Source organism: Cinclus cinclus, chromosome 2 (assembly GCF_963662255.1).
Source record: "Cinclus cinclus chromosome 2, bCinCin1.1, whole genome shotgun sequence".
In the NCBI taxonomy this organism is placed as follows: domain Eukaryota; kingdom Metazoa; phylum Chordata; class Aves; order Passeriformes; family Cinclidae; genus Cinclus; species Cinclus cinclus.
Window position 1 is genome coordinate 85,101,114 of NC_085047.1, and position 1,153,433 is coordinate 86,254,546.

The window sequence follows — 1,153,433 nt, forward strand, 5'->3', positions numbered from 1 at the left end:
GTCAGCTGTGCAATATACTGTGATTCACACAACACTGTTTTCAAAAGAAAAGTTGTCACAGGAGAAGAACTTGTTAAAATTTTGACTGTAAGCAGTATTGGTAATTTTAAACGGGAATAATAAAAGATGGGGAGGGGTTAACCTAATTCTGTTTAATGGCGAAACAACACAGTTTCCACACTAGAACTCACGTGACTGCCAAGTAAAGGTAGGAGTGAAATCACCTTGAAGTGTGGAAAGAATGTAAAAGATATAGGTTGGAATGGAGATCCATTAGAGAAATGGATGAGAAGTAGCAGGGCTGTTGCCACTGAAAATGAGAAAGGAGCAGAAAGCCATGCACACAGATGCAAGATCTTGTTTCATTGTTCTGAGGAGGTGTGAAGAAAGACAGGATACTGACTGCACAAGGGTTGGGTTTCTGAACATGGAAGCTGCTTCCTTTGTTTGAGTATTCTTCTCCTTAGGTAAATAATATTTATTCAGTAATGAAAATGGTTTGTAGAAAGTGCTATTGTGACTGCTTAGAAATTTGAGTGAATATGGGAAAGGAGGAGAATACTCTTGTATCCTTACTGTCCTGTTTTCACCCTGCAGAAAGCACTGGCATAATAACATGTATTGACCAATTTGAACTGATGACATTCTTTGCATATAACACAGTAAAGAAATAATGGACCTTACCGTCAGCATTTAATTGTATAAAACTGAAATGTAGGTTGACTGCTCAGTTCAGAGAGTATTAAAACAATAAAGGCTAATTGTAGAAATTTATCACTTTCTTTGGGAAAGCCTCCATCCTTCAGAAGTAAGCCAGAGAATTATTTGAGACTTGTTTTAAGCCTGAAGTGGACTGGATTTTGTGTTTTGTGTATACATATACACAAAGGCTTCCAAACTCAGTGGGACAGCTCAACACAAATGGCTCTTGATGAAAAAAATTACAAACAAAACAGGCATTGTCTTTCAGTGAGCAGCTAGGCACTGCTCTTACAGAGATGGTTTTGTGTCTCATTCACATGCATAACGCTTCTTGATATTCACTAATGAGAGACAAAAAATGCCCCACATTCCACTGCTGTTATAACTAGAATGGATTCCGTAGAGCGGACACATTTAAAATAATTATTAAAGATTTCATGCTGACACCAAGAAGACCTGCAGGTTGGACTAGATACTGTTTTTATGTAAACATATACTTACTTATTTTTGTCCCTTTTTAATAATAAAAAAAAAACATTTTAATCATTTGCTCATTGTCTCTTATGGTTTTGGATTTAGTTACCTGAGAATGCAATTGCCTCAGTTTTTGAGACTGATCTTATCAATACTTATGAACTTATTTTCACAACTAAACTAGAAAGAAATATGGTACTGCCCAGATTGTCCAAATTTATTTCTTTTTCTTCTGCCTGTTCTGCTTCATGTTCTTGTCATAGATTTACTTTATTCAACTAACGTCCCTCCCCACCTCCTTAGGCTGGCCTGACAGTGTTACAAATTGGAGGTGAGTGTACTAACTGCATGGAGGTGAGGGTACCATTCACACTACTGACCCTACCTTCTTCAGCCTTCCACGGTTTTCACAGTGCACCATTGTCCATTTTTCCCCTACATCCTAGATGTGCACCTCTACAGCACCTTGCCTCTTGTAGAAGGCAGTGTGGCTCCTCTTCCACATTTATAATAAAAGAGAGGCCTCCTGCCCACAGCCTAACATTTTTAAAGTACTCTGTATTGTTTGTAGGTGTTCTAAGAAGTGGACCAGAAAATGTGACCCCTTGGTTTTAGTGTGCGTTTCATTTTGATGTATTTAATTTTTGCTTTGATCTAGAATATGCCTAGAAGTGGATACAAGTAAATGAGTGACTGTGTCTGAGCTTGGAAACTAGACTTTTCCATGTCCAACAATTTCTGTGGAGCAAGTAAGAAAGATGGGCACAGATTTTGACAGACTTGTAGTGAATGCAGAGAGCTGAGGTTAGAGAGCTGAGTCCTTCCACCTCATTATCTCTCTGCCCTGCAGCTCCTGAGCATTTTGGTGTCTCTAAGGCAAGGCCATCATAGAATCACAGAATGGTTTGGGCTGGAGCAGATCTTAAAGGCCATCTCATTCTAAACCCCTTTCCATGGGCAGGGACACCTTCCACTAGACCAGGTTGCTCACACCCCCATCCAGCCTGGCCTTGAACACTTCCACGGATGGGACATCCCCAGCTTCTCTAGGCAACCTGCTAGTGCCTCAATACTCTCACAGGGAAGAATTTCTTCCTAATATCTAACTGGGGTGTGCATTTGAAAATCCAACAGATCCACTTAATTATTATCTTGGGTGTAAAGCAGGTTGCTTGAGCAAGCTGCAGCACTAAGGATGATGCCTGGAGAATTGATTTGCAGGATCATATAACCTGCTTTAAGATGGAAATATGCATCAGGAGAGTGAAGCACAAGGCTTGGAGTGGTAACACTTCAACAAGTCTGTCAGACTTTCATTAGCTTGGTCAGTCTGAAGTGATATAGCTCGCCATCGTCATGTAAATAACATCAGAATAACAGCTATTGGTGGACTTAATACTGCAAATGCTCTGTATAAAGACAAACTTCAGGTTCCTGAAACTACAAACTTTCTGGTTATTAAAAAAAAAATAAAAGCAATTTTAATAGTATTATAAAATAAATTATCAGTGTAGTTGTACCAAAGATACTTTCTGGAAAATGTGGCGGGTGCATATTTTTATAATCTAAAATGCCACTTGATATTGCTCCATGCTATTACAGCGCATTTCAAATGGAAAAATAAGATATTCATCAGAAGTGAAATCTAAATCTGGAAATACAAAATAATCCATAAATTCTTCATAAGTATCTCTAGCTCTGAATTTCCATGGTTACTGCACCCAAATATGATTTTTGTTGAAATGAGTTGTGTACCTGTTAATTGGACCAGTGATTCAAATCTAATGAGTTGAATAGTTGGGTACTTGTCAAATTCTTCACATCAGGAGTTCCAGCAAAGGCTATTGCCATTTTTAATTTAATAAAAGTAAGAAAACCTCTGGACATCAATGTAGACTGTCTAGAGATGATCATCTTGAAAAGCCAAACCAGAATTAGCAGTGAATGTTGCATATGCAAACTATCTTATTTAGATATGATTTGCAAATCATTTAAACAAGCAGTAGGCACAACCAGTGGGCACTGTGGTCTCAAGCAAATTTTCATAATGCCTTTTAGATTGGGCTCTATATGTAAAATATAAAATCATAAAATGTCCTGTGTTGGAAGGGACCCACATGCATCATTGAGTCCAACTCCTGGCCCTGCTCAGGACACTCCCAAGAGTCACACCATGTGTCTGACAGTGTTGTCCAAATGCTTCTTGAACTCTGTCAGGCTGGTGCTGTGACCACTTTTCTGGGGATCTCTTCCAGTGCCCAGCCAACCTCTGGGTGAAAATCACTTTCTTAATACCCAACAAAAACCTCCCCTGGCAGCTTCAGGCCATTCCCTTGGATCTTGTCACTAGCCAACACAAAGAACTGTGTCTGCCTCTCCTCTTCCCCTCATGAGGAAGTTTTAGACTGCAATGAGGTCTCCCCTCAGTCTCCTCCTGGCTGAAGAGACCAAGTGACCCATCACTGTGTCCCTCCTTTGGACACTCTCTAAGAGTTTTATGTATTTTCTATTTTGCAGTGCCCAAAACTGCCCCCAGCACTGGAGGTGAGGCTGTCCCAGCTCAGAGCAGAGCAGGACAATCCCCTCCCTTACTGGCTGGTGATGCTGTGCCTGATGTCCCCAGGACAGGGTTGGGGCTGTCCTGGCTGCCAGGGCACTGCTGGCTCATGGTCAACTTGCCACTGACCAGGACCCTCCGGTCTCCTGCTGCTCTCCAGCATCCCATTCCCCAGCTGGGATGCACATACAGGGATGTCCCATCTCAGGTGTAGAGTCTGGCACTTGTCCTTGTTGAATTTTATTGTCCAGCCCTCTGATTTGTCAAGATCTCTCTGCAAGGTCTCTCTATCTTTGAGGAAGTCAACAACTCCTTCCAGTTTAATATCACTAGCAAACTTACTTAGTATCCAAAATCATTTATGAAGATATTGAAGAGCACTGGCCCTAAAATGGAGCAGTGCCAAACTCCACTAGTGACAGGTCACCAGCCTGATATAACTCCACTACAACCCTTTGTGTCTGACCCATGAGCCAGTTGCTCACCCATTGCATGTGTTTATCCAGCTGAATGACGTGCAGGCAGGGCAATGAAACTGATGGGCCTGTAGTCACCAGGGCCACCCCTCTTGCCCTTCCTGAAAATCGGGACAACTCTGATGGATACCACCACCTTCAAAAGCATTTTCACAGGGGATCTTGCTGACTAGCTCCCTAAGGAGCCTGAAGTCTGCTCTTCTCATATCCAGAGATGAAGTTTTGATGGGACATTTCCTCCTGCCAACAGGGAATTTTAACTGGGTTGCTTTGGGACTGCTGTGGCCAAGACAGCCACCAATCACCACCCCACTCATGACACCCTCTCAATTAGCAAATTAAAAATCAAGGAGGGCACTTTTCCTAGTCAGCTGCCTTAGTACCTGTATCAAGAAGTTAACATCTGGGTGTTTTAGGAATCTTCTGGACCTGCTTGTACAAGTTGTGTGGTATTCCTCACAGTTAACATCTGGCAAGTTGAAGTCCCCCATAAGGACAAGGGTGGTTGACTTAGAGGTGTCCCTTAGTTCCTTAAAGAATAATTCATCAGTGTTGCTATCTTGGCTGATGACTCCCATGATGACATCCACTTTATTTGTTTGTCCTTTAATCCTTACATTTCAAAGCAGTTTTTATCCCTATCTAGATTATGCCAATATGACTACTTTCTTACATTTTCAGTCTGCCAGGTAAGATGAGTAAAGTATTTCCTATCCTAGTGCTCTAATATGTAGGCATTTGAGATGGTTTTGCAACGGAAATTACTTTTGGTTTTGAAAGTTCATGTTTTAAAATTTCTATGAGTAACTTGAGGCAATTGAGTATTTCTATATTTTTATACAAATTTTGAGGCATTTCAGAAATGTTGTTGAGTATTTTAGTTCAAGTGCCTACTATATCATGATCCAAGAGAGGTCTGTGGTAAATGGAAGGGTAATCAGTTAGGTCATGGTTGCATTTTTCACTTTGAACATGAAGCCTGGAGAATCAAATTCTTTGTTTCATTACAATGCTTCTTACATAATAACAACTAAATACTGTGTACCTTTGCCTAAATGCCAGCAAATGGTCTCAGTTCTGTTAGCATTTCATTGACATTCAGTCTGAGGCTTCATGTTGGCCAAAGCCAATAATAATCCCATCTGCCAAGCCTTGCTCTACATTCCTAATTCCTTAGCTGCCAGGGAAGAGGAGCCTAAGTATTGTGAGAAACTTGACTTTTGACTAATTTGAATTTCAAACTACTAATATACATCTCCAACAAACTTATGCTGAAGGATGATTATTTGCCTCAGAGCAGTTTCTCCCTAGAACAGCCAACATTTGCCTCCAGACTCCTGTCATTTGCCTGCCATTAGCAAGTTCACACTTTATTCCTTAGTATCCTTATTCCTTCATCTGTAGTGGCATCACTTCACTGTTCCCAGCTTCTGTTCCTTCCCTGGTTACAGAAGTTGCAGAGGAGGCAGTTACTGATGTCTTCTTTGCATTGGTCTTAACTTACAAGACCAGCAATGGGCAGAAACTGATGCCCAAGAAGGTCCACGAGCATGAGTTTCGTTACTGCGCGGATGACCTTGCACTGGAACAGATTGTGCAGAGGGGTTGTGGAGTCCCCCTCACTGGAGATATCCAGGAAGCATCAGGAGACAGAGAGTCACATTATTACTAGGGTTGGCAAAGACTTTGGAGGTCATCCAGTGCAACACCTCTGCCAAGGCAGGGTCACCTAGAGCAGATTACACAGGAAGGCAGTAAGGTGGGTTCTGAATGCCTGCAGAGACATACGATCCTGTGCCGGGCGCTCTAGGATGACCCTGCTTGAGCAGGGAGGCTGGACCAGACGCCTCAGTGTTGTCCCTTCCAACCTTACCGAACTACTCGGTTACTAACCTTCCTCGTCTGAAAGATTTAAAAGCTTTTTTCTTTTCTTTTTTTTTTTTTAAGAAATAAACAGTACAGTTTGCAGATGGCCCCTCAATGACTTAAAGAAGCCCTTATTTATTTATTTATTTTTTAATCTCTGCATCCCGGCCGTAAGGATGCTCCTATCTCCGTTACTACCGGGGCGGCTCCGCCCGCCCGCCCGCGGCCCCGCCGCTCCCCCGCCGCTCCCCGCCCCGCTGCGGGACAGGATGTCCCGCCTCCCGCCGCTCTCCCGATTGGCAGAGAGCTCCGCTGCCGTACGGGGGGCCGAGCTCTCCCCGTCTCCAGTAGCGGAGGAGCGAGGGAGGGACCGGCGAGCGGCTCCGCCGGCGGAGGGGTGGGGGGTGGGCGGGCGAGGGAAGGAGGGGCGAGGATTACCCGGGGCCGAGCATTACCCGGGGCCGAGCGGGCGGCGGTGGAGCGACAGCCGGAGCCGCCGCCGCCGCCGGTGCCGCGGCTGCCCGGTGAGTGTGAGAGCCCTGCCGGGCTCGGGCGGAGCGGGGAGGCAGGGGCGGGATTGCCGTGGAGCGGCGGTGGGCGGGCAGGCGGCGGGGGCAGCGCGGCCTCCGCTCCGCATCCCGGGAGCCCCGCGGCAGGCGAGGCGAGGCGGGGCGGCGGCGGCGGCCCCCGCGCCGTGTGCGGCCGCCCCTGCCCTGCCCGGGAGGGGCCGCGCCTCCGCCCCCCGCCCCGCTGTGCCCGGGCTGGCCGGGGCCGTGAGAGCCGCGGCCGTCAGGGGCGGTGACAGCGGGACGTGGGCGCGGGGGTGGGATGCTCCCGGGGGTGGGATGCTCCCGGGGGTGGGATGCTCCCGGGGGTGGGATGCTCCCGGGGGTGGGGCAGCCCCCGGCCTCGGCCGCCGCCGGGAGGAGGGGGTGCGGGTGACCCTGATAATCGCTTTATGTTGGCCTGCGGCTTGCGTAATCTGCGATCAATTATTTATTTCATGCACCACTTACGGGGCTGAGGGGCAGCGTTACGGCCCTTGGTGTTGGCTCAGTGCAGCGGAAGGGAGGATTCCTTCCCACGGGTGTGATAGGGGAGGGACGTGGAGGCTTTTTTCTAGGTTCAGGTAGTATTCCTGGTGCGTGTTCCTCTCCCCGTGCAAATTCAGGGGATGTGAACGAGAGAGAGGTTCTTCTTCATGCTACATTTTTAAAGATCAAGTGGAAGCCATACTAGTCTGAGCAAAAATAACCTTGTGTGGTTTACTTCATATGCTAGATTTTTTTTTTTTTTTAATTTGTTTACCCTTCCGCTCATTCTGTAGCAGGTTGGGCTGCTCAGCCAGCCTGGAGAGAAGTGTGAAGAAGGAAACATGTCTTCTGATTCTTTTTGTCTGTCTGCTCAAGCAAGGTTTGACTCCAAATGGTTGAAGACAGACTTGCAGGTAAGGAATTTGATGGTCATACAGCATTGTGACCTTTCAGGTGCCAATCAAGAATGGTTTTGCTCCAGAAAGCTGACAAGTAGAGTACTGCATCTCTTGAGCTAGTATATAGATTTTCCCAAATATGCTGATTTATTAGTGTTTTGAAGAAATACTAAGTTATTTTGAGCTGCAGATAGATCTGCATTTTCAGTCCAGTCCCTTCTGCTTTGGAATAAGATAGCATATGTATGTAGCCTATCTGTGTATGTTATCTATGTTCTCTTACGCAGAGTGTCAAAAGCCCCTAGAAGAGTATGTGGCATTTCTGCTAGAACAATAAATTCTTATTTAGGCTTTTGCTAAATGTCCTGCCTGCATATGAGCTAGCAGTTTTAATCACAGAAGAACTGAAACGAAAGGCAATGAAAATGTAATTTATATTTTGAAGAACTCAAATTAGATTTTGCTGTAGTTGTTTGTATTATGGATAGAGGGTTCCTTTAAATGTTGTCCTTTCTGAAGGGAATTAATTTTTTGTCAAAGGTATGAGGTTTAAATGGAAGTGGTCTTCACTGAAATATGCCAGTATTTGGTGTAAGTTTTCTTTTGCCTTAGAAGGAAGATTTCTTTATTTAGCAAAGTTGTGTGATATGGGAGGATGAGGATATTAACATGTTTTCCCAATTCAGGTTTTACAAATAAATGAAAAATTTAGAGAAATAGAGTAGTTTGGGTCAGTTATGTTTGTTACAGATGAAATGGGTAACTAGATTAAGTCCTTGTTTCTTTGCCTTCCTTTACCAAGATGTTGCATATAGACCCCTTACTTTGAATAACCTTTCCAAGTTTCAATTCAAAACTCTGAAATTCTTTTTGGAATAGGCCAACCAGTGTAATTCTTTGATTACTATTATTAATAGTGTTGCTGAACAACTTTTGAAAATTCCATCTTTGTGATTTTATCCCGCATTACCTGCTGATAGTCTACATGCTTGAGTTGAGTTGAGTTGTTCTTATGGTTAGGCAAGGAATTTTCCCCATGCAGTTGTGATTTGAAAGCAGCCTTTCCCCAGTATTTTACATCAAACAAGATAAATAGGAATCAGAAGCGACAGATATAGCCTAAGAGGTTGCATTATTTAGTTGGTCTTGAATGTAAATGCTATGAAATGACAGGGCTTGCTCTTGAATTGGCTAGATTAATTCTATTTTCATTTTTGTTTCTATCAAAGTAAAAGTTTCAGTCTAAAGTCAGGTGTTTTCTCTAATGTAGTAAATAAAGATGCTATACAACATTTTGGAGATAAGCATATTCAGAAATACGGAAATATGTTTTTGTTTCCAGAAAGGTGGCTTTTAGATTACAAGTATATTGATTCAATGATTGTTGAATACCTGAAAATTTATCTGAAAAAGTGGCAACCTTTGTTTGTAACACTTGCTGATTGTGCATTGTCTTTTTTTTTGTCTTCTGTGTAATATGGGGTGAAAAATGTGACTGTCCATGTGATTTACCAGATTTTTTCCTTTTTTGTAGTGCCTTTTTTCTTCATCCATTTTTCATCCTGTTTATTTAAACTTAAGAGGGTTTCAGTTGTCATCCAAAGTTTCAAGGGTTGTTTTCAGTTGTGTGTATAGATGCAATGAAATATTTGTGATTTATGAGACTGTACTTTAGTTGATGTTACAGGAATTCCTTTTAATAATAAAAATCCTCATTTGCAGCATATTTCTGTGGATAACTGCTCTTACTTATACAGGTTCTTTATGAGTAGTAACAAGTTAGACTCTTAATTGCCAGAGTACTCTTTTTATTTTTCTTCCCATCAAGCTGTAGTCAAAATGAGAATAATGAAATAAGAGAACAGTAATCATTTGTGATCTGCTGGATGCAAACATCACTTCTCTGGAATCTGAAGACAAGCCAGGCCTCCTGGGTGTAATATCACTTTCTTATTAGGTTACCTGTTTTTGGTATTGCACAGGTCCTCATCACAGAACTCTTAATTGGATGCGTGTGTTCAGTATTTTGAAAAATTGAGCATGTGAATCTTGAGTAGCATCTTTTAATGTATTAAATGGCAGATGCCTTCTGTAAAGGAAAGGGGTTTTGAGCTCTGGAGAATTCTTCTACTGTATGAATGATTATTATAGCTACTGGTTGACTCACCTGACCTAGCTGCATGTGGTTATTTTTTAAATAGGTATAAATCCTGTGTCTTAATCCTTTAAGTTCTAGGTGTACTGAATATGTAGATTTCTTAATATGCATGTTTTTACTGGCTCAGCTGTATAAGAGCCCTATTGTTGTTCAAGAGACTGTCAGCTGGAATTGAAGAGGTGACCGCAGTACTATGAGTTTGAAGAGGACACACTAAATTTATGTAAAGGCATTAAGATGACTGCTGATTGTTTGGAATTGAACCCTGAAACCATTCACTTTGCAGCTACATTTTTAACTTTTCAGTATACAGCAGTCCAAGAATGAGTAGGTGACAGTCCTTGGAGAAACAGAATTATTCTGGGGAATTGCCTTAGGAGATTGTATACAGAGACTGATTAGCTTGTAAATAAGTTCTGCTGCTGCAAAATTTGGGGTGTATAGCTAGGATTGGAAGTAAAATGGTTTCATTTGGTGGCCTAGTAGTCTCCAAAGTACTTTTTTTTTTTTTTACTCTTTTGTCACTGTTGTCAGAGAGTTTGTTCTTTAGACTTGATAATTGGCAGTTATTGTAGATGAAGCCAGTGAAATCTCTATGAAAATTATTGTATTCTTTTTTGTTTTAGCTCAAGGAAATGTTGCATGAATAACGTAATGCACAATATTCTAGTACTATTTGCATTAATAAGTATTATATTGTGGTATTAATACAATAAGAGAAGGACATGTGGATTGTAGCATGGCTTGTGTTTAATCACCTGTGTGCGTCACTGCTGCAGCTGGTGTCCAGGCCAAATTTAAATGTTCTTACTCAGTTTTGGGATGTTACTGCTGTGAGACAAAGGCAGTGTGATGTAGCATGTTATTACTGTTCTTAAGTGAATATCAAAGGGACAAGTCCTTTTGTAGTAGCAGTGTTCCTCTGGCCTGCAAGATTACCTGAGGTAGTGTGAAGTGTTAATGGAACTGTATCTTCACAATGTTTTTTACTTGCATAAGTTTTTCTGAAACTGAACAATACTATTTCAGGAAGCCAAAGTGCTTTACAAAGATCCAAATTCAACCTGTAACTGCTCATTGTCTTTTTGAAAACTTTGTAATTATTTATATGATTTACGGTGACTAGGGCAATTTTGAAGTGCTCCAAAACACGTACTTTACTTAAAAAAAAAAAACCTAAATTTCCTGGTGGAGCAAAATAAGATACTCTATTATTTGAAAAAACAAACTGTTACAGTAGCTGAAAAATCAGGATAGCTCAGCTGAATATGAGAACATCAGTATACAATATGTAGTATGTTTTCCTGTGACATATGTCAATAGGATGTGTGTAACATCACTATTAATAAAATACTCCTAGGCTGCCTTTTCATGTGTCATTCTAAAAAGAGTTGCTTGAAAACTTAGTGTATTATTTCCATTTCTAAGCTATTTAGATTTGAATTACTACATTTAAAACACCTACCTATTGATGGGTATTACTAGTAGAAACCATCATATTTATAGCAAACCCTGTGTGTAATGGGAGACTGTGTTTCCATGACTGTTCCTAAGGAAGACATCCTTTATTATAAAAAGGGAAGATTAAAATTGTTTACTTAAACCTAGGTATCCAGTTTGCAGACTCAAACTGTGCTTAAAATAATTCTGATTAAATAGATGTACTGTACAGCTAAATTAGAATCTTATGCTGAGACCTTTAATTAGTGATGGATGAATAACTAAAAACTAGAATTGCTGTGAGCTAATGGGATGCATGTGTGTGTTCAAATGGAGTTTAATTAGGCTGCTTATTCTGAATCCTGTGGAGAACTGTTGTGATTAATAGCAGGAGTTAGAGGGAAAAACTTGGATTTTCCTGTTGTGTGGAGAAAAACTTTCGGCAACAGTCAAGGTGCAAAAGCTGTCTGCAAGAGGAATATGAGGCATTTCCATCAGTTTTCATTGAGTTAATGGTTGGCAGACTATTTCTGTCATTATCTTTTGCCACAGAGATGAAAATGAATTTTTAAAAATGAAATAGCCATCTTTAAGGGTTGTACTGATTAGAAATCTTTCTACCCTTGCTTCAAAGTTACATTTGTCATTTTGATTTTCTTGAAAATCCCACTCTGCTGGCATTTAGATCAGTGTCTTTACTTCTGAGAATATTATGTAAAGAAATGATGTCTTGGCTGTTAAAAGCAAGAAGTTGGTAAAAGTTGCTGTCTCTGTTTCTTTCCTGTTAATTTTCTTTGTTTTGATTTTTATGATCAAAAAAATGAAGGGCTTGTTTGCAGTTTGCTTTAAGAACTTCCAAATGAGGACTCCTTTGTATTTAAAGGAAGTGAACTTTGCAATAGCAATTTTTAAAACTTATTTAGAAATGAAGTAATTCTGTTGCTCGTGATTTCCAAATGGATGGACAAACACTATATGTGGTGTGATAGGTTTGAGAAATTAGATTTAATGCACAGGTATGAATACTTGGGCTCAGACAGAGCTATTCTTTAGATGCATAAAACTAGTTTCTAGGTTTGAAGGAATTGCATAATTTTTCTTTGTGTGCGACTATTAATTGTTAACTTTTCCACCATGTGGAACACCAGCACCCTGCTGTTATGGGGACATTTCTAGTTTAACCCCAAATCTGTTGAAGTGATGCGGGGCTGTTGAACCTTTTGACTTTGCTCTCCAAGCTTTTGAGCACTGTGCTTAGGTCTAGTGATGTTGCACTGTGCTGTGCATAGGTGTGATAAGCAGCTGTGGTTTCAGGGCGTGCTTTGTTCAGCAGGGAAGGAAGCTGGGACAAAATACTAAGACAACAATGAAAAAGGAAACACAAATTGAATAGATTCAAAAAAAGCAAATAAAAAGAGATTTAGGGAAGGACTTGCTGTCCTGTGATTTTCTTCTCTACTACTGGGCTGAAAGTGTTTTCTGCTTAAATATTTTTCTAATGAGAAGTTTTTTCCTGTAGTCTTTAAAATACAGCCGGTGGCTAATGCAACAATATCTGAATAGAAGAACAGATTCTCCACTACCTTTGGCAATTCTAAGATGAAGATTATTTAAGTAGCTTATATTTTAAATCCATATTGATGTTCTATGGTTATGAAGTCAGTTTCTTAAATTTCCAGTGCAATCCTACCTGAGTTAATCCTCGTCCTTTTGTGTCATTTTATTTTCCTGGCTTCATTTTTCTTGAGTTCAGGTTAACTTTTATGAAGGCTTCTATGCTTTCTTCAGGGAAGCTTATGAAGCCACACTGAGAACAAAATTTAATATATGACATAAGAGTTTGTCTAATTAAAATAGTTGACTTCAAAGCAAAATCAGAGCTGCGGATTATTCTTAAAATAACTTACTGGAAGCAAAATTGTAGAAGTGCTTTGAGAATTCTCAGGAGCTTACCCAGTTATGGTTACAAGATTAAATTTTCTTCAAATGGAAGGAAATGTTCATGTCAGTGTCTTATTGTCTAGACCTGATGGGGATGGACGGGAATTTCACTGCCAGCCCTGTTGGAGGTTGGCAGCAGCATATGTCAGCAACCAAGCTAGATACCCCTTGGACTTAATCAGATGTTGTACCAGACAGAATAAATTGCAGTTCTGATGCAGAGATAAGATTAACAAAAGATTAGAATGGAGGCAGCCCAGTTTACAGTAGAAGTTCACTTTAAAGTCTCCTTAGGCCCTTGCGTTTTTAGTTTGGGATAAGTGAGCAGGGCTGAGCCTTGGGTCTGCATGGGAAATGTGGATTTGTTGAGATCCGTGGCTTTCAAGTGCAGGGATCAAGGACCAAGTCTGGGGATGTGAAAGTGTGACAAATGATGGAAGAGGCTTGGGGTTTCTGAAGGTGAGGTGTGTAGGAGATGGGGATTGAGAAGAGGTCAGTAGGTGTCGTGGGAAAGGGCAGGGAAGAGTCTTAGCATGGGGAGTGAGTAGGAGGATTAAGAGCATGGGCCAAAGTTGCAAGGCAGTGGATAGTAATGGAGTATAGAGCTGCTGTTGTCCCGGTCTTTGGAAGGAAGTGTGTAAGTGGTGGGAAGCAGGGCCTTGAGGTGGAGATTTACAGAGGGTACTTCTCTGGTACTGTTGTCAGTTGCAAAAGTTCAGTGAAAACTTCATTATTTTAAATTTGTAAACTTACTGAGTTTAAGTTCATCCCTTTAAACATTTACAAATGAAGTTACCAAATGATTAGAGGGGAAGATGTTCATATGGATCAAGCAATCTAGTGAGAGAGACTTTGCAAAACACAAGTAGCAGCTCTTGTGTTTGGAACTCCAGTATGTCAGGAGCAATGAAGACACCAAGTGTGTTTTTCTGTTTTTATTTTATTTTTTTTTTATTTCTTTGAAAACAGAAACCAGAGAAATCTTTCCAGATTTGTTCTGAACAAAGTTTCAGTTCTCTAGTTTGAACACTGAGATGTGTTGGTAAACTCTTCATGAATGAATGTGAGAGTATTGGTGGGAGCAAAGGAAGAAAGTCATAAAGTACTGTAGGAATAAAAAAATGCAGGATTGGGCAGTTAAAGCAGGTGCTTTACTTTTCTACTACACAGAAGAGTGTTATCTTCAGCTGCAAGTTGCACAGGGTCACAAATGTTTGAGATTGGAAGGGACCTCTGGAGGTCATCTGGTCCAACTCCCATGTTCAAGCAGGGCCACCTGGAGTCCAGTGCCCAGCTCTACATTTGAATGCTTTCTGAATATCTCCAAGAATGTGTTTCCTGGTGGTCAGAGGGAAGATCCTGTGTTTTAGTTTACACCCATTCCCTCTGGTCCTGTCACTGGGTACCACTGAGAAAAGCCTGGATCCATCTTCTTCACACCTTTCCTTCAGATTATATATATTTCATATATTTTTAATATATATATAAATAAATATATAAAAATACATATATAAGCTTTCCTCCCAAGTCCTTTCTCTCTGCCTTTCCTCATAAAAAGGTTGTTCCAGTCCTTTAATCATTTTCATGGCTCTTTGCTGGGCTCTCTCCTTTTTGTGGACGTCTCTCACGCTGAGCCAGCAGTGGAGCTGTCACTGGTGCCTGTGGCTGTTCCTCCCCAGCTGTAGGACTTTTCACTTCTCATTTAGCTTCATGAGGTTCCTGTCAACCCATTTCTCCAGCTTGCCAAGGGCCCTCTGGATGTCAGCATGACCCTCTTCTGTATCAACCACTCCTCCCCATTTCTGTTGGCTAAAAGAAATACTTCTCTTAAGGGAACTGCAGATTTTCTATTACGATTATGTAATTTTGAGATCATGAAAATAAAATTGCTTAAGTGATTTCTCACTTTAAAACTCAGACTTTTCTTTCACTTTGGCTAATGTATATAGCACATACTAGATATCTGCTGAATGTTGAGTAGATTAATAGTAACTGTTACAGCTGAAATTAAGTTGTGCTCAGTTATGACAGATGTATTGGTTGTAAATACTGTTTCTTAATTATCTGTTCAGTTGGTTGCTTTGATTATTGCTGTAAAGTCAGTCCAGTGTTTCTTTACTTTCAAACTTGTCTCCTTTTTCCCCATCCCCCAACACAGATACTGCTTACAGAATGTTAACTACAACCTGAGCAGTAGGCAAAATTGTTTATCTGGAAGCTGCTTATGGTATTTGGAGAAGGAGGTGGAACACTGTGACCCATAGCCTTGGTGGTTCCTCTATCTTTTTGCAACATACCAAGAAAATTACTTTGATAAGACTTGGAACCAAACCCAAGGCTAAAGAAATTTTGTTTACTTTTTCAGTTTTTAGTTGCATGAAAGAGTTGAGTGAACTTTGTGCCGTATAAAAGGATTAGAGGTTGAAGTGGAGAAAGCAGTTCCTGGTTCTGCTTTATATGAATGCCTTCAAAACTAATAAGTAAGTTTTCTGAAAAAGAACAGTGCTACATTATGAGGAATCTGGCATTCAGGTCTGGAGACATTTAGATTTTGGGCTGTGAGAATAATTTTCCATACCAAGGTGATGTGAGAATGTAAAGTAAAATGAGTAAGAAAGACAGTTTATTAGAGAAGGACCTTTAATTTGTGAAAACTGTAATTTATTATGCAACCCATCTGGAGGGTTGCCTCACTTGCTATTCTTCAAGCTTGTATTTTGCCATTGGTTAGCATTTAACAGGTGGAAATTTAAAAAAATAATCTAGCACCACTATATGAACCAAAATCAGTGAAACAGTTTTGCTATTTTACATGACTTAAAAACTATGAAAGTAAATTCCCTAGGTGCCCCACAAAAGTATATGACCACAGCTAAAGAAGGAAAAAGTGAACATCATTTATTGTTGCAATATTCATAGGCTGGGAACAATCAAGAAAATCAGTTATTGGTGACTGATCTTTTCCATTGTTGAAATGCAACTTCAGATTATTCCAATTTTTAAAAAAATGGAGCCAAATGTAAAGCTCTTAGCAAAACAAATCTTTGCAAAAGCTCTTTGTGCTGTTTAATACTGAGAAACAGGGTACCTTTTAGTAAAGCATGGTCAGAGTTTGATTCTGATGCTGTACAATTGATAAATCAAAGATAAGATTAATAATGTCTAGCTCATACTGCATGATTCTGTCCCAATCAGGCAATAGTAAGTGACAGACACGTACAATAAGTCAACTCATATTTTATGCTGAAAGAAGAATTACTGAAATCATTAATATATGTTGGAGTGCATTTCTCAAGTATGCAATATAAAGTCAGGAAATTACTAGGGTCATTTAGTGTGCTACGGTGGTGTGAAAGCATATGACTTGTGTTTTAGTTCCTGTTAAAAGAAAAAAAAAGTCTGAGATGAGCTGGAGCAGCAAGTGTCTTCCCTGTGGGTGTGTCTCTTAAAACCTGTAATGCTTAATCATTACAATGCGGTTTTTTTTTGGAGCTATTTTCTCAAGACAAGTGGACTTCTGTCTAGTGGTAAATAATTCCTGGCAGTTGTTGTAAGCCACATTTTTTTTTACTACTTCTCAGCTAAAACACTTTGGATTTGAATGCTAGTTACGTAACACAAAGATGCTTCTGAATAAGCCTTCAGCAGGTGGTGTTTTTAGTTTTTTAAAAATTTTTTATTTATTTGTTTTTGTGTGTGTTTTTTTTTTTTATTGTGGTCCACTGCACCTCTTTGATATGCAGAAAGTATTCTGTTCTTCAATTTCATGTCCTGCCCTCCTCCCTTATGCTATACAGTTGTGAATTTCAGCCTGGTTATTATGGAATTCACCTGGGATGTAGATGCCTGTTTTGCAGCATTTTATAAAGCAAAAAGCAACATTCCTAGAAGAGAAGTTATCCTGGTCATTAGGATTCTCCAAGGGAGATCCAAATTCCTAAATCATTAGGAGACTTGTGTTACAGCCAGTGCCTTTGTGAGTAGTTCCAGCTAGCAGAATCTATGTTCTGTTGCCAGTATTTGTCCTCTTAGACACAAAGTGTATTGAGAACTGCCCTGGGCTGAGGCAGCCCTTTGCTCTTCCTCTGGGTGCTGCTGGTTTTAGGCTTGATCCATTCCATAATCTGGTTCTTCATGGGAGGCAAGGCATTGTAGCAGTTGGAAAGGAGAGGGAGGATTGTGAAAGATGCTTTGCGCAGCAGGACCAGATTGAACTGGCTGAATTAATTTACAAATCTGTGCCTTGATGTCATCATTCTGGTTAAGATGCCCAGCTCTTCAGTTGCTGGTTGGTGAAGGGACTGTATGCTTCTCTGTCTTGAGATTTTATGCAGCTTGACTTTGTTTTAATAGCTTTTCCTGAAGAGGAAAAGGACACCTTGCACCCTTTCCTCAGCCCTAGCCCTCAACTCATGTCATCTTGAATGGGTGGATAGTTCTGAGGTGTTTTTGATGAGAATTTGTCACCAAAAAAAGAGTTCATTTTGCTGGACTTGAACCTATCTAAAATGTACCATTTTGCACTTCTAACCTGAAGATAGTGTAGCTAGACAATCAGAGCTTCTGAAGATTATTTAACTCCTTGTCATATACACGCACGCAATTTCATTTCCAATGAGATAATTTTCTCATGTGTTATCATTTTTCTGGGATGATGAATAAAATCAGATGTGTTTTAAGTGTTAGCTTGAATTGCCTTGAGAGAAAAGTGTATGTAACTATATATAATGTATTATTTTTAACAGCTTGCTTTTACACGAGATGGACTGTGTGGCTTGTGGAATGAAATGGTAAAAGATGGAGAGATTGTATATCCTGGAACAGAATTAATACAGAGTGGTGAACTACCTCCAAGAAAAGGTACGAATTCTAAATTTCTTTTAGTTTGTTCATTTTGTTTTTCCTTTCATTGTGATAATGAAAATGGATTTCAGCTTCCATACTGTCATAAAACTTCCATTTATCATCACCTGTCTCTACAACTTTCAGGTGTTAATGTTTTGAATTAAATACTATTGAAAGTGGTTTCTTAAAAGTGTATGGAAAGGTAATGTCCAAGCCTCAAAATGAAGGCTTAAATCTGTTCCAGCCTTGTGAAATTTAACTTTATAACTAAGCATGTTATTATGAGAGAGGCCTGGCAGTGTCTCTTTGTTTGGTATGCTTGGTGTGTTTACAGCTGAAGCTTTTGTTTAAAGGAAGTGGACTGAGGAATGGAATAAAGCTGATACTGCTATTTCTAATTTTGTTTACAGTCTTCAGAAAGTAACTGAAAGGTCAGCTTAAAAACTGTCCACAGTCTGCCTGAGAATGTAGTGTGTGTGTGGTTTTTTTTTTTTTTTAAGGATTCCAGTGTACTTGAGAGCAGTTCTAGCACTGCAAATACTGCAAATGGCAGAGTAATACATCTATTTAGAGAGATTACTTTGGGAGAGAGCGGGGGGTGGGTTTTGTTTTGTGATAGGCAATGCTGGGATGGGGTGATTGGTGATTCTGCTCTTGCTTTTTTTCATTTTCACCCAAAAGTGGTACTCTTTTGACTCCTTACTGAACAGAAAATTAAACTGGTCAAAAAGGAAAATATTTGTTTCTTGATCTGGCTGAAATGGACTCACCAAATGGTCAGATAAGTTTTGTCAGTAATTTGTAAGATTTCGAGATAAATGAGGAAATGGGTATAAATACTCATACCACCTTTGGTGATAGTGAACTATTATTCTAGCATCTATTACTTCTTGAACTTTTCTCTGGGACAGACATGATATTTCAAACCAAAAATGCTCAATTACTCATAATTTTTTCGTACCTATAGTATACCTCCTTTAAAAATAGGAGGAATGGATGTGTTTTTAACTAGAGGAGGTAATTTTTGCAGGAAGTAAGATACAATAAATAATTTATGAGAGAAGAATGAATTATACATTTACTTATCAAGAGTAAGCTTTGTAGGTTATTAGTAGCTGCATGCTGTAGTAAAAATCAGGTTATACTTCTAACTTTTTAAAAGTTAAAAAACTTTGTCTTTCTTATGCTGCTTGCTCTTTGGAATATTATTGATGACACTGTGTGAAAATGCAGCTGATCTTTTTGGAAAGGCTACTACAAAGCTGCCCATTAAATGAGTGGAAGTAGTGTACTATTTTGTTTTTTGGGTTGGCTAGTTCCATGTATATTAATGGTGTTGTAAACTTGATGCAATAAAGGGAAGATTACCTCCTAAAGGAATTGTTGGAAACGCTTTCCCATTCAGTGACAGCTCGTGGTAGAGGTGTTATTGTGGTTATGGTATAACAATTCAGCATACTGTGCTTTCATGTAGAAGAAGGATAACAGACATCTGTAATACTGAAGGGTATGATAAAGTAAATACCTGCTTTGCAAATGAAATTGGTGAATTGATCTTTTTGCGCCAGATACTTGCACGTTGTTTTTAGAGTTAAACCTGTACTAGTTTTTGACAGCAAACTGATCTTCCAATAGCTAAGTAGCTGCAGAGAATTGAGATTTTTAGTTAGTTAGTAGTGCTGTAGTGCTTCTAGTAATTCTGAGAGAGCTTATAGAAAGATAGCATAGTATAATTGGTTATTGTTTTCAGGGTATAAATATCACATAGCAAATATCACATATTTGTGATACTGGAATATCATATAGCAAAATGCAATCTGTCACTTCTGATGCAAAATGTAGACAGCAGTATAAAGTAAAAATCCAGAAGTGCTAAGTCAATCCTCTGTGACTTCATATTTATCCACACTTAGGACACTTACTCTGAAAAATGATGAGATTTTTTTTTTTTAATGCTGGATGTATGTATGTACACATCTTGGAAAGTTCAAAAAGTTATAAAGTGTTAAAGACTAGAGTGCTGTTATTTAAAAATAGAATTTCTGACACTTTACTGTATAAATAAGGCTTTTATGTTACCCTGCTATGTCCAAGCCATGATGGGGCTTTTGAAAGCTTTCTCATATACATATTGTGGTGGTGGTGAAGGCAGACTGCCTCTTGTTGTTTCCATTACTGTGTTATGGTGGGTTGACCTTAGCCAGGTGCCTGCCTTTCCAGCTCCTTACTTGCTGACCCTCCTCGATAGGACAGAGGGAGAAAATAAAATGGAAAAGCTTGGGAGTTGAGATAAAGCCAGGGAGATCACTTACCAGTGACCTTCATGGGCAAAATACTCTTGGCAAAAATTAATTTAATTTATTTTTGTGCCAGTTAAGATAGAATTGGATGGTAACAAATGTAAAAACTAAAATGTCACCTTCCACTTGTCTTTTGCTTCTGGAGGAGTTAAGTGTAGGTATTACATAGCACAGATCACACTTGTTCCTTTCCACAGCTGGAAGGTATATGTCCTTCTACATATTTCTTGGATTAATGCAGTAGTTTAGAAATTTAAATAACAGCTTTTTCAGGGTCTTAACTCTTAGGATTAATGTATGAGTTGGTTTTCAGTGAAGTTAGCCTTCATAAATGCTGTTGTGTTGGCTGACAGGATTCTAAAATACAGCTATCCTGCTTACCGTATTTGAGTTTTGAGGAAAAAAAAAAGGCTAATCAAGTCTGTTTTTGGTCACTGTCAATCAGGTTGTATGTTTGATTTTGTTAGGCAGTAGAGAATCATGGAATTAGAAAAATTCATGGTCAGTTTGCTCCTCTGAATTTGAAGCTCAAGTTAAGTTTCTTGAAATTAAAATCCAAAGTATTTACATCCATTTAGTTGGTACTTACTTTTTTGCATAAATGATCTACAAATATAATTCAAGAGGAGAAGGAAAAGTACATGCAAATAGTTAGACTTATATAAAACCCAGTTGATTTATATGAAAAGCAATACAGATTAATGCCAATATTCAGAGTTTGTTGCTAAATTGACTGATCTGGAGATGAACAAGAGAGGTTGCTCTATCTAGTCCATTTTATTCGGTCTTTTTTAAGAAGTTTTGATTTAAGACTGTCCTCTATAAATCTATTTCTTCACTAGTGCTATAGCTCTCAGTTGATGCTGACTGGACTGTTCAGAAGAGGCAGTTCATTCTGTCAGTGGATATTGGCAGTGGCAGTCGACTGGAAGAACATGCTATTGATGGCAAAAAACTTTCCTTTTCTCTATAGGAAGAATAGAGAAGTAGTGCTTTTTTTTTTTTTTTTTTTTTCTCTTAGCAAGAAGGTTTGGTTAGGAATAGGATCTTTGTTTTGAATTCATGGCGCTTTAAGAAAAACATGTTTGATAAATGTGTTCAACAGAATGTGCTTGTATGTTTCCAAGTATTGTCTGAGGACACAGCTGTGACAGTAGTGATGTCCAAATACAGGTGCACTTGTAGCATTGCCTGTATTTCAAAGAGAATCAGGCTGTCCTCAGGAAATTTGGATTAGATTAATACCTTGTGTACGAGAAGCTATGTTGTGAAAATAATAAAAAGTATTAAATAATAGTAGTATTACTAAATTTTCAAGTTAGAGAATCATCACTGTGAAATTTTAAGACATACCGGTCACTTTCAGACACGCAGGTCTCTTTAGTGTGTTGCTATTTCTTATTTACTTTTGATTCCTCAAACTTCATAGGTGGAAAATTCTGTTTCAATTAGCTGTTTTAAGTTCCAGGACAAAAATAAAAAATCAGCAGCTTCATAGCTCTGTTCTGCGTTTGGTAAACACTGTGGGCTTCCTCTTCTGTTCCCCCTTTCCTGGAAGTTGGATCTTTCTCAGCCTCTTAATACACAAGCTTCATTCAGTGTAGCACCTGCAAGCTGGTCAGATAAAGTCCAAATGCCACAAGCAATTCCAGAGAGGCTGGTACAAACAAAATATTTATGATGAGAATAACAGTATGTGGGAATTGGTTATGGCTGCTGCTGTTCAGACCACGTTATAAATCAAACTGTAGTAGTGTATAGGGATGTAGGCTGGCTCCTGCTTTGAGTCTCCTTTTTTGTGTAAAGGAGAACTTGTTAAAAGTGAGAAGTGCCACTTTTCTCTTCTGCTTCCCCTGACCCAGCTGTGGGCTGTTCCCAGTGGCTCAAGAATTTGGTGCTCAGCTGTGGATTATCGTATTCTCACTGCAGGATAGGGAGGTCTGTAGTCACTCTGTTGGACAGTTTGACTTCAGAAGTATAGAATGCTCTATTGTAGATTCAAAAAATAATTTAATGCATTTTTGAAAAAAACAGTGTAGCAAGGGAGAAAAGCACCTTTATTTCTGATTTGGGTTAGGAGATAAGAATCTTATCATCTAGCCTAGAAGGCTGTATATGGTTTGCAGATAGGCATGTATCTTTCCTTCACAAATAACTATCAATTTTAAGTATGTAGGTATATATTTGTGTGTGTGTGTGAAAAATGAAGGATTTTTGACAGAAAATATATTGCAGCTGGACTATTTCCTGTGTCTGGGACTGGCAAGTAGTGGTTTAGGGTGGTTATAAGATGCAGCCCTTGTCTCAAGCACAGCATGTGTGACTTTTTGCCCCTGTCAGTGGCAACATCTGTAGGGAAACTGTTGCAGGCTTTCTCCCTCTGTGGAGGGATTCCCAACTCCATGAGTTCATTGGCATTTCAGGGCTGCACAAGACCATACTATAACAGGTGCTGGAGGCAGCTATGCAGTGTCAGGTTATTTCTTCGTTGATTATGAAGTGTAAGTTCCATTTTTAGTGCTTCCTTTTTATCCTCTATTTATATCAGATTAGACTGTGGCTGTGCTACATAGTGCACACATGGTGAGCTGCTGTGCTTTGATTTAGGAGCTAATTTCTAGTTGAGAATGGTTACTTCAGTTGCTTAATTTTGACTGCTGGCTGTGCCTACCTGCCTCAGTGTAGAGGTATAAGGCTGTAAACAAAAGCATAATAAAGAGAAAGGTCTTTCAGGGAGATGTTATGCAGTTGTTTCCCCCAACACAATATTCACAAAACTAAGTTAAATCATGCTGACACACTGCATTGTATTTTTGCATGCATTGTTTTGAAAACTGTCTTGTTACTTGCTAATTTGGTCTGTTCTGGCTTCACTCAAGATATTTCTCCTCTCTGCCCCTCTTTCTGAAAAATTTTTGGGTCCTCCTGTTTAGAAATCATTAATGAATTGTAACAGAACTTCCATAATGATGATGTCTGTGTTGCTGCTTTCAGTCTAGACCGATACCAGCTTGGTCTGTTATGCAGCAAGGTTTTTTTTGTTTTTTTTTTTTTTTTGTTACAAGATTAAGGAACTGTCTTTATGGAACAATTTGACATGGTCTTTTAACATGATTTTTAGCTGATTTCCTTCCCACTTTTTTTCTCATTGTCCTCTTCTTGGTTCATAGAGATGATTTTTTAGAAATCCTCCTGTGGATTTACATGCCGGAGTTGTTTTTATTCCACACAAAGCTTGAGTTCCCACCTGGATTGGGATCTTCTCTTTTTGCAGTGAGGAGTTTGATAAAATGAGTTAGTTCATAGCCCTTGATTGTCATCCTTTGCCAAGGATCTGTTAAAAAGCTTAACAAGTTCTCCTACAGCTGCCTACAAAACAGTGTCTTGGCACAGCACCCTTCTACCCACTAACTAAAATTCCAGACCCTGCAAAGTGCGTCTCTAGACGTGTGGGTGAGTGGAGAAACAGTGAGATTATGGTGTTACTGTGGAAATATTCTGAACCACTGGGGCTGAACAGGGTCCTTGGTCTGTAATGGGTTATGTACTTCTGATGTTATTTGCTTGTGCCTTTGAAATTAAACAGCTCAATTGAATCACATTTTGGACATTGTCATCAAACTGGTGGCTCACAAGCTGTTCCTCAGTGTTTGAGGAACACAGTTAGATTCTCTATTTGCCATTTACAAGAGGTATATACAAATTGCATTTTCCTGTTCTCGAGTGACTTTACTGTCACTTCCTTGGCCTGCAATCTCAGCTCCATCATGGATACTGCAATTATGTTTCCTTTTTTTTTCTGACCTTCAGTTTTCAGCTTCCACCTCCTGAGCACTAGTGCCAGTAACAGGTTAGGAAACAATGCTTTAATATAAAATTAGTGCAATTAAGGCTCCACAAAAAAAAAAAAAAAAAAATCTTTATTTTGGGTGGTGTTATTGTCTCCAGTTAAAAACTTAATAAAGAGGCAATCACAGATCCAGTTTCAATCAGATTAAGCATTAATTTTCTGTTAGGCCAGATGGAAAGAAGTTGAATGTTTTAGTACATTGTGATAGGTGAATTTAGTACATTCTGAGATAATGAGAGCCTTTGATCTCACTCTGAGTGTGAGACAGGCTGCAGTCAGATGTTCCGTGTCTGGCTACTGATGTAAACATCTTCCTTATTATTTTGTTCTGATTTATGCTGGTAAAAATGCGTTTTTTGGTGGGGTGCGTGGGGTGAGAGAGGAAAAAAGATATACTAGTGTTTACCTGTCTTGTGGCTGGGACATTTAGGGAGGGAGTCTCTGGACAAAATTGGCACATAGGATTGAAGGATTGGTCAGTTCTAGAAGCCAGGTAAAAAAGGCTGGAGCTAAATTCTTCATGGACAAATTTTAAATTCTGGACTTGGGAAATTTTAAGTAGTGTGGTTTGAAAAGAAGGTCAGGCTGAGGAAGGCAGTTGGCCATGTGTCTCTCAATTGCAAGGCAATTTTACTCATTGAACTGACAGGAGGTGTGGATATGGATCAGAAATCCATAGTCCCAATATAAATTAAGAGAAGCTTCCAGCTGTCTAATTCTACTGTGCTTAGAAAATTGAGACTTTCAGGCAGCTTTTGATTACAGAGATAAGTGACTAATGTCTGTGTTCTGACTATGTGAAAGTAATCTCAAAAGGATTGCATATGCTGTTTTTTGGTGCTTGGGCAGAAAATGATGATATTATTTTCATTACTTCCTCCTAATTACTAAAGATGCTAGATGTTTTACAGATGTTGACATACTGCTGCATAAAATGAGTGTAAATGAAAATATATAGCTCTCCTTGATTTTGAAATTAAGGTTTAAGGCTATTACCATCTTTTTATTCTGTTGGAAATGGAATATAAAACCAAGTAATACAGCAATAGGGATAGTTGGGAGCACAATCTGACTTCAAGCACCTCCTTTGCAGTACTGTGTGTTGCAACTCCTTTGCAATTCTTTCACGATGGTATCTATATTAAATGCTCATCATCCTGAGGAGGCTACAGAGGTGAGTTCTGGATTGTGAGGTCACTGTCTTATGAAATGTAACATGAGACCCAGCACCTGTGACAGTTAACATGGTAAAAATATTACTTCCCCCTCCCCCCACCGTGTTCTTTTAATGATAGACAATATTTTTGTAAACTTGTGGGCTGGGGATTTCACTTTTACATTTCTAATATTTTTTTTTTCTCCTCCCTTTTGTTTTCTTTAGATGATAGCACTGAATGCCAAACTGCATCAAAGAAAGAAGAGCAAAATGACAAAGAAAAGAAAGATGAAGAAGAGGCTCCACTGCCCACTTACAGGGCCAAATCAATTGTTGAGAGTTGGGTGTGGGGTAAACAACCAGGTATTACAGCTGCTTTGGTCATTGTCACTGACATTACATATTCTATATTGATCACTACTTTTGGAGCATCAGAAAGTATTTATATCAAATGTACTTGCTGACAGATGCATCTGTTAGGTTAGTGAAATAAGTTGGATAAGTGGTTAACTGTGATTAAAATTAAACATTTGCTGTATTTAATTTCAAGTTTAATTAGACTCTTGAAGGGTGATTTTGCCCCTTCAGGCTGCTTGAAGGCATGATAGACTGACTTGGAATAAATGAAGTTACCCAGTGAAAAGTTCCAATGCCTTCAGAATATTTCTTTCTTGTTGCAGACATTATAAAGCAATTGCTTAGTTTCTAAAGCCTGAATTTTCTGTGGCAATAATGGTTTAATAGGTGATTTTTCCCTTTGGTTTCATGGTCTGGTAGATAGGTTTCTGTGAATCATGGGAAGAAGGTGGAAATGGTTCGTTCAGTTAACTGTTTTTCCTGACCTTTGCTGACAGTAATTGCACCTGTGGTGGTAGTGGAAAAGCAGTTTGTGTGTTCACATCTTTGTGTGGGGGTCTATAAAATACTACTTTTGATACTGAAGCCAGTTGAAATTGGATTTTACTGTAGAGCAGCAGTTCATTGTCTAAAATGGTCCATGTTTAAAAATAGCAGATCAGAAGAACCCTCAGTTCAGTAGTTTATTTTACAGTTCCTAGTACATGATGTTGCCTGATTCAGATGTTGGCATGTACAAACTTCAGAGACATCTGTTGTGCCACTTGTCCTTTCCCCTCACCCAGAAGCACTTGAAGATCCCTGGGAAAAGTATTATCTCTTCAGTGCCAGAATCTGCATCTGTGTAGCTGTGTTTGCTGGGGGAGATACTTGTTTCTGTTGAGCCACAGGTCAGCTGCCAGTCTGCTGTCCTCTGCTCTATGCCAGCCTGTTTGCTCCCTTTCCTTAAGGGCAGGAGGACAGATGGGTTTGCTGTCACTCTGGTAGTGGGACAGAATCTTGCAGTATATCAGGAATGATAAGAATTGCCACTATAGTGGAAGAGGGAGTGACAATTAAATGTCTTGGAGAGGTGTGAGCTGAAGGTCACATGATTTATGCCTTATATTCTTATTTAATGTATGTTGCTGAAAAGTAAAATAAAATTATTCTACGGAATGGTAATCTAAATGTCAAAAATCTTACCAAATTTCTTCCAGTTTACCAAAGCATTTGGATAAGACTTGGCCTTTAAGCTGATCCTCCAATTATGTTTATAAAAATTGAAAAAACAGTTTTTCAGAATAAAAAATATACAAATTTCAAATTTGTACAAAATTTGTACACATTTATTTCAAAATAAAAAGAATGTACGTGTGTTGGGAGTTTTCAGAAAAATAGCTTTCTGTCTAGTTAGTTTTAGTGCTTATATATAGTATGGTTTATTGCAACATGTATGGATTCTTATTCTAGAATTAACACGTGAAGACTTCATAATTTGTCAGAAATAAATTTTTATTCCTTGGTCTGTTACCATTTGTGCTTGAAGTTTGTATCACCTAGCTGCGACAAAAATCCTTAAACAGTGATATGAACACACTTGCGGTTTATTTATACAGTAAATATATTTACTGTATAAATAAACCACAAGTGTGGCTTTTGTTGATGGTTGTAGGTTACGTTGTTAATTTTTGTTTTGCATTTGTCAGGAATATAGCTAACAGATGCCTTTTGAGCCATTCTAGTTTTTGTGGCTCGGTAATTAATTTTGAAAAAACTATACACCATCAGTTTCATTTTGATACTTTCTGTTAATGTTTCATAAAAAGAGAACTGGTTTAGGCGTTTCTTTTGTTATCCTTCAAAAGAAACTTCAAAACGTTTTCTTGTCAAAACCATGAAGAAACTTTTAAAAAGGAGAATTGTTTCTTAAATATATCATTGCTGATCAAGTAAGAATTGAAGACTGACTGTGTCTTCATTTATGGTTTATATTCCTTTACAAGTAAGGTATAATTCAGAGATGGAGATTTGAAGATATGTTATAAAAAGAACTGAAGGGGCATTTAAAGTCAGTGTTTCAGGTCAACACACTGAAGCATTTCTACTGAGTTTAAGGATTTACAGCCCTACATTATGAAAATAGTAACTAGATATTAGACACTGTATGGTTTGGAAGTGCTGTAATACAATCTTATTTTGCTGAGTGTGGAGGATCTTGAACTTCAACAGGCTAATCTAGGTCAGTGGGCCTTGTGACACCCCTCCCCCATAAGGGCTGAGAGATTGTAAGAGCACAGAGAAAAACCTGCTCATTACATGTGTTGAGAAACAGTACTTCGTGTACCCCTTAAGTCCATGCTTGTTTTGTCATCCTGGCACAAAATCAGAGAAGCAAAATGCTTTCTCTCGGTCTCATTTATGCTGAGATCGCTGTGCTGTCAGAACACAGCCAAGATGTCAGTTTTTTTCTTTTTTTTTTTTTTTTTTTTCTTTTTTTGAAATTTTATTTTGGTAAGGGTGTTACTATTCCAAGTACTGTGAGAATACATAAAATTATAATAAAAACATGGTTAAGTAATTGTTTGTTTTTTTCTTTCTCTTTTGCATCTTAGTGTTCTTCAATTTCATATTCAGCTCTTTCATGATACCACTGTTGAACTATTCATTTTTTACATGAATGCTGCCTTAAAATGCTTTCTGCTTATTGTATTTATACCAGGTTGAGTACATTCACAGTTTCTCTGATTTTTCCTAAAAGTTCTGGTTTACTACCTGCATCAGTTTTCTTTTCTGAAGGTACTTAGGTTTTAACATCTTACATGATCTGAGGTCCAGGTGTTCAGCCCTAGGTATGGGGGAGAAAAAGGAGGAAACTCTTTGAAGTGGTTGTTCAAATCCTACAGAAAATAGAGCAGTATTTTATCTTCTTGGGCTTTTTTTTCTTAGTCATAATATGCTTAAGGTTGGCTATATTGAATCGAGCTGTTCACAGGCAGTGCTGCATATTATTTTTCTGATACTGTTAGCAGAGCTGATTGCACCAAGAAATGTTTTATAGGCACTACTTAAGAGGCAAGGTTAAAATTAACCATGTAACTTCAGGGAGTTTGTTGAGATACTTGTCATTACCAAGTGCACTTGTATTCCTGCATTTGTGTGATGAGAGAAGGAGATAGGCAGAACTTCCATCCTGTGAGGGCCTTTTAGTTACATGACTAAATCTAAATTTACAGTTGTACAGAAGTAATTAAAAAGTAGTCATGGCATTGAAAAAACCCTTCTTTTAGCTTTCTTTATTGCAATATTTTCAGCTTTTATCAAATTTCTTGATTCATACTTTCAAGTTTAGATTTAGAAATGCTGAGTCAAAGGATTAAATTTGACCTCCCCTTGGATTAACATTTCTCAGAGCTCCGTCATCCCTGTATTTTCTTTTACCTTTTTGTCTTTGCATCATCATCATCTCATCATGTTCCCTCTACCTCAGCTTGAAGCCTCTTGTCCAGCTCCAAATATCTGTTTGGTTGCTGTTTACACCCTTAAGAAGTGTGTGTGTTAGTGTTTTTACACGCAGACAGGAATTTAAATTCTTGCTATTTTGTTTTGTGCATGAGTATTAGAACATCAATTTAAGCAAGTTTTGCTGATGATCTAAAACTTTGAAAATTACAGAATTGTAGAATGTGCTGATTTGGAAGGGACCCACGAGGATCATCGAGTCCAGCTCTTGGCCTTGGCCAGGACACCCCAATAGTCACACTGTGTTCCTGAGAACATTGTCCCAAGACTTCTTGCACTCAAATATGCCAGTGCTGTCACCATTTCCCTGAGGAAGTGCAGTGCCCAACCACCCTCTGAGTGAAAAACTTTCCTGATATCAAACCTAAACCTCTCCTAAGTCAGCTTTATGCCATGTCCTTGAGTGCTGTCACTGGTCACAAGAGTGAAGGACAGGTACTTGCCCCTCTGCTTCCCCTCACAAAAATGTTGAAGACCACAGTGAGGTCTCTCAGTCTCTTTCAGGCTGAGCAAACCAGTTGTTTTCAGCTGCTTTTCATAAGGCTTGTCTTCCAGACACTTCACTGTCCTGCACCCAGCCACAAAATGTGATGAGTTCTGAATGCATGTGCAGCTAGCTGATCACTGTTTTTGCTGCTGATTGCTGCTTAGGTGAAGTCTGATGTTATTCATCCCTTGAACAGGGGAGCAGAAAGCTAAATGCCCTTCAGGCATTATATTCTTTGTTGGTATAAAATAACAATGAAAGCCTATTTTGGTTTTGTTTCTGAAGGAAATTGTGTATGTGATGGCATTTTTGTCCTTCTTCTCTAACTTTTGAATCTGCTTATTCTAGAGTTTTAAAGGGTCGTTAGAGGCCTGTTAAGCTAAACCAACTGCATCCTTTATCTCCTCTTTGTCCAGTGGAAATAGTGTGAAGTGGAAGGGGAAAGAGAAGACAAAATATGAAATTCTCTAGGAAATTAGAGCACATTAGTTCTACTGGTGACAGGAATGTGTACTCATTTGAACAGTAGATTGGTGCCAAATTCTGCTTGAAATATGTTTCCACATTGAAATCTCTCCACGCTGTAACATCTGTATTTGCTGTTACTAAAGTTTGTGTGTCAACCTTGTTCCAGTCTGTTACTGGCATTTTAAAGGTGCCTAATTTATCTGTGAGAAGTGTGTGGTGTTCCCTAAATGAGCTAATGAAATGAGTGTTAAGGAACCACAAAGCATATTAATTTATTTCTTTGTGCTGGTAAAATAGGAGCAAACTGCCTTTGGACATGCTACCTATCTTAGGCTTGTCAGCTTGGTGTTCTGTCTGTGGCTGAGATGGTTTTTGAAGCTGCTTTCTTCACCTGTTTATTTTGTCCCGTTCTGCTCAAATATCTGAATAATGTCACTTCTTAATGCTGTTCTGTCAAATAGGCTGGGTTAAACTATTCCAGTGTTTTTCCTTCTAATGCAGAGAACTTTTGGCAGGAGGAATTAAGAAGTGTAGATGTGTAGTTGTGTTGTTTGCTGAGGGGAGGGAGAGATGTGATAAATTTTTACAGAAGAGGATTAAACCCTTACCTATCTCTACTGCAGCTAGCAACATACCTGACTGTAGCTGCCAGTTAACAGGTATTCTGCTAATGGTGGTTTGAGACTTTAAACTGGTGTGGTATGACTCCAACTCCTACAGTACGGGTGCAGAATAGGTAAATAATGGGTGGCCACCCTTTACAGAATAACTAGCAAAGCATAGCATTGCAAAGGATGGTTAACATCAAGGACTGGTGTAGTGACATATGAATAGTTTTGTTTAAAGAGTTCCCTGTAACCTTCTCAGATGAAATTTGAATCGTTACTATTAATAAGCTATTCTCTCATTAGTCTGTTCAGTTCTTCAGTAACAAGCATTGCTCAGATTTGAAGGATTATAGAAATGAGTTTCACTGCATTGATTCCCAGATGTATTTAAATCTTTTCAAAGATTAACTGGATTTTTTTGTAAAGATAAATTTACTTATGAAATAAGACAAGATTTAAAGTGAGGAAGTGTATAGATATATCTCACTTAAAAATAGCGTTACTTTTAATAAAACAAGACAGTCCTTGGTTCAGTTTTTAGATGTCTGAGTTACAGGGATACTATTCCCTATTCCAGCCTTTACTCCACTTTGTGTATGAACTTTGTTTTGCTTTCTTGAAATACTAAGGAAGTTTATATAAAATATTTATGAGCAGAATTATTTAATTTTTGTAGAAAGCCTTCCTAAAACTGTGACCATTTTTAAATGTGAAGGCACATCCTTCTCTCCAGCTTTTTTAACCTTCCGCTAAGTCTGATATCATTGAAACGTGTCAAACCCTAAATCTTAGCAAGGCAATTCTGCTAACCAGAAATGTATCTTTCTTCATTTATGTAACACCTGGATGTCATTGTGCCTGAGTGAAATGGTTTGAAAGGTATGCAGTTGCAGACTTTCAGGGAAAGTAATTGCTAGAGGATTGGTGAGTGGGTGGTCTCTGTTTGTCCTAAGTGTTTCTTTCTGGTAGTCCATGATGGGTTTTGCATAAGTGTGTTGTTTTGAAACGAAGGGCTTTCTCACCTAAGTCTTCGACTCTCAGAAACAATTTTAGAGAGTTTCCACAATTAGGTAACTTGCCAGGCAGGAATGAAGGATGAATGCCTGTAGCTCTGTATTACTTGACAGACTCTGCTGAATCTATTACTCAGTGCTTGTTTTCTGTACCACCAAAAGTAGAGTCTTTTCCCCAGACATAACTGTTAAAGTGCCTTCTTTTTCTTCATTGACTGTTTCTTTACTTCTCCTGTAGATATGAGACCATAATTTGGGAATTGAATCTGCATGATAAAATTGTTGGAACGAGAAGTGTAAAGCCAAGTGTCTTTGTGAAGAAGAGAGCATGGTCATTTTGTACTTTGCTGTTGTAGCCTGGTGGTATTTAGGGGGTGATAGGACTTTAGTGTTCAGGAAGGGAGTAAAAAAGTCCTGATTTTTGTCTTTGAATGGAGGGAACGTGGAAATGGGATGTCAGTATTGATTATGTTCTCTGCAAATTTGTTTTGTTTTGTTTTGTTTTGTTTTTGCTCTTTTGTTACACAGTTGTTTGGGAAATTTTGTAGAGCTAAAATTGAGCATGGTGTGGCTTTTTGTCAAATTTTATGTTGGTTTTGTCATGTTTCTTGTTGCTTGAGTCAGGATGTGTAATTGCTGCCGTCATTTTCATCTGAGAGGTCTAGACTGCAAAGATTATTTTTAAATCTGTTTTTTCTTGTTGAAAAAAATAAGTCACACATGGTCAGATGGAAAGATGTGAGTAGCCTAGGGAAAGGAATCTAACACATTATGAAATGGTGAAATATGAGTAGCGATGTTGAAAACAGGCTGGGGGTGATGGCTGATGGCAAACCATAAGTGACTGTGCAATGTGATCCAGCAGCAGGGAGGGCTGCTTGAATTCTTCCCTGGGTACACAAAGATGGGGGACAAAACTTTCAAATACTTTTTACAGCTGCAGTTGCAAGAAGTTTTATGCCTCCTTAGATAAAACCTTAACCATAGGGACTGCCATAATGTGTCGAAATTTCTATAGTTTGGAGGCACTTGTTCCAAAACATATATTGATTTTTTTTTTTTGTAAGGTTTTGGGGTTGGTTTTTTGTAATTATTTTGAAGTGTGTCCATCTTCTCATAAGCCATTGATGCGTATATGCAGACATTTTTTTTTTTTTTTCCATACCCCTTAGTCAAGTGTTTTTTAAAACAAAGATACTTCTGTGTAGCTGCCAGGCAACAAATGTGGTTGGCTTAGGGACAAGTATAGTAATGCAGTGCAAAGCAGAGTGGGGTGGCTCAGTGATCAGACTGTTAATGAAGGGACAGAAAAGAACCCCTTTAGGAATGTACATCTTTCGTGTTTGTCTTAGGAATTAAAGCTACAGAGTATATAAAAATGCAGATTCCGAATTTTTGTTTTAGAGTGGTTTTTGCCATTGTTGTTTTTGGCACTGTACTTGTTACCATCCGTTATTAGATTAATAGGACTTTGGGCTGTGGCATACATACTCTGGTGAAGAGAAAGAAGAATAGGTCTTTGATTTGCTAATAGTACTTGAAAGCATCTTAAATTTCTGACATTATTTGTGTCAGAAGCATAGTAGCTCTTGGCAATGATTCTAGAGCTTCTGAGAGCAGTTTTATGACTTCTGAGAAACTTCAAGATAATCTGTGTCAGTGCAAAATGAAAGCATAGTCTTGTGGGGACTTGCAAGGGACTTGCCTGCACTTAAGAGAAGTCTGAGGTTGGATGATAAGAACTTGTTGTCTAACTTGTTTTTTTGAAAAGCATAAATATTTCCTGTGATGGCTTAATTTCAGACATGAAATATGAAGGTTTAGGTATGTTTCAACAAAACCAGTTTTGATGATAGCCTTTGTTTAAACATCTGTTTTAAGTATGGTTGTATTTATGTCATACCATGTGTATTAAATATAGAAATGATGAGTTTCACTGGGTTCAGACTTCTGGTCAATTTATAGTTTTCAATTTATCTTTATTTTTCTTGATACTGTATATAACAAAAGATGAATGTTCATAAAAAGATATCTCTCTCTGATGCTCAGATGTGAATGAATTGAAGGAATGCCTTCACGTACTAGTAAAGGAACAGCAAACTCTGGCCACACAAACTGCAACGACAGCTCTCTCAGCTATGAGGCTAAAGCAGAGGCTGGTTATCCTGGAACGATATTTTATTGCTTTGAATAGAGCAGTTCTTCAGGAGAATGTCAAAGTGAAATGGAAAAGCAGCAGTGTTCCTCTGCCTGCTGTGGATAAGAAAAGGTAATAACACATGCCTGAACAAGTTAAAACATTAGAAAAGCCACCATTAGAAAAGAAAGGTTATCAATCTGTTTGTGAGGGCTTAATGTGATTTATTCCTCCTTGTGAAACATTAATGGTAAAGAAACTTCTTATTTCTTTAGATGGCTTAACCATATTAAGTGGTGTTACCTGCCATCAGTTCTCCTTCTTGCCTGGTGCTTTCTTATAGTGTCTCTGTTTGTACTAGTAGGTTTTTATTGTAATAGATTGCTGTAGATATTAAACTTTGAGCTATGAGTGTGCATTTATTAAAATATTTCTTTCGTTCTGCTCAGCTAGAAAGTATAGAGAAGCCTTTGTCAGAAATGGTGCTAATGGAAATTGCATTGTTTGAATAACATTAATATATTTTTGTCAGTAGTTGCTCAGTTAAAGCACATAAATTAAAATACAAATACAAAAAAGCTGAACATAGTTTCCTTAGTTTGAGTGAGAAATAATGTAATTGTGCATTTTATATGCAACTATTTCAAGAGAAGTAACTGAGTAAGGAATCATCTGATTACTTTTCATGTATGGATAGCTGTCTAGACCTAAAAATAGAAAAATCTATCAGATAAGGCTTTAAAGAAAGTGTTCAGTATCTGTCTGACAGAACAAGCAATTTGGCTAGGGAAGTTTTTGTTAGATTGTCTCTAGATTCAGATATGAAAGGAGAATGTAAGTAGATATCACAACTAGTTATTATGGAATTGGAGTTCTGACAAGGATATCTTTCTCTGAATAGACTGTTCTCTTGAAATTTTTTTCAGCTCTGATTAAAAAGAGCACTGATATGTTTCAGTTATCAGATTGCTAAAAATGAAAGTATAACTTCTTGAAAAAGTCCTAAGTTGTTCACTTTCATTGTAATCTCACAACAGAACAAACTAGACTTGGTGGTTCAGTGTTGGGAGTGGTAGGGAATTGCTTGTTGCTGACTACAAAGGGGAGCTTACTTAAATTAATTTGATTGTCTGCATGAGAAGTTAACAGAATTGGATTTGAGTCTAGTGGGTATTACCAAAAGTTGAAGCTATCTCTCTCTTCCTTACATACAAGTACAATAACTGCAAAGAGAGATTTTTAGCATTGACACTTGAATAGAAAGAGAAATAATGACAAAATGGCTGGAATTAATTATCAGTAATTAAAGATTAATTAAAAAAAGTCTGCAAGCTTAGTTTATGCAGTCGAAACTAACTAAAAATATAGACTTCCTGAGTAAATAACTAGTACATGAAGTACCTTATGTTTGTGTATTTTGCGTAAAGCATCATAATTTCACTTTGAGTGAAATTACGGCATTTTTTTGGTGGCAGTCCATTGTGCTGGTCTGGTTTATACTTTTCTCTGTGAAACTTTTTTGATACTGGACACTGAATTGTTTCTTTGAGGTGGTTGAAGTTAAATTTTCGTTGCTGACATTTTGATGTTGTTCGCCTTGTTTCTCAAGGCACAGCTATGATTCTTTACAAATAAAAATTGTATAATTGTATACACGTGCATATGGCTAAATTCTAAAGTCATTGAATATATGTTATACAAAATAGTCATAAATATATATTATTGTAATACAAGGTTATTGAAACTATTCATACATAATTTTATTTAGCTCAAGGCCTGTAGGCAAAGGTGTGGAAGGACTTGCACGCGTTGGATCCCGAGCAGCACTTTCATTTGCATTTGCTTTCCTTCGTAGAGCCTGGAGATCAGGTATGTCCACTCTTGAGCATATTGCATACATATTTCATTTGAAGCCAGGTGACTTTAATAAAGTGTGTGTGTGTGTGTTAAATACTGGCATAGAACTATAAGTTTATGAGTGATAGATTTGCATAATTGCACTTATGTGATACTATGCCCAAAAATGTTGTTGCTGATCAAAGCCACCCAAGCCACTATCAATGTTGGATTTTTCTGGGATATTTTATGCTGAGGAAGGTAAGTTGGGATTTCATGAAAAGCTTATATGTAATGCTAGATTTCAGAAAAGGTAGATTTATTCTTCAGACAGGGTCAAGCCACTATATTACCACATGGTAGTAGCAGCTTAGAAAAATCTTCTGTGGAGGTGGGCAGAGTTGTCACCTGTGCCACTACACCTGCCTGTCTCAGTCTGGGCTGTTTGGTCAGATGGCAGGTGTGAGCTTATTCCAGTCAGCCCTAGTTCTCCTCTTTTCTCAGTGGCTTCATAGTGAAATGAGCTGGTTTGGGTTTTCACCTTTCTGATTTTTATATTTTTTTTGGTGAAGATTTCTTCAGAATCTTATGGTCAAATGTTCATGTGAAAATTGAGAACTTTGTCTGTAGGAAGTAACTTGTGTATTGTATTGAAAAAAATCTCCACAAAATATTGTGTACAACAATTTCTCTAGCTTCTGTAAAGGTGGGAATGTAACTGCTATTGCTGTGTTCCTTAGGTGAAGATGCAGACTTGTGCAGTGAGTTGTTACAGGAATCACTTGATGCACTGCGAGCTCTACCAGAAGCATCCCTTTTTGATGAAGGGACTGTATCTTCTGTGTGGCTGGAAGTGGTAGAAAGAGCTACTAAATTCCTAAGGTCTGTTGTGACTGGGTAAGTTTCTTTTTTTGAGCTGTTAAATGGCAAGCTTGCATCTCTCAGAAGCTGGTGATATAAACATAGTGATATATAGAAAATTTGAAAGATTTCCTTCCTTTTCTAATGTTATACAAACAAGCAAAAACTAATGAACTATTGAAATGGTGCTCTTTAAATATGACTTAATGATTTTAGCTGCTTAAGAGGAATCTGAATTGGAATATTCTGAATCACTGCATGAAGACTTAGCAAAGAATTGTGTTTTATTAATGTAAACATATCCACAGAAGAAAGCTTTAGTAATGCTATATATATGCACTCTTAATTGTGCCCTTCAAGTACAGTAAAATAATACAGATTTTTGTGCATGAGGGAAATGCACTCATGTTGGACTTGAAATGGGCTTTTCACTGTTCAGTGGGCTTCAAGTTGTTACCTTTATACAGTAGTTACTAGAAGTCACTACAAATGTCTTTTCAATACTGGAACTATGTCCTTAAGGTGAATATCATAAAACATATTTGAATTTCACCTGTGAAAAATGTTTTTCATGTTCTTAGCATGTTTAGTAGAACTGTAGATAGATGGTGAAACTTTGGGCATTTTTCAAGTCTAGCTGTCCCTCTAGAACTTGATCTAGTTTGGAATGTGTGGGCTTTCTTCTCAGCTGCTTTCATCACCCCTTTGGTATTTTTCTGTAAGTCTAGTGGTTCTTGGGGTGCTGTAGATGCTTTTGGTAGGCAGTTGTGTATTGTTTTCTATTTGTTAATGTATGTTGTTTGACTTCTAAATAGAGATGTGCATGGAGCTCCCAGTACCAAAGGGCCAGGAAACATTCCTTTGCAAGACCAGCACTTGGCACTTGCCATATTGCTTGAACTGGCAGTGCAGAGGGGTACATTAAGGTGAGAAGCACAAGCACTCGGATTTTTAACCATCACTCTTGGAATAGGCTGTCAGTTTTCAGTTTTCATGGATTTGGGTTTAGTGTAATAATTCTGGCTCAAAGTATATGCACCTTTTCACTAAGGCAGTGGTTATTGAGACCTAATACGATCTAGATTGCAAAATCCATTTTTTATATTTTGATAATCTGTTTAAAGCAGAAAGCCCTGACATCTGATTTTGCTCAACTTCAAATTGTAGAGATTGAGTTGTATGGATAACCTAACCCAATGGTTTTAGGAATGCTTAATAATAGAAAATGTTGATTCCCTCTTTCAGCCAAATGTTGTCTGCAGTTATGTTGCTGCTTCAGCTTTGGGATAACGGAACAAGGGAAACGGATAATGAACGATCTGCCCAGGGAACAAGTGCACCCCTTCTACCTTTACTACAAAGATTTCAGAGTATAATATGTAATAAAGACATGCCCAATACTGAGGAAGAGATTCAGGTACATATTCTTGGATTATTTAAAAGGAGCATTATGTTGGAATCAAATTTCATTTGCCTAGCTAAAATAATCATAAAACCATCCAAACAAATTGGTGGTGGTGTTTTCCATGGAAGATGTATATATACCATGGTCATTTGATTTTCCTGTGAACATTTGAGTTTCTTGAGGTAGGGGGAGGAATGTTGCAGCATGATTAGAGGTAAGCATTGTGTTTCGTAGTTAATGCTGATGTTCATTCATTCATGATAATGCATTTAGATGTGCCTAAGTAACTTGTCTGCATATTTGGATTGTTTTTATTTTGTGTTTGAAATTAATTGAACTATGACTCTTAGTGAATATTACTGAGGTTGATAAAATGTAATAAATCAATTTTATTATGCTTGTAGCTTCCTATTATATACAATCTATTTTGTCAGCATTCATGTTTCAAATTTTTCTCTAATGTAAAAAAAAGGATGTGCAGAGTTAATTCTCTTGCACTAGTGCAGATAATAATTTTATCTAAACTTTGTGTATCTGTATGTGTAATCTCATAGATACACGTTGAATGTGTTTCCAACTGCTCTTTTCTCTTTTCCAGCTCCTGACTTACCCTCTAAGTCCAAATGAAAGTTTTCTGAGGTATCTGACTTTGCCACAGGACAATGAGCTGGCGATTGATCTGAGACAAACAGCTGTGGTCATCATGGCCCATTTAGACCGCCTTGCCACCCCATGTATGCCTCCACAGTGTAGCTCTCCTACATCTCATAAGGTAATTGTCTGCAATATCAAATACAGTAAGGTGTTTTCCCTAAAAGCATAACTGAATTTCAGAATGCAAGGAAAACAGTTCCTAAGACTCTTCAAATTCTGATATTCGCAACATAATCTTGAATTCTGAAATTTGTTTTACTTGGGTAACTTTTACTACATCAGCCCTTTTTCAGTGAGCCTTGGAGTACAATTTTGTGGTTTATGAACCATTCTTTCTTACCACACTGTGGCTGATTCTGCCATATATTTAGCTGTTCCTTGTGTTCCTCAGACTAAACTCTCCAGGCCGGACTTAATAAATGTTGGGGGTCTGACATACTGAAAAAATAGAAGAAAAAAGTAAATGCCAAACTTTCCAACTTGAAAAATTTATGAAGCTCTTACCATAGATGCTTATTGCTCATTTAGTACCAGACTGAACTGAATATGATGAATGCAAATCTTTATTTTTGGTATCTTCTAATTAGGTTGGTTTTATTGATTACTGAAAAGAATGATGGTCTCAGATTTGAACATACTTGGCATACAAAGGTTTAAAAAATAATTTTCTCTGCGGATTTTATTAAGCTGAGTGTTTCAAAATTTAGTACTTACAGAATTTTTTATTTCCTAGGGATCACTGCAAGAAGTCATTGCTTGGGGATTAATAGGTTGGAAATACTATGCTAATGTGAGTGGTCCAATTCAGTGTGAAGGACTGGCCAACCTTGGTGTTGTACAGGTTGCTTGTGCAGAGAAACGTTTTCTGATATTATCTAGAAATGGAAGAGTTTACACACAAGCATATAACAGCGATACTCTGGTGAGAGTTTTTTACGTGTTTTTAAAAATTTATTCTGTATTGCTTTATAAGTTTCCTCTTCTAAATATTTACAATCTCTTAGGAGAGTAGGTGGAGACATGCTGATTTTGTGAGCATTCTGTATCCTTGTGTTTGAACTTTCAGAAACAGTGGTGTTTGTTTCTTGGGTTGATTTGATGAAAAGCATATGGATTCTGTAATTTCTGTCAGGCTAGAGGTTATGGATGCAGTGATGATTGCTTTTATTGATATGCTGGGCTTGGTAGCTTCAAAAACTGGCAGATATGAAATGGATTTCACTTTAGTGATATAACTGTGTCCAAGCTGTGTAGTTTCTCAAGCAAAAATATACAGTAAATAGAAGCCTTTGTCATTTAGGTAGCATGTAATGTTAAGATAAAAACCATTTTCATATGTACTGAAGACCTATAAGAATGGGAACAAATAACTTCAAAGCTTTGCTTTTGTCATATTTGACCTTTTTTTTTTTTCATGCCTTCACCTCGTTAATTTGAGAGCAGAGTTTTGGTAAAACTGGAAATGGGAAAACTGTCCCTAGTTATGTGTTGGAAAATGTCAGCAGACTTTGTAAGCATATTGCTTCTGCTTTGTTTACAGGGACCACAGCTGGTGCAGAGTCTAGCTTCCAGAAATATTGTGAAGATTGCAGCACATTCAGATGGGCATCACTATCTGGCTTTGTCAGCAAATGGTGAAGTTTTCTCTTGGGGTTGTGGTGATGGTGGAAGACTAGGTCATGGGGATACAGTGTATGTATTATAAATAATCATAACATTTATTTGCAAGTCTTCTGAATTCATAGTAAAGATTATTTTGTTGTGTATGTAAGCAATGTTTATCATTTGATCTTTGGCTCTGTTGCTGAACAGAACTTGTATTCTCCCTGTGTGTTTTCTCTGTCTAGAATATTCCCAGGTCTTTATTAATGCTACTTTCTGAAATACTTTTAGGTGGTGGGTGTAGTAGTGAGCAGTGTTATTAGGCCTTTTATTAATGATTTTATGAATCCAGAGCACATTTTCTCTGAAGTGTTGACTCATATGTTGGAGCAGGGTCATTATTTTTTATTCAGTAGTGTTGTATATATTCTGTTTTTCCTGGACATAACTCTCCTGCTTTTGTGTAGAAGCAGTCTCCTCCAGTGATATTGTATAGGGGGTATACATCAATACAGTTTAGAGATTTTAAGTGCCTCCCCCCAGTGCAGAATTCCCTCTAAAGCAAGAAATAGGCTATACAAGGGTTATCAACGTCATGAAATTAATTTGTTCAGATTAATTGTTCAGATACAGTAATTAAAGGTAGTATTTTTAACAATAGACAAATATTTTTTTAAAAAGTTGCAAGAACTCAGCTGGAAACAGAAGTTGCAGTTGTTGGACATTCCTCCAGAGGTTTTCATGTTGCTGAATAATTCAATTTTGGCTTCTAGCTCTATTTGTATTTTGTTACTTCAGACTAATAATAAGGCTTGCAGGTAGAATCGCAGCAGTTTAATGAGTATGTCACACCTTTTATCAACTACTCATCCAATCACCTTTTGTGAAATATGTCACCTTCTCTTTAAATAGCCCTCTGGAGGAACCTAAGATGATATCTGCTTTATCTGGGAAGCAGGCTGGGAAACATGTTGTTCATATTGCATGTGGAAGCACCTACAGTGCAGCCATAACTGCTGAGGGAGAGCTGTACACTTGGGGACGAGGAAACTATGGCAGGCTTGGTCATGGTGAGTTAGTTGATATCTTCAAAGAAGTTGTTGAAGAATTTGATGCTTGTTGCAAATGATCTTTCATCCCACCTAAAGCTGATTTGAGAACTTTATGTGGCTTCATGTGAATTGAAATAATTATGGGAGGGATTGTCTCAAACCCATTAAATCCTCTGAGGTATCTGGAAATAAACAGTTGGATGGAGAAGAAAAATCTGCTATGTTCTCTGTTCCTATCCTTGTGAAGCTAAGACTGTTTCATGGGTTAAATCCTTGTCGAGTATCTCAAAGCATATGGGAACTTAATAATGATATTCAAATGTGGAAAAAAAAAACCAAAAACCTAAACAATGCTGCTCTACACTCACATAACACAACGTCCAAAAGCAAAGAAGCCAAAAACAAACAAACAAAAGAACCTGTTAGGCCTTCAGGGTTTTGCTTCTCACAGAACCACTTTGTTTTGAAGGTTCCAGTGAAGATCAGACCATCCCAATGCTGGTCACGGGGCTGAAAGGACTCAAAGTTATTGATGTGTCGTGTGGGAGTGGAGATGCTCAGACTCTTGCAGTTACTGAAAATGGTTAGTAGCAAAACAAAACTTAAAGTTTTAAGTAAGGTTACTTGGCCTTCCTTTTACTCTGAAGATATTTATACTGCAGATATGCTTATTTCTAGCAGCTTGAAGTCTGTAAGAATTTGAAGCTGAAATTCCTTCTGCGGAAATAAATGCGTACATTTATGCATTTTGTATATAATCTTGCAGAGGTATTTCCATGCAGCATTCCTTATGAATATCTAAATATATTGACTTATGGTGTATATATTTTTTATGTAAATGTATAATGGACCCACAAAATAATACATATATGTGCATGTGTATAAATTTCATTTGTTACTGTGTAAGTGCAAGTATCTCATATTGTCACAGGAGCCAGAATTCAGAGTAGGAGACCTGTCTCTGTTAACCCCTTGGAAGTGTCAAAGAGAAGCTGCATGGTAGTTCATCTTTACAACATCCCTGACCAAGGTGCCTAGGATGAGACAGATTAGAGGTTAAGCCCCAAAGTCATCTCTTAGAAAGCAGAGAGTTCTTGCAAGCTAGTTTTTCCTTTGAAATATAGCTGGTTAATGTGATGTGCATCATTTAAAAACTGAAATGTTTACTCATACTGGAAATGGAAACCCGGATTTTATCAATTTTTTCTCTCTCTGGTCTGTGCCTTGCATGCTTCTGTTGTTTGTCAGGATACCTGAGGGTACTGGTACTCTGCTTATGCAAGTAGGGAGCACAAATACATCAGAATGTAAAATGGGACTTTCATTTTAGACATGGATGGGTTTTCTATTCTTGAACCATAATTTTATTTACTGAAGATGCAGAATGACATGACTATTTATAAGTTCCTACATCAGGGCTAAGCATTAGTAGTGTATTTCAAAAGAACATGATAAATATGGCGATTTCATTTCATTTTGAGAAATGCTTGAATGATATAAACTGAAAATAAAAATGCATTTAACAGACAATTTGGCCATTTGATGTGGAAAACATTTTGTAAGTTCTTATAAATAATAAAATAAAGCAGTTTTTAACTTGTTTGGTTTACAGTAGATCCTATACTTCATGTATTTTTAAGAAGGACTTTCCATACACTAATAGATTTTCAGTGCATGTTATATGTTGCACTTCTTATGTTGTTTAGTTTTTTCATCATGAAAGCCTTTCAAATATTATTTCTTATTGTCACAAACTATTAGAAATTAATTTGGAACAGCTTTTCTTAAAAAATAAATTTAAAATTTAAGCTTGTTACGGAATCTTGGGTTTTTAAGTACATACTTGTTAAAACAGATTACTTGGTTATATGAAAAAGCAGTACAATTATTTTTTGTTTTCTTTCTCCTGATTTAAAGGCCAAGTGTGGTCTTGGGGTGATGGAGACTATGGAAAACTGGGAAGAGGAGGCAGTGATGGTTGCAAAACTCCCAAGCTGATAGAAAAGCTTCAAGATCTGGACATTGTGAAAGTACGCTGTGGGAGTCAGTTCTCTATTGCTTTGACCAAAGATGGCCAGGTCTACACCTGGGGGAAAGGTGACAATCAGAGACTTGGGCATGGGACAGAAGAGCATGTTCGATATCCCAAACTGCTGGAAGGCTTGAAAGGTGATTATCAAAGTTGGAAATATTCCAGAGCACTTTCTGTTGTTGGAGCTTTTTACCCAACACAAATGAACTCAACTTTGGGTGATGATACTATGTACTCAGTCATATTTTATGCTGGTAGCACTGAAAAAATGCATTTCCCATCACTTCTGCATTTACACCTACAAGATTTTAGCAGACTTCAAGACACTATGTTATGACTACTTCAAATGCTGCATGTTATGTGTTCTCTTTGTTCTTACTGCTTTTCTTCTTTTGGGTTCACAGAAATGTTTGTTTAAAGCAAGTATGTTTGCATGTCATGCAAATATATATATACATAATATATGCTTAGATTAAGGCAAGTGAATGGAATAAATGAAAATAACAGGCAACAAATAGTGTCATTAACGTTATGTTTGGCTTTTGACTTGTTTGCAATAGAGTGAAAATGATTTCTTTAATTTGTAAGAAACATGAGGTTCTGTAGGGGCAGATGAGAAAGTGCATTAAAAAAGGTTTCTGTCTTTCCTTTGAATTACTATTCATATATGTTGAATAATGTAAATGAGAATAACTTTAGAGTCTCTTGTCATAGATGGGGAGATCTTTAAATACCTCTTTCCCAAAAAAGTTTTTAAGTAGACAGGACACAAAGTAGATTTTTTTTAAAACTTGTAAGCTTACGTACTTACGTGTATCTTGGTTTATGCTTTGCTGTACCCTTCCAATCCACTGCTGAGGCAGAAGTGAGACTCTTGCCATCCCTAATATGTTCCCAGTTAAGCATGTTTGTAATTAGCGTAGTTTTCATTACCTCTGCTATTTTTCTGTCAGTGATTGTAATATCTGAGTTATATTTTCAATATCTAACTTTCCTACCAGGAAAGAAAGTGATAGATGTGGCAGCTGGATCTACCCATTGTTTAGCACTGACTGAAGATAGTGAAGTGCACAGCTGGGGAAGCAATGATCAGTGTCAGCATTTCGATACTTTGCGTATCACTAAGCCAGAGCCCACAGCTCTCCCGGGGTTAGACACAAAGCATATTGTTGGAATTGCTTGTGGGCCTGCTCAGGTAGGTTTTATTTTTGAATTCTTTGGTTTTACCTCCCACTGAGGTTGGTTCTGTATTCTGTTCCTGGTCCTTCACTATGTGCTTGCATGACTTTTTGTATTCTTCCTTGTTCTGAGTAAATGAAGGCTTTGGAAAATACAAAGCTTGTGCAGTTGTTCTGCCAAAAAGGGGTGATTAGCTTTCCCTCTGTTGGGTGTTCTGAGAAGTAGCTGTTTACCTGTTTTGTTTTATGTGATACAGCAATTGAGAAGTTGTCAGCAGAACGTTTCCTGTGGCAGGAATAGTGAGAGACCTGGTATGACAACACATTGGAAAAAGTGATAAGAGAGTTCTGGATCTCTATGGATTTATGTAAATGTACAAGGATGCAAGTAGAGCATTCTCTTTGACAGCTGTGCTGATATTATTTGCATTTCATCTATCACTCTTTGAAGGCAGATTTAGCTTTACATTCCTATCTGTAGTCAGTGTCATAGTCAAAAAATAACTAACTGTGCAACTTTGTGTATTGTTTCCGTTGATAGAGTTTTGCTTGGTCATCGTGTTCAGAGTGGTCCATAGGCTTGCGGGTACCTTTTGTGGTGGATGTTTGCCCCATGACATTTGAGCAGCTGGATCTGTTACTGAGACAGGTGACTGAGGGAATGGATGGGTCCTCTGACTGGCCTCCTCCTCAGGAAAAGGAGTGTATGGCTGTGGCAACATTAAATCTTCTAAGACTTCAGGTACCGTCAATTTCTTACACTTTGGGCAGTCATTGAGCTGAATGTTTTCGCTAAATTGCTTGGGTGGAAACTATAACCTTTAATGTGCCTTAAAACACTTCCATTGATTTAAAGAAGTGAAATAACTACACTATCATTTTGTACTCTCTGAAATTTGGCATCTAGTGGTTGTTTTTTGTTCTTCTTGACAGCTTCTGGGTTTCATTAAGAATGAACTATAAAGATATCAAAATTAAGCCTTGTATAATCAGATTTTGAGCATTTTTATGAATTTTAAATAGCATTTTAAAAAGTGAATGACCTCTTTAATTGGTATGTGGCAGTCACTAAAAATATGCTATTTTTTTCTAGCGTTACGTAGTGATGCAGAAACAGTTTAGGTTATTCTTTAGGCTTACTTCAGAACTTTGGGGCTTATAGCTGCCATTCATAATCTTTGAGTATTGGTTTAAATTCAGGATGTAGTCAAGCCAGCATTTCCCTTTAATTTTACAGATTTGCAGGTGAAAGTTCGTATCTTGGTCACTGAACTTACTTGCTGCGGGAGTGACTTTCACCCACCCACACCAAGTTTGTATCACTTGTTAATTAACAAGTTTTTCCTCCCTCCCCCACCCTTTTTTTTTTTTTTTTTTTTCCCCCCCCAGCTTCATGCTGCCATTAGTCATCAGGTGGATCCAGAATGCCTTGGCTTAGGTTTGGGCGGCATCCTGCTCAACAGCCTGAAGCAGACAGTGGTGACGCTGGCCAGCAACGCCGGGGTTCTGAACACGGTGCAGTCGGCGGCTCAGGCGGTGCTGCAGAGCGGCTGGTCTGTGCTGCTGCCCACGGCCGAGGAGCGCGCCAGGGCGCTCTCCGCGCTCCTGCCCAGTGCAGGTCCGTCCTCAGACTGAAGTCTCTTGGTTTGGGCCTTGCGTGTTGACTTCATTTATAGCTTCTTCCGTTCTTAGTTTCAGGAAATGAGATGAATGTTAGCCCAGGACGTAGATTTATGATTGACCTCTTGGTGGGCAGCTTGATGGCTGACGGAGGCTTAGAGTCTGCACTGAACGCTGCTATTACTGCAGAAATTCAGGTATGGTTCATCAGCTTTGCAGTTCAGGTTCCTCCGCAGGGTACTGGATTGGAAATTTATATAAATATATGAATAATTGTGGCTTCAGTTGTGAGCTGTGAAGCAGCTACTGGTATGTATCCACCGTGGTTTTGTGGAGTTCCCTTACTCTTTTTGACCTTCACCACCCTCATCCCTCCCTGTAGAGGAGATGAATCCCTCTGCAGACAGCCCTGTGAGGGCCCCCTGGCACTTACCTTGAAATAAGAAAAACTACTTGCTTAGAATGACTCATGTTAGAAAAAATGTAAGCTCTTCCTCTTATCTTTTTAGAATACTATTAGTTAGGTTTGATTCTTTATAATTGGTTGTCCCAAACAAAGAAAGATAATGTAGTTGGCCAAAATGTGTTAACCCTGTTTTCCATTGGTTTACTTGTGATCCCCCCAAACCCTGTTAAAGTACATATGTGATCCCCCATCTTTGGATTTGACCCCTTCATGGACAATAATAAAGCCTGTGGAAAAAGTCTGAGCTGCTCTCCCACTCTTTTTATGCTGGCTGGAAACTACAGGCTTCTGTGAGAAACCATGAAGCTGAGTGCCTGAAAGGCCAGCACTCACAAACCTTGTAACTCTCCCCTGCCCGACAACAACAGGGCAGGGGGGACAAGGAAAAGTTACACCTCCCTTCTCCTTTCTTCTTACATTAGGATTGTTTTTAAAAAAACGTGCCCATGTGGTTGTTACAGGATATACAATAGGCATTTTGTTTGGCAGGAATCGTTTCATTTTTGCAGTTGGTAAAAGTAACTTGATCTTATTGCCATGAGTACTTGTTAGCAAAATGTTTCACGATCATAGTGGAAGTTGGTGTGTTTTCTTTAACCTGATTTGCTTCTTTAGGATATTGAAGCAAAAAAAGAAGCACAGAAAGAAAAAGAAATTGATGAACAAGAAGCAAATGCATCAACACTTCATAGGAGCAGAACTCCACTGGACAAAGACCTTATTAACACTGGAATCTATGAATCTGCAGGAAAACAAAGTTTACCCTTAGTTCAGTTAATTCAGCAATTGCTAAGGTAATTGTTTGGAATTTCTTTAACTTTTGTACAGAAGATGTATTTAGCTGTTCTGTGAACTAATCAGCTAAGCAGTGATTAATTTTGGCTCGCAAATGAAGTCTCTTGCTAGCATTTTTAGCTCCTCAGAATTAAAAACATTGAACATTCTTGTAGCTTATCTGCAGTTCTGTTATGTTTGCTAAGGAGCAGTGTTCTATATACTACATTACCCAATTTTAGAAAGACTGCCTTGCTTTTATGGATTTTGATGCTTCCTCTCTGAAAGAAGTATCTGAAAGTTTTTTGTACCGGATGTAGGACAAATGTTTAAAAGAGTGTCCTTACAAAGTGTGAGAATCACCACAAATTTGTTTAGAACTGAGTATTTTGTTCTGTTTGTTTAGAACTGCCTCAAGGAGACTGTAAGTGGGGGAAGAAACCTCAATTTTAAATTCTTTATGGAGACTTGTGAATGAATGCATGACCAATTAGGTTACTGAGAGCAAAGCTGCATTATATCAGCCAGAGGAGCTATCAAGGACTTAACACAGAGAATGCATAGCACAAAATAATTATGAATTTACCAAGAAATTTATTTTACTTTTTCACTTAACTGTGATGGCAACCATTTAATTTAATCAGTACTGAGATTCTTTTGAGCTATGTAGTGTCATGGCTTTCAGTGCAGCCTCTCATTGAAGATTGTCAGATTGTGTTTCATAGTGAGTGATGACAGAAAGCATAAACTCGAGGTATTTTACAAATCCTTTTAACTAAAATGTATCCACAGGGCCATTGACTTTTTGATTACTGCAATGCAAAGGAGTGAAAGTTCTGTATATAAGCTTTGCAGAGGTTTCTTATGTATTTATGTAAAATTGTAGCAAAAGCTTTAACCCATGGACTGTGGGCTTTCTTTACTCGGAGCTCCCCTTAAGTGATACTTTTATACCACTTAGGAACATTGCTTCGCAGACCATAGCCAAACTAAAAGATGTTGCTCGTCGCATTTCTTCCTGCATGGACCAAGAAATTTATAGCAAGGAGAGATCTGCTTCTCTGGACCTGTTGCTCCGTTTTCAGCGTCTACTTGTTAGCAAACTTTACCCAGCAGATTGTGTCGGCCAGGTCCCTAATACTTACAGTAAGCTGTGATTTATTTTTTTTTTTTTAAAAAAAAGCAAATTACCTCTGACCTCTCCCCAAGTATTTCTGTAATAGATTTTACAGGATAGCAGTTTCTTATTTTAGTTTATCTTTTTGTCTCATTTATCAGCCTAGGTGCTGCCTGAACTTTATTTATTTCTGTTTATTTCCATTGTTTTCTGTAAGTGAAGTCTTTTTTTTGGTTAGGTAATAGGATTGACATAATAAACTTTTAAAAAATATTTTAAAAGATGTGATTTTTTAAATTAGTGCTAGTAATGAGTGGCATAATTTCAGGAGAGTTTGTCATCTTTTGAAATCTGTTTCTCAGATATGACTATGTGGTGATTTTCTGTGCTCTTCCTTTATTTTTATACAGGTCCTGACCTCTTAGGTGTTGGTTCTTTACTGAAGAAATACACTGCTCTTCTGTGCACACACATTGGTGATATACTTCCTGTGGCAACCAGCATTGCTTGTACTAGTCATAGGCATTTTGCAGAAGTATCTTGTGTTGTGGATGGAGATTTAACAGGTAGGTTTTTGCTCATTGTCCTATTTTCTTCCCCTTCCATGGAATTTTAAGACTTCCTTGAAAGTTCTAAATGGCTAAGAAGGAGTCAGTTTAATTTTTTGGTTAATGGGAGAGGAGGGAAAATCCAGTGAGGAAGGCTAGAGATTTGTACTCAACACTAGTTGAAGGCGGAATATATTAATGGTGATTTACTTCTGCAATGCAATAAATGTAGAACTTGAACTCATTGTCCATATCTTCTGCGTTTGTTTTTTGGTTTAGGCATTCTTCTTCCAGAACTGGTGGTTTCTATAGTGCTACTCCTCAGTAAAAACGCTGGATTAATGCAGGAAGCTGGTGCTATCCCTCTGTTGGCTGGTCTGCTGGAACATCTAGACAGATTTAACCACTTAGCCCCTGGAAAGGAAAGGGATGACAATGAGGATTTAGCATGGCCAGGAATAATGGGTATGAACTTAGCAGTATCTGGACTGCTTTCATAAAGTAGCTGTATGAAAATGGTGGCTGTTCATGGACTAGTCTGAGAAAGGGAAGCTTACTTCGCAGTGCAAAGTTTTCTTAACCAAATTATGTGGCAGTCATGAGGCAGTATTTATTTCTTGTCAGTACGTTCTTAAGGAAGTTACATATAGAGGAAGCATTAAGCAGAGTACAGATGCAGTTTTTTGAGAAGTAGTTCACATAATTCTGCATTTTGAGTTGCAGTGAAAACCTGAGTAGTACATCTAGGCATTTTCTTACTAATTCTCTCTGTAATACAAAGGATGAGTAATGTGAAAGCTTTGAAATAACAAATTTTATTTTCTCAGGGCACTTAGTAATATGAGCTGTATCTGTGGTCAAAAGAGAGCCTTCTTTTATATTACAATATCTGAATTTCAGCTGAAATTAAATATGCAATAGATTCCTTGCAGGCAAGTGAGTAATAAAACCAAAGTAATTCAGTGGAAGAACTGATTTGAGCAGTGACTTAGCAAAAAACTGATCGTTCTGCCCCACCTCCACACAAAACAGCCATATAGCTGGGCAATGCTAGGTGACATTAAAGATTAGTGCATAAAAGTATACAGTATTCAGACAATTTAATTGCACAATGTATAGACAGGAGCATAATAATGGCTACTTTTACTTGGGAACATACAGAAAAATAAGCAGCTTTTGAACAGATGTGAATAATTGAATTAGGCAACCATTAAAATAATGTTCCCGAAAAACCCCTTACTTTATGATTTCCTGTTGATAAATTCTCTTTTCTGTTTTATATGGATAGGTTCATTTTTTACTGGCCAGAGTTGCAGAAATAATGAGGAGGTGACACTTATACGTAAGGCTGATCTAGAGAACCACAACAAAGATGGAGGATTTTGGACAGTGATCGAAGGGAAAGTGTATGATATAAAGGACTTCCAAACCCAGTCTTTAACTGGCAGTAGCATACTTGGTAAGAATTTTCATCTGACTTAAAGACACAAATTACTTTTGTTTCAAAACCAGGTGAAATTAACAGATTTGTAGATATTGTGTATTTACTACTTCATTTCTTCATTAGCTCAATTTGCTGGTGAGGACCCAGTTGTTGCTTTGGAGGCTGCTTTGCAGTTTGAGGACACACGGGAATCAATGCACGCCTTCTGTGTTGGCCAATACATAGAGGTAAAAATGTTACAATGGGTAAATGCTTACTGAAGCCAAGCATTGTGTTGCTGTCAGATTTCTTGTTGGGGCTCAGTTCTAGCTTGCAATTGCTATTTCTTTTGTGCAGCCTGACCAGGAAGTGATTACAACGCCAGATCTCAGCACTTTGTCATCACCTCTGATAGACACAGAACGGAATTTGGGTCTTCTCCTTGGACTGCATGCTTCCTACCTGGCAATGAGCACGCCACTTTCTCCTCTGGAAATTGAATGTGCTAGTAAGCAGGATGTCATTTTGAGCTTTAAGAAGTGATAAATATTTGTCAAAACATGCAACAAAATGACAAAGGACAAATAGGTTAACTGAAAATTTAGCACTTGTTTAGACTTGATATCCTCTGTAGGAGTTCTTTATTCTTAATGTTAACGGCCACGCTCATCAAGATCCCAGTAATTTAGCAAGATTTAAATAAGGATTAGGTAATTTTGAGCAGTTGAATTCAGAATTTCATAGTATGCAACATAAAATAGAAAATGATGCTACACAGTCTCCTATCTCACCAATTTGTTGTCAGTTAAGAGTGCCTGGGTCATGGGGTGTTTGTTATTTTCTTATTGGGTGTCTTGGTTTGGTGAATAGAAGGTATAATTCAAGACTAATGGCAAAAAAAATTGCTAAGGCCCTATATCTCTTAAACGGATGATGGCTGCCCTGTTAGTTCTTTCTTGGTTACAGAACTCTTTTTCTTTCCTGTGAAGAAGTTTCAGCAAATGAGGAAATTGCTAAGTGTTGTTGAAGCCTGTGAATGCATTTTATTAGAGGAAAGTGAGTCTTGATAGCTTCACCTTTGATCAGAATATTCACTCATGTTTTCTTTATTTTAGAATGGTTGAAATCATCGATCTTTTCTGGAGGCTTGCAAACTAGTCAGATTCATTACAGTTACAATGAGGAAAAAGATGAAGACCATTGCAGCTCACCTGGTAACACTACCCCACATAAATCAAAACTATATACACACCGATTAACTTTGAGTGACCATTCACAACCCTTTCTCCAAGCTATTGCAGATAATAATATTCAGGATCACACTGTGAAGGTAAGCCCTCAGTGTTTCTGTGCACACTGTTTCTGAAGGGTGGTTGTTGGTGGTGAAAATTCCCCAGAGGTTATAGCAAAACAATTAAAAAAGTTATTTCAGAATTACTTTCTGTGAAAGGAATGGTTGAGTACTGCTAATGGATAAAATGTGTATATTTCACTTAATAGCATAACAGTATGTTATTTCTTCAGAATTTTTGAGTGAGAGAACTAAAAAATTTGAATATTCTTACAAAAAAATTAGTAATGCATTACTTTTCATGCCAGGTTTCAGCAGCATTGAGAGATCCTGCTTACCTCCAGTTGAACTGAGATGGAGTTTTTTTGTCAGGATGCAAATGTATTTTATGTTTTAGATTCACATATGCCTTTGTCTTAAAATGCCTTTGGGCCTTGAGGCTCAGGTTTCACATGACTGAAATTGTCGATATTATGAAAAATCCCGTGATTTACATTGTCACTGTCTTCTGTAATACATTCAGATTTTCTCACCCTCTGAGTTCAACTCCTTAATGAAAAAAAACCAACCTAGATAAGTCTTTGGAATAGTGATGATGATGAATTATGATTTATCAGAAGACAGTGGAAAATTGTGTTAGGTGACCTGACTAGCTCATGAAGAGATCAAAGCAGTAGTAGCTTTATTCCTTGAGTCATACATTTCTCTCTTCATACAGGAGAAGGGATGTAGGGTATTTATAGTATTGGATTGCAGTTGCTGTGTGTTAAATTGCCCACACTGCATATTGTATCTCAGCAATGTTAGTTCAGATTGTGGAGGTTATTCAGTGTTATTTAAATGCTGCCTGTGCTATTTTGAGTCCTTCCATTATATTTTAGAACTGAAGTTGAACAGAGGCTGTTGTGTTTTCTTAGGACTTCTTGTGTCAAATAGAGAGATACTGCAAACAGTGTCACTTAACAACACCGATCACATTCCCTCCTGAGCATCCTGTGGAAGAAGTAGGACGTCTGCTACTGTGTTGTCTTCTGAAGCATGAAGATTTGGGTGGGTAGGCTTGTGCTGTATTTGTTTTGACTAGTTCAAACTCTGCTTCAGATGTTTTTGGAAATGCATGTTCAAACATTGTCTTTTCCCATTAAGGTCATGTAGCGCTGTCTCTTGTTCATCCTGGTACCCTTGGAGTTGACCAGGTGAAGCACAAAACCTTACCAAAATCTGTAGTGGATGTGTGTCGTGTTGTCTACCAAGCAAAATGCTCACTGATTAAGGTAAGCCTCTTTGCTGCTGAAGTTCAGAATAATTTTCATTAGAAGTGTTTTATTTAAAAGGCATATATTGTTAATTTAATTGTGTATTGTACAGCAATTTAATCTTTCACTGTCTTTTGTAGACACATCAGGAACAAGGGCGTTCTTACAAGGAAGTTTGTGCTCCCGTCATTGAGCGTTTGAGATTCTTATTCAATGAGCTGCGTCCTGCAGTTTGCAATGATCTCTCTATAATGTCCAAATTTAAACTTCTTAGTTCCTTACCTCGATGGCGAAGGGTTGCCCAGAAAATCATTAGAGAAAAAAGGAAAAAAAGAGGTAAGGCAGAATTAATGTTGTATTCTCCTTGAAACAGTGGAAATCCATTTTATTTCAAGGTTTGCTGCTGTGAGACTCTCAGGTAAAGCATCAAAGCTATTTGGTTTCTGCTGCTTTTTCATGAAGTTTTCTAACCCAGTGGTTGCATGTTAGATCCTACAGCAAGAACTGGCAAGCAAAAGTGTCAAGTTTAGTTGAGATGTGTTTCTTCATGCTCCAGTGTATTAAAAATGATCCTTCAATGTCAGACTCTCTGAACTGGTTGCAGTAACATTCTACTGGAAGTGACATTTTTAGAAATCATGTTTTATTAAAGTGTAGTCAAACAGCGATTTAACTGGAAACAAATTAATGTTGTGAACAGACACCAAACGGCTTTTCGAGTTTGTCTTTAAAGATAAAAGCATATTGCAGGTAATACCAGAGTTAATTTGGTAATAGTTGGATACAGAGTTAACCAAGACTACATTTACATTTTATTACGGATAGATCTTAAACATTGTGTGTGCTTAAGTTCTCATGCAAACCTGAAAATGTGATGCTGTAAAATCTAATCAGACTGCATGAAAAAATAATACTCTCGTTTTATAGTGCCAAAAAAATCTGAATCTGCTGATGTAGAAGAATCCAAAGTAGGAAATGAAGAGAGTGATTTAGAAGAATCTTGCGTGGTACCTCACAGTCCTGTACCTATAGATAAAAAGCCTATACCAATCAAATCTCCCAAGGTAGGATATCAGATTTTGAATCAACCTTGTCAATAAAAATAACAAGAGAAAAAAGAATGAGTGAAAGCATGATGGCCATAACTTGACTTTAATAATGGTGTTTGGGATGTATAATTAAGTATGACATGTTGTTTCAGTGAAGCCTGGAATGATTTTTAAAAATAAGGTTGTTCTATGTATTGAGTTTTTGTAAAGATACCGTCTCTAATTGTAAAATTAATGATAATCTTAGATAAAGTTTAATTTCAAAATATGAAGTTGTGATGGATTACTTCCTCTTTTTTTGAACATTAACACATTTGAAATTTTATGTAGCAATAGTAAAAAAGATAATGAGTTAAAATAATAAGCTCTTTCCTGACTTAGAGGAAGTTTTCATTTCCTCCCCTGACCGCCCCAGTATTTTAAATCTGGAAATTGTTTTGCATGAAATAACTTAGGTTTTCAGTAATTTTATAGTTTAAAACGTTTTAACATTCTACCTTCTTGTTTTGCAGGATAAGTGGCAGCCAATTTTGAGTACAGTTACAGGTGTCCACAAATACAAATGGCTGAAGCAAAATGTTCAAGGCTTGTATCCACAGTCTGCCCTCCTTAACACCATTGTTGAATTTGCCCTTAAAGAGGAGCCGGTGGATGTAGAAAAAATGAGAAAATGTCTATTGAAACAGGTAACATGAACAAAAATGTGCCACTTACATAGCTATGACAATTATTAACAGTTTATATAAGTATGACAATTTGTTTTTTTCTCTTGGACAGTTGGAAAGAGCAGAAGTTCGTCTGGAGGGAATAGACACTATTCTGAAATTGTCAGCTAAAAATTTTTTGCTCCCATCTGTGCAGTATGCTATGTTTTGTGGATGGCAGAGGCTTATTCCAGAAGGAGCCAATATAGGGTAAAATTTCTTGTTGCTTTTGCTTCCACAGTTGGTTAAGAAGAAAACAATACTTATTTTTGTTGTTGTTTTACTTTGAAGGGAGCCTCTTACTGACTGTCTGAAGGATGTTGATCTGATCCCACCATTCAACAGAATGCTGCTGGAAGTAACTTTTGGGAAGTTGTACGCGTGGGCTATTCAGAATGTCCGGAACATCTTGCTAGATGCTAATGCAAAGTTTAAAGAACTAGGTGAATCTTACCTTGTTGCTGTTTTCTGCAGGGAAAACTGTTTCACATTAATATTATTGCCTTTTTTTTTTTTTTTAAGTTCCCAATAATTAGGATGTTGAAATCAGTTCCCTTGATTTGTGTTGGGAATTACTTTGACTTTGTTCCTGTGTGTTGTTCCAACCTCCCCACTCTGACCTTGTGTTAACTCACTTTTCAATGTTTGTGTATGTTGCTGATTTCCCAGCAACAGGTGATTGATTACTCGTAACATCTTAGTGTTAAAGTAGTAATTATAATCAGTTTCTTGGAACTTCTGCTTGTAAGTTCTCAAAGCCAAGCAGGGAATAAAAATTATTTTAAACCATCAATCAAACAAATCTATAACCTATTCTACTGTAGCTCTCAAATGTCAGTTGACTTTGTTATTTATACTATGTTTGAACTAGGTCTGCAGCCTGTTCCTCTTCAAACAATTACTAATGAGAATCCAGCAGGACCAAGTCTTGGAACTATTCCACAAGCCCGTTTTCTGCTGGTCATGCTGAACATGTTGACACTGCAGCATGGTGCAAATACCTTGAGCCTCCTCCTCAATTCTGGCATGCTGGCCTTGACACAAACCATGCTGCGGCTGATAGGTACAATTCTTCCTTCCTTCTTACTTGGAAGAAAGCATTTATTTTACAAGTCTCCTGTATTTTTTACCTGTTGGTGTACTCAGATTACAGAATCACTTTGCTTCTTGAAGATAGTGCTTAATGCTATTTTCCTTTACCCTGGTACAAAAAACACATCTGTAAGCATGATTGAGAAAGAGGTTAATTTAATTGCAGCCTTTATTCAGTCTTTCTTTTTTAATAAAGTGTTTGCTTTGACCATCCTTCGTTAAAATTTCAGTTAATGTGTAGTTTTGATGGAGCTGTTGGAAATAAATTAAAAATGGGAGATTTAAATTTGAAGTAGTAAAAACTGCCTGCACTCTACTCTCCATTTCATTTATTCTACATATGAAAAATGTTCCCAGTCTGCATATTTAAGCTTGAATCTTTCTTTGTTCTGTTACAGAAATTCTCTGGTGTGTTTTGCTATGATTCAAAATGCCATGTTTTTTCTCTTTTTTTTTTTTTTGTCTTAGATAATAGCAAACATTTGTTCCTGTAACTTGTGTTTAACTGGAGTGTACACTGAAAGTTTAAAAACAAAAATTCTGTTTATAGAACCATTGAGCCAATTGTGTCATCATTATTAATGTCTTATTTGTCACTTGTTTTTTCCTTCAAAATTAGATATTTCAATTCCTGTGCACTCAAAGCAATTATACCCAGTTTTCTAAAAGGTCATTTGACTTACCTGCAAGTCATACTTCCTGTTTGTTACTGCTTTAATATTGCAAAGTTTATGTGCCTGTAAGTTTACGTGTGACAAAGATACTTACATACACATGTAGCTGGATTTAATCTCTTTCATGTTTTTTCCTTGTTAGGACCCAGTTCTGATAATATTGAAGAAGATATGACTGCCTCTTCTCATGGGGCTTCTGCTACAGTCCTAGAAGAATCAAGAAAGGAAACTACACCTGTTCAGCTCCCTGTTTCTGGACCAGAGCTGGCAGCCATGATGAAAATTGGTACCAGAGTGGTGAGAGGGGTAGACTGGAAATGGGGTGATCAGGTACAACTTTTTTTCATACAGGTTTTGGGTGTATTATTATCTAAAGTCTCTGTTCAGTGGACTGTCTGAAGTTCCTGGTCAATCAGACTTAAGGGCGTTTTACATTCCAAAAATGTTGAACTAAGGATAAGGGAATTTAAGAGAAAATAAACCTTGCATTCCAGCTGGTCCTCAGAGATCAAAGGGGCTGGTTGCAGCTGGGCTGAATTTCTGATTGTAGCCCAGTTTAACATTGCAAGTCTGGCTGAGTTGGGAGGAGAGCTTGCATGAGCGCAGAAGCACAAATAGTGCAGTTCTGTGGATGTGATGGATTCAGTAAGGATTTGCATGATCCCATGTGTTTCACAAATAGTGTGGTTAATTGAAGCACCAGAAAAGCAGGCTCAGGATTGCTGGTGATAAGTGCACTAGTTACAGAGTGGTGGTATGTGTTGTGACAGAAAATATAGTAAGAGATCTAATAGCACTATATACACACACACACACACCCCTGTATGTCTGTGTGTAAGTAAGTTACTATTTCCTGGTGTTCTCCAATGCTGTTAGAGATGCAAAGCTCAACATAAAGGCTTTTCTCTGGGAAAAGAAGAGAGTAGTCTGTCAACAGATCTTGAGCAGGCAGGTTTCCTCCTCTAGCCCTTTTTTTCCCTGAAGCCACACTTTTATACTGTAAATTTTGGCCTGTCCCAGTGGGATGATACAATCATGTTATAGGTGGGGTTTGGTGACTTTGGCCATACATGCATTTTCACACATCCAGTGTTTTCCTTTGTCTGCATCCTGAGGGATGCCTAAGTTAGTAATAGGGCTTGATGAGGTTACCTTTTGTCAGAATTCACAGTTGACCAGAGGTAGAATGAGCACTTTGGTCCTCCTCCATCTGCTGAGGCAGCATTAGGGGGTCTCTGACCTTCATCAGAAGGTGTTTGTGTGCATCCTTATCTCCTGAACAAACTGTATTTATAACAAGGCTTGTTTTTCATGGTAAAGGGAGTGTGGTTGTTGGTTGAACCCAGCTGCCCTTCTGTCCTCACTGAAACAACATTGGTGCACGAGAGCTCTGTGTCACTCGTGACAGGCCTTGCTGGAGCCAGGTGCAAGATTAGCAAGAGGCACAGCCTGTTTTTCACAACCAGCTTTAGCAGTCTTTCACAGTCCTACAGCAATGCTGTGCAATTCTGACCATTTACCACAAAAGCCTTGGAGAATTAAAATATTTTCATTATTTGTTTAACGTCATTTCTGGAGATGTTTAAAATTATGTTTTAGTGAGACTCTGCTAATTTATCATTTAATAGGAAATTGAATAGCTTATTTGCTATAATAGTATACTATGTAGGACATAACTTCTACTTATGTAAGACATAGTAAAAGAGATCCAATCATTACTGCCTAAATGTGCAGCTTACTGGGGTGATCATTTTGAAAATTGTGAAATGCTTTCTAATTCATGCTTGGTTTTTGAAATCCCGTTGAATGTTTACTGCCTAATCATTAGGTTAGCAGCAAAAAGGAACAATTGCATTGTTATTTTATGAGCTTTGGGTAAGAATTAGTGTTGTTGATTGAGTAACTTGAACCTCTTTCTTCTGTCAGGATGGACCCACACCAGGTTTGGGTCGTGTGATTGGAGAACTGGGAGAAGATGGCTGGATTAGAGTGCAGTGGGACACTGGAAGTACAAATTCTTACAGAATGGGAAAGGAGGGAAAATATGATCTCAAACTAGCTGAGCCACCACCTGCAACGCAGCCCACAACAGACGATTCAGACACTGAGGATGATTCTGGTAAAAAAAGATAAAATTATAAAAGTGGAGGCATAGTTTCAGTTGAATTTTGAAATTGGTATCTTGTAATATAAAACAGTTTTTTCACAGGAGCAAGTACTTCATCAAAGAAGATTCATTTAATAGGTGTACACTTCTGAACAGAATCTTAATATAACTTCACTGTGAGAAAGGAAGATAGACAAGATGGTGTCACATTTGTTGCATGTTCATGTGTCAGAGAAAGTAGTATTATTCAGTTGAAGTAGTTTCAGTTATGGATACCTGGAGGTATATGTTTTACCATATATTAATAAAACTCTGAAGTGGGATTTTTATATGGCCTAATAATACATTTAGTCAGAGTGTTTCCCTGTTCTTTTGAGTTCCTTTCAGCTGGGCACTGCTAGAGAAAAATTTGAAAATATATACACAAAATGCCTGGTTTATATTTTGCTCTTGGAGTTGACAGTAAGCAATCTTCTTCATGTCAGATCATCTCAGAAAATATTTATGACAAATCATTCACATAATGTTTGTTTGAGAACATTCGTGAAATAAAGTAACTCAGTATTAATGTATTCCTTTGTCTTTTGTGTCTCCCTTCAGAAGGAGAACAAGTTGAAAGGAATCTCCACCCTACTTCCATGATGCTTACAAGTACTGTGAACCTGTTGCAGACACTGTGTCTCTCTGCTGGTGTCCATGCTGAGGTCATGCAAAGTGATGCTACTCGGACTTTGTGTGGTCTTCTCCGTATGCTCGTGGAGAGTGGAACAATAGATAAATCAGGTACATTACATAGCAGCAGTCTGATTGAGCTCTGTGCTTCTGTTTTGTGCTTTGTTGTCTTATAAGTTTGTAAACCTTTTCTTACTAGTTTTTAATCTTTTTCAGGCCAAAGGCTGGAAAATGCATCTTCAGAGCTTTTAAAATCCTAATTTTTAAAGGCAGTATAAGTGATGCTGTGCATTCCTAGAATATAAACAGTAAAAGCAAAAGAAATGAATGAGATATGAGTTGTTGACTTAGACAATCAATTTATTAGCAACCTTTTTGTGTTTGGCAGCTGTGTGTGTCATACTCCTTTTTGTAGCTTTTTTGTAATTTCAGAGCTAATGCTGTTAACTACTTTGAAATGAGGAAACAGTGTAATGATGAGAATTGTTTTAAAGGTATATTCTGTAAAATTAATTACAGGCTCTAAAATTGAAATTAATATTCATGTAAAGACAGTGAAATAACTTGGTGTTCTGATTTGTCCAAAAAAGCCCCACGTAGCATATAGAGAACTACATAGCTGGTGAAAAAGTCAACTGTTACATGTATATATGTCTTTTTGTTTTTAGCTTCCTTGCCAAATAAATTAGTTTATAAAGAACAGCACAGGAGTTGGTGCACGTTGGGATTCATTCGAAGCATAGCACTCATGCCTCAGATGTGCAGCACTCTTAGTACCTCTCAGTGGATAACTTTGCTAATGAAAATTGTTGAGGGGCACGAATCTTTCACTGCTGCTTCACTACAGAGACAGGTAATGTGTGTGTTTCCCAATTAATTCAATAGGCAATAAAAGGAGTAGACTTTAATTGTCTTAAAAAGAAAGGTGTATCTTACAAAACAGCGGGGAGATGTCCATAAATCAGTTATTAGCTTCTTGGGAAAAAAATAACATTTTCTTTATATTTAGGAATTACTGTTTTTAATTTCCATCTCTTGAATTTTGAGCCTTCAGGATACTGTGGAGTCCCTTGTTCTATTGAAAGAAAGGTCAAAATAGTGTTCCAAAATTGTGCTTCAGAAACTCCCATATAATGTTTCCTCTGAGTTGAATAAATGAAAGAGTAACAGTATGGTTAGGAAGAAGTTATATTTCCTTTAAAGTTACCAAATTATGTGTTGTCTGCTGTCCCTCCTTCCATTGGAAACTGTTCATACTATTTAAATTAGTCTCTCTTAAGAAACTACATCTTTGCATCTTACTTTGGTATTGTATTTCCCATGTCATCTTCCCCTTTTCTCATTTCTTCTTTTCTTTTAATTTTTTTTCTCTTTTGCTGTTCCTTAGCATCTTGTTAGTGACATTTTTGTGAGACTGAAAAGAAAATTTATTATGGAATAACTCTGCCAAATTTTAAGGCTTGGGGATCAAATGATCATTCTTATCCTTCATAAGCCATCAGCATTTGTTAACTAAAGCCTTGTGTCATAAAGGCCTGGTAATTTTTGGGTGATCTTCCAGTAAATTCTTGCCAGCACTTTTACTATATTGAGACTTCTATCATCATCCAGGACTTAGTACGGTAGAGTCATCTGTGCTGTTGAAGGAATACTCAGTAGAAATGACCATTCCTTATGTACCAGCACCTAACTTAAGGACAGTGAAAAGATGAGACCTTGAAGTTCTATGAAGACATGTTATTGGCAGAAGATTGCAAGAGGAGAGTTCTCTTTGCTGGTAGTCACTTGTATTGGTCTTCTGGGTAGAAGATGAGGAAGCTCAAAACCTGAAGTTTGAGCCAAAACCCAAAATATGCAACCCTCTCTGCTCTTTGACACTGCAGTGCTGTACCTTCCCCTGTTCCTTGTCAGTCCTGCATGGAGTGTCTGGGTTCAGAGATGCCAGTGTGTTCCTTCTGGACAGTGTTGGAGGCCCTGTTTTATAGTGGCTACTTTTGAGTGTCACTGTGGCTGCTGTTGCCATTCAGATTTATATCTCATGAATTTCAACTATTATAGCTTCTTTGCAGAACACTTGGAAACTTCCATTCTGAAATACGTCTTAATACTAATTTCTGAGTCTTCAATCTGAACAAATTTCCCCATTCTGTATTGTTATTTTTCCTATTTGCTTTTGTTTCTCATTGTGCCTGTATGTCTCATGTCATAAGTATTGAAGAGATTGCTTCACTGAAGTAATGTGCCAGTAGAGTTGTTACTGTCTCTGAACTGCGTCCACTTACTTTAAAATATCCCTTAGCAAACTCAAGATCAGTAGCTTTGTAATTTTCACAGATGGAAAGAAATCAGCATTGTAGGAAGAACTGCAAAGGAAAGCAGACTTTAAAAATGTCATTCTGTACTTACTATGTTTGAGAGTTTTAGTATTTGGTGATGCGGACTAGAATAACACTAATTTTGTTCTCTTTTTAGATCCTTGCTGTACATTTATTGAAAGCAGTACTTCCATCCTGGGATAAAAATGAAAGGTCAAGCGACATGAAATTTCTTGTGGAAAAACTGTTTGGATTTTTAGGGAGCCTGCTTAGTACTTGCTCTTCAGATATCCCACTACTCAGAGGTATTTTCCCTTGGTGGCTTGTTTTTATGTATGGGGAATGTGTGCATTAAACTGATAACTGTTGTGCCCCTGTTTTTTTTTTTTTTTTTTTGCTATGCTGTCTTTCCAGAATCTACTCTGAGGAGGAGAAAGGCCAGGCCCCAAGCTTCTTTAACTGCTACTCATAGTAGTACTTTAGCAGAAGAGATAGTGGCACTACTGAGGACGCTGCATTCGCTCAGCCAGTGGAATGGACTCATAAACAAGTACATCAACTCTCAGCTAACCTCCATCACCCACATCTTTGCAGGAAAACAGTCAGAAGGGGTAGTTTCCACGTTTTAAAATAAGCTCATTTTTATAGCAATATTTGTTTTGAAACTATAAATACTAAATCTTTGTAAACAATATTAAGCTTAATATTGAAACCATTTTTCTATTTTTATATATATTTGTGTTGTAATTTTTAAGTTGCAGTATCTGTGATTAACTTTGTATTTTAAAGCAGATGGAAGGGTATGTTTTCTCCCTACAGTTAAATTTTACTGTTGTTTGTTAGGCTGTGTTGGATGACTACTTCCCTGACACTGAGAATCCAGAGGTGGGAGCTCTGATGGCAGTCTTGGCTGTAATTGGTGGCATAGACAGTCGCTTGAGACTGGGTGGACAAGTAGTTCATGATGAATTTGGAGAAGGCACGGTGACACGCATCACCCCGAAGGGGAGAATCACTGTGCAGTTCTACGACATGCGAACATGTAGAGTGTGCCCCCTGAATCAGCTGAAACCAGTAAGTTTGTTTTATTAAGGCTTTCATGTTCGGAAGGTTTAAAGCTCTAATATGGACCAAAGAAAATGTTTGTTCTTCATTGGATAAATACACTGACATTTGACACACACAGTGTTCTGAATGTACATGTAACATGGTTCTCCTGCAAACTTCTGTAGGACCTTTAAATCCCATCCTCATTTGCTGGGGAGGTGAAAGGAAGAGGGATTTAAGCTGAAATTGTTTGACTTGAAGTAAAATCCCAAGTTACTGTAATGTGGTTTATAGCTCTTAGATGAAAGGAGCTTTCTGTTTAACTTGATTGGCTAACTAATGTAGAAAGTCTTGGGTATTTGGAATTGAATCTTGATTTGGTTGATACAGCTTTAGTGAAGGAGCAGGCCAAATGCGTGGTCTGCTTCAGAGTCTTGAGTTATTTCTTGTTCTGACTCTGTTCTGCTTTTTCACCAAGAAGACCTGCAATTGTGTGGTACAAATACAGGCTTAGGAGCTGTGTTGGGAATAGAAATCCTCTCTAGTTGTTCCTGGTCAAAAGCAGTAAGACAAATGCTACTTTTTCTCTTCTGCAGTTAATAACTATTGAAACTTTGTAATGACTTTTTGAGATTTTAGGAAAATGCTTGCCTGTATTTTTTGTTAGTATTTTTTGTCTGGTTCCTCCCCCACTGTCTAGCTTCCAGTTGTGGCTTTTAATGTGAACAACTTGCCTTTCACTGAACCTATGCTATCCATTTGGGCTCAACTGGTAAATCTGGCTGGAAGTAAAATAGAAAAGCAAAGAATGAAGTCTCCCAATCAAGGTCTTTCAGGTACAGTTGAGTGCTTTTTGCTGTTTGGCTTCTTTAGAAACAGATGAATACTCTGAGAAAAAATACTAGTATCAGCAAACACAGATAAGGAAAAGGGTTTCCTGTAACCTTACCTGTTTTCTTATTGAACCCTGGATAATAGACAGTTTAGCCAAAACTTGCCTAGACATGTTTAGCTAGATGGTGAATTGCTCACTGTAAGTGAAATGTCTTTGATGGGAAGATGTAATAAGGTTTGGGAGGTTTGGGGCCCTTACCCTACTGACTTGTTTAAAATACTGGATGCAATAACATCTTAGCTGCTCTTTCTGTGTTACAAATCAGCTGTATGTTTGTCCAGGGTGTGACAAGTAGGAAGGCAGTATTTTTAATACCATGAGATAGACAATGTGTGCAGACTTTTTATCCATGTGCTGCTTAAACTGACTCATGTGAGCAAAAATACACAGTGAGTTAAGATGTAAAATGTTGTTTGGGCTGAGGTTATATGAATGGTAATCTTTCTTCTCTAATACAAGAGATTTCTAGCACTAATGGCTGCTTAATATTTCTGATAGGTCAAGTTGATCTGGATCTGCTGCGGTGCCAGCAGTTAAAGCTGTACATCCTAAAAGCAGGACGAGCTCTGCTTTCTCACCAGGATACGCTGAGGCAGATCTTATCTCAGCCAGCTGTTCAGGAGTGTGCATTAAATCCTGCAGGTATTCTGAAATGCTACCTGACTGTGCTGATCGTTGTTCAGATGGTCCTTGGAGCATGTGACCATAGCCCTTGCTAGTGGCTGTTGGATGGTAGAAATTCAGTTTGCTGTCTAAAGATTAAAAATTAAAATTCATGTATGTTTAAGCTCCTATGTTAAAAAAGTAACTTCGGTTTTGAAAACTAAGAATGTCAAGTGTTTGAAGCTTGAAATACTGGAGTTAGCTAAATTTATAGGTTTTCTATAGTTAATAAGTGTTTTTAATAACTTTAAAATACTTAATACTTTTTGCAGTGGTTTTATTTTCCTGCTTCAAAAGTTAAAATTGGCTATTGATTTTACTTGAAATGTCTTGCAGTTTCCAGTGAAACAAGTATAGAAAAACAATTTCTTAAACATGGTATTAAAGGAGTTAAAGGAGTTGTAGTTCTAATAATTCAAATTATTTCTTCTGCATATAAGAATAAATACAATAACTGTGTCAGCTTTCAGGATAGCTATCAATGTCTTTAGAATATGTACTAGTTCTTTGGGTATTTGTGAAGCATGCAATATCTTTAAATAGAATAATATATTTGTCTTATATGGATATTTCTGTGGGGCTTTTTGTTAATTGCCAGATTTTAGGTCAACAGAATCTACAGGTTTTTGTTTTTTTGTTTTTTTTGTTTTTTTTTTTAAGAACGGAGCATGGTTTCACTCTTACCATCATTTTTAAAGGGAAAAAAAAGCACTTTTCTTTTAAACCAGAACAACATATGTTGATGACTGTTAACTGGTTTATTATTGTTTAATGAGGAAGGAACATTTTTGTGTGATAGTAACAGTAAAGATTTAGGAAACATGAATGTTTATGCCAGCAGGAATAGAAAATAAAATATGAAAGGTGCAGAATTGTGAGTAAGTTGGTTCAGTACATGTATCCTGTTCTGAAGGGAGAAGGAATACCTAAAGGGAGCTCTTCCCGAGAGGTACGTTATGGGGAAAATAACCCCAATAATTAGTGTGTTATATTTTGAAGGAAATACAGAAAGCATACCACCGTGGTTTTGGAATCACTAAAATTCTTGGTAGTCTGCATGAAGTGGTTTATCCTGGAAGTGCCTCCTATTACTAGACTTATTGCAAAAAAGGTGGACTCAAAAGACACAAGTTGCAAATTCCTTGTCCACTGAGTAGTTTCTGTTAGACATGTCTTAGCTGTATTTTAATAACTATATTGTTTATCTACAAATTTTGTGCTTTTTTTTGTACGGAGATTATGGTACATATGGCTTAATCTTAACTGCATTCTATCTCTGGAGAAGAAATATGTGAAAAATAGCAATAAGCCCTAGAATAAGTTTCCTGATTGACTTTGTTACATGGCTTTGGTTAAAATAATGTTTTTCTTTTAGAGGATGGAGCAGCTGCCTCTCCTGACATTGGAGATATGTCTCCTGAAGGACCTCAGCCTCCCATGATCCTTTTGCAGCAACTTTTGTCAGCTGCTACGCAACCATCACCTGTGAAAGCCATATTTGACAAACAGGAGCTTGAGGTACAGTCTTTGTTTTCTGCTAAGTAACCCAAGAAATAACTCTTGATAATTCACGTTCCAGTTGAAGCCTATTAAACTATAACTTTAAAAATGAAGTGACACTGAACCCTTTTGGACAAATGGTGTTTAATTGAAGGCATGCACGTTCACACACACAAATGTACTAAATATTCTTGTTTTACTTGGACTGATTGATTTGTTCTCCTGTAGGCTGCTGCTTTGGCAGTGTGCCAGTATCTGGCTGTAGAGTCTACACATCCTTCAACTCCACTGTTTGAAGACTGCAGCTCTAGTGAAGCTACAACACCCATTACAGTGCAACATATCCGACCCACAAAAGTGAAGAAACGCAAGCAGTCTCCAATTCCACCCCTCCCCATTGTAGTTCAACTTATGGAAATGGGATTTCCTAGGAAAAACATAGAATTTGCACTAAAATCTCTGTCGGGAACCTCTGGAAGTGCTTCTGGATTACCAGGTATTTTTTTTAGTAAAATTAGTAATATTAGAATGAGAAGAAGAGAGAAGCTGAAGGAGAATCAGTTGCAAGCTGATTAAAAGTACTTTTGTGGGAGCGGTTGTTATCCTCTTTTTTGGATACAATCTTAGAAATGTCAGAGAATCCCTTGGAGATAAACTGAGTTTTGTTTTCTGTGTTAGGAGTGGAAGCCTTAGTTGGCTGGTTGTTGGATCACCCTGATGTTCAAATTACGGATCTTTCTGATGCTGATACTATCTCTGATGAATATTCAGATGAGGAAATAGCAGAAGAAGTGGAAGAAGCTGAAGCTGCTTGTCCTGTTGTGAGTATTAACTTGGTAAACCTAAGTTATTCTAAGTAGCTGCAAATTTTGTAATTCTTCCCTTTTTGGGAAAATGGCGAGAGTACAAGGACAACCTTCTGTCCCAAGCTTTCAAAACAGTAACAAGGCTCATGTTTGCCTTGTGTTTCTAAGACATGACATAAAACAAGTGAGAATAATCCATAAATACTTTGTGAGTTAGCACAGGTGAAAGTAGAATACGGGTAGATGTTTCACTGGTGGGAGCTTCAAGTATCCCTGGTAGATGCTCTTAGTTTCTTCAAAAGTAGTTGATGTTATAGTGTAAAATTGATAAAGGAGTTCTCCTTTATCTTGGTCTGAAAAACAAACCTATGTTACCTACAAGGAAGGACTTCAGAACTAGTGACTAAATGGCAAGATAGTCTATTAAATAACTTAGCCTTTTCCTTATAAAAACTTTTTCTACTTACTGATGATAAAATTACTGTTACAGTGCCTATTGAGTGTGATAGCTTTAATGTTTTATATTTATATTAATCTTCTGTTGACTTTCAGAACTGTTTCAAAAAAAGGACTTGTCAGTAAAATTAAATGGGTTTCATATTTCTGTTTATCCTTGAAGGACTTAAGTTGACTTTTCTTGCACATGTGGGATTTTGTAATTAAAATTAATGCATTATATTTTGAAGGAAATTAACTTGACAGCTTTTGGTATCTGTTGGGTTGTGATTGTTTTCTTTAAAGAGCCGAGCTGCTATTAGTTGCTATAAAGTTGTTTGTTGCAAAGGCAGCTCAGTCTCAAAAGGCAAAGAGTCAAAAGCATGAAAGTCCATGCTAAAGTCTTTTTGATGTAGAGTCCCAAATAAAAGTGAAGTCCCAATTAGAAGTAGAAGCTGCTCCGCTTAAGGTCCTGGTCCAGGGCTGATGTTGCTGCAGCAGTTCCTGTCTTCTTCGGACGATGATGATGGCAGTGAGGAGAGAAGAAAAGTGAGAGAGCAGGAATAAAAGCAAAGCCAAGCTCTCCCCAATGCATAGATTCTTATATACAAGTTACTTAAAAAGCTAAAGACATGAACTTGAATAATTTCTTCTTAACCTATTAGAATTCCAGTTTCTTAGCACGCCAGGTTACATATAAACTACGCATATGGGCTATCCTGTTCTATCTAAAAAGTGTAAGAAATATTATTACTATAGTTTTATTATGTCTAAAGCTATGTTCCTGGAGCCTCTATTGAAACACTAGTATCTAGGACTATGTTTTTCAACCTTCACTAGAACTCGTGCTTCTGCACTGGCATCTGAGGCCTTTATTCTCTAAAGCACTTAAAAATGACCCTTACTTACTTGCTTTCTTATTCTAGAACTTAAACTTACACCTCTGCTTTGTGTGAGTGGCTTAGTATACTTCAGTCCATCCAAAGGTTTTAATTCAGTTCCTGCACTCTGATTTCTCTCTGAAGAATTCAGAGAGACACTCGATTTGCAGACTCCAACAGGTATCTTTATCAGTATTGCAGTGAAAATCTGCTGTATATGCCTTTAATGAAAAAAACAACATTTAATATGCAGAACAGACCAAAGTTTTCTGAAAATTCCCCTTATAGCTGGGATGCAGTAGTTCTCTTAATAAAATATAAGATAATCAAATCTTGAAAGGAATAATTTTTAATAACTACAAAATTTTAGCTTGTTTTTTTTAAGAAGTACTTTGTCTCATTGTACTGTCTTAAAGAAAAGTTAGTAAGCTTTAGGTTAGAGTTTACCCTTCACCACTTTTTTTATTTTAATGTTATTCCTCTCCCAACAAATGTCCTAAGAAGTGGAATGTGAATGTGTATCTTCAAGGCTAATTAAAGTAGTGACAAATCCTGTGTGTTCTGATTTTCCTTGGCAATCAGGTGTCATAAAAGTAACTTGCAGGTTCTTTCAAACATCTTGAAAATTTGCATCTATGTTTCTTGATAAGTAACTTTGGAAACTAAATTTAATGTAAAATCAAGTAGATCATATATGTTATCCTTCTAGTGAGTTGGTGTACTGGTTTGAAAAGCAAAACCAGTGAGACTTCAAGTCAGTAATACAATTTTTAATAGGGAAGAGAAAAAAAAGGAAAAACAAAATACATGCGATAATAAAAATAAAACCACTGACAGAGTCAGAATACAACCTGATACCCTGTCAGTCAGGGTACTGGTGCAGTTTTCCTCCAAAGGGTCCAGCGATGATATGGAAAAAGCCTGTTTTTTCCTCTGGAATCCAGTAGAAAAGGCTGCCTTTGGCGTTCTAAACCTCAGTTTTTATCTAGGTAGGAAAGGCTTGGCTCGTCCTCCTGGCTGGAGCATCTCCCAATGGGATGATGTAATCTTACCAGTTACACAGTAGGACTCAATGGCCCATTAACAGAAGATACTTCCCACAGAGATAAGGATAATCACCCTTCTCAGTTATGGCCCATCAACAGAAGACATTTCCCACAGAGATAAGGATGATCACCCTTCTCAGATGGTAATAGAATATGTATCTTGTATTGTAAGCCAGGACAGTTGGCTATGTTGAAGTTTTTTCCCATTTTGGCATGCAGCTGGGATATTGCTTGGGTTTATTTTTGTTGGTTTATCTTCAGTCTTTGCCAATAACTTTATCTGAACTGAACATGAATTTTGTAATTTTTTCATATTAATTTTGGACTTTTTTTCCAGTCAAGTGGTGCTGTTGTAACAGAGAGCCAGACCTATAAGAAACGAGCTGATTTCTTAAGCAATGATGACTATGCTGTCTATGTTAGGGAGAATGTTCAGGTCAGTATGATGATCAGAGCAATACAGAAACTGCTTTTCTGTTGGTACTAAAGCCTTGACAGAGCTATTGCATTCTATTCTCCCTTTTTCCCTAGGTGGGGATGATGGTTAGGTGCTGCAGAACCTATGAGGAGGTTTGTGAAGGAGATGTAGGCAAAGTTATTAAATTGGATCGAGATGGATTGCATGACCTGAACGTGCAGTGTGATTGGCAACAAAAGGGTGGTACTTACTGGGTCAGATATATCCATGTTGAGCTTTTAGGTAAGTTCACTTCTGACTGCTTTTTTAACTAAAAAATTGAGTGGTAGACTAAGGGAGATGTGTTTTTGGAGGGGGGAACCCCACTGACTGTACATTTATTCTTGCATCTGCTAGGATTCCCACCACAGAGTTCTGCCTCTCATATCAAGATCGGTGACAAAGTGCGTGTGAAAAGCTCTGTCACCACACCCAAATACAAATGGGGATCAGTTACTCACCGAAGTGTGGGCATCGTCAAAGGTAATGTGTACTCCAGATGGGGCTGGGGAGGTAATCAACTCAAAACCTTGCAGACTTTCTTCTAGACACACTTAAAAGTCACAGATTTTTGTGGAGTGTTGTATGATGATAGAGAATATAGAATACATTTGAAGTCTGTGGTGAACTCATAGACACGTACTCTGTGGCAGCCCATTTTGTTAGCGTGTCCATCTGCTTTTGAGGTGCTTCATTTGCACACAGTAAAAGTCTTTAAGCAGCTTCCTAGTGTAATTCTTTCATACTTTGGATGAGCCACAGATGATTTTGGTTTAAGAAGTAATTGTAACTTGAAAGTTTCATAAAGAAGTGAGGAGGAAGTGGGATGTGCTGGTGTCAGGCTGTAAGGGATACTATTGAAGTAATCTGTGGAACACAGGTTCTTTGAAGGGGTACAGATTTTGGTCATATTCTGTTTGTGCTTAGAAGTACGTGCTTGTTTGGGAACTGTTTCTAAAAAATATAAATCAGAATGGAGGAATTAAAGTGGAATACTAACTACTCTAAGCACTTTTAGCTTTATTTTATAGAAATTTGCAACACCTTGTATTTTCTCCATGTTTTTGTCACAGCATTTAGTGCCAATGGGAAAGATGTTATTGTAGATTTTCCTCAACAGTCGCATTGGACTGGCTTGTTGTCAGAAATGGAATTGGTCCCCAGCATTCATCCTGGAGTCACGTAAGTGATGATTTACTTTTATCTTAGTGTATAGAGATTATCCTTTATCTTACTGTCTTGATTCTGTCACCTTGTCTCATCTGAACAATTAACTTGTACCATATATATATATAATTATTTGTTCTTTTGTCAAATCAGGTGTGATGGCTGTCAGATGTTTCCTATCAATGGGCCTAGGTTCAAATGCAGGAACTGTGATGATTTTGACTTTTGTGAAACTTGTTTTAAAACCAGAAAGCACAGCACCCGACATACTTTTGGCAGAATAAATGAACCAGGTAAGTTTTGTAGTCTAAGTGTTTCTTAGGTTAATTTAAAATGCATTTAAGTTGTTTCGAAAAAAAAAAAAAGCTTTAAGTTTCAGCTCCTTAATGGGATGAAATTAGTGTTCAGAATGACCCCCTAGACAATAAAACATTCGTAGCACTGCTACAATTGCATATGATGGACTACAACAAAACATTAACCCCCTAAGTCTTTTTTGTAGTGTTAAGAAGTTTTAAAAATGTCTGTGACAGTAACTCTACATGTGAGAAAGGCATTTACCTACACCAAGAGTAAAATGTGTAATTTTTGAATCCTCCTGCCTTTTGCAGTCAGCCTAAATGTAGATAAATGGAATCCTCATGGTGCCAGGGGCAGCTGGCAGTATCTAAGATACCTTCTTATTTTGTTACTCTTATTCTGTTGCTCTTCAGCTGTTTTTCCTATCAGTGTGTGTTGACTGTTGCCTCATTTCCTCTGATGTGGAGGCTCCAGAGGAGTGTGGTGGGAGATGGAAGCCTTTTAAAAGACTCATAATCTGACTTTTTTTGTCCTAGGGCAAGAGCAGGTGCAACCATTTTAGCTCCAAAAATTTTGGGCTTTGATATGTTTATGTTGTTATGCAAAACTTACCTGACATTTCCTTGTATTTCTTTTCTGTCCACCTATCTAACAGTTAACCTTACTGTAGTATTTGCAGGATGATGCTGACTTCTGGACTAAATTTCTTTGTATTTACACATTATCAGTGTAATTGGTTTGGAAAATGAATAAACCTGATTTCCCCCCTAGAGATTGTGAGCGTGGATTGCATGTGCATGGTGGTTTGTCTAATGGGCAGGAGAGAAATTCCCTTAATAATTCAGTTGATACAGCTGTGCCACTAGAATGGTGTGAATCTGTAATCCTTCCCCTTGCTCTGTGTAGGGCAGAGGAGTTACAACATTGTTTTAATCAAGATTTCTAGATGCTACAAAATAGTCAAGGGAAGTGGAAGTCAGGTTTTTGCAGGGAGGAAATCTGCATCTCACTAAACCACTTTCTTCTGGAACAGGATTTGAATTTTCCAATGTACCAACTTTTCAATTTCTGTTCTTTGGTAGGGGATTTTTGTTGAGGTTTAGTTGCATGTTTTTCATATGCTGTAGTAAAAAATTCGTGTGCTGTGGGCCTGTATTTTGAATTACATATCATCATAAATTTTGATCTGTATTTTAAAGGGAAGGACATTTTCAAGTAGCTGTCTAGTCAAGAGCTTGTAAAGGTGAAACCCCTTTAAAAAAAGGAGCTATGCCCTTTAAGTATGGGTGTTGTATACTGGGTAGTGTCACCATGCCAGTGTGATATGCACCTGTCTTCTAAATGAAGCCTGCATATTCAAAACATTGGATTTGTTACATTTCCTTTCATCCTGCTTATGGGTTCCAAAGAAGGAATTTTCTTTGAGAGGTGCATGCTTGATGTGTCACTTAACCACGCAGGTCAGTCTCCTGTGTTCAGTGGGCGTTCTGGAAAGCAGCTGAAGAGACGGCACAGCAGCCAGCGGGGAATGTTACTGGATGATTGGTCGAGGATAGTCAAGAATTTGAATGTCTCATCCTCTGTGAATCAGGCTTCCCGTCTTATTGATGGCAGTGAGCAGTGCTGGCAGTCTTCTGGTTCACAAGGAAAGGTAACTTTTAACCCTAAATGCTTTATTCTGGTGTACTTCATGCTTAAAAGGATCTCCCCAAAGCCTTCCCTTCTCCAGGCTGAACAAGGCCAGCTCTCTCAGCCTGTCTTTGTTGGAGAAGTGGTCCATCTCTCTGATTGCTTTTCTGGCCCTCTTCTGCCATGAGGGGTTTTTTTTACTGAGGACCCCAGAGCTGGATGCAGTGCTCCAGGTGGGGTCTCACAGGAGCAGAGTAGAGGAGCAGAATCCCTTCTTTTGATGTGCTGGTCACTGATCTTTTGATGCAGCCCAGGATGCAGTTGCCTTTCTGTACTGTGAGTGCACACTGGTGACCCATGTGCAACTGTTCATGCACTAGAACCTCCAGCTCTCTTTCTGTGGGGCTGCTCTCCAGCCCCTCATCCCCCAGTTTGTAAGTATAAGCAGGATTACCCTTCTCAGATGGCAAATGCCACGCTTGCCCTGGTTAAATTTCATACAAGTGGTGATTATTCAGCCATCTAATCTGTCAAGACTTCTCTGCCTTGGAGGGGCTCAACAGCTTCTCCTGGTTTAGTGTAATTGGCAGAGTTGCTTAATGTACATTTGACTCCTGCATCCAGATAATTTATAAAAGGCACTGTTGTTTTGTTTATGGTTTACCAGTTGCACTGGCCTGTACCAGTGCTTTGTGACCAGCCTAGGCACCAGGATTTGCAGCTGGGCATCTGTGCAGTGTGTTTTGATGCTCTATTGATGGCCATGCTGAGAATATCCCCAAGTACTCTTACTCAGGTTTTCTACAGACTGTAGCCTAATACTTACATTATGTCCCATTACTTAACCTCCAGTGGTACTGTGCTTTTTGTGTTCTCAGTGGTGTTGGTCTTGGCTGAAATAAATTTACTGCAACTGTTTCTCTTGTAATTGGACGTAGGACAAACAATAAGTTGACAAGGTCATTTCCATATGGCCAGTTGCCATATATTGCAGCTGTTTGGTACCATTCAGAGATTTTTCCATTCTTTATTCAAAGCCATTGCATACATATTCTTGTTAATCATATGGCGGTTATAACAGTACTATCTAAAACCAAAATTCTCTGTTTCCACTAGCACTGGATTCGCTTGGAGATTTTTCCAGATGTTCTTGTTCACAGACTAAAGATGATAGTGGACCCTGCAGATAGCAGCTACATGCCCTCCTTAGTTGTAGTTTCAGGTATGTGTATGTTCTCTAAGAAGTAAAAAAAAAAATTTTTCTTTGCACCCAACAGCAGGTACTTATCTGTTTTTTTTTTTTGTTAATGTAGTATTCTGTTTAACCTGCACAGTGCCTGTTGTGAAACAAATGCCATATTCTAAAATGTTTTTCATTCTGTGTTTTGTTTTCTAGGGGGAAATTCCTTAAATAACCTTATAGAGCTAAAGACAATCAATATAAACCCTACAGACACCACAGTGCCTCTACTCAGTGATTGTACTGAAGTAAGTGAAGTTCATGTGTGAGTTACTCTTGTGTGCAACAGAAAAATATTGTGCTGCAAGAGATGGATAAAAAGCATTGTGGTGATCATTAAAGCCTGGTGTTTTATTTTTCCTCTTGACTTACCAGTATTTCTGACAAGTTAGTAAAGGTAATTATTCTAAAAAGTTTTACCATAATCATAAAGTAATGCTATAATAGACTTAGATATTTTAGGGGATTTTGTGTAAATCAGTACACCTGTGAAACAGTAAGATGTTCCAATAAACTTAAATTTTGGGGATAATTTTGGATAGCAGTTCTGATCTTTTCTAGCAACGACAAGGAGAAATGCATAATGAATTCTATGAGATTGGGAGTGAAGTTTCTCATATGAATGAGGCCATATGCTAATGATAAAGCATGAATTATTTAGAGCTGTAACAGGCGTTTAAAGTGACAGATTCATTTTCTTGAAGTGACAAAGTCAAGCAAAAGTTCTAATTCTTTCCCATGTTTTATGAAGTTGCACAGAACCCAGAAGATGTCAATAGAGTATTTTTCTTCTTAGTACCACAGATATATTGAGATTGCAATCAAGCAGTGCAGAAGCTCTGGCATTGATTGCAAAATACATGGCCTCAGCATACTGGGACGCATACGTGCTGAGGATGAAGATTTGGCTGCAGTCCCTTTCCTGGCTTCTGATAATGAGGAAGAGGATGATGATAAAGCTAACACTGGGAGGTAGGTAACTACAGTGGTGAAGGCAGGGGGAAATGGTTAAGAGCCTTAGTATCTGTATATTCCTATGACTCTGGAGATGATTGAGGGAAGAGCACATTAATTAGGTTGAGTGGTAGTGAAGAGAAATCAATATCTTAGTTTATTGGAATTGTAAGTAGATCCTTTGTTAATAAATACATTCTGTGAGATGATCACACTGGTGAGGTGTAACATTCTGTATGACTCATCCCCTTTTGTAGCATATGTGGGGTTGGAAACTGAGCTAAAAGCTTGATGTGCTTATATTTGATATGTGGCACATGGTTTGATTTTTTTTTTTTTCCCCAACTGTGGTAGGGTAGTTTGAGTCCTGAAACGGTTCCAAACTGTAAAAATCAGAAAATACAGTAAAAAGGTGCTTATGCTACAGCATGCTGTTTGCTAAACTGACCATGGTTTCTTTTCTCAATATGTTCAGTCTTGTTAGAAAGAAGGCAGCTGGGCTTGAATCAGCAGCTACAATAAGAACCAAAGTTTTTGTTTGGGGACTGAATGACAAAGACCAATTGGGAGGGCTAAAAGGTTCCAAGGTATGTTGTTTTCACGCTGAAGTACAAAAGAGAAACAGTGAAAAATAAAATGTACAAGTTACACAACCTAAAATTAATTCAGACTTAATCAGAATTTTCCAGTTTATTACTGAAAGCTACAAAGAGTAGGTTTTGGTGGCTTTTTAGTGTTAAGACATGTAGATGTCTGCTGGGTGGAAAATTGGAGAAAATTTGCATTTTGGTTGGTACTCTGAAATCTCTGATTTTTAGCAGCCACTCAGTCATTTGTTTTAGATGATAATGAACTAATTGTTTAAAAAATGTGTAACACTTACATATTCTATTCCTGTTGAGTTTGCATCCAAAAAATGAAACTTTTGCTGAAATTGGTTTCATGTTACTTGTACCTGGCACTGGTACAGTAGGAATTTCAGCCCAGTGTGCAGCTGTTTACATGCAATTTTGTTCTGATACAAGATGAATTTAATTGCAAATGCTTAATCAATTTAAAAGATCATTCATTAATCTGAAAATTATGTTGAGAGCATTTCTTCAATTGATGTGGTAGGAATACAATGTTGTATCCATGGAGTACCTTGAAGAATCAGAAAGTTAGCCTTTTTTGTTTTCTTCAGTTTTCCCAAGAAAGCTTTACTAAAAGGAACTCCTTGTTTATATCACCATTCATTTTTTTCTCCAGTTTTATATTTATCATCGCTTCAGTATTAATTTTTTTAAATTAGTTTTTGTTCTTGGCCTGGTGTAATGTTAATTGGCATGGGTGATGCATCTGAAAGTACCTGTTATCACTTAAGAGCTCTTCTTTTTAGAGTGTAAAACATTGAAGTGAATTGTAATGATTTTTATTTCCTGTCTGCTCTAGATAAAAGTCCCTTCCTTTTCTGAAACCCTGTCTGCCTTGAATGTTGTACAAGTAGCTGGGGGATCCAAAAGCCTGTTTGCCGGTAACATAAGTTTAAAATAAATAAAATCATTTAAGGGCAGAAACAGATTTTGAATAGTGAAACGCTAACAGTGTTTCAAACATTTTTTTTTCTTCATTTTAGTGACTGTAGAGGGTAAAGTGTATGCCTGTGGAGAAGCCACAAATGGAAGGTTGGGTTTAGGAATATCTAGTGGAACTGTGCCTATTCCCCGCCAGATTACAGCTCTCAGCAACTACGTGGTAAAAAAGGTGGCTGTTCACTCAGGTACTGACTGTTGCTATCCTTATAAACATGAATGTAACATATTAAGCCTGAAAATAGTTGTTTGTCAGTTTTCTTGGGTGTACCATATCAGATTATTTTTAAAAAAATAGATACAGGTTACTGCATTCTGTGTGTTGTAATACAATGTCATATTAAATCTAATGACTGTTATTAAAATCTGTGAATTTAGACCATGCAAATTTTCTTATCTGCTGCAGGGTAACTTTGGCGTTTGTGTTTGATTGAAGGAAAGTGTTTCCATTTTTAATATTTCCAAATGGTGGATTTGTTTTTCTCATTTTTTCTTGCAGCTCTGAAAATAGAAAATTGAGTGATTGTTGGCTTGGTGGAGTTTTTTTTAAATGTGCCAGGAGACTTACTGTCACAAAAGTTTTTTATTTTAAATTACATGAAAGCTCCAAAGAAAATAAGTGATGTCTATGCAGGTGAAAGGCATATACAGCTGCACTGTAGAATAACAGCAATGTCAAATTGTTGCTAAGACCTGCTGCTGCCTGCTTGAAAGCTCAAAAATGTTAATCTGTGTTTACAATTTTAGGTGGCCGGCATGCTATGGCATTAACTGTTGATGGAAAGGTGTTTTCATGGGGTGAAGGAGATGATGGAAAACTTGGTCACTTCAGTCGAATGTAAGGATACCAAATTTATCTATGTTTCAGTAAAAGATTTATGTTGACTACAGCACAGCTGACCACCACTATTGACAACAACATTATTTTTAATATAGTAGGAATAAAAAAATATGTTGTAAGAGGACTTATTTTTCCACAGTATATACCAATTTATGGTGCACCGTTTGTACCAGGCTTCAGCAATTTAGAAAAGAGGCATTCAATTAATATAATCCTTAGGAAGATGGTTAAAGTCTTGACTAGTATTTTCAGACTTCACTGATGGAATTCTGTATTTTTGGACATGCAGTTTTTAGTTACCTTTATGGGTTTTTTTTTATCCTTATACCTTTTTCATGCAGTTTTTTATTACCTTTATTACCTTTGGTTACCTTTATGGCTTTCAGAGGAGTAAAACCATAGCAATTTTATATTCCTGAGCTGTAACAGCTCTAACAGTTCATCATTAAAGGTGTGATTTTATGGCCCTTCTCTTTAGACTTCAGTTCAAAGACTTGTTAGCCAGAAATAACTTTTTCCACTTTTTGTAATATGTACTGTAATCTTCCACAGCTTGAAGGACAGCTTTGAGAAAAAATTGAATTTTCTTAGATTTTACTTTGTATGTACCTACAGAACAGTATTTTGAAAGAAAAAACCCTGCTGAACAAAACCCACGGGTTAATATTTTTGTCATTCTGGTACATTTTGAGGACCTGCCCATAATACATACAAAATACATCAGATGGTTAATATGTTACAGCAAGTAAATGTTTATAAGGCTGGGTCAGACTAATGAAACAAGAAGTCCAAATGAGAGCAGTATTACTGTTTATTACTCAACTGCCTCATGTTTTATGTAATTTTACTGAAAGTGAGTTTGGAACTCCTGGACATTTCCCAGTAGCAATATTTCCAGAGGCCAGGCATAATTTTGTGGAATCTTGTTAGTGGTTCTTGTAGAGCCAATGTTAGAAAATCCTGAGTGGAATCTTTTTTTTGGAATTAAGAGAACACTGTAACCACATGAAGAATAAATGTTAGCAGTACTCACATGAAAGTCTAACAGTAACTTCTAGTTTTGATTTCTCTATCGTGAAGAGCAAAGCTGGGATGTTAGTGTCATCTCTTAATCTTACTGTATGTCCACTGCTAATAAATCACTCAACTTTGGGCAGTGACAGGAAATTGGTTTTCACTTTCTATTATGCGCTGTTTAATTGATTCATTGCATTAACATTTTGAATTTCTCACCTAAGTTTGGCAGCATATACATAAAATCTTCTTTAAATAAACCTTGAGGTACATTAAAATAGTATAAACTCTGAATTTATGGTGCTGCTAAAGAGAACATCTTGGAATCAGAATGTTGCATACTACTTTATCTTGAGGTTACTGTTAAGTTATTGCACAGTTCGTATTGCAACAGATGGGGTGTATTGTGTGGCTGTTTCATGATTAACACAATGCGTTTGTTGTTCCTTTTCTCCAGGAACTGTGATAAACCCAGGCTGATAGAAGCATTGAAAACCAAACGCATCCGTGATATTGCCTGTGGCAGCTCCCACAGTGCTGCTATTACCTCTAGTGGTGAACTGTATACCTGGGGTCTTGGAGAATATGGAAGACTAGGACATGGAGATAATACCACGCAGCTCAAGCCTAAGATGGTAAAATCAATGTTTCTTGTTTCTGGTGAAATGCAAACATTTTTAACAAATGACAGCAGCATAAAGCTAAAGTAACAAAATCCACGAAGGCCATATTTAGACATTGTTTTGGAATGATCTAAATTAGGTTTTTGTACCAATACCTCCAGTGAAAGTAAAGCTATTTCAGAAAGGCCAAAAAGATCCAGGGTCTTTCTTGGAAAGTGATGTAAATTGGCAAGTGCTGATTTCAGAATTCATGTGCTGTGTCTTTGATACACAGCTGGAAGCTACCATGTAGCAATGTTGGATTCTGAGCATGGCTGAATACTTTTTTGCTCGGGCTGGGCACAATGACCAAGATGACTCATAACACTTGTGAAGTGTTTGTAAGGTTTGAAAACTTCTTATTTCTTCCCTTTTGTAGGTTAAAGTGCTTCTTGGCCACCGAGTCATTCAGGTTGCCTGTGGAAGCAGAGATGCTCAGACTCTTGCTTTGACAGATGAAGGTAGGAGTATCTTGTTCCAGAAGCTTTCTAGCACATGGGAGTATTGTGATCATTGTTTGACCTGCAATTTGATGTTTGTTAGGTTTGGTCTTTTCTTGGGGTGATGGTGATTTTGGAAAGCTGGGCCGAGGAGGAAGCGAAGGATGCAACATTCCTCAGAACATTGAAAGACTGAACGGCCAAGGCGTTTGTCAGATTGAGTGTGGTGCACAGTTCTCATTGGCACTGACCAAGTCAGGAGTGGTATGGACATGGTATGTTATATTTGCCAGGAAATATTAACAAAGCACTTACTTAACTGTGTGCTGTATTTAATGCATTTTGACCTCATTTGTGCCCGATCTGTATGCTTTTTATAAACTGGAAGCTCTTCCAGGCAATCTGCATCTATTCAATCACTCTAACGCTGTATCTCATAGCATGCTTTCTTGTTTGCTGTACTCTGTTAGAATGCCTGTCTCCTATTGAATTGGTGGCAGAAAGGGAAGATAATTTCTTCTCTTGGTTACCATGAGACCTATAAAGGAATGTTAGGAACGGAGAGGAAAAAAGAAAATTTGAGAGCTATAGCTTGGACTGTGAAGCCTGCAGCTAAAGCAGAGACTTGAGAGTAAGGATGCAGGAGAGTAAGGAAGTAAGCTGAAATTCAGAGGAGATGGGAAGAGCTTCCTTGGGAGCAGAAGAGCATGGCAACAGCTTGTTGTGGCTCAGAAGGCCACTGAGTTGTCAGTAATGATGCCTTGGAGCAAGAATTGGTATGAGATTATCACGGAGACCTACTCAGATATGAGTTTATTTTCCTCCTATGTGCCTGCTTGCTTCTGCTTTGTTTTGAACACAAATCTGGCTTTTTGCATTTATAAACCTTTTGGTAAAATCTGAGAGCTTACTCCATGGCACTAATCTGATCAAGGTCTTACCCCATCCTTGTGTAATAAGACTGTGACCTATTTGATGTATATCAAAGCTAAGTAGACTTAAACCAATCATTTTGGTTGTGTTGTCAGCAGTGGCTGAATAACATGAAGAGGAAATCCTTGAAACTTTCGTTTTTATAAGTTACTACTGTTGTTAAAGGGGAGAGAAGTTTTTAACAGATGTTGTTTTTCAGAGTGGCCTTTGGAAACTGTATTTTTCTTGTTCTCCCTCCAGGTCTTTTTCGGTAGTGACAAAGGGAGCGAAAGTAAAGATAATTTGACAGTCTTTTTTATTAACAACTCATGCCAAAGTTCTTATTTATTTCTTCCTTGCCCTGGTTTTTCTTAACACTTACATCTAGTCAAAAATCTACAGCTATTTAATGACATTACAGGTCTACAAGGAGATTTTTTTTTTGGGTCTGTTTGAGCTGGGGATAGCAGAATTGCTTTTAAACTTTTATTCTTCTTGAATTTGTAATGGTTTGTGGAAAAAATCATCACATCTGAGTTACCACTTTAGGTATATAACAGTACTCTGTGTTATATTTCACTCCAGTATAATATAAGCTTTCTTCAGAAAAATTAAGTGGTGAGCAAAAGAACTGAGTGGTTACTAAAAACATAGTGGAAGAAATATCAGGTCTTTTTTTCTTTCTTTTATACTGACATTCTTGGTAGAGCCATTTTAAGGTGTTTACTTTTGTGCGTGCCATTTTTTTGTTATTTGTTTGTTTTTGCAGTTTGTGTATACAACAATTTTGGAAGAATTTAAATTATGGAGGCTTGAGAATCTATATTAAGGCTTCCAACAATGTGAAAAAACTCAAATTTGAAAACATTTTTAGTTACCCGTGTATTTTTTTTCCATGGGAAGAGACTTTTACGTTAAAGGTTCTGTTGCTGTTAGGTTTATTCTCAGTAGTTAAATAGGCCTAAGTCTGATTTATCAAACCATGTGAATTTTGTGATTATAATTGCAGTATTTCTGCAGCAGAGGAAATTAAATGTAATGCTCTTTCCATATAAAAAATAGTCATAATCATGCTCTTCTGTATTGAGGTAAGAAGCTACAGTGTAATAGAACTGCAGCTATCCTCATGCATTCTTATCCTTATCCTTATTCTTGAAGCATATGCTAGTTGGTGTGTGTGCTTCAGGCAGTGATAAATGAAGTATATTCAGTTGGGAGCCTGCATTAAAGAGGAATGTGTAAACAGTCCAGTTGTCCTGAAGGTTACATTTATTGTCTGTTGCAGGGGTAAAGGGGATTACTTCAGGCTAGGCCATGGCACAGATGTGCATGTACGAAAGCCACAGGTTGTGGAAGGACTGAGGGGTAAAAAGATTGTGCACGTGGCTGTGGGAGCACTCCACTGTCTGGCAGTGACTGACACTGGACAGGTATGTTGTGCATCACATTCCTTTCCCCTCTTTCCTTGGTGCAGAAAGGAATAAACTATTCAGGAAGGAAAGTATAACAGTATTGGTGCTGATTAAATGAAATAAAAACTTCTAATTATATTTATTTGCTTCTAAAAAAGTCCTGCATAAATATAAGCATAATTGTAATTTAAAATGTATTAGTATTTAAAATATTAGTATCGGAGTTGAAATATTTTTGTCATAGCAGCTTTTGTAGTGTTTTCCTTGTATTATCTCATGATCAGTTTTCTGCTTCTTACTCTGGAAATGCAGCAGCAGCCATAGTATTCTGGACAGATTTTTTCAGATTTATCAAAATACTGTTTCAGATCTCCAGTGTAATTACTGAGCAATTAATTTTTCTAACTTACTGTGAACATTGATTGATTCATCAATCAACCGATCAATTATGATTTGGCAAAAATTCATGAATAATCTGGTAAAGTGCTGCTTTGATTTTTTTTTTTTTTTGTTTAATGTATGATAATGCCTGCATTATTTAATGGAGTGGGGGAATGTCATGACAATAGATTGTCTGAAGGGTCCTAGATTACTAGCACAAATCACAAACATGCCTTTTAGGAATTTTTGAGAAAGCATTTGAGTAAGATAAGCAGTGAAGCGAAATAATGTGTGGAAATATTTCCTGGCAGGTTTATGCTTGGGGTGACAATGACCACGGGCAACAAGGCAATGGGACTACTACAGTCAATAGAAAACCCACTCTTGTCCAGGGCTTGGAAGGCCAGAAAATCACTCGGGTTGCCTGTGGGTCTTCCCACAGTGTAGCATGGACAACAGTGGACGTAGCTACACCATCTGTTCATGAGCCAGTCCTTTTCCAGACAGCGAGGGACCCTTTAGGTGCTTCTTATCTTGGTTGGTATTTGTTACCTTACATTGTTTTTTCCTTTACTGCCATTAGAGTGTCTTTTTTTTTGTGTGTGTATGTGTGGTTTAATAGGTGATAGAGTTCAAAATGAAACAGTTTAAAAAAGAATCACAAAACAACAAAATACACACCCAGTAAAAAAAAGCCTAACCAGAACTCTTCATGAAAGTGGAACTTTAATTTAAAAATGCAACATGCTTTCTCAAACACCCTAAGGAGTTTCTCTTTATAGAGTTAATGATAGATGAATGCTACATTAGTCTTCCTGCACATTACCTCTTGTTTCTGAGGTAAGTAACTTAAGAATTAGGGTGTCAAAACAGCAGTGTTTTGTGTTGAATATAAAATCATCCAACATCTTGCTAATTAAGTTTTTTCGTGACCAAGCCAATTTGTACATAATAAATATTCTCATTTTAGAATGTCTGTGTAGGTAAAACTTGTTTTAAGTGCTGATCACTAAAATATTTCACTGTGCATTACCTTAATCCTCATAAGTGAGTGACAAGATCAAATACTATTTTATGAAAGCCCGTGTTGGAAAGCCTCAATATTAACTTTAATATTGTAATTGTAGGCACTGCAGTTTAAGAATCTCCTGTAGAGTTAGTTTCAGTCATCTCTTCTGATTTAACAAGAAATTAGATAAACCATTTCCTTGTATGTGTTATGCCATTAAGAAATGCTTACCTTGTCTTTCCCCCTGCCTCTTTTTAGGTGTTCCTTCAGATGCAGATTCTTCTGCTGCTAGTAACAAAATCAGCGGGGCGAACAGTTCCAAGCCGAATCGCCCTTCCCTTGCTAAGATTCTCCTGTCTCTTGATGGGAATGTTGCCAAACAGCAGGCATTGTCTCACATACTGGTTGCATTACAGATCATGTATGCCAGGTAGGCATGGAAGCATTCTTTTGTCAGAATGTGGCAGAGCAAAAGATGACATATCTTAACATCTATTAGGGACTCTTGAGTCAGGTATCCAATTGTTTTAATAAGTTTGAGCTCCTCAGCATAGGCCTAAGCTTCATTCACATTTTCTTTTGATGTTGATGTTAGCTTTATGTTGTTATGTTCATAAAAGTTTCTCTTGCCTGGGGAAAAAAAAATCTTTCATTCGGAAATGCTCGAGTAAATAATGTAGAAGCTGTGTAAGTAAATCACGATGTATGATCTGGAGGAAGCAGTAGAGGGCAGAGTGGAAATAACAATAAAAATTTGCTGTCAGTGTTAGTAGAGAACAGAGTATTTGTGCTAAAATTTGTAAAGAGAAGCTAAGGCTAAATGTTGAAGCATCAGGCCCAAAGGAGAATAACAAGGAACTGCCCTCTAAATTCTAGGGATTGGAAGCCTTATCTTATTTTATTAAGACATGCTAATGAAATTTTTCAAGTTCAACCAGAGAGTATGATTAGGTTTATGTTAATCCATCCTAAATGATTTCAGGGATGTAGTTGTTGGAGCATTGATGCCTGCAAGTATGATTGCACCAGTAGAATGTCCCTCTTCATCGCCAGCTCCCCCATCAGATGCTACTTCTGCAGGAAGCCCTGCAAATGGAGATGAGTGTGTGCTTGGAGATATTGAGGAGAGGCTGAGCCCAAACCCATGGCAGGACAGGAGAGGGGAGGTAAAGTGTCACATTATTTTTTTCATTAGTTTTTAACCATAAAATTGCCAAATCTCAGTTAGTCTGATAGTATCAGAGATCAAAAAATTCCTTCATGCTCTTAATTTCAGGACTAGGTTCTCAGCATGTGTCAGATTTGAAAAAACTAAGATTTTCGTGTAAGATCAGTTTTGTACTTTCAGAAAGCATTTTGTCATTTAAATGCAATAGTCATGAATTCTAGCAATATTTTGGAGCTATTGGATTCATTTCACAGGAGTGATATTAAAAAAAGGTCAAGAATAGCAGACCATTATTTAATGAAATTCAGTTGTAAACTTAGATGAACTGATGTAGACATGAGGCCCTGAATGAAATTCTACTGTGTTGATTCCCAACTGCTAACAAAAGCAGAAAAAAGAAAATGCTTGCTACTGAAGAGATCTTTTGCATTTATAACCTGTGAACTTGGTATGTATTGTCAGGGACTGCCATTTACTTTGTAGACTTTTCTGCAGGCATGGATGTTTCATTATATGTTTTTTGGCAGCTGGCATTGAGGGGAGTGTTTGCTGTTTTACTCACACTAGAAATGTAAAATAGAAGCTAAAAATACAGGCAGTGATTCTGTTAGTTTTGAACTGTTCGGCTGTTTTTAAACTGCTGCTTTGAGAGCTAGCCCTTCTAATAAATAGTGAAACTCAGAGGTTTTACAGTGCCTTGTTGGAGATTTCATAAGTTATTATTTGTTCTGGCTAGGTTGTTCCTTCAGAAGATGCTGTGACACCGTCTGCTGTAACTCCCTCAGCTGCTGCTGCCTCTTCCCGTCCTTTCATTCCAGTCACAGATGATCCTGGAGCTGCCAGTATTATTGCAGAAACCATGACAAAAACCAAAGAAGTAATGCTGTCAATACTATTCTCAAAATTTAAGTCCTTACCATGCTTTTATCGAGCAGTTTTTCTGGTTCTTTTGTGCTTTAGAAGTTATTCTGTAAATGACTGCATTTTTAAAAAGCTATCCAAAGTCAGAGGCATGTTTGTTGTTCCTTTTGTAGGATGTAGAAAGCCAGAGTAAGGTATCTGGCCCAGAACCTCAGTACTTGGATGAGTTTACAAGTCTCCTGGTACCAGATGACACACGAGTCATGGTTGACCTGCTAAAGCTTGCGGTGTCCAACCGAGCTGGTGAAAAGGGAAGAGATGTTCTCTCAGCTGTGCTGTCTGGCATGGGCACAGCTTACCCACAGGTCAGCTTTTGTTTCTGTTGCATTTTAACTGGGTCCTTTTTATTACTAGCTTGCTGGAATACTTTTTATATTGGAAGTGCGGTTCAGCATCCTGAGAAACTTGTCACACATGAAAATTTGAGTTGAATTTAAATGCATATATGAGCTTTAACTGTTTTAATGGAAATACTGTGTGAATATATATGCATGTGCTGCAGATGTCAGTAGAAGACTAATTCTCCAGTTTTCATGCTGCAATTAGACATTAAGATAGAATGTCTTTGTGTATTGAGCAAGTGTCGGTGGGTATTGGAATGAAGCTGAAATAACCAAGCTCTGTTTAGTTGATGTGTAGAATGTTAGTTAAAATTTTCCATTATGTTTTTTTTTTTTTTTTTTGCATCCAAGTTTATTTTTCTAATTGATGCAGTTATTATTGCTAGCTAAAAATGCTGCTAGTATATTGTATTGTTAAGGATCCTATAATTCTTCTGAACTGTTAAGATTTACATTTTGTGCATTGAAGGTTCTAACTTTTGCAAAGTTTCCATGGGTGTGGGTTTTGGTTTTTTTTTTTTTTTTTTTGGTGTAGTTGGCAGAATGTAACAAATCATAAATTACTTATAGAATGTGTGTTCAGTAATGAACTGAAAGCTGTTTAATATTTCTTGTCGCTTTACCTTTCAGCTATGAATAACAATAAATTTTTTTTAAGATTTCTAAAACTGTTATTCTCCCTGCCCAGTTTGTGGTGATTAGCTATGTATATTTATGTTGGGCTTGAGTTTTCCCAGTCAAATTATATGCATATCCTATGTGCACTTACACATTAATTTTGGGGGGTTTGTATCATTAATAGTGAGTAACTGAACAACTTTGGGTTTGTGTGGGTTTTTTGTGTTTTGGAGCCAGAATTTTTATTAGAAACTCTTTCAAAATTAGTACTTTTGACATTTCCTCTCTAGACAGCGTTTTGCAATATTGCATACTGGTTAATTACTCATACCTTCTATGCTGGTGTATGCTCTATAGCTTGGATTCAACAGTTTGCTTTTTCTATAAGGGAAAACAATTATTTGTGTTTTTATTTACTTACTGAAAACTTAAGTGTTTTGGCTTTTAGTTTGAGGAGTTTTACTTGTTCTAACAATACCAAAAAAGTGTATTTTTGAGTTAATGTGATAGTTTTGGAAATCTGATTCATAAACTAAGTTATTTATTTTAAATTTGGGAAGAGTGGTAATTTACTTAGATTTCTTGTTTTAATTAAATATACAGTTTGTAAAGTGGGTATTTTTCTTTCCTTAGGTTGCTGATATGTTGTTGGAGCTCTGCGTTACAGAACTAGAAGATGTAGCAACTGATTCACAAAGTGGTCGCCTCTCTTCACAACCAGTTGTGGTAGAGAGCAGCCATCCATATACTGATGATACATCTTCTAGTGGCACAGTTAAAATACCAGGTACAGAATTCTTGGAGTTACATTGCTAAAATTCAATTATTTTTAAGCCTGCCTGCATTGAATTGTTGCTTAGCTTACAAAAATAGGTATTGAACTTTTAAAGCCACATTATGTGTCCTGTTGCTATGAAAAAAGTATTTCTTGAAGTTGATTTCTTACATGCTGATGAAAATCTCAGTTCTATACAATATGCATTTCTGGATTCATTGGGTATGATTACAGTTGCATATCATTGCTGTTCTCCATCCAGTTATGAAGCTGAGAGGGACTGAATCTTTTTCAGGTTTAGTAATTGGAAACTCATCTTCTAGCCTTAAGCAAGGAAAATACTTCTTTGTTTTAATGCTGTCATTTCATTTAGTGCTTCCTTCAGTAATTCACCTAGTACTTACCAGAAGTTACAGACAACAAAGAGCTATCCGCCTTAACTGTAAATAGGCATTTTTTTTTCTTTTGCAACTTCACTTTTGAATGTTCTGGTATGGCCTTTTGTCTGCTAGCCCCTACTTACATGAGTTTGCTGTGATTTAAGGCTTTCAATAAGAAGAAATTACAGGCAAATAATGTCATGAAATCAAAAGAAGTTATTTTTATTAAGGGGGCGCTATGGCTTCCAAGTAAGTGTGTGTGATTCCGTGTGGATTTCTAAAATGCTGCATTTGTCTGTGATACTGATTGCTCTGAAGAAGCTTGTGAACTCTGTGTTGCTGTTTAGGTGCTGAGGGGCTGAGGGTGGAGTTTGACCGCCAGTGCTCCACGGAGCGGCGTCACGATCCGCTGACCATAATGGATGGAGTCAACAGGATCGTGTCCGTCCGATCAGGTGCGGAGAGCCAGTGCTCTTCCAAAGTGTCCTGTGTGATCCACTCTTCAGTGCTGAATGAAACATGCCACTGCCTCTGAATTACTTCCTGTTAGGGATAGGCCAGTGAAAGAGAGGGAAACCTGTGCAAATTTGTACTGTCTCTTAAACTAAAGAGTTTGTAGGATCTAGACACAAAGATTGATCTTGTGTCTTTGGATATAGAGAATCTCTGGGAACTGCATGTTAGATTGTCCAGTTTTTCCAAAGAGCAGATAAGAGTGTAAAATTCAGTGTTTAGCACCCCTGCCAACATGTGTGAATTTCTATATTATCAAAGTGTGTGTTAAAAAGTTGGAAAAGCATACTTATTTTGCTTGCTTTTCCCTTTTTCAGATAGTACTTAGAGAAATTTCAGCTTTCATACAGTCAAGACGAATGCCTTTCTGCTGTCCAATGTCCAAAATAATAGCTTGGTGCTCTTTCTTTCTGTTTCTTGCTCTGGCCTTCTTGTGTGATGCTGCATGAGTTCTTCACATTTTTAATCTTGATATCTCTGATCTAATTTTTAGGCACTATTAATTTGTAGTAGATTTTGGAGGAATATTTTTCATCTCATCAAATTTTATGTTCAGCCTACCCATACAGCACATTATGTACAAGGGTCTCAGTAGTTACTGCCAGTGCAGTCGTAATGTGGGCTTTTCATGTTGACCCATTTTTCCCCAAAGGTGTTTCATTACTGAGATATTTCTAGTAGGTTCCTGGCTGGAAGCTGTAAAGCTTAATTTGATGTATAGGTTATTACATATTTTTGTAATGTGAAAGACAATTTGAAAACAGGACAAGGGATTTTAGTAAGCTCTTGTAGTTGCCTCCTGATTGTGGTACTAGGCTATCTGCTAGCAGTGCTAATTGAACTTTTTAAGTTTAACTTTTTGGTTTTGTACTTTTTAAGACTTAATGTAACATCTTTACATTTGTGCTCGTGTACTTCACATAGCTTTTTTTCTTGAATGCTTTTGTGTGTTTATAATATTTAACCAGTTGCTATTGATGAGTGGGTAACACACTGGCTCAGACAGTATAGCTGAGTATGTTTGTCTTGCCCACTCTAACAGGTCGTGAGTGGTCAGATTGGTCCAGTGAATTGAGAATTCCAGGGGATGAGTTAAAGTGGAAGTTCATCAGTGATGGGTCTGTGAATGGATGGGGATGGCGATTCACAGTTTATCCTATCATGCCAGCTGCAGGTAAGGCAGCACATGCAAGATTTACAGGAGGGTAAGAGTAGAAATTGTTTGCTTTTTACACTGCACTTATTGCATGGTATTTACATGCCAGAGTTCAATAGTTCATTTATATTTATACTAAGGAAATAGTTCCATTCATACTTAGGAAGCATTTTCAACTAAGTCCTGAGAAGTGCACTTGTACATAGAGAAGAGACAAACATATTTTGTAACCACTCTGGTTTGCCTCTTCACCAGTGAAGAGAGGATACTTCTGGGACATAAGTCATCTGAAATGCCTTTATATTTTGAAATCCATCTGTTTTAAAATTATGTAAATTTAGTCATGAAAGTACATCTTTTTTCCTGTCTCTTCAAAGGGAAGTAGAATAGATAACTCAAGCAGATGAGCATTCTAGAGTGCTGTGTTTGGTCAACTAAATCCTGCCTGTGTTCTGTTCTTATTTCAGGACAAACCTTCCCTTGCTTTATTTTTTTGTTGTTCCTTTTTTGTTTCTTGCAGGCCCTAAAGACCTTCTGTCAGACCGTTGCATTCTTTCATGCCCCTCAATGGATTTGGTTACGTGTTTGTTGGATTTTCGTTTAAATTTTGCATCCAACAGGAGTATAGTTCCTCGCTTGGCAGCTTCTCTTGCAGCTTGTGCTCAACTGAGTGCCTTAGGTGAGTATAGTCTCAAAACTAGGTCTGTTTTTTTGAGGTGACAATGATTGTTTCAATTAATTACGTTCTTTGTGTGTTTGTTTTTCCTCAGCTGCTGGCCACAGAATGTGGGCCTTGCAGAGGCTACGGAAGCTGCTCACCACGGAGTTTGGCCAGTCCATTAACATCAACCGGATCCTAGGAGATAACGAGGGAGAAACACGAGCTTTGGTAAGAAGGCAGAGGTGCTGTCTTCTTCACATTTTTCGTATTAAGATGAAAAGGTGCTAGCCCTGATGTACAAGGTTTTTTGTGTTCATGGCAAAATAGGAAATGGGTAGATGAACAGTGTTCTTGCACAGCTCTGCAAGTCTGTAAAGGTACTCCTGTTGAGAAAAGAAAAAAAATGGTTAATTCCAAGACTTAACTGGCATTGAATTGCCAAAAAAAAATATAGTAGAAATAATTTTGTTTGAACAAGTAGATGGAAATGGTACTTCACACAGCTAGCTGTAGTTTGGGAAGTTATTTTGTCACAGTCATCTAAATAATATACTTCCAGTAATGCGTGCACTATGACTAAGTTTCTGTTGTGTGGTGTCTCTAGAGTTTCACAGGGAGTGCTTTAGCTGCTTTGGTTAAAGGCCTTCCAGAAGCTTTGCAGCGGCAGTTTGACTATGAAGACCCCATTGTGAGAGGTGGCAAACAGTTACTCCACAGCCCTTTCTTTAAGGTAATGCTGTGCAATCAGTAAAGAACACATTAAAATAGTTCTGTTTTTTTTTGTTTTTTTTTGTTTTTTTTTTTTTTTTTTTTTTTTTTGGAGATGTGCTAAGGTCACTTTGTCCTATGTCAGTAATATTTACTGACAAAATCAGAACACTACTTCTAAAAGGAGGATCAAGTACACAAATGGAAAATGAGGAGTACCTAGCTAGGCAGAGAAACTCAGGAAAACATCTTGTAAGCACACTTTTTGCTACATGATTCTGAGTTTTCCTAATAGGAGTATTGTCTATTTCTATTTAGTTAGTTTAGTACTCTGAAGGTTTTATTTACATCCAGTTGGAAAAAATGACAATGTGTTAAATGGACCTTGTACTTCTAAGTAAAAATAAACAAGCTGAGGATGTCGAGAGAAGAGCAAGAAGAATAAAAGGTGAAAAGCCTCCTTTGTAGTATAACAGTGAAACTAAGAGGATGTACCTGTCTTAACCTGTCTTAGAAAGGAAATCTTAAAAGTGCCTAGAAGGAGGAAGTAATATATTGTTCACAATATTAATCTGAAATACTGGTTTGAAATTGAGTCAAACTAAAAATGAATTGAAAATTCATTGAATTGTAGAAAGGAGACTTAGTTTAGAAATGGAAGGTAAAATGTTAAGCACATGGGATTTGATGTGGGAAAGGTAATTAATTAAAAGGTAATTAAAACATCTGGGAATGTTTTTTGCAAGGAGGTTATGAAAATTTCTGGTTTGAAAGAGGAAATTAGATACCTAACCATGTGAGATAGTGGGGCTACACTTGATGTTACCCCTTCCATGAGGGTAGTGAAGATGGCTCTTAGTGACTTTACATGTCTTTGAGACTGTTCAGGCCCTACTGGCCTATGTGCTGTTCATCACCCTCAAACACATACTGATTTTTATTGCATATTTTTGATACCTCTCTAAGATTTTTTTTTTTTAATTTTGATTGTCTGAAGGTGCTTGTGGCTCTTGCTTGTGATTTGGAGTTGGACACTCTCCCTTGCTGTGCAGAGACACACAAATGGGCCTGGTTCAGGAGATACTGCATGGCATCCAGGGTTGCTGTGGCTCTTGATAAAAGGACACCCTTACCTCGCCTTTTCCTTGATGAGGTACTGCAGGAATACTTCAGATGGTTAATGGAACTTGTGAAAGTGTCTCAGTAAAAAGATACACTGAGTTTGAATTATTTTATGCCAACTGTGATAGATAATAATACTAATAGATAATTTGAATGATGTTGTTTGCAAAATGTTTCACAGGTGGCAAAGAAAATCCGAGAATTAATGGCAGATAATGAAAATATGGATGTTCTTCATGAATGTCATGATGTCTTTAAGAGAGAACAGGATGAGCAGCTTGTCCAGTGGATGAATAGGTAATTTCTTTCAGCTGTTGCTGGTTTAGTCTTGTTGTTGAACAATGATAAACTGCATTTTTTATGACTTTTAAAAAGCTCTTTTAACATTTTGTTTGTTTTGCATTTCCTGCAGACGACCTGATGATTGGACACTTTCAGCTGGAGGCAGTGGAACTATTTATGGTTGGGGTCATAATCACAGAGGACAGCTTGGTGGAATTGAAGGAGCAAAGGTCAAAGTCCCAACTCCATGTGAAGCTCTTGCCACCCTTAGACCAGTGCAGTTGATTGGTGGTGAACAGACTCTGTTTGCAGTGACTGCTGATGGGAAAGTAAGGATACAACAAATAGTTGCTTGTTTGACTCTCTTGAAATATTTCACCCTCAGTCAGAATGGGTTTAGCTAAATGGAAAACGGTGTGCATAACACAGGTTCATTATTATTGGTGGTAGTAACTTATTTTTTTTTTTTTTTTAAGAATCTGAACTGTACCAGCTCCCCTAGTATTTTGTGGGACTGCAGTTACTATTGCATTAAATGGCTGAAACAAGAAACATATTTGAGTTCTCAGTTCAAAAATGTGATCAGATTTTGCCAAACAAAGTTGGGTACAAACAGCATGCTCACTGAGTTCCCTAAAACAGGGGTGATTGTTTCTTTCTAACAGGGGGCAGGTGTAATGTGAGATTGTTCACAGTTGGCTAAATGTAAGTTAGATATTGCAGGGTCTAATTTCCAGGTGCTCAAATCCTGAGTTGAAAAGGAATCTCAGTGCAGAAGTTTAGTGTCAGGTACAGGAGGAAAAAAATCAGTTCGTGAATTTGAAGTTTTTATTTTTATACAGATGGCAGCTGTTAAGGTCGTGATGGAGAATTTTAGCTAGAGCTTTTTGTAACAGTTACATTCATCTAGTGAGGTACTGTGATGATTCCTTGGGGTCAGTATCATCCTTGTTAATAATTCACAGAAGGGTAAAGGGCAGATTAGTGGCATTTCTTGACATCATTCTGTTGAAAGAAATTATTTTCAGGTAGACACAAAGAATGAAAAGCAGTAATTAGAGCTATATTTATGGGATGGAAGGGAAAGAAGTAACTCTGTTTAGGCATGTATATTCTACAGAAGAAAGAAAGAAGACTAGAATACTGCTGCTTGGAAGGAGAGCTAGAGGCAGTAGATGATTTTGTAATGCTATCAAGCAAAGCTATTGTCTCTTGATAGTTTTACAAAATAAGCTTTAGTATTTTGCACAAAATCCATTAAGTCATTGAGAGTTCTTAGTGATGTGAATGTTAGTGACTTGAATGTAGCTACATTTTCCTGAAGTTTTTTTCAAATTATTTCCTTACTTTGCAAAAGAGAGAAAATAAGAAGCCTGTAAGAAACTGGTTTTTTTTTACATTTTCCTTGAACTGCATTCTGACATACATACATTAAGAATAGGGAATGTTCTGTTTGAGGCAAAGAAAACTAAATTTTATTCTTTACTTTAAAGCTGTATGCCACTGGATATGGAGCAGGTGGTCGGCTTGGAATTGGAGGAACAGAATCAGTTTCTACTCCGACTTTACTGGAATCCATTCAACATGTGTTCATAAAGAAAGTTGCAGTGAACTCAGGAGGAAAGCACTGTTTGGCATTGTCTTTTGAGGGAGAAGTTTATTCTTGGGGTGAAGCTGAAGATGGCAAACTTGGTCATGGAAACCGAAGGCAAGTAATACTTGAAGATGTTATTTTAAAAAACCCCAAAACTATGAACGGATACTTAATCATAGTCTCTGTATGTTAATGAATTTTTCTAGTAAAAATAAAATTCCTTAGGATATTGAAGTGGACCAAAGCAAATACTCAGCGATTTTAGGTGTCCTCATTCTCCTTTTAAAAGAGGGCTCTCCCTCCATACATTGGTGAATGTGAATGGTCTGTCCCGGAAGCTTTGTCCAGACAGATGTTTTCTTTTCAGCCCTTGTGATCGCCCACGTGTGATTGAGTCTCTGAGAGGCATAGAAGTGGTTGACATTGCTGCTGGGGGAGCACACAGTGCTTGTATTACAGCTGCAGGAGACCTTTTCACGTGGGGAAAGGGAAGATATGGACGCCTTGGCCATGGAGATAGTGAGGACCAACTAAAACCTAAGCTGGTAAGAAACCTTTGTAGCACTCGACAGTCTTATTCCAGTTAATATCTTCTGATTTATTAACTTCTTGCATTTCTGTGTACAAAGAATGAAAGGGCAAAACCATGGCATGTATTTGTAAGAAATGAACAAGCTGCTGTGACTGAAAGGTTAAAATGAAAGAGGAGCTGCAAAACTTTGCTAGTGGTCACCAAACAGGTTACAAGGAGTTTATTTTAGAGGTTTAAAGAAAATGTAAGGAAATATGTAAAGTTCCATGCTGCTTTGAATGATGGATTGTGCCATCCAGAATCTATTTCAAGTAGTGGCAAAGATAGGAAGGGTGTGATGTATGTGGGTCACCAACCTTTTACTTTGTGATTCCAAATTCCATACTTCATCACTAGGTGGCATAATTTCAAAAGATGTTGACTAAATTCAGATTATGATGCAAGTGCTCAAAAATTGTAAACTAGTGAAAGACTATTTGAATATAACACTTGTTTCCCCCCGATGTATTCAGTACATGCCCAGAGTGCCTGAAGTTGTTTCAGCAGAATAATCTTAGATGTTTTGTATTGTTTTCCCTGACATTGAGGTAAAAAAATTCAACTAGTTCACCAATTTAAAAAAAAAATCCTGTATTTAAAATACATAATTTGTTTTCATTTTGCTGTTTGAAAAGAGCAAAGCTCTTAGAGTTGCATTTATTTCCTTGTTCCTGTGCTGTTTCAGACTTGTAGTTCCAGTAATCACCTCTCCAAGCTGAGTTTGTCATCTTTTGTGAAACTAAACAGCTGAGTCTTTTACAGTGAACAAAACTGGGTGATTTCATTCCAGGTGGAAGCCCTCCAGGGTTACCGTGTGATTGATATAGCCTGTGGCAGCGGAGATGCACAGACACTGTGCCTCACTGATGATGATACAGTCTGGTCCTGGGGTGATGGAGATTATGGAAAACTTGGGAGAGGAGGCAGTGATGGCTGTAAAGTACCAATGAAGGTATTTCCAGTAATTTTTTCATCTCTTTAAAAACTATGATGTTGGCGGAGAATGCTGAAGACAGATTTGTCAATATGTGTGAACTTTCATCAATCCTGGAACATCAGGAATCTTCTGGTGGTTGTTAAGAATTAACTTTTTAGGCTACAATAACAAGAGTTTAAGCTTTGTCTGACTGTTAAAGTTGCACTTGAAAGTTTTTTGGAAAACGTTGCTGGTTTAAATAATACTTTAATTTTGGTTCCTGTCAAAACATTAGGTTTTGCCAAGAAATCTTCATGTTCCCTTGTGTTAATAAATTTACAGTAGTCATAAGGTCAGTCCAGAAGGGGTATCAATTCACTGAAAAGTAATCTGACTTTATATTAAACCCTTTCTGTGAGAGCGTGGTTGGCTTGGAATTTCTTCACATGTTAGGGATTAAATCCACGTAGCCATTAAATTTGAATTCTAGCATTTGTTATGAAGGTGAATGTTGCTTGTGTTTGAGAAATGTTCTGTCACTGTGTACACCTATGCACAGTGGGTTTTAGATCCTAAATCCAGAATCACATTTAATTACTTGGATACAGGTATCCTCATTCTTGGATACAGGTATCCCCATTCTGTTTCCAAATGTTTCCAGCATGATGTAACATAATGTAAAAATAGCTTGTTTATGTTTCATCAGTTGGTCCCATAGGACTGATGGTAAAGCAGCATAAGAACCTATACAGAATAAATAGGAAGGGTCTGCTGGAGATAGAAATATTTTTATTATGTCAGCAGAATCACATCCATGTCACACAAGCTTAGGATGATTATGAGTGTTAGTAGACAAAACCTTATTGTTTCTACTCTGGGCAATTGCAGGGTAACTATGGGCAAAGCATACTAGAGGTGATCTTCAACAGTTTCTGAAATTTGAGCTTCTTTTTAGTATTTAAGGATAACCAGTAGAATGGTGAAAGAAGTGGAATTCTTCTAAATCGTCTACATAAATATTTTAATATATATATATACACACATACATACAGTAGCATGTTAAATTTTGCTTAAGACAGGTCACTCTACAGCCTCCTTAATTAACTCCTTTAATTTCCATTTTATATTATTTTTCTAGATTGATTCCCTTACAGGCCTTGGAGTGGTTAAAGTAGAATGTGGATCACAATTTTCTGTGGCCCTTACCAAATCTGGAGCTGTGTATACATGGTAAGTATTCTGTACTTGTTATTTCAGCAGTGTTAGACGTCACGTTGTCTGTAGCAGATCAGTGTTGCACTTCCTTCATTGTTTTGATCTTCTCTTTCAAAAAGTTTTTGAGTTCCTGAGTCTTGATTAGTAATAAAATCTCCCACTTTGGGGAACATTTTCTAGTGCCATGAATGAAAAATCCAAGTATTTTGTCTTGGAAACCTAAGCACAGGGTTGTCATTCCAGACACTGACCACTGCAAGATGCAGAATTTCCAGGGAGGTCAGTAGAATTATAAGCATGAAGTGTCATGGAGGGCAGAAGATGATAGCATAAACAACGGTCTCATGTATCATCAAAACTGTGTCTAGCTGGTGGCTGTAGTCTGAGAATTTGATTTTAGAAATCATTGTTTTAATCTTCCTTACACCATTCCAAGTTTTGTTGTTTAAACTGCTGGGCTGAAATGTTTAAAAAGACTTAGCAAAATACCTTCCCAACTTCTCTCAGCAGCCTTGTTTGTATGACATTTGGGTATCCTTAAACTGTATGAAGTTCCAGTCTCTGAGATCAGTAAATACACTGTGTTTGCCATGAATGCTTCTGATACTTGACTCCTTTAAGAGTTAAAAATAAAGACCACCCTCTGGAAGAGTGATAAAAGGAGCTACCCAGATTAATAGGGAAGATTGTATTGGAGGTGTAAGAATCTGTACTGAGTCAGCAGAATCACATCCATACAAAGTAGTGATGATTCATGTTGAATGTTTGGAGAATATTTTGGTATTGGGCTTTATAAGTACCTCTACAGGTCAAATGTCAGAAATAACCTGTCATTACATTTTTTCCACAGGTAAAACACAGTTTTTAATTAAAATGTTTACTTCTCTGTGCAGGGGCAAGGGAGATTATCATCGCTTAGGCCATGGATCTGATGACCATGTTAGAAGACCACGACAAGTGCAGGGGCTGCAAGGAAAGAAAGTTATTGCAATTGCTACAGGGTCTTTGCACTGTGTTTGCTGCACTGAAGATGGTATAAAAATCAAATAATTTCCTTAGTTCTTAGCACTGAATTTGAAAAAATTGAAACTATCTTGTAGTCAACTTTTGGTAGGCTGTCCTTGCTAAAAATGCTGGTTCACTGTGTGCATGGACATATTTTGTATTTGCAGATGTTGCATATTTCTTGAGCATCAAGCATGACATTGATTTAAAGCGATCACATAAAACTAAATTAATGAAAATCAAAGAACTCAAATTGCATAAGCACTGATGAAAGAAAAATACAGAGCTCTGAAGGTGATTATAGAATGGTCCAGCAGTAGCATTGAATGGACTTGGCTTTTTTTTTGCAGGGTCTTGTGAGTTTGTTGAAATTTGCTAAATGAAGCCCTACACAAACAATATTGCTTCTTGCATAGCAGGTTGAGATAGTGAATGTTCTTTGTAGCAGATTCACTGCCACAATTAACAAGTCTTCACAGTAACTGAGTGTTTTATAGGTGCTAGTGAAATACAGATGCCGAAAATGAATGTAATGAATATAGCTGCAGAAAATGGTTACTCAGGAATGAGGTTGTTTCTTTAAAACTATTTCCTAATTATCTTGCAACAGCAAGCACCTGTTTTAATATCTTGTCTAGTAATACAGCTTATTGTAGGAGTTTTGTCTTGCACAAAATATTAAGCCTTTTAAATTATTTTTTTTCATATTGGCTTTGCTTCTGCTGTGAAACTGTCAAATACAGGCTGTTCCTGATGTTCTGTTACAGAGTATGGTGCTCTACCCTCTCCTGCTATTCTGGAGCAGAACTTTCAGTTATACCAACTATGAGGAAAGAAATGTATCTTATGCTAGCTGCTCTATAGAGACTGTGGACCTGACTGTGTCAGTCAAGATTTATCAGCACTAGATAGTGGATTTCAGGATGGCCATCAATCACAGAAATCTTGCTTACAGCCCAAGGCCTTATCTGGTTAAATAACTGATAATTTTGTAAAAAGGCAAAAAGGATGTGTATTTGCCTCAGGATAATAAACTACTATTATTGGTTTAGGGGAAGTGTACACATGGGGAGATAATGATGAAGGGCAGCTTGGAGATGGAACAACTAATGCCATCCAAAGACCACGACTGGTTGCAGCACTTCAGGGAAAAAAGATCAACAGAGTAGCCTGTGGCTCAGCACATACTTTGGCTTGGTCAACCAGTAAACCTGCTAATGCTGGCAAGCTGCCTACACAGGTAATGTTTTTGGCCTAGTGAATTTAGATTTTAAACATACTCAGTGTGCTTATTGCTGACCTTTCAGTAGATGTATTTCCTTTCCAAATCCCTGCATAAGCTCAGTGTGCTTTGGTTGACTTCAGGTTAGAGCCAGTTACTTTGTTTTACTTATGTATTTCCAAAGGATTCTCTTTGTCTGAGCTGAAAAAGCCTCTTCATTCGCTTTTTAATCCACATGCAGAACAGTAACTCAGTTTGAATATTGGCAGGAATTTAATTCTGCCTTGCAGCTATGGAAATGTTATGCCTTTCAAGGGAGTTCTTCATTGCTTGCTTAATATTGAGAAGACTTGTTTTTTGAATATTCTGTATTTCAGCTATGCCTGGAAGTAGTGATGACAGGACATAAAATGTATTTGTTTATGGCTAAATTGTAAAATATGGAACAGCACTTGTATTCTAGTCATCATATTCTTTGCTAAGTTTAGAGGGATACTATTAGTATCTTTTATAAACAACTGAACGCTGTGTATGAAGTTTTGACTGTGTGAATAAGCAAGTTTCTGAATTTCTAATACAAGTTTAACTGCAAAAAAAGATTGTTGTTCTCTTGAATACAATAAAGTGTATAATAATTCTAATTTACATTTGGATGTCATTGCCCTTTCATAGGTTCCTATGGAGTACAATCACCTGCAGGAAATTCCCATCATTTCATTAAGAAACAGGCTTCTGCTCCTGCATCACATTTCAGAACTCTTCTGTCCTTGCATTCCAATGTTTGATCTTGAAGGAAGACTTGATGAAACTGGCCAGGGACCCTCAATTGGGTTTGACACATTACGGGGAATCCTGATATCACAGGGAAAGGTATTTTATCAAAATGTTTCTAAGGGAGAGATTTGTAACCATAACAGAGGTGCTGTTTAAGTTGTTTCTGAAGAAAAAAGAGCTGTTTATCTCAATTTGTTCTGTAAGTTGCGTATCAATATTTGTAACCTGATGATGCAAACTTCTTTCTTTTTGTTCTTTCTACAGTGTTTGTCTCAGTTCTCCATCGTAGTGCTTTTGTGTGTTGATCCTGAAAATAACTTTATGCTGTAAATCTTCACCTTGTAGTATAGCTGAATTCATCAGGTGATACACTAGTTAATGCAAAGCTCTGTGCAGGTACAAACTTGTTTTAGAGTGAGCTAAAAGTGAAAATAGAATGCCTAGGAGTTCAGTCTCAAGTGGTAGTGAAAGGGCATTTTTGGAGTTTAGTCAGTAATAAGAAAATATAGATAACTGTAATGCTTCAAAGCTGCAACACTTACTCAAAACTTCAGATATGATAAGCCATAAAAACATTATTTGCCTTCAGTATAATCATCAGTTTTGTGTCTGAATTTTCTCACTGTCACAGTGATTTGTCTAACTGAAGAAGAAGACATGATACAAACAGACAGAATCTGCTGGGAGATATCTTTGAAAAGAAAATTGATTAAGTTTCCCCCTGCAGTGCTGCTCTGTGTCCTTAAATAAGACAACATGGCTGTCACTAGAGTTCTTAGCATCTGTTGTCTCAGGATCTCTTTCTCTAGACTCCAGTAAAATTGTGTGGTAGAACAACCAAGCTGTATACATACTTCACAGACCAAAGGAAGTCATCAAAACCTAAACTAGAAAGGAAATCCTTGCTGTTTCATTCATGAGACTTTTATTTGTTAATGCTATTAATTCTGAGTCCTTACATACATAATGTTACATATAAGAATATGTATGCAGGAGGCATATTCAACCTAATTTCCTTGAGTCTGCAGAATGGTTACAGAAAGGCTTCAGACATAAGATAAAATGGGATAACAGGCATAAATACATCAGAAGCATTCTTGAGGCATCAGAGGTTTTGATGCCATATTCATATCTAGGCATTTAAATCAATCTTACCTTCAGAGATTTTAAAGACTTCAAAATCTGCTTAATCTTGCTTGAAATTGACTGTAAAATTATATCCAAGTATTTAGTAAGGGAGCTTCGGATACTTGAATTTGCTGTTAAAAATATATATATTTGTTGTTTATTTATTGCTGTCCATAGCAAGATATCATCATCTTTGGCTTTTTTGATTGTCATTCTCTGATGTTAATTACCCTCTATATACTTATATTTTTCTGGTATAAACTAATTTATACTTGTACTCAGCACTACATTGGTTGCTTAATAGTTGTATCTGGGTGCAGTGCAAGCTTTCAAGCCATGTTTTTAAGTGATACAGATGGGACTTTCTTCTTTATTTTTTTAGTATCCCCACTGTTTCAGACATGAAACACATCAGTTTCTCAAATAACATGATTGTTGACTTACATCTTGCACCATCTTATTTAGGTGCTTTTTTATTTCCTGTGTTGAACTGTGTGTTTATCTGCAAAATAGGTGCAGGGTTCTTACTTGATTTCAGGTTTTGCCATTATCTGTTTTTTGTTTTGTGGGTTTTTGTTTGTTTTTTTATTTTTTTATTTTTAGGAGGCAGCTTTCAGAAAAGTTGTGCAAGCTACCATGGTGAGAGATCGTCAGCATGGGCCAGTCGTGGAGCTCAACAGGATACAGGTATCTTCAGCTGAAGTTCTGATTCACCCTCTCTATGTTTATCCCACAGTGCTGTGTTGGTCAAAGCCCTTTGGTTCAGCTGTTAGGTATCTGAATGTTAAAGAGTTGAATTTTTATCAGAGAAATAAACAGTAAAGAAGTGAATGCAGTTTCAGTATTCTTTTCAGTGTGTTTTTATCCATACTGCAAGTGTTTGAGGAGCAGGTGACACTTTTTAAATGTTAAGTGAATTATTTAGACTCTTAAGGAGCAAAGTATGTCCTGCTTTATAAAGGACTGCCTTTGCAGAACTCACTACATTAGGTAGTTTAAGAGAGTAATGATTCTGATGCTTTTCTTACCTTTCCAAATGCTCAGCTGAATGAAGGGGAAAAAAAAAGGCAAGCAAAGAAAGCTCTTGAATAATTAAAATTCAGGATTATAAACTCTTGTCCTTTGCTGGTCATCACATGTAGTCATATTAATTGCAGAAGTCTTTGATACAAAAAGGCTTTTTTTCTTTATCACTGATGTTAGAGAATGTAATGTTGTGCCCTAGGCCAGATATGCCTTTTTGCCATAGATTCTTCTGTAACACAGGATAGTAAAACACTGTTTTCATTTAAATGGACTGCAGCCTGATCTTAGAATCCTCATGTATTTCTTTCCTGTTGTGGTGGGTTCTAGTGTTTTTTCCCTTAATATTGCAAAACCATTGTCATTTGTGAGGTCAGAGTGGAGAAATGGTGAAAATTTCAACTTATTTTCTCTTAGTGAATAGAAATACATCCTGTTTTTGCTGGACCCTGTTTCTACTTCTTTGAAATTTTCTGTGGGCATTTAAAATTTCTAGTGCTAATGTTCTGTGACTGTGTTGTTCTAGTTTATTAGAATCATAGAATAGCTAAGTTTTTACTTACTGAGTCCAACTGTATTATTTGGGAAGCTGAAGAGAGTACCAGAGATTTTAAAATTTCTCTTTAAGTGTGTGAATTCAGAAAGTCCAATAAATACTACTGGTGTTTTAAGCAGGAGACTAGTGATGAGTAGGTTTTGGGATAGTTTCCTAGTGTTCTCTTTCATTAATTGATACAGGCTTTCTCTTGTATTTCAGTTTGTTATTTAGATCAGTCTTGAACCTTAGAAAAGAACTGGCAGCTTCTCTTCTTCCTAGCTTCTGGGGGAAATAAAATATTGTTATAACTAACTGTAAAGTTAGCCAAGTGAAGACTAGAAAAGGTCATGTTCATAATGTGGCCTTGATTACACACTACCAAATAATGGCTTACAATTCCTTGAGTTAGCTTTTGCTCAGAATGAAAATGTGGATTCTGAAACTGTTTGATCCTTTATAATATTTAGTTGAAGATTCAAGGCTGCTTTATGTAGTCTCAGAAGAGCTAAATGTCAGTATTAAAAATTATCATCCTTTTTGCAGTTGTAAGTTAAAGTGCAGCTGGGCTTTAAGACCCTTGGTTTTCAGAAGACTATTCTTGTAGTTTATAGATTATACGGTGCAATCAGTTCACTTCATCTTCCTTGGTGTAAAAAAAAAAAAAAGATGAGTTTTTAAGTTTTTAATTTAAGCTTGTTTTCCTGGTATTAACTTGTCTTTTACAATACTTCCTTGGCATCCCTTGCTGTTTAGTGGCTTCTTTGGAAGTACCAGAACTGAACATAACAGCAGTGTAAACCCAAGCAAAGCAACTCTCCCTTATCCTGGGGTCCAGTGTGATGGGAACCAGATTCCTTTAGAGTAGATCACATTGACCTTACATACTTCTTGGCCCTGGGTCTTTTCTGTGTGGAGAACCTTTTAATGGTGGGACATGGTAGTTTTCTGTATTTTTTCTGCTCAGGGTATGTGAAAAACAATGTGATGGCTGTACTGTAACTCAACTAAGTGCCAGCCTGGTGTTTCCATAGCATAAAATGGAGTGTAGATTGTTTTTATGCTTTGAGCTGTAGCATGAAGGCAAGCTTGGGTGCACAGAAACAGTATGGGATGCTGTTGGAGGACTGCATAGGGCAGAAAAAAACAAATTGCATGCAGGTTTATCAATAGTATTTTTCAGGTATAGTCATTAAGTAAAATGTTTCAAAACAGCACCTGGGCTCTGTTCTAGAAAGGTAATATAAATGGTGAAAAACTAAGCCAGAAGTGAACTAAAAGTTAATTGACTAGACGGGGTTCCAGTGCTCAGGTTTTCTTACTGACCCTCTTACTTGCAGATCAGATTTTCCAAGTGTTTAAGTTGTGATGTAGTTCATGCAGTGTCAAACGGACACTGTGTTTTGACCTGTAAATAGATACTTTCATAATGCTGTTCAAACACATCTTTGCACAGCAGTTGAATTTCTTCCTTTTCAGAAGGAAGTGAATTTCAGTTATTAAGGAGAATGTCTACTTTGATGAATGTAATATGGCAAAGATTCTCCTGGTTTAATGTTCTTTGCACTCAAGGAAGGAATGTGATGTGTATGGCTATATATCAAGTACCACTTTGACTAGTTTCTTCCTCTTTACAAGGACTCCTTATGAAATGTGGGTTATAGGAATCTCACTAACATGATGAGTGAAAACAATCTGATCTTAAAGTAGGTGCAGCATATGAATTAATGATTTTTTCTTTGAGTTTCATTTCAAATTAAATAACATGCCTCCTTTCTGGTTATTGTCTTCTCCCTTATCAAATGTACTTTCAAAGAACATTCATTTCATGATGGCCTTCCTTTTCCTACACTGATCAGGCAAAGGTTTTTTTGTCTGCTTGTGTAGAAAAGTCTTTACTCTTCATCTTTTTATACTCTTAATTATTCTGTAGCATTTAAGTTTGAGCATAGAAAACTGAAACTCAGAGTACAAGTGAGAACTGTGTCTGCTTTTTAGAATTGTTACAGCAATACTTCTCTAGCTTTTCTGGTGATTCTGTGACACATCTTTGAATTGTTTGTTTTCTTCATAGGTCTGTCTTAACTATATATTTCTCTTGCTTATCTGTTTCCAACTTAGAAGCTGTCATCTTTTTATAACCCTTTTTTGTTAGTGTCTGAGTGCATGGCTTTATGTACTAGATTTCTCCTAGCTTCTGGGAGAGAGTTCTTCTGGGTTGAGGAGCGTTTCATAGGATGGCCAGTATTTTTCAAGCTGCTTAAGACTAATACAAAGTTTCTCAGTTTAAAACTTCTTGGGAATACAAATTTTGCAGAAATCCACTGAATTAAAACCAGCTTGTGTTGATAGAGAACATTTTGCACATGAGGAGGATTCTGGGTGTCACAGCCTTTCATTAAAACCTGAAAGAAATCTGGTGGTTGTTTTATTCATAGCCATCAGAAATACACAGCATGAGAACAACTGGATTCTGAGATGCACTGTAGCTTGTAGTGTGACTAAGTATAGTGGGGTATTGGCTAAGTTTTGCCTGTTTCTGAATGAACAGCCTCACAGATATTGGTGATCTCTGTGCATGTAGGAGTCCATTTGCAGTCAGGACAGGTTGACAAGATAAATTGTAGAACACCAAGCAGGAAAAAAAAAATGCCTTGTGTTCTTCAGCTCTCTGTTCACTTTCCACTTCTTTCCTCTCCATACTGGTGAAATATTTTTTGTGTTCTTACCCTCTTTGTGTGCATCTCTTGCAGCAAAATCCACGGGAATTTACTTGCATGCCAATCTTAGGGATGTCCATCAAATATTAAAATACACTTTTCCTGTAAGAGCCCAAGAACACAATACTTGTGTATCTATATACACTTTCATGAATATAAGAATATACATCTATATGTATATTATATGTATTATATTGTGTATCTATATACACATTCATGAATATAAGACTAACACATACTCAGTTTTCTGGCCAGCAGCACTGAGCAATCTGTCTCATGTATGAAAAATGTACCCAGATTTGTCAGTTGAATCTGTGAGTAGAAATAGAATGAATTGACTAAATGGACTGAAAACAGAAAAACTGAATTAGGCAAGTCATCAGCTGCTTTTTTAGAAACAAGAGAAGTCTTTATCATCAGATTTCATCTTTGCTGTCCCTCTGTCTTTCCATTTTCCTTTAAAGATGAAGAGATATAGTGTTGATTAGTGATAGATGAACAAAGAGTGCTTGGAAATTAAAGATAAGGTGTTGGTGGTTGGGGGAACTGAAAATTCCTTGTTTATCTGCCCAGTGCTGCCAGTTGAAAAAGTTCTTACAGTGATTTTTATAATGTGCATACTCAATAGGTAAAACGTTCCAGGAGTAAAGGAGGACTGGCTGGACCTGATGGTACAAAGTCAGTGTTTGGACAGATGTGTGCTAAAATGAGTTCCTTTAGCCCTGATAGCCTTCTGCTTCCTCATCGTGTTTGGAAAGTCAAGTTTGTTGGTAAGAAAATTCTGAACATTCCACCCCTTCCTACTTCACACTTACTTTACAGTTCTGTTGGGACTTACTCTTTTGGAGAATCTGAAGGAGGGAAGAAGGTGATCCAGAGAAACAATGTGTGTGTGGGGGGGGTAGAGGAAGGTGCTTAAAATGTTTGGAAGTAAAAAACCTTTTAAAATTATTTTATAAAACCTCTCAAGATTACTGGGAGTGTGTCTGTAATTCTCTTCAGATTCTGGGGCAGCTCTTCTGCTTACTACAGATGTTCTGCAAAACCTAAACCTAATTTTTCAGCTGTCTGAATTGGCAAATAATCCTGGCTAACTGGTGTTACTGGTAGGGTTGTTTTTACAATTCACCTATGACTCTGAGCTTTTTAATGAAAAATATTTTAGATTGAAGAGCCATTCTGTTTATTGTATATGGGCTAAATAAAACATACCTACTTCAAAATGCCACTCATGAAAAAGCAACACTATTCCTTTTCTCTTTTTTGTATGTTATTGTGATTAGCATATGGCACAAAATATTTTTTTGTACTCTGTTAAAGTAGTATTTTTGTCATTGTGATATGTCATATATAATACTTTTTGCCAGGAAGAGGAAACATCCAAATACAGAGCCAGACTTTTAGGATTTTCTTATGAAGGAACACAACACTGTAGCTTTTAGTAAAATTTGCTTACTTAATTATCCCCAGAGAGTAAATACAGTTTGTTTTAATATTTGTTGTTTTTGAAAGAATATTTAAATTTGAGCCTTTTTTCTTCTCCAAGGTGAATCTGTGGATGATTGTGGTGGAGGTTATAGTGAATCAATTGCAGAAATGTGTGAAGAACTTCAGAATGGGCTGACTCCTTTGTTAATTGTGACACCAAATGGAAGAGATGAATCTGGAGCAAACAGAGATTGTTTCCTGTTAAATCCTGCTGCCAAGTCACTCCTGCATATGAACATGTTTCGTTTTCTTGGTAATTCCTTAGCAACTTTGTGACATTCTGTGTGCTTTATGTGTAGTCAGGAAATTGGGAACCTAACAAAGCCAATAAACAAATGTTTAAACTTACAGGTGTACTTTTGGGCATTGCTATCCGGACTGGCAGCCCTCTGAGCCTCAACCTGGCTGAGCCAGTGTGGAAACAGCTTGCAGGAATGAACCTAACAATTGCTGATCTCAGTGAGGTGAGAAAGTTATGTTCCTGGGTAGGATATAGCTTACAAAAGACAAGCAGACTATAGAGTTAACTTCTCAAGTGATTGATCTCCCTGGTTTTGACTTGTATTGATCTCCCTTGTATTTTGACTGGCCTTTTATATTTTGAGCTGCTATACAAGGATAATTTGTACTGACTGTTAAAACTGTAAATTTAAGTTATTCAGAAGTAGTTAAATAATCTATTTGAATTCTAGAGCATTCTCAAATCTTCTCAGGGGTTTGACTAGGCAATCTTTGTGGTTCAATTCCTACTTCCTAGTAGACCTTTCTTGTAGCTCTTACTATCTGTTCTGCCAAGATGCAATAACTGATTTGAGGGCATGTGCCTGCACTGTTTTGAAGTAAAAGGAAATAAGTTTAAACTGTTACTAGCTTGTACTCACATACAATTTCACAAGCTTTCAATTTCTGTTTACCGAGCTCAGTAAATGCGGAGTAAAACTTAGGACTTTCTTATGTAGAAAAGTTCCTTCTCAATATTGTCATGTGGAAATGTACTTCCTATAAAAGCACTGAGTCATTTGCTTGTCCGTGAGGGGATTCCTTTTGTAGCAAACACAGTGCTTTTAAGCTTTAAATAAATTTTTCTTCTGTGATACAGTTTCTTGGCGAATGCCCTCCAAAAGCATTGAAATCTAGAATATGTGCACTCTCCCACATCCAACATAATGAAATTTTATGCCAAGTGCCAAGCCATTTTATGGCTCAAGTTGGATGAATTGTGGTCAGACATTGGTCAAAGCTTTTGGTAGGTGACACATGATGCACTGCTTTTGATACACAAAAGATGCTGTTGTGTAGTGCTAGTAAACTGACTTTAACTTGGATTTCTTACTTCCAAAGGTTGATAAAGATTTTATTCCTGGACTTATGTACATTCGAGACAATGAAGCTACTTCAGAAGAATTTGAAGCTATGAGCCTCCCATTCACTGTGCCTAATGCAAGTGGTCAAGATATTCAGCTGAGTTCCAAGTACACCCATATTACACTGGATAACAGAGCAGAATATGTGAGGCTGGCAATAAACTACAGGTTTGTTGAATAAATCATTAAAATTACTGATACAAATACACATTTTATTTTTAAAAATATATATCACCTTTTAAACAGTATGCTACTTTGGCCTGTTATATATATATGTATATAATTTTAATATTTTCATGTGATTAGTGTTGATTTTCTGATTTCACTTACTGTATCCAAGGAGAAAAATCTTAAACCTAATTTTTAGGAAGCAAAATAAGCAGGCAGGTGTGCCTCTAGAATTGTCCTGACTAAGCAGTTTTAGCAGCCAATTTTACTGGTGGGGAAATGTCCCATGCATCTAATTCTTCCTTTGGGCTAAAGTAATAGGCTTGATCAGTAAATTTCTTGCGAAGAGAGCTTAGATCTGGTACTGCTGCACTGACACCTTTTCATATCATCAACTGCAGTTAAGGGCAGTATCAGCTGAATTTTTACTCCAAGTTGGAATGTACAGACCAAAATGTTCTTTCCTTGGGTGGGACACTGATGCACACCCCTGGGTGCCACAGGCTGAAATCTGCACAGAAATCAGTGGGAAGTAACAGCTCGGTGTTTGAGAAGACTGCCCTTTGGTTGCTTATGTGGGCCTAGTGCCTACTGAAATATATAAATTTAGATAATTTGGATAAGAAACTGGTTTAGGCTTGTTTTATTCAATCAACCATATTCCTCTTCTTTAGAGACTGCTTGAGCATCAGTCTTATATACTTGCTTATTAGTTCATAGTTATAGTGTCTGCCAACAATCATGAATTACAGCCGTAGTTTTTCTTTTTTTTCTGCACCATAAGTAGTTATGAGCCAATACTTTGACCTGTTTCTCACAGTAGAGGGGTTTCATTTGCAGCTGATATTCCTTTGAAGAAATGTCTTTGCTCTCTTGCCAGTCCTGGCTGTCCTCAGAGGACATGAGCATTTCTAAAGCATTTTACAGTTGAAAGGCCTTGTGGAGAAACATTTAAAGGTTAAGTATCAAGTTTTTTAACTAAATGAAGCCTTTGAGAGGGAAAACTAGCACCTGAATAGAATCCATGTGGAAAAGTGGATGCAAAAGACCAAAATTGTCCTGACATCTTTGTTTATTTTGGTGATAACTACCCTGAGGACAGAACTTGAAAGTGATGTGTCTCTGCTCTGGAGGGCTCTGTGAAACATCTCAGAAATTACTTGACAGGGGGGAAAAAAAATAAGCCAAACATAAATCATATGTAGCATCAGAAGCTGCAAAATGTAACTTAACTGTGCTGTCTTAAAAATTAAAAAAAAAAACCCTACTGTCCTCTCAGACATCCTGTTTTAATTTAGACTTTTTTTTTTTTTAACGTACACAACATCTGTCTGGTGCTGAGAATATTTGAAGTTAGAGTTTGAAGATACAGCCACTCTTTCTCCAAGAGTGTATTGCTTCCAAATGGGATATTGGTTTGTTTTTGCCAGGCCTAGCACGCGAATAATACTGGAAATAAAAAACTAAAACACTGGAAGATATCTCCTCTATATTGAGCTTGCTGTGCAATAGGAATTAGTGAAGAAAGTCAAGTATCTTGTATAATGTTTGTTAGTGTTCTTTTGTACATAGCTGAACATTTGATGAGAATGGTTAAAGTTGCTTTGAACATTTGATGAGAATGGTTGAAGTTGCTTTGATAACACAGTAATTGCTGTAAATAATTGCTAGAAATCGCATCCACAGAAACTCCTGAAAATGTTTCTTTACAGGCTTCATGAATTTGATGAACAAGTTGCAGCAGTTCGTGAGGGGATGGCCCGTGTAGTTCCAGTTCCTCTACTTTCACTCTTTACAGGATATGAACTGGAAACAATGGTATCAATTCCTACTTTGTTACTTCTGTCAGATAACTTGGAGTGGGATTATTCACTCATTTATTTTACTAATATGAACCCCACATTAAATGCTGATTACAGTGATTGCTGTGTAGTTGAAAACGTCAGTTCAAGGAAAGACCAGAAAATGTTCAATTGCCCTCTTGGTGTTAGGAAAATTATTTTGACAGAGCTGAGCAGTGATGTAATGAAAAATTTCAGGAAGAAACAAACAAGCAAAATAAAAACAAAAAAAAAAAAAAAAAAACACACATGCCAGTGATCTCATGCCAGTGATCTGTCTAGAAAGTAAATTGGACATACTTGTCCTAAATTCAGGAGTATGAAAAAAGTTCATTGCTGTTGCCTGATGAGAAGATGTATATTTAGTATTATTGTACTAGGAGACTATGCATGGCATTTCAAAGGTCTGAATGCTCAGTTTGTCAGGGTAAAAGCTGATTACGTATTTTAATGGAAGGGAGGGAACAAATCACCTGTAATTGATTTGATCAGACTTGCATAGCCTATCACTGTATTTTATTTTTCAGGTGTGTGGAAGCCCAGATATTCCACTTCATCTCCTGAAATCTGTAGCAACTTACAAAGGCATTGAACCAACTGCTTCCTTGGTACAGTGGTTCTGGGAAGTGATGGAGTCCTTCTCCAATACAGAGCGATCTCTCTTCCTGCGTTTTGTGTGGGGCAGAACAAGGCTGCCCAGGACTATTGCAGACTTTAGGGGGAGGGACTTCGTTATTCAGGTAAGGTGTGTGGGATGGGGAAAGTTGGGGGCATCTTAAATAGCTGGTAGTGGAGAAGTAGCAGTGTGACATAACAAAAGTCTGATTTGAGTAAATGTTCTGCAGCTTTATGTTGTAGATTCTACAGTGCGAAAATTGAATAATATCTGTGACGGTTATATAATGCATAGAATGTTTCTTCTCTTGACTTGGACAAGTGAATATTCCTTTATTTTCCCAGCTATTTGTTTCTGTGAATTTTGATAGTTTTCCACTGTCAGACAGCTGTTTTTTTCTGGCATTTATTTAGCATTTCATGCAGTTTAGTTAATAGATTGCTCCCAATCACATACTCATAATCAAAGCAGCTCATACATGTCTGGTTTTATTTATTTTTATTTATTTATTTTACTTATTTAGTGGAGGGAAAATGGATTTGGCCTCTTCATTGTTCTTTTAAGAAAATGCAGCATCAAAATAAAAAATATAATAAGCTGCTAAAAAAAATTCCCAGTTATTTTGATAATACTTAATTTGTGTTTTGGACAGTGAATCAAAAATCAAAAAAATGTAATGTTTTTTTTTTTTTTTCTATTAACAGGTATTGGATAAATACAACCCTCCAGACCACTTCCTTCCTGAGTCATACACGTGCTTCTTTCTCCTGAAGCTGCCCAGGTATTCCTGTAAGCAGGTCCTGGAGGAGAAACTGAAGTATGCCATTCACTTCTGCAAGTCCATAGACACTGATGACTATGCCCGCATAGCACTGACCGGAGAGCCGGCGGCCGATGACAGTAGTGACGACTCTGATAATGAAGATGCAGATTCTTTTGCTTCAGATTCTACACAGGACTACTTAACAGGCCACTGAAAAGTAATATAAGGAATAGTTGTTAAAAGCACTGAGGCAAAATGACAAAATGACAATGAAGCCGAGGACAGTTCAGGTTTCAGAATAGAGACTATATAGTCGGAGGGATGGTAATCGGAACATGGGGAAAGTGTGTTTGCTACTCACAGTAGGAATTAAGATTACATCTTAATCCATCATCTTAAAATAAATGGCACACTATATGGGCATTTAACATTTATTTTAAGAGCTGAAAAGGGCCCCCCATAATGCTGCACTACATTTAGAACCTTTGTGTTTACTGAAGTGTTGTAAATGTTTATATAAATAAGGTAGTGCAGCATCCAAAAGGGCAGTGAAACCTTTAATTGTGGGTGCAATAGGTTTTTTCATATTAAGTGTTGTGTTCTGTGCATCTTCTTGCTTGTATATTGGAAATACTGTGCAACAATGGAATAGTATTATAAATATTTCAATTAACTTTACTAGAAGTTTGTTAAAAGTTTTTGAACATTGAATAAACATTATTCCTTGAAATTCTTCTATAGATAATTAAAAATGGCCAATAGTTTCACCTCCACCCCTGGTTTGTATATTTTAGCTTATGCATTATTTATCTCCAATTTGATACCTTTCTGTGAACAGCATCATAATTCTTATCATGGAAAGTGTACTGTATATAATTGGTGCCATGTAAATGCAAAAAGTTATAATTTCCCTCTAAATAAAAGTTCTGCCACATTAAGAACCAGGATGTGCTTTTTCATGGTAATGCAGCTCAGACATGGGATGAACATAGAAACAGCTCTGCTAAGAAGTGTTTCTGCTACTTAGAGCTTTTGACCGAACTGCTCCGCCAAGAGTAGGTGCATTGCCAGAGAAATCTTTTGAGCTACACAAGTGAACTTGAGCAAGTCCAAGTAACACATTAATTGTAGTGATTAGGTGGACCTTGTTTATGCAGTTGTTCCTGAGGCTGCTGTTGTCAGTAACGGTGAATTTATTCTTGGACACTTGGGAAAAAATTTTGAGGAAATGTAAGAGAGAGGTGTCATGAAGTACCTGAACAGTAGGAGAAGAGTCTGATGGCACTCATATAACATCGTATCATGGAGAAATTTTAATCACAAGGCCTTGTCATGACACACTGGTACAGGAGACACTGATCATGACCCACTCCTGACCACACAGTTTATGCACTAGTTTTTCAAAATAGGAGGATAAGATTAATTGTGCCAAAGCCAATTGTGCCAAAGCACTAATATTTTACTTTAAAATCTATTAGTAGGTGATGTCATATCATTGCTTCTGTAATTACTAGGATAGGTGTATGTGTGTATTCAGAATTTTACAATTTAACATTTGAAAATTGAGTGGATTAATTTTTTTTTTTAGTATGTGCATTTGACTTCTGTTCCAACTAGATTAAATACTAACTGTGATCATGAACTAAGTTTTCATGAGACAAACTTGGTATTTCAGTATAGTGGTGAGACTGTTGGTAGTTAGATGTTAATGGTTTGAAATACTTTACCTTTAGAGTCCTCTGTTTGGTGCTAAAGATCTCTTGAAATAAATGCCCCTTTCTTGATCTTCTGTCTCACTGGAGGTTCCGGAAGTCAGGCCTGTGATTGGTCCTCTGAATTTTCTCTCTGCTGGTGAAATATGCTGTGGTTTTTTGAGTCTTTAAGATGCAAAACTCAAGAACCTTTAAGAAACCTCTTTTATCTTTGCTGCTGAATTGAATTTCTCCTAAGGGTAAGGAGTGAAGAAGCACAGAAGTGCTCATGTGGTTGTCTACTGCCCTTCATCATGACAACACCGAAGCGCTGTAGGCGTCCAGCTCGATCAAAGAGATTCTGTAGTCAGTTTTTCAGGAGAGGGGGTGCGTGAGTCATGCCCAAATCTCAGCACAAGGTCTTCGATCAAGCTCGATGGCCATTCTTGAATTTCAGGCCCCGTTTCAGAAGCATACGGACTACTGTAACAAGGAGGCTATAACTTGCTTATAGGAAAGAAGAACAATGTCAGGGTTTTCTATCCAAGAAAAGCAAAAAGGGAGTATGCTTAATGTAAGGGATTTGTATGCATTGTTGCACTGAACCTTTTGTTTGTTGCATACAGTTTCATTGAACTGTAAAATAAGTTTCTTAGGCCTCCTTCTTTGCTTTCCCATCCTAACAGAAGCATGGCAGGCATCTTTTTACAGTGTGATGCTTGTCACCTGTGGCCTGACTTGGAGCATTTAATAGATTTTTCAGGTTGGAAGGGGCCTCAAGGGTCATCTGTTCTAACCTTTATTGGCAAAAGCACAATTTAGACAAGACAGTTCAGCATTTGGTCCAGCTGAATCTTGGAAGTGTCCATGTTGCGGAATCTTCCACCTCCCTGGTGAGATTACTCTGTGAATTTTTTTTCTCTTCTGTCTAATAGTTCAATAATTCTCAAGAATAATTTGTACCATTACCCCTTTTCTTTTCCATGTCACTCCTTGTAAAACAGGAGTCTCTGTCTTTGTAAGCACCCTTTATGTACAGAAACATGTTGATAAGGTCTCCCATAAAGCTTCTTTTCACAAAGCTGAACAAACCCAATTCTTGTAGCCTTTCCTCACATGACAGGCCTCCCAATCCTCTGATCTTCTTTGTTGTCCTTCTCTAGATCCTCTGCAGCCTGTCCACATCTTTTTGCACAGTAGGGACCAAAACAGCACAGTATTCCAGGTGTGGCTTCACAAGTGCCAAGTGGGATAAAGACTACTTTTATCAGTGCTGGTGATTCCATCTTGATGTAACCCAGTATTTTACTGGGTTTCTTTGCTGCAGCAGCACACTGTTCATTTGTATTGAGTAGACCATGTCCACCATTTGCCACATATCAACCAAGCCAGTGAATGTGTCCTAAAAGGTGAGCAGGTTTGTCAAGTGTGATTTGCCCTTCATGAAACCCTGCTTGCTTTTCCCAATCGTGGACTTCATCTGGCTTGTGATGGGTCTGCAGGAGGATTTATTCCATAATTTTCTCAGGGACTGAAGTAAGACTGATGAGCCTGTAACTTCCCAAATCATCCTTCATTTAGATGGAGGGTCACACTAACCTTCTTGCTGCCTTCTGGGATATCCTCTGATCTCCACAGTTCTCCAAGGTTGTGGAAAGTGCACCCATAATGATGTTAGCCAGCTCTCTTAAACACTCTCAGATGGATAATGTCAGGTACAGTGAGTCTCTTTGCCTCAATCTGGATTTTTGTTCCAAAGGCCAGAGGCCCAATAGTGCTTTTAAAGACTGAGGTGAAAAAAGTGTTGAGAACTTCTGCCTTTTAAGCATTGTTAGTGACTAATTCACCTTTCCTGTTGCACAGCAATTTCATGTTTTCCTTGTTTTTACTGATGGTTTACATACCTGAAGAAACCTTTTTTGTGTTCTTGCATCTCTGGCCAATTTCAGTTCAAGCTGTGCTTTTGTTTTTCTAACTGCATCTCTGCAAACCCTGGCACTGCCCTTCTAGTTCTCAGTGGGTATTCATCCCCTTTTCCTCTAGCCTGTACCCATCCAGTGTGATCCTACAGCCATGTGAGTTGTACCATGTTTCTGTTATTCCTGTGACACCATAAATTTCTCACTGGCTGCAGAGCTCCAGTTCCTTGTATTTATTTGTTCCCCAGGTTGCATGCATTGATAGGCATATATCAAGTATTGATATACTTGAGGTGGTTAGTCCTGAGGAACATTTGTCCCTGCTCGAGTCTGGAGCAAACCTTTCCAACTCAAACCATTCTGTGATTCTATGAGCCAGCAAATTTAAATGAAAAATTCTCCTTTCCAGAGAATATGGGGAAAAGCAACCCCTCCAAGCAGGGATGCAGCAAGGAAAAGGAGAGCAAAACTCTCTCTGGCAGCCAACCCCATGACTTTTGTTTTCAGGGTGAGGCTAAGAGAGAACTAGTGGTTCATTCAGTCCTTAGTGATATTAAACAAACCTACCCTGCACTCTGCTACTATTGGAGGTCTCTGGGTGTTTCATATGATGCTACAATTGTAATCACACTGCTCAGCCCAGCTCTGAGTGTGCTTTGCCGGCAGTGGGATAGCCCACAGGGAAAGAAAAGCATCCACGAACTTTTGATCCTTGCTCACAGTGTGCCTCTGGCAAGGACGCAGACGCACATCCCACCCCTGTTGGCTGTGCCTGGATGTACTCTGAAAGGCTCCACGCAACAGGTCATGGGATGTGGTCAGGAAAGAATGCAGATAACAAGAGTACCCTTTCAGCTCTGGGCCTTGAAAGGTGACATTCAGTGCCTGCCTGACACTCCTCCTGCTCCTGGCCATAGCCCCTGCCTATGCAGCTGCCCCACAGGCCAAATGCTGCCCATCTTCACAGGCCAGGGAGCTGCTGGACATTTATACCTTGCTTCAGGGGCACAAAGGCAGGACAGCAGTGTCCAGGTGATAGAAGAAGGTCTACCAGGACCACTATGTTATTCTCTAGACAAGAAGTTGCAAATGCAAGAGCAAATGCCCTTTTATGCACGAACACATACGTCAGAAGAAGCATGAGACAGTACTTGTTTCACAAGGGGAGCTTCATACCCTGAAGTCATCTCTAATCCTTAGGACTAATCGTAACTCAGCTGAGACAATTAAAAGATAAACCTTTATCTGTGTGGATCTCTCATTTACATGGAGAACAGATCCTGAACGACTTCAAATTCTGTATCTCACTGCACCTATGCTGATTTCCATGTCTATTCCAGAGCAACCCTTCTACATTTTCCACTCTGCACTGGTCTGGAATGGGACAAGAAAAAGAATTACTCCAGACTATTACAGTGGTCTCCATGCAGAGGCAAATCTTAGTCTTGAATGGGGTTGTGCAGCCATTATTTCTGTGTGTGAGGCAGAGCAGAGAATAATGTTTCTAGCAGAGGTGAAACTAATTAGCTTAAACTGGGAGTTTTCTGAATTATTCATAAAAGGAGTTACTGGACTCCAAGATTTTTCAGTAAAGTTTAATAATGGTTGACAAGGCTTTTCTTTCCCTTCAAAGTTACATATTCCTCTATCATTTTTTTCCAAAGATGTGTACAATTAACAGTGATACATTTTGATAATTAATGATACACACCTATTTTATATATGATTCTGCTAAGAAAGTCATAACATTATTAAATACTACTTACTTAACATGTCCCAGTCTGTTTTACAAAATCCATTGTGTCAGTTTTGTTGAGCAGAAACATTTACCTCAGCACTTTCCAAACTGGTGAGTAGTATTTTCAGATTCTTTAAAGCAGAGGTGGCTCCCATAAGCTCACAGATAAGAACATCTCAGTATAAACCCTTGCGTCCACACTGGACTTGGACAGAGGAGAGGTATATTTCACAAGACACTCACTTTCATCTCACTTCACAGTTTTTGTTTCTGACCTTTACTTTCCACTGATACAACTCCATCAGACCAAAAAGCCATACTGAAAGGAAAGCAGCTCTGCAACATCACCAGGGATGACCTTCAGGGACCTTGGCTAACTTTGTATTTCTGCACATGCATGTTCATCTCTGAAGGGGGGATCTGATCAGACAGCGTGCTGAGGACTGCTCAACACTGGCAATGCAAAATCCATCTCAGTGGCAGGAAAGCATCATGCCACTTCATGACTTGGACAGTTCACCAGATGAAAGATCTCTGTCATGCCAAAATTGCACCCCTACACAGCACAGCTCCTTTTCAGAGCAGATTGTCATTCCCAAGATGGCTTTTCAGGCTAGTGGAGGCTTAACCCAGAGCAGATACTTTGCAACCCTTCCCAACCCAGCAGTACCATGGTTATGATATTATTAGGAACTGCTGTCTTCATCAGACATTTCACGAAAACTCATAAAATGACCACAAGACCAGCCATGTCAGCAAATAAGTGCTGAGTAGTTTCAATTCACCTCTTGCCCAAAAGCAGCAGAAGTGAATCTAGGCTCTGATGGGTAGAGGGGGCACTGACTATTCCTGCAAATGCTACTGTCTCAGGGTTGTTTTGAGACATTTCCAGACTTCTGGAATCTCCCAGAAGTGACACAGAATAGTTGCTTTACCATCTCCTATGAGGTCTTAGCAGGAACTGTTATCACTCCATAAACCATGAGGAGGTGATGCTCCCTGGCAAGAAAGAAGCCTTGGCTGAATCAAAGAATTGTGTGTAGAGATAATTTGCATCAATGCAGCCTATGTGATGAAACAGCTTTTCTGTACAGCACAGGAACTTTGATCTCCTTACTCCTGGTCCTGTGCCTTAACCACACACAGGAAGCTTGAAAATCTCCCACGGGCTTGTCTTCCCCTATACATGGGTATTTTATCCACACTGCAAATTGCCTGAGACAAGCCAGACCATCTTGGAAAGAGCTATCAACCTGGTACTGACATCCTGCAGCACACAAGGCAGTATTTTTGGTGGAATCCAGACTGAGAGGCAAAACCAGATCTGAAGCCAAAAGTGATTTCACTGTACTTTGTCCTGTCTTCTTACATCTTCTTATTAAATATTTTAGTAACTTTCCCTCTGCATGACTGTACGCTCTATCCTGTGTGTGCACTCAGCCACAAGGACTGAGAGCCAGCCACCACTGAGATCTGTGTGGTTGTGTGGAAAGGTGGTGCTTGCTCCTGGCACAAGTGGAGCCTTGGCATCAACTGCTGGAACAGTTGAGGGTCTTTTAACTCCTTTGTTCCAAAATGAAAAATTCCAAAGGCTACCAGCCAGTGCTCTACATGGGTATCTCTGGTCATAAGTACCACAGTCTGAAGCCTGGTCAGTGTCTCTCCCAGGTGGCAGCAGCCCCTGTATCACAGGAGGGAAGGTGTGTGATTTTTACTCCAAAGCTGGTGTCTTTCCCGGTTTTGTCCAGCCGGTTTTACCCCAGGCATCACTGTCCTCTGCAGGAAGAGCAACTCACCCACGGCAGCCCAAATCTCACTGCATATACCCCCACAAGTATTTAATGCATTTAATTTCTTCCTCCTGCTATGCACAGCACTTCATAACCCACTGACTTGTGCATTGCTCAGGTCAGACAGTCCTTCTCTTACCAACCTAATTTTGGACATGAACCCTGTTCTCCAGGATGCTTCTAGGTCCACATGATGAAACTGATGAAAAATGTGAGAAGCAGCAGAGCCAGGAAGAACATACGCAGGAGTCTTGTTCAAAAAGTCTTTCCAGTTTAGGAGAAACCTTCACATTTTGCCTGTAGCTTTACCCGTAAAATTTTGATGTTACGCTTGCTTTTTTTTTCTGTTTCTATGTGTTGCTGCCAAACAGCATAACAAAGCTCAGCTGACCACCAAACCACATTGGCACTTTTTGCCCCCACACACTGATGAAGTTTTCACAGGGAAACAAGAAGATTTATACTTCTAGCTTAGACTTTATTTTCTAGAAGTGGTGTACCCCATGCTTACTACAGCTTAATGGCAGTACTAAGTACATGAAAGTGCCCATTAAAACTTAAGTTTCTTTTCACTTAACACTGACCATTTACAAAAGAGAATCCTAGAGTATTTTATGTTATATCCATGTCCTCCAAACAAATTTCTCAAAATGCTTCTGCTGAAAACTTTTTCAGGTATGATGCCTAGTGCACCACATGCAAACTCAGTGGAGAGAGCTGATCAAAATGAACAGTCAGGAAACAGCTGAGACAATTCCACTCTGTCTTTTTGAGAAATCTTTGCACAACTGTAGCTACTGACCATCAGATGACTAAACGCAAAGAAGAGTAGTGCCTTGCAGATATGCCATTAGCATTCACATTTGAGATAAAGTCTCAAATCAGAAGAATCTTTTCCAAGTATCAGGAGCATCAATTCACAAATAGCTTCTGTGTCACATTCACAGGTGTGTTGCTTTGCTGCAGTTTTCACTTAAGAATATGGCACCATGACAGAATATTTTTTCCACAAATTCCACACCTTTCCACTCCAGTTGAGTAAAAGAACTTTTTTGGCATGTTTTAGTCAACAATACAATTTTTAATAAAAAGGTTTGTTGAGAGATTAGCCTTGAAAGGAAACATATGCAAGAAAATTTACATCTCTACATTTCCCTTAATCTTATAAGGGAAAACATTTTCTCAACGAGATATTTGGAATCCACTGCTTCTGTTTTTGCTAGAAGAGTACTGCATGATTTGGTTTTCCACATATGCTTATTAAGGTGCTTGTAGGGGAGGCAAGTATATACTGGCCTGAAGACTTTCACTGGCATGTTAAGGAACATATACTATGATTATAAATGTGTCACGTCCCCTAAACTCCCTGATGGGACTCAGTGGCCTTCTGTCTTTATTCAAAGGTTGTTTAGCAGCCTTTAAATATAGTTTTGGAAGCTTGGTTCCTTTTCTTTCTCGGACTAGGAACTTACACCTAAAAGCCCATTAAGAGCTAATCCCATTTTTTGACCACTTGAAACATTTTTTTCCCAAGAAAATAACTTGCTACTCAGAAATACTACAGCCTGTTAGGAGTAGTGGTATCCACCTGTCTGGAAAAGGCAAAGGACTCTCTGGCAGCAGGCTGGGTAACTTGGTGAAGCAGACTTTAGGCTGAAGGGCTCAGGTGGTACAGTCCACAGTGGCAACTCCCACCATCACAACCCATGGGGGAATAAGCCAGGTGTCTAAGGTCACCATCTGTGGACTCAGTGTCTATTCTCCACATTTTGGGAGTGGAGGTTTATTTAATGGAGCTGATACAGTATGGAAATTTTTCATATCATTCTGCAGTGGATGACAGCTGGCTGTGGTCAGAGTGTCCCTTCTCAAAATGCTGACCATACTGGTCCTTCATCTCCAGGGACTACAACTGGGACTTCAGAGTTGTGACTTTGTGTAGCCCTGTAAAGTTTGCCAGCAGGCACCCATCCCTCTTGCAGGCTGGGATAATTTGTCTGTTTGAGGTGTCTGTGTGGTAAGGAGAGGGGGCCAGCTGCTGGCCCCCCAGCTTGGTGGGAGGGATGGCAGGGAGGTGGGCGAGGAGTCGCCCCTTCCTGTAGGGAGGCACTGGAGGCTTCTCTGCCAGCCCCTGCAGCACCCTCCTGCCTGGAAAGTCCCTCAGGAATGTGAAAGCCCCTCTGTGCTGGTCTGAGCTCTGTAGTTTCACACAACAGCCATCCTGTTTTCAGGAACTTACTCCCTTCTGAGAAATGAGTCCTTCCTTCACCTCTAGCCGGGACTTGTTTAGAATGCACGGGCAAGAATCTTGTCTGTCTGTCTATCATCTATCTATCTATCTATCTATCTATCTATCTATCTATCTATCTATCTATCTATCTATCTATCTATCTATCCCAACTTCAAACCCAGAATTTTCTCCATAAAAGCCTTGATATGGGTTTGGAACCCCCATTTTTGCTTTGCAAAGACAAACAACCAGAATCAACCCGGGTTTGCCACCCAGCTCTGGCTAGTTCTGTGGAAACCAAGACATGTAAGAAAATGGTATTACAAAAATTATCCATTTGAGGCCAGACTTCAGTTAGCTCCAGTTTCACTTTACAGACTTACAGACTTAAAATCCTAAATCAAAGGAGCAACATCACTGCTTTCTCTTACCAGACTTTTCTAGATATACTTTTATAAACTAGTAGTTTTTGCATCTTTTTGTTCCTATTGCAGATTCTTCTGCAAGTGCAGCTCCTGATGTTCCTTCCACTTGGGACATTGGCAGCAAGCACCACTTTGTCTAGTATATAATGCATCTTTGCTCTTTTCCCCTTAAATTTACTAATATAATTAGGGAAGACAAAAACTTTTTCCTATCAATATCAGGACCTCTAACAACGTTGTGTCCCCAGCTTTCACAACACCAATGTATTCCTGGAATAAATGAGAATATCACAAAGGTTTACTGCGAGCGTAGTAAAGGCCACAGTGTTCCACATGTGATTACCTGTCACTGAATTGTCGTGTTTCTGCCAGCTCCATCGTGTGTGGCATCATCTAACTAATTCTCTGGATTTCTGCCTGGCCTTCCACTGTTATCATGGCTAACTAAGTAACGCAGCACAAGTCTTAATGGAAATATAGGTTAAATGGGGTGATGTCTGTTTGGTGAACTTGCACATTACACCGAACAGTCTATATCCCTTTGATGTGTGCCCTCTGGAAATCCTACAATTATTATACAAATTGGTCATGCCTTACTTGCTCCTTACTGTGCTGTCTTCTTCATTTTACGTGATCTGTAAAGAGGGACACTTCACCTTTTTCTATGTTTTTGCAGCACCTGCAGCTCTGGGGTCCTCATCCATGGCTGAAGCACCCAAGCAACAGGAACACAAATGAAATATATTAATTTTGTTGTAAAATGGAATAATTTATCTTAAAACAGGTACTTCTTTTGTATCAGAATAATCTTTGAAAGGAGAACTGGCTTTACTTGTCTGCATAAAATTGGATGGGAGGACACCTGTACATAATATTTTCATGGAAATTATATTTTCTGTGATTAAAAAGATCTTTCTTGTGCTGGCAGATCTATTGCCTGCTACTGTAGTCAGGGGGTAGTTGAACTGTGCTAAAACATGAAGGTACTTCTTGATTTACAGGGATATAAATAAATTCCTATATCTTAAGCTATTGTCACCTTGGTGGTTGTAGATAATCAGATGAAACTGGAACTTGTGTTGCATCTGTTGCATGTACTCTACAGCCTATAGGAAAAAAATAAAACAGAAGGAAAAGACCTTTGAAAAAGATGCTTTTGGATGATTAACTACCTCCAGCACAAATGGAACTCTAATAGAAATTGCACAATGGTCCACCTTACTGCATTCTCTCACCAGACTCCAGTAGAAAGCAGCTCTCCCCAGAAGGAAGGGAGACAGGCCATGGATGGACACCCATGATGCTCATCAAACGAGAATGTTGGAGATAGCTATTGATGACCTTATGGATAATCTTGAGGGAGCTGGAAGTGTTCATCTCATATTTAAATATTAGAAGGTCAAAAATGGTTACTCATCTTTCAGAAACAGTTGCTTCTTTAGGAAGACTCAACTAGCAGAAACCATCATTGCTATTTAATAACATGCAGTTATTAAAGGCAAAATGTAAATAGCATAATTCTATTTGTAAAGAATAAATGTTGCATTATTTTCCTTTGCATTATTCTGCTTGTAGCCATGAAATTAATGTAGCATCTGTTTCTCCAGTTGGCATATACTTTATGTAGAGTGTAGATTATATTGTCTTTTATCAGTTTTTGTCTAATACAGACAAAAAGATCTTGCCTGATGTAGTGCTTAATTATCATCCCACTGAGTACTACGGAGGCATGTGCAAACCTTTGAAATTACTGTATAAAGAACAAGAATGAGTGTTCATCAGGAAAATCTTGTTAGTAATTTCTGATGGCTGAAAATGTGAATTCTCCCCCTTGCCCCCCCCCTTAAATCTCACCCCACCACTCCACCCCTCCCCAATACGTCCAGATTTTCCTAGTGGGAACTGCTAAATTTGTTCTTTTTTAAACTTCTGTGGCAGTCTAATAGTGGTACTTCTGCTCTGTTCTCCTGCTTCCTGCCTAAAGTGTCTAAATGTCTGCTCAGTGAAGCTAATCATGATTTGTGTGCTCCTTCTCTCTTTGCCACTCATTACAGCCATCTCAGGCTTTGGAAGAGCTGTGTTTGGGCAGAGACTAACGGGTGCTGGGAGAAAGTAGAGTGCTAGTTCCTCACTGAAATCACATGATGGCAAATCTGGGAATTCCTGCTTCATTTATGAGTGTGCAGGGAATGCAATGTCACTCTCTCCCCATCCAGAGATGCTTACTACAAAGAACTGAGCTGGATTCCACAGCAACAAAGTTATTTACCCAAATAAACTCTCTCTTCAGAAAGCAAAGGGCATCTCTCGGCTCCCTCAGCTGAACCAAACATTTTATTTTTGACATTTGTGCATCCTTTTTTTTTTTATTTTTATTTTTTCAGGTTTTTCTTTCCAATCAAAAGAACCTCTTCAGGAATTCTTCAAAAGACCAGGTAAAATGCAATTTTCCTACTATAAATATTTCCTAGAAAAGTTTAATACAGTTCTGATATTTTGTGAGGATAACTTTTAATATGTGCAATGAAATATTTCTTATTAAAAGCTGGTCAAACTTTGCAGTTAGTGGAGTTTCTCTGGTTATGCGTACCTAAGTGTTCAGCATTTTGAAACATCAGTGAGACACATGGAATATATGTTATAATATACCATTTTTTTTAGCTCTGTTCCTATTTACCTTTACATTGTCTCAAAAATTAACTTTTCCTAGGATATTTATATTTATATTTAAAAGATTGGTTTAACTTATTTTAGATTGTAGATTCTTTAAGGACTCAAACTTCTTGCTATCTTTAATGTAGTTTATTGTTGCCCATTATACTCAGTTTATGTGAAAGGGAAGAAGCTCAGGCTTACTTTTTGGACTAGATGTTCTGTAAAACATGAAGCTTTGTGTTTAAAAAAATTATTTAGATCTGTGTTTGGAGAGAATTCATTGATGCGTATTGAATAGACATCTCTCAGGTAAAATGATTTAATAAGAATTGAATTACTTTTTGGAGCCTTCCTTTTAACGGATTTTACTCATGTTGGCTGCATTTGTAACAAACTGTTGTGATTTTTCCAGGCACCTTGCTGGAGTAGTTTGCCAGCAAGAGAGCAGTCTGCAGACCAACAATGGGCTGGTCTGTTCTGCTCAGCCCTGCTTTTGTTGAAAGAGTAAAAGTGAAAAACTTCCCCACTTCCCAAGAGCTTGAGGTTTTACAAATTAGCTGTGAATGTTTGGTTTACAATGAAACTTAAGGTGAGATGTCAGGGCATCAGTCACTTAAATGTAGTTATAACCTTTTTTAAGGGGAATGTTTATAGGCATATTTTTTTGAAAATAAAATCTCTAACTGATTTGAAATAGATGTTGCACAGCTGCAACTTTCAAGAGCTGTTCAGCTAACTTGTAGGAAATTTTCTGTATTTCTTAATGCACTCATAGATGGAACATAGACACTTATTTGCTTTCTGAACTCTCACAAAAATAGTTGGTTTTCTCACATGCTGCCATCCGAATTCCTAATATTTCCATGAGGGCAACTGCCATAAGCTGCCAAAAACTCAACTTTCAATGCAGAATTTGGTGTAATGGTGGGAGGCCGGTGTGGACCTCATCAGTTTTCTCTTGAGGCACCCTTATGTTGTCTTCTGTATTAAGCAGGACACCATGAGTTAGTCTGAAACATCTATGGAACAAAGAAGAGAAACCATGGATGGCAAAATTGCTGACATTTAGAGCTGAACAGATCCTAGTGAGTACAATCCAGAAAAATTGTCTGTGTTTTGGGCTTTTCCTAGGCTAAGTCTAGGAGGAGAAATAGTTCCTCACTGCAAACATTTTGGATGCTGCTTGAGTAGAAACAAGAGAAGTTCAGGCTTGTGGCCTGATGTCAAAGGAGAAAAAGGGAAGAGGAGAGCATTAGTCTAAGGGATTTGTCTAATTTTTCCCTCAGAAGGTATGTGAAATGAGGCTACACATATATAAATACATATATATATACTAGGAGAAGTGAAAAATTTAAACTTTTGCCCACTTTTTCACTGTCAGAAGAATTAAGTACAAAAGGGATAAAATGTATCACAGAAGAAGCAGAGCCATGTTAGACTGAGATGATGCAGCAATTATTTATATAATGTTTCTCAATAACAATAGCTGCAAAAATACTGAGAAAAATATTTCCCACAGTTGGGGGTATTTTTTTTTTTTTTTTCTTTTTTCTCTTCATTCTGTGACTGAGTGCTTTTGCCAGATCACATTTTCCCCTGTGGATTAACTTTGAACTGCCAATTAAAAGTTATTGCTAAATCCTGTTACAGCAGAAAGCCTTCAGACTCATACTGTTAAGATTTGGCCATTGCTCTTTCACACAATAGATTAAACTGCTGGGATTTTGGTAAATTACTTGTGCACATTTTGTAGAATAGCCACACAGCCAGTATATTTTTTACAGAGAAGATATGAACTGTCTAAATTTCTGCTTATTGCATTCAATTAAAAACAATGGGGAAAAATTGGAATTGAGACAAGACCAAATATTGATTTAAACATCTTGTGTTTATAGTGAAGTAAAGTTCACCTATCAATACAGTGATGACCTGGTTTCTTCTGCAAGAGCTTTACAAAACCCTGTCAGCCTGTCCTACTTAGAAAACAAAATTACTGAAATCTATGTGGCAAAGGTTAAGTGACCTTTCCTACAATTTTTGGGCAAAGGAGACAGAATACTGCAATAACCCTGCTGATTCTGACTGGCACATTCTGTGTGTCATTGCTCTGAGCAGGGACAAATTGAACACTGTCTCAAAAGCCTCAGAATACTTTGTGGAAATGGTTGGCAGCTATTTGATTTTTTTAATGTGGTCACTGTAGGATCATCAGTTGCTTTAAAATCTGTGTGTCTAGCTAGGAACAGATCAAACAGGAAAGAGAAGTTAACCCACTGATATTTTAATTTGCCCAAGAGAAGAAAAAGCAGTCTGTGTCCATTTAAAAAGCTACATCATTGTTGCCAAAACCATCCATTCAGTCATCCATATGATGACCATAAAAATGTGTTCAGCCATAAATCAGCATCTGGGTTTTCATGTTTTCCATGCTTGGGCCCTGATACTATGATCTTGCTGAAAAGATTGAATGTCTTGATTTCTGCAGAAGTATGACCGCACCATTCTCCTGTGTCATTTTTTGATGGGTAAAGATAGCCTGGAATAAAATAAGTTGTGTTCCTGTTCAGCAAATGAATGGATGCTTCTATACAGGGTACAGTATCTTCTGGTTGATGAATGACTTTTTCTTGCACGCATCAGCTTGTTTTGAAGCCATTTTCATGGCACCAATCAAAAGAAGGTGTAGGCTGGCAAAAATCCTTCTGCAGCATTCAGTTAGTTTAGGTACAGAGTCAGTGGTATTTCAGGAACCTATAAAAAAGAATAAACAAGTGTTAAAGAGAAGTCCTTGATAACTGGTAGCAGCAGCCACAGTGAGGATTTCTGGGGCTTTGGACGTCACTGTCAGAGAAGATGTTTTTTTTTAATTGGAGCATCTCAAGGTGCAAGAGGTTGAGGGGCTATTGAAGTTTCTCATTAGGTATGGTACTATATAAAGGAGGTCATGGAGACATCTGTCCTCCACAGGTTTTTTTAGTATGCATGCCATTCCCCAGCAACCTCCACCACCCCTCTTCCCCTCCACCCCTTGACAGCAGATGTCCTTATCTTCTTCCATGGTGATATGTCACTTAGAGGCTTGCAATGTAAGTCGGCTTGACACTGTAGAGGGCTCATTTGATGGTCATTGCATTTGCTAATTTGCATAAACGTATGCAAATTTTTACTCTTTTGGGATGGGTAATTATTGTTGAGTTTATTTGATCTGTAGCACTGGCAGCATACCCTGTGGATGCCATGCTTGAAGTCTCCTCTAACCATTTCTCTCCTCTGACATCAAGTGCTTGTAACAGAAAACTTCACCTCTTTTACACATACCATTACAATTACTGGTTTATGGTAACACAGACAATGCATGTGCTACATTATTTTTCTAATTACATAAAGAATCTTGGCATGATGAGTCTTACAACTTGAAACTTCTAAATTGACAACAGCATTGATTATTCTTTTTTATAAACTGGTCTATGGTCTTTCTGGTTGCTTCACACAAAGGGACAGTTGGGTTGTTTTTCCTTGTTTCACATTTTTTTGTTTTTTTTTTTTCCCACTGGTTCCCAGCTATTGAATTCTGCTCAGCCCCAACAAAACTGCTTTCTGCTAATATTGCTGTGGTGTTGCAGCTTGCAGCTCAGCCACCAGAGGTTTGGATCTGGGGAATGAGCCTTATTCAGCTAATGCCACAGCTCGGTTCTCAGCAGCCTAATCGAGGTGGCCTACAGGGCACTCTTTTCCAGCAGGATTAGAAGTGGTGCCATTGCTTTTCCCCAGCTGATATAGTGACTCCTGAGAAATGTTTAGTCAAATATACAGGAGAGGAGCTTGCTTATGCTGGGATGCTCCCAGGTTGACCCAAAACCAGAGGCTTGCTCTGCTCTCAGTCTTTGCATATAACTGTGTAATATTTTCTTTTCTATTATTCATAGGATTATTTGTTAAAAATCTCATTTTTTTTAACCTTCTGTGAGACCAGAAGGACTTGAAACATACATTTTCATCCCAGTCCAGTGTCAGTAAGCCAACACAATTGCATGACTTTCTGATTTGTGGATTTGTGATTATCATGGATTTATTCATTACTGTGCAGGGAAGTAGCTATCCCATAGGGTGTGAGGCACACCTGAGATATATTTTGTGCTCTGCAAGGAAGACCAGCAGGGCTTCAAGCTGCACAACGTAGGAGCTGCTTTAGTGGGGGTGCTGAGAAGGTTACTGGTTTGTTTGAAACAAAATCAAAGAAGAAATATAAGTGCGATGTTTCGTGCCAGACCCTTTTGCCTTGTACGCCATCAAAGGGCATTTATGGGTGATTTTTCCTCTCAAAGTGGTTCTCTTTCAGAGAAGTAAAGAAATGCAGCATTTTGTAGTTGCTTGTCCTAGAAATGCATTTTTGTTATGACTATAGTTGTATAAGTTTGCAATTAGCCTTTTGATAAGAACAGCTGGATTGGTTAAACTGCTTTGTAAAAACCATATTTAATTTTAATTTTTCCATTTTCAGGTACAAGGTGAAAAATGCCAAAACATACATTATGTATAAATTGGAAAGATATGCAACTGTTCAGGATCTAGCTGACAAACTATTACTGCTCTTAAACTACATCCACTTTAAAGTCCTACATTAATCATAGCATATAGGCATAAGCATAATTGAGGCAGTATTTCTTCATTTCTTCATCATCCAATAATTGTGTGATTATGAAGGAGCCATTTTAGTGTTTGCATGCCTGTTTCTAGTGCTTTATATTTACAAACTGTGCATGCTAATTTTGGTCTCTATTTTCAGTTCCTGGTACAATTCATGCTATAGAAGCTGCCATAAATTCCACAAAACTGTGGAGATCTCATGATAAATGAGTAATTTAGAAATTTGTGTTAATCTAATCAGAGTTCTGGAGGCAAAAATATTTTTTAAAGCGGTATCACTTATGATCAGTGATGTTCATCATCAGTAATGTTCACTCAAAGCACTTTTGAAAGCTTGCCATTTGTATTTAGGAATGTATACAGAAAGATTTGTGATTAAGGGGCTGTTCAGAGCCAAACGTTTCTACATTTTTGGTAGCTCTAGCAACATGTTTTCTTTCACCTTTTCAAGGACAATATTTATCTTTGTAAATTGCTGTTAATTATCTTGTAATTTCCTTATCAGGTAATTAATCTTTCTTGCTCTATCTCACCAGTAGCAGGTAGACTTTTACCTGGCAGTTGTGAATAGCCAGGGGCTAATTACAAAATTTTGAATATAAATATCACTGCAATTGGAAAAAAACTTAAGCCTTGGAATATACATAGACAGACAGCTGAGTGCCTCAAAGCTAAAGCTTCTTTAAATTGGTGAGGTAGGGACAGGCAGAGACACCAGTAGTGCTTCTGTGAAAATGAGGCAGCTGAACACACTCTCTAATAGGCACAAGAAAATTTACTGGGAGAGCCTTAAATATCCTCAAACATGGCTCAAGCTTCCGTCAAGGACCTGACTTTTTCAACAATAGGCTCATACTCATTTTTATAACTGCTAATACATTATTTTGTTTGTTTTTTTGTTTGTTTGTTTTTATTTTTTTAATTGTCAGTCTTGTGCTTGTATGCCCTTACTTAATTTATTTTAAAATTTTGTAGTTCACTGACCGGGGCTAGTTTAATATAGAAATCTGTGTCTCACACAGCAGATACCATTTGTCATTGAAATTATTTTTCTGGAGAGTTACACTAAGAGGCTGAGAAGCACAGGAGAAAAAGTGCTCAACTATAACCAGTAGTGGACACTTATCTTTTGTCTGAGCTGGACAAACTCACTGCCCACAAATGGCTCTTCATGAAGCAGTCTGAGGGAGGCTCTGGCAGAGCAAGGAACCCGGGGTGGGGGGAGGAAATAGGGGTGTGTTTATAGATCCCCACCTCCTCCCACAGCAGGTATTGCATCCAGCTGCTCCTCAGAGTGTTGGTGTCTGACCAGGAATGCCTCACTGCTCTCTGAAGAATTTTACATAACAGTCTGGCTGGTCAGCTGAGGGGTGAGTGTCAGTCAGCCAAGTGCTCTGGCTGTTCCCATGTGATATCAGTCTGGCCCTCGCCTGGCATACCTATGGTATAGTTTCAGGTGGTGGCTTGTAGAGATGGGATGAAGAATAAATTTTTCATGAGTCACTTGATAAAGACCTATATTAGCTTTGAAACTGACCTCGTGAATTGATGAGGAGATACCTGTTTCTGCCTAAACCCTTTGAGAGAGGGGATTAGGCTTCTGGTCCTTAGACACTGTGACACTTCAGAAATATTTGCCATTGATGTTGAGATGAAATAAAGAGTTCAGAAAGAGGAGGCATCATGAAGGTTCCCTAAAGGACACTCTCATGGTTGTGCTGAGCTTGGCCTTGAGATATACAAACTTCATATCCATGTCTCCCATAAACCTACTGGTTACTGGGAGCCCATTCCCTTCTCATATTGGGTCCACATGCTTAGGAAATGCCTGGCCCAAACATTGAGCTGCTTTGGGTACACCATGTAATAGTATTGGGTCTATCGTTTGCCTTGGCTAACTTTGAAGCCAGGACTGGTTTCAGCTGGGACTGGACTAGGTAATCTGCAAAGGGCCTTCCAAACTGGACTGTTCTTGGCACTGTGTCCTCCTTCACAGTGGAGTTTTGGGTGGCTTCTGATCTTCCAGGGAAGAAAGAAACTTCAAGCTTCATCTTACCCACAGGAAACCAGTGCCATGACCACAGGCTGACAAGTGCCCTTTTCTCTGAACCAAGACATACACAGGAACTGTTATGGTCAGCTGGTTTGCAGAAACTGGTATAGTTCCAACAGCTTGTAGTGGTACATGTTAGCAATAGACTATCCAACATCAAGTCAAATGCTGGTCTGGTGGGACATTCAAATGAAATCTAGTTTTGGACCAGATATTTTAACCCAGCTTCCCTCTATTTCCAAGAAAACTTTGGTCTTCTGATACTTTAGAGTCCCTCTTTTGGTTTATTTTTAATCAGAATATTTGCAGTTGTCCAGGAAAAACCTTATTCTAATAAGATATCCCTTACAATGAAGTGTCATGGGTCAGGAGCTTCTTGCGGTAGGAAATTGTGGATAGTTGGTGATTTCATGGGTTCAGTAGGTGTCTGGATTTGTTAGTGCCCTGGGAGTTATACAGGCTATGGAGAACAAAGTTATCTGCTCAAGAGCTGCAAGTCTCTGTAGACTGGGGAAGGCAGGATATGGGATTTAGGGCAGAGGGGATGTAGCTCTGAGCTATTCTGGGATGGTCACTCTCTAAGTATGGCCTTGGATGTCTATGAGCAGATTTGCTGGTTAGTGCCTTAACTTTAATCTTGTGGTTTTTCCTCCACAGACTATATCCTGACATGGTCATGTATCTTAATTACTCCTTTACAATCTAATGTACATGTTTTGTAGTAGAAATATTTTTGCAAATATTTCAATGGAGGAAGGGAATAGAAGGAGAATTTCTTGTGTTGTTGTGTATTTGTTGTTTTGTTCAGATGCAGGCTTTTATGTTCATATGCAAGTTTGGGCAGCAGCTAGTGCATCATGCTTGTGCCTGCCTCCAAGCAATTTTCCTAGCCGAGCAAAAATAAAAAAAACAAGGAAATGAATGGAGTTTAAAACAAGCAAATGTGAATTTAGACTCAGAGCAGCATCTTTGAAAAAAGAGATATAACAGTCACACATACACAACCATCTAGAGCTAGAACTCTTATTTGTTTTAGGAATTTAAGGGCTGTTACTCTACGTCTGTAACCTTGGTGACCTGTGATGTGTTAGCATTTCATATCAGGCTGTCAGGGAGCATTTCTTTCCCCCTGAGTGTTGTACAATGCTGTAACGTTTTTCTTCTGAAGAAGGTAACTGAGTAATTTCAGTGAACAATATGGGCTTTGATATCAATGAATAATCTATTGTGGCCTTCTTAAAGTACCATGTGGTAAAGAACTTTCTTTTTGTCATTGATATTTTCTGTGCATTGTCCTTGTTAGCTCCCCAAACCCATTAAGCAGTGAACTTTTCCACAGCATCCATGGCAGTTTTATCTGGATCTACCAGAGGGAACAGAATGACTTGTTTCAATCCATCCCTGAGGATAGCTATTCAGGAGTTCTCAACTAATGGTGTCTATAGTTGCAAGTTTGTCTTTGTAGTTTTTTTTTCCTTTGGGATGTGGGTGCTAGCCTTTCACACATTTTCATTTCCTCCATTTTGTATGAATGCTCGTGGATGCCAGTTCCAGTCTTACTGGGCACGTTGGAAGGTAGATTACAAGTGTGTGTCCAAACTAAATCTCCACAGCACCCTCCAGTGCTGTGCTTTTGTTTGTGTGGGGGAACAGTCTCAGAGTGCACAAACTTTACTTGCAGCTGAGATTTAACTTAGATATGTGCTCTCACCACTGCTGGGTCCATGTCCACACAAGGGACAGTCTACACTAAAGCTTTCTGAGATATAGTGGTATGTATAGTGACTGATATATATAAATGGTGTACAGTTTAGGTCTTCAGCGCCAGTCCTTCACCCTATAGATTCATTCCTATTGTGCCACACCAATAACTAACACAGATGTAGCCACAGGCTCAGGAAGTACTTTTGTCTTCTTTTATTACTATTTGGAACAATAAAGCCAGTGCAGGGTGGTATTGAGATACTGTAATGTGCTTCTGTTCCTGACTCCTCCTGGTGTTTTTCCAGCCTGGAAGAAATGGTGAACTTCTCTCTTTACTGGGTCAGTTGTCTAATATCTCTCTTTGGCCATGTTGAAAGTGGATTTTGCTTTGCTTTTACACTCTCTGTGTGTAATGCACCCAAATGTTTCAACTCCTAATCAAAACCCAAAGTCTCTTAAACCCTGAAACCAGGTGAACTTTGCTTTGCAGTGGCACTGGTTGCTTTAGCTAGAGTACAGAGAGCCTCTCAATAATCTAAATGGCATCTGGTCATCAAAAAACTAGAGTAACTTTACATACAGTCACACCTTGGTCGGGTGTAGAGCAAGAAGCTGGTGTATCAGAAGACACTCTTCATACACTCCTTTTCGTGTTTTCAAGGAAATTCTCAGCAGGTAGGTACTAATTTGTGCATGACTTGGTCATTTCTCTCCAGTCAGCATGGGATGTCTTTGGTATACATGTTAGCACCCATATGTGCTCAATATATGAAGGTTACAACTTCAGAGTGAATATCTTTATAAAGACTGTATGGTCATTAATGACATGAGAATACACTTTTCGGCTAATATTTTCTGTGCAACAGATTTCATGTTTGGTCCCTTTCTTATCTTGGACATAGAGGCTGTTCAAGTGCTAGAAGCTGTGTATTTGGTAAGGTAAGTGTTAAGGAAGTCATCCTGAGTTACATGTCTGATAAGATCCTGACGAAATTCCTGCATGTCAGCAGTCTCTCTTTTTTCTCCATTCCCTCTTACTGTTCTTCATAGCACCTTTTTGCATCTCTTTCTTACCTTACTGTTTTATAGCTTAAGACTCAACTGTCATGACACACATGCTTCAGCTTCAGTAACTTAAATGGTCCAAATTAAATAATATGAAACCAATTCATTTGCATGCATGTGGAAAACATAATGAAGCATAGTGATTTTAGTGTAAAACCATTCTCCCTTGTCCTATCTCTGTCTTGTGTAAAAAGTCCATCTCCATCTATTTTGTAAGCTCCCTTTAAGTAGTAGAAGGTACTATAAAGTCTCTCCAAAGCCTTCTCTTCTCCAGGCTGAACAACCCCAACTATTTCAGATTGTCTTCAGAGGAGACCTGCTCCATCTTTCTGATAATTTTTCTGGCACTCCTTTGGACTTGATCCAGCAGGTCCATGTCTGTCTTGTAGTGGGGACCCCAGAGCTGGATGCAGCACTGCAGGTGGGGTCTCACCAGAGCAGAACACAGCAGAGAGGCAGAATGCCCTCCCTTGACCTGCTGGCCACACTGCTTTGGATACAGCCCAGGACATAATGGGCTTTCTGGGCTGTGAGTGCACATGTTGGGTCATATCCAGCTTTTTGTCCCCCAGAACCTTCAAGTCCTTCTCCGCAGGCTTGCTCTCAAGGACTACTTCTCCCAGTCTGTCCTCTCTCTGGGACTGCTCTGATCTAGGTGCTGCACCTTGCACTTGGATTTGTTGAACTTCATGAGGTTCTTCTATGGCCTCCTTCTCAGGCTTTGCTCAGGTTCCCCTGGATGACAACCATTTGTTGTGTCACCTGCGCTGCTCAGCTTTGTGCCATCCACAGACTTGCTGAGGGAATACTTGATCTCGTTGCCATTGTTAGGGACATTAAAGTGCAAAAGATGTAGAAGTTACCTAAGAAAGTAGATTGCCATGAGTTTTTTACCCATACTCTGAGTGTTAAAATGAAGAAAAGACACTCTACTTTCATTTTCCATAATCCCTTATTATGCCACACAGAGAATTAGAACCACAGCACAAGTCAGTGACATCATCTGCAAGGCTGCTGGGCAGTCCCTGCATGAGCTGCAGTAAAGCATTGGTGCACGTGTGGGTGCTGGGTGGGAACCCACCTGTGCATGCCTGAGGGTCCCATTGAGCCCTGAAAGCTCCCCTTGGGCACAAGGGTCCCTTTTAGCAGCTTCCCAAGAGAAACAGAGCCTGAGGCCTTTCAGTTTTGAAACGAGATTCGAGATTTGATTCGGGCTGACAAGAGTCAGACATAACCAAGTGCCTCTCTGGCACGACCTATTGAAAGGCATTTCTGCTGATTCATCAGCTTGGAGCTGGGAGGGGAGGCTGCAGGCATCACCATCATCATCATCACCACCACCATCATCATCATCATCATCATCATCATCATCTTCCTCTACAGGGAAGGTGGGTGAGCCAATCCACTGGGACTGGAATCATGAGGGCCAAAGACCCAGAGACATCCTGTTGAGCACAGGGGCTCAAAGGGAAACAGCAGAGTCATTCTTCTCCTCCCTTAAGGGTTCATTTTGAGAGTCTTCTACTTTTACTGCTGGAAAATCCAATTAAAATAAATTTCTGGCTAAACTTGGTATCTTCATCACAAAAGAATAATAAGCTCTCTGCATTTTGTGTGTCGCTCAGCTAATGAGTTCTCCCCTTTTATACAGAAATCCTGAAGACAGATTTTTATGATCTTTTTTTTTAATTATTATTACAAAAAGAAAAAAGATAGTCTGAATACAGTACCTCTCAGACATTCAGCCAATGTCAAGGGCTGGCAAAGCATATAGAGTGTGATTACAGCTTCCTATTTCAATGCTGAGTGGCTCTATATATAATAGTATTTGATGAAAATTGCTGGCAGAAGCATTGCTTTTAAAACATGTAAATGTACAAAAAAACCTCCTCAATAACTAGATACTTTTTTTTTCACATAAGCCTCCTAAGGCTTTATAGGTCCAAAAGGAACAGATTAATGTTAAGAATTTTTGAAACAACTTTCCTCTGCTGTGATAACCATTTCTGTTTTCCTTCCTCACTATAAAAGATCTGCAAAGCTAAAGTCTAGGAAACCAAATTCCAGTTGATACTGAGACTGATTTACTTCCTGAGCTGGAAAACTAACCTCAAATGAATTTGAGATCATGGACCAAAAGCAAATCCGTACAACTGTACTTTCATAGCATTTGGGGCTTGAGGGGGAATCTTGACTCCATCTCTCACAATCTTATCACACATTTGCACATTTCAGCCAGTTTTCCAAGTGTTGGACTGAGAGTCATGCCTCATCTAAGCAGATGTCCCGCTGATAGCTGCAGTCCAGAAGACATTGCCAGGCTGCTGTCCTCAGTAGTTTATTTCAGTACCTAATCAGTGTGATGACTTTGAAAAATTAATAAAAATAAGGCTGTATCTCCTGTTTGAATTTATTTGGCTTCAGTTTCCAGTCTTCACTTTGTGTCATGCCTTTTCCATTATGTTCAAGAGCTTTTTAGAAGCAGATATTTTGTTTCTATGAAGGTGGCCCAGTAACTGAGTCATTGCTACACCTTTTTTTTTTTTCCTTAAAAATGGGAGCACATGGAATACCTTCAATCTCTCTCATGATATATAATTTCTTAAGTCCTTGAATTATTTTCATGAAGAGTTTTTTTTTTTTTTCCTATTCCAAAACGGGACCCCAGAACTTTACCCAGAACTTGGTGGGTAACAAATTCTTACATGGAGGGGGGAAAAAACAAATCTCAATTCCCACCCACTTTCACCTTCAGGGATTGTATTCATCCTTTTGCTACATGGTGCAGGAGATTGTAGCCTTGCTTTGTCTGTTAAATGCTGGACCATTTTGCAGAGCCCCAGCTCTTTGCTACATAGCTCCATTTTCAATTCTTTTTTTCTGTAAACAGACTTCAGTCCTTGTTCCTGGACTTATATTTGCATAGGTCTGTTTGCAGAGATGTTTTCTCTGAATGGGCCCAGAAGACTTGCCTTAAAAATAGTTTACAGCCATAAAAATTTAAATTATATTTCTGCCCAATAAGCAAAGGTATCTCAATAACTCTGGGGCATGTAACACTAAACTAGAGGAGTCTGTGCTCTCAAGGAGAAACTTCTAACACCAGTTCCAGCAATACTGGGGCTAGATAGTTTTTACTTTTTCTTCCTTAAATTTTGAAAGGAACAAAGCTATGTTTTCTTTTATAAATGGGTTCCATATGTTTATTAGTCATTCACACATTGCAGACAGCTTTTACCCCCCTCATATGTATTGGTTTTGTTCAGCCACATTATACTCTGTGGTATAAATCAACCCAACTTTTTGGCTTTAATGAAACAGATGAGAAACTCCTTGATTTTATTGATAATCAGATTATTCTGTGTTTACCTGCAGAGGGCTTTAAAGTACCCCTCTCACAGCACCTCCCCCAAAAACACCCAAGGTTTATCATTTTGGATGCAACACATTTCATGAACTCTTTCAAGGAATTTTGGACTGTATTAAAAAATACATTAGTTGAGCTGCAATTCTGAGCATCAGAGAGATTTGATTTACTTTCAAATAACTGATACTTTGCTTTAAAAAATACAGGCTACTTGGCTGTCAGAAGAAATGAATTCTTTAGAATTCTTTGTTGCTCTGTTGACTCAGAACTATTTCTACCATGAGGAAATTTTTGTAAACTGATTAATCCAAAGAAGACTATTTTATCTAACAATTATCCATACTCTAGCAATGGATATGTATGTGTATGGATCAAATGGATATGCTAGCGTATGAAGCAAAAGAGACAAATATCTGCAGTTTGATGTGAAATTAATATTTATATTTGAATAACACATATCTTCAGATCTCCTGAAGAGTGATACATGATTAAATTAAAGACTTTGGGATGCACAAAATTATCTAGTCATTGTCTTCCACTTTCTTATCACTGCTAGGGTAAGATTTCCAGATTGTATCAGATAAAGAAAAATCTGTGTTCTGTGAAATTTAGAGAGATCAATTTATCTTTCTGAAGATAACAGTCCTTATTCCCACTGACTCTAGCATTCATTTACACCACTTTGACTGTGAAAATAGGATTTAAAGAAAGTGCAACTATATCTAGCTCCAGCTTCCTGGCTGGGAGTAAAACCATTAGCATGAGTGTCAGGCCCTACAGTTTTACCTCATTTCCTCTTATTTGTAGCTGTATCCCATAGTGGGAATAGGGTGTTACCTCCAGAATATAAGGATAGGGACCAAGAGCAGAGTGACACCAATGGTCACACGACAATGTGATAGTTTCTTCCAGCCCTCTGTTGAGCTCTATGACCTTCAAATTATATTTTTTGGGGCTGTATTCCAATAGGTATTTTTAAAGAGGTTGTGTGATGATAGAGAGCTAGAGCTAGAGACAAACTCATCCAAAGTTTTCAAAAGTCCAGAGCTGTCTGTGCCTGTAGATCTGCCCTGACATGAGTTGTTCACAGTGCTCATGCATGCTCAGGACAACTTGCTGGCAGCTGGTGTACTGCCCTGCACCACAGCCAGAGCCACTCTGGGATGTTTTCACTTCCACCCAAACTGTTAGAGGCTAAAAACCTTGATAAGCATAAATAAAGAAAGGAAAAGGTGGGTGAATATCTCCTTCCCCATTCTGTATAGCTATCACTTACTCTGTTAGTTGATGGTAAGGTTTTGGTTGTGTAAGGCTGTCATGTCACATTGGACTTAGCATCTGAAAGCCAAAAATACTCGAGGGGCTGGAGGATCATGTGGCTGTTCTTCCAGCCAAGTTTCCCTCGGATCTTTAAGCAGCTGCTTCAAAAATGCATTCTTGCTGCAGACCTTCTGGAGACTTGGAATGACTCGCAGAAGGGATTGCTAATGACAATCCTGTGCAGTGAACTTTCTGCCCAGGAGTGCACTGTCTCCCGTGAGCGCCAACAAACGCAATCACTCGCTTGGGGCAGCTTGCTTTAGATAATCTGAACAGAGGGGCCACCCTCATTCCCCATTTCAGGAAAACACACTCAGGTGTGCTCTCACACATAGCCTTGATGAGCAGAAGCTGTTCCTGTTCCTACAGTAATTAATTCCTCAAAGTATCAAAATAATCTATAGCTTTGCTGAATGAAATCTGATGGGAAAATGTTATTTGGCAGACAAATAGGTGCAATAAGGTACATCTTAGCCCTGAGAAAAGCTTAAATGTATAGTAAAGCAGGGAATAGAAAATGCCATCCTGTCTGCAGAAGCTGCTAGGCTGTGGCTTCACCCCCTCCTCTTAAATGCTTAAACCAATCCCCAGTTGCTGAATATTTAAATTATTTGAACATTTCAGAGATTTAAATGCTCTTCCTATTTACTGTGGCATGAAAATTCTGCTTCTGTGCTACATTTGAAACATCTTCTTCCCAGGGATACCTAAATAAAATAATTCACAATTCACCTAAATAAAATAATCACATTCCCATCAACATGAGAAGAGTGTTGCCCATGGATGAAGGAGAAGGAGAACACTGTGGTAGGCAGGGAGCAGTCATAAGAAGTGGAAATACATCAGTCTGAACATAGCTACTCATACTGAGGGTTGGGGCTGCTCTGGTGTCCTTCCCTTCTCACATTTCCTCTGCTCATGCTGCCAGCTTGGCAACATGAAGGCTGCAGTCTCTCTGTGTAATTTTGACCTTCTGGCCCTGAGATTCCTTTATTTAGGCTTCCTCTTTGAGTTTTGAACCTGGAAAATTTCCTTTTGTGATCAAACTTCATCCACAATCTAAGCATTTCAAGCCTCTGTTTTACATCTTTGAAAGGCTCAATTCAAAGCTGAGTGAAGTCAGTGGAAGGACTCTCCCTAACCTCAGAGTATTTTGGATAAAGCCCTAAGGCAAGGCTCACATTCCATACATTTTAGCTTGGATTTGGATTTTTGTAAGCTTTAACACTCCAGAAAGCTGCCAGTTTCACAAATCTATGTCCCATAATATGCGTTTCCAGCTTCTTGGTTTTGTAAGAATGCTTCATAGCTGAGAAAGGAGTTAATGATTTTTTCAGGACTGTAACACGAACCAGTGACCTCAACAGCGTACACATTGAGGATGCTGTGTTTCCTTCTCTTGCATGAACATTTTCATCTAAGAAATATTAATGTGCATAAAAGCAGGTTCATTTGCAATGAGGGAGGTAAAAAGCTCTGTTCAGCAGAAGGGTTCAAACTGAGTGCCCAAATCCAGAAAAGAAAGATCTAAATGCATCTGTTTTCATTTTCACCCTCACTTGCTCAATGGTAAGCTTGGTCTGTTTTTGATTTATACCAGAACAGGTTATTACCCATTCTACCACTGAAATTTTTAATCCAAACAGACTTATTATCTCAATTGGGTCTGACCCCTTCATGTCTAAAATCAAAGCAAAATTTCATGTGAGCAGAACCAAATCTCTTTAGCTGTCTGGAAAGAAGAGGTACTACTGTTGTCTGAAATCAGTACAGCTACATCCATTTGCAGTCACTGTCTGGCTCCCGGAATGCTTTGTTTTTTGACGTGACTGTCTCAGAAGAATATTATTTTTGTGTTCATTGCAAAAATACATGTAAAATAGGAAATACTTTTGTCCTGTAGTGATAATTATTTTCTGAATATAGCCATGAAACTGTTTAGTACAGGAAGGAAACAATTTTTTGAACAGATAAAGAATTTTTTGTTAAAGTAAACAAAGCCTGCAACATTTTTTGGGTATTGAATATGGAAATGAATCTATGTAAAATACTTATCTTCCTTAATGTACCATCTTTGGTTTAATTGTCTTGGATGTATTATGGTCAGGACAACAAATCCTGTTATTTTTACCAGCAGCGAAGTAAAAACTGCAGCCATATTATCAGGCTATGGAAATTTTACATTAATTTTCAGAAGTATAATTACATATTCAAAAATAGTATGTGGTTTTGTTTACCACTTGAAATAGTTGCTGCACCAATGGGCTTTACACAAACCAAAGTCCTAATAATACTAAGACAAAGAGGACAGCTGAAAATTTCAAATATATACCACTGTTACCTCCATTTGCACCTGGGGCCTCCAGGAAAAGGTCTTATTCTGCTTTATTGCAAGTTTGCAACGAAGGAGAAACCAGCAATATCTTGAACTCTACTCTTCTGCACCTGTTGGCAGCATCTTTTCTCCATTGTACAGCTGCTAAGGCATGTGGAGGCTCTAATTCCTTCGTGCAAAGAGACTCCTTTTCATCACCTTTACTGTGAAGTAAATTTAGGCTAAAAGCAGACAGGAGAAATGTGACATGAACCCTTATTGTGTACCAGTTCTAGCTGCTGCAGGAATTTCAAGCACCTGCAGTCTATCAAGTTAAACATAAGAACAATTGACATTGTGGGAATAACAAACATCTAGGTGCACCATTCAGGAGGCAGTAACACATTTTTTCCTTGCACTTTGTTTTTAGGAGCTTGGTGTTCAGTTTGAATGTCTGAAGAATAATTTGCTATGAACATCTAATATTTATTAGAAACATATTCATTAGAAAAATAAAGCTAAGAAACTCCTCCACATCCTTCCCCTGCCCCGTAAAGATATTCCTTCTCCACTTGTTATCCTGAATTTTTATTTCTGAAACAGAAATTAACCAGGCTTATTTTAACAATCTCAAAATACAGTCATCTGATTAACCTCTTCCTACTGTCTTGCTAATAACTAAAAAAAGAGAAACTATCAATAACTTCATATGCACCAAATAACAGGACTGCTATATGCTTAGTCTGACATGCCTAAAAGAAAATAACATAATCAGTCTGTACAAATCAATAAAGACCTGTTGGAAGATACTGAAAATTTCAAAGTACTGAACAATTTCAGAGACTGAAGACCCCTCACAGAGGCTGCAGGGTTGGGCACTTTTTGCCTGTCTCTACCTCAAGACCTTGGCAGTTACCCACAGAAGCTCTTCAACATGAGCTAAGAATGTGAGATCTCATTGTCTTCCCATGACCATGTAAGGAAAGGTTATGAAGTGCAAAAAGAGAAGTAGTATAAAGCTCTAAAAAAATCCTCTAGCAGAGTTGGAGTGCTGAAGTTTTTACTCATGAGTGTGAATCATTTCACATTCTTGCACAGAGGTGCCATGAAAGGCCCTGGACACCTCAGCAGGCTTCTTTTTTTCAAATTTTTAAGGAAATACAGAAACATTAGCTTTATGGCATAAAAAGCATAGCTTAAGGAGAGAAAAAGAATGTTCTCGGGGTTTACACTTGGGTGTAAACAGGAAGTAGAAGTAGACTTTCTTTTCCCTTTCATAACTGCCTGATTTCTAAGCATCTTCTAATCAGAGTAAGCTGCACATGCTGTAGTCTCCAGTTATATTTTGAAAGTCAACTCTAGTGTCCGTGTCTCTTTCTCTTTTTCCCAAAGCAGGACCTAAATCCAAAAAAGTGTATTTCAAAGTTACACCATTTTCCTCCTGACACAGCATACTTCTAACACGGCTCCCAGAACCTCTGGACCCATAAACTGTATTTTATAGTATTCAGCTGCTTTTCTTTCCTATTTGTCTTAAGTTATGGACAATATTTTAGTTCCAGTGAAGGTGCCTCACGGATCCTGTGCACAGATGATGCACCTAGCACACCTGAATAGCTCTGGCAGAACAAGTTCAGTGGCTTGTTGTGTTAGTAGTGATGTTCGCCCTCTCTCTCCCCCTTTACTTGCTCAGTTTATCAGCAAGAAATTTACTCCAGTGTCTGCACTGGCTCAGTGATGTGACAGCATTCAGTTAAGTCTTCAAAGGACCATGCCCCTGAGCTGGTCCCAGTAACTGGTTTATTTGGTGCTACAGTTTTTAAGTTCCCACCGACTCCAGGTAAGCTAGTGACATTTCTGGTAATTAGGTCTCCAAAGCTGAGATGCCTTTACAAGACACATCTCCCCCAAACCTCCAGATCTTTTGCCGGTCGGGTAGAAAACTCTAAAGCATGGCACACTGATCCTCTCTCAGGCTAGTTGGATGGAGGATGGGTGGTCAGTGCTTGTCTCCCTCACAGGCTGTCCAGGGACTGAGGAGGTAAAAGTGGTGGTAAAAGGGAAGATAACCTTAGAATGTATTGCAATTTGTTTATTGTATCTGATTAGACACTTAAAGTCTTTTTATATGATTGGGTTTTGTAGAGACCTCTTTGGCAGATGTAATAAGAAAGGAAAAAGGAAATTACTGTTTTATCTGGATTTTATCTGGATTTTTTTTCTTGTTCGATTTTTATTATTATTCCCACAGTGTTCCCTACTCCAAAAGTCCAGGCTGTTAGCTCTTCATTTACATTCTTCCTTCAGCAAAGGCTTCTTCTAAAGGACTCCCCAAACCAGCTCTTTAAACTAAATACTGAACAAGACCCAGTCATTGGCACATAGATACTCAGGGATAGAGGGTTTCTTTATTAAAAAAAAGGCAAAAAACTCCCAAAAACCAATCTCAAAAAATCCTAATTTATTGAAATTTCTGCATAGGGCAATGCTTAAATGGGGAAAATATTCTTTGAACAGGATAATCACTTAATACCCAACTGATGGTGGGAATCTCTACCATCTTCCACTGAACCAGAAGAGATTCCTTAGAATGTAAAAATCACCTGGAACACTGTGTCCAGTTCTGGGGCCTCCAGCAAATGAAGGACATGGACCTGCTGGATGAAGTCCAGAGAAGGACCATGGAGCTGGAGGGCTGGAGCGTGTCTCTGATGGACACAGACTGAGACAGTTCGTGTTGCTCCACCTGGAGAAGAGAAGGCTCTGAGGAGACCTAATAGCGATTTCCAGTACCCAAAGGAGCTGCAAGGGAGCTAGAGAAGAACTTTGTACTAAGACATGTAGAGACAGAACAAGGGGGAACTGCTTCAAACTGAATGTAGGTTTATACTAGAAATGAGGAAGAAATTCTTTACTATGAAAGTGGCGAGGCGCTGGAATAGGTTGCCTAAAGAAGCTGTGTGTGCCCCATCACTGGCAATGTTCAAGGCTGGATGGGGCTTTGAGCAACCTGGTCTAGTGGAACGTGACCCTGCCCATGAACTGGGGGAATTGGAACGAGATGTTCCTAAAGTCCCTTCCAACCCAAACTGCCCTGTGATTCTATGAAATTCTTAAGGTGCGGCTGGCCTGACTGCAGTAGCTTGTGCGTGAGCCACTGCTGTCAGTTCCCTGTAGGATACAGGCAACCTGCTTCCCCGCGCACCTGCACACGAAGGGATGTCCAGGAGGACCATCCTGAAGGAATGTCAGACCATTCCCGTGCCTGCAGGAGCAGCTCCTGCTGGCTGATCACACATGTCCTACCCATGTACCATTAGGCGGGTGCTGAAGCCACCCCCGGCCCCGGGGGCGCGGACACTCCTCGGACACTCAGCTTTAAAACTGGACTCGCCTTTATGGAGTTTGGTTTTCCGGGGAAATCCGGTGTCTGGCCTGTGGTGAGGCAGCCGGCAGGCGGCAGCCTGCGCCCGCGGATGGCTTCTGGAGGGTTCGTCGCGATCTTAGGCGGGGGTTTCAGGGCTTTTTTCTGCTTTGTTTTGTTCTTTTGGGGTTTTTTTTGTTTGTTTGTTTTGTGTGCGTTTTGTTTGTTTATTTGTTTTCTTCTTGCAAATTGTGTCCCCTCTTCAGCTGTTTGAATCACGTCTGTACTCGGAGCCCCTGAAGGCCGTCCATGCTCTCTGTGGAAGCCCCCGCTCCCCTCACTGCCCCTCTGCTGCAGTCCCACTGATTCTAAACCCTACCCCGATTTACACATTCCCTTCCCTCCTCGGGGCTCCCCAGCCCAGACACCGCCTCACTGCAGGGAAGGACCTCCATCCTGCATGGCCTCCACTCCTATGCCTCCCCGAGTCCTTGTGGGAGTCTGGGAATGCCCGTCCAGGCATTCCGTGTGTCCGGGAGGATGCCATGTGTCCAGGCTCAGCAGCTGCTGGATTACAGCAGCATCAGGAGACTGAGGACTTCACCCTTGGCAGAGGCTGGGTTTGGCTCTGAGCACAGCAAGGTTTCTCCTGTGTCCTGTTTCACTCAGAGTCCTCAGGTGGAGCGGTGGTGCTGATCCCCGGCAGATCCTGAGAGCAGCTGTCCTGGTTTAGGGCAAATATGGGAGGAAACCTCTGAATGGGGTCCCTCTAGGAAACAGATTCAAGCAGTCCCTCCCCCAGCTGGTTCGGGGAAAAGTATTCTCTCAGAGAGAAGTGGAAAAAAACCTGTTTATTTAGCAGGCAAAGCACTCCCCAGCACAAAAACGAGCAATATCTAAACAGTAAAACCTCTTGACCCTCTGAAGAGATGAGAAATTCAGCAGAGTCCCTTCTGTGGTTTGCAGCCCGGCTCACTCAGGCTGTTCTCAGTCCCTCCAGAGCTGGGAAATGCCCAGGCCAGGCCCGATGGGACACAGGCATGAGCTCCTGGTGCTTCTCTGGGCTTTCAGTCTAAAGCAGGTTCTAACAATTACAAGAAAAAGGAAAGAAAATCCACAGTCCAGGGAACTTTGCCTCAGGTAGCCAGAAAAAAGCATCCAAAAGCAAAGGAGAGCTCCCTCCTGCTGTCCACTGCAGACAACAGCCTGTGTGAAGGATGTGGGGGAGCAAGTGCAGTCTCTGATAACAAACTCTGCACCTCTTCTCTCCCCCTTCACTCCTAGAACCAGCCTTAAAGCTGCAGAACTCTGCAATATTCAACACCAATGGAGCAGACTATTGAGGATAGAAGCATCATAAAGTCACCCCAAGGCAGCAGCCCAGGCACTAATGAGTTAAAGCCTCTTGTGTGCACCAGGGGCTGCTACCTTAACACAGCAGTAAGGTCTGAACTGCTGGGTCTGAACAGCAGGGTCTCATCAATAAGGTCTGCTCTTGCTGAGAGTCCCTAAGAAGTCCCTAAGAGCCTTGTTCCAGCTCAGGCTGCCTTCCAGATGCAGGAAGGCACTAAAGTGCGGCAAAGACCATCTTGCCCTGAGATCTAGGGTCTTCTGCTGAAGTCCTCAGTGTGCTGCAGCTGGGTCCCTTCTTGACTTTGCTGGACATGTGGATGTCCATCCCAGATCAACAGCATGGAATGTGAGGTCATAGGGAATGGCTCCATGCCATGGCCCCACATCAAGTAAGTCTCACTATCCAGTACATGGATTAGGAAAAAAGTGCTCTCAGGCAAACACCCTCCTTTTGACTAAGGAAATGCAGCTACTTGCTTAAAGCTTTTAAATTCTGCCAGTTTGCAAGTGTGGTATTTGAAACACTTTAAAACCCAGTGAGAGAAAGAATATAAAGTATCAGGGCTTTAAGTGTTGGGTGTGCCTGGGAAGCACCACCTGGGATCAGGTCTCTTGGGGGCAGTTTGAAACCATTTCTTATTGGGCAGACTGTTGGAGAGAAAGCTTCTTATAACCCATCACCCTGCTTTCACTTGCTATATAGCCCTCCCTGCAGCCCCAGGCCAAGGATTCATGGGGAACAAAAGTGGGGAATCTTAGACAGGAATCTGGGACAGGAACTTCAAACAACTTCAAAACTTACGTTTGGTGCATAATTAGAGAGGTTTACCCTCTGTACACCATGCTCTGTTGTCTTCCCAGTCATGCAAGAGGTCTGCTCTGCACAGCTTTTTTCTCTGCAATCTCTAACATCACCCTATGAGATAGGGGAGATCACATATGTAGGATAGGCAGGGTTTTGTAGAAAACAGCAGCACTGGAACGAACTGCAAAATCCTAGATGTCAAAGGGATTTCTCACACTCTGTGTATCCAAACCAACCTTCCTGCCTACAGCTAGAAACACTTCCAATTTATAAGAGAAAACACACCAGTTAAATACCAAGAGTTCTTGTTTGCAACATGTCAACATTAGATACTGCAGTACCTTTCCTTTATTCAAAATAAATAAATATCAATAAATGCTTTGGCAATGGCATTGTGGGAGCATGTGTGTATGTGTGTGATTTTCGATTGTAACTCCAGGGGTAGATTTTCAACTGAGTTTTCATCTACCTGTCCCCAGGATGCCAGGGCCAGGGTTATGTGTGTCAATGGCTGTGTAAGGATAAGCCTGTGGTGGGAGGATTTCTGTGCTACAGTACTGAAGAACTGCTCTGTTTCTATGGGCCTCAGGCTGGGAACAGCAAGTCTCCTCCATGCTGTTGTGACCACTTGCAGGTGTCTTTGCCACAGGAGGGACAGTATCAGCTCTCTGACTTCTGAGGAAGATGTTGGGAGATACATGCTGGGAGGGAGATGTACATATAGAATATATGCACCCCTCTTTAGCTAGTAATTTTTTAGAATTTCAGTTTGTGCCTGAAAATGGGAAGAAGACAGTGCAGAGGAAATATATTTTTTTCCCAGTCTTGGTGCTTTGATAAATAATAGGATGAGCAAGACAGCAGGCATTATTTCTGGGCATTACCTTGAGCAGATGTGATATTTCATAGCCTCATGGACCCAGAGATTAAATTCTTGATTTTTAAATGCAAAAAGCCTCTTAAACAAAATAACATAACATGTTGATCTTATTTGCATTCAAAAAATACTGAAGAAAAAAAGTACTTCTCCACTAGTACTTTTAAAGTGGATGTTCAGCTGCTTGGGCTGGGATGAAAGGGATGAAAAGGGATGATGAACACGGCGCAAATACAGTATTAGCCCTTTTATTTTTTTAATTTCTTAATTACTACTGTATTAGCCAAACACAAGATGGGCAGTTGCTAGACAAATTTCTAGTTGTGGCTAAAAAACTCTAGCAGGTGCATAGCTCCAGAATGTGCTGAAAATAGACTTTTCTTGGCTAAAATCTCTCCTTACCTTCACATGGTAGCATCTCACCTATGTCTTATTGCTGATGGAGGCATTGGAGGGTAAGAGAAAAGAAGAAAAAATAAAAGTGAAATTCTGTAACTACAGAGAGATGTGATCATTCCAGAATTTCTTGAATGTGCTGATGTCTTAGAAGCTTAGATACCATGGAGATAGTTGCCTTAGCAATGTTTTAGCATCATAGGCATTCACAGTCAAGCTTACCTCTTGTGGCAAAATGATGCTCTGTTACTTTTTTCTTTTCTTTTGCAAAGCTTTTGTGAATGCACAATAAAGCATTTTTATGGGTTTCTAACTAGACATCAGATTTTTCTCTCAAGCTTCCCGTCCTTGACATTCCTTTACTTTTTTCATAGATGTTAATTCTGAAAATAAATGTCTTTCAAGCTAAGGCTTTGTACATACAAGAGCCTGTCTGATTTGGTCCCTGTTCACCACAAGATAAAAAAAATCCCACTTAAAGGGTGAGAAAGGATCAATTTCAGAGGTTGTGTTCAGATTTTTGTCTTTTAAAAACTAGTACCGCCTGAGTTGCTGTAGGTTTAACATTTCCACAGCATGACATAATTTTAAAATCTGTGTATTTTCACAGTAGGGACTCTGACAAACCAAATGTTATGAAAAATTGAATAAGTAGGCAGATATCTCTATTATGATTTGCAGAGCATCTTAATAAAACCAGTATGTAAATATATAAAGTGAGATTGATGACAAAAGCAATTATCTCCTCTAGTTGGAATTGGAAGTATTTGCATTTCAAAGTTATTTTTTTGAAGGAAGACAGCTTGGAATTTTAGAGCAGGCAAAACTGCTGCCTAGTAGGGCAGCAGACAGTAGGGCACAGGTGACAATGAAGTGTTGGTGGGGCAGCGGTGGCCTCTGTGTGGTGTGTGTTTGCCCTCCCAACACCTTGCAGCTTTAGATTCCATGCAGGGGTGGCAAGCCTGGCTTTCCAGGATATTCACTCTGTATTTTGTCTTTGATCACAAAAGCTCTGTGATTTTCAGGCCGTGGAGAAGTCCTGGACCAGCTCAGTGACAGTGTGTTTGGTTTTACTTCACCCAGGTTTGTGCTTCTTACATCAGGCATGCCTTTATGGAAATATCTAGAGGAGAGGTATAATCCATTGAAAACTGAACTGCCATTAGTGTTTCTTGGTGTATGCTAACTATACCTAAATATGGGAGCCTTGTGAAAACAATATATGCTACCTTCTTTCTTTCAGTTGTTTACCACACCCTCCCTACCTTCCCTTTAATTTTTCTTCCTTCCAAGAAAACCAATAAAGCACAATTAAGCAAAGGCTTATTTATGTTGATCTTTTTCATGCTGTTAATCATAGACTGATGGAGCAACTTATGTTGGAAGGGACCTTGAAAGACCATCTGGTCCAGCCTTTTGTGGGAGCCTCAATGAAATAATCTAGTCTGTTTAGCTGTGCCTTCAAAATCTGCAGTGATGAAACCTCTAACCCTGGGGATGTTGTTGCTGTTATTCTTAGTGCAAAAAACTTCTTTCTTGCATTGAGATGAAACCTATCCTTATGCAACTCAAATCCATTGACTCTTTTCTTCTTTGTGCGGCTGCTTGTGAAGAGACAGTGTGTCTTCTTTGTATTTACCTCTCAACTACTGAAACTACAATGAGGTGCCCCTTGAGCCTTCTCTTTCTGAGGGGGAAAATATTTAAACCTTATAGTCTTTTCTCATAGGCCAGATTCTCCATCTCTTTGATCATCTTTGTGGCCCTCCTTTGGACTTGCCTAGTCTGGGCATCGTTTTTGAATTGTGGGGACCAGAACTGGATGCAGTACTCCAGATACTGTGCAATGATGGGCAGAATCAAGTTTGTCAATCTGCTTATCAGGACAGGTGAAAAATATTAGGAGATGAGAACCAAGGGCATTGCCAGTAGAAAAAAAAATAGAGATACAGGACTGGGAAAAGGTATGCCACCTGGAGAATTTCTGATTTAAATCTGGTTAGCAGGCCTACCTGTAGTCAAGCCACCACAGTTTGTGGTAGCTTGTATGTGCAGTATTTTTTTTTTTTTAAGTAACTTCCATTCCTTTCTAATCTGCTAGGCCATCAGAGCTCAAATCTGCACGAAATCATCATTAGCTGTTTGTCATTTCTGTTTCAAGTGATTTCTCCCACTGGGATTGAAGCAGAACCTATTATTGTGCTATTTTTGCCCCACAGCCCTGCAGGAGTACCTAAGTGTCCTGTGCTGAGATCTCCACAGGGAGGAGCAGGTATGTGTTCTGACAAGGCTGTGCTCCCCCACCAGAAGGATGTTGGAGGCTGACGGGCATGTTTTGTGAGCTCTTGCTGTCCTCTGCAGTGGCTTTGGCACTTTATGCTGAAATATTCCCATGATTAAACTCCACAGCATGTGTTTAAGATAGGTTGATCTTTAATTCAGTCATCATGTCTGAGTTGTGCACTTTGTGGGATTTTGAAGTGGTTTTATAGCTTTTTGGGTTGAATTTTAATGATGAGAATATGAAAGCTTTTTGACTGTTATGTACTGTTTTTTTTTGTTATAATCACCATTAGTAACTATATCATAAAACCTCATTTTCATCAAGGTTTCATTCGCATTTCATAAATGCCTCTGGCAACTGCTGGAATGGCATACTGTCTTCATAAAACTCAAGTACCTGCTCTGCTTAATGAGGGTCCATCATCCATGGTGGATTTGAAGCAGGACCAGGCTTTCTGAGGGAGCACAAGGGCTGGTGGAGAGCGATGTCTTCCATGAGGCTGCTGCCACCACAGCTGCTGGAGAAAAGCTGTGTGGTGGTGGTGGTGAAGCAGTGCTCTTGTAAGCTGGGAAGATGTTCTGTACTGCAGACTCTTGTACCACTTATGGAGAGATGATTTTGGCTTGTTTTATGGGAAAAGTCAGTGCAAGTCACTGTGAGATTTGTGGGAGGAAATCATGGTAGACATTGAAAAAGTAGAAGACCCATCTATTTATCTAATTCAGTGCTTATAGTGGCTAATTTTGAAGTTGCAAAGATATTTAAAACATTGGAATTGTTCCCAGTGTAAATAAATGAACAAGGGAAATACCCAAAGATGCACTCAAAGAAATCTTATTGGCATTTTCAACATGCTTGTACTGCAGTAAACATTGAGTCAGTTCAATTTAATCCTTGCATATTTGTTTCCACTTTTTTTAGGAGGACGCCCCCAGGGACAGATGTACTTGGATAACAAAGATTACAGTACAGTTTCTAGACAACAAGAGATGGAGCTGAATCAGACATCATCACATCAAACCAGTTTATCTGCAAAAGTGGCAGCCAAACCAGTGACCAGAAGTTGCAATGAGCTGCAGTTATTGAAAGAGTATCATGGCATGGTAGCGAGTCTTGGAGAGCCACAGACCCTGTGTGAAAAATCAGCAATAGAGGAGGATGGCTGCATTGCTCTGGGGAAGGATTTCACTCCTGTACCTATGCAGGGAAGGTAAGAATAAGAACAAACAGAATGTTTTTTCTCCAAGTCAAAATTAATTTTTATTTCCTTGCAGGACAGATACGTATGTTCATTAAGTGAATATTTCTCCCACTGACACAAAGAAGCAAAACTTTAATGGAACATCAGAGCAGTTGTAATTGCCATGGAGGGGTCATGGATCACCAGATTTCTAAACTAATCTCAGTGTTAATAGCCACCATGGCCCCATTTTGCTGGGTTTTCAAGATCAGACAATTGGCTTTTCTTCTCTACTTGGTGTCAGAAAACACACAGAGATAAAGAAGTTTGCACATCCCACCTTATACCTCTTTCAGAAAAATGCATCATAAAGATGCAGAGAGAATCACTACAGCTGAGGCTGCAAATACTAAAATGGCACAATATAGCATGACTCTGACAGCTGACACACCACATTTCAAGTGGACAAGGACTGTGTGCTCCTCATGCATCCTCTCCCACATCAGGAAAGGTGCAGGGGTATTAATCTTTCCTGTTGCGACAGATACAACATCAGCAATTCTATTTGTAAGCACTTAGAAATAATTTATAGACCCCAAAATATTTCAGGTGGATTTTGAAAGCTTTGAACTAGCAGCAGCCACAGTGAGTGCAAGGCAGCCAGGGTGGACTGTCAACTTTTTCATGTAGTTTTGAGCATCTTTAGAGGTGGCTTGACAGAACCTAAAGTGAGAGAGAAGTGCTGTACCTAATCCAAACTCCTGCAGAGTACAGGCTTGAAGTGCTGCCTGGCGGTGTCTGAAGTGAGCATGGCTTACACTGCAATTGTGAAGTAGAGTGCCAGCAAAATATCCAGGACCCGATGCTGGAGACCTTTGTTGCATGGCTACAAATCAGGAAAATCATGTCACGTGGGAGGTGCAGTCCTGGGGGCTCCCCACAGTTCTGTCTGTACTGGTGACATCTCTGATTTGCTGAGCAGGTCTGACATCTGTCCCATGCCCTTGCATCTCAGTTAGAAGGAAATGTGCTTATCTTGGAAAGAAAGGAAGTTTGGGACATTTTGGTAAGTTCCCTGACCTGAGCAAAGGAGTGCCAGGCTAGCTGGATGAGTTTTGTTGTGCCCCTTACTTACACACATTATATGTATGGCATAGAAACATGCAGCAAACCCAGTCAATGTTTTAAGGTTCATCTGAAAATGTTTCTGACAGAGTGAGAGTTGGAAGTCATTTAGCTATGCCTTCCAAACATTAAAAACTAATCAAATTATCATCTTGACCAAAAAAGCCCTATAAATTCTTCAGAATTTTTTTGAGAATTTGAGGATTTTTTATTTTGACTAAGAATTTTACTGACAGAAACAAATCTTGTAAAAGTTCTTCAGTTCGGTATGTGAAGGGCAAGTTAATGTATTATTCTGAAAGAACATGGCAAATACAACATATATGTGAGGATGGGGGGAAGGCAAGGGAAGAGAAGGGAAAGACTGAGTGCATCTGAAGAGAAGGTTTATCTTTTGTGAATTCACATCTATATCTTGCTATAGCTGTGTTTGCCAGTGCTATTTACTCTCCAGTTTACTATCCTGGCACTTGAACAAAATCCACATTTGTATTCTTATGTACCAGCTTTCACTGTTCTGGCTAAACTTCTTCCTGTTATTTTTCAGTGGATGATATGAATTTGTGTACCAGACATACACAGTTTCTGTGAATCTCTGAACCAGCCTGGCAGTAATCTCTGGTCTCAGGGGCCAGAGATGAAAAATACTGGGTCATGGGGGAGCCTGCCCTCCTGTGAGTACAGGGAGTAACTCCAAGTCTTTTGCTAACACTGTTAGTGTTGAGTAAACTGGAGTCACTGTGAGAGATTTAGGAATAGAGGTACAATTAAATACCCATATCCATGCTCCCTTTCAGAGAAATGTATATCTAATCTTCTATAGCAGTATATTAGGGCTCAGGAAAGGATTTTTCAAAATTTCTTCTTGTTGATCTTTGCATCTTGCTCTTCCGATATTGATTTTTTTTGGCATGAAGATTAAACTTATCAGTCTCTTTTTGGCATGTATTTTAACAAACGTACATCAGGTGCAGTTAAAATACTGATGTAACCTCTATGACCACTCTATATGAGCAATTACCCTTAAATCATTGGGACTACACAACAGAATGCGGTGAAAACATGGATAAACTTTTGCAGAGTTAAAAGTTGTTTGATTATTTTCACTAGAATGAGAATTAGCTTTCAATGTAAATTGTTCTTTTGCTTGCAAAGAAAACTACTGATGGTTTAAAAAAGAGGAGACCAATTTTTTTTCCATGAAGTGATCCACTGAATTGGCACACCTGTATGGTTTGTTTTAATGCATCTACTTAACTTAGATTGCTGAATTATCTTTCAGGATAAGATTCCCAGTTTCTCTAAATTTTTCAAATGTATACGGAGACAAGACTTTCCAAAGAATCTATTTAACAGAACAGGGGATTTAGCTCAGTCTCTAAAATTACCTTTAAGATAGTGTTCTTGGTTTAAGCAGGGCTGTTTACTCTGAGACAGAGATGTCCACCATATTTTGGACTGAGCATTTCCTTTTGACTGCAGCACAGTCCTGCAGGTATTTTTGTGGTCAGTGTACTTCTTGGGCTGCCTGCCTGTCAGAATGCCTTCTCATTTACTTTCCGTGTTGAGGAGTGGTACCTTCTAACTCCAGGTTTTACTTCATTGCCTTAGGTTCCCTTGGTTCTGTGTGAGGAGATCTGGACCATCCATCATGGTCACTCCAATGATCCTGTATTCCCAGAGTGTCCTTCCCCTAGAAATAAGGGGTCCCCTTATTTCCTTCCCCATCTGTCTTCTTGTGAACAACATAGTTTGCTACGCTATTGCTGCAGGCAATGTATGCATGCCTCTCTGAAGTGGACCATAAATAGCTCCAGTAACATCTTGTTCAGTTGGAATGCACCTGGCTTAGGTGTATGTTTACACTGAACTGTGGTGTATTTTGGACTATCAGAAACGCAGCTTTTAAAATACCAAAACATGGCAATGAAGTCTGCATTTTGATTTTTCATTTCTCTCAAATTCCTCAGATTTTAAACAATGGCTTGACCAGGGTCCTTTTCATTACAGTTACATGAAAGTGACCTTTACAGTCAATGGACCTTGGGCCAAACCACCTTCATGAGCTCCTTACCTTGCTGGAAGATTCCACACAGCTTTGTGTCTAAAGACACAGGCTACTCCCTTCCATCATGTCTCTGTATGTAGAGAATGTGGCCCCCCAAAAGGCCCTTTGGTCTCATCATTATTAATGCTATTTGCATGGGAAGAATGTAACAGCATGGTTTTATATGAACCAAATCTGAAATACTCCTTTGTGATCCATGGGAAGAGGGTGAAGTCAACTGTTTTTGTCTTAGGAGTTCATGAGCATCAAAGGTAATCTATAGAAATGAGGTGAATAGTAATTCTTAACTCCATATATTGCATTACTCCACTGAAGTTATACTTGGATGAACTTGGCCCTGGAGTTTTATGGTCATTTAATATTATAGTCCTTAGAAGACTTTTTCTTTATTCTTTGTGCATCCTTAAGAAAATATATCTATAGAACAACAACAACAAAAAATATCTCAATTTCTTTTTAGTCTGCTTGAAAACATGTTTCAGCAAGCAAAACCATTTCTTTCAGCATTTCTTCTGTCCCTCAGTTTTACTTGTGTAATAAAAAGTAAAAACAATCAACCAAATCCACCTCTTCCTGAATCTCTGGTCTCAGGATAAGTAGGCAGATTGGTTTGCAGTGAGAAGGTCAGTAAGTTAAAAGTGTCTATTGAATCCTTGGTTTGCAGCAAAACAGCAGGAAGATTGCAATTTTATTTCTTGTTAGCTGGAGAAACTGGAAGAGGAGAAGGTATTGTATAGTGAAAAGTCAATATGAGAGTGGAATTATGTTTTTAGCCATAAGGGATTATAAATCTCAATTTTGATTTTTAATTATGTTGATGTATTGCTACTTTTAAAAGACATTTATGAGATTTAGAATTAGATGTCAAGAAGACATGTTTGCTAAATAAGTAAAATTTATGTGACAATTTAAAAGCTTCTTTAATTTATTTGACAATTTAAAAGACGGGAAAAGACTAAGGGGAAAAACCCTCAAAAACAATAAACCCACTTTTTTTTTTTTTTGTACATCCTACGGCCAATTTTGATCTTACCCTTAGGATCATTAGAACAAAATCAGATCATCTGTTTAACAGTCAAACAGAGAAAGCATCATTTTCACATCATAATTGCCTGTTTGTGTAGAAACCACTCTGATTTTTGATGTCAATCACACAAACATTAGAGAGGAGTGCAGCACAAATAGATGACTTCACAGCAAACTGCCACCTTGATCATTCTCAAGTGATGGTTATCTTCCTTGCTATCTGAACGATGGCACTTCTGGCTTTCTTATAATTTCTTATCCACAGTGAATATTTCTGTATTTTGATTTCCCATGAGAATCTTCAAATGTTATGACACTGCAGTAAACAAATCATATGGAAGAAGCTTTAAAGTCCGACTTTGCTAATTGATTTAGCTTGGTTCATTTGGTTTTAAATAGACCCTCTCAAACATTTGTTGCTTACATGAAGACATGTGGCTGCAACAAAGCTTATCATGAGCTGTGTAGAGGCATGGAACTGTTGAGACTCTCTTAGCTTAGATTAAAACTCCCTGCTGTTGCCTCTACAATATCATAAAATACCATTCAAAGCCTGAAAAGCTCAAATGCAGCAATAAGCAGCTCTAGCAAAACTTCAGGTTGAATGGTAGGAAGTGTAACAGAAAGACCATATTATGTTCAGTAGGCAAATAAGTTATGGTGGGGTTCTGCTGCCCTATTCTAATTTTCTGTTCTGCATTTCCTGGGAGAAAGGTATCTTTCCATGGTGACAGAAGGAAGACTGAAACGTAGTTGTATGAAGTAACTTTGAGTGTTTGACTTCATTTAAGCAAAAGAAGTGTGTCCAGCAAAAGACTGATTTTGACATAGTTTCTGCTGTTAATGAAACATACAGAAAGAAGTTTCACTCATTGTAAGTTTCTCTGTGTTCAAAGTTGTTTAATTCTTTTGTTGCTTTGTGTTATTCATCATCTCAGTGCTAATTTCTTATAATTATTCACATTATCTTCGATTGGTCATATACTACAATCTCTATTCTGCCATTGACAGACTAAAATCACAGTGTTCCCATGTAGCCACTCAAATGCTTTTTGCTCTGACAGAACATTCTGTAAAAATGAACCCACCATTATTAATTTTGTTTCTGAGTGCTCTGTTGAAAGAATTAGGGGGTATTAATTAACTGCCTCACACTTTCCCAACTGTCAGGCTAAACACTGAGCTTAGCACTCAGTGAAGAAGTTGCAGTGTTCTAACCTCCAAAAGCAAAATGTTTCATTTGAGTGCCTGTGACATTCCACATAGCTGTTGAATTTTGCAAGCAGCTGCTCTTTTCCTAATAGCTAATAATATGGTATTGTGGGGTTTATTTTTATGAGATCTCTAAGGCCAGTTGTGGAAAGATGCAGTCATATAAAAGATGGGACTGGACAGCACTTTCCTCACACAAAACTCCATTTAAACAAGGAAAAGCTTTTAATGTCAGATATTTTTAATTGTAGGATAAAGCCAACAAGGCAGTCAGACTTTGAAAAGAAATGTGTTGCTAAGGACCAGTCACAGTTGAGCAGGAGGGTATGCCTGGTGCTTAAATAGCTGGGGCTGGCATGAGGAGTAGCTGGCCATCTATGATGAAGCAAATAACTCAGACACTCAACATCTCTCCATGAAGATTTTCATTGGAAAATTGGTCTGTATGCTTTGCTCCTGGCTGATGTGTATGTGTGCGGGCGGCAGCTCCAATGTACTGAATTATTTACAGAAATCATAACTTCTCATTAGCAGATGGACAAGTTATACTAATTAATAAGATTTCTGTTTTGTCACAGTTTTTCTGCTATGCAGGTGTGCATAAGTTTTATGTGAAAAGGAACAACTGAGTTTTCATAGAAAGTGACTAGGAAGAAGGAAAAGAAGGCATAGAATATATGTCATGGTCCTGACATATATTACTGCATCAGGTGGACATGCATATAGGCAGCCACTGCAGCACTGTTTTTGGGTGGTAAATGGTCTGCATAACAGCATGGTAAGTTTTTCATGGGCCAAGGCTCTGCAGCTGAAGAGTAGAACAAGACCTGACCTGAAAGTGAAGCCAAAATATTTGAGAAAGGGAATAATGGAGAGAAATCTAGTGTTTGACAGTAAGTTTAGGCCATTGAAATTTAAGATGTGGACCTAAAAGAGCCTGAGGTGGAGCAGGAGCCCATGAACTTTCCAGAGCAGAGGGAGAGGAAAAAAGCATTTGGATTTCATGATCTATTAAAAAAAGAAGTAATGCTAGTAGGAGTTAGTTTATGTATTTTTTTGGTAGGAAATGGATACGCAATTTCTGCTTTGTTCTGAGTAGTATTAAACACACATCTCCCAGTTCTTGGTAAGTGTATGGGTCCACATACATCTGCCAGACACAGTCCATCTGCCAGATTACAAGACAATATTATTTTTTCTTTCAATGTAATTTTAAAAATATGTAATGAAACATCAATTAAAACAGCAACTATTACTCAGGTAGTCTATTTTATATGAATATTTCTTGTTAATCAGCATTGTTTTGTTTATATACTCTTCATTCTTCTTTTCAATGACTATTATTCTGTTGAAAATATAAGGGTCTGAAGGGAGAGGAGAGGAAGGGTTTGCAGTCTTTAGTCTAAGAGCCAGGGTGATGAGCTAAGAGCTTGGTTAACTTAACTCATGCTGAACATTTGACCAAAAAAAATTGTCTCATCCTCTGCCCAGGCTGCTGGGGAGCTGCTCCCAGAGGAGGAGAGGGGACTTTGAGACAGAAGTGGAAGGAGAAGCATTTATATGGACAGATATCAATAAAATGCAGAGGCAGTAGTAGTGGAAAAGATGAATGGAAACTCTTCCATGGAGCCACAAAGTGACACTGGGTGAAGATGAAAGACAGCATGGAATAGAATGTGGGCAGGGTGTACTGAACTATGGATTGAATTAGGTGAAAGCAAGTTAATGCTGTGATTATAAGCTAGACTCTAATGCAATCAGTCCCCAGATATGAAAAAAATCTCAACTGCATCCAAAGCTGCAGGTAACAAGAATATGAATTTACCAGTCCCAAACCCTGAAGCCAGACAGCCAAGATAGCAGCATTCCTTGCTAACCCTGAATATCTTGCACTCATAATTACTTACAGCTTGGTCTTTCAAACAAAAGCAAGGCATATTAACAAGATAAAGACATGGAAGACTATGATTCCTCATAAAATAAAAAAATCTCAACATGCAAGGGGCTACAGAAAGAAATATTTCCTTCTTTTTTTTTTTTTTTTCCATTCATAGTTTACTGTCAGGAACAAATGTTTTAGAGCATAGTTCTGCTGGTGATGGGGATCTTTAAGTCTTCCCCAAACTGTAAATGTCTCTCTCTTTAGAATTAATTAGCATCAGAGTGTTTCGTCCTTTTGTGTTAAAAGCACTGGAAATCATTCCTCAGCTGCAGCAAAAATTTCCCAGATAGCAATGGCCATACAGTAAAGAACTGAAGTTCATGTTAAATTGAATGTAGCTGATGGAAAAATAGATTAATGTAGATGGGAGAAATTAGCCAGTGAAGTTAAAAATAAAAAAAAGGTCACAGTCTGTAGTCTGGCAAATCATACGGCTTTTTAAAAACCTGCTGCACCTAAGAAGCTCAAGTGATTTACTCTCTGAAATACAGCAAAAGCTGATAAATGAGTCACCAAAATGCTTACAGACAGCGACAAAGCAAGCAATTCTCTGCTTGATAGGGGCTAATGGGGCTGCAGTGGCAACCTGCAATAATTGTGCTAATGGACCAGCAGCGGTCAGAGACCACACAGAGCTCTGCCCACAGCAGGTCGGAGCTATGTCAAGGACAGCACCGTGAGCTGGAGCCAGGGCTGGAGTCAGAACTGGATAGGTTCCGAAGTAATGCACTTACTTGTGTTTGCTTTTTTATTTTAATTTTTTTTTCTTTTCATATTTTTATATTATTTATTTTGGACAGGGTGAAATATAAAACAGATTGGCAGTTGCAGCCACTCAGTTTTAAAAAGTGATGCAGAAGCTACAGAGTCAGTAGTGTGGGAAATAGCATCATTTAGAAGAAGCTGTGAAAGGCTGAAGGCTTTACTCACACTTTTTACTGTCTTTTCTGTACTAGTCAGTAAGGACAGTAAACACAGTCCATCTGCCATTGCTCCCTGGTATCCTTGAGCAGAGTCTCTGTAAGGACTGCCTTGCCTGAAGTGGAGCTCTAGCAGTAGGGGAGTATGAAAGCATCTCCCTCAGTTGACCACACTCTGGCAATTACATTGAACTCGTATGTTTGGCAGGGCTTTGCACTTGATATTTGAGGAGGAAATACTATGCTTTTGAGGAATTTACTGTAAGAAGTCTAATCCTGAGTAGGGTAAGTAAATATTTTTCAGTGACTTTTCCTCCCACCCTTGTGGTCTTATAACAATTTATTTTCTCTGCTGCCAAGAAAAAAAAAAAGCAAAAGCAGTTTCAAATACTCCTTTGTATCTAATCTTCCTAGAAGTGATAGGAGCAACTCTACCTCAGCTGGTTCAGCATGTAAATCTCTTACAGTGAAAAGGATGAACCTGAATTTAGTGAATCCATCTGCAAAAAGGAAGAATAAACCCAGAATGAGGGTAACAAGGAATACCCTTCTGTTTTCTCTGATGTGTCTTTAATCATATAAGCTAAAAGAGAAGGGTTATGTTGTAATATTATATAAACATGTAGGAGTTTTTTTTGCATCCTTTTTTTTTGCATCCATTGGGGGTGTATGTCTTCTTTTCCAGTCTGATCTGTGCTATGTATGTTTGGCCTCCCAGTGCTTTTCAGTGAAAGCTAATGAGAAAAAAAAATGCTCTACAAAATGGTGCAATGAAACAAATGTATTTTAGACATTATTTTCAGGTCACATCTGCTTGGCATATGTGCCCAAACATAAGAACTGTAAGAAGTAGTCATGTTTCAGAGTGAAAATTTTGAACATCAATGTTTAGAAAGCTATTGTTTTTGATCATAAATAAAATGACAACAAGCACTCCTTACAAACCTGTTCCTAGTTGAATGGAAATATTGAAGAGGATTATATAGCCAGAAATATTACAATTTGCATATTTTGACAGAAGACAGACTGTCCTTAGCAGAAGAGAATCATAGATTGTCATAAGGATTTGTATGTATGGACATTGTACTAATCACAGTTTTGGATCTACTTTTCTGTTGACAAAAGTTGACACTGTTGTCATTAGACCTGTCATGCTTTCCTTCAGCTGTAAATTTGATGTTTGTGAGGCAGAACACACAAGAACTCTACATCAAAAGCAGTGAACAAATATACCAATCTATTTGCAATTTGGAGGACAACTGATCATTTAATTTTTTTGATATGCCGCTCCAAAATGTCTTAGGCTCAAGGAGATAGGTTGGAGAACAGAGAATTCTGGCTCTTCATACTTCCTAAACTCTATATGAACCTGAGAAGATTCAGGTTATACATGTAATACTTTGAGATTGTCTACATTAAGTATTGACCCTGGCTTCCTTATATGTAATCTAATTTATTTACTTGGATGCAACATTAATCATCAGGATCCCACCTGTGCAGCATCTGTATCTCTTCAGGAATGAGGTCTTCATGGTGATATGGTCTGTATCACATTTAAGCTTCATTAACCATAAAGTTGCAAGTAGGACCATATTTTTTTCTCATTGTGGTTACAGCATTTGGTTATTGACCAAAATAAATTAACATATAAACAGGCATAATACGTCAGAGGTGAGACTGTAGCCATACTTCTTGTGATGAATAAAACATGTTGATAGAGTCCATCTTTTCTAATCAATGCAGTCATCACGAAATACCTGGAAACTGTTTAGAGATGTGAGTTCCTGCGTCTTTGATCCTTCCCTTGACTCTGAGTGTATCAGCTTGCCATACTTGATTTGTGATGGGTAGTTACAACAATTTCCCCATGGTGTGCTACTGCTGAGTAGAAATCATCACGGAGGGTTGTGTCTCTATTTGAGCACAGGTATATGATAAATTTATCAGATGTATGCATACAGCTGATAGTGCACAGTAAAGGAAAAGGTTTAAGAGCTGAATGCTCTGATGTTGGTCAGCAGTTTGTATCCCCAAAAAGTGGACTTTATCAGAAACACAAATACCAAGTCTGGTGGAAGAATCTGTTTTAAGTGTAGTAAAAAGCTGGTCTGAGGCTTTCCTTATTTTTTTTTATAATTTTTTAGCCTCTGTTGTTCAATTTATTTCTCCATTATGTTTGTTTACAATTATGATAAGAGTAATTAATTCAGTACATATGATTTTTATAAATGTTTTCTACTTAGGGAAGACAACGCTTCTGGAATCAGACTTTATTGTAAAAGAATGTAGTAATGAGAAATTAAATTCATGCTGTTGTTCTTGTAAGCAATCTCCTTCATGATTAATTATCTGTCATACTTTTACACTGGACTTTTTCTCTTCTAGGAAACTTTGCATAGCTCTATTTGTTATAAACTCTTGGCTCAGTAGTATTCTTGAGCTTTTATTTAAGAGACAACCTCATGCTTTTAATTGTTTTAGTTATTAGTTTAGAATTAGATTACTTATTCAGGGAAGCATCCTAACTCTTTCTTCCCCTGAAGAGATTCCACTTTAAATTTTTTATATAGTGAATTTTTAATAAGTTATGGTAAAAACTGTTAATGTTCTTGCATAATAGATATGCTTCCATATTCACCTCTTCAATTCTGACCAAATCTTTCCCGTGGAAGTGAGGAATACTGCTTTCTGTTTTCATAGAAAGAGCTCCCCAACTGATAGTTGTGTGCTCTATATAGCATGGCATAACATATGGAAGACGAAGCATTATACTAGTTCATATTTAAAATGTATCCCTTTTATTAATCTTTTCAATACAAGGCTAAATAATAGTTTCCAGTCAGATGTAGTGCTTATTTTAAGTGTTTGCAGCCTAAACAGGGTGAGTGTGGTCTTTGACTTTCTCAGGCTCTTGCAGGATGTTTCTTTTGGTGTCCTTTGCATTTGGGATTGAAATGTTGCTTATGGCTGAACACTAGGGCCCACCACAAAGTCTTCCTTTTTGTTTTTTTTTTTTTAATTTCAGGTGTAAACACCATTAGGAAATGCCAGAAAATGTGCTCAGAGTGCAGGTCTGGTGCTTGATGGCAGGAAGGTATCACCTGCAGGTAATGGGAAGCAGCCGTGTTCTGTAGGTGAAAACTGCAGTCATTGTCAGCCACCAGCTCTGACTAATGTCTGAGGAGTCATCAGCCCACCAGTGGGAGCAACTGGAGTCTCCCACATCTCTTGCTTTCATATCCTTCTCTTGCTGTACCTCTCCAGAGGGCCAGTTTGACCAACTCAAACTATTCTATGATTCTCATATTTGATGTAGAAAATGCTAATGATTTTTAAGTCTGAGTGGTGAGAGAAGAACGGTGAACACAAGTGGTGTCCAGCTTACCAGATCCTTGCCTGCACACAGTACAAATTTAGAGTGGCCTTTTCGTCCTGTGAACAGGCCTACCCACAACTGGTTAATGAGCTGACCTGGTGATTAGCCTCTTGGTAATGTTGCTGAATTGCTCAGTAGGGGTGGATTGAACTCCATTCTAGCATGTGGGTATAACCAAAGTTTCTAGCTATTTGTTCAGGAAGAAACACTCAAAGTGCAACCTGACACCAGGTTTTGAAATGTGTTACATTTTGATTTGTTTCCTATTTACACATTGTCCCAATTACCTGGTACTTGCAGGGCTGAGGAGCACCAAGAATGATGCTAAGATGGTTTTCCAGCACTGCAGACTTCCTTTATCAGCAGGGGGTCTTTGGGCCTTCCTAGGTTTTGGTTGCAGGTGATCTTTTATCTTTGGATTAAGTGGATGACCAAATTGCACCTCCCGCATCTCTGCAGAAGTATGAGGGGCACAGAGGGGTTTGCACTAGGCTCCCTATGGAAGGATGACTTTAATTTTTATAAACCATGCTCTTTTCTAAATAATGTTTTTACAACTTTTCTTTCTAGAGCTTTCAGCCTTCAAGATTCCTTTATGCCCTAATTAGCTTTATTGTTTATATTACTCTCATTCTCTAATTAGAGTAATCACATCATGGGGGAGTTGAAGCTTTTCTGCTTTTTCTCTAATTATTTTTGTTTTGTCAAGCCTGGCTCTTTCCTGCTGCTTATTCTTGTCCGTGTGTTTTTATTCTCTACAAATTGTTGTTGTAGTGTACTAATTGTTTTTACTTTATATGAAGACCTTTTCCATTTTTACTGTCTTAGTCATTCTTGGCCATCTGTTCAGGTCCACAGTTCCATTTAAAAGTGACAGGACCTATACCACCAAGTGGGTATAACAAAGTGTAAGAAGAAAGTGAAGGTGATATCAGAGGGAGGGTGGTGTTTTTAATTAGCATTCTGGATTCTTCAGCTCAGGTTCTGTCACATAAGCCACCTTGGACCTGACCTTTATACTCCATATCTTGTTGCCATTTCTGTGACTGCTTTGCCCTTCAACACTTTTTGAAGACTGGTTATTCACAGCAGTGGTGAAGAGCTGCTGAGGTGTGGATTGTCAGTGAATATACATATACCTCTGTAACATAAAGTAATGTTGGTGTCAACCTCTAACAATTAGAAGAAAATTGAAGTTTTTATAGAAAATGTCTGGTTACTAGTCTTAGAATTTACACATTCTAGGAGGAAAAGAACAAAAGGAAGCACAGAAAGGTTAATGGTGTGCACAGGGTGAGGCAAAATCAGAACAGCATATATTATATATAATTTGAAGCCTTTTTTTCCTGTGGAAAAACTGACACTGTTGTGTTTAAGAGTAGAAACAGCTAAATGGTCTTTTCATGAGTAAAATTTCTGGACAAACACATTCAAGGTCCACCATCAGAAATGTTATAAAAATGGCCCAATTTGGATGCAGACTTTGAGTATAGTGGGATGCTGGGATTAGCCAGGAGTCTCAGCAATGCTTAGTGAGCACGCATTTAAAGTCCTGATAGTGTTCTTGCTATCCCTATGGGTTCCATTTTGTAAAAGCTCCAGGTAGGCTTTTACATTGAAAGCCACAATGAGATTAGAAGAGCACTTGCTTCAAAATACCAGTTTCTCCACTTAGACTTTCTTTGGTGTGAATGATATTCTCCTGTTTAAAAAATGAAGCACTTTGATAGCTACAGAGTATGCAATCACCTCTTCACAGATGAGGTGACAGTGCAATGTAGCACCTGACTTGTAATCTGCCCAACATTTGACCTGAGGTACTAGGTAATTGAATCTCTCTAAATCATTCACTTTCTTAAGTTGAGACTAAAAATATGTGGCTTAAAGAAGAGTTTGAACGAGCGCTGTGGCCACTCAAGGCTGAAATAACCATATCCAACTGCTCTGCACTCAGCACATCTTCTGACTGAAAACACTACTGAACAAACAAGCAAAAGCAGTACTTGGAGGTTTTAATTTTACAAAGCCAAAGTTCAGACACAGCTCTACAAATTGCAAGAAACTTCACTGTCTTCCATCATGTTATAAAGTCAAATACACAAATCCTTCTTTTTGGGATGTCCTTATATTTAGAAGATTGAATAACCAGTCACTGCTGTCTATTTATTTAGAAGTCTATGATTTTATAATTTCTTTCCTCTCACAGTCCAGCAACAGTGGAAGAAATTTTTGGTTTCCTCTAAGTGGGTTTCCTCTGGGTATATTGAGATCTGCATTTTGACTCTATGTCTAGCACATTTCTTCAAGATTTTCTGGTGGTGGGACGCCACAGTTTTGAATTGAATAAACCTGAATATGCCTGAATAATGTTGATTTTGATTGAAAATGTTCTTAAAGAGCCTGGTCATGGGAAGTTGTTCTAAAATGGCTCAATTATTTAGTCTGCCCCAAAGCCAGGCCTCTGTGATTGTGATTGGTTGTCTTCAGCTGCTTCTTAAGTTTTGGGGATTTATAATTTAGCAAAAAGCTGCTTCACAATGCTAAGATGCAATATGGCAAGAAGTAGCTTACACTCTGTTTAATTACCTGCCACACCAGGACCATGGCTTGACAGAAATCATTTGGAAGGTATTGTGCTGCAGAAATGAAGTGCTTGTATTCAGATTTTCTTCCCTAATACCAAGACTACTGAGGTTACTGTAGAGATTAGTGGATTTTTAGATGGTGATCCATGTCTCAAATAACATTTATGAGAAATAAATTCTTCTATTATCTTGTATTTTATGATGTATGTTAGTGTAAACTTATGATTCCCCTGTGAGAATAAGGAAGTAACTACCATGACAAGTTCAAACTTAATGAATGAAAACACTAATTTAGGTCAACACCATTCTTAAAGAACATCTAACTAATTAGATGGACTTGTAGCAAAAAGTTCTGTAGATCTGTAGTGAATCATTTTACTACTGACTTACTATTCTGTTTTTTTACTCCCTCCAAAGATATCACTTCAATTTTTCAAAATTATTCAGCTCGAGATCAAAAAACACTGTTTTTACAGAGAAGACACCACTACTGAAGGTTTCCTCAGAGGAAAATGGGTGAGTTACTTTCATTTTTCTCAAATTATTTTTTCCTAAGTTCTCTTCTATTTAATTGCATGTGGTTCTTTCTTATATCCTAACACCAAACCTGCTGGGAAATAAAGTGAATAGCAGCAGCTGTAAGTAGAGGATTACTCTGGAGGACCTTGGTAGCAGGGAAGGGCCTGAGAAAAGGGAAGGGAAGGATGAAAGGTATGAGGTCAGGGTGATTAGAGAGCCCTAAGCATAGACAGCTGCAGGTTCTGTGCTCTTATTTCCTCTATGTGCTGTTGCATAAAGTGCACTGAAAAACACAGCAGAACTATAGGGAAGGTCCTGATGACAGAGCTCACACATCAAATCCTGAAGTACATCTGCCTGGCCTATCAGAGAACTGGGGCTCTCAGGTGCACCTAAATGTCATGGACTCTTTGCTCTTGCTCCCCTGTCTGCCCAGCTGTGTCACCAAGGGGAGCTTGGTCTGTACTGAATAAGTCTCTTTGTATGAAATTTTCCAAAAAATATCTCAGAGTCAATGTAAGGTTCTGCAAGGTCAGTTGCATCTGCTACCTATGGAAATAAAACAGTGTTTTGTTTTTTGTTTGCTGAAAATATGACAGGTTGCAGTGTATGGCTCTTCATAATCCAGATTTTACCACAGATGATGATTCATGGGACAACAGCTCTGCAGAATTTGAGCAAAGGTTTCAACTGGAAAGTGAAATGACTAGTTTTCCCAGATCTGCTTCTTCTGAGAAATATGAAATCTTGGACAATCTTCATGTGAAGTTCAATTTATCAAAGATGAGGTCTGAATTCAAATTTTTTTTTTTAATTTCTGCATGTATTTTTTTCATGCATAGATGTACAGAAAATTATTTATTTATGTAAATTAATAAAATAGGACTCCATATTTAGACTGTATCTTGCCATTGATAGTTTGAAATTGGTTGCAGACTCTCTATAAGGATCAATAACCCCTTGTTTTGACAAGAATAAATTATAGAAATTATTCTAAATTTGTAATCAAACATCTTCTATATTACTTTTAACATTTCTTTGAAACCATTTTTAAAGGCCCTGTGGTTGATTCCACAGAATTTGTTTCTTCGGTGTTTTGTTGCTTCACTTTATTTAAAATATGTGTGTAAAAATTCCTCTGTAGTCATTACAGTAGCTTTTCACATATACACAAAGCAAAATATAACTGAGCATTTTTCCATCTTGGACAAGATTAATAAATTCTCTTTACCCCAAAGTAGTCTTTTACATCGTTTAGGCATGGGAGAAATTGAATCTGTTAATATATTAACAGATAGCAGTATTATAATAAGACCTTATCTTTGAATTTTCTCAGGCTATGCGGGGGCTATAACAAGCAAAACCTTTAATTTTAGATATTAATTCCCTCTTTCCCTTCCAGAGGTGCAATGCTTTTTCTAGTTTGTTTTGGTGTCTGTAGATAGCTCTGCAGGGTTTTCATGGAGCCCGGCACTGCAAGTCCACATCTCCTTGTTGATCTGCCGCGCCTTTCCAGCAGAATGTCAGCGCATCTTTTCTCAATTTGCATGTTGTCTTAGCTCATCACTTCACAGTTGTTTTCTTCTCATTGTGCATATGGTATTGTGCTCTGCTGCTGAACAAATGGAGCAGGAGAATTCTAATGACTGCAATTAGTGCAATGTGAGCACATGTGAGGAAGTTTGTCAGGTGCTTTTCTTCACATTTTTGGTAGATTTCCCTGGTATTTGATGGAACAAAGGTATTTATTAGGAGTGTGAAATCCATTTCTTCCAGTACAGCATAGGTTTATAATCTGGGAGGAACATGTTTTTCTGGCAGAATTTTCCTTGGAATATTTTCACTGCTATAGTGCAAGCTGTACATATGGGATCGGCTCCTTGGCTGTTGTAAATCAGCATAACACTGCTGAGATAGCAAATGAAGCTAAACTGCCCAACAGCATATGCAGATCAGTTCAAAAACCATTTGGGTTAGAAGAGGGGGTGAAATTCTTCATAGATTTATACTCCATGCTTTTCCAGCTGAAGTGAGATAAGATTGTACTGGAGGCATATATCAGCATAGGATTTGGCACAGGGCTTGAACTTGCATTGCTGGGCCAGATTAGCACTGTAGGAAGAGACAGATTGCAGACCATGGGTGAGTCAAAAGCTGATCATGTCTCAAATGTAAGCTGTTAGAAATGCTGCTTCCCTAATGCAAAATGCCATGAAAACAAACAGATGGGAGGAAAAGACCCTTCTAAAATCTGTACTTATTAAAACCATTTCCAAACCCTTTTTAAATGATATTTTGCCAGCTCCTTTGGATGAGTTTCTGTTATTTACAAACAGGTGGTTATTAATCTGTAGATGCTTAATTAACATTTTATTTCACTTGTGTCTTAAAATCAAGGGTTTTTTAATAATAACTTTAAGTATTACTATAAATTATAAATTGTAAGGCCAAAGTGCAAACAAAAATATAAAGTACATTAAAATTAAACCACTATGGGTTATGCTTTATTAATTCATAACATAGTAAATTCTCAAAATTCCAGAATAAAACTGTAATGTAGAGATGGGCAGAATTGTCAAAGATAGAGGATCTATGACTAAGCTAAGTATTTTCCATAAATCACATAATACCAGAAGTTGTCAGTGATGAAGTGCTGATAATGGCTTGTGTCATCATTCCTTTCTTTTAATGCCTGTATTACCTTCTTCCTCTCTCTGCCATCTTGCTTTTCAGTTGAGCAGGGCTGCTTGAAATTTCTAGAGGAAGCCACCTAACTGTCTTTCTTCTCTTCTTCCCCTGCCTTCTCTAGATTTTCATGCTGTGCAAAGTTTGGGTAAAGTTGTTACCACTTGTATTTAATAGAGGACCGTAGTCCCTTTGTACTAGTTTGTGACAACACATTTTTATTAGCTGCTATTTTTTATCAGAAGCTGCTTTGAAAATTTCAAAGCAGGGGGGAAACTTTGGAAAACAATGTTTTTTAAAAAATGAGTCTCCAGTCATTTATGGTTTTTTTTTGTCAAAGAATTGATTTATGGACAATTTCCACTGTGATTAAAAATTATTTCTAATATTCTTCAGACTATTCTGCTTTAATATTTTGTCCTATAGGATCTGTCAACACAGCTTTTTATTGCACTCTTCCTTTTTCAGCTAATTGTCCTTGTAACTTGAAATGTTTTCCTTCTTGCTTGTCATCAGGTTTAAATCAAGCCTTGCATTTGTCATTCCGTCAGAAAAACAAGGTTTGAATATTTATTTTTGAAAAAAACAGAATAAGAATATTGATGCTTTCAAAATGAAAATATGTAATGAGGTCAAATCAACAGAAAGGCTTCTGTAAATTAAGGCAGCAGTATAGCATTGATGGGCAGTTAGAAATTTTTTAGTTGAGTTGTCTTTTGAGCAAGATTTAAAAAATGATAATTTATAATGCTAAATCTTAGGATTTCTTTCTCAAGTCAATGCATTTCAACATCCACATTTAAATTTAGACTTATTCTTGCCTAACCCACTCAGTAGTAAGCTTGGACAATTCAGAATATTTTATGGCATCTCATTTCCAGAACAGGGCATTCCTTCAGCAAGCACAGATGTGTAAGGAAAAAAAAAATTAGTTTTGTTAGTAGATTTATGCTCATGAAGTATATTTGGTTTTAAAAGATATTTTTCAACTTGGAAGATTCTTAGAGCAAACTCCTTTTTCTAATACTTTTCAGGGTGTGTATTGTAAATCCAGTTTTGAGGAAGTCATTTATGACACCATCTGTTTATGCAACAAGCTGTGCTTTCAGCACAGCCATGCTACCTCCCTGTGATGGCAATACCCCTTTACCTCTCTGGGAGAGACAAGAATAAGTTTGAGGGGATCTGAGTCTGTCATGGGCCAGCAGCAGTAGTGGAAAAGTGCTTCCAGGATCCAGCACCAGCTCATTCTGCAGCCTTCCCTTCGATTTTCCAAGTGGCAAGTCCTCTTTCCTGTGCATTGAGATCCATCTGGCAGCAGAGCTGGTGCAGGAGCCCTGATAGTCACCAAGGCTTCCCAAGCCCCTGCTGACCTTGCTTTGTGGTGTCTGTACTCTGATGTGGTGTACTATCACCCATATGTGCTTACCATGATGTTTCTGCAATGTCAGAGCTGTTAAGAGTATAGAAAAGGCTGTTTTTAAACTATCCAGGTAGTAAATACATGTTTCCTTGTGTTTCAGATGCTGTCTAAAATTCCTGAAAGTTGCAGGCCTCTTTATCTTTGTAGTTGTCTGCTCTGTAAGTATTGAATTTGTAGTCTTTCTTTGGCCTCCATTTCTTTAAAATTAGTTCAAAACGAGCTCTGATATTTTCTTTTAGCACATAGAAAATGTATAGAGGCAAAAAATTACGATACTGTGCAGGGCTTCATGCCTAATCGGACTCCTACTTAGTGCACTAGTTACCTCTCAGGACAATGGGGTTGGGTAAGAAACCCAGTTGGAGGAAGAGGGAGCTTAAACCCAAATTTGTAGGTCCCTTAAGGATGCTTGTTGAATTTAGGATGGATCTTTTGATCCTGACAGTTGAGGAATGCTCACAGGGAAAGCTGTGCTAGGGAGGATGCTGCAGCAGTGGCAGCACTTCACAGTGTCAAAGGCAGAAGGTGATGGAGAGGTTGGCATCTCCTTCGGGCTGCCCTCCCTTAACAAAATCTTCAAAATCAGCAAAATCTTGGACTGACAGTGTAGACAAAAATTACAAAAAGTTGGAGTTTATTTTTTTAGCAGCTGTGCTGTGAGGAACTCCTTTTTGGGTAGCAGGACTTCTGTGCTGGAAAGAAAATAGATGACACTCTCCATTTCCTCAGATATAGGGGTTGTTTTCCAGACAGATCCTAAAGATTACAACTTTGTCCAAAGAGACCTCTCAAAAAAGTGCATAAAATAAGTGACTTTGGCAGTAAATTAACAGGAGGAATATTACCCTTGTTGAGTATCCCAGAGATGCTTTTCAACAGTGGTGGAATTATACCTAAATAACTGAAACAATCTCACAACTGAGTGTGCCATTTGAAAGAGTCTTTTAAAAGTATTTGAGATAAGTTTAGCAGGTATTTTGCAGTTTTTGTGTTACTAATTCATGTTTATTTTTTTATCCTTGTCCTAGATTTTATTTGGCATTTATCCAGATCAAGGTATGCCCTGGCAGATGTTGGCTGTATCACCTCTGGAAAGTTTCTGTATCCTTCTTTCATTGCAATAAAACTGATCTGAAGTTTCATTGATAAGGTAGTTGAAAGGGTGTTTATTTTCTGTCTTTTACCCTGAGAGGACTGGGTGTCTTCAGAGCCTTGGCTGCATTTAGACTTGTCCTTTGACACAGGCTCAAGTGCTCCCTCTCTAAGTTGTATTGAATGACACCTGTGTCAGGCCAAGCAACTGTTTAGAAGAACAAGCAATAGAACAACCCCAAATAAAAATTATTAATCATAGGTAAATACAGATCTGAATGTGAAAAATCTTTGAGGGATGAACATTCAGTTAGTAAACAAACAAAAATTTTTGCACACTAATTACATTTCTTCTTCCCACTGTATTTCTAGTTTAATCAGTCTAGTCTGAAATCTGCTTGACTCTTATTTGACTAGTGTTAAAAGAAGATGCACCTATAGATGCATTTCACAAGCTCCTGCAAAGTGCCTTGTTTTGAAAAGGTGCGGTAGGTTTTCATTTTTGAGATGTTTTATTCTTCTATATAACTGATCAGTTCCATAGCTTTGGGCAGGGAGAGTCCATTTTAAATATATTTAATTATTATCATTCTCACTGTCACCAATAATGACACTATATAATACACTAATTAGTAGGGAAATGAGGAAAAAAATGTTAGTGCTTTAGGGAAATTTATAATTAAAAGTTGAGATTGCTTTTTGGAGGGAAGCAAATGGACTTCTAGTAGGACAAATGACAACTTCAACTGTACATTCCCATCAATATCCTGTTCACATCAGTGTTTTTGGTCCTTCTTGAAAATGCTGTTGAAAGTTCCTATGGTGTTGTGTTGAACAGCACCATGGCTGTCACAGCCTTATCTGCCAAATGAGGATGAATTGAAAGTGAGTCTTTAAGTTCAAGTTCTAGTCAACTGTCATAGCATAAATTGAGGATTTCCTGTCTTTTCAGGCTTGGGTTGGACCCATAGCTATTGCACTGCACACATTAACTCAGCAACCAAATATTCTCTTTGTTTCAGGGAACTGCAGTTGGGACCGGGATTTTAGACAAACATCCTGTATTTCACATTTTACCTATCATGTCAGGACACTCTAAGACAAACAGCTGTCAGACAGTCAGAATATAGCATTTCTGTTTCTTACTTGACAAACCTAAAGCTAAAGCTTTTTACTTTGTGTAATGTGTCTTGAAAACTGAACATTCAATCTGCTGTCTGATGTCACTGAGCCGGGGAAAAGTGAGAGGTGAGCAATCCAGCAAAGCTATGCTTCCTTTTCAAGGTGATGTAGTAATTCAAGCAGAAGAGTCAAGGAGAAAGACTGCATTTCTAAAAGAGTTTTGGAAAAGGCACCAGCAATCTTGAATGTGTTCTTACTGTCGCTATCAGTCTCAATTTGTACAGCAGTAAGTTCATGTAGTTGCCTTCCACTTGGTTGCATATTGAAGAAAGTATTCCACTTCTGTGCCAGGCCTAGGTTATGTTAACCATTCAGAAAGCAGTGATCAGACATCAGAAGATGCAGCTTGTGCTGGCTGACAGACTGCAGCACTCCCAGTGGACACTACCTGCTACTCTCTGAATGACTATAAGAATTTAATGGTAGGTTTGCAGGTGTGTTGCAGTAGTTCTCATCACAAAGCCCTTGGAGGTTATCATATGAGACTTTGGGTGGAAAATAAGTAGCTTTTGCTCCTATGATGCCAAATTATGCAAATGAGCACACTTCACCTCTTGCTTCTGCTTCAAAAGCTGTTTAGAAGTGTTGAATAGGTACTAACCACTATATAGTTATTTATTTTCTAATTTTTTGAACTCCTTCCTCCCAGTTCTGTTTCTTTCCAGAAGTGCCCAAGCACACTGATATGTTATGAATGTGTGCTCACATATACAATGTATCTTCATACATTAGAAAAGTAAAAAAAAAGTGTGAAATATTTTTAAAAGACAAATAGAGAATTTAATTATTTTGGACTTCATGTCCTTTGTCATCCTGGTATCACCTGGGTATTTTTGGTTTTTCTGCCACTGCCCATGAGATCTCAGGTTTGCTCAGGCAGGACTTTCCTTCTCTGGTGCTGGGAGAGGCCTTAATTAGCTGGTGTGGAGGTGACCTGCTTTTCAGATGACATCTCTGTTTGTGTTGCTATACCTTTATCTCTGGTTTGGTTTTACTCTAGCTGTTTTTCCTTCTCATTGCCTTCTTTGTTATTAGCTCAAGTGTATCTCCCATTGCTTTGTCCACCCCCATGGGTAAAAACCTGGCACGGAACACTGAGGTGTGCTGGCTGCAGATTCTGGAAACATCATCTTGCCTCCTGTGAATTAATAGAGGCTTTATGAGTCTGTAATTTTGTGTGTAATTTTTTTTTATTGTTGTTTGTTTGTTTGTTTTTAATACTGATTTCTCCACAGACACCAGACATAAATTCAGCGATTTTAGGATAGTTTTACAAAACATTGGTAATGTCTCTCTTTGAACACAAACACTTGGGATTTATCGGTTTTTAAAATCTAACAGTCAGCTCTATAATACCAGAAAAAGTAAGTTTGTACTGAAGCCTGACTAGAGGACCCTTTCTGCAGGAAGCAAGATTCAATATCAGTGTTGATGTAAAATGTGTGAAGCATTTTCAGATCTTTTGTTCAAAGGCTGTGTGTTAAGGGGAGAACATCTTTAATTATTAAGATGATAGAAGAAGAGATATAGAGTCTGAATAAATTCCAGCATTTCATTGTTTAATTACATGTATCTAAAACATGAATATTCTTATTTTTTCTTAACACTTTGGCTATTCAGACCTTCAGGAAATGTATCTCCATTAAATGGGTGATCAAAGAGTGAATGAGAAACATTATTGTTCTTTTCCAAAACTTACTTACATTTTCAAACTTGAAAAATTTTCTGAAGTGCTAAATATACTTTGTGTTCATTCCTTTGTTTCTAATAACCACTGCCCTGATCTAAGCAAATTTTAAACTTTTGACCAGCAATGGGGAATGGACAACTGAAGCAAGGCTAGACACTAACTTTTTGACTTGAACTAGGCTTTATAAAATTAAAAAGTAATTTGGATTCATCCTGCTTTTAAGGAATTATGCAATCATAATGTATGCTTATTTCACAGTAATTTAAAGAATGTCTGTGTCCCTGATACAATGCTTTCTTTCTTTCTTTCACTGTATCTCATACAGTTATAGCTATTTCTACACTTGTCAACATTAGAAATATTTTCTTTTTACAAAAATTGGTTAATCTTCCGCTGATTTCTGTACAATGGATCTCACACCTACCTCGCTGAAGTGTGAGTTTCCATCTTTACTCTGTCCCTGACAACTGCTTCAGTAACAACCTTTTCTTCTCTCTCAACATTTTTACTTGTGCCCATTCATGTTATAGGTGAGGGAATGTTAGATCAGTGTGGGCAAAGCAATTTAATTTTCCTTTTCTCGACTGATTGTCAGAAATTACCTGGGGAGTGGACTGTGAATTCTTCCTGAGTCTGGCTAAGGATCTTGCATTTTTGTAAATATATTTAAAAGTCTTTCAGTCCTGATCTGATTGTCTGAATATTTAGGTGATTGAAATCTCCCCAGTAAAATTTTTGGAGCAAAGGATGACATTTTGAAAATTAAATATTTTCACAGCACCCACTGTGAAGAGTTTCTTGCTCACTTGCTCCTTACATTCAAAATAAAACTCAATAAAAATAAATAACCTGAAGTCACACCTGAATGGGTATCTGCTTACTCCATATCAGACAAAAACAGAGATATAAAAATTGACTAGACAGGGGCCATTTTCATGGATGTACCTCCATTCCCTCCATGAGAGATTTTGTCACTTCCAATCCAAGATTAAGGTCTAAAATTCAGAAAGTAGATGTATCTCAATAGTAAAAATATGTTGAATTTTAAATCATAGGGTAGATTTCTCTTTTCTTTGGATTCAGTGGAACTATTTAGGACAATTCCACACATGAATGAGGAATCTCTAAGAGAACCAGACTTTAGACCCCTTATTATCAAATTTCTTTCTAATATTGTATGAGTTTGAATGATTTCTGCATAAATTTGCATTATTGATGCTATTGTTAATCATGAAGCAAGGGAAGGTCACTAGAAAACTTGCAATCATGCCATGACCATTAGTAACATGGAAAACTACATTTCCCACTTCTTGAACAATATATATACAAATATATTTAGAATATATAGGATATATATAGAACCGTATATATATAATTATATAGAAAGAAGGACTGTAAGACAAAGAATATTGTTCTATTTTAGCAGAATTTTCAGCTTCCTTGAAGGTTCTTCTCTAGGGAGCATAAATTAATGTAATTAATTACAAAACCTCTCTAATCCCTTTAATTCTTTTTCCCCTTTGAATATTTTTAAATTTTGTTACTCTAATTCTCTACTGGCAGACTCTCCTCCATAATTTTTCCTTGCAGAAAGCATTTGAAAATAGTTTCTGGTTTTGATGTTGTTTGAAACGTACTAAGCATTTAGGCCTGCAGGCAATGTTCAAGCTGTTAAATAGATGGATGAAGACCAGGACCACATGCAGAGGCAGCTGAGAAGCAGAATCTCAAGGCACAATTGATAAAATGCTGCAGAAATTAGTTTGTTACAGAACTTCTCAAACTAATGGAGCAGAGAGAAAGGATGTATCCACTGCAGACAATATTGGAACTGGATCACTGGCACTCAAAAAAGGGGGAAAGTTGAAAGTTTATAGAGCATTCATCAGATGGGGAAACCAATAGGGACAGAAGTGTGTAGTTCAACTTGTTATACTGTCAAGGGATGATGTAGAAAAAAACCTCATCATCTACAAACAGGGATAGGAAATTAAAAAAAAAAAAAAAGCAGAAATACTAATGGAGAAATAGCACCAGTTAAGAACAACATGCAAAAATGGATGCTAAGACCCAGGGAAAAGGCCTTTTTAAAATGGTAATATCCTAGAGAAACTAGCATAAGTTACCTGGTCATAAATCAGGATGAATGGTGTATAACTGCCTCAGAAACTTGCTGAAAAACAATCCATAGACATAACATTCTCAAGGTGCATTTTACAATATACAGAATAGGATATACAAGTAGATTTTAAAGAAAGCATAAAGTCAGCCATCTGCATGCAAATACAACAGAATCTTTGTCAAACAGGACTTTTTGTCTGCTTCTGTACACATTGAAATAATCATGTGATGCAGGGTAGAGCAGGGACTCAGTATTTTGGGGACTGACTCAGCCACTCCTGAGTTAGTCATCCTAGGCTCTCTTTGTAGTTAAAAAAGAGAATGGATGTTCCTCATGAGTAATTATTCTCATCTACATGTAGTGGTCCAAAATGAAGCAATGAATTCCATCTCACAAGGACTTTTATGGAAGCTATCATCGGATGCAGATGTCCAAAGTACAGGGGCATGAACTGTGGTGAATGAATACTAATTTAAATATTTAGCCACTGCATCCCATTCCATCATGCTATCTACATAAGTCACATTAAAAAAAAAAACCAAAACATGAGGTGAAATTCACAGACTCCTCAAAACCTCTTCAGAAAACCAGGAAACAAAACTTGATTCAGCTGGGAACAGCTGACCTGCTCTGGTGCCAGGTGTAAATAGAGACAGCCACAGTGGAATGCTTCACAAAGCAAACACAAACCCAAATCCCTTGATGGGCTAATTCACAGCAATAATGTGTTTTCAAGAATAGAACTATATAAAAATGAAGGAGTTTAACTGAAGTGAAAGAAAAAAATATCAGCTCTGGCTGTAAATCTCATCAGGGAGATTTTTTTACTTTTAAGGGGCATACTGCAAGACACATTATAAAAAATTAAAAAGTTCATGAAAGGAAAAGCATGATTAAATTGCAGAGTAAAAGGAAATATTAGAAGTAAAAAGAGAGTTTTCTAAAAAGTTGTCCATAACTGAATGATTAAAATTTAGAGGAAATCACATTCTGGCAATTTAAGGGAAATATAAAACCAAGGTAAGGCAGAACAAAAATATTCTGAAGAGCAGCTTGATAAAGAAAAAAAACCATATTTTTTTCATGTAAGCAAGTCTGAAGTTTTCTTCTGGTTTATTATGAATCCACCTTTCATAAAGGCTGTGATCTGCTGCAGTCTAATGATGGAATTATGAGAGAGTCCCCAAATATTGTTTGGAGAAAGATAACTCTGATGGGATTTGAGGGCCTCAATGCAGAATGATGTTCTGTTGCACTTGGAATCAAAGGTGCACCTTTCTTTTTTTCTTTTTTTTAATTTTTTTTAATTTTTTTTCTCTATGGCTCTTTATAAAGGTTTTATAAGTGCACAGAATGGAATGGAAAAAGTATCCTTATCTGTAGAGGAAAAGAAGAAAGGAGCCACTCTTCTTGAAAATAAGGTTTAATTTTAGACATCCTTTCTAATAGCTCCTGAATGTGTCATCTAGGTAATTACAGGATTTATTTTAAAAGTATTGCTTGAAAGGAAGCTGCCATAATTATATGCACCTGAAGCTTTTCAAGACATACATGGCTACACTCCTAGTGAAAAATTGACTATCAAAAGTTGTCCCAAACCATAGGGTTACTTACCTCAGGTCAGCAGACCTTTTAGAAGGTTTAATTAATGTCTCTAGTTAAAGGTATATATATAATTCCCATTGAGACTTCTATTATATATCAACTAGTAACACAGAAAAACTGTGATGCCAAGTGATATTTAAAACTTTCTGAAACAGAAGAGAACTGTTGTAATTTGATTTTATGTTTGCCAAGTGTTGTGTGTGTAAATTCTCCTGACTGGACTTATCTCCTGATTTTTTACATTTGAGACTATCTTTTTATCCTTTCCTGTGTGATTCCTTTAAGCAAATAGATGCTTGGGAGCCCAATTTTTTAAATTAGTGGTGTGTGAGTGTCACTGGTGGTACTTGCTCAGCTTGCCTTGCTAAGTAGGGTAACATTTATATTACTTTAAATGCATTGGCTACCGACCTAGTACTAGATCTAGGTTTTGGGGGCTTATTTTTTTTGTTACTGTGAGAGATTACTCTTTTCTAGATCCAGAAGAACCTCATAATCTCCCAAATCTTTCCCCATTGGACACAGACTTAGTATGGATGATCTTCCTGGGGGTCACTGGAAGCAGGGCTGAGCACAGCATTGCCCTGAGTCCTCTAACTACCCTGAGTTTTTTCTTTTCCTGTTCAAATCTCTGAGTTTCGAGGGTACAAAGCATCTTATTGGGAAAATTATTTTGGTGGGTATATGATCTGGTACATTTTACTCTCTCTTTATGGTATGCTCAGTAAAATATTAGATGTTAAAACCATAAGATATTAAAGCATGTGATTAAGTCTCATTGTTTCAATGGAACATACATGTGTAAAACTAAGGAATTATTTTGGTTTGTTTGCTTTTTTAATTTTGTTGGTGATGCCTTAGCTTTCTGTCTGTCACACAGGAGCAAAACAATTACAATATTGCTCTTTTATAGTAACAAGCAAACTGTGAAGGGTTTTCCCTCGTCCCCTCTCCTCCCTGCCCACCAAGTCACAGGGATGTTTTTTTCGACCATGCCAGAAGTGGACAACACTAGGTTTAAAAAACCCTAGATGTATTTGGACTAATAGAACCAGACTTCCAATGGATTTGTTGATCATGGTTGTCTGATTTTTCAATCATTTTAGACTAGGAGTGTAGTTTGACCACACCTCATGTGAGATATCTCAAGAAAAACAGAAGTAGATGAGGGAGCTGAGGGTGATGAGAATCTGTGAGTACTACAGCTGAGAGGACGTTGAAAATATCTTTTGTATATTTGTAACACCATGAGTAAAACTTTGACCAAAAAAGCAAATTGTCGGGCAAAATCCTCTCCTGCTTTCTACATTATTTTCACCAGTACAAGTTGTGTGATGTCTAAATTACTGAGCTAATGGTGTAGCCTTTCATCTAGTACAAGTACTTAAAGAGCCTTACTTCTCTGTCTCTGTGTATTTCTGTATGCTATTTTGAAGCTTTTATGCATCAGGTGAAAGCACTGGTAATCCCAAAAGTCTCTAGGGAAGATAAATTTGTTATGAACTTATAACTCTTGTTTTATTAGGAAACTGGTCAAAACTACTTGGTGAGGAAGTAGACATCTGTTTTGTTCTTTTCAAAATGCCTGAGGCATTTTAGCTGAAGAATGTCTTTTTTCGATATAAATTAGCTACATTTTTTTCTCCTGGAATTTGTACAGCCTATGTTTGTTTTAACTGGAAATTTACTCCTTAACAACTTTATTAACAGCGATGAATCTGACTGACTTTCGTGATTCTGCTCTGCTGAAATTAGACATAGGAGGCCCGTTTGGGGCACAAGTAGTTAATGAGCAAACAGAGGAATACATCATGGTACAAATCAGCCAGAATGAAGAGACAGGATCAAGGAGGAGGCGCCAGCAGCAGGTAATAGTCTTTAAATCCTCTTTCACTTTTTCTGAGATGTGTTTATCACTTATTTCCATCACCACTGTGTGGATTAAGTGGCTTTACTTTTTCTTGCTGCAAAGTGTTTCAATCTCAGCATTAGAAAACTTACTGTGACTGAAGTTGCATTTTCTTTTGCCTTTATAAGGCTTCTCTGGGCTTCTTGCATTAAAATTTTGTTCACTATATTCAATGCAAAGTGTGTTTTGGCATCCTCCCTCTGTAGGACATCCTGATGTCTCTCACTTCATTGATTAAGTGAAGGTATGAGGATGAGTTAGTTTGATTAAACCTGAGCACCTGTAACAAACCTAATCAAGGGGAATTAATTTAGGGTTATTTTATTCCTGATCCACAAAGAACCTCAAAAATGTACAGAAGTGAGAAAAAGACAAATAAACCCCTATATGAGAGATGTATCGCTATCACTGACTTCTGCTAATATTGCTAAATATGACTCTCTTGCAGGTGGTATACAACTGGTCTCTCCCCTTAAGTTCAAGAAGAAATCAGCAGATCATCACAACTAGAACCTTTCAGATACCAAACAGGTTGGCTAAGAGACTGAAAAATGATGCACTGAAGGAGTAGTTTCCATAAACTTGACTAGGATAACGTTTTAAAAATAATTATCACTGCATGCTTCAGAAGGGCAGGAAAGAATGACTCCTGGTTGCTTTTTAAAAACATTTATAAGATTGATTTTTACTCGAGTTAATTTCTGAACGATACCTTTTAGAGGGATAGAGTTTGTTTCATAATGTTTGAGGAGTTGTTTGCTTTGGTAAAGATATAGCAAGTCTATTTATAAGTACTCAATATAAAATTAATGCACAAATTAAAAAAAAAATAAAAGGTATTTCATTCCAGGAAGAAACAAAACTTATTTTTCTTTCACCAGAGGCACCATCTTCATAAACATTCAAGCTTTCCTGCAGGAATCTGGAAGTGTTCCTCTCTCCATGAAGCATCAGTACCTTCATGCAAATATAGAGGCACAAGTAACAGTTGCATCCATCATCTTAGTAGGTGTCTACGTGCTGATCATATTGGAAGTAAGCCAGTTTTGTATTTTGATTTTATTTTTTCCTGTAAGTTATAAGTGGAGGACAAGAAAAGTTTTCAGTCTTGGGCTTTGATATAGTTTTGAAATGTGTATATAACTTCTTCATCCACCATCAGTGTTGCTAATGACATGAATAAGATACCTGTGGGGAAATTGTTCTGCATTGTAAGTGATTTTCCCAAGTTCTTTTAATGTTAAAGTGATCTTGTATATTTTTCTATTAGGCTTTATAAGTTTTTTAATATTTCAACAGAATTATAGTTTTTTGTGAGAGTAAAAATAGGCCAGAATTGTGGAAGGTGTGGCAAATTTGTTTTTAAGTTAATTATTTTTTAAGATAAGGTAAAAGAAAAAATCCATTTGGTTATTTGTCTTCTCTAAGGTACCTCAAACTATGAACTTAGCATACTTTTAACAGGTTAAAATGAACATATATTTTAATAAGTGACTTTTAGGCATTCTTTGACTATATTATTTGGAGAGGAAATGGAGCCTGAATTAATATGAAGTCAAGGGACAGGGAACTTTTAACATATATTGCAACAACATTTCAAAACCTTGAGGTACTAAATCCAATAAAGATGCATTGCATCACACTAAGAATGTAAAACATTCCATAAATAGTACAGAACTGAATCCTTTGAACTGAAAACCCTTACTGTTATCTTAAAATAAATTGCAGATGGGGAGGAACACTTTTTAAAAATTTATTTTTAATTCATATTAACATCCACATTGTCAGTTCTCTGAATCGAATCACGCCTAATTTACATTAGTATGAAACAAAGAAATGAGTGAAATCAAATCCACGAGGTGCTCCACAGCATATATGTCCAGCATGCTCATTTTTCTTCCATATCCAGTTTATATTTTAAGCTTTTCACCCTGTTGAAATGGTAAAGCCTCAGAATTTCACTTAAATACTAAAAATAGACGCACACAACACAGCAGATGTTTTAGACATTTAGATTATGCTGTTCAGCAATGATTATTTCTTTCTAAAAATGAAAATGCCTCTGTGTACATTATAAATGAACAAAGAGATACTATATTAAATGCAGAGGGGGATTGGACTAGATATTTCTATAAATATGTTTAGGCATGCAGCACAGCACCAAAATGGTCTTAATAATTTTAAGTGCAACTTCTTTCTTTTAAAAAAACTGAACCAAACAAAAATCCACACCCATAAACCCCCAACCCTAACCATGCAACCTTTTAGCAGTTGCAGAAACATTACGTTTGAAAAGTATGTACAGGGGGATTTGTGTTTGCATCCTGAAAATCTGCTTTGGAAAAATTAGTGTGGAAAAAGAAATAAAGGCTTGAAACTGAAAAGCAGAGCCAGGAAAAGCATTAATTTTCCTGTTATTTTTCAGAAAAAGCCTTAAAACAGCTCATTAAATTATTGTTTCTGTGAAAATATCAAAGAAAGATTTCTGTTGTTGGCAGAAAAAATACTTCTGCAAATTCAAAGGTAGAAATAAATACTCATAAATAAACTTTTTTTGAAATTTAAAGTGTGGAAAGCCACATATTGCATTATGATATTAGCCATTTTCTCCATAACAGCTATAGGAATGACGAATGCTACAGGAGTAAATACTAAACTTTTAGCTTTAAGTTCTATGGTTCCCTCATGGTTTTCCTGCAAGCAATGGATGTTAATACTGTTAGAATATGTAATAGTGGCTTTCATCATATTCAGGATTTATAACTTCAGTGCCTGAAGTCCTGCTTGCTCAACACATTGCACTCTCAATCCCTTCAGCTGTTATCACTGTTGGAGAAATCAATGTTACTGCAGGAGCTCTCTCTCGTAGATTTTCATTTTTGGTGTTGCTGCTACCCATCTTTTATCAGTCTTTATTACTTTCCCATATTTTACTAATTATAATTTGCAATACAGCTTCAAATTCAGATGCTATGGACACCCAAATCAGTTTTAGAGCTATAATTTAACATATTTTCTTTAAAAATGAAGAAAAAGGAAGCATTTTATCTGTTACAAATTGCAAGAGGCCCTTTTTTTTCTGCACAGGCCTTTTTTCCCCAGCATGAATCATAGATCTTGCCCACAGCCTCCTCATCTTTTAATCCTTTCTTGCCCTTGTCCCCTTGTCCTTTGCTACCTTAGTCACCAGGGACTGTTCAAAACAGGCTTCAAGAGCTTCTGCTCCCTGCAGATACAGGATGATGGGAGATTGTCAGACAAGAGGTTCTAGTTGGAAACTGAAGTGCATTTACTGTAAAAAATTGTCTTCTCCAAACTTTTACTGCTGTAAACAACGCAGGGTAAAATCTATTTTGAGGCAGATGTTTGCCTCCATGTTAGCATCAAATGTCTAAATTAAGCACCCCTCCTTGTCAGTGGAGGTCTCAGGATGGGCTATTCTTCAGAAAGCAAACTGTTAAAATTAATTTCTTCAGGCATTTATTTTCAGTGTTGTTACTTTTGAAACTGATTCCATGTTATGTATTCATAAAATACAAATATGTTTCTGATAAAAGAAGATGCCTCTTTTCCTCTTTAATTCCCAATTGTTTCTAGTTTCAGGCTTACCAAAAATATGAATATTTTCTTACTTCACAATTGTACTCTTCTGCCTCTTGAAATTTTTTAAATATTGATTTTAACTCTGTTTCCTTGGTCATGTCTTAGTTTTTTGTTTGAAGTTTTTTTCATTTTTTTTTTCCTTTTGTGCAATCATCTGTTCTTTTGTTAGATAGTAATTCTCTTGAAAATTACTTTCTTCAAATGTCAATCTGTTCCCTCCTGGCATTTCAGTCTCCTATTCCCTCCACTTGTCCCAAAGGTGGAAAACATTCAGCTTCTTATGGTGCTTTTGCTTTGATCTAATCTATACTATTTTATAGACTTGTTGAAAACCACAAAGTATTTAATTTTGTTCTTGACAGTATAAACTGCACAGGAAATTCAAAAAAGTGCACGTTAAAATAAGAAAGAAACAAAGAAGGTGTTCCAGATTTACTTTTGTTGTTCTCAGCTCTACTGTCTGACCCTTCAGGATTAGTGTGGAAACATGGCTAAAATGGGTTATAAGTATGTTTTCACATTGGTCTACAGGAACATCTGATGCAAAATGTGGATGTACAGAGTTCTATGTTGATGTTGCTGTATTAAACCAGTTTATAATGTATTTTCAGACAGGCTCTTTTTATTTTTGATCCTCGAAGTATGTATACTCTCTTGACTGAAAACTTGAAAAATAAAATTAAAAAATCTAGAAAATTTAATTTTTATAAACCCCTGCTCTGAACACCTTTTTTCCTTTCAGCTGAGTGTATTTGATCCTTTGCCTTCTTTGATTTCCATAATTTCTTCTAGAAAAGTGCTTTCCTATGTAACTAAAGTGATTATTTGTAGCTAATAATTAACTGGATTGATGAATTAGCTGAATTAACAGAATGAGGTATCATTTCTGGTCATCAGGCATGGCCAAGGAAAAGTAGTGCAATGAGATAAAAAATAGAAAAGTAGGACAAAGATAAAATCTCATTGTTCTTTGTCAGTTAGACAGATTAGTTAGATATCAGATAAATATGGTTAGAATACCTTTGCTTTCTCACCTTGTCCCTGTTTTTGTCTACACAAAACGGGATAATACACTGGTTATGCTAAAGAGAAATCTATCTACCCATCTATACCTTAAAATATCTCTTAAAACATTAAAGTTTTTCTTGCATTCAAAAAAGTTTTTTGAATTGATAAAGGTCTTACTTCTAATTATTAACTGTGTATTTGCAGCCATGTTGAAGCTGCATTAATTAGAAATATGCAAGGAGGAATGCTAGACATCAATTATTAAAGGATAGAGCTCATTAATTGAAGTGAATTAATGTGTTCCCTTGTCCAACACTTTCCCTTAATGATATATTTGTTTTGTGTTGCTGTTAAAATGCAGTGTTAGCTGTTTATGATACTTGAATGAGCAAAAGCAAATGTGAAAGTAATTGCCTTTTAAAAGCTATTTTGTAAAACATTACATTTAATCAGTAGAAAAGGCAAAATAACATTTATTATACTAAACTAATTTAAAAAATTGAAGAAAAAAAAAATAAACAGATAAAAGTAGCACATCAAATAGCAGAAAAGTGATACAAGCATCAGAAATTCTGTGAGAACGTCCGTAGGGCTTACCACAAGTGATCACCACAAGTGATTACCCTGTCTTGTAATTAGCCCTAAAAAAGATCTTGCCTGGCATTTTAATGATCTGACATCTTGAATGACATTTACATGTCTGTATTTCTTCTTAAAACACAAATACTTGAAAGTGCAAGATCTGGCCTTAAAAGCTCTAATTTCTTACTAACATGAAGTATGGGCTTATAATCACAATTTTCATTACTTTAATGGAAATGAATTGTGTCAGTTTCTCTCCGTATTACTTTTCTATTATTAACTAATTTAAATTATGAATAAACATCCCCCAAGCTTAATTTCCTTAAGTTATATCAGAGTGATTTTTAATAGCATTTAACCAGCAGAAATCAGCTCCAGAGAAAAAAACTTTTATGTGGTTTTAGTTTGACCATTTTTCTGTCATTGTAGGCTGGCTGAACCAATGTTTCCTGTCAGGAAGCATATTTACAACTGGAATAAGGTGTTATTACTGCAGTTTACACTTGCACAGTTGAGATTTTGTATCAAAAATTACGCTTTAGAGAGGGAATAGGAAAAGAGAAGAAATAGTCATTGGCTATTATGAAACATAACATTAAGTGATAGAAATAGGCTAATCTTGAGGGAGTTTTCTTTCTGATCAGGAAAGTAACAGAAAATGTGACTGATCAAAGTAGTAATTAGCTTAGTCAGCATGGCTTCTCACTTCCCATCCATTCTTGTATTGATCTGTCTTTAGATACAGACTGAGAAGAGTGTGGATTAGAAAGTTCCCACCTCCACATATGTCCTCCCAAAAGATTGGTAGCAAAGGAACAGAAGAAAATCCATAGCAGTTATTGGAAAAGACAGTGTAAAAAAGGAAATAGTAGCTGATACACTCCCTGGCCTTTGTCTGAGAAAATATATTCCCGATTCTACGGATTTCATTTGTTTTAGGATGAAAAAAATTGTGAAGAGGAATTAAAACAATGCTGTAGGTTTTGCCAAAAAATTAGGGACAGAGCATCAGAAAAAACATTTAACCCTCCTTAATAAGAGTCTAATCCGTACATCCCTGGGCAAGAATAAAAGTTTCCTCTTATCTGCCCCACTCTTTGGGGGTGGTAGGGAGTAAAAGAACCCAGAACTTTTAAATACTGGGACTCTGAGGGTTGTACAGAACCTAAATCAGGTGAAAGCTAAACATGAAATCCAGTAGAGAAATTACCTTAAATAGAAATCCTCTGCTTCCTCTGGAGCAGTCTAACCTCATCTGCCCTAGGCAACAAGTGGTTTTGGATCTTGTTTGGAGTCCCCATAACTCTAAAGCATCTTTACCATTCAAAAGTCTATTTCCCCCCATACGTTCCCTGAAAATGTGTGCTATAATGAGGGCACTGTTGCCATCCCCATGAAAACTGGTTTTAGGATATAAACTGAGGGTGTGCAGTAAAGCTTGCTGAGGTAGATGTTGGATGACTGGACTGAACAAGGAGATCCAGACATGAGACAGATCTGTCTGTCCTGTCTCACAGAGTGAAATATTCAACAAGTGGTACCCTAGATATTCTTCCAGAGAGAGCAGCCTGTTACTGAGCTACCAATTAAGCAGTACAGACAGTTAATCTTTACTGTCATTTGCTTATACCTTTCCCTAATTTAGGAGGAGGCTGTGACCTCTGTGTATTTTTATCTTCAGTGCATTTTGAGCAGCTCAAAATTACTTTCAGCCTGCTGTGCAGGAGCATTGTGAGTGCTCCTTATGAGGAGGATTTTATCAGTACCCCCAAGGTGCCAGGATTTCTACTGCTTGTGTGGAGTAGAGCCACTGCCAACAATGAGGAGGCTCTAAAAGTACAGAGCCAGCACCAGTAAGATAAACAAGTAATTTTAACCTGCCCAAGATACAGCAAAGGAAAGGAAGCTTAAAAGAAGCAAAATTCTATAAGACAAGGAAGAGATGAGTTCCAATTAAAAACAAATGCAATATAATAGCAAGCAAAATCCTCAGTTTCATCACAGCTTGATATGTTGTAATAACAATTTTGTATTATTGATCCAATATGAATATTGATTTTACACTGACTATTGCCTGCCTAATTGTTAGATCTATCGTGTTAGAAGTCTGGCTGTGCTCTGAATATGTGTGTTTTAAAGAAAGCATTTCTTTTGGGCACTATGGTACTTCAGCACCATGTAAACTGTCTTTAATTAAGAATGAAATAGGAAAACAATTGCCACTGGATGGTGCTGCTCACTATTCTAAGAACTAGATAGGATTGTCTGCTTTAAAATATATTGTCAGGCTCCTCTTTTCACAGAATGCTATGTTTTGGAATAATGCAAGTCATATTTTCAACACTAAATGCAAAAAATAATTTCCAAATGGCCGTTTGCTATTTTCTGTGCAGTTTTAAATGTAATTTTGAACTGTATTTTGTTCAATTTATGAAAGATTGGCAAATACAAATGGTTTGCCCTGCCTTGCATACTATGTATTTTGTGGATTGGTGTGTTTCCTTTCTGTCTGAGAGAGGGAATAGAACATTAAATTAGCTTAATTGAATGCTGCCATTCAGCTTCTACCCTGCCTATGGCAACCAGAGGGGTAGAGAGCCATGAAGTCTTAAAATTTTAACAAGTTGTTAGAACACACTTACACTTCAAATGCACAAAACAGGGATGAGAACCACTCAGTTCTTTCATGGGCATCTGATGGTGTCTTCCTTCAGAGAGAGCAAGGGCAAAAGTGAAAGAAAAAACTGAAAGTGTAGGGGCCAGGCTTGAAGGGAGATGCGATGACATGATTTAAAGAGGAAAAGAATTCAGAGGAGAAAAGTGGAGTGAAAAAGACAGGAGGTATCAGGGATGAAAGACTCTCCAGAGGAACTTCTAGCTAGAGCAGAAAGGTCCCTGTAAAGGTAATGTAAGTACTGCAGTTCCTCTACTCTTGTTCATAGTGCATGGCTGTAATTCTGTGTGGTTGTGTTAACTTACTATTTAAAGTGGGCTGACAAAGATTCAGACAGGGAAAGTAAAATTTCATTATTTGTTCCATGTAATTGTTTACTAGAAATTCCTAGTCTTATTAGTCTCAAGAATGCTGAGATAATTGGGAAAATACAAATGGTGCTATTTTCTTCAGTTTCAGAAAATATTCTGAAACTGCAAATGTAATTGAGGGTCTCTCAGTCCTCAGAAATGCTCTTACAAAGAATGAGGGTGTGCATTGGAAATTATATCAAAGTACCTGGAGTAGACAGAATCAGCAAAACCTGCTGAGGTAAGTGCTGGAGAACTGCATTGACCCTTGCAAGACCAAAAGCTTGTTCCTAGTCCAGCCTGTTGGCAAGCGATGGCTTTGATCATGTCAGCCCACAGAAGCAGTTTGGTTTATTTACTTCTACATTCTTTACTGGCTCATGACCAGATCTCAAGTCATATAGAACATGTTTTACGTAGATAAAATTGTACAGGAATGAGTGCCTTGGCACATAAAAATGGTCACCATCCTCTCGTTCTGCAGGGCTCACCTTTTAATGTGACAGAGCTCAAGGCCCTGGATTACTAACATGAGTTCATTCATTTCTCTCTGTGTCTGTCCACTTCTATAGCAAGACAAAAATCTCGAAATTCATAGCAAGTACAGATTTGCTTTTTTAATTTGACTTTTATAATTTGAGGGGCTATCAAGCTATCAGATGTTACTGGATACTACCTTCTGGAATTTTCTGGAGATACATAAAACTGGTTTTCTTAACATCAGAACCATTACAACATGTATTTTCTGGAAAACATCCACTTATGACTGTAGTGATATAGGCAAATTTCTCTCTTTTGTATGATTCTGACAGAAATATTATCTAGGCATGATGTTATTCCTTTCTATCCCTCTTTACCTTAATATTCAGAGGTGAGAGGTTATTTCAAAACAAGACTCAACTCAGCAATCATTTCAACCCTCATGTCATAGTATTAAACCATCCTCTGTCCATCAACTGTACCAATGACCCTTCCCTCTTCCTTTCTAGTTCTATGTTCTTTTCTTGAGCTTTACTTTTTCCTCAAGTTTCCAAGGCATGAAAATTCAATAGCTGGCTTCATCTCATGCATGAAGGGTATGTTTGTCTTTGCATCATTGAAGGGCCACTTTGAACCAGTTAATCCAATGTTCCATATCAGTATGAAGCTTTAGTCATTCAGTTTTCTCTACAAACAGCGAGCAGTGATATTGCTGAGGAAGAAAACTCATAGACTCTGAAAAGATTGTAAATTGTGCCCACTGTTCATTCAAAGCCTTTGACAGAGCTATGGAGTAACAAATATCTCTGCAGAATCTAGAATCAACCTATAGATTTTCGATATAGAAGAGGGGAATGAATTAATCTGGTAATTTATTCACAGAAAATTATTTCTTAAGTCTCTTTCTCTGTCTATCTCTTCCCTTTATTCTCTGTCTACATTATTTTATGTATAGAAAAAATTGATGTCAGCTTAATGAAGTTACTTATTTACATGATTTCAGGGCTGCCATCCTAGACAAGAGTCATAAGAAATCCTTACCCTATACTTCTTGACTTGTTCTAGTTACTGTGCTGTTGTAGTTTAACCCTAGCCAGCAGCCCAGCCCCAGGAAGCCACTCATTTACTTCCCTACCAGAGGTATCAGAGAAAAAATCGAAAGGATAAAAGCTAGAAAACTCATGGATTGGGATAAAGACAGTTTAATAAGGGAAGTGAAAGCTGCACATGCAAGCAAAATAAAACAAGGAATTACTTCACTTCTTCCCATGGACAGGTAGGTGTTCAGCCATCTCCAGGAGACCAGGGCCTGGAGAACAGGCCATCATACAGAACAGTGACTTGGGAAGATGAACACCACCACTCCAAATGTCCCCCTTTCCTCCTTCTTCCCCCCACTTTATATACTGATCATGATGTCATGGTCTGGAATATCTCTTTGTTCTGCTGGGGTCATCTGTTCTGCCTCCCAGTCTCCCATGCATCCATGATTTGTTCATCAGCATGGCAGTAGGAAAAGTAGAGAAGGCCTTGGCTCTGCGTAAGCCCTGCTCAGCAATACCAAAACCATTTCTCCATTATCAACCCTGTCTTCAACACAAATCCAAAATACTGCCCTCTACCAGCTCCTGTGAAGAAAGTTAACTCTACCCCAGCAAAAACCAGCACACATATCATAGGGATAAAAGTAAACAAATAAAGGCATTTTCTTGGGCACCATATAATATTACTTTTAATCACTTTCTATTTAAGATAATAATCTTGTACAGTTTTTATACTGCGTAGCATTGTGTTAGAAAGTGACAAACTGTTGCATTCCATGACTTTCCCTAGGGCAGGGTTATTTATACCAGGACTTCCTCCACTGACATTAAATCAGAACAAGTAATTTGGCACACTATCTGAGCAGAAATAAGTATTATAGAAGAATGTCATAGTTGGGTGCTTTCTTTCCTTAAGGCTGTGTAGATGTTCAGAAATTACAAAATTTGCTACAGAATCTGGTGTTTCCATTTAAAAATAGTCATTTAAAGTTGGATATTTGTTTTTCAAAAGAGCTTATTGAATGTAAATGAATATATATGGAATATTATTTTCACAGTTAAAGGCATAAATATTTGTTGTGCAAAGAATAAGAATGCATGTTAGTATTAAGATATGCTAATGTTTCTAAATCCACAGATTTCTCCAGTCAGTGCTCTTAACTACTCTTGGTCACATATTTCATGTAAATGAAATGGCAGTACTATAATATTGATTCACTATTGATTTCTTGTAAAAATGAGTGAACTTTTGGTCCAGGTTTTTTTTTCCCAAGCAAGACATACTTATGTACAGTAATGCAGTTTTGACATATTTTGACTTATAAAAATGAGATTAATTTCTAGTCTATTGCTTTATTTTGTCCAAATTGTACAATTAGCCTGAAATAAAGCATATTTCAATGAATTAAGAATTTGGTGCCATTCAGCTTTGTAGTGGATGTTGTTTTCTACCATAAGCCCAAATTTTCAATCATGTTTCTTTGACAGTTAGGAAAAATTACCTAAATTTTAAAGCTAAATTGCCATTTTTTCCCCCGCAATGTCCAATTTTTAAATTTTAGCTTCTGGTGCTAATGTTATATTTCTGCATTTATTTTCCAAAATGTGGGGTTGTTTGATCCACTTATTTTGATCTTCTTAAGAGGGAATCAAATATGTCTACACATGAAAGACTGAAGTTCCATCTGTATCCTGTTAAAAACAACTGGAATAGTCCAAGGCAAAGCAGACCATCAAAATTTGTAAAGTGCATGACAGCAAATTATAAGATAACTCCATCAAGGAATGTGACTTAAGAGCAGATTTTCAGAGGCTTTCAGGCTAATAATGTCTTGATTATCTTTGGGAAAAGCTGTGGAAAAAACCTCTTCCACTGCTGAAAATGTCTTCTTTTAATCCTAAAAAGTCCTTATTAAAACATAGCAAGGAACAGATACAAAACAAAAAGTCAGAAAAAAGCTATCCTAGGGTAAATTTTACTTCTCTCCCTTCCTGTCCCTCAAGACTAAAGAAATAAACTAGAGGCTTTGTAAATCTAAGAGGGATTTGGCTGTTGATTTTATAAGGAAGGTCTCAGCTATTCTGGAGGTAGGTGATAAATACATAAAACCCATGTGTGAATATAGGCTTGATAATAACTGCATCCTTGTTGAAATGCAGCAATGTTGCCACTCTATCAAATGTAAATGAATTTATCACTAAAATAAGAAGTTTAATAAAAGAGGCTTCAGTGGAGACAAAATGGATAATAAATTAATAAATGCATTTGAAGCTTTACATTGAAATCATTGACACTTACCATTCAACTGCTGTTTATCCCTTATAAAAAGGACTTGTGGAAATAAAATGTTTGCTACGATATATCATTTACCAAATATCTTCAGAAACACATTTTAGAAATACGCATGTCCTAGATTTCAGCTGGGAAAGGTATGCTCTGAAATAGCACCCAGGTCATCATTCAATTGGCTTGTAAATATTTTCCTTTTCCTGGAACACCATGCAAGATTTATTGTTTCGAATTCAAAATAATTTTCATAATGTTGCTGTCTACCAAATGGTTTGATTAACTCAGTGCAAAAGTTCCAAAGCACTTTCAAGTAGATAAAGAAATTTAAATCTGGGAAAGGTCTAGGCTTTCTAAATCCAATTTGCATTACAGCTCTGGAACTGTATGTTGTTAATTAATATCAAGCAAAAAGACTTGTGGCATAAGTGATTTGGGTAGCTTTAATCTCTTAATTTAAAATGAACTCCTGAATTAAGAGTATGGAAACTATTAGAATCAGCATTCAGCACATTGTGTTTATCACACAACAGGCAAACATGAGAAAAACTTTCTACAGAGAATTATGAAACAAAATTGCAATAGTAGCCTTCCCTAGTCTTTGCTTATTCTGAATTGACTCTGTGAAGGTTGCCATCAACACACCTACGTTGTTGACACCCTTGTTTCACTGTTGCAGCTTTGGGTATTACAATTTTTTATATAAAATACTATAAATATCAATTTATTTTTTTTTTTCAATTTCTTCATGTCTTAGCCATGTAATGTCCTGTATCAGTGAGCTCTAAACAGAATCCTGCTTTGTAAAGAGTAAAATCTGTACTGCATTGTTTTCAGTAGCACTTTGTACTGGTATTACTGAAAAAGGTGAGAGCCCTATCCTTTGCTGTTGCAGTAAGTCAGCACTGCTAGGTATTCTTCAGACAAAAGTAATGGTGATGGTAATGGTAAATATGCCCTTTTTGCAAAGAGTTTATAAGATTTGCAGTTGGAATGGGAGGTGAGGAGCTCTAGTATGCAAACTGATATACTAAAACCTTTGTATCTTCCTCTTCATCAGTTCTGTCTTTCTCATCTCCACGGTCATTGCACAAGGAGATTGCACTTTCTCAAGAGAGAGAAGGGTCAGATGAATAGAGATGATTTCTCACTTTAAAAATGTCTTTAGATTCAGAAGTCTACTAAATCTCTCTGCTTCCTGAGAGATCTTTCTCTGTTCTAATTTAATTCTAAGCTCTTTCAATACTCTATCTGAGCTGTTGTTTATGGATACACTTAAAGATTCATCCTGAAAAGATACTCATCCTTCTGCCCATCTTCAAAAGGGATGGTCATCTGTAGTATTTTTCGAAAGAATAGCAATGGAATTTTGCTTGATATAATGCCCTCCAAATGTGCATTAGATGGAATTTTGGTTCAAAGAATGTCAGAACTCGCAACCTGCATCTCCTGATTTCTACATTTGTAAGTTTTTAAAAACACCTTTGCAAATATGTTATTTGTTTGGAGTTTATTTTCTGTGAAAAGGAAATTAAAGAGAGTAATCCATTCTTTCCTAAAGCTTCCTAATTACAAAATTTTGAATATTGATATGTCTCAGAGTTTACATAAGTATTCTTTCTAGGCTTTACATTACTTTATCACTTTCAATTGATAGTTTGCTGGAACGGCGAGTTGTACATTTACTAAGTTTTTTGTAATAAGGCATTGCACCTTGTTCATTCTTCAGGATATACTTTTGTATATCCTTCTTGAAAAAACACTGGAATGAAGGAACTGGCAGATGACTTAATTTGTTCAGTTTCTTTCTGCACAAATTAAAGCCAACTTCACCCATAGGTGACAGCAAACTCTTGGAAACTGAAAATGCAGTCAACTCAATGCAAGAAATTAAGTGTCACAACAGTAACAGCAAAAGTGCTTATGTGGAAATATGAAAAAAATCTGTAGCTAAACAAATCTCATAAAATCTATGACATCTTTCTGAGAACTTTCTGAGAAGGTGGGTGGGAGGAATGAGGAGAAAACCTTCAGTTTGAGGACAGATGAGGATTTCCCTGTAGCCTACACTTGAGCTTTGCTCTGGTAAGGCTGGTCTCCTTCCCTAATGGACAGCTCTGTTTGGCCTCTTTTGTTAGAGAGAGCTGTAAGGTCTAATTGCTGCACCTGGTTGCCAGCCAGAAGAACTATGGGATGTTTTCAAACGCTCCCCACCTTTGCAGAATCAGAAGGGCCATATATGTACTTACATGTCAATGCACTGAAATGGGAAATCAAAAATGAACCAGTGGGTTATCTCATGCATTTCTGTAGGAGCTGGTGGGAGCTGTAATCTCTGCTCTGAACAAGCAGGTCATTAAGGCATAAAAATCTTGGTCTGATCTCCTGCTTTGTGACCATGAATAAGTTATTCTTCAGTGCAATTTTAAGGAAAATGGGAGAAGGAGACAGAAAATTTTTTTTACTCTTGAGTTAGTAGTTTACATACTTATTTTTCTAGTAATTTGGTAAATTATGTAGTTCTTTTGCCATTTCTGTTAAAACTTTATAATCAATGAGAAGAAACAAAGCCTAATCTTTCCTTTTTTGCTTTTGCTTTACAAACAGGGAGGAGGGTCTCGAGATGTTCTCATCCTATTGTTTGTTATCAGCAAAACATTTCTTATGAAATTTGCGGCAAGTGAAATATTTCTAGCCTGTTGTATTTCTTTCTCAACAATAATTTCAAATTGTGTTGGAATAATATTTAAACACATTAATAGTGAAAGCTGGTAATTAGATTCAGTCTTTTGTAGTGTGATTTTCATTAATTACATGCTTACTTTAGCCGAGTTATTTCACACAATCTGTGATCTTCCAGACACAGAGGATTAAATAACTACAGATGAGTTCCTGGAGATATAAAACACATTTTCAGGGCACGCTCACTGAACAAGCACCTACTAAGAATGAGATGGATCTCCTCCTGGACATGCATCTTCTTTCCATGGGATGTGAAGGGAAGCCAACAGAACCAGGCTTTTTTATCCTTAAGTTAGGGAAGATGAATTGCTTTACTTCTTAGGTCATCTACTGGTAAATGTAAGAAACTGGTGCCCTTCTCTACCTGCATATTAGAGATGAGATTTCCTAGCAGGGTGTGCACAGACAAGGCTTTAGTTGGTTGCTTTTTTATTTTGTTTAATTTGGTTTTTGTTTTTTGGTTTTGTTTGTTTGTGGGTTATTTTTTTGTTTTTTTGGTTTTTTTTGTTTTTGTTTTTAATAGCAAAGTAATTAACCATCCTCTGGTCATAAAAAAACCCTCAAGCAAGCCAAGAAAAGAACTGTCTACATGAGTTTATATCCTTCCCCACCCTCCCCTCCATCCCCCCTTTTTAATAGTAAAGTGATGCTTAGAGGAGTCTGTGGTCAATTTTTACCCTTTGTTGCAGATTGTTCACAGGACCCTTGCAGCCATGCTGGGCTCTTTGGCCGCTTTAGCCGCCTTAGCTATTGTTGGGGAGGTAAGTTGTCAAACTGTAAGTGCTCCCTTTGTTTCTGGCTGTGGTGTCAGGTATCATTAATTTCCATGTTTGCCCAGTTCTAACTGAGCACAAGGCAAAGCAGTGAACAAAGACAAATGGTAGGACAGAAAGTGGGGTTGGAAAACAGGTCAGACTAATGTATACACAAGGAGAGTACAAAAAAGTCAGCTGACGCTTTTTTGTTCTGAATTGCAGGAAGCTGACTACAACCATTTTCAGCTTAATTCAGTGCTAGTTTAACACTGTTATTTTCAGTAATGTTAGGCTACCAAGCAAACTTAAATGGAAATACATTGCTTTATACTACCCTAAATAATTACATCTCATGCTTGCATGTTCCAACCCTTTTGTTTCACCTGCTGCTTACTCTTAGAGGATGAATAGTGAAACTTCAGATTGATTTTCTCAGTTGTTCTCATAACCACATCATTACTATGTTCCCTTTAATTCCCTTCAGTTTGTTCACAGGTGAAGTAGTATGCTTTTGTTCTCTTACCAAAAAGGAAACTGCAGTGTACCATGTAATTTGGTTATCTTTTATTTCTGTAATGTTATGTGAGGAACAGCTAGACTAACCAATAGCTGAAAATGAACCACTTAGGATGCCAGCAGTACTTTGAATTAGTAATAATAATAATAGTAGTAATGGCAATAATAAAGAGTCCTTTCTATGTAGCTTGTAGGAACACTTGGTAATCTCTTTCATATTTATTTAAATGGTTCATCAATTAAGTGGAGTTTATAAGTCATAGCTGATCACAATTTAGGTGGCATTCACTCATAATTGTATTTTTTGATTACAGAGGCCAAGTATGGTCAAAGTGGTGGAGTGGATTGACTATGAGACACTGGCATTATTGTTTGGAATGGTAACTAAAACATATCTTTTGCTCAAAATGTGCCAAAATAATCATTCAATATAGACATGTTTTCTTTTAAAACATTTTGATAATTGTACTTTATTCAGACAACTTATGATGAACATTTGTGTCTTATGGAATTTACCAAAAAAGATGAGGATTAGACCTCTGAGGGAGTCTTTTGAAATGTTGATTCGTTTTTTTTTTTTTTAAATCTGTGAAATTGCATTAACATGCTAAAAACATCATTGGGATTTATAAACAGAAAGACCAGTTAAGGCTCAAGTATAGTAAGTCTCATTTATCTTTTTAGTTTTGTTTATTCAAAACCTTCCTCAAACACACTCTGATTGACGAGTGGTTTTCTGTCTTACTGTTATGTCTGAAGCTACAAAAAAAGCAAGCCAGAAATGGAGAAGTAATATCTGATGAGATTAAAATTATATATTATTTTAACCACTTTGCCCAGAGTTTGTGGTAAAAAGCATTTTCCAAGTGCTATTACATCTCATACAAAATACACAATATACAGAGAAAAAATTACAATTATCTGGTTTCCATTCTGAGCTTTTCTTTTTTCCTGACACTGGTTCTTGTTCTGTTGGGAGCAAAGACAGAAGGACAGGAGATCTCCAAGATGTGAGAAAATGCAAGCAATTCTTGTAGCCATTATCTTCTGTGCTCTGTCAAGCATTACAGAGAGAAAACACACTTAATGGTTTTTCTTGATTAATGATATAAGGGGGAATACATTGAGTACCTAATGTATGATGCCCACTTAGTCACTAAAAATAAAATTCAACCAGACTCATATGACATCTGCAGACTGCCCATGTTGAGAAATGTATTTCACCATATGATGCATTAACTAGAGATATCTGGCAGCTGTAGTAGATATTCTAACATGAGGGTGATTAGATTCTCAAAGCTGTGTCAGATAAGAAGTCCATTTATCAGGATCACAAACTGCTTTGCTGTAGTTTTGAGTAATAATTCAGTTACTTTTTTATATCAGTTCCAAGTGATTATATTTTTCTTCATCTTTTGGTAGATGGTTTTGGTGGCCATATTTTCAGAGACTGGGTTCTTTGACTACTGTGCAGTAAAGGTGGGTTCATTTGGTACTTATAATTATTTCTAGATTTATCAAGTTAGTATTTATTCAAACCTGTCACACCACACATGATCTTTAAAGAACCTTTCCAAGGTCAATGTATACTTATCACATTAGAAATGAAAGTGGTCATATTGTAACACTGCAAAAATCCTTTGTGGATGAAAGGAAGCCCTTAATAAAATTCTGTTTCTACAGGAGAATGTTAAAGGTCCCCAGTAGGCTACACAAGCACATTTGGACACTATTAAGCCGAGTGTTTCACTCAGGATTTCCCCAGGACTGCAGTTCTGCTGTAGCTGAACTCTCTATTTATGCCTGGCAGTGGGACAGAAGAAATATGGGAACTATCATTAACTTTATGTCCACACATGAAAAGTGGCCACAGACCTTTGCACAGTAGCAGAATGAAAGATTACATGGAAAGTGTAATTCATAGAGTCACAACCATAGAATTAGAGAATGGTTTGGGTTGGAAGAAACCTTAATCATCTTTTCCCAATCCACCTGCAGTGGGCAAGGACATCTTTCACTAGAGCAGGTTTCTTAAAATACCATCCAGTCTGACTTTGAACACTTCCAGGGATGGGGCATCCACAGCTACTCTGGGTAACATGTTGCAGTCTCACCATCCTCAGTAAAGAATTAAATAAATAAAGGGAGTAAAGAATTTCTCCCTTATATCTAATCTAAACCTATTCATTCAGTTTGAAGCCAATCCCCCTTGTCCTATCGTGACATACTCTTGCCCAGACACCCTCCCCAGCTGTCCTATTGTCCCCCTTTAGGTGCTGAAAGGTGCTGTAAGGTGACCCTTGAGCCTTCTCTTCCCCAGGCTGAATAACACAGATCTCTTCCAGCCTGTTCTCATATGAGAGGTGCTCCAGTGTTTTGATCCTATTAGTGGCCCAGCTTTGGTCTCACTCCAGCAATGCTGCTCTGAAGATGGGAAATGTGTCCCAGGTGTGGAGAGGATGGGAGGTCTAAACTGTGTTAGTCCCCCTGGGCATGCAGGCAGAAGATGGGGGTTCAGCTCTTCTCCTGCCACAGACCCCTTTTATCACTGACAGCAGAACGTGATGTTTCTTCAGACTTGATTCTTTATTTGCATGGTAGGATTGTTTGCCCACTTCCATGAATTATTTTCTTGCCAAATTATTTAGTACTGGAGAGGGCGCTGTTGGAGTAATAGTAAAGGAATAGTAAATGCTCTGAGCTCATTGTTGCTCAACTTTGATCAAGTTGCTTTATCTATAATTTTTTGAATTCTAAGGTGGAATGATCTAGTCCATTAACTTTGCTTCTGTTTGTTTTTCCTAGGCTTATCGGTTCTCTCGAGGCAAGGTGTGGGCCATGATTACGCTTCTGTGCCTTATTGCTGCAATTCTTTCTGCATTTTTGGACAATGTTACCACTATGCTGCTCTTTACTCCAGTAACCATAAGGTACTTTATTGTTATGGTTTTGGACTTGGTCTTTTATAGCCAGCAATCAGTAGTAAATGTGTGCAAAATGCTTGTTTGAAGTTTTTTAAAAATAATTTAAATGGAAATCACAACTTCAAATACTCTTATTGTAGTAGAATAAAAAGCTAGCACTTTCAGAGGGATGGGTTGCCTTTTGCTTTTGCATTAATACTGCGCACATATCTGAAGCCTGTGAACACTGTCTTGGCAGCTAACAATTCTGGTTTGTCTTCACATCTCAACTACAATAGCATATTGCACCAAATGCTCCCTAGCAGATGAAATTTGTTTCCTGTAAAGCAGGCAGAAATTTTTAATTAAAACTGCCTTATCCTTTGCTGTCTAATATTTATATACTATTATAGATAGTAATTTATGTTTTAGTGAAGTTGTTATCCCTTTTTATTTTAGTGACAAATACATTTTTAAAAACTCCATATTTCATCTAACAGCTTTTTCTTGAATACGAGAATCTGAATTTTATTCCTGTTGGTGATCATGTCATTGGGACATCTACTGGTTAATTGTACAGTTTGACATTAGATATTTGGAACTTTGAGCAGACAACGGTGAATTTAATTACTTCAGATTTCTGTAAATTAATAACGTGTGATTTGCAACTGCATTTAATCAATGTGCAATTATAAATTACTGTTTAACCTGAATTTAATCTGTGTCTGGTCAGGAAAATCTGTTTAATCCAGCTCAGTCTTGGAAAGATCTAGTGTGTTTTAAAAATGATCCTGAGAGATGTAATACTTGCAGTCATTATCACATAAAAGTACACAAAATTCTATTAAGATATGCCCCCTCTTGAAAATGCAGTGTAAAGCAGTATAAACCAATTTTGCAAGTGACATTTATTTTAGACTGGAAACAGCTGGTGAATGAAAGCTCCATTTGTCTTCTGTCTGATTATATTTTAAAGAGATGGCTTTGCCATACCCTAATCAATAACTGTATTTCTAGCAGTAAGCAGCACTGGAACTATTAAACACCAAGTTTTCTTAGTCATGGTACAGAATATTTTGGATTTGGGAATGGATTGAAATCCAGAAGTTAATGTAGCATGAAAAGCTTTTCACAGTTAGAGCTTTGGTGATGTTTATTCTGTTTTCAAAGAATCCTACAATAGCCCAGATTGAAGGGACCTCGAAAAACCATCTGTTCCAACCTCTAATGGGAACGGAAGCCTAGATAAGATTATCTGGCACTCTCTTCAATTACATCTTGAAAACCTCCAGTGATAGGGATGCTACTCCATCCCTGGAGAGGTTGTTCCAGTGGTTAACTGTTTCCACCATAATCTTTTTATCTTATGCTGAGGTGAAATCTCTCCCTTGTACTTGTTGCCTCTTGTCTTCTCCATGTGGATCCTTGTGAAGGGAGAGCCTTTGCCTTTGTAGCCACCTCTAAGTAATGGACTTTTGTAGTAAATGTATACTGAGTCCTTTTATTTTATACTAAATGAGTCTGTAACACTGAAGAAGGGAAAACTCAGTATATGGGAAACATTTGTATTTGAATCACTATCAAAACTAAAATAAAATTTTATCTCACCCTCTAAAACCAAATAATTGCCTACTTCAAAAACTTCATGCTGGGGGTCATTTTCTTTTTTATCTTACTGCCATTATCTACAGCTTCACTGTGCATTCTCCATTGCCATGGAGATAAAGCTTGTGGAAAATCCTACTGACTCTGTGAACGTAGGGGGTTATATTTCCTGTAATAAGTCATAAAACATGATACTTGTTTCACTCTGCATTTCCTAGTAAGCTGTTAAAAATATTAACTACCCCCTACTATCTGTTGCTTTTTTTTTTCAAGATAGTTTGTTACTGGGAACTGGAAAAGGCTAATATTTTTACACATGAGTAATTCCATAACCAGGATAAGTAAACTGAGGAACTGTATTCCTGCCATATAGTTAAAACATTCTGACTTTGGGCTTAGCCTTTTCTTACTTATGCTACAGTTATCTTTTCAAGATACCACTAGGCCTGTCAAAAAGAAAGAATCACTTAAGAAAAGTTTAGATTATATTTTGAAATACTGGGAAATCAAGGAGCAATGGAGTTAAAATTGCAAGTACAATTGTGGACTTGTACCACAATCGATACATTTGGACTAGTTGTAGAACAAAGTACTCTTTAACTGAATGATTTCATGCTTCTGAGGAAATAGTGTATTTTTGCACAGTTATTATTTTCCAGAGTTTTTATGTGCTGACATATATGCCATCTGAGAGTGTTTTTTCTGAGTTTTAAATTGACACTCATGGTGATAGTCTAAGTGAATCAGTGTAAGATTTTTTTTTTGCAGTACATTCTTTTCTCCTTGAAATATAGGTTTTAATAACACAGACTTAGGCTAAACAGTGAAGTTCAACCCTTCTTTCAGGGAAATGTGCGGGAGCACTGTAGTGAGAAAACATTCTTCCTGCACACTCTTCCCCACATCTACTATGAGATATAGGGGACAATAATTTAATTGTGGCCTGTATCTTTACATTCTGGAACAACTTTTTGATAAGTTGTAAGGAGGAAAGCAGTTGTTTTTTACTCCAAAGTGCTTAGATGGGACTTTAACTTTCAGCCTTTATTACCACAGCCCAATTTTAAAATTAAACACGTACTTCAGAATAGAGTGGATTATACAGGTGCGCACGTAAATGTAATTTGTGAGTTGGAGTAATCTGTGTGAAGATTACACTGTATAAATGGGCTCTGAGTTCAAACGGATCATAAGGTTACTCAGTCAACCCCAGTGTTTGTCAGTGCACTTTAAGGTTCTTATCAAAGAACCATTTTACTTTTTCTTATCAAAGCAGCATCCTACTAAAGAAGTATTAAACATATTTGAACTGCTAAAAACATTTTGAGATTTTTTTTTAACTATAAGGAGTGTGTATTTTCTGCTCTTGTTTCATTGTAAATAGAAATACTCATGATCAAGCTTTAGAGAAGGAGGAAAACAGGAACAGAATAAATTAGATAAACCTCGTATGAAAGCTGAAATCTCTAATAGATGATTCATGGCTAATAGGCAGCCTGCACAATCCTCTACCACTGCTTCCCATAAGAAAGTTAATCGCTGTTGCTGAGTGCAGAGCCTGTGGTTGACCAGAATAGTTTTCCACAGGTCAGTGCAGCTTAAAGACCATGGTTTCAGAAGCTGTATCACACTGAAAATTTGAAATGATACTTTCTGTGTAGTCTGTTTCTTGTAATAGTTGACTACTTTTAATTAAATGCTTTTAAAAATGCATAAATTCCATTGGCATTAATAATTGCATTTTGAATGTAAAGAAAAATCTATAAATTTTCATCTATATTTTTATAATTACTTTAGCACAATAACTGCTTTAACACAGCATTTGTTGACACATTATGTTTAAAATCCTTCCATTTTTCTGTGAATGACTGCATTTTGTAATTTTTGTGCATTTTAAGATTTAAAGTAATTTATGCATGGGATAAGAAGTTAATTTCATTATCTTTACACTGCAGGCTCTGTGAAGTACTTAATCTTGATCCTAGGCACGTCCTGATTGCGGAAGTAATCTTCACAAATATTGGGGGGGCTGCCACTGCTGTTGGGGATCCTCCAAATGTGATTATTGTTTCAAAGCAGGAGCTGAGGAAGAGGGTATGTATTGCAGTCATTTGGCTACTAAAATTAAGTAGTAGTGTTGACTTATGCAATGTTGATCCTTCTCTTCCCTCAGACAGCCATATAAACAGAGCATAATTACTTTTTTTGCTATGTTACTTCTTTTTTAGTAGGATGATCAGACAGAAGAGAGTGATCTTTTGGGGACAAAGTAGTGTTGAAGAATAGACTTAGTCTGGACTGAGAATATTTCAAACAAAAAAATTCATTTTTTTTCTTACTGGTAAGGCTTTCCTTATTAATGGCAAAGTGAGGAAAGCAGAACAACAGACGGCTGCAGACATGGCAACAAGTTGGAAAAAACCAAAAATGTGAAAATGAAGATGAAAATCCATCAGTTTTTTCAGTATAGGTTTTCTCTCAAAAGTTAAATATGAGACAATTCAGAACTTTACAGAGAGGTTGCTTTGCCCCTGTAGAGCCATGACACATGTGATGCACTTTATCCTTCAAGCACAGCCCAAGTGGACATAGGGTGTGAAAGGGGGGTGGATGCTTCTCCTGTGCAGCACAGGCTGCAGCTGGCTTCCACCTCCTCACAATGTTTTGCTATCTCCAGGCTGCAGAGACAGATTTTAGCTTCCAGCTTGGCTCTTCTATTGTTTGCTGGGTGTCTGGTGCCAAAGAGAAAGCTATGGTGGTCTGTGCTGGGAGAGACTGCAGGACATGAACCAGCCATCAGGAACATCCCAGTCCCACCATTTCTTCCCACCCACATGGGACTCTCTGCCCTGTGGACTGGCTGTGGCACTGCTGGCAAGGGTTTGCAGCCCTCAGCATCTGCACAGAGCTGAGTTTGATGAGTTTTCTGTGCTTTCAGCTATCCCTGCTACCCCTGAACACGAGGGCATCAGGTCTTCCTTCTGCCTCTGGCACTGTCTCCCATCCCCTTTCCTTGGTGTGATGTGTGGCAGCGGGGAGGCAGTCTGCTCAGGATGGGAGGGGCAGCCCCTCCTGGGATGGGGCAGGTCTGCCCTTCTTCTCACCAACAAGCAGCACCAAGGAGGGGGGAGTGATGTAATGGGCACATCTATAAGGACACCAAGCATGAGATTTCTGTTTTGGCCAGGTGTCATAACCACCCCGCCCCCAAAATAAATAATTCTAGGGAAATGTAATGTTGATTGAACTAGTGCAAAAAACAACTGTGCAAGTGGATGAGGGAATTGTAGTATAAAATCCTAACTTTATGGGTTTGTTTGTTTGTTTTTTTTTCATTTGGAGTCACTTATGTTTCTATTGCTCTGTGAAAGAAAGATCTGTTCTAATTAGCTGAATGCACTCAAATTAATTAAGTACTGCTCAGGTTGGAAAAGGTCTTTGAAAGTTCATAGTATTCAATAAACTGAATGTTTACCATCAAAACATTTGAAATGTATTGCAGTCACTTTGAAGGCTTTAAAATTTTTTGTTAGCTGAGCACTTGATAGCTAAGTTTTTTACATTTTAGATATGAAATCTGCGCACCTATTTAAGAATTCTGATCTAAAAGAGAATAATTAGCACCTGACATGCAGGTCATTTTCCTAAATACTCAGAAACTCATCAATCTTATAAAACCTTTAGAAGTGGCTAAAAGCATGGGAAATAATTAAGCAATTGTAATTGAAAAGAAACCATGTTACATTTTTCTTGTATTGATATTTTTAGGATGGCTCAAATGTATACCTAGTAAATACCCTAGTAAATATGACATTATAGCAAATTCTGTGTCTGAAGCAAGCACAAAAATCTTTTCAGATGTTTTCAGTCTGGATTATTTTCAGATCTTTTGCTGCATCACAGAAATAAGAACGTAATGAAATAAATTAGGTTCAACACAGGGCCATAGAATTTATGCTGCTTCTTTTCTATACTCTCAATTGTTACATCCATGTATAGAAATAAAGGAGGGTCAAATGCCTATCCTTGGCCCTGAGGCAGAGTGTCATGGTCTGGGGTACGTCTTCACTGCTTAGGGCTCATCCCTTCTAAAGGAGATTTGCCTGGGAGAGTGCTGGCCTGGGTAACTGGATAAAGCCAAGAGAGAGGTCAGAGAGGGAGCTGGACCATCTGGCCTCTTACAGTCTGAGCTGTTGAACTAATAGCTGGGTTCCTAATCTTGTCCACCTGCTCCAGCATGCTCTCTTTTGATCAGAAGGAGAAATACAGACATTGCTGTCTTGTTTCTGAAACTACTTCTAGTAAAGGGTGCTGTGAAGAAGGTTTATATGAGCTACCACAGTTTTGTGTCTAAAATGGGGAGCCTACTGCGTTAGTATCAAGTAATAATTATTTTATTCCTTTTCCTTCTTTTTTTGAACTGTTTCAGAGGTAAAAGTTCTTGAATGCATTAATGACATATTAGAAACCCTCCTTCATGCAGTATATTTTGTAGTTTCTATTATGATGTTTTCTATAGAAAATACTTGTTTTTTACCTCTTTTTAGCATTATGGTTATGTTTTTGGACATTCTAGGAATTCTAGGAATTTTTCCACTTGATATTTTGGTTGAAATTCTCCTTTTCATTCTCTTGTACTTCCTTCTCAAGTGTCATTTTTGCACAGTAAGTACAGGAGTATTTGGAAGTTGAATAGTTAACTGTCCTATGTAGATTATTTGGTTTTCTACTTTATTTAGATGCTATCAGGAGGAGAATTTTACCAGTTGTCCGGAACTTTTACTGCTGTACATCAACCTCTAAAGCATCCAAGTAAAACATGATGCAAATTTACACTTTTGTAGGAAACCTTGGCTTTTATAGCAATATGAAATGAAATGCAGCCTTGTTACTTTGGGTACTGTTATCTGATTATAGTGTTAGAAATGCTTTACTTTTTGTTTACTGTGGTGCTGGAGAGACTTTTCTCCTTAGGTTCTGGGGAAAACTCACATCATATTAAAAATATTTTATTTAAACCATGTTTGAATAAATAAGATTTTTGTAACATTTTGCTCATTAAAATGTATCAGTAAGTCTCTTTATTTGTCTTGAGATGCAAATGAATATCAAAAGGATTATTTTTCTTTCTAGCTGTTGTTAATTTATAATCCTGACATATTCCCTACCATCATGACTTGAATCAGTGGAACATTTGCATAACAGGAGAGGAAGATTTGTTGTACTTTTGCTTGTTCTTAGTTGGAGTTGGAAGAACTTTCACAAAATAGCATTTATAGCATTTATTTATTTAGGGAAGTAAAATAAGAGTAAATGGAGAACTTATTTAGTAAATATAAAACATTTAAAAATGTTTTATTATCTTCAGAGTTCTGCTACAGAATGGCCACTACTAACAAAATTTATATTTTTATTTTGAAGAGATATGGGCTTCAGACTTCAGGAGCTCCATGTTTATATGCACACTAGAGCATGAACCAGTTGGATCTGGTCCTTGCTCTCAGAAGGGTTGGATGGCAAATATTCTGTATTTGGGAACTTCACAAACTTCTACAAACACACCTTTGAGATCAGAAATTGCTGTGCTCTAAGCACAGGTTGTGATTCCAAGTTCTTTAAAGAATGGATAGCAAATAGGTCTCCAGAGCAAAATGATGCTGTGAACATAGTGATGGTGAACATGTGCATCAGGCTAAATCTGCATAAGGGAGGTAATGATAAGGGTAAAGGCAGTTTTAACATATGCTAGCCACTGGATTATATCCTTTTATTTATTGTTTTTGTTAGCATGTGATAAAGCTTGTGCTGTTAATCTGATGTTTGCTAAGGATTTGGGGCTTTCAGCATACCACTCAGAATTATTCTTACAATTTAACAGGAATTTCCTGGAAAATTGACAGACATCAGGTTTTCCTCTGCTGCCTTTTAGAGACTTTCAGCGTTCATGATAGAATTTAACATTATGTGATATTAGTTAGTTATATTTAATGAAAAATTGTGGTACCAAAAATTTTATGAATGAAAGTAGGTACTTCTGAAAAAAAAAGAAGACAAAATCCTATATATGAATCTTTAGAGATATTTCAAGGATTGGTAAAATGGATTCTCATAGTTTAGTAGGTTATTTTTTTGAGTTTGCTGGATACAAGCTTGTTAAAACTTTTAATCAGTTTGTAAAACTCTATCCCTTCTGTCGATGTTTCATTGATTCCTTTTCTCAAGACAAAATTTAACTTAGGTAAAGTGCATGAACTAAAATGCATGGTCTTACATCTGATTTCAGAATTTTTACCATCTATCCATGTGGTAGCAATTAAACAGCATAACGTAAAACAAAAAAGGAGGTTCATCAGCGTCTCAAATAAACATTATCTTCATAATGTAACTGGGTTAGACCATCAGTGATTTCTGGCTCAATGACATCATGAGCGTCTCCCATGAGAGACAATGCAGATCTCAGTCACTCAGCTAGAAGGTATGTTTAAACCAGTGTAGAAATAATAAATTAATCCTGCTCCTCTAAATTCTATTAGTTTTAAAATACTGAGTGAAGGACATTCTGGCTAGAAACACAGTACTTGCTGCTCCCCAAATCATTGCACCTAGCTATCATTTTTGCTTTCTCATCACTCTAACAAGGCAGATTTCTTGTAGAAAGGTCTGAATTACTAGAATTCAATTTCATACCTCTAGAAGCGATGAAAAAAATAATAATCAAGATGATAGAAAGCTAGCATTTTAGGAAAACCATATGATACTTCCTCCTAACATGAAATTGATATATTTGACTTTGCATTTTAAACTATAAACCAAGGAAAGATGCCCACTCTGTTTCAGCTCTGAATCTCTAGGCGGTGGAACCTTTAGGCTGTTGTCTTGCTAAAACAAAATCTTTAGATTCTGTCTTGACTGGGGAACAGGAGGAATTTGTCACAATCATCATAGCCTCAAGTAAGGGACATTTGAAGTGTGTTTTATATTTATCACATAGATTGAAATCTTCTGGAAGAAAAATATTTTTTGCCTATTGTGCATGTCAATTCTATTCCAGTCTATTGTGCAGGAAAAGAAAATCATTGTGAAAATGACTTTTTGTTGTATGCAGTAGACATGGGGAACACTTTAATGCTTTTCTACAATGCTGAATCTTGGCCCCAGCAGCACAGAAGACTCAGGAGGTATAAAATGTGCTATCCACAGCCACAAAGGTTATGAATGTAGCTCTGTTGAGATGTTTCATGTCTTTTCTAGGGTGTGGGGAAAGGAACGGGGCAACTGATGAAGCAACTGTGCCACCACCTTGGTATCTGCTGTATTTCTTGTATCTGTAGTACAGTGAAAAAAACCCTTATAATCTCTTAAAATTCCCCAGGAGGCTGCCAGATGGCTACTAGCTACCCGACAATGCCGGGTGTGAAATCAGCCTTCTTTTTCCCTGAAAACATATTCCCTGTGCTGCAGAGAGGCTGGTGCTAAGCATCCAGCCCAAAGCATCAGGGAGGGCAGCTGTCTGTGTTTCGCTGTGAGCCTTTCTGATATTAGCCACACAAACTAGTGCATTTGGTACTCCTCAGCCTCCTCATGGCTACAGACATCAGCTGGAGCCAAGTCCAAGGCTAGTGATCATCAGGATTCATTTTCACCCAGTCTCTTGTGGATCAATGCAAGGAGGTATTGGGGAGGAAAGCCAAGAGCAAGGGATGGGAAGAGAGCTGACTCCAGTATTACGTTATCACTGACAATCCTTGATGCAAGCTCTGTCCTGAAATAGGCACACTCCATGTTAGAAAACAGTTTGTTTCAGCTGAAGTGGAAAACTATTTTGCAGTAGGAGCAGAGCAGCATGTTTTCTTTTTCACCAGGGATCTCAGAGAGATGAAAGATCAATGTGCTGATATTATGAACTTTAACAAAATTCTGAATCTCGGCCCAGCTATTCTCTCTGAAAAGTTTGGGTAAGCTCTTGGATAGGATGCCAAAAAATCTAGTAGATATTTTTTCTTCTTGTGATGGTGTCTGCAAATCACTTTTAAGGCTTATCTACGTCAGCTCTTATATCATGAATCTGTGTTAATCCTGATTTTTTTTTTTTTAGAGTATTGTGATCTCTATCTCATTTCAATTCCTTTCAGCTATGAGTCAGACCTGAGACCTCCTTCTTACCCTCAGCATTTTGGTTTGCCTTCTAGGTTGAGGTGATTTTCTTCATCAAGAAATTAGTTTTGTGGGTTTCAACTGACGTATTTCTTGTGCTGATTTTTTGAAAGTCTCTGCATTGTGGCATTTCAGGAACCAGACTCAATTTTTTTCCTTTGAAATTGGTGTGATAATAAAAATGTAAAGGCAAGTGACTTTTTGTATTTATTTGCAATAAGCTACTTACTTAAATTCAAGATCCTTTAATATGGGAAGACATCACATATTTAAACTTGAGAGTTACCAAAAATTAATTGAGTTCCTATTTATCTTTTTTACTTCCTACTTTAGCATTTATCTTTATTTCTGCATATTTCTACAGAGAATTTCTACCATCATAGTTGGCGTGGTAGCTGGCATCTTTCTTCACAGTGTGGGCATGGTGTGGTTGATGCCAGCCTAAGAAAAGTTTCATCTCCACTGCTCTTTTGTAAGACTAGTCTGAGTGCAAAAGTAATTTTCCTCATTCTGGTAATTCTGTATTGAGCAGAATCTGACCACTCCTAACTACTTTATTGCTCTTCAACCACCTGTTTCCCAGTCATTTTTATTTCAGAGGATAATTCTTTTTTTCCAGTCAGGGTTAGGCATTTCTATTTTGGCTGGTGTAGCTTCAGTGTTTATACAGAGTAAATTATTTTGGCTTCCTACCTCTCTTTGTGCCATTTTAGAGACTATACAAAACTGAATAATGATTTTGCTTACTTCCTGACTTGTTTAACGGCACTCTGTCAAGGCTGGAATATTTCTTAACTAAAGCCAGTTCCCTTTTCAAGGTTTGACATTCTTATTTTTCTGGCCAAAATTTTATGTTCCTTTTTTTTGGCTATACTCTTAGAGGAAACCCATATATAAAGTAGATTTGTTGTCAATTTATTATCATTGGTTACAATTAAGGAAATAAAGAGAGGGGTTATAGAGTTTATGTATTTTGGGGGCAGTTCTCACAAATACTGAACCTTTGCAGGAATTCAATTTTTATTCATTTGTAAATTTCCTGGTGTTATGAATGTTGTTTTCATCCCTCATAGAAATGTATCCTGTAGCTCTGAATCTTAACTTGATGCCCAGAGGCCAATCTTTATAGAAACTGATTTGTAAAATCTGTCTTACAGAGATGTCAGACACCTGAGTGGCTGACCTATTTTGTAGGCAAACTGAATGAAGGTATATTATTTTTCTTTGTGGTGTCACTTTTTTCTGTCCAATTCTTAAAATAATCTCATTCCAATTCCTGAGGAGTCTTCCTTCTGCTTTTGTAAAAACAATGGCTGTAGCTAAGTTACAGCAAAAGGCCATCAAATGAACGGGTCTAGTTTCACCTTTTAGTGTCTGGGGAGTAGAAGAGTCAAGGAATCTGCTATTCAATAGCAAGTAGGGATGACTTTACCTCAGGAAGCTTAAAACTGTATTTTAATGTGTTCAAATTCTAATCCTAGGTCTGCATATTTATGGTTTGAGATTTATTTCACTGTCTGCAAGTTATGGATTTTTTTGCCAAAGAACACCAATCTTTATCTGGCTATGAAAGTTCTTTATGACTGTCATCAGTTTCTTGTGTTATTCGTCTTTTTATTATGCCCTGTGGTGCAATAGAGGAACTTTTTCTTCCTTTTTTTTTGAACCAGAGACATTTCAACTAGGAAATTTCCACATAAATTTTTTAACATTTGACAATATAGAAGAACACACATTTAAAGCGGTAAATTCCCAATAATCTTAACACACTGGAGGTAGGATCAGCTGTTGTTGCAAGGGAAGCTGTTTTTAATATGCAATGGAATTACCAAAGAATCTATAGGAAATTCATAATCAAAAATCAGGGAACAATAGAGGCATAGAGGTGTGTCAGAGGGAGATCAACTAACATTCTGGAGTATGGGAAATCAGTGGATGCTCTGAAAATTCAGCTGGGACAACCTGGGCTATCCAGGGCTTGAGCCATGCTTTATGCCAGGTGTCACAGATCTGCTCTGCTGCGATCACCAGTTCGACAACCTCTGTTTTTTGAATATAAGACAGATCCTTACTACCAGAGTACTTGGATGTGATCCTCCTTGGAGCTTCATTGATAACTTCTTTTGGACAGGCAAGTCATAGGCACTTCAGAAAAGTCCAGCCCAAATGTTAACCCTAATCTACTGCAATGTGTGCAATCTGGAGCAATGGAATAAGTCAACTGAAAGGGACCTTTGAGGTCATCTAGTCCAATGTTCTATTCAAAGCATGGCAAACTTTCATTCTTATTGCTTAAAAGCAGTAGCCTTTTAATTCATTCTGCTTAACCTTTTTAAAAACCCCTTCATTAAAATATTTAATTGTGCAAAATATGAAAGTTCATTTATTAACCAGAAAGAAGAATAAACACAATATTGATGTGTAATGCTTTTATTGCAGAAGAATGGTTCAGATAGAATTATTATAAACATTCCTGTTGTCACCAGTTTAAAACAAAAGCTGGCCATTAAAATTCAACTACTTCTGAGACTTTGAGTGATTTGAAATGAATTTACAGTGATTCAAGTGAGAAGTAAAAGTTAATAATTCAGTTTGGGTTTTTTTACTGTAAATTTCAGGAACAGGAGGTGTGTTTCAGAGTAACTTATAATGCAATGTTTTAATTATCTGAATTAAATTTTTACATGGCTTGTCTCCTTGAAACAGATGAAATAGCACAGATACTGTACTTGGAACTTACTATACTGCTTTATATTTATTATTACAATTCATAAAGCTGAACATAAAGTTGAATACTTTTCCCTGTAGGTAATATAGAAAAATAAGTGATTTTTAATTTAAGCTTTTGTTTTTATTTTCAGGGATTGGATTTTGCAGCCTTCACAGGGCATATGTTTTTGGGTATCTGCCTTGTTGTTCTGGTCTCCTTTCCTTTTCTTAGACTTCTTTACTGGAACAAAAAGCTTTACAATAAGGAGCCAAGTGAAATTGTTGGTAAGTGTGAGCACAAAAAGTTATAACTCTTACACTGAATAAGTGCTAAATGGAAACTGAGTAGTGCGTACTACAATGCTGTCTTCAGATGGAAGTGCCCATTCTCCTCATCCTCCGAACATTAATTTTTCAATGAATAATTGATATTTTATTTTTAGTTGTGATATTTTCAGATTTTTGGAAGTAGATGTTTTTCTGGTGCTAATATTGAGGTTTTGACATGAATTATTAAATATCTTACAAGACTTGCAGGAATATTTTGCATCATTCATTATAGCCATAAGCATGAGTATCTGGATGTTCTGTGTAGCAACAGATAACATCTGCTCATGCTGCTCAGTTCACAACCTAGATTTAGAAATATCCCAGGTTTCCCTCACAACAAACATAGTGCTCTGATGCATTCCCTTGCTGATGGTTTTCTTCCATTGAATTTTCAGCAATCTTTTACTGCTCTGTGGTCAGTGAAAGACATTTCATCAAAGCAGAACTTTTCAAGTCATCCCCAGCTTGCCTCTATGGCTCTTCCTACCCTAAATTTCCCTGGTGCATAATTTCTACAATTCAATAGAACTAAATTTATGGGTTTTTTATGTCACTTACCTCAATAGTCTCTAGAAGTCTTTCTAAAGCTCTTTCAATGGCTGTCGACTGTGTCAGTCCCTTTTTGTCTTCATGCTTTTATGTTTTTCTATTCAGTCATTTTAAATTTTTTCTTCTTCAGAGCTTCTCTTTCAGTAATGAAATTTAATACTAACCCTCCAAATGTTCACAGTTTCTTTACAAGGTAAGAAATATTTCACTAAGTATAATTTATTAGCAAGCTTTGTACAAAGACAGTCAAGTATAACTGTTTTGTTCCTGGGACTAATGCTAGTTTCACTTTTGACTGCAGAAGACTCCAGATCCAGGCTTCCACTGACTATGCAACACACATTTTAATGTGCTGTACAATGTCTGAATCTGTGTGTGTGTGGCATCTGTTTATGGAGAGGACAACTTTTGATATGGTTGATGTATCCTGGCTTCATTTGTAATCTGTGAAGAAAGATAAGTCCTTTTCAAGACTAATGGAGCTGTCTGTCCTGGAACAGATATATTGCAGGCCTTACAAGTTCACTTTTCTCTTATAAGGATAGTCCAAGGTGACTAACTGTGGCAGAGACCTTCATTATAGGTATGTCATCTAGGCAAAAGTAGTACTCACAAGTAGTGTCTTGCCTTGTTCCAGAGAAAATTTTCTTTTGGATTATGGTTTTATTAAAAGGCAGAAGTAACAGTTCTGTCCTCAGAAGATTATACCACGTGCCTGGAATCCCATCTGATAGATAAGTCAGAGAAGTTTCCCTGTCTTAGGAAGATCTTCTGAAGACTTTTGGCTTTGACCTAGGTGTCTATTCAGCACAGGGTGCACTCAGCTTACCTTTTTTTTATCTCTAAAGGCCAAAGTCTTTCCTAGAATTTAGAACAAAAATATTTTTGAGTTGTTCTCAATATTATACTGACTGTTTTCTAAGACATTTCATGAGAATTTCCTTTTCTCCTATATGTCTGTCTGGTATGAGGTAGGCATTTTCATTTTAAAACAGCTGAGGCTTTCTACACTCTTAGAGGTCTCATCCAGAGAGCAAGAGAAATAAAGAAATTAACTCAGACCCTAACATGCCTAAATTCTTGCCCTGTCTGACCCTACAAAGTAAGATTTTTCAAAAAGCCATCAAGAAAATTAATTCTCCAAACTATAAACAAAATTGATCCCAATATAATAGCATTATTTTATAAATATCTATTTTAGAACATGGAATTGCTACTTTTTCCATTTTGGATATAAATTTTTAAAGCATATGTTTTGAATTTTTAAGAAATAAAGTATGTATGAATTTTTTTAAAAAATTAATCTGGATAGTACAGTTTGTTCACTGACATAGTATTTTTGCCTGTAGTATTTTTGCCAGTGAAATACTGTAGCAGTGAAACACTGGCAAGCATATTTCCCTCAATTAATTTCTTGGTAATCTTTGCTACTTGCACCTTAGTCTGTTCAGATATAGCAGTCTCCTAGTCAGTATACCACGTGTTCTTGTAATCAGCTGCTTGTCCTTTGCTGCAAACCTAATCAGGAGCTGTTCAATTAGAGCAAATGCTGAAGAGCCACTCTTACCATTGGAAATCTCTGTGAGAGGGGAAGAAAAATAGAGATACCAATACAGCTCCATTAGGGGATAGATGTCATGGTTTGGATTTGCAGAATGGCCTCCAAGGTGCTTCTGGGAGTCCTTTCATCTCCAGTTGAAATGGTTCTGTGATAACTTCAAATGGCTTGTTTGAAGCACCTCTTTCAATCAACTAAATACCAGTCTTTCCTCACCTTGCCCTCAATTAGCAATTAAACAATTTATGTGAGATTTAATTGGTATATTATTCTCCCCATATTCTTTTGTCCCTGTGCACCATGTACTTTAAGCTTCTTTCTGCTGCTTTAGAATACACAGATTATTAAAATTTATTAGCATGAATTTTAAAAACAGAAAATGCTCCTATTATGAAGATACATTTTTATTTTAATTTCAATACTATATGTTACCACTGTCTTTAATCTGTTGCCTTTCAGACAATCTGCAGCACCTCTGCCACAGTAAAAATACCTGCTCTTTCCCCAGGAACCACCGTCTACCTGTAATGGCTTTAAGCAGGGTAGCTAACAAAAGAAAGAAAGACTCTGAAGAACTCATCCATGAGAGAGAAAATCAAATATTTTTTTAAGAATGAAGGGAATTTTGAGGACTTTTGTGAGCATGGCTTTTAGCTGATAAACCTGCTCCTTGTTCTGCGTGATGCAGCAAAAGATGCTAGAGCTAGAAGAGTAATCTGAGAAGGTTTGAAAAGTTTGTATGTGTCTACACTTTCACAAAAGAATATGTAAAGCAAATAACATCTGAATGTAAGAGGAATTAAATTTATTGTTCCAACTCCCACTCTGAAAACCTGAAACCAAAGTTTTTTTCTTCTTTTAAGGGTTAACAATACATTATTTAGTCCCTGGGAAGTGTAACAGTACACACTACTTGGTCTTAGCTGTCAAGCTGTGGAGATGTGGACCTCAGTGTTTGGCAAGGTTGTTGCACCCAGGAGAGTGGGTGGCACATGTTCTGGTGACAAGTATTATTATACTGGCCATTTTTATCAGAGAGGAAGAGCTTTTTCCTAGCACAACTTTGGCACCAACTGCCCATTTCTACTTTGTTACTTGGTCTTTTTTTGCAACTTTTCACTGACTGAAAGAGAGATCCACCCTTTAAGCAGGAGTGGTAATAGCAGGAGAGGGTGGAGTGTGTTATTCCCTCTGGTGTAGCTCACTGTCTGCAGCAGCTGGGAAAATACTGATGGTAGTATGAGAGTCAGCATGTAAAGCTGACAACAGAAGGAATTTTCTAATTAATCATAGTCATATGTAAAGTGCTTAATGTGTGAAAAACACAGTGCTGTTTCCCACAATGGGAAATGCAGTAACCAGATGAGTGAGCAAATTTGTTTCTTTCTTCCATGTGAAGCTCTACAGATGTTCTCAAAGAGAAGAGAAGGGAGAGGAGGAGGGGAAGGAACTACTGTGATGACTTGCAAGAAAACTCCGATATTTAGCACCAGACACTTAGAAATGCAAAAAAACCCCATATAAAATAATAGTATTGTCTAGGACCACAAGGACACTGCAGGGACAAAGAGGGCACCCAGGATAGGGTATAATGTAACATCAGTATGCGTGCTGCTCAAGGTCAAAGAACAGTCCTTAGTCCTATTTTTGCTAGTAACATATTTGTAACTTTAGGAATCATTTCTTGCTAGAATCAGTGAGAGGTACATCAGTGACATAGCTGAATTAAGCAAATTGACAAATCTCTGTCCTGAGGTGCATCTATATTTATGTAGGTACTTTACTAACTGCCAATAAAGCATAATTGGTATTTAATGTGATGTTGGAAGTAGTGGCCTGTTCTCACTTGGAAGCTCATTCAAGTGAATAAAGTAGCAAGCAGTTTATGAAGACAGTAATGTCCAAAGAAAAGAATATTTCAATATGTTTTCAAGAATTCAACTTTAAGCTCAGTCTGGGTGGAAGTTTTGCAATATGCACTGCTCTCTACTGTCCTCACCTAAGATGCTAATTTCATCGGATTTTGTGGGGAATATATTTAAAACTTGAGGACCGATGTGGACACTAAAATGTGTGTTGTTTTTTTTGTGCATTCTCTTTTCCTCTCTTCTCTGCAATCCAGTTGTAAATATTAACACTGAGTGATGAATAGTTAACATTTAAACTCTCCTACTGAGGATGTTAGCATGCTAAACTGAAAGGTCCAACTTTCTTATGAATGCCCTGGGTATCTAAAATAATAGCTTTCTGGTAGATATTGTGTCTTTTATTTGAAAGAACAGTAAGACTTTTAGTCTCAAACAAACTAGATAGTCTTAATGTCCCTTTAGACACTGTGTTTACTCCTTTTTGGATAATATATCAGGATCTACCTGGGTTATGGCTTTAAGTTTGAAAATGCAAATCAAAGGCTGTCTTTTATTATTTGCACCTTTGACAGCTGTCCTGATGATCAAGAATGAAAAGAAGTATAGTTATTTACTTGCCACAGACTGAAGATTTTTATATTGTTAAATATTTTAGAAAATTTTATGCTTTAATTACTGTATATATCCTTTGAACTGCTTTAGAGTTGATAGAGTATTCCCCTTGGAAAGAGAAAAACACTGATCTTCCTGTTCTTCTCTTAAGATGATAAAAATAGTATTCTGACATTGCAAAACAAGGAGACTATGACAATCTCATATTATTTGCTTAGTGCATCAATAATGTACCCATCACAAGACAACAGCTGTAATATTACTTTACCTATCTTATGCAGAAAGAAGGTATAATATAGTGTCATTCTGAATCAATAGAGCAGCACTTGACAATTTATTATAAACGTTCTTCATGGAAGGAATGAGAACGGGAAAATCACTGATGGGAAGGAAAAACTTAGTGCTAGCTCCTGTTTCTTTTACAGCATTTGTGCCCCTCTGTTTTTGTTTGCAGACCTCAGTTGTGAAAGGACTGCACAGGTATACAGTGGTTGGCAAGACATGGCCTTTCCTTTAACAGTGTTTCAGTGAAGCTATAACAAACTTTTTCATTTTGATTGTTCAGAAGTTCATAAAATCTTCCTAAAAAACAGAGCTTAAAAGAACTGCTTAGTTCTATGTAACACATTATCTGTGTTTATTTGCTGCAGAAAGCTTTTGTTTTGATGGTGTTTCAAATGCAAGTGTAAGATTGACAGATTTTTAATTGCTCTGCCATTTTCATTTATCAATTTATCAAAGTGTGTTCACTGTATTAGTCACCATTTTTACTTCTAAACCATTGATAGAAGTTATGGTGAGTCTGAAGTAGGCTTCCTTTTTTTGCTCTTAATTTTGTCCTGTTAAAAGCATTAGAAAAGGCATTATCTTTTGAAATACTCCAAAAGAATATTGTCCTCTTGAGATTTTATCTTTTCATGGTTCTTTTTTCCTTATCCTTGAGAATACCATCTCTAAGTGGTGGCTTGCAGCACTTTTTCTTGTATTGAAAGGACATCAGCAGTAGTTCTATTTTGTACAAAATGTTTTGAGACTGGAATGTATATTTTTTTTTTTGAGCAAAGTACAGTGAATTTAAAAGAGGTTGCTTTTTTCTAAGGGAGACTTGTAGTTTAATGGAAGACATCAGCAAAATTTGTTTTCATTGGCAAGTCTGGCAGTCTGAATTAAAACTATTTCATAGTAAGCCTGATGCATTTTTCTAGATTTCACAGTTGAGAAAAATTTTCTGAAACAAACTACACTAGAATTTTAGGTAAATATTTGACTTTTGACTTCCTTGTGCCATTCTCAGTGTAACAGAATGAAGTATTTTACTCTCCTTAGATAAGTGTTAATGAGCACCCAGGGAGCCTAAATACATTCAGATTCCTGGTTTTAAAAGATGGGGAATTGCAGTAGAGGAAACTGAGGGCAAACTCACAAGCATTAAAATAAGTTTGTGGCTCTAAAGTCTGACTTACCCAAAGATGAGAACAAAGCCCATGTTACCTGAGACAGATATCCCACCTGTCATTCAGGAACAAGCCAACTCAGGAGTAATATATATCTTTATCAACCATCCTGCAATGTCGTGAGGAATATAACCCACCTTAATATCTGTGGATTACTCCATCTGAGTCCTATGTGACCATCATATATATACTAAATTGACTGTTCCCTTATAAAATCAGGGTTAGGCTTGTAATGTTGTAGATTCTTTTGTGGGCCTGCTGCAGCCTGCTCCAGCTTTCTTGGAAGATGGCTCCTGCTGAGTAATCTAGGTGTTTGAAATTGTGAGCTTTGTGATTTTCTGCCCAGGCTCCAGCCACTCTGCAGCAGGATGAGGATGCCCTGTAACTCCTGTGTGATAGATGCAATCCCATGCTGGGTAGCTGAGCTGGCATTAGGTGCCTTTATGACCAAATGGGTCCTCAGATGTCACACTGAGTTGAAAAGCTTATGTAAATTCTCTGTACTGCTTTATGCAGCATTGTGCACATTTCTTGTGTTCCTTTACATGTATTTAGCTGAATTAGGCGAAACATGTTTTGAGGTAGTTTTGAAAACCCTGCAACATTTATACTTATGCTTACCTTTATCCACTATTGACCAACTGAACTGTTCAAAGGAACAAAGACAAGAATATTCCAGGTTGTGGGGTTTTGTTTGTTTTGTTTGTTTATTGTTTTTGTTTTGTGTTTTATTTAGTTTTGTTTTGTGGCTGTTTGTTTGTTTTTCTAGATTTAGCTCCTTATGCTTGTGTTCTGTTAGGGGTGCTGCCTCTAGGAGAGAGGCATGGGTGCTTGAGCTGAAATATTCCCAAGGTGAATTTTTTCTACTCGTGGGTTTTACATTTTGTATTTAGCTTCTGCACTTACAAAATGGAGATGACACATCTAATAATGTTTAGAAGATTGGCTACATAATATGAGGGATTTAAAAATTACTAAAAATCATAGACATTACTTGTTAAGCTAGAATTTGTGATACTTAATTTGCTTTATGGTTAGCATTTAAACAGAAATATTCTCATTCTTAGAATTTGCCTAAGAAAAACAATTGCTTTAGTGAAAATAGTTAAGCTACAGTAACGTGGAGAAAAAAACTAAACAAATATTCAGATGAACATATTTGAATGCTGTTAGATACAGCCCAGCAGTGTAAACTTGTGTTGCTTGCAAAAATATAGTTTATGTAGCTAGTGCACGTGTAAGATGAAAGTTGTAATTTAATGATTATTCTTATAATCTCATCAAGGTTGGTCATGCTCTTCTGAGTATCTGCAATTAACAAAACTGGCCTTTTCACATTCTGAGACTGGGAATTAATTACACTCAGTTTTTGAGGATGTCTTCCTTGTTATTGGCAGCTAGGTGGAATGTGTGATTACTCAAGTGAAAATCAATCTGTTTATTAATTGTCAGATAGCAGAAATAATATGCAGTTTTCAGATGAAGAATACTTTCTAAAATGCAGAAATTTTTTTCTAAACTGTCACAGTCTGGGACAGCAGCTGAAATTTTCTTAGACTCAGTGGGTCCAGGATGTAATGTTTCTGGTTTCCATGGCAAAATATGATCAATAGTAAAGTCAGAACACGTTAGCAGACTAAGGTTTACATGTTTGAGGAGCTTTTATTTAATCTTATAACTAAGCCAAAAATAAATATTTTCTCCTTGGAAACAGAGTTTTTTTCTATTTTCTTGTTGGAAAAATAATGCTAGGCATATTGCTGTTGTTCCTCATGGGCTTTATGAATTATAACATTCACAAATGTTTTAGTATCATAATGAACTGAATTCTCTGACTGAGGTGAGCTGCAACTCTCTTATCTTCTTGTGCTCCAGATCACTGCCTACTAAACAGCTTTGCTTCTATCACTGGCTACTGGTACTATGGCTGCAGTCAAATGTTAATTTAGCTGCTTTGATGAGAAACTGCCTTGCTACAGACCCACCATGTCAATTGCTGGCTGTAGACCTGACAGTGGTAGGTTACATTGGGCAGAAGGCTGATCCACCATAAAGCTAACCCTGCAAAAACTCTGTAGATTGGGTTGGACAAGTGAGTGAGGAGAGCTCACTCTGGTGTAATGTGACCATTAGATCTCATCTGAGGAGGGGACAGGAACTTAAGGACATGTTGGAGCAGAGTGTGAGATTGGCCTGTGATTCTGTTCAACAGCGGCCAAAGTGCTGAACTTGTGCTGTCTTGGCCATAGTTTCAAAGTGGTTGCTAAGACTCTGTGGTTGCATTAAGCCCTTGTCCATGTGTAAGACAGTATGTCACACAACATCAGATGTTCCCAGAGTCTGGGGGTTGCTGCCTAAATGGTTTTGCAGTTATGAAATGAGAGAAGTATAGCAAGGCCCGAAGGACTTTGGCCATATTAATTGTTGTTGCTGCCTTCAAAGTTCTGCATTATTTCTCCTTCAAAAAAAGCACTACTCCTAATAAATGTGTATCATCTGATGCCATGATGGGCTATTAAGAATGAGAGTCTGCATGAAAAAGAAATAGAAGAAACATTCTGTGGCGTGACCTAGAAAACCAACAGGAGCTGCAGTATAGAAGATGGAACAACTGCTCTGATTTTGCAAGTGCAGTTTGCTCTGAAGTAAACAGATTTAAACACACCCAGCAGGTCAGATGTTCACATCCTTGGGATGTTTAGAAAAACTAATGACTGAAAAATCAAGCATGCATTTGCTGTGCCTAAAGGGATGATCAAAGCTGTGTGAAGACATGCATACATTTTTTCATGTAGATCACAAAGCACCAGTCCAACTTTGCTCAACCTGGAGATTAGCCACAGGGCATTTCAGATGTGGAACAGGAATCTGCAACACAAGTCATGCTGCTTTCCACTCTGGATTTGTTTGTAGCACAGATCCAGTGATGATAGCTGCTTCTTTCTGAAGGAGAGAGAGATTCTCTGTATGAAAATAACTGTGGAATAATTGCATCTCATTTGGGTGGTGAATGATTCAACTTCCCTCTATCAGCTAAACCCTTGGTGAAATTTCACTTGGGAAGGACAGATAGAGATGCTATGGCAAGATGAACAGATGTCATCAGAGAAGTTGTTTCAGGAAAGACAAACTGCAGGGAAATAGAACAGCAAACTGGATGCTCATGCTTCATGGGAGTTTGCCAGAGGTAAAAACAAAACACCCTCTTTCCCTTGCACTGATAACAGTTTCAAAGCTGCAGTCATGTTCCCTCAAAAATCACATAAGAATGAAGTACAGAAAGACTTTTTTTTGACTCTGTGAGTGGAAAATTACTGCTGTTATATCTGTGTGTGTCACAAATGTTGATGCAAAAATAAGTGATGGCCATAGGTCACATGGATCCTTTGATAAACAAGATGTATCCATATTGTAATATAACTTTGTGCCAGATTATGCTCCTGGAAAGAACCACTAAATATATTACAAGGGAAAGTGGTTGATTTGGTGTATTTTTGGAATCTGTGGTTCAGATATAAGTCCTCTTCTTGGAAGGAAAGCTTTAGCTGAGCACTAGTTGTTTAACTACCCCCTAGATGGTTACTGGGCTTTTGACAGTGTGAATTTGTATTTCTGGTCTTAAACTTTAAATGTATGCAAATCTATAGACACAAACCATGCAAAATGTACATCAATTGCTGTTCAAATCCCTTTCTTCTGTGTCAACCATGCAGACTCTGGACACACTTTTTTTATTAAATGTTTGAGTTTTGTTGAGTCTAATCCCTTCTCATGGTCAATCTTTATAAGATTCGTTCTGCATTATCGTTATGAATACTTTGTTGTAAAGGAAACTGGGGAATTAAACAAGTTTATGACTCTCTTTGATAGCAGATATCATCACCCTCTAGAGAGTTGCAGCATAAAATGTTAGCATCACTACCTACATCAAAAAGTGTTTAAATGTTTCCTATGTAACTAAATATTTTTAAAGTAATTCTTATAGCTTGCACACATGATGTAGAGTTACACATCCATTTTCAGAACAAGATCAACTTGCTGATTGAACAGGGGCCTAAAAATATAAAGTCTTGGATTCTAGACATATTGTCTTCAGTGACATGAAATTAGAGTGGAACAGAAAAGAAGGGTGAGGAAACATCCCATTCCTACAAAAGGAAACATTTGCATGGACAGTTTCTGAATGAATATTCTGATTTCATTTCTCTAGGAATTTCCTGTAAAATTCAAAGTTGTTTTTTTTTATGCCCAGATTAACATCCTTCTTGAACAGGAACACACGTATTTTGGTCATTTTCCAAGGCCTCAACTGTATGGGGGAAAAAAATCAAAAGGAATTGAAATTTCTGAGAAGATTCCAGAGTCTGATTTCAAAGTGTTAATTAGTCTGTTTGAATTTACACAGGATTAAGTATCATCCAGGTCAGCATGAAAGTGTTGATCTCTGTGTTTACACATATCTTCAGTGCCTAAGAATTAAATCCTCTTAGGAAAACCTTTAAATTACTATTAAACATTATTTCATAAGACAGTGCCAAATTTCCCTTTTGCCCTACATGGATAAAATTGCCTGTAACAACACAGAGTGAATTGAAACATGCTGTCTAATTTGAATACCATAGAGGAGCATTTGCTGTAATTCCTAACTATACAAGAAGCTAGTATCTCTTAGCAGTATAATAATGTATACTGACTTTGTTTTCTGTTGAAAAATGAATGGGCTACAATTTTAACCCTTTAGCTTGTTGAAGACATTTGCAAGCATTTGAAGACAGTACTACTTTTACTTTGAAAAAAGACTTTGTGGTTCGTTTATTTAAAGTTTTGAAAAATTTGTATTTATTTTTCATTCACTCCAGCTCTGCAAAATGAATGAAAAAGCAGCTTCCTGAGTGGAAATTTGTTAGGAAACCATCCCAATAACTTTAACAGCTTTGTGTCCAGAGCCCAATACACATATTTTCTCCATCTCTGGTTTCATAACCATTGGACTTCACACTGATGCAATTTTGCTTCTTTTCAGAGTTGAAACACGAGATCTATGTTTGGAGGCTGACAGCTCAGCGCATCAACCCAGCCAGCAGAGAGGAGACTGCTGTGAAATGCCTTTTGATGCAGAAGGTGCTGACTCTGGAGATGCTCCTGAGGAAGAAGCTGAGGACATTTCATAGGTAGGCAAGGACCAGCATGTCCCATTTCCCTTTTCAGGGATCTTCACCGTGGCAAGACCTGCTTTCCTAGCTCTTTCTTGATGAGAGGGATGTTGGGGCAGACAGGAAAAGCCACTCTCAGCCTCAGTAAAACACAAAGTATTTTAGGACAAAACTGATGTGTAAGGCCTGGAAAATATATTGGTCAATATGACCCAAAATTAAAGACCTAGAAATTTCAGATAGCTTTTGGTTTAAAAAGATCACAAATACATCATTACACTTTTCCCTACAGTTGTGGCTTCAGCACAGTAAGATGCTGAAGTTTCCTTTTTTTTTTACTGAAAAGTTCAAATTCTCTTCAGTGAATGGGTAAGTTTGAAAAACATTTCACCAGTGAATTGCTGTGTTTTACAATTATTTCATAATCACAGTTTCAGTGTGAACCTGAATGTAGACATATTTTATGTATAGAAAAGAAGTTTACATAAACTACAACTAAAAGAATAGTGACCTTGTTTTGTTTAGATTCTAACAAAATCAGATGTTATGCCAAGGAATTTTTTGACTGAGAATAGCAGTGATGAATATTTAGAATTTATTTGACTAAAATGAAATTGAAATAATTAATTTTAATTAATAACCTTGTTAAAGAATATGAGCAAGAAAATGTAAATATGATTTATTGAACTATTTCAGTAATAAGATTGCTTACATAATTTTTGCTGATATTGTGTATTTTGAAGAGGACCCTTCTGACTTACAAATAAAAATTGTATATTTAATCTTGAAAATCAGGATTCCTCCAGCACAGCACATTAACAGCAATGTAAAAATTCATTAGCATTAACAACAGAGCTCCTGAACTGCAAAGCCCAAGGCTTTTTGCTCAAGGCCTGACTGGACCGATAACACAGTGAAGTTATTCGGATCTTAAAAACTTCATTATAAAATGCAAATGTGAAACATAAGTGTTCTGACTTGCTGATGTTAGCACACCACCCTTGTCTTATCGCAGCAGGACACACACATCAGCTCCTGAAACTATTAAGGGAGCTACATATTGCAGATAGCCATATCCTATTCTGAGGTCTATTCCCTGGAGTCCAACTCCTTCCCAGCCTGCGGCTTTCTTCATGAACAGAAGGGTTTGTGTATTAGTGGAGCTTGTTACAGAAGTGGAGTCTTTAAGTGAATGCTTGTGGGAATTTTGCTGCTGGATGTGAGAAGGCCACGACTCCTTTGTCGTATGAGTTACTACACACGTGGAAAGAGGTGATCTGTATGTAATGAGAGGGATTTGTTCCAACACTCTTGGAAGACCTCTGATTTCACTCTGGAAAAAAGTAGGTGTCATTTTCTTTCAGACAAATTTCACAAGAAGATAAAAACTGGGAAACAAATATCCAGGAACTTCAGAAAAAAGTAAGTAGATGGCAAGTTTTTTCGCTATTCATGTAAATTAAGCTATGTCTTTCTATAGAGGTAGTGGTTTAAATCAAATGGAAATTTAAAAACTCTCCCGATAGCCAAAAAGTTGGCAGACAGGGTGGTTGGCTTCTCGGTCAGACAAGGTTACTGAATTACATGGTGAGGTTTTGTTAGGTTTTGCACTTTTGTTCCTTAGAAAACTATAACTTAAAGAATCAATTAATGATTCAGTAGTGTGTTCTTAAATTTTTAATCCATAGCCAGAAAGGCTCAGGAGGTGTCAATAAATTGTTTGTAGCCATGATGAATGATAATAGATGCACCCAATATACCCAATACTGACTCTAATTTAATGCATTTTGGTGACACTACTGCTTTTACTATTCAAGCAGGAATAAATCACTTGATAAATCCTGTTCTCTTAGCTGTTCACACACTAGCACTGCTTAAGTCTTTATGCTGAAACTGAGAAGATAGAAACTCTGCGGTGGGATTAATGTCGCCTAAATTTAATTATCTAAGTGTCACAATCTCTCTACCTTACTGGCATCACTAATGAATCTGGCCTGTGTTTGAGAGCTCAAGTACTTTATTGGACTCCTTGGGGTGCAAGTCCTTGACTGGGAGAAGGCTGTCTCAGGTGTCACACCAAACCAGAGCAAACCCAACAGATTGTCTTTATACTCCTTTCAAGGCATTGCATAAGAGACAAACTTTTTGAAGAACAGAGACTTGCTTGTATTTTAGCAGAGCTTTAAACTGTGTGAAAAAAGAGATAAACTTGGTCTGGGAGAAAGTGATTCCCTGGAGTGGTAGTGGAAGCAGAGACACGATGGAAAGCACTGGGGCTGAGGGCACAAGTAGATTGGCACAGTGAAGCAGGAGCTGGGTACAGAGGTATACAAACTCTGCAGAAATGAAAGGCTTGGCATGTACATAAGAGTTGTACAGGAGGTGTGAAAGATTTGACCTCTGAAATAGTTTATAGGTTTTCAAAGCACACCTGAAAAAAGAAGGGTGATTTTTGTTTTGTGATTTTGATCACAAAGCCTCAGACTTCTCAGAATGCCCTCTGTGGTAGGAGTTGCATTTCAACCCTACTTCACCCTCTGGAATGATGTTGTGGGGAGGGGTGGTGGTGGCTGAATACAGCTGAATGTATGCAGAAGGTGCTAGATACATGTACTTCTTAAAGCCCCTTGGACCATATACTCATTTTTTTTTATAGGCATGCATAAGATGCACACCTACAAAAACTATTCAGGTAGTTCTGTCTTTTATGCTGAAGAGGAATATACAACACAGGAACAGCAGTTTGTGCTTCACACATGCTTCCCTGAACTCTATGCATAATACGTATCTTCTTCTTTAATGCAATTACTAATTTTATTTTCCTGTCTGTCTCCAGCACAGAATAACAGACAAAATTCTTCTCATCAAATGTCTGACGGTGCTGGGATGTGTTATTCTTATGTTTTTTCTCAACTCATTTGTTCCAGGCATCTACCTAGATCTTGGTAAGTTTCCTAGTTTTGTTCTTAGTAAAATAAGCAACCTCCCTGAAAAAAAAGCCAGTCATATCTTTCTGACTCTCAGTCTTTTCAGAAAGCCATTTTTCATATGTCCCTATCCTCACAATTCTACCAGGTTAAGCAACAACGGGAAGAGAAGAGCAGGCTTTAAAAATTCAGTCACATCCCAGTTACCCCAGGAGGAATAACAGAGAGTGCTCATGACTTCATTTTCTGGACTTTCCAATACTAATGAGCTGGCTAAACATTACAGAATGAGCAAATTTGACCTTGGCATCATTTGCACTGTTTTAGTGAGTGACCAAGATGCATCAGGGAGATCAGAAAAATAATCACTCTGTGGAAGAACAAAGAAGCAGTTTGGCATTATTTCTTAAGTATAGAAAGCTCTTTGTATAATTTACAGTCTCCATTACTTTATCACCATAGTAATTATTTTCCAAAAGTAAAAACTGGAGGACACTGTATATGGGTAAAATTAAAGTAGCTGTGTGCATACTTTCTAAATATAGATCTATATGTGGAGGTGTTTATACAGGTAGTTGTATATCTCTACAAGAAAAAGCTCCACATATCCTGAAAACAGAACCAAATCGAATCTCACATTTAACTGAAAGATAGTTATAAAACCTACATGTGCATTGATCAATAAAGAAATATGAAAATATTTTTTTTGGCTGCCGAGCTCTTCAAGATTATGGAATTTCAGATACAATTTTTATCATGCAATCTGAATTTACACACCATGTACTACTGTCTCAGTGGCTGAATGATGGAGCAGTCTTGAAGAGGAATAGCTCATAATGAATAACTCAATAATCATATACATAGATATTACACTGACATTTATTTTTGCTGTGCAAAATACTGAGCCAGTTATAGCTCTACAGTTGTGATCAGGCTGTAAGCAAGACCTTCCATGTCTGCTGCTGACAGATTATATGCCATGCAAAGGGGCAATTTCAACCCATGAAGATTATTGTCTGTTAAGAAGATAAAAGGTAAATTGATGTATTATAACAGCAAAAGTGCTAGGTTAAAGAAGTCTGGGAAAATGCAGAAGCTGAAAATATTTGAATGCATTTGAAATCATGGTGGCTGAGAACATAAGAAAGGCCTTCACACTGACAATTTAAGAAATTAATTTACACCCTTGGTTTTGTATCACAGATAAGTGGCACTGAACCATGTAGGACTTCTTGAATTAAGCCAAACATCAATAAATGTTTTTGAGAAGCCAGACAGTCATTAAAGACTAAACAGCACTGGTTGTGTATGCTCCTGCTAAGATATTTTTTCAAAACTGCAAAGGAGTTGGAGTCAATGTTAGAAGGAACATTGTAACTATTGGTCATTTTTTTCGTCCTGATTTATGCCAGTAAAATAAATGAAAACAAATAGAATGTTTGGCAGTGTGGGTTTCTGCTATTCAGTAGAATAACTACCCTGAAAGTAAATATGGGCTGTATGTGTTCTGTATAATTTCTCTCCATTCTGCATTCATGGCAAGCCTGTCAGGTAAACGAATTAATGTTATTACAGCATATACATAATTTCTACTGAAAAGTAATTGAACCTGTAAACTTCTACTGATAAGTTTACAGGTTCCATAATTTACAGGCTCTCATTTTTGTTTCCCAAGTTTCACTATCTTGATGATAGCTGTCACTTATTTATCATTACTGAAGAAGTGCTGCTGTGAGGCTTTATGGATTTAGTCTTCCAAAGCATGGAAATATATTTCCTAATATTAACTATGTCTTGTACTCTGTTGGCTTGGGAAAATTTGTTCAATATGTTTTTCTCATAAAAATGAAAGTAAATTGCAGTTCACTGTTTAATTTTCTACCAGAATAATGGTTTATACAGAGGCTGAAGTGTTAGAAATCTAATAACTTTAAATTGCATTCAGTAGAGAGATTTAGAAAGATTTTCAAATTCTTTATCAGTCCCAAGCCTAGATACAATTTTCCCATTATGAACTTGGAATCATTAATATAATTCAAAGGTACTGACATTTTAATTTAAATAATTGAATTTGCATACTTAGCTGCCTTTTGAAATGCAGAACTCTTTCTTATTCAGTTTTCTTGTGCGTCTTCATTAATTTATTTAGTATAATTCTGTGAAATATCTATGTTAATAAAAGATTAGTACTGAGACTTAAAAAAATCAGATATTAAAAACTATAAGACTCCTACAGTACTTTCATTTGGCTGGCCCCATGAGATTTTATTTTATTTTATTGATAAAGCATTAATAAAACATCTGAGAAGAGATGACAAAGGGTGAAACTAAAGCCCCTTTAAGGATTGTACCTGGCTACTATTTTGGCTTTATCTTTTAGGCCAGCATGTCTAGAGCTTTGAACTATATTAATATGCTTTAAAAGATTTAAATAGTAATATAAAGTAAGATTTGGTTGAAATTTTAAGCTAGATTTTTTGAAGGGAACATTCAAAGTGAGTGGGTCAGAAAAAATACAAAAATCAATTTATAGCTTAATTCCTTCTTCTGTGGGAAGGGTGCTTTATCTTTGATTTGGGTTTAGTCAGTTCAATGAGTTGCTGAGCTGATGTGAACTTTGTGCAGTTCCTTCTGGTATCTGTGAAGAGGGACCCATTATGTCTGTGGCTCTGCTTTTTCCTGCCTCTCTGTGCTTTCTGCATGCAGTGCAGGCAGCCTGCTGTTGCAGACCCCCTCACTCTTGCTCCCTTCCACCTCTGAACACCTCTTTCCCAGGGCCAGGCTCACTAGTTTCTGAGGAAAGGGAATGTCTTCTTCTCCTTTAAAAGGTTGCAACAAACTCTGCTGCTCTCATATTCAGGGAACAAGGTGAGAAGCTGAGTAAAGAAATTACATAGTTCCTGTTTCAGAGAGGAGATAGTGCCCCAATTTTGGCTTCAGGCTGGTGGAAGCTGGAATGGGATGCCAGGAGAAATACAATTATGGTTTTGCCTCATTTGTATATTAATTCCAGCCTTATTACCACCATTTTCCTGCTAAAGACATGCCTCTTGCACAGGTGAACCAATGGTATTTACCTCCATGGCTTTCTCATGTTTCTTTGATGAATTATTGAAGCAAGGGATCAGGGAGAGATTTTTTGGATTCACCAAGTTCTTCCATAATTAAGGATTGCCATTTGTTCACTTGAGAGAACTGTCTTGGATTTTTTTTTCACTTGTACAGAAGGGTCAAGTCTTAATGCTACTGTCTGTGCCCATTCTGGTATTTTTAGTGCCATGGGCATCTGTGATCCTTCAGACATCAATGTTTAAGATAATTACCTTCGTCTTTTACCTCCAGAATAATCTCAGGGGGTGTCACTAATCAGTGGAGGAGGTCAACAGCTGTGATTTAGCCTGGTTTCATCTTTGGTATGATTAACCAAAGCAGTATTAGTGAAGTCCCCAACTTTAGGAACTTTCAAGTTACTAACATGATCACTATGACCATTCTGGGGAGTAGGACAAGTTGTATAATCGGTGTTCTATGTCACTCCTGTCAGGCAAACATCCTAGATCTAAATTTCCCTCATCATTCTTGCACTAAAGCTAAAATTCCTCAATATTTAAAAACAAAGGTTATCTTGTTTGATGAGGCTTCTTTCTCCTGCAGATCTTTCTCTCATTCTCTATATTGATGTGGTTTCTGACTGTGGACTTAGTCTACAAATTCTGTGACAGCTGCTTTTGAGGGTCTGAAGATCTCTTTTTGCTCTTTATGATAACTAGGTGTATCTTGCATCTTTGAAACATTTAAAAACTGTGACAGAAATAGTGGAGAAGTAGGAAAATAGCTTTTCATTTAATGTAAACTGACTTCTGTCTTTTTTGGTAGGCCACGTTGTGCAGACTTATTTTTATTTTACTGCCAAAGCATTAAAGGAAAAATGTATTCAGTTGGTGTAGATATGGCAGACTCTTGTTGTATTGTCACTCCTTTGAATACCAGTTGCCATATTTATTGACTCATTTCCATAACACATGGAAAAATTGTTCACATTCACAAGAGAAATTAAATACCTTAATGGGAAAGGGCCTCAGTTGAAGTCTGTTCCCTCCATTATGTCTACAGAGACTATTATGTAAATTGCAGTAAAAAATTTATCCTAACTGGAGAGAGGAGTCACTTCTCAAATTCAGGGAAGTGGATGAGATTTCAAGTTTCTCCTCTTTACTTGCTTTTGATTTTCATTCTGCTTTTGATTTTCAGTGGACATGCTCAATTTTCAGCTTACAACTGTATTTTACATAGATGAACATCATAGAATGATGTTCATTCTAGTCATAGAATGATTATCATAGCGTTGAAACTGAGTGGCACTTAGCTTTCTTAGTGAGGAAGAGAGGACTGCACAGTCCTAGAGAGCTTCACAAACTTGCTTACATTTGTTTTTTCATCACAGAATGTGTGACATTTCATACCAATAGTTACTTAGAAACAATGATGTCAGTTCTCCATTACTGCAGCCTACTAAGATTTTAACAACTAACTTAATCCATTTATTTTCCGTAACATGTAAATTAAGACCTCACTGCAGGAGTGATTCATTGCTAACAACTTTGAGACAGATCTGTAGGTTCAGTATCTGTGTGTGCAAAATCTTGCATGAGTTGCAGTACTGTAACCAATGGCAGAAGTTTTTAACTTGGGGATCTATAAATTATGTAATAATGCAAACTAAAAATCTCCAGTATTCCACAAGTGTAATAAATGTAGTCTGTGTGGTTTTGTTCTGACAATGCATCCTGGGAAGCTGCTCAAGAAGAACTCTGATAAACTTCCCCAACTCCTCACCCCAGCTTTTATGTGGGCCCTGGGACAGGCTATGTATGTGCATTTGAACTTGTGCCAAGAGGCTTCTTTAGAATGGTGAAAGTGCTTTTAAATTTGAACCTCTCCCCCACAGCCCTGTGAGAAAGGTCCTGCCTCACAGTGTGCAGCAGTATTCCTCAGATCCAAAAGATTTGTATATCCTTGTAGAGGAACACAAGGTTGAGAAAGGTGTGGACAGATCCAACTAGCAAGAGAGGGATGTTAATGTCAAAGGCTCTTAATTCTATACTTTGAAATTTTATTCTGGAACACTTTTTTCCGATCTCTTATCAGTGATAAATAGATTGGACTAGGTTATGCCACTATTCTGTGTGATGATGGAATTGTATAAATATGATATCTTTTACGAACAATAAAACTATATTTGCAGCAACAGTTTTAAAATTGACTTAAAAATGTATTTGTCCCAATGGAGAGGAAGAAAAAATGAGTGTTTATGTATTCCCTATGTTTGGTTTCAGGTTAATTTTTGCAATAGTTAAGATGAAATGTTCATTATAGAGTTACTTAGTGTTATTGAGGGGTTGTTTTATAAAATATCTGACAAAAACCACAGACCAGTTTAATAAGCTGATGTATAAGTTTTTAATGATTAAGAAAACAAAAAATCCTGAGAGAGACAGCTATTGAGGTATAAAAACTGGTGAACAAGCTAGATTTAAGAAAGCACAGGCCAAATGCCAAGAATGACATTAAGTTTAGCACATCTTATATTTCACTTCCTTTGTCACTATATCCTCATTGTGAAAAGTGCATCTTTGGTCTTTAATTTGTCACCGAAGCTAAAATTTATCTAGAAATTAGCTAGGTCTAAGAAATGAATCAGTTTTAGCTGACGAAAACTTGTAGGTGTTGACTTCTAATGATACTTTATTGTCAACTGCATTTAAAGTTGTCACAATGACTATTTTCTTTTCTTTGGCTCTATTTTCTCCCCATTTTAGTTTAAATTGTATTTTATTATTTTGAAAAGCTTTGTAACATGGCTTGATAAACTAGGCAACCAGATGCAAAGCTTGGGAAGCAGCACTTGTGGACCTTTTGTTTACAGCTAAAAATACCATCCTGAATAATCTGTAGTTGCCTGGAAATTCGTTCACGTATTTCAGTAAAGTAAATGACTTTGGTCTCCAAGACATTTGGATTACAGATACCTTCTCTGTACATAGCAGTAGGCTCCTGCTCTCAAAGTCTTCAGGGTCTTCTTAAGCTTGTGATATTCTGGGCAAAAAGGGGAACATGCCATGTATCTGAGATGAGCTGAGAATTTATTGGCAGTCTAATTAAAAGTTGTATCAGTGCAATCAAAGCAAACAGTTATTCATCATATTATAATACTAATACTTAGAGTCTAAATTATCTGATTAATACAAAATGAAACTCATTAACAATATGCAGTATAAACTGTTGTATAAAACCATCCAACCAATCAACTTCTCAAAAAACTCAGCCGAAAACCCTCCACATAAAATCCACTCAAAACCCAAAGGAATAATCCCAATATCATATCCCATTTTTTTTCCCTGTTGCTAGGGTGACCTTTTGATGCCTTCCAGGGTGCTAAGCATCCCACATTTTGGTTGGGAGGAGTCACAACATAGTGTTTATAACTTGAGGGTCTTGCTGGGTTAAGATGGCATGGTAGGGGCGTCTTCTTTGCCAAGATGTAAACAGTGTTGGCATTGATGGTTTCTTACTTCCTGTGCTTAAGTCCCTTTGAGCCCATTTTTATATATTTTTTTAAGCTTTACACTTTACTTTTTCAAGTTAGGTTTTCAGCTTTACATTACACCTGATTTTATCATATCGGGTGTATGTATGTTATATGCTTTTATCTTTCTGCTTTTTGTTACTCCTGAAATGGGTTTTGACCACCTTATAGGTTTACTCTATCATCTATAACTAACCACTGTTGAGTTACTGATAAACCTGGATTCTTTCTTATCGTCTTATGTATTTGTTTTAGCTGCAGTTACTCAGGGACTCTTGTCTGTGGCAATTTCTTTCTTCCCTTGCTGTTTTTCATAAATGTTCCACCTGTATGAAACTGTAATGTTGCTTTCCATTAATAAAGTTGGTTTTTTTAATTGATGATCTGACAATGGCAAACAAGGCAATGTGTTGTAGCATCTGATAAGAGCTTCCAGTCCAATGTAGAAAGATATAATAAGATTAGAGCCAACATGTTATGCTGTCCTCTTTGAAAGTCTTCAGGGTATTCTGGAGGCTCTTCCAGATCCTTGTAGGTATGCTTGTTGGGGTTGCTTTGCAGCCCTTTTCTCCAGGTATCATCAGCTGTAATTGCCAGTGGAATTTGATACATTTGTCCTCATTTAGAGGGCTCTTAACCTCCCTGCTTGTGCTTCATCCATTTACTCTGTTATCTGTCATGGCATGTGGTGGTGTTGGTCTTATACATTAGTGCTTTTACATTGAGGTCAAGAAGAGCTCTGCACGGGACTGGCCTGCTGGCCTCTGGTATGTCGCACAGAGACTTGATTGCACCATGAAAATGCAAACATTTTTTTAAAAATGAGGATGGACATAGCTGTATCTGAGAGACTTCATACATCTTTGATTTATAGTCATGTCAAAAGCATTCCTGGTAGAGTGTACAGAAACATGAGATAAAAATAAATTTGAAAATATTTTTTAAATAATGAAAATGTTGGAATGGAGCCAAGTCAATGCAGTCAGCACTGACTTGACTCAGAAAGTCCAGATGTTAGTTATTCATCCCTGTCAGCATAACACCTTGTTTGTGAAAATACAAGAGATCTGCTTTCCATGATCCTTGTAGTCTCAATTTATTTTAGGATAGTTTTCAAAAAAATTCTGCCTTGAAATTTCATGGTTGTCTTTAAAAACAGGTGATTACATATGTACAATGCCCCCTGTCCATGCAGTTGCCCATACACTTGATGAGATAAAACCAAGAACCAGTAACTGTTGTATCTGCTAGTGCAGCCTTTGATCTTTATTGCTCCCTTCTAGAGAAGTCGACCTTTCCATTATCTCGATATTTGCAGCTCCTCAAATTATTTTTTTTGTTCACAAGAGTCAATAAGGCTATGACAATAGAGTGTGTTTGTTTACAGTGACCTTTACTGGGTGAGAGTACTCTAATTTTTCTGACTTACGGATTGGTGTGATATAGACAGCTATATATCTGTCAGCTCATCTCTGGAAGATGGAGTGTCCAGATGTAGAAATGTCTAACCAGGTTTCTTTCTTATGGTGTTCTGTTTTGAATGCCATCCCATCTCATATATAAAATTGTGTTTGGAGAGTTAATGAAGCTAGGTGTTTGCATTACAATACAGTGATGGTTATGATTTCATATTTTGACTTCATGCTATTACAGCCGTTCAGCAAAGTCCAGCACATCCTTTCCTAAGGCAGATGTTCTGATCTGGGATGGCAGAGCAGTCAGTTCTTTACCTTGTTTTATGCAATGCTTCTGTAATTTATTGCTGTAATTACTTTGTATCAGCGTAAGATCCTACTTCTTTTGACTTGCATGGGGTTATAGCTTCCACCATTTTTTCCCATATCCTTTTATTCTTCTTGTATTGTGCCAAGTATTTATTGGTGTGCTGCAAGTTGTGGACTGCCACCTTCGCTGTTCTCTCCCCCAGGGAGTTGCCTTAAACTATGGTGCTAAAAATAGCAAAGAACATAAAATTATTTCTATGAAGCTAAGCCTGTGAAAAGAGACTGCTCGAAAGACCAGCAAGTTGCTGTGTGAGAAGGTAACTTTATATTTAAAAAAAGGAATATTAAAGACAAAAGAGCATTTACCCATGGACAGCAAGTATTTCTTAGAAATATTCAGCAAGATTTCAGAATGTATATTTTCAGGGATGCCTGATAAAATAAAAAAAATTGAATAAACCAAAACATGGGACATTTTCATTCACATTCAGAACTACTGATAAAACATATTCTATGAGTACAGCAAGCATTACCGGACATATGCCTGTGATTTAACTTTTTCACCCCAATATTTTTATAGACTTGTATAAGAAGATGATCAAGTATATACTACATTACAATTGCACCATGCTACAAGAAGGACTGGCATACATCCTTAAACTACATTCTGACAAATAAAGAATTTTAAAAAGCACAGAAAACTAAAATAATTATTTGAGAAAAGCATATTAAAAAGTCAGTGTGTCCCTCCCATTGTTTTCAGATTGGAGTACTATATTTTCATCTGGCAGAAGCTGGTCTAGATGATTTTTTTAAAAAAAAAATATTTCTCAACCACTAGAAATGTATGACCCTGAATATTGTGTTGTCTGAATCATTGTTGCTGCTATTAATGTCTCCTTTTAACTCTTTCTTGTCCTACCCACTAGTGCTAACACAAAGGGGTTGCTCTCTGCCCTTTGGTATTTACCCAAAGACTTGTCAGGACCTCTTTAATCATTTTTCTTTGAGCTTAGTATCCTGGATTTCTTATATTTTTCCTGAAATATCAGCTCTTCAGACTGTTGTTTGTGCTTCCTTCTCTGTCTCAGATTTCTTAATGGGTATGCATCTTACAGTATGTAGTCTCAGAGTTTGCCAGAGATGAAGAGAGCAGAGGTCGCTTCATAGAATTTATTATTTATAGCCCTGCTTCTGTATTTCAGAGGGTCACGAGATTTAGTTGTGATATACTGTGTTTCTCAAGTCTTTTCTGTAGGACTATTTGGCATCCAGTTGCTTCCCATCCTGGATTTTTATAGTTTTATCTCTGCCTACCTAAATGTATTATCTTGCACTGCTCTTGAGAAGCCTGCTGTATTGCCCAGGCCATCAGTGAGATCATGTAATGTTATCCTGACTTTGGTTTTCAGTTCAAATGCCTCAAGTGCCATTTCAGTTTCCAGAAAACTGAATTTTTTTCAGTCCTCATAAATGCATTACTCCAAATTCTGTGCATATAAAGTGAGCATACAGAGTCTACATTTTCACATTGTTTGGAGGAAGCTCGTTATGCTTCTATGCTTCTGACCTGCTACTATGAGGTAGTAGGTCAAAATTACTTTTGCTGAGGAACGCAAATTCTTCTTAACGAGCACTTGAAAGGTCTAAAAATTGCACAGTAATTTTTCTCCTTAATTTCTTTCCCTTTCTCTTGCCTACTTCCAAATTTTAGACTTGTATTTTATTCTGTTAGATTGTTTTCTATTATCAAATAAATCTACTTGATTATTTTAAAATAAGGGGTTTTTTTTTGAGTAGGATTTCAATTGTGTTCCAGTCATCATGAGCTAAGTATTATTCTAAAGGTGGTTTTGCCTACTGGGTATGAGAAAAGCAAAGCACTTAAGCAATTTCTACTGTAATTTTTTTCCCTGGCATCAGGCAGAAGACATGGAAATCTTTTCTTATGGAGAATGCATTATAAATTTCCAAGATGCATTTTATAATAAAATTTCATTTCCTTTCCCCTAAAATAAATAGAAACTGTCACCCTGTTCAACAGGTAGAAATATAATAGATTCAGTTTCTCTCCAGTTCTCTTTCTGGGACATCAATTATAATGAAGCAGAGTCACTAAAAGGCAGTAAAGGAAGTGGCCTGTGGAACTGTAAATGGGCTTTGTTTACACTAGAGTAATGAGAATTTATTTTTAAAAATGATTTATATTTCTCTTCCTCATGGCTTTCTTTTGAGGTCCAGAAAGCTAGGCAAAAAACAAACAGAGAAGCCACTCTTTAATGTATCCTAGTACTTTCAAAATTCTCGCTAGTGTATAAAAAATCCAAGAAAGTCTCTCCTCTCCTCTCCTCTCCTCTCCTCTCCTCTCCTCTCCTCTCCTCTCCTCTCCTCTCCTCTCCTCTCCTCTCCTCTCCTCTCCTCTCCTCTCCTCTCCTCTCCTCTCCTCTCCTCTCCTCTCCTCTCCTCTCCTCTCCTCTCCTCTCCTCTCCTCTCCTCTCCTCTCCTCTCCTCTCCTCTCCTCTCCTCTCCTCTCCTCTCCTCTCCTCTCCTCTCCTCTCCTCTCCTCTCCTCTCCTCTCCTCTCCTCTCCTCTCCCAGCTCTGTGCAGCCACAGCTGGCAGCTGATGTGTTTGCCCTTCCCTCTGGAGAGCTGGACTTGCTGAAGCACGGCAGGATGGCACCTCCCGTGCCTGTCTGTATTCTCAGGAACAATATTGTAAACCCAGGCACTGTTCCCTCATACAAAGCTGCATGCTTGAAGCTAATGTGTGCTGATAACGCTCATGGTGCTAGAAAATGCCTGGCTTCATCCACCTCTTCTGCAATTCTGTAATACTTCATTAGCTTGAGTGATTAATTGTTATCTCCATATAGCACGTTGTAGTTGGTTTGTTATTATTGGAGACAGAAGGGTAGGAATAATACCGAGATATTTTCACAGATTATCCCAGAAGTAATGAGAAATTCTTTAATTCTTCACTTCGCTGTAGTTACATAGAAAATGTATGTGAGAAAATGTTATGTTGTCACTTAGTTTTTTATAAAATAACAGTTAAAATTCTGCTACTTAACTTCAAATCATCACATACCTACTCTCCCTTGCATTATTCTAACAGGAATTGGCAATATCCTTATTTATTTATAGTGAAGTTGGGCCCACTGTTTTTTAACAGAATTCAGAAAACAGCCAAAGCAAAAGTGAGAAGAAAATTAAGCAATGCATTTCTATAAACATTTTCTTTATGCTCAGACTAAGTACATTTAATTTTCATGAACAGATTTGCTTTGTTTTGTAACAGCAAATCAACTTTGATATTGAAAAGTCATGGTAGATAGAACTGATAGCTCTCTTTCCTCTGCTGCTTTGGGAACTCTGGGAATTTTAAGATAAATGAACCAGAGAGATTAAACAGCTCTAGAAAAAAAATTGAACTGTGCAGAGGGAAAGTGAGCCTTCCTCGGACGGGAGATTTGGTATTTGCATTTTCTGGCTAATTGTGCATTTGATTTGCATTTTCTCTCACTTAGTTACCTAAACATGTGTATTAAAATATTTCAGTATGTACAGAAGGATCATATCTGAAGAGAGCCTATTTTGTGCTAAATCTCTTTTCTTTTCTAAGGAGAGTTTCCTTTCCTGGTTATCTTCTAGAGCAGGCAGCCACTGAGTCTTCAAGGTCCAGGGAATGCAGCCAGCCTTTCAGCAGCTGCAGAATCCTTCATTATTCCTAAATACCTAAAGTTTTCTCTGTGATCCAAACCCACTGATTGTTTGGGTAATCCAACTTAGTTGTACTTGCCTTGTTTTTTTTAGTTTAGATTTTATTTTAATTTGAAAGCTGAGACCATTCACCCTGTGGCATCTGTGAATTTTTCCTGTTACAGTAAGAGCAAAAATATGGCAAAAATCTTTGAAAATCACAGTACTGTAACTTACTTGTTGATAGCACATAACAAGTCTGTGAAGTGTAAAGCATTGTTCTCTCTCTCATGCAGGCTGGATTGCCATGTTGGGAGCCCTTTGGCTGCTAGTGCTAGCAGACATCCATGATTTTGAGATGATACTGAACAGAGTTGAGTGGGCAACCCTTCTTTTCTTTGCAGCATTGTTTGTTCTCATGGAGGTAAATATTCTCTGATTCTAAAGCCTGAAGAATTGCAAAAGATTTCAAATGTGAATTTTGTTCCTTGAGAGAGTCCTCCTGCTGGTTCAATCCCACTGGAATATTGTTGATCAAATGTAGTTATGGCAATACAGAGAGGAATAGTAGAGGATGAAAGTTAGTTGGACCTCTTTCATATTTAAATTTTCATTATAAACTTGGTCACATTCTCTTTGCATATTCTGCTTTTGTTGAATGTATCTGACACAATAATTTTTCTATAATTTACATTTCATTTTCTGAATTTATTGTCGGTCTATGTGTGCAGATATTTTATGTGTATTTATGTGTTTGTTTACAATTATTTGTACAGATGATAGGAAAAAATAAAAGAACAAGATTAAAACAGAGTTGAAAAATGTTTTGAGTGCTGTGTGCTACATGCTGGCTACCAAATGGCCTAAGATATCTCATGGTAGTGTGATTTGAAAGGAAAAGAACACTGAATTTCAGTTTGCAATGCTAATTTAAAAAAATATTCGGCTCTTGAAATGCCTGGATATCTTGCTGTGTAGTTCCTGTGTGCTTGTCTGCTTGACAACATCCATATTCATCCATGTTTTTATACCCTTTTATTCCCTATTTGATGCTTTTATATAGCTTGAGAGGATTTATTTTTACCCCAAATATTTGGATATCTTTCTGTGTGGATACTCACCTTAACTTTTTAATTAGGCTTCTAGAATAATGACTGTTTTTCAGTTGTGAATTGTTGGGTTTAAATGATGTAATAATGTTGTAGAAACATGACTGGCAATACCCGAGTGACCACTGACACTGCCATGGTGAGTGATTTGCCTGAGTGAGAAGCCTGGGAAAAGCCTATGATAACTAATTTGCTCATACAGCCTCTTTCCTCTCCTCTTCCCTCCCAGTAATTGCAAAGATCCCAAGATTTGGAAATAGGAATCTATTAAAAAAAATCACCAGCAGTAACAGGGGCAACATTTGAAGTAAATAGAAACAAAAACCAATCCAACTAACTCTTATTAATGCCAAAGTGGAAGTCAAAATCTGGTAACCTCCAAGAAGATGAATGGAAATCCTGATTATCATTATGAAGTTTTCTGTGAGCTACTAACTCTAAAATTCATCAGGAAATATTGATTTATTGTATGCTCATTAGAACAGGCAATTTTCATTCTCCATTTTATGAGGTTCCATATAACCTTGAATTTTTTGTCCACTGCTGTTGTAACAGTTTATTAGTTGTGTTCCCTGATGTATTTTTTGTTTGAACTTGGATTGACCAGCTGTGATTTGAGTGCTGTGTGACTTCACCATACCGTGGTATAATACAAAGGATGTTGTTTGCCATTTACTGACAGACTTTGGATACAGCTATTATAATTCACTGAACTTCATTTTTTTGGTTTCTCAGGTCTTTCACAGGTTTTCCCAGTGAATAGTTTGCTAATGAAAGAATATTTTTCCTGTCTCTCTAGAATAACAGCAGTTTAAGGTCATTAAAAAATCTTGTCCAGATAATCAAGAAAAAAAATACAAGACATTAAATTCTTCCCCACAATGGATGAGAAAATGTTCTATGTAATCACTAATGTTCTATGTAATCTATGATCACTAATGTTAATTTTTTTCTGAATCTTTTGGATTAGTAGGTGACAGTCCTTTCCAAGGTATTTTTCTTTTCTTTAAGTTACCAATGTCAAGAAGAAACTGGTCAAAACAAAGATATACCTTGAAGTATAAGAAATCTTTTCATAGTCTAGGACATCCAGAAATTGTCAGGTCATATTGCCCACCCTTGGTGATCCTTCAACTTGGATAGTTCCCAGTATGAAGCTGTTTCCTACTGCTAGAAATGTTTTCTTTCCTATTACAAGGCACATTTAAAAACCTGTGTGGGACTTAGGCTCCAAGTAATTTTGGAAAATGTGATTTGAGTTCCAGACATTTGGGAAAATGTGATTTGAGTTCCTGAACCACAGGGGAACTGTTGAATATTCTGCCTTTGGGGGGGGTCCATCGGTCCAGTGTGGTGCATCTTTTAGAATGAAAAACTTGGAAATTCTTTGGAGCTCTCTTGTTTTCTATTGTGTCCCCTGGGTAATTAATCTTTACAACTGTCTTTTTAGTCTTTATCCACAAGTGGCTGTTACATGCTATAAAAATCTTTCTGCTTCTTCTGTCTCTGTAAAATAGTCCTTATGCCTCTCAGGATTACAGTTCTTTGTTCACTTTTATAGGAAAAATTAGCACATTACCTTAATTCCTTCAGGCAAAGTTTATTTACAAGAGACATCATGACATACTGTCCACAAGAGGATTAATGAAAATTTTTATGCATAAATTGGACTTTGTTTTAAAATGGCACGATTTCTTTCTGCAGAAAAGCTCTGTTATGAACTTCCCCACAGGAACTAGTATGTCTGAGGACACCAATTAGTGCAATAATGCTTGCTCCTCTTAGAAGACACAGGAATATCCAGGAGACCCTCTGTGCAGTTTACATGCAGGGGAGGGCAGTGGCAGGGTACTAATTGCTGACCTGCACTTAGGTGCTTGCAGGAGATTGCCCTGGAGATCATAGAGACATCCTAAAATTATTTATGTGATTTTTATTGTCACCATCTCTAATGAGATGGGTTACCTGCGGATTCTCTTGCAGGAGTGATGTGTGTGTCCTGAACATCTCTTTTTTTGAGTTCCACAATGAATCTTAAGTGTTACTGAAAAGTAATGCATTCTGTTAGTAGATAATTAATAAGGCAACAATATTAATTGAATGTGAAATTCAGTTCATGGGCTCTAATTGCTGACAACTGTCTATTTAAAAGTTTATCTTGAAGTGCGAGCACAAAGCAATGATACAAAAACTATTGCTGCTCATTAAAGATATTGCTTTTACATACATTTAAATAGTCACTGTCTTAACCTTTGAGTTGATAAAACAACACAGCTTAGAAAGAAAATGGTAACTTAAAATCACCAACAAGAATTAATTGCTTAGGAAACTGTCTCTTGGGAAGCCAAAGTAATGAAAAAAAAAATTTTTTTTAAGTGTACGGGGTATGTACATGTATTTAAAAGTTTTACTGCTTGTTTTCTGCATGTTGTATTTTTATTTGTAGATAAACCTTTCCTTGTTCAATGTATTGTTAAAGAAAACATTTCTGGCCTAAATTTTCTATGTGGTTGTACTCAAACCACTATTATTCAGCTGATGTCTGACTGAGCTGTAGGTACAGGAATTGCAAATCTGAATGAAGGCACCTTAGTTGCTGAAAAGACAGTGTCCCATACCATACCACTTGATACCTTTGTCTGCATGTGTCATGGAATTTGACAGCATGCAAGTTGAATTTTTTTTTTTTTCCCACTGCAGTCCCAGAAGGGCTCTGTCTGACTGCCAGGTGGGAGGGTTATATGGAGCTGTGTTGTGTGAATACTGACTCCTGCAGCTCTGTGAGGCACTGATGTCAGTAAGTAAGGTATTGCAGCTGACTGATTCTTTTGCTTGACAGAAAATAATGAAAAGGAGCCAACCAGCATGGTCTAGGCTAAACCAAAAATTATATGACTTTCTCCCCTGAGAAACTGAGAAGCCATAAAATAGATATACCTTATTAAACCCCAAAATAGTACTTCGTTCTTCATGCCTACAAGAAAAGAAAACAAAGCCGAAGTGAAATAAAGGCAAGCTCTTGTGAGTTAAAATCACTTTTACCTTGTGGTTCGAGGGAATGGGTCACTGTCCTTGGATATGAAGACTCAGTCTGTATTCTGTGTGCCCAAGGAGAGATCAGAGTTATCACCACTAGGCTAAAGTCTTCCTATGTCTTTTCTTCTGTGGTAGCACCACAGGATGCTGTCTAAATATCTGTACAACTGGGAGTGGCCCTCGCAGGGAGGATAGAACACTCTGATCCAGGTTTTCCTGGGGTCCAGTGCTTCCAGGGCTCACCGCCTTAGTTCATGTGCCTAACTTGCACATTGGAGAGATGGATTTCCTGCCTTTCAGATGCTGCTGCCAATTTCCATTCATCTCTGTCCTGATTTTAGCAGATGGATACTGTTTTATGTAGTTTTTGTTGTAGGTTTTTGGGATTTTTTTTAATGTGTCTGAGAAAGCTTTAAAACAGAAACATAATTTCTTTTTCTGTTTCTTCATCCGAGACTGAGCATGAGATGCCTGATTTCATCCAGCCTTTGAGACACATGATATACTTTTATCTGTAGTGTGGGTTTGGGGAAGTTGGTTTAAGATCAGGTATGTTCAGGTTTTCAGAAGATAGGTATCCACTGAATAAGATAACCTCTACATTTCAGCCATTCTCTGATCCTATGTCCCGTGCTCTTGAATAATACTACAAGTCATTTCAGTACAACCTTTACTCACTTCTGCAAATACAGCCACCAATTCCTGCTGTGACTTTTCTTGCCTAAAATTACTTCCATATAAGCTGCATGAGTTGAATATCAATATCTTGTCTTACATCCAGTGGAAAAAAAGGTAAGTACATCATGCAGTTCATTAGTTGATATCAATGTTTTTTGTTTTGTTTTGTTTTTTTTTTCTCAGGCTTTGGCTCATCTGCACTTGATAGACTATATAGGAGAGCAGACAGCTTTATTAATAAAGGTATATTTAAAATATTTTTAATTTTTAACAGGTAAGGAAAACAGTTTTATTCCAGTAGAACAATAAAGAATGATTTTATTTTGAATTTGATGTTAATGATTGCATTCCTTCATTAGCAATATCAAGAAAGCATGTCATACTTTGGCATGGGTGATATTTAATATGTATATATCTGTCCACAGCCAGAGTAAACATAGCCATAAATGCAATAGAGAAACTTTTTCTGTAGTCTAACAACTCCAGAAATGCAAAGGTGAAAAAAGGATAAACACCTAAAAGTCAAAATTCACAGCTGCACAGGGTATTTTTTGTGTGAAATCTGAGTATTAGAAATATCAATCTTTGTGTTTCTATTTGTTCGCGTTTTCTTGGAAGAAGAACTGTAATTGTGTTACTAAATGTTAGGCTATTTTATCTAAGATGCCTTTCCTATCTCAGAGCCTAGAGGAATAATAACTGTCGATAAATTAAAACCGTAAAGAACATGCAATTATGCCGTGGGGGACACACAGAGCAACACTGATCTCAAACTTATAATTTTCTCTCTCTCAATTTCAGGTGGTTCCTGAGGATCAGCGCTTGGCAGTGGCCATCATTTTAGTGCTCTGGGTGTCTGCTTTGGCCTCCTCCGTGATTGACAACATCCCCTTCACAGCTACAATGGTAAGGTGTGTGCAGCACTGCACATCCCCCTCCAGGAGCTGGCAAGGGAGCTGAGCTTGCTGATTACAATTTGCTGTTCAGTTTTTTGGGGTTTTTTGACCTCTGCTGTGCTGTAACTTTATCCTCTGAGAACGAATCAGTATGAGAAACTAACTCATGCTGTTAAGGTATCTAGCTGGCCATTGACCCCAGCAGTTGCAGGTAGCTGTGGGACCAGAGGCACTGTTTTGGCTGCATTTTTGTGTTTTCTTCTCTTGTATCCACATACATACCTGACAAATAGAATTGTCTTTTTGATGGAAACTGTCACTCTCCATCCACTGCTATCAATGTTTTTTTCTCTACATGCTGAATAGTTATGCTAATGCTTTTTTAACACCTGAACCTTTTATTGCTACCTTTACTTTTGTAATTAGTTTAAAAACCACCAAGTTTTGTTAAGCATAACAAATGCTTAACAGCAGATGACCTTTAATATCACAAAAATATCAAACTGTAACAAATTAGGGCATGGTCAAGATAGTTTTATTCAATCAAGTTTTCTGTTTAAAATGTGATAATTCATTCATTATACTATACTAATGTTTCATTGTTAGAGCTCTTTCTCAGCTAAGTATATATTTTCTTCACATTTTTTCATCCGATATTGGATGGTCATATCCACTCTTAACCTCTGTCAAAGTTTAAGACACTTACAGGGCACATGACAAATTGGGCAGATTTGTAACTACTCCATAAATACATATTAATGTGGTATTTTGGTTTGATTGCCGTGGTGTTTCCTGTGAAATTGTATTGATTTAGCCACAGTAGACTGCAAGTAATAGGCATGAAAGAAAAGATTTGTTCAGGATGAGTCACCTCCCAGCAAATGTTTGAGGATTATTAAGCAATAATGCAGAAGTCTTCATTTAGAAGATTTTTGCCTCATACCCAGATAGTCTATAAAAATTGGCTTGGAGAAATACCAAACAGCACCATGAAATGAGTATGTTTTGGGAAATGGGACTGAAGTGCAAGAATTCTTTGGGATGCCTGAAGACTATTTCTTTTGTATCTTTGATGGTAGCAAATTCAGATTGACAGTAAGGGACCCTTGTCAACATTTTAAGCTATTTCAAATTTATATTTTTTCTCATTCTGTTCTGGGATGAACCTAAAAGACTGCTACAACTTTATTTTTTTTTTTAATTGGCAGAGAGAAGAGACAGGAAGAAAAATAGATGCATATTCTCACCTATGTAAATGCAGTCGTTAGCTGAGTTGCTATGACATTAATGTGCTATTTGGCAAACTAGAGTTGAGATTAATCTACTTCAGTTAATAGGCTTATACTTTAGTCTTTGTCATTCTGCATTAGAAAATACTTACAGAATGTTCCTAAGTAACCAGGTCTCAAGATCTTTAAACTTCCATTAAATATTCTTTTTGATTCTTTGGTATGTTGTTCCTACCTTAAAACAAGCAGTATTCAGTTTTGGAAGGCTATTTTTCAGTATATGTGCCAAACTTATGAACTTCTGATGAAGAGTATTAAATATATTGAACCCAACTCTTTTGTAGAATGACTTTTCATTAATCAGGGACTTTTATATAGGAGTTTGGTTTGACATTACCTAGTGATGTAGGAGTATGGGGCACCTGCTGTGACGTAGCCATGAATGATCCTGTCCTTTCTGGGGAAAAGTTTCCAGCTCCACAAATGAGCCTGCCCTCATAATAATGAAAGACAGATGTAGTGAATCCCTCCAGGTCTCCATAAGTCTCCTCCAGGGGTGAACCAATGTCATGACAGTGGGTCAATCTCTCTCATATTTTTCATTAGTCATAGTTTTGGTGGACCAGGTAGGGGTGTGGAATCCATTAGGTTCCTTCACATACAAAAAATCTGGGCAGTTTCATCGATATCAGCTGTGTATTATGACTGACAAAAGTGTTTGGAAGATGGCATCACAGACCTCTGCCTACATTGGCATTGCATTAAGGAAGAAGGAGTTAAGGGAAACCAGAAACCAGACTCATGGGAAAATGGCTTTTTTGACATGCACATGAATTCCTTAAATATCATACAGTGATGATGAGAGGCCTGGAGACAACTCAGAGTCAAGGATGCTAATAGTGTAATTTCTGCTTTAGAAAGACAAGTATGCCATGATTTTTGCCCCATGTTTCAGGAATGAGGGTATCTTGCCAGTCCCAGTTCTTCTGATTGTGAGCCCTCAGCTCACTGTGGAAAAAACTACTGTGATGGCAAGGGCATCTGGAAAGTTATACTGTTCCTTCCTTCAGGGGTGGGAAGCTTCAAGACAGGCATCAGTTCATACATGCAATGTCCCCAATACTGCTCTGTGCTGTTGGATAAGGTCTTCCACTCATCCACTAAAACTATATGCAGTGCATGTTGTCCAGACTTGGAACAGGGAGAGGAGATGGGCTGCACAATCAGCGTAGTAACTCAGAAATACATTGAGGGAGGACAATCTTCTGTGTGAGGTCACTGCCCCCTGAGCTGAAGGTGCTGTAGATGTAAACTCTCTCACTTTTCTGTTTTGTGTAGTGTTTTGTCCCAAGAACTACCTGAGAATTGGCAAAAATACAACATTCCATTAGAGCCTGAGTCTTGAGTTAGGTGTTTAGCTGAAGGGAATCAAAACAGAAAAACCTTCAAATATCTCTGTAACTGTCATGTTGTGTTTCCTTTAAAAAATCAAGTTGATGCATGGTTGTCCAGACTTTCCTTTCTGTGTTTGTACTAGTGAGATAATAAAATTCATAATGACTTGCTTTGTGTAGAGAAAAGAAAAAGGAAAAATATTAATGCCTAATTAATGGATCTTGAGACTGAAAGTTTCACTTTATCTGTGTTTGGATAAATTTGATTGCTTCATGTAAAGTTTTAGATTTGACAACATTAAAATTAATAGCTGTCTTAACAGTCAGTTAACTCACCTTAAGAGGATATGAAAAGTGGAAACTGTAGATTGATATTTTGAAAAGGGAACTAGAATATATCTTAATCAGCATTACACATAATTCCAGGCAATAAACTATTTTATGACTTGAAATAATGAAAACCAATAAGGAAAATGGTTCCCCAGAAGAAATTCTTGACATGTTCAAGAGATTCTATGTAAGCAAATTAGGATTCTTCCTTATCCTAAAATTTTTTTGCTATTTTAAGATTGGTATACTTTAAAGCCAAAATATTTGTCTGTTTAAACAGAATGAATGTATTGATGATTTTCAGGAGCCTTCAGCAACATGGAGAATATTTCTTGCTTACTAAAATATTCTGAAAGTACAAAAATCAGATCAGTGTATTATTTGAAGTGTCTTGCCCTGAAAATGCTTTTGCAGTCCAACACTGTTGTTGGTCGAATTCTTCTCTGCTCTAGACAAGGGTATATCTGGTGTAACCCACAATCAGAAATATCAGTACCATATGGAATTCATGTTTGGAAGTTGCTAAACTGAAATCTCTGTGCAGAGGGCAGAATACAGGATGTAATTTTTGCTACAGAGGATGCTGTAGCAAAGATAATTGCCTACAAGCAACAAGGGAATGAATTTCTGAGTGCACTTAGCTCATCATAGGTTGAGTACTTTTATTGTTTCTGTCTTGCCGAAATTCTGTTTTGTTTTGTTTTTTTTTTATTAAAATAGGGCATTAGAAACTGTGTGAAGGCAAAACAATTTTCAAAATATCTTCTAATTGCTTATTTCAAATTATTTCAAAATTCATAATTCTGTATGCAAAGACAATGATCTGCCCCAAAACAATATGGGAGCACTGAAAATAGCCCAATGAACTGTAATGCCAGGACTTTACCCTTCACTCTAAATTGAGAAGTGAAAATCCAGCTCCCTAATTAAATGTGTGTCTGTATGTTGAGTGTTTCTTGCATTTCTTTGCATAAACATGCCTGGCAACTGTGATAACGATCTGCAAGTGATAGGGAAATCAATAATTTCTTGTCACCAAGTAAAAGATATACTGTAAAAAGTATTGTAGAATTATAGAATAGACCATTTAACTTGGAAGAGACCTACAACAACCATTCTATACAACTGCCTGAGCAAATCAGGACTGATAAAAATTAAAGCCTTTTATTAAGGACATTATCCAAATTTTCTTAAACCCCAACAGGCTTAGAGAACTGAACACCTCTCTAGGAACCTTTTTCCGGTGTTTGACCATTCTCTCAGCAAAGAAATGCTTCCTAATGTCCAGTCTGAATGTGTTATGATTCAACTCTGAGCCATTGCCTTGTATTCTGTCACTGGATCCCAGAAGAGCTCAGCACATCCATTTCTACTTCCACTCCTCAGAAAGCTGTAGAGAGTAATGAAATCCTCCCCTCAGCCCTCTTCTCCAAACTGGACCAACTCTGCTGCTCCTCACAAAACACACCTTCCAGCCTTGTCACCAGCTTTGTTGCCATCCTCTGGAAATGCTCCAGGACTTTCATACAGTCAAGAGAGTCAACAGGACATCCCAGTATAGTATCATCAGCAAACTTGCTGATGGTGTAGTCAACTCCTGCCTTCAGATTGTTAAATATTCAGGTAAATATTTTGAACAGAACTGTCCCTAGAACCCTGAGGAACACTGCTAGTGCCTGGTCACCCAGTCAGCTGTAATCCCACGTGCTGCAGCCTTCTGGGCTGTGCCCTTCAGCCAGGTCTTCACCCACTGCACTGAACCTGCTCATCCCACAGCTGGACAGCTTTGTCCATGCTGTGAAGAACAGTATCTAAAGCCTTCCTAGGATCCAGAAAAGATACATTGACTACCTTCCTTTCATCCATGAGGAGGGTGACTTCATCATAGAAGGATATCAAATTAATTAAAGAGGGTTTTCCCACTGTGAACCCCTGTTGGCTGTGCCTGATGATTGTATTGCTCCTTAAATGCCTTTCAATGGTACCCAGTATAATCTCTACATTTTTTTCCAGGATCTGAGGCTAGACTAACAGGTCTGTGTTTCTCTGGGTCTTTCTTCATGCTCTTTCTCTGACCTGGAATAACATTGACAAGCTGCCAGCCAGCAGGGACCCTCCCAGGTTCCCAAGACCTTTGGTAGATGATCAAGGAGGGTTCTGCCATAACCTCTGCTGACTTCTTCAGTACTCTGGGATGATTCCCATCATGCTTCATGGACTTGTGAACATTTAGCTGATATGACTGGTCCTTTTACAGTTTCAGGGTCCCAAATTTTGAGTTTGAGAAATACTTTGTGGGAAATTCTGTGAACTCTGACTGTATGTAAAAGGCTGTGTTGCCAGCAGCAAATCGAACCTCTGTTGCCAGCTGAAAATCCAGTATATATAGTTATACTTGGGTATTTCTTAAAAAAACATCAAGATAATGTTCTATCATAAAAAATTCATTAACCAGGGGCTTTGCTATTATATTTCTCTCATTTTAATTTTGACAAGGTTTCTTTTCATGTTGCACATCCAGCTTTCTTTGTCTGCAGAATAAATGTATTGATGCTTTATTGATGCTCTATGTGTCATTCTATTAAGCCTCTGATATTTATCTTCCTTTATCATTGGGCTAAACTTGCAATGGCATTCTTTGACAGGCAGACTTCCTAATTTTTAAGGCCTGGACTTTCTTAGTATAGTCAAGTTTAAATAGCCATGCATTTCTGCCCTTAGTATTTTAAGTGACATGATGTTATTACCAGTATGCTCTTTAGTTTAACTGATGTTTTATCAGCTATATATGCTAAAGCCACCTGTTTATATTTTTCTTTTATTACTGGAAGTAAAAAGGCAGCCACAGTAAATCCCTCTTTCATCTGAGTTTAAATACTATTTCCTCAGTAGAGCAACAAATAATTTCCATGAATCATCTGACTGAGAGGGTGACTTAGTCTCTGACAGGTCTTAGTTAAAAAATATATAATTTTTGACATGCTTTTTATTGTCTCTAAAACTATCTAAAACACATGCTTTTCTCTTGCAGTGCTGAATGTTTCACATGTATCTCATGTTCTTAATGCCAGCTTTATGTTTGGAATTTCCTTGCCCTCTGCCCTACCAGAGTTATCTATGATGTCCTGTGTTTCACTGCTCAGTAAAAGTGCAAGACTAGGCTGTAGCCATCTGCAGCAACAGAGCAATCATCAACCAGTTTGGGAAGCTACAAGTAGTTTGTTTTCTATTAACAAATATTCTCTATAGTTTTTACAGAAGACATCTTTGCCACAGGCTGTTCTTAAAAAGGTGTGTGTAGTGAAGTCCCACAGTGCAGAAATGCAGAGCATCAATGAGTCCCTAAAATAACAGCATGAATTGCTGTTTCATAGACATTTTGCACAAATACACAAACTGGACAATATCATAGGAGCATGGAAGGCTCTAGGTTGGAAAGTCTTATAGATCATCCAGTTCCAACCCTCCTGCCATGTGAATGGAGACCTTCCACTAGACCACGTTGTTCAAAGCCCTCTGTAATCTTGTTTTGAACATTTTGTCCATATTGAACACAAAGGTGTTAAATGGTACCAGTCCCAATATCAACCCTTGAGGAATAACACTTGTCAGTGGTCTACCCTTGGACATTGAGCCATTGACCACAACTCTTTAAGCATGGCCATCCAGCTAATTTCTTATCCATCAAATGGTCTGTCCATCAGATCCATGCCTCTCCAGTTTGGGTGAAAACTATCAAATTTGCCAGGCATCAATTGCACTTAGTGAAGCAATGTTGGTATCATCAATCACTTCCTTGTTCTCCATTTACCTTAGCATACTTTCCAGGTGGATCTGCTCCATGACCTTGCCAGGTACTAAGGTGAGACTGGTTGGCCTGTAGTTCTCCAGGTCTTTCTTTTTGTCTTTTAAAAAATGAGGATTATGAGGGTTTCCCCTTTTCCAGTCAGTGGGAATTTAACTAGACTGCCATGACTTCCCAAATATGATGCATTGTGGCTTAGTCACTTCCTCAGCCGGCTGCCTCAGGACCTGCAGATATATCTCATCAAGCCCCACAGACTTGGGCACCTTCTGTTTCCTTAGAATGGTCTCAAACCTAATCTTTTCCTACAGCAGGTGGTTCTTCATTCCCAAAGTCCCTACCTTTGCCTTCTATGACTTGAGCAAAGTGACTGGAACACTTGCTGGTGAAGACCAAGTATTGAGTAGCTCAGCCATTTCCTCATGTCCAGGATAACCAAGTCTCCTATTTCCTTCCTCCCCATTTTCCCTAGTTTTCCTTTCATCACTGAGGTACCTATAGCAGCTTTTCTTGTTGCTCTTGATGTCCCTGGCCAGATTTAACTCTATCAGGGTTTAGCTTTCCTAGCCTGATCGCTGGCTGCTTGTACAATTTCTCTCTATTACTCCCAGATTACCTGTCCTAGCTTCCACCCTCTGTAAGGTTCTTTTTTCCTGTGTTTGAGTTTGTCCAAGAGTTCCTTCTTCATCCATGTAGGTCTCCTGGAAGTTTTGCCTGATTTATTTTTTGTCAGAATGTGCTTCTGAGCTTGGAGGAGGTGATCCTTGAATATTAACCAGTGTTTTTGGGCCACTCTTGACCTGCTGAATTCTACTGCACCGCACAACTATAGGACCTGGTAACATGCTTAAGTACTCTTCTTGCACAAGGAGTATGTATGCGATTACTTGTAGGAGTGCAATCTTTGGAAAGCAGAAATAGCTGAGAGAGTTTCACTCTTTGTAAGTCTGCTGCTCATACCAGGAGGAGATGCTTGCTGATTGAGCAGTACCAGTGCCCCTCCTCTGCTCTCCTCTCTGCATATCTGGTGCACTGATGGGGTGTGGGGCATTATTTGCTCTACACTTAGAAGCTGTCTGGAAACAGCTTTAGGGCTGACCTTGACAATAGGAAATATTGAAACACTAATTTTTTAAAAAATAATTTAATTTTGTTTTGCATATCATGTTCTAGCTGCGACAGTTTGAGAGAAATAAAGATTGTGATGAGAAATGGCATCTTTTTTACTGTTTCATGCAAAAGCAGACAAGATGCTGATCATGCTGAGCCTTCTTTAGGCCTTAAAATAGAAATTGACATATTTGGGAAATGTAAAAATCAAGAATAATTGTTTAGAAATTAGCTTATTCAGGCTAATCGATAAGAGGGTTTAAGAGGGATGAGTAGCATCACTGGTGGGAGGAATGAGGAAAGGGCTGTAGTTCCTCATAAAGCCTGTAAATTGCCCCATACCAAAAGAGCACACACAGTCAATAAAGGTGAGCATCACTCAGCCATCAAAGTGAAGGAATTTTTCAGGATGCAGAAGAGATCATACCCCTTGAGGGTGAACTGTGAAATGCATTAAAATGACAAATTGGAGGATTAAAAGTCATAACTCTTTTCACTACCAAAACTCCTAGACTCTGAGAAAGCATTAATTTAAGATATATCACAGTTGTTTTGTCAAATCTCTTCCTACTTCATGTCTTACTGTTCCACATTTTCTTATTCTTTCTCTTTCCCTTTTGGAGCCATAAACCTCTGAACATGTTAAAAACTGAAAATTAATATTGTCACCTCTCCCCTTCCTAATGACTTTCTCTGTACAGGTACTGATCACACCAATTTTTCAAAACAAGTGGTTCACAAAATTATGTTGAACTCAAACAATTTTTCTGAACTAAGGTGAAGTTTAGCTTTGAAGAATGTTACTGGCTGAGAACTGGTGCTAGATCTGGCTAGAAAGCCTGCCTGCTGTATTTTTGGAATCCATACCAATTGCCGAATGAAATCTATTATGCCTTCCTACAAATCTTATTTTGATTTTCAGGATCTATTTATTTATTTATTTATTTATTTACATATTTATTTATTTATCTTTTATTTGCTAAAGCATTAAAGGAAATCCATAAAACTGCCTGTTCTGTTTATGCCTGGCTTGGAATTAATTTTCTTAGTAATAGCTGCTACAGTGCTGTGCTTTGGATTTACTATAAGAATAATCTTGATAACACACTGATATTCTGGTTGTTGCTAAGTAGCACTTATCCCCAGTCAGGAACCGTTTATTTTCCCAAGCTGTGCCAGGGAGCAGGAGCACAAGAAACTGGAGGGTGGGTGAAGGAACGACAACCAGGACAGCTGACACAGACTGGCCAAAGGGATATTCCATACTACTGAATGACACACTCAGCGTATAAACTGTGGGGAGTTGTCCAGTTGTCACCAATTGCTTCTGGGAGATGGGTTGGGCAGCAGTCAGCAGGTAGTAAGCAATTCTATTATACATAATTTATTTCTCTTCCATTGTACTACTTTTTCTGTCTCTCATTTTCATTGAAATAATACTAATACTAATACTACTAATACTACTAATACTACTAATACTACTAATACTACTAATACTACTAATACTACTAATGCTAATGCTAATGCTAATGCTAATGCTAACGCTAACACTAACACTAATAAATACTAATACTAGTACTAGTACTAGTACTACTACTAATAAATACTAATACTAATACAATTATTTAACATAATTATAATAATTAATTATTGTTATAATATTTTTTCAATAATTAAACTAGTTTTATCTCAACCCATAAGGTTTAATCTTTTTTCCTGATTCTTTTTTCTCTCTAAGGGGAGGTGTGGGGGAGTGAGTATGAGATGGGAACTGCACGGTGCTTAGTTGCTGGCTGGCATTAAATCATTTGCAAATATTTCCCAGTGAACTAAATCCACATTCTCTGGTAAATATAATGTTGAAATAAGAAACAAAATATCTCTGATCTGCTTATGAATTCAGAAGCCTACCAAATGGAGTTTTTCAATTTTTCCCTAATAAAACAGGTACTTTTGATTGCAAAAATGATTTGTAATATTTTGGTTACTGACTCATGATCTACAGCCATCTTCACTGTGAAGGTCTGGGCATCTTTTACCGTCATCTGCAGTGATGAGATACATCTCTGTTCTTTAGCTTTCAAGAAATGAAAGAGAAATTGATTTATAATCACTGTCAGTTCCCTGTAGACCTAGAGGGTCTCATGGAAGGCACTCAAGACCTGAAGACAGAGTCAGTTTTGTTAGCAATACTTGTGTCAGGCTTGGCCTAATGACAGTAGGTTCTCCTCAGCTATGGGACTAGCACAGCCAGGGGAAAGTGAGTATAAATCAAGCACGTGATGCAAAGATATTAATTAAGAAAAGCAACATCAATAACAAAACAATTGTCGTTTCCCCCCTCCCCACCCCCCCCCCCCCCCCCATTACTCTGTGGATTTACTGGTGGTTTAATTTTTTTCCTTTAATTAACTTATGTTGTGCTGATGGTTGGATAATGTCCACTGATTCTCTCTCTTTTCTTCTTGAACCACAGATTCCTGTGCTTCTCAATCTGAGTAAAGATCCAGATGTTAACTTGCCTATGAAACCATTAATCTTCTCACTGGCCATGGGTGCATGCCTTGGAGGTAAGAGCTTATGTGAGAGAGCTGACATAAGGTAACAGCTATGTAATAATTGCATGTATAAACCGGCACAATAGATTCAATCACTTTACTGTGCAAGGCATATGGAGGGCCTGATTCAGCTCCTTTGACTTCAAAGCACTCCTGGATGAAGATCCCAGTCAGTTGCTGCTGCTACAATAGGATTTTTTCAGTCTGTGTTTGAAGTCTGTATCTGCATAATCTACAGACACACAAAGGAACAGTCCAGATGGTGCTTATAGGGTTCTGATCTTTTGTGAGAGAAAAGACAAAGATACATTTGGCTTTCAGAACAGAAAGCCATCATTGCTCATTGAAAAGATGCAGAAATTGTATAATAGCTAAGACCTGAATACTTGATTCAAAATCTGCTGAAGTCACTGGGAGATTTTCTGGCTGGTTTACAGAACTTATTTCAGTATCCAGTTTCTGACCTATTTATCACTGCTCATTGTAAGGAAAATACTTTAGGGAAAATACATTTCTTTGGGAAATGTACTTCTAATACTGAATCTAATAGCTATTCTTCTATTGTCCATCTTGGTGTTTTTGTATATTGTCAGTATATTAGTACAAAACAAGGAGATGTTTTTGTCACTGTTTACAATTTTTTAAAATTAAAAAGATAGCATGTATGGACTGTATGCCCTGGATTTTGTCTCTATTTTTTTTTTATAAGAACAAAAGAGAATAGCAATCCAGTAGTTTTTAAATTAATACTTTCAAGGATTTAAAAAAATATTTTGGAACTGGTTTGTGAAGATACTATAATATAACATTTCCATATAGCAAGTCTACTAAATGCCATTAAAATGTGTAAGTTTTAAATGAGAAATAAAGTTAATATTTTTTTTACTACTTAGAAATTTAATGCTAATTACATTGTATCAGCTGTGTTTCAATCCCTAAATATTTAGGTAGTTAAGTTATATAAAGTTACAATTAATAAGATGTTGTTCCACCATAGATCCACCCCTTCTTCCCCTCCATGCCCCTCCAAACAGTTCCTGTGACTCCACAGGGATAGCTAAAACCAGTTTTCTGTGCAGTACACATTCAGGTTTGTTTATTCAGCTAAGTGATTGCTAGTATAAGTGACCTTAATACCTAACAGTGATTATAGTGATGTAATTTACAGATTGAATTTTAAGGGCAACTTGCAAAGGCAGGACAATTTCATACCAGTTATTCATTTGAGGAATATCTCTTTGTACTCATCATTACTCATCATTATATTGTGACTTTAATCTCTTCCTCTTTAAAACCAGTGATTGGAATAATCAGCATATCTCCATATAGATGTTTGCCATAAAAATATTGTACTTCTTCACCTTTTTATAGCACTCAGAGTTCTTAGAGGTCTTTTTCAACCTAAACGATACTATGATTCTGTGAATTTGTTGATCGTTGAACATATTCTCATTTCATTAAATTTCATAAATGTTTTTATCATTAAATTTCATTAAATAGATAAAAACACCATATAAGGAATATAAAGTTAGGCAGTTTACGCTGACATATTCTGAGTGGGATGCACTTTACCAGCCTTGGAGCCTTTGCCAATCTCAGCTGATTTTTCTAACCTATCAGTTATCATCTTAACTCAAATTCCTTTAATTTGACTTGTTGAAGGGCTGCCTGAATTTTGAGAGACTTCTGTGTGTATGCAGAATGAGACAAAAGTAAAAATGTAAACGGTACCATGAGAATGATTTGAATTAAAGAGACTAGAGATTCATAGGAGGTGCCTAGGGGTTCAGATATGCTCCATACAAATATTTGGATGAAAGATTAGTTCATTATTAGCAAAAGCTTAAACTTTCTTGACTGTTCTCTATTAAGATAAAGCTGAGCATATGCTGAGTTATACTAGCAAGTGCTGAGTTATACTGGCAAATGTCTTCTAAGGAGTGTTAAACTAAAATTTAATATACCTCTTGATTTTCCATTGATGAAAAGCTTATGGGCAGGAGCTTATTATTGGAGAATAAGTAGTGTGTGAAAGCTTTAGCTTTAAAACATGCAGCCTTGAAAAGTGGGGGAAATTGGGCTTTTCTTTCTTAAAAAAAGGTAGTGTTGATTGTCCTTAAAAATAATTTCCAAAAGCTAATTCCCATCATCCCTGAAGTGTGTAAAGGAATCCTCAAGGTAGGCTAATGCATTGCAGAAGGAGTAGACAATGATATCATTACTGCCTGGCACTTAGGGCTAAAGATTGGATCTTATCACTGCTTATGCAACCAAGGGAACTTGACAAACAAGATATTTTGTAGAGGATTCTTATGAAATAATACATTAGAACTACATATTATAGGGTTATCTGTTTACTACATAATGCAGAATTTAATTTATGATAATTTCATAACATTTCTGTAGCTCAGGGTAAACACTACTAATGTGTCTGTAAAGGGAGCACCAGCATTTGTGCCTGTCTAGGATAACGGCATCCATTTTCTCCTAAAAAATTTCCCATGGTTGCAATTACTTTTTTCCTATTGCCACAAAGTGCACAGGCAGCTATATATTTGGAAGATGATAGGATGAGAGAAGGGCAGTAATTTTCCTTCATTGCTTTAGCTGTTGTCTTGGAAATGAAAGAAGGATGGAGTCAGTCTCAAATAAGATGAAAAGACCTTTGATGGTATAACTGCCACGTTGTTGTCATTGTCTCCCAAAAGAGAGCTGCTGCTTCTCCTGCTGCTAAATTTCTGTCTTTCATGGCCTGATGCTCAGACAAAAGTAGCAAAGGAATATCACATAGGTGCTCCTTGTTCTGTGAATTTTTTCTCTGAAGATGAAAAAGGGTGAAAAATCCTGTCTCTTAATCAAGAAAGCCAAGGCAGTGATGACCATGATGAGTTCCTGGTAAGAGTGTCACAATTTCAAATTCTTTGGATATTCTTCATAGTTGTCCTGTTCTTTTTTGGCAGAAATTTACTTGTTCAGGTCAGGTCAATCTTACATAGTTAAGAAATAAACCTGATAATTTTCCAGGGGACCTGGTTCTGGAAAGTTTGATCTAAATTTCTCCCAGGTATCTTTAAGAACTTAAGTAGTAAGTTAGGAGTCTGGCTGCCCCAGCCTCCATATTTGGTGATGGAGACAGTGGTATGACCAAGGTGTTTATTCATCCACTGGAACTGCCAGATGATCTCTGCAGAACACGTTGAAGCCCCTCATGTGACTGAGAGGAACTCCCAAAGACAGGTGAAATGAATTCAGGCTTTTGGGGATTTTGATTAATCAAATCTTACAGATGTTGACCAACCCTATTAATTCACATCTTTCTGGGCATAAGTGGTCAGGCTGACTAAGTATCTGGAAAAATTGTGTTGCTCATGGATTTTTTTTTAATGTGTGATCTGCCAGTATTTCAATTACATGTTGACTATGAAGGGAAAGAAAAGAGGAAATACAAAAGGTACTAAAGGAAGTAAACAAGGAAGAAACTTCTGGGGTGTTCTGATGAATCTGTATCTGTATTACTTTCCATGAGAGGGCTCTGACTAAATCTTCATTCATTAATGTTGTGTATTCTACTATTTGATGGAATTATAACACTCTGGAGACTGAGTTTTATGTAGACCTTCCAATAGCATCTAGGGAATGCTGAAATTCTGGAAAGCAAATTAAGGTTGCTAGCTACAGCAGTTTCAGAACAAGAAGGACTGTAATTGCACATTTTATTTTGGCTCATGACTTTTAAAAGAGCATAAAATAAGGATTCAACTTAAAATGAGTAAGTGTACAGTCAGAAATTCACCTGTTAAGGTTATTCAATAGTGTAGAACTAGACTATTTCTGAGCTGAGAGGTAATAGCTAAGATATTATTTCAGGGGTTTTTCTTCATTTGACATTTAAAAAACTGGCATTTATTTACCTTTTTATCTTTCTTTTTTATTCTTCATAGTTTATACGAAGTATGCTTTTGAAAAAAAACAAAAGAAAAATATCAAATTAATTTTTGAAATTTCCTGCCTTCTGAGATCTCAGTTGCTAGCATAGAAAAGTGCAAAAACTCTGCTGCAGTGACTATTAATGTGGTCCAGAGGGGATATTTTTTACAATGCATAGTTTTGCAATATTTTCCTTCTCTGTATATTTTTCTGAAGGGCAACACCTGAAAGTCATTACTGTTAAAATTCTGCAGAAAAAGGCAGTTTCTAGGATGCATTCAGTTATGCTGCTCTGGTCACACAACTCAGTTGTAGGCTCTATGACAAGACAGGAGGCAGGAAGAGAGGATAGCTGGCACTTTTCTTCTAACCTTACAGGGTCAAAACCCAGGTGTGAATAAAATTTATTATCCATAGGACATTGTGCTAATTACAGCTATTACAGCTATCCCACAGTGTAGCTAAACAGTGGGATTTCTCTCAGTAGTCCAGTGCTGTAGCTATTCTACCTCTCAGCAGCCCTCCTTAGGTCCCTGGTGCAGATGGGGCCTTGCACACTGGAGTATCACTGATTTATTATTCCTGCCAATTCTGCTCAATAAAATCCTAAACTAGGTTTAAAGCCTCAGACACACTGAAGGTATAAAGATAAAAATATTGTTTATATTCATAAACCAACCCTCCTTCTCTGCAATACGAGGAAAAGTTATATCCTTTAGAAAGCATAAAATGTGAATAAATATATGATAATTAACATTATTAAAAACTGTAACTACTTTATTTTTCTTTTATAGTTACAATAGATCAAATTTGTATACCACTTTTCAATTTGAACGATTAAAAAAGTCTACCAAAAATGTAATGCATGCTTTAAAAATACTACTGCTATTTAGGAGGGGCAGTATTCAGCTTTGGTTTTGAACTTTATTGTTATATAAAATGTGTAATTGAAACTGTAGGAAAATTTTTTGTTAGAGACAGTATATCTACCTGAGCTTGATTTTAATGAGGACATGAATATTGGAAGATCCTATTAGTTCTTAAAGAGCCTTTTAATGACAAGAAATCCTGACGCCCAGTTCTATGATATATGGGCAAGACAGTTCAGATTCAGATGAATATTTTTTTTCAATATAGAACTCAATCCAAATAAAAAGGTGGTATTGTAGGGAATGAGAGCAATCTTTCAAAAGGTAAGGGATGTTGCTGCTCTTGATCTTGAAAGGCAGGGAAATAGGGAAATTTAGGAAATATCTCACAGGTTTTATTTAAAGAACTCAGGGCAGTCTTTAGCAGCATTATACCTTGAAATTGTACATATCTAGAAGCATGTTTTTGTATGGCTTCCACTAATATCTAATTTGCTTTCTAAATGTACTTTGCATTGTTTCTATGATGTTTGCAGTGATGGATATTAATTCAACAGTGGCTGCTGTCCATGGTAGTACTCTTTTCTTGTTCTTAATGAAGAGCTCATTCAGCTGTTATCTGAAAGTTTTGTTGTAGTGTGAAAAACATTGGATATAAGCGTGAGGACTCTTTTCACTTAATTAATACCTGGGAGCCCAAACTGTCCCCTTGCTCTTTTCTGTAACAGCCAGCATCTGTAACCTATAAAAATCCAGTTGCAGTTTTCCATAGCTCTTTCATGACGTTCAAGCTCTGCATTATTTTCACACTTTCTCAGTGTGAAGTTTTTAAAGCCCAGCAGTGCTGAAAAGTCCTTGGTGTGAGACCCAGGCTTGTCTCCAGACTCCCTGCAACTAAAGGATATTCTCCAACCTTGCCAAAGATTGTCCTCTGGGGTATGAAAGACATGCAGAAGAAAATGTTGAGCCTAAAATGTGAAACCAGGCAAAACTGTCCATTTGACAGACATATCTTTGTCTGTATGAAGGCAATATCAGAGACCAGTGTGGTTTGAAGATATGGAATTAATATGGAAAATAACCCCCATATTGAAACTAGTAATTTTTTTCAGCAAGGACATTCTTCTAAACTTGGAAAGAGTTACTTTGGCAGACATGCACATGTAGATGTATGTATGTCATTAAGGGTGAAATATGAACTGTATGGGGTAAAGGGTGCTGTTTCAGCTGCACTGATGAGGATTTATAGTTTGCATGGTAAGTCTTAGATTTTAAATTGAAAATAAGACAGCTATATGTAATATCTAATATTGATTTAGAAAATAAAGTTATACCAAACACCAAAATCGCTTGATTATAATGCCGGCATTACTGATAAATTTGAAATGGTTCTAATAATGGTTTTCAATCTGTGTAAAATAACTTCAAGCTATAAAATTCTGCAATTTAGGGATAGGATAATGATCAGACATGGCATTAGGGCTCCTACAAAGTATGTATGGAGATGCATTTAATTTTATATACATGCTTTGTGCATTTCTTTATCATAAATGACAGAAGGTTGTTTCGAGATGTCTTAGCCACAGAATTATATGGAATAGGCAAACTGATTATGTTATATCAGTCACTTGCTGCAGTATGAGAATACTGACTCTGAATAGCTATCAGCAGAAGTGGAATATTCAGTTAGAAGCTAGCACTTGGATATCAGACAGAGCAAGACGGAAGCTACAGCAAGACTTAAAACCCTTAAGTGCAGAATTCAATACTGGATTATCTACTTTTCTTCCTCTGCATATGCTTTCCAGGCAATGCCCTCTCTTCTGCTCCTCAAAGAGGAAAAAATCTTGCAATATTCATATTGATTTATAGTGACAAATCAGACACTCTGTACAACACTAAGGAAAATTATAATCATGCTCTAGATATTATTTATATAGATATTGATAAATCTATTTAGCACAGTTATCTTCAAAGTATATTACGGAAAAGTTGAATAATGTACTCTTATGCCAGGTTTCTGTATATAAAACAGTTTTTCAAAAATTGATCCCCATTAACATGATGTGGTAAAGCTGTGAAACTGAGACATAGTTTTAGTCTTTGAATCTAAGAATTGGAGATGAAATATGTGCAGCATTAAAAATATGAAATATGTGCAGTATTATAAGCATTAAGTGAAAGCTACTTGAATATGTGTCTCAGGGCATAGGGGAATGGTGTTTCAGACTGCTGGCACTATCCATCATTATAATAGTATTTTTTACACTTGCACTGGGTAGATTGACTCAGAGGAGAAAAGTGGCTTTAGTGGTCACCTCAGGTTTTTATGTATTTTTTACAGATGTCTGGATTTTGTAGAAGTTTATGGATTTCTGTAGGTCACTAAAATAACAAGTGCAGGATGTTCAGCAGCTCCCCTTATTTATTTCACACTTCTGGAAGAAAAATGACAGATTTAAATTTCACCTTTTCCTCTCATAGCAAAAAGGAAATAAAGAGCATTCACTAGTGTAATTCTTAGACAACTATCCTGCTGGTGGTGTTGTAGTGGTGAGAAAAAGTGGTAAATTTCACCTGATTGAAAGCACTTGGTTGAGTTCAGTTCAATGAACTTTTTTGATAACTGAACTCAAAATTTTCATTCATGTTATTTCATTTTTTTCCCTTACAATGTCAAAGTTTATGCATTTATGTAGAAATATGCCTTTCAAAATGTTTCCAAATCAATAAAATAAAAAAAAGGTGTAATAAGACTGTGTTTTATCACAAATAACAATATTAAATGAATTTATGTGTGCCTATGACTTGATTTTGCTTTTAGGGACTGCTACAGTTCAATTGGCCTTGATTCTCTTCTTCATTGACGACAAAGATATTCAAGACTTATGGACATTGAACAAATGAATATAAATGTGTGTTTTTGGTTTTGTTTTTTTAAATGAGATAGATTTCTACTACTTTTGTGTGAAACTGAAAATTTATGAAAGCTTTGAAGGCTGTCTTCTATAAAGCTAATCAAAACCACAACTGGTCAGTGTTCCTTTTGGCAGACAGATTTGTTACATTTGCTCAATCTGTGCTTAAAGTAGAGAATATGCTGTGGAGAGGAAGCCACGCACAAGAGTCTAGCTTTATTTTACAATGTAAATTATATGGGAGTGCACAAGATTTTGTTTTAAAACAACATTGGAAGCAAGGAGCTGGCTTCCTTCAGTAAGTTTTGTTTTGATATTGTAGTAGAATGATTCATTACAGCAAAAAGCAGGACTGAGAATCCTCACGCTAAAATTATTTGTGACTGTGGAAAACTCCTTGTTTCAGAAAGAGAATCCTTGTCTGGACAAGGCAGAACAACTATCCTGCTGAAAACTGGGCCTGCCACAGATGCTTGTTAAAGACTAGGGAAAAGCTGTTCTCAGAGTTTGTGTTGGCACACAAATAGGGTAGTCTCTTAACATCTGCATTAGCTGTCCTGAGATACAGAAGGCCCTTCGGTTAAGCACAGGTATATCTTGTTCCTCACTATCAGGGCATGTGGAAGGGAAATGATCTGTAATTCTCGCAGCAAAACAAACTTTTCTGTTAGCCATCCACTTGGTTGCTACCCAAGGTATTATTGCCTTTATATTCAAGGAAGTTACTGTTACGAAGGCTGCTTATGCTAGGCCAAACAGCTTTATCAGTGATAATCCCTTCCCTTTGATTTGAGTAATAAACACTAATCCTGCCAGGCACTTTGAGTTGATTCTTCAAGCAAACATATTAACGCAGCAAACAAAAGGGTTAGGTGTGCTCTTGAGGGGGCAATGCCAAAGGACTCCTGAGAACTAACAGCATTTAGATGTAATAGATGTGCTGCTGACAAGTAAAAATCAATAGCTGAGGATGAGGCTTGAAGTCATAGGATGCACATTATTGATTCAAACTCTCTCCCTTTTCTTGCTCTGATTTTAATCTGATTTCCCAGCCTTTCTTTCAGTAAGCCTAATCGGCTCTCCCAGCACAGTTCCACAGTGCATTGCAGGTTACAGTGACCTGGACAAACTCTGTTTACTGAGGAAGAGGCTGCCTGTACCCACGAGAGGTGCACTGCGTGTGGTGTGCAAGGTCTGGGCTCAGATCTGGCAGTGTCTGAAGGAGCGATACAGCACAGGGCAATAGCTGAGTGCTGGGTTGTGTGGAAGTAGCTACAAATGGAGGAAGGCTGGAAGAAGCAGGGCTGGTGGATAGTGCAAGTATCAAATAAGGCTTACCAAACCTGTCAACATCTTCCTGTTTGTAGCTCTAAGTTAGCTGGGAATGAAAAAGCACATTTTAATGTGGTGCTTGGATATTTCTTGATAGATTTGTTCTTAACTTAAACTCTTAAATACTGTCTTACACTTGGGGTTGATTTCACATTCCCTAAAGATATTCAATGTTATTTGCTTTGAGAAATATTAGAAAGAAACTCTTATATTGCCTTTTCTAGACAGAAATAGTAGAGGACCTTCTACTTTGTTTCTGAAATGGTTGCGCAGAGCTAGAGTAGCTCCTGGAAAAAGAATTATGATCTGTGAGGATTCCTCTGCCGTTTTCTTCTGTGTAGCATAAACAGCTAATTAGAATTACTATTTTTTTCATTAAGAAAGAGGTCTCTCTTGATTTCATGCTTATGAACTATTAAGCATAGTTAATATTGACAACAGTGCATGTAGTCTGTCAACAATAAAAGGAAGAAGAGATATTCAGAATAAAATGTATTACTTGCTTCATAGATATCACATGCTATTGACAGAAGTATAACGATTCATTACAGTGAATGTAGTAGTTTCTCAGTAACTATCTGCCTTGTGATAAAGGGTGAGTAGGAATCATCAACAAAGTCACAATAAGAGTCCTCAAAACAGATTAGTTATTGTAAAGTGTCAATACAGTTGACCCATGTGTTGTTTTGTTTTGAGCATACAAACAAGCGAGCAGGACCCTTTTTAAGCTGAATTGTTCTTAAGATTGCAGATGATGTGAAGATGAAGTAAAGACTGGGTGAAGTCCTAAAAAATATCTATTCTTAATTTGCATCACTCAGAAAGAATTTAATGTATAAGTTTCTGTCAACATTAACCTTCATTAAGTCTTCAGTTTTCCATGATTCAGAAGGTCACAGGGTTGCTGTTTCACTACTGAGTTAAACCCGTGCCGTGGAGACAGATGTTCCTGGGAGGTGAAACAAAAGTTTGCCTCTGTTGTTAATTTGAGTGCAGTTCTTTGAAGCCTGCTGAGCCAGTGCCTAATTAAACTGCACACATGCTCCAAACAAATGAAAAAGTAATGCTGTTCCTTACAGATAACATTTAAGGTGACAATTTCTTCTCAAGTGAAGTCTACTTGGGGAAATCAATTCACTGCTGAAGCAGAAACTCTTTCCATAATACTTCATTATGTGAAGGCATTACTATAGCCCATTCAGTATAGGAGAGCTCATGCTGTTTGGAGATCTCAGCTGTATCTAGTCAGAGCTGTGGGACAAGTGCAGTTTCAGTCTCATTTCTTTAATTTGAAGCCATAGCTATAGTCCTTGTCTGCAGTAACATTATTCTGAGAGTGATGACTGGTTGTGCTACACGTAGAGCAGAAATCTCTTATGAAATGTTTGGATGCTGTAGGCTAGTGAGTGGTTTGGAACTGAAAATTCCTGAAGTGCTCCTTCCTGACTCCTCTAATTACATCTAGCTGTATTCATTTGTTCTGTTTTCAATTAAGCCACACACTTTGTGTCTTGGTTTTCTCATGGCAGTACCTACCAGGAAAGCTGTTGTTCCAAGCTCAGTTCTGTATTTTTAAACATGCATTATAGTAATTAGGATATACTTTGAGACAAAGAGAGAGGGCAAGGGAAACCAGCTATGATGCTCCACTGACCAGTGCTAGATGCTATTTTTTAAAGGTTTCTGTTCCTCCTATGATGTTAATCATTCTTTTTTCTCCACACCTAAAACACATGTGAGGGTGGTTTTCTGTCTGTGAAAAGAAGCTGAGGTTACAAATAACTATTGGTGTCTCACAAGGATGATCACAATAGTTTTATGATCAATAAGGATACACCTTTGTACTGATGTGCAGTTTCACCAACATCAACAGAACTCCTCAAAGACATGAAGGATCTCTGCACTGAGCTCCAGCCCCTTTGCAGTGTCAAAGCCTTAAAAACAGCAAGTAGGAAGCAGGTCACCTAGTATAACTCCTAGGAGAGCAGAAAGAAAGGGAATTTACAAAACCATAGAGGGAGAATTCAATATACAAAATGTCTATTTGAGACTAGAAGGAGTGGGAGTGTAATGCTTTTCTCACCTCAAGAAATCTCCAAGATTTCTGTGTCTTCCTTATTCCATAGTGGCATCTGCGCAAGAGCTGTTTGAGGTTGCTGGTGAGAAAATAAAACCAGTCTATTGTTCTTAATAGGTGTGATTAGGCCACTCACCTGAGACAATAGATACCTTTGTTCAGATCTCTACTCCAGGATGAAAATCTTAGTCTGCTGAGTAATGTGTATTGATAATAATTGACCATCCTGGAATAAATAAGAATCATGCATTTTCTTTGGACTCAGTTGGAAAAATTTTTGTCATACCAGGGCTTTTTATTGGAAAGCTTTGGCTTTCATGAAACCAACTAAAAATAATAAAGTCCTGAGTAACTTTTGGGGTTTAGTTTTTTTCCTCAAAGTTGTTGCTCTGTCACTGTAATGACCAGTCAAAAGCATCTGAATTATAGCACTTCATTTTTGCTGAATTTAAGAGTTTTATATTATTTTTAGGAATATTTTTAGACATCTGCTAATTTTGTGTGCACTGTCAGGTGCAAAAGGCCATAACAGTTCCATGTGTGAATACCTTAGGGGAATCATTCTTCTGCCTTTACTCTGAGATAATTTTTGATACACTGATCTCTTGGTGGCCTGAAACATTTACTGAATCAAAACAATTAACCTGAGCATTAATTACATTATGATCTGTTTCTCTCAAAGTCAGACCAGAGGAGTTTCCATGGAGCTAAGATTTTTAACAGAATCAAAATAAGAAGAGTAACTACATGCTAATGGGAGGAAAGGAAGGCTTCTGCTTAGAATAATGGATTGTTAATGTAGTGATGTATGGTGAAAGAGATGACTTACCGAAGTACAAAAAAATTCCATTAGATTCTAACCTCCTTTGTTCAAAACTTCAGTTAAAGAACAGCATGTAGAAGTCACTGTCACTTCCTGAGTCACGCCTTAGATCAGAAACATTTGCAGAAGCCACCTGCTTTGTGGAAGTCAAGTATGCAGCATGTATAAGTCTGAGGAATGACTCATGGGAATGATACAGAAAATGGGTTGGTCTTTCTGAGCTCTGAATACCTAACTTTTATACATTGCCAGATTGTTAAAAGCTTAGAGAAACTGAAGAAATAAACTAATTTCTGGAAGAGGCTGGGGAGAAAAGAAGTGAAGATAGATGCACATTATAAACGTGACAAATTATTTTTCTTTGTTGGGTTCCTCTCCTATGGGGGCTTATAAAAGGAAACTTGGTGAAGTTCACTGAATAAATTATTTATTATTAATTGAAGAACTATGGTGATTAGGTAAACAAAGTCTGTGATCCTTTTGCCTTGGGAGAGAGACACGAAACACATCCTTTCCCCTCCATTGTCACAGTTAGCGTGCTTTAAATTTCTATTAAAAAACCCCAAATAAATCTTACAAATTAATTAGTTTATCGATAAAGGAAACACTACATTGTCAATATCAAGTTTGCATTAGGAAAAAAGGCATCCATTTTCTTAGCATCTTCAAACTATCTCATTTCTTCCCCTCATCTGATGGCCCCTTCCAGTTAAGTGAAACTAAAAATCAACAAATTTATCTGAATGGAGGACCCTGGTGTTATTTTCTTATTGGTGTAATGGTCCTTACCTATTTTTCTGGCCTAAGTAGAATCAGAGAATAATACCAGGCCTATATTTCAAAACATGAAGCTATTTATAGGATGTGGAGGTATTGACTGCATGTTTCTCTCCAAGCCTGGAAGTATAACAAGTATGACAGAAATTGATTTTTCATTTGTAATGAGTGTATCTTAGGACTTTAACATGGAATAAACATAGGCAGAGTAAGAAAGAGAGCACAACTATAAACTGGTCTTTGTTTTCTGAACTGCAGGTAATGGAACATTGATTGGAGCATCTGCAAATGTTGTTTGTGCTGGAATTGCTGAACAGCATGGTTATGGCTTCTCTTTCATGGAGTTTTTCAGGTACAATTTTAAACTTCTCATATTCAATCTGACTTTTTTTATCTCTCTCTAGGAAAACAATGAATCTTCTAAGGAGAAAAATCTATACAAATGGTCTATGAAATGGACTTGTGTTTCTAATTTGATTTTGGCAACTGAAATGCAGGTGGAAGGCAGATCACTTTATTTTTGTGTAATGTTGATAGAATGCATGAAGCTGGTGGGAGCACAGTGGAACACCAGGAGAAACAAAACCTCTGAAATTCCTGCTTTGATCACCCTCAATCTTCAGCTCTGTGGAAATTGTAAATTGTTGCTTTATTTTAAAATGCAGTTTAAATCTAATTTCTCATCTGCACATTTCCATGGATGTTCTAACATCAGGAGAAACTGGAATTTGCTAGTTTAGACTGAGTTGATTTTTACTTCATGATCCCACAAACAGACTATTTACTCAAAAGTAATTACTGCTTTTGACCAGCTGCTTAGGAAATATGAATGAAAGTGTGATGAGCAGCCAGTAATAACTCATATTGATGCTTTATAATATTTAAGCAATAATTAATAGATTTTTCTATCAGTGGAGCTTTCTTTGCAGGTCATTCAGCAGCAGGTTTTTAAGGCACCAGGTGTATTTGCTGCATACAAGAATTTAGTATTTTTTCAAATACTTCCAGTTTTTGAGACTGTGGTTGAAAGATGTAAATGGAAGCTGGAAAACTGAGGATGAAACACAAAATTCAAGTTTAAAGTGTAGTTGATTTAGCTAAAACATAATTTGTTGCTTCTTTCTTCTGCATCTTTAGGGCAAAGGATACTCAAGCTCACACCAATTTTTTTTTTTTCTTTACTGTCTTTACATTGTTTATTATAGTTTCTCAGCTCTATCAGCTTTCTTCTAAACTGATTGCCTCAAAGCCCTCAAACATGTGCTATTAATATGATTACTCATACTGGATTTTCTGGAGCCAAGCTAATGATAAGCCTAAAAAGAAAGGTGGTCCAAAGTACTGTTGCTAAAGTCCTAGCTACGAGGATGTGCTATTCATAGCACAGTTTAGCGCTTCGCCCACAGTCTTCTGATGATATGTTTTAGAAAGGCAGATGCCTATCAAATCAAAATCTTGGTTGTCAGGATCTTTGAGAGTGCAGAACAATCTTATGTAGTACATTGTAATAACTAACAGATTTCCTGGAAGCCAAGCCCTTGCACAAAAAAAAAAAAGGTGATGCAGTAATACTGGGCTTGTGGATGGTACTGTTCATTTTTCACAGATTTTGACCTTGGCATTTGGAGATTTAAATTGTATGTAGCATAAACAGTGTGTCTTCTATGTAGATTTTGTAATTAAATGTTCTTAAAATTTCTATGAGACTGACTGAAGAAAACAAAGATGTAAAGCCTGGCTAACCTCTTCAGCAGTGTTTACTGGAGTGTATTCTCTGGTAAGACTGATGACAGTAGACAGATGTTCTGAAATTGTCTTCTATACATATGCTTTTGGTAGACACAATTACTGGGAAAGACTGTAGCTACCTTGAACAAAGATGTGAGAACAGAATCCATAGTGATCTCAGGGAGATAACAATGGATATTAATTAGCAGAAAGAACATAAAACCCCACTTTTTCTGGCTACCTTTTAATCACTGAACAGGCAGATCATGAACTTCTTCACCATTTGTGTTAGGAAAATATTTGTTTCTGTCAAATATTCACAAACTGAAATATGTTAAGTCTTCTCCTGGCATCAAGAGGGGTTTTGTATATCCCTTGAGGATTTTGGTTTTGCTTTCTTTCATTTATGAAGGTTGGCTCAAAGTAAAAAGTGAAATTTCTTCATTTCTTCCCTGTTTGCCCAGGATGACTCAATAGGTTTCATATCCCCACTGAAGGGTCCTCTGCAGTGCTTCTCCCAGCAGAAACACAGATTTTTACTCTCTCATCTTCTGTGAGTCACCAGAGAAAAATCATAGATACCTTGTGTGGGGAGATGATGACCCTCTGCTGGCTGACTTTTGTTAAGACATCTTTCTATCAGCCTGAGCTGGTGTTCTGCCCTTCCCAAGTGTCTCTGTACAGGAAACCCATGCTGCGTCTGTCTCAAGTGGTGCCTAGTGTCATACAGCAGAGTACTCTGCTTCCAAAACATTTCCTTCCTAGCTGCATGTTAAGCCAAACATGAAAATGTGTTTAAGGGGGGGCTTTGCTACAAGCAGAATTTTTGAAAGCCATGTTTTGACACAGTGGTCTGTAATAGGAATTCCAAACGGGGTTGATAAGCATGTCTGTACAGAGGGGGAGATTCTGTGGAAGCTGTGGGTTCCTCATGGTGAGAGGCACCATGACGACTCTCTGTGGTGGGAGAGAAAAAGGCAAGAAGCAGGTTCCTTGCTCTGTAGGAGGGTTTATGGGCTCATGACCTTTCCTCTGTGTGTCTGTGCAGTGGCACTTGGTGTGGTTTGAGGTTCCTCTTCACTATTTAAGAAGTTTCAGAGGCATCCCAACAGATGTGTCATGCAATGCTATTCTGCTGCCCAGCCAGAGCCAGAGGTGGCCAGGTGTGATAACTTTCCTAGAATGCTGAGGTCTTACCAGCGTAATGTGCTTCTCTCTGGAGTACCTTCCTCAGAAGAAATCCTGTGCTGGGGAGGTGCATGACTGTACGACCATGAGTGCTATAGTTGTTCAGAAATCTCTCTAGACTCCTGGGGAAACCTCCCCATCAAAACAGCAACTAATTGTTTCATTCCCTAGATCAAGAGTCCTACTGCCTCAAGGACCTGGTCCTCCACAGATGGATGTAAGGGGAAGACAGGTCTGGTGTCCCTTTCTTATCATCCAAGCAACTCAGGCCCATGTGCTGAAAGTGCTGTGCCTGTAAGATGGTTTCAGTAGGATGGCATTTAGGTGGGAAAGATTATACTGAGAAAGAAGAGAGAAAGGAAGAGGGCTCCCTCTCTGTGTTGATGCACCTTAAAGCAGCCTGGTGTTCAGAATACACTGATGGTTGAGGAGATACCAGGTCATATCCATGCATGCTTGGCTGTGAATGTTCTGGCAAGTGTCACCAAATGTTTTACCCAGAATGCATTCAGATCTTGTTCCATTCTCTGACATTACCCATCAACACATGTAAATCCTTTTCAGTCTGAACAGCACTCACAAGGAAAAGATCAAGATTGCCTGTGAGAAAAGATCTTTTGGTTGCCATGAATTCTACTTGCCGTTTCCAGATCTTGTGAGCTTTTTTGATTATTCATTATGTTCCACTGAAATAAAAAGATGGACATGTCATTTAGAATATACAATAGTGTAATAAGTTTAATTTATTACCATGAAAATATTCTTATCTTTGAATCTGTTAGACATGGTGGTAGAAAAATAAAAATGATCTCCTACTGGTTTATCAGCAGCAAAGGGAAGAACTAGGGACATATGAGCCTCATTGTATGGAGAAAGGACCTGCTGACAAAGCATGTGGAAAAGACAGAAGTTCTCAGTGTGATCAGCAGCATGAAGTCTTGCTAGAGACCAGTCACTAATGCTGTTCCCCAGGCTTCTTGTGAGCCCAGTAGTGCTGCCTTCCAAGCTCAGCCACTTAGAGATTCAGCTTTTAACTGGACTCAGAAATCTGAAGGCAAATAATGAGTGACTGCCACTGGATGATTCATTTGGAATAACTCAAATTCAAATGGAAAGAAAGCAATATTATGACAAAAACAAAATTGAAAGTCATAAGAAAAGCAAGCTCAGAATAATAATTTCCTTAAGGATGCTCTTGCATTTTTGAAATCAGTAAAGCCAACTTATGCTCTTGTTCCATTTTGAAAATTTCCTCATCAAACTGTATTTATGTGTTTTATGTTTCTTCCTCCAAAAAATATGTTAGATACACCCTGTGATTTCCTTATCCTTCTGGTAATTTAGAAGGCCAGAGCTGAACATGGTATTCCAGCCACAGTCCTCTTATTTTTTCACATTTAAAAAAGATACGATTTAATACGGAATGTGGAACTATTTGCCTTTTCTTTGTTAATTTAGGCAATATCAAACTCCTGTTCAATTTGCTATTTCAGTGTAAATCCAAGTCTCTTTCAGTTTTCATGTTACTTACATGAGTGTGATTATATCTATTTTCCCCTCAAATTCTTATACTTTTCCTATACTTTGGACACAAAGACAAATATTTAAGTGGTAGAAATAGAAAAAATTTTGAGTCCATGGGGCTTGGGAAGGGAGGTAGAGAGCAGTGGGATATTTGCTGTGGTCAAGAGTAAACATTAGAACAAGCAAACATCAGATCAAACAAATGATGATTATGTCTCTAGAGAGAAATGCAACTATTTTCATAGTCTTGACCCTGTAGAAAACATCAGATATGTTAATAATATGAAGGTAATGGCTCAGAGACAGCCTTTATGAGTAAGCAGAAGGCAGGAAAAGAAAGTATTCCTATTATGATTTTAGTATAGTTATCAAAGAAATATTACACATAAATAAGAGTTTAATATAAAGGAAAACCCCAAATCTAGGAGAGTACCTTTGTCTTGGCAAATGGTCCGATAAAGAAATTGTAGTCTTGTTGCCTGGATGAATTCTATGGGTTAACATAATGATTTTATATAAATTCAGACTGTAAAATAATCAACAGACCTTTATTTTTTTTCAAGGAATAAGATAAATAACATTGCAGATGTCTCTTTTAGTCTAGATGCTTAATTTCATGATAGTTTCAAAATTTTTAATAACATATGTCTGATATTGTTTTTTGCAATATAGCATTCTCCTAGGTCAGACCACCCTGTGAAACATGAAAATGATGCACAGAAATCCTTATGTAACCAATAAAAAATTTTATACCAACACCATAACATAGAAGTTCTCATTGCTGTAAGGGCTTTAATAACCTTTTATTACTTGCTTATACAATTTACAACTTGACTTTAATTTTCTTTGTAAGATAGGCATTTATAATCTTATAAAGATACACAGTATTTCAAATATCAACTAGCTTATGGTCCTTCATCCTATTGTAATTCAATATCAATCACCCCTCTGTGTCTATGATGTGTGATGTCAATAGAAAAATTAATTACAGATAAATGATTAATAAATGATATTTTTCTGTCATTGCCTTCCTTTCATACGCCCTCTACAGAGCTGAATTAATATTCTCTGTCTTCTCTGGGAATAAGAATAATTTTTAAGTGTCAAAAATATTGGTTTCTGATAATAGCCTAGGAAAAAAATTGGTTTTATCATAGGATTTTTTTTGGTGAGGTATTCACAGCAAAAATATTATCAGTAGGATATGCTATTTATCTATTTTTGAGAGCACTCAGATGCAAAGACTGTGAAAGAGTACTTCCCATGAGAACTGTCATTCATGTACATGGGAGGACAAATGTGATGTTCTTTGCTACCTCCTGTGTATCCTGTTTACACAATGTACAGAAAGTAACTATTTTTAAAAACATTGGACCCTGTAAAGCCATATAAATGTCTCTACTGGATTATGTGTTAGACGGCTGTAGTCCTTTTAATTCCTGATAATTTTGTGTCTTTTTCTCATATTTTCTTGCTATTAACACAAGTCTATGCCCCAAATATGCCATCTCTCTTTTAAAGTTGATTTTGGTCAGAATATAACCAACCCTACGTTTTGGTTATGAGTTTTGGCAATGGAGACTTTGGTTGAGCAATGTGGTATCAAAATACCCAAACTTAACTCACTTGTGGGCTTTCTGATCAACTGCGCAGCTCCATAAGATATAATTTGGAGATGTTCAAAGCACATAGGGAAGATTCTGTGAACTGCTGAGAAATGGTTTAACAATTATGATGCAACAATTATCTCAATCTCACTTCCCACTACTCTTCTGATGAATATGGAAAACTAAGTGGTTATGGGTTAAATGTTGATTAACATTATAACAGAGTTCTGTTCAAATAAGTGCAAATATAACACTTGAGTAAAGCACTGTCAAAAACATACATAAATACATGGACAATGTTGAGTTTTTCACAACTTTTCATTAATGAAATTCTTAATTATCCTTAAAAATCTGTATCTCTTAGGTTTACTAAAACTTGTTTCTTTGTATGTGTAAGAAAAATATTAGAAGGGTTTTTAGTAGCTCATTTTAATAATAAATTTCAAATGCAATTGCCTATGAAAATCTGTATCAGATTTAGGGAACTGAGTCTAACAAATGTAATCTAGATTTTAGCATCCTATACACTGTTATGACAGAAAGGGCAAAAACTATAAACGACTTTCAGCTGATAACTCAGTAGAAAGTTTGTACATTATTAATCTTAAATTCTTAGATACTGAATTGGCTTTCTTAAGGAAAGTTCCAGTTTTCTTTGAGCTATCCAACAGCACTCATTGCAATATTTTAAAGCATCAGTGTTGATCTAATGACTGCTCTCAAACAAACATTATATTGACATCTGTGGTAGTTGAATAAAATAAATGCTTCTTATTTTAAGTATTTGTGTGGCTTCCATCAAACCCCATGAAAGTAAGTATTCCTGCAACAGTGGTGCACACCATTTTAAGAATATTTACTGAGTTATGGGTGGTTTGGTTTTTTTAATATTTCTTCTGATTTAATTAGGGTCTGCAAACAGTATATGTGGAAATGTGAATGAATATGGATTTACTTTTTTTATTTTTAGGAAAAAGGGTGAAAAGTAGTATTTTGAGCCTTTAAGTATGAGGACATTGCCTTTTCCAATTTGAAACATGACTTATTCTTTACTGTGAAGTTTTCATGGAGCTTAAAATGTTCCTGTGTCTTCTGAGTAGGACTAATAACTTTGAATTATTTGGCCTGCAGACATACAAGTATTACTTTTTTCCTTCTCTTATTGCTGTGAAGTCTTTTGGACTAGCTTTTAGTTTCCAGTAAAGAAAGATGGGATTTAAATACTTGTCGTGTCACTCACCATAGAATAAGGCAATGTGATTCAGGTATTAAAATTTCAGTATGGTTTTAGGCGTTAAATTCTGTGAAATGTGTGTGCTTCATCTTCAAAGATTTTGACAAAGGCCATTTAAAATGCAATTGCAATGATTCAGCGTTTCGTTGGGCTCCATAGGAAGCAGTAATCCTTCAGACGTATCACTTGAAAATTATGGGGTAAGGTCATAGAAGTTGTATTTAATCATAGGATCATAGAAAAAAAAAAATAGAAAGATTCAGATTGGAAGAGATCCTCCTCTTTCCATAGAGCCACAGAGACTGTTGTCTGCCTTTGTTGATGGGCTTCCCGTGGGCTCACATGAAGGTCATCACTCCAGAGCCTTCCTCACTGAGCTGCTCCCTGGTTGCTCTATCCCCAGATGTTGTTGTTGCAGGGGCTTTTCTTCCTCCTGGGCAAGATTTACCATTTGTCCTTGCTGAAGTTTAAAAAGTTCTGGTTTTCTGGATGCTTCCTTTTGTCCAAGTCCTGCAGGATAGTGGAATTACCCTCCACTTTCTCAACCAATGTGAGATTATAGTCTAGTAATTCCAGTGTATTTTTGCACAACAGTTTTGGTATCATAATATCCACTAGCAGTATTCAAAACGGTGCCAATGCATGAAAAAAAACAAACCCACAAACCTGTTTGCAAGTATCTATTTGTGTTGAAATGACAAATTTAATTCAGTCTCATGTGTAACTCTTCTCACTTGATCTTCTGTGTTGATCTCATTGAAAATTAAATAAACCCAAACCCTAAATAAATATACCTCAAACGATTTTTAAGAGATAGATCTGACTACAAAATGTTGATATCAGTTAATCAGGTGAGGTTTTGAGCAAGGTAACAAATAATAGTAAAATGTGATATATGCAACAATATTACATAGTTTAAAGTATATAGATGAAAAAAAATAAAATGTTCAATTTGTATAATACTTCTCATTCAAAACATTATTAATTAAACACTGGTTCATAAACCCTTCATTTTCTAATCTTTCATAGTGAAGATTTAGAGATTGTTCAAAAAGTGATTATAAATTGTATCATTTCTGCATGTATGTATCCATGAAACACACAAAGAAGTTAAATTAAAATTTTATTGACTTACATTTTGAGTTCAGGTCTGTAACAGTCAAGAATTAATGATAGTACCGCAAGTGAATAAAATAAATGTAATCCCATATCATCCAGATATTTGACTGTAGAATTGTTATCAGATATTTAGATTCCATTTTTTAGACATGGAAAAAAGGCAGCAAGTTGCAGAGTAAACACAGATCATATCAATCTAAGAGCCAGATCTGTGAAGAAGTCTGGGTTTTTTGGTTATGTTTTGTTTTGTTTCGTATTTTATTTTTGGGTTTGTTTTGTTTTGTTTTTAATTTGCAAATCAGCGGTTCTTTGGAACTTAGAATCTTTGAATTAGAGTCTTAGAAACTTTCTGAATATTCAGAAATTCATAAATTTGAAAGGTTAAACTCAGGAGTATTAAAGTAAAAGTTCTAAAGAATGCTGGTCAGTCATACAAGTGAGTAATGAATATAATTCTAAAAGCTCTTCCCTAAATGTTGCATGGATGCCAACTACTCACATTTCTGGTGTATTTGCCAGTATACTTTTTTCTTCCTGGGCAATAATACATGTATATATAATATGCATTAAATTATCAATCCATTTCCTGTAGGTATTTTTAGTCTACTGGCACATATCACTAAATTAAGTAAGGAAAAGAAATAGCCACATGAAAATATAGTACAGAAAGAAAAACTGGTTTGGATTACACTGAAAACAGATGAGAATTTAATTTTTCTTGTTAAGTTGAAAAGCAAGATACTGATCCTTTTATTCTGAAAAGCATATTTGCATCCAGTATGGATGGAAGAATTAGGTCTCTTACTTGGGAATGTATGATCACACTAGTGTTCCTACTAGATACACAGGTTATAGGAATGATCATATTTATAGAGTATGCTGTTAGAAATTGTATGCCATGGGTCTTATAAGTCACAAACTGTATAAAGCAATTTAACACTTTAAAGCAAATCAATGAACAACAAGGAGAGCAGTAAATGAAATATATATCTATATTTTCTTAACATGACCAAAAACCATTCTTAGTCACCTTTTACAAGTACAGGCTACCAACTAAATCAATATGTAACAACTTTCCAACAGCACTTGGAATCAAAATAATTTTAGGAGTAATGATTTCTAGATGTTTTTGACACTGTCAGAAAGCAGATGCTCTGCTGTGTTTGTGCAGTGCTACTCCTGTAGAAACTATTTTATGCAAAGAATTTCAAGGTATCTTGAATTATATCTTCCTTTGTGGAAGAAAAGTAATAAAATTCTCCCCCACTTCATCTATCAGATGCACCAGATATGTCATTTAGCTGATTCAACCTGTTAGGGTAAAAGTGATCTTTCAAGACTTCGTATTAATCTGTTGTATTTTACAGTGTTAATCTCCGCTGAAAAAATTTACCTAAGCATACCTGGAGAAAATTATATTCCAAGCTTTGTATTTAAAATACACAGGATGGATTTTTCTCTGTGTACATACTTATAGTGATATTAAGTGCAGAGGGAGTCTGGAATTCCTACACAGGTAAAATTTGGCAAGATAAACCCCTTTCTTTTCTGTTTCAGCCATGATTTTCTAATTTTACTTCACGATCAGGACAGATGGCAAGGGGAAACTAGAGAGCAGGAGGTTTCTTCCTATTAAAGAAACTAGGAGCTGTGCTGAGGCATTCTGGAAAGATGAAGGGACAGCCTTCATGCAGTCCTTCTTGAAAATGCTAGTTCTTTCTTTTTCCTGAGAGTAGAAAAGATAAGGGCATAACGACAGTGTAGTTTGGCTCCTCTTAAAAGGCACTAATATAAAGCATTTTGAAGAAATTTTATCACATTTTCTTAATAATATATTCATTTGCTTAGTTAACTTCTGGCCAATATTACCGACTTATAAATATGTAAAGGTTTTCTTTAAGTTCCTGCAGAATTAGTGATTTCTTTCTTCCTGTTCTGTCTTCTCCAATTGTCTGTGGTACTCCTGTTGCCAGAACTTATCCAGGTTCAATACAAGAAGAAAAGAAAATGCATTAGTATAATGAAATTTTTTGCTTATAGCAAACAAAAATGTTATATTGTTTTCATGGTAAACACTATGAACTTCTCTGGTTCCTATTTTGAGATGACTGGCCAGCTGCAAATCTAAAAAAGAAGAATAAAATTGTATTTTTTTTTGGGTTCTGCAAAAACTCCTTGACTTTACTAGAAGTGGCTTAGACATGTGTGTTGCAGAGGTGAGACTTCATGTCACTCGTGGGTCCTTGAACCTGAGACTCCCAGTTTGATAAATGGGTTGGTATGTGCTACGGTTTCCAATCTGGCATTTCTATCTTCATTTCCTTCTCATAGAAACTGGTGAAGGGAGAAGAGGAGAAGAGAGAGAAGGAAGGATGAGAGAGGCCATTGTGCACTGAGGCCTTATTTCAGGTTGAAGCTGGTACTTGGTAAGCCCATTTAGAGGCTCACACTACTCATGCTCTTGGAGCAAGGCTTTTTGTACTGCTTTGACACCCAGCTTCTTATTCTTCACTAGATGGTCACATGTCTTGACCATTTAGTCTATTGGCATTGTGTTAAAGTTCATGATTTTTTTCACATAGAGCTGAATATTGAAATGCATGAACTAAATCAGATGTGCATCAAGATAGAATGACTCCTGTAGTTACCTCACAGGTTATACCTCGCTCTATGCATTTGTGATTTAACATGCATAAGAGACCACTATAATTTTTATTAGAATACTCCTGAATAAAACTTTTATTTTTTTCCTAAAATGGAGATTTAAACCATATCTGTGAAGAAGTTAATTCTTGCCTTGGCTAATTTTTTTTTTAATCTTGTATTTCTTTAGACATTAGTTTCCATAGCTGACTTCTAGAATGTGAAGAAGAGATACAAGTTTTTCAAAATAAATTCCTCTTTTAAGTTGCTGAGCTATGGTGAACATTATGTAATCAAATATTGTAGTAAGAAAGAAATTATTAATTTATTTGTAGACTTTTTCTGTTTAGACTGCTCAAATATTTTTACTCTACTTTTTCTAATAATCTGTAAAGGGTAAAGAGGAGTTTTACTACACATAGGTGGGTGCAATAGGTTTTGGGAAAACTTTCACATAAATTTTTTAAAATGGGCAAAAAAATATTTTTATGAAAAATTTCTTGAAGTATCTCTAAAGTCCAGGATTTTATAGCACATATGATTTATGCTGAAAGGTGGGTTTGAAAATCAGAATGTCTGCTTCGAAGAGCAGTGTAGTGTTTCTTCAGTGTCTTTTTAAATAGCAGTCATGTACAAACTGGAAAAATGAATTACTAGAAAAATCTGCAGAAAACAACTTTTCACTGAGAGGTGAGGAAGTTTAAATAAAATAAGTTAAATAAAAACTCTTTCTTTGTTGACATATCTGGCCATGAGGATTCATATCTTACCACTACTAATATAGACTGAAATCATAGCTGAGAATATTCGCCTTTTCCAGCAAGCTTTTAAAAGGAAGTAAATTACCTCATTTTTCATTTCACTGCATTTAATTCCCACCAAATCCTCTAAAACTAGTTTGAGTGGTTCTGTATCTAAATGCACAGAGTTTCATGGTTAGATAAAAGATAAATTAAAATAGGTGCTATCAAGTTTTAGGGGTTTCTGGACTGAAAATAAAACGACTATGTAGTTGATTAAACTTCTACAGTAGAAGGCATGAGTTAATTTGTAGCCTTTTTTGCTTTTGCATTGAGGTAAATATGCTTTTGTTAAATGTTAAAAGGCACATACTGAAGGTCACATGTACCATTATGCTGTTAGGCTTGTCATGATTGTGATTTAAATTTCTTTTTTTAATGGAGCCTATTAAATCAGAAAGCAGTTAAAAGAGGTCAGTGCATTATTCTCCAAGATAATTCATCAATGCCAGCAGTGCTATCAAGAATGTGGGCCATGTGTCAGGAGCTATTGTGTCCATGTCTCTGCTCTGCTGTGGTCTAGCACTCATGTTACATTGCAGATCTTTAAATAAAAGGTTTGGTGGTGCCTTACCTGAACCATAAGTAAGTCTGTGTGAGAAGAAGAGAGTGTCTACAATCTCAATCTTGAGTGACCCCATTCTTATGGTCATACTGGCTGATATTACTACCTTGTTTTGCTGGCTAAAATTAGAGGTATTTTTCTGGCAAGAAGAAAATAGCACTGAAATGGTTTTTGCTGATTTCTTCCACCTCATCTTTGAGTTAACAATTGTGTTGAAATTCTTTTTATTACCATCTCAGTATATCCGGCTCATGGAAAAGGAAGTCTTTTGATGGATGAGGTGGTCAGCTGACCTGGGTGTTGTGTATATCTCCATGTCGTACAAGGGAGAAAACATCTAATGCAGAGTCGTAATCTTAGTTAGTGTTTTCAGAAAATATTTATTAAAATGAGATGTTTGCCGCATATGTGGGAAGCTACTGATACAATTTAAGTGACAGAAGTAAAACATGATAAAAAATGGAACAGATACATGAAAAAAAAAATACATGCTCCTATAAGTATAGTTTTCTAAAATGTGCAAGTTACTTCTGAAATCACATCAGCTGTTGTGCTCCCTTCACAGCTTTCTGTGGTTCAGCTAGTCCAGACTGGCTTTCTTTTTCACTGGAACTCTTCTGGATATGAGATAATCTTGGTTTGCCTGTAATTGGGGTACAAGTAATTTTCCCTCCATGCTGTTTGTTATTCTAGGACTCATCCATTTCATCTGCTTGATGCAACACTTCGGTGATGTACAAAACCCTTTTCTCTCCCTATAACTTTCTGGGAAAAAGTCCATTTTTGTTGGGGCCTTATAAGCAGTACTATCCAGTAGGTTAAAAGGTATTCTCACAGGCAACTAAACAATTTGGCTGTTGGTGTCTTGTTCCTTGGTCATGAGTGGTATCTGGCCCAAAAGTAGTTAATCATATTGAGATTAGCTGTGGGGTTGCAACGTGTGAGAGCTGTGTTTGCTGTCCTTCAGGCTGTCAGGTCACATGGCCATTTAAGCCAGTGCAAATAACCCATCCATAAAGAAGAAAAATATGAGCTAATAATAATCCTTCTAAATATTGCAAGTTTTCTGTCTAAAGACTTGTGCATGGGTCAGGATTTGCTGACAGCGTTCTTATCTTTTTACATCAATTTCGCATCTGTTGGCATTTAATGACTTTACATGCTTTAGGCTTTTTCACCTATTTTTCTATTTCTCTGTCAGAAAGACTGGCTACTACACATGGTTCTCTTGAACTTACCACTTTTTTTTTATTCCTGCAGGCCTTTCTAGGGAGGTTCTAAATTGACTCCTTGTGCCTAAGTCCTCACCTTTTAAAAACCAAAAGCAGAAGCACTATCAAAACACTGTTGCTTAGTTTGTTAAATTTATGTGAAAATTTTCCTTATACAAGTGCAGGCTGAACTCTGAAAATTTAATTTCTCTCCCTGCTATCCAGAACCTTGCTTACTGATTTTTTTTCCCATTGTGACAGAGAAGTAATGTATCTTGAAGGGGATTCACTTTGAAATAGACTGAAATGCATTTTTGCTTCTCCTAGTGTAGCGAGAAGCTTTTTAATGGTGTAAAGTGTGCTTTTCTAAGCAAGAGCAGAGGTTTGACTGTAATGATAGTGATAAATGAAATGTTAAAAGAAAGGAGGTGTGCAATGTAGCTGTGGATAATCAAACCAGGAAGTGAGAAAATTGAGAACATTCCAAACCAGCAAAGGCCAAAACCCAGTAAGATTAAAAAAAACAACCCAACAACAACACAACCACAAAAACAACAAAAAAACCCACAAAAAGCAACAGAAGAATTGTTTTGCATTTCTTAAATACAGTATATCAGTGGGACTGTTTATAGTAGAGGCTATTTGCTGTAACCAGGAGAACAGTCAGATGCAGGTCTTTTCCTTTGCTTTTTCTGCTTTGGTGAGAGCTCACTGTTATCAGTGGTCTCTTTTATTTTAATTTGGAAGACTTTGGATTGTTGTTGATATTGATATTTCCATGTGCTATTTTCATTGATTATTGCAGCCAGCATGTGGTCATTATCATATTAATGAAATATAATATTTAAAGTATTTTCATAAATAAAATTAATGAGACTAAAATCAGTTTAGACAATGTCTCATTTTTAGACATATACCCATATGGATTATTTGGCTTAGTGGCTATTGTGATGAGAAACACAGTAGTATTCTCTTGGGTACATAATCAGTCACATTTTGTTACTTAAATGTTATATATTTTTAAAAACTGCTTTTATTTATCACATATATGGGAGTAAAGTAGGTTTTTTGGGATCTCTGAGCTTTCATTTTCAAGTTAAAGTTTACCACATACAAATTGTGCCTGTTTGACAAGAAAGGTTTTCTTTTTGAAGGTTTTGCAGTAATATGATTTTGACAGATTGATTGTGTAAGACTTCATGTTGCTCTAATAGCTTCTTTTTAATGGGAGAACTTTAATTGATGTCAGACTCAAAAGTTCAGTGACAGATAAACATCTTCTCTTAGTTAAGAGGTTAAAAATAATTGACACTTTTACATGCACAGAACAAACTGCCATAAAAATATTAATTTCTATGTCTATTCTGATAGGAAGAGATAGAAACAAGGTAAAAATAAGTGGTCAACTTTTCCATAAGTTTTGAGATAGTGGATAGGATTCTGTTAATAAATACAATAAACAACCATTACTGAAATAATTAAGAAAAGCATGGTAAGCTTGTCATTGTTACTCTTGCAGGTGGGGTGGAATTACAGGCTTTGAAACCTCTGTTTTCTGATTATGGAGAAATTTCAGAAATACTTTTCAGAAAAGTAGCTAATTTCTGAACTATTAGCATAGAAAAAAATATTAAATTTATTTTTAAAATGCAGATGACTATTAAAAACTCCACCCTTTACTCAAATACACTGCTACCTCATTTGTTCTGCTCATGCAGTTGTTCTGCTCTGCAGGCTGCTCTACCTGGTGTATATTGGGTCATCAGACACAGCACAAAAGTCTGCACACCAAACTCTTAAGTGTGAATTATATGATAGTATTTTAAAAGGGTTTAGCCTCATTAGAGGCTTTTTATGTCACCTTTGAGGCGAACCTTCACCACAGAGTTACAGATTTTTCCTATGATGGTGTTGCTCCAGTACCTTCTGCATTTTCCTCATAAAAAGCAAGACAACTGTTAGAAATAGGATAGTTGACTTGAAATATGACTCATCACACACGAGTCCATCTTTGTAATTCAGCCTGTTCATTTGTATTCCTTCTGCATTCGGTGGAGAGGAAAGGGAAGAATTGTCTTGACACTTTGAAGGGATATCCTGAGATGGGGAGAATTAGCTTCTTGAAGTCCCCTTTTTTTTCGGCTGACCAGAACCGACTCTATGCTGTTGTGTTATAAAGCTAAATAATGCATATAGTACCTAAATAATGCATATACTTACACAGTTAATTTTTAGCAGCTCTTAAATAAAGGTTGCACTGTAGCACATATATAAAAGAAAAACTGATACATGATATTTGACTTTTACTTCTTCCTGATTCATGAGAGTTAAAGGGTAAAACATTTATGTTGGCAAATTTTAATGGTATTTTTACACAAATGTGGCTATGTCTATGAAAGTTACAGTAAATGAGAATAATTTTGCATTATTATAAAATATTTAATTAGAAGTTAATATTTAAAATTTTAAATTAAAACTTCATTTGAAAAGCAAGTAAATCAAACCGACATAAACTTTGAAATAATTTAGTCTTTATACCACCCTAGTTATTGACCAATTCAAGCACTAAATTTTCTTGGTATTTTTTATTCCAGAAGAATGTAGAACAAAAGGTGAATGAATGATGAACTTCATGATGAAAGGTGAACTTTAATATGATTTTTATTCTGGCCGATTTTCATGTGACAAAAGTATCTTGATTCTCAATACAGCATTTTACCAGAATATGGGCTTCAGCTTGAATTACAATACCTGATTTGATAATTGTCTAAGCTTCCATCCTAGCTCCTGGTGGGTATGTAAGGCTTTATTCACTTGCCTAAACATACTAAATTTTCCACCTTCCACTGTGGGAACTTAGACAAAAATCCTCTTTCACATATAGCTCTCATCTGCAAGTGCCTGAATCTGGAGCTGAATCCCAGAATAAGTTTCTCATCAGGCATAGACTGATACTGAGAGGAAAATGCAAAAGAAGAAATAATCAAAAACTAGGACAGAGACATATTAATAGTAATTTTGTACACTGAAGTAATATGTACACTGAAATGATATATGCACTGAAAATTTAAGACACTGCAACACATTCATCTACCTTCATTTGTCTCTAGTCTCTATTCTCATCCTTTACTGTCTCCCTGTTTATATCTATTCCCTTGTTATTTCCAGCTCAGTGGGGTGCAACGTTTCCACCACACAGATGTGTGAGAATAAGGAGAGATAAGAGATAAGAGATGAGAGATGAGATAAGAGATAAGGAGAGAGGCAAAGACAAGGCACAGTGCTACCCAAGCTCCTGAGTGGCTCCTAGGTCAATGGTCAGGACTTTCCACCAGGATCTGCCTGAGACAGGTTCAAATCTATAATTCATCTGGCTATGTAAGCAAAAGGGACTTTAAATGATAACCTCATTCTTTAGCCAACCACATGCTGTTTTGGGACCTTTGGTGGTCTTGTTATGATTTTTTGCATTTCAGACACCAGGTGTGAGCAGAGGCCAGAGGTGAGGGTTCTGTCCTTAGGAAGGCAGGGTGGGGGTGAGAGGAGACAGAACTATGGTTTCAGCAGGACTGGGTGGCTCTCCTTCCCTTGCATTGCCTTCTCTCCATTTACTCTTTCCCTCCTAACCCTGGAATGACCACAAAAGGGCAGTTCACAGTGAAGTGTAGCCATATACTGAACAAGATCTGATTCCCTGGGAATATGGGGATTTGAAAGGGATTCTTCTGCTGTGCCTTATTGATGCCTTCTTGGTGAAGGTTGTGCATGGAAAGATGCCCAGACATTGTTTCAATTTATTTATTATTTATAAATTTCCTTAGATGAGAATCATCTAGTCAGTTATACCCCAGATATGAAACCACTGTTTGCCAATTTCACCATTAAATATGGCTATTTATGTATAGCATATTTGATTGAAAGCAGCTGAATTTTTTTAATTAGCATAAATAAATTCCTGTTGAAAATGATACACTATTTTGAAATGAAAGTATTCTCATTTCTATGCATATGCTGATACTTTAAATAAATAAAAGAATTCATAGAAGTGTAAAGTATGTTAAAAAGCAACAAATTCTGCCTTTGTATACATACAACTATGTATTCCAGCAGCAAAGCTATTAGGGATTTAATGATGCCTAACATTAAAATTATCAAAACCTTCTCGGTGCAAGAATAGAAATTCAAATATTGTCTGGTTATTTCTCAGGGTCTTTGTGACATAAAGTGTGACTTTTCTGTATGTTTACTATTGCCAAGACTGGTTACAGGTAGTTTAGGATAACAGGAATCGTTCCAGGTTGTGACTACAAAGAAATTTGCTTTTATTAAACCCAGCATAATTAGAAATATTTCCATAATTTTTAAAAAATTGATGAAATAATAGTCTGAATCTAATATTGGAAGAATTTGAAATTAACAGCAAGTCCACTCAACAAAAGCTCTGCTGAAAGTCAAAGGTAAATGTGAAATCTTATCTTCTGTTCTCATGACCTTTTTAATATATATAACATGATATCATTTTTCTTCACACCTCAAATTCATACTAATTAACAAAAATAACAATAGACATATAGAATAACCAGATCCTATGGATGTCCAGTAATATCCCTAATTTTAAGAATTAAAATAAAAAAAGAGTCAGATGGGTTAGGTACTTTGTTAAACTGGAGCAAAAAATATAAATAGATTTAAAATTATTTTCCCTAGACAGTGTGTTGGCTACATCAGTGAGACATTTTGTTTGATATGTTCACATAAAGCCTGCATTTTTCTTAGTACTCTTGGGGGGTCTTTGGTCTTCCTGCAATTCAAGGGTCACATATACGTATCACAAAAATCAGGGAGTACACTGTTCACAGTAAGCACATGAAAATTCCTGATATGTAGATTTGAAAAATGAAGGCATCCATGCATAAAGAGGAATTAAAATATCCAAGTTTGGAAGGGTTGAAAGGGATGTTTATTAGTCTAAAGTTGAGTGATGAATGGGACAGCTTTGCAAGTAAATATTAGGTAGTAGTGGGGGCTTTTGGATATGGTGATAGTGGGACAGAATACACTGGTCTGGTTTATCTTTCAGTTTTGCTGCCATAAAAAAGGTGATTTTTTTACAGAGAGACAGCATCTGCTTTTTTCATCTTTATCCAAACTCATAGCAGAGGGAAGGTATGATTTAACCATAAAAAATTGGTAAATCTGCATAAGAACCTCCATGTTTAACTTTGTCAATCTATTTAACCAGACCATGCCCTTTTGAGAAACTCTGATATTGTTCATGACTCTTAAAAGGATGAATATTTATGCAGAAAATATGAGTCCTTCTAATAATGCTGTTGAACAAGGAAAAATATTTCCTATGCATTTTAATGATATTTCCAGAATCTATTGTATATTTGTTTTATCTCTTCCTGTGAAAGGACACATTCTTTATTAGTACAAATATTCAGTGTCACTGTAGGCACTGTTGGATTATGTACAGAGCTTGTGAGATGGTTCAGTAGTGTGGTGTACGCCAGGAGGTAATACCAGAATTCTAATGCAAGAAATTGTCTTCTGACAGATGGAGCTGTACCTTGCTGAGAGGTGTTTACAAGGCTGCTTATAGAACATCAAATGGCTCTTGGGCCTTTTGTCTAGCTTTGGGACCAAAATTACCCGGTTAATCTACAGTATTTGCATCTGTTGCTGATACCTTTTTTTTTTTCTTTCAATGCCTGCTTAATGTAAATTGAATTCACAAGAACATACATTACCATATAAGTTGCAGGTGTATAAATTCATGTAACAGAAGGTCGTATCCCCAGGCTGTAGGAGCTGTCTAATCAGTTCCTGAGGCTAGCACAATGTTTAATAGCTAAATTGCTCTTGATTGCCAGGATTGTGAACTGAAACAGTCAAGGCAAAATCTTTCAGTATTGCAGAATATTTTCTACAATATTTTTTTAATTGTTCTTTTGATACTAATTTATCTTTTAAAGTCCAGTTTGCTTCTTCTGGTAAGTACTTCATTTGGAAATAAACTGTGCTTCTGGTTCTTGCCATGCTAGTACAAGGCACAGTTACTGTGCAGGTAGCTTCCATCCATAAGGATGGCATTAATGCTCATGCTCTCCATCCCAAGCTGCCTACTCCACCTGGGTCAGTTATGCTGAGTTTTGCACTTGCTGATGCCACAGGTACAAGTTTTGTCAATGTCCAGCATAGTTAAAAATACAAGGCAAGGCAGAGTAAAACACTGATGAAAAACATGGTACCTGTCCAGCCAACTTGTAGGCATAAGATCGTTCAGTAGTAATGAATACAACAAAGAAAAGGCTAATTTAGGATACCAAGGTGAGTTGTTTAACATGCCCTGTACTTCCTGTGGTGGGGAAAAGATGACTGGCCTCTGGTGTGGAAAGTTTCAGTGAGGCCACAGAACTGGAGAGTACCATTCCTAAAGCATGACAGTCCAGTAAAAGATGATACACTACAAAAGATCGTGGAGATGTGTGAGAAAATATCTGTGAATGGCAAATAGGAAAACTCTTTCTCTAAGAAAAGTGAGGAAACATCTGGTACACATAAGTGGTGGCATTGATCAGAAGTGGGGTATCCTGTGTTGGAGCAGTTTCCTTTCCGTTCTTCATTTGCTATTCTCATCCAACTGTAGCTCTTTTTATAGCTCCTTCTTGTCTTCTTTGCATTTTAACCATACATAAAGTGTTTCACATACATCAGATATCTGGAAATCTTTCTTGCTCTCTTTATTTTGCTTTGAAGCTAGTTCTGCCTGACACTGCAGGTTGCTTCCCTTCAGTTGGGAATAATTGACCTTTCGTGATTTGTGTCTGTATATGTCAGAACTCCATTGTCATCCTGTGCTTGTTCTCTTTAGGGCAGAGATGTTGCTGCATGTTTTAAGGACAAAGCAAGCACAAGGTTTGTAGAAAGAAGTAAACTCTTTTATAAGATGACTTACTGAGTTTAGGGGAAAAAAATGTGTGAGTTGATTTGAAGATAGATAGGGATCTCAGTGCTCATGTATATGTGCTTATCTCTTTCTGATAGCAGCAGAGATTGCTGCTCAGTTCAGAGTTGCCTCGGTTTTAGACACCCCAACTTCAGTGATGCTAGTCCAGCTGAGAGAGAAGCACAAAAAGGTGTAATACTGAACTGCAAAGATGTCTGGTCCTATCACTTGTGCCAAGGTGAGACAAAGTGGAAGAATACAGATAAGGTGACTTTACAGGCAATTTGGGCATCCCTATCAGTGCTAGGAAGCTTTTTGGGAGTAAGCTACTAACTTGAAATATAGCAAACAGTGATGAGGATTAACACCAGGATGCAGCTGGAAACATTGCACTGTGAATAAACAATGGAGTACTAGTCTATGTAAGCTGACAATGCTTGTGCTTTTGTAAGATAACCGGTGAAGGGATTCAAAGAGAATAATGTAGTGATCAAACTTTTAGAGCTGGAAAATAATCCATGGTGTTTCTTGAAGTTGAAGAAACATTGAGAAACTTGAGTAGGAGAGCCATAAGTTAGCATTTTAGTTATGTGAGTAGTCAGTAAGGGATAATTAAGCAGAACTAATCTGCAAGAGTTTTAGAAGTAACTTGAAATGTGAGTCCAAATGGATTAAAATAATATGCAAGGATAAGGAGTATAGTGATAGTGCTATGAGAAGATAAATGGAGAGATTTGCAGGAGAAAAAAAAAAGAGGATAGTGCTGGCAGGCATGTGAAGTAAACTGATAGCTACACATCAGTAAAGACCTGGCAGAGGAGTGGGCTGAACTTTGATTTGAAAGAGAGTGAAGTTAGATTAATTAGAGGGAACAGGATCAGTGAATTGGCAGCACAGGAGACTTTGCTGAATTGCATGTAGGCTGTCATGAAATTACCCAGAGTGAGAAGCAACGGAAGAGTGAGAAGAGGGTCAATAACAGCAGCTCTTTGGCAAGAGGACACGGGGACATAGATGTGAAGAGAGATCAGTGGAGAGCTGGAAGATGAAGAGGCCTCTGAAGCCAAGAATAGCACAGGTAGACATGTCAAAAACAGTGCCTTGCCTGGACAAAGGGAAAGGAATATTGCTTCTGGTTTCACTTAAGAGGTCACTGGAGGGGACTCCAGTGAGAGTGATTTTGTTGGCAAAAAAAATGAAATGTTCTATTATTATCAAGTATTTTTAAAGTTTCTGTCACTGGCAGAAGAAAAAAAAGGGGGGCCAGGCAGAGGCTTGAAATGAAGTCTCCTCTTGGCAGTAGTAGTGTATATTACAGCTTATTGAGGAAAAACCTATTTTATGATATATATACACTAACATAAAGAAAAACTACATGACCTGCATTAAATTGTGGAGCTGACCCCCACCAGATGCTTTGCAGACTGCACAAGATTTATGTTCTTTACAAGGAAAAATAGTCAGAAGATAATATATAACTTTCTCATTGGCCCCTCAGAGATTTTTGACTTACAAGCATGAACTAATTTCCTTTCTCTGGCAGAAATACATGTACATGCATACCAAGGAAAAGAAGCTTTATATCTGGTGTGTATATATATATATATATATATATATATATATATATATATATAGACTTTCCAAAAGTCATTTGTTAAGTCTGCAATCACTTCTCATGTTTACATGGCCTTTGGTATTGTCTCATTGTTCTATTCAGACTGCAGAATAAATATCTCCTCAGTTAAATGGTTACTAAGATTATCCCATGTTTTCAGGATTGTACTACAAATCTGAGTACATTCTTCTGACGCAAAGTATATTTAGTCAGTGTATGTTCTCAAGTGCTAGCAATCAGTGTGTCAGTTCATAGAAGAATTTGAAACACTAAATATCTGCTGAAGCTTACAATTAAATAAATTACTTCAGGGACACTCGTGCAAGTTGTTTATTTCCATTGCAATTACCAGAGCATAATGTATTTGTTGCAAACTTAATAATGTAGTTGCATTTAGAAAAAGTCTTCAAATACAATTTTAGTCCTTAATAATTTCAACATATACGTGCAAATAATTCACTTGTTCTTTATATTTTGGCAGATATTATTCTTCATCATAAGAATAATTGGAGTTTTCAGGTATAAGGTACACTGATGGAACATTAATTTTTGGCTCTGTGAGATTTCTGAACAGTATTTAGAACCTGTAACTGTTCAGAAAAAATATTGCATGCAGAAGTATTATCACTTTGAGCCATAATTATATATTATTCCCTACTCTAGTAATGTTTTCATGTTCAATAGGTACACATCTGAGTTGTAAATGGATTAAAAATCTGTAAGCCTTTGAACTTTGTTAGAGATTGTTCATTCAGTCATACAGCTTTTAAAAATATCTCAGTAAATGGAACTTCCCTTTTCTGCTTCCTAATAAAGTTTGAAGTATATGCTGTGGTGGTATCAACAGCAGCATACTAATTAAATCATGTTGAAAGGTAAAATTACATTGTGATAATAATGTTTTCTTTTTATAATAACTTAATTTTAGTTTTCCTGTATAATTTAGCAATTCCATAGGAATTACATGAAATTTCAAAACGTATGTCAGACTTTAACTTCACATTCCTTTCTCTTCCCTGTTACCTTCCCATGCCTATAAGCACTCTGATTAAATTGGAGACTAGAACTATATAATAGAAGCACATGCAAAGCTAGATTGCTTGCTCTGATCCTTCTTGATTCATATCAAGTTATCTCTTTGTAACAAGTTTGTTTCAGAAAATAAAAGAATGCCTTTGAAAAGCTTTTTTTCCCTTCTTTTCATCAAAGCCTAACTTTTCATCTGCTTTCCTGTACAATCATACTGCTGTGAATGTGTTGCTGTGTTTTCTACCTAATAACCTCTGAATGTGCTTATCAAATTCAAACACTTTTGGTAGGGGAGACAATGGTGTAGATAGGGGGCTTGATTTCTCAAGTGTAATTAAAATCCCTGAAATGTCATCAAAGTTGGTGGCTGGGAAGTGGAAATAAACCCTATTAATATTCTCACTGAGGGAAAGATTGGTCTGATGCCACACTTTACACACTGAAAAAAATCCTTGTAGGTGAACATCATTATAAGTTATACAGAAGAAAGGTTTCTACCTAGACAGAAAGTCAAACTTCAGACACAAATAGATAGTAAATAAGGCCTCATTATTTTCTAGTGTTGATGGAGCTGCTTGTCAGTAAAGGCAAGATTCATCTCACCTCACTTTTCCATTCTACAGTGTTGATATCTTTATTTCCATGCTTGGCTCTCATTGTAGTCATTGGAAAGAAACAGCTCTTGGAAGGTCATTCATTTCAGAGTATGAGCTGAGTGCCCAGGAGCAGGGTTTGAGCTCTTAAAGAAATGGGATAATCCTGTTCCAACAAGCTGTGTGTCCAAAGCTGTGGATAAATGAATTGGTGGGATCAGGGAGCAAATGGAGCTTGAGAAGGGAACAAGTTCAGGCAAGCAGAGGTGATTGTAAGAAGAGAAGAATTAATGAAATACCTTCTCATTTGCATGCTTTTTGTAATTTGACTTGGAGAGAAAAAAAGTCAAACTGCCTTAACTCAGTTTCTGTTTCTATGCCACCTGGGAGATTATATAAGCTTCACACACAGTTTTTGTATTGAGCAACACATATTTAAACTCTCACATGTGTAATGTCTTATGTTCTGATATAAATTGGTTTTGTTTTCCAAAAAATTCCTACTTTTTTCAGCTTCATCAAATGCCAAGATTCTAGTTAATTGCAACATTCTCAATTTGGTTAGACAGTCACTATAGTTGCTGAACAAGAGTGTTATTCAAACATTGTTGAAATTAGAAAGCAGTTTTCTAATTTAATAGGGTATTTTTGCAATTAGCAGAATTATTCAGAGCTGGATGGAGAATATTTGCTTGGAGAAATTCTGTATCTCCAAACACTGTTTTGAAAAAAATTGCAAGAGATCCAAACAAAAACATAACTTAGATGGCAGAGATATGAAATCTGGAAAACTCAGAGAACATTGTCAGTATGAAACTTACATAAATTTGCCTTATATATTCTGATTAATAAGCCTTCTTATGGGAAAATATTAATTTTTCCACAGCTAGAGTTTGTTTTATCCAATGCTTTATGTTTGCCTGCCAAAGCATCATACAGTCATTTGGAGTCACATCAATATAATTTTACAGGGCATTTAATTTTCTCAAATAATTTGATATTTTTCATAGAACTATGAAAGTGGTTTTCTCCATTGCTAGATAATATGTTAAACACACTATCCTGGTGTCTCCCAGCACAATCAGATGAAAGGAGGATTTACATTATTTTCATTACTATGTAAACATAATGTTTACATAGTGCATTTGAATTTAGAGCAGCTTGAAGGAAGTACTGCTTTTTAGGGAATAGGAAATAGATTTTTATTTTCTTGTGTAAACTAGATATTATTTTTAAAACAAAAGATGTGGTAGTATTTACTGTATTTCTCATTTTTTCTGCTTGAACTTAGCAGTGAATTTAGTTAACTTAAAAAAAAAAGTCTTCCTGATTTTATTTACACTCAGGGGTACTGCATTAATATAAATAACACTAGTAAAACACTTGAGTTATATAACTTCCTGATCATTACATGCAGTTTTTCAGCTTCAATAGTGGTTACTTAAATAGGGCTACTCCAAAGTTTAAACCAGACAAATAGCAGCTCAATAGGCTAAAGAATTAGTGGTTAGGTAATGAGAGTGTTTTTAAATTGACAGTGACAAAGAACTGCTTTTATGGGAGGTGGTACAAAACTCATTCCTGAAAAATAAATAAAGTTCTATTGGTTTGGGGAGCTTTCTTTGGGGGTGTTTGAGTTGTTAGGCAGTTTTGTTGAGTTTTTGTTGTGAGGTGTCAGTTCTAGTCTGTGTGTCTTATAAAAGTCTAGTAAAGATAAAGGAAAGGATCATTAGAGGTTCAAAACTAAATGTCATAATATAAATAAAATGTTTTTCCAGTAGTATGGAAATTATCTAAAGAATAAACTCTCTAAAGGCAAAGGGGAAAAAAGAATCTAAATATTCCACTCAATAAATACTCATATTCAGTCTCTGGCACTGCAAGGATATTAATACCTAGCTTGTTTCAGATTTTTTTTCATAATGCTACAGTGGAAATGCATTAAAGTGTGTTACTGTACCTTCTCTTTCTGAGACAAAAATTCAAAACTCTTTTGACCTTAGCTGGAAAGGCCAAATTTAGTGAAATAAACTAGCATGGAAAATATCTTAAACATATCTAAAAAAAGAGTCCAGATATTTTAGAATGTTATTAATTGTTTTTCTGGTGGGACTTAAGTACAGTTCAGAATCACTTGATTACACTTAAACCAACTGTTTGACTGTCCAAGCTGTTCAAAGGACTAAAATAGAAAAAGGAGGAAGACTGGGCTACATGCAACTTGTGTGTAAATTGCTGGCCCAGGCCATCACCTACATAAGTAACTTGTTAGTGAACTTCTATTACCCTCCTGTGTTCTGTTATCAGTTAAGTGTAGAACCATTTGCATTGCTACTCTGGAGTAACAATTCTCTTCCACTGCAGAGTTAGAGATGGGAGAAGGAAGGCAGAAATTAGTGTAGTAAGCATCTTCATTTTCATCCACTTGTTGAAGATATAAATATAGTTAATTATGTTCATAATTAAAAAAAAATACAGTGCTTTTATTTTTGCTTTCCCTCATTTCAGATACTCTAATTCCTATTCCCAACACAGGCCTGAGTAACACTCCTGATGGTGTGGATTAGATGACAACACCAGGACTAATGTATTTTTCTCAAAGAAATTTCTGAAAATGTAGTACACTTTTAGCAATTGAGAACTGGACTTTTTCAAGCTCTGCTCTGTCAGTTGGAAGTGCCTTCAGGCCTAGGTCAGCCATCTGTAACAATTAGTGATGCTTCTGACTGATTGATTACAATATCTTAACTGCTCATGTAGCAAAGCCCATGTTTAATCATCCTGCTGGTGGCACTTATCTGCCTCCCCACGCTATCCTTTTTCCATCTTCTCCATCTGTTAGGTCTCCTCGGGGTGACAGTGTTGTGGTCCTCCAGTACCTGAAGGGAGCCTATGAGAAAGATGGAGACTATTTACAAGATGATAATGGCTCCAAACAGAGAGTAGGCTTAGATTAGATATATGGGAAAATATTTATTGTGAAAATGGTGAGACACTGGAACAGAATGCCCAGAGAGGCTGTGATGCCCCATCCCTGGGAATGTTTAAAGCCAGGCTGGAAGGAGCTCTGAGGAACATGGTCTAGTGAGATGTTGGAACTAAATGATATTTAAGGTCCCTTCCAACCCAGACCATTCTATGATTCTATGATTTTCTTTCATCTCATTAAAATGTTAGTATATATATCTGTGATAATCGAGAGGGTATATTTATATATTATTTATTTTTATAATGCTTTTTATGAGAGCTTTCATATGCTGTGGAGTGGATGCTCTTAGAACAGGAGTCATTTAATTTAAACTCAGTTTGTTGGTGCACTTAGAATTAGACCTGTTTATAAAAGCTTTCCTTTTAAAGGGCATGTAAGAGCTCAGATCTGTGGCTTTTTTGGGCCAGAAAGGCCTGTAATCTGTAGTGTACCATGATGGCAGTGAGGGCTTGTGAGTCTTGGGCTTTAACCAAAATAAAAGAGAACATTTGGAAGAAAATAAAACCTAAGAAAAGTGCCCCAAGATACCATTTGTGAGGGTTGGTATTAAGGACATTAATAGAAATATTATTCAAGCAAGTTCTTTTCCTGAACCCTTGCTAGCAAAAAGCAAGATAATAAAGAGTTAGTAAAAGTTATTTAATTTGAAAAATTTTAGAACAAAAATAAATCACAGTAGTTTTCTGCCATATCTATTACCTTTGATTTGTGGAGACCATATACAAATAAATTGTAAACTAAAAAATGGGTAGATAGGGTTTGTTTCAAGAATATGCAAAATATTTTATTTTATGCAACATTTCTATACCAGGGAGTTTTGAACTCTAAAAAGGTATTTTAAGAAAAATGTCCTTAAGCCTCGGATTTGCCTTTTGCAAGGCAGAACAGCATTTAATTGTCAGAAGTGAGTTTACAATATGTTAAGTGTTTCATAAAATACAGAAACTGTAACTGCAAATACTGCACAACCTATTTCAACAGTCCTAATGCATTCATTTTTGCACTGTAAACCTCACTAGTTTTGTATAAATCTATCTCATTAGTAGAATATTTGTATCGGAATCATTCAAACAATTCATGAGAACAAGTGCTGTCAGACAAGATATACTTCATTGATTTTCTCTTCTAGTTGGCCGTGATGAGTTTAATCTTCTTAAGATCAGACTCGCAACCACACCTCATTACACAGATGTGTAGGAGAGGAATAAATAAGTATGGCTTTCCCAAGAAGCGGAACCATTTACATATATTTGCATTTCCTAGACTTTAGAATGGTGCAAAGGTTTCATAACATAGCCAGAAGCCACAAATTGGGGATAAAATTTGTTTTGGAACCCGGCTAAAAGATGTGGAGAGCAAATATATTGCTAATATGTGATGATAGATCCAAGGATGACATGAAGTCACAAAAAGCAGCGACAGATCATCTTGAATCTTTATGCCTCACTTTATCATGTTATGTCACAACTAGTCTGTCTATAGAGAAGATGTTCTCCTAATATTTGTAGAAATTTAAAATCCTTTAGCTTGTAAAAGACCCTGAACACTACAAAGTCCAACTATTACCCTAACACTGCAAAGTCCACCTTCAGGAGTGGTGACTCCACACTTCCCTGAGCAGCCTGTTCCAATGGCTAACTACCCTTTCAGTGCAAAAAAATTTCTGCATGTCCATCCTAAATTTTCCCTGGCAAAACTTGAAGCTATTTCCTCTTGCCCTATCACTGGTTGCCCAGAAGAGACTGACACCTTTGCTACAACCTCCTTTCAGGTTGTAGTTGAGCAATAAGATCACCCCTGAGCCTCCTCTTCTCCAAGCTTGACAAGCGCAGCTTCCTCAGCTGCTCCTCACAGGACTTGTGCTCCAGCCCTTTCACCAGCTCTGTTGCCCTCCTGTCTTTCTTGTGAAAGTGAGGGGCCCACAACTGAGCACAGGACTCAAGGTGTGGCCTCACCAGTACAGGGGCAAAATCACTGTCCTGGTCCTGCTGGCTACACTATTTCTGTTGCAGGCCAAGATGTCATTTGCCTTCTTGGTCACCTGGGCACAACTTGGCTCATGTTCAGTGGCTGTTGACCAGCACCCCAAGGTCCTTTCCCTTGGAGTAGGTTTCCAGCCACTCTTTCCTAAACCTGTAGCATTGAATGGGGTTGTTTGACCAAAGTGCATGATGTGCATTTAGGTGGCCAGCCAGCCACACAGACAAATTTATCTGTATTATGTTGGTCTTTCAGAGAAAAACATCGCCATTAGTTCTGTATATTCAGGTCTGTTTCTGTACTTGTTCTGTACTCTGTTTCTATTCTTCCCTGGCTCTCTGCAGGAATTCAATTTTTTCTATTGGAATTATATATTTCTTTTTAAAAGAAAGGTCAGATACCTTTTTCATCTAAAAATTGTCTTGCTGCTTTTTAAATGATCAGTTATAATATCTTTTTTTTCTAGAAGTGAGGTGTTTTCCATTTTACTTTTCATGGTTTTTCTTACTGGCTACTAATTTACTGTATATGAATAGGTTTTGGATAGTTATCACTTATTCTGAATATAGTCCTATATTTAATCTCAGTTGCACCACAGTGACCTAGACAGAGGCTGCAACAAGTATTTATTAACAGTCATTTGAAACTGCCAGGTGGAACTGGCAAACCAACTATTCTCTCAGAATTAAAGTCTGAAACTTTTCATTTGGTAATTGGAATTTTGGAAGGCCAAGGAAAGGCCCATTGCTTGTTCTGCATATAACTATGTTGACATTACAGCCAAACACCTCTAGGAGAATGTTCTAGATGGTAGGAGGCAAACCATAACACCTTTCTGTTGTCTTGCTCAGGATCTGATTTTCCCTATCTTAAGTTTACTCCTGGCAGTAATTCTATGGAAAATCTTGGCATAGACCCAAACAGACAGAATATCATGAGAAATTATTATGAATTTAGTAAGCAGATGAAAATAGAATTATAGGTTTTGTTCTGTGTTTTAAATTTCACAGAAATTCCTATGTATGGTAACCAGTAGGTAACCACACTGTAATTTTTATGTTATTCTAGACTATATGAAATTCACAGTAATTTAATGTTAATAAGCACTTGCAGTTTTAGCCACCTGTTTTCTGAGCTACAACAGGTGTCTGGATTTGAAGGGGTCATGGGTATATGATAAACATTTTGAATATGGTTTTTTAGGCTGTTAGGAAAGTTCATACTTTCAGATAAGCAGGATCAGTATGTCAGAGACTATGAATTACAGAAAGTTTGATACAAATGAAATGATATGACACTCATAAGGTACTCTGCATTGACAGAAAGGGAAAGAAGAAATAGGATGAATATTGTGGTTATATCCTTTCGTTGAAGAGAAAATTACTTAATTTGCGAATTGAATTATGACCTTTCATTAAAATGTATAACTTCCTTTTTGTTCAGAGCTAACCTTACATATGTCCTAAGCATGCCCACACCTGAGTCTCTATTTTGAGGCTGCTTTCAAAGACTTTTAGATGTTCTTTCAAGAATGAGCTCATGTTTATCAAAATTCCAGAGCAAAGCACTGCATACAGTGAGAGACTGTCCAAGATTGAGAAGAATTATTTGTCTTCTGTTCTTCATTAAGTATTTTCTGATGAAATGTCAGTCTTCAGATGTGCAGATGATGCCTACGCATCCTGGGTTGAGTAACAGAGGAGCAAATAAAAGTGTGAGAATCATAGGGTAGTTGAGATTGGAAGGGACCTCTGGAGGTTTCTCTCAAGCAGGACCACCTTGAGCCTATTTCCCTGGCCCATATCCATATGACTTTTGAATACTCCCAAGGATGGAGACTTCACAACCTCCCTGGGAAACCTGTGTCAGTGCTTGGTCATCAACACAATAAAAAAGTGCTCCTGATGTTCAGACAGAATCTCCTGTGTTTCATTTTGTGCTATCTCTGATCCTTTCCTGGGCACTGCTGAGAAAGGCCTGGTTCTGTGCTCTTTACACCATCCCTTCAAGAACTTATACACATTGATGAGTTCCCCTCTGAGCCTTCTCTTCTCCAGGCAGCACAGCCCAGCCCTCAAGCCTTTCCTTGTAGGATTTATGCTCCATTCCATTAATCACTGTAGCCCTTCACTAGACTCTCTCCATTATGTCCATGTCTCTTGTACTGGGAAGGCCAAAACAGGATCCAGCACTCCAGGTGTAGCCTCAGGAGTCCTTAACAGAGGGAAAGGTTCACCTCTCTTGACCTGCTGGTGATATTTTCTTCATGCATCCCAAGATACCATTAGCCTTCCTTGTTTCAAAGACACATTACTTGTTCATGTTCAATTAGTGTCCACCACCTGTCTGTTTCTACAAAAGCTGAGGTTATAACTTCTGTAGAACTTGTAGTATGAAGCTGATACAAATTGAGAAAAAACATAATTTTAAACCTGATGAAACTCTACCAGTTGAATTTAAATTGTGCATTAAATTGCAAATACAAGTAGGAGTAGAAATTAGCTTTGACTTTTTTTAGCTCTTACCCCTATCTACCACCAGTCTTCTTTCACTGTCAGTGGTTTGGGAGATTTCTGCTGTTGCTTTTCCACTGAGAATCCACTGAAGGTTCCCAACTTCTTTGGAGACATGCTTCTTCCAAAGATTTCCTCAAGGATGCACAGGCTGTGCAAGTTATGAGCTGCCATTCAAGGTAGTGCCTGTAGGCAAGGTTTTCATGCATGAGAACATTTCGTATTTTGTGTCCCAAACCATGCAGATCAGGGCAATGAACCTGGATCTTATACATACTGGATCTTGCTAGCTCTTGAAGCATCACAAAATAGAGATGCGGTAATGTAGGAGACAAGTTTGTTCAATAAAACTCAATTCTGACCCCAAAGGCTTCACTATTACTATTTAGCAAATAATATTGGATAAACATATAGTCTAAGAAAATGGTAATATTCACTTCCATAGAAACTTGCTAAAAATGGAATTTATTCCCAGAATAATCATGCAGTGGTTTTCTTTTCTCTAAGTAATTACAGGGCCAGAAGTCTTGCAGTGAGACAGAGTTAGAAATATCTATGTCATTTCCAATGAATAGGTTCACTTCTCTTGCTAGTTTTGTTCCCACAATTGACTTCTAATACATATTTCCCACTTACCTTCACAGAGTTTCATTTTTGTTCATTTCAAATTCTCATTTTGATTTGCTAGGAACGTGCTGAATTCTGTTCTCCATGGAGTCTGACATCTCTCCCACACTGGGACAATTTGCAAGTTTTTTGTTACTGGATCGCAGAAGTTATTAATAAGTAAAACTGTCCAAGACAGGTCCCTGCAGCTCTCACTTGAAATATTCTCACTATCTCACACTGAGCTAACATCTGCTTTTTGTGTGTATTTAGGCTGGGCGATTTCATTTAGATAAGAGTTTTATATGTAAGCTTCTAATATGAAAAGAAGGAGGGGGAAAAAGGGGGTGACTGCTAAAATTCTGTCATCCTTCCCTTTCTTGTACCTGACCTTGCTTCCTCTCTGCAGTGGTAAACCCTTCCTCAGCTGGCTGTAGAGAGCCAAGATGCACCTTTTGAACAATTCAGGCTCTCTGTATATCCCTGTCTGCAGAGAGGCAGAGACAAAGAAAGTGCAGTGAAGGATGCAAAAATGTATTTTTATGCCAAATATGATCATTAGAGTTTCTTATGGATCTGAAGTTTTAGGACACAAAAGGTTTTGATAACTTCTAAACTCCACTGAGCCTTTTCCCTGGAGAGGAACAAATGAATGACATGGTCCTTTTTGATTCCAAGGTGTATGCTGGAAATAAGAGTGGCTGGAAGTGATTTTAACATATTTTAACATGCATTCTTGGACTTAATATAGCTAAAGAAAACATTTGTAGCCATATATTGTGTCATATGTGGCCTGGGACAGGAATTTTTTGTTCCTTGGGGAGGAGCAATGGGTAGTGTAAATAGCACAATGCCCAAGATACTCAGGGAATTGATTAACTCTGCAGTAACTAATACTTACTGACTGTGTTTCTCTCTCCTCTCTCTGGTACACATATCCACATTGAATTTGATCCAATTACATCAGTGCTCAGGCCAGCGAGCCTGAAATTCAGACCTCAAGTTGTGGGGTAATTGCCCATGCAATGAGAATAACAGCTTTGCAATTGTGCCCTATGCGAGCATCCACACTATGTGTAATGAGGTTCCTCCCCAGGCTGGCTGCTTCTGGCTCCAGATACACATTTGACTGTCACTGTGACAGTGGTGGTATGATCCCAGTTCCTGCATGTAGCTCTGTATAAATAATCAATTTTTTTGCATGTGCCTCCTTCAAGTTTGAACAAGCCTTTTTGCTCTCTTTTCAGTGGTCAAGTAGCCCTTAAATCTTCCTGGATCCTTTCTTCCCCTTGCCAGTCATTACGAAGGCATCATATTGGCATTCATTGCTGAGCTACTGTTTATTCTCTAGGGAGGTTTGTTAGGTTGCATTAATACAGATGAGGATCTGCTCTGTCTCCACTCCTCCCAGTGCCAGCTCATTGCCTGCCAACTGCGAGGTCAAGAGATCTATGTTTTCTGTCAAACAGCAGCCGCTGCTTTTATGAGCGCTGTAGCAATCTCCAGCTCACCAGCCTGTCATGTAGGTAGAACCACAGGGAGAATTCATTAAATATACTAAAGGATGTGGTAGGGGGTTTTAGCCACCCGATTTTATTCCTATAGACATTTCTGGGTTTGCTTATTTTTTGTCCTATCAGGACACCTGTATCTAAATGAGATTAGAAAATGAACTGATCAGTGTGGCTGACAGAAGAATGGGAAGGGTCTGTGAAAGAGCTACCTAGCCAGAAAATTAATTTACTTATTTTTTTGCCTTATTTTATTTTCCCCCCAAAAAACCTCCAGGAGATGCATTAGCTCTTGTGTTTTACAATATAATCAGCTTGATCATAGTTTAGTGACTGAAGAGTGATTCAGCTTGTTCAAGAAACGAGTCACGCAAAAGCAGGGATCTGACCAGTCAGACTGGAAAACAAATAACAATTCTCTGCACTATATTTATGCATGTTCATAAGGAAAAAAAACCCCTTCCACCTCTGAAAAATCCTCCAAATGCATTTCAGACTTTTCAGGAAGTATTTGAAAGCTGCGACAATTCTCTAACCCTTTCTAGCAATTTTTTCCACCTTTCACCATTCACCTCTCGGACACAGCTGGCCCATCTCTCTAATCTCATTTTGTTCCCCAAGTCCAAATGGCAGCTTAACATTAATGCTTTTGGAGCTAGGAGAGCAATAATGATGCCTGATGCAAAATGGCAGAGATGGCTAGCACACCAGGTGTGCTAGAGGGAGACCCTAGAGAGATGGAGGAGAAAGCTTCAAGCCAGGCAGGATGGGAACTGTCCTGGGGCAGATCTTGCAGGCAATATTGAGTGATGGACACAGGGACACCTCTTGTACACAAGGAGATAGGCCAGCTTCTTCAGAGGAATGTCAAGGACACAGAAATGAGATCATCTGTCAGTCTGACAGTCTTCCCTTTATACATTTCCAGTCTTTCAGGGGTTTCCTTTTTTCTCTTGGATTGCATCGATTTCTATAGGTGTGTGAGATGAGTGCACTTCCATGCTGGGTTGACTGACCATGAACCTGGCATTATGGACGAACTTGCTCTTTCCTAAATAATTCCAACATATTTTTTAGAGTGCCTTCCTAGTTATTCTGCAAATTTTATAACTAGGCCTGATTATTTTTGTGTTTGCAGTGACCTTCACCGCTGGTAGAATTCCCTTCTCAGAAACTCAAACCAATGACTGTTGCAGGCAATAGCACTTCTGATCTGCTGGTCACATGCCAGTCAGCTTTCCAGAAAAACAGCAATGGAAGAAATTTCTCATGAGGATCTCATGAGTTTAGAGTAATGTCACAGCTGCAGATAGAAAGCAGATGCCAATGAGCAATTGAGAAGTTTAGTTTTCATTTATGCAAGGGGTTCCATAGCCTGAGGAAGTGGGGGTGACATTTAATTCCCCGAGAGGTCTCTTCTAGCTGTAGCTTGCTAAGGGAAGGAGCTGCTCCCCTACAAAATGGTCATGCCTTAGTACTCTCTGTCAGTAATGGCAGAAGGGAAAAGGCTCAAATAACTTCCTAAGGACAAAATAAGGCAAAAAGGCACAATTAATATACCCACATGTGTAAGTTTGTCTTAGTTCAAGAAAAAGAATTAATAAAATGCTGAACTTCAGAGAATATTTCTGTGCTTTTCTGAGTTTAATGGAAAATGAGTGTGATCACAGCAGTGGTTTTTCATGGACCCCTGGTATCATAAAATAATGCTTTTGAGTTTCAGGAAACTTATTTCTTTTCACACATCTGAAAGACCTACAGATTTAGCCATCAGGACTTGGCCAACTCCACAACATCCTTTTCACTTGTCTGTCTCTACTCTGTGTTTCGTCAGTCTAAAGAGAGCTATTAAATCTGGGTGTTGTTTTTTCCTGTGGTGAAAAAGAAATAGCTTTTTGGGTAGAACAGCAAAGTTTTAGCAATTTTACAAGTGTCTGGAGTTTATTTCCAGCAGTCTGTTAATACTCAAGTATGTTAGACATGGTGAGAGGTGTGGAAGAGGAGTGTTAGCTGTATGTGACTCAGATCAACGGGGAAACAATTTAATGGGTTTGATCCATATATTGTGTTGCAAAGCACCATACCAGGATCACACACCTAATCTGAAGGGATGCACATTTGAAAATAATTTTTAATGTGGCATAATTTGTAAGCATTTTTATTTTACTATATAATTGCTTGTTGTGTGCACGGCAAAAAACCTGAAAAATGCCAGAACAACAAGGCATGAAAAATTCTGAGACAATATAAATTGGAAGAGATGTTTTGAAAGTAATGAAACTATGTGAATTTTGACCTCGTAACTCTAAGGTTGGAGGTAGAAATGTGAGCTTGAATATTAGACTGTTATATGTTCTGTACATCTCTTCTTTTGGTATCACAATAAACTTATTTTTCACTTGGAATGTGCAGGATAATTCAAATATCCTTTTCGTAAATTGGTTGGAGAGCAAACTATAACATCCTTATTAATCTTTATTTTATTTTATTTTTGTTTCAGGTTAGGTTTCCCTATGATGATCGTGTCCTGTACTGTCGGGATGTGCTATCTTCTTGTTGCTCATGTTGTAGTAGGTTGGAACTCATAGTAATTTATACTTTCAAGACTTGGATAAGCTTTCTATTTTGTTTAGTTTATATCAGAGTGCTAAGAAGACATATGAAAGGAAAAAGATGTATAAAACACCAATATATGTTATCAATCAAAATTATGGTTGGCATAAAAATCAGATATGGCCATTCTTAACCATTTGTTTTATGAACAATATGGAGAACTAGACAATCAAAATTGAAAGAATCCATATATTTCATTATGAATGCAATTAGTGTGCAGATAAAAAGGAACCGTCTCAAGGGAATATGCTGTGCCTGAAAGTTTGTATTGACACAATCTGAGCGTAGCCACAGATGAAAAACTCATTCACAATAACAGATGTTCAGTAATTTCTTTTAAGGCTTCATTTTTCTTTGTCAATATATTTAGCTATTTGTATGAAAGTAACTAATATTCAAGTTGTAATAATTGACAGTTAAGCAGGAACTCTGTATACTATGAAGGCTGTATCATTATCTACATTAAAAATAAACACGTCCTGAAAATGTGCTGTGGAAGGAATGATTATTTTGGAAGCAGGATTGCATTCTCCAGAAGCTTTGATTTTCGTTTTAAAGCTCCTAAACAGTGTTGGGCTACCTCTATTTTTCTTTCTTAAAATAAACTAATGCCAAACTTTTTACAAAAGTATAAACATAAATAGTGATAAAACATAAAGACATACATCTTCCATTTAATCATTAATTCACTTTTGTGAAGGAGTACTATAATATTTTTAATAGGTTAATACACTATATGGAAGAACGAGGTCATACTTTGGCTTTGATGTCCTTTTCTCTGGTGACAATGTTTTATATATATACATATATATATATATATATATATATATATATATATATATATATATATATTGTTTTGTATAATTGGCTGCCACAATGGGTCAAATTGTCATTATGAGTATTAAGTCCTGTGAGGTATTCAAGAGCTCAGTTTCCATCTTCCACAGCCTTGGTGGGTTTGTCCTGAATTAATGATGGGTGTGTTTTATCTTGAGTCAGAAAAATTGTCAACCCAAGTGGATGAGGCTGAATTACAGGTAGCCAGTAGAGATGAGCAAATATGGCTTTTCCTTCTGCTTAGTCCTTGAGATAACCAGGTAAGTGAAAAAGAAGCAGTATCTCCCCCACCAAAGTGAGGAGATGTGAGATTAACCATACGTCCTGTTTTACTCATATATAGGTTGTGTCCCTCACTGGGATTTGTTCTAAGTGTGCAATGTGATATTAAGAGGCCAATGGAAATGAGGCACAGCACCCACTCTAAGCCAGGGCTGCCACCCATCCCAGTGGTTTCAGTGATAGCAGAGAAAGTGTGTGGAGCCAGAGGGGAAGAGCTGTCTCCACTGATGCCAGACCTCTCACCAAGCCTTCCACCCCCACCCAAGCTCAGCCCCCTGGATCAGTGAAGTGTCCTGTGATGAGGCTGACACCACAGAATTTTGCAACTCTGTTAGAAACCTCGAGGCTGTGCTAACAGCGACCATCTGTAGAACAGATTTTCTCCCAGAACCAGCATAACTTCTGTTTTCTTCTACAGATATTAAAAAAAAAAAAATCCCACAAAACCAATTAAAAAAAATAAAACAAAAAACAAAAACTCCAAACCCCTGTGGTAAGTCTGGACCAAACCAAACCAAACCCAAGAATAAATGATGAACGAAAGACACTGTCCTTCAGACAGTTTTTCTGCAATTGAATTTGGTCTGTTTCACTCTCAATGTCAAGAACAGTTTAGTGTAATAAGTGGAAATCTGTTTCAATTAAACAAACATTTATTTTAATCAACTTAACATCGATCTCTGGTTAAAAATAGTCAAAGGGTATTTTATAGCCCTCAACATTTCTCACAATGGATCAATATTGGTTCAGTCATTGATTGCACAATAAGTGTTTTATTAAGTCCTGGAAAGTGCAAAATCAGCTTCTGCTAAAACAGGACATTTTAAGTTTTTTTAATTTATTTTCTGTTCCATTAAAACAGCATTTGCATGTTGGAGGATAAAAATGAGACTATGGTCACAGAAATCATTGCACTAATTATTTTTAATTGTGCTTCATAAGGAATAAAAAAATTAATTAAAACCATATCCTGCTTCTGAACCCTTGAAACTTTCCTGCAAATTCTGACCAAATTGTGCTAATAATGCAATCACACTAGCTGGCACAAAAATGCACATTTGCATTTACAGTTTGCTGGAAGGAGGAAAAGAGAAATGCAGCAAATGATATCCACTTATTCATGTCAGCAAATACTTCTGGACACTTTGGTGCAAGAGAGATCTTGTTGGCTTCAGAAGGGCTACATCAACAGGGCTCAAATGGGATTTTCTCTCTGTTATGTTACTTGTCCTGTCAAAAGAAGACAAGTAATGCACAGGGAGTACAAAATCATGTTGATAGCACTTTCAGGCAACCAAACTTGAGTTTATTCTGCTTAAAGGAATTTTTTAAAATGGTATATTGTTTTGCTGAGGATTTTCCTAATATAAACTGACTTTCCTTCCTTCAACAATCTTTTTCTTCTTTTGCACAGCTCAGTAGGGCCTTAAATGAAAAAGTAAATTCTAAAAAGAAAATAACATTGTTTGTTTACAAAAAGCGTTATGTGAGTGCAATGAAAATTACCCAGGTGCTTCATATAATTTCAAGGTAATACATTTTCAAGGAAGCACACTTTTCATTGTCGCCCAGTATAATTATCAATGTATTCTGCACATCAAAAGGGCAGATTAGAGTGGCTACATCCTTGACAAAACTAGTGAGCAGGATTCCATAAAAATGGATTTGGTCTAAAGAGTGGGTGGAGGTTATTTTTCCAGTGGAATTCTCTCTAAATAACTAAATAAAATACTAGTTAATTAATAAATAATGTAGAAGTGTATTATCTTTAGTATGCTTGTGGCTGATCTCAGAGGATGGTTTCCTCATTTTCATAGACATCTCATTAGGCTGTTTGGTGATGTTTGTTTTAAGACATACAGTAAATATAAATATATTATCCTCTGAGGTCGATTTGCCCTTTCTGAGCTGTGTAAAGTGCAAGAAGACAGCAGCATATGAATTACAGTACCACCACGCAATGTAAACCCTGCCAAGTAAAAGAAACCATCTCCAGTAGATAAGCAAGGCAATCACTGAAAGCAAGGAGAGAATCAGGGAGATACTAGAGCTTCACCAAATAGTGAGCTATCTAGCAAAGAATAACACAGAGAGTGGCCAAGGGTCTGCTCACCCAGCATCTGCCCCTGGCAACTGGGCTTAGCAGTCGCCTCTTTTGAAGAGTTGAGCAAACATAAAATTGCATTCTGTGCGACCCAAAGATTCTTGAATGAGAGACAGCACCTTTATTACGTTACAGCTGATGGATTGTCCTTCCACAAACTTATCCAGCTCCTTGCTGAACCTCTGTGAATTCAACTGTCTCGAGGAGTTTCACAGATAAACAGTTTTCACAGTTTTCACACCATGGGAAAATTATTCCAAATGTTTGCTTTGTATTTGCCATTTGCTAATTTATTTTTATGACACTTCTCTCCCAGTTCCTTTCCCAAATCTCTGGGTTGGGAAGGGGTAATGCATAGCCATCTTTTTTTCTCAATCATGATTCTAAAGATTTATTTTCAGTCTGTTTGTTCAATTGCTATAAGGAAATGCTGCCATATCTTTGCTCATCCCCTTTCCCACTTTCCAAATTCACTACGGCCTTTTAGAGTTGAAAGGGTGAGAAGTATCAAAGCTAACCAAGACACCATGGATTTACACAGCAGCCTTCTTACTTCTTCTTATTTTCCATTTAATTCCTAATATTTGTTAAGATCACTTATTGGACTGTATTGACAAATAAATGGAGGAATATATTTTTATAGAAGAACATCTTTACAATAAAAAACAGCATTTCCTGAGTCACAATTATTAGCTCACATTGTTTAGCATGTCAGTTAAGGTCAATTTTGCTCCTCTTTCTACATTACTTTACAACTCTCCATAAAACAATTTTTCCCCAGTTGTTTGCTCTTACTAGGGTTTTTTGTAATTCTTTACTAATAATTATGTTCTTCTGAATAACCATTAGACTTCCACATTTAACCTTTTACTTCAAACTCTAGACCATTAAACATATGTTGACCATTGCAGAGCCAACCTGATTCCCTCTAGAACTTCATGGAAGGGTCATACCCCTTATACTGTGGTAGTTTAATATTTTTAGGAGCTGCTGGACTGGATAAATTTAATCTCTATAGTATCTACAGGTCAAATCAAAATGAGTCTAAAAACTGGAAATGGTTTCCTCTATGGCACAGTGAGTTTATGAATACCTTTCTAGCAAGATGTTACTGAGGTGTGATTCAAAAAATTTTTCTCAATTCTATTAGGATAATAGAACTAAACTGTAGAATTTAGAAACAGCCAGCTGTCTTGAGAAAGATATTATGATTTATTCTTTGAGGAATAAGCCAAGTGCAGATCACAGCTATAAAAGCCAACTTGACTAATTGCATGGATTGTTTCGCAGCTACTCATAAAAACTTATTTTAGAACATGATAAAGCTTCTGGTGCCATGTCTTCATTAACACTAAGTCTAGTCCTAGAAAGAAATTCTGGTTTTAAAATTTCAAAAACTTTTAAAATAAAATAAATAAATTTAAAAGTATATTTTTTTTATTTAAATAAATTGTATTATTTCTAAGGCACCAAATTAAAAAGGTATAGTAAGAAATGAAAATTTCTTGACCATCCTGGAAGAGAAAGGTCTCATCTAAAAAGTTTTATGTTATTTACAAAGTATTTGCAAAAATTGTCTTCAGACAACTGGAACTGCAGACTTCCTCCAGTGACTCAACATGATTTTAGATTTAGCATATGGGAACAGGTCCAGGAATAAAAGGCTTCTATTTCCTGCTGTCTTACTGGCTTTCTGTGTGACTTTTTATAGTCAATGGATTTATTCATATATTTGTTTCCTGAATGTATCCCAATTTCTGAAGTGCTTACTAAAGATACTTTTTCTATATAAATGCTTTGGGTTTTACAAAAAGAAATAAATATCATTGAAAACACAGCAAAATATGCAGTTATATGCAAACACAATCTATTGTTTTAGATGCTAATAAAAATGTGGAAACATCAGTGTAAGAGCTATGAGATGGTTATTCCCTACATTTACACACATTAAAGAATTCAAAGGCTACAAACAGCAGAAAATCTGTGGCACCTCAAATAGACAGAAAATAAATATGCTAAGCATAAGGCTCTGTGTTTGTTCCAATGGGATGATAGGAAAATGATTGGGAACTGAATCCAAAAATAATGAAATAGCTGAAGCATTAAATTAATATTTCTGGAATGAATTTATGATAGGAAATCCTAGTAATTCAGAATAAGTTCCAACCAGCTCAGATGAAGCCAGCATCTGAAGATCCGAGTGGTTTATTGAGAACAACTAAAAATTAACAAATGTTGGTGAGGATTAAAATCTTCCTCCATAGATGCTCTAAAGGGGGAGGATGAGAGAGAAACCTTTCTTCACACATTTCTTATTAGGGGGAATATTATAGGATTAGCAGCATCCTGGAGCTACTTGAAATAATAAAAAGCAAAAGAGTTTTGCACTATGTTTAAAGTTGACCACATACTGTTCTTTTTTCTTTTCAGATTGCTGTTGTAACTTTGATAGGCAGCAGTGATTCATTAGCAGTAGTTTCAGTTAGTGCTTTGCCTAATGCATCTGTAATGGGGAAAAAAGCCCTCTCAAGATGTCGTCTTGGCCATCATTACTATTTTCCTGGCTGGAGTAAAAGACTTGCTGTTATTTTTAAGAAAATCAACACATTCTGGTTTGTCCATGGTGTATGAGCTGCCTAAATGTACAAGGCAATAGGAGTAAGGTTGCTGCAGAGTGCTACAAGAGACATTAAGCCAGCTGGGAACTGCAGTTTTTTCTTTTTTTTCCTGCTACCTTTCATGCCTCCTTCTTCCCTCTTGCATTTATTGTCCACCAGATTTTTTCCTTTCATACATATATGCTACATGTGTTTGTCAAACTGTGTTTGTTTTTCCTGCCCCACTTTTCTCTGGATGGCCTCTTTCTACTTAACCCCCTTTTACTTACAAACAATTTTAAGGAAAATGGAAAAAAGGGTTATTTCCTAATGTCAGTGATGTGCATAGTCTCCTTCTCTTATATACATATATACATATACACCCATTGTACTTTGCACCCTATAACCACTTGTGTGTGTTTCAAGCGCTGGTCATGAAGACCATTACAGACATGGAAGTAAAATACCACAGCAAGTCTGTCAGTGCTGGGGCTCATAAACATCAATTGAAAACTTGAGATCCTCCCCTGCTTGACTCAGAAGTGTTAATGGTTCAGGATGGTTTTTTTTTTCTCTTTATCTTTCCTGAATTCACTTTTGAACTTGGATGGCTACAGATTATAGCCAGTGAAGTAATTTATTAAGCTCCCTGAGTGCCTAGGAAAAAGAAACCTGTGAAGTTCACATATATATATATATATATATATATATATATATATATATATATATATATATATTAAGTCTTTATAAATAAGGAGCAACTTGCCAGCTAGATAGAAATACATCAAACTTAGTGTTGCTAGTTTGATTATAGTACATAAAGTATTCAAATTTGATCTAGATTTTTAATGGTGGTTAAAGCTGTGAGCAAGGAAATCTAATTCATACATTCTCTGCCTTAAAGGTATGTGCATTTCCATAAGCAAAGATCAGCCTGTGATCTCAGGAAACACATGACTGTTTATTTTTAAGATCTGGCTGGAAAAATAACTTGGGCAATTAAATGGAAAAATACTCTGGACTCTGGGAAAAATATTTGTTTGCAAATCCACCAGCTCCGGTCCCAAGCAGTGTGACTTGACTGGCAATAATTTATGAGAGGAAATTTTTCTGTCTTGACTTTGTGAAAATGGGAAGAAATATTAATGTTAGACTGAAGAAGGATCTGCATAATATATGCTGAATTTTTTTACCATACCAGCTAAAGTCAGTGAAGAGTCCAAATGTAATTTTCTTGAGCTCATGGACCTCAGTTAACTACTATATATAATGTAAAGAATGCACATGCACAACATGCATGGTGACTGCAAGCAAAATCTTGTCAGGATACATTTCAGATGATAAATATTGTCATTATAGGCACAGTTTTCAGTTGCCAGCAAATATGGCCACTTGGCAGTTCAAGATATTTGTCAAGAACAAGATTAAGGGAAGATGAATATTAAACACATAATCACACAATCCTTTCTTTCTTTGCAAGAAAATATTTCCTATATTCTTATTTCCATTGTTAGACTGGAAAAATAAGTAGGAGGTTAGATTTTCTTCAAAGCAGGTTAGAACTTGAAGTTTTCTTCTAGATAAGTACTCCAAATTAATGTAAATACTCTATATTTGCAGAAAATGGAAATATTTTTTGCATTTTAATTGCTATAAACACCTTTAGAAAGCAACAAAATCCAGGCAACATCTGTTATATATACTGTATATAAACAGACCGGAGAATTTTAAATATTTAAATTTGTAAATATTTACATTTTAGATTTAGCACTTGTTGTAAGAGGTTTTGAAACCTTTACAGTAAATTTTCCCTGATATAATTAAATTTTGCATGAATTTTCCAAATTAGGAATGATTTTTAAATTTTTTTGCCCATGTGAAATATCTGTCAAACTTGGCATCTCTGCACAGGAAAAAAACATTAAAAATTAACCTATCAACAAATTTTTCTATTGGGGACATAGATACACATAGACAATGTCTGTACTTGCTGCATACGCAAACATTGAAAGAGTTTGCAAAGCAAGCTCTCAGGAGAGGGAGAATACCAAAATAAAAGTTACACAACCATGCTTAGGTTTATTCTTTTGTGTTTTATAGATAAAACAGAGCCCTGTGCACCACCTTTGCGATAAATGGCTGCATTTATTCTCTTTGTGCAGTGTTGCCTGCAGAAATCCTCCTTGGATTTCAAACATCTCTGGTGTTTTTTCTGTTTTAATAATTAGTAAAGATATCACAGAAAACTGGACCTCATACGAAGCTCAGGTAGGTTCTTGTGCAACATCTCCTTCCGACCAGATATATTAAGCATATGTTCTGGAGAGAAAGTCCTAAATTTGGGAAAACATTTTCATATAGAAGTATTTAAATGGTATTTTGTTTCTAAAAAGACATCTGTGTTCATGAATGGTGATACAATTGCTTAAATACTTTCCTGAACTGGGGCTAGATTGAATATTTAAGGTTATTTATCTTGGTTCTATTATTCTGACCTTCATCACTTGGGGAAAGGGAATGGGTTTGTCCCTGAAAAAGTGCTGAACTACTGAAATGTTTGTCTAATTGCCCTGCTTGTACATGCAAATCCGAACTTAGAGGTTTACAAAATCAGGTGTCCCCAGAGGGCAAGTGTTGAATAATGTAAACTTATCTGTGCTGAGAAGTGGGAAGAATATCTATATTTATTCACAGAAAAGTCTTCATAAAATCTTCAGAAATACATAGGATTAGTATCAGTGAGGACAGTGAGGAAGCCAAGTTTCAGGGTGTCTGAGAAAGTTAGACTTCTCAAAAAAATAATGCAGCTGAGTATACAAGTTGTCTGATGAAGACAGTATTCTTATTATGCTAATAGGTTTTGTGCTGAAACAAAATCTTCATTAAAGTCCTCAATTTTGTAAACAGGTTGTCAACAATACTTTTTATATATTCGCATTATCTTTTGGTTCATTCCTAGTAAAACTGATGCCAGTTTGCATTACGTTTGACTTTGGAATGTTAAACACATCTCAGTGATAGAACATGAAGGGATTTATATTTTTATCCTCTATAAGGCTAAGCAAAGAATTTTATGTACCATAAATACACATTTAGCTCTTCAATATGCTTAAAAGTCTCATAATGGCAGGAGGTAAGCAGCAATGAAAATGCTGTCTCGTATTACAATTCAGAGGATGATAGAGGAAAAGGATGGCAGGAGATTTTATGCAGCAGATGAGAAATGAGAGTTTACACTCTCCATGCCATTAAACAGGGCAGTTAGAGTCAGATCTGCTCTCTTTTCTATATTTCTGGTTATTTGGTGCTTGGCACCTGAGTGTGAGCTTTTCACTTCTGTTGTAGTTGTCATCATTATATCTCAGGGAGGTGAATTAATCAGAGCTGCTTCAAACAGCACAGCAGTGATATTTGCCTTTTGTAACTGAAGGATGACAAAGCTCAAGGAAGGAAATGAAAGGAGAGGGGATTTCTTCAACCTTGCTCATGAACCAAGCTTACACCTGAGGATGGAGGCATTGATGTTGACATGAGGCATGCCTGCACCCGTATTTTGATGGCTCCTCCTCACAGAAGACCTGCTTTAGGACTGCACAATGAGTTTTCTAGGGGTGAAGTGGAGCAAGAAGTAGGACTTTGTCATTGCTGGGCTGTTCAAGAACCAATTCTGACTGGTAGCATGAAAATAACACCTCCCTTAAACCATCCTGTGGGTCACAGACCCCAGTGGCTTCTTAGTGCAGCTTCATTGCCTTCAATGACAGCTGAAAACATCTGCTTGGGGCAGCCAAGGGGGGCACTGCCAGACCAATGAACATGAAAAAAGCTCTCTGGAGAAGACAGATGCAGGGGAAGCACCAATAAACTCCTGGCTGCACAAATTTCTTTGCTTCCTGGAAAGAAATTATTTGCATCATTTTGCCTGCTGGAAGGACCTGTTCTTTGTTGTTGGTGTAGTCATAGAGGCTGGTGGGAGTGGGATGAAGCTTCATGGCTGTAAGCAAATGTCAGCAATAGTGTCTTGTAAGGCAATTTCTCTCCTGCTGCAAATGATATGGAAAGGAAAGGGTAACTGAACCACAACCAGAAAGCCTGCAGGGTACCTTACAGTAGTTAATGTCATTGCAAACACTGTTAGGTGAGGTTTAATAGTGATTTTGTGAAAGCATAGGTGGTTGTGCAAAGAATTCTCTTGTCACCCATTAAATCTTGTACATAATTGTCTCTGTTTCTGTACACACATTTAGGAAGAGCTCAATGTAAATAGTAGATAAAACCAAGGAGGTGTGAAGGAGAAAGAGAATTCTGTGGTATAAGGATTCTCCATAGCCCATGCCAAGCTGGAAGTAAGTCTAGCAAGTATAATATGCACAAATGAGTATGAGTTGGGTAAATAGTTTTGAGGTCCTACTTTCACTGCACAGGGTTTTTAGATGAAACCCTGAAGTGGTTCTGTTGAAAATTTTTGATAACTGCTCTTTTTCTCCCCATGTAGCAAGATTTTTTGATTCCTCTTTTCTATTTCTGAGGAGGAGAAACCCTCCCAAGTCTTCCAACACCTCTCTCAGTTTAATGTCTCCTAAATAAATGATCCTGTAGCTTCAGAGGTGTTGTAGATTTGTGCTAATGTTAAATGAAACTACACTTGGAAATGTAAAACATGAACAGAAATTGAAATTTAGTTTCTTTTCTAGAAACCATGAAGCTCTTTTGATGGAATGTGCAAGCCAATATAGTAACATAAAGGGACTGATGGCATATACAGCTACAGACAACTCACAAGAGGGGTCAGAGAAAGCTGACACATAAAGGTCTGCTTAGAGGTTACCTTTGTCACCCATAATGGTACCTCTTCTGTGACCCAAAATGCAGTAAAATCATCCTGTATTTTCTGCTCAGAGAAACCCTGGCTAGCAAATCTATAATGCCTCTGTTACAGTGCATGTGTTTTTGAGTAAAAGTAAATGAGATGTAGCTCTCCTTCCATCCACATCTCTGAGAAAACAGCTGATTAGTAAGCTGATGGAGGCAAAAATCTGTCTTTCCATCAGTATCTTCTCCCTAATAATTAAGTTTTCTTGCTACTGCATTGACATACACTTGGCTCTGCTATTAATGAGCTTAACTCCACTGTTTATGCTCAGTTGTGGAAATTTCTGTGATATAGAGACCTCTCTGGCTCTGCTGGGCTGGGTTTATTAATACATAATATAAGGAAGTATAGCCCTGTCACCTTTAAGACTAACCTGCCAAGAATGTTGCTCCAGATTCCTGGCTCAAGAGTGGTTTCTGTGATGATGCACCTGCTCACCCTAGAAATAAAACTGATGCTGTCTATCCACTTAGTATGAAACAGGATACAATAACTACAGCAGCTCTAACTCTGCTTTGTGCTGGTTTGTTAAATGTGATAAATTGATATAAAAATCCCTTTTAGATGTGAATACACAGTGGAAGAAAACCAATTAGAACTCGGATTAACTGAGCACCAGTGTTTATTGTGGAAGTGGTCCCTGCTGCTATATAGAAAGCCTCAGTCCTCAAGAGTCTGTGACTAAAGGACACCAGACTGAATCACTTAAGTAGTCGTGCTGTCAGCAAACATTAATGAAGTTTGCTTTTGCATACTAATAATAAAGACTCTGGTCTCTATCCTGTGAGTCTTCATTACCCTCTATGCAAGAAAGAAATGCAGCTGCAAAAATAGTAGTAGTAGGAAGGGATGAGCATGACAGTTACTGCTGTCCATCTGTGCATGACTTATCTGGCTTATGGATCTATCAAGATGCCCTTGGTATGCAAGCACTGTTCAGTCAGCTGATATCCACTGTGCCTCAAATCAGTGTAATTGTGATGAAACTCAAGAGAAAGGAGGATTGCTTTGTGCAGCAGTCTTGTTCTCTTTGATGTGATTCATAACTGCACTTGAAAGATGCTCAAAGTATGTCAGTGCCAAGTTACCTCCCCAGAGCCCAGAGCTGACTGTGGTGGTCCCCTGCACAGTGTGCAATTGGGTGCTTCTGCCATCTGCTTTGGACCTGAGCTTAAGTGCAGTGAAGACAACTGAAGTTAGAAGGCCCAAGCTTTAAGCCTTCCCTCAGAACTGTAACCGTGTGTGTGAGAGGAAATGAAATTGCCTAAACTGACAATAATCTCTGCAAAGGAAAAATATCCTTTTAACAGAAAGCATGCAGTCGAAAGACTGTATCTGAGGTGTCTTGGCATGAGAGGATCCATGCAGGGACTGGAAACTTTTGTTTGAAAGCTGAATTTTTTGTTTGATTGTAGAAGTGAAATCTTTCTGCAACATCACTTGAGGCTCATTAAAAAGCTTCACTGTGGCTACTGCTGCAATTCTTTCTTTCTTTCTTTCTTTCTTTCTTTCTTTCTTTCTTTCTTTCTTTCTTTCTTTCTTTCTTTCTTTCTTTCTTTCTTTCTTTCTTTCTTTCTTTCTTTCTTTCTTTCTTTCTTTCTTTCTTTCTTTCTTTCTTTCTTTCTTTCTTTCTTTCTTTCTTTTCCAACCTGACTGTTCTTTGCTTTTGTAGCTATTAGTTGTATTCTTGCCTTGCAGATTTTCCATTTCTTTTATGAATACCATCTACTGATACCAACACATTAAGATCTACAATGCTTGTGCGGTAGCAAGGGTTTTATAAACCACAAACAATTAGAAAGAGAAGTATAAATAAATCCATTTTGGTGGTTCTGGCATTTTCTTTGGAAACATTTGTGTGTAACGTTTGATATCAGAGTACAAACCTTTTCAAAGTTTTCACTAATTAGTTGCAAAGAAGCATTCCTAGATTCACAGTATTAAATTAACAGTGTAGGATGCGTTGCAGCAATATGGTATTTGTGTACAAATATTCTGCAGCTATGGTGAAAATTAATTCCAGGATGAGTTTCATCTACATATTCATCTTCTTCAGTTATGTTCAAAATGGAAAGCAAGAACACTTGAGAAGCAAAGTTAGATTAACTAGCAATGTATGAATATTCTGGGCTTGATTAACTGTTTTAAAGACTACTGTTTTTCAACTGAAAAGAATCACTACAGCATTGTTCCACCTATCTTGTACTTTATAACAATGGTTGGCTTTCATGTGCCTCCCAGCAGCCTGGTTTTTAAATTTGTATCTTATTTTCTCTTGACAGCACTTGTCTTTCTTGCCTCATTGGTTTCAGATAATTATTTATACCAATTTTACTTTCAGATTTTTGTAACCTTGACAGCTTTGCCGACAGGGATATTTTCCTGGTTTACCATATAGTTTCATAACCACCTGTCTGTTCTGATGAGATCAGGTTCTTTAATAATTCTCCTATGTTGACAGCAAGAGGTAACTCGTGGTACTGCACTTCTACAGACCACACTTCAGGGTGCTGCCAGTCTTGAGACCCTTACATGTCAGAACTGTAGGCATTTTTACTCTCCTGCCCCCGTGGTGGAGCACAAACTCTTTTAGGCACAGTGAGACTGAAGTTTTAGCACCACCGTTTTTATTTAAATTCTGTGTCAGGAAAGAAAGAAAGAAAGAAAGAAAGAAAGAAAGAAAGAAAGAAAGAAAGAAAGAAAGAAAGAAAGAAAGAAAGAAAGAAAGAAAGAAAGAAAGAAAGAAAGAAAGAAAGAAAGAAAGAAAGAAAGAAAGAAAGAGAAAGAGAGAAAGAAAGAGAAAGAGAGAAAGAAAGAAAGAAAGAAAGAAAGAAAGAAAGAAAGAAAGAAAGAAAATTTGTTTTTTTCACACAAATGTTCCTATTACCACTTAAATGCTGCCATTGCTACTGCAAGAGCTACAGCTCTGACCACTTCTAATGCCTTAGTGACAAACACAGCTCTTAGATCCCTAATATTCTCAGTCTACACTGTAAGGAACATTTAGACCAGAAAATAGATGTCCACCTACTGTCTGCACAATGGGCGGTTCTAAGGAATTCTAAACAAGTCAAAATAATCTCTCTGGGAATATTCTAGCCAAGTTGGAAAATGCCTAATCAGTTTTGAGACCTACAGGCCTAGCAAGAATCCAACATGTGAGGACAGAGATAACATTTTCAACAAGATAATTCTACCCCTACCTCTAATATTTAAAGCATCTAAGTAAAGAAAAAAAAATCATAGCTTTATTTTGTTTTCTCTTCCAAGAAAATGACAAAATTATATAGTGCTCTTTTTTTTGTGACTCCTTCATAAAGTTCCACATAACATTGACTGAAACAGCCATTTTAAGCCCACTGATTTGTAGCATACTTTTGTAGAAATGGCATAAACAAGAACGAAGTGATGAGTGCACGTAGATATTTTCTATGAGATAAATGATTCAGAGTAAATGTGACAATTTAATTCTCTAAGATATTCCAAAGTGCCCTTTTATCTTTTCCCTTTGTTCTTTAGATTTTTTTTTAATCTGAGAAAAGATAACCTTTTTTTTTTTTCCTTTTTTATTTTGAGTGAAATTTGATCTTGGCAAACAGAGATTGCAGATGCTGGCAGAGCAAGGAGTCATGGATGGTGCTGGCGCCAGAATCAATCACCAACAAAAATTGCAATTTCCACACGTCCCAGTTGCTGTTCAAGGGCAGAGAAGTTATACCTGTGGGAGGCTGCTGCTTGCTCTTTCATCCACCACTTGCTGAGACAGCCAGTGGGAAAATAACTTGAGACATGTTGGTTTTATAAAGGTGGTAAATCCTTGGCTCTATTAAAAGTGATGGAAGTTTCCCCACCATATTTTAAAGTGCACAGATCTGTTTACTCTTCATTTCTGTGGTGTTACTGTCTGGCCTTCCCCCAACCCTCCCTCCCCTTCCCCAAGGCTTTTCTTAATAAGATGGTTCTAGAATCTCACAGGACTGTCAGTCTGGTGGGCTCACACTCCTGTACTCTGTATGTAGTGGGTTCCTTTACATCATTGCTGTCTCCCTTGGAGATGGGAAAGCTCCCTAATACCCTGACTTGCCTTACTCTTAGAGGAATCTCTATGCCCCAGGGGATGCTTTGTACCCTCTGAGAGCTCAGATGAGAGAAGACACATTTCAAAGTGGGAATATTAAAGTGGCTGGGCTGGTTCTGCTGGTAAGTAAAAATCTGCAGACATCTTGTCCAAAAAATTGTGTATGGATACACATAGATTATATATATATATATAAATATTTATTATATATATATTTATGCGTGCGTGTGTGTGCGTGTGTATACTCACATATCAAATAGCTTTTATACCCTTTTCCATATGGAAGGCCTCCCAGCCCCCCTGGCTGCTGTTAGCATGGAATTCAGTTGCACTTTGCATCAAACAGCTGTTTTACAGACAGCTGCCAAGTATGTCTCTGTTGTGATGTCCATACACTTGGATGTGTATGGAACATGACCGTAAGAAGGAGTGAATTAGTATTGCTCTTATTTTGTTATTTGTGTCCTTACATTCTTGCATTATTTTTTTTAAAGGCCTGAAGCATATATTTCACAATCCCATTTACTCCCATTAGCACACAGACATACTCTGTTTCAAATTGACTTTTAAAACAGATGTTTTATCAAATCCATTTTAAAAATAGTTTGTACCTACCCCAGGGAGATCTGGAGTCCTTTAAAGCCTACAGCAATTTACATTCAGAAAAAATGTTCAAGTCAAGCTTTATCAGCTCATACTGTGCACAGTTTGGTGTGTTCAGAGTGGATTGTGAAAAAATAAGAGCTTTGTTACTTGTAGCAGTGTGAACACAGGGCTGATACAGCGTTTAGGATAAAAGAACAGGTTCTTTCTCTTCAACAAAAGGAACAAAATCAGTGTTCTGGACCTCGCATCCTCTGCTTGATTAGAGGCGTTAATTATTTCAGCATAATCACTGTCTGTGTTCACCAAGTGTGGTCCCCTCAGGACTGCTGTGCTACCTCTTATCAGCTGCCTTTGAATGGCAGCACTCGGCTCAGCTGTAGCTGTGCTTTGCAAAGCATGTCAGATGGGGTCAATAGATCTTTTCAGCTCCTACTTTACAGCCATGTATCTGTCTGAGTGCTCTTTAGTTATTTATATGCTTTGGGTAACTGGGCATTACAAGAGGAAAAGTAATTTTCCTTCTGCATGTTTTACTTCTGTGTTGTTCCAACCTTATCTTCAGTTAAGTTTTAGAGAACTCTTTTTGGGATAAGAGCAGGAAAGTTTGTGGGGTCATTGGCAAACCCACTTGTAAAGATTTCCTGCATTTCTGCTGTAATCCTAGATGTGTCCCAAAGGATCAAGCAAGGGTTTTGAGCATCTAGGTCCTTGAGATTCTTATGGGTGCAGCTACTTGTTGGCGTCAGGAAATGTGTGTATTTCTTAAGGGGAAATTCTTCAGCCTTTAGAGTCAACAATGTGGGGGAAAATAATCAACAATAGAGGGGGAAAAAAGAACAGAGGTGATGGGAAAACAATACTTTAAAATCTGTGTGGTATCTTCAAGTGCTTCTAACTTTCTGATGACTCCTACTCATCTTCAAATCTACAGGATTCCACTCTCACTTTTTATTGAGACAAGCCACTTTTGACATTACCATTCTTCAGCATTGTTTTCTATATTTCCTCCTGCTGAGTAATTGCTCTTGTCTCCTTTCTTTATCTTTTCTGTAGACATGAGTTATCCTGAGAGAATTCTTTACGTTAGCAGCAAAGTTATGTCCTAGAGTGTATATTACAGATTTATTTCATATCTGAAATTGCCTATCATTTTTTAATCTCAAAGAACAATCTCTTCTTCTCTGGCAACATCTTCTTTGAACTAAGCTTTCATGAGTTTTCCTGCATCCCTTAAAAGAGAAAAAGTAAGTCTAATGCATTTCTTTCTAGTCTGTCACCTTGAATTCTTGTACTGCCAGGTCATAATTCTAAAAGAAAGAAATTATTGGGAAGCTAAAAAAAAAATCTTAAATAGTAAATTTTAAATTAAGAGACCAGCACATCATTTTAATTCAATGCAATATATGAGCATTTCCATCGATGTGAAACACAATTCATGGTTGGCTGCACACTGGCAGAAGTGTTCTCTGGTGCTCTCTTGCTGCAGGTCCTATAATTCAGTCCCTTTAACAACTTCAGGAGCAAGCTGGAGCTTTTTAAATAATAGTTTTCAATAATGATAATTGCAGACCTGTCATGCAGTTGGGAATGCTGCAGAGAAATTCAGTGAACAAGGGAGACTGGCGATTTTCAGGAAAAAATCGTTGTTGCCTCTAAGGACAGTTGAATTAGAAATAGCTGTTTCATGACATGTCAAGAAAGCAGCTGGAGATCAAGCACAATCCGTAGCTGAAACACTTGAAAGGTGGACTGAAAAGCAGAAAAATGGCTTTTCTTTTGCAATCTCCTTTCCACAGTGTGTAAGATCTTCCACAGACTTATTTTTCCTTTTCCCCTCTTCTTTTCTTTTTAACATTCTACACTTTAGATCAGGTACCTGAAACAACAATGCTATCCAAAGACACAATTAGCCAGGTTCCCTTACTCCACTTATGTATTTACTGGCAAAACCTCTTTATTTGCGTGGAGGTCATCATTATTTGGGTCTTTCAGAGGCCTTATCAACAAATTTAGAGAAAACTGAAAAAATTAAGCAAAGCGAGAAACAAGAGGCAGCTGAAACCAGAAGCATGTGAGCAATCACAGTTACCCTTAGCATGGACATGAGCAGTATTTTATCAGTAATATAGTCCAACCATCTCTGTTACAAAGGAGAAGCTGCTGTAAGGGAAGGTCTCTCTGTAGCAGGAAAACACAGCATCCCTACCTACTGATTTAGGGAAATGGGAGAACATATTGGAAAAAGGAAAAGCTTTTTGAACTTCCTGACTGTGGCGGAGGAAATGACGTCCTATGGGGTGTCTGTAGAAGAAGATGCCCATCCATTTGCTGCTGACAGGGCTGAAGAGTGGTGTGCTGGAGCACCTGTTTTCTTCCCTCCCTGGTTTGCAAAATCACTCCCCTGGAGGCCTGTTTGTTGCTATTTTGGATTTTCTTCATGGACTTCTGCTTGCTCTGTCCCTGCCCCCGTGCTTTCTGAAGCACAGCAAACTTTCTTTCCTTCACTTGTAAATTTTGCTATGTGTTTTCATCACTCTGTGTGGCAGTGTTTTCATATCAGAGAACATCTTACACTGCCTTGTCATTTCTCTGAGACTTGCCAAGTCTCCTCACTGACTTTTATCCCCTCTTTCTTCCTTCCATCCTTGTCTGACTCCAGGCTGTCCTTTCACTTAGTAAAGAAAAGCCAGACACTGTGTGAGACCCAAAGCTTGGGATGTCTCAGACTTGGCTGTCATACTTGTTAGTCAAAGTTCAATAATTTCTTTGTTAGAGCATCTTTTGAAAGAGGATTTTTACTTAGCAGAATCTAAGTTATCACTGAATTACACTTATGCTGCTCCATCTCCTCCCAGCAATGCATCTACACTATTCCTTAATTTTATATTCTTCAAATAAAAGAAAAACAAAGAATACTGCAAAACCCAGAGGCCACGTAAAAATTTCCATTTTTCAGAGAGTGTTAGCTCTGTGTCTATCTTTCAAGCCTGCACAAGTTCTGCTGTCAGAATAGTGATTTAGTGGATTGCAAAGAAGATGAAGGATTTCAAAGCTTTAAAGCAAAATAGTTTAAATCTTGCCTAACTGAAGACAAAGAAAGAATTTGAAAACAAACAAACACTTGTTTTTCATCAATTAAACTAACTTTTCTGTTTCCCCAAGCACGTAATATCTTTCTGTGTAAATCACTTTGGAGGGTGGATGTGCTCATTCAGGTTCAGCAGTTTCAGTGTTTCCATCAGTCTGGTATGGGTGACATCAGCTGATACCAGCAGTTTTAATGTTGGAGAGCATTTAGGTACAAACTGCATCTGACTGGGGATATGTGGAAATTTTCATCAAGTTTGGTTTCGCTGACTGAAAAATGCTTGAGAGAGGAACTAAAATTCTGTCTCAAGAAGCTGATATTTACCCAAAGAATACAAACAGCATCATAAATTTCCAATAATCTCCTGAAGAAAGAAGCCTGATTCTGATGCAAATGCTAAGTAACAGATAATATCTTGCTGAAAAGGGTTTCAACACAGGAAAATTATAAGAAATAAACCCAAAATAATTCAAAATACTAGTTGTGACTTTATATGGCTGCTTTTATTTCTGAGCAGATTATGATCCTGATATTCCAAAGTTGCTAAAAAAAATGTAGGGACAAACTCATGCTGGAAATATATAAGTGGTATTTCTCAGATTTCTGGGAGATGGCATGCACAGATGCAGATGAAACAACAGATTATGTCATACTGACCCATGGTTAAAAGCAAATCCAAACCCAGTGAAAAAATTGAAAGTGTTATAAAACCTATAAATCAGTCAAAGAATTTTTCAAATTATAAGGTTTACATTCAGATATGAAGTAAATACATTCTGATACCCTGTTGGGCTATCATTCCCTCAAGCTACCAGCATATTATCTCTGTGAAATAAAACTCCGACACTGGTATTTTTCCAGCTGTTTTTCAGCTCCATGGACAAACAGGACTCTCCTTACCACACATTTCAAGGATAGGTATCCTGCAAATGCAGTGAGGTTTTTTTTGGCTTACTGGCTCAGTAATGCAACAAAAAGGAAGAGCAGTTGGCAACCAAGCCTCACTCAGCTGTTCACTCGCTCCTCTATCAGCAGGATAGGGGAAAGAATGGAAAGGGTAAAAGCCAGAAAACTCATGGGATTAGATAAAGACCGTTTAATAGGGAAATCTACACATTTAAGCAATGCAAAACAAGGAATTGATTCACTGCTTCCCATGGGCAGGCAGGTGTTCAGCCATCTTCAGGAGAGCGGGGCCCTAGCACGCAAAAGGGTTACTTGGGAAGACAAATGCCATCACTCCAAACATCCACCTCTCCTTCCTTCTCCACCCCTCTCTGTAGAGTGAGCATGATGTAGTATGGTCTGGAATGTCCCTTTGGTCAGCTGGGGTCACCTGTCCTGGCCGTATCTCCTCCCAAACTCCCAGGCACCCCAATCTTTGGCCTTGGCTCTATGGAAGCCCTGCTCAAGAATAACAAAGATGTCTCTATACTATCAACCCTGTGTCCAGAACAAATCCAAAATACAGCCCTAAAATATTCTTTGTGATGAAAATTAACTCTACCCCAGCCAAAACTAGCACACAACTTCACCTTATATATAAAGGTTGTATATAAAGTTAAGACTGAATGTTTACCACACAAAGAAATATGTGATGAGTTTATCTGAGCTTACCTTTGGCATGTTTTTCTGATTCAAGCTTGTTTAAGTTTCACACAGACATTTTTAGTCTTTCTCAGCTATCAGAAATGTAATTTCCTTGCCTTAATTAAGAAGATTTATGAAGTTACATATTTGGACTCTTTCTTCTTACTAGTCTTTTCCATTCCTTGGCCAGTTACCTACTGTATGACATCATACAGTGTGGTATTTCATCAAAAAATTATTCCATGTTAAGTAAAATATTTTTAAAGAATTGTTGTGAAACCCCATTATTAATAATTGCCTTCATTTCTATTCAAAACAGCAACAAACTAGTGATTAAGAATATAAAGCAAAGAAGTAATACGTGTAATTATGTAAGATCTGCATTTTGCCTGAATCAAAATAATAATAAATATTTTGCATTATAATGAGTCTTAGGCCTTTGGGCAAATATCTGTGATTAATAGTATGTATAGATTTTATTCCTCTTTGCTTTTGCTGTCTCACAGCAATTTGCAGCTGCAGGGGAGCTACCCAATCACTACCTCAATTTCTGATGCTTAATCCATTTTTATACAGATTAATGATGAGTCCTGTACAAGTTTTCTTTTGCTGGCTCTTGAATAGAGAATACAGGGCTTTGTTCTCAGTTTTTCAAGAGAGAATTTACTGGTGGGACAAACTTCTGCTGTAACACAGACCTCCCTTGCCTAAGCACTGGAACAAGTTGCTGTCTTTCCCTTTCTTCTGTTTCGTTTCATTTTTTTGTCAAATATAGGCTTGCTGGGCACCTAGAACAGAACCAGCAAGTGCTGCTGGGGCAAAGCTGAGAAGATGTTTCTTTTGGCTACTCGTTGGCAGGCACTGTAGGAGTGCTAGAGGAAGGTTCTCTATGTTTCATTGCTGTGGTAATCTAAGGGGGAAAAAAAAAGACAGAGCAGACATGTAGTGCTTGAACTGAAGAAGATAAGAAATTTTGCTGACTACACATGGAATCTTTCATTCTTGGGCCCCAGGTGGTGAGCAGGGGACCCTTGCAATGCCATCTGGTCACCCAGAAGCCACCACACATGAGGAGGGAATCATAGAATCACTGGGGTTGGAAAAGATAATTTAGTCCAATCATAAACCCAGCACTGCCCAGTCCATTACTAAACCATCTCCCCAGGTGCCACAGTCACACACCTTTTAAATATCTTCAGGGACTCAAACACTTCCCTGGGGAGCTAGTTCCACTCACTACAGCCTCCTTCCAGGTGGTTGTAGAGAGGGATAAAGTCACCCCTGAGCCTCCTTCTCTCCAGGCTCAACAACCCCAGCTCCCTCAACCATTTCTCACAGGACTTGTGCTCCAGCCCCTTCACCAGCTCTGTCTTCCTTCTCTGGATTTGGTCCAGCACCTCAATGTCCTTCCTGGAGTGAGGGGCCTAGAACTGGACATGGGATTCAAGGTGTGAATATTAGAGAGCAGCAAGAATGACACCAAGTCTGCAGACTGCCCTGGCAAGTGCCCCTAAGGTTCTGTCTATGTTTTGTATAAAGACTGATTGTCCTTCTGCAACCGTGTAATTAATTTCCTTTTAATGATATAATATTTAATTTTCAGATAAGAACCTTAAACATTTTGTCTGGACCTAGTAATGCAACAGGTTCCTTGGCTAGCTGAAATTAAGATGCAGTGCCTGTTTTAGAAATAGTCCAATTTTTTTTCTGTTTAATAATAAAGGGAGAATGAGCACAACTTTTGTGCCTGTATGAGGTGGTACCTAAATGTTAGGAGAAAAGCAATGCAATGGATCTGTCAGTCTGAGAGGGTGAATTTACAGCAGCTCCATGCCCCATGTCCAACCAGCAGTGAAGCTGAAGATGCATTCCCAATTAGCACAGTTACACACAGCACATATATTCATCATGATATACATTATATACAAGTTGGCCACACAAATCACAGACAGACATACAGAACACTCACATGAGAACAGACAGTTGTTCCTTGGTATAGCAGCAAGAGTGTTGTAAAGAGATAACAAATTTTGAATGTAAATTTTTATTCAGAAATTACAGCAGACTCCAAGGACAAGCAATTAAAAGACTATGAAAGCATCCTTACAAAGAGATCTAAAAAATAACAGTTCATTTCAGCTGGAAATAAAGAGTGCTGGGGGGGAAAGCATCTGTTTTTCATAAATTATAGAACACCTAGTCCTAATCCAAATTCTCTCACATTTCCACTTTGGTGCTCTGTACTGATGGTTCTCAGTGGAACTATATAATCAGTATTTATGCATTACATACAGACATGGCATTTCAAGGCAGAACACAGAGACTTAAAAGCAGACCATTTTCAAAGCTCAGTAAATACTAAACAACTCTTTCCACTCAAGCTATTGTTCACATTTCTACAAAAACTTAAGAACATTTTTTTTCCTAGTGCAAGTGGTGCTTAATGGTGATGACTTGAAGACATAGAATGTAGATGCTCTTTGCTAATATCTTTCAGCAAACATGTGTTTCATAATAAATGCTTGTGACAATGCTGAATGTTTTATTTGGAAAAGGAATAACATACTAAAAATAAAGTTTAAAACCACATGGGTCTGTAAGCAACACACCAGGAAAGTCTATCAATAAAGTAAGCTCCCTGTGTTCTAAAACTTTTGTCCTCAGCCTGGAAATGTGGATGTTCTTGTTGGTGTTTTACACTTCAAGTGTGCTATATGTCTATATGTAATAGACATATAGATAGCAATTTTTATAGATGTAGATACATAGATAGCAATAGATATAGATAGCAATTTTTACAAGCTGAAACACTAAGGGATAAGAAGTGTCATATTTTCTTTTCATTTTTTTTTTCTAGATGTATACTGTGTCTCCTCAATAATCTAGGAATATTAGATGCATGAAGCTGTCACAATACATTTACTAGATGCAAGAAATCAAGCATTTAACAATTAGGATATCTACTGAAATGCCAATATAGCAACAGAGGTGATATTTTCTATCTCAATTTGTCATTTGAAAGATGTCTCTTATTGTGACGTCTCTGATTAAAATCTACCAACAAAAAGAAGTTGAAATAAAAACTGACAATTTTGTCATATGTCTATCAAGAGCAGAAGTATATCTTTTGACTTTTCTGATGTGGTAAAACTTGATACCAGATTCACTCCTTCCAGTGTCTAAAGATTTCCTTATGTACTGTGTATGAAATTACGAGTCCAGCTTCTACATTTCACCTCTGAAAAGTGGTGACGTTCTTGCTACTTAAAGTGTGCTTTTCTTACATTACTATTTTTTCTTTAGGCACAACAAGAGGTGTTAAAAAAGCTTCTAAATGCATTTTTTGGTGTTGTGGATCTGAGAAAAAGCCAAGCTTTTTGGTGGTATTGAGTCTACATTCCTTCACTTCTCAGGAAATTACATTACCTTGAAAACAACAAAGCCCTAATTTTTTTTCTATAACATTCATTATATGTTGAAGAAAGAGCAATGTATCAGGATGTAGTCCAATTTCTTAAAACTCTGAAAATAAAAGTTTGTGTTTGTAATTCTGTAAATTCCCCCAGACTGTTGGCAGGAAAAGAAAATGTGCAGAGAAGGTGATCTCATTTGGAAGAGACATTGCAGAGATCAGAGGCACTGAATGCCTTTCATCTCTGCCTACAATTCACTTCCTTTGAGAAACCACATATGTTCAAATAAAAACATAGGCCAAATTAGGTTTGTGACAGCCGGTCTCCTGCAAATGTACATCATCTTCAAATACGCATTGGAGAGGAGAGTTTAAATTTGTCTATGAACCCTAATCCTCTCAGGATAACATCAGAATTATCCAAACACTGTCACTGCCTCTAGGTTAAGTAACAGCATCCAAACCTGACTACATCTGTCAGTGGCAGATTGCAGCTAACACCAAGCAATTGGCACCATGCAGCCACAGACTGATTAGAAAGAGCCAAGTGATTTTGCCGCTGACTTCTTTCCTTTTGTTTGCTAATTAATTAATGTATAAATTAAATTTAAAAAAGTAAAGAAGGAAACTTCCTGGTTTGCATTGAAATAACCTTTAATTAGGATATATAAATTTTTGAAGGTTTTTTTGTGTCTGCTGTAATTTCATATGAGAGTAGCTAAATGTGTTTAGACATAACTTATTTCAATTCTGCAATAGCTCCCTGCAAGATCCTTCTTTAGTTTATAGATTAAATTTATTACTGAACACATTTCTCAGCCTACTGAATTCCCCTTGACAGTTAAAAATATTGGATGTTTGCTATTTCAGAAATCTTCTATTTAGCTAAAGCATTTGAAAGTTATCTACTGTTTTCCTACGTTGAGGCTTTCCTATGTCTAGACAAAGATTTCTCCTACACCTAAATCTGCCCATCACTGATCAGTTGTTATTTGGCAGACAACTAAATTTGGGAGTAAAAAAGCACAGTGGATAGTATAAAAATTTGATGCTCATAAAAAAACCCCTTTATAAATAGATGCAATAAAGAGATCTGATTTTCTCCATTACCACTGAAGGTGAGGGTGTTTGTTCAAAGTAAATATGCACTATACAATAAATTTAATATATGATTTTCCTTACCTGAGAAGCTGCAGGCATTTTTCCCTCTCATGGATGAACAAAGAAGAAAACAGGAGAAGTAATTCAATACTGCCATATGTTAGTGCTCTCCTGCTTCATTCCTTTGCCCTCAAAAGACAACAAATAGGGGAAGTGTTTCAAATGGAATTTGTCTACTACTTCAGCATGAAACCCATGTAATAGACTGTATGTAGAACAGATTGCTTTTAGAAAAATAGTTTTAATTTTTCTTCTGTGTACATGTATGTCTCCAAAAGCCAGAATTTAATTCAGTGTCAGCTGGATGTGCCTGTACCTGAGTACACTCTGAGCTGCACCCTGCAGAGGTCACAGCATCGTGTTGGGCAGTGGGGATGGAAGGGATGGAGCAGAATGGGTGGAGGGGGCTCTTGTTGCCTGATGTGTCTGGAAGTCCAGCCACACTCTCTGACTTTTGCATCTGTACAACAAAGGAAGCAAACACAATCTTTCAATCTAGGTCCAAATTAAAGAATTTGCAGTTATTTAGAAGTAGCAACACAGAAGATGATTGACTGGGTTTGTAAGAGCAGGAAGGTGTTTGGCTTGCTATTGGTGATGGCGAAGGTGAAAATGTGAGAAAGAAAATCATATTCTGCAAAACAGAAATGTGGTTTGAGAGAGAAAAGTGTTTGAAACTTGCTCCAAAATAGGAGCACCTCTCATGCTGTTTGTAGGCCTTGGTCCTGAGCTGCAGACTTTATGAGTTGTGCTGTGTTTGGCATGGTGATGAGGGGCTGGACAAGGGCTCAGAAGAGCCATGCTTACTGACAGCTCAAGGATGCCATTGAACTGCTTGCCTGGGTAACCTGGAGGCCAGTGGTAAGGATGTGGAGACACATGCCATCCAGGCAGAACAGCAGCAGGACTCTTGCAAGCCATCCAGGTGTGTTTTCCAGAAGCCTCAGGGATGTCACTGCTTCTGAGGGATCTTTGAAGAGCCTTAGACCAAACTCTGCAACTATTCACGCTATCCACCCTCAACCCACACAACCTCTCTGGACATGTCTGGGGTATGACCCTCTTGCAGAGCTGTCACAGGGGGCTGCACCCTGACCCAGATCCACATCTAGCAGCATTTCATACAGCTCTCAAAACCATCTGTGTCCCTCCAGGGAGGCAGGCCATACCTTTTTGCTCACTGGGGTTTCCTTGAGTCCTGTGAGGAGCAACTAACTCCTGACCTAGCTGTGTCAGGAGGCCTCTTGAATGAACAGTGAGTTTTGGCAGGTAAGGAAGAACCCATCCTGTGTGCAAGTGGTTTCACCTTTCCTCACAGGGGCATTGAGGAGTTTTCACCTCTTCCCACACCGTGACAACAAGAGTCCCTTACCCAAACATGCCCTGTCCTCAATATTGTCCACTCCCTCCAGAGTAAGAGTGTGCTGTTTCATAGGTAGGATGCAAAGGCTACATTTGTTCTGTAGAAGCAATTAAATAGCACAGCATGTCTGCAGATCAAAACAGATGTTTGTGAAGACCTGAGAGATGCCTTTCAGGGGAGTTCATTTTGGACTAGTTCTTGCTTTCTTGGTGGACTGCATGCTGTTTGGGAGTTGGAGTGCTTTATGAGTGTTCCTGGCACTCTTCTAGTTCACTTCAGTCCATGGGTAATGTAGCTCATGCACTTTGGTGACACTTCATCCATGCGAACCAAAGCACAACAGGGAAATCTTTTTCAAAATACATCTGGTGAAACACCAAAATAGTTATTAAGTGAAATCTGGAAGACCTTGTAGGAAGTTGATATGTGTGATTTGCAGGTTATATGTGTTCCACAAGCCCTTAAACATCCATTTTCTAGATACCCCAGGCCCTAACTTTAGTTTTTTGAAAGATGAATGCAGACTATAACAAACCAATTGAATAAAGTAAGATATTTCCACAGGGTGACATCTTCCATGGGCAGCAGGTAGTAAGATCAAAAGAACTGAGATAATTCAGAAAATGATAGAAAAAAGGACAGAAAAAACAACAGAAGGGTTTCTCTTTTTTTTTAATAGAATGCTAAAAACTAAATAAATATTTAGATACAGAAAATTGTTTCCTTTCATAATGCACACCTCATAATTTTACGAAGGACTGAGTGCACTTCCTTACAGAGAAGCTTCACACTGAAGCATATAAAATGTGCCAGGCTTTTCCAGCACTAGCCATTGCTACTACCTTTTCCTTATCAGACCACAATGAAGCTGAGAGGACATTAACATCTGAGCAGTCCTAGTGCTTGAATTTCTGATTGGGCCACTAAAATGAAATATTTACAAACATTTTAAAACTCTTTCAGAATAAGGCTCTTCACTTACACCTTGTTTCAGTTCACATTGTTAAATACTTTTTAGTCTCAGAAGAGAAAGAAAATCTCTGAGGTAATTTAATAAAGGTCCTTTCTGCAAAATGTCAGTTTGAATCTCTGCTGGTATGAATATTCATTTTGCATAAAGTGCAACAAGATATACTCCCTACTTACCTGATAGATTAGGTGTCTTTGGGGAGGGTTGCAATCACTGCTCTGAATCAGGCAGAATAAGGATTTGAATCTGCATCTCTCACATGTCTGACCAGAGCCTTGACTCACTGAGCTGGATTTTGGGGCTGTCAGGAAGGAAGAGAGATGACAACACATTTGCCTGATTTTTGTGGATGGCATCACATTCCTGGCCCTTAAAAGCAAAACAGCAAGAATGGGATGCAGATGTTTATTATACTTGGCCAAAGCCAAATATTTATCAAACAAAACACACTCCCCACTAATCTCCTGGTTTCATCTGATAATTACTCATGTGAAAATGCAAAACAAATTTCCAAGATCAGTCCTACACCACTGCTGTAAAGAGCAAAAGGCATATTTCCTCCACTATTTCACTCATGGACACATTTCTGGGAAATAAGCGATAAGCAGAAAGTCTTCAAATGTCACAGGCGTGCTGACCTTATGAAGCTCTGTGTCTAAAGAAAATGAGGTGGTAGCACAGAAGCAATTAATTCCTCATATAAATGGAAAAAAAAATATGTCTGTGACAACCAGAGTGATTCAGCAGCAGCAAAGGTCTTGAAGTGTGTGCTGCACTGGACACACACAGGTACTTAATATCAGTGCAAAACCATATCTGGGGAGGTTGCTGGATTTTGCCTGTCAGCACAGATCATGTATTATATGGGTTTCATATAACAATTCCTCATTTTTTTTCAGTCCATCCATACTGCATAAAACAACTCCCCTCTCTTTTGCTGTCATGCATTACAGCAGCTCAAATATATTGTCATGGCCCCCCTGAAAGTACTGCTTAAAATACTCTTAGCTTTCATTAAAACTACTTTTTAGTTCAAGTGCTTTGAACCATAGTTACATGAGAAAATGGGGGACTGACCATAGTTTTGAAAATTCAGTTAGTGAACAAAATTACATTTACAATAGGGATCATTCTGGTTTCCATACAACAGACAGGTTGTTTACAGGGTTTTGGTTTGTTTGGTGGTTTTTGGGCTTTTTTTTTTTTTTTTTTTTTGTTGTTGTTGTTGTTTTTTTGGGGTTTTTTTTTTTTAAGGCTCTGCTTTAAACTCATCCTGAGATGAGTTGCCAGTTGATAACGCTGTTACTTGAATGTCAATAAATGAAAACAAAATGTCCTTGTGTTCAGTGCAGCTCACAGTTGGGATGCTCTTTGTTTCAGAAAAGGGAAGAACACATGATCTCAGGTTGTGGGAAACAAAGCATTACTCTTTCTGTGTCACAGATAAAAGAACTAACAAATGGACAGACTGAGTGACTTGCTGGATCTCACATAGGATCAGCAAGGAGAGCTGAACTCTTACAAGTATAATCTGATCACCTATCCACAAGTTCATCCCTTTCCAAAGAGAAAATTCTGAGGAACTTCCAACCCAGGAATCTAATTTCCAACTCTGACTCACTCATTTCTCTGCTAATGATCCTCTGCTCTCCAAGTGCCCAGCATCAACTTGCACAGTAAGAGATAAAGATAGGAGTGACTTCTAATCCTCCTGGAAGAGTCCTCTAGCAGCTCAGGGGTAGCACCCCTCCTGCATTTCAAGAACAGAGGGGGTTGTTTTCCAGGGGCTTCTGTGGTAAGCCCGGCCAGCCCTGACAGGGAGCAGGGGCTGAGGCAGTGCCAAACCAGCCTGGACTGTCCTTTCTTTCCAAGCTTGTCTGTCTCCTTGACTGGATATGAGAGCACTACCTTGGGTTTTGGGTATTGTCTTATTACCTTTCTTTTTTTATCTCTTGAATCCCATATATTGTATCTAATAATTTTTGGCTGACATTTCTTGATCTCTCCAATGATATCCTGAACTTGTGCTGTCAGAATCTTTTGGAGTCTGTTCAGCACACATAGTTCTCTACTTAATTTATGTCTGACACATACTACTTACAAATATTGAAAAATGTTCAGAGCATCTGGAATCTAAATTCCTTCCTGCACAGCGTAAACTTTACCATGCTGTTACTTTGCAGATTGGCAGAGTACTCAGGCAAGATGAAGAATTGGCTAAACATGAAAGCCCTTGACAGTGAAACTAATTAGGCAGTTAATTAGGCTTACACTACCTAACTCAATATTCTCCATCTCCTTGCACACATGTGGCTACATCTGGGTGAAGTCTTCCTGTCAATCCTATCACAGAGAGGCTAAAAGTCATCATTAGGCTTCACTCAGTGTGACGTGGTAAGGAGCTAATTAATTTTTCTTGTCCTTAAGCAAGAACCTTGCTATACTTAATGGCAAAGGAAGAAGTCCCAGGAGAAGAGACTTGGTCTATATTCGAAAGGATTATCTGAGCAATGGGATAATCCTCACCATGTCAGCTTGAACAGGGCTTTAGGTCTGGATTATGTTTGCAATGCAAACCAACGATATTAGATCAGAGAATCTGGCCCATTTTATGTGGTAAATGACAATTCTGCATGTTGCCACAGGGTATCTGTCATTTAATACATGTATACATACAAAGAGAAGGTTTTGTTGTTTTATTCGTGCTCATTATGTAGAATTACAAAAAAAAAAAAAAAAAGCTTGGCTGTGGTACAGAAGCTCTCTTGATTCACAGATGGCAGTCAGAAAAATAAGGCTTCAATTCATGAAAAAAACTTGGGTAAGCAAACAAGATTTTCAATAAAAACTCTGATCATCATAGATACAATTTTAGGGAAAGATTTGACCACTTTATGCTAAATTTCTTTTCCTAGAGTATGAATCTTTTATTAAGAAATTTAACTAAATGAATCATACATATTTCATTCTGGTAACTGAGAAACAATTTAAGAGATGACAAAAACTCAATAAAGACAAATATTTATTTATTTATTGTTTTAAATTATACTTAGACACATTCCCCCCTCCCCTCAAGTTATGAAAGTTATTGCAAGCCAACCAGAACCATTTACTTCTTTGTAAATAAATATGGGTGGTTTGGTATTTTTCATTTGTTATCAACTGCAGAGGAAAATTGTTTACTGCCATTATATTTAGATTTATTTTCTTTTTAAATACCTCCTCCCATCTGGCATCAGGCCATACCTTGAGGTCATCTAGACTGCTGCCAGCTAAGAATATTCAACCCATCTATGAGATACCATTTCTCAAAAGCAAACCCAAATAATCTACAGATACTCAGATGTTCCTTTTTATATTGTTCTGTTTGATCTGCTGAGGTTGAATTAAGCAATTCCTTTCTGAATGATGAAAACAAAAATCACTGATGTATCAAAGCTCGATGCATGATGTTAGACACATATTTGTCAAGGATGGCTTTATCCCAGCTGATCTGACCTACAGATAGGCTTAGACAGGCTTCCAGTCCTGTGACTCTCTGACCCTCAGTGAGGCTCACTTGTGTTTGTGTCATGCTGTTCTCTGCACCTTTAGGTTCTGCAGGACACAGCCTGTCTGGAAATGCCTTTGGCTCCAGTCCCAGGATCCCAGAGGTAGGGTGTTGTGTGCTGTGGGGCTGTGCTGGTCTGGTCACTGACATGGTTCATGTCCATACCTGGCCTGGACTATTTTTAAGGACTATAAGTAACCAGGTTGGGGATCTCATTTGACCTGTTTGACATTTATCATCTGTCCCAAAATGTGCTCAGCAGGATTCACAATGTTTATAGCAGGAGTAAGCACCCCACGTGGCTGACTGAGTATGGCTGTGCTGGGAAGGCTGAGGTTTGCCTACACAATGTTTTCTCACAGCACAGACAGCTGCAATATCTCAGCTGCCTGAGTCCTCACAGCCAAGAGTTATGTGCTATTTATGCTGAAAATGATGCCTGCAAGAAAGGTTTTCAGATTTAAAATGTTCCAAATTTTTTCAGCTTTTGTAAAACCAAGCACATAAAAGTAAAATATTGCTTTCAACTATAGATGAATAGAATAACAGTGTGGTGGCAGTTAGAAAATTATGGTAACATTCAGTGTCCATAACATTTAGTGCTCAACTAGCTCATGGGAAAACATCATTCCTTTCTCAAGTGCTTTACAATATCCTGTAGCTTCCTTGAAAATTAAAACTGCCAAATAAATTTAAAGCAGGTTTTTATGTAGTAGCCTACAAAGTGAACATTGACTTTAGACTCGTTTCTGGGACATCTTCACAGAAGGGAAAGTCATTGGCTGAGCATTGTCCGTGTATAATAATGAATAATACATATCTGATATATAGCTAAACTAAAATTCAAACAACACAATACAGGGAAAAACAGGAAGAAAGAGCAATTGTCAAGAGCAATCATCTCCTGTGAGAAATCTGATATCTGAGTTTAGAGGTGCAAGGAATTGAGAATAACAGCAGGAGGACAAGGCAGAAAAAATATCACTACCACAGTTGAGAAGGATTGCAGAATGAAAGGCTACAGAATTCAAATCTGAGATCTTTAGCATTACAAAGGTTAAGGCACAGTGTGGCATGTAGGAACTTGAGGCATTTGATGAGACAGTCATTATTTCTCAAAGAAAGAAAAGTGAGATCAATCGGAAAATAAATAGACCACTCTGCAGCTTGACAGGATTTTACAAGATCCTATAATTGCTTAGTTTCCTCCCTTTGTGTCTTTCAGAGAAGTAATGACACCTGGCTCTGTAAATCACTGCTAAGAAGCCATCTTGGCAGCTTCAGCTGAGGAGTTTAGATTTCAGCTTAGAGCCCTTCCATGGACTAGATACTACTGCAGAAAAAGATGGAATTGTTAGGTGTATGGCAAATATGTCAACACCTACTGTTGATGGATATGGAAGAGGAGCCTCTTGGAGGAGATTTGGAATTAGAATAATTCAATGCTTTTTAGGGCTTGCTGACCTGATGATGCTATCATGACTATCATCTACTGACATGCAAAAGTATCTCCTTCTACTAAGTGAGGGTCCCAGCTGTATGGCCAGTAAATAACCTCAGGCCAGAACTTGCAAAGCCTCCATCCTCTTGATCTCTGAGGACATGCCAAAGAAGGGGACTATTGGAGTATTTCTTAAGTCAGAGCATCCTCACTTATCCTGTTCAAGTTTTGTGAAAAATATCTCTAAAGAGAAATCCATGTCTAGTTGCTTAACATCAACAGTTCTAATGGGTATGGAAGCCAAAAATCAGGAAAGTTCAATAAAGTCGAGTAAAAGAGGTAACAGCCAGGATTCTGTTTGCAATGCTGTTTCTCCACAAAGAACAAGCACCTGGCAAAACAATTTCTAACCTGAGGAATTTCGTGGAAGATAGAGAGAGTGGTTTCTCTGGAGGATGGTGTGATCACCTTGGCACAGAATGTGGTGGTCCCTAGAAGTGTGCAGTAGATACTGGTGGGTTTTTCAGTATCTGGTAATTGAAACAACATTGCTGCTACTTCTTTCTTCTTATTCTAGGAGTTCCCTACTATAAACTGAAGGCAGGCACTTTTACTTAAGAATAATAATTTAAAAACTGCAATCAACTATGCAAAAAATTCCTAAACCTATGCTGATACTCTTGGTTTCATGGCTCTGTGCTCAAAGTTTGTAAAGAGAGAAGTGACACTGCACTGAAAACCCTAGAGAAATGCTGGTTTTGAATTGCATGTTTGGGAATGACATTAATTACAAAACAGCCAGGCAGAGGAAGCCACATAGAAAGCTGTTCCTGACAATGGCATGAATGCTCCTAAGGGCTTTGTCACACAACCTACGTGTTTTTACATCTAATCAAGTTGATTAACAAAATAACAGATAAACCAGTTCTTTCTTCTTCCCCAAAATGAAACCCAAACACTGCAGCACAGCTCAGAATTGCACTTCTGTGACAGTGTCTCTTTGGGACACTTATTGCTCTTGCATGTTTAGCCCTTTAATGAGACCCTGCAATCAAGGTATACACACTTTTAAGGGATAAACCAATTACATCTTAGCCAACACACACAAAAGTTAGCTATGCTTATGAAGCCACATGGTTTATTATATTTTCCACTCAAGTGAAAATATGCCAAGACGTCTTCCACCAAGACACTGAAAGACTGTTTGCAAGCCAGGTAGGTATTAGTCAGGAAGAGGAATTAGGCAGAAATTGATTCTGCTCCTGAGCTTCTACCTTTCAGCATTGCATTTGGGGATTGTTTGTTTGGTGTGCTGGTTTTTTTTTTGTTTTGTTTTATAAACTTCCATGACAGTGCTTCTTGAACCAAGAGCTACTAATGATCCTGTCTTAGCATTCTCACCTGTCTGCAACTTTATCTTCCTTATCTTTTCTCTACAGACTTTTTCACAGCTCATTCTCAAACTGAGTAATTAGAAGTCTGAGCCAAGGTTATGTAACTCAGCTACCTCGTTATGGGGCTTCGCATTCCTGGCAAGCCTGTGACAAGTTGCAGAGGGGTGAAGAGAGGGAAAACTACACCACCCTGCCTTTCATATTGTCGAGCAGGAAAAGGACAGTGAAGCAAGGAACAGCAACTACAGCAAAGACTTTCCTATATGTTAAATTTCACTTTAACACAGCTTCTAACGATATTTGAAAGAGCTCCTGAGGTAAATCCTGATCACTTTCAAAATAGAATGGTATTACATATATTACTTTGCACTTGAAATGCGATTCTGGAGAACAGGTGCAGAGTGATTAAAAAGATAAGGAATGATCCCCACATGTGAGTTTGAGCTTCACCTACCTCTTGTGTCCTCCTGGCTCATGTCAGAACTTTATAAAGATTATCACATGAAAGGGAAGATATGTTAGACCCTTAGTGTTTGAGTAGTCTGTCAATGCCCCAGGAAAGCTGAGACCCTTGTGCTTGACAAGTCTGTCAGTGTCCCATTAGAAGCAGGCTTCACTGAGCAGTTCTGCTGGATCAGAGGGTGATTCAGGTGACTTCTTCAGAACACACACCCACAGCTTAAGGGACAGCCCTCAGCGGGTCTCCTATTTGAGTGATTTGAGTTATTTGAGTGTGTTATCTACTACTGGTAACAGTCAGTGCCTGTGAAAGACCCACACTAGCAGTTTACAGAATAATTCTCTTTAATTCTAAAAACTTTTAAATTTAATTTCAATAGAAAATTGTGACAGGTTAAGGTTTGAGGATTGCCAGTGACTGTATCTAACTCCAAAAATATATTCAAGTCCATACACAGATAAGGTCTAATCCCCACTTCTGTATGAATAGAGTATGGCTCTTACCCACCAGGCATCCCTATGGGGCAGAAGACAGGTTCAGTCCATCAACTGGTCCCAGTTGAGTTTTCCCAGGCTTCTCTCTATTCTTTACTTACTTTTATATTATTTTTTTATGTTTAGAGCTTAAGCAACTTTAGTCAAACACACCTTTGTTAGTTGTTGGTGTAAAAATTCTCTTGCTTCACTCTGAAGATACAGCCAAAAAATAAAAGTGCATGTGCAGTAAGGGGTGGTTGTACCTTGGAGGCAGGAAACTTTGGGATGGAGGTGTGAGTCAGTATCACTATGAGATTAAAATGAGCCAAGTTCATCTGAGGAAGACATTGTTGGCTCAGCAGCAGGACATTTTCTCCTATCTCCATTGGTGAAGTGTGATATTTCAGCTGCAAAGTACCATAAGTTGCCATCCAGTTCCCCTCCCTGCAAGGGTTTCGACAGAGCCTGGCTGTGGTGTCTCCACTCTGCTGCATCCTCTCCATTCCATCTCCCTTAGCAGGTGCTTACAGTTTTAGATTGTGGGTGTGGGGAATCATTGTGGAATAGGTTTCCAGCATGTCAACCACATTCCATCCAGGCAGTAGCAGTTGCATTTTACCCTGTAATTCCTGGACTTCTGTTAGGATGTGAATATAACTTCTCAGTTTTCTCTAATTTTGCCTCCAGCCATCTTTCCACAAAGATTATAGTAATGTCTCTTCTTCTGCAGAATTGTTTCTGGAACAGAGAAATATTTTCAACCTCACATAAGATCGGAGACTAATTTAGTTTAGAAGAGAAATATGGAGATTTCTAGTCCACACCCTGCTCAAAAGAGTGTTGGGCTTAAAAGATAGACCAAATTGCTCTGACTGAATTATGAAAATCTGCAAGGATGGTGATCACACAAAATGTCTTGGCAGGATAACCCAGTGTTTGACAATCCTCACCATGAACACTGTTTACCTAATTTTCAGTCAGAATTTTTGTGGCAACTTGTGCCTGTTGTCTTTTGCTCTTCGTAGTGTATCAGAGGAGAGTCTGTCCTCCCAAGGAGAGAATACACCCCAGTTACAACCATGAGCAACACAGACTTGATTTGGGGAAATTAATTTATTACTAATCAAGTCACAGTAGGATGATGAGTAATATAATTAAAATTTAAAACACCTTTCTCCCACCCTTCTTTCTCTGGCTCAACTTTTCTGACAATTTCTCTACCCCCCTCTCTTGGTGTCATGGGGGATGGGGAATGAGAGTTTTGGTCAGTTCATTGCACTTTGTGTCTTCCTTCCTCTTCAGGAGAACAACTCCTCCCATTCTTCTGGCTTCACACAACTTAGATAGAAAACTAGGTATAAATCTCTAGTTGTTATGCACTGCCATTATTTCCTTTGCTGTCTTTAATTCCTATTTTCCATTATTTTTTTCTCATCACTTTTAGATTCTCCAGAAGGATGCAAATGAAATCTGAACTTCTTTCAAAATTGAGAAAAATCTGTAATTTAGTCCAGTAGTTTCTCATCAATATTTATTTTGTTATAAAAAGACAAATTTCAGCTAAGAAAATGCAGTGAGTGAAGACTACACCAGCAGGTTTCATAGTTTACATCGCTAAACATTATGAAACATTAAATACTTCAGATATTATATAAAAAACACAAGATCCTTAAAACAGAATAGTTAATTTTGCCTTTATGTCCATTTTGTCTTGTAATTTGCTTAAAAGCTTTGTGGAGATAATCATTTATGTTTTCATAAAAATGGTTAGCAAATATGTCAGTGTACTTAGTTTGTCTTGTTTGCATGGGCAGTGAAGTTTAAGGTTAATCTCATCTAATCTAAATGATGCTCACTTTAGACTTTGCCAGAGAGCTGCAGGGTGAGGGATACCATGCCTGTGCAGCAAATCAGGCACTTACCTCCCAGATTTCTTTAAAAGAGCATTATTTTCAGATGCCTTATCCTTATATTGTATCCCCAGTTCAACTCCAACATCAGAAAGCAATTAACTGTTTTCATCCCTACTTCTGGCTGGCTGCATAGGCAATAGCAAACTGCTTGGTTGTCAGAAGATTTGATGTGAAGGGCTGAATTTCCACTTCAGTGCATGAGATTCATCCCCCTGCCTCCTATTAACATTAATGGGGATCCCTTCACTAAATCCCCTGCAGTACACTGAAAATCTCTTCCTGTTTATAACTCAGGGACATGTTGTTTTTTCTCCCTGGATTGTGTCCTGAGGGGATTATTTCCATTTTTTATGCCCATGCTCTCACATAAAATAAAAGGAGATAATTTTTACATTTTTAGACAGTGTAATTTGCCTTTAATGAGTCTCTAGGAGCTTGAAGATGATTAATATGTTGCAGTCTTAATTTTCCTCTATAGCTGGTCACACTAAGAAACAGTTCTTCTGGCCCCCAAATAACAACAACAAAAAAGAAAAATAAGATACGTCTTCTTAGCTGTCTTCTTTAGTTTTATTGCAAGTTGCTTCAAGGCCTGAAATCCCAATCAGCAGCTGATCTGCACTAGCACTTTGCAAGAGTACACCATCATTCTTGTGTGGGCCATGTGTACAGATCTTGCTTTAATGTACTTCTGAGGATGTTGAGGAATTTTAACCCCTGTAAAGCATTCACAAATTTCATAGTATATAGGTAGTCCTGTGAAGGTACTGTGTGTGTGTATGAGGTGAGTTACTGAGTTGTTTATGCAGCTGTAGGTTTGTAATAGTAAACAGAGTGTTATGTGGACAAAGCTGGTCACAGCTGTCTCTTCAGGGTGGAACAGAGTTGCAGTAAGTGTTGAAGTGGGAAAGCTATGAAAATATTAAGGAATAAATGCTTTTAAATATGCCTGAAATGTCTAGCATTACCACAGAGCAAAGTGAAAATGCTGTATTCAAACTTTTATACTATGCTTTTATAGCAGTAAACAAAATGTGCCTAGGAACAAGCATGGGCATTGATTGTTACCAAGGTCCATCTCTGCAAAGAAGCTGTATTGCTCTCCTGCCCTGGTTTCAGCTGGGATAGTTAATTTTCTTGTATAAAACTGTGTTTTGTATCTAGGATGAGAAAAATGTTGACAACACATTGTTGTTTTAACTGTTTCAGAGTAGTGTTTCCTCTAAGTTCAAGGACTTGCCAATTTCCCATCCTCAGCAGGCAAGTAGGTGCACAAGAAGTTGGAGCTGACCAGAACAGCTGACTTGAACTGCCTATGGGGCTCTTCCATACAGTGGAACATCATGCTTTATATAGTATAGTATAGTATAGGAACTCCTACTGTACTGCTGTCTGGGCATCTGTCAGCAGGTGTTGAGCAACTGTACTGTGCATCACTTGCCTTTCTTAGGCTTTATTCCTCTATTTCTCTCCTTTTCAATGCAATTATTTTTATTATTATCTTTTTTTTCCCAATTATGAAACTGTTCTCATCTCATCTCAACCCATGAGGTTTACTCTTTTTGCCTGGTGCAGGCTGGGGTTCAACCATGACATCTTCCAGACCAGTTCTGCCTGCCTGCAAATGATATGTGTGTGGAACTGTCCCTTGTGTGTGCTGACTCCTGAACTATGCGTGGGAATTATTTATATCACACTGACGAGTTTGGACCAGAATAAACCCAGAGTTCATCTATTAAACCATAAAAAGGGCTGTGCGGCTTAATCCGCTACTATAAATGCATCCATACTGTTTGTACATTTATGTTTGCTAGTTTAAATAACTGGCATAAGAAAAATTGTGAAGATGCATCAACTAAAGCTTTATCTGAGGTAGGTGCAAAGGTGCAACCTCTTGACTCCAGGAGCTGATTCTGCATGTGACCTTCTAGCATCATGTGCTGACATTGAAACTGTCCCATCCTTGTTGCTGTTGCTGCTCCTGCTATCTAGATTAAATCTGCCACATTCGTTTTGTAGTGTGGACAGGCCATATGTTCCTTAGAATTTAATTTCCATTTTAAAAATCATTTGGGTGTTTAGCTGCCTTAAACTTCCTGAAAGTCAGCAGAGTTAAGGCCACAAAACACTTGGCAAACTTGTGCAAATGCTGCTCAGTGCCTGTCACAGGCTGGCAGCCAAGGGACCAATGCTGCAGCTGGCAGCTGGCCCTGGAGGACTATGCCTGGACCATCCTCTACAGGGGAAGAAGAAGTCTGCCTTCTTCAGGGCAGACTCTTGTGTTGACACCCAGAGCAGTCATAGGATTCCATGGTGCCATAGGCAGATCTCTGTGTATGAGTTAGGAGCTCACATGCCTTTTGTCAACCTGCCCTTGCTCACTTTGGTTTAAATCATAGCCCAGTCCTACCTGGAGCAGCTTCAGCCTACCTGTCCCTCACATGTGATGCTTGGGGCTGTAAAGAACTTCTTAGGTGAACATTGCAGCCAGTGTTATTCTCAGTGTTTTTTAATTGGTGTGCAGGCTAGCTAATACAAAGGGTAATTGGGATCTGCTTACATTACTCCACAGGCACAGCATGGTTCTCAGTAGAGCCACACATCAAGAGAACAAACAGACTGCTGCCTGTGCACATTTGGATACTTACAGAAACATGGTTCATTACTCTTTAATATACTGGTTTGTATCTGTAGGTCAGAGAAGAGTCTTGTCCTTTCCTGGCCCAGTCCTCCTACCAAGCACAATTTCCACCTCCAGTGCCCATGGAAGGTCCCAGGTGGCTCAGGCATGATGTCAATATCAGCTATAGCCTGTAGTTCCTTCATTTGCTTCTCAGAGCAGTAGATGAAGAGTAGTGCATTCAGAAAAAAACTTCACAGGCATTGTGAAAACATGGCTCACTCACCACTGGCTTATGAACACTATCAGGAATCTCTGATAACTGTAAGTGGCTATGGCTCAGGACTGTGGTTCCTCATGAGAAAAAACCCACAATAAAACACTTTCAGTTCACTGCACAATGAAAGGTGTTAGAACTTGAATCAGAAGGGAGAGTCCTGTCAGCTGAGTCAAATTCATCTTCACATTAATACTAAATATAATTATCCTAGCTACTGGCAGTTCTACATTTTTAAATGATGACTGATGTAGCCTGTTCTACAGCAAGCATACATTCTTAAAAGGACAAAAATTATTTAAAAATAGGAAGTTTTCTCATATTTTTGCATGAAAATCATCTCTGTATGAATTTACTTGAAGATCAGCAAAAGACTCTAACCTTTCTCCATTCTAAATAAAGACTACACTTTGAAGAGAATACATTTAGGCAATGTTTAACCTCAATTTAAAAGCTCAAACAGGTTGTAGCAACTACTATATGTGTTTTATTGACTGCCATATTTATTTTAGTGATCTTGGAGCCAAATTCATTGGATGGTGGGAAAGACTGAAGTACAATCCCCTAAAAAAAAAATCCCCCAAACCAACTCAGAGACCTTTCCCTTTTTTCACAAGTCCATGCTGTGCATAAAAAAATATCACATTTCTGAGATTCATTGAGTATGTTCCTGCTGGATATTTAAAGGCATTGGTAATTCTGCAGTTATATTGTTCATTTATCATCATCTTCTAGCACTTCAGAGCAAAATCATTTAGGTTTCTTTTTCTGCCCTCTTTTCAAAGGATTTTATATCAAGTTTTTAAAAAACATTCAGGGAACATATTTATGACAGCCATATCCAGCTAATGGACATAGAGGTGCATCCTCAGGGAATGCTGGGAGCTTCTTTTAATTACCTGCACAACCAGGGTCCAGCTGACTGAACTTTACTCCCTTCTCATTTTTCATCTGTGTTCCTTTGGGACATACTCACTGCACTCCAATGAATTACTTTTGTCAATCTATTGCAAGCAATGTTTTAACTAAGGGGTAACTGCAGCACTATTTCTGTGCTCAGGTGCTTGCTGTGGTGTTCAGGTGAATTGAGTTGAGCTTGAAGGTAAATCGAGTTGATGAACTTTGGCTAGGTCAGGTCTAGTGTCAACAAGGAAACTTAAGAGTTTCATCCAGGCTGTGAGATCTTATGTAACAAGGTCCTTTGCCCCCTGTACTCTCTGTGTTTTATCCTTACAAAATTTGTTGTTGAACAGGTATTTCCTACAGGCTAACAGGCAGGTTAGGAAACCTTTGTACCCCAGCTTACTTACACTGTATTAATACATTCTTTACTACTTGGATTTTTAAAATTTTCTTGTGGAAAAAAAAAAAAAATTCATTTTTCCCAGATGTTAGTCTAACACTTATAAGGTATCCTTTTTAAGGGACTAAACCCACTGTTGAGCACTTTTTGCAGGTAAGCACTGGAAGAGATTGCTTAGGGGTGTAACTAAATCCTCTTTACTGAAGACCTTTATGAAGATCTGCTATGAATGTGATAAGGCCAGCAAGCCCAGATGCAGGGGGAAACTGAGTAATCTCTTGAGGTGCCTTTGTAAGTCAGTCTTACTTAATTTTTGTATGTGTTAAATTAAAAATAAAACCTCAAATCCATAAGGATACAGGACTAAACCCAGGGTTTTTTCTCCTCTTTGGTCTGAAGGTCTGTAGAGTACAAACCTGAAAGAGGACAGTAGTTATCCTGCAAATTTTAAGTGGACAAAATAAGGTGTGAGAAATTTACCAGAATCAAATACTACCCTTTTGAGTACTACAGAGATATTAAAAATTATGACACTGTTGAGCTGATTACTTCCTTCCTAGTGGCTCTGCTTGCAGTAGATTTGAGGTGCTCAGGGGTCATGCCAGCCTTCTTAAGTTTGTCATCTTCCCTGCAGAGAAAAGAGCCTACTTTTTTTTTTTTTTTCTTTTCTCCAGATACTGGAATTCTGACATTAAGATGAGATACAAATCACAATATACAAGATGGATTTTTATGTCCCCTTCCATCTTGCAAGACTAATTTAGCTTTTTACAAGACTGACAGAGTACTATCCACATAAGGACAACAGATTTGACATCTCACAGAAATGGGACACTTTATTGTGCAAAGCTGTCCACAGATTGTCAAAGACATGTCCTTGTATCCATTATGCTTGCTACAGCTATGTCCATAATTTTTTAATAGCTAAGATTTACTTGTTTTTCTTCATTAAAATGCTGAACTTAGGACAGCAAACTCAGGAAAATGTTGCCAGTACTCACTGCTTGTGCTTCCAATCCTTTCTCAACATGCTTGGATGAGCTCTGCTTGTTCCTTCTGTCTGTTGTCATTGTTTGTGCTGTGTTTTGGTGGATGGCCAGGAGAAAAAAATGAAAAAAACAAAAATAGGGAAAACAGGTCACAGCTGTATAAATGAAATGCATGAAACCATTGCACACGAGGTACCAGTGAATAACAAGCTAATTAAATTTCCCTGTATGTTTTAATTTTATAGAATAGTATAAATTATAACTTTTTTTAATATATATTGTCCCCATAACTGTAATTGTGATGACCTTGCAAATATTTGGAAATAGAAATAATTATGGAAAGATATTTCTGGCAAAGATATGCTTGGTGGAAATTTGGAAAACAATCAGTAATTTGGGCTTTATAGCTCATTTCTGAAAAGGAAGACTTTTAGCATGGGCAGTGACACAGTGACATTTCTAGAAGGTCAGGTGTTCCTGGGGGCTGCTAAATGAATTCTGCCTCCACTTTGGAGAGACTTGAAACAGGACTGTAATTAACACCTTTGCCTCTTGATTTCTGGCCTGTGACATATAATCTCAGAGAACAGAATACTCTCTGTAAGTAAGTAATATATATCTCTATATCTGCTCAATGTTCACTCTTTCTCTCTGAAAATGAAAAAAAACCACTATTTAATGAACATTAGGTTGTTTGTATTCATTTTGCAATGGAAGCGACAAGGCAGTGGAGAATCTGACTCCTGATATTTTCTCTGTTAGATTAACAAATCATCCCATCTTGTTGATAGAAACTGGAAAAAGGTAAATCTCTGAAGAACTCACTGAAGCAATAATAAATTTAAGTGCACAAAACTATGCTATACCAATAGAGAAATTCTTTCATCTTTTCCTTTTCCTTTTCCTTTTCCTTTTCCTTTTCCTTTTCCTTTTCCTTTTCCTTTTCCTTTTCCTTTTCCTTTACTCTTGTTATGGACAATTACATCAAGGACAGAAGTGTTGACACTGCACTAATGATCAATTTTTTCATGTACTACTTTGCTACTTTGAGCCATGCTGGTACCTTCTATTTGATTGTTATTGCATTGACAAATTTTCTGATATATCAGGATTTTCAAATGTATCTGTGGAGATGTTTATGGATTCCTATTTTAGAAACTGATTCATTAAAGAATGTAAAATGCATATTTTCTTGGCATACTGTGAGCAAAACCTGTTACAGAAACTACTGACAGGTGTGATAAATGAAAGAGCATTTGCCTTAATTTTAACCTGGACAAGCTTGCATAGGCTTGAGAAGAGGAATTTTACTATTTCTGTGCATCCTACTCTATGGTCACCCTGGTTGTGTCTGATTTGTAACAGAGGGAGGTATTAATAATGGATGGTATTAAAAACTAGAAATTAGTTCTAACAAAGATTTATCAAGTGTTATAGTAGGAAGATAGGACATATACTATATATATAGTACATAGGTACTGATATACTAAAGTCATATATTGGGTGTTTCAGAAAAGCCTTCAGTAGGAGATTAAATATTTGAGAAGCCTATACTGAATCATTCATTGGTAACTTGGTAAGTGGCAACATTAGTCATGAACTAATTAAAATTATAGAATGGGATGCTGTACTTGTGTGCCAAAACTCCCCTAACTGGTATGTGACACTTGGTCTGAAATGAATACTTTCTTTGAAGATCTGGACTGGAGTGCAGGCCTTGTTTTGGCCTTTGAACTCCAAAAGCAAGGATTTTATTTAAGGGCAGCTATAGTTTTGTTAAAACATCTGAAAAATTAATTTTAAACAGTTAATTTTAGAAACTTTATTTCAGCTGAATTAGGCTTCTTTGATTATAAAATTGAATACATGATTATGTTCTTAGGGGAAGTATAATATTACTAGCCAAAGCTGAATGCATCTTTTAATTTAGCTATCCAGTAAAAAATATATGACACCTTATATAAGGTTTTAATCGTCATTCTTGTGGGTATTTTACAGTGGACTCTGACTCCCTCCTAGCACCCTCTCATTAAAAACAACCCTTTGTATTCATAGATGTTTAGCATCACTTTTGACCAAAGGGAGAGATCAAGGAGAGGCAGACAAAATCCATCCATCCATCATCCATCTATCCATCCATCCATCCATCCATCCATTCATATAATCATATCATATCATATCATATCATATCATATCATATCATATCATATCAATCATATCATATGATATCAGTTGTGTATTAAGAATTATCACCTCAATTTTGTTTAGACTGTACATTTACAGTTTAGGCCAATTATTATCCACGAACCATATCTGGATTAACACAGTACTCCAAAAATAGATTTAGATTAAACATATAATGGACAGTCTAGAATGCAGTGCTCACCTGTATCCATGGATTTTAGGGCAAATGAGTTTGTAGCTTACGCAGGCATTTTCTCTATAATGACATTAGCACTTTGAGCAGGTTTAAATGTAACTGAGACATTTAAAATAATCTGTGTTGGCAGAGTGCAACATAGTTTCTGGTCCATTTTAGGTATACATCTATTATTTGCATATTTACAACAGCAAAAATATTTTTTTCTGTTTAGATATTGTTTAGACTATGGATGGCTGAACTCACCACTTGCCAGTGAGGTCAGCTGAAGAAATTATTTTTTTCATTTTAAGTTGACAGTAATATACTTCTTGGTTTGTGTAAACTTACTTCACCCATCCCAGTGGTTCCAATGAAAATATATTACTGGATTACCTTTATTATTTACAGAAAAATTGAATCTATATAATTCCCGTAAACCTTGTAAGTGCCAGCCTGCACTGCACTCCCCCTCAGGAGCTGGCCAGATTCCCTGTTCTGAGTGTGAGAGGGGCACCTTGAGATGATCTCAACCTGCTCATGGTCATTTGAAACCCATCTGTTTCTGATAAGCTTTCACCATTGTTCCTTCTGGCCTAAACTTCATCAAATCAGGTCAATAATTATTCTAATCTCCTCTTGGGTAACTGAACCTTCATTTTCCTGCTGTCTTAGCATCTCCTTCTGTACGTTTTCCAAATTCAGTTAATATTTTCTACTCATAGCTGACAAGAAATGTATGTATTCCATGAATTGTGTAGCCAGCCCTTCAATAACACTTGTTTTTATCTTACTCCTCAAACATCTTAAGTCATCATTTCTCTTTATTATATGTAACCTTGCATTGATTGCATTTAATTATGATGTCAGAGACTAGACTTTCCAGAACTCTGTCCCTGGCTCTCTTCCTACTACAGTCAATCTTTCTGTCAGAGATGGGGGAAGGAGGTATAAAACTCTCCCATATCTTGCAATATTTGTCACAAAATCACATAGCAGGTAAGGTTGGAAGGGAACACAACGGGCCATCTGGTCCAGCCTTCCTGCTCTAGCAGGGCTGTCCTAGAGAACATGGCACAGGATTGCATCCAGATGGTTCCTGAATGGTTCACCATGTCTCTCTTGTGCTGGGGAGCCCAGAACTGGACACGGCCCTCCAGATGTGACCTCACCAGGGCTGAGTAAAGGGGTAGAATCATCTCTCTTGACCTGATGGCAATGCTCTTCCTGATGGTCCCCAAGACACCATTGGCCTTCTCAGCCCCAAGGATACACTGATGGCTCATGGACAGTTTGTTGTCCACTAATTAGTAAGGAATGAAAGATTAAGGACTGTAGCAAATCGTTCTCCTGGAAAACATAAAGTTAAGATGATAAAAGTAATTAAAAAATCTGTTCAGAAAGGTGCATCTTAATATCTTCCAAAAATCTTATGGACACTTGAAAAAGACTGGAATAATGATTGTAGGGGAAATGGGGAAAAGAGGATGCAGTAAAAATGGTATAATGATAACTTGCTAATTTTGGTTACTTATCCCATTGGCTCATTGACCCTGTGCATATTCCTCTGTGTTAATCACCATGCGTTGTATGTCATAATGGCTAAGAAGACTACAATTTTCTTATGTTACTGTTTTAGTAGGATTTACTGGATAACGTCTGAATTCTTTGAAAACCAGTAAAAATCTTTCTGTCAGAGGAGTTTTGCGTATTTATTTCTTGCCTGATCAATTGTGTGTAGCACAAGGAAAATAATGCCACCTTAGCTAGTTATATTATGACTTACAAATAATATTATGTTCCATGTGGAGATTATCTGAGGTTCTGAGTGAAATAGATCGACAATGAAAAAAGTTTATCAGTCTTCCAATCAGCCTATTTTGCTTTGATAGTTGTGGCTTTTCATTCAAAATTTTGCAGAAAAACTGCAGTTTATTGTGCCCTGGAGACTCATTAAGGATGTTTCAGTAGACACTGGTGCAAATCTGATATTTAAATCTACCCTTGACTTTAGAATAATATTCTAATTTATTCAAACTCCACAGTTTTCAGCTGTGTGCAGTTTGTAAGCTGGAGAATTCATAGCATAAATATATTCAGCAATAAGTATATTATAATGGACTTTTGAGAAATGCTGTAATCCAGTAACAATAACTCCTTCTGAATGGTGAATCAATATGCGGATAGAGCTTTGCACTAGGAGGGTATCTTTTTTTGTGTGTGTGTGTCTGTGAATTGAGAAACTTTAGTGAGAATAATTTGAGCACTACAAAGTTTTTCTAGGCCAAATGTGTCTTCTTCAAAAAGAATGGAAACTTAGCCTTGATCCTGCAGCAGAAATTATAAATACAGAATAAGCAAGGTAATACAAAGCAATTGGAATTCACGTATACACTTCAATAACAACTAGACTTTCATTAACAACTGAAATAAGTATGCTTTTTTTTTTTTTTTCTTTCCATAAACCATCACCTTTTCTTTTAGCAGATTTTCGAAGAATGGAAGAATGGCCCTGTTATCAGTAGAGACAAAAGACATGGTGAGTCCCCTGCTTTGTACAGAAACTACAGCTTTAGTAATTACTGGTAATTCATGAAAAAGACATACTGGTTTTAGAAGTCAAAAGCACACAATGGTGCAAATGTTCCTAACTGAGGAATGTGATAGTTGCTGTGATAGTTGTACTAATAATTGTGTATTGGTGAGTTCCTACCAAATTTTCCTCCTTATCAGTTCTATGTGAAATACGAACCTTTTTCTTCCTAAAATAAAGCCAAAAAATTCTAATTATGTTCTTTTGAAAGAAGAATTACACGTTAAAATGTCCTGGGGGGAAAACAAAATCTCAATAACTATCTTTGTTAATAAAAGGCTTTCTCTATATGAACTGTTTCTGAAGAGGCATGCTATAGGCCAGACACAGACCATCTTTTATCCATAGCGTTGCTAAGCAGCACTTCCTTGCATTCTTAAAATTAAAATTATTTGCCTTTCATTTTGCAGAAGGAATAAGGTTGAAAGGGAGGGGGTACATAAGGCCTTCAAGTGAAAAAAGGAGCTGGAACTTTTTGTGGTTACTTATTCTCTGTGTAATTGAGTAACACATGAGCATTCCTGCTCTTCAGCACAACAATTCATTTACAGTGGCTGTGGCTGTAATGTGTGAGCAGGTGTGTATATCAGATGGAGCACAGCAGTGTTTCAAATTACAAAAATATGTTTTTGGGGGTTTTTGAGGGTTGCTTTTTGGTTGCATATTTGTTCTGTGCTAGAAGTTATCTAACATGTATCTTGTGCTGAAAAGGTGTTTGCAGTGATGATAACAAGTGGCTAACAAAGGGAAGACAAGAACAGCTGATCACTCCTCATCATCTTCATAAGACACCAGCTGCAGTCCAGAGGACTGGCTCCTCCACAGCTACATGAAAAAAATCTGAAGATTAAATCTAAAAACTGAAGAAATCCCTGGATGAGGGATGACCTACTTACTCCACTAGAACCTGAAGAGAGACTTTTTCTTGGCTTGAGAGGAACACAGGTTTCCACAGGAGTTTGGGAGATTTGGAAGAGCTGGCATTAATATTTAGACACGGCAAGTTGATCTTCTATGCATTTGTAGAGGCAAAAAACTATAAAGAGACTCCAGAAATCCCCCAAATACAGGGACCTGAGTTCAGCTGTGGATTGAGACACTGAATTTCAGTAAGTGTAGTTGTCTTTATGTGACACAGATGAATAAGCTCCTTAGATGGAGACAGTACAATGGATCTACTCTAGTGGCACATCCATCTCATCCTCAAAGGATGGTGCAGATGGTAATCTCCAATCAGTTTTATCACCTGAACGTCTTTAGGCATCTCTGTCTTTACTGTGGCCTTGTTATAAAAACTACATGAAGGTATAGTTCACCACTGATCATAATGAGAACTTAGATGTACAGCTTACAGCCTGATATCCATGTCAGGATACCTGACTGCTGTCTGAAACTTAGGCTTAATGCTCCCCACATGTGATAATTCACTTGTCTAAATATTGGCACCTACTCCTGATTCAGTTCTTTGGAGGTATCCATGTGGCTGTTACATGCTGGCATACAGCCCTATGCTCACAGCCCTGCCATTTCCACAAGCCTCACCTGCACATTTTGGACTCTGCATGGTCTCTGAAGTGATGCTGGATGTCTTTGTTTAGGCAGAGGTCTCTATGGCACCCAGTGCTTTGCTCCACACACACTCTTGTAGCCATTCCCTAAGGGTCCAACCAGTGCAATTGTAAAGCAAATGGTTAGATTCATCTCATCATGTCCAGAGGTTTCAAGTGTAGTAGCAGATTTCAGTTTCCAGAAGGAGCTTTCTAGGACCATTTCAGACATCCAATATGATGTGAAATTTCTGCTGATTTCTTCAGTTAGATATGATGCAGGACCTACATAAAGATAGGTCTTGTAACAAGGTGAAATGATTCGGTAGATTTGAAATGGCAATAGGCACCTCTTTTTAGGCAACTGAATTTCATCCTAGATGTCCATCTCATACTTCTTTTATACTCTATAGAGGGAAACAGGCCCCTAGAGATGTGATAAAAATATTAAATACACATATAAAAGTTCTGCAAAGCTTGGATGTTGACATACACTGTAATTGTCTAAAGTAAGTAAAAATTAAGGTGGCCAGAGTTTCCCACCCAGTTTCATCTTAACTGTAAAGAAAGGATGTCACTCAAAAGTAAGGTCACATCTGCATTCTATTTTCTGCGGAAACACTGCTTAAGAAAAAAGACATACAAAGTGTATGGTTATAACACCAATACCTACAGCTTGTTCAAACCTAGGTGTACTTTCATGGGAAGGATTTTTAAAATGTAAATCATAGACTAAGAGCTTGCACAGGATATTTTCAAATGCAGCTCTAGATCTATTTACTTTGGTAAGAGGAATAAAGATGTCTGAAGAGATGATAATGTAAGAATCACCTATGGTTTTTATGACTATATAAATGTTACTGTTGAGCCAATTATGCACTGTAGAGGTTAATAACCTCGAAAACAGTGAGATTAATAAAGCTTGATAGTCTAAGATAGAGTGACATTTCTTATACTGACATTATGTCACTGTGTTTCTTGCACTGTTTGTAAAGGTGAAAATTATTTCTGATCTCATTCCTCTAAAGTTTCTGTGGTGATGTTTAAGCAGGCATCATTAGTGAGGCATGAGGTGAGAATACGTGTGAAGCAGTGTATTTTTGTACAGTATATGGCAGGGTTTCTGGATGTGAAGAGACTGTATTGCCTGAATGCTATCATAGAATCTCTCAAGATGGAAAGAACACGAAAGGATCTTTAAATACAACTCCCTGCTCCTTGCAGGGTTGCCTAAATATAAACCATACTAGTAAAAGCATCGTCCAGACACTCTTTGACCTCTGATTCTGAGACCACTTCCTTGTGGATCCTGTTCCCCTGACAGACCACACAAATTTTTTTCTTACAAACAACACAGCCGTATTTGAGATGGTTTTCCTCAACAGTTTTTCAGTTCTGTCTGTTTTCTGAAGAGCCATATAGAAAGTAATCTGCTGTTGACCCCTTTTCATTTGTGAACCTAAGCAGAACATTTCTACCCTGTCAGAAACTGTTAAAGTATAGAGGGGACTTTCATGACCTTGTCTGATTACAAGCTGGAGACCCTTATTTCATTTTTTCTTCCCATCTAGCTGAGTGAGAGGAAAATTACAGATAAAACCCAGTAGGGAACAAAATCCTAAAAGGGAACAACAGTGGGAGTGTTAGTATAATAAAAGTCGAGAAACACCACTACAATGCAGCTAATACAGTCAAATTAGTATTTCTAAGAAAATCGCCATCCCCTAAGTAACAGAAAAATCTCTTGACATTGTTTTATTTCTGCTCTGAAAAGAAGACCACTGAATGTGATTTATTCTCTTACAATTTATTTGAAATATGTTCTCAGTCTGATTTATAAAATGCATCACATTCTTTGAGTTGGGCTGGAACCCTGAGTCTTAATTAATGCCAGTACATCTTGTTTAAAAACATCCTGGGGCCAGAAAGCTCCCTTATATTTTATTAAATGTTCCTCCTTTTTCTCATTTTCCTATCTTTTCTTCATGATTTTAATGAAATGCTTGGATGCCCAGTAGAGATAATAAATTGTATGACATTTGCAAATGCCAGTTTAACAAACATCTCTGGAGATCTTGGGTATTGTCATTGGCTTGCCTTAACATTAGAAGAATGAGAAGCAGCTGCTCTTTACCAATTACAGCCTATGAACAGATATAACCTGATGGACAGGAGATATACTATTCTTCTGGCTCTCAGGTAATACTGCTTACCCACCTAGACAGTTTCCTTTTCCACCAAAATTACTGTACTGTACTGTAAATCTTACAGAATTAATCTCTCATCTCCAATTACTTCTTCCAATCACTGTAGTTATTTCCCTAGGCTTTCATAAATCTTAGTTTTCAGTACTAGCATCTTTTTGGCAGTTAATTTTTTGGTTTATTTTCATTAAAAAGAAAAAAATTGCAGGTTTTTTGTTAAAACCTGTTTTTCGTTATTTTTTCTTGTGTCTCTCTGACACACCAGAGCAAAATGTGACTTCCCCAGCCTGGGCTGCTCAGGTATAGGTATAAACAGCACAACTACTTCTTAAGGCTCTAAGAATGAGACTTAGCCTCTCTGTTTACATTAATTCCATTTCTTGTACTGCAAAGGTGATTCTAACTTCCCATAGTAAAACATGACAGACTGAAAAGTCAAAGCTGTTCATCAGAGTAAACACCACATTGTAATATTTTTATTAGAAAATATTGCAAATCAAATACCTTTTACAAGATAGTTGCCTCTGAATGCCTAGAGAGGAAAGAGGAAGTGTTGAAATGTTGAGGAAAAAGCAATTTCCAGGGCTTCCTTCTGATGGAAATACTACAGTGCTGCTGGCTATGTTGGAAGAAGAATGTGAGAGGTAACTTACAGCTTTTGCAGTTTAACATTCAGGAATGCCTGCCAGTTGGTAGAGAAATAAGCATGAATGAAACACAGGGAGTGGAAATGTGAACTGACATGAAGGAACCTTCCACTTGGCACAAAGAAGTAACATAAATCGTAAGAACTAACACCAAAAAGAAAACAAATTTAGTGAAATAATGCTTTAAAAAGGGGTCCAATAAAAGAAAGGATTATCTCAGATACTGTTCCACTTCATGGTGCTGCAGGAAAATTATTCTAATGAAGTCTCTGGCATCCTTTAAAGGCACAAAAATTAACTATTAGTATTATAATTCACTGAGAGATAAATGGAAAAGAGAGATTATGTGACTCAGGACAGCAGCAGAGGACATTGCCTGGGGGGAGGGACTATTACTTGTAATACCTGAGTTCCCAACAGATCTCACTCTCTTATGTCTGAAAAACAAAACAGGGAGATTTTAAAAGAGGGCTGGAGACAGTGATAGGTATTTCCTAACAACCTCTAAGTGCCTCTTTTAGAAGGCCTACTCATGTTCTTGTTGCATAGTTTCCTATTGACAGCTGTGTTTCTGTTCAACCTGACACTTTTTTGAGAATATATCAGTTACATAATGAAGAAGAAAGAAGCAAGAGGAAGACACAGACCTTGCTTTTGCTCTTTTGTTAGTCATAGTCTGTTAACTGCACAAAACTTCATCATACCATTCAACTTCCCAGGTAGGACTGGGTCTTGGAACAAGCAAGTTCAGTGCTATTGATGTCAGTGGCTTCACAGACGAAAAAAACAAAACTGTTGTGCTTTTCCTCCTGTGTCTAGAAAAATATTTTTTTCAGGAGAAAATGTGTTGATAGGAATCAGGATAAATTTTACTAAAATGGCTGTGTGTAAATGCAGAAATTCCACTTGTCAAAAAATAAAAACTATTGTTATATCATGTTAATTATGTCAAACATTTTGTCTTTGAAAAAGTCTGGCACTCCACTTCTGTAGTGCAAACCAAATTTTGGGGAATAACAATCTTTTACAGGAGCCTGCTGTGTGTATACTGAGTCTAAATAATAAATTCAGGAGGAGAATGCAAAATCTGTAATTTAGACTCCTGACTGTGATCTACAAACTGCCTCCCTTAAAGATCTTTTGGCTTTTACTTATCATCCCAGTTAGATGTAGGGGGTTTTCTGTTTGTTTTTTAACATTTTCTTTATTTGACTACACAGTTACTTTCCATTCTGTCTGTTAAGTGGGGTTACCTGTTTACATCATGTTCTAAACTTGAGGATTCCCTTGTGATATTCATTGATGAAAAGACAAAGCAGGAACACAGAACTCACAGAAAGTTTTCCACATTAGAAAAATCCATCAGTTCATGAATGGCAGAAACCTCTGGAAAGGTAAAATCTAAGCAGACTAATTCACATGTATGTTTTGTAGAATTTTGCCTCATTTCTCTTTAGAAAAGCAAACAGCTTTGTTTTGCCTCTGGAATGGATGTAATGATTTTGCTCAAGAGTTGAAAAGACTGGGTAATTAAAATGCATCCAGTTTGATTTTTTTTTTCCCTTTCTTTTTCTGTTTGAAGAGCTGCATCTTACAGGTTTGGAATTGAAGAATCTGTCTGCAAAGTAAGCTCAACTGCTTTTTAACTTAAAAGAAGAGGAAAATCTCTACAGTGGATGTCCTCCTGGAATTCAAGGAGGGGATAAAACCTGGGTGAGTCCCTGGTACCCTCCCAAAAACATTTCCTTTTGCCTCCAGAAAACTCTCCAGAATGTCAAGAAAAAGCAGAATCATAGCTTATAAGAGAAACTGTTTGAGGCTTAAAAACCATGAAGCTTTAGAGTTTGCAATTGTTGGGTAACAGAGGCACTCCTGTAGGCACTGGGGAATATGGTGCACAGCAGCCCAAGCTGGATGTGCACAGAATCAGATCTTACCTCCCTGCTTGGTTTTGCATCTCGTGGATATAAATGAGGCATTTGATGTTGGACCTGAATAAAGAATTTATGGTATGCCCTCTATGGGGCTCCTAGTTCAAACATAATTCTGCACTAACAGACTAGAACCAGTTCCAGTGCTCACTCCATATCCCTGAAAGTCTTTTCTTTGTGAAAGAGAGTAGGTAGGTAGAGGGAGCTCATTTTGAGCCATTAACAAACACAGGTTTTCTGTAGAAATAAGCAAAGTCTCTGCCCAATAGGACTTATGTATTCCTCTTCCTGTCATCAGTGTCAGAATTCTAGCAAGAAACCTAAAATCCCTGTTTTATAGCTCTTTATGAGGGCCTTTCTTCATTTTATCTTCACAGCCACCTATGTTTGTATTGAATTCTCACTGTGCAGAAGAAAGACAGGATACAATTCAATGCCATCTTGATCTTCTAGGTCCCATTTCAATTTTCCTGCAACTTCCTCTTCACATCTCCCAAAAAAAGCACTAGTAATTCAAATGCTCTTTATGTAACTATTTGTATTTAATATATTATGAGCTCAGATAAAAGGTATTAGCTCTTTGAATTTTTCTGTCCTGTGGAGAGGATCAGGGGACTTGCTTTGGCACTCTGGCACTTGTCAGCTTCTGAGGGTTATTGGCATAAACTCTCAGATTAGTCATCTACACCATTTGCTACAGACCATTTCATGTACTGCTCCTATCAGAAAGTATAGTAATACACAATACCCAGTCTTTTGCTCCTACTTTGCCTTTCTCCTTCCTTTTATGACAGTTTTCTGTGTCTTCTGCCAGCCCACTACATTCTTTTTCCTTTCTGTGCTGTCATGTCTTGCCATTTCCCCTCTGCTGAGTTTCCATGGTCATCTTACTTCACTTCCCTGTCTGCTGTTACTCCTTGTTGTCTGCTATACCTTCCCTAAAGGTATAAAGGGGATTTTGTGAGGAAGTTGAAATAGCTGTAGCTTAGCTATTGCCTTAAGTGATGCCTTGATACTGTGAGCCTGTTGTTTATCAATGTTTTTGGCTTTCTGAGTCCCACAAACTGCCACACTCCACACCCCCTAAATTCCTATATACATAGAAGAATTTCTTTAAATACACACACTCTTATTTTTCACCCTTTTTCTTTTTGGAACACAGCTTCATGTATTCAAATATGTCCCTAACCAAAGGCAAGAAACATGCAAATTTAAAAGTCAGTAGATTTGCGTGGGATCACCTAGCGATAGGAGCAGGACACTAAGACAATGCTCACTATTACAAAAATTACAAGATTTGGAAATCTGGCACTGTAGTCAAAGCACGAGCAAAAGTAACTTTTTTTGTCGTTGTTTTTTTTTTTTTAGTTTTTAATTTCTTGTGAAAGTGGGGTGAATATAATTGAAATATAAATTTTAAATAAGGAGAAATTGAATCTGAGATATAAGATTTGGCTCTGATTGCACTGTGTAGATTATGAAACTATCTTGAATAAATATTCCTGTGTAACCTGCTTTAGGTGACCCTGCCTTGGCAAAGGGGTTGAACTCTTTAGAGGTCCCTTCCAACGCTAAGGATTCTGAGATTCTGTGAATATGAACTAACCACTGTTCCCATTGCTATGTTAATGTTACATGCAGATAGAGCACTTCATTGTGACATGGCAACACTTCTGTACGATGTCATATAACAATATCTTTTCTTATAAAAGCAACTTTGATGTTTGGATGCTATTTTTATAATTATTCATCAGCTTTTCATCATACTGATTACACTTAATACATACCAAAATTGTTTCCAGGCAAGTACTAATTAAAGCTATCTTTATGGACAAATAGGAGAACAGAAAGAAAACCAGTCTGAGTAGAGAGTTTTGCCTTTAACCCTTTTGTACACATCTGGGAAATATCTACAGGGTTTTATGCGGAAAATTTGATAGCACTTGTCTGTATTGCTTTGTTGTTGGAAGCTCATTAACTGATTATAATGCCCTAATAATATAAGGACACCAGAATTAATATCCCTACTTCAGTGGAGGAGAAACAGCTCAGTGCCTTCACCAATGACCATGCCCTTAGGTCACACGCAGTTCAACAGGTCTTACACACAGGGTATCTTGAATGAAGAAGTGTAAAAGGATACCCCAAATGAAGGGGACTATCTGCTGCTTCTTTGTGCTTCTGAGTGGCACAAAATTCATATTGATAATGGCTTTGCTCCAAAGCTATGTTAGTGTGGGAAAAGTGATTTCAGCCATGGGAGCAGCCAGGTTTATGCCATGTATGTGTGTCTTCTTGATGCCATGGCTCCATTGATATGGATAAATTTGCTTGGACATTCAAATTTGCCTGAAACAGGCGAGTCCTACAAGACTTGGACAGCCTAGAGATTTTTTAAGACACGTTGTTATGGCTGACTGATTCTGCCTGCCTTTTATACTGTTGCTTATGCTTAGATCCGTGAATAACAGGCAGTGGGCAGGTTGTTACTGCAAGTTTACAGGGAACCTTAAAATGAGACACCTGAATTTCAGTGCTGCCAGTGTTTCAAGACTTGGGGGTATTCATTAGAGATAAAATGGAAATAGTACATGGAAAATATAAAACCTTTGCAATTTTCCATTCGTGAGTGGAAAATGGTATTTGTTTTGATCTTGAATTTAGCCATACAGCTAAACTCACAATGAAGTAAGCTCTTAAAAGAGCTTAGCCTTGACACACATTATTTGAATCACATTAAGGATATACATGTGTTTAAGGATTTCATTACAATGGAATGATATCATGCAGTAGGATTGGACCAATATTTCTCCAGGCCACAGATGTAAGACTCACCTTGGCAAGGTCATGATGTAAAAATGAAACCTCAAGTTTTTCTAAAGAAATGGAAAGTGGAAACTGAAAGTAGTTGTGTTTAGTATGTGTCAATGTGCTATGATCTGAGAGAAATATAAGCACATGCTAAGAATGTGCAAGGTAATACAAAATAGGCCATGAACATTGAATAATTTATTTAACTTTTAAAAAAAAAAGATGAAATTTTGGATGTTCGAATGCAAATATATTTTTTGTATTTGATATCCCAATTATTGCTCGAGTAAATGAAGAAATAAACAACCAGATGAAAGCTTTTAAAATACTCAATACTACTAATATATCTATCTTTTCTACTTTTTCCTCTGGTATAGATAATGAGCCTTTAACTTTCTTTGGAGTGAAAAACCCAGTGAATGTTAAGATTTTTTTTTCAGCCTGAAGTTCACATTCCCTTTCTGACAAAAATAAGTTACCTGGAGATATGTATGATTCTCTAATTACCACAGGTGTATCTTTTCTTCTTCATCGTCCATTATCTTTATTTTTTCTATTTGGGCCTATGAGAACAACTCTTATCTAAATGCTAATATATTTGGGTTGATGCAGTTATCTGGAGAAAAAACAAAATAAATATAATTAGTACATCTGATTCTGCCAATGAATATGGGGCTAAGTCCTTGAAGATATACAAAACTCTTGAATAATCTCCTTTTGTCAATATACTCTTGTTCTCAACTAAAATCGTCCCAACTCAGCCAAGAACTTGACATTTATGAAGTTCCTCAGCTCTTACAAATAGGAATTTGGTGAGATAAAATTCATATGCAGAGCTTGTGCTGCCTCTGTGTACATAAACATATTTGTTTGGTAGGTTGAAAAACCTCTCTTACTTTAATGTTTTATTACCTGGAATTCAGGCAGTCCTGAGAACTTGCAGAGAAACAACCCTAAAGTAAGCCATATTAGCATTATTTATAAACCAGACCTTAAATTAAAATAGCAAATTCTACTCTGATGTGGCCAATGAAATCACAGCAGAAGAGTACTGGGATCCCCTTCTCTTTTATTATGTGCCTTTATATAGTCTATCAAATTTTCAGTGGCAAAACAAATAATTTACATAATTTCAGATGCAAATGCCTTCATTTGCCTGTGCGACTGTAAATCTGAAGACAGTTTATTTGCATCCTGACAGTTAACCTCATCTTTAAACAGTTTATTGAACTGACTCCTGTGGAACTATGTCAGTATTTGATGCCCTCGGAATATGTAGATGTCCTGTACTTACTGAATGGATGGACACTGAATCATGGCAAATGTGTCATGTGAAATTGTGAAACATCAGTACACACAACTGGCTTGAACAGGAAAGGTCATTTAATGATTATCTTTTGCTGACGTGATTCTGGACCTCAGAGTGGACGCTGATTTAAATATTTGCCTCATTTGCTATAGAGATTATGAATTTACATAAATCATTGCAGGTATCTCTTTGCTTATCTTTTGCACATTTTTTTTAAAGCTTCTCTACATTAACCATCAGTTATTTCAGAAAATAATCACACCATCATTACACTGATATTAAAACACCTCAGTAAGTGTGCTCTGATGGCCTTTTGTCTTAGCTAATTATGTTCACAAACATTGTGGCTTTCAATATTTTTGGGACATTTTCTCACATGTTTAAAAGCAATACAGGCCAGTATCTGTTTATCATTACGTGGCTGAGATAGTTGAAACAAATTATTTAGTCCTTTTTAAAGTCATAGATGGCTGTATGGTAAAAAAAGCTTGTAAATTAATAGGTGTCCTGTTCTAACCAGGACAGGGTTCATTTTTGCAGTGGACAGGAGGAGGCATGGCCAGGACCTAGAGGCTATTCTATGCCACCTCCTGTCATTTCCTGGAGATGGGAGAAGGGGTCCCTTTTGGGTTGGGGTAGTGTGGTAACAGTCTGATATTTTTGGGCTCTGCATGGAATAGTGGTGAGCACTTGAATATGGATCATTTGCCTCTCTTGTACACTTTTGCTATTAATATTGCTGCTAAATACTGTTCATTTTCTTACCTCATTGCTCATTCCAGTATTTTAATCTCAACCTGTGACCTTTACCTTTTGTACCTACAATTTTCTTCTCAAGCCACCTGCAAGGGAAGGGAGAGGGAGATGGGGGAGTGAGCCAACAGCATGTGGTTTAGAGTAGTTTCAGTGGGAACACTGAATTGGAGAATACAATTCCAAGACAGAAACAATAAATTAAAGGAAAGACTCAGAACCTACAAGAATAAACTACCTCATTTCTTTCCTATAATGTGCCACTTATCTTCAGCTGAGATGTTAAGAGAAATAATAATGAAACTACTAAAGAAGGCAATTTTGTTTAGTTTATTTTTCTTGCTGGCTTTCCGCAAAACAATTTTTTTCCAGTGAAAGAACCATGGCAATTTGTCCTCTGAAACTTCTTATTCTGGTCTCTTCTGGTTCTTAAACTTTGCAGCACTTCATATGTAGCTTTTAAAGAAGATATCATTTGACTCCTTTTATTGATGAGTTTGCTTAAGTATATTCCAAAGCTGTAGTGGAAACGTGACTCTAAACTAGGTTGAATTTGGTTGATCGTTTAAATAAATCAGAAAGTAGATGATTTATTATTTCTAACTTCACATTTAGCAGTGCAAAATTAATTCTAAGATTAGATTAAATATTTTAAAGTCGATTATAGGAATAATAATTTGAGAAATGACCGTTTATTAGCTTAAAGCTACAACTCTAATGTATTTTGTCCCAGATTGTCCCTACATAAATGATTGCTTAATTCAATATTTTTTTTTTGCATTAGTATGCCTGTCTGCTGCCAGCCTGTGCAGGTTGGTTATATTTTCAAAAGAGTAATTACATTATTGATACAAATGTGAATAATCAAATGGCCCTACATTCTGTACAACACTTAATAGAAACAGATGCTATTCAAGCTAGCAAAAATGCTGAGACTTACAAGAGTGTGCTGAGAGATGGAAAGCTGAACAGTTCATCCTTGCAAGGGAAAGAAGGCTATTACTTTGAGAAATTACATCCCTCCTTTCACTGTCTCTACTGATGCAGCTCCTATTAAAATCAAAGGAAAGCCTCCTATTGGCTTCAGTGAGAGCAGACTGGTGCTTTGTAATACCTGTGAGTCTCTGAAATAGCATAAATCTTCCTCTCTCATTACTTTAGTGCTGGCTGATTTGTAAGTTCAGAGTTCTACTGTCATCTTCCATGCCTTGCAATCCAAAATATTACCACAGCACTTGAACTAGCTCCAAGCTAGTATCCAAGCTCAGCATCTCAAGAGATGTTTGTGCTATGGGCAAAATGCCAGATGGGGACACAATGCATGGGACAAGATTTATGGTGCTTTTTAGTGTAATTCAAGCCACAACTTCCAAGAACTGGAGGCAAGAGACAGAATGAACCAAGGGTAGATCTAAGTAGCAAGTCCATTTTTTGTGAAATTAAAGAGATTAATCAGAATAAAAATAAGAACCAGATTGAGGATGAATTATTTGTAAGAGAAAAAAAGAATTTGCTATTATGTGCTCATCTTTATATAAAGAAACTACTTGCAAGTTCCAATATTGCACTTTAAATACACACAACATAGTCAATCAGTTCCTGCTGGAATAAATCCACTTATTCTCAGGTTTGCAAACCTAAATTGATGTGTAGTTTTTTGTTAGCCATGTACTATAAAGGAAACATTTTCAAGATAAGATTCACAGATCGCACAGAAGAAAAACAGAATATTACAAGTTATTGCTAGTTATCCAGAATAAGAAACAGCAAAATGAACCATTTTGGCGAAGAGTAATGATTACAACTCTCCAACCCATTGCAACAACATGAAGTTAATTCAGCACTGAATTTTAGTTCCTTGAGAAAAGAAAAATGGAGTGGGAAATACTCGAAAATCTGCATGTGTATTCTTTCTGCACTGCATTGTCAGCTACTGCAATAGGTAGAGTCTATTGCATCTTTCTAAGTGTCCCTCGAAATACTAACAGAGCAGTAGGTTAACCTATTTTGCTGGAAGTACCTTTCTTGAAGATTTTTTATAAGAATAAATAGAAAGAACCACGATCAGAGGAGATTGTCTCCTTTTGCACCTGGCAGAGGGTTGGACTCAATAATAGGAAAAAGATATTCACTGAAAAGGTAATCAGACACTGGAACAGGCTGACCAAGAAAGTGCTGGAATCACCATCCCCAGAAGTGCTCAACAGGTGTGTGGATGTGTCCCTTGAACAGATGGTTTAGTGGTAAACACAGTGGTGTGGGGCTAACAGCTGGACCCAATGATCTTAAAGGTCTTTTCCAAATGCAATGATTCTATGATTCCATGATGGAAGAATTTTTACTGTAAGTTTTTCTTCCTACTTAATTATTTTGAAATTCATTATTTGAGGCAAAGGTGGAATTTAATAAATTAAAACTCTTGTAAGAGTAAGAGCTGAAAAAGTGGGCTCCTTGGGCTTGAAACTTAACACCTAGGAATTTCAGAGATGTCTAATGTTGAATCCACTTGTTTCTTCTGTATTTTCTGCCAGGTAATATGAGCAACCCGAAGTTGCTCAATGCTCTTGTCTAGAGAGCCTGGGTATACAGGCTTGGTGTCTAAGTTGCCATAAATAAGTGAGAGGTTAAAAAACTTGAGTTTTTCAGCTCTCATTCTTTCCTGAGCTCTTTTGTGGAGGTAGTCCTCTACATTTTAATGCTGTTGTTCACATTGTTTGCATTAAGATAAAACACATGAAATCTTAGAAAAGAGCACTTGTGAGTCACTGCATCTGTTTTCTGATTTTTTTACTCGTTTATAAGTCTATAAATTGGAAACAAATGCAACAACAACAAAGAATAAATGGATCACTCTTATGGAGGTTTCATTTAAAAAAAAAAGGAAAAGAAGTGAATTTATGGTGTAGTCAATTAGGAAATATTATGCTAATTACTGCAAAGATAACAGCTGTTCATGCTCTTTGGATTATTAACACCTTCTACACTCCAGCAGGGAAGCATCCCATGCAATGCTCATCTTCCATGTGCAAACAACTGCTGCTCCTTCATAGGGAAGTGGATAATATATTCTTCTCTCTGACAGAACAATAGGTGAGCAACAGCAGGCAGAACAGAAGTTTTATGACTTTCAAGATTTTGTTAATGTCATTGGCACTGCAAACTGTACAATACATATGCTACCACTAGAAAACCAATGTGTTTCTTATAAAGCAAAAATCATATCCATCTTTTTATACATAAATAAACTACTAGATTAGGCTAGCTGTTACTTTTATCTCTTTGACTTTATCTGAATAAAAATGGTAAACCAAACATTATTTCTGAAGTGGCTTTGTGAAAAGATTTTTTTTTTTTTACTTTATAAATCAAATCTGTAGCCAAATTATTATGGTGCTCATTCCTTATTTTCTTGATTATCATTTCAGCATACTAATACCTTAAATGTTCTGCTCATGTTATAGAACAGGATAAAAAAAATATGTTATCCTTCTCTACCAAGGAAAATTGCCTGTACTTTGGGAAAAGGTGGAACAATATTTTATCTACAAAAAAAACAAACAAACAAAAAAAACACCCTTTGAATAATAAAAAGCCCCACTTTAAATCCCTGCAATGTAGGTTTTGAAAACAGTGTGAAGTCCAAGAAAAAAAATACAAACAAGTTACACAGTTAGAAAGTTCCGGGGTCTCTGAGTGTCTGATCAATTACACTTAGGGTTTAATTAAAGTGAATTGAGGCACTTCAAAGTTGTAAAAGCCATGACAAAGAAAGAGCAAAGCAAACCTGGAAACATCTAACTGTGAAGGAAATGAGCTTGCCTCATGCTAGAGCCATCCCTTAGTGCTATGTTGTGCTCTTCCTGTGAATGAATCACGAGGCAAGCAAGGTGCTCTGGGTACTCGCTTTGGCAAATCTGCGGGCAAGTGCCTGCTGTTTTTGCTGATAACCAACAGGATTAACAGGTTGTGACCCTCACAGGCTGTGTCCCCCGTTCCCCTTCACTCCTTGGACTGGAAAGGATGTCCAAAATGGAGATTTCCCACATATTTATTATATAGGCACGTCCAGTCTAATACTGTCCTGTCAAATTGCTCTCTATCTGCTGTTCTCCCCTCTGCCCTCCTAGAGAACTCTTCAGGTGCCTGGGTTATCCTGCATCATTTTTCTTGTCTTGGGGTACCCCCAAGAGCAGCTGTGCCAACAAAAATCAGGGGCAGTATCTCTCGAAAAAAGAAGTATGACTTCCTGAACAGATTGTTTTTCATTTATTTGCATTGCTCACAAACTTTCCAGATTCTCGGGTACTTTGGTCAGCCTACAGCTAAGGAACGTCCTTAACAGGGTGAGTCACCCTCGATGAATCAGCTCTGCACCACTCTGAAGCATTGAAGTGCATTTTGCATCACTCCAGCTCAGGTCTGAGGTCAAAGAATTACCAAGCCACAAATTATCCCCTCCCCTTACCCAGCATTCATGTACAGAGGGACACAATGATACGTACCTATATATCTTTTTTGTCCCTAGTTAGTACTCAGGCTTCATTATCTCAGAGAAATAAGTGCAACAGGCCATTTGCTTGTGTGGATAATAAGCTGTTCCACAGCTCATCTCAAATAAGAGGCCACCTTACTTCACTATTCATGGGAAACCAGGAAATGAAAAAAGGATTTATTTCCTGAGACCTTACTTTCTGAGGTCTGGAAAAAAAATGTCTTCACATTCTCTGTGGCATAATACAGGTATCAGACAGACAAGCTGAGTTTGCAGATCTTTAAGGACCCTTTTCACAGAATACAAGGACTTTTGATCTCAATATGTAAGAAATCAGTCAAGGAAGGCTGGGCATGGCTAAGTCAAGACCTGTTCATCAGGCTTAAGGCCAAGAAGGAAATGCACAGGCAGGGGGACCAGGGACAGGTATCCTGGGAAGAGGATGGGTATGCTCCCTCTGTGTAGAAATTGAGTCAGGAAAGCCAAGGCACATCTGGAGCTGAACTTGGCAAGCTTGTAAAGAATAAGTGTTATGTCAGCCAGAAAGACAAGGAACAAAAAGTGTACCCCCCACAAGGAGTATGAGTGGTAAACTGGTAACAATGGAGAAGGCTGAGGGACTCAATTCTTTTTGCCTCAGTCTTCAATGGTAATTTCTCCTCCCACACCTCTCAAGGGGATGGTCTACAAGGCAGGGAAAGTCCCTCCCTCTGAAAGAGAAGATCATGACCAGAGGCTCATGGTGTGAAGAACCTGACTGTGGACTCCTTCTCAGACAATGGGTGCTTTTAGACCAAACGCCATTTTGGCAAATGGAACTGCTTAATTTAGGATGAAGTGAAGTGAACCACAGAAAGAGTTCCACACACAATAAGGGGAGAAAAGAGTAATTCACTGAGATGCAATGCCTGTGTTGCATTAGATTAATACTGTCTTTAGCATTTAACTTACAGCAAACTCTGTTCTAATTTAGTTGAATATTAAAGTACAGTGCAAGTGCATCAGCTTGTAACTCTATTCTAGCAACATCCTGTGATTTAAAAACATTTTTAATTAAAAAAAAGTTTCAGAGGTGGAATTTTATGAAGTATAATCTAAAAATATCCAGCCAATTTTTTTTTAAAAATCTAAAGTGAAATTAGAAAACCTGCTTCCTCTGGTTTTACTAAAGGACAATTCTATGTTAGAAACCTCTGCAAGGTTTATTTTGTTCTAGACTTCTGGAGTTCTGATAGAAATAGTGTGAAATTAACCCATTCTTAGGAGTTTTCTTGGATATTAAAAATCTTCAAAATTCCATTTGATTTCCTAGCTTCTGTGCCAAGGATTATGTGGTGCCCATGTTTTGAGTCTAGCTCTTCCCTAGCAATTACTGTTTTAACTGGAGTGTAAAATTAGGCATCTCCAAAATTTGTATCTATTGATTACAGCAGTGAAAAGGAAAAGGGACAGATAGCTCTTGAAGAAATATTCATCTGTAAATATGATATAAACATGAGACATGTGAACAAAATAATGTTTACTGTACAGAAGGCCAAAATAATGTAATGCTACTCATATTTCAACTTTAGGAATCATTTAAAATAGAAATTATTTTTGATATGCACTAGAAATGTCTTTGACCTGTACTAAATCTAGAACCATATAAGGGATCTTTTGTACATGCAGGAAAACAGTATGGATAAACTACCAATATAATTCAAGATATTCCTCATAATTTAATCTGTGGGTTTTTTGACATTTTTAGGTAACTATCCAGATGTTTTCTAATGGATATATACATATTTTTTTCCACTTTATTCCACTTTCAATGGTGGAAAATTAGAACATTTAATAAAAAAAGAATCTATATGAATGTAAAAAGTTATATTTAGGGAAATGTTATGTTATATACAACTTTCCTTTTTTGTAATCACTCAAGTAACAAATTGCATGCATTTGATGTAAATGTTCACATGATCACCCCAAAACAAAGGAAACACCCTATCCTTCCATCCTTTTTGCTGAACTTGTGTTCTAATGAAAACTTTCTTATTAAATGTTGTGTCTGTGTATCAGGTGGTGGTTATACCAGATTTGCACTTAAACAAAATCTTGACAAGAAATCTTTCAGAATAGAGTATGTGGGGAGCTCTGTATGAATCAATATTTTGTCTGTTTCCTTATCTAGCAGGATCTAAAAATAAAAAAATATTCCCAGGTTATCAAAGTTAGTATGTTTTGTATTTGTAACTCTACGTTTTCTTTTACTTTTGTTTAGCTTGAGTTTTCCATTCATGTATATGAAGTCTATTTTTCTGATGTGCATGATAACATTCTGCTATTCCACAGGAAATTGGCTGAATGTCTTGAGTAGCCTGGGATGGTTTCCAATATTTGATATAATTAGGAGCATCTCAAGTTATGGTGATTTTTCGCATCAGTGAAAAACAGGAAAAATATTTACTTTTAGTGCTTACTTGTTTAATAATCAACTCTCTTAAATTGTGGTGGTGTTTTAAAAATTATTTTAAATTACTTTCCCCTCTTTTTTTATTGTGTACTGCTCTTTTTTTTCTATATTTTTCTTTGCTGCACAAGGACATTGTAGAATTTCCTGAAGGAGACTGCCACAAACTAGCTTGAAAAAGTGTTTCATAAAAATAATGTAATCTTCTGTCTGTGATTTCATTGGATTTGGATAATTTCTGGAGAAACTGGTCATCTACTTGAAGGAAGTGGTTACTTTGATAGCACATCTAATGCTTCATTTACTTTGCTGATTCACAGAAGGTGCAAGCTAATCAGAAGAAGTGATTCATGAGGTACAGCTGAGAAAAGACATAATCTTCTGTGAGAATCTTAATTACCATTTTGTAGCTTTTGCTCTTGTATTTTAAACCTACAGAAAAGAACTGTCTCCATGCAAACTTGGAGGATTCTGGAGGACACCATGTCGAATAATTGTAAAGTTTTTGTGCTCAATTTCCTGCTTCATGGTTCTCCAGTCATGCCAAAGCTAAATTTTACCATCCGTCCTTGACAAGCGAGTATGCAGAGAGACAGTCGTTGGTTTTGTATGAGGTGTGACCTCTAAGTCTTCAATCTAACAATATCCCCTTTGGTCTTGCAGGAGATCAGGAACCAGAAAGCCTCCTGCCTACACTGAAGCTGACTTTAGGCAGAGACATTTATTGACAGGTTCCATACATACATATACCACGTGTGCATTGACTCTGAATTCCAGGATAATTTCCTGAGGTATAAAGGCTGTGAAAGATTTTTCCAGACCTTGGCAAAGACCACACCACATTCAGTCTTGATCCTGGGAGTTCTGAGTCTGCAAACCTGAGGGACCCCACCTGGCTCATCATTTTGCTATGCAGAGCAGTTTTAGAAGCAAGATTATGTAGGTCCATGGAAGATAAGTTAGCTAAATCTCCTCTTCCACACAGAGCATTCAAACAGGACTCTAAGATGAAGCTTTTTCTTGCCTGGTTACTCAGATTCTGCTGCTCTAGCTAAGAGCATGAAGGAGCAAATTTAATCTATGTTCAGGCTAGGACATAATGGTCTGGATGTGTGGGTGACTACCTGGGTAGAAAACTGCTTGGATTATCAGTGGTTAATGTGCTGTGCTCTGTGTGGGTGCCCGTGGTGAGTACTGCAGAGGTTTGTCCTATTTACTGTCTTTAAAATGTCTTGGCAGAATTGGTACAATGCATTCCAGTCAAGTTTGCAGGTGACACAATGTTGGGGAAACATTTGATAAGCTCAAGGGTAGGGCTGTCTTCTTGGTTGGAGGAAGATACTAACAGAAACTTCATAAAATTAAACAAGGACAAATGCCAAGAACACAGCTGGCTCCTGTGTTCATTTTTTGCCTGCCCCAATTATGAAAGAGGAGGCTTAGTGAAGAACCCCAAGCATCATGGGGCTGGAGTGTTTTCTTGGCATGGAGAGCTGATCCTATGGATAAGGCGTGCTTTTGGGAATATTTAACAGTTCCCCGAGCATCTACAAGGAGTCATTTAGGAGTTAGACCCATGATTCTCAAAGTAGTGCAAGGCAAAACAGCCATGGGCATAAGCTGAAACAAAAGAAGACAAAGCTTTTCCTGAGAGTAGTCAGGGAGTGGAGAGGTTCCTCTGATAGGCTGAGTAGTGGTCATTCCTGGAAGACCCAGTTGTGCAAAGTCCTCAGCAACTTGGTCTGATCTCATAGTTGACTTTTTTGCTCATATTCATAGCGCTTTGGCAGGATTTTAAACCAGTTGGCATCCCAATGCCCCTTCCAACCTCAATTTTCCTGTCAGTGTTATGACCTTCTTTCAGCACCTTCCATTTCTAGACTGTTTTTTTAACTGAGATTTCCTGGGCTGAAGCCTTTCCAGAATGTTTAGAAAGGAATCAGTTTTGATTCAGATTGTTTCTCACTATCCTTCTCTGTGAAAACAGTGTCTTTTGTCATTGGATGAAGAAGAAAATTGAAAAGTAAAATCACCTGACTGTTAGAATATGCAACATAGATTCCTACATCTGGACTTGTCTAGACTCACAATATAACCGGTAGAGAGAAATGTCATTTTTGGAATGACATTAATCTCATCTGTAGGCAGAAATATAAAATATATTTTCTTAATCATGCATAAGTATATGTTTCTCCACTGGCTATATTGGAACTTCAGGTGAATAGCTGAGTTGTAGCTGCTTGTAATACATCTGCCTACAGAGTTAAACATCATTCCTATTTGAAATGCCAGCAACTACCCACCACCCTTCCTATCTTGCTTTGCACTCAGAGAGCTGTATGATAGGCAGAGACCAGCTATCTCCTGACTTCCTTTGCCTTTGCAAAAGATCTTTGAAAATTATTCCTATGGGAATAATTCAAGGGTAGCATGAATCTGTGGGCAAAAATGGCTTTTTCCATTGTAAAGAAACAACAAAGGACTGACAGAGCTTCAGGAAAAAAATTATCTTGATAACAAAAAAGGTGATTCTTCCATGTCTGTCTTCATGATGTGAATCTGGTAGAAATTGTCTAGCCTTTCCACTGTTTTATATTCAGTATATGACAACACAAATATGAGGAAATTTGTATTGTAATCATGTACCTTAATCCTATCAGTTGAATTATCTCAAATTACTCCTGCTTGCAGATAGATAAGGAACTTGTAGGATCTACCTCACAGTTCAATATATTAGGTTTGTGTGCTGTTCCTCTTAGTACTTTCAGTGTATGAAAGAATTGTATGCCAGGGACCCTGACCAAGGTTGTGAAATTTCAGGAGGGGGAGAGGAAGACGGTTTTAATTCTGAGGTCTGAATGAGCCTTTATATCTCTTATACCCAGATGCACCCACCTGTAGGATTCCGGGGTCATTGAAATTAAACATGCTATCTCTCTTTTATGGTTCTGGTGATTAATGTGCAGAGACCTCTCACATCTCAAAGCACCAGTACATTAATCTGATCAATTTAGGCAAGTGATATCAGTTGTATAGAGTAATATTTTACAGAAACCTCAATTTTGCAATTTTAGTGTTGTGTTAATTTGCTGCTTAAGTACAGCAAGTTTAGAACAAAATTCATTTTGACTTTTCTAAAAACCATGCAAGTTCCAATTCTGGTTAGAAGCTTTTCATAACGAGATTCAATCCTATAAGTCAGAGCAAAAAAATTAATACTTTTGATCATGTTCCCTTTCAGTCAATGGAAAAAACACAATTTTGTTCTTTATGTTCGTTTCACCAAGTACTGTATGACTCAGGAATTTACTTTTTATTACTTGATAATATTTTTCTGTCATTCCCTCCCATCTTCCTGCTGTGTGGTTTTCTGTGAATGGTTTGTGGCAGCCAGAGCATTTGAAATCAGAGTAATTCTGGCCAAGGATACATAGAGGTTTTCCTAACTGAATGAGCATGTGGCAATCAGTATCATATGTACCTGAGAGAAAAAAAATATTGAAGATGTCAGCAGGTAGGCAAGGAATATGGAGCAGGTAGTGATTGAACAAATTTAAGCCTGTTTCTTTTATTGGTCAATGTAAGACCACTAACAAAGTTTCTGGCTCATTATTAGTGGAACTTATTTATTTTTTTCAGAAGATTCAATGAATTAATTGTACATTAACATAATAAAAATAGAAGGCATAATTCTGTTGACAGAATTCAACTTCTGTTGACAAGGAAGATTTTTTTTCAATGAAATTAGGGTTTTACATAAGGTCTTTAAAAATTTCAAAATGCAACCAAAGGAACGCACACGCAGCACACATAGGAGGGAAAAATATCCTGTGGGTTGAATTTATTTTGTGCGGGTGTGTGTGTAATTAAGGGTGCTGAATATTGCAAAAGCAAATTATTTATTCACACAGTTTTGCGTAGGTAGAGCTGGATTTTGAAGAAATATTTCAAACTGTAGTTTGTAAAGTGAACATTGTGGAGCCCTGAACAGAGCTTGTTTCAATGCTTCTAATGCAAGAGACAAATTTTCATGGATTTGGGGAATGGAATTAAAAGAATTATGACAGCAGATGAAAGGTAATTAAACCTAAGGAGCAAAAGATGTAAAATGCTGTTGTGTCAAGTTCTCAAAGCTACACACAACTGGGATGTGTGTGCTGTTCCTTAAACTGCAAATATCAAACAAAATAATTTGCTTTGTGATCACAATGGCAAGTATTTGAAGAATACACTTCCCTTTAGATTGAAGGATATTGAAAATGTATAGAAATTGCTTCTCAATACTTAAACAAGGTGGCAGGGTTGCTTAAAAATATCTGAAAAGGAAACAAACTGAGAAGTTCATTTTGGCTGTTAGCAGGAAGTTTTTTCATGTTAGAATAAAGGTGCTTCTTCCTCCTATATAGTGTCTTCCTAACTCAGCTTTCAGGGGTACATTGGGGGACAACGCTTAAGATCAAAACCAGCAAAAAGGATACATTTCTCATATTTTAATTTGATGATAATTCTTAAAGTGCTGAAGAACTCTTTGTGTAGGATAAGGGCTAAGGATTTTAAACAAAAGAGGTTGCAGGTGACAGATGTATGTTAGTTTCCCAGAAAGGTGGTAGGTGCCCCAGCCCTGGAACATCAAGGTCAGATTGGACAGGGCTCTGAAGAACCTGATCTAGTGAAAGATGTCCCTTTTCATTGCAGAGGGTTGCACTAGATGACTTTGGAACGTTTGCTCTAAACCAAACTTTTCTATGATTATATAAATTCCTACCCGCAGAGCAGTGGGTTCTAAACTTAAGGTGGATTCAAAGATCATTTGAAAAACTTTAGGTGTAGGAGTCCATTGTGACTACTTCTGATTCAGCTCCAAATAACTACAGATGTTGAGCCTGGTCTTGAAAAATACCTCTGCTTTTCCTAAATACATATAAAAATGTATTCTTTCCTTCTGATACTGAACTAGACAGAACTTCAGTCTGACCCCACACAACTCGTGCTGTGCTTAATCTGTATGTGCTCAGTGTGGTTTCCCTTTCTCTTAGATTGAAAAGATGAAATGATTTAGATTTTGGCTAATCCTGGGGACGTTCGCAGGGTTTTCCAGCAGATGTGTTTGAGTTTAATAGGAATTCCACCAGAACAAAAAAATTGGGGCTGTGAGCTGAATGATTTTATTCAGCTGATAATGACAACTATCTAAGCTCAAAGTAATGATTGCAAACTATTAATTTGGTACACAAGGAAAAAGAGGTCTTTAATTTCTAGTCTCCTATAAAAGAGCTAGTGTTTACCACCACCTAGTATTTGCTTGTTCTTTACAGAGTGGAGCTCTTAGAGCTTTTTGGGTACCAGGCTGGCAGTGGGGGAGACCATTAGAAGGGATAACAGTTTCAGAATTTTCTTTCCATTACAACAGTCACTCCTGAATAATGAAATAATTGTCTCTGCTTACACCAAGCTTCAGACTGCTGAAAGTAACAATGAAGTTCTACAGCACTTTTATCCTAATTTGAGAGGATGTTAAACCAAGAATTTTCATCAAGACAACAGGAGTCTTGAGTTTTCACCTCTCTTCTTTTTAAAGGAAGTCCCCACAGTTTTTCTGCCACACTCCTCAATGACTTTATCTGATCCCTTTATCTGCCAATAACAAATAGCTCTGTAGAGACCAGTCATGTCAAAATATCAGTCAGAACTTTTTAACACAGGGCATTGTTCTCTAAAAGAGAAAATTAGATTCCTCATGGTCAGTATCAAGGATGCATAGTAAGTATCAAGGATCATAGAGATTCTTGTGCTTTGATACTAGATAGGTGTCTTCTGAACTAATTACTCCACTACTTATTCCCCTTCCAGCTGATGAAGAGGAACAGGCAATTTTAATGCCTGATTAAGCTACTATTTTAGGTAACTCCAGGAAGAGTTCAAAGTGTTTTGTTTTGACTAGGAGAAACTGGTCATCACTAGCTCCCATATGGTGGCTTTAACATGGTCAGATGAATCCAGTACCTTCCTCAGAAATTGTTTCTGCCCTCCTTTTTACCTATGACCCAACAACAAGCAGAGCCATCTGACTTGCTTTGGTAAAGCCAGGTGGCTTTATGAAGCATGCAGATGCAGTGATCCAAAATCTTTGCATTTTCATCAATTCTAAACAAAGCCATAGCAGTAAAGGAACATCCACAGCCTTATATTGATGAAAAGCACATTCATCTCAGCAGTGATAATTCCATTTTTTTTTTCCTACCAAGATCCAGGGAAAGAAAAGCTGGGAAAATTTGTTCACTTATTGAAGTTAGTGGTAGCTGTTTCTTCCCCTATGAGGTAAGTGATACTTTTTAATTAAAAGTTACATGTGTTATTTTTGTACTTCTCTCCTAGTAATTCATTCACTTTTTAAACAAAATTTATATTTTCAGATAGTCAAACTATGCAGTTGTCATGTGATTGCGGTACTGTATATGCACAGAAAAACACAGTAACTATTAGAAGTTTCCCTTTTAAGGTGAATAAAAAGATTAAAATGGGTAGGAAACACATTAATTTGTTAATTTAAATACACGCCTCCTCCCCAGCTGACTAATTAATTTAGTTTGTGGTGCTCTGGACCTCCTGGAGTCAGAAATAAAGGATCAGTGGGTAGTGTGTATACAAGTGACTTCCATATCTTTGTTTTTAGTATTTCATGAAATCCATCCATTCAAATGGACTAAAAAATATAAAAATTTACTCAACACAAGCAGAGCTCCTGCAGCACTGGGTTTCTTCCTCCTACCCCATGCCTAGCTGGTCAGAGGTCACTGTGCAGGACACAGAGAAGCTGTTGGACATTTCCAAATCCAGCTGTACACATTTGCAGCTATTTAGGTTGATAGATAAGAAGAAATTAAATTTCCTCTGGATAAACACATATTTCATGGAAACTGGACATAATAGGCATAATTTCTGTTGTGGGCTTAAAGAGCCCATTGTTCTACCTGGAACAAGGGCTTTTTGAACATCTTTCCCCAAGCAACCACAACACTCTCAACTGCACACTGCTCTCTGAAAAGTTCCAGGGTGCATTCCTGTTTCTTCCTGATCCTTTTTATCACAAATACAGCCAGCAGCATGGCAAAGGGCAGGTTTAACATCCTTTTCAAAATAAACCATTGATACCCTAAAATTAACTACTGAAGCTGCCTCTGACAAGTGAAGGTAAGGAAATGAAAGACTGAGAGGAGGAACACGAGCTAGAGTTGTAGCTTTGATCTTCCTTATGCACTCACATCAATTGCAGGTGGAACAAGAGCACCACAATAACTACACTGGCATATCCAGTTTGCCTACTGCAGTGTACCAGGACACCTTGTGGAGTCTGCCTTTTCTACAGAAGGTCTGCTGGAGCACTGCCCACAAAGTCTGAATGAGAGCGCATTAGAGGAGAAACCATTACACTGACATTCGTGTCTCCCTCTGTGAGAAGACACACTCTGCTGGCACCCTAAGTACTGTGTACAGCCAGAGGAAAACATGTTTTCTTTATAGCACCATGGAAAGTAGACCATGTTGCTGTCTCCAGCTTGTTTATTCCTCTGCAATCCTCCCCATTTCCCGATGGAGATTGGGGGCCTTTGGTTTACAGCATTAAAGACTCACTGCTTTCCCCACCACACTCTGTGCTGCTCATCAATGACATTTGCTATAGGAAGATGGCTCTGTCCTAGCTTTTGCCACAGAATACTTGTCTAACTTCTCAGATATAACATGAGTAATAATTGGTACTTTTGTGCTTTCAGAACTCCTCACCTAGTTCTTATTCAGCTGGCTTTCTCTGCATTCTCCCAGGCAGCTGCTATGTTCTCCATCTGCCTGCCTTTGTTACCACTCCTTGCTGCTGCTCTTGGCTTTGCTGATTCTCTCCCAAGATCTCTCATCCAAGATCCCTGACTCCTCCTGAGCTGGCTGCAACTTCCAGCTATTGCTGTGATCTCTGGTTGTCCTGCAATAAGTGCTGTGAGGGTTGCCTGCTTCATCTGGAGGGATTCTCTCCAAAGAATAATTGTTTACCTGGAAACAGGCAAATGGAATTATTCAGGCAGCAATCTTTCTAGGCATTCTTATTTACCCAGGCTTTGGCACCATGTTAAAAAGCTGTGCTGCCTGGTAGTATTTTCTCACTGCTCTGTAAAGCTAAATGATTGAGCATTATCAGTTATTAATGAAAATTTTCATTTTAGGTCAAGTGAAAATGGAGAATTTTCAAGTATTCAAAGTGCCTTTTTCATTCCTCTTCAGTTGCACCATTAAATAGAAAAGTGAATTATTTGTACAATCCTACTGAAGACAATATTTTTTATTGTCCTTGCATTATCACCTCACACAAATAACATTTCCTTACTATTCTATATTTGACTATGACATCATTTATGCACAGCTGGGAAAAAAGAAGTCACCTTCTTAATTATAAATATCTACAAATATTAAGGGAAACTTGGAAGAGAATCATTAAAAACCCAAACGAGATTGATTACTGAGAAAAGCAGTGCTGGTTCTTTTAATACGATACAAAGGCCTTGTTTGGTAAGTAACTAATACACAATGAAGTAGATTTCCCCCACACAAGATACCACAGAAATAACTGCAAGTATTCAACTGGAACATGCAATGGCTTGATAATGTGAACTAGGAAAAAAGAAGATAAGGTAAAACAATTCATAGCTCTCGCTCAGCAGTAGAAGGAGGAGCTGAAAAGGAGAGCAAAGAGCATTTATCTGGAGGATGAATATTAGGACTTCCTGATATTCCTATGCTTGGGAAAACAATTGCAGATATAACCGCATAGCTGCAGCTCTAATGCAAGGTGATAAAAGAAAAAAGGACTTCTTTGGAAAGAACATGTGTCCACTTTAAATGCTCCAAAATCTGAATTCTGAAGTCCTTTTCATAGAGAAAGATGAATTATATTATATATTCTTGTGTCTGAGACTGCAAAAATAACATTTAGGGGTTTTAACTTGTTTATGCATTTATAAATACCTAGTTTTCATTGTAGTGTTCTCAGGAATGGGCATGAAGTAAATTTTAGTCATCAGTTTTACATTTCACATGGAAACAGCAAAGAAAAAAATTCTTCCGAAGTAGGAAAATATGCTTTTGAGAACAAAGAAGTAGGCACAGACTCCAAGGCAAAAAACCACCTGAAATTAATTCTGCAGTATTTTTTCTTATGATCACATAGTCATAGAATGGCTTGGATAGGAAGGGACCTTAAAGATCATCCAGTTCCAACTAGAAAGTTCCAACTTTCTCCTGCCATGGGAAAGGATCCATTCACTTGACCAGCTTTCTCAGGGTCCTGTCCAACCTGGTTTTGAACAATTCCAGGAAAGAAGTATCCCCAGCCTCTCTCAGCACCTCATTCCAGTACTTCACTACCCCCTAAGTAAAGAATTACTTTCTAATATCTAAACTAAAACTAACCTCTGTCAGTTTAAAATTATTGCCCCTTGTCTTGTCACTATCTGCCTGTCTTAGAAGTCCCTCTCCCTGCTTTTTTTCTAAAATATCTCAAGGTACCTGCAATGAGGTCTCCCCACAGTCTTCCCCCAGCAGAACAACCCCAGCTCTCTCAACCCGTCCTTGTAGGAGAACTGCTCCCACCCTCTGACCATCTTCCTGGTCCTCCTCTGAACTTGCTCTAACAGACCCATAGTATTTCAGGTAGGGTCTCATGAGAATGATGGGGAGAATCACCTCCCTTGATTGCTAGCCTCTCCTCTTTTGACTGACTATAATCCCCAAAGAAAATTTTCCTTGAAACAGGAGAATAAAATGACATGTTTTCATTCTCTAAATAGGATATGTGATATGTTATAGCATTATACATCCAGAGAAGGAGACTCCAGCAAACATTCTGCAGTAACACCCAGGTGCCTGTCCTCCAGCTGTTTCCCTAGACAAATGTGGAATGTGCAGGGTAGGCTGCAGGGCATGCTCTCTGAACATATGCTGTGAGGACATTATACAAATTGGACAGTAGCTGAAAAAGAAGCTCATGTAAAACAGAAATCAGGATGGCTGACTTGTGTACAGCAGTGGGGGCACCTTAGTGGTTGATTTAAAACAGGGCCAGATATGCTCAGCCTGTGATGACTTAACATTTAACTAAGTCATCTAACACTGAGTTGTTATTGACTGCTGCTACTCATACTGGGGTTCCATCATTATCAGAATGTCATTTGTAGAGCTGCCCCTTACCCACTAGTCACTCATCCAGACTTCAGCCTAGATGGAGCATTTTGGAATTGACCCTGTTGCATTTCAGACCATTTTTAAGGGTTTTTAAATTTTTCTCCAATTTTTGGGGTCATTGCTGATCTCACCAAATACTCTAAGACAATTTTGACTTTTAGAATTTGATGCAATACTCCTTTTGGGGAAGGGAAATGTCTCTACTATCTTTAGAAAAAAATGTAATCAGTTTCTTTATAATCAGTTTATCTTAGAAAAAGTTGACTTATGTCAGAATAAATCTGCTTTAGCAAAATAATTGAACTTTCTCTACAAAATGCAGCTCGGAACAATAGCATCATTTATAGATGGAGAGTTATTCTGGTGGACTGCTTATCTCAGAATTAGTTCCTATCTTTCCCTTTGCTTTATTTGTGTTATACTGTGTTGATTAATTTAGGTGGGTTTTGATGTTTTTTAAATTTATATTTACAGTGAGCATTGAATTGATTTTGCCATTAAAATTAATAAAATGCTAAAATTATTGATTAATATAATAATTTTAATAACAAAATAATGATTTAAAAGTATAATTAATATTTACTAATCGTATTTCAAGTTATATGACCCAAGCTGTACTTTTTTTCTGTTCTCTGTGTGGGCTCATGACAGTGTAATGTGGCAGTGCTGCTAGGGTTCTTTGATATTTCTAGTTCAGGTACTTTAGGAATGAGTTGTATAGAGCTTTTGATACAAGTATATATCTGAATGCATTTTTCTTTCTCTACAGCTAGAACATTTATCTTAGTCTCTCAGAGGGAAATCTTCAGATATGTCTGGTAAAATTCCAGCGCTGAATGAAATGATCAGCCTTTAAAACTAACCTCCAACTATGACCTGAATGTCACACAACAGTTTTAAGGAGTGGAACTTCAATGTAACGAGCCATTTTTAAAGGACTTAGGATTTTTAAACCACTTTTGTTACTTCAGAGCTCTTTGTCTTGGCAATACTGCAGAGTGAAATTTTCCCATGAGAAATTCTACCTCTGTCAAATAGATTGATGAAAATTTTTTTTTAAGTTGTACTTAAAATTGGTGATGATTAGTGTTCTGAGCAGAAAATCATAAACTTTAGCAAAAAAAAAAAATCTTATTATGCTTTCTAATTAATTTTTGTGTCTCAGTAACATTGTTCATTATTTCAGATCTACTGTTGTGATTTATAGATTCATTTAAATGCGCCAAATACTAAAGCTTCCAGTGCTTCTAAGTTATTTTTCACTACCTTACCTGATAGATGTCACTGAGGAAACAGGGATTTTCTCTGTGCATAGATTATTCAGAGAAATTCCCAAAAGACTGTGTTTCAAAGAAAGAGCTTGGGATGCAAACAGTTTGGCAAAGAATGAAAGAGGCAAAGTCACAATGTCTGCGTGTCCAAATTCTGGAAGACCAAGCCACTGCAAACATACCCTTCTTCCATTTAATACCATACAGTTCTCAAAGCACACATGTATCTCTGCTCCCTGCAGTGTCCTGATCCCTTCCTGTGTGATGAATGATGACTAGACAAGGGTATGACACAATAGGTTCAGGAACTACATCTTCCAGGACAATTATTTTTAGGTGCCAAGGAGACTGCAGTCAACAGTGTTTCTATTTATAATCAGCACCTCTCTTCAGCCAAGCACTCCAGTTTAAAAGTCAATTGGTGATTGACGCTACATAAAGATTTCCTCACCAGATCATTACAGCCTTAAAAGAGTGCAGAATTTGTGTTTAGACAAAGGATCTAGTTAAATCCTTTCTCCATCCAGGGTTAGACTAGACCAGTCCTAAAATACCATCGAGCTGCAGCAACAGGATGTTAATCCTTTAAAAGCAATCACCTATTGTGTGTACATTTTAATTCCTCTATACAATAATAGTTAAGGGAAAGGCATATCAGGGCTGTGTTTGCCTCCATGCTTATGCAGCATTGTCCCTGAGACCTCTTTGTTTTTTGTGCTAGAGCCACCCTTTACATTTTGCTGGGCCAGCAGCAGGAAAATAACAAGGACAGAGTCTGATACAGTATGTTCAGCAGTTTTAAAATCAGCTTCGCTGCTGATAGAAGCTGGATTTGAAACATACCAAAGGATTGCATTGTTCTCTGATTTCTACAAAGCTGAAGGAGAATTTATGTTGCTTCTCTACTTAGCAAACTGCTTTGGACAGCATCAGCTTCCTCTGGAGTCTGTCAAGCCCTCCTACCCTTTCATTAATTTTTGTGTTCATGATCTCTTGAAGGAGGCTTCACATACTCCTGAACAAGCAATCAAAGGTTATCTAGACATCTGCAGAATTAATTTACATTCCTTGCTGCTTTTTTTCACCCTTACTTCCCCCATTTATAATTATATTAATTACGGGCATATAAAAGTATTCTGTCTCTTTGACATTAATTACCTGGGAGCGAAGATTAATGAACTTCGTAAAATGTTCAGTATTACACATTCATAAATGGCTAATAATCTGCATGGGTTGCCAGTATAGTGGAAATCAAGTAATGACCAGAGAAAAGTTTCCTTCTAGAGTCAAAAGATAAAACAAATAAGTCACTAAAAATTCTCCCAAGAAAGAAAAAGAAGCATATTGATATACAAAAAGCTATGCAAAGTGACTTTGTAGATGTATTTTTTTACACACTGTAGTCATTTCCCACCCGAGTAATTAGCTTGTAGAGCTTTTTTCATTTTGGTTTGGGTTTTTTGTTACTCTAATGAAGCTTAATTTTGTTAAAATTTACTCAGTTTTCTCACCAAGCTCTGTCTTTTTCTTCATACTTTCATTTCTACACAAAAGAGAAAATCTACCATTGAGAAAATCAACAGTAGCATTTTTATGACAAATCTCTTAGGGTTCGCACAATTGTTTGGCCAGAGAGAAGACATTGAGACTACTATAACTGGCTTATTATGACCATAGCTGCACAGCAGATAGGTGCAATATTATGAAAGGTTTTTTTTTTTTTTTTAAATGCTGTAAACATTAGTATGACGAAGACTGCTGTGTCATTTCCTTAAATCTACTCTGTAATCTACACTGCTTCTGGTGGGACGAAGTCATCCAGTAGGCAGCCTAAGAAAACATTACAGGGGCCATTTTCTTGCATCTGCTTCTCACATGGCATTGGACTACAGAGGACAAGTCAGAGCAGCACAAAACTGAAGACCCATGAGGAACACTTTGCAAACTCCGTGAATTCCAGCAACCACGCAACAAGGGATTACAGCTCTGTGGAAAGGTGACTGTGCTGAAAGGGACATGCTGAATGTCCTAGCACTGCAAGCCTGTGCAAGATGCAGTCACAAAGAGTAGTGTACCCCATGGTGTAGATTTTTTTGCTGGTGGTTTTAGTTGGTACTGAAGTAAGCAGAAGTGTGTCAGAAGCCCAGACATCTGGGCTTCTATAGTTACAGGGAAATAGCACAGGGAAAGGGTCAATAAAAGTTCTGCAGGATCAGAAATGCAGCTTTAAAATAAAAATCGGAGCTCTCTCTGAAATTCTCTGCAGCTGGATTTTATGAAGAGAATTAATTTGCAAAAAATAGACTACATGTATTATTAAAGCTATTTTCTAATTGCTTTATGTAGCAAACCTCAATCCAGTTTTGATGAATACTATGTCATCAGAAGCGAAATGCAGGATGACCTAGAATTCAGCCACTTTGTGATTAGAAGTTTGCTCTCAGCTGCATTTAAAATGTATTTTAATATTTACTGTTTTATGTAGCCACTTCACAGTTGTCATCTGTTTCATCACAGTAATACATTGCATTCAGAAAGTTTCATTGCTCTTATTTTTTTAGATTTCACAGAAAGGAAAAAAGTCACAAGTAAATTGGTGCCAAAGATGGAAAGTGAATCATGCATTTGGACTCTCAGACACACAAACTCACAAGAAAATGGACTTTTTCTGTTTGCAGTAATATGGAGGCACATACAGGGGTTGTAATCCAAGTGTACATGTAAATTGCCTTCCACAGGCTTGTGTTCTATGCTTGCAGCTTGGACATTACTGTTTCCAGGACTAATTAATTCTTACTAATTAATTCTAACTCTATTCAAGTGCTACCTCAGTACATCCCTACTGTCCTTAAGGTTCCCATGACTTTTCTACCTATATCTTCCTCTGCAAAGTTACATTGTAGTCAATTACTTATATTTTTGCAATTTTCTCTCCTTTTGGATGACTCACTCTGTAATTGATAGACATTTTTCATATTAAGAGTTCAGGAAAATTATGCTTGAACTTAAACATTGTTAGGTTGAATTGTATGGTTTGGTTTAGCTGTACAGGTCAAGTGCTCCAGCATGATTACTGAAAGTGCAAATGAGTCACTACTCACTCTGCTATTGCTCATCACTAATTCCAGAATAACACTGGTTCTTTGTTATGGGAAGGAAAAAAAGGGCTTTGAATTAACTTGTACATGAATGAAACTTTGATGTCAATTATATGCATGTGCTAGCAAGCATGAACATTAATGATGCACTGAAAGTTTTTGCCATTTTAGGCCTAGGATCCTTCCCAAGAGTACAAATCTACTTTTCCATAGTGGGCAGACTATTAGAAAGCTTGTTTGGTCCAAGCTTTCTAAAATGTTGAGTACCTTTATTTTTAACAGACAATTTTAACTATCTCAAAGGAACTCTATTTCAGATAGACTGTGCAAAGAACATATTTTTTAATATGTACATCAGAATCAGTTTATTTCTTTCACACTGGGTGCCTAGAAATATCTTGAAACTTTTAAAAATTGATAGATATGTGCTTTTATTTTTCCAGCATTTAAGAAAAAAAAGGACAATTATATACAGTCTAGAACAAAACTCAACATACAAGATTTTTTGTTTCTTCCCTAGTTTAAGAGTGCTTGTAGAGGTAAAGAACTTTCTCAAACAAAACAAAAATCTTCACATAGTTCATTTTAAAATCCTATTTTCCATATTTGACCAAACTTCCCTCACCCAGGGCTACAGTTATGGCCATCTAGAAAATAACATTTTAAACGTATAATCAGCAAAACTATCAGTGTGCTAGCATAACTAACTATATGAAAGACATAGCTATAAATGCAATCATTGCTTTTACAGGTTAACTCAACTCATTTAAAATTCAAATCCTACAGCCTAGAAACAAGAATCTTGAGAATTTCTTCAGGTGATTATTTCTCTGGTTCACATTGGAGCGGAGAAAACACTGTAGGAAACCAACTCCTGAAACCATATTTCATGTGTAACTTTAGTCATTGACGAATAAGAATATTTAAAATGTAAATTGAAACTACTTTAGAAGATAACATGTTACTTTTTGTCGTGCACTGAAGAACTATTCCTTGAATGTATATCAGCAAAATAACCCACCCAACCAACCAAAAAACCTCAAAAACCAAAACCCCAAACACTTATTGCTTCATAAATCCTAGAATGCTGAGGTTATAGAGCAGAAATAGAAATAGGAAGGTCTTGATTTTTGACTCAAGTCCAATATATTCTTCCATCAATAGTAACATTAGGTAGAAAAAGACATTTGTAAACTTCTGGACTTGTGACCCAATTTAGTCAGCCTTGTGCTAAACTGATTTTTATGTCATTCCAGATATGTTTTCTAGAAAAGACTAATAATATACTTAAGAAATAATGTGAACCTACAGAATATATTCCTCAAAAACAATAGCTTGTTTGAGTGTTTCCCATCAGAAGACTTTTTTTGTGTTTTATGACTTTATATCTGGCAGTTTAATAATTGTCCTATGTGGAAAAACCCCCAGTGTTGGTAACTTTTATTTCATTGCAGTAAAAAAGGCCACCAGAGGTCACTTTGTGAGAATGAGATTTTTTTTTCAAATTTAAGCCGTAGTGGATTGCCAGGTCACCTATTCTGACCTGTAGTGTATCACATGAGATTCATTATTTACAGATTGACCTTCCAGTCACCATTATTTGGATAATGTAGGTAATTCACCTGTGTAAGTGTTTATGTGTATCTTTGCAGAGTTCAGAGGTATTCATATGGCTGGTGTTTTCCCCCATTTCAGCCCAGCATCTGTCTGATCAAGTCTGTCTCAGCATGATAAAGCAGGAGAGTGAACATTATGTAGCTAGTGCTGGTACAGATGGTAGGGGAAGGAAGCTGGCAAGACACCGTGGTGCTGGAAGTTGTTCCTAACAAGTGACTGAATCCCTCTCTAAGAAATCTCAACCTTCTCATACTCTATTTTCCTGTATCAATTGTGATGCAACTTGACTACTTAAAAATTAATTATCTATGTGCATATAATAGCACTGTAAAGAAAAGAGTAATGGAGTGAGTCCAGCAGAGGACAATGAGAATGGTAATTGGACTGGGGCATCTTTCTTGTGAGGAAAGGTGAGGGAGTTGGGCCTGTTCAGCCTTGAAAAGAGATGGCTGAGAGGTACCTCACTAATGTATATAAGTCTAAGTGGGGGAGTACCAAGAGGATGGAGCCAGGCTCTTCTCAGTGGTGCCAGCCACTAGGACATGAGGCAAGGGGCAGAAACTGATGCACGGGAAGTTCCACCTGAATAATGGGAATAACTTCTCTACTGTGCAGGTGACTGAGCACTAGAACAGATTGTCCAGAGAGGATGTGGAATATCTCCCCTCACTGGAGATATTCAAGAACAGTCTGGACACAGTCCTGAGTCATGTGCTCTAGGGTGTTCCTAGGTGAGCAGGAGGTTGGACCAGATGACCACTGTGGTCCCTTCCAACCTGCTCCATCCTGTGATTTTGTAGTCAAAAGGACACTTCTGAGACCACAAGAAGCCTGAAACTTGTATAACCATTATCCCTGCCCTAACACATTACCAATTAAACAATGAAGAGAGCGAAGATTGTATGCTTTGATTTAATTTTTTCAGCTACTTTCACTCTTATTGTGTTTATTCGAAATAGTTAAATAGCTGTACAAGCCCGTAGAACTGTGTCTTTATGCTCAAATGAACAAAGAGAAGCAACAATTGTTAAACTTGGCAACTATCATGTGTCAATCATGAATGTAGAAATAAAGATACCAGAAGCATGGAAAATGGAAGCTCTTTTTCCATCTATTTGCCTCTTCCTTTAAAAGAGGTGGATATGGGGGTGTGGCATCTACAGAAGTTAACTGGATTGTCTTGAATAGGAGCAGTGTTCTATTCATTCATGTGAGGGCTGCACCTCTGTTGTTCATGCAATGTGAAGAATATTAGGACCCCATCCTTGTAGAGTGGGATTCCAGGAGCCTGTGGGTTGTGCTGTGTACAAATGCATGAGGTTGGTTACCTGTGCCAGCTTAGTCACACAGCTGAGACAGAGGCATGGCTAATGAGGGCTCACCCTGCTTAGTCTCTACACACAATGGAAATACCTGAAACTTTCTGTAGCCTGAACTGATTCTCTCTGAGCTGTCTAGGAAGGAGCCAGACTGAATCTAAATGCTGTGTACAGATTTTAGCCTGTCCTGGTTTGAAAGACAGGTGTTTGCCAAGGAAAGCAGAAGCTTCCCCTTGGACTGAAAAACAAATGTGATTCTTCCGATTATTATAATTTTGGAATTAAGAGAGCTCTCAGGCAAAGATATGGGGGTAGGAATAACAGTTCTTTACTAGTATATCTAACAAGACAAACAAGAACAACAACAGCTATGAAATTACCCACAAACAGAACAGTAACTCAGTCCCAGTGTTTTTTGGCTGCAGGCACCTTTTCCCTGAGCTGCAGTTCCCGGTGCTGGGGGCGGGCGGGTCCCGCAGAGCTGCAGGAGGGCTGGGGGTGATGGCAGCGCTGTCCCAGGGGGAGAGAGAGATGGAGAGAGAGCTCTCCGCTCACGGTGTGGGTCCTGGTGCTCAGTAGAGTGCTGGATGGTGGTAGTTCACAGCGAGAAGACAGCCGGGCAAGGTCCGATGGTGGTTTCCCGACGCTGGGATGGGACACAGGCGGCGATCGTCCTTCTCATCCGAACTCCGCGGGGGAAATGGGCCGAGGCCCAGCCTTCCGCTTCCTCTTCTGGCTGTTTGAATCTCGCGGGGCTTGCTTCTTCCCTCCCGTCCCCTCCCCTTGTCACCAGGGCCCAGTCAACAGGTATCTTAGCATGACAATGGGGAAAATTCCACAGAGAGAAAAAAGGGAGAGAACTAACCCTCAACATAGCCTGAGACAGTCTTGCTGATATGGATCCTGCATAACACCCTATGACCTCTGTGCCAAAGCTAACTTGTGTCTTGCCAGCTTGGGGCACACACAGGCAGTGAAGCTGCGTCTGCCTGCACTATCCACATGTGTATATATATCCATAAAGATGAGAAAGAATATAAATGTATTGCCCTGTTTCAGTAAAATACATCCCTAGAGAGCACAGTTGGATGGGAAGGATGTACTGAGTACAACTGACTCCATAGGAGTCTCCCTCAGGCCTCAGTTGTTCTCATAATTGCCTTTGGAAAGCAGCTGACAACCAAGGAGTGCATACCTCAGGGACACCACTTCTTTACATCACTTGTCATTTCACTTTTACCCTCAGAGACCTCTTTATTCATTGTCTTCAGTCTTGCCTAGCATACAGCTTTGGAATCTCATCAATCCCAGAGACATGCTGTCCATAAACTGACAAAACAAAACCACTCTCAAGTATAGACTGAGTTTAAAAAAATCTGCCTGCTGCATAGCCCTAAATGCAAATATGAAATAACTGCAAAGATGAGCCACCTTTTATGCTCTCACCAGTTATATCCAAAAATGTTTTTTGCTCACCTTGTGGGAGCACGCAGTAGTCCTATGAATCCTGTGAGGACCTGATTCTTGTGTTGGCTGCAAATGAAGGATTTCTGGATTAATTTTACAATAGTTAAAGAGCAGCTCTTCTTCAAACATAGTTTTTACTTTCATATGTTTTAAGGCTTAAATAATGTCTTTTACAGTTTCAATTTCCATGTGCAAATATTCATCCAGCTTTTGATTTTTGCCAGAAATTCAAAGGAGGGTGAAGTTTAGAGGAGGAACTTGGTTGCCCAAACATAGGCATGCATCTAGCATGACTTGAGATGCCCTTGGATATCCTGGGCATCCAGGCTGGCAAATAAACCACAGATTTGAACTCTTGTGGGGCAACAGTTCTAGAATATATGAGAGCATGTTAACTTGTATGATGCATGAAACATTCATCTTCTTGCTGTCAGTGTAGACCTCTGGATTCTCTAGATAATACCATAGATAGTGATACCGGTATCTGTATTCTAAATGGTTAAATTGATTGAGTTTGGGTTTTGGTGGGGGCATTGTTGTTTCATTTGTTTGTTGTTATCATATAAAATATGCTCTTCTAGGTGAGTTTTGAATGCACATGTGATGGTAGAATTATGGGTGCCTTAAGTCACTGCCTAGATTGTCTCCATGGTTAATTGTTACTTGCAAGGTGAGACAGTCATTGCCTCTTTCAGAAGTCACATATGTTATTTGTTTGCATTGCTCCCTTTTATCCATTGTCAGTTGTACTTCTGTGTTGTTTTGTCCCACAGGTAATCTCAGTGAAGGTTTTTGTTGCACGCATAGTGTGCTGGAGAACTGTATTTTTATCCAGTGATGAAAGGGAAACCAACAAAATTATCCAGTCTGTGCTATGCAGCAGTGGCAACATCAGCTACTCTGTACGTATGAAGCAAAATCATAACAAGGCTATCAGCACGCAGCAGTTCAGCTGACAGCCTGGAAATGGTGTAAAAAAGAAGACTGACTAAATCATTGATGATTTACTGCCCAAAAGCTCAGGAAGAAACTATCTTTTCCCTCCTCTCCTACCTGCTTATCTTCCAAATAAACCAACTTATCAAAATATGAATAGATGACCATAAGGTATAGTTGGAAAATATAGAACATAAACAAAAAAATGAAGATTTTGGGGAAGTGAATTTACTGAGAAGGAAAAGAGCGCGTTAAGCATCTGACTACTGTTCAATATAAATGGAAAGATATTAGCAAATGACAGTAAAAAGGTCAGAGTTTTCATTGTCTTTTTTTCCAAGTCTTCACTGAAAAGGTTAATTTTAGTCAGGCTTTAGCTTAAAGCCACAAGCTAGATAACACAAAAATTTATCCTACATTGTCTGAGTGATGGAAGGTCTTTCAAACCTGCAGATAGGCACTTTTGAAAATCTGAAGGAGCTGGAGCTGAGTTAAGCTTCCAGAAGACCAGAAAATCTACAACAAAAATGCATCTCTTTCAAAGGCAAAGCTGCCCTCCTCCACTGTCCCAAGGCAAGCTTAGGTACTTCCTATTTCTACAGATATTGAAATATAATGAAGTAAACCTTGTGTAAACATCTAGAAGATAAGAGAAAGGACACTCTTAGCAAATAGTTTGTCAAACATATATCAATCAATCTAATGGAACCCAGTAGCAAACCCTGTGTTGCAAAGGCTCTTATACCTATGTTATTTGTGATTTTGAAGACAAACTAGGAAGATATGCAGCAGCTCTTAGGTGGATGGGCTGCTGTTGGAAAACTTCTTGGAGACTAACTATTGAATATTTATTGTCAGGAGTGAGGAATATATCAGAGGGAAATGATGCAACTCAAACAGGGCACATTTCCTTGAGAGCAAGAACCAAGTGTGACCTGAAGAGAGAAGATGTAGATTGCACACACACAGGGTAGAAAAAAACTGGCTGGACAACAGTATAGTGACTGATTCAAGGGATTGCAGAGGCACATAAGACAGGCATGAAGCAGTATTGTTTTGCCACTTGTCATACAAAGTGTGTCCTTGGATGGATAAGCAGAGTTATTTTTTGTGAGAGATGCGAAATGGCTGTTCCTATTTGATCCTGGTAACATCTGAGTAGACTTGTGAGGAGTCTTTATTACTTATTTTCAGTAAAATATACATAACTGGAGAGAAAGTGCATAGCAAGCATGATTTAGAAAATCCTGTGAATGAGGAAAAGTTAATGAAAGCCTTGGAGTTCCTTAATTATGGAAAGACATAACTTAAGGCAGACATGGGACCGCTTTTCAAGAACTTAGTTATAAAGAAAAAGGGAATAAAGTCTTCTCTGTATTTTATGAAGAAAAGGACAAAAAGTCATAAGTCTTTAAACATCTGTCAAGACTGGTATAAGTATAGCTGAACCTGCCTTGGGGAGTGATGGGGAATGGATGATCTAAGTGCTTTCCAGTCCCATGGTGTGTGAACTATAGCTCTGTATCTATATCTATATTAAGTAAAACCAATATTTTTATTGTTGATGGTTCAATTCTTAAGTACTTCCATTTAAAAGCAGGTTTTTAAAGCATAGATAATTGGCATTTCTATGAAGCATGCATATCTTTTTTTTTTTTTTTATCTGTCTTACAGAATAAGTGTATGAATTGAGTAAGTCATCATCCCTCATCTTATCTCATCTGGACATGACCAGAATCAGTGCAAGAACCTGAGTCAGGTCTTTATAAAGGCTTCAATTATTTTGGATTTATTTCATTTTAAGGTGTTACAGTCACACTGTGATTAATGAGAGTAGTCATGGTACAATTTTTCAGTACTGCTGTCACAGACAGTTCATTTTAAAAGAGATTTTGTTGCTGATCAACCAAGAAAGAAATTAGTTATAACTGTTGACATTTCTACATATATTTGCCCACCAAAGCCTCCTACTGAAACAGAACAGTGTTACCAACCCTTTTGGGTATTTGGGACTGCATTCTTACCCTCAGGCATTACATTATGCCTCACTGATGATACAGTTCATACAGTATGATACAGTTTCATCTTGAGGGCTCAAAATCTCTGTGTTGTCTGAGTCAAAATGGGAACTTGAATTCACCATGCTTATATGTGCAGTTACTGAATATTAGCTATGGGAAATTTTCAGGATCTCCTGCGGGAGTACCATGTGTGGCATTGGGAAGTTGACAGAAAGAGAAAGAGGTCTCCATAATCACTGAGACATGATCTGGCCATTCCCACAGGTAGCTCATTCCTGAAACAGCGCAAGCAGACAAAACCTTAATAATATTTGAAAATTTCAGGAATTGTAAGGAGTCTGTACTGATTCTGGGGATTGTCCTGCCCAGTGTCCTTTGGCCTTGTTGAACTTCATGAGATTTTTTCTCCTTGTGGATCCCCTGGATGACTCAGGCTTGGTTTGTTCAGTGGCAGTTTCATTTGTGGCTGCTCCATATAACTGATAAACCATTCAGTGGGAGAAAAAAAGGGTGTTTTGAGTAGCATGTATGTTATTTGTTTACAGCTTCTAATTACTCAAGAAAGCCTAAGATAGGAAAAAGAAATCTTTGTTCTTTCAATTTTGAGTTGGCCTAAGTGGGGCATTTATCTGCTGAATTCTTGACTTCTGAAAATGTAGCTGGTTATTTAGACTCTACAGAAAAATCAGAAAGAGTATCTGAAGAAGGCAATTTTTCTTATTCATTTTAGATGCCTGTCCTGAGTTGCAGTGGTTTTCTATGTGAAAGTATCCACATTGTGGGATGGCAGATGACTGACCCTGTAAGCTAAAATTCTTGAGCTAGGCAAACATAGTACCTACTAATTTTTACCAATTTTTTGTTCTTTTTAAACCAGAGCCTCAACTCCACAGTCTTGGTTTGGCATTTTCCTCTTTATATTTTTATTTTTCTTTCAGTGTTTAAATATGTTTCATATTCTAAGGTTCTCCCAAGAGCTGCATTAACCTGGAATATTAGTTGGGTAAGTTCTGTGTGATAGTAGAAATAGCATCCCAGATGAATCATATCTGACATACATTAAAATTATGCAGAAACATATAACTAAATTATGACTAATACAGGAATGACACACTGTCTGACAACTCAGGCGAAAATACGTCACTACCTATAAATGGAGATGCTACAATAAGCTGAAAAGCAGTTAACTCTTTCAACCTGAAACAACAAAACCTATCTTGGTCTTTATCAAACTGCTTATAAAACACAGTGGGTATGATTTGCCTGGGTGTGGACTAGGAGAAGCATGAGCTCTTGGCCAGTGAATACTGTGAGTAGCTGCCTGTAGCACCAAGTTAGCCTCTCCAAGATGCCTTGTTCCCTGCAAAACAGGGAGAAATTCTCAGGCTTTAATGCGCAGGCAGAACTGTGAGGTTCATAAATTCTTATTGGCCCTGCAAGGAGCAGAGCCATGATGCTGCAGTGCTGTGCTAATTAGCCTTATCTGAATTAATTAACACACTCATAAACTGAACTCAATCAAGTGATGCTTTTGCCTCCAGGTCCTGGAAGACACTCATTCAGAGCCCATTCTGGGGTCTTTGCACAGAACACCTTTAAGCCTTACCATAACATCCTTCAAAAGGCAGCTACCTAGTGCCAGTCTCTAACTTCCTTCAGTGCCAGCAGGGCAATCAGCACGGTCCTGCAGAGTGATGTGGTCACAGGCAATGGTGACATGAGGGTCAGGAGCATCCAGGTGGGTTGGGCAGTGTAGCAGTGCCAGCAAGAGCTGCTGGTACCAGGACAGCGCCGGCACCAGCGCGGTGACCAAGGAGTGCCTGCAGCATTGCTGCCTCCAGCAGCGTGCAAACACCAGGCAGCACTGGAGACAAAAGCTGTGGCTCTCCTCTCCTCTCCTCTCCTCTCCTCTCCTCTCCTCTCCTCTCCTCTCCTCTCCTCTCCTCTCCTCTCCTCTCCTCTCCTCTCCTCTCCTCTCCTCTCCTCTCCTCTCCTCTCCTCTCCTCTCCTCTCCTCTCCTCTCCTCTCCTCTCCTCTCCTCTCCTCTCCTCTCCTCTCCTCTCCTCTCCTCTCCTCTCCTCTCCTCTCCTCTCCTCTCCTCTCCTCTCCTCTCCTCTCCTCTCCTCTCCTCTCCTCTCCTCTCCTCTCCTCTCCTCTCCTCTTCTTTTTTATGCTGCGTGTTGATCTTCCTTGGAGCCAAACGAAGCAGCTTTAGCAGCAGCAGCACCAAGGTCTACGCTCTCTCAACTATTTTTAGCCCATGAAAGTAAGAAATTAGTCTTTTCAAATACAGTCACACAAGAGCTCTTCTTATAAAACTTCTAACTAAAAAGGAAAAGTATTAAGAATATCATTAAAGTAAAAGCTGAACTTAATACCTTATATCAAAGCCTTAACCATTTTAATTTTCTTCCTTTCCTCTGCTACCAATGGGACTTTTCCAGGTTTTTAGTGGTAGTTGTTGCTGTGAAATGAAGCAGAACAAAACCACTTTACAAAACCCTGCACCATTTTCACCTGTTTCATGCTGTATCTAGCTTTTTTTTTGCTATCTAGTCCCATTGCTTCTGTTTGAGTAGTCTAAGAACACTTGAAAATCCTGGAGCTGAACCTGCAACTCTCAAGGTACTTTTCAGCCAAACACAGTCCCTTGTAGCCATGGACAGAGCAGCATGAGGAGGAGGAGGAGGAGTATTATCCCAGAGTTATTCAGAAAAATGTTTATAGGAAGAAATGTAGACTTCCATCGCTCTTCCAAGCTGGTTCAGAGTCACCAAAAGGTGACATTTGCTGTGCTGTGGACTAAAGGTTTTGAGATGACTTTGAAGTTTCTGCTCAAAAAATGAGGGAGGACACCTTTAGATACAATTTTATGAAATCAGAGAGCATTCAAATAGGCATTTGAATGTTCAGTTTGACAAGAAGCAGTCAGATTGCTTCAATTATCATCAAAGTTTGCAATGTGTTCTCTGAAGTACCACAGTGCTGCATGTGACTTCTGAAATTTTTATTTGCTCTTTGGCAAGTAATTTTCTTCTTTATTTTCTGAAAATCAATGTTCATACCACCTCTCAGGGGGCACATCCTCACAGGGCAAGGACAGATGATGTTTTAATGGGTTCTGTGCAGGAAGTGTGGCAGAGCTTATTATTATTCTCTCACAGGGTGCATTGGAAAGTAACGCTTAATAAAAAGGACTACAGGAAGTCAACATCATGTGGTAACTTTTTTATTAAATATGTAGCATCTGTGGTTTACACAATTTGGGACAAATGAAGCTCAGTCTTATAGTTTGTCAATTCTTTTTGATTTGAAATCCATCATGGAAGACATTAAAAGACTGCTTAAGGTCCTAAATACAGACAGTCATTCAGATCCACCATGGGTGCCTGTTGCAGTGCAGCATCTAATCTTCAAGTGCCAGGTATTCAGGACTCATATACGAAACAGGGGTATTGGGTGTGCTTGAACAAAACTGCCCTATCTGGGACTATATACACTTCCTGTAGGAATTCCAAGGATTTTAATTTTTTTTAAACTGACATTCACAATCCTGTTGGTATCCACAGTTTCACTGGCATCTAACACATAGCTAAGATTTTTCAAAACAGAAAAAAAAAATTGCTACATTACATTCCAGCTCCAGACACTAAAAATGTAGGTGAACTAAGAGCATTCACCTTTTGAGTAAGATCTTTACTCTCTGCAGATGGTGAGTAGAGATAATGCATATGGAGAGCTGTTCAGTTCAGAAATGTGACTTTAAATGTAGTAAAGTGAACAGGTCTCTGTACTTCAATGAAATGTGATTTGCTTCTAAGCTGAAATTAGTTGCTCACTTATAGATGTCCAGTGCCATTCTGCATCTGCCGATCCTGCATTATCTCCAGATAACGTTCTGGGGTGTGTGTGGCACTCGTCAGTCCTGGGTCATACCTGCCTTTCAGCTCTCTCAGGTGCTCATCCCAGAGTGCCAAATGTAGGCAAAAAACTCAAGCTGCCTGTTGGCTTCCATGATGTCTTAAACACCCAGGGTATAAATCATCTGCAAACGATTAGATAGTCAACTTACATCTTTTTAGGAACTATGGGAAATCCCTCTGTGTCTCCAAATGCTCCATCCCTCCACCACCACCCACACACAGATTTTTCAGAGGCTGTAAGGTATATCATACAGCACTAGTTTTCTATGTTTTATCAGCTGTGTGATCCTGGTTCATGTGCTGTAGGCTGACATGGCAGAAACCTAAATCTAGAGGGCTGAATTTCAATCTGAATCCCACCTGAAGTTGTGTCGGGTTTTTTTATGCTTGTTGTTGTTGTTGTTTGTTTTTCTCAAAATCTGGCTGACAGGAGTACCAGTGCTGATCTTTTCTTAACAGAAGTACTTCCTCCTCACTTCTGTTTGGCTGCCATCAATGATCCTCCCTGTCCAGGTTATTGTTCTGGAATAGTTTTCCATTTTGAAGAATTGGATTGCTGTTCTCCCTGTTCTCCATATTCTGCTGATGCAGAGTTATCCACAGGCTGCAGTAAAGAACAAATTGTATTTTCCACTGCTACAGACCTTGGATAGGTTGTACATCAGAGTACAGTACATGCTGACACTTCAGATGGGAGGCAGTAGTTGGTGGCTTGGGTTTTCCTCTCTTTTGAAGTATGACGACAGCTGGGAGCTGAGGAACCTGCTTGCTCAGGAGATATTTTCTATTACTGCAGAAAATTCTCTGCTGTAATGGCGATGTGGCCCATTGAACGTGTGACTTGGTGAACTTCCACCTTTTCCAGTTACTCCTCCTGGAGAGATCAGAAGGGTAACTTAGAGCTGTTGTTTCAGTGACTTTGCAGGCTTGACTGAAAAAAAAAAAAGTAGGAAAGTACTTGAAGTATTTGGGGCACATTTTGAAATTTAATTTTCAAAATGAAAGCTAGACTGCAGTGCAATCAGTTCAGCCCAGGGGTGAGATATGCAACTGAGAGTTATAAAAACTGCACTGTTTCAGCTGATTGCAGGACATATTAGGACATTTTCTAAACCTGTAGGTGTTTTCGGGAGTTTCAGACACTTTGTGAAGAGAAAAAATTCTGCTTGGAACCACTAGCTCAGTAGCTCTGAAATACTTAATTGAAAGCATCTCAGAATCTTCATAGTTCCCAAAGGAGCCAAACACAGGTTTGTGCTTATCCCAGAACTATAGATGCTCTGAGCACCAGGCTCAGTGTCTTGGCATCCCACCAGCATATCTGCTGTGGGCAGGAGAATACTGAACCCCCCTGCAACTGCTCTCATAAATCAATGTTACAGCTATTTTTAGGAAAATTGACAAGAATGTCATATTCACAGAACAGTTGCTGGCTCTGGGGAATTTCTGCTTCACTGGAAATTTTTATAAAAGGTTGGTTTTAATCTGATTTGAATTAAATTCATATGCCAAAAACATTCTTGAATGCTGAAACTTCTTTTTTATTTGCCATTTTGTGACATGAAATTGTACTGGAAAAAGGCAGTCTGATTACAATTGAAATTAATGGTACCTCTGCTTTTACCGAGCCATGTCTGCAGTTACCAAGCTCTTAGATCCAGTGTGCATTCACTCATTCATACTGGATAATCCCCTTCTATTTGTCTTAAGTCCCCCAGAGTGAGCCACAGGTAAAGGAAAGTAATTATTTCCTTTCCAATGGTGCATCTAAAATCATGTATTGAAGAAAAAGTGACAGAATATGCTTTTTATTAATTTTATTAAAAGTAATAAATAAGCAGGAATCAATTCAAAGGGGACACAGTACTTAAGCCTTCTACAAGTACTTCCCAATCACTTAATACTTCATAAGTACAGATATCAAATTATGGTCAAAATGAAATAATGTAAAAATTTATCAGAACCACTAGCAGTAAATCCTCAGATTAGTTAAAACCATCAAATGAATACTGCAAACAATCACTCCTAAAATATAAATTAAGAATTTCAGGGAGATAACCATTCATTGAGTTCTAAAACATAATGTACCACAGCCATGGCATATGTCTTTAACTGGGTAAATATTTTAGCTTAAAAAGAAGTGAGCATAAATATACAGTAAAAACTCACAAGTAATTTTTTTTTCTTTTTCTTGGAAGTTCACCACCAAATACACACGCTAATCAGCTTGCTTCTTCCCTTCCCTTCCCTTCCCTTCCCTTCCCTTCCCTTCCCTTCCCTTCCCTTCCCTTCCCTTCCCTTCCCTTCCCTTCCCTTCCCTTCCCTTCCCTTCCCTTCCCTTCCCTTCCCTTCCCTTCCCTTCCCTTCCCTTCCCTTCCCTTCCCTTCCCTTCCCTTCCCTTCCCTTCCCTTCCCTTCCCTTCCCTTCCCTTCCCTTCCCTTCCCTTCCCTTCCCTTCCCTTCCCTTCCCTGGGTTAGAAATATTACAACATGTTTTGATGAGCATGTATTTCAGTGGTTTTGTTGCAGATCCACCACTGAAGAAACCCTAGGAAAATTGCAATGTTTGTTTGGAAGGGTAGGTGTTCTAGTTTAGTATGGAAATATTTTCTGGTACTTTCCTGTGCTGCTACTGAATTTACATAATTTTAAATTATGGAATAAATATAACCAAGGATATAAGCAAGCCCAGAAGTTAGAGAACTGCCTTTTCCTGCTCTTTCCATTGCTGTGTGCCATAACCACTGGACACGGATCTTTTTTGTTTACTGGTGAGAATTCCCAGAATTGCTAATAATGTTATTTTTACTTGCACAATAGCCATCTACCAATAGGTGGTGTCAGAGGGGTTTCTTCACCAAACTCCTTTCCCATTTGGTGGTGGAAGGGTGGGATGGGAATTACTCCACGAACTGGGGATTTTGAACTTTTCTGCTTTAAGAGGTGCATAATTGTGGAGGTGGGAAACAGCACCTGCACATTCGGCTCAGGAACATGGAGGAGTGGGTTTTCAGCTCTGGGTTTTGAATGTCATGACTGTCCTGCAGGCCCAAGATCTGCGGTGGAGCAAAAATTTCTGACCTGTTCCAGGATGTAGAATTTAGCTGTAGATTTTGCCCCCAGTAACTTTAAAACATCAAAGTCTTCTACTGAATCTGGCTCAAGGTGGTTATGAATGAAAAGTTTACCAGAACTATCAACATCGTGATGACCAGAGAAAGCTATTTAAACAATACTTAAACTCTTCTATGAGCTTATATTTTAAGTGAAAAATAATTTTAAAGAAACCAAAGCAGCTCTAGGGTAGGTTTTTGTGAGGTCCTGGTACACCACTCAAAATGCAAGTGAATTTTTCTCTCTCTAGTATTTCTGTCACCAAGACTTCAGTTGAAACTGCCCAAGACCCACAGTCCATGAAAGTACTCGAACTGAGAATAGAATGACTGGGTTCAGGTGAGAAATTTTTATTGCACTGCTCTCACAAGAGCAGAATTCCCTAAATACAAAGTGTGCCATCTTTGTGAATAATACTGGCAGAGGAAATAAACCTTAGTCCTACTGTACCAACCTAGATGAATGACATCTGGCATTGTACAGATGTTAATTTAAACATGTCTGATGGTTTTTTCCTGACTTTTTAAAAAGAATTAGCAAGAAGGTTAGCAACCATAAAAGAAGATAATTTAGCATTTACCTGAAAGGTTAAGATGTATCTTAAATGTGAACTGCAAGTACTTATCTAGGAAAGATTTTTGATGCAAAATAACGGAGAAAAAGTAACAGAGTGAAGCAGATCTTTCTGACTGCAAACATTACTTAATTTAACTAGACTTTCGTTTCAGGCTTGATTCTAGTACTTAGCCAATCACAGCTCCAGACCTCAGTGCCAGACCTCCAGACCTCCAGACCAGAGTTCTATTCTCAAATTAGAGTTAGTCTGAAGCAGGAGATGGTTGGGACAGATACCTCTGCAATGATGAGAGAAGTGGAAATGCTTTGCCAAAGACCAGCTTCTTCCCCTGTCATGTGAGCTGGAGCATGTGCTAGCACAGATAGACAGAGTAGCAGCTGAAATGCCTTCAGCTTCCCCAAAAGATGCTCTTTAGCTACCAAATGTTGCATAACAGTTCCTAGGTTTTAGCTGACAGAGTGGTGCACCAGGACCTCACAGAAATCCACACTAGAGCGGCTTCAGGTACCCTATCCTTATGTTATCCCTGCCATGATGTGACACCAAAGTGGAGCCCCATCTCACTGGATGGTTATGGATCCCCAAAGCAGCTGCAGCCCCCAGTGGCAGACACTGAGATGCTGTTCCTTATTCTTCAGTCAAAAAGGGCCACCTGCAGAAGATGTTCCTGCTCTTGGGCTTGCTTTAGGTGGTAAGGAGGTGGTGTTAGTCTTTCTGGGTGATATTTGATGCCTTAGAGGCAAGTCTCCCAGATGCTAATTACAGCCATGTTACTTCTTTCTTGTGCCATTCTGCAACAGAGACTTAGTAGTGAGGCAGCTACCAGCTGAACCGAAATGTAGCCAGGATTGTACCTTGCTTGTACCACAGGCTGTAAAATAAACATACTTTTGTTTTTTCCTAGCTATATGGCAAAACAGTTCATATCTGTCAGATTTAACTGAGAGACTGGTGGAACCTGTTAGAAGAGCAATATTTCTTGGTACCATTAGAGTAAAAAGCATGAATTTGGAGCTGTTTTACTGCAATGTTTAATGAACAGATGTCCTAGGATTTAAAATGTTATTAATTAAGGACCTCAATTGCCATTAAGCACTGTTTGTCTTGTTATTGTAACCATTGCCTGTAAATGGTATCATTGCTAAGAGTCATGTTCCATGCCACACTGAGTCAGAATATTTAGGAGTAGAAATAAAACTAAGTAGTTCAACCTCCTCCACTGGTTAGAAAAAACCCACAGTTATTATTATAACAATGACAGCAACAAGAAAGGACTGCTAGTCAAGGTGGTTTTAAAAGTCTTTTTTGCTGCAAGAAAAAACATTATGAAGTCATTAATAGCTATTAGAAACTTTCATAATTCAATTTTATAGTAACACTTGGACAGTTTTCTGCAGAAAGGGATGTAGAAAATGTCAATTTGCTCCGTCATTTTAAGACACAGTTCCCTTACAACACAATTTAGCTCTTAGATGCACAAGTATAAGGAAACATCTAACCTTTAAATTGTATTTAAGTGAGTATCCTGTGGAGATAAAACAGAAAGGAAGCTATAAAATCCAATCTTGATAATGGATTGCTAGATCAGTTGTTCTCCATCAAATTTTGAGGCCACCATGATGTTGGTTATCATCTGAACATTTACTATCTGGTTGCTATTTGGGGGTATATGTATTTTCTCATACTGGAGAAGGTTTAAAGAAGTTAATAACAGCAGTTGATTATTGCTCACCTTTCCACTGAAGTTGGAAACAATTTGAAACATTAGGAACATATCCTAAGTTTGCATATATCAGTCAAAGATAAGATAATAATATGGCTGAAGAAACAAGTGTTGGCTAATATATAAACCAACGTAATTAGATTCTACCAGAGCTGTGCAGAGATTCATCTTAAAAAGCAAAAGCTTTTTAGGTGGCCAGGATGGATATATAAATTATTGCTGATCTGCAAACCCAGCTTTGTGGAGTTCCTGTGTCTCAAATCTGTAATAGCTGTTGTCTGTTCCTTGTGAAATGGTGACCACAACAGCCAGAACTCACGCACTGGCTGCATTATTTCACTGGTATAGGTGCAGTACTAAAACAATTTGAGTGAATTTCTTTTTCATTCATCCTGAAAGGAACTTGTGAAAGATTTCCATACCAGGAGTCTTTGGGAAACACAATGAAGGCTCTACCTCAGAACAAAATGTTAATATCATGCAGCAAATTAAAAAAACCTAAAAATTAATAAATTGCAAACTTTTCATGGTGCTCACTCAAGAGCTCTCAAAACATTGAACATCTGGACTGATGCACAACTTGAAGTTTACAATTGCTTCTGTATTACAGTACCAGGCTGCTATGGACACTGCTCTCCAGTTTTGGACAGGATTTGAGTTAGGTGCAATGAAATACCAATCAATAAGCTTATATGAGGGAGAAATTATATGTAATAATTACTTGGGGAAAAAAATCACGTTTTTTGTATATCAAATCAAGATTTTGTATAATCAAGTCCCATTTAACAGAGCTACTATATCATGCTGAAAATGAAGAAGATGGACAAAGAAAGTCCAAATTATTTGATTTTATAAAAGCATTTGGACCAGATTCCTCTCCAAAAGCTCTTAAAGTTATGATAAAATGAGGGAACATGCCCTCATATTGATACAGAGGAATAAATGGATAAATAGTTCTGGATTCGAACTTAAGGAAGTAACCAGTGACAAAAGCCATTCAGGGTGAAAAAGTTAAGGGTAAAGTTAGGTAAAAAGATAATAAAGAGTGGCAGAAGACATTGCATGGATGATGAGCTAGCAGGTGAAAATCAGTACACATAAAACATGATCAAAGCTTCCAGGAGAGCTGCTGTGTTGGCAGTAACTTAAATAGATACAATCTGCTCAGTCTGAAACAGAGACTACTGACAAGATGTATATGATGCGGGTCTATAAAATATTCACTGGCATGGGTCGGGGGTATGGGAAACAATTCCAGTGCAAGAACTATACAGCCTTCAAGTAAGCCAGCAGGAGCCAAATTCAGCAGTGAAAAGCAAGTGACTCTCCAGGTAATACATGGTTAAACCAAGGATCACAGCAAAGTCCTGAAGGTACTAGCTTACAGTTCTTTAATAAGTTATCAAATGAAATTACGGGAGAGGATCACACAGAATGATCTGAGATTCAAAGACCCCACAGTTCCTTCTGAGGCTCCCTGGGCCCCAGATTCCTGCAGAGCTGGAAGGCTGCCAGGAATGAGAGGAGTGAGCCAAGCAGCAGTAAATAGGCAGGCACTGTCCCATCTCAGGAGGTGGTGACCAGCCTGCATCATGCCAGGCAATGTGCATCAGTAACGAGTGATTAGAAGGTGTACATAATACCAATATATGAAAATGCAGATAAGTAGCTACCATGATATATTAATATGTTAAAATAATTTTTGAATTGCAAGCTATTCTACCTTTACACCAGCCTTTGGTCTATTAGTATTTTGTTGACCTCTGAATTTGTTTCCAGTGAGTCTAATATGGTAAAGAGCTCTGTGTTTCTCAGACTGGCTTGCAAGTGCGAATATGGTGCTTTTTTATGTTTAACAGTTGACAGAAACTGGGATGAATTGTGTTCGTTTGAAATTACTAAAGATCAAGAAGACCCTTTATTGAGTTAAAGACAGACTGTTGCTTCCCCATAGATAATGACCTTCAGAAAGCCCTTGGTAAAGACATGTTAAAGTTTGAAATATTTCCCACACAATATTGCATTTTTATTAGATTTTGTCAATTAATTTTGTTCATCAGAGACAAGGAACAGCATGTTTCTCCAATAGGTTGCTCCTATTTGCAAAAAAATAGTAATATAGAAAGTATGTAATGGAAATCTCTTTTTGTCTAGTTCTATCTGAGAGAAGAATCTTAGGGATTAGCTATTAAAATCTTTGTTCCCTAATAGTACATCTTCTATTAGATTATTTCCAGTAGTACCAAGAATGACATTTGCATATTTTCTTTTGGTGAAAACACAGACTTAAGACTAAGAGATTTTCTGACCTAGGTTTTCATAGACATTCAGACTAAATCTGATGATTAAGGGTAGGGTAAAACTTGCAGCAGCAGCTCCCTGTTATGACTGCCTGAATCCTCCTAACATTAATTTCCACAAAACAATTATTTTCACAGAGCTGCTTCTCTCATCTTTAAGTTTGATAGAATCATTCAGCACATGTTTTAAATTTCTGTTGAGCTTGCTTTTGCATACTGCCTTTTTTTGTGTTGCTATTTGTTATATTTCAGTTGCCTTTCACTGGTTCTGTCTTTCCATCACCCAAGAAGTGGTACCTTGTCATGACCTAACAGTTTCTTCTAGCTCTTTGAAATAATCATCATACACTCAGGTGGTTTATCATCTGCTCCTTTTATCTAACTATTCAGACACTCTTCTGGCCAGTCATATTAAGACTTTTAAAATCTGTTTTCTCAAATTAATTCTTTGCCTGTAAATACAGCTAAAATTAGGATTTTAATCCTAATATAAAATGATGGCTCAACAAGAAGAAGAGGAAGTGCTAGAATTACAAATAAACACTACAGTATTTAATTAATCTACTACTCAGTTCCTGATAATTTTAAAAGAGCTGAACTAGTCTGGCACTGAATAACATATGTTCAACTGCTGCACCCAGGCTCCAAAGATATTGCAGCTGCACTGTGAAAAATATAGTATGTGGGCTCTCCCCAGATGCAAATATAATGTAAATGCAAATTTATACAAATAGAGGCTATGTGCAGATTTCTGTGTGGAATCTTATTTCCTCCATTTCCAATCAATGTGATTCTATTGGATGAACGTGAACACTGGATCTGTTAAACACAGAAAAAAGGGTCACCAGCATATCTGACCTCCACAGTGCAAACAAGGATAAAATGTGACTGCAGTTAATTCTGGATGCCACAGGATTGCTGACTGCAGAGCCTTCATGGTTCATAATAATCCTGAGATACATCATTACTTTGCAGCACAAAGGAATTCCAGCTGCTCCAGCAGCTAAGTCAGATTCATCAGGATGCCAATTTCAATGCCCCTATGCAAGTGGCATGGGGAATAAATAATATGGGGAATAAATAAGAGGAGTTATAGACGTGCATGCCTGCAGGACTGTGATCTTATTGGTACATGGTGGGATGGCTCCTATGACTACAGAGTTGGAATGGAAGGATACAGGCTCTTTAGGAAGGACGGGTGGGGGAGATGAGAAAAGGGTGTCACCCTCTATGTCAGTGACCAGCTGGAGTGCATGGAGCTCTGCCTGCAGACAGGTAGGGTCAGGATTAAAGAGAGGGCAGGGACAGGTGACATTGTACTGGGGGTCAAGAAGACCGAGCAGATGAGACCCTCTACAGACAGATGTGAGCAGCCTCATGTTCACAAGCTCTGATCCATGTGGGGGACTTCAATGACCCCCATATCTGTAGAATGGACAACACAACAGGGTATAAGCAGTGCAGAAGTTTCATGGATGTATTGCTGATAATTTCCTTCTCTAAGTGATGCAGATGACAATGAGAAGAGGTGCTATACTGGAACTTGTTCTTGGCAATAAGGAGGCAGTGGTGTGGAATGTCAAATTCAAGGGCAGGCTTGACTGTAGTGACCATGAAATGGTAGTGTTCAAGATCCTTAGGGAAGCCAGGATGGTGCACAACAAGTTCACTAACCTGGACTTCAGAAGAGCAGACTTTGGTCTCTTCAGAAAGCTGTTTGGTAGAGTGCTGTGGGATAAAGCCCTAGAGAGAAGAAGGGCCCAAGAAAGCTGGCTAGCATTCAGGATCACCTCCTCCAAGATAGGAGTGATGCATCCCAACAAAGATGTAGTCAGACAAAAACTGGCTTGCTTGGATGAATAACAAGCTCCTGGACAAATTCAAACACAAAAAGGAAATGGGTGGGGTGGAAGCAAGGAAAGATATCCTATGAGAAACAGACATATTGTCCAAGCATCCAGGAAGCAGGTTAAGAAAGCTAAAGTTCTGAAAAAAATTAAATCTGGCCAGGAATGTCAGAGGCAAAGAGAAAGGCTTCTGTATTTACGTTGGTAATAAAAGGAGAATTAGGCAAAATGTTGGCCCTTTCTGGAAGGAAATGGTAGACCTGACTCCCTGGGGTATGGAGAAAACTTAGGCAATCAATTACTATTTTGCTTTGGTCTTCGCTTGCAAGTGTTCCAGTGACACAAGTTACAGAGGGCAAAGGAAGGGACTGGGAGAATGAAGAACCACCTGCTGTAAGAAGAGAAGGTCTGGTCTGAGACCATCTAAAGAACTGCAAGTTTCACAAGTCCATGGGACATGATGAGATACGTCTGTGGGTCCTGAGGGAACCAGCTGAGGAAGTGACTAAGGCATTATCCATCATATTTCATGACTCACAGCAGTCTAATGAAGTCCCCATGACTGGTTAAAGGGGAAACGTAACCCCCATTTTTTTAAAAGGGAAGGAAGGCAGACCTGGGAAACTACTGGCCAGTTACTTTCATATTGGTGCCTGGTAAGATCATGGAGTAGATCCTCAGCAGCGTTCTGTGCTGAGACAAATGGAAAATAAGGTGGTGATTTGTGACATAGCTTCATTACACACAAATGTGCCTAGTAAATTTTGTGGCCCATGACAAGGTTACAATGTTGGTGGATAAGTGAAGAGCAACTAGTGTCATCTGCCCTGATTTATACAAAGCATTTGACACTGTCCATCATAACATTCTTGTCTCTGAACTGAAGAGACACATATTTGACAGATGAAGCATTGTGTGGGTAAGGAATTGAATGGATGGTCAGCCTCAAAGAGCTGCTGTCAATGGCTAGATGGTCACATGGAGAGCGCTGACCAGTGATGTTCCTCAGGGCTTGGTATTGGGTACAATGCTCTTGAACATCTTTGTTGGCAACAAGGACAATGGAACTGAGGGCATCCACAGCCACAGTGACTTCCAGACATGCTGGATGGACAGGATGCCATCCAAATGGACTTAAATAGGTTTGACAGGTGGGCCTGTGCAAACCTCACAAGATTTAATGAGAGCAAGTGCAAGGTCCTGCACATGCAGTCGCAAGTGCAAATCATCCTGGGCAGAGAGCGAGATCAACCCTGAGTAGAAGGCATTGGGGTTGTTGGTGGACAAGAAGCTCAAAATGAACCAGAAATGTGCACTCACAGCCCAGAATGCCAAGTGTGTCCTGGGCTGCATCAAAGGCTGGGAGGCCAGTAAGGCAAGGGAGGTGATCCTGCCCCTCTGCTCTGCTCTTGTGAGATGCCACCTGCAGTACTGTGTCCAGCTCTGGAGACTCCAAAATAGTGAGTTAAAGTCAGTCCAGAAGAGGGACACAAAAATAACAGGGCTGAAACCTCTCTCCTCTTCATCCTGGAGAAGAGAAGGTTCTGGGGAGACCATATTGCACCTTCCAATACCAAAAGGGAGGCTACAAGAAATCTGGAGTGATTTTGGCAAGGACAGAGAATAATAAAACAAAGGGGAATGGCTTCCAAATAGAAAAGGTTAGGTTTAGATTATATACTAGAAAGAGATTATTTATTGTGACAGTGGTGAGGCACTGGAACAGTTTACCCAAGTAAGTTATGGATGCCCCATCTCTGGAAGTGCTCAAGGTCAGGTTGGATGAGGCTTTAAGCAACCTGATTTAGTGGAAAGTGGCCCTCCCATGACAGGTGAGTTGGAACTAGATAAACTTTAAGGTACTTTCCAACACTAACATTCTGTGATTCTGTCGCTATTCGGTCATGTATTATAAGATCTCTGGTACCTGGTTTTAAGCTTCCTCATTTCCCCCTTCTGACTTCTGTCTGATCAGATCTGTTAGCTAAGCACCTCATAACATTCTGTGAGTAAATTGTACATATGTAAAGAATTACTGATTTTCCTACTAATTTTGACAGCTGGCCTCTATCAACTATATTGCATAGCTGTGTGATCAGTGTCACTGTGATGAAAGTTGTAGCATGACATGGAATATCTCATGATGTGCCGATAAACCAGACTGGAAAGTGCGTGAATTCTAACAGCATTAATAAAATAGGGCAAAAGGATTTGCTATTGACTGTTTGACTGATAATTTCTGCTCCAGTAATTTAGCTATAGAGTACACTAGAAGCTAATTATTTTCTTGTAGCACTTACAATGCTAATGACATATGGAGTACTTGCAAGGAAATTGGTTTCATTTGCACAATTGACAGGCACCAGTCCATTTAACTACCAGTCTCACAGAACATCACATTAACTTTACTAAAAGTTCATGTACATGCTTTTTTTCTTTTTTCTTTTTTTTTTTTTGTTTTGTTTTGTTTTGTTTTTCCTATAAGCTGTTTCATACTAAGACAATGACCTTGCAGTGTGACTAATATGATGGAAATTGTCACACTGAGTACTGGTGAATTTTAAACCTCCTCACTTAGATTTTTGTCTTCACAGTTCTGGTTTTTCTGTTTCATATCCTTAACAGATACATATTTTTGTGAGGCTTCCTAAAAAAATTCTCCTAGGGAGAAAACCAAACTTAAAACACACAATAAATAAATAAATAAATAAATAAATAAATAAATAAATATTAAACAGCAATATTTTTGCAGTTTAACTAAATATTAGAAAGGCAAAATGGGATATGCTTTCCTGGGCTACCTGTGTTTGTCTTCTAGTGATCGCCTCCCTGCTTGGACACCTCACATGTTTTAAAGAACGCTTAAAACGTGTCCAACTAGATAGTTCTCAACATTGATGTAGTATTTTTTGTAAATTCTTGTAGAAACTGAGAAAGAGTTTGTAATTGCTGATATACAATAGTGTGGCCATGCAAGACAAGGGTCATATGGTTACACTTAGTTTTTATAGGATTGAGGAATAAAAATGAAGAAATCTCAGTAGAATCAAGGAAGTATATTTTTTTCCCCCAATGGATCTGTTAATTTCAGTTACAAAAACATAAGATTCCTTAAAGGGACAATCTGACATGAGAAAACGTTTATCATGAGAATCTTATCACGAGAAAATGTTTCACATCACCTTTCAGAATGCAGGATGTCACTGAGATTTCTGAATCTGGATTAAAACTTCCCACAATCAATACCTGTTCAGAGAAATTTGTTCTGGAAAGAAGCTTACAGAAAGTATGTCTTTACTATTTTGTTATCTCCTAGACAGAAAAGATAGATTTTGTGCATAAACTTACTTAGGATGTCTGGTCTGTTGTGGCAGGGGGAGTGTTAATAATGCAGCCAAATCCAAAAAACAAAGTCAATGAAAAAAACCCGAACCTGACATCAACTGCACAATAGCAAGAATATCACTTTGAACCTTTGGGGCTGAAAAGTGGCTGACCTTAATCATTTAGCCAAGGAACACAGAAGAGGGAGGCATAAGATAGTTTTCAAGAAAATAAAAATATCAATGGGAAATCTAGGATTGCCTGGCCTTGTTAAGATTCTCAAACCACCTGCAACACCTTGTGCAGTCTTCTATATACAAGGAAGGTTTCAAAACATTACATAATTATAGAAATATTTCAATTGTCTCTTGCTTAGAGGAAACAAAAAATAATGTTGTTGGCAAAAAGAAGAGGTGGCAGGTGTCAGAGTGACATCACTCATATATTTTTACTACCTTCAAGCGACACAGTGTCAAAACAACAAAATCATACTGTTCTACTCCAAGAGCCAGTTGAGTTCTGCAACTTCCTGAGAATATGCCAGTCATGGCAATAGGTTGCTCACTGCACATTTTGTCTCACAAAATTTCTGTGATTAACTGTGTGGCACATCATGCTTTGAATCAGCCTTTTGAGACAACACAGACATTTATTATCACAAGGTATGTGGTGCTGTGAATACCATACCTTTGGCATGTCCTTCAAGCAGCCCTGCCACAGGGGAAGGCAGGTCACAAGGGAATTGTGCATCTCTGGGCATTTCACAGGGCAAGTGAGTGGATTTACTGTTCCATCTCTCTTAGTGTATACTGAGGAAGCTTTTTATTTGGTTCTGGGTTTTGGTACAAGGCATTCATAATGAAGGAAGGAGAGGGACCATACACTGCTTCTTTAAGTTGTAGTAGAAGCATATAAAAGCTATTAAGATGCAAAGAAAGCTGAAATGTTAAGACAGAGAGAGAGACAGACTGCAAACTCTGATTTAGGTAGATTCATTAATTAGAAAAAATTACATTCTATGTTGAGGGGGTTTATTTTGCCCCATTTTCCCATTAAAAAAATGTTGTATTATGGGAAGAGGCTTTCATCTCTCTTTCCTTAGCCCCAAAAAGTGCTGAAATACTGTTTAAGGTTGTGTTCAATGTTTTAAACCCAACGGGGAAAAAATCCGTCAGACCAATCTGCATCAGAACACTAGTGCATTCCTCCAAGGTATTTCCAGCTGTGAAAGACAACATATATTGCTATCATATTCATCTTTGGAAAATAGAGAATTCCTTTGTTACCCATTTAAAATTAGGTTATGCTGCAGATATTCATAATGAACCACTTCTACCCATTCACATGACAGTTAGGACCTTCTAAGACTATTAGAAGTTAAAGAACAGATGCCTCCTTTATATGTCCCTGTACAGCTGATTTAAATTAAACAATTAAGGGACAATTTTATGCAGCTTACAGCATCTGTGTTTTTGGTGAAAGAATAAATATTGTAATCAACATTTCAGACTCATGGTTTTTCCCAAGAAGACATTAATTTCCATCGATAAGGATCTGCATTGCAAAACTGCCTCAAGCTTCGTTTGACTGACAACTTCAGTGGCTTGATCAAGAGCAAGGGGAGGTGAAAAATTTTGGGGAGGACAGTATTATTCTTGGGGGTTTTGAATTTGTTGACACTTGAAGTGTCAACATTGTGGAAAGACTTGTGAACTGCAGGAAGGACATTTTCTTCTCAGGAGTTTGTGCTCAGCTTAATCACCCAAGTGCTGCTGAGCTGGGGACTCCAGCAGCGGTGCAGCAGCAGCTGGGAAATAAAGCAAACTTCCTTTCCATTCCATTCAGTGCTGGGTAGCACTGGGAGTGAGAAGAATTGCATGAATTTCAGCTTGGCAGCCTTTGTTTGGTCCCCACCACACTGCTTGCCAGGGAGCAGGCAGGAGCCTGCTCCTCATGGAAACCTCAATGCTCTCTGCCTTCAGACAGGCAAATCCTCTTCTGGGAGCAGCCTTTCACATTTGGATTCCTAGTACTCATTGGAAAACCTCTTACAAATAACAACAACAGCAACAACAATAATAAGGAATAGGGAAAAAACACAGAGTCTCTTGTTACCACTGGCTTTATCAAGGCCTTGATTTTCTGTTAAGTCATACTCTCAATCATAGCATGCGTGAATTATTTTGAACAGTTAATCTCTGAAGGCTCCTGCCATTATCATCACGATTTTGGAGAGCTCTCTGTTCAAACCCTTTTTTGGACTAAATGAGCTGTCTATAGAATTCAAACTGTGCTTGGTAGTATACCTGTTATTTTTTCTTAAATGTCAAGAGGGGCTTTCCTGGAAACTTGTGTTCTTTCAGCATCTGTCAAAAGATTAGACTGCTATCAGCTTAGATTTTTATCACTGAAGTTGATTATGTTGTGAAAATTTCAGCATCTGACTGCATGCTCTTTGTTAATAATTTGTACCGCTTCAATATTATGTGCTTAGATGGTGAATTTCAACAAATAATACACTTCTTGTGGATGTTTCAGGCAAGCATAATTGATACAAACTTAGAACGGGGTATTTCTGGTGAAAATGGACATTTGCAATGGGAGAAGATGTAGCTTACTTTCATTGCATTTCAAGTATCTTTATGAGCATTTCTATTTTTGGAAGTATAAAACTGACTGGGAATATACTTACATATTGCAGCATTAGTTGATAAATCTGATCCAAATATTGCTCATTCATTCAAAGATGACAATAAACCTTATTCATTCAAGCGGTCCACTCTAGAAAACCCTACTAAATATTTCAGATTTCACTCCACTACAGTAAAATGAAGCACAATAACTTCAACTACTTTGATTGTTCTCCGTGCTAAATAAAAACTGGTTTTTTTTTCTTTGTGAGTGTGAAAACAACAGGCTGTCAATCTTATTGCATGTGGCAAAAGACAATTTCTGTTAGTGAATTTTTACATATTTGATGTCATGCCAGGACAGGCCATATCTCTCACAAACAACAAAATGTAAGAATTTTAAAGTTCAAGAAGCACATTAAGAAATGTAATATGAACATTAGCAACTCACTAGAGTTGTATCAGATTATACAGAGATGTAAAGGTGCATGTGCTATGTTCTGAAGATATAAATTTTGCATTTGCTTTCATGTCAGTGCCTTAAAACAGAAGCAAAACAACTGGTTGGAATTAATCATTATTATCCACAGCATAACTAAGAAGACAATTAAGAACAAATACTGATGAAAAAAAATGAAATAACTTTTCTTTTTTCATTTTCCCTAATAATTTCATTATCAGCCTTGTTGTAACACATCTTATACATGCATCATGAAAATGCTGAAACCCTCTCTTTTATCTGGTGTCAGAGATTCCAATGGATATAAAATCATATTTTTATCTCTGAATCAATCAAGGGAGAACTTAACATTGTGTGAATATTCTTACTCACTATTTCTTTCTCCACTGAATTTTTCATTCAGACATGTGAAGAACAATTTTATCTTCTTTTTTTTTTTCTTCTTATAAAGGTGAGGGAAAATAGGAGAAAGTGTGAGTGATGGTCTTTGTAGTTTAGGGAAGTTCTGGAGCATTGACAATATTAATGACTCCAAATCAGCAAGAGCTCAGTGTCAGTTATAAATAGTTAAAGCCACAGGGTATCATTAGATCACCAGGTCTGACTTCTGAATAACACAAGCACTACACTTGAAAGACTTGAGGGGGGCAGTGCAAACCCCATGAAGTTCAACAGGGCCAAGTGCAAGATCCTGCATGTGGCTGAGGACAATCCCAAGCACAAGTATAGGCAGGGCAGAGGATGGGTTGAGAACATCTCCAAGGAGAAAGACTTGGGGTGTTTAATGAGGAGCTCAACACGATCTATAACTGCAGTCACAGCCCAGAAAGCCAGCTGTGTCTGGGCTCCATTCAAAGTAGCTTCGGACAGCCCTGCTTGAGCAGGGAGGTTGAACTAGATAACCCACTGTGGTCCCTTCCAACCCTACCCATACTCTGATTCCATTATTTCCCCCTTTTAGAGCTGGTATTTAACTAAATGGAAGTTTTATCAGGCCTTTGAAAGATACTTTAAAAGATGAAGACAGTGCTACCTCTCTCTTTGAAAGTTTTGTTCCATATCTTCAACTTGCAACTCTACATATTTACACAATTTCAGTTGGGTTTTTACATTTTTACTTCTTTCTGTATTTGTTGTCATATGGTGTTTCAAAGCACCAAGCAAAGATTTACCCCTTCTGTGATAAGGACTGGGGAACAACTATTGCATCTGCTTGGGCAGGGTGTGGGACTAGATGATCTCTAGATTCCAGCTACCTTCCAAACTTGGGCATCTTCTTATTCCATGAAGTACTTCCATGTGATAGGACTGGAGAAGGTTTTATGGAGCACAAAGACAAACTCTCCCAACTCAGCCACAGCCACACAATTCCACAATCTGATCTCAGTCTTTCTTATGACTCATGTGAATGTTTTTGGAGAGAGTCCATTGACTATTGACTTGGAATGATAAGATAGTTACATGGTCAGATCGAGATTATGTGCCACTGTAGTTGACATTCATCTGCAAGGGAAAAGCTCACCCATGACAGCTGTTTGCTGAGCACACTGCCATGGGACGGGCAGGGGTAGCACCAGATCTGCAAATAACTCCCTGAATATGAAGCCACTTTTCATAGGCTACACAGACATGAATTCTTGGCTTTCTAAATTCAACTTTTGACTGTTTGAAAGCTCACAGTACTAAGTGAGATTTTGGCATACGAGATATTCTCAAACAAGTATATTGACTTGCAGTTTCCTTTTTCCTAAATAGGGGAAGTCCAAAAGGTCAGTAGCAATATTTTTTCACTGAAAGTGTACATAAGGCTAGATCAAGGGAGAAATGAGTGAACACTGAAGAGAAAAAGGACTTGGCATTTCATCTTTGGTTGAGTTGTGAAATTTCTCTCTCCTTCCAAAAAATACAAGAGAAAATGGAAATAAGCAATAACAATATAAACCAGTCTAAATTAAAATAAATAAAATTTCTGCCCTCCCCCTTTTTGCTCAGTATGACACAAGAGAATTCATATTGCTGCCTTAAGAGTCACAGATGTTTCTAATTCTCAGCAGGTTATTACTCACACAGTAAGTCAGCAGACACAAATGTGCAGAATATGGTGAAGCATTATTTTCTACTTATTTATGGTAGCTTGCTTCAGGAACATCACTTTGTTTCTGAGCTTTTTCCTTGGACTAATTTGTCAAGAAAAATGAAAATTATAAAACCCCTAAAATTTAAGTAATAAGTAGAAGAAACAAGTAGTTTTTATAGAAATTAGCTTGTCATTCATGCAGTTTTGAAAACCAACTGTATCCAAAATTGGTGGGCAAAGACACATCTTCCCACTGCAGAAACTGAGCAGGAACACACTATCAGAGTTACTGCTCACTGGTGTTTGACCTCTGTGGCACCAATATACTGTGGAGTTCATTCCTCTTAGCTATGTATTAATTGTAAAGACATAGATCTGAGACCCTTGATACCCAGTGGAATGAAATCAGCACACTCGGAGGCACAAATGTCCAGAGCAGTTATGGGGACACACACTTGAGTTCAAAGGTTCACCCCTGAGACCTACAGGCTTTCCTCCTTGTCTCATGGGGGAACTTAAGGTGACCACATCAGATACCTCAGATGATTCTCAGCCAAACTAGTGTCACTCCTATTTTCCTTCAGAATTACCAGGATAGAAATTCCAAGAAAAAGCTAGCATTTGCCTCCTATTATGCAATCTGACTGGAATAATGAAATAAAGTATTTGAGAGATTATAAGATGTAATTTAATTACTAATTACACAACTTCATGCATCTCAAGAGACTGTATGGATTCCCATGAATTCACCTAATTAATTTTGTAAGAATGTGGATTTTTGTATAGGATGCTCATATACTAGCTCCTGGGATGAAGTGTTATTGTTCATTTTCAATTCATTCTCATGGATCACAAAAACCCTACAGACTGCTTTTGCAGAACTGTTATCCAACTGATGTTATAACATAGCACAGCATAACATAACAACATAACATAACATAACGTAACGTAACGTAACGTAACGTAACGTAACGTAACGTAACATAACATAACATAACATAACCCAACTCTTAGTGCCTTTCAGCCTGTGCAACTCATAGTTTATTTAACCTCAAATTCTGGACTCTAAAGGGAAAAAAACAGTAATTGTATTTAGAAGCCCAGGAAATAGCCTACTTTAAGTGTGATAGGCTGGGATCAGAGTAACAAATCCCCTTTGTATTTGAAATCTGCCTTGTAAGCTAAAGGATAGACTATCACATTCTGTGGCATCTCGGGTGTATAACAGACAGAAATAAGTGTGTGTATTAATTCAGACATACAACAAAGGTAGGAAAAATATAAAGAAAAAGAAAAAAAAAGCTTACAAAGTATGTCCATTCCAAGCAGTTTGAAGTTTCTCAGAGTACCACAATTGGTTTCCAATTTATCAAAAACCACCTCCACAATATATGAAAATTGTCTGCCCATTGTGATTTCCCCACTTAAAATATTTCTTTAATCAAAGAACACTGCAAATGAGTCTAACAGAATGAGTGAAGAGAGCTGCATGATTCTTAACATTTCTGCTGATCACAAAATCCCATATATTCTTTGTGCAGCAATCTCTCTCTCCATAATGTATGTCTTTCTTGGGAGAGAGTCAAGCTGCAGATACGTGAACCATGACTCATGGACTTTGGCTCATTGGTTTGAAAACTTTGGGGGATGGCAAAATAGACTCTGAGAACTGAAGGACTAAACACAAAACTGCATTTGGGCCACCACAAGTGCTTGTCATGGAAGCTTTTATTAAAAGACCAGGCCTATACATCTCACCAAAAGACAGAAAAAATCACCTTTATCCAGCTGAGCTAAGTTATTTCAAGTGGTTTTGTAAATTAAATGAGGGAAGGGAAAATGGGAACCATGAGCACATAACCAATGCTTGGGTAACTCTTCAGCATGCGCACTGTTGCCAAAGTGATAAATCTGGGTAGCAAGCAATTGAGCAGTCAGCAGCTGAGACAAAGACAGCCTGTCCTCTAATAGAAAAACTCCACTGGATACATCCACTGTTGTGCAGAAGAAAGCAGTGATTTTTAGTACTCCTAAACAAAACTTCACCAGATTTCCTTGGGCTCTCTGGTACCTGCTGTACATCAAGCCTCCCGCAGATTCTCCTTCTTTCCGTTCAAAGGATTAAGCTCACAGTGGCCCCAGGCTTTTCGCTCTTGTCAACTTTTAAATTTTTTTCAGTTATTTCTCTGAGTCTAATAATGGTCTTTTGACCCCAGTAGCTGCTTTTTCTGCTTCACTCGCACTCCTGTTCAGCTTTTACTAGCAAACACCACTTCCTTAGTTTAGCCATCTTTGCATATGGTAATTATTCCTTGTGCCAACAATGGTTGAACAATTACAAAACTTTCCTGCAGTGGTGACAGAAATATTAGGTGGAGAACTAATGTTGACCAGTAGTGAAATCTGAGCTCTTTTTAGTGTGGTCTTCTGGGGGACAGGCAATTTCTCTGAACTCCAGGTAATGAGAAGATTCCTTGAACTCATTTCAGCCTATATCTGCAGTACAGACATGGCCAGTAGGAAATCAAGAAAGTTACTCTAGTAACTCTAGAGATTGACAAGTTGTGCTGTGTCTGACTTTTCTTTCAATCACCAGTAAGCCTGGCTCTGAATTTGCAGTGAGCTTCTAAGAGTGGGCTATATTCTCTGCAAAATCCCCATGAAATTCAGTGGTCAGTGGAACCCACATAGTTTTAATCAGTCTTTACATCCTTCCACTGTCAGTAGAGACACATTCAGAGGGCAATTTCTCACAAACTTAAATAAGGATACTTCTTGCAGGTATCAGTTCTCTCCAGTGATTACAAAAAGGCTCTGAGCACCATAATAAGAGGTCAGCTAGTTCTTAGATGGCTGAAATTAAGTGTTAATATTGAATATTATCAGTTCAGATAAGAGATAAGATAGTGCTTCATACTATGTGAATAGACAGAGTGACAGGTTCTGCTAGAAAAAGTTTACAATTTCAAGGACATGAGTGAAGTATTGAATGATAGAAATGGGTCTGAGTTGATAGCAGGAAAATGGTTTGTGATTATGAAAATCCTGGGCTAGTATCTTTCTAAGATTATGGTCATCATCTTAATTACATGCAACACTGAAGATAATTTTTCTTAGGAAGTTTATATATTTAATCTATTTGACATTCACATCAAACACATTTCAATGGCCAGATGCTTCGTAATACACACTTAGGGGAGCAGGCACTTCTGAAAGTACAGAACTTTAAATCAACTACATACTATGACACATCTTGACTTTGTAATTTTTGCACAGGAGGAGAAACACCAAATTTTACCAGGACATCCACTCATACATCCCTGTTGCCTCTCTAGCACCCCTCAGACTGCAAACATGATTTACAAACTGACTAGAAAAGCTGACCATTATACTGGAGATGTTTGGAAAGAATTCTTCTTTTGTATATCTAGAAATAAATTATTATGTCTTTGTTAATTTATGATAATGTATTCAGAAAAGTTAGACACCTCTGTTTAGCAAAAGGGGATAGGTATTACTGGTTTTAAAAACTAATTAGGCCAGAATATCATGAGAAACACAGCTGAATCCAGTATAATTAGCTTCAATTTAAGAATTAATTGCTATGTTATTAAAATATTATTTCCACTAATCTATGTTTTAAAAAGGAAATAAAATAATACAGCACAGTATTTGCTGTATTTTGTAAATACATTCAGAAATTTTAAAGTATCAAAATTGAGATGGTTTCGCTCAAAATTCCATTCACTGTTACAAGTGCTAGTTTCAAAGTGGAATATTCATCTCATACATAACAGACATTTAAATTTAGAAGAAGAGAATGCATTTTGAAAATAATAACACAAAGTTTCTTATGGATCTAAAATGCAGAACATCTATGCCTTACCCAAAATTTGACACAGAAAAGTACCTGATTTTCTTGAGCAGAGTAAAAAGCTTCATTCTGAAATGTCCATTCATCTTTCTTCTTCACGTGTTCATATCCTTTGGAAAATAACTCTCTGTTCTGAAGGTTAGAGATATATTTTTCTTTCATAAAATTATTAATGCTAAATATAATATTTAAGATTTCTGGAACCTACATGTACAGATTAGGGCTTCTTCACATCAGTTCTACTGTGGCCAGCATAAGGATTGAGAGAACAACAAAACAAACAAACAAACAAACAAACAAACAACCCCCCCCAAAAAAAAACAAAAAAAAAACAACAAAAAAACCCCCCACAACAGATTAAAAAACAGCCTCTGATAAAATAATAAATCAAATGAACTCTAAGGAGAAATAAACATTGGATATGTATGCCTTTGCAGGGAGGACACAAAACAGAGGAGGAAAACAGCAGAAATAAAATGCAAATCCTAATTTTAGTAGTTGACATATGGCATTTTTATAGCAGATCTTCAAGTTCTGTTTAATGAAGGGTAAGTTCACAAAATCACAAGTCTTGAGTTGTGGCATATTCACAACATATCATTTCTCATCTGATATGGATGTTCTCCTGACACTGAAAATGTCATTCACCTACACAAAGCAGCACAACTCTGTCATATGGAGCCCTATGAGCAAACCTTAAGTGCACATGCTCCCAGGAAGAACAATCAATTGTTAATTTTTTATTTGCTTTCTGAGTCTAAATTTATAAAGTATCAGTCACAGTGTTGTGCTCACGTCTGTACAAAGTAAGCAGGAACACACCGTGAAGTGAGATCCTTCTGACCTATGTGTGTGTGTCCACCTAAATTACATGCTAGGCTCTTGTTACAGGCAGTGGAGGGAAATGAGTGCTTCTGGACTGTCACTCACTTTTCCTTCTCAGCTAGCTGTGTAAACATGGCAGAAAAATTCTGCCTTAGCAGGGCCCTATTTCATGTCACTGGTGTGAGGGTGATTGGCTTAGAGAAGATGGTGTCACTGTGGACATTCTCCAATTAGCCCATCTTTGACGTAAAAAATACAGCAAGCACTAACAAATGCAGGAAAAGAAACAACTCATTAACCTAAATGGGTGTTTTGGAAACAAGATTTGTAAAAATAAAGTAATAAAGATCCATTGATAATGGTGATGACAATAGTGTTTTTATGAGTCTGGGTCTTCTCAAGTGTTTAAATGCCTGGGAAGATCCAGACTCGTAAAAATAACCATTGTCATTGGCACTCAAGATAAAAACTGGAGCTTAAAGCAAGATGATCAAAGATTGCTCACCAAGGATACAAAGTGGAGCAGGCATCTATCTTGAAAAGATAGTCTGAAATATCCTCACACTTAATGGGTGAGATGAATTTGAGCTCCTACTCTCTTTGGAGTGCAGATACTTGACTGAGACCTTGGACGAAAGTGCTTTTGTCTGTCCAGTTGGGGTCAGACCTCTGCACCTCAGTTAAATCCTTGCCTAAACATTTTTTTGAGCTGAGTTCCCTTGCCTCTTTGACATCTTGATGGCAAGAATGCTGTGCTTTTTCCTATTTACGTGTTTTAAGACACTGCTGAAAATGTTTGCAAGGAAGGTGAGACACAACCATTTGGGCTCAGATGGATACTTCACAGCAGACAAGAAGAGACACAAAAAGAGCAAAATCCCCCACTTGACAGAGATTGTTCCTATGCTGCTTCTCATTGCAGACCTACTATGTTAAAAAATAATTCAGGGAAAGAGAGTTAAAACTGTATGTGGGGGGGAAGTTGAAGCTCAAACTGTAGATGTCGTAACTGAGAGGGGAATATCTGTGACTTCATTCATTAAATATTAATAGAAAATGATAAATGCCTTCTGGAAAATTACGTGACCTTAGAGGTAAAGTCATGAGATATCCATTTAATAGTTGCATTAGCACTGCAGTGATATTACATATTTTACAGAAATAGACTTTATAGTCATGTAGCTCTTAGAAGAATATTTATTCTATATCTGCTTTACTTTTATTGAATAGTTTTTTGGTAGAACAACCAGAAGAGCAATATAATAAGATCTAGATAAATCAACCAGAAATATCCATATATATTAACAGCAATTGAGAAAATTCCAGTTTCTTATATTTCATGCCTCATCTTTGTTAAGGTGCAGATTTAATTTACTCTCCATGCAATGTTTTTTTTTTTTAAATCTACAGACACTGACCGGATCAACCAAATAATATAAATTATGCTTTTAATAGGAAGTTCAGTGGGATGAATATAAGCATATAGTTATATAGATGAATTTTTACAGTGTGCTTGTTTTCTTTTAAGATGTCTTTCTCCAAAAAATTCCAGTTTCAGAGTATTTAGTATAGCTACCCAAATGTTACTTTTGGAAAGGTCTTCGCATGAGATTCCACTGTAATTTCTTACAGAGGGGAGAAGGTGTCACATATTTGCTGCAACAGTTGCAGATAGTTTATGGTCTAATCTAGGATGGGAGAATTAGGAGTGGCATGAACTGAATCATTGTGTTTAAACACTTGAGACTAGAGAAGAGAAGCAACCAAGACCTGGTGAATTAAACCTGTGCTGTCATGGCTTTATAGATTACAGGTTCAGTGGGAATGGTGGGTCTAGTTATATTTGTTAATATATATTGTCAAAGCTTTTATATATAAGTAAATTTTTGTGGTTTCGGTATTGATTTTTGAATGGGCCTCTGCACTGATAGTTATAAATGCATGAAATGATAATGTGTATCTCACACTGCTGGCAGTATTGCTCTTCCCATGCCTGTGCCATACCACTTGATGAAGCTTCACTACGCATTGCACTCCCTTCTCCCCATGTCCACATCTTCAGGTGGTGCTGTCTCCATAAGGACTTTGCGTACAAAGATAAAGGAAAGAAGAGTTTGCACTCATCCTCACTCCTGTCTCTGGTCACAGTGCTCCTCTTTCTTTCAAACAAAGAACCAGCAAGGAACATAGGACCTCAGAAAGATACATAGATAGATAGATAGATAGATAGATAGATAGATAGATAGATAGATAGATTATATATATATATAGGTCTTGTATATAGGACCCCAGAAAAAATCAATAGTGGGGATGGCATCCTCAGAGCAAGAAGGATTTTTCCTGGGAAGCAACCTTGTGATCACATTTTGTGATCAGATTGTATAGGATAGAAAAAGCAAACAGAAGAGACCTTGGGTCCTCACCTGTGAATCTCTGTACTCACACTGATCCTATATCCAAGGTCTAATAATATTTTGACCTCAGGATGTTTTTCTTTAGAATGTGTCTCACAAATGCTTTTGACAAGATTGCTCACTGTGATTATGCAGCGTGTCATCCCAATCTTAGGTACCACAGGGAATGCATGAAATCTCAGTTTACTGTGAATATCTTTGCCTTCTAGTCACACCTGGGAAATTGAATAGCAAAGCGTTCTCCTAACTAAGTCTTTGACTGATTGGCTCAACTCAGTTTATCAGGACAGTGAAGCAGAGCTATTGGATAGAATGCCTAAACATCACTAGTTCCTTGACTGCCTCCTTCAGGTTTTTATTTAAACAAGGATTTAGTACTGAGGTTCCAGTGGGAGTTTTGCAGCAAAGAAGTATCGCTGTCCCTCAAAACCAGTGTGTCACGGGCACCTGTGCATGTTGCCAAAGAAGTGCTTGCAATTGTACCACTGCTTTTTTCTTCTGTCAGCTTATTGAGTATATAAATGCATCAATATATACATAGATATGAAACTAGTCTGTTTTTTTTTTTTAAAGACAGCCACAGTTCTATTAGTTCATATGATACGCTCAAGGGTCTAACAGATATAAAATGAAACTATTACAAGCAGCTTCCAGCTGGAGAGGACTGAGCAGAATTATGATTACCTCTTTTGTTTTAGGAACGATCCTTTTCAATTATTTGCAGCACAGATTGGCACTTATTTACATTGCAATGACAATCCACTGTGAGCTCCTTTTTAATATATTTATTATAGCTCTGGGCTTGGTTTTCTCCATTACTGCTTTTCTAAACAGTAATTTCCAGTTTTCTTTCTCTGCCAATTATTTTTTCTCCATAAATATGCTACTTTACATTTATCTATTTTAAGTCTCATTTATTTTTATCTTTCTCTGCTGGCTTGCCAACTACTCTGCAGCACTGCTGTACACTCTTTTGGATGGACATCAGTAATTCACAGCCATTATCATTAAACAAACTCCTTGTATCTTTCACCTTTTTTATTTTCTCTTCTGTTTATTTCTGTCATATGATTTGCTTGGATTACAATTCCTCATCACATTCATTTCGTAATGACTAAGTATTTAACTCCTGTTTCACTGCCAAGATCAACCAAAGCCAGCATTTTAATACATCTGAAAGTCACTGATAAGGGCCCTGAAACAGACATGGGATGCCAAGCTGGATTTGGATCTTTAGCTTCTCAAAGTGTAACTTTGTACAGAGCTGATGTTTGATTGCAGTCCTCACCTTTTGAGACTGAGTCAATATCTGACTCAAAATTAAAAAGAAAACATTGCTTTAAAAAAAGTTTCTATGAGTTTCAAGGCAAATTTATTATTTTCTATTTGTGTCTCCCTATTTTGAGATTTCAGGCACAGAACTGTTGGGTAAACTGGTTTTGACTGAAAAGAAAAAAAGATTCAGCATTGATAAATTTAGATTTTTTTACAGGCTGATTCTCAGGCTGTAATTCAGGAAGGGGACGAATTATCATGCCTCATGTTACAGATTGTATACAAATTGGAAGAAGATCACAACCATCATGAGGTACATGACATACTGCCAATTCAGAATGATCTTGGTCCACAGTTGCTCTCCCTATTCATTAGTGTGTTTATTTTAGACCTGTCAGAACACTAAACTAATATTAAGGAAATGTCATAGATATTAAACAAGTGATTCACAAGCAGACTTCTGTTTTGTGATTTTCTCTTCCTTCGAGGATGTACTACTATCAGATTCACGGGTATGGCCATTAACAATTTGGAAAAATTGCAATAGGAAATAGAAAATAAAATTGCAAATGTTAAAAGCATCTTTTATTCTGTTTATCAGAATCTGTCAAGTTTTTCTGTCTGTTTGTTAGACTTTTCTTGGATTTAAGCCCTCTTCCTCGTGCTAAGGAATTACTTCAATGAAGTGAACCCAAATAAAATGCCAAACTTCTGGAAAAAAAGTGTGTGGGAACAAAAAGAAAAACTCTCAGAAAGTTTTCTAAAAAGGACTGACGAAAGGCCCATTACTTGGAAACTATATTTTGAGGAAAGTTTCATACAGATACTGGGGAGAGGACCTCTTTTCCCACAGCTGTTGGAGAGTTACAGCTGTCTGTCAGACCAATAAACAGGGAACATTCTGGTGCTGAATGTGTTTCCTTATGCCTGGGCTACTGACAACCTGCTGGAAAGTGTCAGAAATTCCCAAGCACCTGAAGGAGGAAAGAGAAGACACAGGGCACCATCATGTCTCTAGATTCCTGCCTGGGCTTCCAACAGGAGAAGAAAGCAGAATGAGCATAGGGGTACAGAGTATCTGAGAGAAAAAATGCAACAGGGGTTTCTGCACCAGACAAAGCCTCTTTGCAGTTGCACTTCCTCCTGCTTCTCCTCTCTGCCTCTGCTCAGGTGGCTCTTTGCTCTGCTGCTACTTGAGCGACTCAGTTTCCTGTGGTCAGGCAAAGGGGACATTGCAGGTGTCCACGAGGTGTCCCATGGCTAATGGGCTCAGGTCTTGTCATCCCCTAAGTAAGGGTCTTACAAAGAAGTCACTTGGTAACTGCTCATTTAGCTAAGTGGAAAAGGAATATTTGGCAACACAGGCAAACAAGGGGGAAAAAAATCTGATGACCTGGAGCTGAAAGCAGACATATCCAGAAAGGAAGTACAAAAAACTTCAGAGGATAATTATCCACGGACTCAAATGATAACAGTTCCATTGGACTGGATTATTAATACTATATTTAAATAATGATTTAGATTAATCCTCCACAGAGTAATGGTCTGCTCTGATTACATAATTTTATTTGTGAAGTCCAGGGAATTAATCTGTCCTTTCTACATTATTGTGAGTTTGGTTTTATTGGTGTTTTTTTTGGTTAGTTTTTTTGTTTTGGTTTGGTTTCTTTTGTTCTTACCCCTCAGGTACTTGGACTCAAGGTCTTCCAGCAATTTCTTGCAATTAGACCTAAAATGTATTACCCTGTATATATAAACGCCATAAAAAAATTCTGTCATGCAGCTATGCACATCATATGAAAAGCTCATAAAACAAGTCAGAATAGAATAGTCAGTGTCACACATTGAGGAGCTTGAACACACTTTTCCTCTCACTGTGGAAAAAAGAGTGTGGGCATAGTTCACTCATTTAAATAGGAGTTTTTTCTCCTGTCTGGTGTTTGGGGGTAGGGGAAGGTCTGTTCTGCATCAGGCTTGTCAGGGAGCGATCTCTGTTTATGATGGAACAGTGGGGGACAGATCTTCCAGTCAGGACCATCCTTACCCCATCACCACTTGTTCCTCCCTTCTGGGAAGTGAGAGGCAGCCTCCTTGACCTGCCCCTGGCCATGACAGCAGATGGGATGGAACAGTGAGATACCTTGGACATGCCCACACAGCTCCAGGCTGCACCCTCTCATGGCCCCTGCAAAAAATTAATCCTGTCCTTGGTTGAAACTAGGACACGGGGATACCATTTCTCCAAGGCTGCAGGATGTATTAGTGTTTAGTTGGACTCTTGCAGGAGTCAGAGGAATTGCACTAGACCACAGCAGGGTCACCTTTTCTTAAGGGCAGGCCTTGTTGTCTCCTCCCCTGCTCCAAATTCAAGCAGAGACACACAGATGTGCCTTTCGGTTCCTTCCAACCCAAACCTCTCTGTGATTTTATTGTTTGTTCAGTTTACAGTGAGCAAAGGAGGAAAAACTGAAGGGGATTTACATGTAGCTGGAAAATCCCCATGTTTTAAGGATAAGTAAGGCTCTGCTGAGCAGTGTATTTAGCCCTCAGGAAGACTGAGTTCTTTACTGGCAGCAGCAAACCTGTAATAACATGTTCCAGGGTAGAAATGGTGACTATAAGCAAATTCATTCATATCAGGAGAAATATCATATTTCCCTTATAATTTTTAATTTTAGTGGATCCCAGTACTTGACTGCAATCAGTTATGTTAAGGAAGAGCTGGGAAATCTTGATAGAAATAGACATACCTTTGTTCAGCAGGAGAAAGTAATGGATAAACTTCCTTTAAGCCGAAGGAAACTAGATAGAATAACACAGAATATTGCAGGGAACTCCCTACTGACTTAAGAGGCGTGGCATGTCATTAAAAATATCAGTCCTTGGTAAGACAGTAATAGAGATGAAGAGCTATGGAGTCCTTTTAGGATTATGCCATTAGTCTAGAGCCTTTCTGGAAAATAAAGAAAAGTATTAGGTTGTGTTGCAAGAACAAAATAGGCAATATGCATTTTCATTTTTTAGCGTTGGGTTGAGAAAGTAAAAAATATTTGAAAACTTTCTGAATTAGCTCACTGACTCATTTTGCCACCCAACAGGCACATCAGTGCTAGGCAATTGTGTGGAAATATATGTTCATATGTGTGCTGCTTTTGGCTGGGGTAGAGTTAACTTTGTTCACAGTGGCTGGTATAGGGCTGTGTTTTGGATTTTTGCTGAACAGAGGGTTAATAATAAAAAGATATTTTTGTCATTCCTGAACAGGGTTTACACAGAGCCAAGGCCTTTTCTGCTTTTCTTACTCCCAGGCTGGAAAGGAAGTTGGGTGTGCATGGGAGATTGCAAGAAGACACAGATGAGTAAGCATTACATGGGATGAGACCCTGCTGCCCTGAGGTGGCTGAACACCTGCCTGCCCATGGGAAGCAGTGAATTAATTCCTTGTTTTGCTTTGATTCTGTGCATAGCTTTTGCTTTTCCTATTAAGCTATCTCAACTCATGAATTTTGTAGCTTTTACCTTTCCAATTCTCTCCCTGATCCTGCTGGTTGGGGAGCGAGCAAGCAGCTGCATGTTACTTGGTTGCTGGCTGGGGTGAAACCATGGCAATATGCCAGATTGAAACATGAAAGAAATTCATTTATATTTAATTTATGGCAAGAAACAAGACAAATAGTATGTCTATGACAAGTTCCCAGATCACATGGTCATGCTTTCTCTAGTAGAGCTAGTTGTCACAAATTGCTATAGTTCTGCATTTCTAGATGTAGTGGCACTCAAAAACAAAGGCAAGTATTTTAGAAAATTGGATAGAAGAGAAGCTAAGAACAAGGAATTGAAACAATGCAACATTTACATAATGTATGCCAGAAACTTTTCCTTTATTAAAAAATGCTTTCCAGATAAATAACAGGCGCTCAAGACAGCCATTATTTTCCTCTGCAATCATCCTTTCATGTAATCTATAAAAGTATTCTCACAGGAATAATTACAAAGTATTCTGATGACTACTATTAACAATCAACTGAATTGCATTTCAGAATAGTTCCTCTCAGATTGTGACCATTTAAAAACTATTGTCAACATATGCCCAGAAGTTTGGAGGGAAAACACACTGCAAGTCTGCAAGGGAGGCACCAATAGGAAAGACTGAGCTTGATAATAGACTACTTGGTGGACAAGGAATTGGCAGGATGCTGACATTTAAGGACCTGCAGTCAGCTGTTCAGTGTCCAAACAGAGGCCAGTGATGTGTGGTGCTCTCAGGGGTAGCTTTTGGAACCAGCTGTGTTTAACATGTGTCAGTGACATCAGCAGTGGGACTGAGTGCACCTTCAGCAAGTTTGCTGACAACACCGAGCTCTGCGGTGCCATCGACACACAGGAAGGGAGGGATGCCATCCAGAGGGACCCGGACAGGCTTGAGAGGTGGGCCCTTGGAGCAGGCTGCTCTAGTGGAAGATGTCCCTGTCCATGGCAGGGAGGTTGAGACTGGCTTGAGTTGGTCTTGAAGGTTTTTCTCCAATCCAAACCTGTCTATGGTTCTATGAGAATTAAAGAAAGACTTGCAAAGCTACATTAAAGAACAAAAGGATGAACAAAATTATAGAATTCAGGCTCGTGGAGAAGTTTATAATTTTCCAAGCTTTATGAGAATAATCCTTGCAAAACCTCCTTAGGAAAAAAAATAGGGTAAACTTTTCCAAACTACTTTTAAATTTTGGAAAAAGATAGAATAGCAGTTAAGGATAGAACAATAGTTTAAATGACTTTGTTAAGGTTATCAGAAAAGTTTATTTTGGCTTGCATTATAAAGCATGTAATACTGGATAGTTTTGCTAACCTCTCTTATAGACTGTGAAAACATTTGGCACAAGAAATTTCAAAACTGGCAAAATCAGTGTGTGGGTCTTCCTTTTGTTTATTTTCTTTTTTTTTTTTTTCCTCCTGAATCTTTTATTTTTGGAGTGTTTTCATACCTGGATACTAATAGCAAGTAGAAGTCTGGAAGAAAGTCAGTTATTTAAGGAAGTAGAGATGTTGTATTTTGAACCATTATTTTATAAACCTTTGAAAGAGATTTTAAAGAAAAACAACACAGACATAAAGTCTAATAAGTTGAATACCAAAGTTAGAGCACTTAGTCTGCCTGAGTACCTTTTTATTGACAACAGATTTTTCAAGACAGGCAATGTAGTGGGTTAATTTATTTGTGGTTAAATAAAGCACTTTTTCTGATGATCATAGGAAATCCTTAATGGCAACAAAAGAAAATCCAAGTTAGCAGAGTAGAGTAAAGTGGAATTATCAGGACAAAGGAAAGAAAACAAAAAAAGAGGACCAGAAAAATAATGTTTCTTAAGAATCATACTTCAAATTGTCCCTGCTGTAGATGATAATATTTGTCTTCTGGCAGGGCCAGCTATCCATTTACCAGGAAGAGGAAGCCCCTGCCTGCATGGGCACAGGGTGCCAGTTTCATTGATACTCTTCCCCACCTGTTCACACTGCTTTGAGATTAGTTTTTGTGCTAATTTTTGAATACATCATACCCACGTGAAACTGAGAATGCCCTCTGATTGGCTGTCCATTTCCTTTGGAACAGGAACTAATCATATGTATACATATATATATATATATATATGTATATTTGTCAGAAATCTTCACATGATTATGTGAGGAGAAGAGGGACAGAAGATTGTGCCCTGATCTCTTCCTGTTCCTGCTTGGACTTGCAACAGGTAAGGAAAGCAGAAGAGGCATAGGGGACAGTGGTGTTTGAAGGAAACAAGCCAAAAATTTCTGTAAAAGCCTGACTTACAAACAACTTCTTAGTTTGACTGATGATCCATGGTTTCATTTTTCATGTGCAAGCAGTAGTGGTACAAACATAGCTTTTTCCTAGCTGTGAGTCAGAAATGTATCACAAGCTCCTGGGGCAGGGAAAATTAGCTTCTCATGGTATCCTTGTGATACCATGACAGAGCCTCTAGCTCCTGTCCAGCACCCACAGTAGGGAAAAGGGGACATTAATGAGCCCTCCATGTCCTGAACCTTCTCGTGTAGAGCCTTTGAAGGGGTTTCTGGAGGGTAGACCAAGCAGATTCTTTGTGTGCTGGAGCAGCGCTGGCAGGAGGAGGGTGGTGGTGCTGCTAGGAATACTGCAGCCTGCTCTTCATGACTTTGGGAGAGGGGAAGGCATCTGCACGCTGCTGGCTCACATCCTGCACATCCACCTCAGTGGACCCTCTCTGAAGTTCCTGAGACTCATGTGGCTTGTGCCTGGAGCTGAGGGGAAAAGCTGTAATTTCCTTCCCATTTTGGCCGTTGAATATCTGTGTCTGCCTGTCTGGAGCAAACATCACAACTACCATACACCTCTCATAGCCTGGGATAGTGTTCCCCCTGTCAGGAGCTTGCTGTGTTGGCTGATGTTGGATAGCACACACACAGCCTGCCCAACCAAACCATCCCATGCATTCCTCTCCTCACTTGTCATTGATAAGTCAAAAAGATTTTTCTCCATTAGTAATCAAATGAAACTTAGTTATGAACAAAATTGTGTCTCAAATTAACCTGGCCATGTGAGATATTTTTGCAGTCATCCCACCTTGGCACTGTAAAGTATATTGAAATCCTTTAGCCAATCTCTTTTTTAAAAAAGAGATTTTCTCTACTCTCTATACATTGCCTTGAATTGAGAATAATAGAATTTCAAAGCATCAGACCAAAAAATCGTGTGATCTTTAGTGAATTGGGAATGTACACTGGAATAAAGTACCCAATCAGTGACACTCTCTAATCATTTTCCGCCAGTATGAAGGAGGAAAATATCTAGTTTAAGATAGGTTATGTCTGGCTTCAGAGATGGATGAGGATGACGTGGTTGGTTGTAACAAGTCTGATAATGATTATGAATGTGTCTCCCTGTCCTGTGGCTTGTTCCAGTAAAAACTGTCCTGTGACACAGGTAACACTGCTATAGCTTCTTTACAATTGCCCGTCTGCTAAAATATCCAAAGATTTTTCAGCCTTTTGACCACATTTCAGTAGGTAAGCAGTTAATTTTGATCCCTGAACCATTAACCAGGAAATTTGCAACAGCTCTAGAGGCAATTATAGATGAAATATGAAAGGCAAAATGACTGTTATTTTTGAACAATTTTGATACACTAAGGCTAACATTTCTCAGAACTACTTACCATGTTACTCTAATATACATCACAATAAAGGTTTAAAATTCAGCTTGTCTAAGAAACTGGACTGCAATTTTTTATAGGTGTTTCTTTGGTATTAATTTCTATGTTATCCAAGCACTTTAGAGGAAGAGTTGTATATGCTGTGAGATTGTTTGAAGTGTATCTCAAGATACTTATAGTGCATGTGTTCAGAGCATAGGGCATTTCTGTTTAAATGAATGACAGAGCAAAACCCACGCAGCTCAAGTCTGAAAATAATTTACATCTAAATTGCTGTCTACCAATTCTCCTATATAAATTACTTTTTTCTTTTTTATATTTTTTTTCAAATGAATGTAATTATGTTCACAGATTGCTTAAGCCTAAAGGAACTACTAGGTTTGATTTCTTGTTTAAAATTTCACCTTATTCTTTTTATTCCAGTCTGTGGTTAACATGAGAAAATAAATGTGTGATGTTATTGACTCCTTTAGCATCCAGAAGTAACAAAAGCAGATTTCATCTGTGCAACTTAGAAGAGCCTTGTTGCCATATTTCCTCATACTTTTTATTGTACTGTTTCTCAAGGTGCTTCTGAGTTAAGGAAATGGCATTGTTTTCATTTTGCACATGATGGGATAAAGCGATTTGCTAAATACGCTGGTTTGCAACCTTATATCCGTAATTCCACAAATAGTAGAAAGCTCTAAAAGTGCAGTTCTGGAAGTAGCATTCACACAGTGATTTGGGTTATATGATAGCTGGGAAAGGTTTTTGTACCTGAGCTGGTCTCCATGACACACAAGCTAGTCTACAAGAAAAACTTAAACTTTGTTTTTAGGAGCCAAAGGCCATCCTGTAGAACTGAAATGTTGCAACTGAAACCCTTTTCTCTGCCCAGATCACTAGCTTCTCTTGCTGGTCTCAGTCAAATGCTCTGAATGGATCTTTTCTGAGGCATGGGGGATGCCACAGAATAACAAGGCTCATTGCAGCTTTTACTTCAGTGGACACAGGCATCCCCTAGATCCTGCATCTCGTGTTTGTCAGTGACATGGGCTCTCTGGGTGCTGAATCTTGCTCTAGTTGTCTTGTTTCTATTTATATGAGGTGACAGAAGAAGGTATTTCTAGGGCATTTCATTTCAACATGAATGTCCGGGGCTAGATTCAGTTGCTCACACATATGTAGCTCATGCCATTTGAGACTGTCTGGGTTATCCAGGGTTTTCTTGTGTCTCACAATGTGACACAGGTCCTGCTGGAATCCTGTGCCTATCTGGAGGCAGCTGGAGGCAAGGCCCATATTGGTGGTTACATGTGAGCAAAGGATTTCTATGCTATACCTGTGCAAAAGAGAAACAACTTTAAAAGAAGTTTGTTCTTACTTATTTAACACTGAAGGGAGTTAAATGTCTTGATTAGATTTAGCCACCTGAAAGTGAGAACAATCTCACACTGAGTATGAGAGGTTTTATTGTAAAGTTTGGTTAAAAGTAATATTTTCTTTTTAAAAAAATCAGATAATTCGTTCTTCAAATGCCTCCTGCTCTGGGAATACTGAAGCACATAGATGTTTCGTAAGCCAGTCTCAGTATTCACAGCTATGAAAAAAAATAAGGGTTTGAAATTAACAAAAACCTCTCAAGGCTTACTGATCAGCAATATATCTAATTTTGGTGTATCATAAGCTGTAATAAGCTTTTCGATGTAACATGCATATTTGTTACATATATTGTCCTTACTCTGTTCACATATTAAAACAGCAGGATTATAAAGCATGTGACTAAATGTGCAATAATTTATGCAGCATTAAAAAGCCCTTACATACTTATTAATATGTGAAATACTTCAATAATTTAAATATTCTGTGGGATTAATGATGGGGCTAGAATAACTCTTCTAGGCTTAATGCAACATTTAAATAACACATAGTCCCAGAACCAGGATGCAACAGAAGGAAGTATAAACAGCTTTGAGTTTAGAATTTAATCTGAAAAATTGGTCCAATACTTTACAGAATAATGAAACTAACAAATCTAAAATTATCAAAGAGAAAGGACAAGAAGTCTCAACACTGTTACAACATTTAACACTGAAACATCCTCACTGAAATGCAAATGTATTGTTTTGAAAAATACTCCCAAGTACTGAAGCACATGCAATTTTTGTAGTGTTTATGTGAAAAGTAACCGCTGTGTTTCAAGTATATTCTTGTCAAATGAATTCTGAAATTACTGTTTGATTTGTATTTACTTACCACTTATAGGGCATGAGCTGAAGAAAAAACAGTGAAAATGCTCCATATAGCTCTAACAATCTGCTTCAAGTTTGACTTGTAGAACCTAAGCAGAAGGGTAGGAGTCCTGGGTATTTTGTTGTCTCAGCCAACAAGCAGGATGGGTGCTGCTACCTACCTGTCAGCTGACAGAAACAAGTACTTACACTCAGTCACCTGTGTCTGTCAGGTTAATTTCATGTAGTAAGTGGGCAAACTGTGTGGAGAGGAGAGGAGAGGAGAGGAGAGGAGAGGAGAGGAGAGGAGAGGAGAGGAGAGGAGAGGAGAGGAGAGGAGAGGAGAGGAGAGGAGAGGAGAGGAGAGGAGAGGAGAGGAGAGGAGAGGAGAGGAGAGGAGAGGAGAGGAGAGGAGAGGAGAGGAGAGGAGAGGGAGAGGGAGAGGGAGAGGGAGAGGGAGAGGGAGAGGGAGAGGGAGAGGGAGAGGGAGAGGGAGAGGGAGAGGGAGAGGGAGAGGGAGAGGGAGAGGGAGAGGATAATTCATTCCATCCAGGAAATGCATGACTATTTTTACTAATCCTCAAGGATCATTACTTAAACAAGGAGTGTTACTGTTATCCAAAGAAAGGAATGTAGCTCCTATTTTGTTTATTCCAGAGGACTGTAAAAATAAGTGCTATGGCCTTCTCACATTATGAAAAAGGGGGAAACAAAAGTAGAAAACACCCCTACTGAAGCTGTCTGAGAAACAGTTACATTGGAGCTGGAAAAAAGGCCACCCTTTTGACAATCAGGCTTTAACAGGATAAACAAAAGCAGCAAGTTGCCTCTGGTGAGTCACCCTGAACCAGCATTTCAGCAGCAACATCCATTGTCTGTTTCATACAAATTTCTGTAGCGATTATGTCCAGATATTATGTCCAGAAGTGCAGCCATAAGCCCTGTTAGGCTGGTAACAATGCACATATCCCTATTTGTGAGCAGAGGCCAGACTCTGCCAAAGGACTCTTGGGTGGTCTGTGAGAAAACCCATTCCAGCTAGGATTCATATTCATACGGCTCTGCCAGCTTGAAATTATTCTTCAGTTTATTATTCAGTTCAATTATTCTTCTTGGCACTTCTTGTGCCAAGTACAGCATGAAATGCAAGTCAGAAAGGGAGGGTAGCTTACCTCTTGCTGCTGACTATGTAAATGGGGGAATCTAGAAGCTTTGGGGGTGTACATGGTGGTTGCTTTGCCTCCATTCTTCTTTGGGAAGTGTTTTCCCTGTTTGAGAGGGTAAGCATAGCACATGGACATACTCTGTTATCAGTTGAGAATATCTTCCTGGAAAGTGGGATGGTCAGTTACTCAATGAGAGAGAAAATTCTTTATGCAGGGATTTGAGAAATCCACACAGTTTAATCCCAAAAGGACAATATATCATTGTGTTGGGGCAATAGGATCTTCCCCGTCATTTCAGTAACACCAGTCAAAAAAGTAAGACTTCAATGGCATGAATGAAGAATAAAGATAAGAGGAATACTGCTGCATATCCAAACACAAGGTTCTTGGCATATTTCTCCTAGTATTTGTGTGATAGACAGATGATATATTAGTGAGATATTTAACATACTGCATCATAGCCTACTGTGTCTATATTTTCAGCCATAACTTTAAGATGGGCAGATATTTGGCAGGAGTACTTCAGTATGACTTTATAGCTCAGGGTAATCTCGATAGAAGGAAAAACTTTTGTGACAACATTTAGCAGAGCACAGCATAAAATGATTGATGATGGAACTCCCAAGTGACAACAGAAAAATGACAGAAACTGTAAAGTTATTCCCGAGATCTCATATGTGCTTCAGTGTGCTGTATAATATGTAACAATTCACCCTGCTTGAATGTGCCTCATGTAGGGGAGCTGGTTTCAAGTTCATTACAAGTAACATCAAAACCACAAGGCTGTGTGTATTCTCCAAAATAAAAGTATTTCCTGTTCCACAACACCTTGTTTTCCTACTACCTCTTGTCTTTTGATCCTCACTCTGTGTAGAAATGGCTTGAGATCGTCTAGAACACCACAGGAAAACGAGCTGGGCACCTTATTGCTGTGTTACATAAAACTGACCAAGACTACTTTTCAAGATCACTGTACTTTATACTTTCTATAGGTACCTTTGGGTATTAAACTGCTGCATGTTATGGTGAAATCTAGAAATACTCGAGCCATTTTTTTCAAACAGCTTGAATTGGAGAGAGCCTAGAGCTCACTGTAGAGTGATCTCATGTACCACTCCATATTATCAGAACAAATCTCCGTGTACTTGTTCTAGTGCAGCAGCCTGCACAGCGATACCACAGAGCACAATATGCTTGATAAATGTAGCAGATACTGTAGACATATTTGTGTTGGTGTTTTCCCTTAGTTCTTGAAGGAACAGGGACACATCCTGGTCTCTTCCTTGTAACTGCACTATTGCTTACATGTCTTTCTTATGCTCTTGTTCTGTGTCCCTCAGTGCAGCATCCATGTTTCTGCTGTTTAAGAGATAGCAGAGGATTAATCTTCCAGAATTGTAAATGTTTATGTCTGGGCTAGACTTCCTTTAGACTCCCTTTACAGTTGCTGAAAAATAAGTTAACTCTTTTTGAGTATGGTTTATAAGATTGCAATTTCAGATGTCGTCTTTAAAATAAATTGAGCTTATCAGAAATATCTGTGCCTCTCCATCAACTGCAAAGAGAATTTAGATTACTAACTCCAGCGACTGAGTCTACAATATTTATAGCTATATTTGGACAGATGAACTTTGCTTTGTGTTGTCATTTTTTTCCACTGTTATTTGATTCGACTGGGCTCCTGCACTGTAGAAATAGTGCTTTATTTTTGCTGGATATCCACCTGCAGTAAAAGTAACTAAAGCAGCACATTGCTTGGAAGAGTCCTTTCTTTTTTTGCTGGATCTCTTTTTCATAGATCTCTTCTCATGGAAAGAATTATGGGGTTTCCTTTTTTGATGAGGGAGCATTGAAGTGACAGTGAAACCTCTGGGTGTATAGGATAGGGAGCAAAATGTGAAAATACAGATTACCTCCAAGAACTATTAGTATCTTGGATAGTCAACACGTTTAAACCCACAGGCCCCTCTCTCTGTCTGGAGCACATTGCTGTCTACCTGGCACACGGCAGGGTTGGGAGAAATGCAGCCCCAGTTGCCTACACAAAACAACAGCTTGCAGCAGCCTCCTGTCCTGAATGATGATGTGAAAAGTCTGACAGCACCTCATAGGTCACCCATGTGCCTACTGCCTGTAGGTTGAGTTCTTCCTGGCTTTTGTATTTCTGGAAGTGCTGTCTTGTGTAAGCAGCTCTTAAGTTTCATTCCAGAACTATACTTATGAGCAGTGTAGATAAGGCCATGCTGAATATTCAGCTTTCCCTGGGGTATAGCCTATACAAACCTCTTTGGTCAGAAGCTGCCTTTCACTGCCTCATCTGAGATGCAGTGCCATGTGATGAGGTCCTACTGCCAAAAGCCCTCTGCCCTGTGATTTCTAATATCTCTGGAATGAACCATGTGTATCAGTTCCTTCCTAGAATCAGCTGCATAGCAGATGGTACTGAGATTTAATTTGCACAAAGCTAAATGTTTCTGTTTTGGTAGGTTTCTCAATGGATGTGTGAAGGTAATACTTGGTACTGAAACTATCTTTGTATGATCACCAGTTTCAATCTGACTTTGTTTCACACATGCACAACTGAGTTCAGTGCCTCTCTTAAGCAAATGTATGTACACACATCACACAGTTAGAGTAGCAACCTTTGAGCAAAAGGTACTTAGTAGAAATGTTTTCACTAACTCAAGGCCTTAACCTTCTGCTAATCTTTCTGTATTCACCTATCCAGACATTCTCCCACTGCACCTAGATCTGCACACTGCTGGCTCACATCCTGCACATCCACCTCAGTGGACCCTCTCTGAAGTTCCTGAGACTCATGTGGCTTGTGCCTGGAGCTGAGGGGAAAAGCTGTAATTTCCTTCCCATTTTGGCCGTTGAATATCTGTGTCTGCCTGTCTGGAGCAAACATCACAACTACCAACCCCCTGTCAGGAGTTTGCTGTGTTCCCAGCCTGCTGGCTGATGTTGGATAGCACACACAACCTGCCCAAGGTTCTGTAACTGTGAACCTGCTACTCAATCATGCATTTTCATGTTCAAGGTTAATACTTTTGCCTGCTTGAAGCCTGGATTTCTGTAGAGAAGTAATTTGTACATGGCCCACTAAAAACTGCTAAGGTTTTTCCTTCTTGCAACATAACATGAAAATAATATAATTTAAGAACTTGCAAGGGGAAAATAAGATACGGATAGTATCAGAAGCTTCTTTTAGTAAGCTGTATAATAAACGTTAATTGTTAATTTGACAAAGCTGGGGCAGCGATACACATTAAAAAAACTCATTCACATAGATGGCATGTACAAGCTGGGATGTTGCAGCCATAAAAAAGTCTGGTTTTTTAGATGGCATTTAGAGGTTTCAGTAGAAAAGCATGATGCAATTCCCTAATGTCTTATGTACTATATACAAAGGCAAATTTTTCAGAGAATGAACAATAGCAGCAATGCCAAAGCAGATATTTTAAATGTTGGTTTTAGTTATGTCATTGTTCACTATATATTAGTTGAATATTTAATGAAGAGGTAACTGGTGAAAAAATCCTTTTATAGAATCACAGAAATGTTGATTAGAATTCAGGGGGGTTTTGAGGTAGTGTTAAGCCTTATGCTTGAAGGGGACCATCACCAAAACGATGCCAGGATCTATCCAGCCAGACTTTGAAATCCTCTTTAGCTGAAGCCCCCCGAGCCCTCCCAGGCAGCCCCTTTCTTGTAGTTCTGTAATGTGGAAAATCTGTTCCTCATCTCTAACCTAAGCATCCCAAGGTGAAACACCTGAACCCTGCTGTCTCACAGCAATGCTGAGAGGAGACTGAGTTTGGTTTTAATGTCTTTATTTCTGTGTTTCAAGTAGTTGCAGTCTGCAAGTGCAACATGCCTTAGCCTCAGCTCCATATGAGCTGTGTTCCTCAGCTTTTCTCAGTTCATCTGCTCCAGGCCTTTGATCATCTTAGCAACTGTCTAAAAGGTTCCCTCTGGTTTTTCAGCATCCTCCGTGACCTTGTGGGTAGGGAGGACATGCCAAAACCTGTTATTACTGTCCTATAGTAACCTGTAGAGCTGAACATGAGGCAGTGATGAATTTCTTTGATCTGCAAGACACATCCATAACATAAGCCACTACAGAGTTGTGTGAGCTGTGCTAAGAACACATCGTTACCTTGAATTCAGCTTGGTGATTACAGCACTTCTCACTGGCTCCTTGTGCTGCTCTGCTGGCTCATTACCAGCCTATATCTATGTGTGGCATCTGTCTGCTCTCCTATAGTGTTATGCTTTTTCTAATTGAACTCCAGTTTAGCCCTCAGCAGAAGTTGCAGGAGTGGACAATGGCATAATTTATAGTTCACAGGATATGGGGATATTCAGTTGCTGATTGCACAGTCAATGTACAGCAATGACAACACAGTTAATGTGGTATTAATTCTAAAACTCCTTGCTGGATCTTAGATAGATTCCCTGTATAATCAATTAAGAAGCAACTTTCATTTACACTTCAGCTAGCACGGACAGGGGAAAAAAGGAGAGTTGATGGGAATTTTGCATTTAACTTTTATAGTTATCATTGCTTCAAGTGGACAGTTCTATCAAAAAATGATGGTAAAAGCATTTGACCTGGTGTTTAACAACTTTTCTCTGGTAGAAAGTACATGAGTATCTTTAAAAAAAGGGTGTTTCGTAGTAAAAAAATGCTAGAAACGTAATCTCTTGGGGTTTGGGAGGGGTAAGGTTTTGGCTGAATATGAACTTTGTCAATTCAATTTTTAATGGGTCTTGTGGTATCTTGACCTACAGTTAAATGTATTTCTAATAAAATCTAATCTTTCATTAATGCATTCATGATTTCTTTCAGTGAGGATTCCTTTTGGATGAGCTGTCACAGCCTCCATTCTTGTGTGTTTTATGATCTCCTTCATGCATTTCAGGTGACCATGACTCTAAGCTGTACAGGACTCAGTGCTGTTTTTCCTCCTGGTCATTACCCGTGCCAAGACCGTGGTACCAATGCCCTCACTGCTGTGAGGATACCTAACAGCAGCGACTCAAGAAATGCTATTTATGTGCACAGGGAAAAAATGGATGTTACAGGTAAAAGACCCCACACAGGATAGGAAGGACTTCTTTGTCTACCTAGGAAGAGTGGAAGTTTGCTTTTTTTCTTGCTTTGCCTTGTTTTTGTCATTTGGTGGACCTTTGACCCCTGCCTGAACACAGCAAGACACCAGGAGACTGCACCTTATCAATGGGTATCTTTTTGGCTCTGCTATGATCCATGACACTGTTAGACTAAGACTTTCTCTGTAAATATATTCCATCTTCTCACAACTAGAATATAAAGCCACTATAGTATATAAAAATGTTTATTTATGGTGTACACTGCTTGCCCAAGACTAGAGAAGGGACTAATGAAACTCTCATTGGCCCAGAATTTGCTTACATGAAAAATTAATTATTTTAAGGCCAGTTCTGTTGCACTGTCCAAGAATATATGTTACTATAAAAAAAAAAAAAGAAAAAAATCACCAAACAAAAAACCCAAAACCAAAACCAAAACAAAAAACAAAACAAAACAATAAACCCCCCCCTCAAAACAAAACAAAAAAAACCCCAAACAAACAAAAAAAACAACCAAAAAGCAAACACGCAGATCAATTAAAAATGCCCAAACCTGGCACACATTGTTGCATGTGAAACTTTAGCATATACCAATTATTTTGCATTGCTAACACAGGTGCTTTTATGGCTATTTTATGGCTATTAAGTGACAGTGGTCTTCTAAGTCAGTAGGAAAATGTCTATTCTTTTTATTCCTTATTTTCTGGATTTCTCCCTGATGTTCAGCTTTGCTCATTTTCAATTTCACAAACTAAGTTTACTTTAACTAAAACTGCAAAGCAGTAATTCAGTTCTTAACTAGATTTGAGGTGGTGAGACAGAGGTTGACGTTAGAAGGCAGAACTTACTGGCATGGTTCATTGTCATACTCTATTGCACACTCGAGCCTAGAAGCAGGAAAGTTATCAAATTGAGAGAGGTGCCAGAACCTCTGGAATTTGCCAGGATGAGCACCTTAGACATCTGGAATGGCCAATGTGCTCAACTCACATTCAGGCTCCCTGGATAATTGCAAGAATATAGCTGGTGTTCCAGGTTAAGTTCTGCAAGGGAGAAGAGCTGCCATTGTGTTCACACTGTGACAATGGAAAGAGTTAATGACTCATGTGTAGAAAGAAAATAATCATGGCAACACTTATGTTTGCTAGTTGTCCAGGGGAGTGGGGCATAGCCACATCTGCGTGGTTGCTGCATTTTACTAACTGTAATAACAAGGGTCAGATGTTGTTGGGGAAATAAAGAATCTATGTTTATTTTTGAGCAGACAGGTCAGGAAAGTATCTAGTTGTTGTATCAGGACACAAGTGGGGATAAAGCATGAATTGCACATGTCAAACTAATAAGTGAAAACAAGAAAAAAGAGATTTATTAGTGAAAGTTTAATTAAGTACTCTGGGTGTAATTGCTTTTTGTGAAATAAAATGTCCTTTGGAAAAACATGCCTTAGTGTTAGGAACATACAGAAAGTATAAATATAACAAGCTTAGATAGGGAAATCTGTGGGATCATGAGAAATTTGTGAAATTTATGTATTATCTTATGCATTATCTGTGGCCCAGCTGTCAGCTCTAATGTTACTATGGAGTGGAATCCTAAAATGAAGTAGGCATTTCACAGTTGGAGTAGGTTAAGACTGACAAATCTGTGGTCATGAATGTACAGAGGTGGGAATTAAATTACATTCAAAGAGCATAAATCAAGAAGATAGTCTTACTCAACAGTAAGTGGCTGCTGAAAAATAAGTCTTGGAAAAATGTATAGTTTTACCAGTAAATTTCACTGGGTACTGAAAAAGTTGGGATTTGGAAAGTTTTGAAGCCAAATTTGATTACAATTTTAAAACTGAAGTCTTTACATTCAAGCAGTTTATGAAAAAGACACAGCCTATTTCTTGATTTCTCTTTGAATTTTTTATCATAATCTTCCCGGTTTAAATTAGTCCCATGGATAAACTGCAGTCTCAAATATTTTTTGCAGTTTAGTCAGCTCATGCTCACTGTTGAAAATATTTTTTAAGGACTCGATTGAAATTACTTTCAAGAACACCCTACACCCTATTAGAAAGGTATCATACCTTGCCTTTTCCCTCAAGCAAATATTCAGAAATCTATTTCTATTTTGTTAAGCTCTCAAATTCTGTAAGAAAAATACAACCACCAAACATGCACATCATACTTGCATTTTCTGATAATGTGTATTTATTTGTATCCAGAAATACAAATGCTGGGATCAAAATACGAATATAAATAGTATTCTAGACGCACAGCCCTACTCCTTAACACAAAGTAAACTGGAATGGATGTGATCAAGAAGGGAAAGTCATTGTTTGAGACCTTGAGGAGATGAAGCACATGGGTTTTTGACTTTTTTGATTAGGTTGGTCTGGGGGATCACTGGGATGGCAATCTAAATTAGAATGACATACTGGTACTAGTGCTACCTGTATTATTCAAGGCACATTGGGCACATAATTGTACTTTCATTTCACTATGACATCACAAGCTGCACTGCTAGCAATGAAATCACACACCCCTAACAAAAACTTAGGAAGGAAGGATAATTAGAAATCTAAAATTTTGTCTGTGTTCTATAAGAGAATTCAATTTGGCACATAGTTGGCAGTATTCATTTGATTATTAAAATTACACTCAAAAAAAATCCACGTGTTGTCATGGTGGGAAAAATGTTTTGAGAACAGTGTACTAAGAGTATAGATCAGGATTATGTGAGGGGTTTGGTGATGGCCTGTGGTAACCACAGGTAGCTCTATGATTTAAGGTTGGTATTGCATGTAATTGTGGATGACAAAGAAAGTCACAGTACTCCTGAATGACTGCAAAAGAGAATTAGGGAGTGTGATACTGTAATCTCTCTGCACCAGGTTTCCCGCTGTTGTTCAGAGGACGTGTTTTGTGGGAACTTATTCTGTTTACTTTCTTTCCCTTTGCAGGACTCTGACAGTGCCATACTTCCCTGGGCTGCCTGTGTAATACTGTCAAATGCAATTATTTTACCAGCTTCCCATGAGTTCCACAGCTGCTTTCATTTTAAGGACCCCATGAGGTCTGTAAGCATGGAATGGACTCTCTACTTCACATTCGTCAGTAGTTCCTAAAAAATATATCATCAGTATTGTTCTCTTCATCCATTTTACATTAATGCACAATTTAGAAATTTTAGCATTTACCTGTTTTAGGCCTCACTTTAAGTATGTAAATCACAAATCTCACATTAAGTACTTAAGTTACAAATCTATACTCCACAAGTTTTGGATCCAAACAATAGATAATCAACTCTTACAGAATATCATCTAATGATCTTCCTGATTCCTGATTTGAACTTAAACCCCTCTCCAGGCCAATGGTCTTAATTAATATGGAAAGTTTTGACTCAGCCCTAGCAAGTTTGTTTTCTTTTAAACTTGTAATCCTTATCCAGTCTCAGTAACAAGCCATCACCAACTTCACTGTGGATATTTCATTCTTTGTATTTTAGAATATATTGTGTCAGTACAGCTTCCTGTCTTGCAAGCACTGTTCCAAAAAGTTATAGAGACAGTAGAAGAGTATTTAGGGCTGCATTAAACACTAAAGGGAGCATCTGCATTCCCCTGTAAGAAGCTCCACAGGCTGGCTTAGACGTCCAAGTAAAGTCATATGGGTGCTTTGATGACACCAGAGGCTGTTGTGTCTCCTCTGACTACAGCCATTCCTTACCTCGATAAAAGAATACCCAGCAGGTTACTGGCTGTGTATCAGTGCCTGTTTTGTCTGGTTCAGTCCTTGAGAAATCTTTCCCCTAGATATATGAATGAACATAACCATGTCTTCTGCTTATCCTTTATAAATAGCAAATGATTAGAAGGTCAAAATGAATGTTTTGGTAGAAAGCAGAGAATTCTCAAGTGTCCAGCTCTGAGGCACGGAATTTCATATTGAATTTTATTCTCTAATTTCACATATATTCTAGGAAAACCCTTGAGGAGTCCAGATAGATACAGACACTGGCTTGTGGATCCACAGCAAAATAGGAAAAGTAGAAGAAAGTCAAGTCTGTAGAAAGCAATACATCATCACTGATATTGGTTATCTCACTTGAGGAATGTGGCAGTAACTAACCAAGTGCTTGAAGTCAGTTACGATCCAGAGTCATTTAAAGAAAACGCTTCTAGGTAAATTAGATGGTTAGAACAATATTTATCCCTAGTTCAGGACTTAGTCCTAGCTAGACACGGTTGTAGGCCATCATATCTCTTTGAATTATCCACCAAATGTTCAGCATAAAACAAAAAAAAAATTACTGTTTAACTTCTCAAAGCAATTCAGTTCAAGCTGAGTTGTTTTGGTTTTTTTTTTTTAAACATAATTTCTCTTTAGATATAAAACATATCTTTGGTTTTAATATCTAAACCAGTGGCCTAAATTATGAGGAAAGAAATCCCTCTAGATCTCAGGGAAAAAGGCAATGCTATTAAGGCCACTGAGTCTTGAAGAAAGGCCTTCATTTTTTCACATATATACTAGAACCCTTCAAGTAGAGCGTGATGAATCATAAGAAGGTGGTGGGCATACAAGTGTGGTATAAGACTAAGAACACTATACTTTTTTCTCAGTAGGCAAGTGTAAGTTGATCTAATTTTATGCTTGTGGAAGGAGGAAGAATCTAAAATTAACTGAGAAAAAAAAACCTCTAAAGGAAAAAGGACCTCACCTTTCATCTGTGGAAATTCATTCCCAATCCATAGTCTGCTTTTTCCCTATTTTAAATAGTCTGCTGGAAAGTGATCTGGATAAGCCTTGAGTATCTCTTGGTGGAATTAAATTGCTGAGTGAAGAAGGAAGGATTCTACTAAACTGCTGAAGTTCCACTGCAGCCTTTTGCTATTTAGGAAATAAGAAACCTACAGACTGGAAAAATAAAGAAAATGAAGAGAAATGCTCAGTCTGTAGGTTGAAGACATTTAGAATATTGATCACAGACTGTGGTGCTCAGGAAGAACTCCAGGAAGGTCATTGGTCCCACTTTCTAATTTTCAGATGAGAAAGAGTCTTTAATGTTAAGGAATATCCTTTCATATTAATAAATGAGAAAGGCACTGACATAAGAGGCACAAGCATTTCACTGTGAGCAAGAAGAAGAAGAAGATACCTTGAAAAAAAATCATCTGCCTATGTAGGCATCTATGATTATGAAATATGGCTTGCCTTTTGTTACTGCATGATATGGAAAACAGGAAAGAGCAACCAATGGAAGAAGTACAGTCTGTTATGGACAGGTTTTACAAGTTTCAGTGGACACTTTGTTTTATGGTTTAGAAGGTAACACCAACCCTCCAGATGGTGAAGCTAATGAAACAGTCCCTGGAGGTGTCTAAAAAAAGACTGGATATGGCACTTAGTGCTATGGTTTAGTTGATAAGGTGGTGGTGTTAGGTCATAAGTTGGACTTGATGATCTCTAAGGTCTTTTCCAATTTATTTGATTCTGTGAAATCTGTCTGTCTCCCTTCCCACAAGGTCAGCAGTTCCAGAGCTACCTGTCATCTGGTCATGTAGGAGAGTCATTTTATTAGATATATGGTGAAATTTTGTATAAAAAGAAGGTAAACATGAAAGGACCAAGTAAGGAGAAATGAAATAACGTGAGATGACACCAAGACACATTAGAGTTGCAGAAGTGTTTAAGATAGCTATCTGACTGAGTTATTTGGCAGTATGCCTGCAGTTCCAGAAATAATTTCCTATCTGCTCATGTGTCACTGCTGTTCCAGCTGATGAATGTGCAAACCTCCAGGTGGATGATTTGGAATTAGCTGTGGGTTAAATTGAATAAGAGGACTGGAACAGATAAGAACTGCACAGCAATAAAAAATAATTTCATTCTCTTCTTTTAGCTTCACTAGTCATCACTATAAAGATAGTTCTGGCTTTTGTAGTTTTTATCATTTTTATTGGTATGCACAATATAGCAATACACAGTTGAGAATTGATTAAGGAGAACATGAGAAAGAGGTTATCAAAATGCCTGAGGTGTTTTAAACTACACCCCTATTTTTTGGTTAGAAAGTTATATTAAAATTGTGTGTTGTGTGGTGCACTATAGTTCCACATTACTGCTGGACACTGAGAGAGTGTAAACTGGCTACAAGTTTTTATTTTATGCCTTTAATCTTGGAAGAATGGCTGTAAGAAAAGGAGCTGTCAATATGCTAGTCATCAGAGCCAGGAAAACTGAGAAGATTTAATTAAGTAGACCAATATTTTTTTATATTCTTAGTTGTCTTGAAAATGCTACCCTCAATAAAGAAAAACTATGCCAAAGAACTTTTAATTGAAGGGGAGAATAAGAGGACCGACTTTAGCTCCTCCTGGGAAAAAAGGTGATTATTTTAAAAACCCTCACAATCCCGTCTGCAACTTCAACAAGGAAGAAATGTAATGTGAAGATAGTTGATTTTCAGGTTTTACATAGCCAAATGTGTTCATTTCACCGCTCATTTGGTTTTGCCTTCCTCTGTTCCCTCAATGGAAGGGTAAAAAGGGTAAATAACAAAAAGAAGTAGTTGAATAAATGAAGCACTCTAATATGAAATTATATGAAAAGAACATGTTCTAAAATGCTAAAATACAGTTCTTACATTTCTTCTGGGACAGCATGTGAAAATGTTTACTTTTGCCAATTTGCAATAGAAGCAAAAGAATATCTGAAGGTCAATGAGGATATTCTTACTCCTACAGAAGGATATGGCGCATAGATGTATGCAGACCACAATGGCATTTTGAACGATTCAGATCAAAGAAAGCCTATCTTCCCTTCCTCTAAGGTTTTTCAGTAGCTGCCAAAGCACGGAGCAGTAAAGCAGTGAGAGTAAGCCAAGTTACTACAAACAAGCAGAGGAATGCATTCAGGAACCTGCCAGCCTGCAGCCATTTGCCTTGCATAAAAATAAATTTTTCAATAACCCCAGAGCAGAATAAATTACACAGTAGAATATGTCCTCTTCTCTCACCATAAGAGCAGAAGGCAGTACTGTCTGAAGCTTCTTTCTTGATTTAGGACAGTGGAAAAAGTTGGAATTATACAATTCCATCTTCTGTTTATGAAAAAGTCAGAAAATCGCAATACAAATGGACTTAGCAGAATCAGTCTTCCAAAGAAGGGTCTGTTGGCACAGTCTGCTTTCAGCAGGGCACATGGGCAGCCATGAGCAGAAGTGTAAGAAAAGAATATGCTCATCATCCAACATGGGAACTTCCCAGAAAATTCTTACAGTATGGAATTGTTAAATAAACCTCACTTTAGCTGTTAAAGATCTAATGGTGGAAGGCACCTGACTGTGCACCATTCATCTCAATACTACAACCAAAATCAATTGATTGTGCAGAGGGTTTGCAGGATCACGTCCCTAAAGGAAAATGGTTTCCATTCTTTTATTTAGGCTCGGAATATTTAGGCTTGCAAAATATGGCTGAAGGTGACTATTAGAGTAGAGTAATTAATAATTAGAGATCAGGATATCCAACTCAAATTTAATCACCTTCTTGCACTACTTAAAATATCACTGTCATCCATAAATTAAGTCCATATCTCCAAGTGTAGGACACAGGTTTACAGAGCAGGTAATTTGCTAATGAGAGTTAGCAAAATTTTTAACATGTATTTTGAAATCAGAAGTTTATCATTGGTTTAGAAGACATCAGATTGGGCATATTTTTCTAGAAATAAGGCTTTGATTCTGCCTCAAAGTATTTATTATCCATGCTTCTAATTTGAATTTTGTAAGTCCTTACAGAAGTAATTCCCCTCCATGACTAAAACCCAGCTAGGTTCCTGATACTTCAGAAATGTTAAAAACAGAAGAAAGACTTTTAATAACTACAATTAATTTTTGAGTTAGGTTTTTTCTTTCTTTCCTCCAATTAAAAGCTCAGTGGAAGAAGAGAAAAACAGCAGTGAGAGACAGTGATGTTTCAAAGAACATGAGGGCATTTCTGTTCCTTTAGAATTACCATTGCATTTGGTTTTGCTTGTTTGCAGGGTTTTCCTTTTGAGGAAAAAGGAACTCCTTTCTAGTCACATCCACTATTTATTTTTTCATCAAATACTGTGTGGAAGAGACACACATTTTTTGAGTTCATAAAAAAATTATCTCCAAACCAGAAAATAAATAGAACTATTGTTTTAATTATCTTTTAACTTCAATCTTTTGAAACAATTTGTCATGCAAAAAGTAGTGAAAAGCTATTGCTATTCTGGATGTGTTTTGTTTGCTTAATAACAATTATGTAGACAGTCTGTAAAAGACATCACTTAGTTTAATACTGTAAAACTGGTTTTTGAAAAAATGTGTGATTTAGAGTCTAATGGTCAAGACTTTGAAAAATACAAAATTGTTTTTAGTGTAAAATACAGCTGGAAATTTTGGAAAAAAATTAAAAGAATCTTTCTACATGTGTTAACTATTTAATGTTTAATCCAAGTGTCACAATTGAGTCCCTGTAATGCACTATTCAAGCCACAAGTGTTCAGTCTTTATCTCAGTCCTGGGGAACAACTACCGTGAGTAAATATTGCAGTGTTTAATGCTATGAAAAGAAGAAAAAAAGGCCTTTGGCACACATTTTTCGATTTTATAATACAACTTTGAGAGGAAAAAAGAAGGATGCATGGGCCCATTTTTTAGCAGATTGACATCCAAAGAAAGTCACATATTCCTGGTGCTATTAAAATGATTTTTACTCATGGGCCATGCATTATGAACTGCTACAATGACATAAACAAGCAGGAACCTTGTCCTACTTCAAGTATAGTACTTTAGAAAACAATGACCATCCTGCAATTAATGAGTCATAAAAAACACAGTTAAGAGCTTGAAAAACTGTAGAAGTTAATGCCTACAGCTGCCTCACAGATAGGCAAGTTTTATTTATATCAAAATTACAGCTTTCTTCTCTGTCTGACTTTTCACCTTTAAGTTAAAACCAATATGAGTGGGTAAGTGGCTAATTCCATGAATCCCAGACCTTTGCAGAAGGAAACATCCACGTTTTGATCCTACCAGACATTTCTTATTGTCTCTTGGTGGTTAGTTTATATCAAGGAGATCATCAATTTCCCAAAACCTATGGTATCAAGCCAATTTAAATACAAATGAGCTTCCTTGGCTTTGGCTTATTTGCTAGCGCCAGTGTACATTGCTTTGAGCCTTAGGGATATGGCAGTATTTTGAAGAAAGCATGGGAATGAAAAATAAAAATTATGTATTTAAACTTGGCCTGAACTGTTAATAGCTTCTATGGCAAGGGACAATAGTAGAGATTTTAATATACAATAATTATTCATAAACATCGCTTACACTACAAATTCAGCTGTAAGAACCTTTTTCTTAAAACAAATAGCAGTTAGGAGAGAATTCTTCCATGTTTTTCTTTTTCAGGAGATTACATGTTAAAATTCTTCATCAGGCTCTGTGATGGTGAACGTTATTGTGGTTTTTATAATTTGAAATGAAACTGACCGTGTCCTTCACTTTTTCTGCACTTTCACCATCCATCCGCAGTGAGAAAACATATCAGTCTTTACTGCTACAGGCAACATTTAAAGATAGAGGTATCCAACCCAGTAGACCAGGTTAAACAGCAGGAAGGATGTAGGGAAAAAGACCCTAGAGTAAGAGTCTAGTTCTAAGATGTCTATGTGAATCCGTCCTCTCCTCCATGAGCCTGATTTACACTCTTCATAACAACAGAAAAAGCTCTGACAGTCTTTCCCATCCAGGCATTCATAGACACATGCATCTTCAAAATCTTGCCAATACATGGCATTGTTCAATGTGATGACTGTAGTTGGTGGTCTCATGTCAAGTACAGAATAATTCTGAGGAGAGAAAAAAAATGCATCAGTTTGACAAGTTTCCCTGGATGATGCAGATCAAAATTAATAATCATAGCAAAAAACAATCATTTTTCCACACTTAGTTCACTTACCTGTCAAAACATTATTTGCAAGTTGTTTAAAACACCTGCAGCCACTACATTTAAGATGGATTCTCAAAAACAAGGAAGATATCCCCCCTTTCCATTTAATTATACAGTGTCCTCCACTTCACAGAGGTGCACTCACTGCCTCTTAACTTGACCATGATTTATAAAAACAGTATGTTATAAAACATACTGTTTTTATAAACAGTCAACAATAAACAGTCAACAATAGATAGTGATCATATTCTATAAACAGTCAACAATAGATAGTGATCATTTCAGTACAGTATTTTGAAATGCCATCCCGAGGCATGTCCCCTTAGTCCTTATCACACAAACCATGCTCAGAAATAGAACACTTGGATGTCATGCATCCTCACAGCAGCATGCATGCTTACAGACCTCTCCTTCACTATGCTCCCCATTTATACTTTTTCAGCTTTTCTGTCACATCATTTCCTTGGCATGTAAGATGCCTTCTCACAGGAGTATCCCCTCTCATTAAGCCACCCATTCCATCTTCATAAACGTCACCTCCTCCTCTGACATCACTAGAAAAAGTCCCATCAGCTTTGTGGCCTGTCTGCACTGTCCTGACACAGCAGACACAGCCCTGTCAGCCTGGTTTTCTCTACCTCAGGTGTCCTTCTTCTCCCTGGGATTGTGCTGAGCATTGGCTTTGCTTGCAGGAGTGTGCTGGCTGTGCTCTAACAAACTGATCATGACTGCTTGTATTTAGGAAGATGCTCTGGGCTCTTGCTTCCACACTATACAAGGTATTCAACATTTTCTGCTGAAGGTATTAGGGGGTATCTGAACACTTTCCTCCTTGATGCAAAGAATGTTGGTTCTGACTGTTGTGCCACAGCAGAAACCTTTTCTTTTTATATTGACTTCATTTTCTTTCTACAAATCTTTTGGTTTGGCACACTGTGGTATCACACATCTCATTAAAAATGCTGATCTCTGAGCTAAGAACTTGATATGGCATCCCTCTTCTTAGATGTTAGCACTTCCAACACAGATAACTACACCTGAAAAAAACCCAATGGAATCCAGTCAATTACTTCTGGACACAAATCATTTCATCATAAGTAAATGCTAAAATGTTTCAGGTGCATTCTGCTGTGAACTGCAACACAAGACTGCAGTTTAGAAACAGATTATTGCAAATCTATTTGAGAATTACTTTATTTCTGAGATTAGACGACAGAAACTACACCTATACGGTCTTCTCTCTTTTTGTGAAGTTTTGGGTGGCTTGTTTCAGAGTCTTACAATGTGTTGCCATGTGAAACGGTCTAAGATTATTGTACAAGCAATCGTTTTTAACTCCAGTACTTTGGAAAGAAAAAACTATGACTAGAGTATACATGGAGTTCTGCTATACCACTATGTCATATATTGTACATTTATTGTGGGTCTTCATGAACATTTCCAACTCAGGAACTGAAATTTTCCATGCCTATCTAAAATATTTATGTTAAAAAAAACAAAGGCTCAGAGAAGTTTTCGTGAGTGAAGATAAAAAAGTGCTCTGGCTCTGCAAAGGAAACTTCCTCATCTCTGGGGTATTTTGTTGTTTTGTTGTATCAATTATCTGCTCAGGACAGGAGATAAAGTAATTGCTGTAATAATACAGAGAGATTAATCTGGTTGTTTTAATCTCTGTCAGGCAGGAGGTATCCTGAAGTGACAAGATACAAGGAGAAGGTGGATGGTCCCCCTGTGCTCTGTGTGTCCAGCTGAGCTGGGGCTGGGAGGAGAGGAGTGCACACACAGTGGGCACCATCCCTGTCCCTCTCAGGAGGTCTGCCAAGGCAAGGCACATCTCCAGGGCCTTGGACAAGGCACTTCAGGTACAGTGTTAAACATGCTTAATAATATTATTCCTGACAAGGTATATGCGTGTTTTCTAGGAGGAAAAGAAAAGGCTTGGGATTACCTGAACATGGATTTGCTAAGATTAATAAATTTTACCTTTTAAGTGTCATCACTACAAAGCTGAAAAAGACAAAAGGGTATCTTGGAGCCAGAGATATTGCTTTTTTATGCTCTAATTTGAAGATTATTTTTTTTTATAGATACAGGTCCCACTGAATAATTATTTTAAGGTGAAGAAAAAAAAGTGTGAGTAAAAAACTTGAAAATGCTGCAGATGTTTTCCAAACAGATCAGAATGACTAGTTCTAGGTTAGGTTTTTAAACCCTAATGTCATTTTAATTATGTTTCCCTACAGCTTTTAATTGGAAAAAGGAAAGTGCTGCTACCCATTCCACATCCTCTGTTAGTGTCATCTTTCAGAAAAGCCTGTCCAGGGACTGACAGCAGTAGAAAGGGGATAGATATAATGCTTGTTGCAAACCATTAATTGCCAAGTTAAATGAGGTCTTAAAATACATCAAAGAACTCATGTTTAAAAAAGAGTGCATATTATTATTTGTAAAAGGATAGGCTAATAATATGGATCTGGCAGATGTAAATGAGAAACTTCAGCATATCCAACCTAAGAAATGCAAATCCATTGTCTTAGTCCTCACTCTGTTCTAATCTGGTGGCAGACCATTCAACCAGCTGGTTACCTGGCTTCATGCTTTCCAAATGCCTTATGTTTGCACATGCTATAGCAGGTAATCCAGTTTCAGATTTCACACAACTCGGAGGCACAATTTTGTGCTCTGTTTCAACCTTATTGCTGCTGCATATATTCCATTTGCAGATAGAGTACAACTACCTGTGTTCAACTTGTGTGCCTAAATTATTTGAAAATACACCTGAAAGCTTGCTAAAGTTTTGCATATGCATAAATGAACCTTTTTTCCCTGTGAAACTTAGTTAAAACTCCATAGTAGTTTATTACATAACTTGTGCTTATTACTTTCTCATAAAATGTAGTGAGAAACTTCTGTATTATATACAGCAGATACACAAAATTTCTGAGTTAAAAATAACACATAATATTCTATACTTAACCCTCCTCCCTCCCATATCACTTGATAAGTCCTTATAGAAAGAGGCAGCTATGTACCTCTGCCACAGCTGAAAACAAACTGACCTTTTAACAAATAAAGCAAAGCAATATTTTTAGTGAAGTTAGGGTAAAGTATAACATAGCAGTACAACTCTCTCAGGAATTAGTGCAAGTAAACATCAACCATTTATTTGTGCCCCCAGTTCTCTCACTGAATAAGGTGAAAAATCTTACTTACCATTACATGACCAAAACTTACATCAGGTAGCTTAAATAAAGATAACAAAAGAATTACTAAGAAGAAAACTTTGTTCTTTACATGCATCTATATTCAACAGTATTCCTTGAACCAAGCCCTTAAATGCATAAAACACTTCATGCACTGTGTCCTACATATTCAGCATAATATTCTGTACATTTGAAAATGGCATGAAACTTCAGCAGAATGCACATCTAGTTTTCATAGACTTAAAAATCTTCATTCAACCCATTGATCAAACAATATGTCAGTGAGCATTTTTTTCTGGTATTAATTTAAATCCCATCAATGTTGCATGCTTTCTCACATCTTCATTCATATCTCTGGAATTACATCCTACCAGCAAAGATATTAATGACTTTTTAATTCAGTCTTTCTATAGGATGGCAATTTTAGTTTGATCACTAGCAAGTTCATTTTGGTCTCAAACTTTTCTTTTGGTAACAATCTTTTGCCTTTTGTGAGCAATGCATTTTTGCAAGAAGCTATTTTAGGTTTAATGGAGTTGTCATTGACTAAGTCTATGGCTTTCTAGACTTTCTCTAATCCCATATTTGTTTCAGCTTTTCCTTCATTAGTTCTCCATTCAATCATTTTCTATAGCTCTTCATTCAATCCCTTTTTACATCATGACCTATTATTCCCCAAATTTAGGCTTCTCTCTCCTCAATTTCCTTCTTCACATTTTTTCCTATTTGGCTTTGATTTCAGATTTCAAATGTCCTTATTTCCTCCTTTTCACAAAACAGCATCCAACATCTCCAGCTACTGATCTTGAACACATAATATTTATCACTGATCTTGAGTGGCCAGCCCCCTTGTGTATGTTTACACTGAGTTTTTTTTCTCTTTTAAATTGCCCTCTCTCATTCTCATAGTTATGAAGTAAACCAGGAAGTTCTTCTTGGATGATTGTTTTAGTTGATTCTAAATAGATAGCTTTTGTGTTTTTCTGTGTGTTACACTTGGAAGTTGCTTTTTGGCCAAAATTGAGCCATGCCTGAACCCTTTTTAAGTGACCTCCGTTTTTGTCCTTGGGAACATGCACCTAAACGTTGGTTCCCAGCAGAGACAATGGAATTCTGCTCATAAACATTTCTAGACCTGTTAAGCCATGAAATATCAATGTATTTGGATATACATTGATGTGCATTTATTTGTATAACAAGCTATACAATCTGTTTCAGTGAGAGACTTTTCTGACTGCCAGCACAGTAATTGGAGGACAAAAAATACACAGGAAGGATTGCTGCTCCATGGTGAGCAGGCTGCTTCTGTTAGGAACAAATCTCGCTCAGCAGGCAGGTAACTGCTCCTACTGCTACTGTGGGTGACTTTTCCATCAGCTTTCAGGGCAGATCACACCACTGGGAAAATTTTGGAAGAGTGAAGTGCCATGTGATTACAGGCTACCACTGAATGTTTCATCTGCTCTCTGAGCTGCACATGAAAAGAAATTTAAATGCTCCCATCTTACCGACTTTTTCTTCTTAGTACAGTTTGGTTTCCTGCAACTTGAGTAGTAGTTGAGGGTGGCATACTCCATCAGAGCAGCAAAGACAAATAGAAAGCATACAGTCACAAACAAATCCATGGCGGTGACATAGGAGACACGGGGCAATGACTTTCTTGCAATGGTACTCAAAGTTGTCATGGTCAATACTGTGGTGATGCCTGCAGAGACAAACTTGATTTAATTGTGTGCAACACCACTTCTCCATATCACAGAAGAATCTTTGGAAATAAACACACAAAACAGAAATCCAGAGTGTACCTAAGTAATTAATTAATTTAATTTAGTAGTACTAAGAAATAATGGAAAATAGCATCAGTAGGGAAAAAGTTATTCTGTAAACAAAGATTTGCTCTGTTGTTTATTTTCATCTCTGCAAAAGTGACACTCCCATGCCTCTCAATATGCTTTTCTTCATTTTTTCCTTTTCCCGATCCCAATTAGGTTGAAGATGGGGGGTGAGGGAGTGGGAGAGAATGAAGAAAATTTGAAGAAAATATGAAGACGAAAATACACTAAACCCAGAAAAATAAAACCAGAAAATGTAGCAAGAAATGAAGGAAACGTTCTATTCCACAGTAGCACTCTCAGGAAAAATCTTATGCTCAAAAAAAGAAAAGGAGGTGGAGGTAGGAAAAAAATTCTGCTAAGATCTGACCATGAATACTGAAAGTATGTCTTCACACTGCTGCTTCCTTGGGAGTCCTCCAGTGCCTTTTCCTTCTTAGTAAGGGAAGTCAATGTTACTTGCTCAGTCAGAGTAAGACTGTCATACAAACTTCAGATGCAACTTTAACAGAAATAGCCTTTTAATTAATACACAGAACCACTTCTGAGATTGATTTAGTAATAGTGAATATAATGAGATAAGTGTGAAATATTCAAAATAATAAAACCAGTGCTAGAATGAAATATGTGTCATGTCAGTTTACTTGTAATAATCCATACAATTTTTCTTCATTCCCAAGGAATAGCAGTCTTTTCATTCCCAACTTGTTATGAACTGAGTGTCTTCTGAGAGGAAAAAACACAACTTCTTATTGGCTTGGGAAGAATAAAATTAAGCTTTCCCACAAGTAAGTCTCAAGAGAGAACCTTGTCAGAAAACAACATAGCCATAAGGTAATTTTTCTTTTTTTATAGTTAAAATGATATTTCACAATGGTGCACAGTGTTTGAAATGGCAAGGAATGACTGAAATTATGCCTTATAGTTAAATAACTTCTCACTAAAAGCACTCTGGAGAGAAAGAAGTATCTGTGGATTACTTTTGTCTACTTTGTCTATATGAAGGATTGTCCATCACTGACTCGTAAAGTTTGATAGAAGCTACAGTAATTCACAGGAACAACTTTCTCCATTTAAGCTAACAGGAAGTCACTGGAAAAGCCAAAAGGCAAATTATTGCCTGTGTCTCAATCTTGACTAATAATAATGATTAATTGAATTCTTTATATATCTATTACCCAGAAACAAACAAACAAAAAGTTTCTGAAAAAAATCACAAGTCAATTATCAAGATGAAAGCAATGCTAATAAGAAGTGAGAAGTGTGGACTTGGTTTGTGCCTTGGACATCTAAAAGCTATTGGGAAAATATTTCCATTTCCTGAAATTTATGCCACCTCCCAGTATAAGCAGATGGGATTGGAATGATCCAGCAACCTCTCCATACTCCTCAGCATCTGTTCTATACCCAGTTGATGCTTTAAAAAAGCTGCAAAGACTGTGTTTAGACTTTCATCACAGTAGCCAAATGCAGAGATGCCCAACTGCAAAAGGTGTGAAGTCGCTGGCTTTGATTTGACCCTTACTAACTATAGGTCAATCAGTCTCTGTATGGCCTTGACCCAGAATTTGGGAGTCACTAATTTCAAAAGAACCACATCCAGACTATGACATACCCTACAATATAAACCAAAGTTGTTTAACACTTCCTAATCCACATTTAGATTTCTGACACAAAGGTGTCCTTTTCAGAGCCACATGTACATGCTTTCAGGTATTTTATTGTCTTAAAAAAATTCTTCCAATCTCTAGAGTTCTTCTAGTACAGTATACAGAATCCTGTTTACATGGACTCAAATGTAAGTTTTTATTTCCCACCCATCCTCTGATAGGACATTTTTTTTTTATTAAAAGGCTAAAAATAAATAAATAGTTTAAGTATATAAGTCCTCAACTCAGCCTGTATCTTACATCCATGCCTTAAGCCTGAATGTGAAAGACCAGCTCAAATCATACTTGCAACCGGATTCCTGCTCACACTGTAAACAAGCACTGAGTTTTTGAAATTATTAAAATGCTATCTAGTGTATCAATTTTATATCTAGCACACAGGCACAAATTTTAAAGCGTTAAAATGAGTTTATGGGGACACATACAGAGAGGAAAGAGAAAAAAGACACACCAGATGATACAGTTTTGTGGTTTTGTACATTTACAAATCAGAATATATATATATATATATATATGTATGTAAGAATAAAATGCAGCACCATTATTTCCAAATATAATATCTAGTTTCCATACCCTTAGTTCATTTTATCCCTCATGCTAAGGAAATTCAGATTGTTGAGTGGTTTTGAATGCATATTTCATCTCGCCGGATGAAATTGTAAAATCTCTCACTTTGTAGAATCCTGTGTGGCAAAGTGAGCTTTGCATCTGTTATTGAAATTCATAGTGCTCATGAACTATCTATTTCAACAGAATTTTAGTATCAGCTAAGGACAGCTCTGAGGTAACCTGACTTCAAAATTTTCAGATAGAAATTGTAAGTGTAAGCTTACAAATCTCTGTGTAAATACCATTTTGGGATGCTATATTCTCTCAGTAAATTCCATACAAAAGATACTACTTGATATAACAAAAAGGACTGACTGGAAGATCAAATTATGCAGATATACATAATGCATGAAAACATTCTAACTTTTAGATCATTGGTCTGAACAGTTATTTAAAATTATTACTTCTTGAAATCTGCTTACTAGACAACCATATGCAAAGAGAGATGACAGGAGTTTCAGTGGTAGAAACTCTTTGGTCAGCAATAGTTAAAAAAGTTAATTCTCCATCTTTCTGGTCTGTTCCCTGTTTTGAATACTTTCTTGGTTTTGTAGTGAATGAGGTAAAGACGAAATGGCATGGAAAGCAATGTCCATTTTTTATTAAATATCACCTATATCTTTTTTTACATCAACACATTGCTGGCCTTAATACCCACTGTATCTTTTTAAGCTGCAGTTTGATCTTGCTCTGTAGTAACTGACTGGTCCTATTACATATTATATCCATTTTGAAAAGTACAGGGAATCTGGATGAAAGCTTCAGTTCAACTTAATTCCCTTCATCTTCGAGGAAAAGGACCTATTCTTTTCCAGATCATAACTTTTCTTCAGGGAAAAGTTGCCTCTTGGCCTAGAACATTTTGAAATAATTTTGATTACTAGAGACAAGCAGAAACTGCAGAGAGACTTTTTTCCCTCTTTGAATGAAGAGCAGAATAACTGAGGATCAAAACCCAGAGTTCTCATCCATCACTCAAATTTTACTTCCATTTTCCCACTGGTTCTTTAGGTGGCCTGGAGTTAGTTTTGTTGCCAGTCTGGCCAAGCTTCAAAGCTACCTCAAAACGCATGTAAAAAGGGGATTATAATACCAAGTTTTTAAAGAATGCTTTAATGTATCTGGACAGTACTGCTGCAAGGACACTTATGGTCCAAAACACAAATTATTTTTTTCCCAGCATGGAAATACATTAGTTAGTATTATTCAGAAAGGAATAAAACCTGTCCTTCATGTAACTGTGAGTAGTTGCTAATAACTTTGCAAATTATTCATTAATTTCAGAGAATGAAATATTTCCCTGGTGCTAGTCCTTTACATTAATTCAGCTATACTTGGAGAAGGTTTGTTGCACAGAGCCTCTACAATTAATTTCAACTAATTAGTAGGACAATTTCAACAGCTTGCCTTTGGCTGCATTACTCACAATCTTACCATGTGCCACTATCTAGATATGGATGTGTGCTGTTGCTCAGACAGATTTATAAGTTGCATTATACACAAAGGTCTACAGCAAAATGGGAGCATCTGTTTACTGCATCCCCGGAGTCAGCAGGCCATTGCCAGTTTGGGAGTAACAGGATTCTGTGCACAAAAGAAGTGACCCCTATATACTTGACTTTACTTTTAAAAAAGTTATATTTTAGCCTATGAAATTGAATTCTCCGTCGGAGTTTTAGGAGTGCGTCATGACATCCATAGAGTAGAGCCTTGGAACAACTAATTTCAATGTTCTTACTCCAAATTCATTACTTCAGTATCTGAATATATTTTTTCTCTGAACTTCCTGCTGGCTGAGGGGTGAGATGGAGAGTCACACATTAGTGATTAGTGATCTAACATATTTTTGTGTCTAATTATTTGGAAAAATGAGCTGTGGGGAACCACCCTTAGGTACAGGATATAAAAAATGCTTACAGCAAATCAATAATGCAAAGTGTTAGTTGTCTTTTGTCTCTTTTCTCTTCTGCGCTAGGAAGGATAACCCAGCTGGATGCTATGTGACTCTCCCCATGCATGGGGCTTCAGACTCCCTTTTAAAAAAAGGTGGAGAACAGTCTTTCCTTATCTCCCCTGAGTCACCCAATTTAAGAAGAAAAGAGTTCAGTGTAAGAGTTTAGCAGAGAAGTATACTTAAGACCTATTGCTCAATTTTCTAGGTATCAGAGGCAAGTCTACATAGCCAGGATCAGGCACTTGTTAGCTGCTCTGTCCTCACCTCTTGTATGGCCTTTTGGCTGTCCTGGAGGTGTTACTGGATAACAAAATAACTGTGTGTCTTTGTGTCCATTCTGTTGCTGGAGCCGCCGTGTACTGGCCCTTTGGCACTCACATGGAAGGAATGAAGACTGAATATTGCTTTCCTGTGACATAACCTCAGAAAATTTGACTTACATAATAACAAACTCCAGCAGGAGGATAAAAGGAATAGCTGGGAAAGGTTGAAAACAGACATGAAAACTTTGACAGTGGCTCCCCTTTTTTTCCGGATTTCTGAATCAGTTCATATTGGCACATCTGGCAACCACAATCTGAATTAAGGAATTGTTTTTCCTTTGGTCCTGATGTTTACATACAATTGGCTGTTACATACCCCTTTACCCTTGATGATATCAAAACATGCAGGTTTTCCTATAGATATTAGAAAAAATTTCAAAGTCTAAGTCAACATTTCTAAGTGTATACTAAAGCACATTGCCAGAATGCACATGCTGGTCCTGACACAAATGAGTTTCCGGAAAATCTAAACCAGCATAAATCTCCAAGAAAACAAACAATCCAAGAAAAATATCAATACACCCAGTGTGAAGCTTAACTTCAAGCATGCAAGCTAAAACACTTTGCATGAGTTAATACTATTATATCCTACAGTCTTCTGTATATATAAGACATAATTCCCAGTGGGGGAGAGCTACAGAATTGAAGGAAACTAGCAGTGCAATTAATTAATTCTTCAAAAATGTCACTAAAATGTCATGATGAGAACAAGGAGACAGACATTAATTCAAGAGTTTTATGCAAAATAGATGGCAGTGTCATCTAAAGGGTCAGCTTAGTTTACTTCTAATTACCCTGTTACAGAAAAACCCCCCAGCAGTCTCAGTAATAAGTAGATCTGGTTCTGTGAGATGTAGTAGTAATAATCCAAAATGTATACCTAGTGGTCTCTTTGAAAGGAAGCTGACATTTTCAAATAGTAGTGTAGGAACATCAGAAAAGGGAATTAACAACTTACCTAGTGCTGTCCTAGCTGGTGTGGCATCTTTTTTGATCCAAAAGGATACCCAGGAAAGAACAACTGTTAATATACAGGGAATGTATGTTTGTATAGTAAAGTATCCCATTCTTCTACTTAAGTCGAAGTATATAGTCATGACTACATAATCACCTGCAAGAATAGCACAAAAAGGAAATTCACATTGCAGTGGGATACAGACAATTGTTCACTGACCTGCTAATATTTTAACTTTCATAAAAGCACCGAATATTAAATATTTTTTAGAGTTTCAACAGCATCTGTACAGTAATTCTCATGTGAAATTTAAATAAATCTTGCCATTCTAATATCCTTAAATTTTAGGTCTCTGTGGAAATTATGTATTTGACAGGCAGAGCTTCCCAGCAATAATTCTGGATAAGTAAAGTTTTGAAAGGCATCTTGAATTTCCAGACTTGGTATTTCTGGTTATCTTCATGGCCACAGATGTGAAGGTACTGTCATTCACCAGATTATGCAACCACTACACACAAAATCCTTCCTTCTGCAGGCTGTGTCTTCTGCCCCCAAATTTCAGGTTTGAGTGGATTCTGTTCTCTTCTTTTGAGATATGAATCTGAAAATAAGGGTCCTTATGGCAAATGTAACATGCACATGAGAATGCCTTCACAGAAGAAGTAATTTACAGATGCTAGATCTCAGTGCTGGCATTTCAAAACATTTGTGGCCATTTCTGGTATTTTCAGAAGGTCAGTCTGAACACAAAGTTTATTATTTTGCTGTATAGTTAAAATCATACATTCAAGAAATCAGGAAGAAGATTAGTTTATCTCACATTACATTATTTTTTTTCACTCTATCTCTTGCTAACCCTTGTGATTCCACAGGGGATAATAATCTGTCCCTCCCTCACTCCTCGGTAGAGGTTACTGAGCATATCACCTCTGCCCTACTAACAGCTCTCTCAGCCTCATAGATGTTAACTTTCTCAGTCATGGTGAATAACAGCAATAAAACTGAACTGGGGCCGATTTCTGTACTTCACTTGAAGTAGGTTGCTTCCATTTCAGATGTAAAAGAGAGCTTACATGCAGGAGAATTTTTATGTGGTTTTGTCTGCATCAGATCTGGCCTAATAAATTTTATGGCTTCTTGTTACAAACCTTAACTTTCTAGAGTATTATATTTGCAGAAGGCATAATTTGCAATAATTAAATAACTCAGTCCTGTTACAGCAAATGATCAGAAGAATGAAGAAATTTGAAACATATAAAGATTAATCCCCCAAGGAATGTACATACAACTCACCCAAGCAGAAGCACAATGGGTTTATTAGTTGAGGCAAATTAAAGCTTAATCATCTAGTAACAGAGAGCATATAAACAAATGCATTTCATACAGTGGATAATTTTATTACAGCTAAATATTACATAGAAAATAAATTAATTCAGTAAGAATAACTTTCATCCAAAGCATCTCTGGAATCACTGTAAAATCAATGAATTGATATAAGTTTGAAGGATAAAGGTAAATAAAAATCTGATGCTAGGAATTTGGGAATGTGTAAAAAGATAAAGTTCCTATATATGCAAAGTACATCAGTCTGAGATAGATATATTTGGAAGAGGTTGACAAGCCTGTTAATGTTTCCATAATGCCTCAGTTAGATGAAAGTGTACATTTTCACAAGAATTGTGCCAGTGAAAACTATGTGACCCCAATAAACTGGAAGATCATTTCAGAAGCTGTTCTTATAGAGCTCACTGTGGTTCCAATGAGGAGGTATGGCAGTACATCATGACATAGTGAGCCTTGTGGGTTTTTCCTACAGACTAAGGGTTATTGTCATTCCACTAATCCCCAGCAGTTTTCTCTGTTCAGGAAATGGCACCAGGGAATTGATGTGGATTAGTAAGCACAGGCTCTGCTGGTTTATTGTTTGGCTGGTTTGCCTCACTGAAGTAAGACTTACACCACAGAAACCAAGATAATTTCATAGAAACAGGTGTAAAGAGTCAGGTGGAGTGTAAAACAGCACTTCTACTGACATGAACAAACTGAAAAGCATGGAAGGGATGTTAATGAGTCAAACACTCTCTGTCAAGGTAGAAGAATGAGGAAAAAATGAAATTAAAGACTCTATAGGAAACATGTCAAGCCTTTCCATTTCCTTTGCTTAGTTCCTGTTCCTAGAACTGTGCGTTAATGGATAAACTGCCTGAGAATGGTATAAAGTCAAACACAATCTGCACACCTCCATTGTGTATAACAATTTATGATACACACAATTCCAGTACCCACACAGGTCACTGCTCCTCTCAGTAGTGTGGTCATGATATGCAGAACAGCAACTGGGACTAGGAGTAGATACTGCACTGTAAAATACTGGGAAAGTAAAAAACAGTGTCTGCTTCCAAGGCCTTTGATGAAAATAAACCTGATAAACATAAGAGTGGAAGAAAATTATGGCACATTAAGTTACGTAGAGAGTCCATCATCACAATTAAACATCAACCGATTTAGTGTCTTTCAGGAAGGATTCATTTCTTTTGTGATTTTAGACATCTAGAAGGTAAATTCCATGGATGACCTGCACACTACAGCCTCCTTTCTACACTTAATGAAAATAAATTGGTAGTTCCAGTATATGGTTTGTCTTATCTGCTTTAGAGGCACATTTTAGAAGGTGAATGTATTCAAAACATTTCCATTTCTCCCCTGTGATTAAGAAACAAGAGCAATGGGCTGAGGTGTGGACAAAAACATTGTAGACACTTGCAGATTACACAAGGAGTTAACCACAACCCTTGATTCCATGGTGAAAGCTAAATTGGGCTAATCCTGTGAGCATGCAAAAGTTATTTTATTTAAATATAATAACCCTCTTGATGTTTTAAAGGGTTTAAACTAAAATTAGTTATTTTCCTCCTTTTTTCAGTTAAAGTTGATATCTTCATTCTTTAGTATATGCACAAGTCCTCTGCTTGTTCCTCTGTTCTCCCACCTTCCTTCCTTCCTTCCTTCCTTCCTTCCTTCCTTCCTTCCTTCCTTCCTTCCTTCCTTCCTTCCTTCCTTCCTTCCTTCCTTCCTTCCTTCCTTCCTTCCTTCCTTCCTTCCTTCCTTCCTTCCTTCCTTCCTTCCTTCCTTCCTTCCTTCCTTCCTTCCTTCCTTCCTTCCTTCCTTCCTTCCTTCCTTCCTTCCTTCCTTCCTTCCTTCCCTCCTTCCTTCCTTCCCTCCTTCCTTCCTTCCCTCCTTCCTTCCTTCCCTCCTTCCTTCCTTCCCTCCTTCCTTCCTTCCCTCCTTCCTTCCTTCCTTCCTTCCTTCCTTCCTTCCTTCCTTCCTTCCTTCCTTCCTTCCTTCCTTCCTTCCTTCCTTCCTTCCTTCCTTCCTTCCTTCCTTTCTTGCTTCCTTCCTTCCCTCCTTCCCCCCTTCCTCCCTTCCTTCCCTCCTTCCCCCCTTCCTCCCTTCCTTCCCATTAAATAAAGGAAATCTGACTTTATAAAATTTTACAAGCTGCAAATTCCTGGGCATCCAACAAGGATCCCAGATGTGTAACACAAGCACCCAATGAAGACTAAATCCTGCATTCATTTATCTATCCACTGACCTATATTCTTGTCTGAGACCCACAGATATTCTCACAATGAAGAAAGTAGACCCAGTCTTACAGGCAGAAGCTGTGCATTAAGACTCATGTACTCTACCCTCTCTGCTGCTGTGTGTTTATGGGAACACACTGACAGATAATATACCAAGCAATTTGCTTCACTGGAACTAGTGTCACAAAGAGGAAGTAAGAGAATTTGCTGGTTCTCCTACAGTAGTCAAGCCATGCCTAGAGAGAATGTAGGTCTGAGACAATACATACTGCTGACAACGTTTGTGGGAAGAAGAAACCACCATTCTTGAAATTCAGAGCCTCAGCTGAAAGCACCAGTGCTCTGTCTGCTCTAAGAGGCAAGCATGCTTCTGTACAACATGTACTGAATGAATTTTTTTAATAGCTATGGTAAATTGAAATATTCAGCTAAATCACCACTTCAGTTCTATCCTTGGCCAAGTCAACTTCTACTGAGATTACTGGATTATGTCATTACATTCTTTCATTACATTATGTACATGTGTATGTGGATTACGAGTATGTGCTGTGGCTACTTTCCTTATTGCAGTTTCCAAACTTCATGCTGCTACTGCTGCTGATGAAGATGATGGTGATGATTCTATTATTCTTCATATTATTCCTTCCAGAAGTAAATAGTCTCTATATATCTGAAAGCACTGCATGCACATTAAAGAAAACTAGCCATGGTACATATATTTCTTTCTCTATACACACAAAATAATCTGTGCAAAGTCTTTCTCTTCTGAAAGACTCTCCTCTCTTCTGGGACACAATTCATTCTGTATATACTGCAGTCATGTCCCTGCAACAAAGAGAAGGGAAAAACTTTCAAGAGCTCTGCTCAGTGCCTCCTTGCACCTTTGGGATCCTTCAAAGCTCCACCTCCTGTTAATGCCACTGCTAGAAAGGGGAGGCTGGTGGTCATTGTATGACAAAGTTCTGCAGTGCAGGTGAGTTGGGAAAAATCTCCTTCCTAACTGCATGTTATTTAGACCAGTGCACTTGATTTGAAAATAATCACACAGTAGTTTGCCTAGCAAACGACCACTGGAATAGCTAATACCAAGAAACTTCATTTTTAAACCTAGAGAGGAATTCTACCTTTAACAACTTAAATAATATTCCCAGGAAGGCAAACTAACTTTGAAGTGAATGATCAGCCATCAATTCAATGAAATACTGAAAATTATCTTGAGGCAAAGTAGAGCGTGACCAGTTTTCCACAAAGGGAGCAAAACGTTCACCTTTAGGCAACAAATCTGGAGTAATCAAAATAGGGTAGCAATGCTTCCCATGAAACCAAGATGAATGCTGGATGTGAACCGTAGGACTTATATCAGCCTAAGTTTCTAGTTTGAAACTAGGACACTGTTTAGGATAATAATGATTTCCAATGTAATAACTGCTGTGGATTTTAATGAACAATATTAAACTATAGCAAATTTTTTTTGACTTTTGAATGCTACTGGTCTGTTGGCCTGAATTGATAGAATTTTGCCTATGTTGCAAGAACAACAAGAACAGCTCCCTCGAAGGGAAAATGTTTGAGCAGAATGCAACCGGTTCCTTAATTAAAAATAAATAAATTTTAAAAATCCAAAGTTATATATTGTAAGTAATTTATTTACTCAAATTATGCTATACTATCTTATACTATCTTACTATCTTAAATTATACTATCTTACTATCTTATACTATCACATTTTCATTTATCCTTCCATTATAACTTAGAAAAAGATTAAAACTATTAACTTTACAAAGACTGAAATATGAAGGTACCAAGTATACATAGAGCAGATTCAGCATGTGAATGAAGGGTATGTGCCAATTGTCCATCACTAGAACTGCAGAACAATGAGGAGTGGCAGAGTTTATCCACGTTACTATAAGAGTTCAATTTCAGAAAAAAGGCCTTGTCATTAAAATGAGGAGTCACACTGTGTGCCACAAGTATTACTTTGTTAATCAGCAAGGCCACAGAGACTGAAGCATCCTTCTTGTTATTTTAATAAATCAAATTTACTTAATAGCACGCAAACTAACTTTCCAAACTTCACTGCATTTTTATTTCTCATTTTTTTTATTTGGAAGCCAAGAGAAGACCTTATTTAAACTTGTCATTAACTATTCATTTTACTCTGAACCCTTTTTCTGATCTTTGCTTCCCAATGTTCCATTTTTTATTTCCTGGTCTAGGCTTCTCTTCTTTCTTTGTAAGCTGAAAGTCTTCTAGTCAGTAGGTACAGAAGTTTCTGCAAAATGTTCACCAGAGAGGTTTATTGGAAGAGATGCATGTGGAATTGGGAGAAAACTATTGTGGCAGTGCTGGTGCCAACTGGGAATGTGCAAGTTTCAGTTTCAAGACATAGCTCCAGATTCTGAACTGGCTGGAAATTATATCTCAGTTCAAGGTCAGGCAGAAACACAGGCAGCATTACAAAACCCCATCCTGCCTAATTTATATAAAGGGGATTATTCAGCCTGGGAAAGAGAAGACTTCAGAAGACCTAATTGCAGTCTTCCAATACCTGAAGGGAGCCTACAAGAAAAATGGAGATTCTTTTCAAGGACATGTAATGACAGAACAAGTGGGAATGGATTCAAAATGAAAGAGAGGTCTATTAGATTAAATATTAGGAAAAATTCTTTACTGTGAAGGTAGTGAGGTGCAGAAACAGGTTGCCCAGTGAAGTTATGGGTGCCTTGTCTCTGGGAGAGTTCAAGATCGGGTTGGATGGAGACCTGATCAGCCTGGTCTGGTGCAAGGTGTCCCTGCACATGGCAATGGGGTTGGAACAAGATGATCTTTAATATCTCTTGGAGTAAGCCATTCTGTGATTCTATGACTCTATGATTCAAAATCAGATGGAAAAGTCATGTGAGCTAGGTCTTTCCATATCTCAGGCCTTCCTCCCTGAACCTCAGAGATAGACTTTGTGGAGGGTCAAGCTATCTTCTTATTAGAACTACAAAGAAAAGAAAGATGGGTTGTGATTACTTCAATTACACTGCCTACAATTAGTACTTCATCAGCCAGTCTGTCTTCAGAGCTGGTATCCTATCCTAACATGACTTTATCTTCAGCCAGGTATGGAGCAAGTTTTGACTTTGGAAAATCCAAAAACTCTACAAAATGGTAGAAGAAAGAGCTTAATGTACTTATAGGTGGTTATGACTCCAAAATGAGCAATTTTGTCCATTGAGACAAAAATGACAAGGGTGAAAACAGAATTTTGCAGTTCTTTTGAAGAAAAATGTAGGACAAATGAGTCATGAAAGTATCATTAAAAATGCCTTTATCTTCTTCAGCATCATTATAAGTAATGAAGAAATGCTGAGTACTTATTGCAGGCTTATTCTAACTCCTCCAAAATAGGTCAGTCAACAAAGTTTTCATTGGTGGTAACATTTTTTGCTCCACAGTAATCGAAAACAAATGCTTCCAAGACAAAAGGAACAACAAAATTATCAAGGTCATGCTGTCACTTAAGGGTTAATCTTAGATTCCTCTATGCTGCTTTGGCATTTAGGTATTCCACAGTGACACCTGAATATTTTGCTTGGATGGGAGCATGTGAACAGCAGAGAAAGATATTGACACCTTATATCAAGTAAGAGTTTTTGGAGTGGTAACAGGCACTGCTACATTAATACATTTCTGCTTAAGCTGCATGTTTAACCTCTCAAAAAATGCATACAGGGCTTTCAGAGGTGTCATTTTTACATGCATTGCCATAGCAGCAATGGGACTAGATGTCTAGTGTCAAGCAAGGATCTTAGGCAATAGATCAAAAAAGCTTTCAGTGTCCCAAAGATCTCTGGTTTTGAGTTCATAATTGCCTTTGGCATTATCAGGATGTGTGCGCTCGTATGTGTGTGTGCACATGAACTAGGGCAATGTAGCCCAGATTTGGCTTTCAGCTCTTACACTTGAAAAGAACATTTTTCAGAAATACATTCATACCAGGATGCCAAATAATTGCTAAAGTTTCCTATTATCATAGACAAATTACTGCATCAGTACACAGTGGGGAAGAAACCTCAAGACATTGAGTAACCCTAATGTTTGTGCCTGTAGAAATAATGTTCAATTATAAGTATACACCTGTATTAGCATCCATAATAAAAATCAAATATTGTTAGATTGTAATGTGAAAAATGAAGACCAGATCCCAAGTTGTCTCAAGGCAAAATAATTTTAAAGTGAAGTTAGACCAAGATGTCTTCTTGACCTGGCAGAACCACAAGATATTATGTTGGGTTTATTGCCATGTGTAATATCAAGAATATAACACCAAGAAACATATTTTTACTTGAGCCTATCAATATTTTATATCACCATAAAATAATTTACATTTTTCTCTTTGTTCCTCCTTGGATGCTGAACTTTCATTTTCTTTGATGCAAGCATTTTCAAAATAGTTTTATAAAATGACAGTTTTGTTAAATGAACTTTAAAAGCCTGCTTTTGAAAGTTGATAACTCTATTTTCAGCACAAAAAGTTAATACATCCTCTGATTTTGGCATTTATTATTGAATCTGGAAAATAACTGGATTTGTTAAAAATTCTAACTTCTTTATATTGATAGCTTTTTCCCAGAATCATTGGCATACATATGTTGTATACTGGAACTTTTCATGAAGAACTGAAATTAAATAAGCAAAAGACCCAATTTCTTAAGACTTAAACTAATTTTGTACCAGAGTAATTTGAAACCTATCAATCAGTATTTCTTGTGCCCTAAACAATTCTTAATGTGCCATTGACAGTTGAAACTGACAGCTTCAAAGACAGTTACTTCTGATTCAACTGCAGTCATTTCACTCTCTGTATCCTGTATTTTCTGTTAAATGTCTGGGACACTTTGAATGTACTCAGGAGATGAATCAAGTTTCATGAATACAATTGACCTCTAGAATAAATTCAAAGAATAGAAGGCTTGAAAAAAAGAAATTTCTACTATTTTAGCATTTGTTGGCATGATCAATATTTTTATTTGTATACTTACATTTTTATATATTATGTAAGTTATCCTACCAAATACAGCTACACTGTCTTCCCAGTCATAACTACTGTATATAAAGCTCTCCTCCCACTAAGCCATGTGAAGCTGTAGCATGTTATTGATCTTTGAGTTATTATGAGCACCAGAATTGCTCTCAGGATGTTCAGGTCTATTAACTTTAGCCATAATGACATTTTCATTTTGAACATGAAGTATCATTTCATGCATTCTTTGAAATATGTAACCGCTGAAAACAAAAGGATTTTAGTTTGGCTGTTGTAAGGTATAACTAATATTGTAAAATCCTTAAAAAAATGCAGTTTCACCCAAGCACATAATGGGAATAAAAATGTATAATATCATAAGTGGACTTTGATCCATGATTACCAGTCCAATTTCTGCTTTATCAGTAGAAAAGTTACAAACATAATCTCTATTTGAATTAATGTATTAATAATAGAGAAAATCAATATACCAATACAGTGCAGTATGGCATGGGCCACTACACACTATTCTTAAGGAGTCTTGCTATTTTCCATATATAGGTATTCTTTGGTGTTTGAACAATAGAAGATAAAGCAAAAACAATAATAAATTACCGTAGCTGCTGATGTGAAAGTAGATGAAGGATCAGAGTGAAAAATAAATATCTCTTGTAGGAATCTTTCCCTGAGAAGGTTTATTGCTGAGCTATGCAATGCTTTTTGAATGGAATACTTTTTCACATTCCACAGAGCATCAAATACTGCAGCACATCTGAGGATACACAACATTCATGACTCTCCCTTTTACTTCACTCTTAAAAAGCACTAAGAACCCCCAGTTTCCTGACATCTGTCAATGCCAGTCCCTTCTCATTTATTTTGAGGATTGAAATTGTTACTTGCAGGAGCTGTTGCTTGTGGGAGGAGGCCCGTTTGTGTTGCAGTTTGTTACACAGTCCCACAAGACTGGATTTGGTGGGTTTGTAATTCCCAAACAAATTGAAATAGTTTTTAATTAGGCATCAAAACCCCCCGTGTTAACCATTATAAAATAAAATGCTTTCTTTTTTTTTTTGTTCTCAGAATTTATTTTTACACATTAAATAAAGAAAAAACCCCAAACAAAAATCCTGTTTTGCTTGACATGATACTCTTTTTCTTTCAGAAAAATGCTCATTAGATTCTCCTTATCCACAATCACTGTGACTGTATTATATTACTATGACATCTTTTATATAATCATGGAATGGAGTAGCCTGTTTCTTTCTATCTATATGGACATCTATTCCACCTCAACTGTCCCTAACATATGCTCTTGTGGATAGCTTTAAATAGTAACTCACCACTGGAAGCCCTTCCCTGTTCATCATGCCATGTCCTGAAAGAGACTATGGTGATTATTTCGCTGCATTTTCTGAATGGTGCAAACCCCAAAGTTACTGACAAAGTAGAATATCTTTTAGAAAGGCATTCTATCTTTATGTTAAGAAATTCTATCAGTAGAGTTTCATTACAAGCCTTGAAGTTCTTTCAATGCCTAGTTATTCTCACTGGGAAAACCAGGCAAGTGGTTTAACTGAGTTTTTTTAACTGAGACGTAGCCTACGGTCATCTAACATCAACTCAGACCTTGGGCCTTAGTATATCTTTGTTATATTGCTGAAGCATTTTTAGCCAGTTTTATTTTTCTCATGTAGACATTTAGAGATAGTAATCCACTACCCTTTATCCTTCAAGATAAACACTTATGGTCTCTTAGTAAGAGGAGTTATTTCCAGTCTCTGATAAACCTTCTGTCTCTTTCATGGACTCCACAACTTTTCAAAATAATTCTTGAAGTGCAGCCATCAGAATTCGATCTTAATTTAATAGCAGCTGCATTAATATAACATATGTAGATAATATAAACATCCTTCATATAGAAAATAGTCCGTCTCTGAGTGTGTATGCAAAACCTGTGCTTGGCACTTTGGCTATACCTTCAAACAAAGAGAGTATTTTGAAATAACCATTAATTCACAAGAACTATTGCACAGCCTTTAGGCCTGCAGCACCCAGAATGGCAGATGTCCAATTATGGAAGAGCAAAATCGTTAGGCTTCAATCCTAAGTACCTGCTTCCAACTTGAATACAAGTTCTGAAGTACAGAAATACATATTGTCACTTCCATCCAGGCTGCAGAGCTACCTGATTTGTAGCTACTATTTACCATTCCCTCAACCTTTGTGTCACTTATAAGCTTAACAAGCCTCAATGCTATCGTTGCTTCTCTGTCATTAAAAGAAGTATTAAGTACCATCAAGCCAAAAGATGTAGTATCTCAACAGAAAGTCCTGGTGAATAATGTTTTTTCTAGTTATGTCATCAATTTTTCCAAGTAGTCAAAATTTGGTTATCTGACATGTGACACTGATTTTGTTATCATTGTAGCTTTCTTAATCAAAATGTCATACTGAATCATGTGAGATGTCTTACAATTTTATGTTGTATCACCAGAAATGTACAAGCTCAGAAGATGACACTGAGCTAGTTTGACAGGAATTATTTTCTATGAATGAATGAATGAATGAATTTTTATTGGTGATAATTATATTACCCCCTACATTTGTATGAATCTATTCCAGGTTCAGCTGTTCCATAACTTCGCTCAAGACCAATGTCAAGATTAAAAAAAAATAAATACTTTGGTAATTTTATTTAGATTTCTGAAACTATTGGGGGGGGGCAGAGGGAAAGTGTTTTCTTTACCCTCAAGATTTATCAGTTCTTTAAACTATTACTATCAAGTTATCAAAGGATATGCTAAGCAAAGAAAGAATTAATGAAGATATTGTGCTTGGCAAGTGACTGGTAACATCAGAATAGAATAGAATAGAATAGAATAGAATAGAATAGAATAGAATAGAATAGAATAGAATAGAATAGAATAGTTTTGGTTGGAAAGGATCTACAACAATCATCTAATCCAATTCCCTGACCACTTCAGGACTGACCAGAGGTTAAAGCCTGTTATTAAGTCTATTTTGCAAATAACTGCTAAACATTGACAGTCTTGGGGTACCAGCCACTGCTTTAGGAAGTCTGTTCCAATGTTTTCTCACCCTCTCAGTAAATAAATGCTTGCTAATGTCCAATCTGAGCCTCCCCTGTCACAGCTTTAAATCATTCCCATGAGTTCTATCACTAAACACCAGGAAAAAGAGCTCAGCACATCCCTCTCTCCTTCCTCTCCTCAGGAAGCTGCTGAGGGCAATGAAATCACCCCTTTGTCTCCTTTTCTCCAAACTGGACAAGCCCACAGTCCCCATCTGCTCCTCACAGGACACACCTTCCTGCCCTGTCATCAGCTTTGTCACCCTTCTCTGTATGCATTCAAGGACTTTTCATATCCCTGTTACATTGCAATCTTTGTTTTCCACAACAAGTATTGATTACTTGCATTAAAGGAAAAGTGAGAGTTGATTTGTCTTTTATACTCTAACTTTCTAACTCACATCAAATTCCTTCATGCAGGAGACAATACCATTTTAGTTAAGAAGTAGTAAAGGTAAAGGTTGAGTTGAATGTTAGTATTTGCAAAAGGAGCTTTCTAGCATAGTCTTTCAGATTAAAGCTATCTGACAGTGGTATTTCCCACTTCACATTATAGGTAGATATTGTTTTTTTCCTACAATGGTATTTGGCAATCTGTAACAGATGCAAGCTTGCATTCTGTGTGCTGTTTTATCTGGTAGAATAAAGAAAAATATTGATCTTGCAGTATGCAGTCACTTACTTCCAAGACATTTGACAGCTGGAGAAAGATAATGCTTCTTCTGACTGTTATTTTAGCTCCTTCTTTGCCTGCTCAAGGCTTTCTAACTGATTTACTATCATTCCATCTTGCATTCCAAGCAATAACTCTTTTGTCTTCAAGTCTCCTTGATACCACCTTTTCAAATATATATTCATAATCAGGCCATGAGTATTGCCTTTATTAATTTCCTCAGCTTGCAATGCTGGTATAACACAATGGGGTTTTTCTCCTTCACATTCCCAAGTGCCTTTGTTCCTATGTGCTATTAATAAATTAATTTTGTGATCTAAAAAATGCTCACATTTTTCTCATTTCTACTGGCCATTTTTCTTTCTTATACTATCCTACTGGATTGTCTAGTCATTCTGCCTGGTACTTCTGAGTTTCTTTGTGAGGAATGAAAAAGTCAGTCTAAATCTCATCCAAATCCAGCTACGTCTCATCTGTTCATCTCTATTTATGAATAATATTTTTTGTTTCTGAACTCTGTGATCAAATTTTTACTTGCTTTCATCAGTTTTCACTTATTTTAGTTCAACTGGAAATAAACTTGGCTTTAACCCAGCAGTAATGTTAACTTAAAATTTTTAAAGTCACAAATCAGCCCAAATCTCTTGATATCCCTCCCCTTGCTGTCTCCAGGGAATTGCTGTGTATATTAATTAATTCTCTCTATCCAGTATTCTGCAGTGGGAAATATTTAACTTACAGAAAAATAACATGCACTGATTTTTAAGGGGGTCCTGTCAAATTAAATACTGTCAGAAAAACCACCAATGTTTTCCCTGTGGCAAAAGAAGAAATAGAGCTGTTTTCCCTAAGTACCATTCAGTAGCACCTTTAAATAGGTTTCTTCACACTTGGGCAAGAGCCCACATCTTTTTGCATCATGTTTGCATGACCTGAAAAAGGACGAGTGACCACAAAGAACTGCAGAGAGGAGAAAGGAGTCCTGAAAAGGACTTTTAAAGAAAGGCATGAACATGGGAAATGGTTCAGTAACACAAATGTGATGCTTCATTCACAATTCACAGTTGTAGAATAAAGCAACTGTAGTGAAGGATACCCATTGATGCCACAAGTTAATTAATATTTTGTCAAACAAAACCAAGATTTTGTGTAGCAAAAACTGCAGCAAAACCAGACCAAACTTTAGATTTCTTCTTAAACTCTGCTAACTTTCTGAAGAGCATATGGTAATGCCTTATATTCTTACTTCATAGATTCCAGTTTTCCTCAACTCAATTAATGCAATTACCTTAAATGTATAAGTTTTGGTAGGGAGTGCAGTGGTCTGATGTACACCAGTGGATAAATCACCACTAGATGGTTATTCACATGGGCCTGGTTGAAGAGGACTAAACATCAGGTAAATGCAGAGAACATAAGATTAACTCTGACACTGCAAAGTTGAAAAATTCAGAAACTTGAACCAACTGTTTTTAAGAGGAGAACAATTTAGGAATGGCTAAATATGACATTTATTTTTTAATTACTTAATGCCTGTGCTGCTGTGGTGGTTAAAGCTCCAGTCAGCAGACAGAAGCAAAGGAGAGAGTGCATGATTTAAAGATACTTTTTTTACTAAATCATGGAATCACAGAATGGTTTGGATTGGAAGTAACCTTAAAGACCATCTAGTTCTAGCCCTCCTGCCATGGGCAGGGACACCTTCCAGTAGAACAAACCCCCATTCAACATGTCTTCAACATCTCCAGGGATAGGACATCCACAGCTTCTCCAGACAACCTGATTCAGTGCTGACCATCTTCATAGTGAAGACTTTCTTCCATATGTCTAATCTAAAATCTAAAATCTAAAATCTAAAATCTAAAATCTAAAATCTAAAATCTAAAATCTAAAATCTAATCTAAATTTAAATCTAAATCTACCCTCTTTAAATTTAAAGCCACTCACCCTTCTCCCATCTCTACATGCCCTTGTAAAAAGTTCTCCAGCTCTCTTGTAGCTCCTTTAGGTACTGGAAGGTGCTGTAAGATCTCCCTTTTCTTCCCCCTGAACAGCCTCAGCTTTCTCAGACTGTTTTCATAGGAGAGATGCTCCAGTCCTCTCATCAGCCCCTCTGACCACATTGAAATCCTTCTTCTTCTCCTAGTGTAAGGGGTCTTCCCTCTTCAGTCTGCAGAGCCATGAAGTGGTTCTGCCAAAGGCACCTTAACCTGTGCCTGTTGGTGGTCTTTGCCCTAGCAAGCATCCATTCTTCTGCATTATTGACCCCCTCCCTCATACTTGTGCTGCAACGAGGTTTTGGCTGCTTGTGTGTGGGGCTTTTGACTGCTTGTCTGTCCACTGCAGACTGTCCTTGGAACCAGCTATCTTACTCCTTCTCAGGCTCCCTGATGTTACACAGACCTGCTGCCTGTCCCTGTCCCAGGAGAATGGTCCAGGCCCTACCCACAGACTGAGGTCCACACTCCTGCCTCTCCACTCAGCAGCTCTGTGTGGGTGGAGGCCTTAGCCAGCACCAGGATAGATGAAGCAGACCCTTTGGGACAGCCCCTGCCATGTCTCCTGGCCCCACTCACACCTCATCAGCCTCTATTCTCTGAGTTGCCAGCTCCTGGCCAGTCTCAGGGATCCCCTGGGATTTCCTTGGCTCAGGAAATCCCCTCTCTCTGCCAAGATCCCCTGCTGCACTGCAGAACATGCCTGCACCAGAGCTGCTCACCTCAGGGAGTCTGTGAAAGATCACATTTTCATGCATGTTTGGTTGAAAGCAGAAAGTCTTGCTCATCCATGTGAAAGGACCGAGTTAAAAATTTGAAGAGCTACACTAGTGGAATAGCTATGGAAAGGCTGGAGGCTGGCAGTTCATAATAGTTGTGTATCTCTGGTTGTACTGCTTGTTTTCAGCATGAACAGCCTTCCTTGCTGTGCCTTGCAGGCCTGGGACTTGTAACCATGCCCTGCCTTCATTACACAACTGGAAATGGACTCCAGCCCGGTGACCATTTTGTGTTGATGGCAGCTCAAATATTTGGTAGCACATTCAAATGCTCTTCACTCTATTGTGAATCAGTGAGGTACAGATTTCTAAGTCACCTACGCCATGTATTTACCAGGTAATTGGATGAGCGTGAGGGAGGCTTTAAGCACAGCATGTTCTGGCACCAGCCGGCACCGCTGCTAAAGGACTGCCTTGTTAACACTGAGAGGTTTCCAGCCTTAGTGGGAATGCTTTGGGACCACTGCTACAGTGCATCTGCAGCATGCACGTTCCCTGTGACTCTGTACTCCACAGATTGACCAACAGATACTTTTGAGTGTTTTCTCCTATAAACAGTGGTTTTAAATATGTGAACAGAATCCGTTAGTACTGGTAATCTAATGCAAAGAGTACAGGACTTAGATTCCGTATTTCACTCAAATTATGTCTTCTGAAGAAGAAAGTGTAGGAATGTTTCAATTTTAAGTGTTTGATGCGGTACCTGAGGGGCAGCCAAAAAATTTCATTTGCAGTGTTAATTTAAGCCTCTGATTTTATATATATTTTTTACAGCAAGCAGTCTCTGCCCTGAGCTTTGCTTCCACAGATGAACCTGAATGCAACATGGGGAGAAAATACCACACGCACAAAACATAACAGCATAGAAATAACTAGCTGGGCAAGATATGATTCAGACCTGTGAGAAGTAAACTCAGGAATTTAAAGGTTAGGGTCCCATTTAAATAAGCAATGAACCTTTAAAACCTGACCACACACACAACAGCCATCACATTTAACTACCTACTTCACCTAAGTGCTATCTGAGTCTACTTTGATAAAGAAGCATAAATAATCATATATCAGGTATTCTTCATATATCTCCCTGTCCTGGTTTGGACCAGAACAAAACCAGGTGTAGCAGCTGAGGGGATGCAGCTGTGGATGTGTCCAAGAGGTTATTCCTTACCAATTTAGGTAATTTTCTGGGGTGGGGGAGGACAGGGCAAGGAAAGGATGGGACAGGAAAAGGCAGGATAGGACAGGAGAGATCTGGACTCTCAGAGGAGATGGGTGTTCCTTTCTGGTTGGGAAAAATGTGCTGGAAGGAGCAGTGGGGTGGCACCATCTGCAGTTACGCTGCATCGTGTCAGACTTGGTGAGCATTTTGCACGTAAATCATTCTCTTTTGCATATTTCTGTTATTAATTTTGTTATTAATTTCTGTTTTTAATGTTGTTGCTGTTACTACTCCTTTTTCTTATCTTGGTGCTGTTCCCAGTAAATTATTTTTATTTTAACGCATAACCTCTACCTTTTGTATCTCCCACTGGACAGGGGATGGGAGTGAGCAGGATGGAGACGGAGTGTTTCTCCTGAGCCACGACACTCCTCAACAGCAGTACTGATTTAGAAACCACCAGATTGGAGAATGAAGTACATTATTTGTGCAAGTTGCTCACAGTTCTCAGTAAGACAATTTACATTCATGATGCTCCATATGCATGAACCTGAGGGGAAGAGTCAGCTCAAGGAGGAAGACTAGTCTTAAATTTCACCCTGGGAAGGGTGTAGTAACCAAGGGTTATGGCTGAATCTGTGTTGACAGCACCTGCTCACTGAACATTAGTTCTTGACATTTCAGTGGTTTGCAACATATGAAATATTTAGAAAGGGCATTAGATGAGCCCAGGGTAGAGGTTGGAACTGTATAAATAGATTCTGAATCAGGACCTGTAAACAAGGAGGAAAGTTCTGATGTACACTTGCTCCAGTAAAAAGTATTTTGAGGAAAACAAACAAAAAAGAAAAGGAGCAGGACCAAACAATTTGGCTTATCATTTTTTTTTATTCCCTTCTTTTTTTATTTTTAACTCTACTTGGGTAAAAGGTTACTGTGCTAAGCCCCTATATGGTTTAGGCCCCTGAAATTAGGTTTCTCTGGCACTGCCAATCAGTTATGGAAAACTTTGAGTCTTTGTACATAAATAAAATGTTAGTGAGTTGCTAATGACAGGTGTAATGTCCTTAAACTGTCATGAAATGAATAGGAGACACTTCTAAAACTGAAGAGCCTGGAAGAGCCTGAGAGAGCACTTGTGATGCAAGTAGGTTGCTTTTATATTAATATTTAAGTGTCTTTTTAGGACAAGGACCATAATATTTATACATATCAAACTGAAAATGGCAGTTCACCTATGAGAACTGTCTGAAGTTTTTATTATTTTTTTAATGTGTAGATGCATTTGGTCAACATTTCCCAAGATTTTAGGGATCCATGGGTCATCTGTGAAAGAATTGAATTTTTTCCAAAAATATGACTGCTTGGGAGAGCTCTTTATTTGCAGAAATTTCAGAAGTATTACCTTATAAAATGGAAAAAAAATATTCCCTTGGTTAGATTTCTTAATACATTTTTTTTAACCTGGTTTAATTTAAACTGTTATTTTAGGCAAGTTTAACATAAAGGAATTGCTTTGACTATTTTTGAAAAAGCACATTTAAATAACCACAATAAAGGAAAAAAAACCAAAAAACAAATGAAATCTATTCTTATTCTGAAAATGTTTCCAAAACAGTTCAATTATGAAACCTCTAAATACTTCTTTCTTCATTTTCTCCTTGAGTCACCTTCTATCTGGTTTATTTCAGTTGGAGCTACCTACCCTTAGGCAGTGAATATTATGTTTCATTATTTCTTTATTATGATTATTTTCCTACTTTGAGCAATGAGAGAGATGAAATTTTGCTCCAACTCAACCTATCAAACACTTTTTTTTAATCTCTATCACACTCCCTCTTTGCTTATGAATTACTTTGGAAATTATCACTTTGAAAGTTTTCCCTGCATTGAATTTTAATGTTAGAAAAAGAAATTTGTTCTTTAAAATAATCATTAAACACAGCTTTTTTATTAAGCCAATGGGACCAATGAATAATGTTGTCATTTCAATAGCAGATAGAGCAATTTAGACTCTTACAAGATAACATACATGTCTCCATCAGAATTGGCAAACATAATTAGTTCCCATGAGCACACAGAAATATATTCCTATTCTGGTAATATCTTTTATGATACTATCCATGAATTACTAATTTTAAATGGCTTTAATCAAGGCCTGGGCAATTTAATGTAGTAGACAATATCATAAAAACATTACTTATATAATTCCATAGATGCAAAAATATATAAATTTAAAATATAATTATTAGGACTGAAGCAATATATGAAGTTAGAAGTTCCAGATTATGAAATTATAACTTGGTTAATCTTGGTATATATATTGGTCCTTGCCCTCCCACCCTCTCAACCTTGAAAGTAATGAACTTCAGCAATAATTAACAATTTTAGCTCATGATTATATGTCTACTCCATCCTTGAATGGATTTCTACATAAACCCATAATAATCCAGATTTTTGGGAAACAAAAATGGTGAGATGGAGGCCAGGAGAGCTAGGATTATTCCTTACTACAGACAGCAAAACAATCCAGGAACTGGAGTTTACAATCTGCCCAACTCCTAATCTCTCTGCAAAATTTCTAATGTAGTAAAAGACTTGGGCAACTTTGAGCAAAACTGGCTATAATATAAATCTAAAACTAAATCTGACATGGTGTCTTTTCAGTTGTTGGCTAGACGTCTTTTCCCTTGGAAGTCTTTTCTTGAAGAAAACTATTATTCCCTTATCAGGTTCTGGTTTTGATTTGAAAGGGTAATCTTTACACAGGTTCATTTTAAAACCAGCAGATACAATGTTAAGAGCCAAACCCTTCTTTTTTTGTTCCCTGTGCTCTGTTCTTTCAGTGCTGAGTGGTATGTTTTTAATGCAGATTGCTGTGATTTTCCCTGCAGGAACCTATCAAGTCTCACAAAGCTTGATGCCCTGCCAGCAGGGAATATTACGTTTTCAGCAATTCCTTCCAGATAACAGTGAATGGCAAAAAACAGAATGGTCAAAGCTTTGTGGTTGTTGCATTTAGGAGGTTGTTTGTTCATTTAATTTCTTGATTTTCATCCAATATTTTGCTAGATTCAATGGCCTCTATTGAATCTCTCCACTTCCTGATTGAAAAAAAAGGTTACCCTGAATATTTTCTCTCCTTACTTTATATGCAGATCATCCTGCAGCCCGACTGATACCTGAGTTCAGTGACTAAGATAATTTAGCACATAATTTCAGAAACTGAGAAAAACAGGTATTTTGCCACGTATTCATAAATGCGTTGTTGACGGTGGCGTATTGGTGGGGTCTGAGAGTCTTGACTCCCTTCCAGGCTCTAAAAGCAGTGTAATCTTCACCAAACTTAATATATTCTGCCTCTCTCCAATGCCTTTCCTTGTTCACAGCTCCAACCTTCTAGCTGTTTGTGCAAATGGCTCCAACACTAACTCACCAGCTTCTCATCGTATTCCCAACCCACCCTTTCCTGTTGTTTCCCTTATCTGTGTCCCAGACTTCATAGCTTCATTTCCTATGACAGAAGTTTTCTTATCCACCCTTCCATAAACTCCTCTCTTTTCCATTCTCCTCCTTTCATGACCTGCTTGCCTCTCCCTGGATATTATTGTTCTTGTCCAACCAGTCCCAGGCCCCTGACCCGAGCTTCCAGTTTCTCATCACTTCCCAGCTCTGTCTTATCTTGGAGATTTTTAAGTTTGTTTAATGTTTTTATTAATGAACCATGATCAAGAATGAAGTAAAATCACCAAATGAGGCATGCATTTAGGTTAATTTAATCTGGAGAACATGACCTGGAAAAGAAAATTTCTTTCCCTCAGGACTTACAGGATTTTTACATTTATCCTTCAGCGTAATCTCCTGACCAGAGGGAGCCTGGACTGGGCTTACAAACTCTTCAAACATGGAATAAAGTATTTTGCCTGGAAAGATGCTGGTCTGGATTTATTAATCCTGAGGAGCAAGCTCTTCCTTGCATATCTTGATTCACATGGTGGCATCACACAGCTGGAACAAGGACACTTTAAACTTAGCCAGCCCTCTTCCTCAGAATTATTTATTTTAATTAATGTAAAGCTATTTCCACAATTCAGTATTATTTCAAATCTTTCTTGGTTTACTTATGGACTAAAAGCTTTTGCAAACATAATTTCTTCCATTGGTCCTGGCCTCAGAACAAGAAGCAATGGAGCATTAAACAGAGTTCTTAAATGACCAAATCTGCTTAAAATTTAGCTACTTAAATGGATGGGCAGGAGACTGGACTGTAGTTTTACAAATGGTGGGAAGGCCTGTTTATGATTTATATTGTTGGATTATACAGATAAAGAAAAAAGAAGTAGAGGACTATGTATCTTCTTGACACTTACCATTAAGTCAATATTTCATGGAAATATTTCCAGGTGCTTAAGCATTTGTACTATGAGATTATATCAAGTATTTATGATGTTTGGGTGGTTGAACATGTTTGATTAATAAAGCTGCCGATTTTTATTACTAATGCTGGAAATCATCAGAGATCCTGTTATACTAATGACTGAGGCTGCATTTACGTGGAATTGCAGAGGGGGAAAACTGTGTTTTACCATAAAGAAAAACAGTATATGCATAATTACACAGATACTATGATAAAGAGGATTTTCTGTCTTTCCCCCCCCCTCTTTTCTTTAGGTTTATTTATTTAGGACTAAATGCAAATCTCAAAGTTCTTATATTGCAGTTGAACAACTAAACCTTTCCTCTCCCTTTTTTGCCTTCATTCTCCAGTTTTTCAGATAATTTCATGTTCCTTTTTTGTAGTAAAAAAATAGCATAAATACACCTGTAGTAGGAAGTCAGTACTCTTAAATTCTGTATAATTTAGGATGTTCTCTTCCCTTTTTATTAATTCATGTAAACTTTGGTAAAATAATTTTAAATATTACATAGTAGGTGGCTGTTATTTTTACATCCCACTTAAACTCATGGAAGCTACCAAACTAAAATCAAGGGAAGACCAAATACCCTATCTGTTCCTTTTTTGGTATCCTGATTCTGGTGGTCTACTATAACATACTCCTAACCCATAGATTACAAGGAGGTTCCTACAAGTATTGTGAACATAAAAGGCAATCCTAAGTAGTTTGCCAAACTGAATTTGATAGTATAGGGTTAAAATGTCTCTAAAATCATGGAAATTATATAGATTCAGAGGATGGTAAGAAAGGTTGGGTCTGGTAGGCCTGAGAATGGGAACTACGCCCTGGAAATGAATTAGATCAAGTGAAACTGCACCTGTGTAATCATCATATGATAAATGATGTGATTGGTTAGTAGTTGAATATTGAATATAGTTATTGTTTAATTGTAATAAGAATCATGAGAAAGGTGGTCATCTGTGTAATCATCATATGATAAATGATGTGATTGTTTGGTAGTTGAATATTGAATATAGTTATTGTTTAATTGTAATAAGAATCATGAGAAAGGTGGTCATCTGTGTAATCATCATATGATAAATGATATGATTGTTTGGTAGTTGAATATAGTTATCGTTTAATTGTAATAAGAATCACGAGAAAAATGTTTGGGGGACCTGATGAAAATTATGAGAATTCATGCTTGGATAAAATCAATGTATATAATAGAACAATATGGGTTTAATAATTAATATATAGTTATATAACGAAAAGGGTATAAAAACATGTTCATCTCGAATCCATGTTGGAGTCAGATTTGGGTTTGTACCCCAGCTCCCAGAGCTCTTCAATAAAAGCACCTGCATATAATCATCCTGTGATTATGTATTTCCATGCTAACAAATTGACAGCATGGAAAGTTAGTAGTATCAGAAGAAAAAAAAAAAAGCAAAAAACAAAAAAGCCAGCCAGCCAAAAATGAAAAGGAGAACAGAAAACCTATAAAAGTTCAGATTTTCCTTTTTTTTTTTTTTGATAGGATGTGATTAAATATCCAGTGTTATTGAGGTCTCATAATATGAAATGGTGGGGAAAAGGGAAGGCAAGGGGGAAAAAATAAAGGACTCTGAGGGAAGCAAATCAAGTTAAAATATTGCTACTTTTATTTATTGTCAAACTGCAATTAATTTGAGTCAGTTCTGATTTGGCAATAAACCCATTATCACAGTCCCCAGCGACCAGTAGTGTAAATAAGACAAAGAGGAAGCTGTTCATGATCCATAATACTACTCTGAACTTTAACTCCCCAACAGGATGTCTTCAGATTGCTTTCAGGAGGAAACCTGGTACAAAAAAGGATCACTAAAGCTAGAGCCAGTTTCCAGCTTTGTTGAATACTTGTGTTTATGGGCAAGTAATTTCACCTTTGCTTCTCACTTTGTTGAACATTGCATCACCCTGTGCAAAATTTACTTTGTTCTGCTTTTGTCTCCCTTCTCCTTTTACAGCAGAAACTCTCTCTAAGGTAGAGGGAATCAGGCTTACTGAATTTCTTTGTCCATGCCCATAAATCCTTTAGAGTTAATACAATCCTGTAATTTTAAGTTTCCTCTAGTGAAAAAGCCACTGAGCTATTTTTCTTACCATAAAAAAATCTCAGTGAATCTAAAAAGGGCCCAAGACATTCTGTGTGCTGTGGTTTGATAAATCATTACATTAACAGCTTTTTTTCACTGTGGAATCAACCCAAGCTGGAGGCATAAAAGCAGAACAGAGACAGCCTTGAGACTGTGACTTCAAAACAGTCTGATAGACTGCTGAGCCACTACCAGGTGAAGCTGCCACTGCCAGAGTGACACACACCCTTTATTTCCTGCACTGCATGTACATGCCATGCAACCATAAGCAACATCATTCATTCCTGCAGTTGAAGTGCTTCAGGTTTCTGTGTGGCTCATGTATGACCCAAGAAAGCATGATGGTTCAATGCACCATGGATGTTGCACAGGGCAGGGAATTCTGTGGAGGTGGGAATCAGTCTAGACAGAAAGGAAGTTATATGGTGCAATATATGGAAAGAAAATCACCAGAGCAAGAGGAAATTCAGGCAGGAAAAAGCAACATTTGCAAAGATCCACGCTAATCTTAACCTTTGTTTGTTGTAGGAGATAGACAAGGGGAATATATTACCAAGTATGGAAAGAGAACTGTGTTCCTGAGTTTGGAGCTGGACTACCACCACTCTGCTGACTGCAGAGTGGGAGCAGACTATGTCTGGAGAGACAACAGCCACATATGTGATTAAAGAAGTGACTTTTGTTAGTCCTGTGCTTCTTGGTTGGCATTTTCATGTGGATGGACATAAAGGACAATGGACATAAAAGGGAAGACAGTCTGTTGAACCTGTTGCTCCTGAAATGTTGAACTAAGTCAATTTTTGATTGAACTAAGATTAATTTTTTACTTGATTCCTGGGAACTTACCCAATCTCTCCAATTGTCCTTGATTTCACAAATATCTGTTAATAATCCATTAGTGATTCCATTTTGCTCCTTAGAATAATAGAATTAGATTTTTATAAACAGAAAGCTTAGATATTTATTGCGTTATTTCTGTTGCCTTACAAAACTATCTTTGCATCCTCATACAACTCCTCATTCCGAACACTAATGTTAGCAATCCTTCAATAATAGTTTACCAATGATCTTTATTTGAGACCCTTCTCAGAGCCCTAGTTCTGCATTGATCCAGCTCCCTGGATCTACATGTGTGACTGTGTAGAAAAGCTCAAATACAGCCATAATGATGTGTTGCCAATGAGGGATATTGAATACTCTAGAGCTCTGTCAAAACCACTGCTCGTGTCCTGGTCCCTTTTGAAGGGTGGAAGGAGAGATTTGAGTCAGGAGAATGTGCATGGCTCTAATGCAGCATGACCCTTGCAGATGATGGTGTCATGCCTCTGGGTAGGGAAAGAATGGCAATGTCTGTGCTGACGAGAAAGCACAATAGCCAAGAATAAGGCAGCAGGGCTGTGGCAAAAGGTCAAGAAAGATCTTATTCAAGTATGTGTTCAAAGGATAAGGGATTGGGAAGAACAGTAGTGCTAAGGCAAAATGGTCTTTGGGACAAAGAAGTGGGAAGGAAAAATAGAAACAAGCAAAGATGCCTGACAGCTAGGTGTGGAAAGGCAAGATGGATTTGCCACGTTTGAGTCAAATTGGCATAAAACTGCTGAAAACGGAGATTTTTTAAATTTTTGACATTCAAACCAGCACAGTCAGATTATGAGTGATTGCTTCTATTCACAGTATGTCTTGGGTGGTTTTGATCTACTATCAAGAGGCATAAACTGTATTTTTGTTGAGGCCCATCTCCTAATTAAAAGTTTAAAATAGTATTTAAGAAATGTGATGGACTAAAGAACAATCAATCCCCTATTTGATTAATATAATATTCTAAGAGTGTCCTTGAGCACTGTCAAATGGATTTGCTGTTATTTACTTGATATCTGTTGAATACTTTCAATAAATAATTTGTCAAAACAATTACAATTGTTTTCAGCAATTCATCCTTAAGGTTTCAAAGTTATGCTTGCAGAATTCTTCAAGAAACTGTTACTTCCACAACATGCAACACTTGAAATCAGATTTTTTTTCTTGTCAATTTGTTAAAAATTTGGGAAGAAGTGGAGAAAAATGGGCATTTATATATGAACTGAGGAACTGCAAAAATAAGTTCACAAATTACCTTATAATGCAATGCCTAATATGGTATTAGTGGGACTGAAACTGTTTCAGGATGCTATCACTGGTTCAGTCCCAGATACAGCTACAAGAGTAAATTGTTTTCCTCCAAACAACTGTGATTAGATGTGATCAGTGCTCATGTTTTATAAATTATTTTGAACATGGGGTAAGAAAAGGGCACGTTGGCAGTTCAATATCAGAGGCAGTTGAAAGCTTCCAGAATCAGAAGACATAACAAATGTATTGTTTGCTATAATTCTTGGACTTCTCTGGAGTTCCCCTGTCCTAAGAAGATTTATTTGCCATAAAAATGACGGATTTTGAAAAAAAAATAAATTAATACATTTACAGTGCAGTTTTATTTTAAGATTGTGACAATGGAAAAACTTTGTATTATGTCTTAAGGCATCATCCCTTCCCAGATGATAGGGCATTTATTAGCATCCTGCAATACTGTCCTCTGCACATCTCACCATGGATCTTATTTTTAAACACATGAAGTTAGAGAATGGGATTAAGCACCATTTGCAATGGAATTTGGCATGAAATGAATTCTGAGGCTAAACCTGAGTTAAAAGGGCTTTTGTTATCTCAGATGACATGGCTAAACCTAAAATGTCAACACCTGCAAGTATAGATAGTGTAGAATGTCAAGACCAAAACACTTTCCAGCTTCTTTATTTGCTGTTAGAGGATGCTAAAGTTCAGCTCTGCACTCTGGCTTGTTCTGCCTGATGGTGATGGAGGGAGCTTTCACCAACCCATTATTGACAGCACTCTTCAAGGATGCACTTCATTGCAAATGGAATGATCACATCACATGATACAGTTTCCCTGCCTCAGTGTTTCTGGTGACTTCAAGCAGTAAAAACAGTCCAAGTTTGCTCCTTAAAAGTTTTTGATGATGTCTGTCCCATGAGAAGACACATTCTGGAGATGTGTCTCACACAGCTTGAATTATAGAAAACATCGATTAATTCCATGAGTGCTAGCCAATGGTGACCTGAAGTTCAGAGTTTGCTGAGAGGATCCTTGCAGGCACTGTGGAAATCAATACAAGAACTTGCTCTTTTCCAGACATGATGCTCAAGATGTGTCCTTAGATATAATTCTATCTTTTTAAATAAGAGAAAGCTGCAACGAGATTTTTTCACATTTGAAAATATTTTGTTCTCTCTTTATCTATTGTGTTAACACTGGCAACATTTGCCACATTTTCTTCCTTTTGAAGGAAGCATTTAGAAAAGCAAACAGACATGTTCTCTCTCAGTGGAGGAACAGAAGAATAAGGATGAAATACAGACTTTGGAATGGGAGTGTGTAAATTAGTATTACTAAAAAAGATATTTAAATCTATGTTTTATATTAATAGACACATATATGTAACAGTTTGGGTTTCTTTTTTTTTTTTTTTGGAATGCATCCTTATTTAAAAAAATTAACTAGACAGAGGAAAATTCAAATCAAAGCATACCAAGACGTACTAAAACTATGATCTGCATGTTTTGCTTCATCTTTGCTTAAGGATTTGCGTTATTTTGTCAACTACAGTAGGAAGGTGCATGAGAATTTAAATTCCTTTAGCCTTTGAGATCTTTATGTGCTTCATAGCAATTTGCATGCAGTGAACAATGAATTAGGTGCACATTCTTTTTTTCTCTTCCAACTGGTTTGCAATTCAATGATACTTGTACTTCATTACTCTATGACAATTTCTGTTATGAATCAATATTACTGAAGGAATAATTTGGCAGTCTGTTTATAGCATGCAAGGGACATGCCTGAAGTTATGGCTATGAAGAGCAGAAATAGCTTCAGATTTTTTTTCACTCTAACTGATCCTCCCTAAAAGAGTTATGCAATTAACTGTGATACTGACTTGAATTAGAATGTGGGTGGTGGCTATGTACTTCTCAGATTAAAATCTGTGTATTACACTTATCTAAAAATAAAGTCCTCCTTTGATACAACACCATGCCCTGTTTTGTTTGAGGGTGGGGAGGGGAAGCTGGAACAGGGTGTCCCAAGGTCCAAGACAGACTAGAAAGATTCGTACAACCTAAAGGGAACCTACTGCAGTTTCAGACACTTAAAACAACTAAAAGAGGAGTAGCAGTGGATTATTTCTGGTAAAGAAAAAAGGATGTGTTCTAAATGTCTTGCATTGGGGAGCAATACACAGTTGTTCAGAATGGCTAAATGTCATCTTTCAAACATCAGTCTTTAGGGGTCATGTCAGAATGAAAAATTTTAATTTTCCTCTTCACTGAGGATCAATAAAAGATGGTAATTTCTGAGAAAGACCAAAAGGTTTTGAAATAAAGCTTGACAAGGAAATACCCTGTTATCATACAGAGTTATCTTCTATAAGGATATTGCCCATTATTATAGTCCATCCTTGTTTTATAGAACAATGTCTGAAACACTAAACAGATTCACTTACAAGGCACATTCAAGAAGGCAGTGCATTCAGGAGCATTTATCTTTTCAGAAGCAGAAGGACATTGGCAGATCTTAGTACAAATTATTTGAGTGTTTTGAGATCCTTTTCCTAATGCCACCTTCTTGTACTCCTGGGATTATATATTTTCCTGCAACGGACCTCTGGCCCACACCTTCAGCTTGCCTTCAGCTGACTACAATTAACTTTTTCTGATATAATGAGAAAATTTTGGTGTCTTCTGTCAAAATTATTTTGTAAACTCTGCAATGCATTGTGACTGCTGCCAGGTGAGGGTTTTGGCACTACCAAATGGCCCCACACATGTGCCAAGGATTTCCCTCTGGTTTTCTATGGGATGCTGTGTCAATCCTTGTCATGGCAGGTTTACTTACATTTCTGGAATGTTCTTAGGTTGTCTTATATCACCACTTTAGCTGTATTTGCTGGAAGGTTTGGAAACTTTCTGAAGGTTTATTCTTGTACTGTGCCATTTCCTTAGCTATCTGACAGCATAGCTCATATGTGCCAGACTTTCTGGCAGATAAAGGTAAGATGAATATTGGCTTCACTAGACAGTGGATAAACCCAGCATCAGGCAACTAATCATAGAAGAGATTTTGGCTCTTGCCAGTGTAACTATGAAGCAGAAGGTGTTGACTGAAATGGAGCTGTTATTATGAGCAAGACCTGAATGTTGTGAATATTAGCTGCAGGAAAAGATCCTAGAGGAAAGAACTTCCACAGCCCCATGAAAGAAATCAGGAAATATGACCCTGATGTGGAGTAAAGGCTGAATTTAGAGATCTTTCTGGCAAGTAACTGTGCTGCAATTTTTGTTGGTTTATGGGAAATTGAAATCTAAAAAGACACTTAGCACCTTTTTGCAGCATGTAAATATCTCTTCCGTACTCTCTGTATCTTAAAATTTTCATTGTAGATTTAGAAGTGAATAAAATATAAAATATCATCTGCAATACTGTAAGTTTAAAATTAAGTACAATTTCTGCTTCTGAAAGACTTCTAGATAACATTTTGGTGACTGTGCAACCCTTGCCAAAGTCCAAACCTTCACATCCTCCATTAATATAAAGCTTTTGATTTAGACAAACATAAACCACCAATACAGTGGTGTGATGACAGAGAAGTAGGAATAAAAGTCAGAGGTACTGGAACAGCAAATATAGATGGTTATTCTCAGCTGAATAAATGCAAACAGGCTCACAGTTCTATGTAATAGTTCCACCCCCATCAGACAGATATTAATAACAGAAATTGTATCACCAATCTGCATTGCAGGCCAAGATAGGTTTCACAGTTTGAGTCAAAATATTCTGTCTACACTGTGCACCTAATTAGAAGTCAACTTATGGATCCAATTCTATTTTGTATTTTGTATATTAAAGACATTTGTAAAGCCATTCTGGCTGCAGTCATGCTGTCTTTTCCCTCTCTCCCTACTGCTTTAGCCACCATGACAGCCTGTTACTGCCTTTATAAACATAGTTCAGCTCAAGAGTTGTACTTGTAAAGGTCTGGGTATCACACAAATGGCAGTGTGGCTTCTTATTTGGCAATGCCTGGCCACAAAACTATCCTCACAGATCAAACTTTGCCATGACTGTGGAGGGCAGCAAGTGAGGGAGGTGGAAATCTCAGAACAAATTCCTAAAAGCTATCAGCTTACCTCAGTGTTATCTAGGCTGGGCAGAGAAAATACAGATGAGAAGTGATTGCTATCAGGAAGGTCTCTGTTGTTATGCAGAAGCCACAACTCTGTTCTTCAGAAGTAAGGAATCAAAATCTTTTTCCCAGCAAAATAAGGGAACAGTTCCAGTCTTTTGTTTTTTACCTTGTGATCTTTGGTAAAAGCACAAGGACATTTGAGACCAAAGTCCCTATGTCTCAAGTGAGTGACCTGGCTAACCTTTGTGCTAAATTCTGTTGGGGGTCTACTTAGTTCTTCATACTGCTATCAAATATCCAATCACTCTTTCAAGCTCAGAGGGGAGCTCAGGCTAAAATCCCAAGGTATGGCTTATTGTTACTGGAGAACAGAGTCAACCTTGTTGTCTACCTGTCCTGGTGGACTATCCTGGAATAGAAATTTATGTAGCTCCAGCAGAAGGGAGCAGGAGATCAGGACTCCATGTACAGAGAGGAGCAACAAATCTAGCATTGTCACTCGATGAGTGAATAATGACACTAATTAAGGAACCTTAAAGCTTAAAGTCAGACACATACAAAACATTCCAAAAGATGGAACTATCAGATAAAAACAGCAGCTGAAGGAAAATGCAATGGAAAAAAAGACTGTTTATTTCCATAGACTATGGAAGTCTTTTAAAAAGGACAACTTGAGGTCCTTTAACAAAGACAATTGGATATCTTTTTAGGGGAAAATTGCTTCCTACTGAAATTTTCCCTTCAGAAAAAAAGCAGATGAAAACTTGCACACAAGTCTTCTACTGTCTATTTTTTGTTCTACTTTTGCCTAAGTAAAATTACTTTTTATTACTTCTTATCTCTCACCATTTGCTGCAGTAAGGACATATACAAAGGACATTAAGCATTTGTCTCTGCAAGGCAAAGCATAAGAATGAAAACAGTTATATATGCAGTTCTGCTGATCTTACAAAGTATGGAGAGGAATAATATTCTCTCTACTCCTCTTATCCCAGTTATCTGCTGTACTATTTGTGAAAAGAAGAGGGAAGGTGTTTTTAGAGCATGTTATACTTATCCCACTCATATTATTAAGCTGAGCTTTCTCTAGTTTCTAGTGACTAAAGAATTACTCACATTAAATATACAGTTTCAGACTTCTACATTTCAGGATCTGATCCCAGGCCAGCACCAGGGAAAAGTTCCATTAAATTCAGTAGGTTATTGATGCAGTTATAAATCACTCTCTTCAGGTGTCTTACTATGAGCTTTATGAGAGAGTTTTATAACAAGATGGGCAAGTACTGGATTTTCAGGGCAACAAAAAAGTTTTTATTCCCATGAATGTCTGTCAAACTTGCAAGCAACATAGGAAAATAATAGACTGGAAGTATTATTAGTAATACTCTATTGATTTATTACATTTCTAATCTGAGTAGCTAATGACCAAGCTATCGGACCTTTATATGAATTGCTGTTAAAAATAAAAACTGAAACTTCTTTTAGAAAAACTTCAAAATATTCCAAATATTCATGCTGATCAATTACTGTTTGACATGTGAATGAATGTCTTTTAAAAGTCAATACTGTTGATTTCTCTGCTAAAAAGGGATTTGGTTTATTCCAAATACTGTATCAGAGATAAAAATTCTGTCAACAAAAAGATTAGTGCTAAATCTTCTTATAACCAGGCTAATTTTCTGTTGGTATTTGCTGTCAGAAAGTAAGTCCTGCAATATTCCCTCATTCCAGGATTTCTGATGAGGTAAGAAAAGTATTATTCTGTTCCTCTGAAAGCAGCCAAAGAATGAGAGAGTCAGCTCAAATCCAGGTGTGTATTTGGTGCCACACACAAAGTAATCTTAGACCGTATGGACATTCTGGATTTTACAGTGTTACTGAAGTCCCTTTCCCTCCACTCCCAATGAAGGTGGTATAGAATAACATCCACATCCTGGCCATGCCCCTCCTGGCCACTGCAAAAATTAACCCTGTCCCATCTGGAACAGGACAATACCCACGGTGAAAGATGCAAAGACCCTGCAGCGGCATGTAAGTGAAAATAGACACTATTTTAAAATGGTGTGTTGTATTTTTCTGAGTCTCCACCTGTCAGCTTCAGGATGCCATCTGGTTAAGGACAGTCTGTGCAATACAGTAAGCTGAGGTAGTGTCTTCTTGGTCTCAGTGAATGTAGCATTTCAGGAAAAAAGTCCTCAAATTCACATTTGTCCTGGGGAGAACAGAGATGACAAGAGCTCTCTGTAGTATCATCAGGACTCAGTGGCAAATGAAAAATGTCAGTGACTTTAAAACCTTTAGGTTTTATAGATATTAATTAAATAAATATCTTCAGCTGAGTTAGCTGGCATATGAGGATGTGACTGAATCAGATGATTAAAAAGAATTATGCATGGACGCAGTCACATTCAGTCACTGTGGCATTTTGTGCATTTTTTTTTACTCATTGTCAAGACCATAAGGGCACCAACAGGCTCCAGTTCTTTGATAAGCCTCTGACTGTCCTTCTTTGCCACCTCTCTTCCAACCTCTTCCTCCAGCTCAGGGGTTCAGCTGCCTGCTGCTGACCCTGGCCTTTCCTTGTGGGTCTGATGGTTGGGATGGGTGGTGGTCCTGCCCTGTCCACATGGACCTATGGGATGACTGGACAGCTGCCTAGCTCTGGACAGGCACTGGTAAATCTGGCCCACCTTGTGTGGGTACTTCTTGTGGACTCTTTAAGCGATCTAGGAGCCTTTGACAGTAAATAGTAAGTAAAAGTGACCATTTTGAAATGCTTTCTCAAGTCAGCTGTCCTTTGCATGCCTAATACAAGGGAAAGCCACGAGCACCATTTCCTCTGGATGAATCTCTGAGAGTGTGTTGACTTCTGATAAAGCCAAGGAGCATCAATTGACACAAGTTCACCCACAGATCAGAAACACAGAATGGTTTGGGGGAGAAGGGACCTTAAAGATCATCTAGTGTCACGTCTTGTACCATGGGCATGGACAACTTCCACTAGACCAGATTGCTCAAAGCCCTATCCAGTCTGACCTTGAACACTTCCAGGGCTGGGACACACACAGCTTCTCTGAGAAACCTGTTCCAGTGTCTGTCCAGTAAAGAATTTTTTCCCAATATCTAATCTAAGCTAACTGTCTTTCAGTTTGAAGCCATCTCCCCTTGTTCTGTCACTACGTGCTTTTGTAAAACAGTCCCTCTTCAGCTGTCTTATCATCCTCCTTTAGGCACTGCATGGCTAGAAGGTCTCCCTGGAGCCTTCTCTTTTCCAGGCTGAACCCTCTCAGCCTGTCTGTACAGGACAGAAACTCCAGCCCTCTAATCATCTTCAACACCCTCATCTGGACACAGTCCAACAGATCCATGTCCTTATTATGCTGAGGGCCCCAATGCTGGACCAAATATTCCATGTGGGGTCTCACTGGAGTGGGTTAGAGGGGCAGAATCCCCTCACTCAACATGCCAGTCACGCTGCTTTTAATGGAACCCAGGATACAGTTGGTGTTCTGTGCTGTAAGAACACATTTGAATTGATGAGGGCTCTCCTAGTGAAGTTTCGCATTCCTATAAAAACCTGTCTGTCTTTTCTCTTCTCTTCCTGTAGCCATATATGTATATGTCTATACAAACATGTATATATGTATGCAGATATTTGCATTTTCTTGAAAGACAAGTTTGCTTTATTTTGTCCTGTAGTAGTTTTGTACTTGCCTTTTACTGAGTACTTTGCAACAGAATACGTACTTTAATTTTTGCTCTTTTTGGCATGGCTCAAAAGAGCTTTATCTAAATCCCTGACAACAGATATCAACTTTGATTTGCAGCCTTGTGATATAGGACTGAGAGCATCATTTAAGCTGAAGTACTTTATGAAACAGCAAATTCAAAACATAAAGCATGATTTAGGAGTTGTATGATATGCAGACTCCACTAGTCATCACCCATCCACGGGTATGTGAACAAAGGTGTACCTTTTTATGGCAGTTGTTATGGCTACTTATTGTGTTTGAGTATTGATGCCTGGGGTAATTCAGAACCTATGAAATTGAGCTTTCTGTCTGGTTCCATATATACAATTTGCAATAATTAGCTATAATTTTTTTTAAAAATAAGGTTCTTTTATTGGTGTTTTCTATTTCTGATGAATTATCTTGAACTTATTTATGCAAAGGCCCTTTGAAATGCAAAAATCTCTCAGGCTAAAAGCATCTGAGGAAGAACACAAACAATACTTGTATAATGCAAAGAAGTTTTTAAGTAAATGAAAATAATATTTAAGAGCTACAGGGTCTTTATCTAACAGTGTGAAAAAAATAAGTGGTTTTAAAAGAATGAATAGAATTTCTGAGGGAGATGTCAACAGAAAAGTGCACGCAACACTACAACTCACTCTATGAGCTTTAATTGTGGAGTTCTCCATAATTCTGTTGTTGGTTTGTCCTGGTCATTGTTTTTGTTCCCCTCCTATGCCCCACCCCACCACCCCCCTCAAGTGTATTTAGAATGTCTAGGACTCAGAAATCTGAAGTTTACTACAAACACACACAAAAAAAGTGCTTTTAAAGATTACATTCTTCCCTCTCCTTTTGTCCTGGTCACCTTTCCATTGGCTGACTTGCAGTTTTAAAATCTGCACATTTTTTCTATACACGTAGTTTGTCCTTTCTTTTCACAGGTGGCTAAGTACTGCCCACTCTAATTATCTTTGTCAGCCTTATTTGACATTGTAATGAGAGAAGTGTTCTTGTTACAGTATCTGAGTGTCTTGCCAGATGGCAAGAGAGGAATTTTTCAGTATTTGGGAATTAATTTGATATCACCTGACAGTGAGAACTTTCTTAGGGTTCCAGACAAAGTTCATGACCATACCACCAGCACAGTGATTTCTGCTGTTTATTGTAAGCAATCACCATTTGCAGTAGGCATTTAATTATTTTTTGTGTTTATATCTTAGCATTAAGTTAAACAATATATCCTCAGGAGGAAGCTGTACACTTCTTCCAGGTGGCAATGAAGACTTTATTTGGCTGACAGATTATTGTAGAAAAAAGCAAGGTACAACATTGTGTCAATAATTTAAGCCACTGCTGGTTCAGTGCAAAAGATGACAGTTTTCATATTGCTTAGATTTCTGAAATACACTCTGTGACAGCTGGCTTCTTACTCATGTACATCTGAAACTGTCATAGATTAACATAAAGGTTATTTAAATGTCTGGAAAAGGTTTGGAAAGACTGAAAAAAAATCAAAAAGCAGAACACTGCCAAGTCTTAAATCTAATAATTCTGTCATGAAAAATAACTACCAAGAAAGGTCTTAATGGAAATGAAGAACAGTGGCAAGTTGCTGTGTGGTCAGTTTGACCTCTCTTCATTATATCCAGAATATGGCTGAAGAGGAGATAAAAACAGATCCCCAAGTTGGATATAGGAAGGTAGTACTGCAGCAGCTCTCACATTATATAGATATAATTCAGTGAGAAGTACTAGTGTCATAAACAAGCAGAAAGATGTAAGTCAGGAGCAAAAGAGAAGTTAGGGTTTTGAATCCATCTCTTGTTAGTGCAGGATTTGTCCCTGCAGTAGATTTTCTCATGCTATGCCTAGTCTTTTTTTAAATGCCCTCTGTAATAGTAGTTTTCAGAATTTCCCTTGGGAAGTAGAGATGATGTTTAGTACCATTTTTTCAGAAAGCTGTTGTTGGTATCCAGCCTGTTTCCCTTCTCCTAACTCTACCTTATTAGTCAGAATGATCTTCTGTGCAGCACTCTGAACAATGCTGTTTTTCCTTTCTGTCCTGAGTCTGAAAAAGGGGTGGAGGCTGCTGGGGCCATTCTGGGTTTCCACATGGCTCAGAGGGGCCCCAGGCAGGCCAGAGCTTAGGCTGGGAACTGCTCTCCCTGAGGAGCAGCATGAATTCAAGGTGAGTCCTACACCCACAGTGTCCTAGGGGCAGCCTCAGGGCAATCTCCCTCTCCAGGTAGCTTGATTGCAAAAATGCCACGGATCGTCCACATCAGAACTTGGCATTTCTTTTTTGACCACCTGCAACCCCCCGTGGCATGGCTGTAAAGGAGATGTAACACCTGTAAGAAGCAGCTGCCACCTCCCTTTATCACAGATTGTCCAAACAGTAGGAAACAGCAGCTTTGTGGGTTCCCTAATTCTCAAACTTCTTGGCTGGGGCTTTACTTCAATAAATAGGCATGTTCCAGAGAACAGGTGCCTCTTTATCCTATTTGTTCACATATATTTAGACACAACAGGTAGTCAAAAATTACCTCAGATTTTGTCAGAGACGTATTGCACTGTGTCCTGCCCCATTCCCTCTATTGTAGAACTCCTTACACTACAGAATGGGCATACTCAAGGTTTTCCTATGTACTTGCATTTTCTCAAGTCCTGGCCCTGTTTTGCTCTTGACAGTAAATATTTTTGACATTCAGTAAACCTGGCCTTTTAAATTACCTTAAACTATAGAGTAACAAAATATAGTCTATTTTCTGAAAACTCAGGTCCGTGTGCAAATTCAAGGGTTTATTTTTACATCTCATATTTGTTGGCACCTTTCTTAGATATTTGGTGAAATGCACAGCTCATTTTTCTGACCTAATAACTCCAGGTGACAATCTGACATACATTTTACATTGTTTTTTCCAAGTTTGATTCCACAATCTCCTGACAGGGTTTTTTGGTTTTCTTTTTTTCTTTTTTTTTTCTTTTTCAGTATTTGAATAGGCTTCAGTTTGCCAACAACTTTCTGTCAGTGTGGTGCCTCTAGGAGAATAGAAATATCATGTGGTTCCAGTAACTTGAGTTCAACTCTGCTGTTGGATTTTGCACTCACAAACAAGGGTGATCAGAAACAGCAATAGCAATTATACAAAAATATTGTGCCAACTCACACATCTTAATAAGAACTGTGCACATGTTATAAAGAACATAGGAAATAGGTTTTTCTTTGCTTCACATTATCCATTCACTTATTTAAATATGACCTCTATAAGTATTGTTTTGTCCTGGCAGAGTTATATAGATTTGTTTACCAAGACACTGCTGTTACATTAATAATGATTTGGTAATCTTTTTTCATGGAATCATGGAATGGTTTGGGTTGGAAGGGGACCTTGAAGATCATCTAGTTCCAACCTCCCTGTTTTCTTGGAGAAAGCTGAGCACCTGCCTTCCCATGGGAAGCAGTGAATCAATTTCTTGTTTTGCTTTGCCTGGGTGGACTGCTTTTTCTTTCCCTAATAAACTATCTTTATCTTAACCCATGAGTTTCCTTGCTTTTATTCTCCTGATTCTCTCCCCCATCCTGCCTGGGAAAGTGAGTGAGCAGCTGCATGTGGTTAAGCTGCCAGCTAGGGTTAAACTTAGTCGTGTATGAAGTTCAGACACGGTGTGACCACAATTTATCCAGTTCAAATAATGTATCCCATTTAAACATTTTTTTTACCTATATTACTGTGTTATTATAAGAAACAGAAAGATTTCTGAAGAAATAGAATAGGCATCATGAGATTTTAATTGCAATCATTTGGTAAGGTCACTACAAAGGCATTTATCAACTGAGAGTGTCTGTGAAATATTAAGAAAAATATTAAAACATTGTCTGAATGGTTAAGTACAGAAAGTGTCTAATTTCACTAACCTACCATTGTGCTCAAAATCTTTCACTTTAGTTTTGTGGTGAAGACAGATTCAATGCAGGAGTGGCCTAATAAATGAGGAAGGAGAATCATAGAGTAACTTCAAGTCTATAACAAGCAAACAAGCAAACATTTATTCCTCAGTTTGTGAAGTCACTAGAAGAGTAGAGATTATCAAAAATCAAGATAAATTCAGTATTTCAGAGGTCTGAACTGTACAGGTTCTAATATGAACGTTGGAACATATATTAAAATCAATTTTCACTTGAATGAATGTAAAACAAGAATAAATATTTTTAAATTATTTGAATTCAAGAAAAAGCACTACCATTTGTATCATTCTTACCTGCAGAGGTTTTCACAATTTCTGAAGTATTTCTGAGACCCATAAAATCAAACTGATAGAGTCTCCAAGATTTCTGGTCAGCAGCCTCCACTGAATTTTTCCTCCATCTGTAAATCATTTCCTCTTTAGGATAGCCATCTAGAAATTAATATATATATATATACATATGAATATTTTTCATTTCATAAAAAAATGTGCTGCAAAATATCTGTTCATTGTTTCAGTGCTGTTTGGGAACACCTAAATTTCTGGTCTGATGCCCTGTCAGTGAGTTAAGTGGCATCATTCAGCCAGAGTTGCATAGCACACAAAAGTAGAGTCATAATACACAAAAAAAATGGAGATGTAATACCAGCAAACCTGTGATTTTTCACAATCATTGTTTTTTAACAATAGAAAAAATATGATTGGTTCTATCAGAAACAGAACTCTTCAGAAGTGCAGTTGACTACACTAAATGGAGGTCCAGACACAGAAGTATGATGCTTTACATAAGATCAGAAGAAGCTGTGCAAACCAATAGAATGCAAAAAATGGGGAGTCTTTCAGTGTAAGAGATGTACAATTGAAAAGGACACATTGTTTTAAAATTTGCAATAGTTCTAATGGTGGGGTGTGCTGCTGTACTTCTGAAAGAAATGTAAAAGTGCAAAAGAAAGCAAAATTTTAAATAGCATGGGAATTGTAATGTGATTATACTACCATATTTCTTCTGAAGTCTGGGGTAGCTAATGAGGCATCACCAGATCTCTACTGTGAAATTGCTTCTGAAAGTCTTTATCAGTTTAGGACTCAGTGGTCATGATTAATTCTTATGCCAATTTTTAATTTGCTTTTTGTTAGAGAATGGCATTTTCCAGTCAATGTCCAAAAAATCTTCAACCAGTCCAAACCCTAATAATAAACCATCTAGAAAACAACAGCCCACCCAAGCTAGTTAAAATTGGATTGTTCTCTAATGCATAATACAATCAATTTTTATTCATCTAGTTAATATAATGGCTGTAGATTACAAAGCAAATTAAAAGCCTAACAATAACAATAGATGGTTAATATAACTGTCACATCAGTAATTTATTTTTCCCCATTGAAAGCTGATACATTTTTATATTTGCATTGCAAAACAACCTCTCTGGTCATGGTGCTATTTCCTTGATGTCTTCCTCCTATGAGTGTCTTTTCAATCTTGTTTGAGGTTCCACCCTGCCAGGGTACTGCTGTAAGGTGTGCACTGCCTCACTTATCCCTCTCACTAGCACAGCAAGAAAAGTACCCACGAGTCCCTTAGTTCTAATCTAATAAAATGACTAAAACATCATTATGTGTTAATTCAAAATGTCACATTCATATATTTCCCATCAATGTAAATAAAGGAATAACCTGTGAAGTACCCAACTGAGTAACAAACACTGTTCTCTGTGAGAACTCCTGCTGCCAAATAGATTTCACTGCCAATTCTGCTGTGCAAGTCTATGAGATTGACCTAAAGGTTAATTTTTTTGGCTGGCAGATTATGTCAGAAGATGCAGTGATACGGTGAAAGAAGTAAAGTTATGCAGAGCCTCCAACCCATAGCCTTGAATGATCTGAAATCTTCTTGAGTCTGGCTCCTATTTGACTAAGCCCTCTGATCACAATTTTTTTCTCTTCTAAGTAACAAACAATAAGATGAGAAAAGGGCCTCAATTTGCACCAGGGTGGGAGGTGGTGGTATTAGCTTGAATATTAGGGAATATAAGATGGAGTCCCTTTCCTCAGATACATTTCACTACAATCATTTTAAGTAACAATGTTTCAAATATCTTACAAGTAAAGAAGATTTTACTTTTAATACACTATTTTTTAAGTGATCCAAAATGATGCTTTTGCATCTTTTCCCCAAATTTCACTAAAAAAAATGTGCCAGTTAGTTTTGAATTCCATTTCTTCCTGATTTTTTTCCTTTCCATCCCATGACCATCCCACCAAAAAAAAAAATCCATAAAAACAAAAAAAAAAACAAAAAAAAAACAAAAAAGAAACAAAAAACCAAACCAACCAAACAAACAAACAAAGAAAACCAAAAAACCAACAACAAAAAAAAATTACACTGTCAGTATACTTGAAAGCTTGCTATCATATTAACCAGGGAATAGCTGTTTATCCTTACAAAAACAACATGTAGTCAGGTACAAGTTCATGAGACTCTCATCCTTCAAGATTTTTCCTGTATTTTTAACTAAGAAAGTTCAGATTCAGTTTCACAGAATTTCTCCTTTTGGTATTATTCATCATCATTAAATCAAAAGCAACTGACCTCAGGATGACATTTCAATAGTTTCTTAATCCACAGTTGCTAAGATCTTTTCTTACAATGATTTGGTTGCTTACATCAAAAGAGAGAAGTACTAGAAATTAAATGGGAGTTGTTTCAAACTCTTAAATAATTGCTATTATGTTCTGCTCTGGTGCCAGGTGACTGACTTCACTTTTCAATTATTTAAAAGAAAAATAATTTTATGGAAGAGTGACATGACACATCTCTTTGGACAGTATATGACTCCTAGAATTCATTTAACTTACAGAATAGACTGTTCATGATGGTTCTTCTTTTGGTGATATTCAATATTTCTTGTACACAGCCTAATTGTTTCTAGCCCTTTAAGTATTTCATTTTAGCAAATATCAGAACTGGAGACTTCAGTAATTCCACAGGAAGATGCAACCTTTGTTGTTCAGCTTCCTTTCACTTTCCCAGCATGACAAATGACAGTAAATTACCTTAAATTTTTGGCCTTGTGTCTTCAAGTCATTCACATTGAACATATTTCTGTCAAGAGTATTTACCCCGCCAAGTTCCTTTAGGTTACGTAAAAATATTCACACTGCAGCAGGGCAAGGCTCCAGGAGGTCTTGGGTGCCTTCCAGCAGGTAGGTGCCAGTAAGATGGCAAGGGTGTTGGCATGGGAAGAAGACAACCAAGTGTGTGTCCTGTGTTACAGCCATCTGAGTTCTGGCAACCTGCAGCCCGGGATCTTCTCAACCAAAGCCTCTGTCAAAAACTCCGTTTTCTCTCCCATTATTTTACTTGATTAAATTCTACTTTCTGGCCTAAAGGTTGTTTTGTAGGCTGGGCTATAACTTTGATATCAACAATATCATATCAACATATCAACAACATCATATCAACATATCAACAACTTTTAGAGACCACCCTGCTCATCTGGCTTTTTGTAAGATGGTACTACATGTTTTTGTAAAATCAGGTTAAAAGCAAATTTGATTATTTCTTTAAGAGCTCAAGAAAAAGTATCCATGTAATACCTTGTGTTAATTTCACCAAATATACATAATGACTTTGCTTTTCTACTTTTTGCTGTTTTGAAGATTAAACAGTTATAACAGAAAGGTAAATTGTCATGACAACCTCTGAGATTCTCTGGATTTTCCTGTATTTGCCCTTTATTATTGAAATAATTTGGCTCATGTTGCCAGATCTTCTCATATCACCACCATACAATTTAGAAGTGCAAGGTTAAAAATATTTAAAATTCATGTTCACAATGCTTCACTTTTTAAGGAGACTGATTTATGTAGAAGGCTCCACCAAAGCACTGAAAAAATGGTCAAGGCCAAAAATATCAGCACGCTGGATAAGAGGCACATGCAACCATAAGCTTGCCCTGAGAATTTTTATCAAGTGGCCCTGAAGCAGTCTGCTACAGGAATCAACACTGATGGAAAAATCTCCAACTTTTGCAATAAGACAAATGGATGCTTCTTTGAGCATACTGCCTCTAACCAATGCTGTGTTGATCTGGACATCTTAGATCAGTGCCTGATATCTTTGCTTCACTTTCTTCTGTGTGATAATGTGGCTATTTTGGGAAGTGAATAGAGCTGGAAAGATAGCTGAAAAGACATCATGTCAAAAAGGACATAGACCACATGAAAAGCTAAAAAACTTTCCACAGAAAAGCACCAAAGACATGAAAAGATAGGCATAGAAAAAATAAAGAACGTCTTCGATCCCTACAAATATACTTTATCCACTCTGTGAAATATATTTATTTCACTGCTTCCCCACAGTTTGCATTCACACATAACTCAGGTAGATCCAACTTATAGCACAAGGAATAATGCAATTATTAATAATGCTCCTTCCTAGCCTTGCAAAAATTTGTGTGTTCAGAGTCTGTGACAAGGAGTTAATGAAAGCAGCAGCAAAGCTGAAAATGTGGGGGAAGCGTGAGAAAAAGGATTGGTTCTATTAAGTATGTGCCAGGAACTGATATTTATAACAAGAGTATGTTTTTGAAAGATGTAGCTGGATTCTGGGAAGGTTTTGCTTTTCCATGGGTTCTAGATACAGACTCCAAATCAGTGGGAAATGTGATCTGAAAGATGAGCTGATATCATGAGTAAGTGGTTGTAGTTTACATCATGGGCATGGAGGGAGTATTGTAGATTCAGCTGCTGCCAGTGAAAGTGGTCAGGAGAGGGAGGATGCTCTATTCCAATTAGAGGGAAGGAAAAAGCAGCCCTTTACACCACACGGCCAGAAACACTTTGCCTCCTTGAGTTCTACCTTGTTAACTCTGCTTCAGGCTAATTGGGAGACCTCTGTCAACACAGCCTGGGTCAGAAGACGATAATGAAGTCCACAAATGCATCTTTCTCTGGTACCATGTTGTGAATGACAAATCATGTGCTTCCATAAAATCTGCCTGGGCTTTTTTTTTTTTTCTTGTTGGCAGTCTTTATAATTGCTTCTTTGTTGGCAAGCAAGCTGAATTTTAATCCAAACTTCACAGTGTTTGGAGGAAGAGTTTTCTCAATGATCTGTTCCTGTATCTGTTTGGTGTTTGTTCTCAGAAGGCTTTTAAAGTAGGAGAGTCCTGAAACTTCTCCTATTAAAACTGGCATTACCTTAGATTTCATGATAGTATGAACTTATTAAGCGCAACTAGACAGAAGAAAGAGCAAAGTTTCAGTTCAATAAGTTTTAAATAGAACAAAACATAAAATAGGGTATATAGACAACTCATTTTATCTCTCCAGAAGGAACCCTTCAGGGTTCTTCTGAAGAAGAAGTAGGGAAAGTGAATGGAGACTTAATAGTTTACTTAAGATCTGTGGAAAACAATACTCATAATTTAATGTATATTGACATCTCTCTCTCCACTAATGAAGGGGAAAGGAAAGGGAAAGGAAAGCATAAAGTACTTGAAAAGCAGCTATGGTAATAAGAATAAGAAAAGATAAATGTGAATGTTGTAAAGACAACTTTTAATCCTGAAGTGATTTATTTCAGCAGTAGTAGATAATTGCACTTAGGTGATAACTACAGCAATTAGAAATGTTATTCTTTGCCCTGTTTGCTTGCATCAGTAATTGACACCTCATTAACAGTACATTAGCTCATGAAAAAAAATCAACTGACTGTAGATTAATGCATCTAATACTGCACTGAAGTTAAAGGATATGTGTCCCATTGAAGATAGTTTTTCTACCCGAAAATCTGCTTTAATACGACTGTGATACCATTCTGATAAAGAACTAGAGGATCCAGTCACTATTATTAACAGTAATGATAATTATCCCTTACCTGGGTCTAGTTCTCTATTGATGGAATTGTAGAACACTGATGTGATTTACTGATAAATTACAGAGTATCTTAGCTTTTGGGAGGAACTTGTGGCATCAATTCTTCTTTTGGGCCTTCAAAATACAAAGAAGGAAAAGAGAGGTGTTGTCACAGAAATAGCTCCCAAAACAAGGATTTTCTGTGAGCCAGATTTTGTCAGAAGTAATAATTTTGCTACTCATAGACAAATAAAAATTTTGGCTCAGATAAAACAAAGAGAATAGAAAGGTGAAAATGAGAAGGGAAAGAAGGCAGAGGAAAATGAACATAATTTGACAGAAGACATTATGACATTATGTGATGTGGCTTTTCCATGTACTCACTATCTTCTACATGTACTTACTATCTTCTACAATCTAACAGATGCATGTCTCATGAGGGTGCTAAGATTTTGTCACACACAGCCCCAGCAGTAAAAAGTCTATCTTCCAAGTATCAGATCATAAAGGGTAGGTAGTCTGAAATTACCTTCAAAAACTAAAGGCAATTCTACTGCATCATCATACATTTTTGATCTATTCTTATGCTCACCAAACAATTTCCGTTTTGACTTATCTACAAGTAGTACCATGAGTGATTTGGTTTTGGAAAATGGTTGCTTTTATCATATATTGTCCCTATAATTCCACATTTCTATTGTTTGGAAAATGCCTTCATCTTTTCTGAAAAAAAAATCCACCAAAACCAAAACTGAAAAAACAGTCTGACCTTATAGCTTGTATTGATGTTTCTTATATGCATTTTTATCTACATACTTATTTTTACTGCTTGTTAACAGTTTCATTTGGAAGGCAATTTTCAGAAGCCTCATGTGCAACAATTGCTTGCATTGTTCTGGTCAGAAGTTTCTTTCACTAATTAATTAATTCACTAATAACTAAAACACCTGCTAAATGGTCAGATTCTTCTGATTTAGCCATATGTCATACCTGTGCATGACATCACCAACAGTAAATGGGCTGATCTCATGTCTAGCTTGTTGGATATAAATTGTATCTATTCTAAGGCTAGAATTCTGGCACAGATCAGAGTACTGAGAACAGAGAAAGTTTGCTTAGTCATGTGCAGACTTCATGGTTTTTGTGGAATGGATACTTCACCTCAACTTCCAATTATTTTATGAATGGAATAATGTGAAGATTTTGCCCTCAGTTTTTTTCAATACCAACCCCTTGCAGGGAAGAATGAAAGTCCAGAAAGCGGTTTTCCTAGTTCAAGTTGCCTTCAGATCTGAATGATTCTGGAATATGTATTTCTTCTATGTATATATTTACTTCTCCATGTATTTATAAATCATCTTCTTATAAACAAATATGCAAGTAAGAGACAGAACTTTAGTTTCTAGCTCCCTGTTAGCTATTTTTCTTAGCTTACATAGCTATTTTATAATGAACTGGTGTTGCTTCATAAATGTGTGTCTTTACAGACTAAGAATAAAATTTTTCATAATGTTGTTCAGAAAACTTCTGGTAACATAATCCAAGTCTCACATTTTTATTGGCTGCAAGACTGAAGATGATGATTCTCAGTAAAAGGACATTTTCAGAAATATATGTCAAAGAGGTGGCCTTTGAGAATCTGATGGAATCCTGCGCTGGTGCTTTGTCCTGCCCTAGATCTTACACACTATGGCCAGCTCTGCACAGAGATGGGAAGCTTCACCTGAGCACTTGCTGTGCTCCTAAGGATTTAGGGTAAGATTTTAAGTAGTAGTAGTAGTCTCATCTCATCTCATCTCATCTCATCTCATCTCATCTCATCTCATCTCATCTCATCTCATCTCATCTCATCCCCCTTCTTTTGCATGTGCCCTACAACAATGACTGAATGATGCTGAGAATTCAAGAACTATGTACTACTGCTGAGAGATCAGACTCATTATTGTACTACTAAATATGTACATTGAGTTCCATAATGGAAAACAAACAGCCCAAAATGAGTATTTTAGCAGATAAAATATTGTGCTTGTCTGACTGCATGAGCTCAACTGAGAAGAGAAAAAAATATTTCTTTTTTTAGTTTATAACTGACTTTTGAAGAACCTCCAGCTATGTGAGAGATATTCTCATGTCCATTTCAACATTAATTTTGTCCTAGGTGTGAAAATTTTGAGGTGTTTCCCAGAATTTTTGCTGAGATGTGCAAAGTCTCAGTGACTGCCTACTGAAGTAGCATCTCAGGCAGATATAGGTGATGTCAATCACTCACAATTTTCTGTACAGTAGTTGGCTCTTAATTCAGCCTTATGTAAAAGAGGAAGACAGCATTATTACAATAAAGCAGATTAAAAATATTTTTATAATCCAGAGAAAGTCAAAGCTCCTAGCATGAGAATTTAAAACCAAGCCTATCAGGGGTTGCTTGGGACAATTTAGAAATCAGAGCTATAAAATAGTCAAAGCAAAACATGAACTTCAGGTTATTAAAGGAATATCTGTCAAATCTTCAATTCTTTGATCTGCTCATATTCTCTATAGCCAGAACACAATCTTACTTTTCCATTTATTTAAACTGCACTTTTATTGAATATGCTTAGTGACAATGATTTTCTAAAGCAAGTACTTAAATTTCCTGTGACTGGGATGGACTGCAGTGCCACCAAAAGATTCTGGTCAGCTGATTTCAAACACCCCAGCAGGAGCTGAATACCATTCTCTAAAGGCCTTTAAAGTATATTTTTTTTTCTTACTGATTATGTAGGCCACCTCAGAATTAGGGGCAAAATAGCTGTGCAAGTTAAATGAAGTACATTCCATCAAAGTTCTTTATCAGAAATATGTGTGTTTTGGATTAAAACTGCCCATTAATGTTCCGTACCAGCTTCAACTGTAATGGATATCACAAGATAAAATAATCTTGTCTTTACCCATTTAATTACAGTAATTAACTGTATCTTCCATGTAGGACTGCTAAGATTTCCTTGAAGACTATCCTGATGAGAAAGATAACATTGTTTACTTCATGCATTGCTTTGGTAAGCGAAGTGCTGAGAAAATGTGTTTTGGCTCATCTGAAAATATATAATGAACAAGCAGAGATTCTGGTGAAGACTCAGAGCTCAAGTAAAGTAAACAACACATCTTTATATAGCTCAGGAAATGAAAGAAAGTATACCTGTAAAGTTTTTTTAGTCCATGCAGATGGGGACAGAGAGAACATAATTAAATTACAGGCTTCTTCCTTTCATTGACAAATAAGCTATCTAATCTTTTTTTATTTGAACACTTGATATGAGAACTCGTTTTGTGTTTCTCACGTGCGTCTGAAAGTATTTAAGGATTATTCTAAACATGTTAAATCCTTAATCTTCCAAGTGCTACTCAATAATTGGTATGAGTAAGTATGAGTGCAGTTAAAAGAGGTATATCTATTAACAGTGTTTTTAAAGATGGATAGGAAGACTTGGTAACATAATAATTAACAATAATAATGTATAGATAGAAAAATCTGTATTCACAATTTATAGGTAGCTCTTAAAATGAAATAGATAGAGCATCCTCAGGAGTGTTGGCATCCATCTAATTTTCAGTGTCCAACTTCTTGGGTTAGAAACACTCTACAATCTATTCACACGGTCCCCCTATAGAAATATTCTATCTTATTTCAATTACAGAAATCACTGTAGCTAGATATTTAGTCCATTTATTTTGTGACTAGCCTGAACTGTACATTTTCAGACCCATGAAAATGAAAATTCAGCTATGGACAATTATTTTTCTGAATTGCCATGAAACCCATTACAGGCTTCACAGAAACTGCATCAGCAAAGCCCATGGCTTTACAAAAACCATCAGAAATATACCACTCTCAGTCAACACAGCATTAATGGAAGCAGGCTATGAATTAGACTTCCATATATTATTATGACTTTTATATAGATCTTCTCAGAATATATCAGGTATGAATAGCAAAAGGTAAAACAACAGAACACTCCAAATTGAAAAGACAGTTTTTCTCAAGTACTGCCATTTCGTAGAATACAATAATTTGTAGCATAAATTCAAAACTACACAGCAAATTTTATTGAAACTGAGTCAGGACACTGCTGATGGAAATTAGCTGATAGTCCTGTGTACTATACCAGTCTACATATCCTTCATGTCCTTTTCTCACCTTTTGAGATGCATCTGTTGGTTACACTGATCTTTCTGTGACGTGTCTGTGTATCTCAAAACCTTAATCTCTTACCCAGGTATGTTATTTCAAACACATGAATTTAATTTTGGTTAGTTTTACTTTAGCTTAGCTAAAACATTCTTGCTAAAACTTCTGAGCGGTCGTGCTCTGTTACTGTTCTCTCGCCGTTCCCAGAGTGACTGTAAATCTCAGTATCTTACAGTACACAATAGGGTAAATTCTGAGTCTCCGGAGAGTTTATTTCACAATTTCTGGTCCCAGACTCTAATCACGATCTAAATCTCCTCAGATGATCCATTAATTCTATAAAATTGAAGAGTTCTGGTGGAGGCAGAACTGAAGAAGCCGGCTCACTGATCCTTTTTCTTGATAAAAAAAAGATATCAGCTGTACCTCCCTCATGCACCTCTATTTTCTTTAACTATTTCTTAACCCTTAGGTTCACAGATAGTTTTGCCTGTAGTTAACTAGTAAGTATCAATTTTTCATTCAGAATAGGTATTCTTCAACACTTATTTTCACAAACAGATACAATCTGAAATAAGTCTACACACCTACCATACATAGTTTTGTGCTGCTTCATTTTCTGATATGGCTTTAGGGCACTGGAATTTTGTACCAACATAGAACACAACTGTATGCAATACTCTGAATCCTCCCAAGCCTATGACTCCCCCAAGTCCTTCCCGGGCATCAGGCTGCAGTTATCACACAAAATGTTATCACTACAAGGGTGGTCCAGGGTGCATCCCTGCCAGCCCAGCAGCTCTGTCCCAGAGAAAGGTGCTTTCTGTCCCTAGGGTGATTGGCAGTGAAACAGCCTGTTCTGTAGCAGTGAAAATGACAGTAATGCCATGTTCGCAAAGCAGTTGCCAGGGTCTGTCAAAATCATTTGTTCCTGAAAAATGCATGCCCATGTTTCTGAAAGAAAATATTATCTGTATATCCAGCCCATAGGAAACCCTTTTTAAAAGGTTTAAATTGGTTTGTGTGTTTGGAAGTTAAAAAAGAGGAAATATTACCAAACTGCCATTATAAAACAGTGAGATTCTTTGTGCAAGATCCTGTACTTGAAAATTGTTGGGGGGCAGACAGAATTTTTGGGATAGCTCAAATTTCAGTTTCTTCCCAAGTTCCTCATTGTTGTGTACTCTTCTTGTATCCCAGCACTAGTCCGAAAACTATACTGAAAAGTGCACAGCTATTCTAGGCCCTATATAAATCATACTGACAATTATTAAAAAAACAAAATCCCCAGACAGAAAATCAAAACATCAGCAGCTTTTGCTTCAACGTGTCTCTTGGCCAAGTAACAGTAATTAAATATTTTTTAGCTTGGTTTGCTTAGGAAATGAGGCTTATGCAACTACACTAATTGTCTGTGTTTATATGCATGTTATTTGTCCTTGCTGCAATAAATTTTGCACCCATTCCCCATTTTTTATTGTAATTTGAAAGAAGAAAGCAAGCCTCAGATATTATATATTCTTTAAAAAGGGCCTCTCAAATAGGGGATACATTTTGTTATAGTGCCCCTCAAGGAGGAAAATGTTGCAGTCTTATTAAGGATCACAGAAAGGCCACTCATCCTCAACTTATGTGCCACTGGGATATCAACCTGCTCTTGTCCTGAAACCAGAAATGCTTCTGGACACTGCACACTACTCCAGTGGGTTGGGAGGACTTTTTCCACAAAAAAAAAAAATGGGAGGGGAACAGAGCACCTGCTCTTAAAAAGGTATGAGGGCTCATTCAATCCTTATGACACGTGTTTTGTGGAGCTCAAAGTCTCTATTTTAAGTCTCAGCAGGTCTCCTGACATTATCTGTAATATACTATTTCCTTTGTGTTGCCTTCATCACATACTTCTCCAGCAGCACTACTTATTTTAACATCCCTCCCAAGAGATCTTTCCCTTACTACCAGCCAGTGATTTAGCAGATGCCATATTTAATGGGCCTCAGACTGCTTGATTGGCTTTGCCCAAGGACACTGACATGTAAAGGATTTCATCCTTAGGCCTACCAGCAGGCAAAAATCCGTCATCACACAAGCTTTCTGGACATGGCTTTCTGCTTCTCAGTCAGCATAGATTTTTCAGTTGGAATAGCTGGCTTTGCCGTGGCATGCTGTGATTTCATGCCAATTACATTCCTTTGAAGATGACTGATAATGTGCCCCAGATCACTGTTGACACCAGGTCTTCTCCAGTCACATTACCTTAACCCTGTTAGGTTAGATAGGCATTCTAGCTTTATTTTATATATTAGTCCTGATTTTTTATTTTTTTTTTTAATATTCTATAACACCGCCTTTCCCTTAAAGCATTTTGGAAGAAGTGGATGTTTTAATTACCTCCTTTTCTCCCATATGTCTCCTTCCCTTGATGGGTTAAAAACCCCAGTGCAAGTGATCTTCATTCTGTTTGCCTGTTCACCTGAGGACAGATTGCTGGAGATGCTAAAGGCAGCTGTGGTTCAACATGTCACCAGGACAGGAAGCCCAGCTCCAAAATACACAGCCCGTGTTCCAGTGGAGAGAACCCTCACAGGACTACAGAGTAAAGCCATTCAAATGTAAGTGTCAGATGGATGGTCCAAGTCTTTAAGTCTTTTATGAGCTTTTCACTGCTCTGGAGCAGGCAAAAGGGTCGGAAGAAACTTGCATTCTTCTGCCCCAGAAAGAAGACTGCTGCTGACTTTGTCTGTCCTAGTGGTGCCTCTACTTGCTTTCCAGGAGCAAGCTGCTAAAGCAAGGAAATTAAGATGACATGAATCAATCACAAGTGAAAAACAAGGAGAGCCCTACATCCCAAAGTAAGCCCTTTGACTTATATTAATGCATGAGTACAGACATAGGGGGCTGCAATTTTCTCTTTGAAAATGAATGCCACTAAGAAAGGAACAGAATAAAGTTTCAGCTGGAATTTAAATATGCTGAAAACCTGTGAGCACGCACCTAGTAGAAGATTTCTAGAACAAAAAAGTTTTTAAATTTTGGGAAGTAAGTGTTCCCTTTCTCGAATAATAGGTCTGAAGCTGTTTTTTAGTCACTTCTAGTAGCAGTAAAAATATCCTCTCTCTGACAAAAAGGGAGCAGCTTCACCACCCACTGATTACAGCAGCATACCTAGTTATAGAAAACTTCCTCTCCAAATTGTCCAGTTTCTTGTTTCCTTTGGAAGGGTTTAGTGAAGCTCAGGGCTTCCTGCATAGGGTCCCCACACCTTGCACAGAAATTACCCGACTTGTAACAAATCCCACTCATTTCTGCAAAAATTCTCCCATAAAAGCTAACTTGGCAGTCTAAATAAACATATGCACAGTATAACAATTGTCCTAGCTTTTCAGCTGGCTTGGCAAAACAAACGTTCAAAGGAAGGAAATGACAGTCATGCAGCAAAGCAAACAATGGAACAGCCCTCCATCACTGGAGTAGCCCTCTTGTCTAGTAGTGAAATGAGGGCTGAAGTTCACATTCATTGCCAGCAGCATAGACAGGCAAATTTGAATGACATATGAAACCTGTTGCTCAACCTCAGAAAACTTAGAGTTTTTTTCACAGGAGATAGGATGTAAAAGTATTTGTGTCCTGAAAGCACCACCTCCACTTTATATTTGTCTTTCTCAATTTTCCTCTGATCAATAGACATATATAACTTAGTGAGTCACCCTTCAGTTCACCACCCCCATGTCTGGATGAAAAGAATCAGAGAAGTGACATGCTGGGGAACGGGGTGAGAGAAAGAAATTGTCTGTGCATTCTCTGGTGCAGTGGTGGAGAGAAGGTGGGATGCTCTCTCTGCTTCATTTACCTTGTTGAGAGCATAAATGTGGTGCCCAGTATTTCAAGTGTTTACTGTTGCCTTGAAAAAATTTCAGTCTCTTCCTGATCACCCTATATAGAGTGCCATTTGCTCTGCAGTGCTTCCTGTTGTGATACTTAACTATTTTGAGCCTCAAACCCATCATATTATCAAAAGTCTATATTTCTCATGTTTCCAGAGATGCTAATTAGCATGTCAGAGATTCTAAATTAGCTGCTGCAGTGCTCCTCACTTCAGAACATGATGGCACATATGAGAAGACACTGTACAAATGTCCTCCCTCTGCATGAAAAGACAGTCATAGCTTTTTTTTTTCTCTTAGTAGTGCAGATACATTAGGTGGCTGGAGACCCCTTAATCTGCTTCTCTTTTAAAAATGCTGTCCAATGTCTGGACAATTGCTCTGGGCCTATATTTCTCCTTTTTGATGAGATTAAGATATTGGTAACAGTAATTTAAAGGAGTTTATAACGGCTAGAGAGAATCTGAAGAGATTTCACAAGGCATATTTCCTTTATAACTGTGCAGAATCCAAGAGAATTTTAAGAGTAAAAATTCACATTTTTAGACCCAGCATCTCATAATGAGCTGGCATCTGATGCTTATCTGTGATCTTATCTGCTTATTTAATGAAGCCAAACAATACCCTTCAAAACTGGACACATTTTAAAACTGATTTATGACATATGGAAAGGTAGACATTCATGCTGCTACATAGGCTGCCTAGCAGGTTTCTTCAACTAGGTGCTGTGCATAAGTGTTATATGAAGTATGTTTTAACTGTAAAATGGACGTCCAAGTCTAACCCTTTATGTTGACTGCTTATACCAGAGTTTGCATAAAATGTGAGGAAATAAGGGCTGAAGGGAGAAATTCCTTCCAGCTAGCCAAGTACTGCTAGTACTTCAATTAAAACTCTGTTTAAAACTAAAAAAGTTATCCAGCTCCCCCATCCTTTTGGCTGAGAAGGCAGACGTGTACTTCTGATTAAAATCTGCTGGTTTTGACACACCAGGTATGTTGGTGGGTGCTCCCTGTACCTGGGGTGGAATACAGAAATGTGGCTATGCTCTGTCTGCTCTTGCTCTCCCTATGCCTTCTTCCATACTTGTGCAGGCAGCTTGCCCAGGGAGCCTGACATCAATCTCAGTTTGAATTACTACAGCAATCACTCAGCCTCCATTTCCAGGGGCTGCAATAGGTTTCCTATGTAGATACAGATGCCTGATGCAGAGAAAATCCACATGCCCATCAAAACTATACCATCATGATCCTGATAATTGCTGAAATATAAAAAAAATGCAGCTGAAGTTAAATGCTGTGGTAGCTGACATTTATAACAAGCACAGCACGAACACAGGCTTCTGAATTCCCTTCCATAGCTTTGTGACATGAATGTTCCCAAGAAAGGGATTTAGTAGACAAGCAGTATGGAAGATATACATCATATCAAATCAGTATAACAACAAGAGAGTCCATAAACTACAATGACTCTCTTATCTAAGCATTTTTCTGTATATTTATGTCCCTCACCTATACATGATTTTATTTTTTTTGCCTTAAGTTGTATTTCTCTGGATATAAATCTGGTCTAATATGTTTAAATAAGATACCACCTTAGTACGTCTTCCACATGTAGTGCTTTGCTAAAACAAATTGAAACTTAGACTACTATTCTTAGTTAAAATGGTGCTCCTTTCTGTAGTTTTTCAATCTTGTTTTGAACCACATGAGCTGACAATGCATGATTCCAAATTCAGAAACTCCTTTACATTTGAAGGGATTATCATTGCTTGCATAACAGCTGGTTACAATGAGATGTCAGATATTGCTTGGAATACATAACCTGGCATTATGTACGGTTTGGCGTGATTCACGACATTAAAGTTTGCACGTGATCTGAGGAGAATTCTTGTTTCCCCCTTGCAATCTGTCATTGGATTAGCCACTTTTAAGAAGAAAGCACATGCTTATAATAGAGAAATAGATTTTTTGCGGGGCTATAATATATGTATAGCTCAAGGACTAATTTTGCTATAGTTTTCTCATATCTAGTGATATGAGGAGACAAGATGTTTCATGTCTGGTTACTGATGAGATATACCCAAATCTGGGAGCCACATGACAGAATGCCTGTTAATGCTTGTTAAGGCAGGGCTAAAGATGATTATCTGTGGTACAGAATGGCTTTTCTCCAAGACGACATAAATCTCATTCAGCTACAAGATATCCCTCCAAGTTTTGACATTCTTATTGTCCTTCCCCAAAGAACAGATCTCACTGAAGTGACTTATTGCTGTATAACCACAGGGAATTATAGAGCTAACCCAGGCCTTTTGCTTTAGGAGACTCAGGTTTGCAGCACAAATCTTTGTTGTCAAGTGTCCCAACTCTTTTATCTCTCACATCTACCTTGCAAGTCAGTGATGACAATCTAAACCATCTCACTTTACCAGGATCTTATTTGTTATCTATGATTCCTCGCAATAACTAATAATTGGCTAGTAGAACCTTGCCATCTCTTTGCTGCTGATCAGTGTAATGCACACTGAGTGCAAGACTCTGAGTTGTTAAAACAGCTACTCAGGGTCTAAGTTAAAGCTGCAACAACTCTAGAAACTCATTGAAAACCCTGCCATCCAAGGGGCTGAAGCATTCAGAAAATAAACTGTAATCAAATGAAATTTTAGAACAAACAGGATTAGGAAAATCAGCCTGAAAATGTAACAATTCCATTTAAAAGTGCCTGAGCACCTGAAACAAGGTGTTCGTCTTCAGCTGCCCTTCTTAAAAAAGCCTGAGAATAGGAAGAAGTGAGAGATAAATTATGGGTGTAGCTGGTTTCAGAAACTATTTGTGTGAAGGGACATTGAAAAGTTTGGGAGAGTTTATTTTAAGAAAAAAAGGCAAAATTGTGTTGACAAAGACTTTCAAAATAATGTATGATATCAAGAAGGTGGCATGAATGCTTCATCCAGCATAGAGTGTCTCCACAGACTAAAAAAATGAAAGAGCTTTCTATATTAAATTCAGAGGGCAGAAAATTAAAAAAGGTAGAATTATTTTTCAATGGACAATAAAATTTATGGCCCATTGATGGTTATTATCAACACTATCATTAAAAAACCCCCTTCAAACATTAAACAAGCCTACAGTTAAGATGCTAGGATGTACACATTAAAAGTTTAAAAATTAAATAGGATTTGGAAAAGAGAGAAACCCTCATCTCCTTTCCAGCCTTCTCATACTGTATGCAAGAGTATTGGAAAGAAAGGAGAGAGAAAGGCAGAAGGCTTACCACAGCTGCTTCCAGGAAATCTGCCAACATTGATAGGTGCAAGGTCTTCTCACGAGATTGCCAGTTTTGGCAGTGCATTTCAGATTGTGGTTGAATAAAATAGCAAAAATCGAGAGTCTTGTCCTTTTATCACCTGGTTAGCCTCTCATATGTCTCTGGCTGCTGCACCAATAATTTGGGGAACACAGAGTTGCTCGACTAGCACTGTTCACTAGCTCTGGGAATTAATTATACAGATACTGGGTCACCTGCCAAAGAGCAGGACTGCCCTAGCTCTCAGGACCACCCGGTTTAGGGGCACCTTAGCATGGAAGTCCAGAGCAAAGGGGCACAGGGAGCCCTCGGGAAGCACTGAGCACTGGGACACAGGGGAATCACAGTGTTGAACCCTGCTGAAGAGATTGCATTGTCACAGCAGCACTGCCTGGTAGCGCAAGCCTTCTGAGGGGCAGAAGATTGCTATCCATTTCCCTGGTGTATCAGTAGCAGCAACAATCAACAGATGTTTACTGTCTTTCAGGACTCTTAAGGAGCAGTAATTTAAGGCAAAAGGAAGACAAAGAGCCAGCACAGATCAGCCTGTGATCTGACTGATGTTTTGGTCCTATTCACACGTGCAGGATCCACAAACCTCACACAGCTTCTCAAATTATCAAAATAATTTAATCTTCATTTGCAGACTTTCACAGAAATTTCAGGTATAATCTGTTTCAAGAACATGATGCTGGACAAGATTTCGTGCCCAGTTTGATCTACCAATATTTCTGTTTCTACCAACAAAGCTCTTATGCAAATAAAATGCTCCATTTCTGCTGTCCTTGTACACTCATCAGGTGTGAGCCAGAACAATTTCCTTCCTTGCAATATTAAATAGAGTTAAAAGGCAACTCCTTTTCCCAAATAGCTTGGAGACACGTTCATTCTTTCAGTGTTCTTCACACTTTGCTGATAATGCATTTCTTGTTTATGTCTGAGAAACAAATATACTCCTTTCTGCCTTCAGTCTTAGATGCTGCTATAGCAGTGCTGATCTCTCTGCCCTGGATGCCATTCCAGCAGCTATGCTGCAAACCATTTCATTGCCTCAGGACCTTATATTTGCAAGGTCAATTGCCACTGAAACGATGATTACTCTACAGCTGCTATATATAAAGAGGGTGACAATCACAGTGCCCTTGAGCATGGTCTGTAGGAGGTGGCTACCATCCCATTTTCTGTGCCAGACAAAACTATAGTTAAGCAATGCACTGTTCACTAGTATCATCCCTGAGAGGGAAAAACTGAATAGCTGTCCTGTGGTTTCATCTCTGGTATTAATATTAAACAAAAAAATATATCCAGAAAAGATCTTTAGAGCTAAATCTTTCACAGACACAATGTTGATCCTGGCTTATTCATGTAGTTCTTATATAATTCAAATAAAAATCTCTGTACTGCACATTTTCATATTTGCAGCTGGAAGGCAAAACTGAATTCCTTATTTGCTATGGAAGAATGGAATCTAATTTCTGCTTTATAAATATAAAACTGCACAAAAGAGAGCAATAAGGCTTTGAAATTCCTCAAGGTAAGTGCAATTATTAACTGGCACTGTCTCTGCTCCTGGAGACAGTGTAATGCCCACTACAAAATGCCTTTCAACCTTGGTCATGGGAAGCCAGCCAGGGACTGAATCCTTCCTTTGGATACAGACTAACAGGTAAAGCAACATGGAGGAAAAACAACCAGCTGCAAATCATCCCACAAGGCAAAAAAGAGAGCAAAAGAAATACTGAGGGCTCTGGTGCCTTGATCCACATTTGCTGCATTGCACTGCTAATTCTAAAGGATTTCTGAATGCTACGCGTTCAAGATGGTCCTTCAAAATATTTGTATTATTAGGGTAAGCTTATTTTATGGTCCATACATTACCCCAGTCTCTAGACATTAAAGCTCATAGCCTTGAATAAATTGCTTCCTTTGGCCATTGTAAAATTTGTAAATAGTTCTGTTTGTACATGACCTGAAAATCAGATTAATAGGCAAAGGCCAACAGCACCACCTGCATTCTGTTAGCCTTCATTATGGAAAGAAGGGCAACTTTTTTGTGCTTAGGCTATCTCAAAATGCAATGGATATCTCAGTCACACAAACTTAGGCTTCTTCTGGCCTTTGCAATTATTAAAGATGAGGAATTTACATAATGGTAATGCAGAGTTGATTAAATTTCACTCAAATAAATTTTTCTTTTTAAAAGTTATCAATCATCTTTCCTCAAATTCACAGGAAAAATAACATATCTGGCTAAGCTGAAGAAATCAAGTAAATTTCTCTACAATTTGGCATTTCTTGCTGACTTATTTTTCTAATTAAGCATTAAAAGAAATGACGGTAATTTTTTTCCTCATCAGATTGTTATCTATCTGTTTCTTTAATAATTCACCCAAGTTATTAAGAAACAGGAAAGCCAAAACCCAGACGTCATGTTCTACTAGTCCTGGATGTGGGGCCACAGTTTGAACAACCAGTGTTTGACAGCTTCCTCCCTGCTGGTGCTCGGAGTTCAAACACCACAGCACTTGAGCAGACCCAGGTATGTCCAAGATCCATCCAGGGTATCATCCCAGACATCTAGCTAAAATTATTTATTCCAGAGTGCCTAAATACTTTGGGAAACAGCCCAATTTCTAATCCCATTAAGGTGAAAAGGCCTTGAGACATCCCTGGAAGGTTGGTAAGCACTGCTAGCACTGGTGTTGCTCATCAGCCAGGGGCTGGTGGTTTACATCATGGTTTCACCTACCAGAGATTAAGGAAAGGCCTCAGCTGCTGCTGCTACCTTCTTGCAGGGTTAACTGTCAGATTTCCTCTCAGAGCTCCTTTTCCCTGAATGTTTCCTGGGAAGAAAAAGTGAAATCTGCGCTTGGGTTCAGAAGGCATGAAAACCAGACAAAAAGTAAGGGCCACTCTGGGAATCTCAGGAGACACTTTTGAATGTGTGGGATGCTTATGAAAGCAATTGGCATCTGGTCTGCTTCTCCCTCTGTGACACCTTCAGAGCAAAAGGATACTGTAATAATGAAAAAATATTGATAGCTTTTCCTCATTAATGAATTAAAACTTTACAGAACATAGCAAGGAGCCTGGCATAACGACATTGCATTTTTGGACAAATGTGCTTATTACAAAAGTACTAAATTATTTTTCAATCAAATATTTTATACACTGAAACACATAAAGCAGCTGGGAAAATAATCAAATTTGAATCCTTTCTTTCAACCCCAGTGATAAATGGCTTCCTGTAGGTTCCAGGAGGTAGATAAATTTAAAGACAGGTTTTCATGTAGCCTTGATTTCTGCTATCCTTTCAACTTGGGCTTAGGAATGCCATATAGAAGATAAAAAATAATTTCCATGAGAAGGCTGGATGACTTTGGGAATTGAAAATGGCACGTAGGGCTGTTTGCCTTTGTAAGTCCCTGGTTCAAATAGAGGTCAATCTGAGACTGAACTTTGCTCCTCTCGGATGGTGGTTGGGTATATGGCCCGTGACATGGATCAGCCCCTCACAGCTGCTTTCTGCATCCTTACAGCTGGCACAGTCCCAGCTATTTTATTTGCCAGATACTGCAGGGCTATGGGGACAGTGGTGGCAATCGAGAGGTCAATGACTTCTTTGTCATTGCTGGATTTTTGCTTTTCCATCTGACCAAGGTAGAGTTATTCACTTGGCAGAATAACAGAACTCCACTGCTCATATTGTGCTATTTCCATGGCTGGCAGAGCTTAACTCTTTGTGGCTGTCAGCTGAACAGCTTCCAGTAACAGTAAAAATAAATTTAAAACCAATGCCCTTTCCTCCTTCCCATACACAGTGTATTTCCACACATACTAAAATCCCCCAAACAAACCATGGTTAAAGATACTTCCACCTCCCTGTATACAAGCTGATCTTTGAAAGACTATTGATCATTTTAGTGAATTATAGATTGTTTCCCACTGAACTGACACAAGAGGGGGAAAATAAGCCTGTTCTTTGAAAACTGGAAGGAAGAGATAGTGTTAAAAAGGATTTTCTTAACTGTGCTGCTGTCATTCTGAAAAAAACTGACCTTCATAACTTCTACACTTTTATATTTTTATGCCATGGAATAGCATCATATTAAAGGCATGACAATTGCAGAATCTGTATTGGAATTCCTATTCATAGAGGGAGAATAAAAGCTAATATGTCTTTGAATGTGTCTTCTTAAGGAGGCAAAATGAAATTTGACTCTAAATACGAGAAATAGAAAGAGGACCATGTACATTTTCATCTCCCTTCACCTTCATCAGCCCTCACCTTGATCTGAACCTGTCAACCTGCAGAGCCTGCTGCTCACAGTTCCCATCTTACCCAGAGTATGCACAACACCTTGGTGTGGAAGGTTCTTACTGCCTTAGGCGCTTTCCACATCCTGTGTACAAGATCACCAAACTGCAGCTCTCTGTGGTATTATAACTATGCATAGATCAACATGAAGTCAAAATCATATTTCTGTGCCCTTAAATTTACAGTTGTCAATAACAATGGCTATATCAGTGACTGGCTTTTTGTTTCTTTTGGACCATATCAGCATTTCATTCTACTTCTGTTATCTAATCAGCATGATACATCAACTACAACAACATCATTAAAACTGTACTTCTGGCAATTGAAATTGCCTGAAACACAGCAATACAATCATTTTCTAAATCTCCTGCTGTCTACAGATACAAAACTCCTACTCTGTTTACAAGAAAATAATTGAAGGGCATTTGGTATTTCTTTGGATAAACTTAATTTTACATAGAAATACCAAAACATTTGACAGAAACAGTTGGAACTGATGTCACAGGTTTTAGAGAGAACAAACTTCCAATGGAGTTCCTGGAGGAAAAGGCTGTAGTAAATAAGACATACTTGGAAATTTGCTTCTGTCTGTAGAGAACCGATGCTTGTTTTCCAGGCTATGCTAATTAAAAATCATTTCCACAGCAACTTCATTTAGGCTTAGGGTGTTTCTTTGTTTTAATGCAAAGCAAATATTCAGAAAGCCCTTTAAAATAGTCAGGATTTTTTTAAATTTGTAATTCATTAAAAGTTTTTTAAAAGAGAAAATAATGTAAACATGATTGCTTTTGAATCCAATAATTTCAATCAGTCCATGTCCTAAATTAATTAAAAATAAAGATAAAAATAAAGTGGTTGCATGGTGAAGTGTATGTATGTGTATAGTTCCCAGGAAAGACAAACTTAAGTATATCCCTAGTTTTCAGTAAATGAAGTCCCTGGAATATCTCCAGGTTAATCAGAACTCCAAAGGACTTTGTGACACATTTGTCTGGGTCACAAAGCAATATTTAGATGGAAGAGCTTTTGCAAAGGTTCAGCTGTGGAATAATTAAAGCTAGAACTTTCCTTTGGAAAAGGTAATACCAACTTCAGCATGTGTTCTTTCTCAAAACAGATCTCAGTGGAATCACTGATCATAGTTACTACTGAACTGATCACACTCGTGACACTTCCTACATATAAAAAACTGCAAGTTCACTTATAAGAATAAATATGAATTATGCAAATAGATATAAATATTTGAGAAACATCTTAACATATTTTAATGTGTTATGATTAATAAATTATTCTTCATTATCATAAAACAGCCTAATGACATGAACCAGTACATTTAATCAACATTTCACAACAAAGGAGATAACAGTTTGGAGATATACTTCCAAAGATTTTTTTCCATGATTTTTCTAATAAAATCTGTTTACTTCCCAGAGGTATGAACATGATTAACATCTTTCTATTCAAATACAGTTTATATAACAATAAAAGCTTAATGTCAATGCACATGCAAACTAGCAGGGTTGCAGCTGAGACATTAGATTTCTCATTTATTTGATTTTCAGGCATTCAGTTGGGAAAAAAAAAAGCAGTGCTTAGCTGGCTATGTACAAAAAAAATGTGCAGTTATTTTTCCACAAGTAAAAGTTCTCTTTAATGTACAAGTAGCACAAAGTTTTAATCAATTATTACAAGTAGCATGTGACAAAAAGAAAAATATATGAACGAATGAAATATTCTTAAAAGTAAAAGCTGTATTGAAATTTAGGGAACCTCTTTTATGTTAATCATGTGTCCAGTTATTCAGTGATACACCCAAAACCAAGCAGAAAATCCCCAATCTAAAACTTAAAAATGCCAATGTGAGTCTTTAGTTCAACATCTAACATCTTAGTTCATGGTTCTAGATTGCCTATCAAGTGCTTTAATCTAATTTTATTGGCAAATATCCATTTTCATGGTCTGCTGCCCAAACAGCTCCACTTACTGATGTTTTTCTTGCTGAACTATCCAAAATTGTAATGAATGTAAATAAATTCTGTGCTGTTGATACAAATGCTGGGGCCAACTTGCTGTATGTGTGCAGAGTACCCTAAAGGACAGCAGCAGACTTGAATATAACTGATGCTTTTTACATAATGTGTGGTAATGCAGGCTAATTAATGCCTGTGGGTTAACACTGAATCTTACAAGGTAAGTATATGCCTTCCTTCACTCTCATAGTACACTTGATCCTTAATTCAGTGCCATATAGATTACATAGATAGAAAAAGATACAGATAATATATAGATAGATAGCTATAGATATAAATATATATATATTAGATAGATATAGAGATATAGATAGTTACAAATTAGATATAGATGTAGATATAGATCAGGACAACAAATTTGGAGCCTGGTCCTCTTGTAACACTGATTATTAACCCTCACTGTTCCTGGTGAGCAATAATTGGCCTTGGAATTATTTTCCTTGATTAGGGCAGATTGAGCAGATCTAGCCTGTAGTGTCTAGACTGTTTGAATCTTGGCATTCATTTACCTTTGCTCAGTATCACCCTAGGATGGAAGGAGGAAGTTACCAAGATTATGTGTTTCCTTGCTCTCTGTGTTTAGACTGCGAGCAGTGTGGAGTGATGGCAGCACTGCCTGCTCTGTTGCAGCCCATCAAGGACCAGCACCTCCATCCATTGTAAGCAGCACATGAAAAGTTTTCACTGCGTTTTTAGTGCAGCCTGTGGTTGGTTACACGGATGTATTGGCCCATTAGTTGCTCAAGGACATCTTGAACCTTTGAAAGTAAACAACTTATTGATTATTCAGTAAATAAATTAATAGATTAATTGAATACATAGAATTAACTGAACTAATAATCTTTAATTTAATATGTATATTCATCTTCAAAAGCATCTCAGCTCATGCAAATATTCTTCATTACAGAAAACTTTAGAAGAGTTACATTTTGTTTGAAGAGAAAATGCATCAGTATTTTTTATTTGTCAGCAGACATTATAATAATAAAGATTTTCTGAAGAACAGAAAAACCACATAACATTAGGAAGTGATATTTAAATAAAGATAATAAAACAACTTTGTTCTCTGTGGGGATATATTCCCTAAAAAACTTTCTGTCACTATCTTTTCTGTGTTTCTTTGTTTTTTCTTTGCATGGCTATGCCTTAGAAAATATAAGTTTGTCTTTTTTCAGCAATAGGGACCAGGTGTTACATTATGTTCAAAAATCAGAAAATATATTTTCATCTGGTGTAAGAAAGCATCCAAGAACGCTGCAGCTTTCCCAAAGCAGACAGTAAAATTTTTACATCACATAAATTTCTTGGCCTTCTTTAGGAATGTGATAAAATGCTATTTATTAGTGGCATCTGCAAATAAGCAGAAACCAATGAAACATTAATTATAAATACATCTTCTTCCAGATCTAAGTATTGGATGTTTATGAAATTTATTTGTGCATGTAGGGCAAAGACTGTAAAGCATAAAACTAGTCATTAACTTGAATAGTTCTTCTCTCATGTATTTCATAGCATTTTTCAATTAATTGAAATTCCTTCTTATGAAAGAAATGATCTCTGTGGAATCTGATTCCTTCACCATTCATTTTTCTTCCCTTTACCTTCAGGGCTTGTATACTTCTTTTGCATATTAAAATCCCCTTTTTCTTCAAAATATTTAGGTGTTTATATAGATGCATGCATATAGTTGCTCTATTTGCTTTCAATGATATTTCTGAATGAATGAATATTGTGACTTGAAAATTCGATTTTGTACATCAGAGCCACTGGCAGGTTGTGTTAGTTCACATAAAGCAAAACTCTGACTTAAATGGAGAATCAGGCTTGTTATCTAAAATAAGATTTCCCAATCGTTTAGAATTTAAACTAATATTTAAACCCTGGGGAGAAAGAAAGTATCACTATGTTTATTTCTTTATTTTATGGCTTTATGCTTTTTCCCACCTTCTGGTCTACTGCTAAGATCATGAATGCAAAAACAAAGAGAAAAAGGCTGTTCTAACACCACCTGCTCAGCAGCAGAAACCAACACTCCCCACAGCACAAGCACAGCTGCTGCTATAAGAGTTTCAGCACAGGTTTACAAACTGATGAGCATGAGGTTTTGGGGATTGTCACTTTATCATAATTTGAAAAATTATAGTGAAGCTCTCCAGTTGCTCTGTCAATTAATACAGTCTACATCTATATGGAACCAGCCATATGCTGTCAGAGAATATGTAAGTTGTACCTAACTTCTCAAAACAGGAATAATTTGGTCTGCATTTAATCTGGGCTCATTAGGTAAGTTTGAGGTAAGGCCAAGGAATTTCCAAAAGAAACAGAGGTAAGAAATATGTCCAAGTTTTTAATATTTTTATTTAGATCTTTATGTATCTCCAGCTCGTTAGAGAGATTTCTTTTGTAAACCTCCAAAGCCTATGTCTGTCTGGATGATCTGGCATGGAGAGTTAAGGTGTGAGAGTGTTAGAAAGTTTTTAATATGGAGGAGTTGGACATGGAAGAGCAGCAATATCCCCAGAGCCTTTCTTCAGGGTCCACAGACAGACAAACTGTTCCCAGGGCACAAGCTGGAGGTGACAATAATGGCCAGTGCTGGAAGTACTTTTGTTCCAAGAAAATTCTAAAATCAATCAAGTACAACAAAATTTGAGCAAAATGTCTCCGTGTCTGGAGAGCGCCCAAGTGGATGGGCTCTGTGGTAAAGGCTATGTCTGTCTGGATGATCTGGCATGGAGAGTTAAGGTGTGAGAGTGTTAGAAAGTTTTTAATATGGAGGAGTTGGACATGGAAGAGCAGCAATATCCCCAGAGCCTTTCTTCAGGGTCCACAGACAGACAAACTGTTCCCAGGGCACAAGCTGGAGGTGACAATAATGGCCAGTGCTGGAAGTACTTTTGTTCCAAGAAAATTCTAAAATCAATCAAGTACAACAAAATTTGAGCAAAATGTCTCCGTGTCTGGAGAGCGCCCAAGTGGATGGGCTCTGTGGTAAAGGCACAAACTGGGTTGTTTTTCTAAAGTGAAATATTTCAAATAGCATTGTTGCCTCACGTCAGACTTCTTTAGCCATTTCGCACCCTAAACATGCACTGGTTCATAGGTTCACTGGTTCATTCTGGCTTCCAAGTGCTCCCACACACAGATGTAAGGTGCAGTGTGATTTGCAATGCTGGAAGTCCATGAGTACCACCCCCACTACAACTACTCATGTTGCAGGACGTTTCATAGGCAGTGAGGCGAGGAAGTTCAGGGAGCTGTAGTGTTCCAATACAGGTATGTCCTTGTGAAGCTCTGTTTGAAAGACTACAACTCCCAGAATATTCCACTTTTTCATTAACTGCTGCAGAGACTTTTGTAAGATGACACCTGCTGCAGGAGAAAAAAAAATAAATAGCTCCAGGAATCAACTGTTAGCGCATAACAAGAAATTAGGAAAGCGTACTTCTAAAATTATATTCCAGAATCCATGTTGGGTTGGTTTTAGATGATTTGAGAAACCAAGATACAGAGGACTTCAAACAAAGGAAAAACCAGCAATACAAAAATGGATATTTCTACTTTATGGATCTTTTCAAAGTTCCAGCTCAGCACTGAAAACGGTGCTCTGGATCTGAACTGGAGTTGAACTCCAAATAAACATTCAGAAGGCAATATTTGGGGCAGACATAAATACAGTCTGAATGGGAGATCTCAGCTACTCTATGGACTTGGGGATATATGTTTCATCTAGGGAGCTATTCAGCAACAGGAGCACCCCGTGTCCCATGCAAAAGCACATATGGCATCTTTTTATTTCAACACATTTTTTAATATAATTTGGTCTTATCAGATCGCAAAAATCATTTATGCAGCACAGCTAACAGTGCACTTGAAAAAGGACTAGAGAATTCCATAAACCTCCAGTCCTGACCCCCAAATATTCCTATATGATAATTTTTGCAGCTGTGAACTTTTGTTTGGTATTGTGAAAACAATTCATTGAGGATTAGGTTTCATCGTATACTAAAAGTCTCTGTATCTTTCAATTTCTTATCTAAAAATGAATGCTTCCAGATAGCAGGAGCACATCTAGACCACTTCCAATAATTTCCTGAGCCTGAAGTCTGAATATAACCCATGACACAACAGAGTGGAATACCCGAGGATTTACACTCTAACACTTTTTTAACGTGCAACACCATCCCTTAGAGAAGTCTGAAAACAGCACAGTGAAAAGTGGAAGTTGTCACATATTGTAAGGCTATGAAATGGATTCGTTCAAACTGGGAATTCCTCTAGCTTCGTATTTTACTCAGTATTAAACCTAGGACAGAGGTAGTTTGTCAATATGCATGCCAGGCATACTGAGTTTTCTACAACTTTTAGTTTCACCAGTTCTTTGGATCAGCCCCAGATTTTCTGTGTGCATCCTGGATATTAACACCCTCCTGAGGATGAAGTCCCTTTGTTTACTTTATTACAGAGCAATACAGAGGCTTCTGCTCTCCAGAATGCTGTGACCTGAAAAAACTGCATCAGTGGCACAGTGATAATGATAGTGGCCAACTGTCCTAGTTTCAGCCAAGAACATGAGGGTTGGAGCCTGGAGCAGGGTTTTCGTATCTAGGTCATTATTCTATAATCCCATCATTGCTGCAGGACAGAAGACTTCTGAGAAGGATGGGGCATGGCTTTGGGTGGAGGAAAAGGTCATGTGCAGAGACATCCAAAGCCAGTTTTGTCCTTTCCCAGGTGGTGAGAAGAGCAGTGTGGTGGTATTGATCCCTGCTGCAGGGATTGTCTGCCATTGTTTCTTTCATTGTCTTGGGGTTGAGGAAAAAATTATAGAGGGAGAAGTGGGGTGGTGCTGGCCACAGTCATGTCATGGACTCAGTGGGGATTTCGCATGTAATCACCTTCTTTTATATGTTGCTGTTATTACTATTGCTGCTGTTACTGTTTTTGTTTTCTTATCTCATTGCTATTTCCAGAAAATTGTTGCCTCAACCTGTAACCTCTGGCTTTTTTCTCTCTCTTTCAACAGAGGGAGTTGGGGGAGAGAAGTGACTGAATGGGGCCCAATTTCCAGCTGAGCTTAAACCCCATCAGCCCATGAACTGTTTATTTACTCTTGACTTCAATTGACCAAGAAAAATATGAACTCCACTAGATGACAAGATTATCATAACTATAGACATTCAGAGAATGACTATTTGCATTTTCAATTTGAAAGAACATCTGGAAAGTCAGAGAAAAACACTGTATGGATTACCATGCTCCATACTTTATTGTAAATACTATGGTATTACAGACTATGTACTGAGGTCTTTAGACTATAATTCAATTATGCTGCAAATGCCTGGCCTGTAGTTAGGGACTCCTGCAACTGCAGAGAGGGCTTTCCAAGTATGCAAAGGAGTGACTGCTTCTACACATCACTTAGAGGTGTGGTATCTTCCTCAATTGTATGAAAGCTCCTCTTTCAGTAGCTTTCCTCTACAGAGGAAATTATAATGCATAATTTCATCTTCTTCCTCCTCCCCTCATTAGGTTTGATACCTGTATCCTATGGAAGCAGAGAGGCAACTATTCCCACTTTGTCTTGAAAAGCCAGAGCTACAGCTTTACCTTGATGTAGCCTTCACAATTCAACAAATCTTTATGCTCTTCATTTTTCATAAGTTCCTTTTCCCTGGAACTTAGTTGGAATTGGTCTGGGTGAAAAATGAAGAGAAATCTCAGCTTTAACTCTTTTAAATGTGCTTACCTTTTAAAGCTAAGAACCAGTGAAAGCTACAAAGGAATATTTCATATTCAAGGATTCCATCTTTTGATCTCACTACAAAGCAGGAGAAAACTCTGTGTGTGTGTGTGTGTGTGTGTGTGTGTGTGTGTGTGTGTTATAATGTGTTGGTGAAGGGCATGGATGGTTCAGGCATTCTGACTGGAAAACCTAAGGAAGATTTGTAGACATTCTAACTACAAGCAAGCAGCAAAGATATTAAAGTGGATCCTGAGCTCATCTATATGATGAAAGATTAACTTTTAATAACTTCTCTACACTTCTTGCATATACATCATTTTACTGAAACTGGAAGCACTTTAACCTTGTTGAGGCATACCTTCATTGTAAGCTCATTTTTTCAGAAATAAATGCAAATGCAAATAATCTTGAACATCTTTAGTTCTCATATACATTACAGCAAGGATAGAAAATAACTTTGACATGGGTCTATGTGTCTGCTTTGAGAATATGATCTTCAGAGAGGAATTAGTAACTTTTGCCTTTTAAAAATATGGAAGAAAATATATGATACTGTAAATTCTAGGATCTCAAGATTAAATATTATTCAGATTCATTTGCCTCGATTTAGATATCCAAAACTGAGAGAGTTTATCATCACAGATAATCATCTGAGATTATCTATACAGTATTTCTGTGTGTACTTTTACAACTGGATTCAGCATATTCTAAGAGTTTTCTAACATGCCTTATATGAATCACATTCTGGAGGTGTATATTTTCCTCTATTTACAAGTAGGGGAGATGGATCTCATCTTCAGAGTCCAAAAATTCAAAGATGGCAAAAAATTGTATGTTTAAATTACATTAGTTATTTTATTTTCTTTCTCGTTCTTTCTGTTCTGTGCACTCTCAAAACTTGAGACAGTGCTGGATACAGAGCAATTCAGGTGTATTTTTGTAGCAATTTGGTGTACTCCAGACACTGATGTATGTAAATAGTCTGGGGAAAATCAGAGCTCATAGCAAAACAAGGAGCAAACCAAGCTGATGGTATAATCACACCTACTAGTTCAGTATTAGATTGCCCTGTAGTCCTGCACCAGTGGGATAAAAAGAACCTAAAGCCCCATCCGATGCCACCCATCATGTGCACCTTTTTGCAGGGGGTGCACATGCCATGTCTGGTCTGAGAATTGCACAGAGCAGAAGTTTGGCACGCTTGATTTGTTTCCTGCTTCTGTTTTTAATTAAAGGGAGAACAGAAGGGACAGAAGGTGCATGTTCTGTGTCACCTTTTGTAGTGAGTTTTCTGTTATCTCTTTGTTCCTGCTGTCCTTACTCCTTGGCCATTTATTTTGTTAATAAACAATCTGCCTGCAACTAGGGTTTTTTTTAAATTACTGTTATGTCTGATTTTAGCAGAAAAGCCAAAGAAAAATGATCCATATGTAGAATGAATCCCTTTCATATTCAGCTCCCCAATACATCATTTAATGCTCTATTTCAAATCACTTGCCTTCATGCACCATAACCATTGTAAACGGAGCAGGAATGTTGCTGTATAATGGGTAGAAGAAATGGCACTTGAAGTGTGGATGGCTTTATGTCATTTGGGTGACATATCCATGTATCCATTCCACCATACTCCGACCATCCATCCGCCTGTCTACTGTCACACAGACAGTGTGTGTGTAGATACTGATACCTGCATCAACACTACTTTATATTTCTTTTTTAAGCCATCCAGTCTACCTTTTTGTAAGAAATACATGCAATTTCTCACACTGCTGATTAGCTGACATTTGCACAGTACCTAATCTGTTATGATTAAATTATTTGCTACCGTGTGCAGAAACTGGAATGCTGTGCTGGAGAATGACATTCAACACCTTTGCTGCCAGAAAGCAGGATGTGAGATTTCCAGACTACAAAGGAGAAGAGAGAGGAAGAAGGGTTGGAAAAGGAAGAATGTTGGCAGAGGTTCACACTGGTGAAAGACAACTTGATTCTAAGTTAAATTTAAACCATGTACAGTACCAAAAAATAGTGCTTGGTGGAAAGGGATGGCTTCTTGTTCACCAACTGAAACTTTTTTTCTGCTGTGTATCAGATCAATAGCAAATCTGGTTTTCAGTCTCATGGCAGACATACTGTATTCAAAGAAGGTAGCTGTGGAGAGTCACCAATGAACTTGCCTGTTGTGAATGTTATAAAATCTCTTAACCCATTTATACATCTCATATGGGTTTTAACACTTCAAATTATTAAATACTATTCAGCAGCTGGAGCTTAAAAATTGTCATATATTAAAAATATGCCGATTTATGATATGCTTCTGATGAAGATAATTCCACAGGCCTCATTTGGTTGGGAATTACCAGTATCTAGGAAAGTTCAACTGATCACATTAGTTTCTCTTTGATGAGAATAAATATTCAGCCAAGTTTAGCACTGGACTGAACTGAGCCTACTCTTAAGATATCAGTCACAATCCTTTAAACATTTTGAAATAGAAAATTAAAAAAAAAGATTAAAAGTAGCAATTTCCCTCTTGTATTGCATTTCTTGGTGAATGTGAACATGATCAAGGTTGGTGAAATATCAAGCGAAAAGTTTCTAGGTCATGTACAATCATTTACTTTTTTTTTTTTTTTAATAAGCCAAAAGGATGGGAGAACACAAACTTACAAAACATAAAGCTATGCTAAGTTAAATGTGATAATACTAAACTCAGCACTTAAAGATGTTGAACTCCAACCTGAACCTGAACCCCAAGTTTTGTGAAGTTTGAATTTCAAAGTCTGTTACAGATTTAATATTTGAATTTGGTAAAAATGCCTAAATATATATGTCTGCAATAAGCATCTTTTAATATAGGAAATACTGCAAGTATATGTAGAATATATGGAGAGTATTGTCACAGACATTCTTTCTGTACATGCTTTTTTTTTTTTCATAGCATGAAAAAAATTAAGACGTTTAATCTACCAGTATTCTACATGAGATACCCTGTAAGACCTATGATTGTGCTGCTTCTTCATTAACTGGTTTAGGCTCTTATATCAAGGGGAAGAAAAATGTCTCAGTTAAAGCTTTCTACACCTAATCATAAATCAAGTTTTCTTCACAAAATTCAGACAGACATTCCTCTTGAACTGTTGCTCTCCTAGCTACTTTTTTGATCAGCCCATCCAATGAAGTTACAACATTTTTCAGTTGTTGTCTGCCATCCCTTGGTAACTGTTTTAAGGTAATGAGCCATGCCTAATCACGACATAAATACCACATAGGGGGTGTTTTAGGAAAATGACACTTTTTAAAGAACATTCGGATATTCATTGAACTGTGGATGCTTGGAGGGAAAGAAGAAGGTGCATGGTGCACAAACATGGTCATGGCAGTATTTTTGATAGAAAACATACTCCTTCAGCTGTATTCTGAGAAAGGAATGTGAGTTGAAAGACAAGTTTGCTCTTTCACATGGACTGAGCTTCTTCAGTGAAGATGTGAATACAAAGTGAAAATAGAAGGTTGAGCAGCCACTCCAAAGACTGCAGAGGTTTGGCTGTGGGTCTGCACACTGGTTAAAAGAAGTATTCCTCTTTGAAGCATCTGAACTTACTGTATAACAAGTTCCAGACTTTGTCTAAAGGTAGATCTCACCCTCTCCCTTGTACACAGTTAGCTCTGACAGACAGCACTCCACTATGCCAAGAAACAGGGAGCAGCACTTCTCACTAGTTTCCATGTGTGATGCTACTGTGTAAAAAGACCAGACAAGAAAAGGCCTTTATTACTTAAGAAGTACAGTCCTCATGAGACTCCAACTCATTTCCATTGGCTTCACTGACAAATAATGTTTTAATAATGCATGGTCCTGATAGCACAGTAAAGCTTACACAGAAAGGAAAGATAGAGATGGATTTTTTTTACCATGAGCAATAGAATAATTTAGCCATTTTGAAGTGTGTTTCTCAATGATACTGAAAAACAGATTTTGTGAAGGTTCCATTCCTGGAGAAATTAAGAAAGGCAGGTGAAAAATAATTTTTTATAAGATGTCAAAATGAAATTGTAGGATTTGAAATCGTAAGAAATTATACCCTAGTTTCCCAGTTGTGTACCATTACTACCATTGTTATATACTTCACAGCCTCTTCTGTTATTTTTCCTGTATATTTCTTCATCAAACATCCTGCTTTAAATCCTTTATCTATGATAATCCCTTCTATTTATTTCTATCTATATCTGTGATCTTAGTGGCCTGAGGACCCCAGTACATTCCCAGTGAGGAGGTTTATCAGTGTGCTCTCAACACATTTGGAGGCATTCATACGTGTATAGTTAATACTACATTTAAGTTGCACTAGGAACAAGAAGACAAGGGTTTTTCTTCAGCTTTATGTCACATTCTTAACATCTCTTTGACAAGACAGAAGTAATTTCTACAGTAACTGCTGTGTTGCTTTACATAATAGAATACAATAGTGAAGAGGCAATGCTTGTGATGAGATTTTATTTTGCCTTTTTCTTGTATTAATAAAAACCACCAAAACTTCCAAATGATTGACAAGGAAAAAAAAACAAACAAAAAAAAACCCCCACCAAAACACCTTGAGATAACATGGCCTTATCTGGTTATGGAACTGCCCTGGAGCTTCAAATCAAGTGTCATGTGTTTTTGGGTTTGTGAGTTATGCATGCAAATACTTTTCTCCTTTGTCACACATAAAGACATATATGCCATGTATTATATCATATTGAAGTAAAAAACCCACCCTTTTGTTAAATGAAAAATAGTTTCATTCTTATATGAAAAATCATCCATATTGGAGGTTGGGATTCCTTAGAATATTCTGAAATTTTCTCACTTTAACTGTAGTGGAATGCTTTGGTATTTAGAATGAAAACAATTACCTTTTTATTTAATTTGTTTAAATATTAATAGAGCAACCTGACTGCGGGCCATAAAGTGAAGAAATTGTTACTTCAATGTCATATTCATGGAATAATAGGAACATTAATATTGGAACAGATCTCAGGAGGTTCATTCAGTTCAAGTTCCCTGTTCAAAGTATTGTTACCTTAAAAGTTAGATCAGGCCCAGCTGAGTTTGAAAAATCTCCAAGAACCAAGATTCCACAGCCTCTCCTGTAGCACCTGTTTCTGTATTTATCTTTTCTGACAGGAGATTTTTTTCCCTTTACACTTAGCTGGATTTTCCTTTGCTGAAATTTGCAATTGTTCCTTTTGTCCTTTTGCTTTGTGTTTCTGAGAAGAGATTGTCCTTCCCCTTGGCTTTCCCTTTTCCAGGCTGAATGAGCCCATGTTTCTCAGCTTCTCCCCAACCACCTTAGTGGCCTTCAATTGGACTTTTTCCAGTTTGCTGACATCTGCCTTGTTTTGAGGTACGCAGAGCTGACCTCACCAGTGGGGAAGAGAAATGAACAGCCACCTTAAGCTCTGGGGAGGACCAGCCAAGCCACTCTCTGGGGAAACTGCCAGCTGCACTGATCCCCACAGGGAAGCTCTGGAGTTAAATTGAAATAAACCCTATCAGAATGTTGTTGGGTTTATAAGTCATGGAGAAACAAAACCACAGGAATGGTGACACGGCATTCCTCCTGAAATTTCTTGGTGATCGACTGCAAAATTTCTTGCCACCTTATAACTCCAGTCTCCAAAGATTCTCAGCTACATGTACTAGAGAATCACAGTAAGGGAGCTGAAGACATTTCACCCTACACCTCCCCATATCATCTCTATACTGCATATTGCCACACTCAAAACAGGGAAGTAGAAGGAGGTAGGCTTTCTCTGCACCTATTTAAGTATAAAGAGTGTTCACTTAAACTGCTATTAGAGAACCAGACATTGACATAAAAACAATCAACAACATTCACAAGAAGACATTGTGTAAGACCTTGTAATTTTGGGCTGTCTGAATTCTGCTACCTTTAGTGATTATTTGCCTGTGCTGCTTTAACCATGTTTTAGCTCTTTTTCAGGAAGAACCAGAGCTGTGTTCCTTTTGCATCAAGACTCATTTTTTTTAAAGTGGTAGGTAAAACCTCCTTTTTATACCTCCTGTATATGCTGACAAACTCCAGATGCACTTTTTCAACAACATCTTCAATTACTCATCTGTCAATCAGATTCAGCAATATTTCAAATTATTCTCTAAGAGCAGCTGGAGCAACTGCTTGCTGACTGTTTATCTGACTGCAATCCAACATATATATATCTTACACTTATATATAGGGAGGTTTTAAATTAAACAGATGACAGTTCCAGAAAAAAACTGAAGATAGTATTTCTTCTCCAAAACATAGTTAAACTAGGTACAGGACGTTGTAGGTACTAAAAGGTTTCGTAAATTTTAAAAAGCCACAAGTAAAAGTCCTAAAGAAAAATACATAAAAGCTTCTAAACACAAAGATATCATCTTTAGCTCAAGATGTTCCTAGGCTAAAGATATGGAAGGGATAGGAGAATGTACATAAGAGAAAATATTATAACTTTTCAATTTTTATACTCTTCACTGAGCATTTGGTCTTGGCTACAGTTAGGATGCCGAGCTAGAAATTTGGACTAGTGCTGTATGACCTTTCTTGTGTTCTTATCCAGCTGCTGAGTACAATACAGCAGGAAAAACAGGAATGAAAAAGCTGTATTTTTACAGCTCAAAATATCTGGAAAGATATTCAAATCCCTCTGCATGTCCTATTTTATGACCAATCTCCTCCATATCTTCTGTGTGTCATGAACAGAAAATCAGTGAAATTTAAGATTCTGCACAGAATCTTTTATTGTGAATCTGTTTCCATCTTAACAAAACTAATCACAGACATCAAGGGGCCATCTGTGTTGCTGGATGACATGGGGACAACCTAAGAGCCCTGTAGCAACTCTCACTTTTGAGCAGAGTGTGTCAGCTCATAGTGCAGCTACTGTGTGCTTATCTTACTCATTAAGGTTTACAAATAGAAGATTCTTAAGGAACAACTCTGAGATTATTATTAGTATTAGTAATAGTATCCACTATTGCAGAGCTATAAAAGAAAGACATACTCAGTTTAGAAAAATTAATTACTTTCTTTGGTTATGGGGAGTGTGGGCTGGAAATAGAAAAGCTTACCTAAAAAATCCCTAAGTTATGTTCTTGTAAGTGGCAAGCCTTCCTTATATAGGAAGCACAAATTCCTGCAGTCTGGGTCAATCTTTCACATCAAGTCTATATTATTTTACAAGAGCAAGAAAGATTTTCCTGTGCTCCTGGGGATTATGTCTGTGAAATCTGTAGAGGTAGACTTGTTTCAGGTCAATTTTATTTTGCTTTTCCCCCCATTTCTTTCAAAACTTTGTTTTCAAAAAGCTCTCTTGGCTTCAAAAATTCCTATTTAATACATAATTGCTGCTGGACTAGACAGTAATGCATTATTTATTATTTACATTCTTATTACATGCTAGCTTCAACATCCTACCTTTGTGGCTGTATGTGCTTCACGAGGCATTGCCATTTCTCCTGTAGTTTTCAATTTCATGAAAAGCAAAAGTCTACTTCCTAAAAAAATCCATAGCTTAGTCATCTGAGTGCCTATATTATGCAGGATCAGGAATCTCAATCTAGTGGATTCAAATGTAGCCTGCTAAAGTATTTCTGATCTTTACATGCACTCTGGGGCTTAGCTGCTGTGTGACAAGAGGATGACTTGACTAAACCCAATTTAGGAATTTCTTGTAAGCTGATCCTTCTTACAACCGACAGTTCAGAAAAAAAAAGCCTTTTTCATAACCAGCTAGAATCCTCAAGTCTATTTTGCTCTGACAGTGTTCTCTCTGACAATGCAGTTGGCTGCAAAGCCTTGAAATAAAGTAAGATTTGTCTCCTACTACTAAAATCCCTCCCCCACCGCCCAAAAAAAACCAAAAAAAACCAACAAAAAAAAACCCCAAAAAACCAAAACAAAGCAAAAAACCCAAGACTAGGAGCAACAGCTGTTGGTGTTAGCTGAACATTTGCATATTTTTTTTTCTTTAGGTTGATTTTAGTCTGGCCTACAGCCTAAGTGCCCTTTCACAGTTGGTGTGTGTCTCTGTACTGCTGGAGCACAGCTCTCAGTTCATCTAGAAGGAATCTCATCTGGGAGCCCTGAGCCCACTCCATGGTGCGTCCAAAGCACAGTAAGGGGAGGAAAAAGTGAAAGCTCTGGTGGCCTGAACCAAAAGGCTGATGTAATAGAGCCACAGAGGCAGCAAAGCAGGAAAGCAGGAGATGCTGGTGGATATGTGTTGCCTCACTCAGGTGTCCAGTTTGCATAGGAGGGGTGGCCACCTTGGAAAACTGGGAAAGGCAGCTTGGCTCTTTCTGCTCCCAGTACACAGATGTGCTCTGTGGGCAGCAGAGGGTCTTTGCTCTGGAACAGGAATTTCAGGGAGCAAGACCTATACTTGCATACATTCTTGGGACCTTGAAATGTCCTGGTTTGCCAGGGGCTTCCTGTGACTATCTGTCCCAACAGAGCCTATTAAGATGTTTCAGTAAAAAAGGATTTACTCTACTGCATGCTTATTGGCATCACTGGGAGAAATCTCAAACAGGAGCTCATACGACTGTATTCTAGTTCTGTTTCCCATCTTTTCAGCAATTACTTGAATCATGGCATAAAAAAATACTTTCAAATTCTGTAAATTATGTCAGCTTTCAAAAAAGCTGCAAACACTCTGGATTAGATCACAGCTCGAATTATGTGGTTAAATTGAAGATAGGGTCAGCAGAGTCAAAAATCAATACGATGAAACTTGTTAAAAATAAATGCATTAACTGTAGAAAAAGACACGAACACAATTCAATGCCTATGTTTATTTATTCAGAGTGCCACCATTTCTGAGAAGTACCAAGCTGAAGAGAGTCCTTCAGAAAAGTAGAGAGAAAACAGGTTCAGGAGGCATGAGTAAATTATGGTGAAGTTTGATTTTATTAGTTCTGAAAAAAACCTCAAAAGAGTAAAGTTCTACTAAAAGTTGCACAAATTGTAGAATTTTCTCTTGAAGGTTGTTTTTTACAGCTGATCAAATAAACTTCTGTTAAGGTCTATGTAAGCATCCTTGAATCCATTTCAATGCAAAAGACACTGGATTGCCTCTTGAAATTTTTGCATCTTTACATTTCTATTCTTTAATATTATGAAACACCACTGCCTTTATAAAGAATGGAGACTTGGGGACTCTCAAAATCTCCCTATCCTCAGAAGCACTCCTGTTCAGCTGTGAGAAGGTGATATTCCCAGTACATAAATATCTGGAGCTATTAAAGTGTCAATAGGAGTAGTCACTAAATAGATAATCAGATTTTTACTCTTCCTCAGAAGTTCACTCACAGAAATGGTGAAAGAAAAAAATAATTCGTTTTAGATGAACATTTTGTTACTGTGAGTATTAGGTGATACAGACTTTTCCAGGGTAAACAAAAGGTTTGTAATTTACAAGACAATTCACAAGATGCTGAGTCAGAGGAGAATATTTGTTTGGAAAGTGGCTAATAGAGGTCTTCCACTAGCAGATCTTTGTCATTTGAGTCAACTTTATTTCTGAAGTTACAGGTAAGTATTCTCTCATAAATAGCCAGAGATCAACTTTTACTTATCTTTTTTTTTTTTTCTTGGAGTCTTTTTTATTCTTACCTAGCATTTACTCTTTGAGTATTAAAATGATAGGAATTTGCAGTGGAGAAAAATGTCAGGATACTAAAGACTTTGTTAAAGAAAATATTTTTCCCCCTCTATCTCTGCAGAGAAACCTTTCTTTCCTGAAAAAAATGTCTTAGGGATAACTCCCATTTCATAAGAGATGTGAAGTAATCACAGCCAAGGCAAGGATGACTGATTGTTTGGTGCCACTCTAGTTGCTAATTTCTGGAGGGATATTCAGGCTATTACACAGCATGTCCCAGTCTGCCAGCATCCCTGCAGTCATCTTTCCACGTTTTGTGTTTGCCAAAGTAATATATGCCTTATGGGGCTCTGGCAATTAGGCAGAGTTGCCATGGTAACTGGAAAAATGGTGGCAAAACATAAACAAAGCTCTAAAAATACTCTAGGAATTATTTACCTTTTTATCTTCAGTATTCAATCGTATTGCAGGCTCATTTGTTAACTATTTTGTGTCTCACAAACTACTGTTGATATAACTCAGCCTGTGAGGTTTCTTGCTGACCTTAAGTGTCCTTCTTAACCAGATTTAACTGATATACTTTCAAAAAAATTATGTATCAGTACATAAATTTTATCAGTTTTGATCCTCATGTGTACATTTATTGTGATAATTTGATTTTGAAACCAGTTTAACTCTGCCAATTTTAATCACTGTAGCATAAAACTGAAATAATATAGAGCAGGCCATCCTAAACAAGGCAAAATTCCTGAATCTGTGATTTTGCTGGTTCCTGCTAACAGTCTTAATTTGAACTGTCTACTTAACTTTACAGTTAACATTTTCATCTTTCCCAAGGAAGATTATAAATGAAAGTCTAGTGACAGCAACTGCAACCAAATTACAACTTCCTATAAACACAGCTACATGACACAATTACTCTAAACATTCCCTGGGAAAGCTCTTTACATATTGTGTGTTCCGGTTTTAGGTCCAAGAGCTCTGTAACACTTTATTAAAAACAGACCTCTGAGACGCTTCTTAAACAAGAACAGAGAATATTACTCCAGTAAATCAGGTTTCAAACTGTTTTGCAAAGCAGTTAGGCATTAATGAAATTGTTCCAAAGTTCACTAGGTTTAGTTCAATTTCCTACGAAGTGGAGATGAGAGCTCAGTGAATAATTAATAGCAAATGATTGAATGGGTTTCACCTTTCCATTGTAGTTACAAGCTCTTTCAGCAATGATATTTTGAAATCATTGCCTTGCTTGTTTTCTCATGTAGTGTTTGGGCTGGCCCATGTCTTGGCATTGCACTGACAGACCTCACAGCACATTCTTACATCTCTCTTTGCACTGGAAATACAAGTCAGCAGCAGTACTCATACTGTACCCATGGTAGAGTGCTACACCTCATCAGACATACCTGAAGGATGAGAACTAATCATAGAAAAGGGCTAAGAACTCACAGGGTATTTCTGAAAGTTTTATATTAAATACAATATGCTACAGGATGTGATGCATTTGTTTATTGCTTATTTTAGCAGGAAAAAGGTTAAAGAAGAAGCCACATACTTGAGGGGGCTCGTCTGCAGCTTTGAAGTCTAAAAAGAGTGCTGTCATTGCATACCCTGTAATCAATGTTCTTTAAAGTAAGAGAGCAATTCAGCTGAATGATAAAACTGCTTACCACAGTGATTAATCAAAGAACATGCAGTATCTTAAGAGCAGCAGCCCATCAAAATCAACAATCCCAGGCATCAGCAAAGGTTCCAAAAGCCTTATGATAGACTGGATAACCACACACACAATAAAACTGCTTCTTGAGTAGGAAAGGCGGTGCAGCCTGTCTCCAGGCACCTGCAGTAAGTCATCAGGAATGTTTAACTCAGTGAATCTGAGATGTCATTGCAACAAAAACATAGTGTAGATTTTCTTGGTTGCACACTTCAAACTTTATGTGTTCTTAATCTGGATTTCTTCCTAGAGCACAAAACTCAATGACCAGTTTTGGTGTTATATCACATTTGCCTTTTTTTTTCTTTTTTAAAGACTCACCACAGGTTACATCTGATACAAAATACTGGCCGGACATTTTGCCAGGAAATTTTAGGTTTTTTGCAGATTATAAAAAGGTTTTGTTCTTTAGACACATTGATATTAATGAATTGTATTCCTCAAACATGGAGTTCAGATACTTCACTGTTCATGCAGGGATCAGTGCAGAGACAGGGCTGATAGCTCTCCACATGCAGGTGTAAGACACATCTTTGCTCTGTCTCCATGGCTTGGCTGTCACTGGAATGACCCTCATACTAAAGTTCATGGCAGCAAGATTCTCCTCTCACCATTGAGTTATGTTTGCTTTGCTGTTTCAATTGTGATGATACCAAGACATTTGGTTTACAACAGGCAATAAAGGGAATACAGTCAGCTCTTGATGGCAGACTAGCATCTGCCTATTTATAAGACCATTGGAATAACCATGAGGAAAGGAAATGTAAAACAAAAAATGTAAAAAAGGAAAGAAGAGTAATTTGTGAAAAATGGTAGCAAGTGCCTTCTTTTTCCTAACAAATGGTTTCTTCTTTCCAGTAGACTGCAATTCTTCCATATTTTGGGACAGTGTCTTCTGCTGAGGGAGCAATTCCCTAGAGCCAGCTATTTTTATATAATTTTTTGATGTTTAATAACTCTTGATTTTTTTTCTCAATATCTAGATGCATGGATAAGTGCTCTTTGAACCATTCATATTTTTAATCTCCAGAACACCTGGGACAGAGTTTAAAAATCAAATTTTACAAAGGAAAGTCAACCTATCTGTAAAAAGCATGCCTCCCAATTGTTTCAATTGATGCTTCTGAGTTCTTACATTAAAAGAAACACAGAGTAATCATTTCTTTTCTCTGGGCCACTGATCATTTAATAGCTATACATTATCCATCCAAAACTGTCATGACAACTTTCCATAACTTTCAGTCATTTCTTTTTTTAATAAGCCTGAATAATTTTATAGCATCCACAAATTGTCTGACCTCATTATTCATCTCTCTTTCTGAGTAATTTATGGATCGGTTAAAAAGGAGATCTCCCTCTGAGACCCCACTGCTAACCTCTCCTCTTGTAAGAATTTACAGTATGTTTTCCTTTGCTCCTACTGCTTAGTGTCAACAACAGCCACATTTCTGGCTATATTTGCCTTACCCTCCATACTTGAGTTTAATTTCAGAATGATTTCCAGTAAACCCTTCTAGAGTATTTTACCTGAAAACATCTATCTTGTTTTCTGCTATTAGACCTTGTTACTGACTGTAAGAGAAAATGAGAGTGGGAACTTGCACTGGGGTAATATTTGATATTTTATTTGCCTAAATCTTTTTTCCTAATTGTAGGTATGTAAGTGCTATCCTGACAAAGTTCAGTGAGGTAAGGAAAATAGCCTATTACCTATGTGGATAAGGAATGTATCTGGCCTGCTAGAGAGTTGGTTACCTAACTAACAGGACAAGGATTGAGCAATACTGAGACAACTAAATATAGGAATATCTCTGATTAAAAATTGCATCTGATTTTGTGTTTGAAAAACAATTTTGACAGCTGTGAGGTAGCTTTAGCCAAAGGTACGTTTGTGACCTTGTTTGCATTTGGAGTGCATTAAAAAAAAAAATCAGAGCAGCAGCTAGGAGGAAGATGATTAATCACAGAGGGAGCTAAGCCTAACCCCCCTGTAGAACCACCTTTCCCTTAATGCACAACCCTGTTCATGCTGAGCAGTATCTTACTCTGCGAATCATCTCTCCAAGATTAATGCCATTAGTTTCAAAAATGAAGCCCCACTGAAGACAGGGAGGTTTTCAAGGCACTTAATCAAAACACAATGGGATTATATGTTTTGCAGTCAAAGTACAATCATTCCTAGACTAAGAATGGCAATAATTTGTTATAAAATTGAAAATAAAGCTGACTACCAGTTTTGCATCATTTTGATGCTCCTATTACCTCTTCTGTCCCTGATTTAGATTCAAATTAATATGGTGGGATCAGAAGTTAATTGGTGCAGAGCTGATTCAGAGGTGGATCAGATTGCCTTAACTCTGGGCATTAAAGATACAGGGCAGCTGATATGGGGCACTAACACTTTCAGCCATCTGATTTTAACTTGTCACCACACTTTTGCCATTGCCCTCAGCATGTGCTAAATTGTGCTAGTGAACTTAGAAGAAGCAGCTAATTATTCCCAGGTTCCTTCACTGAAAAATTCCTCTTTTCAGTAAACCCAGCTTCCCCCCACCCTTTGTTTTTATTCTTTATATGTCCCAGCTCATCCTTTCATTTACTTTGGGAAAGTACCAGATCTTTATCCACATATTCTGAAACTTCCTCATCAAGGTCCTAAAGTATGCACAACTGGCATCAGCAGGGCTACTTAGCTTCTTAATACAAGCACATACTTAACTGCCTCAATGAACTCTCTGAATCTGTGGATAAGCACCATATATAAGGTCAGATTTTTGATTAAGTTGGGAACAGATTAAGCAGTTCACATCTGTGTTATAAATGCATACAAATTCAGGAAAAAACATTGGAGAATTCAGATGTTTTCCTTTGAAATTTTTAATGAGGAATACATCATTACTGAGATGCAGAAGAGTTGAGAACTTTATGGGGCTTGTGTTAGGTTTCCCAACATTCTGTGATCTTCTTTCCCACTGATTTAGGGACTCACAGATCAGTTTCAATCAAATTTTAAAAAGCAAGAAAGAAGCTCAAACATATGAAATTTTTGCAAGTTTCATGAGCCAGGTCTATGGTTGGCTGAGTCCTGCACGCTCAGAAAAATAAAACTTCATCTCCCACTGTGAGTGTTCCCAGGTCTTGGGGCACAACCTGAAGCTCTTGTAGGTGTTTGGGACAAAGGAAAGACTGTGTTGAAAATGGGGTTTTATTAGTTCCATATCTCATTGAAACAGTTTGTTACAATAGGTGTCAGAACAGGCTGCAGTTAAGCAGCATGGGCATGTACAGGACTTGGCTTGCTAGTTATATTTTAACATTTGTTACAGTGAGTGATAGAACACTATTTAAATCCCTTGCTTTTTAATTAATATTTTCCCAAATTCATCACAGGACTTTAGAGACAGCAGTGCAATTTTTCCAAGTAGAAGCTACTTCAGGGGTTTAGATACAAATTTTTCTATTCCAGCGGAAAGAAACCTGGCATTCAGTACCTTTTGGCAGTCAGTCATGCTAGAAGAGCTACTTAAAAACGTTTTGTTTAAGGACTTTGGTTTTCTGACCTAGGCAGGATGCCAGGGGCCCACCAACCTGTTTCATCACTGTTCTCGTCAGAAGGACAAGGGGAGAGGACAATAAAATGCAAAAAGCTGATAAGTTGAGTTAAAGACCATTTAAAAAAGCAAAATCAAAGGCCAGATGCAAAAGCAAAGGTGAACAAAATATTAATTTTCTAGTTCCCATTAATACGTGACATCCAGCCACTTCCCAGGAAGCAGGGTTTCAGAAGAAAAATGTGATAACACTTAATGGCCCCCTTTCTCTTCCTTTCTCTTAGCTTTTACTGCTGAGAAGATATCACATGGCATGGAATATCCCTTTGGTCAGTTTTGGTCAGCTGTTCTGTTTATGTTCCCTCCCAAGGTCTTGCCCACCCCCAGACTCCTGGTGGGGAGGAATTGTTGGGAGAGACCACTGATGCTGTACGAGCACTGCTCAGCAGTAGCCAAAACACTGGTGTGTTACCAACACCTTCCTATCTAACAGTACAATGCACAACACTGCAAGGTTTGCTTTGAAGAAAAGTAACTCTGTCTCAGCCATGACCAGTGAAAAGTATCCTGTAACACTCCTGGGTCCCTGTGATTCTTTGTGAAGGAAAATGGAGCTATAACATTATATGTCTAGTCTATGTTGGTCACATATCAGTGCTTTCTAATGCTTTATCTAGCCGAGTAGCAAGTGCTCTCTGCTTCTAGTGCAGTCACTTGCAGCTATTCTATATGACAGATATGCCTAACAGCTGTGAATATTTCCACTGAAAGCAAGTGCAACAGCTTATAGCTGTAGCTCAGGAAAAAAACCCCACAGCAAATCCAACAAAAAAACCCCTCTGCAAGGTAGCTTTTTAGCAAATTCTACTCTTCTGTCTTCACTGGTTATTCAACAAGAATATCATACTTGGAAATCACCTCCTGTGCTATGATCCTGTGGAACATTAGTACATGGCATTAAAAAATATTTGTTCATTATCACACATCAGATCAACATCCTTAAGAGATTCTAGAGACACAAACAGCATTCAAACAATTGCCTGTTATTAAATTACTCCTAAAAGATTAATGTATTAGGAAGGAGATAAACTACACACACTCACTATCTTCATAATGAGTCACAGGATGCCTGTTGAGCTGGAATATGTACTTTATGATATATGTTATTTTATTTCAAAAATAAGATTATTCAGCTTTTCCTAAAAAATGCCAGCTATCATGTACATGCCATGGGCAGATGGTAACCTCTAAGAAGACATATGTATGCACATATGCTTTAATATTTGTATTCACAAATTACTTTATCATTAAAACCACTCTAATCCAGAAATTTTATTCCTGCATTCTGTGAACATCAGAATGTGTGATTGTTGAGGACTTCTAACCAAGGAAAACCCTACTGAGAAAGCTTTACAGCTATTAATTATGCTTGCACATCACTGAGAGAGAGAAAATGAGTAATTTCTTTTACAGTCCATTTGCAACACTCAATATTTGTCAAGAAGCTCTGCTTGTGACTCTGAATTCGAGACAAGTCAGGCTGTCAGGGCTCTAATGAAAATCTGTACTAGACAATAGAGAGACTCCTCCCAACACAAATTCTGGCAATGAAAAGGACAGAACACAAGACTCCAACAGGTCTAGTTACAAGAAAGTTATTAGAGGAAATACAGAGAACATATTAGCAAAAAAACGTGGAACAAAGTTCTATTAAAACTCTCTTCCTTAGTAGTTTCTTGTTTGGCTGTTGTTTTTTTTTGTTTGGTTTGTTTGTTTTTTTTCCCATTCACACACTAATGTAAAGAGGAAAATGGGAAAAGTGGAAGAGGGTGGGACTGAAGGAAAACTGAAGGATTTCTTCCTTTATGAGGCAGGGCTTTCAGCTTTTAGCTGAAATACAAATAGGCCCATCAAAAAAATAAGGTAACATCCCAATGCATATACATGACAGGCTGATAAGGAGAGCAACAGCTATTGATTCTAGAAGCAACAGTTTGCTATATGTATTACTGTGCAATAAAGTACTTAAGGTCTAGAAAATATAAAATGTAATCTTGCTAAAACAATGGGAATATCTTGTCAATTTATTTTGAGCTCTGAGTGGCTCAGGTATCTTATTACATTTCCTTCAGTATATACCTCAATAAATAAGCAACATATATTTGTTCACCAGGCTGACACAATAATTAAATGAGCACTGGGGTATTTGACTGTCTTAGCAAAATCTAAGCAGTATCTCCAATCATGAAATGTGATAGAAAACATGGCAGTCAGATATACTCAGTTAACATTGCTTAGGTTACAGATATGAAAATGAAGACTTGATTTAGTGTGCTGGATTTTAGAGTAAGAACACAAAACATACTACAGCTTTTATTTTCCATGTAAATTTTCTCTAAGATGTTGCTTTCAATTTCAGGATGAAATAAATGATTCAGTTTTGATCTCTGATGAAATATGAAAGGAAAAACCTCTTTTCCTTACGTCCATTAAAACAAACACAAAGTCCTTAATATAGTAGGAAGGTTTTATTAGTTTTCCTCAGCAATCTCTCCACCAAGTCAGCAAGAACCATCACCAGCTAATAAATGATCCAAGGATAGTAACAGTAATCTCCAACTGAAAAATAAATACCAAGATAGGACTCCTTTGGGAGGTGACAGAAAATAATTGAAAACAGAACTTCTCTATTTAAAATAAATTAAACTGTGATTTTTAGCTGAGTCTGTGTGGCTGAATCTGGAGGAGTGAGAAATCCAAACAACAAAAACCTATCAGCCTTACTTACTAACAGCATATAAGAGAAATTACAACTGCACTCACTTATTCTGTCTTTCAACTGAAATATATAGTTGCTAACCTATGAGACAGATCCCATAAAAATGCTGGTGAGGGAATTCTCAGCCTGGAGGTGATTTCCTGCAGTTGCTGCCTGTACAAAAGGAGTTATGCTCTGCCAGTGGGAAGGCACAGCACTGTAAGGAGAAAGATGGTGTCAGTGTCTTCTGAGACTGAGGAACTATGGTTCTCTCTCAAGGTCCTGTGGCAAAAGGGACTAATACCCGAAGGCTTCTTGCTGCCTTGTCTGTGAGCATCTCATGGGGTAACAGCTCTGCTCCTCAAGCCCATGACATTATTTATGTGCTTTATCATGGGATGCTTTCAGGTTTCCAGGTCTATATTTGCCCTCCTGCTGGGTGACATCTTCCTACTAGGCCAAGATCTGACTGCTCACCAGCCCTCCTTACCCTCATTTTTCAGAGAGAAAAAACCCATGGCTATAGAGAGGGCTCCAACATGCTGTTGAGCAAGTCTTCTGAATTACTGAGCAACCAAAATAATGCAGACACTGTAGCTTTCCCCACTGAGGAAGACTTGGTGCAAGTGCCTAGAGATAAAATTATGCAGATAACATAAAAGGAAAATTTTGAGGAATTAATACATCATATCAGTGTCAACGAAATTTCTCCCTCAACCTCCTGAAAGTTGATTGACCAGATCCTTTGATATCTATGCATCTTCAGGACAGCAATAGAGAACTAAGCCTTCAGGTGGAAATTTAATTTGAGAAGCAGCACAGAAACATAAGACACAAATATACAGTTGTCAGTATTCCATACATCTGTGTTGGTACTGACTGGATGGTCATGTTCTCTGCCTGCCCTCTGCCTCCCTCACCACCAAGAGCCAGCAAATTCTTGTGCTTTTATTCCTTCCTGTGTACTTATAAATGAAGGAAGCTTGGTTATATCTCCAGCCTTATGTTGCAATCAGTATCAGTAGTGGTCCTTAAGGTCCAGTTGACTATGAAGGCTGAGAGATAGTTTGCTTTCTCCAAACTTTAAATACAAGGGAATGAAATGTGATTTTAATGCTTTGACTACTTCTCATGCAAATAAAGTCACACCCTGAAATTATGTTTGTGTTTATTCCCATCAGGCATCAGGTTTGCACATGCATAGTAACAGCAATGCTCTTGTTCCAATTTGGTTCGTGTCACTACTGTGACTCTTAACAGATGTTTTGTGCATCATGTTTCTGCAAATTGCTTTCAAAAGGAAGTTTTGTATTTCTTTGGGCTGCAAATCAGAGAAGAAAAGCTGAGATCTACAGTATAATCAGAACCGTTCATTTATTTCCCTAAGAATTCAACATAAGAAATTCTTTATATATTTTTAAAAAGAAATACACTACTATAAGCAGTATAAATTACCAAACTATTGGCATTTTACTTGCAGATCTGTAAGTGAAAACTACAAGTTGTTCTAGAAATAAGTGACAGACAAATTTTATTAGTTCCAATTATTATGCTGAATCATTGGAATTTTTTTCCTTTTTTCAGTTTGTTCAAGGATAAGTCAGGAGTAAAAAACCATAGTCTTTTCAGCATTCTTCATACCTATTGGTTTCAAAGCATGCTTTTTACATGGGAAGATTTGAGTAAAACCGTATTACTCCATAAGCAGCAGGTAGCCCTGAGACCACTGAGCTTTCCTGCATGGCAGCAGGCTTGCACACCTGAATCTCCCCCTGAGTAGGGATACCTCTCAAAGTCAGTCCTTGAGGCTGAGAGGATCCTTATTCATTAAGTGAATTTGGAATAAGAATATGTACAGTTTGCTATTTTAGCTATATGGTATAAAACATTGATTGCACATATATAATCCTTTAGACATAAACCATTTACCAAGTCTGAGACTGAATCTGAATCCAGCTGCACCTAAATCCCCTTCTGAGGAATTTAGAATGCATTTCTAAAAGATGCTTTCCTAAAGTGCCTTCCAAATCTCATGATTCAACAGGGACATATCCCTGACAGTTTTGTCCAACCCAGTCCTCTATGCAGTAAATACTCCAGTGTACCTTGCAAGCAAATCTTGTTGAACCGCTGTCACATTTTCCACTGAACATTGTTATCTCAGTGGCTTGTATCAATAGAATATGTTGTTGCTAATCTCTTGAGAGTGAAGTGTATGACTCCACTTGTGACAATCACGCAACACCAACACTTTATTATATAGGCTCTATGTAGTCCATATAATGTTGGTGGTCTGCAGCATGGGGACTTATTTCCTATGTTGATGTTAAAAAAAAAAAAAACTTCAGAAATTATTACTTGTATTTACAAGAGCAGTGGTACAATATAGGAAATTAGAAATATCAGAAAGAAATGCAAAATACAGTGGACTACTGAAATTTGTGTACTTTTCTGAAAACTTTTCCTATGTACAACACGTTGCTCTCAGATACTTAATCCACACTACTCCTGGAGAGTTATGTGCCTACAAACACTGCCTAGCACTGAAATTGGCACAGCCAAGTAAAGTTATAATCCACAAACAAGAGAGCTACAAAGACTTAAAGCAACACAAGCACTATGTAGATGCAGCTGAAGCTTTAGCTCACCCCTCCAAGCATGCCTCCTTGTTTCACGTGGGAGGGGAAGTTCAATACCCAGAAAATGGGGCAATTCAATGTATAATGGCAGACTCTCCCTTTGAGACTGGTAGTGGAAAGATGGTTTTCCATCCAAGACAACATAGCATATTCATAGCTAAATGTTATCTTAGTTAGACACGGTGATTAATTACACACAATGATTAGATGCAGTAATTAAATCCATTAATTAAATATTGTTGCTTACCCATTTTTCATTAGTGAGCTTCATTCCTTCAAAATATCATTATAATTGAAATTATTTGTTTCACTTTAGTCATAAACAGTGAAATTCACCAAGGAGCTAATAATGGAAGTGCATCAGTTCCATTCCTAACTCCCCAAAGCTTTTTCTTATCCCTATGTAGTGCAAGAAACACCTGAATTCAAAAGGTGCTTCTTTGTTTGAATTTAATCCCCATTTGGAGGCTGACTGTTCCCAAAATGTGGTTTGGAGTAAGAACACCTAGATTAGACCCCAAAACCTCTGCAAGAGAGTACCTTCCCTCTCCTCATTTTGATGGGCTTATTCAGATCACACCAAAACAATACGAGCTCCAGCTACAACATTCACATGGCATCTAGGTGAAGAGTAGAGGGAAGTTATATTCAGTAATATTCGTTTATAAGATAAGAAAAACTGGGAGAAAATTCCTCCCTCAGTCTCTAGGTATCCAAATTTCCAAGATTCATTAAATGCAGGATTGCCCTGTGTTGCAAAGTTAGATCAGGATTGCAATGCCCTCTGGTAAAGACAGGTCAAATATAACACAGGTTTCACTAGATCAGTCAAGAGCTGTTATCAGGGCCTGTGGTAAGAATTGTCTTGATCTTTGTTCCTACATCTTCTTTAGTATTTTTCCACTGTCAGCATTCTATTGTGTGGGAGGATTTAAAGCCCTTGAAGCTGAAGGAGGAATCAAACCCAGTGCTCTCATCAGTCGGGGAAAAGCTGTTACATTCTAGGGATGAAAATATTTTTGGTCTGTACCACTTGCACAAACCCTGTGTTAAGTTCTTCAAACCTAATTCAAGAGAGACTCTAGGGCAACGGTATCAATTTTCTGAAGTCCTGAGTAAGATGCCTAAGGACTCAGAAGAAAAGTACTCTTTAAACATCCCTATCCTTATTTTTTCTAGCAGTTTCCAGCTGAATATCAGCCTGTGGGGAATCCTGTCAATCTGTACCAAACTATGCCTATAGGGAATCAGACTGCCTGGACGTGTTCTGGATAAGATGCCTCATTTTAAACTTAAAAGCACATCATTGGATATAACAGATTTGAGATGCCCTGTTAATTAATATGGAGGTACCTATGTAACAGAGCATGGTGTCAATAGGAACTGTGAGCACTCCTCTCTCTCAAAAATATTCTCAAAGAAAAAGGGAAATAATGAAACTGTCCCTGATTTTTTTATTTCCCTGAAATTCTACAAGCAACGCACCTTAACCCGCCTCAGAGGCTCCAGTTCATAAGCAGAGATTTCCCAGCATCTTACTAAAAGGCAAAATGTGATGCTTTTCCCTAAGTTGTGACCCATGAATTTTAAAGTCAGAATTCAATCTCCATCCGAAAAACAAGGGTACTCCTGGCTGAAAGTTTGTGGGATTCCTCTGTGCCGGAAGAAATACTTGGCCAGTTTCTTATTTCTTGTTTTATGTTTGTCAGACCACCAGAACTCAAGGGGTAAATGAAGCTTTAGATTACAAAACAGATTTAAAAACTTAGCAAAACAGGGAATTCTTCTAATTCTGGAATGATTCCATGTAATACCATAATCTTTTGCTAGCAGGATGCCAACTGTGAAATGAGAGCTGGGGTGTAATTACAATAGTCATGACAGGAGAAGAAGCAACAATTGAAGAAGCAATAGCAGCCATTACAAAGAGTGTGAAAACTCCAGAGAAAAATGCAAATAGTAAGCAAATCAAAACCCTACCACCACCTCTAAGCATCTCCCTGTCTCCGTTCTCCTCCCTCCACAAAAAATAGCCCCCACAACTCATCATCAGATAGCTGGGGTCATAAGAATAACCCAAAATAAAGGTACAACATTGTGCAGTATGTCTACTGCACAGTGGCATATGTATAAACATGATCAGGGCATTCTCTGGACATGTTAAAAAATATAATTATGTCTAAATAAAGTTAATGGGCTGGAAAATGGGTCAACAGTTTAAAATATCTAATGACTTTGAGAGTAGCTTAATTATAACTACATTAGTTCTAGGCTCATGCATGTACTCATTTATTGTAACAGTCATGAAAAAATATTTGAATCCCAGTACAGAATTTTTGCTAGAATAGCTTTTAAAAGTAATTTTCCTGTTTCTTTCTAATCTACTTCCCTTTAAAAAATCCTATGCTCCAGAACCATAAAGGATCAGAAGTTCCAGCTATTTTAATCACATAGCAGGTACTGCAGTATGGCAAGATGCCCACATGTGCAAAGCTCAGGGAATTAAAATACTTTCAGGAGAAGCAATGTGCCAATGTGCTGGTTCTCCAGAAGAGAAATAGTGCAAGGGCAGTAAAGGCTGTATCTTTCAAATACTTGTTAGTGTTTTGCTGCCAAAACAGGAGGTAGTGTTCCACACAAATCTATCATACTGTGTTCAGTGTTATTACTAGGTAAAAAGAAGTAAGTCTAAGTTAAACTTCCACATTAAATAAAATTCAAAGGAAGCTAAACAAACTGGGGAAATGGTTTGAGGAAAAGAGAACATAATTCAATAGGAAGCAACACTGATGCTGAACATGGAGGGCATAAGAAAGCTAGGTAATTTCAACTTTGTAAAAAACAGGTACAGAGCTAATAAGTCCATCTCCTGTATGGGTAAAACGCAACATAATGACTTTAAATTTTACTAGAAGTATTCATTCAGATATCACAAAAACTGAAAATAAAACCTAATGGTGAGGTTTGAGTAATGAGCAAGACATGAGTACAGCCCTCCTGGGCATGCAGGTTCCAGTCTCCACTGATGAAAATTAAGAAAAAAACTTGGAGTGTGTTCCTGGGCTTATCAGAGTGCTGGCTGGGGTTGACATTGGACCTCTCTCTTTTCATCAATAATCAGAAGCTGCTATAAGTTTATTCTTATTTGGTTCTTTTTCTAGAATAAGGAAATACATCCTCCACAAAGGAGCTCTTGAGCATTGCCTTTACCTTTCATGGTGGATCCCTGCTCAGCACTGGGGTTTCTCCTTTAGAGGAAGGGAGCTTCTTCTTTGCCCGTTCTGAGTTTAAGAAATAAGTATTCAAAAAAACAAGCTAACTTTGAACAAAACAAACCAAACAGAAAAAAAGATAAACACATTATCATATAAAGGAGGGGAACAAGCTGATGGATTGTTCCTGTCAGCTCTTTGTGGAAAGGCATAAGTTTAAGACAGCTACAGGAACAGAAAATGAATTGCCACTTCATACTCCAATATACTGCGAAGCCTCATGAGTGCTATTTTTATTCTTCTGGTATTGCCACTAGGACCATACACATTGGAGACAAACATCCCCTTTCTGAGGCCTACATGAGTGCTGAGTCCTGGAGAAAGCACTGGTAAAGAGAGTTATGTGAGAGCCTTGGGTGGGCGCCCATCCTCTGGATGTGCAGACCTACTGAGGCAAGACATGGCTCCTCTCTCCAGTACCATTACATGGCTTTCCATCCTTCAAAACCATGACTAAACAGAATTTCATTTGTTCTTCCTTTCTGCACTCAGAAGGTGAGGTGACCACAACAGGGTGACCTGAGCCATTGCCACCAATTTACTTGTAAACCTGGGCTTGCAATGGAGTAACACACCAGCATTTAAAGTACAAACACGTTACCTATTGTGAGCCACATCTTTCCTGCACACCAGGGACACCAAAACCCTTTTAAAGATGTGAGAAGTGCACTCGAAGTGAATACTTGACACTTGCTCAGATACTGACATCAGATCTCACACACCTCTCTGATGTAGTGCTGACATCAGTTTTAGTTCAACACTTGAGAGACTGAATATAGCTTGTTACACAAATATGAAAGCTAATAACTTTAAAGTAAGAAACCTTAATAGTCAATATTTCATTTTTGCATATTTTATGTTTGGTGACAGTATTAAATTTAGGATAATATGAACGCTGTTGCCATGGAAATTTAATTCGTGAAGTTCTCCAATACACTATGAATAAAATGATACCAAGAAGCCATGGTTCAGAGATGAGAACTCTTCTAGAATTTCCAGATGTTATTAAATAAAATTCAAACAATCTCATTATGATTATTTCTTTGCTTTTCTTCTATCCACACCTGGAGAAGCTGCAACACAAAAGCACTTCAGACCTGCAGATGCTGGGTAGCAACCACCCTAGAGCATGCATGAAGTCCAGGTCTGTGGAGGCTTTTGTTCAGCAGACATGGGGCAAAGGAGGAAAACATCCTTCCTTACACTGTTCGTTTATCTTCATCTAGTAATGCAGTATTTCTGCATTAGTTTAATAGCTGAAAATTAGTTTAAACACAATAATAATGGGAAATAATAATGCCTAATAATAATAGAAAAAAACAAGTGATGCACAATGTAATTGCTCACCACCCAGTGACTGATGTCAGAGCCCCCTTTTCAAACCAGATTAGCTCCCCTTCTGGGTAACTCTTCCCAGTTCATATTCTAGGCATGACATTCTATCGTGTGGAATATCCCTTTGGCCATTTTGGGTCACCTGTCCTAGTTATACTCCCTCCCAGTTTGTTTTTTCTTTTTACCTTCTCACTGGAAGAGCATGAGACAGGAAAAAACTTAAGACAAACACGACTTACCAAAAAAAACCCCAAAACCTAAGTGTGTTAGCAGCACCATTCTTTTTCTAAGTCCAAAACACAGCACAGTAACAGCTACTGAGGAGGTATAGTCCTAGCTGAAACCTGGACAACAGGTCAGACCAGATCTGACTCCAGGCTGCTGACTTTAAGGGTCCAGACACAATGGCAGGGCCTCCCTTTGGCTGTGTGCTGTAATACCATGAACCATATAAAAACCTTGTGTAAACAATTTACTGGGAACATTTCGCATGTTACTTATAACGTGCATTGAGCTGTATTTAAGGGAAATTAATTTTTAAGTAAAAAGGCCAGCATTTATAGTTGTCTGAAAGATGCCACAAATATGTTGTAAATAGGAAAAAGCTGTATTAAAATGTGTTCTAAAATGAAGCTATTACAAAATAAATTTAAACATAATTGCTAAAGTAATTAACTATTATTTGTACTTATCTACCAATTTATATCAGACCACCTTAGATAAGATTTTAGGTCAACTAATTCAGATCTGCTTGTATCACAAATTAAAATACTGCATCACTATGATAAAAAGTTCTCTTTCTTTTCAGGTTCTGTTCAGTCTGACTAGAAATTAATTGAAAAAGATAGGGAACTGCAAAACTTCAACAAAACAAAATGTTCTCCACTAGTGGAACTAAGGCCAGGATGATTCAGTCTTCCAAGTATTCTCACTGCTTAACTGTCAAAGTATTTTTCTGCCTTCCAGTGCACACAACAAGCACTGGCTGGCATAATCATTATAGCTTCGAACATAGAATGTGGAAGGAAGGAAGGAAGGAAGGAAGGAGCTTCGAACATAGAATGTGAAAGGAAGGAAGGAAGGAAGGAAGGAAGGAAGGAAGGAAGGAAGGAAGGAAGGAAGGAAGGAAGGAAGGAAGGAAAGGAAGGAAGGAAGGAAGGAAGGAAAGGAAAGGAAAGGAAAGGAAAGGAAGGAAGGAAGGAAGGAAGGAAGGAAGGAAGGAAGGAAGGAAGGAAGGAAGGAAGGAGGGAGGGAGGGAGGGAAGGAAGGAAGGAAGGAAGGAAGGAAGGAAGGAAGGAAGGAAGGAAGGAAGGAAGGAAGGAAGGAAGGAAGGATTCCAGGAAGGAGGGAATCCAGGAAGGAAGGAAGGAAGGAAGGAAGGAAGGAAGGAAGGAAGGAAGGAAGGAAGGAAGGAAGGATTCCAGGAAGGAAGGAAGGATTCCAGGAAAGAAGGATTCCAGGAAGGATTCCAGGAAGGAGGGAATCCAGGAAGGAAGGAAGGATTCCAGGAAGGAAGGAAGGAAGGATTCCAGGATGGAAGGAAGGATTCCAGTATGGAAGGAAGTATTCCAGGAAGGAAGGAACGAAGGATTCTAGGAAGGAGGGAATCCAGGAAGGAAGGAAGGAAGGAAGGATACCAGGAAGGAAGGAAGGATTCCAGGAAGGAAGGAAGGAAGGATTCCAGGAAGGCAGGAATCCAGGAAGGATTCCAGGAAGGAAGGAAGGATTCCAGGAAGGAAGGAAGTATTCCAGGAAGGAAGGAACGAAGGATTCTAGGAAGGAAGGATTCCAGGAAGGAAGGATACCAGGAAGGAAGGAAGGATTCCAGGAAGGAAGGAAGGATTCCAGGAAGGAAGGAAGTATTCCAGGAAGGATTCCAGGAAGGATTCCAGGAAGGAAGGATTCCAGGAAGGATTCCAGGAAGGAAGGATTCCAGGAAGGAAGGATTCCAGGAAGGAAGGAAGGAAGGAAGGATTCCAGGAAGGAAGGAAGGATTCCAGGAAGGAAGGATTCCAGGAAGGATTCCAGGAAGGATTCCAGGAAGGAAGGATTCCAGGAAGGATTCCAGGAAGGAAGGATTCCAGGAAGGAAGGAAGGAAGGATTCCAGGAAGGAAGGAAGGATTCCAGGAAGGATTCCAGGAAGGAAGGATTCCAGGAAGGAAGGAAGGATTCCAGGAAGGAAGGATTCCAGGAAGGAAGGAAGGATTCCAGGAAGGAAGGATTCCAGGAAGGAAGGAAGGATTCCAGGAAGGAAGGATTCCAGGAAGGAAGGAAGGATTCCAGGAAGGAAGGAAGGATTCCAGGAAGGAAGGAAGGATTCCAGGAAGGATTCCAGGAAGGATTCCAGGAAGGAAGGAAGGATTCCAGGAAGGATTCCAGGAAGGATTCCAGGAAGGAAGGATTCCAGGAAGGAAGGATTCCAGGAAGGAAGGAAGGAAGGAAGGAAGGAAGAAAAGAACCATTTAAATTAAGCATATGCTATTTATTTATTTATTCTGTTTACCTATATATTTATTTGCAATGGAATATCAAACAGACAGTTTTAGAAAATGTCTGACTATGGGTATTCTCCAATTTCTCCCTCTTAGAAAAAGCGTATTTTTCCACCTGCTCTCACACGCTCCTCCTGATTTACACCTCCCTGGCCAAGTGCATCTGCACCAGCACTCTGACCAGCTCAGTGAGGTGAACCCATATCTGTGTGCCACCAGCAGGGTCTGTGAGATGTGGCAGAGGAGGGAGAAGTGACAGGCAGCTTAGGAATTTGAGAGGGTGAAAAATTCTTACTTTGATGTGGTCTGCTCGAGGTCTCACATGCAAGCATCATCTGTCTTAATGCAGGACATACATGCAGGCACCTGAGCCAGCTGGCATTGACATGAGAGGTGCAGGCACTGTGGCATTGCAGGGAAACAGACCTGGCTCTCAGAGTTAGTTATTATATCCCTTTTTAAAGGACTGGCTGTTCACACTCCAAGCACCTTTTTAAAGGACTGGCTATTCGCAATCCAAGCACTGTACATCATAAAGTGCAACTACCATGAGTCTGCTCCAAAACATCTTCTATCTTCTTTATAAGCTGCTCTAAGATACCTTGGCGAAGTGACTATCTTCATTTGTTTATTTATATATTTTTTAAAAATTTCAGTTCTAACTAGAAACGTGGGAGAAAACAAGCTGAAAGCAGAAGGCCCTCAGGTACTGCCAAAAGTCATTCCTCACATGAAGTCAGGGAGGCTGTACTAGATTTATATCTGGCTGGAGGCATTTCCCCTTGGGAATCTTAACACTTAACTTCCATCACCACACTGTATACACTGGTAAAAGGCTTAATATTTTATTAATAGTATTTCACAAAGTATCTTACCACACCATTACATGAAGCAGTCAGATGCTTTACTCCATCAGCAGAGCTACTTCTGGCACACAAGTGCATGCTCACATATTTTGTCCATACCTGATTCTCACTGGCTGAGAAGGAAAGCCCTCTAAAGTGGGTCAGACAGGGAATCACTCACCAAGATAAAGCATTTGTGTGATAACATGTCTCTTACTGAGGTCTAGAGGAACCATATGAACATAAGAGTGCAGAATTTGACCCATCCAGTTCTTCATTTTCTTGGGAGACAGTAACAACTGGCATGCAATCATGGTAGAAGAAACAGTTATATTACAGAACTGTACTTTTTCCAATATCTTTGCTTTTTATTTGACTCCTTCAGACTTTCTGAGGCTTTTCCTTTGTCAAAGTTCTCCAAAAGAGGAGGTCTCTTAGAAGGGGAGTAGAAAGGACACTGCCTGTTTAGAACACCTTCTCTTATAAATGCAACAATAAAGCACAAGTCACCTTTGTCAGCTGGAAGGTTCTGGTGAAGTGGTGAGATGCTTTTCATTATTTGGAGTGAATAAAGGCCCTTTTGATGAGATGCCACCTGTCACTCTTCCTTAACCAGCAGGTAGCCATTCTGACAGCACTGTGACAGCTGAATCCAGAACCTTTTCTTTTATATAATCTCCAAAATTCAATATAAGCAATTCTCTGCTAAGATCTAAAATTCTTTCAACTCCTGTAGTAAGTTATGCTTGAATTACAGCTCATGAAAACTTGACACACACTTTTCAGGTATCCAGAAATATTCACTTTTCTGATTGGCATTTCTTTACCTATGCACAAAAATTTTGGGGGTTTTCAGCTTTTTTTTATTAGTTTGCTCCCCACCCTCTGCAGCTTAACTTCTTCAGTAGTCCAAAGCAGGTTGGGTTTTCAGTTATAGGACCTCTCTATATAAATTAAGGAATATATCCCCATCCCAATAGCAAACTAACATTTAAGTAATGAAACATAAAAATACAAGTGGTTTACCATACCGTGGTTAGAGGTATGAAAGCGGCTTAATATTATCTTTATTGTTCCTGAAAATTACAAAATTAATTTAGTAAATCCACTTAAAACCGTTCTGACACTGGGATAAAAGGTTATGCTGTTATTTTTGTAACATTTATACACCAAGAAGTTTTGTTTTCAGCTCAAAATACTGTATTGTGTTGTGACACAGTGATCTGCTACTATCTCAGTTCCCTGACACCATCACTTGCATTAGTGAGCTTCCAGCCCACGTACAAGAGGAGACACACTGTCACTTCACAACATGAGACAAAACAAGGCAGCAGGAAAAAACCTGAACATTCTTGTTCTACAGCAAAGACATATTTTTGTGTGATTAGACTACTTGTAAAAATTCAACTGCCTTTCACTGAGTTTTAATTGCTCAAGACTCAGCTTCATGCAATGTTAATCTTTTCCATTTAGAGCATACCTAAAGCTTATTATAGTTCATCCTCTGGCACAGGAACTGAAATTGGTTACCTAATTATTCTTCTGCAAATTTATATACTAAGCATGGATTGATGATTAGAACACTCAAAACCTGTCATTAATCCATTTTGCTGTACCAATCTGTATGCTTGGGAAACTTGCAACCTTTCTAGCAGTACATGTAAAACTCAAAATCTTCCTTTAAAAAATGCAGAAGAATTGACATTCTAGTTGTTTGAAAGATCTTTCTGTGGGGCAGCTGATGAAATACCAAAGAAGGCTTGGACTGCACAAGTATTACATTTAGTCAGAAAATCCACTATAGTGGTTCCTACATTCCTATTAGGTAACACTGGAAATGCAGGGCAAAAAAAAATAAAAATCTAGGGATAGGTACCATATGATGGAGAACTAAAAAGATTTATTCTTTCAATCAGAATTATTTTAATTCAAATAAACACTAACTCAGCCACAACAACCACATATATCTCAGCTTTATAGATGAAATTCTATGGAAAAACTAAAGTTGTGATCAGCTGTGATCTGGTTTTACTGTTCTGCCACCTGTTTAGCTCATTGAGGATGGAAGGGCTTGATGTGAGGTGTGAAGGAAGTTAGCCCAGGAATCGGATAAATTTAAGTTTCTATTCTATTCACAAAGATCAAAAATCCTATTGTTTATTTTTTTCTGTCCCAAGGCGAGATATGCCCAGAATATTTACACAATAAGACAGAATCATAAGGTCAGTGGTGGTATAATTCTGTAGCTTCAGGAACCTTGTGACACCAGTTGCTGCTAATGCAATTTCATGGACATGATAAAGCTACTGGATTCATGAAAGATAAAAGTTTAAGGGTTATCTACAAATAATTTGACTGACACATGTATTTTTTAAACCTTTATTTGCAAAGTTGAACAAACAATACACTGTCTTGAAATTTTAAACCTCATGAAGAAAATAGGTTTCCAGTTTAGATTGGTTTAAATATTGCACAAACCCTTATCCAAGTATTTTAACTGCATTTCATAGCCAGTGTAGAATCATGTTTGGAGTAGTCTTCTATATTTTTATATTTTTTGAAGATCATGCAGGAATTAAATATAACTTTTTTACATAAACTCAATATATAATTGTATTAGCCATAACAAATATTGGTAATTCCAAGTTATACCACCTGATCCTACAAAATGCTCAGTTATGTAGAAAAAACAGATTTACCCTTGTTTATTTTATGTACTTATGTTTATTTCAATTCTCTTAATATTTAAAATATTAATTTATGAGTTGGCACAGTTTAAATGGAATTTTTACAACAATTCAGGAGAAGTCTTTATTTTAGCTTTCTGTAAATATACATGCTTCAATTGTCACAAAATTTGCTTAATAGTTTGTAATCTCTAGCCAAATTGATGGATGATGTTCAGAAATTTTTTGTTATAATATATTCTTTGTTCACAAAATCACCAGTTAAAATCCAATTTCCACAGCATTTAACAGCAGCTTCACTGTAAAAAAAATATATACTGCTTCAAAGACGTTGGAAATTTGCTAAATCTAAATAGATTATCTCTAACTCCTGGCAAAACATAATGCTTGCAGATGAAAAACAGCAATGCTATTTTGTTCTATAACGTTTGTAAATACACACACTTCTTAGAGAATTATCAATTATTTTATATTACAAGTAATCTAGTTTTACTTCTGCCCCACTGCTAATAAGAGTTGATGGCACATACATGGTGGGAGAGTGTTACAGCTAAGATAGTCATGATCAATGTCCCCAGGCAGAAACCAAGACAAAAAATCTGTGCCTGATTCATTTTCATTCATCCAGGAATTCGTGCCAAGCACTCTCCCCTGTAAAAATCATCACTCAGTGCAGCAAAGTTAATCTGAAAAAGAGGTATTTTTATCACTAAATACACCATTGTGGTTAATGTATCTAACACATTACTATTAAAAAAGTTTTTCATTTTGTGTGCCTTGCTTGCAAATACTGGAACTTATTTTCATTTAAGGTTATAATAATGTAATACAGCAGTAAAAAAAAAAAAAATTATTTAAATACTTAGCATTCCAAAATAATGTATTTGTTTCCTTTGAAAGTGCTTAGTGGATGATGACATTTAGATACATACTGATTCTTCTCTAGACATACAGTGAAATATCCCTCTCTGAATTGCCATGCAGAACTTCTTGTTCTTGCCTCTGTCTTTTTTTTCAGCTAATCTCAGGACTGTCACGTGCTGCACCTGAAATTTCCTCATAACTATTTCAGGACATAAGCTAAGGTCCCTTGTATGTAACATACGTATAACAACAGTATAAAACTCAATTACTATGTCATAGAGAGCTATAAGGAATACTTTATTTTGTCATTTTGAAAGTAATGCACTGGTATTGAAACAATCAGGCGGCTTCCTGCAATTTGGATGTCTTTTTCAAAATATTATAGGATATGTAGAGTAAATATTCAAATCTTGGACACTATACAGGTCTATATATATATATATATATATATATATATATATATATATATATATATATATGTATATGTTGTTATATATATATATATATATATATACAACAGCTTGAAAGAAACTTGCAATTTAACATAAAAAAATGTGTATTTTTCTTAGATCACATCCAATGTACTCTAGCCACAGTTTTTAAAATGGAAAAACTGCAGCATGTCCAAAAGTGAAATGCAATTATTTTGCTACCTTTTTGAAACAATGTAATTAAACATCTCACATGCTTATTTTATAAGACAGAATGCTGTTGTACAAAACAAACTTAGGAATCACATATTATGATGTTCAAGCAAGCCCACACACTAGAATCTATTCAGACTATTGATATACACTGAAAATTGACAGCAGTTTTATGTCCTCTCATTGCTATTGAATGTTCAATTAATCCAAGTTTTTGAGGTCATCTTTACAGTATGTGAATTCTTATAATTATGTTACTCAAATAATGATCTGTCCTTTGCTAAAGCTTTCCATACACGTGTAGCAAACCTAGATCCATCAAGTGCAACATTATTTTATTTATCATGCTCCATTGCATTAGTTTATATGAAATTATGTTAAAAAGTGATAGGTCTGAATTCACTTAATATAGTTTTCTGCGGAAAATTATTTAAGGAGCAGCCCAATGCTTCTTGCTAGACAAGTTACTGAAATAAAGATAATTTCATAGCACAGCCATCTAACTCTTCAGGAATGGGTGCTTATTTTTCAGTTTTCAGTTGTTTGAGACTGCTGTCCAAATCCATGAGCATATTGTGTTAATATGAGCAATATGAATTTTGAGCCAGCCAAAAAAAAACCAAAACAAAACTAAGGTTGAAGTATTGTTATTAGGCAACAAGAGTCATTTATTTTGACTCAGAGTGTTATAATGGCCCACACACTCTCTTTTGAAAATAAAGTCAAAATCCTGATGAATGTAGGTGCCTTCAAAGATTACATACCACATAATATCCGGGAAAAGAAACTTAGCAGAGAAACATAGTTTCTTCAGTTCCAGCAGATTTTTTTGTTCTTTAAAGTAGTAAAAAAGGGGATGGAAAGAAATACCACCAAATCATCAAGATTAAGTTCTGTTGAGAATTGCACATGAAAAATGCTGAAAAAAGTGCATGACGTGACCATAGTTTGGTACAGTGTTTTCCACAGCATTCCACAGGGATCAGTTCAGTTCCATAATATCCCAAGGGAATATGCCATTTCTTAGGTAAATTGATGCAAATTCTATTAAAATTTATTTTGTTTTTAACAATAACTCTGCCTTTTATGTTTTTCATTCTGCAAGACAAAGGGATAAATGAATAAGGTTGGAAGTTAGCAGCTCCAGAAGTTATCAGCCATCTGTTATCTCCACAATATTTAATCAGTTGAAATACATTAAGATTATGATAGAAGTTTATCTTACAACTATCCAGACATGAGTCCACATTTGGCTGCATGATAAATTTAACATATGGAGGGTGGAGGAATGATTATTTATACCACCCAGCTAAAAATGTCTTATTTGTAGACTGTCTAAGCAGCCTACATAGCTCAGGTGCTCTGAATCACCCTCTGGAAGAGCCAAGTTCTCTCTATTGACTGCCTTGGGAGTCTTGTCTCAGATGTTTGGTAGTTCAATCAGATTATGCAAATCTCCCCATTCTCCTCCTCCATCTGTCCCCTACACACATCTATACATATAGCTCACCACTAAGAGCTTTCAGAGAGGATGCAGTAATGGGAGAACAGCAGACTAATGCTGCACAGGGCTCACAGGACACCTCAGTGTTTGCTGCTTCATCTACCTGCCATTGCTACCAAAAGACAGTTTAATAACTGAAAGAAAGGTAAGTTCACTCAGAGATATGAAATGAATAAAGACAATGTTTGGAGCAGAATACTTAAGGTGTCCTTCACTACTGCCTTTTTACTCCTGTGCATAAAAGTCTAGGACACGGAGCTGAGCACCATAAGGGTGAGAGTTACAATACCGGGGTAGGTAGGACAGTCTTTAAAGCACTTTCAGAGAGAAAGAGGTACACATAAATTAGGCAAGCAATTTTACAGAATTAGAAAATTACCATTTCAAAAATTACTTCTATGAAAGAGAGCACTAATCTCAAATTAATTTGAGAGTGTGCATTTTCGTATTTTTTTATTACCCCATTTCAATGCCCAACATTTGAAAAAACTCTTTTCTTCAGTCCTATAAACCAACATCTAGCCTTTAAAACATTGCAAAATACAACAATATGTGTGATTGACAAATAATTTTCTCTAATAATTTTCCTCTTTTAGCTTATCTTTTTAAATAATTCACACCCCAAACCTACTTTAGTCCCAACTTTATTGCTGATTTCCCAAAGTATTCAAGTCATTGACATCATCACATACTCTTTTAATACCTGTTTCCAGAGGAAACCAATATTTCAAGCACATCAATGAATGAGATTGGAAATATCCAGTTGGAAAATATTTGTTAGACCTCTGTTATACTTTTAACAACTTCAAATGTAGAACAAATTACACATTGTAACATGATGCTTCTAATTCCAGTGAACAGCACTTTCTTCCCTTAGTAAGAAGCTGGAAAGACAAGGCGCTACCTGTCAAACCACATGGTTATTCCTGGAGATGCTGAAAAGCAGTAAAAATTCATATACATGTATGCATAAAAAGTAAACTGGGAGCCATTTACATTTCTCTCTTTCCTCACCCTGCTGCAGGGCTTAGCCATAGTAATGACACCTGCATCTGCCTGCACCCATCAGAAGGAAGCAATGTGCTAAGGGACACAGCAAATGAGGGCAATCAGTACCCTCAGGTGGGATGTCATTAGGGGTCAAATTACTGAAAGCACCTGCCCTGAAATCTGACTTGCCTAAGATCCTGATTCAGGCTAAAATAAGACTTGGGGCTTGCTCATCAAGACACTCTCTGCAAGTGGTAATACCCGAACAACTGAAAATTTTCTACCTGAATATTTTTTCTGTCAGAAAAGACTGTATCAGTTAACCAAACTCCTCTGCAGGAACACACTGATTGCCACAGCAACGCAAGCTGAAAAGTCAGCCATTCATTTCCTTCAAAGGAAAAATATTGGCTGTGTCAGTGGACTCTGCCTGTTGTACAGCATTGTAGCCAATCTTTTTCTCTGTGATGTTATCACAAGACACTGCACAAACAAATGCAGGAAATTTCACTTAAATTAAAAAAAAAAAAAATTTCTTCAGCATGACCGTATTGGCTGCTAGTGGAACACGATGTCCGGAGATGCTGTGCAATCTCCATCTGTAAAGACATTTAAGGCACAACTGGACACAGTTCTGGTAACCTGCTGTATCTGACCCTGTGCTGAGCAGGGCTAACACCAGATGATCCTCTGAGATTCTTTCCAGAGTCAGCTGTGCTGTGATTCCTCTCACCTATTGCCACTACACAGCCTAAGAAAAGTTTTTAAATGGCCTAGTAAAAACAAATATGTTAGCGAATGTTGGAATGAAAAAAAATGAGAAAGGTAGCTTTATTAGAGATATGAGAAGAGAAATTGTTTATTTACATTCAGAATAGATTAATCCTATTTCTAGTGGTAATACTTATGATGAGCTCTGTGTTTTCATTGTACCACACACTAATCTACTTTGCAGTGGGATTTTCTTCATTTTACTTCAGAATACAACCTCCAGGAAGTCAGTGAACGTATCAATTTTTAATCTCTCCTTTCTTTCAAGATATCATGCAATGATTAGATAAAATATTGCATTCAATACAGCACTGAAGGACAAGAAGGAAAGCTATAATTTAATTAAAGGATTGATTCAGTATTTTAACTGACATATTACTGTTTCCTCACACTTGTGATTTGAAAAAAATCAGTCTATTGATCATTTATCTCTCTGTGGCTGGGCTTAAAAAAGTTGTTAGCTTAAAGAAGTTGTTACGCATACTTATATTAGTGTAACTACTTTAATAAGTATAGAGGACATTGTAAAATGGGAGTGATCATTGTGACGAATCTCCCAAAAAAAACCAAAAAAAACCCTTTCTATTTACTCTTCATGGAATATCCTGATAACTCATTTTAACTAATCACTTCTTTTTCTTCTCAAAATTCTAGATGTGAGATGGGTTTGGAAAAAACATATCTCAATTCAAAACATGGAGATATCCCTATTAACAGCAAAATCATCAAAAGAGTTACATGTATTTATTTATGATTGAGGTACAGCATGATACCATGGATATGCATGCTCAGAATACAAAGGAATTAATATTTATTTTCTTCGTGTCTTGTTGGGAAAATTTTTTATTCTCTGTAGGCCATTTGAGAAATCACTGTCATTTTAATATCTCTTATATTTATGTCATGGTTTACACCTGATTTGAGAATGCAAAGTCTTTGTTGTTCTCACTTACAGGGTTTAAACAGAGCAAAATGAAGTTAAAGGGATAATGTAATTAGAAAATGCTTGTTTTTCAAATAACAATAACATCAGTAGCAACAATCTTGAAGGTTTCATTTAAATGAAACTAAAAGTATGAAGCAACCCTAGAAGAGAAGACTTTAGAAAATATGGACAGGTATATATTGGGGAAAAGTCTGGGAAACAGATGTCCTAAAGAAAGCTCACAAAAGGTTTCTTTCACACATATGCCTTTTTGTTTTTCCTGCAAATTGCAAAATTCAGTCATAAATGCTTGAATTACATTTTTGTCCTGCTAATCCGAAATTACAAGTCATCCATTTGTATAACCTGAAGAAGAAATACCAACATACGGAAAAAATAAATCACAAGATTCTATTGATTAAAATTTATTCTAGATGTAGCCAATATGGTTTTAATTTTCCTCTAATGCTGTTCTTTTACCGTAAAGTCCTAAATCCTAAACACTTCAACTTATGTGCCTTGGTAACAAAAAAGCCATTTAACACTGTGGTATCCAGAGATTATATTACATAGAGAGACATGGGCAAAAAAAGCCCCTTGATAAGTAGCTAAATGGGTTTTTAGGCTGACAGTGATTTGTAGCAGGACTGCTTTTTCTTTATCTACTGGGTTATTAAAATCCACGTGCTGATGTATTGAAACAACCTTTTAAAGAAGACCTTTTAAAGAAGGTGACCTTGTGCTTGGGAAAATTTGACTTACTCACGCTGTTTCAGCAGAGTGCACAAAACATCCAGTGACACAGAAGTGAGGACAGAACAGAGCTTCAAATCCTTTTCCATTCTTTATCCATTCTGCAAATCTGCCTGGCTCTCTGTTGAGCACGGCCAGGGTCATTCCACACACTGTCACACATGAGAAAGCATTCGGCTCACTCAGGCAAAAAGTGAATTTCCCAGTCTGAAGCATGTAGGTACAGGTCAGGTATGGAATAGAGAACAAAAATCCCAGTTCACTCCAGAAAATTCAACAGTCAAACTAAATAGAACAAAGGTTTAGCTGCCATGCTTAATCCTGACATTTCTTCCAGTGGCTGATGAAGGTCAGGACTTCTCCAGCCCCTCAATGGATGCAGAATAGAGAAAATCTGACATCTTGCTGGTGGCAAGGGAGAGCAGGGTATTGCAGTAAGAGACATTGAGAAGGTTAAAAATAATCTAAACACCTCCTCCATTATCTAAGTTACTAAATCTGTAAAAGGTAGAGTTCAAAGAATGAGTAAAGAACCTTGATGGCTTTGTGAAGTATTTTTCAGATGAGTATAACATTTTCTATCCATTAAATAGAATTACATTCACTGTCTAATGAATTCTCCCTGAATTGGAACACAGAAAGACAAAATGTTTGCCAATTGTCCCCATCTAGAAATCTGAATAGATTAGTGCAGATTAAAATGACATTATACAGTTTGAGAATATCCTCTGCCCACCAGAATATTTTAAAAATACACTTTTCATATACAGATTGCCTAAAGTGATACAAGATTCTTTATGGATGATCTGGAAATAGCTAGTCTAAACTGACTAATTTTCAACTAGTTTTAAACAACTACACCATTCTCACTGTCATTCTGGATACTGCAATTTAGAGCCATGACTAGCTAGCTAATGCCTAAGAAAGATGTAATAGGAATCCTCATCTAATTTTAACAGAGATAAGTCAGAAGTCTTTTGAGACAGTATAATTAATACACGATTGAATACTATTCAAACAGTTCTAATGGAATCCCCATGAAGCTTTTTCAATAACAAATACCCATTTGCAGGGCAAGTATTTTCTGTAAAAAAATCATTAAGCTGTTAGAGAACATCCAAAGTGGGCCATGAGGATGGTGAAGGATCTGGAGAGGAAACCTTATGAGGAGCTGCTGAGGACATGTGTTTTTTTCAGGCTGGAGGGAAGACCTCATTGCAGTCTCCAACATCCTCATGAGAGGAAGAGGAGGGACAGGCTCCAATCTCTCTGTGGTGACCAGTGACAGGACCTGAAGGAATGGCCTGAAGCTGAGTCAGGGGAAGTTTATGCTGGATATCAGAAAAAGTATTTTTACCCAGAGGTTGGTTGAGTACTGGAATAGGCTCCCCAGGGAAGTAGCCACAGCACCAGCCTGACAGAGTTCAAGAACAATTTGGACAACGTTCTCAGGCACATGGTGTGACTCTTGGGGCAGGAGTTGGACTTGATGATCCTGATGGGTCCCTTCCAACCAAGCATATCCTTTGATTCTGCTTCTGTGACTGAATGCACAGCCAGCTTCCAGACATTCACACAGCCTGATAAAAGACTGCCTTTCTTTAGTTTCTTTATCCACAAACCACTACAGTCTTAGTTGGTTTTGATTGTCCCTGTGAATCACAGATGGCTATCACCCACCACTTCTACATGTAGGGAAAAAGGCATTACTTTTCACTCCTCTCACAGATCCCTGAAGAACCACATTACTTCTTTTATGCTTGATGGTGCATGCATGTGTGTGGGAAGGTGCTTTTCTAAAAGCAGCACCTCAATATCAGACCAGGACATAGTATTCTGCAAGGCTAGATTAAGCTCCAGCATACAGCTGGCATAAAACAATGTGAATAAAGCACTGCTATTCAAGCGTTTCAATGACTACATCCCATTATTAAATGAAATACAATGCCAGCTGTGAGACACCTAAAGAAAAAAAGATGATCATGAAATTAAATCAAAGAGGTGATTTCACTTAAACAACATTCGACACAATTAAATCACCCCCTGTGAATATATGACTGATCAAAGTAGGTTTTTTCTTCTACAACCCCACCAATGCAGTGACTGTGACTGACCTTGAGTATTACTAGTTCAGAATCCAAGTTGAGAACACTGCAAAAGATGGTTTCTGTGTTAAGACAGTGTGGCCACAACAGATCCTGGTAAAGGTCAGGGCAATGTGCTGAGTTCATCAACTGTATGGCTGATCCCATGGAATCATAGTGAACACCCTTCAGAGAGCCCATTTTATCACAGGCTGTGTTGACTCTGAAGAATAGTTGAAATACTGATATTTCAGATTAGGTAAATGGGTTTGTCCAGATCATGCTTCTTTATAACAGTCAAAGGAACAGGCATTGACTTATTTTTATCTTGTTATACATTCATTTGGTATTTTGTTTTAAATAATGGAATGCATAGAAGAATCTCACTAAAAAAAAAAAAAAAAAAAAAAGAAAGAAAAGAAGAAGTGAGCAATTATTTTGGGCTTAATAGAATACAAGTAAAATTCCAGGTGTCTGGTAAGTTAAATACCTGATCCCTATACAAATTTTTACTTAAGTCTTTAAGGTTTCTTTAAAGCAGAAAGAGAAATTCTACCAGGCAGGAAACAGTGATTTCAAGGAAGAAGATGACTGAAGAATCCCCTACTTTATGGATCCCATAGCTGAAGGTCTCCTCAAGATGGAAAACAATGAGAAAAACATTGTCTAAAAGTTCGGTGAAGTAATAGATACCAGACAGTACTTCTAACTTGGGGACTGGGGAGAGGCTTTTGCCCTGAATATACATGCATAGACAACTTTATTTTTCTGTTTTCCATCATCTGGATTGTATTTTGAAGTGAGATTTGCCTCTATTTGCTATTCAGAAGAAAAATATCTAAGTGGAAGTGAATATCTGCCAAGGTGATATATTGCTTATCAGCTCTTATTCATTGCTCCTGATTGAATTTGAGACAGAAAACTTATTGATGGGATAAAAATATCTTTTCTGCCACTCACATAGGAGATGACAGAAAGAAAGTGATACTGAACACTGACATACACTGTAAGTACAAGGATTAAATATGGCTATATGGTGTTTGAGTGATTAGTATTACCTGGCTTTCTGCTTCTTGTTATGTTGAACTTTGGCTTAGGAAAATGAAATTACCTTCAATGTTATTTGGCATCTGGAAAAATAACAGCACAAGCACTTGGGTCACAACAACCCCATGCAATACTACAGACTTGTGGAAGAGTGTCAGGAAAGCTGCCCCTTATAAGTAAAGGACCTGGGAGTTGACAGTGGCTGAACATAAGCCAGCGTGTGCCCAGGTGGCCAAGAAGGCCAGTGGTTCACATCAGCCACAGTGTGGTCAGCAGGACCAGGGTAGTTTAAGAAAAATTTCTTCACTGAAACGGTTGTTAAGCACTGGAGCAGGCTGCTCAGGGAAGTGGTTGAGTCACCATCCCTGGAGGTATTTAAAAGACATGAAGATGTGGCACTTGGGAATAGGGTTTAGTGATGTACTTGGCAGAGCTGGGTAAATGGATGGACTTATCTTAGATGTCTTTTCCAACCTGAATGATTCTATGATTCTATTAACACTACCTTAGAAATTTCTTTCTAAGTGCCATTCTCTTTCTAAAATCAATTCAGACACAGAGACTGATGTGGAAAATTCTCCAGAAGAACACCCCAAAAACATTAAAAACCCCACAAAAACCAATCAAAAAACCTACCAAAAAATAGGAAAAAAAAAAGAGTGAAAGATAAGAGAAAAACCCTAGAGAAAAAGCTATGAAATCCATCCAAGAATTTCATTATAGGGAAGGCAAGTAACAGCTGTAGAGCTCTTTAAGCCTATATTTAACATACAGGCAGCGCCAACTCTCTGATACCCACCTCATCACAGAAAAGCACTATATTCAGAATGGAAAGGCAGTCAGTTATTTCTCCATGGTAGAAAGGTAATTATTATGGAAACTGATGCTTCTATGATCTCAGATTTGCTTGCTATACTGATTCTGATTTTTGTGGGAAGAACATTTCACCTGTGGCAAGCATCAAGCCCACAGGGAAACAGAGAAGGGAAGGCATATCCAAAGGCATCCAGGCAGCAGCCTGAAAGTAATACCTGGTAAAACCAAGTTGAGCACAGGATAAAGGAGAAAACAAAGAGTAAGCTGATGCAAATAAGAGGAATTAACAAAGAGCAAGAGATGACAGTAAATGTATATGACAGAAGACCCATGGAAAATGAGAACTAAGGAAAAACTGGTGTTGGTGTGGTCCTAATGAGAGCGCAATAATGGGATCTTGAGGGGGAGTTTACCTTCCCCAGGAAAAGAACAGGGGAAAAAAATCTCCCCCAATCTTTTTGAGGGGCACCAATTTTTTTTGTGAGCTTGTCTTGTTTATTTATTTGGTTTTCTCCTAAAACGCCTGTCCTTTTTGTCTTGTCAGCAATTCTATAGCTTGTACAACTTTATAGAATATTTTTCTCAGCAAAGAGGAAAAAAAATGTGTTATGCAGAATCTTCTCTAAACTACAGGCAAAGACTTCTGTGAATCTTGACATATTATACTTACAAAACACCAGGTATTTCTGTCAATTTCTCTTTCAATGCTATCATTACTGAACTTGTGAAAAACTGAAAAAAATATTTTATAGCAATAACAGAATAAATTTTGAAGATTGTCCTTCCTGATTCCCTCCTTTACTCTCTTGTTTGATTAATGAGGTGGAAGATAACAAAACTGATAAAGACTGAATAGCTGAATGAATTTGTTGAATATATATAGGGAATCTAATTTCAATACAAAGAATAAAAGTAATAGTTGGCGTCACCTTTTGATATACATTATTCATGCTAGCCAAAAAGAAATAAAAAAGCAATTTCAAGTTTTCAAATCCTCTTTTGAATATTGGGCTCTTTCATGGGAACTATTTGATTTGCAAATGAGCATAAATCTTGATAGTGAGATTCCACTTACTTTTGCCACTTCCAAAAACCCCGTTATTTTCATTGCCCTCTACTTTCTGTTTCACTATTAGTACTTGTCAAATACTTCATTCATACGCTGACATTTTAAAATAATTTTGCTTGATTTTAGTTTATTAATAAGTGCCTTCTTTCACAAATTCAGAGATTTATGCCTTCTTTCCCAGGCAGAGATTTTTTTTTCAAATTATATAATCTCTGTGCTCCCATTTGACACTTGGTATCTTTTACTGACAATTCCTCAGCTACAGAATGTTATCCAGGACATCCAGGTCCTTTTTTATTTGCAAAGCTGCTTTCTAGGCAGTCCCAGCATGTAGCCCCCTGCTAAAAGTCTTTATTCCACCCAGGCACAGAATTTTGCTTTTCCTTGTACTAAACTTCTTTTAAGGTTCCTGTCATCTCATTTCCATCATGTATAAAATCCGCTTGTTTTTAGTTTCCTGGTAAAGATATAGCCTCAGTGCTTTGGAGGAACACGTTCTTTGTTTTCAAAGGGCATAGGTTCTGGCACCTATTTATAAATTATTCTACCCTGACAATACACAAATATTTTTTCTCAAAGCCAGACAGCTAGATTTGTTTCAGGCCTTTAAATATTTAATGATGAACTTAAAAATATCATTTCTTAACAGTAGGAATCATTTGATATTCTACCTCACATGCACAAAGGCAAAACTTGGAGCAAGCTAGTCTTGGACAACACAGAAGAAAAATGGTAATTGGGTGAGATGTTTTCCTCCCAGTGAAATTTGAAATTCCCTTTCCTAATAATTAGAAAATTCAGTACATTAGGGAAATATAAATGCCGAAGCTGGTGATTGAAGGAGTACCATGCTTTTCTGTTACTATCTGGAAACTCCAATCTCGTGCCATGTAAAACCTCTCCTGGTGGAGCTGCTATTTCACTTAAAACCCCATCTCTTGGAATCAAGAACATGGATGTTCCCAGGTTGCCATTTTTAAATTAAGTTTCTAATTAAGTTGCAGGAAGAGAACTGAAAAAAACACTGTAATTACAGCAATTCTATGGAATATCCCATCTCATCGGATAGGTACCTGGTGCAATTACGTTTGGTGCTGGCAGCTCACATTAAACGAATTAGTCAGTGCCTATGCCATCAAGAAGAAAGGCACTGAGGCTTTGGTGACAATTCTATATGGATTCATTGATCAGCTGGTTTGGCATTCAAAGAATTTTAGCAGATGTACTATGCCATACATCTAAGAAGATATCCACAGCTCTACACTTATTAAGATTCTCCTCTATGCCATCACAGCATGTGAATTTTATGTGTCTAAACATGACACCACTTGAGTTTGGGGGTTGCTTTTAACAGAGCATGACACCTCCTCCAACCAAATAACCTGAGGTCCTTCTGGCATTGAACTGTTTGTGTACAAACCTTTTTGCAGATTTCTTACAGTAATGTACAGTACAGGACTTAACAGATGTCCAAACTAACACACTGATATAAACACAGCAGAAGCATTGGAGATTTATTTACTTTTACAGGTCATGTTAAACCTGGTGCAAGGCAAAATGCATATGTTTTAGTGGGTTTGTTTGAATTTATAAGATCACATAATTCAAAATAGTGAATGAAAAAACAGGCAATATTTTAAAGGGTAGGGAACAAAACACTAAAAGGGTCCTCAAACTCTGATCTAGGTCAAAATCTACTCTATATCTATCATCATCTCAAAAGTTTGCAATTTATATGAGGCAAGTCACTTCGACTGCTCAATTTCTAGCTTTATATTTAAAAAAAGATGCTATCCAAAACTCTCTTTAAGATTTTTCAGTATAAATTAAAGTTAAGCGATTGATCAAGACAGTTCAGCAATATTCACTTCATATGTTACTATTCTAGAAATGTAATTATTATAAATATATATCACACTAATACTCATATAAAATAATTTTTCCAATTTTTATAATCTTTCTAGTTGCAAAATTTCTGTAAGTTTGATATTGAATATCTTAAAATCCTCCAAGACTCTAAAGGAAACTAATATCTTATAGACAAAATAGCTTAATAAAAAAACCCATGAAATTACCAACACTTTAATGAAGTAAAAAATATTTTAGGTTACTTAACAAAAGTCTCTTCAGTTTCTCAAGACCTTACACAGTTGTAAAAGTAGTCTCAACCTGAGTTAAGAAGCGAGTTGAAATTGAATTTAAAAATTAAAATAAATTAAATACATTTTCAAAGAACATGCATAAATCTCCTTGAGAGATTTAACTGTCATTATGAGTTTTCTATTAAGTTCTGACTATTACAGGTACTAGCTTTTCCTATGATTTCAAAAGTGGTTTGTGCCTGTTATAGTTAAAGATTTTAAACTGAAATGTATATTAAAATGATGAAGTAGATTTGCAATTACAGTCTGTCATTCAAGATAGTATTTGTGTGATCATTTCTTTCCAGAATGCCAGAAGGTTTCATTCTGACCATCACTGAGAAGAGTATACATCTCTCTGAGCAATATTTCCATCTCATATTCAGTTATTACAGTTGACCAGATATTCTACAGAGGTAAAACCTCCAGAGAGAAATTTCTGCCATGCCCTGCCTCTCTTTATTGAAGGAATACCATGAGAATATATTTTACAATATTACAGCTCTTCTTCTCCAAGTTCTGATTAAAGTTAAAAAAAAACAAACCAAACCAAACAAAAAATCTAAACAAAAACAAAAACAAAAACAAACAAACAAACAAACAAGCCTCCAAAGTACACTATAAGAAAACTACTGGAAAGAAAAATACTAAGAATTTTTTAGGGAAAGCTGGTCAGATTTCAGCAAAGCACAAAAATTTCAGATCATTACTCAATTATTTGAATTATGTTTATGAAAATAATTTAGAAAAAACAAATTCACAGAGACTTTTTAAATTGCATGATAGGTAAGTATTTGGCACTGCCTTATGTCTTTTAATGTTTGAATCCTGAACAGTAAAATAATTACATATTTTCTTTCTCTGTATTTTTGTTTGTTTGTTTGTTTGTTTGTTTGTTTGTTTGTTTTATCTTGGTCTAGTTTCTATACTAGTTTTCTATGTTCTAAGTACTTCCTAAATGCAAGTTTCCTGTGGATACCCTGACATTCAGTCATAGTTCTTGATTTTTCTATTTAGGGGTTCTACCTTATATCACTGATTTTTCGGATTTCTCTTTTCAAGCATAGAAATTACTGTCCATTTTCCTCCTCTGTCAACATCTGCATCACAAAAAGATTTTCTAGTACTTAAATCCTTTTATCATTTTTCCCAGGCCTCTTCTCTCAGCTTTTTGATTCTGCCTCCTTAATTGTATATAACTTTCTAGCTGAATGTCACTTGACACTTGTCACTCATAAGCAGAGGCCACCCTGACCTCCCAAGCAAAATATATTCTCTAGGTGTTACACTTCTGGTTTCACAGGTGAACCTCAGCCTCCCAACTCCTTTCTGTTTCTTGACAAAGAATGAAGAAGATGGAAAGAACATTTGTTCTTGCCAGATGGAGAAGGGCATTCTGGCCACAGCCAGACAATACGGGAGTGCAAATAAAAATTGTGTAGGTGGAGAAAGGAAATACTAACGGGTTGAAGAAGACACCAGGATGAAGTGAAAAAAGCATGGAGGGAGAAAAAGAGAAAAAAAAAAGAAGGGGAAAAAAGAAAATGAGGAAAAAAGGAATGGGGGTGAGGAAGGGGAGGAAAAAGGAGAAGAAAAAAGGTAGAAAAGAGAAAAGGAAAAGATTGAAGCTGCAAAAATAGGAAATTATTCTGAAGGGACAGAGTAAAGGTGTAAAAGACCTTTTGTCTGACCTGTGACAAAAACCAGAAGTAGTGTCTAATTTTAGCAGAGCAGAATGAGCTGCCACAGTGTCAGAACTGTTGTGCATTGCTGTGGTGTGAGTGCCAGTGGCCAACAGGTTGAAGAATCAGCTATCACAGGAACCTGTGGTACAGGGACCCTGTATCCATTCCTGCACAGTGCAGAGGGGAGACCTCTGGGGGAATAAAAGGAAAATTCTGTATCCTGCTTGGCTTTTGAACATATTGCCAGTTTGCTTCAATTTTTGGAAGAATCCCAAAATATTGATCAACAAAAGTTTACCTTGTTTGCATATAATTTACCAGTGATTGCTGGTGGTGACAACCATTGTACAATAAAAAATACAGAAAAAAAATTACCATTTCTAACAGGATAGATATTCAGCCATTAAAAAAAAACCAACAAACAAACAAACAAAAAAACAAACAAAAAAAACAAACAAAAAAACCCAAACCTTGTAAATATAAAGCGGGAACAATTTTAAATTCTTCCCCAACTCCTCCTTACTTTCTGGGAGTTCCTTAAAAAAGCCAACATTGAATTGACTCTCTTAAAATGATTTAAGGGAAAGATGGTTTTCACAAGTAGATATTTATATTTCTAAATGTAAATTAATTGCTCTATAAAGAAGAATGCATATTTTAATACAAAAATTGTTTTGAATGAGAAAAAGATATTATGATAGAGTCAGTCAGGTTGGAAGGAATTTCAGGATGTCTCTAGTTCACCCTCCTGTTAAATTTAGGGTTGAAACTAACTCAGACCAGGGCTTTCTTCAGTTGCATCTCAAAAACCTTCAAGGTCAAAGATTTCACAATGTCTCTAGAAAACTTTCTCCAGTGCTTGATTCTCCTTGGTGATTTTTTGTTTCCTTCTATCAAGTCAGAACCTCCTCCACTTCAGGTATTGACCATTGCTGCATTAATTGACCACGCACTTCAGTGCAGTGCCTGCACATTAAAGAATAAAAACGTGCACTGGCCATCAGTGTGCTTTGCTTTGGCACCTGCAGTTACATAAGATACTGGAGGGAAGACACCCTTGGGTGTCCGTGGTGAATCACACACACACAGTGAACATGACTGTAGATACAAGTGAGACTTCTATTCTGGAATCACAGTAACACTCAGTTTTCCTGCTGAAACACCCATAGAAGTAGTGACCAGTCCAGCTGGCTGATTTTGAAATCTGGTAGTACCACAGACCAGGATTTTTCACTGTCAGTTCTGCTAAGCCTTTACATAAGAAATGCTGCTATATTTTGCACATAAATCAATAGAAAGCAGCAGTACAAATCTCCCAGACTACTTTGAGATTTGCAGGCTGCTGGGAACAGCTTTTTATCTTCCTCTCTCCAGTCTCTTATTGGTTAGACAAGAAAAGCTTTAAAGATTTCAAGTATGGACTTTGGAGAATGGTGTTGGGGGGCAGCAAGAAAGAAAGGAAATACCATGTTATAAAGCACTTGGATATCTCAGTTTTCTTTTAATCGTAAGAGACATTTATCCAAGAGTTTGTGGTGTCTTCTCTGACTGCCAGAGGCAAGCAGTGCTGTCTTACTGAAATACTGATTTTCAGACAACAGCTGTGAACAAATACATCATTTAGACCTCAAAGTTCCCTTGTGTTGAAAGCTGTCACTTGTAGAAAAACTTCTCCCTGCTCATTTGGTCTAGCAGCTTCATTTGAAGTCAATCAATACAGGAATAATAGTACCTCTAAGGTAGAAGCATGCATTTCCTGCTGCTTTTTCTTCCTTTTAGAAAGACCAACTTTCCAGAATTAAAACATCATTAGTGAGTACCTTAAATGGCTGCCCTTTTTTTTTCCCCTAAAGAAGTGACATTTTTGCCCCCTTTCATATAAATACATAGATACCGCTGTAATTGCAAAACAGCTACTATTCCTTTAGGTGTACATTTTGAACTAAAATAAGCATATTGATTGCACCTTCTGCAGTGAAAAAATCAGAGAGACAGAAAAAATTTCAAAATTGTAAAGTAGCTACTGTGTGATCAGACCGCTTAAAAGCAAAATGAAAAACAAATATTGAGAATCTTTCCATTGTCCTTTCATGGTGAGATTTGAAACTAAGCTTCACATATTTAGGATTCAGGTGCTTCAGGTTCTGCTATGGTGGATAGGTCTGTTGATGAGCAAAACACCACAAAGTTCAAATGTATGCTCCTCAAAAAGAAGAGTTTATATTTCACAGGCATATCTTCCTCTAGAAGGAAAAAAAGAATTCCTTGAAATTTCTTTATGAGCTCTGACATTCAGCCTTCTTCAGTTCAAATGCCATGAGATATGCAGATTTTAACATTGCAACCCTGAATACAATATTTTTAAAGCACAATTATAAGAAATGTACCCTCAAATGTCAAATCAGTTAATGTAGATAAAGGGAAGACTTATAAGCACAGGAGCGTTAGAATACCTCAAGGCCATAACTAAATATTGACATACATTCCATTAAGAAAAGTTAAAGGCCAGACTGTTTGTCCATTTTACAGGATTCACAGTAGGATTTGTTCTTTTCTTTCCTTCATCCTGTTTAATTCTATATGGCTTCAAGTATATTGCTTGTCAGCTTATTAGCTGAGAACATGCAAGTAATGAAAAGATTAAAAATTATTAAAGGTATATTTTCACTCCCTTTCTTATTCTTCTACTTGTGTCTGTGAGTATGTGTTGAAGGATGGATGCCTGTGAGAGAAAGAGAAGAGCAAAGATTCTTTTTTTTTTGGTAGGTTTTCTCTTGTTATGCTGCTTGTTTTCACACCAAGGACAAAAACTGGAGCAGAAGATGGTGAGATCAGGATGGATTTTTTTGTCTAATATGTCCACCTAAAAATTTCATATTAGCCTTTCACACACATTCTTTTTTCTGCTCTAGTCGAACAACACTCTCAGTTAGAAATTTAGATAGCTCTAATATATGTTGGGGCCTGGTATAGAATACCTTGATCTAGGGACCAAGTTAATTCATTCATTGTTATGTTGCATAAGACGCCCATGTCAAACATGGAACAGCTCTGATGTGTTTTTCAAGTAAACTGTGTCACTAAGGATGAAAATAGATATTGATGAAAGACCTAAATACTGTGAACTGCAATTCATTCCACTTCCTGATAATCAGATTTGTTTTAATAAAAGTCTTGGTTTTTTCACTAATGGTTGTTCTCTAGAGAAGAAACACTGATGTCAAATGAGGCTTCCAGAGTTAAAAAAATAAAAAGGCATTAACTGGGACCTTCCCTGTACTGATGCACTCAGGGCTGGCCAAGCAGAAGAGACAGGTACAGCTGGCCTTCCCTCCTAGTGCTCATGTAGAGATATCAATGAAAGTGGAGCAAAAGCAACAGACTACATGAAACAAGTGGTCTTCGTAAGGTGACACAGCCACTGATGGAGCTGGGAGAACTGAGCTCCTAGATTCTCCTACACCATCAGGAGACATAATAAAGTCACACACCACCTCTCTCTTTGTCTTTCCTGTGAAAAAAGCTCAGGTAGAAGGAGCTAGAAAAGAAACTCAGTGTCTTCTGCACAAGCTGTTTATTTGGCAAATCACCTCAGAACAGCATGACCTTTTCTCCAATTTACAATCGTTTCTACATTTACTTTCTTAAAATTGATGGAAAGATTTTATGGAAAAATCAGCTCTTCCTGAGTTTTAATAGATTAGTAGCAAAATTGCCAGAAGTCACATGATAAAAAATTAAGGAAAAACTAATTACTTTTTAATATGCATGGCTAACCCAAACAAACATTAAATCATAACATAATTTCCCACTGAAATAATCACTCCATTTAGATATACAAAATTGCAGGGTTTCTTAAAGTACCAACTGAAAATCTACATCCTATGGGAGAACATAAAAGTACTTATTTAAAAATTGATTTAAATTTTTTATCTTGATGTGTGCTTCTGCGTTCCCCCTTAAAACTTATCACTTGTTTTTTGTCTGTCTGAGGGGTTGTGTGATAGGAAAAGACAAAATCCCATCATATATTGTTTTGACATAAAATATGCTACCCAACTATGAAAAAGGATTAAAATGTTATTATCTGTCATACAGCATACCCTTTACACAAAGTTAATCCTTTTTAAGGAGACAGACCCACACTTCACAGCAAAGGATATAGGCAGGCAAACTTCTGCACCATTCCTCTTAGAGGAACAGATGAACTTGTCCTCCAGCACTATGAGGAAAGCAACATTCAAAGCTGCATGACTGCCTCACTCTCCTTTCTTAGCTCGTCAGCACTTAGGATATGCTTTTGTTTTTCCATTAATTTTTCAGTACCAGAAGCAAGAAAAGGATGGGGCTTTTTATTTCATGTTTCCATGCTGTCTTGTTTATTCCAAAGAGTGTTAAAAGTAAATAAAATTGACAAGACAAGGCTAATGTGTTGAGGACTTGATGTTTTCATCTCATATTTTGAGTCTGTTACAAGTAAACCTTTAATGGCTTCTACTAACCCCATTATCGTCTGTCAAGCCTGGAAAAAGTAACAAACATTGACTGGCCTCTAGCCAAGATGAGCTTAATTTAAGAGTCAGTATTCACAGTTTTTGTTACACTTCTGTGGAGTACTGCAGGTGTTCTGGCTGACCTTGGCAGCTCTGGTGTCTCTTCATCCTCCTTTTCTCTTCTTCTCAATTACTCAGTATTTGTTCTGGATCTGACATTGGTTTGTTACCTCATGGTTCTCAAAATCCCAAAAGGTTTCTTTGTACCTTGAAGACATTATGCAGCAATTCTTCATTTGTTATAAGAAGACCAGTAAGTTAAGAAGACCAGAAGAACATAGAGTTCTCATGGTTTGGAGATGCATTAGTGTAATTTTTAGTGTGTCCACTGAGGTGGCTATAGAATACAATAACACAATATTTTTTTTTTCCTAATCCACTTTTTAAAACAACTAAAACAATTAGAAAACTACATGCTCTTTGTTTCTTTAAACATACGAAATGTATTATACTAGAGATCGAAAATATCTTGAACCTTCTGGATTCAATCAAGTTTGTCTTCTGCCCTTGGAAATATGCAAGTTAGAGTAAAAGAAAGGAAATGTTGCAACTTTTCTGTTGCTTAGCAGGGGTTATATTACCTGGACTTGTAATTTCATATTTTATGTAATATTTTATGAGGTACATTTCAGTTACATTAAGGGAGGCTACAAGGAATAAAAAGCAGGTAATTATGCCAGGATTTGCAGAAATCTAACACTCCAAAGAAAGGAACACTAAATAAGTTATGCTGTAACATCTGCACACAAACAATGAAGCATGAATTGCAGAAGGTGTCTTTGGGAATTGCTTCAAGAATTAAGATAATTATGGAAGACCCAAAGAAGAGCGAGCTATGCATAGAACTGTGAAGAGTTTGGGCACTGTTGTCTCTGACTTGTCTGTAAGGGAAAATACCCCAGCCTTCTCCTTGTCTGTTGTTTCCAGTTTGCCAGTCATGCTAATTGAGGGATGTACATTTTTTTACGTTCTTTTTCTCCCTAACATACCCTTAGAGGCCCTGCTTTTTATTCTTTGCATCCCTTATCAAGTTCAGCTGCAAATGTGTCTTGGTCTTTCTGACCCCATTCCCACAGAACTAGACTGCATCCCTGTACTTTTCCCAGGGTACCTGTCCCTGCTTCCATTACCTGCATGTTGTTTTCTTGCCCATTAATTTGAAAAGCAAGCCTCAGCTCAGTCATGCCAATCTCTCATTTTCCTTGCCTGATTTCTTACACCTGGGGATCAAGAATTCTTGCAAAGCACCCTTTGACATCTGTCAGATCTGTCCCTGAGGGCAGTATCCTGGGGATTTTTACTGGTTCACAAGGTTTCTCTTGTTGCCTTGGTCTCTAAATCTTACCCACAAGCTTTTGACCTAGTCAAGGCCATTCTTCAGAGACAGCTCTTAGCATTCTATCCATCTCTTGATGTGGTTGGGAGCCCCTGGCATCTCCTTCCTGTCCCATCCCTGCTGGACAACCTGTAGCCACTAAAAGCTGCACTCCAGCCATACAGGTTACAGGTTGGTACAAGGCAGCTACATTTTCCAGTCATATAATTGTTACAGTGTGTCAAAATCAGTCATTCCTTATGTTAAAAAAATATGATGCAAAAGACTGTCACTGTCTGTCTCCTCCTGGCGCTCTAAATATCACAAATATAAATATGGGCTCTGTATTTCAGATTTTACAAGAGTAGGGCTGCCAGGACTTCACATCTTATGGACCAGCCCCTCCCAAATGATCAGATTAATTTGAAAACCGAAATAAGCAACTAAAAATAATAGAAACATGAAGTGCATAATAGGTGTTATATTACATTTGAGGGTTAAAACTATCTTCTTTCTGCCAATGGTGCATTTCTCATTCTGTCAAATGTTTGGTTAAAAGAAAGATAAAAAGAAAAGGCTCCCATTGGCATATGATGAAATGCTTAAAGGGGTTTTAGCTTCAAATAATACACACTGAATATCTTGCGATCTATGATGAAATCATGGGAACTATCAAGGATTTCATCACAGCAGAGACTCCAGGCCCTGTTGCTGATCCATTCAGCTTTCAGATATGCAGTCAGCTATGTCTTGCTTCAGCACTTTCTCATGTTTTCTACTGACACCATAAGCATAACTTAGCTGCACATATTCTTGCCAAAAATAACTGGCTCTCAAGCATGTTTTTTCTTTTCTGAAATTGTTTTTGAGGCTAATTTTTTCCTAAATTGTACTAATAGAAAATGTGGAATAATAAGACTGGTTGCTTTGAAAGTCTAGACTGGAATTTTAAGACTTCCAGTCTCCTTGTATAAACAAAAGTAAGAGCTGGGGGGCCCTAACCCTGAAATACAGTCACCTATATTAAACTTCAGATCCAGGAAAAATAGCACTTTTTTTTTTTTTTTTGCTCTGAAGCAGGTTGCTTAGAGAGTTTGTTTCATAACGTGAGCATCCCATCTTCCTTAGACAATTGTGCAGGGCAAATGGAGATACCAAGGATCCTTGGAAGACCACTGCAGAACTGGGGTAAATGCCAGGTTCCTGGAATAGCTTACCATCTGAGAGTCTCTGAAAGACTCTGCTGGCCCCAAGATATCATGAGTTAAGCACTTTAGGCTTCACTAATTAGCACTTACTGTAATTTTACTCTAGGGTCTCATTTTCGCTGGAAGTAATGGCAGCTGCTCCTTTTCCAGAGGAGCCTTCAATCTTGTGGAGAAAAATTTCGCTATAAAAGGAGAGAGACATCTGGTCTGCTACCAGTACAAAATCTTGGATCTTTGTGAGGAACTGCAGCAAAGGATATTACATGAATTAACCACAGCCCTCAATTCTGATCACCAAGGAGACAATGGTCAACCCTGACCCTGGGGAAGTTTCATTGCTTTTTTACCAGAGAAATATCATTTATGTACTAGTGGTTATCAGATGCAATATCATATTGATTAATATGACACGTTCATTACAACATGTTGCATAGATTTGGAGCCAGCATTGAACAATATAACCACAAGTATTTTAAAAGGTGCCACTAATACACCTTGAACAATGAGACACAATGCTAACAGAAGCAGTAGTGCCAAAATAATACTTACAATATCCACTAGTTTGGCACAAATCTACACCATAAATGTGATGTAGAAAGCATAATTTTACACTGAGTGTACTTACATCACAGATGAATTTGAAGATTTTCATAAAAAGACATCATATATGAGGAATTTGATAAAAGTTAGCAGAACTTGCAATAAAAATTAACTTGTAACAATCATTATGAGTCTTGGCTTAGCTGTAAAATACAGTCATAAAAATCTAAAGATACTTAATGCAGTGTCTCTTGTGTATTGAGAAATGTATTGAGTCTCAAACAGAAAAGTAGTAGTGAATTAATGGTGAGTAGTCAAGGAATGGGATAAAGATTTGACTCTCCAGGAAACAGTACAATACTCCCTAGGACTCTAACTTATGCTAAATAAAAAAAGAGACACCCTCAGGGAATTTTCTAAGGAGAGTTAAAACTGAGCAATGCAGTAGCAGAACACATTGAGAAGAGCTACTGGAATGATGAAATGAAATTGCACAATATTATCACCTACTTTAAATTCACCACATTCTGGTGTCGTCGTAGCTACCTCAAGAAAAAAATGCTTAGAAACATTAATGCTCACAGGTTAACAAAGGCAAAGAAGATCACTACAGAGTCATGCACACTGCATTAATCTTTGGGATCATCAACTTTTCTTTGAAGATTGTCTTGCACACTAGGCAAGCTATTTGAAAAAAATGTGCAATTAAAAGAGTTTAAAAGAGGGGAAATGAAGTAAGAAGATATGTAAATGTCTGTGTAAGAGAAGAATTAGCAGATGAATAGGAGGAGGTATGTGCCACAGGTATGCTTCACATTTTATGGTCAATAATTGGCATATATGAAAAAAGTCATATGCTAAATACAGATCTTGGGAGGAAACTTCAAAGAACAAATTTCCATAAATGTATTTCTTTTTTTCTTCTTTATAAGACCTCTCTATATTGACTATTCTCTGAAAAAGACAGTCTTCTGAAGAGGACAATGGATGCATACTAACATTTCTACCTTCCTAGAAGAGTAAAAAGTTACAATAGCTAAAATATGCTCATCACAAGAACTGGTTCAAGAATTTCATTGATGCCCTATGATCTGGCTCAACCCATTACAGAGAGCACAGATGGAAATTCAGATCTGGATTAAAGCTCTTTATGCATATTACGATGCCATCCCAGCATCTTTAATGAAACTCCTCTTGAAGTATGAACATTAAGCTGCTCCTTCTGGCCTGTTCTTCATCTGAAGTAAATTTCTGTCCTCAGACTATATTAATGGCTCTGCTGATGACAAAGGAGATGAAACAAACACAGCTCATTCCACAAAAACAACATTTATTTTTCTAGGCTAGGAGAAACATATTAAAATGGGCGACGACAGCTAGTTGTGTTAGAAATTAATGATACAAGGCTCAAAGTACTGATTGCATATCCATAAGAGGTTTCATGTTCAAAGGGAGAACATTTGATTGAACTGGGTTTATATTTAGAAAAATGGGATTTGCTCCTTTCAAGCACTATGTTAGATTTGGATTAATTTCTTTTAAAAGCATTGCATATTTCCTTCCTTTTTTTTCCCCAACAATACTTGGCATGCTTTTTTGCACCCTTGAAAAAACCCTAAAACAACTCTAACATTTAAAAGGCAAAAAAATATTTGGTTTAAGTCTCGACTGAACAAACTGGACCATCAATATCTGGAAATCTTGCTTTATCCTATTTTAAAATAAGACTAAAAGTAATTGAATTCTTTGTGTACCTTTGTATATGTATTTTGGTGCTTGCAGCAAGAAAGGCATTCTGGGCATGCCGACCTTTTCCGGTCTTGCAGCAATCCTCCAGTAAGGGGCAGCTCAGGACACTAGACCTTCTCACTAGGGAGAAGATCAGTAATTGCCTACAAAACATGCCATAATTCCCGCTGTCTAAGTCAAAGGTGCGTTTAAAAATTAACAACTGTACCTGCAGTTTGATCAGAACAGCAGCAAGAAAAATAACCCAGTGAAAACTCATTAATCAATTTGGTCACTTTTTTTTCTTTTTCCTGGCATCTTACACTGCAGCTCAGTATTACTGCATCTGGTAAAGCCCCAGGCATGGCCTTACAGATTGTTTCAGACCTCAGGTATGCAGCTAACACAGATTCCCAACATAAACCTTCTTGGATACAATTAAAGACTTAGTTGACCAGATGCTCAAAATAAGGTGTAATGTGTTTGTCAGCTTCATTTTAGCATGGCTATCCTATGCTGTCACCTGAAGGAATGTCAAGTTAATCTTGAGAATGTGTAACGGGAGAAGAAGAGGAGATGAAGGTTTCTGCTGGTCTGAAAAAAAATGAAGACTTCAAACAATTAACTCTTAGACAGCTTTGGGTCTAATTTTCAAACATTCTCACATTTTTTTCTAATTTTCAAGCATTCTCACATTATTTTGCAGCATGCTTAATCTTCCCAAATTAAGAAAATCCCGAACATTCAACAGTCTCACCAGTGACTGAGAAAGGAAAGCTAAAACCATGTAAGCTAGCTAAAAAGCAGTCACATGATAACTCTAATGCTGAAGAGTTCTTTCAAGTAGCTTAGCCATACAGTCCCTTTTCCCTGCTCTTTAATCTGCAATGCTCTTATCTTTTAGAATAATAATAATAAAAAAAGGGTAGTAGCCATAACTACAGAGTGATCTTTTTATACTTGATCGCTCCCAATGCATTGTTGTTCTAGTGCTTTGTTCAAACACTTTTGAGCTGTTATAATATTTGAGCATCCACAGCTCCCTATAGAAGTAGTTTCACAAATAATGTGCTTAACTTTTTATTCCCAGTCTGCCTTTTGTTGCTTGTATCTTATTTATTTGTTCTTGTGCTGACATCATCCTTCAGACATAACACCTCCTCTTCCTTCCTGAAGTTTATGTGAATCCTAACTACCTCAATAAACTATATTTTATGGCAGCATCCTGAGAGTATTTCCAAAATGCTCAAATCAATGCTGAATAGAGATAACCAAGACAGTTTAATGTGCTATTTGAGTGCCAAAAGCAGCACAGCAGCCTCCCTTGGCTCAGGAGGATAAATTAATCCAAATGAAGAATGACAGTGACAGAATATTTTTACATAGCTACATATAGTACTTTAAAACCATATGAAGAATCATATACAGCAAAATCTATCCAAGATTGTTCCACTGCACTCAAGTCACAGGTTGACTCTTTTTTCTTATTTGCAGGGAAATGCACATTCATACCATGTCTTGTTGTAGCTCGTTAGTGAGAAATCCTGCTTGGCACATGTGGTTGATTAAACCAATCTGGTGCATGGAACAGACACAAGCTGTCACATGGCACGGCTGCCCTGCATTACATTACTGGGATCAACTTTTCTCATAAGCAGTGAGTGCACATAAGTGCATACAATTTCACATAAGTGCCGAGTCCACATCTACATAGAAACAGCAACTACTGACACACACTGACCACAGGGCCTGATATGCCAGATGAATCATCTCATCATGTCACCCCACATACAAAACCTGCACAAGTTAAAGAGCTTCAGATTATTTCAATACTTTTAAGTCCTATAAAAGAAGCTAGAGAGCTCCAGGAACCTGTTCTTGAAGTTTCTCCGCAGGAAGGGGTAGGTATATTTTGGTGGCTATTGTTAGCACACTGAGATGTGTCCTTTTTATAAGGTGTTGTTTTCTCCTTATTCATCCTGGCAACCAGATGAAGTAGAGCTCAGTATTCCCACTGAGGGAACACCATCTGTCCCCAGAGTAACAGCATGGTTAGGGGGCAAATTAGGTGGCAATGGAGGAAATATTCTGGACAAAATTTAAGATGAGTTTCATATTTCTGAAATATTAAGGGGAATTTGTATAAAACATCAGAAATTTCAAATATTAAACTTCATCTGTGTGTAGAGGTGTGGGGAATATTTCCTGAAACTTGTGCTTCTTTGTGCCTGCCTACAGTGGAAACTACAAAGATTTGTCTGTGTGCTGAGGAACAAATGGAAGGGGGATGAAGGGGGAAGCAGAGCTGAGCTGTGAATTCTACAAAGGTTTTTATTTTATTCAAAGACAAACATCTTGAAATCCTTAATCAGCTTTTCCCTCCCATCAGAAACTTGTCATAGAAGGCAGTGCTAAATCATTCAGGCGTTCACTCAGTCATTCACTTCATGAGCCCCACTGAGTGCTGTCTAGCTAGACTGCTATGAATGTACACAAGACTGAAAATACAAGTGAGTTATGTAACAGACTAATCATACAGGAGATGTCCTGTATGATGGTAATAGCAGTGCTAACACTGTTCAAGAAAAAAATGTAATTCAGTATGAATCTAAAGAAATCCACCCTTGTTGTCAACATGACCAAAAAGGCTGACAAAACTATAAAACATTATTTTAACATTCTTCTACAGGATTCTCCATCTGGCAAGAAACTACAAAGAACACACAGAGAAACTGCAACACAACCACATTCTGCTTTACCCGGTGTAATCTCCGTAGACAGTAGTACATCACATGGCAATACATGTACATCCCAAAGTCAGAAGTGTTCTGAGCTAGTAGATCAAAATTAGGAGGAACATTTGCAATATGAAATGTATTTGGAACTTTGCCATGGAGCAGAGCCTGCTGAAGTACTGACTGATATCCTCCCTCTTTCAACAAAAACCATAGAGTATGACTTACTTGCATTTAGCTACTGTCTAGCTATAAGGGAATGCAAGGTTTGAAGTGACTTCCTGTTTATTAGAGTTCACTTTCTTTGGATATTGCCATCACAGGACCACTCAAATTTATGTGGTTTAATTAGTATCTTTGGAGCTAAAACAAAATTTTAGTAGGTTTCCTTAAATCTCTGGAATTTGATTTTTAAGGTCACAAACCTTTCCCGGCACTTCAACAAAACAACAGCAGATTGTCACAAAAGCAGTTTTGTGCAGTAACTAAAGACAGATGAAGTGCATAGGGTTCAGTGACAAGGGTTCATGAGCAGGAAAGCTCCTTCACAAGCTGTCTGCCTCTTGTTCTGTTGAATATGCATATATTACACACACCCAAATCAAACACACAACAGTATATTTCTGCCCAGATTCACTTGTACACATAAAAAATAAAATATGGCAACATAGTGATAGAATTTTGGAGGAAAGGGAGATATTTATATGACAGATTTAAAAAACAAATGCTGTGTGAAAAGATAAATACACCCTGGATCAGAAATTCAAATCTGATTGTGGATCACTGTATAATATTTATAAACAGAAATACATACAATAAATCACAATAGCATATTTATCATTAAAATATTCAATAGTGTTATTCTTCTATCATTTTAAGAGGGATTAAGGAGATAGTCTTTCTAAATAGATTAAGAAAATGATAAATTTTCCTTTCACTTTCTTGAGCCTTATAGATTGTCAAAATTAAAGTCTTCCGTAGAGTTCCTTTAAAACCTTTGCACTGTGTGTTTTAGATTACAAAACTGTGCAGGTGTTCCCATGAACAGACAGCTCTCAAGGTTTTTCCAATGAGTCAGCATGAAGATAACTTCTCAGAGTAATATTGGACCTCAGAATTAACTCACCTGACTTTTGTTTTCCATGCATTTCCACATGTATTTGTTTTGCCTGTTAGGAAGGTTTTAAATATGCCAGCAACACAACATTCAACACAACATTGGACTTCTGGACAAGCTGAGCAGTGAAAGGAGAATGAGATTTACAGTAGCTGCACCATTTACTATGAAAAAGAGAGGCATTATCAGACTATGTGCTATAAACTCAGATGTTCAGAGGTTTCTGGGCATGTCCCCACGCTGTGCACCTCTGCCAGAAAACTGTAGTTTCAATTCTCATTTGCAATGTCAAGTGATTGTATAAATTAACATTGCACAGACTAGTATGAATATCTGCTGAGTTTGTAACTATAGTAGCAGCTAAAAAGGCTGGTTCCAGCAAAAACAAAACAAAACAAAACAAAAAACCAAAGTAAATCTGCAGGAGATTTCACGTCATAAGTCCATTGTTGAGCAGTGCAAGAGAGAACAAAAATTCCCTTAATATTTGAACAAACTTAAACTTCTTATACCAATTATGGAACAATTGACCAACCTGACAGTATTCAGAATTTAACTCCCGCCCCTGCATATGAGTAATATACAAGAATAAGGCATCAAAGCATCACTTACAGCTGGAAAATATCAGAGGACATGAGTGTTCATCCATAGGGAAGTTGTGCAGCTGCAGCTGGCACTCAGCATTGATGGTAAGCCTGTGAAGAAACCAAGGGTCTGTTACCATGTGCCAGTACAGGGAACAGCCAGAGGAGAGGCAGGGTAACCTTAAGCATCATGCAAGAATGCTTTAAGATACCCATAAGTAAGGCCTGAAAGAAAAGAACCATATTTCTAGATTGTTTATTGGCTATTTATGCCTGATACAAAGCAACAATAATTATCTTAAATAATTTCAGACACATCATCGAGAATTTCTGGATCCCAGGAAATATGTGCATATGTGTTTCTCTAGACAATTCATCATTGAAAGTTCTGGGATGAGAACAACTACTCTTCACAAAAATAACAGGAAATATGGCCCATCTGGTATGTAATTCCACAAAATTAGAACTTCAGAGGGAAACTGACAAAAATATTTTCTACGTGAACTTAAAATTCTTTCAATTTCTTCAGGAAATTTTTCAATTTCTTCTTCTTTCTTCTTCTTCTTCTTCTTTTCCTTCTTCTTCTTCTTTCTTCTTTCTTCTTTTCTTTCTTTTCTCCAAATTTTAATAAATGTCTATATGCCATTCTATATCATACAGATGCAACAAACAGATCAGCAGAAACATCTTCATCCCTATTTGAAATCTGGTTTTACATAGCATCGCTAACACAAAGTATACTATGAGCACAGCCAATTTTAAAATTACAAATAAAAATCAATAATCTTCAATCTAACATCTTACAATGTGAATGCACTTACTCAGGGAAATTGAATTAAGTGCTATTTTATTGTAAAGTCTTTTTAAAAAAGTACTACATAGTTTCATGACAGAATTCATGCATGTGGTCTATGTGGGCTTCTCGTTTTGGAGACTAAATAAAAAGATTAAAAACTCTGTGGTGAAAGGTTTGTGTCTCAGATATGGATGGCACAGAGAAAAATTCTTTTTTGGAAAAGGCTGCCTGTGAGGAATTTAATAGCCTTCTTGCACTGACACTAGAAGAGGACTTTTAGTGTTGCAGCACAAGGGCATTCACACCCTAAAAAGGGCAGGGAAGAAGATGGAGAGGTATGGAGCATGACTGAACCCTGTACACTTTCTCCTGTACACACCCAGCAACACCTGACAGCAGCAGGGCATGCATGAGCTACCTCTTCCATGTCATACCAATTCTGACACTTAGGTGAGATAAATTTGGTTTGAATTACACAATGATCATTCTAACAGCTTTTCCTCTGTAAAATGGAGGTCGACCTAAGTGATCAAAAAGGACACAAAACATTTTTCACAAACTAGAAATGCTCATTCCAATGGGTCAAGTATTACCTCACTCACTTAAAGCTGTTTTAAATTTTGTAGTCCATTCAACAAACAGTTTCTTTAGGGAGAGATATGTAAGACTAACTACTATTAGGTAGAAATTTGGCCTGAAATACCAAAACAGAACTTACTAGAAAAAAAAAAAAAACAAAAAACAACGGAACACCTAACCAAAATCTCCTCAGAAAAAAAACCAATAACCCAATCCAGAGAATATTGAAGCTGACACCTTAATCCCCAAACTCTTTAGCTAAAGGCAGCTGAAATAAGCAAGAGCTCTTCACAGTAGAGCAAGCCTATGAAGGAAAGGGCACTAAAAATATCAACAGCTTTTCCAGATGTTTATTTCCTTTTTTATTGATTGCCAAGGACTTCGTTTTGGAGCCCAATAGCACTTGCAAGCAGGATCAGCCCTCTCAGGTGAACCAAGAGGGCTGAACACAATCACAGAAGAAAATGTAGCTTGAAAGGCACGTCTCTAAAACAGTTTCCCTTGTGGAACATGGCTCATGACAAAACTGCCTTCTGAAAAACTCATCTCTTCCACAAGTAAACACTTATTTTGATTTCCACAGACTTTTTAAAATGCAAATATATACAGCATTTCTAATACCATATAGTTGATTTTACCACAAAGATTAGAAAACTGTAAAAGCCTTTCCTCCAGCAATTCACCCTTGTGATAAGATGTGACAGACTATCTTTCAGCATGACTTATTTGAAGAATCAAGTATTGGCATTAGCATGAATCTAAAAATGCTTTATCCAGCCCTGCATCTAACTCTGATCAAAAAGGCTTTTGACAGGTTTTATGGGACTATATGTTCCTGATTTTATTACAAGCACTAAAAAGCCCAGCTTGCACAATTTAGACAGACTGATTTCCTATTTCTCAAGGTTTCTTTCCTAGAAAGACAAGACTTTGTTTTTTAACTTGGCAGTACTTATGCCTGAATAATTATATATTTGTAAACCATGGCCATGTACGCATCAGGAAGAAAACAGCAGAGGAGAGCAAAGATGTTGCTGAAAATTAGTATTACTACACCAGAAGTGGGAGAAGCCTTCAGCCCTGAACCTTGTCAAGCGCTCACCTGAGGGTGTACAAGATCTTGCCATCATTCCATATGCGGAGGAGCTGGTTGGGGGTGGTGATCCAGTGAGCCTCTGCTGTCTTTGAGTTGCGAAATATTGTGTCTGGGATCCAGATCAAGCCAACCATGTTGCTGTTCAGAGTCAGTATTTTCATGGTGCTGTTGAAGCGAAGACGACTGTCTGTCCACGTCTGGGCAAAAAATATATCAATTTGATATTCCTGAAAAGAAAGCATGATACATTAATTTAAAACAGTTCCACACTTCTCACTATTTGGTGTTTGATTAGGTCTGTTCTGGTGTAGATCAACAGGGTATGTTCTGTTCAGTGGAGCTATGTTTTCTTTCTCTACTGCCTTAGGATTTTTTTTCCCGTTTTTTCACCCTTTAATTTTTATGTCTAGCTGCTAAATGAAACATGCCAAACATCTCACTTCCATTGGTCCTGTGCCAGAACAATTTCAGCATTAGCACATTCTTTTTCATTGTCTCTGAAAAGGAAGAGCTAGAAGGTATAATTTACAGAGGCTTCTTTGTCATAGGACCAATAAGAGACATGAAAGATGAACAGGACCAACACACATAAGTTAGAGAATGGTAAATTCCCTTGATTTCAGCAATGCTTTTTAGGGAAGAGTCTGTGTAAATTCAATAAATTAATCTTTCAATTTTCTACCAATTGTTCAGCCACTCTTTCTCGGGCCACACTGCAACAGAATTGAAAAGGCAGGTTTGTGCTCCTTTACAGACACCTCATGTACCTCTGATGTTAAGAGCTGAATATTCACCCCTGAATATGCTAATACCTTAATTTACATGGAACTTGTCCTTCTGTTTACTCCGTGTTTTACTACTCTGTTTCTGTAGGTAAGCCAACATTGTACATATAAATGCAGAAATTAGAGTACACGTGGGCAGACAAAATTATACAGGTGAACATATAAACACACTGGCTTAAGCATTTAAGACCACTTAGAAGAAATTTAATTTTAGTTTTGTATTTGAATTGTGAATTCAAGCCACCGGAGCCTGGGAAAGGTAATGTTGATTTTTTTTTTTTTTTTTTCTGATGTTTCTCTTCCTCTTTTTGTAGACTGAAAAATGAAAAATAGACTGCTTTATTTTTGAACTTCAGGGAAACAGCCATTTGAGTCTATCATGCAATACCCTCCCAATACCACAGGGCTGACTGTGACAGGGATGATGTTTGCTGATGTGGCACAAAGTGTATGCTCTACAACAGAGGCTAATATAGGGCTTGGGAATAATCCAAAGGAAAACATTTCTTTAGGACCCCTGGTAGATCCACTCCTGGTATATCTGAACAAAGGATAATTAGGGCTATGTGTAAAGTCTGGTGTGTCTTTGACAACTCTGAAGCTGCTTTTAATTAATTTCTTTCTGCCTATTGTTTCAATACAATAGTATTGGGGTGTGTTTTTTTCTTTGTAGATTTGTTAGTAGAGCTTGACGTCTGAATTGAGGACAGTGCTTTTTCTAAGAGCCACCTGTTTCTCCTGTGCTATTACATTTTTGGCAGGCCATTCCTTCAAAGCTGATGTTATAACAACAGGAAACCTAATTCACTGGCACTGTAATCTAAGTCCAAAACACATCCCTGGCCTCACATCTCTAGATGGTAAATGATCAAAAGGTGCATAAGTGGTGCTAGCATGTGTCCAAACACCAGGTAGTAGATCACCTAAGGAATTAAAGCCTAGCCATCAGAGGCATTAAGGACCATTTTCCTTCATAGCTTATCTCACTACTATTTGTAGTGTACTTCTATTGTATTATTAGCTTTATTTTTGGAGGGAAGATGACAGACTTGAATCTGAAGAGACTTTTCTGAAGGATGTTAATGTAATTTAATGTACACAATGTACCTCTGTTATTCAGAAAGAACATCCTTAATGAACCAGGTTTTATATGCCAGAGCACTGATCTTCTTTCTTTAAGTCAATTGCATTTTAGCCTTTGAAAGTCTAGTGACAAGTGTTTGGCACATTCAGCTTCTCTAGAGAGGAATATGCCAGACATGTCTACGGGTTTCTCCAAATGCTGAGTGAGTAGAGTTCTTTTCCTAGCCCACATGTGAGAATCTGTATTTATAGAACCAAAGACCATTTGTATACAGCTGGTTAATGACAGTGCTGTCTTTTCACAGGACACGTTTTTGCATGATATTCATATTTGAGCTTATTTTATATGAATGCTTCATTTTGACTAAATTTAGGAGTAACCATATTTTTTTTCTAGTATATCATGGATATTTAATGATTTTTAGGATTTAATATATTCAGAATTTCTACCCTGCCAAAAGAAAAGAAAGCCCCTGAGCTCCTTAATACATTACTCTGAGAATGGGCTGCAGCTAAATCTGAGCAAAGTGGGCCTCAGGAGCAGTAGAAATGTAACACTGTGGTTTCTATTCCAGTAAGCTACTCTGGCTAAATGGATTACATTAGCCTAGAAACAGGGTCATGCTAACACCACTGCCCAACTCCTGTTGTGCATCTTCATTATTTATTACTGCAACTAGAACATGCCATTAATGATCATTATTCCTAATACCTGTACAAAGGGCCACTCCTTTTGCCTTAATAAAAAAAAAATTCAAGTAAAATTAAATGGTTCCCAGATCTTCTGAGTAAATTAGTTCTGAAAAAAAACCCACATTTTTCTTTTGGCAAACTGAGATGATAAAAATCAAAGCAACATTTTCAAAAGAAAAGTCATGAAAGTTGTTTGAAGATAGTTGCATTGACTTTTTAAACACTTTAACCCTATTTTTCTTTAATTTAAAGTATTTACAGTACTCAATCAGAATGTACAAATTACAAAACCAACATTTTCCCAGTAAAAATAAACACACATTTCCATTTCATATCTAAATTGAGATTCTCAGCATTAATCCCTTTTAGAAGTGAATGCTATATCAGTAGATACTTTCCATTTATATTTGGAATTTCTTCAGTCTTTAACCAAGCAAATAATGGGGTATGATATTTATATAGTCACTCTACCATGAAGGAACAGAAGTCACTTTTGAAACTGACGCTCAGTTCTCAACTTCTAATGGTTCTAAGTCTATGCATATTTTGGAAAAATTACTTCTATCTTCACTGAAAACAGATACTCCATTCCCAGTGAAATCAGCTGTTTTGCTGTTCTGCACAGAGCTGGTACAGTGATCTCCAGCACGCAGCATCCAACAAGAAACTGCCAGAAGAAAGGTTTCTATGTTGGTTTTACAGAAAGGTCAATATCATATGGCATAAGGAAGTAACACTCTTCATTTGCCAGCTGATACCTGCCATTTTAGACCTTTACAATACGTAGCGATTACACCTAAAGAGTTCAGGCAGGATATCAGGTTCCAGTGATGTGATGCCTCACATGAAACAAAATCCTAGAACTCCAGCAATATTTTTTATGCTCTCTTCTACCACGGCACCAGAAATTTTGTTAATAACCATCCTTTTTTTTTTTTTTTTTTTTTTTTTGTTAGCAACTATTGACTACTACAATGAACACACAGGAAGAAGTGAAAAACACCAAAATTTTAAACAAGATTTCTTCCCAGCAGCAATAAATATAAAACACGTTCTATGTGAAATTGTGAAATACTGAGGCTGTTTACAGTAAAGTGTTCTGTCACTAAGTTTTCTTGTCTTAATAGCACCTGGTTTGCCATGCTACCTAAAGAGATCCAAAATTTTCCTACTTTTACCACATATTCACAAAGTGCCTGGATGCATTGACAATTCTAACAGGAGAAATAGGTCTACATGTTAACAAGAGAAAATTTAGGGAAATCTTATTTCCTTTAGTACACAGACATATTTTTGAGATAATATTAAATTTTAATGATGAGAAATTAATTATAAATCTAAAGGATTGATAGAAGTATAATTTATTATCAGTTTTAGTAGATTTAATATTGTTTGGTTTTAAAAGTAAATTCATGAACCATGCTACATGTTAAATTCCCGCTCTTAAAAACTTCGCTGAAGAATTCTTTGAGAATTCTACAATCTGTTCAAATCTGATTACATAAGGACATTTTTTTATTAAAAAAAAGTAAATAATTTCAGGAAATTTCCAAATATATAAGCATGTTTCCTAGATGAAGACTCCTGACATATACAAATACTCAGTTGAATCTATAACCACACAACATTAGACCTTTTAGAAAACACTATATTGTTAATATTTTTTACTCTTTCTGGAAAAAGTAATTTTTCCCAGTAAAACTAAATCTGTTTATTTGTATTTTTTTTTGATTGTATGAAAATATAAGTCCTCATTTCAGGCAGCTACAGCGGATCTTTGTGTCAAATGTCCTATTTTTTCTTTATTACTCCCCAATGTTGCATAGTTACTTTTGACCAAAGAATTTCTCATTGATACTTTTTTTGCAAATTGACCTTAAATGATTGCATTATCTTTTACATTTCATGAGGTAAAGAGACAGATTGCAAGAGTTGCAAGAGTTAGTTTGCAAGAAGCACTCAGTATCAGTATCATCTCAAAATAATAAGTGATATCATGTCACTGAAAATCTCAGTATTGCCTCCTATGAGGTCACATTTGAGAATGAGATTGAAAATTGACACCTGACAATGCTCACATAGCTTCCAAAAGTAACTCTTAAAACCAAGAAAACATATTATGGTCCTTTTACTGGCACAGTATGCAAGTAATTGCCTCATGTAGAACATTTCTTCCCATTCAAATTTTATAAGTTCTCCTTTAAATCTGAAACAGTGGATGAGAGAAATGACTGAATGAGATTAGGAAAATTAGATGGTATTTTTCCTGTTACGTGGTTATGTAGAGAACGAGAAACTAAAGACAATTTTACCTTCTTAATATTCACTGATTTGTGGACAGGAGCTATAACCCAGATTTAGCAACAGTATCACCTGCAAATAGCTGCACATAGTCAAAGTTCCAACTACTTAATTTTAGGGTTTTTTTATTATTATTTCACATTTTCAAATATTCTTAATGTGGTTTCATTAGTGCCTTGAAAATAATCAAGAATCAGCACTGGTCTATTTGCCCTTCAACTGTGTAGGAATGATTAATGATTGGGAACAACTTGAAAATGCCATTGTCTAAGTCATCTGCAGTCACAGAGTAAAATACATGCTTTTTAACCAAGTCTTCAATTGTTTTCTCAGTCAAAAGAGTAGCTAACCTGTTGTTGGTAATACCTGGAGCTTTATTTCTATCAAAATGTCTCATTTTAATTCTGAAAAATATGTTTTTATAGGCTGTCATAGTCAGGTGATGGATGTGAATGACTACAGATAATAGTGTGGTATTCCTTTGTTGCTTCTGCTGCAGCCTTCTCATTTTCTGCATTTTCAAAATTCTCCACAACAGCAACAACATCAAGATTCCTGTCCTTCGAAAAAATGCAAGAATTTATTGAATGATTCTTTTCAGGTTTTTACTGCTGCTTACTAGACAATTTTTGTTTTTTTCCATTTTAGAACTTTTATCTTGATTGGTGAAAGAGACTGAAAATGATAAAAGCTGTTACTAGCATTTGTGTGTGGCTGGTACTCAATCAACTGAAAATAACTACATAATCAGAGTCCAGTTTAGATTACAATAATTCTGTGCCCTACCACACTCCTTGGGTAACATGCCATAACACACCACAAACACAGAAGCTTGGAACTAGTCTAATAAACTGTGTAAGGCATAAAATCTCCTTTAGTTACCAAAAGACTGGATTTCACTGATGTGGAAAATACCATTTACAAGTCTAAAACTGTTCTGGAAATAAGTATTTAACTTTGCTTTTACATTTCAATCCAAACCATTCAGTAAGAAGTATGCTTAAAAAATTACTAATGGTCAAACCTATTATGCGCAAACTGTCATAGAAATGTTAAGCATTATGGTTTAAAAGGGAGTATGGGAAGGGGCTGTTGAGGGAAACAGGGAAGAAATGGGAGCAAATCTCTAAAGACTGGGAGTCTCCCCCTTACTGCACTCATCCGTAGACCACAGGTGAACACACCCAGAAATGTATTTTCTTTATGCCCCTGTCATGCTTGGATTAGAAGTATGAAGAGAAGGGTCTGAGATAATGTGTTTTAGTAGAAAGTATCCCAAATATTAAAGAGATACTCATGATGTCTGCTTATTTAGTCTGCAATTTGATGCACTTGAGAACACCAAAAGTGAGTAATCTCTTCAGAGTTTGAAGGTCATTTTCAATAAAAGCTTGTTTTTTACAGCCCGGCTCACCTCTAAAAGCAAAGTTCAGTCAACAACGGAACTATCAAAATTATCCTGCAAAGGGCTGCCAGATTGATTCAGCTGCCTATTTAGTTATGTGACAAATGAGTGGAAAAGGAAATGCTCCCTGAAATATGGGATGAGTCCCTATTCCTGAACCAGTACATGCACATGTCTGATACCAAAACACAGAGTAATTCTCTTGAGCACAGCCCACCTTCAGCTTCCCTGATTTATTGCATATTACCACGGGCTAGAATAAGGAGAGAACTGTCCTCTGTCCATCTTGTGAACAAACTTTTAATAATTTGAAGAAGTATCTTGACCATACCTGTTTTGGTATTGATGGAAATAAGTAGTTCCACAGCAACTGCCGTGTGAGCTGTGCTGATTGTTCATCAGATTGCATGCTGTATAGATCATGAAAAGTCAGGAAGTACAGTGATCTCAGGAGACCTCTAGGAAGCTTAAAATGTTAAGCTTTAATGTAAACCTTAATACTACTGCTTGACAGCTTCTGCTTGGGTTTGCACCCTGTGTGCAACTTGCATTCTAATTTCAAAAATTGGTAAATCCTCCCAGATATCAAGTGGAAAGGAACAGAAGATAATGGAATGGTCGACCAAAGGAAAACTGCACTCTTATTTTGTGGAAATAGTGCAGAAAGAAATAAATTAAATGTGCTGGAAAAAACACAGTAAAATAGTGTATTTCATACGCAGTGTACATTCAACACTCTTGTGATATCAAGACTAGCACAAGGATTCTGTGAGGACAATAATTCTCACACAAGTCCTGAAACTTTGCCTTGCTTTCAGTAGGGCTTGGGATGAGTGGAGTAGCATCACAGAGCTGCCTGTAACTTTTCCTGAAGTATCTCTGCCAGGCTGGAGCTTCATGTTTCCAGAGGCTGCCCAGGAGCTAAATGCAGGTGTATTTCCTTCACACTACATACAACACTGGGTTTATTGTCTAAGAGACAGCATAAAAGGGATCACCTTCCCATTCTCCACCAGTTTGCTTTGTTTCCACTGTCTGTGCTCCTGCTCCCTTTCCAGATCTTAATTCCTAATAGTCTCTGTTGAGAGTGGAAGAGTGGGCAACACATTTCCACTTTTGGATTTCTTTCTCTTCTTAATCTGAATTTATCTTTTCCATCAGAGTTAAGGCTGTACCTTCAAAAGATAGTCAAAAGAAATAGATGAAAGATTAGGTTTATAGAGGTAATAAAATATATAAGTTTGAAAACTTTCCAAACTGTTTTATAGAATGTATAGAACTGTATAGAATGACTTTCGATGACTTGCTCTTTTGTGAGAATCTGTTTTGGTACTTTCATACTGTTACAAGCACCATGGTTCCATGGAGAAGATACAATGAAAGAAGCAAACTCAAAATTGAGATTGCCACCACAGATACAAGGGCTTTTCAAGTTAGCAAGTTAGAAATGTCAAAATATTTCAGCAAGCAGCACCAATCATCTCCATAGATGAATGCTTTGAGTGAAAAAAAAAAAAAAGAAAGAATAAAGCTCTTCTCAGCACTGACTCAGTATGAATCTTGGAGCAAGGAGGATGTCAACTCACCTTCTTCACTGCAGTATTGCTGCCTGCCTGCTTCAGAAGGTTATTTCACTGATTTCCTGCTATTATAAAGAAGGAAAGACAGCTAATTTCACACTAGAAACAAAGCATGCAATTATCATGAAACATTTACTTTCTCTGAGAACACATCTGTCTGTCTCACTCTGCCTATTTTGGCTCTTTGGAAGAGAGTTCCAGCCCTGCTGTATTCCAGATAAATTCTTACATTCTGTTACAGGAAGAGCTGGAGATTTTTGTCTTGGCCCATCCCCTGACATTTCTTCATGGCTTCTCTTCACTCCACTTGATGGTTATCTCTTCTGCTTCAATCAACCACTTCATAGTCAGAAACACAGCATGAAATTAGAAAGAATTTCAGAAAATCAGCTGTAGCTCTCTTCTCTCCCCTTTTGGTAGAAGACTTTTTAAATATTGCTGCTTCCCATTTTTTTTTGGAGTCTTCTGTTGGCTTCTGTTGCTCTTAAAGCATTCCCAAAGACATCCTGATTGCTATGCTCACGTCACAACTGCATTTCTACAGCTTCTTCTCCTGGTGTGTCAGGGTTCATGTCCTGTTACAGACTGTACCTGATGAGAAGCTCTGCCTTCAATGAGATATAACTTAGGAAAAAAAGGTGCTCGAAGCATGCAAAGAAGTGCAGGGGATACACGTGGCAGCACACAGAATTTTCATCACTTTTATCTGTTATCTGGTAAGCATTGTGACTCAAAATGCTATTCAGAGTAGTCATTCCTAAGAAGATTGCTGCTGGAAGGAACAATGTTTTTGGGGTAGACAGAGAAAATACAGTGCTCATTCCAACCTGCAATTTAAGGCTTTACTATGTCAGAGTCAGGATGGAGAGAGAGAGAGATTCTCCAAATGCATAATTGAAGAAACCAAGGTTGTTCACTTAAGAATTTAGTAACATAAATGAACAAGGACAATCTTAACTCCTGTGGAAATAGTAAAGAAATAAACATTAATAATGCCTGATCAGAAGAAACAAAGAAAGAGAAAAATAAAAGTCTGTGAATAAATGTTAATGGCTGCACTTAATATAATAAAGAACATTATCAAGGTCTCCTAGGGATACTTGATATGAGAAAAAAATTATAAAATTATAAATATTATAAAGATAATAGTATTTACATATTACAACAGAAGATGTACTGACTTTATAAACAGTTCTTGAGGCATTACCTTATTCAAAACAGAAGCTAAACTGTACTTTTCACAAAAAATAAATGCATTCTCAAAGACTGCACACAAAAAGACTATGCTCACAGCCTCTGTATTAAGCAGGGGTTTTTTTTAATGATGGAAAGAGTTCCTTTGAACCAAAGAAGTGCAAGAAGTGCAATACTGTGAAACATATTTTATGCCATCAGCAACCTAGAAAAGAAGAGGTTACCGTGATGTTTTTACATGTACTGTCACTCTTAGCACAAGAACAATTGTAAAGGAATGGGAGAAAGGGCAGTCATGAAAAAACACTCCTCTCAGAGTAGAGGATCAGGCACAGTGATGGTCTCACAGAGAATTCTTCTCAGTGAGAAAAAAAAGATGGTAAGGAATACTTTTTAAGGAGGAAAGTGGGAAGATCAGATGGGTTAAAATCCTGTTCCTTTCCAAAGGCACCTTTAGAGTACCTCCTGAGGCCATGTTATATCTTGATAACCCACATGCCACTCTACTACAGAACCCAAATGTCCCATAAAGTTGCACTCTCACCACACTGTGGTTGGGAAAGAAAAAAATCATAACCTGTTTTTCTCAGAAGCTGAGATGTTGAGAGAGTCCATGTCTTCAAGATGCAGGAAACTTAGAGCTCACCCACGATTTTTCCCCATCTCAAACCATCCTGCCATGCATCACTGAACATTTTCAAGGGTCAAAATAAATGCATACATACAATTCTGCGTTTGCTCAAAACAAACTAACTCAATGATTGCATCCCCACAGCAGAATAAAGAGAGACTACACACATAACAACACACAGTCATTCACCTTATTTTACTGCCAGCTGAATTCCTTGCCCTGCTGCTCCCAAGGCAAACCTGCCACAGAGGCAGCTAAAACTAAGAAATGCAGACATGCACCAGTTGGTGCCACTCAGTCTTGGAGACAAGTATTGGTCCCTGGATATCTTTGATTTAGCAGAATAGACATACCCAGGTCACAAAGTCCAAATTTATTGCAACATAAATAGGATCCAAAAGGAGAGTTTAAAATGTGGGATGACAGAAATCAGGGAAATAGATGAAGCCACAGTGAGGAAGGTAGTTATATCCCATATCCACAGGATTTCAATAGGTGTTACTCTAATTAAACAAAATGATGCACAAAAAAGCCAACTGTGCACAAAATAGTAGAAGAAAGCTCATCTGTAAAAGCCCTAATTTACATATGAGGGAAATGCAAATGTTTAACTGCTCTAAAAATAAGATGACTGTTTTGCCACATAGGCACAAGAAGAGGGTTTTTAATGAGCCTGTGTACAAACCTTTCTTGCTCTTGGCCTCAAAAGGAGCCAGGGCAGCCCTGCACTCCCTGGACCACTGGCTGAGGTGAAACCAGACCCCTCTTTGCTTCTGCACTACTGGGAGCATGCTTTTAGCACAGGCTGAGACTTCATGTTCAAAATACAGAGCCCATAAGGCTGTGCTGGTTGCCCTAGTAGGCTGAGCCTAGGCTTCCCACATTTCCAAGCCTAAAAGCACTCCAGATCATAGCTTACTTCTTCAGAATAAAACACAGCAGGCAAATGCGTTCATGCTTCACCCAGGCTTAACAACAGAAGAGGCATTTTCGTAGGATGAGTATCTGGGGGTTGATCCTTGCCTCAGTTTCTTCATCCCTTGCATTTTTCTAGTTTTTTGGGGTTTTTTTTATCTGGTTTTCTGGACAATTCCAAGACTCTGAGCTCCACTGATCCAAGCCATACTTCCTCCCAGATCTTCTTGTATTGTGTGGTTTGGCACTCAGAATTAGTTCTGCCGTAAAACCCTTCTTTTCAAGCCAAAGTTCATCAAATTCCAGTTCCTCCATGACTTAAGTCCATTCTTTTTTGATGTGAGACTTATTGAAACACCTATTGACATCAGTAATTCTTCACTGTCCCTCATCAGGGGACAAGGGACACCAGATGAAAGAGCAGATGGCTGACTGCCATTCACTGGGCCATGCAATGACCGAAATTTCAGAAGTTCAGGCTTTTGCTGTCAGTTTTACATGAGCACATTCCTCTTATATTCACAAACTCCATCAGTCACCAACTGGGGAAATTCAAAAGGAAACTACCAGAAATTTTCAGTACCTGATATTATTAAGGGAAAAAAAAGAAAAAAAATTTAAGAACCGAGACAAGAAATTTTTAGACCTGTCTTGCAAAGCTCATTGGGGAAAATGAAATATAGTCCTGTAAAGATATGTAAAACAAACTCACTCCTTAAATCAGCATGTCTTTCAGTACTTCATTATTAATTCTTGATATTGGCACATAATTTTTTTAGACTACATTAGAAAGAATAAAAAGGAATTCTGCCACAACTTGTGAACCACTTATACTGCCATCAATGAAAAGAGATGAATATGGTTGCAGCTTGCACGGGAAAAATACTTTATCTCCAGTGCAGCTTCATTTTCTAAGTATAAATGAAACAGTTAAAATAGTTAATGTAAATAGGTGATAACACAAGCATTCTTGATATGCTGTGCCTAAGCCCACGAGGCAGGTAATTTTGCATAAGGGCAGCTCTATCTCCAACCCAGGGGAGGAAGGCACTTCATCTGTTGCCGTGGTGACCCTGCCAGCCCCTCCCTCTTGCTCCCCCACCCTCCGCTGGTCCCCTCCCCGTTGCCGCGGTAACCACTCGACATCACTCCCGCTTCTCCCACCCTGCATCCCCCTGCGGCCGCGGTCCCGACCGGACACCCAGCCCTCCTCCAGCGTGAGCTGAGGGTACACACTGACATCGGCCCCACGCAGCTGGGAATTGAACCAGGGAGACGCAGGGAAAGCACCAGTTTTGGACACAGAAGAGGTTGTGGAGGTTCTGTTTGTTATGTTTGGACAGATTCACGCAGAGATACGCTGTAGGGGAAAGTCATGGGGTCAATATAATGTTTGTACACTGTTTTCTGTGGTCCATGGGCTCAGACTGATCCTTTGACCAGAAGTTTATGTCACTGGTATTTAACTCTAGAGCAGTTTTTTTCCTGGTATTTTTTCCTTTTATTATTTAATGACAGAAACAATAATATCAACCCAGTCACGTTATTCTGACTCAGTGTCTTTTGGCTTATTTGGTCTGCATTTGTTTTCCTTTCTGAATGCTGTTCTTAAATAAGGAGAAATTTTATTATAACTTCTATTTTGTTTTTCTTTTTTCCAAATTTCAGTTTAAGCCAGATGGAAAGGAATGTTTTGCTCAGAACCTTGCAGTTTTTATTTCTGAATCCTGCTTAAACTTCTCCAGCCTTAGACACTTCCCATTGCAAAGATATAAACCTGGTAAGCTTTCCACATAAGTTTTCTGAACCTTTCTTAACCACTTTAAACGGTCCTAGATTAGTAAAGCTTCTTTCACTAGAAAAATAGGACAAGTCTTTCATGGTCTATTCTATTGCTGAGGTTTAGCAGACAACTGCAAGTACAGCAAGAAGACATGTGAAAATCCAAGGACTAACAGTAGTTTCCATTTTAACCTGATAATCAGTACAGATTCACACTTAACTTCTTCACTTGATTATCTCTAAACTTGTAACAAAAAAGAAAAACTAAGATCTAATTTAACAACAACTTATGCCAATAGAGGAAGAAAGAGATCTTTTCTCCATGGTAATGTTCTGTTTTACTGTTCTCCAAAACATATTTCATAATGCCCAGCTGTGAAATGCTTCATGAAAAAATGCATAATATACATTTCAACTGCCCGTGGAAGGGAAAAGTTATTATTTTATTTTTGATACCAAAAATTAGTCCTTTGTGAATAACATGAAAGAAGTGGACATGCTTTTTTGATAATGAAACCCTGTGTAAATCCTTACTTTTTCATTTCCTAGCATAACAGTAAAAGTGAAAACAAAAGACTCAAAGTACAAACTGGTGGCAGCAGATTTTTCTCATTCTCAAAATCTAGAATGAAAAACATGAAGAAAGGTGGTTGAAATTGTTCTGTAAGAAATAACTGAGTGAAAAATGAACTAAGGAATGTAAGAATTCTTGAAAGCAGCTATTGAAAAACTGAATTTTTAATTACAGATTTTTTTAAAAAAAACTAATGTCAATCCTAATTGATAAATATATACATGTGTCAGCTGCCATTACAGTGAATAATGCTTGACGAGCTAGCCTAACACAGTTTATACTTTTTTCCAAACCCATAAAGATGATCACTCATCAGAGTTGGCAACTGGCCACCTGCTACAACTTTGCTCATTTGAGTTCAGTGACCTTCATAATTAAGTGGCATTACTAGCCTGGGAGAAAGAAGTGAACAAATATTAAACCAAAGCATTTTCTCATCTGATCCTTCATTTGAGTTTCTTTTCATCACGTTCTTATTAAAATACACAGATTTAGGAGTGCACAACAGCAAACATATGAACTATTCTACTTGATGTTATGTTCTTTGATAATAAGCTGACACTAATTACTCTGCAAGTGAGAAAAAACCCTTCAAATCCTACAAATTAAAAAAAAAAAAGGCATCCAGGGGGCAACTTTAGACAGTTGCCACTGGTCAATGCAACTAAAATTAAAGAAAACTGAATGTGATTATGTTTTAAAGAATGAAGACAAAATGTACAACTGATGCTTTTTCCCAAGCATGGCAATATCTAGATGAAGGTCAGCAAAGGCAGGTAGACATTCCTCAAAGCATTTACCTACCCAAATAATATGAACCATAAGTTCAGGAGTAAAAAACTCATCAAAGATCTGACCAAAAATGCTGAGGTGCTTCAGAAAACTCAAATGACAAAAGATATGGAGCAAACTCAGCAGATTTTGCTGCTGGATGGCAGAACATTGCACAGCTTCTGTTGAAGATACATCATTATGTCAGGAGAGAGGTTAGTTTCACAGATCCAGAAAATCAAGAAAAAAATATTCCTTTGACTGCAATATACTGCTTCTTGCAAAGTTAGCCAAACAGTGGAAGAAGAGCGAGAGTTTATGCACCTCACATTAGGCAATCACTTGATGAAAGGAGAAACACCATGTTAAAGCTTTGTCCTTCTATCTTAGTTCTCTAATCCTGCCTAAGTCAAACTCTGATTTCCATTGTCCCAGAGATATTTAGGGCTATCCAAAATTTAGTGCTCCAAAGCATGTCCTTTTTCTTCAAATGTACTTTTTGTTAATTTAGGTACCCCAGAACTCAGAATTGTGCCCATTATAAATACTGATATGGAAAAAAAATCAGAATTTTCCTAGTGTTTGTGTCAGTCAAGTGTATGAATTATGTTTCCAGAGAGATGTGATTCACATCCAAGCCTGGAGTGAATGCCACAGCTCTTTAGACCCCTCAATTAAATTTGGCAGGTATTGCAGTAGATCAGGGAATGTAGCAGGAAAAGGACATGTTTGCACCACACCTTGAAAATTTGCATATTATTTTAGCATTTAATTGTCTCTCATAACAAAAATTGAAAAAAAAGCCATTCAAGCCAGTTGAATAACTATATTTGATACTGTTCAATCATATTTTTATTGGGAAAACTGAAGAAATTAGAAATAAGGGCACAAAGCTGAAGTGTCATTAGAATATATTTATGTGGATGAGAATTCTGAAGTAGATGAAAGATAATGTAATCAAATGGCAAAGGCTTAAACTGATCCAGATGACTAGCAAGCAAACAGAAGTCAATGACCAAAGTGAAACACCTGATGCCGCAGCCAACATCTATATAAGAAATATATTAATAATCTGAAGTATTATCTCCATTCCTATCAGACACCCAAATATTTACTCTATCAATCACAACTCCTGCGAGAAATATTTTCATATATGCACTCAAGTGACATGTACTCCACACACTGTTATATAAATAAGTTTTATAATGAATATTAGGAACTTCATGGACAACTCAGCTCTAAATTATACGCCTAGAAGGATAATGCTGAAAGCCTCAAACCTATGAGTTAAACAAGGTTATCTTTAAAAAATTTATTAGAAAATGCAGTTCTATTATGTGACTAAGAGTTTATATATCAAAATCATTTTGGTATATTGTAGTGAAGTTCCTAATGTCAACAGATATTATGGGACCTGACTTGTCCCATTATAGAAATCTATTTTCAGTAGATATACCAAAAGCAATATCAATGTCAAGTAAATGACTCAGACCAACTTCATAATTATTGTTTTCATTCCAGTCAAAAAGTACAGCCATTTTTAAGTATGAAGTTATAATGCCAACATCATCTAATTTAACATTACAAAAAAAAAAAAGTCCTGAAAGAAATTCTTGCATCACGAGCATAAAAGTCACAAGAAGGGCAGCTTTGCCTTAGAAATCATACCTTTATCTGGGTTGAAAATTTGCTCAAACTGTGACCCAAAGAGAACAATTAAACAAAAATCACCTACCACAGTCGGTATACCCTTGGTAAACAACTTCTAGATTATGCAGCTAAGTTTCTCAAAGAATCTGTCAAAACAGACAATTTTCTGATGGCAAATAGGACTTTCTTTGTAACCATTGCTCTGTATTGCTGAGGCTCTAATGGCAGAGCAAAAAAGGAAATGTCCCGTCTCTTTCTACCTCCACATTATTTTATTTCCATCTACAGTAGGTGGAGGACAGTTTTTGTCAGATTACACCTTAGCAGAACCCAGCAAAATTTCATTGCAACATTCCCAAGGAGGTGAATGAGGAAATGAGAAAAAGAACTTCACCAGAAATTTCTATTAACTTTTGAGTCACACAGTTTTGCTGAGATCATTGCATCACAATAGGTATGTCAGAGGATATTCACTCTTTGCTATTTGCAGTGGAATATGTCATGATGAAATCACTGTGACTGTGCATGCAAGTGTTCCAAAATGCATGTATGCTGCTGTGTTTTTGAAGGTAATTACTCACTGTTATAGTAAGAAACCAATACATCTGATAAACCAAAATGAGCAAAATACAGACTAATGAGTACATGATTTTAACAGATGCTAGGAAAAGAACAAAAGTAAAATATGTCTGAGAAAAATTGTACCAGTTTTGGATTTAGACAGACAAGAATTTCTATCAGAAAATGTACAAGTACAAGTAAATTCTCAAAGTGGCGCTGCTCATTTTTTTTTTTTTCTTTTGTAGTTTTTAATTCTACCTGATTTCAAACATTGTGCAGATCACCATAACCTGAACAGGAGATAGTAAAATTGCAGAGTTTATCTCAAGACTGCAGTTTAGGCTTGTCTCTCACTAGAGATCTTCCTTTTCCTTTTATCAGTCAAAGATAAAACAGTTAGTATGGCATTTTACACTGTCACATTATCTGAATTCATGTATTTGATGGTGGCACGTCTATGCTAAAATCAAGCTCCAGCTCTAACAAAAGCTAAAGTGTTGTTTCAGTCCTCTGTCTGTGAAGAACATGTGCACACCTTCAAACCCCACTAAAATTTGCAGAAATGCAGTGCACTTAACCTTGAACTGGTAATGAAATGATGCAGACATTGCCAGGACAAGAGGAAAGTGATGGCAGAAGAACAGGACCCACCAGTGCCAAGGGTGTGATTGGAGAGCCCCTCTGGGTAATCCTTGATCAATCAGGGTGGCTGGGAAAATTGTCCAAATACTGGAGAAAATCAAATGTCATTTCTACCACCAAAGTGAACAAGAAGAAGGAAGAAGGTGACTACAGCCTCACCTCTGTCCCTGGAAAGGTGATGTAGTCCTAAAAACTACTTCTAGGCATTGGAATGACAGGAAAATCATGAGGAGTAGTCAGCATGGAGAAATAAAAGGGGGAAGTAATCCTTGACCAACTCAATAAGCTCTCATGATGTCATGGGTGGCTGGTAGAGGAGGGGAGAGCATTTTCTGCCTGGATTTCAGTAAGGCCTTGGACATTGTCTCCCTGAAGGTCCTCTTAGGGCTGGGTGGTTGGGCCAGATGAGAAGGTGGGATGAAAACTAGCTCAATTGTTTGGCCCACAGGGTAGTAGACATCAGTGGTGCAAAGTTACCTCTTAATAAGAACCAAGAATTTACAACAATGTATCTATGCCTTCATTTGCCTTTGTATCCTGCCTTTTCTGTCATTTCATGATTATCAGCTTTGTAGATTTATGAATTTGATGCAACAGTGTATCTCCACTAGAGAGCTGCTGTTTCATTTTCTATTTTCTTCGATTCCTAAAGGTTAAAGAGCATACCAGGTGTTGTATTTCTCTATGACTGCAGGAAGCAAAGGAAGGATTACATTTCATCTCATTAAAGAGTAACCACATCCTGAAAAACACTGCCAGCGTGTCAGGCTAATTGTTTCCCTTTCTCTCTAATGCTATCACAGAAAAGGGGTTTGTCCACCTCAAAATATTTAATTTCATGAAGATCAGATATAATAGGTATAAGTAATACATATTTGAAACTTTTTCTTTTTTTTTTTTTTTTGTATGGCTTTGCAAAAAAACACTAAACACAAAGCAACCAAAAACACCTCAGGTGTAACATCATCCTGCATATGCTCAGTGCAGCCCTTTGCTTTGGGACAGGCAGGTGATACAGGCATGTCAATCTACTGAAATGTTTCACGTGTCAAAATATGATATTTTTTCCTCTATCTCTTGCCAAAAAGGATTCAAAATGAGATGGCAGCTTGGTACAAAATGAGAAAGACAGCCTAAGTGTTTCAGTTTCCTACATGTACCATATGTATTTTTGATATTACAAGTACAACAATTTCAAAGAATTACATAATGATTTCTGACATTAGGATCTTCATATCAATCAGTACATTTAGAAAAAAACAAATTACTATGGTAGGAATTAAAATCTATTTAATGTACAAAATACATATCTCAGAATCAAACATGACTTTTTTCCTTATGAAACACCTGCTGCATTCTTTAGGCAGTGTTTACACCTGCATTTGCAAAAGCAGTGTTACCTCTGAAATAGTTAATGTTTGATATATTTTCCTGATGTCCCTTGTTAGGTTTACACCAAGAATTCACTTCAGTGCCACAAATTAGAACTGCTCTGTTGCAGAAGCACCAGCTGGGACAAAAATTTTGTTATCAGACATGAAAAAATTAGACAAGAGGTCTGCTTATCTATAAAAGGCAGTCTCCAGAAGGCCTTTCCATATTATCAGTCATGGGACCTCTGCAGTTTAAAAGAAGGGCACAGATTTTAAAATGGACCTCTGTAGAAAGATTTGGGAAAACATTATAACTCACTGCAAACCATATTTGGCACAATTGATGTGAGTTGCCCAGTGGAAATTACTTCTTTTCAATTAGGAGCTTTGAAATACTGCCCTGCACATGATTACTTTTTCAACAGCACTGCTATGCTTGTAATGTCTGTGGCTGAAGAGCATCTCACTGAAGAGTGCCTGAGCATCTGTTGCCAACTGTGCATGGCAGATGAAAGTTGAGAAGAGAGATAATTACAAGTTGACAGAATTATATCACTACTTTCTTTTTTTTATAACAGGTGAAGAAAAATGCCATCCAGAAGCACTTCTGTAAAAATAATTTTGTGACCAAAACCCCAATACCTGACTTTTTTCCACATAAAATATCTTTGCTTATAGCATCACAAGCTCTTCTCATATGTTACAGAACAAAGGTCTCCTTGTTCTTGTTTTCCCCCATTGTACTAGGAAGACATAAGTCAATCTTGCTCAAATGTGACATAGATTAATAGTATCAGAACAGCATCAGTTAAACTGTGCACCAGCTACCCAATTACACTCTTAGGTTGCCATCAATTTACACAAATTTGACTTTTCTGCAAAATTCTACCAGAAGTCTATTTTTCAGTTAAAAAACCTAGAAAGCCAAAAATTCCCATCTCAACACAAAAAAACGAACAAACAAAAAAAACCCCCACCAAACAAAAAACCCCCCAAAAACCTCCAGATTCTACTTAACAAGGAAACAGTGCTCGAGTAAAAACTCTTGATCTTCATCTCCTGCTCAGAGTGTTCAAATTCTCACAGAATATTTATATATCGCTCTATTCATGGACAGATTTTGCTGATATGATAGGAATAGAAAAATTACTGAAACTACTCATACCATAGAGCTAATTGATATTTTGTTTTGGCTGGAAATAGCATGAAAGTAGCAGGAAGAGATTTTGAACTACATACTATGACATTAAAACTATAATAGAGTTATGATTACTGCAGTTGCAATTTGAATGCTGCCATTTAGTAACACAAGTGCTTAACCAACTCCCTGTTTATATTCTCTCAAAATGTTTCTAAAATAAGACACTGCCGTTTGATGCAAGCATCCCTTTCCCCATAAGGTTCCTGGAAAATATTTAATTGTAAATCTGTGATCAGTGTTTTCAGGTTTTGCTGCCTGTGCATAGGTCCTGTAGCAATAGTTCAACACCATGTAAGAATCTTGCTTTTCAGAGTTTTGAGGCATCAACACACCCCATTAAAAGCAATTGCTGATAACTCACAGAAAATTTAAACATACTTTTGAAGACTAGAATATGCAGCTGGCTGCATAAATATGTGATTTACCAAAATCTGGGCACCTAACTTTATATCTTTTGGTTTATTCAACACTGAAATAACATAGGGAGTAATTTAACTTTCTATAGGAAGCAGGTATTTCATGGTGTTTCTTTGGAGGCTTTACTCCTTTTGGAACACAGAATTGAAGAGAACTCTAGAAAGTATCCAGGAATTTTACTATTTGGGTTATAGTTCCCAGCTGGACTAACAAATAGCACAGAATTCTATGCATTTTAAAGGTGGCAAGCAAATTGCATGAAATGACCCAGGTAGTAAAACACTGAACATTGCTAGGGAGAACCCCACCAAGGAAAATAAAAGCAAATCATAGACCAGCAGCTCCCCTGCTCACCATGGAATAGCAGCACTGTGGGAAAAGTGGGGCAATCAATGAAGCATTTTGACAGCCCAGAGGCCTGATTAAATCCTGCTACGTGTGGTAAAAGTCCATGATTCTCACTCATGACTGGGAACAGCTGAGTCCACAGTAGGAGTATTTCCTGCAGGAGAAAGCCTGTGCAAGCTTCCTTGGCTGCATTACAGCAGCAGGGAGAAGAGTGCTTGAAGGAGATTGGACTTGTGTTACAGGTACCATCAGTTACAGGAGAACAGAATGGTCCTCATGGAAAATCTGTGACTGCAAATCTGGAAATCACAATACCCCACCATAAATCCTTCTAAATAAAACCATCAGCCACGGAGGTCAGTTGTACACTAATGTATAATGCTACTATTTGCCAGGCACACAGTGGTTACTAAGGAAAAAATACCTTCCATTAAATATTTCACTGGAGTGTAATACCAAGTTTTCACTGTATTTGAAAAAGCTGCAGCAGTAGGCAGCAATAGAGATCTGAGTTACTCAAGTTTTGTGCCACACTTTGAACACTGACATCTCCTCAGAGATGTATCCTGCTCCCTCTAAAATTCCTTTTCTGCATTTCATTCTCATTTTTTGGATGTCTGATTAGCTTAAGGATTTATCTGATTCTGAGTTATGACAGAAAGAGTATATTTTACGTGAAAGCCATCACTTCGTGGAGCTTGTTATCAGAACAGAACTCATCTCCATGGAACAGTTTCATTGACACTTACATCTTGGAACTGTTTTTCTCTGTGAAGGAAGCACATTGAATTAGGAAATTAGATCAGGAGTAGCCTCAGTGGTCTAATTCAGAACTATCTTTCACATATGTGTATGTCAGTGCCTTTCCTGTCAAATATCATTGTACAGTTAGCCAGACTTGGCCAAAAATTATATCCATTAATTTTAAAACTCTAAGGTATTAAATACTATATTCATCATGAATCAGCAAGAAAAAAGAAATCAAAATAGCAGAATTCACAAAACAAAATATTCAAAAATATTTTTCCATCTTTCAAGATATATTTTTTTCCTTAAAAATCTTACTTTGGTACATTAAAAATTTGTCAGGTACATTGAAAACCTTGGTGACATTTTGCTTAAACTCTTTAAAAAAAAAAAAAAAGTTATATTGCATCATAAAGCCTTGACTTAGTGGAATCAGCATTTTCCAGTAGAACATTTCTATGAGAAAATTTTGGCCCTGGCCTCAGGAAGGAACTTATCAATAAATAATTATTACCTTCTTTGTTTGTGAAATGAATACTTGCAAGCTTGTCTTCAGTAGAAGTAGAAGTAGAAACTGGGTGAGATTGACATATCTTCCATAAAACAGAAGATTATGGAAGATTAGAAGGTTTGTCCATCCAACCTATTGCAATCACTGTGTTAAACTGCACACAGGTTGTACAGGTGGCACCAGTACTTTACTGGTGCCAACACCTCCCTGCCATCCAGCCACAGCCTGGCAGAGAAAGCAGTAATTCAAAAGCTTTGTATGTTAGTGTCAGATAACCAGTTTTGTACTTCTACAGCAAAATGTGAGTCATTACGTTTTGTAAACTGGTCCACGCTGGGGAAATTATTTTCCTTCATTCTAACCACTCTAAGAGCAGAGGGGCATTTTGAGGCACTAAATTAATCAGCTTCTAAGCATGCACCAGACTGTACCCTGCAGTTAAATACATTAATATTGTTTATATAAACAAAATATATTAACTATAGTTAATAGTGGTATGTTTTTATTTCCTCCTGAAAAAAAATAGTGTAATTTACATAGGAAGATAACCAAACATAACACTGGTTTTTAGGCTGTAAAAGCATCATAACATGCCACAGAAGGTAAGCATTAGTAACCAAATAGTAATGAGCAGATCTTTAATATTTGTGCTTGATTAAACAATACGTTAAGTAACTAAACTACTGAAAGATCTGGGCATGGTGCCCTTTAGTTATATTCTCATCTCCTCAGACTGAGTGTTCCTCATGCTAGGTCAGAAATTTTTTAACTGCAGATCATGTTAAAACACCTTTTTAACAAGGCAGAACACTATTTTCTGCCATACTGGCAACTAAATAAAGGGGATCCAGTCGGCTCATATTGTTCAAGAAAGAGGCAGTTGTTGCTTCTGCAAGGTAATGTGCCTGCAAAAAGGGGTGTAGATCTCATTCACTGCAGGTCACCACACGTTTCCTGTCTCAAGACACAATGCAGGGATTATGTTAGGTCAGAACAGAGCAGCTAGTGGAAAAGCTCAGCAGCAGTGCCAGATCCTGCCCAGTTGGCTGAAGCAGATGCCTCTGCAGCTTCCTTGCCTTGTTTTCTTCACAGAATGTGCTCCAAGAACAATTTAGGAATGTCTGTACTCACATCTTGTCATGATAGCAATGAATCTCTCTGTATGTATACATGTGCACTGCTCTTTCTCCTTCATTAGAGTAGCACACACTGTTTATTCATCCTATGGCACCTCTCTCAGTGAGCATCCAGAGTTCAAAGAGAAATTGACAGTGAGTTCACTTTATGTGTCTATGTAATTTTAACCATAATTTACTGATATTGGCTTCTGCAAGGTACTCAGTTATTAAAAATTCAAATATAAAGTCTTATCATTGGTGCTTTAAAGAATATCATGGAGATATATCAGTTACACAAAGCGGCAATATACTACTACATTTATTGCCTATAACCACAAAAGCCATCAAGAACAAAAAAAATAACTATATTTAAAAAATAATAAAAGCTATACTTTTGCCTATACTCTCTGAACAAACTTGAATGGGCTGTGGCTTATGACCAATTTAGAATAATTTACCATTCAGATAGTCTGCACTGGAGCAATAAAAATCCCATTTGTTTAGATTTATTTCAACAGCAAGATAATCACAGACTAAACACATATGCATCTTTTTCCCTACCGCATAATATATGTTTTCATTTAGTTGAAATTATAAGAATTTTAAGTTCACTGGCCTTGTAGAATAGAAAGGTAAAGCAAATTATTTTAATGAATAAAAAAAGCCTTCGGGCCATTGACAACTCTGAACTCTAACAGAGAAAAGCAAATAATATTATAATATGGATGACAATATTCAAGCAAAAAACCAGTCTGGTTTACTTATCTCTCATTTGCAGATACACCAATATAATAGTACGCACCAGTGCAGACTTTAACGTTCAACACTTCCAAAAAGCTTAAGTAAATTGACAAAGCTCAATAGAAACTACATGAGTAGACCACTGAAATGGTCTTACCTGTCTTCAGAGTAAAAATTACTTTATAAATTAATAAGTACTTATCCAATATTTATATTAGAATGCAAGTGGTTACACGCCACGCTAATTTGTAAGATCAGGAGGACTGATTTTATGAGTATTTTTTTCAATATCAGAATTTCCTAGGTTGCTTTCCATACATCAAAGTGGATCCCTCAGCAAATGCCATGAGTCAAATGACAGTGCAGTACATGCAGTCCTTGTGAACAGCACCAGGCTGGCACTGACTGACAGCAGGAAGGGCAGGCAACCCTAGGGACTGGCACCTGGCAGAACACAGGGAAGCTTCATTCTGCAGAGATGCCTCCTGCAGCAGCTTCACTGGAAGTAACACAACGCTTTCAAAACAGCACAAGCAAGGCATTTATCAGTGTGATTGATTTGTTTTTTAAAAGCTTTCACTCAGGAATTATATTCCTCAGTATAGTCCTGTGAGACCATCTGCAGCGCTGTCAGAGAGGAGGGAGGAACATCTTTAGTCAGGTCCAGGCACAGCTGCCAGTAGCTGCTCCTTGAGAGGGTCCATGGCCTCCAGGAGCAGCTCTGAACATGGGAGGAAGAAACACTCCTGGCCCCTCAGCAGGGCTGCACAAGCACTTGTAGGCTCCAGAACAGGGGACGACCTGGATGACAGAACTGTCAGGAAAGGTTCCACCTTAAAGATCTCTTTGCCCTGAACAGATGGTGGCATGTCAGAAATTTTGAGCAGAGGCATCTTTTACCTTAGATGCTTGCACAACTCAAACCTTTCTCTCTGATTTTCCAGGAACACAACTTGCTGATCATTTCTCCCTCTCATCTGTCATGGGTAAGCTCTGTTAGTCATAATTATTTCTTTATTTGCATGTTTGCAAAACAAGTAACAGAAACCATGAAGAGTAATGATTCCTGATGTGCAAGCGGACATTAAAATAGCTACACATAATAGATACACATAAAATGCAATGTGTAATACACTTTAATTTAAGTAATGCAAAAGTAGCTGCCTTTCTCTAGCAATTTCTTGCAGCTCAGAGTGCAGAATCAGCTGACTAGCTAAATATGCATATTCTTGAATGGCTGCATTATGACAGACAGGTTCACCTGGTACGTGCAATCCTGGGAAGATGCTGATTTGGTGCTACTATTCATCAGTAACTGAAGGATAATTACTGTGACTGGCTGAGGAACCTGCTTGCATGAATTTAGGAATTCTGTTAATTATGTAAAATTACTCAATATTTAATGCCTCAGTGTGTAATGAATCAGCCATGAACTACCTAAGTCCTTTGTAATTTCCTGCCCAATCTGTCTGAAAGATGATGCTATGGAAAATGGAAAAGAGAAGTTAACTGAAATATTTCGGGTTTCGATGAACTCTCCAGTCAGATTTAAAAAAATAAAAAATAGCACTTTGGTCCTTATCTGGACATTGGAGTGGTAGATGCTTGAAATATTCCCAAAGAGGAAAACAGAGTATACAGAACAGGGGCTGGCAGAATCTAAAAGAATTTCAGGGCAAGAGAGTAAGAAAAGGGACATGCTTTAACTGGTGATTTGTCTGTGGGAGCATCTGAGAAAGAGGAAATTACTGCAGAGGGGAGGAAGAAAGGGCGGATGTCCAGCAGATGTCATTTGAGGAAAAGGATGTCTGGAGGGTAGAAGGGGACAGAGGGCTGTGGGTTTGTATCCAACTATGAAGGCAGATTTGTGAGCTCAAAACGGAGCTGTGCCACAACCAGAGTCATGTCCAGATCACAAGTGTCTGAGCTGAGAAGAGCTGTCACAAACCACAAGAAAAAACAGCTCATTTGCAGCTAGACCAAGAAAAACGTGAAGGAATGGCTAAATGTAGCACCTGTGGCTCAGACACAAAAGTACAATACACATCATGAACCTCAGAGGGTATATGAGCCTGGGAAGGATGACATTTGCCATTGCTCTCCTCATCAGCAGGAGAAAACAAGAGTTCAGTTACTAAATTAGAAGAATTTAATGTTCCATGGAATTTAAATTCCTGTTTTTCAGATCATTAACTGTTTTCTAGAGGACAGAAAACTCTGATTAAGCTCCATTTCTACACTGTAATATCAAGCTATTTTTGAGCGCATAAAGATGATTTTGAGGATACTGTCACTATAGAAACTAGTGCTAAAGGAAGTTGTTCTCTATTTTCCCACTAGGGAAAGGAAAGAAAATGCTATTTGTTAGCTGGTAGAAATAGATGTAGTTACATTTAAATATTTTTCTTCTGCTCCTCTTTAACTATTTTTGTATTTGACAATACTACCTTCAAAAAAAAAGCTTCCATTACCTTTATTTCAGTCTTCAAAAAAAGAGGTTTTCCCTTTTTCCCCTACAGGTTGTTGTGCTGGTATGCTTGTATGTGACTGTTCTTGTGTGTGTCCCAAGTAACAGAACACCATAAAAGAAACCAACGCAAAACCCTTTTAGATTGAGACTGATGTTTTCTAAACACATTGTTAAATAGCCTGCACTTTTGGACATGGGAATTCTCAAGATAATCTTCCTTCCACAAAGCTCAAGTTTGTCCTCATGCATAATATACAGTCATGCAGTCAAGATGAGTAATAGCTTAGGAGAAGAATAAAACTGAGGAAATCACATCTTAAGATATGATATTACTATGCATAGTATAGTAAAAGCCAGATGCTCCAAGCTACTTGACCCCCACCGTTTTGTGCCCCAGTTGTGCTAGACTCTATATGTATACATCATAAATATATTTCTTGCTTCTAAAACAATTTTGTTTCAGTATACAAGGGCTTTGGAAGATCCCACAGTTTGGGTACTCCATAGTACTTATAGCGTAAACACAGCCATCACTTTTCCTTGCAGGAAAGCTGGTCTGTGTTGCGAAGAAGACATTTATGACCCATTTACACACAGATCTGAGCACCTTGTTCGCCACTCCTGGTGCTGCAGCTCTCTCAGATGTAACACAGTAAATGGTCAGGAGGATGGTGTGAGAGCAGGCAGGGGTGCCAGGCTCTGGTGTGCCACCTGGGTGGCCAGTGCCCTGGGAAGGGTGACTGTCACAGCCCAAAGGCAGCACGCCGAGACTTCTTCATCTGCCTCCACGCTCTGCCTGCTCAAGCAAGTGCTATTGACTCACTCTGCAGCAAAGGCCAGGGACTGTAACCCACTGGTGCTCTGTACTCAGCACCTGAGAGCCACGGAGCACACAGTCCCAGCCCTGCTGAGGGAGTCAAAGTTCTAACCTAGGCATTAGCTTTGGCATGGGAATCACTGGGGGGCAAATCCCCAGGTCAAACACACCCTGAATGTATCTGCTGCTCCATGTGCAGATGCCCTCCCAGCCCATTGCATAACAGAGCATACAGATGCCATGAGGATATGCGGGCAGCTCTGCGCTGAAAAGATTTTACTCCAAAAGCATTTGTCAAGAAGACACTCACTGAAAAGGCATATTTGCCTTCTTTGGGAAACGTCTGTGAATGAATGAAGACTGATTGGTAGCAAACCGAATTTCAATAACTCAGACTTCCAAAGAGCAGCCTCCACATTTTTTATACCAACAGTTTGTGTTTTCAGAGCAAGGAGTTCAACAAATGTAGAGCCACTCTAGCACTATACAAACATCCAAAAATGTCTAAGGCAGTAAGAAAGAGCTGACAAACAGCAGGGAATGTTCTTGCCTCCTTCCATCAGACAGTCCTGGGTAATATTATCAAGAGAATTCAGAGCTGATTCATTTCGTGCTGCAAGCTGACACACTCAGTTTGACTTAGGTTTCTAAAATGCTTAGGTCAATAAAAGTCCCTCAATCTTCTTTAAGTATTCCTGAGAGCGGGTTTTTGGGGCTTTTTAAAATTTGTTTTATTTTACAGGTTTCCATTCCTTTACATAGAATTTTCATTGTCATAGACCACTAATACAGCACAAGGAAATAGTGCAGACCATTTGCTGCCAAAGCTCTGCTACCATATACATATGAACTGGGTGAAAAAGTCAAAGTTGACTTGACCAAGAGAAGAGATTAGGTTGTGAAATCGTGCAGTGGTATTGTTTTATATAATACAGAAAACTGCATTGCACTGGTTGATATATAGAAGAGTGACAAAAGCAGCTGCAGTGCTTCATGGTAGACCTGAATCCATCCATACAAGAAATTAAATGGCCTACTGAAATTCGATTGAAATCTTTTCTTTATTCACTGCCAATATCATGTCAATAACACATGCAGAATAAAGAAACACTATCTTATGGACTACACAGCCTTCTTAGCTCCAGGAGAAAATTACTGATGAAACACACCAATTTGATCCTAATGGATGTTTTTTAAAAATATATTTTGGAATATTTTTTTAAATAATACTTCACTCTGAAAGTAGCAATGCTTCACTAAAGAATTTGCTAAAGAAAATTTCATCTACTATTTCACCAGCAATGCTCCAAGCTCCCTCTGTGACCTTCTACTGCTCCCACTGAAGCTAAATAAATAACTTGGTATACAATATACACAAGTGGGAAAAAAAGATAAGCAAGACCAAGTTAGTAAAAATATGCATAATTATTTCCAGTGGTATAAACAATTTTAGAAGGCACAAGACATGAAGATACTACCTATGTAGTCTGTAGAGCTGGCCAGAGTTAAAGGATTTATTTCTGTGGCTCTAGAACAATACTATTTTATGATTATAGAATGCTGAATATGGAGCTTTTTACCACTCGTAGACAACACTAGACTACTAAAAGCTAAACGTGCAGGTCATGAATGAAGTATTTTATGCTCTAAAATGATAACAAACATTCATAAATTAATGGGAACTGGACTGCAGTAGTTAAGGGACTACGACCTGGGATCTCCTACTTGTGTGCACCACAGCTCTTACAGATCATTTGTACTTGCACAAATGAATATGTTAACAAATGAATACGTTACCCAAACCAGTGACATTTTATCACGACTAGCACTTGTACCAAATAAAAAATTCCCCACTAGCATAATACTAATGCTGCACTTTTAAACAAAGGCTAAGGAAATCTGCAGGAAAACCGTGTTTGTTCCTATGCTGTGCTGTTTTCAATTACCTGTTTGTGCACAGTGACATTTCCTTTCTGAAATTTGTTTTAATAGAGCCCAAAGTAGCAATTTAAAACTGTAATGCACAGATCTAAATAGAGCTGAAAATACCCCTAGGCAGTCAGCGAGGAGGAGGCTTTTCAAAATCAAATGATATGCCTTTGGCAATCAGGATGTCAACAGGTTGAACCCAATGAAAGAGGACAGTAGCAAATGATGGGCAAAGGATTGCACAGCTCCCTCCAGCTGAAACTGTATTTGACCACAGGGCAGCAGTGAGATGTGACAATAAACTTCCATCAAAATCAGGGATCATAACACACAATCACATCAAGCTAGGCTGCATCACTTGGAAAACACAATTACTGGAATACCTGGAAGTGAAAGCTGTGTGGTGTTCAGCAAAAGACTGAACAGAGAAAACACACATACTGGGTTCAAAGCTAAAAAGTCCTGTTTTGTTGAACAACAGGAATCTAATGCTGGTCCTTCTATGGTCAGAAACTCAAAACATATGCTGTCTCTCTGATTTTGCCTTATAAAAGGTATCAGCAATCTGCACTTGTTAAAGACCTCAGCATCAAAAGAATAGGAGATGATGAAACACTTAACTGTACTCAATCTTCTGGCAAAATATATACAGCAAGAAGAGAAAAAAATAAGGAAGATTTTCATATTATTACCTTCTAAAATTCTAATCTTTCCAAATCTGAGTATTTTTAGAAGCATTCTGAAATTGAAACTTACTGTTCAAGATGAAAATATTTGCATTTAACCTCTTCTTTCAAATATGGATCTTTATTTCCAATTTTGAAATCTTTAATTCAATCTACAGGTTTAGCTCACTTTTATTTTGGGATTCGTGTTTATTTCCTTCTTTTCTCACTCACAGAATCATAGAATATGCTGAGTTGGAAGGGACCCATCAGGATAATCAAGTCCAATGCCTGACCCCACCCAGGACACCCCAAGAATCACACCATGTGCCAGAGAGTGTTGTCCAAACACTCCTTTAACTAAGACAGGCTTGGTGCTGTGAACCACTTCTCTGGGGAGCTGTTCCAGTGCCCAGCCATGCTTTTCCTAATATCTAACCTAACCTTACCAACACAGCTTCAGGCCATTCCTCAGGCTCTGTCACTGGTCACCACAGAGAAGAAATCTGTGTCTGCTCCTGCCCTTCCCCTCACGAGGAAATTGTCAATTGCAATGAGGTCTCTCCCTCCAGGCACTGGAATCACCCAACATATAAAAAATGTGGAATGCTTCTTTTTGTTCAGAGGCATCCAAAAAGAGAACGGTCTCATAGAAATCTAGCGGAAATATTTTTATTTCTGTTTTTGCTGACAGGAAGATTTTCTTTAGGCAAAGTGAATTGTTTCAACATCTTCAATGATTGGCAGGGTCTAGAGAAAATGAAGACAAATCCTTCTCAGGGGACTACAGTGGGAAAACAAGAAGAAACAGGTACAAGTTACAGCAAGGAAGTTTCTGGTTAGATCTGGGGAAAAAAACATGACTGTCAAGCACTGGAAAAGTCTGAAAAGAGAGGTTACTGGAACTATTAAAAATTTTAGTGAACAGTTTGAACAACATGATGCAAGGTGTCCTTGCTTTTAATGGTGGGTTGAACCTGATGACCTCCAGAGGCCCTTTACAGTCCATATAATAATTCTACAATATGAGGTTATCAGACACAAGCTAGACACAACCATAGCTGAAGCTGGCTTCAGAAGAAATAAATGAAATGTGTTTCATTTAAAGGAAACCACAGCAACATTTCTACATAGCTCACAACTTGTTTTCTCTTTTCCTTTGATATCAAATTCTGAATAAATTTACCATTTGTGAGTACAAAAAAAACCCCATGCAACTCCACAAAATACTGTTCCTTCAAAATTCATTTAATTAGCTTTGCTGTTTTGATTGTTATTCCTTTGAAATAAGAATTAATTTTATTTATAAGCTACAGTTTTTTAAACTAGCCAGTGAATTTCAAAGGCATCAGAAACATCCATGTTGTGGTATTCATGAGATACTAGAAGATTTTTTAAAAAATAGCTCTGTTTATAATGCTTCTGCTTTGAATTCAGAGGTCTTTTTTTTTTTTTACCAAAGCAGACTACGAAACAACATGAATATGTCTGCCTCCCACAGAGCAGTATTCCTTGTCTGTGCTATTAGAGGTGTTCTTTGAAGCTCTAGCTGTAGAAACATATACTTGGGAAGTGAATGATTAGTATAAATTCACTATTTCTTGTTAGGATCCCTACAAGTCAAAAAATTCAAGTACCAAATGTAACTGGCCTTCTTCAGGTCCTAACTTAGCATTTTCTCCAACCATGTCTGAATCCTTAGGATAATGAAATGTGAATAAGTCCCCACGATTTTGGGATTCAGATCATCAGGTGTGAACAGAAGTTATGTGAACAGAAGTTATGAGTCCTCCAGTTAATGAGACAGTATTGCCAATTATGAAGCTGATCATACCTTCTGATTCTGGAAAAACTGGGGACCAGCAGCTAAAATTTTGGTGAACACTCTCAGTGGAGGAAAGATCCTGAGGCAGGAGGATCCTGGAGATCAGGGAGGTACATGGAAACAAATGGCAGAGATCCCCAGGGACCTGGTCACCAGCAGCTGAGAGAGGTCACTGACAGCTGAGCAGATGCAGAGCAGGAACTGACAACTTTCTGTCCCACCTTCCCAGAGCAGCAGACATCTCTCTGCTGGGAAGAGAAGCTGAGATTTGTGGAATATAGCACTGAGGGGAGTGCAAGAGTTTGCATGAGACAAGCAAATATAATCTTGCTGGGTTTTAAATAATTCCCAGTATCCAGATCCTCTCTGGGATGTTTTGCTCTCTGCCTCACCCATGGCAGAGCCCAAAACTAATAAATAATATAGGCAGCCAGCAAAAGGGAAGGTCTCTGTCTTGTCCCCAGTCATCTTGTTTGTCACTTCATGATGCCCTTCAGGCTATCAAGTCATCAAGGCTATCTGTGAAGCCATCTAGCAAGATCAAATTGCATCCAATGTAATGTCCAAAGCAATTCCCCAATTTGTGTTGCTACTTTGCACTCAACAATGAGGATGTTTCCATTATGCAAGTAGAAACCACAACCACAGCTAACTGGCTACACCTGTTTTCTAAGATAAGTCACTGGCATCAATTTTAGTGAGCAGTTTTCTTACAAAAGGAGAGCAATTGTTCACTTGTGGCACTGTTTTAAGACATACAGAAAACCAGCAACACTAAGCAAGAGTCAACAGAGGAAATTAAAAAAAAAAAAAAAACAAGAAAGGGGGGAAAATACAAGAGGCAGTGGATTCAGAAGAATGAATAATGGAAGACGGCACATGGGAAGTTCATCCTTCCATTTCCTAAAAGCAGGTTAGCCCAACTGTTAACCCCTGGAAAGGGCAGACAGAGCTGAGAAATATTTAGAAGTAATCGAACATAGTCTCTGTATCAGGGCTTCAGGGTTTTTTCACTTATGAAGACTAAATAATTTGAAGGTATATAGAGAAAGGAATTTACACAGGCAAACACCATCACCTATATACTAATTATTACTCATACTCAGAAGTCAATGCTCTCTTTGTCTTCATATTTTTTCATTTGTGACAAAGTTTAACTGGCACATGAATTAATCAAATAGAAGCCAAGCTGAATGGCTACTTTTGGCCTTTCTGGTTAATAAGATATTTCAGCCAATTAGATATATTACAACTTCACCATTTACTTCTTTACTTCTTCTATCTAACAGCCTCCTCTCCTGAAGGTACAGTTCTGGCAGTCGCCACTAAGTGTCACTGTTCACATAGCCTCAAAACCCATATTATCATGAGAATAAAATTGGGCTTGGGGAAGACCCTCTATAGTTGGGTGGGTTTAGGTGTAGAAGCCTCAAGGGTGATATTCTTATGCCACCAGCGTCATCTACTGACAATGCCCCAAGCGGGGCCTGTTCCTGTCTTAGTCTGCAGGCTGCAGCCCATCTCCTGTGACACAACATTGAGAAAGGATCAAAGTTGTTGGAGGAAAGTGCAAACAGTGGCTACCAAGTGGCGAGCAAGAAGGTTAAAATGCAACAAAAGACATTTCAAGTGAGACGCTTCAAGCTTGGTAAAGATCAGCTCCTCCCACCCTCTCTCCATTGTAAACTACTCCAAGAATATTTCTAGCCTGCTTCAGAGGAAAGGCAGCCTCAGGGTAGCTGAAAACACTAGCCATCACCATCCTGATAAATAGCACGACCCAACTGAGCACTTTGGATACTTTGGATAAAGAACCCAGCAGTTTGTTGGGCAAACTTTTCTTGGGAAAGTTTTTCTTGGGAACACAGTTCATACACACTAGCAGAATCTGTTCTGCAAGTTCAATTAATTCCTAGAAACCGGATAAAACTGATAGAAAAATTACATTAATGCTATTTGACCATCTAATTTCAGAAATGGTGTATGTGTGAACACAAATCAGATTTACAAAGCAACAAAACTAGATACCACCATCAATCAAGCTTCTGGGAAATATTCTCAGGTTATTAGCCTCCCTTCTGTAGGACATATGAATATGACAGCACATAGTCTACCATCAAAATCCAAGTTGGGATCCAAGCAGCAAAGTCCCAAGTGCCCAAGTAATATCCTGCCTCCCACAGGAGGGTATATGTGAAGGTAATACTTATAAAGAACAGCCTGCTGTTAGCTTTCAAACTTTATATGTATTCATCAATAGAAATAAGTTAGGCAAAAGATAATCTTTGCCTTTTGGAAATCTGCTTTGAGTAACTGAATCAATGAAGAAGTGTTTTCTTATCATCTAAAGCTAGGGACAGGGAGGGCACAATTTCAGCAAAGCTCAGAAAAATACTGGGAAGTAAAACTAGGAATTCGGATCACTTATAAGGATAGAAAAGGTGAAGAGAAGACTGTGGGTGGAATAGTTCAATGACAGAAATGTGGCTGCATTCTATGATTACAAGACAGTTTGGCTGGAATTTTGAGACCTGACTGACTATGATGAACAGACAGCAACAGAATGTCAAAAAGGTTCAGGGAACTAAAAAGATTAGGAAGACTGGATGAAGGGAGCCCAAGCCTCCTCCTGCTCCAGGGGAGTGCCCAAAGACTATGCTGTTGGCTGTTCTATGATTGACCTTGGGCACTCTCATGCTCTCCAAACTGAAGTGGAGCAGTCCAGCACCGACTTAACTATGAATGCCTCATGGAAAGATTTCTTATCTATCACCCCAGTACTGGAGTACAGATCTCTGTGCAAAAGTCAGTTTTGGTTCTTTTAATCTTTTTCCTTTGTATTTCTTCCTTCATCATTTTATGTGGTCCCCCACAGCTTGAGCTTGCTCTTCATCACGTAAGGCGCTCACCTACACATCGGAGAGTTTGGGATTATGGTAGGTGGCAAGGTGTGAGGGCTTTCATTGCCAAACAGGACAGGAGCTCTGCTACTTCCTTGGAAATTCTTAAGGATTTTGGTATAACACAGGGTGATTTGATGCTTTCAGTTTGTAATGGTTTAAGGTTTGTTAATTGTAATATATTTACTTTTTGTTGTGAAATAGGATTAGGAGTAAAAGTAAAGCAGGCCTAAAACTTAAAAAGGGAATAAAGAAAAAAAAACTTTATTAAGAACACAAAGAATAATAATAATAAATTTAGAACAGATTTTCAGACCAGTTCCTTTTTCCTTTTTTGTTACAGCTTAACAACATAGAGGGACACTTTAGTCAATTCCTTACTTAAATAATTTTTTTTTGTTCACTTTAGGGAGAGGAGTTTTGTTGTTTTTTTTTTTTTTTTTTGTTTAGCTATAAGGATATTTTACTAAGAGAGGAAATTACTAGTCCTTTTTCGACTCTACTTCTTCATGATTAACAGCCACCTGGGATCTGCTATCATGAATTTCTTCCCACTTTACAGTCTTTTCTGAACTGAGTTGTGGGGCCATGTTAAAAAGTTATGGGGTATTACTTTTAAGAATGAACTTCTTAAAGGCAAAATTTTCTTTAGCTTACTTTTCTCTGTTCATACTTTATTCCCAAGAACAGAGATTCCCCTCTTTTTTGGGGGCAAAGGATTCTTCAAACACTTTACACTTTGCTCCACCTCCTGTGTCTTTCTTTTTTTTTTCATGATTTAAAAAGAATTTTTTTGTGAAGTACAGTTCACCCTTATAACTTACAAAAAATATTTCAGCCAACCTTCATGGTGTCTCCTCATTCTCTTTCCATTTAGAAACTTAGATTTTACTTTACTGACTTTAGCGTATCCTTTTTGTTTTTCTCCCTCTCACTTAAAAAAAAAAACATGAAAGTCTGTAAGTCTTATTTAAGCATTAGAAAAAAAAAATTCACACAAAAGTTTCAAGACTTGGGCTAAGCCATGTTGAAGCTGTGTCAGGGTCTCAAACTCTCCAGACCATGCCGGAGGGACAGGATGACAACTGCAAAGTCCTGTTAAAGAAGAAATTGGTGACAAGTCTTTGGTTTCATGGCTTTCTTCCGGTGCTGACTGCATTCAGTTTTAGTTGCAAGTTGAAAGTTCTTTTTCTACCTTGCCCAGCAAGCAAAGGCATGAAAGGCTTTCCCAAACTAAGGCTCAGCTACTTCCCCCAGCCCGCCTGGGCAGCTGGGCAAAGCTGAGCCATGGCCACATCAAGAAAAAGCGAGAATTCCAGCAATGGGCTTCTCCTTCTTTTGGCCAACGGGGCCCCTAATTAAAATGAAACCCAGCAGCCTCTGGAGCCCGCTCCCACCTGGCCTGGGCCACTTCGGAATTGGGCCCAGGCCAGGTCAGTGTTACCTTATAAATGCAAAAGAGCTTTCCCAAGGTTTACTTATTTCAAATATGATTCATGAAGCGAACTGACTTTTCCACTTGGTTTCTCAGGCTGTCAACAACTAAACCAGCCTCCAATTGGTCCCATCAATCCACAGAAAAAGTTCTCATGGAAAAAAACTTCCTAATACGCCTTCCCCCCAAGATAAAACCAGCACACAGTTTTATACTAATGAGACAAAAAAGTCATATAAAACCTGCCCCAAACAACAGAACCCTCATAAAGGAACAAACAAACAAAACCCCAAAACAAAACACAGAACTCCCTCTCACCTTTGCTGCCCCTCCAGGCAGATATGGTAAGAAAAGAAACCTCTAATAACTAGAAAAGCAAACATTTAGCAAATGCTTAGTAAATAGATATAATTTCATTAAATATAGCAAAGAACACAATAAGCAAAACATCTAGTCAGCTTCCAGACTGCTCTCTTCTCTGATCAAGAGTTTTAAAAAGATGGCTATACACAGTTTTGTGTCTAGGCAAATTATAGAACATTCTCCAATATACTCCTGTAGTGTATGGGAAGACAATTTAGCTTGTGCAAGCTAATCAATCCCTCCTTTTAGCAGATTGACCTATGTTTAGTAGATCAGAGCAACACTGAAATACTATTCTGTAGTTGGAAGAGACATCTCTGAAACAGATTTTAAAATTTCTCAGGTCAATTTCTTCTGCTCTGTCAGTTGACAACTCTGATTTACAGACAGGCCAGACATGAACCAACTATTTCTATTGAGAAGAAAATTATTAGAGAAAAAGATGAAAACTTGTAACAAGTGATTTGGGTGGTTGCTTATACAGGTGACAAATAAGACAACTTCAACTGCACATGATAGACTTAAGCATGAGGATAGATATTTGTTAAGTAAGCTTTATTTCAAAATCATTACTCTATTTTATTTCCTCAGATGCAAACTGAAAAGCAGAAGTCATGGCTTTCCATCAACACACACAAAGCTGGAAGTGTGTTGCCTCTGCCATTAGTCCTGACAGACACATCTTTCCTCAGCATGGCATCAGTAACCTTTACTCTATTATTACCATTGGGTTTGACAGAAATATTGACACTGCATTACAAAAAGAATGAACAGCAAAATGAAGCCCACAGCAGCACACAGTACTTACTTGGGATTATTGAGAATTTTGAGGAAAAAAAATAGAGATTTGGATATTTGCTGTTCACAAAGACTTTACATTCTGATTTCTTTTTCTCCCAATTTCCAAATAGCCATACCAAATTTTTCATCAGGGATTTGGATTACTGTAAATTTACTCTCAGCAGTACTATGGTACCACTGACACAGCAGTAAATACAGCATCAGATGGTACAGCAGAAGGCAATTGCAGCAATTTGCATACAACTCTGTGTTTACTTCTACTGGCACATCAGATATTTTAAGCAGAGGTAGCCATCCTGCAAACATGCAGGAATGTGACCCCAGAAAAGGGTTCAGTCCAGCAGTTATTGTTACTCATCTTGGAAAGTACAAGTTTCTATCTTATCTTCTTCTATCTTTCTACAAGCATAATCAGACACACCTTCAGAAACACAGCCACATCTTCCTCACTAGCTTTATATTTAGATAAGCATCAGGGTTTCAGGAAGAATTTTTGGTTCCAATTATTCACTTATTATGGTGGCTGGCAACTTTTGTCACAGTATATACCGACTAACAAGCCCATCATTTTGATGAAAGCAGTAATTATCCATATCTCGACTCTGTTAAGGGATTATTTTTTTTCTGTCCAGTGTTTGCTGAGCTTTCTGGGATGTACTCATTATTATTTTTTTCCCCTAACTTTAAATCTGTCCTTTTTTTTTCTCTCTCTCTCTCTCATTTACCTGTTAGGTTTGTTCTTTTCCTTATCTTTGAATTTAAACCTGACCTTTCCTGTTCTGTCACAATGTTAGATGAGTCTTTATTTTATTAGATTTTCTTTCCAGGGCTTTTCACATTTTGCAATTCAAGGTTTCTCTCAACAAATGTATGCCTTGAATGTCTTGAGTGATGAATATCAGCATAATTACTAGTGGTAATGGCAGCTTTATAGTTTGCGATTTTTGTTTTGTTTGTTTTTTTTAGTTTGAGTGAAGACTAGTTATGGTAGAAAAGAAATTTACCCTTCCAGCATGCTCTTCATTAAGGCCACAGGCACTTTGTTTTCCCCACTAAGTTTTAACTGATTTCAGACTCTGGAAAAATTCCAACAGCTAGGATGAAAAATCAGATAAGAATTTCAAGGTAAAGGATGATGGAACAGGGGACTTGAAAGGTTAAACCAAATAATGCATGTTAATTCAGCAGAGAAAAAAACAAACAACTACGAAAAAACATAAAAATTAGTATACTTTATGTAAATATGATTTTTCAAACCACAATACAATACAGAGTTATCCCAGCTGTTACCAAATCAGCTGGGTTTGCAGGCATACCAGCTAGATTTGCTAAATCTAGATTGCTTTACTCAAAACAGTGATTCACAGTCATGTTTCTCGTTCTTTATTTTTAGTAATGTCAACACTAATACCTTGCACTGACTCAGAACAGCTTGCTGGATCCAGTGGGTCGTCCAGGCTGTCTAGAACTGAGATCAGCTTTCTAAACTCTGCTGAGATATTGGCTCCATTTAAGGCTCCTGCAGTTTCATATTTCTTGGGTCATTTGGTTTTATTCTTGCGCACATGAACATATTTGTAGTGCTTTAAGTTTGGAGGGGGTTTAAGTGCAACTACGTGTTTTATCTAGTGAGAAAGATGAAGAAAAATAAAACACAAAGGGCCGTTCTTATTTTACTACAGAGAAAATGATGAAGGGAAAGAAAAGGAATATGCCAAAGTTTACCATACCACAAGAACTTTGGAAATTGGTGAAAATTTCTAACACATTTCCTAAGCAGAGTAATTTCAGCATTTCTCAGTGAATTTTGAAAAAGCTTTTTGGGACCAGGAACATTCTGCTTACTGTAGAATACCAGTTAACATGCTACATGTAACACACAATACAATCTAAGGGGACTAAAAGGAGAGTGGAGCAGAGCGGACAAACCTTGGACAAGCTCTATTAAAATCCTTGCAGAGGAGAGAGACCAGTGACACCTTTTAGCTGATTCTGAATGGATTTATGATGTAGAGTGTACTGCTTTGAAAACAGAAAATCAGGTGTTCAAGTCATTATTAGCCTTTGAGGGGGATAGAGGAGATAATTTGGAATACAAGTTGATAATCTTATGACTGAAAATTATCATCCTAAAATTGGGCATAAGAACCTTAACATTTAAGTTGACCACCTTAAAGCTCTGCTGGCTGCAGCTGAGCGCAGGGAAGAGCTGTTACTGAAGAAACAACCTCCTGTTTCAGATAGGTGACCCTGCAACTCAGTACTTCATACAGACCCTGAGGCTGGGATGGGGATATTAGGAATGATAGTGATGATGATGATGAGATCTTAGAGAACCCTGATTCCAGATCTGATGAGGGCAACAATGAGATCTGCACTACTGTGCATTCTATTCCTTGGTCTCTGACGGAGTCAAAAAAATTGCAGGAAAATTTATTCAAGGAAACCAGAAAACTCTGAAGTTGAAATGATGTTTAGACAGACTCCTGATGCCCTTGACAGTAATGGAAATATAAAGGGTGAGCCCTGTGATTACAAATTAGGGAAAATCCCTGTGATTACAAACTAGCAGGAAAACAATTCTGTATCACATTCAAATTCTTATATGCATAAAGCCAGGTGTCCTACAAAAACTCAGGATGGATATCCTGGTTCTATTCTCTTGAGAATTGCATTTTGCAACATATGCATTTTTACCCCACAGTATTTTGCAACATAAATGCCAGAAGTCTTTTACAATGAACAAAAAATATAGGCTCAGGAGTCTAACATTCAAATTCTGTCAGAGCTTTGCATGCACTGCATGCATGTGCACTTTTTCTATTTGAAACATCTTTTTTAGCCCAGAGGGATTTGTAGTTTGAAAATTATTTTTCTTAACTAGCAGAAATGCAACGTACTGTATTCCGGATTATTGTGAGATATTGTTTTGGGAAAAGTATGTAACATCTCTTCACCATGGAAGTCCAGCAGCAGAACAGGACAAGATCTTGCAACATTTTTCTACTGCAGCAGAAGGAGGGTAACAATGAATGAAAGAGAAGAGGATTGGCTACCTGAAGAGGAATTTCAGCTACTCTTGATGTAACATCATTTCTAGGTGCCAAAAAAAACCTGGAGTGAAGTTATGCAGTCTTGACTAAGAGAGGTAGCTACATTTCTGTATGACAACAGGTGTAAGTCTGAAGTTACCTATGGATACCACACACATGCTATGTTATCAGTATTTTGTAGGAGAACTTTCTTAACCATCTGAGAAAATGGCTTTTGGCTGGCAATGGCTGCATCTGATTTGCTACTGGCAGAAAGATAACGAGTTTGGTTTTGGCAGAGAGATTACTGCAATGTTCCTGATGAAGATGTGAAAAGGTATACTTGGTAGAGGCTAACAGCAGTTCCTGATCTGACTCAGACTATTTATGGATCACCATTCCCTGTGCCAATCTGATATACCAAAAATGGAAAAAGCCACTTTTTTTGTTTTTTTTTTTTTTTCAAAGTGAGCCTGGACTGATCATACAAATTAACTAGTGAATTATTACATACCAGGTGAAATAATATCCAGGGTGAGTTAATTCCAGGAGAATTTCAAATACTAATGGATCTTATATTCCTCAACTCTCTAGAGCTCTTCTTTGCTGGCCAATGAGACTATTTGATCGCTAGCTGGACTTTATCAAAGAACTATCTAAATATCATGTCAGAGTATGCATTCATGGGGCTCCTGAGTAATCTCTGCATTGTGTAATGATGGATACTTCACTAAAGTGCAGCGTGAAATCAAAATAAGTGAGCAAATCCCAGCTAAGGTGAATGCATGAGAGGTTGTTACAGCCCCCCACCATCTGGTCCCTAGCAGTTCACACAGGCCATACTGTTGCTGCACAACAAGATGAGGTATGGTTGCACATCATACCTTCACAGCTCTCAATTTCTTTGGAAGGAAATCCAGGTGCATTCCAGCTTGACAGCTGCAGTAAACTTTTGTAAGTCTCCCACTTGACTTGATGAGAGAAGGAGTCTGCTGCAAAGTATACCTCCCTTACCTTCCCATAGGTCTTCTAAATGTTATGCACCACTAATAAAATATCCTATTCTAACATAAAAATCACTGGGGGAGAGAAGGTATGGCTAAGACTTCTTGGTATTAGTGCTGTTCTTTGGTTGTAGACTTCATGGGAGATGAAACATGGGAACTACTCATGTCCTGTGTCTTTCCAGAAGATAAGGTTTTCTAGGTAATGTTGACTCTGCTCAGACTTTAATAATTTAATGGCTGCCTTTCCTTTGGATAGTGTGTCACTGGCCCCTGTGGCCAAAAAACAGAGGAAGCATCTGCTTAGGAAACCAAAGGATACCTCAACAGTAGATAAGTTAATGTTATTCACCAGAATGATGCCCCCTCCCTCCCACCCCCCCAAAGAGCAGATGAAGATTAAAGGACAAACTTAAACAAAATAACAAAGCAGCTTTTTTCAGTCCCATTGATCCAAAAGGCAGCACTCACTAAACCTTAACATTGATTTTGTGTCTCCTACAGAAAGTCTGCTGTGAAAGAAATGGAGTTTTATAATAACAATTTGGAGCCTTAGGGGTTCAGATCATCCTCTCATTCACATTACTGCTGCCTTGCTACCAAATGCATTTTCATGTGTATCCTAATCAGTTCATTTACTGTTTGAATGCTATTTTTTATGCCAGAAAGAAATATCTAAGTAGAACACTGTAAAAGTTGTCTCTTCATTGGGAATGATGAAAATCCTTCCACATAGATTTCAGACTCTATTATAAACTGCATCTGATAATGTGAAAGCTCTGTCTCCTAGCAGTACATTAGGAAAATTAGTTTTAAGCTATACTTGCTCATAGGATTTAATATGGGGTTTTATTTTTAAATCTGACTTGTCAAAAGAGAGATAACAGGTAGTGCAAGGGACAAAGAAATTTCCTGCAAAAGGGAATTGAAAGGAACAATATCTGGAACTTAGAAGAAGGGGAGAAAAATGTGACTATTTCAAGAACAGCAGAAAAGCATCATTATTATAAGCATGTGAAACATGAAAGGGAAATGGACAGATGTCAGGTGGGAAAGAGGGAAAATTCCTCTTAACAAGCCATTTCCTCACAGGTGCAACAGAAAAGTAGCCATTTGACAGTGCTTAAATATTGTGATGGTATTTAGTAGTCGCTTAAAAAGATATTTGATATGAGTTCTGTGTGATAAAGTTTAATTTATGGTATCTAAAGACTTTGGATTACATAGAAATGTTTTCTTTTGAAATGTATTTGGTTTATTTCGTTGAAAAGTGAGGCTCCTCGCTGATGTCATGGCTATTACAGAAGTGCTTAGTGGCTCCATTCATTGGGTGTTATGCACTAGAGCACCACCCCTTTGAAGAAAGGCTGAGAAATTTGGGGCTGTTCAGCCTGGACAAGAGAAGATTGCAAGGAAACCTCACTGCAGGGAAAGCAGGGAAACCAGTGAGGGAAAACAGATTCAAACCAAAAGAGGAGTTTAGGTTGGATATATGGAATAAATTCTTTACCGTGAGAGTGGTGAGGCAGGGGAACACATTGCCCAGGGAAGTTATTGATGCCTCATCTGTGGAAGTGTTCAAGGCTATGTTAGATGGGGCTTTGAGCAACCCAGTTCCAGGCAGAGCAGGGTGGCTGGAATTGGGTAATCTTTAAGATCCCATCGAACCCAAACCGTTCTATGATTCTGTGATTCTATGCCCAATAAAATGCAGATTACTTACTTATGAGCAAGGCCATACCTTATTTTCTGTATTTTAAAAAAAAAAAGTGAAGTGGCATCTCTAGCTTTCTTACAAGCCAATACAGAGTCCCTTACCTTCATCTGGAATGGTATTTTTTTAGCACTGACTTAAAATACATCCCTGTTGTGATAATTACGATCAAATGTTTTCTAATCCTTTCCTTCATAGATCAGAAGACACCAGCAGTGATCAGTTTCCCATCCCCACACAGGTACACAGGACACTTCACATCTGTGAATGCAATAATGCAAACTGAAACACAATGGTTGAGCACTGGCTCTACTCAATTTAACACATTTTTTTAAGTGGAATAGGTCACAGGATGCATAGTATCTAAATTAAAGGAAGCACTATGCAGTCTAAATTTAATTTATTCTCCTCTGTGTCATCTTCTGTGAATCTTCTGTGTTCAGTTGGATTTCATGCGTTATACATTGGAGTAGGAGGCTGGAAAGAAGACATGACATTCACTTCCTTCTTCTAATACACAAGGTAATGTAAAATAACATAAATGTAGACACAGCAATGCATAAAATCAGTGGGTAGGCTGCTGGACTTTGTGTAAGGATGGGTGTGTGTACGAGTCACAAAGACATTGATCATACCAGTAGGCTGAAATACACTACAGTTTGAATGCAAAATCACTGCTACCCTAAGGTTTAAAAAAAAATCACTGTTTACCTCTGCAGTCACTGCAGTTCATGATACCAAGAAGCTGTGGAATGTGGAATTACCAAGCAATGCAATTTAATATTAGTTTTCAAGATCTTGAAAAGAGGGTCTTAGTTGGACTGGACAGCTTAAGGACTTGGATGCAGTGGCAGCTTTGACCTTCTGCAAGACAAGGAGCACATTGTTGATTCTTCACTGAAATCGAGGTTTGGTGACTTAGACTAATAAGGTTGATCGGAGGTTGATCAGTATTTTACTTTATGTCTAAAAACGGAAGTTGTTCCTACTGTAACAAGTCTGTAAAGACAGCTTTCCATCCAGTCTCATCAGGTGTTATAGGTTGCAGCATTCCCAAAAAGGAGAGAGGAGGCTTCAGCTATCCTGCCTCATGTTATGGCAGAGGGAAATTTGGCAGAAATAAAAGACACCTGTCTGTCCTGTATATTCAGTCCAAAAATACTTAAAACAACATTTTTCTTAGGTAGGGACAGTACCATAAAATGCAGTCAGGCAAAAGTGATAATTTCAACAAAATTTCCAATTCATGGGAAGCCAAATTATGTATGTTCAGGAAGCCAGACAGTAGCAGACACTGCTGAAGAACTGATAAAAATTTACATATCATTCTTTCAAAAGAATAGAGGTTACAAGATCTAATCTGATTTTTGAGTGTATAGTTCAATCTCTAAATGTATGAGATAAGTTAATTAGCAAGACATGAACCCACTACTTGGGGTATTATTCCACTATCAAAAAGACTATACATGTATAAAAGTAGTGATATCTCCTTGAAAGTATTCCAGGTCTTGGACAACTCATTGTATGGCTGCAGCCTCAAGCAGTTACATGACTGCATTCAAGCAGGGCCTGTTGCAACAGGACAAGGGTTGATTTAGATATGAATAAGGAAGAGGATTTTTACCACGAGGGGGCTGAAACACTGGATCAGGTTTCCCAGATAGTTCATGGATGCCCCATTCCAGGAAATATTTAAGATCAGATTGGAGGGGTCTCTGAGCAACCTGGTCTTGTTAAAAATGTCCCTGATCACTGCAAATGGGTTCGACTAGATGACCTGTAAAGGTCCCTTCCAGCCCAAACTATTCTGTAATTCTGTGATTTAAGAATTGCCCACAGTCATCAGACTGGAATACTTAATATATTCTTTTATTGTTCAGCTGAAAACGCTTGTTTCCACAATCCTGCCCACCAGAGAAGGTTCTGAAACACAGTACCAGCAGGACGTACAGAAAAAAAACTTTCACAAATTTTAAAACTGAGCTTTTCTAGTTTATTAAGTCGATTAGGCCACATGGCTGGATATTAGGAGATGCTTCTACTTCTACTCTAATCAAGACACCACACATATCTATAACTAAGAAAGAAAAAAAGTTAAGCTTTACATAATCAGAGTTCACCAGCACTACTACTAACACTAGCTTTACATCAGTTTTATTTTTTCAGTCAGAATCAACCCTGATTCCAAAATATTCCAGAAATTCAACTTACAGAAATGAATTTTAAGAAAAACATCTTGGAGAGAGCTTTAATAAGCAATCTTTTAAGTCAGTACAGATGGTAACTTGGTATAAAGATTTCATCTCTTATGGTTAAATAATCTGCAGCTGAGAAGAATTATTTTTATTTCTTTTTTCATTTGCAGGATACAGACACCCATATTTGTAAATTTATTTCAGATTTAAAAGTAGACACTTTTCACTTTTATATGTGTATGAAAGATATTTCCATGAAGCTTTTTACTTTTTTTCCACAGCTATAGCTGAAGAGTAAGATAAAATGGCAACTAAGAGCCCATCATAATAGATATATGCTATTTTATATGTTATAATTCACCAGAAGCATTTGGAAGTAGACAATGCAAGTATGAAAGGATATATACATGATGCATATGAATTATCAATCATACTCTTCACAGATGGGATATTTCAGATTTCAAAGAATAAAAAAGAATCCTCTGTTTTAAATAGTGTAAGTTCACTGAAGCTGTATAGGAAAATTCATAGAATGATGAAAAGAACAGCATAATAATTAGGTACACTATAACCCAAATTACATATTATCTAGACTGACGAGAGCCTTAGGGATCTGAAAGCTGAATGGGTATAAAGACTCCCACTTAGAAGTAAGGCAATAATGGAATACTAAAAAGATCATCCTCAGCTCTCTTCAGGATGACACAGAAGAGATTTTACAAGAAGCCATGGCAGTATCCTCACCATACACACTGCCTGTGGACCACATCTTCCAGGTGGGATGACAAACCAGCTGCTGTATCACCACACAGTCATCACTTCAGTCCCACCCTGGCTGCACCCAGCCCTTGAGAAAGCACAGAAATGCTGCTCAGCCATTTACAACCAGCAGTCAGTTCCCCAGGATGCATACAAAAGATCAGGGAAAGATTAAGTGTCTGTGAAGGCTTATGCAAAACTTCACATCAGTATTCAGGAAAAATTATTCATATTGCTAACTTAGAAGTATTTGTTATGTTTAGGAGTCATCCAATTACAAAACAAACTAAAACTCTATGGCTTAGCTGAGCAATCCCAGTGTGAATAACAAATCAAGAACAGTCTCATAAAGTAGTTTGTGAGTAGACTGTAGGGTGAAAAGAGTCATGTAAAAGACTCATACCGAAAAATTCAACATAATCAACAACTTAATTAAGAAAACAGTGCCTAACAGTAGGCACTGTGTGAGACTACTCACACACGGAAAACAAAACTTTGGGATTCAATACTTTGTTTATGGTAAATGTCTTTTGCCATTCTGGTAGTGTGAGATAGAACTGTAGCATTGCCCAAAGCTGCTACAGCCAGTTAGCTACATAAACAGACATAAAAGAAATGTGGAACATTATTTGTATGACTACAGCTAGTAGAAGTAAGGATGCATTTCTTCCCCTCTATTTAACTCTTGTGGGGTCACATTTGAATAACTGTGTTCACTTTGGGGCTCCCCACTGCAAGAAAGGTATTGGAACACTGGAGAAAATCCAGCAGAAGACCCCAAGAGGTTCAGAGGCAGTAGCACATGAGATAAAAGGAGAGGCTGAGACAGCTGTGTCTCTTTGCCCTTAAGACAAGGATCAAGCCAAGATTTTTACTATTCCCTGATAGGAAGGCAGAACCAGATTTAGCCTGGTGCTGCACAGCAATAGGATAAGAGGCAAAGGACTGAAGCTGGAACATGAATAATTATAAATAATGATTAGATAAAAAGAACAGAAACAAAAACAAAAACAAAACTTTGAATGTGGCCAAATACTGGGAAAGGGGCCAGAGAAGTTATATATTCAGAATCTGTGGAGGTGTTGAAGACCTGATGAACATGGCCCTGTGGCCCTGAGCAGCCTGATCTGACTTACCTTTGAGCATAGGGTTGGATTAAATGATTCCTGGAGTTCCAACCTAAATTATTCCATGATTCTGTGACCTTAAACATAAACATATATAGAAAAAAAAGCTAAACATTAACATAGAGAAGTTAGTTACTCTAAAGATCAAATACTGAATCTGTTGGGGAGCACAAGAATGGGCATTAACTAATAGAAGTTATTCAGTGTGCCAAGCATGTAAAGACAGGAGATGTTTAAGACTTTAGGACATACACTAAAAATCATGAAAATGAGAAGGAATTACCAAGACCTTTCAAAGGAGAAGAGCACAGGCTTTCCAAGTACAGCATATAAAATAACTTGTCGCTTTTGGGCCTCCATTCTCCCACAAAGACAATCCAGAAGGGTTTTGATGGTATTGAAGAAATCTGCACTATAAATATGTAAATCATCTCAGCTTGTTCTATATACTGGATCCCCACAGAGGAAGAAAAAGCTGCTTAAAATCACACAAAAAATGTTTGACAATAGTTAATATTTTGTTCTGACTTATGTCAGCTAGACAGAAATTTATAGGGTAACAATTTAGTCTTTACTCACAAAATGAAAAACATAAGAGAAAACTCTCAAGTTCCTAAGGTGTACATCATTTTATTCCTAAAACTTTCTGGGTAGGACAGTGAACTGATTGCATTAACATGCAAAAAAAATCTATAACTATCAATTTGAGAACAAAGTTTAATATTGACTGCCTTAGTGAGTGAAAATAAATACTAAATCCCCATTTATCCATCCAGTAAAAATAATATTTTACTAATCTTTTGTAATGTGAATGAAATTAAAATACTTAAATAACATAGTAAGGAAAGGAAATAACTAAATTATAGTTTTGTTATTAGTAATAATAAAGCCATTACCTGCTGTTCAGAAAAGTAAAAAAAAATAATTTTAAAGGTTATTCCAAATGACATAGTATTACAGCATAATTAAAATCAATACAAAACCAGAAAAGGAAGGTCAAAGAAGGTGTATACCCCCATCCCTGAAAACAATACTGGTGAACTGGTAACAACAGATGAGGACAAGGCTGAGGTACTCCACAAAGTTTTTGCCTTGGTCTTCAATGAAAACTCTCTTCCCACCTCTCGAGTGGATGGACAGCCAGATAGGGCCTGGAGGAGCAAAGTGTCTCCTGCTGCAAGTAAAAATCAGATTTATGGCCACTTGAACCACCTGAACATGCAAGGAACATAACACTACGGGACAGTGGAGAACCAGGCACAAGCACATTTTATCTCAAACATTCTGATTGCTGTGACAGAAACGTTGTGACTGGAAGAGAGGGTCCTGCAGAGGTGGGGCAGCGTTGTTCTGACCCAGCCTCTGGTTCCACCTGGAGACCTGTGCTCAGCATGTCCAGGTTGAGTCCCACACTCCCGCTCACCTCCTGGAGGTTTGAAAAGGGGCTGGCTGCACATGTACCAAAACATCTAGTTTGCATAAGAAGTGTGCACCTGGTTAACTAAAGAAGGAAGTGGATTAATGCCCCTCCCCTGTCTTCAATTTTCTTCTCTTTGCCTATTGCCTCAGATCCATCACAGGATCTAAGGAATTACTATATTATTTGGGCTTTTTTAAAAATATTTTTTTAAATTTATATATTTTTGTTTATATTCTTTTTTATTTATATTATTTATTCTTTATATTCTTTTCTCCCCCTTTAATTTCTCTTTTCCCTCGCTTTGTTTGGGCAAAGTGCAGCTGTCATATTCTGTCCTGTACTCCATCCTGAAGGACAGGATGTCATCCAGAGGGACCTGAGCAAGCTCAAGAAGCAGGCCTCTGGGAAAATCAGGAGGTTTAAAAAGTCCAAGTGCAGGGTCCTGCACCTGTGTCAGGGCAACCACCAATATCAGCACAGGCTGGGGGATGAGCAGATCAAGAGCAGCTGTGCTGAGATGGATTTGGGGGTGCTGGTGGATGAGAGGCTGCATATGACCCAGGAATGTAAGCTTACCCAGAGAGCCAAATGTCCTGGGCTGCATCCAAAGCAGTGTGGACAGCAGGGGAAGGAGGGGATTCTGCTCCTCTGCTCTGCTCTGCTGAGACCCCAGCTGCAGAGCAGCATCCAGCTCTGGAGTCCTTAGCACAGGAAGGGCACAGGCTAGTTGGAACAAGTCCAGACGAGGCATCAAGATGATCAGAGGATGCTTTCCTCTACTATGACAGGCTATAAGGCTATAAGGATGAGAGAATTAGAATTGTTCAGACTGGAAAAAAGAAGACTTCAGGGTGACCTAATTATAGCCTTCAGTACCTGAAAAGAGACCAAAAGAAAGATGGAGAGAGACAATTTACAGGATCATCTAGTGATTGTACAAGGGGGAATGGCTTCAAACTGAAAGAGAGTAAGTTTAGATCAAATTAGGAAGATCAGTATTAGGAAGAAACTCTTTACTGTGAGGGTGGTGGAACAGGTGGCCTAGAGAAGTTGTCCATGCCCCATCACTGGAAGGGTTCAAGCCTAGACTGAATGGAGCTCTGAGCAGTCTGGTGTTGTTGAATACATTCTTACCCATACCATGGGAGTTGGAACTAAAATATCTTTAAATTTCTTTCCAATCCAAGCCATTCTTTAATACATGGATAAACAATATTTTCCCTTTTTTTGTTCATTTTTTTTTTCTGCTACAAGACAAAATAAATTCCCCAAATAACTGCTGTTCAACTGGAAATAGTTTTGCAATCTTTACTATCAAGGGATTAATATTTATGGGAAAATATTTTGTATTTTGAGGGATAGTCTCCTGGGCTATCACTGTGCTTTTAGCACTGCAGATGTCTCTGAATGTTTCCTCACAGTCAGTTGCTGTAAAAATAAGTATATACAGATGGAAGTACAGCAAAATGATGCAAAGTTACAGTACCCCAGGCACTAATATTTTATGCACTTTTTAATGTTACATTTAAAAATTTTATGAGCATCTACTCTGCAAACCAACTCCATCTCTATTCCTGGGGGTTAAAGTGTAGCTTTATATACCACAAGTATTTCAGGTGAGTTGATTTGAGAACCTAGCAATGAAGAGAAGAAATCTGTTTTCTGATTCCCAGTGGTGGGGTATATCATGAGCTGGAAGTAGTAGGTTCTGCATTAATTCCTCAAATTAAGTGCTGGAAGAAGCATTGTTTTGGTGATCACTATGATACCTGAGGCCAGCTGGATGATCCAAAGATTCTTCTATCCTTTTAATCTGTAAATGAAGCATGGCTATTTGATTGAGAGTGTCCAATCAAGACAACAAGTACAATACATTCAGTAACCAGAATAATAAAGTAGATCAGGGAGCCAAGAGCAGCTTCCAAATATTAGATAAAAAAATGAGAATAGGCTAAAGAAAGGCTTTTAGCATAGCAAAAAACCGCCTGTAAGTATTCTTCTTATGTAAGTCCCATATTTGCCATTAAGCCTTTCCTTACAGAGCCTTTCCAAAGTCTGATTAAGAAGCTATTTACACAGCATCTGCAATGTACAGAACTCACAGTAATGGTTTACTGGTATCTCAGAAACTGGAAGACAGAAGAATGGTGTGAAGCCATGCTAGCTAGATTCCAGAGCCCTACCAGTACCCAACCACTTCCTTCACCTTCACAGGATATTTTCTAAGCCATTGAGTGATATAGCAACAAAATGCAGAGCTGATAGCATGGGCAGAATGATTTTGAACATGCTTACCCAAACATTAATTTAACCTTCATTAGCAATTATGAATTGGTTGATAGCTGTAATTCAGCAAAGCTTCTGATGGAACACTGTTTCAAAACATTAGCAGTAGGTGATTTACATTTAAAATTTATTGTACAATAAAATTGCCACTATTATATTAAAGGTGTGGTGATTTATCATAGCCCAATTAGCTGAAAAGCCTGGTAATATAGATTAGTATAACTTTAATACACAAAGAAAGCTCAGACTCCTACTAAGATTTTATTTCATTTATTAAAGTAATGCAAAACTTTAAAAAAAAGTTATCTAATGTATGTAATGTATGCTGATTTCTTAACTCTTTTCTAGGAACACAGAAGATAGAAGTTGTGTCCATGAGGAACCTAATCTTACATTTCAGTCTTTTACATAATCTCACATCCAAGCATGCAATGATCTCAAGGCTAACTGAAAATAAAGTCTGCAGTACTTATTTTAATACCATGACTAGTACTTGTAACAAATACAATTATCATCTAAAATACTGCATAAGTCTATGGCAATATATAGTAGTGTACAACTATTTAAAATAAAAAATTATAAACATTCTGGGGTATTTTGCCCATAAATTATGCTTACGTGCAGGATCTGCAGCATTTTGCTTGTGTACTCCAGTGAACAGCAGTTCAGTATCCAACCAAAGCCTAAACTGCCAACATGTCACCAATTAAGAAAACATCTTCATTACACAATCAGATAAAAGTGAACATTGCTACAATTAGAAAGGAAAATGAGGAATACATAATAAAGTGCAAATATATACTCATTCTTTAGCCTGCTACAGTATGTCAGTTGATGCTGAAGCAGAAGGTGCTGAAGCACCAGCTTTCATGTGCAAATTATTTCCTTGGTGTCAATACCTACAAAGTGAATACCAATTTGAACATCTCAAATGGGGCACTAAGGCAAATTGAAGAGTAGTCCCACAGGTATTAGTGCTAAGATTCTTACAAAAAGAAACTAATCTATAAAGTATATCTAATGCAACAGTATTTGTGCATGGCTTAAGTCACCATAGAAATGGTTGACAATGAGATATAATCCCTTTTGTTAATTTTCAAAACATTCTGTATACATAAATAGGCTCCACTGCAATTCATAATGAATTCAAAGTAAAAAGTGAAGAGTCAGTAATTTTATAATGTTACAAAAGAACATGCAATTAATAACTAGATATTTAATAAAAGAAATAGAAAAAAGTTGATGAAGTAAGGCAACAAAAGTGTTTGCTGGCATAGATGTTGCTATATCAAAGATTTCCTAACGAAAGGAAGAGAAATTTTTAATTGAAGAGTTGGCATACAACTATGCTGAATGGCAGCCTCCTCCATGTCACCATATTTGTCCAGCAATCATCTTCAATTGCTGAAGCCACCCAAATGATAGCTAGCCAATTTCTGGGGAGAAGAAAAAATGTCTTTTAGAATACAATCATCCACTTCCAGAAGAATGACTTACAATCTCCAAAGTAGGCATTCCCTTCACTCCCAACAACTTTTATGAAAGTAAGATGCAATTTATACAATTGTAATACAGAGTAAGCAATTTCATCATTTCCATGTAACAGTGACAAAAATATAATCCATGGGACTGTTGGGCAAAAAGGTAAACTAAACAACAGGACAGCCCCTGTGAAAAATTCCTTTGCAGTGCAGGGATATGTTTAGGCAGAACTCAGGAGGTCTTGTCTATCTCTGATAATGCTAAGCAGTTGCCTGATTTAGATTCAGAGTGGAAAAACCTTGTATTCTTTAAAACCTTAAAGGGATAGATGCACCCTTAAAAGGCAATCTAGAAATTCCCCTCAGCAAAGAATTTTATCCTGGCACAATATATTTTCTTACTCACTCAGTGGTCCATAAGATATTACCTACCCTCTGGAAAGCTCTTTGAGCAGCTCCCTTCTTTGTCCTCTCAGTGTTGAAGGCAGGTATCTTTGATTGCAGTTTAGAGCACATTTGCAGTCAAAATAGCAGTTAATCACAGATGACAGCAAAAAGCCATGATCAGTGAGAAACCATACTGAGAACAGTTTAAAATTCCCTTCAGATAAACCCCTGGCACAAGCAGGACAAAATATTATCCCAAACTAATTAATGTCTCAAGAACACACATTGCCAAGCCCCCATGTACATCCAGTCCTTTGAAAGATGTTCCATGCATCATATCCTACTGTGAGGCAATACCCTTAGAAAATACTGCACCAGAATGTCTGAACTGGACTCTGGTTTAGCCATGTACTTTCTTACACAGGGCATGTAAACATCAAAATAGCACACAGTTGTGAGAATTCAAAATAGAGTGTGCAGGGTAGGTTACGTCACAATTTACCGTGCCAGACCTGTGATGGCACCTGGCTTTACCAACTAACTTGCTGTTCCTCTCCTCCTATGGCTGACAGTGGGCCAGATGCCTGTAGAAATAATAATTTAGTTCAGTGGGTTTCAGTGGGTACCTTCCATCTAAAGGGGGAGAACACGAAGAAAAGGCCACTTCTGCTTCCTGAGAACAGCCAAGTGACTACAGAAAACTGAGGGGAGAGAGAGCCAGAAAGGACAAAGAAATCAAAGCAGATGAAAGTTAAAAAAAAAAGAGAAAACACTGGAATACCATCAGGATACAGGGAGTGGAAGATTTAAAGCAGAAGCAAGACTAAGAACAGAGAAGGCTCTCTGAAAGGAAATTTCTCAGGTAGGATTTGTCTTATTCAACTTAGATATTTACATAGTAGCCATCCACATGTCAACTACTCACCCTAGGCTACCCTCAGGAAAACCATTTACACTCTAGAAGCATATGGGGGATTTTTGTCCTTTGAACATCCAGGGAGTATAGATTCATTTTTCAGAATTTGACATCTAGACTTGTGACCTTGGGGAAGGAATCAGACTCATAACTGGCTAGAATGCATATGGTGTGAGTAAAGAAAGGAAGAATACAGGATTATACAAGGAATCACTTTGAATTTGGGTATAGATTTATCCAAATGTTTTTGTACTCCTAAAATTATCAAGGGAAGTTGCTGTTGTTTTTTGGTTGGTTTTGGAGTGGTGTTTTTTGTTTGTTTTTTTTTTAAGAGGACATTTCATTTTCCCTGTGTTTTCTTGGAGAGGTACAAATATGCTTCATATTATGAGGTATAATAAGTTTCAGCATCAAAATATGTCCTAAAAGTTCTGGATACTGAAGCAAACCAGGCATTCATATTGTTTTTTTAAAAATAAACAACTGGAATAACCCATAAGTTTTGCTTTACCTGTATTTCAGACTGTGGTAATTGGTTTGGTCATGTCCACGTTCCAAATAAGCCATTTCCCTTTGCTGTTTTTTTAACATTTTCAGCTATTTTACTCTTTTATCCTCAAGGAAATAGGGCAGCAAACTTCAGGGTAGCATTTTCTGCTATATTCAATGTAACCTATATACTCACTGCAGCAGCCAATTGATTGTCAAGCATTTGATATACAGACATGTTTTTTTTAAGGTCATTCTACACTTACAGAGACTTAACCTTCTGCCAATTTAGCAAGAGGAAAGTGGAACAACCTTTGTCTAATAAGATGGTCTACCCTTGCAACATTTAACAGTGGTAAATATTACCCTCTAGGGTCATATTTTTTGTCAATACGGTGAGATTGGAATTTTATCTCAGCAAACAAAAAAAAGAAAAAGTTTTGTCTTTAAGTAGATTTTGAAAGGAGGTCATCCAGCCATCTGCCATGTGAAATGGACAAGTATCAGCTGGAAATGGAAAACTTCAAGATATTATGGATACCACAAGACATCTTCCCCTCTTCCTTCTAAAAAACATCTTTGGGGGAAAATGGAGAAAGGAATCAGTGAGAAAGTAAACTTTTATCAGTAAGGAAAAGAGAGGTGAAAATATGCACATAGCTATTTTGTTGCCAATGTTGTTTCTAGAAAAAAAAAAAGTTTTTACAGTATGAATGTGATGCCAAAATTACTTTTTGCTTTTATTTCCTTCATATATTTGTAGCTCTGTAGACAACTGTTCAATAGTTAAATAGTTCCTAGATAATTTCAGTACTTTTCCTCCCCCGATAGGCAGAAAGACCAAAAATATTCTCCAGAGGTTCCAAGCCCTGAGGGTCCAAGGCAAAATTCTCTGGGAAGCAAGAACAAGCTACTCTCCCAAGACACTTTCTCAATAAAGTACAGCTAGCACTTATCAAGAGGGGATCTCCAGAAAAGAGTTGAACAAGAAGCAAGAATTACCTCATCACCTGTGCTGCTAATTAGGAATTCCTGTCAATTATGCTAATTTGATAAATTTATAAAACTGTATTAGCTCTGTGAAGGGTGGGCGTTTGTTCGTATCTGCCCCTGGAGGCCTCCAATTAAAGACCAGATTTTATATTACCTCCTACACTAATATGATTTCAAAAGTATGTTGTTTTATTTCTAGATCTTTAAGACATCAAAAGATCCAAAAACATGGCTGAAAATTACACTCCCTTGGTTCACAGTGTTTGAATCAGGTTCCTCTGTTTCTGTTAGATACAGCTGTTACATACTAGTAATATATATATAACATATACTGAAATACAATTATTTGTTTCTTCCAATTTTATAACTGTAACTACTAGTTCCCAAAGTTATCTATCTCGTAGACAAGACACATGAGATGTTTTCATAAATATTATTGTGCTATAACTCTGATGTGCTTTGCAAATTCATCAACCTCTTTAATTTGGACAACAAGTGCCCATCATGTTGATACATTTCTCAGCTCTGTAGTAGTTTGAAGAGCAGATCCACTTTGTTGCCCCTAAAGACAAGTTCTATTTGGTTTTGACTATTCATGCTCTTTAAATAATGTCATTTTTGCATTGCAGCATTTCTGAGAGAAGGTATATATTTACATTTTAAGGATAGTTTTGCATTCTCTTACTATCAGCTTGTGTGTCTTTGAGACAGAATGTGTATCTTCTCTGCTGCTTCGAAACACTGTTAGATTTGACATCATTCTGAGATTTTTTTCACTATTCTTTGGAAAAAAAGGACTGCAATATTTAAAACAGCACCACATATTAACAGTCATAGCTACATTGAGACTCTGTGCTGACCAGTTCTATTTGCAATGCTTGAATAATACTAAAACATAAAGTCAGAGAAGGAAAAGTTATCTTCTATTCCTTCATTTTTATCTGTATACTTCCTGGGGTTTATTCCCAGCTAATTTTTACCTAGATTTAGCTAAGAGTAAAGTCAGTAGGAACTTATTTCATCTTCTAAATAGAAGAACTGTGGCAGAAGCAGAGAATAATAGCATAAAATTTACATTTATACAAGGGGTTTACACAAGACATGCTAGGGGATGGAAGTAACATATTCTGTTCCACCCTCAACCAAAGGGTAAAATAACCTCAGAGATGCTCAAGCTACTTACTTTTGACACAGAATTTGTGTAGAAGCTCAAAATCTAAGTAGCCTTACTTTTCTGACTAACCACTAAGACATAAATACTTTGTTGCTCTCACTTTACTTGAATTGATTAAAACAAATTGATCCTAAAATCTGCCTGCAGCTGACACTTGTTGGAGCAAAACTTAAATGAAATGACTGCTATAGAAAATACAATGAAATTGTGTAAAAGGCAAACCAGAGTATATTTGTATATTAATGAAGCATTTGGGATGCTTCTCTGCACCTGTTACATAATATAACGTACTATAATACAGCACATTTTGAGGTTTTTTAAAATGTTTTATTCTTGGTCAAAAGCTAAAGCAACAGGAAAAAAAGAGCATTTTGATACCAAGATAGTTGCTATTGCTATAGGACTGCTGACCTATGTAGAAAAAAAGAAGTTTTACACAAAATAGATCCAATATCCATACCATAAAGGGTAAGAAATTAGACAAGAAATTAGCTACAGGAAATATTTTGGGTTTAGGATTTTTTTATTATTAGGAACAGGTGTTGAACCCATATTCAACAGAAACTAATAGTTCAGTCAATATTGCAAGTGAGAAATGAATTTAGTGCTTACTTGTGGTTTGTCAATCCTGTTCTCTAAGAATGAACAACATATACTAGGCAAAAGAGCATGCAAAGGCAGTACAAATGAGTGCTGTTTTCTCTTTGGAAATTGTTGTCAGATTGCAGCACCAAAAATATTCCCACAGTTAGGAAACATAAGGTTAGCAGTCACTTGGCAGAAGGCTTGTAGAAACGAATCTATTCATAACAGGCAACCTACAAGAAGAAAAGGTGCACTGTTACCCCCAGCCCTAGATAGCCTGGGAAGTACTTGCTTTTAATCTGTAAAAAAAGCTTATTTACCTCCTTTCCTTCAGTAACAGTATGTGAGAGAAATTAAGGAATATGTGGATATACTTCTTCCACAGCCTCAGATTTACTTTTTCCAGGCTGTACAGCACAGCAGGTATTGAAAGTCTGGCAAAAGAGTCTCATGATCTGAACTAAAAAAGCTTAAAAAAAATTTTAAAAGAAATTCAATCATCAGATGAAGGCTTATGACACACCCAGGGTGGTCAGATTGGCTGACACAAAAGGAACTTGGGAGTCATGCATGCAGCTGTTCTTTAGGCTATGGACACAACTCATGTTTAGTGAAGGGAAAAAGAGGAGTCCCCCTCCTGCACTTGAGAATTTTTAAAAAGCAGTTGACAAAGTTTCTAAACATTTCAGTCTCAACAGAATTGTCAGATTCATACCAAGCTATATAAAACTCCACAGATTTGAATTATTAAAGATCCTTCAGTCTTAAAAAAAGCCAAGGCTGAAAAGACCTCCTTGAGGTGCTTATACCATTTTCATTTGCATTGATTGCCAAAATATTAGAAGAGCAATTTTTCAGCCTGGGAGAAAAGAAAGATAAAAAGTAAACAGCAGAAAAAACAGACACCTTGAGTATCTAAATATTGCAGGACTTTCAGAAAACTTGTTCTAGCACAAACACAAAACTCTGCTGGATCAAAAGGAAGACTTCAATTTTTGTTGCCACTACCTGAACAAATAACACTCTAGTTGCTGTAGATATAACTGATGAGGTTATTGTTACTCTTCTAAATATTAGCTGAACTGGTTGGAACCTAAGCATACATTTCATAAGTAATATTTTTCTTTAAATGTGCAAGTGCTTTTTAAAAAGGGGATGTTTAATTATAAAGGAAGCAGAAGATACATGTTTTCTTTTGCTTGTAATGAAAATTAACTAACATAGCTCAAGTTTTCCTGCTTTTGTAATTAATTTTCCAGAGATATAATATATTTATTACAGAACATTGAATAAAACAAAGTTTATTGAAGACTATAAAATATTTGGATCCTGCAAACAAAATCCCAGCATAAATCCCTCAGCTGTAGTGGGCAAAATAACTTAATTATATTTCAGCAGAAACACAATTCCCATTACTACTTCCAAAGCCCTTTATAGAGCTTGAAAGTACCACTTCTATAAAACAAGAGGAAAAAATCTAAAAGCAAAAATAAAGAGAAAAGGAAAAAGAAAAAGAAAAGATAATCTATGAAGTTTATATATGCACAGTGTGGGCATATGCAGACCTATATGTTTATAAATATTTTCTTTTCCTTTGAAACCAAGTTGGTCCATTAAATTATAGACTGCAGTCATGGGAAGTATCAGTAACGTCCATTAATTTGCTCAGAAAGAATGTCCATCCTTCCCACTCTGCACAAGGGCCTGACCTCCAAAAGGGGTCCCCAGTGATCTCGGTGTTCATTTGTGGAGAAGCATTTTGTGTCAACCATTAATCTCAAAAATAAACCTACTGCTAGGAGCAGTAGCCACAGTGTGTCTCCTTTATTCACAAGTGTGCAGCATCTGTTCTGGCTCATAAAAGCTGGATAAGGGATCACCATGGATGAAGGTCTTCCCACACTGATATGTTAATGACAGTCTCTGCCTCTCAAAGGAACTTGTCTTTGGTCTCTACTCAATCAAAATATTATCCCAACAGCTTTTATTCCTGGCAACTCAGATTTTAGCCTGCTTCCGCTTGTGCATACCTGTGGTTAATTTGTCATGAGTAATTCAGTGGGTTTAAATGGAGTTACTCAAATTTTCAATTTCAGAGGCATACAGGCAACATTTGTGGAATTGGGGTCATTGTACTAACATCAATACTTTTGGATTTCTGATTTAAAAAGAGAAAACATCTATATACATATCTGAAAATCCATTAATCAAGTGCAGCTACTCAGAACTATCATGACACACAATCAAGAGCCTTCTCATTTAAGTGCCTTGTTACTCTATTTCTCATTTTCCTCTTTTATCCAGATAAACTTAAGTAAAAATGCTTCCATAGGAATATACTACTATAGGAACGTTGCTTGTCTTGAACTTTCTCTAAACTTACCTTGGTTCTGAAAGATTATATCAGGAAACACTTAACAATTTACTTCCTGACAGACTTCCACCACCACCTGTTGCTACCTTAAGCATTCCTCACCAGCAGCAAAACTTCCACTACACCAGTACACTGACCAGTCTCAACATGAAGGTAAAATGAATGGAGAAAAAGTTCTAAAAAATGTAAATACTTCTCAAGATTCTAGAACCTGTGTCCATGTACACCAATATGGGATGTTGAGAAGGAGGTACATGATCACTGCCATCCTTGGAAAACAGAAATTATTTAAGAACCACTATACGGTCTTGGCCTGCAAATGTAACCTGCAGCTATGTCCTGACTATAAATCAGACTAGATGAAAAAAGTACACCTCCAGAAAGTCTGTAAAAGCAAGTATTATTGTATCTGTGGGCCAGGTCTCTTGTTAAAGATGGCCTGGGGATCAGGACTGTGAAGATGCACCTGCCCCATGGTGTGATCCTGACAACTGAGATCTCAAAGCTTGAAGCAACTGCAAAGAAATGGAAAGGGAAATGAGCTAACTCCTTGCCTTACTCTAATTTTCATTCAAAAAGTGGATTCTTCTGCCACTCTTCAGAAAAAAGCAACCACTGAAAGACAGTAGAGGAGATAAAATATCTGATGCTATCTTGGTAAGATTGGTTTAAAATGAAGTATAAAACTAAAATAAGAATGTTACATATTTCTCACCTGACACATAAGCAATAAAATACATAAAGATGCATTGCCCTGTAAATATTATTGAATAGTTCACCCTCTCATAACCAGAAATTTTAAAGGTCAAAGATACATTTGCTGGAGGAAAAAAAAAAAAAAAAAGGAAAGCATTGCGACTGCAGCATCGTTCTCCTTGAGAGGAGTCACTGACAAATTTATTTCAGTGGCCTTGTTTAAAAGTGGGCTGATGTAAACTAAGCTTTTAAAGCTATCAGTTCTGGAAAATTAAATCTACGAGATTTGAAAACTGCTTATAATTTTACATTCTCCAGTACATCAGCAGTAGCAGATATTGTGCAAAGACTATAATGAGCTTTCATTTCAGCCTAACATAACTTTTGTTTTTCTACGTACTTATTGGTTTGCAAAAACAACTTTCAAGCAAAAAAAAAAAATCAGTTCAGGAAATGGACATCACTGAGCAACAAAGGAATCTGTCTGTATTTTTTGAAATTCCCACCCTGAACATTTTTGCACATCAATACATAAATCATTGAGGAAAATGTGCATATAATTCAAATATAATAAAGCATATATTCATGTATATGGGTATATCCAGTCACACTTATATAACTTACCCTAAGCCATTGGGAGAAAAAATCCCATTGCATTCAAAGGTATTCAGATGACTTTTTCAGGTTCTTGCCTACAGAAGTGCCTGGTTCACTTGCTCTCTAAACAGAGATGAATTACAGCAGGACAGACAAAGGTAGGAGCAGAACCGAGTTGACTTCAGTGTGGCACAGAGTGAAGTGCTCCTGCACAAGCATATGAGGAAGCTACAAATGAATATATGGACCTGTAAGACATTCCCACTTTCTCAAATTATTGAGACAAGCTACCCTGATAGAAAAGTGTAATCATAATGAAAATTAAGATGTACTATATTTCCAGGACCATGACTGTACTCAAGATAAATGGAAGAACACACATTTGCTGGAAAATATCCACTAACAATTTTGATCCAGTCATAACCACACAGTTCCACATGTGAACACTGAAGCTCTTGGGTGTGATTTTTATCGGCATTTACATAAATGTATACTCAAGGTAAGTAGAGACTGTGCTCTTTTCTTCCACGGGAAAGACAAAAAAGGTTTTGAAATCATTGTCTGGTCTAGCACATCGCATCTGATACCCAATAAATTTTGTGAGGAAATTTCAAATCTCTGCTTTTATACCCAGCGCCGCCATAATTCTTTTTAAAGACCTTTTAGAATTCTTTTAGGTATGTAAGAGAGAGGAACTCACATAACTTGAAAATTACTAGTAATTTCCTTATCAATGGTAACAGCAGGCAACAGAATGAAGGAGAACCAAGGGAGGTCAGAATAGATGGAGGACAATAGAAATCACATATCATAATAATCTAACAGAATGAAATAAATAAATAAATAAATACTCTTTGGTGGTATTGCAGATACTAAGCATGACTAGTCAATAATGTGCAAGAACATAGGACTTTCCCAGTCTCTTCTCTCCCCACTATGAAAATGCTACTTCATTTTCAAACTTTGTAGTGTAAAAATCTAACAAGAGTTAATCTCTATAATTCAAGCATGCATCATGGTAAGTGCAAACTGATGCTTCAAATATGGAAACTCAAGTGTTTACAGGTATAGTTGTAACAGCAGAAGTGGACAAATAAGACCAAAAATGAAAAAATTAAGGAAAAAAATCACACAGATCATGTGTCTATTCTGGATATCTATTCTGGCAAGGATGGCAAAGAATCCCTCTTGCACATACATGGATGCCCCACTATGAGAAGGAAGAGAAATCTCATCCTTAATTTCTGCACCAGGGTCCCAGCTTTCAGAAGCCTGCTTTTAGTTTCTACTAGTAGTGTCTAACCTCATCAAGAAGCTCTGAAGCTCTGCTGAAGTCCTTTCTCCTTTGGATACTGTGCTAAGCAGCCAGAAACTGATTTCAACATGCTTCAGGATGCCCTGCTGAAAGGAGCATGCACCTTATGCACTGGAGTCAAAGTGTTCAATAATTTAATGCAAAAATAATAAGGGCAAACATTCTACAAATAAAAATGTAAAGTCAGGTGTGCTGCACTATTTTTCAGGCAATTTCAAATATTGGGCTACAATGTCTCCTAACCTGAGTTTTATGCAACTCTGTCTTGTTTGTCTTTATATATATGATTAACTCTTAGAGTTGCAAAGATAATATTTACACATAATTTAGAGAGGATTTAAAGAATACTTGTTGTGATTTTGATTATGCCATCCTAATTGCAAAATATCTTAAGCACAATTTTTGAGGTTTAGTAAATTGTGTTTTCTACTCTAAACCACTCAACTAAATATGCCAAGTTTCATCATTTTGCTTTTTCAACTATTGCATTGAAATTATTGTAGTTATCTAATTTTAAGTTTTAAGGCTAAGTGGTTTTTAAGATATTAGATGGATACAATTACTTTTTTTGCATTCTCAAATTAATGTAAAGCCAGTCGACAACATTCAGATATCTTTTTTTAGTCTAATCAGAGCTGTGATCAAGTCATCTTTGCTATAACTGTGTCACCTTTGAGTTTTGATGATTGTTTCATACTGGTAGTTTTACTGTGATCTGCCAAGAATCATTCATGCTAAGGGGAAGCAAGTAGTTAATTTGTCGATTGAATGGAATAAAAAAATAATGGTAAGATATTCTCATTCAAACTACATTGTATCCAGTACTCTAATACCCCTTATATTTAAACATTTGGATATTCAAATCACAGACTCGGGAATTATCTGTTTTCTTTAAATATTCACCAACTGATACATTGCTAATTGAATCACATAACCATTACTTCCATTTAATAATTAATATATTAATTTAGTGTATTAATGTGTAATATATACATAATAATAATGAAATTGATATATTTTATTTAACAATTGGGTTTCATTCATAACAATAGGAAAATGTTTCTACTTTTATCAATTTTATTATTTTAGTACAATCCTATTCCGCTACTTAGTACCTATAAAGAAGTGTATGTATATGTGGTGGTAGATATGAATCTACTCCTACACAAACCAGCAAAAGAAAATTACAATCAGAATATAGTATTTATAATATGTCTCATTAAAAAACTCCTCATGTTCTTAAGTCAAATTCTGAAATTTGATTAAATGTTACATAGCTAATACCACCACTGACTGCTAATGTGGGCATTGCAAAGAGAAGCCTCTTTTTCTGCAATGCAACAAAAAATACTGGCACAATTCAAGAAGCAATGACAGTGGAAGCTTCTGCTCTCCAATTTTCATCATTAGCCTCTATATCTAAAGAAATGTATTTTAGGAATTGTAGTAAAACACATTTATAAAAGGTATATTTTACAGTGCCCTCTTGGAATAAGGCTACTTGAGAAGCTCTTAGGGGAAATAGATTGTCTAATGTTTGCTATATTGCAACATTTTATCACCTCCATCTCCATTCCTCTTACTAGCAAGGACTCATTAGAACAATTTTTTTAAAAGGCTACTCATTACATAATAAATCTGTGATCCAATAAAATATAGTTTTAAAAAAGGCTACATTCCAGTTTGTTTTTCCAGATCAATCCCGATTTACATTTTATTTCCTACAGTCTCTGTCTAATTAAAGAATTAGCCCTAGATCTCCAAGGGGACTTTGACACCAAAATATTTGAAGCAACCTGGCCAAATAGTGGATTGCCTTGTATTAGACACCCACATTTACCAAAATAAAGGACAAGTCTCAACAGCAGCCTGAGATTGCCTATAGAAAAGCTTAGAAGAAGGACTAGTCTATAAACCTGGCTGTTACCAAAAGTACTTTATATCATTATAAATACACAAGTATATGTGTTGAGGACTCACAGATCCAAAGTTTCTCCTGAAAAAAGAAAACTACTAAAACATTGAAAGAGCCATTTATTTGAAAAACATAGTAAAAAGAGCTAGGCACCTATAAGGGTCATGGCATCAGGGCAATGACCATAGCTGCAGAAGTGCAAATTTTGACAAAGAAAATAAATTTTCAGATTGAAAAGACAATATACAAATTGAATACTGAAAGAAGGCTCAGGCATGTAGGCCACAGGATTTACACTAAGTGGAGCACCACATTTTTCAAGGCAGGAGTTTCAACATCATGCCCACTTTTGCTGGCTGGTACAATCAGTGTCAGCAGTATTTAACTACCTGCCCCCCTAAAAATGCTCTGGTAGTCCTTGCCAGCTGATGGTAGATGAGATGTGAAAGCAACAAGATCTGTAGGTGTGTGAGAGATGTATATAAAACAGGGTATGGACACAGGCGTTAAAATCTTGGGATATTGAACTAAAATGCAAATCCTATAGATGGTTTCTATGGCTCTGAAACCCTTCTAAGCACAGTCCCAGCACCTGGCTAGTTCACCAGGTTCTCTGACAAAGAGGATTGGATTTATAGGGTGTGGCAAGGTGAGGAATGCACTGCTTCCATGTCATTCCCTGTGTGGGAAGCTGAGCAGGCATATGTTGCTGAAATTTTTCTCAGGTTCTAACAAAAGCATGTCCTGGGGGTTATTCATCCCCTAACTCATATATTCTTTAGAAAGTCATTGGAAAGATAGACAGGATGTTAATTCATTGCTGGAAACAAAGTCCCAGTGTTTTCAAGCAGCAGGTAAGTATTAAAAAACATATCTAGTTAAAATACATGGTGACTGGAAGCACTGAGAAGGAACAATACAGTTCTGTGGACTTAAGCTACCTCATGGCTTGCAAAACCAGTGGCTTTTAGAGACTGTTTGTTAATAACAGTTTGCAACACTGTGGTAAACCAAGGCCTGTAATTTGCAGTTTTTATTTTTAGAAATACTCATTGGAGAACTGTGGCACTGACAGCTATGAAAAAAAAAAAAGAAATAAGAGAAAGGGGGGAGGAAAGAGTCCATGCAAAATTAAAAGCTTTTCAAGTTTCCTGAAAAGATTGTTTCAGAACATGAGGTTCCCCTATTTCTTAGGGGAAGGACAGAATCCTCAATTCAAGGGCATAGCATATGCAAAGCACATTCAATGTGAAATGCCTGACATTGTATCACATTCATAAAAAGCTGCTGCTAGCAAAAAAAGATAGCCAAATTGAAACACACACTCCATTTCTATAAAAAACAGGGAAGGAAAACATCAGAAAAACTGATGTAAAGATGAAAAGCAGAATTTTTTCTTGCTTTCTTTACTCAACACTTTAGTCAGAATCACACAGCAAAACAAGACAGTCCAGTCACAATTAACTCTGAATGGGGTCATTAAAGGCAGAAGACACTCCTTCATGGTTTAATTTAATTGTCATTCCTGGCAACTGGAAAGCCTTTTAACATTTTTGGAATACAGATGTGTTTCCAACAGTTTCTCCTCTTTGCTAAAATGCTCAAGTAGTCATTTTTGAATTGGTTTCTTTCCAGAGCTGACAAGTCCTGTCACAGTTGTTTTTGTCAAGAGGTGCTGAAACCCCACTAGGTCATTGCCGTTTTGTTTTCTGAACCAGATTTATTTGTGTTCACTGTTTCACCTCGAATTGTCAATTGTAAAATTACATGCTGTCTTAAAAATTATCCTAACATTAACAAATGCTCCCTCCTTCAGTGCCTGTTGAAAGCCATGCTGTTTGCTAATGTGACAGTGCAACTGCTTCCCCTTCTTTTGCTTTTTACAGTTTCCTCAATTCATTCGTGTTTTCCTTGCAAATGTGCAGACATTAGCTGTACTAAACAGCCTCCAGAAAATAAAAAATAACTAAACAAAAAGTCATGAAAAGTAAACCAAATATTTTCCTTTCAATTAGCACAAGGTTATTCAAAAGTCCCAGGTCTAAATTAACTGGGAGCACTGATTGTGGATCTTAACACCTTAACAATCTCAATCTGCTGGACTGCCTATTTTCAGCAAAAGGAATGGAAAAATTCAGCCTACTTCCTCACATCTTCTTTGACCTCAAGAGCAATTCAAGACTGCAAAACAAGAATGGGCTCATCTCTTATCTCGGTAATACGCAATATGACATAATGTTCAACTTCAAATAAAATATAGCTCAGTCACTGGCAGCACTCTCATCACTATGGTTCAAAGTTTAGAAGCGTGCACAAATCCTTACAGATTCAGACTACAAGTCACTCACTCATGTACAGTCATGTACACTCATATACACTTTATGTGACATGAATATTTCTGTGCATTTCATGGCTTGACAACAGCATTACTTCTAGAAAAGCATAGAGGAACAGCACCAGAAACCTTTATGACTGCTGAGAGACTTCAGGAAATTTTGGATCTGACAATAATCAGCAGCCAAAGAACCAGAACATTTTAACAGCTTTATCCTCTTTAAATTACCACATGCTTCGAAAAGAGTTTCAAAAGATCTAATGCAGATCTCATGACTCTCACAGGTGGCTATCGTAAAAAAAAAAAAAAATCTTTCACGATTAGATCTTTTTTTTTTTATTTTTCACCATAACTACTGTGAGACCACCTTCCTTTTATGCACTGATTGTAAAGCCAATGTCTTAAATATCATTAAATAGTTTCCATTTCTCTGGCTGGGAACACTTAACATCACTGAGTTTTCTTCTCATTGTGATACAAAGGTTTTCACTGAAAGCCGTTCTTCTATCTCTCCTCCCCTAGGCTGAATCCTGCCAAGTTCTGCCCATTCCTCTCAAATGGCCTCTGGCATTGTGCAAAAAGGCAGCACTTATTTGAGAAAAACAAGACAGCAAAACACACTTTGAAATATTGTGTTGCACAATGTAGGGTGAAGATTTGTCCTACTTGTATATACATCCTCTTCCTGATTCCTAAGCAACATGTGCATGAGTATGAACATAACAAGTGTTTAGTATTTTGTTTCATGTCATCCAAAAAGTAGATGTTTTTCCCTCTAGTTCTTTTTAAAGAAACTGTACTCTGGACAATTTTAAAATTCCTTTTATACTAATACTAATAATACTAATACTAACAAAAAGGCTCCAGAGCCATACTGAGCTCTGTGCCAAACACACTTCCTTAGTTTGAAATCCTTCTACTTGGAGTCTCCACTGCTGTGGAGATCAAAGAAGAGAGGTAACTAATCTCCTGGGTGCCAGATGGGTTACACATCAGTACACAGAGTTCACAGCAAAATTTACACCAGTTTTATTTGCTACAAGCCTTATTCATGACACATCTTCCCTGTTTTCATTGTTTCACTCTGCTTAGTCTAATTCATGTTGCATCACTCAAAAATAACTGAATGCCTAATTTGGGAGCTAAAATATCTTTTGAAGTGTGAAAAGATTCACAGACAAATTTGCCAAGGCTGTGCTTCCATTTGCTAAGCAAAACAGCAAAAACCATTGTGGTTTTTTTTCCTTGAGATATTATAGTTTCCTTCCTTTCCTTCCTGCATCTCTGATCTATTTATAAAGGCCTTTATGTGCAAACGGTATTCATCTATCATTAATTTTTTATTCCACAACAGTAGTTTTGAAGGATAACCAGTTAGCTTCATTTCTCTTTAATATCTTCTGGGCTTGGTAGACACTGTTTTTAAAATAAGGGGTTTCCATGATTTTGTAAGCTATCTCAGTTCTACTGCCCATACACACACTCCCTTGACAATTCTTGTACCTAAGTTATAAATATAGGGGAGAAAACAGTACAAATACACAGACTAAATTTTCACTTACTGAAAAATGATAAAATAATGGTTTATTAATTATTTAAATCAATGTGAACTCTACCATGACAGAGGCACATATTATTCTCCATTAAATTTTGGGGTTTTTTTACTGTTATAAATATCTACAAGCCAAATCTTACTCAGATCATAAAGAAGCTATGCAGTGCTTCTTACTGAATAGTATATCTAACTTAAATATGTCTGTGATAAGTTCACCAACTCCCTACATTCACCTTGAAAGGAATCAGAGTGAAGAGTTTGGTGATCTGGATGTCCCACTTACAAATGCTATTTAGCGTTATATTTGCTGGATGGGCATTACCAAATTAATCACTATACTTTGAAAAGACAGATCCCTACCTTCTTTCATGTGCCATATCTTCATGTTAGTCTGAAACATCACAAAGCAGCAGCATGCACTGTCACAGAGGACAGATTCTTGAAGTCAGCTTAGGCTCCTCCTGAAATAGGTGACAGTCCTTTTTAACACTGAAAGCAGAACACCACATTCAAATCCACAAAACTAGTAAGTTACTAGGCTGAGAAGGGCAGCTCTGGGTGAGGTCATGACAGCTCCTATCCCCAGTAAATTTCTTTTCAGGAATATTTGCTCTGTGGGAAGTGTTCATATAGGAGCATCCCTGAGTCAGGGAGAGGAGAAAGGAGAAATCTGTTCCACTTTCTATTTCTTCCTGCTGGAGAGCAGGGACCAGGCATGCAGCTCAACTCCAGGAAGATGCATAACAGGGAGAAGCACTAGATTAGTGCAATAGATACTGAAGTAGTCACAAGAGCTACAAAGGTCGCTATTATTTACAATCTGGGAGTATTTTAAAAGCAATATTATTCTAAATATTATGGGACAGTTCAGTTAAGAAGCCATTGCATCAGGAGGGATGTAAAATGAAGAGTTCTTTAGGTTGTACAACCACTTGACAGGAGTTTGGGTATTCCTTGACAACATCACAAGAGAGGAAAAGAGAAGATCAACAGCTCTTCCAAAAACTGGACACTATTTCTATTCCATTCAATGGAAACAGGGGAGACCACTATTGTACAAAGAATCTGGTATTCTTGGATTTTCTTTAATCTAGAACTGAATTTACCACTAAAGTGAAATATAGTATAACAAGTCCAGACCACCCTTTTTATTTCCTTATATTTTTTTCCATCTTCAAAATGGAAAATTAAGATGTGTTGAAGTACCTTTCTTAAGCCTTTCCCTTGTTGAAAAGGATTGAAGCAAGATAGAAGGAAATAACCAGTTTTTCACTATTTTAAGTACTCTCATTGCTTAGACCACTGCTGTTTTAAAATGATTCCCCATTGCAATCATACCATATAAAAACCCCCACATTAATATGGGTCCATCTTCATAAAAATCCTATGAGTTGGGAACACTTTATGAAGCAGTGTTATAATGTATTATTACAAATTTCTGATGTTTGTAGTTGAAGAATGAGATCTCTGATTAAACTTTTGGACAAAAGTAATCTTTAGGCCTTTCCTTTCCAAACGTAAACCAACTAAGTTTTGAAGGATAGGTGAGACTGTTTTCCTGTGGTGATTTTACACAGTTTTCTATTTCCTTTGCCATGTTACAATCTACTGAGAAACAACTGAGAGTGATTCAATGGCAGAGGTTAATAACCCAAGAAAATATCACATCTAAGACAGCCCATCTGTGCATGCCACAACAATGATAGCCAAGTAAGCTGAAGGGTGCAAAGATAAAGATTAGGTACTCTGTAAATGTGTTTTTATGTGCAAACGCTGCAATTTAAAAGCTTCCTATTTATACAGACTCAAAAGAATGCTTGGAAAGAAAAAAAGAAATAAAAAGGTTCTTTGAAGTGCTTCTTAATGCACCTGGCAAATCAGAAGTAAGAAATTAAACAGATTTGGTACTGGCAGGAGAAGGATTAATTACTGTAACCAGATAGGTGGCAAGCTCCAAACATGACTGTAATACAGTACTGATGTTAGCAACAAGGGATGAATGCATGTACTTAAAAAAAAATTAGACCGTGAATAGGTCTCTGGAAAATCAGAGACTACAAAGTGCTGTATGTTCTAGAAGTCTGTTTGACTCCATTAGCTGCAGAGGGATTGCCTCACATTCAGTGTGGACTGCATGCAGCTGAAGTGGAAGACTCTGGTAATGCAAGACCTAACGATGACAATACATCCCCAGCAAAACTAGTGATATTACAGTGATGTTTCTACACAGACAAAGGATCAAGCAGACAGTAACCTCGTGTAGCTCATGCTCATCAAGTATTTACTAAAGGTATCACCTTGGGCTCTGGCCCATTTCAGTCCACATCATGTTTCCTCTTAGTTAACACTGGTCAATTAACAATGTCAAAGGGCCCTATGTTGCTCAGCACTCAGATCCCAATGACATGGGAGCGGTTATCTGATGCTGTCTGATGTTCCAAACACATCTTCAAGCTTATTTCTTGAGGATTACTGAAAGCTTGGAGTCACAAAGTATAATCAAAGCTGTATTAAAAAAGAAAAAATGCTGATAAATGATAATGTAGTCTTTGAGCAGCAATAAAGCCAGAATACAGTTGTATCCAGCTGAAAAACAAGGAAATCTGGCAGCTCAGCCCCTGTGCTTTCCATGCCCCATGCAAAGAGCATTAGGGCATTAGTGGAAAAGCTTCTGTTGAGTCTGGGGTTAGTATTTGCTACAGCAGGAGGTTTTCCTGCAGTCAGACAACTTACCTCACAAACATCACTGATCTTGTTTCCTTTTTTTGCACCAGAATAATAGTAATGAATGTAACCAGTGTGAATGGCAAATGGAAATACTTGGAGGGGACTTCAGAGCTTCTCGAATGTTCTTTCCTCTCCTCTGCTAATGTCTTCTATTTGAGAGTTATTCAAGGCTGGACTATACATACCAAGAAATTTCCAGAAACAACCAAGACTGAGAGTAGGTGATGCCACTCTTGGAGTGACACTGATTTTTAGTATCCTGTTGATCAAGTAAGTCTCCATTGAAACTTCAGTGACAGACTCAGCAACACAACTACTGTGGTACACCTGCCACCTTTCTTCCTTTCCCCAGGCATGCATCTTAATTCATATTCACTTAAAAGGGAAATCTCTCTCTCTATTCCACACCTCCCAAACCACCATTGGTGCTGTACAAATGAGTTGCCCTGAAAAGAACCTGAAATTCTCCATTTTGTAACATACCTTTTATCACCTTAATGGTTTATGAGGCTGTGATTTCACTTATTTGAACAGGAACTTTTTTTTTTTTTTTATTTCTGCCTATCTGTGTTAAGAAGGTTTTAATGCCTGTTTAATGAAGCCTGGAGAAATAAAGATGTTACTCTGCTTTTGTCCATTTAGCTGTTTTGTTAGAATTTATAATACCTCTTATAGAATTTCACTCATTAGTTTTTCAGCAGCAATATTTTTCAGTTTCACCAGAATTACAGCATATGCTAATCTTTTAAAGAAGGTCCTGCTCTTTGCAGGACGCATTATAAACAGCCTTCCTGAGGGTTTTGCCTTTTAATCTCATTACAATGATTTATTTGCTTTTATCTTCCTTCTCTTTGAAAACAGGTGATGTTTATAAATTTACTTAGTTATTTGTGCACTGAAAATTTTCCAGAGGAATACATGAATGTTTCTTTTAAACACCAAATGCTGTTCAGAAACATAATTTTAGGAAAAAAACCCATTCAGTTTAAATAGAAGTGAATGGAATATTTTGAATATGTTTTTAGGCCTGCTTTTTCAACATTATTCCTTTTTCTTCTTTCCCCTGATTCTTTTTTGAGTAATATGGAGTTTAGGTATATTAGGGGTTGTATTTATATAAACTTTATTTGAGTTATCATGTGATGGTGTCTTTTCAGTTCTCTAGGCTAGAGTATTTGGGTTGTTATTGTTTCACTGAAAATTACAGTATTTGATTCAAATATATATTTCTTAGCTTTAATATTCAATTCAACTGTCTACCCTGAAGGTAAAGGTTTTTCCTTGATAAAAATTAAGGTCCTCATTTTTAGAGTAGAAGATAATGGGTAGGTCCTTCAAAAGGCAGTAACAATTTGAGTTTTCAGTTTCAAAGAATATTTCTTTGACCCTTCTTCATATAACAAGCTTACAGCAAGTGTGGGCAGAATAAATTTAATAAAATTACCAAAAAAAATCACTGCTCCCTTGGGGTAGAGGGAAAATAAACATGTGGCAGATGTTAGTCATTACTGAAGGTGTGGTAATGGCATGGCAAAGGGAGCAGTCTGGGAACCTATCAACACTGCAACTTCTATAGAGTAGGTGTGCAGCATATGCTTTCAGTGCCATTCCTAGATAATTTTGAACAAGTTTTATTTTCAAAGCTGTGTTTTTCTTTTCAGTCACATCTCCTGGGCTAAGGATGGAAAGCAGAGGAGGTAGGGGAAGTAAAGTACTCACTTGAAGACAAAACTAGCAGGGTACCTTCTCTACAAGCTTCCAACAGCAACCCCACCCGTCCCTCCTCCCACTGACTTCTCTCACTGACTTTGGACATTTTTGTATAAAAAAACACCCTAGTAATGATTACTGAAACTATTTCACTCTAGAACTGTCTTACACAGGTTCCAGAGCCTTGGTGAAGGCTGACTGTGAGGGGGTGTTGTACTTCTTGGTTTAGAGCTGCAGGTTTAGTAGGGAACTCTCCTATTGTTTTTTCCCAGAGTTTACCCACATGTATCATGCTGGCCTGGAGTCTCAGGAAATATATTTGAACAAGGAGAATAAATAATACAAGACTTTAAACACCATCACTGTTGAGATCACAAAGGACTTCTAAACAATTGTTTTGAAAACTTATTTTTCTCCTCCAAGACTTACATTTTTTCTCTGTTACTGCTGTTAGAAGTCCCTATAAGAGAAACATAATAGCATCCTTCAGGGCTCAGTAAAAACAATTGGTGTCCAAAGCAAATAATGATCTGAATCTGCAACATCAAAACTTTGCAGAAATATTAAAATTCATGCTCTAGAAGATGTAGCTTGATATTCGTTATTGCATCATTTGGAACAGGATCCCATTTTTAAATGTTACTGAAAAATACATTAGAAAAGTGTAATCTGGTTTGCTTCCTTAGTCAGGATATTTTCATATTACATAACAGTTTGGAAGGAGCTTTTAGTTACTCACAAATATAAAACGTCCACTCCAAAGCCCTTCATCCATTGTTTTCAAAACTGTCTTATTTTTACTATTTACTCGGACTTCTTGATGAGGGAAAAAAACACCCACATGAAATATGATAATGAAAATCGACATAATGCATAATTTTGTGCAACTTCAGCTGTTGTAAGTCAGTATGAAGCCTTGCAGCTCCTACAGTTGACAGTGTGTTACAGAAGGGTCAATATTTCCAAAATGTTTTTTAACAATAGGAAATATTTGAGCATCTGAATACTGGCTGAGATTTCTAAATATAATTGATTTCTCTAAAAAGGTCAGTTTTTCTTTGAACAAGTTTTAAAAGCAAAATAAAAAGCAACGTTCTAGAAGTGTAAAACTGACAAATTTTGGATTCCCTCCAGATGGTGTGGAGGTTTGAGTTTTTCTTTAAACAAATCTATCTTCCATTTCATAATTTCAAAACCTGGGTAAGCACCAAATAAATAAATACATATACTATTTGAAAACCTTTGGTTAATATTCTGTTTGAGGAGTTGTAGCAACTCTTTATGGACCAGATGAAGGTCAACAGGAAAAATATAATAAAAAGGTATTAAATTACAATAGCTGCAGGGCTCAAAGCCTCCAGACAACCAGGCTACTTCAATTCTGTAGCTGTCTAAGCAGATTTCAAATAACAACAGGTAATTTGAAATAACAGAGATTATAGATTTATGAAATAAATAGATTTGCTAAATAATGGATTTATGAAATAAATATATTTCAAACAGCAGCAGGTGCCGATCGCTGCTAGGGGACCACCTGTGCATCAGTCAGCAAGTCCAGAAGGTGTGATGGAGCCCTGCTTTCCTGGGGATGGCTGTACACCCGTCTGCCCCTGAGAACTGGGGAATTAATTTCTTGTCTTGTTTTGCTTGCATGCATAGTTTTTGCTTTACCTATTAAACTGCCTTGATCTCAACCCATGAGTTTTCTCACTTTCATCCTACCCATTCTCTCCTCATCCCACTGAGGTGAGTGAGTGCTTATGTGGGGCTTAGTTGCCTGCCAGGGTTAAACCACAATAGCTTAAGTGCAGGTAATTAAATTTGAAAGAGTGCTGTGTAAAGACACAGAAAAGAAGGAGCACTAATCCAAAGCTCTGGATTCATTCAGATGTAAGGTTGTCAGATGTGTTTTTTCCCTTGACATGAATATTGAATATCCTGTGATGAAATTGTTTCTCACTCTCCATCACTAATATAACACATGATTTCCTTCCACACACCTTTTCATGCACTCTTTCACTTGGCCACAGTGTGAAATCAAGGACTCATTGAAGATTACTTTCAGTATTGTATTCACTGGTGCCAAAAACAGATGTTTCAAGGAGACACGATACTCCAAAAAGACTTCTACTACTGTATGAAGGGCAGTTGAAAACATAAAATTCATACAAACCATAATTTAAAAACTCGATAGCTGCACTTAACATCCATAATGTGTTTTCAGACAACTAAATAAGTGGACTCCTTCACAAAAGCTCTGCATTTCTGGGAGTTCACATCATAGAAGAAAAGGTTCTATTAAGTTCCTAGTGCTTTTCAAAGTTGTGCAGCAGGCTTTCAAACACACTTCTAACTTGATAAGCTTAGCCAGTATCCAAACAATTATGATTTTATCAGTGTTGCTGTTCATTTCTCAGAGAAGACTCCACATATGAACACTGTTGAAGTCTCATTTGTTATCCTCCTGCAGAGTGAATAATTTCCCAATACCAGAATTCATTCTTATCTTACAGTGTATTAAGGTACTCTTGTTTGAGTTCAATTCTTGAAAAACTGAAATCCTGTCTAAAATACTTCCTGTGAAGTTTTTATTCTTATTTCTTCAAATGACATTTTGAATTCATTAAAAAAAAAATCTTTCTGGTTTGACTAAAAAGGAAAAAAATTCCTTTGAATTCAGTTGACCTTTCTTAGAATAGGACTAGTCATTTCAACTCTAAGCAATATGGCATTTAACATGCTTATTCACCCTGTGATGGAGAGTACTGTTGAAATTCCATCTGAATACAAGAAAACATATTTTTACTGCAGTAGTTGTCAACTGGCAGAACAGACTGCCCAAAAAGCTTGTGGAGTATCCATTTGTGGATATATTGAAAAGCCCTACTGGACAGGGGCCAAGATAACATGCTCTGGTTTACCAAGCCCTGTGCAAGGGTGAGGCTAAACTGACCTTAAGAGGGCCCTTTACAGACTCAGCCATCCCACATGGCTACATGTGAAAAAGGAACATCAAGGTTCTTCATTCATCAGAACATTATATAAAAATCTTGGGATATTTGTGCCAAAAAAACTCGGTGAAATAAAAATGGGCATTTAAATCAAAACAAACAAACATATACAGATCTGCATAAGATCACACTTCTGTCTGTGAAGAAGGCCTTCATGAGAAACTGGTCAAGAAACATGCAGCTCCTTCCTCTTTTGAACCCAGGCCATCAAGGAGCTAAAAAGTTTTCACAATTGTGTAGATGGTTTTCTTGTTCATCATTCCCTAATGACATCAGGATCTCTTAGTCTGATGAACAGAAATCCAAATTCCCACTCCTGTAAATCTGTTAAGTATTTACATTGTGTATCCAGAATATTATATGATATTGTGACCTTACTAAGAACCACTTCTATTTCCCATCTATCTCTAGCAGGTAGATTCTGAGCTGTAGCACATAGTTACCACCATTTTTCCAAAGCTGCATTTTACTATCGAAAGAAGCAATTTCTGAGTAATAAGTAAATTAGGCTATAGATCACTTTAGGATGCTTCTGAATGACAGGTATTATTAAAAAAAGAAATCATTCCCACCAAATCATTAGTGACAAAGCCATTATTAGTTGATGGCATGCTGGAAGTCAAAGTGAAATTAATTGCCAGCCACTTCAGTAATGCCTTTAATCCATCACAGCCTAAACTAAAGAGCCTGTTCTGCTACATTACATGAAAAAAAGTCACATTAGCCACACTGTAACTTGGTGCCTCCCCATGATTCAGGGCAGGCACACAGACCCCTTCAATGTAGCACTGCCAAAGGGCATCTTTGCCTTCCCAAGGATGGAGGCCCTCCACAGAGCCCTGCTTGATCCAAGGGGCAGCACTTTCTCATAGTGGGAAAGCACCTCGAGCTACCTCAGATGTTGTACAGACCCTCCCCAGACCTTCTGGCCAGTATTTTATCCATGGGAGTAGATTAACACCTTAACAAACCAAATGCACAGTCTCCATTAAATTCACATATAATGCCACAAGTTTTGTCTCAACTTATTTTTAATTTGCCGAATCTCATTCCCAGAGTTTCTGATGATTTTCACCAGCCTGTCTGAAGATTTCATTTACATAAAGCCATCTTCGTCCATAAGAGGGAACTTGATTCATATATGTGCATGCGTCCGTGTGCATGTGCATTTTTGGGGGGGTGGTGGTAAGTGTATCTGCTTCACTACAAAAACAGAAATTCAGCAATCATTCCTTGAAAACTAAACAATTTAATATATTTGGCTTCTAGCAGTATTTAGAGACCCAATGTCAGTTTTGCTTATCACCATTTTTTCACACATTCCAGACCCTTCCAATTAATCTTTTAGAAGCATTAAAAAAAAAAAATCTGATAAGAAAGGGGACATTAAAAATAAAGAAAAGAAAATTTTCAAAAATAAGGACAGAAAGAAAGGAATAACAGGTAAAAAAAGAAATCATCTGTCTGAATACCCCATGCTAAATGTTCTAAAGTTATGATGGAACTGCAAATATAGCTTGAATTCACCACCTAAGTCTTCCTGGAATAAAAAACATTGGACCAAAAACAATCTTTTGAATACACATTTCTCAGACTAAGAAAATCCTTTGTAATTTCCACTGGCATGCTTTCCATTAATGTATTTATGGCAGTCAATTATCCAAACAGGCTGTTTGAACTTCACTCTGTTACAATCTATGACATATTCAATTTTCTGCCTTTGCTGCTTTCCACATCAATGGATTTCATATTGTCTACAAGAGGATGAGGTATTTTTCTACTGCTTGCTGTAGAAGATATAGATAAAAACGCATCCTCTCTTCAAACTAAATTTCAAATGCTTCTCTCATAATGCACCCAATTTCCTTGACTTTTGTTTGCCTTTCCAGTCTCCCATAACAATTGAATAATCTCTCCTGGGTTTAATGCACTACATTACAGTGTGCTCACCATTCAGAGAGCAAAAGTTTTAAAACAATCCCAAACTATGTTTACAAGTCTCAAGTGGGGAAAAAATATCCAAAAAGAGCTTGAATTTTTACCTCAGTTAGAATGACTAATAATTACACTACATATGCAAGTTTTTTTTTTTTTTTCCAAAATTGAAATCCATATGAGAAATGTGTAATTAAACAAGGAATTTGGAGGGCATTTTAGAAAGTGCGGCACTGCTTTTTATAATAGAAATCATCCTCTCCTCTCAGTTTCATGATTCTGAGCCTAGCAAAAGTTCCAGCATTGCCCTTTCATAAAGCATACTTGTAGTTAACTAGAAATAAGGATAAAATATCTAATACAACTTCAAAACAAGATGCAGCAAGAATTTTCCAACATCCACCTTGGAAGGTAATTTTTTATACTTGTTCAGGAATTTGATAGACTTTTGGTACCTCCAGAGGCTTTATCTCTAAAGGACACAACAAATTAATAGTAAGATAGAAAGGACAAAGAGGCAACTACCATAACATTTTTTTCTTGTAGAGTTCATACTTTGAACTTTTTCTGTTGACTTTCTTTCCTGTTTCTAAAGCACTGGATAGGCAAGCTAATATCATTATAACTTTCTAGCAGTACATCTGTGCTTACAGTCTGGGTGCAGAAAGGAGAGTATCAGTAAGTTGGGAGGTGTTTCACTAGAAATTTAAAATAAATTTTGGCTGTCTTACAGGCTCTTTGCTTCACTTACTCCTATCAACATCTCCCCTGCCACAAAAGAAAATCAGACGCAAATGCAGAATAAAATACCTATCATGTCACACATCGTGTTATTCACTGTTTATCACAGTTCTCCCAGTTTAGTAAACATTTCCTCTACTGGGTCCAGAATGCATTCACCACAGTGTTTTCAGAGGGTTTTCCCATTCTGGTCAGCTTTGCTGAAGAATGTAAAATTCTGCTCTCCATCAGCAGAAAAGACAAAACGCTTCCCTGTTTCCTTCTGTTTCTGTTTCTCTGTCAATCCAGAGCAAGAGTCTCCAGTTACACACCCTAATCTGGAACTCTAGAACAGGAGGAGCAGGAGTTTAATACCAATCAGATTCTGTCACTGACATGGAACACAGATTCCAGTGCTTTACAGGATAAACTCTGTTGTGTTTTGTCATTGTAAGATATGTATGGCACAAAAACATACATGGGACAGGTGAGGAGTGTGAAATGCACAATTTTAAAGGAGGACCTCAAGACACCACCCCGTTCTTCTTCCACCACAGCCAATTTGCACAGTAGCAAGGCACACCCACTGTGTTAGGACAGAGTCCAGAAGCAGGGTCAAGATTTCTAATCAGTATATATTCTCCAGCAATGAGCATATTATGAAAATCTTCTGCTAGACAAAGTAATTCTAAAAATGGATTGCCCAAGATAAAGATGTAGATATTCTTATTGAACTGAGTAAATGCATTTCTAAAGAGTCATTATGTCACTGGGATACTGTTACTTGTATAGCACATTAGCTTTAAGTTTCAATTCAGTACATGTTTAAGTACAGGCCTAATTTTCGTTCAATTTGGCTGTTCCTCTTAAAGTCATAGATTTACAAGTAATAGCTCTGTAAAGGACTGGATGTTTCACCATGCCATCTCAAAAAACACACTGACACAGATTATCATGTCTTTTTACTGTTCCATAGAATTATCCTGAGCTTTCACTTGTGAGGTGTGATGTACACATGGAGAAAAATTGTATGGAGTGAATAAATAATCTTACAAAAAAATTTTATTTGTTTTAAATGTCTTAACAGACATGTAATCCACATATCAGTAGAAAAAAAATTGGCTCCAGGCCCCTACAAACTTTAATGCCTTTTCATCAAAAGCCTGGTTTTTGCAACAACACTGCACCTCTGAGGATTTAGGCATCACACATTTCACTAAAAATGAGTATCACTGGTTAGTTTTTAATGCTTTAGTTTTTCCTGCATAAACATTATGTTTGGAATGTTTGAGCAGTGTGGATCAGAAAGAAAACCAACAAACCAATCCCCACCCCAAAAATAAAAACAACCTCTGCAAGTAACCTCTGCTCTTGCACTGCTGTAGATCTTGACCTACAGATCAGTTTGACAAAAAATGTTCTCTCTTCTTTGCATCATACTATTTAATTTTATTATGAAAAAGAAAATACACATACAATCAACTAATTGTATATCCTTGTACTAAGCAGTAAAAAGCTACTTTACAAAAGATTACACATAAATATTTCCATTGGGATTGAAGAAAAATTGAGTTTTACAAAGATCATTGGAGTTGTATCTAGTATTTTTACAGTAAATTGCATCTAAAAGTGATCCTTGAGGATTAAGTATGAATTTACTTTTACTTATCATCTGTGACAGCAGTGTTGCTCTTGGTGAGAAACTGCCCCTGCAAGGTTGCCTCCGCTTGTCTTGACGCAGGGAGGCAAACTGAAGAATCTTGTTTTCTTCTACCTAACAGCTGTATTCTGAGTGACCAGTTGGCTAGAAATCCCTACAGGGAATACAAATGATAGTAAAAGAAACAAAAAAAAAAAAAACGAAAAACAAAAAAAACCCAAAACAGTTAAGCCTGGACCAAGATAAACAAAATTAAATAATGACAGTGATAAAATAGGAGATTAAAGCTTATTACAGAAAGAGTAGAAAGACTAAAGTTCCCATTATTAGCATTCAGGTAGAAAGTAGAAGAGAAGCAAATTCTGACAGTACTCTCTTCTCCATTGCATACAAACAGCTGATGTTCCTATGGGACTCTGCAGCAGCTGGAAACTGACATATCACAAACAGAACTGTAAAACACTGGGAACAGGGCTTGCCAAATGCAGCAGTACAGGACATTTCAAGATTCTAGGTTTGGTTATTTTCTGCATTCACTGTACAATAATTTTCTTCACCATTTTGAATGGAAAGAACTCTTTTTGGGGCAATGCCAGACAACTGAGTTGGGAATTGCCTACAGCACAAAAGAGTTAAAACAGGTTTACTTACAAGTAGCACTCCGATAAGCAACCAAGTCAAGACCTCCTGTTCTCATAACACCTCCCTTCCTCTATTCTAAGAACTGGCAATAATGTCCATATTACAACCAAGAGGGAAATTGAAACACTGATATTCCTATTCAATGCCACTCTATATTCAGCTATAATACATAGCTTTTGCTAAAGCAGTAATATTTTCCATTATGTAAAGGCAGGATGACTGATACGACACATACTGTTCTAAGGGTGATCACAAGAGTGGTCCTGATATGATGTTTGTCTATTTCTATCACTTACATCTTTAAAAAGGGAACTAGTTTCCCACTAATACTTTCAGAGGCTATGCAGTTCCTAGCTGTCAATGGAACATGGGAACTGGAAATCTACTGATATTTTCATTCAGCTTGGTGCTTCTTTACTTTCTGAACTGATGTACCTTGAAAAATTGACCCCTAATCACAGAATATTTACTATGAAACAATGTGTTTAAGGTTTAAAATCTTTTGCACTTCCCCACTGATTTAATTTGGTCTTGAAGCACGGTCCATTTGAATCCACACACCTATCTAATATCTGTTACAACAATTCAGCTTTTAATTTTCAGTAGTTTTTAAATCCTTGACTATGGTAAATCACTCTTCATCTCCTTACTGACCATTCTGTAACAAAATTTGTCATCTTTTTACTTATGTCATTACTTCCAATTTATTTGACCAGCTAATTGCTCTCCGAGTAGAAGGCACTTATAATCCATTCTGCTGAAACAATCCATACAAAACTAAAACCTAAACAGGGCTTTTAAATTTTCTACTGAACCCCAGAGTCTAGAGCTGCTTCAGCTGCCATTTCAATGATTCTGATCTCTTACATATAATTTCTATCATTATATCAGTATGGACCCATCTGGCTGCTGCTCTTTTTAACCTATTTCTTTCAACAATCACATTTAACCTCCATCAGTAAGCATCGATTATTAGTTGGAAACAAGGGCAAAGGCAGCACATTATGAAGAGAATGGTAATGAGGAGAGCAATTATAATCAGTTGCCAGGAGGGTTTTGAAAGTATTTTTTGTGCTTTGTCTAGGAATGCAACAGCCACACACAGCCATGACCCGTTTCCAAGGGGAAATATGACACTGGCTTTTGAATTTTAAGAAAGGAACTTTCTGTTTCTGATCAGATTCTAACCCAAGCTGCTGAGAAGTAATACATAAATCATCAGCAGCATCTGTGTTGATGGGGGCACTTGTCTGAGAGGTCAGAACTCTGGAAAAGCAGACAGGAAGACGACTGCTGCTGTCACAGCTCGTGGACCGTCTACTGGCAAGGAGGCAACAAGCAGGAACAAAGATCATAGGAAACAGCAGCTTGCTATATGCACACTTCACTGTATCAGACTCACTATGGTGGCCTTATTTCACCTTGTTTCATTAATGCAGTGCAAGTTATTCTCCAAGCCACCCTCAGTTTCCTGCAGATACAAAACCCTTCTACAGATTCTGACCCCATTCACTAAACACAACTGTTTTATCTGGTAGCAAGCCTCCTCCAGGCAGAATTTCCTTGTTACTAAAGTGGCACAGGAATAGCCTGCCCTGTCTTATGTTGTCTTCTCACTGTCACTAAGATGTGTAAAAATCTCCAGCAAAGAATTTTTTTCTGCATTGTAGAGCATAGCAACCCCACATGCAGTTCAAGTGAGCCATCTGGAAGTGATGGATAAGTGATAAAATGAGCAGGCCTGCTTCAGTTCAAGAACCATTTACACTGATAAAATACAGGAGCAGGTTTAAGATTACTTTCATTTTCTCATACCAGTTCATAGCTGTTTTAAACTGAAATGCATTCATACAAGGATTCATACAAGCCAAAACAGTTTGAAATAAATATATCCAAATTTGTGTTGTGTTTGCAGTAGTTCCATGCAAAGCCTGTAAATGGAGAATTACTAGCATTGTCCTTAACTAATGTCACTACCCCAAATCAAAATGAAAAATAGTAAAAATTCTCTCCAGTTTTGAGGAACAGTCCACAAGCTGAGATGACATAGAGAACTTCTTCCTCAGCATGAGTAGTGCTGAAAGGGTTTGGTAAACAACTCAGTTTTTCTTTCTAACAGATGCAAAATCAACAGAGACGCCATGATTATATTTCCCTTTTTAAAGGGAAAGTCATAGCTTTTCTGGATGTTGTGGGGCAGAAGGGTTTTGGGGGTTTTACAACCTCAGACTGACACATAAATCTGGACACAACCAAATGCCCAGACCACTGATTTATACACACAATCAAATCTGCTTCGATTGAGGCACTACATGAGGATTTTTCAAAAATTAAATATGGTGATCTTGGCTTTCACTCAGTTTCCTAGAAAACTATGAGAAATAATAATGAGGCTGGGTAAAAATCTTTCCACAGAAGCATCAGGAAAAAAACCATTTGTTTCATCTGTGTTTGCCAGGTTTACCTTAATTGGTTTATCACGTGGGGCTCTTTGAAGACTGATTGTCTTCTGTAAACTATAAATAGAAGGCAAATCTCATGTCTGTAGAAAACCGCTCAATTTGAAAGATTTGCATAAAAATAAGTTGTTATTTCAACTGAAGCATCATGTTGACAGAACCACTAAACAGACTGTATGGCTGCAGGAGACAGATGAGATACAAGCAAAAGAATTTGAGGGTTGAAAATGCCTAGGGGTTAGCTTAGAAACAAGTATCCTTGCTGAGAATTTTCCACAAGGCTGATTTTGGTTACGGGAACAGAACAGCACAGAAGAAATTCAGATTAAGTAAAAAAGGAAACATTTTATTAATATTCAAGGTTGCATGTCCAGTGATCCAAGCCAAATACTATACTTCAGATAAATTAAGGTTTCACACCGCCCTTCACACCTTACACAGATTTGCACGAAGTGGAGTTGGGCACTAAAGGTGTAAGACTGTATTAAGGATATGTGTTGTGGACACAAAGTGCTTTAACTGAGCATAGAATACCTTTTTTTCCCATTAAAAATGTCACATGCAAGTTTTTCTCTTTGTGAAGGGAAAAAGAAAAAGAAAGGAAAAAAAGTAAAGTGTCAGATGGTAGATCATATTACTGTCACTTTCCTGGAAGCATCTCAGATTTTTTGGCAACAGGCACACTACAATGATATGAATAGAATTTAACCATGCACAGTCTAGGGAGTTATGCAAGTGGCAGTTATGCATTTACCCAGAGAGACAATTCTTTCAGATATATCTGTTAGCAACAGTTAATGGGTTGAGTAGGTGTTGAAATCTCTTTGCCCAGCTGTATTCAAGTTCCCACTTAAGCAGAAGCGTTAGCCAAATGAAAATCTTTCATAATGAAGTGTTTTTGCTCAATAGCTTCCTTACAGTAAGTCTCAAAACAAATACAAATTTCATTTTTTTAAACTCTGTAAGAAATTATTACAGAAAAAAAACCCAGCTAGATTTAGCATGTTGAAATATGCAAAACCACTTTCTCTTAGTTTACATTTTCAGTCTTTTAAAAGATTGTACAAGTGTGCTTTGATGTTAAACATTCTCTGTTTAGTCAAGGAGGCTGGAGAAAATAGAGATAAGAAGGTTTTAATTGACAAGGAAATAGAGCGCTTATGAGGGAACCTCATTCCCTCTTCCATCAAATACCTGCTTTTTTCACTAAGGTGGATTATGGTGCATGTGAATATGGTCACAAGAAGTGGTAATGGAAAAGTATTTCATTATATTTGCCTCTTGGTAGATTATGACAAAAGAAAATGGAGATGAAAGGATGAATCAGACAAGGTTCCATTGAGGTCTAACTTTGATTCAGAATTATCTAATTGTTTTATTTGCCATAAAAAGATAAATACACTTACACATGAATAAAAAAATGATAATAACCACGTGATATCAGCCTGGAAGTAGCTTTATGCAGTTAAAATACATAGTAAGAATGGATAATAAATTTGAAAATTGGAGAATGTGGTGAAGGAAAGCAAAATCTAATTTCTTAGAACATATGTAAATTTCCATATATAGGTCACTGTCTTCAGTTACACAAACAAGAAGGGTACATGAAAAAATCCTTCTCTTCTGAGACAGTGGTATGGACTCACCCAGAAAATTATTTTGAGACCTACTTTCAAGCATGATACCAAGATAGGTATGGTCTGTCAGAAAGTTCAAAGGGAACATAAAGACATACAGTAGGATCAGAAAAATCAGAGATCTAAAATTTGCCAGTACAGACTGAATGTGGAATGAAGAAAGATATGGTAATTTGAAGAATAACAGTTCAAATAAAACCTTATAGTCTTCAATTATATAAAAGGCTGGTGCCATCTGTTCTCTGTATTTTAAATGCCCGAGGCAGCAAGGGATATTTGAGCTCCTAAGAGTATGGAATATGAAGAACTGTAAAGTGGAAAGGTTTGATAATCTCCATCTTTGTACTTTTAGCAACTGATACTACAAGTATTAATTTGGTGAGCAGGAAGGTGCAATCGAGCTCTAATTCCGTGCCTTACTGGACTTCTGACTTGCTGCTGCATGGGTGAGCAGGGAAGTGGGGTACCAATCTGTTGAGCTTGAGAAACAAGGATAAGGACAAAGAAAATCCATAGGGAAATGAATGGCTCTCATAAAAGCGGCTCCTTACTCCACACTCCTGGATTTGTATCCTTCAACAATAGTGAAAGTGTCCTCCTGCATGCAGTTCCACATTCACAGCCATTAAACGTCTCCCGAAAGCTTCACAGACAACGTAATCTTCTTAGACTACACATAAATGCATCATCTTTTCTAAATACATTTGATATTTTGAGGTGAAAGGCAAGAACTACACCCCAGGTGTTCTTGTGTAAAAGTTCTGCCATGTGGAGGCAACTCTTCCCATCTTCATTTTTCTGAACCTTACAATTACTTTTCTGTTCATTCTGAAGTTCTAAACTAGATTTTTAATCGAACAGACTGGATAGAATTTTTGGACAGGCATGCTAGTGTTGGTGGCCTTAAGTTTCTCAATTCATCCTTGTTATGATGATTCTAGGAATCATGAATAACGCCTTGCAGCCCTATGAGATGGATGAGAAAGCACTCAGACTTTGCAACAAACAATTTCAACAAACTGGAAACACAGAGGAAAGTAGCTTTTCCTCATAGAGGGAGACAGCTTCAAAGATGGGGATAACATGAAGCAGCGTCACTTCAAAATTATTGACTATTATCTCCCATGGTTTGGGTTGAAAGGGCACCTTGAAGATAATTTAGTTCCAATTCCCCTGCAGTGGGCAGGGACACCTTCCACTAGACCAGATTTTTATACCAAGCTGGCCTTGAACACTCCCAGGTATGAAGCATCTCCTTCTGTGGGCAACATGTTCCAGTGCCTCACCGTTCCCACAGAATGCTATTTTTCCTAATATCTGATCTAAACCTACTCCCTTTCAATCTGAATCCATTTCTCCTTATCCTCTTACTACATACTCTTGTAAATAGTCTTGCCCCATCTTTCTTGTACTTCCAGTACTGGAAGGCTGTAATTAGGTCATCCCTAAGCTTTCCCTTTTCCAGGCTGAAAATTCAAAACTCCCAGCATTTCCTCACAGCAGAGGTGCTCCATCCCTCTGATCATCTTGGTGATCCTCATCTGCCCTCGATCCAACAGCTCAATGCCCTTCCTGTGCTAAGGACCCCAGAGCTGGATGTAGCACTCCTGGTGGGGTCTCTCCAGAGTAGAACAGTAGGGCAGAAACCCCCTCCTTGCTCTGTTGCCCACGCTGCTTTGGATGCAGCCCAGAACACGTTTGGTTTTCTGGGCTGGAAGTGTGCATTGCTGGATCATATTCAGCCTCTCACCCACCAGCACCCCCAAATCTTTCTGGGCAGGATCTGCTCTCCATCTGTCCGTCCCCCAGCCTGTACTGTTAACAGGGATTGCCCTGGCACAGGTACAGCACCCTAACACAGTCTTGATAAACCACATGAGATTCCCATGTGCCCACTTCTCAAGCGTGTTTATGTCTCTCTGCATGGCAGCCCATCTTTCAGGTGTGTCAACTGCAAACTTGCTGAGGGTGCACGCAATTCCTCTGTGTCATTAATGAAGATACTAAATAACACTAGTCCCAGAACGGACCCTTCAGGGATACCACTCATTACTGTGAGTATTGGGACTCTGAGCCCTCTGGATGTGACCATTCCAAGCACTTCCTATTCCTATTCAACCTAAGAGTCCACCAATCATTCTCCAATTTTGGAGGAAAGGATGCTGTGGGGACCATGTCAAAGGCTTTACAGAAGTCCATATAAATCCAGTTTTCATACAGAAATTTTCCATACTTGTCTGCACTCAGGTCTGAGTTTTTTGTTTTGCATGCTAAAGGATTCAAAGCATGCAGATTACATTTAAATAATTTAACTTTCATTACTTGTTTTACAAGATCCTCTATCCCTCTTGGTCTGAGGTAGATGCACTGTTCCAATACTGCATACAGAAGCAGAAACCTAAAGGGGAGAAATAACAACTATCTCACAGTGGCTGTTTGGTGCTTTCTGGATTTGCTTTTTATTGTGGTTGCTTTACAGATTATATTCCCAAGCACATTTTTTGAAAAGAGTGATTAGAACAATTTTATTTTTAAAGGACTCCATAAAACACAGGTGATGTGTTACACAGGATTACATTTACCTACTGCTTTGATCATCATCTAAAAAAAATCCTGCTTTTTTATATTTTGGTGCTGTAACAATTTACTTACCTTGTTAGCACATTTAAGGGATGAGATATTAGAAAATAAAATAATGACAGCAGCAGTCTCTACGAACCAATTAGGTTGAATGACAACAATATTCCTATAATGCAAAAAATGATACAACAAATATAAAAAAGCATTCAATAAATTATCTTCAAAGTAGCAGTCATTATATTTCACAAGGTCTTCAAGATGATCCCACCAGAATCACCACAATCTTGAGCCCTCTGAAGTTCTTTTTCCCCTAATCTACTCCACACCTGCAGAACCTTTATACATCCAAGATCAGCAAGCAGGACTGCTTCATGATCAACAGGGGCTGCTTCCTGGTCTTGTTCAGATGTCAAATGCTCTCTGTCTTGGATGCTTGGATAAAAACCTCTAAATTCTTTTTTAGTTCATTCTATATATACATTCTTATAAAAAAAAATACCTTCAAATATTTTTATTTTAATTTTTAAGAAGATTTCTCTGAACAACATAGGCTTTATCTGCCCCTTAAAAATGCTACACACAGTGCTGGAAAAGCCTTCAGATTCTTCCCCCCCCCCCCCCACCCACCCACCCCCCCGCTTTCCTATTCTGCTCTAAGAAGAAGGAAAAAACCCACGAGCTAACTGCCACTTGTAAATATTTAATAAATACTGTAGGAGAAGATTCCAAGAATAATTATGTCAGATTATATTTTTCTACAAAATTGATATCTTCATTGGTTGAAGCACGGAATGACAAACTACAGTAAAAGCAAGCCTTAAGCACTGACTATTTATGCTTGCCTGTGATTTGCATGAAGAAAAAACTCAGAAGAATGTAAACAAACTTCTTAGCAGTGAGATAAGATACAAAGAGAATAATCTGAGGATCATCTAGCAGCACAAGTGACTTTGGGTTACAGTTTTCCAGACTTGCCAAATTTTACTCTAGAATCAATTATTGTTCCAGGAATGACTTTCTAGATTTCTGTAAGGGCTTTTCACCTGATTTTAGTTGGCATCAAGTCAGTAGTCAGCAGACAAATGACACAAAATCTTTATAGGAAGTAGTTTTTATAGATTCATGAACGGAAGTAGAAGATGAGAGGAGAGTCGAAGCCTAATTCAAGAGACTTGTAGCACTTTTGGATAGACCTTTGAGCAACCATTGCAGCAGGGTTGGACTAGATGGTCTTTGAAGGTTCCATCCAACCCAAAACATTATGTGATTCTATGAAAGACAGACAAATTTCAAAAAGAAAAAGAAACATCTTAGCCAAGATGGGCAGTGATGTTCTGCAATACGCTGGGCTAATCAAGCACATGACGAAGGAAGAACATTCAAAACAATTGCAGAAAACAAAGCAGAGTAAAGGGAATTTTTCCATTATCTACTGTATTCTGATAATAAAACTATAGATGTGAATATGTCTGTATGAAGTAGTGAAAGCCGAAAACATGAATCAGTTTCATTTTCATCGAAAAGGTACAGCTTGACTTTGTTTTGTGCCTACTGCAAATTACTGCTCTGCATTCTGGTACAAAAATTCAGAGACCAGAGTTTTCCTGCGTCTTCTCAGTTAGTTAATCTTCCCACATCTCTCCTGCAAAAGCCATCAAATCCCACAAGGGTCTTGTCACTAATTTTGCTTCTAACCTCACCTCTCCAACCTCTTCAGTTAGTTACTGGACAAAGTGAAAAAGAACGTGGCTTCCTGCTCTCCAAGTACAGTAAACTTAGACTTTTGTTTCCCATTAGTGCACTGCTGTTCTAAAATGAATACCTGAAATTAACTATTTTAGATTTGACCAAATGGAGATTTTGGATAAAACTCTAAAGTTCTGTTTTATTGAAAGAAAACATAGAATTTTGTGAATCTGCAGCAATCTTTCCACTTTCAATTCAGCTGATTTGGAAGCCAAACTTAATCAATTATTCACATTCCCAAAGGGCAAATGCAGCCTAGTTATCAGTGTCTCTTAAAAAGCTGACAAACTACTTGTACTCATTAATTAGCACATAGCTCCCATTAAAATGGGGGGACTTATCATTAAGTTGTTAAATTCCTTGGCTACTTGCAGTGATTAAAATCCACATCCCCAAAGCCTACTAGGGTATTGCCTACAGACATCAAGGTGCTATTGCATGAATGATGACCAATAAAAACAATTTACAGAAGTCTGAATTTAATTGACCATGCTGCCAGCTTCCCTTTCAAGGGATTGGAGGAATGAGTTACCAATTTAAATTAAAATCCCATGTATCATTACAAGAACAACAGAAATTGATTGCAACATCTCCTGATTACACTTCTGGGAGGATTAGAAGCTCTTGAAGTTTTATAATCAAAGAATGATATGTCTACACTTTTGTCAATCTAACACAATATCTCCTAGTAGGAAACTACATTTTTTTTTTAAGAGGAGGATCATAAATCTTGAGCCACAGATTATTTTGATCCCCCACAAAAAGACCTAAAAATCTAGCTTTAAAATAATTCAAACTAAACAGAGAAAGAACAAAAATATTACTGATTAATTTTCATGGCCAGTTTTTAACTATTTGGTTTTATGGGATGCATTTTATTTTCATAATTCAGTTAAAGACCCATTTTAATCTTAAATAATCTTGATACTTTTCCTACTTTTTTTTTGCCATGTTTTATTATTTTCTTTATGTGCCCCTTTTCTGACGGAACTAATCATGCTGCTCTATGCAGAGAGCTGGGATGAAAGTCAATGAACAGACACCTTCTGTGAGGAGCTGATTACTAGTAGCAGTATCTCTCAGTAAGGGCCTTTTGAGGCAGGAACAAACCTCTCTTGGCCTCTCTGTGGTGAAAAACGCTAGCAGCACTCTGCAAGTCATCCTATTCAGCTGCAGACAAGTTCACAGAGCAGGAGATCCAGAAAAAAACCCTTCATAAAGTGTTCCCTCCATCATAAATATTTTTGTCCACTCAAGTGCAGCTTGACCATCTTTTTGATTATTGTAACACCAGATACAGATATTAGTTTGCTGTAGGTATTGTGAACCTGTTGCACATTTCATGGGAAGAAAGGGAGAAGTATCCCTACAATGTTTCTAATGCATCAGAACCAGGATCTCTCCACAGATGTGCACAGGACACACCAGTCAAACATCACACAAGATTCAACAAGTTTTTTTCTTCAGGCAGTAAAGGAGCTACTGCTGGGTCATGTCAGCTGCCCAGACAGTTTTCTTGAGTAGCAACAAGCACTGTTCCTGACCTGAAGAACAAAACCTAGATCCCTCAGTGACAAATTCCCTTTTCTACCATCAGAGCAAAGGTCTGTGACTTCAGATGTAATGATGTCTTAGAAGTTGTGTGCTCATCTCCAATCATTGTTCAGTTGCTACATTCTTGCATTCTTCTGCTAAAATGAAAAAAAATCAGGATTCTTCTTTGAATTTCATAGTGTCTTAGGACCAGTAAACGTACAATGACAAACTACAGAGCAGTAAACATATTTCTGCGAAGGAATGGCTGCACTGAAGCATATGTCCAAGAATGTAAGCCTAATATATGCAGAAAAAAAGACAAAGTATATAAGGCTATAATAGAGGAGAGACTTGTAGACAAAGATTACGGAAGGAACCTCTCTCATTTTACATTCTTGCTTGCCAGAAAGCTGCCAGAGGATCAAAAAAACCCAAAACACCCTTGAAAGCAGTGTAATTCTGTTGCAATTGATACATGCAGTACTGACTCTCAGTAACAAAGGAGAACACGTAAAAGTTTCATTCTGCATCATAAGGGCACTGACATTGAACGTCTTGTTTAGTGGCCAAAGCTGTTGCTCTGGAACATTGTCTTCTTGCAAGCATCAATTTGGGAAGAAATCAAAAACAAATAAACAGAGAAAGGTCTCTTTGAGATCAAAGAACACCAAACTATTCCATTTCAAAAACTTTGACTACTAAAGCTCTTAAACCCATACTTATATCATAAACCATTTTCAGTTTTAGCTATCATTGGTGCTGCTGCATAAATTACCTGCTAATGTTAAATGCAAATTAAAAGCTACATTTGCACCCAGCAAGAAGTTTCAAAAAAATATTTTTAACTAGCAAGTGTGAAAAGTCAGTATTGATCAAAATACAATTAGAAGTGTTATGTAGGAACATTTCCAAAACAAAGAAGGACTTTCTAAGTTATCTCAATAAATAGGCTGAAAAGTATTTAAAACCTCTGTACTTTTCAATCCTAAATTGCTGCATTCTGAGCTTCTACATCATCACTATTTCAGACCTGATTTCTTCTTGCTTTCTACAGCTTTATATCTGGCAAAGCAATTTTTTCTTGTTTCTGACATTTGCCACAGACACTCAGTTCTCATTCCTGATGGACCAAACAGGACTTAAAATTGTTGGAAAGCTGATCTGCATTAAACATGTTTGAGTGACACTAGCACATCTCATACTGGAAGAGAAAAAAAGAGCCCATCTAAAACACAGAGTTTCTTTTTATTTTATGCGAACTTGTGGCAAGAAAATTAAGTCCAAAGAATTTTTTCTTTTAGACAGAGATGTAACACAAAAAAAGAAGAATGTTCTGAAACTGAAATGAAAGGACAAAGTCCTTGTTAAAACTATTACTCAGTTATAAATGGGGTGGGGTAGGAGTGGTAGGATTTGTTTTTTGTTGTTTTTACCAGATGAACTAGGTGGTCAACATATTTTTCCCTGCCAAAAATATATTCTTTATTTATATGAGATGTTAGATAAACCACTTGTAGAACTCAATAGATGCCTCTAAAAATTATTATTATTTCTTTCTTTGAGCTGCTTTTCAGCTATTTATAATCTGAAAGTAATAAATAATTTGAAGATGCTATCCCCAAAACTACATACTTCATTGCTACAAATCATAGCAATTACCTTGGGGGTTTTTTGCAGAATTTTGTCAGCCAATACTGGAAAGTCGAAGGTAATTTATATCTCTAATATCATGGAAAAACTCTTTTAACTGAAAACAATAGTTCAGAAATTATTTGAATTAGTTTAGTTACTATATGCTTTCATCTTGATTTCTGCTATCTACAGAAAAAAAGAGCTTTCAGAGAAGAAGACAAAGAGCCTAGGATTTATACACAGGAAAAAAAATACAGTAAAGTTTCTAAACCTATTTCTGTTGACCACATTAGAAGTGTCACTACTGTTAAAAGGTGCAGAAGTATTTAAATAAGCCCATAACTTCGGGCTCTAAGTTCAGGATGTTTTCCCCAGTGACAGGGAATAGCTAGCAGTTTCACTGTGCAAGGTAGGCTTTCAATCTCAATTTAAATTGAAGTCACTTCTCTTGGACACACTACTGAAAAATCCCAATACACTGATGACATTTCCCTCTATAAACACAGGATTGTACTGTCAAATTCCTACGTCACAGTTTCTGAAATTTTATGGTTTGAATAACAGTATGTTAATGCTATTTTAAAACACTGAAAATCTTAAAATATACTTTAGCAGAAATGAAAGAGAAAATACCAGTTAAAACTAAAGATGAACAGCAGTATCTCCTTCACACAGAATTTTGAGCTAATACTTAGCTCATACCAAATTTGCACTGAATAAGGCAAACACATAGCAACAGGCCTTTAAAAACAAAACACTTCCTGCAAAAAACAACTCTACCAAATGTCACATATAGACTTGTGCTGATGAGCATACTGGGGCATTACTGACGTCTGCAGAAATGATTTTTCATCAAAGTACTAGAGTTTTCAGTGACTGTCTTACCTAGGTAGACATCCAAACCTACCAAGAGGTTCAGAATAAAGACTGAAATGGAAAGAGGAATGGCAGAACGTGAGAGGCATTTTTATAGACCACACTGAATTTTCTTTAAAATGAATGGGTATTCCTGAAAAATGAATATGGAAATTTCCAAGTGCTAGCATATTTCCCTCTAAATTTGCAATACAGACACAATGAAACACAGTCTTTCACATATTTGGTGCACACACAATTAAAAATCTTTGCCAGAACTGTGAAAGTAATCCCTCTGTAATATAAGCAGCACAAGAATGGCTAATGGCTTCTATTTAGTCAAAATTGCAGAATGTGTTTCATACCTTGTATCAGTAGGCTCTTTTGGAACATGCCAAGATAAAGGTGACATGTTTCCATTGGTCAAGGTCTTTATCCATTTCCTGCCAATGTCTTTTTTTCCTGGAATTTTTCAGTATTGTTCTTTATTCTCCATTTCAGCCAAACTGTCACACAATTTTCTTAAACGGTTATTGTTACCACAGTCAAAACTTCCCAAATGGGCAGTGTAACCTCTTCACCACTCAGTTCTTCTTCTTTGCCTTGGGTCTTGGTAAAGGAAAACTTGGTTTTCCTAGTACTTAATTAAAGCAGCATATAAACTTGGGAATGTTTCCCAGCTTCTAAAATCTGAGCATATATCCTACCTGTATCCATTATAGGGCAGGACTTAGGCAAAATACAAGCCTTTTACCTAAATCCTGATGTCTTTCAAAGGTAACCCATCTCCACAAGATGAGTAAGAGCCATAACTTGCATTGACCAGGTCTTTACAGCATGGAATCACAGATTGGCTGAGAAACCACCTCAGCTGAACAGGTGGGTCCCAGCTCAGACACTCTCATTGCCTTTAGAGACTGCAGTCGTTAAGAATTTACTTATCTGACAAGTTCTCCGTCTTCTTTCTGACAGGGAAAATCGTATGTGATGAATTCTGTGTTGGCTGGTGGGTGAATAACAGAACTTTTTAAAAAATTAACAGTTTCACATCCTTGATTGCACTGGATGAATTGAGCAGATCATCTTCCCCAAGTCATTACAGAGTTGCATTATCTCTTTTAACCAAAATCCCCAGCTACTACAATGAAAGCATGCTGTTAGCTGGCAAATTTTCATCTCCCAAGTCTGTACTCAAATGTAGCTGAAAGCCACCAGAAATAGCTGCTAGACCATGAAAAAATGAGGATTAACCATCTATAATATGTTACTTATTTACAGCAGACAAACCATTAACTAGGGGCAAATTACTAATTTGCCAGTGGTTTCTCTGTGACAGGGTCACCTTGGAACATACCTGAATTTCCATCCATAAAATTCCTGGTTTTTATTCTTTTTCTTTTCAATAATACATTATCCTCAGTCTATACTTTTGCCATTTTAAAATGCAATGCTCTGTTCTGATAGGATTATTTCATCTGCTGATAATGACTAGGCTGATCAAACAGATTCTCTTTTTTCTTAGACTTTAACTGTATGTATCACCAAAGTCCTACAAAATCATGAGTCATGGATTGCTAGAAACATTGTTCAAATATGGGGAAAAAAATCACTGTACTACTCATTACAGAAAAAATATTAACATACTTGGCTAAATACTTGGTCAAATGTCTGACTGGGAGCTAATCATAATTATTATTCCTCATTTTTGAATGAGAATTTTTTTAAAAAGCACTATTCTGAAATTTGTGGCTAAAGCAGGAACTTGCTCAGTAGATGCCTAATACACAGTGACTAAGAATTTGATTTTGAAGAGTCAATCTAGAACTGAAGTATCATTCTATCAAGTATAAAAACTGATTTTTATTCAGTGAAGGCAAAAACATAACATTATATATATAAAGTCTGATGTTTTCCTTTCCTTGAAATGCTCAAGCAATCTTTGCCAGTGCCAATATTTCTTATATGATGTTCCTAACAGAATTCATTTCCATTATGGAAAAAAAAAAAAAAAAAAAGACGTGTTTGATAAAATCATAAGTTCTTCCTAGGAGTTGTCCCTACCACCTTTGTTTCATGTAGATGTAGAATGCTGGCTGAGATTTTAAGCTGTCTCAGACAGATTAAATTATGAAATTGATCGATTGATTCATGCACCAGCAAGCAATATAATCCTATGGTAGTTTTACCTGAGTGTATTATTCTTCCTTATCCTTTACCTCTTTTGCCCCTGGGAAGGCATTGACTCACCATTAATATTATGTCAGTAAATTCCTCTTAAGTCATGTGGGGGCTTAATAGGATCAGGAAAGTGAGGGGCTTCAGTCCTTCCAGACTCTGAAGAGAAAATGACCAGACTCAAATTCTCTCACAATCATATCTGTGTTGTAGCCCAAATCAAGAACTGTTCTTTAATGTTATGTTTGCAATACCCACAGTAAAAGTATCATCCTCTAGGAATTAAAAGTATAAAATATGAGTCCAATCCTAATCTAATAAACGGATTTCCAAGAAATGTTACAAGGTAAAGAAAAGTACAGTGTCTAGGAAGACAATACTCTGAAAACAGCTCAATTTTCTATATTACAGATTTATATTTCCAACATACATTCAGGCTCTAATACACAGAATTTCATTTTAGAGGTGCAAACTTTTTCAATTACGATTTCAAATTCAAACAAGATTAAAAAATTAAATAGTACATCAATATTTAATTAAAATCTTCTGTGTTTGCATTTTTTTTAAATGGAAATACACTAGAGCTATTTGTCTAAGTTTTTTAAAGCACCATTGGTTTTAATCAATAATTTTTTCAGACATTTTGATGTCACAGGCATAAGATAGACATTTCAGAGATAAATTATGGCTGTTGGTCATTTCTGCAAGAGAGCACTGTGGCCATTACATTCCAATAACTACCAGTACTCCACCCTCAAAATCAAATATGAGTAATTAATCTACTGGCAGACTACTAATCTATGGCATAGACTTCTATTTTTAACAGACATCATTTATATGCATCCACCTCTAACAGCAACAGGAAAGGAAACAAAATTACAAAAAAAAAAAAGTAATAATAATAATTTTTAAAAAAATTATAAATGGATACACCTTTCTCCTGTCTTCTCGGGAATCAAATCTCTCAGAAACACTTTGACTTCCTGAACTCTGAGGATGTTTGCTAGCAATCCTACAAATAAAGTGAATATAAATCCTGAAAATAGCAAAGAGGTGTTGTTATTCAGCATTAGGAGCTTACCAGAATGAGATTTGTCAATCACTTTCCTACAGTCAATTTCTCTTAAGGTTTTGTGATTACCACAGGGGTCTGTGAGGAGTGTTACGTGGGATGATAAGTGACTGGCAACTGACTGCAAGTATGGGCATTTTTCAAGGGATCTATACTTTGTCATTTAACTCCAAATGAATCCTTAATAGATAAAAATAAGAATGAGAGGGTGCCATATTAGTCTGTGATCTGACTCCTAATGAGATTATTTCAAATTGAGGAAATTCCAAACAGAGAAAACAGAATGCGATGATTAAAGTCAAAAGACAAAAGTAAAAAATGGAGCTGACAAAACAAGAGCAAGATAATTCAGTTTTACCCTTGCAATCAATGGAAAAGTCTAGAGGCTGTGTTTTTGGACAGCCTTTTTCACAGCGGGCAAGTCAACCAGGAAACAGAGAAAATACAGGGAGGTAATATATATTACAATAGGTTTAACAGGATCTATATTCTCTGGAGAAAATAAAAAATCAAAGAACTGATTATAAAAATGGATTCTTACTAAGACAGAAAATAACAGCTCAAACTTAAACTGAATTTAACAAATACATACCATAACTAGTATCACCCATTACAGTGCTTAGAGAATGGCACATAATACTGCCTTTTGCAGTCTGGGTAAGTTAGTGCATTGTGTAATAAAGACAAAGCACTAAACGTAGCCGCATTCGAAGTCCACTGATGCCAAAGGAAAATAGCCTAACTTTAGTCCTATTTTTTTCTCTTAGAGTTTTCTTACAGTGTGAAGATTTTTGGACAAGGCACAAACAAGGCAGTGTGAAGCATGATACTGGATTACCTTCTCTTTGCTCTTTATTAATTAGTAATAATTTTGTGGCAGAATGTCTAGAAGTGGTTGCTAATATTTTTTTCTTTTTTTTTATGTTAGCAGTAAATCTTTCATTTAATATAGCATCAAGGTAGAGTGATCTGGATCATCTAATACACATGCAGAGGCACCTATCACTTAAGCAGGAATGTTCCTGGCAAACACAGAACAGTACTCCTGAAAGAAGCAGGTGTCTGACTGACTCCTGATATCCCCCAAGCTGTAGCAAGAAGGCTTTGCAAGGCCCTCATTTCAGAAGACTTCCTTTCAGCATCCCATTTTCTACTGCTATGTTCCTAGAAGAGCAAAATTGAGAAAGTGAAGGGAGTATATCTAGCTTTATGGACAAAAATGTGACAACAGAGGAGACGATGAGCATCATGGCAAAGAACCTGTCACCTCACACAGACTTTGACCCATGTTATTTTCCTGGCAGGACCAAAAGATGGTATAGCCTGGAGTTTTCAGTGGCTCCTAAAATAGCTCTGAACTTGTATCAAACTTCAACAAGAGCAGTCTTCTCTAGCATGCTAGCTTTCATGTTACTAAGAGTGGTGCCTGCTAACAGGCACTTTAATTTTATTGAGATTGCAATAAAAACATACACTGAGTATCTTTGGTCCGAAAATTCTCCTTTTGGTCCAAAAATTCTCCCTTCTTGTGGTATCACATGCACAGGAGAGAAGGAGAAGCAGAATCCTACCTCTCTTGTTTGGTAGTCCCAGGTGATGACAGTCATAATAAGCAGAAAGATTAAACAAGCCACCGAATTCATATTCTTCATTTAATATTCATTTTCAACACTGCACTTGGTGGAACATTCTGCATATTTCATTTCCTGGCTGATTGTTAAGCCCATGCAAAAAAAACTCCACACAACTATTTACTCCATTTAATCATGTCCCTCGTAGTGAAAAAGTTACCTTGTCTAAAGAAATAAATCTAAATGCACCATTTACAGTCATGGCATAACATCTTGAACACTCACATCACAAATCCATGCCTTCAAGAGACAGCAATACACTCTGGTGAATGCAAAAGGTTTGATTCACATGTCAAAAATTACGAAGGTGAAAAAACAGCTGGAACACTTGTTTGCAACCTTCTTAAAACAAAGTCAGCATTTTTCTCTGTTGAAGAAGAAAAAAGAAAAATATTACAGATGCACAAATACCCTGATTACAGAGAGCAAAGGGAAGTAATGCAGAAGCAGTGGATGTCACTGAAAGCTCAGGAGTTCTAAGTTTTGTGGTAAAATGGTCCTGAATTTGGCAGCACTATAACAGAAACAGGGCAGTCAGAGCTGAAATGAATATTTTCAGGAGTCCTCTAGGAAATATCAATGAAAAATAGAAAAAAAATGAAAAATATGCTTCTGTTGGTGGAGGAAACTCTCCATAATTTGCACCACAAAATTCTTAGGTAGAGCCAGACACAGCTGTGTTTACCCTTTCAGATGCATACTTGTATTCTTCTGGATACAAAATAGTAGGTAATTTTACAAATTAATTAATTAAATGTGTTCTTTGGGAGTCTGCTGTCTCGTGATACATTTTTATATTCTTTGCAGGAAGAACACAATGCATACACTAGCCTAAAATCTTACTTATTATTCCTAATACTATCTCCTTGGTATCCATTTTTAACAAGAGCAAAAACATCAGAAGCATCCCAGTGAAAAGAATTTCTAATACATCCTAAGTCTAAACACTACCATAATTTTGAGAGATATTTCCAAATGTCAGACAGCAAATTATATTTGATGTCAAGCCAAAGCATTTCAGCTTGGATGCATCCCTTCAGGCTTCTATTAATAGAATTATCTATTTTAAGGAAGAAACACCTTTCATATTTCACATGGTCTCCCTTGGAGTTTCAGGAATTTGGCTTGAATTTCTCATCATGTTTTCAATCCAGCACTTCTAGGTTTACAGTTTTCCAATTACCTACATTATTTACTGATGCTTTCATTATTGGCCTCTTATAGTACATCTAAATGTTTAAGGTTAAACAAACTCCAGTCCATTATCTTACAAGTAAACATCAGTTCAAATATGAAACTATTATTGTTCACCTCAAACCACAGTATTGCTTCTTCTGGCTTACATGAGCAAGTCTGCGTGAGCTAAAATGCTTACTAGCCAAGACTGAGAGAGGGCAACATTTTTAATATCACGTCCATCTGAAGTACCTTTTAGCATTAAAAAGTATACAAATACATACATATTTTCCACCCTAAAACATTGAGGCCATATTTACAAAATGAAGTAATCTCTTTTCAAAGAGATTACTGAGAACATTGAGGGGCTGCTTGTAGTTGCAAGTTCTGCTTATAAAAATAATTCTCCCTGATTTCCACAGCATTCTGCAGCAACAATAGTAGCCAAGAATTAATTTATTTTAGCTTCCTGAGAATCTTAGCACCTATATGCCTTTTAGTCAATTAAAAAAAGAGATAGGTTTGCATAAACATTTCCTTGTAAATATTTAAAACAGGTGTCTAAAAGGGATACCTTGAGAAAAAGCAATCTTTTCTCTCAATCAACGCTACAAAGAATCTAGATGATTAGCATACATCAAATATTTAGGGGGTTTATAAATGCTTGGATCTGACAACCAGCCTGCCACCCAAGGAGTTCCTCTTCTATGATAACAGCAATGCCCACAGGTCTGCAATGTAATTAAACCATGGAGAGAAGTTAAGGTAAATTAACACCAGCAACAGCTATCCAGAGGCTCTCAATTAGCATATCACAAGCAACATCCAGGACCTACAAGCATAATTTTTGGCAGATAGTTGACCAATACCCTTTGGATGTTGGACACTGTACTCCCATATGAACTGTAAAATTTCAATTTCTGATAAAATGACTAAACAGAATTTGCAAACTCACACATTCATCCCAGTAACAGTGCTGGAATACCTGTTCTCCCATGGCCCCTTCAGTCTTTTTGTTTCCTTATGTTAAAAGGCCAATCAGTAGAGCAATGTCAAATCTGTGTTCTTTCATCATGATTGATTCCAGAAACATGCTGCTTGTAAGGCAGAAGAAGCCATGGCACCAGCACAGCTCTATTCCAGAATCTTTTGTGCTGGATCTTTCATGTCACAATAGCATAGGTTGAGCTATTTTGTTACTGTTGTTGTGCTTTACTTCACTTGATTTAAGAAATTTAGACAGCTTATTAACAGTCTTTTCAAAAAGGTATTTGATAATCTATTTTGAGTTTCTTGTTTTAGGCACATGTATCCATTCTAGAAACTCTGTTATGTATTTGATCCATTATACCTTTAAATATTTATGTACACACCTGCACTGAAAGCTACTCAGTCTTGCATGGAAGGATTTATTCTACCAGGACTCTCAACTTAAGGAGGACAGACAAGAAGTTGATTTAAAATGGCTTAATAGTGATGGCTTTTTCTATCTGCACTGACCTTAAAATCTTAGATAACCTCTGAAAAAACCTGTTTGTTATCTTTATTTTGAGCACCAATCCAAATGATAAACTACAAATATTGTGAACATGTAGAAAGAGTAGTTTTGGGTTTTTTTCCCCAAGGCTTTTCTACTGAAAAAAGTTAGAGTTACACTCATCTACCTATTTTTCCTAGTTTCTTTGTCTCCAGTGAGGAGGTTCTATTTCTTTGGCAGGATTCATACAACCAACAATTCCCTGAGTGGGAAGGGGAAGGAAGGAAACCAGCCCCCAAATTTTAGCTTCATTGGTCTGAAAAGTACCATGCAACCCATAAAACTAACATACATAAAACTAAGAACATAATGCTATTAGCGAGAAATATTTTTTTTCATCTGTAGTTCAGAACTTGGGGAATTAAACACAGCAGTGTACAAAATGTCTCTTTCTATTGCTAAATAAAGCTGCCATGTAATCTTCTGCAATGTAATAAGAATTAGTTAAGTACAGCATGTGCGTCGTGAATGCTAAATGCTTTCCTACCCTTCCCTCTGGAAACTAGCTGACCATTGTGTGTTTTCCCTACTAGACCAGGTAGAATCCAAAGCAAAACTCTCTGTGTTGTGGGTCATTTTTCATGCAGACCTCACACCTTACCTGAGCAGACTATTAGTCCATTATTTTCTTTGCAATAAAATGAAAGAGAGAGTTGGCTTGTGAGAGCACTGCACAGTGGGGTTTTATCTCACTATAATACTGAGATATTACTAGCGCTGTACCCACATCTGACCAGCTCATAAACATTTCTATATTTATTAGTTTAACACAGTCATCACTGTCACCTGATAAAGCCACTGAATTAATATCCCAGGCAGTGAAAGTTCACTGTCTAAGAAGCCCAAAAGAATAAACAGTAGAAGAAAAATGCCTGCGCACAGTTTCTTTAAAGAAATGGAACCATATATGATAGAATTCCAGCCATGGGTTTAAGGTCTACCCAATTTTTATTTGATCTATTTCACCTTCTACAGAAAAACAGGCTTCCTACTGTGGGATGAAAATTCAGCACCATTGGTACATGCATCATCTTCTACAGGCAACAAGAGCTTCCAACACTGCGAGGTTTTCTGACTGCTTTGATTCCCTAACACCTCCTAGTCAAAAAGCATTATGAAGTTGCCATCCAGAAGAATCCCACCTGTATCTGTGAGAGGATTCTGACAACAATGAGGGTAAGCAATCTGTAGATGCAGGTGTAGCATGATCTATGGCTTCTCTGGGTGCCCACTACACACAGACAGATAAGAACTTCTTTAGGAACAGGAAAGACACTAGCATTAACTGTGGTGCCAGTGATGTCAGACTCCAGTTCCAGGAACTAGCAAGGTGGGATTCAGATTATTTAAGAGCTGACAAGAGCACGCTGAAATGGAAATCTGGCAAAGAGTTGAGAGAGAAAAGCTGAGTAGGGAAAAAAGTGGAGAAAAAACATTCAGAACATTGTGTTGGGGGGGAAGAGGGTAAAGATGAGGAAATGTAAGCTTTTGGGGGAGGATACAATTATATCTTTTCTTCTCCTATTTTTACCAGAGAAACGTTGTACAACTTCATCTGTATTTGAAACAAATGTAGTTTTCACCGTGAAACCATAAGCAATTATTGCTGGCTAGGAACTAGTTCAGACTTAACACACTTCCTCTGCCATTTTAGGCTCCCATTTTTTTGTGACCTGTTAAGTGTAGCTGTGATATTGTTGGATTTTTCTGCTCTCTGATAACTAAATTACAATGAAGAACTTAAAGGTCAAAAGATTGTTATAACTTTCACTCCACAAAATGGCCTATGATCTCTTAAAGACCCTTAAAAACCTAAAAAGTGCGCTGCAATGAAAAAGCATTCTCGCTACTGCTTAATTTATATGAACAAAATTATTTCACCAAGATCATAAAAGAAGACTGATGTACTGGGGATAAACCAGCTAAGCCAGAGCACAATTGCTGTCACTTATTTGTAAAAGTTTCTTAAACCCAATTTTAAGCATCTGGAGCATTTATATAGCCTGCTTATGGCCTGGGAACACCTGCAAAATACTAGACTAATGATAAGCGTTTAAATTGAAAGAATTTAAGTTGTTTCACTTCAACATCCCTTTGTTGCATTTATGTTCCTGTCTTCAGCTTAAGACTCAGACCTTCTCCAATTGAGGTACATCCTGCATCACTGGTTCAATTTTTGCTTTGATGAGACTTTCATCTTGCTCAGTAGGACTTGTTAAGTAATGGCCCTGACCTTGGTGCAGTCTCCATGGAATATCAAGCCTGCTTGTGCAGGATGAAGAACATGCTGTAATTCCTTTGGGAAAGCATTTGTACTCTACTGTGTCCACAAAATTTTAAAGGAGTGTTAAGAAGTTGAGAATGGTAAGAGAAGAAAAAAACAACAACAACAAAAAAACCACTTGATCAACCTTTTTATCCTTCTTAAATTTCAATAAGTATATAGTTGTGCTAAAATCTTACAATGGATTAGGTACCCAGGGCTGGAAAATAAAATCAATAGAGAACACTTAGACTTCACCTTAAGCTGATGTCTCTTATGGCATTCCTTGTCCACCCAGTTAATCATTCAAGCTGCTATGGTTGACAGTGGTTGCCCAAACCAGGTTCCTGTACAGGTACACATACAGGTTCTTTTCTTCTGACTCTGTATTTAGGCAGGTCTCAAGTGCAAGCCAATTCTCAGCCCCTCAGTCTTGGCTTCTTCAGCAATAGACCAAGTTAATTGAGCTGGCAAGAAGCCACAAAATTATATGGCACTTTGTATCTTCAAAGGATACAAAATAATCTGTTCTAAACAGCCAGGTGCCCCGCGGATTCCTGCTTTACTAGGAGCACACACAGCCATCAGAGGTGAACCTGAGGACACCTGAAGAAATGCAACTAGTCTTAAATCTGCTTCAGTTACACCCAGCTAAGTCAAAGCACACTCAATTTCATAGGCTTCTCTGGTACATTTTCAGCACACCAACACCTTCCGTTTTCCCTTTATGGGAACGGGATTGCTCAAAGATAAGATCTTTAGACCACCAGGACATCATTACAGTTCCCCACCCTCCTCAGTACTCTTGCTCCTTCCATTTGGTCACTACTTCAGTTTTCCTCTCCATCCTCACTGTAGGCTTACAATTGACTATTTGGGGATATACAATTGCTAGAAGGAGATAGACTCTCAGAACTAAAAGGATCCCTTTCTTGAAAACCAGAAGAGAAAAAAAATCCTTGAAGGGTACACCTGGTCTTATAATAAATTATCTATGTTTAATCAAATTATGCCTAACCCCACAAACTCTTATTTCCCCACTGTTTAATATAGTTACTAATTCAGAGGTAGCTGTCAGAACTTAAGATAAAATATAACTGAAGTTTTCCACACAACTTGCTTGTTTTATTCCCATAGCTAAAAGGGAACTCCAAGTAAAGTGAAAACCTCAAACATAATTTTCCAAAAAATATCTTGAGCACTGGGTCTTCAGAGATCCTCCAAAACATCTGTTTATATTTTTTTCCTCTCCAGAGAAGCACCTAGCTGTTATTTCTATAAATTAGGCCATTTCTTGTTTAGTTAATTTCCTTTCTCCTCAACCAGTCTGATAAGATGGATTTTTCTTCTACATAACATGTTCCACTCTCCTCTCCTAATCCCATGAGCAGCATTTCCTTCATAATTTCACAGCTTTTTATCCAGAACACTGTCTTCTCTCTTCAGTTTCTGAGATATTTCATTATTATCAGCTTCAAAATTACAAAGAGAAGAAAAAAAACATCAGTACTCCTTCCCATGTCTACTCTGTTTTCATGTGAACAGGAGCTCCCTCTGTTAAAAGACTTCCATTAGGAACAGAGTTTCAGTTTCAAGCAAGTGATCAATACACCACTACCTTTAGTTGTTCAATAATGCAAGCAGATGAGTCCTGATGGATGCTGTCAAGTACATCACCCAGATGTGACACCTGTGGTATCCAGGGACCATTGCGAAATATATTGCACATTTTTTTCTCCACCAAAGTTAACAGATGATCAACATGAAGACTGCCATTAAAGGATTCAATTCTACAACCACCTATCTGACCACCTTCTCTTTAGAACTGTTCTCATACATGATCATGACACTAAAAGGAGATGGTCTTTAAACATATACATTCCTACTCACTGAGTATTTTGAGTGAAAAAGTTTAATTACTTTGTTTCCTGGAAAGGGATAATTTGATCAATGCCACTTCAGAAGCACAGACAATAACAGACTTGTGATCAATTGGAATTCACTTGATATCATCTGAAGAAGATTTCTAAACAAGAGAAGTAAGTTCCTGGCTAAACTTCCACCCACAGAGCATTGTCCTGCTGCACAGAATCAAAGCACAACCTGAAACAATAAATCATCCACTCCACAGTTCTGTCTCACTTTTTCCAGCTCAGAAGAATTCCTGGGAAAAAATAATGTGGGGCAAAATGCTAGTCCAATTTTGGTTCCAGGTTTTATTCCACACTGAATGCTACAACAAAGATGTAATAAATCATCTGAAAGAAATTAAGTTCCCAGAGCCACCATGCTGAAGTATATTAAGTTAGATGCGATTCTGACAAATGTTTGACAGTGCATCTCACCTTATTCCAGCACTAGATTCTCCAATCTATTTTTTAGGTCTAGTTTCTTGGAAGCAAATTGTGGTAGGAATGCAAGAGGGTTTTCACATAATTCTGAAACAACAAAACATACATCTGCAATTTTAGAAAAAAAAAAGCCCCAAACAAACAAAAAAAAATACTGGGGATTTCTGCAGCTGAGCATTTACTGTAAAACCAGAAATAAATACTAGTTGGAGATAAACCCAAACATCATGATGGTTCTCTAAATAGTTAGAATCCTTCAGGTCTCTCTCCCACATTCAAGCATAATAATAAATACATTTAGTCTTCTAGTCCACACTATTGGTGTCCTCAGGATGAAGGCACTATGCCCTGCAGTACAGTATGCAACTCCTCCTAGGTCATACTATGACATAAAATAGGTCAGATTTCACAAAAAAAAAAAAAAAGGAGAAAACATAATACAGATTACTGTACTACAGCAAAAAAATAAATTATCAAAATAAAATCTATCACTAAGAAAAGGATATGCTGAAAAATTAATCCAAATCAAAGTTAAAAAAATGCATCCAGACAACAAACACAAGTGTTGCCACAGCAGTCCTTCAGCTACTTTCCCAATCTCTGTGTATTTTTGTACTTTAAACACTGATCATTTACTTACGGACAAATGTTATTGTTTATATATAATCTGTTTCTCTTTATTCCTGTTGAGCTAACAGATTGGGAAGGGGGGAAAAGAAAAAGAAGTATTAGGCTCACAGTTGGTTACTTATGGATATGGAACCCTCAGATAGTTCCTCTGTGAAAAAAATTATACCTCATTACCTTGCTCTTGTTCTTCCACTAGTCACAGATTGCGAAGACCTCCACCATAATCTGTTTTTGTCTGAATAGCCTTACCATAATTATACATATCCTATATCCTCTGTATCCTACACCTTCTTACTTACTAGAAAACATATTGTACCTACTAGACAAAAGTGGAGATAACTGCTCTAACCTGAACATATAATATACAAGATGTTGTGGGATGTTTTACACTGAAAAGCTTGGCACAAGTAAAATGTCTAAAAATTCTTCCAGGTAATAACAGGTCATCCTTGATCCAAATAATAATGATAAATAGATATTACTGAAAAATACTGATGGCAACCCCACACCTCTGTCTAGGAGAAATAACATACTATGTTCTATAGAATGAGAGTAAATAAGGATATAAGAAGATAATGAGGCATTTTAATAGGCTAATGCAGAGCTTATCAGAGACCTCTATTCTTGCATATCCCAATTTGCTGTTTTCCAAGGCACTGTGACAAAATATCAAGACAGAATCATGGCTCAGCTCCAACAGCAAGATCAATTAAACTCTGTTCAGAAAAAATCTAGGAGTATGACCCCAGCACATACATTAGAATTGCTTTAAATGTGTTTTCTTCAGGGTTGGGAAAGGCAATGCAGAAAGGAAATACAGTCTTGAATATTGCTTTTTCTAAGTTAATAGCTGGATACAGTTTTCAAAAGTCAGGCTAATTTTTGCATTAGCATTTGTTCCAGGTTGTCAATTCAGGAATACATTTTAAAAGAAGTATTAACTGTTCAGGTCATTTCTAAGTGAAAGAGGGCTCTCAAATAGCTTTTACCATGAAGAAAAAAAGGCACAAAGTGCTATTTTTTAAGCCCACAAGCTGTAGGCAGTTAGTTCTTAATATATCCTATTCCCCTGAGAATTCAGGGGCTTGAGAGGAAGAGTAGAGAACCTGAAATAGTTTAGTTCTTTCACCTGAAGACAATTCCTGAGCAGGGAGGCCACTAACTATTTTTCACCGAGTGTCTAAGAGGATACATTAGCATTCTGTTCTGTTGGTGGTATCATTATACACTATGGGATTTCCCATCTCAACTCACAGTGTTATTACTATTTATATGGTCATACTGTAACACTTAACTGAATAATGCATATTCATATTCTGACAGAATATGCTTGATAATACAACAGTTTATGCATAGCCTGCAATTTCTGGCATTACAGAGAACATATTCTGGCAAGAAAGTGTCCTCTACCAGTTTCATTTATATTAGCAAAGATCATAAAACATCCTGCTCATTAAAATCTGAATCACTTCCACTGGGATTGCACTTTTCTGAAAGTATTTTCCTACAGCTGGTGGCAAGACAGATCTGCTGGCTAACCAGAGCACTAATAGGACATTATGAAACCCACAATGCAGCATGGAGATAGTTGCATAATCAGAGCAACAATTACCAGCTCTGCTAAAACATGGTGAGGGCTCAAACACAACTGAGTAGCACGCAACAAATGTCAGTCTGAGATCCTGAGCTAAACTTCTATGCATTATATTATTACCTTCATTGCAAGAAGGTAAAGAATACATCAATGAAAATGACAGCAGCTTATAAAATGGGACCATAAATCACAAGTATAACAAATACCATCATTAACTGGAGCTCAAGACTCCAGGGTGGATAACCAGCCCTTAGTTCTCAGTGTTCCTCCAGCATTTCACAAACCCCTGCAGTACTGGATAGATGTCTGATGTGAGGCGCCTCTGCCTCTGAGCCACAAGTTATTGATTGACCTTACTTGCCCTGACTAGCCTCACCTGGGATCCCCTATCTATCTAACCCAGCTGATTTCAGCCCATGGCCATATGCACCTGCCCCAGCAATGTGGTAGGAGTCTGGTCTCTGGTTGTATTGAAGTGATTCCTCTGCCTGGCCATGACTCTCATGGATCCTGAGCTGCAGGCTGGCATCCTGACCTGGCCCGGTGCAGCTCTATCACCACTGGAATTTCAAGTAATTATGTAGTTTCAAGTTTGTCTGTTACCTCAGGCCAGTCCAGCTACCTTGGCCATGCAGATGAGGGAGCTAAGCCTGATGCTTAGAGGGATGATTTGACACATCATTGCAGGTCCTCTCCAGGTGGGACCTTCACACAGATTTTCCCACAGGCAGCTCCTGCTGTGCCTAGCCTCAGCAATTTGGATTTGTTGATTAACATCCTAGGTGGAGAATTTGGCCTTTTCCTCCAAAGGCTCCTCTAAGTAGCTTGTGCTGCAAGATGGATTACATTGCAAATTGGCAAGACATTTGTAAATAGCTGTTAGAAAGGGGGTTTGTATGCAGTTAAGATAATCAATAGCAATGAATTTTGCCTGTGCTGGGTGGTCACCAAGGGCCAAAGCCAGAGCTGAGCAGAGACTCAGGAGTCGCATCACATCCAGGTGAAAATTCTACTGCAAGGACCTTCAGTGGAGCCTCCCATTACCATCTGGCCCAAGACCAGCTGCTCAATAGATTTGACTACCCATGAGAGTGTTCCTTTATATTAAGATCCAAATAAATAAGTTTGTCTTTCTAAAAAACACTGCCCATGATTCTTTCTGTGAGAACTACATGAAGAAAAGGGTAAATATTTTGATTTATACTTGAATGATGGAGCAACATGGATTTGCATAATGTAGCAGCACTTCCATATATTCACTATGCCTATCCCTATACACTGTTCATATATTCACTGGCCTATCTAGTACATTGGCTATTTCAGTTAGTTTAGACAAAAAGTGTGGAAGTAGGCAGAAACTAGAATTTCTGTACTGTTATCCAGCTACAGGACACTAGAAGCATGCAGTGTGATCCCACAGTTCCTATTTGCTACAAAATTTCAGGCGACTTTGGCTCATTAACTTCTACCTCCACACACCAAAAAACCCCTTACACTTAGGTGTAAATTCTCCACAATTTCAACCTAAAAGAGCACTGGAAAATTCAAATTATGCTGCCTATAATCTCTCAATTAAACTCCATTGCTCACACTTAATACTAAGATATGATGCATAATTTTTAAAGTCTTATTTACTTGTGTAAAAGGACTACAAATGGCCTTAGATATGAGGGGAAAAAACTGGCATTTTCACACTGCAATGAAACTTTTAATATTAAAAATCTTTACTAATCAACATTAAATAGAAAACTTCATTCATTATCTGTTAATGTGATTTATATAGAGAGTTCCTAAAAAAGTACTACAGGAAATCACAATATCAGTAACCTTATTGAAGGCATATGAACATTCCTAAGAATTTGCCAAGTCTCTAATAAAATGTGGGCTTTCTTGGAAGAAGATTTAAGATTCTGTTCAAAGTACTTCTATGAGCAGATAACTGTAGACCTACTTTATTGAACCAGATAGGCTGAGGGATAAAAATTAATGCTGTACTTTTCAACTGGATACAACCTGAAGTTAAAAGACACTTTTTACATCATACTGAACATTATTACTTTATAAATCTACAAATAAATAATGGAGCTGTACAAGCAAGGAGTGTGGAACAGAAAATTGATTGAATGCATTATGGTAAGTAATTTGGTGATTCTGTGGTTGGTTTTGTCATCTGGAATGATAGAATTGGGTAATCAAATTTAGCATTATGTTGTGGCTTGTGACAACAATGTATAATCCTTTAACAAGTTGCCTCTTGAAACACATTTGCCTTTCCTTGGAGAAGACCGTTTTGTTTTCACTGTTCTGAGAGTTAGAAATATTATTTCCAGCCAGCAATGAACCACTGTGTGTCTATAATTGCATGTAAGGTTTGTATTAACCTTGTCCTTTGAACTTCTTCATTCCTTCTATTTAGTCACATAAGAGAATACATCACCAGCAATCAAAAATCTTTTTACTGAACAAGTAAAACTTTTATAAATTGTTCTGCTGTATTGTTCTGTTCAGAATATAAATCTCCAAATCACCTACCCTGCCTCTTCAAATGAGCTGGCATAACCCTATATCAGTTTATTTCCTCTCCTGGTTCTGTCAAAATTATATTAAAGTCTTTTCCTGCTGGAGGGTTTTTGACAAAAGTAGGTTAGATAATACATAAGCGTCATATACACAGATCTGAATCCATCTCAACTGCAGCCAAAATGGCTTGTATAACAACAGCTTTTGGATTGGGGTTTTTTCCTAGAAAGTAAAATCTCCACCTGCTTTATATTTTTTGCTAGCTCTTCTTTATGTCTCTTCCATCTTCAAGTCACCTTTCAAAAGGAATTTCAGCTGAATTTTCATCCCACCTTGTAGGGTATCACTAGCCCTCCCTGCTGGTGGTAAATTTGCAATTTTATGCACCAGGTAAAGAGTGGATTGACCTATTTGTATGTTTATACTTCACAGTTGTTGTCTTTGGTTTTGTTTTTTTTTTTTTTCCATTTTCCTTAACTATTTTTCTACAGCACAACCTTCCAATTCAATTGAGCAAGTATTCATTAAGTATTGAGATCATACAACATTGCCAGTGAACAACAGCCCCAGTTGTACATACTCTCTTTGTACTTGGCAGAAAAGCACTACAAGTTTTAATGTTCTTTGGAAAGCGTTTAACCTTTTGAATTACTTTATTCACAGACTTGGATAAATGGACAGAATTTTCAGTAAGTAATCCACTTTGTTCTTAACAAGCTCTTTGCCGACTCTTGAATTCCATTTTCCCTAGATCTGTAGCCCTCATCTTCATGATGCCTTGCACCTCCATCCCACTCTTTCTGCTTGGGATGAAAGTCAGTTTTAGAACTTTGAAGTTCATGCCTCTTACACATCAAATTTTTTAAGATGTTCAATCAACATGAACCTCATTAAATAATTCTCTTAAATTTATCAAAGTTTGCTTTTTTAAATAAATCAACAGAAGTGAAGGCTAAGTTGAACCAATGTGCAATCTCTTAATTTAACAGCCTTGGATTTTGTTTTTTCAATTATTTTTTCAGTACTTACAAAAGCAAACATTACAGTTTTTTGGCACAGTAATCATTTAGTAAAAAAGTCAGACTGCTATCACATCTAGTAATAACTGAACTTTATGCTGACCTTCGCACATTAGCTGAGAAAATTACAAGCCCAAAGTGACCAGACTTTTTCAGTAAAAAAGTAAAATTCTTTTAAGCTATCAACTTAATTATGCAGTAGAGAGACATCAAGAGTAAGAATCATATCAGCTATGACATGCTACAATTACAAGACAGTATTGCAAAAGATTGTTTGATAAAGATAGAATGAAGCAAAGAGTTTAAAAAAGAAAGTAAATCTTTAAAACTAAAAGTAATGATTATGTCAAAGTACACTGCTAGTAAAATTACTTATACAGGAAGAAACCTTACCTAATTTATGTCAGTTGGCAACTGAGTTTCAAAGAAAGTAGTCTATATGATTGTACCATCTTCCCTTTACATAATATTAAAAAATAATAATCAATTAAACAACAATAATCCATTACTCAAGCTGTTTCTTCAAGCAATTGTCTATTTTATTTTGTACCAAATACTATAGTTTTCAATAAGGTTTTCATCCTAGTTATGAGAAACCTTCACTTCATACATTGATACCATTAGCAGAAAAAATTCTAACAGCATCTTTCCAAAAGCCTCTCTTCACAGTAAAACCTTGTCCTTGGAATATATAGGGTGTCCTCTACATCCCATATATGGATCTCCTTTGAAAATAAAAGAAAGAAAAAAAATTTGAACCTTAAAATCCAACTCTACACAAAAATCCAAGGGAGTTCAAACCAAGTCTGTTCCACTCATAGCATGAATTTTTTACAGAACTATCCCATCCAACAACAATATTACAACATGATCTCCTTTAACAAAGCAAAGCAACCAGCACTTGTGTCCTGGACAATTATTATCTCTTACTCCTAAAAAAATCTCTTGTTTTCACAAGGTCTGGAACAGTCAGATGCTGTTTGGAAGACTCTGATAATACCAGTAAGGTATGACTCCCACTAAAATGTGGGGAGATTTCAACATAAAATTACTGCAATAACTAGTAGAATGGGCATCGTTGAATTGTGCAGTCTATTTACAGTGTGTCTTAGGTTGCAATACAGGATGTCAATACACAAAATGTGTATTCTATCACCATCTGTTGAAACCAGGTGGGGCAGTGATCCTTATCTTTTCCACAAACCATCCTTCCTCCAGTAAGATATCACCTGTTAATGGGCCACTGAGTTAATGGGCCACTGAGTCCCACTGCATGACTGATAAAATTACATCATCCCATTGGGAGATGCTCCACCTAGGGGGAGGAGCCAAACCTTTCCTACCTAGATAAAAACTGAGATTTGGACCACCAAAGCAGCCTTGTTTCCACTGGATTCCAGAGGAAAACCAGACCTTTCTACATAGTCACTGGACCTTCAGAGGAAAACTGCACCCTTGTACAGGACCACTGCTCCAGGAGAGCCACATCTGTCACTCCAGGAGGATTGCAGGCACCATTTAGTGGGACTGCTACCAACACCCTGACTGATGGGGTGTCAGGTTGGATTCTGTCAGTGTTTTGGGTTTGCTCTTTGTAATACTGTATTTCTATTTTAATTTTCCTAGCAAGGAACTTTTATTCCTATTTCCATATCTTTGCCTGAGGGCCCCTTAATTTCAAAATTTTAATAATTTGGAGGGAGGGGGTTTATATTCTCCATTTCAAACAGAGGTTTCTGCCTTGCTTAGCAGATACCTAGATACCTGTCTTTCAAATCAAGACACAGTGTTGGGACCAGAAGGTTCCACATATCAATCAGGTCTCCATTTCAAAAAACAATTTTCTCAGTAAACTGTCCCAGGTCTGTGGCAGTTCTAACTGTTGTTTCAGAAGGGAAAATCATTACATACTTTCTTTTGCCTTTATTGCTTGCCTCAGTTTCTGTTTTGACAGCTCCTCCTCCTCTGTTTCCAGTACATCTGTCGTTTCCTCTATTCTCAGTTTTGTCTTCAGCTTTGTCATCATGGCCATGTATTTCCACATAGTACACTCCCAGTCTAAAAATCAGTATCTTATGATCTCTTCCATTGTAGGCAGATAATATTTGAGAGACAGTCGAAACTTCACACCATTTTCATCTTACCCTATAAACCACCAGCAGCATTTCAGTTGCATTTTAGGCCTTCATCCTCTCTTTTTAGAGGGTGCGGATATGGAAAGCTTGTTAAAAACATAAAGCTTTCATCAGATATAAGAACAAGTACATCCCACAGTTCTGGCATCCAAAAATTTAAGACAACCTTCTTCAAATGAAGCATCCAAAACAAATTCCTTCATCTGCTGCCTCTTCTCATTTTGGCATCTCAATTTAAGCCAATTTTTTTCCTGCCTACAAAGGTAACTTAGCACCACAATATTCCAAGGAATATACAAATTCTTGTCAGCATGCTGAGTATGCAGGCACTTCTTTTATTCCAGATCAGGATATACAGGATCCCATTAAGTTCATATTTTTCAGGATTAGGTATTTAAAAGTCATACTGCTAATACTGCTCATAGTAATTTAGGTAGAATACAGATTTGGCAGACAATGGATCAATCTGTTTAACTGCCCAAGCACATGGTATCCTAATCTGTTAAATGTAGAGTATTAAAATACCCACAGATATCCTACTTTTCTACAGAAAATAATCTCTGTAGCACTAGCTCTGGATTTTCTAGACAGAAATATGGGGAAAAGAAATTAATTTGTAGATTATAAAGTCCTTGGGACAGCCTTGTTACATGCAAGTACCAGACACTAGTGTTTTAAGATTCCATAACTTGTTAGGGATGAACCAGTAATTTTATAGGTATATTAGTTTTACAGGTTGACCCTGCCTGATCCAGGCACCCACTGAACAACTTTGTCACAACAACACTCTGTTGTCTGTACTCATGTATAGGAAAGAAAAAGTAGAGAGAAGAGCAATGAATAGATCAAAATTCATTAATGAGTCTGAAATACAATCAAAATTATCCAAGTCCCTTCCCAATGCTTTCTTCCCAACTCCGCATCACAGTGTATCTGGTGTGTTAAATTACAAACTAAACTGAACATCAGGTCAAGATTATAGTAAAAAATTTTCATAAATTAAACAGATCATCAAAGCAAAAACACAACAGCTTTAGCCAATTTAGCTAATTGTGTTAGCTATTTCATAGACAGTTTCATATTATTAAATAGCTCTCAGTTTTCAAAACTCTGATGAACATGAGTCAATATTGCTACATAAAGGATGCCTAATTAAGTTGCTAAAACCTTATAGCTATACTTGGAAGTTAACCTGAAAACTCTGGAATCTATGTAGAAGACAAGTCTCAGAAATCTATTTTAAAAAGAAAAAAAAAATCAGCTTTTAGTATCTTGCAGCCTTTTATCTACCCAACTTGTTTCTATCCTGGTAATTTTATGAAATTGCTCTTGTATAGTTCACAGCAATATTCATTAGAATTGCAGATTTTTCTAAAACCATGCAAGAAGCAAGTTCAATTTTTCCACCTAAAGATGGATAAAGAAAACATAAAATAATTTGCTTTAAGAAAAGTAAAGTAATATTGAGCAAGAGCAGAGTAAAGCAATAGAATCTACAAAAATGGAACACAAATGAGAAAAATCCACATAAATTAGCTGAACATACCTTTAAAATAATACCAGCAGATTCCCAATGAGTTGTTTTAAAACCTTCTTTTTCACCTTGTTTCAAGAATTTTATATACAGTCTGAAAGACTTTGTCAGCCTTTCATATTACTCTTCTACACTCAAACATCCATAATTATGTCCTACCCTTAAAGTGATACACTGTCTTTTAAAAATTTCTTCTGTCATTGCATAGTAAGAAGAGTCATATCTCCATGAGTTATCAAGGGTAAATTAGGATGGTCATGTGTACAACAAAGAATTAGGAAAAAATGTTGCCAAATTAAACCATTTTTACATGAAAAGTACTTTACACAACATCCCTTATTAAAAAAAAATTCCTATTACAATGGCCTGATGTTGGCTTGAACGTCATTATGGTGTTATAAAAATATATTTGTTCTCTAGCTTGAGCCAAGGATCTTTATAAAGCTATTAATATTTGGCAGTTTAACTCCAAGGACTTCTTCAATTAACTCCTTCTTGTCACAACCTTTCTGAGACTGAGGTACCATTAAGAAAATAGCTATATTCAGCTGAAGACTCAGCTAATAGAGGAGCAGAAAGAATAAGGATCATGAAAAGATTCTAAGAAGCAAAATGAACTTTCAAGCTTATATTGGGTCCTACTTCTGATTATTTTCATCAAAATAATGACCTACACAGTTTAACAGAATGTAGTGACAAAACTTCAGACAAAAGTCAACTAACTCTGACAAAGGTATAGAGATAAATAAAAATGCTAAGAGTTTGTAAGAAAGAGTATAATACATCAATTTATTATACATTCTTTTTAGTACTTATAAAATGAAACCAAAAGTACCTGTGAACAAACTAATTCAGGAAATTAGAGGAAGAATAAGAATAATAATATCACACACTTGTTTTTTCTCTTGACTTTAAATCCTATTAATTACAATCTCTTGAATTATTTCCTGCTGTCTTGACTATACTATTCATAATGATGAAAAAAGTAAAAGCTAAATGGATGCAAGAGTCACTTCAAAATCAGAATGCTTTCATTTTGTACAAATAAAACATTACCCAAAAGAGAAAGTCAACTATTTAAGAATCAATTCCAATAAATTGCCAGCCAAATAACAAGAATTCAGAACAGGCTGAGTAATGATCTCACCCTTCTCTCTCTTACCTTCCTCTAATCGTTCACTGAGTTCATTTCCTAGGACAATTCAGTTTCCTCAAAAGAGATCCACTATCATGAAAGTACCACTGTGAAACAGCCTATCATGAAACTCTTTTACAGAGCTCTAATATACATACCTCTAAAATATGAGAAATAAAATTATAATCTTTTGGAGGACTGCTGTGAACCCTAATTTACATGTATATAAACCTGCACTCCCCCTTTTTAATGAAGGCTGGAAAAAAATAAAGAAGTTCATAGCCACACTGCCTTGCCTGTGAGTCACTTGTAGGTTGCTAAAGCAAGTATTTCACAATGCTTTTAGTGAGTTTGTCAATGAGTTTGTGGATTGCTGGTCCTCATTAGGCTTTTAGGACACTTTGCTGACAGATACTATTTTGAGGGTCACAAAGCCCTGGTTAACATCAGGAATGAAGCACTGAATTGTTTAATTAGACCAAATGCATGCATGTAACATTTGCATTTTGCTCAACCGTAATAATGCTTTGTGAAAGCTGGAATAGTTCTGTAATTAATATGGCCAATCTATTAATAAAATCTAAACCCCAGGAAATAAAAAACAACTTATTTTTTAAGGAAGTGATAAATGAGTGCTAAAGGAAGGAGCAGATTTCCATGATCAAACATCTGCTTTGTTATTAAATCCTCAACAGCTGTTGCTAGCTTTAAACCCACGGAGACAAATTCATGGTATCTGCATTGCTATATGTTTCTGTTGATAATCTGACAGACCCTGAGAGACTGCTGTAGCTGAACTCATTCATACATTAAATAAATTCTGCAGATATCAGGATTTCCTTGACTTCAAATGGTTGCCTTGGACACAAAGAGACACAGACTTAAAAATAGAGCAGTCTCTACATGTGGATTAGATAGTCAGCATTCCTTGAGAAAGACAAATGAAGACAAATCATGCTAAGAATGGCTGGGAAGAAGCTTTCTTGCTGTTTCATCTGATTGCTAAATTAAGTCAATCGGGGTTGAGAGAATATTGCAATCATGGGTAGCTGCACCACTATTTTTCTAATGGCAAAGTATTCTTTCATCGTTAGATTAGTTCAGCCAATAAAAGTATTCCACAGTTAACATTTCATTTTCATTTCATCAGTTTACCAAAATCAGTTACTGCATGAGGAGGCCATTGAAGAGAAAATTTTGAATAATCTCTAGATTACTAAAATCTAGAGAGATTTTTAACAGTTTGTCATGCAACTCTTTCCCCTCTTCTTCCCAAACATCAAATTAACTTTTAAAGGATATCAGTTAAAACCTGTATCTTTCTATGAGAGTAATTAGCTGGTATTATGGATATAAAGAGAGGAAAATGGACACATTTATTTTTTGTTCCTCTGGATAGAGTCTAAAAAAAATAAACCCATCTTGAGGCCTCATATCTGTCTTTCCTGTCTTGGTCAGTTTCACCCTGTAATAAATAATCCCATATAAAATTTTGCCTCAGAATTAATCACATATTTGGGTGCCCTTCAATACCTAAGTATAGTCAATGTCCATATTACAAATGTGTTCTTGGTCTATTATGGACTTCCTAAAGAATGTCAGTATTGCTTAGATTAAAAGAACAGTTATACCCTCATTCACAGCACTGTGAATAAATGAAGAGGGGGAATGTGGAATTCTAAGAGTTAACATAAGAAAAAAAATAATATGTGAATTGTTTTCCCTTATCATGCTTATAGCCAAGTTGATGGAGTAGAGACTCAATAAACAGACTATAAAGTGTGTGGAAAATTAGCTGGCCTCACATGGATGTCATCAGTGGAACAAAGTACAACTGGAAGACAGTTACTACTGCCATTCCTCAGGGATCAGTCACTCAATCTGGTATTCTTTCACATCTTCATTAATGACCTCAGTGCTTGATGTGGCATTCTTGGAAAGTGTGCATCATAGTGCTGGGAATAATCAGCATGCTGAAGGCCTGGGTTGCTATTCAGAAACACCTTGAAAAGCTGGAGAAGTGAACTGACAGAAAACTCACAAAATTCAACACAAACATATGTAAAGTTCTGCAGCTAGAAGGAAATAAATGGCTTTGGAGGAAAGGACTCGAGGACTAATGGCCAAGTTGACCATGAACCATCAGTATGCTGCTGTGAGGACAAGGGATAACCACACAATAACATGCACTAACTAAAGCATCTCCAGTGGGTAGAAGGCTATGTTTGTTCCCCTTTGTTTAGCCCTTGAGAGGTCTCCTCTAGAATCTTGTGCCAGTTTGGGGATTCTCGGTACAAGGCACTGACATACTGGAGCAAGACTACCAGGGGGTCATCAAGATCATCAGGATCATCAGGAGATGGAAAAATATGAAATATGAAAAAAAATTCATAAAACTTGATTTATTCAGCCTAAAGTAAAGCTCCTTAGGGGAGCTCCTCAATTAACTTAATGGGAGGGTATATAAAAAATATGGAGCCATACTCTCCTCAGAGGCAGGACAAGAGGCAATGGATATGAGATAAAACAGGTATTTCCAGTTAGATTTTTTTTAAACCACAGTGGTGGCTAAACAAACTGAAACAGGCTGCCCAGGCAGGCTCTGGAACCTCCATTCTTGCAGATGCTCAGAACTGGCTGAGGTCCTGAGCAATCTGATCTAACTGAAGTTGCTTTGAGCAGAGGTCTCACTATTATGGCTGGATTTCCAGATGATGAAATTACTGGATTTCTAGAAGTCCCTTGCACCTAAATTTCTCCATGATTTTAAGGATCAATTAGAATTATTTTTCCCTACTTTCTTTTTATATCAGTAGCCTTTTTTTTTTCCTGGTAAATTAAAAATCTAAACAATACCAGCAACTTCTTAAATAACAAATATTTGGACTTAATCATCACTTTTTCGCATCCAAGATAAGCCTATGTTTAGCTTATTCACACATTCCTAATCAATTAAGGATTGAAAATACAAATTTCATTCATAGTAAGGACATACATAAAAACACATTCTTGCAATGATTGAATCAGATGTCCAACAAAATGGACAATGTGGTAAATGATAACAAACAAGATTATGATTCTGATTCTGCAACTGAAACCACCTTTATGTTAGACTGGAATACCACATATGTGTCTGCCTCTTCTTACACAAGTCAGTCTTCTTGTAACTACAAAGAAACTGTTCAAATCTAAAGGAATTACTAGATAAACACACTGCTCTGTGCATGATCTTTAAAGATTGCCCATATTTACTCTACCACTTGGAAAACCCAGTATTGAAAACTGAGAAAGACTGCCTGTGGAAAGGACTGCTCCTGCTCTTGCAGTCACACTTCAAAGACTTTAATTTAAGAAAAAAGAAACTGAGCAGATAAATATGGCAAACCTGAATTTCCTCAGTCTTTTTGAACCAGCACACTGATGAGCCAAGATCATGCCCCCATGTTCTCTTTCACATGTGATTTTGGTAATTGCATGTATAATGAATGAGCTAATGTATAATTCTGCTGCTAATATTTTCTCCATGACCACATAAGGATGTCTAAACTTATGAGAATCTTCTATCATACACCTTAAGAAATGTTTTACTACCTGAATTACTTGGAATCTGGATTTTAATTTCAACTGCTTTGGCATTTTCTTAGTTAATCTTGAGCTACCTTGAATTCTACGCTATTTGCACATTTAAAAAAACAAAACAAAAACAAAACAACAACAACAACAAAAACAACACACACACAAAACCAAAAACCAAAACAAAACAAAATCCCAAACAAGCAAAAAAAAAAAAAAAAAAGGTAGTTTTTGAGAGCATACAAACTTTAGATTGATTAACTTCTGTGAACTTTGGAAAATTTTAAGATTCATCCATCAGTGATTATAACATACTTCACACAGAAGAAAACAACATTACTTAAAATACATTGACATTTGCAGTGATAAAATGTTACAACTGTAAGAGTTGACATTTATACAAGTAGTCCTCAAATTTTGAATTTCAGTACACTTTGTATGCTAGGGTAGCAGTAGGCCTTTAATATTAATCATATTTATTAGGAAGAGATTATATGAAGGGTAAAATTATAGTTCTGTTGTACACACTGTTATAAATGTCCCATTTGCTAAAGTAAGTAAATGACTGGTAAGCATGACAGAATGACAGCTGAAAAAAGGCACAAAACCACGTACAGAACGAGTTATGGAAGAGTAGTCAACTGTGCAACAGTTCTACTAGCAGGGAGAAATAAATGTTATAAAGATGAGGAATGGTGTAAGTTAGGACAGGATAAGATACAGGTAAAGGAAAGCAAAGGCAGAAATGGGACTTCGAGAGGGAAAGGAGAGTAAAAAATTACGAAAGAACTGAAGTAAAGATTAATTATTTTATGGAGATGGGGAAAGAAAGCAGAGGAACACAGAGCAGGCCCCTTACTTTGTAATACATATCAATAATGAATTTCAGTATCTTCATTCACTTTTTCCACATGGTATTCTGATTATATGCTGCTCTTATATTAAATAATTTACATTTAGCCATGTAATGTCAGCAGCTTGAAGCAGCAACTCTTAAAAAAGGGAGAGAGAGTGCCTGCACCTTATTTCCACACTCTGCCAATGGCAGACTGTATGAATTAAACCCCAGAAAGTAACCAATTCTCCCTTCAGATTCCCATTTCCATTTTTTTTCAGCGTGTCAAGATCATCTCTTCCTCTGTTCCTTTACTTTATCCAGCACACTGCATCTAGAAGTCTAGATTTCAACGCTCTCATGTAGGACAAGAAACATAAAGGAAAGAAATTTTAGTTCTACCCCATGATGTGCTTCTTCACCACCACAGGAAAAGAAGGAGGTGCTAATCTCTGCATTCATTTGAATGACCAAAATTTAAAATTCTGATCAGTCAATCCTCAGAAATAGAAAACAATATTTTAGGGGCAAGACTGAAGAAGAATACAGGAAAAGGACTATCTTACATGGCTTCCTACAGCACCATGGAATCAGCTCAGTGATTTAGAGGATAACTTCTACTTTTATTGCCCTGCATAAATAAATAGTGTCTTCAAGCATCATTCTAAGGTTATATCCAAACCTGTACATTAGTCTGGTCTACAGTCTATCCTTCCCATAAAACTTTCATTTACTAATTGTTGAAAGATTTATCCTTCCCTTTAACTAATTTGGCTTTGTTTACTGCCATTATATACTTAATACTCCCTCTCAGGCACAAAATTATCATCTCCAGACAAAGAAATCTCGGGCAGGGATTGCACTCCCAGTGTAGGAAAGCACTGTGAAAAGAACAGGCATTTTCAAGTCTGTGTTCACCACTAGCAAAGACCCAGTCAATCAATATACAGCTGTTACTAACAAAGGACTCTGTGCTCTGTAAAGCAGGTCAGAACAGCTACTGGGAACCACAAAATAGCTGCACCTTCACAATCTTTGTAAGAACATGATTTAGAAAGGTCCTTCTGGTCACAAAGCAAACTGAGAATTTAGGAGCCCAAATATCCTTTAGCTTGTCGACATCTAGAAATCCCACAATAATGGCAACAGATTCCTTTCTTCATAGCGCTCATTTTATTCCTTCCATCATGAAACATTACCTATATTATGTCTAGAACAACAACCATCATTTTTTCCATTCATGGCTTCTCTCAGTCAGCAGGGACACCTCCATACTTGATTGACACAAAAAGATTGTACTGTGTCCTCTGTACCCTCAGTATTCTCATTAGGTTTTCCCTTGCTAGGGAAAAGGTCTAGAAAAATTTTATGGATACAGTCTATAGAGGGAATAATGGGCAGCACGGAATTTTTTATTGTAACACAAAAGATGGGAGATGCATGTACAAAGTGATTCTGTCTTTTCATTCCAAAATCCACAGGAAAATCAACAAATCTTTTTAGCAGGGCTCTTGGAGTCTGTTAGCTTCACAGAATTATAGAATAATAGGGGTAGAAAAGACATGTTGCCATACACCTGATCCATTAAATACTGAAATTGAGTCATGGGCTTGCATAGTTGAATTATATCAGAAAAACACATTTAAGATTCAAAGCCATCTGAGAACTCTAGAAAATATTTCAATTTTCCACATTAAGGGTAAAATTCTCTCTCCTTCTTTTTCATTATTATTAATGTTACTTTTTATTATTAGTCTTACTATTATATTTTCAATTATTAAACAGTTCTTATCTTGACCCCTGAGTTTCTGATTCTCCTCCCCATCTCACCTAACAGGGTCAGAGGGACTGAGAGAGCAGTTGCATGGTACTAACTTTGTGCCACAGCTTAAAAGAACAGAAGGAAAGGGAGGTGGGGAGAGACAAAGTGAGGTAGTGTGAGCACAGGTGAGAAAAGGCAAGGCAAGCCAAGTGAACAACAAGCCAAGAGGACAGCAATTTTGCTACACAATTGTCCCCTAGAGACAAAAAAAAAAAACAAAAAAACAAAAAAAAACCCGTTATATTTATTTCAAAGGCTTTCTAAAAGTATACATAATTTTGAGAGGAGAAAATGAGTTGAGGAAACTACAGATGACAAGAAAAATAAGACTGATCAGAGAATCTGTTGGAAGAATAAGCAGAAAAGAAGCAGCATTTCATACTGTATTTTCTACTTTCAGGCTCTACCTTCAAGCTATGGATTGGATAGGTGTGTCAATTTTGGTTATCTGAAAGAAAATACAGAACCGAACACTGGTATCTTAGAGGTCTTTCTACAAATTACTGGCAAGTATTATAATCATCAATTCATTGATAAAAGTTAATTTCTGTAAAATGTATACTATAAGAAGTAGAGGAATGCATTTATAGACTCACAGATTTTGACCATTCACATGAGTGACATTAAAAATTGCAGACTGATTTCATAAAGCACTAATTCTAAATCAATGAGTGGGTAGGGATTCAATTTGCATGCCATAAAGCTGTAGAGCCTTACTTCCAACAACTGAATTATCCTAATGTGATGTAGAATTTACCATATGTCATATGCCTACAAGCAAATGACACTGAACCTCCACCTAAGCCTTTATCTTCTTTATTCAAGGAGTGCTTCTTTCTTAACTATATCAGAATAGTTAGGCAAGAATAAAGATTTTTGTTAACTTTTGCAGTCCCCCCAGTACAAACATTTCAAAAAGTATATAGGAAATAGATTATGAGGTATTATTTGGAGTGTATCACAGTATCTCCCTTCAAAATAAGAGCTGGGTTACTTTCCTCATCTAGTTTTCAAAACACTCTAATATGAATTGCTCATCCTACATTTAGGAAACCTAGGCTATGTTCCTTTTGTAGCCGAGTATCTGCAATACTCATTGAAGAAGGATGCAAAATATTCATAGAAATGACTGCAGAGTGAGAAAAAAAATCAACCTAGCTGCCAACCACTAAATACCTAGTTTGGGTAGTATTCAGTAGTGAACTCCTGAGCTCAAGTCCTGGCTCTTTCCCAGGCCAGGCAAAAATCATGATCTGCATTCTCCTACATTCCATTGGAAAGGCCTCTAATGATTTATCACTCATTTTATCTCTGTTTCACGTTCAAGAAATTCTCCTGGCTCATAAGTAGAAAACTGCTCTTTAAAAGGCTATTAGAAACTTACAGGTTTCAAATGAGATATTTCACTTTACAGCTTATCCAAAGAAAAGAAAAAGCAAACTCAAATTTGCCCATTCTCAACGTATTCCCACCACCCAGCAGCCCTTCTGCTCAAGAGGCTGCCACATTTTTTGCAGGCTCATCTCATGTTGACTCTGAGTGAGTTTCATACAACCTTCTTCTGTCCAGTTTATGTTTCTTTCAAACTAGTCCTGAAAAAGATGAAGTCAACATGCAGGCAATCCATCTTTTGAAAACTATTTGTCAGGTAATATACACAGGGAATCTGTGTTAAAGCCCTCTGGATTCCCACCAGAAAATGAGATCCCTAGCCATTTCCAATACCTCATCAATAGAGATATATAAAAGCTTTGTAGTAAAACTAAGATTTCACCAAAGATGGAACTACACCTGCACTTGACACAATACCAGTGCAAGATGCCTTTTAAGTCTCAAAGCTACTTTCACTGGAAATCCCAGAAATTTAGGACAAGCTGATTAAGAAAACCAAATATTTTCTTTAAACAGAAACAGGATCTTAAAACCTTCCTAAATCATGCCTCATTGCAGAAGAACTTACACCTCTTTGCTGCAGGCAGAAGAACATAAAATGGAAGCAAGTCATAGTGGTGCTCAGTTGTGTACAGAAGCAACACCACCTGGAAGCCCCTATGTCCCAGCTCTCCTAGGAGAGCCCATAACATGTGTAGCCGGTGCAACTTTACAGTAAGAAAACAGGATACAGTAAAGAGAGAAATATAAGGAAAGTCCAGATAGCATGGAAGTCCTTTCCACTTAGTTTTCGTATGTGCTAAAAAATGTAAGTTGAATTTGCTACCAGCCACTTATCTGTCTTATTTACCCTGGGGTCCATCAAGCACAGAATCACCAGCCAGATGAGGGTGGTGATTGTCACGCACTTTGCTCTGCACTAGGGCAGCCTCAGCTCGAGTCCTGTGTGCAGTTTGGAGCATGACAATATAAGAAAAATATTAAAATGTTTGAGATTATCCAAAGTAGGAACACGAGGATGCTGAGAGGCCTTGAGGGGAAGCCGTATGAGGAGTGTCTGAGGTCACTTGGTCCGTTCAGCCTGGAGGATACTGAGAGGAGACCTCACTGTGGTGCACAGCTTCCTCATGAGGGGAAACTCAGGAGCAGGAATTTATCTCTTCTCTCTGGTGACTGGTGACCTGACCCAAGAGAGTGGCATGAAAGTGTGTCAGGGAAGTTTTAGGTTGGATATTAGGAAAAGTTTCTTCACCCAGAGGGTGGCTGGGCACTGGAACAGGCTCCCCAGGGCAGTGGTTACAACACCAATCCTGAGAGAATTCAAGAAGTATGTTCCACTGGAGCAGCATTCTGCTCCTTCAAACTCAAAGTCCTCTTGTTGGAGGACTACAAGCAACTGCTTGTACTACAATAGTGAAAAAGGAAAAACTCCTGTACCAGATAAAAAGCCTCAGATCAGGGGAGCTGTGTGCATGTTGAAGGAGAAGCTATTTTTGCAAAACCATGATAGACTACCAAGAAATGCAGGACTTTCATCATGCCTGAGTACAAGTGAGAAAAAAAAATCAACCATAACTTTGACTTTTCAACTTCCTCCTCCTTGTTGCTGCATTACAGCAAGATCATTAGGAGCACAGAACATTGCTCATTTACACTAGATGCAGTATCTTAAATGTAAACTCTCCAGAAAATCAGAAAATCTGGCCCACACTCAACACTAAAGCATGTACAACAGGTGCAGTCAGAGACTTAAGCTGCTAAAACCATTTTTCTCTGCAGAGCATGTGGAAACAGACTTGCAGGCAGATTTTCTCAGGGACAACAGAAGGGTATGTATGTATGTATTTCTGACATACAGGAAATGCACCATTCTTCCCCATTCCACAGCCTTAAAATTTAATGTCATTTCTAACTGGCATGACATAGCAAAGCTTAGTGAAAGGTGGAAGGTTGCTTGCTTTTGAAAGTGAATGTTCCTACATTCATTTCAGAGCCAAACCACTGTCTGAACTGCCTTTGGCAAAGTTATATAATATATATTGGTTGTTCTTTACAATATTAATCTGAAATCCACTACTTATAAAGAAAAATATTACATAGATGTTTAATTAGATTGTAACATCAGCCCAAGTACTTATACCCTTATTTCACCATTTTTATTTTAGTTTTATAGTCCAGGATAGTGCCAGAGGAACAAATTACTAGATAAAGTCAAAATTGCCTACAGTTTTCTATGTAAAACTGACCCTGTCCTCTATGTCACCCTGGAAAATTCTCAGTTCAAACAAATGGAGATTTAGCCCAGGAAGAAACTTCAAATTCTGAATGAAAATGGAAGCTGAGCATTGTAAAATTCCATTAGAAACAAAATATTCAAAAAGCATTTTCAAATCTAGTTCCTGACTTTAGCTTCTGTGTGATACTTGGCATAAAGCAGATAATTTTTTAGGATCTGTCAGATTTTTGGCATGTTCCACAATTTAATTTAATTATGTTTTTGACTGCTAGTTTGTTTGTCATTATATTCAAAGCATTTTACAAAGATCCTCATAACTCTAGACCTATAAAGAGTTTAAAATTTGAGAGATTCTAAAATGTCATCACTGCCTATATTTGTACAGGCTGAAATATATTAACAACAGAACACAAAAAACAATTCCACATGTAAGAGGTGGTGAGATCTCTAGAAAGAAGCCACATTCCTAAACACTACTATGTCAACAAAAACTTCATGTGCAAATTTGAGCAAGGCAAAGAATTTACACAATTTGACCATTCAGTGTATCAGCTATCATTACCTAGAACAATCACACAATACCTGTTTAGCCAGACTTTTTGAAAATACAGAAGAAACTCTCAAGCAATTCTTTTAATCTGTCTCTTTTCATTTAGCTAACCTAGCTGTGCCAAAGTCTGTCAAGAGCTTTGTGTCCTGGTCCAGCTTGGCAGCTCTCAAAATACAGGTCCAATTTTCTCTTTTTAATATATTCTCCCCGGCTACCTATATTTGTTTTCACTTTCCTTTTCTTTATGCCATTTTTACAGTACTATCCAGATGGCAAAGAAATGCTCAGACCTATTTACATAAATACAATTTCAGACACCAGAGAGTTAGAGAACACATTGCAGGAAAAACAATGAAGATAAACAGGTTTCAGGTGAGTGCAATCAAAAAAACTTGCACTCTTCCCCCGCCTGTTTTTTTTTTTCCTAGCACACTCTGCAAAAGAATAATATACTAAATTATAATATTATTCAAAATAAAAACTCCTAGTATCTAACCTTTTAATCTGGAAAGAATAAAAAGTACTTTAGGTAAAAGGAAATATGAAATATGAAAGCAGCAGGCTAGCACAGATCACCACATTTCCATTTACATTGATGAATTCAACCATTTATGTCAGAAACTGAGTTCCCTGTGGAATTCCGACTGCAATATCAAGCAACAGGCAGATCCTTTGCTGCTGTATACATCTTCTATTTATTTGGCCCCATCCATCACAGGGGAAATTCCCCAATTTACAGGTGTTTCACTTTGCACTCTCCACATGGTGCAATTTCAAAGAAAAGACAGAAGGCAATGAGGATCCAATATGTCCTAGTGCCAAAATCAACTTTGGGTAATTTTGGGTCTTATAATTAGACTCTCAGTGTGGAATATTTTAGGAGAACATGGCTCAAAATTATTCCTGGCATAGTTGTATTCACTTTCTGAGAGATTAATTTAGCTCTTTTATTGTTTATGCTGTTGCATATATATGCATTGCATATAGGTATCAGAATAAGTCAGAAACAGAGACAAAATCATTGACTGCGTTTACCTCAATCACTATGTATGGCCTAACTGAATCACAAGCAAAAATGATTGCATGACTTGAATTTATCCAAAATTGATAGTCTGATTTCAAATCAGCATTGAGCTTACATTATTCTGACCAAACAATATAGCTTGATAGCTCATCTCAGTGTCTAATGAAGTAACATTTGCATAATGCATGAATCCAATTTAGGAAAATTGAAACTGCCTTGCCTTAAAGATGGCCAGATGTTTAGTGAGAATGTGCTCAAGGGACAATTTCACGCAGAGAAATGAAGACCAAGACTGAGACAGATAAGTAATACAGGAATATTTTTTTTATTTCCATTTGCAGCGGGGAAGACCAGCAAACATTTTGGTGATCCCAATTCTTCAGTTACTAGTAGCACTAAAATTAAGAAACTGGCACTCTCAGACAAATGAAAAAGTTTTTTGATTCCAATATAATAATCTTTATAAATCAAAAGACAAGGATTGTACTTTCTATAATTCACAATTTTGACTGCTTTGTAATTTGACCTCAATTTACCTCTGTCTTAGGTAATGAAAAGCGCATGCTGTACACACTGCTGCAAATATACCTCAGGGAAATATCTACCTGGAAAGCTATATGAAAGCATGGAGCTGTCTGAGTCTGATATATGGAGTGTGTGTAAGTAGATGACAGTTATTTCTTTGTCTCAGTTAACCAACACACTTTACCAAACATGAACTATCAGCCAAAGCTCACTATCCCTGGAGTTCACTAGCTACTGTTTCCAGGAAGGATTTTGAAAGGCAAGGTCTGAAAACTGAGGTAACTTATTGGTTAGACAATACAGATGGAAAAAGTAATTAAATCTTGTGTACACATGTCCTTTTTCTTATCTGAGCGAGCCATTGCAAAATTCTAGCCTGTTTAGATAAACATATTCTGAGTAAAAAACAAAATTCATTAATCAACAGACAACAGAGAGAAAGGTTAGTACATACAACTGAAGCAGAAAAAGATGCAACATACAGGAAAGGTAACAAGCTCTTGCAGAGATTACCAGGAGCACAAGTACAGACCCACAGTACCCTTGCCACTTTTGAGCTTGTGCTTTTCTCTATTCAACGGGATTATGAAATTTAGTTTCCAGGATTCTTCTTGTGAAGGATTTAGTAATCTCTCTTGAGGAGAAGGAACAGGACATCTGAAACAGCATGTCTTATGAAATGTCCTCAAAATAGTATCTGACCATTTTTGGCCTTTCTTCTCTCTTGCAGTTCTCTGTGCTGTATCCCATTTGTTCTGTTTCTCACATACAGTCTTCACAGGAACTTTTGGCTTCATAGAAGAATAGTAATACAGAAGCAGATTACATGACAGTGTAATCATCACTGTGTCTATGTCAACATGATGAAGAGTCTGCAAGACCTAGTGTTTTTTCCATTTTTCTTTCAAACAGTTTAGGCCTGAACTCCTTCCTTCAAACATCGTTATTTGAAATCACAAATCAAAGCAGGTACAACAATCCTATTATTATGACATATTTTTTTTTGTTAGGCTGGAATTCCTAAGGAGTATTTACCAAAATCATACCAGATTTTTTCTGGTATGCCAAGAATCATACAGATTTCATCAAAATTTCTAATCTCACCTTATTCAAATATTCACTAACTATGCAAGGAAAATATCAGTGGAGCTGATGTAACTATTTAACAACCATTGGCACAGACACTGTAAGAAAGAGCTTGACACCCTCATACTTTTATGAACCTCTTGCAATTTTCATAAATCTGACCTGACAAATAGAGGACCACATTGACAAAGGTATGATGACTAGGTATTAAATACATATTATTAAATACCTATTTAATAATAGGTGTTAAATACCTCCCATTATTAAGTTTCTTATATAATTTTAAAAAATTTGTTCTCCTTGAAAAATATGTGAAAGCAATTGCAAGAAAGCAAGAATCAGTTATCCCTGTTCCCAAGCCTCCCAAGAAATGTAATTTGCTAGATATATTATGGGGTAAGCACAGGAAACAGAAAGGAAGACAGCAGTTTCTTTGGTTTAAGAATATCACAACAGCCTTGAGAATTTATTCTCATGGACCCCTGAATTGTTTCCATATCTTTACTATTTATAACTTTAAAAAACCCTCAAACAACAGTTAGTAAAATTGTTATATCACCATTAAAATGCCTGTTGCTAGTTTTAAAGCAGCCACTTCAATGTTTGAGATGTTTAAGTAAAACCTATACAAAGCTCTGTGGTCAAAACTGTTTCTGTGTAGCATACAAAATGTTAACAGTAGTGATGATAACAGCATCTTCTCACAAAATTTTTTCAGCTTTCAAGGGTTGCAAATGAAATTTGCAGAAGCAGGAAAAGAGCCATAAAGTTTCATAAGATAGAAGTTCTAAATGTAGAAAGCAGCTTGCCCAACACAACATAATATGCAATAGAACCACCTGTATCTTAAGCCTGATGAAAAACAGATGCATAAGAAGACTGTGGTGGAAAGAACTTTGAGGAAGCTATGAAAACATATAAAGAATCTAGAATATCACTATTTTTGACCACATAAAAGCCCCTTTTCAAGACCAAGAAAGCAATAAACTATGACTACTTTGATTTAAAAGGAGGAAAGTGTACAGTGTTAGCCAAAGCATGGAAGTGCTGGAATACAATACAGCTACAGCCTGTAGACCTTTTTAATTGCAGAAACTAAGCATTTCTATTATTCTTCAGTTCTGTGTGGGCATTCAGCAGAAATACCCTTTTTTGTACCAGAAAAAGCATATCTGAGAGTTCTTAAGAGTCAAGGGACACCATGTTCACTAAAAAAGCTTGAAAGGAAATGTAATACAATTATCTAAACCTTATTTTTCAGCAATCTAACAAAAAAGGAAATTATGTCCAATTAGACTGATGCTAAGTGTTCTTGTGGGGAAAAAAAAAGGAAGGTACGGAGGTTCTTCTGGGTTTTGCTCATTGCAATAATAGTGTGGAAAATGCAAATAATTGTTAGGATATTCAAACGATGTTGATGAATAGCACCCATTTTTTACCAACCAAAAAACCTTACAGAAAACTGAAGATGATTCTGTGGTCCAATAACAGTTTATAGAGGGTCACCCTCTATTTTCAGCTATTTCTTCCTAACTACCAAGCACATTTATAATGCAGCTGGAATTGCTCCATGAATGCTGTGATGTCTAGGTCTACATTCCCAGAAAGTTATACCACGAAGTCTTACAACAATTTGTCATTAGTGCATCTCTATTGTTTATAGAACAAATCAGCAAAATCCATTTGATTCCTGAATAAATCCATAACTGAAAGCACTAAGGAAGACCAAACTCTCAAAATGATGGTTTTAATTACATCAATACCATTCAGAAATCCAGTAAACAGGTCATCACAAAAGTAATTACTTTTCCATGGAGCAATCATCGAAAGCTCAAAGTTGATAAATACTTGCCCACTCAAAAATGACATTGATTTAGGCCAAGAGATTTTCAGTTCACCCAAAAGTAATTCAGTACCCTTTACAGCAATTTAGCCATAGTTTTTCTAAAATAACTTTCCCAAATGTTGGCAATAAAGAATGTGAGGCTAAGTATCATTGAACAGACAAGAAGGGGAGCTACTACTTTGTAAAGGAACTTTAACATGAATACATGTTAATTCTAAAGCCTAAGGTCTGCAGAACCAAGAAACAGGTTATTGAAGTGAGAGAAATCAAGCCTTAAAAACTGGGACTAGGCTGGAAAGGAGTTTCTTATCACTTTTTGTGTGAAAGCTAATACATTACCTCAAAAAGGAGGCACCTGTTAGATACTGTCACGCTGTTTATCTATGGAAAAAAAATTCAGCCTAGCTGCTCTTCAAATCTTTTTTAATAGCCACTACCGAGCAGATGAGACATTTAATTTTCCTATCTTATGTAAATTAAATTTCTCATTTGTCATACACCTTTTGAGACAACACTAAGGCTAAGTTCATCCATATTTGAAAATCTGTTTGAATTCTAAGACAGAGCAGCAGACCTAAGATCAGTCCATTACCAAAGACTTGTGACAGAATCTATCATTCCTCCAAGAAGTAAACTGGATTTCCTGCCAATGCAGTAAATTATGGCAGCATGTATTTTACTGCTGTACACCACAGCACACAAGCTACATTGCAGAAAAATGATTATTCTACTCTATCCCATTGCACCTCAAACAAGGGCAGCCTAAGGCCCTTCTTTATCCGAGTCTCTATATCCCAGGCCTCGTTTTAGTTACACAAAGTGGAGCTCTAGAGAAGACCAAATGTAGAAGCTGCCAAGGTGATATGTGAAAAAAATCAATCTGTGTTCATTTCCCCAGCCCCAACTTTCTCTTTTTCCAGTCAGTTTCACTTTTGAGATTATAGGAGCCTCTCAAAAGGTCAGTGATGGAACAGAAGCCACAGAGAGATTCAAGTTTCATTTTATTACTACTACCTCCTAGAAACATTTTCATAGTGAGGCATTGACTGCCAGAGCTTAAGGCAACAAGAATGAGCCTGTAGGAGAGGTGATTTTGTTTTATCAGAAAAAAGTCCATTGATCTTAAAAATTTGCTATAATGCATACATTTTTTCTTATCATGAGAGATCCAAACTTAATGACAGTATTTAAATATGCTCTAGAAACAAGAACAGTAACCTGAACATAATCTAGAAAAATGTTTAAGAGTATGATTGGTATATTAGCAAACAAACAGACCCAGTCAGACTGAAATTTAGTCCAGTACATGAGTGTTCTCTTACGTCACAGAGCAAAAAAGGAGCCTGTAAGATTTTCAGGGAAAAATACAAATACCCCAAGGCATTCCATTATTTTAGTGATTATCTGAACTCATCAACTGGAAAACTCACTCTTGAAAAATAACAGAAACCATCTCCCTACACAATTGCTTTATAACTAGATTAGGTAAGATAGTGAGATCAGCCTTGTGCTCAAGCAGCGACTTGCACTATCTTTGAGATGTCTGTGAAGGAAGTTCTTCGGGGTATTTCACAGTAGGCTGAAAATGGGATGAAATCTGGCTATAAAGTAACTTTGCTATATGATGGAAAAATTCACCAGGCTATGTTTCTATAATTGCAGCTGTTTTACCAATAATTTTAATTATCAAGCAAATAGACATAAAAGACTGAAAGCATGCAAGAAATTCAGGCTTAATTATATGCTTTGAGTAGTATTTTAGAAAAGTCTCCAGATCAACACTATTCTTTAGGTACCTATAGTGTCTACTGGAGAAGCAAAACAAGAATGTGGGGACTTTGAAACTGAAGTTCAAAGAAGTCTACCCATACATTAAGGGGTAAAAATTGAGTAAAAAATGTTTTTATTTTGGAACACTTAACAAATGGGAAATATAGCACACTTAAAGATATATGACATAGCCTAGAGAGTGTATACAATAGAATGAAATGATGAAATACATAAAAGAGACACTCTGAATTGCCATTTAAGAATACTTGACAATAAAGAGATGACCATATATCCAGCAGATAACCAATTACTATTTTTATGGACAGAAAGTACAGTTTATAAGGTTGCTTCTCACACTCTCTTCAACATTCTTTCTGCACAACTGTGTTAAAATGAGATTCTAGCTGGAAAAACCATACATGTGTAAAATTCCTCCTTCACTAGCAATTTGTGCTGCAATCTCAGATTCTTGTAGCTACTCATTTAACCCTGTATGTGTGAATGCACAAATACACAAGCTTTGATGCCACTGAGGTTTAATAGTCTATTTAATCTCAATGTGTTTACCTTTCTGTCTCATGAAACTACTTCTAGAGGATTTTTCTCCCACACTATTTATGTCTAGTTCCCATTTTGCATATTGGTCTCTTTCCATTTTCTGTTATTTTATAGACAAGCCAGTATTGCTTATCTGTAGAAAGCCAGGCTACAGTGAGCCACATTAAGACTATGTTTTACAAGACAATTTATAAACCTTTACAGCTATTGACAAAAACTGGAGGTTTTACAAAAAATGAATCATGGACTTTAATGCAAAATCGCATGCTTCATGGGCACCACTTTCAATGAAAAATACTAAAGAAAAAAGATTTAAAAGACAGATAAATAAAAAATGTAGTGACACGTCATTCATACATCTGGTTTACAATATAAAGCACGGGAAAAAAAAATTAAAACTGAAATTTAATTCTAAAATTTAAAAAAATTAATTAAAATAACTAATTTAGAAGCTCCTTTAGATTCACTAATATAGTTCATTAAAACTACACATATAAAAAACTTTTTCAGAAAGAAAAGATTGAATTAAAATCTTGCATCCTACAATGCAAGGTCTCTAATGACATTGCACCTTGAAGTGGAAAATTGCAGATTTCTCTATTTTATTAAATTATGAAAATCAAGACAAAGATATATAGTGTGCATATAGAACATATAATTTGACTCATGGAATGCATTTGTCATTTACTTTTAAATAAACCAGGTTTTCTATCCTTTAAATGAGTCTAAGATCAGATTGGATTATATTTTTGATAAAGGACAGGTATCAAGATATTTATACATAAGGTGGATTTCATTTATTAAAAAGACAGCCTAAAATTTTTGAATGAGCATTCATGTATCTCAGAATTTTAAATTTTAAACATTCATGTATATCAATAATATCTATTCATAACATCATGCCATAACTCAAAATGCTGAAATTACTTCTTTAAAGCTACTGCCACTCACAACCACTTCCTAGTATCACTCAGTTCATGATTCAGTCTGTTTTTCCTTGTCTGTTATTACACAATGCCTATTTTTTCCCATCGGGTTTTTTTAAACCATGATACATTTTCATGTCACAGACAAAGGAAGAGTCTCCCCTGCCTATTCAGAAAACAAGTTTCTATTGTCTTCATAAGGATATTATAATGATGAATCTCTAATAGAAGAGCATCCACACTACTATTTGATTTTTTCTGGAAATCTTGATGTTTAAAATAGACATACCGAAAGTACCTAGAAAATGAGCCACTGATAAGACTTTTGGGAGAAGTGGCAGAAACTGTCTTCAAAAAGCCTGGAATGTGGGGTTAGCCATATATTCCCATGGATTATGCTGCCTTTGACACAGAACACTACCTTTGACTTGAAGCCCTTTTGAAGAGGTCCCTAACATTTCTTCCCCTTGTGGCACTTACAGCCTCAGTCTAAAATGTTTCATTCTTCCTTTTATTCACATACAATTCATCTGAGATTAACTTTGCTACAAGTAGGTGTCTGATAGCAACTGTCTTTATCCTGATTGTTAAAGAAACAGTAAGATATTAATATTCATAACTCAAGTCTAAGCATAATTGCAACAGTTAATAGCATCTGAAAAGCTTTGCTCTACAAAATTGGCTTGAACATTTGACTGAACACCCGTTGAAAAAATATCTTAAAGAAAATTATTTCCTAGGTTTCACCCAGTAGATGAAAATCACTGATGATAACTGATCAGAAAATACACATGCAGAGTTTGATTTCAAGAGAAGCTCCACATAATTTTCCCTCAAAGAGTAATTGAGTTAAGGTCTAAGTTTGGAAGTACACAGCAGGAAAGTCCACCTTGTATGTGTTGATAATCTCGCTCTTGAAGAGATGAAAATCAATGTAATCATCATTCTTTTTGCTCAATCAACCACCACATTACCGAGTTGCCTGGACAGAGCAGCTTAACTTTTAATAATAGTTTAGGGGAGAAAAGATAAAAGCTCTTGTCCTGGTGAGAAAAAGACCATAGGTGGGATCTACCAAGATTCCCCCCCTGTTTTTTTCTCCTCAAATGGGATTTTATGCACATTCCTCTTCCTTTGAAATTTCAGTTATATGACAGATATCACACTGAAGATGGTCTCTTCCTTCCTCTTATTCTGACACAGGTAATTTCTAGATACTATTTGTGATCAGCACTTTGTGTATCCATGCTTCAGTGGTTCACAGTCTACATGAGAAACTGCTTACTTAAAAGTAAATAAATTATTATTTTTAATTCCAAAACATGTTTGATTTTTTTTCTTCCAGTAGACCAAATCATGGCTACTGAATACTGTAGCCAAACAGTTGAAATAACACCAACTGGGGGAAAAGAAGTTTCTAAATCAGTTCTGCCAATGCAGAGACAAGGCATCATACAGCACAGTGGCTTGCAATTTTGTGAGGACTTGCCATCACCACTGTAAATTTGAGATTGCAAGATCTCTTATGTATGTTTGGACAGTCTCCAGAGTAACAAAGCAGAAATGGAGATTTTTGACAAAGGTTTGCTACATTTGAGTGCCTAATGTTAATTTCCTATATTGGTAAGTATGTTTGAGAACAGAAATAAAGTTCAAAAGTGCTAAGGTAGTTCAGATTCAGTTTCAGTGAGATATAGTGCCCACAAGCACATCTGAAATAACGTCCATTTCTATTCAAAACTTTAAATACAGCTTTAAGTAAGACTGGACTACAATAATCTTCCAAAAAACCACTGATTTCTCCTATTACTATTTTCCTTATTTCTATCTGTAGTAGTTTTGATGAAATGCTTTCTTATTATTCCACATACATTTCCAGCACCCCAAAATTCTATTTACAAACTAACTCAGAGAGGCAAAGAGCAAAATAACATTGTCTCCATTGGTTTTGAACAGAGTAAATTCCTAGAGTAAATCCAAGACAGAGGACCTTCCAATAAACTGTTCTCCAGAGAAGTCATTATGGTAGGCCCTCAGGGAAGGGAAAGATAATTAGTTATTTATTAGTTCAAGAATGGAGCAGCTACTCCCATTGCTTGACATTCAGGGCTTCACATGAAATATCAACCAACACATTTCACAGTTGTTGAGTAAGACACCAAGTTGTCCACAGCACATAATTTGTTCTGTATTTTCTTGCCAGATTTTCCATGGCCAGGGTGCATAGGAGTCTCTGACCACCTCATATTTCATATGCTGCAGTGACTCGCCTTTTTTCATATTTATAGGCAAAACCAAAGAATAAGGCTGAACAGACACCTTTTAAATTCAGAAGCTTTTCTTCCAAAAATACAAATATACAATGCATATAATAATAATACAATATACAAAAATACAATGCATTAATTAGATTCTTATAGGAACATTGTACACGGCAGCCTTTGAATGCCATTGTGGAAAAGACACATTGCTTTGAAGAGGTTATTTTAAAATCTTTAAGTACAGTAAGATATTAACAGGTCTTCCTTTTCCAAGAAAAGTCAACCTAATTTAAGAAGAGGAATAATATGATGGATCCAAACTCAGAAGTTGCACAAGCAGCCACAGCTACCCAGAATCCTGTAGCTATGTAAACATTCAGCTTGCTTCCTAAATCTGAATATGTTGCTGCAGCACTGAGGAAAGACCTGGAGTACAGATTGTAACAACTGACCAACCATAGGTTTATTACTGCCACACTATCACATACCTTTGGTTTCTCCTGCCTTTACATGTGCAGTACATCTATGTATAACTTCTTCAAAATTATAATTCAACATTCAAGATTGTTAGTAATTCAATGAAAGAAAAGCAACCACTGAAGAGATGATGAATTCCAAATAAATATGCTGTTTTTATATGATGACTTTCATTAACTCCCCATTATGAATCTCTGTATATCTGATTGCCTCTTGAAACAACAGCTCAAGAGTTTTCTTGAAAATTGATGAATTTCATACTTTTTTTCCTAAGATGGTGATTTTAGCACTGAAGATCTACCAGTATTTTTCAATAGACAACACAGAGCATTATATTGCTTGGAGGTTTGTTTTCTTGATGAGACACAAAAACCAGAATTATAGCTGAAAACAGGACTAAATCAGAATCAAATCAACTTACAGTATTTATTGTCTTTTTCAAAAGTTAGTATTGATGCCAAGATCAGCAATCCAGATAAAAATCTTTATAAGGAAGTCACTTACCATATTGATTGATGATACGGGACCAATGCTGTTAACATAAATGTCAACATCAATAACTGTTGGTTTTACTGTGGAGAAAAAAAAAATATTATTTTGCAGACAACATAAATAATTTAAATATTTTTATAATTAAATAATTTAATAAATAATTTAAAATAAGTATTTTTAAGTACTTTTTCCCCCCAGTAACTATAAGGTCTGTTTTTCAGGTGCAACTACTGAGAAATATGGATAATGTATTTTTAGGAAAACATGGTTCTATTCCTCCTACCCAACAAAAAAAATTGTCGTAAATTAAAATCTGTACCACTGCATCAGCATGATTCCAGTTTGTCTCAGCAGAAATTTGTTAAAGAAACTTTCAGTGCTAGGCACAGTAGCTCAAAGTCAAGCTCAAACCTAAGATGTCTGACATGAAAGTACAAATAATGCAGTGTATGACTTTTTCCCTTTGTCTCAACATTCAGGTCCTTTAGCCTGTTCGTTCCATATCCAAACAATCTTTCCAGATTTCTGCATATCATCAGGCCTGAAATCATCCTAACTTAGAGTAAAATCTCTATGAAATCTGATTAGCTAAACCTAAGCAAGTCTTCTTTCAATTTAGACTCATTCCCTTCAGTCCACATTGCCTTTGCACCCTTTCATTCAAAGGCTTTTGAATTTCATTTGGTTTAGTCAATGCACATTTCTCAAAAGATCTTCTATGTTTTCAGCTTCCAGGACTTAATAAGCCAAGACAAGTTCTGTATTCCTTTATTTTGCTGAGGTCACTAGGATTTCTCTTTCTTTCAGCATTTCTGGTGTCAGTATAGCGGCTGGATATTTTTGAGCTCTTTAAAACAATGCCACTCTTATACTGAAAGATACTTTTTTTTTTTTCCTTACTTATACTGCCATTCTTCCCCACAGGGTATATATTAAGCTCTAAATTGAGATTTAAATTAGTGGCTTGCTTTCTCCAGAGTTAGTTGACTCAAAACTAAGTACAAAGAATAAATGCTGTTTTAACCTGCATAGTGAGAATTGATGCAAACTTTCCTATAGTAAGCCTACAGCTTCTGTTGGACATCTTTCTTTCCCACAGAATCACTTTCTCCTTTACATGGTATATTTCACAGTGATTCGTGTCATTATGAAAAATACATCATAGGATCAATATAGACAAGAATACTGAAATTAAAGTAAAGCATGGGCATGAAACAAAGGAAAATAAAATTATTTCATTATATTTGTTTAAATCAGCTTGCTGTGAATTACTGGATTTTGATGTTATGTTTTGTTTTTTTTTCTTTTTGCCACTAGAATTATGAATGGTATCCACTTTTTACGTATAAAGAAAAAGCAGGTTTGTGAGAACATGAACAGACTTGTTACTGCTGTTACCTGCTTGCTGGAAGTGTAACCTGACAACATGTTCCAGCCTTGCCCAGACCTGGTGGGGGCTTGTAGCCACTGCTGCTTGAGTGCTAGCCAACATGTTCGGGCTTGCTTGGACTTGCTCCTCAGCACAGTAGGTGTGACACAGCCCAAGGAGCCCACTGCCTATAAAAGGGGCAGTGACCAGGGGTAGGATGGATGTGTTGGTGGAGTGTGGACTCCCCGTGTCCCCAGCGCTGCTTGCCCAGTCCTTATCAACAAATTAATAAATTGCCTTATTGATTGACCTACCCTATTGTGGTGAATAATTTATAACAATGGTTTTCAAAAAATCTCCAGAGAATATTCAAACCACTGAAATTTGGGGACTGTGTTGGACTTGGACTTTTCTCACTAACCCCCAAGCCTCCTAGAGTGAGGAAATGCAGGCAATATCAGCCATTCCAAACTCAGAAAACTTTCCTCTGGGAAGCTGCTGAGCAGAGAAGTGAGGAATTTCTCTGTTAAATTACCAAGGTTCTGTTGGAAGCCGGTAACTATCAATCAATTGGCCTAAAGCCATCTGGCACAAAACTGAAGATAGACAGGAATCTTCACATGTAAAGATGAATATTTTTTTTTGTCTGCATCCCCCAAATTTCAGACTATCAAAGAGGTGTCAAGTAGTTTTAAAGTATTTGAAAATTTAGATGGTTATGAAAAAAAGAATTTGCATGCTGGCTTGTCCTGTAAGACTTTGGTATGTACAAATCATTAGGAAGGCTATATCTCCCTGTTGCAAAAAACAGACATTGAACTGGGTACAAATAGTGGTTAAAAGTGATAACCATTATCTCTAATTCATAAAGTAAGGCATACTTCTTGGCTGTGTATGATCAGAACATCCAGGATTATTTAAGGTCATGGTTTCAAACTGTCTGAAATACTGGCTGATAAACTCAGATCTTCCCTTCAGCTAAAGAAAATGTGAATTCAGCTGAACAAGTTCAGCTGATTAAAGCAATTCTAATTGTACCCAGCTAATAACTAAATAGGAGTCTAGCAGCTTCTCGTAATGAGTTGCCTTAAAATGCAGTAATAAATGTCATTACACAGGAATTGGCAATAGCGAGGAACTACAGCTAGCTCTTCCACCAGAACAGTAGTCATGGAATAAAGAGTTCTAAGCTTTATAGGGTTTATGCATGTGTCTACCTGGGAGCCCAAGGCTAGGGAGTTCGGGTGAAAAATAATGGCACTAGACTTAAAGATGCAAATTGGCATGCAATTGAGTCTTGGCAGAATCAGGTACAAAATTCAGGACAAAATTTCACAGTGCCTGAAATCTGTTTCTGTTTAATCATTGCAGTTAATCATGTAAATAGAATATGAGGTGATAATTTCTCCTGAATGTGCTGGACAAATTCTCTTATGGTGTACAAAAAAAAATAAAATATTAAGAACTGCTTGTTAATGATAAAGAGAATTTGGTCTTACTCACAGTAAGGATCTAGCCTTGAAACAGAATATTAAACAACAGTCACTTCTTCCATCAGACATTTCCAATGAAATTCACATTGAAAATAAATAATAAAAATATACAGGTAAGCAATTATATTTGTTTAAATAAAAAAAAGACAGTTTAATTGAATTATTTTATTTTATTTTCCTAGGCAGAGCTAAAAAATATTATTGCAATTTGATTGTGTGATAAATGTGTGTTCAGGTTTTAAAAGAAAAGACAAAAGAACATAGTTCTTGTTGCATGTCTTCTTTCATGGATGCAAACACATACAAACAAACATAGGATTATCAGGTATAAATTTTAGAATCATTATCATATGGTTTTAATTCAAAATACCAACGAAAATGAAAAAAGGTTTTAAGAGCATTAAATCTAAAATACATTATGAAAAAGGAAATAACTGAGTCTTAAAGTTATCATGTCATATTAGAAAGAACTCACCCTACAATGCTCTTAAAAATAAACTGAGTTTCATGGAAAGATGAAATAGCTACACTGTCAGGAAGGTTGAACCAGGTGCTCCACTGTTTTCCTTTCCAGCCATGCTGTGATTTCAATGCCTGTTCAGTTTTTCTGTATAATGCATGCATTTGTGAACACTCAGTTCATGAAGGAATTCAAGCCACACATCAAGTTGTTAAGCTGCAGATGGAGCTTTTTTCTTTGCACTAGAAGAGTCCTCACAGGGTTGTTGACAGGACAATGAAAGTGTTAATACTTCACTAAAAGTTGACAATAAGATTAAATATGGATACTCAGCTTCAGTACTGTTTTGTTATTGGCATAAACCCAAGATAGTTCTAAAGAGCTGTCAGAAATTTAGAAAAATTACTGTCAGAACCATGTGTATACAACATGCAAGAGAGCAATCAAAGGTTGTCAAAAAATGTACCAGGCTTCTCAAAGTTCTTTAAAATATTATTTAATATAAGGCAGTAACTTTCCCTAAAAGACAATGTAAGCACATCTGAGTAACTGTAGTGTTACACTGCTACTCAGTGCTACCTAAGGTAACATTGCTGCTTCTTACCATCATTTAATTTTCAAACATGCTGGTTTTAAGTGAGGAGGGGATTTTTAAAGCCAATCAAAATGTTATTAAACACAACTAAGCCCATCTGATCCAAATGTCCTGGCTTTGAGACAGACAATTAATATCACATTGCAAACACACTACCAACAAGTAGTGCCTACAAACTTAAAAAAACCCCTGACAGTTAAAAACACTCCTAGGACAAGAGTAGGATTCATCTAGTCCTACATTGTGGATTTACACTGGTGAAAAAAAGCAGACCTGAGCCTGAATCTCATTAAAATCCATGAAAATGTTACTGCTGGACGTATGTAAGTTGATCATGTGTATAAAAATCTCAACAGATAAATCCAGAGAATTTCAAAAGCTCTTGAATAAATAAAAAAAGGGAATGTCATACAATTTCATGTCACGTAGGGGAAAAATCCGCAAAAAATTCCTGTCATTTTATTATGCTTACTTACTACTCTGAATTATCCTGTCCTTTTAAAATATCTCTTAATTTTTGATAGATCTCCGCTACTCAGAACTGATGCTTATTTCATGAATGAAACAAGTTTTCTTCCTTCAGAAAGCTTCCTCCACATTTGAAGTCTGTCCAAATAGCCTAATGTTCCTGCATAAACCATAACTATTTAGAAATATTTTTAAAATTTTAATATTGAGAAACATTTTTACAAGCTCAAGTAAACAGAGTATGTCTTAATGAGTTTTCATGAATTTAAAAATCAAATTATTTTTTGTTGAGAATTAACCTTTCTTACATTGTTTAACCAACTCCCAGGTTTATTCTGGTTTTACCCAACACAGCAGTGGTAAAAAAATATTATAGATCAATACATACACATTTATAAAAGCAAAGCAACTAGAAGTAGATTTTTAGAAGGCACACAACTACATAAAAATCATGGTATGATCTCTGTTCAAGAACTACCAGGCTGTTTGAATTCTGCCCAAATTTCATAACACTTCCTAACACAAATGACTAAAAAGATAGGCTCTGCAGTAATGAGATATTTTTTTATATGGCTCTATAATGATATTTTACATTCTCTCATTACCACTTAAATTGCTATTTTTAAATTGGGAAAAAGCTGTAATAAATCATTGCACAGTTATTGGTAACTGTAATAGTAGTGGTTATAGTGTTAATTTTTATTTTGCATTAGTGATAATGACTGTTCCAATTTTCCTACATGACCTTATAGGTAGCATCTATTTACCTAGCTATTCCTATAAAACAAACTGCTATGCTAACGGGTCACTTCTCAAGGCTAACACAGTCAGCTAACATATCTGCATTTTACACCAAATATTTACAACATTTGAAGAAAAACCTGGTAACAGCAAGTGTGAAGCTACCATCCCTGGAGATATTTAAAAGATGAGTGGATGTGTCACTTAAGGACATGGTTTAGTGTTGGATTTGGCAGTGTTAGGTTAAGGGCTGGACTCAAAGACCTTAAGAATCTTTTTCAACCTAGATTATTTGATTATTCTCTTCTACAATGGTATGAATCTATCAGCAAGGAAAATTAAAAACCCTCATTCTTCCTGCATGGAAGAGAATGGGCTTGAAAACAGATAGATGTCAAAGTCTTCTACTTGCTACAGACACAGAAACTCTGACAGAAATAATACCCATATGTTTTAGGTTCAAATTACCAAAACAGAACTACAAATGAAAAACACAAGAAGAAAGAAAGTTTGGATTAAAGAAATATCAAGATGAGAACAGGCCTCTGAAAATTGTGCATTTTTTACATGCTATGTTTGGTTGTCATTTTTGTCCCAGAGTGTGAATGACAGTGTGCACATAAACAGACTCCCTCAATTAACTACAAATCACTTTTATTCTTCATTTCCCACCATAACTATCAATCAACCTTCAGCACTTTCATCCTCCATTTACCATTCTCTAATGCACAAGCTGCAATTTTTCAAGTATTATGTTGTGGAATGAAAACTGTTGATCTTAATGGTTAGGCTTGTTTTTCAATCAATCTCTACAGTTTTAACTTTTGTTTTACTTATATTCATCAGAAGGGTGAGTTCCTGTGTGATATCATTTGCTCCTGCAAAGTCTAGCAAACTAGCAACCGGGATCTGAATGAACAATAATAGCTATAAGAATACTACACAGATGTAAAAATGAGCAACAATATTTAAAATAATATGTGCAGAATATAATATGTCCCTGTTTAAAGATGAAAGAACAGTTACTTTGTGCCATGATCTCAAAATGGCAACTGAACCTCTTTGCAGTTCACAAATACTTGCTAAGAAACCTCTTAAAGGCCAGCATAGTCTGGGTAATCAGAGAAGGAATGGGAAAGAAGAAAAGGATTTTCTTATGTAATTAGTATCTCAGATTTTCCCTGACTCTTACTTAACTTTCAACTCATGGCATCCAGAAAGTTTGTATGCTATACTCCCACGATCCTCTCAGATTAAAAAATATGATAGTGATGCTACAGAAAAGAAGAGAGAATAAGAACTAGCAGCTTCTACATTTAGTTTTGTGTGTGACAGTTAAGAGTTAGGCAAGTATTAACAGTCAACCAAACTTTCCTACCTACATTGCTATTCAAGAAAAATAGCATTTGTGCTATCTTGAGGCATCTGTGTATGCACCAAGCCATTTCAATAAATAGCCACCATCAGGAAATAAAATAATTAATAAAGTTATAGGTGTAAATTAATTATTTACATTCACAAAGGGAATGTTGTATTCTGAGGGAGCTTGCTGTTTAGTAATTGGATAAAAGGTCTCTTTCTCCAACACACAAGTAGTACTTTTTTCCAACCCCACAGACAACACAGAAAACATAAGTATTGAAAAGATACAAGTGGCTTCTTATAAATGAGAGAAATGAGCATTTTATATAGGCAAAGAACTGCATTACATGGGGTAAATTATTTGCAGTAAGTTATGGCGTAAATTCAGAAAAACACACTATATGAATAATAAGTATTTGAATACTAGAATATTTCTATATATCGAAGTACAGTAAGCTTCAAGTTAAAGTGTTGCTTTCCAGCATTTGATTTAAATCAGGTGATCTAAACAAAACAAATAAAAAAGAGGGAAATGAGAAAAAAGGAAAATAACCAAAACTCTTATATAATTGGAAAAATTAAACTGGGTTGCTGTGGAGAGTTTTAAGCAGAAACATGGTGTTGCAGGGCTTCAGGCTCAATGCATTGGCCTAAAATTTCTCTACTTATACTTTCAGTATGGCACATTAAAATTTTACTTGAAAAAAGGATGAATAAAAAGTGGGATGTTTCCCCTGGGGGTTGAAAAGCTGTGAACCAAAGCAGGTCAGAAAGCCAAGGTAGAAAATCCCCTGTACTCAGTCCATGGTAAAGTAATTAGAAAAGCAGAATTCAGTCAAGAAGAAAGCTCACTGTCAAGATCCTGTCCTAATCAGAATTGCTCCCATGTAGGATTTTGAAAGAGCCTATGTTTAATGCACTGGACCAGCACCAAATCGAGACTATGTGAAAAGAACCTATTTGTTTATGTAATCTTTCAAAACTCAAATATGTATCACAAAAATCTGAAACTGGTATTTTGGAGTGTTCACAGAGTAGTTTGCCCCTAATTTGCTAACCTTGCTATTAATATTCTAGAAATATTAATGGCCAACACTGCAAAAGAAAGCATCAGTTCCTGAAAATGGTAGAGAATTAGAACTCCTGCAGAATCAGAAGAAATCCCTTCTATCATTCCACCTAGAACAGAGATCACTCTCATTTTCATTGAACCCTTTCCTCAGGAATATTCCTCTACTTGAGGATTTCTAGTTAGGTGGCTAAATCAGAACAAAAATCTCTGAAAGGAAGACCACCCACTTCTACCCCACCAAAAAAGAAGAAAAACTGAAGTATCAGTAAGAATAATGAAAGCATTTCTGATTTTTTTAATTATTATTTTTTCCATTAAGCTCTCATTATATTTAGCCCTGTTTCCTACTAGGTCTTAGCCACAGCACTCTATGTCCTCAGCAACAGGTTATTTAAGCTTATTCTTCCATATAAATATAAATCTAAATTAGATTAATCTCTACAATCTTCTGCAGTGCCCAGTACTACAGAAGCTGGATCCAGGACTATGGCTTTGCCCTCCTGAGTGCTGCCATAATACAAACAGAATTTACCCCTTTTCTTCTTCCCACATGCTCTACCTTTACACACAAGTTGTCTTTCCAGGTACAACCATCTATGATCAGTTCTGAATCAATGAATATCTCTCATTACTTCATGTTAGAAGATGCCTGACACTGTTTTGTAGGACAGCACAGAAAAAGACTTACAGCATAAAGTAGTAATTTGACCTTGCATGACACTTCACAGCTTTCTCTGCACTATGATCTGGAAAATATTTTGATCTGTCAGGCAATATGCAACCCTCTGTCACCACATATGGGGAAACCTAGCTGGAGCTAATTTAAAGAGCATCAGGTGTGGCAGTCAGCAGCTAGCAAAAATAACTTGACAGCCCCTGTGGTAATCGCCTGTGGTGCGCTTTAGGGTTCATTTCTGTACGACATGGGAGGAAAGCAGGTCAGACAGGAGAAAGGTTGTGATATTGCTTCAGAGCTCAAGATTTTCAGTAGGATTGTGCCTGGAAAGGGATAGTGTCCTTTAAAAGGACACTATAAAAGGATAATATCCTTTAAAAAGCGACAGAGCTGTATCTTCTCAACCAACAGATTTGCTCCTTGCACACACTGAGAATCTGGTTAAATTAGTTACAAAGAAAACCTTTAACTGCTTTAAAAGAGAGCTGCTGTTAAAGTTCCCAAGGAGAAAAGTAAAGCACATCAGACAGGGCTTAGTCTGTGTTTGCTGATTCAAGTGAGCCCATCTATTTGTACCAGCTATGCTTGTACTAACCTGCTCAGGGTAGTGAGAGCTGCACAGCAATATCTGAGGTTACTCTCATCTTCAGAAATATGGCTAATGGTTATAAAGATACTGGAGGAGTAAAGAAGATCAGCATGACTCTCAAGACAGCTAGAACTGGTAGAGTCAGGATATTACATATTCCAAAGTGAATTTATTTGTGCTTATAAATACATAATAAACACAGATGACCACCAGAGACTGCAAGGATCAAATAATTTTAGAAGATCCAAGAAGAAAGCATGAGTTACTGTGAAGGAAAAGGAAAAGGAAAAGGAAAAGGAAAAGGAAAAGGAAAAGGAAAAGGAAAAGGCAGACAAAAGTGTTTGCCTCAGAACACAGACTGGTTTATTGAACACATGCAGTTCAGAGGCTTCCTTAATGTAATGAGACATCTGAGAAACAGAAGATGCAAACACACAGTACAAATTGCCTTACTACTCTGCCATTCAAACCCTAATCCAGGTTGAGACTTTTCCCTCCCACTATTAATGGCACATTTCAGAAACCTGCCACACACTAACTTTTTGATGGGTAAAGTAACTTTCAGAATGAAAGAAAAAGATAGCATATTAGTTTCCACACATAAGCTCACTGAAGGAAAGTGACTGAAAACTATCCACTTTGTTACAAATTTTCTGTTTAAGACAAAATATATTCCATATGAAGTTAAGCTTGAAACCATGTAGGGTTCTGAAGGTAGCTTTTCTTTTCCAGAAATTTGCTGTGATCTAAGCTGCCCACTAAGAAGGTGAGAGGGAAGATTTCATTTAAGTAAACTGACTTCGAAAGAAACTGTGTTTTGCTTCATTGTTAGGTTTTCTTTTGTTTGTTTTTGCTTGTTTTTGTGGTTTGATTTTTATTGTAATTTAAATTTTAGACCTGCCAATCCATGAAAAAAAAAGCAGTGACAAAAAAAATCCAGTTCATCACTAGAATCTAAATGAAACTAAGATTAGTGTTTTTTTAGCTGTAATTATCATCATTCTGTTCTGTGCCCTGTTGGTTTGCCTAATGTTTCTCTTTTCATTTTATCAATAAAGAGGAAGTAAGACTTCAGGGCCAGAACCTGGTCCTACTAAATTTCAGGATTTAAATCAATGTGACATGGGAAGAAAAAAGCGCACTTGCAGGGTAGCAAGTTTTACTGCATGTAGAAAATTATGCATATCCATTGAACAGGTCTTCACTTCAAAGCACTTTGAAACAAAATGCAGAATACCTGCCTATGATAGAGATGTTAAGACATTCAAGGTTCTGAATTGGTTTAGTTTTTTTCTAGGATGGGTGCCTTTCATACCACACAAGAGACCTGAGTATCTCAGATCTATAATTGTAGCTGGTAAAAAAAAACAGGTGAAAAGATGCTTTACATCATAAAACACTTTTCTTTTTGATCTAATCAGTACACTGTTATTAGCTGTTCATTATAAAGTGCTATATCTTCTTTCTTTTTTTTTTTAATTCAAAAAGGCGAGTATTTTTTGTGATATAATGGGAACTTTCCAGATGCCACCAATAAAATAAAAACCCTCAAAATCCATTACATTCATGGAGACAAGAATTGTGCCAAGTGCGTGGCTGCAGGGGATGCAGTCAGGCATTCCCCTGTTGGTAGAACTCTGCTTTGTATCCAAAGATCAAAGGCCCCTTTTAGAAAGACAGGTCCTGTTAAGGTATGACTTTGCTAATAGGCTTTACAGGTTAACTGCTTTGCCTAATATTTAGGTTGTCCAATACACTCTTTAAAAATCCTGGCTTGGAACCTTGCAGGTGAAGCCTGAAGTGCTGAGTGTAGATTGTGCCTATAATCTGAGAAATAGTCATTTACAGGGAAGCTGAGGCCAAGTATAGGCCAGGATGAGGAAAAAAAAAAAGTTCTAGGCTTGCATCCAAGCAGTGACCTACACACTCTTTACAGTGGTTTAGATGTGCTTGAGTGACAGAGGAGCAAAGAGGGCAGCTAAGTGCTCACATCATTCACTGCTGTCTGTACTGCTGGCCTGGAGGAGATGTGATTGCTGACAACATCTGTGCCCATAGTATGGCAAAAGGGCACTCAGAATATGCCTGTGCCAGGCAGGTAGGACTCACATATACCTGAGCTAGCCAAAATACCAGTTGCCCTGAGAAGGATGAAAAAACACAAGAAGCCGCTGCCTGCCCAGAATGCACTTTGATACATTTTATTCACCACAGTCTTTTCCTTCTCTCCACGGTTTTTGGTTGCAGAACTGTCTTCCCAAGTGATCTGAAACTGGCAATCCTCACCTTAGAAAGTGCAAAGTATTTCCTAGGCCTTCCTGACTGCATTCAGAACAAATATTATTTCCTCAGGACCATAGCTAAAGATACACTTTGTTAAAAATAGTGGATTTGCAATAAAGGATTGAAAAACTGAGCAAAGAGCAGTGTGACATGAAATGGTGAGTGTCCCTGTCCTGTGGGTCAGACAGCTTACTTCTCAGCAGTACCATGCTAATGTAAAGGCCCTAATAAGTAGGTGATTGTTTATTAGTCCTGAATTTAACCCTCAATATTGGCTGAACTTCTGCTTTATTCTGACAGCTACTTCTCGCTTCTTCTACTGGTTCACTCCATGCCTCTTCTAATTTCCAAAACATGCATTTTCTTGTATGCTTTATGTTACCTGGTAGACTACCTTTTGTTGACTTGTGCTCTAACTGGTAGGTATTATGCTTTAGAATATTTGTATTAATACTGAGACCTTCAGGGCAGCAAGACAATTCTGTTGTCAGGACATGTCAACCACTCTGTCTGGAGGACAACCAGCTCCCAGATGGAAAGGAAGATGTGCTTGTATGTGAGGCACCAGCCAGCAATTCAGGGAAGTTATCTCTAATGCCTGATTCTCCAGCATTCCCCTTGTGTTCTCCTTGCCAAATGCGACAGCTCTGCAACTTCAAAAGGGCAATGTTATTTATCTGCATCAAAGGTAGGAGAGGTGCAAAGAGGAACCAGGGGAGGAAGCAGAGATGAACTAACTTCTGTAGCATTTGAACAACACCCAGCTCAGGTTCTGAAATAGCCAGATTGCTATCAAAGACAAAAAATTACCTAAGACCAAGATGCTTGATAGAAATAGATGTAGTTGAAAACTGTTAAATCTGTTTGATATATGAGGAGCTGTGTAATTTGACTCCTTTCTCTAAAACAGGATTTACCAAATGTGGAGAGACAAAAGGAATTATTTTGGTAACCATTACTTCCCCGTGCTGTAAGCTATGTCTGACTTCTACTGATTTTATGGCAACTGACATGAAGACTTTGAGTGATTACTTTGCCCCACATAAGCATAATGTAACTCACTCTGCCTTAAGTCAGTGATTTGAGGACACAGTGCACAAAATAATAAAAAATAAAAATTATCTGGGACTGTCTTCCAGATGTAGATATGGGTGGTAAAGTGCATTAAAGCACCTCTCCGTCAGATACTAAGGGTAACTAAATCCAGTATGACAAACTAAGTAAAGAGAGATAAATGCCACTTTGTGATAAAAACAGATGCACCTATCAAATAAGATCTTTGTAAATACTATGGAAAATCACAGTAATAGCTACAAAAAAAAGAACCAAGCAGACCCTTCCTTTCATACCTCAGGATATTATTTTTTTTGCAACTGCTGCATTATTGTGTAGCTATGACACACTAGCAATTGTAATGCTGAATACATACAGATGGCTCTTACTTCCCTCTAAACTGAGCCAAAAGGATCACCTAGAAGTGTATCAATTCATGTGCCATTAGCAAACAATAGTTTCACTTATAATCAGTGGTAAGAATTCCCCCTCTAATCCCTGCAAATATTTAGGAAAAGCAAATTATATTAAGGGAATGTTTTGAGTATTCCCCATTCTCAGTTCATTCTGAAGCAATGCAAGGTACAGTAAATTTAAATGAAAAATTATCTCTGATTTCCGCCATACAAACTTGCTGTGAACAAACTGAGCAGCAGTTGTGCTGCCACCATTATGCTCTAGGGATGCAAACCAGGGTAAAATAGCATAACTACAATAGGTGGAGCACTAAAAAAAACCCAAATAAAACAAAAAAGGAAAAAAAACAAACCAAAAGAAACCCAAACCCCACCCCCCCCCAAAACCCCCACAAAAACCCCACAACTGGTTTGTAACCTCATTATACAAATTAAAACAATAAAATAGCCCAAGATGGTTATATACAGGTACCTACTGCTCTTATTTAAATTTTATACATATACGTAGTTGTGTTGACCACAAGACACAGATTCTAAAAGATTTCTTCTGAAGATGTCTGCTGGTTTGTGGAAGATCATCTCTGGAGTTGCCCTATACACAGGCAGATCCCAGCGCCTTCTTCTCAGCATTAAAGAAAGTAACTTTCAGGATCATATTTTGAAGATAATAGGTCCACATTCTTCTCTTGCTGAGTCTTTTTGTTGTTAATATGCTGAGGTTTTGTTTGCTTCTCAAAGTGTGAGATTTTTCAGCATGGACTGGACGACAAAATAGGTGTGTTCCTTCCTCTGCCAAAGACCTGCTGAATACTTAGAAACTAGCCCTTCTATGTCCTTACCCAAACTCTGTACAAACCAAACAGGTTTTAGGACCCTAAGCTACCACCAGAATTCTTTGTGAGAAGTAGCATTTTTAAAATACTGACTTGGAAATTAACTTCAGCCAAAAAAAATTAATCTACACTTCCCCAGGTATTTCTGCACACTTCCAGAATATAGTAACATGTCTTCTCTGCACCCAGAAAAGCTTATCCTCACTTGTGCAGAGCTTAGTACTTACTTCCAATATCTGGCCGCAGCTTTTTGTCGTATTCTCTCAACAGCTTGTTTAGTATGAGAGTCACATCAGTGTCTTGTGTTTTTGGAGCTAAAACCCATTTTTGGTTAGTTGTTCCATCTTCATATTCATCCTCTTCAACCTTTCTAGAACTGCAAAGCAAATGAAACAAATAGATATTATCTTACATAACTAAAATAGGATGCAACAGGTGCAACAAGATTTTCCCATTAACAACTGTTGAGTATCTGTGGATAGGTCATGACTGAGAGTTGTTTAGAAATTGACTTCTGGAAGTGTTTTCAAAAAGTTAATACTCTAGGAGATAATACAGCTATCAGAGTATCATTTTATATCCTGTGTTTTAATGAACCTATTCTGACTAGTTTACAATATACTTTTACAAAGAGCGAACATCTGCAGCATTACTTTATTAATACATCAAGAGAACTGATTCATCTCTTGCACAAAGGCTAATAAGAGTATTAAAAATTCAGATCTGTTAATGCTTCCTGATCATTTTATCCTATTAATAAATTATTATATTCTCAGTGCCTGAATTTCAGAGTTTAATGTATTACAAGGCTTAGAATTAAGAGCTCACTTCTTGAATTTGAGATGGATTATCACAAGCACACAAATACATTGCATATATTAATCTGAATTTCCCTGGAGCTTTAGTAAATTTTTTAAAAAACAGTACCTCAACAACAGTTGCAACTTTATTTCTTAATAGGTGGATTATGTATATTTTAAGAGTATATTAATGCAAATGTGGTTAAACTACAGTTTCCCCAGAAATCACATCTAGAGCTATTATCACACAAGACATTTAATTTGTGCAGCTTTTTTTGCAAGGACTTTAAAATGTTGATTTGAAGAAGTATCTTTTGGTATCTTAGAAACCAAATCTGTTTTATGCCTCTCACTGGAAAAAATCCATGACAGACTGAGCTGAAGTTATTAGGAGGAAAGATAACCTCAGTGATGGAAGCTGTGGAAGGAATCATGTATTATTTCAACCTGCAATTGCCATGGGGATATGAAATCATTTTGCAACATTTTTACATAAATATCAAAAATTATGTGAGGTTCAAAGCAGTGGAGCAGCCTTGTTTGTTCATGGGATGTGCTACACACATCAGTGCAACTTTCTTTCGCTCCTTCACCTTTTCTCTGTAATGACACTAGTGTCCTTTAAAATACCTCAGATGTCCAGAAGACTTGACACTCTGTGAACATAAAAGAAACCTGATACGAAGATAAAAAATTAGCCACAGAGCATCATCAACCCTTACATTGCTCGAAGACCACTATTAGAGAATTTAATGAAACTTTAAACTGAAACTGCTCTACAGCCAATATGCCCCTAAGGATTAACCATGAATCACTTAACACAACCTCACAATTTGCAATTGCTCTAGGCACAATTTCTATATAAAAATAATTTTTAAACCTAGACCCTGAGCCTTTGTTGAAGAGAGCTCATGTAACTGAGTTGTAAAAGTAAAGATAACTTAAGATGAAACTTTGAATAGACAACAACTACTTTTCTGTTATTGGTCTGTATTTTCTAAAAACTTGACTTTTTTTTTTTTCTTTCTACAGTTCACCGAGTGAGCATTAAAAAAAAACTCAAAAGGATTCTGGGAGAATTTTTTTTTCATTACAAACCCTGTGTTTTAATACAGCTGTTACAGAACTATTCTCATAGGAGGCATCATCTCCGAACACACATTGTTGATATTTCTGAGCTGAAACCCTTCAGTGGTGCTGAATTGCTGATAGCAAAGAAGGATAAATCATATATCTTTTTCTGCTGCAGCCACCACAACTTTACCACAGGCATCCAGACTGTGCCTGGAAATGGGAAGTGAGTTCAGGTAGTATCGTGATTCCCATTTCAGGGAAATGCTGTTTTAAAAAAGTCACTAACAAGAGTCTAAGTAAACACTGACAGACCTTTTAGATCCACTCACTCTAGCAGCATCTTTCCTAGAAAGTACCTCCGAACCATTTAAATACCTACCTATTTCCTAGATTAGGCTGGAGGTGGGAGAGGTTTCACAGTGGATCAGACTAATACACTAGACGCATATTTTTCAAGCTTTTTTGCTTTCTTCCTTAAAAAGTTAGTATTTGCCTTCCATTGCTTGCCTCTACATAATTAAGCACCTTCAAGGCACTTGAGGTTGCAATTTTCTTTTGTAACCCTACTGGTGACTGCCAATTCCTATCATATTTCTGGGATTCAGAGAAATAACTACGGGGTGATGGCAAGCCAGTCTCAAACTGGGAAGGAAGAAAAGCTACATGCCTTCCCCCAGCTCTTCCTCAGTTTTGATTCTGTGAGGCGACAGAGAAGGGACTGTGCATAAAATGCAAGGGAGAAAGTCTAGAAAACTCTGAGAGGTTGTCAGGAAAGGGTTTATTTCCTGCGATAGGTGTGTCCCACACTTGCTGTGAAGGCTGGCATGAAGCATCCTCTAGTTTCTGTGGGGATTTAGGAGCTAAGACACCACTCAGGTGTGGGGCAGGCTGATAGATAGGAGAGGGCAAGGCCCCAGAGCATGCCTGTAGCCTGGTTTGTGGTGGATCCTGCAGAGGGGGGCTGAGCTGACCCCTCTGCCTGGGTTATTCTGTGAGCCCCGGACGACCAAAAGGACCGAAGTCCAAAAGGTCAGGGTTGACACTGCGGGCTGTGTCCCTCTGGCCTCTAACAGTGGATACTGGACCCTCGCCGGGCAGACCCTTCCCGGCCCCGAGGCGGGGACCAGGGGATCACGCATCCCGCTACTCACCCTGTCCCTCCTCACGCCGGCCCCGCCCGAGGATCCCCTGGGGTGGCGTGGGGGGAAGCCGGGGCCGCCAGGGGAGCCCGGGCAGCTCCAGCCGCCGTCCCACCGGGGACCGGCAGCCGCCCGAAGGGGAAACTTTGTGCCGGGCCGGCGACCTCCGGCTTCACGAGGGGCCGGGAAGAGACAGCGGCGGTGCCACCGCCCCGGGCACACCGAGGAGCCAGGCGGGTCCCGGGATGGGAGCGGGGTAAGCCGTGTTTGGGAATAGAGCCCCGGCACGGCGCGGAAGGAGGTGGGGAGAGCCCGCTTGTTCCTCCCGAGTGCCGAATTGTGCGAACTCCGGCAAACGGGACTTCAGCCCTGCAGCCCCAGTGCAGAGAGGAGAGGGGCTGGAGGGAGGCGAGGGGAGCGCAGACTTACCAAGCGTGGAACACTGAGAGGAGGAAGAAAACCGGCAGAAGCTTAGCGGACATGGTCCGGACAGCGCTGGCCAGGTGAGAGGTGCGGCAGGATGAAGGAAGCGTTGCAGAATATTCACATGGAAGGGAGAACGAGGCAGTGAGGTAAAGGTCTGAGCCTCTCCTCCTCTGTATTCTCAGCTTAATACCCTGAAGAAAACACTCTCTTCCACAATGCTCCGAGAAGGGAGGGGGGAGGCGAGAGGGAAGAGGGGAAAAAAAAGCAAAAGAAGAAGCGGAACGAGGGGGAAATTCCCAGTGGAGAGGCTGCCAAAGCCAGGTATAAATCAGGCTCCGCGGGCTGACAGGTGTTCAGCGGGCACGGAGCTGCGGCGCGGCCCCTTTGCCGGCAGCCAGTGCAGCAGCGCGGCCTCTCCCGCTGCCCGGGCCGGCGCTGGCCGTGCCCCACGGGCGCTGCACAGCGCGGAGCAGCCCGGGCCGGGCCGGGCCGAGCCGGGCCGGGACGGGAGGGGGGAGGGCTGGGGCTGGGGCTGGGGCTGGGGCGGGGGTAAGGGGCGCACCTTGCCCCCCCCGCGGAGCGCCTGCCCGCAGCCAGCCCCGCAGCGCGGCACCGGAGCGCTGCCGGGGACCGCCCCGCATCGGAGAGCACCTCGTCCCCGCTCGCTGCCCAACAGGTTCCCGCCTCGCCGGCAACTGGAGGAGCCGGGAAGTGAACCCTGCCCCCGCCCCAGCGGGCGCACACACACGCACACAAGAGGGGGAGCAGCAAACCCGGCAGCCGCAGTCAGCCGGCAGCCGGGACTTCTCCCCGACATCACCAGCCCGACGCCCCAGACAGGGCGGCCGGTGGAAGGATCCCCCTGCTGTTTTGCGGGATGCCCTCACGCCCAAACCCCACAACCACTTGCCGAAAGCCCCCCCGCTGCCCGGGGCTGGAGGTGCTCTCTTCAGACGGAGGGAGAGGGGCCGGGTGCTGGTCTCGGGATGGTCGGAGCGACGGGCATCCCGATGTACACACGGGCGCAGATCCATGTAATCGGCGCGGCTGCTTACACGGACAGATAGACAAACGCAAGGCGGTGTGTTTCTGTATGCCTCTGTACCTAGGAGGATGCATGTAGAAGTTTGCATACACTGTATGAATGCATGGACACACATTTATATGCACAAGATATACCAGGAAAATGCATACATGGAAAAAAAGAGCTCTACACGATCCTGTAGACCAGGTTACATGGACTTAGTGTGTATATTGCGAACTTTGGAGTAAATTAGGTTTTTCTGCCGTGAGAACTCGGAAATGAGACAACAACCAAGTGTATGCAGGGCAAAAATAGTTTGGGTTTGGACAACTTTTGTCTTTCTACTCCTCTAGGAACTGCACAGGTATGGTTTTCAGCGACTTCAATTCTCTTCAGGTGTGTGGAGCTTTGCACAGGGCATCAGGGTAATTGGAATATTCCCCTTTGTTTTCAGAATGGGAGTTGACAAAATTTCACTTACGTAATGGTAATTTGAAAGCAAAAAACTCTGCCAGAGGTATAGCCAGTCACTGCTTTTCCTGTGATCAGAAATCTCGGGAGTCAATCTCTGTTTCCTTCTCCCTTAGACATAACTTCCATATATTGGGGGAATAGTTATTAATTGTTTCATTAATTAAAAAAAAATCTGCTGGGAGGTGCAATCTTGCTTTTAGAATAACTCCTACATGATGCCTAGAAGAGCTGGCTGTAGGGCGTTCTGTTCCAGAAGTTAATTTTTGAGGGAAGAACCCAGCTTAAGGAAAATCTGTCGTGAGTCAGGCAATTAACTCTCAGTTATTCACTTTAGGGCTTTTCTTTCTACTTTTCGGGTTTTTGTTGGATTTTTAGTTCCAACCTAAACGCCTCTTTGCTAGATTATACAGCAGTTTTTTTCGTGTTTACTTTGGCTAATTGCAGTTACCATGAATTGCTAAGAGTAATTTGTTACAAGGCTTGTGCTCCTTTCCGCCACCAGCAGAGGAATGCTGGCGGAGGCCAGGCCGCCTGCTGCCCTGAGAGGATGAGGAAGGGAAGGGGGCTTGCCTGGATTTCACCAGGAATAGCTGTGCTGGCGGTCAAGCAGCACGCTGATGCGCTGCTGGAAAGTTTGCAGGAACAGCGGCGCTTGGGGCGGGACGGGGCGAGCAGAGGAGCCGCCGCATCTCAGCGACCCGACAAAGTCCCGGCGGCACCGGGCTCCGCCACCGCCGCACGGCGACGGTCCGCAGGCACTGGAAGGTTTCCTGAAGGCTGCTGCTTATGCAAACATCGTTCAGGGCTCTCTGCTCGCGGTTCCCACGTCCCGGCTCGCAGCGCCCGCGCGTTTGGAAAGCGAGGACGGGAAGCGCCCGTCCTGCAAGGAGGGGTTTCCCGTGCGCAGGATATAGAGAAAAATGTGCATATTCTCACACACACTCAATTTGAATAAATCAAAGCTTAGCCGGCCTCGGCACCCTTGCCGGGGAGCCCAGCAGCGGGAACAGCTGGGGCGGTGCTGCAGCATCGCAGAAGGCAGCGGCGGCCCGAGCCGGCGGCACGAGAGAGCCGGGTAGGAGGTGGCAGAAAGACCCGGAGGAGAGACACCCCTGCGGCGATTTACGAAGAGGGCAGGTCCAGCTCGGCATCCCCACTCTCGGCGGCCCTGCTCCGGGGGGACCCCCGGGCGAGAGGGGAGGGAGCCGGGGTGGCTTCGCCGGCGCGGCGGCTCCTTCGGGCTCCGCTCCGCCTCTTCCCCGCCCGCCAGCCCCATCCCGCCCTCCAGCCCCATCCCGCCCTCACCGCATCCTACCGCGGTGGCGGGATCCTCTGGCGGCGGCAGCGGGAAGCGCCAGGGATAGGACCGGGTCCCCCACCCCGCGCTGCTTCCAGCCGGCGGCAGAGACCCCTGCGCCCTGACCGGAGCTTTCTATGGTCATCGAGTCGCTCAAACCTCGAGAAAGATCCTCACGGTGTCCCCTCTTTCCTCGCAGGGTGTCAGAAATCCATCCCCAAGGTTCGATCGGAGCAATATGATTCATTGATTATTGACTCCTTCTCCTCAGGCTGTAAGAAAAAAGAAAAGGTGATGTTTAAGGTTTTCTTTCGGTTGTCCTCGGTGAGCTGCATGCCAGAGGGATACTTTAGCACCGCTCTCCACTACACCTCGTGCCCCAGTCACTTCTGCTCCTCTTCATACTCACATGATTTTACTTTTAAGCATACTCTGCCTTTGCTGAGCCTTTCAAATTGTATATTGAGGTAAGGGTCATGATCATCCAACACAGGTTTTAACAAAAGAACATTTTATCAAGCCATGTAGTGACAGTAAAATGTTTATATTCTCAGTAATATTCTCCAGCACAACAAAATGCATCCACATGTTGACATACCTTTCGTTGCATTTCTGCAGAAGGTGACTATCTTCTCAACGTGAGGGACACCTCTGTGGTATGTCTTGTGCAGGAGGGAAGTATGAGCCCCTGAAAGTAGCTGTGCAGGGAGCTGGTTAGCATAAATTAGGGGGAAAGTGCTGAGGAAAGGAATGGGACTCAAGGATCAAATTCCTCACTTGCTGGAACAGGAGCCCTGTCTCAAGCGCTGAACAGTTTGGGCACCTGAACTTTTCTGAGATTCAGTGTTGAAGGAGAGCCCTACTGGTGGTTTTCCTGGCACCCCAGGGCTACCTATATACTATGGGAAGCACAGAAGGGAACTGGGGCTGCTCTGAGGCAAAGAAGGAAGGACCTGAAACCCATCTCCTACAGCACCTGGAGCCCTCCAGCTGACATCAGAGATTTGTAAGAGGCTTGAACCAGTTTATTCTGACTGAAGGTCTCTGTTGCTCCTGCTGGAGCCTTTAGGTCGGAAGTTGAACCTCAAAGGTCCCGACACTTTCTGTGTGCTCCCATCTCTGTCCTTCAGCACAGGGCTCTCTGCTCTCTGGCTCATGGGCAGGATAGAGAGAATCCCTCCTGGTGCTGCCATGTTGCAGCTTTTCAGCAGCTCTGTGTAGACTTCTAGCAGAAGCATGGGCATCCAGGGCAGGCAGGGCTGCTCCTCTGGGGGCCAGACCACCCCTGATGTTCTGAGAACATAAAAAACACCAGCCCCCAGTGAATGAAGAACTGAGGCCAAAACTGCTTTGGGTGGCTGTTTCCAACATGTATTATTATATATGTGTTAAGTTTTAGTGGAGGGTTGCCTTCTGTGTAGTAATTTTCCTACCTATAAATCCAGCCTGTCATTGTTGGTCCAGTCCATTGTAATCTGTCTAAATTTCTCAAAAACTCTCAAAATTCATCTAACTGAAAGATTGTTATCTTCAATCAATATTCTTCCTTTTAACTTAGCTTTCAGCCAGGGACTAATTTAAGCAGCAACTTTTAAGACATTATGATTGTAAGAAGTGATAATTGCTTTTGAAGATGGCACTGAAAATGAAATAATGCATTACAGAATGGGACACTTACACTTGTGTCTAAATTAGGAGTAATCCTTGGAAGATCCTTCAGAAGTCCTTTGGGCTTCATAAAATTTAACTTTCCATCTTTCTATCTTCTCAAAATTGAACAAATGTCTATAACAACACAGTGGAAGATGCAAAACTGGTAAAGTGAGGATGTCATCTGAGAGTCACCATGCAATGACCATACTTACATATTTGTCATGACATAAAAACATACAAAAGGTCAGGAAGGATTCAAGCAATTTTATCATTCCAGTGTCAATTCCAAACTGAGAAGCAAGGGTATTAGGGGAAATACATCCTTATTACAAAGAGCTTTATCTCCAGATTTAAAAAATCTGCAAGTGCTACATTCATCTTCTCTGCATAAAATGAAGAACAAAACTGTTTCATTACTTTTTCTTCAAAGTTTAACTTCAATGTTGAGCAAGAATTTTTGAAAGACAAGATTATTTCATAAAATCATTACTTCCTCAGTTTTGTATAAATATGTTCGGTTACCCCCCAGAGGGCACATTCAATTTAGAAAAAAGCAGAACACAACTCAAGATAACAGAAGAGGTTTTGCTTTAGAAAATACATTGTTGCTTAAATTCATCCTTGAAGTAAGCTGGCACAGCTCAAATATCAGAAATTTAAAATCTCTTCAATTGTATTTGACTTATTCTTTCATTCTTAACGGATGCAAGGAAGGAAATTTGGCAGCAGCCTGCACACACTTCTCCTACAGTGCTGAATTGTTGTAATTCACTTCTCTCAACTCTTTTTTTTTTCATGAAAGCATACATGAAAAACTCAATGAGAAACAATTCCTATTTATTACTCCCTTTGGGCATGACTAAGGAGTGAAGTAGCTGTGTGCTGGGGGGTCCCTAGTTCACCCATGCTGGGGACAGTGACACAGCTCACTCCATTCCTGAAAGTCCAAGCTACTTCCAGGGGATACCAGAAGAGGTTGACACACATGCAGATACCACCCCGGCCTGGGGCAGGACAAGGCCGTGGTGTTTTCTAGAGCAGGACCTGGGAAATGCTCCTGTCTCCCACAGTTCAGACACCATCTCAGTGAGTAGTGATCTCCCACACAAAGAGTTCCACTGACTGTGCAGAGATTTAAATTGTGAGGCAGTATATAATGCAAGGCAATAGCATTTAAGTATTCCAGCCTGGAGTGTATCAGCTTATTGAAGCATCTTCCAAGCTATGGAACACCCAGTGTTCATGTACAAGCACATGCTGCAGACAGACCCATATTTGTTGAAGATGACTTTCAACGTAAGTAAATAGATCAGATTTAGAGATCCTTTCACCGAGTCCTGCAATAGAGACCAGAAAATAATGCTGTAATACAAAGTAAGAGTCAGACTTGGGTGTAAGCTGATAAAACAAGTACAGAAACCCCCTGGGGCAGACTCCAGAGCTGGCCTGGAGAAGATGCTACTCAAAGATGGCTCTGAGTTTCTCATTTACAAAACTCAGTCATGTAATTCTTCAGGTTTCTCACCTGAAGAAATTGTCAAGGGAATTCTATAAAGTTTTGCCTTCCAATAAGCACTGTAATTTTTCAGGGTTTTTGATCCCTGAAGGGCCAAAGGGATCCCCCAATGGGATGATGAACAAGGAGGAGTTTGGCTCCTCAAAGACACACAGGCAGGCTACATGAAAACAGAGATCCACATCCTCAGCTCAGGCTAGCACTGAATAGATGGGTGTGCCCCCTCCCTTGCTCCTTTTTATCAGAATCCAGTCACTTGTTCTGTCCCATGGTTTCTCTATTGCCCTCCAGAATTTATGAATTTCTCATTCCACAGCATCAAAAAAAAAAAAAAACTTCAAAAACAACAGATGTATGATATTTTTTTCTTGGCAATTTTTAGGAATGAAAGGGTTGAAGAGAAGACACAAAAGGCAAACAATTCCCCAGTCCCACACCAGACCCTCACCTCAAAGTGAAGCATGAACTCTCCACTCCGTCCCCAAAAGATCATGGGATTGTTGCTCCATAGCAAGATTGCATCTAATTCTACAACTCGATTCACTGTGTTCACTTAAGACATGTCCCTTTCTGGGCAACAGGGAGGATATGTCATGTGTGCAGATGTGATCAAGTGTGTGCATGTGTTCTTTCCAGTTAATTCTTCAGCTTCTGTAGTGTGCCCTTTGGTCTTTCTAAAGGATAACCAGTGTAAGAATGACATTTTGCAATCAAATGTTGAATGCATTTTTTATTTAAACATTAAGATTTAATTACAAAAGCTTCTGGAACAATTAAAGGATGCCAAGGAGGAAAGAGCTGAAAACTCAGACGGCATTTTCTCATTCATTGTGAAAGCAAAACACATTGTCAGCAGCAAGGCGTTTTATAGAAAAGTTTCAGATGGACAGTACAACGACCTTTCTGTCAATATTGTCACTGAAACACCTTGCTGTCATGAAGCACATCTTTTTGTTCTGATCACACTTCCTAATGTTGGCTGATTGTTTTTTGCAGTGGGAAACAATAATTATTGCAGAATTACTGTAATTATTTTCTGCTAATCTCTGCTAATATAACACAATCTTCTTGGAAAAATGTCCAAACATAATTTACTTTAGCCTGATAAAAATGTCTACTGTTGTTGTCAGAAGTTTTATTTGCACAAGTATGTTCCTAATCTATGTTAATTTCATGCAATATAATTCTTCATTTTTGGAATAAATACTGAGAATCATTAGAGAGAATTCCTTGGAATGCAAAATCCAAACAAACTTCGCATTTTCATTTAAGGGCAAGATTCAGTCATCTTTATTTACATAAGTAGCATCCTGATCCCTATGGTACTTCACTGCAAACTAGAGTCTCAAGCAGTGAAAATCATCATAGTTCCCATTAGGATTTACTGCATTGTATCAAACTTCCAATGAAAATTGGGCTGAGCAGTTTTGTCTGTGGAGTAATGCACTACCTGTAACTAGTAAAGGTGCTCAAACATAGCCCTACACTTAATAATTTGGCACATTTACAACTGGCGTTACTCAGTAACTTATCAGATGACAATAGTGGAGCTCTTCTGTAAAATATATGTTAAGCCCATATTTGTATGACTGTACATCTGAAGTATAAAAACCACGATATGTAGTACACTTGAACAGTTAAAAAATATAACTTATTTTATTTGTAAACTATCAATGCAAGATACTCAGCAGCAAAGAAGCCATGTTCAATGTCTTCTGATCTTTTATAAAGATCCATTGCTGTAAGTAATATAATCGTCTCCAAAACATCTGAGGTTACATGTAGAAACAATCAAGGCAATATTATTTGTACATATTATTAAACATGCAAAAAACTTCCTGAAGAATATTGCCCAAACGTAGAAAGTCATCTGGATCTCAAATTTTCCTTGGTAGCATCTGCTTTGTAAGTATGGCTCACATGTGGCTCCACAGTACTTCAGTTTATTTTGGAGAATTGGCACCTTTAATAACAGGCTCCCTATTCAAATATGTGGCCCAGTAAACTAAGTTAAAAGTTCCAAACAGCACTGGAAAAATTATCCGGGACATTTTGTCAATCTTACTGATGCTGTTGTAAGTCTTTTTGCTTTCAGCAGGCTTTTCTTCTGCAGGCTTCACTGGAGCAGATGTAGTGTTTGAGATGACAGATGGGGCTGAGTCCTTTGGCATGTTTGGTGCAGGAGTCATCTTCCCAGTGCTGTAGGTATTAGTTGGTTTATTTCCCAGCAAGTTGCGCTCTTTTTTCTGCAGCGTAAAGAACAAAAAGTTATAACACAAGAACAGAAAGTGGAAACGTGTTCTCAAGAGGCTGACCCAAAAAGCTGAGCACCATAATCAAGCATGCCCGTTGATGCCTGTTGGCTATTTTGACTCTGACTATCAAACAGATGTTTCTGCCTTGATTTTGTAGCCCTTACTCAAGTGCGACTTTCCCTGACGGGAAAGCTGAGACTCACTGGCTGGACCCACATCCCACCTGGCACGTGCATTAGCAGCTTCTTTCATCAGTGAGATGGGGTCTTGCATCTGAAGAGGGTGCTGCCCCATGGACAGCATGCTGACAAGATGTGAGCCTCATTTCCCTACCTGCTGCAAAGATTGTGGGGGAGGGCTTATTCCCCCTGCCAGCTTGGCCTCTTTGTAGGCTCTTTTGGGATGCCTGTGGGTATGAGCTCTGTAGGAGATTATTTACTAAGAGTACTTTTTATCCCAAAAGTTTCATTTCAGCATGAAACTCAAAAGTTTGCGTTTTCTGTCCAAAGACAGAAGCAGTCTTTGGTTCCCTTTTTTACTGTGGTGGGACCCTGACTCATGGAGCTCAATGTGAATGGTTATTTATTTATAGCTAAACGGTTATTTATTTAGGAGAGCATACAGGGAGTGCTCTGCAGAGATATGTTTCACGGCGTATGCCCGCTGTTATCCAAAGTCTGGTCAATGAAGTCCTACGCCCATGTACTCAATGCCCAATGTGCTTCTGTAAGCAGTCCTCTTCATAGAGATGATAGAGACTGGTAGTCTATCTCTGTGAAGGGAAGGCACCATATTTCCTTGCAAATTTTTCTCTACAGGAAGGTAAATGTATGTCATAAGGTAATTAAATACCTTTTCCACAAAGAAGCTGAAAATTGACCATTCAGTTATTTAAACTGAATATGTGCTTTTTATTTCAGGTATTTAAAAAACATAAGTTAAGCACCTTGATTTTTGCAGCTTCCTGGGCTTTTTTGCCATCCCATGCCCAACTCCTCTTGGTGAAATAATTTACTGTTGCAAATTCAATCAATGCTGAAAAGACAAAGGCATAGCAAACAGCTATAAACCAGTCCATTGCAGTAGCGTAGGCCACTTTTGGCAAAGAGTTACGGGCACTGATACTTAAGGTGGTCATGGTGAGGACCGTGGTTACTCCTGCAAAGAAAAAAAAAAAGTAGTTAGAGAGCAGTTTGCTGACCCTTATGGGATTCTGAATGAGTTATGAGCAGGGCCCGATTCAGCAGGATACCTTAGAAGGCCCCACAAAGTTAATCAGTGTTTGCATATCACAGTCTGAAAGAATAAGAAAAAACAAAAGCCTTCACCCTCAGATGTTTTATTCTATGGAGTTCTGGTTAGTTCTAGCTGTAGTGCATTTAAATAAGGATTTTCAGGGTAACACAAGCCCAGGGTTTATAACTGTCAGAATGAAGTGGGATTACTTATTTTGTTTTCTTATACAGAGATTGCATATTTAAAATTGTTGACTGTTACTGGTTTCCTTGACTGCAGCTCCTCCTTTCCCATATGACAGTAAATGGCAAAACAGCCACTGCTTTCATCTGTAGGAAGATTTCCCCAAGAGCAAAAAAATGAACTCTCAGTTTCAGCTTTGTAAACCTAGAATCAGTCAGTACAGTGATGCTACTACCTGTATTCTCTCCATACACCTTGCTGAGCTGATTTTGGAACAAAGCTGCCAACTGACTTCAGAAGGCTGGTACAGAAGAGTGACTTCTTTAAAATAGCTGAACAATGTTTTACTTAATAAACTGCTCCTACTCCTCTTGTTTTTCATCTAGTAAAAGTCTTGTATTTCATCAACCTTCACTTGAGAAAGTGCTTATTTTCTGCATTCTTCTAGGCATAAACCAAGTAATTTAATGACACCCCAAAGGTTTTTTCCATAACAATTTCTTCAGCAAATATACATTTTCTAAATGCAAAGTCATATTTATTTGTTTGATGGTAATACAGATAATTGTCACTAATTAACCTGTATATGGTTTTCCCAGATAAACATTGTACAAAAAGATAAACAAAATGTCTTGAAGCAATATCTGCTTCAAGTGTTTACCTATGGTATACATTAAATATTATAATACATATGTCCTTTTTTCTAAACCATCCAGTATCCACCCAAGTGGAAAAAGACCAACACAAATCACACTACTCTGATTCTTCTACCTTTTGGCCTTAATTTTCACATAACTGACTGACCAATTTCTGTCATAACTTTAAAAAAACACCCTGGACAGGGCTTTTAAATTGATTTTGAGTTTAAACTGGAAGAAAAAAAAATAAAAAAACAAAACATTTGCAACATCTCAAGCAGAAATAAACAGTAGTGAACTGTGGTTTTGTTACAGCAAATCACTTCCACAAACCACAAAGATCCTATCTGTGTTCTAGGAGAAAGAAAAAAACTCACCAAAGACAGTTCTAGCTGGGACAGATTCTCTGTTTAGCCAAAATGACACTTGTGATAAGATCACAGTCATAATGCAAGGAAGGTACGTTTGGATGACAAAATAACCAATTTTTCTTTTCAGATGAAAATGTGCTGTCATAATAGTATATTCACCTAGAAGACAAAAAATATGCATTTGAGTAAAATAAGGAAGGCTTACTGATTTAGGGACTGAACAAGGCCAGCTCCAACCCCCCATTTGAGGATACCATTCAGCCATTCTTAATTTCATGACAAATGCCCAGATTTCTGTGCTGTGGAAGACCAAGACTTGAGACAGAGGTGCTGCTGGTTCCTCACAGTCTTCACATTCAGTCTCCAAAGTAGAAGACACAGACTGCTATTCCTACTACACTGAAAAGCTGCAGTCCTCCTATGCAGCTGGAATGTTGTGATGCTCACAGGCTTAAAAATCTGGTTTGCTGGCACTGGCTCAACACTGTTTGGTTTTGACTCAGTCCTACAAACTCTTGTAGCATAATAACAATTAAGGCCCTCAACTCTGAGAAACCTGATTTAGCAGCAGGATTTGGGAAACTGTTACAGACAAGCCATCAGTTTTCAAGCATGAAAATGGGTCCAGACACTCCTTCTGCACCATCTTTTAAGGATTGCCAGTCCCAGAATCTTCTGTAAGAAATGCCACCTTGCATAGGGATCCTGGAATGTTTTATTAATCTGAGTACCCAAATCCTTCAGACTGCTGGTCCAGGAAAAAAAAAAATGCATCCCTCCAATGCATGCAGTATTCCCAGAATTTGGTACACTTTGGTCCTTCAAAAGATTATCTGTTTCTGGATAGATATTGTGTCCTGTCTTTTTCAGCTGTGCAATGAATATTGTACTGCCTGCATGCAGAGTTCCCTAAAAGCTGCCACAGCAGTGCTAAATTCCATTTCTTTTTCATATGCCAAATTCACAGCATTGCCTTAATATGTTGTTTATCAGCTTCTCTGAATTTCAATAAAAGCCTAAATAAATGCACTCAAAAATCGACAGACAAGCTGTCACCTTCCCTAATGTTTCAGAAAAAAATCAAACCTTAACCAGTTCTTTCAGATTGCTCCTGAAAAACCATATAGAGGGCTATTCCTGGTGGTAACTGCTCCCTTGGTTCTTTCAGGCTGTTTCTGGAAAATAATGTAGTTGTTACTGAAGGTTATTCATGATGGCAATTGCTCCCCACATCCAAAAGCTTACTAGCTAAAAGCATGCCACTATTTGCCTAGGAATACTAACAGTAAAAACAAAATGCAAGAATAAAAAGCAATCTATCCCTTCCAGCCCTAACAGTTCTTCACTGATATCAAAGTAATTTAAAAGCAAGCATCATTCAGTTGGGTTCTGATGAATCAGAGTAATGCCTGTTTTGAAATATATATTGTCCTTCAAGAACAATTATACCTATAATCTCTGTTGGAAGATTTGACTGTTAGTCTCTAAAGAACATCCACAAAAGGAAAATATCCAACAGACTGATTCTGCCTTGAGTGAACAGCCTTAGTTTAGCTGTGGTCAGCATTACTAAGCTATTAGTGTGGCAGATTACTTCTAACTGACAATATGGCTAATTAGCAGAGAACAGGTTTACAGCAAAAGGGTTTTTGCAGGTACAGCTGCACTCATATACTATGCTACAAGAGCTCTGCTATTCTGCATCAAGTTTACAGACCTTGTTCATGCTGAGGATTTTAGACAGAAAGTGAAATAACACAGATATACTTTAACTGACATCCTGCCTCAACCTTTATATGTTTCTCTGGAGTCTGAGTTTCTGGTGAACTCTTTCCCTGAAGAGTGATGTGGAAATGGACACAGAATGCTGTGAAACTGGGGAGTAAACCCCTTCAAAGAAAAGCCCAATTCCCTTCCATTTAGTGCAATTTTGAACCAGGGAAGCTGAACATTCTGTGGTCTCAGGAGGAACCCCACTTGGTCTTTATTAAGGGGTATTTGCAGCAGGGTCTGCCTGCCTGTAATCTCAGGTAGTGAGACTGTTTCTCAGTTGCTGCTGAACTGGGATGTGTTTGAGTCACGGTTTTCCTGCTCGCTGCAGAGTGACAACGTGCATTATTGATTTTGACAGTATGCTCTCTGAGCTGGAGTAAAAAAAATAATCTATACCACTTCAGAAGAGCAACAGGACCCTCTTTTTTTTCATATTTGAAACAGAAAATGAGTGCCTACATTCTGACGGCCCTCCACAGCTTATTTTTACCTTATCATTTTCTTTAACCTATCAAGACCTGAAATAATCAGAGAATCTTGATTTTGTACTTGCTCTTCTCCCAGCTGATATATTCTTTGATTTCTCATGCTGTGCCTTTCAAAGATGTCTCTACTAGGAATACTTCCTCCAGTAGATTTAGGGCTTAAGAAAACCCCACAGCTTGGCTTTTAATGCCCTAGGACCGCTGCTTAAAGTAAAGCTGAAAGCTGCCTGAGTTGGCCTTTTGTTTATGGAACAAGACACTGGCTCTGTTGGAGCAGCAAAGCTCCCTTTTACTTCTGTAAGGCCACTGTTTATCTTTAGACCATAAGCTTTCTTGAGCAAGAGCTAATTTTTGTTATAGGTTTATGTAGCACTCAAAAGAGAATCCTGTTCCTGATGGGGTCCACTCATCACTGCAAAAAACAAATCATTGTTAGTAAACAAAAAACAAATCTAGTACTAATGAAAAGCCCCAGAGCAGAAATGGCTGCACTGCTTCATGGAGCTGTGCTACTGTGCTGCTGCTCTTAAGGGGCTTTTTATGCTTTAAAAGCTGCTTTAGTATTTGTTTGTTTGTTTTGTTTTTTGTGGATTTTTTTTTCTTTTGTTTTGTTTTGTTTTGGGTTTTTTTTGTATCTGGTTGATAGAGTTCTGTCGATCACACATACAGATTTTCCAAGATCTTACACACATTATTCCATTGCCATTATGCTGAGACTCAATTGAGTACTTTATGGAGGCGAGACCAACCCTCAGGATTGTTTGTTTACTGGACATACCTGGACTCAGTTCTGTCAATGGTTCTGGCAAGATCCTGACATTAGGTACATTAGACACCTCCCTGATTATGCTGACATCCAGAATATTTTTGCCCATAAAAAATTGCATGTTCCCTTTTATAGTGATGCTAGGGAAATATTCGTCTCAAGAAAAAAATCAGAATTATTTGGTTCAAAATGAAGAGCTGAATGATTCTTTTATTATTTAGGCTTTGGATATTACAGAGCTCAGGCGCCAGCTGGCAGTATACAAAAGAGTGGGTTTATGTTTTGTTTTGTGCCACTGCAGATCCTAAGTTAGCTATGAGAAATTCTGGGTATGGGGAACATAACTGGGCAACCATTTGTGGAAAGCAGCAAGATCCACTTGGATTCAAATCTCGTATCTGATTGTTCTCAGCACTTTTACCACCAGGACATAACAGATGTTGGTTCTGTTGGAAACACTGTGAGTAGTCAAATGTCTTTCAGGTGAATAACATTTGGGCATGTTAGCACAAAAAACCCTCAAAAAAAACAAAAAAACCCAAACAGCCAAAAAACCAAACAGGTGGCACATGACAGAGTTGTTTCTGCACCATGGCTAAAATGTTCCAATTTTCAAGATTGGTTGGACAATTAGGAGTGCCAGGGTATTTTTTTTCTGATAAGCCAGCCAAAAGGCAGCTTGCCTACAAATCAGCAGAATCCCAAGGAACCAGTACAGGTCTGGCACTTCCATTTTAAAAAAAGTCTGCTAGAAAGAAGGGCATAAATGATCTATGACATACACAAACATTTTGTCTATGCAACTGCAAGGGATGTGTAGTTTGACTTGTGTGTCATAAAAGCCACAAAAGATCCAAGCACTTGGATTATGCAATAGCTATTTGGTTTTCCTTTTTCAAATTCAACAACTCAACAGAAGGAAGAAATGCCTTCGATGGCCATTCGTAAGTAATGCTGATTACTGGCCTCCTACAAGCTTGATGAAGTCCAGAAAATCCATCGTTGACTGATGCTTTCTCTGTGCAAAATCGGATTTTTGTATTTTGCTAATCCCCGGTTACAATCTGTGTCCCGCTCTTGGTGATCCACCCTGCAATCAGAATCCAGCCAGCCCAGATGTAACCCAGGACATTAATATAAAATCTTGACGTTGGAAACACAGCATTTATTAGCATAAATCTTAAATACGTGAGGGAGGTGTTTACTGTGTGGAAACTTTGGGATTTGTCTGGAGTGTTCCCTTGGGCTGAGGAGTACAAGGAACTTTCACAGGCAAAGCGGCAAACTGGAAGTGGCCTGAGGCTGACACACTGGAGCACTCACTGCCTGGGCTGGATGGTTTTCTTGCTCTGAGGAGCAGGACGAGGTTGTAGGAGATGCTCCAGTACATCCTTTGGATCTTTTTCTTGGCAACAATGAAGGCAAGAGGGGAGTTGCCATTCATTGCAGAAAACAACGCGGCTATGATGGTGAACTGGTAAGGAAAAAAGTGTCTTTACTCTTTAATGGGAGATAGTGTACTCATTCTTTTCCTGCAAAAGTGACTATTGTTTGTATGTTTCTTTTGACTTTATGAATCTTTGCCTTAGCATCAGCTTTGTGTCTCGTGAAACGGGCAAGGGAGGGGGTGAATCTCTGTAGGATGGAGATAGCAGTCAAGTTTAGTGGCTGCCCAAGGCAAGCCTTCCCTCACTTTGTGTCCTTTCTGGTGCACAAACCGCAAGCTCAAATGTCTCCTCTTTATCTGCCAGTTGGGGCACAAAGTTTTATGCATCTTTATGTTTTGGTCTGACTACCTTTGTGTGCAAGTGTACATGTACCTGTTTTCACGTCTCCTATATTTCCTACAGATCTTAAAAAGTTCCTAATTTAATCTGTACTTTGTATTTTGTCATCTACAACTGTACCCATTATTTTGCACCAGGGACATCATTTATCACCAGCAGATTCTGTAGGGCTTTGCCACAGGCTGCCCCTTTTCCCAAGCCGAGCCCCTTGAAACCAGCAGCAGTGGAAATCCCCCTTTTCTCCATGGCAGGCTGTTTCATTTCCACCTCTTCCCCCTCCCTTTGCTGGATGCCACTAATGCTCTCCAGCCGAGTGCATTGTGTAACCTGGTTAAGCCCTGGTCCTACCGAGTGCACGTGATCCCTTGTCCCGGCCTCGACCCCCCCGGGACTCCCCCCCCACCAACGCGCACCCAGGGCTGCCCTTGCGTGGGAGCCCAAAGAACCAGGGGGGCACGGCTCACGTGGACGCCCGGCCTGGGATTAAAGCTGCTTTGCCTCCCTAATGTTGCCACATCTGGCGCCTCCGCTTCCAGCTGGAGAGGGAATGGGAATCCTCGGGGTTTGCACCTCCTCTCCAGCCACGTGGTGCCCCGGACACGCTGCAGAGCCGAGCCGTGCCATGCCACAGTCATCCCCCCCGTGCCCCCATTCCTTTCCCTTCCTCCCACGCGGTTCCACCAAGCAATCATTTTAAAGTGATGATTGAAACGGATCAAATGCGTGGGTGGTGTTTGCCTGCCGGGGTGGTTCTTCCCACGGGGAAATAAGACAGCGACAGCGCTGGCAGCCTCAGCGAGGACAATCACCAAGAAACTGCATGAGGTTTCTCTGGAACTCCTGTAAATAGCAGGATCTTGGATCTGTACTTAGCCACAGCCTTGCGATGTACCTAAGAGACAGCATTTAACCCTCTCAGTGTTAAAACACCTCAGCTAAGTGGCCATGAACCTGCACAAGATCTCCGTAGCACTCCACATCCCACAGGTGCTTCCCTAGCCTTACTGCAATATGACCAGAACCTGTGAGTCTCCCCTCCTGCTCCAGCCATCAGGAAACCATGGGATGGGAATATTCCCCCTACCTGTACTGGTACTGATGTTTTCTGTGCCCACGGTTTGTCCCATCAGGTGATACTGGTTAAGTCGTGAACCATCTTCAGCCACCACCACAGATGTTGTGGTGCTGTTAGTCCATACATAGATCACTTCAGAATTGGGATAAGCATCTGCCAACAGGGAGAAAAAAAGAGAGTAAGGAGTAAAAACCACTGTGTAATATCTTAGTGGATCCTTAAATGATAATGACAGGGAGAAAGAAGAATGGAGGAGTGAGAGTGAATGGAGAAAAACAAATAAAGATGATATAATCATGGTCCCATACGCCCAGCTCAAAAAAGTATTAGGTTGAAGCCTTCTAATATAAGAGATGCGTGGGATGGTTTGTGAAAGGCTGGAACAGTGGAGGTATAAATATAATCCATCACAACCACTCAATTTGGGAAAGAGCAGCTCAGACCTATACTCACCTCACTGGTGGTTCCTAAATCCCAGCAAGCTGCAAAAGGTATTTTGTAGTATTTGAAGTTCTCCCTCAAAAGGACTCAGACACCTTGAATGCCAGGAAAACAGGGACCCTCTGTGTCTTGTCCTGTCTCCAGGATGGAATTCTAAGTGATGCCACGAGCAAGTGCAGGGTCTGGTGTGTATGCACTGACTGGTATATGTACGTGTGGGTGAGGGCATATATCTTGCATGTGGATAAAGGAAGCTGGAACATTCCTGCCTGTGCCTGTGATGCTGAAGAGCAGACACAGGGTACAGGGGTGAGAATGCATGAAGGAGAGCAGGAATGTGGCAGGGAGCTGCAAGGAGAGAGTAGTGTTTGTGCATAGCAGAATGGGTGGTAGTGGGAAAATGCCTGCACATCTGCAGATGTGTTTGTGATTTCTCTCGTGTTCATTTAGAGGTCCTAGGAATTAAATGTGATTGCAGTACTGCCAAATCATTATTCGTCTATAATGCTGCTGTAACTTTTAATGCTCTAACACCCAGAGTGATCATAGTATTATAAGGGAATCTTGGTTTTCTTTTACAGACAGTCAATGCTGGGTTTAGACTTTAAGCCTTCTCTGCAGATGGCCTCAAAAACCCCAGGAGACAAGTCTATATTTAATTATATTTTATTTAATATAAGTAGCTCTCACACTTTTTAGAACTCCTCTAGCATTGAAAGCTTTCAGGTCACATTCCTGCAAGCATGTTACAGTAGGCTAGAGCATATTGTACTAAAATCTCTGGGAAGCAGGCAAGGCTTACTCTCTAAATGGAAGGTGAAAAGCAGGTAGGCTTGGAAGTGGTCTGAAGTCAAATATTAATAACTCACCTTCTTCACTTTTTAACTTGGAAGGTGGGAATGCAGAATGTTTCTTTCTGGAAAAAACCTAACATCCTAGCTCAGGAGACAATACATGCCAGCTTTCCAGATCAGGACTGGAGAGTCAAGGACAACAGGCTAGGTGGAAGGGTGTGTGCTCACTCTATCAGACTGTGGGTTTTGTTTGCTAGAGTAAGTGAGCTGTCTTGGAAAGGTGCAGCTCCATGGGGGACTTCCAAAATATTCATAGGCATTGGGTCGTAGGAAGTGGGTCAACATGAGCTTCAGGGGCACTGCAAGGGCAAGAAATATGGTAAGGTGGTCCAAGTATCCATAAAACCAGGAATGTCAAGAATTAAATGGGAAACGGTCTCAGTTCTGGCTAAGAGCCTGTGTGTAGCACAATGAGCTTCACTTGAATGCTAGATCAGGTAGCAGGGAAGAAGGCAACACCTTCTTTGCACTGTTGTTAATGTTACTGAGTGGTATGTGGAAGGCAGGGCACTAGGCTAGATACATCTTTGCTCTGACTGTTTAGGGCTTTTCATCCACACCTCAGTAAATACATAGAAATAATGAGGACAGAGAGAGGGAGAAAGTTCAAAAGGTTACAAGTACATCCAGGGACTGGAAAACAGTCATGATTTGAAATTTAAGCAGCTCATCTTATTCAACTCACTGACAAAAAGCTGAGACATAGCTCAGCTGAGTACAGACACTTGCATGTGGAAATACAAAACCAGGGTAAATCTCTTGGGCTACTCACAAAAGGTGCCTAAAAGATGGTTTCAGGCAGATTCAGATGAAGAACAGGGCAGAATTTCGTAACTGGGTGGGAGGCGAGTAATTATACAGTGGATAACCTTCTGAGAAAAAAAAAATATTAACTACTGTCACTAGGAAGACAATGATAATTTGAAATCTTTTTGTCACATATCTGACAGTGGCTGCTGTATCCAGGGCTGAAGCTGATCCTGGGTTGGGAAGTTGAGAATCTACAAATTTTTCATCCTTTGTTAGCCATGTAGAACTGCCCACATGCCTTCCTTATGCTTGTATTTGTAGCTCTGAAGTAAAATTACTGTAATTACATGTCATGATCTGCTTTAAAAGGCTAAAGAGGAATGTATTTCCTATTTCAAAATATTTGCATTACAAAAAGTCATGGAATTTCACCTTCCCTTTAGAGCTGAGATACTTCATTATATCTGAGATGATTACAAGTTCACAATGTACTGTAAATAATTTCAAAGCCATATCTGGAGAAGAGAAGCAGGAGGAGATGGGTCCATTTTAAAAAGTGATGCAGAAAGCCCTCCTTTATTTAAATGCGTATCTGGTATGCGTTCTTCGTTTGCTGATTATCTCAAGGGAATGTGGGATTTATTTAGGTAGATTTGGGATTGTAAGAAAATTTTATTCTTACCCATGTTACTTTGCAAAAGCATGCAAAAAAATGCTCCTAACATGCAAACTAACTATGCAAAAAAAAAGCTCCTAACAACAGCATTAGACTTTTTATTTTATCAGGGATGATCTAGATGTATCCTCACTCAGCACTTCCCTGGCTCTGCAATGATCCCAGCCACCAGGATAACTGGGTTTGTCCTGTTTTCTGATGATGATGATACACATTAATTCATCCTGACTAGATGCTTCCCAATGTGTGTACTGTAACCAAACTCACTGAAATTGCAATCACAAAGGAATCTAGGCCTGTAAGGCTTAACAAGAATTCAGATGCTTTGGTTCTCTCCTCTGCCTGGCCTGCGGGGCAGGGGAGTCCAAAAATATTTCAACACCTCTGCTGTGAATTGCAGCCTTTAATGGGTGCTAAAACACATGCACTGGAACAGGACTGGGGGCTCCTATGCTGCAGGAGTCCAGCAGCTCCTCATTTAAGATACCTGCAATTCAAAGGCCACAAGGTGCCAAAACTCCAGATCTCACAGGTATACCTAAGCATAACTTCATGAGACTGTTTTCTTTTGAAACCATGTCAGGGAAGGGTGGTGCCAATCCCAGGCCAGCTGGTGAGAAGAGAGCATTCAGGCAGGCACGAGCACAGCATGGGGCCAGTCCCTGACTGGGAGGAAGATTCCTGGCTGTAGATCCTTTCTCACAGGATCTATTGAGAGGCTACAAGACAGAGAGCTGTGTCACTGCTAGGCCAGGAGCAGAAGGCGAAGGGAGAGTAGCTCATCTACAAAAGACTCTTGTGCAAGGGCAGGATGGTTACAGCCAGGGGTTTAAGACACAAGAGGATAACAAATGTGTTCCTGTGGAGCCCATCCCAAACCAGTGCAACCTGCATTTAACCTCCAGTTAAATGCAACCAGTGATTTAACCTCCTCAGGAAAAGTCTGTCACATTAGGAATAGCATGAATTTACCCCAATCCAGATATGTTCTATTGTGATGGGTCACATATACGATATGACCCATGCAAACATGTTTTGTGTTCTAAGAAGCTCTAAGTTTTCTGACTTTGTGCCTCCTTTCCTTACTACACATCAAGCTCTGACAGGAAAAAGCCACGCCATTCTTCTTGGTATGGCAGCTGACCATCTCCTTTCTGGTTATCTAGATAAACCTCCAGTGGGATAAGAGCGTGTACTTTTAGCAGGCAGCTGTCTTCCTGCTGCAAACCTTGTGCCATATCTTGAGAAGCCTCAAACTCCAATTATCCCACACTTGACAACCACAAGGTCCAGCTCTGCAGCTGATACCCCTGCAGGATAATTAGGCATAGTCACATTGAAAGCTGAAACTATAGGTGTAGTCTAGAATGATGTTATTTTGCTATCAGGGTAGAAGTACTGATGGAGACATGGTATAATTCACTGTCATACCAAATTTTGTAAAAACACTCTTCCACTTAAGCAAAGCTTCCAGTAGCTTGCCTACTAGTCTTGCTTGCTGGAGCACTGAAGAACTTCAGGTCTTGCTGTCTACAAATATGAGAAAGGTGTACCAATAAAATGAAATATGGAAATATATAGTCTCCTTTACATTACACACAGGGTGGGGATGTCTCCCAGAGGATGATAGGAAAATGTAGTTGAAGCTCTGGGATAGCAAGCTGAGAAAATGATGCTGGTAGTTTTGCAAAAGCAAACACAACTTCAAAGCAACTGTAAATCCAAGTGAGACTGCCTGGTGTTTATTCTGCCTTAAGCAAGCGCATGTCTTCTGGATTTATGAATCCAAATAATTAAACTTGTGTTCATTACAATCATTTTGTTGTCTTGTCAAAGAAAGGAGGAAGCCTCATTAAAGTATCCTTTCTCTTCTATGCTCACTTCTTTGAAAAAGGAAAAAAGAGATAGCAGTTGAGATGAACAGCTAAAATTACAAAGAAGTATAATTTATTAAATGTGAGAAGATGACAACAAACATTTATTTCTACTGGACAGTTGATAAATGGCTGCAGGCTTATCACCTACCAGAATGATGAAAGAAATAATATCTTCTCTTTATTTACTGACAAGCAGATCTATTTTTCTATATTTTAGCATCCGACATACACCACACAATACAAAAATGGTAAAAGGTGTCCCTTGCTCTTCTCCCCCACTTTCCTTGCTCCTGTATGTCTGGCAAGGAAAGCCAGACATGGTCTTTCTTATGCCAGTGAACAGTGGGCAGTGGAGAGACCACAACCAGAGAGGAATTACATTAAGAAAAAGTCTAGCAAAGCACAACAGTGAGTGGGTAAGACCTGGAGGATGCAGACATTTGCCCTGGCATTGAGGATAGCTCTGTTTTCATTTGCAGATGAAACAGTGTGAGCAGTGCAGAATCCTCCCTTCCATTCAAAAAGCAACTCACAAGCAGGGAGTATTATCCTGCCATTGCCCCTACCACAGGGCAGTGGTGGCATCTGTGGCGACTGATACTCTCCTTCTTGCTTTTCTTTCTCCTCCCTATTTGACAGAAGCTCCAAGGGGAAATAAAATAAAAGAGGTGGTGGGGAAGAGTGTTTCTTGGCACCTTAAGTCAGATAAATTTGAATGTGGATGGATGAACCCAAACTTTGAGTCTATGGGATACAGACATATTTCTAGGACTGATTTTTTTAAGCTGTAACCCCTGAAAAAAAAAATCACCACTGGTATCTGCCAATAAGTTTTCATTCCTGCATTACGAGGCATAAAATAATTGAGAAGCAAAGAATCCCTCTCTAAAACACCCCCTATACCCTTTGGCAGACCTCACAGGAAGCATAAAGCAGTGCCTGCATAGTTAAGTTAAAGCAGCCTGTGCAGCATGTTTGGATGCCCACCCAGCATGCTTGAGGTACATTCCACAATTAAATAGACCATTTATCCACAAGTCATGGCTGGAACTTTCCTTCCAGAATTATGCTAGTTGGATGCTATATTATCTTAAAGAGATACTGTAGAAAGATGACTTCTGGTTTGTTTTATATTTTATTTATTCTAATTGTGCAGTTACATGCTAAGCCTTTATTATCGTGACTTTTAGTATATGCCAGAAGGATTGTCAGATTGCCTAATCTTGGGAGCACTGCTAATCCCTGCAAAAGCCTGTTGAGTGGGGAAGATGTGCATAAAATTGTCAACTTTTTTGGAAACTCTAACTACACTCTGAATACACATACAAATATCTATCTTATCTAACCATTACTGTCACTTAGAGACTGTTATATAACTCACTAGAGATCCAGATTTACAGCCTCTCAGACTCCTGCAGGCTGCAAAACAGCACTGCTACTGCCATCATGTACCATCTTGAATTCTAAGAGTCAGGCTGGATTTCTTGTGGTTTGTGAATAAATATTTTGTAGCCCATTACAAAGCATCTGTCAACAGTTGTGCCTGTGTGACTCAGGCCAGATTTGAGCTCCATAATTGGAATTTCCCATTAAAATTACTTTATAAGAATGACTCCATGTACAAATGAGATCATTCCATAAGAAGAGCAAATGGCAAACAACTCTAGTAAAAATGTATTTTAAATATAGAAATAACAAGACATGGTACAAATATGCATGGTCTAGGTCTTGGGGGAAATAGCTTTTTATAAAAATAATTTTTTAGCATAAAATAGCAATTTAAATACTAAGAGAAATGTATTCACATATTAAATGATTAAGAGCCTAAAATAAAGACTTTGCAATAGTGTGATGAATTCTGATGTTCTTGGGAGAATTTTAGGGTTATGGCAATTACTTTAGGGACTTGAAGTCATTAAAATTGAGACTTATCATTTAAACTGCCATGAGTTTGCAGTACATGGATAAACAGCAGGCATGATTTTTAAATACATCACAGACAAGAAGTGTAATGTGTACAAATACACAGGACTACAGATTCATGTAACACAGTCACAGGATGGCAGGGACTGGTGGATACCTCTGGTGATCATCTGGTCCCACACCCTGCTGAAGCAGACACCAGAAGCATTTTTTCCAGCACCATGTCCAGTCAGGTTTTTAATATCTCCACGATATTCAAATCCCTGTAGCCAACTGTCAGTCTCTCTCAACAACTTGTTCCAGGGTTCAGCCACTCCCACAGTAAAAGCATGCTTTCTTCTGTTCAGATGGAATTTAATGTTTTTTTCATGACCACTGGCCCTTACTTTGCCAGTGGGCATTAATGAGCAGCACCCAGCTCCCTCTTCATCTCTCATTCCCCAATCCCTGCAATTTATACAGATGGATTGGGAGCCTCTGAGCCTTCCCTTCTCCATGCTGAACAGTCCAAGATCTCAGTCTCCCCTCACAGTAGAGGTGCCTCAGCCCTTCAATGATTGTTGTGGCCCTGCACAAGATTCTGTCCACAACGTTTCTATTCTTCTTGCACTGGGAAACTCAGATTTGCCATGTTCCATATGTGAGTAAAAATTAAATGCCCAGAAGGAAATGTTTTTGCAATGACACAGTATCATTGTCTGTGACAATAGAGGACATCCAAGAAGGAAATTATTCATGAAAACTGATGAAACTCATGAGCATATTCATGAAAAATTATAGGACACCACTAGCTGTAAAACAGGCAGTAGAAAGTCCAGTCATACTAAAATGTTAATTTCTGTCCTTCCTGAAATAAAAATAAAAATAGAATTTGGTAATATAAGTGGTATTCTATATGTTTTCCTGATACAGTTTTATTTGATTTTGTTGTCACATTCTGCAGGGAATAGTATAGGATGTTCTGAAAAATGTGCCAGACAGGTCTCAAGAGATTTCATTACTAAGCAACACTAATATACCCTACTGATCACGGCTAAAAAAATAAGGCTCTAAGTTAGATGATTCTTTTTCAGAATATAATTTACAAGTCACCTCAGGAAAAGGTGGGAATAGAAATTTGGCTTTGGAAATTAAATGGAAGCACAGACTGTACCCACAAGGTGGTGAAACATACAGAACTGAAGATGTCTGTCAAATTCATTTTGAGACACAGTTTTGCAAAAGCCATTTTCTTTGCTTTTCAAAGGAAGAAATCAGGTGGAAGGTCCTGCGTAATTTCAGAAGTTCCAGTTAATGGGAGGAAAGTCTATATATGACCCGAATTTGAGGTCAAAAATATAAAGCAAAGGGAAAAAACCCAAACTGAAAGCAACTGTATATTTTGGAGGTTGGATTCATGATTAGCATAGGCAAGTCTGCTGACTTCTTCAACACAATAAATTGACTGTTTTCAAGTTAATACACTAAATCAGTCATACTGATGATGGATGGAACACAAATACTAATGAACAGTGTCATCCTAATAATTCAGTCAGACACCTTCACAGGATGCAATTGCAGCATTTAAGAAGAGCCCTGAGCTGGAAGTTGTGCAGAGTTAACACAGAATGTCTCCTAGGAATTATCAGCAGTGACACCAGCTCTTTCTCTCCCTGTCATGCTCACTCATACCATGGGGGGGCAATAAGAGGGATGCATGTATTTCCCAAGCACTGGGACTGCAACTGGGAGTGACTACTTCCTGTGAAATCTGACACATAGGCACTAAAAAACAGACATGGCACACTGAACTGAGCTGTGTGTCTAGGGATTGCAGGTTCTCAAGGCTCCACTCAGAAAAGGAGAAAAAAAAAAAAAGAAAAAAAAAACAAACCAACAAAGAAAATGTTTTCACATGGTGCAGCCTGGAGCATGCCGAAGAGCAAACAGACATGTAGGTGCGACAACTCTGCCACTTGTGGTGTGGGATGCCTTCCACAAGCTGGAAGACTGGAAGAGGTGCCTAAACAGGGTGTGCTGTGGGAATGTTACACAGCCAGTGGTCCAGGGTAACCTGGCAGCACCAGGGTTCCTACTTCCATCTAAGAGCTGATGTTAGGGAGCCTCATTCCTTCCTTACCTCTTCCCATTTATTCCTCTCACTTGGGTCAGTAGTTTTAACACAACCTCTTTCTTTATCTTCAGGTTTAGAGGCAGCTGTTTCAGTCCAGAACTAACCTGAGAATTGATTTTACATTACCTTTAATGGTGGCTATACAACTGCTTTTCATATGGAACTTGTCAAAAGCTGGTGTGCCAGCCTCTGATCCTTTTCTTTTTCCCTTTTATGGCTGGCATAAATATCCACTCTAAGAGGACTAGAGAAACAGAACAGTAGGATGTGCTAGGATGATATTTTAAATGCTAAATATCCTAGGAACATTTCTGACCTTATGTTGGTCTTTCTAGGCCAGGCATGTGGTAATTCCACCAGCCAGCCAATTTCAATGCTGTACTAACACTTAATGAACTTTGAATTTACAATCACAATATTAGGTGCTTATATTAACTGCTTCATTAGGAGAAACAGCATGGTTATGAGGATGATGTTAAGACATCTAATTTACTTTTTGCAAGGCAAACAAAAGTATCCTCCAAAGTGTGGCAGGTATCATTACTCACTTTGCATAGTACCTTTGCAAAGATTAAGCACTTTTGCTTAATCTTAATTGCAGTGGTCGCCTCCTTTTGCAAGATGCCACTTAATATCAGCAAACCAACATGTCCTGCTCTGTAGGAGTGTCATTGTAGTTTCTTTTGAGAAATGCAGAGTGAAGTTAGAAAATACCCCAACTGATCTTGTTGTGGAGGGTGCCTTCACAAACTTGGTATTTCTGGCCACAGGTATCACAGAATGAAACTGTAACATCACTGTAATCTACAGATATTCTTCTCACCCACATAAGTGGCATCAGGGACTCAACCATCTTATTTAGTGTATCTGCTGAGATTACCATTCCAAAAGCACCCCTACTTATAAATCTGTATGGCCTGAAACCAGCTGAGAGTGATTTGAACTACTTGCACAGCTAAATATATACCTCTGTTTCTGAATCCTATCCCTTAACGAAGACATTTATAAATCTCAGAAGTACTGCTACATTAATAACACTGTGTGAATGTGTAATCAATAGGTATGCAGAGAGAGCAGGCTGAAATATTATTATTCAAACACTTTAATACTGCCTTGAAATTGCAGTCACAAGAACTTACTCCCTACAGCAAAGGTGCAGTCATCTAAACCTCCAAAGATGGATTACAGACCTCTGCTCTGGGGCACAGTGCAGCCCTGTATTTCAGAGAAGGGGATAAAATCTCCCGAGGCCATCAGTTCAAAGTGCCCAGCCTCAGTGATGGATACAAGGAGCCTCTCTGCAGGGAGCTGCTGCTGACCAGGGGGCACTGCCATTCCACCTGCTCTCTGCTGGAGTACTCAGGCACATATCCTGTCTTTGGGAACTGTCTCCTCCCAGTCCCTCTGGAGACCCAGATCCAAAGGTGCTCAGGATCTCATTTTCTCTGTGCACATATAAAACATCTCCTTATTTACAACCATCAGCTGACCTATTTTAGGAGGAGATTAACCTGAGTCTAAAAATATCAACTTCTCTCCCCTAAGACGGTGAGAGCAATCAGCTCAGCTGTATATATTTACCCTACAAAAATATAAATTTAGGACAGAGGAATCCCAGCTTTGCTGACATATTTAGCTCTGGGATGTTTTCAGCAAAATGGCTGGCTGCTAACACAGGATGGCTGTGAGGAGACTTTCAGTGGCAATGATGACAAAGGGGGAAAAAAACAGAAGGCTTATCAGGCTTTCCTTCTTAGCTCTCTTTCCTTCTCCTTTCTTCATGGGGGACAACATGAAACAACTGTTTCCTTTGAAGAAGTTTGCTGGGCTAGGACTGCAGCAGCACTAGATGACAGCTTGGACTAGCTTGGCTCTCTGTGCAGAAGAGGCTAATGAGGTTCCAGCAATTTAGGTAGAGGACTTCCAGGCCCACCAGACTAATGTGTCATAAAGGAGCTGCCAGACTAGAAACTGAAATCCAAGTTTGAGCAGTGTCTTACAGCTTTTTTCCTTCCTTAAAAACCCTAGGCAAGTAATTTTGTCATTAATGTACTGCAGTAGCACTGGGAGGCTCTAATTGAACCTAGGGACCCATAACGACAGAGGCAATAAAAGCAAGTAATGAACCACTCTATCTTTGCTCAGAAAAGACTGTAATTGCTCTTTGCTTCCTTTATGCCCACCTGCAAAGTGCAGGCAGCAGAGACCTACCAACCTCACACGGGGATCATGAGAATGATTCCAGAAATGTTTATGAAATGTTCACAAGCCATGGAAACAGCCATGTCTCTTAGAAAATAAGAGATATTAAAAACCTGGCTTGTAAAGCAGTGGAGCAGTATCTACTCATTTGTCACATTTACAGATAATATCCCATTTGCCAGTGGTACAGACCCATGTCCACAGCTGGCAACCGTAAGCCTGGTGCTGCCTTCTGGGGCATTAAGAGACCAGCAATGTCTTTGCAGGCTTGCACCCAAAGGCCATCTGAAAGCTTAACCATATTAAGTGCAGTCTCTGTGTGTTGTTTTCTATTGCTGACAACTCATATTGATTCCCTGTAATCAGGGCAGTTGTGCAGCCTTTAAATTTAGGCTGTAATCTCCAAAGTGGGAAACGTGTGCTGATGTTTGTACCATTAGCAAAGCACCCCGGATCTCCACGTGGCTCCACCACGGTCCTGTCTAGACTGCTTTCACATGAGACAAAAACACCACTGCTGAGTATCTCCACACCAACCCCTACCCCTGCCAGAACTTTTGTTTCCTTGATTTCAAAACCACCACCAGTTGAGCTTTTATTCCCCAAAGAGCCTGAGTATGTGAGCCAGCTCATGATGAGGAGGCTGCTCCCAGGGCAGGCAGAGCACAGCCTTTCAGTGATGGCTGCTCAAGGGGCTCTTTGCAGCTGCTACAAAAGCTGCTGCCAGCACCCCCAGGAAGCACTCCTTACCGATCCAACAAAAGGGGCTTTGTTAAGGATGATCCTACTGGCATGGACACTGCTCTCAGCTGGTAGGAGCCAAGACCTCAGCCACTGCACATCAGCAGAGTTTGCAGCCTGGGCTCAGCGCTGGCTGCAAGGAATGGGGAAGACAACAGCTTTTGTTCTTTCTGACCTCCCTTTCTCACTCTGTTATGAAGCTAAGAGGGAAAAACTCACTGGCTTCTACACAGTGGGTGTCCAGAAGTAGGAGCTGATTGACACAGAGCAGTGACTGTTCCACAGGAAACCCATCACACAGCCAGGGGGCCGGGCTGCCATTTTAATGCATTTTAAAATTTATCTCAGTGCAGACAAACAGTAGCCATGTGCATATGGCAAAGTCTTTGAGAAGTTAAATAGTGACAGGGACTGCAAGTGCTTGAAGGATACACTAGCCCCTTCTTCAGCCTTTTCAAGGAAGTCCTGGATGTGTGTCACTGTAATGGGTGAAGAAAAACTGACTGATAGGATCATTTCAGGGAGCCCTTTTCCCTTTTGTCAAACTAAAAGGTATACTTCTATGGCAAACCTACTAGACAAGTGATGAGTTATGGTCATACTCATTTGCAAGTTATGCAGACTGGGTAGGGTCCTAGAGCAACAGCTGCTGCAGAAACCCACCACATGGTCCAGGCCCAGAACCATGTGCTTTAGTTTCTAAGTAGATTCCTGTTAAGAAATCTTCTTACATGCCAGGAATACTTGAATATTACATCATTTTCTTTTACAAATCATTCTTGATGAATTTCCTGCCCTTTGGGGGCTACATTGCTCCACCTTGACTGTAGGACCTGACTGCCCAAAATGCTGGACTAAAGAAGCTGTATTGCTATACATACATATCTGAGATGACTATAGGCTATGATGCAACAACTGTGAGAAGGCTTCAGTGTCTGTTGTTATAACCCACTGCACTCAATGCAGAAGACCAGCACAGCTCATACAAGATGCTTGAATAAGTGTTAAAGTTGTCTCTATACTGAAGAGCCCTACTGACTGTGTCATTGAGATCCTTTGAAAAATGGGACTTCCTTCCAGCAGAAGTACCTAAAATAGTCATTAGGACAGATACAGAAGCTCACCACCAATATAATTAACACCTAACTAATCTACAGCAGTGAGTGCTTCTTCTGAACAAAGTATGGTTTTGTATTTCTGAGCCAGCAATGCAGAGAAAAACTGATTTCTAAGTTGCTCTGACTAGGGTATAATACACTTACCTACATGAGACAGCACTGCAGAAAAATTGGAACTTCTAAAATATGATTAATCACATCCTTAGGCAGATATCAAAAATAATTCTAATGAACCTCACTGCAGAAGTACTTATTTCCTTTCAAGGTCCATAGAGGGACTCTAGAGAACTAACTGGAGCATATTTTTCTTTCTGAAATTGTCACAGATCCATCCCATCCATTCCCTAGAGCTTTGCTGTCAATACGAGGCTTTTGATATGGGCCAGATCCCTGTGCTCATTCTGCAATAAAATATTCAATTTTTAAAATAACACAGCCCCATGGCAAGTCATCTGTCCATGATTCCAAGGAAAATAGAGGCAAATAACAGCAATACCATTTGGTACAGTCCACCCCTCCATTCATTCCAAGGGTTCCACAGAAAATTAGTTCAGGCTATATGCCTGTGCTTTACCAGCTAGCTATATTTAAGTAGAACTACAACAATGGTCCAACATAGTTGTCTAAACTGCCTTTTTGATGCTGCCACAAGCATGTTGTTCGTGTATCTGGAGTTCTAGCTTCTAAACAGCTAAAAATAAGGGGAAAGGTATTCTAACTAAAGAGATGTTTGGTAGCTGGGGGTAATACAGGGTTGAAAGAGAGAGAAGGAAAAATACATCAAACGTCTTAGAAATATTTGGTTTTAGTATTCACCTAATTTCACCTTATTTTAGTAATTCGATATCCATTGCAATGGAGGTGTCTAAGGAAGCAGTGATAAGCCTTGGGAAAATGTAACAGAAGATACTACTTCAGTGTGCAGAATGCCACCAAACTTACCCATTCCCTATGAGGTGACTTCTGCCTTAAATTGCAAAATCACAACTTAGTCTTGAACTTGGCTTCTCAGCATTTCACAGAGGTCCTCCCTGGCTCTCTTCACATGCCCTTTCACAAGGAAGGAACAAGGAACATCCCAGCAGAGTCAACAAGGTTGTCTCTGCTCTCAGGAATAGATTCAAGGAGCCTCTTCTGTCCAGCTGTAGGGGCAAGTAGCAGAAAAGCTCTGCCTCTACATATGAGACTGCAGTTCCAACTGTCCCTGAGACCAACCCATGAAAACATTCCTAAGAGCCATTTCCACTTTTCAAGGTCTCTTAAAATTAACATTTGTCTTTATTATTAATTTAATTATATTCTTGTAAAAGATTTTACACACAGGTTTTGAGAGGCCGAATACATTCCTTATGACATTTCACTAAACCAGAATTAAAGTCAGCTTAGAAGGACACTGTTTTCAAGTTCTCTCTTCATACGTGTAGTTTTCCTGCAGCTCTTGCAGGTGCTAATGGGGAAAAGTACAAAAACAAGAAAAACCCTCTAGATGCCATCATCTCAGTGCCTTTTCTACATTGTAAGGAAATATCAGGGAAATTTTCATAAAATACCTTTTTTTGGAGAAATTTCTCAGTGGCTATAAATCAATGGATAGTTTGTGAACAATAAGTGCCTTAATGAGTGTTACAATAAAATCTGGGATACTGTTGAAATTACTGTCTCCTCATTACTCTGACTTCACCATGCTTATTAGAAGAAAATAATTTGAGCATATCTCCTGCTACAGAAATAGCCTGTTCACTTTCCTTTATCAAAAGTAACTTCATTTGAGGTGTTGAAAAGGAAGACGTACAGAAACTATGTTAGCTACTATGCCCAGGCACTACAACTTGTTTCCTTACCAACAGCTGGAAAGCTTGCTTGTTGATCAACAGCCATCAACCTTGGCCATCTTCATGGCCAACTTAAAATTCATCAGGAATGAACACAGGTCCTCTTTTTCCTGTGCTCATGAGCTTGGGGATCTCTTTATTTTCCGAATATTCATTAAACTCTCTACTTACCCCAAAAATAGTATGGGTTTTTTTTTTGCTACTGAGTGACTAGTGGGCAGCTGCTCTATGTATTTATCCATTCCACAATACAAGGTCTGATAACTCCATGTACTCAAGCCCTGTGTCTTCAAGAGGCAGTTGTCATAAATAGATTCCTTACAGTATTTGATATTGTCTAAAGCACCAATTAACAGCAATTAACTAATTCATCTTCAGGGCAACCCTGTGAGCAAGGTAACACCGATATAATTAACACAGGAGTGAAATGAGATTTAGGAGTTAAGTCAGTTGCCTGGGCAGAGGCCTTCATGATCTAGTGGATTAGACATCTGCCTCTCCAACCAAAAACGTTGAGTCTAATCCTTTTTCTGACATTGATTTGCTACATGACCTTACGGAAAGTCAATTAACTTCTCTGTTTCAGCTGCCCTAGAGATAATGATGCTTACCCACCTGGTGACACATGGGCGTTTGGAAACTGTACTAAATTATACTCTTAATGTATTCTTAGGGACTGTCAGTGGAAGAGGTGAAACATTAAAGGTACGAAGCTTTAATGTCCTTCCTATTTTATCTAATTCTTCCTCCCCACACTAGAAACTGCCTGGGGTTAAGATCAAATTTCTTGGGTTAAGGTGCTCCTAGTGAAACTGCTTCTGGCATCAGGAATTTTCATTACATCCTGTTTGACCAGCAAAGTTATTTAGGGTACAGGTCAGCACTAGAACTGCAATGTAAAGTTATTTTAAATTTGGCCATGGAAGAAAGCAGCACCCCTCCTATGCTACTATGAAGTAATGAACAGACTGTCACAGCAATCCCCATCAAGCACTCTGGATTCAAAGGGAGCAGAGCCTGCTGCAGGGACCTCCGAGCCCATGCTCATGCATCATCCCCAGTTCCCTATAAATGAGACTTCTGCAGGATAATTTCTACAGGTGTCCTGAGCCCTAGCAGGGATGCAATCCTGCAGGCAAAGTACCTGCATTCATGTACCCCTGGAGCAGAGCCACCTGATCTTGCCATCTTGGAGCAGTGCAGAGCTGTACTTAAGAAAAGAACGACTAAAACCTGCTCTGTTCATTTCATTAGAAGCTGTCCCTGAACTTCTGTCCTTTTCATGACATGCCATAAGAGTGTTTAAAAATGCACACTTTATATCACATTTTGTGTATTTGACTGGGCTCTTAATTATTTCTACAAAATATTCTGTTGCTATATATCATGTTTCATAGGCCCACAAGATCTCCCACAACTCTAATGTAGCAAAAAATCAGTCAAATAGAACATAAGAATTCAACATTTACCTTTATTTATGTGAGAAAGAATAATTTTCCTTTTCTTTCATAATGAAGGAAACATCAGGCACTTTTTGCCTTTTGCCTGCTGAATTATAGCAAACATAGTGAGCCAGAATATTAATAACCTTCTCCTGCCTCAGCTGCAGCACTGATCATTTCTCAGCATCCTTTCTGCTGCTGATCCACCATGTGCCAGCTCTTTCATTTCAGTGCCCTGCTCTCTTCATCCTCAGACTGGTTAGCACCAGCTTCCTCTCTGCCCTCACAGCTCCACTGATAATGTGTTTAACATTTACTTTGATGCTATTCCTTAAGGCTTTTCAAAAACCTTTTTGGAAAGAAGACCATTAAAAAAGAAAGTCTTTAGAAGACAGTGAGGAAAGCTACAGCAGAAAGGGCATGTGCTTATGTATCATATTCCCCTGTAGGCTTGTGTTGCTGCAAGCCTGGAGGTGACTCAGTGCAAACTCATACCGCAGTAAATAGGGAATAAATATTGTCCTCTCCTAAAACACACCTGGACTAGTTCAATAAACCCTGACTTAGTGGCTGCTACTTGTACAAACATATGCATATTAAATCCCAATATATTACTAGGGAGCTGTCAGATCAGTAGTACAGATATTCCCAAGGCTGAAAGACTGTCTATAGCTTGTCTGTATATATTTAATTTTCGCAGAGGCCAGTGGTGTGGCTAGCACAGAACAAATGGTTCCATGTCTACACCCTGTGAAAGAACTCAAAAATTACTTGTAATACCTTATAAATGTATTCTAGGATTTTATTCGGAGCATGGCAAGGAGCATAAACTAAAACTCTATTCACCCTTCAAAGCCCTAAAATAGAAATCCTTAGTGCTGGTTTTGACACAGATTAAAATTACCTGTGTGCTAAGAGGTGATTAACATGTAACACATTTGGCACTAGCAGGACATATAATTACATTCAGACAGATTACTGGGCACTCCTTCTAAGCATTTGTAGCTTATCTTGTAATGTTATCTCATGCACTCACATTTTAATTGGGGTGCTTTTTTTTTTTGGTCTTATTATGTGGAGAGTTAGAACATGTACCTTACTGCACCTAATCTATTAATACATGGAAATATCCATTTAACTTTATGGTTGGGCTTCAGATTTCTGCTGCATCAAACTCTTTGTTTAAATATGTATGTTTTAGTATTGCATATTTTGCAAGATTTCATAAGAGTATGCAACATACCAGTTTTGTAGTCTAGACTAGAAATCAACAGATAATAACTTCATCTATTGATAGACTAAAAGATATGTGATACCAGGAAAGAAAACTTCTTTTTGTCTTAATCTTTCCAGTGGCTTTTGTTTAAACCTGTATATAAACAATTACAGTCTCTTGCGAGATGTTTTCCCATTATCAAGTTCAGAATTAAATGGGTGATTTGCATATAGTTTTTTAAGTGAAATGTAAAGGTGCCTGGACCTTCAGATTTATATTGGCTTTGCTGTAAATTAATGCTGCTGAAGTCAATGAACAGACTTGAACCTGCAGTGACCTTGTAAAATACTGGTGGCTATTTGGATGAAAAAGAATCTATCTGGATCAGAAGAGGGAAAGGAAATCAGTTCATCCTAAGTTTGGTGATGTGGTATAGTTACTGCTAGCAGTGTTTTTACTTCTTGGTATGATCTCTAGAAGACAATGTATAGTCAGTATTAAATCAGGGCATATACAGACGATAAAGGCAAAGCTTAATCTTGCTAGGATTAGTGACTCTAAATTGATATGGCTGAAAAACATTGCAAAATGCAGAAGTTAGGTGGCTTCAGGGGCTAACAAAATGCCTTGCCTGGTAATTATCAAAAGTCTTCAGAGACAATGATTGCACCTAGAAACTCTGATTTGATTACCAAAAAAAATAAAAATTAAAAAAGTCTACTGCAGTAGCCTCATTTGTACTTTAATTAAGAGCTTTGTTTTTAAATATAACCATCTGATTCCCTGGAGTTATTTTTAAAGTAAGCTTCTGGCAAGGCAGCAGTGTGGTGGATTAGAGGCTTGGAATTGAGGAAAAATCACCGTTCAGCATACAGTTTAGAATAATGTGTGCACATATACAGATACATGTGTATTAAACATCATGTAACAGGATACAGGACTGGATTTATTAAAGCCAAATGGAAAGATATTTCCTCTTTTAATATTCTAGATCTCTTTTAATATATGAGATGCAGATATTGCACTGCAGTCTGATTCATGTAAATACCATAATAATTACACATCAATCTGATCAGTCCACTGAAAGCTCTGTTTTACTCCAAATGTAAAACCAAGTTATCAGTTTAGCTGTCTGCATCTAGAACTCCATCTAACAGTGGCTGTGACACTTGATGTGGATATATAAGACATATAACCCATCAACTCACCGTTTATCATGGAGTATGCAGGCATGAGTTGAAAAGCAGCAAGCCCAGATAAAGCACAGTCATGGAGAAGAAGCAGCAGGGTAGCAGCAAGGGGGGCAGAATGGAGATACTAAAGAACCATGTTAAAAGGGGAGGGCTGGCGGGGAGGGTGAAAGATCTGTACAGGACATATCTGAACATGAAAAGCCAGAAAACCGTGTTTTTCTAGTTCTTATTCCGGAAGAAAACTTACAGCTTCCAAATTTTAATGGGCAAGCATGTGCATCCATGGGGAAATCTTCAAGCTGCATGGGACATTCAGCAGAGATGGTCAATCTGTGGGGGAGTAAAAAGAAAACACATCACATTTTTTCCCCCCCTGCACTTTTCCTTTTGGCCCCTCACTGCATTACATGAATGCTGACACAGGCATGCTTTTCCTGAAGGCTCCTTGCTCCTGCAGAAGTCACAGCGACCCCCATTAAACTGAATGTGAGAGAAGCCAGGTGGACTACTCTGAGTGCATGCCTGAGGCATTATCTAGTAACCCCTAGGCATGTGAAATGTTTTTATTTTTGCAAGCCGTCCCAGTAAGATCATTCTTTCTTATAAGTGTGTGAAGAAACTCCTGTGATGGAGTTTCTGCCATATACCTTATGCTTATCTGCTCTTTGTACATACTATAACTGGACTAGGAGTTTGACTCCTGTGTCAATTAGCACTGTTACAGACATAAAGAACCATTGACTTTATATGTAGATGCAACTATTTAAAGCCATTAAATAGATAGTTATAGATGAAAGTATATGACTTATTATAGCTGTATATAAAGTTATATATAATCAAGAACATATTTGCATTACTTTATATAGCACTACAGTTAACTTCTGTGGAAATCACATGGTGTTGAAGTCCATTTCAGTTCAATACACTGTTCAATACAGTTAAGTTACCCGGGCATCTTGTCAGGCAAAAACAACAGGGTCATATTCCCCAGCATATTGTCTAGGGAAGCAATTCTATCCTGGATTCCTCAGCCACCATGTGGAAATATTTAATCTAGACTGGATATAGGGGTAGGGGAAAAAAACCCCTTAGACAAATATAGATGTTTCCCATGGATGTTTTGCGTGATTGACAGATCAAGCTGAAGACCAAGAATAGTCTGAGGTAAATGTCTGAGCAGTGCAATATCAGTTATATTGATATCAAATGAATCAAATATTTCAAATATCTCAAGAGAGAAAAAATTTGCTTCTAGTACAAGGAGAATCCATTTTGTTTATGCCATTTTGATATTTGCATAATACAGATAGTTTGCTCAGGATAGCGAGGATGAAAATCTCATTTTACATTATGAATATCTTTATGGCTTTCTCATTTTATGCTGTTATTCCACCTCAGAGGCAGTAGCTGAGAGACATCCAAGGCTTTGCCTGGTGCTGGGGTGACACAGCTCTACTGAAGGGCAGCCTGGCTCCTAAGCAAACTATTGCTTGGGGAGTGAAAATCTCCAAAGAAATCTACAACACCCTAGTACCAGCATGCAAAAGTACACTTTCCTATCACTACAGCAACATGGAGCCATATATACTGGCTATATAGAGTCACCAGTTCCTATCAGCACCCCAGAGTGCCACAAGAACTTCTATCCAATGGGACTATAAAGGGTAATAATCTGTGTACAGATGGCATAGTGCTCAGCCAGTCCAGTTCAGTACAACACAGTGATGCCTTGCCAGGGCACTACAGCTATGCAGACAATAAATTGGGAGAAACAGCTCCACTCTGCTAACACACAGAAATTCTGGAGCTGTACCAATGGCTGGAAATGGCAAAATAAGCACAGAAAATGCAACAGTATATTGGCTGGAGCTCATATGCTGAGCATGAGCTGGGAAACAAGAAGAGAAAGAAGCAAAATGCACACAGGAATAGAAAATGGAAAGATAATATGCCATAGAAATCCAAAGGGAAAAAATCCAGTTCAGAAAAGAGACAATTTACTATTTGGTAAGAACAGACAGGAGGGATCAATGTAGCAAAGAAATTACTAAGGCCTGAGATTCCTGCACTTCAGCAAAACTGTTCTTTATTTTTGTAAAGATATTTTAAGATCACTCAGACACGTAGCTGTCTGCAGTGGAAACTGCCCTTGGGCACCAAAGCCAAGTTACCAAGAGCAGTGTGTGGATGTATTTAATAAGCTGGTTCTAGTAGTATCCTACTGAAAACTTACATCCTTTTCACAAAAATCACTCTAATGAGGACTTGAAAGCAAGGCTGCCATCCTTCCAATGCATCATTTTACTTTCTGTGTTAAACGCTGCAAACTTAACCTTCTTGATAGATTCAGAGGCCTTGCTCCAAGAGCCCATAAGAAAGCCGACGTGCTTTGCTGCAGTCCATCTCCTATCTCTTTGTCTACCAATAGTTTAGGCATGTCATTTCAGAGCTGCAGCTTGACAACATTTTAATACACACACCTGTCATCTGCAAGCATTGAAGAAGGGGATGCCTATATCCATCTTACAAAGACAATAGATGTAGAATTGGGAAGTGAAGGAATATTCAGTGCAGAATTATGCATAAGTCCTTCTGTTTCATCTCGCTATCCTATGAATTGTTTCTTGCTGCCTGCATCTCTGGAAATAATCCTTGTGTGTAATGAGGAAGGCTGTAGGCATTCATCAACTATAAATGTGGAAGAGAAGATGAGTTGCACTGAGACTGTGACCTAGTGGAATTTAATTAAGTTCCTGCAGAAATTATTTTTGCCTGTCCCAAATAAAAGGGTTGCAAATAAAGCTGGAGGGCATCTGGCTGCCACCACCTGACTCAGAAGCCACTACCTGACTTAGAAGCCACAAAGACTCTTGTGGTGCCACGTGTCCTCTGCCCCCCCTGAATTCCTCATCCAGTAAAAGGTGGAATATCCCTTAAAAAGGTGCTGCCTGCTGCAGTCTTCTGGGTCTAACCTGGGGGTAGGGAGAACCAAGCTTAGGAGCTGTTAATGTGCCTGGGACAGCCTTTCCTTTCATTAGCATGAATTCTTTGAATAAAAATAGTTCCTTTTGCTCTCTATCAATGATGTCTGCATGCTTCTTTCCTTTTCTCATGCCCCTGTCCTAGGACCACTCATAGTCTGGCCATCTTGAACAAATTAACTAGCTCTACCTGTTTGTTACATGCTATTAAGGACTATGTAGTTGAGCCTCTTACAAAAGGGTGCATTACCCACCCGAGGCTTTTGAAGTGTCTTTTAATGGCCAAAAAACTTGACAGAAAACTTGTAAGGAAACTTGACTGTGAGCTCTGATTCACAGCAGGAATGTCACCACCCTGAATTTCTGTAGGTGCTCTGTGCCCAACAGGAACTGGTTTTCATAACTATGCGAGGACCTGAAAAACAAAGTCACTCAAGTGACTCTCGGTTCAAAGAGACTGCATTTTCCTACTGTGTGCAGAAATAAAAGCAGCACAGCAGACATCTACACTCTGGGGACTGGCAGCATGGGTTGTTGCATACAGATTTGCTCTGAGATGCGGAGTACAAACTATATATTCAGATCATAGCCCCCAGAGTCTCAAAAAACTGATATCTGGGTCTATTCCTTCAAATACAACCTGCTGTGATATTTGCACACTTTGGTTTTTATCATTGTGATAAAGCTTAGGGACCCATTGTATACTCTAGTTTACACAGCTGATTATAATGCAGTTCTTGGCAACCGCCAGCATGGCTTCATGCTTATCAAACCTGATTTTCTTTAATGACAAGGTAACCCATCTAGTTGATCAAGGGAAGCCAGCTGATACCATCTTTTTGGATTTCCATAAAGTTTTTGCTACTGTCTCTCACAGTATCCTTCTGGACAAAATACCCAGCACACAGCTGGATTGATACATCATGTGAGGGGTGAGCAACTGGCTCAGGGGTTGGACACAAAGGGTTGCAGTGAACAGGATGACATGAGACTAGTGACTTGTCACTAGTGGGGCTCCATAGGGCTCTATCTTAGGTCCTGTGCACTTCAACAACTTTGTGAATGACTTGGATGCTGGACTGGAAGGGATACTAAGCAAGCTCACAGATGATACAAAATTGGGAGCAGCTGCTGCCTCCCTTGAAGGCAGGGAGGTCCTTCAGAGAGACTTCCAACAAATCCAAGGGCTGGGCAACCACCAGCAGTATGAAGTTCAACAAGGCAAAGTGACAGATTCTGCACTTGGAATGGGGCAGAATATATGGACAGACTGGGGAATGAGATGCAGGAAAGCAGCACCATGGAAAGGGAAATGGGGGTCCTGGTCAGTGGCAAGTTGAACATGAGTCACCAGTGTGCCCTGGTAGCCCAAAGGGCCAACCATGCCCTGGAGGCATCAGGCACAGCATGGCCAGCTGGGCAAGGGAGGGGATTGTCCTGCTCTGCTCTGTGCTGGGGCAGCCTCACCTTGAATATTGTGTGCAGTTTTGAGTACCACACCATAAGAAAGAAATTATTAGAGAGCATCCATAGGAGGGCTATATAGATGGTGAAGGGCCTTGAGGGGAAGCTGCATGAGAAGTGGCTGAGGGGAGCCTACAACTTCCTTGTCATGGAAAGAGGAGGGACAGGCACTGATCTCTTCTCTGTGATGACCAGTGAAACAGTACCTAAGGGAATGGCCTGAAGTGGTGCCAGAGGAGATTCAGGTTGAATATTAGAAAAAGATTCTTCACCCAGAGGTTGGTTGGGCACTGGAACAGCTCCCCAGGGAATTGGCCACAGCGCCAGCCTGACAGAGTTCAAGAAGCATTTGGACTCGTAGTGTCATTCTTGGGAATGGTCCCACGCAGGGGGAATTGCACTTGACACTCCTTGTGGGTCCATTTCAACACAGCACATTCTGTGATTACAACAAAATTACTCCCAATTTGCATTTGTTTCAGGGAGAGAAAGGAGGCCTGAGCATGCATGCATGAAACAGTCTTTGCTTAATCCTTTTAATAGGATGGCTCCAGCATGATCTTGCTGTGCCCAGTGCAGCACAGTTATCTGAGCTAGAGACAGCCACCAAACCAGGATTTTTCTGTCACAGCACACACATTGCTCAAAAGGCAGTTCTTTCCAACAGAAGCATTTAAAAGCTTCCCTCCTCCACCATCATTCTATATTAATAAAAGCCCTATGGGATTACTTTCACTCAAACAGGGTCTATGACAAGATTATAAGTGGCTGTTAAAGTCCTTTGCAAAAGGAGAATGAAACGCTGATTTTATTGAAAATAATGGTAAAATTCTCCCTGATTTGAATGGGGCCACTCTTCACCCAAAAAAATGTAACAAATGCTGATTATAGTTGCTGATTTATTAATGACAAAATCTTGTTTTCATAATGCTCCAAATACTCACACTGCTATCCAAGTGTTGATCAACCAACAAAATGCTATTGAGTACCTTATCTATCTGGAAAAAAAAAGTTAGGTCTATAAATTATTTAATTGATCATCTATAATTGTACATGAAAGATTTATCAAAGCCTTTACTTTAAGAACATAAAGTGATTACTGACGTTCTGTTTCAAGACATAAACAAGTATCTAAGAAAAGCACAATTCAAATATCAAGACTTGTTCACTTCAGAAAAGTCACCTTCAACCATTTCCACTGGGGAATTAAGCATGACAATGCTTTCAAGAGATTGCTGCTTTTTAGCAAGAAGGAAAAGAAGGAAATGTTGCAATCAAGGATGTGGTGAGGAAATAAATTCAGATATTAGGAAGGCAGACATTTGAATGCCGAGTGAATGTGCTTCAAGGTGAGGTGAGAAACCCTCAGAAGCAGTCCCTGAGACAGGAAGCACCCTGTCCTGCAAGACCCCATTTTAAGTCACTGCAGGGACCACCCCCCCAGCTGCTCCCATGATCTCCTCAGTGCAAGAAGCATCTGTTCCCACTTGTGGGTAAAGACAAGGGGCACTGAGCATCCTTCTTCTACCCTGTAAGTGCAGGAAACATTTTCCAGCATATTATCTGCAGCTGCCAGGCAGGAGATGAGGGCAGTCACCTGCCCGGGGAACCACATCCACCTGCAAAATTTGCTTTTGCTTATCAGCTACTAACTTTAATATAAAAACAAATTAAAACAGAGAGCTCTAGAATGAGAGGGGAGCAGAAAGGCAGAATAACCAGTGGCTTTTGAGAGAACTTAATTGAAGATAAATGTTGAATAATAATAGTTACAGATGAAGGGGACAAAGGAAAACTTTTGTTGGCACTATAACTATGACCAGAGAGATACAAGTTTTTCTGCCTATTTGCACTAATCCCCAAATCAGCTGAATCTTCTTAGTTTTCTGTGCACTACCCTTACCCCTGTTTAAAGGGAGCATTTAAATGCTGTGCTTTGACCCCATCTGTACAGGCAGGCTGTACCAGCTGTGGGGCTCAGGTGAGCTCAAGTGCTGTTCCCAGCATGAGACCAGACATTTTCTCTAATAAAAGGCAAAGAAACTCACATTAAACCTACCACAACCTATCTCCCCAACATGCCAAGAAAGAGTTAAGTGGATCCAACCTTCAGCCAGGCTATAGCTATGCCAGTGGGCTTGTTGGTTTCCTGAGAAAGGAGTCCTCAGGGTTGGGTCAGACCCTTTTCAGGAGCCAACTCCAGGAGAAGCTCCCAGGGCACCTGTTCTAGCAGCACCTCAGCAGAGCAATTTGAGCCCTTGTGTTATTTCCAGTATGCCCTTTGGCACACGTGGGGCCAGGAGAATAACAGAATTGATAGTTTGGGTCGTTTTTTTCAAACTGTGAACACATGGTTAGGTTTGTGAAATTACTCATTTGACCTTGACATAACCATTCAGTTGTTCTCCCACTGTGATATCTTGGGAACACTTCAATAACCAAACTCCTATTAGTTTCAGAAGGTTTTAAAGCAAGACTTGTTTCAGGCCCCAGCACAGTAAGTGCAGAGTCCAGGGAACTGATGTCTCCCTGTATTTGTGATGTAAATTGTAACATGTGCCACTATAAGCATATATATTGATATATATATATGCATATACAAGCATATATATACACACACAGACACACACACATACAAATATATATTAAGACCTTGGTTCTGAAGCCATATACTCCTAACAAACCCTGTTGGTGGTAGTGGATTACAGAAGTTACAGTGGGTTACAGATCTGTGGTGACACAGAAGTGTCAGAATATGGACAGATGTTCACCCATGGACACACAGTAGCTCTTAAGTCACCCTGAAAGAGTGCCCCTGGCTGGGTGATTGCCTACAGCTCAGGGGGAGAGAAGTGATTAGCATTAGTAGCTCAAACACTGCTTTGCTCATGAATTTCCATCACTTTGCTGGAAACAAGACCAAAATACAGATTCAGGGCCTTGATCTGCATGTCCATGTGGGATGTTGAGGCAATTCACCACTGCTTCCAACTTATAAACCCTGATTTCTTTGGAATACACCAAATAAAATGAACAGAAAAGAGAAAGTAAAGCTAAGAATGGAGTGAGGTGGTCAGCAGAAATTTCTGTCTCAGCCCATTTTACTGTCATAACCACTCTGCCAAGAATACTGCCATGTCCCAACTTTCCTATGATGCTGAGATGTGCTATCATAATGTGGCAATGAAATGTTCTTTAAAATGCTACAGGGAAGGGATTATGGAAAACTAAGAGCTCCAGTCATTGATGCTTTTGAGAGCTGTGAATATGTAATTCAGATGCATGGTGTACTTGATAGCAAAACTCTCATTTTAAGCAAACAAAATCCTCACCATAGCTTCTTCTGAAGTGTGAAAAAAGACTTTAATTGCCTAGATGAACTATACTGAAGACTAAGCTATTGTGACACGATCTGAGGTGGCAGAATTGATCTCAAAAGCTGTGTCATTCTAAGAATGACCTCCCTGCACATGGAGTAACTTAACATACACAGAACATACTCTTAGACAGGAGCAGGAAAGATGTTCAGCCTCTAGACACAGGAAAAGCAGAAAAAGACAATGAAATAACCAATAGGACACACAAATTATATGGTATGGATTTGGGAGGTTACAAAAAGAATCACAAAGCAGATGTTTAGAGTAGAGGTAGTACCTTTTATTCTCCAGTACTTCTTTTCAGTGCATAAAACCAATGGATGAAGCAGTGAGTTTATGCTTATCGAACCTTGCCATGGAAGTAATCTAATGAAGTCCATAAGCAAGGTAGATCTTGCTGGAAAAACCTCTGGTGTTTTATTAGACTAACTGTTGAAGTAAAAACCCCAGGCTTTTTGACAGACCATTCTTTCATCAGGCTCTCTTCCTAAAAACTTTCCTGAAGAAACTTTAGATCAAAGTGGCTATGCAGCTCTGAATGCTCTGTAGATTATCACACACATCTACTGGATAGTTTCACTGAAAAACCACTCCAAGTTTTCTTTTCTTTACAGTCTCTTATCTATGATGAATTCTCTTTTGGCACTCCATGAAGAAGGCTTCCAAACTTCTCCTCTGCAGCAACTTCTTTTTTTTAGTGAAGTCTTGAATTAAAACCCAAAAAATCTAACTAGCTCTAGCAATGCTGAGAAGTTGATGCAGTTGTTGATGCAGATGAAATGGGCAACAACATCTCAATCTACCCACACATCCCCCAAGTCTGCCTATGTTACATATTTTGACTATAATATCCTTATCTTTGTGGCTATTTGATAGCATGTTCAACAAAGAGATAACTGCAGTAAGTACAGTCATTCTTGAAGTGCTGAATAACACTGAACTATGAGCTTCTTTTTGGCTCTCAAGAGACCAGTCCCAATTACTGGCAGAATCAGCTAGCAACAGCAATTCCCGGTGCCAGTCAACTGCACATCTGATCTTTGCTTTCAGTGGAAGAAAACCCAAGTACAGGAGAATAAAGGGAGCGCAGAAAGCACACTAAATCACAGAATCACACAGAATCACAGAACCACTAGGCTGGAAGAGACCTCCAAGATCATCTAGTCCAACCCATGCCCTAACACCTCAACTAGACCATGGCACCAACTGCCACATCCAGTCTTTTCTTAAATACATCCAGGAATAGTGACTTCACCACCTCCCCATGCAAAGTATTCAAATACTTTATTATTTTTTCAGTGAAAACCTTCTTCCTAATATTCAGCCTGTATCTCCCTTGGCACAGCTTGAGAATGATGAAGACTAAGGACTGTGATGGACACAGTGCAGTCATCCTTCAATTCTGAAACCACCTGCAAGGCAATTTGATCAGTGCAGGTTTTCTGACTGTCCAGGGCTTTTGTTTTTCCATGTCTGCCTATCAGTACGGCATATGTTCCTCCATGGATGAAGGCCACCTCACTGTACAGACATCCTTTTGCTTCCTCCCTTTATATTTCTATGTACAGGCATAAACTACATAAGGTATTTTCTACTGAAAAAAATTATCTGGATTTAAAAAGTAAGGGTGGGGTGAGGGATGAGGAGGAGGAACAGACACCAGATGAGCAGTATCAGTCCATTTGGGCTCTCTCACATCTAGACTGGGAGGCAGAGACATGGCAGGATAAGTATGAAGGATTATGACCTGGCAACCAAAAATACAGAATCAAAATCTTTCTTTATTCTCCACAGTTCAGACCTAGACCTCAGAAACATCACAGCTTCTGTTTAACCACTTGCATTTAACCCCAGATTCCTCTTGTCCATCTCAGGTCCACCTTCATGGTCATTCCTCGTCATAATCTCCTGCTTTGTGTAACATTCACGCTCCCCACACCTCTGCAGAAGAGGGAAGTAGTGATTGGGATGAGAGGGTTTTTCACATGGAAATGTGCACATCCCTGTCTGTATGTACCTTACTGGCACATGAAGAAGATTGTTTAGCCATCCAAGCAGGATGTTATTATCTGGGTCTTTTTTGCCTTGCTTCTGAAATGCTACATGCTCCTGATCAATACAGCCAGAAGAGCCAGGTAAAGGGTCAGAGTGTGAGTTTTCACTGCTCCAGGAAAAGAGCCCTATGACTCCTCAGCTGTTTAACACCATAAATAGCCATTAAAGAGTCCTCTATTTACAATCTGTTTGCTATTTTTACCACCACCAGTGCTAGCATCTGCTACAGCATAATCACCTGTTTGCTACAGTTCAACCTCAGAAGGGAGGACCAAATCTCCTAGTGACATCTGTTTCTTGAGCTCTTCATAAGGTGCACTATATTCCCTCCCACACCCACCTAGACAAAAGTGGAGGACTGAACCTAATTTATGTGTGTCCTGATGAGCTAAGCTTGCACAACCTTGGGCTTTATGTTGCATGGAAAATAAACTGTGAGTCCTCCACAAAACAGTTGCAGGACCAGCTGCTGGCCAGAACATCCCATAGCTTTAAGTTGCTGGCACATTTCCAGGCTACTTGAGGCTACTTGATTATGGAACTGGGAAACCTCAGAGGAAAAAAGGGACTCGTGACAAAACAAAGATATCAGTTACACTGTACTCCTTTGTCTGCCACTGTGAAAAAGAAGCAAGAATCCCTAAAGCATGAGTGGAGAGAAATAAGCCTCTTTTAACTTCAGTATTAAAGTAGACATCTGAAATAATGTAGACTTCTAACTCCGTAAGAAATTCTTTCTCCTGCATTGGGAGCAAATATGAGGCAAGATGCTTGGCTGCAGCCACCAACATTACAGATGAACAGAATTAGGTGAGTCCCACCCCCCCCCACCCCCCCCTCCCCACTGTATTTTAGATTACTCATTGACAGTCAGATGTTCTAGCACAAATATAATGTACTTCAGAGGATGGTATTTCTGATTAGGCAGATGAAGATATTAATTTCAGTCTAAATGAAATGGCCAGGGAGTCCACAGCAATGCTATCCTCCCCTAATAATAAAACAAGACAGCAGAGCCGTAACAATTCTTCAGCATCTACCAAGTACTTTCAAAGCCCCCCAATTCAGACCAGATTGGGCAGAGAAAGAGTCACCAAAGCATCTGTGCTTTCCCTGGGTGCTTGGGGGGCACCTGTCAGGACATTGCTTCCTTCCAAGTTCTGCTCAGTCACCCCATCCATGCATGCCAGCCCTACTGATTCATGCCTAAAAAGCAGGTGGAACACAAAGGAATCTGGCAGAAACTGTACCAGCAAACCCCAAAGGGAAGTTGGGTGTGCCTCTGAGCTCAGCACAGACCTGGAACTAAAGTTGTACCTTTTGTATCTCCACAAAGTCCAAGCAAGCATCCCCCTCATCCAAGGACATGCTGGTTCTGGTTTGGGTTTTGTCTTTTAATCAATTCTGTCCTTGCTGTGCGAGTTCCCATCTCTTTGATGGAGATCTCTGCGGGGCTCTGCCCACTTTTATTGGCAGCAGAATAGGCCATTGTCACACAATCTACATAGGGACTATATTTGGACAGGTCATAATGGCCCATTTTGAATGTATGACACCGCAGTCTCCTCTGATGCCTTTCTCTCCCTGTGAGTAACTCCAGCTATGGATTTTTCAAAACAACAAATCTTGGTTTCTTGAAGGATAACTTTTGAGAATTGGGGCAATGTGCAACCAAAACAGAGTGACAGGAACCAGGAGACTTGGTGTTTAAACAAGAATCCTGCTGCCCTTCACATTATCTGTTTTGTCTCACTCTGTCGAAAACTGAATTGAGAAAAAGCAGCTGAGAGTCCTTGCTACCATGTAAGTTTTTCATCACTCTACAAGACTCAACCCAATGTAAAGAAATTGCTTTTTTTTTCTTCCAGCTTCAGGCAGTTTGAAGCTTGAATACAAAAGAAAATGCAGCAAATCTAACACAGGGAAAGGAAATGTGTATTTGTATGTCTTCATAGCTTCTAATTAGTTTTGCAATTTATACAATACCTAAAAGGATTGACAGATCCCTTTCTGTAGATATAAATAAGAAATAAGAAAAAACACAATCAGATTGAACAGAAACGTTCCCATCTAGACATCTGGCTGATGGAAAACTGACAATTCCTTTTAAATAATGGATTTGCTGGTCACTTGTTGCTCAGGGGAACACTAGCAAATCCACATGGGCCAAAGTCCGAGCTTGAGAACCCACACATTGCTCATGGAATAATTTTCCCATGAAACAAACAAACAAACAAAGAAACACACAAACAAACCAACCCTGGCTTTCCCATTAAAAGTCTTGAAAGTAGCATCGTATTGTCTGGCCAACTGGTATTATGATCAATAGCTCTAGAGCATAAAATGGCTAGGCTACTAATCCAAGTCCTTCATGGAAGAGCAGAGTGACGTGCACCCAGGACATGTGTTCACTTGCACATACAATTTTAATGCTGAGTGCCAATGAATGAATCAGTATTTTCAGCCTAGGTAAGCCTGTGTGCACCACAGCAGAGCAAGCAGCGTGGTTATGCTGCCATCAAGTGGACACACATTGCTGAACTGTAGATATCTTTCTGGACCACTAAATATAACAGTCTTTTAGGGCTGTACTAAAAATACAGAGTTTTTTTAACACCATGCTGAAAAATGTCTGCATTCTACAGCTGGCAAATTATTCACATGCAAATTATTTGGACAGATTTTACTGTAAACTCTCCCAGGTTCTCTGGCAACCTTCAGTCACCATAATAACAAGGGAAAAATCTGTTTGTGCACTCCTCAGATATATGACTATGTCCTATTTAAAATCCCAGATTATATCAGATGCGTGGAAGCCCCAGTGATAAAAAAGGGATTTGGGGTGCTTTCAAATCGAAAGTTGAGAATGAGGCTCTAAGGAGTGCCCTTGTGATGTCACCAGAAAGATTTTTCACTATCTACAAGCTGACAGAAAACCATTAAAATGTGTAAAAGCTGCTTGTGAAAAGTTAATTTATGGTCCAGAAGTTTAGATCTCGTGAGCATGCCCTACTTCATACAATTTTTGGCTACTTCGCAGCATTTTTTTCTAGCATTCTACAGCAAAGTTTATCAAAGCTTCTGTCTTTACAGCCAATTCCCACTGAGCAAAAAAAAAAACGCAGCTCACTGAAACATGATGGTTCTTTTCTTAGCCTGAAACTGTTGCCTAAATCACTGTTCCAATTTCTCAGAATAAACAAACTGTATATTTTTTACAATATTTATTTCTCAGGTAAGATAACTAAATATATTTTAATTGTATAAAAGGAAATAATCTATTTTTTACCTCCATTAACACATTTATTTTCTATATATACTAGTGAAGTATGGAGCATGTTTTCTAGTGGTTTTTTGTACCAGTGTTCTTACTAAAAAAGTAAAAATTTTAAAATGAAGCTACAGACAATACTCCCCTCTAGGGGCAGAAACAGAATTTGCAGCGTTCCACTCAGGAGCGCTTATTTGTAAATCACATTAGTGAAATAAAACTCATAGGTCCTTTCAAGTGAAAGACAACCAGAATTATTAAGTCATTCCCCACAGAGAACACTGCTGTCTATGAAATCTGTCTAGAGGACATGTTGTGTTCCTATATTCACACAGAAGGGTTTTAATGCCACACATATAGAAAAGCCCATTTATCAGATTTCCCTAGCAACACACTTCCCATCAACCTCTGACCCAGACAACGTATCATCAAACGCAAAAGGAGAGCTGTACATTTTTCTTTGCAAGTAAACACGTGTGTCATGGAAACGTATGTCCTGACAAGTGCTAAAGCTGAAAGTCTGCTCAGCTGATCACATTTAGTATATTTGGAAGTGAAATAGGATGGAAGGTCATCATTGGCTTGGCTGCTTTCCTCCCCTTCATTCAGGCAGCCAGATGCAAGGTAGCAAAAGCAATTCAGGCATCTCTGTCAATGACAGAGGGTCCAATCCTCCCCACACAGAATACTCCTACGAACAGTCTGGGAAGCTCGCAATTCCTCCTTGGAAACGAGGAGAATGCAGAGCTAACAGAGGGTTGTCTACACATCCCCAGATCCTGAGAACTGAGTAAGCCTGATGGGAGCTACAGGAACTGGAACTCAAGCCTCAGCTGAAACTCAGTCCTTCACAACGCACTACCACTGAGACAAGCAGCTCCCCCTCAAAAAAAGCCCAGTGCTGTCTGTCTTCTCAAGGAAAGCCATCCTAGGTAACTCTGCTAGCTGTTACCTTTGCTAGGACACTCAAGGAAGCTGAAGGAGATGGCTGCTTGTCACAGTCACCTCTGAATACGTTGGGATGGGATCCTCAAGCCACCCTGCAGCACAGAATGGCTCTGCTTCTGAAGGAGCATAGCTCCAAGCACGTTACAAAAGCAGGCTCCTGACTCATGTTTAAGCAGAAGGGCATAAACACTTTAAAGTTATTACTTGTAACAGTGGAAAGCAAGCTGATTTAAAAGCTTTGAACTCTATTTCTTATCACATATACCATGGTTAGTTGTTGTATTGTGCGAAGTTAGTAAAAATTTTATTTCCACAGACAATATTCTAACAAAATAAAAGTTACGTTGCATGCTTTTAGGCTACAAAAGCATTCTGTTCTTTCTGTAGTCTACAAAACCATCCATCCCAAAAAATCAGGGGAAAAGGAGCTGAGTGGGGTGATGAGAAAGTCTGTGTCACATCCATATTTTTCTCCAGCTGCATATGGTGAGCTTTTTCCCCGTAGGGCACCTGTGGCACCTGACAATACTGTGCCATTTTCACCAGAGAGACACCTTGACAGAGTAACTCAGATTCAGTGATGTGCTTGCCTAGGTCTAGTTCAGCCAGGTCTCACTCTGCTAGCTCTGGTGGCTTAGCTCCTCACTTCATGAATCACTGCATTTGTTTAACACTGCAAAAGCCATTGCTTGCATGGAAATTGTGCAGTCTTCCCCACAACGCAATGTTTTGCTCCAGGCTGAATGTGAGTCTGATCTGGACTTCACTTACACAAGTAATCCACACAGATAATTGGGAATTGCCACTGCTGCAATCTCTGGAGTGGTACTTACATAGTCCATGCAGTAGTGAGACTGGTTTTAAGGCTGGCATTACTAACTTTTTTTTGTGAGGTTTCTCTGATAGCTATTTGGACCTTTAAGTGTGCCCATACCTCCTCACATTTTTTGGTTTATTATTGTGGTGATCACTAATTTGGGGCTAGTAAGAACAGCAACACACATAGTAGAAGAGAAAATTCGGATGGTTTTTCCTTTTAAACATGACTTCCATCATCTCTAAGTCTTTTTACTTCTAATGCAGCTACAACTGGGATGGTGTGAAGCAGTAAGGACATAGGTAAGGATACTCTGTATCTCCTTTTCCTTCCAGAAGAAGGGATTTCAGACTAGGCTCAAAAAAAGTCAAACATGTCTGAAACACCCGAAATAAAACCTGGGAAGCTCCAGGTCCCTGTGTACAGAAGCGTAACCCTCTCGAGCCTCAACAAATCCTAACCTCTAGAGAGCTTGGGACTCGCCTTCCCAGCGTGCAGGACCAGTCTGTCACTGGTCCCAAAGCAGAACACAGCACTGGCCAGAGCTCAGCTTCCCACACGTGGCTGGGGCTTGCCTGCTGAAAACCCAGTCAGCTCAGCACCCAGCTTCAGGCTCCTGAGCACTCTCCTGGATCTCAGGCACCACTCTGGGCTTGTTTATGGAAAGTTCAGAATAACCCTTTGTTGCTTGGTAGGTTTCTCATTTCATCTCTTTTTCAAGTTGCTCATATGACTATGGTCTTGGAGAAAATCCTGTTGAAGATAGACAGCAGTCTCAATTACTAAAGGCTAATTACCTTTAACGAGCAAATTCTCATACACTGATGGGGGATTTGTCCTGAAAAGAATTTCAGACACCTAAAATCATTGATGTTATATCTTCTACCTATGTTATGCAATGATGATTTTTGGCAGGATACTAAAATCAGAAGAGGAGTAGAACTCTGCAGATCTCAGACATCCATTTGCTTCTCTGTAATATAGTGTCCCAGCTTTGTTTGCAGGATTGTACTTGCTAAAGCAGCTTTACAGTCCTGCTACCTTATGTCATTTGTCCCTATGACCATTTGCCTTTTAGTACAATTAGTCAAATTAGCAAAAATGCATAACAAAAGCTCCAAGGGTTCAAGATGTACTGCCCCAGAAAAAAGTCTCAGTTTCTGGTCTTGGATACTGTTCTCCTGCAGTCTGCACTACAGCTGCAAACACCCAACAGTAAGAGAGAACAGATCATCATAAAAAAGCTGAACTGAATCATCAAATCTGTTGAGTGTATGCTCTCCATTTAATCAAAAGAAATAGTTAAGCACTAGCATTATACAGAAACAACAAAATAATTTGTACTTGAAGGCTACAATTATATTTTCCATTTTTCTTGATATTCACACAAATGTATGTGAAAGATTGGTTCCCTGTCTCTGCTAGGAGGGGAGAAAGTGATGCTCCCCACAAGTAATTGTAGTTATCTGGGAATCAGCATCAGAAGAAATCAACACTGGCTATTACCTCATGGTATACAGCAGAGTGCCATCATCCTCCAGGCGCAGAAGTTTGTTTGGGGTTGTCATGTTGTGAGCAATAGACTTCTTGCCATTGTGGAAAAAAGTGTCTGGGGTCCAAATCTTGCTGGCGAGCAAGTTGTTAAGAGGGAGGCGTTGCATAGGTCCTTTGAATCGCAGCCTTTCATCTTTCCAGCTTTGTCGGAAAAAAACGTCAATGGTGTATTCCTGGCACAAAGAAACACTTGAGGTATTGCAGGATCTGAATAGAAGTGATAGTTCCAAAAATGACTTTAGCAAAGTAAATACAACCGAGTTGGCAACCACATGCTAACTTACCATTTCTGTGTCTGACACAGGACCAAAACTGGTAACATAGATGTCTGTTTTCACCTGAGTTATTCTCTCTGTAATAAACACAGGCTTCACATTAGTAATTGCTTTAAAATGCAAATACCAACTGGCAATGCTTTTTTCTATTAATTCCTGAATCACTCAAAAATTCCCACAAGACTGAAATTAAGAGCATGCTTGAGGAGGCATTTTATCCTGATCAAATGCAGTTGTTGACCTTTGGGAGTCCAGGCTTTGTTCTTACAATCAGAAAGAAACTGGCCCTTCAAGTGTGCATTTCCTCTGACTGGCATGTTTTGATCACAGAAACACAGAATGGTTTGGGTGGTAAGGGACTTTAAAAATCATCTAGTTTCAACCCCCTGCCATGGGCAGGGACACTCTTGTCTATATCACATTGCTCAGAGCCCCATCCAACCTGGCCTTGACTTCTAGGGATGGTGTATCCACAGCTTCTCTGGGAAACATTCCAGTGCCTCACCACCCCCAAGGTAAAAAACTTCTTCCTAATACCTAATCTAAATCTACCCTCTTCCAGTTAAAACCATTACCCCTCATTCTATCACTGTACTCCCTGATAAAGGATCCCTCTCCATCTTTCCTCTAAGCACCTTTAGCAATGGAAGGTTTCTATAAGGTCTCCCCAGAGCTGTCTCTTCTTCAGGCTAAAGAACACCAATTCTCTCATTGTGTTTTCACAGGAGAGGTACTCAAGCCTTCTCATCACCTTGGTAGCACCCTCTGGACTCGCTCCAACAGGTTCATGTCCTTCTTATGCTAGGATTCCAGAGCCAGACACAGTACTCATAAAAGCAGAGGGGAAGAATCTCCTCCCTCAACTTGCTGGCCGCTCTTCTTTTGATGCATCCCAAAATGTGATTGGCTTTCTGGGCTGTCAGTACACATTGCTAGCACTTACACAATACCTACCACAGAATGAGATGAAGTGTATCTTGGAAGGACCCACTCCCCTCTGCTGGCTTGGGTGATCTGCCTGATTTCAGACATCTATCAGAGATGACCTAAGTTTGGTCAAATTATTTCTACCCTCAAGCCTCTAAGTCCTTCTGGCATCTTTTCAAATCCAGGTCTCATTTAATTTAAGGGCAGAAATTTCAGAAGTTCGTTATATAAGCTAAAAAGCATCAAGCCCTATTTTCAAGCATCTCTGTGTAAAGTGAGAGGAGAAGGAGAGAAAGGGATGAAAGCAATGTGTTGGTCTCACAAGAGGAAGGGGTGGGGGTAGCCAGATTAAAAAAGGGCCAGGAAGAAACATAACAGATGGTTTACACATGGGTAGAAAATGAGAGAAATCTGGGGGAAAGAGAGCTGAAGGAGGGCTCAACAAGGTTAGGATGGCAACCACTATTCACATGCTACTGTTTTAAAATAGCTGCTGTAGAGGTTATCAAAAAGACCTATCAATACAGATTTGCTGTACTTGTCTAAATATGGTTTGGGAATCTGTTTTTAAAAGAGATATGTATTACCAACATAATTTTTTACAGGCTGACCAGTAAGGGAATGTTGCAGCAACCTGCTAGCATAATGTCTTGCTCACCTGAGGAAGTAACAGAAAGTAAAACCCAAACTGTATTCAATTACAGAAAAAAAATGTATCACAGATGCTCTCCTAAGACAACCTCAGATGACCTGAGTGACTGAAAGAACACAACTTTCAGTAACCTTTTTCTTGTGCCCCATTTGCTAGGAGACAGATCTGCTTTCTGGACTTAGTTTAGTTAATCAAACACAGGTCTCTTGTCCTGACCAAGAGCAGGTACCCACTTGAGAGGGCTCCACGTGGACGATGGTCCCATCTGGCAGAGACCAGGCGAGCCAAGGCATTATCCTACCTCCCAGTCCTGGGCGCAGTCTGTTGTCGTAGCCGTCCAGCAGACCGTCCAAGATCCTGGTGAATATAGTGATGTTATCATTGGCCTCCTCTTTTACTGACGGTGTTGGCGTTTGTGAAAAGCTGTTTTATGCAAACAAAAGGAAACGTGTCAAAAGCCATGCTGGTTTCAAGGGGCTTCAGTCTCAAGGGAACTTTGTGATGGAGCCTCCAAGGCTCAGTCCTCTCCTGCTGCTCCTGAATAGTACAGGGAGCTGCAGCCATTTATTTCATTATTACTATAAACTTGTAAATAGGTCTCCCTGGAGGAGGACCCAAAGAAGGACCCATGCCATGGAGGTAAAACCCTGGGATGCAGGATCGGGGGAAACCTGAGCCCTTTGATCTTTGTCCCTAATGCACAGGTAGATCCCTGTTCCCTGCAATGCCCCTTCCCACATTAGCCCCACAACCTCCCTAGTGCTGGCATGGCTCCATCTGAGCCATGAGCAAGGTCAGCTCACAGCGCTGGCAAAAACTGTTACTGGTTTTCCCCAGGTTAGCTTGCCATTCCTTGGGAACTACATCAGCTGGCTGGGGAGCTGCATGAGAAGCACAGGTTTGCCTGGGGATGCACCTTCAAGCATGCCTGAAGGTGCTGTTCAATCTTTAAATGCCAAACAGCTTCTGTTTTTCAAAGTTTCTGTAATTTATTGCCAGAACAAAGGATGAACGGTGACCTTATTTGAGGATTACAAACTCCCACCACATTCAAAAATCCCACTGGGGTATCACTGGGGTATCTGAAAAACATACTGCTGTACAGAAAACACAGTTCTTCTTCACTCCTCCTCTCTCTTTTGCATAAATTAGTTCTTCCTTGTAGTATGCAAATAACAGCAATGTGTAGTGGGCCTCATTCCCTATCTCTTGGGCCAGATTTGTTTTTATTCTGAACTATTTTTTGTTTCATCATTTTATCCATGGCTCAGACCTAACAAGCTGCTCACAGCACAACTAACAACTCATATTTTTAAATCTGTTTGATTTTCATTTAAAGATGCTTAGGAGAATCCCCTGCTTATTAATGCCTTTGCTTACCAAACAATGACATGGGAGATTATCCATAAGCATGCTTCACCTGCAGTAATGAGCATCACTTAAGACAGCTCACAGTAGGTGCTTATTCATGGTTCAGTCTCTGCTGAGATCACCAGCAAATGCTCCAGCTGTGACAGGGCACACAGCCCCACCAGGAACTGTACCCTGCCTCCTCATGCATCCTGCCAGCAGGCAGGAACAGCTTACACTCAGCAACCTGAACTCGATGGGAGACAATCATCCAGAGATAAATAAATAAATAAATAAAAATAATCAGTGTTTATTTACTACCAGTCCCCAGGGAAATAAATCAGTAAATAAACAGAGAAGCTAGGAGTATCTCTCTGAACAGCTTTCCCTGCAGAATGCTTGTAACATATGTGTTTGCCTTACCTAACAGAATAGGACTCATACAAAGAAAGACAAAAGAACCACAACCTGGTTTTACCTGCATAGGGTTTCCACGAATGAGACCTCACTGATGCCCCTGTAATGCATCTGGAAGTATTAATGACACCAGACCTAGCTCAGAACAAGCTACTCTCAGCCATAAATTCCCTCACAGACCCAGGGATCCCCAGTCCTCGCTCATTCCCTTTACAGTTTGCATGCTTCTGCTGAAGAAAAGGATTCCAAAGACTCTCAGGACATGGGAGTAAAGTCGGGTCGAGGGAGCACAGGTGTGATTCCCTGAAACACCAAAGCCCATGAAAATGCCTGGTTGAGGAGGTTTCTTATGGCCTAAGTGCAGTTCCCTCAGCAAGCTCCACACTGCAGAGCCCAGGGCCACCAAGGATCTCCCCTCACCGCAGGTGGAGGCATAGCAGCAAATCTTGCCTATTTTTCACCTCCATGGTCAAAAGACCAAATTAATTGTTTTCTATGCTATGACCACAACCTCTAGTGAGCAACTGAGGCAGACAAGGAAAAAAAGTTAATCCAGCAGATGCTAAGTGATTACAGAAACATTAGACATGTTTTCAAGACAGACCATTCCAGAAAAAAACTGTACACTTTTTTGTCAATTTTAATTGAAGGGATTTGCCGTTTAAAAGTGAATATTCACAAGTAGCAGCCTAACAAATGCAAACAGAAGACAGAACTTGGAAACTTTCTTTAAATGCAGCAACCACAACTAATGCTTTGATAAAATCCTAGTATAAAGCATGAAAATTCAGTACACCTAGAATACTATTTTTGACTTCTCATCCATTTTATCTTCTTTTCTTTTTCATAAGAAAGAGACATGCATCATGCTGTCTGCCTGCTACAACGCATCAACGTAGGAACCCATTTTCATTTTCCACTGCATATGACAAAGAAGCAGGGAGATCAAACTTCATTTCATTCCTACAAGTTTCATGAGAAGCTGTGACTAGACAAGGGGAGCGCAATCTAAATTAGTGCCTCATTAAGTAAAAATGTGAGGTTAGCAGTCATCTATTCCCTCTGGCTCGCTGACTGGGCCACTCAGTATGCATGTAGCTCCGAAACAGCCTCAGCAAGACCAGCCCCCCTCCTCTCTGACAATTAAGAAATATGGAGGAGACTTGCAGGGTCATTATGAAAGATCTTGGGAGAAAAGGACAGCAGAGGCAAAATGTAGGTGTTGCAATGGGAGACGGGAACAAGGGATATCAAATGTGGAGCTGGGATTATTGCAAAGATATAGTGCTTGGGGCACAGGACACAAAGCTTCACTAGTTTCTCTGCTCTTGAAAAAGCTTGTTATTTTTAGTGCTTATGGCTGAATTCAAAGCCAATTGAACTCTGAGGGAGGATTTCCATTGAACTATTTTTGTGGGGATGGGACAAAATACATTTACTTCTCCTAACTGCTCCTCTCAATCTAACAAGAGTAATTGATGCTAGCTCCTTCTATCTCAGCTATGTATGTCTTTCACAGGATTAGTACACATACTCCAAGTACTGAAGTACTTTCATTTCTTCACAGCAAAAGCTAATTAATAGAGGAAAAAGATGGAGAAACAACTATGGCGAAGACTAGTAAAAAGTCTGCACTTCTGCAGAACTGCAATCCAATTTAAATTTGGCAGATCACTTCACCCAAAAAAGATGGCATCTGATTCTGAATTTCAGTGAAATGCCAGTATTATGTGAAGTTGCATTTGTAGATGGATTGCTGTTTGCTCTTATGTAAGTGTGACTTTTTCTGTCTTAACAGAAAGTTAGCGTTTAATTTCTGTTATTGAGATTGCTGGTGAAATGCATGTTTTGGAGTAAGGGCTGAGATTGTTGTGACATGTAAAGAGACATGTCAACTCTACTTGCAAAGTTACATGCATATATTAGATACTTTATAGCTCAATGAATAGAGAGAAATAGGTGCTACCTACCCTAAACTAATTATTTTTACACAGCTAAGCATTAGGCTTTATCAACATATTAGTAGGTAAGCACATTATTGCCTCTCTGCAGTGAAAAATGTTTTTATAGCAGAAATTTTCACTTAGGGATAAAAATAAACCTCAAAAAGAATCTTAGGGAAATGCTACGAAAATTCAGAGATAATTGCATTTAAAGCTCATTATTGAACATAAACTAAACCAACCAGGAATACTTCTCATCACATTTATTTAATATTGCAATTTCAGGGTAACTGAAAAAATCAGAAGCCACAGAAGGGGCCCATCAGTGTAAAATGTAATAACTCTCTAAAGATGCCCAGCTACCTCTTTGGATGACTTTATCATTTAAACACTTTAAACATCATTGTCTTTTTGCCATCTAGTCAAAATCATAGCAGGTACTATTCACAGCTTACTTGCAGCAACAAGAAAATGTATGGTAGATATTTAATGATTTTTCCAAAACTTCTTTTAAAAAGAAAGGCAAGAATTTCTGAAAAAAATAGCTGAAGAGCATTTTACTACTAGAAGATAAATTTTAATTTTCTCTCTTTTAAGAGCAGTGTTTCTAATAACTTGCTTTAACAGGATTGCAATTATATTTGAACTTCAGACAAATTAACAGTTTGAGGAAGACAGTGGAGAATGCAAACTTTTGGATAATGCCAACTGGCCAGACATCAAAAGAAATAGATTTCCTTTTCTAAGTCAGCTTCTTGCCACCCCTTCTGTATGGATTCTTGAGATCAAAAAATGTTGATTTTGTGAATTTGCACACAAATTGTGAAGACTCAATTATTTCACATCAGATAGAAGAGAGGACTGACAGAAATGATGACCTTTTAAAACTATTTTCAGAGTCTTAAAAATAATTTAATTATTTTATTTAGCAAGAGCAGTGTTTTACTACCTTTCAGGAAGGAGCAATTTGTGAGCAGTGCAGTGAAAGCCTGTTTTTCACAGGGTGACATCTTACAGTCCTTCCCCCCCCTCACATCCTAACGCCCCTTTCAATGTCCTGAACTGCTTCCAGAGTCATTCAACACCTCCCCGTGCTCTCAGCTCCCCAGGTCACTAGCCTGCAGCCTCACTGGGAGGCACTGTGTGCCAGGGCTTCTCCTGCACCGAGTACAAGCTGGATGGCCTGAGGGACACTCCTGCTCTTTGGCCAGCTAGCAAGCCAGAGATGTTGCAGCCTGTTCAGCAGGGGGACGGACTGATACCTGTCTGCCTCCTGCAAGCAGCTTTAGATAGCAATTTAGTTTTCCAGTTATTAAAACTGTCTAATGGGTTCAAAAAGCCATCCGGTGATACAGAGAATGAAAGGAAGACAGAATAAAAAAATAAACAGACAAGCATGACTGCATACGGATACGATAATTCTTACAAAATTAGTCTTTAAAATTATGAGGAAGAACTCCCTAGCATCACAAGTACTTGGAATGAGGTATCCCAGCAGAACTAACTGCTTAGGTCTGCAGAGACTAACTAGAAATAACAGCCTGAAGGAAAGGTATGTTTTGCCTAAACAGCAGGATTATGGCCTTAGTGATAAGGGCTGTGAGCTGGAGAAGAAGTATGTGAAACTACAGACACACCATGGACTGAACTTCTCAGAGTGCACAGAGAAATGCCAGGTTGGCTGCACATCATTAGGATCTTCTGTTCTCCCTGTTTCTGCTATTATAAATATTACTAGCAGATGGCAACTATACCGTGGGTACATGAACAATGCCCATCCCTGTTGGATCTGGCTCTTGGACAGATTTCTGAAACTGCACGTTCACAACACAAACACACCAGGACTGTGCATCACCAGTGTGACCCCATGGACAGCCTGGGACTTGCAAAGTAAGAGCTGGCCAGCTTGGAGCCAACCATGGGCTACCTCATCTCAGAGAGATCTGTGTGCAAGCGGCCACACATGGCACCAACCCTCACAGGACTGCCACTACCTGGGCACCCCAAGCGCCCACAAGCAGTGTTTAATCTCACCTGAAAATACTCTTCATGGTTTTATTTTACTTTTAATTATTCTCTGGCTTTATTACTAATGTTTACTTATGAGACAAAGCACCCTAACTTGCTAGAGCATTATATACAACTCAAGGCTGAATTCAAGTAAGCTTGAAAAAGCTTTGATTAATGCTGGACCATTTCTGCAGAAGTAGATTCACAAAAGTGTTAAACCAAAAACAGGAGGGGAGGGGACTTCAAAACCTCTTCTTGGCTCATCTATATCTTTGAATTTTAATTCAGTGATTTTTCTTTAGATAGCTGCTACCAATGATGTCTACAGTCCTCTTCTACTGCCTACTAATGTGGATAATACTCAATAGTCATTACGCATTTATGTTAAACATTAATCAGAGTCTTTTGCTGAGATTTCTCAAGTAGCCTAGTAGCTTAAGATACATAACTTCTGTTTATGTTACCAGGCATTGTGCATCAAAATCCCCTAAGGTGGCTTTGGCTATGTCAGCAAAAAACGTATTTATGATTTAATATAAATATGGAGAACTGTAGAAAAATATCTGCCTTCATCTGTAATGTCCTAGAGTATTTTTATTTTTAATTTGTGCTCCTTTGACCAATCACTTTTATCTAGCACATTGCCAAACTCACTGCAATATAACAGCGCAGTAGAAACATGGATGAAGCTAATAAAGAAAAACCTGGTAGCAACAGCAAGTGTTATCAGTATTAGATTCCTGCAGTTAATACAGCAGCCTACACGTTAATTGTACTGCTCCGTCCTGAAGAGTCAGTCCCAAAGCACTTAGCAAATTACACTCTGAAACTGCTTCTGCCTCTAAAGCAGAAGCGCTGGAGCATCCTGTCTTTTGAGCAGGGTCAACATTCAGCCCTAAGGCAGTGTGTGAATGGTGCAGTGAATTGAAGCTGCTTATCTCTGCAGGCCTGGACTAAAATTACTAGATCAGAAATGGGGGGCGAGGGTGGGGGGAATTTACATTATGATCTCATTGTAGTGCACAGAAGCTTTTTGACTAACTTGCAGAAAACAAGTGTCCTAGTTTCCTCTAACTGTCCCATTTTGGTTATCTGCCAGGTTACAGGTCACGCTGATTTCTACCTGGCACTTTGATCCAGTATTTGCTTTGGAGACGAAAGGGAGTTAAACTAAGTTTTGGGTTGTTTGGTTTCAGGGTTTTTGCATCTTTATCTATTCTTCTGTTAGAGGAGAAACAAAAGACCCACGCACCAAGCAGGTCACACTCAACTATTGCAGTGTGCTGCCTTCTGCAGGGATGACGAACAACCTAGAAGGACACCAAGATTTTCTCAATGTAGAAATACTTTGTCAAATAACAGTAATGTAAAGACAAGTTTAAAGCAAGCCCCACTCTATGTCTTCCCCCTTAAATTCTGGCACAAAATTCTGGGAGACTTTTGCCTTATACCATGGTAGAAGAAGGACCAGGTTTTTCCAAGGTGAATAAACAAGTGTGCAGCTCTTTGCATCCTTTGTAGAGTGCAGTCCTACAGCTGTTCACATAAACTTCTGAGGTTACAGGCTTCCACCTACCTGCACAGGACACGTGCTGGATACCAGGCTAAGCTTTGCTTACAGCATAGACAGTCACCACTCAAAGTTTGGTCTTTCTCCTAGTTCAAATCTGGAACAAATCCGTTTGCTTGAAATCAGAAACTGATTTGCATCTCCATTTTATATCTTCTTATAGCAAGGAATTGATGGGTGTGCTTGTGAATCAGCATGTTGGGAGGATTCTTTTTTTTTTTTTTCTGGTGAAATCATAAATAATTGTTCTCCTCCACAAAGAAGAATCAGCCTACATTTCTCAAGCACTTGCAAAATACGTTTTCCACATTCCATTGTATAGCTCATATTTGGAAAGTTCTTAAGATCTCTGGGTATAGGGAAAAACATGTGAATAGAGGATATCTGACCTTATTTTTCATTTTATGAGACCTACAGTCGGAGCATCTCTTTCATACAGTTTTCAGAATATCACTGTCAGGAAAGCATCCAAAGCAAAAATAAGGAAACGGGATTCCTTCCAAAGCGAAAATCAGGAAACACGAGTTGTAATTATTCTAACAAGTTTCAAACTCAGACATCCTTCTAAGCAGTGACTATCTTAGGTCACTCAGGAAGAAAGCCTGTATCAGCTAGTAACATGCATCAAGTCTCACTGTTGCAGTTTTGGGGTTTTTTGCACTACTGCCTATAACCAGAACCCACCAGATGAGAGGGAAAGTGCACGATCCTCTCATCATAAACATAGGGGCAGAGGGCACCCCAGCCCCTGGCTGTTCTAAACCCAGGTCAGAGCACTCAGCAGCCGCAGGCCTGCTCTGAGCTCCTTGTGCCCCACAAACCTTTCCTTCTTGCCACTGTAGCTGGCATAAAGAACTGATACAAGAGAGCAAATCCTAACAGGAGAGCAAATTACTCCCTTCCCCCGACACCAGCACCTTAAGATATAACGCAACGCGAGCTTGTTTTGCTCAGCTGCTCCATACCATACAGAGCCAAGGTTTCTCATTTCCTTAAAAAAGCCACAGCAGAAATTCAAATGCGACTGGCAACTCACCCAAAGTGGCTGGCTAAACTCATGGAAACGCAGAAGAGGAAGAAGTTTTTGATCATGATAAAGTCAGAGACCATCCCATTGTCCATTCCAGAGGAGAAGAGGAGCGCAGGTGATTGCTTTGGTGAAGGTGCAGCTGTTCACTTTGTTCTTACACTGCAACAACACAGAAAAATGATAAATTATTGCATGGACAGAGAACAGGATAGTGGAGTTCAGCTAACACCGCATCTTTTGCTATCTGTGTTTTTCACAAACTTATCTAGGCTTATGTAAACATCAGCTGTTTATGTAAAATTGTGTATCTTCAAGGACACATTTTACCTTCTGCTGTCAGCAAACTGCAAAATAGGAAAAATTCTTCGTGGCCCAGCTTTTCCTATATTCATCTGTGGTATAAGTAACTAAAATAAATAGCCACCATTTTCCAAATGCCAATTTCAACCCTTTACCTATTTCAACAACTTCCACATGCCTGCAAACCCAGGGCTGTGTGCAGCCTCCGCATCCTTTCCTTCCATCGCAATTTTTTCCCATTAAATACCCAGCTTCCCTTTCCAAAATCCCAGTTGAAATGCCAAGAAACACCTACTGCTTCTTGGAATTCATGCTGCTGATGCACGGCTTAGAAAAAGGAGGGTGGATTTTTGGGGGGGCTGGGGGGAGAGGGTAAAAAGTGACCTTCCTCGCAAAGGCACATAAGCCTCACGCTAGCACGAAGAACGACAGTAATGTAGCTGCTCCAGCGACTGCTGCTTTTTGGATACCTGCCTCAGCGACCAGATCACCAATTTCAGCATTGTTCACTAACGTTTTCCTCTGTGCCCTATTAAAAACAAACAAAAAACCAAAACCACAACAAAACCCCCCAAAATCCAACGAAACAGAAAATAAACAAACCACACGGAACCCAACAAAAACCCCGAAACACCCCTCGAAAACACACCCCGAGGGGAATTGCCTGGATTTTCCTCCTGAACCCCGTGCCCCCGTGCTACATCTCTCAGTAACTTGTTCTCCCACCCCGCCGGTGCCGCAAGCCAAAACGCCCGAACCAAAAGCCGTCCCCCGGGGCTCCCCCGCCCGGCCCGCGCTGCCCCGCACCGGGTCCCGCTCGCTCCGCACCGGGCACCGCCGCTCCCTGACCGCGGCCCCGGCCCGCCCGCACCTGTCCGGCGACCGTCGCTCACTCGCCGCCGCCGCCCGCGCACTGCGCCCGGGGCGACGCGCACCGCTCCGCTCGGCGGAGGGTGGCACCTGCCCGCCCGTCCCCGCTCCGCCGCTCCTTCCGTCTCCCCTCCCCAGTCCCCGCGGCACCCCGGGATTGCCCCCGCCCCTCCCGCCGGCCGAAGTTTCCCGCGGCCATGTGCGCGGCGCGGGGCGCGGCGGTGCCCGCCCGGGGGGCTGCAGCCTGGCTTCCCCCGCCGCCCTCCGCCTGCCCGGCCGGGCGCGGGAGCCCGGCGCTTACCAGCCGCCGGCGGGGGGGGACGAGGACGAGGGGGCAGTGTTCGCCCGAAAGTTGCCGAGCGGCAGCAGGAGCGGAGCGGGAGCGGCGGCGCTGCCTCCCGGCCGCTGGCAGGCGCGGCCCCGCCGCAGCGCCGCGCCCGCGCCGCCCCCGCGCGGAGCCCGCGGCCGGGAGCGCGGGGCGGTGTGCGGGGCGCGCCCGACCCCCGGGCACCCGGCGGGGACCTCCCGGCAAGGGGCCGCTCCCGGAGCCCTCGGAGCCCCGGGAGGTTTCAGCGGCTCCCCGAGCTCCCCGCACTGGTCTCCCGCGAGCAGTCCCCACCGGGCGCCCACCGGGGCGAGGTCCCGGGCGAGCCCGGCCGGCACCGACTGTCCTCAGGGACCGGGAGCCCCTGCCACAGCTCGGGCGTTCAGGTGTCGTGTGACCGTGGGGCAGGGGGCAGCCAGCACGGGCGAGGCTGATCGGTGTATAGGCTCGTTGCACCGCACGTGTATTACGCACATATGTGTACACCCACCCCTGCATACCCAGATCTTACCTGTACTCCTCTTCCAGGGGGCCTGAGCTTAACCATCATAGCTCTTAAATGCTGAAGTGGTAGGTTTATATCCACACCAAAAACTCTCTTTTTACATCCTCAGTGTTAGACATCCGTGGTTTATACATCAGTGTTGCGTATTCCGGGAGACATGCAATAACTTGGAGGTTTCCCTGTGATTGTGCATGGTGTTATTCCTGAAAAAATGATGCATTGGTTCATAGCTTCAATGATAGGAGCATTACACCTGCTACATGTTCAAGTCACATATATAATGTACTGCTTGCAGGTGCATTTTGAACTTCATGAAAGAGGAAATGAGTGTTGTATAGTCCCAGTTCCTGGGGATTCCTTAGGATGAACGCAATGTTTTGCAGCATGTGCATCTTACACGTGATAATCTTTGATTTCAGTATATATTGCTGTGACTGTATTTCAAAGTAACACTCCAAACTCAGTTATTAAATTATCAGATCTAATGAGGTAGTGCATGTCTTTCAGGCAACGTTATGGATCAATGAAGCACATGGTGGTTTTTTTTTTTCCTGTATCCATATAAAAGCTCTATGGAATTAATCCCTCCACTGAAATCAATATTGGTTCTGTAGCTCATTGCCACAGAGGGTGCATGTTGAACCTTCTGTGTGTGCCTAGTTCACAGTCTGTACTGTCTGAGTTGAAAACTGGTCCTTAGAAATTTCGCTTAACATTTTTTGCCACCCAACAAAGCCAGAAACGGTGCCCCAGGGAGAATTTTCTATGTAAACAGTGAATCACCTTTCTACTATCAATCGAGTAGGATTTTCTCGGTCAATTGTTTGTAATTCCTCTCCTCGGCATTCCCTTGAGACCCATCAGGGATTGGATTAGGTGATTTTTAAAGGTCCCCTTCAACCCGAACCAGTCTATGGTTCAATGGCTCTATATCTGGCACTTAGCTGTGTTCGAGTTTTACAGCAAAGATTTATGATCTTGAATGCAGAGCCAATGACATGCGTTGTTCCTCGTTGTTCCTTAGTGACTTCAATAAATATGAAGTTGTGAATGAATGTTGCTATCAGAACAGCTTTCCCAGCGCTTAAAAATATCTGAGTTAAGTAGTATGAAGTGCCAGTAGTTTCTCATGATAATGTCCTTGCCTAGGAGTTTTTAAATCACTTTTTTTTACAGTGCTTTGATTTATAGTGCAAACTATTTATATCTCTATATAGATGATGTTGTGAAAATATGTGATCTTGAAATAATTTTACAAAAGAGATATGTAGGAATATTGGCCTAGACTTTAGTGCAAGCCTGGTGAGAGCTGTGTGCTTCAGCGTCCCGTTCCAGCTCCCTGGCGAGCAGAACTCAGTCTCGGCTCCTCTGACTCCCTACATCTTCTCCGTGAAGCCATATGCTGCACATCCTCTTCTCAACCAAAGGAAAAAAGCGTTTAGGAACTGGGGGAGCAGAATTGCAGGAAAATGTTTAAGGAAAGCTTAAAGAAAAAGAAAAGATAAATGGTACAAAACGGTTTGGGTTGGAAAGGGATCTTAGCGATCACCTAGTTCCACGGGCAAGGACACCGCGAAAGCGCCTTACCCGGCGAAAGTGCGAGCTGAGAAATGCCAGCGTCCCGCATCGCGGCTCCACCCGAGCCGAGCCGGGCCGGGCCGGGCCGAGCCGAGCCGAGCCCTCCGCTGCTCCCGCCGTGTCCCGGTGCCGGGCGGGCGGCATCGGCAGGGGAGGGTGCGGAGCGGCGGCCGCCGGAGGGCAGCACAGCTCCACGGAAGGACAGCTCCATTCCACACAAACACAGCTCCACGGAAGGACAGCTCCATTCCACACAAACACAGCTCCACGCAAGGACAGCTCCACTCCACACAAACACAGCTCCACGCAAGGACAGCTCCATTCCACACAAACACAGCTCCACGCAAGGACAGCTCCACTCCACACAAACACAGCTCCACGGAAGGACAGCTCCATTCCACACAAACACAGCTCCACGCAAGGACAGCTCCACTCCACACAAACACAGCTCCACGCAAGGACAGCTCCATTCCACACAAACACAGCTCCACGCAAGGACAGATCCACACAAGGACAGCTCCACTCCACATAAACACAGCTCCATGCAAGGACAGATCCACACTAACACAGCTCCACGCAAGGGCAGCTCCATGGAAGGACATCTCCACTCCACACAAACAGTGCTCCACACAAACACAGCTCCGTGGAAGGACAGGTCCATTCCACACAAATACAGCTCCACACAAGGAGAGCTCCACACAAACACGGCTCCACACAAGAACAGCTCCACTCAAGAGCAGCTGCACCCAAGGAGAGCTCCACACAAACACAACTCCATGCAATCATTGCTCCACACAATCACAACTCCACACGATCACAACTCCACACAATCACAGCTCTGCACAACCGGTGGTCCGGGGGGCACGAACCGCGCTGGTCAGACCCTGATTGCTCAGGTTCGCAGGCTGTATCCCGGCAGAGCAATGCCCTTGGACTGGGATCGCAGTTATTGCCAGTGGCAGAGAGGTTGCTGCTATGAAGGCAAAGGTGTTGCACATCCCTCGCTCCTTCTTCAGGCACTCCCTTGTGATTCACACCCTGTTTGGATCCTCAGCCTAATTGCTGCGTTTTAAAGGATACCTCGAATTTAGTATGTGAATCAAACACTTTCTGTTAGGGTCAGGAAAATGTTTTATTTGGTTGATTGTTCTCTGTGCTGGTGTGTAGCAAAATACCAACATGGCCATTCTATACAGTGATTTTCTTTCCAATCTGGGAGAAGTTTGTGTGGTCCCTCTCTGGCAGTTCTCCTCCCTGTTTCATTACTCAATAGTGTTGCAGAGATGAATGCATTTGAGATCGATCATCCTGTATGTGAGACTGAAACAACAGTGCAGGCAAATTAGGCTGTTGATATTTAACCATGGCACATGCTTGGGAGCTCACTGGGAAACATGCACCAACTTCCTCACTGTGTTAGAAAATGGTCTGTTTTGCCAGTAGCCAAAGGTGCCTCTGTAATTTACCAAGTCATTCCTTCTTCTAGGAGAGTTACAGAGAGCTCTTGAAGTTGTGTGGAGGTGTGGCAGGCTGTGGGAATTGGTGTGAGTAGGCTCTTCAGAGGCATTCTCCTCTACCAAAACAATTAATTTCGTCATCTAGATAGGGAGGACTGCCTATTCTCTTCATGTCTTTTGCCTTTGGCCTCTTAGCTAAGATTCCATAAAAGGCAGCCCTTCCAAGAGTGACTTTTGTTGTACAAGCCTTTTTCCAGTAGAGATCAGTCTGAATTCATCAGTCATTGAAGGAACCCCTAATCATCAGCTAATACAGACTCAGCTACTCTCAGTGCAGAGACTGGATCTGAGCAAAGGGTGAAAGTCTTGTTTTCACTCCCTTCTTTAGTAGTACCTGTAAACACTGGAGTCAAGACCCTATTGAGCCCAGGTGAGATACATCCAGAGCTCCCCATGAAGGAGACAGACACGTGGTGGAAAAAGTCAAGCAAAGGACCAAGACGATTATTAAAGGACTGGAAAGTCTCTCCTATAAAGGTGAGGCAGAGAGAGCTGGGATTGCCCAGACAGGAGAAGAAAAGGCTAAGAAGAATATTTATCCATGGGTATAAATTCCCAAGGGAAGGGGGCTGAACAAGAGGGAGACAAACTTTGCTTAGTGTTACAGACTGACTATAAGTCCTATGAAGAGGGAGCTGGGGTTGTTTAGTCTCGAGAAAAAAGGCTCAAAGGAGACCTTATTACTCTCTACAACTACCTGAAAGGAGGCTGTAGCCAGGCGGGGTTTGGCTCTTCTCTCAAGCAACCAATGAAAGGATGAGAGGAAATTGGCTTCAAGCTGCACCATGAAAACTTCGGGTTGGACATCAGGAAGAATTTGTTCACAGCTAGAGTTGTTAATTATTGGAATGAGATGCTCAGGGAAGTGGTGGAGTCACTATCCCTAGAGGTGCTCAAGAAATGTCTGGATGTGGCATTTAGTGCCATGGTCTAATTGACAAGGAGGCGATCAGTGAAAGGTTGGACTTGATGATCTTGCAGGTCTTTTCCAACCTAAATGATTCTGTAACAGGAAAAGGTACAGCAGTCACAAATTAAAAGACATGACATTCCATCTGAATACAAGAAAACATATTTTTACTTTGAGGGTGGTCAACATAGGAACAGGTTGCCCAGAGAAGTTGTGAAGTGTCTGTTGAGACAAAACTTGAAGGTAAATGATCCTGGGAAACCCATTATAACTGACCCTGTTTGAGCAGGAGGTGGGCTTCGGTAATCTTCAGAGGCACCCTCCAGCTTTAGCCATCCTGTGATCCTGTAAAGTATGAAAACTGTGCCATCCTGTGAAAGTGTTTCCTAATTTCTCCAAACAAAATCACAATTGTGTCTGGGAGTGAAATGATGGAAACAACTTTGCTGATGTGAGAGGTATTAGTCTGATAGACTTTGAAGCATTTGATATATTTCTGAATGATAAGGAGGGATATTGATAGCCTTTTTTTCTCTCCCATAATGCCATGGACACCATAAATCATGACCAATATGATGCATTTCACTTCTCTGCTGGGCCATGCTGCAGGCAGAGCTGCTTTTAGGACTTGGTGTCTTGGTGGTTTGTTCTATGCATCCCAATGGTAATAGGGAACTACTTAGCTGAGTTTTGGGAAATGTGGCAGGGGACAGGGTAACGCTGGGAAGGATTGCTCACAGATAGAGTTGGTCCCTTTATGTGTAGCACAGAAGACATCAGTGGTGCCATTGAGAGAGAGAGGCAGATGCCCACCTGCAGTGTTCCAGCAAAATTCCAGCTGGCTGTGAGAAGTAATGAGAAGTAGCACCTTTAGCAAGCAACACTGATGCTTCTGTGTGCTATTTGTTGTAATTCCCAAATCTGCAGGTTCAGAGGTTCATCTGAAATGTATCCTGAGCAGAGTGCTTTCTGCATGGATTCAGTTTAGAAATTAATGAAAGGCTGCATTTTCTTTTTGGCAGTTCATCTTGTCTGCTATGGGCAACCTTCAGTCCATTTCCACATATTAGACTAACAGCATTTATAGAATGTCCAAAGATTCACTGTTTCTGAAAACCACTTTAAGCACCTTACAGAAGTCCTTACTCAAAGACTAGAACCCTGGGTGCTGGCAGCCTTATTTCTAAAAAGTGTCTGTTAAGAAATGTATTAGAGACTTTGCCCCATTAGACAAGCAAAATGTTTCTTAGAGATACCTCCCACACCCAAAGGAGTGGAGAACATTTCCAATATTTTTCATCGGAATTTAAGGTTTTAATGATTTAACCCTTGGATTAGAGCATTAAAACAAAAATTGTTACTTAAAGTGACATCCCTGTCTTTCTGCAGCCATATAAAAGTTCCACCTTTTTCTCTCCAAACCCATTTAGATGTTTGATGCATTAACAGCTCCCTTGTCCCTTACCCATTCTCTCCTCCCTACAGGTTAACCCAGCTGAGGGGCTGATGGTGGGTTTCATCAGCCCTGATACTGCTCTTGCAGTGCCTTTGCAGAGAAATGTTGCACACAGGCAGGTTTTGACCATTTGTTTATATCACTTCAGCTTGCCACTGAGATAGCCCTTTTCACCTCTGCCTTGGAAAAGAGAGAATTTCCTCCACACGAGTGGATAGCAATGAAAATTCAGAGTGAGGGAGTCAAACCTCCTCACAAATATTTTTCCCATGGAAGAATTGTCCTTTCATTCATACCCCTACTAGGCTCAGATGTGAAATCTGCTCCCTGTTCCAGCAGTCTACCAAAGTCTGCCCTTGAAACACAAATATTGAAAGCCAAAGGGATTTACAACACATCCTGGTTCACGGTCTTAGATTTGGGAGGCAAAGGAGCTACCTAACAAAAATCCCTCCACATCACACAGTCCACAAATTTCCATAGGACTATAAACTGTGACTTTCTGTTTTGCTTCCTTCTTGGGCTGTAAAAACACAAGCTCTTTTTTCTGGGTATCCTTAAACTGCAGCAAGCCACCTCTTCCATGAGTGTTATATCCCATAAACAAGGGCCTGCTGTTATTTTACCTTGAATCTTCCCCTGAATCTTTCTTCTCTTGTTGGCACTGTGCTTTTAGCAGAGATAAGTTTATGGACACAAGATTTTTGCACGCAAGTGAGCATCAACTAAGAAAACCTGTGAACCGGAACTTTATGACCCTATCATATGTAAAATACCTTTAGTTATTTTTTCAAAATGGCTAAATTTACTGGTTAGTATTTTATGAGGTAGAGTAGCAGTTATATCTGTATCTGAAAAATAATGGGTCATTAGGGTAGCATTGTACATAATCTTTAAGGCCTCAGCCTGGCGATTTGGGTGCAAATTTACTGTAAGGCACTGCATGGTGCACTCCTTGTGAGGATAGAGCATGGCTTTAATGGTACTTTTTGTGGAGCAAAACTTGCTTTTTGTGGAACAAAAACCCATCTAATTAAGAAGGTACTTTGTGGAGAATAACCACAACAATTCAGCTTCATACATGTGATTCCTAAAGAAATCTTAATCAGGTTTAAACTGGAGCATGCGAGCTCTGCACCAATATTCAAGGCTTTAGGCATATACTACTGTACATGTAATTCCTTCGTAAGAGGAAGGAGAGAACAAATCTTAGAAATTCACACAGAAATTCATTGGACAAAGAGGAACAGATCAGTGTTGATAAATTCTTTGTTAAGCATATATTCAAATATTCATAATGGATGGAAGGTGAGTGTATTAAAGGAAAATGTAGGACTACAGTAAAATAATGTACTTACTGATGTTAAGAACAGAGTATTTGAAGTTTAGAAATTGGTTAAATACAGCCAGGAGGAATCAAAAACTATTTGACATTCAGAGTAAATCTGTGAATTCTATTATACATACATATGCAAGTATCTCATATTCAGGTTATAAGATGTACATATTTGTCTATTGATACATGTATGTACATATCAACTGTCAGCTGGGTTTTGGCTGTGTAGATACTAAGATAAGATTGGATTAGCATGTTTTAAGTTGTTGTGATGAACCCAGGTCTTTTTTTGGCTGCTGTAGTTTCTGTAGGTACTGCATTTCCCTGTGTTTATATTTGTGCTGGGCATACTGACAGAACTCATTATTTCTGTTTCTGATCAATAAAGGTAACTGTCAAAGACTCCAACAAATATTAGTATCCACTTTTGTAAAATTTCACATAAGCTTTCAAGACACCCTGTTTGTGATTCATTACAATAATTAGCTCCTGCTACAGGAAAATACATTAATGCATACCATTTGAAGAGCTGTAGACACTACTTACATTTATTTTAGGATTTGCAATATACTGATTTTCAGGCTGAATTTATTGGCAAAGGTTAAGTGGGAATAAATGTTCTCAGCAGTTCCAAACCCCATTAAACGTGACTTCTGTTGTATGGATTCAAGTGCTATAATTAATAAAATTCCAAGAAAAATGAGTTTTTAAATTATTTTATCTAGAATTAACTTTTACTGAAATTGAACAGAGCTGGTCAAAAGAAAAAAAAAAGTAAATGACCTGACAGTACCTTGTTTTGGAAAAGATATTGATGATTTCAAAATGTTTACAAGATGTTAAATATTAATGATTGAACTATATCAACCATTAAAATATTCCACACCAATGCAGGTGATGCCGGTCCTACAGCTTTGCAGGAAAAGATTTTGTCAGTCCCAGTGCAGTAGAATTCAGAAAGATAAAAATAGTAGCATACATCAGTCAATAAGCCAGATTTTCATGCAATATAAATTGACCAAGTGAAGGGCAGTAGAACTACACCCATACATCAACTGAGGTTGTGCCTGGAGTGTGACCCAATAATTATGACTCAGTCAATGGGAGTTTGTTTGAATCTGAAGAATGAGATTTGGCACAAATATTAAATAGGGGCATTTTTTTTTTCATTTTATCACAAATTTATTCAATGAAAAACGCAGGTGACTTGCTCACAAAACAGTTGCAGTGCAGCCTCAAATTTGCCAATTTGTATTAGTCATTGGAAAAAAAAGTAGATTAAAACAACAGCGTTATTAATAGTTTTGGTTTTAATATTTCTGAAAACATCAGTGGGATGGAAGAGGAGGCTATAATTCAAAAAAACTTAAGAACAGCTGTGAGGAGCCATGATATAACCCATGCTTTGGACGTTCACTTGCGCTGTGAGAAAGACAAATTAACTCTTCGCTGGTGGCAGTAATTTTCTTTTTGGGCATTGGGAATTTTTATGGGTTTTCCTTGTTCTCTCATCTTAGCCTGTTCCAGTTTTACAGAGGTGATTGAGTGTTCAACGTATTTAGGATGTAGATGCAGTTTCATTCTTGGTGCAGACTGTTTTTCTGTTCAGCTTGTGCTGTAGTTTTTGAAGGGAGGAGCCAGGCATATGAACTGGAGGGACAGCACTGCCTATCTGTTTTGTCTGGTCCTTCTTTAAAATCTACAACAACTCTGTTGTCTATGTATTTTTTAGAAAGAACACTGCTTGCTAAAGTAAGATAAACTGGATTTATCACTATGCTTTTCACCTTCAGCAACTGAAAACTAGTGGGCTAGTTTGGGACTATATACTTTGAATGGATCACAGACTGCTGGCAATTGTCGGCAAGAAACTTTACCTGCTCATCTCAACAGACCACTTGTGGATGCAAGGAGCGAACACCCATGTTAATTTTAGCAGCCAAAAAGTGGGAATGGTCAGCAGCATCTCAGTGGCACAGAAGAGGATCAAAAGAGTAGCTTCAAAGAGAAAATAGTGACTTAAATAAATCATGGCCACTAGAATGATTGCGGTTTGATCTACTGGTGTTTTCCCAGTTTACTAAAAAGAACAAAACAAGAGCCATCAAACATTAATCATATGCTTTTTGTGTGGAGAGTGCAGGGGCAGTATCCTGGGTATGTCCAAGGCAGCAGGAGGGAATGAGTTTCAGATGAAGAATCCAAGAAAAGAGAAATTAGGGCTGTGTCCTGTTTCTTTTAACACGCTCTGATCAGATCTGTCCTTATCTCAACACTTTGTGCCTCACACTGGGTGTCAAAAAGGCCTGCCATGATTTAAGTCCCCCCTCCCAAGCCCAGGTCAGCTGGCCTTCAGGGTAACTCCCCCTGTCTATATGCCAGGCATGACATTTTGTGGTGTGGAATATCCCTTTGTTCAGTTTGGGCCACCTGTCCCAGCTATGTTGCCTTCCAGTTTCTTTTGTGTACCTCCTCACTGACAGAGCATGAGACAAGGAAAATGCCCCTGACTTAAGGATAAAAACAACTTAGGAAAAAAACCTAAACATCAGTGTGCTATCAACACCATTCGTATTCCAAATATAAAACACGGCATTGTAAAAGCTACTGAGAAGGAATAAATTTTTCTTCTGCTGAAACCAGAAGAGCCTGCCAGTTAGTTTTCCATTCTTAACTGTGTTTCATCATGAAATGCTAAATTTTGAAATCAGATTATGGTGCTTTTATCACAGCTTTTTGAGTTCCAGCATTTATATAAAGGAAAAGAAAACTACCCACCCTGGAACCACCAGCAGCCTGGTAGCTAAGGCATTCACCTAGGCATAAGCAGGTGAGCCCTTTTGAAGGCACTGGACTGAAGTATTAGTTTCAATGTGAAGATAATTCCAAAATTTTGGCATCTGACCTTTAAATGTATGTCTTATTTTATGGATGACCAGCTTGGGCTGCCCAAGGCTTATAGAGCACTTGAAATGGTAGACAAAGTTGGTGAGAGCTGTGGTTTCTCAGCACTTCAGACTGCAAGGCAGTGCAATCTCCAGTAAAGTGCACAGGGTTGCAAGCCATGAATTTTAATCCTTACTCTGCCACTAATTCACTATGTAGCTCTAGGCAAGTCCCTCTCTCTTCAGCTGTAAAATGGGAATAATAATAATGGTTTCCTATCTTTTGGCAGTGATAAATTCATCTGTGTTCTTGAGGCATGCAAATACTACAGTGATGAGTGGCCCAGAAAAGACCGTGAAAAAAATGAATAATTCTGTATTTACAGCAGGCTTTGGGTGTGCAGTAAATAAGGCACTGCAAACTGGCTGGTGAAGATTACTTTTCTAAGTAGCTGTTTATTCAGTGGGTACTGTGTAATCAGTACCTACTTATCCTGTGTAATGAATGATAAAGGGTTCCTTGGGGGGAAAAAAGGAGGTAAAGACAGATTTCAAGAAAATCTTAATACTGATTTACAGGAAAGTACAGTTAGGAATTCATCATCCATTTAGGCTCTAGTGTTCAACTTTAAAGCTCTTGATTTTGGCAGGCATCATAATGTTCTTCTGAGACAATTGTCTTCTGTGCAGGCACATATTTAGGTGTAGCAACCTGCCCCCTGCCATAAGACAGAAGGGATGCTTTACTCAAAAAATAACATGGTGATTATGGACATGTGTCATTCTTCATGTGCAATTATTTCTGTTTGAAAAACAGGAAAAACTAATCTAACATGTTATTTATTTTAATGGCTGTTTTGATCACACCATTATATTCCCATTCTTACACTGCATTTTTCTGAGTCCTCAGATTAGTTTCAAGGTAGGTGACCTGCACAATACAGTGCCTTTCTCTTTGTGTACAAATAAAATTTCCCTAAAGGGCTCCTCTCTTAACAAATACATTTCTGCTGTTGAAAGTAGCAAAAAAACAATGAAGGCCACTGTAGACGGTGGAATGCTAACGCTTTAAACTTTGTTAGAGTCATCTGAGCATGTTTATCCTGCAGTTCAGACTATTGCTATCGTATCTACTAAAAGCATATGCAATCTGCAAAACAAGCTGTCAAATGTCCCTTTACAATTACATTGTTCAGAGATCTGTATTATCATTCTGGCTGAGTAGATGAGGGGGAGGAAGTGCCTGTTGTGTCCCTTATTTTCAGCAAGGCTTTTGGTGCTGTCTCTCATAAGATCCTCACAGGTAAAGTCAGAAAGTGTGGGTTAGATAAGTGCACAGTGAGAAAGAACACACAGTGAGATGAGCACACAGATTGAGAACTGCATGAGAGATGGAGCTCAGAGGGCTGTGACCAGCAGCACAGAGTCTATTTGCAGACCTGCAACAAGCAGTGTTCCCCAGGGCTCTGCACTGGGACCATTCTCATTCAACTTATTCATCAGTGATCTGGATGAAGGAATGGAGCGTGCCTTCAGCATGTTTGCTGATGATACAAGGCAGGGAGGAATGGCTGACACACCAGAAACTCTGCTGCCAGTGAGATTTGGACAGGCTGGAGAGTTGGGCAGAGGGGAACCTAATGAAGTCCAACAAAGGTGAATGCAGGGTCCTGTACCTTGGGAAGAACAACACTTATCTGCAGCACAGGGTGGTGCTGACCTGCTAGAAAGCAGCTCTGCAGAGAAGAACCTGGGAATCCTGGTGGACAACAAGGTGTCAATGAGCCAGCAGTGTGTCCTTAGGGCCAAGAAGGTCAATGGTGTCCTGGGGTGCATTAGGAATAATGAGGTCTGCAGGTCAAGAGAGGTGATCCTCCCCCTCTGTTCAGTCCTAGTGAGGCAGCATTGGGATTGCTCTGTCCAGTTCTGGACTTCCCCATTCAAAAAATATAAGGAACTACTTGAGACAGTCCAGTGGAAGGCTGTGAAGATGATTAGGGAATAGATCATCTCTCTTGTGAGGAAAGGCTGAGAGATCTGGGACTGTTTATCTTGCAGAAAAATGGGAGGGTATCTTATTGATGCATACAAATATCTTAAGGCTGGGTGCAAGAGCATGGGTCCAAACTGTTGTCAGTGCCCAGCAACATGATAAGGGACATTAGACCCAAATGGAAACACGGAAAGTTTGCCCTTAGGATGAGAAAAACGTCTTTACTTTGAGGGTGGCAGAGCACTCAGACAGACTGCCCAGGTTGTGGAGTGTCCTTCCATGGAGATATTCAAAATCTGCCTGTACTGTGCAACATGCAGTGGGTGGCCCTACTTTAGCAGGGGGCTTGGATTAGAGCATTCCCAGAGGTATTTTCTAACCAGAACCATCCTTCAATTCTGGAATTCTCTATTTTGTACTTGTGCATATGAGGTGTTAGTGCAGCAGTCCCCCTGTGGGTCTTTTTGAGTATAGTTTTGAGTCATGCTTACTTTTCTGTACAGAAGAAAGTCTATGTTCTGCCAAGACAGAGTATGCATAGATTTGTTAGTCTGATCTGCACCCCATTTGGTGGTGCTATATTTAAAATTAGGACATATCAAATTAGAATCGTGGTATTTGCAGTAGTCTTTTATCAACAGGAAATTATCCACTGCATAATACTTAAAGCCCCTCACTGTATCTAATAAGGAAGCATGTTTTATTGTAATCTAGCTCTGCACATTTCTAGACATTTACTTGATATTATTATTTGTGATATTTAAGATCTATTTGAAATAAAAATAATATACTGCATAAAGCAATGTATTATATGTCCTCAAAGGATATTTAAAGTTGTATCTTAAAATGTTTTTTCTTGCTACTTGTACTGAAAACCTTCAGAAGCAAATATTTTGAAGCAAATTATTTCCATAAATGTTTCTTTATAGGTCCTTATCTTATGATCTACACACATAATTTCACTCCAGGCATGTGAAGTTTTGGCAGCTGAACCTCCATGCGAAGTTATAGCAGTGATTAACTCAGTAGAAACATATTAGCAACACTTTGTCCTTTTAGTATTTACTTGACAGAGTGCTCCTAGCTATGAGCAGGATACAAACAATAGGCACGGAATTATGGTTGGGGATGGCTTTTACCTCTAGTCACTTATGAATTAAACATCTAATGTCTCACATTGAAAACATTTTAAAAATAGTTTGCATATAAAAAGAATGACTGTCAAACAGATTTCAGTGACGAAATCTTCAGCGTGTTGTGAGCATGGCAGCTTTGCTGCTCAGTAAAACTTGGCCAAAAGTACCTCACCCTTTGCATTGTTGTCTGACAGAATCTGATGGCCTAAATTTCATTTATTATCTTCTGCTTATTGTTTGCTATTGGATGTGTCTACGTACTCAGAAGCACTTGGATATTAGAAAACATGGTGAAGTAAATGGAATGTGCATAATTTGAATGTGAATTTTCATGTTTCATGAAAGAGAAGCCATAAGTGTCCTTTTTCTTTAGCTGCTGATGAGCTCATTGGAAAAAGTCTCCTACCATGAAAACTGTGGCCACCAAAATAATGTTACTATTGAAAAGTATGATATTAACACAATTGCAATACGCAAAACTTCAGCAGGGACTGCGCTAAATACAAAGAATTCAGTGCTAGAAAATTATTGTAACATGGCTGTACTTGGAGTTAAACATAAAACTCTCATCTTCTTGGAATAGCACCCTGATGCTTGTAATCAAAACCAAATTGAAACACTGATGTCTGTTTCTTGGTGTCAGGGAAAGAGATTAAGGGGAAGGAGAGATCACTGTCATCTTTCATATCACAGAATGTACTTTGAAAAGGTCAGAGTGACACCAGGGAAAAGCCTGAACGAAGAAAGAACATACCATCTACCAGTACCTCAGCATCAGTTGTAAAGCAGAGCTGTGAGCAGAACCACAAGCAAGGCTATAATAAAAAAGATGCCTTAACAGAATCTGGTGTAGCCAGCAGGATCTATGCAATAGTGGCTTGTTTAACCCAGTTATGACTGCACACAGGTTTACATTTTAAAGACAGGAATAAAGTGTGGAAAGGAGCTTGATGCTGTAATTTTTGCTGTGTAACTGTTTCCTTTGAGATGCATGAGAGAATTGAGTGTGTTTGAAAGGCCAGACCCAGGTGACAGCATGGAAACTTGAGCAATGTTCCATATTATATAAATAGCCTGAATCATTCAGAATATTTCCTATCTTTAAAAACAAACAAACAAACAAAGAAGAAAACAGGTATTGCTGCTAGGCCTTCAAACGCCTACAGCTTTCCCTGTCATTCTCTCTATTGCATGTAGGGACTCCATGGTATTAGTAACTTTACTAATGTGGGTAATTTCATTTCAGTCTTATTTTTAATTTTTATCATCCTCACAATTTTACCCTGAATGTATTTCCCTAGTGGCTAAAAGATTAATGATTACCTTCCCATTAGGGAGGAACAAAAAGAAGGCTTCAGCATTATTTATTTATTATACTTTTTCTTAGCTGGAAATTGAATTATCTACTCTCTATTTAAGACCATTCTAGTGAAAATGTCACTTGCCATGAACTAAATGCTCTTTAATAGCAGCAATACATGTGTTCCTTAATAGTAATAGGACATATCTAGCTAGCAGAGCAGAATAGGAGGAGAGGACAAAAAGTAAACTTGGGTATATGACTGTGCGCATCTACACATGGAAATAGGTAAGAATCTTACAAGAATAGATGAGTTAATACTCAGTGCACCCTCAGCAATGTGGTTGCATCTTTCTTAGTGACACCCCTAAAGGATGGGATACCATCCAGAGGGACCTGGACAAGTTCGAGGAGTGGGACCATGGCAACTTAATGAGCTTCAACACGGCCAAGTGTAAGGTGATGCACCTGGGCCAGGGCAACCCCGGTAACAATGAGGGCTGTGGGATGAGAGGAGCAAGAGTAGCCTTGATATTCCAGCCCTGCCAAGAAGGACTTGGATGCTGGTGGATGAGAGGCTGGAATGAGCTGGCAATATGCTCTCGCAGTCCAGAAAACCAATCATACCCTGGGCTGCATCCAAAGCAGCGTGGGCAGCAGGGTGAGGGAGGGGACTCTGCCCCTCTACTCTGCTCTGGTGAGACACCAGGTGGAATACTGCATCCAGCTCTGGGTCTGCATCCTGTCCCCAGGACAGGAAGGACATGGAGCAGATTGAGAGGAGGCTACAAAGATAATCAGAGGACTGGACCCCCTCTGCTATGAAGACAGGCTGGAAGAGTTGGAACTGTTCAGCCTGAAGAAGGGGCAGCTCCAGGGAGAGCTCATTGTGGCCTTTAGGAGTGTCACTGAGAAAGGTGTGACCACATTGCTGAAGGTGCACTGAGAAATAACCTATCTGTTCTTGTAAGGTTTTCTGTTCTAGATGTTAGATTAATGGGTTTTTTGGTAAAATCTTCTGCTAATGAAGATATTAAATAAGCCCCTGAAATATCCCATGCTGTGCAAGTTATAAAGCTTTCTTCTTATCTAATTCTAAGGAAAATTACCCCAAATTATCAGAATATTCTAAGGAAAATTACACTTGTACCAGATGGTACATCAAGATCTTCAAAAATTATTGGAATTCCCCAGAGTTCAGCCTAGCCAAATTATTTATGGTAGTTGCTAGAGACTGCTATCCAGTACAACTGTATGGTGGGGATCTTTCTAAAGAAAAAACAAAGTAAATCTGTCAATCCATTGAATTTATTAGCAAAATTACTCCTGAACTCATGCTATGCCCTCAGGCAGTCTCCTCCACGTTGTTTTTCCTGAAGTTTGGACTTACACAAGTATTTTAGCTCTCTCTATCTCTCTGAGCTGCATGTATGAAACAGATATTTGCACCAAATTTTCTTTAACTAGGGATATCACCAGCTCCCTGTGTTTTCTTATTCTGGCTTCCTGTGCTGAAATGGCCAGAGTGCTCAAGCAATTCTCTTCCTTCTGACTGGAATCTCAAGCACTTTTATTCATTCATGAGTATCCAACAGAGATATTTCCTAAGGGAAGGTTTGGCCTAATGCTAGCCAGCCCTTGGGACAAGGAGGGTGACTACAACATGTGAGGTGTGGGGGCACAGGCACACCTGTGTGTCCGCTCCCACACTCTTCCTAGGTGGTCGTGCATATTACTGAGGACTGTGTCAGCATGGCACTCCCATTCCTGGCCTATCAACCACCCCTCAAGATGGGAAAATAAAACCTAGCCACCTTCCACACTGGCCAAACCCCCAGTAAAGGACATGGTGCATGCCAGAGAAAGTTGCAGCCTCTGGCACGTCTGCCACATGTGATGGAGCTCCAGAGCTCCCAGTGGGCTGTGCAGCTTGCCATTACCTCCAGAGTAAGCATGTTTGTGTGATCCACAATCTGGCCCATCATTTCATAAAATCCCCTTAGCTTAGCAGAAAAACAGTTAGTTGTTACTTAGAAAAATATTTTCTTTTTGTAAGTATTATTGCTTTTTACTTACTTCTCAAAGTGTATTTTGTGTGTGTCAATGAAAACAGATTGGAAAGAAATCACTAAAAGAAGAACAAAATCATTTCTGTTACAAGAGCTAGATTCATCTTTCCAGAAGGGGAACTGGAAAATACGCTAGAACATACAACATTGAAACATAGAAGCTGTCAGTTCCATCATTTCCTTTTTCAGTCTAGTATTAATTACAGTGGACTTGTAGCAATTTCACTTAATACTGAAGGGATCATATTAAGGCGGGAAAAAAGGCTGACAAAAGTATGTGTTTTATTCAATTTGCTACTGTATTGAAGAATGAGGTCTTAAACTTTCTGCAATTTATTATCTAATAAATTGTATGCATTGAAGAAAAAGCACAAAAAATTTTAAAGCACAATGTGACATCGATTTCTATAGCAAAGACGACATTTGGTCCGAAATTCAGTGAACAATAGCTTATTTTCGTGATAGATACTTCTACTGAGAGTTCTCTTAAGATTTAAAACTGCTGCTGAATGCATCCAGTGAAATGGGAAATCTCTGTACAGTTTTAAGCACATAAGAATGGGAACGGTCTAAAACATCCTATTTGGTGATTCCCCCGAAACTTACAGAAGTTCAATAAGAAGAGGACAACTACGTACACAACCACTAAAAGAGTAGAGCAGTCCCCTTGTGCTGAGCAGCAAAGAAGGCCTGGGAAGGCCATGAGAGGGTCCAGCCTCTTGTTCCCTCTTGCTATGGTCCCACTCTGCTCTGGATGGCAGACAGAGTGCCCACTCTTCCTGAGGTCCACATGCCAAAATTTCAGGAGGTTTAAGAAGCTAAAAATAAGAGAAATCCAGGCTGGTAATTTGGAAGCAATGAGAAAGTTCCTGGTGTTCAAGGAATTATATCCCATTGGCTGAAGGGCCAAAATTGCATTCTGTGTTACACAGCATTCCAGGGAAAGTCAACTCTTCCAGAGCTCTCAGGTTCTAGCAATCTGCAGCTTAGAGTTTAATGTTAATTGATATTTAATCATATATAATAATAAATCTATATATAAGAGTTTTGCATGCCAACTTAAGGGTATTAGGATGTCTGAAATACTGCAAAATAGATGTCTAATTGATTTCTTTTGTCTAAAGCACTGTTACATGTAGAATTGCTTTCTATATGGGAAGATATAATTTGTTTCCTCGAAGTTACAACAAAGTGCTGGGCATTAGGAGGCTAATATTTTCTTCCCTATCTGCCAGGGAAACCTTATAACCAGGACTCACAGCCTGACATTGATAAATGATTTAATTCTGTAGTGTTTGCCCCATATTCCTCAAGTGGGATTTTTAAATGGAGATTAATAACTGCTCTCCTCTCTAAGGCTTCAGATGTCCCAGTTTTACAATGTCTAATATATATGTACACACGGCATTTGAGAACTTTGAGAGAAAAATACCAAATATAGTTGAAATTATATTAGGGCCTTTTAGCCAGCATGCCTGCATGGTAGAATGTATAAAGCTGATGATGAACAAAGCCAGGCAATTTAGAGATTCTAGTGGATGACTAAACACTGAATGAATATGAATAAAGGGGTATGAATATGAATTTTTTTTTTGTTGCTTACAGGCAATAGAAAAGTACTTCAGGCATATCCAAAACTGTTTATAAAACTCTTGATGAACTGAGGTGTTGAAATGTGTACTCTGGATTTCATAAGTGTTTTTTTCAGACTAAATTACTTCACAGTGTCTTCCAATAAAGATGGAGGGGATTTTTAAACATAATTTTAAGAAAAAGATTTTTTTAAAATTCATCCTTAAAATGGTTTTTGTTTTTATTTAATATTTACCAATGTCAAGAGGAGATATGAGAGAATTCTAATGTCACTGTATGTTTATTTTGCATTTAAAGAAAATAAAAGTTTTAGCACTACTGCAACAGATAGGAGGATGTCCCAGTATATTCAGGACAGTTTAAATGTTCATATTCACATCTCCAAATCCTGTACAATAAAAATGGTGTTAGTTCTTCTGATTCATTTTTAAAGCAAAGAACATTTCCATGTTTTCCAATTCATAGAACATTTCCAGTCTTTCATAGACTGGCATGACTGTTTAACTACACTTTGCAGTTCTCTCACCCTCACACATGATGTGAAGTAGGAAAAATGCAAAGATGCATAGGCTCCTTTACCAGCTTGTTTCTCTTCTAAATCAAAACTTCTGATGATTAAAGAAGAGCAGATAAAAGAAAGTACTGCTCAAGGCTATGATATAATGCACTTAGATGTCCCAAAGGCAATATTTTTAACATCTACAACCAACCCCGAAATATAACAGAGGAATGTAAATGCTAGGGCTGGGCTCTTAAATTCAAGTTTCCTGACACACTGTGGGCTGACAGCCTTTGAATTTATAAAGACCTCCTATCTAAACACCCAAAAGAGCTAAAGATCACTTAGTAAAATTATTTTGATCTGTACTTGCAAAGCAGTAGCAACCTATGAAAAAGAATTACCATGTACATATCCAGGCGATTATTTCATCTGATCATATGAGGTTTCATCATCTAAAATTTGCTCTTCCATGCATAGCTGGAGACTTGTTTTATCTGTAAAAGTGTGTGTCAGGGGATTCATAACCCATTTTAAGTATTTGTGTAAAACCACATACACTTAACATGTTTTAGAAAGGATCAAGAAATTTTTCTTCCTCATATATTCCTCATGATATTTTTTCAAATGACTGAAATACCTGAGTCTTTAATGGAAATACCTTCTTAATTCAGGTTTTTTTTCCATAGCATTATATATAAACAAATACAAAAATAAAACAAAAAACAAAACAACAACAGAAAGAAAAAACAACAAAAGAAAGTATTTTTTGTTTTCTGCGCATTCCTAAAAAACCCAGGGACTGAGCCACAGAAATTTCTTTGGAGACCAAGGGCACCTTAATTTTTTTTGCTGTAAAAGTACCTGAGGAGTATCTAATGGGTGCTGTCAAACTGATGTGCTCATTGGCATGGCTATTGCACAACAGCTCTGAGTTCAGCACAGAGTATGTTAGCAACACCTGCTTTCAGTCAAAACTGTCATGATGTTGGGCCAAGGTGACCTCTTCATTTTGTAACATGGGCTGTTGAAAAACACACACAATGTCCACTAGGATGCCTGAATGAGGACTCAGGGCTCTCTTCTGCCTCCATGTACTTTGCATGGAAAACGCAATCCCTCTGGAAACTAAACAAACAAAACATAAGCAAAAACAAAATCAAAACACTTATAAGTAATTTAAGGGCTTGAGAGAGTAGGCTTTGTTTAAAATTGTAATTGCTTCTGCCACCAAAATTGACAGGAACCCCAATATAGCTTAAAATTCAATATACATCCCATCTTTTATAACACGGATGTTCTTATTGAACATATATTCTGGTCTGTGAAATGTAAAGAGGTTTATTTCTAAATGTTTCTGTGAGCACTAGCTGCATCTGAAATTTTTTCTTTCTGAGTAAACGTATGTTTTACAACAGCCCTCTAATACCTCGGGAGAGTTAGAAGGACAGTGGCAAACTTTTTATCACCCTGGGATGTATGCAAGTGCTTCAGAGGATCAAAGTGTATAAATTGGAAATATGCAATTGAATGAATTTCTGAAGTAAAAGAAGTAAAATCAGAGGTTTATTTGGACCAGTAGAGAGAGTAGTAATGAAAACAACAGTCGTTTTAAGGTGTGAAAGTTATTTAACTGCTGGCTTATGGTAAAGCAGAAACATGTATTTCGGGTTGCATTGAAGATAACCATCCCCAGATTGAACCAAACCAACACTGTGTCAGTTTTCTGTCACCTGACAATGGGCAGTCGTAGTACTTTGGGAAAGACACACAAAACAGGACAGATAAAACCCAATTCTAGGTATAAAATGAAAGGTATAAACTTTCATTTTCAAGCAGTCTGACATTTATGGACTTCCTCAGGCAGAAGGTGCATTCACATCATTGATCTTAATATCTACTGATGGAGCTTATTCTCCTGCATTTGTCTAATGGATTCTTGAGCCCATTTATGTCTTTGACCTCCACAGCTTCCTCTGGCAATGAGCCATAGGTTTAATTATGCATTGTGTGATAAAGGACTTCATATTGTTTGCTTTAAACCGACCGCCTCATCATCTGAGTGCTTCTCTGTTCTTTATAATACGCATGATAGCAAATAATCCTTTAGGCAGCCTATGACTTCATATACATCCATCATCTCTCTCCTGCCTCAACTGCCTTCCAGACTTAGGTGTCTCAGACTAAATCTTTTTCTTCTTACCAGTTCCATTCCATACTTCTAATCATCCCTGTAACTCTTTCCTATTAGTTTATTGAGCTCTCAAGCTCTTTGAGATGGAAAAGAACAGCACAAAGCTTCAAGGGTGTGGATAGAACACAGATTTCTACAATACTGTACTGATCCTGTTTTGCTCTATTAATTCCCTCATTGTTCTTAGTTCTTGTTTGCCTTTTTGACCTTTGCTGAGCATGGAGCTGGAACCTTCACTAAACTATTTGCTGTGACACCGAGATCTTTAGTGTAAGGATAATGGAAAATTTATACATTGGTCTTGTGTGTATTTTAATGTCTTTCCCTATGCCTATTATTTTGATATTTGGAAATAGAATGTATTAAAACGAAAGTGAAAATAAATTCTGTGGGCTAAAATAATACTGTAGAAACTACAGAATTTGAACTAGAACTAGACACATTCAAAAATATCAGTGATTGAATGAGAGCAAACAGGAGTCCACAACTTGACATAGTCTCACTTCATCCTTCTTACCTTGCTCTGAAATGCCAATAAAGAGGTTTGTAGACTTGCTAATTCATTATCATGTTTCTGAGCAGCACTAAACTTCCCATCTCTGGCTGATGTCAAAAGGAGTCAAGACTGGCTAGCCCTCATAGAAGTGGAACTGAAAAGTATTGTTCTGGTAACCATTTATACTATGTGACATTGTCACTTCCATACTATTTGTGGAACTTGATGCTGGGAAAAATGAATTTCTAGAGAGGTTATGAAAGATCAAGGATGTTATAATGTCATCATAATTACATGTAACTTGGGCATCAGTATTACATAAAAGCATATTGAATGCTTACTTAACATAACATTTGAATAAATCATGTTTAAAATCATGTTCACTGAAACATTTATTTCAGCTAGAGCTACAGTTTAAGCTGCTCATACATAAACATTTTCAGCATTATTTATGAAAACTTGGCTTGCATCCACTTAATTTATATTTTAAAAAATAAGAGATGGCTATGTGAATCTTATATTTATAGCAAAAACCTCCATCGTCTGCTGCTTACTGAGGTTTCAGCAGATCTACAATGGTAATTCAATAACTGTGTCTACAATAGCCTGGGAGTTTTAAACACAGTTTCCCATTTTTGCATTTGACATTTCAGTCTGTACTTTCTTACTTTTCTTGATAGGCTTCTAGGTACTAAAAATAATTAGTTAGTGCCTATCATGCTATGTGACAGTGATGCCCTTGAATACCTAACATGGTTAGCAAGGGTTGAACCTCCCAGGAAAAGTGAATTTTATTGACTCATTGATGCAAGTGCCTCATTGGGTCTGAAGTTTCTGGAAGAAGAGTTTGCAAAGTGGGTTGGAAAGTCTTGAGGCAGGAGCCTAGAATGAGCTGTTCTAGGGAGGAAGATTTACAGTTGGGCTTTGTTGTGGCAATCATTATTTACTGCACCAAAGCCATGTAGAATGGGCTTCACTCGGCCTCTATTTCATATGCTGGGTCAGCCAACAACTTTATTTTCTTCGTTTCAAAGTGAATAAGGCTCACACATAATGAGAAGTATATTCCCTGAGCCTGTGGAGAGGGAGTTTAGCAACACGTTTGTTTTTCTTCCTGATTGTAAATAGCCTGGGTGAGATGTTCTCTGAGAATTATTCCCAAAGAAGAAAAAGCAAGTGTTTTTTCCAGTGGTGGCCTTCCATGTTCAGATGCTTTCAAATCTGAAGTTAAAATATCTCACTTCCTTACTGTTAGCATTGTCTTACAAGCTATAAAATTAGCCTTTGTCTCTATATTTTCACACTGAATAATTTTGTTAGATACATAATGTCAAGAGCACTTGTTAAGCATCCTGTGATTCATTAGCATTGAAATATAAAATCATGGAATAGTTTGGGTTGGAAGGAACCTTAAAGATCATTTAGTTCCAATCCTCCTGCCATGGGCAGGGACACCTTACACTAGACCAGGTTGCTCAGAGCCACATCCAACCTGACCTTGAACACTTCCAGGGATGGGGCATCCACAACTTCCCTTGACAACCTGTTCTAGTACCTCACCACTGATATAGTTTGAAATTTTTTTTCTAATATCTGATCTAGATGATCTAATCTCTTTTAGTTAGAATCCATTTCTCTTTGTCTGGTAACTACATCCTCTTGCAAAAAGTCCCTCTCCATCTTTCTTATACATTCTCTTTAGGTACTGGAAGGTAGCAATTAGGTCATCCCAAAGCCTTCTCTTCTGCAGACTGAACAAGCCCAATTGTCTCAGCCTTTCCTCATAGGAGAATTGCTCCACCCCTCTAATAATCTGGGTGCCCTTCTCTGGACTTGCTCCCACAGGTCCTGTTTTGGGGACCCTAGGGGTGTATGCACCACTCCATGTGGGGTGTCTCACCTCACCCTGCTGGCAACACTGCTTTTGATGCTGCCCAGGATACAGCTGGCTTTCTGGGCTCCAAGTGCACACTGCTGGGTCATGTCCAGCCTCTCATCCAGCAGTACTGCTTTGTATTGTGGCCTTAACGCAGAAAGGATGATCCTTGTTTAAAATTCTACTTACATTTGGATAAAAGACTCCAGCAATCCCAGAAATAAAGTATTAACTTAGCAGCTTCTCTGTTTCTTTGCTGCCCACTAACATTAGCAGAGATATTCTTCATGGAACTCTAACCTAAAGACATCTTGGTCTAATAAACTTTTGTAGGGCAATATGCTCAATGTACTGAAACAGATCTTGCCTTCATTCCCATTTAATCACATAAATGGGATATATCTTAGCCAATACTACCTACCCAAAAGCTGGATGTCTTGCTAGCTATGGGCGATATGTTCATAGTTATTAGGTACTTCTGGAGGGTGATTCATTTACATTATTTTAGTCCATTTCAACCTCTGGAGTTTCTTTCAGTCTTTGGACTTTGCTTTTGCTGTCCTCACTGATTATGAAAGTAGTCCATGGTAACTGGCTCAGACTTGTACATTTAATCTTTGGTGCTTACATCAGCAAGGAGGAATCCCAACCAGAGGCATTCTGACTCATGGTATCATCCAGAAATTGCATGTTCTTTATAAAAACACACAACATTCTAAGTTTTCAGTTCAGGGAAGTCCTAACATTCCAGCATGGGTTGTTCCTAGCATATTTTTCTGTATTATATTAAGTGGGCCTTCAAGACAGCTGGAGAGGAAAAAAAGGGGAAAAGATAAACTACTATTTCTGTGACTTTTAAGAATCCTAAATGTAAAACATTAGCTCTGTCTAGCAACAAAAACTCCACCAGCAGCCATACTGAAACCATATGCCCTCCATTTGATTTACCATCAACAACTGCCTGGCTGCACACAGAGCATCTCTGCTTAATAGTGGCTCTAGGCAAGTGTATGCATAATATTCAAAGCAGATTTGTTCTTTTATTAAAGTTGTGATAAGGAGGCAAAGCATTTTAATGGGAATAATCAATTATATAATGATATTCATATACAACAAAGTGCTTTTAATATAAGTACTTTTAATGTGCCGCTTTTGTGATGGGAGATTTCCTTTTGTCATACTTCCAGAAGTGTGTCTTCTATTGGTGCCAGGCAGACAGAGCTGTGCTAGGAGACTCGTGAACTCCATTTAGTCCTCATTCACAGGAAGGCATTTTTCAATGCAGAGACCACATGATTTTACCACTCTGCTGAATAAGAGAATTTCAACATTAAGACATGTCTAAATTTTTTTTTGTCAGAGAAGAAAAAAAAATGGAGTACATTATCAGTCTGAATAAAAGCTGATTTTGAAACTTAAACACTTAAAAATTTAAATTTCATTCTTTCAGTTATGTTTGCCTGATGGTTTTCCTGATCTCCTTTTGCCATTATCATCTCTCTACCAACAAGAAAGCTAAGTTAATTCTATCCTGCCACTGGCATTTTTGATGATGGATGTCAAAAGTTATAAACACAGAGTGGCCACACATGATGCTTTGCCCAGTTCTAAAAAATTTCACAAATCTAACTTAAGAAAACACTATTATATTCTAATTTCTTTTTATCTCATGGGTATGGATCTATTTAGATAATGAGATGGAAACCATATACTTATTCCACCTATACTGTAGATTTTCATTCAGAAGTGGTGCCCTCTTCCACCCATAGTTAATTTGCTGTAAGTCCCATGCCAGTTGTCATGGTTACAGGTTGATCTGTGTCTGTCTCCCAGGTGTCACTGGCTGTGTTTGGGAGCATAGTCCTAAAGGATGATGAAGGCTGAGCTTGCTCCCTAACTCTCTGTATCCAGCCTCTTCAAATGCAGTGGATGTTCCAGTACCTTGCAGCAAGTTGCAATGTGCACTTCAAGAAAGAGCCCAGCCATCTTCTTGTCTCAGCATTGACCATGTGGCTCTACCAGTATGAGATCCCTAACTATAATAAGAGGATTTTTTGGGTCAGTGTTCAGGCTTCAGATGCTACTTCTCTGCTATTCCTCCCTTTCTCTCTCTTTTGCTGAGCTCAAGAAATTACACTAAGTGTGGAGAATAAATGAACCTGTATTTGACAATATCAATCAAACCCCAACAGAGCATGCCCAGGTGTGGTTGGAGGCATACAATACTATGATCTGTAAATCCAGAGTAGTGTGGTTTGTGAATCTTGATTGTAGAACAATCAAAATAACATACGATATTGTGAAATTTGGAGTAGGATGAATCTGAAGATTAGGCGTAGGTGTCTACACAAGACCTGGGTGTTCCCATTATGTCAACAGAGATCTAGACAACTCAGTTAATGCAGCCTTTGTATAGAAAGCTAGGGATCCTTCTCTTGGGTGGAATCTGACCTAAGAGTTTCAGCCAAGTTCCCATACACAGGCATTCTGAGCCATTGGAATTCTCCAAGGTGTCCCCCTGGAACTTGTAACCTAGGACAGGGTGTCATGTAGGTCCTGTGTGGTAGCTGGCAACTCTATTCAGTGTCTCAGGTACCTCAGGGCACCTTAAATGAACCAGATGTTGGCAGCCAAGTTGAGCCCAGTCCAGCACTACCCACTGTGTTTTACATGGCTGGCTATTTCAGGGAGATCCAAGAAATGAGAGAGGCCCCACATCTCCTTACCCAACACACACGAGAGTTGAGCAGTCACAAAACTCAGCCGCTAATACCCTTTGGCCAGGGCATATTTAATGTAAAAGGTATAACCACTGCAGGAACAGGGACCAAACCCAGCATCTAACTTTCCCACATAAGTGGAGCTTAATGCATCCAAACTCAGGATCATTTACCCCATGCTTTTAGTTCCTTCTCTTTAACTTCTCTAAGCAGACAGGTAAAGTAATGCACAGAGACATAAATCAGATTGTAAGATACAAATCAATATTTATTATGGAGTACCTCTTAGATTCATCACGCCTTCTCAGAAACTACTTAGCTAAAGCTTATATTTTATTGCTGATTCCAGCAAAGCCAACATATTTCAGACATTTCTTGCTCTCCCTCAAATCACTAGCACTATTTCAGTAGAGTGCCTTTTCCCCTACATGTTTAGAAACAGCCTAACAAAAAAAAGTTCAGAAAAAAACCCTATTTTTTTCTAATTAATGCAAAATGTGTTCTTCAAAGTCACATGGATTTCAGTTGAAAAAGCTCAAAAATATAGATTCCAGCTCTGAATTTTCAATATGCCTTTTTAATGTGAACCTCAATGTTTAATCATACCTAAAAGTATTCAAAATATCAGACTTATATTATTTACTCATGTTGAATACAGTGCATTAGACTTCAATGTATTCTTTTAGTTTTATTTATTAAAAAAAAAGAAATAACTGAATTCAGTCATGTTCATCTGGATCAACTGGAAAGCATTGCCGAAAATTATTCATGTAGCTCCATCAAAAACATATCTTTTCATTGTGTTTTTCACAATAGCAGTTACTATTTTTTCTTTCTTCATTTCTTGGCAACAGAGTCATAGATCTATAATTAAAAACCCACTTAGGCAATTTCCAAAGGATTATTGCAATCTTGTCATGTGAAGGGTTGAACAAGTCAATTTATAGGTTATTTCCCCCCCCCATTTCTAGATTCTACAATGATGGTCTGAAAATGTTTAGAGCCATAAACAAGGTGGGGGGGGGGGGGGGGTTGGCAATGAACGCAATGCATGCAATTAATATGCTCTTTTTCTATCTTTTTAGGAATGCAGTTGAAGAAAACAAAAAATTATATGCAATTTATGACACAAGGTGAGTTACTAAAAGTACTTTAAGAATGTGATTATTATCTGTAATAGAATGTAAATCCTTCAGAATGCTAAAAATTATTATTAACATTTTTTTCCTGAGCCACAAAGTAATCTTTAAGGCAAAATGAAAAATATTTTAACCCATCACACACAACTCTATACATACACCTAATAATGATTTCCCTTTAAATATAGTGGTTTCCCCCTCTGTGTACACTGCATATGACAAAGAAATACTGTTACACAACCATCTTAATTTACATGTTATTCCACAGATGGAATAGTGCCCACGATCCTGATCTGTGTATTATGAGCTTAACTGTGTCTGCCTCTGATGCCAGTGTTTGGGGAATGAGAGCAAAGGGCAAGCTGGCACAGCCTTGGGAAAAGAAGATGCATTTAGAAGGATCAGGAGAGCGCTGTGCCTTGGCAGTGGAAGGCTGTGGATACAGCCTCTATACAAACACACATCCTCATTCTGAAGCCTTTCCCTTTCCCCTCATCCTTCATGGACTGGTTCCTGTTAAGGGCACTCCTCAGAGTAAGCAAAAAAGGATTTGTGTCCTTCTCAAAGGTTAAGAGCAAGACATACATCAGATTTTCACTTTGTTCTACCCATGGCTTTTTCTTTGTTACCCTGGATTTTCACTTTCACAACTGTGTCTAGAAAATGAAAAAAATTTACTTCACTTCCTTCTCATTGCTTATCCTGTTTTATGTGGAAGTGTTTGCACTTCCCTGCCCTTGGTGGCTTTTCTTCTTGTCTTTCCTCTTTTCCACTGTCAAAATTCAAGGGGACATTTGGATGAAAACACCAGGAACCAACATCTTTGTGTTTTAGCTAGTCCTAATACAGATGCATCAGTTAGGATTCTGGCTTGATCTTCCTTTAAATATACATGATATTAAATATAAGGAATTCAAACAACTCATGCTTGTCTTCTTCACTCAGTATAATCTCCTGCAAAAGGAGGCTGGGATCTTACCTTGGAGTTCTGGCTGCTGTTAGTAAAAAATTGCATAATCAATAATTATCACAAATAAGACTCATAAAGGTAGTGATAAATATGAAAACATAAATATATGGACTATATCCTTCTGATATAGCTTTACAGAAAAAAGGTTACTGTTGCATACTGTTTTGTCAAGAATGTGCTCCTGACAAAGGGATTCAGATAAATCCACTCAAGTAGAAACCTAACAAAGAAGTCCTATATAAAATAGCACTTCCTCAACTGCAGTTACAGTAAAAAAATAAAAAATGTCAGTTACTCAGTTACTTGTCTGTTTTTCTCAAAAGGCTCTGTCTTCATCCAGATATAGACTCAAAAGAATAATATTTCTAATGTACCACAGTCTTCTCTAATATATTTGTGTTATTTCAGTGCATAATCATTAATCTTTATGATGAAAAAATGTGAGTTATAAAACATCATGATTATTTCTTCCTCTGCCAAAGTGTCAATGGATTTTTATTTTGACGTGCCTGACTCACAATGTGCATAATCCAGAGGTTTTTCCACATAAGGAATGGAAGTTTGCAGGAACACTCTTTCAAATTCATTCAGATAATTCAAATTTTTGTTTTATGTTCTTGAATATGAAGAAAAAAAAACCCATCTGAAATTTAAACAGCTGTTCAAGACAATTTGGGTCAAGCCTCTTATTAAAGGGAAATTTTCCCCATTACTCGTATGGATTAATAACTTATTCTTTATGTGGCCAACTGAAACATTCAGATCTCCACTACATCAGAACTGTCAACATAATGCCATTAATATTTCTGTATAATTAATTGTAAACCAGCAAATTATGCAACCAAAGCAAATGGATTCATGAAATGCTGCTTTCCATCTGTCTGAAAGAAACGGGGACAATAGTATAAACACACTGTCAGTTAAATAAACTGTTGAGTATTACCCAACATCAGCAAATATTACACACAATTTCTGATAAATACATATAGTAAATAAACACCTTGTTCTCCTCACATAGTATGTCCAACAACCACTGCTCATTATCTGAACAGACAAAATACTGTAAAAAACTGCCAAAGCGCAGAGTATTTCCTAAGCCCTGAAGCTTCCCAGCATCTGACTGTCACTCTAAACCTCTGCTTCGGCTGAGACTTGTAGGGTAGGGCAGAAAATAAGGTAGTTGAGCTTTCTGAGGGAAATACTAGTTTTCTACTGTATGGCATTTTTACAAAAATGACCCTCAACTTTAAAGAAAAAAAAAAGAGTTGAAAATTTTCTTGTGTATTTTTTCCCAGCCAGTTTTATTAATTACACCTTCTCAGCAGGTTAAACAAGCAGGCTATTACAATTGCTGCAAGGCATAGCAGGTAAGCAGCAGCATGGGTTTCAGCCTAGTAAGATTAATGTACTCTGTTCCTCAGAAGACAACGTTTCAGCCATAACAGCAATTCTTCCCACTTTCTTTTAGTTTCAGTCTCTCTCTCTTTTGTATCTCTGAACCCTTTGTGGTTGCAGCTTGCTTCAGGATAAGACTGGATCTTTGCCAAAATCAGTTAAATGACAGACAAGCCAGAAAGGAAAATGAAAAAGAAAATATTTGATAAGTGGTTCTGACTTCAGTCTGTAAGTGGAGTTAAGTTCATTTTGTCAGATAAACCCCCAGTACCACTTTCCAGCACAGGAGTTCAGTGATGTATTGTATGGTGTGATCAAATACTTCTTCCCTGATTCCCAGGCCAGCCTTTCTCCTACATCTGGTGACTGATAGTGGTAGTACTGCAAATGCATCAGTTGTGAGCAGACCTCTCCTCTTCTCTAGCCTTCCTATCATTGCCTCCTTTGCTGGATCTCCATTAGTACTGACAATGATGAAGGAAACTGGAATTTGTTCCAAAATTTTGAGTCCCTTCTCATTCCAATCCCACTGCCTTCAGTACTGTCTGTCTTTTGACAAGGCCCGAGTATGCTCTGTTCCAGCTCCTTCTGAAATGAGATGATGGATAAATCTACATAGCATTTTACTGCAGACCAGGACTGTACTTGCAAAGTGAATCACTCGATCATTCCCACTTACTGTGCTTTGTTTCCCATCTCAGAGCAGTCTCAGAGTACATGAACATGACTCCCTTCAAACTAAGTTGAAAAATGCACCCCAGCAGCACTTTGCTCTAACTGCTAATGAGCATTTAGTCTAGTGGACCTGTTTTCCCCACATCTCCTAATGGGGTAAAAATAACATCAAACCCAAAACAGCAAGTACGTATGGCATGGACATCAGATCCTCAGCAACAAGAGTTTTGCTCTAGAGAGCAGCCCCTGTACCCGCTAAGACTTAGTTGATGAATCCATTATAATCTGACTTCCCCCAAGGACTTCCATCATATGTGGGCTCGGCAGTTGTATTCATCCACACTTACTTGAATCAGAGCAAGGACAGTCCTTTGACTCTTTCACACATAATGCTCACCTTTGCAGTTTAGACTTATCCATTGCTGAAGTGGCCTTTACAATATTTGCAATGCTGAGGAAGTCAAGAACACATGCTGTGCTTATCTCATTGAACAAATTTGATCAGGAGCATAGATCTTAACTATCCAGTGGTCCAGAGGCTGGAATGTTCACCAGAGTTGCAGAAAATGTGATGAATTTTTAGTCCCTGAACTACAATTGTTCAAAGTCTCATATTTTACAGGGATAATTTTACTGTACAGTAAGACTGTACATTGAAAAAAGAGCAAGGAGTGAGAAAGAACAATGCTGAAGGCACCTTAAAGAAGGAGAGAATTGGGTTCCATTCCTTATACCACTGAACATTGATTTATTTTATCCAGTAATTCATGAATCACTGGATTATTTATGAAATAACAGTACTTCCCAGGCAACAGCCAAACCACTAGGCCACAGAGTTATGTTAGCTCCTTCCCTCTAGCCTACTTCACTATTTGCCTAAAAGTGGAACATTATTGAAAAAAAAAGTTTACCCTGAGATCCTGGAGTCTGGGCTTATCTCATTTGGAATTTCTCCCTTGGGAATTTCTTGGATGGACAATCTACAGGTTGTGACTGGATGCTTTGTTTTGCTTTGGTGAAAAAAAAGTGCCCAGACTCCTTTCAACCATGTCTTGAAATAACCTGCTCGCCTTTCGAAAGATGTTTGGGAGTCCAGAAGCAAAGTCAGGATGTTGAATTCTGGGGCAGGACAAGGAGTGGATTCCTGTGCCCTACTTTTTCCTAATTTCTTTATTTCCATATTTTCCACATTAAACAGCTTCCCGGAAGTCTGGGCTTCTACTGTTTCCATGAATTCTGTGCCTGGTGCAGGTCTTTGTTGAGTCTCACCTCCAGTTCATTGCCAGAAGCTTAGTTATGAGCCTTTCCTCCAGACAAAACCCACAGTGCTACTTTCACTGCAAATGCCATGTCACAGAGAAGTCGAGATGATTTTTACCTTTCACGAATTTCATTGGTTGTATATAGTTTTTAACATCTTTTGGTTACTGCTAAGCCTACTTGAACCCAGAGTCCCAAGGAACAAATGCTTCATAACCCACTAAATACTTCCTTGTTCCATCAGCTCCAGCCTACATTATCTTTGTTGTTCCCAAGTAAATGGTTGCTCTGTAAGATCAAGAAGACAAATACTTAAATGAAGTTTTATAAAATATGACAGATAGACTCTACAGCACTGTTGATTCATTCTTACCTCAGATGTGTTTCCAAAGTACCAGGACAGAACATTAATCAGAAATAGTGCTCCCTAACTTCTTTTATTTCTGTTATAAAACTGACAATCTATTTAAGAAACGTTATTAGTGTTTAAATGTGCTTTTAAACTACGTTAAACTCTTTTTAAGAAATATTTTCGTTGGTGTTAATACTTTCAGAATTTAGGGGGACAGAACTGAATTAGTACTCTTCCCTAAATTTATTCCTTCTGAAGTCTTTGAAAAAATCAGTCTTTAATACTGCCCATCTATAGCATTAAAAAAACATCAGGACCCAGGGCCTTAAAATTACATATATAGTTACTTATTATTTGACTTTTCACTTTTGAGCCCTTGAGTCATGCAGCTTCATGCTACAATTCTCAGTTTATCACAAGCCTAATAAGATGTTTAAATAAAAGCTAAGATTTTCACTTACTTTATAATCATAGTAATTATGACACTATTAAAAATCCAACTATTAGCATGAAATCACAAGATCTGGCAACACTCAGTTTCTCTTACTCTTACACTTTTCAGCATTGCCTATAGAGCTTAATATTGTCTCTAAAACTGAGCCTGCTCCTTCTTTTATTCAGATCTTTATTATTAACTGCAACAGCAAAAAAGTCAGGACAATGGATTGCACTTGCCTTTTTGTTCAATAATTTGTTGAAGAGGGACGAAAAGCCGTCCATATTTTCTTCACCTGAACACAACACCACAGCATTACTCAATGCCCATCCTTTTCATAGCAGTTTCTCTAAGGGAAGAGAATGTGTGGAAGGAAAAACAGATGTTAAAAGTGCAAAAGAAAGACAAAGCTTTTCTTCCTTGGCTACAGAAATGTTGTGCTTTGTCATGGACCAGTGGCCACTGATTGCAATGTGACCAGAATCAAAGCTGGCCACGGGCACGTTTGTCCGTTCACAGAGCATGGTGAAGAGGTCCAGCGGTGAGGAGCTGCCTCTGCAACCAAACCAATATACCTAAGTCAACATTCTTGTTTCCATGCCAGTAAGTCCTGCTGAAAGGACTAATTAACACGGAAGAAGACTAAAATAATAACATCTGTGCTGTCTTCACCTAAACAATGTTTTATACAAAGTTGAGAGCATCCAGAAGCTCACAGTTGACAACTCTCACCCTACATATGTGGTAGCAATGCCATTTCCCTTCACTACCGTCCCGCATGACAAGCCTGGCTACACACAGTTTGAACACAGCAGAGCTTCTGCCTGGCAGAGCGTGTCCATCTCGGTCAGTGCAGCTGGCGCTCTCGCAGGCACGGCTGAAGGGAGCCTCAGGCCCGGCACCTGTACCTGCACACCACATCCCTGGCCGTGGCACAGACAGCTTCAGGCCCTTGCAGGTCAAGGCAGTGCTCCCAGCTCAGCTCCTTCTCCCCGCCCCAGCGGGTCACCCCGGGCATCGCTCCCAGGACGCGCCACAGGTCGGGTGGGCACAGTCCCCAAAGCAGAGCGGCAGGCCGAGGGGCAGGGGAGGACAGAGGGGCGGCGTGGGGCAGACCGCCTCACTCGGCTCCAGCGGGGACCCTGCGGGCTGCCCTAGCCCCGCAGTCCCGCTCCTACCCCGGGGAGATGGAGCCGGCTGCGAGGAGACCCCGCGGGGGCTGCTGGCGACCGCGGCCGCATCCGGGCGGGTCCCGCGGGGCCGGTGTCGGTGCCGTGCAGAGGTCGGGCGTGCCCCGAGGCGGTGCCCGGGGAGCCGCCGCCCCTCGCCGCCGGCCCCGGCCCCGGCAGCCCCGCTCCCCCGGCGCCCCACCTCGGGCTCTCCGCCCGGAGGGACGGCGGTGCCCTGCCTCCCTCCGTCCCCTCCCCGCCCCTCCCGGCTGGCGGGAGGGCGGCTGGGCGAGCGGCGGCGGGCGGAGGGGAGGCGGCTGGCCGGGCTCCGGCGGAGGCAGCTTCCTCCGGGGCTCGGCGGCGTCCGGCCGCGGGGCGAGAGCAGCCGGGTGCGCGGGCGGCTCCCGCGGGCCGGGTGGTGGTGCTGGGGCAGGGGGTGGGGGATATTTTTTGGGGGGGGAGGGCGAGGTGGGGGGAGAACGGGGACTGTCGCCTCCGCCTCTTCCTCAGCGGCAGCCGGGGCAGCCGGATCGCGGCGGCGGCTGCTGCTGCTGCTGCTGCGCGAAGGGAGCGTGGAGCGGAGGGATGTGGGGCTTTGGGGGAGGCAGGATCTTCGGGATCTTCTCTGCTCCCGTCCTGGTGGCCGTGGTCTGCTGCGCCCAGAGGTAGGAGCCAGCGTGCCCCGGCGGCGGCGCGGGATGCGTTTCTCCAGGGGAACAATCTGATGCGCTCCCCCGCCCTCCCCCTCCCGCCACTGGCCCCCCGCACCCCGGCTTCTGCCTCTCCCGCCCGACACCCCCGTCTCTTTCTCCCCGCAGTGTAAACGATCCCGGCAACATGTCCTTCGTGAAAGAAACTGTGGATAAATTGTTGAAGGGCTACGACATCCGCCTCCGGCCGGATTTCGGAGGTGAGTCGCCCTGCCCGAGCTTGTCGCCCGGCGATCCCCCCCCGCCCCCGCAGCTGTCCCCGGTGCTGCCGCCGCTCCCGCTCGGCGAGCCCGGCCACCGCTCCCGCGCTGCCGCCGGTTAAAGGTCTGGTCTGCTCGCAGGTCCGCCCGTCTGCGTGGGGATGAACATCGACATCGCCAGCATCGACATGGTTTCCGAAGTGAACATGGTGAGTAGCGGGCGAGCCCGGCCGGCGCCGGGGCTGTCGCCCGGGTCACGGCCGCCCGTTCCCCGTCCCTCCTTTCTCACGAAGTCTCTGCTGTCTCGGCGTGTGGCGGCGGGGCTGCGCGGCGCTCGGAGCGCTGCCCTCTTCGCTTGAAAACTTTTATTTCCCTGGAGGCGCGCTTTTCTCCTTCCCCCCCCACCCCCTTTTCCCTGTCACTGCCGGCGGCCGTCTCTGCGAGTGTGCTGGGCCGGTTCGCAGCCTCCCTTCTTCTCCTCCCCTGTACCCCCGGGGGCCGGAGCTCTCCGGGGCTCCTCCGGCACCTGCCGCGGCCTCGCCGCCGGCGGGATGCGGGGCGGGCAGGCGGCGGCCGGCGGGCTTGCCGGGCCGGTGATGGAGAGCTGCGGCTGTCGGCGTCTCCCTGCTTCTTGCGCGGTTCAGGGCAAGAAATCCGAACAGCCCAGCTTGTCTGGTGGGTAAACTCTGACATGTTGCGAGTGCTTTAAGGCTTGTTGAGCATCCAGAGCCGGCACGGCTGAGAATGGACTTGGGAAGAATAGTAGTCTGGTCTTGTCTCGGAAAGTGATGCTGTGCGGGGCTGTCGTGTTCGCCGATGGACAGGGAGGTGTTTAGAGCTTTTCTGCGTTTTTGTCCTCTCGTCTGTATACTTTGATGATTCGAGCTTAAAAGGTACAATTTCTGTTTCTTTCCCTAATCCTAAATATGAGGTGGGTTTTTCATGTTCCTGAGCAAGCTACTTCTCTCTGTGTCTCATTTTTTTCCTTGTATTCTTCTGCAAGCCTCGTGTAGAAAGACCAGTCATTCTGTGATGCTGTAGTTACATTTGTGGCATTAAAAATAATACGTACACGCTTGGAAGCTGATCTCTCTTATAGTACATGAGACACTAACACTGCACTACCTCTCCTTCAGTGCACTGTTGCAGTGTTACAAGCTTGTGTATCTTGGCTTGATACGCGTTCCCTCTATTTTCATTATTCTTGCCACTACTTTCACCCCCTTTACTTGAAATTCTGAGAGAGAAATGTCTGCTCTACTTCTCATCTTCTAAAAAATGTTTTTGACAGAGATACCGTTACCTGCCTGCAGTTAGAAGTGTCACCAATGCCAGCCTTTCTACTCATTCAGGAGGGGGAAAAATGAGATAGTTCTTACTTAACAAGAGTTTGTCTTAGGTTTCATGCAGATTCAGGCAACTGCAGAGACACTTCATATATTTAACAGGCTTTTCTGTCCTTGTAGGATTGCTTCTCAAGTAAAAAAGGAGCTGAATGATAGCTTCTCTCTGAAAAGTAATTGAAAAGTCTGACTTCACTATCCCCACTGCCACCTTCCCCACCTCTGGATATGTTCCAGTCTTAGGAAAGCATTACATGACTCATTAAATTAATATATAGCACTATGTATGTGAAGTGCCAGAAAGGCAATAAATATCAGAGAAAGGCATACTGAGATTGGAAAGAAAATTAGGGGATGTATGCTGCTTTTTGTGCTTTTCTTTTTTCTTCCCCAGTTGCAGGAAAGCCTGTTCAGTTTAAATAACAACTTGTCCAACCCACTGTAGCAGGGGTATAAGGAAAAGTAAGTAATTATCCTGCTTCTTATGCTAGGCTGGGTAATCAGATCCTCAGTGATACGGGAGCTCCTCAGGAAGATGGTCAGTGTGTCCCCAAACACTGTGTCATTACACCAAGTGTTTGAGCTTCCAGCTGCCCAAGGAGTCACTGCCCACTCTTCCCCATTAGTTGCCAAATCAGCTGCAGAGAAGTGTTTGTTTTTAATGTGCCCTCTCATGGAGCAAGGAAAAATCTGAAAAAGGTCAATATAGATCTTGCAACAGAAGCAAGTAATGTGTTTCTGAAGAAAGTTGCTAAAGTACTTTTATTATAAAAACTGTACTAATTTACTTCAGGAAAAATGAGCAAGAAGGGCTTCTGGTTGGTGAACACCTTACTACAACCAGAATTTCAGCTGAGCTTGTCTCACCTGCCTGGTTAAGAAGCAATCCTTGACTAAGCACAGCTATAGTCACATACTACCTGAGTTGGTCACTTCTACTTGTTTTAAGTAACTTTTTACTGATCTGCAAGGATTCTTGAGTACACATCAGTGAACAGTGAATAAGGAGAAGAGAATGAGCTTTTCAAGATTACTCAAGTATTTATTCTAAGTAGTAATTTGGATGGGAAAAAAAGGCCCAGTTTGAAGACCTGAGGCACAGCTGTTGAACTTCATGGTGGTTGCCAACTAAACTTTTAAACTTTGACATGTTCTTTCATTTAATTCCAAACAGATACTGTGAGTGTTGACCTTTAGCCTCATCAGCTATTGAAATGCGTTACAAGAATTTGTCTGTGTGAACTGTGGTAGTGTGGACATTAGTTCCTTTGATTTAAATCTGGACATTGGTGCAACCTGTTATAAATTAGCTTGTTAAAATTCCTCTCTGTCTTAAAAATAAAATAACCAGAGTTACCATTCTTCAGTTTTATGGACATAAATAAAATGTTATTACAGAAAGTTTTATTATACTGCTTTTTAGGCAGCCTGTAATGTAGCTTTCAGTGACATGATGACAATTCTTTGTAACAGGAATTACTGCTTGTATCATGCTCTTTTCTATTCATAATCAAACTGTAGGTTTATATGTAATATATTCCTCTATGAGTCTTTATTTACTAGCTATTTATTAAGCTTTCCAGCGTCTAAAAATTTATTTGTGTGGTTTTAGTCTTTCTGTTGAAAATCACTAAGCCCTTTGCCCTGTACATCCAGGCTACCTGTAGATATTTTTTAGACTAGACTTACTGATGATAGCCATGTGCATCTGCCTTGGATTCCTGGGAATGATTAACATTTTTCTTTATTTTTGATGCTGAGATGCTAAGCTGGATCAGAAGGACAGATTCAAGTATCAGGATTGCAGACCATCAACTTGTTTTACTGAAAAGTTGTAAATAAGCAGTTTCTATTTGATTTCACAACATCTTGAAACTACTGAGTAGCATTATTAAAACTGTAAACATGTATGATATAAAAATCACATGACTTGTTATTTATACTTCAGGTTACATATATATGGCAGCAGGGGGGAATTAATGAAGTTGCATGTAAGAAGTGCATTGCTCAGGGAAGGGCTGCAGTCTGTCAATTACCTTCACATATATCTGTGTGTCAGTGTGCTTTACTCCCCTGTTTAACCTGCACGTTCTTTCCCATAGTTACTTGCCTATTTCACAAATGATATGTGTAAGTGGATACTTAAACACCTACCTATTTTTGCCAACCGTCAGTAACTGCATTTAAAATTCTACAGAAATACAAATCTCCAAACAAACTATCAATCAGTAATAACAACAGATGTAATACTGAGAGTATATTGTAAGTCATCCTACTAATGAAGATTATGGAAGATTATTGTTGTCAGATTTCAATTATTTACCTCTAAATGTTATAATTTTTCATGATTCGGGTTGATTGTATTCTGTTTTTGCTGTGTTTTTTAGGTGTTTTGCTCATATGACATATGAAAAAGAAATGGTTCTTGTGATTTTACTAGTCTGTCAGTCTATTTCAACTCAGACAGTGTCCACAATTTGCAATTTTTTTTAACAGTCTGATTTTTCTTCAGTGTTTGGTCTGTGAATCAAATGCATTTGTTCCAAGCATTCAATTTTCAAGCATCCAAATACTTCTGTGTCTTAGGAAGTTAAGTAATCAATGTGTTGAATCTCCAAATAACTCCCCTTTAAAGTCATTATTATAGCTGGAAGACTAAAGTACTGTGCTTTCATTTTACTATAATTTTAGAATGTGTTTCATAGTTTATGGGAAGTAATGCTATAAAGTGGATGGAGAAAACAAGGGGATTAGTGCAAAAAATGAACCTCTCTTCCTAGAGATAATGTTTTGCAGAGAATAGGAAACATGCTACTGCTCTCAGAAGTACTGTCTGCATTGTCTTTTTTTATAGAGAGGACTTCAGAGTTGTCCATCTAGGGTTTCTCAAAGGCTCTAATTTTGATAAAATTAAACCAGCAAAACCCAGGAGGCATCATTTGCTTTATAGTTGTCTTGCTGTTTTGAGAATACTGTAGTTGGAAAATTAGTTTGACATGAAGTCAGACCTTAAAACAGATGAGTTGTTGTTTCTGAAAAAGATGTCATCTATTCTATGCTGTCACTCTAAAAAAAGATGTAATCTCTTCTATGCTAACACTGTAATTTTTATTTTTATTCATGTGCCTTTATAAAACTGCAAGTATGCATATGGACTTCATTGGGTGCCTGCTGATTTTCAAAGCAATTTTGACATCTTTCTGACAAACTGTTTTAGTTGCTGCCCTAAGGTCGACTGAAGTTACTACTCTTTGAGACTAAGTAGTGTCTATTTTCCTTGACAGGGAAACAGAAATAATTATTTTCAGGTGAATTAATTCATACTTCACCTGAAGTGCTGAATGTCATGCTTCTGTTAATGGAATCTGTCACATCTTACTTTAGATGATAAAAAATTTGGTGGATTCCATTTATGTAAATTAAGATTTATAGCATTAGGTCTCTAAGTGAGAGCTGGATTGCTGAACTCTACAAGTGCAGTTAATAGAGATCTAGAACAGAATGTGGATTCTTGGGCAAAGGTGTCTACTGTCATTTTGGTTTCAAGGTATCATACTTGCCCTCTCATTTCCAGTCCAGGTTGGTGCAGATCTCCTGCAAATCTTTTGCCATGTCACCGTGCCCAGGTTTTAGACACAATACCAGGTCCTGAAATTAAAACAACTGAGTCTTGCTCTTGTCAATACAAGTGATGCGATCAAAAGAGCTTAAAATAATAAAAGGCAATGTAGTAGTGCTTCTTAGATATTTTAGGTGCCTCAGAGTATTTTGTTTGGACTCCAACTGCCTCTGTCCCTGCCAGCCCTGTGCAGGGGTCCTGCATAATCCAGGCATCCAAAATGGCACCAGATGCCTTTGCTTAGGTAAGTGAATTGTTCCTTAGATGCACAGCCAAAACTTATGTCCTAGGTTCCCTCTGGAATCAGAAGGAGACAATCACTAATTTGTAACAGGTACCTTAGATGTCTGTGTGGTTGTTATTTTTTTTAAATGGAAGGGTTAATCTTTCAGGGAGGTGTCTTTGTTTCCTGAATGGTGCGGAGAGAGCCAAGGCAACTTGGTTAGTTTTTGAGTAGGCACAGTGAAACATAACCTATGTTTCCTACAGTAAGTGTAGCTTATATTTCCTGCCATAAACAGATGCTTTCTAAATACTTTGCAAACAGAATCCTGATGTTCCCAGGAAATCATAACCAAGTTGTAACATACTTTGCTTTGAAGATTCTGATGGAGAAATTAAAGGAGTTGTTCTGGTACAATGGTTACATAATTGAATTGCAAACATAAGTTTTCTAGATAGAATATAATTACTAGCTCACAAATCACAGAAGTTTGAAAGAGAATATGCAAGTTTCTATTCTGATTTTGCTTTTACATATTTCGTAATGTATTTAGGGAGAATAGTAGATCATACTATTGCAGAAAGACCACATAAATAATTTTGCATATATGTGTGTATATACACACACATGTGTATTTGATAGATAATATAGGGGGGGGAAAAGAGAAGAAGAAAAAAGTGGTGCCCAAGCAGGGAAGGATCTCCTGAGGCCAGCATAGCCCTACAAAGGGTGCTGTCACTGTGCTCGTGATGAGCCAGCATCCATCCACTACAGGAGGGTCACAGCAAGAGGCACTGATCCTGGAGGATAGTCTATTTTACAGGTTACCTGCTCTCTAGTTACCATCTGGCAATAAGATCATCCATTCTCTGCCTTGTCTCCATCCATTTTTCTTCCTCAGGACAGTGCCCATGAACTCCCCAGCCTGCTTCACTCTCTCTCTCTCCATCTCTGTCATGTCTCATAGTTCTTATTGACAGAGAGAGGGAAAGGAGTGCTTGTAGCAGACGGTGTGATAGGAAAATGACTCCTGCTTGTCCAGGGGAATTGATGACTTCTGCTTCTGCTTATCTGCAGTGGAAAGCAGCTACTCCGAAGGGGAAGGAATACTTGCTTATGCAGAGACAGGGAGATAGTTAATGTTGCTGGGAGGTTCCAATAGACTATTTAAAAGCCAGCTCCAGCTGCCAGCATTGAATCATCCAGACTTGGATGATGAAATAGATATGATCTGTGATGACATCAATCTGGAATAATTGCAAGTGTTCCATGGGCAAAAAGGGATTCAAAATTCTGTTTACAAAGTAGAGGAATAGCCCAAATGAAGCAGGAACAAGCATGAAGTGCTGCATTATATAAGGAAGGATGAATCCATTATTTAAAATGGTAAAGATTTGGCTAAGCAGTAGGACACTAAAAAGGGTCTTACTGGATCAGAATCTAAAGAAAGTGAAAAAGTCACAGGTGCAGTATAATTGAAAAAAGACTCATCTTACCTTGGCGTGCTTAAATAGAAGTGTCATTCACAAGACAGAGGGTTTACTTTGTCATTAGTTAAGCCTAAGCAAGAATGATGTGTCCAGTGTTTCATCACTGGCTTTCAGGGAGATGAAAAGAAACAGGAGGTGTAAAGAAGGGAAAAAAGTGTTTCTAATTATAATAATTACAAAACAGCATATGTGGTGACGTTGAAGTAAATGGGTTTGTTTAAACTGAAAAATAGGATGGGGAGAGGAAGAAAAAGTTCCCAGTAAGTAGGATGCTGGTGGTGAGAGAATGATGATCAGTTTTTCTTCAGAACCAATGGAATTTAGACCTGAAGAAATTAAGGAAATTAGGGAATTGTTTTCAAATTGTTTTTCATCTAGCTACAGTTTTTGTAGCATCTCCTTTACTTTCAGGTTTTCAAGAAGGGATTATATAAATAGCTCTTCCATTGGTGTTGCTCTTGCCTTTGGAGAGGCTGGGCTAGCTGATGCTTTGATGTGTTCTCCAGCACTCCATTACTGTGAATCTCTGCTCTGCTTTAATTATTATTTCTGTCAGTGCTCACAAGTGTGTCTTGGTGTGGTTTCAGATGCTCCTGCTGGTATCATGCTGATGCCTCAGAAGATGAGAACTTTCCCATAGGACATTTGCAATAAATGCCAGTGCCATAAGTACATGCCTTGCCAGCTGAGATGTCATTGCTCACCAATATTGTATAGAAGTCTTTATTTTATTATGTTCTCATATCTTTGCATCAGTTGCACCAGGTGTCACATGTACGTTCTTTCAAATACACATAGAAGTCATTGATAAAAGTTACAAAGCTACAAGGTTAGGACTTCTGTGCATGTCATCATTATGTATTTTTACTTCTGCTGAAAGACTTTTATCATGCCCAGGTAATGAAGAAGCGCATTAATTTAAGTTAACAGGAGTGGAAAATTGACAGAAACTTTATTAATTTTTACCTACTCTACATAGCAATTTTTGTACTCCCTTGAACACAGCCAGAAAAAGAGAGAAAGGAAAGAGGGATATTTATATGAATATCTTTATTAGTGCACTGAATTTTTATTCAGATAATTTAATATCTGTAGTGATACAGAAAGCTTAGCAATTTGATAAAGGCACAGCAGGCAATGTCATGCTTGGCAGAAGACAACAGAAACTTCCACGGCACATCTGACACAATGGTCCACAGAGCCACATGTCCTGACTCTGCTACTTGCTGGTGGTGGATGCTTGAGGAGGAAACCAATAAATGTGTTACTTCTTCTCTGGGTTTCTTTTACAATCTCCAGTGATTTGTAATTGAGGAGAGTACTTTCTGTTTAGGTGTTTAGAGCATTGGGATTATTTGGTAAAAATTCACTTTTCCCCACAGTTTTCCTTCTAATAAAGATATGATTATATAAAGAATTTAAACTTGGGTAATATCAAGTGCAGTCCATCAATACTGAAGGATAATAAAAACTTCCAGTGGAAGAGGTTGAGTAATATTTAGCTACCATTAGGGGTTTTAGATTATCCAGGACAAACTTTCTTTTTTTCTCCTCTGTGACATGGAGTCATAAAAAATAGCTGGAAGAAGAATCATTTCAAAGCGACAGTTTATTTAGTATTTTTAATTTAATGCCACAGTTCCTCATAACTACAGATACTGCAAGGAAAAAAAAATACCCAAGTCTGGGCATGTCTAATTCATTATTCACTATTACGGACTTGAGCTGATAACTTTGCAAAATAATTTGTTCTCTCAGCAGTTAGGAGCTGGTTACAGGTTGCTGTGATAATGTAATCTGCAATATGAATGTAATATTGCACATAGCAGAGAGGGAAGATAAAACAGCTGTGCTGGGAGGTCTGCAGTTACACTGGATAATTGGCAGTTCAATAGCAGTTAATGACTTTTTTCTTAATACTAATATGAATGTTGAATTTTCATTAGTTCATGGGTATGTCTCCATGGCACAATACAGCACTCTGCAGAGATGCCAGAGGTACCTCTGATGCAGCTAGTAGAATTTCTGGGTCGTGTGAAGTTATGTCAACACGGAGCTCTATACAGAGTGGTTGTACCAGTGGGAGTTAGGTCTCTGAATAGGACTTGTCTCAAAAACTTTAAATAGACTATCTGGTGTATGACCAGCATCCAGTCAGAGCTAATCATTACAGTGTCCTTGAACAGAGGGAAGCACTTCCACAAGTGAGTACTTTTTTGTTCTAAAACAGGTATTTAAGACAAGGATGACTGTCCCTCCTGAAGTACTTATCTAGAGGTACTAATAGGGTAATAGGATGGAGAAGACAATGAGAGGAATTGACTGACTTAGGATAGATTTGTTTTTTCCAGTTAATATTGGAATGAATTCCACCTGTTGTTCCTTCTTAATCTGCCTTTTCAAAGATAACTAGAAGTCAGCCCTGAACTGGTACACAGCTGAGCTTTAGTTGACCAAGAGTACTAGCCAGCAGGTTAAGGCACTGCATGTGAATTCTGTGCACAGCATGAACTGCAGAGGGTTTTTCATGTAGATTTTGTGTGAATTCTGAATCAAAATGTAAAGACAGAGAAGACAGCCTTTGAAAGCAAGCTCAAATCCATGTGATTAAATTAAGTAGGTCATCCCTTGTTCTTTGAATTGAGGTACAAGATAGCTCCACTGTCTTACTCTGCTGGCCTGTTACCCCAAAGTTACTTGAAAGGAAGAGCTTCATTCCCATAACTCTATCCTGTTCACATGAGGTATATTTTAAGATTTCCCATTCTGGTTATTACTTACCCATCATGGCTTTAGCATGTGAGCTCATTGCCTAGCTGCAATATCAAATGTTGAGCTGCAATCCAGTGCAGGGGCACCTGACCTTGGCTGGGCAGGGTCCTTCATGCTTTTAGACTGGGCTGAAGCACAATGAAAAAGCTGAGGGGTTTGCCTTCCTGGAGCTGCACTTGGGTGTGCAGGGAATCAGAGCCCCTATCACATTTTTTTAGTGGGGAAATAATTCAGGAAGAGTAAGAAATTGAATATTCCAGATTTAGAAGGTGAAAATGTTTACTAATCTTCCTACTTAATCAAATGTTATGTTGCAAACAGATGACCATTTTTCCTCGTGGTTTCCACCTGGTGGATCCTGGTGGATGCTACTGTGCCTCTTAGAATGCACTGAAAATTTGAAGTTGAAAATAATAGATGATACAAAATTGCATTTGAATTCTCAATATTATTATGTAATGCAGTAAGTTTTGTTAGTTGTTAAAGATACAAAATATTTATTTAAGCTTTTTTTTCCATAATGTAACACTTTGGCATGCCATTTTTTTCTCTGCATCAGCAGTGGTTTGTTGTAGCTTCTGACTTCCTAGGCTATTCTGAAAGGAATTCTAGGTAATTCACTTAGACTTTCTAGGCATTTTCCAATTGTAGACAATAGGTTTCTATGTAGATAACAAAAGTATCTCCCAGTCCAACTGGAACTTCACATAGAAAGATGTCTTCAGGATTTGCAAGACAGTATATATGACCCTTAGTTTTGGTTTTGAGCCACAAACTATGGCACTGCTAAATTTAAGGGTTGAGGTGCTCTTGAGAGTCTGTAGAATGTCAAGACTTGAGCACAGCACCCGTGCTCAGGCATGCTCTTGTATGTCAGTCACTAGCATGGATTTGTCTCAGCAGTTTCCCAGGTTTGATACTCTCTGGAGGTTAGCATATGCCAGCTCCACTGCTAGGAGGCACCTTGGATGCAGCTAGTTGTGCTGTGAAATAAGTTAATCTAGATAGAAACAAATTGTGCCGTGCAACAACGCTTGTCCTTCAGACAAGAAAACTCCTTGGCTCACTTCATTTGTTAGGTTAGACCTGTCCAGAAAGTGCAGTTCATTACATCCATGTGAGGTTACGTAGCCATCGTTTGTGGTGGGAGAGCTGTGACTCTCTGGAGGGAGTTACAGCTGATCTCACTGGCAGGTCTGTATTACAAGACAGGGCTCAGTGAGCTTGTAGATAATTCACTGTGCCTTGTTTCTTTCCATTCTCTGTACAGTGAATGTGGCTTAAGCCAAAAGCTCATCTGTTACCCTTCTGGCAGTAAGTGAAGTGAATGCCACCTGCATGACATCTTGACTCTACCCAGCTGTCACAGGTCTTTTTTTTCTTCCTCTTTGAGAAAATAGGTGGACATATATTCCCTGCATGTTGGGAAACTGCTGCGGCAGACTTGTTCATGAGGGCTGAACTCTGTCTCTTGGTCTTGCTTGGCTTCGTACCCCTTGACAGCAGCTCCACACAGTTCAAATGCTTCATAGCTGAGCAGAAAGCTGTGGTAGGTAAGTGACAGCCACTGATGAAGAGAAGAAAGGCTTGAGGTGGATGGAGCACAGGATAGCTACATTGGTCAATTTGCATGCACTTAAATTCAGAGGAGATGTTGTTCAGTTTATGTAGATAAGGGTCTATAGGTGAAGGATTTCCAGTGTGCTTACTTTGTGAAAACAAACTAAAGAAAATACTAGAGTCCCATAAGCAGCCTTTGCTAGTTACCTAAAACAGAAGTGCAAATTAAATCTATCAATAAGGTGGACTGGACTTCACCTTTACCTTGTGTGACTGAGAAAGCAGGCTGTCCTTGGGCAGAAGGGGCTTATGGAATGTGTAGAGAAGTAGTTAGTGTACCTGTGTGTGTTTGTGTGATGAATGAGAGGTGATTAAGGGAAATCAATATTAAGGAGGAAATACCTCATTTCCTTTTAATCAAAAATGGTGCCTCCTTTGGTATTTCATCTTTTATTTTTTTTTTACCCCCAGAAAAATGGTTGAGCAAGCTGGGGAATAACTTAGCTATTTTAAAAATGTTGATTATCTGCTTGCAATTCTTTTTATAAACTATCCCCTTAAATGGACAGGGAAAAAAAAAAAGAAGGAATCAAAGGATGGGCAGTGAATTAGCAAATGCATTTAAGGTAGTTGATCAGCTTGTCTTTCCAGTAGACCCACTTTTAGTCACATGCTCATATATTATTAACCTGACTGCATCAAGGCTGATACTGTGTGTCTTTCCCAGCATACCCATTTATATGGCACTGGGTGCCTTCTGAATTGGATGCTGGTGCTGTAAATTGGGAAGGGAAGCCAGACGTTTACATAATGTAATCTTGTTATCCATTAGTAAAATATTCTTTATTGGTTTTATAAATATCTGTTTAATATCATCATGAGTGATCTGGAGGATGGGATACCTTCCAAGCTGGTATTCTATGATTTCATGATCTTCACATTAAAAAGAAAAGCTTCTAACCTCCATGGAAAATCCCTTTTGCATAGCCTTCCTCAAGGAGTCATCTAGCCCTAACACTTGTGGTGTTACGCTTTTCTTTCATTAGTCCCATCTATAAGGATCTCATTTACAATCTTGCATTATATTCCTTTATGTTATTTAGAGACACACATGTACAGTTTCATGTAGTAACCTGCTGGCACAAAGGTTTCTTCTATATGAGCAGTGTGGTTTAAATGAAAAAAGAATTACTGTACTGAGATGTAAGTATATCCATTAATTTGACTGCTGGTGCTCACTGAGCAGCTGTCTTTTAAGACAGAAGTCACAGTAATTTGCTGCTACTTTTCCCTAAAAGTCCCTGAATGATTTTTGTTAATAGCTTGAGCAAGTGACCAAATCTCATGAGACTCCGGTATGAATCTTTTGCAATTTTTCTTTCTCATCCCTCTTGACTCTTGATTATTCACATCTTTTGTGCTGAAAAGCAGGAGGCTGGGTTTTCTCATCATTATTTTTGTCCTTTTCCTAGGATATGTAGTCTAAAAAAAAATCTGTTGTGGGGAAAACCAGATCCATCCCTCTCTCTGAAAGTACTGTTGAATGAAGCTAAATACAAACGTAGCTTGCTACTTTCTGACACACAATTAGCTAGCCCTCCTGAGCTTGATCTTGCAAAATATGGTAATAAATGACCTCTAAAATTTGTTGCACCTCTACATGCTGTTTGTTTTTAACATTTACAGAGCAATATTGCATGTCATCTGTATCCTAGTGTGTGTGGCATTGTTGAATCCTGTGTCTCTTCATATATTCCTGTTATTGTGATGCCCTTCATGATCATAAAACAAAAGCAAACCTGAAATAAAATGTTACGATGAATCTATACTTAATGGCAGATCACTTTGGAGGGATTCCATTAAAACATGGCAATAATGCAGTAACAGTGCTGAAGATTCAGAAGATGGATTTAGTTAATTGCTTCTGGAGGACACACAATCAAACACTCCTTTCAAAAATGAGTGATAAATCCTCAGATACATGGAGATAATGGGGATGAAGAATTGAGTAGATGTAATGTTGATGAAGGCAATCAAAGGATGAAAGTGTCAGGGTTACTTTTCAATCTGTCATTGAATTGTGGTCATCAATCACTGCAGCTAAATTTTGTCCTAGATCTTACTGTGGCCACTAGTACATTTCCATCTTCTTCTCCATGTTGTCCCTTGCCAAGACTTCATTTCTGTTATTTTCCGGTCATCTTTTATTTGTCAGAAGGGTGATATTTTTTCATCAGTTTGTGCAGCATCACCAACGCCCTGCCAGTTAGGCTGTTCCATATTCTTCAAGATGCCCTTGCCTACAGCCAGCACCCTGGCCTCAGTGCTCAGCCTCAAGTCCTTTGCCATGTTGCCTTTTCTGCTGGTGAGGCAGAGCTGTCTGTATTTTTTTTTTATGGCATGCTAATTTTTTGAAAACAGAAAGTGCTTATTTTTAATGATACCATTACACAAATTCTTATTTGTTTATTTTTTTTACTTGAATAGCAGAAATTTGTGTTGTATAAAGAAATACAAGAAGAGTTATATTCTTAAAAAGCTTGCAGTACCAGACCTTTGCAAAAAAAAATCCTCCAGTATATTCCTACCTGTGCTTTTGCTGCATTGAGCCATGTCATAACTATGACTGTTTCTAATGGTGTTAAAGAATGCAGAGAAGGAAGGCAGGAGGGAATTGTTCAATATTTAGATTACTGGATGATCACAGTGCAGTGAAAGTTCAATTTTGTTTAGTTACCATTGCTCAGCAGGGACAGGGTATGTTGATTGTTTTTCACAAAACCCATTGGTAAACAGGCAGGCTCTCAGAAGGAGCTGCAGTCTCCATGCCACCAAAATCATGTATTCAGTAATCCTCCAAGACAGTTATTTTATTGATTGAAAAAACTCCAGAGGAGACTGATTTAGCATATTATGTCATACCAGACTTCTGAGGAACACATTGTCTTTTCCTTTCCAGGGCAAATCTTGTGTCAAATTTGGCTATTACATGCAGTGGTGTAATTCCAGTGGTCAAAGACGTTTTGGCCCATCTTCTGTTGTCTGTCATACAGAATGGCAGAAGCAAATCCATCCAGTGCTAATGCTGATATCCTGACCATCAGATACCCCATTGTGTCATCATAGGATGACACTAATGTTACAGACTTGCAGATCTTCACGCCAAGAGTGGAATTTTTAAGTAGTTAGGTATCATCACCTGAATTTTTAGGTGTTTTGAAGGGAAAAAAATGGCCATGTTTTCAATTCTGTGTATATTCCCTGGAAAACTACGACTCCAGCACTGTGAGTATCGGAATGTGTGCTAAAAGCAGCAGCAAAATTGTATGCAATTACAAAAATTCCAAAGACTTGAATTCCAAAACCACTTCAAGTCTTAATTTATCTGAAATTTTTTTTTTCAGACATTACCTGTGTTGGTCATCCCTTGATATGTAGAAATAATATGTGTCATTCTGCCCACTCTTATTTTTTTTTCCTTTTGTTATTGTTGTTGTTGTTTGTTTGGGGTTTTTTTGTTTGTTTTTTTGTTTTAAAGCAGCAAAATATGTAACAGAACTGGGGCTGGTGTTCAGTTCAACATCTTCAAACTGATGTGAACAGTATCACTCCTCAGGTTTGCAAGAATATTGGCTGGAGCTCTCAAATGATGATGTGTTTTGAAAACCTGCCTTTTTGCATTAACTGCTCTCCAGGTTATTTTTGTTGTTGTTAGTAGAGGGTTCTCTTCAGTGACCAATGACAGTAATGCCTGTTGGGATTCCTGCTGATACATTGTCTAGTGGTGTTCTGTAATTTTTATGTATGAAAAGGGGATTTTTTAATCTAGAGGTCTAGGAAATAGCCAGATGCTTTTCTGGGGTCTAGATGTTGGATGTTTTCTCAGTGCAAGAGACTAAATAAGAAACTGTGAATTCTCTTTGGGCATTCTGTTGAAAATTCCTCCCTGGAGCTAATACTCTTTTTCTGTCTGGGTGAGATACAGAAAGGAGCATGTCAGGCTGAGCAGAAAACAGAATTTGTGTGCAATGGGCTCTGTTTGACACTTAGAGGACTTGTCTTTCTTATTTCTGTAGTACTTACTATGCTGCAGTTCATGCTGAGAGCTGGCTCAGCCTGGCTAGTTTGGGATCACAGGAAAAATAAGGTGTTTTGAGAAAACTTTTCCCATTTTTCCCTTAAGCTGTTCTGTTCTATCTGATGAAGATCAAAATGTTTTCTTAATTCTTTTCACGCTAAACTCCCAGTGAAAAACTTGGAAGAAACTGAACAAAAAGTTTTGTTACATCAACTAATAGGTCCAACACCATCTTTCCCCTTTGTTTTCCCTTCATGGAATAAACAAACCAGAGTATTAAACAAGATAAAAGGGAAGGCAATTTTTTTGTAATTATTCAATAATCTCCAGAGACTTGTTGTCATTTAGAGTTAGTATACATCTTAAAAAAAATTATTAAAGACTCTCTAGTTCAACCGTTACTGCTGGACCATGAAGAAATATCCCCAAGAACTGAGTTCCCCTGACCTGCTTTTATGTTTGTGTGTGTCTCTGTTTCTTCTGCTATCCCACCATGAATCTCGACTTCCAGGAAAAGGTAATGAGGGGACATGTACAGATATTGCTGCCATTAGGTTACTTCACAACAGACTTTGGAAAACATTCCTGAGTACTCTTAACTCCAACCAACCCTACCAGTAAATTCTTGGAGCACTCACATGTGGTTTTGGCCCCTGCCAGCTGTTTCTCTCTTTCCAGGCTTTCCAGGAACTGCTCAAGAGTCTGCAAGTGCCAGAGTTGCTTCTGACCCAGCTATCATACGGGCACCCCATTTTGGAGGGTGAGATAGTCTAATAGTGAGGACTTGAGATGCTCATGCCAGAGTATATGTTTAATATTCTAGTCGTGTTTAATTCACTAGTAGAGAGATGGCAATAGAGTCTCTTTGAGACATTTATCTACTGATCTGCAGGCCTAATAAATTCAGTTTTGGTTTTGTTTGGTTTTTTTTTTTTCCTGGTACCAGAAGTACTGTCTGTACTGCATTTAACCTTATTAAGTATCCTCACTAAGCTATACGTGTTGAACTTTTAAATGGAGGTGAATTCTCAGTAGGAATTCAGAGCTGGTAAAAATTCCCCGCAGTTTTGTGCAACAAAAGGCTCCAGTGATGTTTGTAGTTTAGCTATTTCCAAAGAATTTTTTTTCTGGATGAAGTGCATGGCTCCAGACTCAAGCCTCAGACCTACAGTTGATGCTGCAGTGGCAGGCTGTCTCTGTTGGGTGCCGTGGCCAGTTGCGTGATGCCTCAGCACCATCAGAGCTTTTTATATGATGCGACTTTAGCTTCCAATTTCCTTTATAACAGTCTAAATAAATATTTCATATTCAGTGTGTACAAGAGATGAGGGAAAAAATTGTCCATAAAGTTAACATGGATAAAAATTGGTTTGATGTATACTGATCAAATTAGGTGATTTTTTTTTTAATGCCATGTAGAATTACTGTGGAAGCTTTATGTTAACAAAAGTGGGAAATCGTCTATTTTGGAATCAGATCAGTGGAAAAGGAAGCCAATTGGCATTGCCATTCCTCACAGCAATCTGTAAGATTTCCATTAAAAAAAAAAAAAAGAAAAGCCTTCTTGGTGCTGAGCTACCTGTGTGCTCTGTGGGAGGACCTCACAGGGTCCAGAGAGTCTGATTCTGTCCAAATGTGTTTTGGCTCTAGTGAAGAGTCTGACGAGATGTGGGTGAGGAATAGGTAGTTTGCAAATCTAAGGTGCAGCACTGTCTGTAATGGGATGGTACCAGAATGCCTTGTTAACTATGTGTTTGAAATAACTGGAAATCACTTTTCATTAATAGGTCTCAAAATTCTGTCTAAAGGGGGTTAAAAGTCTTGTGCTGGGAGACAACAGACAAGAGAGGGAGCATGTCCTAGATCCTTCAGCTAACCAGTGACAGAACCTGAGCCTTGGTCCAGTTTTTGGTGACAAAGGCTGGTACTGGTCAGCCCAGTAGGTGCAGATCTGTGGAATGCATCTCAGTGGCCAATGTCCATATTAAATGCTGAGATTTTGCTTTGTAGAGGTAGTTCTGGTTTGGTTCAATGGGCATAATTCATAGTTGGTATGCTTATGGATAGCACCTCTGGCTTGGACCCATTCAAGTTATACAGAAAAGTTGTAGATCCCCCATCCCTGAAAGCACTGAAGGTTAGTTTGCATGGGGCTTTGAGCAGCCTGGGACAGTGGAAGGTGTCCCTGCCTGTGGCAGTGGGGTTAGAACTAGGTGATCTTTAAGGTCTCTTTCCAGCCAGAGCATTCTGTTTTTCTGTGATCCTGTGGCATGCTCCAGAACAGGTTTTCAGCATGCACCAGCATGTAGAAAGGGAGACCATGTGGCCCTTCAAAAGCATATTCCCAATTAGAGCCACATTGCTAATATAGATAACTTAAAGTTGTACCAACTCCCGTTTTTAGAATTAATTCTCTTTTCATTTTGGGACACTGAAGCACATCTCCATCTGATGTGTTACTTATTCATGACTTAATTAGCAACTAGTTTGAAGATATACCTTCCTCTTTATTATTCTCATTCTTCGACTGTTTGCGAGTGGCAGTGGTAAACAGGTGTAAGAATTGCTGTGTCAGTTCATACGAAAGGTGTCTTAGCCCAGTATCATATCTCTCACTGGGGCTAGTGTTAGATGCTTAATGAATGACACACAAAAAAGTGGTGTTTCCCTGGAAAAATCTCCCAGCCTCCATGATTTCGCTTCAGGATTATCTGTGGTTGCAATTGGTTTCTTAATGCTTAATCTAAAGGATATTAAAATAAATTATTCTGCTTATTTAGCCTATATGCACCTACATAAGGGAAATATATAAGTTTTGGCCACATTTTTTCTTGTATGTCATAGTTTTCTACAAACATATTGTTGTAATGCTTGTCATTATCTGTGTTCATGAAATCCCCAGAGCTGCCCAGTGTTAACTACTGACATTGCCATGAAATCTGCCTCTGTACACACATGCAGATTTTGGAGGTTGCTTACTTTCAACAGCTGTTTCCTCTGAATGTTAGAAAACTTCCAGGTGCAAACAGTATAAAGCCGTGTGTGTCTGTCTGTGGCTGTTACAAGGAAAAAGCTCTAAACTCTCCCTTGAATTTATGGACTTCCTAGTCCAGAATTTTTCGAAGCAGCAGATCTTTTGCTTTAAATTGCTCTAGTTCTCAAAAATCTTTCTGAACTAATGTTTGAATTATGCTACTGGGAATTCAGGAAGAGAAAATCCAAATGTCTTTGAATAGTCAGTCATGGATTAATAGAGACTATTTTTTCTCAAGCTCCTTTTACTTACAATACCAAGTTCCACAGTATAAGGTAGTTTGTAATCCCTGAGATGAGAGTTTTTGATGACTTCAATGAACTTTAAAAAAGGAAACTGTAATGCATTTTGTAAGAAGTTAAAATCTGTATTTTTTACTGCAGAATAGGAATTGAGAGCAAATGAGGTATTCTTTCCAGAACTCATAACACCTCCGTTTCTAAAAAGATAAAGCTTCAGACCTAAGTCATTGTGAAATCTGGGACAGAAAATCCAATAGAGCTCAGGTTTAAGTGTTGCATCTCAGGGAGTGGACAATAATTTGGTTTTGCTTCATAAAAAAGTGGAAAACAGGATTATTTTCCTGAGGTCGTGCTTGAGGTATGGCACTTAAAGACAAATACCCTTAATAAGGAGTTGGTGATGAGTCCCCAAGTGTCTCAGATTAGACATAGTTTGTGGTTCCTACTACACACACAGACCTTTCACTGACACAGTCTTTATTTTTCATTATGTACTTTCTCAGGTTCTTCACCTCAGCATCTTCTTTGCTGTTATCTACCCTGGAACCAGTGTAGAGTTTTCCAGATAAGTCAATTGTTGTAGTCTCAGGTGTGCTGAAGAGCAGTAGATGAACAGAAAGTGGGCAGACAAAGAGACAAGCTAATCCTCACTTCAGAGTTCTCAAAAATTCCCTCCAGTGGTTTGTTTCAAGTGGGTTTTTTCAGTTCAAAGACTTTTTTTGGCCAAATGACCAGATGGTGCAAGAGAATTCAAAAGTGCCCATACATTTGTCGCCCCTCCTTAACAACAGCTATGACTTTTTAGACTCCAGTGTGGATTCCTGCTGTGATCAGATAGGAGACAGACTCAAGGTGCCTTTTGAGGAATTAAAACCCTTAGTTTGGCAGGGTGCAAAGAAAAGGCCCTGTAGAAGCCTTCTAAAAGAATTCTGGAGTTCATGGTAGGAGCATGCCCAGTAGTAGACTTAGTATTATTATCATAATGCAGATTTTTTTCTTATGTAGTGCTAATTTAATATGAAACTGAACACTGAATACAATACTGAAACATTAACAGAGGTGCTGCAACAAAACATTGATTTTCTTCACTGACTTTTTTTTTTCCTAAATCACATTTTCTGAAAATCAATATATTTTGGTGGACAAATTTTGATGCTACTTTTCATCATCATGGAAACAACTACAGTGCTGTTGGAATCTACTCATTATGGTGCTAAGCACTCCTAGTAAAATAAAAGAGTGTGTGTGTAACAAAAGCATCACCTCTGTGCCTACTGAATCTCTTTAGCACAAGTGGGAAACTAAAGTTTTAAAATGGCTTTTGTTCATTTGCAACTATGTGGAAGCAATGGCACAGCTAACTCCAGGAATGCGGAAGTGTATTAAAGCCCAAGCTTTAAAGTTCTTTTGTCACTGTTACTTTAGAAAGCACCAGTATTTCCAGTAAAAACAGTATTTCAGCATGTGATGACCACTCCTGTGTTTTGTAACTTTATTTCATGTCATGTTCTAGTAAGTCTCTGTTTGAAATCAGTTTATTGCGTAGATGCAATTAGTCATTTATCTCATTATTTATTTTTTAGCTTTTTTTTTCCCCAATAAAGCATGCCTAAAAAGAATTTAGTCCTTCCCAGTGAGATCCAGTTGCATCAGATACTTTCAGAGAAGTAAGCATCACATACCTATTAAATATTTTTCTAAAGGTTTGTAGTTGCAATCCATTCTGACTGACTAGTCTCAAAAGATAACATGTGAGTACAGCCTATTAGATCAGATCTTTATGAGCCATTTTAAAGTTACATCTGCTCAGAAAAGGTCTGCTGCTCTTAAGAGTTTTGTTTCCTCTCTGCAGTTAGCTGAATGACTGCATGAAGAGAATGGCTGTCACTGTGGACAGGACAGATGTGGAGGATTGTTAAGCTGTTTTGTCTGATGAATCAATCCTAGTATGAAAAGTGTAGCATTCGGACTGGGTGTACCAGCCAGCAGTGTGTGTACAGATGTAACAGCATATCCTTAAACACTCGGTAAGCAGGTTGAACTGAAGCAGAGCCTGACTAAGAGTGTTGCTTTATACCAGGATTGTAAAAGTCATTAAGTGATGCATGCATTGATTAGATTTTTAATTCCTAGGTAAGACCACAGGTATCACAAAAAACACAGAAAGCCCTCAGCTCTCGGCACAGAGTTAGTGCTAGGACCATACTGGGATAATTATGTGCTTCTTAAGATCCTGCTGTTCTGCTTACAGTCCAAGCTCAGGAAAGTAGGTCTGGGTGTGTGCAGTGATGTGACATTTTAAAAGCCATGTCATTGAATTAGAGTGATTACTACTGGAGGAGCAAGAGTGCTTTGCAAATTGCTTTAAAATGGAGACTGAATCTCTGAATCTCATGCTTGATGCATAATTTGCCCATTATTTTCACAATAGAATTATTTAATATGTTTTCTACACTTCAACCACCAGAGAAAGTACATATTTTATATGCTCAAAACCTTGTGTAGCTACATATATATTAATGAATTATAGTGAAGAGGAAATACTCCAGATGAAACTGAAAAGGCTTTCTGGAATTTGCAGTATTTTCAATGGTGTCATTCAGTGGGACTGCTAGTAGCAAGCAACAAGCTGCCTTCTTGCCAGAACCTTCTGAACTGCTGCAGAAAGTTTTTTTTCTGTTTTTGGTGCTGACACATGACATGCATCTCAGATCGTGGTCCCTGACCACTGTCATGCACCTGATACAGATGACAAACTTGTTTCTTTGATGAGATCATCCCAAGACTCAAGAAGTGTAGAAAATGGTAACGTTTTATATCAGTTGTGATTTTTTTTAAGGTGTTTTATTTCATCTCTTTTATTCAGGATGGTATTCAACTATGCTACATTTCAGTAGTTTAGATTCGGTGTGCTAGAATAAAGTTATGGATGTAATTGATCGCCCTCTATAAAATGCCCAGGTTTTGCTCAGGTTATTTTTTTGGGGGAAGATGTTGTATTTTCTTCCTTTGTCTGCAGAATAATTTAGTGTGAGAGTGGCATTGTTTAAACTTTATTAGTTATATTTGTGCATAAAACAATCTAATTAATTTAAATTAATTGGAATGACAATTACAAAACACATCTTGCAACCAATATTTCAGAAGCATGCTGATTTTGGAAACATTTCACAGAGGAATGCAATAAAATAGGCAGGCAAAGATCCCAGCTTCAAAAATCTCTCTTTACTGGGTCCTAAGAACATATTAACATAAACAATTAATTATTATAGTTTTGGATATAGCTTACTGATGCATTAGACTCTTAGTACTAATAAATGTAAACAAAAATTCATTTATTACTGCATAGACAAGCATGTAATTACTTATAGCTTGCTGTTTGCTTAATAGAATATTACTCAGCTGGATTGTCATTTTATTTTCCTTTAAGACATAACAGAAATTAGAAATTAACACAGGCAAACTTTGGACATTTTACATAAATGTGTCCTGGCCTGTTGTCATTTAATTTTTCAAAATTACTCTTTTTTTTTTGTACAGATCATGTTTCTGCTTGAGCAATTCATATACATTTTTTCAGTGTCTGAGCTGCTTCTCCTCATAAGGTAGGCATTTGCCTCCAAGGTACAGATCTGTGTTGCACTCAGTCTTCTGCAAATCCAGTTAATGTTGTAGAAAGGTAAAATCATGGATAATCCTATATTTTCAAAGAGAAGAAAGTCAGATGAACCTGTGCATTAAAAAAAGTGTTTTAAAGAGTATCCTTCTTTCAGACCTATAATGCTAGCAAAAATAACTCCTGTTTCCATTACCACCTTGAGCATTTTTTTTCCTAGTATTTACTTGGATAAAATTAGAGGATAAAAAATAGTTTGTTTTGAAATTTATTTTCTTTTGCTAGAGTTTCTGAGTACATCTTAACAATAGATTGGATGACTGCAAGCAAAATGTAGAGAAACAGTAAAAAAAAAGAGCCTCCTTTCTAGAATTTCATTATTATATTTAAAGTTTTCAAAACCAGCTGCTGACCTATACTTATTAACATGTTACTGTTAAAACTCTAAGGTATACTTTTTCATTGGTTTTACTGCAGGGACTGATAAAAGCAGTAGCAATTCTAACATTTTCCCTTCTGGCAGTTATTTTAAATGGTCTTTTATACTTGGAGAGTTCATCATAAATTTCTAATGTTAGTGCCAATGAAGTTTGTTACAAGTTCTTGTACTGCAGTGACACACAGTGCGTTTCGTAATGCAGCAGAGTGGCCACTGGAGGAAAAAACCCTCTGAATAAGCTGTAAGAGACTTCCAAACTCCCAGAGCATGCCAGAGAGTCTCTGGAGGCTCTGGGTGGGTTTTCTGCTGTGTTAATTAAAACCAATTTCTTTAATGTAGGGAACCTGCCTTGATTATGGTCATAAATTTCTAATTCCATTTTTGTCATCTCTTAGAAGGGTGGATGATTTCTGACAAGAATTATTCATTTTGGCTTAAATGTTTTTATCGTGTTCTAGAGTGGAAATGAGAGCAAATGCAGCTTCACCTTTTGGGAACAGAAATGGTTTTAAAAGATAAACATGTCTTGCCATTTTTTATTATTTTCTTTATCACAAAGAAACAGAGAAATGAAGAGTCTGGGATAAAAAATAAATTATTCTTCCCACAGGCCTAAATTTATCGCTCCACCAGAAATCAGATAGAACTTGAAATACTTACTGAACCCTCAGAGCCACTGGATTTAGTCAAACTGAGAACATTTAACTGCCATGCATTTGAGAAGTCTGAGAAGGAGCAGGATGCTCAGTGGTGCGAGGGGCTCGGGTGAGGTGGGGCAGGGAGGGGCTGCTCCCTTCTGGGAGCCTTCCCCAGGAATTGCCATTTCAGGACCTGCTGCTCACCCCAAGCCATGCAGTGTTGCAGCAGCTGTGGTCTTTTAATTCTTTTCCCCTCTTGCTGTCAGCACAAACCTCTGTACCTGCTTCAAAGAGACATCGCCAGCTGCGGAGGGAAGGATAAAATAAACATGGTGTATGCTCTGGGTCAGCTTTGTCAGTGCTCCCTGCTCTGCTGAAACGTGCTCAGCCTCTGGAGGAGCGCAGCCCCAAGGCCCACGGTTTGTAACCTGGCTGCAGGAATTTCCTTTCAGTTCATCTATTCAAAACCCCCTTGGAACTGGCAGCGTTCTGGCCATTCCGGTCAGGCTTTTTCCACAGTCCTTTTGACTTGGTTCTTTGTGGCAGAGTAATGCAGAAGGGATGGAGAGCAAGGGGTAAGCCTTGCCAGGGTTCTCCAGACTGGCAGCTGATGTTTTAAGTCCTGGCTTCAACATCACTGTGAGGCACGCTCGGGCAGTCCTGATGTGAAAGGTTTTGCTAAATAAAAGTGAATAAAGGTGGTTTCCTGACTTGGGGTTGTATTGTAACTGGGGAAAAAAAATGCTTTTAAATTTTTATTTTTTTGTGTGTGTGTGGAAAATTTTAGAAAATACAGTTTCAAGGTTTATGGTCTGTTTAAAAACACAATTTGATAAATGACCTGATACTTCAAGAGTAAAATATTTTATGAGTAAAGCCTTATTTTATATTGTTCTCATGCTTGGCTAGTTCAAGTGCAACATCATGTACAGTATTAACTGGCACTTTGTTTTTTTGCCACATAATCTTTTTTACATTTTAAATTTTAAAACCAGAACGCACATTCTGTAGGAAGATAGGAAAGAAAGTCCAAATAATTGTTAACAATTAGTTAGAAATTGTTTACATCTCAATAAAGGAATGGCAAATTGGCTTAAGTGGCATCACATCAAAGACAAGAACAGTTTCTCCAACCACCTGATACACTCTAAATCAACACCCTAATCCTGAGATAATCTCTGCTTATAGTGCACAGATATTGAAAAGATTAAGAGCGATCCAGAGTCATTAGAGGAAACATAACATAGCATACCCATGACTAATCTGTATGGTGGCTGTTTAGAACAACTCTGAGGAGGAGGTGGTCAGTGGGATTTGTTGAGCTGTGGAGGAGATTTACAGTTAACTAGTGGAAATCTCCATTTGTAAACTGCATACCTACATTCTTAGAAGGAAGCAATTTCAAATCATTAAGTGACAAGATGACTCACTCATAAAATTTGAATAGCATAGTTTTGGGTGTACATACCTCATTTGTAAAATGTATTTCTTCAATACTACTGTGATCCTTAGCAAAGAAAAATAATGGAGAATTCAGAAGTAATAAGCCTCTAATATTTGCCTTTGAAGACCTTATTGAACACTTTTTGTCTTCAGTACGTTTTTGAACTGAGGTCTGAGTCATATTCATGACATGATCTTAACCTCCAAGAAAAAGTGTTGAACTGGAGCAATGTTAATTCTATATTCCCTGTTAAGTGAGAGAGCCAGCACTGAGCAGAGGGATGGGCTGGGATCATCTGGCAGAAGAAAGTCACAGTGCTGAGCAGGAAGGTGGCAGTGCTCTGTTTTATGGCCACGTGTCAGACGTGAAGTCTAGTTATGTCTGTCATATCTTCAAACTGATTATGAAGTGAAATTCTATTAGTGCTTCTCAGATATAAAATCAATTTTTAAGGCATTTTGTTGTGTTCTTGGTTTTGATCAGTGAAAATTCATTTTTTAATATTTTTTTTTAATGAAACTGTAAGGGCTAGAAACATCTAAAAAACATGGAGTTACCTATCCCCAAAACCAGAGCTGGTTTCCTGTACCTTTATTTTATTTTTTTTTTTAATGTAGATCTCCTTGGTAAAGGGATGTATCTCTGAATAAAACCTCTGTAGTCCAGAAGAAAGAAAATTAGAGGGAGGTAGTAGATTTAGTGGTAGAGCATTTAGAAGCAAAATTGAAGGAGGGATCTTGGAACACTTTTTTTCTGAAGAAAGAAAGAAAGAAAGAAAGAAAGAAAGAAAGAAAGAAAGAAAGAAAGAAAGAAAGAAAGAAAGAAAGAAAAAGAAAGAAAGAAAGAAAGAAAGAAAGAAAGAAAGACAAAGAAAGAAAGAAAGAAAGAAAAATAAAATAACAGGAATTTGGTAGGGTTTATTCTTCCTTGAAGTTTTAGTGAAGCAGACATAATTTTTGATTCTTCTCTCTTGAGACTGGTCCTTCAAAAAGTCTTTATGCAAGGCCCTACACAGTCTTTCTTGATGTGAAGTTGGAGTACTGCGAGTAAAACATAAGTGATTGAAAGAAGCATGTTCCATTACAGACTAATGTAAAATAAATAGTAGCTAAGTTTCTTCACTCTTCCATTAAGTTCTATGTATGTAATGAAAGCTCTTTTTTCACTTCTGATAGGGGTGGAAAGTTTTGAATATAGAAGTGGATAGTCCTCAGTTTTATAGCTGTTTTACTTGCCAGCTGTGTGCCCAGATGTATTTCTAGCTGTATGTCTACAATAAGTGTATATGAAAATTTTGGAGAAGGAAAGAGTCCGAATTATCTAAAAGGCACCATGATTCATTATTCCTCCTCCAAGTGAGATTTCTCTGGCTTGACAGCTCTGAACCTCAGCCATTTTATTTAAATTTTCAGATACTTCACAGGGAACATCAAAAAGACAGGTTTCATTGAAATCTCTTGACCCATATATTATTGAGAAATCACAATAAATAATTCTTCCAATGTTTTAGTATTTTTATAGGGAGTTGTAATGTTTACATGTATCAAGAGTGTAGACAGCCTAATTTATTATTATTATCATTACCTGAAATCTGTCTACAACATAGCATACCTTGGTTTTGTTGTAATTGAGAATTTTATTAGAGTATGTACAAGAGACTCCCTTTTTTTCAGGCAATGAAACCAGATTAAGGATTGATAACTGCCTATGTTATGTGTAGTTAAGAGTCAGTATTTACCTTCAATGTTTGTCCACTGAGTGAACTGCTAGTCATTTAATTAACTAAATATGTATTTATTGAACAGATTAGACAAGATACAGTATGCAGTGTAAGTGGGTTGTAGACCTACTATATTTGTTTATCACCAAAATCACTCAATTTATGTTATTTGGATGAGAGCTAAGGCATAATTGAATTGAATCAGGTTTTCAAGGCATGTATATGAAAAATCTTACTCTCTAATGAAAATGTTACGAGGAAGAGCTAATTTGGCCTGGGTTGTTTACAGCTTTGAGCTTGCATATAATTTTACCAGGACTATTTCAAACCATTTATTTGATGTCCATCCCCATTTCTTTGAAAAATAAGGGAGGGAATGAAAAAAGCTGCTGGAAATTTGGAAAATATTGTGCTTTGTGTTTACAGAGTTTTCAGTCTATATGGAAAGCGACTGCCAAATCACTTCACAGCCTGATAGGTCCTAGTGTATTTAATTAAATTGGTTGTATTTGGGACAAAATGTTTGATTTGGAGGATATTGAAAAACCTATCTTAAACTTTGTGAGGTTTTACACATTAAGCTGATCAAACTGCCAAAATTTCTCTAATTGACTGGAGTGCAGGACTAAGGCTGTCTCTGCATTTTAGGGAAGGGAATTAGAACACAGATCTCAACTACAGGTGATGCTCTTCTAAAGTCAAATATGCTACTGCATGCTTGAAAGGGCTGGGTCACAAACTCCACTTCAGATTTTCACGTGCCAAGATGAAAAAACCCACTTTAGCAAACATCAGCCTGGATTATTTGTGCTTGCAACTGTGAAACACCAGTATTCTGTAACACCAGTATCTTGAGGAGAAGCTACTGGTAAACAAACACATGTAAATCAATATTTAATTCAGAAATATACTGGAAATACAAAGTAGATTGTTTACTTTGGTGACAGTGAATATTTTAGGTAAAGGAAGAAAAAAACAACAGATACAGAGTTTAAGAACTCTAATTTTTTTTTCCTGTGAATCTCCTTATGCTATTACCTGTCACAAATTGTTGCTTCAAAAACTTGTAGTTGAACTAAATGTGGCAGCTACTACACCAGGATCTTAAGTACAAAACTGCTTCTTCTGCCCTCCATTATCCTGAGATGTATACTAGGTTGTTATTGAATGGCTGGACAGAAATCACACTTTGACTTACCCTGCTTATTCCAGGTTGAAAATCTGATTAGTTAAAATGAAAATATCCACTTTGCCTACTTGGCCTTTGTAATAAGTTATGTAAAATAAAAGTTGGGTGCTTTTATTAGTACAGATGATTCGGTAATATTTGTGTCTTTTTAGTAATATTGGGATATGGTGCCACCATTTGTGTCCTTATAAAATGTAATTAGGTGTTGAATGTTTGCGTTCAAAAATATTCAGCCTGAGCTGCTTTTTTTTGAGCACTGTGGCAACAGACCATGAAGTGCAGCATGCTCAGGTCTCCTGATGCATTAGATCCCACAATATTTTCTTCATGAAATGTTTAGTATTGTTTTAATGTTTATTTAACAGGTCTTATTTACTTTGCTGCAAACTGCAGCTGAGAGGCATCAAACCACCTATCTTAAAAATACATTAAAAAATGTGCTTAAAAATACATTCAAGTGCCTAGCTCTGTTCAGTTTAGCAAGATGCTAGCTGAAGGGATACACTTGCTGAAATGGAGTAAATACTGTGATAAACTTGGAAGTTCTTTGCTGTCCAAACTTTGTGCAAACCACTATCCTCCAGTACTGGAAATTTCAACTTTAGACTTTGTTCGTAAAAAGGTCCAGTAATTTCCTTCTTAGCTGAAATACAGCTACCTTGTTCCACAGCATGTTTCTTGTTTTGCACTTGTAATAGCTTTTGCATTAGAGGACACCCCAAATGAACAGTGCAGTAGTAGTATAGATACGGAAGATAAGTTACAAAAGCAATCACCTCTATTTCTGCTGCAATGAACAAAATCTGGGTTTAAAAAATGATCCTAGGGCTCCTTGCCCATTTTCTTCACCTTTGTCTTCATCTTCTTTGCCACCTCTGCCTACTTATATCATCCACATTTTTCACTGGAATATGTCTGTGACATTACTTGAGTGCAATTTTTCTGGTGTTTCTTTTTTTGTTCTTGGTTTGTTTTTGTTTTTTTTTGTTGTTGTTGTTTGTTTGTTTGTTTGTTTCTTCAGTTCCCTTCCTATTGGTAAAATACCAGAGTGTTTTTCTACTAGCACTTTCCAGACTCCACTGTTCTGAACCAAGACCATGACAAGGCAAGTGTTAACATCCCTTTTCTGGAAATGTCTCACATTCAGAAACAAAAGGGAAGCAGCTTTTGCTACATTTGCAGTCATCCACTTCAATATGGGGAACTCCACTGAGTCATCCAAACCAGAACTGGCAGGAGCAGGCTACATCCCCCTCAAAGTTGTGTCTCTGTGGGACTGGTTCTTTCAAGGGCACATCAAAACAAAGTGGCTGTGCCTGTTGAAGCAGTGGTGTCATCGTCGTCCTACAGATCGTGTGGAGTGTTTGGAGGTCCTGGCTGGAGCTGCTGTGCCATGGTGCCATCTTACTGCTGTGCCATGGGCATGGGAGCACGAGCTCATTTTACCTCTCTGTTTCCATTTTTACAGTGTGTTTGCTGGGTTTACTCAGTCCTCCTCTATGCCACCTACCACACAGAAAAATCTGTTGTGTCTGAACGGTTTCTGTTACGCAGTCCATCAGATTACTTTGGGAAGCAGACCCGTTCCAGCATCACTGATAATTTCAGTATGTAGAAATGCAGTACTTCGTATATAGACACTGAAATTCCTAGTCAAGCAGATATTGACTTGCCAGATTTTAGCCATCAACTCTCTCTCTTTAACTACCTCGATGCTAAAGACAAAGCCCTGGCAGACAATGAGGAGATTAATCAGGGATCATTTTATTCCTGAAGCTGACAAGGAGGTACCTACCCATAATATGCCAAGAGAGTTTGCACTGTGTCCAAGAACTTTGAATCTGAAATGACAGTGGAGTTCTGTCCATTGTCACTCTCAAAGGCCGGTCATTCTATCCTATGATTAAAAAAAAAAAAACAGAAGTGAGGTTCCTGAGATTTTGCAGAAGACATTCTTTACTGTGCTGCGCTGTTTACCTGAGCAGGCATTGCTTATATTTAAACTGTTGTGTGTGACTTCTGCAAGCACTGAAGCAATTTAAGTGTTGCCCATAGAAATGCTCTGAGCATAAGATCACTAAGCTTGCAAACTGGAAGTCTCACCTTTTACATAATGATTAGTAATATAGTAGAAAAAACAATATCCACCAGTCTTCATCTTATCAACCTAATTTAAGAGTCAGCCTCTGCCCTTTTAAAGCTACTGTTTGGTAACTTATTCCTGGTTCTCACAGGGGATGAAATTCTGACTCCATCTAATCCTGCCATTGCAAGGGATGACATTCAGTAATTTTTATGGTACTTCCCGTTCTCTTATAAATCTGTAGTGGATTTATTTAAATGCAGCCAGTATTTCTAGAGTAAATTACTCTACCATGTCCTGTATTGCAACATGATTGGAGTTAGGAAGATGTGGTCAGTAAGGAGATAAATAATAATTTTAGCTTTCAGGGCTCGGCTTGCTTAGATCAGTGTGCAGGCTGAAATGATTTGAATATTTGCAAATGTTGCTTGATTGAAAGGTGTTTCTTTCACCCTTTAGACTCAGAACTCCAAAATGCTGAAAATATCTTCACAGCAAAATGCCAGCAGGCTAAATCAGCCTGGACAGGCAGTCCAGTAACTGCAGATGTAGTCTTGAAGTAATCTTACAATAACCAGTGTACTGTTTCTTTAGAGATTATGTGTATATTGTTTGTCCTCAGACATTAGGCTGTCCCACATAGGGAAACCCCACGTTTTTTAAGGCATTTCTTGATGATGAAATCATCATTTTCCTTTGCAGAAACACTTCTAAGTTTGTTTGGCTTATCGGTCTGATCTGTATAGCTTGGAAGACAAATCTTTAGTAGCAGTCCACAGATGGAGAACACTGGGTAAACTGTTAGCAATGGTATTTGTAATGATTACTTGCTGTTAAGAGGGCCCATGTGGCAGTAAATGAGTCAAGCTGATGAGATGCACAGACAACTGTACAGGTCTCTGTGTCATAGACAGTTTTTGCAGAACATTTCATAGTGCATGAGCTGCTGCATCCCTCGCTTTGCACACCTTCTCTGCTCAAAAAGTTCCCTTTTGGCTGGGGAACTTCTCTGGGTACCCAGCAAATAGGTAAAATCTGTAAATCATAATGCTCCTGTGATTCAGGCATCACATCCATTCCAGCTGGAGTGGTGAGGTTAATGCCAGCTCAGCAGTTGTACGAATGAAGATGGATTTTCAATTTAGAAACACAAGTTTTGACAAGATTGCCTGTCTTTGAAGGTGCTGGAATTTTTGTCATGTATTTTGCTGATTAGTACTTGTGATGTTGAGGAGTTGTGTTAACCCATCTTTTTGTTGTTTGTGTTACATCAGCATCATCACTTTGTATTTTGGCATTTACCGTGGCTCAGGTTCTAGAGGGCCTTCTGATGTATTCATCAGGCAGCAAAACTGTTGTCTCAGAGATTTTGCTTCCTTCAAGCTTTATCATGTTGTGGAGGTCCCAGGTCTCTTATGTCATCTGGTGCATGTTTAAAGCAATCAGGAGGGTGATTAGACAAACCCTTGCCATCCCTTTGCTCTGCACTAGCTGGAGTATATATTACAACTTTTCTGTCCTTTCCTCTTTCCCTGACTCTGTTTATCATTGTTAAAATGGTCTAATCTGTGTTCTAATATTCAGCTGTCTCCTGTAGCTCTCTTAGCACCTGTACTTGTTAGTGATCAAGGAATTAGACTAGTGGTAAATAAATTATAATACAGGGCTTCCTCTTGGGCTCTTCTCTCTGTTACTTAACAGGACATTTTGCCAACCCCCTCTTCTTCCCCCCCCCAAAAAAGTGAATCAACCAAAAAAAAACCCACCGAAAAAACCCGAACCAAAACAAAAAACAAAAAACGAACAAACAAACAAACAAACAAAAACTCGAAAAACCAAACCAAAAAAACCCAAAAAAAGAGCAAGAAAAAAAAAACCAAAAAACCAAACCTAACCAAACAACAAACTAAAAAACCAAACAGCTCCCCACCCCTGTCCCCCCCCCCAAAAAAAGGGAAAAAAAAGTGAAGAGAATTACATAGCTTGGGGATGTGTTTTTCAAAAACCAAAATTTTCTGGGACTTTCTTATATTTTGTTGGATTTTTTTTTCAAGTCAAATCTGTGTTTTAGTAAAACCATCAGATTTCACTTTGAAAAGAGAGAGTATGATCTGATTCTGATAGTCCTACCTTTACTGATCAGTTCTTTTACACTTGGGGTTCAAGTGGCCTGTGAAAGGCTTGCTGCAGCAGAATGAAGACTAGAGTCCAGGTTTCCCTGCAGTTTTCTTACATCATAATAGCAAGTTTGTGCAGAATAATGTAATACGTGATACAGTTTGCATTGAAAGATTCCCCCCACCCATTCCCACTCACACATGTTCCTTTGCTTGCTTTTCCTGTTCAGAATATAAAGGGTGCCCCAACTATTGTTCTTTTATGTAGAGTTTTTCCAAATTCCCTCAGGAAACTTTGATTTATATATAAAGCAGGACAGTTTTTTTCCCCAGATACTTTTATTCCTGATGAACAAGCCTTCCTTTTCATTTGGGTACTTACCAAAAACAACAGTTTGATAATTATCACTGAAGTGCTGCTTTCTTTGTATTCAGCTCTTAATGATCCAGAAAGTATCAATCACTGAAACAGTTATTAAAATTCTTAGTAAGTAGATGTAATTTAAGAGATCCAGACTGTCCAGAGGGCAGTAGACATAGATCTCTATTAAAAATGCAAGACGTGTAAACTATTTTTTGCCAGCAGTTAATCAATAGCATGAAAAGTAGAAAACTTCTGACACAGTAATAAGTTGAATTATTTTTCAGTCCACTCTGGAAAAAACAAAGTTTTTCTGACCCTGGTCTGAAAGCACCAGAGTTTCCTATGATACTGTGAAATTTGTTTGGCCTGTCAGAACGTGGGTGATCAGGTTTTTTGGTTTTTGGCTCTTCCCTGCTTTCAGAACTGAAATGTCCTAATTGTATATGATGCTGTTTAATGCTAGAAAAGCACAGTGTCTAATTTTCCTTTTCCTTTTAAATATCCTTTCAGTTGTTTAATACATAGAATAGTATATATCATATACCTTAAGGAACATTCTGCAACATTCATGTATTTTTCTTCTACTTGTTGTAACATTGGTAGAGTTGTAGAACCATTTTTGTTGGAAAAGACCTCTGAGATCATTGAGTCCAACAGATAACTGTATCCCCAAGTGCCACTTCTAAATGTTTTTTACGTACCTCCAGGATAGTGACTCAACTGCTTTCCTGGGCCACTCAGTCCAATGCTTGACAACCCTTTCAGTGAGGAATTTTTTCCTCCCCTGGAGCAACTTGAGGCCATTTCCTCTTGTTATGCCACCAAAACCAAGCATGTGTGTGTATTTGACTAATAGTTCTATTATTTTGGTTTTCTGTATTTTTGTTTTGTTTTTAGGTGTATATTGGGATTGGCTACATGTGTGAACTACAGAATTAAGTGGATTGTAAGGACATCCTTTTGGCCAGCCTTGGCTACAATGCCTGAGTATCTTGTTGAATTGTAGTTTGCAAGGAGACCAATAGGTCTCCACTGTGCCCACCCTTAAAAATGGGAGACAAGGAGGCAACATTGACCCTAGAAGACCTGACAGCAAAAATGACTGCTGTCATGATTACTGTGATGTGGGAATATGTATGTGCTCTGATCTTTTTCAGTATTGAGCAGAAATATGTAGTCCAGCTGGGTAGTTACATGGAGACTAATTTGCTTCCAGACTGAAATAGGAAATCCAAAACAGAGTAAATAGCAACTGCCAAAGTTTTTACATCACAACAGATTAGTAATGCTTTAGAGCATACAAGTTTTCAAAACCAGGGAGGAAAATAAGCACAAAGCCCCACAGGCTGCCTTTATAGAATCATAGAATACCCTGAATTGGAAGGGACCCACAAGGGTGTAGTTTATGAAGAAAAAAATATTAGAAAATCCTGGATTAGGATCTTTGTATGACAGCTAAAGATTGACTTGGAGCTTTGAGAAACATCTCAGGTAATTGAAATTTCTGCAGCATACAGATTCGTTTCTTACTTTGTGCTGCTTCAGCATTTTCCAGAATAAAATCATGGTACCTTAAGTGAACATATGTAATACAAGAAATTTAGTAGATGAATTGCTCCAAAGTCTTTCTCATGTATCTTCACTGGAATTGTGCCACAGGTGAAATCAGTTTTTTTTTTCCTCTACCACTGAATTATATTCTGAGTTATTATTTTGCATCAAAAGGCAAATGCTAATAATAGCAATCAGCTTGCTTCATCCAACATCCTAAGTATGCAAGTGGCATAATGATCAGCTATGGTGCTTTATCAGCAATATGCTTGGGTCTGTGCCAGCTAAAGAGTATATAGTATAAAATAACACCACTGACATAGTAGCATTAAGAATTTTTATTATTCCTTAAAAGTACAATGTTTTAACAACTATTAAACATAAGATTTTTCTTATTCAGTCTCTGACTCACTTTATTAACAGTAATTGCAAGATTTGCTTGGAGAATTTTCAGTAGATAGATTTGCTTTCTCACTGCTGCACTAATCTTAAGATTCTACACATGGCTTAAATTATACGTGATGGAAAAGAGTAGAGAATTTAATTAAATTGAATGACCATGTTGTCTCAGTCAAACACATTTGGTCAAAAATTGTGCCAGCAATTGCTGTAACAAATTTCAGGCTGACCCCAACTGAAATACAGCTATAATGCACTGTTTGAATTAAAAAAAAAAAAAAAAGACAAAACAGAAACCCCTTAAATAAAGACCTAGTGCATAATATTAGCAATAAAGAATTTACAGCTACTAACTGAAGTTTTCTTTGTGTATGCCACAAGGATGCACTTCTTGATGGAGTGTCTTGCTCTGAATTCTGCAAAAGACTTTCCGGAAAAGATCCACAAAAATGCATCTTACTTTTCCCAGGTTCCCTGGCAGCCAGCACATTATCCATCTACTAGTTTCCCTATTACGCATTCAGGCACTAAAAGGATTTGTCTGAGATCCCCCCTGCTCATAAAAAGTGATTTTCCCATACGTGCACAAAATGATTATTCAGAGTTTTCTGGCTCTTGCTGTCTCAGGTGACAGTCAGACTCTTCTGTGTTCCAGAACTACATAGGCCTTGTCAAGCTCATCCTTCATCCCAGATCGATGCCTAAAAAGAAGGCTCTGGCAGCAATAAGTTTCAAATGTGATAATGTATGTGGTTTACATATTTAATCTGTGTTTCATATATTCTTCTAAAGAGTACTTTGTAAAATGGAAAAAATCCACCAAAAGCAACTCCCAGCACCTTAGGCTTTATTCTTCTTTACTTATTCATTACTAGATTTATATTTTTTTTTCATTCATTGATTCTTACTTTCTCTTCAAAGTCTTAAAATATTTTAGATATTTTGTTATATTGCTGTTATACAAGGCAATGTTGTGCTTTGGGGCATCAATTTTTTCTTTGGCAGGAATTCTTATTATGAAACACACATGGGACAATGTAATGATAAAAAACACCTTCTATTGTGTTTGATAACAACAGCATTGAAAATAATATTGTCTTAATCGTCCATTCAATAGAAGCCAAAGCCTAAGGGCTTAACACAGACCACCCTTTTGAATTTAGTGTTGGTGAAGCGATACCAGAATTCATAAAGTATTTAAAAATTAAGGACATAGCATTAACATCTTGTTTCAGGGAAAAGGGGACTCACTGCTATGGGAACTGAGGATGCCATATTTTCTCCACTGGCAAAGGTGGCTTTGCTGCTTTCCCCTTTCTGTGGCCCCAAGTGCTTCTTTTGCTTTCGCCCCCTGTGTGCCAGGTTGACAGCACTGCTGTGCTCACTCCACTTGTGTCAATTATTTTTATCAGCCAATGTACTTCACAAAAAAGCTTTATAACTGTGGCACTGGCAGAATTGCAATGCAGCATGCAATGATAAAGTAATTTGAAACAAGTTTTTGTAGGTGCACAAATTCCATTACAATTTTTAACATGTTTTCAGCTTTCCTTCTAGAAACAGTAACTGCTTTGGTTTATGTCTTCGCTTAAAGGTATTGCCATCTTTAAATCCCATCATAATTACAGTAATATGAGGGCAATAGATATAATTTGTTTGTTCACTACTGTGTTGTCCTTGTTTGAGGGAGTTTTCCTTTGTCAGATAAATATGCTTTGGGCACATGTCAGCTGGCTAGCCAGCACTGTTTTTGAGTTTGGGCTGTAGACAAAGTGTTTATACTAAATAACTCTTTCTTTTCCCAGGAGATGAAGTTGGTAGTGCTGAATTGCATTATTGCTTCCAAATATATATGAACTAAATCCACAATTTTCCTAAAATGCACACACAGAAGTGATCATCATGGAAAAACATAAATCTGAACGATCGTGCTGGCTGTCACTATTTCTTGGTAGAGGTAAACACAATGTGCATGAACAAGGCTGTGGTGATTGTGCCCTGAGCTCAGACAATAGCTGCTCTTGCTGGGGACACAGAGCTGCTCTCACTAATTCAGAAGCTGGATGGTACCTCAGCACCAAGTGACTGTACTCATAATCCTGCATTCGTGTTCATGAAGTACACTTCACTGGTTGAAGTCACTTGCCTGGAGTTCTAGGTGGTTTTACTTCACCAGTGGGTTGGCCTGAGGGCAGTCACTCTCAGGTTGCAGTGTTACAGCTGGAATCACAGCCTTTCAGTCACCCGTGATCATCTGTGTGGTCATCTGTCCCTTCACTAACTCTGCCTAAACTTTGAATATGCAAATTTTTTTAATACCATTCCTTCTTCTGTTGAGCTCCCTCTCTGCTGACAATTTTGTCATCCCACTTCTTTTGTCTTGCTGCCTGTATTTATATATAGAAATCATGGTGCTCTCTCTCTGTGACACTAACATGACTTCTTTTGCTGTCGTTCTCTCCTTTCTGCCTTTTTAATTTTTAGCTTTCCTTGGTATAGTTTGCTTTAGGTACTAGCTCAGAGACTTCTGGTATGGGATCCTGTTTTAAATTAATCTTGTAGTGCAGTATCAGTACAAAACAGTGACACAATTAACAGCATCTTCTGAATTCTCCTTGTGATGAGCATTATGTATGCCATGCATCCAGGAGAAAGAATTTTTAAATGGGCAAAGAGTATGCTGGGGAAAAATCTTTATTGTCCTGTTGTACAGTACTGTTAGAAATTGGTTTACAAGGAAATACATCAGTATCTTTAAAAATTGCAACTAATACCATGGAAATATCATTGACTTCTATTTGCAGAACATAACAATGCAGTTGACTTCAAGAAAAACCTTGTATTTATTAATTCCAATAAACAGAACTTACTGGAATAAAATATTCTACTAAATTATATGTATTTTAATAGAACTTAACATGTAGGAGGTATATCAGGTAAAGTATCAGATCTGTGCAAAACATGTAAATAGATGGTACACATTATACTTATGACTGATGTGAAGTAATTTTTGAGTATAGTGAAAGTGATGCTTTCATCTGAAGATGTCATTTTTCTCAAAAACTAAAAATAGCTTCTTATTCAGCTAGATGATCAGGCTATGTTGCATGGAAACCATTTTTCTCTATTACTGTTCTTATGTAACGCTGGCTTCAGGCTGAAAAGCGCAATTGTATTTTTGTTAAATTAACAGTTTAAGGTCAGGTTCTTTCTTCCTCTGCTGCTTTATATATATGTGCAAGTCTTATTTCACATATCCTCTTGTGTTTTTTTGTGACATGGTTAACTCCTGTAGCATAATGTAAGCGTTCACAGTAAAACCTTGCGGAAGGTGAACTTATGTCTTTTGCCCTTAGTCAAGCTAATGAGAGTTACAGCACTGAGTTACAGTTTCTGTCTTGAGCTCCCTGTTGATCCCAGAGGATGGTATTAGTATAAAAAATCTAAAAGCTGAATTATCTGTTTTTCAGTATTGCTGATGAAAATGAAGCCTTTTTTTCTTTTTTTTTCTGATGAAAAAGGGTATCTCAGAGTTACTGAACTGTTTTGTTGTTAATGTTGTGTTTTGCATTGAATAGCTTTTGGGCAGAGCCAAGTCTACTTGGATAACACATTTTTCAGTGCTTTTGAATCTTTCAGTTTTAGTTGTATTTAACACTCAGTTTCCTCCTCTTTTAATGTTTATTTCACTACAAGTGAAACATTTTCTTATTACCATTAGTTACTAAAGTATGTTCTGAACTAAAGTATGTTCTGAACTATAATTTTAGCTTAATACAGACCTTTTTCTCTAGAAAAATATTTTCTGTGTATTTTCTATGGAAGACATGGGGACAGAATATTTGAAGAGGAGTTTTCATGGGTCTGTGGGTTCCCTATTCTGCTTCATGGTTTTCCATTTCCCTTGCCTCTCCTGCACATCCTTTGGGGAGCTGTGTCTGTCCACCTTGGCAGTTACTCAGTATTCCTGCCATCTGCACATACTGATTCCTGCTTTCCCTCCTTGCAGACCTTCTGAGATACACAGCTGTAAGAAATAGGGCTGTGGTCCTGGGTGTTTATTGACACAGAATCTGTAACTGCTGTGATATGCCTTTATTATAGATGAAGAGATGCTTCAGGTTCTGGGTGTGAGTTGGTAGGAGCATATGCCCTCTTAAGAAAGGAAAAATTAAATCTTTCTGCTAGCCATTTGTAAGCAAACCTTTTGGTTAAGATGGAGAGTCCCATGAATTATTGCTTCTAACTATGAAACCCTGGGCTAGAGGGTAAGATGAAGGCATAAAGAAATGATTGCATAGAGACTGTCAAAGAGCCTAGGTTTGTTCAGAGATCATAAATGGGTTCCAACCCTTTATTTTAAGAAGGCAATCTAATGTGCAAATTTTGAGATTGTATATTTCTGTTACCTGTGGTTTGAAATCCCTTTTTCCACTCTGTAAATATCTGGTTCCAGCATCCCCATAAGCATACATTAGAAAGCTGTCTGCTACTGATTATATTTTCCCAAGAAGTAAAAACCTTCATAGGTGCTGGAAGCTCAATTAGATGTGCCAGTTATCAGCCCTTTTTTTCCACCTACAGGTGACCCTTATCACAGCCTGTGAGCAGAAGCACTGCAATACTTCATCCTCAGAGAGAAGACTCTAGGACATGTCTTAAATGTTGGACCTCAGAACCCTGTTCGAGGGCTGATAAACATTATGATTATTTTCTGGTCTTCATAGCATCATGTGGAAGAGTTCTTGGGTCCATTTCTTTGGACATAAGATGCAGAGGTCCAGATGTGTGATACTGAGTGCTGTAGTGTGTAAGACTTGACATAGTAAATCTTCCAGTTTAGTGGTATTATGTTTTTCCAATGAAAACGTGAAGGCAGCTTCTCTAATTCAGGTACGAATGTCACCCTGAAAATTTCATCCTAAAGGACTGTTGGTTATAAAACTTCCTTGCTTGTTGCTGTGAAAAATGGATGTCACTCAACAACGTGGTAGACAGCTCAGTTCCACCATTTTAGCAGTCTTGTTACTCCTTTGTTTCCTCCAAAACCGTGTTTGCCTGTAGTTAAGCATAATGATTAGGACTACAAACAGTATTTAGTCATTTCGCATTCTTTAAAAATCTTCAAAGCTCCTAGCATTCTTCTTATTTTCATGATTACCTACAAATAATGTCCCAGAATGCCTTCATGCCTCTTCTAATGACTCTTTTCAGCTACATCTCGCTTCAGATGAGATTTATTTGAAATTTTCAGAACAGATAATTTTTGGAGATGCACATGTCAAAAAGCGCTAAGAGACTCTTCAAAATATAATTAGCACCTATTTATCCTGAGTACCATATCTTACAAGAGCTGTACCCAAGCACTGTCAAATTTGGGCCAATGGCTGATGAGAAATATCTGCAATATCTGAAAAATAAATGAGCATTTTGTTGTGCTAGGAGTTTCTTTTGGTTTTGTTTCAGGGTTGTAGGGTTTAGAGTTGTTGGGTTTTTTTGGTTGGTTGGTTTGTTTTTTGTGTTTTGTGGTTTTGGGTTTTTTTTTTGTTTGCTTGGTTTTTGGTGTGGGGTGTTTTTTCAAGGATCTAATGACTAGAAGCAGAGTTGAGAATCCTGGAAGAAAGCAGAGCCAAATGGTGAACGACTAAATCTTCCTCTCATTTTTAATTTTTTTTCATCTATAAAAGAGCAGGAGCTGAGAAATTGAAAATTGCTTAATTGCTGATTCTTGGAAGGAATATGGTATAGAATCAAGGGACCAAATCTCACTGAAATATAGTGTTTCTCTGTAATTAGAAAAACATCTCAAATGCATGGCTTCTCTCCCCTAAAAAAACAGATTACAAATACCGAATAAGAAAAGCATCTTAATTGTGCAATTTTCTTTAGCTACAGAGCTTTTAGTCCCACTGCATTTTCCATTCACCTATGGAGAGGCAGCCTGACAGGACTGCTGTGCACAGCTATTAGGTTTAATTGCCATGGCTTTACTTTGCTTTTCTTTACCCAGAACATGTTTGTGGCTAAAAATAGAGCCATTCTTTTCTGATGTAGATATAACATCTCTAGGAGCTTAACGGGTTGCATACTATTCACCAGCAGAATAGTGATTTATAAATACAAGGGAGCAACTCTGTAGAAAGCTAGCATTTCTCAGCTGAGGAGTTGTTTTAGATGATGAAGCCATATTTGTATTCTTTTAATATTTAATCTCTAGTCCTTCTCCTCTTCAGCCCTTGTTTCCTGTTTCCCTTTTCCATTTAAGAATTTTTTTTTCTCAAATGACAACATTTTAATGTACAAGATGGATCAATATGAGCCTTATAGAACATAAATGATCCAATAAAATTAGTTTTACTGTTCAGTATTTTATAGGCCTTGTGTAAATATAAAGAGTAGAGGCAAAGATAACTATGAGTGATTTTAGGAAGGGCTGGCCCTTCCTGATCAATCTGATCTCCTTTTATGACCAGGTGGCCTGCCTGGTAGATGTGGGGAAGGCCATGGATATTCTTTACCTGGACTTCAACAAAGTCTTTGACACCATCTCCCATAGCACACTCCTGAAAAAGCTTGGGCAGGTGCCCCCTTTGCTGGATAAGAGCTGTTTGGATGGCCGTGCCCAGAGAGTGGTGGTGAATGGTTTTGCATCCAGCTGGTGCCCTGTCACAAGTGGTATTCCCTGGGATCAGTGTTGGGCCAAGTTCTGTTTAATGCCTTCAGTGATGATCTGGATGAGGGGGTTGAGTGCACCATTAGCAGATTTGTAGATGACTTCAGGTTGGGTGCTAGGATCTAGGAGGGCTCTGTAGAGGAATCTCAACAAGCTGGAAAGATGAGCTGAGACCACTGGCATGAAGTTCAGCAAGACTTACCGAAGTACACCTTAAATCACAATGTATTGCTACAGGCTGGGGCAGAGTGTCTGGAAGGCTGTCCAGTTGAAAAGGACCAGCTGGGGTGCTGGTCCACAGCAGCTGAACATGAGCCAGTGTGAGCCCAGGTGGCCAAGAAGGCCAATGATGTCCTGGCCTGCATCAGCAATGGTGTGGCCAGCAGGACCAGGGCAGGGATTGTCCCCCTGTACTCAGAACAGGCAAGGCTGCATCTCAAATCCTGTGTTCAGTTCTGGGCTCCTCAATTCAGGAAAAACACTGAAGGGCTGAAAAGTGCTCTTCCAGATAAAGGCAATGGACCTGGTGAAGGGTCTGGGGAAAGTCCTATGAGGAGCAGCTGATGGAGCTGGGGTGTTTAGCCTGGAGTAAAGGAGGCTCAGGGATGGTCTTACTGCTCTCTACAGCCACCTGAAGAGGCTGTAGCTGCTGGTGGGAGTTGGTTTCCCAGACACCCAGTGACAGGACAAGAGGACACAGTCTTAAGCTGCACCAGGAGAGGTTTAGGCTGGACATTAGGAGAAGGGCAGTTAGATTTTGGAATGGGCTGCCCAGGGAGGTGGTGCAGTCACCATGTCTGGAGGTGTTTAAGGAAAGACTGGACCTGGCACTCAGTGCCAGGGTGGTGTTGGGTTGTGGGTTGGACTCAATGATCCCAGGGGTCTTTCCAACCTAATTGATTCTATGATTCTCTGAGTGATGTGCCCCCAGATGGAAGACAGGCCTTGTCTACTCACTGCTTTGAAACTGAGTACTCTAGACCAGCTTCCTTGAGCCAGCTACATCTATTGCAGTTGACAGGCTGTTTCTCCACTGATTTTGGCAAAGTGAACTCAGGGTTACTATGCAGTGAACATGCTGTTACTGAAAGTAAACTGAAATTTGCTAGCAGCAATGCTAAGTCAATCACCACCTGCCAAATGTTTTTTCTTTCTATTTGTTATGGTAAATTAATTATAATTTCAAACAGCCAGACTTTTTTTTTCCCTCTGAATTCTTGTTCACATAATGTGCTTGATCTCATCTTGCAAGCTGGAGTACGCTAGGAAAAGAATGACTTTTGTTTTCTACTAGAGTATAAATCCAGGATTATAGTGTGCAAAAAATAATGTGAAAACTCCTTAGGGGAGCTCTGTAGCCTGGTTCTACAAGATAATAGAAATAATAATATTTTCATCTTAGATATCAAAGATGCAGGCCTAAGATTATGGTCTACTCATCAGTAGCATAAAAAGTCTTTTTTTCTTTGGATATATTGGTATGTAGTTATATAGTTTTAAAATGCAATTCTGATTGCTGATGAAGCAGAACCAGACTGGTAGCCCTGAGGGCTTTGCAGTCTCCTGTTACAGGACAGGTGACAGCAGTCAGTCCTGTGCCAGGACAAGGAGGCAGCTGAAGGAGACCTGTTCATAGGCACAGCAAGATTTGTTTATTGATCACCCCATCATTTGAGTAAGTACATCATCATAAATAGCTGGATTGGAAACAGTATTCAGTAGTGACACTCCTGTCTCAAGACACAATTCAGTCACTTCTTCTTGAGAAATACATCCTTAGCTTTTAGGTACTCAGCTTAATAGTATGTGCTTTCCAAAGGTCTTATTCACAGAGGTTACCCTGCTCTCGTGAGAGAGTTTTTATCCTCCTACATCTCTTGAATGCCAGCAAAGAACCCTTCAAATCCAGAATAAAATTCACATTCCAGATTTTTTTCTGTGGATTCTCAGGTTTTAATTTGAGACCATGACATTAGCATCATGAAAAAAGACAGCATGATTATTTCACAGGAGGTGGAGAGCCAGGCTGAGATTTGCTCAGGAGCTCAGTTCAGAAGCCCAGGTCCCCTGGAGTGCTAGCAGGGCTATGGGAAGGGGCTGCTGTATTATGGCTCTCTAGTCTGGATAGAATATCATTCCTATCTGTTGTCAATGCAAAAACCTCCCCAACCCCCTGGGGAGAATGGAATTCTGCTTGTGTCTGAAGGAAGAAATATCTGAGGGCAAAGTGGTAATTTGGCATCTATGGCTTTGGCCTCCCAGCTGAGCTTCCTCACAAAGGTGTAATTTAGGTCTTACTTAGCAGCTCACTTTGGTGTGTCCTTAACCTGGAGCATGTCTGTTGTGCCTCCTCATTCTGTGTGACCTCTGCCCAGATAAAAAGTTAGGAATGTTTTGGACAATGTGAATTTATTTAGTCAAACCTAAAAAAACCAAAACCAACAACTTCTTAATCATCTCTCAGCATTTGTGCCTTCACTGTGTTTTTTATGTGCTTTTCAAGACTTCATTAAGGAGAATGAAATATTTAATATTAGCTGTAAACCACACCTGATAGGGAACTGAATGTCTAGCTTTTGTAACCTGTGCTGGATTTAGCCTTGCTAGAGATGCTCAGGAACTGTCTGGATATAATCCTGTGCCAGAATGACCCTGCTTGAGCAGAGAGGTTGGACCAGATGACCCCACCAGTGTTCCCTTTCAACCTTATCCATTCTGTGATACTGTGATGCTGGGATTTTTCATGCTCTTTCTAAAATTAAACACATTTAAAAGTCTCTACAAGGGAGCTCTTCAGCCAGTTAGCACATTATATCAATAGGAGTGGTAGTTATTACTGGTTACTTCATGTTTTCTAGGGTGTGCCACAGATTTTAATTTTGTAGCTATTGCAATTACACTAATTACACAGATAAAAACACCCTACACTGGTATACAGATTTCCTTTTGTTTGAAGAATGCACATACTAATGGGATCTTTTCAAAACAAATTAAGCCATTTTGAACTATTCGAGTTAATTTGCATAATAGAACTTGCCTATGAAGCTTAGCATTTTGGTCTTTATGAAGCAAGGATAAACAAGGATATCTGGGAGTGCACTCATTACTTCCCGTGAAGCCTCCCTGCCGTGAAGAGGAAGTCAAGTTTTGTTTGGATTTTTTAAAGTTTACCATCAGATCTGAGCCAGAACAAAATATGTTTAGACATACTTGGGTAGAAATGCTCTTCAGATCCCCTTTTTTCTCTCTCATGTATAAGTAACAGTGAACTTCAAATATTTCTAAAGTTTGTATTTGAACAGCAAATATTTCTAGAGCAGGTAAGGAGATTGGGCACGAGTTACCTACCAGTCCAAGTGGCCCCTTCCCTCTCTTCTGCCTTTCAGAAACAGGGGAGCATACCCCAGGTTGCAAGTAGAGAAGTGTGCTGAGCATGGGGAGAAAGGTCTTCAAAGTAGTCTCCTCTTGCTTCCTTTCATGCTTGGCCTTCAAAATATCCACCTCTCTGTCAAGAATGGGGGTAGGGGAACAGCAAAAGGAGAGTGCAAAGGTCACAGGGAGGGACTAGACTGAGGCTTTTAAGGATGAGCAAATGATGAACAGTTGGCTGTAATTCCAGCAGCTGATTATTTGAAATAAACTGGCATTTCTCTCCACAGAACCATGCATTGAATAATTAATAATTATGTTAGAGACACAGCAGTTAAAAAAACAAAACCACAAACAAAAGCAAACACCCTCCTTTCCAAGTTCTAAATGTGCAGAATGTGATTAGAAAGGATTCTTCAGCATTGGCTGTATTAAGACAAGCTACTATGCTTGAATTTATTTGTTTTCTGATTGTTACCAAATTGTTGTTCAAATTTGTTACCTTTGCACATATATGATAGTTAAATCCTTTTATGAATTCTCTAGCCTAGGTCTGAATGAGCACTAATATTGCCAATATACTTTTATTTGATCATTGTTGCCATTTGGATCCAAATTATTTTGTTTCCTTGATCAAGATTCAACAATACATGGATAAATAAGGAGCCCCAGGCTTGCCTTTCTATTCATATTCTATGTTTGCTTAAGGTTACAACTAATTTTATTTTTTCTCCTTCTGCTTGTAATAGCTAATGCATAGCTACAGTAGTTTTCTAAAATACGTCTTAGTGTGATCCAAGCTTACTTCCATGTCCTTTAGTGACACTGCCTTCCCTTTTCTGTTTTATCTCACATATTTCTCCATTTTCATTCTACTTTTAAGTGCAGGCAGTCAAAGCAGGTTGGTTTTTTAGTTTGGTTTTTTTTTCCCCAATAATCTTGGATTCAAAACTCTCACACTGGGAATCCCTGCACTGACTCTTCTTCTTCCATCACATTCACTTTGTGCTTTTCATCTTCTGGAAGCCACTCTGTCTTTCCTGTCAGGTTCATTTTTGTATTTTATAAAATTGTTCTGTACTCCTCTGCAAAGAGAGCTATCCTCATCTTCCCTACCCTTCTTTTATGCAGTTCTCCATCACAGGTAAGGTTTCAGGCTACTCATGACCTGTTTCTGCTGGAATGCCACTAACAAAGCTCTAATTTTAAGTGCTTTCCAGTACATTTAGAGGATGATGGAATATGAAAAACAGATTATTATTTTAGTATGCAAAGAGGTCAGTATATCAGTAGAATTGGTTGCACTTCTGCCCAAAAATCCTTCTATATCTCACTATCTTTGAGAGCATAAACAGAATGAAGGCTGTGTTCATCTCTGTTCTCTGCAGTAGCTGTCAAATATAGCCCACTCTAAACCAATACATCCAGGTCCTGTGTTAATGGTGCTATTTAATAATAAAGGGAAACTTTTTGTAGCAGTAAATACACTAAATACAATTTTAGTTAGTCATTACTCATTGCAATTGTTCTGCCTTCCCATTTTTGGGCTTTTTTTTCCCTGTTGCCATTTAAAACAAGGAACACACAGACTGTAGGGATGGATGTTAACACATGAATTCAAAGGGAAAGTCCCTTGCTCTGTTTAACATTATGAATTGATGCTTTAAAAATTATCTGCTTCAGTGCTAATTTTACCTTGTGATGAAAGTTAGGCTTTAAATATGTAAAATGCAATGAGAGGGCAGCAGACACTATCAGGAGCCTGGAAAAGTTAACTTGTTTTCCTCAGAATAATTGCATGACCTTCCTCTCGAAGGCAGGTCTGCTTAATTACCAAATGACTTAGAAACACAGGACAGTGCTTCAGAAGCTGTCCACTGTTTTAGCTGAGGAGGAGCTGCAGGAACTCCTGAAGCTTGGAGGGATCTTGAAGGAGAGGTATTGACCTTTTAGTTCACAAATGTTTTTTAGGGGTGCAGAGAGCTATTGTTCCAAGGTTTTGCTGAAATGAGACAGCTGAGTCCAAAAGACTTAGAAGACAAAATTGCTATCTGGTGAATAATGAGTGACATAAGAGAGAACAGTTTGTAGAGGGCTTTACAAGGTATATGGTAGCAGTAGTAACATTTTTTTCGTGCACCCCAACATGTATTAATCAATACATGTTCTATATTGACTAATAAGAGAAAGACAGCTTTTAAATTCTTCAGCTAGGGCAGAAGAATATTGACTTGTAGAAAGCCAAACAGGCCCTTCATCCTTCTCACCCTCCAGAAGTATTTATGCATAATGGTTCTCTTTAAACAGTCCAAATTTCTTGATTTGGAGCATAAAGCTTCCGTGGGCTCTGACACTACTGCAAGATGGAGAGTTCAGTATCTATCCATATGAAGTTGTGGATGTTAGCAAAAAGGCCCTTATTTAAGTCCAAAATAGCAATTGTAGCCCATGCTAATTACATTATGCATGCTCCAACAACTGATAGCCATTGACCTGTATGGAACATTTCCAGTTACAAACTGATTAAAACTGCTTCAGGCAATCGTTCTGCTTTATGGGGAAGCACTGATGCCTGATGTAATGACCTGACCAATGCTAAGCAAATGCAAAGCCCTCTAAGCAGAGTGGTACAAATATAGACAGCCAAAAGGCCATGCAGTGTATGCTTATCAGCTGTGAATGCGGAGAGCAGGTTTCACAGCCATGAGTAATCCTCAGCACATTCCCGTGGAGCTGAATGTACAGTGGCTCATTCCTTTCTGGGCTGAACTGGATGTGTTTTCGAAAATACCTTCATTCCCTGCGTAGTGCCAGAAGTACATTTATGTCTTATGTGAATTTGGTAAGTGGGTAAAAAGCATCAGTGAAAAGTCATTCTCTGCTCATTCCTGTTGAAGCACTACTCTTCCAGCTCTGTGCCAGTCCTAGGTTGAAAAGAGGTGAAACACTGGGGACCTCACTTCCTGGGGTGTGTTTGTGTATACAAAAGGTGTGTCCCCTTGCCTGCCAGTATTCCTTGAGGAATTTTATGTAAAATGTAGGTATTTACATAATTAGGATATGCATTTAAGGGCCACTAAACATGAGAATGTAACTATGTTTGACATACTGTAGAGCCCTGAAGGCTTTTAGAAACTTAGATTTGCTGTATCCAAATAATGTAGTTGTCATAATTTGAGGTTACCCTTCTTGTATCTACATTTGGCAGTTTAAATAAAAAACTACAATATGCTACATGCCATGCATCCACATGTGAATATTTGTCCAGGTTGCTTTGGTTCTTTATAGTCAGTCTTCATTACTACATCAAGGTGATGTCTGACTTTCCCCCATGCCAATGCTGATATGAATGTTTAGGATTAATAAGTTTCTGAAATAGCCTTTTAATTCTCTCACTTGTTTTCAAGATGATGAAGATACTAAAATTCAGATTTTTCAGTGCTTTTTTCCTGTAATACATTGCTAAATAAATTTTTTTCATTATTTTCCTGCCAAAAAAATAGTAAGGTTAGCACATCTAGATAGTTTTAATATTCAAAATTGGCATATAATGATGAATTATCCCTTACTGGTGTTTCATATGAATAAAATAAAAAATGTTTGCTTGAAATTTCTAGACATTAACTATTATTCTTGAGAAAGAGAAAATTGTTAGGAATGGTCAGGTTTTGGTGAGCAAAATCCACCAAAGGTAAGTGAGGAGGCAGACAAGCATAGCAGATGATGGAGAGCCTGACCATGCTTCCAGGTTCAGTCTAAGTCGGGTCCCTTACCTCACTAATCCTTTCAGAACACTTATGTTAGAAGTTGCTGCTGTTGTCGGTCACAAAAGCAGAAAGTGAGGTGAAGGCATGAGTGGCAGGAGAGGGAAAGTTAAGGAATTTCAGAACTTTTATGAAACAGTCAGTATAGTGAGACGATTGTGGCTGGGTGCCAGGTGCCCACCAAACAGCTCTATCTCCCCCCCTTCCCAGTGGGACAGGGGGGAGAGAGAATAAGAGAAAACAACTCATAGGTTGAGATAAGGCAGTTTACCAAAGGAAAAAAAAAAAGGCAAAATTGGCACACAGTTAAGCAAAGGGGAAGAAAAGAATTAATTATTACTTCTGTGGGCAAGCAGTGTTCAGGCACTTCTGGGAAGCAGGGCTTCAGCACACAGGGATGCTCCAGAAGGCAAACTCTGTGAAATAACAAATGCCCCCACTCTGCTTTTTCTCCTTTAGCTTTTATAGCTGATCTTAGGTTACATGGTATGGAATGTCCCTCTGGTTAATTTAGGTCAGCTGGCCTGGTTGTGTCCCTTCCCAGGATCTTGCCCAACCCCATCCTGCTAGTGGGGTGCAGAATGTTGAGGAGACAGTGCCAGTGCTGTGCCAGCATTTCTCACCAGTAGCCAAAGAGCTGGGGTGTTATCAGCTTCTTTCCAGCTACCAATGCAAAGCACAGCAGTGTGAGGGCTGCTAAAGGAAAATGAACTCCAGCTCAACCAGACCCAATATAGTCAGGAAAAAGTTCTCTATTTTTTGTAATATCTCTACTTGACCATATCAGCTAAGATTTTATTTAGATTAAAGGGGGGATGTGCACATTTGGTTTTAGAGTTTAATGGACCACAAAGTCCCAAGTGAAATAACTTGAGAAATTCAAGCTTGTGCAGAGGTTACTGGAATGGGGAAGTGTCCGTTCCCCATGCCTGTTCAATCAAACTATGCACAGTGACCTACCTGTCACATAAACTGTTTAGGTTGTTTTTTGGTTTTTTTCCCCTTCTTCTTTTTTCTCCCCAAGAGGGTTCTAGCCTGTTGCTATAACAACTCTCTAGCATCAGCAAGGTACCAAACACAAACAACTAACTCAGACCACAAAGCCTCAGTCCATCCCTTTTCCCTATGCCCTGTTTATTCTTTCAACACTCATTTTACATAATGTGCACCAAGCACTCTCAGGGACCTCCATGCAAATTAAAGTTTCCACCAGAGAGTACTCAGCATAACTGTACACCCATCACATCTTTCCTGTGTTGCTAGTTGATGGTTATTAGAGGAAGGTGTTTGGCATATGTTTTTTAAAAAATGAAATAAACAGCATACAATTGTACTAGGAAATACAATTACTTTATTGAGTAACTTGTAAATATTTTTCTCCTATATTTAAAGTTATCTGGGCAATACCTCATCCATCTCTAATTAAATCCACAAACAAGAGAGAATGTGCTGCAGGATTAAGCAAGATCCATGCTTAGGATTTACTATGATTATCACTGGAAAACAACAAATAAAACAGCATTTCTATGGCTGGCATAAAAGTGGTACATCTTTTTCCTCGGAGAATCTATTTAAGATTTCATAAGTACTATATTTTACTGCAGAAGCTCAGAGATGAAGGGGATTTAGCTTTTCAGAATTACAGAAAACTATGTAGCAGTCCCTTTTTACTTTCCTTCTTTCTTATACTGAGTAGTTCAAAGTCTGTCTTCCTGCTTTTGTTACTGCGACTGTATTTAAAATGTTTGACATCGAGTGTGATATTAACTATTGTCTCATTAGCCTCCTTTCTAATGGTCAGTTTACAGCTGATTTGATTAATCCTGGTCAGAAATTGAAAAGGTGTAGCTTCTTGGTATAGATGCTGCCATAGGCTGTCTCCCATATGTTTGGGTATGGGAACAGAGAAGGAGACAACAAGACCTGTGTGGTTGTTGCTCTCGCACACAAGTATGAGTGGGGAGGAGATTGTGGATGGAAGTTCAGTTCCAGCCCTCCCAGGCATCGTGCTCACAGAGCACAGCAAGAAGCAGCTGTCTACAGGCAAGAAGCAGGTCTCTTGCTACTGAGATTCACCATTCTCATCACTTGGAGGTGACATGCAGGGATGTTTCCTGAGACTGAAATAATTCCCCTATACATAGACCACGGAGAAAAGCAAAGTGTGGCTCTAAAGTACCATCTTGGCATCTCCACAATGTTGGTATTTCTTGGTTCGGTTGCTAAATTGTTAGTAAAAATAGTTAATTCTGCTATTGCCTTTTTTTTTCCACAAGTGACCTACATCTTCTCACTTAAATCTGAACTAAGAGGCACTGTGTTCAGCACTGAGTTGTGAAGAAAAAGGAAGTAGAAAGAAAGGGCAAAACTATTGCCTATTTAGCTTGGCTAATCCAAGCAGAAAAATGTTCATTTAGAATTTTGCAGTGTTCTGATCACGTCTATAAACATTTCTTTGTAAACAAATTTTTTACTTACAAGCATATTGTTTCTGATCATATGCTTTCCACACTTCTATCAAAATTGTTCTAAGTCCTGCTTAGCTGTACTAATGCCTTATGTCTCTGCTAGAGTAGCTGACCACAAAGGAATCACAACATTACACTTCTCAGTTAATGCCTAAAACATAGAAAGTTCTGCCTCCAGGTTTGTTTGCATTTGCTTATTTGGTTGGTTTAGTTTTCTCTGAAACTGTTTATGAGTGGGTCATGGACACTGACATGTGTTTGTCTCTGATTTGCCTGAAGACTTCAGTTTGATCTACAGATGCTTGAAAAAGTCCATCTGGCATCAGTACTGCAAGCCTACTGATATTAACCTCTTTTTCCAGGGAGGTAAAATTGCATCCGTGTTCCTAATATTATCTGCTGGTATTTAGGCTGCTCCTGGTTTTCCTTGTGTCTTTGAAAACAATGGTATAATTTAGATTCAGTCTCTCTGGTTGCTGTTGCTATCCATAGATTCTCTGATGCAGCCCATGCACCTGAGTGCTCATTAGAGCAATATTCCAGGTCTGTGTTCCATGTCTGTTGCCATCCCATTCTGTGCTCTGCAGACAGCCTGGGAACCCTGTGCACAGGAGCAGAAGCATGGGGGCAGTCAGGCAGATGTATGGCTTACTTTTGGGGGCTCTTTTTAGGACTGCTCTGTACTCTGACACATACTTCCAATGCTTAATCATTCATAGTTCCTTTTCAGATGGAGCAACTTGCTTGGAGTCCTTGGTCTCTGCAGACAAGCAGTAGAAGCTCCCCTTACCTGTGCCAAACATGGGTAGTGCTGTGCAGCAGCAGCTCTGCCATGGCTGCACCAAACTGGGCAGCGTTATCTTCTTCAGCTTGTCTCCCAGGTCAGCCAACATCCACTTGAATTACTTGCAGCCTTTTAAGATTTGCCACTGGAATTTCTGATTTCTTTGGCTACACTGGCTTGAGTCATACTGAAAGCTCCTGCCTTCCTTTGCTCCTTCCCTTCTTTCTGTCTCAATCTTTTGTCAGCCATCAGCAGAAGTCAAATCATTGCTGAACCTGTTTGAAGCCACTCTCTTGGAAGTTCTGTACTGCAGCTTTGCCTGAAGCCTCTTTCCTGTTTGTCTGCCTCTACACAGAGGTATCCTTCCAGTACATTTATCCTGATCTAATTTCCCCAGAAAACACTCTCAGGATTGGCAAGAATGTGTTTTCCCAGTTTCTAGAGGTCACTCCCATAGGATGGGCTTATTTTTATTTCTCCTCACTAGATTTCTTCAAGAGAATCCACACAAATGATACAGAATTGGTCCTACTTTGTCCCTGAACTAAATTATATTGCCTTTTTGAAATCCCAAAAGTTTGTTCTACAGCTCTTTAATAATTATTGTAAAAAAATTTAAAATATGTAAGATTGCCTTAGTTGAACAACAATTTGCATGGAGTTTGATTTTACCCTTCTGTTTAAAGGCTTGTATATTACAGCTTCTCTACTCTCCATCCAGTATTTCTTATTTAATTCTTGTTTAATTCTTATAGCATTATATTTAATTCTTCTAATTTAATTATTATAAATATTAATTTCTTATTTATACTTCCTTGAGTTTTAATGACTGTAAAACAAGTGATGTCTGACAGATACATTTCTGCTATTAATTTGCTTAATTAATTTGATGTAGAATTAATGAGAATGACTGAATCTTTCCCTGCCTTTCTTGTTGACTCTGTTTTGTGAATTTTCAAAGATTACTTCTGAACACAGGAGATGAATGAAGTGTAAATACTCTTCTATTCTCCAGATATGCATATACTTGAATGCTCAAATTTATACCTTTTATCATTTTAGGTCATAAAATAGGTAGGAACTGTAATATTAGTGTAATTCAGTTATGTTTTTATTCCACTTTGTACATGGAAAGAACTGGAGTGTTTGAACCAGAAGCACAGGTGCCAAGCATGTCATTTTCAAGGACAAATTCTATACCAGCAAGATTAATTCCTTGAAGATACTGTTTCTATATGGTTATTTCCTGTACATACAGAGATATTAAGAGCTGATATGGCACTTACTCAAGGTAAAAATCCTGCTCCCTTTGAAGACTCTGGCAAGTAACTATTCAGGAAAGTGAGTATTTAAACTACCAGGGTTTAAACTGCTGCTTAAACTATTGTCAAACATTGTTTGTCTGAAGATTTTTGCAGCTTTGAGGGTTGAAATTCCTATTCAGGTGATGTACTCTGAGGGTGTCCGGGTGGAAGAGTTGGAAATGGACATCACAGGCAGGGGCTGAAAAAGAATTGAATCAGTTAAGTATTTCTCATTGTCATTCATCTCTTTTTTTGTTTTTTTTTTTGACTCATTTTTAAAGAAAAAATGAAACAGCGTGGGGCTTCTTCTATGATTAAGTTAGCAAAATAGAACAGAAAGTGGGAGAATTTACACAGGAGACATGAAATTTGTTTAGCATCAGAAATTGTGGGTCATACTTCTGCCTGCTATTTCTGACTTGGTTTGCTATTTCAGTCCAATACCTTTGCAACTTCTGGTCATCTGTTTTCTTTCTTCTTCTTTTTTTTTTTTTTTTAAATCTGTGTTAATTTTGTAGATGGGAGTTTTAGAGTCCTTAGCTCCATCACAGGTAGCCAGTATCCCATGTCAGTGTCCCTTTGGGTGTTGCAATTATTCCAGCTGGCATCCACGTACAGTTCTGGGAATAGAGTTCCAGGCTCATCTGATAGTTACGTGTCCCATCTGCATGCATGTGCAGAAATTTTAGCTATCCAAGAGGAATAGGTTTGCATGTCCTGGTAAGCAATCCCTGCTCACAGGTACCAAAGGGACAGGTGGATCAGCTTCAGGCCCGCCGAAGGCATTACTGTAGGGGGTTGTGAAGCACAGAGCCAGATAACACCAAGATCTGCCAGTGCAGGGTGCAGAAATGTGGTAGGCTCCAGGAGGATGAATTTTAGTGTCAGAAGTCCACTCACCTCTCTACAATTACATCTATTGTAATAAATTGCTTGGCAGACAGGGTTTTTTCCCCATGTTATGCTTCTAAATACTTGCTTGGCTTTATGATTAATAATTTCTCTAGCCCAAGATTTTATTCTCTGTGGAAATAAGAATAAGGCTAGGTTGGGCATAGGGTCTGATTATGAGTCAAAATTTGTTTTATAATGTTTATTATTTTATGGCTGGAAAATGGCTCAGTGGAAAAAGTCTTGGGGGTGCTGGTCCACAGACACTGAACATGAGCCAAAGTGTGCCCATGTGGCCAAGAAGGCCACTGGCATCCTGGCCTGTATCAGAAATGGTGTGGCCATCAGGATCAGAGTAGTTCCTGTCCCGCTGTACTCAGCGCTGGTAAGCCCACACCTCGAATCCCATATTCAGTTCTTGACCCCTCAGTTAAAGAAAGACAGTGAGATGATGGAAATGTGTCCAGAGAAGGGCAATGGAGCTGGTGAAGGTTCTAGGGGTCTAGAGGGTAAGTCCCATGAGGAGTGGCTGAGGTAGCTGGGATTGTTTAGCCTAGACAAAAGGAAACTCAGGGGGACCTTGTAATTTCTACAACTCCCTGAAAGGAGGTTGTAGCCAGGTGGGGGTCAGGCTCTTCTTCCAGGCAACCAGCGACAAGATGAGATGATGTAACCTCGAGGTGCACCAGGGGACATTTAGATTACACATCAGGAAGAATTTCTTTATGGAAAAAGTGGTGAAGCATTTAAACAGGCTGCGCAGGGAAGAGGTGAAGTACGTGGAGGGGTTCAAGAAAAAATGTGGGACTTAATGCCATGGTCTGGTTGACAAAGTGGTGTTTGATCAAAGGTTGAACTCAATGATCTTGGAGGTCTTTACCATCCTAAATAATTCTGTGATCCTTCTTTGTTCACTTACTCCCTTTTTACTTTCAGTAAATAAAAAAAGCTACCAAATAAAAAAGCTTTCCTAATAAATACTAAATTACAGCTTTAGATAGCCAAACAAAATTAAGGTAGGGCTTGTAAATACAAATTATTTATTTATAACTTTGGGATTAGAATTTAAAGTATATTTATAAGATGACAGCCACACACCAATGCTTGTCCAGTAGTCATTGAGTTGGTCTGGCAAGTGTAAGTGCCAGAGTCAATTCTAGCAGAAGTGGGTGTGTTACTTCTTACATCAACAAAATGTGTGGTGAGATATTTATAGATACATATGCTGTACTCGAAGAGGTTAGTTTTCTGTTTAATTTCTTGGGGGGTAATTAGGCAATCCATCCTGTAACAGAATATTTAGAGGCATCAGGAAAGTGAAATGTAAAGCTTTTTTCTAAGCCCATTACAAACAAATATCAACTCTTGAGCTCTAGAAATGTAAGGAGGAGCTGAAATGGGCAATAGTTGCTTGCAATTATGTGGTGCACATTTAGAACTGCATTTGCAATAGACATTTGATTTGGATTCTGCAGTGTTTAGTTCAGAGATGGCTTTGTTTCAACCCTATTAGTCCAGGTTGAGTAAGTTGCTTATGAAATCTGTCTTGGGGTTCATATGAGACATCTGAATTAAGAGTGCATTTGTCCTAGGTTCCATGTGCAGTCAGTGGAAAGGGAAGTGCCCCTCAGAGGCTTCAGCTTGTCTAAGATCCAAATATTCCTCTCTACTGGCCTGGGGCACTTACGTATTTCATTCATGTAAGTGCTTAAAATACAGCAGCATGACCCTAGGCCTAAGGACTTCATGCTCTCTGAAGAATTAATAGTGGTTTTCTTTTTCTTGTTTCTGTCATTCATGAAAAAGAAAATGTGGCTGCCGTGTAGCCCATACCTAGAATTACTGTTCATAAAACAAAATACAAGGCTGGCTTCATTTCAGATGTTTATTATAGCATGTAGTATTTCTTAGAAGCTTTTTTCTCTTTAGTGTCCAACAATGTGTGGTATTCTTGGCAGTGAAGGAGTTTTGCAGTGATCACAAGTGTTCAGAATATGGAAGCTGTAACTGAAATATGCAATCACATCTTCCAGCTGAGAAATCATTGTGTGCATCTCTGCTCAGGAGGAAACCAGGTCTGGAGAATTAAGAATGTGATAGACTAACACTAAAATACAGCAAGAATATCCTGGGTGAGCTCAAGGAGTACCCTTCCTATTGTCATACAACATTCACTTGAGTTTCTTTTCACTGCCTTTGCTGCACAGTGGTTCTAATGATGGATGTTGCGATTTTTTATAAGGACAAAAAAAAAAAAAGAGAAAGGAACAGCTGGAGTAAGAAAATCAGGTATTAGAGAAGAGGAGAGGAGAGGAGAGTAAAAAGGCAGGAGGAAAGGAAAAAGAAGTCATGGCTTAGAATGGGAAAATTTAAGCTGTTTGATGAAGTAGTCAGCAAGCTCCTAGATGGTTCTGAAAATGGTGTCTTTCCTCTGGTTGTCTGTACATTCCGTGTTCTTATGTCAAGTATCCAGTAGAGTGAATCTGTTCTTTTTCACAAAAGATGTGAGATGGGTTGCTGTATTACAAGGTCACAAACTGGTGTTTGGGTGCCAAATTCTGAGCACTCTGAAAAAACAAAACCTTGAGCACTACATGGGCTGTAAGTAATACCCTGAAAGACAGTATATTGTGGACTGGCATAATTTTGTAAAGAGTCACTGAAAAAAATCTTACGAGATCCTAAAATAATTTGTACTGTTTGGGAAAAAAGCCCAAGGTTTTCTAAGTTAATTTATCTCATAATGATGTTTACAGTCCTAGATTTGAATAGGCTTTCTCATATTTGTAACAGTTGTTTTTCAGAACAAATGTGCTTCCATGACTACTTTACAGGTTTCAGGAAAAAAATATTATGGTTCTTATGTATGTATTCTTTCAAGAAATGTGTACACACAAACATCAAAGCAAACCTGGAAGGATAATAGATCTAGCTGAATTTATGTTAAAGTTTCACACAGTGTAAGTTAATGGGTAGAAGTCTGTTGGGTATACTTTTCTTCTTGTTTTCATTTATAATTTTTTGTGCTATCACTTCATTAAGATTAAAAAGGGAATAAAATCTCCTACTAGTCATTGCCACTGGTTTTCCATCCTGTTTTTATATTATGTCATTTGTTTTGTAAAAAAACAAAGTAAGGGCTTGTACTTTTATCAGTAGGAATTGGTTTTCATAATTTGCTACTAGTCTCACTGTTCTTATCTGTTGTCACATCAGCATTGTGTACCGGGAAAATACATTTTGGTTTCACCACGGTGTTTACTGATGACCCCAGTTTACCCAAGTTATTTGACATTTAGATACTCTTTTAAACCTTGTCCTGTTTTTTATGAGCTCATGGTCTTTATGTACTGCCATTGAAAGCAACAAGATCAAACCAGCTGCAGTGGACAATATGAATATTAACATGCTTTCTAAGACAATAAAAACATTCTGAATTAGTTTATCTGCAGCTAAAGCAGTTTATTTTCTGCAAACTTTCTTGAGTGTTTGCTAAGACCTGGCAGTCCACAAAGGCTATCAAAGATGGATTTAAATATGTGTGGGAGTACAGAAGAAGTAGGAAGATTTTTTTTGTCATAGTGAAAAGTATTTGGCAGGAACAAACTCTTTGAATTAGTGCCAACCAGATTATATTGGTAGGAGAGGTCACATAATAGTCCAAAGCTACCAAAAGAGGACAGATGTAAGAAAGAAATGTGTTTTTCTCATGTTTAGGGGGATGCAAATGATGTGCACTTGCGTAGGTCAAATATCCTCAGAAGCATTGGAGTGGCTGCCCACGGAGTTTGGGATTGTTTCTTCACTAAAACTGACATAATGGAAATTTGCAGATGCTCTAGTTTGATTACTGCAATTATTTTGTTTATCTAAGTAAATAAGATTACTTTTTGATCAAGTTTGCTTTAACACTTGTATTGACCTCATTTAATTGAACAAGTGTACAAGCAGATGCCAGCTAATGAAGTCTACATCCTGTTGCATACCTCTTTTCCTGTGGCTACTAATGCTTCAAATTTATGTCAGTGATGAAGTAAAAGTGCTGATAGAAAGCTAAGCACTAACAAATACTGCAAATACAGATACAAAATATTGTATCTGTAGTGCACAATACAAATGATGTAGGGGTTTTTTTTAAATAAGAAATATAATGAAATCTGCATAGCCGGCTGACAGTTCTACTGCCCTCAGCTATCACATACATTTCCCTAGTTTTAGCCAAGTTGTATCATTGCTTTTGTACAGATATTCATTGTGTCAGCTGACATTTTACTGCTTTCTATTTTTTGCAGCCTGAAATGGCAGTCACTGATTCTGAAAAAAAGAGGTGTTTTTACCTGCTATCCCCAGAAAAGGCATTAAGCTGAAGATGTTTTCTATTTCTTAAGCAGGAAAATTGTTTTTTTTAATTAATTTAATTTACTAAGATAATACATTTTCTATGAGCAGGAAATTAACAAATCTTGTGTTTTAACCACATACTCTAGTTGTTGTGGACTGATGTTTTACTGAATGGAAAGCACTGAAATGGTAACATAGCTCTAGGAATGAACTGATTCAGCCCTTGAGTTCAATGCACAGGTAATTAGGAATTCCTTTCCTTACCTTTTTTTAATATATTTTATGTATAAAGTAAAACTGTCTGTCTCTGTTCTGCATCCACAGGGTGTCAGTTATCTCTACTTCAATTGCAGTTTATGTCTTAACATTTGAAATGAAAAGTAAATTTTTCTGAGAAGTTATTTCAAGCATATTAAAGTACATTAATATATGAACAGCCTCTGAGCAGGTTTCCTTTAATCTTCTCCATTTGTCTGATGCTTCGTAGTGTGTATTCCAGACAGAATCAATTTTGTAAATGCTAAATAATGAAATTGGGTTTGTGAATATTAGTTAATTAATCATTACAACTGTAGCAGCACATTGGGATATTGCTGTGTTGAGATTCATGCAGAGTGGTAGCATACTGGATCTTGTTACCTTTTTTGGTGAGAAAGGGAAATGAATGCATTTGGTATTGTTTGGTCTAGCAGTAGTGTTTATTTACAAAAATAAACACAAAAAAGTGAGTATCTGAAAAGTCTTGTTTTCCTGGTCCCATCGTGTGGATACAAGAGAAATCTCCCTTATGTTGAGAAATAAGTAGGTCATAAGCACTCCACCCATTACTGTATCTGTGGGTCTTGGGTTTCTCCCAGGACTGCACATGCAGAGGTCTCCTCACTGATAGTGCAAGTGATAGTGCGAGCCTAGAAAAGTATTTGGCTTTGTCCCACATGAGCTCCTCTTCTTTAAACTGCTATGGATTTGGTAGGTGGACCACTCAGTGGATGAAAAATTATCTGGATGATCTCACTCACCTGCCCAGTGTCCCAGTGACATTCCTCAGGGGTCAGTACTAGGACCGGTGCATCACATCCTGGGCTCCGTCAAAAGCGGCGTGACCAGCAAGTCAAGGAATGTGATTTTCCACCTCTTCTCTGCCCCATGAGACCTCACCTGGAATGTTGCATCCAGCTCTGAGGTTACCACTGCAGGAAAGACAAGGGACTCTGTTATAAGGAGTTCAGAGGAAGGTCACCAAAATGGTCAGAGGGATGGAGCACCTCTCCTGTGGAGCAAAGCTGAGAGAGCTGGGACTATTTAGCCTGGAGCAGGTTTCAGGGAGACCTTTTGGCACCTTCAGGTACCTAAAGGGGCCCACTGGTGTGCTGGAGAGGGACTGTGAACAGGGATGTGTAGTGATAGGACCAGGGGGAGTGGCTTCAAAGTGGAAAAGGATGCATTTATATTAGATGTAAGGAAGATATTCTTTCTTCTGAGGGTGGTGAGGCACTGGAACAGGTTACTCAGAGAAGCTGTGGATGCCACATCCCTGGAAGTATTGAAAGGCTAATCTGTATGGGGCTTTGAGCAGCCTGATCTAATGGAAGGTGGTCCCATGGTGGGGGGTTGGAATTAGGTGGTCTTCAAGGTTCCTTCCAACCCAAACCATTGAATGTTTCTATGATTTTTACTTTGGTCCTTTCTGCTTTTCATATGTGTATTTATGAGGATACTAAATCTCCAACGTCTACATTTTCAAGTTGTTTCAGGCACTGATATGACACATAACTTTTCTTGCCTAGCTGAATCATGTGAACGGTTCTGCCCTCCTAGTGTTTCAGCTATTTCTATTCTTTCATCAGAAGTCGGGGTTCTGTAGTGAAAAGCATAACTGCAAAAATACTCTTACCTCCATTTGACTGAAATACTTGCAAGGCTTCTTAAGGAAAGTGTGCTAGAGCTTGGGGCTTTTTCCTCCAGCTTCACTGAAAATATAAGACGTAAATATTTTAGGGTCAATATCTGTTCCAAATGGGTGTCATTCTGTTTCCTTTCATTTGTATCAGCTTGTGACAGTGTGTCATGTGACAGCAATAAAAAATCAAAATATTTGCATCTGGCATTGCCAAACAAGAGAGAGCACAGCCCCTCAAGCCCAGCTGACTTCATTGCAATAGAACATTTGTATTTCCAAACAAGAATTTCCATCTCTGCTGCTTGGATTATTTCTAGACTGTGACTAAATTATACACGTGCAAATGAGTACAAATTAGTTGTGGTGCTTTGTGCAAAGCTGTTTCTCTTGTGGAGTGACAGCTACACAAAATGAATGGAATTTTATTGTTATGGTTGGAGGGTTTAGTAAAAACTGCATTGCAGGTGTAACATGTTAGGGATGAATTCTTATGGTTTTATGATTGTTCCAGTTTTCTTCTGAGAAAGAAAACAGCAAAGACTGTTGGAAGTTATTTTATAGATTAGAACTTGCTGGATCAAGATTGCTGAAGAATTTCTGATTAAAACTTTCTGTTAACAACTTCACAGTTAAAGTGATCAGTGAAAGGAAAGTGTGTACACTCGAGAATATTTTAGAATGTTTTGAATAAAAGGTGTCAACTTTTTCCTTGCATATGAAGAGTAAAAGAATAAAGTGTTCAGTAAAGAATGAATTGATCTGAAAAGATGCAGCATATGAAGACTAAAAGTACAAAATGTTCAGTAAGAGTGCTATATTTGGAATAGAATTACTTATTTTTATAATGGATTTTTTAAAATTGCTTGGAAATAGTTTGGCTAATCCATCTGATGGAAGTTTCAACATCTTGGGAAAGTTGTGATATATGTTCCTTATGAAGGCAACAAATCAGGAAATGCAGTGACTACATTGGATTAGTTTGGTTGCAATCTACTGTGATTCATTCCTTGATAATGAATGTTATAATTATTCTCAACAGTTATCCTGAGGCCCTTTGGAGGGACTGGTTTGTAATCTATATTATTCAAAGGAAAGTCTCCAAACTACAAAGTTCCATTTCATTAATGCTGTTTGCATAAATATCCAGGTGATGAGACCTGAATGAACCAGTGAATACTCCTCCTGTAATTCAACGTTAAAACACACAGCAGTATCAGCCCATGGAAGCTGCCAGAAAGAGAGAGATCAGTAGCCATTAATCTTTTTTACCTGCATGTAGATCTTAGAACAAAGTGCAGAAGGCTTCTGGTTGAACTTCAGAAGTTTTTACTCTTTCCTCTTCTATGTGTTGAATTTATGGTCCTGATAAACCTGAGTCTGGGTAGCTCAGATAATATATAAAAACCTGAACATATTGATAAAATGGTTAGTTTTTAGGTGACTTCAAATATCTCTATTTTTTTTTTCCAAGTCAGGGAGTTATGTTTACTGCCTATGTGTTTTAGAGAGGTTTGGATTAGTGAGATTTAAACTGGTTACATCTAACAGTGAATAAACACAGTTGATGGACAAAAGAAGGGCAAAAGCCAGCGAACAGGAAAATTGGTAAGACCACCCCTGCAGAATTCCATGACTGCTTATTATTCACAGCACTTTCAGAAGGAAGAGAAATATTTAATAAAACACATTCACATAAATACAAGTACTGGCTTGTGGAAAAATACTGATCCCAACACCTTAAAATTTTCTATTTTAGTTTCTGCACCATTATATCTGTGTGAATTCAGACTAAATCCACAGCGGAGAAATAGGGAGGAGTCTGTTGCCCTGGTCTGATAATACTGTAACAAAGGTAATCTGAAAAGCATATAGTGGCAGAAAAAACTATGGGGAATGTATTTAGAGGAAGAAATATGATTTTCATGGAAGGAGAAATACATTTAAAAGCACAGATCAAATTAGATATACTCAGAAACAGAAATCTGGCAAAAAGGATAAAGCTCCAGTGACATAGACCATATAATGGATGACTGTAAGCTGAATACTAAAAAGAAAAGAATCAATAAATGAAGAATTTGCCTGAGCAGAAATACTGTTTATAGAAGGAGGAAGAAATGTCTAGCAGGCAGAACACAACAGAAAAAGCCAATATTTGCCCTGAAAGAAGGGAAGCATACATGTTTAATTTTGGGTTGTATTTAGTCTTACATGATAGCATTCTACATGAATCATTATTTTATTGTTTACTGGGAGAAATTAACATCTCCTTTGCACAGGAGTTCAAACCCATCAGAACCTGTAGAGTTCTAATAGCATCACATTATCTGAATCTGGATCATTATCTTCAAATTGTCTGAGCTCAGTCCAGAATCTGAATGACACGATCGAAATAATTTAAAATAGGCAGCTCTTCTACTGCGGCTGTGTTCTAGAGAATGCTTATCTGGGCGTGGATGTGCCAGAGGTCTCCATTAAAGCTGGGCTTTCATCCTAAGTGCAAGACTTACAGTATTTGAGTGTAAGCTGCACACTCTCACTATTGTTCCAGGTTTTTGTCAATACTTTCTCCATGTGATGCTTCCTTTCAGTCAAAAATGAGCATAACCCTTGAATGCCAGAATAAGCATACTTAAAATAAAACATCATCCTAACATGATGATGTAGAAACAGTCTGAAAGCAGAAACTGCTTATACCCGTACTGTAACTTACACCCTGGTTTTGCAAGGTGTTGGGATGCTAAAGAAGAGTGTTAGTCCTGCTTTGTGTCTTCTTTCTTCATCAGCCTCTCGTGAACTCTTCCCTGTAAATCAGTCACGCTTGGATCCTGGTTCTGGGGCATTAGACCACTCCTAGGAAACCCCAAGGGCACAAAGGGCTGCAGCTCCTGTCTCCTGACTCATCAGGCTGCTCAAACTGCACCCTCAAAGCAGGGTCTTGTCTCCCTTTCTCATACTCCTGAGCCTTTATATCACTTTTTGATCAGGCAGCTCATTAGCCTGATGGCATCTCCACAGGCTGCATAGGTGCAGCTTGCTGCTGTCATCCCTCCGATATCAGTAGACTTTGTGCACATGGTTTCACTGCTCTTAAGGTCTGTGTTTTGGTTTCCAAATGCATGTGTGTGCAGTGTGAAGTACACACTTGGACAGGATTGCTATATATAAGTAGCTTTGTGGCTTTAGCCCTAAGTGTGCTTGGATGAGTCCCACAAGTTCTGGTTTAGTTCAGATTTTCTGGTTTTAACACTATACATCATCTGAAATAAATAACTTGAATCTTTCATTAGTGGCAAGCAATGACAGCAACCCACGAATCAGATCAACATTAATTAGGCAACTGATGTCTCTAAATATATTTTTTTCCTATTAAATAAAAGAAATCTGATCAAATTATTCTAATTAATTCCCATTAAAATTTAAACTTTTTTGAATTTTAATTTCTTTTCATAGAACTTCAGTAAGCAGTTCAAGATCATAGGTAGTTTAGGAGCCTACAGTGTAGCTGCACCTAAATACCTTAAAAAAAAAAAAAGACCTGTTGGTTGTTTTTTTATTAAAGTTGGAGATTTTTAGGACTTTCTGTGAAAGGCTAATGCTAAATGATGAAGAGCTGTGTCTGGGTGGTTCTTGAGGCAATCAGTTGTACACTGTCTTAGATTATATTTGAGCATGGAGCATTTCCTTCCTTAGGATCAAAGTAAATAAAGCAGATACATCCTTACAATGTGTTTTGCTAAGATGTGGATGCACATGATCTCTCCATCTCCTGTTACTCAGTTTGAAAGAAAACAGTGCATGCAGTGCACGGATGGAGTTACCATACTCCCAATTTTTCGTGTCACTGAGCTAAACAAGCCAGTGTTTTATTCAGAAGACAGGTTCTCTCTTCCCTTGGGCTTTCATTAGCCCTTCTCCTGCACTTTTCCCAGCTGAAGTTTTGGAAGAAAGGTGACTAGAACTTTGCAGCGTATTTTAGAGGAAGTTTTAACTGGTACCCTGCTGCATGCTAGGATCACAGTAACATTTTTCACATATGCATTTCACTGGTAACTCTTGTAACTGCCCAAAACACCCAACTTCATGATCTATGATTTCTACCGTCTGATGAGCTATTATTGTTGTTTTTAGCCCCTGGGCACACAACTCTCCTTTCTGTGTTTCCCAGTTTCAAATAATTTCATTCCCTTTGACTGAAAGGAGAGCTTAGTGGAGTAAGTGAAGTGTACCCCCAAACTATGGCAGTCAAAGAAATTCTAGTCTATGGAAGGCAGGGGCTAATTTTCCAGTTTTCAATGTAATTTGTCATTGTTTTTAATGGAAACACCCAAATGACATTGCATTTTGTAGACTTTTGAAGACTATTCCTGCAAAGAAATGTCAATCGATTTTGAAACTTGAGGTATGTAAAATAAATACTTCTCCAAAAAAGCAACATTACCTAGTGATATTTTAAAAATCATTTATAATTAAATTAGCCTTCTAGAATTCATAGCCGCAGGTAAAGATTTTGAAACAATAGCTTCAACCCTTCATGTATTTCAGGTAGCTTGTGAATGATCAAAAATTACATTTTTCAAAAGGTTGGCTATAACCCAGAATATTTTTAAAGCCTAGGCAGGAGAACCATGTTACTGAAAAGATGAGTTAGTGTGACAGGAAGACACTGGTGTGTCTCTCTCATACACAGTAGCATGGAACCGGGATTTAGGGACTACGTGCCTTTACGTACAAATGCACGTATAAGCTGTGCTCCTGGTAAGAAGATAAATTCTTTGTATTTAATCGTTATATATAGGTGTAGAAGAAGAGGTTACAGGCAACCTTGCCCCTGATAAGTCACAGTTGTACTAATTACCAAAGAAGAAGAACAGCCTTGCCCTTAAATGGTCACAGCTGTGACTAATAAAAATATGTGTGATAAAAGGGGGTGGGCTGGCTGGTCAGGGGGCTTTTGGGGGCCTGGAGAAAGAGGATCAGGAGGAGCTCGGAGGAAGAAAGAATGCTCGATAGAGGCACAAAGAAGAGCAAAACAAGGAAGAGAGTTGCTGCAGTGAAAGGTCTAGCTGTGGGGTCAGTCTGGGTCTGATGGAGGCAGAGCCTGCAGTCCCAGCTGAGCTGGGTGAAAGCTGTGGTCAGAGTCTGCAAACCAATACTTACAGTCACAGTCCAGCTGGAAATAGGCAGCAGTCAGAGCCTGCAGTTGGACCCTGCAGAGGGAGCTTGCTGCAGTCAGATATAATGGCAAAGCTGTAAAGAATAATAAACCAGGATCCTTTCTGTGTTGTTGAATGAGGGTCTGTGTCTCAGCTCATTTCTACTTCTAATGAAAGGTCTGCTGCAACAATTATATAATCAGGCCCTCACTTTATGAATCCTTTTACAGTACATCTGCTATGTCATGCTATTGTAGTAATAATGCATTATTATGTATTGATAACTCAAGCAAAGGCCTTTTTCTAAGCATAGAATAAATCACTTGGCTGGGGAACAGAGTCCGAGTTCAAAGAAAGTCAGTTCTTTTTCTGGTGTAAACACAGTTTTTACAGTTAGTTGTAAAGGGTAATAAATCAACCATGTTTTCTAAACGCTTCCATTCTTGTCATTACAGCCAAATTTCTGACATCTCTTTCCCACTGGAGCATCAGATGTTTTAATGTGTTCAGCATCCAGTAGCTTCTACTCTGAAGGTGAACTGCTGGATTTGGGACCATGTAGAACAGCTGGCAATTCTTTGTGAGATGAACCTGGACAAACATGAAAGATTAATGTGAAACTAGGTTATATCACACATAGCTTTACGTTTAGTTTCTGGCTTAGAGATATGAGCAAAAAGAAAGTTATGTTCTTTTTTATACAGTTAATAATTTGTTAATTCTTTTTCTGCTTGTAACTGAAAATTTTAATCTGATTAGAAAAATATACACACTATGGTAGCTGTCACAGAAAGTAGACAATAGTGGAAAAATATTTTTTTGTTTAAATAGAAGTAGAATCAAATTTGAGTGTAGTATGCTATGATGGAGAAACAATTGCTTAGCTTCTCCAGTGATCTATATTGGCATGCAGTATGGTTTTAGGTATATCTTATCTAGCACAACTTGAACTTTGCTTGTACAAAGTTTGATACTTGGTCACAAGCAGAATCATTTTGTCTGCGTACTGTGGATAAAACCAGGTGACATAGTAGTGAAGTAAACATTCTTAAGATTTAAACGGCTGAAAGAATTTTTCTGTAGTTTTCATTGATACGTTAAAGTATTTCTTCCTTTACTGGCATGATCTATGTGTATGAGATAACGTAACCAATTTTGCATTTGGTGTGAATAGTGCAACCTCTGGATTTGAGACTGCACTGCTCTCACAGCAGTTGCCAGTTTTCAGCTTTTCCTGATTGTATCACCCTATAAACTCACCACACACCTTTCCTGACACACATTTTATAACCCCAAAGATTCCAGGGACTTTCTAGCATGCTGCTGTGGAGAGCAGCAGCCCCACCAGGGACAGGGCAGACTGTGGTCTGCCAGAAACACGGATGTAAAGCTGACATCTGCTCCCTTGCACAGCAGCGACAGTGGTGTTGCCTGCCTGCAGGATTGTGAGGCAGCAGCCAGCTGGATGGCAGCAATTTGTCCCTGGACACAGCAACAAGTCCAGGAGCTGTGCTGTCAACAAGTGGACCAAAATCCAAGACTATAGGTGTATGTGAGAAGAGAAGCTGCACAAGAAGTTGTGGAGGTAGAGGTTCTGCAGGGGAGTTTCAGGTAAACTTCTGCCTTTAATTGTTGTGTTGTGTTAAAAAGCACCATTTTAACCAATTAAAAATCTTTTAATAGGTAAACCCCACTCAAAATGTGAATAGTGTTACAGGTGAAGAATGAGGACAAGGATTGATTACAGCTATTGATCAACTCCTCAGGAGCTGGACTTCAATGGTTCTAGGTCCCTTCTGACTCAGGCTGTTGTATGATTCTATGAGCTTAAATTGGAACGAACACATTTCTGATGTTGAGCTCCAACCTAATTTAAATTTCCATATGTATCTATCATCTTCAAACAATGTTTTCACTTGGAATAATGTATTACTTGTGTTTATTTGCCAACTTCTCAACTATGAAACAGATATTTTAGCCATCTGATTCATTGCCATGTCATTGGCTTCAAAGGCATTTTTCCTCCTCTTCACAAAAGTCTCTATTCTTCGTGATCTTACTCATGCTATGCATATACAAGTATCAAAAGGTAGTAATTAGACACATCTGCTTACATTTGCCAGGACCAGATGCTAGACAAATTAAAGTGAACATGACTATCACTCAAAATTGTTAAAGAAGTAATTCTAAAATAATTTTTGAACTTCGACAGTAAAATATTCTACATTGACATATTTGTGCTATTTGCAAAAAATCTCACGTTGAAAATCATCTTCTTTTGCAGTTGAATCAAAAATTAATTGTGTAAGTGTGTTGGGTTACAACTTCAACTTCCTTTACCCTGGAAAAGATAAGTTGTCAGCCCTGACAGCAATGCTTATTAACACCACAGGACAATCACATCAGCTCCTGAACAATACTGCAGAGTCCTAAATGACTTCATGGCATGCTCCAAGAAGATAAAGACATGAGAATGGCTTTATGAAGTTAGACCTGGAATCTGGCTTTCTTGGTATTGCATGTCCTGCTGTGGGCAATGATGAATGCTCTTAGCATGGTATAAAAGTAGGTTGAGACTAAGTTATGTTATTTCTCTGATAATTCTTCTAGCATCATGCTATGAAACTTCTCAGGGGCTTCCTGGAACATCTGCTTGTTTTTGGTGTCAAGCAGTGGGTAAGAACCACCTGGTTTAAACATGCACATACATACACATATGTGTATACATATGTGTGAAAATAGTGTCCTTTCACTTGTTCAGAGCCCAACATCTGGTAATTTCATTTGCTGGTCTCTGCTTCTTACAAGTGCGGAGCAGTAAATAGCTGTTGGCATCCTCCACAACATTATTATGGGTATCTTCCAAGTTATCTCTTAGTTGCTTCTTTAGTAGGCAGAAAAGTCCTTGCATATTTAGTCTGGTTTTATGTGGAGTTTTGTGCCTTTCATTCCCCTTGCTGCAGTTTCTTGTACCTTGTTATGTTCTGCCCTGGTGGGGACAAGGGCCTGAACTATGCTCAGTAATTCACGTGTGAGTCAACTAAAATGATGTAAAAAGATCATTTTCCTTTTTTCTTCAACACTTTCAGAAACCATAGTATGGTTTGGGTTGGAAGGGACTGTAAAGATCATCTGGTTCCAGGGATGCCACTCACTTAGAGCAGGTTGCTCAGAGCTCCATTCAAACTGGCTTTCCTGTCCCTTTTCCAAATAGTCATAACATTTCCCTATTCTGACTTTACAGATTACTGAACTGGTTTATTCATAAAAATGCTGGTTAATAACACTTTTTTTTCCCATGTGGCCATAGTTAGCTCCGAACCTAATTATTAGTCCATGGTTTGGACTGTTGTTTCTTTCCCATGTACATTACTTTGTATCAGCATTGATTTTTTTCGTTATTTAGCATTCAAGCGCACAGAATGCTGCTGTCATTCTGCACCTCCTGATACTCACACGCTGTCATTTTCACTGTTAAAAGAAATGTAGCAAATCTTAAGTTGCCTCAGTGTTCATCTGCTGTCTCCCATGTTTGAGGATGATAGAGGCCTGCATATATCCTCATTCAGGTGTGCAGGTGACCTCCCACTGTTGCAAAAACTGCTGGTCTCTGTTTCTTGACTTATACCTGGTCATTAACAATACAAATGTGAAACATTCTTGCTTTACAAGGCTTTCTTTTAATATCATTTGATGATTTATAGTGAGTGTTTATGCCTTTAAAAAATTAATGCTTAGGCAGTTTTGTCTTTATCTTGCTTTTCTTGTATATCTTCTTAGCTCTTCTCCTTTGAATGTGACTTACTTTTGAAGTACATCTTTTCAGTTGTAATAAACATTCTGGGGTTGGTTTGTTTGTTGCTCAACAGTTGCTTTTGATACTTAAAAGTTCATATTATGATGACTATAAACAATATTTTCTCCAACTTTGAAGCAAGCAGCCTCATTTTTATTTTTCTAAATAAAACACTATTTTTATGTCAATTTAGTATTTTCTCAGTTTTAAAAGAGAATTTCCCAATTCTGTCAGGGTTACTGAGCAATGTTTCTGTCACAGCATTTTGCCCCATGACTTGCACATGGATCAGAACCCAGTCAGGGGTATCTTGGCTTGTTTCAGCTTTTAGCAAAAGCTCCTGCATGAATCAGTAATTTGTGGTGTCATTTAGTCTCTGCATCACACCCCAACCTGACATTTACCCAATCTATGTGGGGGTGATTGAAGTTTCTGATTACTAATTTGTTTTCTTGTTGTCTTTTAAATCTCTCTTGGTATGTCACTCACACCACTGTCATCCTGATGAGGGGTGACAGCTTTTTCTAATACTTCTGTAGTCCTGATGTCCTAATCCATAATGTGCAACATTCAGAACAGTTACCTGATGCAAAGCATTCTTTAACATAGACTGCATCCTTCTTTTCTTGCCTGTGTAGTTTGTAGTTTCCACTGTCTGCTTTTCCTTCTATCAAGTCTGTGATGCTCCTGTTAAGTCAATATTTTGTTGTAAACTAAGTGTTCTCAGGTCGTAAAAAAATTTGTAACATTTCAATAGTAGGATGTATGCATTTGATCTGATTGCTAATTTTTCTGTGTTATGTTTAAATTATATTTTTGGGTACAGAATGAGCTTGTGTCCTACATGAGTTTTGTGAACTTCTCTCCTAGGTTTCTTCTCAAGGATATAAAGCTTTTTATAATTTTACCTCTCTGTGATATATCCCCAAACCAGATTTTCTTCTGCACCTGTTTAGTTTTCCTCCAGTCTTTAATTTAATAATACTCTTTGGTGACTTTCCTGATTTTTACTTACAGCAGCTTTATCTGAATCCCATTTTTGCTGTAAAGACTTTGTACAAAGTTTGTCCAGTTCCTGATGAGTCTAAACCCTCCATTCCTGCACCACTGTGTGAAGCCAGCATGAGACACTGCTGGAGCAAGAGCAGAGGTAGATAGATGGTCAAGGATATAATTTTCATATTTGAGAGATCACATGATCATCCTGAGCAACTCTGCAGAATACTAATCTCTGTCTGAAAGCAATGTTGTATAATGTACCTTGTTCATGCTGATTTACACAGACACATTTTCACAGAATCATGGTGTTGGAAGAAGCCTTCAAGATTGTCCAGTCTAGCCCTAACACCTCAACAAAACCATGGCTCAGAGTGCTACATCCAATCTTTTTCTAAACACGTCCAGGGATGGTGGCTCCACCACCTCCCCAGGCAGACCATTCCAGTACTTTATCACTCTTTCCATAAAAAACCTTTTCCAAATATCCAACCTGTATTTCCTTTGGCACAGATTGAGACCGTGTCCTCTTGCTCTCTTGGTTGCTGCCTGGAGAAAGACTGACCCCCCCCCACCTGCCTACAACCACCTTTCAGGAAGTTGTAGAGAGTGATCATTTTATCTACCCAGAGGCCTCATGGGGAAAATGATTTCTTGGTTTGTAAATGTACTTCCTGCTTCTGAGATATTTGACAATAGTAGATGAATTAAGTAAGTAATTGAGCAGTGGTTACAGGCTGTACCTATGGGAAAGGCAGCTCAATTTCTTTAAATAACTTGTCTCTGCCTGTGCTTCTGAATGTGAGGTGTGCCTTTGAAATCAGTGTGTCCACCCAGCACAGATGTATATGAGGAATTTTGCTGTGAGTGCGTGTTGATGGATCATGTCCTGCTTCCCAGCCACTAGCATCCTCCAGTCCTCCTCAGGGCTGCTCCCAATCCAATCTCCATCTAGCCTGTATTTGTGCTTGGGTTTGTCCTGATGCAAGTACAGGACCTTGAACTTGGCCTTGTTGAAGTTCATGAGGTTCACACAAAGGGGAAAGTAATTATCCACTACCAGATCAGTTTTCCTCTAAATACCATAAGTAGACACAGACCCCTGGACATGCCTGCCTTTATAGACCATACTGTTTGCAGCTTAAGGAGTTAGGCAGCATTGTAGTTTGAAACCCTCCTCCTTTTTCATTTTGCAATAGCACATTTTGATTCCCTTCCAAAAGTTATTAGCAGATCTTTGCAGGATGTTCAAGAGAGGAGACTCTCCTTCAGCAGGATATTTCTCTCTGAAGTCGCTCACGGCCTGCTCTTTAAAGGACAATGTCAGAAGGACACGCTCTCTTCCATTTTTTCCACTGGTCTCTGTACGGCAAGAAGTTTGTGTGGATGTTAAATATGATGTATGGTTGCAATATTTCCTCTTGGGTGCAGCTTTTGGAGGGTTTTGTCCATTTATCTGTTTTGTACTTTGCTGAGTTTCATGAGCATTGCCATGTCACGAGATGAGTTTATCCTACGTGCAGTAATGAGTTGATAGGAAATGCGTGTTTTCCTTTTGACTTAATGTGCGTCCTGATTTTGTTACTGCAAGATGTAGAGTTGGACTTAGCATTACTGATGGAGTGATAGGAAGATGTGAGAGAAGGTGGCAGCATGAGCGACAGATCTGGAGGGAAGGAAGGAGGCAGCAGAGGGTGGTTCAGGCATCACCTTTGCAATCCTCAGCCACTGTGGATAAATCTCTTCCAGTTCATTCCCTTACTCTGAAATGAAGAGAAATTAACTCCCCTGGGGTTGGGGATGAGTCATGGTCCCATGGGTGGGGTGAGCTTGGTGGGGCCCAGGGCCAGCTGGGGCAGGGCTGTGGAAGCTGCAGACTGGCCCTGCTGTGGCGTCGGTGGGGCACGGGCTGATGGACCCAGGGGCTGAGCTGGACTCCTGGATGGACCCTTGGCTCTGGCAGGGTAAGGGGATGCCCTCCAGGCCAGGTACTGGAAGTACACGGAGGTTGTTTTAAGTTTTGCATAGCTGAAGCATTTCAGGGCTACTGTGTTCTTGCTCTCCTTCTCAAAGGGTGTTTTGTTCACTGTATCTGTCTTGAATGGGTTTTCCTGTAAGAATATCTGCTGTTTCAGATAATCACAGACACCAAGTATAACTTCGGGTGTCAGCCTTGCTGCTCCATTGCCAGGGAGATTGGCTGGCTCCCAGAGTCAGCAAATGGATCACTTGGGAGATGAGAAAAATTTAAGAAATTCTTCCCACAATGGAGTAAATACTCCTTTTTCTTTTTTTCCCCTTTTTTTTTAACAAAAAAGCGTGGATGTGAACAGATAGGTATTTTCATTCAAGTGCACGTATCCCTTAGCTCTCTCTTCCTAAATATAGTTTTGATTTTTTTGTGGACTCTAGAGTGTTTAAAAAAAATATCTACAAGTTCTTAGTGCCTTTACACAAGTCTTTTTACAATTCTGTGGTGACAAAAAAGCTAGAATTTCAGTGTGAAATACTGTTTACTGAAAAATTTTTGGAATGTTTTTCATGTTTAATCTCATAAGCAAGTAAGAGGGGCACAGAGCTATGTATTTATGGTCACAGCATTTAAAGCACATCTGTGTATGCCCAGCCTTAGAGTCTGTGCTGGGACACCTTGCAGACACAAAAATAGTTCATGCATTCAAGAGTCTTAAGAAATTGGAAGGCCTGAATAAATATGACGAATATCAACTTACAGGGCTTTCTCAGAGGTTTTTTTTTTTTTTCCTTACGGATTTTTATTGATAATTTAATAAATGCAAAGGAAATATATAAGATTATGTATTTATGGAAATAAAAAAGTAGAAGTGTGAGAAGTCCTTCATTCTCTAAAATGGATACCTGGTATGTCCCAAATTTTTAATCTCTTTTCATATCTCCAAACTGAAAAAAGAGTAAACCTGCAGCTTTAAGATTGTAGGGCAGTAGCTCATTTCTCCAACTCACTGATGGCACATCTTGTTACTGTGTAGGAGGCACAATCCATTAGTTGTCAGTTCCCATCTCTCTAAGGTCAGCTGCCTCAATTGTGGGAACCAGCTGACAGCTGATTGTTGATTTTTTCTTCCCTATATGTTGTTAGCAGGATTTCAATTAGTGCACTTAAATGTACCTGTTTTCTTGAGGCCTTGTTGGCTCTAAAATGTGCTTCTTGAAACAAGTGCAGTGAATCACTTAGCCTACCATTATTTTTCTTTTGTATGTCCTTTTTTTTAAGGGTATTTGATGGTGGTTTTTTTTGACTTGCTGCTCCTGAAAATTCTAAAAGAGAACATCTATACATTTGACATGTCTATTTTTCTTTCTTAGGAGGGACCTATCAGGTACTGAATTTTTTGTTCTATATGTGCATCAGCAAATGGATTTTGGTTGTAATTTATCACAAATTTTTTGGACAGCTCTTCAGGGTTGTAGTGTAAGACCATACTCTTACTTTTTGCTAGCTTTCTGCTCTGGGTCAGAGAGTATCATACCCATGATGTGTAAAGGTGTACGTTAGTTTTCTTTTGATCAGTCATTTGGGAATAGAAATTCCTGGTTACTGAGAAGCCTGTGGTGTTGTAATAACTGTGATACAAAAAAGGTATATTTAAGTATTCTCCCCCCACCCTCATCTGTCAGGGATTAAATACTCCAGGCTGTCTTCCTATTGTCTTATGTCCCTGAACTTAAATATTTGCAGGAACTTCTTTCTCTATATTCTCCTTCCAAAGCTCACCCCAAGCAGTTGCTGTCTTGTCAGCTGGTATCCTCTGATGCTGGGATGAGAGAACACCCCAAGAGCAGGAAAGCATTCCCATCAGTCTGGGGTGGGCAGAGGAACAGAGAGAGAAGGGCCAATACTCAGATTTGGAAGAGTGAGCTGCACTGGCCATGGCAGGCTGTGAGGCAGTACCCCTGAGGGTGCCTGGTTGCTCCCTTCACTCCTGCTCAGAAGCTTCAATTCCACTGCAGTGACCACCACCTGTGCCCAAAAAGCAGTGGAGAAGCTGCTTTGGCTGGTTGCTATGTCAACTGTGCTCTCTTTGCCTGCAGAAAGCCAAGTGCTGGTTGGTATGGCAACCTTCCTCAGAGCACCCAAGGATGCTCAATCTGGAACAGGCACTTTGGAGAAGGCACTGGGGTGTCAGTGGAGGTGGAAGCTCTTGTGCCAAAGGGTGTGAGGGGCAGGAAGGACCCATGCAATCACACATTTATTTGGAAAATTGTTTTGTCGAATCAAGTGGGTTCTTGGAGGCTAAATAATTCCTGTTTATAACACCATCCTTCCATGTTTCGGTAAAAGAGGAAAACAGTAATGGTAATTTTGTACAAAGCATACCAAGACAACATGGATGTATGGAGGGTCACACTGAAACCAGTGTGATTGAGCTGCTTTAGCATTTTCTTAATGGAGGAGTATTGTAGCTGCATGCTGGGGAAAAGATGTGCTGTGTTTTCAACCTGTCAGTATTGTAGAGGTTTTGCACAGTGTCAAAGAAAAGCCTGAGCCAAGATCTTACAGGTGAGATGAACCTTTACTGTAACAGCAGGTAGGCCAAGAAACATTAGAAGAAGATGCTTTGGTGGACTAGAGTGGTTGTGTGTGTCTGTGTGCATGCTCAGGTTTCCTTCTCTCAGGCTGCCCAGGAGCTACATCTATTGCCAGAAACATTCTCATCAGGCAGTTCTCTTGTAAAAGACTTTCTAGAACAACAGACTTTGGTGGCTTTCTCCATTTTCTGGCGATTAAGTAATAAACTGTATTATTTAGACATAGGACAACCCAAAATGTCAACAAGCAAAATATAATGGGAAAAGACAGGTTTTGGGTATTAGAACAGGGTGCGCAGGGAAGTGGTGGAATCACCATTCCTTGAAGTGTTCAATAGGCCTCTAAATGTGGCATGTGGGGATAAGGTTTGGTGCTGAACATGCTGGTTAGTGGTTGGACTCAATGATCTTAGAGGTCTTTTCCAGCATTAATGATTATGTGATTCTAAATTATTTCTTTAATATTTTTTTTTGTTTAATATGAAAGTTGCTGGAGCTATTAGAAATTTTTGAATGCTGAGAAAAACGTTTATGTGATCATCTCACACAACTGAAAAGCATTGCAGGTAAATTCTGATTTATGGTTAGCCTTTTTGAATTCATCTTTATTAAACTCATATTTAGCTATGTGAATTAATGTGTGTGTTAATCTATTTGTCAGGTCTCTTCTGTGTATGGTAGGGTGACAAATTTATAGATATGTTGTCAGAGCATAAGTTTCATGAGTTTGGCTTTGCAACTCACTTTGGACTTATTGGGAAGAATATAATTCGATCATCAATGGTGCAGAAATAGCTCTTTATACTACAGGAGCCATATCTTAGTTTTGAAAATGTGTAGAAGGTGAGGCATGGGTTTTCAATAAATCTTTCTATCTGCTGAATGAATACTCACTTTATTAACTCATCAAAATTAAATAATCCAAAAACTGGTCATAATCACGTTTGTCTTTTGGTCAAGAAAACAAGGATGTGAATTTACATCCGAATGCAAATTTAAATCAGGAAACATCATTACAGGTAGACACAAGACTGTCTTCCCAAGCAATGAAATTGTTCTTATTTGCATATTTTTTCCAGTATTTCCAGTAATTTTCAATATATTCTTTCATTTTTCATAAATAATTTCTTTTGCTTATTTGCCAAATTAACAGTATTCTATCTCAATTAATTGCAGTGTTTATCTGGCAGTCATTTTGAAGGAACATTTTTACAGCTAATAAAAAGCTTGCAACATCCCTGATACATAATATAGTAAGAGAGCAAACAGTGATAGTCAAATTTAGAGCGTTATTGCTGCTATAATTACGTTAATTTTATTTTGATGAGCAAACTATATTTTTGAATTTTTCTTTCACTCTCATTGAGTGCAGGAGAGGGAAGCTAGAGATAACAAGCTGTATAATATAAAACAAGAAATTGTTTCCTTTACTATTACAGCATATTAGTATTTTTCATTAATTGGTCTTATAGTCAGTGCATTAGGTCCTGTACATTATCTGTCTGAAGTGGCTTTTTAGGAGTGGGTTACTTGTGTTTCTTGCATGGTATGCTTAGTCCAAGAGATACAAATATAATGCAGAGAATGCTTAAAATTTCTTGGTACATGGTTAGGACACACAATGTTTGTTAGTCTATAATTCTTGTTTAAGATTAAAATCATAAGCAATACACATGAAGAACACTGATGTGTTATACATTATTTAAGTTGTGGTATCAGCCTCTTTATTGTTGTATGTAAATGTCTTATCTCGATAATATCCAAAATATTATCTATTGTTTAAAGTTTTTAAATAGTTTTCCGATCCCCTTGACCAGGGAAAACTATATTGAAAGAACAGCAGTCACACCTTTTTGTGTGCCTTTCTGCACGATAGTGGCATTGTTACCATGCCAGAAATTCAAGGACACCCAACACTGTCCTTTATCCTTGTAGAATGTTTCAGGGTCTTTAAATGTACAAAAGAAATACCACGTTGCCTGTTCAGTCAAGCTTTTCCCATTTTGAGGACATTTCACCTGTATTTGAGAAGCACTGTGTTTGTTGCCTGTCAGGACTCTGAGTAATTTTGTTACCATGCTTGACCTGAAGCATGTTATTACTGTGAGGATCTGGAGAGCTAAATGTTGAATATTGCATTGTATTGTTTGGGAGAATAAAATAGGTTTTGTAGAGGTCTTTGCTGCTGATAAAACTGTCCATTGCTCTATGCAGTAGTTAGAATTTCCTAAAGCTGGCAGCTCTGTGTAGTCTTTGACATACAATAGCACCCTAATGCAGCAGCTGTAGTGGGATGAATCTCTTCTGGCTTTAGACATCTACTCTCTTGACCTCTGTATCAGAACTCGTCATCATAAGCTCCCTGGAGGGAGGTGGCCCTTAATAAACTTTGTAGACTGTTTACTGAGTGGTAAAAGTTCATTTTCTCATTTCCCTGAAATACCTATTCCAGTCTACACTCAAGCAATTTTTGTGTTTTCCTCTGAGGTCTAGAGTAGGGAAAAAATTTCTTTATATGTACAAAGTGTGGAAAATTAGCTATCAGAGGAGGAGAACTGATACCTGTATGGGTTTTCAAAAGTAGGTTTTCTGCAGGTAGTGAGTGACTTGGGTGGAGCCTCCCTAAGGAGCTGGCCTTTCCTGCTCATTTATCACTCTTGTACAGCCAAGCAGTTTCGATGCAGGTCTTATACAAGTTTGCTGCTCCTTTTTTTTGAGGGAGTTGAAAAAAGTGTGATGATGGCCAAGCATGGTTCATAGTAATTCTTTCTGTCATCATCTTTAGAGCAGGTAAGGCATCTCTGCCAGGTAAGGCTGGCAGAGCCCAAATGTACAAAATACAAATACAATCATATACATTAATGGACATAGTGTTGAGGGTATTTTAAAATTTAAAAAGATGATATAAGAAGTGAGCAGGGTTGATAGAGAAAGCACTAGTGAAATTTGTGCCTTAAAGAATGTGTTTTGGAATTCCTTTTTTCATTCAAGACACAGTAAGTTTTGGATATTTGATGGTTGTGTTTCTGCGTGTAATTTCTAAAGTTATGCCCTGACATAGTAATTGTTTTTTTAAAATAAAATGCCAGTTTATTAGTGCTTTTATTGTTATGTATGTTTTATTTAGCTAATTAATTACTCCATTTATTAGATGCTAGTATATATTTTATCTCAAACCAAAGGAAAAAGAAAGCTAGCCTAAAACTTTTCTCTCAGATGTACTGTTCTCTTATATTTTGGTGCTGGCCAGCTCACTTCTTTCAATGCTATGCAGTGCCACCCCTTTTCTTTATTTCATTTTTTAGTATTATTTTGTGCATATAATGTGCAATTGCACGTAGTGAGCTTTTGGTATGCTGTTCTTGTGTCCACGACTTCTATAATCCCAAATTTCTTGACAATGCTGTGCAAACCATTATAGTAGCTGGCAAGTTTGGAATGTTAATAGAAACAAGCTTTAATTGAACAGAGCAAAACAGAGCTGGAAGAGAATATTTGTTCTAATGCATCAGTGTTAGAAAACTGCAGAGAACGTGAGGAGAGAGGTGGCCTTTGTGACATGGTGATGGGAGTGAGGCAGGTGCACCCAGTGTCTCATGCACCTCATTCACTGCTGAGCAGAGACCATTAGTCCCACTGAAGAAAGCTGCTGACAAAAAGGTTAGAGCTCATTCCCTTCAGCAGTCATGTCAGATTTGAGGTTTGAGGAATGAGATTCCTTCCAGGCAGTTCCACGTGGGCTCCTTTCTCCCATCGCTGGGCCCTTTTGTTTTCAAAGGTCTCCTATTAGTTTCTTAAAATGGGAACAGCTTTTCCTTGATATCTATAATGATTTATTTTTCTAAGCAATTAAATTTGATTTCTTTAAACCGTAGCAGATCCCTCATTAAAGAGAATGAATCACTGAATCAAAAATGCAGATGCTCTGAGTGTGAAAAGCAGGCTCAAGTTTCATATGATTTCAAGGAAAAACCATAGGGCTTGAGGAAAACAGGGCAGGAGCAGTGCCTGAAATTGGATTGTCTCCACATGAAACCCATTACAAGAATGGACCATTCCCAGCAGCCGTGCTTAGAAAACTTGAGCATCCTTTTCCCAAACAAGCAGCAAGCCTGAGGGGTTTTGCATCACCAGCTTGTAGAACCAGATGCAAATGCAGGTATCCTGTGGCTTGCACACCTGCTGCTAAATATTTAAATGTGTTTGGAGATCACATAAATTTCTCAGTGTTTTGTGAAGAATCTCATGAAGAGTTTTATTGTTTAGAGCACTTCTGTAATTTGAAAAATCAGTGTTTTAATGGCTTGTACTTAGTCTCATTTTTTTCATGTGATTTATTTTTTCAATTTTGCTGGTACATAACTTTAAAATGTTCCCAGGTGGGTTTTTTTAATGTTTTATAATACCATGAAGCTACTGAATGAGGCCTACCATCTAAGACTTTCAAAGCATTTCAATAAAGCGTTATTATGACACGAAACAGTCAGGTTAGCACATTCTGAAATGAAATAAAAAACTTTAAAATGGATGTTTTGAGCTTCTGTATCCATGTTTAGGCTTTTATGTTGGTGATCGCAGCTTGTAGTAGACACCATAAACTGTAAAAATCATGACAACCAAACATTGATGGTAGTGGGACTTTAATACAATTTACTGTTATTCAAAGTACCAACCAGTGTAGCCTGTTGATGAGAAAATATTTATTACCGCAAAATGCGGTCTCACACAAAAGTACATGTATAATCAACATATTTTCAGCTTATTTTTCAGTCAGAAATCTGCATACTGCTTCAAAATACTTTAAATGTTTTTCCATTCAGCTATCATTTTTAAAAATGGGGAAGATGGCAGTATTTACCCATTGTGTCATTTATCATTCCACAAATATGATAATTTTGGGTAGTTGTCACAGGAACTACATAGAAGAAAAGCAAGAGCAGGACAAAAGATACCGATACCTGCTGAATTTCATAGGAGTTGAAATGCCCCCTTAATCTAGAGTGATAACTTGAATGATATGAACTACTTATTAAATGGTATGAGTATTTAATTTTTATTAAGTATTTTAAAATATTAAATTTAAATTTAATCAACATCAGAATAAGCTATCAACATGGAAATTATTTTGCTAGTGACGCAAAGTACGGTTGACTGTTGTACTTCTGTTTTTTTTCTTCCCTCACCAGGATTACACTCTGACTATGTATTTTCAACAGTACTGGAGAGATAAGAGGCTGGCTTATGCTGGCATACCTCTCAACCTCACTCTTGATAACCGAGTGGCAGATCAGCTTTGGGTGCCTGACACGTACTTCTTAAACGACAAGAAATCTTTTGTGCACGGCGTTACTGTGAAGAACAGAATGATTCGCCTTCACCCGGATGGAACGGTGCTTTATGGCCTCAGGTTTGTGCTTCCATAATGAAGATTTCATCACTGCTGTTAACGTGTTGTTGATGGTTGCTTCCTGGTACAAGGTTATTACAAACATTGGTTAGTTTATTATGTAACCTTCCCTGTAACTCTAAGAGATGCCAGTAGAAAACAAATGACACACTCGATGTTTCTTAATTTTGCCAGAAGCGCCTTCAGTCAGGTTTTATCTGTTTCTGTACAGTCACCATATCTGGAAAGCCCACTGGCTATAGGAAGCAGAAAGGCACGTATTAATTGTAAACCTGAAACATAGAGGCGGTAAGATGGAATGTGGGTGCTCTTGTTGTCTCTTGATGTGTTCATAGTCTATTAAAAAAACAGCCAGCAGTAGCCCTGGCTGGGGGGAGTCAGCCACAGCTAAGATCATGACCTGGTACTTTCAGTGATTTCTTCCAGCAGGAATCAGCACTGTAATTGTTACACTTCAAACCAGAGGTACAAAGTGACCTTACATTGTCTTACGTTCTACCTATTTTAGGTTGGACTTGTGTTTTCTCTCTTTTCAGCCATAGCTTTTATGGTTAGAAATGCTGCAGTATCCTTCTCTTAATAAACTTAACTACACCAGCAAAAATCTTTATGGAAAATGCAGTACTATCAAAATAATGCTTTATTTGAACAGGTTATTTCATTTGCTCTAGTGGTTTAAGTCAGCAAAACAAGTGAAAGCTCCATTTCCATTGTTTGAAGTTTCTTGTATATCTAAGCAGAGATAGTACTCAAGATTGTTGCACATATATAGTAAAGGATAAAAAGTCCCTAATATAAAAATGAAAGATCAGAAAAGTGGTGCAGATGGGTTATATATCCAGTATCAGTATTTTACCTGCTTCCTTATTTTATCTGAGGTTGAACTTTTTACTTGATTTGAATCTTGGCTCTCACCTTTCTAGCTCCTATTATGTGTCGTGTATGGAGAGGTGAATGAATTATTCTAGACAAAATAGAGATAGACTCAGCCTACTATGAAACTTTTAAGTTTAAAATGTTTTCTCTGTAATTAACTGGTTTTAGTAAAAGGAGGTTTTTGTTTTGCAAGGTATTGACCAGGTATGGAACTCTACAGGCTTAGGATTCTTTCCACAAATGGTTAAATGTAAGAAGAAAATTATCTGAGATATATTTGTTTTCTTCATGTCAAGAAATATCCCCACAACCAATTTAATAAAAAAGTAAAGGAGATTGTAATTCTTGTGATCTTAGTAATGTGTAGCAGTCTTTCTGTCACACTCTAAAAGCATTCGGACCCATTCAAGCAAGGATTATCTGTTATAGAGTAGTGTATTTGAGGAAGTTGGCTTCTGCAAAATACAAGTGCCCACATTAGATGCATTTCACATAATAGGGTTTGCTTAGCAGGGTTTTCACCAATGGCTGATGTGTAGCACAATACTTCCTATTTCTTTTCTCTGGAAGCATGTAATACACAAGGTGAGATATCCATGATATGAAGCAGTGAAGAACAACTGTCTTAAATTAAATTGTGGCAAAATATTGTGATCAAATTGACAAAAGATGTGATCAAAAGGAAGAAAATATCTGAGCCTTATCTCCGCTGATTCAAAGACCTGTGCTTCGTGTTGTTCCATCTCTACCCTGCTTCCTCTGTTATGGCTTCAGAGCATCCTGATGGCATTGGGCTGAAGCTGCAGTCCAGGGACAATGTGTGTTGAGGCCAGAACTTGGTGTTTTATGTGCCACAAAGCCCAGGGTCTCTCAGAATAATAGGTGAAATTTTGGAGTGTTGCAACCATGTACAGAACATCTACAGAGCAAAGCAGTTCCTCAACACATATATAATTGAAAGTGATCACAAGGCCACACTAGATGTGTGTTCTCTTCTGAACAATGTAGGATTTATCACAGTTTTGAAAGACTTGACCTTCAGTCATCCATCTCTACCTTAGAGAAAGCTCTTTGCTACTGCAGCGGAAGTCAGTGATAGTGGGGGAATGAAACAGTAGCTTTTTGAAGTTCAGCCCATTTCTGGGGAGTTTTTTTCTTTGGGCAGCACACTGAAGTTGTTCTACCTTCTTCAGAACAGTCTGCAAGGAAAATTATGATTATACAGCTTTTTTTTTTTTTTTCCATAAGAGACTAAGGTGGAAATGGCCAGAGTCTGGGGACCAATAATAAGAGTCTCACTGCTTGTGTGTTTCTCATGCATAAACCACTTTTTTTTAGGAAGTACAATGTTAAAAGCACCTGGAGTGGAGGAATGTATATATTTTATCTGAAAAGATTCACGTCATTATTACCCATTTCTGAAACATGATGAATGTTTGCAGGGTGAAAAGGTTAGTTGTGATCAGTCAGACAAGGCAACTGTGCTTACTTCTGTTCTTTTTTGGATTAATGTATTTCTGTATCAAGAAAGTGAACTGTCAGGACTGTAACCTAGTCACATATGAAATATCTGTATTGCCTACTCTGATTCATACTGTAAAATTTTGGGGACATAAAATACCCTTCTCTCAGTTATATGCATGCAGCACCTCACAGCCCATCACAGGTGGGGTTCTTATACAATATAGCAATATAATCAAAGGCAATAAGCCCAGTAATACCGTACCAGAGAAGGATAAGAGAATCTATATGCAGAGGAAAGAAAAGCAGAGTAGGAAATTGTCAAAAATTAAACAGTTTGCCTTTGTGTGTTGCTTTCATACAAATTGTATGTCTGTGTCCTGCTTCATCTCTATCTGGCTCGTAATCATTTCTCTGTCACTACCATGATGATGAGTTCTTGAAACCTTGTTATCTTGTGTCAGGCACCATCCCATCCCATTGAAAGTAAGCCTATTCTTGGGAGATTGCACAACCCTGAGCCATTAATATTTGCTTTTGGTGGGCATTCGTGCAGATTAAATTTGGTTGCTTGAATGTTCATTCAGGAGGGAACTCTGAGTACCAAACTTACTTTGAAAAACTGAGGAAAATTTGTTTCTGTCTATTTCTAGCTGAATATTCCTTTCTAGTGGATATTTATTAAATTAAAAACATCTATTTTTCTGTGGCGTGAAAGTTTTTGAGCAAGAATGTGCAGTTTCTGGTACTGGAACGAAACCACTGGAGTAGGTGAATAGACCAAAATAAAAATAATTCCTTAAGAGTCATAACACAATTATTAAGTTGAATATAAGTTTGCCAGCTCTATGATTTTTTACGATATTATAAAATTAATCATTTGTGTTCTGTATGGCTGGCATTTAAAGCTAGTTATACAACATAATAGTTAAGAGTCTGCTAGCACATTCCCTTTTATATCAACTTAGCTCATGTGGATTCTGCTGCAGGATCCCACATGAGACCTAGGTTAGTGTAGGCGAATCTTCTAAAGCATGGGACAGAACCTTCATATCAACAGTTTCCAAGCATGCCTACTTGTTTTACTTTGAACACGGTTATTATTTGACTCAGGAGCAAGATCTTTTCATTGCACAATCAATATGTCTTTGTTAAGGTTATCATTGCTTGTTTATTAATAATCACAGATTTAAGAATAAGTTTTCTCCTGTAAGACTGCATGCTAATCCTAGTTTTATATGCTTAGCTAGAGCTGCTCTTAGTCATCATATTGAGGAGATACTGAAAGAATCATAGGAACCTTTGGGTTGGGAGGGACCTTAAAAATCATTCTGCCATGGGCAGGAGCACCTTTGATTAGATTAGGTTGCTCAAAGCCCTGTCCAGGTTTGCCTTCAACACTCACAGGGATGGAGAATCCAGAACTTCTCTGGGCAATGCGTTCCACTGCCTCACCACCCTCAAAGTCAAAATTTCATGCTAAAATCTGATCTAAATCTACCATCTTTCAGTTTAAAGCCATTTCTCCTTGTCCTACTACTACGTATTCTTCTAAAAAGTCCTACTCCCGCTCTCCTGTAGCCTGTCTTTTGGTACTGGAAAGCTGCTGTAAGATCCCCCTGCAACTTTCTCTTCTCCAGGGTAAACAACCCAGATGATTAATCATCTCCATAATTAATAGCCCTGTGTCTTAGCACCCTGGCTGAGGTTCCAGAATGGCATTTGCAAATGTTGGTTGCTGGGAAGACGTTTCCCTAAACTGCAGAGCAACTGAGGAACTGCTTTTTGTACACTGCTCCAGCCCACTGGAGTTGGTGTTAACAGAGGAACCAAAGCAATTCCCAGATGTAGCTTGGAGGAAGGCTGATCTGAGTATCCTCTTGTCATACAATAGTTAGTACCTGAAATCCTGTGGGACTAGCATAACAGTATTCTGAGGACAGGCAGAGGAGTCAGCAGTGACAACAACATGATCATGCTCTAGGCAGGGCTGGAAAGCACAAAGATCAGGTGTGTGCCTTTCTCATTAGCTACTGGTAGGAGTATAAGTTAGAAGATGTGCTGAGTAACAGATCCTTGAGCTTTTTCCTCTCCTTCCCCATTCATTGCCTTTGTGCTCACACAATTGTCTCTCTCTGTGCAAAGAAATTACAATATTTTCATGCAAAAGCACCTTCTCAGTCAGAGAAGGGTGGCCTCTGTTGTCCTGTGCGATAGCAATAATGGTCTTAATCCCTTTCTTTAGAGATTATGTAGTTATTAATCTAAAATGATCCTATATACTAAGGATAAATACTCTTTTCTTCCTTTTCATTGAGATTGGGTACAACATTCATAATAACAATGTGGGGCTTTTCTTACTGTGAAAGATGTGAAGAAAGGCTCCTAACTAGTTTTTTCTCTTGAAACATTGCCCTGAAATTTTAAAGTAGTTTACCAGATTAGAAAAACACAGGAATAAAACCATTAACATTGAGGGCTCCAGCTTTTGGAGGTACATTTAAGACATTTTCCTATCTTGTATCTATTAGCATAAATTATCACTAGAATGTTATTTTTTTAGGAACAAAGTGTGTGCAAGGTCCATGTCTTGTTTATATCAAAAAAGGATCAGTAACGAATAGAACTAGTCAGATTCAGAAGATAATTTAAATGTGAAATTTATATGAAGCCATTATAAAAACAATGATGCATAATAATGTACATACCCTTGGTGAAGGCTGTGATTCAGAAAAACATCAAAATATGCTGCAGATTAATTATGAGCATATGGTTATATCTGTCTAAAGTTTTTGCAAATATATAAATCCAGTAATTACAAAATAAAGTGCTAGTGCTGCGTGAAGCTGTTAAGACAGTTGTTCTGGTTGCACATGATTATTGTTGACTCTCCTGATATACAAGGGGTTGATTAATAATGCTGATTCATCAATAGTGAAATGTTTTGCAAAACCATCCTTAGGGTGCTAAATGGTTAAATAAGGATCAAAAGTGTGTTGTTGTTGTTGAGGAGAAAACTTAAAATTCAGTATGGAGCTTCACAACAAAATCCTCCTTGAATTTGAAAACCAGGGGAGTAAAATTTAAAACGGAGAATTTTGCTGGACTTAAAACTTTTTCTTCAGCATTTCAGGGGTTTTTTTTCTAGACCTGCCACAAACCCAAGAAATCAGTTACTCATGCAGCTGTAATCATTTTGACATTTGTAGCAGACTATTTTCACTTCATGGTTTCTGTTATAAAGTCGTATCTTTTAATTTCAGCAAATGTTCATGTAATATTTGCATATGAAGATAGGTCCATTGAACCCCAAAGGGGCTGGTTGCACAAGGGTAATTCACAGCAAGTTGTTCTGCTGAAAGTCAGTGTAATTGCTGCTCTGTTAGGCTGCTGTTCAATATAAAAATGCAGACCAGATTCTAAGTTATTGTAATCTGTTCTTCAGAGGGTCTTTTATCTTTGGAAGATAAACAACCCCATCACCCAAAACCTGGATTACTGGCTGCACAGTAAAATTCTTTGATGCTTGTATTTCAGAATCACAACCACTGCAGCATGTATGATGGACTTGAGAAGATACCCATTAGATGAACAAAACTGTACTCTGGAAATAGAAAGCTGTATGTACCTAAGCAAATGCATGTGAAATCTAGTTTGGATCTAGGTGGTGGTTTTTGTTGTTTTTGGTTGGTTTGTTTGTTTGTTTTTTGTTTGTTTTGTTTTTGTTTTGTTTTATAAAACCATATAATATTGGTGTGTGTCTATAAGCGCTCTTTGAATCATGTAATTATCACCATTTCAATTTTTTTTTGTTTGAATTATTAAAAGGTATAAGGAGTCTTCAATTTCTAGATAAATGAATACATCCTAGAAAAATTAGGTTAGAACAGAATGAAATAATTTAGTATTTCTGCCTAACTTGGCAGAGGTAGTGACTGGATGCTTATCTTCAAGATGAGAGGTATTTGTATTTTTATCAGATTTATTTTCAAGAGAGCAAACACTGATACAATTTTCTTTCAGTATGCTTTATTATGTATGGATCATCTTGGTGCAGGACTTACCCTGGGAATTCAGATTGGCTCTATTTATGATTTGAAATTGTGTTAAAAAAGAACAATATTCTCTTTTTCACCTAGTCATGTCCTAGGACTGCAGTATTGAGATGCATATTTACACTTCAGAAATACCTGGTCCATTTCTGTTACTGGCTGGAAATTGTGGGCCATATACAGAAAATACTAGTATATATATTCCATATTCAGCTGTAGTCCTCCACTAGTGGAAGCTACTCTCACAGTTTACTGGGAGTGGAAAAGGTTTGCCCTAGTTATGTTTCTCTGTTTTCATTGAATAATCAACCTTCTTCTGGTGATTATCAGTGTAAATATACTTTTGGTTTTAGTGCTAAATGCATTTGATATGCTAAATCTTGGATAGTGTTTTCTTCTCACTGTGACCATTAGTGAATGATTAAAAAAAAATTAAAAGGAAGCTGAGTATTTTGCCTAAAATTCCCAGGCAGACTATAGTAGTGTAGCGAAGCGATTTGGGAGACCTTCCCACAGGCAAAATACCATACAGCTCTCCAGCTGTTCCAGTTCTTTTTGTTGTCTCAAATGACAGACTGCATGTTTGAAGCTATGTTTGAGTCTGCTGTTATTTCTGACTTCCTTGTTTTGCCTGCAGATGGCTACACAACTGATGACATAGAGTTCTACTGGAGAGGTGGAGATAATGCAGTCACTGGTGTGGAGAGGATTGAACTTCCTCAGTTCTCTATTGTGGAATACAGACTGGTGTCAAAGAATGTTGTCTTTGCCACAGGCAAGTACTGCGATTTGCCCATTTAGTGTCTAATTTTCTTGTGCATGAAAATACTGTTTTATTAATAATAATTAACTATTATTACCATTCACGATATGTAGTCTGTGTTGCATGTTTGGATAAAGAAACTACTGGACAAAGCATGGTGGTAGGAGCCCATAAAAATTCCAGACCTGGATTCAGAACTGCATTCAGCTCCAGAGCCTCCAACACAAGAAGGATATGGACCTGTTGGAACAAGTCTGTGGAGGGCCACAAAAAATGATCAGGGGGCTGGAGCACCTCTCCAGTGAAAGCAGGCTGAGAGAGCTGGGATTAAGCCTGGGGAAGAGAACCTTCTACCAGCCTTCCAGTATTTAATAGGGCCAACAAGAGAGCTAGGGAGGGACTTTTTACAAAAATGTGTAGTCGTAGCACAGGACAAATGAATTACTGAATACTTTTCATACTGAAAGAGGGTATATTTAGATCAGATATAGGAAGAAATCCTTTACTGTAACAGTGGTGAGACAGTAGGTTGCCCAGAGAAGTTGTAATGCTCCATCCCTGGAAGTGTTGAAGGCCAGGTTGGATGGGGCTTTGAGGAGCCTGGTACAGTCAAAGGTGTCCCTGCCTACAGCAGTGGGGTTGTAACTATGCAGTCTGTAAGGTCCCTTCCAACCCAAACCATTCTGTGATTCTTTGCCTCCTTGTTTATTTTAGTTTTTTGTGTATGTATGTGATACTTAACTAGACACCTAAATATCTATGATCTAAATAAATATTAAGTCTTTCACCTCTGAATCATGAGTTTAAATGTGGTCTATAGGTAACTGGTCATACATAAATGTATTTTGGCATGCTAGGTGAAAAAGCCACCAATTTTATAAACACCTCCCTGCAACTTTTTAGTGCAGGTTTGTTCTCTTGTTATATAGTGAATGTCATGTCTTTTATCTCTTGATTTGCACTGATGGATATGATACTTTATACATAGCCATCCAGTGCATCTGTTACCATTGTTAAGTGCTAAAATTAAATCCCTGCTTGTTTCCTTGAAGATGGAATAAAAGGTAATAGTAACTCAGAGCACTGAATGTCTTTAGATTACAAAATTACAAGGTTGATTTACATATTTGGTGCTAGACACCAAAATAGAGGAGTATGTGTGACAAAAACAAAGCAACACAGAAAGCCATCAGCACATGTGGGGCCATTGTTTGGCTCATTCTTGGGGGCACTCAGATTTTCAATGCTGTTCAGACCACAGGAGTGTGCTGTTCCATCTGTCTCAGCACACTAGAACAAATGAAGCACAGCTCAATCATGTTTGTAAGCATCGCTTCACCCACTCTTTGGACACAGCATCTGTTTCAAAGTACACAGAAATACAAGTTGTATTTCAGAACAAAATGTAAATATTGCTGGGATTGAGATTGTTATGAGGGGCTTTGCCAGCTGCTGGTGGTGTTGTTTACCATTGTGAATGGAAGTATTTATTTTTTTTTTAATAGAGAATCAGTTGCTCTGATCCTATATCCTGTCCTGCAGCTGGTGTCACCTTTGGCAGCCCGGGCTTACCTGCACCTCCACAGGACTGGATATGCTTTTGTAGGAAGGCTCTTTTAAACAACAATGAGAATACAGAGAACTTACTTGTGGAGTGACCTTTATGACAGTCCAAGGCCATCTTTCAGTTCAATATGAAATATTTCACTAAATGCATGACTTAGTAATGTAGAGAAGAGAGATTTGTAAAAATCATGCAAATGAGAAATCCGAAGAGATATATGACAAATACTGGAGAGACTTGAACTACAAGCACATGTTTCTGTGACTGACCAAATGTTCAGAATATTAATGGCTCTTTCTTGAAAAAACTACTGAAAAGAATAAAAAAGTCTCATGCTTCAAGGTTTAAGAAAGCTTGGCATTAGGGAGTCACAGAGAACAGCATGTTTCTTGTGCCATTTTCTGAAACATTTAATTTTTTTCACTGATGAAGACACAACACTGAATTTACTATTGCTTTGATACAGGGCATTATAAAAATGCTTGATTACTTATGACATTTTATGACAAGTATTTCCATGCAGGAAAATATCACATTTGTTTCTCAATACCACAAGTTTAAATCTAAATCTAAAGCATGCCAGCAGATCAGATATAAAGTCTGCAGACAGTTTTCAAGTTTCTTCTCAAGAGTTTCTTACAGTCCTAGTAATTAGGGCCAGTTTTTCTTTTTTATGGAAAATAAGTTAGGCATGTTTTTGGCTTTGAGGTTATTGAAGTCTCAGGAGGAGATATTAGTTCTTTGAGTGCAGTATCTCAGTGAACATTTCAGAGGTTTCAGTTGTAGTGTGTGCTTTGATGGAATAAAACTAAAAGAAGACTTCAGAGTCATGCCATAAACAGCTTTTGAATCAGTTATTTCTCCTGTCCTTTGAGAGAAACTGTGCTGTATAATCTTGTATAACTTAGGCAAAGGGAAAAATCTGTTCCCCCAGTTACTACTGAAGAGCAGTGATAAGCATGGGAAAACCCCCATTGAATAATGACAGAAATCTGGGTGGAGCTGCAAGAATGCAGGAAGAACTGCATGCCTGTTGAAGTATAGAATGGAAGTTAAATTTTATCTTGCCAAATTAGCAAAACGTGTCGAAAAAACCACAAAATTCAATATGGACAAGTTCAAAATACAGCGTCTGTGCAACTAATTATTCCTATCCAAATTAAGGCTAGAGAATGCCAGGGTTCTGTGTGTAGAAATACAGGGGTTGTTGTTGATCTCAGACTGAACACGAGCCAGTAAGATCTTTTTTTGGGAGAAAAAGAAAAGAAACTAACAAACCCACAAATCTCATCATACAAAGAAGTTTGATTTACGTTGATAATGCTTGAGCTTACTATTTGTGGTCAAGGGTAGCACTCTTGAAGGCAGTAATAGAGCAATAGAAGAGAGTTTATGGAAAATAAGCAAGTGTGAGTGAAAATCTAGAAAATGGCATACCTGAGATTAGTGGAGAAATATGATTGTGTAGTTTAAAAAAAAAAGAGAAAACTTGATTGGGAATTAAAAAAAACCTTCTAGAAGGTATCTTCAAAACCATGTACAATAGCCTGTTTCCTGTATTCATTATTTTTTAATTGCTTTGAAGAAATACCTGGTTTGGCTATCCTTCAAACACCAACTGAAGGCCATACAGGATACCATAGGATATTTATATGGCACTGAATGCCCACGTGTCAGTAACTGAATTAAGCTCACAGTCAACTGCTATCCATTCAGTGCTGTCAGTGAAGCCTAAAGAGTATTCAGCTCTTGAATACCTCTGTTTTCTCAAATGAATATTTTAAGACTATTCAGTTGCCTAAACATAACAATCTGCTGCTTCTTGACCTGCTGTGGAAGGTCCTGGTTAGCAGTTAGGCTGCTGTTCTGGTCTCTTACAGCCTTGTGTCCTATGTTCACCATCTAGTGCTCCAGTATTGATTACTTAAGTAGTGTTCTGTTCTGCTCTTCTTTAGCCAAACACATCTCAAATGGCCCTAGACACCTCAGTACAGGCAGTTAAATCACACCCTTAGAGTCTAGGTCTCCATGGTTTCCACTAACAGCTTATGCTTCATCCATGTGCAAATATCTTCATTCAAACACCTGAAATGTAGTGCTGAGTCTGCTACCTGAATCTGCATCCTAAATGTTTGTTATCCCAAAGTGCTTAGATAATGAACAGGAATGGGGATATGAAAAACACCACCTAAAAGCTTCAAGACACCTAGCAGTCAAAGTCTGTTGGTAAAAGGAGGGCAGTCTTAAAATATTTGAAAATTAAATATTTGCTGTATTCTGAAAGATCAGTACATAAAGTACATTTCCAATTAGCCAAAGAACCTTCCCAGAAGAACATATTAAAATAAGAGTTTTGTAACTGATCAACTCTGTTATCTTGTTTCATACTTGGGTAAAACAGCAAGAGACTAATTTAGCCTTGAAGCCAGATATTTCAGCTTGCTAGCTTTTAATGAAACTGGGACAGAAACAAGCGTTCTTTTTTTATCAAGTGCCCAAATATGTGAAACAGGAATATATAAGGCTCAAGTATTGATTAAGTATTTTCATGCTTTCATTTCCAAAACTGTTAGATTTAAATACTTCTGGCAAAGTTCTGTTATTCCTGTAGTATTTAAGTTAGCCCATATACGTCAACATGCTATATGAGATGGGAGGAAGGATAGCAAGGCAAAGCAAGGTGTACAAAGGAAAAAACCACAAAATTTTTATGGAAACTTAACAACCAGAATTTCCTGTTAATCTCTAAATGTACTGAGCTTTAATTGACAAATCATTGTGCGATCATAATCAGGCAAGTAACAGTGTAATTGCTGAGTTTACCCAGAAGTCAATTTATACTAAATAAGTAATCCACAGGATGGATCCTTCTTAGATAAAGAAAGATCTGGACTTACAGTCCTTGCTCCATGAAGGTTATGACCCATCCTTTTCACTGAGCTTTAGCCATTCAAAGAGGGAGAATTAACTATGGGAAATAAGGAGGGGTCCTTCTTTTAATTTTTTTTTTCCACAGACCCCTGTGGCCTGTTTACTTGAGGTGAGATGCAGTAGCAGAGATGACAAGCTGGAGGCAGGGTCAATAGATAATTTTTCAAGACATAGAAGCAATTCAGTTGAAAGTAACATAAACTCCCATAGTATCAGGGAGAGGTACCTAAAGGAGAACCCTGGCTATGTAGCATGATAAAAAATGAGGCTACCAGTTCATGTTTCAGTTTCAACCTGACCCTAGCAAAGTCTATGCTGTAGGTGTCAGCTGCGGTAAGCAGCTCTACTGCCAGCAAGTCTTTTGTTCAGATTGCTTGGGAGCCTCACACCATCAAAATCTACTCTGAGACTTGCAGGGTTTGGTTTTATCTTGTTCTGATTTGTGGTGAATATAATTTCAGTGTCAACATTTGAACTAGGTGTCTGAGTTGTTCAGAATCTAGTCTGTACAGTTGGTAGAGTCTGGAGACAAATTCAGTACACTCTAGGAATCCATTTTAGGAGGTGATGGATAATTTTCTAGGTATCCTTTGCTGATGAACTGGATCTTTGACATCAAGCTCATGTTTAAGCAGTTAAAGTGATTTGCTTAATCAACTGCTATTTGAGAGGGCACAAGGCAGTCTTTGTCGTATCTACATGCTGGTGTAGGGGGTATGTCATGTCCATAAGCTGTGTGCTGGTGTCTGAGATATCACAGGGCATCTCAAAAGGACCAGGGCACTATCAGGTTAGCAACTGAATCTCTGTTGCAGTCAGCTCCAACTTTAGAGCTGGAAGACAGGAAGCACTGACAGCTCTGGCCCTAGACATGGTTCTTAGGGTTCTAACTTTGGGACAAGGAACATGGTGCTTGAAGCATGTTTAGGCTGGTGTCTCTGGCCTTGAGGTCAGCTCTCTGGGGAGTCCACCTTTAAGGCCAGATCTCACTGGTTTCAGTAATTACCTCACCTAATTAGACAGAAATGGTGCTGAGGTAATGGATGATGGTTATAGGTGAAGCATTCAAGATAAATGTCTAAAGTTCACTCTGTTACAAGGTTTCTTTGGTATTTCATTACTGAACATTACTAAAGTATGTGGCACGTTATTCTCTCCCCTGTTGATACACACCTCTTTCACCCACACCATTTTCTGTGCTTTATCAGTGGTGAAGTTCTCTCTTCTTTCTCTGAATTTCCCTAGTGCATCTGGGGTCCTTGGCTCTGGAGCAAACCAAGAATTTGCTTTGATTCAGTAATTCAGTTCTACTGAACTTTCTTGAATTAATCCTTCATATTATTGAATCAAGCAATCAGTATTTTATGGGAGATTTTTCAGTTGTTACCTCTATCAAATATATTCCACAGATATTTAGACCTGGACAGGACTTTTGGAAAGTTTTACACACATTTATAGAAAATCCTTTGAGTGGGCAGTATATTATATTAAATACTTTTTCTCAACAGAGGTTTATAAAGATTCTGTCTGATGCTCTACTCTTATTACAGAAAGGTGATCAGATCTGCTGCATTTTTCATGTATTTCACGATGGCAGTGTCTATATATTTTAGTATCATCTCCTGTTTTATTTATGTAGTCTGCAGGCACAAGGCCACAGAAATATTTTCATAAGATTCCAAATGGAAAAGTTAAGCTTTGCTGAAAAAGCAGGCCTGGTTTCAATTCAAGAGCTTGTCTTTTGAAATGAAACATTGCTCATTGGAAAATGAAGGTGTTAAGCAAGCTACAGTATAGATGTTTGCTTGCTGAAAATTGTGTTGACTGCTTCAGACAGCAGAAAACCTTGGCAGGATCAAGATTAAATGCATTTTTCTGATTCCACCAATATACTTCTGTTGGCGAAACTAAGAGGCGTTTCATTCTGCAAAAAAAATTCTACTGATTGAAGTAATCACAGAACCAGATACACCTACCAGATATTTATTTACCTGTTTGTAGTTGTTCTGAGATAGTTTGATACAATAGTTAAGGATATTTGCATAGGTTTGATATTACCTTGGTGCTCCTGATGATTGGAAATGGTGTGGCATTTTTCTGTCATATAACTCAAAGTGTAATGAACTATCAGGAATGTGATGAAGAGAAATCTGCAGGTTTTTATCCCTCTTTCCCTTGCTTTCTTAGGAAATCCATCATTCATGTCTATATGAGCAAATTTAGTTTCTTAAGCTCATATGCAAGCATATGAATGTAATTTAAAGGGAAGTTGTTAATTTTTCTTTTTTTTCTCTCTATATAATCTTTCATATATTTTGCATATTTGCATTAAAATGGGTGGGAAGTGTTCTAATATCTGGTTGGGCTCTTGGTATGTGCTGAAATTTTTTTTAAGATGTTGACTAACTAGATCTTTTAGAAGAGCTGTTAGAAGTATATGTAAGGCTGGTAGTGTGAACACTGAAATCGTGGAGCTTATGTTCGAATCACTACCTTTTTCTTATACAGCTGTACTCAGATTTAATCATCTTTGCATTTGGTGAAAAAAGTCACAATTATTTTTAACAGTTTGAGATTTCTAAATATATTTGTCTGAATATATGTCTAAAATGTATTTAGTAAGATTAACACTAATTCAGTAAGATATACACCAATTTGAAATTAAGTTGGTATTGAGGTTATTAACTCTTTTCATTGTTATTTTTTTCTGTTGTAACTGGTCACGACATATATATATATATATATACACAAACAAAATTCAACTTTTTTTTGTTTAAAATATGTTTGGAAGAAAAATTTGGGCTGGCTGTAATTGATGTTAGAGGATCTAGTCTGAAGGCTTTTCCTTTAGTGGAATTCATTGCAATTTATTTTTGACACCACAGGTCACCTGTTTCTTAGAGTTCAGATGTAATTAAGAAGTCTCATCTCTTGAACAACTCTTCATTGTAAATGAAAAACTATGTACATTACTTATTCTTTCAGTATAAATTTTATAAAGGAAACTGTACTTGGATAAGCACTTTACTTGGAGACCTAAGAGTTTGTTTTCAAAAACTAACCCGTGCTCTCCTATCTGTTCAAGAGTCCCAAGTAATTTACTGTCTCTCTTTTCTTCCCAAATACAAATTACTTGGCTATCACTGTATTCAATACAAGGTTTCTTTTAATACCAGTGAATTACTTGGCTATCACTGTATTCACTGCAAGGTTTCTTTTAATACCAATGAGTAATACGATGAAGGTGTCATCCGTACTGTTCTGCAGATGTCATGCTACCCCACAAAATGTGCATGCTTTAGTTTCTGCAGAAACTGAAGGCAGCTATCTACAAGTGACTTGCCTTCAGTATAAACAACGTTTTCCTCTCTCTTTTCTCAGGTGCCTATCCAAGACTCTCACTGAGCTTCAGGTTGAAGAGGAATATAGGCTACTTTATTCTTCAAACCTATATGCCGTCCATACTGATTACCATTTTATCATGGGTGTCATTCTGGATCAATTATGATGCATCAGCAGCAAGAGTTGCCCTTGGTATGTGCTAAGAATGAGTGGGACATAAAAATGTCAGACTTAATGTAGCCTTCAGAGGTTGTTAAAAACTACAATGTGATGTCAGTGTTTTGAAATTACAAAATAATTTGCGTCAAAGTCATGTCATCCAGTATTGCCTCAAAAGTGCTATTTTCCCCTGCATGCAAGAGTGTAGCTACCACTAAATCTCTGACATGAGCTGCTCATACAGGTCCCAGACTTGTTCTCATCAAAGTTACTGTTCTTGTCAGTAATTTCATCTAGGAGACCAGCTCCACAGTCATACTTGAGCGTGGGCTTTAGTCCAGCTCAGCATGGGAGGACAAATGTGGCTCCAAGACTTCTCCTGAGGTATCCTGGGTGCTTTAACTGACACTGGCAGGAACAGACTTCAAGAACCATTGCTAGTGCAGCTCACGGGGGCACATCAGCTATGGACCATACCATGCCACCTAACCCTCAGGGTACATGGTATGTCAAGTGCATGTTTATGACAGCTTAAAGTGTCATTTACCTAATGACAGAAAAAAACATGGATTTGGCCCATGTATGTGATTCCTGCCCAAGAACTTTTCAGATCAAGGTATCCTTTAAATAAGGGAAGGTCAGTAGAAGATTGTGCAGTTGACTTGTAGGAGGGAAAGGATGCCATCCAGAAGAACCTTGACAAGCTTGAGAGGTGAATCCACATGAACTTCATGAAGTTCAACAAGGCCAAGTGCAAGATCCTGCATGTGGGTCAGGCAATCATAAGCACATACAGGCTGGGTAGAGAATGGATTGAGAAGCAGCCCTGAGCAGAAGGACTTGGGGTGTTGATTGACCAGGAGCAATAAGACCCAGCAATGTGCACCTGCAGTCCAGAAAGCCAGCTGTGTCTGGGCTGCACCAAAATCAGTTTGGCCAGCAGGGTGAGGGAGGTGATTCTTCTCCTCAGCTCTGCTCTCAAAACACCCCATCTGGAATACTGGATCCAGATTTGGGGTCCCCAATGCGAGAAGGTCATGGTCCTGTTGAAGTGAGTCCCAAGAAGGACCACGAAGGTGATCAGGGGCTAGAGCACCTCTCCTGTCAAGGCCAGCCAAAAAGACTTAGTTTTGTTCAGCCTAAAGTGTACCCAAAGAGGGCCTACAAGAGAGCTGGAAAGGGAATTCATACAAAGACATGTAATGACAGGACAAGGAGGTATGGCTTCAAAATGACAGAGGGTAGATTTAGATTAAGAAGAGATTCTTGATTGTAAGGTTGGTGAGGCATTGGAATAGGCTGCCCATAGAAACTGTGGATTTCCCATCCCTTGAAGTGTTGAAGGCCAAGTTTGACGTGTCTTCAAGCAACTTGATCTAGTGGAAGGTCCCTGCACATGGCAGCTAACTTAGATGGTGTTTAAGGCCGCTTCCAAGCCGAACCATTCTGTGATTCTGTCATAGTTTAGGAATGGTATTCTCCAATTTAGTGCTCCTACTAAAACCACACTGCCACCTGCTTCCCCCTTGCATGTGGCTGGAGAGAATTGGAGGCCCAAAGGGCAAAGATCCAAGGCTGAGGTAAGAACAATTTACTGGAAACAGCATTGCGATAAGAAAATGAACAGGATCAGCAACATACGAACAAAACTGTACAAAAGAGAGTGATTCACAAGCAAAAATGCTCATTGTGGAACTCGTGACTCAGTGGGGGCCACGCTTACCTCAACCTGAAGACAAACTTCCTTCCAGAAAAAGACTCCCTCCCTGCAATCTCTGGCAATGATGTGAGGTGGTATAGAATAACCTTTGGGTCCTAGCCATGCCTCCTCCTGGCTACTGCACAAATGAATCCTGTCCTGGCCAGAACTAGGACAGATTCTATGAAAATATTTCTTAGCAAATATTTAATCCTTTACAGAAGCATACTCAGGGATACCTATAGCTAAGGAAGGTGAAATGTATCTATAATTCCTTATAAGTACTTCTGCCTCTCATTTTGTCCCAAATTCTGCTTTAACCCTGTGTTTCCCAATTATGCATCTGCCTTCCTACCCAAAACTGGTAACTAAGTCTGTGCTGTCTTCCTGCTGTATTCTCTTATTTTCTGAAAACCTGAACATATTCCCTAGGTCCTTTATTTTTCTGTAATGTATCACAGCAAACACAGACTCCAACCCATGTCCCTATGATTCCCTGTTTCCTTGCACCATGTTTCCAAAGGTCATGCATACCAAAGCAGGCAGGGTAGCTACCTTTGTGCAGTGTATTACCCAGCATCTGAATTTGGGTAGCTGGAGTTACTATGGATTAACTGCAGTTACTGTGCAGTAATTCTGCATATACTGTGGATTAGCTGGTGTGTGGATTAGCTTGACATAGTCTGTGATTACCAGTCAGCAGCTAGTGTTTGTTTAGCAGCTTGGAGCTAAGTAGTAGGTTAATAGGAAGCGGGGCATAGAGCCCAAACATCTCTGATGTGTTCATAAACGAGCTACTGGATACCAGAGATCCACCCAGGTGGACCAAGTGAGGGTAGCACTTGAAACACAACCATCAGCATCTAGATACTGGCCAGGACTGCAGGGAGCAGATGGTTAGACAGAAGTTATCATACCCAGTGACATTCCATGCCCTTCTGTTACAGGTTCATGAGATTTTTTTTCCTCATTTAAGGAGCAAGACTGTCTCATGTGGCCCATTTCTGTGTAGCACAAGTTCATCAAGTACTGTAAGACAAATATTAGAACAAAAATCAGACTACAAGGCAAGCTCAGGAGACCAGATGTTCTATTTCCAGTTGCTACAAAGTCCTTTTGAGAGGACAAAAATCCATCTAGCAGTTTCTTCTCAGAAAACAATTAGTGCCTTGGTGATTCTGTCTGTGGCATTTGTATAATAACATTCAGTATCAAGGGTCTAATCCTATGTTCCTTTGTATAACCCCCTCTTAATAGTCTTAAACTGGTATCACAGAGTTACAGAAAGTGGTGATTTTGAAGGTCCCACAAAGGACCCCCCAGGAGTCCCAACTCCTGTCTCTGCACAGGACCATCTCCAAGAGTCACACCATGGACCCAAGAGGATTGTCCAAATGCTTCTTGACCTTTGTCATGCTGGTGCTCTGACCACTTCCCTGGGGAGCCTGTTCCAATGCCCAACCACCCTCTGGGTGAAAAACCTTTTTCTAATATTCAACGTAAACCTCCCCTGACACAGCTTCAGGCCACTCCCTTGAGTCCTGTCACTCTTCACCACAGAGAGGATACCAGTCCCTGTCCCTCCTCTTCCCCTCCAGAAGTTGTGGACTGCAATAAGGTCTCCAGGCTGAACAGACTGAGTGACTTAACTTTCTTGTCATGCGGCTTCCCCTTACAACCTTTCAGCATCCTTGTTGCCCTCCATTGGACACTTTCCAATAGTTCAATATCTTTTTTATGTTTTGCCCAAAACTGCACACAGTATTCAAGCTGAGGCTGTCCCAGCTCAGAGCAGAGCAGGACAATCCCCTCCCTTGCCTGGCTGGCAATGCTGTACCTGATGCACCCCAGGGCAAGGGTGGCCCTCCTGGCTGCCACGGCACTTCTGACTCATGTTCAAGTTGCCATCCACCAGGACCCCCAGCACTTTCTACAGCACTGCTCTCCAGCCTTTTGCCCCCTAATCTGTCTGTACATTGAGGTTTTTCCCATCCCAGGTGCAGAATCCAGCACTTCCACCTTGTTGAATTTCACATGGTTGGTGATTGCCCACCCAGTCATTAATTTGTCGAGGTCTCTCTGCAGGGCTTTCCTGCCTCCAGGGGAGGCAGCAGCTGCTCTCAGATATGTAGTCTCTGTGAACTTACATGGCATCCTCATGTGAAGTGGTATATAAGTTTGGAGGCAATGTAGCACTTTTGGACATACATGAAAGGCTCTGAAAAGTGCAGTACAGAGAAGGTACACCTGATTTCCTAAGTATTTGTTTGGGGAAGCATTTCCTGTGTAATTCTTGGGACACAAACTTTTACTCAACTCCTGTAAGAAGCCTGTGTTCTCTGCAAGAGCCTGATTCTATTCATTCACTCCCATGTTTTGCCCCTGTGCCTGATCCCTTGCTGCACTGAACCAAATAGTTGCCTCCATAGTGAAGCCAAGGTACAGAGCAAAGGCCAACTCATTCCAGAAACTATGTGCTATGGACACTGCAGAAGGATGGTGATATAGGACTGATCTCAAGAGAAATATTCAAACCTATCAGTTCTGCTGTCTCAACCTTTTGCTAGTTAGCCCTAGAAGTTCCAAAATTCAGTCCTTTGAGTGAGGAGAAGAATAATCTCTAGAGTCCTCCCTTGTGGGAAGGACTATAATCACAAGATTATTTTACTGTGTTGGGGGCATGTCAGCTTCTTCCCCTCCTGCTGTGCTTTAAAATAAATTATTGAGCTTCAGAAGAATATTTGGCTGCAAGGTTTCAGGATCTCCCAGGGAATGTATTTTTCCTTTGGTTAGTGGTGGCCACCTTTCTATTCAGTGTGCTTAATCTTCCGGATCACCAGACATCTGGCATCAATGCACGCTTGTTTCACAGTTTAGAGGAAAAGCACTGAAAACCGTATGACACTAACCTACTAAATATCCAAAATATCTGTTACACAGTCTCATAGGGTATTACTGACAGCTTGATTTTGAGTTATGTTGTCTTTATTTCTGTCTCTTCAGGTAAAAGAAGCTGTGCTTTATTATATGGCAGCAAATTTATTTCATCCTTTATTTTTGTTCTGCTTGTATTTTAGTGACTACTTGTAAACTGATGGTATAATTATGGAATCAAAGAAAATAGTAATGGAGGAGACCTAATAGAAAAACTTGCCTTGAAATGAGACTTATTCCACAAATCAGTGTTTTCAGCAACCTGTGATTTGCAATTCCCATAGAAATTCCAGTAGAGATACAGATCCTGTAGTTTATTGTGAAGTCAGGCAGACTGACATTAAATTTGCTTTTCTTTTCAGATTTTGAAAACAGTGCTCTGTAATATATTTTAAAGTTCTGTTTCCAACCTTGGATAAATACCTTGACATAAGGCTTATATATAATATATATAAAATATATTTTGTAGGTATTTTATTAGTTTCCAGTTTGTTGCTATAAAAATGCTGCTCTCCCTCCTTCTTCCTTCCAAAAATTCACATACCTCTCATTGCTCACCTCACTTGTTTCTATGTAACTAGCCTACTGCTCCAAATTAGTAATCTCAAATTACACACACACACACACACACACACACACACACACGTGTGTGTGTGTGTGTGTGTGTGTGCGTATTCCACTTATATATAGTCACTTATGTCCTTTCCTGAAATAGCTATCTAAAATAGATGGGATGAACTGTTCTAGAAAGGTACATGTCTGTCCCCATCTACTACAGGGAGACCCTGCCGGACTGACATCAACCAAGTGCCTAACTCTTAGAAACTTAAAACTGCAGGAGAAGTCATTCACCATCTGTGTGAACACTGTTCTTGTTGCACATCAGTTTGGTCTCCATGGAGGCGATTTTCAGTAGAGCTACACTGGCTTCCAAGCAGCTATGTTAACTCATGGCAGTGGTGCCAGACCCCCTTGTTAGTTGTTCCCCCACTCATAAGAAGGAAATAATTGCAGCAGAATAATAAGCATCAAGTTTTAATTTTGCTGCTTTTTTTTTTTTTTTTCAGTGATGTCATCTGCAAGACATCTTTTACAAATCTTTAAGCTTGTTCCCACTGACAAAGCATATTTGCCAAGAAGGAAAATAAAATTGCTTGGAGTTATAACATATGCCATCTTTTTTCTTTGTATAGGAATTACAACTGTGCTGACTATGACAACAATCAACACTCACCTGCGAGAGACTTTACCTAAAATCCCATATGTTAAAGCCATTGACATGTATCTCATGGGCTGCTTTGTGTTTGTCTTCTTGGCCTTACTTGAATATGCCTTTGTCAACTACATTTTCTTTGGAAAAGGCCCTCAAAGGCAGAAGAAACTTGCAGAAAAAACAACAAAGGCAAACAATGATCGCTCAAGGTTTGAAGGCAGTCGGGTAGGTTTATTTAATTTATGTATATTCTCTTTATTTTTACATTGCAAAGACTATGGGTATGAAAAAAACCAGAAAGGCTTGCGTAGAAACATCACCATCTGGTGACAACCAACCACGTCTATTTTTGGACAAACTTGGCCATTTTCAGGAACCAGTGTAGAAGAATATATGTAGGCATACAGATGTGGAAGTGAGTATGATCTGTATGACAAGTAAGAGTAAGAAGATGACAGTGGGAGGGAAGCTAGCTTGAAGATAAAGATTGAGAGCTACAAAGGCATTTATTTGTCTAAATCAGATATAATCTAACTGTGATTTTAAGTACCTATGTAGATTTCCTATGTAAGTAAATCCAGGATCTGCGTGCGCATTTCCTCACTCCACTTAGAGGAGATGCATTTACCATGGGACAGAACAGATAAAGGATTAGTTCTGCTGTGCTAATTAATTGGCCAGCATAGTTCAACACTGTGTGGCATTGTCATCTGCTGCTGTTTAAGACCAGCAGGAAAATGTTAAGTCCTAGAGAAACTTTAAGATGGATTTCTGAAGCATCATTTTAGCAAGATCTGTGCTGATTCTGCTCCAGCCTATTTCCTTGCTTGGAGTGTTATTTTAGCCAGTGAATACCTCCTTTTTTAATCCTTGAAAGAAAAATTCAAGATATTCAGCAGTATCTGACATTAAAAAGTCATGTCAGTTTGAATAGAATATCTTCCTTTTTTATTCAATAAAATGCTCCCAGTGAGGCTTTTTCATTCAGTTGTTGAGTATGACTGGGTTTTTTTCTATCAGCTATAAATTAGAAGTGTTCACAGTGACAAAACTACTACCTGTTTATCAAAATCAGTATCATAAAAAGCAATTTCAAGCTGCATTCTTTATAACGATTAATGATTTTGTCTGTCTTAGTAAATGTAATGCAGAACTACACCTAATTATCAGCACTCATGTATGTGAAAAAATTGTTTTATGAAACTGGATTTTCATCACAGTTGGCAGATCTACTTTGAACTAAGATATAAGAACAAAGCAATTCCCTTTACTGGAAAAATAAATAGTCATAATAATAAAAAAATACAGATGAGAAAAGAAAAGAGTATCTGAATTGAAAGCTATGGAGAAGATTTTAACTGCAAGCAGGTAATGCAGATGTACACACTGAGGTTTAATTCTCCTGCTGGAAACCATCTGGTGTATCTCATTCATTTAAATGATTTACATAATTCAGTACAAGACTTGTTAATTGGTCCAATACTACCCCATGTCTGACAGTTCCTCTATCTTGAGATCAATTTATCTACATTGTCAAAATAATCCTAAGTACCTCAACTAATGAAAATGTGTATTTTTATGCCCAGTTCATGGCATTTTTATATCCTGGATCTGCTCATATCTTATAGCAATCTTTTTTCCTGGCTTTTGCCTTACCTTTTTGATTGTTTCTGAAGCATCACAAGCAAATATCATGAATTGTTCTGCTTTTTCTGCTGGTTTAATATCAACCGTGCATGAATGAAAAATTTCTTCACAGCAGTGGTTGTCAAACGTTGGAACAGGCTGCCCAGGGAAGTGGTTGAATCACGATCCCTGGAGATATTTAAAAGACACGTAGGTGTGGCACTTGGAGACTTGGTTGTAGTGCAGTGGGGGTTGGTCCCTTCTGCCATGTAGCAAGTGACAGGATAAGGAAGTGGCCTCAAGTTGCACTAGGGGAGGATTAGATTCTATATTAGGAAACATTTATTCACAGAAAAGGAAGTCGAGCATTGGAACAGGCTGCCCAGGGAAGTGATGGTATCACCATCACTGGAAGAGTTTGAAAGTCATGTGGATGTGGCATGTGGGGATATGCTTCAGTGGTGAACGTGTTGCTGAGTTAACAGATGAACTAGGTGACCTTAGGGGACTTCTTAACCTAAGAGATTCTATTATTCTATCAAATAAGGATACAAATTCAGCATAATAGAGTTTAAAGAAGAGTGTATTACTTTGTCCCTTGGAGTCCCAGGTGTGAAAGGGAGCTCTGTATGCGTTGTGGAATCAGATATGCTCATATTGATTGTGTATATTTGCTGTTCAAATAGCACAGGATAAATAATATGGTATGGTCCCTTTCTGTGTAGAAAACATTTTGTTTTCAAACCAGCAGAGCTTTGTTGCAGTTTCTGAATTCAATGCCTTCACAGAAGCAGTGGCAGCATGCAACAGAAACACACAGAATTATTAGGCAGAGCTAATCGGAAACCTTCCTTGAAACAAAACATAGCTAGAAGATTCAATGGATGTAGGATGTCAAATTTTAATTTCTCATTTGAGAAACACTGGCAAATGCAAAGCATAGGGAATTGATCAGAACAGGCAAGGGGTGTCATGGATTTCAAGATGTGCATCTCAGGGAAAATACATCTAACAGACCTATTTTGGACAAAGTTTTCCATGGCTTTGAGATACCACAGCCTTGAAGCAGCAAAATGTCTGTCTTCTGGATCATGTCCACCATTTAGCATGCTATACAGATACCCAGTGATGCAGCAGGACTGGAGTCATGCTAGAGTTTTTATCATACTTTCTTATGGAAGACAGTACCTGAAAGCCCTGCAGCCTTGGTTTGGACCACTTCAGGGATAGTACAGAGTGATTAACATCCAGTCTCCCCTTTGGTGGCTCTTGAAAAGCATTGAATCTGATGGAAATAAAAGTTGCTTGCTTCTTGCTTTAGAGTTGGGACTTTGGTGCTGGATATTCTGGGAGAGGCTCACACAGTGCACCCCAGTGCTGCACAGTAAGGGAGGCTCAGAGACACACATGAAGACTACTTTTTGCAAGTTCAATGTAATTACTGGGTTTGTAGTTTTGCTGAGGCTTCAGTCTTCCACAGAGTGTAATTCCATTCAGAAAGAGAAGTTTTCTAATCCTGGAAAATACTTACAATCTCATGTGATTTGGGGGCTGAGTGACATTTTTAAAGAAAGGGAGAATGCCAAAAGCAGGTTGCTCACTTTGCACTTATCACCACTATTTCATGACTGTCAAATATACGCTGTGCTGGAAAGGAGATTGAAAAATGTTCAAATATAAAACTGGAAGAAGGCGTTATTATTAGTTTATTTCTGACTACTATTTTGGGTTGCTCTGTTGCTGTTTCATTTTAGTAGTTGAATTTGCTTGTTTATGAACCATGTGCATGAGCTCCCTGTCACTGATTAAAAATACTAGCTCAGGGTGCTAGAAAAACAAAACAAATAAACCAAACTGAACCAAATAAAAAATAAACATTATTCAATTTATTGTCCACATCAGATGCTGTAACTTGTGGGTGTAGTGACAGAGAAATTTAGTGCTGTATCAGGTCCAGCCAGAGTCAGGAGGGGCTGTGGTGTGGTGGAAATCTCTTGTGTTGGAAGGCAGCTCTAGCAGAGAAGGGGCAGCTCAACACATTGCCTGGTGCTCAGGTCCTGAGTTCAAGCTTTGCTTTTGTGGTTTCCAAGACTGGCACTGCTGCTGAGACAATGTCTTTCTCTCAGGCAAAGGAAACAAGAGAAGGCAGTGGGAAAATGGCATGTTATTTCCACTTAGAAGTGTTTTAGCCCATGGAAACAAGTAGAACCAGCATGGGTACCACTACTGTAGTCTATTTTTTACACATCAGAGGACTAAAGTCTGGAGTGCAAGCTAGCAGGCTTGCTTATAAATACTCCTCTTATAGTAGTAAAAGGGCTTTTCCTGCTTTCTTAGTCTTACTGTACTGTAGAACAAGGAGTTTTAATTAAAAAAAAATGTTCTAGACTACAAAATGCACAGATGTGGGTATGTTTGTGTTTTATTTGTTAATTGCTTTGCAAAGCAGTAACTTCATGCTCAGTAACTCTTTTCATAATGAATGGTTTTGCTATGTCCTGCATCAGAGGTTATGGATTGGAAAAGCCAAAACTGGCACAGCCACCCCCATTTTGGTGCTACTGCTATGGATGTGCCTCTACAATGCCATCCTTTTAGGTACTTCTCTCTGAGTTATTCCTGATATGCTGCCACTAAGGCTCGCTGTGTTGAGGGGGGCTCCGCCAGCTGTTGCTGCTGAGCTGTCTGTTGGCTTCAATGTTCCCATTATGGCTTGCTGTCCAGCTCTGTCCATGTGTTGAAACCAGTGAGCCAAATAGCTCCAGGTGTAAGGGAAAGAAGAGCTCTTGCAGCATGGAATTGGCACAGCCAGTGTCCTCATGTTGCAGAGGTAACAAAGAAAAGCAGTAGGGAGAGAAAAACTCTGCGCAGTATTCTCCTGTGTAGCACTGCTGAAGGTGGCATGATGACTGAAGCACGTCTGACTAAATTGAATCTCTGGAAAAGGTTTCAGAAGATTCAGAGCTGGTGATGAGATGAAACCTGAGTGAGCCTTTATGAGTGATTCATCTGTGGATCAGCGGCTGACTACAAAGGAAATTTCACACTTAGATTTCTCTTCTTTTGACTGCTTTTGCATCACATTTTATTTCAGATAATGCACTGTAAATAGTATTCCTTACTGAATTGTTCCAGCCTATCACAGCAAACCGTAGTTACTGAGACAAACATAGGATGCTGTTCTTTTTTTGTGTATAGCAACCAATTTTCGTACATATACTAGTTTGGGATTGAAAACTCTCTTTTGAAAGCTTTGACACACTGCTTCATATATGAGGGCAAGCTCTAGGATCATGGAAGAAATTAATTTTTATTTTTCATAAAATATTTCTTCTGATATGGTAGTGATGCCTAAGTTAAAGTCCTCTGTAGAAAAATTGTCAGAAAAGAATAGGTGATCTCTAGAAATGTTTTCTTTGAAAATTGATTGCCATTTTTACAAATCAGTTCCATCTATCCATTTGTGTTGGCAGATTGAGGCTTTATTTGTAGCTCTTAAATCTTTCAGTTTTGCTACATAAGTTGTTTCTTTTAAATAAGGCTCAGATACAGCCTAATTTATGGCTAAATCAGCGTGAGAGAGCTTTAAGGCAATCCTGTTCTCACTTGTTGTTCACTCCTGCAGTAGAGGCTACTCATATAATCAGATGGTGAGCATGTGTTTTGGACATTACTCCTTCTGGGCTAATCCACAGAGCTTATTAGATACATGTTAAAGTCCCCTGCTGAAAACACTGCTTTTTGGTTCAAACTGTGGCAATTTACATTTTCAGTTTGGTGGGACAAAAAATTCAGGCCCAGAGCATCAGTTGGGAAGGTAACTATCACACGAGCTCATTCAAGCTTCAAACCCCCAGTGGCTGTCAGGCATGTGGAAAGAGCCTTCTCTGACAAGAATAATGCATAACCCTTTATAAAAAGGCCCTTCTCATCAGGCAGTGTCTGCATGTATTTTTAGCTCTGGAGATTCCTGGCTCCAACCCCCACTGTTGGCCAAGGCAGCAGCTTCCCACCAGGCATTGCTGAGAATAGAGGCTCAGGCCACTTACATCTACTTAGCATTTTGTTAATTGTAGCAACCCTTCGCATAAGTGGGATTTTATTCTCAAAATTATTATCTTGACTTCTGTGGAAGATTTATCACTGTTTAAATTGGGAAGTACGGGAATAGCAAAACTGGCAGTGTTCTCCTGTGTATCTTCATTTTTCCTGGATACTTTTTTCAGTGCTTTTTTTGGAGCAGTGGGATGTTTTTATATCACAACTGTGATGAGTAGGTACCAAATTTTGAAATATATCTGTCAAGGCTGATAAGCACAGTTCTCATGGGAAGAGCACTCATCCTGTAGCTCATGGTGGGGACATTCATTGTGCACTGGGAGACATACATTGTACTAGTTTCATTTTGCAGACACTTGGCACAAGTATGAATCGTGCAAATCCTGAGACAGTAAGAAGGACTGTATGTGCAATTCACAGGACATCTCAGAGACTGTAATAATCCAGACAATGTGAAATAACAGGGCAAAGGAGGATTATGCATTTGTTTCCTTTTCTTCCTCCATTGAAATACATCAGCGTTAATGGTGAAACTTCATTATTGCTTGATAGACAGTGATAATAATATGGAAGTTCTGAATTAATTTGCTTCTTCATACTTTCCCTGTTTTTCAAGGTCTTTCCATCTTCCTAGTTCCGCTGGGTATCCTGGGCTCATTTACTAAGCTGATATAACCTCTTCAGATTTTTTGGTGCTTATTAATATAAACATATTTAAATGGCAGTGAGAGAAGTATCAACTTTAGATTCAAGGAGAACACTCAACGCTTTAATTTTTGTTTTGCCTGCAGTTTTAAATTATTTTTAAACATCCAAGGCATAATGTGGCCAATGTATTTAGCTTTAAGCACAGATAAAACTTAAGGACTGATTGCATATCTTTCTACATGTTGGAAAGCCATATGCATAAGAAGGTGAAAAAGGCAGACACTGATCTCTCTGGTGACCAGTGACAGGACCCAAGGGAATGGCCTGAAATTGTGTCAGAGGAAGTTCAGGCTGGATATTAGAAAAAGGCTGTTCACCCAAAGGGTGGCTGGGCATTGGACCAGCGCCCCAGGGCAGTGGTCACAGCACCAGCCTGGCAGAGTTCAAGGAATGTTTGGACAATGGTTTTAGGCACATGGTGTGACTCTTGGGGATGGTTCTGTGCAGGGTCAGGAGTCAGACCAGATGATCCTTGTGGGATATTCTGTGATTCTGTATGTACTTAAATACTAATTTTGATTTAAAATAATGCAAGACTAACTACGGAGACAGAGCTTTTCATTATGTTATTTAAATCCCCTATTTGCATTTATATTGCTTCACATGGTGGGAAGTGTTTACATGGTATTTGAAAATTTGGGATTGATGAACAAGTAAATATACCTATGGGGTTTGAACAAAATGCTTCCTATTTTTGAACAAAATGCTTCCTCTGCAAGACTTACGAGGAAAAAGAGATTTCATTGTAACATACTTCTTAAAATTTATGGAATATTAAACAGAGAACTAAATGAGCTTGAAACAATCCAGGCTCTACCTAATATAAATCAAGGCTTATGGTAGTTTTCTGGCTATAGTAAAGTGCTTTCAATCTGGCTTTAAAGTTGGAAGTTTTAAAAGAAAAAATGTTGGAGAAAGGTATTCAACTGCAGGTGTTATATATTGTTTCCTGAACTGGAATAACTAACATCTGAATGAGCCTGGATCCTGGGTAAAATTAAGAAGTAGTTTAGGACTTCTCAGATATAATAGGGCACTGAAGTTTTTTACCTGGAACATACAATCCAAGTTGTGTCCACTGGTGATGTGGTGTTGTTCCAAGAGCAAGGGGAAGGTTTTTTGTGAATGTGGTCTTAATTCTCCTCCTTCTGCCTTCAGTTAGTTGAGTAACAGTCATTTTTGTGTAATGGCATTAGGCTGCTGGTGTATTTGAATTTTTCACTTGTACTGTAATATGTATATTTCAGAGATGGTGGACCTTCAAAGGTGAATCTGCTTCTCAAAATGCACTTATGTGAGATTCAGTCTCTTCACCCTGGTGCAGGAGCTGTACTTACTCAGAAGTGGGAGAGATGTAATTCGATAAAATTTATTCTGAAATAAGAGCACTACTTTTTCATATTCGTGTCCATGCTGATTCAGTAGGGGGATAATTAATGATTTGGTACTCAGCTGTTTTCATCTGTTTTAATGAGTTTACTGGGAAACACTCCAAGGAAACAACCAACCCTTGCTTTTGTTGGGGAGGAGATGTGAGAGCCAAACATGGAGACCACAGTGGAGAGACAGGGGAAGTAATGGCTTTGGTGGAGACAAAGTGGGGAGAAAGAAGGCTGCTAAAAAATGGAAGCATAGGGTTGGCAGAAAAGTAAAAAAAAGGAAATACTTTGGATAAAGAAGGATGGTAAGAATTGAGGGAAAATTGGCCAAATCCACAGTGTCATCTCTGATTTATAACAAACAGCATTTGAGAGTAAAGCCTGGTATTAGCATTCTGGGGAGAATTTCCAGTGCACAGAGAGGCATTTTTGAGCCAGGTGATAAAATTATATTCTAAGACTCATAAGGAGTAAAACTAGAGTTTTATCAAAGACATTGGCCTTGTTTGTCATACTTTTCTTAATCTATACCTGGGGTAACATTTTCCCTGGAGCCACTGAGCAACACTCATGTTCACTCATGGAGGATTTTGCCTTCCCCGTATGTTCAGGCGAACATGAGGCGACTTGCACAGGATACCCTGCCATTATTGGTTTGCTTCTTTATTCATTGAGAGGGCTTGTGTACCTTTGTCAAAGTAGTTTAAATCATTGCTTCAATGATTCCAAAGTCATGTTATGTGCAAGTACTTTTTAACATGCTGCGTGCATTAAGTATTCATAAGTTAAGACATCACCTTAAGATTGTCACAAAATATTAGCATATAGTGCTTGAATGTTGTCAAGAGCTTAGGTGGCTTATTCAAAACCTCTGAAGGAATCAATTTGAGAGAAAAAATGTCAAGAGTATCTGTGGACCAGAGGCTCATTTAGCTTTTGCAGACCCCTTCTTCTCTCCATCTGCTCCTTCCTCATATTTGACATGTAAGCATGTTGCTCCATTAGCGAAGAGATGAATTTCAAAAGTATGTTTCCAAATATGTTTCATTTGAAATTTTGAGAAAAATGTGCACTGTCATGGAGGTTCATAGGACATACTGGTATTTTCAGAAAAAGAATTTACACAAAAGTTGCGACTTTCCTGACCACCTTTCTGGTTTGATTTCTAGATGCAGTGACAAACAGTGAAAAGTTGGCACATCAAAGGCAGAAGCTGTTTTAAGGTGGCATATGAAGTTGGCAGATAAGGTGAAGAAGGCTATGCCATGCAAGGAAATAATAGAAATAAAATAAATCCTGTGATCAGGAGAAGCCTGAATGCATAGATGTACCCTCCATAATACAAGCTTTCACAATGACAGCTCACAAAAGTCCAGGCTCAGTGTAGAATGACAGGGTACCAAGGATGGGCTGTTGTCTGTGTATATGTAGGTGGCAGATAGAATCAGGAGAGATGAGGAAGGATGGTGGAAGGAAAAGGAGTAGAGACCTGCAAGGGGATGGCAAGGCTCTAGGTGTGAAGCCCACCAAAATGGTCTCTGCTGTGACATTTTTAGTAAGCTGAAGGACATTTCTCAAAGCCTAGGAGATGGGAAAAGTGACATTTGGTACCATGTAGGTCTGGATGAGAGAATTAGTTTTAAGCTTCACAAGACAAAAACAGGTTGTTGAGATATTTTACATTGCGTAAAAAAAAAAAAAATCCTGATCATAATTGCTACTCTTTGTGGAAGAAAAAAGAGCAGAAGAAACTGAATCAGTTCTTTTCAGAGACCACCATAAGTACTGATGATATATATCCATGACTGTATTTTATACTTGTAAAATTCTCTGATTACAGAGGCTCCTCAACAGTATGAACTCCTTTCTACAAAACTCAAGATCTTACTTTTGTACCCAAAGGGCTTCTGCCACGGAGAAAATAAATTCTTAATCACCACTGAGGTTTCTCCATGCCATTATTTTTGTTCATGTTGTTTATTTTTATTTATAGGTACTCATCAGCATAATGTGCCATTGCCTACAGCAGCAAGATTTGTTAGATACCTTAGGATTTTTTTCCTATTTGCCTGTATATCATTCATAGCATTTTATCTTCTTTTTTCCATTTGCAAGCACCCTGGCAAAGCATTATTGATATACTATCATAATTGTCTTCCCTAAGAAGAGATAAGCTGAAGCATCAATAACTGATGAAAGAAATATCCATTTCACAAAATTTTAATAAGAATGAAAAAAGTTAAATGCATATGGACAGACATAGCTGCACATACTTTTAATCCATCACACAGAGCTTTTAAAGGATGTGGTATCAGATGACTGTGCAAACTTTAGAAGGCATTGACAATAGTTTTTACAACCACTTTTAAACTGATGCTTCTAGAATGAGACGTTCAACTGCTACACAGTTAACACAGCTAGATCATGTGGCAGGTTAGAAAAATGTATTAATTGCACAATAAATTATACATGAAAAAATTGCATATGTGAAACTGGAAGTTATCCTGTATTCCATGATTCACTCTCTATTTCTGATATGTAGAACTAAAATCTCTTGAATAGAGTCGCACATGTTGCGAGCACAGGGCATTTTTTTTACCATCAGCCATCATTTTCCTTGCCCCAAAACTGGCAGAAAATTTGAAGCTGATCCCTGCATTATCTGTATGGACTGCACAACCTTCAGTGTATAGGGCCTGGGGCATGGGGGTTGTGCTGCCCCACCAGTGAAACTGCCAAATACCGACCCATTGCTTGGAACTTCTCCTCAGTGCCATTCAAGGGAGCTCTTAAGGTTTCTGGACTGAAGGAGCCCTACGCAACTCTGTGCTGCTCCTCTTTTGCCACTCAGGATGACTGGAGAGTCTGGCCCAGATTTTAAGACTCTAAATGATCAGTACCTTTTTGTTTATTACTGAAAATGACATCACACTGCTCTGTACTGGGAAATTTATATGGGATTCTGATGATTTTGTATGGAGCTCTCTGTCATATGGCTGGCCAGGGACCTGGTTTTTTTACAATCAGGGTGATGCCTAGTCCTTGACTGAGTATGGGTTACTGCTAACACAAACACTGACCTTCCTGTAGTTGCAGTTGCTATTAAATAAAGCAAAGTACTATTGAAACGAGACCAAAATATCCACAAAGAAATCTCCGTCAAGTTTTTCTCAGCAATGACTTCGACTTCATTAGCATGATAAATATTCTTCGTGCTAAACGCTGGTCACTGCATGTGGAATAGGGCAGTGAAAGGGAAGAGTCCCTCTTATTTCTTCAATTCAGCTGCTTTTTTCCTATGCCTTAAGTTCATTGGTTTTAACCACTCAGACAGAAAATCCCTACAGTTAAAAACAGCCATGATTGGAAAACTCTGCAAATTACTTTGGAAGGAGGACTTCAGGAGATAAGTTGTAAATAAGCTCTGTGATTGTAAAATGCAGAGTTCAGAGCATCAGAACAGTTCTTGTGATTTTAGCAAACTTCACAGGCACTTTTTTTACCTTATTTTAGATCACAGCTGGGGGGAAAAAAAAAAAAAAGCTAGCCAGTTGCATTTAATTTCCTATTGTAACAGGTAGAGGATCCATTCCTTATTCTCTCCCTCCACTGTCAGCAATTCAGATGTTTCAGTGAACTACATCATCCTTTAAAATGTGGCTGTTTCAGAGGGAGAAGAAAATGGTGGAGTTGGTCAAGTATGGTTTTGTACGGGATGTTTGGTACTATGATGATAACCCTGTTTGTAAAAGTATTTAAGTACTTGCCTAATTTTAGGCAGCTGAATAGTGCCATTTCTTTTTTAAGATTATCACATGCTAAAAAAATAATTACTTTTTTTTTTTTAGATATGTATGGGTTTGGAGATTTACATACACCCACATTCTGCTCATCAATGTCAAGTGTTCTGAAAGAATTTATGTTTCTATTTTTTCCTCCTAGATGGACACCCATGGAAACATTCTGCTAACATCGCTTGAAATTCACAACGAGGTGGCAAGCAATGAGGTCACCACCAGTGTTACAGAAGCCCGAAATTCCACTATATCCTTTGACAGCTCAGGAATCCAATACAGAAAACAAAGCTCACATCGTGAAAGCCTTGGAAGGCGTTCGTCAGAAAGAACAGGCACCCATAGCAGGAGGGGCCATTTACGAAGAAGGTCTTCACAACTGAAAATAAAAATCCCTGATCTAACGGATGTGAATGCCATTGACAGATGGTCAAGAATGGTGTTTCCATTCACATTTTCTCTTTTCAACTTAATTTACTGGCTATACTATGTTAACTGAGTGACTTAGATTTTTTTTAAAGGACTACAACTATAACAAGTGAAGTACTACTTGCCTGCAGAGTTTATATATATATTTATATATATATATTTATATATAAATAATATATATATGAACTTTTACTATGTAGACCATACTCATGTATGTGTGAATACATGTAGCAAAGAACTGTGTGTACTTTAAAGCACATACTGCAAAGCAAAAGTATATGTATGCACACACACATGAACACATTCATTCTGAGGTTATGGACACTTTAACATAGAATGCACTTCAGAGGAACTTTTTAAATTGAAAGGCAGGTGTCGTCAAAGCAGCAAGCCTTGAGAAAATAAGTGTTGTATATTATCACTACAAAATTTTGATTGTCAGAAATTTTTGAACAGCTGTAAACATGTATAAAGTCAGTATTTAGCAACATCCTTTGTAAATGCTGCCATACACACTAATCATAAAGCAGTAGAGTTACACTGGTAAGTTTAAAATAAGTTATTTATATTGCAGATCCATCAGCTACCATTTCATCTAGCCAGATTTATTTTTCTTTGCTAAAATTTCATGGGTTTATATATGTCGTAATACATCTTTTCCCAAGTCTGGATGAGCATAGTTTTTAATCATCTCTTGCTTTCTCTTCTGCAGTAAGCGACCTGATCATGGGAGTGTTCTAGGTCTGGAGACATAAAGGTTTATAATATTTCAAACAAGCATTTTAAGTGTCCATCAACAGTGACATGAATCTTTTGTAAGTACTGTAAATGTACAGCACATTTTCCTTCCCTTGGACTGGTTCCAGCTGCCATGTCATTTTGAAAGAGAACAGCACATTTTTAGTATAATTTAGCTGAGAATTCAACTACTGTCAATGTGTTCTACATCTGCTGTAGATTTAAAGATGGTTATTCCAGTGAAAGCATAGAAGATGTCTCAGGTTATTTGTTACTTCAACATGAAATCACCTAGCTGTAGCCTTTTTTAAACATGCATTCATATTATTTAACATTCTTATAACATTGTATGTTAATGTAAAATATATTTGCATAATATGCATATAAGTATATTTTCTCAATATTTTTCTTTCTTGTGCTTGCTATCGTGACCGCATGTTATGTCATATTTTTGTTTCTGTGATGTTACAACTTTTAATTCTCTAGAGTTGAGCAAATAGAGCACTTCCGATACTTTGATTCAGTAATGGAGTATTTTCATATTTAATTTATGTACTGAAAGTGTACACCTACACTTACCAAGGTAGTGTGCTGCCGTCACAGATCATGAGAGTATGTTTTCTTTCAGCATTAACTGTGTTCTAACATACCCTTCATGCAAATGTGGCCATTTTGGGTTTGTTCCCAGTTCGTTCCCTCACTGGGATTCCAACTTTTTTCAGTCTAGTAGATTGTAGTCATCAAGGTATGCCAATTTCAGATCTGTAAACCTAATTTGTTATTTATCAGAACTAAGTATTTCTAAAGAAAAGAAGATATATTTTTTGTAAAGTGTTTCTATCATGTACATTCTCAAATAACAACAAATACAGTAGCATAAATAGATCTAAAAAACCAGAATTCAGGCTTAGCCCTGACAGTTCTCTGCATGTGAAATTCCTGTGTGTATCAATGGGATTTTTTGACAGAGAGCTTTGGCTGCTAGTTGGAGACTTCTGTGGGCAAAAATATGTGTGGACATGCATCTAGCAAAACCACCAAATACGAATGAAACTGAAAAGGCCACCTTGGCTCTTACTGCAACGACCTCCCCCTGTTCTCGCTGGTACTCGATTTACCCGTGAGCAGCGCTCCGAAGCTTGGGTTGCTGCCCTGTACGGCCCATTGCTGTTCCCACCCCCAGCTGCAGCTGAACTGTGAAACTTTGCTCTGGACTGAAATTCCAGCGCAGATGAGCCTGGTTTGCAGAGGTGTCTCGGTTCCGTGCTCGGGGCTGCTCTTTGAGCACGAGTGGGCTGGGCACAGTGGCCTTGCAGCGTGGCTGAAGTGTGTTCCCCAGCCGGGAATGTTCACCAGAACCCGGCTGCTGCCCTGGGCACCATCAGAGCCGCTCTCCTGCTGCATCCTTGGCAGTGGTGCAAAGTGGTTGGAGCTGCAGTTTTTAAGCACTCTATCTGCAGACAACTGCACAGCATGAAGAGCCTCAGAGGAACCCATATAGCTGGAGCAGAAAAACTTGGTGTTTAAAAGCTCCTCAGTATTAAGTCCCATTGGTAAAACACAATATATTGTGAGCTCTCTAGTATCTCTTCAAACTGTGAAGGGATTACAGAGCACATTGTCATCTTTATAATCAAAGTAACTAACAATTAACACCCTCCCAAAGTACGTATTAGAATTGTAGAAAACCACTCCTAAGTTTTTATCTTAATAGCAGAATATGTTTAAACAAAACTCTCTGATTTTAATAAAAATTATAAATGGTAGTCTGTGCTTTAGAAGAGCTTCCCTACTGAAGTTATCTCCAAGCAAGTCTTCCTGTAAGTTCCCCAAAGAACAACCATAAGAAGTTGGATTTGAGAATGGTCCTGCCCTCATTATTTAACCACAGCACTCTTTTCTTTGAGCCCCACCTCCTAGAAATCTCATGGCCAGGCAGAAACCTTCAATAAGAAGTGACTTTTTGTTTGTGACAGAAATGTATTTTCCAAATCCATTGAAATCAGTTCTTCAGTGGCTTCAACCAGAATTTCCAAGAAGGCAGAAAATTACTCTCTGTACAGAGTAAAGAGGCAATGTGGATTTTTCAGGGCCCTGCACGTGCAGGAGGACTGAGTGTCTGAGGACTCTCCCTCTCTTACCCTTTCCACTACTGGAGGGCAGCATGTTACTGCAGCCCCCTTCAGGGAACTGCACTCCCTGTCTTGCCTGTCCTTGCAAAAAGGAGGCAGCTGCATGTTTGAGCTTTTTCAGATGATTTCACATTCATTGGTTTAGTCACAAGCAGCTTTAACCTTGAACAGATCCAAGTCTTGGTTTGACTTGAAAAAAGCCAGGAAAATCTCACTTAAGGTTAGCACTTCATCTTACACACACATTTTTTGTGCCTTTTTATGCCAATTCCATTCCTACAGTCCCAGCACGACTTCTTATACACAAAAACAAACACATACAACCATGTGTTAAGAACAGTGTTTGCCTTGACCTCCCATTTTCTGGCTCTTGACCCTGTGCACTAGCTGCAGTATATTATTTTAACCATAGACTGCTTTAAGTCTAAGAACGGTAATTTCAATTAAATCACACCAGAGTAATGTATTTCATAGCTAATTAACTCCTTTGTAACTCACTACTATAAATAACATTTACACATAATTTGTTTGTAAAAGGCATTAAAAAAAGGAAAACCAGAACTATCTTCAGTTATAGCCAAAAAGGTCAATAAATGGTAGAAATACTATGGTGGTTTAACTCTTAAGTTGGTTTCATCCCATTGTAAAGATAAACTAAAACCCAGTCCTTTTTGCTTAAGGCACAGCTATGTATTTTTGGTATTCTGCAGTGAAAAAAAAAAGAATAGTAAAATGGAATGATGAAGAGATGCTTTATGAAAATATTGATGAATGAATATTAATTTATTAAAAAGGATTTAAAAACTATTTGTTGTTATTTTTTTTTCTGGGGATGGAGGGAGCATGATTAGCCAAATCTGTTTAGCCAAATGTAATCTTAAATATCATGTAATGATTAGTATTACACATTTTACAGAAAAAGACCAACCATGGAAGCATTTTCTAAATAGCAGAATAAATTCTGAAGCACTGAACAACTATATTTCCTAGTACTTTACATAGTAGATCAAGGAAGAGGGAAAAACTACATCCACTGACTAAGCAAGATTCTTAATAGCAAATCATTCTGTCTTCAGGCTGCAGCTTTGCCAGTTAAGAGCAAAAAGATTGTTCTGTGCTTTGTATGAAAAGGCCTGTTTCTAACCAGGACACAAGAGGTTTTTTTAAAATCAAAACAAGACAATGTTTATTTATGTGTTTCAGTAATCAAGTACTGTGTTTGTTAAATTTGTTATTGCTAAATGTAAATAAGTTATTTTAGAGGAGTCAGGATACAGAGAATCTTGTGAGGGGATTTTAAAGTCGCCTTGATATTAGTGCTACAGCCCCTTTCCCCAAACCAAAGAAATAAAAGCAGGAGCAAGTTGCCATATGGTTTCTTAAATATCATAGTGGCTAATGATATATCTCACAATTTTTAAAAGTAGATAAAATATTCAGCACCATAGTTGTAATGGCCTTTTAAATCAACAGAAAAGGCTCCCTCTTATTTCAGCACATTTCTGCTCACTTTTAGCAATGCTAAATGTAGTCCAGCCTGCATTGTAGATTAGGAGAGATTAACCTTATAGCAAGCTTAATTTTGTGATTGGGAGTATTTGCTAAGAGATGCATTTCTTTGTGCATTTTGGAGACAATGTATGGATAAATAGTACTTAATTGCTTAAGTACTAATTATATCAAAGAAGTTCAGGTTCTAGTAGAAATTCTGGGTTGTTTTCTCCAAACAGTTACTGTTAGTATCAAGACTGCTTCCACAAATGTTGGTGTTACAGTCACAACTGTCACAACAGCAAGTGCCACCTGCTAAAAGAGGTACAGCAGTAGCTGAAAACTGAGCTAAAAACACTGGGCATCTCAAGGCTTCTCTGAACTGGTTTTGAACAAAGAAATCTCTCATAAGTGCCTTCAAACTCTCCAAATACAGGATCTGAGTTTTGCAAAAAATATTTCACAGAGTGTGGTTGTTTAATTTATGTGGTTCTTACGGCTTGTGAGAGCTGACTTGTGAACTCTGGCATACACATTCAGAAAAGCAAACCTTTTGAGAGTTTACCCAGCATACAGCATCACTTGTACTTGAAAGCTAGAGCTTATGTGGATAGAAAATGTAGTAGTACAAAAAGAGAAAACAACTGCCCCTAACATCAGATGAAGTTTAAATCACTAATTAGCTGAACTTAAGGTAATGTTAAGCAAGCACAATATTTGGACAATGTCCCTTACCTTTGCAACATTCACTGTGGTATGTGTTTTTCCCAGTACTGCAGCCTAATTTAGGTTAGCAAGTTTTCTTCTCCCTGGTAACAAAAGAAAACACAGAAAGGGGCCCCTGCACTGGCATAGCAAAGGGAGAGCACCTCTGTGGGTTTTCCCTACACTGAGCTGTCCAGAAAGACTGATCCCAGTTCTGAATCCCTGCTTGGAAGCACTGATCATTCCTTTAACTCCAGAGGGAGCCTTAGGCTAACTCTGAGTTATCCCCCAGCTTGCCACCAGCAGTGGGTTGTTTCAGCTGTTACTGCTCCTGCTGCAGAAACTTGGAGATAAAGTCGCTGTTACCCCAGCTGTCAGAAGGTACATTGGCAAACAGCATGTGGACATCTCAGGGCTAAGAGACATCATGGTAATCTTTAGGTTATTCATTCTAATACTGTATTTATATATATTTCAGCTACGTTGTGGACTTCAAGGGTTAGCACATTTGTCTCCAGATGCTGGTCCTTTTTATATGAATGTACCTGGGACGGAGCATGGGGAGTTTTTCTGAGCACTTCAAATCTGCCCAGCCGTACTCTCCTGGGTATTTCCTCCATCCCTTACCCACATCACAGGTCAGAGTTTGCATTGCCACTGCAGTGGGCTAACCACCCTCCTACTGAGAGCCCAAACCTGCCAAGTGCTCACTTGCTCAGCTGTACCATTAGATCTTCCACTTGTTAGAAAGTCTCTCACAGATCAGATGCTGTAATTAGTCTAACAATGAGCTGCTGTTTCACACCTCCTCCTAAAATGCCAACAATGCCACTAGGGACCCAGTTTCCCCATCCTTTGAAAACTACTAGAAAAAGAGGAATTTGCAGGCTGTCAGACAATTAAGAACCTCTCTCCGTTCACCCAGGTTCACATTTTGCTCCAAGTTATACATTTAATCTACAGGGACAGAAGTAATTTGGTACAAAATTTCCTGCCCAGGGCTACTCTTAAGAGTTTGCAGTCCAAAACACAACTAATGTAGGTAAATACTGAAGTATTTTAAATTTCTAGCAACAGTCTTAACATCTTTTTTTTCCACTGGAGATATTTAATGTGAAAGGCACAAACTGCATGAGCAGGAGCCAGCACACAGTAAATATCTCTACACAAGCTGGCCAAGTGCTAAGCTGGAGTCAGGCACGTGTGTTTCTCTTGCTTTCAAAGGTCTTGCTTCTTGGCTGGCCTGCTGGAGAGTTTTGGTGGAAATTCCAGCTCAGCTGAGAAGGATCCTGGAACATGACCCAGAGCACTCTTCGGGCAAGTGCTTCTGATGTAAAGAGCTGACAAAAGCACTATATCTAACTGCACCTTAGATGGAAGGGAGTCTCCTGCCATGAAAAGGCTTTGGGTGCCAGGCATGTCTTTGTGAGTGCCTTCAAAGCATGGATTTTCCCTACACTCTGTATTTCTTGCCACTGCTCCTGGACAGGTGCACACTGGATGTGCTGCTTTGCCATGCAGAGCTGTGCAATTTTCCTGCCACAGCAGAGGACACATGGACTGAATTCATTCCATCTCACGTGGCGCATTTATTTGAGGTATCCAGTTAGTCCTCCATCATTGTAGACCCTGTTTTGAAGAATTGAAAACACATTCTATCATCCTGGCTATTTAAAGCACACATTTGGAGTTCCAAGCCGACATTTTTAACTTCATTTCTTTGACTAGCTGTAAAACATCTCCAAAGAAAGGTTTGAGCAGGGGAAACTTGTGCAAAGAAGGGCTGTGGCACAAGTGCTGCTCTGCAGCTGAAGTTGCTCTGCTTGAATTTTGCGTGTGATAGGGAGCATGAGAGAGAAATAATGCCAGGGAAATGGAAATAATTCCTACGCTTGCCTATATTTATAATGTTTTGGATGGAACGGTTTCAGTGCAGATGACAGAAGACAGCCTGTGATGTGAGTGGTCCCATATCATGACCAACAGTGCCCTGCTCACCTCCTTTTGGTATCAGCGAGAGCTGAGTGTAGGTTTACAGCTTTGGCCGAAAACTCAGAACCACATTGGCTATTGGAAAATTATTTCTGATTATTTGGGGCTTGGGAAACTGTGGCATTATTTCATTTTCAAATGGGAACAATTTCAAGACATATTTTCCCATGAACTTAACAGTCCTGACTCTGCCTTATTCTAAACTGGAGGCTATTGGATCATTAATTAATTTTTGAATTACTCTTTCATTTTCCACTTTTTAAATGTGAAGTATAGCGGCTTTTTGTTGGTTTCTCTAAAATACAATTCCCATTTGCAGCAGGAAAATAATTAATTGGTGTTATAAATGCATATACAAGTGCACATACTGAAAGACATTAGAATGAAACACTCTAAAAGATACCCATTACCTGCAACTACTGCTTGGACATCATTTAATATACTGCTGACAGTTCTATTTGAAGAATATGCTTATTTTATAACAACATGGATTAGGTATTCTATAGGAGAAGTTAATGTAACACGCTTCCATGTATCTCATTTACTTTGACAAGGTAGTTTTTGGTGAAGCCAATGCTGGAACAATTTCCTAATGACCTCACTGATGTTAAATTTCACTTGATCATGATTTCTTGCAGACCTGTAACATCCTGAATGCAGATGACAGTTTTGACATTCACAAAGATGTAGGTTTAATTATCATCTTGATTACTTGAGCTGGAAAGCCAGATGCCTAAATATCATGAAAGGTCGAGTAGAACAAATCCTGATAGTTGGTATCTTTCAGTTTTAGAAATGTTGCTTAGATTGGAAGGTGACTTAGAGAATAACAGCAAGTAATTCCTTTGCATAACTCTCTTCCTGCATGAAGGAACAATGGTTTAACAACATTTAAAAAAGGATTTAGTCCTAAAAAAGAGGGAAAACCAAAGACATGTAAATCACCTCAAATAAAAGAGAACAGAAAGGGGACACCAAGGTATATAAAGACCTGATAGTTTTTCCCAGTGCCCCATGACAGGTAACACTTTATTGTTGAGAGGCTCACATGAAGCACAGCAAGCCACCACTTTAATAGCAGAGAATTTGTCAATATCCATTGCCTTTATGTGCATGATTTATAAATCTATTTTCTAAAGCAATTTGAAGGTTGTAAAATCACACCATTATTTGGTACACAGGTCCTCATGGATTCTGGCTTATCAAGTGTTAGGTAAAGAGGGGGAAAAAGCATCTGCTAATAACTCATTAACTAGAATAGATTCAAGCAAATTACTGCTATTATGAGTTCTGATCCAAAGCCCATTATAGTTGAAAGAAAAGCTCTCAGAGGTTTCAACAGGCTTTTCATACCACCTGAAATTAATATTAACCAGACTGCTGGAAAATTTACATCTTAATTGACTATGTGAAGATAAGATACAAAAATTGCCAGACTATAAGACTTCTATAGGAAAGATCAAAATACAGTAGTGAACTGAAACCAGGAATTACAATAGACACAAGGGATAGGAATTTTTGTGATTTTAGTTTAATTAAGTACTTGCTGTTGAAGTGAAAAACAACCAGGTTGAGGTTTTGTTTGTTCATGGTTGTCCACAAAACCCAGGGTTGCCCCTTAGCATCAAAATGCTAAACTAAATGAAAACAAAACCTCTAAACCACCACCAAAAACTGAAAGCAGACCACATCTGGCAGGTCAGAAACTCTTTCCATCTCCAGATGGTTGACATCCTACTGCAACAGATAGGTATTGTAATTATTCTTTGTTAATAAGAATGTTGACGTAATATTTAAAGTACTATTGATGTTTAATCATACATATTACATGTTTTGTTGGAAAGGAAACATTGAGACTTGACCATGTTGAACCATGGTGAATTTATGGGACAGTTCTAATTTAGGAAGTGAAGAACATTTGGCCAGAAACTTTCACACATACGAAATTAAAATATTCCCTGACTTTCATGCACCAGTCCTGCAGTCTCAGGGTGAGTTACTACAGGTTTAAAGGACAGAGAAATCACAGCAAAGGGAAGGAGAACCTCCGAGTAGGGGTTACCTTCATACTGCCAATAATTTGGCAACTTTGGAAGAATTTCTAATATTTATTTAGTTGCCTCATTTGGTGTTCAGTGCTGGCTGGCATGTCAAAGGATTTTGTAAAGCATATTTAGTAGCTTCAGATGTAGTAAGGAAATGTGTTGGTAACTTCTGAGGCACTGTCATCACAGATGTGCATTCTTTTCCATTGTAAAGTGGTTGTAACACATGAAGGTAAGAGCTTCAGGGGATTGGCTGGGTGAAGGTCCGACAGCCAACTGTGGAAATTTTCAGTATATTCAGTCTTATTGATAACTTCTAGCTGACAAAAAGGCTGCAGCAAATTCACCATTCATTCCCATTTTAATTGGCTTTTCCCAAAGACCTGAACATTAGGAGCATCCTGCCTTGTCAAGCAGTCCTGTCACAGATTCTTCTCCACGCAGTGATCAGGCTCTACTTTTAAATCCCAGAGATTGCCCCAGTGGCACCAAATGAGAGAACAGTGCACACCCTTACTGCTCAGATGGGTAGAAAGCTCTCCAGGCTGAAAGTATTTATGGTTGATTTTCCCCCTTTTGCCAAAATTGCCCTCTGGCTCAAATAGCTCTTCTCCATCTGGCATTTACTTTTGATATATTTCTAGAGAGAAATCACATCCTTCTCAACCTTCCTCTTGCTAAGCTGAAACAAGTTCAGCTATTTTAGGTCACATTGTGTGCTTTTCTCCCCTGACCACCATCTTAGTCTTTCTCTCACCTCTTGCAGAAAAAAAGAAAGTAATAACCCTCTTTATGGATCATAAATTACAAAAATATTATATACTGTTCCTACTGTTTTTATTCCTCCCTATCATGTCCTCTCTTGTGTCATTTCACGACACTTTCCCAATAACAATCATCAGACTCTTCCCCTGCCCAGTCCTTACCTCGTCATTTACTTTTATGTGTCTTTTGTGTCTATAATCCACTTTTCCCTGCTGTGTCCACTTGCTTTCTGATGTAAGCAGTGGATATCTTTCAAGATGCCACGTTTCCTCCACGAGGTCTTAGGGCTCAGACCTAACACACCTCTGTTACAACATCAGCATTAATGCTGACAGGAAGAGACTTTAAACTCTGGATTGTCTTGGGGTTGAAATCCAATGCCATTGTCCATATGTGGAGCCAGTTGCTCAGGACAGGGCTGTGTCAAACCTCTGCACCTACTTTTTCCAACTCAGCTAAGTATAAAAAATGCTTACAAACGTCACCCTTAATGAACACCAGGGAAAACCATTGGCAATGGCAACAACCAGCCAAAGTGCCTAGCAGTGCACTGCACACCTAACAAATTGCTGGTATCTTTGGCTGCTCAGTGTGTGTCATGCTCCATTCCCTGGGAGTATATGTACTCCCAGCTCCAGGGGAGCTGATGGATAGCCATCCCTAGAAAGATTCATCCTCCCTTCATCTGAATAATGATGGAACTGGTGGGATGCCATATCCCCCTGTGTGCCTGGAAGAGCCTCTCCGTGGCTCTGGGGATGCTCTACAACTCATCCTAAAAGCCTGAGAAGATACTCTGTAAAGGGTCATGTGCAATACCAAGAGAATTTGTAGAATTAAAACCATGTCTTGTTTGGATGCCAGTTCTTTTAGGTTTACCATTCATACTGTATCAAGCATGAAAACAACCTTGAAGAGGCAATTGTTGAGTGCTATGCTAAAATTCCTTCTCATCAGAGCTGTTACTGGAGACAAGAGGATTATTTATGTGCTTTTTTTTTTCACATAACAGAGTACTTGTCACAGCTGCAGTTGTGGGGATTTTGAAATCTAATTGCAGACTTGAAATGCAAATGACTCTAAAATTTCACAGACATATTTTAAAAATACAGATTTTAACATACTACTGTTTGTTGCCTGTGAGTGGTTTTTTTTTGTTTTGTTTTGTTTTTGTTGTTGTTGTTGTTTTGTTTTGTTGTTGTGTTTTTTGGTTTTTTTTATCGTATTTATTATGAAACTTTCCAGGCAGTCAAAATGCCAGGCTTACACTATAGAGATGCATCCTTGTAGTGCCAAATACAAATGAATGTCAGATTAGGGACATATTTTGCATGTACTGAAGAACAAGCATGCTCTCTGCAACCTTAATTCCCATTACTGTGTATTGATTCATGCAGTATATTGCAAGTCCTTATCTGTATGATTTTTTCCTGCAGTATTTACATGCCAGGGTGGGCCAAAATTTCAACAATTGGCTGTCTGAAAAGTCTAAATATAAGCTGGCAGGAGGATGCTTGGATGCTCAAAATCCTCAATCAGAAGTAAGCAAATGTAAATAATTTGCCCTCAGGAGCAGTAGTCTGTGATGGTGGGGTCAGGTGTGGGTGTGCAGGTTGGACCAGGCAGCTACTCCATGCACCCTGCAGCTGTTGGCTTGGATGCAGTGATGCTGGTGGTTCCTACCTTTCTATTTTTAAGGATCTTGGCCTTTAATATTTGTACTAGAGTATAGTTGTGTACTCACTATAAAAAGCAGGATGAATCCCAGTTGTTGGAACAAATTGCTTTCACTGAGAACAAAACCAAATGGTTATTAACATAACATGCCAGTAGGAGCCTTGCCAGCATTGACTTAGGCCTCCAGGCAATAATGTTGTGCAAATAGCATTAGATTGCAACTAAAAGCTTGAAACGGAGGAACAGAAGAGTTTCAGAGCAGGTGTGTAGCAAGCAGAAAACTAATTGTAGAGGCAGAAATAAGAAAGATCTCTAACAACACAGAAAGTTTTGTCTTCTCTGAAAAAATACCCTTAAAATTGAGCTGGTATGTCACTGCCACAGATTTTTTAAGCACATCCATAGAATCATAAAATTATAAGATTATTAAGGTTGTAAAAACCTCCAAGATTATCAAGTCTAACCATTACCCTAATTCTGTCAGGTCCACCACTAAACCTTATTCCCTAAGCACCACATCTACAAATTTTTTAATATTTCCAGGGACAGTGACCACTTCCCTGGGAGCCTGTTCTAAGGCCTGACCACCCTTTCAGGGTACTTTTCCTAATATCTTATCTAAACCTCCCCTTAATGCAACTTGAGGCCATTTCCTTTTTTTTTCTATTGCTTTCTACTTTCAAGAAGAGATCAACCCCCAACTTGCTACAAGATTCTTTCGGACGGTTGTAGAGAGTGATAAGGTCTCACCTGAGCCTCCTTCTCTCCAGGCTGAACAGCTGCTCTTTGTAAGACTTGTGCTCCAAATCCTTCATCAGTTCTTCTGTTGCCCTTTCTGGACATACTCGAGCACCTTGAGGTCTTTCTTGACTTGAGAGGCCCAGAACTGAACTCAGGATTTGAGATGCAGCCTCACCAGTGCTGAGCACAGGGGGACAATCCCTGCCCTGGTCCTGCTGGCCACACCATTGCTGATACCGGCCAGGATGCCACTGGCCTTCTTGGCCACCTGGGCACAACTGGCTGATGTTTAAATCCTGTCAACCAGCACTCACAGGTCCTTTCTGCTGGATATTTTTCCAGTTGCTCTTGCACCAGTCTGTAGTGCTGCCTTGGGTTGTTGTGACCTAAGTGCAGGAATGTCACTTTGCCTTGTTGAACCTCACACCCTTGGCCTTGGCTCATTGATCCAGTCTGTCCAAATCCCTCTGCAGAGCCTTCCTGCCCTCCAAAAACCTTTCCCACTCCCCCCCAATGTAGACCTATCTGTAAAGTGACTGGGGGTGCCCTCGATATCCTCCAGATAAAGATATTAAACAAGGCTGGCCCCAGCACTGGGCCCTGGGGAACCCCACTAGCAACCTGCCACCAGCTGGATGTAACTCCATTCACCAGCACTCTCTGTGCCCAGCCATCCAGCCCGGTTATCCACTCAGTGAAGTGTGCACCTCTCCAAGCCATCCACGTCTAGTGTACCTGAGGGACTAACTCATTTTCAGAGATAGCTGCTCTGCAATTTCTCCAAAAATCAATTTACTGATGTCTGTCTCAGGCTGGAATATCCAGGCTGGAATAACAGGCACCTAAAATTGCTTTCTTCCTTAGCTACACTTATGAAAGGAAAATCAGAAGCCATTGGTAACAAATATAAAATCAAGGTGGATCAAGCTACAGTTGCTACAGGCAAGTTGTCCTGGATAACTCAAAATTTCTGTTCCTCCTGATGATGGGAGCTGCAGAGGCTTTTTGGGGGGTTTTGCTCAGTAGATTTTTTAATGTACATCAGTACTTAGTCAGTGGATATAGGTAATTTTAAAGATATGTTTAGGACTCTTAAGTATTTAGCAGACATCTGGTATCTGATATTTATACAGACATCACATACAGGGAGGAACATTCAAAGGGAGATCCTGAGGGACACCTGCACTGAGCTGCCTGTAATTTTTTTCACCAACTGGAAACAGCATGAGCTTAACTGAAAGCAGAAAAACCGTGATTCCAGAGCTCTTCAAAGAGTGTAGCAAATCCTTCTGAGGCAGAGCTTATGAGCTTGACATGACTTCTTTGTAGCTCTGAGATGAAAATTTCTAGTGCTGTGCATCTCTGGGCTGTGCCAGCACACAGCTTGGGTCAGCACTAGTTCAGACATATCTCCACAAAATTTCATTGCATCATGTAAACTCACCCTTTGTGTCACTCCCATTACTCTCTGAATGGTGCAAATGTACAACATAATCAGTTGCATGGAGGCAGAAGTATAAATAACAATAAGTGATTAGGAGAACATTGCAGTTAATCACAAGAATGCAGGCTCAGTGAACTCTTGTTGCCATTTTTAATGAACAATACATTATAATTAGACAGACCCAAGGGGAATTGTAAGCTCTTGCCAGTGCAGAGATGTCAACTACAATAGTACCTTATCAGGAGCTTGTTCTCACCATTTCTTAGGCTGTTTGAGATTTCTTCATGAGCCATGTGCTGTGTCTCAGTTGTGGTAGAAAACATGGAAGAAAAGAAAGTGAAAAAAGGAAGGAAGAAAATTAGATCCAAACTCTTTTTTTATATTTCTTTAGAACGTCATGTTGTTCCATAGGGTCTTCAAGAGCGGTGAAAGTAATGTAGAAGGGATCCCGCTGTGACAGGCAAATTATAGATGTCTCCTTGGACGGTATATAAAAAAAAAAACACCAGCAAGAGAAATTTATTTCCCTTTAAAATGACTAATCTGATACAGACATACCAAAGTTTACAGTAGGGGATATCAGAATACACAATTCTGCACACCCAGCTTGGATGAAAAGTAGTTTCAGTACAATTCATCTCTGTGTGATGGAGTCTGATACACACAATGTAAGACATTAATTATGTCAACTTTGATGATTCTTCATGTGATTAATTTATGTGACCCATATACAAGGTTAACAGATTTTCCCACAGATGTTTCCTGTTTTCATTAATTTGATAAGCTACCCATTCTGTATACCATTCATCAATGTATAGTTTTTCAGACAATTTATTCTTCTGTGAACAATTTTTCCCAATAATTTGCTTGTCTGTGGACTATCCACCAAAGACAGAAACTTGCTGTTATTTTTCTAAATGGGATATAGGATGGATTTAATATATCTTGTTCACACACAGATTTTTCCTTTTGAGTTCCCAGTTTTCTCAGGATTCCTAGATTTACAGAGCTTTAGGAACTCTGGCACACTCAAAATGGGTTCACAAAGGGAAAGAACTCTTTAATTAATTTGATATCCTTCTTTGATAAAGTCACCTGTCTTGTGGAAGGAGGAAAGTCAGTGAATGTAGTTTTTCTGGATTTTAGTAAGGCTTTTGACATTGTTTCTCAAAGCATTTCTCTGGACATTACTAATATGCTTTAGATTTTGGTCAGCCCTCAATTGGTCAGGCAGCTGGAATAAATTATCTTTTAAAGTCCCTTCCTACAGAAATGGAGTATTCTAACAATATATGTTATATATGTGCTATTATGTTACATTGCTACAGTATCTGTATACTTATTTACCATGTACATAAAATAAAAATACAATAGTTTCTCTATTATTTCACAACCTTATATATGTACCTTTCTAAGTTCTTTTTATTAAACTGTAGATAATTAAGACAAAGTTATCAAACTTGTTTCCCTAGATTCATGTGTTTGTTTTCAAGCTATAACAACTTGGATGGCATTTTCTAGCAGACTTTCAATATTTAAAAGACACCCTGACATTTTGAAGAGCAGGGGTGCAAAGCTACCTCCAGAGTTTCCATGAGATAGCTGGTGATTTGATTTATTTAGTCAGACAATATCTATAAGTCTCATTCATATACACTAGTGTTCAGAGGAAGGAGAAAATTGCTGAGAGCCTGCTTAAGTGCTTTTTTCCCCTTGGAGATTACAACTCGCATGAAATGTGACATGAAATACTCTAAGCTAGAAGAGAAATTCAAGAAGGCTGGAGCATAAAAACCCAGCACTTCCAAAGGCCTTCCTGAATACTTATCTTGTTTGGGATGTATCTGAGATCATCCTTAGGGTCAAAGATTCCTAAGTATCTAATTCAAAAAGTTAAACATAGTTAAGTGTTTTTTTTCTCAGAGGTTCCCTTTCTTCAATTATGTATCTGAGAAGAGCCATCAGGCATCACCCAAGGCATTTTGCAAGCAGATGTAAGGAATAGGTACAACACAGTGGTGAGCCTTTGTTTGGGACTGAAAGACAAATAAAGGTCATAGTTGCACACAGCACTGCTTGAGAAGCATGATAGAGATGACCACCTACCTTTAATCATCTTCCCTAAATTTTAAGAACTTCAGGCACATTAATTTTCAATGTTATGAACAGCCCAAACTGTTTTTAAGCAGTAGGGTTACCAAGCTCCTACTTTTACCTGTTGACATCCAGAAATACTCCAACTTGTAATTAGAGAGAAAACAAATCTAAAAGAGAGAAAGGAGGAAAATGTGACATGCTATAAAAAGAAAAGTTGGATACAAGTAGTCCTTTTGGTCACAGGCAGTCATCATGACTATCCACACAGAGTCAGGAGGCATTGCCAGGCTATACTGACCTCAAGAAATATATTGGGGTGGGCTTCCAATGCAGACACAGGTCATGCTAATGAAGTGGAGTCAGTAGCAGGGTGACTGCATGGATGATGAAAAACAGGGGTTTTTGCAGAAAAATAAAGACGTTGCTTAAAATTGTTGTCACCATTCCACTTTCAGATACATTTTGGACTCCTAAATACCTACTTTTAAGACAAAAGGGAAAAGAAAACATTTGATATCATTGAGGCAAAATAGCATTTTTTTCTGTGATTTCCAGTTAACGCATTTTTTTTACTAAGGCATTGCACAGAATTTTCCCTCTGTGTATGTCTCTTTCCCTTTTGCACACTTGCACTTATATAACCTGAAAATTATAAGCATCCCAACAAATGGAAGATCCCAACAATACCATGGGAATGGTACAATCTGTGCCCATGCAGCTGAAGTGAGTGTTGCTGCTGCTATTGTTTTATGTCCCCAAAGTGCTCTTGGTCTGTGGTGACCCTCGGGAGGAAACATGCATATGTATACAGACCCTTAGGACCAAGACAAAAAAATGACCATATGGCTACATTTTGTAACTAGATACTAAAATTGCTGGTTCAGAAAATCACTAGTTTCCACAGCTTCTGCATGGTTGCAGAGCAGTGTGTGACAGCATTAGGAAGCAATGTCCAAAGACTTTTTCGCTGAGGAAATACTGTCTCCGTGTCAGCACAGACCTACTGACTTCATTACACTCATTGTTGGTTTATACCCTTACAGCTCAAAGAAAAGTTGGACTTAGTGGAGCAAGAATTTGGTAGTAAAAAAAATGAAAACAGCAAACAAAAAAAACCCATGATGAATCACAGAGGAGTGCAAAATATTCATGATGTAAGAGAAACATCTGTTGTCCAGGTTATCCTTAAAGTACAGATGGTCTGAGCTTCCTCTTCATCTGAATTGAAAAATTACAGAAAAAAATATTGCAGTGCAAATATAGCTCTGAGAGTGCCTTGTGCCCTTTTCCAACATTTTTAAAATTGCCCAGTTGAGTTATCCCTTTGTTACACTGTTCAAAAGAAAGAAATGATTCTTTTTTCAGGATCAGAGTGATCAGACTGAGCATTTGATGCCTTCATTGACAATGACATCAAAGGAAACTCTGGACCAAAGTTGGGGTAGTGTGGAAGTTGGGCCATCGATGGTGCAAGTCGCAGTGCAGAGCACTTGTGCTTTCAGTCACTTGTCTCCCTGGAATAAATAATTTCATTTCACAGCAAAGGCTGTGCCCAAATGAGAGGCTACACAAGTTGTCCCTCACAAGAATCTTCTGCTCTCTGAGGAGTGGGGCTTTTTAATGGTGGATGCCAGCCATCTCCACTTTTCATTTTCATCCTGTTCCTGTTATTGTCAGGGAGGAAGGTTATTTATTTATTTATTATTTTCATGCTCTTCAACAGTCTGGAGAATAAATACTCGACTGCAACAGATTAACCAAGATTTGAAAAACCTAATGTGCCCCTTTTCATTTCATGTACACTGTCTCACCAAAGTGTCTCAGAGTCTGAGTCAGGGGGAAGAAATCACCTGTCTGCCCTCATTGACTCAAAGAGGAGCTTAGGTGAACATCTTAGAGAAGATCACTAACTTCTAGCTGGAAAGGTGACCACCTCACCTTCCTCACATTCCAGTACTTGGCATATATTGGGAAAATAGCTGGTAAACAGCCTGCCTCTGCCTCATCTAGAGCCACAAGAATCTTCCTGTAAATAGTTTTCCAGAAGTCTACTAAAAATGGATTTCTAGTTAAACCTAGAATCAGCAGGTAAGACACTTTCTCTGAGATCAAGACAGGCTGAACGTATGCTTGTGTGTTCCTTGTCTAACTCAGCTGGAGGAGATACACAGGTTCCCCCTGGGACTCAATATATTTTCTAACCAAAGTACTTGACAAGATAATTTCTCCTCTGATATGTGTTATTCTCCTTGGAAGAACAAGGGGAAAGTTCAACCAGGGACTATATTTATACTGGGACTCTGTTAAGATGCTCACATTGTTTTCCTAGGCACTGTACCAAATCTTCCTCTCAAAGAACAATTTAAAGCAACTTAGTGACTCTCCTTTTTCTCCTCTGGACATTCCTTATCTACTCTGTTTTCTTCATGGAAATCCAGGCTTCAGGCTCAGGCACCTGATGGTAGCTATTTATGTATCCGAAGGTCACTTAAGGAAACCGCTGATTAAAGATGATTTATAAGTTTCATAAATACACTCCAATCCCATCTGTATTTAGAGAATATCTGTGCCGGCAGTCATACATGGAAATCCAGTAATTATTCATCTAATAAGTTGTGAGGCCATAAAGGCTAGAATATATCTTACTGCAGAGGAGACAAAAGCTTTTCTTGAATAAAAGCAATTGCAAGATTTGACTTTGTGCAATATTAAAAACGTAAAGAAGCCATCTGTTTTCCTCTCATGGAAAATGATTTTGTGTGTGCTGTGCAGTCATTAATGATGCATACTGGAAGAGTTTTCTATATTTATTCGAAGTGAAGCTAGCACTGTGCCTAATGGAACACCATTTATGGTTCCTAGAAGTCAAAATGCTGTGGAAATAGATAAATGAGTTACCTAGATATATAAAAAAAAATATAAGCTACCACATTCATACATTCCCGATATAGAGAAACACAGACAGCAGGATGCGAAAGCCAGATTTTTGGAGAAAATTTGCTATGGCGTCTCTTTTCATACATCTGTTTTTAGCATAACAGATGCCATTCACATATATTCTATCCAAACCAGTAAGCAGAGTTCCATTTATAGTTTACTTGAGGAAGTTGATTAAACAATGTGTTGTTATACCTATCTACATGAGCTTACTTACATACTAGCAAAACTCTGTATATAGATAGACTTTTTAGAGGTTGAATTCAAACATGTGAAAGACTGAGCTATAAACACCCAGCCAAAGCAAAATCTATAAACTGTTCAAAGGGCATTAGTGCTCCAAAGTTATGCTGTAAAAATAGATGACATTATGCAGTTCAGTATATACTGCCTCTCATTAACTCCAGCACTGGCTTACGTGGTACTCGTGAAACTAAAATAACACTACTATCATTGCCAAAAAAAGCACTCATGAGCTGGGAAAACTCGAATTTTGCTTGCATAATCAAATGTAACACCTCTCCTCTACTGTGTATGCCATATGAGAGCATTGTTACATGTTCTGACACTACTTTTCAGTATGACACTGGCAGCATTTGGTATATGTGTCATTAAAGACTGAATCACACCTGATTCTGATACTGCTTATCTTTGAAATCATGACGTCTGCTAACAGCATTATTTCATTTTTTATGGTGATTTCACATGAAAACTTCATAGCTCAAAAATAATGATAAAAAACCCCAAAACACAAACAGAGAAAACCAAATTACAAACAGAAGAGAAACTCAGGCTCCTTTATTCACTATCCTTTTTGACATAGGTTTGTGACCCCACAGCAACAGAGGTGCCATGTCCCCACGTGGTGTGGCCCCCACCAGACCCAGTAAGTCACACACTCTGCTGAAACATTCATTTCATAGCTGAATGTTGGCAACAGAATGAGACCAATGCTCAGAGTTTGGGGATATAATTCTCCATCTCCTCCCATGTGTCAGCCCAAAATCTAAAACTATCAAGTGTGCTTTTACCTCAAGCATGCTTTCTGCACACTGACCTCTTCATCTTTACCTCCTCATCTTTACCTGTCCTTCCTCATCCTGTCTCCTATTCCCCATCTTTACACACAACACCGTTCATTCAGCAACCAAATCGCTGAACTTATCTCCATTTTTGTGAGCCTCACATTGCCCTTCCCACCTCCTTACCCTAAGAAACACTGTCTCCTGCTCTGGGCAATTGGCCTTCTCTGCCCCAGACATTCTTCCCAGTTCTGAGAACTCCTAGGTTCTAAGCCTTATCAGTCTTAATATCCATGACCAACTTTAAATGAGTTCATATATGCACCTGGAGGGCTCTAAGGCTTGTGCAGTCTGGAGAAAGTTTAAGAAAACCAGAGTGTAATTTTTTTTCATAAACAAGCTTACAGATTGTGTAATAAACTCATGAGAGTTCCATGAGAGCATGGAATGCTATACATTGCTGAACACCCTTGAAAGTTACTGATACTCAATAAAAGAGACCAAACTGTAGAGTTTTGTGAGCTAACAAATACACTCCCTCTGCATCAGAGGAAACATCTCACCTTGCAGAAGGGACAGCAGGATCTTCCCCCGTACCTCACTTTCCCCTTGGACTGAGTTCTGGATGCCACCTAACCATCCAGCTGAGTCAAAGAAGAAAGGAATAGAAGAAAGAAGAAGAAGAAAGAAGAAGAAGAAGAAAGAAGAAGAAGAAGAAGAAGAAAAAGAAGAAGAAGAAGAAGAAGATCTTCAATAACTTCAGTAACTCTAGAGAACTCAGTATGATGTGAGGAAGAGCTCACACTTGATTTCTTGTTTCTAGTGGCATTTGCAAAGCCTAAGCAGAATCTGTTGTATCACCAGCAGTCATTTATCCCAGTGGTGAAGACCTGGACTCTTGTTCTTTTGAAGCAGATGAAGTCTTACAAAATAGAGTTATAACTCCTTAATCTGTTGCTTATTTCTTCATTACTTTCTGAGGAAAAAAAATGTTTCTAGGTTAATTTATTATAGTGGTGAAAGAAATAAAAAAAATGGAAGATAACAATAGGGAATAATTTTCCTTAATTTCAGAAGGAGTTGTAGACTAAATGAAACATGTTTTATGAAATTCCCTTGCTTTTTTCTTTAAAAAATCTGTTCTGATGTCCTAATGATATACACCTGTTGAATTACTGCTTTGTCATTGGTGGTGTTGAGGGCAGGAATTTAAAACAGGAGAAGAGGGGAACAGGAATTTGAAATAAAAGAAGGCAAAGAGTGGCTAAGTGAGGCTGACACCAGAAGAGGCTCAGAGAAGACCTGAGCCACATGAACACAACTTTTGGTCCTAACTGATAAGCCAGGAAGAAATAGGAGCCTAGAAATGGGCCTAGCTTCTTTTGTTTAGCTCAAAATCTTGGAAGAATGAAAAAATAATATCTTTCAGACATAAGGAGAGACACATTTCAAACTTCATGGCAGACAGGGTATATATACAGGACTAAAATAGTTACAGACTCCATGAATGAGACAAGATTCCTGAGACTGAATGGAGAGAGACAGCAAGAGAGGTGGTATCTCTCATCATTGATAGCTGAGATGGAAGCTATTCTTGGGTTTTTAATCTCTTTAACTTTTACCAGTTGGAGGTCAGCTCTTCTTCTTGCATACTCCCTCAGATTTTTCCAAGAAAAATACAATCTCCTCCTTAAACTGGAGAAATAAACTGTATATATCCAAATTGAGTCATTTTGTCTAGCTGTTTCTTGTGAATGGTGCAACACTGAACTTCATATTCATCTCAGTTCTCCAAAGTGGCTGTGTCCCACTGTCCAGTGCCATTATTTATTTGAGAGTATCCAGACATACTGCACTTCTTATTACCAGAAATACCAGAACAAGGATGGCTTGAAGGTCACATTAAATCTGAATGAATATATTGGAAGCTGCCACCTCAGGCTGTCACTCTCTGGCCCAAGAAGGAGTAGTGTGATAAAAGCAAAACAATTTGGAGGACCTTGTGAGAAAGACATAGAGGAGAAACCTGGACTCCTGAGTGTGTGTCACTCTGTCTGTAACGTGCAGCACTTTGGGAATTAGTTTTGTCTTTTTCTTAAATATTTGCATTCTCCTCCTACATGATAGAGCCTTTCTTTCTTTCTTTCTTTTTCTTTCTTTCTTTCTTTCTTTCTTTCTTTCTTTCTTTCTTTCTTTCTTTCTTTCTTTCTTTCTTTTTCTTGTTTTTTTTTTTTTTTTATTGTCACTCTTCTCTTTTTTTGCTTCTTTTCTCATGTCATTGAGACCGTGGTAGTCATTTCAGCCCTGAGTCACAAGAGTAGCCTTCAGCTTCTGTAACTTTGATGTATGGCTTTTCAGGGAGATTCAATTTAAGATTTTCCAAGGACTTTGAAGAAATTAATGCTTAAATCCTATGGATGTAGCAGAAGCTTAATGCATCTCCTTATTACAGTCTCTCTGCTCCTAACTTGTGGTCATTGGAAGTATATATTTCAATATTTTCCTCTTCCATGCTACATCTTTCAGTGTGCTTCTACTTTAGTTGAAAATGTTTTCTGTTAATATGAAATGCAGCTAATTTTTTTCAGCTTGTGGTGTACCTCACTTGGTGAAACCTTATCAGCACAACTGTAGATGAGTTTCCACTGAATGCCCAGAAAAGGATGATCAATCTAAAGTATCAGACTCAGTGCTCAGCATAAAACACCTGACAGTCCTGGGACCCAGACAGCATAATGTGGCCTCATCTGAAATCTGATTAATAAGCTTGATGTCCCTATGAGCTCGAGGCTTGCACTTAACAATGACTGGGAGAGGCAGCTAGAAATGAAGTGAAGCAAAGAAGGGTCTGACCCTGAAGGGCAATATTAAGTATTTTGGTTTGCTTCCATGAACATCAGAATGACAGGATGAAATATTTTAATTAACCTAGCTTTTGGCTTTACAAGCTTGTCCAAACTTTTTCTCTCTTTTAGAAACAGACTTGCTCTTCATCCATGCTCTTCCATCAGATGTTTCTCCCCTGGTCTTTCCCAGGCTGAAGTAACTTCACCAAAGATACAAAAATCTACCTTGGCAAACAACTTGCACTGCTAAAAATAATCTCCCCTATGCACTTAGCAGACAGGCAAAGACTATACAGGATGTGTAAATATTGATCCTATCATTCACATGCCAGAAATAATTGCTCCCTCTGTGCATGTTTATAGATCTATACTAACTCCTGGTTTCCTCACTGCATGTCAGGACTGAACTAAACCTTCCATAAATCCATGTAGCTTCTGGAGCACATAGAGAACCCCAGAATCCTGTGGCTGGTCACATGGGAGAGACTCTTTGGATGATCAGTGCTGACACAAAGCTTCACAAGCAGCTGGAGGTGCAGGAGAGACCCTGTGCATGTGTTTCTCTGGGCTCTCACAGGACTGCTGACATGCTAAGCACAGAAGTTTGTTCCAACCAAGTTTTCATGTTCTGTACTTTTTTCTTCAGGGAACTGTGATCTTAAACTCACTTCCCTCAGTTACGCACCTGGTTCAGCTACAGTTTCTGTCAGGTTTAGAAACAAATGGAAATCTGGAAACTGATTTTTTTTCTTCTTTTTTTTCAGATTTTGTGGAGATTTGATGAACTTTAATCTCATCCTGGCCAATTTATATGAAAGGCAAAAGCTCACCCCAGGACACATGGTCTCTCCGTTCCCCACATTGGACAGGAACACGTTTTTCTGATGTCTCTCACTGTGGCTGACAAGATCAGCCTGTTGCAATTCACTGGTAGTGTTATAGTGCATAAGGAGCCAGCTGCTCTCATCAGTGCAATGTGAGGTTTCCCAGCAATTACACCTCTCAAACCTCTGCCATCCCTTCTCCAATAGCTCCACAAGTCAGAGCTACCCAAGCCTATTACTGGTGGAAATGTGCAGCAACTAATTTTAAAGCCCAGCTCACTCTGGCCTTGCCTGCAGAGCTAGAGAAAAGCTGGAAAAAGGCTGACTTCTGATACCATGGCCAAACAGGAAGTTTATAGCACCCTTACAAGAAACTCATATTAAGACAGACAGTCTGAGGACATCAGAACAGAGTTAGGGAATGAGCTAATAGTTAAAAAAAAAAAGAGAAAAAATATTTAGAAAAAATATTTTTTTAAATTGATCCCTGCTCCCTGGTCCAAAAGAATGTGACCAAAAGAATAATTCTCCAGCTCTGGAAAAACACTTAGCTCTCTTGGGTTATGCAAGACTCTCCTTCTCCCTCCCACCAAATGCCTAAGACAGAATAACAAAGCCTCTTTTAAATTAACTGAAAACTCATCCCTTGGCATTTTTGTTCTAAACTTCTGAATCAGTCTTTCTTATGGGACATGGTACCTGACACTCCGATGTGACAGACAGCAATTAGACAACACCAGGACAACTGCCAAAATCGCTGCCTACAGCTGTGTGGCCACTGAGGATACACATTGTTTAATCAGCAATCACAAAGCAGGAGCACCTTGAACATTTGAAATCTTTATAGGTCTCTCTTTACTACCAGAAGTGCTTGTAAGTTGTGATCTTACTTCAAGTCTCAACTGAGCTCCTGGGAGAGGCTTGGCTGCAGCTTAGAAGGTAGGATTGAGAATAAAGAATTGGCTTGGTTTTGAAATATAAAACATTTATTGTTGAATTCATTGCTGCCATGGCTGCCAAGGAGCACTGGTGAGTGGGGAACCACAGGACATGAGGAGGTTGCAGGTGACACTTTGGTTCAGTAGCAGTCCATTCACTGTCACAGAAGTGTTGGAGTTGGAAGGGACTTCTGGAGATTCTCTGGTCCAACCCTCCTGCCAAGGCAGGATCCCATGGAGCAGGTTACACAGGAACACATCCAGATGGGACTTTCTGCCATTGCTTCCAAATTGTCTGTAGGAAAGCCACAGAACCAGGAAGACACAAAATAAAAATCAAGAGAGGGACAGAGACCCAGGTTCAAGGGCAGATAACTCAAGATATTACCTCTGTCTGGGTCTGTTGAAGAACTAATTAACCTTAAGCAATTCTAATCAGACTGTGTGAACAGGGAGGGGTTTGCACTTTAATCTATGCCCAAGGCTCTGTAAATGTAAAATAAATGTAAGTGAAAAGGTCAAAGTATTAACTGGCATTTAGATGGGAGGGATTTAGAGGTGTTTCTGCCATTGCTGTTCCAAGAGCCAAAGAGATCATTTGTCTAAAAAAAAACCTTGAGGACCCCAAACCTAGCAAACTTTACATTTATCGAAAAGATCAGAGACAAAAAAATTCCCCCCTCAAAAATGCAGCATTAGTGAAGTTAATTAGCATCAAAATACTTGTTAAGCATCTTGCAGTAAGACAGATTTTTTGCTAAAATTTTATTTTAAGAATTATTTCAGATTATTTACTGCCAGATATAGAAGAAAGACAAAAGAGCCAAAAGATCTCGTATTTCTATATAAGTGTTAAATTTTATCCTCTCTTTCTTGTGGGTTTGGTGTGCTAACAGTATGATAAGGATGAAGGTGGTTCTTCTGACAGAAGGCTTAAAGGGACAGACAGGTGAGAAAATACAGAAAGAGAGGACAAAGTATGCAGTAGTTCAGGTATACCTGCCATCACCGAAGGTGCTCAGGAATCCCCCAGTTTCAATCACAGAACAGCTCCTAAACACAGCAAGGATGTTTGTGCGAGGTGTGGTCAAGAGACAAACTGGTTTGTGTGTATTGTGTGTGTGTATTGTGTGTATTGTGTGTATTGTGTGTATTGTGTGTATTGTGTGTGTGTGAGTGTGTGCACACACCAAGTACATAACTGGGCTTCAAAGCTACTTTGCCAGAGTGTAAAGCAGCGGGGCAAAGAATGTATTTGATGTGGGGGACACAGGGCTAGGAGGGCTGGGAGCCTGGCATCTGCCTGCCTAGGTTGTAATGGTAATCACTTGGGCAGGCGTCTGCCAAATGTGCTGTCTTGCTGCTCATTACCTTTCCCAGACAAAGTGTACCTGAATGGCAGTTGTGGAGTTGTTGTGGCAGGGGGACTTAGGCAGACATGGAAGGAGAAGACAAAGTTTTGGCCTGCAAAACCACTGCATTCTTGGGCAGAATGGATGCTCAAGTACACAGCATGTGCTGACCTGGGGATGAGACAGCATGGGGTCTGCATATGGTTTATTCACAAAGAAGCCTAAGTATAGGAAGAATAACAGCCATCATGGCTCAATCCAGCAAGCCCAGTAATTTTGTTCTGTAGGCACTCAAGAACAGAAGAACAATGCAGATGGGTATTCCCAGAAGCTCCAACAACATGAGACAGGTTGAAATCACCCTGAGCAAGATGGTGGCTGTATGTGCAGGAGACTTTAAGGACTTTTATAGCACTATATCTTCCCATTTGCTTTTAGGGTCGAAGCAATATTCAAGGATTTATCATAAAATGGAAAAATAATTTGCAATGGAAGGGACTTTTAAAAGTCATCTACTCCAGGCCCCCTAAATGATCAGGGATATCTTCAAGTAAATCAGATTACACAGAGCCCATGCCAATTCAAGCTTGAATGTTTCCAGGGATGGTCATCTCCTGTCTCTCTGAGCAACTTGTGTGTGTTTGGCCACCCTCATAGTAAAAAATTTCTTCACTATATCTTATCTGAATATACCCTCCTGTTTTTTTTAAAACAATCACTCCTTCTCCTATTGCTACAGGCTCTATTAAAAAGCTTGCCCCAATCTTTTTTTTTTTTTTTTTAATAAGCTCACCATAATTATGGGAAGGTTGCAATAAAATCTCCCTGGAGCCTTTTCTTCTCCAGGCTGAGCAACCTCAACTCTCTTTATCTTCATCAGAGAGCTCTGATCATCTTTTTGGCCCCACTCTGGACTTGCTCAACAGATCTGTATCCTTCTTATCTTGGGGACCCCAGAGCTGGATGCAACACTACAGGTGGAGTCTCGTGAGAGCAGAGTGGAAGAGCAGAATCACCTCCCTGAACTTGCTGGCCACACTGCTTTGGAATCAGCCCAGGATATAACTGGCTTTCTGGATTGTGAGTGCACGTTGCTCTGTCTTGACCAGATTTTCATCCACTGGTACCACTGCATGGCTGATCTCAATCCACTCATCTCTCAGCCTGTACTGATCCTGGGGATTGCCCAGATGAAGGTGCAGGACCTTACACTCAGATTTAGGAATGTGTTCAGTATGCCCAGAATTTGGCTTTTTGGAGTGTTTGTGCTTAACCTGCTTGCAGTAAAAGAGGAAAAGCTAACCGAAATACCATGCTGTGCCATAGAGCCTTTATGAATTTTTCAGGCCGTATTAAAACTGTTACCACATTTGAAGAGATTAACCTTTGAGGATCAGAACATCCTGAAGCACTGCACGCGTGGATTTTTTCATAGCTTCTGCAAATTGGTACTATGATAAATGTATGACTGCTGGAAAAGAGCTGAGGTAGTCAGAGGTATTTTCTAAAATAAAGAAAGAATTGTATATCTCTTTGTGTATTTATCTCTTTTTCCCAAGGAAAGTCTTGTGTATCTCTTTGTCTGATTAATTGCTATTGCCTGAATTCTTATAGAAGACCTATAGCTGAAGAACTGTCAGGTTCCATTTAATTCTACCTCAAAACCCCCCTTAGAAAGTAGCACACAACTTCTCTGAAGTTCCACAAGAGTAGATTTCTTTTGGTTTTGTTACTCTCTGTGAGTATAAATTTGAAACTTTAACAAAAACAAGTGTGCTTGAGCAGTTTGGGAGAATAGAGAAACAGCAATAACTGAAGAATAATATTTATGTCTTTACAGAGCACCAAAAGAGTTGCTTTGTTTTATAGTTCACATATGAGCTTGCTCTGCCTCAGTTCTGCTGAGGACCAGAGGGCTAATTAGTGAATCAATTGAGTCTTTATTACATTGATAAGAGCTATCTTCCGAGGCCAGCAAATGCACCAAATATTCACACTAATTGTCTAGAGTAACTGCAAGCCCTTTTCTCAAGTCATCTGGCCACAAGATAATATTCAAAATTTGTGGTCACAAGGTAAGCCTGGTGGTTTTCTGATGTCGGTCCTCTACCTTCTGGTCAGACCAACTCTGCTCTTTCATCTCAGGCAACCACTTGTGCTATTACAGAATCACAGAATCATCAAGGTTGAAAAAAGACCTTCAAGATCATCTATCTAGTCCAGCAATTATGTATCAGTGATATATAGTTGATACTGTTGATTCCAGGTATTTTCTGCTTTCTCTGCCCTTTCCAGTCTCTTACCAGGAGCTAGAAACTAGTTTTTATTAACTTCTTAGTAATATGCTTCAGCATTTCCTCAGACAGAAAGCAGCATCTTAAACTTGACAGCCAGGAGCAGAGGTGATGTGGAAGCAGGTGCTGTGAGAAATACACTGAGGCTGACACTGAGCAGCTACTTTGCTGAAAACTTAGATTGATGTGCTTCCACTCAGGACCAGAAAAAGACTCTTCCTACACATGGTAGGAAGACCCCCATTCATGCATCCCACCCTAAGGAGGGGTTAAGAAGGTGTTGTGAAATGTGCTTTTAACAAGTTTTAGACCACAGGTTTCATCATATCTCAACATTCCAGTCAGCTACAAGAAGGCAGGAATTTGCTTATTAACTTACCTACAGACATTCATCTTCTCCATGTCTGTTATCCTGGAGGACAGCTAGGTGACCATGTTGATACAACAGTCCTGAATCTTTCTCTGTATCTCCATAAATTTTTGTCAATGAACTCACATTGTAGTAAAATTGAGATCTTCAATGGAGCACACACAGTGCTCTTGGGAAAATGCACATCTGTGTGTCTAATCATTTAAACTCCTCTCTCTTTCTGCACTCATGGGATGGGTTTCTTTTTGTTAAGGAAAATACAAACACCAAATAACATTGGCACTTACCTTGTGTTGCTGAGGAATTTTTACACATCCCTTTTGGTTTGATGGGGAGTAAGAAAGAAAGAGACCCTTCTGGCTGGTTGTGACTGTTTTATTTTTAATTGCCGTGGTTTTAAGAGCGAAAGAAATGTTGTGATATTCTATTATGATTGTTTAGATCATATGCTTGAGCTAGACATGTAAAAGGACCTGCCTGTGTGGGGAGAGAACACAGGTTCAGTAACTGGTATTCTGGTAGAATTTATGCTGTCCTATACTCTACAGTGATTTGGTCCTGCAAGGTTTACTTCTGGAGTTCAATGCCCACTTGAAATAGTAATTTTATTTCATGTGCCAGTCTTCTGGGTTTTGACTTTTGTTTGAGTTCTATTGTGCTATTTTCAATGATCATTTACTTCCAGAAAACATGCAATATTCAAATGCCCAAAACAAGAATCACACAGACTGGGACCAGACACCAGATTTGTGACTAGACCTTCTAGGGCATAGGGTGGAGAGTCACAGATTCCTCCCATAAAACAGCTCAAATCTCATTCTGCAGAGTCTGTATATACTTGATGTTTACACTTAGGAAAGTTATTGAAGATCATTGGTGAAGGTCTTTAGGTAAGGTTGTGTTTACAGCTGTCATATTTTTCTTTGGAAAAGCAAAAGACTGGAAGAAGTTTTTGTAATTTTTTTTTTTTTTGTAAAAGTTTTGAAAATGGCTGAAAGTTACCTTAAACCTGTAGTTCAAATGAAGATGCAGCATTACGGATAAATGATGGCAAGTGTTAAATTCCTCTACAATCACAGTTGATTAATTTTGTTATTAATAATGAAGTACAACTAAATAAAGTATCTGGTAATTTTTTTCTTCTTTTGCCCATAAATGAAGTAGTTTTGTGATCTATACCCAAGAAAATTTTCAAAATATACTTACTAACCATCTTTGAATATAAATTAAAATAAACTAAGGGTAATTGAAAGAGGATGCAAAAGCAGATGCCATCATCCTCTACTTCTGGGAAATTAAAAACAGATATTTTACCTACTCTTAAAATATTTCACATAGACCTCAACTATACCACATGATAATAAACCCCATACTTAGTGTTGGCTGGCTTACGAGAATCAAGTTTGTTAAAATGGCATGATTATATTAGGAAAAATATTTTTGGATGAGTTACTAGTTTATTCAGATGCTGTGTAAAAATGTACATATCCTGAAGGTCAGGTGGTATTACATGTGTTCCAAACAGGCTGAATCCACCCTAGCAATATCATGATCCAGACAGTTCACTGAATTAAGCTTGTAGATACGGCTAGATTCCAAATTGAAATCAGGAAAAGTTACTTCATAAATAAAAACACATTTTTTTAAATTAAAACCACTTGTGAAACATTTTTTTGCATCTAACAGAGCAAATTAAAAGTCACTGTGATAAATAAAATATGTAGTCCTTACAAAATCCAAATGGTCCTTATTATCTTTACATCATTAGCATTTTCTTCTCATAGGCTATTTCTTAGGCACTGTGGGCTCTCATCTTCTGATCAGTGAAGCTGACTGCATTCAGTGAAATACCATCATGCTCACACTTTGGATAAATTCTCCTAAGGATATGAATAAAATGTATTAGGCTGTTACTGTACTGATACCCCAGAGAACACTCATGGCAAAGCCAGCATCTAATTCTCCACTCTAGACTTCTCACTGCAGCTTACAGGGATTTTTTTTTTCCTAGTTCAGTTCTAACTTTAATTTTTCAGTCACTTGGAGGTCATATGTTGTCCCCAAATTTTTCTTACAAGAGATGATTCAAACAGCGACAGGACCATTGTTATCCCAGCTTTTGATACCATTGCTCCAGCATCACTGTGCCCCTTATTCCTACAGGATGATCCGGCCACCTGCATGTAAACAATCCATCTAGAGTGATGGTTGTAACAAGGCAGGGGTGGGAAAAGGGATTTAGTGTCATATACATTTGAATTTATGTTTCTGCTAAGACTGATGACAGAATCTTTATTTGCCCCCAAAGTCCACTGAGTAGTCAGAGTTCATTTATAGAAATACAGTATTGCAGGGACAAGTACAGTAATGTCCTACATAACCCGGGGAACTCCGTAAGCTTGACTGGATAGCAAGTGATGGACATGACCTCAGAAAATTTGCTTAACTCACATGGCAGTAAATTCTGACACTGAAGGCAGCCTAAAGCAATCAACCAACCTGCTGGCTTGGTGCATCTTGAAAGATGAGCTTGCCCACACTCTTTTCTGATTTCATACGAAGACACCAGTTAAATTATTGGGAGGTGGAAAAGAGTTAAGGCAGCATTTTATTTCATTCAACTCTCAGTCCTTTTGAATAGTTGCAAACAGTTTCTTATTCTTCTTATCTTTTGGTTTCACCAATAAGGCCAGAACCACACTATTCTAGCTATTATCTGCAAGGGCAGGGCTGAAGTAATCTTGATGATACGTACAGAATTGAGCAGAACCTCAGGCTCACAGGAGGTGCTGCAGCAGTTTCTGGGAGCTCCAATTCCATTGGAAGGGCTTTGAAGAGTGTTGGAGGAGACAAAAGGGAGTGATGGCATCAAATAGGGATGCAACTGTGGTGGCAAATTAATTTGTCCTTGTGCTGATGCAAATTGCAGGCTTTTTTTAACAGAAGTCTTTTTCCATGTTATGGTGCCCTAAATGACACTACATTTAAAATGCAATATTTCATAGCCCTACAAATATTGTCTCAGAAGGACAGAAGCAGCTTGTGAATCACCAAACTTTATTTCCAATCTGACCAATGTAATGTAAATGGCATTCTCTTAGCATTTATCAGTTTGGTTAATGCTGAGAGAAAATTTTCTTGCCAAGCTTTCTCAGCATGCCCTCTCCCCACTTACCTCACTTCTCTGCCTCATGCACCCCTTTATCATAGTGACTGATTCATTGTGCAAACTGGATGGAAAATGACAGAGCCTCAGCCCCATGCTTGTTTGGCTGAAGTGACATTTCTTGTGAATGACCATAATGGAAGTGGCATTTGCACGACAGCATTTTGAAAAGGCAACAAATTATGTAGTGCTGTCAAACAACTTCTTTCCTGCATTAGAGAAGGATGGACAGTTGCCATTCACTTCATGACTATCAAAATACTTCTATTTAGAGTCAAAACATCTGCTGCTTTTATATTGCTTGATTTTGTGATCTACTTTGCCCTGTCTGATTAAGTGCTTGTCGGAAACTGATGTTGAAAGTGATGTGTTTAACACATCATTCCCTGCTCTGAGATTCAGAGAGACAATTTTCTTATTTTCTGATAGGAAGAAGGAATGAAGCATGTTGATCTGAGCAGGATTCAGAAATGTACCCAACACAGATGTATTAGGTCTATTGGTCTCATAGACCACAGTCAAAACAGTTTCTGTGGCTCAGACCACAGACAAGGCAAATGCATGCTGCCTGTACTTTTTCATTTAGAGGGACTCATTATACCTTAATGAGATAGGGAAAAACATGAATTCTCAGTGAAAGTGTGCATTTTAGCAGGGTCCTGGATTCATCACATATGTGACTTAGCCTACATCAACTCTTTTGCACAACCTGTCAACTTGTCAACTCTCTATGGAAAAGGAATCCAAGTGCTCAGTCAGGCTGCAAAAAACATAAAATGGAAAGGGAAAAAAACCCCAAAAAACCAGCCATCCTCCATACCATATCTTGATGTAAAGATTTGGAATTGAGGACTAGTCTGCCTCAGGCTATGTGTGTCTGGGAGAAAAAATGGCATTCTAGTATCTAACCTCTGGATCCGCCTCTGTAGCCTTAATTCTTTCTCCTGTGATTTAGCCAAGTTTTATACAAATATGTCACTATTAGACCTGAAGTAATTAGAGGGCTTGGAGCTCCTGCTGTGAATAGAATTTTATTCCAATAATTTCTCATTACACTAACCCCTGTAAAAGTCTTTATCAATCATTTCCTATGACAGTCTCTAATTCTCAGGTTCCTTGACCACTGCTGTATGTCATTTCTTGTCATGTAACTAATTAGGACATGACATTAGCAAGACAGCAGCTTATAACTTAAACACATTTAGCAAAACAGAGTATTTGCTCAATTAGGGCCTTAGCTTTTTGACTGCTTTATATAAACTAGATGGACTATTGCCCCAACTATATTTCTAGGTGGAGATGTGTGGTGGTACCTCTCCTTATGAAAATAAAGACTCACAAGTTCAGCCACACCTGAACTCTTTCTAAATTTTATTGCTGTACCAGTTCAGTTCCCCATGATGAGATCTGGTAAACGGATTTATTTTCAGGTATGTCAAGTCTTCACTCTTTTTCAACGAAGGCATCAAAATACTATACCTCCTGCTTCTAACTTGCTAGTTGCAACTCTTAATCCAGGTTTTTAAACAGATTTGACAGGGTTATTCAATTTTATAAAACTTGAGGGGTGCGCATATGATCAAACAAACTTAGTTCATGGCAGGCTAAACCTACTGCAGCTGTGAGAACAAAAGCTTTAGCATTTCACCATCCTGGCAAAGAAGCTGCGAGAAGCTGTAACGTTGCTTTAAGGTACTGGTGTCAGGAATGCTTCTTTGGAAAACAATTCAGTGGGACAGGGAGTAGTGAAGAACAATTAGAAGCCTGAATAATGGTTAAAACATAAAAGAAGACAAAGTTATATCTCTATTTTTATTTTTTATTTTTGCAATAGGTATAATTCTCTGCAGGTACCAATCCATGTGTGTGCTGGGGAACTGGGGAGGAGGATTTGATAGACATGACAACTGACAAAAAATGAGCCATGATGTGGTCACTTAAGATCTTGTCACCCCCCCGAAAAACATTCTTAGTCCTTCCAGATAATTTGACATCTGCGTTTCTTGTATAATCTTGTAGACCAAATATCTACCTATGTATTTTTTAGCCCTTGTTGTCATAATATTGATGTCCGTCATAGCAATATATTCCCATCTGCACCCTTATAGTGTCTCATTGTTGAGTCAGAGAGACATACAGGTTTTCTAAATAAGGATGTGTTGCAGCTTTGACTATGCAACTGTAATAAAAGATTCAGTTGCAGCTGTCCCATGTACTTATCCTAACATTGCTTATGCCATTCAAGAAAGTATACCAATAAGGTTGTATTCTTGTTTGGACTTATGTCAGTTTATCTATATGTCGATTCAAAAGAGTCCCACAGCTGTCTGGCAGTAATCCACAGTGGTTAGGGAGTCCAGCCAGGGAAGAGGACCATGTCCATCAGGACTGGGAAATAGAAGCACAAAAGAAAGAACTTAATCCTTTCTCCAGACAGTTTTCACACTATATGAAGAAAAACAACAAAGAGATCAGGTAAAGGAGAGAGTTGTACTGCAAAAGCACTGGACATATTGGCCCCAGAACATCAGCAGGCTAGATACTGCCAAGGTCTTTGCTATCTTCACAGAGAAAGGGGAGGGACTGAAGGACAATCTTGACATAACTTTGCAAAGGTTTCAAAGACTTTATGAAAAAATGCAAGTGATGCCATAGACTGAAAAGTGTTGCAAGAAATCATTTTGATAGCAAACAGAACTGAAATGAAAAGTCAGAAATGTTAAGATCCTTGAACAAGATCACAAGTGGCTTGTGTCTGACAGAACAGAACAGAAAAAATGACAGTGAAAAGTTTTCAAACCAAGAGTATTATAATCAAAATTAATGACTCATAGAACAGCACTTTGCAGCAGCAGTCTGAATGGATACACAAAGAGAGGGATCTCTTAAAGCAGAAGAAAATAATTTTGCACCATTAAAAATGTAAGATATTGAAACCATGGATGAGTCATACTGTGTAAAGGAACTTTAGCAGAAGGAATCAACAATCTTGTGACATGGCCAGAATGTGAGAAACAATAAACTGAAAACATTACTACTGAACAATGGCCTGGATGGATAGTAGGGTCGGCCACAATAAGTCAGAGGAACATTTTTGTGGGGGAAAAAGGTGTGGATCCACAAATTGATTTTCACTCCAGTCAACAGCCTACTGTCTGGATTTTCCAGATACAAGCTTCAGTCTGCAAATTATGTGCTAACCACATGCAATCACACAGCCCCTTCCACAGAGGAGGAGGTCAGCTGTGCACTTGTGGATAAACTGTAAAGTCATTTATGCTGGGTGTTGTGTAAGAGACAACAGGACAGGAAAGATCGTATTTTGATAAAATGTATTCATATTCCTATTACTGTGTTTGTGCCTGGGAGATCATCATAGTCTATTAGACCTTATTCACAAAGAAGCAGGCTGAGACATCAAATTATCCTAATGTTTGGCAAAGGGTGGATTTGTGCTTCCCTGTGCAAAAATACTGCAAACAGGCCAACTTCAGAAACTAAAGGGAAATTGAAAGCAGAATAATTCCCTCAGACAGAGTTCATATTATTGCTGTAGCAGTAGTATGGATGGAGTGAGGTAGAAGAAGGGTATTTAGTAGAGCAAGAATTCAGCATATGGTAGAGTCACTGCAGAGCATTGGCCTCAGCTGAGGCACACACATTGCTCACCCATGGAAATTCTACTGTAGGGAGCAAACCACCCGGCTGGTGCTGGGCTGAGGAGTGTGTTAGTAGGCAGGAATGGGTGAAGAGCAAAGTGAGTGCAACAGATACCAAGGGGAAGAGAACAAGGGGAGCTTGTGCAAACCTGCCTGCTCTGAGCAGTAGGCAGCTGTACCATCCAGAGCATGATCTAAGGAGCAGCCTGAAACACATAGCTGGGAAAATACCAACTCATGGACAGGAGCAAAATCTTCTTCTCTAACAAATGTTATTGGTTGTTACTGGTACAATTACTACTGTCAGCAAACTGAGCAGTTAAAAAAAGCCATCTTCTGGGAGAATAGGGGTTGCTAAGGATTGAAGATCTTTGATCAAATCTCTGTCTCAATAGTTAAGATTGATGAGCAATGGGTAGAAATATTCTTTATTAGCTTTTGTGCCTCCTCTTCCTCCTCACAGAGTTGTGAGTCTCAACATGTCACAGTCACCAAATATGCTAGTGGAAGGCAAGTCTGCAAGTGTATGCAATCTTTTTCCTTAGGGCTGAGCCCAAATGTCCTGATCTCTCTTAGTACCTAGAAAATTATTCATTTTATTGAGAGATGAACAAGCATATGTGACACAGGCTTGTGCATAGGGTTGGAGTTTAAATCAGATCACATTCCTACAGGCACTGTTGACTCAAATCCATACTGAGCTGTGGCTAACAGAGACCATACAGATACAATTACACTGCTCTCGCTTGCTCATGAAAAGGCACTGCAATATCTCTTATTAAATGGCAGTGATACATCTAAAGAGATCATGGGCTCACCAGGAAAGTGTCTGACACCAAAATGGCCTTAGGACATGCAAGTTTTCAGTCTTGAAACTTTCCTAACTCATCCAAGGAGGTAAAGAGCAGGTGGAAACACAAAATTCACATTTATACAGATTACATCTGTAAATGAGAACAAGAACTGCTATGCTCAGGTGAGTATGAATTGATGAGATTCTCTGTTCTGCTATCACTCCAAAGAAGTGGAAATAGCTATTTTCATTCCATTTTACTTTTATTTTGATAGAACGGCCTTTTCAATAGATTGCACTGAGCCTCCAAAATCTTTTCTGAGGGATGATGCTGAATACATGAATGGCTAGTTTTTCCTTACCATTTAGCTCTAAGGTATTTCCAAAAACAAGCAAGGAAAAAAAAAAAAAAGCAAAAAGACAAAGGAAAAGTCTAAAAGTATTTATTAAACACTGATGGAAATGAAAGCACTCAAATTTTAATTTAATCAGACTGTGGCCCGTAGAACAGGTTATCTCAGTTTTGGGTTTTTTTTGTTTTTCTTTTTGATAGACTTGTGAAGTAAAACCTGTAATTTAGTGAATGCTAAACAAGTAATGAGTGCTAAAATTTAGTGCAACACATTTATTTCAAATATCAATCATGCTAAGCCTGAACTTACAAACATAAACTCATCATTAACACAATTACAGTTGTGCAAACTGTAAACATTGACAATTAGCATTAAATTCCTAACAGTCAAGAGGTGGAAATGCACAAATTAGCTTCCAAGTTGTCACTCGCCAAACTACATTTGATTCCAAGTTTTTTGTGGATATCTTAAATCACGTTTCAGTATTGATTAAAAAAGATATATACCTTTATTGGAACAACTTTCTATGCATTTCTTTCTAATGTGTATATAAACTGCTTCAAGTCTAAGCCATGTTTTGACTGCAGTAAGCAAGGGTCTAAGGTATTCTTGCAGGTGTAATTGTTAACAAAACAGAGATCTGTTTAATGGTTGTCATCTCCATGATGCAGAAAGTCATTATGCAGTAACCACTTCCGAGTTTCCCCTACGCTCTGTTCTCTGGAGTACAGTATCTGTCTCTCACTGGAGGATACAGACACTCAACTTTTGTACACTCTTGTTGTGCTTGCTCCTTCAGCATGGTCTCTGAAGGGAGCAGATGTTGCAGGGAGGATCTGGCCCCTTCTGCACAGTTGTGGGGAGTTCCCAGGGCAGCAGAACCCTCTGCAAAGGGAAGCTGGATTTGGAAATACTGAAATATGGAGATGTTCTCTTCAAGTCTACCCTGCCTCTTAGTCTCACAGGGATATCCTTACAGTGGGTACACACCTGGGCTAAAGGCTGAATGAAACCTGGTATGTGACTCTGCAAAGGCTTGCTCTGAAAGCCACTCCTTGTTTAGTTCCTATGATGTGGGTTAACTGTTAAATCAATGTTTCATGGCAGCAGTCTCTCTGCCGAATCTCTGTAATTCGGCATGGGATTCTTACTGAATGAAACTTTGTCACTTCAGTATTGGTCTTTGTGTTTATGTCATTTGAAAGCAATAACAACCCCTAGAAAATTTTTGTGCCCAAACACCATGACATTTTTCTTCTGATTCATTGATTTAGACATTTGACTGAGAAAGTTACAGATTCTTTATTTACGATAAATCTTGGGGTTCTTTTTGTTTGTGTTTTTTTGTTGTTGTTTGTGTTTTGTTGTTTTTGGGTTTTTTTGTTGTTTTTGGGTTTTTTTGTTGTTTTTTTTTCTTTTGTAAAGAAAGCAGAATCTAGGACCATGAATACCTCATACAACCAAACCAAATCTGTGTTGTAACAGAAAGGTTTTTTTTAAAAAAAAGCTTCTGTGTACTTTCTATAGAAAAGTTTCTACTTTCTTTCTGTTGTCTCTGTATTGTTATACTTCCCCAGTCTATAACTTTTGATGTGGAGTCAGCTTCCCACTGCTTTTGTAGTCTTACTGCTGAAAATCTAAAATGGCAAATCTGCACCTTGTTGTAATAGGAAGCTAAGACTTGCTGCTTTTTAAAATGATCCAGGTTATGAGTATCTGCTCTCTGGAGTGTTTAAATGTTGTTATCCTCAGAGCTAAAGTAGAGTAAGAGCTACTTTTCTTCAGGATTAGCAAAGCAAGAATAAGTGTTTTCTTGTGGACAAGGTGCATATGCTTCCTGGGACTAAGACACAAGCCTGGGCAGTGAATACCTCTCCTTTCACAGTGCTGTGAATCTGGAGTGTCAGAAAGGAACTTTTGTGTGAGACACCTAATGATTTGATGAAGAAAAAAGAAATGTGAAAGTGAACAACATTTCACAGAAAGTCTGTTTTCAAAACAGAAATATTGCCAACAAAAAAAGGCAAAAAAAAGTTCACAATTCTGACAAAATGGAATCAGGGACCTGGCACTCCTTTTTCCTGGGCAACCTGACTTTTCCAACATTGTCTCTTTGACATTCCCTGACACCCTTAGAGGCCACAAAGCAGATTGCATCTAATGTATCCTAAAGGTATGAAAGTTAGATGGCTAAGTTTGGGCAAGTCACAGCAGATTTCTTTCACAGTTATTGGGGAAAAATAGCCACTTCCAGAGATAGTTCACTCAATCTGTCTTGGACAACTATTTTAGGATAAGCCATTCAAGGAGGCACTTTTTTCCTTTGAACCAAGTTTAAAGGTACTGCAGGTACTCAGCTTAGATCTTTAACTACCAAAGTTGGGGTAGACATTTTCAGTACCTCATGCAGTGTACATCACTGAATTTTCAGCCCACTTAAATCAAATATCCTAGTATGAAATAAGGATATTAAATCAAAATAAGGCAGGTTTGTTGCAAGCAGGAGTAATTGCCTAGTAAGCCAAGATGCTGGGAACACCAGCAAAGGGAAACCCTTGACTTCCATTGAGGAAGGGAGTAAGAGGGCCTTTGAAGCTGCATTCCTTCCAGTATTACTGAATAGGCATTACCAATCTCCCGCTCTTCCCCAAAGTAATTTGAATCCCAAATGGAACTATATTGCTATGTTTCTAGCACCATAAGGCAGTTACTGTATATTTTGCATGACATTATTTTGACTTTTTGTCTTATGATATTTCAAAATAAATCCATTCTCTTCATTTAGCATTACTAGGAGGTTGCTTCCCAAGCCCACCAGAAAAATTTCTTCCCTGAAAAGGTTGTCAAGCATTGAAATAGGCTTCTCAGGGAAGTGGTTGAGTCATCATCCCTGGAGGTAAGTAAAAGATGTGTAGATGTGGTACCTAAGGCCTTGGCTTAGTGGTGGACTTGTCAGTGTTTACAGTTGGACACATTGATGTCAAAGGTGTTTGCCAACCTCAACAATTCCATGATTTTCTGTTTCTAAGTTTAAGCACTGATTTCATGGAAAGCTGACTGAGTCTCCAAACTCCACCAAATATGTTGAACTGGGCTTGGTCCTGTCACGTAACCATGAGGATTTCAGTGATATTTGGGAAAGAAATCCTTATGGGCTATCAGTTCTGAAACAATCCCATCTTAGGTTCTCCATCCTAAAAGACATTCATGGCACTCTGAAGTGGCAGTCTGATAACTCTGAACATCTAAATAGCCCATGGATATAGGCTATTTTTGGGGCACCACACTCCACCCCCAGACTCTGTCACCACCGCCTCTTCTGTTTCCACATGCTGAGCAGTTTCAGATGCTTTTCCTTGTTTCTGAGAAAAACATGTAAGGCAGCCAGGAGCAACCCAGCAGAGAACAGCATGTGGAAATAAGGCAAAGCAGAAAACTGTGGAGAAAATCTTACTTCAGGGACTCATGAGGTTTTCCCTCTTAGTAAAGAGGTGCTGATCTTCAACCTGTCCTAGAACACAACAGACTGCATTGATGAGCATAGGCACAACTTATATTTGTTTAGTGTTGATATTGGTCCTGAATGCACTAATTATTAGTTAAATGCATGCCATGAATTAAACTGCTTTGATCCCTATTTGATTTACACCAAGATGAGCTTTTTTACTCCATGACCAGGAGGCTCTGTCATGTTCTCTTCACATTTGTGTTCACTGTGTCAAGGATACCTTATGGAACAGATATGTCTTTGAGAGGGAGGCTCAGCACTGTATTCAGTCTTTCTTTTCTTGCTAATGCCCTTTCTCTCACGTATTTTTGAACACAGAAATTTCTGTGAAGGTAGTAGAACAATTCCAAACATAGATATCTCAGTTTATTGGTGGAATGTATTCTTCATTGAGGCTGAAGGTCTTAAGAAGTAAGGAAATCCATTTGGATTTGGTGACAAAGAGGGAGACAGCCAAATTCTTTTTCCATGGTCTTGTAACTCTTAAACTCAGGGGCACAAGACAGACAAAGCTGGCGAAAGGACAGAACCAACAGACTTCTATTTTTTATGGTGATGTCCATGACCAATATTTTCTGAAGACAGATATTTAATCCAGAGTTGCCCTTGAATATCTGTCTGACTTTTAAATTTGATGATGGGGGCAAGAATCATAAGATTATCTTTCTTAAAATAATCCCTTTGAGATGTTTCTAATGAGGTGTACTAATCAGGCACATGGCACAAAGGACCATTTAAAAAATATTTGAAAATATGTATGGCAAGTCAAGGATAAGACAAGAGTTCTATTACTCCCAGGTGGTATTTTCTTTGTCTTTGAAATACTTTTTATCTGTCAATGCAATAGAAAAGGACTGACTTGGCAAGTAGCGACTTCAACTGGTTTCCTTACAGGATTGCCCTGTCTTTCAAAGAGTACATTCCTCTTTAACCAGTATATCCTCAGCAAATAGAGCTTGAATTGCATTCCTGTATCTATGATGACTTTATTCTCTTGAGGATATGCACTTATGGCATAGAATAGTGCAACTTCTGGATTATTAAATTAATGGGAAATATAGATTCACTTTGGAAACAGTACAATCCAGAACAAGAGCCAGAAACCAGAATTGTAAGAGGTCCTGACTTTCAGAAATTATTCATAACCCTAAGAACATGACCAGTTTTCTTCAGAATGGTGAAAGGTTTTTTCTTTCTTTACCTAGGAAGTGAAGCCATTTTGTAAAGCACACTTGTGGGGGGTGAATGACTCAATCTTTTCATAGAGAGAAAATATTGTTCATAACTTGAGGTGGAAGATTCTTGAAATGCAAGGTTTAGAAGACATTGTTCAGAAGAAGTTTTCTCTTTTTTTACAGAGGATATTTTTTTGGTCAAAATGCAATTTTCTAACCTGTAACAAGAGAGTAAAGAAAGAAAGAATCTTGCAATTTTTTTTTACCTTGTTTTGTCTTTCATAGCTCCGTGGAGGAATTGGGTAAATTTACACATTAACTGGAGAGAAAATAATAATTCTTTGACAAGTTCCAAAATTGCTCTTAACTAGCAGAAAAGAGTAGCAAAGGGACTGAATTCACAAAGAGAAGGCCATTGGTAAGGGACTTAAATGATGACTATCAAATGGTCTGAAGAGAGAAATACTTTGACTATTGATTCTTGCTGACATCATCCAGGCCACTTCAAATAAAGTCAACATCCTTGCACAGAAATAGTGATAAATGCATTGTGCAATCTTTGCCAAATCACAAAAATAAATTTTGTATTTTAGGCCACAAGAACCCTACAAGACATGTTTAGGAACAACCTGGTAATTTTTCTGTGTGGTGTTAAAATGTTTAATTTTTAAAATATTCTTTTAAATTATTTGTTGTGGTGGAACAGTTTACCTTAACTGAAATGCAGATGGGCAGTCCACAATAAATAAAGAAACCGCTTCACATTGTCATTTCTTTGTCCCTATTTTGGCCCTAATTTCTTTAAAAGAGCAATGGGATCAAAACACACAGAGGTACAATAGAATATCTGATGAAGAAAGTGCCTCGTAAGTTTTTTTTCTGACTAATGTGACTTTGCATTTGCAGTCTGGTCTATCCATAAGCCTCTTCAAAGGCTAAATATGGGGTGGGCAGTGAAATCAAGTTCCTGAACTGTTCCGTCTCTTGAACTTCTTGCAAGGCCTTGAACACCTCCAGTGTTTTTTTCTGGAAGTGATTAAGGCACAGAAGAAACATTACAGAAACTTTGTTCTAGGATTTGGAAAGAAGAATAAAGTAGAAAACTTATGACTATTCAATGACAAAAAACTAGTTATGCAAGTTAGTTGCCTGCTTCAAATCCTGCTGTCAATAAGGAACACTTCTGTAAGTAGGCTTAGATATGAAATCCCTAGGTCCCTCCCTGGACATAGTCAGGCACAACCACTCCTTTACTACCAAGACAAAGCAGGAAAGGTAAAGGTCTGAACACCTATGATAAGGGCAGCTAAATCCACCACTTGTTTGTAGCCTTGGGCATCCTAAAGAAAAAAAATTACTTGACACTTGGGTCAGATGGCAGAGGGGCATGAGTTTCCAGCCTCCTTCATCTCATCTGTGCATCCAGCATGGGGCTGCCTTTGGCCTTGGAGTCATGTACATATACACATTGCACAGCAATGAAATACAGAATGAGAACTCTGCAAAACTACTGGGAGGTCTTTTCAGAAAAAGGCCTTCAGAAGGCTGAACAATGGCTTCTCCCTGACCTCAAGGGCAGGGACAGAGCTAATGAGGGGAGCAGAAATATTTGCACAATAGCCATTGTTAAGAGGAAACAGTATTTTGTTCCCTAAATGCATGAAAGTCAAAGTTCATCCCACTCCCAGCCAGGAGCAGGGCCCTGGGAGCCGCTGGCTCATCTCCAGCCCTGGGCTCTGGTACCTCCCTGGAGACAGGAATGTATTATGGACCCGTGGCCAAGCAAGGAAGGGATGAGAGGAGCTGGGGACCAGCACTGCTCTGATGTTGCAGAAGCAGGGGCTGACAATGAGCTGATGTGTCACCCTGGGCCATGGGCAGAGCAGGGGGAGTAGGGGGAGGCCACCAGGGGCAGTCCATGGTGGTGGCTCTCAGGCATCTGGCAGTGGCCAAGGCAGTGCAGTGATTAATGAAACCAAGGTAGTTGCTGGCTATGTTCTCTTTCGTATTTGTTTTTTAACCTCTGTTTTCTACCTTGGTCAAAATGTCTACTTAACAAGAACAGAAACATGAATAGCGCATTGAAATAAAATGTCTTGTACATATTTTCAAGGAAATTATGTTGTGTTGTGCAGGTTTTGTACAAATTGTATTGCAAATATTAAAAATTGTATTTTCTTTCATTTTTAATAAATAATCCTTGAAAAAAGAGTCCACAGGAGAAGACAAGTTTTATATCCCCAGTTCTTGTTTTAGAACTTGCATAAAGTTAACATATGGCTTATTATCACCACCGTTTGATGGTTACCTTTTAGCATGAATGCTAAAAGGACAATGGAAACACAGCAAAAATAATGCCCAAACAACTACTGCTATTTTAAGAAATATTTGAAATGAGGCTTAACATTGTTGACAGCTGTGAATGAGCCCAGAAAACAAGGCAGATCCAGCAAGTATCACTGGTCAGAGATGAGTAACACCCTCTGATTAAACATCTAGCAAATAATATCAACTAGCTAAAATGGAAATTTTATTTAACTGAAGACTATTGCATGCCTGGGTTGTAGGTAACAACAACTGTCCTTTAAAATAACTCTCTGAAAATCTGTATAATTAGCTTTTTTTTTTTTTTTTTTTTTTTTTTTACAGTGGTCCAAAAGACTGAACATCAGCTAGTCCATCTTGCACTTAGCCAGGTAAAATACAGGGAAAGCATTCCACCTGAAACAGCCACCTGCATCATACAGAGTAGAGAATACAAATCCCTAGACACTGATTGGGTCTGAAAGGACCCTGTGGGTCACCTTGACTTGCTGCCAGACCACAGCACCGACCAGCTGCCACAACAGGAGCAGGGTGCTCGGGGTGGCCTGTCCTCACCAGCCAGGGTCTCATAGGATTCAGCAAGCCCAGGGATGGTGACCAGGTAAACCCAGAGCTGTGTGGCTGCTTGGCATGGTCACAGGGCCAGGACAAGGCTGAGGTCCAGCCAGGTCAAGTCTGTAGGTCATGGTCAGTGAGGTACCTGTTCAGGTGTAGTCATGCCTAGAGCAATAGTCAGGCAGGCAATAGGCAAGGTCAAGCAGAGAGGCCTTGAGTTCAAATGCAGTTCCAGGGAAAGAGTTCTTTCTGTGCCAGCTCAGCAATGTGATCACAGTTTATTGGACCAAGCCATAGCAAAACTGACCTGGCCATGTGTGGCCAGACCTGAAGGAAGGGGAAGCAGTTACAGAGCCTGTCTGATGTACAGCCATAGCTGTCTACACCAACAGGAGTTTTTTGACTCTAAGGTACAATACTAAGTCAAAACTTTCCCTCTAGTTAGGGCTCAGTGAGAATATTAGACTTACTTTGGTTGGCATCCTCCATCCCCATCGCTGGAAGTGTTCAACACCAGGTTGGATGGGACTCTCAGCAACCTGGGCTAGTGAAAGGTGTCCCTGGCCATGTCAGCAAGGCTGGAACTAGATGATTTTTAAGGTCCCCTCCAACCCAAATCACTCTATGATTCTATTAACACCTTCAAGAAAAATAAAGGGAGAAAAAAATGCTCAGTACGAAGCAAAAGTAAACAGATGTGTAGAAAACCTGTTGTATGCAGAATGAATCCAGGAACAGCATTTTTTAGTTCAGAAAAAGAGTATTCTTACACACATAAAGCAATGCTTGCCAAAAAACAAGGGAAGGAAATGAGCAGTCCTGCATGCCCAGGTGGTTGAATAACAGAAGGATGAAAAATCACATACTAGATGAAAAATTATGCAAAGCATAAAGAGAAATTTTGTCATCAGGTGAAGTTATGTCCTGGAATTACGCATACTTCAGATTGGAATTTTTTTCTAGAGCTGGATGGCCTCTTGAAAGCTTTTCAATGCCCTGGTTCTGTATCTTCCCTAAGAATATTCTGGTTAAATATTTTAACCTGGATTTGATCTCCACTGGTTTTGGAGTTTTACCATATTTCTATAACTTCAAGACTGAGATTTGACATCCTTTTTGGCAGTTCATGATTGAAATTCCTTCAGCAAATCATACTTTTAGATGCAAATCCCACTGAGAGAATGGAACGAACATTTCATTCTTAATGGAAACATCTTGTACTATAAGCATTTTGACTCCAAATGTGATTTTTAAATAGTTATCCTTGTATGTTGTAATTCAGCACACAACACTGTAAGGATCAATAGCTGCCTTCATTTGCTGTTTGTCTGACAACACAGAACACGTCCCTTAGGGGCCTATGCTTAAAGCAAATGTTGTTGCTAAGAAACCCATTAATGTGTGCTGTTAATTGACCATGAATAGTCTTCTAGTTCTTGGGAACATTTCTTACCAGCTCTGTTTCTTGTGGTGTACAAATGAGACATCATGTACTGGGAGCTGCTGATGTCAGTGACACTGGTTTTTTAAGAGGTGTACACAGCAGGGGATGAGAAAGGCCACAATCATCAGATAGGAGAATTCCCTTTATTTGCTTTGATGGTGGTTATTTTATTTGGGTGGCATCACAGAACTCTGTGTGACTGAAAGGAAGCAAGCAAGAAAACAGAAACAGATGTGTTTCTCAGCCATGTGAATGAGATCATGTAAAGCATTCACTTTTGCACACATTTTCCCTATTCCTGAAATATTTCTGTTTTCACGAGCTTCCTCCTAGCTTCCAGTTTTATTATAAGAGCTAATCGTATGTATTACAACATATAGTTTTAATGCATGCAGCTACCTCATTCTCTTGGCCTTTCATCTGCTGAGTATTCATCAAGCCCTAGGTTTGTCCCCCAGATCTTTCTAGGCTGTAAATTGTTACTTAATACAAAGTTCATTCAACAAATTGTGTTCTTACTCACTAATCATTGCTTTGGTTTCCAAAAATCTACAACAGTTACACAAACTAGAAGCAGAGAAGAGGATTTAAATGAAATGTGACACAAATCATGTACTCACCTGTGCCAATGTTATCTCACATAGACTTTTCTGACAGAATAATGTGTGTCTTTCTCAGGAGGGTTTAGCCAGTGATTTATAAACAAATACAAGACATTTTTTAAGAATTTACCAACTAATTTTTTAAATTTATTTCTTCATGTCCATATCCCTAGTTTTAATTGACATAAATTGCTTATTCCAATTTAATCTTATCTGTAGGAAAGTGCAATGAAAAAGGCTAATAATATAACACAAAATATTTTATTTCAATCAGACAGCAAATGTTATGTTGAGGAGCATAGCAGAGAATTTATTTCTGTAATTAAAAAAAAGGAAGCATGTTGATGCAACTTAAATTTTTTTAGAAAATAATTTAATTTTTCTAGACATTTATTTATGTTTACAAAAGATCAATAAATAAATAAATTTATCAAATTTTAGTAAAATACTTTTAATCACTCTTCTTTCAGAAATCATAGTAATTTTTTAGATTGGTTTCATTTTACTCATGGAAATATTTGGGTATTTGGGAAATTTGATTCTGAATGCTTAGGTGGCTGACTTAAATGCTGACTTATGGAAGCTGAATCAGCATTGAATGGAGAGCAATCAAACCTTAATGCTAAACAGACAGGATTTTGGAGGGTTATTAAAATCATATTGGTCACTTATAAAATCATAGAATCATTGGAAGTTGAAAGAGACCTTAAACACCACTTAGTTCCAACCCCCACTATGGGCAAGGACACATTCCACTAGACCAGGTTGCTCAATGCCCCATCCCAGAAAACTGCTAATTTACAACAAAGAGGACATATTTTGTAGCATTCTTTCAGTTCCCCTCCATGGTGCAAAGAAAAACAGTACAAATACAATAAACTCTGTATTTTCAAATTAAAAAAAAAAAAAGTTCAAGAATTTCTCAAGAAGAAGAGCTTTTCTATCTCTTTCCTACGACAAATTTATTGGATGTGTGTGTTTGAGAGCCCAGTATGGTCTATTTATCCATAATAGGTATTTCTGCATTCAGTAGCCTCTAACAGCAGAGGCAAAATCAGAGACACACGAATCTCTGCACTCTTCAGTTACTATGAATTTTCAGGGGAAACTATGGGGAGTAGATAGCACTGCTATTGCTGAGCTTTTGCACAGTGCCCTGCTTACCACAACAGAGATGTAGGGATGTTTTAGTATATATAGGGAAGTAAAATGATCCAGGTTACTAAATTTTTGTTTGTTTTTTTGCCATGTGAAAGACATTTTTCAGAACTGATCAAAAATTTGTCTCCGGAAGCATCTGCTTTTTTTCTCCACTTCATACAGAGCAGAATCCACATCACTTTCAACTTAGCTGCTGGAAATCTCAGAAAGAGAGACTGAACATAGAAGACAATGGTCCTGTTGCCATGTAACTTCATGAAAATCCCTTATATTATGTTGTATTAACTCCAGAAAAACTACTAAAATCTACTTAGGATGGTTAACTGTATTTTTTTTTCTTTGAGAAAAACTTGGTCCCAAAGCTTGGTCCCAAAGGTAACATTCAGTTTAGAAAAACAGCTTAGCACAATGAGAAATTTGTTTCACCAGGAACTTATACAGAAAGATTTTGCTAATGAAAGATAGTCCATCCTTTCCCATGGCCTCTTCCCATGAAACAGTTATTACAATATATCTATCAGTCCAAGTACGTCATTGTCATGTTTAAACAAAGATTAAAAGAAAAATTATTTTCATCATCCATCTCTCCTCAAAGATATCTCTGGGTCAACAGAGCAGGAAACTAAAATTATTAACTAGATGATGAAGGAATTCTGCCAAGAACTGTACATGACTGTTCCCACAAGACCTCTAAGTAGCACTGATACTTTCTTCAGTAAAATTAATCCCTGTTCATTAATGCAAAACACTGAACAAAATCTGCAAGCTTTAACTTGAATGAAATCTGCAAGCTTTAACTTGTCAGCAGAGCCAATTCTGGCTACACAGCCTTTACTGCATGCCAGGCTTGGAACTTTGAGGGTAAGGAAATTCAGCTTCTTAAAAAGGTTTTTGCATTCCTCCCAGTTGCTGTTTCCTGGATATTTTTTTAGGAGCTGTGGAGGTATAGAGAGTTGCACACACTCACCTGCAATCTGGAGAGTGGTTGTGCATTCAAAGAAAAGCTGAGAAAAAGACATTCTTTGTCAGGAAACAAAAATATTCAGTCTATGTGATTGGTCAGCACAATGCAATATGAAAGGTTCATACTGCCAACCTGTGTTTCTGGATTTCCTTCATTCCCTCTGAGAGCTGCTAACTAATTATGAACCTTCCCTTCCCTTCCCTTCCCTTCCCTTCCCTTCCCTTCCCTTCCCTTCCCTTCCCTTCCCTTCCCTTCCCTTCCCTTCCCTTCCCTTCCCTTCCCTTCCCTTCCCTTCCCTTCCCTTCCCTTCCCTTCCCTTCCCTTCCCTTCCCTTCCCTTCCCTTCCCTTCCCTTCCCTTCCCTTCCCTTCCCTTCCCTTCCCTTCCCTTCCAACTTCCCTAAACTTCCCTTCAACTTCCCTTCCCTTCCCAAAACTTCCCTTCCTTTCCCAAAACTTCCCTTCCCTTCCCAAAACTTCCCTTCCCAAAACTTCCCTTCCCTTCCCTCTGATACCTACTAAAATTAACTCTGACACTTAAAATGAACCTGTACCTAAGTGGACATTATGAAGAGATGTACTATAGATATTTCTTTCCAATGAAAACTTTAGTTTCTTCTGGACCTGGCAAATCTGTAGCTCAGTGAGGAGACCTTAACTGCATGAGTCCACCATGAACATTCATGTACAGCTGTGTGGAACTGATAAAAATAAAAAGACTGAATGAGTGCCATTGCAATGTTAAAAAATATTAAAAATAATATAACAACTGCTGCAAGTAACTTTTCTTTGCTATTTTTCCCTTTAGGGAAGCAAAACTAAAAATAGTACAAGTGAGACGGTAAAAAGTGAGAATCCACTGACACTGTTGTTTCTGATTTGATTTTTGACCTGCATTGGCTTGGCAGATTCTATTGACTTCACCAGACACATTTGTTAGTAACATTTTCAAGGACATCTAGACAAGCTAGACTCCTAAGTCTTAACTTAAAACTTTCAATAGTCTATTGGGATCCTAAATATTGTTTTAAGTCAATTACACCTAAACTCCCAAGGTCTGACCCTAAAAAAGGGATTTATATGTTACAGTAAAAGCTGAAATACAATTATGTACATGTGACTTAGGTACATCACAGTTGAGACTGAAAAATAACTACATGTTAAGAGAAGCAGCTCCTCTACCAGGCATAGTTAGTGCTGAACCCAGAGCTCAGCAGTTCAATGGTTATAAGGCACCTTCTCCAGGCCACCAGGCTGGAGAAAAATATCCATTTAGGAAAGATCATCTTGGAGATCCACCTGTGGTAACCAGTTTGCTTTTTAAGGTTTTGCCATAACAAAGCAGGAATTCAGTATAAGGCCAGCTAGGACAGGACAAGCTGAGCCTTTCTCTGCAGTAGAATTGTGGGATGCCAGAAGTGAGGAGACCAGCAGAGGATTCGTTCTCATTCACTTCACTCTCACGGTCTCACTTGAGTGAACACACAAGAGTATGGAACAACTTCTGAGGTCTTAAACACCAAGAAAATTTTATGGGGGGGGGGGGGGGATGTTAGCAAAGCAGTGTATGTGATCTTATTTTGCTTGAAAAGATCCAGTGAATTAGGACCATGCCAAAAAGTCAAAACTTGTAGCAATTAATATGTCGGTGCCATTTTCCACTGGCATTTCTTCTCCCTGTGGTATCTGGTCTAAGATAGCCAAAGCAGTGTTCTATACACCAGGACTGGAAAACTGGCTATTTACTGTTTATTTTACTAATTTTTTCTTTTTCCTTTTGCTAGTACCAGAGTTTTTATGCCATTGGTGATTTTCCTCCAGTTGTTTTCTTCACAGCTACTATGAGGTTCCTGTGGGGCTGAGGACTTTGTACAAGCAAGACACCCACAAACATTTCCACTTCAGTCTTCCATTCTCATGTCCTCTGCCTCACTGTCTGACACACTGCAAGCTCTTACTTTCCATCTGTACCTTAGCAGCACCACTGACAGTCTAACATGTAACTTAGCACTGCTGTGACACTGCATCAATCAAGTGCACACAGATCCCTTGCTGGTGTGTGACTTGAATGGAAGAGTAAAACTTGTTCTTAACTCAGCTAATCCACTTTTACTTTGGGGAAGGAGTCCATAGTTAAAAATGCACTGACCTATTTCTTCCATGGCTAGAGTTTAACTGCTGACAGCATGCAGTTATAATCTGCTCCATTCAAGAAAGTTTGTATGTGCAGGTTATATATGTTCTACCATGCAGGGATCTCCTGAAGCATCCCTTTGCACCTACATCAGCCCTCACACTAGGCTTTGCTCCCTGGATGAACCAACATCAGGAGGCAAGTGGGCATACATGTGCCTGATTCTGTCCTGTCACCCAGCTACATGAGCCTAACCTGGACCAGGAAAGAGTAATAGCAATCCTATAGTACTATGGGTGTAGTCCAAGCAGTGTGATCCATAAAGGCTCACTAAGCATGGTTAATGAGAAATTTTAATTTCCACTACACAATCCCTCATCTTTAATTATTCCTCTTTTCTGTTTGAGAATCCCATCTCAGAAAATGGACTTTGGCATTTTTGGGGGGTAATGGTGTTGAAATAAGTACCTAAATAAAAAAGAAGACATAAACAGTCTTTTTCCAGCTCCCAGATTTGTGTTTGGTTTGAGGCTTTTTTTTTTTCTACATAATGTTTGCTATGGGTATAGATAGTACATGACAAAATTTGAGAAAGGACACTATTACTGGATGAGTCTTCTACCCTTGTCCTATTATTTCTCTTTTCTTAATCATGAGAAATGGAGAAAAAAAGGGCTGAAATTAAATATACAAAACTATAAACTTTGGAATCTGGTAATAAGACAGGAGTCAGGCCCCACTGTTAGTTACATCAACAAAAAGCAATGAATTTTTCATTAGCCACAAGGCTAAATAATTCACTAGGAGGAAAGGGAACCAGGAGAACAACATCAGCTCAGCTGAAACTTCACCCCCACAGCACAAATCTTCCTTTCTCCTGTGCTCTCACTCTAGGAAAAGAGCCTTATCCTCAGATAGCTTAGCACATAGAATGGAGTATGCTCTTCACTTCTGCTGAAACCCTTCAGCTATGTGGAAAGTGTGTAACTCTTCAGGGGGACTGAGACTGAAACCCAGGTGGTCTCTGTCCCCAGTGTCCCCTGCCTGGAGCAGCCAACTGTAGATCTGCCATAATTCAAGTAGGTGGTCCTGGGTATATTCAAGTCCTTTGAACAGAGTGGAAAAGCTGCAGTCAGAGGGTGAGAGGAGTGGAAAACTGCCCCATGATGTTGAGCCTGTTCACCCAAGAGGTCAGTAGGGATCATTTGAGCCACTTGGTGGGGATCTGCAGGACTCTGAGGATATTGAAAAAGCATCCTCAACTCAAACAGCAAAATCCACACTAAATGGTTTGGAAAAAGAAATACCAACGAGACATTAGATTAGTAAAATAATATGTGTTTTGACAAAAGAAACAAAAAAAACCCCCTACATGCTAAGGAAAATATTTCACTGTAAATCTGTGGGGAAGTATCTCAGTAATACCCAAAAAACCCCTATATGCTAAGAAAAAGAAAAAATATTTCATTGCAAATCTGTGGGGAAGTATCTCAGTGATACCTTGCCTTCATTGAAGTCAGCAGTGGAATACTTGTCAGACCACAGGGGGCTTCATGGAAGTGAGGAAAATTGTCTGAGGCTTCTATTTCACAAGACTTTTAGGAGACTCTCAAACCTCATTCTAAGGAACTTGCAAATATGTCTCAAGGTAAAACCTTTGCAAGCATTTGTTGGACAGCCACTGTGATATCTGAGGCAGTGCTGTGACTCATGTATCAGGAATTACTCTCTTTTCCCCACTCCAGATGCAGCTATTTTACCTTACAGAGTTACAGAAGGTTATTTATTTAGAATGTTTACTACAGCCCACGAGGAGTTAATATTAAATTCATATTTATTGAAAATAATATTGTCATACAGTTTTTTTTAAAAAAATTCTGATTTCTGGGCATGCATTAGTCAACCAGAAATTGGTAAAAATACAAAATATATAATGGAAACTAATTTCCCTGAGGGACAAATTAAATCTTTCCATCCCTTTTGTCTCCCCATTTGCTAATTAAATCTTTCTCATCCCTTTTGTCTCCCCATTTGCTCCTTCCTCTTACTTCATGGGCTCCAGTACTGAAGCTGTTATTTGTGTGGATTGTCAGGTTTTGACATCCTAATCTTACACTTCGAGGAGACTTGCATTTTAGTAATTTAGCATCTGAATACTAAACATCTCTTGGTTCACAATCCTCCTTCAGCTGAGCCCCAGTTTGCATCAGTGCTTCAGTTTTCATGTCTTAGCCCTTCTCCTGCTCTCCATGGTGTAGATAAGTAGCTCAACAACCTTCCCCAGTCATTCTCTTCTTTTTAATTTGACAGTCAAGATTTCATCATCTGCAAAATTTACCTGTAACAGAAAAGCCAGGCAGTCACAAAAGAAAATATTGTTATAAATCGTGCAGTGTATCTCTGCCAAACTTTGCACCAGTGATACCAAGAGAATTTGCTGATTTCCATCAGAGCAGAAGCTGGTGTGTTTGCACAGACTGTGCTGCCCAGACTTGTAAGACTCCTTTTCCCACAGGGAACATGTAGAATCAAAGCCATAAATTTTTACTCAGGATGATAGCAATCAAACCTACAGGTGACATTCTGTTATGATGATTGAAATGAACCTAGGAATCTCCAGGAGTAGGGAGGCTGGGAACAGCATAGGTGTATGTATGGAAGGGGGCAGGCAGCCATGGTCTTGCAACTACTTTAATGGAAATGCTCTTAGGAGAAGAACAAAGAAAAATGCTCAGAACAAAGAAGCAAGCAACAGCTTATATTTGACTGACTAAATGTAGACATCAGTTACTAGTTACTGAGCTTGTTTGGTGGATATTTTCTATACAGGGACTGTGCACCAGTTACTCTGCTATGAAAGACTGGAGTTTTCATTCAGGGCTGCACATGAAGAAGAGGGGCACCTTGAGAAGTTGTTGTACTTGTTGTCTCTAAGGAAGTATCTTTTAACAGCTCTTGCATGGTCTTGCAGATTAGATGTGCCAGAACAGTGCCAGAATAATGCCAGACAAGACACAGGACTTTCTCTCTGATATTTACAATTCTGTAGTACTGAGCTTCTTTGCTATAGTTTTTCTGTATTTCCACAGACACACATATATATGTATATATTTATTCCATTAGTGATAGCGCACCTTTTTTCCCAGAAAAGGCTGTTACCATTTAATGTATCTGTAAGGTGCTGAAGTAGCTACTGGCTGTGCATTTATATCTATTATATAGACACCTGGAGGACCAGGCAGGCCCTACTGTCATTAATTTTTCTTTCAAAATCAATTACTGTCACAAAAGAAAAGGAAAAAAAATGGGAAAAATGTAACTTCAATGTTAAAGCACTGGCACTTAATGGTGTTTTACTGAAAGACCGAAATTCTGTTCACAAATTTTTCAGCCCAGGAGAATGTGGCAACTGTACAGAAACACCAGAAATGTTCTGTGCCTGGGTCCTCGCTGTCCCAATGCTCATGAGTCCTCCAAACCAGACTCTTCCAATATAGCAAAAAAACCTGCTGTCAACCACTTTCAGTTGTTTTTGTAGATCATTTCTGTAGATGACAAGATCACAGTGATAACAGACCAGGCTTGCTGGAAAGGGTCATTTGAGATGACACTAAGCGTGTCTGGGGCGAAATACTTCCTAGAGTCCTTAGGAATCTGGGCAATGCTTGGCTGTATTAAATGCTCCCTGGCAGACCAACAGAGAAGCACAGGGCAGAAAGATAGATAAGAGTTACCTTCCTCTAGTCATTTGTAAATATGCCCTTGCATGCTTGCACTTCCAGGATTTGCAGCCCACTCTTTTTCTCTGTGGTCAGTGTCAGATGCAGGGTTAGTGAGCTTGGAAATCTAATTATTTCTTTGACTTTTTTTTTGTATTTTTAAAGGACCTCGTGCACTGTGAAGCTAAGAGTTTTATTTTGAAACAGTTCTCAAAAACACTGTAACAATGGCAGTATAGACTGAAATATTTACTTGCAGACTTTCCTGATATCATAATGAAAAACTATGAACATAATTTCCCATGATTTGAACTAGTTCAGCATTGAAATAATTTATTGATTTATTAATGAAATATCATTGACTCAAAATCCATGAAGCATTTATGTAGAATCAATATTGGTAACATAAAAGAAAAGCAAAAAACACTAGGCAGTTACAAAATATTAATGTAACCTACAAGTTTCTAAAATTGCCCTTCTGTAGCTGATCCCAAGAAGTCCTGATCTCAGATATGCTTGCACACAAAGAGATGTGGCTGCTCTGGCTACGTGTCATCCTCACTGCTCCCAACACTCCACAGTGGGGGAGCCCCCCCCAGGTCCACCAGGGCACCCTGGAGTGTGGGTCCCCCTGCACTCCACCTACATGGTCACCCCCTCTGGGTGCATCCCCATCCCCTGTGCCCAGGAAATCTGCCTGGCAGGAGCTGTGGAGTCATGGGGCCACACTGATGTTCAGTTCCCACTCCATACCCTCTCTTCTAAGATACAAATACTTTATACTTCTGGTGGGTTTTTTTGTTTTTTTGTTTTTTTGGGTTTTTTTGCTAATTTTCAAGCAAATTTTGGAAGTGTCTGTGCAAGTCCCTGCTGTCTTTCAGTCCAACAGTCATTTTCCTCTTCAGCACTACTCCCACTGCACAGTGAAGATGTTAGACCCACACACTGCATGTATGCATGCATCATTTACTGCACCATTTCTGTCTCACCTGCTGATGTTGTCCTGACCATTTGACATGGGAAACAGGGTCCATGAGAGCAGGATCATGTTCTGATGACATAACTTACTTTTTCCTTCTGAAACTCAAATGTTTGAAGATTCAATGGTTATATAATAAATGCTGGCAATGTGCTATTTTCACGGATATCTATTGTTTTACAGTTTGCCTAGAACTAAAGTGAATAATTCATGCTTGAATAGTCTGTTCTAGCTGTGTTGCTGCCTCCTGAATTATTTCAGAGACATTTTGGAAATATATAAAAGCCTTCTTGCACAGATAGAGAATTTGGATTTTAAATGTTAACATTTGAATAAATCAGTCAAAAGTTGGGGTTTTTTATCCTGAGCAGATAACCAGCCCACACTTTTACCTGAATCAAAACATGCAGCTGAAAATGTTGCCTCTAAATTGAATCTGAAAACTGAGAATCCTTTGGTTTCAGTAGCTGAGAGGATTTCTGCTATGATTTACAATAGTTTTCATTTCCCACTGAGAATGCATTAGCACTGGCTTGTTTTGACCCACTGCTGTATTTAGTTAGTATTTCAAAGCAAAGCAGCCTCTTCTGTGTTTTTCTTCCTGCCATCCCCATTATCACCGAGGGCAGGGGACTGGCTGGAGCCTTGCAGCCAGCAGCAATTAGAGCCAGACACGCTGCGTGGGGCTCACCTGAGCAGATGCCCAGATCTACACTGTACGTTTTCATGTCTGGAATTACCATCCGCAGAGAGAGGGAGGCTTTGGTGCGTGTGATTTAATCTGTTTTAACATGGGTGTTTAAAATTAGTCAGAGCAAGTGAGTTCCAGTGACTCCAAGCTGAGCCTGGCAAGGCACAGTCACGTGTGGGCATGGACACAGCCAGCTTTGAACAGTGAGGAGAGGTGACTCCAGCCCACAGTGTCAACCCACTGCAGTTCACATAAATTAGCACCAGGGTGGAAAGAATGAACGGAGGATTTAACAGATAACAAGGAGTCTCAGTGGTGCTCCAGAGGTGAGCAAGGTCAATTTGAACACCAGAGGAATGTAAGCAATGTTCAGATTAATCCACCCACTGCTGTCCCTTGATAGCATATAAATAAGTCACAGATATCTCAGTGACTTTGATGGGGAAGATGCAGTGTGTTCTCCTAGCACTAAATTTACTACTGTGCATTTCTTTATCTCTGTCTTTTAAAGGATGTGTATTTTATACCCATCACTAGGTTAAACATTGAGAGTCTTCAACTTTAAAACACAGCCAGTGTTTTGCTGCCTATCTAGGGATGTGGAGCTTGTAAATTACTAGGTTCTTGTTTCATAGTAGGAGTGTACTGGAGTACAGCAAATATATAAATATAAATCAGAGGTAAGATGTAATGTCCCTTTGTAAGGCATGGCAAAAAATTATATGGACTTCATCAGAAGCTTCAGCTGGGAGAAGAATATAAAAATCATGTACAGCCAGGAGTTCATATTCATTTCTAAAAGACAAATATTACATTTCATGTCCAAAACACATTTGACGCAACAAAAGGTAGCTCTTCCAGACCTTCTTTTGAAGAGTAAAGGTAAATTCACTGCTTCACTAGGGATTGGTAGCTACTTGATACTGGGTGCATGACCTGATGATATTTGGTCGGAATAGAGGACAGCTCCAGCTGCTAAACATCACATACTCAAATTGTCATTCTTCATCAGAAAGCAAGTATATTATCACTGCCAATGCATTCTGTGGATGTTGTAGACTGTTGAGGGAATGAGTATAATTTTACATATGTTTATTATTTACATATATATTATATACTGTATAAAGTAAATGTTCTCACAATACTCCAGGGACAGTAAAGGCAGTATCACTGTGTAATATTAAGAGTGAAGGATTGATGTGATCTTCAAACTGATACATTAAAAAAAAAAAAAAGAAGAAGAAGAATATGGAAACAGTCTTCTTGGCATTTAATATAAGACCAAAAAAAAAAAAAGAAAAAATCAAATAAATCAAATACAATGAGGAAATGAAGAATGCCAAACACAAAATGTTCAAGAGGCTGGTAAAGAGGCTTGTTAGGGTGAGATTTTAGGGAAAAAAAAAAAAAAGAGTGCAAAGCAATAGCATAGAAAAAATTGCCACAAACGAGATCAAAAGTTGGCTTGATTGTGATATTTAAGACCTGCCCCAGGAACAAAAATGTTATATATTAAAATATTGCTTAATCTAACAAGGAGTAGAAAATGTTAGTATCCAAAAGCTGGTATCAGACATAATTAAGTAAGAAATCATGTGCAAACTTTCAATAGAAAGATAAAATTACAAAAAAAAAAAAAAAGACTTGAAGATCAAGCTCTTTCTCTTCGGAATAAATAGTTTTGTTAAGTACAGACTGTAGTATTTAATTTGGGGACACAATAATGGGATATAAGAGCCTTGTCTCCAAGACAGAGTGAGCCTAGTGGTACCTCCAGACTAAAATGTCTGAACTACTTGGAGAACAAATTCAAGTTATATTAATCTGCAGTTTTCAGCTTCTCTTGTGATGGCTGAGGGGAGAAAATAAGATTTTTTGACTAGAAAAACACAAAGAATTTTTTTCGCTCTTTGCAAAGAATTACTGTGGTCCACCTGTACACTTGCAAGAGAGAAAGAGGAAGGAAAATTATCTGTATACAGACTGCAGATGATGACATCCAGCAGGAAAATGCTTCATGGCTAAAAAATTTGCTCTTGAATTTTAACTTTGATGGTGTATTATGCAAAGGAATATTAAGAAGACAATGATCATTTAGAAAGATTACGATATTCATGGTAATGGCTTTGCAAGCTATAATTTCAGGAATAAAAAAGGCCCCAGGTTTTCTATGTCACATCTTTTTTTGAGCCATATTGAAATGTAAAATTAAAGGACCCCTCATTTTTTAGATTGTTCTGCTCTTCAATATAAAATTATCGTTCCTTTTTTGGGAATGAGAACACGCTCTGTTTTTTCAGTCTGCTTTTGCAGGTGCCATTCAGAATTTATCAGTGTAATAATACCTGTGTTCCTTTTCATTTGCCTTATCTCTCTGTGCATAACCCTTTCTTTGTTAGGTCCATTTGCCACTTTGCATCTTATTTGGGTCTTGAAGATGCTGGCTGAGAGAGGCTTAAAAATTAAAGTCATACCTAGGTAAACATGCTTGTTTTTATGGAGGTGCAAAAATAACTGCATACAAAGAAAATGAGATAAAACAAAGTGGGGGGAAAAGGAATTAATGCTAGAAGCACAGAAGCACTGAAACTAGTTTTCATTTCAAACTGCTTGTTCACCAGAGAATCTGAATTGTCACAGAATGGGATGCACACTAAAAGTAGGCAAAATGATATAAGAGCTTATTCTATTCAGTATTACTCTCAGGAGCAGGATGTGTTCCAGACCTTTTAATTTTTATGCTCTCTTTTCATAGCATCCAAGAATAATTTAGGTTAGAGGGAAACCTTGGTGGTCCTCTAGCCCAATACCAAAGAAGAGCCAGTCAGCCCATATTGCTTAGGATTGTGTCCAGCTGCAGCTTAAATGTCACCAGGGATAGAAATTCAACAACCTCTTGGGGAAATTTTGTCTCTTCACCTTCCTAGTAAATCAGTTTCATAAAACAGTCTCTTTTCCACAATGAACAGGTTCCTCAGTCTCTTCTCATTTGCTTCAGCCTCTGACCATCCTGATGGCCTCCGCTGCATTAGGGCCAGTATGAAAGAATCTTTCTTGCACAGTGGAGCCCCAAACTACACAAAGTTCTCCAGAAGTGGTCTCACAGGTACTGCAGAGAGGGGAAGGGTCCCTTTGCCTCCCAGACTGTGTGGCTAACACAGCCCAGTCTGTGGTTAGCCTTCAGCTGGGCTGCCCAGCATGGCCAAGGCTGGGGCTGGTGCCTCAGAACACTGCATTCATGTGGCACCAGTCTCAGTAGAAGAGGAATAAAAAGCTCTTAGAGTGTGTCCAGAGTACAACAAAGATGGTGAAAGGCCTCAAGGCGAAGACTTTGGAGAAGTAGCTGAGGTCACTTGGTTTGTTAAACTCCGAAGAGAAGGCTGAGGGGTGACTTCATCACCTTCTGCAGCTTCCCCAGGGTGGTGAGTGGAGGGCAGGTGCTGATCTCCTCCCTCTGGTGAATGATGGCAGGACACATGGAAGTGCTGTGAAGCTGCATGGGCACATTCAAACAGGACGTTAGGAAAAGGCTCTTCAGATAGCATGGCTGGTCACTGGAACTGGCTCTCAAGGGAAGAGGTCACAGCACCAAGACTGTCAGAGCTCCAGGACCACATGGGCATTAGTCATATAATTTTAGTTTTAGGGGGTCCTGGAAGGAGCAAGGAGATGGACTAATTTTTTTTAGGGTGTTTTTGTTTTGATTTCAAAAGTGTCTGTTCTTGGTTATTACAGTTTGGTTTTCTGGATTCACTGAAGTTACTTCTTGCAAATCTATCTTCCAAAACTTTGAGAAAAGCAAGGAATGGTCAGGGACATTCATTCCACATTAAAGAAGGAGACATTTTGAGGACATGCAAAAAAAAAAAAAAAGCCTGAAGATTTGACATTAAAAGCAGTGTACAAGATGTTTTACACATGAAATATTTTAAAAATCAAATGAAAAAAAAAATGGAGATAACTGTAGACTACTTCTCCTTCCTTTTTTATCTAAAAAAATATCAGTTGCAAAATTTCTGACAGCCATGGGGGAGCAAGAAGAAACTTCTTTTATGTCCTCAGAGACCAGCCCATTCTTTTCACTTCTCTTAGCAGCATATAAACTTACTGGTGCTTTAACATCAAGGTACATAAAGGCAAATACCTTCCTGAGTAAAACCCTTTCATTATTTTTCTCTGTATAAGTGATTCATGTTCCCTTATAAAACATGACTGTAGAACTTTGGTTATTTTAAAACTTTTTTATAGACTTAACTCCTAGGCATGGAGACTGGCTTAGGGAGATTCATAACTAGCACTAGCATGTTTGTCAGCATGATTTGTCACTGCATCAGGTGAAAACTTTGAAGTTAATTGGTTCATATTTAAGCCATGCTTTGAAAATGCAAAGCTCAGTGCAGCTTTTTTCCATAATGAGGTCCATTTCTTACACTGACTGATAAGCAGTCAGTATAAAATGATGGGCTCTTAAATCTCTGGGAATTGTACTTAATGAGAATGACTTTGATTCTCATTATATTGATTTCAGTGGGAAAACTTCCATTCATTTTAATGGGTACAAGACCGACCCTTGCTGTGGATTTGGAGTCAGTCCAGTAAAGATCATAAGTATATGAAAGGGAGATACAACTGCACATTGCCTTCACTGCCTGGGCTCCTGTTGTTAGACTGTGCTGTCAGCAAACAGTCCCACCTGAGTTCACGGGATGAGCTCAGTATTTGAGACTGCAAAACATCTGGAGACCCTCTGAGCACCTGCCTAAGCTTCTCTGCCTAAGCTTCTCATTTTGGTCTCTAGATAAGGAGTATTAAATTCTGTTCATAGAGTCCAGAGCCTGAATTTCTTCCTAAGAGCTGGATGCTACAAGAAGATTTTAATGAACTGAGTAAGATACACTGCTTCCAAAGGCAGGGGCCACATATCCCCTTTCTTACAAGAGCCTAGTAGTTATAGCAATTCATTATGAATCAGAAAACCCAAGTTTAATGCCTTGCTCAAGCATGTTCTGTCCACTGGGCCCCAGGCTGAATTATACAATGAGATTTCTCAAATATTCCATGAATTATTTGTAAATAGGAAAAGAATAGTACAAAACTAACGAACTAACAAGAGAAGGTTAGCAAAAGAAAACACAAATCATTATAAGGCAGCCCTTATTAATGTAGTTTTTCTGTTCCCCAACATTTTAAAATAAAACCTGTGTTTTAGTTAAGAAGATAAGATTAATAGGACAAAACAACATGTACTTAAAATTGTCATTTCCCAGAATTATGATAATGATAGAAGTACAAAATTGCAAGCCAAAAAGGGCACCCTAATGATGCTCTTATTTCTCTAATTCTTCTGCTAGTTCTGAGATCTATTTTGAAGCAAGTCACTATTCTGAAGCACTCTGAAACTTTGGGAAGGATTCCAAGATCCAGTCCTAGATCTTTAATGCCACTTAGGTGCCATGGAACAAGCCTCTTGTCCTCCAGCTGCCAATCTAAAGGCAAAAGCATCTCTAGTGTTAGATTTCCCAGTCCTGCAGAGCTGCCACAGCAGGGTGTCTCGGTGGCCAAGCATGGCAAGACAAGTAGAACGTGAGATCCCACTCTCTAATGCCACCAGGTTATCCAAACTTGCTCAAAGCTCCATCAGGAATGGCAGCTGTGGCTGCCTAGAAAGCTGTCCAAGCTGTGTTGCTGCATTTCCTCCTAAGCTCCTGAGCCTTCCCAAGGTCAGAGAATGTACAGCACAGCGCTGTGCACAGGAGTCAGCTCAAGTCCCAAATCCAGTGTGGCTGCACTTGTACATCACTGCTCTTCCGAGCCAGCTAGCAGGGCATTGTCAATTTGCATCCGGATGGATTTTTCTTGTGCTTCCTTCAAATCTACCATCTTCCTTCAAATACTTGTGACTTAGCTGCAAAGATGACTATTTGCAATGCTTGCAAGTAACTGTAAAATCACTGCTTTGAAGTGCATTCCCAGTGCGTTATTTCCATCAAAGTAATTTGCTTCTCAGATTGCCAATTAATTTCAAACAAACAAATAAACAAAAAGAAAAACCAACCCCAAAAAAATGTGAAGAGAACATGGAAGTTGTAAATAATTCAATGAACCTTCTGCTTTAAATGTAATATCCAAATAAGCTTTGAGAAACTTGCTTGGGATGCAAGTCTGAATTATTTTTCCCCTACTCAATGCCTAGCCAGTATTTCTCTGAAGATTGAATACCTTTTTATGGTTTTCCTTCTCTTGTGTAATTGCACTGATCTGGAACATCTGTCCTTTTCAAGAGAGAATGGTTTTAACTGAACATAGATTTTCACCAGGAGGTATCTGGGATGGGTATGAACATGATTTCTTCCCCCCACCCTGGTGATTGTACTTAGTAAATATAGCTGTGTCAGCATATATTTAAAATGCTAATTTGCATTTGCTGATGCATGTCCAGTTGTAATTTTTTTTCCCACTGGCAGGTCTCAAGAGTTCTATATTTATGCAATGAGAATATATGGAGAAATATTTTCTGCTTTACTGTAAGCACCCATAATAACTGAATCAAAAGAAGTCAAAATACTTGTTTATATCTTAGTTAGAAGTCCTCCAGGGAAAAACAAGGCCTGGATTTTTTCTCATCATCCTGAGACTCTGTCTTTGCTAGAGCCTATAGAAATACTTTCAACAGTGGAGCCCGCTAATTTCAGTGCTTGTGAGCAACTCGATAATTCCCCCCATGGTAGTATGCCATTTGAATTTGGCTTTTTGATTATCCATGACACCATTTGAATAAGTTACTAGGAATCACTTTTAAAGAGTATTTATTTAGTTCCATATTATTTTTTTTTAAATTTATTTGGTATGATTCACAAGGAAAAGTTCTTTCTGATACATGTCCATTATTTTCAAATATAGAACCTCTGAGTATAAACACTGAAGAAATGTGACTAAATCAACCTGAACAGAATCTTAAAAAAAAAAAAAAAAAAAAAACTTGTTTAAGGACAACAGGGGGGCAGACAAGTTTTTTGGTAATGGAGCATCACTCTTACAAATACATATGTTTTTACCTTTATGTCATACAGGTTATGTGCTGTCAAGGTATCACACTTGATTCGGTCACTTTCAGTTGTAGATCATAGTAATCACTCCTCATCCAAATAGCAGTCTGATGATCTTTTCACGGCCTAGGGCTCGTGGTGCTTAATTTTCTCATTAATCCAATAGTCAAACTGACTCTGACTGAAAAAGCTGTAAGTCAAGCACTAGGAAATCTGACAAATATGGGATAGACGACTTATCACTGAGGGAATTTTTTTCTTCCTTAATCACCTACAGTTAAAAATGAAAACACAAAGGTATACCTGTAGTGTCAGTAAATGAGAACAGTTGCAGTACAAATTATGAAGAATAGCATGTTGCCAAAAATTCATGCGGAGAAATGAATCTCTTCCTGATGGGCATCATTTTCCAAATGGGCTCTTGCATTCTGTTGTGGTTTGAATTATGGGTTTCATGCAGACAAAATCTGCAGTTCAAGTGCACAGGCTGGTGAACAATAGCTGCTTGTCTAGAAAAATGAAAACAAGTGATAACCTAGCAAATGAGTATGGAAAATTTAAATTAACAGAGATGTTGTCTGTTTTAATCTCTGAGTGAAGGGCACATTGTTTTCCAAAATATCTCAGTGAAAGAAACAATTCCAGCAGAATTAAGTTTTTGACTTGTATGATCCGTTAATGCAACTTTGATAAATCAAGGAATTAAATCCTGCTTGTTGTTGATATATCATCTGCAAGGAAACACTTTTAAATGTCATATTATTTACAGAACTTGTAAAATAATGTCTAGTCCCTCGCTCCTCTGTACACTGTTCAAACTGTTGCAATTCTTATCTAGGGCCAGATGCTCTATTTCCATGTAGGGGAAAGTAAATTAGCCATTTGGAAGAAAGTGAACTGGAAATTTATTTTCCACAAATTAGACCTTACTGACAATTTTCAGTCCTTTCCGAAGAAAACACGCTTCTTGCAATGCTTAAATAAACAGTTTTCTGTTCTGTGGTCTCATGTCTGCTACAATGGGCAATTAACAGTATGTGTATGTGGGACTTCCAGATCTGCCAGGCTCACACTGGTGCTGCTCAAAGCTGGTCCTTCATGCAGCTCTTCCCTGTGATCTGCAACACAGCAAAACTTGCTCTGCATCCTTGCATATGGCTTTCCCCCATAAGTAATTTACCCTTTGGTCTTTTTTTTCCCCTGGCTTATTAGTCCTGGAATGTTTCAGTGGGAAGGCCCTTAAAAATTATTAATGAAGAATTTTCTGTACTGTTAGAAAATATAGTCTAGCTTTATTTTTAGGTAGCCTCCTAAGTACTTCACATGCTTTTTCCTCATCTTCATAATTTCCCTTAGACAGGGAGATGTGCCATCAAATTCACCTTACACCTGAGGAACGGAGGCAAGTCAAAACAGACTCTGACAACAGGTGGATGTCTGAGCTCAAACCTATGACCTATAAAGTACCATCCAACCTCTCCAACATCTGTAGAGACTGAGGTACTCACTGGCCAAGTTTGTTCTTGGTGTAACACTTGTTTTTTGTGGGTATATCTACATGAGCATATTAGCTCAGTCAGGGGTGTGCTTTGGAAGCTGATCTACTTCTCACTGTTTCATGGACAAATCTCACAAGCCTGAAGGCAGATGCCTTTCAGATGAGTTAAAAAGGAGATGTACTCCTAAAATATACCAAATGTTTTTCAGCTGGTGATGGTCACTGAATCTGGGCTGAGGCTAGAGCCACTTTATGAAGGAAAGCATACAAAATGGTATCAGATCCTCCACACCACTTATTCTACAAATTGGATCTTTTTGGACCACACTATTTTCTAGCTTAGACAGAGTTTGGAATGGTAATGGATACTGAGATCTTTGCTGGGCAGATTTGACCTCATCTGTAGTCCTCATCCCATGAGATAGAATTTGATACATGGACACACAATTCACTCTGACAACAGGCAGGACAGTAGAAAAATGAAATATTGTGCTTCAATATAATTTTAAAAAATATGTCATCTTTTTAACTTTAACCTGGTTAAATTGTAGTGTCTGCTGAGAAGTTGTGAATACCTCACCCTGGAAGTGTTCAAAGCCAGGTTGGACAGAGCTTTGGGTCACCTGGTCTAGTGCGTGGAACTAGGTGATCTCTAAGGGCCCTTCCAACCCAAACCACTGTGTGATTCTATGACTCGTGGAATTCACAGGAAAATTATTGGTCATCAGTCAGCCACCTGGGGACGTCTGAATTTGGCTTCTCAAATCTCAAGTTGTAGCAAGCAAATGTTATCTTTAGAAGATAAGTTGCCTTCATAATATTCATCTACTCTGCAGCCTGATGGTGCAATTATGATTTATTTAATCTTATTAAGTCATTCAAGAGCCTATTTCCTTTTTGAATAGCTACAAAAATGCATAAAGTCTAAATGTGTTGGGATACTAAAACAGCAAATAAAATGAAGAACAGTTCCTGAGATTTATGAAGCTGTGGTACTACTTCAATTTTAATAAAATATAGCCAATGACAAAAAAGAAATATAAAATGATCTAATTATAATTATATAAAATGTAATTGTGCACATTATATAAATGTAAAATTGTATGAAAAAATAGATGGCTAAGCTAGCTATATAATCACATCTCTATTGAAATTGGTGGTTAAAATACAGTTGGCCTTCCAAACAGTTGTCAAATGGAGAGATATATTTATTTTCCATCAGCATAGTTAATTTCAAGTATTTTTAAAGTATTTTGATTCCTTCACCCTATTTTTATAATATAATTCTATCAGCCTATGCCTTTCCCTTTCTTCTTTGTTTTCATCTCCTCATAACCTGGTGTGCTACATGGTGAATGCCTATGTGTGAACTGGCCTGACTCCACCCTAGTCAATAGCAAGCAAGAGCAAAATGGCAAGAGGAACTCACTGCAGTCTGAAAACAGGCACTGTATAAAACACCCTGTATACACCACTGCTTTTTCACTAGCTCTGTCAGCACTAATAGGAGCATAAGAGAGCTCAAAATTAGACAACAAAGTTAAGCCAGATTAGCCGAATCCCAGACATCTTCTCTCTTGGTCTTTTTACATTCACCAGCATTTGTATGCATATGCTGCTGTGACATTCCTTTCTGTAACAAGTTTTTTCTTGTTCTTACCAGTGCAATTCATCAGTTAGCAATACTTTCAAAGTGATTGTCTGGTCATATGTTTTCTGTGACTTCCTTTCACAGTTTACCATAAACCCTATGACGTGACATTTATATAAAGGAGTGCATTATAATAATTTGGTAATTCTTTACACAAATAATGATATTTAAGTCTAAGCATATCTTCCAAGACACTTAAGTCTTAAATGCTTATATAGACACTTCATTTGGTGTATTGAGAAAAAGGTCAATGACTTCAGATTGCTGAAATGCCTACCCGTTTTTGTAAATATTTGCAGACGGTGTTTCTGGCTTTTTTCCAGCATGGGTCCTGTTTGGGAAATATTTATGTTCTGTACCAATATGCAAGAAACTATTCTCAGAATTGATTTTTAGTTTCCTCCTGGAGTAGTTGTTTATTCTTCTCTTCTGTAAGTACTCATCAACCCCACCCTATTGTCAATTTCAGGTTTCCAGCCTGGAAAACACTCCAGCTTCTTCAACTCCAGAAAAACAAAAAATACAAAACAGAAACAAAACAAAACAAAACAAAACAAAACAAAGCAAAACAATATCTCTCCCACCACCCACCCCCAAACCTCACCAAACCCAGATGTAAAAATACAAAATAATATTGGAATTATCTTAACATTAGTTCATCAATAATTAGTTCATGGGTTTCAAATTAGACCATCAGACTATTGCATTGACTTCTGCTTGCTAAATTAGGCATTTTATCCTTAAGTCATTCAAAGTTTTTGGTCTTTATTGAGTGAAAATCTGGTACCTTAGTCTGCCTTGAGGAAATACACCAAAACTTCGCCCTGCCCATTATATTCAGGCTTTGTTTGTGCCTTATGGGCAAAATTATGATTTTAACCACAGTGATGTTAAAAGGTGGAGATGTACTACTAATTTTACAGCAAGAAAGAACTTAGCCAGCTGCTGATACACATCTCATATAGGTAGAGAAACTGGACGAGCAAATGGGCAGAAAGCCCAAAGTCCATCCTGCTGGAGTAACAAGAAAGTCGTAAAAACTGCTGCCTTGTTAACAGGAGGAAATCACATTATGCAGCAGATAACAGAGCAGTATCTTGTAGCCCAAAGAAGGATTTGGGTTGCCCTAACTTATAAAAGAGTGTTTCTTCCATTTTATTGCCTGCTCATGCTAATTTTCAGGAGTGGAATGCCCCAGGGAAAAATGTTCATGATAGGACATTTAATGCTAGACTAGATGAATCTCTCATGCAGCTTCTGACACATTTCTTCTTTAGATTGCTATTGTTGTCTTCCCCAGTTTTACCACAATGCACTTAACTCCTCAGCACCCTTTTGTAGCCCTTTTTCTTTTAAACCCCTCCAGACTGACAACACTTTTTTGGGAATTTTTTTATATTTGGCAAGAAAGCAGTCAAGGTGCAGTAGGTAAAGGCTGCTTCTTTCCTATTTCACAAAATGATGCTGGATTTATATCCCATCCTATTGCATTAGAGACATGAGTGTAAATCTCTGCTCACTATTGCCTTCTATCTTTCAGCATCAGGGCACTCCAGCATCTTTTCTCTCTCAGGGAATGTTTATGATGGAACTTATACTACTCATTGTATTTCAGAATTATATTTTAAAGTGAGGGTAAATAAGAAGGTACGAAGGAGGAAAAGTGATCTAATGCCATTCTGTTTATAACCCTGTAGGTTATAAAAGAAAGCAACAATCACTTCATATTTAGTAAAGTCTGCATATTGTGCATAGTGTAAAACTATTAATTTGACATGCAAATTTTATAAATGTAGACATCCTGAGAAAAACTCAAAGTCTTAGATTCCTGTTATAAACTTATATAGAGAAAAAATAATGTGTCCACCTTCCCTTGAAGTCATGTCACGTTTAGCTAGCCAACATGTAAGCTTCCATTTTAAACCCAGTTTTGGTATCACAGTTTTAGCATATAGGGGGGTAAAAGCACCTTTCTAAGCTGACAGGTGAATTACCTTCTGGAGGTGCCTGTTTTTTCTGATTGAAGGTAGAAATAGGATGTTGAGATGAGTCATCATCTAATTCAAGCATCTGAAGCCTGATCTACATCTGATCTCTGTCCTTTTGTGGTCGCTAGAGAAACAAGCTCCTCCACATTGCTGTTCATCTCATCCTTAGTGTTGGAAGCAGATCAGGTGAACCACTCTCTCCAGATGTCTTTTACTTTCAATTTATAAGAAATTGTGAAATAGACCTCTCAACTTTAGAAGCCTCAGATCTGGTGTGATGAATTTTGTTTGGGTTAGACAACCTCAGGCTCTTCCTCAGTGCTTAAAAGCTGCAGTGACATCAGTGCTCAGAGGAGTCAGAGACATCTTGTGCCCACTGCTGTGCATAGAAATGGCACCTTGATCTTCCTCAAATGAGTGGAGAATTCAAGCACACAGCACTGCTGGGAATCTGGATTAATTATCTAAGCAGGATTGCACTATCTGTCAGCACAAACGCACTGCTTCCAGCCAGTGTCTGACTGAGCAGATGAACAAGGCAGGCACCTCAGCTCCTGAAACAGCTCAGGAACCTCCATCACAGAGCAAGACCAACGATGAAGATGGTTGCTAAACCTTCTGCTAAAAGTGAGAAGTGCATGTGGTAATAGGTAAACAAGTGAATTCATTGCATTGAAAAAGGACTTCACATCTATTCAGGCTTTCAGAGTGTAGTCATTGTTTTTGTACCCTTTTCAGGAGAGGGACAGAAGTAATCCATGAGAAGGACTGTGTAAGAATATCCTACTATGAAACTGCACACCTTACAGTGCTCACATTCTGAGATCAAGAACTCAAAAGACCTCGAAATTATTTTGGAAAATATTCCATGCAGCTACAGAAGTTCTTTAAAACACAATTCATTGCTATCCTCTCTGTGGTCATCGCCTTGGAAAGACCAACTAAGACATCTTTTTCAAGAAACTCTTTTTATTTTTGGTTTTTAGTGAGCCAGTTCTATTGTAATTCTGCTCCACCATATATTTTTTTCCCAATATTTTTTCTTTTTTAAAAGAGATCTATCTTTTTCTTAACTACATGATGTCGTTCTCTTTCCAGTCTTGCTCCAGCTGATTGAAATTATGCAGCTTGTTTCAGAGGCTGGATCCAGTAATTAGTCTTCTCCTGTCATCACAATCCTTCCTTGCTCTTCCATGCAGTCTGGCCCTCCTGCAGAATGGGTATGTCTGTGTCATTGCACCTCTTTCAGAGTCTCTTCCTCTAATGGTTCAGTCTGACTTTCATCTTTGAGCATGTTCTGAAGCTGTAAAGTAACTGTTGGCTTAAATACTAATCTGTTATTCACGATGGGAACTTTGCAAGTTTATCTTTGCAGTGAGAACCAATATCTAGCTGCTGTTCACCAGGTTTTGCAAAGATGGAGAATGGGATGCACCTGAAGTCCTACTCTTAAATCCTCTTGCCTCCGCAGTGTAACAAAGATGGAGAACTGCTGCTCCAAAGGTGAGGAGCTGTCCTACCTCTGACCATGTCAAGGTGTGATGGGAAGAGAGATTGACAGCCCACCAAGAAGGGGCTCAGGACCCTTGACAGCACCAGAAGAAGAACTGCCGCACCTTTATTCTACATCTGCATGAAAATTTATTTCAAAATATTTCTATTTGTTATCCTGAGCAAAGAAATGGCACAAATAAAAGTGGTAATATCTGTTCAAATAATCTATTTTTTGTTTTTACAAGACCAAAGCCAAATTATAAGTCTTGCAATAGGCCATAAAACTCAGTTGTTCTAAACAGGGGAAAGAAAATAATCAGAAAGCACTGAACTGACATCCTGCATGTCTTGGAGTATGTCAGAACAGAGTTCTACTCAGTGAAATATCCTAACCATATACATACAATCTATATAAAATTTAATAAAGTCAAGCATTAATTCCCCACAATGGGAACAAAAGCTGTCCCATAATATTGTTTCAGCATCAAGTGTGAATGGTTTTTAGCTTTTTGTTACTCTGTGTGATGCTGAACTCATTAACCATTTAAAGCTGGGGGATTTTTTGTGTCTCCTTATCTGCCTGATGATTTTATTGTAGCATTATTAATTAGCAAATAAACCCACTGTAAGTAAGCCTTTTGTTTTTATAGCTGCAGTCGTCCTTCTACAATATTTTAGTCTTGAAAAGAGAAGCTGTAATTTTTGACAATTGAAAGCTCTCCTGGAAATCTCTTTTCCCTTTACAGGGCTATTGATTTCAATATGTCATTGGTAGTTCTGCCTTTCCTCTCTCCTCCAGTTTGCCTTTGCTCTGTTCACAGGCTCTGCTACATCTACCTAATGCCATGTTTTCCAGTGCAGCTCTCTGGAAGAACTTGCATCTGCTAACAAAAGGGTCAAGGCTCATGAGTGTTGTATGATGTTACTTAAGAAACTCCTTGGATTCCAAGCATCTTTTGAGGGGGATGGTAAAATACTCTGACCCTTGGAGCTGCCCACATGAACTTACTCATTCAGTAATAGTCTGGTTTTAGAAAAATTAATTCCGAAGGAACATTTTGTACACCGTTTATTATGACTGCAGACAAAGAGCCAGAAACTGATATTTTACTTCTGTGAATCAGCTCTCTGATTATTCTGATATAAGCTGTACCCCAGAAAACTCTGTGCCCTATATCCTTGCTGAGTTTACTCAATGACTTGCTCTCTGCATTAGCCTGTTTCTGTAGGGCAGGAGCAGTTAGGAGCCTTTTAAGGACAATTCTGTGTGGTATCCCATTGTTGTCTCTTCCCACTGCTTTCCAAGACCTGCAGATAAAAGACCAAGTTGATTTTAATAACTTTACACAATTCTCACTACTAAAGAGAGATCACTTTTCCCCCCCATGTTTGGTTAGTGGTATTGGATCATGTTTTTACACTTACATGTGCTTGCTTACCTTCCTCACGTGACATTGAAACTACCAATTGAATCAATCAACCTTTTCCCTGAATTAAAAAAAAAAAATACTGACAGGCTCCTATGACATTTCTGAAAAACCAGTAATAAAGGAACTTTAGGTGTGTGAAGGATATAGTTAAATTAAATAATATTTTTAGCCTTTTATACTTCTAAAGTCACTTTCAGTGGTTATGCATTTCTACAGTATTCTCCTAATATAGCATCCCTGTATTAAACAGAATAAACTTGTCTCCCATAAACCTTATAGTTCCTGTTTATGTACCTTCTTTTTTAGGAAATGGAGGGTGGAGCGAATGTTACAGTGGCACATCACCAGAAGCTCAGGAATTAGTTACAAATACCTTTTAATTTTCCAGTAGTCATCTGTTCCATTTTTGAGTCCCTCAGCAGTCATAACATTCATAAGGGAGCCATATGGTATCACAAGAAAAAGGGAGCTAAATATGTGTCATCTGTGTACAAATAAGTTGAACTTCTTTCTAGAGAGGCAGCCAGTAATCAAAAAAGATAATAAAAACTTTAAGCCAAAACTAGTATCCTATTTATTATTCCATTTTCCTGTTTTGCTATTTTGAATCAGGGAATATTGCTGCTTTACTTGGGGCACAATCTCTTATTTTCAAGCAGAGATGAAAATTTCAATTTAATTTTCAACTTAAAAAAAATCATACTGGAATTTTAACATTTATCTACTTTTAGACAACAATGTAATCATCGATGGACACTGAATTTACATACAGAATATGTATTAGGTCTCTTTGCAGCCCTATCTTATTGTATGTGAGAATTCAGCCCTGTTACTTTTAAAATAAAAGAGCAGCATATTGCATGTACCTCTGTAATGATTAATGGTCTATTTCTTCCATCATGATTAATGACAGAGGAAAATGATTCTATTCAGTCAAGTGTGATTATTCTATTTAAATGCTTAAAAGCAGAAATACATAAACTATTCACCCATCTTCTTGGTCTCTTATGACCAAACTCAAGGAAAAAAAAAACCTAATCCATCTGATGAAATTCTGAATACAAGCTTTTGTTTTGAATGGAGGTGAAGAAGGTCTTCTGGCACTGATGATATCTCAGCATTGCTGCTTGTGCCTTTGTTCACAGAAATGGAAAGAACATCAAGCATTCTTGGTTTCTGGCTGATCCTGGTACTTAAATGAGGTTCTGCTGCAGTTCCTTTGGTGGAATAAAATGAAAAAGAGCTTTTTTTCCCAACTAAGTACTGTGCTGTACTGCCAAGACGACTCTATCATAATAACAGAACATTACTGGTATAACTCTAGGATACATTTTATAGATGAAATGTTAGGTTGAAACCCAATTTTCTTTAACAATTGTGTATATAACTGACCTTCTGTTTATCTGATTTTTAACTTCCAAGAGCATTTTCCACCATGACAACAAAATTTTGAAGCGGCACATTGGAACTGTGTACATTTGTGCATAGGAATGAGTTCTGACCCAAATATGCACAAGGTTTTAAATAATTTTCACATATTCCTTATTAAATACTGTCCAATTTTTTATAAGATAATGATATCAAGAAAAAAATTTATATAAAAGTTCCCTTTTCTGATAGAGACTGTGCAGGCCTTACAGAAATGCATGAGGAAGAAGGAGAAAAGCTAAGGTTCACAGGATGCTGGAAAGCTGTTGCTCACTCAGTCTATCACTCCTCTTCCTTACATTGATGTAACTGAAGGAGAAAATGAAGTTTTGCAAAGAAGCTGAGTCAAATCTATAATACAGTATTGAGATCCATTTCTTAATGCCATTAGGCATTCTTAGGCATTCTGCTAGCCTCTCTGGGATTCTGTAGAGATATTAGCATACATTTGTGCCAACAGCAGGACTAGTCCAGCTAGGCACTAGCTAAATGCAGTTAAAATTTACTATGTATGCCTTTGTTTTGCAGCATGTCTTCTGTTTGGAAAATGTCATGTTACAGTATACATGAAAAAGTTCCTAAAAATGGTGATTCATTTCCTGAAGGTACTTATTCCTTGTTTTTGAATAAATGCACAAAGAAGCTGGAGGTAAGAGGAGGAAGAAAAGTGATAGTCAGAGCACTAGAAAGGAAGAGAGAAGCAGCTCCCATGGACTGAAGAAACTCTTTCATGGATTTGCCTACACTGTAGTTATGCATTCACAAGAACCATTGTTGGATACATACTCCAGGTTTGTAACTTCAAATTTCCACATATATGTGTATAGTGCACTGCAATACTTCCAGAAAAAAATGAAGCCAGAAACCAACCCAAACCCAGACTGAAGGCCTTGGTGGATTCAGATGGTGAAGTACAGGGGCAGGCAAGGGGCTTTACAAATCTCAGAGAAATCTGTAGGTAGTCATAAAGCTCAACATGTAGAACATGAGGTGGGGCAATTGCTGCATGTTAATTAAAGGCTCTTGTAAAAATCATCTCTTCCAGCTACAGGCACAGCATAGTATAGAAATTTCTGGGAAGGATACAGATTTATTGCATCCAAGTATTGGGAGCATATCAAGAACTAAAGAAATCATTCAGCAACAAGTATTCAAAAAGATTTTGTTCGGTAATGTTCGCATCTAGGACAAAAAGGGGACATAATATTATGAGTAGAGTCTTTGTGTTGCCTTTAGAGTACCTTTGAGATTTTCTGCTGGACCAAGATTGATTGTCTGTTTACAAGTGAGTTATAAGACAAGTAAATATACTGCAGATCACATCTGGGTTAAGATCATGGAGGTGGCTACATATAGCTGATAAATTGTTTTTTGGACTGGAGAGCAATACATGATGCCATCCAGAAGCATAACTCATAATGTATTAACATGTAAGTCTTAAAAGTGAACTAACAAGAGATTTACAGGCTGAAGCTGCTCTTCTGCTACAGCATGAAACAGATTCCAGAGCAGCTTTTGTAAACACAATAAATGGTAAAGGAGTCAGTATTGACTGATGGGCCTCAACATAATCAGTTTCAAAAGGATGTGGAGTACTGAAAAAGTTGTTTGGATTAAGAAATAAGTGGTGGAAGCTTTTCTAGACATACACCAAATAAAATAATTAAAGTGCCTACCCGGTTGCATATATGTGGTGTTCTATGCTTCAAATTTAATCCAGTAATGCTCCAGTATCATGCTTATGTTTTAAAAGGCACATAATATTCTAGCTTTCACTGGTTTTATTTAGTTTCTGAGGAGATCTAACACTGCTGGATTTAATTCTTGAAGACAGCATTCATTTTTCAAATGTTATATGATGTGATACATATAAGTATTTAAAAAATTAGTATTAATTAAAATACCAATTTCATCTAAAACACCAATTTAACACTGGGTCATATTAATATGCAGGAGCTGTAAAAAGATTTAATAAGAATATTAAAAGTGATTTTTTTTATTTTATTTTAACATGTGACTGTTCCCTTACCAGCCTCAGTGAAATAAAAGAGAATCTTCCAGTGAGTAATTTCTCAATATTAGGAGAGATGAGTTCACAATACTGTTTTGGTCAGATCTCATTTTTAACTAATGTGTTATCAGGAATCTCTCGCTTGGTTTATGGCTTAAGAAGTGAATGATTTGGACAATTATTCTGATAGTATGCTAAGGAGAATTTAAATAAAAGAATTAGGTATGCTGCCTAGAAATCAATACTGTAAAAACAAGTGGTGAGCTCTTACTCAATTTTCATTAACTGATTAAAGAGACAGGCTAAGGAAGAGGAACTGGTGCTACTTAATTCACTATTCGCATCTCATTTGGACTATGCATATAGCAGTAAATAAATATGATAAAGATCACCCTCAGGCATTGAGGTCAAATGGCACAGAAGAGCCCAAGTGTGCACTATTAATGCTCTCACTCCCCAGAATATGGTGGCTGCATGCAAACTGCCCTTCAGGAATCATGCTCTCCATGCTGTCCATGCTGTGGTCTGAGCTGTGTTCAGGAGTTTGACCCACACTGTGTCAGTACAAGGAGACTCATTCCAGAGACTGGAAATGCTTTCTGGAACTCATTAATCTGATGTTTTAGAACTAGACTGAAGATCACTTCATCAGCAATGGTCAGGATCTCCACTTTAAGCCTGTCACCAAATTAGGCACAAGAAGGCCTTTTCCTCACCCCGGATATAGCAAGTTCATTTTTCTGAAGTTGCAGAAAAATTACCTAAATGTCTTGGAAGGACAGAACCAATTTCAATAATGTGAGTATTCATCCAAAAAAACTAGCAAAGCAGGATGCTTGTGATGGACAGAACTCCTGAGCAATGCAGAAATCAAAATAAACATTTTAAGGCCAGACAAGATCACAAGTTAGTCATCCTGAAATGGGTTTGCCTGTGATGCTCTTTGCTGAAGGCTTTGAACAAATACCATGTAGAACTCTAGCAGTGCTCAGAGGTTGCAAAGTTATCAAGTAACTAATTCACACACACATATTTTGGTGTGAGTACTGCACTGAGGTTTACCAGGTTTCCTATACTGTGCTTACATATATTTTTGGAAACAAGAGAATAACAAAATCAGGTTTTAACTGTGAGATTTATAATAAAGTGAAGAGCCTCTTCTGGTTTCATTCAACTGTATAATGAGATGATCCTGTGTCTAACCACAGAAGAAGAAAGAATGAAATGTACCTATGTACTGTTATGTAAGATGATTTATGGCTGATGTGGAAACAGCAAAATATGCTTTCATCTGCTAGAATAAGCCAGTGCTCATATATGTTTGAAATTATTCCTCAGTATTTTGTACAATGATGAACGTTAATTATTAGGCAGATGTGTTCAGCTTTTGTGCAAAATCCTCTTTAAGAGCAACAAAATGTTTGTGCTTCAGCTTTTGCTATTTTTTTCTTCAAGCTTTTCAAACAATTCCATGAAGACTGACAGATAATTTGAGTAATAAACAGCCTTACTCATGAATTCAAGGTTATTTTATGTGTATTATAGACCTTATAATTTTCTCAATTTTATAGGAACTGACTCATGAAGTTCAGTGAAATTACATGCATGAAACCAAAGATGTATTTCTGTAAGTATACTCCTACAATTAAATGCTCCTGAAAACTGTCTCAACTTAATAAACAAATAGGTAAATAGAAACACATTGTTACATTAAAAAAACAAACAAACAAAAAACCCCACAATAAAACAACATATTTTTTAAAACTGATATAAACAAAAACTTTTCAAAGAGAAAAAGGTAAGTCCTGAATCAGCAGGCAATGTTATTAAGGTAATGCAATTAAGTGCAGGTGCTAGTAAGGCACAAGGTGAGAGCTACAGCAGACTCAGTATAAATCACTATTTTGACAGTATAAAACCAGTTATAAACGGACAACATCACAATATGTTTTTGCATATCTAATATTTTTGCAGGTTGATTACATAAATGAGTGAAAATTATGATAAAAATTGAATTCATATCCCCTTAAAACTTCACGTTTTTGACAAAAAGTCAAGACAAATATTTTGTTTTCTGTATCTTTAAAAATTGGATTCTAGTCAAAGTAATTTGACAGCTGTGAAAGAAATCATTATCCTAATAATTATGGGTTTGCTTGGACTACAGTATGGTATCCTATCACATTTTATAGAGATTTTAAGATGTAACACACACTGCCCTGAATTATTTGCTATCTAAACAGAGTCTAAATGAAATACAGCAAAGAAAGGCAAAGGAATGGAGTAGATATAACATTTATAATAGCTGTGGTTAATATAGCTAGAGAAGCTTGAAAGAAGAAAGTGGCGTAAAGGTGGATTTCATGTTACTAGAGTAAAAAGGGATCTCGTTCCTGGTATGTGACAAAATAAAGGGATGACGAAAGAGAGCCCCAAAACCCCCAAGAATTCAAGAACAGCTAGACACAAGGACAAAGCATCCAGAGAGCATCCAGGTGCAGAGGCAGCTGGCTTGAAGTTTCTCGATCTCGTATCTAACCACTGCCTGTAGCACCTGTGCTACTGTGGAAACCAGCACTGCTCCAAATGGGGTCAAATCTCCCACATCTTAAATGATCCTGTGATTTTGGTAACCTGCCTGGTAAGGTCTGCCAGCCAGGTCTGTCATAGGCAAAGCCTTGAGCAGGTGATGTGGTGCAGGTACAATCCTTCTTCATTTGTCGCATCCTATGGAGATTACTCCCTTGTCATTATTTACTTTTGATGTTTCTGAAAAGCTTTTGTACAACTGGTAACAACAAAACATAGATGATCTGGTCTGAGAACAAGTGGACCTCAAAATGTTGGCAGTTTGATATGATCTTTACACTTTCCCAAAAACACAATTGGGTCATGAGTAGAAGAATATTTGTCCATTAATTGACATAATTCTGGAAGAAAATAGGAGACCAGAGGAAGAAAAGAGAGCAAGCCCATCTTTATTAGTTTTGTGAAAGAGGAGTAATGTAGAAGTCTATATAAATTATTCCTAATCATTAATTATCTCAGATTCCCAAATAATATGCAAAAGCCTCACACACAACTGGAGAGTACAAATCTGGCATAGAAATTTCCTTTCACCACCTCTGCACTGCATCTATAGGCCTGCAAGGTTTTTAGTAGCTGTGCCTTATAACAAAGAAAATTAATCTCCATTTTCCAGCTAAACAGAGAAAAATTTTACCAACAACTTGCTCATTAGTTCTGCACTGCAGGTTGCATCTGCCTGATGCTGTCCTCCCTATGAATTTTTATTGTTATGATATTTATTTGGTCATAATTATCTCATCTCTACCTACACCAACCTGTCAGTGAGAGTGTTAGTTTTTCTTTACTGGTTTGTAATTCTATTACACAGCCCATCAGCAGCTTGTTTCTGATTATTGCAAGCATAACACCCTTCTGGTAGCAGCTGTTAATATTTGCCCTTGCTTTATTATGCAACAAGTATATTGTATTGCATGTTGCTTGCATATAATTATGTGGAACTAACAATAATATCCCAGCCTGCTTCCTGGGAAATTATGCTGTCCCTTCACCCTTTCTTCTTTTTTTTTTTTTTTTTTGTAGGATACCAACCAGCTATTAAATATATCCATCATCTTGAAAAGTCACAGGAACAGAGAAGGCCCAGCAGATATGGTGAGAAGAAAAGGCTGCATTAAAAACTTTCGGCTGCGCTCACAGCATGGAGGCATCAGGGAGATACCAGAGTGTGTGGGAGAAGGCTGGTGCTAACAGAGGGATGTTGTCATCACAGTGCAGTCAAGAGCAGGGCTGTGCAAGGCATCTTTTAGAGTAGTTTATCCCAAGAGATATTTAACAGAGAGGATTTTCTTTGACTGGGACAGTGCCAGGCAAAGTAATTTGTCATTTTCTTTTAGGACTGCAAAAGATTGAGAGGAAAAGTGTTACAGAAATTTATCAAATACTTGCAAGCTACCAGCTCCTTTTTAAGGCTTGGGTTTGGATTTTTCCTCTTTATTGATCAATGCCATTCTTTGGACTGTTGGAGGATCTCCCCCCCCCCCCCCACCCCCACCCCCCCAGTCACAGAGAAAAACTATTTTTCTTAAAGATACTAGTAACTGTTAAAGGAATAATGCTAGTGGCTGCAGACAGGATTTCATCTCTACATATTCATTCATAGTTGCTGTTCTCACTTTTGAAGAGTATTTTTACCAGAAGTTTCAAATTCCTGACTTTTGAAAAATATCTCTTCACACTCCAGATGTCTGCAGATGAGGGATTTTGAGCTAAACTACTGAGATTGTTTCTAAACATCTTTATTCCTGGGATGCAGAAATCTTTCAAGCTACAGTCTGCAAAACCATCCTTTAAAGCTATGCTTTGATAGTATTCAAGCCAGTGGAAAGGAGGTAAGTGTGGATTTTAAAATACTCAATGCTGGTAACTTCAAAGCTGTCTTCTGTCTGAGTATCCCTTTTCTTTCTCACCCTGTCTACCCCTCAGTCCAAGAGGGGCTTGTTCAGATACACATAGAGGTAAAAATCTCTTTGTACTGAGATGCATCTTTTAATTTTACACATATTTTGCATTTTTTTAACTTCTAGGTGTTTGCATGTCAAGATTTTAAAGAAGAAGAAATACTTATCTTAAAATTATATCCTCTTTCACTTATGAAGGAGGTAAGATTCGGATAAATCCATTAGATTAATCTTAGTGTATATGCATGAGTTTGTCTTAAGCACCTCTCACACCACAAAAAGTATTACTGTGATTCTCCCTTTCAGACTGTGAAAGAAAATTCTCAAAAGAGGGAGGGACACCCACAATGCCAGACTAAAGTCCATCAGAACTTGAAAATGAAAAAAAAAAAATGAAAAATGACCATTTGTTCTTGTTTTCTTGCTATAAACAACATCCCTTGGAAGAAAAATACTAATTCTGGAAAGAAATGAGCAACCAGATCAAGCAGATTTCTACCATACATAATTAACTTCTTATTTCAAATTGACTTTCTTCCACAGAGATCTAAAAGTTTAGGATGTATGGAAAAACTTAAGTAAGTGATGACGGTGTCCTCACCCTCTGTTCCTCAGGTAGGAGACTTTCCTCTGATGTCCACTTTTGTAGTGTCACTCCCTAGAGATGTGACTGAGAGAAAGCTGAACGTGTTGTAGATGCCTAAAATAATTCACAGCCAAAGGCTGACCAATGAGTTTATTGAAGTGGTGAGATCCAAGTAATGCCTGCAGTAATTCTCAGCACTTAGGAGAATATCAGCTTCCTATCTCAAAATCCCATCTTAGCTTACTCCATTCAGAAAATTTTGTCATAAATATACATAGCTTTGAACCAGTAGAAATCAACACTTTGTGTTTTGAACTAGGGCTGCATAAAGACAGTAAGTCTGAAGAGATATTCTGTAGAGCTGTGGAGCTCTATAGCCAGAGGCAGTGGGATAAAATTAGAGTGAGAAAAACTAAGCTGAACATCACAGAAGTATTAAACTGAGACTTGGGTGCCTATGTGAAATGGTGGAAGGTCTGCTCTCTGTGATCCTTGGTACTGTAGTGAGCTAAACTTGAATCTTCTAGGAATTGCCTTTTATTGTAGAGAATGCAAGATCAGCAAGGCTTTGGACAAGATGACTGAATAAGCTTTTGCAATATCTAATTGCAGTACTTATATGAAATAGGCCATAGAATAAATGAGGAGAGGAAAGAAAAGAATAGCCCAATTGGAATCTCTCATCCAGTATTTCCAGACTTGGTGCAAAGATGTATCAGGAGGATATTTAACTTTTTTCTAGCTAGATTAAAAGCTTTTCCTCATTGCAAGCTAGCAAAGGATGGGTCCATCCAAACCAGTTCTCTTTCTCAATCATACAAGGCAATTCAGGAATTTAATATTCTCTGTTTCACTTCTTTTGTTGTACTATGCAATCTCCAGGATTGCAACATACCTGGAGGTAGTTCTAGCACTTGCTAATAAGAGATCTTAAAATAGGGTCTGGAGTCAGCACTTTCGTCACATTCCTTCAAGTGCCACACAAAATATTCACTAAATAATGAATTCAGCAGTTGGCATCATGTCACAAACAGTTGTGAACGTGCAGCAAAATGTTGGCAAAGTGATAATTTGGATTTAAAAATCTCACTGTAAATATTTCTGAAGAGAGAAGTCTTCATGCAATAAATAGGAGTGGAAAAAAAAAAAAAAGGTTTGTAATTGTGAATGGGTGTCTATTACACCACCCTGAAAGAGATGGCGACACTCAAAATATTCTCAGTGCTCTTAAATTGCAGGAAAGGTTTGTTGGCATATTTTTGTATTGTAGTCATCTATGGGAGCTACTGACCAGTCTATCTAAAACAGGCATTTGTTAACAGCACTGGTAAAGTTTTTCTGGGAGTGTTTGATAGAAGGAGATTCAGAAAAAATCTCCAACCTGGACCCCAAAATATTAAATCCTCATATTATGCTGGATCTTATTTCAAGACCTAAGACCTAATCTGTTCACACACCTTATGAAACCTTCAGACTTTGAAATGAATATGCACAACTTGAGCTCTGGATACTGCAATTTCTAGAGACTGGGAGATAAGGGAGATAAAAGGCTCATAGAAGCCTTATCAGACAAACAACTGGTTCAGAGAAACTGCCATCTCTACCGCCCTGAAGTCATTTGTAAGGGCAATTTTTTACAAAAGCCTTGTGAGTTTTAATTTCTTTTTCCTGCATCAACATTTGATAAAGTTTTTGTCCTCAGGCTCCTTGGCTCAGATTCCTCACCCCACTTATTTTTGGGCATCTAATTTGCCTCCTCAATGAGAAGCCAAGGCTCCAAATATTGCCAGTTAAAATAAATGAGCTCCTTCAAAAGCAATTCAGCACCTGGGAGCTGATTCACCCCCCAATGAGCCTGGGTGAATGCCCATCTAACTTGGGCCATGCCAAAAGCCAAGGGAAATTAACTCAGAGGAGAAATTCATTCTTTCTCCCAGTGTTCTTGCCTTTTGTGTGCTGTGTGAGATTTTGAGTGACCTTAGAATTGTTAAGGTTGGAAAGGCCTCTAAGATCTTTGAGTCCAACCAGTAACCCAGCACTGCCAAGTTCACCACTAAACAATGTCCCCAAGTGCCACATCTACATGTCTTTTAAATACCTGTAGGAATGGTGACGCCACTACTTCCATGGACAGCCCATTCCACTGCTTGACAACTCCTTCAGTGAATTAATTTTTCCTAATATTCAATATAAGCCTCCTCTGGTGAAATTTTTCCCCTATTGTTTATTTCTTGGGAGAAGAGACTGCCATCCACCTCACTAAGTTTTTCCTCTTAACTAAGAACAGCAAGACTGTGAAGGCAATTTATAGGCTGCTTCATTTCCCCTGGAAATGTCCCCATGTTACTGTGGGGTGTCAGAGATGTAAAGCCTGAACTAAAGCAGACAAATTCCTGCAGAGATCTGAGCCACCATTCCTTTGTTGTAATACTTGGTTCATTCTAAGTAAGTATTTTTATGACACTCAGGTAATTTGTTGGAAGGTGATGTCAGTAGCATACAGAGAAAGATACAGCAGGTGCCTGAAGTGAAGAGGAACCATACTGGTGACAAAGCTTGCAAACATGTCCCCAAAAATCTACAAGATCTGTTTAAACCCCTATTAAGTGGCACAATCTGGTGCTGGAAAGTTAAGATTTCTCAGGGGATGAGTGCAGTCAAGAACATTTGGTATTTCCAATTATCTAAAATCTTGCAGTACTCTTGTCTATTAGCCAACCAAAGAAGATTCATGGAAATCCTTTTCCTTACCTTTTTTTTCTTCCATGTTCAACTGCACTCATGAGTTGGGAGAATGAGGGAGACAATGCATCAATGGGATTTAATGACAGTCCAGCCAAGAGGTGGAAGTCAACTCTTCTGCCTTTCAGGCATCAAGCAAAGACAAAGTCTATAAATTGCAGAAAATAAAACAGAACCTCAAAACCTCACGAGCTAATGGACTCTGCCCTCACTTTTTTCATCATTTTGCAGTTTCATTCATTCATTTATGATATCTTCTCCTGGGCTACCTGCAAAATAGATTGTCCTTAATCCTTTACCAACAGACTTGTCTGCAAGAGACAATTAAGACAGTTTGGACTCATGATGATCACAGCCTACATTGCTTTTTTTTAATCCCAAAAGCTCAGTCCTGATAGTCCATCTGAGCTTTGCTCCTGACACTTCAGTGGGTGGCAGATGGTCTTCAGAGGAGTTCTGCTGGCACTGGGTGGTTGGTAGCCTTCAAATCACCTCTTGTGATGAGTGTTTATGCTGCACAGGAGGCACAATGGTAATGGCTTTAGCTATTGTCTGCTGAGGTGTCCTGAGCCTCCCTCCACCTCTTCCAGGACATCTGGGTTTAATTTGCCACCAAGTAGAGTCCAGGGGAAGCAGGAAACAGTGTGAGATTGAACCAGCAGTTATTTCTGAAGAGCAACACAGGTTAGTAATTATGTTTGGAAGGAACCTGTGGCTGCAAATAGCAATAATCAAATGAAATGATCTGTGATAGTGAATGGTTTTATCTCAGGGAGGAAATGCAAGAGAGGAGGAAGTGCAGGAGGGCAGCAAAACAGGAGGGTGCCCAGCTCTTTTAGAAAAAGGTAGCCCACAAAGGGGCTTGCACAGCTGGCCAATGTAATTTTTAAGATGAGATGAACACTGTGGCATGAAGGAAGAACCCCTCTCAGCACTAACACCCATTCTACTCAGCAGCTCACTGAGGCAGGCAGCAGTACTGCAGAGTCCATACCCTTTCTGTGTATTCCCCCCCCTTTCTAGAACTGTGTCTAGGGAAGAAAGTAATATATATGAACCCTAATTCTCTATTTATTTTCTTAATATTATAAAGATGACAGAAGGTCTATGGATAAACAGTATGAGAAGGAAAACAGAGTGATAAATAAATTAGACCTACATTTCTCTTATTCCGTGTCCTCACTATGGAAATAGGTGATAGTGGTTTTGAAAAGTCAGATAAATGGTGCAGCACTTTATCCTTTTTTTTTTTTTAATCCACTCTTCAACCTAGCCATGAATTAGATGTAAGATGCTTAGCTATATATTCAGGTGTGAATGTTTGTTCAAAAATTACTGTCTCCCTCCTTTTTTGGTGCACAGCAGTCAGAAAGAAATGATACATTTTACCAAATATGAAATTCTAATTAAAGGCAATAGGAAAGGGGTCAGTTAACAAATACATCAAAGTGCTTAATGCAAATTTGTTTTCTCTCCCTGACAAGAGTGTTGGGCATTAATTTATGTCTATGGTAAATGATTTGTATAAAAATCTTTCTTCATCCATTATGAAAAAATAAAATATGCTATTGAGGTTGCCTTTTTTTCAAATTTATCTTATTTCAGAAAACTTTCCATGACATAGTGTTTGTTACACAACAATGTTTAAATCCAAGCAACAAACCATAACCCATCATGCTGGGTGCTGTCAGAAAAAGTTAAGAAGGCTCCTGTCCCACAAAAAAATGTTTTGCAATTTGAACAGGCAGACTCTCCCCTTGACTGTTTAGATAGGGGAGAATGGAAATCCTGTGGGCAAAAATGCCTCCATTTTGATCAGCACCATGACGAAGTGATCAATGATGTCTTGATTCATACCTATTTTCTGGCTCTGAGGAAAGGTTGCAGGAAGTGCAAGCCAGGAAAGTGATGGAGGAGAGGAGCAGAAGCACTTCTTTGCTGTTTCCAGAAGAAGACAATAAAGCACCAAGAGTGATACTCTCCACTGAGCTGAATCTGTGGAATGGACCCTTGAAAGGCAAAAATCCAGCTCTGTGGAACCCACTTATGTTTTCAAACACAGAAGCCTTCATTTCATGCTGCAGCAGCAATCTCCTCCAGGCCACAGGGGAGCAGAGCACATCAATGCATTCATTACTCCTGCTGCAATAGCACTCACAGATTTGCTCAATAAAAATGTAAAATCCACTGCCCAAGCATCTTCAATATTTCCCTTTATATCTTGTAATGGTTTTTTTTGTTTGTTTGTTTCTTTTCAGTCCCAGACAGAGAGATCTCTACATTTAAGGCAAACTTTTCAGGGCCACTACCATGCTGAGGTAGAGGCCCTAAAGAGGCAGAACTTCTGTCAGTCCCTGGCATGTCCAGGACCTCCCTGGATTTAGGGTAATATTAGTGTGACAGGTTGTGATGGGTGCCACTCCTGAGCTAAGACAGACAGAAGAGCCATTCATTTTGGTAGTGATTGATAAGTTTTGAACTCTGGATATGAGCTCCATCTTGGTTAATGACAGCAGTGTCAGTGGTTTGAGATGGGTCATCATTTCCCATCCAGGGTTTTTATCCGGCACCTGGAAAAGGGAACGTAAACTCTTCCTCAGGAACACAGGAAGCTTTGGAGAATAGTTTTCCTTCCTCTGCTACTTAACTTCCCTACAACAAACCCTTGCACATTACCAGCAGCATTATAACCCCAAATAAGGTTCAGTCTGACACCTTTCCTGGTTGTCTTTGATATACAGACCTGCCGTGGCTGTTTCTGTTATAACTTCAAGACTCCTACAAAGAATTAGAAGCTACAAACAATACCAGTTTACCTAAACCACTGTTTCAAAGCTCTGTGATTTTTAGACCATGGGTGCTTGATTGGAGCACCCACACTTTTGGAGATTTTGTAGGTTATGCAGTAAAAATAGATAGGTAAACTATATTGTGGGTGTTTGGAAAAAGTCTAGTCACAAAACACCTACTTCTCTTTGTTTCCAGATGGTTTTGCAGATGTTTGAAGTGTCTCCAGGAAACAAAAAATGGAAATAGCTCTATCTTGATGGGGGAAAAAAAATTAAAATCCAGCAGCAAATGCAATTAAAATTTCTTTCTACAGAAATATGACATGCTGGACAAAAATATGGCACAGAACTTTCCCAGGTCCAGCATGAGCAAATGCTAGATGATTTTAAAAACTATAGTAATAGTACCAATTCAGGAACTGCAGGACTTTTTTCCATAACCTGCATAAAGGGTTAAATATAATTATTTAATATATAACCTGTTTCTAGTGAGAGGCCTAATGACAAGACTGTTGACAATTGTCTCTACCCATCAAAAATTTCTGGAACAAAAACCCATATCAGATGTAAAGCTTTTTCTCCAGTCCAGTGTTAGCTATCTTGGAAGGAGCTGGTTTTGATGCCTTTGGACAAAACAGGAACATGTCCATAAAGGATAATAATCAAGACAGGAGCTGGAAATACTCAGGAAATACCAGAAACGTGCCTAACTTGATTGTACTTAAACAAGTCTAAAAAACACAAAAACTATTGTTACCAACTAAAATAAAAATAATAATAGTATTATCTCATTTAACACAGCATAAAGTACAAAACTGCAACGTAAATTATAGAGTTTTTGATGTGTCATACTTTGATGTTGTTGGTCCCCAGGAACTCGATCTAAACTCTCAAGCAGCTCAGGTAAACTTTCCAAGTAACCAATCTACTGGCCAATTCTTTGAAAATCTTCAGAAAGGTGTGAATTTCTCCAACATTTTTCTGCTGGCCTTATGCCTTTCTTTCCTAGGAATAGTGACCTCCAACATTTCACATTCTCACATAGCTACTACATGCCACATATACTTTCTCATTCATTTGCACCTTGTCACTCAGACTAAAATCAGAGCAGCCATTTTGCTGAGGGCTTCCTACCCCTGGGTTTTGTATATGAAGATTCTTCAGCACTTCATACTTTTTTTTCTTTTCTCTTTTATTTTTTTTTTTCAGTTAATACAGTTACTACAGAAGTGTTTCATATACAGAGAGGATTGTATCTGAGAGCTATGCTGGAAAATATTCTTTTTACATGTTGTCCATATGATTGAAAAACCAGGACAATTAAATATAGCAGAGATAACAAAGACCTTCTAAATGGAGAATTGGTCAGGCAATAAATAAAAATTACTTATCCTCATGCCTCAAGTAAAAGCATTAACAGAAATGTGAAGACTTCTGAAATGAGCATGGCATAAAATTCCAGGATACTGAAAGTCAAGTGTAATAGCAATTTTTTTTGATAAAACTAGTTCTGTTTAATAACTTCATTATCTTTTGATCAGCGCTCCATCTCAAAAAGACTGGCTCATGAAGAAAAGAAACACAGCTATTAATGTTTTAGAAGTGCAGTCACTTGATTTCTGCAGGATTATCTTTTTAATTATTTTTAATCTACATGACAAGCAGAAAAAGGAGACCTTGAAAGCCTGATTAAAAGACAGAAGCTGTGCTGCAGATACAATCATTGATTGTTGAGGTCCACAGTGGAATGAAAATATTGATGCCCTGGTATGGGTACCTTGGCATAAACAAAAGCAATTGAATTAGTACTTTAATACTGGAAGAGATGCTTTCTTTATAAGAAGCTTGTTTTCCCCCAGCTAGAGAGTGGTAATGAGCTATCTTCCTTGGGTGTAACACTGCGAAGTAAAATGGTTTGCTGTTCATGATCTCGTGTCACAACATCTATTTCACTTCACACACCATTTTAATGCGATTCAAAATGCAAAATGTTGCATGTCACACATGGCTGAAATCTGATACTCCTCTAACAGTTCCATTAAGACTCTTGTTGATTTAAATAATTGATTGTACTCCATGTTCCAGTGGGCTTTGAAAGCCAACATGGTCAGTTGCTTCATCCCTCCTAGAGAACTGTGCCTTCCAGCTACAGGGCTGTAACTTAATTAGTTTTGAGCATGTCCCTGTACACTGAGACTTCAGTTATTCTTCTAAAATGAAAATAAAGCCCAACCAGTGACACAATGAGATTGCAGAACTAATCCCTGGCAGAAACTCCCTTGGAATCAATCCAAAGGCTTGCTAAACTCAGAGAGCTTCAATCCTAACTAAACACAGAAATCTATTTATCACTTAAAAAAAAATAAAAAAGGAGGAAGGAATCCCACTCTACTTCAACATAAGTAATTCTTCCCCTTGTAGAATGATTCAGCACTATCCTCCTCACCTGCAAAGACAGAAATAAGCAGGGAAAATATCATTGCAGGCAGCTACGTAGACTTTCTTCAAAAAATTAAAACATTTTCTTTCCCTAATTACTCCTATGTATTTAATGAGTTGTTATTTGGTTAGTTCTGTTGAACATCACTTCCAGTTAATTGAGGAAGTGCCCTTCTACAGCTGGATAGAATGCTTCATAATTTTGTTTATTTACTGGCTAATTGGAGTAAAGATATCATGAGTCTCAAAACCTGTAGATTAAATTATTTTCAGAACAAAATACTGTGTAAATCCAGTGCACCTTTTTAAATGTTACTTACCTTTTGCTTTATGAAAATATACTGAAAAATGTGGACTCACAAGCTCCCAAACTAGAAATGTTATTACCATGCAACTCTCCAAAATAAAAGCAACTGAAAACCCTTAAACCAGGCAGGTGCTGAATTAAGTTCTCCTTACTTTGGGAATGCTTTTTTTTTTTTTTTCTTCCCTGTAATTAATGTGTCTACTTCCACTGCATTTGCTAAAGCCATTAAATATTTAATTTGTACTTGATTCTTCTTTCATGGCTGGAGTTCATCAGCTACCCTTACTTGGACTAGGTACTAATGTTGACACACAATATGCATTTAAAGGAACACTCCTGTAGGCTTGTTACTGGAATGTGAGTAATTATTAACAAACCATAAGGGCAGCTTTCTTTCTGCTTAAATGTCATTTGGGCTCAATTACATGATGCTAAGATGAACAGGCCATTAAATCTCTACTCTATTGATTCTAGTTTTAGCTGATCTCTGTTCATTTTTTATTTGAGCTCATTTTCTTTGGTTTGAACTTTGACTGTGTTATTTGATTCAGAGTTATTTTCCATGGAAATTCTTGAGAGGATGAGGCCTTATACCCCTGTATACACCCCTGTATTCAACTTGCTGTTAACTTCTCTGTGGCATTTTTTCTCTTTCAAGATACTGTGCTGTGGCTGCAGTGTTCACAAAGCCTCATAAGTGTCTAGGACCCTACTCTTCTATATTTATGCTTATGGCCTGAAAAGGGACTGCAGTGAGGAGGAAAGACCCTAAGAACATGCACAGGATGATGGGAATGGCAGGCTGAGCATCCTTCAGATGGGGGGGACCACATAGGAAAAATCATGTGGGTTTACAGCTGCTGGGGCAGCAGCAGTGGGAGCAGGGGCTGGCATGCAACAGCCAGCCACTCCCAGATAACTCAACTTCCCAGATATCAGGCTCTGCCCCAGAGTGGGGCTTCTTTGGTTCTATGTGACTGTGAGAAGCATCATCACAAATTCCCCTTCAGCTCCAGAGGTTTCAGGAGGTGTAGAGAGACAAGAGTTAATTGGGGAGGCAAAGCCTTGGTGCTGTGCCCATCCACAGCCTGCTGGGTAAAACTTGCTAGAAAGGTTCCTAAAGTCACCAAGTTCAGTCTCCAAATCCATGTGGGACTTTGCTGAGAAGCCAAATGGGATGGATAAAAAAATTGAGAAATAAAGCTTCTCTAACAAGGTACAAAAATATCTTATTATATTTCCTGGAATGTCCACCATTGCATGCAACAGTGTTTAGCAATTGAAAAGAAATCACAGTCCAAATGCATTTTTCAGCTAGCTTTCCCAAGTAAGAAGATTCTTACATGAATTACACCATTTTTACCATGGAAAGCAGTAGTGTTTCAAGGAAGGAGAGCCTGACCTCTTTCAGAATTCATCTTTTCTCTAAATGGAGGTAATCATTACCTCTTTGAGATAATTACACTGAGTGTCTTTCCCATTACCATGAAATATGATTGTTGATGATGTATGTGCCAGATAGGAATGTATAAATAAACACTTCTCAAATAAATCACTCAGAGGCCATCCAAAGTTTCCTCTTCATCACTGCAATGAAAGGCTGGGTATGAACCTGCAAACCAGAAGGGAATAGTCTGGCTATGTGAAACTCATCAATGATTTTCAGTCAACTTACCATACCCTTGGACCTATGCAGGAAGTGTCAGCATCCTCTGATAGAGATCAGAAGACCTAGGCTGTCTATCTTTGCATATCTAACCTAAAATGTACTAGAATTTAACCAAACTTTAGCCTTCAAATGTCACAGTGACACAGTAACTGCAAGAGGAGGGAAGGGCTACATGGGCTCTTCTGGGATGGTACTAGAGGTAGAGACACAATGAAAATCCAATCTACATCTGTTGTACCATAGTTGTGCCGCTTGCAAGATAAAGAAATCATAACTAGGGGAAGAAAGGACATGCAGGAATGTGATACTGTCACTGCTGACTGACCATGTTGCAGCAATATGAAGCTGAATTCTTTCAGGCAGGGAGAAAAGGGAATTGATTGCTCCCAATTTCTTGCTGAGCACTATATTAGTCTGGTGCATAGATTGCTAGTTCAGTTATTAAGCTGGTATACGAAATGAGGTTCTCCCTTTTTAAACTATGAAAAGGCACACACACACATTTCATCTCATTTAATACTTTGACCAGAGAATACTGCTGCTTTCAGGGGTCCATGCTCTCCATCCAGGGCTGGCAAGGATACTTAATTCCCAGAAGGGACAAGGATTTCACCTTTTTCTTCTGGCATGGAACAGACACCTGTGGCATGCCATCCAGGCACCTGGCCTGCACTTCAGTGTGTCAGCACTGTCACTTCCCTCTTTCCAGACTCCAGATGTTATTGTGTCTTAATGCTGAGCCCCATAACAGGAGGCAAAATATTTATCAGACAATATCCATCAGTTCTGTATAAATGAGATGCTTAGGAGGTATCACTAAAGATTTTGGGGTTGCATAGAGACTTAGCTTTATAGAGAAAACTTGGATTCTGTATGTTTTGTAGAGGGACAGAGAATAAAGGGAAAATGAACAAGTGTTGAAAAAACCAGCCCAAAAAAGCACATTCCAGTCAAGGGCCACACCTGAGAAAGTTGGATACAGAAAGGAACCCCTCACAGTTTTCTATTCCTGTTTCAGGGATGCTGCTTCAGGTGAGGAAGCCAGAAGCATCTCCTTCCTTTTCAGGACTGCACAGTTTCCAGGTCTGTTTTCCCTCAGTCTACTGCACATTTTTTCTCTTTGCTTGGAGAACTGGAGCAGCATGTAATGAGCCATGTTTCCCATCTGCTCTAGCACTAGGAACCCTATTGATCTCATCAGTGTTAAATTAGCTTTGATAGTGATATGGTATTTTGAGCACTACTAAGCTGCAATGCTGCCACCTCCTAAACAAGCCATGGGCTTTGTTTCAATGAACACAGCAACTGATTAATCAATACTGAAAGGTTATCAAAAACTGCCTCCTGATAGCAGGCTTTCATGATGCCCAAGGACTTTTTGCCTCCTCCCAGTTATATGAAAAGACATGGGGATTTTTAGTGCTTTTACTGCCTTCTGGAGCCTGTTTTTTTGCTTCAGGCAGTCTACCCTCTTCCCACACAATCTCCTGACTTTGGTGGAACTTCCCCTCCCTTCAAAGGGATCCCAACCTGGCTGCTTCCTAGGGTCTAACTCAAACATCTCTATATGACTGGCATGAACAAAGTGTTTCCTACTCCCTGAAAGGGTCTCAGTCTCCAGGTTGCTGACTGCCTGCTTCCAGAGAGCAGAATACTGAGGCATAAAGCTCCTCGAGGACCAACCAAGATAAATGTGTCCATGGCATGCTTCTACCTTCCACCAGGTCTACTCAAAAGTTTGTTGGGTTCTGTGATAAAAAAAAGCTTGCAGAAGGAGCAGGGAGGCCCATGGTAGGAGTGGGAGGTGAACTCCATTAAGTTGCTTGGGGCCAGTGGATTCCCCCGTCCTGGTTCCTCCTGGTTCTCCCTGGGAGCAGCCATCCCATGAGCTGGGTGAGACCCTTCAAGATGAGTCCACAGGAGAGACTCTGCCCAGGTCACATGAAAAATTGGGAGGAACTGCCTGCAGGGCCAAGATTCTCTGTTAGGAAAGAGCATTTAGGATAGGATGTTTAGAGAAGGGAACAAAGGTGGTGAAAGTGAGGGAGCAAGTGGTACTGGGGAGAGACAAGCATAGGAAAACAGAAGTAAAACAGGAAAAATGGGGCTGGTGCTGTTCGAGTCTTGCTCTGTCCACATGTCCAGCCAGCAGAGCCTTTCCTGTCTTCCCTTCAAACTGTGTTTCTGGTGATTTTCTCAGGTAAGTGCTCCCCATCTCCTGTGCCCAAGTGCAGAAGTGCCAAGTGCCCACCCCTCCATGGGGCTGGAACCATGGGGCCAGTGCTAGAGAGATGAGGGCTTGTAGGCTGGAGGTGCCACCATGGAGAAGGGCAGGACCATGAAGAGGAAAGGAGGGGACAGTGAGGAGATGACAGGCTCGTGTTGGGGGGACCCTGGAGAGAGGCAGGGCTCTGCCAGCTGGTGGCTGTGTGTAGTGGGGTGCGTGTGCCTGCCCTGCCTGTTGCAGTTCCTGCACTACCATACAATGTCATCTCTGACATGCCCAAGTGAGAACGGGGGAATGGCTCTACAGGCCAATTGTTGAAACAATCTGATATGGGCAAGAGTCATGTTCTGGGCTTCACTCTTAATGAGTGTTTAAGTACATGATATAAATCAAAGGGGCCTGGGGGAAAAAAAGAAAAGTCTTCTTAGCCTACACAGCACTAGTAGAGAGCAGCTGTGGGGTATTGCTTGAAACATCCATCTCCCCTCTTTTCAAGTAACCAAGTAAATGTTGATTTGAAAAGGAATTGGTAAAAATGAAATCTTACCTTTAAAAAACTCTGAAGGAAATGTTAACCTTCTTCAGCATTGTCAGGGCTTTTAAATAAAGGTTTGACTGCTTAAGAAAAGGCATTAAGTACCAAATTGCAGAAGAGGTTTGACATTCTGCATCCCAAAAAGCTCAAAGTATGTTTTCATAGCCCAGAAGGGTCTGACGTGGATTTCTTACCTCTCCTCAGCATCCCGGACACTCTCTGCCTTGAATTTTCCACAGATTCCATGTTTTATCACATCATATTCCCTATGTGTTGCTCCACACCACCAAAGGAATATTTGTGAATGGCCAAGGAAGCCAAGGTGCCTTTACCTTGAGCTGTACATGGGTTCAGTCCCCTTCTAAGGGGACAAATAGGTTTTAACAGAAAATAATTTACATCACCTATATTCGTAGAGCCTGAGAATTGCAAATTTGATTTCTACTAGATTGTTAATTCTTTAAGGTTTGGTCTAAGAATAAAAACAGCATTTTACAGCATTTGTCACTTAAAGAAAATACTAGAGAAAAAACTTTCAGCTCCCCTTGTTTGCACGTTGGGCTGAATTTGGGATGATTCTTCCCTTTTTGACTCTGATCCTAAAGGTCTGGTGATTAAGGATTCCTTCCAGAATGTGGAAGTTTAATATATAATACATATTATACACTATTAAAGTAATATATAATATCTGATATATACTATTAATGTATTCAATATGTTTTAAGAGATATAGGTGATAAGTAATATATTCATACATCATATAATATTTAATATAAATTATGCACTTTGTGTTGGATATGATGTTATATTTTATATTTTTAATATATATTGTGATTTATGCATTATTTATAATTCTAGAAGTGCATGTTGTGGAGATTTCTACTTTGATATTCCCTTTAATTTTTTTTCAGTTGAAAAAGTAACGTCTTTATGAGAATAACTTTTATTAAGGTGAGGAGAGAACTGATCTATTAAGCCATCCTGTGTCTGTTTCTGCTCTGCTGTCACCCTACACAAATTACACCCTTTATTGCACCACCTTCATCAGACCTTCCCTGTTTACACAACCACATTCTCCTCTGTGCAGAAATGTCTGTCCTTACCTATTGCCTGCAGTTTTAAAGTAAAAACACACATTTCTGGGAGAAGTTTTATGCACTCTTCTGCCAATGATCACTCTGCTGTGGAAGGAGCAAACCTGTATGGCAGCCAGAGCCCTCTCTTTATTATACTGTCAGGGTTCTAAAGTGAAATTTTGTTCCATTAGACCCTGTCTTCTCTGCTAGCTGGCAGTATTCCCCACTAGTTACTGCCCAACAAACAATGTCTGAGATGAAGCTGAAGATGGATTTGTGTTCAAGAGAAGAAAGCTGTAAAAATTTTCCCAAACATTGCACCAACTTCAAACTCTTTCACACTTTCCTAAGAAATTTTATCTCAAACAGTGGAGGGAACTCTTGGTAGGCAGTTTCCTGAGAGAGAAGAAAATGCTATTGTCCATCAATACTTGCACCTCTGGCCCCCTGAAGTAAAAACAAACAAACAAGCAAACAAACAAACATATTCCCGAACAAACAAAACCCACAAAAAAGAAATAAAAAACAACCACACCTTATCTGACTTTTCTTATTTTGACTTTATTATAACTTTTGGAAGCACTTTTCTTGTGTAGTTATACAAAAATTTAGGCTTAGCATCATCTTGTTACAAAAATGGGGGAATTGTAAAGTTGAATCAATATGACTTTGAAACCTGCTATTTAATTAGTTTCAGTTGATTAGACAGAAATTTGAGTTTATAGCAGTGCAGCCTGCTGGGATTAAAGGGCAATAATATCTAGATATATTTTCTGGTAACAGTTTTGTCCATGTCCATGTTATAAGCACATCAGCAGATGGCTGCAAAAAAAATTGATCTATGGGAGGTGAATTTACCTATTAAAATTACATATGATACAGTTTTCTTCCACCTTATCTAGGAAGTGGTTTGAATGTTTTGTGCTCCTGTCCTCTTTGCCCAGAGACTTCCAGAGCAAGAGGTGCAAGCAGCAAAGTGAGTCGAGGCACTGAGGGGACAACTCTCATACCCTGTGTGTTACAGCCTTGTGACCCATGAAAGAGACTCAACTTCTACCATTACTCCAATGCAGCTTTTTACAGTGAGCACCCCTTAGAAATAGTGGTGGGATTGTCAAATACATTATTCTTGAAAGAACCACCAAGATCCTTAGACACGTCTGTGATGTTCAGAGTGACCCAATGGCAGAATATAAAAGAAGATTCAACTTGGAATAAATGAGAGGGTGAAAAGATTCTTTAGCACATTTTCCTCAAACAAAAGCTTTAGTTTTGCCTACCTTATGCTCTTAGAAAGAAAAACACAGTGTCTGTCAGAGGGTTTTGTCAGAGTATTTGTGTCAGAGGGTTTTCAAATTTAATACATGGTAGAAGCTGGGAAAATTCAGAAATGCAGCTGCTACAATTTATAAATTAATGCAGTCCCCAGTGAAATAAAAGTCAAATGATTTAATAACAAACTACTATTTGCTGAGTTATCTTACAAAAAAACCTAAAATGTTGTGAGAATGTTATCCATCACAGACTTCTTGTAACCCATGTGTAGGATGAAAGGTAAGGTTTGGTGACTTGATTTTTAATCCCAGTTCAGACACATCACCTTTTTAAACTAGCAGCTAAACAGCAGTGCCAGAGCCTAAGCATACATTGTAGTCCTTGCATATGTGAAACTGCCTTTCATTTCAGCAGGAGTTTTACCTGAATCTGAAGGACAGTGTCATCTTTGGCCCTGCTTTAGGCGATGAGCAATTTTTAGAGACTACTAAATCACTTTTCAAGTTAAAATAACTAGACTACAATTCTAATAAATGCTTGATTATGGAGGCTCTAAATTTATCATCCATGCCAAGCAGACAAAATTGTACTGAATTTGCAAAGAATAAACACTTTCAATATTAAAATTATATTTTAAGACAGAAGCTGTATTCTAGGAAATCTAGATTATCATTACATATACTGAGTGCCCGGCAGGGACTCACTATATTCCCCTTATCATGAGGCTATCCAGAGTATAATTTAGCATGCTATTCCTGACATCAAGGTTCTCTCTAACAGATTTTGAAGGGAATTTTTCATTCATTTGGTCATCAGGGCACAAAAATCAAAAACAAACATGAGGAAAACATACTTGCAATTCCAAAGTCCAAAATCCAGACAGGGATTTCACTCTCCAGCCCTCCCTTTCTCTGACAGATTTTTTGAACTACTTTTACTCCTCTCCCATTTTTGAGGTGAGTTTTGGGGACCAAAAGGCTTTCACTGCAGTGACCACAGCTGCTAAAGGCAATGAAGAAGCACCTTGCAATTTATACAGCAGTCTCAAGACCTGCTGAAGAGAATATACTAAAGGGATCCAGGAGAAAGTTCTGCCTTAGGAATTGGACAGGACAGACCATAGAGTCCTAGAATAGTTTGGGTTGGAAGGAAGATTAAAGATCATCTAGTTTCAAACCCCCTGCTATGAACAGCAACACTTTCCACTAGGCCAGGTTGCTCAAATCCCAAATCCAGCCTGGCTTTTAACACCTGGAGGGTTGCAGAGTCCACAGATTCCCTGGGCAACCTGTCCCAATGCCTCACCACTTTCACAGTAAAGATTTTACTTCCTAATATTTAACTTAAACTTTCTCAGTTTGAAGCCATTCCCTCATGTCCTGTCAATACGCAATCCTTGTCTCTGGCACAACAACTGTAGCCACAGAAGTGACATTGCCAATAAAAAGCTGAATAAAGTGTGGGAATAAAAATACATGTTTCAAAAGTAAGCATGGTGGTATTGTAGTGGGTTTTGATTTCCCATGATCTCAGCTTTAAAACTGTGGAAGAGGCAACCAAGATACTACTTCCATAACATTTGAAGAGTCCCTGATTCTGTTGGTCCATTTTCTAATTTTTGCTGGTGGAGCTGTAAGGCCAAGGCAGGGTGTTGCAAATTCACTTCTGTCACAAAGCTTGGGCATCTGAGCTCCCCATCTTCTGTTGTGCAAACACCTAGAAGAATTTATACAAAAGAAGAGATGTAAGCAGTGTCTGAGATACCAGCTAAGGTAATAGAGTGGGTTCAAGGTGGGACAGAGTCATTCTTTGATCTCCTGCCTTACAGCTGTTTCACATTTCCCCACTAAGATTTTCAGCAGTGCAGATTTATTATGCACATTGTAGGGAGTGAGAGGCTTTGCATACTGGAAGACTACAGGTACTGGAAGGTTACAGTCTAAAAGAGGGTATCCTGAGAAAAGGGAAAGAGCAGAAAGGGGAAAGAGAATCATCCTCAGTGCTACTTCCCTTCATATAGAAATATCCCAGATTATCAGACAAAGGAAATTAATGACTAGCAGTGAGAAAAGGAGTGAGACAGGGAAAGAGAGACTTCTGCACTAACCCTCAAAATAAAACCATCCCAAACCAACCAACCAACCAACCAACCAACCAACCCACCCAAAACTACAACTAAAAAAATTACAGTAATCCTCTGGATGACATTCTTGGTTTTATCTATTCCCATTCATCCAGTGTAGAAAAAACATATGTACAGTAGTAGCTCAGTTCCAGGACAGGAATTGCCTTGCTGTCCAACATGCAGCATCCTTTCAGGTGACCTCTCACTAGTTGCCTGCAGACCCAATACACAGCACTGAGAGAGTTGAGCCCTCACTGAGTAGTCAATGTGAGATTCACAGCTGCAGAGACATTTACATCTTAGACCAACATCTGCATGACCTCCTACTATAGCAGATAACCACCTTTAGAGAATACCCTTTTGAAGTGCTCTTCATCAGATATCCAGCAGGGCTATGGCTACAAAAAAAGCTCCTACTTGGGTGTCCATATCCAAGACAATCTTAGGGACAATAACGAATGTAATGAATTTCCAAAGGATTTAGGCAGCAAGTGGCTAAGCTTAGTGAAAACCCCAGACAGAAAGAGTAAGCTGAGAAGAGAGTCTATAATTAAGGACGTCATTCATTTGAAATGTCAATAATGTAAGAATTCTCTGACATTTGAACACTTAAGTGTGATTTAATCACTTAAGTGTGATTTTAAAATTCACAATAAGTGTGTTGTTAATGTGAAAATATAAGTGCAATGATCCGTTTTCTAAATTCTTATTTCTTCCCTGACAATAAAAACATTGTACATAATAGTAAGTCTTGCATCAGCACAGCAGGCAACAGTGAAGAATGGAAAGCCTTTTCCTCTAGGACCAGAGCAAGGATGGCATCTGGTGTACAGAAAACAGTGCAGTACATTTCTGTACTTCAGTTTAAAGACGGATGCTTGTAATTTAGGCAAACCCAAGCCTGTTTTACTGGTGAAAAACAGCTCTGACACCACAACAGCACGTAACTGCACTACAAGGGAGCTCAGCACAGGCAAGGCAGAGCCTCTTGTGTGGTGAATGAACCCTGAGGAGTGCTGAGATGGCCATGCTACAGCTGCAAGAATGAGGCACACAAAGTGCTGGTGCATCCGTAGGGGTCTGCAGTGCTGGTGTACAAAACCCTTGCCTGTTTTACACTGCTGATAGTTGGGGCAGTAGTTTCCAGATGAGGTAGGCTGTAAAGTGTCAGAAAGCATGGTGCAACAACCACCCTCCCACCCACTTGTCCACCCCCCCAGGGATTTCTGTACAGAGGACCATCATTCAGGACATATTTTCATTCAACCTAATAATCAGTAGCAACAATTTTACTTTTGTCGTGTCCTTGAGAAGTAAGGCGATAAACAGCAAACACAGTAAACACCCTTCCTTTAGAAAATGCAATTTGGAAATCATATCCAAATTAATAAATCATTCCTGAAAGGCAGAAGCAATATTACTGTTGAATTAGTGTTGGGTGTTCTTTTGTTAAATTGTATACAATCAAAGCAAGGTGCCAAATTACCAACTAACTGTCTGGAGGTCGATTTTTAAATTCATGGATGAGCTAATGCATTTGTGCCAGCAATCATAAAGGGAGGAGTTCACCTTGCATTAGCCTTGACTCATAACTATAAATTCACAATGTTACCAGAAATAGATGTCCTATTTCTTGTCATTGATCTGCAAGCCATAATTTAAACATTTACATGCCCTAATGTTGAGCCTTCCAATTGCCTGAAACATGTCTCTCCAGGGAATGCTCTCCATGAGGAGAGGGACTGTAAAAATAAGAGCATCTTTGGTAAAAACTGGGAACCTTTGACATCTTGAAGTTTATCAAAAGTCTCATAAGTCAAGGAGAGTCAAAACTGAAAGATAGAATGATATTTATAAGAGTTAAATGAGCACATAACAGAAGTAAAATAAGTTTACACTAAATTATAGTGTTGGTGGGCAAAAGAAATTAGAAGTGAAAGAATTCTGCATTACTGTTAAGCAATAAAGTTGTAGGAATTGCTATAAATTTACCTCATGTATTGTCTTATTTTTCAGCAGAGGTAATATTGTTACAATAGAGTCATTCATTAATAGAAAAATCAGATAAATGTTTCACTTGAAATAATGATCTGTGCTTCCCTGACACTCATATTTTAAAAACAATACATATGGGAAATGAATGAGTCACCAGTTATGAAAAGATGTATCATTCAGGAGAAGTGAAGCACACGGCAAATTTAAAGGAAGTGGTTTCCAAGCTGTAGTATGAGCAGACATCATTTGTAGGGGAGATAGGAGAGTGCACATATTCATTTTCAGGCACATTTTTATATTTCATAAGTGCACAAGCAAACTTCTTGACTGTTTCTTGTGAAGTGCTCCCCTTCCTTAAGTGTGGAGATTGCTGTTGGATAGCTAATTAAACCTGGCAGTGTGAATGTCCAAGCACCAAAGTACCTGAATATCAATGTGGCTCTCAAGAGCTTTTGAATTTTTAATTTAACTGGGTTTGTTCAGACCACTGTTCAGAGAGCTGAAGATACAATATGATTGAGAAACTCTGCAAGAAGTTCACAGCAGTATTATAATGAATTTTAAATCTTATAGTCTTTATATTCATTTGAATACTTACTGCTCCTTAAAATTTCAGTCTTTATATAATCTGTAGTTGCTGAGTTCTGCTGAGGCCTTTAAATGAGTCTCATAAATAGATAATGATAGAATTTTTTAAAGTGTAGTGAAATTCAGTAAGGCTTTGTGTTCTTTCATCATGACTCCAGTTATGAATATTAGTACTGCACATCTAATGTCTACTCTACTTCATTTTTTCAGTTTGGCTTTTGTAGTAGTGAAAAATCAGTAGAAAAACACTCTCTGTATTCTTGTTCAGATATATCTTTAATAGGCTGTATTTTTAAATAAAATTACTTTTTAGTTACTCTTTAATTCTGGATTGCTACATCTTTCATACAATTCCCTACAAACAAACAAACAAACAAACAAACAAAAAGAAGAAATCTCTGTGTATTCAATGATGCTCCAATTGTCCAAGTCTATATTTAAATGCCTCTCGTGATGTTTCCAGATGTACATCCATATGGAAATTTGGTGTGTTTAAATTCTCTGCTAATCTGGGCAATAACTGCACCACTTTTTATTGTAGGAAGGAATTAATCACAGTGGCTGCCCCTACCTTCTAACGTGAGTTCCAGGGGTGCTCCCTTGGTGGTGGGAGCCCCTGCAGGCTGGGGAGCTGCAGGATCGTGTGCTTGTCCTTCCTCATCCCCACACCTGGGCTCCACCTGATGAAAAGTCAGCCTCATGAAACAAAGGAGCTTTGAGGACGCGATCTCATCCACATCTCCTGGGGCCAGGAAACCCCACCCAGGACAAGGAAGCACTCCTGAGCCCCAGAGCTCCAGTGGAGTCAGCAGAAGCATTTCTCAGTTTACATCAGGAAAGCCAAAGCTTATTCTGACACAGATTCAAACATCACTGCTGGCCACGTTTGCAAGAAGTACATGATATTTTGATGCAGTTTGGCATGACCTGTGCTCACATTTCCTAGCAAAGTTTTACGATCTTAGCATAACTTTATGGGAAACGGAAAGGTTTTAGTACTTTTGGATCAATTATTTAACAAATAAATCAAATTATAAAACAAATAAACAAAACAAATAAAAGTTTTCTGACCTTGGCTGCTAGGAGTAAAGAAAGAAAATTAATTTGATTGCTACTTGATGTCTGTGTTATACTTTTTGGTTTTTATATATAATTTAAAATTGAATATCATGGCTTTATATAGGAAAAGCTTGATCCTGTTTTATGTTCTGTTGTATAAAAAATTCTATTTCTTTGGAAGGGATTGTTTTGGATATCCTAAAACATAAATTCTTGTCTGGGACTGTTGAAAACATTTTGCAGCAGAGACACAAGGTCTAAGTTGCCCTGACACAGACTTAGTGTGAGTTTCAGATGTCTAGAACTTATTTAAAACCAAAATGTGGAGTTCTATCTCTTCTTATCTACCTTTTTTGGCACTGTAACTAATAAAGCTCTTCTTATTCTACTTATCCCTGTAATTCTCCAGACACTTGTATGAATCTTTTAAAACTGTAACTTCAGGGTTTTATCCAATATCTCATAATGTAAGAAAAAATTTGCTGTTATTACTTTTGAGTCTACCCCCATTTATTTCACTGGCAGTCCTTGTTCTAGTTTTTAGGCCAAGAAGAAAAAAGTCCCTCACCCATCTTCCTTTGATTATCATAATTTCAAACATACTTATAATTTCTTTCTTTGACTGGCATCAGACTTAGGTGTGGTGACTCAGTGCCTTCTCCTACCTCATGCTGAATGTCTCCAAACTGTTCCATGAGATCCTGAGACAACATTGTGCTGTGCTGAACCGCACTTATGAGAAGAATCTTTTCCCCCTATATCCATGTGAAGTTTCCCTTGCCAAGCTTGCAACCACCACCTCTTGTCCCTGCACTTTTGGAAAGCATCCAACTCTCCTTTCCCACCAGGTCCCTTGGAAGACAGTTAAATTCCTTCCTCTTTTTGCCTTCTCCTTTTCAGGATGACCAAGTCAAGGCCCCTCAGTGTCCCTCCTCTCATCATGTGTTTCCCAGTAGTCCTTCCACACACTCTCTTCTACTTGTTGATGTCCTTCCTGAAGGAGGAAGATGAAAGATGACACAGAATCTGCCCCAAAACCGTGCAAATGCCAGACAAAAGGGAATAAACACTTCCCGGCTATATTCTTGCTAATACAGCCCAGTCTCTGCTAGTCTTCATCATGATTCTGACTCGTGTTCAGCCTGCTGTATACCAGGTTCTCCTGGTATTTTTGGGCAAAGCTCTTCCTTAGTATCTTGCTCACCCCCTGCACAATTATATGGAGTATTATATGTAATATATATATATATGTAATATATGTCCCAGGTGCAGGAATTTGCATTTTAATTTGTTGGATTTCATTGCTTCTTTCAGCTGATTCTTCTGTTGTGGTTCTGGTGAATGGCAGCTCTACCCACCAGCACATAAGGATCTCTTTCCAGCCTGGTGCCATCTGCTAACTCAGTGAGTGTTCTCTCCTTCTGAGGGTACAGAATTTTTATGGAGACCATCAACACTTAGTCTCAATATCAACTGCCATTAACTGGTGCATAATATCATCCAGTTCCTGCCAGAAATATCTTACAGGTTTGATATCAGACTTCTAATATTCAGACAATTCCTTATTTGAAAATTAACAGTGTGCATGTACGACAAATATCTTGGCTGCTCATTCAGGTACATTTGAAACACCATGGCATTGATATATGAAGGTCCAGACTGGTTTTGGATGCTTCCAGAAGTATGTTCATCTCCCCAAGTTCATTTAGGAGAAAATTCTGGGATTTAGGAGAACTCACTGTTGAAAATAATTATTTTCTTGCCTCTTCTTTTGCTTAATGCTTGTTTCACCTTGTCTTATCCTGAACATTTAGTTTTCCCTTTTGTTTGCATCTTCAAGTTTCCATTCAGCTACATAGATCCTCAAAGCCTAATGTATTCAAAATACATCCCTGTGCTCAGGGAACACAAGAATAAACTAAGAAAGAGAATGACACTTTCAATAGCTTCTGAGATATTTTTTGTCTCATTGCTGACAAGGTCTGCAACAAAGTTCAAGGATCTTTCAAACATGCTAGCTGAGTACTCAAAGTTCTGGTAAAACCACACAGCAGCTCTTACTGCAGAATTGTATTTCTCAAGCAATTTCCACTTTTAGCCAGATCCAAATATAAATTAAAAGAATATTTATTTAAATAATAATTAATTGGCTAAAAAATTTATCCTCCACTTTGGAAACAGAAGGCTCATTTCCTAAAAGGCTACTCAGTACCTCATATTTAATGCTCTGTACATTGCTTATTTAAGCAAAGACAAAATACACCCTGCTTGTACACATTTAGCTAAATTTCATCATCTTTGAGGTTCCTTCTGAAAACCACAGTGTCTTGTGATTCCACTGTGGCCGATTTGGATGACAACCTCTAGTTTGGCTTTGAATAAGAATCTGATTCAATAGAATCAATAAGAATCTGATGTTGAAGTGTTCCCAGACATAAACATTTCTGAAATTAACCATGGCCAGGACTACTATATTTGTATTAAGAAATGTAGATTCCAAACCCACCAAGATTGGACAAATAATGCAGAAGCAAAGTTTCTGGTTTTGCATTTTCCAGGCATGGTAGATTTCTGACTACAATAACAATCATTCTCTGGGGTGATATAAGCACTACCTTGCTCTTGGCAATTAAATTCCATTCTATAAAGGGAATACAAAAAATTAGAAGTAAGCTTAGTTCTAAAAACTTAAAATACTCATGCAAAAACAACAGTGGGGTTTCCCAGAAACTCATTTTTGTGCATTTGCCAGCAAAACATAGGTATGGTAATACATGACTATTCATGAAGGCTCAAGAATTGATAGAAAGGTCTGGAGATAATGCTGTGGTTGGGGGAAATACATGTCTGGATCATATGGCTGCTCCTGCTGATATTTCATACCTGTTACCAACAGGGAATGCTGACACCAGAAGCCAAACATGGAATCAAGGTCAAGAGCAATACTGAATCCAAAGGAGCCCCAGCAATAAAAGTGGCCCAGAAATCCAGGCAGCACAAACTATAAACAAGATCATTACATCAGCATTTTACCTCAGTTGAAAATACCTGGGCCAAGTGTATGCCTTACACATGCTTGTGTCAATTTGACAAAAGCTGCTGCAAGGCAAAAAAAAAAAAAAAAAAGAAAAATAAAAAGTAAGACAGCAAATGGTCCTTCAAGCATTGAACTTGTTGTTGCAGGGAGTTGTTTCCTTCTGAAGAGTTTACAAATTTTCAGGAGATGCCTGAAGTCAGTGGGTTCCCTTTTCTCCAGAAACTCCAATCGGGAAAGGGAGATGCAAATCAGAGCATTTTGGCTTTTTAGGTTTTCCTTCAAACCCAGCACTTCATGCTCCTGTCAGTAACTGTGTCTCAGAGCATGTGGAGAACTAGCCCAGTTCAGAGACAGGGAAACACTATATTGCTACAGCTGGGGGGTGAACCTGAGAAGAGCTGGAGCCAAAATGAATGGCCTAAAACAGCCTCAAATCCATCATTGGCTGCTAAGGGACTTGTAAGAAGCTGTTCCAAAAGGGGGGCACTGCAGCATATGAGTGCTTGACACTGTTCTTTTGTCTCTATTTTCCCTTCCATGTCCTCTAAGCAGAACTGGATGGAATTGCACTGTTTATTTCCAGGGCAGGTTTACCAGACAGGCAGGGGGGGAAAATGATCAAAATGAATCATACCTATGGTTCATCTCATCACTCCTGGCTGCCCACAGAAGGTTCTGCTTCATATGAGGATGTTAATCGTAGTTCTTCTGCCCTCTCAATACATCCATTTTAGGCAAGAGAAAAAACTAATCTATAATATTTTTGCTACCTGGCAATAAATTCTCTCTCTTTTTACTGTGATGCCGTTGAACCCTTTCATAGTTTATGATGTGACTTGATTTACAGAATTCATAATGTCACTAAATAGATCTGCAGCTCTGACCTATAAATACTGAGGTATGTGGTTTCTTCATTTATAAACGGGGTTGGTGATGAGAACAAATTGGATAAAGTGTTGTGGGCTGCAGGAGGTGTGAACTGAAACGCTATCACTCTGCCTTCCTAATCTAATCTTAATATTTATCACTCTGCTAGAGAGAAGTCTCCTCCTTTCACGATATTTGCATTGCAAAGCTTTTGAATTGTCAGTGTTTTCCCTGAACGGTCATACTGCCCCCTTATTTACTATGCGAGGTGATGAGGGAGTGTGAAGAGTGTAAAAATTGACCATTGTTGATTGTCTTCCTAGTCATTTGAATGGGGAGAAGAAAGGCACACATAAAAACTTACTTTCCTTGACTTATTTCAGCCTTTACACAGGAAGAGAGTTCTTATTTTTAGCCAAGATTTACTTGTGTTAGACTCTATATTCCTATCAAAAGCATGAGGAACATCTTTATTTCCCCGAAAATGGCCATTGCATTCATCAGTTTCAGAAGTAACTTCGTATTACATTGGTGGCCATCTCTTGCCTGGTGTTAGTAAGAGGTACTAAATATTTAAGAAATGAATGGCAGAAAAGAATTACAAAATTCTGGTCTTACTGGATTTTTATACCTGTTTTAAAAACCTGTGGGAACAGGTATTATATGGCAATGTGAAGGGCTGTAAAAGTTTTCCTGCTACTAGCCTAAGAAATGTTAGTGATGACTAATGCAGCTGTCTCAGACTTATACTAAATTTTTTATAGTAACCTATACCATTATAGGTTCTTTTTGGCTGCATATTACCTGTAGTACTTCAACCATCTGCTAACCCTGAGGCTTTAGAAAAAGTGGTCTTATGGAAATTTGGTACCATTTAGCAATCCATACCATTTAGCTGCTTATGCCAGCAGCTACTGAATGGAAAAAGTATTGCACTCAGTGGGGAGGCAACTAGGCAAAATCCTGCTTTGATACTTGCTCTTCTCTCTTACACAGAAACTTGAGAGGTTAAACTCAAATTACCACCATCCCTGGCAGAACTCTTAACCTCTCCTTTCTGTGGCTCTGCCATGCAGGAAAAGCAACAGGATCATTAGATAACTAATGTGAATTACTGCTTCATTTCAATGGAAACTTGCTGAAGAGGAAGTTCATCTTTCATTCAGATTGGAAAGCACACTTGAGGACAGATTTCAGCACAGAACTAACAGAGCCCATGAGTCTCAAATAGCCCTCAGGGCATTTCCTTTGGAGCAACCACAAGACACGAGAGAGCCAAGAAATATGTGGATGAGAACGTGCTATCTAGGTAATTTGGAAGCTAACCTTATGTGTCTCCTTTCCATATTTCATTTTCTTTCGGAGACCCCATTAAAACTTCAGAGGAAACAAGGAAGGAACAAGATGCTACAAACCTCTTTGAATTGTCTTGAGCTTCTCTGTTGTCAAAATTAAGTTAATCAAATGTGTGGGTAATAACTCTTAGGGCTGACGCTCCAAAGCTTTTCAATAGATAATATTGTTCCTTTGAAAGACACTTCAGAACCTACAATGTTCTCTGTTTTTTGAGTGTCTTATCACTTGAGTTCTGTATTTTCTGACTACATGATGATTGAGAGCTTCCCAGAACTGGCAGGCTGTTCTTGGGACTCTCCCAGATCTAGTATTTTTCTCTTTTATCTCCTACTTCTTCTGGAACTCTATTGCTGACTGAGAGCAACTTACTACTTTTATAAAAGTAAAAGGGATAAAGTGAAATGAAAAGAGGCTTTTATAGTTTGAGAGAGGGGGAGAAATTATGTAAAATAATACCTGAGGTAAAGTATACTCAGGGAGGATGTTATCAATAATTCTTTACAATATAGCTTTTAAATGGAAGCTCATCAGCTAATCAGCCAGGGCTAGCAAAGTGCTCTTCTCTCCACTCAAGTGCCTGAAGTCAGAGTGTCACCAGTCTATCAGATTTCCTCCTCTGTTAAACAAGAGCAGTGTGCAGGTAGCAGCAGTCAGAGGCATCACTGAAGGAGAAGCACTCCAAGGGTTTTCTACCTCTTCCTGTCTGGAGTTACAGGACTTGGATTTGAACTGAGCAGATCTCCCTGACCTGCAAAGAAATATGCAAGTGGATACTGTTGAACTCCCTCTCTCTGCCTTTGAATAATAACTGCTACAAAATGAGTTGTTTTGGCCTCCCATGATGAGAACTTAGACCTGCTGAGCCCAGGTGGGCCCATAGGGGCAAGGCAGATGAATGAAGGTTCCAGCAGCAATGATATTTCCCATCAAGGGAATAAAATGACAATATCTTCCACAAAAAGAGTGTTCCTGGAATGAAAGGGTCATAATTCAAGACTTTTCCTACGTCTTTGAAATCCTAAATAACATTGTCAAGTATGTCTGGTTGTCTATGATACCAGTGCTTGTGTAAAGAGACATTATTTTAGTAGCGAATGAAATCATAACCATAAATAATGGAGAGATTTGTGTATCTCATTGAAATACATAAAATTTGTCCAAAATGAGCACTGTGGTATTTCAGACCTGGGCTAAATTTTGAATGGATTAATGAAAATCAAGTAAGATATTTGAATTGTTTTTAGACTTACTTACTTCAGTGGTGCTTTAATATCTCTTGACCAGGTTAATAAGGAAAGGAAAATCACCATTAAATTGAGAAATGATACACTTATTCACACTATTTAAATCAGACCAAATTTATGTGTATAGATGAAGATTTAATAATTCAGATTTCTGACACATTTTAACGTTTAACTCTGGGAAATGACACTTCTGTGCTGATTGTCTTCATTGCATTTTTACAGTTAGTTACTGTGCACAGCTAACAGTGGAGTCTGTGTCTGCAAAGGCTCTGTTTTCCCTTCTGGCAAGAAAGATGTGATAGAGTTTATTCCCATTTTGTACACGTGTGCCGTGACCCTACTCAAGCACCTTGTGAAGAAAAACATTGTTTAAAATAGATGTTTCCCTGCTATATTTACAAAGGAGCCATGTCCTCTCAATCCCCTGTTAATCCCCACACCTTCTGTATGTCTGCAGAAGCGGTCAGCCTTTTACAGCACCCCAAAGGAATACAGCTCCTTGGCTTGTACAAAGATTAAATCAACAAAAAAACTGTGCCTGTCTGGGTGAAGAAAAAAAATGTAGCACAAGGAGAACTACATGCCTTGTGGAAAAAAAATAAAGTGTCGGAAGACTCCTGCTGTGTTTGTGGAGTTTTCTATTTATTACAGAACATCACTACTTAAAAACCAAGGGACTGGCTTGGCCAGTGAAGAAATTAGTGGGAAAATATAACATGGCATGCAGAAGTAAAGAAACGTGAATGAATTTATAGAAATAAAAACAAATTAATAAGAAGGGAAGGGAGAAGGGGCAGAAGACTTTCAAGCCACAGAACCAAATTGTTTGGTGGGACAGCTTTTACTGTCTACAGCTGTCCCTTCATCTCCCTGGTGGGCAAGGAATGAGCGTGGCTATGGACATCCCTTAAGCAAGGACCTGAAGGGTTTTGTCAGGAGGTACCAAGCCCCACTTGAACTGGCAGTTTTAGGCCACCTGTCCTCCCCGGGCAAGATATTTTGGTACACCTGAGATCTGTCCCAGGGGCTGCCAGAACAAGAATAATATTGTAGGAACAGGGCCTGCTCATCTTGCATAAGAATTAGAGCTGACACTGGGGCAGGGTTACAGACAGGATTTCTTGTTGGCTGCACCTACACTACAAACTTTTGTTTGCTCTTGGAAATGGTCTTCAGCTCTTTGCTAAATGGTGTGGAGCAACTCAGAGCAGAGTGCCTTGGAGGCCCCTCCAGAGTAGAGCAGCTGGGTTATTAAGATGTGGTATCTATTTAGCCATCAGGAAACAGTCGTTTTTACATAAAGTTTATTGCAGATACAAATTTCTCAAGTGATATGGGCTTTGTTTTGGCATGAAAACTGGGTATGCAGTATTTGTCCTGGAACATGGTTATGGGGGCAGCTGCATACTGGGAGGTGCAAAAATTGCTGCAATAGAGTTGATGTAGACTGTGCAGACAGACTACATCCTCCATGCTGCCCACTGGGAGAATTTCCTGAGCTGAACTTACCCCAGAACCAAACCCAGGTTTTTGTTTTTATTTGTTTTCATTAATTGGAGCACATCAGCTTGTTCCAAAAGAAAGCTGCCATAAGAAAATTAACATTTCTGCAGCATGAGCAATTATGATCAGTTCACCAAGGGATGAAATGGGAAACTAAATTATTAGATAGTGTAGAAGTAGCAGTGATTCTGATATGGCTTCAATAATACATCTACTACATCTTTCATTTACTTTCATAAATATAAAAACATTGTCAGTTAACTGTTCCTTGCCTGGTAGTATTGTTGGAGTATGAGACCAAGGCTTTTCACACACAAATGTAGCCTCCTTCAAAGAAGGACAATAAGGAAAGACACCTGTGAAATCATATGATGACCAGCTGTACCCTCCCTGTCTGGGCTAGCCAATGACTTTCTAATTGTTCAGACTGGGACATAAAATAGATCTCATCCAGCAAAAGATCTTCACTCTTTAACTTAATCCTTTAATAAATATTCAGGACAGAACAGTTGCAAGCATGGATTGAGACTGGGGAAGAAGGAGGACTCTGAAGCAGTAACAACAGCATTTTCTACCAGAGGGAAGTTCTTGAAATAGTTTGCCATTAATCAAGTCATGCAATCACTCCTATAAGATTCATGATGTAAGAATATTTCCCCTCTTTACTATGTTTCTGGCAAAAGCAATCTTCACTAGTATCTGGGGTTTTTTAAGCCCAAATACTTGTTACTCTGAAATCATGTTTCAGAGTAACAAATGCTGGTTTACCTCATGAAGCAGAAAAGTATTACTCCTCTTGTCTCTGGTGTGACAACCAGTTTGGTTCACTCTCCTAATTGTGTGAACCACATACACATTCTTCTGCTGTTGAATAGCAATATAATTAACCTAGATTTAATTTTCAGGTTAAATGAGTTAATAAAGAAAAAAGAAATCTAAAAATCCAGTTAATTAAAAGACATGAAATACGTTTATGAAGAAAATACTTCCTAAGGCCTTTGTCTAAAAATTATAAAAATGTGGTACCTGTTATAAGTAGACTGAGAGTTGTGCCAGCCATTTGATGGTTTCCAGGATGCTCTTTCTGTGCTAAACAGTTTTTTATAAAGGCTGCACTGAAGTGAGGGAAGAACAATCTGAAAAAGAAGAGGATATTTAGGAGAAACATGGAGCCGTACCTGTCCCCCAAAGGAGTCTATGTTTAACGATTGCTGTACAGCAGCCTCCTGAGAAATGTTCTAAGATCCTCCACACAAAACCCTCCCGCTTGTCTGAGGCATAGGCAACATCTTCAGCTGGATAATTAGAGGGCAACATGCTGGCAAAGAGTCTGTGTAATCTATATAACAATAACATTAGGAAAAAAGTCAACATTCTGGGGACTATGCCAGCGATCAGGGCATGATAATTGCTATAATTAAAAGCAAGGCAAATATTGCAAGAAAAGTAGGTCATTCTTCAGGCTGTGTACCCCTGATGCAAATGAAAACTATATAAAGAAGATTGTGTAATGTGATCTAAAGCAGACAAAAGTGCTGCTCTTCCAAGGTTGCTGCAGACCCTTCATTAAATGCCTTTGTTTTCACATGCCCGACCAGCAGGAAATGTTTCCATAAACACAGTGAAGATGTTGCAGTCTGGTACAAGGACTACTGGAGGAGCCTGTTGTGAAAATCCAGTGAAAGGAGCATAATTAAGACCTGTTGTGTGTAAGGATGGTTTAAGGAGACTGTGATTCTGCATATTTGAGAGCTGGTGAACTTAAGCACTGGAGTTTTTCTGACAGTAGCTCCAGCACTGAATTTTAATGTGTGGCTTTTCACTTTTAGAGACATTGAGACTCCAGTCACTATGTAACAACTGTTTGAGCCACCTGAAAGCTGGTTTCTGAGGGAAGGACAAGGCACAATAACAAGAAAACAGAAGGATATTTTCTTACCTCATCCCTAGAAGCACCTGGGCAGCACACTGAGGTTGATTCTATCTTGCTGGGGGTGTCGCTTCCTCCCCGTCTCTGCTAACCTCACTTCCACCAGATGTTTCCCTTGCACAGGACTTCCCTAACTTTTACAAAGAGATTGCTGTGTCCCCACGTTTCAGTCCATGTGATTTATGACTTTTTTGCCCTTCTTATCTTCCCCAAAACTGCCTCACTGACTTCTCCCACATGCAAAATCTACTTTTGGTCTGACCTCTACGGGCAAGTATTGTCCCCTCACGTGCTAATCCTGAAGTTTATAAAAGCTGTTGGATACAGACATTCTCACCCCTTGTGCCATGAGCCTCACGTCTCCTTCCATGGTTCCATGCTTCCATGCTTTTTGGGTGTCCCAGTTCTCTGCTGCCTTAACCTGGGCTGAGGGTTGCACACTGAGTGCTGAGCAGGGACTCAGACCTGACAGTAGTGGAACTGTCTCTGGGACAGGTCTATGTGTATTTCAATTTAAAAAAAAAAAAAAAAAAAGCAAAAAAATCATAAAGGTATTTGAAACATTTATTGCAACTTTTAAGTATAAGGATCTCAACTTTCCAAAAATCCCTACATTTACTTTCTTTCTCATGCCACCACAAAATTAATTCTGGATTGAATGCAAGGTTACAAGAATTTTGCTTTAAAAGGCAGGACTATGTTTAAGTTGAAGTTGCATTCCTTTGAAGGAATTAGCTAACTGTAAGCTCTGTTCCTCTTAATTGTAAAGTTTCATTAATATCCACGGACTCTTTCAGACTGTATCCAACTTTATTTTAATCTTTTTTAAGATTTATAATTTACCTAACAAAGTGATAGGAGTCACAAGCAAGATTCAAAGTGCACAGATGTTTTACCTTAATAATTAGGACAGCAAAGTCATTTCTCTGTGAAACAATGGGCTTGATTTAGTTAGCATCCTGTAATGAAACTATTTAGATAATCAATTCAAATTAGGGCATGGAGCTTCTTTGGTAAACTACTGTGTTATTAACCTTAACAATGTCAGTGCTTGAAGTTTTCTTTTTCCTGCTATCAAACTCAACTTATTAGTGTCTAAGGTAAAAGTCACAAGTGTGCTTCATACTGAGAAATGTATTAATGTTTGTAATTAAACACAACAACTGTGTAGCACAATGTGAGGCAATTGGGCAGTTGACTAAAATTTACAGATACAATGCAAGAATGAATTTATCCTTCTAAGCTTTTTCCTAAAAGTCTCCCTGTTGTCACTTGACTTAATGCACTGTACTAACAACAATTTTAAAATGTATGAAAAGAATTAATAATTGCAATTATTTTGGCTATACTTGTGTAAATTATATATGTTGCAATGCCCTATGGAAGAAGACACCAGTATGCAGAACTTGAATCAATGATTCAAGATTGAGTCACTGATCAGGTAGAACAATGTCTTGGGTTAACCTTGGCTGGCTGCTGGATGCTCACTCAGCCACCCTTCCAATCCCCTGTCCAGGAGCACAGGGTTGAGGTGAAGGGCACCCACACATCTGCTGCAGGGTGGGGTCCTGTGCAGGCTGCACTGTGCACATCTGCTCCAGCATGGCTCTCCATGGGCTGCAAGGGAATCTCTGCACCAGTGCCAGAGATTAGCCCTTCCTTCTGCTCTCACCTCTGTGGCTGCAGGGCTGCTTAATTCCTGTCTTACATTCCTGTTAGCTACAGTGCAATGGTCTACATGACCATCCATGTTTCTCTGGCAGTCATACACCACCTGTTTATCTTCTGCTTGTGACTTAGAAAAAGTCTGAAATATACTCTCTTCTGCTGTTTTTCATAGCTATTCCTGATTCTGCTGAGCACTTCAGACAAATCAATTTCACTGTAGGAATAGTTGTCTTTATAACTCATCTTCCCTATTACATTTTATAAATCTTAGAGTGAAATGGACACTGATAGGATGATAGTCTCTGCAAGAAAGACTGCTCAGAAGTGTTACTATGCTAGACCTGAAAATTTAGTTATTTTCACTGCTTAGAATTGTACCAACAGACTAAAGTCAGGCAAAAAAATGAAGGCAAATCAATTAAAATGGGGCCACTGAAGAGGATAGTTTCAGAACACCAAACCTGATTCTCCTCATTACTTTGCCAAAAGAATCTCACAGGACCCATGCAGACCCTGAGGATCCATATTGGAATTAGAAACTACCTCCAAAAGACTGAGAATATATCAACATACCTCATTTTATCAGCAAATCATTTTATGGTATTGTCCTCTACCTTTCTACTTACATCAATTTGAATTCCATGAGCTGCAACAATTCCTTTTTCTCAGTATGGCTTTTCCAAAAGTGCATTATGTTTCAGCACAGGTATTTGCAGCTGGTGATTAAGTATCCTCATATTGTTCTTCTTACTATCTAACTGTACTTTATTTGCTTGTATTTCGATTCTTCCTTATAACCTACCTCTGCATGCTGTACTATTTTTCCAATATCTCTGTCAACTTAGAGACAAAAATTATTTGGTCTAGGGACTGTCAATTGATCATCCATTCTGTCACTGAGGACTGCTGTTCTGAATCCAAGTCATATCTTGTATTCCACTTATCAGTGGTCACCTTCTGCAACATCCCAAGCTTTCTTTAACATGGTTCTGCTCCTTACCATTTTTTTTCTGTACTTAAATCCTCACTTTGTGAAGACCACTTGTACACAAGTGATCTATTTCAATTACACTTGTCAGGAATTTATTCACCCAGGTTATCCTACTATTTTTAAGACAAAAGAAAAGCAAGGTGAAAGTATCCACAAGATATAAAATACAGAACGATATTTTAAGAGTTACACTTCTTCTCAGTGGGAAAGTAACATGCTGGATGAATAGGCCAGGGAATTTCTGTATTCTTGAAGGCAAAATTCCAGCATCTCCCATGTGCTGTCAGCTCCATATACAGTAGAAGCTGCATCTATCACAATATTTTCAGTGCGTACTCTGATGTGTGACAAACTGATTAATAGTGTATACAAGTTGTTGTGTCTGTCAGTGACTGAAGCATAATCAGGATTCACTTATGTCCTCTTTAAGCTGATTATCTTGGTGGAAGCAGCCATAGTCAAGGAAAAATCCTCCTTGGTGGGCAGTTTTCTGCCTTCCCAGCAGAAGATGCTGCTCTTCAGCACCACACTCCAGCACACCACTTCGTGAAGGATGTGGGCAGTTTTCCCTGTAACAATGTTTAATGGAGTAGTGTAAGACCCCAATCAACTTGCTCAGTGAGACTTTTGAAAGGGCTTACAATGGTTCATGTACTCTTAGAGTCTGTTCAAGTTTTGCTTGAAGGAAACAAAAACTCCAGGAAAAACTTCTAGTGCACAAAGAAGTTCCTTTAATTCTGAAGCATTCAGAATCCTTTAATTCTGAAGCATCCTTTAATTCTGCAGCTGAATAATTTTTTTGCTCCACTTTAGCCAGGATTTACCATGGAAAAAGAACAGTATGGAGGCCTCCAGAGAGCTGCAATTCAAAACAAGCACAAACCTACAAGCAAAAACCTACTTCACACAGGTGCAGCATGAGAAGATGTACCTACACTATTTTTTGGAACACAAAAAAACCCTTCAATGGCTTCTTATCAAGTTACAAATAATTTTCAGCATATATTGGCAGCACGTTATTTCTTTTCTGTTCTCTGACACTAAAGGCTATTCCTCATAATGGAATAATTCAGAAAAGCAATAAAGTCTTTCCCTGGTCTCTGATTTGGAAATCCAAAGAAATCCAAGAAAACTTCATTGGAAGAGACACATCTGCTGAAGTTGAAGTGTCAGTATTGCTTCCTCTTTTCTTTCTCTTCTTTCAAAACACAAGTCAGACCTGCTCTCATTTAGCATCTTCTAATTTAAGTTGGAGGGGTTTTTTTCCCAAAGTCTATTACAAAATAAATGTTCTGTCTTCTACAATTAGCAGAGAACACTGGCCAGCTGCCCAAGTAACCAATCATAATGAAACTTTTATCAAGACATACTGTAAAGTATATACACTATTAGGTGCCAGATTCTATCACTTATTTTGAAGTACTATCACTACTGAATGAAATTTCTGCCACAAATCAGTTTCTTGCTGTTAAACTTTGTCTCATATGAGAGGATAACTAACATCAAATATTTTGAGACTCCTGCAAGGAAATATTTTGCAAATGCTAATGTCCTCATGGAAAAAATGCTGTAAGGTTATCGTCATTTATTGCTACCCTACCCTTCAGATGAGCAGGGAAGAGTTCTAGTTTAATTGCACAGCAACACAGCCAGAAATAGACACAGACAGTGACATCTGCACCAGAACTCCTCAGCTAGCTTGAAAATTTCTAACAACTGCTTAGTATTGTTAAGTAGTTCTCTGCTTGGTAGCTGAATGCTAGACTGCTTTTGCCTGAAGAAAATTTCAGGTGCTAAAGAACAACTAATTCATCTCCTTTGCCCTATTTTGTGTTTCCTTAGCAATCCAGGCTACTAAGAATTTTTGTGTCACTCTCCAGAGATGCATTCAGTTCCTTCATACATTTATAGGTTTTGGAGGAAAGGGAATGGGTGCTGTTTTTTCTTTTTTGTCTGTGTGTGTTGAGATGCCTCAGCTGAGAAGCATATAACTTTCTTGCCCCTCCCTCAAAACCGGGTGCATTGAGAAATGCACATGGTAAGCAGCCCAAACATGCCCTGTTCCAGACCACAGATTTACTTTTTGTCTTTGTATCTTACTCAAGAAAAAAAGTTTTCAACAGGTCCTTCTTCTTTGCTTATTCTTTTGTATGATGATCCTTATGAGAAAAGGAATTAATTAATGCCATTAGGTCCAACCTATAAGGCTCCCTGACAAGTTAATAAGTACATGGTCCAAAGATGCAAAGTTATGTGGTCCTCAGAAAGGATGCCAGGTGCTCCCTTGAGCTTTGGGTGTCTTCTCAGTTCTCCATCTGCTCCAAAACAATCACTGCATCTGAGGCACACTGAACATTTAGATGTAAGAGTAGTCTGTTGGATCACTGAATTTATAACAAGATTTGCACAGTTATTGCATATAACCCATTGCTATTTTCTTCCCAAAAAGAAGATGTTAGAATTTTTTAGCAGGCTATACTCTACATCAGAGCATACCAGCACATCTGCATTGATATTGATGCTAGTCAGACAAAAAAATTTCAAAGAATAATACGCAAACACTGAATTCCCTTCTGCAAATCTCCTTGTGGAGCTCTGCAATCAGATTCTGCTTCTCCTCCAAGCCCCTGCTCTACTCCCTGATGAGAAATCACATTTTGTTTGGGTAGCAGACTTTTTCCTCAAGGTGTGCCAAAGTCACTGACTTGCACTTCAGTAGCTGGTGACAGCAGTGTGCCACCAGCTCCTGAGGACTGCAGCTGTTTGTACTCTTCGGTGTTCAGATTTGAATGTGCCTACGGGACCTCAAGGAAAAATGTGCATCTGAATATCGGAGGCTGTGTTGTACAATATGTTGTCTAATTTCAACACTGTGGTACGCCGGCTTCCCTAGGAGGTTTCTTGATGCAGTCTTATTGCTCGATATCCTCTGGTGGCTGCACTGCTCGTAGCTCACTGGGGAGGTGGCAAGGCAAAGCCACTTGAAAACAAACACTGCTCATCGGTGGCGGGGAGAGGACGAAGAGAATAAACAAAGACCGTGCTGGCAGTGTGACAGCAGGGATCAGGCAGCCTCTTCTCTCTCAGAGGCGTTGGCAGCCCCCATTGGCCAGGCTGCAAATGCTACCTGGTTCATCCAGCTGTGTCTACACCATCTAGTGGGGACAACATCCAACACCTGCCGTGCACCAGCTCAGTGGGGCAGCTCGTCCAGGTGTGACTCTCATAGAAATGAGGATCTTTTTGAAGAAGCCAGCAACGTCATAATGGCATCAACCCAAATGTTTCAATCCCATGGACAGAGAAAAAGAGAATGCATTAAAGTAGACAGGGTTATTCCACAATGCTGGCTGCTGGTTGAAACCATGTTTTGAATCAATGTTTCACTGCAGTATATTGCATATGCAGTATATGCCTCCGTAATATACTGCATCAATACATCAACAAAGGAGGAGTATAAGTCTGGTACTTCACTGTTCCATAAATCATCTTCCCATCTCCAGCTGTAGAATTTATTGATTATCAGGATGGGCATCTGGGAGGAGAAACATACAACTCTCAGGATGTTTTTGCCTAGTGTTTACAGAATATGCAGAAAACAAATTTCTTGTTTCCTTTCAGAGGAGCATGTGCTGTGTCTGGGAAAGACGAGCAGCCTCAGATCTTTCTTCCCCCAGTCCTCCTTGTGCTGCCTTCTCTGCTGAGGCACATTTCCCATCCCCATGGAAACAGGGCAAGGAACAGTTTGCCTCTCTGCAGAGGACCCTCTCAACAAAGGTGCCCAGAGGTTTTGGCTTCTCACAACCCAGGCAGTGACACCAGGGCTCCCTTTGAGATCTGTGCTGCCCTTGGACACCTGGACCAGCTCCTCCCAGTGATTTTCCTTCCCAGAACCCCACGTTTTTCTCCTCCAGAAGTCCTACTGCAGGACACAAAGTAGCTATTATTTTTCCTGTGAAGCAAAGGGGATACCTGTCTGCAGCCTCTACTACCTGTCTACCTAATAACATTTCCTCCCTGGATATTTTTGTCCAATTCAGGGCCTGGGAGGGATAATGCTTTCCATCAGATCTGAAGAAAATAGCACAAAACTGTAAAACTTGGATGGTACTCTCTAAAAATGTCTCAGAATAAATTAAATTAAACAAACCGGGTTATTGAAATCCTATTTCAGGATTTCATTGTTCAGCAGATGATGGATCCAATGGTCAGTATCTGCCATTTGGGAATGATTAAATCAGTTGTGTGGAAGAAAAAGCAAAGATGATTTGTGGTGAAGGAAGAAATAAGATGATGCAGATTTTAGGCCACTGTTGTGCTACATAGTGATGGCCTTTCCTGGAAATGTGTTTGCTCCAATTCTGCAATTGTCCTATTTAAACATACAAGTAAGTCTAAAAAAAAAAAAAAAAAGAAAATCCCAAGGAACCAAGGAAGTAGAATCCCCTCAATACTACCAGGTAATTTTATTTTCTTGACTTTTCATATGACCACAGGTCATTTTTAGTACAGAGTACAGCCTTACTGCCTTTCTAGACTTCCAGTGTCTACACATCTGTTCACAGAAATGTTGTGTTTTCTCCTTCAAGAAGAGAAAACATATACCAACTATCAGGTTTCTCATCCTGATACCTGGGGCCAAACAACTTTCAGCAACTTGAGTCCTGAACAAAGAAGAGTCAGTCATGATTGCTTCAAAACTCCACTTTCCTCTAGGTGAAACCAGGTTTTAAGATTATTTTCTAGAAGATTGGAATTGGATGTTTTTTCAGCTTAGTAAATCAACCACTACATGGATTAAGAGAATTAATAAGAGGAGGTTATCAGTGTGGAATAAAAAGAGAGTTAAGTGAAATTTATAAAAGATATCTATTGCGAAGTACTTTCTGATGCAGGAAACCCTTTGCTATAAATGAAAAGAACACAATGAGAATAATTCTAAAGAGACCATGTATATAACACAAATAAAAAGTATAGTCAAAAGTAAAATAATGAGCAAATTCCAAACAAGTTTTTGATTATTATGGGATTGCTAACTAACAAACAGCAAAATTATTTAGGTTGTTAGATGAAATGTTTTCATTGACATATCTGAAGGTAACATCTTACTACTTAAGTTTCAAAATATTTTGTGCTTCTACATTTAAATTCATAGTAACAATCTCAGGCTTTTGTGGAGTTTGACACTTTTAATAATTAATGTTCATTATATTTTAATTGACCAAAATTTACTGGAGAAGCTATAACTTAGCAAGATAGGCAAATTTCCAGCTGCTTTAATAATAATTGGTATCCTTTAAATTATTTTTCAGCAAAATATTTGGTCCCATTATGTCCTCTTGAAATATAAATCTAATTTGAAACACCACCAATTTAATATAGTTCATGGTGCACTTTTATGTATTTTACTTGCTTCAATTATTAACTTTGCTAAATGGCCATATGGAAAGTACTTTTTGATGTGCTGTTAATTCCCTGGTTTTGTATCATAATACATGTTCTCAGCAAAAAAAGAGGAAGTTACATCATCTTCTATCATTATGCCACTTCGTTCTTACTCAACTATTTTCATTGCAGGGACAGAAAATCCATCAGCTGGTGTAATTGGACATGCTTTGAGTGTCTTGGTAATCACCCAGCTCAAATTCCAATTTGTGTGTCTTTGCAGACTGCAGACAAAGAATAATAAATAGGTGTACCCCATCTCTCATCCTCTAACCCCGAGGCTGCTCTGTGGCATCAACCCAACTCGTGCAGCAACAGCTCAGTTAAACCTGACCTTTGTCAAAAACATCCCTCTGGGAAAATCAGGGGTTTGAAAAAGAATTCTCTCCTGTTTCATCTTCACATGAACTTCCAAGGAAATGGATGCAGCACTGTGTGTGATGGTCACACCAAAGTCAGTTTTGGTTCATGTCCACTTTCCAATTCCATTCCAAATATACTGGGGCAACATAAACCACACTTTTCAGTTCATTCAATTCATGCCTGACTAATTCCTTGAAGAATGGAGTAATGTAATAACAACTCTGCAAATATAAAGGAAAATAATGTATATTCATTTTATTCTTTCCTCTGCAATTTGACAAGGGAAATTGTCCCTGTGCTTCCAACAGAGGAATCTTACATCAGCTCAGATACTTGCTCTGTGTGCCAAGGCAGTATTTCATGCTCCTGCCCTGGTCAATGCCTCACAGAGAACAGAAGAAAGGTTGATGTCTGCTCTCTGTTCCAGATCCATTTCTCCTTTCTGACTGTTTGCCAGAGGACAAGGGAACATTATGACTTTTCTAACTACTCCAAGCTACCTGGATTCCTTGTTGCCTTGAGATCACAGACCCTTGAAAAACAAAACTTCAGCTTAGCTGCTGCTGCTGAGGGGCTCACAAGTCACAGCTTTAGATAAGTCCCATCTCGTTCATTTTTTTTTCTCTCTCTCTCCTCTCTTGAGCTACACCTGTAGCTTCCCACTAATAAATCAGAAGGCAAATACGCTGCCTTAGATTTTATCAGAGTGTGCACAAGTGAGTGTGAGGGCAAGAGGAATCTTCCAGTGTTGGTTCTGTTACTTTCTGTATGTTCTCTGTTAATTTCATCCTATTTTGGAGTTCCATGGGTTAAAAAATAAGTGAAACCATCACCTGCTGTGCACATCTGAAAGCAGCTTTTGCATACTCAAGGCCAGGGCTATAATGTATAAATATCCTGCAATATTTAACTTATTTTTCAATCTGCATCCCTGTACTATCCCCAGAATAAATTAAAGATGTTGTGTTTTTCTGACTGTAACCTCTGCTGCTTTTTCTTTTCATTAAAGCTGCATATTTATGTATTTTCTTCCCAGCAACAGTGTCTGAACAGGACTTATATTTTACCTTCATTTTCTCCAGCACAGAAAGCACTGTCACTGCTTAAGAGCTAAAAATGACAATGCTATAGCAGCCTCCAGCCATTATTATTTGCAGTGGAATGTGGTTTTCATTTCTGCTTCTAAGATATGAGCTGTTTCTCTGAATATACATGCGGGCACACATTGTGTCAGAGGAAAAAAAAAAACCCAACCAACTGTTCAGGTCCAACAGTTTAACTGAAAGGTGTTGGTTGATTTATTAACAACCAGTTGCTGCAGCCCCAGCCCCTTGCACTGACCACCCCCACATTCCCACCTGAGCTGCTGTGGTTTTTCTGTGTGGCTTTTCTGTGTGGTTTTTCTGTGTGGTTTTTCGCTGTGATGGGACCAGGCAGTGTGCAGGCTACTTTCCCCTGACCACAGCAGGGAGCTGCAGGAGCTGAGGAGTCAGGACATGCTGGTTTTTGCAGTTCCTCCAATGGGGCAGTAATTTCTGGCAAAGAGCAAGGCCACAGGACGGTGGCAGCATCACCCATTAACACCCAGAACTTGGCCACAGACCCAATTGCCTTCTAAGGGGTCTTTAAATCCTGGCTTCTGAGAAGAAACTTTCATCAAAACAGTGCTTCAGGTGCACTGAGAATTTACTGGGCCTAACTTTCCTTTCATCTCAGCAATGTTTTGTCAAGACCTCTGGGGAATGAGGTAAGTAGAGCAACTGAAAGACAGAACAACATTTTGGATAATGCTGCAAATTACAGTTTTTAGCAACCTAGGTGTGCTTAGCAAGTGCCTAATCTCTAGCACAGGAGAAATTCCAGCAAAAAAACTCCCAATCTGTATGCTCAAGTACCCTGCTGAATTTCAGTCTGGGTGACTATTTTCTTCCTATTGATTGAAATATATTCTGAAATTTTCTGGTCACACTGCAGGATGCACACACAGCACCTACTCCAGCTCACAGAAGGCTCACATCCCTTTTTAAATTATTAATTATTTTTAAATTATTATTTTAGTGATTTCATATGAAAATTTATCAATTAATTTCCAGATTTATATATCTGTAAAACAAGTTATCCATATAAATAAGAGTCAATATTTTAAATCTGTTTGTTGAAATGAAAACATGGAGTTGATCTCATGCACTCCCACTTACCTACAGTCTGGAGAAGCCAAATCACTGTTGTACCAGTTATTTGCAATAATTCATGGTAATTAATCTCATCCAACTCTGGTCAACTAGAAGCTATTCTGATCATAATGCCCCATGAATCAGGCCCACTGAATACTCTCTCTACAATGACAGTGGAAAGAGTCTAAATATCACTTTAGATACTTAATGTTTAAACATCTTATACAAACAAGATTATGAAGACTTAGAAGCACATTCCTCCAGATGGTATCATTAGTGAGCTATATTTCTAAATCACTAAGTTTCTATATTTCTAAATCTTTCACTCTGTCTTCTCCCTTCTGAAAATAGTAGAAATTCTTTTCTGAGTTCAATTGAGCTAATGGTAAATTAACTAAAACAAAAAGCCCCGAAAGCTTTTCTGTCTTTGTTTCATTTGCTGTCAGGGTTATGGCTGGAAAACAGCAATCAGGTGCAAAATTCATTACCCATTTTCAGACAATAAAGTGTCTATAACATAAGGTATCTACGTGTGAGCTGATGTTTAAGATTTTGTTACATTTAGACTTCAGATTAACACAGATTAAGCAGAACAAAGGTAGCGTTGGTGTCAGATGAATATCCAAGCTATATAATTGTCCAGCCTAGATAATATGAAGATTCAATTGCCTAAACTGATGCCATTCTATCTATATCCAGTTTCTGCTTCAAAATGTGGTTGGACCTCCCAAAAGTCCTTGATGTCTCTGACACCCCAAAACATCTCATATGGCAACAGGTGGCACAGTGAGGTGAAGAAACCACACACCACTGACTTGGGCACCACTGGCTGTGCTGCAAGCTTAGGCACGTATGGACACCAGCATGCAAGCATCTGAACTTCCAAGTCTGCAAACTGGAACTTATTATTTTGCTTCTGCCTTCAGCCTCCCATGGTTTCATTTGTGTGTTTGCTTTTTAATCAGTGCTGCCCATAACTCTGGAGGAGAAGGCTGTGAGTCAGGTCTCTCCTCCCAAGGACTGGACTGCTGCAGGCTGATTTGTGCAGCAGGGGACTGGTGGAGCCACTCAAGCAAATTTAGCCCAATATTTTGTAAATTCAGAGGGCTGGAAAAATAGATTTATAGACTTCAAACCTCAACTCAGCACAAACCAGGGAGAAGTTAATCAGGCAACATTATACACGTTCCATCTCCAGGCAAGGATTTTGAAAGAAACAAGTAAAGGAACTCACAGAACTTTTTTTTCTCCCATAAGCCTGTTTCAGAATATAGAATGCTTCAGATGTTAAAAATGTAGTTTCTTTCTTGTCACTGTGATAACATTAGCTTTAGGTTGCTTCCTGCTGCTGTGTGACAGCTGTTGCAGACATCAGTTGGAATGCATAGAACATAAGTTTGTCATATAAATTTAAGCTAACCAATCTCTCATCTTGCTATAAAACCTAACCCAGTCATCTCCTGTGTAATATCTGGTCATTGGAATGATAAACTTGTTATAACAGCATCTTGACTAATTGCATCCATCAACAAAGATGGATTCTACCAAAAAAAAAAAAAGTATCAATTAAAACTATCAATCCACAAGAAAGCAAGAAAGCAGTCTCTTTTAATGCATCATTTATCACAACAACCTAGTATTCTTCTCTCACAGTTTTTAGAACTCTTGTTGCCATAACAACTGGATGTAGCCTTTACGCAGAGTGGGCCAAATCCTGTCCATGGCGACACAGATGTAAATTCAGAATAACTTTGCTAAAATGCCTGGAAAAACAGTCGTGCAAATACAGTCTAATGGGGCAGAATGGGACCCACTATCTCTTTGTGTTGCCATTTTCTTCTCCTGCTTTACCTTGTCAGGAAGACAAGATGTTTTTCTATTCTACTCTGAATAAGCTCATAATGTAGTGGAATAATCAGACATAATGACAGGTTAAACAACAAAGAAGTGTTACATCTTAAATACCATATTAACTATATTTTTAATTTATATATTAACAAGTTTTTTTTAAAAGCCCAAGAAAAGACTAAATATCAGATAGGGATATATTCTCTCTGTTCAGAGGCTGCATCTAAATCATATAATATAATCAATAATTTGTATAATAAGAAAGTATAATGAAGGTAAATTTGCACAGAAGATATACACTTGCACAGAAAAAATGCATTGGAGAGTTCTGGGTCATATTATCTAGAGCAGGAACCCATGCAGCTAAACCCTGTTTTGTTTACATGAAACTCATTTCAAAGACATCATAACAAAATATTCTCAGACTTGTCCCTCTCTCCAAGGAAATCCATAGGAATTTGCTGGCATGTCATAGTCTGTGGATCATAGTGGATCACTGCACCCAAAAAAAGCAGAGTCCAGGAAGCAAGTGTGGATCTATTCTATCTGGATTGTTCTACAGAAGCATTTTTCAGGCTACCAACCAAATAACATTTTAATTACTTAAGAATCAGAAACCCAGTTGAACAAGTACTTTAGAACTTGGTAGAGATAAATCTGGTAGACATATACTCTAATGATAACTTTAATACCTGTTATTGTTATAAAACCAAATTATACCACCAGGCAAATTCTGCAAGTAAGCTGGAGAGGGATATTCAGAATTTAAAAGGCAAGGAACACTTTACATGCAGCCTACAGAACTAATGAACCTGCAAGATTCTGTATATTAGGAATATATTTTCCCTTATTAAATTAAAAAAGTATGGAGCTGCCATCCTTGACGATAAGTAGTTCATCACATTTGAAAGCTTTCTATGGATGCAAGGAGACTCAAAGACCTAAAAAGCCTAGCAGCAAAGGGAGGTGACTCGTTACATTCAGAGCAATCTTAGAATAATGTCATTTTGGAATGTAATTTTGCAAGCAAACCTAATAGCAGGCACTACTAGTGCTCAGATGTCACTCTGAAGATTGATGCATCAACATTGCACTGAGGCAGTACAAGAGCCTCCAAAAAACAGATTAGCAAGGCTCACTATCCAGTGAAAACGTAAGGTTATAAAGTTAAAAAATGCACCCGGCCAGGACATCAGGAGGTCAATTACTTTGTCTATTTGCCCAAAGGCAGGATCATCTCTAACTGCATCATTCCTGATAGCTTTTTATTCTGCTGCCATTTAAAGACCTTCAACATAGAGGCTTCCCAATTCCCAGCCACTTTATTTCAATGGTTCATTATCTTTATCATTAGAAGGCTCCATGGTGCACTTGAGGGTGTGATTTCAGCATGGATGGGTACTGCTGCAACATCTTCACTGCAAGATCAGACTTTAGGAGCAGTGGAACCATCTTGCCACTGGCTGCATTTGCTGAGCTTTGACTGGAGGTCCATTAGTTAACGACAGAAGCCCACTACAGTTTTCCTGGTATTGATCAAAAAGAGCTGATCGGCTGTGTTTTTCTCCCATCACTTCCCTTACAGAATGGGTTTCATTTTATTTTCTTCGAGGCCATGATGTTTCACAGTTCTCTCTTACAACTGCTGTTGCAAATGGTGAACACTGTGGTTTCCAAGCACTTATCCAGAGTTTTTCAGATTGATACAGAATCAACTGGCAGGTGCCTGACTAGTGCTGTACTGCTCAGTGTGTGTACTAGTGTGCTTGTTTCAGCTGGGCTAGACTTAATTTTTTTTTGCAGTGGTTAGTACAGGTTTTCTTTCCCCCAGCCATGCCTCCAAACAGAAACAGAACTAGTAAGAAGCTGACAAAATAATAAGATGAAATAGATTCTGTCATGTTTCATGGCAGTCTAATTTCTGTGAGTCTGTGCAGTGAGTGTCACTATAGTGCACCACAAGAGGAAAATTGTATCATTTCAAGGAAAAAAAGTGAACCTAGATTGGGAATCCTACTTCAAAACATTGGATGTTGAAAAGAAACATTAAAGCACAGAATCAAATTTGATAGAGGTACTTGGCTAGAACTGAAATGCCTCCCACAGAGACATCAGTCCTTAAAGCAAACTCTGAATATCAAAACAATAGCGAAAGAGCATCACAACTTTTTGAAGTCTGGGAAAATGCCTAAATAATGGCAGATGGTTGGCATTAACATGGGTATAAGGCCCCACTGGCAGCAAAATCGCTTCTTGGCATCTTGTAACTGCATGGTGGTAATATTCATGCTCCTGTCTGCAAGGTCATTTTGCCAGACCCAACAAAGAGTGAAGGTAAAGGGCAGTGAGGGAAAAGATTATAATTCAAAATAGCTGCTTCAAATGGTAGGACCTTCATGACAGATACAGTAAAAACAAGGTCTGAACTTGACATTACTGGTAAAAGACTGAGAATAGAAACATTGGCTGTGACGGAAGAAGCCACTAAATCTGATGAAAAAAATAGAGAAGGCATCCTACTGAGGAAATTTAATGACTAAATCCATTTAAAAACCCTCAGCCAGGTTGAAATTTCTAGGTTAGGGGTCTGGACATCTGAATTTCCTTACGTACGCAGGGGGAGGAGAATCATCACTGTAAGGCAACACTGACCTCACATGCCTGGAAAGTACTTCCCCCTTTCATCTTATCTAGAGGAGAGGTAGGGAACTTCTCAACATAGGCATCTCAGTTCCAGTAGGATATGCTCAGGGAACAAATCTGCTGACCAAAATAATTATTTTATTACAGTGTAAGTACTTTCAGAGGAAGAAAATAGGAAGTGCAACAGAGTTCTCCAAATGGAGTGGAGCGACATCCCATGGACCGTGTGTCATGAGAGTGACTGACCACGTGCACAAAGGACCAAAGGATTTCCAGCCCAAAAGCCTCACAGGAGCTGGCCCTCTAATGCTTGCTGAGTACAACACTTAGTGCAGTGGCACTGTTCTTCACCACTGGTCATTAGGCACTGCTGTCTGTCATAAATGTGATAAAGGGAATCTTTATTTTATAATGTTCTTAAAACCAGACCACATGCCAAATAGGAGTCTTTCCATTCTGTAAAGCAGCCGTGAGTAAAATTATGAGACCTATAAATTAGAAGAAATCATCACTTTGAAAAAATAAAAATAGAAATTAAAGAAAATATGCCTGGAAGCATTTCCAGACATTCTCTAGCCTACCTTCCCTTCCCAAGGCAGGATCTGCTTTTTTTTCTGACATTCCTAAAAAAAGAGTTTATCTAACACCTACTCTCAAAGACTGCTACTAATAAAGATTTCACAATCTCTGGAGACAAACTATTTCCAAATTTAACTTCAAACTCCCCTGAAGCAATTTTAAATGGTTCCTTCTAGCTGTAAGATCTACACACATTTCCCTCTTTTTATTCCCTTTCTTTTGAAGCCAGCTCCCTATTTCAAGGAACACAAATCTGAGTAAGTCAGTAATATACTAATTTATACTCTTCACAGCCCTGCTGAAATTAGTTGCTTCCAACAGTGCAAATCTCAGCATGTAATTAAACCTGTAAAATTCTATCTTAATGCTGAAATAAAAGTTTCAAAGATTTCATTCATACAGACCTGTTCTTCATGCCCATCTTGATATCCCTAATGTATTTCTCTTACAATTTGTCCACACTTTAATATGTCAAATGATTTATCGTCTTCTATCTCTTCAATCTAAGTCTTCAGTAATTTTGTATTACAACAGAATTTCTCTTCCACTTTTTTTTTTTTTAAATGACTTTCAGCTGAACTTCTTTATATGGCCATATGCATAATTACCATGACTCTTACTGAACCAGCAGCTTGCAGATTAAGTGGATTCGGCTCCTCCTGGTGTTGTTGGGAATTCTGCCACTGGCTTCAATAAAAGCAGGACTAGACCCCCCTGAAAGGGGTGGTATTACTGGATAACTGTCAATGACCACATGAGATTCAGTGGCAGGTGCTAATGGTTAATTCATCTGTCAAAATCCAAAGAAACTGCTTTGGACTGGGCTCCTGAGCTCAGGTTTTTTCCTAGCATTCAACTATATTAGCAAGGAAAATTCTATTTGTTGGCCTAGAGATTCTAGACTGCCTAGCCAATTTTTATTTCTTTTATAAAATACTGGGTTTTTTTTAATTGATTTTGCCATGGAATAACATGCTTCAGAACAATTGTGATTTAGTTTGCATTGCCTTAAGCGAGCCACATACTGGCCAAATAATTTCTAAATCATCAATATGCTATCTCACAATTCATCCATAATTTCTTCTGACCAGATTCAGGAATACTGGACCCAGTCATTTCCCAGGCAGTGATCTGGCAAGTGATTAAAATGCCTTCTTGGTCATCATTTATTCAGATTATGAAAAAAAGAAACAATCTAACATTTGCTCAGATTTGGGAATGCTTCAAACAAATTTCCTTGGGTTGTTTTGCTCTTATGTTTCTCTCTGTTGAAATAGATCCATTCTGGTACTTGTGACATAGAAAAATAATCATCCCACCACTCTTGCAAAACATAAAAAACTGGAATTCTACATCCCCCTGCTGGAAAGATATTTTGAGTATGTGTAAGGCATTGCACCACCACCTGATCCTTGCTAACCCAGCAGTTTGGAAAGCAAAACAGGCTGATACCTATTGAATTCCTCCACTTTCTCACTTCAGCTACTGCAGAGTCCACCTACAGGGTTCCCTTTTGAAGAAACTTGCCATTTTTACTTATAAAATACACTTGTCAAAAAGCAGGGCACAGGATTGCTGCAGATTTTTGTTTATTTGTTTGTTTGTTTGGTTGTTTTTTTTCCTTTTGGTAGGATTTGAAAAGCTTGTAACTTTATGTGGTAAAAAAGGTAAACATCAGAGCTACAAAATTAAGGTGATAAAACTGCCTAAAAATCTTTATGATGGAAGAAAAATCCTTTCAAATTACTCCTGTGTGCTAAACTAAATTTTACAAAGAAGTATTTTTAAATGGCTACCTGTAAAAAAGATGAGAAAGCTGGGAAGTTGTTCTGGGGTTTTTTCCACTTTGAAGATACTGCTGTTGCAGGAAATTGTGTTGCTTCTTGTGTAAATCATGTTGAGACATCCATGAAGATGAATGTGTTTACATGCATACCTAGTGGCATAGTTTGAAGTGATGTACTGTAGATTTAAAATCTGATCAAACATAGCAGGAAATTTTTGTGCAGTAATTGTATTTCTTTGCTTCTTACTAAAATCAGAGCTGCTGCCAGGAAGCATGCAAGTACTTAATTTTGTCACATAATTCCCTCAATTTCAGGCCATGGTAGGTAACACTTCTGGTACATGTCAGCTGTCAATTCCCATTAAAACCTCAAGTTATTACATGGTTTAGATGTAGCTGCCTGACGATTACTGTTCTGTGTTGTGAATTCATCACTCCAAAAATGGTAGAATAAATTGAACAGTAAGGATTCTGTATTAATTACCTCAACCTCTGAAATGATAATTTCTGAAAGCTTTATCACATTATCATCTTTTGCCAGAGAGGATTTGCAGAGCACGAGGCAAGAGCCTTGGCGGAAGGGAGATAAATCTCTGACCAAGTGAAGAGAGACCTCTACAGGTGTTTGGTCTTCTCAATCCAAAGACCTTTGGAAATCATTCCCTGAAACTCTCAAGCAAAAGATGTGCCCAGGGTTCAGCTGCTGAGTCAGAGGTGATGGGAGAAGATCCTGATCATACACCTGAGGGGAGCATGTCCTTCTTGGTGCCAACTTCAGTGCAGCCCTCCTGTTCTTCCATGGGGGACTCAGCCACATGACAGAGGAGGATGTACAGGGGGATGTCTGAGCCCCCAGACCAGCAGCCAGAGGGGTGGGAAGCCGTGTGGTGCAAACATGTACAGGACTGTTCCTTCCTGCACAGTGCAGGGTGTGCTTGGCTCTGTGGAGGTGCTAATTAAAGGCCAGGTGAGCTTCTAAACAGACAGCTCCATTATGCTTCTCCACGAGGCACACTGGGACTTGAGTTACTTATTCTTGTAACTGTTTTGTAGTAGGCACTAAGGCCCCAGAGGCAGCATAAATAGAAGGAAGCACACAGTCCTAAAGTTTTGCAGAACATAATTTCTGATGCTTCTAAGGAGTTCAATCCATCTGCATAGGTAGCCGTCCCTACTGACAATACTCTTTGCAGCTTGAGCAGAAGGGTAGGGTGTAACCTTGATGCAGAATTGTTGTGTATTTCGGAAAGCATGCTCTCTTTCTCTAATACTGAGGCTTATTGACTAAAAACTAAAAAGAGCTAAAAGCCTTCATAGCCTGATGGAAAGCATGAACATCTTTTACAACCATACTCTCTGCAGAAGTATTCATATAATTTTTCTCTCACATGTATCAACAAGTCTTGCATCACTAAAAATGCTGGGAAATAAATGAGAAGTAAGAGAAGACAAATGTTAATGGTATTTCTATGACAGACATAGCAACAGAAATGTAGAGGCTAAAAGCTGCTGATGCTATGCAGTGCTTGAGCCTTTAAGAATTGTATCAGCTTCCTGTCTAAATTTTCCCAAGATCATTATGTTTTAATCTATAAGCACCAATATTTTTCCAGAAATTTTAACTGGGCATAGATGCTGCAAAAGGTCAGGCCAAATTAGGAGCTGTACTTACTTTTCACAGTAACTGCATGTGCCCTGAAAAATCAGGACTCTGAAGTTTCTCATGCACAAACAGGATCAACAGGTTGATATTAGACACTTTTCAGTCATCAAATATAAAAATATTTATTGATGGAACTGTGTGCTGGGGACTACTGAAAACGAAATGTTCTGTTACAAAGATAAAAGATGAAAAGACAGTACTCCAGGGGAAACAGAAACTGAGAAAAATAAGAAAGAAAATAAAACCAGAGCAAACAAAAAGCAAAGGGTTCTATTTTTTCTAAATTTGGTTTTCTCATTGATATCTCCACAGGCTGCATAGTGTTGCTATTCCTGTGTGCACACTCTGCCCCAGGAGATATTTGGAATTGCTGTATATATCTGTACATTATTTCTGACTGTCTAGGATGTGGCTGCATCAGATAGGATTTCATAAGACCTCTGTTACAAAAACTCACAGACACAGCATTGGTGTCTGGCCTTCAGCAGGCTGCCTATTCAATTCTCCCCTCACCCGCTCAGCTGTAAAATAGATGGAATAATTTTGCCCTGGTAATAGTCAGTTTCTCTTTTATTATGTCATCTGAAGTTTTTATGAAGGGTATTATGAGAACTTATATAAAGGTCCTTGCAAACATCCCACAAATTTAAATATCAATCAGTAAGCAAGGAAAAAAATGTTACCATAACAAGATAATTACATTAATATACTCTTTGGTCACAGCCCATATTTACAGATATGCTATACTATGTATTACCATGTTCTCACAAGATGTTTTATTTTTTAATGAGTTTGGCTAAGTAAATCCTTCTGCCAGACCATCATTAATTCCAGCATGAGGTGGAAAAAGCCAGATCTGCTACTGTATAGAGACAGACCTAGATACAAGATGGGGGCTCATGCATGTGGACCCAAAGCACCAGCCTCAGTGACCTGCGGGCATCCTTGGAGCATTCCCTGGAGCACCCCCACCTAAACTACTAAGGGTGATACACCACAGAGCACTCCATGTAGCTACATCCCATATGTCACTGGAAAAGGTGTAGGAGGATCTTTCCATTTCCTATCCTTCAGAAAATGCCAGTTTCCAGTCTATTTAGTCTTGCTCTTAGTCTACTTCTTTCTTGTGTTGCATCTGGATCTGCGACCCCTCTCTGCCAGGCTGTTTTTCAAGCAAGAGCCTGCACTAAGCCAGTGTCAATGAGAAGTTCTGGAATCTGCTGTTTCCCTGCTCATGAAATTTTCATGGCTCTTGCACTGCCAGACACTGCCTGTGTTTTCAGGGCTGTGAAAGTTAAATCAAAATATTCACTGTAGCACACTGTGCTAAGCATAGCTCCAGCACATTTCACAGTAACAGTTTACCTGGCTGCCTTCTTTCAAAGGAGGGCTGAAATCATCATTTTTAGAAAGTAACTGCTGATTTGGGTGCGTTAGCTCCACCTGAGCACTAACAAACAGCTGCGCTGGCCGACAGTGTTTCTTCAGAGATGCTTGGGGTCAGGCATCAAGTTGAGGATGGATACTGTGAGGAGAGGACAAAGGAGCTGGGCACCCAGTTAGTGCTGTGTCTTTTACAGCACAGACTAAGAGTCAGGTGTGCCTCAAGCTCTTGTTTCCACCAGCCTAATGATAGGCTGCTGGAGGGGTTGAAACTGCTCCATCACGACAAAGAAAGCTGTGTTCTGTCTCATCTATCTCTGCATGATGTCCCTGCAAGCAGCAGGGTTTTGATCTGCTTGCATATTTCATCATGCAGCAACATTTGTCCAAGCCAATGCGTTGGCCAGTTGATATTTATAATGATACAATTACTCATCGTTCAGAGAGCTCAGTATTTAATTTTTGAAATTAAATTAAACTCCTTGAAATTCCATTACTCCATATTCCTGTGGGTCCACTCATTCCCGCCCAGCCTTTCCATTACTTTCAGTGAAATACTTGAATTCAACACCATGTATGTCCTGTACTTTTTGATTTAGGTTCTAAGGGTCAGCAAGGAAGCTTTTAGGATCTGCAGTGATCTAAATCTAGGACACTATATTTAAGAATATAATTTACAATAAAACTACTTGAGTATTCACATAATTAAAAAATGAGGGACGTGGCTTGAGACACTGTAGTAGAGCTGAGCATCAGGCTCAGGTGAAGGTGAAGCCTATGTAGGATACATGCTTTAACCTCCTAGTTTCTTTATGCCCTGAGAGACCCAGTCCAGCAGACACCATTTTGAAAATGTGACACTCAGACATTTGCATTAACTAGTGAGTACTCCAGCTAACAAGCCAGGAGTTACCCTGAATCTGTTTCTCTCTAATTCAAATACATCATCAGTCAGCTATCAGCTAGCTGACTGATTATTTAAATGAATTATACTGTGACATCCTAATATTTATGCAGGCACTGAAAATCTTCTCCTTCAGAAGAGCTCAGCAGTGACACGAAAGCTGTCGTAATCAAGCAGGGGAGTCAACAGCTAATAACACATGCCACAGCATATCCTGTCCCAGAAAGCCATTTCATCCAAAGTATCCAATCCTGTCCAAACATACTCAGTGGCTATTGTTTATATTTCCTGAAGGGATTTAGTAATGACCTGCATTTAGAGATATCCCTTATACAGTTTTACAAAGGATATAATTTGCAAAATCTGTGCTTTTCAAAGGTTTTACAGTTTAAACCACCCCAGTCAATTTTCCAAGAAAATGTCATCTACCATGGTTAAATGATATGTCTAAAATCCAATTAACTAATAGCCTGGCCACACTGTCTTGTTCAAACCACAGTTAAGAGCACAATATGCGCTCAAGCAGCCTTCATATTATTATGTAGAGGATCAGAGGTCCATACCTACTAAAGCTCATAGTATAAAAGTATCTGTAACCCTTAAAAGTTTGAGTATTTACATTCTAAGGAAGGACCTAAAACAACTTCAACTGCAACCTCTGTTATTCTATTACACAAATCATATGGGTGTGCTGTGTCATCCAAACAACCCACACTCATATCTGTCATCCTTTAGGTTTACTATCATATGTAGGGTCATGACGGTAGCACAAAAAGTGTAATAAATCTTGTACATTTCATATCTCATGACACAATAGGCTGATCTATCTATGGATTGCTTTAAGGGCCCAGTAAACAGAACAGAACAGAACAGAAGAGGTATAAAAGCAAGATCTCTGTTTCTTCATGTTAAAAATGGAAATGGGAATCCAAACTGCAGCCCTCAAAAGGGGGCATAACATGAACTCAGGATTATGGCTGCTCATGAGAAAAAAAAAATCTCAAAGGAAAATTGCATGTTAGCATGACTTATTAGCCTCAGCTGGGAGCAGGAAAGACAGTTCTGGGAGCTTTCCAGCACCTAATAAGCCCAGGGCAGGGTGCTGAGGTCAGTGTGGGCTGACCTGCAAAGCTATGACAATGCTGGAGTAGCACAGAAAGTTTCTTATATTAAGCATGAACTCACTAATTTTGCTATAGTTTTTAAACTTTATTTCATAGTAGCAAATTTGTGTTTTCCTATTAACAAGTCATTTTATCTCTCAGTCTTGCTCAATGCTAAAGCTGTGACTAGTGTAACACTGGCTTGACATAACAAGCTCTCCCCATTTCTGGAATCACTTTTCCAGACTGGAAAACATTGTCTCTGGCACACTAAATGGCAAGATTCTCAAAAATGTGTGGTGTTACCAATCCTGAAATGCAGATGTTAGCAAATTTGGGAAAAGTGTCTTTCTCAGCAGAAGTCAGCTAAGAAAAAGGCAAGGTGAATTAGATGTATGAGTCACTGTAAAATCAATCTGTGAATCTATGCAGCCTCACAATTCTTACTTTCCTAAGAGCTCTGGATTATTTATAAAACTCACAGAATCACAGAACCAGTCATGTTGGAAGGGACCTCAGTGGGGCACCTGGTCCAACCTCCTGCTCAAGCTGGATCATCCCAGAGCACGTGGCACAGGATTGTGTCCAGACGGTTCCTGAATATCCCCAGTGAGGGAGATTCCACAACTTCTCTGTGCAATCTATTCTCATGTGCAGTTGCACACAAGTAAAGAAGTTCTTCCTCATATTCAGGTGGAATTTTTTGTGCCCATCCACTTCCTGTGGAACTTCAGTTTCTGCCCACTGCCTGTTGTCCCATTGCTCAGCATCTGAGAAGATCCCTCCCTTTTGGCACCCCCTCTCTGGATATTTGTATACACTGATGAGGTTCCCTCTCATAACCAAGACTGAGAAGCTCAAAGAATTACAGAGCATAAGAAAGAAAAGGAGCATTTAAATGAAAAAAAAATTTGATTAATTTTTTAAAAAATATTATATTTTTCATTGGGGCATTATTTCTACCTGCATTCCCAAGGTAATTAGATGTATTTGATCGCTGCCTGAATTCCTGTGTGTCTCCTGCCTCCAAAACATTGTCAGTTTCAAACAAATCACATCTAATTAAAAATTCCCAAAATCTTAACGAAAGAAGGTGGCCAAGGTGGACTCCCAGAGGTCCTTTCTGAAGGAGAAGGATAGCAGAAAGTGGCAGGGCAGGGGAGGAGCCAGCCAGTGCTTAACTTCAGGGGATTCCTTTGTGAGAGCACCATGATTCTGACCTCAGGCACCTCTTTGGCCAGTCAGGACATGGGGGGCTGCAGAATAAAAACCTTTGGTGCTGCCACTTATAATTCTTCCTATCCTGGTGTTTCATATTTCATTATTATCATTATCTTTTACCTGGACTATTTATATCTCTAGCTGTAACCATTTGTTTCCAGTCCCCTGGTTCTTTAAATAAGGCTGTCTAAGTGTATTACCATCATTTTTTGCTATTATTATTTATTTTTTTTTTTTGTGATGTAAGCTGCAGGCATAGCTGTAGCCATTATATGACTGTTTAATTTGAAGTAGAAATGTACCTAAAATAGTTTCTCTTTTCCTTCTTTTGGGACTTAGGAGTTTCTTCTAAATTATGGATGCTTCCAGCCTGTTTTTCATTTAAGATGTAATTGACTATCTGAATAACTTCTCAATTTTCTGTCAGCTGGGTTATACAGGAATTCTAAAGTCTTGCAAAGTGTTTATCCAAGGCTTAATTTACCAAGCTGATTTGGCTATCCTTATATGAAGGTCAATGGTCAATGGAAAAATTCCTCTCCTTCTGGCTCCTACTTTCAGACAGAATTGGATACTTTTCAGTAAGGGGAAATATTTTACCCTGAATTATATAGAACATGTAAATCATGTTTTTAATAGTCTTAGAAATTCATGTGATTTCCCTTGAAATGTTTCTGCAGTGGATATATGCCAGGGTCACAACACATTTCAGGAAAGGGGATCTGCAACTTTTCAAACAAAAATTTCTTGAGAGATGCCTCGGCAGAGAGGTCACAGGTGGTTATGCTATTATCTCTCATCTATAAAGGAAAAAGAAAGATTCAGGCAGGTAACAAAATCCAAGAGTATGCCCAAGATGGTAAGATCAGCCATTTCATGTCAGGGCAAAGAACTCACCTTGCTGTGTACCTTTATCTCTCACAGGATGCAACTGAGAGGAAATGTCCCAAATGAATGAAGACAAAACTGCACATTCCTCACAATGTGCTTCTCCTAAATCTCCTGTGCTTAACTGTGTAAGAGCTTCTTAGTAAAATGCAGCAGTTGAGGAGAATAATTTTATTTATATCTGTCCTACTTTGTAGTCAAATACACAATTCATTATTCAAATATTCCCACTCAAGATGAGGTATAACTGGGAAGGAAGAAATGCTGACTCAATAGGTCCACAACTGCATCTGTTTCTTGTGAGCAGCTGGAGGCAATGAACTGTTATTAATTTTATTATGTATTTTGTAGTTGCCAGAAGCAAGCTGGAAGTAAAATTCTAACTAACAAGGTGTATGGAGTGGAAATGGCCTCCCTGTTTTTGGCTGCATCTTCTCAGGCAAACTCTTTTTCTTCCTCTCCTGCTTTAATCTGTGTGAACAGCGAGTGAATATTCCTGTCATTCTCAGGGTGTCAAAACAGTCCCAACTCTGGAATCCTCTCCCAAGACCCTAGATGGCTGAGCCACCAAGACCAGACATTAAATGCTGCAGAAGAGGCAGCCTACCACTCCTTTCTGCTCTTCCTTTCCTCAGATAAAATCCACAGTCATTGCAGTGCTCTTTCTTATCATCAAAAGCACAAAGTTCATACTGCAGAGACAATTTCTATGGTATTAAAGTCTTCCATGTAACACCATCAGTGACTTCATGCCAGTGATGAATGCATTACTGTGTCTTCAGAGATATTTGGGACACACAATAGGCCCTTGAAGTAAAAAGGTGTCAGTGAATGCTAATTTTCTTCTGGTTTTATTTCATACCCAATGGACTATGAAGTGGATTGGAATCAATGAAGCATTCTGGACACTTGTACAAATCATGTTGCCTATGCAGAAATAGGACATATAAAATTTTTGCCTGCTAATGAATATATAAACTAAAAACTTTTGGGTTTGTAACTTGTTTGTTTTGATCAAATGATCCCTTGAAATAAAAAAGAGGAAGACCGCCAATTCATTCAATGACATTTTGGAAGCACAGGTTGGCATTTGACTTTGAAAGCCACTGTATTAGTCCAAAGCCACAAAACTAAAGACATTAAAAGGTGTCCTGTGAGATACCGAACTCCTACAAAGCACACAGAATTTAACCTATTTTTGCTCTATTTTTTCTCATAATTGTAAACAGCTAAAACTACACCAAGATATACAGTTAATCTCATTATTTTACTATCTTGTGCATTGAATTCTGACATTTTGTGAGACAACATACACAAGCAAGAACTCTGAGCTAATGTTTTGTTAATTTCATCACTGTTTCAATGAAATGAAGCTGCTGGAGTGAAATAATCATCACCCACATCACATTTTGAAAAGAGCTATTTTCATTTTAAGTTCTGAATAGTAAAACGTTGTTCAGACAACAGCCCATAATCACCATCAGCTTCAAAATTTCAACCTTACTTGAAACAACAGCAAGCAGCAAGAGAAAGAACTTCAAATAAACTTAGCAGTAGAGTCCAGGTATGTGTCTCATAGTAGAACTTGAATTAATTCAATTCTTTCTCCACCTCAGCACGCAGTTTGGGGCTATTGGCAAGCAAGATGGAAGAGATGAAAGTGCCAAGTACAGCAGTACTTTTAGGTTAGCAACAGTGACAGCTATTAACACAGCACAGAAAAGCACAACATTTCTGCAATGAGACTACTGGGGCTAGTGACAGAGGGGTGAGGGTAAATTGACACCCTGCCCCATTCCTGAAAAACTGCTTGCATTAGGGACCAGTTTAAGAGCAGACAATTTGTCTGTGTATGATTTTTCACAACTAAGATTGAAAAAGTTATTTTGCAAGGAATTGTGCCTTTAATGAGTTTAGCTATTTCTCCTGTTCATAGAGTGTCCAGAAACAGCTCATAATTACCTCTAATTTATCCATTGTTGGAATTTATACACCATGTTGCAAGTTTTTTCAGTCCTCTGGATTGATTCAGGTCAGTATTGAAACTGCTTTAGTTAGCTAATAATAGTGACAAATCGTACAGGATTGCTGTTGTTCCTGAGTGGATTAGCACAACTCATAATTAAGAGAAGGTTTTACAGGGTTTGCAGAAAACCTTGAATGGGTTCAAGCTTTCAAGGAGCTGTACAGTAAATGCCACATCCTAATGTGCCTTCTTATCCCTCAAGCTGCTTTCCCAAAGGGGCACTGCTTAGTGCCTGCCAAGGAGATGTCTCTGTAGATGTCTCTGGTCTCAGCAACCAGCAGGATCAATCCCCAAAGGACCTTTGTCCCCCTGTGGAAAACACATCCTTTTCAGGAAGTTCTCAGCTTCTCACAGCAGATACCATATAAGTGTTTTTATACCATATAAGTGCACTTAGCAGAGCAATTTTTCAGTCTCTAATTACAATGACTATGCCCTAGCTAGAACATTCAGGGTGCTTCCAAGCTCCTAGCACAAAACTAGCCAGAAAAAGTGAAGGGGTGTGAGATGAAATGGTCCCAGATAAGGATGAATGGAAGGCAGGATTTGGGATGGACACTGCTGAATGTGCAGACCTGCAGCTAGGCCTAGGTGCACCCTGGACAGTTTCCTCATTACAAATCTGGGTATAAAGATAGAATATTAAGCTTAACTTAGCCACTGAAAAATCAAAATTAAGTTATTAAAGGAAAAGGCATCTAATGAACAGAGATCATTACTTATCAAATTCATTTGGAATGTGAGTTTTAAATTTAAATATTATCATCTGAGATGCAAAATTTAGTTCGGGCCAGTTCTGGGGTAGGAGGCATTGTCAGGACATGAAGGGCTTATTAAATTGTTTACTTGCCTGCATTATGTCTGCAAAATCTGACTAAGTTAGAGAATAATTTTGATAAATGTATCTATTCAGGATTTATGGATATTAAGCAACACAGATTCTATCCTCTCCATTTGACTTCTGGTACAACCATGGCCAGAAAATCCCATTTTTTTCCATTTGGAACATGATTAGTTTCAGCCTCTTGCTTATCATCAGTAGATGAACAATCTCTACAGCACCTGCAATTCCTTATTCATGGAGATACTTGCCACACTTGATCAAATAATCTCTTAAAGTACTATTAAAAAAAAAATAAAAAATAAACTGATCTTCTTAAATCCCTTGCTGTGGGAAGCAGGCTTTCTAGATTTCTGGATTATTTCCCGTGCTCTTTCCCAAACACTCTCTAAACTTCTCCCTTCTTTGCCTAAAGATAAACATGAAACTTGTAAAAAGAATTTGATCTCTTTTTCTTCCATACCATAAACAAAACACCATTTTTTTTCAGTCAGAAGGAATTTAGTTGAGTCAATTTTTCCTCCTTTTTGGAAATCCATGGATGAAAACTCATCAGTGCATTGAGGTTTCAGCTGAAAAATATAAAATATTAATAAAAAATTAGAAGGTTGCTATAATTCTAAAACTGGGGGTTGTATTCACTAAAAGAAAGAAATGGAAATGAAGAAAATTTTGCAAGCTGATACTGATCCCAGCTTCTTAGACATATTTTAGGCAGCAAAGAATGGATGCTTCTCATCTCACTAAGTGAGCCTGCTTTCTCCAGAGGGACTCCTTTATGTCCTAAGAAAAACTGTGTCAGTTCCCAGATGTTCTCCAAATGTTTGACACAAAAGGGTAAACTAAGGACAGAGATCTTCCTGTAATTTACTTTTTTCTCTCTTTAGTAGATTTAAATGAGATGTTTATTATTGCCTTAACATTCTTACAGTGGTTTAGTTCTGTAAAATAGCAAAGCCAGTACTAAGTTAATTAAAAGAGCTATAAAGTCTGAAAGAAGCCAGCAGGTTTCTATGGGTTGCTGATCAAAGGGAAAGTGGTTCTTTTTTAAGTGTTTTTTTCTTGGTCCTTTAGAAACACTACATCTCTCTAATCACCTACAATGTTGCTATGATGAAAAAAATTACATAAACCAAATAATTTGAAACAGAATAAGGACAAAAATGGAATTCTCTAATAAAGGGGGGGGGGGGGGAATCAACTTCAGAAAATCAGATCAGTAATTTCTAAGAGCAACCACAGATCAGTCTAGAACAATAATATGCTGTAATCACAGCACTTCAATGACCTAGTTTAAGAATGAGTAACAAAGGACAGAAATTATGCGGATCAATAATTCACCTGAGTGGTAGTAATTCATTCATGTAATAATGTAGTTTGAGTCAATGAGATGAAGCTATGGCTATGCAGTACTTGGAACTGAGGGAGTTGTGGACCAGGGTTATACCCCAATCTGTTGTCAAGTTAATATGCACACAGATATTTTTAATGTTCAGATGAGTGAACTATTTGGCTCTAACCATACCCTTATTTTACTTGCTCATAATGGATTTTTGTTTGTGTCTGTAAAGAATGGCAGCATTAATATGATCTATATTCTGAAGGGAAACAAAGCAAAATATTTATTCTACTCCATAATGCCTAAAGAAACTTTTTAAAATACACGTATGCTCTGGAAATACTTTTTTATTCTAAATGTTTCAGATCACCTAACTCATTTTCTCCTATGCTTTAAACTACATTTCCTGTCCAAGTATAAATGGATTTCTGAGGCAGGGGGATTTTTTCTGGGAGAGAGAAAAAGAGATGGTTGTAATTTCTTGTGCATAGTAACAATGGACACAAAGAAAAAAGGGAAATTTTCTTAGGTTCCTGTAATGTTTCCTGTAAAAAAAAAAATTGTATTTTAAAAGTACTATTAAGTGTATCCCAAAGTAAGCGATTGAAAGAAAACCCACACACTTCTGAATTTTCATTTTCCTATCTTAACACAGATACAACATTGTGTCTGTCTCACCTACAAACCTTTTTACCCAGATAAACACATAGGACATTTCTTAAAAAGTGCTTGTGTCGGGTAAGCTAAAACTTCTGTAGAAAGATCCAAACTTGAAAAGTGTTCAGTGGGAAGATTCTGAGGTACAGAAAGACAGAAAAGAAAACACTGTGGATCCATAAATCTATGGATCTCACTTACATGTTCTAAAAACAGACCAGTCATGTTTGAAAACACTCCGAGTGTTTACTGGTTTTCTGATAAGGAATTAATAGAAATATGAAAGTCTGAAGGGTCAGAGCAAGAAAGAGTGATCAGCTTCCATGTCCTTTTTATTTTGGATTCATTAGCAATTATAAAATGCTTTGCCACTGAAACCCCTAAGTGATGAGTGTTTTTGATGTGCTATATTAATGGCGCTGGACAGCTGAAAGGTAATAAATTTGACATAAAATTTACATGGCCTTTTGTATTTTCTGTAAAGCACCAGATGCAATTTGATTCTAGACATCTTCCAATGTAAATCTATTTTAAGTCAGAGTGTGAGAAACAGAATTAGTGAGAAATTTTGCAAATAATTTTTCCCAGTAAATATAGCCCTATTTTGAGGTGATAGGACCTGGCAAATTAGGGTGGTTTTTGCTGATCAACTCCATTTCCACAAACATTCACCCAATTATTTATGCAAAATCAATCAGCATATGGTGTCTTTGCCCACTGTTCACTTTATTCTTTTTCCACACATTGAAATGGGGACAATATGATACAAATCCCTCATTGATTCCATGCTTCTCAGAAAGAGAAAAGAAGTCTGATTAGCAATAAAAAGGAATAACAAGCTATGATTAGTGAATATATTTCTTTCTCTGCATGATTATCTTTGATGGCAAAAGAAAATGGGGTTCATACCAAAAGCAACCCAAATACCTATGATGAAGATAATTTTAGAAAGCACTTGAAAATAACAAATATTTAATCCTGAGTTAAGAAGATGATCTGAAGAATTCATAAATATTCTTAAGGTTAGTACTGGTGTCTTTAATGAGTTTAGATCTGTTAATCTACTTCAGACTTTGTACTGATTAAGAACACTGACTGAATAAATACCTTGTGACTAGAGTGCACTGGCTGAATACTAAGCCAGGTTCCTGCCATGAATTACACAGTCTTGAGTGTATCTAAAAGCTTTTGGCTGCATTAGATAGAAAACACTCTGAAATGGAGCTGTTCTGGAGTAATTTATGAATACAGTATTTTGATCTACATAAAAAAAGTGTTCACTGCAGGAGTACAAGAGGGTTGTCAGGAGAAACAAGCAGTGAGATAAGGAGTGAATGTTTGTGGGCTTTCAAATCATTGACTTTAAAATTTTTGTTTCCTCAAAGAACAGACTACAGTAGCAGTTTCTCCAGAAAGACCAAATTTTGCAAATTCACTGAAAGGGAAGGAGCTCTACGAGTAGTAAAGGTCGAAAGATAAAGAAAATTGTTCAGCCAAACTGGGTGAAGAAAGATGTTTGTTCATGCCCCAGAAAATTAACTGATAATTGTCAAATCTTTGGATGTTTCTCAGTTCTCTAGTATCATATGCATACAATCATATACCTAGTTACCATATAAATTCCTTCTCTTTCCAGTTGTTCCCCTTCTGGGTGAGCTTGGCTAATGCCTGCACTGCTCTGCAGCTCAGAGTAACATCATGTGAATATCCCAGGTACAATAAAGACACACAGCCTGGCCTTGACATGCCTTAAGGGAGGCAGAAAAGCAGCTACCTTGGGTCACAGGTACAACACTACCAAGATGAATTGACAATGTTCTACAAAAATTGTAACATTCCTGCTCAAGATCTAAGTTTTGAAAAATGCATGTGTACTCTTGAGTTTAAAAATCAGACTTAGAGCTTCATTTATTTGGAGATCTGCAAAACCATTAAAAGTGGCACTATTGAAAGAAAGGATAAAGCTGTTGAACTCTTCCCAAGCAAGCAAGCAAGTAATTCCCCTCTATAGCTAAGAGAGGTGGCATTTTGCAGTTTTGACTTATGCCAGTAGTGGGAACTTAGCCAGGGGCAGCAGGGAAAATAGTTGCCGAATTCTAAATTCTCCATACTTAATAATAAATAAGTGCTCCATACATTACACAAATGTTCTTTCTGGAAAATGTCCTTCCCTTTCAGTCAAATTGCATAAAAATAACCTTGCAATAAATATTATAGACTTTGTTATACAATCTGTAAAATCCCCACCCCAAATCGATCCATGGACCTTGCTTTCAGAGTAGTATTTCTGTTATTGTTCAGGACATATGATACCCACAGTTTCCAGAAACTACTGAAATAAATAACTCGTTTTAGTCTTCCCCTAATTAGAGTCAGGGAAACAATGTGTGATTAACAACCCACAAGAGTCAGTAGAAGCAGGGAAGGCAGAGATTGTGGAAGCAGGGTCATGCAGAGGTCTTGGTGACAGAGAGGTGAAGCAGACCAAAAATCTCCATCATATGCTGCTGCAGTCCAATTACTGTGCATTTTGCTACTAAGCTCAAAACAAAAATTGTAGATTGTGACAGGAGAATATGGCTAGGAAAAAGACCCTGAGGAAATGTAAACCTTGCCAAGTGCTGAGGAAAGTGCAGTGGAGAACATGCCCTTTCACCAAAATAATAAATAGAAAGATGCCACCCCACAAGAAAACACACACCAAAACCTTCCCCAGTGGTTCCAGACAAGACATCTGAAATGTCACCTTCCTGGGCCTGGTTCTGACACTGTTGTATGTGCCTGCACTTAAGAATTTGCTTTCCTTTATAGGGATGACTTCAGTGGGACTCCTCATATATGCAACCAAAATTAAATCATTGAATTGCTTAAGAGAAATTGCTGGATCAAACAAAGATCTCTGAAGGTTTGTGTCCAGTCTGTAGACCAAGCAGGACATACCTATAAACAAAGCTGAACATTTTTCAGCCTGCAGAAAGGTGTAGAATTTCTGCAAGTTAAGTAAATTAAATTCATCTTACAGCAGCTTCCAGAAGCCATCGTTTTTCCAACCAGGTCTGTTAGGAATTTGGCTCATTCCATATCTCTCTTCTAGAGATCCACGTTATAAGGTTTGTGCACAAGAAATCAATTGTTCTGTTTGCTGTCACAGTAGCAGCTGTAGGATGTTTGGAAATATCTCTAGTGTGGAAGAAACTTTTGTGGTGAGCAACTGCAGTTATGAGCAGGTCAGTGCACAAGCTCTGGAATATACTGCGTGCCATTAATTTGAATACTGCAATATGGAAAGTTAGAAAACAGGCAGCTGAATACTGCAGTTTGGCAAGGTACAATCTAGGTAGCCTCAGCACTATATGCAGGAGCTACTAGGAGCTTTTGGGTTGAATGACAAACCTCTTCCACTTCCATGCATTTTTAGACACTTTTAAATTGCTGCTCATGGTGACACCTGTTGCTGACTTGAGTCTCCTAGAAACCATCAGCGTAATTTTAGTGGCCACCACATACAATTTGATACTCAGAGTAGTCTGTTTGCATTTGAAGAAGTAGAGGGGGCTGTAGGGGTGGATGGATAAAAAAAAGTCTGAAAATATATCCTTTCTCTGTACTGAGGAGTGAGGGCCATAGCTCACTTGCCCTACCTTTCAATATCTTTTGCTGCTGAAATGCAGCAATTGTGTCACTAAGGTTCAGTGCCAGGACGAGCATTTGCCACCTATATAGGAGCTTAAAATAGCACCAAAGCTCACACAAATACCTTGAAGGCTGACAGAGGGGTGGTTTTTTGATGTACTATACTCTGTTGTAGGAAGTTTTTATTTATTTAGAATTATATAAGCACCCTGGGAAGGAATATGTCTTAGATTTACTTTGGTCTGACCCAACCACAGTGTGTCTGGAATGCAAAATTATCATGGAGCACTCCCCAAGAGTCTGGAAATGGTGCAGCCTTACTGAATGATAGATTTTTAGCAGTTCTCCCACATGGATCCCACTTGGCTAATGCAATGCAGATTAAAGCGAGTACACTTCTTCTACAGCTCTCCCATTCATGCCTCCATAGTCACTTACTGTAGAGATCATGCAGACTTTTAATTATTTTACTAAACAGGGAGCTTTTTTCTTGGAAGTGCATAATGAAATTTTAATGACCATGCTTTTAATTCCAACAGGAAGACCTCAAATAGCAGCAAAATCCATGTGAAATTCCACATATGTTTCAGCTTTCCTTCCACAACACCAGGCAGGAGGAGGAAGTCCAAGGGGAAGGAGGGAGCCTCAAATAATACATAGCACTGTTCCTGGCCTCAAGTCATAAACCCCAAGGCTTTACTTTTCTGCAGGAAGGCAAAGCCTGTTTTCTGGAGCTTCCACAGCCATGGGTGCCCCATCCCACTGTCTTTAGCTCAAGCAGAGCAGAAGAAACAAGCCTGTTCACGGAGGTAGCTGTGTCTCAGATTCATAGTCAAGATTACAAATTAAACTCTTGGAGAAAAGGAAGGGAGAAGAGGAAGAAAATTATCCTCCTTTTTTTTTTTTGCTGTCAAACAAGAATGAGGCTCATCCTGTCTTTGGACTTCATTCTCAGAGGTAAAAGGTATCTCCAATCAAAGGCAGCTACCTGGCAAAAAAGAAACCAGGTACCATCACTTTTCCCTACTAACACAAAACATTCCCTGGGTAAATTCATCTCAAGCCTGGAATCATTCTTTAAGTAAATTTTGCTTCAATAAATCAAGAAATAATCAAACTCGGAATGTTTTTCACAAAGATGACCCAGCATATTAAGCTTTTGCAGTGTTTGGTCAGAGGATGCACTTGTGAAGGTGTAATAATTAAGGTGAATTAGCTACCAACTGAAATTAATTCCAGAGAGACCTTGAGAGAAATTCAAGGGAAAATAAAATTGAAAGATAGAAAACTGAGAATTCACATTTCCTTTATTAAGCAACAAAAATTAAGATGTCCTTGCATCATTCCTAGGCAGCTTAATCCTTTATTACTAATAAATGATCTTTAATTGAAAGGATTTTGAAGTGGACAGAGATAACAGTTTAATCATTTTGATGAAAAGCCAAGATTTTTCATCTTCAAAGTTCTGATATATCAGCATATACCACTAATAAGGAACCTTGTTAAGTATTAGCATCCCTCAAATATAATGGGAATAACACTTTTCCTAAGAGCTTGCAAAAGAGCTGAGAAAAAAGCAGGTGTGTTTTTTATAGGTTAAACCTTTTATAACTAACTTTATTCATATTTTAATGAGTCATGTATGAATAAGTGGATTTTTAAGTTAACAAATGAATATTTAAAGAAAAGAGAACAGAATGAATTTGTCAATCAAAAGACCTCCAAACCCAGGTACATGCTCCAGGCGTGATCTTGAAAACACTTATGCACATGAGTAACTCGTGGCTCATGAGTCATCCCAGTAAAGTCAAGGGTACTAAATAAACCTTTTATGAGGAATGCATGTTAGGGTGACAGTTTGTATTCCACCCAACACAGTGGAAAAGACTAACATCTGCAAGGTAGGGACCTAATATAGGGGCATAATGTAAACTTTTCTCCAGAAAAAGATGAAACTGGGGAGCAGCTCTGGGAGGTGGGAGGCAGCAAGCTGAACATGAGCATGTGATGTGCCCAGCAGGAAAGGCAGCCAAGAGCTGCTGGGTGTGTGAACAGGGGTATGACCAAGGAAAAAGGATCAAATCTCTCCCTATGGCACTCATCACTCTAGATAGGGCACTGAGTTTTGGGCCTGAAATGCAGGAAACACATGGGAAAACTGGAGGGAGCTTTTAGAAGGTTCCAAGGCAGTAGGGGCTGGAGTCCATGGCATATGAACAGAGGCAGGAGGAGCTGGGCTGCTTCAGCCTGGAGAAGAAATCACTTTAGGGGCACCTAACAGCCCCTCAGTGCCTACAAGGCACTCCCCTATCAGGGAGACAGAAGTGGATTCCTCATAGGAGTACAGGATGGGAGAATGAGACACAAATGTCCATACGTGGAACTAACTAGAGTTCATTGATTAAAGGTAAAGCTTTTTTCCCATGAGAACAATCTGAAAAAAAGGGCAGGTTGTACAGAGTGGTTGTACAGTACACCTCCTTGGAAGTTTTCAAGATCCAGCTGCACAAATTCCAGAGCAGTCTTGTCTGATGCTTACCCTGGTTTGAGCAGGGGTGTGAACCAGGTCATCTCCCCTAGCTCATTTTAACTGATCCCACAATCCCAAAAATCACCTACTGTTGCTTAAACCATGTAAATGTTGAATTGCCTCTTACTAGGGAAGAAATTGTTTCTTTATTCCCACATTTCCCCAGAATCAATTAGGTTTTGTCCTTCTAATGAAGTTCCCAAACCTGCATACTACCAGGCAGCCTTGATCCTTCCATAATCACAAGCACTTACCATGAGTTACTGGTATCACTATTTCAGTCAGTATCTGTGCTGTACTCCTGGTATATCACATCAACAGTGAAACAGTGTAACAAGAGAAACTTATCTGTCTAAGAACAGATTCAGCTTACTTCATCAGCCATCTCATTTTTTTAGTTTTCCCAGTAAAATACCACGAAAAAAGGATTATACACATCACCACATGAAAATGTGCGTGACCTCTAATATAATATTTTTATACTGATGAATACTTTGGCAGGAACGTGTGCCAGCACATTTGTAAGAGAGTGAAGGAAATCAGTACATATGAATTTGGAATGTCTTTTCATTTTATATGGCCCCTCTTTACACCAGATGCCCAAACGTAGTCTATTTTTAGTTACCCAAAAAAATTATGCACAAAAGTCTCACTCCTGTGGGCTAAACATGGTAATTCTAAGAAAATCCCACTTTAAAGTCTGTTACACATCACCATAAGGGTCTACCTAGAAATTGGAAATGGCCATGGCTATAAAACCTTATAGCCACCCTGGCTGGGGCACTGTGTCAGGAATTCGACTCCTGTAGGCTGGGAATGGGCAAGGGATGTAGTGGCAAATGGTAATATCTTACATGCAAGGCAAGCAGTGACTGCTCTTACTCCGCCTTTCCGTGAGGTTCTGTGTGTACGTGCACTGTACCATGCAAGGTCCCACTGAGAACTTCTGCTCTGCCCAGTGCCTGGCCCCCAGCAGGGTTCAGGCAAGAGAGATGAGCACATGAACTCCAGCTATGGGAGCACATTCAAACCCAAAATACTCAGACCTGGGGGACTTTGGCTTTGAAGTGAAAGAGGGAGACATCTAAAGAGTTTCAGCTGCCCTGAAGTGGCCATTCTTACTTACAAACACTCTGGGGATTTATATCCTCCTAAAATCTTATGCCCTCTATATCTGACCCCAAGCCCATTAAAAATGTTTGCAGCAGATCTCGGGGAAGGAACATACACTTTTTCAAAAATAAAACAAAAAACTATATAATTAAATAAATAACATTAATAACTTTCTGGAAAAAATGCCAGACAAAAATCTTCTTCAGCAATTTTCCTGCAAAAAGGTCAAGCTCAAGATGTAATAATAAAAAGTGCAGGGAAATATCTGAAGAAATTCTCAGCTGCTATCTTAATAGTTATTATAAATCCTCTTATCTCTCTTGAAGGATGCTAGCAACCATTGCAAACTGCTTCTTCCAAATCAAAGGTTGATAAGAACTACAGAAGAGGACAGATTAAACCAGATTTCACCCATCTTGGACAGATAGAAAAATCAAGTATATCTCTGTTCTGGATGCCATCGTAATTAGTGAGAGGGTCTTGTAGGTAAGTGGAAAGAAAAAGAGGGATATGCTAGGAATATTTCTTCTTACAGTATTGGTATCCTCTGCTTTTTTCCAGCTTTCTTTTTGGGGTCATGTTAAGAAAGAAGGAATTCTGTAATCAATGTTACAACATCAGAAAGTCAGATAAAATAGATTGCTTTCCCACTGCAGATCTCCTTATCTACACAGTAATTTAATATCTGCAACAGTTAATGAAATCTGAAGTGATATTTGACATAAATGTTTAAACCAAGGTGAAGGAATATTTTGCTGTCCAAGTCTTTGTTCTGTGCTCAAGTGTCCATGGCTTTCCTTTGGAAACCATTCAAGATTTTTTTTCTGTGTAGCCTTCCAGTCTAGACCTATATTAAATGAAAGTCTGTAAACCTTTCTCAGTAGATGATAGGGAATAGCCAGACTTGTTATCTCTCTGATTATTCTTGAATTCTTAAAAGAAACTCTATTAATTATATGGATTGGTCTCCCTCTAATATGATCATGATTTGGAGGTTAATCTTTATCAGATGATACAAATACAAAGGGCTAAAGCTAATTATGTATCTGGGCAACATGAAGGATGGATAAAGAGTAGCTGCCTGAGCCACACCTGAGTAAGACTGGTGCATGGAAGAATATTTATTGAAGGACTCTCCCAAGTCCAGTGCAGCCTTCTCCTTTTAAGTGCACACAACCTTCAGCAAGGTCATGTTGTACTTATTCCTTTAGTGTCCTGGGTGTTTCCCATTGCTGGATGCTCCCACAGCAATGTCCCCTCAGACAACTGCTGAGGCCTGGAGCAGTCCCATATTTCACCCCCAGGATGCTGTGACCTTACCCATCACCAGATGTTGGCTGAGAGCTCAGCAGGCAATGACCTGCCCCCTGCCAGCAATGAAACTCGTTTAGGTGTACAGCCTTACTCACCAGGGAGCTGGACACACAACAAGTGCATCTCCTCAGCCACCTCAGGTACCTCACAGCTTCTCAAAGGGCATGGAGTCCTATTCAAAATGAGTAGCAGCACCTTGGGCACAATCCATAACTTAGGCCTAAGTTATGTTCAAGGCTAGTTCAAGCCACAGAATTATATAATCGCATTCTTAACCAGCGCTTTTCTTGTGCGTGTGATGGAACTCATATAATGATGAAGGCCATATAGAGGACAGTACTTTTGCAGGGATTAAAACAGTGGAAACAAACAATTTTAGAAGCTAAGGAAGAAGACTTTTCTTACCAGCTTCTACTCGAAGGACTGAAAATATGTTCTTTAGAGCATTTGCAACATTTCTTGGGTTGTTATGGGCTAATGAGGCATGTGTTACCCCTAAACAGCATGAAAAAACCTCAACCTTCTGCTGTGAAAATTTCAACCTTTTCAAGGTTGACACTAGTCTAAAGCCAAAAACATCAGATACAGAGCTGTAAATAATGAACTATATAAATACACATGTAGTTTCTTCACTTTACCCTCCTGAGTATGCTCCCTAGGTGCTTCATGCTGTGTCAGTTTTCATCTGCTAAAGATCTGTCCTAACACCTGGAAATCAAGAAATGTAGTTCAAATAAAACTTCTCAAATAAGGCTGGAAGTAGCAGAATATAGTACCTGACTGAAGTTGCATAAAAACTCTAAAATAGTGTGTGTTGGACTTATTTTCCTATTCTTTTGCCAAAAAGATTGATAGAGTTAATAGACATGGTGTTCCTGACGTTCATGAGCACCCTTTTTCAATACTGTTACTCCACTGTGTTCTCTCTCATGTAATTTTTTCAGAGCTGAACAAATCCCTGTTCTGGCATTTGGTTTTGTTCTTGTATTCTCCTTCATCCTCCATGTCTAAAGGAAGAAAAAATATTTTACTGTAAAATGAAATAGTTAGAATCATAACACTGATTCTGTAAACAGACACTAACCAATAAATCCCCACTCACCATAGCATAATGTTATTTAGCAATTAATTGCAAAGTTGTTTGTAGGTTGTTTTGTGATTTGTACATTTCAATTTAGCCTCACCAGATACTTCTCTCAAACAGATTCCTCCGGTCTAGTTCTGCCTCATCTTCAGCAACGGGTCTCCAGTTGATATTTTGGGGTGATACTTTGAGCATGGCTGGACAAAATGGAACCTGGGTGGAGGCACTGTGGAAAAAAGCCCTTGGAAAGCTCATTATTTAAATACTTCTCATGTGAGCCTGCCCTCTTCTCCTCCCCAGCAAGTGTACATGACAATGAAAATACAAGGAAAAGCAACAGGCTGATATTCCAGAATGAGACACACCTATAGCAAACCTATAGAAAAAAGAGAACCTATAGAAAAGGCTTCGGGACTCTTGCTGTGAAAGAATAATCCATAATGATTCTGCACATGTGCAAGGAATGAAAAAACTGTAATCTCACAAGCCTGACATAACTAAGATGAGCTTCAAGCCTTGATCAGCACACACAGGCTTTTTGGATCCCAGTGACTGCAGGATGTGAACACAGTTATTGGGGTTTAGCAAAGCATAGATGAGAGCAGACTGCATCCTAGTTCTCCGTTTGTGTGACCTGCAAAGGCCAATGCAGCACCAGAGGTTTCCCATCCATGCTGAGTACTCTTCAGATGTCAGAGGGTGCTTCTCCTTGTGGCTGATCCCAATCTGAAGCTATATTTTAGAGGCAATAAAGCACAAAGCTTCCACTTGGTCTTTCGGGGTCATGCTAGACTCTTTCAGAAGATCCTTCAGAAACACAAAAAAGGCAGAAAAATCCCCATCAATTACAAGTTGTCCTTGTAGCATACATTTCGGAGATAATTTGAAGAAAAAGATCGGTCTAAATGAGAAATACAGATGCCACATCTAAATTGTATTTTTAAACCACAAATCTCTCCCTCCCCAGGGAATTAAGAATTCTTACCACAAAGTAGAATAAAAACATACCAAGGCCAGCTTCTCAGAGTGGGTTTAAAAGGTAGTTTTATTTCTCACTCAAGTTTTTTGAAGTTTCACTGTGCCATTTATGCTTGTGTTGTAATGAGCAATATGGAAGGGTTGAAATGCTTAAAAATTACATGATTATCACTATAATTTAACAGTCAGTTAATGAAGGCTTGAACTGTTGCCCATATTGCTATAGTGCAGCTAGCAGGTATCCATACTGAACAGAGTTTACATTTTCAAAAACTGAGTTAGAAATAAAGGTTAATCCACTGCCATATAAACATTTGATCTTGCAATGATCCCATTAACCTTTCTTGTACGCAAGGATTAGGCATAAGTAGCTAGCAAAATACTAACCTTATTTAAAACTGCAGAGCTGTAAGTACCCAATTTTTTTTTATTCTTTCACATAGGTGCAAAAGTTTAAAGCTTCCTCTGCAAAGTGACCAAGCCCAAAGTCTCATAGGTTTTGTTAATGTGTTAAAACCCTGCTGCCATCAGCAGTTCAGTGAAGAAAAGTCAATTTAAAAAAAAAGGTCTTCTCATCACTGTTGGCTTGATTTGAATCCTAGCCTGACTACAAGAGTGAAGAAGGGTTGGGAAGTTCCTCCAAGTGGACTTTTCAGCACACCCTTTCATCAAGAACTCAGGTGAGTTCTGCAGCTATGACTGAACCTCCCAGCAGTGCCAGTAGCAGAGAGATTCTCTCTTGGCTGGCCCTAAGGGAGGAGTGGTCATGCCCGGTTCTATCACATTAATAGCTAGAAATTTCCCAACACTGATGTTTTCTCATTAGTGAGACCTATCAACTTCCCAGTGGAGGGACTCTGGAGAACTGCACTGGTGTGAGGTTTTTCAATTCTGCAAGATCTCACTGAAAAAAGTGCAGTCAACTGGTGCACTGCAAAATCCAGCTCCAGTGCTGAGTGCAGTAACTTGGATGTCTGCATGTGTGATTACAGAATTACTGCTTCCAGGCAGAGGGGAGGTTATTAGTCGTGAGGTCATAGAATAATTTAGGTTAAAATGGCCTTCTGGAGGTCATCTAATCTAACTCCTGCTCAAATAAGAAAGAAGTTCAAAGCCAGAGCAGGTTCCCCAGTACTTGTAGTTTCTGTGAGAGCTTTGCATGGCAGGGAATGGCACACAGAGATGAGTAGTGTGACAGTAGGAACATGACACTGAGAATAAGAGTGAAAGTTGGCTGTGAAACATGGTCCTAAATTTCTATATGCTCCCCTGTTTGGCAATCTGTTTCAATCTTCCAACCCTATAAGAAAGCTATCAATAATTTATTTGCATTTTCTTTAAACACAAGAAAACTTTTTGGGCATGTTGCCATGGGACGTCAGCTTCATTATTTCAGCAGTAGAATATGCCAGGTTGCTAAGGGATAAATATAAAACGACAAATAATTTCAACTCTGATAGTGGATTAACCTATAAACTAATACTAACTAATAGTGTGGTTGTATTTTGAATGATAGAGCTAATGTTTCAGTCAAATTTTAAAAAAAAATAAAGATAATATACACCTGTGTTTTAGGGATTACCTGAATCAACCTTTTTGGCATGAAAATAGAAGCTATTTGCAAAAAGAGGTTTTGGGTCTTCCATGAGCCTGTGCAGCACCTAGCACATCAGAGCTGGTAAAAAACAAATCCAGAAATAAGTTGTTATTTATTATAACAGATCTCTTGTCCTGTGTACTCTTTTGAGTCTGAGTTTCAGGAAACAAACAGCTACTCTAGGCTACCCCTAAGGAGATGATGGCAAGGTGAGTTGCCAGGGCACCACTGAGGCTTTGGGCATTTCCAGAAGTAGCTGTGATGAATAAGACCAGCCTCGCAGCTGCTGCCATTCAAGTCCCATTTGGTGCAATACCCCCACAGCCATACAAATGGTTCTGGAAAAACTGACTCCAGGAATGCCAGCACCCCCAGATGAAGGCAGATTATGCAGCCCACATGGCAGGAGAGTCCCTGTGGCTGGTGGCATGTGTGCTGGAGTGTGGTGTGCTGTGGCTGGTGTGCTGGAGATGCTGCAGCACACCCCACCAGGCTGTGGCCTCCTGAGCAGCTGTGTCTGGCAGCCCTTGTCACCACTCGGGCACCTCTCAGTGCTGCCTGACCCTCTGCACGAGAGGAGATTTCTGTCTGAATGGACAGCCCATTTTGGTCATGCTCCACACCCATTTTTAATGGTAGTGGAAGCATATTTCAGATGCCACTGTGCTCAAAGATGGAAATCTGTAATTATGTTTCTTTAAGAACAATTATTACCACAGTTCATGGTGAAAGTGGATAGAAGTCCTTACCATTGTAATGGTTTCACCAAATGACTCATGTTTATTTCTACCTTATGGCAGCAGAAGTGGCAAAAAGTAGATGTCTGGACATTTTAATGCGCCTGGCATAGATGGCAATATATTTGCACTTGCATCTAGCTAATATGCACTTGCTAGACTGCACGCTTTATAATCTGCAACAGAAGTTGGCAGCCTCTCCACCTCTCATCTAAGATTTAATGGAAGGTACTGCAGTCTCCTATTAATAGCATCATTTCTCCTAGCTACAGCACATGGGCTAGTGAGCATAACATGAGAAATTGCCTTAGTACAGCAGCTCAAAAACATGCCATTGTCATAAACAGCAAATCAGGGACGACAACATAAATGAGCTGAACACACCTTTTGACTGATTGCAGATTTCCATTTGCTTAGCTACTTGTTAGTTTGCAAATTTAATTATTTTTCAAGGAGTTTCTAATCATTACTGCAAATTAGTGAGCTACTGTTGCATTACACATTGTTAGAGTGACCTGACTAGAAGAAGCAGAATTAAATAGCAGAAAATAGTAGAAATTAAAATGGAAAAAGAAATTAAGTTCTCATAACAAGCATAAGATTACTGCACATTTTCTCATCATTTAGAAATAACGAACTGCAGGGAAACCCTACACTTTCAGATCTCTCCTGAAGGTACAAATGCCTTCATTTGTCGCTCTCCCTTGCCTTTGCCCCCCACCAAAAAAAGCAGGGAATAATGTATATACTATGGTAAAGGTCAATGCTGACATAGTCTATAGGACTTCTTAGGTTAGGAACCACCTGGTCACATCTTTCTTGTTTATCCAGGCCGTGGTCATTTGTCGGGAACGTCATGCCATGTTTCTAAGGAAACATTGGTCAAAACTGAGCCTTGTCAAGTGATCCTTGGTAATACATCAACCAGGCTGTAACAAATGTTCTGCAGCAGAAATAATGGCACACCAGGAGGGAGGAGAGCTGGCTCTGGGGCATGAATTAAATCCCATCCACGAGACAAGCAGCTCTGCCATGTTCAGGTGGACTGTGGAGGGCAGTAGCTGCCAGCCTGAGCATTGTGGCTCCCCACAGTGCCCATGACACCCCAGAGTCACAGGGCACTGCTTTGGGTGGGTCAGGTGCCAAGCTGGGATCATCTCTGGCCAAAGGTGAAACAGGTGGCCACCCCGAACCACCAGTGTAAGCCATGCTGACACACAGTCCCCTGTGGCAGATGCTTTTTCCAAAGAATTTTATAACACATACAAAGAAAATTAGTGCATTTTCCTCTCCTTTCTCATTTCAAATTGAATTTTCAGGTCAAAGAAAGGAGAAAGAGCTCTCACATCAAATTCAGCAGATGATTCATAAAATTAATTTTTGAAGTTACAAAAATAAAATGTCTTAAAAACTGAAGCACTGCATGTCCTTTCACTCATTTTTGATCTCATCTCTTTGGCTGGATCAATAGCAAAAGCAACTGCAGAAAGACTATCCAGAAAGGAAATCTTTAATGAAATACTGGTTCCTGTGGTGAGTGCTAACAGGGCTAGGGTGGAGAATATTGACATTAGCAGCCAATGGACACAGTGGAGAGAAACTGCTGACGTAGAGGAGAGACAGCCATGCACAGGGGTGAGCTGAGCTGAGCACACCTGAAGCTCAGTCCACAGTCCATCCTCATTATATTTAAAATGCATTCTCACTGTGTCCTCCCTTGTCTGTGTCCTGACTTGGTCATGAGAAAGGTTAATTAAAAAAAAGTTTTCTTTGCATCAGAAATCATTATTTCACCTCACCAGGATTTTGTCAGGGAAGAGGTTGGGAGTACTTTATTTACACTGCTGCATTTTCTTCCTACTGAGAAAGGAAGGAGCCCCATCAAGGCAAACTGCTGACCTCTACCATCAGTTTGTGTTCATGAGGCTCCGTTCACTGGTGGCCTAAGGCTGGTGGAGCTGAGGGGGATCCCCTTGGTAGAAAATGCTTTGATGTCTAAATACTGGTATGACTTGTCTAGAAGCGGACCATAATTTCTCCCTTCTGTAGAAAATTTTCTAGACAATTTTTGTAGAAAATTAAGATAAATGGAATTTAATTTCACAAGTGAGAAAGCAATTAAGCATCAAAGTTTACAGGTGACTGGGTTCTCTGAGGCTGCAGACCTGAGGCTGCACTGGAAATATTTTTTGGTGGCTTCAGTTGAACTTAATCTGATTCTTCTACAAATTCAGAGATTATTTTGGATTCCCTTTTTCCAGGGATGCAGCACACCCACCTTCATGTGCACTTTGCTCCCCAGCACCAGAGCCCTCTCCAGCTGTGGGAATCTGACTTTCATTCCCTTTCCTGCACATCACTCTTTAATGTTTCTTCTGCTTATTACACCAGATTAAAGAAATAGACTAATGCTGCAGGATTTCCTGATGCAGCCATCAAGGGCAGACGCAGTACCAAGTCTGGAGTGCAAAACACTATTTGAAAATTTCTCTTGGTTTTATGCTATTGTTGGGGTACTTTGGTGCCTAAATTTAAATAAAATACAACTGACTGAGAAAGGAGCACAATCTCAGTGCATTAGATAGCAAATAGAGAGCTGTAAGCGCAAATTAGATGTCCTGACTAACCTATATCTTTCTGCAAACCATACAAAAAAGCCATGGAAGTTGATGACCTAGTTGCCCACATTTAATATGTTAATGCTAATATTGTCCTAATCTCATGCTGAGATCCCACACTACTCCTGACAGATTTTTTTTTAATTTGAGTTTTAAGGCATCCTTTGATGACAATGTCTCCCTAAAAAAACATCCTTTTAGCCTGACTGTTATAATACTTGGGAAAAAAATCTATCTCCTTTGATGGTGTTTAACTCTCTCTCATTTTCTTCCCTGTAGCCAGCTGTGCTTTTTCACAGAACCATAGTATGGGGTTTGCCTTGGAAGATATCTGATGATCATCTTGTTCTTCCAAACCCCCTGCCAAGTGTAGGGACACCTTACACTGGACACTGTTGTTCTCTAGACAATGTTGTTAGAAGACCCAGCCATCCTGATCTTGAACAACTCCAGGGATGGGATCCACAACTTCTTTGATCTTTTGTTTTGGCAGAGTTGATTTTGCCTATGGAGGTGCAGAACATTTCAATTTTCCTTACCAAGTAGCACTCTGTGAATTTCACACCAGTTGGTTGCATTGCTCAGCTCATCTTGAGTGTTCTGAGGTACAGACCCAACTTCCAGAATGTTTGCTACCTCACTTTCCCTACACCCAGCTACCCTACAGAGGGGTTATGTTTGCCAGCTTCCATCTTGCTCTCACACCTTTAGAACAAGATGGAAAATATTCAATTAAATCAGCTCTAGGGCAAAACTTGTTCCAGGTAATGGGTGTTTGTTGCTAAAAATCTAAATCCCAGACAGCCACATCAGATGGTCTCAGCACAGCAGGTGTTTTGAGATTGGGCTTCACCTGTCCTATTCTTGGCATCTTTCTCCAGCCCCTGACTCCTTCCAGGGTTGTGTGCTGCTCTCCCTTTGGATTTTGGAGGAGGCCAAATGAAGGCCTGAAAGCTCTGCTTGTGAAGGTGTGACTGTGGCATACATTTCCTGCCTTTGGAAGCCTTAAGTACAGACCCCTACCATCACATCACCTGACATTAACACACGGGTTGATGTGTCCTCAGTCTGCGCCTGCCCACAGAGCCACCTCCCAAGGGCTTTTGGGGAGGGGGACACCAGGAGCACACACCACAGTAGGTCATGCAGCCTCCAATTTATGGTCACAGCCACAGGCTACAGGCCAGGAGAATGGCCCATCCCATGGGCTCTGCCCTTCAGCACGAGAGACTCAAGTGACCACCCCAACAGAGTCCAGTTGGATGGTTTGTCGCCATGTCCCTTCCCTGCAGCCTCTAAACTGCCATAGGGAAGAATCCACAATGGCTGCACCTTGGAGTTCCTGTCAGTGTGAATCTACTACTTCCTCCCTAGAACTTTGCTTGATAAATTTTAATGTAATTTACCCTTGCTTTTATTTTTTTCTCCTTTCATGCCTTTCAAATTATGTGCTGGCTCATAACATGTCAGTACTGCTATTAGGTAACTGCCTAATGAATTTCAAAAGCCTAAAAAGGCTTCCAAGAGACCTCCTTTTTGTTTACAGAGATGAAGAGGCTGATCAGCTTTTCTGGAAAATTGAGATTTTTGAAAAAAGGGGCTCTGTCAAGCCCCTTTATAACTTATTTGCTTTTTAAACAAAAATAAGCCTTTAAGTAAACTTTTAAGTTGCTACAGAGTGCTGCTTTCAGAGTTGTTTTTTCTCTCAATATTATTATTAAAGTGAGGAAAACTGGTGGGTTTTTACCTCAGCAACAGAGGCTACTTTTCCTAAAACTGTAGACATATACTCCCACAAAAAAACTATTTCCAAGCTAAAAATTGTGTACCAACAACAAATAAAAAAAAATAATCATTACGTGAGGACAACCAAAAGATTAATTATTTCTTTAATCCATATTTCTGGTAAGTATGGTGCATACCTTTCTAAGCTGCTTTAGCTGTGATTTCCCCTGGTAATCTTGGGCTAATGCAAGCCTCTCCACCTAAAAACAGAAATGAATAGAATATTTATTTCTATTAGACATATGAAAAATGCATTTCCAAACCACCACATGGACTGCAGCTTTTAGATATGGGGGGGTGTGATCCTAACTCTTCTCCCCTTTGCTCATTCTGTTCATATCAATTCAATTCAAGATATCAGCTAACTCTGGTCACTGTGCTGCTCCTCCCTGAAAGGACTTTCTTTCAGCAGAAGAAGAGGAAGGAGCATAAAAAAAAAAAAAAAAAAAAGGCAAGATTTGCAGTGCTGTGCTGCATATGTACCTCTGGAGCTCCTGTCTTATTTAGGGAGTTTATCCTATTGGAAACAGGGATTTTCCACAGCCTCACCTCAACAGATGAGTGAGATGTAGCAAGCTGCTTTTGTCCACCTAGAATCCAAGGAGTAAAACCAGGAGGATGCATAACACAAGGAGTTAGGACAAATATTTCCTCATTCACTCCTTCTTCTGCCAACAGACAAAAAAAAAAAAAAAAAAAAAAAAAAAAAAAAAAAAAGTTTACTTATGTCCTTGGTTGAGATCTGACATTTGAAACAGGCTTTCTTGTCTGAGGAAGGTACCCTGATAACAGTGCTGCACTTGCTCCTAAAAGAAGTAAGATCCTGTTTCCATAAACCAGACCAGCAACTCTCTGTGGGTTTGCCACAGATTTCCATGGAAGCAGGATCGTTCTCCACCTAAAGCATCTTTGCTCTGAGATTATCAGAGAAATAATACTAATGAAGATTTCATTACAGTAACCAATAGTTTATTTTAATTATTATATTAAAGTACTGAATTTATAGACAACATACAGACACAAAGCTAAGAAGAACAAACAGGAGGTCAAATGACCTCTGATAATTAACTGCTTCTCTTTTAAAAGGCCAGTCATTTGAGGATCACCCTGTCAGGAAAGGGATGGGGAGAAGAGGCAAGGCTTTGATTTGCTAATCAGAAGGGGATAACAAAATAAAAGGTATAGTCGCTGGTAGTTTGCTACATTGTGAGCATTTAGGGGTCTCTAGAGATCCCTGTGTCACCATGAAGGAGTTTAGCCTGAGTTAATCCATCTAAAGGAACTGGTGAACACTCTCTTAATCTCTAACATTTATAGGCTTTTGAGAGGGAACAACACAGGGGAGAGATTTAAAACCTGAGATGAGCAAAACCTTGTAAGTGTATCCTTAACCCTGAGCACCCTCTTCTCTTTAAAAAAGTGGCTGAACATTTCCTTTTAATCTCACTGACATTTTCTAAATCCTATCGTCTTTCATGGAACCCACAGGTATTACCTGAGAGCTTTTCTGAAGAGTATTTGCTCTTCCACAGCACCACTGATTGTTGAACTTGTGCTAGCTCCACCACCTCCTGTTGCCCTTCCCCTTTCAGTATTTCTATTTATAGTTTCTTAGGTGAGAGGCCACTATTAAATCATATATTACTTGCTTTCTTTTTAAATCTCAGATGCACTCCTAGTAATTTTTCTAATACATACAGCAAACCATCTTTTCCACCTCTGATGTATTTCATATGATGTTATTAATGTATCTTTGTATGTGCCTCCTCAGCTGCATTATTCCTGCTCCATATGAAGAGCAGCTCAAGGCTGAAGAAAGCCTAGACTCCCCCATGTGAGCAGGGAATAACTCAGGCTCCTAAACACCCAAAGCATTTCACAAAGATGGCTGAGGTCTAAAAAAGCCCAGTGAGGGCTCTGCTGGCACATTTTTTGCCAAGTAGAAAGGCACAGAGCTGAGTTCTGGCAGATGATTTGCTTGTCCCTTTGTCTCCTTCCCATCTTTCCATGATGAGGAACCAGAATTCCCTGGCTGGGCACTTGACTACTGGGGCCTCCCTGGTTTCCATCTCTCTGTCAGCCTATGTGGCAGAGCTATTGTAGCTAATTTCCATCTTTCTTCTTTTTCTTTTTTCATCCGCACAAAAACACTTACATCACCAGTTTTCATGTCCAAAACAAAGACAAAGCAAAAGAAAATCCCCACATTTTAGAGCTCTAAAACTGTCCTTGAAAATATGTTTTCCCCAGCTTCACAAGCAGTAATGATTTACGCTTTCATATGTGTATCCTAAGCCAACACTACTGAAACAATCATCCAAAGGATAGCATGGGAGGGTTTTTCAGCCCACCAGGATATTCCCCTTGGCTATGTACTCAGGTTACAGAATCTACTACAGCAGGCAGAGGGTATGTTCATTTGAGTAGCATTCATTTCAAAGAGAATGATGATGAGGGACAATCCAGCAAGAGGAAAAGAAGAGGGCAGTACATTAATGAACTCTCCTAAATCAGCGTGTGTAACCATCTAGCCTCTTCAAATTGACAGAAATCAGCACCCAGAAAAACAACTCATTGCAAAAGAGACTTCTCCTTTTCATCTCTGGCTGCATGGGCATTGTATGCATGGTACTTGGAGATAACATCTGACATAATTTTTCTTTTCTGTTAAAGAACATGCATTTTAGTCAATGGAATCAATTTATTCCTTTCCTTGCATAAATAGGAAATTGTCTTTTAACCAAGATTTCCCTGTCAGCTCAGAAGAAATGAACCATTTTCTGGGGTGTGTTTTTCCTTGTGATAGTTGTCAGCAAGCTCTCAATTTCACTATCTGGAATACATTTTCCTGCACTACTTCCCTTTTATTTAATTGCATTTTTTCTATTTTGCAGCAGTGAGCTGATTTTAGTTTTAATTTTAGACAACAGCAAAACCTAGCCCATTCCCAAATCTGTATGAGTGTGGTAAATGTAGGAACTGTTTTCCATCCTTCACTTAGAGCAAAAAAAAATTATGCTGCAACAAGAATTTCAGTAATTAAATGATACAAGTGATTTTCACAAATATGCTCCTGCTGTGAGACCTTTTGCTGCAGATTAACTTTTACATCCACTTCAGCAAAAAAAAAAAAACAACTAACAAGCAGTTCAATAACCTCTCTCCCCATTCCACTAAGCTTTTCCTGCAATCAAACTCTTTATTTTTCTGCACCCAGTCATTATGGAAAAAGGGACCAGTTGGATAGAAGTAAGATAAAACATGATAGAGCATTGGTTCTAATTTTCTGTTTGTGTTCTTGAGAAAGGCTTTGGCACATCCCCACAGTCTCTGATGTAGATTACTGATTTGTAATGGGACTTTGCAGTAAGATACTCATTTTCCATGTGGTTAAAATTGCTTCCTGATATGTCTCAAAAGAGTACAATGGGGATTAGAAATTGCTGCAGCATCTCATTTGGGGAATCTGCTGGTGAAGTGTAATTGTTCTGAAGTCATGAATGCCCTCTGCCCAAAAGCCAGATTCTGCATGTTGCATGAAAGAGACATCCATATGTCCAGTCCCTGCGTGCATTGGAGCCTCCCCTCTGCCTATGGCACAGTCCAGTTCTGCAGGACACTGGGTTCAGTGAAACAGAGGACAGCCAACATCCCTCATGGACCACGTGCTCAAGGGAATGTGTATCTGCTCCCACAGCACACACAGAGCCCACAGCAGAGATAAAATTCAGATTTATCATGGACATTCTCATAGTCTCTGTTTATCTTAAGGTCTGGTCTACCAGAGGGAGGTGGAGGCTCTTGGGTGCTGTTATGGTAGGATGTCTTCTTCTAAGTTTTGGAACTGCAGATTAAATCTCAAAAATGCAAAGCAAGCAACCCCCAAAGTCCAGAAAGCATTTGCTCATGAGAAAAAAACCAGACCAAAAATAATTTTTAAAGCCTTTTTGAGCCACTTTTATTTTGGAAGAGGCAGGTCAATATTTTGGAATGCTTCAAGAGAAAAATAATCCTGTTCAGGGAAGAAATGGTCTCTTGACTTCCATGACCTGCAGTAGCACAGCCTGGACTATTCCTCGTGCTTCCAGTGGAGCCAGGATTTCACCCACCTCCCCCAGTGTTTTCTGTGGCATCTTCTCTGTGCGTTAATTAAAGGGCATATGTTCACATTTAGGGAAAATAAATCTTTGGTGTAGCTTTTACTGGCATAGGAATTGACTAGTGACATATTTGAAAAAAACAAAGTCATCAGAAAGACTCAGGTAACTCTTCAATGCTCTGTGTATACTGTAAACAGGATATAAATGTAATTTGTTGTCTCAATACCCTTGATTTATATTGATGTAGGCTGTTTTTTCTCTTCTCTTCTCTTCTCTTCTCTTCTCTTCTCTTCTCTTCTCTTCTCTTCTCTTCTCTTCTCTTCTCTTCTCTTCTCTTCTCTTCTCTTCTCTTCTCTTCTCTTCTCTTCTCTTCTCTTCTCCCCTCCCCTCCCCTCCCCTCCCCTCCCCTCCCCTCCCCTCCCCTCCCCTCCCCTCCCCTCCCCTCCCCTCTCCTCTCCTCTCCTCTCCTCTCCTCTCCTCTCCTCTCCTCTCCTCTCCTCTCCTCTCCTCTCCTCTCCTCTCCTCTCCTCTCCTCTCCTCTCCTCTCCTCTCCTCTTCTTTCTCCTTTCTCTTTCTCTTTCTCTTTCTCTTTCTCTTTCTCTTTCTCTTTCTCTTTCTCTACTCTCCTTTTTAGTTTGTTTCTTCTTTTTCACCTTAGTATGGTTTTACTTTTGTTGCTTGAACCATAAGACTGTGAAAGCAGTAGAAACAACATATGTTCTGAATTTTCTTCAAACAACAGCTTGTAGATTGAAATGAAAACACTCTTCTCCTGTTCAGAAACAAACCATAGATGTCCTGAAGAATGTCAACAGGAGAAGACACACACCTGACTCTGAGGCAGCCTAGGCAGCACACATGTCAAATAACAAAAGGTCTTCTCCTCTCCCATCAGCATGGCTGCTATTCCTTCATTTCGGGCAGTATCAGGTTCAAGATGAGCAGAGGCAATGGTTGGTCACACCAGCTACAGAAAGTCATGCCACGTAGTGTCACAGATCTTAAATGCCTCAGGACAAATTCACTGAGCACTAGTTGGAGCAAAAATGCCACTTCTAGCTCAAAGACTTCCTAATTAGATCTTTGAAAACCAGCAGAGTACTGAGGATACATTTGCCTTGTTCTTATTTCCCTAGGTATCTGCTGTGGATCACAAGAAAAGGCAAAATATTGAGTTAAATGGGCTACTCTTGTGAGGGTTTTTAAATGTGCAAATAGCCAGGCAAAAAGAAAGTTGACTGTCCTCAAAAATGAAGTCTTGAAGCTCCTGGCAGCAGGATCATCAAGGCTGATATTTCCCAAACAGCTTGCCATGCAATCCATCCTGAACCCAATCTCCTTGCAACCCAGTATGGAGAACTGCAGGATGTTTAGTTTTGATAACAAATGGGAAAGAAAGCAAATATCAAACTCCCCCATGAATCAAAAATACCACTGACATCCAGCTGCATTAACTATTCAAGACTTTGGTGGGCAGGGAGCTTGGTTTCACGTTCCTTTGCTGCTCTGCTTTTCAAGTAGTGCTAAATGTACCACAAGCACTGCAGAAACACCTTCAGAGCAGCATGCCCACACTGCCCAAATATTTTCCTGTTTTCTTCTCTTCTTGGCAACAACAGCATTGCCAGAACAAACCCAGTTTGGTAAACCTGCCCTAGGATCTGTCATTCCACAGAGTTCCTCATTATGAAACAGAGCTAACAATGAAATACTCTGTATCAAATAAATGTATTTCATCTGATGGGGCAAATAAGACTGAACTGGGCTTCAAACAACACTTCCAGCATACTTGATATCTTAGAGGATATCAGGATTTTCTCCTGGATCACAACATGGGACAGGAAATGCCCCACATTGAGTAGATAAGAGTTTCTTTTCCAAAGACCATCCACAAGCAGCAGGTGCAGCAATGCAGGAGGAACACCCTGAGAAATTAAGGGGAGCTGGAGATCTGGCTGGGACTTATTTCACTTTCATGAATTATTATCATTCAGCTTTTTGTGAGATATTTTGCAGCCTTTCTTGAGTAAGGAAGATGTTTGCAACTTAAAAAAATCTTGGCAGAAAACTTTGTTTGAGAAATGCAGATTTGCAAAAAAAAATTCTGAAAACAATATTTTCCAAGAGACTGAGGTCTCCTGTCTAAGGTCCATGCTGCAGAAGTCCATGTTCTCTGGATGAACCTAACACCATGCCAGAGGTCTGACCAGGGAGTGTCTTAACCTTGGCATGAAATGTGCATCCACAGCTCCCAAGTCCCTGAATTCTTTGCTGAGAACAGTGAGCAAGTAAACCAATTAAATTGTGTTATAAGACATTTATAGGAATGATTTCCAAATTATACTTACTGAGTGAAAAAAACTTTTTACCAGCACCAGCCTGGGAAACATCAGAACCATTGGTTGAAAGGCTTGGTTCTGTGAAGTAATCTGCTTATCAGACTCTGCATCCCCTTGAGCATCTCTGTAAGGAGGACAGCTGAGACCCTAAACAGATTCTTTACAAGAACAGCATTCTTCTACTTCTGTATGTAACACTAGCTCTGGTGTTCTATTATCCTCTTCTCCTTTGTCTTTTGAGGATGTATCTTCCTCCTCCTTAAAGCCCTTCAGCTCCTCTTCCAGAGAAGTTTCACATCTCCTGAATCTAACATTTCTTCTGCCAAAAATTTGTCTTCAAAATCCTGCTTGGTTCTTCTTTGCATTTAGTATTTATAGGACTTGTAAGAAAGTCAGCTGCAGCCCTCTAATCCAGTCTTACTTTTCCTGTGAGGCTGCTAATTGTGTCACCAAGGAAAATAAAAACATAAAAGAAATATATAATATTTCTTACATAAATAAGAAATATATAATATTTCATACATATATATTTAATATATTATATATTTTATATACAAAAATATAAAGAAAAATAACTTTCCCTAGGTGAGATTCAAACTGCCCATCCTAAATTCAAACTGTCCATCCAGATATGCATGCTTTTTTTTTTTTTAATACAGTCACTCCTTCCTAATTTGGAGTCACCTTTCAGCAGCAGTTGCTATTTTGCCAGCTTCAAGATGGTGTCTCTCAGATTTTGGTATCTTTACCCACTTGCTGTCATTCATCTTCATCTCCAATGTTTACTTAGGGAGCAGCTAGAAGCCCCCAGCAGCCACTGTCCATTAGTTCTAGTTTACTTCCCCAAAATTCTGTATCTCTCCATGTTGTGCTCATGCCTTAAGCCTCCCCAAACAGGAGCCACTCAGGTCCAATACTTCCATTTTGTTCTTTGAATGAAAGAATGAGTATTTGCACCTGAGTCCTTGCATGCAAGGAAAAGCTGTCCTTCATCACACCAGAGACACCATAGTGTTCATAATGACAGGGAGAATGCACCTCCCCTTCTGATCCATCAGTCTTGGCCCTGCAGGCTGAGAGGATAGTGTACAGCATTGTGGGCACCAGTGTAAGCAAAGCTGTCAAAAGGGGACTGATGGCTCTGTGACCTCTTTTACAAACTGCATCTCAGACAGTGACACCTGAATTTTCTCTCATAGACTGCTTAAAACTGCGTATTTTCAGTGGGATTTTCAGACTCACAGCCACATAAAAGTGTCACTTCTTTCTTGTCACTTATACATGGTGTCCAGCTTTCATGCTTGCTTGCTGGATGTGGATTGCATAGCCTGGCCTGTTGCTGTGTCCTCAGAAGTAGATGGATTTCAGCCATGTGCAAAAAAGACTTAAACCCATTAAAATCACCATTGACCAAATAGTAGTTACAAATTTAAATACCTCAGTGAATCTAGACTTTAATTACTGCAGTCCTTTCATGACTCACAAAGAAACAGGTGGCAGGAGTCCAATTTATGTGCTCCCTTCTCCAATACATACATGCCTTACAACAATGGATTTATCACTATGGACCTTCAAAACTTTGATACCTTATACCTGTCTTTGATGCCTTGATATCTGCCACTGTAGTTTCCCAAGGTATCCTGCCTTTTGCTGATCCTGTCTGCCTTCTTTGGATTTTGGCTGTAACTCAGTCCCTTTTCTTTTTCCATATGGTTTTTATATTACCCTGTCATTAAAATCCAACTGAAATTTCCTGCTGTGCATTTAACAACATGATGAACTTTAGCTAATCCCTGGTAGATATTCAGGTCTATCTGTCTTCATTCTAGAAAAAAAAAAGACTACCTGATATTCTGGTACCATCTAAATATGCCAAATAGCGAAGGATGTGGACATTTATTCGCAGACTGTTCAGCTCACATGCTGAATTTTCCAGTACCTGTCTGCACATATACTAAATTCCTCTGTATGTATAATTTGGTTTATTACCATTATATTTGTTCTGATTTTCACAGCCCAGAACGAGATGTAAAGGCCAGACCCAGCAAAGACTCTTGTATCAACTAAGCAAGAGCTGTTGTTTTTAACTTCTTGGTACCTCCTTCCCAGGGAGTGACATCCAGAAGAAGTTGTTCACTGGGGTTAGTGGGAACCCTGATCCAGGAACTCAAAAAAGTCCATTGAGTGTGCAGACTTAAAGCTAAAATCAGCTTTTTACTTTTCCACAGCTGGGCAGCAGCTAAGGGAGGGGAGACTGACATAAGCAAATTGACCGTGTTTCAGGTACCCTAATCCTCTTTTTACTGCCATAGTTAATAAGAATTAGCAACTTATAGTTAATATGAAATTCTGAAGAGCAGCAAAAACAAGCGCAGCACTGAAATTATGCCTCCTCTTAATTTTTTTTTTCTTCCTAAAACTTCTATTTGGTTTAGGGGTTTGAGTTCCTCCTCGTTCCTTTTCCAGCCTCATGAATGCAGACAGTTGTATTCCTTCAGGTGCAACAGGAAATAAAAGCCAATATTTTCAGCCTTCTTGGTCTTTCAAGTCATAGAACATGTAATCCTACACTCCTGCAATATTCTATTTGGCAAGGTCTAAACACCATCACAACCCATAAACTAGAAAAGAAAAAGAATTTGCGATTAGGCATTTCTGAAAGCAGAAGCCAACAACACATTTCAGAGGTGCTTAAATTTCACAGCATTGGCTTTTGAATATTCAGCATAAATTGAGGTCCATTTTACAAAAATCTCTGCTCCATTACACTTCTAATCATTTGGCAAACTAGAATTAAAAGTCAAGTTTGCTGGTTTTCAGCAACAGCATATTGCACTATTATCTTATCTTGGTTTAACCCTCCTGCAACCCAGAACTGTTTCCATTTCTACCACTTTCTGTTCATTATTTTACTTCAAAACAGGCAAGAATCTTTTCCAACAGCATTTAATGAAGTCTCGAGCAACAAAATATTCCCTTTTGATGAGTAAGCCTATTCAGCTATTTAAGACATGCCATGTGGGATCCTAACCAATAAACAGAGTGAGTGTTATGCAAATTTTTGATAAGCAAGGCATACTTTGTGACTTGGATTATAAGTGTTGAGTAGATTCACTAGTGAGGTTTCATTCCAGTGTGAGACTTTTTTCATAAGAAGTGTTCATTACAGAGAGGGTGGTGGCTCCCATTGACAAAGGTTTTTGTTCTGTGGCTATATATAGACACAGACCATGCAGACAGACCGAGACTGTCTGTGTGGTGTGCAAACTGTTTGGGCCTGAGCCAGCTCTTCTCCAGAGCAGGAAAAGCCAGGTTAAAGTGAAACTACATCCAAGCCAATAAAACCTCCTGGGAGCTTTACCATTTCTGTAACATTCTGGACCTGAGTTTGCTTGTGACCTGAAACCCTGCACCTGAGTCTGCCTACCCTGGTGCATAAGCAAAAGTGTCCAAGCCTTAGATGTCCCAATCCTAGGAAAAAAAAACATAATTCATTACGGGCTGAAAGAATCTGCTGCAGTGTCCATGTAATACTGTGAGCAGAAGGTAAATCTTCATTGCTGACAAATGAATAAGGAAACAGAAATGGCTTGTTTGTGTTCCCAGACTGCACAGTGAGATTCTCAAAATTCCCAGTGCAGATCTTGCAGGCTTGCACTGCCCTGGGAAATGAGTTGGAGGTTTCTAGCCCAGCATGGTGAATGCAGGAGTCCCAGGAAGGAGAAGGAGGAAACAGGTCACCAAGCTCCTGCTAGATATTCCTATTACCAGCACAAATGCAAGGGACTAAATACCAGCAGGTAACACCACACTTGGCCTGAGCTGCAGCATCCAACAAGGGCTGCAGCCATTTTCCCAGGGAAATGGCCTTGCTGGCCCAGAGATTGCTGCAGTGACCTTCTCCAGCCCTGCTAGGCTGGTCATGGTCTCCAGAATAGTTTCCAATTAATCCATCCAGGTTTCAAACAACAGAGGCTTGGTGTGATGGGGGATATGAGGCTGGAGGAATGCCTGCCTGTCAATAAGGGTAGGCAGCTGCCCAGGGGTGAACTGCAATTTCTGCAGGAGCTGCTGGGTAGTAACTAAACATTTGAATCCCCACTGTAATTGCACCACATCTAGCAGAGTAAAATCCAGGTCATTCCCTCTTGCCTAATACATTTAAGCTGTAAACGCCTGTGGAGGAGACTGCTGCCAGGTGACTGTACACAGCATGCTGATCTACACCTGCCATCACACTCATGATCACAAATCACAGGCAGCTGAGGGTGAGGGCTGCCCCACAGGGCTCTCAGAATTAGTGCTGTGCTTCCACCAGGCTCTGAAGCAAACAGCCATCCATGGAGGAGGACATGGCCACTGTGCTGTGGGCAAGCTTTGCCATCTTTTGGCATTCTTACACTTGTGACAAACTTCCCATGGCAAGCAGGATCAGTGCATTTATGCCTGGACACCAGCAATTTAGCTATGCAGCATTTAGTCCAAGCCTTTCTGAAAAGCGTTGGCTGCATTAGGTATTGGCCAGTGAAATGACTGGACTCAAAGAGAAAAGACACAGTATCAAATCTAACTCCTGCTCTCTCAGATACCTCTCATGCAACTCCTGCCAGAACTCTTTATAGGAGTGATTAGGGGTTTTGGTCCTCTCTCCTCCTTTTTGTATGGTGAAGGCACATCATCAGAGCAGAACAATCTACTCTGCCCTTTTAATTCCCTCCCTTACCAAAATGACAGCTTTTCCAACACCAGCATGGTATCCCTGTTCCACTTGCAGTTTCTTTTTCTTGATCCTTGGTGTCCATAGCTGCCACCTCTGATCCACATAAGGTTATGCCAGAGCCCTGTACAATGCTTTAATACTTCCTATGCTCTTCACCCAAACTGGGATGCCAACATTTTGGTAAATTATTTTTCAGTTTTACTACAAATCCTTCATTTAGTTTTCATGCAAGGTCACCAGAGACAGAGCTTGCTCTCAGATATTTTCATTACATACATAATACTTTTGCCATCCCTGACTGTACAAAATCACAGCTGGGATTGTAATGCATCCTCAGAGCATACAAATCCCAGCATACTAGAGAAGGATGGTTTTGTGGCTTAGATATTGATCTGAACAAAAGGGTTGCATATAGCTGAGCTGGGAAATCCTGGGCATGCCTGAAGCCACAGGGCACTCCCAAGACAACAGCTAATGTTCGGTTGTCTCTCCTGGCAACAAAGCAGCCACTATACATCACACTACTTATGCATCCCTTGAAGGAGGCATTGTTAAAGTCCTTTTAGCTAAGATCCAGACTGTTGTAATCATGATCACAGGGTGGTGTCGCAGGGTAATGACAGTGCAGAGATGGGAAGAGAACATGAGAGCTACCTTCACTGCAGGCAGCATCAGTGTTGTTAAACCTGGGTTCCCTGTGGGACTCCTGGGTGCCTGGAGCAAGCAGGAGGGCAGGCTGAAGGACTGTGGCCCCTGGGCCAGCTTATAAGAGACAAAGATCACGCTGCCACCTCTGCTGCCAGTGTGCCATGAAAACCTGGAAAAGGCTCACAGCAACAGCAGTGAACTCCAGCTGTGGTTGGGCCAAAACACCCCCAAAGATGGGAGAAATTGGTCACTGCTCTAACCAACCAAGGCACAATAGCACAACAGTGGCCAAGTGCAAACCACCTTCCACCTTGAGTAATAAGTTACTGTCTTCTTCATAGAGACTCATTTCATCCAATCTAAAGTACTCAACTTCTTTAAAATGTTTGGATTTGTTTGGTTTGTTGTGTTTCTTTTTTTAAGAACTATTGATATTATACCTGGAGGATGTAGTAAACTTAACTTCATTCTGCAGGCTTATTGGAAAGGTGCAGTTGGACAGCAGGAAAAAGTTCCCCAGGTGGATTTCAATGCATTCTTGAAAATAAATACAAAAACCCTCAGCATTAAAAAGGAAGGAAAGAAATAAAATCAGTCATGATTCTTTTAGCACAATTCATATAACAGCAGAGATATTAATAAAAAAATAAGTATCAGCAGAAAAGTGTTCACAGCCTAGTGCTAAGGATTTAAAAGTAGTCAGGGATTCAGAAGACATTTTAATGTGCCAGCAGCAGGGGGCTTCTAACTGCAGACCAAAAAAAAAATTGTTTGTAATTTAAAGGGGAAGTTATCGATGTTAAAACATCTGTTTGTGTCTCACTCATCTTCTCTCTATTTTGCTGGTTCTGTCTCTCACCTGAGAAGTCTGGGAGCAGCGGTATGGGTGGGGGGGTTTGTCTTTTTTTTCTCTTTTAATAGAAAAGTGCATCTAAGAGCAAAAGTGTTCACAGTCAATGTGAATTCTATTTCCCACTGGACACATAGAATAGTTTGGGTTGGAAGGGACCTTAAAGGCCATCTAGTTCCATCTCCCCTGCAATGGGCAGGGATACCTTCCACTAGATCAGGTTGGTCAAAGCCCCATCCAACCTGTCCTTGAATACTTCCAGGGATGGGCCATCCACAGCTTCTCAGGACAACCTGTGCCGGTGCCTCAGTATCCTCACAGTAAGGAATTTCTTCCTAACATCTGATTTAAGTGTCTCCTCTTTTAGTTTTGTATTCTTCCCTCTTGTCCTGTCACTCTCTGCTCATGTAAAACATCCCTCCCCCTCCTTTTTAAGCCTTCTTTACATACTGAAAGACTGCAACAAGGTCTCCCCAATCAATACTTCTTTTCTCCAGGGTGAAAAACCCTGCTCTCACATCTTTCCTGATGGTAGCTGCCCTGGAAGGGGCAGGTCCGAAGCCCTTCACTCTGTGCCAACCCAGCCGGGTGCTCCTGCTCTCCCTGAGCTGTCGGGCAAAGCGAGCCGAGCAGGCGCTGCTGACGCCGGTCCCAGCCCGGTGCGCCCATGCCGGCACATCCCTCCGGAGCGCCATCGGGAGAGCCGGCCGAGCAGCACCGGCGGCCGCGGGGCCTGCAGGTGGTGCTGTTTAATTGTGGAAATTGCTGTGAAGTCGTGTCCCGCCGCACATCCCCCGGGGCTGCGAGCCGAGCATCCCGGCGGGGCGGCCGCCCCTGAAACATCCCGCGCCCTGACAATCCCCCTTCCTCTGAATGGGAACAAAACCCTCCAGTTACACCAAGAAAAAGCCGTGAGCTGCCGACGTGGCGTGAGCACAGCTTCCTCTGATTCAGCCGGAGAGGGCTGCCCCTTTGCAGACAGTGAAGATACGGCCGTGTTTTAGAAGACAGGGTTTTGGGTGCCCCCCTGGATGCTGGAAGACACCCACACTAAATCCTGAGTTATTCCACTCTTGAAAGGCAGTACCAGGAGACCACGCACACATATGGCCTCAGCAGCAGAAGAGCAGCCTGGTCTAGTGGAAGTTTTCCCTGCCCGTGGCAGGGGGGCTGGAGCTAGGTGAACTTGAAGGCCCATTCCAACCCAAACTATCCTATGATCCTGTGGTCAATTAGTTTAAATAAAACCTCCAGATTTGTAAAAGCTCAGCACACCTACACGATGCCAATTTCTTCTGCAAATTTTCCGGAGGCTGCCTGACTCCCTAGTCAGCCAGAAGTATCTTTAACACCTGACCTTCAATTTCTTCTTCAGGACCACTCCAGCAGCCAAAAAAATTATCTCTTAAAGAACTGTAACTTGGCTCCCTTTTCTGGCCTTGGGACACAACCAGGCCATGCAGCTATACAAAACACCTATCATTTACCAGAGTTGCAAAGGGCATGATGTGCAAAGTATTCTCACAAATTTCAGAGCATAAATTTCCATTCCTTTATTTCCAGATAAGGAAACTTGGAGATAAGTTTCAGTGAAGGAGCATCAAGTGCTTTCTGACCTTTGCAATCTTATTTGCAGACATGTTTTCATTCTTTCTTTTTGGGACCTCTGTAAGAAATAATTTCCTAAGCAGAAAGACGTACTTGGTATCTCTGACAAGACTTCTCAAACCCAGCTGAGCTCAGGAGCTCTCAGTCTAACATCACAGTCTCTCCACTTTGGAGGTCTCCTTGATATTTTCTGCAATGTCCCTGTATGTACTGCAGCTCAGCAGAACATTCCTTCTCCCTGAACACGGTGTGATGTCTTCCTATTCTGGAGGAATGGGGCTTTCTACTATCAGAAAAAGGAATTTAAGGAACTATGAGCTCCTACACTGGAGCTGCTGCATGACTGTCACCTAGCCATCCCCTTTTCAACTCCTTGCTGCTTTGCCCTTCTCCTCTATATGTGCTCCAAGTGGTAATGATTCAATATCTGACAAACAACTGAGTAGTGCAACAATAGCATTAATGCTATAGCAAAAATGTATTTTTTTTAAAACTTCACTAAAATTTTTATTAAGATATGACTATCCTCCGAAGTAAGCAACAATACAGATTAGACATGGACTGAGACATTGCACTGATATCTTATAGCATGGTAATAAGTTTGTGATCAATCAAATTAGAGCATCTTTTAAAATTGCCACTCTAAGTTGATCTAAGCTTATAGTAATCCAGATGTGAAGTAAAAATAGTTGAATTTAAGCTGCCAACTTTGTCCCCAAACATATCCCTTTTGATCTTTGTACCATAGATCATTTTGTGGTATGCCATTAGCAGAGATGCAGAAATCCAGTGCTGACTTAATTCATCATTGAGGTGACTTTTAGTAACCTGAGAATATTCTAACTCTTTGTTTGAAAACTATCAGGAGGTGATGTGAAATACACATTGACTAACCAGTTATGTGACAATGTGAAGCTGACACATAAGCACCTTCCATGTGATGATGAATGATGAAAATGTAGCTTAGATTATGAAACTGCCAGAGAAAAGAGTAGTTCTACTTCAGTTTAGGAATTCAATCTTTCTGCAGCTGGGAGGGAGCCAAATATGTTTGCATTATCATTAAAAATACCTTTTTACAAATGTAGGATGACTTTCAGTACATATATTTTTCTCCCAGATATAGACTAAATCTCCAGAGGGCTGAAATCCAGAGCTGATTGGATTCTACCTCCCACCCTTACTTACTGCCCTCTGGGAAAGATTGTGGTTTTTTTCTCTTTCCCACAGCTACATTGGCCAAAAAGACTTTTTTTGAGGCCTTTGGGGAGGAAGTGTACAGCACCCCAGTTTAAAACAATTAGGCTATGTGAAATCAGTGTAGACAAAGGAAATGGTTACCCGTAAGGTATCTGATACATCCCAAACATTAATGGCAAAGGGCAGAACATTCCCCTACTGAACTTTTAGAATTCCTGGCTCCCAGACATGCTTGGCACATTCTTGGCTATACATTGTCTTTTCATCAATACTGCTTTTTGGAAGGAATTGTAAAATAATTGATAGTAAAAATGGTGAAGTGATACATCATGATGAGAGTAGAATGTTTATGTGTGAAAGCTCACCTACACTCATAAAGGGTGCTTAGATAAGTAACACAGAGAGTCAAATTTTATAATATGCTTTTAGTAATACAAGTTTTATCCCTGCTACCTTCCTATTGTAAAAAAAATACTAAAAAAGGAAAAGGAGAAAAAACTCCAGGGATCCTTAGCCAATGGCAATGTTTGGGAATGCTGTAGATAATATCATTACAAGCTCCAAGGACAATTGAGTGGTGAGAGTGTTGATCTGAAGGCATGAACAATAGATAAGAATAAGGAAGAGGAAGGTAGTGTTCCCTTCTCCAAACACAGCACTGTAAGGCACCCCACACTACTGCCTTCACCTCTGCAGTAAATTGCAACCACCCGGTGCTACCTGCTAGCACTGAGGAAGGCTGGCACAGAATGGTCCATATCCGTGCCTGTGAACTATCCTGATTTCTAAATCACTGTGACTGCAGGTGAGCTGCTAGCTGGGAATGACTGCTGGCTTGTGCTAAGCCCAAACTGCACTCAGACATTCTCTGGGATGAGTCGATCTGTCTCATTGATCCAGGGAAAAGCCACACAAGGATCTGTGCTAACAAATTAACGCCAGGGGCAGTCAAGTTCAAGCACTCAAACAGTTCTCTATTTAATTTACTATTCTAGATCTAGCCAGTGTGTCTAGGCTTGATAGATGCATTGAGAGGATGATGGTGAAAAATGGGGAAAGGCTCAGAGAGGGCCACAAAAGCGATTTGTTGCCTATAAAACTTACTGAGATGCTCAAAGAACTGTATTTATTAATGTTATTTAAGGGATCAAAAGGTGTGGAAGTGATCTACAAGAACCCATATAGAAAAAATATTTCCTGCAGCTTACTAGCTCATACCAGGAGTTAAAAACATGCTGATATCCAGGATCTAGATAAATTCAAGCTGTAAATAAGGTCATTTTTAAGCATTAGGAGAATTAACTATGGAGCAAATTAACAAGCGCTCTGGTGGATACTTTATCATGTGTGATCTTTAATTTATTTTTCAATATCTTGTGAATACAACAGATTCTTGGGGGCTCATAAAAAAAAGAGTATCTGGGTTTCTTTGACTTTCTTACACAAAAAGCCAGTCTATCTTACTGGTACCTTCTAATCTTAAATCTATGATTTGATGAAAAAGACAATGTCAGTGTCTCTAATGGTTAAGTGAGCAGACTCCCTGCTAGATCTATGAAAAAAAAAAAAAAAGAAAAATTCGTACATATGTGGTTGTAATTAAAGCTATGTAACCATTTTAGCAATTAGCGATGTAGCAATTAAGGCAAAAACTGCTGTCCCTTACTGGAGCCAGACACCAGCTAGAATAAAGCTCCTGTAGAATAAAACTTCTGTGAAAAACATTAGTCATTCTTGACATAGCCGAACATAAATGATCTTAGAGATCTAAATGTTCATGTCTGCCCTTTCTAGCTGTCTGAAGACAGCAAGACCCACTCTAATTGGCACTTATGTTTCACAGAGAGCACCAAAATTTTGCTAAGGGACTTAGCAGAAATTTTGCCAAAGAGATATTTTCATATTCCAAACAAACCCAAACATAGCGTGAGCTAATTGGCATGCTCTACCTTACCCTCAGTTATAAAAATACAAATATGATCCATATTATTGCTATGCAAACACAACAGTAGCAGAATTTAAAATAAGATTCCTACATGTATAATAAACTGATGACACAGACATATGGGTTTCCTTAAAACATCAACTCATTCATAAGGCAAGGGTACAGATGAGAATTCACTGCAGGGACTTGGTGGAGCAGAGCTCCTTCCCAAGAACTTGGGGCTGAGTTCCACCACACATCAAATAGACCTACAGTGCTTTGTCATCCTCACAGATATGCAGTAACAAATCTATCTATTCAAAATCTATTTTCCTTTACAGTAAAGAAATTACCTCTATGTGAGCATTTGTAGGGAAGATAGTTAGGTCAGACACACAGATTGTAAGACACACATCTTTTTACACTGACAAATCTTTCATCCCACAATCCGAAAAAGAAATTAGCTGGATATGTAATGATCCTGCCTGCAAAATTTGAAACATAATATGAGGTGAAGAAGGTGAAATCCCTGCAAATATTGTGGGTTTGGAAGGGTTGGGTTATATTAATTTGGTTATTGGGATTCCTCATCTTGGAGCAACATCCATTTGGGAGGAAAGGTATCTGTGATGCTGTTCTTGGTTTTGCACACTTCTTGAGTATATACCCTTTGTCCAGCACTCCATAATGATGAAATTCTCCCACACCCTGCCCTGAAATAAAAAATATTTTAATGCTGTAAACAGCTTTAAAAAAAAAAAAAAAAGCGATTCCTCTGAAAGTTTACATTTTCTGTTGGTGAAAGGTGTCAGGTTAATGATAAATTTAGAATAACTAAAAGTCACTTCAGATGACAAATTTTCATCCCCTTACTTTTGTAGCCCAGAACTAACCCATGATTCATTTCCATGAGTATTCATCATTTTTGTAGTTGCATGTAATCCACTCAGTTGATAATTAAATATCTTAATTTATACACACAGATATTGTATTCTTGGTATTGTGTGACTTACACTGTATAGGTTGTCTTAATTTTGTTTCTTATTCCTTTTTCTAGTTGCAGAAGGTGTTTCAGGATTGTTCAGCACCTTCTAATGCTGTATTATGTCAAAAATTATTTCTGGTATTTCCTAGATAGTTATTTTAATAACATAAAACATATCCTGAACAGTAAGGAAATAATCTCTCAGGATTAATGTAGCATGAAAAGGCTAATGTTTACTAAACTCACAACCTTCTTCCCAGGGACTTCATGCACCCAGAGGTTTCCTAATCTATTCTTCTCAGTAAGCAGCCATTAAAGGAGTCTAATCCCAAGTGGCACAGTGGAAGTAGCCTTGCACATGTTTTTAAAGACATTTTTTGTGCAAGTTCCTAAAACCCAACAAATCCAACTGAAAAACAATATTAAATTACTCTCATGTCAGTTGAGGAAGAAGCACCATCAGCCAGGGCAGTGTGAGTCAGCACCAGAGGAACTTCAGCTCTTCCCTGGGGAACTCCACATCATGCAGAGCACCAAATTCTGCAGTTCCTTACAAAAGTACTTTATTTACATGCAGCAGGACAAATTGGGGGCCAAACAACTGTATTCCTCCAAAACCTCTCCCTTTTCCAGGATCCATCACATGCATTTTGAAATGTTAGCCACATGATCTCTCCATCTTTCACGTGGCCACAGCACTTCAGAACTTTGCTGTAGGCATGATAACAACCTCCAGAGACACCAAGAGCACCCTCCCACTGTCACTCTCAGCCAGGCACTGATGTTGCCCCCCTGCCCTCACCAGCCTGCATGCCCCTGCAGGCTCTGTGCCAGTGCTGAGAGAGCCACCAGCTCTCTGCATGGCCTGAAACCCAGCCTGAAACATAGGGTTTGCATGTTTGTGGCACCTCGGGGAATTCTAAGCCAAGTTCAACTCTATTGGTTTAAACATCTTCCCCAAGAGAACTTGGACACAGAAACTTTGATGGGGTCATACTTCTCAGACTATGAAACATTTTATTCTATTTTTTATTGTATTCATAAATAAAAGTGCCTCATTAACTGCACAAATGAATTTCCTCTCCAATTACAGTCATCTTTTATTATACATTTCAATATAGATAAACAAGTAAGCACTGATATAAAACATTGCACTGTTGAACTCTGTATTTATCTAAAGTATTTTTTAAAGTCCTTCTTTGTGAGGTTTTAAAACATTCAAGTTTATTCTTCAGAAGAAAATCAGTTTTTAAAATCTTCAGCAGACTGGAACATCCATCCTTCTAACTACTAGTAATATAAATTCTGCAAATACAGGATTATTATTCATCACAGAGTTTTCTTAGCTCTGCAGAAATGAAAGAAATATTTTAGAAAAAAACACACATAACCCACACAAACCCATAACTTAATAAGACTGTGAGAACCTATGATAATATCACAGGCTTAGATCTGCTTAGAGGGAAGATGCTATTGGCACATATTGATTTCTGGTATGTTGAGAACAACAGAGCAAGAGGATGGGATGGGGGCTAATTTTTCCCCAGATCTCAGGATAGTTTCCTTTCTGTATTTCTAGTATTGTTGTAGACATGATCAGTTAAAGACATGAGAGAGGCAACACTGACAGGGAGAGATAATCTAATTATTTAAAAATACTGCTATTAGATCACTGTATTCCCTGTGGCAGTGTCCTCAGCAGAACAAGCTGGTAGCTCTTTCTAAGCATTGTTTCCAAGTGTGCAAGTGTGAACCTCCGTTATGCTTCCATGGACAGACAATAGGCTGGGTGGAAAACAACTTGTTAAAGATGCTGCAGTGAGGTACTGAAAGGGCTGCCCACACCCAGACCTCCCTCCTACTTGCTGGTTCAGCACAAGCCTTCACTGATATCCTTGTACAATTGAAACCTACAGCTTCATTCTCACAAGTAGTTACAGTAAGGCAGAAGGCATGGGAGTGGTCCCATTACAGCCAATAGGCATGCTTCACCTTCAACATCTTTTTCAAAGAAACCCCAAACCAGCCTAGACATTAAATCCAAGTTAAGAAGATCATACCCAGAGTAGTGTCACTAATATGGACATCTATTGCTGTTCCTCTGCTCTGTGCCAATGGCCATGAGATCCATTGGCAGGCTCTGAAGCACTGTCCCTGGCCAGAATTGTGTTACATGGGGGTTCTCTCTTCCCAGATAACGGGAAAACTTTAAAAAAAAAGGAATTGCATCATGAAAAGGGTAGTGAGAGCTCTCTAACACAAGATGGTGAGATTTGCCCTTCCATCCTTGGGTCTGACAGAAGCCCAATTTCAACAGCTCTGGAGCCCACTATCAGAGGTATCAGCCACCAAATCATTAGGTGAAAGCTCTGGGAGCTGTGGATTTTAATAGGATGATGGTGCAGGCTTGAACACTTGTCTCTGCATTTCTCATGCTTCTGGCCAGATATCTCCTCCATAGATTGTTATTTAAAATAACTGATAGAGTTTTAGACCTAAAGAGCTGTAATTTTTTTACTTAAAAATGAAGATGTGCAATACGTCATTAAATGATAGTTAATGGAGAAGTAGAAAAAGAAAACACATTTAAAGGCATCTGCTGAGTGCCATTAGTGATTATCATACAAGCCTAGACATTATGAGCCAAATTTTCCTCAGCTGAACCTGACTAGTATTTAGTGGAACTGCAACCATTTTGGTAATTTAATTTTAAATGCATGCGTGAAGGTCAAGTGTTAAACTACAAAGTTTTCTTTGACTGTATTCCTGACACCAACACAGATATATTTATTCAAATGTCAGTAGGATGGAATTCTTGGTCAAAAATGAGATGGACACAATGCTTTTTTATCCCCCAAAGTTTATAGGAATCTTTCCAGCCACTGTACAGCACTGTAGAGGAGAAATTTCAGTCTGTTTTCTTTCTTTACAGACTCAGGACAGTAGAGCTAAATTCAATTCACCAGCCAAATCCACCTACCCATTTGCACTATTTTTCTACTCAAGTCAGGTTTTCTGACAATTTTAGATTTTGCTACAAATAAAACTCATCTGAAAGTAGGAGTTATATTTATTTATTTTAGACTTTTTTCATGCTCAATCCATTGATTTGAAGCAGCTTGGGTACAGCTTTATTAGCATTCTGTGAATTACTTTGTTTTGTGGCAGACTGCAAAAAACTATTCTGAAGGATACATTAATAATAATAATAAAGTTGACACTGTGATGTGATAGTAAAAGGTAGTTTAGACAGCGTTATTTGGGGTAATTATAATTAGCAGTAGACATTTAAAGGTCCAAGCATGTGTTTTGTTAGAGAAGAAATGTTAACCTTAGTGTCTTGGCCAATCTCCAGCATAAGCAATTACATTCTTGCTGCAGTAGTTGCCTATCCCTTGTTGCTTCAATCAGATGTGGTATTCTTCAGTTTCTCTCAGAGAGCTGCTGAGTTGTGTTACTGGCGCTGTTATCTGCCTGTTTCGTTCTGGCTGAGAGGTCCCAGTATTTCAGTTATAAATGAAGTCTTCTCTGCTCGTAAAAGGCTTCTTGAGTGCAGTCTCGTAGCACTGCATAAATCAATAAACAACAGATGTACTTGATATTGTATACTGACTTGAGGGCAGAAGGAAAAAAAAAACAAAGGTGAGGAATGGTACTGGTGGAAAGATAATCCCAGGCTATGAATAAAACATACACACCTATAACCGTGAAGGGTGCAAAGAGCAGTGAAAGGGCAATGCCAGTAACAAAGGGCTTGGTCCTGGAGGAGGAAAACAAATAAAACCCAGAAAAACTGATTTACCATTGAATCAACCACAGAGGATCCAAAGACACTTTACTCTAGATAATTTTTGGAATAGAAATAAGGATAGCTAGTCCCCAGGTTTTCCTCTCTAAAGGCTGAAGGAAAGAAAAGAGATTTAAAAAGCAACATGACCAATACCAATGTAACCTTGCATGGTTAAAAGTACTTTATAGAAGCAGTTAGATGGGATATACTTCAATTTCCAAAGAACTGTTTAAAGAAACCTTCCTATAAACTAAGCAAATTACTGCATATCCATTCCATATCCCAGGGGTATATTACAGCAAAATAATAATGTTACTACATCCCAAGAGATTTTGAGACAAATACAAGTTATAGCCAGGATAAGAATGCATAGAAAGGACAGGATGTAAAAGCAAAATGCTAAAAATATCACCTTTGTCTCCGCAACCTGGATTACTCTTCTGAATAATCTGAACTATTTTTCTGTGTCCATCTTTCTTCTACTTTTCCAGTTATTCTTTTTTTTTTTTTTTTGTATGTAATATTGGATTTCCATAAATAGAAACATCCTGTTGTGGTTTTGGACTATATGTAGAAGGAAGAAAGGAACATTTCAAGCACTTCATATGTAAGGACTAGTTTATGAGGTCTCTCTGTCAGGGTGGTAAGGGAGTCATAAGGGGTTTGGGGTTTTCATTTTCACAAAAACTTTATGCTGCTGCAGAAAAACTGCTGTTAAATGCCAGTTAAATCATCCTCATCCTCACAATCTGGTATTTCTCCGACTCTTTTGCCCCAACACTTTAGCCCATCAGAGCAGCTTTGAATATTTTCATAGTTATCTCCTTCTCCTTCACCCCACCCTCACAAAAGTCATATGGTTAGCTGTCCCTTCTTGAGTCAGAGTTGAAGGATGAGAAATTGAGCTACAGGTATAGGAGTCTGAGCTTCACTTTGTTGTTTCCTCTTAATAGAAATATTACTGAGAGGAGTTGTGAACCAAGGGGATTCAACTGAGGTGTACTTGAAACGTATTGTGCCAGCACAAACCCTCCAGACCATGAGGGGCAGGTCTGCCAGGTTCAGCTGGAGACTTCAGAGAGACTTCAATGGTTCCAGGTTCAAAAAATAAGTTTCTGCTAACCTCAAAAGGCAGGCAGTGAGATTCTGATGCAAAATTAAATGTCATTCTGAAATAAAAATTGTCCAAATTCAAATTCATTAGGTTTAACTTCTATGCAGGAAAATCCTGTTTATCACATTTTGTGTGTTTTGAATATTTCCTCTATAATTATATTGTTTCCATTTTCATGAAACTTCACAGGACTGTTTGGTAAATTACACACCAGGTTTTTTTATCTAATGAACAAACTATGCTAGGTATGACTCTACTTTGTTTCTAGATGATCTCATTTTCAGTTGGGTCTAATATTTGCTTTCTACATTGGATACTGGGTGAGACCCATTAAACATCCTTGTCTTATGATCCAGCTGAAAGTCATTGCCCCATTTATTATTATAACCCAATCAGAAAGAAAAACTGCTACAGCGAACAAGCATATCTCAAGAAAAGAATAGAACCATTCAGAGAAAGGAAGGTAAGTGATGGAAAGCAAAACCTCTGGTTTATTTGTATCTTGTATTGACACCGACAAGATTAAAATGTTTGGATTTAACACAATAGAGGATCAGACAGGAATTACTCCCCATTGTCACCTAAGCAATAATTTAAAACAGTATTTACAGCATGAGGAAGAGAAGACAGCTGGTGAGACTTTTACAGGTGGGACCAGCTATCCTCAAACCAGCATACACCATTGAGATTTGGGCAAGTCCTGGCTAATTACTACTGGATCAGACATTTGTTGGAGATGCTGGTTATAGCTCTGAGCTGTGCAGAAACAAGAAGGAATCAATAACAGTATTTCTGCATATTCTGCTTTTCTTGCAATGTTCAAATGCACTGTTTTGCTTCCAGACTTTCTGCAATCCTTGATATTGCATCCTCGTAAATAATCATCAATACATTGTTTAAATACAGAGATCAAAAGGATTTAATGAAAGTGCAGCCAAGGCGGGGGGGGGGGGGGGTGGGGGGGGGGGGGGAGGAAAGGGAAAGGAAAGAGCTTTCCACCTGGAAAACATGGGGAAGAGAGAACCCAGGCAGAGAAGGAAAGGAGGCAGTTAAGCACATAGGAATAGAAATACTTACAGTTATCTTACAGCACTTTTAGAATCATCTCACCTCCTTGACTCCAAGAGAGGACCTGTGGCAGATTAAGTGCTGCCTCTGTCTAGTCAGGACTCCATTGGGTAAGGCTGGGTCAGGAAGATAGGAATGTTGCACACTGTTATACAGAGTGTGAGATGGTTACTGCATGGGCTGCTGCAGGAGTTTTGGAAAATCCAGTCTTTCAGTAGTGCAGAATTCTAATACAGGAGGTTTCATTCAAAGAAAAGTAACCAAGGAAAGGTGCATCACAAATATCAGCTGCTAAAGAAAGCTCAGTGCACACATAGTTAATGAAAGCTCAGTGAAGGTAAAAAGCAAAAAAAAAAAAAAATGTGGAATCACAGGGCCCAAAACTTAGAGCAGCTGGAGGGCATGATCCTGAGTGGCAATGAGCAGGAGTTAGAAAAAACAGCAAAAATTGTTGCAATAACTGTGGATGGTTGGATTTGGACAGGCAATACTGACCAAGTATAAAGTCTACTGACAGAAGTTAATCCATCAAACTGCTTTGAACACATTTGAAACAACCAGAAGGAGTTTATAAACACCTGACATTTCATATTAGAGGTTCAAGGCATTTTTCACTAAGTACTAGATGTGTTTGAGCTTTAACACATCATCAAACCACATCCTCACATAGAAGGATATGCAATATGCATATATACATACATATGTATGTACACATACAATAAAACAGGAGGAATTCCAAGTCCAGAAGTCAGTGAAGGCAGATATTTCAGCTCTCCAGTAATGTCTGGCAGTTATCATCAGCAAATGGAAATACTATCTCCAGAAAAAAAAAAAAAAAAAAAAAAAAAGAAACAAAAAACCAAAAAAAACACACACAAGCAACTGCACAGCTACACTCTGCAAGGAAAAAAGCCAATTGTAGTAATCAATTTTAAAGGATTTTTTTGTAATAAAAGCATTTTAAACTTCAAAAAAATACCTAGAGGCTTCATTAGAAGGCCCCAGATACATGGTTTTCAACTAGTTACTGTAAGGGAATGTGGAGAGCACTAGCAACTACGCCCCTGGAGAGCCAAAAGCAACTTTCTGTAGTTTGGAGGCTAACTTTGAACTGGAGAAAGACAGGCAGCCACAACAGGAAGAAATAAAGTGTTTGATTTTACCCTTATTGTATGCATCCTATTTTGACAGATTTCCAGACTATTATGGGAAATTATGTGTTTGATCTGCCAGGATTCTCTGCCTCCATGTAGATGTGTCACTTATTTCTGCACTGACAAACATTTTTGCCTCTTCTGCCTCTTGCTGTGATCCTGATGTGTGATGTATGCACTACAGTTTGAGTTTGAGTTCATGCTGCTCTAGGATAGAGAAAATAAGGAGCACATGGAGTGGCCAAGGGGGCTACTAAAAATGGCTGAGGGAACACAAGGGCATAAATACGGCAATTTCCTTATAATGAAAGCTTTCCAGTTTGATTTGTGGACACAAGTGAATCACAGAATCATAGAATAAGCTGAATTGGATGGGACGCACAAGGATCATCAATTCCAACTCCTGGCTCTTCACAGCAACATCTCCAAGAGTCACACCATGTGCCCGAGAGTGCTGTCGAAACCCCTTGAGTTCTGTCAGGCTGCTTCTGTGACCATTTTCTAGTGCCCAACCACCTCTGGATGAAAAGCCTTTTTCTAATACTCAGCTTAAACCTCCCCTGACACAACTTTAGGCCATTCCCTCAGGTCCTGTCACTAGCCACCACAGAAAAAAAAATCAGCTTGGAGGTTTATGAGTCTTGTAAATTGAATGCAAATGTACTGACAGTAGGCTGGCTTAATCTGCCTTGGTAGATCCTCTAAGGAGCAGTTTGCAAGTTCACAGAGATACCTTGACCACAAATAGAAAACTTCCACTTTACAGTATGGTTTCATTATGTCCAAGTGGGACAACCTAGGACTGCAAAGTCCAGCTCAAATTGCCAGATGCCCAGTTGCAAGGCAACTGGTTAACTGCAAGACTGGAAGTTGAGCATATCTCCCTGACAGATATGCATGCTGAAGGTTGAAGCATAATTTGACTTAAGGAAGGAGTTTTTGTCTGCAGATAGGATGGAGTTTGGGCCAGATTCACTACAAAAAATGCACTCTTGGAATAAACTGTATTTTAAGGCTGATACTATCATTGCCTATCCTCTGTTTCACATTTTCTTTTACCAGAAACTTACTGAGAGACTAGGGTGAAACTTTTTTAGGTCTCTTTGACACCAGTGATTGTGGTTTCATATAGCCTCTGTTTCCCTTTTCTTCTGGGACTAGATGACAATCAAATTTTTATGTTGCTTCTTCAGTGAAGCTGAGAAAATTACACATTCAGAAAAAGTCATTTCCCAAGTAGTTCCACTGAAGGGATCATGACCCTAAATGTATTCATTAATTCAAATTGTCAACAATTTTCTGTAGCAATTTATTCCTTGACCCCCAAGTGGTCAAGAACTGTCAGCACATGCAATGTGAGGTTAGCACTTACTGAAATACAGCAGTTAGGCTTCTAGAGGGCTTCTTCTTTTCCCTGTGCAAGTGTCTGCTGGTTTGAGAGACTTTCTATGTCTTACTATCAGTTACAACTCAAGCAAGATCATTCTGCCTCAAAATGAGAAAAGCAGTAGAACCATAAATTTTCCAAAGCAGACAGATTCTTTTCCAGTCCAGGTCACCGATAAAATGACTTCTAGTTCTTAACAAACATTCCCAATGGGAACTGTGAGTCTGGAATCTAACATAAAAAATTCATATATAGTGACTTAAAATACAAAATGGAATACAAAGGTTCACTAGAACCCTATATGTAAGGATGTCAACAGGTGAACAGCTGATGAGAATCCCAAAATCTTTCAAGACATTTGTTAAAGACAACCTTATTTAGGTAGAAGAGCTGCTGGGAAAGAAAAAATGTTTGTTTTGAAATTGATACATCTTCTTCTCTCCAAGGTCACTGTCATGTGAATGTCTAACAAGGGAAAACCAGACTGCAATTGTCAGCATCTACAACAAGACCAATGGGCTAATGGACCTTCTCCTTTAGGCTTTCAAAATATGGAGTGATAAACCTGGACATGATTTTTCTGAGTCTAAGGTAGTTTGGGTGTGGTTAATTTGACTGGCACCATTCACCTTATTTCCACAACTTGCTAGGAAGCCATCCTTTTCTACTCGTCCCCTGAACTGCATTTCCCTGCTCTGAAATGCAGTCCTGGTGTAGGAAGGGTATGAATACACATGTGAGTGCCTTTTCTGCAGCTCAAATCTGTTCTTCCTTGGCCACAGAACCACTTCATATACAGCAATAATAGGCTGCACACATTACATGTACTCTGACAGCTGTAAAGTCACATTTCAGACATACAAATTTTTTGTAATTCATATATCTTTTCCCTCCTTCTACATACACATTTTACTTTTCTGATAGCAAAATGGGCCCTGCAGTCTATGTAAAAGTATTGCTCACTAATGCTCTGTGGCAAGATAGCATACGACACATATTCAGCAAGTACACACATATCTGCCCCCCTGGCATAAAGCAAATCAGGATTCTCAGGAAGGGATAAGGTTAAATTACTCTAATGGCAAAGGGAAAAACATCTAAAAGAGAGCTAATCTAAAGTGATGGTTTGCCTCTTGCACAGTGAGATGGATATTTAATTGCTGCACACAGAACTGCATGCTTCTCTGATCCTATAAAACAACTATCTTCCTTCTGACCAGAAAAACTCAGAAGTCTTTCCCCAGCCAAAACTCCCACTGAAGCAGACAGTTGCAGAATGAAGATTTGGTTCTCACTTCATGAAGCAAATAACCCATATAATTCTCTAAGCAAGGCAAGCATGCATGAGGCAATTAAGCCTATTCCTAGGATTTAGTTGTTCTCCTAAACTCCTGGAAAGGTTGGTGCTTTGGCATCCTGTCATAGTAGAGCATAACGATGTGCAGATTTCCAAGTAGTGACCACACCTAATGCTGGAAGTAAATATGAGAGTATATGTTATAAAACACCCACATTACTGCTAATGGCTCCTCCGTATTTTTAGACAAAGCATCAACCCATATTATTTCAGTTCTACGTTGTTAGTGAATCAAGGGACAATGAGAGAATAACCATCACCTCTGGGAAAACAAAAAAGTGATTTGCACACAACATGCCCCTGCACAAAGCATCCTTGATTTCTAGACCCAACAGATCAAGTTGCTTGTATCCCAGCCATGAGGGCAGTGTTGCCTTGAAGACACTGCTTGGGTAAAACATTTGGGTATGACCTAGTGCAAATGTAAATATCCAGGACTACATGGTTCTCCTCAGATTAAGGGTTTTGAACAAACAGATATGTAGATGATTTCACACAGTTTCACTATGCTCTCCTATGAATGTAAGAAACAAGCATATATGTAAAAGTAAACTTCCACAATTACAGCCATGAAAAAAAGTACAGAAAAAACATGAGTTTCACTGATTCTACCAAGAGAAGAGCCAATGAAGATTATCCAGGGTAAGAGATAACTGGGGAATAGTTCCTTTAGCATTTATGAATCAATATGTGACATCACCCACACATTCACAGAGTTCCATGTGTAGAGAGGTATATATGTCACAAATACCTGTGAAACATTCTGTTTAAATGATTTCTTCTGCACATGAAAACTTTGGTTCGTTTGGACTTGAGGAGGTTGTCCCAGGAGATCTAAGATTTTATATAATCTGGTCAGAGATGGATGCTTCATCTGGGCTAAGCTAAGACATAAAATTAGAGTTTAAGAATTAATTTCAGGCTTTCTCCACTTCCACCTCAGATAGGTCATCAAAAAGAATAATTTTCTATGACATTTCTGGATGCATTAGAAGTCTGAAATGTAAAAATTTTCACTACTTAACCTGTAAGTGCCTGATTGTTAGAATAGACAGATAGCACAGGGGCAGCCCCTAAATTAACCTGCTGTCAGAGAAGGAAAAGGAGTCTGTATAAGAATTTCTCTCTGTCATCCTCATGACACCTAGAAGGGTATTTCAAAGTAGAGGTGTTGTTTTTGGTTTTTTTTCTTTCACCTCAGAGAAAAATGAAGGTCCATTTCCAGGTATTTTATCTTTCACTACAGGTGGTACACTGCTTCTCCCAGTCCCAGGACTCTATGCTTCCTTGTTCATCCCCCGCTGCTCCAGCCACACTATCACCCAGCCAACAGGTTTTCTGGTAAATCTACCCTTTGTAATTAACTTGCTGAAACATACAAACCCAGAGATAAACCTAGGAAAAAAAATCATGACTATTCTACACTGTAAGAGTCATGGGGAACAGGAATTTTATTGCAGTGGTGTGGAAATAACTAATTTTAGGAGCTCTAAACTTCCCATAGACGTATTACAAGATAAAGCCACATATTACTTGTTATCATAAGGATTTAGCACACCTATTAAATGATCCACTAATTTAATCCAACCACCCAGAGTCCACTCAGAGTGAATGCTACAACTTGGTCTGAACATCTGGGGTGGACCCAGCTATTAATGTTGACTTATATACAGACTTGAATAGCCTGGTTAGCACCACAGGAGAGCCCAATTCTGCCCATGGCACCAAAATGCCTGGTTTACAGTTGCCTGCAACAGGGGGTGAATGCAAGATTCATTTTGAAAAGTGGAAACAAAAAATCCATTTGCAAAGTAAAAAGAAAGAGGTGTGAAAGAGGAGAGAGCAGAAACAACATCCCTCCCATCCATACTGGTGCCTCTCCAGGAAAGCAAGGTTTCTCTGCAGTCTCATCCCCATGCTGGGCTGGGTCCCACCCAATTCACACTTTGGTAGATGCACATGGCCAGGCAGGAGCCATTCCAACCCCAAGGTCAGAAGTGGAGTCTGAGCACTGTCCCTTATGCCCACTCACCACAGGCACATTTTACAGGCAACAGGCACCTGAGGTTTATGGGTTATCAGACTCTATGGAAGGCCAAATCATAGCTCAAAAGCATTTTCTATCACCATGAGCCTTGCAAGGTACATGCAATGTCTATATTTGCTCATGTAAAAACCATAGTGGAGCCCAGCCCTGCCCTGGTTGCAGACTTTCTCTTTTGCATGTAGGTGACACCAGTCTTACCACTAAACTCTTGCCAATCAAGCACTGAATACCTCTCTCCCCATTCCCATCACCTTTGCCATGCTGTGGGTGTCTGCCCTGTCTGTAGCCAGGCTGCATTTGTATGTCCACAAACCTCTGGGCAAGGCAAGTGGATCTGTGCTGCAAGGACAGCAGGGATAGAGAGGTTCAGTGATGGTGAGAGGCAGGCTTTGGTCTGGAGGGAGTTTGGTGTGGAAAGAAACATATGGATGCTTGTCCAGAGAGAGAGGACAGCATTTCACACTCCTTCTGCCACAGAGGGCTGGAACCTGTGTCATGTGAGGATCTGCAGGCTCATTTTAATTCAGATGTGAAATGTGGTGAAGAGCAACTTTACTCTTTGGTCCCTATCAAGATCCCCCATAGCACATTAGCACATGAAAGCAGAGGGTAAGAGAGCCTCCTGAAAGCCAGCAGAGATTGCTTGAACAGTTATGCAGCCTTTCCTGAGGCAACAGGGGAGAAAGAATGTAGGAAGATTTTCCCAGCAGATAACAAAGGCAATCTGGCCATAAAAAGGTACAGTTCCTACATATTAAAGGCAGTTTACAATTGCAAGCATTTTCGGCAGCCTTCCACAGATTCGAGGAGTTGTTCACATAACATGAATATGTGCAGAATCAGAGTCTTATTTCTGTTCACAAACCAAACCATAAACTGGCTGGCATACGTTTATTTTGTCAGGGTTTGCAAGAGCCTGGCCAGTACCAAGAAAATATTTGGCAGAAAATTTGCTTGTCTGCTGTGCTCTGCATTGGGTCCCAGTTTCTCTATAAGATTCCTTTTTTCTTGCCTTTTTCTTGCAGCACTGCTCCTAATTTAGGGAAAGAGGTTTTATATGGGAAGACAGGCTTTATTTGGGAATCTCAAAAAAATCAGTGAAGTGGGGAAAGTGGTGGGGCAGAAAGGCAGGGCAGTTCCTCACTCCTGCAGAGGTGCAGCAGTGAGTGGCAGGGAGAGTTGGGGATACTGCTTATAAAATCTGCTGCTACATCCCTGTGAGTACTGCTCAGCCAACACATTCACTCCTCAGCACTCCCTGCTCTCCACCTGTGATACATGGAGGTATCTGACTGTTTCCATGCTCTAAGGTGCACCATGAGAAAGCACAGAGCACAGGCAAGCCGAGGTCTGCCAGGAGAGCTAAAGGCATCAGTTAAGCAGTGAGGATGCACCAGCCCACTGCAAAACAGAACAAGAGCATCTCTGAGTAATGCTCCTAGATCTGGCTTCTCCAATCCTCTGCTTGACTGAGCCCTCCCTTACTCAGGCACCTTCTAGTTCCTCTTCAACTTTTATTTCAGTACACAGAGGCTTTTCACATGTTCTTTCAAATAAAACATCAGTGGCTGTATATAAATAATCCCTATCAGGTGCCTGGTAGGCCAGAACAAATCCTTTGTTGCTTTTTTAAAAATATTAAAAGCAGAAGCTGCAATAGAGCTGAGAATTGCAAATGCTCAGGCCCTAAAATCCTAACTAAAACACTTGACAAAAAGCATCTCACACTCTACTGTGGGATTATTTTATTGGGGTTTTGTTTCATTTCTATTAAAACTGTTCATGGACCTGTAAATAATTTTATCCAATCTGTTATTTACTGAAATGAATTAAATGCAGTCCTTAGACACAGATAAAGTCTACTTTATACTTACTTCTAATTCAATTTTCACTTGTATATCAATACTTTAGGGACTCCAATTTTTTCTTAGTAAGATATTTTGCACAGACTCTGATCAGTTTAAAATGTAAAAAGTGCTTGTGACTAAAACCTGCCAGTTTCCCTGGAATAAAGTTTAAAAATCCTTAACAAGACTGTAAAAAGTTGTAAAATAATTCCTTCACAGGTTACAGATGAAGACTGATACCAATCACAGTCTCTGCAATTACAGCCAACAGCTGTCTTGTGTTTGCATAGTGATTTAGAACAAATAAATCTGTGGACAATGACTCTTGTTCTATTTCCTCTGCCACTCTTCCAAGTTCCAGCTCCTTCCCTCTCCTCCCAGTCAGCCTTGCATTTCCTCTTTTTGCCCTCAGCTGGATGATTTTTTTTCAAGCAGTCACCCAGAGTGAGGAAAGTTTTTGAGCAATCACTGAAAAAGAGTAGGAGTATGTGCTCTTTAGCCTTGAGAGAGAGGAATAGAACATTACTTAAACATAAGGACCGGACAACAGCTATGTAAAGTTATGCTTTCAGGAGGGAATTGGCTTCATCTAAATTTATCCTTTCAGAAGTTTCTGCCTTCTCTAAAACGGTCAGCTGGCATCCATCTGCAGCCAACAAGAAGGAATCCTCTGCAATCAGCATCTAAGACTGGTGGAAAGATTCCCCACTCCCAAGTGAGCTTATCTCTCCCCACTGATTTATAAGAAGTCTTGTTTTAGGAGGTCCAGGGTTTGACTGTGGGTGCAAAGCTGGGGGCACCTCTGTTGTCATGCTGGGTGAGGCTCCCTTCCACTGTCCTTATGTATGAGACTGTGGGACAAGTCCAACCATCCTTCTCAGAGGGTTATAAAAGAACAGAGTGAGCAGGAAGGGTGGACATTAAAACAGTATGCAGCAGCACTGCCCTTTGTACCCATGCAAATTGCAAAAATCACATTATTTGTACCCAACCTCAAGACCCGCTTCAAGGAGGCCAGTGAGCACACAGCCACACTGCTGTGTCTCTTCATGCTCCCAGTCCCCTGGAAACAGGTGGAGGTCACCTGTCAGAGGTGGTCATCTCCACACAGCTACTGGGACATGGGCTTGGCAGCATTCTGACAACTCTATATTGCCTGCCCATGTGCTGGAGGGACAGTGCAGCTGCAGCTCAGCCCAAAACATTCCCTTAGCAAAGAACAAGCTCTCTCTGCCAGCTGGGTAACTGCCCATAAGGCTCCTCCAAGCTTCCCTTTTCTGACACCACCCATCAGACCCCAACAGCCTGAGGAATGGACTGGCACACCCAGGGGTCTTTCTTGTCCTTGAGAAATGCTATCAGCCCTAACCAGGTGTAAACAGAAAGAGGCCAGGCTGAGCACTGGGAGAGAAAGCTGTGGCTGCTGCCAGCATTTCAGCTGCAGCACTTTGAACAGGCCAGCCACGCTGGCATCACCTCATGGCTGCATGTGCCATCAAGTGTCTCGGGCACTTCCCCAGTGGAGCAGGAAACCCTTGTCTCAGTGTTCTGCTAATTGCCAGTAGGGCACACAAAGCTCAGTTCAGGACTTTCAAAGTCACCCTGTGCCATCCTAACCATGGTGCCTGACTGCTTCTGCAGCTCTTCTTCAGAAGGACACTGCTTGTTGCCCAGATATTTGCAATCAGTATGGGAAGACGGAAAAGCCTGAAATTTGTCTTCAAATCTCTCAAAGGCTGAAAAGGAATCACACTTCACCATCTAACCATTTGGGAGCTGGAAGACTGTCAGGCAGAGATATCTCCTCCTATCCAGTTGTTGTCCTGGGGCTGCAGAGGAAGAGTGTTGTATGACATCCTGACCTATTGTCCCATGAAAGCAAAGTTCTCTTCAAATTAACTGCTCCTCTGTGAAAAGTCAGTGCCATCACTGTAAACAAAGAAGAAATATGGTCTGATTTCTCAGATTCAAGTTTTCTCAGAGAGTAACCTGAGGAAACATTAAGGCTTTTAACCAGTCATCCTGATGGTCCATGCACTGATCAAAGTAAGAATGTAAAACATCTTCACTGAAACCCTTCTGTGAAGAAGCTATTTATTCATAAGAGGCTGCAACTCATAAACATTTGAAGGAAGAAAGAATTTGGTGCCTTGCAACTAAATTGTAGTAAGGAATAGGGGACCCCTCCAGACCTCTGGAGACAACAATGACTTGAAAGTGAGGTTGAGTGCAGAAATAACCCCAGGTGACTGGGCAAACTATAGCCTTCCCATACTGCCTATGACATCACTGGCACTTTATTTCCCAAGGAATTATTGAGACTTAAGGGGTTGCATCCTACTTTCCTGCACCAGCAGAGATGCATTTCCCCAGTGGATTGCAGTGTGAATTTAATCTCTTTCTGAGAAAGACTAGACACGCTCCAAGGGCTACCTTTGTCCTCACCACAGAGCTGAGTGTAAGCAGTAATAAGACTCAGGCCTGTGCTCCCAGAGCCAGACACAGTTTTGGCTAAGATGAAATGATGATACTTAGCTGCAAGTAAGCATGGACATGGATGGTGCTGTGGGCATGCCAGGGACTACTGGTAGCTCTGTGCACACTTATGTTGCACTGTGAAGTTTGGCACAGAGGTCTACAGGCACAACACAGTCAGCGTGAAGTGAGTAAGGTTTCTGCACAGAGCTGTGCTATGTCAGAGAGACATCACTTGGGGTAATCTTGGCTGCTCTCCCCCGTGTGGCACTATGCAGTGTGTACACTTGCTGTCAGGCATGCATTCACATTTCTGCCTACCCCAGATGCTCACACTACAGGCTTGAACTGATTTTTTATACATTTTTGCATTGTGTAATGTACCTTCTCTCAGCAACTTCACCACCCAGAATCCAAAGAAAAGGCTGGAGAAACACAGGGAGTAATGAAGTAAAAGTACCTGCAGTATCAGCTCTACTACAGAACTGTGGAGACCATGTGCTGTTTTTTTAGGAGCACAAAACACTGAAAAATGCATGTGTTTTCCAGGATAACCAGTTCCCCACTGCTGAGAGTGGACCATAACTTCATGGGAATATATTGGGGTGTGCCCACGGGGTCTTCAGAGGGTAAAGCATAGGTTTGGGTCTTGAAGGGAGGTGTCTGGGTCCATGGCTGGAGGGAAGGCTTCAGTCCAATGCAACCTGCAGCTTCTGAATGATAAGTGACAACCAAGTGAGGACTACTATCTACAGTAGCTGACCATGGAGCTGGGGAGAACCATAGCATCAGTTCCACTTTTTTTTCTTCCTCTCTCCTCATTCTACCTGCTGCTACTCAGTACTCAGACATTGAGGTTCTGGACCCTCTGAGATTTTTTTTCACATTTTTAAAGACATCAGGTTTTTGGACTTCTGCCACTTTGTTGGCTAATGAAGGTGGATCAAGAAGTATGGGATTCTTTGCAGCACGTCAGACAGTGCTGCAAGCCTTTGCTTGGACAGCTGTCACTTGAGGTTGACAATCTGGCAAAGACAGACTTGCACAAACTTCCATATTGTGGTTAAGGCTGTGATGTATTAGAAAAGCTTGATGTTCTCATTTAGTTGGCTTCAGCTTTGCTTACATCCCTGAGATTACACAGATGGCTCTGGCTTGCAATCTGCTGCAGGCTGTATCTGTGAATGAGCTCCTAAAGTGGTATCTGTAGAGCTCCCTGATGACTTTGGCATCTTTGATCACCAGGTGCCATCACCTGTCTGCCTTCCCCTGAGCAAGGATGCCTTGCAAGGACAGTTGGGTTTGTTCCTCAGAGAACCCAAGAGGCCATAAGGGATACAACCAGGTTTAAAATTTTTTAAAGTTGACAAAGATGCTCAGTCAAGCAAACACCATTCATTTCAGCTGGGAGCTGCGATTAAAACCCCAATTCACACTGAACCATCAGGGCTGTTTAAGTAACAAATAATTCTGAAATATACTTTAACATACTAGGCTCCTAAAATGAAACTTGGCTGGTTTTTTTTTTTTTATTGTAACAGGTCCCTGCATCTTAATACCATTGCGTTGCAAGAAATACACTGAATACTTGCAGTGGTTAAAGGGTTTTTCCATTCTTGGATACAACATTGTTTTAAATATGGTTGTGTATGAATGTACACACACATACCAATAAGATTTTATATATATATACCCTTTCTAAAATGGGTTCACCCTGAATTTTAACCCAACCAACTCTAAAATGCTGCACCATAAGAAAGCAATCACTAAGCAGAGCTGTAGGGAAAAACCTACAGACACTTTGGCATCAGGTGGCACTAATATTTGCAAGTTAAAACTTTATGAACTATGCAGCATTAGGAGAAGAGTGGGAATAAAAATATGAGAGAAATCTGTAAAGATAATGGTATGTTAGTTTTGATTTTTAACAAGGTAAAAAAACAGTGCCCATGTGGGCAGAATGGCAAATTGATGTACTAGCCTTTTGTTTCCAAAATAATTGTTTTCTCAAAGAGCACTAAAGACTTATATATAAATTATTGTAATGCACGCAATATATATGTATGTATGCTCCAGAAACTAGTGGGCATTGGTTTTACCATGTATATGATTAGAATCTGTATGGCAAGTCTTGCCAAAACAAAAGAAAAAGAAAATTAAAACAATAATTTGGAGTGCCTTTGCTGTTTTGGTACCACCTAAGATAATAAAAAGAACATTAACTGAAAGCTGGGCTCCAACACAATTTAAACCATTCAGACCCTTTTCTTTAGAGCTATGTTGGGCAGCTCAGTAATCCCCCTGCAGGTCCCTCTGAAATGGTATTTGCTCTTCCATCCAGCAAAAAATTGCTCTTCTACCAGGCAAAAATCCCAAAGAAGTTGCACCTTATTGCCCAATTTTAACATGCCTCATTTCATGTGGTAGTTGTTTCAATGCCCAAGATTCCAGCACACTTCTGTAGGGAGCCCACCTATCCAACACAAGGAGGCAGACAATGCTTCTTTGGCACTTTTCTGGATTCCCCTTTTCCCATGCAATCTCAGTAAACAATTACTGGAGAGCCTCATGTACCCAGTTTGTAACAAACATCCTCTCCACTACTTGTTCGTCATTCAAAGATGCTTGTGTTTGCCACTGGTAGACTCTCACTCTGATCCCAGAGACTATGCTGTTGCCTTCAATTTCATGTTTTCTTGACCAAACCTGCATGTAGGACCCAGGTCAGTCTATGATGAGGCTCCAAAAATTCATTACTCACAGAGAACTCAGAATTGTTTAACTACCTTTAAAAAACAAAGTGACTGAAACAGTAACAAAGTAATTTCTATAGTTCAGCTTCCCACTGCAGACCAACTCAGCAATAACATTTGTTTCTCATTAAGTTTCTGCGGTTTATTTTTCTTAGCTCAATGGATAACCAGGCGGAGGAGGGTACAGAAGGGAACTATGGTCTCTGAATGAATCAGTCTCAGATAGCAAACTGTTATCCTGTACTAAGTCTCCTGCTACCCAGACCTCAGCTGTTACAAACTGAGGCCATTGTTTTCAATATGCAATCCTTCACAGTTATTCCTGTGAAGATGTAATACCATTATAAATTTCCCAGATGGGCTTCTGAAGAGCTGATATATTCATTTATTTTTCTTTTTAAACAGCAGTAAATTTTCTTTTTCAGCAGTAAATTCACAAATAACAAGAACAGAGGTTTCTAAACTGTGAACTGGAGTCAGGTGCTTCTGTGGCAGACAGATGAGGAAGTCAGTCAGCTCTCTCAGCATAGAATCAGAGAATTGTTACATTAGAAAAGACCTTTAAGACCATTGAATCCAATGGTATGCACCAAAGAAGGCAACAAGGCAGGAACTATTCTCAGCATTCAGAAAAGACTACTCCTGATAAGCACAGAAGTGCTAGCAAGCAGGCACAAAAAAAAAAAAAATCTTCTCTAAGGTCATGCTTATTTTCAACACTATTATTCCTTCATTATACCAGACATAGAAAGCATTTTTCACCAATAGGTATATCCAGGATTTGCCTACATGGAATCTCTGTACACTTAGCTGGAGATTAGAAGTCATCTTATTAGCTGATATGGCCAACTCCATGGATCTGCAGATCTTGCCAATCAGGGTATACTGTCAAAGGCATTTGGGTCTGTTTGGTCCCAGCTAGTCTGATCTAGAGTTTACTTCCAGTCTACTTCAGTGCTAGGTTGGTTATTGATGACAGCCTATTTACAAAAGTGTATAGTGAGAGGACAAGGACAATGTTTTTAAACTGAGAGTAGGTTTAGATCAAATATGAGGAAAACATTATTTACTGTGAAAGTGGTGAGGCATCGGAACAGGTTGCCCAGAGAAGTTCTGAATGTCCCTCTCCTGGAATGTTCAAGGGCAGGTTGGATGGGGCTCTGAGCAGCTTGATCTAGTGGAAGGCATCCCTGCCCATGGCAGGGGCATTGAAACAGATGATCTTTAAGGTCCCTTTCAACCCAAACCATCCTATGATTCTCTGATTCTGTGATATCAGAAACCACTCTAAGTCATGGAGACACCCTTAAAGCAAGCCACAGACACTGTATTACATCACCCCCAGACAAAATGTCATTGACTAATTTGGTTAAAATCAGAGCTTAAGCTCTGAGTTGAAAATTATATTTTTTTCTTTCAGGTTCTGTTCTCTTCTAAAACAACATTGTATTAAAGCACTTAACATTCCCTTCCATGCTGAAGGGAACCACCCTGTTCACTGCGTCCCTGTGTGGCTGCATTTCATGCTACGCAAATTTTCTCTTCCTTATTTGCTTTGGAAACTCATTGGCAGGAAGCCATCTCCAACTGTACAAGGCATCTGGAGCTCGGGATTTGATTCAGTGAGTTTGTCTCACACTACTCCGGATGAAAAGGGCAGCTCAGTCAAGCAGGTATTTTCTTCTTCAGTCCCCAGTGCCATGGCAGAAGCCTTCTTCTCTTGTTCAAAATATATCATTTAAAGATGAACTTCTGGATTTCTGTGAGGAATGCAAAGAGGGAGACAGTTAAACTCACCTCCTTTATCAAACTCCAGAAAAAAATCCTTAATGCAAACCACTTAAATAATGACATGCAGCAGCTGTACAGTTTTGGGTGGTACTCTTAATTTTTCATTCAATCTCTGGTAACTGAATTAAAATAAAAAATGTCAAGAATCTAGAAATCATGTTCTTTCAGAGCTTGTTACTATCTAATTTTTTCAGCCTTGCCTCTAAAGGAAAAGAAAACAATCTTGTTGTATTAAACTGTTTGTTCCTGTGTATCCTTACGTCCACTACAAACAAATACCCTCCAACACACAAATTCTCAAATTACTTCAATAAAAGTTGATATGAAAAAGTAATACTAAGACCCAAACAGTTTTTATGGGAGCAGCCTAACAAGTAAAGGGAGAGATTCTTAAAAACATATTAATCAAGGAGAGGCCCCTGGTGTTAGTTCAACCCAATAATCACAGGAAATTGCACCTGATAAATATTATGAATAGCCCACCTGAGAAAGACGCCTGAGAATCCAGCCATGAGACACAAGTCCTCTGGCAAAGCAGGCGTTGCTGCTCCTCCTGCTACTAGAGTTGCTCATTTAGAAAACAAGTATTAAGAAAATTTCTCATTCCTTTCATCCATCCCTGTGACTTCTTTGACCTCACTGAATTCCAGCATCTGCACCTATCCTTCACTCTTTCAGGCTCATTTCTTTACCTGATGCCAGCTGATATTGGTTAGGCAGGTAGCAAACCAGGTAAGGCTCATTCCTTTCCCCAGTACTTACCACTTAATGAGAGACAAACAAGACAAAAACAGTTCAACAGAATCTATGTTCGTGAGATCTACCTAAAGAAAAAGTGCTGTATGTTTTTTATGGGTAGATGGAGCCTTTCCCATTTAATGATTTGGATTTTTTTACAGAATTTTTCTAAATGAGCATGCCTTTCTGAGGACAATAACATAATTAAATGTTAAGGAAATTATTTCCTTTGCCTTTAGCTTTCCCCCATACATTTTTCATTATTTCTGAGTGTCTTACCTAAGACTTATTTTGTTACTATCTTCTCTTTCACATTTTTTGGCTGCTTTTCATGCCTGTTATTTGCATTTTGACTTCAAACCAACCAATCTGTCCCGCTCTTAATTCATGGAAAACTCCAGTGCCACAGCTGAGCTTCCCATGCAAAGATTTCATTTCTGGGCAGCTCCTGGCTCACTGGGCCCCAGGAGCTCAGGAGTGCATCTACACTGGCAGTTCAGATCCAAAGTGTGTTTTTGTGCTGATCTCCTGGCTATTTCCTCCAACTATGCTTTTCCCGTCACAGCACTATGGCCTCTAATGGGCATCCAGACCATTGGACATAGGTAGAATTAGTCCAAAGTAAAAATTCCCAGCAATGCATCCTGTGTGGATGTTATTTCCTGAGGACCAAGTGTTTTGTTCTACAAATGCATTTTAGCACAATCTCTTCCAGTGATAGTATATGCCACTGGATGCAAGAGGAGAAATTGTCCCAGAATTTCCAAGGAGCATTTCTATAATTTTAAAACATCAGTGTTTATAACCAGGTATACCTCAGCATAGTTTTGCTGTTCATTTGACTTGCTTGCTGTACATGAGGGTGAGTTGGTTTCTGCCTAAGCCCATTTCGTGACTACATGACTCTCCAAGTTGAAGTTCATTAATAATAGTCAGATTTAAGATTAATCCAGCTGAAAGGGATGCAGTCAGTCTGGGAGGGTTAAAGCTATTGCCTCCAGGGAAATAAAATACAGAAAGCAAAATACAGAGAAAATTTCAAAACTGAGGTTAGTTTTGCAGTTTAGGAATATAAAAATGGTACCTGTGTTCCCTTTATCAAATTAACTTACTGAAGAAAAGGTTGGGCTGTGTTTTGTAGTCTGCTTATCTTGCAGCAATTTGGATGATCACACATGCATCAACTTACACTAAAGGATTGTCAGAGGCCAAGCTGGGATACCAGCACACTACTTTACTGTAACACTTGTGATACATTGAGACCCAAATTCTCTTGACTTCACTATTACTGATTCTGACACTTACTGAACTGCAGTAATAACTAAGTAAATAAAATAAATCTCTGTAACTTTCCTGGGTATTCTTGGGTGTGGTGTTGTTATTATTTGTCAGTGTGTGGTATTTCTGTGTAATGACATTTATGAAGTTACAAGGCTGAAGGCTAGATATGAAGAGACATCAGCATTCCTCAGTGCTATTGCACAGAAAAAACCAAACTCTTAAAAACACTTACTATGCTTACTTTTCTGAGGTTTATTCTCTTTTATATGGAACTAGACTTGGTAAATAACAATTCCTAATATCAAATTAATGACATTGAAAGGAATTACAGAGGCATCTGGGTTACAATCATCTAAGCATATATGAGTTCCACTTAAATGGCACTTTACCCTTTTGCAAATTGAATTAGACTATATTCCTGCATTATCAAAGCAGATCCTGAGTGATGTATCAGAGGAATAGCTAGCTTTGTCCACACTTGTCAGTGGATTACATCCATACATATGTCTCTTGGTAGCATTTCTCTATAAATGTAGCTTTCTGAATGATTATTTTTCCCCCTGTCTTTGGACCACTGCTGCTGTATGTTCCTCTGTTCTCTCACTGCTGTTCACTGAATCACCATGTCCATTACTATTAGTAATGTACTACCTGTAGACCTATCAGTAGGACTTTGAACTACCACCTACACAATGCTCCATGTGCACCCAAGAGATATAAAATAGAAGAAAAAGCTATTTTGCCTTAAGTATATGTAGTGGTTTCTCTGGACAACTGTGTGTTGTGATTCTCCCTGGATTTCTCTTGGGTTCTCAACTGGCTCTGCTCTCTCCTGTCACTTTTCTTCTTATGTTTACAGGTGACAAACCACTGGTTTGCACGAGCCAGAAGCAGATGTGCTGTTGTAGCTGCATGAAGCTCTGAAGCACAGCTGCTCCACGCGCTGCCTCCAGACTAGATGCAGTAAAAACACCGATGAAAGCTACTTCATGGAGCTGGGGTAGCAGACCTGAAGTGTTCCCACCCCTTCTTGCCTTCAGTGTTTGTCACCACCCCTCTGCTGAGGCTGGTTAGCAGAAGAAAGCACCAAGATCTTCCCTCATATATCAAGATAAAGGTATCTGGTGTGAGGGGGGCTGAGTTACATGACCAGCTTCTGCTTCTGCTGAATCTCACACGCATTGCTCAGGCATATCAGTTTTGGGGCAGGTGACCTACAGCAAAGAAACAGGGAGAAGAGGCTGGGGAAGGAAGAAAGAAGCAGCACAAATGTCACAGATGAGTGCCATGTACAAACATGAGCACCCACAGGCTCCAGCAGCAACTGTGCTTTTGTCCTCAACTCTCAGGCTGGTGTTACTGAAATACAAACTGGTGGTACTGAAAAAGATTAAGGACCCTTTGTGCAATATGCTGTTACATTCATCCACAGAGAGGTGGTTCCCATGTCAGGTAAAAACTAAGGAGCTAATTAGGAAACAGATAAAGTCAAGAACTGGTGGGACAGGAAGATGACCCAGACCTGGCAGACCCTGTCACTAGCGACAGAGCAAGGACATCCATCCTCAGAGAGATCTATAATGAAAACAAGGAAAAAACCTCTTATAAATTGTTCTATAATTGTTCTATAAAGCCTTGTCCATTATGGTGTGTGGCTAGGATTAGGTTCAGAACATGAAAGGTAGAATACCCATTTCACCTAGAGAGCAAGCACAGGTTAAAAGCAGACTTCTTGGATACTTCCTTGACCAGAAGTATTCAACCACAATCCAGAATACTCCCTTTTTTTGGTGAAGGCCATGAAGTATCCTGCTGTCCTTGAGACAGGCAGGATGCTTGCACAACTTGATCTCTGAATCTGAATCTGGGGCAGCCAATAAATTGAACAAGGATTTCTCTTTTTTAATTCTGCATGCATGTAACTCATCTGGTCATTGAACTGATTTTTAAAAATCACATGCATTTTTTTTCAAGTGAAGGAAATGTTTAAAAAGAAGTACCAGAAAATGAGGAAGTTTTACCTCATTTGCCACACTGGATCCTAGAAAGAAAGCTGTACTTTCAATTCTAAATATAATGTCATTTGCTAATTCTATTCCAAATGCCATTTATGGTCACTCTTAGTTTTTTGCAAAAAACTGGAGCAAAACTTTAAATATTCACTATATATACTATTCTCTACATTACTCATTTTCAAAATAATTGTGTATTTATAGGGATTTATATCTAGCAGCAAATTCATCTGTAACTTAGGAAATATGCATAAGCAGTCTTTTTGTACTAAAATAAGCATGCAGAATGCAGGAACTAACCCTTAGAAGCCTACCAAAATTATCCTGAATTGTCCGAAGTTGCAAACAATGGAGTATTACTAGAAATTGAAACATTTTTTATAACTGAAATTTTTAAAAGGAACATTCTGCCACATGAGACACAGGCAATGAGGATGAATGAGCTGTGTAGCTGGACAGAGTGCACATCTATTCTGGATGGTTATTTTAAATGGGAAACAGGCAATTTAGACTAATTTTTCCATGGTATAAATCTATTAGCATTAATGGTGCTTTGACTTCTTGTACCAAACTCAAATTTGCCCATATCTTTCAAAGACAGAACCATTTAACTATGGTTTTTAAGGCTGCAAGCTGAGATAGGAGCATTAGGAAGAGTAGGTGTGTAGGTACAAATTCTCAGAGGCTTTTTCTTCTGAAAAGGAGGAACAAAGTGAATTCTCTTGAGTGCAAGAAAAACAGGAACCATGAGAAAGCAAAGGAGGCTTTGCATCCTTCAGTGAGAAGCAAAGTGCCCATGGCTAGGGTTGAATTGGTGAGGGTGAGTGAAGTGACTATGGTACATGGTAAGTAAAACAAGGGAGCTGGAAGGAAGAAATGGAAGAGAAAAAAGACTGCTCAGGGAAGGCTGAATGTGTTCAGAGGTAATAGCCATGCCTGAGTCCTTGAGGACCAGGATGCCAGTGCAGCAGAGGAGCATATCTAGGGAACAAGGAAAGGCCCTTCCACTTTGGAACAAGGCCAAGCAGCTCCTAGCCCAGGCTGCACTGGCTGAAATACAGAAATAGGTCTGCAACTGGGTATATCCAAGGGAAGTTCTCTATTGAACACAATAGGGAGGATAAAGTAAGCACAATATGAGTTCTTCCTCCCCTAAGAAGAGGAAGAAAAATTACCCCAAATCCAGATAATCAGTTACCAAATCTGAAACTTGCTAGGGCTGCAGACTGGGTGCTGCTTTTGGGGTCTGCACCCACTTTCCTAGCAGCAGAGTCAGGAGGCAGGACTCTCAGAAAGAGGAATGATGGTTTTGAACAAGTATCTTTTCAGCTTGTTCTTTATTCTGTCATACTGTCTCTGGCTGGTTTGGATGCTAATGATTCAGACATTTATAGGACTTGGTCCTAAATTTTCAGCAGCTTTGTCCAGCCTGTCACAAAACTAAGAATTCGGGTTTGTAGCAGAAATTTCTGTTAGTGTGGACGAGTATTTCATTTATAATAAAGGTGACAGAAGACCTTCAGTTAATGAACCTTTCTGGAACAGCCCTGCAACAGCCCCCCTCAGCCTTATGTTTGTTAGTGTGCAGCATTTCACAGAATCACAGAATATTTGGGCTTGGAAGGGACCCCTGGAAATCATTTAGTCATTTGCTCCTTAGCAAAAGGACTACAGGTTCTGCAGCAGTTCAGTGGAGGCAACTAGAAACTGATGCTTCTTTCAATATAATGTGCTAATAATTCTAACAGATTTTAATTAATTAATTAATTAAAACAATTTCAGGGAACCCAGTGTTAAACTCCCATCTAGAGCAGGAATGCCAAGTTTCTTCCACCTGCACATTTTCCTAGTCTTCTGAGGAAATGATGTCTGGAATAAAATAAGCACATTAACCATAGTGCTACTTACTCATTTTTCCTGCATCTTTTCCTATGCATGGCTTCTCTCATAGGAAGCATGACCAGTGATAACAGACAGTTACAGCAGTGTTTGTCCAAGGTAGCTTTTGGCTGCAATTTTGCTTCCAAACATATCATCTGCTTTCAGAGACCTTGCACTGTTTTAAACCAGACAAAATGATTCAAGACTATGGAACTGGTAAATGGCCACAGACAGGTCTAAAGAATATATATTTTTAAGAATCTCCTTGCTCAGAATGAAAAATGACACCGGTTATTCAAGTGTGAGCCAAAATAAATCCATTTTTAAATGGTGATGTCTCTCACTGAATAAGAATTGAAGGACCATACTCTGGCAATGGAGAACAGCCACCTACTTATGGCATGTCAGGACAGCAGTAAGTGAGTCACTCACCCACCTACACTCCAAGGACACCAAGGCCTGATGTCTCTATCACAAAGTTGTCACAACACTGAATTTAGACAAACAGTTTTTCCTACTGCCCACAGTCTGTACAGTACTCAATGCTTGCTCACTTTTCCAGGTCATCAATTCCTAAAATACCTCAAGGTTAAAATGAGTGGGAGTGACACTACACAAACACTTCCCTTTATTAGTAAGCCTGTACTAATATTTGCTTTAAAATTTGTTGATAAATGCTAATTAAATACCAGCTCAAAGCTTTATTTTGACCTTCTCCTGAGGTCTTTTAGACTCTAATTTGCAGAGCAACCAACAAATCCCACCTAAAGTTTTCTGTAAGGTGAATAAAACCACCAGTAGAGGGAACAAAATAAAAAAAAAAAGAGAGAGAGAATTTTATATAGTGGGAAGAAAGTGGAGAGAAACATCTGGAGCAGAGAGATGAGTTCCCAGCTATGCTGCAATTTGTTGAGAATGTGAAAATTAAGTACTGCAGTGACGTTTTGTGTGATAGTCAATAAACTAAATGTTCTATTTGCAAAGAGATTCAAGGACTGGTTTGTCCAACAAAAGATCAGCAAGTGCTTCCTGAGCTTGTTTTATTCTTTGAGAGGCAGGTATCTGCCAGCAGTTAGTGCACTACCTAATTCTGCTGAATGTTACATGGACGTGAGAATTAGGGTGAAAGTTATCGGCAGGTAAGAAAAATTGGTTTCTTTGTTTACTGTTTGGACAAAGAAAATTAAGTGAAGAAGAGAATGTAAATGAAAGACATAAACCTCAGGGGTTAAACAGAAATGTGAAAAAATAAAAATTCAGCCTCAGAGGCTGCTTGTATAATAATCAATAAAATAATCCAGTCCAATCTCTGCAGGCTATTAGGACGGTAGTATTCACTTTCGAATAGTTAACTGTCTCTTTCATAATCCCCTCCCAAAAACCTGGTACATGTTAATGCTCCAAACCATTGACCAAACATTGCCTGAATGACTGATAGGTGGCACCAACCAAAGGGGGAAAAAAAAATGAGCTAAAAATTAAACATTCCAAGTGATTACATGCTCATGGTTTATTTTTGCTTTGTTTTTAAGCATGGAGGAGTCAAGGAAGACACAGTTCTGCACCAAGGATTACATCAGTCAAACTGAGTCACTTGATATTTACATAATGTACTTTCATGTAAGTGCCCAGTTTCCCAGAAAAACCTCGAAGCTTCATGCTCACCTGCTAAAAAGTAGAATTTCAAGCCTGGCAGTGACCACAGTGTCATGACAATAGATGAACCCCCTTTGTGAAGCACTCTTTATTTTCTGGGTTATTAGATCCTCAGATCTTAAATTTTAAGATCAGATTTTAAATCCTCAGTATACCAGCACAAGTGTAACCCCTCAGGCTCACTCTGCATGCACAGCAGAACCAGAAGCTCCTCTGTCCCTCTGACAGAGTGAGACATCTTTTCCATCCCAAATCAGCTCCCCTGTGGTGAATGGTTTCTTAGCACTGAAGCTGGAGGGTAGCTCTTTAACTCCAGTGGTGTTGTCTAAATTGTTGATCATTTCAGTATAAACAGGCAACAGCAGTGGAACTGCAGCTTGAGTCTGGGTGCTTCCTCTTGCCACTCTGTCCCCCCAAGCTGACATAGCTTTGGAAGCTGAAGAGGGATTGGGTGGTTTTCACTGGTTTTAGGCAGAGAACAACTAAGTGCTGTAGGATTTTAACCTGTTTGTTCTGTAAATGACAGGTGATGAAAAAATAATAATCCTTAGGCCCCCAAATACTCAGATTGTGTTATTATTTGAGAATATCAGTTTTCATATAAATACTAAAGCAGGAATTTAGAACTGGTTGCACAAAAATAAGTTCCAACATTTCAAATACTAGATGACAAATAAAAAAAGACCCAAATGTGCTATTTTTCTTCTGTGTATTATGGGAGCTTAGGGAACAAAAAGATTCACTTTTATAAGCCTTGCATTAGCAGTCTGATACAAAAATGGTCATAATCCAGGAAATAGGAAAATAATTTCCTAGGGGCAGCCAGGAGATACCAAAAAGCGTGTGGAGAATGTGACAATAAAGATCAGAGTACACAGAATAAGTGATGGTGAGGTGAAATTCAAAAACTTGGATAAGTTTGAGAGGAATGATAGAGGCCAAAGCAGGAGAGTGAGTGAGGAAGAGGGCAAAGAACCAAGGCCATGGTATGAATTTAAGAGATATTCTTGTTAACCTCTGAAGTGCAGAAAGCCAAATTTATGCCAAGTGCTGTATGAGGTAACTTGGTGTTGATAGGCTACATTTGGGTACAGTGTTCATACTCCAGTTGCACATTAGATGGAGAAAACTCTGCTTCTGCTGACAGGGCTTTTTGCAGACCTTTTGAGAAAAAATAAAATTCATCCTGTAAAACAGCACTTTTGCTGATATGTCTTAATCCATACTAGGGGGTTCTGCTGGCACAGCTATGCTGGCTGCAGATCACACTTCAGCACTCCTCTGATTGATGCACATACCTTGCAACAGTTTGTCATGCTGCTGGCTAGGGTTTGTGTTAGGCAAAAGGGAGTTAGAGGAGCAAGAATGGAGGGTCAGAAAGCAGAAGAGCAGAGAGATTTTCATGTTGTAACCAAGCAGAGGGTGAGTAATAGCGGAGAAAAAAAATCAACAAATCAAGAATAAACAGAAAAATCTGTACTCACCAGGGTTTGTTTTTTTAAAAAAATCTGTTTTTCATTGCTGTGTTAGCTATCTGGTGTTTTGTTGAAAGAGAATTATAAATTGTATCCCTTCTTAATATGAAGACATAGTAGCCTGTAAACTTGAAAGGCACCCTGTGGTTGTTGAATGCATGGGTCTTTAAAAATCATGGGCTAGTTCTTCATTACACATAAAACTTGCTTTATTTTGATCAAAACATTGTGTTGCCATTGCAGTTATCCTCCACCCTTTAAATTTATTATGCTGGCTGCTCTTCAGATTTCTCCTAAGTACTGTTGATACACCACCCTTTCACTGGCATTCCTTCTGATTTCCCACATCTTATTTATTTTAAACATTGGTTATCTCAAGTCCACTGCTTTTCTTGCAAGGAAGGCATATGAGAGCTTGAGGTGCAGTATGAAATAATAGCTTTTGCTTAATGAATGTAACTAAATTACTAGAAGAAAACAATGGCCTACAGAAATCTCTCAGATTACATTATCATCACTACACACAGCAGATTACTACATCTCTGTACTACATCAGAAGTCACCCTGTACACTTTGCAGAAATCAGTCCAGTGTGTGTACACACAGACTATGTATGCATACGATGGGTGCACATATATTGTGCACATATGGTGGGTGCTGTATATTATTACATACATAGCCTATTTATGGTAACTCTCATTCAGGTAGGGATTAGTAGACAAAAAAAAGTCTGTTTAAATTAAGACCAGTAGAGAAGAGTAAGTAGGGAAAGGAAAGAAACATGGATCACTGACACAGCTGACAAAGCAGAAGCAGCAATTCCCGAAGTCAATAAACCAGCACAGCACCATGGAAGTACTGTTATGGGGAACTGCTTGGAAGGGACAGCTTCTGGACAACACAGTGGAAGGAATGTCAGATTTTCTACCACTGAGAGTTACTTCCAGATCAGAAGAGAGCCAGCACTTATCCTCTGTTTTTCCAAACACAGCAAAAGCTAGTTAATTATAAAAAGCTTCCCCTCTCATTTTAATATACTGTCTCATATACAAGTCTTATACGGTCTTAGTATTTACTGCATTAGTGAATGCTGAATTAGAAGTCATTTTTCAGCTGTTTCTGTGATATACATTCCCTGATATAACTGATGCTTACATACACTATACTGTCATACAACTTTGACTAGCTATTGCTTGCTTATATCATAGAGAGGTCTACAGAACAGTCATTACACACAGAGGATGACACAAGGAAAAACAGCCAAACAAACCACCAAAAACCAAATAATGAGTCTCTCTGAATCTTTATAGGTTTTTAATCTGTTGGGAGATTATGGGGAATTTGTCAATTGGAATTGGTCTCTCTACCCACTTCAGTAGAAGTCAGATCAGATCTATTCTAGCATTGCAGAAACACCTGGTTAGACAGTTGTTAAAAGCAAGTCTCCACTGAAGTTCATTAGTTTTAGAAGGCCAAAAGTATGAGTTATTCTTACGGTCAGTGACATATAAACAAAAACAGTAAGCTTGAGATACATCACAGTGTTCTTAAAGTATGTAGCAAGCAACTGTAGGTTTGAATCTTGGCATTCAGGCATGAATTTGGATACAAAGATTAAAAACAGGACTAGTCAGAAGCTTGTGTTGCTCTATTACAAGTAATTTTCTACTCGGGACTATATTATTTTATAGATAGGTGAACTAGTCCCAGAGCACTGCTATACTTATACTTACTTGAATTATTTCTCAGGATGCAAGCTACTAAAATACTGCATTTGCCAGATTCTCTGGTGATACTAGCAGACACATTAAGAAGCCTGCAAGCTTCCAGAGCTGCTAGAATGGCCTCAGCTACCAAGATGAGTGCTGCAGGTCAGGGATCCCATACGTTAGGGCATCCCTTGCTGCTAGGGCAAGTGGAAAACCAGACTGGGCAAACCCCCCCTGAAGCAGTATCACAAGACTCCTGACAAATCCAGCAGGTACCACTGAAAATGCTGCCTTGATTTCAGCAAAAGCTCTCCAGGCTACTGGATTTCCAACAAAGCAGTTAGGCTCATTGAACCAGATTTTTTTTCCAATCAGTTATACTTACAGATGAGTTCCCCAAAGGCGGGAGTCACCCTTTCACTCTTCTGCTGTTGAGGTTTTCTCTGTTCTTTTCTTTTCAAATCTCACTGTTTACATCCCATTTACTCCATTTTGTACTAAGCCTGGTCATTCTGAGTCAGCTCCAGGCAAGAGACAATCATTCAGTGCTACCCTAGACCTGCAGCAGACTGAGAGCAGCACTTGCCTTCCCAGAAGGAGCAAGAGCCTGCAGCCACTTCTTTTCTCTGCATACCCGGCATCTGAACTGAATGGAAGTCTTGTTTTGCCATGCAGAGTCACAAAATCCAGAGGCAAATCTGACTCTAGTGACTAGCCAGCAAGAAAATATTGGCTTGCACAACTTTCTCTTCAAGCAATCCTAACAACCAAATAGCAAAAGAACCCCAGCTTCCCTTTGTTAATCCTCCAGTAAAGGCATAGCTAGCTCTCCTCAGACAAATTCTTGTAAAAACTCATTCAAGCATCTTTAATTAGCTTTACTGGGCAAAGTTTTTAAAGAAATCTAAATATAGCAAAATATAAGCATGATGAGTCATTAAATATCTCTTAATTTGAAGAAAGACACTCATTTTGGCATTCATGAAAAATATCCTGAGAGAGTATTTTCTTTTTAGAAAGATGTGAAATATGTTTTGATTCCATGCACACAGGAAATCCCACAGCAGCTCCTGCACAAATAGAATCACTTCTAAATGCTTGGTGTTAAAAATTACCAGGATTTTGAAAAGTTATAGAACTGCTTTAGGAATCACAGTGTTTCAAAAAAAAAACCCCATTAATTTAAGTCTTTTTATATTTTCCTCCTTCTTTTGTGCTTCTGGGATTCCTACATTCAAGTTTTTTCCAACCATGTTTTTTGCCTTAGCAAGCTGAGATTGTTGCAAGATCCCATTATGCAAGGACATTCAGCTTTAAGAACAGCAACAAATACTCACTATGAAATAGCAAGAGTTGGCAGCACCGCAGTAAAGGACATTAGCTTTAGTTTCCCTCACAAACTGCAGTTTCTATAAATAGCATCTGTCTTCTACTCCTGCAGTTAATTACATAGGTTTGCCTGCATTTCCTCATCTGCAGTGTCCCTGTGTATGAGTATGTTAGTTGATGGACTGAAGCAATGCTTATGGACTTCCCCCAGTAAATGCCTTGGATATGAAAAAAAAAAGTATTTCTGCGAGTGGGGAGGTTAAGTAGGTAAAGAGCTGCCTCTGATTTCCCACTGCTTAAGGGGACAACTTGCCACTGCGTATCATAATTTTTGGCTGGTGTGACAGGCACAGCTGAGTGGCCACACGATTCTTACATGGCTGGGGCTTCTCCTGGACTCATATTTTGAGTCCCTCATCCAGTTCAAACCTTGTATTTTACAGTGGAGTGTTGGTTGTTCTGCTGTGGACTGGCTTGGGCAAGATATTAAGGAGCAGGTTTACTTTGCCTAGCTTTGGATACCACCAAGGAAAAGCCTTCCTCTGTACTAATCACTTATGACTTCTACAGTCAGTGGAAAATGAAGTGCTTTTTTGAACATGGGTTTCACTGATCCATTTACCTACTGTCACTTTTTGGGATGCTCTTGGTGTCCTAGAAGTGGCAGTTTTTCTCCAAATGTTGCAGCACTTTTTCAGTTATTTGAGATTACTAGAGGAAATTTCCAGATCTCTAAGCTCAAAA

General features: G+C 38.3%; 5 protein-coding genes across 10 annotated transcripts; 3 read left to right on the plus strand and 2 right to left on the minus strand.

Moving 5' to 3' along the window:
• Positions 1-6,516: 6,516 nt before the first annotated feature.
• Positions 6,517-111,291, plus strand: HERC2 (HECT and RLD domain containing E3 ubiquitin protein ligase 2). Of its 3 annotated transcripts, XM_062487855.1 has the most exons (93): positions 6,517-6,599; positions 7,403-7,522; positions 17,792-17,906; positions 25,423-25,560; positions 33,681-33,900; positions 35,537-35,637; positions 36,345-36,501; positions 37,281-37,391; positions 37,711-37,882; positions 38,469-38,642; positions 39,258-39,446; positions 40,065-40,216; positions 41,039-41,196; positions 41,648-41,761; positions 43,096-43,347; positions 44,212-44,405; positions 44,930-45,130; positions 45,778-46,006; positions 46,081-46,205; positions 47,090-47,268; positions 48,210-48,394; positions 48,776-48,931; positions 49,193-49,378; positions 50,202-50,372; positions 50,481-50,584; positions 50,694-50,844; positions 51,452-51,666; positions 52,545-52,677; positions 52,774-52,901; positions 53,024-53,219; positions 53,811-53,947; positions 54,445-54,618; positions 54,710-54,846; positions 54,928-55,079; positions 55,508-55,699; positions 56,545-56,732; positions 58,329-58,521; positions 59,110-59,292; positions 59,850-60,034; positions 61,654-61,801; positions 61,911-62,107; positions 62,340-62,570; positions 63,244-63,379; positions 63,937-64,080; positions 65,477-65,619; positions 65,830-66,097; positions 66,280-66,422; positions 69,107-69,205; positions 69,301-69,469; positions 69,584-69,709; positions 70,300-70,408; positions 70,547-70,686; positions 72,154-72,344; positions 73,439-73,544; positions 73,719-73,810; positions 74,359-74,534; positions 74,992-75,103; positions 75,948-76,029; positions 76,132-76,275; positions 76,835-76,925; positions 78,400-78,577; positions 78,984-79,065; positions 79,148-79,319; positions 81,242-81,386; positions 82,061-82,286; positions 83,017-83,188; positions 83,741-83,924; positions 84,663-84,803; positions 84,961-85,152; positions 86,440-86,593; positions 87,309-87,416; positions 88,517-88,648; positions 89,151-89,309; positions 89,401-89,519; positions 89,896-90,021; positions 90,997-91,152; positions 91,303-91,418; positions 91,534-91,732; positions 92,897-93,111; positions 93,365-93,542; positions 94,359-94,520; positions 95,623-95,714; positions 96,593-96,732; positions 97,757-97,944; positions 98,599-98,796; positions 100,432-100,515; positions 104,735-104,876; positions 105,653-105,847; positions 105,946-106,058; positions 106,936-107,126; positions 108,839-108,944; positions 109,495-109,707; positions 110,288-111,291. In XM_062487855.1, the coding sequence occupies exons 2-93, from the start codon at positions 7,451-7,453 to the stop codon at positions 110,558-110,560; spliced, it is 14,517 nt and encodes a 4,838-aa protein (XP_062343839.1). In that variant the 5' UTR covers positions 6,517-6,599; positions 7,403-7,450; the 3' UTR covers positions 110,561-111,291. The 3 variants fall into 3 exon arrangements, with proteins under 3 accessions (XP_062343839.1, XP_062343840.1, XP_062343841.1); XM_062487856.1 differs by lacking the exon at positions 6,517-6,599 and having other exon boundaries at positions 6,993-7,522; positions 36,345-36,486; XM_062487857.1 differs by lacking the exons at positions 6,517-6,599; positions 7,403-7,522 and adding an exon at positions 15,425-15,526.
• A 37,975-nt stretch (positions 111,292-149,266) lies between these two features.
• On the plus strand, positions 149,267-300,738 carry OCA2 (OCA2 melanosomal transmembrane protein). Its single transcript, XM_062515019.1, has 23 exons — positions 149,267-149,553; positions 164,195-164,293; positions 164,896-165,084; positions 168,505-168,562; positions 169,433-169,505; positions 177,806-177,963; positions 178,453-178,535; positions 178,886-179,039; positions 193,463-193,534; positions 194,359-194,424; positions 195,467-195,523; positions 196,850-196,974; positions 200,508-200,646; positions 209,568-209,700; positions 220,810-220,957; positions 222,304-222,361; positions 223,776-223,884; positions 236,172-236,299; positions 240,882-240,941; positions 241,500-241,604; positions 251,939-252,032; positions 265,002-265,095; positions 300,651-300,738. The coding sequence occupies exons 1-23, from the start codon at positions 149,285-149,287 to the stop codon at positions 300,736-300,738; spliced, it is 2,559 nt and encodes an 852-aa protein (XP_062371003.1). The 5' UTR covers positions 149,267-149,284.
• A 142,114-nt stretch (positions 300,739-442,852) lies between these two features.
• Positions 442,853-734,837, minus strand: GABRG3 (gamma-aminobutyric acid type A receptor subunit gamma3). The gene is made up of 10 exons (XM_062487859.1): positions 734,785-734,837; positions 731,570-731,718; positions 717,945-718,012; positions 582,367-582,587; positions 579,918-580,000; positions 490,852-490,989; positions 453,782-453,934; positions 447,944-448,140; positions 446,446-446,475; positions 442,853-443,131 (listed from the first exon to the last, which is right to left on the minus strand). Exons 1-10 carry the CDS (start codon positions 734,835-734,837, stop codon positions 442,853-442,855), a joined length of 1,371 nt encoding a protein of 456 aa, XP_062343843.1.
• A 7,851-nt stretch (positions 734,838-742,688) lies between these two features.
• Positions 742,689-796,425, minus strand: GABRA5 (gamma-aminobutyric acid type A receptor subunit alpha5). The gene is made up of 9 exons (XM_062487864.1): positions 796,340-796,425; positions 788,315-788,436; positions 786,444-786,511; positions 786,112-786,332; positions 769,940-770,022; positions 751,324-751,467; positions 745,435-745,587; positions 743,947-744,158; positions 742,689-742,991 (listed from the first exon to the last, which is right to left on the minus strand). The coding sequence occupies exons 1-9, from the start codon at positions 796,423-796,425 to the stop codon at positions 742,689-742,691; spliced, it is 1,392 nt and encodes a 463-aa protein (XP_062343848.1).
• On the plus strand, positions 749,829-944,592 carry GABRB3 (gamma-aminobutyric acid type A receptor subunit beta3). Of its 4 annotated transcripts, none has more exons than XM_062487860.1 (10): positions 749,829-749,929; positions 824,977-825,024; positions 832,106-832,197; positions 832,339-832,406; positions 911,313-911,533; positions 917,408-917,490; positions 918,560-918,697; positions 926,562-926,714; positions 932,508-932,752; positions 944,242-944,592. In XM_062487860.1, the coding sequence occupies exons 1-10, from the start codon at positions 749,829-749,831 to the stop codon at positions 944,590-944,592; spliced, it is 1,500 nt and encodes a 499-aa protein (XP_062343844.1). The 4 variants fall into 4 exon arrangements, with proteins under 4 accessions (XP_062343844.1, XP_062343847.1, XP_062343845.1 ...); XM_062487863.1 differs by lacking the exons at positions 749,829-749,929; positions 824,977-825,024 and adding exons at positions 825,562-825,584; positions 831,896-831,952; XM_062487861.1 differs by lacking the exons at positions 749,829-749,929; positions 824,977-825,024 and adding an exon at positions 831,873-831,952.
• The last annotated feature ends 208,841 nt before the right edge of the window (positions 944,593-1,153,433 follow it).

Coding starts and splice junctions, on each gene's coding strand:
- HERC2 (XM_062487855.1), top strand. CDS start 7,451: ATGTCTTCTGATTCTTTTTGTCTGTCTGCTCAAGCAAGGTTTGACTCC. Junction 54,847..54,927: donor CCAGAAGGAGCCAATATAGG/GTAAAATTTCTT, acceptor TTTACTTTGAAG/GGAGCCTCTTACTGACTGTC. Junction 62,571..63,243: donor CCCTGAATCAGCTGAAACCA/GTAAGTTTGTTT, acceptor CCCACTGTCTAG/CTTCCAGTTGTGGCTTTTAA.
- OCA2 (XM_062515019.1), top strand. CDS start 149,285: ATGTACTTGGATAACAAAGATTACAGTACAGTTTCTAGACAACAAGAG. Junction 179,040..193,462: donor ACGTGCTGATCATATTGGAA/GTAAGCCAGTTT, acceptor CCTTTGTTGCAG/ATTGTTCACAGGACCCTTGC. Junction 220,958..222,303: donor AAGCTGAGGACATTTCATAG/GTAGGCAAGGAC, acceptor ATTTTCTTTCAG/ACAAATTTCACAAGAAGATA.
- GABRG3 (XM_062487859.1), bottom strand. CDS start 734,837: ATGTCCGCTAAGCTTCTGCCGGTTTTCTTCCTCCTCTCAGTGTTCCAC. Junction 448,141..453,781: donor ACCAGCTAGGACAGCACTAG/GTAAGTTGTTAA, acceptor TTGTCTCTGCAG/GCATCACCACAGTATTGACC. Junction 443,132..446,445: donor TAAGTTTTGGTCATGTAATG/GTAAGTAAGATT, acceptor TTCTCTCCTCAG/AATTATTCTGTACTTGACAT.
- GABRB3 (XM_062487860.1), top strand. CDS start 749,829: ATGCTCCAGTACATCCTTTGGATCTTTTTCTTGGCAACAATGAAGGCA. Junction 911,534..917,407: donor ACGGTGCTTTATGGCCTCAG/GTTTGTGCTTCC, acceptor CTTGTATTTCAG/AATCACAACCACTGCAGCAT. Junction 932,753..944,241: donor CAAGGTTTGAAGGCAGTCGG/GTAGGTTTATTT, acceptor TTTTCCTCCTAG/ATGGACACCCATGGAAACAT.
- GABRA5 (XM_062487864.1), bottom strand. CDS start 796,425: ATGGACAATGGGATGGTCTCTGACTTTATCATGATCAAAAACTTCTTC. Junction 786,333..786,443: donor CTGTGTCAGACACAGAAATG/GTAAGTTAGCAT, acceptor TCTTTGTGCCAG/GAATACACCATTGACGTTTT. Junction 770,023..786,111: donor ACTCTGCTGTATACCATGAG/GTAATAGCCAGT, acceptor ACTCCCCCACAG/ATTGACCATCTCTGCTGAAT.